The 1,093,714-nt window shown below is 41.2% G+C and overlaps 5 protein-coding genes, 7 long non-coding RNA genes and 1 pseudogene across 26 annotated transcripts; 8 read left to right on the plus strand and 5 right to left on the minus strand.

The window, feature by feature from the left end:
* The first annotated feature begins 743 nt into the window (after positions 1-743).
* On the plus strand, positions 744-70,286 carry PGM1 (phosphoglucomutase 1). 6 transcript variants are annotated; one of them, XR_006584360.1, is made up of 14 exons: positions 28,698-29,172; positions 34,548-34,710; positions 35,057-35,203; positions 36,673-36,798; positions 39,900-40,090; positions 41,381-41,535; positions 44,316-44,431; positions 53,938-54,073; positions 57,600-57,783; positions 60,278-60,412; positions 63,093-63,200; positions 65,569-65,687; positions 68,367-68,447; positions 69,149-70,286. XR_006584360.1 is itself a non-coding variant. In XM_045035961.1 (12 exons), exons 2-12 carry the CDS (start codon positions 28,873-28,875, stop codon positions 63,180-63,182), a joined length of 1,743 nt encoding a protein of 580 aa, XP_044891896.1. In that variant the 5' UTR covers positions 28,423-28,554; positions 28,792-28,872; the 3' UTR covers positions 63,183-63,736. The 6 variants fall into 6 exon arrangements, 4 of the variants coding, with proteins under 4 accessions (XP_023114544.1, XP_044891896.1, XP_019692714.1 ...); XR_006584359.1 differs by having other exon boundaries at positions 68,367-70,286; XM_045035961.1 differs by lacking the exons at positions 65,569-65,687; positions 68,367-68,447; positions 69,149-70,286 and adding an exon at positions 28,423-28,554 and having other exon boundaries at positions 28,792-29,172; positions 63,093-63,736.
* Positions 1,233-2,266, plus strand: LOC109502369. Its single transcript, XR_002160934.3, has 2 exons — positions 1,233-1,634; positions 1,835-2,266. It is a non-coding gene; the product is annotated as an uncharacterized LOC109502369 (long non-coding RNA).
* Positions 11,237-24,108, plus strand: LOC123379645. The gene is made up of 3 exons (XR_006584361.1): positions 11,237-14,234; positions 23,141-23,333; positions 23,852-24,108. It is a non-coding gene; the product is annotated as an uncharacterized LOC123379645 (long non-coding RNA).
* A 1,818-nt stretch (positions 70,287-72,104) lies between the features above and the next one.
* On the minus strand, positions 72,105-78,271 carry LOC109502368. Its single transcript, XR_002160933.3, has 2 exons — positions 78,059-78,271; positions 72,105-72,994 (listed from the first exon to the last, which is right to left on the minus strand). It is a non-coding gene; the product is annotated as an uncharacterized LOC109502368 (long non-coding RNA).
* Positions 78,272-97,195: 18,924 nt separating this feature from the next.
* On the plus strand, positions 97,196-132,512 carry LOC111561751. Its single transcript, XR_006584362.1, has 7 exons — positions 97,196-101,511; positions 107,097-107,169; positions 110,221-110,305; positions 110,931-111,073; positions 123,607-123,838; positions 128,133-128,453; positions 132,063-132,512. It is a non-coding gene; the product is annotated as an uncharacterized LOC111561751 (long non-coding RNA).
* A 10,016-nt stretch (positions 132,513-142,528) lies between these two features.
* Positions 142,529-143,103, minus strand: LOC105260836 (annotated as a pseudogene).
* A 33,697-nt stretch (positions 143,104-176,800) lies between these two features.
* On the plus strand, positions 176,801-575,788 carry ROR1 (receptor tyrosine kinase like orphan receptor 1). 2 transcript variants are annotated; one of them, XM_023257832.2, is made up of 9 exons: positions 176,801-177,343; positions 404,729-404,800; positions 445,800-446,087; positions 446,783-446,813; positions 535,978-536,105; positions 538,032-538,349; positions 540,365-540,610; positions 555,373-555,584; positions 571,210-575,788. In XM_023257832.2, exons 1-9 carry the CDS (start codon positions 177,253-177,255, stop codon positions 572,635-572,637), a joined length of 2,814 nt encoding a protein of 937 aa, XP_023113600.1. In that variant the 5' UTR covers positions 176,801-177,252; the 3' UTR covers positions 572,638-575,788. The 2 variants fall into 2 exon arrangements, with proteins under 2 accessions (XP_023113600.1, XP_044891897.1); XM_045035962.1 differs by lacking the exons at positions 176,801-177,343; positions 404,729-404,800 and adding an exon at positions 444,269-444,290.
* Positions 206,085-206,417, minus strand: LOC123379646 (60S ribosomal protein L27-like). The gene has a single exon (XM_045035963.1). The coding sequence runs from the start codon at positions 206,415-206,417 to the stop codon at positions 206,085-206,087; it is 333 nt and encodes a 110-aa protein (XP_044891898.1).
* LOC123379647 lies at positions 440,722-444,284 on the minus strand. The gene is made up of 3 exons (XR_006584363.1): positions 444,115-444,284; positions 442,084-442,145; positions 440,722-441,012 (listed from the first exon to the last, which is right to left on the minus strand). It is a non-coding gene; the product is annotated as an uncharacterized LOC123379647 (long non-coding RNA).
* Positions 575,789-587,676: 11,888 nt separating the features above from the next.
* UBE2U (ubiquitin conjugating enzyme E2 U) lies at positions 587,677-648,116 on the plus strand. Of its 5 annotated transcripts, none has more exons than XR_006584364.1 (10): positions 587,683-588,294; positions 590,008-590,089; positions 591,105-591,197; positions 595,379-595,476; positions 600,724-600,844; positions 604,419-604,467; positions 613,535-613,628; positions 621,093-621,174; positions 632,133-632,227; positions 645,401-645,447. XR_006584364.1 is itself a non-coding variant. In XM_003990157.5 (10 exons), exons 1-10 carry the CDS (start codon positions 588,229-588,231, stop codon positions 645,586-645,588), a joined length of 963 nt encoding a protein of 320 aa, XP_003990206.2. In that variant the 5' UTR covers positions 587,689-588,228; the 3' UTR covers positions 645,589-648,116. The 5 variants fall into 5 exon arrangements, 4 of the variants coding, with proteins under 4 accessions (XP_019692716.1, XP_019692719.1, XP_003990206.2 ...); XM_003990157.5 differs by having other exon boundaries at positions 587,689-588,294; positions 613,535-613,623; positions 645,401-648,116; XM_019837157.3 differs by lacking the exons at positions 632,133-632,227; positions 645,401-645,447 and having other exon boundaries at positions 587,677-588,294; positions 613,535-613,623; positions 621,093-621,178.
* Positions 648,117-660,438: 12,322 nt separating this feature from the next.
* On the plus strand, positions 660,439-807,695 carry LOC123379648. Of its 3 annotated transcripts, XR_006584366.1 has the most exons (5): positions 660,439-660,674; positions 676,497-677,151; positions 744,800-744,889; positions 805,389-805,603; positions 806,259-807,695. It is a non-coding gene; the product is annotated as an uncharacterized LOC123379648 (long non-coding RNA). The 3 variants fall into 3 exon arrangements; XR_006584365.1 differs by lacking the exon at positions 806,259-807,695 and having other exon boundaries at positions 805,389-806,247; XR_006584367.1 differs by lacking the exons at positions 676,497-677,151; positions 806,259-807,695 and having other exon boundaries at positions 805,389-806,247.
* A 24,407-nt stretch (positions 807,696-832,102) lies between these two features.
* CACHD1 (cache domain containing 1) lies at positions 832,103-1,044,758 on the plus strand. 3 transcript variants are annotated; one of them, XM_023258777.2, is made up of 27 exons: positions 832,103-832,362; positions 920,780-920,842; positions 947,459-947,607; positions 968,524-968,630; positions 986,716-986,842; positions 989,711-989,855; positions 990,747-990,963; positions 997,708-997,857; positions 1,001,993-1,002,226; positions 1,006,481-1,006,630; positions 1,007,511-1,007,634; positions 1,008,451-1,008,568; positions 1,013,230-1,013,398; positions 1,016,560-1,016,702; positions 1,017,393-1,017,574; positions 1,018,045-1,018,155; positions 1,023,586-1,023,708; positions 1,025,090-1,025,189; positions 1,025,282-1,025,398; positions 1,028,228-1,028,388; positions 1,028,738-1,028,824; positions 1,029,666-1,029,782; positions 1,031,208-1,031,359; positions 1,032,677-1,032,838; positions 1,034,127-1,034,204; positions 1,034,858-1,034,959; positions 1,043,010-1,044,758. In XM_023258777.2, exons 1-27 carry the CDS (start codon positions 832,117-832,119, stop codon positions 1,043,246-1,043,248), a joined length of 3,873 nt encoding a protein of 1,290 aa, XP_023114545.1. In that variant the 5' UTR covers positions 832,103-832,116; the 3' UTR covers positions 1,043,249-1,044,758. The 3 variants fall into 3 exon arrangements, with proteins under 3 accessions (XP_023114545.1, XP_044891899.1, XP_019692721.1); XM_045035964.1 differs by lacking the exons at positions 832,103-832,362; positions 920,780-920,842 and adding an exon at positions 932,338-932,357; XM_019837162.3 differs by lacking the exons at positions 832,103-832,362; positions 920,780-920,842; positions 947,459-947,607 and adding an exon at positions 964,429-964,563.
* A 44,039-nt stretch (positions 1,044,759-1,088,797) lies between these two features.
* Positions 1,088,798-1,092,187, minus strand: LOC109502370. The gene is made up of 2 exons (XR_002160935.2): positions 1,092,139-1,092,187; positions 1,088,798-1,089,975 (listed from the first exon to the last, which is right to left on the minus strand). It is a non-coding gene; the product is annotated as an uncharacterized LOC109502370 (long non-coding RNA).
* Positions 1,092,188-1,093,714: the final 1,527 nt, after the last annotated feature.

Here is a 1,093,714-nt window from a genome sequence, read left to right on the forward strand (position 1 = left end):
ACCCAATTTTTATTACACAAATAACTGACTTATTTTGATGATGAATTATGTTACACTCAGCCTTACCTTATATTTGTACCTATATTAAGGCCTCCTTGTACATTTCCTAGTTATGAAATCTGGTGACTTAGGCGAACCAGGTTAAGAGCCCTGGTTTTGCAGCAACACCCACCTGAGTTGGCCTCCTGCATATAGTTATCTCCATGGCCGTGACAAGCCATTTAATTTTTTAAATCTCGTTTTGTAAGCATAAAATAGGGAAAAATAAAACTTGTACTTTAGCAAGGATTAGAAACATTCTATTCAATAAACTTTAGTTCTTAGTAAAGGCACCCTAACCAATGGGAAGTAAAGGGTTTGGTCCATCAGTAAATACATGGAAAGTAGTAGGTGGAATACGACTTTTGGAACTGACTCCTTTTTCTGACACAAACTAATATTTGGACAGAGAATATAAAAAAAATAAGGAGTCATGAAATCTACCTAAGGCTGCCACTTCTATCTCTCAGAACAGGTTTCCAGAAAGCTATTTACATAAGATACTCTGGCCAAACCACAGGAAATTATTATACTCTGCAATTTCCCCACCCTATCTCCAACGCTTGCCCTCTGACCAAGTCCCTACCCCACGTTCTGCCCTTCCCTGTAGGGAAGGAGTTGCGGATTTCATTTTATAGTGGATTGGCTGACGGGATGGGGTGGGAAGGGGAAATCAGAGAGGCTCCACCCATTTCATTGGAGGCCTGGAGGTGGGCGCTCTCCTTTTCCTCTACCCGCCCCCCGGTACCTGCAAAGTGGGGCTGGCCACGGAGGGAGGGCCCTGTCCCCTGTCCCTTTAAGGAGGAGGGCCGAGCGCAGGCGAGAGAGCTGGCGTTGCCCCTAGCCCGTCCGCGCCCTCACCCCAGAGCAGCTGCAGCCACAGCTCCGGCCTCCCCGCGGTTAGCAGAGTCCGCTCCGGCCCCAAGAAGCGAGTCGCCACCATGGTGAAGATTGTGACGGTGAAGACCCAGGCGTACCCGGACCAGAAGCCGGGCACGAGCGGGCTGCGAAAGCGGGTGAAGGTGTTTCAGAGCAGCGCCAACTACGCGGAGAATTTCATCCAGAGTATCATCTCCACGGTGGAGCCGGCGCAGCGGCAGGAGGCCACCCTCGTGGTGGGCGGGGACGGCAGGTTCTACATGAAGGAGGCCATCCAGCTCATCGTGCGCATCGCCGCCGCCAACGGGGTAAGGGACGCGCCGGCTCCTCCGCGGCGTGCGCCAGGAGCGGGGCCGTGCGCGACGTGCCGCTAGAGTCGCCCGCCCCTGCCGCGCTCAGGCCCGGCCACTTCCGCGTGCCGCCCTAGTCTCCACCCAACTCCTTTGCTCTGGCTTTTCCTGGCCCGGAGGCCCCGCGGAGGTCGCAGGGTGCTGAAGGGTGGCCTCGGGGCTCCGCGGAGCTGCTTTGTCGACTCTCCGGGGACGGGCGAGCAGGGCTTGACCTTGGGAGGCCCGACCCTCCGCCTCTTGCCCCGCCCTTCTCTCGCCTCCTCCCTTCCCCACCCCTCCGGCTGAGGCCTCTGACATTTACATTAACCTTTCCTGCGGCTAAAGATACAGTTACAACTCTGAGTGCAGTCGCCTTCACCCGGAAAGGTTAGACGGCCTCTGCCTTGCTCAGAACCCCCTCCCATCCCTCCCAGTTGCTTGCTATTCTGGTCTGAGACTGGCGCTTCCCACTGGCTGGGAGCCCGACGCCGTGGGGCATGGTTGGCGGGAGCGCCCGCCCAGCTGGTGCGTGAGACCCGCAGGGCTGAGAAGAGGTTGCCAAGTCTTGCTCTCTCTCCACATCCTAGTTTGCGTTGGGACTGAGCTCCCGCCCTTCCACGGCCTGGTTGCTGGGACGCAGGCTTTTGAAAACGCTAGTCTTTGCCAGATGGTGCTTCTAGATCTGTTCTTCGAGGAGTTGGAGCTGAATTTTCATGAGAACAGAAACTGCATACCCAAGGGTGCTCTTATGCAAGCCTTCGTGCCTGGCCAGGAAATTAATGCAACCCCTTGGCTCGCCCCTCGCCGCACCCTCCCCACCAGCTAAGGAACGTTAACTGACTTCAGGGGCAGGTCCACTCGGATAGGTGAAACTCTGAAAGATTTTTCAGTAAACTTTATGAATGAAAAGGTGGATTTATAAAACAGGCAACTTGGAGCTGATTATTCATTCACTTTTATAAAACATCTTCTAACGAGTTTCTCTTTCTGTATTTAAAATAAGATTTGACTTATACCTAGCTTTTCTGGAACTCATTTCTTTTAGTGATATTTTTATTCATTTTAGTAATACTTTATCTTTAACATGTAAGTGTCATTTTGCCACGCACCACGAAAAGCACTAAATGTGCAGTATCTCATTTATGCTGCAGCCTTATGAGGTCGATGCTATTATGGGCATCTTCAAGTTACCAGTGAGAAAACTGAAGCCTGGGCAGGTTAAAGAGGAACTATAAAAGCAGCACCCAGAATCTAATATAGACCTACCAATTACAACTTCTGTGAAGGAAGGGACCCTTAAATCTATAAGGAACTATTTTTCCCTAGTCTGTAAAATCTACACTGGGCCCCAATCTACATCTCCCTCCCTGAGTCAGGCATTTATAAGCATCAAGGAGAGAAGGTCCTCCGAATAGAATATGCTCTTGAGTTTTCAGACAACCACAAATTCCCTTAAGAGCAAAAACAGATGTTACCCAGTAGATCCCTTCATTTCCTTATCACCTGTGTTGAATATGTATTTCATTCATTCATTCAAAAAGACTGAACCTATGCCATATACAGAAAATGTGTGGAATAAAAAGACAATTCAGACACAAGACTCGTACTTAAGGAGCTTACGTCATAGTGGGAATTTTTGAGGAAAGTTGTCCATTTGGGAGTAGTGTAGGATGGGAAAGAAAAATTTAGGCTGAGACCAAAAAAAAAAAAAAAAAAAATATATATATATATATATATATATGCTTTTAAAACCTCATCCCCTTTTAGCTACTGCTTTCTTGCTTTTCCCCTTTTTGGCCAATTGCCACCACTGATTTTTCACCCATTCACTTACCACCTCCCTGCAGTCTGGCTCCTTCTTCCTTCACCACTTGCCAAGGTTACTAATGACTTTCTGGTTGCTAAATCCATTGAATACTTTTTTTAAGGCCTTATTTGGCCTTCTTATTGCCTTTGGCATTGCTGGTTTTGCACTTTTTTAAAAAAATAATTTTTTATTAAGTTTATTTATTTTGAGAGAGAGAATATGCATAAGTTGGGGAGGTACAGAGAGAAGGGGGGAGAGAGAGAATCCCAAGCAGGCTCCGCACTGTCAGCACAGAGCCTGACGTGGGGCTTGAACTCACAAACCGCGAGATCATGACCTGACCTGAAATCAGGAGCCGGATTCTCAACTGACTGCACCACCTAGGCATCCCTGGTTTTGCACTTTTAAAGTCCTCATTCCCTTGCCTTGATCACTCTCCTGATTCTACTCATACTTTTTGAGAGTTCCTTCATGACCTGCTTGTGCTGTGTACACCCTAGCTCTTTCCTAAGTTTTTGTCCTCAGCTGCTGCTCTCTGATTTTATTCTCTCTGTCTCTGTCTCTGTCTCTGTCTCTGTCTCTGTCTCCTCACCAGGGATGTAAATATATTCCTCTTGTCTTCTGGTGTGATTCAATTCAGATAACATCTTCAGAAAACTTTCCCCAACAACCTCTGTCTGCCACTTTCATCCCCCCCCCCCCATTAAGTGCTCCTTTCTTATAGATACTTCTAGAATAGATTAATGAAATCCCAGTGAAATTATCTTCACATGTGACACTCCCCTCTAGAGAGTAAACTTCTTTAAGATGGAGTCTGCTTTTATCTCTATCTGCAAATAGTGCAGATTTCAGTGAGTCTTGGTTTCAATTGCCCTGAATTGTGAACAGTATGGAATATACTTCAAGTTAAGTGTATTCCAGCCCTTAAAGCCAGTGTATAGTTGGTGAGCAATAAATTTATTCTCTTCAAACGTTTATTATGTGCTTACTTTGTATCAGACATTGTGCTGAGTACTTGGGATAGAAAATATTCCTGTCCTCAGCAAAAACAGTATAAAAGGGGAGGTAGACAAGAATAAACAGAGCACAGTGCATTAGGTGTTACGATGGAGGTGTGTGCCAGGTACTGAAGGGGGAACAGCATGGAGGGCTGTACGGGTGTGCCGTCCTTTCTGAAAGTTCCTGTTAGGCCACTTCACTTGGATGAAAGACCTACCTTAATTACCTGCTTTTGCAAACGGCAAACCCAAAGCAATCTGAAGAGGACTTTTGCTCTTATGAAGAAAGGTGGAAACTGAAAGTAGAGGTCAGCATATGGTGTGCAGGGGGTCATGAGAGAGGTAGCAGGGACCCATCCCCAGCAGCAAGAGTGGCTCCACCAAGCGCTTTCCCCTACACTCAACGTCTGCCGCTATAGCTTTGAACTGTGTGAGCTTCTCTGCTTTATCTTGATTTATTCTGTGTATCCATTAGCAAGATGTGCCCTAAGGTATCAGAAAACACTAAGAGGTTTATTTCTGGAGTCTGAGAACACTGAAAGTGGTAGCTGAATTGAGGCTTAAAGTTGGAATTCCTAAGGTGGGTTTGTCAGGGGAAGAATACTAGACAGAAAAGAATAAAAATATAGGAGTTGGACACTGCTGGGCAAGTTAATTAACTTCTGATCCCCTTCCCCCCACTTTTCTGTAAAGGTTGGAAGCAATGAGACATACCCATAGAGGTTCTTGTGAGGATTAAATGAAATGAGTTTAAAAGTACCTGTAGTGTTGGGCACCTGGGTGGCTCAGTCGGTTGAGCATCTGATTTTTGGTTCAGGTCATGATCTCGTGGTTCGTGAGTTCCGGCCCTACATCAGCTCACTGCTGTCAGCACACAGCCCGCTTCTGATTCCCTGTCCCCCTCTCTCTCTGCCACTCCCCTACTCACATTCGCTCTCTCAAAAATAAATAAAACATTTTTAAAAAATTAAAGAAAAAAAGTACCTGTAATCTCTTGTCACCTGGAAGCTGATTGACACTTTGGGGAAACCTTACGATGGGCCTGGGACAGGACTTTGTGTTATCAGTGTTCTGTTGATCTGGGGACATTAAGCTAATCAGGCCCAACCTGATGCAGATATTAACATCTCTTCCCCACCTTTCATAAATACTATCATTGTCCCCCACCTTCCTCTACCCTCAGTGGCCCCAACCAATATAGAGGGACTCCATGTTAGAAGCCAGTTGCATGCAAGTGGCAAAGACCTAACTAAGATTAGCACGGTTCGAAAGGAATTTATGGGCCTCTGTAACTGAGACGTCTTAAGAGATACCAGAGCAGACAACTCAGTTCAAACCACTCCTGGTCTCTAAAAATTGCTCTTGGGCCCAATGGTCTGCATGTGACCAGTATTAAGAATTGGGGAGAGTTCAAACTCCCAAGTAAATGAATGTTTGGATATTTTGTAAATTTTTTTAAATGTTTTATTTTTGAGAGAGAGAGAGAGACAATGCAAGCAGGGAAGGGGCAGAGAGAGAGGGAGACACAGAATCCAAAGCAGCCTCCAGGCTCTGAGCTGTCAGCACAGAGCCCGACATGGGGCTTGAACTCACCTACCATGAGATCAGGATCTGAGCCGAAGTCAGATGCTTAACCGACTGAGCCACCCAGGCACCCCAGAATGTTTGGATATTTTGAATGATAGTTCATCATTATCTCCAGCAAAATAAATAAATAAATAAATGCCTGCGTGGGAACTTGTGAGTAAACTGGTTTTCTTTCATCAACCCACAGGGGTTCTTGTGTGTTGAATTCCTTTGTTTAGTCTCCAGACTCCTTACTAGAATATATCTTTTTAAAAAATAGATAAAACAAAACATACAGGATTACAAAGGAATTATTATATTGAAATTCAATTATCAAAATATTAATCAAATTTGTGATGCAGCAAGATCTGTATGCTTCCTTACTGACACATTAAATAACAAGATTTAGTGGGAAGTCTAATACTGTCTTACTTTAGAGTGGTGATAAGTGATATTTTGATACATCTGCAATGTCAGTAATTTTAGATAAGTATAATATGATATGAAAATATCTGTGATTTCTATTGATGATAAAGTCCCTGGTAGTATTTGTAATGGTAATAATAATAATAATTGTTTGTTGCCCATATTCATAATTCAAGGAGATGCTAAATTTCATTTAGAGGTTAATGAAAATAAAGCTTTTGTTTGTTTTGCCATTCAAATTCAAGGACACCATTGAATTCTACCCAGGGATTTCTTCTAAGGATCCTGAGTTAAGAACCCCTGCACTAAATGAATGATCCTTTTTATTTTTAATGTTTATTTTTGAGAGAGACAAAGCATGAGAGGGGGAGGGGCAGAGAGAGAGAGGGAGAGACAGAATCCAAAGCAGGCTCCAGGTTCTGAGCTGTCAGCACAGAGACTGATGCGGGGCTCAAACTCACGAATCGTGAGATCATGACCTGAGCCGAAGTCAGATGCTTGACTGAGCCACCCAGGCGCCCCACAAATGATCTCTTTTCAGGGTCAGGTACTGCTTGCACCAAAATGGGCATCAAATACATGACATAGAGATTAAGGGTCTCAGGTTCTCAGATCAAACCAGTGGGGCTTTGAGAACTTTGTCTTAACTGGAGGAACTCCACTGTCTCCCATTTGGGATGAATCACCCTTTCCCGAACTTTCATGAGGCCAGCTGTAAGCACGGGTAAAGGGACATGTTTCTAGATATAGTTCTGAGAAGGAAATGAAAGAATACTGGGGAGGAAGGGGGATGTTTTGGGACTCTGAGGTAACTGGTGTTAGGTAGAGGCACCTTGCTACCTTTCCTTAAAATCTGATGTCCTAGGGCAAGGAAGACTTGGCAGAGAACCATCTTTGGGTCAATGTTTAATATGCTATGACTCCCATTAAAAAAAAAAAAGTCCTTTAATTATGATGGCTTATGAATGATTGTTCTCCCCCTGTTCACACTTTGTTTATTTGAATTGGTATTAAATACCAAGATAAATGAGGTACTGTCCTTTTCCATCCAGGAGTGGGGGAAATAAGACACAAGAAATACATATATGTGCAAAGAACAGAATTAGAAAAAGTGCTGAGTGCAGGTAAGGGAGAGAACATTCTGGACTGGGGAAAGAAATGGTGGAACTTGAATTGTGTCTTGAAGAGTGGATAGTGTGCGAACAGAAGAGGGGGGTGCATAGCCGAAAGAGCTAGCTAAGTAGAGGAATGGACAAGACTGTTTTATAGAGCCAGGCGCTTAGCCCTTACACAGCCTTTGTTATGAAAAATATTTTAAGCAATTTGTTCAGGAGCCTCTCTTTCTTGGCTTCACTGATCTAAGTCAGACTCTTTTCCCCTCTCACTCTGTTACACTGCACACTCCCACTGCTACTCAGAGTTGCACATTTGAGAAGGAGAGCCATCATAATTCAGCACACGCACTACACAGCATTGTGCCCTGTGGCTTTCTGCTTGGCTCATATTGGAAGTCTCTATTAGAGTTCCCTATCAAGGCCTGGTGTCCCATCATCGCTCAGTTTTGGAGGCTCTGGAAGATGACATTTAACGGTGCCTTCCAAAGTGAATTTGATATACACCAGTGGCCTGTATTTTAACTCAAATAATGTGTACAATTACATAGGTTCAACTTGTAACAGAAACTCAAACAGCAGTGGATGAAACAAAATGGAAGTTTCTCTCTCGTGGAATAGTCTAGGTCTAAGCACACCAGGACTAGTATGGTAGAGCCATGGGACCCAACTTCCTTCAATCATATGGCTCTGCCATCTTGAAGGTGTTGCCTTTGCCCACCTGGTTACAGGTGGCCCCCACACCCTTATCCACATTTCAGCCAGTGGGCACAGGAAAAAGTTGGAGCAAAGTGTTTTGTTTTATTTTTTTCCTTCCCGTTAAACAATCTGGAAATTGCACACCTTACTCCTGCTCACAATCCATTGATTAGATTTTCCAGACAGGCCACACTTACCTGCAAGAAGGGCAAAAAGGTGCAGACTTTATACTGGGAGGCATGTGGCCAGCTAAAAAGGAGTGGTTCTGTTTTCTTAAGAAAGGAAGTTGCAAGTAGAAATCTCTGCCATGGGCCACTTCTTTGGGCATGCAGACCAGCCATGCCCACTGTTCTTCCTACCCATGAAGCACATCACTCTTCCTTGGGGGCATCATCTCTAATTCCTTCCAATAAATATATAGAGTGATGTAGTTATAGAAGTAGAGCAATCGCCAGCCATAGTATTCACACTTTGCTGCTGGCTGGGAGTGCAGACTCCTTGGTCTGACAATAGAGTAGGTCCACAGGGAGCCCTGATTCTGCACTCCAGGAGGGATTTTCTTCCTTCCTTCCTTCCTTCCTTCCTTCCTTCCTTCCTTCCTTCCTTCCTTCCCTCCCTCCCTCCCTCCCTCCCTCCCTCCCTCCCTCCTTCCTTCCTTCCTTCCTTCCTTCCTTCCTTCCTTCCTTCCTTCCTTCCTTTTTGTTCTTTCTTTCTTTCTTTCTTTCTTTCTTTCTTTCTTTCTTTCTGTTTATTTATTTATTTTGAGAGAGAGAGAGAATGAACGAGCGGGGAGGGATAGAGAGAGAGAGAGAGGGAGAATCCCAAGCAGGCTCTGAACTGTCAGCGTGAAGCCCAATGAGGGGCTTGAACTCATGAACTGTGAGATCATGGCCTGAGCTGAAGTCAAGGGTTGGACGCCTAACCACTGAGTCACCCAGGTGCCCACAGGAGGGACTCTCTTATTCTTTGTCTTCCATGCTCATTTAGCCCTAGACACTAGGCTGTAGGTTCTGAGAGTTTGGGATCTGCACAGCTTTTGCATCCTGCTTTCTGCTGATAAAAGTTGGGGGGTGTAGGAAGGCAGGAGTTGCTTTTGCAGACCAAGTTAGTGTGGTTTGTTTCACTATATAATTACTTCAAAAGTTTATTAGGCTTCTTCTGGCCTCTTCTGATCAGTTTCATGTACTGATAACCACAGTGAAAATTCTCACGTAGATAGAGTTTTAAGCCTGAAAACTTTGGCTTTTATTTTCTGGCCTCTGTGCTCTGTTCCTCCTCTGATGTCTCCATCATGATAGCCGCCTTGAGACAGGAAAAGCTAGGCTAAATAAGGAGGCGGTATCTTTAATTCGATCTTTGCTGGTGGGCCAGTTTTCATTGTCCAGCAGGGAATCCTGGGAAAGAGTTGAGTCCACAGCCCTTTCCTCTACACCTACTGCTTCATGTATAAGCTGCCTTAGCTGGGGAACATAGGTAGTGGTCATTTCAACTCTGTAAGGCTACAAATACTGGACTTGGACAACACAGTTTGCAGACCATAGTTAAAGAAAACATCCTTAGCAGAGCTATAACCTCCATTTTTGCCTGTGGACTAGCTAGTCTTTGCCTGAGCTCCTCTCTGTTGTGGCAAGAAGCAGCCAACAAATGCTCCTGTTCTGAATTCTCTCACCTGTTTGCCTGGGTTTGGTTGACCAGTGGTCTGCCTTCCAAGGTAGCAGTGATAATAGTTTTGCCATGGCATAAAAGGTATGCTGATGCTGCATATTTTAGATTCTGTTTTGGTACAGAATATCAGATTTTATCACTAGTTAACATATAGATTTGTCTGTGAAAACAAGTTACTTAAACAAAATAAAAGATGGGGCGCCTGGGTGGCGCAGTCGGTTAAGCGTCCGACTTCAGCCAGGTCACGATCTCACGGTCCGTGAGTTCGAGCCCCGCGTCGGGCTCTGGGCTGATGGCTCAGAGCCTGGAGCCTGTTTCTGATTCTGTGTCTCCCTCTCTCTCTGCCCCTCGCCCGTTCATGCTCTGTATCTCTCTGTCCCAAAAATAAATAAACGTTGAAAAAAAAAATAAAAAAATAAAAAAAACAAAATAAAAGATCATAGTAATAGAATCCTTTCTGTAATAGACTGGGTGTGGACAGTCCTGGGCTGTTGTGGGTGGCTCTGTTGTGTAAAGGGTCCTCTATTTCTTTTCTTTTGTTCCTCAGCCTCCCCTAGTGAATTGCCCTTATCTGCATGATCCAAGATGGCTTCCTACCACCATATGGTCATTCTGGGCAGGAGGAAGGGGAGGAAGTGGGAGGAAGGCACACTTTTTCTTTTTTTTCTTTTTCTTCTTTTTCTTTTTAATTTTTAATGTTTATTTATTTTTGAGAGAGAGAGCATGAGCCGGGGAGGGTCAGAGAGAGAGGGAGACACAGAATCCAAAGCAGGCTCCAGGCTCTGAACTGTCAGCACAGAGCCCAATGCAGGGTTTGAACCCACGAACTGTGAGGTCATGACCTGAGCTGAAGTCGGATGATTAACCGACTGAGCCACCCAGGTGCCCCAGGAAGGCACACTTTTCAAAGAGACTGCACATCTTCAATTTTATTCATGTCTTCTGCACCAAAACTTGGTCTAAGCCCTCTTACAGCAAGGGGGGCTGGGAAATACCCATGTTATTCTGGGTACTGTGTGTGAGGCTAACCATTGGGGGTGTCAAGCAAAATGAAAGGGATAATTGATATTGGGGGACACTCAATAGTCCTCACTGTCCTAAACATTCTTTCCAAATCTGGTGAAAACCATGCAGTCATTTTCAAGTGATAGAGATATAGAAGAAGACAGAAACTTAATTTTATATAGAGAACTAGATTTTTGGAAGAGAAGCTATCATTTATTCCAACCGCCATATTAGAAAGGAATCAAGGCACAAACATTCCTATTGTGAAAGACTTTTTAAATAAACTACCTTATTGAAATATGATTCATATATCACACAATTCACCCATTTAAAGTGTACAATTCAATATCTTTTTTTTTGAGAGAGAGAAAGCATGAGCAAGGGAGGGGCAGAGAGAGAGAGAGAGAGAACGTGAGCAAGGAAGGGGCAGAGAGAGAGAGGGAGAGAGAATCCCAAGCACACTGCCAGTGCAGAGCCCAATGCAAGGCTCCATATCACAACCATGAGATCATGACCTGAGCCGAAATCAAGATTTGGATGCTCAAGTGACTGAGCTACCTAGGCACCCAAAGTGTGCAATTCAATGTCTTTTTTAAATTTTTATTTATTTATTTATTTTTAGCATTTATTCATTTTTGAGAGACAGAGTGCGAGGGGGGGGGGAGTAGTAGAGAGAGACGGAGACACAGAATCCGAAGTAGGCTCCAGGCTCTGAGCTGTTAGTTAGCACAGAGCCCGGTGCAGTGCTTGAACTCACTGACTGTCAGATCATGACCTGAGCTGAAGTTGGATGCTTAACCGACTGAGCCACCCAGGTGCCCCAATGTCTTTTAATGTGTTTACAGAGTTATGCAACTATCACCATAATCTAATTTTAGACTATTTCCATGACCCTAAATGAAGCCCCTTGTGTTGGTAATCAGTCCCTCTTATTTCCCCATGTTTTTGGCCCTGACCAACCACTAGAAGTTTGGGTGGGTGGATTTTACACAGTCTAGTTTGGGTTGCTAGGCAGAATAAGTTACATTTAGCAAGTGAAGCTCCAGGAACACAAGAGGCAAAGTCAAAGGATTTGTGTCAAGAATGGTGGAATTAGTGTCTCATGCTTCTGTGTGTGCTGTCCTGAGCACTGGAGACACAGAGCTGAAGAAGTCCCCTTTCTCAAAGAGCCTTTGATTGAATGGGGGAGGACTGATACAAAAAAAAATATATATAATCCTCCATGGATTTTTCTCAGCAGACACCCTGTCCAAAGCAGACCAGGCTGTCAGTAAAAAGGAGGAGAAATTTCTCCAGGAGAATAGCTTCTTCATTTTCATGAGTGTAAGCAATCAGATTTCTTTTTTTGCAAACATATTTGAACTTATATATCCAAATTAGTATTGTACCCTGCCAAATCACCACTCTGGGAACCGTACACTTATTCCAGTGATGCGTCTAGTGCTCAAAGCATTTTGAAACTCCTCTATGGGAATTATTTTTCAGCCAGTCGGTTTATGGGTCACCTAGGAAAACCAGTCACATTATTTTATAGTCATGCCTCATTTTTCACCTAAAGCGATGTAACAAGATTTGATCACCCACTTTATTCATTAGACATGGCTCCAACCAATTTTTGTCTCTTTTCAAAGTTCAAATCTACTCTCAGAGGATTAAATTTGTTATGACTGAAGACTTTCAAAGGAAGTGCCACAGACTGTTAAGACAGTTGCTGAGAGAGTTCCAGAAATGTTAGTGCAATGTGAGCACTGTTTGAATAAATATGTTGCTTCCCAAGATGATTGTTTTGAAGGAGATAACATTAATTTAAATGAAAATACTCTGGCATAACTGTTAAAAATGAGTTCCCATATTTTGTGCTGTTCAAGCACGCTGCCCTGTGGAGAGGGTCTTAGAAGATAGTTCATGCTGAGGAAGATTCTGGCATTCTGCTTTCCTTCAGCAGCTGCCTGTGGTGGCCTAGGGATATGGTTCTCTTCCATTCTGGTAGGCATCTAAACATACTTTGGTCAGGCATTTAGAAATTGTGCACAATGAGAAGGTTTGTTAAAACACAAGTAGACCGAATGGCCCTGACCTAGGATGAGAGTCCTGTCAGCTCTAAGCCACAGAAACTAGAGACCTAGATGTTAAGATTGTGCCCGCCTGACTCCAAGAGGTCATCTCATGGTTGCAAAGAGGCCAGAAAATGGAGCTGAGATGGCTTGACTGGGTGGGGATGGGGAAGGATCTTTTGCTTTAGTAATGAAACTATTATGTTACACTGCCTCATGGGGATGTTGAGAAATGCATTCTGTGAGCAGAATGAAATGAAGTATGTTTAAAAATGAAGTAAAAGGGAAATGAGTGTAGGAGACCCAAATGGAAATGGGAGTGAGGTTGGCACCTGTTACAAAAGCCAAACCTCCTCTCTGAGCTGGGCCACGTGGTTGGCCATGGTCAAATCTGTGAGAAAAACATGGTCACACAGCTCGCCATAGCCAGTTCCCCCATGTGTAGATTTGGTGTAAAAAGAGTAATAATAATATCTGCCTGGAAACATTTATGTGAGGATGAAGCATAATTTGTGAAGCGCTTACATAGTGCCTGGCATTGTCTTTGCTAAACAGAAGACTTGGGTGATTCTAGTGATTGTTATGATCATCCCAAACGCTGAGCCCATTTGGGTGCAGAGGGGAGGTCTTCTGTGTCTGCCACCATACCCACCACATAGATGTCTTATTCGCTCTCTATCCATACACTATCCCTTGAGTTTGATCTGTGAGGCAGAGGTTCACAGTGGCTGTGACTCTCCATCACAGGCTCCACAGGCTCATTGATTTGGGGCCTTTACCTTTTTGGAGTCCTGAGCCAGCAGTGGGTAGTTGAAGATGGTGATCGTAGGGTGGACCTGTGGAATAGTTATCTGGCCCAGGCTAATGTCATGCTGCTGATGAGATGCTGCAAGAAATGTATGCTGGCATTGCTGTGTGCTGCCTATATATGCCGGACTGTATGGATTTGTTCAACAAACATTGTTGAGCCCTCTCTAGATGTAGGCACTGTGTGAGATGGTTGGGGGTACAAAGGTGAATAAGACAGAGTCTTTATTCTCAGGATACTCATGCAAGTAGAGCAACATCCGTAGGTAGTTAACAAAAATATGGTGCAAATGCCAGTATGTTGGTTTCCTATGGCAGCTGACAGTTGACTATAAACTGGGGGGCTGAAAGCAACAGAAATTTATTTTTTTCCTAATTCTGGAGACCAAAAGTGTGAACTCAAGGTGTTGGCTGGTCTTTGCTTCCTCTGAAGGCCCCAGGGGAGAATCCTTCCTTGCCTCTTGCAGCTCTTGGTGGTTCCACGTGTTCTATGCTCATGGCTGCATGAGCCTTCACGTGGCCTTCTCTGTGTCTGTCTTCTCTTCTGTCTCTTTTAAGGGTACTTGTTACTGGATTTAGGGCCAACTCAGATAATCTCTGATGATTTCAAATCTTGATGATTTCATATCGAGATCTTTAATTAATATGCAAAGACCCTTTTATCAAACAAGTTTGCATTCACAGGCTCTGGGTGGACATATCTTTGCAGGGAGAGGGTGGAAGTAGTTACCATTCAACCTGCGTCAGCTGGAGGAGAGAAGTTCGGGGAATCATGAGAGCACAGAGGAGAGCAACCAGCCCCACCTGGAGGAGGACGGGGAGAACCAGGCTGTCTTCTCCCCAATGAGGTGATTTTTGGGGCAAGTATGGAAACATGAGGGAGGCCTTATCTGAGAGTAAAGTAAGGGCAGAGGCAGAGAGCAGTCACTGGTTTAGTGGATGTGGCTAATTTGTTGTCCTAGTTTAAAAAGTATACTACTGGGGCGCCTGGGTGGCTCAGTCAGTTAAGCGTCCGACTTCAGCTCAGGTCACGATCTCGCGGTCCATGAGTTCGAGCCCCACGTCGGGCTCTGGGCTGATGGCTCAGAGTCTGGAGCCTGCTTCGGATTCTGTGTCTCCCTCTCTCTCTGTCCCTCCCCCGTTCATGCTCTGTCTCTCTCTGTCTCAAAAATAAATAAACATTAAAAAAATAAAAATAAAAATAAAATGAAAAGTATACTACTGGTAATAGTTGTTGAGAAGATTCCAGAGCTCCATAATCCAAGGTGCTTTGTAGACTTCTGACCTAATGCCAGATGGGAGACAGGCCATGTGGTGGCTCCCAGAATCTTACCAAACAACTTTAGTGCATAGTAGTGGGTTGGAATTGAAAATTTGGGTTCAGATCTCAGTTGTACAACTTACTGTACAATATCATGTAGTCTGCCTAACTACTGTAAAGCTCAGTTTTCTCATTTGTGAAATGGGATTCATTCTAATATCTGTCCTATCAGAGAGTTTTATAAGAATTAAATTAAGTAACAGGCACACAAAGGTTTTGGGAATGGTTAAGATGTGAGCCAAATGTGTGTTATTATGGTTGTTTTGAAATTCCACTGTTATTTCAGGAAAATCACCCCCCTGGACTAATGTAAGCCTCCTGCCAAAACAAATCTCAACATGCAATGTTATCTAGCATCTCTCAAAGTCCAAAACCTAGATGTGCTAAAGGATAACCAGAGAGTAAAGATCTCATGCCATTCTGAAGATCTTAGTGGGATATCAAAATGACCCCTTGTATATTAGAATTTTGTGGCAGTATAGCTTTTCATGTCAGATAGATTGAATTTGATTCTTGGATGTTATTTATTAGCAGTTTAATCTTGGGCAAACTTCTTGAACTTTTTTTTTTTTTTTTGCTCACGTATAAAATTAAAATAATGTCATAGAGGTGTGTTTAGGAAATAATAAGATATACGTAGGAAGTCACGTAGCATAAAGCCTCACACCATACTCATGATAAGCATATTGCTAGTGGGGATTCTGATCAGAAATACAGATACTTTAAACTTTTCTTTGTTAATGGTCCCCAGCCAGCTCCCACCTTTCAGTTTTACTTCTTAGCTTTGTCGATGACCTATCAAGATGCTCCACACCTGCTGGCCAATAAATTTCAGAACTGAAATGTCTTTTCTTACAGAGAATGTTTCATGCCCAGGGCATGGGGTGGGGGATCTGTTCTACATAACTTTAGGCTTTTAGAAATATGTTATCAGCTTGATACTTAGTTATCTCATATCAAAAGAACACAGAAGCCAGCCCAAATAACACAAATAGCCCAAATAACCCAAGTAACCCCAAATAAGTAAAACTGTCCCTGAGTAGCTTAAGTGCTAGGCTCAGTGTTCGGTGTTTGCACCAGATCTGCTGCCCATGAGGGTTTTAGCGTCGCAGTTCTAGTAAGTGGTTGGGTCTGCTTGCTCAAGCAGCCTCTTTTGAATATTTGAGGGGTTGCGTTCTGTCCCTCAGACATTTGCTGAACATTTTGTCGTTGCTCAGTATCCTGCTGTGCATTTGGGACATGCACAGGTGCATTGAGACAGTCTCTGGCATCCCGCAGAGCTCATTGTCCAGTGGGCATTACCATATAGTGTGACAAGTGCCTCCTCAGGGTGTCATTGGGAGCCCTTGGGAGAGGGGCGCGGAGAGGTGGTCAGAGGAAGCCTCCAAGGGGAGATGTATTCGAGCCAAGTCTTGAAGCATGATGAAAAGGAAGCCAGGAAAAAGTGAAGGCATTCTGCATGGAGGGAGTATGGGCAAAACAAGGAGGCCATTGTGAGAAGTAAGCCCACAGGCTTAGACTTTAAAATAGAAGTCTTTGTGACTCCTGTACTGCAGAAAGGGAGGAGGGTGGTAAGGTGGCCAGTGGTGAATTAAGGACCACATGGATCCTTAACCCCTGATGCTTTCTTTTACACGCTGGCCAACCTAAGATACAGTCTAAGAATTATCTTGTGAGTCTGGTAGGAAGGGAGAATCATGGAGACTTAGGTTAGCAAACCTAAAAAGCTATTTGTTTATTTATTTATTTTAATTTTTTTAAACGTTTATTCATTTTTAGATAGAGACAGAGTATGAGTGGGGGAGGGGCAGAGAGAGAGGGCGACACACAATCCGAAGCAGGCTCCAGGCTATGAACTGAGAGCACAGAGCCCAACGTGGGGCTTGAACTCACGGACTGTGAGATCATGACCTGAACTGAAGTTGGACGCTTAACCGACTGAGCCACCCAGGCGCCCCTAAAAAGGTGTTTATGAGGAGGACTGGGCCACAGTATTTGTCCAGTAACACGTCAGAGCTCTGTTTGCTGACTGTCTTTAACCACCAGAATATAAGGCATACAGCAGTCTGTATGTGACCCAATGTTTTCATCAGGGCAAGTCTTTTAACTTGGGTTGGTTGATCTAAATCCCTATCATAGAATGTATGATGCACAGTTCACTCAGTTAAATCACACATTTACAGACAACAAAAATTTACCAAAGAAATTAGACCTGCACTGTAGCTACACTGTTTGCTATAGATTTCACCCTGATATTAGTGAAGGGGTGGGGTGGGCCATGACCCTCTTTTTCTCTTGTTAGCTTTAGTCTCTGTCTCTCTCTTACCACTTTCCTAGCCTACACTGAAGTTTGCTTCCAGGAATGAGCACCTCTCTGTCTTTCTGCCTGTAGTTATATGGGGCTCCTCTTGGAAGAAGCCCAAACATTGGGCCTCAACCACCCAGGCTAACCAGCTCTACTTCCTTCCCTATTGCAGTTTCTAGCTCTGTTCCTAATTGTTATTGCACAAGTCTGTGTGCTGTAGAAATTACCTAAGATGCCAGTACGTAGGCAGAGTGTGCTCTGTTGTGGATGCCTTGTGGTTTGGGAAGTTGTCTGATGCTGGGAGTAATTTTATAGTTGAGGTTGGTCTTAGGACAGGAGACCATGTACTGGGTGACTGACTGCCCAGAAAAGCTCACCTCTGTCCTCAGAAACTCTAGTCAGAGAGGTCACAGGATGCTCTTCCTTCGACAGTTCAGCCAGCAAATATTTAAGCTGCTCTCTGCTCCACTTTATTCCAGGTACCAAAGTTACAAAATGTGCTGTCCTTTTCCTCATCACTGAGCAGGGGAGCAGGCTTATTTGTATATTCCAAGCCATGGTACATACCGTGTTATTTAGTGGTAAGAACCAAACACTTTGGGGCAGTGTGGGGAGAGGTCTCTCCCAGGGCCTCTGGCTCAGACCAGCCGCTCTGATGCAGAGGGATCAGCTGTCCCTGGACCTGGGCTTGCCTTTTTTTGTTTGTTTTTAATTATATTTATTTGTATTTAAAAACATTTATATTAGTTTCCTTGGGCTGCTGTAACAAAATACCACAAATGGTGTGACTTCAAACAGCAGAAATTTGTTTTCTCACAGTTCTGAAGGCTTACAAGTCCGAAATCAAGGCATCACAAGGCCATGCTCCTCCCAAGAATCCTCTCCTGCCTCTTCCACCTTCTGGTGGTGGCTGCAGTCACTGGTACAACCCAGCTCGTCTCTGCCTCTGTCTTCACGTAGCTTTCTTCCCCCTGTGTCTCTGTCCCCAAATCTCCCTCTTACAGACATACCAGTCACTGGATTTAGGGCCTACTGTAATCCAGTATGACCTCGTTTTAATGTGATCACATCTTCAAAGACCGTTTTTTTTTTTTCAAATAAGGTCACATTCACAGGCATCTGGGGTTAGGATTTCAACGTAGCTTTTTTTTTTGGTGGAGTTTTCAACCTACAACCTGCAACCTGTGCTCTGCCTACCAAGTGCAAGTGGGTTGTGCAGTCCACTAAAGCTCATATACTTTGCAGTTGGGCAGTATCCCTTTGACAGTCACCTGGGATCTATTTCCTTTTCATTTTCTGCAAGTTCAAATGTGTTTGGTTACCCAAAGGAAACAAACAGCTAAAGCATCAGCTTTGGCATTAAAGCTGGCATTGAAATCTGCCTTCCCAATTTATTAGTTGCAAGATGTGGAGTAAGTCATTTCACTTCTCCAAGCCTCAGTTTCCTCATCTGTAAAAGGAAAACAGTGAGATTCCCTGCATCGCAAGGTTGTTATTGAGCCTGCATGAGAACCTACATGTAGTGCTCTGCACTGTGCTATAAGCTCTTTGTACGTTCTCATTTAATCTTTTCAACAATTTTTTTTTTTTTAGTTTATTTATTTTGAGAGAGAGAGAGAGAGAGAGCACTCATGAGCAGGGGAGGGGCAGAGAGAGAGAGAGAGAGAGAGAGAGTAAAGACAGAGAATTCCAAGCAAGCTCCGCACTGTCAGCACAGAGCCAGACTCGGGACTCGAACTCACGAACAGGGAGATCATGACCTGAGATGAAACCAAGAGTCAGATGCCTAACTGACTGAGCCATCCAGTCACCCCAATCTTTTCAATAACTCTTTTTAAAAATTTTTTTAATGTTTCATTATTATTTATTTTTGAGAGAGTGATAGGCAGAGTGCGAGTCGGGGAGGGGCAGAGAAAGAGGGAGACACAAAATCCGAAACAGAGTCCAGGCTCTGAGCTGGCATCACAGAGCCATCACGGGGTTCAAACCCATGAACTGCTAGATCATGACCTGAGCCAAAGTCCTATGCTCAACTGACTGAGCCACCCAGGTGCCCCCTTTTCAACAACTCTTGAGAGCCTGGTATTTATATCCCTGTTTCACAGTTGAGGAAATAGAGGATAAGTGATATGCCCAAGATCACTAACATACTAAACATTATCAAGAGTTGGGATTCAAACCCAGATTTCCACTATGCCATATTCCTCAAGGTAGACATTAAAAAAAACCTTTTATTTATTTTTGAGAGAGAGAGAGAGAGAGCAGGGGAGAGTCAGAGAGAGCAGGAGACAGGATTCAAAGCAGGCTCTGTGCTGACAGCAGGGAGCCCGATGCGGGGCTAGAACCCATGAATGATGAGATCATGATCTGAGCCAAAGTTGGACACTTAACTGACTGAGCCACCCAGGCGCCCTGGTAGACATTTTTAATAGAGTTATCTACAGCTGTAGTCTGAGGGTTCCCAAACTTTTTTATGTTGCAGTCTAACTTTTTATTTCTCTGAAGCCTGTTTGCACTTAAGCCATAAGGGCAGGAGAGAGTACCTTGCCGCCCACTTGAGATGCTGTTCATCCCAGGAATTCCTATAAATGTTCAGAGGGGAGAAAATACCCATAGTTCTTTAGATCGCTGTTTACAAAGCTATTATTTATTGAGTACTTACCATTTACATGGCCACATATTACAGTGAGAGGCAGCACAGCATGATGGTTGAGTGTGGGCTCTAGAGCCAGATTGTCTGGGTTTAAGACCCATCTCCACAATTTCCCAGTTGTTTGGCCTTGGGCAGATGATAAATCTGTGTCATCTGTGTCCATGTCCGTAAGATACGGGCTGAGAATGACAGCCTTGATCTTACAGTGTTGTTGTGAACATCTCATGAGTTAATGCTTGTAAAGCACTTGGAACACTGCCCAGCACACCGACCTACTGTGATTATTTCCTATATACAACAACCTTTAAAGCAGGTGTCATTGTCTCTATTTTACAAATAAGAAAACTGAGCCCAGAAAGACCATACATAGCCAGAATGTGGCAAAGGCAGGATTCACACCCAGGCCTGTCTGACTCCAAAGCCCTAGAGCAGGGGCTATAAATTCCCCTTCCATCACCTTTTCCCTGGCCCCTTATACATATTCACTACCCAGACCCCCCTATAGCATTAATTTTTTCCTGCCTGGTCTCCCTTGCTCTAGAGATCAGAGGCTGTATTAGAAGGATGTGATCAGCCCTTATCAATAGGTCTTTCTATTTTTGGTAGCTTAGATAGCATTTATTGAGTGGCTACTGTATTGCCAGGCAATACATGGTAAACCCTTTACATGCCTTTTCTCACATACTTTGAGAACCTTTAAAGGAAGTTTTACTATCCCCATTTTACAGAAACTTAGGCTCACAAAGATTCCACAGAAAAATTCATCCACTTTTTGTGGTCATCTCCATTTACTTCCTTTACAGCTGGACATCCTCGTTTCACCAGGCCATGTAATTGGAAAAAACCTTAATGAGACCGAGAACAACCTCACCATAACCTTCTTAAAAGTCCAGAAATTCCACCACGTTTTAGTTATTTCGTAGAGGGCCAACCACTGTCTGCCACAAAACTCCAGGGCACATGATTCCCATTATATTTGAGGAGAATGGGGTCCCCTAGACTTGTGCGATGCCGCTGGGCCAGCTAGTGCGCCCCCTTGTGAGGTCATGAGAAATCTTGCATGATTTTCCATTTTCCACCACAAGAGGGAAACACACAACCATGAATGAATTTGAAAATAAAGCAGTTCTTTAGATTGACTTTTTAAATTGATTAATTTTTAATTTTTTTTTTAAACCAAGGGGTTTTCATAAATAGTTTCTGGTAATATCCAGAATATGGAAAGATACTCTTTTAGCTCCAAATGAATACTCTTAAGGGAGTTAAATGAAAATTTTCTTGAGGGTGTTCCAAAAAGGAAATAAAAGATACATATAAAAATTTTATATGAGCCATATAAATGGCCTCTTTTATAGGTCAAAATGGTTGAATACTGGTAATTTCTAATAAAACAGGAGCCCCTCTTTACAGTGCAGTATATAGTGAGTAATATGTAGGAAGCCCTGTGCAACTTCAAAGGTTGTTTTTAGGTTTAATCATATGAATTAAGGATGGCATTTGTGGAGGTAGGGAATGCCTTTCTTATATTCTCTTTCTCCTTCAGGAGCTCATAAATCCCTCTTGAGCTCCCAGATTAGCACTTATTACTCCATTTTTTAATTTTAATTTTTTAATTTTTAATTTTTAAAAATATTTATTTATTTTGAGAGAGAGAGAGAGACAGAGAGAGAGAGAGAGGGCATGAGCGGGGGAGGGGCAGAGAGAGAAGGGGACAGAGGCTCTGAAATGGCCACACGGATAACAGTGAGTCCAATGTGGGGCTCAAGCTCATGAATGGTGAGATCATGACCTGAGCCGAAGTTGGATGCTCAACCGACCAAGCCACGCAGGTGCCCCATCTTACTCCCTTTTTTTTTTTTTTAATCTTTTTTCTTAATGTTTTATTTATTTTTGAGGCAGAGAGAGACAGAGCATGATCAGGGAAGGGGCAGAGAGAGAGGGAGACACAGAATCGGAAGCAGGCTCCAGGCTCTGAGCCATCAGCACAGAGCTCGATATGGGGCTCAAACTCACAGACTGTGAGATCGTGACCTGAGCCGAAGTGGGACGCTCAACTGACTGAGCCACCCAGGTGCCCCTTACTCCCTTTTTTAAAAAAAAACAATCTGTTGATTTATCTATCTCTCTCTTTAGACCAAAAGTTTCTTAATGACTGGAGTCTGTCCTCCCGTGGTGCACAATGTTTGATAGAGTGGAGCAAGTCAGTTTTATAGTAGATATTGGATATGTGGGTGAATAAACAGATGGATGACAGACAGATGCTAAAAGATGTGTACGCTCTGATGCAGTGGTTTTGTTCATTTTTGATGTCAAAATATGCTTCAGGAGTCTTTTTTGAACCTGAGATTCTGTACAGCTTTGAGCCACATGGCCCTTGGAATTCTCCAGACCTTGTACCTTCTTTATAGTTTAATGTAACTTCTCCATTTCTTTAAAGGACATTTCCTAACTCTGTTAAAACACTATACCCATTGATAGGTATGGAACACTGCTACATAGTTTCAGATGGGTTTGGGGCAGTAAAAAAAGCTAACCCTTATGTAGGGCTCACCACAGCCATGCTAAGTTCTTTACATTTATTAAGTCATTGTATCTTTATGCAAAAACCATGCAGTGTATACTAGTTTTTCTTTATTTTTTAAACTCTCTTTAAAGGATGAATTGTTTAATTTTTTTTAATGTTTATTTATTTTTGAGAGAGAAACAGAGCGTGAGAGAGAGAGGGGGGGGGGGCAGAGAGAGAGGGAGACACAGAATCTGAAGCAGGCTCCAAGCTCTGAGCTGTCAGCACAGAGCCCGATGCAGGGCTTGAACTCATAGACTGCAAGATCATGACCCAAACTGAAGTTGGATGCTTAATTGACTGAGCCACCCAAGTGCCCCAAGGATACATTGTTTAAATTGATGTATAATTCCCAGGTTTTGGGGCACACACACACACACACACACATATTGATGTATAGTTGACCTGTAATATCATATTGCTTGTAGGTGTACAAGGTAATGATTTGATATTTGTATATATTGCAAAACGATCACAGTAAGTCTAAGTAAGTACTATTTACAGTCCCTATTTTAAATATGAGAAGGTGGGGCACCAAGAACTTAGGTATTTTGCCCAACGTTCACCCTAATAGTAAATGATATTCTGTCTCCTTACTGTTGACTGAGGTTGTTCAAAGGGAGAAAGAGAGGGGGGCACCTGGGTGGCTCAGTCGGTTGAGTGTCCGACTTCGGCTCAGGTCATGATCTCACAGTTCATGGGTTTGAGCCCCGCCTCGGGCTCTGCGCTAACAGCTCAGAGCCTGGAGCCTGCTTCAGATTCTGTGGCTCCCTCTCTCTCTCTTCCCCTCCCCTGCTTGCACTGTGTCTCTCTCTTTCAAAAATACACTTGATCTTAGCCAAAAGGCCGAGAAGCGATTCTCTCTTTCAAAAATAAATAAACATGAAAATTTTTTTTTTTTTTAAATCAAAGGGAGAAAGAGAAGGACTTTGCTGTCTTCCTCTTCTTGCCTGGATGGGCCAGCCGGTGGAGCCTGCCTCAGAGCTGCCAGGTGGGAGCCAGGCACCACTGAGGCCCACTCAACAGAGTGAAGAGCGGCAAGTAGTAGCACGTGTTAGGAAGCGAGGCCGACTGCAGTGAGTTGCCAAGAGGATGGCTCCATAAGGTTAGAGAGGGGCCTCCTGAAAGCCGGGGGTGGAGTGGACAGTTGGGTCTCACAGGAGCCTGAGGCAGGAGGAAGCCCTGCAGCCACTCTCTGCCTACCCTCTCTGTTTATCTCAGCACATCTGCTTTGTTTCTTTCTCCTCCGCTGACTCGGTTGTCAGTGTGAGCTGGTGGGTTTTTGTGTGTGTGTGTGTGCATGTGATCTTAGTTATAAACTCATTTGCTCAAACTCCTATGAACATTTCAAATTTGTAAATCAAATGCATTTATTTACTTTTAACATTCTTTGTCACGGGGCACCTGGGTGGCTCAGTCGGTTAGGTGCCTGACTCTTGATTTCACCTCAAGTCATGGTCTCGTGAACCGTGAGATTGAGCGCCGTGCCGTGTCTGACAGCTCAGAACCTGCTTGGGATTCTCTCGCTCCCTCTCTCTCTGCCCGTCCCCCGCCTGTGCTTTCTCTCTCTCAAAATAAGTAAACTTTAAAAAATAAAATAAATTAAAATTCCTTATTTAACAGGCAAAGCTTGGAAGTATTCAAGTGCAAGTCTTGTACAGGAAGCCAGCTGAGGAACAGCAGGATCCTCAGAGCCACCACAGCTGAGGAAGGAATCCTTTTTTGCGACCTTGGCTAATCTTCCAGTCTCTCCTCTAAGCTATTTGATGTGCCACTGGCAGCCAGCCAACTTTCCAGAAACATATCAGTTTAGATTCCTTTTGCTTAAAAATTTCCATAGCTTCCGGCAGCTACAAAATAAACTTTAGTGTGGTTCATGAGACTTTGTAATCTTGCCCCAACTATTTCTGCAGTCTCACCCCATTCCTGCAACCTCTCAAGAGCCATAGGGCTGTGCGTGCACCTCTGGGACAGGGCCATGGCTCCCACACTGTGATGGCTTCTCCCTGACATGAACTTGTTAAGAACAAAGGCCCATGCACTTTTTTTCTCTCCTCCTCCACCTCCCAAATATGAAAAAAAAAAAGTTCATATCTTTACATCGTTTTCTAGTTCACAAAGACTTTCATAGACATTTGGTGGGGTCGTTATCACAAAAACCTTGCGAGGCAGGTATTATTATCCCATTTTAGAGACGGGGAGGTTGAGGATGGGAAGGGTGAAGGGGTTAACAGTCACTGATAATCTACTAGATGCCAGACACAGCACAAAGTGTTTTCACATATGTAACTTGATTCAGTTCTCAGGACAACCTTGAAAGCTGTCCCCATTTTACAGGCTCAGTTCATTTAAGGAACTTGCTCAAGATTGAATTTCTCATGCAGTTTAAAGTCAAAGATTTGAGCCCTGGTTGTATCTGGCTCCTAAACCTGTGGTCTTTGCATCGTCCTGCACTGCCTTGCCTGGGGCCGGCATTTACTACATGCTTTCTTACTGTTGGTGGGAGAAATGAATGAGTGTTTCCCATCACTTGGGTCACACACCCCAACCACTCAGGCAGGCACCTGCAGCTGTCACAAGTGCAGGGCTTCAGGCTGGGGGTGTGATGATCCCTGCTGCTTTTAGCCCAATTAGTAGCATTCTTTCTCGTGCTTACACCTAGAGACAGCCTCCACCACTGTGGACAGCCCATCCCCCACGTCCACTACTGTGGCATCAGCTAAAGAAGAGCTCTTGGTGTGAAGAGGTGAACCTGTTCAGGGGCTGGGTCCAGCCCTCGCAGGAAGCCTGGGACATAGTAGTTAGCTACCCAATAAGTACTTAACTGATGGAAAGAAAGAGAGATCGAAGAAAGGATTGGCAAGTCAGTCTACAGTCTCTGTTGTGTTCTGCTAGGAAGGTGCCTGCAGATGAGAATGGGGGCTGGAGTCTTTGTGAGCCTGGGAGCGAAGGGGTTCATAACTCTGCCGTCGTGAAATTGATTGGACCCAAGACCAGTACGAAAGTTCCTTGTCTGAAGGGAGTAATCCTTAAATCCCCCATATGGTTTAAATGTAATTTGTGTCATTGTGAAGGGAGTACTGGCGATGCAGGTGAATTCATTAGGCCAAATTGGGTTCGCTATGCTCGACAGTAACGTTTCCGAAGATGAAGTTCAACCTTTGCTGGAGAGCTAAAACAAATGAGTTTCTTAATAGCTGCCCCACTTAGTCTGAGCGTCGTAGGAAGCTTCATGTTCTTAATGCCCCTTCTTTTTTTACCACACTTCACAGTCCATCTAGCATTGCTGCCTCTGGTAATATTTTTATATGGGGTTGAGTTCTACAGTGTCCATAAAATTACGGCTCTGGCCCAGTTTTAGAATAGAAGCTTTTCTAGGGCAAGGGCTATGATGCTTTAGTTTTGCATATGACAAACACTGTGCCAGGCATACGTAGTTGCTGACAACATTATTCTCTGTTCTGGGATATAGAACTCTTTCCTCTGGGGGCTTAGCTTCAGTGTACACTTAAATTGCTGGGTATTCGTTGACATGTGCAAGAGCCGTGAGAGAGGGAATCTTCCCCGGTCCATGCCTCGCTGGAAGGCTGGCTCATACACAGGAAGGTAAAAAGGTCCATGTGCCCACATAGATATTTCCATGCAAGAGGGATATAGTGGGTTCACCTAGTGACCGGATTCCACAGGTTCAGCATATATGATCCCCTGGTGCTCAGTCACTTCTGTTTCCTCTGGTGTTAAATATATTTTTTTTAATATGAAGATGATCTACAGGGGAGGTAGATTTAAAAATCCCGAAATGACATCAACCCTAAGGTGGCGTATCTAGTATGTGGAAGGTTCAGACTGGAAGAACTCCAGCATTACTGGTTTGCAATATTTCTTTCTAAACTACCTTGTAAAAGTTTTTTACTTTTAAGAATCAGAATAGTTACATTTGGAATACTTTCTGTATCAGTTTTTAGATGGTTAGCAACCGGTGCTAGGTGCAAGAGCGGGTTTGATTCTGGAAAAGTGCAGCTTTTAGGACACTTTACAGTGTAAAAAAACATTTTTAGAAACACGTTGTGGTTCCTATGAGAAAACACCTCACTGGTAAGCTGAGGTGTTCTAGCATGTGACGTGGCCATAGTCTTCAAGAAAAAAAAACAAACAAACAAGTGATTCCTATCCTTTGAGGCAAGATCTGTTGGATCTCATGTTGTGAACAAACCCACTTTTATGCTTGTAATTTTTGCATTGAACATCTATTCTGAATTTGCATAATTATGCCTTGATTCTTCATAACTTCTCATTTTATGAAATTGATTTGCATTAACCAGAAACTGTAAATAAAATCAATGCGTGGGGAAAAAAAACCCAGAAGAGTGATACTTTCTTGGTTCCAGCTTCAGAAAGAGCTGCACTGAGAGAGTGGCAGACCACCAGCAGAGAACATGCTGGAATATATGGGCAGAGAAGCTTCAGCTGGGGATGTCGGAGCACCCTTGTGACCAAATGCCCCTAAGTCTACCCTGGGATTTCTTGTTAAGAAAACTACCAATTATGTGGTTGGTTGCCCTATTATTCCCAATGAAAAGATTATTGGGTTGCTATTTCATAAATCTTGATTTGTTATTAAATATGTCAAGACACATATACTGGTATAGTTTGCAAACGTACCTAAAACCAGAAAACTTAGCACCAAACTTTAAAAAAAAAAATGAATCAAGCATGCATTTATTTTAAGTTGAAATACAGTAGGTATGTAAACTACTGTTCATACAGCAAGCTTGCCTCATAAATTAATTTCTAGAGAATTTTATTTTTAAAAACTAAGACCCCAAAATAAACTGTAACAAGTGTCTGTTGGCTGACTGGTCTTCAACTAAATAGACATGGTCTTGTGAATTTTTTAATGTTATGTCTCGAGGTCTTCCCTGCACGTGGGCCAGCCCCATTTGTCACGTGAAGGAGACCAGGCTTCCTTGCCAGTGGGCTCCAGCTCCTGGGCCTGTTCATTCTGCTGGCCCTGCACAGAGCAGCCCCTGAACCACAGGGACGTTCTTGCCTTAGGACAGTCTGCTGCTCCCAGTCTTGTTGGCTTTTGGACCTGGCTTGACAAATTAGCAGAAAAATGCTCAGATTTTTTTTTAATGTTTATTTTTATTTATTTTTTTTTGAGAGGCAGAGAGACAGAGTGTGAGTGGGGGAGGGACAGAGAGAGAGGGAGACACAGAATCCGAAGCAGGCTCCAGGCTCTGAGCTGTCAGCACAGAGCCCGACGCGGGGCTCGAACTCATGAACTGTGAGATCATGACCTGAGCCGAAGTCAGATGCCCAACTAACTGAGCCACCCAGGCACCCCTCAGATTTTGTTTATCAAGGGGTTATTCATGTTTCACTTGAAAACCTGGACTGTAATGCATGTCAGACTCTCCAAACATGTGGCGTAACTGGTGCTGGTTGACTTTTCAAACATCCTTAGCAAGTTCACCAAAACCTTGACAGCGGAGCTCCTTAATTGTCAGCTTCTGCTGAACCAGGTAAAGAACGTGTATGCATTTAAGTAGATTATTAATAAAATCTTAAGGATCAGATGGGGGTTGGATAATAACTTTATTCAGGTAGAATATTTTCAAACATCTTAGGTTCTTCAAATGCAAAGAAAGGACTTAACCTGCTTCACTAAAAATGTGTTCTTAAAAGCCACGTCTGTTGTAAAACTGAGAAAATGAGGACACAAAATGTAATCTTATGTTCATATTATTTTTCCAGATAATAACCTGATCAAACCTCGTGCACTCAGAAAAGTATACATTTTTCCCCCTCCCTGTTTTGCCCACATTTTCAAGGATTTGGTGCATCTCCATCCCCACATTTCCATAAGGTCAAGGGAATGACCAAGCTATTGACCATTCAGGGCATATTTGTAGGTATCTTTTCTTCTTGATAGAAGAGCTGAATACTGTTTTGTTAAATCCTTGGTGGGCAATGAATAAATCTGTTTTTCTTCCAATTGGAATTGCATGCAAGACGTAAAAAATTGCTTGGGTATCAAAATGATGTGATGTAAGGAAACCAGAGGTAACCGAGATCCCTCACTTCCATTTTAAGATTGACCTTTAACTTGCTACATGGCATCGAACAACTGTAGCAGCAGATGGCCTTCTCAGTGGTGAGTGCCCAGAGAGACTCTGCTTCAAGGGCTGTAAGGAGCCACACCAGGGTGTCCTGTTCAACAACGAGCCTGCTTCTTGGGACTGGACTTGCTCCATCGCTGCCTGGGCTCTGAGAGTGGAGTCTGGCAGCCATCTGGTGTTTGTGACTGACGTCTGCCACAAGCAGTATCCTTTGGAGCTACCTAATGGGGAAATGAAGCAAAAATAATTGAAGGGTATTTGACGTGGTTATGTGGGCAGAAGTGTCCTCACCAAAACAGCTTGGAAGTTGTGCTTTGTGTGTGGGTGTGGGTGGGTGTGTGGCCCTTAACTTTTCTCAAGGGGTGACGACAGCAAGGAATTAACCCAGCTTCCTCATCCAGGCACGACCTCTATTTACTTACTCAGATGACACTGTTGCAGCTTCAGGTTCAGACAGACTATTTTGAGGACCCCTGACTGCTTTCTGGACACCCTCTTTGAGCCAAGTGGTGAAAATGAAAGATGAGTGATTTTGATGAATGGATTTCTGGAAAATACAGAAAAATGGAAGAAGGTCCTCTCCCTCTGTTGACTTTTGCTACTGCTCCCTACTATGACCAGAAACCAGGAACTAGTGGATTACGGAAGAAAACCTATTGTTTTGAGGCGAAGCCATGTTATCTGGAGAATTTCATCCAGAGTCTATTTTTTTCCATAGACCTTAAAGATCGCCAGGGATCCTCACTGGTAGTTGGTGGAGATGGGAGGTATTTTAATAAATCGGCGATAGAAACAATAGTGCAGATGGCGGCCGCTAATGGGGTTGGTATATGATAAGTATTGTTATGTTTCTGGCTCTCCACATATGTTTCTTTCTTCATTTTGCAGAAATATACAAGAGTACACAGATTTGTATGTTATATACACTTCAGTTCTACTAACATCCAGTTAGTGTTTCATTGTGACTTCAGAGAATGTGTTTCGTAATATTACTCCTGAAATTACATTAGTCACATTGGGATATGGGAATGTAAGTTCGGCTCTTTGTTGTACTCTGTGCCTCTTGCTTGAAAAAATACCTGTTGCCTTTTAGACATTTAAAGCACACCCCCAGCCTTAAGCTGTCTTATCTACATTCTAACTAGTCCCGAGGGGTACCCTATCCTATGTAAGAAAGCTCCAATGAGTAGTAGAGAGAGGAGGATTTTGTTTTCTTTCAATGGCTTCCTTGTTGAAGTTCAGTCACTTGTCAAACAGGAAAACAAAAGCCAGGGCATGCTGTTGTTTGTGGATCCTGGTAGTCATGCAGAAATGCCAGGAGGGGATTGGAAAATGTTAGGTATAAGCCTACCAAGAGGACCTGTTACAGGGGAACCTGCTTATAATGACCTTGGACACAAAGAAGCCCTGTGTGCAGTGAATTTGTGCAGCAGGGTAGAGTTAATAACTCCTGTAAGACTATAATATAAGGAGGCTCTGCTAACAGCTCTGCATTGTGAAAAACTGCCTTGCCTGAATTAACCAAATCAGAAGGAATCTTGTGCCAGAAAGCATTGATCTTGATAATCTAACAATTTGCACAGTCCCACTGATTTGCTGTAAGGTGGGCATCAGGACATTGCTGTTTTTGCTCTGCAGATTCCTCTGTGGGACCAAAAATATATTTTTAGTGTTTTAGGTTATACTTAGCAATAATTTGGGGCACACAGCCCCTCAGAACTCATAAATTTTAAAAATCTGTTGTATTTCCTTTCTGGGAGTGATTCTGGTTCTGAGAACATAAAAATTTAGCATGGCAACCAAATATGTTAGACATTCATCGTCAGTCTCTTTCAATAATACGCCGAGCAGGTATGATTGCAAAACCCAAATTAAAAACAAAAACACACCACCAAATGAAATTTAAAAATGATTGTAGTTATAATGCAAAGTTTCCTTCATACCCACTTTCAGAATCTGAATGCCTCTCATGTAAAAATTGCTGATAAAGCACTCAAATATGAAATTATTATGAAGCATACACATTTTTAAGATAAAATGTGACATGCTATAAATTTCACCTTTGAGGAGAGCTGTGGAGGGAACGGTATTAAGATGCTTTTAATCTTTAGAGAAAGAATGAAAGGAACATTATTTCTCCGCATATATCTAGATTGTTGAGTGGATCTGGTACACTGTCCCCTTTGCTGTGATATATTTGGCTTCATTTCATTTTTGTGTGGAGCTGAAGGATGTGGAAGAGGTGGTAGGAATGTGTAATTCAGGCAGACCCTATAGACTTGCTCAGATTTACGATCTGAAGGTTTGCTAAATAATGCATTTAAGTGATAATAATTGACTAAATATGGCAACTGCCTATTTGTTAGAGCTGTGGCAGCCCAAGCAATATTTTCAAATCTTCTCAAGGGCATTCTTTATTTAAAATAGTATTGCATTTAAAGCACTCATGCAACTGAACTGGATTACTTAAAACATGAGTGGACCAATAAAGCACTTTGATCTGATAAAACCTATCAAATCCTAGATAGTTCGATTTCTTCTTTTTCTAACATATCCTCATTTCTGACTATTTTAATGTCCCTTTGATTGTGGACAGAGCATTAGGGGGAAATGTCAAGGAAAGATAATGTATTGCCACAGATTTTGGTAGGAGTCAGTGTGCCTTCCTCACCTCTGTCGATACCCACTTCCCCCTTGGGCTGATTCTCGGAAGACTTTTCAGCCTTGTGAGCTAAAATGGAAATCATATCATTTTTTCTCTCTTTATTACACTTTCATTTTGTGCATTTATGGATTGTAAAATATAATTTGCCTTTGTTAGAAGTTTCCTTTTGTTTTTATTTACATAGAGCTGTCTGCATTTACAAGAGTTTTTTTTTTTTTTTCATGATGCTTCTGGGAGCTAAAAAGTATAGGAAATTTTAATGTATAAAATAAGACATTGGTGGGGCCCCATTTACAATACTGATATCTCATTTGGCTTCCAGAGCTTTAAACTTAGAGATATGTTTAGAAATAAGAATATGTGTATATGACTAGCAGGGCAAAGAAAATGGAACTTGTTTTTCTTTTTGTTTTTGTTTTGTGAAACATAGGAAAACACCAGGCCCTATTTTAATTGCAAGGAAAATTAAGTTTGCTCCTGTTATGTTTGACTATCAAATGCTGGGCAAACAGCGAGGTATCCAGCCTGGCAGTGTGAGTTCTGTTATTCAGGGAGAGAGTAGCAAGAAGGGGAAGGAAGGGCAGGAAGAGCTGTTTGATGGGGGACTTTCAGTACCGCGTAGACGGAGTGATCTCTAAGTTGGTAGACACTGGGAGCCAGGGAAGATTTTTTCTGTTTTTAAAATTTTTTATTTTTTGTGGTAAAGTATACATAACACAGAATTTAGTGTATCAACCATTTTTAAGTGCACACTTCAGTGGTATTAATTACACTCACAATATTCTGCAACCGTCACCATTATCCTTTTCCAGAACTTTTTTCTCATCCCATCTGAAACACTATACCCACTAAACAATAACTTCCCATTTCCCCTCCCTCAGCCCCTGGCAACCTCTGTTCTACTTTCTGCCTATGAGTTTGCCTCGTCTAAGTACCTCATGTAAATCGAATCATCCAATACTTGTCTATATGTGTCTGGCCTATTTTACTTAGTATATAGGGTTTTCAAGGTTCATCCATATTGTGGCATGTATCAGAATTTCTTTCCTTTTTCAGGCTGAATAATATTCCATTATATGTATATACCATATTTTGTATATGCATATACCATCATTTGTTGATGGGCCTTTGGCTATTGTGATTAATTCTGCAATGAACATGGGTGTGCAAGTTGTCTGTTTCAGTCCTTGCTTTCTTTTGTGTCAATAGCTAGAATTGGAATTTCTGGATTGTATTCTACAGGGAAGGTTTTTGAGTAGAGGCAGGACATAGTAAGAACTATGGTTTAAAACAGATGAACTAGGTGGTCCTGAGTTGGAAGGATGGATTCAGCCAGAGCAGAGTAAGGGAGGTACAGGTGGGAGAGAGAAAGGGGGGATTGAGTCAGGAGCTGTTGCAATGCTCTAGACATTGTTAAAGGAAGGTGGGTAATATCTCCTCAGTATCAGGTTGAGGATTAATATTCCTGAGGGTGATTCACAGGAGAGGGTCTTCTCTGGAAGGAGAGACTTTGACCAGCTGTACCTCTTCCTGGGCTCAAGAGAAAGAAGGTACTGCAGACCTCCTTTCTGTCTCTTGACTTTCCTACTCTTACCCCTGGTATTATCCCCTCAGTCTTGGACCATTACTGACTGCAGATCTTACCATACAGAATGGTAGAATAAGGGGTGACCTGGGTGGTACAGCTTAAGATTCATTTATCAGTCTCCCTTTCCACACAAAATACATATAAACCCCTAGTAAAAGTCAGTATGCTTGATGCGCAAGTACAATTTCCAGATAACTCCACCAGACACTCTGACTGATTAAATTGCCTTTCTTAATTAAGGCCCTCCTGTTAAAATTACACAACTACTCCACCATAAACTCTCACTTTATCAGAACCACACCTGGAAAGTGCTAGAAGGGTGAGTTGTTACTCTTCTCTCTGTATTGAGGCAGGTTTCAGTGCTTCTCCCAGCTATGGCCACTAATTTGCCATGTGACCGTGTCCTGTCGTCTATCCCAGTGCCTCCCATACCACCTTTCCATAAGCACTTGTTGTGATTGCTTTTGGATGGATGGAAGAATCGACAAATGGGCAGCATCATAACTCTGGACCTTCTTCATCTACACAACAGTACTAGGGAACATATATGGTAATTAATTGAAAATGCCATGGGTTTTTAGAAAGCACTCTGCGCCCAGTGATAATCATTAATATTGATTTCACATCATCTGCTGGTCCCTCTAGTCTATGGAGGAGACTAGTTATAGCACCTACCCTGGTCATTACCACTTCCTGAGGGAGGCAGGGCATAACAAATGTATTAGTGTAACAAAAACTGTTCTGAGATGGACAAATGAGAGCCAGGCTACTTCCTGGGAGGTGGTTGACAGTGGAGGGGTTGGTGATAAGGCAGTCAAGTTTTCAGTAACTTATAGTGTGGCAAAGGTAACAGTCCCAGACAAACTTTACCAGGGATTCCAGGTATCATCAGACACATCTTCCACCATAAGTCATTTCTTCAAGCATGTTTATTTAGGTGGGGCCAAAAGAAATAACAAATAGAAAATTCAAAAACATTCCTGTCCCTTCTCTCAGAAGGGAGAATGGAAGGAGGGCAGACTCCTCATTTTATAAATCTATTTATGTAGTGGCTGCATTTTCTCCAAGTATGTTCAAGGAACTGATAGAACTTCTTCCTTCTTTCCCAACGTGGGTCGTGTTGAAACAAATATAAATTACATTTTAGTGAAGGAAGATTTGGGAGCCATGCTGATAGCATCTGTGAGAGATAAGGGAAGGCAAGTTAAGAATGCAGTGAAGTGCCACCTGTAGCCCTTCCCTGTGGGTGGTTCTGGCCAGTTTACTCAGTAATAACCCCCAGCACCTTCTGCCTTAGGGCCAGCAGGCAATCCACATACACCCTCACATAGGTAGGTGTATCCTGCTTTGGGGAGACCACCATATCAAAATCAAGTCTTGACAGGAAAGATAAATTTGAGACAGATTTTGTAAAACTCTTCAATGTAAAGCTTGCCCTTTTTACTTATTTTTTTTTTTTTTTTTTTTTTTTTAGTTTACAAAAAAGGCTTCTCTTTGGGTAGGATTTCTTTAACTAGCTAAATTTATATCCTCCCCCAGTGTGGCTTGAAAGTATGATTGAACTGGATAAAAATGTGGGTTTTCTAACAATGTTTCAGGGAAAATTATGAACCTGGTCTGGAAAGACTGTGTTTCAAATGCTCTGTGTTTTCTTGCCAGAGCCTTATAGCTCCCCCAGACCATATACTATTTTAAAACTATAAAGTCCCCAAAAACTATCTGAAAGGATGGCCTTGTTCAGCAATGCTGATTCTACTTCAATAATAATGTTATTCAACACGGTATTCTACTTTGTAATAAAATAATAGTAATCCAAGCTGTGGATGTTCATTAAAGAACATCTTTTCTGGTTCACTTCTTTGTTCCTCTGCCTATTCTGTTGTTTCTGTGCAGTAGTTCTGGGTTTATTGGTGTTAAAGTGTGTGTCTGGATTTCTTCTCTTAGATTGGTCGCTTGGTTATTGGGCAGAATGGGATCCTCTCTACTCCTGCTGTATCCTGCATCATTAGAAAGATCAAAGCCATTGGTGGGATCATTCTGACAGCCAGCCACAACCCGGGAGGGCCCAATGGAGATTTTGGAATCAAATTTAATATTTCCAATGGAGGTGAGTTTGCTGTCATTTTGAAGGATAGTCCATTTATGTTCATTAGGATAAACCAATAACCAAGGCCTTGGAAGGCCAGTGTTCTGGTTCTGATCCTTAACAAGGGGGTTCTTTGTTTCATTTTGGTGAAAGTGGAATGCTTCTCATCCTGTCGTCCCTGAATATGAGAAGCCATGCACAAATCATCATTAACATGGTATTTTTCTTTTCGACAATTTTGATACTTTGCTGTCTAAATGATGAAATGGCAAATGTGTGAGTGAAGAGGAGTTGACGAGCTCTGTGTTCTTTGTATTTTCATGTCAGTCCCACAAAATGACCCCATGGTTCACTGTTTGATTTCCAGGTCCTGCTCCAGAAGCAATAACTGATAAAATCTTCCAAATCAGCAAGACAATTGAAGAATATGCAATTTGCCCTGACCTGAAAATAGACCTTGGAGTTCTGGGAAAGCAGCAGTTTGACCTGGAAAACAAGTTCAAACCATTCACAGGCATGTTGACTTTCCTCCCCTCTTGCCCCCCTATTTCCACCTTAAGCAGTTGGACTTTCCAAGTTTTAATAAAGTAGATCTTCAGTTTTGGAAAGACTGTGGTCACTAAGCTTTGCATACATTGTTTAGCAGGTCTGGAATTGGGTCTAGGAGCCTAGAGACCTGGGCTCTCTGGGCCCTGCCAGGAATCAGCCGTGTGACTTTGGGTGCAGCATTTCCAACTGTCTAGGCCTTGCCTTCCATACCTATTAAGTGAATAGCCTTGACTAGAAGACCTGTAAGATTACATTCATAGCTAACTTTTATTGAGCTTTTGTTACATGCCAAACTCTCAACAAGCATTATCCCACTTTATTCTTAGAGAGCCCTGTGAAGGCAGCACTATCTGTATTCACTTTTTCCCTATGAGGAAACAAAAGTTGAGAAGAGCTTACATCTCAGGCTCAAGGTCCTATAGTGAGTGAGTGGCAAACCAGATTCAGACTCAGGTGTGAAGGATTCCAAAGCCCGGGCTTTGATTCTTTATTTTTCCTGCCTTAATATTCAGTGAAATCAAAGTAAGCCATTCAGGGGGCTAAATTGAAACTCCCTGCATAGGCAGCAGGGGCAGAATGCCAAGGTATTAATAATTGTTGGAGTAAAGGTTTATAACATTGTTCATATCAACACAACAAAGGTGAGGTGGTTAGTAATGCGACTTACGTTTTGACTGTTCCAACGTGTACTCTCTCCTCTGGATTGCCATTTTATGGCAAACATTTCTTTGTTTGAACCTACCCATCGAGAGCTGGCAGTCGCGTCCTAACAAAGATAAAGCGGTGCCTTGGAACATCTTGAAGACATTCTTAGGGCTTGGAAAACACCAGTAGGAAATTTCTTAAACTCTTAATGTTTTGAAAATGTTCAGATGTGCCCTGACATCCAACGAGGGCAGCAAGACTAAGTTCTTATATTTGTCTTACTCCTTTAGCAGTGTGTGTGAAAAGTGGTTTGTTAAAAATTTTTTTTTCTGCTTTTTACCATTAATAAGTCTTATGGCAGTGGGCCTAGAAAAAGGAAAGAAAAGTGGGCCTTACATTTTCTGTTATTTATGACACCAAAATACACTTCTCATGGTGATGGGCAAAGAGTCAATGTGGCAGCATAGCTGAGCTTCTAGCCAGGCAAACCCCTGTCCGAATCTCTTGTGTGCCCCATCCCAGCTGTGTGGGCAAGTTACTCAGCCTTTCAGAGTTTAAGCTTTCTCATCTTCTTGTCTATAAAATAGAACTAATAACATTTACCTCTCAGCAAAATGGTTGGTACTGAGTAAGAGATCATGTGACAGCCCGGGCACATTGGAACACATTCCTCGATAATTGTCCTTTTAAAATAGCTATTGTGGGTTTACAGCAGTAGAATCATTTCAGAGGATACTATTTCTTCATGTGTTTGGCTCCCCCATCTTTTAATGTTGCTTGTTCTCACAGTGGAAATTGTGGACTCTGTGGAAGCTTATGCTACAATGCTGAGAAACATCTTTGACTTCAACGCACTGAAGGAACTGCTTTCTGGTCCAAACCGACTAAAGATTCGTATAGATGCCATGCATGGTGGTAAGGAGCCAGTTTTCTTCCCTTCCCTTCTCTCAAAGATATGGAGCTGCTTTTTACCTTGCATATCGTGATGCTTTAACAAGCCTTTTCTCAAGACTGTTTCACGGTTTTTATTGATTTTCTTTAATGTTTATTTATTCTTGAGAGAGAGAGAGAGAGAGAGAGAGAGAGAGCGAGCAAGGGAGGGGCAGAGAGAGGGAGACACAGAATCCAAAGCAGGCTTCAGGCTGTGAGCTGTCAGCACAGGGCTTGACGCAGGGCTCGAACTCATGAACTGTGAGATCATGACCTGAACTGAAGTTGGACATTTAACCAACTGAGCCGCCCCTGTTTCATGGTTTTTAAATAGTGATTTTGCAACCATTTCAGAGCATTATTCACATAGATGAAAATCTAACTGTACACAGCAAAAATAGGAGAGACATTCCTCATGGTAAGGTAGTGCGAAGGTCAGAGTTTCCACATTAAGTATCAGGCCTTGAATAACATGCAACTGTTTTTATGGACTCTTCCTTCCCCTCAGAAGATACCTTACATTCTTCCTGCACACCCCCCATCTATTCCAAGGGGGAGGTATCATTTGCTAGATGAAGTAAACATGCTTGTGAGTCCCATACCCCACTCAGCTGCCCCCACATGTACCTTTTCTTAGAAGAGCAGAGCCTACAAGAGCAAGCTGAGGATTAAATTCCAGAACAACAGTTGGGTATCTCTCCCTCTTCTTCCTCTCTGGGTGCATGGCCAGGTCAGCAGAGATAGCAGCCATCATTGTGAATTAGAACCATGAAACTGTCTCACATGTTGGAATATGGGAATTCCAAGCACTTAGGTTGTTTATTTGTTTTGCAATAAATTTAGAATTTTAGAATCTTTGAGTGGGAAGGATTTTCCCTAGTGGGGAAAACTTTCTGTCTGTGATTGAACCCTCTCAATGATGTTGTTCAGGGCCTCCTGTTACCCTGTAAAACCACAGAAAACCTTCTTCTGTGGCAGTCAGTTGAGCATCCAACTCTTGATTCCTGCTCAGATCACGAGATCAAGCCTGGCATTGGGCTCTGTGCTGGACATGGAGCCTGCCTAAGATTCTCTTTCCCTTTCCCCCCGCCCCTCCCCCACTCACTCTCCTTCCCCCTTTCTCTGTAAAACAAAAAAAAAAAACCTTCTTTCAGTGGGCTGAAATCTTCTATCCCTGGAACTTTACTGTTGAGTCCTAGCTTGCCTCTGGAGTCTCACAGAATGGGTCTACTTCCTTATTTAGACAAAAGCTATTCTGTCATTTCAAAGTATTCAACAAGTGTGTATTGAGTACCTACTACATGTGTGAATAGGGGGATGGTGGGCTGGGACTCAGCAGAAGACTTCCTTCAAAGAGCTTGCAATGCCTGGAGAGATGGGATGGGTCAAAAACTACCGCCAGGCCAACAAAATGAGGGTTAGATAAAATTTCAAGTATTCTCTTTGGGGTGTGGAAGAAGGCATAACTTGACTGGCCGTATCAAGAAAGGTTTCCTGGAAGAAGTTGGCAACCAACTGTTTCATGAAAGAAGGATCTAGGGTAGTCATTTCCAGCTGAGGCAATGGCTGTAGCAAAGACATGAAGGCTTAAAAGATGTTATGTTAGAAAAATGAGGAGAATGGCTTAAGAATAGGCTTTAGATGTTAACTAACTGAAGCTTGAATAAAAACTTGAAATAAAAAAATAAATAAATAAAAAGAAAGGGCTTGTGGTGGTAGATGGGGTAGGAAAAGCTGGTCATGAAGTATACTTCATTCTCCTGGACATTCAGGTATTCCTTTAACGCCTCAGTTTCTATATCCTTCACCTCCCTGGCTGCCTTGACCTTTTTCTGTGGTGTGTCCATAGTATCCTTAACATGTGGCCCCAATCACTGGAGAGGCATATTCTCCACTGTTCTGACCTCTGTGGCTTCTATGGGTGTCAGTACCTTCCTTGATGAAAACACATTCTTAGCATATTAGAGATGAAGGTTCTTGGTAGTTGTATAAAATGTCACCATAAAAGTATGTGACCTTTTTTTTCCTGTGGTTGGTAGTTCTGTTTTTCTTTCTTCTTCTTTTTTTTTAATGTTTTATTTATTTTTGAGACAGAGAGAGATACAGCATGAGTGGGGGAGAGGCAGAGAGAGAGAGAGACACACACACACACACACACACACACACACAGAATCTGAAACAGGCTCCAGGCTTTGAGGTGTCAGCACAGAGCCCGATGCAGGGCTTGAACTCGGGAACAATGAGATCATGACCTAGGCTGAAATCGGACGCTTAACCAACTGAGCCACCCAGGCACCCCTCTTTTTGTTGTTGTTGTTGTTGTTGTTGTTATTGTTTTGGTTTGTTGTTTTGGTTTGTTGTTTGTGTTTTTAACCAGTTTGTCCTATAGCTGGATACAGTTAAGAGATTAGGGCTCTGAATCCCAGCTCCCACTCCTACTAGATATGTAAGTTTGGGCAAATGGCTTCATCTCAGACCAGTTTTCTTATCTATAAAGTAGAGGTGATAATCATAATGCAAACATTTATAACCTACGTGCCAGGTACTGTTCTCAGGGCTTCATATTTATTAACTCATTGAATCCTCACACCAGCCCTGTTAGGTAGCTACTGTTATTATCCTCATTTTGCAGATAGGGTAGATGGAGACACACAGAGATTAAATAACTTTACCAAAGTTGTACAGTCAATGATTAACTGAGCTGGGAGTTGAATCCACGCATTCTGATTCTAGAGTCCAAGCTCGTAAGCACTAAGCTCTACCACATTGTGAGCTTTTTTTGTTTTTGAAAGAGTGAGAAAATGGTTGCAAAGGGTTATAGTAGGGCCTTCATAGAAGTTAACTCCCCTCCCTTGCCCCATTCTCCTTCATCAACTAGCCCCACCTTTTCCAACCGAATCTCTCATTATTTCTTTTTGCAAAACCTTCTATCCTAGTGAGTCTTACCTTTCCACTGGCCCCTGAATATAGTTTTCATGTTCTCATTGTCCATGCCATTCTCCTTAGAACACCTCCACCTCCTCCCCCAGTCTTCTAATACTTTAATAAGTTCTATTTTCTGATTCTTCATTTCACATTTTACGTAGTCGTGGGACCGTATGTGAAGAAGATCCTCTGCGAAGAACTCGGTGCCCCTGCGAACTCAGCAGTTAACTGTGTTCCTCTGGAAGACTTTGGAGGCCACCACCCTGACCCCAACCTCACTTACGCTGCTGACCTGGTGGAGACCATGAAGACAGGAGAGCACGACTTTGGGGCTGCTTTTGATGGAGATGGGGTGGGTACAAGTACATTGAAGTGAACTCTGGTATAGGCCAGTACCCTTTGTTCCTACAAAGGAGGAAGAAGCAGGCTGCTTCTGTCAGGTCTTGTGGGCTCGGTGAATGAGTGATAGTCGAGGAGTCCTTGTTGCACCATAGGGTCAGGGCTAAATTGTTAGAAGACCCTCTTGAACACAAATGAGTCCTTGAAATACAACCCATGTGCTTAATTTTAGACATTCAGATTTTCTAAGGGTGGCAGGGTGATCAGGGCTCAGTTACGATGGAATGGTGCTTCATGAGCTGGTCTGGTTCTAGAAACCCATCCTAGGTTTATTCAACCCCTGGAAGGCATTTTGGCCTTATAATATATCCATTTGTTCATTCTCATTGGTTGAATGATAAAACTATAATGAGACAGTAAACCTTTTATTCCTCCTCTACAATTAATACTTTTACTAAGCAGGCTGTTTTATTTATATTGGTGAATACATAGCAGACAAAGGATAGATGTAATTTAAGTGGTTTTGTATTCTTGGTGTCTCAGAGAGAGGCACTACATGTATTTCCTTAGCTGAAAAAATATTTTTACTGCTCTTGTCCTTTAAATTCAGCTAGAATCCATTACTTCCTAAAAATCAAATTTCTCCATATCAAAATTTTGAAAAATGAAAAGGATCCCTGAAGAGACTATTTTGCAATGCATCTTTCTGCAGCAGTGTGTGATGAGAGTTTTTTCCTCCATATGCTGAGTTACTTGAGTATTTCCTGCATACCAGGCATCAAGGAAGTAGTGAAGGTGGCAGCATGTTTTGCTGGGTCCTGTATCCAATGGCGGGACCGTGATTTAGGTGCCCTTTCCTGAAGAAGTCTGCTTTGTTCCTCAAAAGATGTCTGGTAGACCCACCAAACTATGTGAATAGCCAACATTTTCTCTCTTGTTTCGATCTCTTCTCTCCTCTGGGAGAGAGGTGATGGATTCCAGAGTTTGGAAGAGGTCTGGGAGGTTAAAGTCAGCTGGCCTCTGGAGGGAGAACAGAGTTTTTGTTCAGAAGGAGTTTGTGCATACACTTAATTGAAAACAGTTTTAGTTTTTTGGCATGGGGATGCCTTTGGTGCAGTGGCACTGTATAGATCCGTTAGAAACAAAGTCCAGTGTTTAGAACCCAGTAGGAATAAAGGTATCAGTTTTAAGTTTTATAAATTAGAGTTTTATTACCCTTTCCCATTCCCTCCCTCCCCATGTAAGATTGTTTTTCCAGCAGTTTGATTAAAAGCTCTTCCTTTGAATCCCCCTTCTCTCAAAGGATCGAAACATGATTCTGGGCAAGCACGGGTTCTTTGTCAACCCGTCAGACTCCGTGGCTGTCATTGCTGCCAACATCTTCAGCATTCCGTATTTCCAGCAAACTGGGGTCCGAGGCTTTGCCCGCAGCATGCCCACCAGTGGGGCCCTGGACCGGTAGGTCTCTCCAGTCCCTTGGCCCTCACCAGGCTCTTCTGTGTCTAGAACTGTCTTCCTCCCCTTGCAGCCTGGGCATCTGATGCATAGTATGTGCTAAATGTTTGTTTTATTAAATTTTTTTTAATTGAAGTATAATTAATATGCAATGTTTTGTTAGTTTCAGGTGGGCAACACATTGATAGAACAGTTTTGTATATTACTCAATGCTCACCACAATAAGTGTCATCCCCATCGGTCACCATGCAGTGTTATTATAGTAGTACTGACTATAGTCCCTATGCTGTACTTTTCATCTCTGTGACTTGTACCTCTAAATCCCCTTTACCTCTTTTACCATCCCCCCACGACCCTCCCCTATGGGAACCGCCAATTTGTTCTCTCTATTTAAGAGTCTCTTTGTTTTGTTTTTATATTCCAGATATAAGTGTTTGTTTTATGAAGGAATGGGTGGGCTTTTTCTGGATTAGATATCCCCCTCTCTGTGCTTCCTTACTACACTGCACTTCTTCCATTCCAGCACTTACCACCCTGTTCTGATAGCTTGTTTGCTTGACTGTCTGCCCTGCTAGACTGTAAACTTCTACAGAGAAAAGACTGTCTTATTCTCTGTCCTAAACTTTGCCTGTCCATAGTATGCCTGGCACATAGTAGACCACACACGCCCCCATACAGACACCTTTTTAGGAAATGAACCACTGAATGTTAATGAAGAAATGCACAGATGGCAGCCCTGTTGTACCAAAGACATCGTTCTAGAGAATCATCACTGTCCTTTAGCAGGTGTGCACACAGAGTGAGAGAGCAATCTGAAATAAGATCAGTGTATAAAGAAACATTCCCCATCCATTCCTGGCTGGATGCCCATCCATGCACAAACACAACAAATGTTCATTTATCCCAAATCCAAATAGATAGAAAGCTCAAATAGTTAAAGAAAATCAAAGAAAATTCAGTTTTTATGAGAAAGAAAGGACCCAGTGACAATAAACACTTGATATCTCTGATTTGCTTATTTGTTTATCTATTTATTACATGTCCCCTCATTTACAAAGGCTTTGAGGTGGCTTGTGAGATCACATCTAAAACAATTGAAAAATATAAGAAATAATAAATGAGGACTAGGAAGAATGTTAATTAGAACATGTTAGATGCCCAGCAAATGTTTGCAGAATGAATGGATAAGGAATGAGTGACTGAATAAAAGGTCAAGGTCAGAGAAGAAAGCAGAATGGATACATCTAGGTTCTTATAGTAATAACTAGTATTTATTGAACATTGCCTTGTGTGAGACACTAAGTATTTTATGTTTGAAGTCATTTAATTATCAGAACAACCTCACGAGGTCAATTTAGTCTATAGCCCTGCTTTACAGGTGGGAAAACAAAAGGACAGAGAAATTAAGTAACTTGCTCAAAGTCACCCAGCTAGTAAATGGCCAAGTGAGGATTTGAACCCAGAACCGTGGCTCCTAATTGGCCCAGCTGGACCATGTAGTAGTTTCCCACTGTGTGTGTGTGTGTGTGTGTGTGTGTGTGTGTGTGTGTGCGCGCACATATGTGTGTGTTACAGAATTAGTGCTGACTTCCCTTCAGCTAAGAAGAAGGTAATGACTAATATTCATAGAGTGATTTCTAGTCTACACAGAGCCACAGCAATCCTTACCCTAAAGAAGAGGGACCTGAAGGTCAGAGAGGTTAGCTGTCTTGTCGAGGACCCCACAGCTAAATCAGAGCTAGAATTAGAGGCTGGTGCTTCTGCCTCCACATCCTGCATCTGAAGTTGTGAGCTGATCTCGGCCAGGCTGTTGTAATTAGACTTAGCAGATCCTGAAATCATGTCTATGTCATCCAAGAGCAGCTTAATTCTAATTTTTGGAAAAAATCGATAATACACATAGAACCACAATGGAAATATCTCATTACCCAGGTAAAGGTTTATTGTACTTTCACTTTCAAAATTATGGATTTAATTTTCCTCAGATGTTAGAATCTAAACATGACATTACTTTGCTAGTAATAAGGCAAGCATTCTGGAAGGCAGAACTTATTAAAACAGTGAATGAAATGTAGATTAGTCTTACTTTTCAGAGGGAAAGGGATCTTTTAAAAAGAGATCACTTAAAGGTTTTAAATAGTCTACAGATATATAGGAGTAAAAGATGTGTTAGAGGCGAGAGAGGACCAAGGAACAGTGTGGGGAAGTCACTACAAATGGGAGACCTACTGCACCCTGTCCTTTCTGGGCCTCTGGTGAAATGAAAGGAGCATTGACGGGGCACCTGAATAGCAGGCCATTGGTCATCCTGGCTGTGTGACCTTGGGCTGGTCACATAACATCCTAGACCCTGTTTCCTTTTCTGTAAAATGGTGACCCTCTAAACTCAATATTCTATGATTCTGTGATTATAAGTGCATCAAAACGTCATTGTTTTGTTCTTTATGGAATGGGTATAGATGCAGTCTCTAACCAAAACATTAAATAGCCTAAAAAAGTAGCCTTGCACATTTCGCTACTGTTGCTTCTTCTAAAGTACTAAACTTAGTGACCTGAATTAATTCTTTCTCCTTCCTCTTTTACTCCCTCCTCTGATTCCACATATAATAGTCCATTGTGCACAAGTTTTCTCCTACGATTTTCCACCAATCTTAGAATTATGTGTACCTCTGAGCAATGCTAAATGGGACCCTTGATTACAATAACGGTTGCTATTTTCCATCCCTCACGTGGCTAAGCTAACAGTCCTGCTGTGATGTAACTTTGATTTCATGCCTTTGAAGGGTGGCTAATGCTACAAAGATCGCTTTGTATGAGACCCCAACTGGCTGGAAGTTTTTTGGGAATTTGATGGATGCGAGCAAACTGTCCCTTTGTGGGGAGGAGAGCTTTGGGACCGGTAAGTGCGTGGCCCTGTGCTACCATTTTCTTTCCTGTAAACATTACTTGCAGGGAAAGCACAGACTTGCTAAGGCAGGACTGAAATAGCAACGGTAGCTGATGTGTCCTAAATCAAGATGCAATTTATTTATAACAACCCTGGTGAAGTGTACACATTGGAAAAGCAGTGAGCATGCTTAGCTGAGGAGGGCTAATTTTACTTTCAGAGGATCACATCCACCGTGACAGGAAGTTTGGGGCCTCCCCGGCAGCATGGTCACTGAGTCTGTAGAGATTAAACAGAGTGATAAACATGTGTTTCTTCCCTCCGTGGTCAAGGAAACTTTTATAAATGTTTTCATTTCTGGGAAGAAATAATGGTGCAGCGAGTCAGTTTTTCGTCTTTCTGTAAGAGGAGGTGTCAGCATGGCATTAAATCTTTCTCTTTAATGGGCCCGAGTTTTCTATAGCAACAAGTTATGATTTATTAAGGTTAAATGAGAGGAGATCATTAGGGTGGAACTAAGTTGCTAGGTGATCAAGAAATTAAAAATATGTCCTTGTCCATGAAGATGTCTGCATAAATTGTAGTGTGTTGGAAAAGGGGAGCGTGGTATGCTGGGGGATGTTTCAAGACCCTTAGACCCCACTTTTTGTGCTCTCCCTCCTCCTCTTTGTCTGTCCAAATATTATCCTGAAGTCCCACTTACATGACCTTCCCTACTACCTCATCCAACCTACATCAATTTCTCACCTTTCTAAACACCATTCAGGCTTATGGCCCTTTTCCAAGTGTTGGTCTCCAGTCAGGTTACAAGGTACTTCACTGGCTGCATTTCTTCTCCTCTCCGTCTCTTTATGCAACATTGTGAAACAAAAGGACCAATCTTCTTGGTCCTTCAGTACCAAAACAAAGCAAAGATCAAAATCTGGCATTCTGTAAGCCTTCCAATTGAGTTGCAATTCATACTGGGTTAAAGAGAATAAATTGCTGATTTTATTTCTTTTCCTACAAGTCCTGGGGTAAGTAGATAGAATGAGCTGGTAAATTTGAGACACCTATTTACAAAGATCTAAGAAATTTAATATCCTTGAGGGAGTGGTAATGCTCCTTGGTAATGAATTGACTTGATAGAATTGGAGGGTATTAAGAAAGATGGATGAGTCTTGGGGTTGAACAGCCGTCCACAGAGAAGACTTGATGGTTTACTATGTTCTACATCTTTGGTCAGAGAAATCAAGGCCACTGGCCTAGTTTTTTCCTACTTCATAAATATGGACGATGCCACATTACTCCATGGGATACCAGATGAATGCCCATGAACCTGTGAGGTGGTCTATTCTATGAAATTCCCACCCAGTGTTATCAAGTGCAGGCTTGCTTTCAGCCATTCTTCTTTATGGTTAAAGGTGTCTTTGAAGGCAGGGACCACATCTTAACCTTTGGTTTCCTAACACCCTGTACCTATACCAGTGCTGAGCATTGTGAGAGTGAGAAAAGTTTAGAACAAGGGTTTCCAGGGTGTTGGGCTATGTGGAAGGTTACTAATTCCATGAGAGGGCTCTGAGTTCAACAGAGATTGGAAAACTTGGAATGCAGCTCTGTCTTGGATATTCATAATGATATTAACATTTGAAGATTCCAAAACATTTTACTATAAGGAATCCTGTTTGTACAGTTTTATCTAAACATAGTTAGCTGCATCTCTGTCTCCCTCTCTCTCTCTCTCTCTCTCTCTCTCTCTCTCTCTCTCTCTGTGGTATATCCAGTAACATCTTGCCCCACAGACCCATGTGGGAAGCACTGGGCAAGGTAGGTCTGAGCCCTGGACCCACGTAGGAGTCCCTGATATAGAGTGGCTGGGAACAAACCTGGAGACAGCATAGCACAAGTGGCTTTTCTCATGTGACAGGGCTGCACGTACTGGAAGGCAGCTTGCTGGTCCTTTCCTCTCCAAGTCACCCATCCTCAGTTCCCCTGGTCGTTCCTCACTTCACATTGTTTACATACCCAGCACCAGCTTCTAGATGCTTCCAAGTTCACGAGCGCCTCTCTTACATCATGTCCAGAACTGAGCCCAAATCCATGTGTGACCTAACTGACAAATAAAGATTAGAGTAGGATGATTATTTCTAGAGAACTGGGCCCTGGCCTTTTTTTTTGGAAACAACTTTCATTTATATTAGCTTTCAGGTCATTTCATAATACTATTTAGCTCATATAATGTAGATAATTAAACCTCTTTAAGTTTTTACTCAGGAGAATTTGTCAAGAAAATTCGTCTTTCATGTTACCTTTGAGGGATTGATTTCTTTGAACACATTAGACTGTAAATGATTTCTTGCTAAAGCTTGTTCGTTTATTTATTTATTAACCCATTCAAATGCTAAGGGCCAACTGTGATTTTATCTTCTCTTTGATATCTTTTTTTTTTGCAAAGAGAGAATGCATCATGAAGATAATCCACAAACTCTCTTTCTCTTTGAAATAAAGAAAATTGTAATGTTTCTGAGATAAACGTTTTAAAAACCAACCTGCATAGCTATGGGTCTCCACTGCTGTGAATGAGTGGCAGCTGAAGTTATTTAACTGAACTTCTGATCTCCTTGTTTATAAAGGAGTTAATTTCCACCTGCTAGTCCCTCTCTGGTGAATGCTTCCAGCAGTTTCTTTACAGAGTTTCTTAGGGCGGACATTAGTGATTATACAAGCTTTGCAGTGTTTAAATTCTGTAGCTTCATTGAGTACAGGGTCATTTATTTTTGTTTTTCCAGGCGAGAGCAGAGGCAATTTCTTAGGAAAGCCTCCCTAACCTTCCATTGTGGGTCACAACCCCTTCTTCTTGGCTCTCATGGCACTACACATTTCTCTCCTTTGTTGCACATATTGCAGCTGTAATCTTTAAAAATATTTACAATTACTTGATTAATATCTAGGCTCCACTAGACTGTAAGTTCCATGAAGACAGGAATTACATGTGTCTTATTGTCCATCATATCCCCAGAGCCTCCTATAAAGGCTAGCATGGAATAGGCACTCAGCAAACACTTGCTGAATAAATGAGTGACTGAGCACATAATTCACTTGGCATCCTCCATTTAGACAAACAGAATCCTGGAGGTGGACATGAAAAAACTTCAAAAGCCATCCGATGTGATTTCCTATCTGTTGGAATCATAACTGGCAGTCGGTTCTCTTCTGCTTAAACACCCACCTCAGTGGGGAATCTTCACCTTACCTCTTGAAGCAGTCTGTCACTCTTGTGGGAACTTAACACCATTCCCACTCCATAGTCCAGAGTCGGGGACCCAAGGTCTTTGTGAGAACAGATGAGCTCTTATAAAAGAAAAGAGGTTTGCTTGCAAAGAGGCACAAAGGAGTTCAGAAGAACTGGCTCACCAAATAAAACAAGCCACCAGCATTTCAGAGCACAAGCCATAATATTACTAATGTTACCGAGCATATATTAGCCTGTCCATGGTGGAGAAACAGCAGCTGTCTCACACGATTATCATAGCCACAGAGGCTAGAACACTTCCTCAGTCATCAGCATTACAAATGCCTGGTATAAAGGGACTCAGAAATGGGCACCAGCAGAAGACAGCATCAACCTATTGTTTTTGGTTGATCTCATGGTGCAAAGTTGTTTTTCCTCCTAACTGAGGATGATGATATGCACGTTTATACACAGTGGCAGAGGGCAGAGTGGTCAGTTCTGTCCCACCTTGAATTTGTTCGGAAACTGGGAAGGAAATAGACCGTGAAATCACCAAATAGAATAGAATGTCACTGCTTTTGAAACTCTTCTTCAGGAAAATGGGGGGCTTGGGAAACAGGGATAGGAAACCGGCTGAAGATGAACCTGGTATCATAAGGAAATATGCCAGTAAATTATGATCTGGCCAGGTCTAGAGATTAGAAGTATTTTTTTCCTCTTTCATCTTTAAAAGGTTCTAGCAATGATGCATCCTATGGGAGTGATAACTAGAAGTAGTACAACATTGTACTTTGCTTTGCAAATTTCTTTTAATTTTAATTTCTTATGAAGAGTTTTTCATGTTTGTGCTTCTTTTCATCAACTCATTCCTCAGATGTTTATTGATCTTTGTGAACCAGATACTGAGTTAGGCTAAAGGGTCACAATGCCGAGCATGACCTTGTACAGGGCTCTGAAAAGTCTGCATTTGGGGAAAGAAGTCAGACTCCGGCCACGTACTTACAAGTGTGCAGAGTGATCAGAGGTGAAGTACAGGGTGCCCTGGGAGCTTTTAGTCAGGGCACCAACCTGTGGTAAAGGAGATCTGATTTTCTGTCTGATTCTCAGTATATTCTAATTTGCATAGCTCTGGAGTACATTTTCCTGTAGGTGAAGTCCCCGTGGGAAGGTTAGAACATCCCGTCTCTGGAGATTTGCCAGATCAAGTACCCTACTAAAACTAGGCTGATGCCCTAATTATAAGTAACTCAGTTACACTATTACCTGCATGTCTATTTCCCTCACCTGTATGTCTGTGCTTATTTGTGAGGGCAGGTAACATGTCTTATGCATCTTGGTATTTTCCTTGGACTTGGAACATGATAGGCACTGATTCATATTCGTTGAGCATAAAATGGAGTTTGGGTTAAGACACAGTTCCTGCCTATCAGGCACTTACTATATTCCCCCAAAGGAAATAGTTCCAGGGACAGTCACAAGGCAGAAGAGGGTTACTTGCTAAATGGAAAGTCTGTGGGCTGCTGGAGGAGAGCCCCCACAGGCTCAAGCAATCTGGAAGTGGCTTCCTGAGCAGCTTAGCAGCCCTTTCAGAGTAAATTCATCTGTGCTATAAAAAAGACAAGATGGAGCAGGTCTGCTGAACCTCCCATCCAGTCAACGGGGGTCTGAGCATTCTTTGGGCAAACCCTTACTGAGAACTGGCTATGTACCAGGCACCAGCTAGGGATACAACTCATAGTCCAGGTAGGGTAAGAACAGACAAGGTATGATAGACTAGAGGTGAGCCTGAAGGGCAACAAGAAGGGCATCCTGGTTTTGGGGCAAGTTGAAAGTCATTGCAGGCGATGTTAGCCAAGCTGATAGGTATGTTTGGAGTGGAAATTTTCAGGCAGAGAAAATAGCGTGTTTAGAAGACCAAAGGGGAGATAAAGATGGGCAGAGAGAGATAAAGAGAGACATGAGACAGATGCATGTGTTTTCAGACAACTCCACGTAGCTCTTTATTTGCCGCTTCCCCGTCCTCAGACCCATCACCAGCCAGAAGCAGGAGGAGCCCAGCACTCCTGAGATGCCTATACTGGTAGATGGAACCTAATCCCTAAACTGTTAGCTTTTGGCTCCCTCGGCAAGGGTTGACATTTTTCTTGGCCGAAACCTGGAGTCCGCTCTGACTGAGCTGAATTTATACTTATCACAAGGTGCTGATTAGGCCGAAGTTAAGTGACAGGTGTTTGAAGATGCTGAAGGGGCAGAATTCCCATGCACTCAGTTGGTCTCTGAGCTGGACCAAATACAAAGAGACCCACCACTGCTTTTGTGTCAGCGAGGACTAGTGGTGCTTGCCGGTGGTGTTTCCCTTGTCTCACAATTGTGGGAGCTTGGCTTCATTTACTTTTTTAAAAATGAAACAAATGATACCAGTAACTCACATTCATAATCGGAAAATTAGATAAGGAAGAAGAGAAAACACTGTGATCCCATTGCCCAGAGAAAAAAGCGTATTGGGTTCTATTCCATTTTCTTCACCAGTATGTAGTTAAGAGACATTTTTGAAAACTTAATAAGGTAGTGGAAAGCATTCATTTTCCCCAAAAGTTTTTTATTTTCCCCTTATCCATGATGGTATTTTGCATTTATTTATATAGTATTCAATAGTTCATAGACCAGTGCTAATTTCTGTCACACTAAAGTCTTACAATTGTGTGAGAAAGGTGACATTATCCCCATTGTACAAAGAAACTGAGGCTCAGAAATGTTATGTGACTTGTTCAAATTCAAACAGCTAATAAGTAGCAGTGTTTCAGATTCTGGTTTTGTGACTCTTAAATATAAAGCATTTTCCATTGAAATATAACCTCCATGACTGCAAAAGCAACAGCTTTAGAAACACACACACCTGCATACCCACCCACACATCATTGTCTTTTTTTTTCACTAGGAGCTTGTCATCATTCATTAGAACCCTAAAGAAAATGAATGTGCCCAGATTTTCTGAGCATTAGAGTTACTTAGAGTTATGTATTTAAAAAAAATTTTTTTTTTAACATGTATTTATTTTTGAGAGACAGAGAGACAGATTGCCAGAGGGGGAGGGGCAGAGAGAGAGAGGGAGACATAGAATCTGAATCAGGCTCCAGGCTCTGAGCTGTCAGCACAGAGTTCGATGTGGGGCTCGAATCCATGAACTGTGAGATTATGACCTGAGCTGAAGTTGGATACTTAACCGACTGAGCCACCCAGGCACCCCATAGAGTTACCTAGAGTTTTGATTAGATAAATATGATTAATGAGAGTAGTCAGAATTTCCAGAAAGACCAGGGAGCGTGCAAATGGAATACAATAATTGTGTATGTTATCAAAGGCAGATATTTTGTTGATAATATTAGGTATGTCATTTAGTTATCTCCAAATAACTAAAGAGTTGGGTAAGATTTTTAGATTTTATTTTATTTACTTAGAACAGGAAAAGCACAAAGGAACCCTATGCTTTTAGGCTAGCCTAAATAAATAACTAAATAAATAAGGAAAAGAAAAGGAAGGAAGAAAAATACCCCCTGGAAGCATAGACAAATAATTGCAAAGCTGTATACTTTTGTCATGAATTCTAAATGTATAGGGGAAGCTGCCAAAATCTTGCTGCTCAGGGTAAGCAATTACCATAACATCATTTGCAAATGCTGTGAGGGCCAGAGAGCTAATTTCTGTTCCTTGAAATAGCAATACAGGCGAATAAAAGTCCATAGATAATAAAATTAGGTAAACGAAAAATTTGTTACATAAAGCGCTAAAAGTATTGCCTAGTATCTCTGGTTTTGTCAGCATCCAGCTTCTGAGAACTATTGTTTCTAAAAGTGGTTATCTTATTGAAGAGAAGATCTTTTGGGGGAAAAAAAAAAAGTTGTGTGTTTTTATGGTCCAAAAGGAGAAAGAGAAAGTATTGGAGTAGATTAATTAATTAACTCATTCATGCACTCCTTCACAGTTATTTACCTATTCCATGTGCTGTGCTAGTCACCAGACTTAGTTTTAAGGATAAATAAGAGATGTCTCTAGGATATACAGGAAAAGTGGGGTGAAAGGCTCATAAATAGATTAGCAAGGAGTATGTCCCACAGCAGAGGTTTTGAGCAGGTCGCTATAGGAGAAGAAAGAGAAAGTAGCTCTAACTGCCTAGGGAAGCTGGGAACTAGTCCCAGAGAGGAGAGGACATTTGAGTTGAGTCTAAAAGGATGAAAAGGGGAAGGATATTCATGCCTACTACATAGTTAGCATTGTGAGATACTCTGACTTTTTAAGAAGAATAAGCCTCAGTGGGAAATCAAGGACAGACAGGCACATAAAGAATTCAAGGCATGATAATATGCAAAGCACCATCAGAGAGAGATTGTATTGAGTCCTATTCAGAAGTCAGAAAGTAGCACTTAATATCTGTGAGTGGTGTTTTGTTTTGTTTTGGTTTGTTTCGTTTTAGAATAAGGAAGTTAAAGGCTAAAAAGGAGACTTGTGTCCCACATCGGGCTCTTGGAAAGGGTCTCCAGAACACATGCAGAGGAAACAACTTGTTGGTTTCAGAAAGATTTTAGCAAGTACCTCAGAAGGGGACAGATGTGCCACAGTTGATTTAACCAAATCTCTGTTGGTTAAAGAAAGATGTCCTAGATTGGAGTTGCTGGGTCCACAAGTAGGTCCATTTTTAAGGCTTTGATACTTTTTGCCAAATTGCTCTCCAGAAGATTGTACCTTTCCCTGTAGCAGCATGCTGGAATCCCATTTCCCTTAAACGTCCCCTGATACTAGGTATTCTCATTTTGAAATCTGTGGCATTTGCCAAGCAAGCAGCAGTTTCTCGTTGTGGTTTTAACTTTAATTTATTTTTTTAAAAAATTAATGCTAGCTTCTTATGTGATTGGGTACCTGTATTTATTCTTTGGTGAATTGTTTATTTATATCCTTGGTCTGTATTTCTATTGAGGTTTTACTTTTTTCTTGTTGATATATAATTTTTTTTCTATATTGAATGTATTAAACATCTATTTTATATTGCAAATGTGTTTTTTTTTTTAAGTTTGCCAATGGCCTTTTGCTTTTATCTATAGTGATTTTGCTGATAGAAATGGCAGCTTTAAAAACTGTATGTATGTATGTATGTATTTTCAGAGAGAGAGAGAGGGAGGGAGCATGCATGCGTGCACACATGAGCTGGGGAGGGGCAGAGAGAGAGGGAGAGAGAGAATCCCAAGGAGGCTCTGGGCTGTCAGTGCAAAACCCTGTGTGAGGCTTGATCTTACAAACTGTGAGATCAAGACCTGAGCCAAAATCAAGAGTTGGACACTTAACTGACTGAGCCACCCAGGTGCCCCTGAAATGGTAATTTTTTTTAGTAGACACATACATAGATTTTTTTTCCTTTATGAATTCTGAATTTACCTGTATTTGGTATCCCTAAGACTTTAAAATATATTATATATATTTTATATTATTTACATTATATATTTATATCTATATCTCTATGTATCTTTATATATATATATATGTATCTTCTAGGATTTAAAGGTTTTCAAGTTTTTTTGAGAGAGAGCATGAGTGGGGGAGAGGGGCAGAGGGAGGGAGAGAATCTTAAGCAGGCTCCATGCTTAAGTGTGGAACCTCATGCGGGCTTAATCCCATGACCCTGGGATCATGACCTGAGCTGAAACTAAGAGTTGGACGCTTAACTGACCTAGCCCCCCAAGCACCCCTAAAGCTTTTCCAATTCTGTATTTGAATATCTAATCCATTTGGAAATCTTTTTGGTATAGTGTTTTATAGGGAAAAAAACTGAATTTTTCCCCAACTGTTTAGTTACCGAAATATTATTTAAAAAGTAATCCATTCTTTTCCTACAGACTTGAAGTGATACCTTTATCATATATTCAAGTCGCATATGTGTATGGGTCTCTTTCTAAATACTCTCTTTTGTTCCATTAAGCTACCAGATTTTAATTATTGAATATCTATAATGGCCATGTTCTTCCATTATTTGTTTAAGATTTTTTTTTCTGCTCACATTCATACTTTATAAATGATATATCAAATTCTACCAACTATTCCGCTGACATATTTATTGGCATTTGCTGTAAATATCTAAATTACTTTGGGAAGCATCAACTTCTTTTCAATATTATGTTACTTTGTTCAGTACATATTCAAGTTCCTCAGTAAAGTTGTGTGACTGTTTTGGTTCGGTCTACATGTTTATTTTTGAGTTCGTTCCCAAATGTTTTAGAGAAATCACGTTTCTCACAGATGTTTGCTGTCCTCCCACCAGGTTCTGACCACATCCGTGAGAAAGATGGACTCTGGGCTGTCCTTGCTTGGCTCTCCATTCTAGCCACCCGCAAACAGAGTGTGGAGGACATTCTCAAAGATCACTGGCAAAAGTATGGCCGGAATTTCTTCACCAGGTAAGTCACAGCCTGGCTGGAGTACAGAGGTAGGGTGGGGAAGTGGGTGGAGAGAATTCTCATGTGTACAAATTTTTTCCTGTGTCAAGTGATAATAAAACCCTAGTTCATCCAGCCTCTGCAAATTGAAGGACTTTAAAATAATTCAGTCAGCATCCAAAGAAATTACATCTTTTATGTTAGCCATAAAGAATGAGACTTAGGGGCGCCTGGGTGGCTCAGTCGGTTGAGCGTCCGACTTCAGCTCAGGTCATGATCTCACGGTCTGTGGGTTCGAGCCCCGCGTCGGGCTCTGTGCTGACAGCTCGGCGCCTGGAGCCTGCTTCCGATCCTGTGTCTCCCTCTCTCTCTGTCCCTCCCCCACTCTCACTTTGTCTCACTCTGTCTCTCAGAAATAAATAAATGTAAAAAAAATTAAAAAAAAAAAAAAGAATGAGACTTAAAAAATTTAATTAACATATTTCAAAAGAATGTTTTCTAAGCCTTTTAAATGTACCTGCAGGTATGGGGTGCCTGGGTGGCTCAGACGGTTGAGCGTCTGACTCTTGATTTTGGCTCAGGTCATGATCCCAGTGTTATAGGATCGAGGCCTGTGTCAGACTGTGTGCTGAGTGTGGAGCCTGCTTAAGTTTCTCTTTCTCCCCCTCTGCCCCTCTCCCCCACTCATGCATGCTCTCTCTCTCTAAAGAGTTTTTAAAAATTTTTTTAAATTAAAAGAAATTTTAAATGTACCTGCAGGTAGACATGACAATTGCATTGAATTTGAATTCAGAAGAACGGATTAGAATTTTATTTCTGCCCCTTAGTGCACTGGGAAGTCACTTAGCCTCTCTCTAACAGAATACTGTACTCATTTCTTTCGTTTGTAGAAATGGAAATAACAGTCTGCCATTGAGTAGGTTAAATGAAATAGGAGTCAGAAAGTGTTTTATAAACTCTGGGGCACTCAAAGTATGGAAACTTTATTTTTCTGAAATTATGGAAACAATTATGCCTAGTCTAAATCAACTTTTCTGACTCATTAAAATAGGTCCCCAAAGGTTGCATACCTGTCAATACTTCTTTCATTGATTCAATAAATATTGACTGTGTACCTACTTTCCTCCAGGCACTGGGGATTCAGCAGTGAACAAAATACTTTGAATACTTAGTAATTCCTCTTTGCCATGCACACTTCTGTTTTTAAAAAGCATTAATTTTTTTTTTTTTTTGAGTAGTGCTTTTCACTAATTCCAATTTGCCTTCCCCTGGTAAGTGTAAAAATCTAACAAAATTTTTCCTAGAATTTCTCATATTTCCTACATAGGAAATATGAGAAAAAGGAGAGTAGATGAATTGTTTATGTAAGAAATGCAAAGATGTAGTTTCTTTGGACCTCAGTTGCCTTTTCTATAAAATAGGTGAGTTAAATTGGAGAATTTAAAAAATATGTCACGGATTGAATAGTCCACGATCTCTGGATAGTCAGTAAGAATTTAACCTTAAGCAATTCAGCGTCCTTAATCAGAATCCTTTATCAACTTTGGAGAAGTTCATTGCTGTCTTCCTAAAGTTATTTGTTTGAGGAAGGTATAAGCAATAGCTGTCACGTGGTACTGGAACAGTACCTGGAAACCAAGGCAAGAATCTCTACTTTCTAACAACCAGAAAAACGTGGTAATTCAGAATGGTAGTCATGAACTCTAGAGCCTAGAGTGTCATGTAGACAGGACCATCTCTGTTTTTGTTCTTCATGGTATCACCAAACACCTCACTTGTAGTGACACTGTCAATACGCTTTGAGTTTTTTTTTAATGTTTATTTATTTTTGAGAGAGACAGAGTATGAGCAGGGGAAGGGCAGAGAGAAAGGCAGACACAGAATCCAAAGCAGGCTCCAGGCTCTGAGCTGTCAGCACAGAGCCCGATGCAGGGCTCGAACCTATGAACTGCAAGATCATGGCCTGAGCCAAAGTTGGACACTTAATGGCCTGAGCCACCCGGGTGCCCCTGTTAATATGCTTTGAATAAATAAATGGATGAGTTAACAAGTGAATAGTAGCCAGAGTGGAATAAGATTAGGAGGGTTTGTTTGGAGAAGGAAGGGGTCACTCTTGAACCAGTTAAAAGTCTCCATCTAAAAACCATTTTAACATATTTTTATCAATGTCAAATAATTGCTATATAAGTATTTCAAATAAAGTCCCTAGAACCTACATTTATGGCTAATTAAGACTCCACTGTACCCTCATTTATTTAACAAAAGTGCCAGGCGCCTCAGCTGCATTGTTTCGTATCAGCCTCAAAGCAGTTCTTGATAAGGCAACTGAGATTCTCAGGGATGAAGCAACTTGCCCATAGCTGTACAGTTAGTAACCGATAGGGGCTAGATTCATCGCATGCTCTATGGCCAAAGCCCAGATTCTTTCCATTATACCCCTCTGTGCCTAGGATTTATAGAACACTTCCCTCAAACGCCCAAAGGTCACAGATGTAAAGCACAAACACCTGGCTGTAATTTCTTGCTGTTTATCATTTTAACTAGGGGAAAGAGCTGACTTCAAGATTAAGGAGACTCTTGTCCTTGATTCATAGAATCTGGAGCCAGAACAGGTTGGCCTTAATTCCCCAGTATTTCTCATGTCTCAGAGGTGTCATCTTACACATATCATATTTGTTTCACTATCACAAATAAATATAGACTCTGCTGTCTTGAGCCTCTAAAAAATAACTCTCTCAAGAGGGTGTGTGCTACTAGGTCAAGAAAATCCACCTGTAAGAGTCTTTAACCTCATAAGAAAGAAGTCCAGAACAATTCTTGGAGTAATAATAACAGTTATAGAATTTCTTTTGTGATTTTTTTTTTTTTTTTTTTTTTGCTTTGACCCTTTTGTGTCCACACCAGGCCTCCGCTGTGGGGATGAAGCCAAAGCACTTTGGACCAGAATCCACCTTCACTGAAAGGACAGAGGTGTTTCAGATGTAAAGAGTTAGGGTTTGACTCCTTCCATCTGGTCAGTGAAAACTTGGCCTTACTTTAGGAAGCTCCTGTGGAGACTGGAACTCTCCTTGGCCAAAATCTCAGCAGCCTCAGGCAGGTCCCAGACTGGGAGCTGGCCCAGCGTTTATCCCAAAGAAGCTCTAGGAGTTTGGAAGGGAAGTGCCTGAGTCATATGCTCCTTGATGCAGAGTTCTCTAGAGATAACATTGCATTTAATTCTACCTCCTCAGGATGTGGTGATTAAATGTTAGATAGAATCTCTCAAAAGCCTTTCTTTGAAGCTTCTGAGAGCTTATTCTGTACAAAAGCCAAGATGGGAGTCTTCTGCTTATTCAGAAGCTCCTAACCCTTTCCTGAAATCCTGCAAAGCCTTCCTTTCATCCCCGACCTGCTCCCTCCCCAGAGACGAACAAGGTCAGCCTTTTGCCAGCTTCTTCTGAAGTTAGGTGGTTTTGGGGGGACAGCCAAACAAATGATGAAGAAAGTGGTAATCTACTTAGTGTGATCTGAAGTCAGCCTGGGGCCCCGCCTTTGTGACTTCTTGCAGGTATGACTATGAGGAGGTGGAAGCTGAGGGTGCCAACAAAATGATGAAGGACTTGGAGGCCCTGATATCTGATCGCTCCTTCGTGGGGAAACAGTTCCCAGTGGGTGATAAAGTTTACACTGTGGAGAAAATTGACAACTTTGAATACAGTGATCCAGTGGATGGAAGCATTTCAAGGAATCAGGTAGGAGCAGATTTATGTGCATTGGGAGAGAGGCCTCAGAGCCTCATCTATGAAATCTCACGAGAAAAAGGAAAAAAGCCCCTCGATCATTTCTCCTTTGCTGCCTTGTTTTCCTGGGGTTGACAGTTCTCTGCTGGGTCACACACAACATGCAAACATACTCGTAGGGAAATGGGTTTTGCCCTGGTTCTATGCACTTCCCTATGAGAAGAATCCCCTCCTGGGATTCTTAGCCTCAGCTCCAGAGGGATTTTTACAGCCTCCAGAATCCCACGTAAGGCATTGTGTTGAAGGCGTGTGCAGAAAGAAGCTCTAGAATCTAAAGGTGAAAAGGGGAACAACTGCCTTAGGTATCAATCCCTTTTTCTCTCAAGAGATGATAGCACAATGCCAGCCGCAAGAGTGTCGTTATCATAGACGTTCCTATGGTATGTTCTAGTTTCTAAAAAAAGAAGAAAAAAAAATGACGAGGCATTCCAGACTTAGAAATGTTAACTATTACTACCCATAGCATGTGACATGCAGCCAATCCTAACACAGCAGCGCTCATCGAGATAATCACAGTTGAGAGCCTGGGCTGTGTCTGGACGGAGACAGAGCTGTTACGGTTTCCCTCAGTGGGTGCCAGGGACCCAAGGCTGCAGGCTAGGTCAGCCCTTCTCAAGGCTTCTCACAAACACTTAGGGCCTGGGGTCCTGTTTCCTCTGGTTCTACTATTGTCACAGGATGGACTTCCCACTAATAATTGAGAAGCAGAGATAATAAAGGAGGTGAACATTCTGTTACAGCTCCCCAGTTTGCTTTTCCCTGACAGACCCAGATTTTTGGCCTCGTCCTTGTCAAGGCATCTGACAGCTTTGAAGGAGATGCACTGCAGGATTGATTTAGTGCCTTTCTGGAGAGCAGATAGTGGATGGGTGGATGGAGCATGGTCACAGTGGCCCTCAGTGCCAGGAGTCTCCCATCCTCAAAATATGAGCACAGTGGGCTTTCTTCCCTATGCCTTTTCAGCCCCTGTGAGAACTCTGGGTCCAGTGTGGATGGTTGTAAGTGATGTCTGGGATAATTAGAAAGAGAGGTCCAGGGTAGAGTAGAGGGTGGGTGTGGAAAGGGAGAGGGTGGGGTCCGGGGGATGGCCAAGCAGAGCAGAAGATTTTGTAGAGAAGCCTTCAGAGAGAAAGCAGGCATTTAGAGAAAGTAAACCCCAAGTCTGCCGTGTACCCAGCACCTGCAAGGAGGGAGGAGGGGAACTGAAGGGTGTCAGCATGAGTGCGTGTGCTGCTCTCTGCACTCTGTGAGGAAGAACTCAGCAGCTTTGCATTCTATAACCAGAAAGTCTGGGCATTTAGATCAAATACCAGGTATGAGGGAGAATCTTGTGGAGTAGATACAGCATCTGCCATCAAGTGAAAAGAATTTAGAAGCTTCACCTTGAAGGTCTGGATGGGGTAGACCAATCCGATATGTTTCTAGAAAGCAAGATATGGTAAACGGGAGTTAGCTGTATCCCCCCTGAGACGACAGAGTCAGGAATGTACTGTGTGCATTTCATCTGCTGTCTTCACTGCTAAATGGCACATTTAAGCCCTCGATGGGGTTGGGTGACCAGTAGCAGGTGAGGAGCGGTGTCTTTCCCTCTGGCTGGTCTTTGGCTTTATGCAAAGTTCTTCTTTGTATGGGAGAATGACAGGCTCACAAAGACTAGAGAGTTCTCAGATAACTGTCTTGCCAAACCTTCCTACCTGTCGCCAGAGAGTATCTACCCTAGTCTTCAACCACAGGTCCCCTGAAGCAAGAAGATTGTTGAGGACGAGAGACGCTGCCAGGGCGGGGAAAGAGGGCAGCAGGGGGTCAGGGACATGGCTCTGGCATGGCGCCAACAGGGACCAGGCTTTGAGTCCTCAGTCATGGGTGGGGAGATTGATCACAGGATCCTGCCTGATAGGTTGGGAAGAGCCGGCTTCTGCCATCTGGGCCTCCTGTTCTCTCTTTGAGATTCTCCATCAGTATTTTGCAAAGAGTTCTTCCTCTCATCTGTCTGGAATCTCATCTGCTCTGGTTTCAGCCCATTCTGTCCATGTTTTCCTCCTGATCTGGGGATCAGATTTCTGCATCTAGTGGCTTATTTGTTTACTTATTTATCAGGCTTCAAACTGGAATGGTTAGTCCATAAATTACAGGGAAGTGGGGAGAGGTGGGGAGGGCAGACCTGTGTCATCCAGCATCCCTGCGCCCCAGGTCAGATCTCCCACTGACCCTGGGAATGCTTCTACCCCCCCACCCCTGATGAGCTCAGCCCCCTTTGGCTGGATGCAGTGACAGGCTGACCAAGGCAGACTCATGAGGCTTAACTGCTGCCATTTATCAAGAACCTAATCCTCCAATTGATCACGTATGGGTGAAATTAGATCTCCAAAATGAACCCCTTGTAATTTTCCAGCCTTCAGTTTCCCTTCCAGCATGTGGGGAAGACATCTCTGCTTTTCTTCTCCAGGGCTTGCGGCTCATTTTTGCAGATGGTTCTCGCATCATCTTTCGACTGAGCGGCACTGGGAGTGCAGGGGCCACCGTTCGACTATATATCGACAGCTATGAGAAGGACATTGCCAAGATCTACCAGGACCCCCAGGTAATGCCCAAGCCTTGTGCCCAGGCTACTTCTTTCCGTTGGAGGGAATGATAGAGGTTGCACTGAGTCTGTGTCATCACAACCCATTTCTCAAATGGCCAAACACATGTGCTCACTTTTCTCCATGTCTCCTTCAGTACATCCTAACAGCAGTCCTAGCTAACAATTACGTCAGTACTTTCTATTTGCCATGCTCTGTTCTAAACCCATTACCCAACTGGATTGATTCGTTTAAGTCTCAAATGAGGTAGACGCTATTATTACCCCTACTACAGATAAAGAAACAGGCAGAGAAAGGTTAAGTGGCAGTTAATAGGGTTACATGCCCAGTAAGCAGCAGATTCAGGACAACTAATCTTCAGATCAGCCCCTCCTCCAATGTTCTGATCTGTCACTGGTCATTTGCCACTTTGCTTGGTCTCATTGCCTGTTCTGGCAGAGCACACGCTAGGTGGTGGGGCAGACAGTTTCATGACCCAGAAATAAAGGTCTTTATGGAAGAACCTGCAGACTTGCAGCCTGGTGGTTTGGGCTCCCAGCCCTACCTGAAGAGTCTCCAGAAGTATGTCAGAATGAGGAGGGACTCTGGGGCCAGGGGTGGGGCAGAGAACTTGGAGGACAGCCACCCAAGGGGAGGAGCCGGGGGGGGGGGGCACTGGCACACAGGGGACTTTCACCTCATTTGTTCCTAATGCACTGGTCTTGACAAATGCTCCCCCAACCAGAGTTCCATAGCCAAAATTTTTAGGAAGTGCTGTGGTACATTAAGCCCTTCCTCACATAATACACAGTGTGCCTTAAGAGCTCTGAGAAAGCTTATGGTGAAGACACCTGTTTAAGTGGCATCTCACCATGCTTATTTTTCCACAAAGCCTTTTTTCCTCTGACCTAATTAAAATCCTAGGAAGCTCATTTGGAAAACCTTGGCATAGTGGTTTTGAGCATAAGTTTTGGAGTTAGAAAGATCTTGTTTTAAATTCAGTTCCTGCCGCCTGAGTAGCTGTGTGTCTGTGGGCAAGTCCTTTCAGTGCTCTGAGCTTTGGTTTCCTGGTAGAATCCTACCTGCCTCATAGGGTCATTATAGTGATTTAAGGAGGTGAGGGATGCAAAATTATAAATACTGTGCCTGGCACATAGGATGAGCTTTTGAGAAACCGTGGCTCTGATAGTTGTTGTTATTACAAAAGGAGGGAGGTGAGAGGATGCTTCACTTTTATATTTTTTACAGTGGCCAGACTCCAGTTTCAATCACTGCCAGATCTCTGTTGTGCTATAGGTATCCCTAAAACTTAACAGAGGCAGGGGCGCCTGGGTGGCGCAGTCGGTTAAGCGTCCGACTTCAGCCAGGTCACGATCTCGCGCTCCGTGAGTTCGAGCCCCGTGTCGGGCTCTGGGCTGATGGCTCAGAGCCTGGAGCCTGTTTCCGATTCTGTGTCTCCCTCTCTCTCTGCCCCTCCCCCGTTCATGCTCTGTCTCTCTCTGTCCCAAAAATAAATAAAAAACGTTGAAAAAAAATTTTTTTAAACTTAACAGAGGCAATGGTGTCTATTGTAGACCCACAGAATGACAGAGCAAAAGGAAAGGAAGAAGGAAATTGTTTTCTTTGTCTTAATACCTGGCACATGGTCGATACAAAGAATGAATGAAAGATCAGTTTCTTTGAACCATAGTCTTCAGGGGGTAGGAGGGAAGTGGGAGGGAGGTGGGAGGCTCTGAAGGGTATAAGGTGCTCACAATACCTAGGTGTACCACTGTTCCAGCCAGGAGATGCCTTCCTTAATCTGGAGCTGCTGGGCATCAGCCTCAACACTTTCTGGGACTGTGGGAGCCCCAGGGGGAATGGCAAGTAGTGTGGTCAGCATGTGAAGTTGCTTCTGTTGCCTTCACCCAGGAATAATGAGTTGGTGGAAATTAAGATTAGGGAAAGCAACAGTAGGCAGTAGGAAATGAACTACTGTTGGCTCTGCCCTTGAGTCATTTGATGAAATCGGTTCATCTTTTTGGATATCAGTTTCCTCATCTGTAAAATGGGCAGTTTAGCTAGATAAATATATTTTTTAATTTAAAAAATATTGAATAATATTTATATTTATAAATAATATTTATAAGATATTTATATTATTCTGTAACAGTAAAATTCTCTTCTCCTTCTGCCACCCCCCCCCCCACAAGTGAGAGGTAGATGGGAGGGTAGTGTTGTTGCATTTTGAAAAGATCTCTTTGGGTACAGTGTAGGAAACAAATTAGAGGATGCAGAAATGGAAGCAGAAGCACCATTGTTCCAGGTAAGAAAGAGAACATTGATTTAGAAAGATCTGTGGCCCTGGGAGAGGTGGAGAGAAATGGCAGCCATTGAAATATACTTAGAAGGTAAAAGTCACATAGGCTTCCTGATAGATTGGAGAAGGGGAATGTGGGAGAAGAAGGGGTCAAGAGTAACTCTTAGCTGTTCATTGGCTTTATTTGATGGACTGTGGTGTTAAGTCATTGAGATAGGGATGCTGGAAGCAGGTTTTAGGGGAAAGACACATCTTTGTGCTTAGACTTGCAGAGTCTTTGGGATGTGGGAGTAGGGAGTAGGCCGTCAGACTTGTGGGTCTTGGAGGTAATCTGAGGGCTGGAGCTATGGATCTGTGTCTAGAGAAAGTAATGGAAAAGGTTCTCCTTGTGTCTCCTTCAGGTCATGTTGGCTCCCCTTATTTCCATTGCTCTGAAGGTGTCCCAACTCCAAGAAAGGACGGGACGCACTGCACCCACTGTTATCACCTAAGAAGACAGGCCAGATGCGGTACGTCCCTCCACCCTGGACCCTCCAAGTCATCTGATTGAAGAGCATGGACAGAAGCAAAGCGTATTCACCCAGGCTTTTTAGGATTCGTTTTTTCCACTAACCAGTTGTTGATGAATGGCACATTAGTGCGACACTGCCATTTGTGGGAAAGAGGAAAAGAGGACCCAGGGGCTTATGCCAATGCCACCTCCTTTTTGTGCCCTTAGGCCCTGCTGCTGTGTGGGTATTTGTCTCCCTAGCACCAGCTTCTGTTGACTACGATGTGAGATGGAGGTTGAGTATCAGCTAGTGAGGCCATTTCTCATCCTTAGGATGTACCAACGACAGGACACTGCAGCTTTTGTTCTCTTCCGTGAATTCTTTCCCCATTAACTGTTTACATGTGATCCAGCAAAATGCAATTTCTGGTGCCTTCTCTCCAGTCAGTTCTTTCCTCAGAGTGAGACGTACTTGTCTACAGATTTCTGCCGTGGTTTGCAACATAGTCCCAGTCACACAAATATTTTGGGATATTAAAGCAAAATAAGCTACTCTTTCTTGATGTCTTTTTTTTTCTTAACAGCAAAATGCTCTTTCAATTTCAGAAAGAAAATAGATTTCTTTTTAAAAATTTTTTTAAAGTTTTTTTTTTTAATGTTTGTTTATTTTTGAGAGAGAGACAGAATGCCAATGGGGGAGGGGCAGAGACAGAGGGAGACACAGAATCCGAAGCAGGCTCCAGGCTCTGAGCTGTCAGCACAGAGCCCGAGGCAGGGGTCGAACTCACAAGCTGCGAGATCATGACCTGAGCCAAAGTTGGACGCTCAACTGACTGAGCCACCCAGGTGCCCCAATAGATTTCTTTAAAAAATTTTTTTTTTTTAACATTTATTTATTTTTGAGACAGAGAGAGACAGAGCATGAATGCGGGAGGGTCAGAGAGAGAGGGAGACACAGAATCTGAAACAGGCTCCAGGCTCTGAGCTGTCAGCACAGAGCCCGACGCGGGGCTTGAACTCACGGACGTGAGATCATGACCTGGGCCGAAGTCGGACGCTCAACCGACTGAGCCACCCAGGCGCCCCTAGATTTCTTTTTTAAAGGAAGGTGTTGTATTTTGTTTTGATGTCCTAGCTAGAAAACAAAATATTCTGTGTGCTAACTTTGAAATCCTTGAAATGCTCGAAAACTGGAATTTCAGATCTTAGCAGGGTCAACTGAGCCCTGGATCCATCGGAAGTGGGTAAAATAAACTTGACATGGTTAATTTGGATGAAGGAAAGCAAGATTTTCAGGAGATCTTAAATTTTCTTTTTGACGTTTTATTTATTTTTGAGACAGGGAGAGACAGAGCAGGAAGAGGGGAGCGTCAGAGAGAGGGAGACACAAAATCCGAAACAGGCTCCAGGCTCTGAGCTGTCAGCACAGAGCCTGACGCGAGGCTTGAACTCACGGACCGAGAGATCACGACCTGAGGTGAAGTCGGCCCCTCAACCGACTGAGCCACCCAGGCTCCCCTTCAGGAGATCTTAAATAGCAAAGCACTGCCGTGTGCTTTATGGTGTTGAGATGCCATAATGCTATTGAGGGGCTAGAAGTAGAGCTCTCAGAATACATCAGTAGGATTACTGGCATTTAGCTGGATATTTTAAGCCCACTGGCATCCTCCTCATCTTAAAACACATATATTTAATCCATAAGTAAAATGTGATAGTTAAAAGCATAGGCTTGGGGGGCGCCTGGGTGGCTCAGTCGGTTAAGCGTCCTACTTCACCCGGGTCACGATCTCGCGGTCCGTGAGTTCGAGCCCCGCGTCAGGCTCTGGGCTGATGGCTCAGAGCCTGGAGCCTCCTTCCGATTCTGTGTCTCCCTCTTTCCCTGCCCTTGCCCCGTTCATGCTCTGTCTCTCTCTGTCTCAAAAATAAATAAACGTTAAAAAAAAATAATAATAAAAAAAAAAAAAAGCATAGGCTTGGGAGCCAGCAGACCTGAGTTTGAATCCCACTGGAGACTTTGAGTCACTTTTGAATATCATTCTCCATATCTTTAAAATTAGGATGAAGGGGCGCCTGGCTGGCTCAGTTGGTAGAGTTGCGACTCTTGATCTCAGTGTGGTGAGTTCAAGCTGCACATTGGGCGTTGAAGCTACTTAAAAAAAATTATTAAAAAAAAATTGTTGAGATGAAAGTAGTTCCAACTTTATAGGGTCATTGAGAACATTCAGTGAGTGGACCTGGGAAAAGCAGTGGGCAGTTTATCTAGTTCATGGTAAATTGTCCAGCAAGTGGGAACTGGGATTACATTTATACTATTGTTTCTAGATTATTAAGTATCAGAAAAACAAAAGTTGTAACACTAATACTTGTGATGCATTTATGCTTTGCAGGGCATTTCCACAAAGTCACCTTACCATACAGACTATTCCAGAGAGGCAGCCCAGCTCTGCACCCCTCCCCGACCCAGAGTGGACTCCCCCCGTTCCAGGTGACAGGGTCTCCATCTGGGGTGAGATTTCCAGTGTTGCCATTTAGCAACAGGGTCTAGTCCAGCAGATGGAACTGAGCTTTCACCCAGATGTGAGGAAGAGGAGTATTTGTCGAACAAATGCCAGCCATTATTCTGAGTGTTTTGTGTATATTTTTTTACATGCTCCCAGTCACTCTATGAGGTAGATGCTCTGGATATCCCCATTTTACAGATGAAGTCTAGTTACTTGCCCACTGTCTCACTGCTGGATGGCAGTGACATGCCCCCAGTCTGTGAAGCTCAGCCCTGCCTGGTTTGCCAGTGTTTTGTATTGCCCCTTCTATTGACTCGCTGCTTCTAACAGGTGAAAGAAAGGTTTTTTGCACTTGCACAAATGCCCCTGTATTTTATTTATTAAAGGGTCATACCATGAGCATTCAGTGCCAGAAAGTTCGTTTTGCCATTGTTGTCTTCGCCCTCCCTTTGGCCCTGGGATCTTGATACTTGGGTATATTAGTCAGCCAGGAGATATGTATTGACCCACATTGAGTGTGAGATGCCATGGGAAGGGAGGAATGTGTGACACACAGTTGCTACGCTCCAGCTGCCTGTGACACTAGCAAAGGGAATGAAGTCAGCACAAATAGAAGACTGAACAGGATAAATGCCTTACGAGTTGTGTAGGCAATACCTGATGTTAGACTCCAGATTTTCTGAGCACCTGTTCAGTTTCAGATGCTGGGCTACAAGCTTTCCAGTAACCCTGCAAGCAAGATGTTATTATTCCGGTTCTAGAATTCAGATAACTGAAGCAGAACAGAAGCTCAAGTCATTTGCCCCTGGTTTCCAGCTACATGTGATGGAAGTGGAATTTTGACCGAGAATCTCATTTACTTTCCATGACCTTTTTTTCTGCCTCTCCATCTGTTGAATCAGCTGCAGACACTCCCAGGTCTGTGGCCCCTAGAATGGCTTTATAAATGTCCTCCTCATCCCTGATCATAATTCAGCTGTTTTCCCTGACCCCACGTGGCTACGGGTTTGGGAGTTAAAAGCTCAGGAGAGGAAGAAGGAGGTGACTGGAGCCATGGAGCAGTGGGGGTGAGCATGGGTGAGGGCCACCTTTCCTCCCTCTGTGGCTTCCAGAGAGACACCCCAACACATGTGCCCACCAGGAATGCTGGGGGATGGGACCCTGAGAGGCTGGCCAGCGGCCTGCTGCCAAGCTTCCCCGCCTGCCAGGATTGATGTGGTCTGTGAGTCAGGCCTGTTTTCTCTGGGGTGTGGTGAGGATTACAGTGAGAAAATTGGGTTGGAACTGTTTGGGGCTGAACTCTGAAATTTCACTTTCCCCCTCCCTCTTGACATTTCTGCTTTCACTTTGGAGAAGCAGATTCCAGGTCAGGGATGTTCCCCAGGTCCAGAAAATGGCCAGGCATACAGGGGATGGGCTTTGCCCCAGAGAATGAAAACAAAGGCTAAGCTCACTGTGTTTCGGGGGAGGCCAGGCCTTGGGGCCTTGGTCTTTCTGCTTCCTCTGCCTCGGAGTTCATCCATGCTGCATTCTTCTGCATTTCTTGTTCATCTACTAGACAAATATTGGCCTTACTGTGTAAGAATCCTTTAGAAAACATATTAACAAAGTGTAGGAGACATACCCCTCATGTTTTCATGTTCTGAACTCCCAGCAAGAGTAATGATGTGAGTAATGTCAACCGTTATGCTTAGAGTCACTGCATCTTCCCTGAATTACAGCAGAGATTCCCTCATGGCCTCTGGCCTTCATTCTTGCCCCTTCTGATCCATTCCCCTCGTCATCAGCTAAGTGCTCTCTCAAATGTAAAGTCCAAGTGCCTGTGTGTGTGACCAATAAGGCCAGGTGTCCTGCCTGTGGCCTACCCCACCAACTCCTTGTCCTCTGCTCTCGGCCTTATGGCTGGTACTTCAGCCGTATAGAACCAACCATGGTTCTCTGGAAGTCCTGTGCTCTGATGGCTCCATGTCTCTGTAGCTGCTCTTCGGTCTGCCTGCATCCCTTTTCCCCTCCATCCCACCCTCCACGATATCCCCCAACTCCTGCTTGTTCCTTAGATACTGTCTTCTCCAAGAACCTTTCCCTGAGCCTCCAAAGTCTGGTTTGAGCACTTTTTCAGGTATTCGTATAGAACCCTCCTCACAGCACTTACCATGCCCTATATTAATAGCCTGTTTACTTTCCATTTCTCCCACTGCCCTGCGAGCTCCTGGGGACTGGCTTTTCGTCAGTATTAACCCACGATCTTGCCCTATGCCCACCACATAGTAAAAGTCCAGTGAACAGATTCTGGAAAGAGTGAATGGAATCTAGTCGCGTGGCAGAATGCGACTTTTGCTGTGACCCCCCTGTGTCCACCCAGCCCATGGAGTACGAGTAGCTTCATTTTGCAGGTGACAGGTTAGTTGACCAACTTTCTCAGCTTGTGAATGTTCTTCTAACCAAGAAATCTTTCATAATAAAGCATTAGAGGTTGAAAGGGAGACAGCACCCAGGACAGAGGGTCAGGATGGCTACTGGCAGCAGATGGGAGATACACGTGTCATGGTCACTTTGAGTAAAACTTAATTTGAATGTTAAAAAGTATTTTATCTCTCCTTGCTACAAACGTTAATTGGGGGTATAGTTGGGGAAGAGTTCTACCAAATTAGCCTGAATATAGAAAGGAGTTATTTTTCTTCAAGGAGTAGAGTCAACAAAGGCAGCCCCAGGCCCTGAAGACCGCCTCTGAGCAGATTCACGGAAAGAAAGCCATGACAGGCAAGGTGGGTACACCAGCCCCGGGCCTCACACCATTGGCACACACAGCATGTACTTGGGGAAGAGTGAGAGGCTCTTCTATTCCTATTATGAGAGCAAGACACATTCTTACAGTTTGGCATGTCATTACACAAAAGGAGTGAGGTCACTGCCAGCAAGACTGTGTCTCATGTCTGTCTGCTTGTCCTGGGGACCTTTTGAGGGCTTTGGTTTGGTTTTTCACCACATGTAGACTCTACCTAGATCTATTAAGCTGGATTTGTGGGTGTGGGCTAATAACTATTTTCCAAAAAGCATGTCTTCTGTGATTCAGAGGGCTGCTGTCCAGCCGACAGAAAAGCCAGTTAAGAGTAGCGATCTGTTTGCTTTTCACGACAGTGTTATTTTGTAAAAGTTCTGTCTCCGTTCCTTTCTGACTTCATTTTTTGTACTGTGATTAAAAGGGCTATTATTATCCCAGATAAAGAGATGGAAACTCTGGGAGCTTACAGGGCCTTACAGAGCCTCACAAACACGACGAGGGAGAAGGCAGACCTGCCATGTCCATCCTTTGGGTGTTTGGGATTCTTTTTCCAGTTTACCATTGTTGTATAACAAAGCACCCCAAAATCTAGTGGCGGTAAACTTTTGCACGATCTTACTATGCTCATGGATTCTGTGGGTCAGGAAATTAGAGCACTGTGGAAAAAGCTTGTCTGATCTGCAGTGTCTGGACCCTCACTGAGAAGACTGGAACAGCTGGGGAATAACTCACATGCCCAGGGGATGGCATCATCTGGAGGCTCCCAGACACTGGGGACTATTGACTGCTTCTCCGGCTCATGACTTCTTTAACCGTGAGTTTCTCACAGCACGGTGCTAGCTTCTAAAAGGGAGCTTCCCAAGAGCAAGTGTACTGAGAAAGCCAGGCAGAAGCTATATTTTCCTTTCCCACCTGGCTGTGGAAGACATGTAGCATCACTTCTGCTATATCCTACTGGTTGTGACCAACTCGGGCCAGCCCAGATTCAAGGGCAGGGGAGTTACATCCTACCTATTCTTGCAGGGGGTGGGGGTGGCAAGGTCATTTACAGCAGAACATGTGCAACAGGAGCTCTTGTAGGCATCTTTGGAAAATACAATCTGTCACAATTTTCAGATTTTCTTCCAGTGAATATACCATTCTGAGTCATGTGAGTATGAAAATGAATTTAATTTAGAAATTATTATCACCAGGAGCATCCATCACTTACCTGAGTATAGACACGTGTTACCATCTCACATTCTGATACCCATGGAAGACATGACAAATTGATTGCAGCACCGTTCCTACTAAACTCAGGGCTCCAGATACCATCTCATGTTCCCATACCCATGACAGACATGACAAATTGATTGCAGCACCGTTCCTACTAAGCTCCAGATACCATCTCATGTTCCCATACCCATGACAGACATGACAAATTGATTGCAGCACTGATTCTACTAAGCTCAGGGCTCCAGAAAACTCAACACAATACACTAGACAAGAAATAGTCAGAAACCACAATTGCACTGTGTGTTAACTAAAATTTAAATTTAAAGGGGGAAAATTACCGAAAAATATTAATCACTGCAGTGGGGGTATGAATGAAAACTTATTTGCTACTTGGGAATCTTCTTACTTTCTTACCTTTACAATGTTTAACAAACACTTCACCTAGGGTGTGGAAGCCTACAGAACAGCCGGTCTGTAAATTGATGAAAAATATGTTCACAATATGGAGAAAATTAGTGATTACTGTTAAATGAGATGAATCCCAATTGATTTCAGAAACAGCCTAAACCATACTAATAAAATAATTTTAGTGGTATTTTTAAACTAAGAAGTGGACTAGAGGTTGATTTCACTATCTTAAGGTCATGGTCCCGGCTTTTTTCTACATTTTGACTCTTCCCATCTGCCACTTTGCTGCCTTGGCTGTAACAGTCCCCCATATGTGACTTCATGAATTCTAAAGTTTGTATAGCACTTTTCCAAGCACTTCAACTCACTCTCTCATTTAATCTTCACAGCTGTGCTGTGTAACAGATTTGCAGTGAACACGACATTTAGCAATCAGATTCTTTGTCCCAAATCATACAGATTACTACCACAAATAACGTATATTGATCACCTTTTAGGTACCAGATACCTTTAATCACTTTATATACACCTTGTCATTTAGTCCTTATCCCAACCTGAAAGATGGGAATTATTAGCTCCGTCTTACAAATGAGCAAATGGAGACTGTATGAGATTAAGTAATTTGCCTGAGTTTGAAATTAGCAAGTGGTAGAACTGAGATTTGAACCTGAGTTGATCAGACTATAAAGTCCAGGTAAAACCTAGAGCTAGAACCAAGGCCTTGGTTATTTCCATTGAAAAATAAATTTATTTTTTCAGATTATTATATTTTTTTAATGATGGTTTGGGCAAGGTAAACTGATAATAAAATTTTATTACACTTTGATAATAATGTTTTCTTCTGATGGATGGTAGTGGTAGAGACACATATATGCACAACTTATAGTTGGGAAGAGGTCAATGCCCAAGTTCAGGGGTCCTAAGTGTCCTCAGTAGATCACCCCTTGCGATGTGGTTGATTTATGGAAGAAAGACTCGGGAGCTTGCCACATCTCCGCATCTCCCTGAATCAGTCTGGTACTGGTTATTCTGTGGGGAAAGTGCTTGGCATCCTAAGAACAGCTCCTCTCAGAACCCCTGAATTCAGGTTTATGTTCCTGCCTGTATGCTCAAGGCAGATTTTCTTTTCTATCATTTAGCAATTTCCAGAGAAAAAAGGATTACCTTCAAAATGACTCTTTGGTGGGGGGGGGGGGGGGGGGGGGGGGGGGGGGGGGGGAGGGGGGAGGGAATGGATGGGAAGAGGACCTCTGACAACAGTGACCAGGGATTCCTGCTCCTGGGTCCAGTATGACTCTGAACCAGAGTGGCCCATGGTGAGCATTTGTGGGATAATGATTCTTACCACCCTCACTCCTGTCCTGCAGTGCAAGAATGTCCTGACTTCCATAGCAAGGGGACAATGTTCAGCCCAGCTAGCTCCTCCCCAGCCTCCCTTTCGAGGTTTATCTCCAATTACAATCCACTTCTTCATCCTCCCATCTTCATAGTTTCCCAAATATCTCATATTTTTCCACATTGGCCCGACTTTGCACACGCTTTTACATCTGTTGGAAAATTTTTCCTTATTGTACCCCAGTGTGGTCTGCTGTGCCCCATTCCTCTTCTAAGAGAAACCAGCTTCTGATGGGGGAGAGGGTACGACCACACTTTGTACCATGAGCCACCATCACATTTCCTGGCCACAGCTGATTAGACCAGGGGTGAGCACCTGACTCAAGGGCAGCCAATCCTCGAGTCAGCAACCTATCACATGACCTGTGGCTTGGTTCAAAAGGATGAGCTAGAGTAGTCAGGATTTCTATTGAGAATTTGAGGTAAGACAAGAACAAATTTGCTTGATCTGCCTAGCCAGGAGTAAGTCTCTTCTGAGTGACCACAATACTTCATACCTCCTTACAGTAATGTCTCAGGGAGAAAAATGGTGTCTTGCATTGTATTCCCAAAGTTTGGTTCAATGCCTGGTGCATGGAACAGACTCGGTAAATATGTAGTGAGTCCATAAACTCAAGCAAGAAAAATTCACATTTCTTTATTACCTCAGTGCAATTTAAATCTGGCTCTGACCCTTATTTCAGTAGGCTGCCAGGATTTTTTTTTTAATTGCACACTTTTCATGTAATTTTTATTCCCTTTTTCTACATGAAAAAGCAGAGGTGCAGAGAGTTTAGGTAATTTGCTTGAGGTCACAGTTGTAATAAGTGACAGATCTCAGCTAAAACATAGTAAGTCAAGTCCTTGCTTTTCATCACTACCTCTCAGATTTCATCTCCATCATTGTGATGTACCGATGAATGAATAAAATGCTCTGTGGACCTAAGACACCTTGCCACCATCAGTTGGTCCCTCTCTTTCTCATGTTTCTTCAGCACTTATTTCATTCATATTTAATCTATCCACACCTTTTGCAGAGAACTTCCTGCAGTGTAATAATTAGAGCTAACAATGGGTACTTGCCTTATGCTACCTTCTGTCCCAGGGAATATAAGAGAAAAATTGACTAAATATGGTTGAAAATTTCATATTTTGAAATACTAATTCAAGGTGCTGTTAGTTCAAGAAGGCATTATTTTTTAAAGCCCAGATGCTTTCCTCCTTTTGAAAAATTTAACTTCAGAGTAAAATTTTCCAGATCATCAGGTCAAGCCTTTGCTTGCTTTTCTTTGGAAGTTAGAGCTTAAGTTATGGAGTGGTATAGGTTTCAAAGCTCTGGATATTTCCCATTAGATCACGTTAAGTGCGATGTGACATACCTAAGCAATATGTTTATAAAAGTTTTTTTTTTCTTTAAATGGATCTTACTCTTGTCATTCTCTGCTTGGCAATTTGGAAGTTTTTTGTAATACAGCACATTAAAATCACACTGGTAAAGAGTCTTCTGGTCCCAAATGGTGATGTAAGAAGACCCTGGGGGGACAGGAAAAAAAAAAACATGGTTTAAAATGGCAACTAGAATATAAAGGTACCATCCTTAGAACCCCAAAGCCAAGGAGCTGCTAGAACTCTCTCTTGGTCAGAGGGGCTGGCAAGTGCCATGGTTTACATTGCCTTTGACCTTGATAGATGGGAGTAGGGACTGGGCACCATTGCCAGCCTGCTTCCTCAGGATACCTCTTTAGCATATAGCTCTAGCCATCTTGCCAAAGTGACACAGGTGCAAAGAACCCTGAACATGCCAGACCAACACCATTTCAGCTCCAGAGAGCTTTCTAGGGCGTCCCTGGAGTGGAGTGCTCCAGTACCTCCTGGTTCATGCTTGCTTCAACTCCAGCTGCCTCACCAGGGCACCCCCTGTGTAGAGTACCATGGGAACCCCTAGCCATTCCTGGCTCGGTTCCAGTGGTCCTGTTAGGTGCCCCCTGCATGGAACCCCCTGGGGTATCTCACTGCACTTACTTAAGCTTCAGCTCTCCTGCTAAGACACTCTTTCTACTGAAAGCCCTGAGACCACTTCACGCCCACCCCCACTAAAGCTCCAGCTATCCCACCAGGGCAGCCCCACATGGAGTGTCCTAGAACTCCCAGCCCACTCCAGCCACAGCTCCAGCCACCAGGCTTACACAGTCTACACTGGGGATGACCATACACAAGACCATTCATTCAAGGTTATGAGAAGTAGCAGTTCTGCCTAATTCATAGAAACAAACACAGAAAGTCAAGCAAAATGAGGAGACAGAGGAATATATTCCAAAGAACAAGACAAAACCTCAGAAAAGAAAAAGAACTAGATGAAACTGAGATAAGCAATATACCTGATGAAGAGTTTAAAGTAATGATCATAAAGATACTCATTGGGCTGGAGAGAAGAGTGGAAGAACCCAACGAGAACTTCAACAAAGATAAAATATAAAAAAACATCAATCAGAGTTAAAGAATACAATAACTGAAATGAGAAGTACACTAGAGGGAATCAGTAGTAGATTATGGATACAGAAGCATGGATCAGTGATGTGGAAGACAGGGTTGGTGGAAAGTACACAAGCTGAGCAGCAAACGAATAAAAGAATTTTTAAAAATGAGGATGGGTCAGGGATCTCTTGGACAATGTTGAGCAAACAGACATTCATATTATAGGGGTCCCAGAAGGAGAAGAGAAAGAGAAAGGGGCAGAAAACATATTTGAAGACATAATAGCTGAAAACTTCTCTAAGCTGGGGAAGGAAACAGACATCCAGATGAACCCATGGAGGCTCACACCATGACACCCAATAATTAAAGTGTCAAAGGTTAAAGATAAAGAGAGAATTTTAAAACCCAGAACGAGAGAAGTAAACAGTTATGTACAAAGGAACCCCCATGAGATTATCAGCTGATGTCTCAGCAGAAACTTTCCAGTCCAGAAGGGAGTAGCATGATATATTCAACCAAGAATACTCCACCTGGCCAGGCTATCTTTCAGATTTGAAGGAGAAGTTTCCAGACAAAAGTTAAAGGAGTTCATCATCACTAATCTGGCCTTACATGAAATGTAAAGGGACTTCTTTAAGTGGGAAATGAAAGGCCATAATTAGAAGTAAGAAAATTATCAATTAAAAGATGTAAAATACGACAATATATACATAAAATGTGGAGGAGGGTAATAAAGAAAGTTCTTTTAGAATGTGTTCACACTTAAGTGGCCATCACCTTAATATAGATGTAAGCTGTATGCTTAGGATGTTATATAAACCTCATGGTCACTATTAGCCCCAAGCTTATAACAGATACACAGTAAGTAAAGAGAATGAAAGCCAAACATAACACTAGAAAGTCATCAGTCATAAGGAAGAGAGCACGAGAAGAAGAAAGGAACAGAGAAGAACTACAAAAACAACCAGAAAACAATGAACACAATGGCAATAAGTACATACCTGTTAATAATTGCTTTAAATGTAAGTGGTCTAAATGCTCCTAAGAGACACAGGGTGGCAGAATGGATAAAAACCCAAGATCCATTTACATGCTGCCTGTAGGAGACTCACTTCAGATGTAAAGAAACATACAGACTAGAAGAGAAAGGATGGGGAGAGATCTCCCATTCCAGGGGAAATAATAAAATTGCACCGATAAAGTCAGCATGGTGAGTGAGTTATTTTCCTCAGTGTTCCATTAGATGATTATTATTATCCCCTTTTTACTGATGAGGAAACCGAGGCCCAGAGAGGTTGTATAACTTGTCCAAGGTCCAGTAGCTTCAAGCGGCAGGCAGTCAGATTCTAGAGTGTTGTTTTTAAAAATTGAGTTATAATTCACATTCCATGAAATTCACTCTTTCAGAGTGTATAATTCATTGGTTTCCAGTGTGTTCATAAGGTTGTGCAGAGGGTGCAACTGTTACCATTGTCCAATTGGAGAACACCTTCTTTCCCTCTAAAACAACCTGGTAACTACTAGCAGTCTCACTCCATTCCCTCCAGCCCCTAGCAACCACAAATCTACTTTCTGTTTCAATGGATTTGCCTGATCTAAGAATTTCATATAAATAGAATTGTATGATATGTGGCCTTTTGTGTTCTTAGAGCTCTTAACACAAAGCAAATGCCCCTAGACCACAAAATCCTCCAGTATGAAGGCTATTTTGTTCATTTATGTCGCTATGGTGCTCTGAATCCACTTTGCTTTTAAATGAATGATTGAATGCACAAATGAATTATGAAATAAATATATGTAAATGCTAAAAAAAACTCAGAGTCTGATGTTTGCCAAGTTCCCACTATGGGCCTGGCACAATGCTAAGTGCTTTGCAAAGATGACCTCACTTCACTCTTACAAACATCCTCATGAGGTAAGTACTGTAATATGCCCATTTTACATATGGGAAACATAAGGAGGTTAAATAACTTGCTTCAAGTCCTAGATACTGGATGGTGGAGCCAGACTTTGAACTCTTGTTGCTGGTATTTGAGTCTGCATTCCTAAATTGTATGCAAAAGAGAATCCTTTAGAGAGAGGGTCTAACCTCCTCTGTCTGCAGCAAGAAAATGAAGGTCTCGAATGCATTTGCGGCTACTTATGGAGCCTATGCTATGTGCCCAGTCACTGCACTACATTGGAAGCCACATACTACTCAAGAACAAAGGTAAAACAAACAATGGTAATTCCCTGCAACAGGCAGGGGGTCAGATGTATGTGTGCAGTGAGGGCTGAAGGAATGGAGTGCCCAAGGCATCTATATAAGGTGCATAGCCCAGGGCCTGAACCAACCTTTCTGCCCTCTGCTGTTAGCAAAGCACATCTCCATGTGTGAGCTCATGGAGCTCATTGTCACCACCCTCAACACTCTCAACATGCCTGGGATGGGTGCCTCGACATGGTTATTTTCCTGGCCTTTTGGAGCCCAGGTAGAGAATCCTGACCTGGCAATGGCTGTGAACGCTTGGCCTTTGTCTCTCAGGAAAACAGGCAGGCGGCCCTTTGTTCCCCACTGCAGGGCAGGGTGGAGCTGCCAACCAACTCCCTTAGTGTTTCTGGCCTGCTCTGTGGCTTTTCTCTTCTCACAAAGACTGGTGTGTTGGACCTGTTTTTCTAAGTCAGATAGTTATTTGGTTTCCACCTCAGAAGTCAATGCCAGCATTCCGTATAGCAGGCCTCACTGCCACAGGCTGTGGTGTAAGAAGAAAGTGGGTGCCCAGAGCACGGTCAGAGATTACACTCCTCAATTCAGGTGGGTAGAGTCAGGAGTGGCTTCTCACACCCACTGTCTAACATTTGCCAGACTCGGGCTTGGCCAGGAATAGGGCTCTGGTGCCAGGAGAAGCCCAGGCTCCACCAGGCCACACCACCTCCATGAGATGTCACAAACTGGGATGAAGACCAGCCTAGAGCATGCCCCTGATTGTCATGTCTTTCTCCCTTGTTCCCTCTGTAATGGTCCAGCGTGTAGGGCAGGGCAAAATGGGTCATCACACATGCGGGGTCACACCAGGATGTAGCCTCCTAACACCAGGCTAGGTCTAAGAGGCAGAGAAAAATTGCCCCCTGGGGACAGCCGGAGGCTTCCTAACTAATAGAACTATGTTCCATAGCTATGTTGAGAGGGAGGTAGCTGTTCCCAGCTCGAGAACTGATGTAAATATCAGGGCTATAGCTGGCTCCGTTCAGGCCATGGTAGGAAGAGGAATCTTGAGGTCAGAAACTAGGAAGGTCAGAAACAGGTTGGGAAGGAGTCAGGAATGCCCTAGTGGCCTGCAGCCAGTTGAAGATCATGGGGGAAAGGGACAGCTAAAAACCTCAGCATGGGATTGTGAGCATATGCTCAGTGGGATTTCCCTCTGGGTGCATCCTGGATTGAGGGTCCCCAGAGAAGCTCTGTGTTTGTTTCTCCCAGGTACCACAAGGGTGTGACAAGTCTGGAGCCTTTTCTAAAGTTGAAGACTCTAGGACCATGCAAATGGAATGAATTTCAACCCCAAACCCATGAGAAAACTCATATTTATAAAGTCTCAAAGGGGATGGCTTTTTCCATCCACAGACCAGGCCAAGACACAAATGCTACTATCTCTCTGTGGCAATGGGTGCATTTTTTATCCTGGTCCATTATTTTATCATGTCCAGCTTTATGTGTGGTATGGGTATAGGGGGAAGAAGGTTCTCAGATCTAATACCCATCCATGCAGGCCCAAGACTTTCTCCTTTCACCACATGACTGTTAAAATATAAGTCTCTTGGTTACCTAAGATTGGAAGAACTTTCCTGGGGAGCTGTTGCTTCAGCTACTCACTTAACCCTGTTTTTCAGCTTCCTCTTTGTCTTTGCCCCATGAGGATTCTCATACTTTCTGGCAAGTTCTGTTGTGCATTTAAAATGATCTCTGCTATTGTTTGTTGAGCTTTTCTAGATAACTTCTAGGTAGTTGGGAAGTGTTTCAGTTTGCTTAGAATCTGAAGTCCTTTCTGCTTCCACTCTTGTCCCTTCCATTTTAACCTTACAATAGCCAGTGTGGTCTTTCAAACAAACAAACAAACAAACAAACAAACAAACAAAAAACATTACCTTGTTTTTCACTTGTATACAGCCCTTCAGTGGTTTCTCATAGTTTTCTGCCAATTATGATATTGTTTTGTCAGTGTTTTGATATATCCCGCCATTTTTCCCATTTCTCTTCTGCAATCAAGCACCACTTTCCCATGGGAGAAACTCCTCCTATATTCCATATGGCCCTGGGGAGGTCAGGCATGGTGGCCTCCCTTTTCCTTTCTTCACCTCCCACCCCCATTCTAGCTACAGTGGAAGGAATACAGCCCATGTTAAGCCAATCATTGTGACACATCCCCATGAACATAGTGATTGGTCTAATAGGTAGCCATGTGACCTAAGCTGGGCGAATCAGAGTCTTGCCCTGATTTTATATTTTCCAAATGGAGATAGAGGAGTAACTTTCATTTTCTTTTGGACCATTGGGTTGTGAAGATGTAGGCCTGGTGAATATCAGTTACTATTTTCCTACAGGATTGACAGAATTTGTCAGTGCAGGAGAAAATTAGGCCTACTTAATAAGAAATGCAGAAACAAACAGAGACAATTAGTTGAAAAGAAAGTCTTTTTTTTTTAATTTATTTATTTTTTGAGAGAGAGAGAGACAGAGTGCAAGTAGGGGAGGGGCAGAGAGAAAGGGAGACACAGAATCCGAAGCAGGCTCCAGGCTCTGGGCTGTCAGCATACAGCCCAATGCAGGGCTCCAACTCATGGTCTATGAGATCATGACCTGACTTGAAGTTAAATGCTTAACTGACTGAGCCCCCCCCCGCCCCCCAGGTTCCCTGAAAATAAAGTCTTAATGATACTATTTGAGCTCCTGGATTCAGTCCTACCTGATGCTTTAACTCCAGACTTCCCAACTTAACGAACCAATAAATTGCCTTTTCACTTAAATTAGTTTGCGTTGGGTCTTTGTCATATGTTAACAAAGAGACTTGACCAACATGGGGCCAAACCTTTTACAAGGCATTCTAAGACCCTGTGTGATCTGGTCACTGCCTATTTCTCCTCACATACACTTTTTCTCTATCTTGATGGCCCATCAATATAGAACTCTCAGTTTTTCAAATGTTCCAGGCTCCTTCCTGTCTGAGGGCCTTCACACATGTTGTTTTCCTAGATCATTTTGCTTCTCATATTTCTATACATCCTTCAGGTGTCTGCATATAGATCATGTCCTTAGGGAAGGATTTCCTGACTGATTGACTAGACCAGAGTCCTTGTCTCCCCTTCAGCATTAAGTACTCCTGCTCACCCTGTGCTCTTCCTTCTAAACTCATCACAGTAATAATGAACACATTCCTTTTTACAACAAGATTGTTTCTTATTTACAGTTCATCTTCTTTGTTGGAATATAAGCTTCACAAAGTTATGGACCATTTGTCTTGATCATTTTTGTGTATTCAGTGCCTAGCACAGTGTTTGGCATAAAATAGGTGCTCAGTAAATATTTGTCAAGTGAGAGGAACCTGGGTGGTTCATAGGTTAAAGGTCTGACTCTTGATTTCAGCTCAGGTCAAGATCTCATGGTTCATGAGATCGAGCCCCATGTCGGGCCCTGTGCTGATTGATGGCACAGAGCCTGCTTGGGATTCTCTTTTGCTCTCTCTGCCCCTCCCCCACTCCTGCTCCATCTCTCTCTCAAAATAAAAAACATTAAAAAATATATTTGCCAAAGGAAAAAAATGAACAGTTCATTGTTTGACTTGAAAGCCTATGCTTTCAGTCTCTGTGGGCTTTGGTAACTAACGAAAAAAGGGGGGTCCTGATTCATAATGGGACTATAAAAGGCTCCTTGGGGGAAGATTGATTTAATCAGGTATTTTGAGCCAGATTTCTACCTGGCCAGGCCAGAGTGGGCCTTGCTCCCAGGAGATGGCAGTGTTGTACAGTCTGTGGCTCATCAAGCCTCTAAAGTCGCTTCTCCGAGGCATGGGAGCTACCTTGCTGGACATTGACCCTCCTGTCCTGGAAGCCAAAGTCCATGGCCCTTTGAAAGGGCTGTTGTTGACAGCAGCTCTGCAGCACAGCTTTGTTTCAGAGACTGGCAGTGCCCCGGTCCGAGATAAACAAGCTCCTGATGCACCGATGGATCCATCTGGGATGCCGCTCTGTTCAGGAGCTCCACCTTCCCCAGGGTGTCAGCCTTTGTGCCCTACAACCTCCTCGGAGAGGAGGCTCAGGACACTGCGTCTGTGCCTCCTGAGGCTGTGGGACAGCGACCTTACAGTTTCTCTCAAATCCAAAGGCTGCTACTGAGGGTGCAAAATAGCCCAGCGACCAGCATGGACCCACAGGTGGACAGTCCTCAGTTCAAATTCATATCGCTTACTGGGTAGCCCAGAATAAACACCTCAGCTTCTCTCAATAGAGGGTAGTGATGTCTACTTCTCAGGCTTGTGCAGAGTGGTGGAGCCAGCAGAATCCAGACCACCTGGCACCCTGCCTGGAGCATGGTAGGTGCTTAGGAAACATCAGTTCCCTTCCCCCTCCCACTCCCCACCCACTGCCATCATTGTGGGACCACATGCACCTGGGGGAAATGCGAGAACACCTCAACAGTTTTTCACTGGCAGATGTCTAAAAACAACAACCTTCTTCACTTCCCCCAAGCACTTTCCTATCCCCAGTGTGACTGTAAAGTCAGATTAAAAAGTGCCCATAGTCATTGGAACACACCCCAGTCAGATAATCCACATCACCAGTCCCGTCCACGTGAGCCTTGCTGCTGCTGCTCCCGCTGTGGGGAACCAGGTCTCCCAGGAATCCTGAGATCTCCCCGGGCCCAGAGGCCTTGGCTCCTTTTCAGTTCATTTCTTTCTTTTGTGGTGGAGCATCTGGGCCGTAGTGCTGGAAGTGTTTGGCCCTAGTGCTGGGGCCCTTATCTCTGTGCTGCGTGAGCCCCATTCCTGCCGTGTCAGAACCCATTAGAGGCCACTCTGCTGAGGCTTTTGAAGGAGTAATCGGTTTGTAGAGGGAAGGGGCTGTGCCAAGCCAGGCCAGATGGAGTAAGTAATGAAGGCCCCAGATTAATCTCACTTGTCTCTTTTTTCCAATATGAAGGCTCAACCCAAGAGCTTGGCAGTCTCAAGACAAATTATACTTGTCAGCTTCAAAGCACAAGTTCCCTTCCAAGTCAGAATGTTTGTGCTTTCTCTTTCCCTCTCGCCGTCTCCTTCCCCCTCTCTCTTGAAATAAAAAAAAAAAAAACTGGAGTAAAAAAATGGGGTGCATGTGAAATGTGGTGACATTTTTGCATCATTCTAATACTAAGAGCTTCCACTGGGCATTTGCTATGTACTAGGCAACATATGGAGTCCTCAACATGCATTTATTTCTCACCCTAACCTCACAAAACAGGAATATGCCAGAACCCCCATTTTACAGATTGGGAAACCAAGGTTCAGAGAGGATGACTGACTCAAAGTCGTACTGTTAGTAAATGTGGAGCAAGGATTAAAACGCAGGTCTGTATCACTCCAGCCACCGCACCGTACACATTCTCCAGTCTTCAGAGCGTTAACCTCTCTGACTTAAGTCTCTGCCTGAAGGAAGAGTCTGGCTCTGAAGCCACGAACACAGTCTCCTGTTCATTCCTGTTGTTAAAGATTCCCCCCTGGTGTCTTGAGCCAAAAGCAAGGGGTAAGGAATGTGTTCCCAGAAAAGCATTTCCAGGGGTATACTTTATAACATCCTAGTCTTTGAGATATATGGGGACGAAGATGCTGTGGTTAAATAAATTTGGGAATCACTGCGTATAATTGATCCCCACTGGCAGCACCAGGCATGTAGGCAGGCAAGGACTCCTGAAAATGGGGACCTTGATGAACTTTTCTTTACCCACTGTTTCCCCAAATTATTGGATCTAGTTATGTTTTTCAAGGCACACCTACAAACATCCGTGGAACTGAGTCCTCAGAAACCAATCTGCCCCAGAGCCCTGCTACTTAAGTGCTCAGACCAGCACAGCAGCATCAGCTGGGAGCTCATTAGAAACACAGACTCTTTGCCCCAGTCCCACTGGATCCCCAGGTGATCTTGGAAGCTCTGTGTTGGAGTATAGCCAAGCTGAGGTCAGTGGACCAGGAAGCTCACTAAGTAGACTGGCCTCATTCAGCCACCCAATTTTTTAGTGATGTCAACACAAGTGTTGTTCATTTGGAAAGCTGAACCAAAAAGATCAGTTTCTCCCTTGTCCAAATAGCTGTAGCCCCACAACTGAACATAAACATGACATGGAGGAAGAATCCCATATTTAATGAGGGCTCTGGCCCACCTCTAAGTTTCTGGTAATTCCTCATTAGGAAGAGTTATTTCTTTGAGGATCATTTTCTCCTTCGGTATACACGTGCTGCCTCAGAACCAAGTTCCTATTGTTTTGGTTAAAAATTTCTAGACGTTTGAGCTGAGCCAGATCTGGCAACGCCATCCTCTGCCACACGCACAGTCCATAGCCCCTGAGGGAGAGATATGTGCTCCAGTGACCCACCATCCGTTCATCTTCCATCTCTGTCAGGCCAGGGACACTCGCCACAGAGGGGCACTTGACTTAAGGGCACAGCCGACCTCTCCACTGTCCAGCAAACTGATGTGCCCTGGGGCAAAATGTGAACCACAAAGAGCAGTGAAAAAAGCCATGGCTGTCTAAGCTAGAAGATTCTAATACAGACAGGAATGGGAGAGACATGGATGGGCTAAGTGTAAGCCTGTGCTGTGAGGGAGCAGGAATTGTGAGCAGACAGGGATGATGGAGACAAGACACAGCAGAAGACCACAATGACAGTGAGCCATCAGAGCAACTGTGCAGAGCTGCGGTATGCTTTGGGCCGAGCACTGGGCAATGAGTCATACCGTGTATTATTTCCTGGGGCTGCTGTAACAAATCACCATGAACCTGTGGTTTAAAACCACGGAAATGTATTCTCTCAATAGTCGGGGAGGGCAGAAATCTGAAATCAAGGTGTCTGTGGGGCCGCACTCCCTCTAGAGGCTCCAGGGAAGAAACCTTCCTCGCCTTGCCGGTTTCTGAGGCCTGCCATCTCTCCTTGGCTTGTGGCCACATCACTCCAGTCTCTGTGGTCACAATGCCTTCTCCTCTGTGTCAAATACCCTTCTTGTGATTGCATTTAGGGCTCACTTGTATAATCCAGAATAATCTCTCCATCTCAAGATCTTTAATCTAGTTATATCTGCATAGCTGAGGCAGCCATTGCTGTTTCCATGCTTTGTTACAGCAACCCCACAAAACTAATGTATATAGAGTATGGGGGAGTGCCCAGGGCTCTCTGTCTTACACTCTCTCTCTTTTTTTTTTTTAAGTGTATTCATTTTTGAAAGACAGAGAGAAACAGAGCACCAGCAGGGGATGGGTGGAGAGAGAGGCAGACACAGAATCTGAAGCAGGCTCCAGGCTCTGAGCTTTCAGCACAGAGCCCGAAGTGGGGTTCGAAATCACACACTGGGAGACTATGACCTGAGCCTAAGTTGGACACTTAACAGACTGAGTCTGTCTTAGACTCTTCCTCTTCTCTAAGTGGTGTTGTCTACTTCCTTGACTTCAAACTGTCTGTAAACCAGTGAATTCCAAATTCACATCTCCTGCCCAAGCCTCTACCCGGAACTATAAGCGTCTATATCCCACTGTCCACTTGTCATTTACTTGAGTGTTTCTTAGGCATTTCATATTATGTGGTACAGACCGAAATCTTGATCCTTTATACTATGGTGACCCGATTATTTCTTCCCTGGTATGATGGTTAATTTTATGTGTCAATTTGACTAGGCCACTGGGTGCCCAGATATTTGGTCCTGACATTACGTCTGGGTGTGTCTATAAGGGTGTTTCTGGAGGAGACAAACATTTTAATCAGTCAACTGAATAAAGCAGATTGCCCTCTCCAGTGTGGGTGGGCATCATTCAGTCTGGAGTCTGGGTAAGGCACCTGGGTGGCTCAGTCAGTTGAGCATCTGATTTTGGCTTAGGTTGTAATCTCATGGTTTGTGGGTTTGAGCCTCACATCAGGTTTGCTGCTGTCAATGCAGAGCCCACCTCACACCCTCTGTCCCCCTCTCTCTCTGCCCATCCCCTGATGACTCTGTTTCTCTCTCTCTCTAAGCAAAAATAAATAAAACATTTAAAAATGTCTGGGTAAGAAAGAATTCCTTCTATTTTGACTTGTTGCAACCCTGAAAGCAAGGTGCTATCACCCACAGCTGTACTGGACTCATCTGTGAGAATGTGGCTAGAATTCTTATTCTTGCTGCTCCTGCCCAAACTGGCATGGTCAGATCCAGAAATATGGTTTCAGTGTGTGCCACTGGTGTTTCCATTAGGACGAGAGAGATACCATTTTTTTTTAATGTTTATTTATTTTTGAGAGAGAGAGAGAGAGAGAGAGACCATGAACGGAGGAGGGGCAGAGAGAGAAGGAGACACAGAATCTGAGGCAGGCTCCAGGCTCTGAGCTGTCAGCATAGAGCCCGACGCGGGGTTCGAACTCACAAGCTGTGAGATCGTGACCTGAGCCGAAGTTGGACGCTCAACCGACTGAGCCACCCAGGTACCCCCTTTTTTTTTAAATGTTTTTAATGTTTATTTATTTTTGAAGGAGAGAGAGTGTGTGAGCAGGAGAGGGGCAGAGAGAGAGGGAGACACAGAATCTGAGGCAGGCTCCAGGCTCTGAGCTGTCAGCACAGAGCCTGATACAGGGCTTGAACCTGAGATCATGACCTGAGCTGAAGTCTGATGCTAAAGCAACTGAGCCACCCAGGTGCCCCAAGAAAGATACCAATTTTATCAGGTTAGACTAAGTGATCTTCTTTGAATGGATCATCTAAGACATTGACCTGATACAAGAAACAATGTTAGCTCCCCATACACTAAGCAACAAAAAACAAAACAAAAAAAAATAGAAATAGTTTGTTATAGATATGTCCTTTGTAAAGTTTAGTGATATTTTCTTCAAAATATGTGGCTTATTTTCCCTCATTTATAGAAAAGTATTCATCCTGGAAAAAAAGAGAGAATTCTTTCTTTCTGTTTGACTATCTTCCAAAAGAGACATCAGTCTTCTCTTGCCTTTGGACTTGAACTCAGACTGGAACCACACCATCAGCTCTCCGGGGTCTCCAGCTTGCCAGCTGCAGATATTGGACTTCTCAGTCTCCATAATCGTGTGAGCCAATTCCTTATAGTAATTTGTGCTCTCTCTCTCTCTCTCTCTCTCTCTCTCTCTCTGGTTATTTCAGTCTATCTATCATCTCATCTCTGTCTGTGTCTATCTATATATACACGTATCTATATCTTCTCTGGAGAACCCAAACTAGTACACTTGGTTTTTCCCATCTCACTAAATAATCCCCAGGCCAAAAATCTAGGCATTATCCTTCAGTTTTTCCTATCTGATGGATCTAAGAGTGCTATCACCTTGGCCTCAGAAACATATCCTAAACTCTCCACTTTTCTCTTCTCTATGAGCACCTCCACAACCCATCCCCATCCCCATCCCCCATCCCCCATCCCCCATCCAGATTACAACAATGGCTTCCATATAACGGTGCTGCTGCTTCTGCCTCAGCTCGCTTCTTCACAAGGCAGCCAAAGTGAACTCTTAAAGACAAAGTCACCACACGTTACTCCCCTGTTTAAACCCTCCAAAGGCTTCACAACATATTAAGAATAAACTCCAAACATCTAGCCCTACCCACTAAACCTCACATGGTCTCTTCCTGACTGCCCCTTCAACTTCCCATTCTGACCTCTCTTTTTTTTTTCCTGATGAGATTTTATTTTTAAACTAATTTTTTAATTTATTTTTTATTTATTTATTATTATTTTTTTCAATATATGAAATTTATTGTCAAATTGGTTTCCATACAACACCCAGTGCTCATCCCAAAAGGTGCCCTCCTCAATACCCATCACCCACCCTCGCCTCCCTCCCACCCCCCATCAACCCTCAGTTTGTTCTCAGTTTTTAAGAGTCTCTTATGCTTTGGCTCTCTCCCATTTTAACCTATTTTTTCCCCCCTTCCCCTCCCCCATGGGTTTCTGTTAAGTTTCTCAGGATCCACATAAGAGTGAAAACATATGGTATCTGTCTTTCTCTGTATGGCTTATTTCACTTAGCCTAACACTCTCCAGTTCCATCCACGTTGCTACAAAAGGCCATATTTCATTCTTTCTCATTGCCACGTAGTACTCCATTGTGTATATAAACCACAATTTCTTTATCCATTCATCAGTTGCTGGACATTTAGGCTCTTTCCATAATTTGGCTATTGTTGAGAGTGCTGCTATAAACATTGGGGTACAAGTGCCCCTATGCATCAGTACTCCTGTATCCCTTGCCACCCTGACCTCTCTTGATTCCTCACACATCTAACTTCCTTTTGAACTAAGTCTTTGCACTAGCTGTTTCCTCTTTCCAGAATCCCCTCCCTCCCTGGCCCCCTTGCCAATATTCTCTTGAGACAAATGTTGCCTCCTCAGAGAAGCTTTCCCTGACCAATCATTCTGAAGTAGCTAGTCATATCCCATTACCATCTTGCAATTGTCAGCATGAAGAGTACTTGTTACTAGCAAATACTTTTACTGTGTTTTTGCTTATTCATTTCTTTCTTTATCCCCTTCCCTTCACCAGAGTATAAACTTCATGAAGAAGAGACAAATCTGTCTTGTTCACCACTCTATATCCATTTCCTAAAACAATACTGGGACCATGGTGGGCATGGGACAAACATTTATTAAATGACTGATTCATGGCTTTGAGATGTATGTTCGTGCCTCTTTGGAACATGTGGGTAGGTCAGCCTGGTTAAAACAGATATTCGGTTAGACAAACAATGGCTCCTGGAAATAGTTGGTATGTGTAGAAACACTTCCAGTGCCCCATGCCACATCTCCTTAGTTTGCTTCTGATTCAGCTGCTGCGATGGTGGGCAGTTCTGTGGTGGGCAAAGCTGAGTTTTTCTTAGGGCTTTTGTGAAGAACAGGAAGGGAAAGGGGAAGGAAGCAAAGGAAAGAAAAGGAAGGGAAAAGAAAGGGGAGAAGAGAGGAAAAAGAAAAAGGTACAGGCAGAACCCAAAAGAGCTAAGAAGGTCATGTTTCTGGGGCAAACTTCAACACAGGGAGTGGGAATTGATGGATAAGAGGCCTTTGATCTTCGGGGGGCGCCTGGCTGGCTCAGTGGGTAGAGCATGTGATTCTCAGTCTCAGGGTTGTAAATTCAAGCCCCATGTTGGGTGTAGGATATTAGTTAAAAATTTGAAAAATATATAAAATAAAATTAAAGGGGCACCTGGGTGGCTCAGTTGGTTGAGCGTCCAACTTCAGCTCAGGTCATGATCTCACACTCCATGAGTTCGAGCCCTGCGTTGGGCTCTGTGCTGACAGCTCAGAGCCTGGAGCCCGCTTCAGATTCTGTGTCTTCCCCTCTCTCTGCCCCTCCTCTGCTCATGCTCTGTCTCTATCTCAAAAAATAAATAAAAACATTAAAATAAAATTTAAAAAAGTCCTTCAATCTTCTAGTGGGACTATCCTGAGGTGTATTCTCTAAACTTCCTCAGGGAGTCCCCAGCAGAAGTTTCTGCCCATAGCAGAAAGTAGCTCACACCCTCCATTAGCGTTACCTCCTCCTCTGTCTTCCTCCCCACTTCTCTCACTGCCTCCTGCTCTCTTTCTCACCTCCCAAATAAACTTCCTGCATCAAACTCCTTGCCCTGGGCTCTCTTTCAGGGGTTCCCAAATTAAGTTAGTGCTTCACAGTTCTTGTGTGCATGAATGGTTCCATGCAACTAAAGAAGGGTTCCCCATCACAGTCTTGAAAAATATTATTAAAAGGTATTCTTAATTGCCTGCATCGCCTATAGGTTTATATATTTTTGCTATGCTTCTCCCTTTTGTGAAAAAAAAAATAGGTACTGATTTGTATGGAAAATATCCATTTATAAAAGGTTAACAGATTGGCATACTTAATTTTCCAAGGTGCAGTCTCTCTCATGGAACTCATTTGATTGTTAGACTCTAATTATTCCAGTCTGTGTGACCTTGACCAAAACACTTTACTTTTGTCTCCCCATATGTAAAATGAATGGGCTAGATAGCTACTTTCTGAGGTAATATTTCAGTTCTAAGGCTCTGTAGGTCTATATCCAAACTAGATAATATTTGCTGAGGGCAAACACAGTCCCACTTAGAGGCAGGGCACACCTCCTACAGCCAGAGGCAGAGGCGCCACAAGGCTAATGGAGCTTAAACTTCAGACTCCCTCACTTGCACTGGCTCCCCCCACCCCCCGCCCCAGGCCCTGGAAAGAACCCTTACCATGTGTTGATGGGATCATGTGCTTTTTTAAAATGTGTAATAGTTATATAGTTTCTTCTTGTTTTTCTTGAAGAAGATCTCCCCGATTTATAAGCTTCAAGCTGTACAACCCTAAATCTGTCCATGGCCACGTCCTGTACTTTGGGTAATTCTATTGTGGCTCCACACTGGGACCACCCTCTGGCTGCCATGGCCTGTTGGGCTGTGTAGAGTGATATGATTCTTTCCCACTCATAAGCCATGGATTTGTCATGAAAGTAAATAATGGGTGACTTCCCATTTCAAAATGGCTGTACCTTAGAAGTCTCTGAATGTGAAGTCCCTGCTCTGCTGAACTGTCTTTTGGATTTTAGAAGCTGAATGGCCTGCAGTTTTGTTTTCTGGCCTGTTGTGTGTTTGTTTAGAAGCCTTAATTAGCATACTGTAAACTACTTCTGCCTCCCTGAAAATGGTTTCAACAAATGATAGGCTTTGCTTATTAAGTAGGCCTCTGGCCACAAAAAGTTCCCAGGTTAATCAGATTCACAGTATGTATTTATTTTTAAAATTTATTTATCATTTATTAAATGCCAGGTGCTATGTTAAGAGCCTTATATGCATTGGTTCATTTATCCCTCAAAGAATGCTATAAGGTATCTTCCTCATTAAACAGAGGAAGAAACAAGGGCCAGAGAGATTAAGAAAATTTCTCAAAGTCATAAAGCTAGGAAATAGTGAAATATAAATTCAAATCAAAGTCTTTAATCTTAACTACCGCACCATCTTAACTCTAAAGGCAGTCGGAACCCTCCGGGGAATATGTCCACAGACTCTTTGCGGTGACACATTTGAGGGACGACATTGGTTTTCAAGTTGAGATATTGATAATGCCCACCCACCTACTCATCCACTCACCCCTCCATCTATCCATCCACTACTCACCCATCTGTCTGTCCATCTATCTAGCCATTCATTTGTCCAGCCAGCCAGCTAGCCATCTATCCATCCATCTTACAGTCCTCCATGTACCAGGCCCTCTTCTGGGTGCTAATGTCTCATGACACATTGCCTCTCTTATTGTTTCTCACTCGGAACGACTTCCCCTTCCTCTCTGCCCTTCCAAATCCTACCCAGCTCTCACATTCAGTTCAAGTCCCTCATCTTCCTTGAAGTCTTCTCTCACTACAAATCCAAATGAGCTCAGTGCAACTCTGGATTGGATGTAACATTAAAGAACACAAGACTTGGGATTCAACAGACATGGGCTTAAATCCCAGATCTGCCGCCTCCATAACTATGTGAAAAAATTGTTCCCTCTGAGTCTCTGGCTCCCTCATTTGTAAATTGGAAATAATAATAACAATGAGAATAGTGATAATGATATCTACCTCATAAGGTGGTTGGAAGATTAAATGAGAAACTGAATGTAAGTTACATAGCAGGTGGTACATGCTTAATACAAGTGATTTCCTCTCCTCTCCCATTGCCCCTTCCTCTCTAAAAAATTGGACAAAAAGTCTGTACTACACCTGACTCAGATTCAGGCTGTTAATGAATAGTTTAATGTGTATAAGTCAGTCATTTCCCTGGTAAGAAGCCTATTAATTCCTCAAATATATAGAGCACATCTTACACTCGTCCCCCCTGCATGGGGTTTCAATACAGTGCTAAGGGCATAGTGAACACTCCATAGTTGTCAGATCTAATTCAAGTCAATCTTTCTCCCACTTCTCTCAGTTGTCAAGAAGAAAGAAGCCAGAAATCTGCTCAGAAGTTTCTTGAGACCCCTGCCTCAGGCCAGGGCTCCCACATGCATGCTTGTTTTGAATCCCCGTGTTCATGTCCCGGGGTTCTTGCCGTCATTGTGGCCCTTACCAGATTGTTTTGACAGCGGTGAAGCTCCCACCCAGCATCTAAGGAAGAGATAGGGGCGGGGTGGAGAGAAAGGCAGATGCTGAAGCCATGTCCTACGTCTGATTGATGTGCAGGACTTACCTTGACCTCTGGCCCTGGAGATCCAGAGCTCCTGCTGATCAGACTCTCTTAATGCCAGAGCTAAGGACACCAAAGGAAGGCAGAGAACCACGAGGGCAGATGGAGTTGAATCAGGGAGTAGGCCAGGCAGTGGCCAGTCAGGATGCTGATCTTCACAAGGGACTAAATTAGCAAAATGTAAGTTGCTTCTGCTTCTACTAAGAGAGATGACATCACCAGGAATGAAAAATGCTCCTTGCTCTCCCCTGCCAATTACTGTTGAGTTTTTGTGAGACTCATAATCTAATGAGGTTCTGAAAACCATAGAATTGTTAGTGCTGTTTATTGGAAACTTATGACTTATTTTTTTATCTAAATTTAAAAATCCTTTATGGGGCACCTTGGTGGTTCAGTCTGTTATGAATCTGACTTCAGCTCAGGTCATGATCTCCCAGCTTGTGGGTTCAAGCCCCATGTTGGGGTCTGTGCTGACAGCTCAGAGCTTGGGGCCTGCTTCGGATTCTGTGTCTCCCTCTCTCTCTCTACCCCTTCCCCACGCACTCTCTGTCTCTCTGTCTCTCTGTCTCTCTCTCTCAAAAATAAACATTAAAACGTTTTTTAAAAAAATCCTTTAAAGTCCCTCTTTAAGAAGTCCACTTCAGAAAGTCAGCAAAGAAAACTGAAGAGAGAATCACAGATTCTGAAAGGGGGGACAGAATTTTGTCAAATTTCCCTGAACATTGATTCTGCTTCAGTCCTAGTAATTGAGCTATTTCTGTAAATAGTATTTATTCATAGGAAATCCATAATTTTTCATAATATTTATCCATAGGAAATTGCAACCCCCATTTAATAACTGGGAATAAAACCAGAGAATAATAATCTGAAAGGCATAGCAAGTGTTTGCTGCCTGAGCAGGCGAGGGTGTGAGTTTCATGCAGTTTGTCTTGATTGGCTTTTTCCCAGAGGCCATCTTCAACACCAGGAAAATGTAGACAGTTTACTGAGGAGGTGATCCCAGCACCAGTAGGGGAGTGAGGAGGCTGGACAGGAAAAGGAAGGAAGCAAATGAAGAATGCATTTTCAATCACCTCACCATTGTGGGAAGCTAGAGCCTGACTCCAATGAGGAACACTGGGAGCTAACGTAGAATACCTGGCTTAGATTCATCCTGCTCTAGGAGCCTAGTAGCTGAGTATTTATACGCCATCTTCCACAAATCATTGGTACAGGGCTTCCCCAGGGGTGTTGATTCCAGGACGTGTCTGTCCTGCCTTGAATATAGGCAGAGCAAATTCCCTTTGTTAAAAAAAAAAAAAATTAAAAAACCCTAAAGCATGGGTGTCTGTTGGATCAGCTCACTCTGAAATGGGAAGGCCTGAGGGAATAAAAGCAGGTACCAACAGCATCTGCTACCTTGCAGTATTGTCAGCCCCAGCACAGTGACCGGCCACAGCTGGCACTCAGTATTTTTCCACCAGCTGAATGAATCCACACTGCATCTGTTTTGGAAAGGCCACAGTGAAGGCTGACGATGTAACCCATGGGTGCAACGTGAAATCGCAGGGTACCCGGGTGTGGTAACTCTTCATGCTCCAGGCTTTTGGATACAACTTTGCCTGGGGGTCTTGGGACTCCATTGTGTTGGAAATAAAGAAAAGACTTGAAAATTCTTAAAGCATCTGAAGCTGGAGAGGCAAAAAGATACTCAGGGAGGTCTACAACACTTTGCACAGATCTCCAGGAAATCCCGCCCGACTGATGTTGTGTTTGCATCCTTGTCCCAGAATTACAAGTTGTCCCTGTCCAGTCCCCAAGCCATTTGATGTGGGAGGCAATGTTTTATCAAATTGGAATTGGATGTCAGGAGAGGCAAGGGGATTGAGAGAGAAGATGTCAAAGCTCTCAAGAAAGCTTCCAATCCACCATGGTGACGTACTGTGGCAGTTGAGCTCAATGGTTAGCTAACCGTGTCTGGATTCTAAATGTAGTTTTATCACCTCCTGGATGTTGGCCTTGGACATTTGTTAAACTCTCAGCCTTAGTTCTCATGCACACACGGAGCTAATTCCCACCTCGTGGTTATGTGAGAACGAAATGAGAGAATGTATGTAAGTGACTTTCCACTGTTGCATGAATATATGGCTGAATATATGTCTGGTGTCTTTCTCTCCTAGGGACCCTGGCTGTTGGGGTGTCCTCAGTATCCTGAGCTCAGTATCCTGAGCAACTGGCAGAATGACTGGCACAGAGCAGGTGCATGAGAAATAATGTTGAATTAAAATAATCATTTGCTTTCACCCTATGTCAATTAACTCATCACCTTATCCCTTTCTATCCAAGAATTATTGGAGTTTACTTCCAATGTACTGAGTGTGTGAAACATGAATTGAAAAAATTCTGCCAGAACTCAGGCTGGGGACATATTTCCTGGTCTTACCAGCACTGTGGTAAGCACTTTCTATGGATAATTTTATTTAATCCTAAGAGCAGGGTATTAGATTGAACCATGTAGAACTGTCATTTCTTTAGGTCAAAATGGTTAAATACCAAAATTTCTTATGTTTCTACTTTATACATGGGTTAGGTCTTACTGATTGTTATTCTCATTGTATAGATGAGAAATCTGAGGCTTGAGAGGGCAAGTCACTTAATCATGATCTCAGATCAGTGTTTCTCAAGTTGTATTGTGTGTATGAATCACTGGGGGCCTGGTTACAGGCAGCTTCTGATTCAGTAGGTTTGGAGGGAGGTGGATTCCACATTTCTACAAGTTTCCAGGTGGCTCCTGTTGGTCTGTGGACCACACAATTTTGAGTAGCAAGGGCTAGTTAATAGTTGACTTGAGTTTCCCTGCCCCTAAAAGACCCCTAGAACTGAGATGGGGATCGAGTTAGGAGACTACCAAACAAACATCTTCTACTACATTAATTTTTTATAAAGGGACTTTCCGGGGCGCCTGGGTGGCGCAGTCGGTTAAGCGTCCGACTTCAGCCAGGTCACGATCTCGCGGTCCGTGAGTTCGAGCCCCGCGTCAGGCTCTGGGCTGATGGCTCGGAGCCTGGAGCCTGTTTCCGATTCTGTGTCTTCCTCTCTCTCTGCCCCTCCCCCATTCATGCTCTGTCTCTCTCTGTCCCAAAAATAAATAAAAACGTTGAGAAAAAAAATTTTTTTTAAAAAAAGGGACTTTCCTTGCATCCAACTTTATTGAGTACTTACTATGCCTTGAGCATGTGCTACACACCCATTTGCTGCTCAGAGGACTTCCCTCCCTCCTTCCTTCCTTCCTTCCTTCCTTCCTTCCTTCCTTCCTTCCTTTTTCTTTTTCTATTTCTTTCTCCCTTTTGATTTCTCTTTTCCCTTTGATTACTATTGTATTAGTTAAAATTTTTTTCAGATGCTAGTAACAGAAACTGACTCTTGTTTCATTGAGTCAAAAGAGAAATTGATTGGAAGACTATATGGGCTCACAGATTTCTCAGAAAGTCTGGAGGACCATGCTTGGAAGAGAGGCTAGAAGCCAGACAGCTCCAGAAGGCCAAGAAGCCAGAACCCTAACCCCCGCTGTTTATCAAGAGCTGGGACTCTTTCACTGCCTCCTGATGCAGACATGGCGCTCCCCACAAGAGCTGCTACTACAAAAGGATTTTAATGACCATTCCTTTTGCACCATCCCTTCAGGAGTCCAAATCAAGGGCAAGAATGATAAATTGGCTGATATTGGGCTATATACTAGGACCATGGCTGCCAGGGGACCGGGGGAAGGCAGGGCACTGCCCCTCACAGGCTACTCCAGCAGGCAGTCCCCTAATAGACAGGGGGCTGATGCTGGACACCAGACCTGCAAATGTCCACCACAGCTATGCAGGGCTAGTGTCCTCTTCCTTCTGGAAAAGAGAAAATGCCTCGGCTGCCGTGCAATTACTGAAAGCCTGAAGGAAAAAAGTGGAAAGTACAGCCTGAGAGTCTAATGACCACAATTTGAGTAACACCAAGCTGTTGATTCTGCTCAACTACAGGAGAAAGGGAAACAGGAAAAACACAGTTTTACCCTAATTTTAGAAACTGCTGATGAAAATTCTGAAGCACTTGTTGATAACTAAATGATTCTGTAAACCAAATGTGGCTCTCTGTAGTTCACACAGAACTGAGAGGCTTAGAAAATGCTCAGGGCACCTGGGTGGCTCAGTTGGTTAAGTGTCAGACTCTTGATTTTAGCTCAGGTCATGATCTCATGGTTTGTGAGATAGAGTCCCAGGTCTGGCTCTGCACTGGCAGTGTGAAGCCTGCTTGGGATTCTCATTCCTGCCCCCCCTCCCTGCCCCTCTCCTGCTCTCTCTCTCTCAAAAATAAATAAACTTAAAAAAATAGTTTTAAAAATTCCCTTCCTTCTTCCCCTCTCTCCCTGCCAACTTCCCTCCCTTCTTTTCTGCACTGCCAGTGAGGAGCCTGCTTGGGATTCTCTCCCTTGCTCTCTCTGTCCCTCCCCTGGACTCTCTCTCTCAAAAATAAATACACTTAAACAAAGTCTTTAAAAAATGCCCTTCCTTTTTCCCTCTCTCCCACCTTCTTCCCTCCCTCATCCTTCCCTCCCTTCTTTTCGTGCTTTCATTTGGTTATGCATACACGTGTGTAACAAACTTTTATTGAATACTTTCTATGGCTCAGGTCCTGTGCTAGGTGCAGAGGAAACAAAGATGAACAAAATGGAATTCTTCAGAAGGAGCTCTGAGCAATGAGAATATAGGATATGATCACAATAAACTGAAAGTAGGAGTTATTGTACAGTTAGTGCTGGAGGGCTCTGAGAATGGGGGAAAACTTGAGGTGAAGCACGTTTGCCTCTGATTGGCAGATTTACTATCGAAAACAAAATGTTCTTAGCTGCAAAGGCATCCGGACTCCAGGCAAGAAGCTCCAAGCCCTAACCTTGCAGAGCAAGTCACCCTCCATTTGTCACCAGTAGGGGGCGACAACACGATGGATTAAGGCTTGTCCTGGAGAAGGAACCCTACAGGAAACCTCTAACCTCATGGAGAAGCTGGAAAAACAAAGTCTGGCAATAAAATATATATACATTTTTTTTCTCGTAGAAAGCTGTTTCAAAACTTTACAGTCTGTTCTCAGGGAGTAGGTCTTTATGTTAGTGAGGAAGGAAATTCACATAAAGAAATCAGGTCCAGTGTGAAAGCAGTGGGATTTAGGCTATAATTACGAGTCCAGGGGACCAAAAACCTAATAAAAACCTAATATATTCCTCAGTGTTAAGATATAATCTGTCCTTATGTACCAATTGATCAACGATATTTATTTTTTAAAAAATGTTTTTAAAGTTTATTTGTTTTTTGAGAGAGAGAGAGAGAGAGAGAGAGAGAGAGAGAGCATGAGTGGGGGAGGGGCAGAGAAGGGGGAGACACAGAATCTGAAGCAGGCTCCAGACTCTGAGCTGTCAGCACAGAGCCCAATGTGGGGCTCGAACTCTTGAACTATGAGATCATGACACTAAGTCAGACGCTTAACCGAGGGAGCCACCCAGGGGCCCCTGATCAGCAATATTTAGAGAGCAACTACTTGGTGGTGTTCTAGCAACTATGGTGTGGCATTCAAAGAAGGCAATCCACCTTCAAAGGAAATAGAAATTTTAAGATTTTTACAAACTGAGCACATCATAATAAGCTGAACGTTTTTGTTCTGGGATCTACTTTATAGGGTATGGAAAGTAAATGGGATATGCAACCACTGTTTCTGCAGTATAGCTTTGGGGTGCTGCCTTCCACAAACCTCTCCATACTCAAGAAGGTGCAAGATTTATTTCCATCACTCAGTTGTCTCATTAGTCGATCAATTGACCAATAGGGCATAAGCTCCCATGTGTTGGTGACAATTTGTTGGGGGTCCTGAGGGATAATCAGATCTCCAAGGCATATTCTCTATCCAGAAGTCACTTGCAATCCAGCTAGAGTAAAACACGGGAGCAGACATGCTATTTAATAACAATGGAAAGAGCCACATGGGTGCTTCGGGTGGATAGTTGGGACACGGAAGACTGGCTAGCACAGGGGATGCAGTGTGAGCTTTCAGGTCAGTGGGCACCTCGGCTCTGCTGAATTGGGGGCTGGCCCTGCATAAGTCCTAACCTCACTGGGAAGCCAACAGGGCTATAGAGACAGAATACGGGGTTTGATCCTGGAACCAGCTCCTCATCTCTGGCAACTTGGACAAGGTCACCTCTCTGAGCCTCAGTTTTCTAATCAGTTAAGTGGAAATTATAATAACAGTGCTGTTATCCATATAACAACGCAGGCAATCCATGAAAGGTATTTAGTCCAGCTTCTGGTACATAATTAGCTTTTATTATCTTGATTGTGCCTCAGTTTCCTTTTCTGTAAACTGCAGATAACAATAATCCATATTTCATAGGGTTCTTGTAAGGATAAAGTGTAATAAAGGGTGTAAATTGCCGAGCATGATTCTTGGCACATAATAAATATTCAAGAACTACTGCTAGTGGAAGAGAAGATTACTTCATGCCAAGATAGTCAGGGAAGTCTTCCTGGAGGAAAAGAGCCTTGAAGGATAGTCTTTGGAAAGAATAGAAAAGGAGGCATTCTAGGCAGGGCACAGACATCTAAGCAAGGCATGGAGTAGAAATATAAAAGGTATGCTTAACAGAGGGTAAGGTCCCCGAATGGAGAACCTCTCAAGTCAGAAACTTACAGGGGTGCCTGGGTGGCTCAGTCGGTTGAGCATCTGACTCTTGGTTTTGGCTCAGGTTATGATCTCATGGTTTGTGAGTTTGAGCCCGACATTGGGCTCTGTGATGACAGCATGAGATCTGCTTGGGATTCTCTCTCTCTCTCTCTCTCTCTCTGAGGATAAATAAATAAACTTTAAAAAAAGAAAGAAACTCAGAAAAATCATTAGACTGAGGGACAGCCAACCAAAACTGTGACTGGCTCATGAGACAAATAACTTCAATAAACCACTTCCCTCTCTGGGCCTCAGCTTCTGGGCTGGAAGGGTTGGACAGGAACAATTCTTCATTAGGGACTCTTCTAGTGCTAACATTCTCCATCTGAGTCCAAGTTTGTTCCACAGTGGATTAAAATAAATACATGAGCATACATGTTTACACAACCCCAGAGGACTTTGAAATTCACATGGAATGTCAGTGCTTACACCAGGAGGCAAAGTTGGGTTTCCTTAGAGTCGCTCATTCATTCTTTCATTCCTCCATCCATCTATTCATCCGTCAAATGTTTATTGAGCACCACTATGCGCAAAACATGGTTTTAGGTGCTAGGCTTTCTTTCTAAAACCAGGATCTGATTATGTCACAGCCCTGCTTAGATACTTTCAATGACTTCCCGTTGCCAAGTACAAACTCCAACTCACACATACCAAGTAACTGCCCACCTGCATGCTTTTGTTTATGCAGTTTCCCCTCTCTGGATTGCCCCTCCTAGTGATCCAAATGCTTGTGAAATGTCCCCTGATCTTCAAAGGTGCCAGCAAAGCTGCCTCGGTGCTGATCCTTTCCCCAGGCTGGCATCATGCTCTCTCCTCTTTGCTCACACAACACTTTGTACCACCTCTGTTATAGCACTTGTTACTTTTTACTTTAATTCATTGTTTGTGTGCCTTTCTCTTCTGCTGGATTTTTAATTCCAGGAGGCAGGAACAGTGTTTTGCTCCTTTGTAATTTGAGCACCTAGCATACTGTTTGGCACAGTGGATGTAATTAAGTCTTTGATGAGTTTGCTTATTGAGACTTTGGAGGTGGTTGAGAATGGTGATAGGAATACTAATGACAATGATAGTAACTCTCTTATATAATGTATTCCTCACATGCCAACTCCGAGCCAAGAGCTTTAGATCTGTGACCAATTTAGTTTTCATCTCTGCAACGCCCTGTGAGGTCAATGACAGAGGACACTGTTAGGGGCACTGCATCTCTGGAGTCAGAGAGGCCAAGGGTATGAGGGTCACCTCCATGAGTGCCTGGCACAGTCCTGCACTTTGGGCCCTGTGTGTGGGGGCTTCGCTAAGGAGGCAACTGGGGCTAAATGCCCTCTGTGTTTGCCAAACTAAGCTCTCTGGATCGGGGTTGCATCTGCCCAGAGGAAGGGGGGCTCCTTTTTCAAATGTGGAGAAAAGACACCTATGGGCAGGAACTGACCTCGTCTGGTTCCATCTCCAGTGGCCTTGCACAAGTTCCTTAATTCAGCTTTTTGCCTTGATTCCTCATTTGTAGAATGGGGTTACAGCACCCCAACCTCAGAGGGTGCTTGCTAGGATGAGGTAGGATAACACATGTGATATGCTGGCACCTGTCTGACATTTGTATTCAATAAATGCTAGTTATTATCACTATTATTAGTGGTAATAGCCCTATTTTCCAACCAACAGGATCTCGAGAGAAAATAGTTGGCAGAGGGAAGAACATAATGGCATTCCTCCATTTAGGGGCATCAGAAGGAACCAGGAGAGAGAAGAGTTGAAAATGTTGGACAAGAGTGAGTTAGAAGAGAGGCTGGTCAGGTGTCAAGTGCTTTCGAGAGATTAAGCGGGAAGAGGCAGAGAAAAATTCCCCGGAGTTGACAGTTAGAGGTCATTAGTGACCTTTGCATGAAAGTATCAGGATAACAGCAAGAGAGGAAGCCAGATTGCTGCAGGTTAAGGCATCAATGACCGATAAGGTAGAAATAGTAACTCTGGCCTATTCACCAGAAATCAGGTCGTGAAGGGTTGGAGACATGGGTCAGTTGTCTTAGTGAGATACAGGATGGATAAACAGTCCTCTCTTACAAACATTATCTAGGGAAAGAACCATCCCCTTCAAAGGGCCAAATGAATGGGGCTTTCAAAGAACATTGGCCCTAAGTCTATTTGGAGAATTTGGTAATCTGTCCAGACTTCTGGGATGACAAGGAGGATGACTTGCTTCAACTACCCAGCTTCTAGGTGGGACTCTCTTTTTTTTTAAGGAGAGAGGAGGGTTCAATGCATTGGGGGGGGGGGGTGCAGAGGACAGTCAACAAGATGTAGGTGCAAAGCAGATGAGGGAATGGAATCAAGCCCCTGGGTTGATGGGTCCATCCTCTAGGGTGGTGCAGATGGGGAAAGCAAGGGTAAAGACACATAGACAAGTCAAGGATGTAACAGAAGGAAGTTAAGGAACTCTCTGGATGGCCTGTCTTTCTTGGAACAAAAAGAGGCCAAGTCCTCTGAGAAAGTGATGAGTATAATGTGAAAGGCAGTGCATCAGTCAGGATAGATTAAAACTGTAACAAACCATCCCTCAGTTTTAGTGGCTTAGGAGAGGCCTCTGTTTTGTGCAGTGATCAGGAAATTAGTCTCCATACGTTTTATGGCTTTCCTCATTTTATGGCTCTGCAGGATCTCTGAGTCCCGTTCTGGACCTTCTGCATCTGCTGGCAAACACAAGACAAAAGACAGTGGAGGATTGTGGAGAAGGCTTCATAAGCCATTCTTGGAAGTGTTGCACATCGCTTTTGCCCACATTCCATTGACTTAACCTCAATCATATGGCCACTCTTAACTGCAAGGGAGGCTGGGAAATATCAAATGGTGTGCACAATACTGTATTGTCTGTACTCTCAGTGCCTAGCACCCTTTCTAGAATAGGCTGGATGCTCAGTAAGCACCACTGAATAAAGGCAGAGATGAACTTTATCTCATTTGCTTGCCATCACTTTTCTACCTGTGCCTTGCTTGAGGTTCAAAGATAATAGAGACCCAATTTCCTAAATATGAGCTAAAGGTTGGGCTTGTACTTGGAGTGGTTCCTCCTGTCATGCTGATGTGTTTCAGGGATCCATTCATACTCAGCCCCAGGATGTTTGCTACTGGGGGTTAGTCCTGAGGTATGTGGTTAATGAACCTAGTGGAGTGGTGCTGACTTATTCTCAGAGAGATAAAGATCAGACTCTTTCTTCCAAAGCCCAGTGTTATAGAAACTTGAGTTAATCAGCTAGAAAAATACATTAACTAACCCCTGAGCTGTAATTTCCAATCCAAATATGAGCTAACCAGTCCAAGATTTTGCTAACCAGATTTCAGCTGAGCAATCCAGCGCCTTTCTAAACTAGCCAGTCCCAAGATGTGTAGACAGGTCACTAAGATAACCAACCTCCAGTTAAGCTAACTAGTTCCAAATCAAAGTAGTTGTCCTGAAGTTACTATTGTCCTGAAGAGAATATTTAAAAGCCAGGACTGGGATTAATCTTCTCCATGACCTTTATAATGGCCCCTTTTATGGATAACATGAGCTCTAGAAAGGGAAGGAAAGCTGGTGATCTGAGTCATAACTTCCCTAAAGGGCAAATAAAGGGCTCCTTATCAAGCTGGCAAAGCTGCCTGCAAGTAGAGCATGACATGGAACCATGTCGGGCAGGGAATGCCAGGGATATTTTTATAAACGACTCCAGAGATATCAACAATGTGGGGCTGGCGCAGAGATTCCCATATTTGCAGATGATATTCCATTAACAAGGGTGCCCGCAAATGGGAGTGAGTGCCAACAAGCCCAAGAAGGAAGAAGGAAGCAGAGGCAGATGGTTATAAAACAAGTCAGTGTTTCAGACAGGGGGAGACACAAAAGTTAGGCCAACATCTCTGAGTCAGCCAGCTGGGCTGGCTGGGTAGCTGGGTGCTGGGTCGATGTGAAGGGGAATAGGTGCCCAGTGCCGGAAGCCTTGCCCAGACTAAAGGGACACCAAGGATGAGGGCTCTGATGGTAAAGAGATGGGCATCCCCTTTAAAGGGCCAGATCAACAGAGCCCTTAGGGAACATGGACCCTTCTCCCCTGTTGAACCCTAAATCTGTCCAGAGAATATGGCCATCTCTCCAGACCACTGGGATGGCAAAGAGGAGGATTTGCCTCAACTATCCATCTCCAGACAGGTCTTTGCTGAACTGCTCATGATAAAGTCATTCATTTCAAAGCAATTTTGTGGTGTCCTGCCTGGAAAGAGGCCAATCTTTGGAGTCAGTGAATTCTAATCCCCCAATTACCTTCTGATAACTATGTAGCCTTGGGCAATTCATCCAGCCTCTCTGGACCTCACTTTTCTCTTCCATAAACTACTAATGTAATTCTATTTTGCAGGTTAGTGAGGATTTAATGAGATTGTGCATGAAAACAGCCTAATCCACTGCCTAGAAGCGGTAGGTACTTAGTACAAATATTCCTTTCCCTTCCCTCCAAGCCCTACTCAGTGATCCTTGGACCAGGTCTAATCCTTCCCTCATCACAGTGGAGCCCTGGGCTGGCCTATTGCATCACTCCTACGGGGCCCACCCTGGCCAGCCCACCCCGGCCCATGCATGCCTGCTGATGACTCCCCTCTACCTGCTAGGGATTCCAACTGCTCCCAGGCTATGATCAAGACTCAGGCCCAATATACTTCTCTGATTCTTGGGAAGTACAGACAGGCAAGATACTGGCAGGCAAGGGATCAAAACTGGGAACCTCTGCCAGATTTCACACAAAGAACCAGAGCCTGCCTCATGAAAAAAGGCAGAAGTGGCTCAGTCCCTCGTGCCTATATCTAACAATGTCCAAATTAATGTCAAGTTCTGCAGATGAACTGCAGATTCTAAGACACAGCGTCCATATCTAAAGAAGGGCTAAAATTTATACCATGTAATTTACATGAGCTGAGGTAGTGTGACTAGGAACATGTCCATTAGTGACTAGGAAGTGCTTTACTTTCTGAGTCAGGCTGGGATGGTGTTGATTGTGGTCTAGGGAATCCTTTGCACATGCAAGATTCTGGACCACTGTTTATTACAAAGGCGGGGGGGGGGGATCTCAGACAACCTTTCCCAGTGCCCCCAGGGATGCTTATATATATTAAATTTGGGGAGCCCCAATCTTTCCCCTTGACCCCATCTGCTATCCCTCTCCACTCTCTCACTCTGCTCTAGCAACCTTTGTCTTCCTACTTGAACACTCCAAGCATTGCCACTGGATCCTTGTTCTCACTCTTCCTCCTGCCTGAGATTCTCTTCCCTCACTTCCTTCAGGACTTGCCTTATCAGAGAGCCTCTTACTGACCACCCTTTATAAAATGGCACCCCACCCCATCATCCTCTGTTTCCTTATCATGATGATTTTTCCTCTTAGAGCTTAGCATCAGACCTATTCCTTAGGTTATGTTTATCATCTGTCTGCCCCACACTGAGTGAAAGCTCCTTGAAGACAGAATTTCATTTTGTTTGCTGTTGTCTTCTCAGTTCCTAGAACTGCCAAGCTCGTCGTAGGCCATTGATAAATACTTGGTGGATACATATTAAACTTCACCTTCAATTCAGTCTTTGGAGAACACAGTCAATTAGGTAGAACATCGTTAGTCACATTATACAGTTGAAGAAACTGAAGTTCAGAGAGGTTAAGTGACATGCTCTGTGTCACCAAGTAGTTAGAGACAGAGCAGGACCAGAACCCAGATATCCCGAGTCTCAATCTGATGCATGTGCTGAGCTACTCGTGTCTCCTTAATTCTTCAGCATGTCGCATTGCCTTCAAGACCACCCTTACATGGAGCACTGACTCCACTTAAACTTGATTGATTTCACTCATGGACTTGTCAGAAACTGGAATTTAGAGGTAATAGGCACGGACTAGGGTTTTTTAGTAAAAACCACTTTTCAGTTCCCCTAGCCTTCTACTCTGAACTCTTGTTTATTCCAGGTCTAATGCAGAAAATATACACACTAAAAAACAAATTAAAAATAAACGATAAGTGAGTTAGAAACTGCCCAGGGCTGTCAGGAATTTATGCTCCACGCTATGTGGGTTTTGGGTAAATATTTGCTTTGCAAGTCAAGGAGCAATACGTATTTACCAAGGCAGTCTCCGGCTGAAGGGCACATATGCTTCTTCTGGGAGCTGGTACAATTTCTCCAGGGAAGTGTGCACACAGGCTCAAGCACCGTGGCATTCTGCAAAAAGGAAGCAACTTGGCGTTGGGAGACCTGGGTTCTTATTTGAGCTCTGCCCCTCTCTTGTTGGGTAAATTGGAAACTTTCATTTTTAGTAGCATCTTAGGACTTCAAGAGAGAATATCAGTAGTTTTTCAATCAGTGAGTAACTCAGGAGAGAGAGAGAGAGAGAGAGAGAGAGAGAGCGAGCGCTGTAGTGGTCTCTTTTTCAGTCTTTTCCACTAAGTCAACTTTTCCCCCCAACTAGAGCATCTCTTTTTCAAAGAGCTTGTAACCAATGTCAAAACCTTCTGAGAGCCTTTACTCTGTTCTTCAACAAGAGCTAGTACCTGTGCCCAGGACCTCTGGGCTTGTGGAGTAGGTGGTTGACTATGTGGGGTGATGTGATGGGGCTAAGTGCTGAAACACATTTATTCAGTAACTATTTATTGACCTTCTGCTACACTAGGGAACAAAGCTCAGACCCCAACCTCATGAAGTTTAAGGTCTGGTAATGGAGAAATGGTTAAGGAATCAGGCTCATTTCATGCTCCCAGGACACAGGTACAGGAAGCTATATCTATAGGAGAGCTAACTAACACAGACCTGTTAACCTTAAAAAAATAAAATTGCCAGTTATTTATCAGCAAAAAAGGGTTTATTTGGGAATAACTGAGAATTACAATATAATGTACAATATACAATGCAAGCTATGACACAACCATAGGCAAATCCACAGAACAAAGGAGAGGATGGCTCTTTTATAGAGGAAGAGGGGAAGGTTGGTTGTTATAAACAAAAAGTCCATTGGAGTAAACTGGGAGTTTGAAGCACAGTGGTTTTTCATTGGCTAAGCTGTGACAGGCTCTTATTGGCTGGGCTGTTGAAGGGGGGAGGAGGAAAAATTTTCTTCCTCCTACTGGGATACTAAAGTGGTAACCTCACCCAGATGGTTTCTTCCTGTTGGGTCTGCAAATGACAAGGAATGGGAGGCTGTGAGTGCTTACTCCTGCTGGCCTCCTGACTCCTTTCTAAATGAAGTTTCCTTTTTGCACACCTGCTTTGAGGGGGAAGCTTCTGGCAAACCTTCCAAACTGAGATGTGAAATTGGGAGAGTAGAAGTTATTCAGGCAAAGGTGAGGAGGGGGGCTGAGGGTATAAATGCGTATAAATGAAGAAGGTGAGGTGGGGGTATATCAATAGGGGGGCTGAGTGGCTAAGTGGAGAGTGTGAAGGGACAATGAGGTCTGAGAGGCAGGGCAGTGGGGCAGGTCTTGGCCAGAGCCTTGTGAGCCATCTGTGCCCAGGGTAGTAAGGAGTTTCTGGAGCTGGGGAGTGTCACATTCAGATATGCATTTTAGGGAGACCACTCTCACTGCAGTTGGGAACTCCCTCTGGAGGAAGGCAAGGCTAGAGGACCAGATATGGCCTAAAAGGAATAATAGTGCAGAAGAATCTTGACTCCAAGAGCAGGTCCAGGCTTTGGAACTTCCAGAACAAATTTTGGTACCTGTCCTTTCTCCGACCCCTGTTGTTCCTTGTTTCCATGTACCACAGCATTCTCAAATTTGATTTTAATAAATTCTGGGGCTTTTGTCACATTAAAGCAATGGGATCCAACCTTTTTGAGCATGACAACCCTTTGTTAACATAAGACTTCATCCCCATGTCACAGTCTTGTGATTTTAGTATAAGTTAATTGAGAAAATACCTGAAGAACAAAGCCTGTAGTAGATGCATGCACGCTTGAAAATTTTGCCCACGTATATGTGGGAGCCAGTATTTAGCTAGTCTATTGACATGACTGTTGCAACATATGGATCCCCAGAGCCATTTGAAAGAAGTCTGCATCCCCCCGAGGGATTGGGAACCACTGCTCTGGAACATGTGTGTTAAGAAGCCACATAGACATCTGTCCCCAGAGCGCAGTGCATGGCTGCCTTCTCTGTAAACCATGGGGTGCATAAACTCAGCTGGTTCTAATTGCACAGGGCATGCCATATTGTTGCCCGATGTAATGTCAATTTTTATTTATTTGTGTTTGTGAAAAGCAGGGCTGATTAGACCACTTAAAACTACACAGGCTGGTTAGAGTGGGGCTGGCGTTAGTGATTTCAGCTGCCCTCTCTAAAGTCATCAGCGCTCCCAGCCCTCGGCCTCCCTCTGAGAATGTAAACTTGGGGCCTTGTGCTATCATGATTTCTATTTCATCCTGACTCTTATAAACTACCATATAAAAAGCAGCCGCGGAAGGTTTTGGGTTTTTTTTTTTTTTTCAATTTCATTTTGAGGCTTGGAAAATCACAAAATAAAAATAGCCCTGAGAGTGGAAAGTTTGGGGGAGTTGTTTAGCTTTCTTTGAAATGCACTTTGTGAAGGAATAAGTCATAAGATCCCTCTTTGTGGAGTGCTTTACCGTTTACGTAATTTTTTCACATCCCTTTTCTCCTGTTTGATCCTCATGGAGACCTTGTGAGGATGAATTATTACTATCGTCATTTTGCAAATGAGACAGAAGCTCCAGGAGATTAAGAAACCCGGCCTGGGCTGGGATTATTGAGCAGATAATGACAGTATCAGTCTGGGTGGACCCTTGCCCCAACTCCTGGCTTCCCCCTGCACTCAGCAGACTCTCCAGAACTCACCTCACCAAGGCCTGGTTTGTGCCTTTCTCCTTCCTCAGAGCCAAGGTCACAAAGGGGAGGTGTCCAGGCGATGTCTGAACATGCAAGGTCACTCTGTGCTGGTCACCCAGGGTCTGTCTTCCTATCAAGGGGTCTGCTGCTCAGTGTAACATTTATTTAGAGACCACCTGAGACCCCCTACAAGCTGCCAGCTCGTGGAAGGAAGGCCCTTCTTGCCTTTGTCATCTCCATGTCCTTAGGGCGCAGAGCAGTTTCTAGTACATAATAGACACTCTGTAAATGTTTTCCAAATTGAAACACTGTTAATAAAAAAGTTGTGTTTTTTTAAAATCAGCCTTCTATTTCATTCAATTTATGTCCTGGTTTATGAATTGGTCATTGGAAGACTGAGTAAAGTCTTGAGGTTGTTACTTGGCCCATTATTTCCCAAACTATGTTTTGAGGAATGCTATGAGACACATCAACAGATATTCCAGAAAAATGAAAAGTTCTGTGGTCATAGAAGTTTGGGAAATAGTGGTTCAGTAAGTTCAACAGGTTTTTTAAATTGTATATTTCCTGAAAGCATAGATTCTTTTCTAGGTCTGGTTCCCTTCAAGATCTCCCCATCTGTGTGAGGTTCAGGCATACCTCTCCATTCTCACGATTGTTTAATGAGTAACTCTCAAACATGCACATCTGCACTCATACACAGAGTTATTTTCCCTAGTGGTCCAGAGTTTTCAAGGCCGCTTCTCTCACGGTGCCATAGTGTCTCAGCAAAGGGCCTCCCTCCCACTGCCAGGCCTCCTGATGGTTGGAAAACCCCATTTCCTCTAGTTCCTTACCTATAACCTAAAAAGTGCTAACATTTCTTTCATTTAAAGAAATCTTTCCCTGGAGTGCCTAGGTGGCTCAGTCGGTTAAGCATCTGACCTTGGCTCAGGTCATGATCTCATGGTTTGTGAGTGCAAGCCCCACATCAGGCTCTCTGCTGTCAGCACAGAGCCCACTTCAGGTCTTCTGTTCCCCTTTCTCTCTGCCCCTGCCCTGCTCGCACTCTCTCTCTTTCAGAAGTAAATAAATAAACTTGAAAAAAAAATAAAGAAATCTCTTCCTGACCATACCACACCCTCAAGCTGTCGCTCCATTGCTCTCCTTCTCTTTGACTTGAAACTTATGTGAACATTGCTCTCATCCAAGGTCACACCCCCTTTCTGAGGGGTCCTGAGAGACTGAAGATCCATCCAAGCTCCAGAGCTCCATCCAGGATTAGGTGAGAACTTTGCTGTGAGTGTTTCAATACCCTAACTTCTCCCTCAGTTTAATTCTGCTTTTTCATGCCCTTCATTGTGTTTATTCTGAGATTATTCCCCCAGTAAGTTTATTATATGTTAATATCCATATCAGAGTCTGCTTTCCAGGAAATCTGACCCACAGCAGACAGTTCCTGGAATGTCCAAGAATGCAAATGTTAACATGAAACTTTTGAGCTGATTGCTGGCAATAAGAATGCCATCACTCATGGTAGATAAAGCACATATGTTTTCCTGGCAAAAGGAGGCAGTGTGATTGTTAAAATTTTCCCCATGGTAAACTGAGAAGGTATACAAGTGTACTTCCATACAGTGATGGGTCAGGTGTTTGGGTAATAAGGAGAAAACATCCATGAAGAGAATGGAATTGGATGGGTGTGGTTGGAAGCAACTGACGTTTTTGAAGAAAGATAAGGGTGAGTAAAGATTTTGGTAGATTTGTAGACAAAACCAAGAAAATATTTAATTTCCAAAATAATGATAATGTCTAATGTCTGTTTGGGGCAAAGAGAATAGAACTATAATATGGACAAAAATAGTGTGTAAGTGTGGAGAAGTGGGTGATCAGATTTAAGGCATTCTAAGCACATGGTATTTTTTGAGAAAAAGGTAATGGAACTATTTAACTTTGGTGAAAAGAATAGGAATGGATAAAAGAAAAAAATGCAATTAATCCAAAGAAGGTAAGAAGAGTGGGCATAAGACAGTAAAAGTGGTATGAATAGAAAAGACAAATAGAAAAAAATAGACAAATAGAAATAAGAGAGTAGAAATAAATGCAAATCAATCAGTAATCCAAATAAATGTAAATGGATTAAACTCTATTGTTAAAACACAAAGACTCTCAGGCTATATAAAACCAAAATTTAGCACATGCTTTCCATAAAAGACTCAATTATAATGTATGAACACAGACAAGTTTTAAAGTCAGAGGCTAGAAAAAAATATAACAGGAAAAATATTAACCAAGGGAAAGCAGGGTTAGTGAAATTGATGCAAATTAAAATAGACTTTGAGGGGAAAACTTTAAAAAGATAATCACTTAGCATGATACTATGAAGTTCAATTTATCAGGAAGATAGTTGAAAACCCATTTATCTAAGAGCATAGCTTCAAAATATGTAAAGTCTTTGTTAGATCTACAAAGAGTTATTAACAAATCCTTCACTATTTTAATACAGCTTTCTTGGTTATAGATAGATCAAGCAGGAAACAACATTGGCAAAGATATTTGAGATTTGAATAGCACTATTAAAAAGCTTTAAGAAATTGCCTTCGTTTACTACTGTCTTACCTCCGTCTCCACCCCTACTCCTGTCCAGTTTCCTCCTTTATTCCAAATATGTCCCCGTCACTCTTGCTTCTCTTTTATTTGCTTATCCCAGGGAAGCTCTTGTTTGTGTTCTGTACCTCAGTTTTATTCTTTGCCTCTGATTTTAGGCTCTACTCATACCCTTAATGTGGCTTCCTTAGCTTCTTAAGCAAGTCTCTTCTCTTCCAGTATCTTAGTAGAAAGAAGCCCTTGGTAAGCAGGGCCAGACTTTCACCTCTCACCTTTCTCAAACTTTAAAGTGAGTGGGGGTGGCGGGGGTGGGGGTGGGGTGGGCAGGTTCTGACACCACATAAATGCCGGTGGTGAGTTAAGTTAGGTAAGTACTCATAAATGTATATAGAATAAAAAGAGTAAACATGAACTTATTTGAAGAATTGTCCCCCAGCATCCTTTATGTCCAGACAAAAGTACTTGGTCTTGTCATATCCTAATCCCTAAATGCAGAGAACTTGATCAACCTTCACTCTTCCAGCCCTGCATCTGTACACATTCCAGGTCTTTATATTTCTTCTCTATTTACTCCACATTTCCTACCACTTAGTGCCCTTCATGGGATTTGAGAGTCTGGGAATGGTTTCTCCAGTACGTCTTGTGACAGGAACAGCAGTGACAGATGGAAACCGTTCGTAATATCTACCACATATGCTGGGCTCTCTCAGATGACAGTTTCTTAGAAAATGAAAATTCATCTGGCAATAAATAACAAGGGCTACAAAGCTGTTCCTACTCTTCGATCCAGTAATTCTACTGCTGGGAATTTATTTCACGGAAATAAGGAGAAAAAAGTAATCTGTCTAAAGATGTTCATAGCAGTACAACTCATAAGAAAGGAAAATAGAAACAATCCAAATGCCACTGGAGAAATGGCAGGGCAAATTTTGACATTATCACAATGGAATACTCTAGAGCTATTAAAAATGACAAATATATACAACAGGCCAATTCTTAGAAATGTACTTGGGAGGTAACCTACAGTGAGAGGCAGCGGACCGGAAAACATTTAGTGAGTGTCTGTTGCATAAAAGACACTTCAAATGCTAAAAGGTGATAGGATTATCTGGGTCCAAGGATGAGGAAACTGAGGTTCAAGGGATTTAGTGCCCTGCCTCGAGAGGAACTAGAATTCAAGCTTGGATCTCTCTGATTCCAAAGTCCATGTCCTCCTGCAAATGCAGCTCCTGGCTGGTTTCATTTTCTAGAAAAGATAAAAAGAAAACAGAGAGTGATCCAAAGAGATTCAAGTTTATTTTTAATTGTCTTATTAATAAATATTTGTTTAAATTTAAATTAGACAAAGAAGAAATAAAGTGAGATCTGTCTGGTCTACGAAGCTGGACTAGGCAGTCCCCTATTAGGATCTGTGTCATGTAGAAGTCCACGCTAATTATCTCTCCATTGTGCATCCAAATCATTTGAGGGGCTTGTTTAGTTCACACATGCCCTCTCTTCACCCCACCCTCCCATCCTGCAGTAAAACCCTATGTCTACGCCATAATGAGTTATTGTTGCTGGTAGAAACACCAATATTTATTTTTTTTATTTGTTTGGAGTCCAAAACAAAGACTAAAAAATCACTGGTTATAGATTTTCCTCAAAAGGTCCCTGTGAAATCCCAAGAGCTTGTATTTCAGATGGGAAGAATAAGTGTTTTCTTATACTAAACGTGCCTCTTGTACAGGTGACGTTGGATGAAATGGAGGATGCATGGTGTTTGTGTGGATTTTAGAGTAAGCGTTCTGGTCTTGGCCCAACTGCAATTGTAGGTAAGAAGTATTTTAAAGACACACACACACACACACACACACACACACACACACACACACAGTCGCTGGGTTTGTCCTCAGAAACTCTTAGAATGGCATGTTTATCTTGCCCTTTACCCTCACAGAGTTTAATTTTGTAACCAAGGAAATGTCCTGGTTCTTGGGCTAACAGTTTCTCAGCAGAAGATGAACATTAAAAATGTTTTGTTCCTAAAGATCTTGTGCTCCTTGCCTGCTATCGACTGAATATTTGTGCCCCCTAAACTATATGTTAAAACCTAATTCCCAATGTGGTGATATTTGGAAGTTGGGCCTTTGGCAGAGCCCTCGTGAACTGGGAATAGTATCCTTAAAAGAGAGGTCCCAGAGAGCCCTCTCTTCCCCTCTAGCCATGTCAGGTTATAGCAAGAAGACAGCTGTTTGTGAATCCGGAAATGGGCCCAACAGACACCGAATCCACCAGAACCTCGATCTTGGACTTTCCAGTCTCCAGAACTCTGAGAAATAAGCTTTTGTTGTTATAAACCATCCACTATGCAGTTTTCTGTTACAGCAGCCAGAACGGGTGAAGACATTGGCTTATGCCTATGTTTTGACTCATTGTCCTCTCGTCGTGCACCCAAAGTTACAGTGACAACAGTCCTTCTGACATTTCCTGAGGCCACCTGCACCTGCACTCCAGCTGGCTGACTTCACTACCTCCTCCTTAATTGTTTCCGATTGGAGAAGCAATTGGATCACATACTTGAAGTGACCAGTGAATAAAGGGTAAGGAGCTGTTTTAAAGTGGCAGCCTCATGGTTCCTCAAGAGTCTATAAAACTAACCTAGGCAGAAATGATAGAGGTCTCCAGGCTCAAGGGCAACAGATACAGAAGACCCTTGTCATCAGAGCACCAGCTTCTGAATTGTCTTCCCATGGGTGCCCTTAGAAGGCACCTTCCGGGCCAGAAGCTGTTCCATTAATGACTTTGCAGAAGTAGCAAGGTGAGGTTGCTGGGAGAAGTCAGGGAATATGAGTTCCTGAAACTCTTGCAATTGGCTGATCTACTGCCCTTCTGTCTTCATGCTGACATGACCACATCCTTTTATCAAGTGGCAGGTAGCTGGGATTTTTTACTTCACTATTGCACATACATAGGAAGGAAACTATAACCATAGAGCTCCAGAGCAGGCAGAACAGATGTGAAAGTCAGGATCTTGGGCAGGGATCACAGGGCAGGAGATAGAAGCCTATGCTGTACAGACTTCTAAGAGCCACTAGCAGATACAATGACTTATTGGTAGTGCGACTTTGGGCCAGGTACTCAACCTCTCTGACCTTGAAGTTCCTTCTAGAGAATAAGGCTCATTCTTCCCATGTTGCAGAGTTGTTACAAAGATTAGAGAGCATGTGTCTAACATGCCTGGCTATCCATAGCCACTACATGAATGAGATTTATTTTCATTGTCATTGTGCAATGTTTTATTGGATTCTCTCCCTCTCCTTTTTGCTTCCTAAGGTGAACTGACCGTGAATCAATGGGAAAGCAGGCAGGACAAGTGTCACCAGCTGTGATGGCTAATTTTATGTGTCAGCTTGACTGGCCATGGGGTGCCCAGACATTTGGTCAAATATTTTTTGGATTTGCCCGTGAGGCTCTTTTTGGATAAGATTAACATTTGAATCAATAGACTGAGTAAAGCAGATTGCACTCTCTTATGTGGGTGGGCCTCATGCAATCGATTGAAGGTCTGAAGAGAACAGAAAAAGCTGAGTAAGAGGGAACTCCTGCTTGACTGCTGCCCTGGGACTTGAACTGAAACATTGGCTCTTCTTGGGTCTTGAGACTGCAGGTTTTCAGGCCAGAAGTTACACTGTTGCCTGTCTTGATTCTCAAGCCTGTGAACTTGGACTAGAACTACAACACTGGTTCTCCTGGGTTTCCGACTTTGTGATTATAGATTTTGGGACTTCTCAGCCTCCATAACTACGTGAGCCAATTCCTTAGAATCAATCAGTCAATCAATCAATCACCCTGTTTCTCTGGAGAATCCTGACTAGTACAGCAGCTTAGAGCTTTGATTTTAGGGGACAGGCCTCAGGGAAGACATGCGGAGCCAGGGGAGGCCTTCCACATTGGGAAAGGAGAGCCAGAATGCAGGAGACAACAGCAGGGATGATAAGGAAGGAAGGAAAACTTTGCCCCCTTTTCTTGTTTGCCCACTTTAACTGCCAGACATAGTCTGACCTGTTCTGGCTCCTGTGAGTATTCTAGGAACAGTGCCTGTTCAGCTAAGCCCAGAATGACCTTAATACGGAAACAGGCAGAAAGAATTGTCCCACCCTCTGTGTGCTCTGAGCATTTTGTACATAGTAGAACTATACCCATGCAATATTCCATCATATTTTAGTAACATGCCTGTCTCTCTTACTGGTCTGTGAGCTCTGTGAGGAGAAGGATAGGGTCAGATCCGTCCCTGTTTCCTCAGTGCCTTGCTTAGGATCTGGCATCGTGCCTGGCTCAGAGCAGACACTTCTCTGAGTGTCTGCACTTCTGTGCTTTGAAATCATAGATTAGTAGTTGGGTGATGGAAACACCTCATTCTTTCCCTCCTTCCCACACATGTGCCTCATCTATTTCTCAGATTTAAAGGAATTTGAACCAAATAGGCTCTTTTGGATCAGGTTGGGCTAGGCTGTTGTACTAACAGCCCACTCTAAAATCTCAGTGACTTAACACAAGTTTATTTCTGACTCATGAAAAGTCCCCTGTGGTTATGGGCGACTCTCCAGGGCAGCTGTTCTCCATACAGTGTCTCCACAATCCCACACTCCTTTGATTTGGTGTCCCCATCATCTCAACATAAGGCAGGGTGAGAGCTTGTGGAGAAAACACATTCTCTCAGCTGTGCTTCAGCCTGGAAGTGCTAGCTGTCACTTCCTCTCACTTCCTGTGGCTAGATCTACTCACATGGCCACACCTAACTGCAAAATTGTTGGGATGACTAGTCTTCTATAGGCCCAGGCAGGAAGAGAGAACTGGATATTGGTGTGTGCTAACCATGCCTACCACAAAGGCTCAAAGCTGAAATACAGGACAGCCAAATTCAAAGTGAGAAAACTAGCAAAATTTGTAGTTCTTGTTATGATACATATATTAAGTTATTTATTCATCCAACGATATTTATTGAACACCTACTAGATGTCAAATGTTGTTCTTGGTACTGGGGCATGGCAGTGAATAAAACAAGTCTCTGACATCATGAGCTTACGGTCTAATGGGGAGAGACATGCCGGAAATAGGTATATAAGCTCTCAGAGAGTTATACAGGTTATCAAGGAAAATAAAAGTGATAAAAGGCTATAGAGGGATAGAGGAAGTTGCTATTTTGAATATGGCAGTAGAGGAAGTCCTTGCTGATAAGAGATTTGGTGAAGTGAGGGAGACTTGCCAGTGCATGGGGGAGGGGAGGCAGTAGTGCAAGCAGAGGGAAGACACAGTGCAATGGTAAACTTATTAATTGGGTTCATTCATCAAACACTTATTGAGCTCTTACCACTCACTATGCCAGCTGGTGGTACACATATGAATGAAATCCAGACGGTGGCCTCCAGCAATCCACAGTCCAGGAGAGGAGACAGCTGAAGAGTCAGAAGGGACACAAAAGAGAGAATTGCAATTTCCATCTGGGTGGAGAAGGGTCAGGGAATATGTTATGCAAGAGGTGACTTGATGGTCTAAAGTGGAAATTAGGAAAATCAGCCAGTAAAATAATCGTGTCATATGCGTTATCTACTGCTATGTAACAGAATACCCCAAATTGTGGTCAAACCCACAACATTGTATTATTTCTCATGATTCCGTGGATTGGCTGGGTTCTACTGGAAAATTCTTCTGGTGCATGTCATACTGACGGGGTCACTCATGTGGTTGCATTTAGCTAGGAACCTGGTGTGGGCTATGTAACCAAGGTAGTTTCATTCCCGTGCCTGGTGCTACACTGAGGTGGCTGGAACATCTGGGGCTGACTGGGCTTCTCTTTCTCTCCATGGGATCTCCCATCTAGTCCAACTGAAATTTCTTTTACATGGTGGCTAGATCCCAAGAGGCTTTAAGACATCAAAGGGCTAGGACACTTGTGTGGCTCAGTCAGTTAAGTGTCTGACTCTTAACTTTGGATCAGGTAATGATCTCATGGTTTGTGAGATCAAGTCCCATGTCAGGCTCTGTGCTGACAGCAAGATGCCTGCTTGGGATTCTCTCTCTCCTTCTCTCCCTGTCTCCACCTTAAAATAAATAAATAAACTAAAAAAAACAAACAAACCTCAAAGGGCTAGAAGTCACGGTGTCACTTTCACTGCCTTTTAGTGGTCAAAACTGGTCAAAAAGCCAGCCCAGATTCAATGGGAAATAGACTCGACTTCCATGCCCCCAGGGATGGGAAGAATTGGTACAGATGATATTATCAGACAACTACCACAAACATTGACAATATAGAAAAGCAAGTATGTCTGTGTGCTCCCACACTGTCCTTTCTCCATAACATGAGTCAATGGCAACAACACGAATTGTCCCACCACACTTACCTGCTGAGTCTAGGATCTTTTAAGTCAGCTGCCCAGGTAGGCTGAACAGAGTCAGGACAAGAGATGAAATCCATTTGCCACCCAGCCATAAAGGAATATATCAGCTGCCCAAATTGTACCTATGATATAAATATGCTAACTCTGTAGGTATTATGTCTGCAAATGAACTAGGGAAGGGCAAGTGGCAGGATGTGGATGATGCTTTTTGTCCTATTTTTGTGATAAGTAGGCAGTTTTAAATACCAAGGGATATAAAAAATTTTTAAATGATTATTCTGCAGGACAAGGACAAAAAAGGAAAAGAAAACTTTATGAGAGGAGGTTGGGGTAGAGAGCAAGAATGGCTGGCCTAGAGAGAGGGGAATTCAGAGGGGCTCAGAAAAGGAGGCAGGTGACATAGGCATGTCAAGGGGTCCTGGAAAAAACAATTTTGGTCTAAGCTCTGGAGACTGTACTTGGTTTCCAGCCAGAATGAGCTTGGCATTCCCCAGCTTTGGGGCTTGGGGAAATCATCGAGCTGGGCTTAGAGGTATAACAGGTTGGAATGCAAAGGCAGCTTTATGTGTCCAACTCAGCTAGCCGAATTCTGCAGCAAACTCGGTACCTGCATTTGACCTGCTTCCAAGAGGTTTGAATCCCCAAATGTACCATAATGTGTTAAAGTCAGTTTTGTGCTCTAAACTGCTGAGAGTGTTATATTTCAGGCACCTCATCGTAAAAGAAGGTTATAGAACAACAGCTAACGCTGTGCTCATAAGGATAGAAGCAAAAGAGGAGAAATGTATGCTATTGCCTTTGGTGGTGATGGCAATTGAATTAACTAGACACCAAAGTGAGGGGCCAAGGAGTTTCCTGAGAGCTCATGTATTTATGGTATCTCCTAAGCCTTTAAATTATAGATATTTTAGCCCTGTCCCTTTAGCAAAACCAAATCCTAACGTGGAGGCACTGTGTGTAATTTAAGGCAGGAATGTCTTTCCCTTTGCCCCAGGCAGCGGTGCTGTGGTGGGAAACATGTTGGATCAGGAGTCAGGAGGGTACTACCCAAGGGGCGTCTGCAGTTTTGGCATCCTCTAAGACTTGGACTTGAAGCCAGACCCTGCCATTTCCTGGCTGGATGGCCGGCATGCCTCACTTGATGAATTTGTAAGGTGGTAGCATGATACCTCTTTTCAGGGTTATTGTGAAGATAAATATCTTCAAAGTATCCATGGTAAAGAAGCAATATCTGCAGGGCACATGTCACCTAGCATGGGCTCTCGTCAACTCATTCATGTTTATCAGCCCACAGGCCTTCAAATGAATGAATCTCTTTCTTAGTCAAATCATTTGAATTCTGCTGCAGCTTAGTTAGAGGGACCTAGTCCAGCTGCTGAGTGGTCCCAGATGTAGTGGTCCAGGACCCCCTCCCTAACAAATACAAAGAGATCCTTTCGTGTTGAGGCTTCAAGTTGACTCTCTATGAGGCCAGATCACCATAGGTTCTGGAATTCAGGGAAAAAATTTTCCCCAGATAAAACAGAAAATTGTATTTCCTGACATCTCAGCCACCATCTGGGTTTTCTTCCACATCAAGTATCATATTTTGGCTACTGTACCCTGTTAAAACATTTACCATAAGCTCTCCCCCAGGGTATTTCAAGGCCCTCCCCATAAAACTTTCTAAGCAGAAAAATCCTTTGGGAATACGAGGGCCGGTCATGGATTAGGACAGGATTGAAACCCTTCAGCTCATGACATAGGAAACCTTCCCTGTTGGGGCCTTCACAAGGGTATTTTATTGAGGGATTTCTTCTTTTGTTTTACTATAAGTGTAATGTTGTTGTAAGTCCCAAATATTTCCGTATTGCTATCTGCTGTTGTGTTTGTCAGGTCTGTCTGGTGGAGAGGAGGCTCAAGACTTAGTTAAGATTCTCTCCTGGAGATTTTAGAAATACTCCCTTTGTTTCTGGTTTCAAGGTATCTGCCACTAAGTTTCAGTCTTGCATCCATTTACTATCTTCTGGTGGCAAAGAGGTCCTGGGAAATTATCTGTTCATTAAGCACACATTGGATGTTCACCAGGAGCCAGGCACTGTCCGAGACATGGGATGCAGAGAACAGTGAGACAGCTCTTGTCCTTGGAGTCCTCACTGTCTAGTGAAGGTTGCACCTCTGATCAAGGGCCTTTCCTGTCCTTAGAAAGGCTGATTAGGGGTGCCTGCGTGGCTCAGTCGGTTAAGCATCCGACTTTGGCTCAGGGCATGATCTCGTGGTTCATGAGTTCAAGCCCCGCATCGGGCTCTGTGCTGACAGCTCAGAGCCTGGAGCCTGTTTCAGATTCTGTGTCTCCCTCTCTCTCTCTGACCACCCCCCCCCCCCCGTTCATACTCTGTGTCTCTCTGTCTCAAAAATAAATAAACGTTAAAAAAAAAATTAAAAAAAAAAAAAAAAGAAAGGCTGATTAGCCTGTATGTAACTGTGATTTGATACAGGTACAGATAGATTGATTTCTTTACTACCTGTAAGGTGGAATGAATAACCCAGAGCCTAGCATGCTGGCCTAAATATGGCCACCACATTTAGTTAAGGTCATGCTAGATGCTGTAATGAGTAACAGCTCCTCCCAAATGTATAATGGACCAACAGAATAGAAATTCATTTCTCGTTCACATCAAGCTCAGACATATCTGTTTACCAAGGTGCTCTTCTCCCAAGAGGGTTGCAGGATCCCAGTGTCCACAGGACCCTCTGCCGTCTACCAGCCGATGGGAGAAGTGGGAGTAGAAAGCACATCTACTTCTTAAATACTCAGACATAAAAGTGATATACATTGCTTTTGTCCACATTTTATTGGTGAGAACAAGTCACATGGCCATAGCATGATGCAAGGGGAAAGGGAGACCTGGCTTGGCAGTCACTTCCTGCAACATCTGTCCACTATGGATGGGGAACAGGTCACGTTGTTGGGTAACTAGCTGTCTTAGTCACTTCTGCTTTTCACTGGTAGGTAAAAAAAGAAAACTTTAATTAGCTTCTCATCAATTTGCCCCTCTCACTCCCTGTTTCTTGGATCTCCAGGATCTTATAATTCCCTTTCTAGTATGATGGGATTAAAAGAACCTGGCACCTGGCTGGCTTGCTTGGTAGAGCATATGACTCTTGATCTCAGGGACATGAGTTCAAGCCCCATGTTGGGCATAGAGCTTACATTAAAAAAAAATAGATCAATGAAATAAAAGAACTCCGAGTTGGAAGTCAGATTTGGGTTCTATAATTACTAACACTAACCCCCAGGATAATCTTGAGCAAGTCATTCTCCTTCCATGTGTCTCAGTTTCCTTATCTGTAAAATAAAGATAGTAATACCTCCTATACAGGGGTGTTTTGAAGATTAAATGTGATTCGCCTCCAAAGTGCCTAGCAGAGTGCCTGACAAATAAGAGAAACTCAATGTATATTTACTTATTAACTGAGTCAATGATGAAAGAAATTTTTATCAGCTGTTTCCTACTAACTTCCATTGGTTCCTGTGATAGCGTTTCTTGACATTATTTGGTTAAGTGGTGTAGGTGGGGAAGGTCGTGGGAAGGAACTGGAATTCTCCAGGTACCCAATAAAGTCACTGAGGGCAGGAGCTGTGTGTAAGCTCCTTTGTGTATGTCCTCCCCACCCCCTGTAGTGTGTCTGTATGGAGAGGATGCCTAGTAAGGCCATGCCGGATGAATGAATTTTGTTGAATTATGGATAAGTGGCTACACCATTTTCTCCAAGGGGCTGAACACTGAGGTGACCCCAGTTAGGGCCATAGACCAGAGTTGGGGTTGTCTGACTTCCAAGAATCAGAATATTTTTGTTCTTTTCGTTCCAGGGTGTGAGGCAACATTTCCAAGGTGGGGAAGTCAGTGTTGGTACTTTCCTGGCTGAAAGTGTGAGAGCACCCTTTCACTCACCAGGCAGATAGCTTTGGGCCTCTAGGCTGACTTTATTTAACAAATTGTCCACTTGGGTATTCAAAGCTATGAGTCTTTCTAGCAAATCATAAGCAACTGCGGTTGGGCTTGTGTTAGACTTGGTTTCAAGTCCCGAATGTGCCACTCACTTAACAGGGCTGAGTGGCAGAGTGGAAAGAGCATGGGCTTTGTAGTCCAACAGCTCTGGCTTCAAACCTGGCTTGCCAGGAAGGCTTTAGATGTCTTATTCAACCATCCCAAGCTTCAGTTTCCTCATCTGCAAAATGGGAACCATAGTCCTGCCACTCTCCCTTTCTGTCTCCCTCTGTCACAGGGTTGTTGAGGGACAGATTAGGGTAAAGGTTGAGAGGTTATGCTCTGGAGGCAGACTCCCTGGGCTCCTATAATTGTGGGCTAGTTATTTAAACTTTCTGTGCCTCAGCGTCCCCATTTGTAAAATGGTGACAATAATACTCTCTACTCTAAATGCTTACTGTGTGGGATAACTGGGTTAATTAATGTGAAATGCTTAGAAGAGAGCCTGGCACAAAATAAACAGTCAACTGCAATGAGTAATAATGGATGTTATTAATATTATTAGGGTCATCATCAAGAGAATTAAACGAATATAGAGTTATTTGCTAACTCCAAAGCCACAGATCTTAAGTTTCATTACTAAAGCATTCATTAGGCCTTCCCCTACCCCCACCCAGCTCTATTTCCTGGCCTCTCTGGAATCATGGGAAATTTCTCAGCATCGAGGGAACATTTGCTTGATTTTTAGGCTTCTGGTTACTGTGGCCAAGAGCAGACGGGCTTCTTCCAGGTCCGAGCTGTGTTCTGGTGCTTTTGGCCCATTGTGTTTGGAGTACATGTTTCCTTCGGTGCATCTCCTAATTGCACAAACCAGAGCACTTCCCACCGTGGGTTTACACTGTCCCTGGAGTGGCAGGGAACTGGCCGCAGACCAGCACCACAGACTACAGAGGAGAAACTAGGGTGTCAGGATTTCTCTTAGTGTGAGCCATGTTCGGATACTCCACCCTGGGAAAGAGGGCGGGCATGGAGTTAGTGGCAGGAAAGACCATACGCCCAGAGGGAGGCTAAGAGTGTGAGGCTTGAGGTCTGACCAGCCTGTGTTTGAGTCTCAGCTTTCCCTTTCCATAGCCATGTTACATTGGTTCATTGACTTCTGTTTGAGCCTCAGCATGTTCATCTATAAACGGGCATAATAATACCTATTCTATAGACTTGTGGCGAGCATAAGATGTGATGATTCAGTGTCTGCCACATAGCAAGCATTCAAAGAATATAAACTAAAGTCAGTTGGCAAGGGGTCAGCAAACCTGGGACCTGATAAAATGCTACCAATGTTCTGCAAGGCAATGGGCAAGTTGGTTGACTTCTCTGGGTGGTAATTTTCTTCACTTGTAAAGTAAGTGTGGTGGTTTTATACCATGTCAACTTAGCTAAGCTGGGATCCTGGTTCCCAGAATTCCCTTCCCTTTATTTAACAAATTGTCCACTTGGGTATTCAAAGCTATGAGTCTTTCTAGCAACTCATAAGCTGGTGGATTCCATTTCAAGTTGGCTCCAAGGCACATTTTGCTAGATTTGGAAGGTGGGAGTGAAGCAGGAACCCTTTTCTTTTTTTTTTTTTCAATATATGAAGTTTATTGTCAAATTGGTTTCCATACAACACCCAGTGCTCATCCCAAAAGGTGCCCTCCTCAATACCCATCACCCACCTTCCCGTCCCTCCCATCCCCCATCAACCCTCAGTTTGTTCTCAGTTTTTAAGAGTCTCTTATGCTTTGGCTCTCTCCCACTCTAACCTCTTTTTTTTTTTTTCCTTCCCCTCCCCCATGGGTTTCTGTTAAGTTTCTCAGGATCCACATAAGAGTGAATACATATGGTATCTGTCTTTCTCTGTATGGCTTATTTCACTTAGCATCACACTCTCCAGGTCCATCCACGTTGCTACAAAGGGCCATATTTCATTCTTTCTCATTGCCACGTAGTACTCCATTGTGTATATAAACCACAATTTCTTTATCCATTCATCAGTTGGTGGACATTTAGGCTCTTTCCATAATTTGGCTATTGTTGAGAGTGCTGCTGTAAACATTGGGGTACAAGTGCCCCTATGCATCAGTACTCCTGTATCCCATGGGTAAATTCCTAGCAGTGCTATTGCTGGGGCATAGGGTAGGTCTATTTTTAATTTTTTGAGGAACCTCCACACTGTTTTCCAGAGTGGCTGCACCAGTTTGCATTCCCACCAACATTGCAAGAGGGCAGGAACCCTTTTCAAGCTGTGGCAGGCACTGTGGCAGCACATGCACTTTGCTGCTGATCTCCTAACTCAGCTAGTTGACAGAGGTGGGCCCACAGGGCCTCTAGCTCCTCCTAGATCCTCCTAGATCCTCGATCCTAGCTTTGTCAAGTCCTGGCCAGAGTATGTGTAGTTGGGTGCAAAGGGCACAGCTTCTCCTACAGCTCATCCATGACACTGAGATTGGAGGTGGCAGAAGACAGACAAGGGTTCCAGTCAATCTACATGAGGTCCAGATTTTTCATGTGGGTTCCGGTTTGTTCTTGCTCGTATCACTTCACATCTAGCTTTCCTTCCCAACTTGCAGTCCACTGACCTGTGTCAACAGTAGGCACAACACCCAACACACTTCTCCGGCAGTTCATACACTTGCAGAAGGTCTTAATTCTCGAACAAATCCCTTATTTTCTGTCTCTGATTCCACATCTCTGCTTGAAATCTCACTGATACAGTAGGGATAGTAGCAGCAATTTCACAAGACTGCTTTTCACAAGGACCAAATGAGGTTGTGGATGAGAAATTGTTTTGAAAAGTATAATGCAGGTTATGTGTATGTGGTCCCTTTATTTTTTATTTAAAAAAAACATTTATTTTTATTTTTTTAATGTTTTATTTTTGAGACAGAGAGAGACAGAGCATGAACAGGGGAGGGTCAGAGAGAGAGGGAGACACAGAATCCGAAACAGGCTCCAGGCTCCGAGCTTGTCAGCACAGAGCCCAACGCGGGGCTTGAACTCACGGACCACGAGATCATGACCTGAGCCGAAGTCGGCAGCTTAACCGACTGAGCCACCCAGGTGCCCCTATTTTTTTTTTTAAATCATATATGGGAAATTTTTTTAGTAAAACTCAAAAGTATAATGCTTGCAAATATTTTTAAAAGCAGAACTCTTGGTCTCCCCATGACCTGCTCCACTGTCTTCTTTCCAGTGGCTCAGGCCAAAATCTGGGTTCATCCTTGACATCATTCTCTCCTACACATCATTTCTTCTATTCAGACTCCTGTCACTTCTCACCATCTCCACCACTAGCTCCCTACTCCAAGCCACCATGCCTCTTGTAGAGATTATGTTCTTCTCATGGCCTCCCTGTTTCCACAAGGACTAATCCAGTTAGACCCAAGCTGGATCACATCATGCTCTGCTCACAGCCCTCTGGGTGGCTTTCCCCTTCCATGATGCCACAAACCTTGTCTATTACTGCTTCTTTGAACTCATTCCCTCCCGCCATCTCCCTGGCTCACTCTCCTCTAGCCACAATGGCCACTTGCCACTCTCCAAATATACCAAATGTGTGCCATTACTTACAATGGGACAACATCTTTCAGAGAGGAGGAATCGGACATTGGAACGATTGCTGTCTTGCATTACTGTTGGCATAGACACATCTGGGATGTCACTTGCTACCCATACACAAGTATTTACCAGTAAACTATATGACCACAGACCAAAGCTGGATGTCATTCTGGAAAGTGCTTTTTACCAGAAATTAAATGCAACTGGAACTGACTGTTAGTATTATGGTTATCAATGATAATTTAGAGTTTAATCAGTACAGTCCACAATAACATCTCATGTCTTTTGGCTATCCAGGATTTTCAGAGTGCTTTTGTGTCCATTATCTTTTTTAAGCCTCACAACAACACTAGCAGCTAGGCATTTTCTCCCTTTTTACAGATAGGAAAACGGAGACTCCCAGGAATCTGTTGACTCACTTAGAATTCGAGAGCTAGTGTTTGACAAGGGTAAAGCTAAAAAGCAGGTTTCCTAGGTGCCTGAGTGGCTCATTTGGCTGAGTGTGTGACTTTTGATTTCATCTCGGGTCATGATCTCATGGTTTGTGAGTTTGAGCCCCAGGTCGGGCTCTGTGTTGACAGCACGAAGTCTGCTTTGGATTCTCTCTCTCTCTCTTTCTCTCTCTGTCCCTGCTCCACTTGTGCTCTCTCTCTCTCAAAAATAAATAAACATTAAAAAAATGAACAAGAAAAATAAAAAGCAGGTTTCCTGACGTCAGGCTCAGCATTCTTTCCTTTTACTACAGTTAGGAGCTACTTATAAGGCCAAACTCAGTTAAAAGCAGGGCTGGATAGAATGAAAAAAATTGTGCATTCTTCATTGCCACCATCCAAGATTGAAACTGTTCCCACCATGCCCAAACCCCAAAGTTGACACTTTTTTTTTTAGATGGCAAATATCCTGGGGCGCCTGGGTGGCTCAGTCAGTTGAGCATCTGACTTTGGCTCAGGTCATGATCTCACAGTCCATGGGTTCGAGCCCCACATGGGGCTCTCTGCTGACAGCTCAGAGCCTGGAACCTGCTTTGGATTCTGTGTCTGAGAGTTTCTCCACAGAGAAAATAACATTTTGTCTTGTGGAAATTAGGAAGAGTGAGAATGGAGAAGTGTGGGGAAGCATATGGTTCAGGTGAGTTGAATAAGTACATTATTATCCTTGTTTTATGAACAGGTAGTATGACTCAAGGTGCTCACACTTGAAGCTGACGAGGAGCAAAGCTGTCATATCATGTTTCTCATGTAAATAAGGACGTTGGATAAATATCACTGAACTCTTTTCTAATACACCATGTGCCGACTTGTGGAGCTTCTGCAGCAAAGCCAGGAAGCCCTGAACGTGCATCGTTTCGATACTTGCTGTTTATTACTAATAAGCATTGTCATTTACTGGACACCGATGTTAGGTATCATGCTTTACCCGTACTCTCTCATTTAACTACCTCTTCCCCCAACCCACTGGGAAGTTCTATGTACCTCTGTTTTATGTGTGAAGAAACTGAGCCTCAAGGTTATAGAGCTGCTATATGGGGGAGCTGGGATTTGAATGCAGGCCTACTCCACACTGAAATTCACATTCTTTGTAATGTGGCACATCAAAGCAGAGGAGAAAGGGCACAAAATCAGAGGTGATAGCCTTAATTGAATTTAAAAGATTGTAGGCAGAGTCCATTTGAGTCCAGAAAATTACTTACTGTGATTAGATACAATCTCCTCATAGGGTTGTTTTGTTACTAAAGAAACCTGTATAAAGGGCCCAGCATAATGCCTGGCACATAGTAGGTACCATGTAACTGGCATGGAGGTGATGTAGGACAGTTTTTAGGACTCATGCTCTGCCATGAGATTGCCTGGGTCCAAATCCCACGTTCTCTACTTACTAGCTGTGTGACCTTGGGCAGGTCACAGAACCTCTCTGAGCCTAAATTTCCTCATGTTTAAAATGGGAACAAATCATCATCAAGAGATTTTGACTGTATCTATAGTCACATGAATTTTTTTTTTCTGGCCTCATGTATGCTGCTTTTGTTCTTTTTTTTTTTTTTTTTTAATTTTTTTTTCAATGTTTATTTATTTTTGGGACAGAGAGAGACAGAGCATGAACGGGGGAGGGGCAGAGAGAGAGGGAGACACAGAATCGGAAACAGGCTCCAGGCTCCGAGCCATCAGCCCAGAGCCTGACGCGGGGCTCGAACTCACGGACCGCGAGATCGTGACCTGGCTGAAGTCGGACGCTTAACCGACTGCGCCACCCAGGCGCCCCGATGCTGCTTTTGTTCTAAGAACAAAGACCATGATGGAAGTTGGGGTGAGTGACCCTTGGGGAAGGAGATGAAGGCCCTATTTCCTCAGGGCCTTTCACATTGAGAAAGCCCCTCTGCATTAGGAGGAGGCCTCCAAGAAGTCTGCTGGACCCATTGTCTCCCCATGTGCTATCAGTTCAATTTCCCTCCCGAGCTTTGTGTGGGGATGTGTTGAACACGGGAAGAGGCAGTTTAGGGCCGTGAAGTTGGGGAGGAGAGAGGGTGACAAGAGGGGTGGGAGGACAGTGCTGGGTTCCTGCCAGGTGGGCTGGAGACACAGGCACCCTGTGCTGGCTGTTGGATCTCGGAAAGATTGGTGGTTTCTGCATTTATGTTCCAACGTTGGTGGCACAGGGGGCCAAGGACCTGGAGGGAGTATGGCTCCAGGCTGACTGTCATGGAGGGCAAGATGGGCAAACTGGGGACTACTATCTTGTTTGTTCCAAGGGCCCAAGGAGCACAACAGATTGTCTAGATTATCTAGTTTTGTGCTCTTTGGGACAAAGTGCCCAAGGCCTCCAGATTGCCCAGGCTCCAGGTCAGTGGAGGTGAGAAGGTGCAGGAGGTGTGGAGGGGAAGGCTTGCTCCTTTCTGGGAGGACATTTGTCCTCCAGTCAAGGTCTCATGTAATTGGGGCTGAAGGGCCTGGATATGAGTGATAGACCAGCTGAGGTCCCCTCTCCTTGCACAAATGAATAGGAAATAACCAGAGTTCAGATCTCCAGTCATTTCCCACATTGAGGATCTCCTAAGTGCTCCTGGGACATCACCTTGGGCTTCAAGGATAGAGTTTAATTTTGAGGGGTTTTATGTTGCCTTTTTTTTTCTAATGCTAGAAATATAAGCTGTTTGTACTGTTCAGTGAGAATGAGGGAAAAGGTTGTGTTTAGCACAATAGCTATAACAATGGAGAACTCAGTATCTGACACATAGCAGTTCTCCAGTAAATATTTGTTGAATGGATGAATGAAGCTCGTACAGAGGGAAAAAGACTTGCAGGGGGAAAAAAAAAACAACAAAAAACCCTGAAATGTTGTTATGGGCTGGTGATAGGATTAGTGGTGATTTTTATATTTTCCCTATCCTCTAGAGCTTTGTATTGTGGTAATAAGATTATTATAATAACAGGTAATTATGACTAAAAGGAAATTTGAGCCAAAATTAAGGGGTCATTTTCTTATGAAGCAGGAGCCTGCTTATAGACTCAGCAGTTCAGCGGTGGGAACCAAGGCCTGGTGAGGAGTGTTACCTTTTTATATCTATTTCACTTCTCCTTCTTTTCAAAAAGAACTAAATCTCTCCCTACCCCAAGTGAATGCCTACCAATCCCCTCTTGCCCCAAACTAATCAGTGCCCAATTCAAAATCCTGCCAAGATTCTAAAGAGGGAAGATTTTGTAATAGTTGATTAAGACATGAGGCTTTAGAATAGACAAATTATTTGAGTGCCTTAAAATATACTGTTAATTCTGAAAAGACCTCCTTATGACATACATTTTTTCAAAAAGCATCTTCTCCTGATTTTAACATTGGGTTGAGAACTTTATCAAGTTTACAGCAATCAGCCTTTTTACTGTGATGTGTCACCATCCTGAAGATTGACTGTTGTCCAACCAGGAATAGATAAGATTTGGGGAAATCCTCTCCCAGGCCTTCCTGTTCTTTTATGAGGAGTTGGTCCTAAAATATTTGCCCATTATCTTCTAACCCCATAACCTTCCAGGCTAAACTAAAGCCTGCTGAGGGAGCTGTAGCCACTTTAGGATCAGGCTGGAAGAGCCTGGCTCCTGTGCTATCTGGTGACAAGATTCAGAGACAAGACGGGATCACCCTCTTCATCTCCTAAGACCTGGTCACGGACTCCATGGGAAGTTATGGTTGCTATGGTGTCATAAGCACACCATGAGCAAAAATGTCATTTAAAAAAGAACCCCACCTTTCCTTTAAACCACTCAGAAGCCCATTTAGACACAGGGTCAGGCTGAGGTACTTGAATATTTGGGTAAAGAACAGGTTTGAGATTCCTGGGATGCATCCTTCAAACTATGGAGTTCCCAGTCCATCCTTACTGGGCAACTGGAAGGGGAGCTGGGTTTTATTCCTAGCTCTGCCAAGAACTTCCTGGGTGACACTCCCCAAGTTACTTTACTTCTTTAGGCCCCAGTTTCCTCATTTTGTTCCTGCAAAGTGGGAACACTAATCCTCACCTCATAGGGTCGTTGTAGAGATGAACCGAGCTAAGGTAAGTGAGGGGGCCTGAGCTGTAGGAGTGCTCAATCATTTTAACCCCCTCCCTCCTTTCACCACAAAGAATCAGGACAGTGCATTCAAGGTTGTCCACTGCTGCACTGACTTATGCTAAGTCCCTCCATATATACCACCTGAGTCAGAGCTTTTAATTAATGCCAGGTGAACTCTGGCTGGGCTCTTACAGTCCCAGAGCTCTGAGTCATGTTTCATGCAGGGTTTAGTGCAGGAGCATTCGGGGAAGGACTCGTGCTGCTCTGGGTGAGTGGGGCCACACCTTATGCTGGGGTGTTGGTGGTAGTGGTTGCATTTTGTTGTTGGTTTGTTTGTTTTAAAAAATTCACATCCTGTCCCACAGCTGGGGCATAAAATCAAGCTTTAGTTGTGGGCTTTTTGTTTACTTTATTCACTGGATGGGCTGGTCAGGAGTTTAACGGAGGTCAATGTCTTCATGTTGCTCGGATTCTGCGAAGAGACTCCAGCAGTTTCTGGCTACTAAATCTGCTGGTGTAAAAAAAGGAACTTAAAGAAAAAAAAAATAGGTCGACTCACACCGTCTGGCTGCTTTTAGGATAAATTCATTTTTGTTTTGCTTAAAAAGCAGTAACAACAAGCTTGTAAATGTTTATGTGTTTTCATTTTGCACAGGCAGCTTTGGTAATGGGAATATTTGGTAGAAAAAAATAATTAGAGAAATAATTGTGGCCACTTTCCCAGCTGCAAATCATTGATTCAGCTCCACTTAGGGAGGGAAGGAGGGTGGAAGAAGAAAAAGAAAAGGGAAAACAAAAAAGAAAAAGACAAAAAGAAAAAGTAAAAAAGCAATTAGCTTTATTGCCAGAGGACGGCTCCCTGTCAGTTCCCCTGAAGTCACCCTCACATCCTTTCTCTCAGGACAAACACCTTAGAGGTCTTGAAAGTATTTGATTTATAAAGGCTGAGAGCAGACAAAACAGAGCAGCTCAAAAATATCTTTCAAAATTTAGTAACATGATAAACACAATACAATTCATTAAAGAAAAATGAGAATATATCAAAAAGAAGAAAGGGAAAGAATTTCTGGTTGTCCAAACACAACTATTGTTGACATTTTCATGTAGTTTCTGGATGTCTTTTTGCTTTACGTATATTTCCTCATTTTTTTCTCATAGACGTAATGACGGAGTGTGTACCCTTCTGCACTCTGCATGTCCCACACAACAGATAATAGCATCGATGGAAGCCTTGCTATGTGCCTGCTATGTGCCGAGTACTGCCTGCCGCTGTTCGCTGTCCCTCAGCCCACCTGACATTCTCACCTGTCAATCATCAACCACCACTACATAAACGTGTTTAAGTCCCTGAGCATTTCTTTGGCATCACATTGTGGGAAAACAGCTGGATGAAGTTTCACCCAGTTTAAAGGCTATTTGAGGATGATCTTACTTCACATGAGCTACATGACATGGAATTTTCACCATGGGAAGCCTCAGGTGTGTGTGTTGACTGGGGGAGGGGAGTGGGGGGAGGAGGTGGGGGTGGCTCAGCGTTTTTATTTTTACCCAGAGGGAGCACTATGACACTTCCTTGTGAAGATTTTACTAAGTTGAGTCCAGACATTTACAGTTTTAAAAGCTTGCTCTAACTTTATGGGTGAGTTTAGTATATTTCAAAATAATCGTAATTTTTTCCCCAGAGGTTCATATAAGAAATTATATATATTATACCTGAGTATGCATTATACCTGACCTAATGCCCTCTGAAGGCATTGTTGTAATGTCAGGAAGATTTCTTTTTCCAATATTTTATTTAAATTCAAGTTAGTTACCATATAGGGTAGTGTTGGTTTCAGGAGTAGAGTTTAGTGACTTATCGCTTACATATAATATCCAGTGCTCATCACAACAAGTTAGGAAGAATTTTTTTTTTTAATTTTTTTTTCAACGTTTATTTTATTTTTGGGACAGAGAGAGACAGAGCATGAACGGGGGAGGGGCAGAGAGAGAGGGAGACACAGAATCGGAAACAGGCTCCAGGCTCTGAGCCATCAGCCCAGAACCTGATGCGGGGCTCTAACTCATGGACCGCGAGATCGTGACCTGGCTGAAATCGGACGCTTAACCGACTGCGCCACCCAGGCGCCCCAGGAAGAATTTTTTAAAAAAGAGAACATTAGAGGAGTCAGACATGTCAGAATGGGATCTTGTTTGAAAACCAAAGAGGAGACAGGCAATGAGAATTTTCATGGCAATTTACCAGGAGAGGCACACTTTTCCACGGGCACCTGGGGCACATGTCCAACCTGGGAGTGTTGAAACACCCAACTTGATGGGCATTTGTCTTTTAGAGCAATGAAACTTGAGGTACAAATATAGGCATCTATGACGCCAATTGGGAGAGACAGGCATTGGATTAAGATGCTATGGACATATAAATCCAACAATGATGTCAAATATGAGGCTTAACCAAAATTCCTGTGGACAGATATTCCAAGATAAACAATGAACTGCTTCTCACATGACAACTCTATGTAATAATAACTCGGGACAAGACGTGAAGAGGTATTCATATATATTCCAACTCCTAGGACAACAAATGTGTGTACAAAACATTGTTTTCCACCAAGTTGAAAATTATTAGAAGTCTGTTTGAATCATTATAACTCTAAACATTACTTTTCAAATAGCTTCTATTAAATTTAACAATTCTCCTGAACAATGTCATATAAAGCAGCTTGAAATGATAACAGGAACTACACTTAAAACACTCACTAAAACTCAGTAAAAAAATGCTAGTGGCTCACAATATGGATACCATTATTATCCCTATTTTATACTCTGGGTCAGGACTAGGGCAAAGCAAGTAAGTTTCCCAAAGTACAAAATTTAAGGAGGCACTCACTCTCAGGCTCCTTAAATTTTGTCAAACCTACAAGTGAGCGCCTCCTTAAATTTTGAGCCCTGTGTGCCTCACTTCCCTCATGCTAGTCCTGATGCTTTTGTAGATGAAGGAACTGAGGCTCTAAGAGTTAGGCTAATTGTCTAAAGTCCTCAGTGAATAAGTGGCAGAGTGAAAACTTGAGCCTGGTCTTAACTGGCTCCAAATGGCTTCAGTCCTTTACTAAATATTGACTAAATCTAAGAAGGGCACCCCAGAAACACAACTTCTACCCTCCAAGAATTAATAGACATGGGGGGAAACAGACATATGTGTAATAATTTGAAATGTGCATTAACAGTAGATGTTAACTGGCATCCTTTAGGGAATGAACATTCTTTGTTTGCAAAAACATCTTGGTAAACTTCTGAGGTGAAAGAGAGAGTCTGTGTTGGCCGAAAAATGAAGAACAAATAAAGTGGTTAAGTTGCTCCTGGGAGAATGAGAGATAGAAGAAGGAGAAGGAGAGGAAGGGGAGAGAGGAGGAAGAGGGGAGGAAGGAAAGGAAGAGGAAGAAGGGGTGGGGGAGAAGGAGAGAAGGGAAGGGAAAAGAAGGGTAGTAGAACAGAAATGGGAGGGATGAGAGGATCCAATGAGTTGGTGTGAGGTTGGGGATTATGTATAGGAAATGGCAGTAAAATTTCCCTGGTGGAGAGGAAACTTAAGGCAGTATTTTAAGAATGGAAATGCCACTGCCTGCATTTTACCCTGCTCTCCCCCACCCACCATTTAAGTAGTCTTTGGTATCACAAATGTTCACTATAAGGAAGGGTTTGTATTGGAAATTTGGGAAGGGCACAGGACCACTGCCAGTCCTCATTACACATTTGTGCAAATTGGAGAAAGGTGCCCCTTCTGGGTGGGTATAGAAGGTGAGTAGGGCACAGGCTGGTTTTTCAGACCTCCTTTCCCCCTTAGCTTTGTGCCCTTGAGCAGGGCAAAATTTATATAGCCTTACATGATGGCCCTGGTCACATTGGGATCAACATTGTGCAGACCAGAGGCAGCATGCATAGAAACAGGAATTGCAGTTGGGGGACAAGGAAAATACAGACCTTTGGGAATTCACAAAAACTATAGGAAAGGCTTCAGATTTCCACAGGGCAAAGAACTGGAATTCAACGAACCTTATCCAGCTCTATGGGACTAAGATCTGGATTGCCTGTATAGACACACAACTGCACCATAACATGGTATGTGTGCTGATGGAAATAGGTACAAAGTGCTGTGAAGCCCAATAGGTAGTCCTGCTTGGAAGAGCTGGGAGGCTTCCTAGAGGCGGTGACATTTAAGATGCTATTCAAAGGCTGAGCTTGTTGAGAAGATGGTATGTTCGGGGCCTGGGGAGAAATTCAATTTGGTTGCAGCAAAGCTTGTGTATGGGGGAAATGGCATGGCATGGGAATGGAGGAAAGCCACAGCTGAACTATTAAGGTTCATAAGTGCAAGGTTTTGATTATCCCATAGGAGCTGGGGAACCACTGGAAAATGGCTAAGTAATTAGCAAGTTTTTTTCTGGCATGGAGGAAGAGGCTGGAGCAGGGTGGGAATGTTTGCCATGTTCCGGGTGGCTCAGGATGAGACTAAAACTAAGGTAATAGCAATAGGGATGATGAAAAATGTACTACTTTGAATAAATATCAGTTAATTAGGATTGCCAGGACTTGGTGGGGGGACCTATCAGGCATGACTGAATCGAATTTTCTAATTTGGACGACTGGGTGCATTATTGCTTTCCAGTCCCCAAACCGGAGTGCACATTGCTCTGTGTTGAGGATCTCATCCCCCTCCATGCTCTTGCCCTGAGGACAACAGAGAAGTTGTTTCTTACTATCTGGGGCCCAGGGTCAAAGAAAGGGGGACATCAGGAGGGATAGACCCCAAGGGCAGGGAAGCCATGCACAGCTTGTTTTTTCCTGCATATTTGGGGGCAGAGTAGCTGCAGGTCAATCTAGAAAGGGCTTTCCAGATGGTGGCTGACAGAGTAGCAAGTAGGCAGGGAGCAAGAAGGAGTCTTGTGTACCTCCACCAAATTCTCAAGAGCAGAGCAAGTGAGCTGAGCTAGCATGTGTCATGCACATGGAAGGACACCATTCGTACTGAATCAGTAGTAGAAGCATGTATTGAGAGTAGAAGAATGACTGAGTTCCCCTCTCCCCTTTCAGGTGCCCTATCTTTGTGAGTCAGCCTGAACCATGGCTTTGTTACAAGGGGATCTCAGAAGCAGGAAAGTCCATCCGAGGTCTGAAGTTGAAAGATCCAATAAGGTGAGTGCTGTAGGTTTGACAGGTAGTATTTCTCCCATTTTTTAAATGATGATATTCAAGCCCAGGGAGACTAAGTAACTTGCTCACTGTCTTCCAGGCTGCAAGGCCTAAAGCCAATAATGACAAATAAATCTCTGGTGGTAGGTACTCTGTAGACATTGTTATCAGCATCTTTTTTTTTCTTTCTAGTTTGAGATATCATTAATATGTAACATTGTATTAATCCAAGGCATACAAAGTAATTATTTGAAATCTCTCTATATTGTGAAATGATGACCACAATAAGTTCGATCACCTCACATAGTTACAATTTATTTTTCCTTGTGACGAGAACTTTTAAGATATACTCTTTCAACAAGTTTCAAATATACAATGCAGTATTAATTATAGTCACCATGCTGTATGTTAGTTATATCCTCAGGATTTATTTATCTTATAACTGGAAGTTTATACCTTTTGACCACCTTCACCCATTTCATCAACCCCCCATCCCTGGCCTCTGGCAACCACCAATCTGTTCTCTGTATCTATGAGTTCAGTGTCTGAGATTCCACATATAAGTGAGATCATACTGTATTTATCTTTGACTTATTTCACTTAGCATAATACTCTCAAAACCACCCATCTTGTCACAAATGGCAGATTTCTTTATTTTGTTTTATTGTTGAATAATATTCATATGAGTGTGTGTGTGTATATATATATATATATATATATATATATCACATTTTATATATATATAAATATATAAATGTGATATATATATATATATCACATTTTCTTTAGCCATTCATCTGTCAGTGGACCCTTAAGTTGTTTCCATGTCTTAGCTATTATTTTCTTAAAATATATTTTTAAGGTTTATTTCTTTATTTTGAGAGAGTACACACAAGTGGGGTAGGAGCAGAAAGATAGAGAGAGAGAGAGAGAGAGAGAGAGAGAGAGAGAGAGAATCTCAAGCAGGCTCCACATTGTCAGTGCAAAGCCTGATGCGGGGCTTGAACTCATGAACCACGAGATAATGACCTGAGCTGAAGTTGGATGCTTAGCCAACTGAGCCCCCCAGGTGTCCTCATGTCTTGGCTGTTGTAAATAATGCTGCAAAGAACCCGAGCATACAGATATCTTTTGGAGATAGTGACTTTGTTTCCTTGTTTTCAGCATCTTATTTGAATCATGTCTTCCCTGTGACATTGGCACTTGTATCACCTCACATAGTTACAATTTATTTTTCCTTGTGACGAGAACTTTTAAGATATACTCTTTCAACAAGTTTCAAATATACAATGCAGTATTAATTATAGTCACCATGCTGTATGTTAGTTATATCCTCAGGATTTATTTATCTTATAACTGGAAGTTTATACCTTTTGACCACCTTCACCCATTTCATCAACCCCCCATCCCTGGCCTCTGGCAACCACCAATCTGTTCTCTGTATCTATGAGTTCAGTGTCTGAGATTCCACATATAAGTGAGATCATACTGTATTTATCTTTGACTTATTTCACTTAGCATAATACTCTCAAAACCACCCATCTTGTCACAAATGGCAGATTTCTTTATTTTGTTTTATTGTTGAATAATATTCATATGAGTGTGTGTGTGTATATATATATATATATATATATATATATCACATTTTATATATATATAAATATATAAATGTGATATATATATATATATCACATTTTCTTTAGCCATTCATCTGTCAGTGGACCCTTAAGTTGTTTCCATGTCTTAGCTATTATTTTCTTAAAATATATTTTTAAGGTTTATTTCTTTATTTTGAGAGAGTACACACAAGTGGGGTAGGAGCAGAAAGATAGAGAGAGAGAGAGAGAGAGAGAGAGAGAGAGAGAGAGAGAGAATCTCAAGCAGGCTCCACATTGTCAGTGCAAAGCCTGATGCGGGGCTTGAACTCATGAACCACGAGATAATGACCTGAGCTGAAGTTGGATGCTTAGCCAACTGAGCCCCCCAGGTGTCCTCATGTCTTGGCTGTTGTAAATAATGCTGCAAAGAACCCGAGCATACAGATATCTTTTGGAGATAGTGACTTTGTTTCCTTGTTTTCAGCATCTTATTTGAATCATGTCTTCCCTGTGACATTGGCACTTGTATCACCTCACATAGTTACAATTTATTTTTCCTTGTGACGAGAACTTTTAAGATATACTCTTTCAACAAGTTTCAAATATACAATGCAGTATTAATTATAGTCACCATGCTGTATGTTAGTTATATCCTCAGGATTTATTTATCTTATAACTGGAAGTTTATACCTTTTGACCACCTTCACCCATTTCATCAACCCCCCATCCCTGGCCTCTGGCAACCACCAATCTGTTCTCTGTATCTATGAGTTCAGTGTCTGAGATTCCACATATAAGTGAGATCATACTGTATTTATCTTTGACTTATTTCACTTAGCATAATACTCTCAAAACCACCCATCTTGTCACAAATGGCAGATTTCTTTATTTTGTTTTATTGTTGAATAATATTCATATGAGTGTGTGTGTGTATATATATATATATATATATATATATATATATATCACATTTTATATATATATAAATATATAAATGTGATATATATATATATATCACATTTTCTTTAGCCATTCATCTGTCAGTGGACCCTTAAGTTGTTTCCATGTCTTAGCTATTATTTTCTTAAAATATATTTTTAAGGTTTATTTCTTTATTTTGAGAGAGTACACACAAGTGGGGTAGGAGCAGAAAGAGAGAGAGAGAGAGAGAGAGAGAGAGAGAGAGAGAATCTCAAGCAGGCTCCACATTGTCAGTGCAAAGACTGATGCGGGGCTTGAACTCATGAACCACGAGATAATGACCTGAGCTGAAGTTGGATGCTTAGCCAACTGAGCCCCCCAGGTGTCCTCATGTCTTGGCTGTTGTAAATAATGCTGCAAAGAACCCGAGCATACAGATATCTTTTGGAGATAGTGACTTTGTTTCCTTGTTTTCAGCATCTTATTTGAATCATGTCTTCCCTGTGACATTGGCACTTGTATAATCCCCATTTTACAGATGGGGAAACCAAGATACAGAGAATGTAAGTAACCTGCTCAGGGTTACAAATCATATATGATAGAACTGGAATTCAAATCCAGGAAGTCTGGCATCAGAGCAGACAACCATGTTGCTCCTTTGACTTCAGCACCAGTGAAGTCTGGTCTTTTCAATACATTTACAGCCAGCTCTTGGCATAGCAATGTCAAACGTGATGCCAACAATTTAATATATAAGGGATTTCAAAGGCACACCTCTGGGGAACTCATGATTTCCGCATTGTAGGAAATAAATTACTGGCTCAGTGTCTTCAATTGAGATCACAAGCGCAGTCTTAGCAGTGGGGTGGCAGTGGTAGTAGCATTTACCTTTGTTGTTGTTGTTGTTAATTTCATGGAGGGTTTATTAGAATGAGATGAAATCAGCCACAGTCAGCAGTGACTTTCTCCCATTTTGGACAATCTATAGCATTGGTTAGAGCTTCCTTATGTTTAATATCATTGCTCATCTAAAAACGTGTACTATTTCCCAACGAGTGGTACAATGATCACTGAAGGCTTGATATAATTTTGGATGGCACACAGATAAACATTTTTTTTTTCTATTTTAATAGCTACATATTTATTTTAATGTAAATCAGGAAAAATAGATATCTATCCTACCCTTGAAACTCATGGGTATTACAGTTTAGAATAATGCTAAGATAAAAAGTGGGGCCAGTGTGCTGAGTTGGCTCAGTCAGAAGAGTATGCAACTCTTGATCTTGGGGCTGTGAGTTCAAGCCCCATATTGGGTGTAGAGATTACTAAAATAAATAAATAAATAAACTTAAAAAAAAAAAAACAAAACCTGAGACCAATTTGAAGAAAAATGTCAAAGAAATAATAGTGCAGGTGACACTCAGATATGAAAAATATGAATGGCAAATGTTTGGGAAATAATTATTTTAGGCTAAAAAAAGTTTTGATAGTCAGATAACAGTGAGTTCATATTCTAGATCTGCCCCTTATGAAGATTAAATAAGATAAGATTTCTAAAACACTTGGCTTAATAAATCTTTGGCTGTGTTATTTCTCTAATTTATCTTGTTTTAGTCCTGTCTCCTTAATTAGATTGTAAAAACTTTCAATGACAAAAAAAAATACACTTTGCAAAGTAAAAAAGCTGGTACTAGGTAAAGCATATAGCAAGGTCATTGAAAATGATATTTGTCCTCTACATATTTATAATCTAAAGTAGTCTCCAGGAAGCCATAAGAGACTCTTAAATGTAGAGAACAAACTGAAGGTTGCTGGAGGGGAGGTGGGTGAGGAGATGGGCAAAATGGGTGATGGGCATTAAGGAGGGCACTTGTTGGGATGAGCACTGAATGTTTTATGGAAGTGATGAATCACTAAATTCTACTCCTTAAACCATTATTTAAAAAAAACTTTTTTTAATGTTTATTCATTTCTGAGAGATAGAGACAGACAGAGCACAAGTAGGGAAGGGGCAGAGAGAGGGAGACACAGAATCCGAAGCAGGCTCCAGGCTCTGAGCTGTCAGCACAGAGCCCAACGCGGGGCTTGAACTCACGAACTGTGAGATCATGACCTGAGCCGAAGTAGGATGCTCAACCAACTGAGCCACCCAGGCCCCCGTCCTTAAACCATTATTATACTATAGGTTAACTAACTTGGATTTAAACAATAAAAAAAAAAACAGTATTATTCATCATATTAAATGAACTTCTGTTTCCTGGAATTTGATAGCATTTCCATACGCATATAGATAGGCTGGGATGGTTCACTGAGAAAGTGTAAGTATAATTCCTAATGCAACTTTCTTAGGAAATGAGAGATGAAGTCAGTGGGTAAGCAGTCTGAATTTTACTACTACTAAAAAAAGAAGGCATTCTTTTATTTGCCCAACTATAGAGTCATTGTGTCACTTCTTTCTCAGTCTAGTGCCAGCAAGACACATAAAAATTGGACAAAGAAATGACATTTAGTGAAAAACAGAGAGGGAGGCAATCCATAAGAAACTCAAATACAGAGAACCAACTTAGGGTTGCTGGAGGGGAGGCAGGTGGGGGGATGGGCTAAATGGGTGATGGGCATGAAGGAGGGCACTTGTTGGGATGAGCACTGGGTGTTACATGGAAGTGATGAATCACTAAATTCTACATCTGACACCATTATTATACTGTACATTAACTAACTTGGATTTAAAAAAAAAAAAGAAATGACATTTAGTGGACAAAGGGTTTTTGGCAGGGAAATGGGCATGGCCCAGAATATTGGCAAATGATGCTGCCTTTCATCTCCTTTTGGGACTGAGATTGAATCCTGTGGTAGACGGACTGCCAAAAAAAAAGAAATGCCTGCAGTTCTTCAAGTGCTTTGCAACGTGACTTTGTCAGCCATTAAGAGATGGAATCTTTTCCCCTACCTCTTGAATCTGGGCTGTCTTGTGACTTGATTTGGCTGCTAGAATGGGGCAGAAGAGACGGCATGTCAGTTCTAAGCCCAAGATCTCGCACACCTCTTCTTTCTCTCCTATTCTTCTGCCTTCACTATGAGAACAACACTGAACTAGCCTGCTGGGAGATGAGACAACATGGGGAGCAGAGCTGCATCATCCTAGCTGAGGCCATCCTAGATCAACCATTTCCAACAGATTTTCCAGCTGGTGGCAGACACCTGAGCAAACCCAGCTGACATCCTATGAGCCCATTTCAGATCAGTCTAGTTGTTCAGCCAGCCCTGAAAGGCATGAGAAATGACAAATGGTTGTGATTTTAAGCCACTAAATGCTGGGATGGTTTGTTATGCAGCATTATTATGGCACTAGATCAATGATGAAAGTACCAAGGGCAGATCTCATCAGTGACACAGGAAGTCTGTTCCCCTCCAACATGCACTCTTCCCCAGGTTCCTGCTAACTTTTGCATTTGCTCTCAATAGTGGCTTCAGTTCCATCCTCACCCAGACCCACAGAAGATAGGCTATGAGTTACCTACTTGGGAAAGGTGGCCAATTCTTGTGTTGCAAATGTCCACAGGAAACCACACTCGTGCTCCCCTAGCCCAGAAAAGTAAGTCACTGACATGGAAAAAATCCAGACCTTTCTCTCTTGTTTCCATGCTTATGTTTTAATCCATTTCCGCTCAATTCCCAACCATTCTGCTTTGGAGAGGGCTAGCAGAGAGTTCAGAATCAAGAAACCTGGAGTTGCACAGATCTGGATCAGACTCTGGCTCTGCTGCTTACTAGCTCTGTGACCTTGGAAATGTCCCTTAGCTCATTGACCCTCAGTTTCTTTGTACTAAAAATGGGGATTATGCTCTCTATCTCTAGGGTTATTGTGAGGAATAAGTGACGTATGTATTCAGGACATATTAAGTGCTCAATAAATAGTACTTTTGACTAATTGGTTGGTTACTCGACCGGTTCTCTCCAATTCCCAACTCTGGGGCTTCCTTTTAGAGCTCTGTTTCGGATTCACACTGCCCGCTCCACCCCCAGCAGTATTCTCAGGTTGCTCAGGACCTGAGCTCAATCTCCAGTCCCCGTGAGCACCCAGCCTCCTGTACTCTACATCAGTCTCCTGGTGCAGATTCACCTTGGATTGGCACAGAATGGCATCAAAGCCTTTTTGCAAATGGGTCAGTGGGCAAGCCTGCCTTCCCAAACCCCAAGCTCTACTGACCGCTTGCTATTATTTTCACATGATGCAATGTTCCCTCTCCCCTTTGGAGCAGTATTAAGTTTCCTTCCATTCCCATACACTTCAGAGACTGCTGTCCCTCTCACATTTCAGACGCTGACCCGCTCCTTTGCACTTTTCCCCTCTGCTTGTCTGGAGACCTGCATAATGAAATTCAGACAGTGGTGACTGCTGGGCTCTGTCTGCTTCCCCTCAGTATGGGCGACGAGGGCTGGGCCGCTCAGCCTTGCGGGGAGCGTGCTTCTCCCATGGCCTGGACATAAAACTGGGCAAGAGCAAGCCTGGTGACTTCATTTCTTTTTGTCAGATCAGAGGTCCCTCACTCTGAGGAGGAAGGCAAACACTTTTGATCTGACTGTGGGGGGAGGGGCGGGGTGGAGAATACATGTGATATATAAAATGAAACACGCTTTCCAAAAACAACAAGGCTGAGTCATAATAACTTACATTTGTGGCGCACTGTAGTTTGGAAAACTCTTTTCACACGCATTGTCTCATTCAATTCTCACAACAGCCCTGGGAGGCAGACGGGACAAGGATTAACATCCCTATTTAACCATGAGGTCACACGGCAAGTTGGGTGACAGAGTCCCAGCCCACACTCAGGTCTCTGGACCCCACACCCAGCCCTCCATCCTCTGTATTATGCTGTCTTCTCTCTTGTATTTCACACCATGACTTAGGCCCAACATTTGTAAAACTTTCCCATAGAAACATTCCTTATGGCAGAGGGGAATGAATATCCTAGAAATGCAAAATTACTACCAGATTCTGTGTTTTATCTTTAAAATTTTTTTTAATGTTTATTTATTTCTGAGAGAGAGAGAGAGAGAGAGAGAGCAGGGGAGGGGCAGAGAGAGAGAGGGAGACAGAGAATCTGAAGCAGGCTCCAGGCTCTGAGCTGTCAGCATAGAGCCCAATGTAGGGCTTGAACCCATGGACCATGAGATCATGACCTGAGCCAAAGCTGGATGCCTAACTGACTGAGTCACCCAGGTGCCCCTCTATGTTTTATCTAAAAAGATTCACTCAAACTATGAATTTTAATTTAATAATTATGTCATATTATATTAGATATAGTTTATGTTCTTTAAATTTGTTTTAATGTTTATTTATTATTGAGAGGCAGAGAGAGACAGAGCATGATCTGGGGAGGGGCACAGAGAGGGAGACACAGAATCTGAAGCAGGCTCCAGGCTCTGAGCTGTCAGCACAGAGCCTGACGTGTGGCTCGAACTCACAAACCACAAGATCATGACCTGAGCCAAAGTCAGATGCTTAACCAGCTGAGCCACCCAGGTGCCAGGTATAGTTTATATTCTTAATATAAAAGTAAGGTTTTATTGTAGCTTCTTTCAGATAAATACTTCAGGAATATAGCTTTGCTTAACCCCTGGTAACTGTGGAGGTTTGCGCCACTAGGTTCTAGGCACTTCCAACCAGTCGGCAAGATGAGTGCGCAACAGACACTCACATAACCACAGCAACCACCTGAAGAAATGCTTTATTTTAGCCCTTACCCCAGTAAGGATGTTATTTTTTAATTGGTATTGTTGGCTGGGTCTTCCTTTAAACCATCTGCCTGAAGCATTCCATCCTATGTTGACAATGGAAAGACACATGTTTGTAAGGTATGTTTAGCATCTGAGAGGCTGAAAGAATGAGCTTTTGGGCATTGCCAGATGCACTGAGTGCATGTGCAGAGCAGAAAACATGCTCTCTAGGCAGAAACACAAACTGGGGAGCAAGCCCAGCCACACAACTGGCTGTGGGACATTCAGTTGAAGGGGCTGAACACAAGATTTAGGTCCTTGGAGTGGTTGTAAGCTCTGTGTAGTACCTTACATAACCCTTTGGGCAACTCTTCCTAGGCAGAGTGTTGATTCCACCATCACCCAGGGAACACTCTCCTCTCCACTCCCTGCAAGAAGCCAAGGATCTCTAAATTGTCACTCTGACTCCAAAGGGCTCTGCTGACTCCAGCTAGTGTTGCCAACATTGGCTGATCATCCCAGACCCTTGCTAGTGGGCTGTTTGCTCCAGAGAGGCCTCCTGGTGCCAGCAATCTGCACAGGTGTTAAGGACAATTGCAGCGCGCTCATCAGAACAGATGACACATAGCCTCGAGTCAGATGTGGGGAGACTGCAGTGACAGCTGATTCCTTTAGTGTGGGTTTTAAGAAAATGGGAATATATTCCAAAGTGGTCTTGCGTTTGATTGGTTGCAACCATGGACTTGAGATTTACTGAAGGAAGGAAAGAGGGATGATCTCCATAGCTAGCACGTATGTAAGCTTCCTATGTGCCAAGCACTAATCTAAGCATCAAATGCATTAGCTCATTATCTTCTCACCACAGTCCTACAAGGTAAGTGCTATTATGGTCATCCCCTTTTCATGAGTAAAGACACTAAAGCACAGAGAGGGTAAGCAACTTGCCCAAAGTAAATGATTAGTATGTAGCAGAACTGGAATTTCAACCCAGGGACTCCACACTTTGAACCATGCTATACCGCATCTCACGACCTACACAGTGTACCCAAGAATAATAGTAACAGAACCTTCTTTAGTCATATTTATATCAAGCACTGTGCTGAGGGCTTGACATGCTCTATGTCCCATAATCCTTAAAACATTCCTGGAGAGAAAGTCCTGTCGTTACTTCTATTTTCTAAATGAGGAATCTGAGGCTCAGAGATGCTAACTTGCCAGATATTCCATAGCTAGTAAATGACTCGAAAGCCCATCCTCTTAATCATTCTATTTTACTGCCTTCCATGTAAACTGCATAAACTTTAAATAGCACAAAACAAATGAAACAGTTTTGCAGAGAATCTCCTTTGTAGTCTGGACACTAAATAGATACAAATTTATTTCCAAGAAAATGTCATAAGATTTGAGATCTGGGAGGTAGGCAATACGAGGAAAAGCAAAGGACCTTGAGCTTGTGGTCAGAAGATCTAGGTTCAAATTCCATCTTTGGTGCTCACATTCCAGCCTCAGTTTCCTCATTTGTAAGATGGAGGTGATGGCAAAACCTACCTGTGGGAGGTAAATGATAAGGCATATATGGTAGTTATTATTTAACATGTGCAAGGTGGGTTTTTTGTTTTTTGTTGTTGTTGATGTTTTTGTTTTTGCATTGTAGTTCACTCTTGGTGTTGTACATTCTAAGGATTTTGACAACTATATAATAGCATGTGTCTACCATTCTAGTATCATGAAGAAGTTTTAGTGTTCTAAAAATCCTCTGTGCTCCACCTATATATCCCTCCTTTGCCCTCCCAATCCCTAACAACCACTGATCTTTTTACTGTCTCCGTAGTTGTACCTTTTCCAGAATGTCCTATAGTAGGAGTCATATAATATTTAGCCTTTTCAGATTGGCTTCTTTCACTTAACAATATACGCTTAAGTTTCCTGTATGTCATTTCACTGCTTGATAGTTCATTTCTTTTCAGTGCTGAATAATATTCCATTGTCTGGATCATTATAGCTTATGTATTTATTTATATCTTTCCGAATCAATACAGCTTTTACTGCATCTTTAAAATATCACAAACAAGTCTGAAAAATCATCTGGCATCTTGCTGTTCCTGTAGCTGGACAACTTAGATCTTATTAATTAGCTTGCAGAACTGTTCCTTTTTCAGAAACATAGACACCATCTGACAATTTTCTGATATCCTTGTTTTCAACTGTTGTGGCTTGCTTACTCAAAGCAGCTGAGTTTGTTACAAGTTCGGTGTCATTTCCTTCAAGAACTAACTCATCTTTGTGGGCTTGAGATACCGAACAAGCAACACCTGGCCTCATCCGAACTCTGTGGATGTATTTTTTTTCACCCAAGAAATTGCAAATTTCAACAAGAGAACCATTCTCCTGAATAACAACATTGATGGGGAAGTGAGCACACACAGACTTCATCTGGTAATGGAATCCCAGTGTAACGCCCTTGATCATGTTCTGCACATGACTACAGATAGTGTGAACAGCAGCCAGCTCTCTCCTCTCCTATTTCCCCATCATTTGTCAATTCGGAGCCTCTTCTTTTTCTTTCCAAGGAGACTGAGCTCTACATTGATGTGATTGAATTCCCTTCACAGGGTTCCTCTAGGGCCCTTCACAATAACGGTTGGTCCCTTCAGAGTGATGTGGACATTTCCTGGAATGTCAACAGTCTGATTGCTGTTCATTCTTGCAGTAGATGTGACAAAGAGCTATAGTTTATTTATTAAGGTTTTTTTTAATTTTTAGCCCAATTCCTCTAATTTTATAGATGAGAAAAGTGAATCCTAATGAAGTTAAGAAAACCGGCTCAAGTCCTACAGCTAGTTGGTGACACAGTCATGACTCAAAAGTGACTCTTCAACCTCTAATCCAGCACTTCTGCTACTTTAGTGGGCTGGTTTTCTGACATTTTCTAGAGTTTGTGTTTTAGGATCTCCTTTCATTATTTGCATCCATTTGCTAAACTACTGTTTCTCTCATAGTTGCGGAATTAGAGGTCAAAAAGAGTTTGGATAAAGCAAATGCGCATTCTCTACAAACGTCTAGTGGTTTAAGAGCTTCCACTTCCATCCTTATGTAGAAGTTTTAAAAGAGCAGCTGAAAAGTAGCAAAATTGGCAGAGGGATTTTAATATTCTCTGTCTTCTGTTAATCTTTGGAGGACAGGCCACCAAATGATGATGTGAACTGGAAGACAGGGAAGACGTAGTAAGGAGTTTAAGGGTAGTCTTGTCTGTTGTAAGGGCAGATGTGGTGTGGTGAAAAGAGGGAATAACTAAAAAAGAAATCCAGTAGGGATCAATAGAAAGTCCTACACTTAGATTCAAAAAATCAACTGTACCAGATGCAGGGTATAGTAGAATATTTCACAAAAAGAGGGCCTTGGGATTTTAGTTGTGTAGTATAAGCTTAACAGGAAACAGTATTGCTATGGGGATGCCTAAAAAGCCTATTGTATTCTTAGAGTGCATTAATAGGGTTGCTTTCTAGTCCTGACTTTATCACAGACTGACTCGGGTCTTTTAAACGTTGCAGAGTGAGGGTTACTGTAGTCCCTTTATATTCTGCATTTAAGTAGAGATGTACAAGAAAGCCCATTTGTGGATGTCATACCTAAACCATCTATTGACAAGATGAATCATAACCAGAGGCTGCTGACTGGGCTGTGGGTAGTGGAAAATAACCCACTTTTGTGGGGGCCTTCCAAGTATCAGGCATGGGGCTAGGGCATTATTTACATGGTCTCAGTACATCTTCAACACCAACCTTGAAATATAGGTGTTACTAACCTCATCTACATATTTTTAGAGGAAGAAGCTTGTCCAAGATTACTCCCCTTGAAGGTGACGGGGCTGACTCCTAATACCATGTTCTTCCCACTACCATCAAAGTGAAAGATCTTAAAAACCATATCATAAGAGGACAGCTGAAGAAACCAGGCACACACAGCTATCCAAATATATCTGAAATATATCAAGTGGAACGGGGAGCTAAATTTATTCCTCTTTGGTCCCAGAGAAAATTAGAACCAGAAGATAAGTGTTACAGGGAAGCACATAGGAAGTTAATGTCAGGAAGAAATTTCTATCAGAGGATGGTTCAGTAAATGATCCAGCTGCCTTAACTTTTCACCAGTACCTCCTCACTGGTGGAGCATTTAAGGAGAAGCAGACTGGCCAATTGTGAGGGGTGTTATTCATTTACTCAACCAATATTTAATAAGTAGCTGTGATGTGCTATCACTGTTTTAGACCTTAAAGATTCAACAATGAACAAAACAGACCAAAAAATATATACAGTTTGCCTTAATGGGGTTTACATTGCAACAGAATATAGTGGTAATTGCACCATTCTCTGGTATATTCGACTAGCGGACCCCCAAGATACCAGTCATAGATGGCCATCTGTGCCTGCCAGTGTCTACTGGTACCAGCTTGTACCACTGCTGGGTATGCTGTCTCAACCTCTATTTCCCAAATCCTGTGAATCTTTTCCAAGGGCAGTCTTTGGTCACTGGAGCCTATTCTACCTGTATGCTAGAAGTGATGGAGGAATTGACACTGTCCCAGCAGCTGTCACCAAATGAAGGATAGGCTAAATACCCTGATCTTGTTGTCTTTCAGTTGGAATAACTCTGAGACCCAGGATCTATCCTGTTTCTCTCAGTTTCTTAGCAGGAGGACACTCCAGTTGTCCACGGTGGAGCCTTGCTTGATTGGTTCCTTCTTGTCCCTATCTCACTTCCCACTGCCCAACTAGAGGTCTTAGGAGCTACTTCCTAAATAAACCATGTGCACTTGAATTCTTGCCTCAAAACCTGCTTCTGGGGGATCCCAAAGTAAGGTAATCCTTATGATTAGTGAGCACTGGCTGAATGTCAAGAGATTTGAGTTTTCATCATGGCTCTTGTCTCTGTGCACAAATTGTCTCTAGCTCTTCATATTATCACTTGTAAAATAAGGATGTCAGACGAGATGAAATATACGTGTGCCATCTATTTTCATATACATAGGCGTGCCTAGTGCTTAATTTTGTAGCCTCCTTTACATGTTTTTGAGAGGGCCTTCATATTCCTGTCCCAATGATCCTCAAAATACCTCTATGAATTATACTGGATAGAGGCCATTTTGCCTATATAAGAGATTAGACAATTGCATGACCATAATGATGTGGTTTCCTTTTTTCTCTTCTAAACGTTTTAATTAATGTCCCAGAGTTTGAGTTCTTCTCATCCTGTTTTCCTAATCTCCATATCCAATCCTGATGTAAAGTACAAGTTTTCTGCTTCTTGATTATTGAATTAGGAGGTTATAGACAGCAAATGGCTAGAATCATGGCTAAAATGAGAAAGGATCCAGAGCCTTTAGAATATAAAATTCCATCTTCAACAGCCCATACGGGTTAGGTGCTGTGTGGGGCAAGACTATGGGGGTAGACACAGACTTGGGGCTACATGTAAGTGGGCTTGTGAATCACATACCCACTCTTTGTTAAGAGACAGCATGGATACATTTTTATATTTTTCTACAATTTATAAAAGCACTTTTACATCTTTGATCTCACTTGATTCTCACTAATTCTATGAAATACAATTTTTATTATTCTCCTTTTGATGGGAAAACAGAGGCTGAGAGAGATTGAGTAGATGTGATAAATGTGAAGTATCCCTTACAATGTGAAGGCAGATACCAATGGAAGTTTATCACACCCAGGCCTGTTCAGTCGAAAGCTGTTGTTATGAGTTTTCTTGTAGCTGTGTAGATCCAATCAGAGGGGGCTTTCTAGAATACACTGGAAGAACTCAGTCATAAAGAAGGAAACAGTAAAGATTCCTTGAGGCTGGGATCAGAGAGATGACCCTCTGTCCCTCTGCAGAGAAAGAAATCAGACAGTAATACTCCAATGAACTGTAGAGATCATCCTGGTCCAAATTCCTCTGTGGTCCAGAGCAGGGAGGTAGTTTCTTTAAGGCTACACAACTTGATGTTTGAGCCATCATCCTGGTTTGCCCTGAAATTCCTACTTTCCAGGAAACCTCTGAGTCTGGAGCAAACTAGGATGGTTGGCCACTCTACAACTGATACATGTATTTGACACTCCCCTCTCTGTCTGGTTTCAAAAGACGCCTTATTGAGCACGCTGGCACCGAATATAATCATAAGTGAGTCACTTTGCCCCTCCAATTTCACTATTCCCATCTGTAAAATGGAAGCACAGATATCAAATGCAAAGAGTTGTGTGGATTAAATAACAAATGCATGTAAAGTGCTCACTAAATGGTAGATACAATCGTATGAGTATTACTTACCAACACTAAAGCCAGGTTAGCCTGGCCTTCTACCTCCCCCTCTTTCCGTTCCTCCTGTTGCTTCCAGCAGGATTCACAAATCACCATTAGGCTTTTTTTGTTTGTTTTTTTCTTTTTTTTTTCTGCACATGAAATAAAGTCTTCACATTATAACTGGAAATTTTGGCAAATTTATATGCCCAGGAAGCATACCTCTTTATAGTGACCCAAAAGCTTTTGCTTTCTATACTTACAAGTTACATCTTCTGAGAGTAGTGTTGGTATATAGTTCAACTATGCCCAAACGATATCTTTTTTAGACTGTGAGAACAGCTACTATCAAATACACAATAAAATGGAAGGCTTTAGATCTCTCTGGCACCAAGGGTTTAACTAATGTTGTGGCAAGGGAGAATGACTATATTTCTTAAATCGTATCCGATTATGTAAAGTAAGATTATTTTAGATGGAGCCACAATTTCATCACCTTTCCCTGTTCTGTCCCTCCCCACGCAACCATGCTACATTACATTATATAGACAGAATAACAAAATCCAGTGTTTCATGCTGGATTTAGAAGGCTGTCTTGTGCCCCTGTTGTAGGATTCTGAGTAGGCGTTTGAACTCTGAAACCCTGCAGACTGAGCCCCTCAAACAGGCTCTTTCTGTGTCTCAGTGGGAAACTCTTTGCTTCTCTTCTTCAGTTTCTTCAGCTGTAAAACAGGAATCCAAATAATTCCTTCTAGCTCAAGGATTCTCTGAGCTAGTCTGTAAAATGACACAGAGATGAAAAACCCTGTAGTGACAATGCATGCCTAACACTGTTATGAGTCTAGAGCTCAGAGTTCAATGAGATTGAAAACAAAAAAAAAAAATCCAGCATCTAAGAGGAAAACCCCAAAGTGCTCTCTGCTCAAACTGGGGTATTTTCTGCATAATTTTGGGAGATCACAAACTTCCTGGGGGTGACCTTGTAAATGTTTTTCTACTCTTTCCCTCTAAAGGAGGCCTTCTCCATCATAGTTTTATAGGATTCCCACCCGCTTTTTTTTTTTTTAACTGTAGTAAAGAAAAAATTGAGCACAGCTTCCTTGCTGATTGTGGAGAACAAATCTGTATCTCTTTGGAAGCTCGTTGATCAAAAGATCCGTGTCATCTGTGGGTAGTACATTTCTCCGAGGGGAAAAGAGAGAGTAATCAAGAATGCTTCTCTTCTGAGGGGAAAACAGATGCGCCGTGTGTGTATTGGGACTGTGTTTAGAAAACAAAGTCAGGAGACTGGAAAAATTATAATGGTGCTCTCCCAGCAAATGTGTGGGGATAAATGGTGGCTCAGAAAGAGACCTCACATTCCAGAGCTTTGGTGTCTATGGCAAAAAGCAGATAAAATGTGTCAATAAAATCTGGCGTTTATTAGAGAGATAAGGAAGCCTGGAATAAATGGTATGCTCTGAGTAAGACAGGAAAACAGGAACGTTTCTGTACATCGTTACCAACCTTTGTCTTGGGTCTGGCGGTAACCAGGGTTATTATTTAGAATTTTTAAGATATTCACTTAAAATGACTGCTAGTTTGTGGAGTTCTCTCTTCTTGGCTTGCTAGTGTTTGTCAGTCACACCAGGCGATGGATCTTTAACTCTGTTATTACAAAATAATAATAGAAAGTGGATGGCGTGTAGTGCATTTTCTCTAGGGAGTGAAATCAAAAAAATAACTAACCACAAGCATTTCACTGTTTGAAAAAGCAAAACAAAACAAACCATAGCCATACAGAGAGTCAGCTGATTCTCCTCCCATGGGTGGCCCTTCCATAGCTGTGTATAACTGTCTAAGGCAGTTATCCTCACAGTGACCTGTGTTTCATCGTGGCAAAATCCAGGATAGTCAGAATACTTAAAAGTTGGTTATTCTTTGTATTTTGTAGCTATGGTGACAGACAAATGAGAAAATGTATTTATTTCTAGACCTTGGGTTTCCAAAACGCTTTTAGATTGGCTAGTACTATACAGTTCACTACGGGCTTCCTGGTCCACTGTTTAGGTTGAAAGAAGAAAAGTATTTTGTATTTACAGAAGATCAACAGCAGACGTACACCAAGGTCTCAAGCATACGTTTTAACTTACTTTTGTGTGCTGTAAGGAACTATTTCAGAGCCAAAAAGTGATTTGTATTCACTAATTGTAGGCAGTTTGGTAATTTTTGTATATCAAAAAATAACGTTTGTATGCGTTATCTGTTGGTTTTGCTCTCTCTCTCATCCTGGATATGTTTTGTGTGTTTACTTCATGGGCTCATCTAAGGGTTAATGTGGAACTATCTCAGGGTCCTTGGCAGCACTGGTTTTTATACCCATCAGCTTCCTTAGACAATTTAAAGTGGTTATGAACCACTTAAAACTGTGGCTATGGGAGCACAGGTCTGTGGAAACAGGGCAGTTGTCTGGTAGATGTGATCAAGGTAGAATGTCAAGTTGGATCATTCAAGAGTCAGGACCCCCAAAATATATCCACTTTGGTGCCCAAGAAAATCAGGTTGAATATCTACATTGCCCAAATATGCTGGAACATAGCCACATCTCTGCTTCATTTGGTGTGCATGGAAACTGCTTACACGTGCAGCCTAGAGGGAGTCAGTTCTGTTGAATGGCTGTCTGAATGTCAACACAGCGCATCGTCATTTCTATATGACAAATCATAAACATGGTTGGCCCTCCGGAAATGATGGTTAACTGTGTGAGGCAGAATTGTGGAAAACATTGGTTGCACATATAAATAAATGTCCACATGTGCCAGGTTTATATTATAAGTAAGGCAGACTCAGTGTCAGGGTGTGAGGGATGGTGGGGACTGTGAGGACCTGAGGGGGACCCACCCATCTGAAGGGGCACCTGTTCCTCACATCCAGCTCTCCACTGCCCTTCTTCAGTAGAGGTTCAGTGTTGCAAGATCTGCTCATTTTTTCCAAAACAAGCAAGAAATTCAGATTTTTATGTGAAATCTCTCAAACTTTAAATGTTGACTTCAATTTTTTCAAACACTGTTCACTTAGAATCTAAATACTTCAGAAGGCTAAATATGGCCTTCAGGCTGCTGTTTCAAGACTTTTGAATTAAATGACTCTGAGAAGAGAAGAACCTCCCTACTCTACATTTAGAGATGGGTTTTTCCAGTAACCTTGGTGAGTGTCTTTTTTTTTTTCTTTAAAACACTGGACTGGGAATTAGGAGATGGGGTAAGCCAACTCTGTCTTTCCTGACTGCATGATCAAGGGAAAACACTTAGCTTTTCTCATCCGCAGTTTTATAACATATCAATGCATAATACATGTTCTACCCATCCATGTCACAGATAAAATTCACCCAATTATTAATTATTAAAAAGTTACATGAGCATATCCTATTTTACTTAATTCTCAAGAAGGCTTTATGAGGTAGATATTCTTAACATGGATGTAGAGATGAAGAAACAGATTCTGCAAATTTTAAGGAAACTGCTGAAGGTCATAGACCTAATTAGTGATGATGGAGTGGAGATTCAGATTCTTTTGATTTTAAGCCTGCTTTCCATTGTGAAAGCAATTCTTAAAATAGATAAGGAGCTATCATTCATTTAAACCCTCATTCTCATCAACATCGTTTTGGCCTGTTCTTGTCTAGCCCCTAGATACAGAATTTACAAGTAGAATCTTACGTAGGAAATCACTACATCTCTCTAGGTCTCAGTTTTTTTGACTCTCAAGTGGGAGAAGTAAGATTGAAGCAGAAATTCAAATTGGTATTTAAATGGCTATATTTCACTCAGAGATATCTTTGGTTAGACCTAAATAATGTTCTTCTGTTTCGTTTTGTTTTTTTAAAAAACTAAGTTATTGAGGCAGTATGGCTGAACCAAAAGAGAGGGCACATGTTATAAGTGTACAATTTGCTAAATTTTGACACGAGAACATACTCATGAAAACTATTACCACAATCAAGATAATGAGCATATCCATCACCCCCCAAAGTTTCCTTATGTCCCTTTGTAATCCATCCCTGACTTTCCACTCTTTGTTCCAGGTAACAACTCACCTGCTTTCTTTTTACTATACATTTTTTATATTCCCTAGAATTTTATATAAATGGAAACATACAGGTTGTACTCTTCTTCTTCTTCTTCTTCTTCTTCTTCTTCTTCTTCTTCTTCTTTTTGGTCTGGTTTCTCTCACTCAGCTTAACTATTTTGTTATCTGTCCATGTTGTAGTGTGTTCATTCCTTATGATAGCTGAGTACTTCCATTATATGGAAGTACCATAGTTTATTTGTTCACCTGTTGATGGACAGTTTGGGCTGTTCCAGATTGGGGCTATTATAAATATACCTGCCATAACTCTATTAGAAGTCTTTGTATGAACATATGATTTCTTTGGGTTAAAATCCTAGGAGTGGTATGGCTGGATTATAAGTAGGTGTATATTTAACTATTAGAGAAACTGCTAAATTGCTTTCCAAAGCTGTACCATTTTACATTCCTACCAGCGATGTCTGAGAGTTCCAGTTTCTCTTCATCATGGTCAACTTTTGGATAAGAAATCTTTATAATATCCATTCTAATCAGTAGGTATTTGTCCTTAATGTGGTTTTAATCTAAAGTCCCTTAATGACTAATGATGTTGAATATCTTTTCATGTGCTTAATTTCCATCTGCATATCTTCTTTGGTAATGTGTCTGAGTCTTTTGCTTGCTTTTATCACATTACTTTCTTATTTATTTATTTACTTACTTTTAATCCCAGTGTAGTTAACATACAGTGTTATATTAGTTTCTGGTGTACAATATACCGATCCAACAATTCTATACATTACTCAGTGCTCATCATGGTAAGTGTACTCTTAATCCCCTTCACTTATTTCATCCATCCCAACACCTCCACTTCCCCTCTGGTAACCACTAGTTTATTCTATCTAGTTAAGAGTTTGTTTTTGGTTTGTCTCTTTTTTCATAGTGTATTTGTTTTGTTTCTTAAATTCTACATATGTGTGAAATCATATGGTACTTGTCATTCTCTGACTTATATTACTTAGCATTATACTCTCTAGCTCCACCCATCTTGTTGCAAATGGTGATATTTCTTTTTTATGGCTGAATAATATTCCATTGTATATGTATACCACTTCTTTTTTTCCCCCCAAGTTAGTTAGCATACAGTGCAGTCTTGGCTTCCGGAGTAGAACCCAGTGATTCATCGCTTATATATGACACCCAATGCTCATCCTGAAAAGTTCCCTCCTTAATGCCCATCACCCTTTTAATCCACCCCCATCAGCCTCAGTTTGTTCTCTGTATTTAAGAGTCTCTTATGTTTTGCTCACCTCTCTGTTTTTATCTTATTTTTCCTTCTCTTCCTCTATGTTCATCTGTTAAGTATCTCAAATTCCACATAGGAGTGAAATCATATGATATTGGTCTTTCTGACCGACATTTCATGCAGCATAATACACTTCAGTTCCAACCATGTTATTGCAAATGGCAAGATTTCATTCTTTTTTTATTGCCTAGCAATATTCCATTGTATGTGTGTATGTGTGTATACACACCACATCTTCTTAATCCATTCATCAGTTGATGGACATTTGGGCTCTTTCGATAATTTAGCTATTGTTATAAGTGCTGCTATAAACATTGGGGTGCATGTGCCCCTTTGAATCAACATTTTTGTATCCATTGGATAAATTCCTGTAGTGCAATTGGTGGGTCATAAGGTAGTTCTATTTTTAATTTTTTGAGGAACTATACCGCTTCTTCTTTATCCATTAGTCTGTCAATGGGCATGTTTATGGACATAAATTATGCTTTCATAATTTAGCTATTGTAAATGATGCTGCAATAAATACAAGGGTGCATGTATCTTTTTGAATTAATGTTTTTGTAGTCTATGAGTAAATATTCAGTAGTGGAATTACTAGATCACTTGGTAATTCTATTTTTAAATTTTTGAGGAACCTCTGTACTGTGGCTCCTCCACAGTGGCTGCACCAGTCTGCATTCCCACCATCAGTACAAGAGGGTTCCTTTATTCCCACAGCTTCGCCAACACTTGCTGTTTCTTATGTTTTTTATTTTAGCCATTCTGACAGGTGTCAGATTTGCATTTCCCTGATAATGAGTGATATCAAGTATCTTTTCATGTGTCCTTTGGCCAGCTGTATGTCTTCTTTGAAGAAATGTCTGTTCATATCTTCCATCCATTTTTTAAATTGTATTATTTGTAATTTTGGTGTTGCGTTGTATAAGTTCTTTATGTATTTTGTATACTAACTCTTTATCAGATTTGTCATTTCCAAATATCTTCCCCATTCAGTAGGTTGTGTTTGAGTTTTGTTGGTTGTTTCCTTTGCTGTGCAGAAGCTTTTTATTTTTATGTAGTCCTAATAGTTTATTTTTACTTTTATTTCCTCGCCTCAGGAAACATACCTAGAAAAATGCTGCTATAACCAATGTCAGAGAAATTACTGCCAATGATCTCTTCTAGGATTTTTATGGTTTCAGGTCTCACATTTATGTCCTTAATCTATTTTGAGCTTATTTTTGTGTATGCTATAAGAAAGTGGTCCAGTTTCATGCTTTTGCATGTGGGCTGTCCAGCTTTCTCAATACCATTTGTTGAAGAGACTCTCTTTTTCCCATTGCATATTCTTGCCTTTTTTGTCATAGATTAATTGACCATATAATCATGGGTTTATTTCTGGGGTCTTTGTTCCACTGATCTATGTTCCACTATCTATTTTTGTGCAGGTACCATACTATTTTGATTACTACGGCTTTGTGTAGTTATCTTGAAATCTGGGATTATAATACTTCCAGTTTTGTTTTTCTCTTTCAAGATTGCTTTGGCTATTTGAGGTATTTTGTGGTTTCATACAAAGTTAGGATTATTTGTTCTAGTTCTGTGAAAAATGCTGTTGGTATTTTGATAGGGATTACATTAAATCTGTAGATTGCTTTGGGTAATATGGATATTTTAACAATATTTGTTCTTTCAATCCATGAGCATGGAATGTCTTTCCATTTGTTGGTATTGTCTTCAATTTCTTTCATCCATGTTTTGTAGTTTTCAGAGTACAGGTCTTTCACCTCCTTGGTTAAGTTTATTCCTAGGTATTTTGTTATTTTTGGTGCAATTGTAAGTGGGATCGTTTTCTTTTCTTTTTTTTAAGATATGTTTAAAAACTATTTTTATTTTTAAATTTTATTTATTTTTAAATTCAATTCACTCATTCATTCAGTAAACTCTGTGCCCAATGTTGGGCTTGAACTCATGACCCAAAGATCAAGCATCACATTCTCTACTGACTGAGCCAGCCAGGTGACCCAGGATTGTTTTCTTAGCTTCTTTTTCTGCTCCTTCATCATTAGTATATAGAAATGCAATGGAGTTCTGTACATTGATTTTGTATCCTTCAACTTTACTGAATTCATTTGTCAGTTCTAGAATTTCTTTGGTTGAGTTTTCTATATATAGTATCATGTCACCTGCAAATAATAAAAGTTTTACTTCTTCTATACCATTCTGGATGCCTTTTATTTCTTTCTGTCTTACTGCTGTGGCTATGAATTCCAGTACGAGGTTGAATAAAAGTGGTGAGAGAGGACATCGTTGTCTTGTTCCTGATTTTAGGGGAAAAGCTCTCAGTTATTCACCATTGAGTATGATGTTAATTGTGGATTTGTCACATATGGCCTTTATTATGTTGAGGTATGTTCCATCTAATCTTACTTTATTGAGGTTTTTGTCATGAATGGATGTGGTAGTTGGTCAAATGCTTTTTCTACATCTACTGAAATGATCATATGGTTTTTATCCTTTCTCTTGTTGATGTATCATGTTGATTGATTTGTGAATATTGAATCGCCTTTGCATTCCAGGGATAAATCCCACTTGATTACATATTTTTTTAAATGTATTGCTGGGTTTGATTTGCTAAATTTTTGTTGAGGATTTTTGCATCTTTCGTCATCAGAGATACTGGTCTGTAGTTCTCCTTCTAGTGTCTGTATCTGGTTTTGGTATCAGGGCAATGCTGGCCTCATAGAGTGAATTTGAAAGTTTTCCTGTCTCTTCTATTTTTTTGAATAGTTTGAGAAGAATGGATAATAACTCTTCTTTAAATGTTTGGTGGAATTCACCTGTGAAGCCATCTGGTCCTGGTCTTTTGTTTGTTGGGAGTTTTTTTTGATTACTGATTCAATTTCATTGCTGGTTATAAGTCTGTTCAAATTTTCTATTTCTTCCTGATTCAGTTTTGGGAGGTTATATATTTCTAGGCATTTATCCATTTTTTCCTAGATTATCCAATTTGTTGGCATGTAGGTTTTCATAATATTCTCTTAACAATCTTTTGTATTTCTGTGGTGTCAGTTGTGATTTCTCGTCTTTCATTTCTGCTTTTCTTTGAGTCCTTTCTCTCTCTCTCCCTCTCTCTCTCTCTCTCTCTTATAAGTCTGACTAAAGGTTTATCAGTTTTATTGATCTTTTTAAGGAACCAGTTACTGGTTCCATTGATATGTTTTATTGTTTTGTTTGTTTTTTTTAGTTTCTATTTTGTTTATTTCTGCTCTAATCTTTATCGTTTTCTCTCTTCTGCTTGTTTTGGGTTTTGTTGTTCTTCTTTTTCCAGCTCCTTTAGGTGTAAGGTTTGGTTGTTAGTTTGAGATTTTTCTTCTTCTTGAGGTAGGCCTGTATTGCTACAAACTTCCCTCTTAGAACAGCTTTTGCTGCATCCCAAAGATTTTGGACCATTGTGTCTTCATTTTCATTTGTCTCCATCTATTTTTTAATTTCTTCTTTGATTTTATAGTTAATCCATTCATTGTTTAGTAGCATGTTATTTATTCTCCATGTAGTTATGTTCTTTCCAGACTTTTTCTTGCTGTTGATTTGTAGTTTCATAGCATTGTGGTCAGAAAAAGATGCATGGTATGACTTCAAACTTTCTGAATTTGTTGAGACTTGTTTTGTGGCCTAACATGTGATCTATTCTAGAGAATGTTCCATGTGCACCAAGAATGTGTATTCTGCTGTTTTAGGATGTCATATTCTGAATATATTTGTTAGATACATATGTTCCAATGTGTCATTCAAAGCCACTGTTTCCTTGTTGATTTTCTGTTTGGATGATCTATCCATTGAGGAAGTGGGATGTTACAGTCCCTTACTATTATTGTATCATTATCAATTACTTCCTGTATGTTTGTTACTAGCTGTTTATATATTTGGGTGCTTTCATGTTGGGTGCATAAATATTTACAAAGGTTATATCTTCTTGTTGGATTTTCCCCTTTATGATTATAGTGTCCTTCTTTGTCTCTTGTTACAGTCTTTATTTTAAACTCTACTTTGTCCAATATAAATACTGCTACCTTAGGTTTTTTTTCACTTCCATTTTCATAATAAATGCTTTTCCATCCCTTCACTTTCAATCTGCATGTGTCTTTAGTTCTGAAATAAGTCTCTTATAGGCAGCATACAGATGAGTCTTGCTTCTTTATCCGTTCCATCACCCTTCTGACTGGGGCATTTAGCCCATTTACTTCAAAGTAATTATTGATAGGCATGTACTTATTGCCATTTTGTTATTTGTTTTATGGTTATTTTGTAGTTCTTTTCTGTTCCCTTCTTCCATTGCTCTCTTCTCTCATGATTTGCTGGCTTTCTTGAGTAATATACTTGGATTCTTTGCTTTTTATTTTTTGCATATCTATTAAAAGTTTTTGATTTGTGCTTATCATTAGGTTTGTATATAACATCTTATGCATATAGCTGTGTATTAAATTGATGGTCACTTAAGTTTGAACCCATTCTTTATTCCTTTCTTGCCCATGTTTTTGGTATATAGTGTCATACTGTACATCTCTTTATTTTGTAAATTCCTTGACTGATTTCTATAGATATACTTAATCTTACTGCTTTTGTGCTTCCTACTTTTCTTACTCCCGCTTATGGTCTTTCCTTTCCACTCAGAGTTGTCTTTAACATCTCTCATAGGGCTGGTTTAGTGGTCATGAATTTCTTTAACTTTTATTTGTCTGGGAAACTCTTTGTCTCTCCTTCTACTCTGAATCATATCCTTGCTGGATAAAGCATTCTTGGTTGCAGGTATTTTCCTTTCAGAACTTTGAATATATTATGCCACTCCCTTCTGGCCTGCAGTTTCTGTTGAAAAATCAGCTAGTAGCCTTATGGGGTTTCTCTTGTATGTAACTGTTTTCTTTTCTCTTGCTGCTTTTAAAAGTTTCTCTTCATCACTAGTTTTTGCCATTTTAATTACTATGTGTCTTGGTGTGGACCTCCTTGGGTTGATTTTGTTGGAATCTCTGTGCCTCCTGGATCTGGATTTCTGTTTCCCTCCCCTGATTTGGGAAATTTTCACCTATTATTCCTTCAAATAAAACTTCTGCCACCTTTTTTCTCTCTCTCTTCTCCTTCTGGGATCCCTGTAATGAGAATATTGTTATGCTTGATGGTGTCACTGAGTTCTCTTAGTCTGTTTTCATTTATTATTATTTTTGGTCTCTCTCCTGTTCAGCTTGATTGCTTTCTATTACTCAGTCCTCCAGATTGCTGGTCTGTTCTTCTGCTTCATCTAGTCTACTATTTATTCCATCTAGTGTATTTTTTAGAAATGTTTATTTATTTTGAGAGAGAGAGAGAGAGCGAGTGACCACTCGCACAAGTGGCAGGAGGGGCAGAGAGAGAGGAGAGAGAGAATTCCAAGTAGGCTTCATGCTGTCAGTGCAGAACCCCATGTGAGACTTGATACCACAAACCATGAGATCATGACCTGAGCCAAAATCAAGAGTCAGATGCCCAATCAACTGAGCCACCCAGGTGCCCCCCATCTAGTGTATTATTAATTGTAGGTACTGAGTTCTTCATCTTTGATTCATCTTTATTTTTTATGTTTTCTATCTCTTTGTTGAGAGTCTCACTGAGGTCCTCTGCTCTTTTCTCAAGTCCACTTAATATCTTTATTACCATTACTTTAAATTCTCTATCAGGCATATTATTTATCTCCATTTCATTTAGCTCTCTTGCTGTGGTTTTGTCCTGTTCTTTCATTTGGGACATATTCCTCTGTCTCCTCATGTGTGTAACTTTCTGTGTCTGTTTCCATGTGTTAGAAAATTCAGCTATGTCTCCTGGTCTTGAAAATAGTGGCTTTATGAAGAAAAGGTCCTATAGTGCTCTGCAGTGCAGTGTCCTCTGTTCACTAGAAACTGGTACTTCAGGGTTGTCACCTATGTGTGTTGCGTGAGCCCAACTGTTGTGGCTGAGCCACATTTGCCTGTATTCCAGGTATCTGCAATGGCTCTCTCTGCCTGTTATGGGCAGAGTTTGGTCCCTGTGTTGTTAATGGGCCAGTCAGAGGCCACCTTGGGCTTGAGCTGAGTCAGACTAGGCATTTGGTAAAGATGCAGTAGTACTGGGGCGCCTGGGTGGCTCAGTTGGTTACGTGGCTGACTTCGGCTCAGGTCATGATCTCATGGTCCGTGAGTTCGAGCCCTGTGTCGGGCTCTGTGTTGACAGCTCAGAGCCTGGAGCCTGTTTCAGATTCTGTGTCTCCCTCTTTCTCTGACCCTCCCCCGTTCATGCTCTGTCTCAAAAATAAATAAATGTTAAAAAAAAAAAAAGATGCAGTAGTACTGAACTTCAGGGCGCATTCCCTGTGTTGTTCCCTGAGACTCTCTCATTGGTGGATAGGGCCTGAAGTCAGACCTAATATCTACCCCAAGCTTTTTGTTAAGGCCCCAGTTTGTTAAGGCCCCATGTGTGGTTTTCTTCCTTTCTCCCCAGTTCAGCAGTCACTTTGGAGTGGTGGTGGCCCATTGGGGCTGCTTGCACACTTCCAGGTTTGTGGCATCACTTTGGATGGGCTTTGGTCAAGGGTGTATTCAAGGGGGCAGGTTAACAGGAGAATGTGGAGGTGGGGAGTGCAGTGTTAGCAGTGTTTGGGCAGGTGTGTGGTGTGAGGGGTACCAGAACCAGGTCAGGCAGGAGGAGGCATGTCTGCAGGAGAACTCAGGGCCTGGGTGCCCTATTAAGTTAGGTAGAAAGTGTTGGTACTGTGCTGGTTCCTGCAGGTGTCCATGTGTCTAGGCTGAGGGGCAAGGGAAGGAAATGGCACCTACCAGTTCTTTTGTTCTTAGAAAAGTCTCTCAAAGTTTTCTGCACCTCCAGCACATGATCTGAGATTAGTAAAAAAAAAAAAAAAAAAAAAAAAAAAAAAAAAAAAAAAAAATCTCCCTCCTGTATACACCAGGCATTTTTCAAGCTTTGCTTCTATGCTGTAATTTCATGGGGCTGTTTGTTGTGCTGTCTCTTTAAGGGCAGGGACTCAGTTTCTTCTCACTCTCCTGGCTCTCCCAGAGCTGAGCCTACTGATTTTTAAAGTTCCATGCTAAAGTTACTACTGAGTGTAAGAACTCATGAAATTATGCTCCTCTGGCTTTGAAAGCTTTATGTTATGGGGATTCATCTTCTCTGTGTGGGCTAGCCAGTGTGACAGTCTGTTTCTTCCCCCTCTCCATTACTGCTGTGTCCCTCCCTCCTAAGGACAGTCCCATTGGTCCTTTTAGTTCTGCCCTTCCTAGCCTTTTCAATATGGCCTCTTCTCTACATGTAGCTGTGGAGCATGAATCCATTCTGCCAGTCTTCAGGTTGCTTTCTGGGTTATTTATGCTGATGTGGGTGTTATTTAATTGTGTCTGTGGGATGAGGTGAGCTTTGGGTCCTCTTACTCCACTATCTTCCCCAGAAGTTCCTCTTTTTCCTTATTATTAAGTTTTGAATATCCTTTATAAATTCTGGGTATAAGTCCTTTATCAGATATATGATTTACAAATATTTTCTCTCAGTCCATGGCCTATCTTTTCATCTTTCAACAGTGTCCTTTGAAAAGGAGGAGTTCTTAATTTAGATAAAGTCAAATTTATAAATTTTTGTATGGATTGTGCTTTTGGTCAATAATTTAAAAATATTTGCCTATTCCAAGGTCACAAAGTTTTCTCCTATATTTTTACATTTTTTTCTATAGAATTTAAAAATTATTTGCCAATATTTAAAAGTTAGATGATTTTATGTAAGAAACTTGAGTGGCGCTTGGGTGGCTCAGTCAGTTAAGCATCCAACTTTGGCTCAGGTCATGATCTCAGGGTCCATGGGTTTGAGCCCTGTGCCAGTCTCTGTGCTGACAGCCTGGATCCTGCTTCGGATTCTGTGTCTTTCTCTCTCTCCCTCCCTGCCCCTCCCCTGCTCATGCTCTGTCTCTCTCTCTCTCAAAAATAAACAAACATTAAAAAAATTTTTTTTAAATAAACATGAAATTCTAGTTTGTCTAAGAAACAGAAAATCTGGGTATACTGGCCTGCATTCCCACATGATGGTGCTCCATAGGACCTAAATGATGCTCTGGTCTACCTAGGTCCCACTGCACTGGACTCATTCATTTCCATTCCCAGCCTTGCTACTCTTGGTGCATAGATCTCTTACCCCAGTGCTACATGCCCTCTATCACCCTTTGCAATGTTAAGCCTCGGCAATTCTATAAATATTCTATTTATTATTATGTATGAGCCTCCTTCAGGAGGTTAAGCGAATAAGCTACTCTGCAGCGGACCTGGAATCAACCTTGAGATTCTGGAAGGATCGCTGTAGTTAGTATCTTCACTTCTGCCACAGGAGTGTGGCTTAACAATCTGGGGAAATTTTTGAAATAGTTTAAACCTGAAAGTGATGATTTGAGCTCTGGGCATCTACCTACTCCCAAGTCTTTCTCATTTGTTTTCTGTTGTAAATTAAAAAAAACTTCAAGTGTAAGTATATACCATTAAAATGTACATTATTTTAATATGTGCAGTTTGTTATGTTTTCAAAATTATAACTACCACCTTAATTATGATATATAACTTTTCCATCACCAGAAAAATTTCCCTCCTGTCCCTCTCCAGTTTATCCATGGGAGAAATAGAGAGGTATCCTAGCTCCCCATCTAGAGTCAAGCACTTATAAAACACCTAACTGCAGCTGAATTTTGTGTGTTCTTGAAACTAAAAAAAAATGACCCATAGAGTAAGTACTCTTCTGTGTCTGACTTCTTATTCTGAGCATAATATTTTTGAGATTTATCCATGTTGTTGCATCCTTTGGCCACCTCTTCCTTTTTTTATTAATTATTATGCCATAAGATGGCATTATTATGCCATTATTAATCACTATGCCATGAGTTTGCCACATTTTATTTATATTTCTGTTGATGGACATTTGGTTGTTTCCAAAGTTTCACTGTTATGAATAAACCTGCAATGAATATTGGTATATAAACATTTGTACATATATTTTTATTTTCTTTTGGGTAAGTAGCTCTGAATGAAATGGTTCAATTTTAAGTAGGTATATATTTAGCTTTATAAAATGCTCTTAAAACTTTACCATAGTGGTTGTAACATTTTTTACTCCTATCAGCAATATATGAGAAACCCAGTGGGTTTCAGGCTCTTAATATTTGGTGTTTTAGTCTCTCTAATTTTGGCCATTGCTAGTGGATATGTGAATAGCTTATTGTGATTTTAATTTGCATTTTCCTGATGACTAATGATGTTGAGCATTTTTCTGTGAGTTATTGATCATTCACTGAAAGGTGTCTTTTGATGAGCAAACGCTTTTAATTTTGTTGAATTCTAATTTATCAATTTTCTCTTTTAGAATTTCTCATTTCCCTGTCCAAAGAAATCTTTGCTTAGCCCCTATTTACAAAGATATTAATGTATATTTTATCCTAAGAGCTTTATAATTTAGCTTTTACATTTAAGCCCTAATTCATCTCAAATTAGTTTTTTTATAGCATAAAGCACAGATAAGATTCACTTTTTTCCCCAGCACAATTTGTTAGACTTTTCTTTTTTCATTGAATTGCACTGCTGCCTTTGCAAAAAGAATTCAATTGTCAGTATATGTGTGAGCCTATTCTGGACTCTCTATTGTTTTGTTTTGTTTTGCTTTGGTTTTTGGACTCTATTCCTTTTTATTTATATATTTTTCTGCCTCTATGACATATTTACAGTATTTTTCCAACCTACAAGCATGATATAGCATTCCATCTATTTAGGTCTTCTTTAATTTCTCTCAATAATGTGTTGTAGTTTTTCAATGCAGAGGTCTTTTTATTTTTGTTAAATTTATTCATAGATTCTTTATGTCCTTTGGTGCTATTATAAATGGAATTTATTTAAAAATTTAATTTCCACTTGCTTGTTGCTAAAATACAGACATACAATGGCTTTTTATATATTGGTCCTGTATACTGAGACCTTGCTAATTCATTTGCCAAATTCAGTACTAGGGTTTTAAACATTGTATTGTTGATTCTTTTGGGTGTTCTATGTCTGCCTCATGTTGCCTCCAAATAAAGACAATTTTATTTTTTCCCCAATATTTATGCCTTTTATTGATCTTGTGTTATGACACTGGCAAGCACATTAATGTGATATTGAATAGAAATGGTGAGATTCTACATCCTTGCTTTGTCCCCCATATTAAGGGGAACATGTTTGATATTTCACCATTAATCATGATGTTAGCTATAGATTTTCCTTCTATCAGATTGAGGAGGTTCTCTTTTATTTACAGTTTTATAAGATATTTCTTTTAAAATCACAAATGCCTGTTGGAATTTTTCAAGTGCTTTTTCTTTAACTATTGAGCTCATTAAATAATTTTATCTTTAACTCTGTTAATTACATTGATTAGATTTGTGAATTACATTATTTTAGAAAGTCAAGGCGACCTTGCATTACTGGGATAAACCCAACCTAGTCACAATATATTATCCTTTTTATATTATTGAATTTAATTTGCTAATATTTTGTTAGAGTTTTATATCTAGTTCATGAGAGATATTGGTTTGAATATTTCCTTTCTTGAAATATCTTTTATCAGGCTTTGATATTAAGGCCATGTAGCTTATAAAATAAGTTAGAAAGTGTTCTCTGTTCTCTATTCCTCTATTTTGTAAAAGAGTTTGTGTAGTATTGGTATTATTTCTTCTTTAAATGTTGAATAGAATTTACCTATAAAGCTATCTAGGCGAGGGATTTTCTTTATGGAGAGGTTTTAAGTGAAGAATTCAATTTTCTTTCATAGGTACACAGCTATCTAAATCTATCAGTTGTGTTAAGTTGTGGTATTCAAAACATTCATTTATTTCATCTACCTTGTTTAATGGGTTAGCATGAAGTTCTCCTTTAATGTATCTAGGATCTGATCTTGATGTTGGTAATTTGTGGATTCATTTCTCTTATTTATTATTTTTTTAGATTTTATTTTCAAGTAATCTCTACACCCAATGTGGCTCTAATTTACAGCCCAAGATTAAGAGTTGCACACTCCATGGACTGAGCCAGCCAGGCGCCCCATCTTTTCTCTGATTTTTATTAATCAAAATCATTAGCAGTTTATCAATTGTATTAATACTTTCAAAGAACCAACTTTTTGCTTGGTTGATTTTCTCTATTATTTGTCTTCTATCTCATTGAATTTTAAAAATCCTTATTACTTTCTTTTGCTTACTTTAGGCTTTTTTTTTCTTCTTTCTTTTCTAGCTTAGAAGCTTAGATCATGATTTTAGATCTTTCTTCTTTTCTTTTCTTTCTTTTTTTTAAGGAGAAAACTCATTTAAGAAAATTATTTATTGGGAGAGAGAGAGAGCATGAGCAGGGAAGGGCAGAGAGAGAAGGAGAGAGATTCCCAAGCAGGCTCTCCACTATCAGCACAGAGCCTGACACGGGGCCTGACCCCATGAACCATGAGATCATGGCCTGAGCCAAAATCAAGAGATGGATATCCTACCAACTGAGCCACCCAGTTACCCCTCTTTCTTGTTTTCTAATATAAATATTTAAAGTTATGAATTTTCTCTTTATATATACAGCTTTATCTGAGTTCCCCAAATTTTAATATGTGCTTTCCTTATCATTTAGTTCAATATATTTTCTAATTTTCCTTGTGAACTGTTCTTTGATCCCAAGGTTATTAAAAATGTTAATTGCCAAAGTTCTATGGATTTTCTACATATATTTTATTATTAATTTCTAAATTATTTGACTTGTGGTCAGAGAATAGACTATGGCTTCAATATTTTGATTTATCAGACATATTTTATTGCTCAGTGTATGGTCTTTCTGGATGAATATTCTGTAAGTGCTTAAAAAGAATGTGTATTCTTAGTTGTTGGATCTAATGTTCCATAACATCTACTAAATCAAGCTGGTTGATAGTGTTCACATTTTTTATATTATGATTATCTATTTTCTTTTTCTATCAATTACTAAGAGAGAAGTATTCAAGTGTCCAACTATGATTGTTCATTTTCTGTTCTCCCTCTACTTTTGTCAGTTGTTGCTTCCCATATGCCTTAAAACTCTATCAGTAGGAACATACACATTTAGGAATATATACACATAAACATAAAAAAATTTGGGATTTTTGGGGCGCCTGGGTGGCGCAGTCGGTTAAGCGTCCGACTTCAGCCAGGTCACGATCTCGCGGTCCGTGAGTTCGAGCCCCGCGTCGGGCTCTGGGCTGATGGCTCAGAGCCTGGAGCCTGTTTCCTATTCTGTGTCTCCCTCTCTCTCTGCCCCTCCCCCGTTCATGCTCTGTCTCTCTCTGTCCCAAAAATAAATAAACGTTGAAAAAAAAAATTGGGATTTTTATGTGTTTTTGATGAATTGGTTCTTTTATCATTATGAAATACCCCTCTTTATCTCTAATGATATCTTTGTTTTGAGGACTATTTTGTCTGATAAAAGTAAAGCCATACTAATGTTTTAAAGTTACTGTTGTGTGGTATATCTTTTCTATGTTTTTGTTTTCAACCCGTGATTTTATATTTCACCTGTATGTATCTCTTGAATACAACAGATAGGAAATTTGTGCCTCCCCTCCTCATAACATTGGACTTTGCCCCTATAGAAGGAACATTTCCACTAGGCTCACGATATGAGTCCTATTAAATTTTAAGCTGCTGTCTAGTTACTTTGGATTCCTCCTGCCAAGAGACCAGTAGGTAAATATCGGAGTTATCATCCTGGCAGGAGTAATTGGCACTGGTCATCAGGAAGAGGATGCTGTTTTTTTGAAAGTGTATAATTTTTTTTATTGCTCATGGAATGGCCACACAGAATCCTAGAGTCTATACTGAGTCTCCTGCTGAAGGTTGCCATTAACTTCATAGAACATCTTTTCCTGCCATAGATATCCTCCAATAACACATGGTAGACTGGGTCATATGGGCCCAAGCAGCAGGACCAGTTGCACCCCACTTGGTTCTGCAGAAGACCTTTTTCTTTTGTATGGCTGCTGCACTGTTGTAGGGACCTTCTTCCTGAGGATCTGGCCTCTCATTTAGTCAGTTGAGTTCTGGTCAGAACTGGTCCTGGCCTAGAACCCTGGCTGAGGTACCATGAATTTTTACTGGGGGAGCTGCCCTGTGCCTCCTAATCATCTATCCTTGATTTCTTTTGGCTGGATGGTTTAACAATGCGTTTGGTTGGCTGCCCCTATATCTTGCTTCTAGGATGCTGTGTTCTATTAAACACCTCCATAACTCTGTGAGCCCGGCTTCCTTGACTTTATTTGGAGATATTATCATCCCTATTACTATCAACAATCCCAGTCTTATAACAGCGTCTTTTACTCTGATCTGCAGAGGAGGGCCACCACTGAGCATCTCAGTGATTCTGGTGTCCTACCATCACCCACCTTCTTGCCCATACCTACCCCTTGATTTCAATTCTTTCTTTCAGTATTTATCTTCATGATCTTAACTAACATACAGCTACAGCTTGATGTTTCAGTTTTAGTCATTATGTATTGACTGTTCACCATGAAATGTGAGGTCTCTCTCATAATCATCACCACCACCACCATCACCACACACTTCCCATCCTCCCACTCTTCCAACATAATTAATTATAATTTTGACTAGATTTAGTGTTTGCAGTATTATGTCTATGCAATTATAGCCACAGCTAAACCATGCAACATACTGTGTTTATTTTTCCTTTTCTGTACATACTTTTGTATTCCAAAGAGTAAATAATTGCTTATATTTTTGTTTATTTATTTTTATATATGTTTACCACCAATTCATCCCTAAATTTCCTCAAAAGCAAATGTTTCTCTCAGGCTAAATCTACCCAAGAGTCTCTCAGATGATGCTTTTTCTCTCAGGGTCTTAAGACCTCTTCCAGGCTTGGCTAAATCTTTCTAATCAGTTATTCAGTTTTCCTCCTGGAACATGCTTACATTGTCATGAAATTCCTTTCTTCCCTCTTTTTCCTAGATTCCATGTGGTTTTTTTTTTCTGTGTTTACTTCGTGAATAGCTGGCATATATCCTCTGGTAGTGTCCTTAGAGTGTGTGGCAGGCTGAGTAATGACTCCCCATAGATCTTTATGTCCTAATTCCCAGAACATAGCAAAAGAAACTTTACAGATGTAAGTTGTGGATTTTGTAATGAGGAGATTATTCTGGGTTATCCAAGTGTGTCCTACGTAACCACAAAGGTCCTCATAAGGGAGGAGATGTGAATATGGAAGCACAGAGAGATTTGAAAAATGCTACACTGCTGGCTTTGAAGATGGAGGAAGGGGCCATGAATCAAGGAATGCAAAGCATGGAGCTCTAGAAGCTTAATAAAACATATTCTCCCCTGGAGCCTCCAGAAAGAATCATCCCTGCCGACACTTTGACTTTAGACTAATAAAACTGATTTTGGACTTATGGCCTACCATACTAAGAGAATGAATGTGTATTGTTTTAAACCACCAAGTTTGTGGTAATTTGTTACAGAAGTCATGAGAAACTAACCCAGAATACATGGAAGATACTTTTGAGCCTTTGCATATTCCAGATGTTCTTCTCTCACTCTAGGTGATAGTTTAGCTGAGTATAGAATTCTAAGTAGAAAATAATTTTCCGTGAGAATTTTTAAAGCATTTTTCCAAGGCCATTCCTTTTCAGAAATGTTTCTCTCAGGTCTAAATCTACCTAAGAGTCTATAAGATGATGCTTTTTCTCTCAGAGTCTTAAGACCTCTTCCAGCCTTGGCTATAATTATTTTTAATTTCCAGGACTATTGTGGTCCACTGCCTCTTCCTCCCCCTCCCTACCCCCTAATCCTCTTCTTACATGCATATTTTATATGTGTGTAAATTTTCTTATATCTAAATAGTCTGTTGCTTCCAAGTTGCTCTTTCCCTATTTATTTTTATATTTTATGTTTAGAACCTTTCCTCATATGGTGTTCTTTGACTGTCAGCATGTATTGCTTTAAACATTTATTGAGGTAGAATTCGCATACACTAAACTAACTATATTTAAAGTGCGCAATTTTTTTAACTTGTTTTACTTTTTATTTTTTTAAATTTACATCCAAATTAGTTAGCATATAGTGCAACAGTGATTTCAGGAGTAGATTCCTTAGTGCCCATTACCCATTTAGCCCATCCCCCCTCCCACAACCCCTCCGGTAACCCTCAGTTTGTTCCCCATATTTATGAGTCTCTTCTGTTTTGTCCCCCCCTGTTTTTATATTATTTTTCTTTCCCTTCCCTTATATTCATCTGTTTTGTCTCTTAAAGTCCTCATATGAGTGAAGTCATATGATGTTTGTCTTTCTTTGACTGACTAATTTCACTTAGCATAATACCCTCCAGTTCCATCCACGTAGTTGCAAATGGCAAGATTTTATTCTTTTTGATTGCCGAGTAATACTCCATTTATATATATATACCACATCTTCTTTATCCATTCATCCATCGATGGACATTTGGGCTCTTTCCATACTTTGGCTATTGTTGATAGTGCTGCTATGAAATTGGGGGTGCATGTGCCCCTTCTAAACAGCACACCTGTATCCCGTGGATAAATGCCTAGTAGTGCAGTTGCTGGGTTGTAGGGTAGTTCTACTTTTAGCTTTTTGAGGAACCTCCATACTGTTTTCCAGAGTGGCTGCACCAGCTTGCATTCCCACCAACAATGCAAAAGAGATCCTCTTTCTCCGCATCCTCACCAACATCTATTGTTGCCTGAGTTGTTCATGTTAGCCATTCTAACAGGTGTAAGGTGGTACCTCATTGTGGTTTTGATTTGTATTTCCCAGATGATGAGTGAAGTTGAGGATTTTTTCATGTGTTGGTTGGCCATCTGGATGTCTTCTTTGGAGAAGTGTCTATTCATGTCTTTTGCCCATTTCTTCACTGGATGATTTGTTTTTTTGGGTGTTGAGTTTGATAAGTTCTTTATAGATTTTGGATCCTAACCCTTTCTCTGATATGTCATTTGCAAATATCTTCTCCCATTCTGTCGGTTGCCTTTTAGTTTTGCTGATTGTTTCCTTCACTGTGCAGAAGATTTCATTTTGATGAGGTCCCAGTACTTCATTTTTGCTTTTGTTTCCCTTGCCTCCAGAGATGTGTTGAGTAAGAAGTTGCTGCGGCCAAGATCAAAGAGATTTTTGCCTGCTTTTTCCTCGAGGATTTTGATGGCTTCCTGTCTTACATTGATGTCTTTCATGAGTTTATTTTTGTGTATGGTGTAAGAAAGTGGTCCAGATTTATTCTTCTGCATGTCGCTGTCCAGTTTTCCCAGTGCCACTTGCTGAAGAGACTGTCTTTATTCCATCAGATTTCTTTCCTGCTTTGTCAAAGATTAGTTGGCCATATGTTTGTGGGTCCATTTCTGGGTTCTCTATTCTGCTCCAATGATCTGATTGTCTGTTCTTGTGCCAGTACCATACTGTTTTGGTGATTACAGCTTTGTAATACAGCTTGAAGTCTGGGATCGTGATGCCTCCTGTTTGGTTTTCTTGCTTCAAGATTGCTTTGGCTATTCGGGGTCTTTTCTGGTTCCATACAAATTTTAGGATTATTTGTTCTAGCTCTGTGAAGAATTGTGATGTTATTTTGATAGGGATTACATTGAATATGTAGATTCTGGTGTTATTTTGATAGGGGTTGTATTGAATATGTAGATTGGTTTGGGTAGTATCGACATTTTAACAATATTTGTTCTTCCTATCCAGGAGCATGGAATCTTTTTCCATTTTTTTGTGTCTTCTTCAATTTCTCTTATAAGCTTTCTATAGTTTTCAGTATATAGATTTTTCACCTTTTTGGTTAGATTTATTGCTATGTATTTTATGGTTTTTTTGTGCAACCGTAAATGGGATCGATTCCTTGATTTCTCTTTCTGTCACTTCATTGTTGGTGTATAGGAATACAACTGATTGCTCTGTATTGATTTTATATCCTGCAACTTTGCTGAATTCATGAATCAGTTCTAGCAGTTTTTTGGTGGAATCTTTAGGGTTTTCCATATAGAGTATCATGTCATCTGTGAAGAGTGAAAGTCTGACTTCCTCCTGGCCAATTTGGTTGCCTTTTATTTCTTTGTGTTGTCTGATTGCAGAGGCTAAGAATTCCAATACTATGTTGAATAACAGTGGCAAGAGTGGACATCTCTGTCTTGTTCCTGACCTTAGGGGGAAAGCTCTCATTTTTTCCCCATTGAGGATGATATTAGCATTGGGTCATTCATATATGGCTTTTATGATCTCGAGGTATGCTCCTTCTATCCCTACTTTCTTGAGGGTTTTTATCAAGTAAGGATGCTGTATTTTGTCAAATGCTTTCTCTGTATCTATTGAGAGGATCATATGGTTCTTGTCCTTTCTTTTATTGATGTGATGAATCACGTTAATTGTTTTGCAGATATTGAACCAGACCTGCATCCCAGGTACAAATCCCACTTGGTCGTGGTGAATAATTTTTTAATGTATTGTTGGATCCAGTTGGCTAATATCTTGTTGAGGATTTTTGCATTCATGTTCATCGGGAAAATTGGTCTATAATTCTCCTTTTTAGTGGGGTCTCTGTCTGGTTTTGGAATCAAGGTAATGCTGGCTTCATAGAAAGAGTTTGGAAGTTTTCCTTCCATTTCTAAAGTGTGCAATTTGATGAACATGTCAGTTACCAATTTATTGCTCTGAGTTCTGAGTGCATCTGTCAATAAATACTCTATGATAAACAATGGAATTTCTTTAAGCATTTCTCCTTTAAAGTGAGGTTTTTCAGTAGTAGGCTCTGAAGGGACATTGCAGGAGTAAGGTTTCTCAGTTTTTCCAGAATGGGTCAAGTGGTGTGGATGTGAGAACATCGGCAGAGGAGGCCCCAGCACAGGCCCTGAACCTGATTTTTCTGTCACTTTCTTGCCTTGGCCTGATAATTTTTTTTGCAGCCTTCTCAACATGGAAACCAAAACCCCAGTATGCTTGTATGTAGTCACCTTTGTCACAGAGGGTCATGCACTGAGCAGCTCTTCCTTTGTAATTTCCCTAAGCCCACCCATGGCTCCAAGGGTTAGAGGGATATACACAGAGCTTCTGTTCCCTCTGCAAGCCCCACACTGCCCACACATACTGAAGGACTTCTGTCCACACCAGTGCACATCCCCGTGCCATTGTGGTTCTCCTTACCTGCTCTACAGAGAGGGGGCTATTGCTTGCTTTAGTCTGGGCAAGCCACTGAACTTCTCTGCTATCTAGGGGCTGAACCACACCTTCTCTAGTGAGGTCTGAACCCCTTTTAAGTTTGTCGTCCTTGGAAACAAATTTCCCTTCCCTCAGGCTTAGGGTAACATATAGAGTTTCCCTATATCTTAAGTTACTCTTTTATCATAGCTAATCATTCTTTTTCTTAAACTTCTCTTATTTAATTTACTGTGTGGTATCTAGCTCTTCATTGGACCCAGCCTGCTACAATGAGTTTTGACATATGTATATATCTGTGAAACCATCACCACATTCAAGGTAGTAAATATAATCATCACTCCCATGTCATGTCCTTATCCCTGTTTGTCATCTGTCCTTCTGTTTCTCTGTTCCCAGATAAACAGTGATCTACTTTTTGTCTCTATAGATTAGTTTGCATTTTCTAGAATTTTATATAAGTGGAGTCATGTAGTATATATTCTTTAAAAAATCAAGCTTCTTTTACTCAGCATAATTATTTTTATATCCATCCATGTTTTTATATGTATTAATAACATTCCTTTTTATTGATGAGTAGTGTTTCATTGTATAAGCACATCAGAGTTTATCCATTTGCCTGTTGCTGGACATTTGGGCTGTTCACAGTTTTGAGCCATTACAAATACAGTTGCTATAAATTTTCATGTGAAGTCTTTTTGGAGGGTGTGGGGACCTATTTGATCCAGGTACTTTATTTTATTGTTGAGAAAATTGAGATTCAGAGACATGAAATGACTTGCTTAAAGGCATATAACGATCCATGATAGAGCTTGGAATTCAATGCAGTTCTGCCCATCATCAGTAAATTGTTTTTACTCACTTGACTATATCATTCATATTGACATAACTTGGATTAATTAATTCAAAAACTATTTACTTGGCATCTATTAATTTAAACTTTCATTAGTTACATAGGCAATAGGAATAGTTAGGGTGATTCACTAGGATATTGGTTTAGGCTCAATTGGTAGAGAATGTGACTCGATCTCGGTGTCATGGGTTCAAGCCCTACGCTGGGTGTAGAGCTTACTTAAAAAAATAAAATAAATGCTTTTCTGTAGTATTTTATCAGGCCTATGCTATGTGAAAATAAGTTTGGTACTTTTTCAGGACTCCGAGATGATATCCAAACCAACATTTTAGGAAGGAGTTTAATTACCTCCACCTGAGGAGGCTCTGTTAATTTCCTGGAACAAAGACTGTTCTTGATGACCTCTTTCCTTGATACTTAAAATATACTCTATTCTAAACATTTTGATAGAAGACACATTTTAAGTTTAAAATATGATCATTGTATTCAGAGCACAGGATTATATAAGTCCCTGAATTGGAAGTCAAGTTTGGAAAATATAACCATCATAAATGTATGCTAACAGAGTACATTAAAGCATGTAAGATCAGTTGTCTGAGTCTAGTTCATGATGGGGCCGAGAACAGACATGTTTGCTGCTGTAGGCCTGCGCGGACTAGAGATGGGAAGACCTGGAATTAAACCTTCCCACTGGGACTGGGTCAGGTATCAGGTAATGGGCAGGTGTCCAATCCAGCAGACATAATCCCGAACCCAGAGGGTTTAGATGACAATTGTGCTATAACTGAGGTGTTAATTGAGACAGTTCTCTGAATAAGGTCTTCCAAAAGGAGAAGGGAAGAATTTGTCAGTGCCCATCTAATCTTGTCTGGGAGCCAGAGTAACCTGATTTTGGTGCAACTGTACCTGATATCCAGTGGAAATAGGTACAGAGAAGAAAAGTATATCTAATTACTTTTAAAAAAAAGCCTCTAAGACTATCCAGTGCCCTTTATTCATGTTCTTTGTTCATCAAAACCCCTTTTCTCTTGATTTGTTCCATATGAAAGTCTTTGTACAGACATATGTTTTGATTTGTCTTGGGTAAATACCTAGAAGTAGAATAGCTGGACCATATGGTAAATACAAGTTTAGCTTTCAACTACAAAACTGTTTTCCACGGTGATTATACCATTTTACATTTCCATCAACAATGTATGAAAGCTCTACTTGCTCCACATCCTTGCCAACACTTGATATGGTTCATCTTTTTAACTTTAGCTACTTTAGTAAGTATGTAGTAATATCTCACTATGGTTTTAGATTATATTTCCTTAATTATTAATGATGTTATAAATCTTTTCAGGCATGTCTTTGCCATCTGTATTTCTTCTTCAGTGGTGTTTGTTAAAATATTTTGCTCATTTAAAAACTTAGATTTTTGTCTTCTTATCATTGAGTAATAAGAGTTCTTTGTATATGCTAGATGCAAGTTTCTAGTTGGACATATATTTTGCAAATATTTTACCCCAATAAATTACTTTTTATTTTCGTAACCATGTCTTTTGAAAAGCAGAAGTTTTAATTTTGAAGAAGTCTAATTTAGCAATTTTTTTCTCTTGTAGTTCATAGCTTTTGTCTTTCTTTAATAAAACTGCCAAACCCGAGATCACCAAGATTTTCTCCTATGTTTTCTTTCAGAAGTTTTACAGGCTATACCATCTTGGTATTAGTTTTACTAACAATACCCTAATGTTCTTGAATTTCTTGTTCATACACTTCTGATGATGATACTAGGTTGAATAGATGTTACACACACACACACACACACACACACACACACACACACACACGTGGCAGCACAAGATACAGCATGGATAAGAAGGGCACACAGACCTCAACAGGGGAGCCAATTTGTCTTTTTATCATCTTTTTTTTTTACCCACATACAAATGGACCTGTGAAGCTAATGGAACAAAATACATGAAATCAAGATTGTACGAGAAATCCAGAAATTACCAAATTTCTGGTACAATCCAGATTATACTGGATATTACCAAATTTTATGCCTCTTTTGCACCCTGTAATGTAGAGGTTTGAAGAAAAAATGATAATCAACAATTTATTGAAGAGGTGCTGTGCCAAACAGTATATTGAGAACTTTATATTCAAGGTATAATGCAGATTATTTTATACTTAAAATGACTTTATATGTTGGGTCTATTATTCTCTCTTCTTTTTTTTCACATGAGAATATTATATCATAAAGAAGTAAAACAACTTGTTCAGGTCATCTAGCCAGGTCTGTTTAATGCTAGAGCCCACCACTAATAACAGCTAATAAATACTGGCTGCTTCCTATGTGGTAGATAGACATTGTGCTAAACGCTTTACAAGTATTAACCAATTAAAACACATTTTTGAAAGTACTAACTAAGTTAATCTTGGGAACAAAGCTAGATAGTAGGTATGACTATTTTGCCTCTTTACAGATGAGGAAGCTGACACACCAGACTTCAGTTTTCACAGCTACTAACTGCAAAGTCAGGATTTGAATCCCTGTAATCTGGCTCCTGAGGCTTAACTTGTAACCATCATGCTACTCAGTTTCTCCAAGAAGAATAATTGATGGCCGTATGTGTTGGGTAAATCAAGCAAATGCCCCAAATGAATCTCTCTCTCCAATAACTTTTTCAAATGTGTAGTTTCTTTTACATTCCCTTTGGCACCTGCCCTCATTGCTTTGTCACTCTTCTGCTCCGTCTCCACCTTCCTACCATGACTTACCATGGTGTTGCCTTCCAAGTGTCCATGGTGATAATAAACAGAGCCATGTGTGTGCTAGTGGGAGAGGCCAGGGGAGATGGCTTCCTTCCAGAGCAGCAAGGAAGGAAGCAGGAAATGCCTCAGGAAGTACCTTTGAACCTGAGCCAGGACCCTCTAAAGAGAGTGACTCCTCTTGGATTCATTAATTCATTTGTATCTACCACTGGCTTGGTTAAGGGGAGAGGGCAGGGCCATAGGAGACCCACAAGAAGAACCTTTGGATTGCCTGGGGCTTTTCAAACATCTCACCAGTTAGGGATTGTGTAGAGAGGGATGTGATTTAGGCTTGAGTCCTACTTTTTTTTGCCTTAATCCTTGTGATTTTGGGCAAGTTTCTTAACCTCATTTCACTTTAGCTTGTTTGTAAAAGATAGAGACAAGACTGACCTCATAGGAATTTTGAGGGTCTATGTAAGTTCTTGTATGTATATAATAATAATATAATGACACCTAACATTTATTAAGTGCCTGCTCTGTATGCGTTACTCATAAGAGCTCTTTTTATAAGATAACTCATTTACAATTCACAACAGTATGGGATAGGTACTGTTACTAGCATCACCATTTTGCAGATGAGAAAGCACATAGGGACTAAGATATTTGTCCATGGTCCCTCAGCTGAGATCAGAAAAGCCTGAGCATGAACTTGGGCAGAATCATCCTCAGCCTGTGCTCCTAAGCACTGGCATTTACTGAACTTGCATGAGTATTTCCTTTGTCCTTTAAGCAACAACAATAACAACAACAATAGCAATAACAGGAAGAACCTTTTCTAAGCCTGTCCTTTGGGAACTGTAGGGTTATAGCTAAGTGTCAAGGGATCTGGGATGTCCAAAGGAGTGCTTACCCAGGTCTGGACTGGTTGATGTAGGTTCCAGTTTTGGCTCTGGCCAGCTGTGTGACCTTGGGCAAGGATGTTTCAACTCCCTGAGTCCCATGTTTCTCTTCTATAAAATCTTGAGCGGGGGGAGAACACTAGTTAATTTCCAAGACCCGTTTGAGCTGTCACATTCCTCACGTCTATGATTCTGTGATTAAGTCCCTGGAAGGTTTAAGTACTGATAAAAGTGCCATTAAGTTCTGTATACTCAGCACTGGCAGCCATCTGTTACCTAAGATACCTGGGACAAGCAGTTATGGAATGGGGGTTGGGGGCAGGGTGCAAGGACACGAAAGGCTCCTTGTCTGCCAACCGTGTGTTGTACTGTAGACCATGGAAGACTGGTCACCAAAGTGCGGTGTCACCGAGTTTCCTCTGATTCTGGGCCATCGTATATTGAGACTGACCATCAAAGACAGTTTCCTAACAAGAGAACCTTGTGCAGTAAGTTCCTCAGGCAAGTGACGAGATAATTGAGACAGGATTGAATGGGTCTCAGGCAGAGGAACTTGGAGGACAGACCTATTTGGGCAATGAACTGGTTGACCCAAGGCCTCTCTGTCTATCATTCCTTGACCTCAGGTCAGAGTGATAGAAAGGGGGAAAGCTACCGTGGCAGCTGGGGACACGCTTGCCCTGAAGTCTTGGAGACTAATAAGTGACTGTTTGTCCCGCAAGGGTTAGTCATTCACCTGCCTGAAGGCAGAGGCCTGCAAGTCTAGGTAGAGTCTGTGACCTGCTGGACGTACTTTGGGCTACAAAATCCTTGCCCTTCATGAGGTGACTGCTCATTGTAAAATCCTAAAGCTGAGTTCTTAGAGGTGATTCCTGCAGCAATAATAAGGACCACTGCCACTGACCGAGGCCTTGTTATATGCCAGGTACTGGCCAAGAACTTTTAGTCCTGTCATGGTAAAGAGACTGAGTCTTGGCTTGGCCACCTGTTGTTTGTGTGACTGCTGGCAATTCACGTACTCTTTTTTTTTGCATTTCAATTTCTAAAACTGCAATATGGGGAAAATCTGTGTAAAAGTGCACAGGGATAGAAAAATTTGTAATGATTTTTTTTAAAGTGTCAGTGGAAGATTTATGAGCAAATGCACACAAAGCGCTAGGCAAACAGGAAGTATTCAATAAGTGATTATCAATAGACTGGGCTTTTTGCTTCCTCTAAGGCAAGACTGACTGGTATTCCTATTGCTCTAGCATCCTCAGAGCCTAAAGCAGGGCCTGGAGCACAGCAGGTACTCACCACTTTATATGAACAAGGGGCCTCCTTATGCATCACAAAATTCCTAACACTTAAGCAGGAGACACAAAATATACTGTTAGTAGGAGGTTTAATGACCCCTTTGGCCTATGGTAGAGCAGCTTAAGCCAAAGATACGGAAAACTTAAATAACATAAATGTAAAGAAGATCACATTGAGACGGTCACCCATCTCCTCATTTTGAAGATAGAAAAAGACCTTCTTTCAAGAGGTCTTGGGACATTGACAAAAACTGACCACAGAGAAATCCTCAATAAATCTCCAAAAAGGTGGAAGTACAGATGACATGGATTTCAATACAACAAAACCAGAAATTAAAGGCAAAATGGGAAAACATTTGACTTGGGTCAAAGAGGGAATCAAAAGGGAAACTGTGATACCATAAATGTTCTATTACCCAGGAGCACACAGCTAACTGGCAGAGCCCAGAGTGCTAGGATCTGGATCTCCTGAAGAAGCCATTCAGCCACGGACTGCTTTGCGAGTCGGGGCAAGTCTCCCTGAACCTCGGCTTCCCCCTCTGTCAAACGGCCTCGAGGGCCCCTCGGTCCCGCTGCGAGTTTGAGGCTCAGTAGGGGGAGGGGAGGTGGGTGCTCGGGAGGCGCGGGAGCCACAACGTTCTGGGAAGTCAGGGAGAGTGCGGGTGTTGAGAGGCGGCAGCAGAGGGCGCTGGGTCGCCGGCCTGGGCCCGCGTCTGCCATTGGTCCGGCTGGGGCGCTGGGCTGGAGAGTTGGTGGAAAGTGACAAGTTGAGGGAAGCTGAGAGCCAGAGAGCGAGCGCGCAGAGCGGGAGGAGCCGCAGCAGCCGCCACCAAGGGAGCCCCGGGACGGCAGCCCCCGGTCGCAGGGCGCGCTCTTCTCCGAGTCTGAGCTGGGGGCACTCGCCTTTCCGCTAGCGCGACACCCACAGCTCGGGACTGACCGGCCGGCGGAGGCGAGGCTGCAGCCGGAGGGCTGAGGAGGGACCGCGCGTACGGGGTCCAGAAGCGGCCGGGCGGAGCGAGGGAGCAGGTTAGAGGGACAAAGAACTTTGCAGACGCCCCCGGCATCCTGCGGGGAGAGCGGCCGGGACGAGGTGGCCGGGACCCCGGGCAGAGCCCGTGGATGTTCTGCGCGCGGCCTGGGAGCCGCCGCCGCCGCCGCCGCCGCCGCGAGAGGAGGAATGCACCGGCCGCGCCGCCGCGGGGCGCGCCCGCCGCTCCTGGCGCTGCTGGCCGCGCTGCTGCTGGCTGTGCGCGGGGCCGCTGCCCAAGGTAAGAGGCGCATCCGCCGGGTCCCGGGCCCGCCCGGCCCTCGGCGACCCCTCCAGTCCGCTGCCTGGCGCTGGGCAGCCGGGGAGCGCTGCGCCCGTCGGGGGGTGGGGCGGCCGGAGACCCGTCGGGAGGGGGGGGTGTCTAGCAAACGCGACTCCGGGCGCCGGGGAGGCGGGCGAGGATTTGCCCGGGAGCCCCGCTGGGGTCCGGGGGTGCGCCCGGGGGCTTCCTCCTCGGCGCCCAGCAGCAGTTGCCAGCGCTGACAGGAAGCGTGGAGGGGTTGGGGGGCGTGGGGCGATGGGGGCACTTCCGTGCCGCTGGTCCCCCAGCTTCTGGCTGGACCCCTAAAGCGCCCTAACCCGTGTTCGGGCAAGTGTGTGGAGTCCCCAAGTAGCAGCCGTCCCGGAAGGCGCGGTCCAGGAGAGAGTTTGTATTTTCAGTGGTGCCCAGAGAGCCCAGGCTGTCCGCAGACCGACCCAGACAAAAGCCCTTGCCTCCTGAGGCTCGGGCGGCCTCACTTATCCACGGGCCCCGGCTCTCCTGCCTCTGGAGGCTCCCAACGTGTGCGCTGCCGCCGTCGCCGCCACTTTGTGCAAAATGTGCTGTCAGAGGCGGCCTGCTGCTCCAGAGTGCTCCGAGCGTGCACGTGTGTGTGTGTGTGTGTGTGTGTGTGTGTGTGTGTGTGTGTTACACACAAGGGGGGAAAAGCCATCTAATGCATACTTGATTTTGGTAATCTCCAAAGACAATTGGAACAGTTAGAGAAAGACTCCACCGAAAGCCCGAGCGTCTTAGTTCGCTGCGGGAAGCTTGGATCCTCGCTGCGTCTGAGCCGGTACACAATGAGAGGGAAGAGCCCGGCTGTGCCTGTGGAGACAACCGATTCATTCTTTGGAGGTTGGAGGGGGAAAGTTGATTAAAGTCTCCGGGGTCTTGGGCCTCACTTTTAACATGCATCCCTTGAGGGGGTGCCGGAGTCCCTGAATTCTGCCCTCCCCCACTCCCAGGCCAAACCGGTGCAGATAAATAGGTTTCTGCTCTTTTATCATGCATCTTTCATTTTTAAGTTAGCGCTGTGCTTCGGAAAAGAAAAGGCTTTTAGGCTATTTAGCAGTTGAAGGGGAAAGATCTATTGACTACATAGACTACACATGGCCACGGAATTAGTTTTTACTAAAATCTAGCTCGTAATTTTCGTGGTGGGACACACACTCTGAAAGCAAGTTGTGTGTGAATTTTGATTTCTTAGAGATGAGTTCGGGGAAGTTAGAACTGCGTTTTCTGAGAAATATTCCGAAATTGATCCCGTACTGTGGTTGTGGTAATCTGGAGTCTCCTTGGGGGTAAATACAGCTCCTAATTGTAATTAAGATGTCCATCAGCAGGGAGTGCACCTTCCTGATGAAAAATCCTAATGAAATGTAAACAGCTTGGTCTCTGGGATGTTTGCTTCCTTTGGGGATGCCAAACATCTGGCCCCGTGCCACAACACCTGGATGAAAAAATAAAAACTGGGTCATGCTGCCTAAACAACAGAAACATCCTTCCCACGTCAAGTTGCCCAGCAAATTTAGGTGGAGATAATCAGGGTGATTCTAGCTAAGGTAGGGCTTCTGGCGTGGGTCCTTGATTAATTTGGTTATATCATCTCTCGACTTCTTTAACTTCGACATAACCTTTCAACAGTGGTTGCTCCAATATCATGGGGGGGGGGGGGAGGAGCGTACCTTTCTTTGGTCACCTGCCTTTAAATGAATGTCCATGCAATGATTTTGTTGAGTGTAAGACAGTCTTGTTATCAGCAGTCAGCCAAACTCTGTCTTGTTTAACTGTCTACAGGCTTAAAAAAAGAAAGAAAAAAGAGTATTGCCTTTTCCAAACTCTTCAATAGTGACCTCAAATCTGTTATTATTGTCTTATTTGTCATCTTATAAATCCCTTTCCATGTTTGTGAATGCTTGATCTTTTCTCTGAGGACAAATCTTCCAGTGGAACTCAAATTTACTTTCTTGTCTGATCCAGGATTCTTAAGGTAACTGAACCAGTGGCTCAAGAGATCAGCTTAAGGGGAGATAGGTTTCAGTTACTTATTAAAAAGACGCTCGGTATTTCTCCCATCATTTTTCCATTTTGTTAGCCAGGAGGGCAAAACTTTGTATTTACTTTTGCTGGTCTATTCATTGTTGATCTCCTGGTCTACCTCCTACCTACCTACAGCTCAACCTCTCTGGGAAGCTGAAGCCATTAATACTGTACCCAGAACTCAGGGCCTTAGGAACCCACCTGGGCCTTTCTTAGTATCCTGTGGATTCTGTGGTTTACTTCTTAGAGTCAGAGGGAGGTGGCCTGCTACTGTGTTTGCTGTCATTTCATAAACCTTCCAATGCCATTTTAATAGGTGTCTGTCCTGTCTACTTTTAGAATAGGAGTCTCTTGAGGGCAATAAGACTGTCAGCTTTCCTGGTGAAAACACTGAAAGCCAAGTCAGCCAGCCCAAATTTTATTGGAGATGCCTGAAAATCCCCCCTAGGGGAGGCACACAGAGGCCGGGTAGACAAAGGGTGTGGTGAAGCTGCCTCTGGCAGTGTGTTGGAAATATTTAATCCTCAGTATTGATTCAGCATACCTGGTAGGCTGTTTTGCTACTCTGATATTGGCACTATCTTTCTGATATTTACTTAGGAGTCTTCTTAAGAACTCAGCTTTGGTCTATATTTTCCTTTATCTATCTCCTGCATGATGAACATAGCCCTCAAATTAGACTTTAAAGTTTTTAAATGGCGTGTCACCTGCATCCATTAGTATCCATTTTGGCTGTGGTTTGATGGTGACCGGATACCCCATTTCAAATATTTTTTGAAAATTTTACGCAGCATCCTATGGGGAATGCAATGCTTTGTAGCCTGTATGTATGTTGATGTAAATGTATATCTCTATATAAATGACATATGTGTACACATCTATATAGTAAGTGGCCCATAGATTCTTTTGTTGAATGAGTACAGAATAACTTTTTTGGTTGCGTGTAAAATTGTGGTGGAATATTTGCTTTTCTTAATAAAAAATGCAACACACTTTCAAGGACTTCTTCTTTTCTTGCCCCATTTTTTGGTATGAATGGAGCATAATAGGACTTAACTGTAGGGCCTAATGGTTATGAGCACAGGCATTGAAATTTAACAGACGTGGGTTTGAATCTTTTCTCTGCCATGGACTGGGATAGTCAATTAGTTTTTCAGAACCTTACCAGAGTGTTAAGAGATTTAAATGCAACCTGTGTCAGGTAGTGGAGAGGAGCACCCAACTGAGAGGGTCTTAACTTGGGGTATGTGAAACTGAGGATATGCAGACCTCCCAGAAATAGTATTCAAATTTTTATGTGCATTTTTGTGGCTGTATGTTTCTGGCTATAATCTGATATTCTGGAGAAAAAAACAAAACAAAACAAACCCGAACAAACTGCAATCCCCAAAAGATAGGAACTTTTGATTTGGAGTATTTGATGGCTGGGACAGTAAGTCCACCTCCGGGTAGGTTGCAAGGAGTTGAGGGTTGGTGGTGGTGGGTCCTGGGTCTTAGCTTAGGTCTTCACAATTTATGGAGCCTCTACCTCTCCTCCCTTTCCAGTTTCCCTCCCACCAGGCCGGCTGTTACTGGGCTTGGGAGAAGCTGAAGAATGGTGCTAAGTCCTTTGACCTCAACTAAGTATATATTTCCCTGAATCCAAGCATGCTGAGATGCTTCTGTTTATATAATTTATTTAACAAACACTTGGATAATCCTTACAATGGCCACTCACCATTCTGAGCATTTTGCAAATATTAGCTCACTGAATCCTCACCACAAATCTATGAGGGAGATGGCATAATTAGCTCATTTTAATGTAGACACAGAAAGGGTAAGTTACTTTCTTAAGGTCACATGGCTAGGAAATGGCATTGCTGGGTTTACAATCCCTGGTTTCATGCTCTTAAGTGCTGTCCTAGACAGTCTTTCCTGGTTTAAGTCTTTTTTTTTTAATTTTTTAAATGTTTATTTATTTTTGAGAGAGAGAGAGAGAGAGAGAGAGAGAGAGCGAGAGCGAACGAGCATGAGCAGGGGAGGGGCAGAGAGAGAGGGAGACCCAGAATCTGAAGCAGACTCCAGGTTCAGAGCTGTCAGCACAGGGCTCGAACTCATGAACCTTGAGATCATGACCTGAGCTGAAGTCAGACACTTAACCGACTGAGCCATCCAGGCATCCCTTCTGGTGTAAGTCTTAAAATTTACACTACATATGGGCCAAAGGTGCCATTTTCCCATGTTTTCTAAGAGCAATGGGATGTTTTCTTAGCTATATCTAGGGGTAATAAGAAATGATTGGAGACAGCCAATTTCAATTTTTCTTTCTGTCCTGGAGGTCCTTGAGCCAGTCTTGCTGCAACTCAGACCGGAAGGGCCTTTGGAGGTCTGCACCTCTCATCAGGAGGAATTACATTGTTGTAACGAATTGCAACTTTGATGCGGCTTGATGTGTGTGTCTGGAAGTTCCTTCCAAACAGCCATGAGATATGTCTTGATAAAGTGCCTTTGTATTTGCATCTGGGTGTACGACTGGCTTTGTAGGCTGAGCAGAGGTGATTTATTAAAGTACTCTTTAGTGGGAGAGCTGGCTTGCCAGCTTCAAGGTCCTCATGTAGACCAGACCCTGGCAAATCCAGCCCCAGTTGGGAAACACTCAGGTCTCTGAGGCCTCTTTCTCAAACAGAAGGGCCTCAACCTGGCCTTACCAATTCCCCTGGGGTGTGACAGGAGAGACTGTTCTGTAGACACACGAAGAGAAAGCAATAGTCTTCTGTGACTCTGAGAAAGTTCTCTGGAGTTGAGGGGGAGGGGATGGCAGGGGGTGGGGTAGGGTGGGGTGGGGAAAACTCTTCGAAATCCTTAACTAAATGCAGCTGCTTGTTACACGGAGCCTGACTTGCATGCCAGGAATATCTAAAAAGCTAACGAATACAAAATAAAAATAAACAGCAGTAAAAAGGCTCTCTCTTTGTTGCAGTAAGCTCGGTTGGGGTTTTCAGTTTGTTTAGGAATGGGATAATTGTGGCATCCACTTTATTTTGGTAAGGCAGTGAAACGTGGATTGATGTTATGTCACTGGGATGCTCCCACCACCTGAACTTTTTCCTTCACACCCGCCCCCCTCAGAGTGCCCAGGCATGGACATCCACCAGCCGCAGTTTCCAACTGTTGCCCCTGAGTGAATTACACTGGAAGAGGGCAGATAATTTAATGGGATAATCTTGGCAGGGCCAGCAAATTTCACACCCCATCTCTCACTAATAGAAAGGCAGTAGAAGGCTACAACATCCTCAGATGAAAAGGTTGTATAAAAAGACTCTGCTCAACAGTAACTGTCTGTCTATAAATAAGGTTCTGTAGAGTTTTGATCCAAAAGCTGTTATTAAATACTGATAAGCCAAGCCTCATAATGTTTGGCCTCCCTACATTTCCTTTTTTTTTTTTCCTTCTCTCCATAGAACCATAGATTTTTTTTTTAAGAGGGGGAAGAGACCTCAAAAGACCAACCAGTTCAAGCTGGTTATTTTCTCCAGTATTTCTAGATAGAAAGGACCTTCGTTTACAGCCATTTAAAAGAGGTAATGTGGAATGACAGAAATGGAATGAGATTTGGACTCTGATAGAGTAGGGTCTGAACTGGGGCTTTGCTGATTCCTGGCTGTGTGACCTTAGACAAAGTTCTTTGCACTTTTGAGCCTCAGTTTCCTTGTCTGCAAAATGGAGAGTTTTTGGATTTTTGTGGAGGTTTTGTGGGAATGTAAGGGAATAACAAACATAAAATACCTAACACAGTGCCGTGGGCTTAGTTAGTAAACACACAGTGTGTTAGCTGCTATCATTGTCAGAGGCTTGCTGGGGAAATCAGAAAATTTGGCTCCCAAACAATGGTCATTATGCTGTAAGATATGAACCAAGACTCAGAGAGCAGCTGTTTTTACCATACTTTAAGATGCTTGAGTGTTTCATTTTAGAGGGAGCTTATAGACACTCTAGAACTGAGCAGTACCCAGGTCAGTGCTGGGGACCCAGATGGGAGATTCCACAGTGCAGTTTTGCAAGCCTTAAAACAAAGGCTTTTTTCAGAACAGCGAGCTCTTTGGGGAAGAGCAACCCCTCCCTGGTGCTTGGTGTAATTCCAGAATCCTGCAATGGGGACTGTTACATTTCAGGGACCTCCACTTGTAATCTGACCGTTTTTAGCTCCAATATCCAAATAATCTTGCTGAGCACAACTTAAAAGAGAAGGATAATGGCCGGAGGAAAGAATCCTGAGGTGCTCTGTTAGCCATTTAAAATTTCTGAGTACAAAAAAAAAAAAAGTTCACATTACCCAAAAAGAGAATAATGAAGTGTGGGAAGGGGGAGGGGAGATAAAAAGAACTTCTAAAGACCAAGGCAGGCGTTGTGTTTTTTATTTTTATTTTTTAACAGTAAAGTTTGTCATTCAATGCATTTCAACTAACATTTATTATATATTTATTTTGTGCAAATATGGTGTTGGTGTCCAGGAACAAAACATTACCCTTGCCCTCAAGGGTAAAGGAGGAGGGAAATTCTTACTTTTTGAAGAACCTACTATGTGCCAGGCATAGTTCTTTATAGATATTAGGTTTCTATGTCCCAGCAGCCCTTTGTGGCTGGACTTCTGACCCCATCTTACAGATAAGGAAATTAGTATATGTGCTACCGAAGCAAGCACTGCAGATTAGGAAATTAAATCTTAGGTGGTATCTTGGTGAATCTCACACAAACTATTAAGTTGGGACATGGCACTTGAGCCTAGACATTTGATGTAGGTCTTTTGACTCTCAAGTGTATGCTGTTTTCACTATCCTTGAAGTGTAATTGTGGAGACAGGATAAAGAAATATATACCTCCATATGCCAACTAGCTCTCCCCCAAGTGAATTACAGGAAAGGGGTGTGGAAAAAGTGCTATGGGAACACAGGGTTAGAAGACATCAGTTCTCACTCAGGAAATTGTGGGGAGAACTTTAGCATCCTTCACAGGCTTATTATGAGAATACAAGGGGATAATGTATGGAAAATGCTTAGCACCTTGCCGCACACATAGTGCTCAGTGATAGTTCTGTAGTTATGTGGCCAGAGAGAGGTTCTGCCATGACTTATCTGCCTCAGAAGCCTGTGCTCTTAATTTTTCCACTGCAGTCCTTTTCGACAGGCATGTGGTTGGAAGAGTAAGTGGCTGTGTAGTCCCTAAATGGAAAGGACGACACTAAGACCATTTCTCTGGTATCTTCCTCACCTGCCCTAATCCAGATTTTTGGACTCTCCTCTGCTTTGGGTAGAGAAGGGGGTTTGTACAGGTTTGAATTTGGAAACAATCACAATGCCTAATCATAAACTGTGACACTCCTGGAACTCTGGGTGGGATCCCCATTCATTCACTGATCATACATTTTCTATGCACTTACTGTGAGTCAAATATTTTGCTAGTCACCAGGGATATAAAGGTGAATAAGGCTAGGTCCTTGCCTTGGAGGATTTTTGAAATGGCAGATTTCTGGAAGGGATTGCCAGCTGATCAGAAAATCTGTTTCCATCTCTTCTTGGTGACTTGGTTAGACTACACTTCCCAGTTTCCTTGCAGTTAAGTGAGGCCATGTGACTAAATATTAGTCAATGGAATGAGATTGGAAGCAATGAATGTCAGTTACAAGTGATACCTAATAGCTTGGCCCATAAAAAACTTCCCCAGGGCAGGATTGCTATGATCCTGAATGTGGTAACCCTAGAAGTCATGTGTTGAAAATACGGCAAGGTAGAAACATCCTGAAGCCCTCCCTTTATCACTGCACCATGGAAGGCACCTGTTGGTCCAAACTCGTTTAGGTTTTATGTGAGCAAGAAAGAAACTTCTATCGTAGTAAGGGCTGAGATTTCAGTTTATCGGTTACAACTGCTAGTGTTACCTTAACTAACATTGTTTATATAACTGACAGTGTATATATAGGTCCCTATCTATCTCTCCACCCAACAGTGCAGCAGTCAGGACCAGCATTTTTAGAGAGTATATAATAGGAAATTTCAGAGTGCATTATGTTAACAAAATGAGTATTGTTTTAGGAAACTTTAGCTTCAGTTCTGCTTATGCTGATCTGGGTTATTATTGGGCCCCATGCTCAAAAGTTTGGAAGCTACTGGTCTAGTAGAGGCAGACAAGTCAACAGCCCTGTACAGTGGAGTGCGGTGGGTATGACAGTAGTGGTCAAGTCCCTGTGCTATGGAAGCTCAGTTAAGGAAGTGCCTAGAAAGCAGAGATGGCAAAAAGCGTTCATTTTTCCAGTCAGTATTGGCTGCCTGTGGTGCAGTGTTGAGAAGGATTCTAAGGTTTCTCCAGGATCTCTGGGAGGGAATACTGGGATCTGACAGTAGCATTTGCCATGGGCTTGGGGAAGAGGAGGAGTAGAGGTGCAGACCTAGCTGGCATCTGACCACTTCACATGGAGTCTGAGCTCCTTCCAGTGAATTAAACCCCTTCCCAAATTATTTATGGCACACATACGGTGTCTCTAGCACCATGCTAAGCACTGTGGGGAATTTAGAAGCACTCTGACTAGCCCTTGGAGAGTTTACCTTTTAGGGGCATCAAAATAGGCACTTGTGAAATAATTATACACCCAGTGAGTACAGAGTTGGCAATTATAGATGCAGAATGCCGAGGAGGAAGAGGTCTTTCAGGAGGAAGTGGGATATGAAGTGAGCCTTGAAGGATGGGGAGGATTATGATGGGGACAGGAGGAGAGGAGCCAAACTTTCTGTAGCTGCCCTACTCTCCATGGACTTGCCCAGGCTGTCTTGAGTTCTTCAACTGGGCCTCCACCCTGGAACAGGGCTAGGTTTCATGGGATGGGAGAGTAATGGAGAAAAAAGAGGGCTTTGAGTGGTGCCTGGTATGTTTTTTTGCATACTAAGGAGGGCTCATGGTGGGGGGGGGTGGGGGAAAGAAGGGTTTTACTGGGAGCAAGAGAACTTATCTTTCTCTCCAAAAGTGTACCCCAAAGAGTACTCTTAAAATGCAGTCCATTTCAGGACTGCTTGTCAAAGGTAACTTACGTCTGCTGCAACGATTTTGTTTTGTGGTGCAAGCTACTAAATGCCAGTGCACATTTTGCTTGGTTGATGAAAATCATAATAGTATAGTAATGATTAACACATCAAGCCTCCTGTCTGCCAAGAACCATTTTAAGTTCCTTAGGTATTTTAACTCCCATAGTCTTCAGGGAACCCTATGAGGTAGGCGTGAGTTATTATCCCCATTTTCCAGATAAGAAAACTGAGGTACAGAGAAGGTTAGTGACTCACTCTAGATCACACAACAAGTTAAGTGAGAGAAGCAGAATTTGAACCTAGTTGTTTTGAGTCCAGGGCTTTGTCTTTGACCATTATGCCAGACTGCAGCTCAGTATTTTTTTTCAAATCTGTCTGATGATTCAAATTCTCTGTAAGATTCCAGTCAAATAGCTGAGTCAAAATAATTATAAATACTCCATTGGTATAGAGTTTTGCAGCTTACAAAATTATTTCATGTGTAATATTACCATTAATTTTCCAAATAATCCAATAAAACAGGATTTCTTTCTTTCTCTCTTCCTTTTATTTTTTTTAAATTTTTTTTTCAACGTTTATTTATTTTTGGGACAGAGAGAGACAGAGCATGAACGGGGGAGGGGCAGAGAGAGAGACACAGAATCGGAAACAGGCTCCAGGCTCTGAGCCATCAGCCCAGAGCCTGACGCGGGCCTCGAACTCACGGACCGTGAGATCGTGACCTGGCTGAAGTTGGACGCTTAACCGACTGCACCACCCAGGCGCCCCTCTCTCTTCCTTTTAAAATTAGGCATGTGAGAGGGCGCCTGGGTGGCTCAGTCGGTTAAGCGACCGACTCTTGATTTCGGCTCAGGTCATGATCTCACTGTTTATGAGTTGGAGCCCCACACAGGGCTCTGTGCTGACAGCTCAGCCTAGAGCCTGCTTCAGATTCTGTGTCTCCCTCTCTCTCAGCCCCTCCCCTGCACACACTCTGTCTCCCTCTCTCTCAAAAATAAATAAACATTAAAAAAATAAAATAAAATAAAATTAGGCATGTGAGGTTGGTGGCTCACCTAAAGTCATCGTAGCTAGGGAAACCTGCCTGAAACCCAGCCTCTTTGACTCCAGGCTCATAGTGCTTTCTGCTCTAAAAGACTACCTGTGTTTGGAATTTGTGATTCTAAGATGCTGATATATGTCTGTTTTCACTGTACTTTCACCAGCAAATGAATTTGCCTGATTCTCCTCAAATCAGCAATTTTTTTCCCCCAGAAATAGTTGTAAGACACTTGTAGATGGGACCTGGAGCTGTGACTCCTGTAACCTAAGGAAATCCACTTTCTAACAGACGGAGAGAATTTACCTAAAAACAAGGAGTTTCCCAAGTGGTTGTTGCTTTTTCTGCAGGTGGAAGAGCCGTTGATGTGAAAGGGCTTTGGCATCAGGAGGTCTTGGTGTCAAAGTCAGGTCACTGCTTTTCTGTCAGCAAATTACTTTACCTCTCGGAGACTCCCTTTCCTCACCTGTAAAATGGGAGGCATAATGGTGCTTACCTTGACAGGGTTGGGAGAGGTACTGTGGGCAGTGCTTGTACAGCACCTGGGTCGTGTTCCATGTGTGCAGCCTACTCCTGTGAATTAAATGGATGCCTGCAAGAGGGTACTTCCTCCTCTGAGCTTTTCCCAGAATGTGATGGGGCAAAATTGCCGAACTTCAGCACCTTGTTGGCCCTTATTTTATGATATAATCATCTCTGGTGCAGACCTTCCAACACTAGGAACTTTTGGGTTATAATTATATTAATATTTGTCAAGGATATGACTTTCTTATGGTCTGTGAAGATTGAACACCCTAAGGTAAAAACAGATCCTGCTGCCTGAAATCCTAGATTTCCTTGAAGGACTCCTGTCTGTTCTTCGTGGGAAATTGACCCCATTTCCTGGTGGGTTTAAGCATACATCAAAGCAATTTATTCTACTTTTTCTCCACAAGAGAGATGATGTCCTCATCTCTTGGATTTCATTCTGACTTGGGTATTTAATAGTTGTTCCATAATTTTCATACTCCCTGCAAAGTATTGGTTGTTTTTTTTCTCCCCACCCGAACTTTTGGTGTGATGAAAGTTAGCCCATCCGCTGGAGTACTTAACTTAGTGCTTAACTTAGTGGTGGCTGTTTACCTCCTCCCTCCAGAGAATTGTGTGTTGTATAGGAACTTCCAGCCCCCAAATGTTGCCTGTTGGAGACTAGCTATGTAGACTGCTGACAACAAGAAGCAGCACTTTTTGATGCTGTTCTTAATCTACTGCTGGGTTACCCTTTTCCTCTCTATGTGGCTCACGGCCCTCTGCCCACTCATAAAGGGCATTCCTCTTGCCCACTTTGCAAGGGAGGAACTGAGCTGAGCATGCCCTTTGTCCTACCCAATTTGTCAGTGAGTCACTGCATTGTACTGTGCAAGCTCCTGCAAGAAGTAGCTGGTAAAGGGGCAGCGAGAGTCCAGCATTTAGCACTCATTTCTTTCCTTCCCCAAGATGTAGTATTAGGTGTGGGGAGGAAGGCATTCCTCCCTTACCCTGGCTTTCACCTTTTTTTTTTTCTGAGAGAGAGAGCGTTGGGGGGGGGGGGTGGACAGAGAGAGAGAGAGAGGCAGAGGACCCAAAGTGGGCTCCAAACTGTCAGCACAGAGCCCCATGTGGGACTCGAACTCACAAACCACGAGATTATGACCTGAGCCAAAGTTGGACGCTCGACAAATGAGCCACCCAGGTGCCCCCAGCTTGATTTTTTTTTTTGAAGGAGTAATTGCCAGATTTCATGGTTGTGTTGGGGTTAAAACTATATACATAGATGAGATGGTCAAAATAAATAACCCTCCCACATCTTTGCCTCAGGACTCAGGTTTTGCAAGTTTCTCGACCAACCCACAGTGTTGGTGAAAGTGGCTTCTCCCAGACTGAGAATCAAATCAACATGACAGTTGGTCTGTCTGCTCAGTGTTGATGTAGAGTAGGGAAGGAAAGAAGGGATCTGAGACGCCAGGCTCCTTCACCTGCCAAGTGATGTGTCCTGTGTAAACTACAAAGAAGTCACTGGCAATTCCATCTGGTTAAATATTTATTTAGCCCCTGAAGTGGACGCAGAGAAATATATGGCAGTATCCTCTCCTGTAGGAGTTTATTGTTTTTGTTAGGGAGGCAAGATTGATACCCCAAAGGGTATGAGACTAACATTGAGTCAAAGCTCACTGTCCTGACCTTTGTTTAGGGCTCTTTTTCTGTCTTGCAGCTTCTAGAATCCCTATACTCTAGCACCTGCCCCACCTCCCTGGCACAGCAGGGTCACACTGGTCCCTTTCTCCATCTCTCCTTGCTGAAATCTTCTTCTTCAACCCCCAGTGCCCCCACATTCAAGAATTCACTTTCTGCTCTTCCTTCCCCTGTGCCGCCACATTCAGCCTGTATTTTCAGATAGACTACCTAAGTCATGCTCACTTAATTCTGATTTAGCCCAAGATTTTAATCTTTGTAGTAACAGTCACCATCATTTATGTTTTAAATTTATTTACTTTTTAAATATTTATTTATTTATTTTGAGAGGAGAGAGAGCGGGGGAGGGGCAGAGAGAAAGAGAGAGAGAATCCCAGGCAGGCTCTGCACTGTCAGGGCTGTCTGCACTGTCTGCACTGTCAGGGCTGGAACTCACAAACCGTGAGATCATGACCTGAGCCAAAATTGAGAGTCGACGCTTAACCAACTGAACCACCTGGGCGCCCCAGTCACCATCGCTTACTGAACATCTACTACGGGGCATACATCTGGTGAGACATTTTGTATTTTGTAGCAGAATCCTATTATTTTGTCTCTCCAGAATTGTTGCCCCCCTCCCCTCACTTCCTCCTTTTGCTCCTTTATCCATTGGGAAAAGAAACCACTTTTGCCTGTATTCCAATCTTGTGATGGGGAGAGTGCCAATCATAACCCCTGACCCCTAGCCTCACCATGATGGGCCAATCATAGTCCATCCCTGGGATTTAGGGGTGCTCCTCTGGGGCAGAGAAGATAGGAGACGCTCTCAGCCGTGTCTCTGTCTTGGAAAAAAGCTGGCCTGAGGGGGACAGTGACTTTGATATCCAGGGCAGGCATTGCTGAGAGGTCTGGCAGGGGTCTAGTCTGTTCTCACATCTCTGAGATTTTCTGCTCAGAGCCCATAGACTCTGCTTTGGGTCTTCCTGACCATGCACACAACTTACCTAATTGTCACAACAAAATGAAATGGGGTCATTATTATTTTTAACCTAAAGGAAGCAGTTTTTTAAATTTATTTTTATTTTTATTTTTATTTTTTTGTCAATATATGATATTTATTGTCAAATTGGTTTCCATACAACACCCAGTGCTCATCCCAAAAGGTGCCCTCCTCAATACCCATCACCCACCCTCCCCTCCCTCCCACCCCCCATCAACCCTCAGTTTGTTCTCAGTTTTTAACAGTCTTAAAGGAAGCAGTTTTAATGCTTTTCCTCATGAGAAAATATATGTCCATGAAAAACACAATGATAAATGGAGTATGTAAACAAAATCACCCACAATCCTACCATTCAGAGATAATCTCTGATCGTCTTTTCTGTACATGTGTATTTATAAAAGGAAGTCACACTTTTACTCCCAAGAGAAAACTGAGGCTCGGAGATGCTAAATAACTTCTCCAATGTCACATAACCAGCCGCTTTCCATTCCACTCAGTTCTTTGTGAGCAGGGACCAGATCTTATGTCAGTTAACTACTGCCAGGTCCAGCACATTTCACTCAGTAGGAAATCACCAAATATGTGTTGAGTGAATGCTCAATTCAGTGCAATTGAGTGCCACAAGGAAGGTGCGTTTTTTGTAGATCAAAGAGAGATGTGTGTGTTGTCCAGAACTACTGGGAGGGTTTTCTGAACAAGGTGGACATGGTGAGCCAATAGTTATCTGTTTCTCTCCTATATGCAGTGTCCTGAGTGGTCAAAGCCAGAGAGCAGGGACACCTGAGTGCCTCCTGCTGTCAGAGCTGGATGCTGCCTGAGACTTAATGATGACATTGGAGTTTTTCTGAAAACACAAAAGGGATCAAAATGAAAAGGTGTCCCTGTGACATGGCTAAGAGGGTGGGAGAAAGACATACACGATATCCAGAAGGAAATTCACAGCTGTTGGGGCAATAGGAAATCGAGTCCTAAAGAGATCAGGGAGGGAGGGACCACCAAAAATATTATCAAGGATACTCTGGCAGGACTTTCAGACAGGCCTTGTCCGTCTGTCTCCCGCCTCTCTTGGGTCTCATCTGGTGCTTTGTACATGGTGGCTTTTCTGTGGACTGTCCCCTCCCACAGAAGCATCCCTCCTCATCCTATTAGCTACCAGTCCTGCTCTGGCTTCACTGTCCTTTCCCTGACTGGCCAGACTCGGTTGGGTTCCCACTTAACCTGCTTTGATAGCACCCTATATTTTAAAATATTCTTCATTATAGTTTGTAATTAAACATTTATTTGTGCAACCATTACCTTTTCTATCACTGGATTGGATGCTCCTTAGACAAGAGTCTGAGTTTGGATCAGAGCCAGTACAGTGCCTGGTGGCCCATTGAATCGACTCTACGTACTTTTACTAAGCTTTGTTCTTACTTCCTAGAGGCTGGGATACTTCCAGCTTGCTTTGTATTACTATCTGGCAATTTAAAAATGCATCTTTGAACAACTGAAAATCTCAAGGCTATCTCTTCCAAAAGATGAGGAATTCAACCCTGTAAAAAGTCAATCTGGACTCAATTAAACCTGCTGTGGGCTCTGTTTGCAGGGGAGCAGTGGGCAGCTTGAGAGCTGGGCTGTTTTCCCAAGATGAAAAATCTGTGATAACTCTGAGTTCTGCTGCTATAAATTAGGGTCACTCTGCCCTTAATTGGCAACAAATTAAAATTCTCCCTTAGAGTCCTCCTCTTTCTCTTTTTTCATGTATAGTATGTTTGAGAGGTGGGGAAAATATTGGCCCCCTGCCACAGGGGAGAGGGCACCGTGGCTGAGCCTGCAGGCAGGTTTGGGCTGTGAGGGCCGCTGAGGATAGGGGGTGGTGAGTGATTCTTCCCTGCCCTGACAACCCTCTCCTCCCTCCTTTGGTCCTTCTAGAAGCTCTTCCCTCCCCTTTCTTTCTTCAGGAATCTTGAAAGGTCTCATTACTAGGGAAATATCCCCTGGGGAGCTCTTACTCTCTCTTCTTTTGCTTAATAAGCAGAGGGAAAAATTCTATAAGTTTTGAACTTGCAAGCAATCTGCATGCAAATATGGTCAGAAAGACCTTCGTGTCTTTGCATTTCCTAGAGCACCTCTTTTTAAATCCCTAGAACCATCTGCTTCAGGCTGGGCTACCTTTCCTTCATGCAGGAGAGAGAAAAGGGAGCTTAACAAAGCTTCAGTTAGGTTTCTTGGCCGCGGAGGCAGTTGTGGGGGAGAAGAAAGGCCTGGGCTGTGCCCATTCTTGTCATCCTGGTGTTATTGAGGAGGCTGGTTGGTCAGCATGTGCACTGAGGCCTCCTGGGTGCCAGGCCCTGGGCTGGGGCTGCAGGCACTTCTGGTGGGAGCTCTAAGACTGGCCTTGTGGGGAGCAGGACTGCTGAGCAGTGAGGACATGAGTCAGCTTCTGAAAGCATGGAGGAGGGGCTGGCAAATTAGGGCTGGGGGTGGGACTGACCAAGAGAGAATCAGGAAAGGTGTCTTAGAGGAGGCTTCATTGAAAACAGGAATCTGTGAGGCCCTAAAACAATAACCCATACATAATGCATTTTTTATACCATCGATAATAATGGATGGGTTTATTTTGGCAAATGAGTTCATAGAAATCTGCTGTCTGTAATGTTTGGTGCTCATCTAAGTGAGAAAGCATTTCCTAGGCCTCTCTCTTTATACCAGCCCTTCTCAGGGAACCTCAGCTGTTCCAGAGGGCCACGGCAGCTCAGAGGGAGGCTAAGACCCTTCTGTCTGAGTGCTGGAGGTTGGGGTAGGGTTCAAAACCCAAGCCAGCCCTCTGCCTCTCCAGGAAATTGTTCTGCTCTGAGTTCTGGGGTCTCAGTTTCTTCATCTCTGTGGTGGGGATTATAACTCCTTCCCTGAAGATTATGGAAGATTAAAGGAGATGAAGGATGTAAAAACACCTATGTAGACTTTAAAGTCTTATCTGAGATCGAAGGGTCAGATAGCAAGCAAGAGTTTGTCTCCATTTCTTGGTGACTGGACCCACGAAGCTTCCTTTATTCACTCAGCAAATACGTATGTGGCTGGCTGGCATTGTTCTAGATGCTGGGGGTGAAGCAGTAAACAAAACTAAGGCCCTGCTCATGGAGAAATGTATGCTCTATCGGGTGATAGTAAGTGCTGAGAAAGAGGAAGCAAGGTGCAAGACCTTGTGATGTGGCGAGCGATGGGGTGGGGTGAGCGCCATTGTATGATACGGGGTGGCAGGGACAACCCCAGGATAAGGTGACTCTTGAGCGGAGATGTGCACGAACTACAGGAACGAGCACTGTGGCTGCGGGGGTGGTGTGGAGGAGTCCTCCAGGAGGGGCCAGCGAGGACAAAAGTCTTGCGGTGGGAGTGTGTGCTCAGCTAACAATATCGCAGCAATGAGGTGATGAGGTGTTCCCACTGGTAATGTTTGCAGAGTGCTTACTCCTATGACAGGCAGTAGTCATGCCTCACCTCATGATAGTCCCCCCCTCCCCGCCCCCCGCCCCCGCCAGGGAGGCTGTGTTGTTATCATACCTATTTCCTGGATAATGAAATTAAGACACCACCAGCAACAAGCTAAGCATTCAGCCTACTGGGGAAGAGGCAGTCATTGTCATTGACACAAAGGTGGATTGGAGGCGGCCCTGCACAGAGGAAAGAATGCATGGTTTGGAGAGAAAAGAAATCTGGGTTTGGGCCACGCGTCTGCTGTGTAATGTTGGGCAACGTGTGTAACTTCCCTGGGCCTCTGCTTCCTAATTTGTAAGATGAGCTGATAAAATCTCAGAGGACTGTTATGTATGTGAAGTGATAAATTAGGTGAAAGGATGTTGCCAACTGCATAGCATCGTGAAAACTGTTACTTTACTATTACTCTCCTCCTCCTCCTCTACTGCTACTACTATACTACTCTACTACTGCTACTACTACTCTACTACTACTGTCACACTACTACTACTACGACAACTACTACACTACCACTACTAATACTCTACTACTACTATTACACTACTATTACTCCTCCTCCCCTACTATTATACTACTACTACTACTACTACTACTACTACTACTACACTACCACTACTATTACACTACTACTGCTCTACTACTACTACTACTACTACTTCTCTACTATTATACTACTACTGCTCTACTACTGTCATACTACTACTACTACTACTACTACACTACCACTACTACTACTCTGCTACTACTATTACACTACTATTACTCCTCCTCCTCTACTATTATACTACTACTACAGCTCTACTACTACTACTCTACTACTACTACTATTACACTACTGTTACTACTACTCCTCTACTATACTACTACTACTACTACACTACCACTACTATTACACTACTACTGCTCTACTACTACTACTACTATTGCACTATTACTCCTCCTCCTCCTCTACTATTATACTACTACTACTGCTCTACTACTACTCCTCTACTACTGTCACACTACTACTATTACTACTGCTGCTGCTACTACTACTGCTACTCCACCAGTTCTCTTTCCTAGCCTCCTAAAAAGAGATTGAATGAGAGGAAATGGAAGTTTGTAGCTTATATAATTTCCTTTGTTCTTCCCCCGAAATTTTATTTCATGTTAGCGGCTCTGAGGGCAAATGACCTACAGCATCCAGTTTAACTGGAAAGTATTTTTCTGCAAGATTAAAGAACTATGAGGTACAGTTGGTGGTGAGGCTGCTCATGTTTCTGAAGAAGAAACTTGAGGTCCTGGAACTCCCAGTCCATTCTCTTCCCTGATACCAGGCTCCTTATAATCCCCAAACCTAGAATTTGATGGTAGCTTTCCATAATTTTGCACTGTGTAGATCATAGTTGCTCACTAACTTTTAAGTAAGTGCCCTAAATAGTTGTACCCTTTCAAATTATTCTATTAAATTTTTCTCTGTATTTGGCCCAGTGTCCCATGGGATGAATGGCTAAATCATGGGGATTTGGAGAGATGGGTGTAATTATTTGGACTATAGAATGGGAAAACTGAGGCAACAGGACCTATCCCCAACTGGAGAATTGATGGTGAGCCTTGGTACCCATTGTCATTTCTGCTGAGGAACACTTTGCTTCCACCACCATGGTGGTGGGTCAGTAAAGTCATTCGAATGTTCGTCAACTGACTGAGCACCTACTCTGCGCCAGGCACAGTGCTAGGTGCTGTGAATGCAGCGGTGTTTTCTTTTGGGAGCGCTCTTAGGAGTTGCTCGGGACGTATCATTTAATTTGAATGCTTGCTGCTACCCTTTCTAGCACCTCCAGAAAAGGCAGAGATAGTAGCTGCTTTGTTGTCCCTTGTTCACGACCGGCGGACATGCACCCATCTAGCTGGCACATCATCTGGTGCCTGTGATCGACCTGAGTCATGCAGTCTGCGTTTTGTTTCCCCAGCGCTGCTGGCTTCCTGTGATAAGCTCCATCTTGGCTGTGATGCTGCCCTCCCCCGGGGTTGGGATAACAGCCTCCTGGGGACCGTGGCTAATCTCAGGAGAAGCGGAGCCTCCAGGGAAAGAAGCCTGTCTCTTCTTGTGTGCACCTAGGATTAGGCAGAGCTGCTGCTAATGCACTTAATTAGGTAAGGGCCAGGGGTGACTACTGGGAACAGGAAGCTTGGGGGGTGAACCTCCTGTCCGCCCCCAGTGAAGACCTTCCTCACTGTTACCTTTTCTTGTGGCTCAAGGCCCCCCCCCCCCAACTGAGAAAGCGAAATTAGACGAAAATCAAAATACTGGCTCTAGGAGTCAGCTATTCAACTACGTGTGACCTTCAACAAACCTCAAAAGTCTGGTTTCTCTATCTGTAAAACTTGGGGTACAAATCATGCCTACCTCACTAACTTTTGGTAAGGATGAACTATCGTAATACTCCTGAACACTGGCACATACTTAGTACACCCAGTAAGCATCAATAACTGTGAGCTAAGATGACCATTTTACAGGTGGGCAGCCTGAGGCCCGCACTGGTGTTGATCAGAATTAACCACCTAGAATCCCTCAGTGCTGGAGTCTGGAGTAGCGTGATGGAGTCTCCATCACTAGGCCACCAATAAACCAACTTCCTTCTCTCAGGTGGTAACCCTCTGTGCCCTGCTGCCTGGCCTGGAGACAGAGAAGAGGAGGATAGTTCAGCAACAGAGGCCAGAGGCTGGAGAGTCTCTTCCAGCTAGACCACTAACTGGACCACCACATCCCTTGAAGTTTGAATTGAATTTCCTCATCTGTAAAATGAGGTGGCTTGACTGCCCCTCTGGACCTAAATTTTTAAAAAACTTTTTTTTAATGTTTATTTATTTTTGACAGAGAGAGAAAGAGAGAGAGAGAGAGAGACAGCATGAGTGGGGGAGGGGCAGAGAGAGAGGGAGACACAAAATCAGAAGCAGACTCCAGGCTCTGAGCTGTCAGCACAGAGCCCGAACGTGGCTGGAACTCACAGGCCGCGAGATCATGACCTGAGGCCGAAGTCAGAAGCTCAACTGACTGAGCCACCCAGGCGCCCTAAATTTTTTAAAGACGCCTACTGGAGGAAGCAGAGAGCCAGAAGGAAGAAGTGCGGGGAACATATCAATAGTACATGATAATAAAAACAGCTAGCATTTTGTAAATTCTGAATATGTGTCAAGGACTGTATTGGGTACCAGGATATACTGGGACCAGAACATTATCCCTATTTTCTGGGAGCTCCCAGACTCATGGAACTGGGGAGAAGGCAGTGGAGATAGGGAGAGACAAATAACCAAAAGAATTAGAATTTGTGGTGACATTTGCCATAAAAGAACTGTGAATGGTGAGTTGTGGCTCCCAGACATGGCTGTCCTTCGGTGTTGTGCAGCTGCCTGTGCATGCAGAACCATCGACACATGTGGTGTGGTTCCGAAAGATGTACTGTGAAAGGGAGCCTGAGCCCTGTGTGCTGGGGAAGGGGAGTCTGTGGTCGAAAGGGCAGGACCAGGAAGATTGGAGCTGGGTGGGGGTTTGCAGCCAGGCAGCCAGGCCAGACCTCTAGGGGGCTGATGGATTACATTCCTCCAGTTAGAAACCATCAGAAGCCCCACTGAGCAGGGCTCTTGTGGCTTCAGAGCTTTGCTGATGTTTCCTCCTGCAAGGGGAAAAAATCAGTTTCTGATTTAAGTGTTACCTTTCTGTCCTCTTGCTTTCCTAAGTGTGACAAGATCCAAACCCAAATTATTTGCACTAAACTTGTTAATTTTAGCAAGGTGGTAGAATAGAATAAGAATTGGAAACAGCTGAAACCCTGCCAGCTTTCTTCTCTGTGAGGTTGTGTTTGCTGACCTTCTAAAGAAAGATCTGTTGAAAACCTGGCTGTAGGTGGTGGATATGACACTTGCAGACATAGCATGGACCTACTGTGTACTTGCGTCTAAGCTAAGTAATGTCATGAAACAAGCTTTCTTGAGCTCTTAAGATTGTTAAAATACAGTTCAAAGCCACAGAAACCTGTGGGAGCGATTTCTGCAAGGTGGGAGGCTGAGGGAGGCTTTGAAGCTGTCCTGTCTGAACACTTAGACCGCTGAGTGGAACTCTTAAGCACTTCACGTGCCTTAAACGGTCTAGTGCAAAGTGTGTTTGGGAACATAAAATCTCCTGCAGATACCAGAATAAAAACCCTTATCTCCTCCCTAAATATTGATTCAAAATAATAGCTTGTTTTGAACTTTCTCTCAATAAATTGATTTTTAACTGAGAAAAATACCTCTAGGGAAAACTTTAGACAGTATAGAGTTAACAGTTTTGGAGACATGGGGTAGCTGAAACAGAAGGGTGTCCTTAAAGACATGAAAAAAGGAGGAAAAAAGGTGAAGGTATTCCTTTAACCAGAAGACTCCTCTTCCTTCTGATTGCATACTCCATCGACACATTTTATTTTGAGTATGTTTTGTTTGCAAGACCCTGTGCTGGAAACTGAGGAAGAGACTATGATTTCGCCCCTGTCCTCTGGGGGATGTGTGTGTGTGTGTGTGTGTGTGTGTGTGTGTGTGTGTGCACGTGTGTGTATTGTCTTGGATGGGAAAGGAAAATGAGATGTTTTTTGGAAACTTTTTTTCTTTTCAAGAGAAAGGATGACATCAGGGCATAGTAGAAAGAGCTCTGAACTAAAAATCAACAAACTTGAATTCATCTCCTAGTCCTGCCTCTAACTAGCTGTGTGACACCAGGCAAGACATTTGCCTTCTCTGATCTTCAAATTCTTTGATACAAAGCAATGGGGCTGGATCCTGCTCTGTGGACCAGCAGCATAGACACCACCTGAGAGCTTGTAAACAATGCAGAGTCTAAGGCTGTTCTCCAGACCTACTGGGTTAGAATCTGCATTTTAACAAGATCCTCAGGTGATTTGTATGCAAATTAAAGTTGAATAAGCATTGCTTTAAAGAAGGATTTCTGTTCTAATATTCTAATTTTTGTGCTTTTTTTCCCTAATATATTGTAAAATCCAGTTATGAAGAATTTATCTAAGGTTGGGCTGGGCATTCTTACCCTTCTAATGTTGGTACTCTGTGAGAGAAAAGATTTAAAGGCAGAGTCATGCACAAATAGTTATGAACTCAGTTCCAAATGAGATCTATATACATATTTCTCCGTTTTGCCTTGCGTTTTAGGTCTTGGCATTATGGTAAGGACAGCTGTGAGAGAGAAGAGGAGGAGGTGGGAAGTCTAGGTGATTGAAGGTGGAGATGGCAATGGACTGGGACCTTCTGAGCTGGCAGGTGGCACAGAGCAGTGGGTCCCCAGCTCAGGTCCTCAGAATCAACACAAGGGTTGTGAGGATTGAATAGTTTTAGTGCTTATAAAATCATGCTTATTATTTTTCTTTTCTTTTTAAAAAAATGTTTATTTTTGAGAGAGAGTGCAAGCAGGGGAGGGGCAGAGAGAGGGGGTCAGAGGATTTGAAGCGGGCTCTGCTCTGACAGCAGCTAGCCCAATGTGGGGCTCAAGCTTGTGAATCACAAGATCATGACCTGAACCAAAGTCAGGTGCTCAACCACTGAGCCACTCAGGGGCCCCTGTATTTTTCAAATATATATGAATGTTGCTTTGATGGACTGAATGAAAATTCAGAGTGACTTTTTGATATCCTATATTTTCCTGGTTAATTGATGTTAAATGTTAAACCTTTTCGATGGGGGAAGGTCTATATCATTTTTGTTATAAACGGCATCTTCTTACTTGAAACCATTGGGAACCATTGGGATAGAGGATAATAATTAATAATGATACTGATGACAATAACTAACAAATGCTGAGAACTTTCTACTATTTACCAGGCACCGTGCCTCATGGGGAAGGACCTTAGGTATCTACTAGTCAATTTATAGTTATGGAAACTGAGGCTCCTAGAAGGGAAGTGACTTGCTCTGAGTCATACCTTGAGGGAGTGGTTGGTGGATCCAGGACTAGAACACAGGTGCCCTGGCTGTCGGCCGGTTCTCTATCTGCTGTGCCAGACTTCGTGGTTTGTCCATCCTGTGCCTCAGGGGAGCATATGTGGGATCATTGTTAGTTTTCCTGGATTCCTCCTGTGGGAATCATAGACTGCCAGAGTTGCTTCTGGGCCAATCATTGCATTTACACGGGAGCACACCTGGACTAGCAAGGGAAAGGGACTTATCTAAGGTCAAACAATTAGTTGGGTTTGTTTGCTTGTTTTGGTCTTCCTCCACCTGAAATTCGGCTCTTTATAGTATATATTTTCATAAGAGGAGTGGCTGAATGAAGCAAGCCCTTTTGTGAAAACAAATGAACATGGTTTCTGATAATCTCAGGATTTGTAAAGATTTATATGTCTTTTAAAAGGATTGAGCATAGTCACTAATAGTTATAAGCAATCAAATTATTATAATTATTTTTTTATTATCATTTTTTTTACCAAGCTTTGCATATTAAATTTAGGAACAGTTTTGTGTTTTTATTTTTTAAATTTTTATTTCATTTCATTTCATTTTTTTTTAGAGAGAGAGCACGTGCAAGCGGGAGAGAGGGGGAGAGTAAGAGGGAATATATAGTTTTTCATTTATTTATTTTGAGAGAGGGAGAGAGAAAGAGAGAGCAAGAGAGCATGGGGGAGGGTCAGAGAGAGACGGAGAGAGAGAATCCCAAGCAGGCTCCACACTGTCAGCACAGAGCTAGATGCAGGTCTTCAGCTCACAAACCTTGAGATCATGACCTGAGTTGAAGTCAAAAGTCAGATACTTAACCGGCTGAGCCACCCAGGCTTCCTGAGAGAGAGAATCTTAAGCAGGCTCCATACTCAGTACAGAGCCTGATGTGGGGCCTGGGATCATGACGTGAGCTGAAATCAAGAGTCAGATCCTCAACTGACTGAGGCAGCCAGGTGCCCCAGTTTTGTGTTTTTTTTAAAAAAACTTTTTTAGTGTTCATTTTTAAGAGAGAAGAGAGACAGAGTGAAAGCAGGGGAGAGGGAGACACAGAATCCGAAGCAGGCTTTAGGCTCTGATCTGTCAGCACAGAGCATGACATGGGGCTCAGACTCACGGAGCTCGAGATCATGACCTGAGCTGAAGTTGGATGCTTAACTGACTGAGCCACCCAGGTGCCACGTCCGGTTTTGTGTTTTTAAAAATTGGAATGATTGTAGCCTTGACTCTCCTCCAAACCCCTGACTCTGGTCATGTTCTCAATCTTAAAGATAGCCTCTAAGAGGGCAGACCACCAAGTTCCTTGTCACAAAATACAGAACCACACAATCATTGGAAACCATGTAATGGAAAGGGAGAAAGTTCACATTGACTGTTGGGACAGCTTCATCTCTGTTACGAGCCCACAACTTACTGTCGTTGAACTGAGAAGCTGTCTCCTGGGCCATAGATCTTCCTATCCTCAGAAAATAAGAAGAGGAGAATTATTCTCCAGGAAGCAGTCAGCCACCTTTCTGTGCCACATATAGCTGTTACCAATCCAGGGAAGTAGGACCTGGGTTAGAATCAGGGCCAGCTTCATGGGTGTGCAACCTTTGCAGCTGAACAGAGCAGGGCCCCTGCTTCAGCCTCAGCTGTGGGCTTAATACTCTGCTATTGCTGTCCTGAAAATTTTAATATTATTTTGAACAAAGGGACCTGCATTTTTATTTTGTGCTGGGCCCTGTGAATTACGTAGCTGGTCTTTGTTAGAATAATTCAGAATCAGGACCAAGATCCCCTGAGGAACAAGTCAGTGGGGACTGTAGCCTTTTGGGCCAAGAAGAAGGAGGAGAAGGAGAAGGAAGAGAAGGAGGAAAGGAGGAGGAGGAGAAAGAGGAAGGGGAGGAGGAGGCAGCCACCACAGGCCTGACCCCTTGTGGTGATTTCCAGTATTGTGTATGGACTAAAACCAGCAGCCTGCCGTCAGCTTTCACAGGAAGGAGAGAAGGGAGGATCTCTCACTGTCCTATTTCTTTGCCTGATGATAGACAATCACTCCCTCCATTCTAATTTCCATCCCTAACCCCACTCATACGTAGTACCCAACACATAGTAGGTCCTTAACATGGTGTGGTTGTTGACTTTATTGCTGCCCTGTGGTGAACCATCACTAGATAACTTTGAAAAAGTAGATGAACCCCTTTGTGGTTGAGCTGCATTATAACCTTGTCTGTTTTTTGTGCCATCACCCTACCTCTCATCTGGATGATCCAGACACCTTCTACTAATTTCCTTGCTGGTAATCTGTTCCTCATATTAATCCAACTAGCTGGATTAACTCTCCCAGATCCATCACTTAATCCATCATGTGATCTACACACACTTACTTAATATTTCTGAATCTCAGTTGCTTCGTCTCTAGAAAGGGGATGATCATGTCTACCTTGGAGGGTTGTTAGGAAAATGAGAGGTAATACTTGTAAAGCCCTGAAAATAATAGTGACTGGCTCATAATAAGTGGTCAGTAAAGAGTAGTTTTTCTTGTTATTAAATTATAAGATTATATGAATGATATACAAGCAGCTTTCATTGCGTCATTTCCCCTCCTCAAAAAAATCTTCAGTGGCTCCCCATTGCCCCTGGTCATGGAGGATCAAAGCTCCTAGCCACAGTCTACATTGCTTAACTTTTCCCAGTAGTGTTTAAAAAACTAGTAGAATGCTAGTTGCATTTGCTGTTTTTGCTCTTTCTGTATCTTATTTCCCAAGGGCACTGGGATCTCCTTGGCAGTGGAACTCTGTGTCACCCCTTGACTGCCCAGGTGAGCACCTGGCATACAGTGTGTGTGTGGTTGTTGACTGCTAACCACAATGTACTTCAGGAATATAGTGCAACTTTGCTGGTTTCCCATCTGTTTATACCTCTTAGCCCCTTTAGACTGGAAACGGATTATGATTTTGCATTTGAATCAGCAGGAGTTAAAAACAGCCATCCTTCCTTTCCTGTCCCTCCCCCCCCCCCCCCCCCCCATACAGCGACTGTCACTTTCTATTGCGATTGTTTGTTTACATGTTTGCCTCCCCTCTGGACTGTGAGCTCTGGGTGGGGAGGAATGGTATTTAATTCTCCTTCCTAGCTTAAGTGCCCAGCCAGTGAGCCTGGCACAAATAAGAGGTATTCATTAAATATTTGTCAAATCAATGAATATTAGAAAGCTCAAATTTTTATGGCAGACATGGGAGACAGTCGGAACTGACTTTTTACTTGAAAAACATTGTTTATTAGATCTGTATAGATCATTTAGAAAATATGCAGTTGAATATCTTTTATAGTCAAAGAAGAAAGTCAGTATAAAATACCTAATTAAAAGCAGAAGCTAGCATTTCCCCTTGGAATGAAGGCAGGATCATGAGTATTTTCCTTTTCTCAGCCCAGGAGATGGGCAGGCAGCCAGACTCAAAGACAGGGATGCTGTGCAGACAGACAAGGTTTGACATTAGAAGGAATGGGTCTGGGGGCTACTCTGGGTCCACATTTGCTTCAATGTTTCTCCACATTGAGGTTGAAAATGCAAAGAGCGTTAACTTCTTTAAGATATTCCGAACCATTGGCCACTCCTTTATGATGTTATGCTCTGTTACCTATGAAATTATCATTTGTTTGTGAACTTACTATACTGGCATATTTTCAGGAGTAGACTCTAGATTTAAGGTTAAAAGCTCCAAGAGGGTATGGGTCTTTCTCTTGTTCTTCTCAATGCTGCCGAGCCTGTCTATCCATGGAATGCCTGGACCTCTGACCCACATACACTTGTCCTGGGTATAAGAAGCAGGTGAGGACCAAGAGCTGGGGAAGCACAGAGAGTTATGATGTTCTGAATGATGTCTACCACCTGGAGGAAAACTGGGCCCTCTGAGAAGGACAACGAGTGGGTATACTCTAGGTCAGGACCTTGCTGCTCAGAGTGTGGTCTAAGCCTTCCAGACTTATTGAATCAGACTCTGCATTTTACCAAGATTCACAGATGATTCATTTGCACACTAATGTTTGAGATGCTCTGCTCTGATGAGAAAGTCTTTGTCATCCTTGAGGCTTGATAGTCCAAATTTTTGTCATTCTAGGATGTAGCATGACTCTTGTTCCAGAACTGCCTTGAATCCCAGAACTGCCACCAGGAGTTATTACCTGGCCCTTTTTAGTCTTAAGAGTTTTTCATCTATAAAATGTATATGTTGAGTGTTTTGCTGGTTTTGTGTGTATGCATTAAATGAAATAATGTAATGCTCTTAACATATAGTAGAAATTTAATAAATACGTTTTAGTTGTTGCTGATATTATTTTTATTTTATCTGAGCCCCAGTGCAGACAGTTCAACTATATATTATGATGGGAGAATTGCTGTGCTGTCATTACTAAAATGTTGTAATTTTGCATTTGTCTTTTGTATGAATTAATAACTGGCCTTAAAGAATCATTAGCTTCTGAAGTGCCCCCCCCCTTTTTTTAACCTGTTTTTGTATTTTCTATTCTTAACATGGATACATGTGTTATGTGGTTCTATTTATGGCCATCATTTTTTTATTAAAATTTTTTTTTAATGTTTAGCTTTGAGAGAGAGACAGAGCACGAAATGGGGGAGGGGCAGACAGAAGCCAAGACACAGAATCTGAAACGGGCTCCACGCTCTGAGCTGTCAGCACAGAGCCCAATGTGGGGCTCGAACTCACGAACTGCAAGATCGTGAACTGAGCTGAAGTCAGATGCTTAACTGACTGAGCCACCTAGGTGCCCCCATCATCTATTTTTATTTATTTATTAAAAAAATTTTTTTAATGTTTATTTATTTTTGAGACAATGCGAGAGACAGAGTGCAAGCAGCAGAGGGGCAGACAGAGGGAGACACAGAATCCAAAGCAGGCTCCAGGCTCTGAGTTATCAGCACAGAACCCGACGCGGGCTCGAACTCACGAACTGTGAGATCATGACCTGAGCCGAAGTCTGACGCTTAACTGACTGAGCCACTCAGAGGATCCTCCCCATCATCTATTTTTAAAATATTGAATCACTTACTTTTTTTGTTTTAGTTTATTTATTTTGAGAGAGAGAGAGAGAACAGGAGCAGAGGAGGTGCAGAGAGAGAGAGAGAGAGAGAGAGAGAGAGAGAGAGAGAGATTGAGAACCTTAAGCAGACCCCACACTCAGCATGGAGCCTGACTTGGGGCTCAATCCCACAACCCTGGGATCATGACCTGGACCAAAATCAAGAGTCAGGTGCTCAACTGACTGAGCCACCCAGGTGCCCAACCACTTTTCATACTCGTTTCATGAATTTATATCTTGTACAGTTAAAGTCATAATTACAAAAAAGCCAAAAACCAAAAAACCCAACCCAAATAAACCTGTGTAGTGAGCTTTGGGACCACACTCTACTGATTCTTGTTGGAATAAAGTTCGAGAGTGGGTGAGGATAAGGTGGGGGCAGAAGTGCGAGGCTTGTCCGGGAGTGCCATAGACAGTGGCAGAGGCTTCACAGAAGGGATCCTGGGAAGTGTTGACTAATCTGGTGAGTCAGTTGTGTGCAGGTTGTGTACAGACTTCTACATTTCTGTTTTTGGGCATGCTATTTAGAGCTATTGAGGCACTTTCAAATGTATTCTCCCACTTAAGTTTCACAACACTTTTGGGAAATAGGCAAGACAAGAAAAGGGAGGTTTATACAAGTTGAAATGTGTGAACATGAGTAAATATTTTTTTTTTTTGAGGATGGGTTGGGAATAAAGTTCTGATTTTTCAGAGTTGTATGCCAGATGTTTGTTCTTCTCTACTGCCTCTTTTCATGCAGTTTGTTTGTTTGTTTGTTTTGTATTTTTAATGACTGAAACAAAACATTTAAAACCGCAACTGCAAGAACCATTTGTTCCTGCCGGTCTTGTACCTCTCCTCGAACTTGACCTTGGCCTTTCGTCATGCCTTGTGTTTACAAGCAGGGTCTCTGAAGACATCCTTGTTGATGACAGCTTTGTCCAAGGTGATATCCATACAATACCTTGTGGGTACGAGATGATTGTAGTTATAAACTTTCATAAAAGACTTGATCTTTGACCTTTTGGCGATTTTCTTCTTGCTTATGGCAGCTGTCACTTTGAGGGGAGAGCGGTCAGTTCCAGCCACCAGAGCAAGGTTGTAGGGACGATCTGAGGTGACATCATCAATGTTCTTCATGATGACCGTCTTGTGTCCAGAGTAGCGTCTGACCAGGACCAGCACCACCTTCCCGGGTTTCATGAATTTGCCCATCTCGACACCAGTCTCTTTTCATGCAGTTTTGAAAGCAGTGATGGGACTCTGGCTTTAGATAATTACCATTTTCTTACAACATTATGTTGATGCTACAGAGTATATCAGTGATAGTAACATACCACATATCTCAGTGTTAGATAATAATTACCTCTAGCAACCTAGATGAAAGCAAATAGTGGGCAAACAAAACTCCTCTGGACTAGTGCTGCCCAATAAAATTACAAGGTGAGCCAAATAGGTAATTTTAAAGTTTCTTGTAGCTACATTAAAAAGATAAAAGGGAACAAATGAAATTGATTTTATAATATATTTTCTTTAATACAAGATATCCAAAATATCATTTCAACATGTAATCAGTATAAAAATTACTAATGAGATATTTTACATTCTTCCATTTTTTAAAATGTTTATTTATTTTGAGAGAAAGAGAGAGAGAGAGAGAGAGAGAGGATAAGCAAGCAGGGAAGGGGTAGAGAGGGAGAGAGAGAATCCCAGGCAGGCTCCATGCTGTTAGCACAGAGCCCAATGAAGGGTTTGAACCCACGGACTGTAAGAGTATGACCTGAGCTGAAACCAAGATTCGGACCCTTAGCCACCTGAGCCAATCAGGTGCCCCTCACATTCTTCTTTTTAAACTAAGTCTTCAAAATCAGGTGTATGTTTTACATTTATAGCACAGCTCAGTTTGGACTTGCCACATTTCAGGTGTTCAATAGGCACATACATGAGCAGCACACCTGGAAACTTTGAGGAAAATAATTGTAACAAATGCAGGAATGGGAGCACTTTGACATCAAAACCCTCATATCGTGGGGACAATTTAATTTAGAGACAGATAGTTTTGTAGATTTCAATTGCTCACAATATGGCCCCAAGTAATTAAAAATGAGATTAAATGATTTATATCATACTGTGATTAACAGTGCAGAGTTCTATGTGAAATATATATTTTTAGAAAAGTCCATCAAATTTTTTTTCAATTTAAATTTTAGTCAGTTAATATACAGTGCAGGATTTCAGGTTTCATCACTTACATACACACCCAGTGCTCATCATAACAAGTGCCCTCCTTAGTACCCATTCCCCACCCATCTCCCTCCATCAACCCTCAGTTTGTTCTCTATCCTTAAGAGTCTCGTCTGATTTGTTTCCCTCTCTTCTCTTCTCCTGCTCCTTCCCAGATGTTAATCAAAATGTTTTGTTGCTTAAAATCTACAGATGAGTGAAACCATATGGTACATCAAATTAGTTTTTGAAAAAAAAAGAAAAAAAAAAGGTTTGACATATGACCCAGCAGTTGTACTCCTGTACCTTTGTTCCAGAGATATCAAAACTTATGTCCACACAAAATTGGAAATAATCCAAATGTCCTTTAATGGTTAGACAAGCTGTGGTACGTCCATACCAGGAATATTGCTTAGCAGTAGAAGAAATGAATGATTGCTACTTCTGTCAACTTGGAGGGATCTCATGGGAATTATGTAGCCTGAACAACAACTGATCTCAAAAAATACATTTATATAACATTTAAAAAATAAAAGTATAGGGACGGAGAAAGATTAATGGTTGCCAGGTGTTAGGGACTGGGTGGGGGGAACCTTTGGGTAGGGGAGGGCTGTGACTATAAAACAGTAGCACGGGGGACCCTGTGGTGATGGAACAGTTTTGTATCGTGATTATGACGGTGGTTATGTAAATCTACATGTGGTAAAACTGCACAGACCATACATGCACCACACAAATGTGTGCATGTAAGATAGGTAAAATCTGAGTAAGGCCTCTGGATGTACCAAAGTCAATTTCCTGATTTTTCTGTTGTATTGTAGTTATGTAAGATGTCACACTGGGGAAATATTGGGGAAAGAGTACGTGAGACCTCTCTGTACTATTTTTGCAACTTCCTCTGAATCTATGATTATTTCAAATTAAAAAAAAAAAGTTTGGTGTTTGAACAGTTGTTCTATTATTTGGAAAGCCTCTTGCCTAGAATTCCTAGTGAGGAACCCTGGCGAAGCTGAATAAATAAAGACGAAGTACATAGACCTTTGTTCAGGACTGTCCTTTCTGTGCACTTGGTGCTGGATTCATGTCAATGCAGGGGGGCATGGTCGTGGCCAGGCTGCACACTCTCCCCATGTAAGGAGGCACCCCCCATGCTGATCACTCCCAAGGGCGCTCTTGTTCTGGGCTGTGTCAAGGTCACTGCGGTGGACAGTGCTACCACTGAGTACTCATCCTAAGGCACCCTGACCAGTCTCTAAACCTGAATGTCCCCTGAGGTGCCATTCTGCTGTTTGACCCCACCTTGAGAATGCTGGAGACAGCGTTTTGGCAGCCTGAACTCTCTCTTCACATTTTCATATTAATGTGTCACTGGCTTTCAGCACTTGCCTCTCAGTAATGCGTTTAGTCCCTGGTGAGCATTCCATAGCCAGATGAACTTTAATCCCTGAATGTTCTGAAAGGGAGGGTTCTTTTTCCTCTTTTGAAGATTCTGCTCCCCTATAAGAAAAGTGCATGATTTAATTAATGGATGAAAGAGAAAGGCCCAAACTGAGCCAGAAAGGAGTCAGCAGCATTGCCACCCACCTGCAGACACACAAGAAGATAAAAGTAGCATCTGATGGGGAGGGGAAGGACCCAAGAGGGAGGAGGACAGGCTCTGTCACAGTGGTAGCCCAGAGTTGGGAAGCCCGTGCTTAGGACCAGCTCGGTCATTGACTAAGTGTGACCTTGAAGCTCAGTTTTTGTGGGATTTTTTTTTCCATCCTTTTAAGACAGAGATGAGAATATAGATCCTTCCTATCTCCTGATAAGTGTAGATGACAGAATGAGGAAGGGGGCAGGTCCACTGCAAAGTCTAAGATGCTCTCCAGTGCAGTTATTGACAATTGCAAGTAATGCATTATCTAGAATGAAACTACCAAGCCAAATTAAGAGAGAAAGATGGGGAAATGCAGAACCCTGTTCTTGTTCTTTAAAGAAAAAGCAAAAAGGTGCTCCTTGGTAAGTAGTCTGAGTTGTCTTATAATGATAATAATAAAATTATAGTAGTGATTGTCTGTTTGTTCATCCATAGGGGCATTTCTCAGAGTGTAAGACTCTCCACTAAAACACATGCTCCTTGGCTATATAAGTAAGGCAAATTGTGTTGCCCTTTGGAGATTTATAATGAATGTATTAATGGTTCTGCAAAGCCCTGCAACCAAGAAAATTGCTTGACTTTGTTTAGTCCAGTAATTCCTCATTTTATTATCCACGGATCTCTCTGCTTCCTGCCCGCTGACTTTCTCTTCACTTTTACATACCTGGGTTAAATTCCCTGCAACTAGTATATGGCTCAGCAAAGCTTTGAACTGAGTTCTTAGGGTTTTGTTATCAGCTTTATGTGTTTTTCATATGGTATAAATTTTGTAAATAACTTAATTTTTCTTTTTTGGTTGGCTTAAAGGAAGCTCAGAGAAAATTTATAACTCAGGGTTAGGATATTGTGACCTTTCTATCCTTGTACTATGTTTTCTCCTGTTTTCTTTCCTTGTCTTGTTGATAGACTCATTGACTCTGACTTAAAAATACTTGTTATTATGTCGTTCAGTGTAGCATAAGCCACATGGAATTCTCTCTGGGTTGAGGTGGGGTATGGATATTGATAAAGAAACAACAAACTAATACTACCAAACATAATCTAAAAATAACAATAACAAGTCTTTAAAGAGGCACTGTTATTTGTCAGGCACTGTACTGGGTCCTTTTCGTAAATGATTCCTTTTTCATTTGGTCAAGGTGCTTTTCCCTTTTATCCTAGGAAGTTTCAGATCTCAGGATTCCAATTTAGATTCTCAGAATTTTACAACTGGGAGTGACTTTTGAGAGCATCTGACCTTAAGAAATAACCTTGAGGGAGGTGAAAGTCTAAACCATCCAGGACAGATGGTCTTCTGAGATTCACCATGGCAACTGTAGCTAATCTCTCCCCTTCTGCCACTTCTGGGAAAATTGCTTTAGGGAAATACCGTTTTAACTGGGACCATGAAATCATTAATGATGGGCAAGCTGGGAGCTTGGGGAGTTATGTTTGGAATATAAGGATTCAATGCCTGTCTCTCTTGGGGGTGGGAGGAGCAGCAGCTGTGTGCTGGGATCATCTAGGACAATTTCTGCCTGATGAGAGAGGAGGGCAATATCTTCCTCCACCCAGCTGGGCTTACTTAGCAGGGCTCTCTCACATGCTGAGCTGGTGCCTGCATTGGCCTCTAGTTACCCTGCCTTTACCTATCCCAACCTTTCATCTAAGATCTGTCCTGAGTCACCTGATATCGTTCTTCCCCATCCAGAGCCATTGGCGACTGTTCCCGGTTTCAGAGAGCTTTCCCTCACTTGGCACTGGGCTTTGCAATTCCTCACTGCATCATCTTTCCATGTGTATGTGCCCTCTTGTCTCCTGAATAGACTGGGCACTCCTGAGGGCAGAAATGCTGCCATATCCACAGTTGCTTCCCAAGTCCCAGTTCAGTAGTGGGCACATATTGGTTCTAGGGGGACCAATCCCTACTGATTGGCATCAACAAACATTTGCTTGACATCAATAGGGTACAGGGCTCTGGGCTGGTCTCTGGTGATACAAAGATGCTTGCACACTTTTCAGTTTGTGCTAATAACTCTTACCTCCTTGCGAGGAAGGTCTAGGACTTATTCATTTCTATCCCTAATACCCAGCATAGTGCCCTACATCTAGAAGCCTGGCTACTTTTTCTTCCCGGTGTTTGTTGTTCTCCTCCCCCTCCTCTTCATCCTCCTCATCCCCCTCCTCTTCTTCCTCCTCCTCTTTTTCCTTCTCTTTCTTTTATAGTAAAAGAAATGTGCTTTCACTGGGCACATTTCCCAGCCTTTCTTGTAGCTGAATATGGTCATATGATCAGGTTCTGGCTAAAGGGATGTGAACAGCAGAAATGTATTTATTTTCCAAGTTCTGCTCTTGGAAGGAAAGGAGCGGGCTATCTCTCCCTTTTTTCTCCTTCTTGGGCTGGAGTGCATGTGGGCCAACTTCAACTATATGAATAAAGGTAACACTTTCAGAATGGCAGAGCAATGAGATGGAAAGGTCGTGGGTCCTCATCACCACTGACCTGTCATGTTAGGCCTGGACTGAATCTTTGTGCTTTTTATCTGGAAGAGAATGTAGATGTGAGAGACAAATAAATTTGTATCTTGTTTAAGTTTGTTTTGTAACTTGGGGTTTCTTGTTACAGCAGCCTAGTTTGTATTCTAGTTAATTCACTAATGAATAGTTTGTATTCTGATTAATCCAGTAATTCGCTATTTAGTAAATGTCCATTGAATGAATGAATGAATATCTGCTTTGCCCTATTGTCTTATAGTTTTAGCAGCAGACAGTGCACACATTTATATTGGGGAAAAAAAGTCTCTCAAGTAACTTTCATCTACATTTCACTGGCCGGAACTATGTCAGATGTGTCTCTCTAGCTACATATGAGGCTGTGAATTTGAGTTTCATTTTCTAATTTCTGTAGTTGAAGAGGGCAGAAAAGGGGGCAGGAGAGGGGAGGAATGAGTGAATCAATCTATATACTACCTTTCAGTCACAAGATTAGCTTTGACTTATATTCTTTAGAGTTACAGGGCTTTACATTTTTTAAATTAAAAAAAGACTGTAAGCCACCTAATTTGAAGAAGAGATACAGTTTTTATCCCAGATGAACCAGATTTTAGAAAGATAAGAGGTCTTCGAAAGAATATAGGTAATTATCAGTAGGGACCCTGGGGCTAGATGTAGTCATCTTGTCATACAACTTGATTCATAGCCACCTGGAACTGACTACAAAGGGATATTGATGCTGAGGCCACCTGCTACATTCAGTGTCTTAAATACTTCTTTGGGGCCATAGCCAGTCCCAGGTAAGGTATAGCCATCCCAGAGTCTTCAGGTGAGCTGGAGAGGTAGTATCGGGGCAGTCAGAAACATTCAACAGACACTTAATAAGCACTTCTGTGTACCAGCCAAGCTGGGTACTGGGGATCTAGAAATAAGCTCTGCCATCAAGAAGGAGAAGGAGAGGCAAGCTCATGAGTACTCTACAGTGGATGAATGCCATATAGAGTGTTTATAGTAAGTATCGGGAGCAAAGGGGAAAACAAGACAGAAAGTTTTCCAGAAAGAATAGCGGGAGGTGCCTGGAGCTGAAATCGCTTTATTTCAGTGCAAAAGAGACCCCAACACTCTCAAATATACCTGGTTTGCTTCCAAATTGTGTTTGAATTAGCATCTTGTGTGTTGTATATGCATTGTGGGGGAATGGGAGTTTCAAAGAAGTCTGGAATCGAGGCACTGTCCTCCTCCACGTCTAGGGCAGGCACTTCGGAAAACCTGAGTCCACATCCAGTATGACACCTGAGCAGGGGAGCTGAGGAAGGGCCAAGTTTTATCAAATGAGGTTTTCTCCTTTCAATTAAAGAAAGTTGTTCATGAGTATACTTCACTTTAGGTGGCGGATATAGAAGCCTGAAAATATCTGTGTAAGAAAATCTTGATAAACTAATCATCTGCTATACTTTTCCAAAGCCAAGAATATATTGGACATTTAAGTTTTTGGATTTTGGATTTTCTTAAAGCAAGGCATATGAGAAGTTCAAAGAAGGTGCTGTGGGATACTGACAAAGGAGGTACACAGAGTTCAATTCTGGTTAACTCATCTAACCAGAGGAAATTTCATAAAACAAACAAAAAACTCATCAGTGGTTTAACCCACCAACTGTTGGATTCCGACGTTACGAACAGGTTAGACGCAGGCAACTTGCCCAGGTTCAATGGAGTTTAAAGGCCAGGTGTTTGTGTAGGGGGAGAAGGAACATACAAAATGTATTCAGGAAAAATGTATTCAGTTAAGAAAAGAGAAATCCATTTTGAGAATTTAGTGCATATGTTCATTTTATAGGTGTGTTGGGAAATTGTCAGTAGGTCCATGGATTTGGACACAAAGCCTTTTGGTTCATTTAGGGGAAGAATGTTGCTTCTTGGGAAGTGGCCAGAGGAGTCAAGAGATATTTTGGGAGTATTCTAAAGCCTTCTGTTTCCTCTTTGTTGATGCCTTCCCAGTTTTCTGGCCCTGAAACTTTTATATGCATTAAGAAATCACATAGAAGTCGGAGGCACTCTTTCTTTACTTAACCATGTGTCCAGATCCAGTGCTGAGTTTTGGAGAGAAAAAGACACAGTTCCAACCTTTAAAGAACTCAGAGGTGGGTGGGGACACACACACACATAATCAAAATAATATAATGTAGTATGGTAAGTGGTATAAAGTGTTGCACTTTTAGGGAAGAAGGACCGATTAATTGTCTGTAGGATATCAGAGAAGGCTTCACAGAGAAGATGGAATTTAAGCTGGATATTGAAGGGTCTTGAAGGTGATTTCCAGGGAAAAGAGAAGAAAAAGGCATACCAGATGGAGGGATCTGCATGTGCAAGGGCACAGAGGTGTGAAACAGACGCTGCCCCTCGCAACATGGCTGGTAGTTCATCTGGCTAGAGCAAGGATTTGGGAGGCCTGTGAAGGGTATTTTGGGAAATAATGCTGGAATACAGGTGACTTGATATTTTAGCCCAGGGGATCTAATTGTAATCCTTTGGGAAGTAGATAGTCTCTCTGTAGGAAAATGATTAAGTGATAGTTAGAAAAATATGTTTGCCAAAAAGCTAGAGCTTCTGAGTGTAGACCTTAGGGACTCCTATGGATTGTCTGGTCTCTTCTTGGTTCCGGTGGGGTGCTAGAAACCTAACTTGGGTCTGAAAATGGACCCTAAAGGATACAGGAAGTGCCGAGAGGCTACAGAACCAACCAACTATATAAAATTGTGGGACTGAGGTTAATATATAATTTGCGTTAACTTGGGTGAATATAGAGTAGGGAGAGTGGCAGAAAGGTAAGTTCATGCTCGTCTGATCATTGTGTACTCTGAGCACCTTTTCCTTTAAGGAGGCGTGGGCATGGAAAGAAATGAGCATCCCTTCATGTAGAGCAGTGCCTAAGAAGTCCAGATTAGGTGTGGTCGGGAGGTCAGTTGCTTGTGGCTGGATCCTCTGAGCGGATGGAAGTCAATGATCAGACAATTAATTAAACTGTCAGACAATTAATTGTGAGAAACTGGTGCAGGTGTTTAGGTTACTCTTTAAATCAAGGTTCACATCTCCTCAGTCAGTTGACACAAAATTCCATTTGGCCAGAGAGCCTTGTGGCCTGTCTTTTCTGCCAAAATCCTGCAGTCTTCTGTGGGCAAGCTGCTTTTGGTAGACTTTCCTGGGGAACCTCTCCCTCCGTCTTTCTTTCTTCCTTCTGGAAAGGGACAGCAAAGAATAGCAGGAAGGACCCTGGTCTTTGAGGCCAGAGGCTTGGTTCTAACTCTAGTTCTGCTAGGTACCTGGTGACTAGGGGCACAAAATGGCATTTCTTTTCTCTGGGCCCTAGTCTCTTCATTTGTGAGGTGAAAATATTGGAGATTCAAGGTTTTTTAATTTTTATTTTTATGACTTTGTAAGCTTGCCTGGTTTCATGGCCTGTTTTGGCTTCTCCCTCTACGAGTGGAGTGATATATGATCTAGAAGGGTCTGCGTGGCTCAGGCAGTTGGTATGAGAAGAGTTGTCTTACCTTTGGTTCTGCCTCCTCAGGTCCAAGTTGGAATTAGTTCCAATGGATAAAGAAAGCTTTTGGGAAAGAAAACTAGACTCTTAGATTAGGAGCTGGAAAACCAAGGTCTCCAGGCAAAATCTGGCCTGTGGCTTGTTTTTATGAATAAAGTTGTATTGGAACACACCCACACACATTTATTTACACATTGTGTATGGGGTGGGGGGTGGGGGTGGGCTTCTGTTCTACCATTTCAGCATTGAGTAGCTGCAATAGAAACTGTAGGACCTGCAAAGGTTAAAATTTTTATTATCTGGCCCTTTATAGGTACATTTGCTGATCCCTATTCTAGGTCATAAGCTCTAGGAGGGCTGGGGACATGGCAAGTGTTCAGAAAACTGCGATTGAATGAATGGATGGACAAAAAACCTTAATTTATTGGATAAGTACATGTGTTGACAACAAACCTTTTGTGACACACTTTAGGTCCCAATTTCCCTTTAAGTAGAACAAGAACAGTAGTACTTACGAAATAAGCGGTACTTACCAGGATTATTTCCCGTAATACAACTTCGAGTGTTTAAATGCTATTAAAAATATAACTACCATCTATTAAGCTTTATATGTGTCGAGCACTCTATTAAGGACTTTATTTTTATTAGCTCATTTAATCCTCATGACCACTGTGAGAGTAGAACTATTGACCCCAATTTATAAATGAAGGAACTGAGCCCAGAGAGGCTGAGTCACTTGCCAAGGTCACACAGTTGGTAGAGGATTGAGCTGGGAATCCAACCCCAATATGTCTGGTTCCAAAGCCTTTCTACCACGCCCTGCTGCCTCTGCGTGCTGTTAAGGGCTTTCTATCTTCTTTTTATTTTATTTTATTTTTTTCTTTTTCTTTTTTTTTTTTTCAACGTTTATTTATTTTTGGGACAGAGAGAGACAGAGCATGAACGGGGGAGGGGCAGAGAGAGAGGGAGACACAGAATCGGAAGCAGGCTCCAGGCTCTGAGCCATCAGCCCAGAGCCTGACGCGGGGCTTGAACTCACGGACTGCGAGATCGTGACCTGGCTGAAGTCGGACGCTTAACCGACTGCGCCACCCAGGCGCCCCTCTATCTTCTTTTTAAATAGAAGAAGCAAGTATTGATCTTGGGGGTGGGGGTTCTCAAGATGTGGGATAGTTAAATGAAAAAGGTTGATTTTCAAAATTTTTAACTATTTATTAAAAAAAATTTTTAATGTTTATTTATTACTGAAAGACAGAGGGAGACAGAGCATGAGCGTGGGAGGGGCAGAGAGAGGAGGAGACAAAGAATCCGAAGCAGGCTCCAGGCTCAGAGCTGTCAGCACAGAGCCCAACGTGGGGCTCTAACTCACAAACCGTGAGATCATGACCTGAGCCGAAGTTGGACTCTTAACCAACTGAGCCACCCAGGTGCCCCTCAGATTTTTAACCGTTTAAATAATTGAAAGAACCACATGGTTACTCATCATTAAAAGTACACTTTAGAAAACACTTTTTAAAAAATGTTTATTTACTTCTTAGAGAGAGAGGGGGAGAGGGAGGGGCAGAGAGAGAGAGGGAGGCAGAATCTGAAGCAGACTCCAGGCTCTGCACTATCAGCACAGGGCCTGATGTGGGAATTGAACTCATGAACTGTGAGATCATGACCTGAGCTGAAGTCAGACGCTTAACTGACTGAGCCACCCAGGCGCCCCTAGAATATGCTCTTTAAAATTCAGCTTAGTTACGTTTTATGGGAAAAGTTAAATCAGAGACTATGTTTTTCTCTTGGAAAGACACATCTTGGTAAATTACAGGGAGTTGGAAAATTTTCATTTGTTTAGCAATGTTGTATGTAATGGTAATACGCATTTAAATGCTGCCTTGTTCCAGAAATCTTCTCCAGTTGAAAGGACCTCGCTCAGAGCCATGTGTCCAGCATATAGCAGACATTGTATAAATGTTGGTTGAATGAGTGAATGGATGATGGCTGGATGAATGAATGAATGCCTTCTAGTACTTCATATATACTGCCTTCCAGTATAATTGTGTGTGTGTGTGTGTGTGTGTGTGTGTGTGTGCCCTTACGTATTACAGAGTAAGCACCTGCCACATCTTCGTACCACTTATGAAGTCTACCTACCATAGTGCTTGGCACTAAGTAGATGCTTGATAAACCTTTGTGGCATTAAAGTGAGGGATGGTCTGTGGCCCTCAAAGCTTTTGTGGACTGAGTGAATGAAATGTTTGAAACTAGTATGAAGATCAGATGGATTTCTTTCTGTAACAGGGGAATGTTTTATTTTTTTATTTTATGAAGTTTATTTATCTATTTTGAGAGAGAGAGAGAGAGAGAGAGAGAGAGAGAGCGGTTGGGTGAGCACAAGCAGGGGAGGGGCAGAGAGAGAGGGAGAGAGAGGATCCTAAGTGGGCTTTGTGCATGGAGCCTGATGTGGGTCTCGAACCCATGAACCATGAGATGATAACCTGAGCCAAAATCAAGAGTCATATGCTGAACCAACTGAGCCATCCAGGTGCCCCCAGGGGAATGATTTAAACCCACTGTTATATTGATGGCGAAAATCCATTGAAAGCAAAAAATATATTTATCGCTTTAGATAGAAAGAATATTTGTTTCTTTTATTCTGGAAGATACATTCATGAAAGATCATTGAGCTTGCTTTTTCCTTTCCCCTACTAAGTTGCCAGTTTGTGGCTTTGTTTGATGCCTATATTTAACTTTTTAAGTGAAACATTCATAGTGGATGTGGCCCTGATTTAGGAGTTTTCCCTCATCAGCCTTTTCTGTTGCCAGTTAGTTGTTTATCTCTTTTGTGCTTTGCATATAACCTGTTGATTTGCATGCTGTTTTGGATTGCTGAAGTAGGAACACCTGAATAGTTTCTGTGAGCATTTTAGCTTTTGGGGGTCAGGCAGCTGCTAAGGGGCAGTTTGAGTAGGACCAGGGTCAGAAATGCTCACCTGCTTTTGTGTCCATGGAAGAAGGTGGCCTGGAGCTGTGGGCAGACACAGGTACGTTCCATGTCCTTTGGCAAACAGGATGAGCAAGCGAAGTCACTGACCAAAATCTCAGCCTGGGGTGACTGATCCCTTACAAACTGGTTTCCCAGCTTTTTCACATACTCTTTTTCTTGATTTTTTGTTTGCATTTGTATATAATTTTGGGTAACTCCCTTATTTATTTTTTATTTTTTAAAAAATTTTTGAGAGACCAAACATGAGTGGGGGAGGGGCAGAGAGAGAGGGAGACACAGAATCCGAAGTAGGTTCCAGGCTCTAAGTGGTCAGCACAGAGCCTGAAGCCAGGCTTGAACCTATGAACCATGAGATCATGACCTGAACAGAAGTCGGATGCTCAACTGACTGAGACACCGAGGCACCCCCGGGCAACTCCTTTAGAACACTAATACAGCTATTCAGGCCACTTACAGGGTCAGGGCAGTGGCTGTGGCCTTTTCTTGGCCTCTTAATATTTGTATACTTTATTGGAGGGTCTCTATTCCCCTCAGCTAGGGGTTTGGATCTACTCTGCCTAATTCCCCTCTCCCCCAGCTTCTTCTCACTTAATTCGTTTCCATCCATGGCTTTGATATATTTGGAAAAAAAGTACCTGTGCACTGGGATATTATTACTGGGCTCTGTTTGTTGATTTTTGCAAGTGCACTATAATTCATGGTTGGTCTTTTGGCCAGCCTGAGACCACCTGACCCTCAGCAGCCCTGGTCCCTCCAGATCACCCTTCAGGAGAATAACAGCTTTACTCATTTCCATCGTTGACACTGGCTGAGAGTCTTCCAGCAGTGAGGACTTTTTAGAAATGGAGAAAAGCAGAGCCAGGGGAATACCAGTAATTACACTAATCTGAGAGTATTAAATCTTCAAATATTATACATTTTTGGGTAAGCAATTCTGTCGTTTTTGAAGTTTGGTTGTCTTTTTGTTTCTTGGGTGGTGGCCTGTAATTTTGTATGAAGAAAAAAATACCTAATCCTTCTCTGTTGACGTGCTGTGGAAATAAGGCTGGCTTTTTGTTGTTGTTTTCTTGAGTGTTCATGAAAGGAAACCAGGAGGATGTGTGGGTCTAATAATATACTACTTTGTGTATGAAGATAAAACTAATAATAATAATACCTTGTTCAATGGTGAAATGCTTTTAACTTTCAAAGCATATTTCCTTTTATGAACTTATTTTATCAGCCAGAAAGGTGATTTCAGTTACTTTCCCCTGCAGTGATGCGAGATCTGTGGGAGCTTGTCTGCCTGTGCAGGTGAGTTTGAGAGACTCCATCCCAGGGGATCTTAACCAGGGGTGATTTCCAGAATCACCTGGAAAGCCTACGTGACTTACACACACTCGGATCCTGTTGTTGACCTACAGACACAGACGGTCGAGAGGGAGGGGGAACTTGCCCATTTGGAAGAAGCTTCCTGGGCGATTCTGTTGTCTCCTACTGACTAAGCCACCGCGTAAGTCCACTCCCTGGACGGGACCCCTCCAGGGGTTGTGGTCATCTGGCGTGGCTGGGATGCCATACCCTCTGTGACTGGAACCCACGTAGAGTGATTACTGATCTGAGGTTGCGTAGAGCCCCTAGTAGCATTCACTCTTGCAAGTTGGCCACAAGGAGAGATTTATTAATTATTTTAACAACCGAACATTTGCATTTGTGCGCAGTGACTGTCCCTCCCTGTGGGGCACTTACACACATTGTCTCATGAAATCATTTAGATCAGTTCCATCATCAGAGAAGTGTGTTGCCAGCCCCTTGAAAGAAAATGAGCCTTCAGTTGGATTTAGGCGATGTGATCCGAGAAGAATGATTTAGTGGATTTTTACATGGATTTCTTTCACCTCAGTTTCTTGGTCTGTGGTATGGGGCTAGTGATACATGCCTCACAGGACTGGGGTGCTGCCTCTGTTCCATTCAACCTGTCAGCCTCCCTGAGTATCCATGTCTTCATTTGCAAGATGAGGATAAAACTACCTACCTTACAGGCTTGTGAGGATTGCATGTGGCACAGCAAGAAAAACACATTGCATTCTGTTCGCTACATCGCAGATGCTCAATCCATAGCAGGTATCTTCCTTGCTGCTTTGTATTATGGGTCTTTGTGGATGGCAGATATGTGTTTCGTACAGCTGGCGTCCTGGAAGGGGCTGCCCGATGCCATGTACTCCTGCTGGTTGTGGAGCAAACGAGGGTTATAATGACAGTAGGAGGAGCTCCTTTGTATTGAGTGCCAGGCACCGTGTTGGGCACTGGAGATACAGTGGGGAGGACAAGATGGACACAGTTCCTGACCTCGTGGAGCTTAACAAGGAGAAAGCCCTAAAGGGAACATTTTCAAAGCATTACTCTTCTCTGTGTGTAAGGGGAAAGCTTTCATGTAATAGGATGGCTTCTAAATGTGTATTTCATAATGTAGTGGGTAGAGTGTGGAACGTGTCTTCTGGGAGGAAACTGGAGTTTTGCATTTCCTGACTTGCTTGTGCTTTTGAATTTGTGGCTGTAACGCTGCCCTGCCTGAGGTTTCAGCAGTTAATGTTTCCCAGGGCTGCGTGATGTAAACGCCCCATAGCCTGTATATACCAGAATTCTGGGTATGTCCGGGACAGAGGGGAAAAAGGACCATTTTCAAAGTCTCTCTTGAAGACTTTGTTAAGTTTTACTTGAATTTCTCCCCATCGTCTTCCTCAAACGTCCCTCATGCTTGATGCACAGAAACCATGCCAATGTTTTGGAAGATTCAGGTTTGACCACCGTGAATTGGTTCATATTTCCAGCAGGCCAGTTATTTAATTTCCTGTTGGAAGTCTACAAATGTTGGCACTGTTTGCTCTCTGGCAAATGACCAAAACCCAGTACAGTATCATTAGCAAGCTCTGGTATAGAGATTAAAGCACGATTGTCTTTAGTAAGAGGCCATCTCTGTTTAGGAGGAGGCTTGGGGGGCTGCAAGGGTACGGGGAAGCACAATCGAGCTTTCTAATCAAAACCAAAGTACAGTAACAGGGATTCACTCAAGAGAAGGGTTAGAAGGAGGGCAGGACTCTGTTTTCTGTTTTCTTGTCTCGATTTCATTTGTTTGGGTTATTTCTCTCTAGACTTTGGGAGAGTCTGGAGGCTGAGGCTGGTCTGGGTTGTGGAATGTCCTCGTTGAGGTCTTCTGCATCTTCCTGACTCCCTCTCTCCCTTGGCAGTGCTGCTCCCGGGAGTCACCTGCCTCCAGAGGGTAGGTAAGAGAAACAGAGTGTCTCCAGATATCCCACTATAATAATGGAAATGTGACAGAATGGGCATTTACTGTGGTATGGGTGAGGCACTTACATATGCTCCTTCCTGTCTTCATAATACCCTTGTGAGGAATGAATTATTATTCCCATATTGAGGATGAGATTATCACGGGACACAGAGATTTAGTTATCTGCTGCCAATGAGTGTCTGAGCTGGGGTTGGAAGCCAGTTCTGTCTCTTTGAAAAGTTCTTGCTCTTTCCATATGCTGTGTCCATACCCTAGTAGGGTTCTGGGGAGAAAAGGGGTTTTTGAAGGAAATGGTGAGAAGTTTGAAAATTTGCCTAAAATGAAGCTTGGAGGATTATTTCTAGATACATCTTACCATGTTAGCCTTGTCTTTCATTAGGAAGGATCCTTCAATGCTGGCTTCTTGATAGAATGAGCACAGAGATGTATTTTTTCCTTCTAAACATTGTATTGTGAAAAATGTCAAACATATTAACAAGTGGATGATAGTGAATATGTAAGTTCTAACCAATTGTTATTCTCTTCCAGGTGCCAGGCACACTGCTAACTGCTTTATTAACTTGATCTCATTTACCCTTTCAACATTCTCAATTTATAGATGAGCAAACAGCCTGACAGAGCTTCAACTAACTGAACTTCTCTAGATAGCAAGTTGTATTGTGGATTTGAAACTGGTGCATGGAGACTGGGGTGTGATTCCTCTGCATTTCAAATTATTCTTCCCTGTATTTCTGTTCTTCCTCAATGTCATATTATTTAGAAAATCAAGTTCCAGATGGGAGGTCCTAGAAGGTTACTCATGAAGCACAATTCCCAAGGCCCCAGAAATTGAAGGCTCTTAGTCATTTCCAAAGATTCTCTGGGACAAGACCTACTTCTCCTGAGTATCCTTGTCAGACTTTTGTCAGGGACAGGGCAGGAATTCTCTCTCCAGAGTGTCACAGAAAGTTTTTGTAGGCTTTGGAATTTTTTTTCTTTAGTTTTTTAATGTTTATTTATTTTTGAGAAAGAAAGAGACAGAATGTGTGTAGGAGAGGGACAGAGAGAGAAGAAGACACAGAATCAGAAGCAGGCCCCAGGCTCTGAGCTGTCAGCACAAAGCCCGACGAGGGGCTTGAACCCACAAGACGTGAGATCATGACCTGAGCTGGAGTCGGACACTCAACCAACTGAGCCACCCAGGTGCCGCCTTTGGAATTTCTTATGACTGACTTATATCTTTCTTTCACACACACACACACACACACACACACACACACACACACACACACACAAATCCAAATCCTTGCCTTTGGGCAAGGTGTTAATTTTTTAGTGATGGGATACCTCCTCAGACCCACAGGACATCTTTTCTTCCTGGGGAAGAAGATGGCATTTGTTGGCACTGACTCATATAGGAGCAGTATAGGTATGCACATGACTTTTGTAAGGGACCATGCTTAAAAAATAATTGGTGAATTTTAGCATATTTATGCCTGGACCTGCTTTGTTGCTGATTGGATATAACCTTGAACAAGGCGCATAGGTTTTTCTTAAGCTCTAGGTCTCCCTGCAACAATAATTATTGTCAGAGGGGTAGAGAAAAGATACAGATAGAGCTCCTTCCATCAGAAAATTTAATCTTCATAAGGATCCAAGGCATATACCCATGAAGAAGAGGCTGATGAAGTCTGGGGGTGTGGCACAGGTAGGGATTGCCATAGAGGCAGCAATGAGAAGAAAGAACTGTCAGTTGGAATAGTCGAAGGGAGGAATAAAAAGCACCTGGGCTTACATTTCGGTGCAAATTCCAGTGTTGGCACTCAAGAGCTGCATAATTTGGACTCTTTGGTCCTCGGGTTTTCATTGTAAATTGGGGTTAGTAATACTGCATCATTGTACCATTGTGAGGATTAAGCTCACATAACATACATGAAGCTCCTGACATAGTTTATAGTGGTTGACAGTAAGAGATAGCCCTGTAAGTGGGAAAGGGGGAAGCTGATGGAAGTCTTGAAATCTGAGTAGGATTTCGAAATGTGAAATGACTCACTTCTCAAAGTATCTTACAAATATCACCATGGAATATTATATAGGCATCAAGAAGCATGGTTGCAACGCCAAACTCTTCTTGCTCTTAATAAGGCAAAGGGTTTTTTTTTTATTTTTATTTTTTTATTAAGCCAAAAGTTCCAGTTTGTTTGATAAAAAGTCACTGGTAAGATGTGAAAATGTCTGGTGTCATTTTGGTTGAGACTCGAGTGGGTGAGGTGGCATTGCTCATCTGGGTGGCACATTTGATGCTATTTTAACATTTTAGTGATCACTACAAGGCACCTTATGGGGTCGATGGTTCTCCCTGCCCTCTGCAGCCCCTGAAAACTGCTTATTTTCTTTCTTTCTTTTTTAAAAATTTTTTTGCTTATTTTTGAGAGAGAGCATGAGAGAGTGAGCGGGGTAGGGGCAGAGAGAGAGGGGGACAGAGGATCCAAAGTGGGCTCTGAGCTGACAGCAGTGAGCCTGATGCGGGGCTCGAACTCATCAACCGTGAGGTCATGACCTGAGTGGAAGTTGGACACTCAACCGACTGAGCCACCCAGGTGCCCCCAGACTGCTGTATTTTCTACACACCTGTTTGGTAATTTAATGAAATCTATCCCCTTGTGCTGTCCAGGCACAAAGAACCAGTGTTCAGTAAGATGGACTCGGAAATTGAGGCTGTCATGGCACTGTTGAAGATTTTTTTGGTTTTGTCTTTTGTTTTTGGTTTTTGTTTGTAGTTTTTAGTGGGGAGGTCGGGGGGAGGAAAATTGTCCCCAGAAAAACTGAAATCCTAGTCTAACACCTTGGGAGAGAGATTCTTGCCTCTTCTTGATTCTCTCCTCCTTTGCAGTCGTTTTTTGTTTGTTTTTTTGTTTTGTTTTTTGCTCGTGTGCAGATTAAGGTTTGATGTGAATTTTTGGTTTAGCTGGAATTAGTTCTTTTATGGCCTTGAGGAGTGTGTGGGTAAACTTAAAACACACCAAGGCTTGACAGTAAAATGTAAAGGTCAGATGAGGTTCTGGATGTATTACCTGCTTGGAATGGTTCTGTAGTGATAGGGTTAGGACTTTCTATACATTTTCTTGTATAATCTTTATAACAACCCTTTGTTATAAGACAGATTTTTTTTCAGTGTATATTATGTCAGCACTTATATCTCAGTAGGCATTGCTTTGATTGCTATCGTACAGTTGGGGACACAGAGAGGGAATGAGAGGGAGAGTTCAATACCTGTGAGGTGATGCAGCTAGCTAGGAAAGTAGCTGGAACTGGAACCCAGTATCTGTGACACCAAGCCCTTGCTCTGAATTGCAGTGAAATATGCTCTCTCCATTACAGGTGTCTCTCCTAGAGCAAACTGGGTTTTCTGGTGCACTAGAAGGAGGCCCTGGTAGCAGAGGAAGGGGGAAAGAGGACTTCTTTGTGTTCACCTTTCATCCAGACAGGCCTTTTTATGCTCAAGATTGTGGCCAGGAGAGAAGCACTGGAGCTACCATGTATGAAGTCCTTGTATCGTGCCTTGATCAGAATACAGTGTGTTGCATAATGCTCACATTGAACCAGGATATCATTACGGATGAACTTCAAAAAAGCAAGTACCTTGTCCCCAAGTTCACCCGGGGAGAATTGCGGCTGTTAAGATTTGAATGCAGGTGTTGAGTACACCATCTTGCCTGTTCAATTTCTAATGCCCTCTACCTGACAATCATATGACGATGTTCGTGGCTTTAATTTCAAAGGCCGTTTAAATTGTCTCATAGTTGATATATTTGGTATCCATTGGAAACTGCCAAAACTTTTCACTGCTGCATTTGGAAAAAGATAATAATGAGTTGCCGTGTCAGTGATTCAGGACTTCTGGGAAGCTAAAAGCACCCGTGTGTACTTATTTTGAGTCAATACGTTACGAACGAGTCTGGCCCAAAAGGAGAAATATCTGTCTTCTGAAATGGAGTGTGGGTCTCTTAGCGGCTCACCCCAGCAGGGAGGCAGTCACTGCATAAGCTGAATACCAGGTCCGTGGGGTTCCCTAGCCTGGAAAAGGAGCAGCATGTGCATTATGAGGAAAACAGAAAGACCCATTTCTCTGTGGAATGATACTGAACAGGCAGCTCCAGCCACGGGGATATTCTGGCCAAAGGAAAATGTAGCTTAAGAAAAGCCCCAGCTGGTTCAAGTAACTTAAGCCTCACTACTCATGAAATATTATCTGACAGCTTCCCCCTCCCCGAGTGGCTGGGGACTGAGTCAGAGCTGCTCCAGGAACCTGTGTTCTCATTTTGGCATTATAGATTTACCCCACTTTGCACACTAGACAGTTTTCTGAAAGGCTGTATTTAGATCAAACATTTTTTTGTGCGTGTGAATATAAAGGCATTCAATAAATTGCTGGGAAGGTTGCTCCAATGAATTCTTTTGTTCAGAAATTAACCAACACTGATTTCTAAATGAGGACATTCACATGTGTTCAGCACTGGACTTGCTGATGTGATAGAGGCAGAAGTAGGAGGAACACCAGAGTGGAAGCTCTTTGAGAGCAGGGATTTGTCTGTTTTGTTTATTAACACACCGTAGTATTTAGAACAGTGTCTGACACAGAGTGGATGCTAGATAGATATTTGTTGAATGAGTGAGCATGTGTCCCTGCCTGTAAGAGATTGCAATCCAGTTTGTTTGCATTAGAATTAATTAATTATTAATTTTAGCTCATAATCTAGTTTGTTTGCATTTGATTAATTAATCTTAACTAATTAGTGATTTTATTCCTTTATTCTACTTATGTGAGTGTCCTGGAGTCCTCAGTTTTATGAGTTCTTTAATTCCTTAATTTATTTTAATTTTACTTAAAACTTAAACTGGTAATGTGTTTGTTTAGAACATGAGAAAAAAGCAGATAAGTAAGAAAAAAATAGTTAAAAGGTAATTATTTTCATTTAAGCTTATATCTTTCAAAACTTTTTCTATGTAAATAGCAAATATACATTTTTTTTTAAAAAATAGGCTCATCTTCAGGCAAAGTTGATTTTATGACTTGCTTTTTCCCTCCACTTTATCAGTGTTATTGTGAATAACCTCTTTTTTTTTTAAGTTTATTTATTTTGAGAGAGAGAGAGAGAGAGAGAGAGAGAGAGAGAGAGAGAGTGTGTGTGTGTGTGTGTGTGTGTGTGTGTGTGTGCATGAGTGGGGGAGGGGCAGAGAGATAGGGGGAGAGAGAAAACCCCAAGCAGGCTCTGCACTGTCAGCACAGAGCCCAACACAAGGCTCGAACCCACAGCCCTTGAGATCATGACCTGATCCGAAGTCGAGTGGGGCACTTAACCAACTGAGCTACCTAGACACCCTGTGAATAACTTCTTATATTGAAATACATAATTCTCAAATAATAATTTTTAAAATATTGCACAATTTGGTATTATCTGTGATTATATCATAATTTTCTTAATCCTTATTGTTGGACACTAGGTTTTTTCCCTTCTGTCTTTCTCCCTCCCTCCCTTCCCCGCCTTCTCTCTTTAGTATAAACAAAGCTGTGATTGTTTGTAAACTTTCCCACATATCCATGATTATTTTCTTGGCAATAATTCTTAGAAGTGGAATTACAGGTCAAAGGTCAAAGGCTTTTGATACATATAATCACACTGCCTGCTCTGAAGACTGGGAAAATGCATACCCCTTTGTGTGTTCTACTGACAGAGAGTGGCTTTTTCCTTTATCTATACTGACAATGTGTATTATCATTTTTAAAATATTGACTATCTTCTGGGTTGAAAAAGTGAGTATTATTATTGTTTACATACTTTTGATTTGTTGGTGATGCTAAATATCGTTTCATGTGTTTTTGGTCATTTGTATTTCTTCTTTTGCTACTTCCTGTCTGTCGTCTTACTCAGAGATTCACAAAGGACAAATCTTTTCTTGGTCCCTTCCAATCTACAATGGGACTTGCTATGGCTTCACCCACAGTTAGCCCTCACTAACTGCTGATTGCTTTCATTTACCCATCCATCCATCTACCATTTGTTGATTTGCTCAACAGATATTGAGGACCTACTAGGTGCCAGACAGAGAAATACAGGCTTGTAATCTCAAATAGCGCTTTGAAAAATTTCAATATTGCTGTTATCAGCTACAAATCTTACATTTTTAGAAAAGACATATTAATATGATTTAATATGAAGAGTGGCTAATCCAAAAGTTTTTTCCTTAATGAATTTTCTTTAGGATGATAAAACTAAGTCTATCTTTTCTGAGTACCCTGCAGAGGTCAACAAACTTTTCTGTAAAGGGCTAGATAGTAAATATTTAAGGCTTTGCAGGCCATTGCTGGTGCAATGCAACCATAGACAGATGAGACTGGCTATGTTTCAATAAATGTTTATTTGTAGACATTGAAATTTACATTTCGTATAACTTTCACATGTCACAAAATACTATTTTTCTTTTGCATCTTTTTTCAATCATTTACAAGTATAAAAACCTTTCTTAGCTTGTAGGTTGTACAGAAACAGCCAGTGAGCGAGATTTGGGCCTGAGGTTTGTAGTTGGCCGACCTCTGGGGTAGAATCTCAGAAGCATGCTTTAAGGCACAGAGAAGCCAACTAGTCTTGCAAATTTGATATAAACAACCCCAGAATAGATAATTCACAAAGGGATGATAGATTTGAGTTTAGCTGAGGCTTGGATATACCCTGACTCTTAATGATTTGCAACACATAGTTCTTAGTGTTTTAGCAATATTTTTAATTGCTGAAATGTATTTTATTATATAACTACTCATAAAAAATTTCATAGTTAAGTGTAAAGAAAAAAGTGCCCTCATATCCTTTGGCAAGGATAGGAGACATCTTTTTGATGTATTTCTTTTCAGTCTTCACACATTTGTAGTGCTCACATGTGGGAGGTCATTCTATATAAACAATTTTGAATCCTGCTTTGCTTCTCTGAATACTCTATGGTAATATTTTTCGATGCTTTAAATACTCTAATGTAAATAAAACCACAATAAGATACCACTATACACAGAATGTCTATAATTAAAAAAACAAACAAACCCAAACTAACTTATCTAAGAGAAATGAAAACATGCATCTACACAAAGATATGTGTGCAGATGTTCAAAGCAGTATTATTTATAATAGCCCCAAAGTGGAAACAACTCAAATGTTCATCAACTGGTGAATGCATGAACAAAATACGGTGTATTTATATAATAGAATACTATTCCACAATAAAAAGGAGCAAAATACTGATACGAGTTACAGCATGGATAAGCCTCAAAAACATTATGCTCGGTGTAAGAAGCCAGACACAAAAGAACGTATACTATATGATTATAGTTATACGGCATTTCTAGAAACGGCAAAAAAAACAAGACAGAAAGCAGGTTAGAGTTTGTCTGGGGCTGGGGTAGGAGCGGAACAACAGACCCTTTTGGGGGCGATGGAAATGCTCTGAAAGTGGACTATGGTGAGGAGTGCACAATGGGACACATTTACTAACTATTGGACTGTACGCTTACAGTGGGTGAATTTCATGGTCTGTAAATTATACCTCAATGAAATTGTTAAAAATATTCATTGAAAACTGAATTTTTAATACTATCATATTCCATTGTCTGAATGTTTCATTTCTTTATGCTGTGAGACTTGGGAGAAATATCCAGTGTTTATTCCCTTTTTAGCCAACATCTATATTCAGTAGGTGACATTAGAGCCACTGGACTTAAACAAAAATGATTTAGTGGAATGAATCCTAATCCAGTGGGCAAGGAAACTTGTGTGGCTTCAGCTGGGTGGACCTCAATTTCTTCATCTGTAAAATCTAGAAAAGAAGTGGACACAAAGAAATACTGGAGCCCAGGGAAGAGAGGATCAGAAGAGAAAACTTGGTAATGGTGGTAATTAAAAGACTGACTTCCCCAGAATTATGAGGCCAGTGACTGATTACTTACCCCACCATCTTGTCCATATCTGCCCAGCCCTCTCCTGCTCTCCTGTATGGCAGGAAGTCAGTAGGAACCGTGTGCAGGGTGATTGTTACAAAGGAGAAGATCAGAAGTTGAAGGAGACTCAGGAGAGACTGCAATGATGAAATGGTGACAAGAAGTTGGGTGGGATCTGCTTGGTAAACTGGAACCCTTCTGCTTTGGCCTTTGCTATGGGGACGAGCGCCATTTGGGTGATTTAATCACCAGGAAGCTATCTAGGTTTTGTGCTCCCAAGTAAGAATGTAGAGCTCATTATAGGAAGACTGAGGTTGGAAATACTTTTAGAGTCAAGAGTTTAGAAATGTTGCCATGAAAATAATAGGTCATCATGTTTGCCTTCCCAGGAGAGTTTAAACTGAGTGAGACTGAACTGGTCTCCGAATCCTTGTGTTCTCGGTTTCCAGCCGAGTTCCAGGTTTTCCTAGAGTACAGCCAGCAGCATCTGTACCCAGAAAACACAAAAGAAAAGCTGTGGAAACTTAACTTGTAAATGTTTTTTTCATTAGCTCCAGGCTCCCAGCCACCAATAAACTGTATGCTTTTAAAAATCCTTTATTATTTTGAGAGCTTAAAAAAAAAAGTGCTTTTTACCCTTATTCATATGCTTGGGATTTTCTTAAAATGTTACTTATCAAACCTTTATCTGTTTAGTCCCTCCAAAAGGTAACGGCATTCTAAGTTTTTGCTTAAAAGAAAAAAAGAAACCATTTAATAAACTCGCTGTAACTTGAGCCTGTTGGTGGTCTTGGAAGAAACCCAAATCCAGGTTTGGTTGATACTGTGTAATGTGAATGCAATTAGTAGTGGTTTTTCCAAAGTAGAAAGACATGTAGGAAAATAATGCACAGCAAATTTAGGTCAGAGCTGGGAAGCTTATAAAACCTTATTTTTGTTTTCATTACCTTAAGTAATAGGGAAGCTTTTGTCTTTATTATGTAATTTCCCTAGCAATAATGCGTTTTAAAACATTTCTGTGTTAATTTCATATGTTTGATCAGAAAGCCGGAGTTTTCAAACCCCTGTGATGTGGCTGCTGGCATTGTTTACATACAGAAGACTTCTTGTTCATCTCTAGGAAGCCAACACTAAAATTACTGATGGGGGCAACTCTTACCACCTGTTTCTTCATTCAGTACAAGGTCTGACACAGCAGTTTCCAAGCGATTGACATCCTTTGGCTATAGGCTGAGGAATGAATTGATCTGTATATTAATATTGTTATAGTTCAGAGGATGTGATTTGATTCTAGTATATTTAAACCTACGTGACCAGACTGTGAAGTCTGTAAGGACAGGGGGTATATCTTTCTCATTCGGAGGAGAAACTATTAGCTATCAGCTATTAGCTATTAGAATTCTCACCCTCCAACGTGGAGATGCAATTTACTCCTCCCAGCTGTACCATCCTCTGTGCTTCTCCTTGAATTCACCAGGCCTACTCCTGCTTCTGTTCTTTGACACTTTTTTATTGCCTCTTCCTGGAGGCCAGATACCAGCCTGGACCACCCCCTCACCTCTTCTAGGTCTTTGTTCAAAGATACCATCTCAGTGAGGTACTACCTATCTCCTTTCCTTGCTTTGTTTTTTTTGTAGTATCATCACCACCGGATGAACTGATATACTGATGTGCTGCAAATCCTATTTATTGATTTGGTTTATCATTTGTTCTATCACCAGAATATGAGCTCCACAAGGGCAAGGATTTCTGTCTGATTTGGTCATTGCTGCGTACCTACTGCCTACAACATAATCACTGCTACAACTTGGTTGAATGAATGAATGAGTGAATGAATAGAGATTCTACCATTTACCAGTTATGTGGCATTGGCTAGTACGTTTGCTCTCTTGGATCCTTTGCTTGATTCCCCATTTGTTTCATGAAGTGGCATGTGTGGGTCCCATGAGGTGTTACACATTGCACGTAGTTCTTTCCTGCTATGTTCTGCCAATGCATTCATTCATGTTTTCATTTAACAAGCCAGACACTGTTCCTGCCTTCACAGAGTTTAATCTTGGAGGACTGGGCAGGAATTGGACAAATATATGAGTAATTCTGGTAAAGTGGGCTAGCAACAATAATAGGGAAGGTGCAATGAGTTATCGGGACACCCGTGATGGACTCCTGATCCATATGTGGAGACAAGAATGTAGAAGGCTTCCAGGAGGAAGGGGCCTCACAGCTGAGATCCGGAGAACAGGCACTGGACAGGTGGAGTCGGGGTGATGTGATAGGGGGTGTGAAGAGGGTTCCAGGAAAGAATAATGTGTACAGAGTCTGGAAGTGAGTAACCATGGGATATGGAAGAACTGAAAAAGAGAGCCTACCAGGCCATGCCAGGGAGCTTGGATTCGATGCTAAGGGCAGTGTGGAGCCATGGAAGAATTCCAGGGACAGGAGTGACTTGGTCAGACTTTCCTTTACAACAGTTATTTTATTCAGTAAGACAGTTTTTTCTCCTGTGATGAGGAACTTGAACACAAGCTCCCCAGAAGGGAGATTGTGAAAACAGTTAAAGGGGCTTCCAGAAAGTGAATCTTTAGGCTCCATAAAATCTGCTACAATATTGTTGAATCTGACTGGTGAGTTTCACAGCAATAAATTTAGAGTTCACTTCCACCCCCCCAAATGCTTAAGAAACCTCATTATTTTTGGGTGTATAGTTCATAGCTTGCATTTAGGGACATGGTGTTGCTATAGACATAGATATTCCCACCAAACTCAATAACGCTGTGGGGCAGACAAATACAGCAGGGATGGAAGAAACCAGGAGAGTTCGAATCTGTTTTTAGACCCATAAGGAGTAACAGCGTCTCCCACCCAGCTCTAGTTGCCAAGGGGTAAAAAAAGTGGCCATGATGGGGTGTTAGGTGGTAGAGGAGACCCCCAGCAGACCTTGGTCCTATCCTTGCTCTGCAGCTTACTTATTACGGATGACGTGGTTTTGGCAACTACTTAACCTCTCTGATCCTCAGTTTCCTTTTCTGGAAAATGGAAACTACCTATCTTTTGGGGTTGTTAGGATTCAGTGAGATAAAGTATAGTTTGTTCTGCTACCGCACTTGTTTTAAAAACATGAATTTGTTCCATCCTGGGTGATATATTGGGGAACAATTTGGAGATAACAAAAATATGATCAATGTTATCTATAAGAAAAACTAGGTGAGCTCAGAAAACTGCACCCAGCTGAAGGGAGCTTTGTAGGAATATGCAGAACACACATCTTAAACATCTACCTGCTACCAGAGTTCACTATACATGTTACAAGCCCCACCCATCCACATCTGGTGTTAGAATTTTCAGTCTCCTTTCCGATAACGCTCCTTCCACCACTTCTCAATAACTCTTGAGTTGTGGCCCTTCCAACACCCACTTCTACAAGCAAACTTAAGTCTTTTTCAGGGTAGAGTGCCGCATTTATTACTTATGTATGTCTTAACCAACAAGCTTATATAAAACTGTGCTACCATTTTTATTAGATTCCTACCTTTTATTTTGTGTCACTAGTGAAATTTTTGAGTGGTGTGCCACTATCCCAATTTCCCCTAAGCTCTGTAGTTTTTATTACATGATTTTGCATACCATACTGATATTTTGGAACTTGCATTTTCTGGTATAGAAAAGCTGACTGTATTTAAATTTTTAAAAATGTTTATTCATTTTTTGAGAGAGAGAGAGAGAACACAAGTAGGGGAGGGGCAGAGAGAGAGGCACAGAATCTGAGGCCAACGTGGGGCTCGGACTCATGAACTGTGAGATCATGACCTGAGTGGAAGTCTGATGCTTAACCCACTGAGCCACTCAGGTGCCCCAAGCTGACTGTGTTTAAAAAACCAAACACAGCTCCTGACAGACAAGTGACACTTACTAAAACGTAGCTGTTTTATTATTAATCCATTAAAGTTTTTTTAAAACTTTTATTTATTTTTGAGAGACAGAGCATGAATGAGGGAGGAGCAAAGAGAGAGGGAGACACAGAGTCCGAAGCAGGCTCCAGGCTCCGAGCTGTCAGCACAGAGCCCGACACGGGGCTCGAACCCACAAACTGTGAGATTATGACCCAAGCCGAAGTTGGATGCTTAACCGACTGAGCCACCCAGGTGCCCCTATTATTAACCCATTAAAATATGATGCTGGATTGGGGCAGGTATAACTAACATCTAATTACTCTGATTGTGAACATAAGGGAAATAGAACACCTGAGTGGAAGGGTCTTGGGTGCTTATCTTTTCCGAGTGTGTGCTGGCCACACTACTTTTGGGGTGTTATTGGTGACAAACCAGATGTGTCTAGAGAAGAGCAATCCAGGAAGAGAGAAGGTATAAGAAAGGTCTTTAAACATATTCCCCCATGCCTTGGGGAAGAAGGATTGCTCTGTTTTTGGGGGTTTCACACAAAGCAGAAGCTTTCAGGGCCCAGAGGTCTGCTTGGTACAGGGCTGCTGGGGCTGCTGGGGCTGCTGTAGGGTGGGCGAGGACAGAGAGAAGTCAGACTTGGGTTTGGAGGTTTTACCTTTAAAGTTCCTTTTTTAAAAACAAAAAAGGATAAAGTACAAAGACACATAACTGCAGGTTTACCAGAGTAAATTTGACACAGAAACAACCTAAAGTTTTCCAGCAATACTTGGGCTTTTGCTTCCTTTTTTTAATGGTGTAAAAGAATAGTTCACATGTGTACATATTTACATACTGATTTTTCTTTAGTTATGCCCTTGAACACTGGAAATCTAAAGACTGCTTGACAAATATTTATGGCTTGGGGCATGCTTAGTGAAATCACATAATCACATCACTGCTTTCCATCCAGAGTTCTTTTTTCCTTCCCCTCCTCCTCCCCCTCCCCTTCCCCTTCCCCTCTCCCTCCTTCTCCTTCTTTTCCCCAACTCGGGGAGAACGCTCAACTAGTTGCTGATCTGGCTTTAATTTCTCTCTAATATCCTGTATAGCTTTTGTCCTCTCTAATTGGGCCAGGCTGTTAAGCTCTTGTAATAGGAAGATGTCACCTAATCTTGGACCCTCTCAGTGAAGCTAAGATGGAGAGAAGCATCAGGATGCACGGGGAATTTTAGCTGAGGGTTAGCAGAGTCTGCCTCAGGTATTTGCAGTGGGATACTCTGAGCCTGCAGACTATAGGGCTTGGTGCAGTATCTCTAGAAGAATTACTTTTAGGCCCCTGAATGAATAAACATTAATTATACTGGATAGTCTGTCTATATACTGATGTAGAAGATTCTAGGTTTCTATCTGATCTTGCTATTAAGAATAGAAGATGTTTCCAACATATTTGCTTTCATTCAGAGTTTTCTTTTTAATCATAGATGGGGCAATACTGTTCACATGCTAAATGTTACCAAAACTATTAAAAATGTAAAATGGTATATTTTTTAAAATAAATTTTTTATGTTTGTTTAGTTTTGAGAGAGAGAGGGAGAGACTGAGTGTGAGTGGGGGAGGGGCAGAGAGAGAGGGAGACACAGAATCCAAAGCAGGCTCCAGGCTCTGAACTGTCAGCACAGAGCCCGACACGGGGCTCAAACTCATGAACTGTGAGATCATGACTTGAGCCTAAGTCAGACTCTTAACCGACTGAGCCCCCCAGGTGCCCCTAAAATGGTATATTTTTAATGGAAACTATGTTGTTCTCGTGCTTTAAAAATGAATGTTATCTTCTTTGTTTGTTTCTGCGAAGAGCACATAGGATTTAGGCTTGCTCTTAACTCGATTTTTCCAAAACTAATAAATTTCTTCCTTTGGGATCTGTTCTCCTCCCTTTCAAGCTCTTTGGAATACTTGGATGGTTTTTCCATGTGGGAGTTCTTGAGCTAGGTGTATTGACAATAAGAACCTGTGGGAAGCCTCTGATGTCTGAGTCTGAGGCATTCTGATTGGCTGGCCTGGATTCACAGATGATGCCCAGGAGGAATCAGGCTGGCATTGCCATTTTCCCCAGCCATGAGCCTGGATGGACAAACCTGGTTGGCAAATGACTTTAACCAACATTTCCAGCCCAGCTGGATGTGGTTGCAGAGGCAAGCACATGAGTCAATCATTGGTTGGGCAAGTGGCCCCCAAGTCAGCCTCTCTTCTTAGGCCTGATTGACCAAGTTGTTCCCACCCCCATCCTCCCCCAAAGACATGTGACTTCAAATAAATAAGGTTGCCCATATATTTTGGTGCTTTCCCCTCTCCCTTAACCTTGCATAATGGAAAGAGCGTGAGTTCTAGAAGCTTGGGTTTAATCCCAGCTCTGTTATTTTTTGGCTTTGTGATTTTGGGCACTTGACTTAATCTCCCTGAGCCTTTGCTTGCTCATTTAAAAAGTGATGTCATTCATCTCTCACTACCAGGGCTGTTGAGAAAAAGTGTCTACTAGAGTGCCAGGCCCACAGAGGGCTTCTGGAACTGGAATCCACACCAACTTTTACCAATTACTTTTTTGTCTTCAGTAAGCCAGTTGCTTCAATCCCAGTTGACGTATCTCCAGAGCAGGAAGATGAGTTGATTCTGCTTTCTTCTTTGTGCCAGGCTCTGTCCTGGGCCCAGAGACTTCAGAGATGAGTAAGAAGAAGACTGTGACTATGAAGGCACTCCCAGTTTTACTCAGATCTGTTCATTCAACAAACATACTTTGATACCTACTGTGTGCAAAAACCCTGTGCCCTTGGGGAGGACACTACGATGATTCAGCCACTAATTCATTCCACATTTATAGGTCATCTGTTGTGTGCCAGATATTGTTGTGAGCACTATGGATAGAAAAAGAATGCAAGGTCGCTCTTCCCTTTAGGAAGGTCACAGTGCAGTAAAATACACTAAGGGTGGGGGAAAGCAGATGGAAAGATAGTATATTCTGGTTGTTAAAAGACACTTATTTGCTGAGTAACATAGACTGAATATAGCAATGTAGGTTGCATTTTTCCAAATATGCAAATGTTGAAACTTAGAGCTTCACTGAGGTAGGGCTCTCATTTTACAGCTGAGGAAACAGAGCCCAGGAGCAGTTAATACATCCCACATTATAGGTACAAGTAAAGCTGAGACCAGCCCCTCTGCAACACCTTCACCTATATCGTGACTAATGTTGAAAACTCCCTCTCTTTCTTCTCCATCCTGTTGTCATCAGACCTGCTACTCTCTTTCCATGAAGTGTCACATTCCATCCCCCCAACAGCATTCTCGGACCACTATGGGTTTAAGGAACTTGCTCATGGTCACACAGCTTGACATACAAAGTCAGGATTTGTAGTCAGGTCTGTCTGATTCCTGACGCCAAGCCCTCAGCCTCTGTACCATACCCTATTCATGATTTATCCTCACTGTAGTGTCTAAAGGTGTTTGCAAGCTTTTGAGACAGTTTGTTGAAAAAACACATGTCACAGATTGTTTTTAGGGCCTGCTTATCTGAACCAGTGGGAAAGCTAAATTTTTGAACAATGAATAGAGTCTATAGGTATTGGATGCCAAGTGAGTCAGGATATAAATAGGAAAAAAAGTTAGGATAAAAAAATTTTCTAAACCCAGTTTCTTAAGATTGGAGGGGTAATTTTAAGCAAATGAGTCTAAAAAGGCCTCTGCTACTGCTCCATGATGTTGTATAGCAGAATTTCTGCCCTTGGCACAGATCAAGCCTGAAGCCAATTTCTTAAAAATCATTGATACCTTAACTGAGGAGCTTAAAACGCTGAAGGTGGTTGCTCCACAGTTAAAAGCACCCTCTGGTTCCTTTGTGACTGCTAATGCAATTGTCTTTCTATCTTTTAAGATGGCCCTCCTCCTTTTCCTCCTCCTGGTCTCCTAGTTAATTCAGGTTTGTTTGTTTGTTTATTTTTGAGAGAGAGAGAGTGAGCATGTGGGGGGGGGGGGCAGAGAGAGAGAGAGAGAGAGAGAGAGAGAGAGAGAGAGAGAGAGTCCCAAGCAGGCTCCGTGCTGCCAGGGCAGAGCCCAAAGCCCAACGTGGGGCTCAAACTCACGAACCATGAGATTTTTATCTGAGCTGACACCAAGAGTTGGATGCTTAACCAACTGAGCCCCCTAGGCGCCCCGATTTGTGCTTATAAGAAAAAAAACCATATGGGTCTGGTAAGTTGATAATGTTGAAGGCTGACAATCACATAGAAGGTACCTCTTAGACTGATGAAATGTGTGAGTGTGTTTGAATTTTCTCTTAACTAGCATTAAGACACTGTGGCTCTCTCCTGGGTGAGTGGCAGGGGAGACTAGACTTCACTTGGCCAAAGCAGCAGGCAACTAATAGAACGTTTCTGCTCCCCTCAAAGAAAGGTAGTCATGTGTCTGTACTTCCAACTGAACTCCAATTTCCATTCTGCTTTGAAATCTTGCTTGCTCTGTCAGGGAGAGCCATATGACAAATGTTCAGTATGTCAGATTTGTTTTCCTTTTAAACTACATATGAATTTGACCTCCACAGTAGGGCTGCATTAATTTCCCAAAGCTCTTCCAGTAATTGTATTCTTTTTTTTTTAAATGTGCATACTATTATTCTTTTTTGAGTTGTGTTATGACTGGTGTTTTGAAAGTGGTTGGAGGATTACTGGTTGCATATGGGATGATGTGTACGTGATGTACATTTCCAGATGTAAACAGCCGCTGATGTTCATTATATAGTTTGTATAGCTATTTTACTCATTTTACCAGACTCTACTCAGTCCTTTACAGCCAACAGAGTATGTTTTCTTCCTTCAACTAAGTTAAGTTTGGATAAACTTTTCTGACAAGCAGCATTAATTTTGTCATACTGATATTTATATTGATCATTACTTGCTTGTGACTGCGAGAATAAAGCATGTATCTAAATGTGTGTGTGCTAAGTTACTCTTCCTGTTGTGTTTGTATGGTGACCAGTTCATACATTAATGGGCTACCCATACCATCCATTCACAGTTTCACACATCAAATCTATATGTCTAGGGTACTTGTGAATAAGTTTCCCTTATTTTAAGAAAACAGTTGATTCATTTAGGGAAGAGAGAGGCAGGTGAGGTAGATAGGGAAGCCATACCATGAGTATATTTCTAAGAGGAGCTATTCTAGAATGTTTTTGGTGAAAGAATATCTTCTCTGTATCATCTATTTATCCATCTTTGTATCTACCGATTGATCTATTGATCTCTATCCATTTATCCATTAATCTATCTGTAAAACAAATATTCCAAACACTGAAGACACATGAGGAGTATAGATCTTGACAGAGATTACTACTTCCAACAGAAGTCTCTGAAAGCATCAAGTGGAGACAGATTATTAAGTGGTGTTGATGAGTATTCTTTTGATCTTTTCCATCTCTCCATCACCCCATCTTCTTCTTTTTATTATTATTATTTTTAATTTACATCCAAGTTAGTTAGCATATAGTGCAACAATGATTTCAGGGGTAGATTCCATAGTGCCCCTTACCCTTTTAGCCCATCCCCCCTCCCACAACCCCTCCAGGAACCCTCTGTTTGTTCTCCATATTTAAGAGTGTCTTCTGTTTTGTCCCTCTCCCTGTTTTTATATTATTTTTGTTTCCCTTCCCTTGTGTTCATCTGTTCTGACCATCACCCCCTCTTCTTAAACTGTTTTTTTAAATGTTTATTTATTTTTTGAGAGACAGAGAAGGACAGAAGGTGAGCAGGAGAGGGACAGAGAGAGAGGGAGATACAGAATTCAAAGCAGGCTCCAGGCTCCAAGCTGTCAGCACAGAGCCTGACACAGGGCTTGAACCCATAAACTGAGGTCATGACCTGGGCCAAAGTTGGATGCTTAGCTGACTGAGCCACCCAGGCACCCTGTCTTCTTAAATAGTTTTTAAATAAGTTTACTCTAATTAAAGACGTACAAATAATGTACATCTATTAAATAAAATAGAGAAACATTGGGAAAGTGAGAAACTATCCAGTCTCCCTTAAGCTTATATAACAAACACAAATAGTCACTTTTAGCATTTTGGTATATTTCCTTCCAGCCTCTCTTGCCCTATGCATACTTTTTAAAAATTCCATCAGTGTGATCATCTTGTATATTATTTTGTGTCAAGCTTTTTTCACTTCACATGAAAATATTGTTTTTTTCCAAGTCTTTATAAATATTGTCTTTTATATCTGTGTGATATCACACTGAGGGGGCACAACCCAAATTGTTTAGTTAGCTGTCTCTCTATGGTTGGATTACGTAGGGTATTTCACCTGCACTATTTTTGAAAATGAAACAACAACAAAGCAACAGCAAAAAAACTTGGTTGAAGTCCAGGATGGACCAGAAAAATGGCTATATATTTTAATAGTCTATTACATTTTTCACGTGGAAATGTGAGGACAAAACCCCTCTACGTCTATGAGTCCATATTAAACTCTAATTAAGGAAGTGTTTATGAACAGCCGACAGATCAGTTAGAAATGAGGGCTGGTAAATGGAGTCATTTTGTTTTATGAGGGAACCTCAGAGATTTAAGCCCCAGATCCCTCAATTTTGAGTCAGTTTTGATTTCATGGGTTAGTCCATGATACACTGTGATTTTGCCTTACAGAGTGTTCAGATTGAGACAATAAGTCTTCCTTACTCAATTTGCAAAATCTGTGAAATAGGACCCCAGTCAATCTAGAAAAGTCTGCTTGCCTGTTTAGATATTTATGAATAATCTTTCAGTACGGAGTAGAAAAGTATTTATAGTTGTAGACTGAAGGTAAATTCTTCCAATGCTCCTTGTTTTTTCCTTTAAAAATTTAGGTAATAAAAAATGCATTCTTCTTCTCCCTGAGGAAGCAACTTGGCATTGGACTCTGGATAAGTCCTGAGTCTGGATAAGACAGCTGGGGCTGACCTCCTCTTCCACCACTTACCGCAGGGTGACCTTGGGCAAGCTATTGGATTAGACTGGGTGTCAATTTTCTCATCTGGAAAATGGGAATAAAACTACTCATTCATAGGTTTGTTGGCATGGTTTACATAAGTTACAACCAGGAGGAAATCAATAGTGCTTATTACAGTATTATTTTTTTGACCAGGCTCCTGGAGCTCTGCATTTTGAGGGCTTTAGACCAACTTTAGTGGCATTCCTAACATTCCTCAGTGAGTGGCTTTTCTCTGAGCACTCCTTCCCCAACTGGCTTATGATAATGATACCACTTTTTGATAACTGGCTACCACTTTTTGAGGGAGTTCTTTATGCCAGGTGCTTTCCATGTATTATGAAATATAATTCACGTCACCATTTAAGAAGTATATATTTTTTATTATCCACTTTTCACAGGTGAAGAAACTAAAGCCAATAAAGATTCGGTAACATGCTCAGGGTCATAAAATTGCTAAATATGGATCTAGGAACTAAATTCTTGTCTGGCTTATTTGCCACTGTTCTGCTTTTGTTAATTCTTTTAAGGAGGAGCCTTTTATACTTTTAGATTTCTTACAGAATTTTAGTGCAGTTGCCTGAACAATGGAAGGCTTTAGCAAATGGTTTTGTTGGTTTTTTATTCTTTTAAGTTTTTAAGAATAAATTGAGCCCCACCCCACGTGGGGCTGAAACTCATGATCCCGAGATCAAAAGTCTCATGCTCCTCTGACTGAGCCAGCCAGGCACCCCTGTTCTTTGTTTTTTAAAAATGAATGAATGAAGAAGTGATCCTGTGGATAAGAGAACTTGGAACTTTTCTCCAACAGAAAACCAGAAGTACTGTTTTTTAATGACCATGAAATTATGAGTCTTAGAATTGTGTTCTGCTTCTGGACAGAACATTGCACATGATAAAATGATAGATTTTTAATTTTTTGCATATGAAACTATTTCATATGAAACCAATTTTAGGGACTCGGTATTTGAGATCCTGATTTGAGAAAATCTAGATGAGCATTATATAGGTAATTGTTGAAGCAACTTCAGTTTAAACAAAGGCTATAACTAATTGTAGGTCTGGTTTTGGCCATCTGTTTAATAGACATGTATTTAGCATATGCATTGTGTCAAGTCTTCTGCTGGGCACTAAAGGCTTAAGGATGAGTATGATGGTTCCTTTGAATGCTCTGCCTTTGGCTCTCTGAGGTCCAGCAATCTTTTTATTTGTTGGAGAGAGGATCTTATGCATTTTCCTGGTTTCAGCTACCCTCTCATGCTAATGACCACTATATCTTTAACACAACCCCTTCCCTTTTAGCTCAGTTACTCAGCTCTTTGCTGGATATGTCCACATGGATGTTTCCAAAGTTAATTTCCATGCCTCCAAACTTAATTTATCAACTAATTCCCAGCACCTCCTGTGCCCCAACTTTGTATCTGTTATATATTTTATGTCAGTTGGTGGCATGACTGTCCTCTCCTTCATCCAAACTAAAACACCAGAAGTAATCTTTGGGTTTTTTTTCCTCCCTTACTAAGTTAGCCAGTCATCAATCCTGCTGGTTTTCCCAGCTAAAATAAATCCTAAGAACCATGAAGGATTTGAGATTTTATCCCACTTGCAAATAAATTAGTTAGCCTGCCACAGTTTCATGGATGCTGGCAGAAGACATGAGATTCCTGGGCTAGAGACAAAGGAATTTATTAGTGATAGCAGTAGCCGGAGTGTTAGCATTCTCTTGCACCAGTTCCCATACAGTATCATGAAGAGGGCCAGATGACACCTACACATGCAGTACGTTGTGTTACAGGAGAGGAACCTGAGCTTAGGGAACCCAAACCTTTTATGTTGGACAATAAGCACGCTTTCCCTTTGCTCCAGAGGAGGACCAGATCTTCCAAAGCTGTTTTCCATATAAACATCTTTGAAAAGATAATCTGGAACCAAGGGCAACCAGTGCATTGATTACAGTATGTACAGAAACTCAAGAGACCCGTGGAGAATTGTCTTGTATCTGTTTCCTCTGTACCTTCCTTGTACCATCAGATCAGGCCAACCAATTCTCCCAGGAGTATTGCAAAAACTTCTTAACTGGTCTCCCTAGGTCTTCACATCAGTCCCCCATGCCATGCTGGGATAGCCTCCTGAGACAAATTTGATTGTGCCACTTTCCTGCTTTAAACCATTTACGTCCTCCTCATTGTCTGTGGGAAAAGTCCAAGCTCCTTACTATGACACAAATGGGGTTCTCAGAGCAGACTCTTCTAGTCTCAGGGAAAGGCTGCATATCGCAGTGGTTGCCTCCATTACTGCCCATTACTTACCTATGTGGCCTCAGTTTCCCCATCTGTAACATTAGGATGCTGAACTTTCCTCCCGGGTTATCATGAGGCTTGAGTCAACCTCACACATAGTAAATCCTCAGTAAATGTTGCCTGTTATGGTTGTATCTTTATACTCTTTCTCGCTCGTTAAGATCTGGCCACATGGTTTTCTGTTCATTCAGTGCTGCTTTTCACCACAGGTAGTGCTTTTGCCCCTGCTGTCCCCCAATCCCTATTGCCTGAGTTCAGGCTGGTTAGACGCATCCTCTCTCCTAGCTCTTAAATTTGCTATGTGTGTCTCAGCTATTGAGCTGGAGGTATCTGTTAACGAGTCAGTTACTGCCTCTAGACTATGAGCTTTGTGAGGATGGGCTGTCTTATGTGTCTTTGTGTAGCCGGCCATAGCACATGTTGAAAAAATGTTGAATGAATAAATGAAAGAATAAAAGGAGTTCACAGTCTACTGAGGTGTTTGGAGGCTGGGGATGAGGGATGGAAGGCAGTTAAGTAGCTTAATAACAGTGAAGGGAATCTGAGTAAGTGTTGGGTTGAGGTGAAAATTAGGTTCTACAGGAGTCTAGTGCAGGGAGTTTGCTCGTTGAGTAAGTTCATATGGTTAGGAAGCCTGTTTAAAGTTATCCATTGAATGAGAGAAAGCAGTCCCTTCTGTGTGATTCTAATTATTCCCTTTCCTAAAAGAAGCTATTGCAAGTGGAAGGTCATGCAATCTGCCTTCTTGTAAGATTTTCAATTCCTCAGAAGACAATGAATTCTCTGTTACCTGGTGGAATGGGTAGAATGGAACTTCTTTTTAATTAAATCGTCTCTGCAACAGAAAGTGACTTTATCTCTCTTTCTGAAGTTCCCCAGCTCTCCAAGACTTGGCTCAAATCACCTTCCTTGAATTTACTATCCCCCTGGTGCACCCTGAATTGTTAGTTATAATTTTATGTGAACATATCTAGTTCCCTAGTAAGATCAAGACTCTGGGAATTTATATTTGTTTCCTGAAATATGTAACATTCTGCTTTTGAATTACAAAGTCACTGCATATATATTTATTGACTGACTGGGATACTCCAGATATGCGATAACAACTTTTGAATAATTAGAACACAGCCCTAGTCTCAGAATGCCAGTGATCTCTAGGACTTCATGTTCCCTGCAATAGTAGCTTCTCAATGCATGGTATTAAATGTCTAATCTGCAACTTTCAATTTTTTTTTTAATAAAAGCTGAAGCAAGTGTGTGTGTGTGTGTGTGTGTGTGTGTGTATGTGTGTGTGTGTGTGTGTGTATGTGTGTATTTGGAAAATATTGATAAAGAAAAGCCCCTAAAATAACCTGATACCCAAACCTAGTGATAAATACTTTTAGTATTTATACTATGTCTCTAGTCTGTCTTCCTTTGCTTTATGTTATTACTTCTCTGTTTCTCTCTCTTAACATAAGTGGGGTCATATTTTACCACTCATCTGGCAATCTGCTTTTCCCCCCTTAACATCAGTAGATATTTATTAAAAGTGGTGGTGCTGAAGAATTTCTTGTAGCCTGCTGTTTCAGCCCTTGACCCACCATTTTGCCTGCTTGTCACTACCTGTCCTTTCTTGATTTCTGTTAGTCTCTCTGGATTGACTCATCACTGTGTTCTGATCTTTGATACCTGCATATATCTTGATAATAAGCTCCAATTTTTTAGAGCATCCTCTGTGTCCCAAATACTTGTATGTATTTTAAACACCTTAAAAATCTGTTTTCTGATAGACTGAATATTTGTTAATCTTCATTTTATAGACCCCCCCCCCCCATTTGGTCAAGGGGTTTAATAACTGTAAAAGGTCACGAAGGTAGAAGTGGATCTTACAGTCTTTATGCCCAACACCCTCTCTGGTATGTGAAATCGCCACCCTGTCTTCACACTACTTAGCTTCAAACTTTTTCTGGAATATTGGTTTTTTAGGGGCTGTGTCTGATCAGCTTTTGTCTCTGTTATATCCCTCCAATGGCATCACAAGCTACACTCTTTGGTCAGCATAGTAAATTTCTTATGCTGTGTGTGTGTGTGTGTGTGTGTGTGTGTGTGTGTGTGTGTATGTGTGTGTGTATGTTTGAGAAAAGTTGTGACCCTTGCTTTCGTTCCTTGTGGTGGACTGCCCCTCACATCTGTTTTCAACCCCCAACCCTTATACCAGAGTTATATCCTATTAACTCAATGCACCTTTTCTTTGTAATTCATGTCAATTTTCCTTCTAGCCACCTGCACAGTCTCTGCCTCTCTCTCTGGCTTGCTCTCAAGGCTGTGAGTAACTTCTTTGTGTGTTTGCTGTTTTTGATAACCTCAGCCCAAGATTTAATGTCAAGGTGGGAGCCCTATTAAAGATGCTATTAATCATCCCGCCTGTGTTTGAAGATTTCCGTGTTGGCAAGCGGGCAGATAGAAGTAGCTGTATGTTTCCCAACCAGATGTACTGGTAGCTGGGATGGGGCATTCAGCTGAAGCACATTCCTATCATTATTTGGCAAAGAATGGGCCACTGAGATTAATATAATAATCCTTGTTTGTGATCCAGATTCGTCAGCTGAATCATAGAGCCTCAGTGTTGGAAAGGACCTTAAAACCATCTACTCCAACTGCATGATTTTATACTTGAGGAAACTGAGGTACCAGGTAAAGGACTGAAAATTATAGAACACCAAGGCTGCGAGGAACTTTTGGCATGACCTCACCCAACTCTGTTATTTTTTTTTTAATTTTTTAATGTTTATTTATTTTTGACACACACACACACACACACACACACACACACACACACACAGAGACAGAGCATGAGTGGGGGAGGGGCAGAGAGAGAGAGAGAGAGACACAGAATCCAAAGCAGGCTCCAGGCTCCGAGCTGACAACACAGAGCCCGACGCGGGGCTCGAACTCATGGACTGCGAGATCATGACCTTAGCCGAAGTTGGACACTCAAACGACTGAGCCACCCAGGTGCCCCAACTCTGTTATTTTTTAAAGTTTTTTTTGAAGTTTATTTAAAGTTTTTGCAACTTTATTTTTGAGAGGGAGAGAGGGAGAGAGAGTGCACCCAGGGAAGGGTCAGAGAGAGAGAGAGAGAGAGAGAGAGAGAGAGGGAGAATCCTAAGCAGGCTCCACACTGCCACTGTGGAGCCTGATGCAGGAACATCAAAGCATCAGAGCATGAACCATGAGATCATGACTTGAGCCAAAGTTGGATGCTTAACCAACTGAGCCACCCAAGTGCCCCGCCCTGCTCTCTTATTTTTTGGGGAAGGATAATGAGACTTAGTGTCACATGGCTTGTTACTGCAGAGCAAGGACTCCACTGGATTCCTGACCTCATGCCTAGGAGGGGTGACCTATCTCAGTCTCCAGGGTGGATTTGTTGGATTTGGCTGGTAGGCAAGCATCCTTTCTCCCACTCCTTGTGTTGTGGGTCATGTTTAGTTCTGGCTGGGGAGAAGGAAGTTTCTTTCTTTCTTTCTTTCTTTCTTTCTTTCTTTCTTTCTTTCTTTCTTTCTTTCTTTCTTTCTTGTGTTGTGGGTCATGTTTAGTTCTGGCTGGGGAGAAGGAAGTTTCTTCCTTCCTTCCTTCCTTCCTTCCTTCCTTCCTTCCTTCCTTCCTTCCTTCCTTCCTTTCTTTCTTTCTTTCTTTCTTTCTTTCTTTCTTTCTTTCTTTCTTTCTTTCTTTCTTTCTTTCTTTCTTTCTTTCTTTCTTTCAGAGAGTGAGCACACCCAAGTGGGGAAGGGGCAGAGGGAGAGAGAGAGAGAGAGAGAGAGAGAGAGAATCTTAAGCAAGAGCCCAATGTGGGGCTCGATCTCACCACCCTGGGATCATGACCTGAACCAAAATCAAGAGTTGGATGCTCAACTGACTAAGCCACCCAGGCGCCCCAGGAAGTTTCTTTCTTTTGATGAGGGTATAGACAGACTGAGTTCCCTGATGACCCTTCAGTTTGATTCCCAAGGGTCTCTGTTTGAATTCTCAGTCTGGTGTTCTTTCTTCTGCCCTCTCAGTCCTGCAGAGGTCATCTTCTTCCCTGGTAGATAGGACTGCCTTCTCTAGTGTGGCGGGAGTGAGGGAACCAGTGAGGGGAACCCGGGAGAGAGGAAGCAACGGAGTGAGGCAAGAAGTGCTGGCAGGTGAGAGGTGCTGATGGCTTGCTTTGGGATATGGGTTTTTAGAGGATTTCAACTTTGCAGTGAAGACAGGATTTGAAGAATCCCCTCTGTGGTAGGAAAGGAGGAAAGGAGTGTTTTCCACATATTTTACAAAGTGTTTCATCGGAGAACTCCTACTTATCCTTCGTGACCTAGCTCAGATAGACCGGTTCACTTTTGCTGTTTTGAGGGGTTATAGCCTATGGATTGGATTAGGGGAAAGATGAGGTTTGTAAAGAGGTCTTTCTGGTCCTTCCAGTACTAAAGCCCCTTGGACATGTGCCAGGGAGATTCATCTCCCAGAGATTCCTGTGCTCTAGGTGGTGGTGGAGGCTTCCTGCCAGAAGGATCTGAGGCAGAGGACGTGAAAGCTGCCACGCCAGCGTCTCTGTGCGTCTGGCAGTGCAACAAAGAACTTCTGTCTGTCCTACAAGGCTGGCTGGGTCGGTAAGACCCACTTCAGCTGAAAGCCACCATAATGTAGCAAGCTGATAATTAAAATTCTAATTTATGAATTAAAGAAAACATGGCGCTGTGTTACTGAAATATTAAAGTACAGCTGTCGTGACTCTACTATCGTTTCCTCCTACAGATCTGTGGCTTTCCCACACACCTCCTTTGTTTTAGGCCTTGATTCAGACATAATCTTTATAGGAAATAAGTCCCATGTGTCTACTCATTGGTTGGATGATGCATCCAATGATCTTTTGTGATGGGGAAATAAAAGGTAGTGTCTTCAAATTATGTGAGGTGGTGAGTGGCATCTCACCAATAGTAGAGGTAAATAGAACTCCTGGAAAAGCTTTCGAGAGCTCCCATTTTGTTTACCTAGTGATTAAAAACATGAAGGCCAAATAGAAAAGAAAACTTTGCTGAGGTAGACCATCAACCTGAACTTATGGATTGATTTATTTCCTTGCATGCTCTGAGAAAACGGCCACTTGTCGCTTTCTGTTATTAATAAAGAGGTCACTTTATCATTAAGCCTTTGAATCTGCATTTAATGGCCAAAGCAGATGGTTATAATTTCTGGCTTAGTGTGGCCACCTTATTAATAACAAAGAACTGATGGAAAGGAAAAGGCTTCTTCATTTTTAACTCCAGAAGCATAACACAAATGTTTTCCAGCCTTTCTTTGTGTGGAGAGCAGACCCAGTGACTGCAGTAAGATCCTGTTACACATTTGAAAAAAAACTTTTGAGAGTGAAGGTAACTCCATTTGAATCCTTCTTTTGTTAAACTTTAAAGGGACACTATAACTATATGCTCCCCCCTTCATGGGGAAGATATTTTGAAGGAAGCTCCTGGATTATATTTAAAAGTAAATTAATATTTTAATAACATAAAGAAAACAGTAGAAAACATCCACCTCATTTCTGATAGTAGAGGTCTGTGGTACTTTCTAAAATTATTCTGTTTGCTTACACTATTTTAAACTGGTTTTTGAATTTAATTACTAGGCTTGGGTGAGTGTATCATGTATCTTATTTTGGTTCTTTTTAAATTCACTTGGATTTTTGTGAAAAAAACAATGGCAAAAATGCATGGTAGCAGATTTCTGCTTGATTTCACTGAGTCTGTATACTCCCCTATAATGAGGGGGCATTTGAAATCATGATGATCACACAGGCAATTTTTTGTTACATTCTAGCATTTTTAGGAAAGTTTGGGAACAACTTATATTCATGAAGACGGAATGATTTAGAATCCTAACGCACCTGGTAAACAAGGCACAGAAATTCTGGGAATTCTTCACATAAGGCTCAGAAGAGCACTTTAATTGACTGACTTACCCTACGACTTATTTGTATTTCAGGCTATTTGCCATATCCTGGGGTCTGTTATGGCAATGAACTCCTGATCCTTTAGATGAGTAGAATGTGGTGAGTGTGCTATGCCTGCCTCTGAAATAAGGAAAGAGTGCTGAATTTTAGGGATACAAAGATCTTCAAAGATTACTTTGTCTACTTGTTTTCAATATTTTTTCTACTAATGATGCCTTTTAGAAGAGCTCTCCATAACCCGTATTTAGAAATAGTTTGAATTTCAAATTATTAACAATAATGATTTGTTTTTTTCCCCATTTTTATTAATCAAAGACATATATAACAACCCATTGAGTTCATTTGGTTATTTGTTCATTCAACAATTAGTGTGTATTGCTTTTGACTAGGCATTGTGCTGGGGCATAGGGAATCAAAGATAGTGACGGCCATCAGACTTATTACTATGCCAGAAATAGTGGGTGGATGATTGTTATTCATACCTTCTCAGACTTCTGGATATCTAGACCAATCCATGGCTAAGCCATCATGCTTTGTTTTCTTTTTAAAAATTTTGAAATATTGTAGGCATACAGAAAAACAAAACCAGGGTTCCTGGGCGGCCCTGATCTTACAGTTTGTGAGATTGAACCCCATGTTGGGCTCTGTACTGACAGCATGGAGTCTGCTTGGGATTCTCTCTCTCCCTCTCTCCCTCTGTTCTTCCCCGCCCCAATAAATAAATAAACATTAAAAAAAAGAAAAGCAAAAGCAAAAAAAAAAACAGACAAATTCCTTTTCAGATACAAACACTTTGCCTGATTTGCCTCAGATATTTTTTTTTTAATTTTTTTAACGTTTGTTTATTATTGAGTGACAGAGAGATACAGAGCGTGAGCAGGGGAGGGGTAGAGAGAGGGGAAGACATAGAATCTAAAGTAGGCTCCAGGCTCTGAGCTGTCATCACAGAGACCGACGCTGGGCTCGAACTCAAAGACCATGAGATTATGACCGAAACCGAAGTCGGTCGCCTAACCAACTGAGCCACCCAGGCGCCCCTTAGATATTTTTTAAGAAAGAAAATTTTATAGATACAATGGAAGCTCTCCATGTACCCTTCTTAAATCCTGTTTCTTTTCTTCTCTAGAGGTCATCTCTCAGCTAAATTTAGTGTCTTTTCATTTCCATGCGTGCTTCTATACTTTTGCTGCTAAGTATGTATAAATCCACAAATGATACATGGCATTGTCCTACTGATTTTTAAACTTTATATTCATGGTAACTTACTGTACCTGATCTTTCACAGCTTCCTCTTGTTGTTCAGCTTTAAGCATTTGATATTTAACCTTGTTAATTTAGGAACTTCATGTTAATTTAGAAAGTTATTTTTTTTTTCAACGTTTATTTATTTTTGGGACAGAGAGAGACAGAGCATGAACGGGGGAGGGGCAGAGAGAGAGGGAGACACAGAATCGGAAACAGGCTCCAGGCTCTGAGCCATCAGCCCAGAGCCTGACGCAGGGCTCGAACTCACGGACCGCGAGATCGTGACCTGGCTGAAGTCGGACGCTTAACCGACTGCGCCACCCAGGCGCCCCTAGAAAGTTATTTTAACTGACATACAGTAACTGTTCTATTATATGACCATTTAACAATTAATATATTCATTCTCCTGTTGTTGTTTTTTTTTTTTGTTTTTTTTTGGTATTATAAACAATGCTGCTGTGAAACATTTTGACCTTTCGTGACCCTGTGGAAACATTTCTCCAGGCCATATACCTAGGAGTACAGTGGAGTATGAGTGTTTCTGTCCTTCCTCAATATCACTGAATTGTGTTCCAAATGCCCCATGCCAGTGAGAACTCCTATCTACTGTAGCATTCCCTTATGCTCCTCAGCTTTTCCAACTCTTTGTATTAGAAGTACTTTTAGTTTTTGCTTATTCGATGGGTATACACTATGATAATTGGGATGCACAAAGATATGCCAAAAGTTGAGTAAAGGTGTTGAGAAAAGGCTGGGGATTTTTCTTCTTTTCCTCCTGTTCTAGCTCTATTGTAAGGCAGGTTTGAGTTTCTGGTTGGGTAGGGTCATCGTCCTCAAAGGCTACTTTGGCCTTAATTAGCTTGCAATGCTTGTATAGAACACGTTCTTATGGACCTTCCAAAGGAAAATAAAAGTGCAAAATCAAACTCCTAGAATCCATGTTTGGAGGTGGGTAGTGATGGTCACTATGGCCTGACCTACAGTGGATTCCTTGTAAGAGACCGACCTGGGTCTCTGCTCTAGCAGAGACTGCTGTCAGCTTGTCTTCGGGCTTTCGTGTTCTCATCCATAAAATGAGAGGTGGAATTACTCATTCTTTCTTCAAATGCTAATTTTTTTTTTTTTGGTCTCAAAATGTTTCTAAATAGTGATGCCCCTTGGTGCTTTAAAATGGTTTTTGAGTCACTGGTACTCAGTTTGTCTTGAGAACAGAGGAACTTATTCAGAAGCCATGACTAAGTGAACAGCAGATAAAAATGCTAAGAAGTCACCTTCAAAATTGCAATCGAAATTAAAATTATGTAGAGAAAGATCATTGTCACTTACATTAAGACAACTTGGGAGACAGAACAGCAATATATAAATTGCTCTCACTGCCTGATTTTTCTGTTTTATGAATTTTCTTTTATGGTCATATAGTAATATTCTTGGAATAAAATAATAAACATATGCAAACAATTATAAGCTCATTTGTTGGAAAAAAGAATCTGATTTACACAAAACATGTGTTGGGCAAAGGGGGAACACCTGTATATGAAAAATGATTTGTAATAATTTCTTAGATAATTCCTATAATCCTTTCCTGGGTTAAAGTTGGTGGATGATAAGTGTCTTTCTTTATGTACTGCCGTTAGAAATATCCAGGAAAGATGGAAAACAACTCGACCAGCATCTTACATAGAAGCAGTGGCAAAGCTGAGTATACAGCAATTCAACCTACCGTCTCTAGGTTTTAAGACCAAGAAAGAGGTGGAAAGCACAACCGGGAAGATTTTAACCATTAGGTCATGCAGATTATCCTATTCCAAAGGCATCTGACAAACCCATACTATTTGTCAGAGGCAACAATAAGACTGGGAATAATCGTAATGTTTATTACACTGGGTATCAAATATCTTCATTTTCTTTCAATGTGGGGGCAACGATGGAAGGTAGAAATAACTGCTGTGATTGATAGTGGAGGGTTCAGATAGGTTAAAAAACTTGCCCCACCTGAGGGGCCAGTCAGTGGTGCAGTCTGTTGCGCTGTGCTGGGACAGGCATGTGCTCACCCTTGCCCTGGGAAGCTCTCCTATATAGAGCGGAAAGCAGTCCCTCTGCACCTTTTCCACACGTTTATTTATTCTCATTCTGCCCTCCTGAGCACTCAGCATCAGAAGCCTGCACCCTCTTTCACATGACAGCCCTTCACATCACTGAAGAGGGTTCTCATGCCCATTTTCCAACCACCCCCTCCTCCCACCCCCTGCCTCAGTCTGTCATTTCTGCAAAACGTGGAGAGGTGTTTTTATTCACAGATGCCTTGGGAAATTTCATGGTTTTTAGACTCATGCTGAGTTTGTCCAGATGTGCCAATATTTGTCTTCCATGATATAAATTAATTGTCTAGAAGAGGAAGAAACCTTTGTAGGCACTTACTCACTAATGCAAACCAGTTCCTTTGGGTATTGATGGAAGGGAAAAAATTCAAAAATGAACCAGATCATTTTCACTAGGAGAGGGTAGAATTCACATCCTACTTTTAGGACAAATCTGTAGCATGACAGTTCAGCATTACCACATAGTTTCACCATGGGAAACTCAGGCTGACACTTGTAATAGAGCCCAGCTTTTATGTGAGAACATTGCAGAGATGGAAAAAGCGTGATACTCTTATGTTTTATTACCAAGCTCGACGACCCAGTGTTTACAGCATAAGTGACAACGAAATTTGTGCCTCCCAGACTTAGAAAAGTATTATTATTATTATAAGCTAAATAATTGTGACAAATGTTGAGTAAGGTTAAGTTTATGGAAAAACACAAACTTTTAGGGTGAGGAATTCTAAGGATAAATGTAACTTAATTGTCAGTGCCTGGCATACAGGCACCTGAGTTTTCTTTGAGATCCAGAATGAAAAAAGCTATCCAGTGTGCAAGAACCTCAATATAATAATACCATGACCCCTCTACCCCCACCGTCACAATCATCAACTTAAGCAACAACTGTTTCTGATGTTTCTCAAACGCCTCTGATGTGGCTGGCAATGTGCTTTGCATCACGTTATTTCAGCAAACTCTCAAAATTCAGAAAGTAGGTACTATTATTAGCCTCATTTTACAGATGAGAAAAACGACAGGTTAATTATCCTGCCCAAAGTCATGGATTTTGTGTGTAGCAGAGCAAGAATCTTTGTTCACACTTTGCTCCTATACCTTGTTTCTTTCTTGGCAAAATAGGCTATAAATTGAACATTAAACAGTGCACTGGGGACACATTAAGGAGTCTTTCACTGTAAATGGAACTTAAATGAAAATTTTCCCAGTATGAGATTTTCTTAGTGAGACACTCATTCTTAGAAAACTATTAACCTAAAGCTTATTATAAAGCATCTGTTTCCACATCCAAATATACCTTTTCTTATATTAGTATAATTCTCTATTAAAATCCCAGCATGAATTGGTTCACCCTAAGAGATAAAAGCAACATGATTTAGTATAAAGATTGCCAGCTTCTCAGAAGTAGGATGACATGAATTTTAGCGAGTGTTGTCCCTAACCTTCTGTGTGGTTTTGGTCTTGCCTCTAATGCGATCTGGGTCTCAGTGTTCCCATCTGTAAAATGTGGGTGTTGGATTTGGATCATGAAACTTCCTTCTAGATTTTCATAATGCATAGTGTTTAATGATTGCTAGCTTCAGGAAACAAAGTGTCTTTGTTTTTCTTCTTCTTCTTCTTCTTCTTCTTCTTCTTCTTCTTCTTCTTCTTCTTTTTAATTTTAGAGAGAGTGTGCAAGCAGGAGAGAGGAGCAGAGGGGGAGAAAGGGGGCGTGGAGAGGGAGAGAATCTTAAGCAGTCTTCACACTGAGCTCGGAGCCTGACATAGGGCTCCATCCCACTACCCTGGGATCGTGACCTGAGCCCAAATCAAAAGTCTGATGCTCAACCAACTGAGCTGCTGATGGACCCCCAGTGTCTTTGTTTTTTAATGAAAATAACAGATACCCAATCTCATGACAATCTTCTGCTTTAAATTTTTTATTCACAGAAGCTAAGAATATAGGACATATTACTGTCTGCTGCCCATCTCTTTTAAGTCACTTCTCTAACAAACCTGTCAGGGCTTCTCTAAATCTTAGCACCATTTAGGTGTGGCTGATTGCCTAGAAGGAGGAGGTTCCTGACTTCCTCCTCACATTGATTAGTGAATTGCAATCCACTGAAAAAGTGCTTGGCTTCTTCCTTCTTTACTTGGTGGACTTTTCACTTACTTTCCAGCAGCACTTTCTGGCAGCCAAATCTGGATGCAGGACAGGATGGAGATTTTAGAAATGGGCGATAACTGTCTGTCTCGTGAATTTCTTCTCTCTTTGCTTCCGTTCTCTCAAAGAGTGAAGTGCCCCCTTTTCACAGCACTTGAACACACATCCATTAGGAGTTTATCTTGAAGGCTAGTTAGTAACCATTTTTCTTTCACTTCTCTGGATTATAAACTCATCAGGGTACTGACAGAACATGCCTGGGTTTAGCTAGTATCTGGCATGTGGATGCTGCTTAATGGTGAATGAATGAATAAGAAAGGAAAAAAGTTGCATTTCTATATGTATACTAATGACAATGCTTTAAATTATATGAAAATACTCACTTATGAAACAGACAATTCAGATGTTTCCCTTTGACCATTCTTAACCTGATCTCCCTGCCTGAAATTATCTTTTCCTCTCCTCTAAACAGTTATGTGTGCTATTTGGCAATTAATTATGTAGTGCCTCGTGACATTTTTTTTCCTGTTTTATATTTTCTGGTTTTCAATTATTTTATGACTTTATTTTTTATTGTAATTTGTTTCCACATAAAGGCTATAAATAGATGACAGATAAATATTACATTTTATTAAATATTAAAATTTATTGATATTGATGTTTATTATTAATAATAATTAAATATTACAATTTTTCTGTTTATATTTTAAATTGTATTTTCTGTGTTTCATTTTGGATAGTTTCGATTTTTGTGTTTTCAGGTTCACTAATCTTTATTTTCTGCAACACTTAATCTGATGTTAATCTAATCCAGAATATTTTTCATTTTACACATTGTAGATTTCACCTAGGAATTTAATTTGGGTCTTTTTTATATCTTCAGTGTCTCTACTTATTTTTGAACATGTGGGATGTGGTTACGAAAACTGTTTTAATGTCCTTGTCTGCTGATTCGCACATCTGTTGTCAGTTCTGTCACTTTTGATTGATTTATTTTTCTCTCCTCAGGAGTCTTGTGTTCTTGCTTTTTGCCTGCCCAGTAATTGTTGATTGGATATAAGATATGAATTTTACCTTGTTGGATGCTAGATATTTTTGTATTTCTGTAAATTTTATTTGTTCTGGGATGTATTGAAGCAGCTTAGAAGCAATCCGATTCTTTTGAGTCTTTTAAGATTTGTGAGACAAGCGGGGCGCCTGGGTGGCGCAGTCGGTTAAGCGCCCGACTTCAGCCAGGTCACGATCTCGCGGTCCGTGAGTTCGAGCCCAGCGTCAGGCTCTGGGCTGATGGCTCGGAGCCTGGAGCCTGTTTCCGATTCTGTGTCTCCCTCTCTCTCTGCCCCTCCCCCGTTCATGCTCTGTCTCTCTCTGTCCCAAAAATAAATAAACGTTGAAAAAAAAAAAAAAAAGATTTGTGAGACAAGACTGGCACAATATTCAGCCGAGGACTAATCATTCCTCATGACAGAGACAAGACCCTTCTATGTACTCTACCCAATGTTTGGGGAATCGTAGAATTTTCCAGTTGGAACGATCCTTTTGGCTGTTTTTTCACCCAGCCTTGGGTAGTGGCCTTACATGCATGCCCTGAGCAGTATTCCACTGAAGATTGAGGAGAACTTCCTTTGGGTCTCTGTGTAGGTCTTCCTTCTCTGGTTCTCTTCTCTTTTCTTTTTACCAGTTAACACTTTTATTTATTGAGAAGATATAAAAATCCAGGTCTCTTAAATCTACATAATCTCTTGGAATATTTGGCTCTGTCCATGGGACAGATTCTAGTTGTCTTGGTCTCCCGTGACTGTTAACTCGTTTACTCAAGTCAGGATGTCCACTTGCCTTCTCCCTGCCCCCACACGCCTCCCCCCCGGAGACCCTCTCAGGTAGTAAGTGGGGGCTTGTAGGAGTCACTTTGTTTGTTCCTTTTCTCTGAGAGGTCCCTGCCCTTTGCTGCCTGTTGTTGAGGTCTTGACAACTTTCCCTGTTATTCCACTGTGCCCAGAAGTGGAAATGATCCATTTTGTTCTTTCTACCTGGACTTATCCTCTATTCACAATTTCCAAACATCACCATCCCTGACTCCATGAGACTGGGTGAGGAGCCCTTTCTCTATGTCTCCATCACACGTGTGCTCACCTCCTTGCATTGTTATTATGGTTGTTTATTCTTTCTCCATTACATGTTATTTCCTTGAGGAAAGGAAATGTCTTTTATCTCTGGTTTCCCACACCTAAAGTAGTAGTTCTAGGCATTTAACAATTGCTCAATAAGCATTTGTGGAATGAATGAACAAATGGAATCCAATTTTCAAAGTATCAGTTTATGAACAACTTTCATGAGCTTTTTTTTTTTTAACAGAAAATAGACTGTAGTTTTAAATGTACAGTTTAAGTATCTTAACTTTTTGGATAATCAGTTGCTTTTGATGGCTTAGACCTGGTTTTTATCTGTTTGTTTGTTTTTTTGTAGCCTCTCATTAGAAGGTGTTAATAAAAACCACCTAATTAATTCTTAAATAAAATGGGAAAGTAAAGAACCTAAGAATAGAATAACCATATTATAGACAAGCTAAATGAAGACTTACTTTTAGGTAACCCCCATTCTGGTCGATTCTCAAGTGTGGTCTATCCCAAGTCTGAAATTTGTTGAGGTGGTATTCTTATCTCAAGTGGCTTTTCCATGTTGGATGTACTTGGATATTTGTTATCTGAGTAAACTTCAGCTGGTCTGCAAATAGCTATGAGTCTATGCATTCTTATCAACTGGAGACAATTGGCAGTGGATATGTGCCACCAGGGCTATGGTCAAGTGCAAGTTCATACTATATTTGGGTCTTTTAGAGTTGGTAGAATGAACCATATTTGGTAAGCATCTTAAAACTATCTTGTTCTGTTTCCTCAGCAGCTCTTGGTTACAGGAGGTGCCTCTGGAGTCCTCCCTCATTGCCATCCCCATTGCCCAGTTGGCTTGATGGAAGTAGATTGAGGCTGTGTTCTAGAACAGTTTTCTGTCCAGTAGGGATAGTGAGATTTAACTTGGCCGTTTGCTGTGAGGATTAAATGAAATAATAAATGTAAGTTGCCTCTCATAGTTCCAGACACATAGGCCCTCCTTCCCTTCCCCACCCCCCCCACCCCCCCAATCTAAAAGGTAGTTCTCTGCCTCTAACATTGAACTGTATTGACTGGCTGCCAATATATAGACACATAGAGTTATTCTATCTGTATCTCTTATCAGCTTTTCCTTGAAGGTTTTATGTGAGGTCCCTTTACTTTTAGGCCACGTGTTTCTTTTCCTGAAATGGTGTTTTCTTCTGCTTTTCTTTGTTTTACTGCTTTGCTTGGTGATCAGGTTGTTTAAAGCTACCTTTGTCCTTCCTCCTTCTAATCCACAGCCAAGGCAGGGGGTGGCTTTAATTTACAGAAACACTCTGCATTAGCTAGTGTAGATTTCTCATTCTACCTCTTACTTATTGATTAAACCCTCTCCCTGACGCACAAATGAAGACTGGGTGTATTTTGCATATTTTCCTAGAATGGCCCAGTGATTCTGTGGCTAAACCAAGATTAGACCTTGCAAGTTCTAAAAATCTGAACTTTTGCTTTAAAGAGTAAACCGTGTTGCCTCCAAAACTACTAGTTGAGTTTAACTTTCAAGTGTACTTTGTATTTAAATCTGATGATAGTGTTGTTTTTCCTTTTGTCTTGTTTAGATGAAGGTATTGAACCTTTTTCTTTGCTGGTGTGGTACAGCTGCCCTGACTGTGACCTAGGCAGCAAGTTTCTTGATGTTGTCAAGAATGCTCATTAAGATATTTATTCTCTTTTGCCCTACTGTTTATGATACTTGTCATTATGTCTATTAGATGGTAAGCTCTGTTATCGCTCACTATAATCAGCGCAGCGCTGTCTATATAAAGAAATTATGAATGTGCGAGTGTTGTAAGTGAATGAGTCAACTATATTTACATAGTTACTACTTTAAAAGTCTCTAGGTTACTGGTCTAAATGTATGTAGTCTTGGGATTTGGGATGGGATAACTGAATAAGAAATTAAACTGTTTTTTAGAATGGCCATAAATTGTATAAAGCCTTTTAGTGACTTTATACAAATTAGAAAGGGTGCCCCCTTTTTTAAATGTTTATTTATTTATTTTGAGAGAGAGAGATGAAGAGATCATCCATGAGTGGAGGAAGGTCAGAGAGAGAGAGAGAGAGAGAGAGAGAGAGGGAATCCCAAGCATACTCCACACTATCATTGCAGAGCCCAATGTGGGGCTCCATCTCATGAACCATAAGATCATGACCTGAGCTGAAATCAAGAGTCGGATCCTTGACAGACTGAGTCAGCCAGGTGCCCTTCTAGATGGAATTTTGTCCTCACTTGCTCTCAGGGTTCGGTGCCCTTCTGCAGGGCACTACCAGCAAGGATGTGCAAGGATCCTCTGACCTTTGTTTTCTGACTGGCTATGGGTTTTGGTGTCACATGGTCTCAAGGAGAGCAGTTGTCCTTATCCTAGTCGATGTTTCCTTGAAGAGCAGGCCCAATGAGGATGAGGATCCTTCCAGTCTATTGTTGGGAACTTCTGTCTGCCTCCCCAAGTTCAAATTCATTCTTCTCTGTGATATTTGTCTGTTGAAGACTGGAAAGAATGCTGTATGCCTTGCTGCTGCTTGCAGCTTTATGAGCTTCTCTCATTTCCATGGAGTCAAGGCGAGTCACCCATCTCGGTGTTTGGGGTCCTACTCATAGTGGCCCTTGCTCTAGATATCTAATCACATTTCTTTCATTCCTCCACAGACGCCCCCTGACCTGGCCTTGCTCTTCTCCTCAGGCCATTGGTGACAGTGGGCTCATTACCCATACCTTTTGGCTGTTACCCATATGGCTCTCTGTGTCTGGATGCTCTCCACTACCTCTACACATTGTGTAGAATCCCTTCAGTTCTTTAAAGCCCACTTTAGGGACACCTGGGTGGCTCAGTTGAGCATCCAACTTCAGCTCAGGTCATGCTCTCACGGTTCATCATGAGTTCAAGCCCCCTATTGGGCTCTCCGCTGTCAGTACAGAGCCTGCTTGGATCCTCTATCCCCCTCTCTCTCTGCCCCCCACCCTGCTTGTGCTCTCTGTCTCTCTCAAAAATAAATAAACATTAAAAAAAATAAAGCCCACTTTAAAGTAGCTACTCTTTAATGAAGTAGTGCTACTCCACCCCCCCACCCTGATCCCTTGAATCATTCTACAAAGCCTATTGAATTTTTTAAGTTAAAATTTAAATATATAATCAAATGTTAGCACATGTTGATTTCTTAGAATGGTGCCTAGCACATATTTCTTGCTTAGTCCTTAGAGTACTTAGTTATTATTATTCCTTTATTTGAATCACTTCAGTCATTCATTCATTCACCGAGCAAATGTCCCCTCTGCAGGTACTGCTCCAGGTCTGGGGATTCAGAAACAGATAGAACTTAGAAATTGCGTACAAACAGCAGGGGTAATCACCTGCCAGTTCACTGGACAGAGATGCGGTGGAGGAGGTGGCATAGTCTATTCAAGGCTCTCCCAGTTGCTACACTCTAGGCTTCTAATGTGCCCTCCTTCAATGTCCTGGTCAGTATAAGACAGTGGAAAGAGAAAAGGCTTCCCATTGGGTGGATGTGGATTTGAATCCCAGCTGCTTCATATGCTAGCTTTGACCTTCAGTTCCCACCTCTTAAAATGGGGATAATAGAGTCGTTGCCACATGTCATTATGAACTAGGTCCTGGGCTGGGTGCTGTATACTTGTGATTTTGTGGACTCCTCAAAATAGCCCTGTAAGGTGCATCCTGTTAATATCTTTATTTTACAGATGAGGAACCTGGGGGCACAGAAGGGTGAAAAAATGGCCTAAATGGTAGAGCTTTAAGCTGAACCCAGGCCTGTCAGAGAGCAGAAGCCACATTCCTCCTCATCAGGTAGTATCATGCTATGTCATGTGTCTAAATATGTTAAGATCCCTGGCACACGAGGTCAGAGTAAACAGCTATTATTAATTACTGTTACTATTACTATTATTATTCTAAGATTTATACCTTTCTTCACCATACTGCTTAGCACAGACTAATATACATTGTAGCTCTTCAATAAAACTTTATTGGGTTTAATTGGTTCTGGATTTTGTGTGTGGGAAGGTAGGTAACTCTGCGTCTCTAAAGGGAAATGCTTAATAAAATAATATCTTAAAATGGGGGAAGTAACAACAATATAAAAAAGCAGCCACAGAAGCAAACCAGTTAATGAGATTCCGTATGGGAAAGTTGGAAGGAAATTAAAAAGAATTGCAAAAACAGTGTGGCAGTTGACAACACTTGAAAATATTCTGGCCAGCAGATAGTATTCTTGAGCAAAAGCAATAGAGATGATGAATTACTCAGTGATGTGGCCATCCCTTATAATAATGACAAACAGATAGGAAGGTGTGCAATCTTTAAAGTTTAAAAAAATAATTTGTCCTTCTGCCAGCTCTTCCCTTACCTGACACAAAGTTGGTCACGGCCAAAGGATTCTGTTTTGCCTGATGAAGTTTTGAGTGAATTTTGTTAGGTTGTCTTGAAAATGGCTATACCAGAAAATAAAAGCTCTTCTCTCTTTGGAAAGGAACTTGACTCTGGGGAAGAGGACAGCTTTCCCAGGGGGAATCTGGGACTGCTGAGACCAGGAGCTTCCGTCTTTCCCCCATGACCCCCAGTGTTTCACCAGCAGAACAAGGACGTTATTAAAGCTTGAATGAAACAAAGCTGCACAGTTGAGAAGTGGCTGCCAGAACTTTTCTCTTTATGGTTCTCTTGAGTTTGTGGGAGAAACAATTAAATGCTGCATATGCAAATGGAGGGTAACAGTTTTCATTTTACTAATAGTCAAATGGTCTTCTTTTGCATTTTGTATCTTTCTCTCACCTTTGGCTATTGTTCTGTCTCAGCCTATGTGAGTTTTGAATCTTCAGGAGGGCCAGAAAACCAGTTTTGGATGCTATATAGCCAAGGACATTCTGTAGCAGCGCCCAGTTACACTGTGAGACAGTTCTAGAGAAATTACTACTGCCACTGTGTCCAGCACATTGAACTGACTGCTCAAGAGGAAGATATCAGAAACTCCCTACAGTCCCCTTCACCATTAAGCTTGCTGGAAGATTGTGTTCCAGAGAGTAGTTTCTGCTTCATTTGACCCCTTTTTAAACCCACGTGTTTTGCAGAGGGGCTTATGATTGCCTTGCTATAGGAAACCTGGGAAATGTAGTGTTTTTGGATTCTACTTTGAGATGATGGCCCTTATCGATAAAGTGGGAAACTACCAGGATGTTGAGAAGATGTTCAGAAGGTTTCTGGGAAATCTGGAAAGACAAATGTCTCCTCCAATTAGCCAGGAGGTTGGTGTTGGATTTTCTGCAACAATATAGGGCTTTGGGGGTGGAGAAGCCCTTCCTGACAAGTCTAGGGTTGATTTTATGTATTTGCTGAAGTTTACTAAAATAAAAATTTTAAATGGTGTATTCTAGGGGTACCTACGTGGCTCAGTCAGTTGAGTGTCCGACTTTTGATTTCAGTTCAGGTCGTGATCTCACAGTCGTGAGATCAACCCCCCCCCCCCCCATGGGACTCCACACTGAGCATGGAAACTGCTTGGGATTTTCTCTCTCCCTCTCTCTCTGCTCCTCCCCTTCTCTCTCTCTCTCTCTCTCTCTCTCTCTCTCTCTCTCTCTGTCTGTCTCAAAATAAGTAAATAAACATTAAAAAATTAAAATGGCATATTCTATAATGAAAGTGAATATTATTGATATTTTAATTCAGCTGAAGCAATACATAACAGTATCACATAGTTTCCACTTAATCACTTTTTGCATTTCAGGATCTTTCTTCCTGTGAAGTTTCAATGAAATGCTGAGAAATACATTTTACTTTATTATAGGCAGGATACATTTCAAGAGGCTTTCTTCCCCCTCTGTATCTGATCCATCTGCCAAACGTCTTGACTTTCTGTCTTCCATAAGCTATCTGATCTTCCTGTGGCCATGGAAGAGGCATATCTTTGAAAGCAGAATTTTGAATAAAGAAAGCTGGCGGTTAGGGAGTGATGGCCAGGCTCCACAGTGTCTTATTTATTCCAGTTTGAAGCTGAGTACTGCTTCTTCTTGGGCCCTTCACCTGCATGGACATCTCTTTTTCTTTCTTAGTGTGAATTCTGCCCTTTGGTGTAGGTGACACGTGTCATTTAACACTGACATAAACATGTGGCCCCTCTTTGCTTCTGTGTCATCATCTATAAAATGGGGCTATATTTCTTGACCTGCTTCAAGGTTAACATGAGGATTAAGTGATGATGTACAAAGAAGCCTTTTAAGAATTATCAAGTGTGATATAAACGTAAAGCAACAGAAAATTAACTATAAGGTCACTATTGTGACCTTATAAAGTTTTACTCCTTTTAGCTCTGTTGAGGGTAGCATTTTGTCTCATCATTTTCTTTTGGAAAAGTTAAATGTTGTTCAATGTCACAGAGCAAGTTCAGGTAGAAGTAGGTCAGGAGCTCAGGTCTCCTGACTCACAGACCAGCAGAATGCTCAGGCTTGCTGTCTGCTTTAGTTTATCATTTGCGTCATGTTTTCAGTGAGTGAGATATAACAATCTCCTTTTGGAGGTTAAAATAATACCTCGGAAGAAGCAAAGAACACTACATCACTGTAGTTCATTTTAACCCTCATTTATTGTTGCCGTCTGTGTGTCCATGTGCCGGGCTGGTACGAAGGTAGGAAGACGTAGATGACTAGGTTTTTCCAGTCCAGTGGAAGGAGGCAGACGAGCAGACAGACATCTAAGAATCTGAGTTCTTGTCTCTGCTGCTTACTCACAGGGTCTATCTGGGTAAGTCATGCACATCTCTGGGCTTAGGTTTCCCAACTGCCCACTGAGGCCACTGGGCTAGATGTGCAGGATGGTCACCATCACTGAGGTTTCTTCTGATCTGTCACAATCTGTGGGTCTGTGAGACTCCAAAGCTGTGTGCTGGCCAGGCCTTCACAAACTAATGGCATGTTTTTCTTAATCATTACTTGTGATAAATTTCACAGGCTAACTACATTCTCTAACATGAAACACTACCATTGTATTGAAACATAGTTGGTGATGCTTTTTCATTAACCAGTCAACTTTGCAATGATAGCAAAAATGGGCATCTGATGATGATTTAATAGGGGGCATAAAAATCAATGCCAGCATTAACTACTAGTCTCGGCAGTTCTGTAGTTCTATAGTGCTTTTCTGATATGAACCTTTCTCTTTTTAAAAAATTTTTATTTGTTTATTTTGAGAGAGAGAGTGAGAAAGAGAGAGAGAGAGAAGAACGCACGTGGGAGCGGCAGAGAGAGAGAGAATCCCAAGCAGGTTCCACACTATCAACACAGAGCCTGATGCAGGGCTTGAACTCATGAGTCATGAGATGATGACCTTAGCTGAAACCAAGTGTCAGATGCTTAACCGACTGAGCCACCCAGGCACCCCTGATGTGAACCTTTGTAATATCAGGCCATTTTCTTTAAAAGAGGCCATAGAATAATAATAGCTAACATTTATTTAGTGTTTGCTTATGTGGTAGGAAGGTATTGTTCTAAGTGTTTTCCATATAAAGAATCATTTAATTTTTACAACATTTTGAAGTACCCCTGCCTCTGTCCTGGGGTAAGGAAACGGAGGTACAGAGCAGTAAGTAAACCTTGTTGAAGATTACACAGCTGTTAAGAGACAGAGGCAGGATTGGAAGCCTCTGCAGCTGCATTTCTCATGGCTGGACTATCACCTAATGAAAGCTGCTCTCTCTCAGCTCATGTCTGAGAAACTGGACAGACTCGCTTGTTATGAGGCCACAAAATAAGAAAGCAGCTGAATCATCTTCCTTGCAGCTCTAAACTTGGCCCGATCCTCAAGCGTGAGGGTTCTTACTATGTGCAAGTGTTCTCAGTCTGGATTTTATGTCTCAGGTGACTCATGAGCCCTTGGAAATCATGTGCAAATTGAATTTATGTGTCCACGTGTGTTGGTGTGCGTGGGGGTAGGCTGCTTGATGGTTTCGTGCCTGTTATCAGAGCGGGCCCTCTCTTCTGCCACTGGTGTAATTCTAGCTGTGCAGGTCCTCATCAGCCCTAAATCTGTGTTAGTATTCTGGGCTGGAAGTGTGGGCATAACCACCCCTTGAACAATGGAGTGGCTGTGGAAACCTAGAAGAACCAGACTTTCCACACGTCCTCTTCTGCTCCGAGATTTGTCACTTTGCTACAGTAGGACAATGCCTTTTTCTCTCCTTAAAGCCTTCCAGCATTTTCATTTTTTCCCCTCAAAATTTTGGAACCCCAAGGGTTTGAGGGTTTTTTGTTTTGTTTTACCTCTTCTTTATAGGTTTGTTCAGAAATCAGATGTTCATAAGCTTTTTATTTCTTAGCCAGCCCATGAGTTCACTTTCCCATTTAACTTTTATGATTTTTGTTGTTGTTGTAGCTGGTAAGTCCTTTCAAAACCATGTAAGAATGTTTTACTGCATACTAACATAACAATGAAATGGTACAAATAGAAAATCCAACAGGACATACACCCCCCCCCCCCCCCACACTGATAGACAATTTAGCTTCTGTTCACAGAAATTGAGTGTATCTGCTAGGGAACAACTTTCAGGGATGTTATGATTTTGATAGCTGTGTTATCTTATATTACCTGTTCTTTCCTAGTCTCTGTTTATAGTTGATTACTCTAGACCTTTTTTGGGGGGCGGTGAAAATGGATAACAGATATGATGCAGGTCCAGATAGTAGAGAGGTGACAAAATTCTACTACAAAGTAGATTTGTTTTGCTTCTGGTTCAGATGAGTAATATAACTGGCCCGTTTCACTGTAACCTGGAAAACTTTACCATCTATTTTACTTTATTCACTACAGCAAACTTTTAATGTTATTTTAGTGTGATCTCCTTTAAGGATGTGAAGGCATTGCCTCTGCAGACAGGCTTGGGTTCTGATCCCAAGCTCTGTTGTTTACAAGCTGTGTGACTTTGGGCAAGTTTACTTAATCTCTTGGAATCCTCTTTTCCTCATCTATAAAAGGGGAAAATAATAATTACATGTTGCCCAAAGGGTTGTGAGGAGTGATATCAGGCGTGTTAATACATTTACCATAGGCTTCTCTCACAGTAAGCACTTGCTAAGTGATTGTTGCTGATTGATTGTTTTTATTGCTATTGTTGTCAGTATAATAACATATTATAATATATATATAATATAATATTATCATCAGCACCATTAAGTTAATATGTGTAATATGCCTAGTACAGTGCCTGGGACATGCATAGGCACCAAACAAATATTTTATTGGATTTGACTGTGCATAGTTAGCTTTTGTGACTGATTCAGACTAGTGGTAACTTTTTATTTATTAGATTAACAAGGATGAAATTGCTGAATGGAACAAATGATGGCTCTACCTCCAAGTCAACAAACTTCATAGCGAGGTGATCTTGAAAGCAAACAATGAAATGTGGCAAGTCTGGTGGGAAAAAAAAAATGAACAACCTTGAAGCTGTTTTAAGGAGCAGCAGTTGCCTAGTCACACTGATTGCTGAAATTTTGCCTCTCTCCCTTGAATGAGGAGACGAGAGGAGAGGAGAGAGGGGCAGAAAGGTTACTGGTCGCGTTCATTAATTTTCTTCCAAGAACTGCCACATGTCACCAGATTGCCCCCCGGCACTGGCGCTGTTTGGCTGTTTTCTCTTTGCCCATGAGAAGCCAAAATGTTAAATTGGTGGAGCTTACTAGATCTGACAGAGAAATTCTTCACGTCTGGCCTGAATGTCTAAGTAAATTTGGTGTACTTCTTGTGGTCTGGGGCAAATGCTGGAAGCTATTAGAATTCTGAACAAAACCCTCCATTCAAAGACTGCTCGTTTCCTGCTGGGGTAATCCAAGTATCAAACACGAAGAAATATGGGCAAGGAGAATGTGGCTGTTCAATGCAGAACCCACCAAGGTGTCTACGACATCTCCCCAAATGACTTAGAATGTTACTTCCACTTGATCATCTTGAATAAGTGGTTTCTTTTGAAAATAAGAGCTCTACTTTTCCTGCATCAAGTGTGGATGAGAACTGCTTGGATTTCCTCCCGTCAGTTAAAGTTAGGACAGGGAAGTTCCAGAGGCCTCCATTTTTGTTCTTATTTTTTGTTTTCCAATCATTTTCTTTTGAGTTTTCTCAAATCAGAAAGTATCTTTTCATTAGCTAGGGTTGTGGAGGCCACTCTTTGAGGCTAGGCCTGTCCAATGGCTGGAAGCTATTTTATTAAGGAACCTTTGTGGAGAAGCTATGGTGTATCTCATGAAATATCTGAGTTTGTCATAAACCGTTTCCTTTCTGTACCGAAATTTATTTTCTGTGAAATTCCAGGTGTTCTTTTATTATATAGACTTGAAAGGAATGGATTTGATCGTTCAGGTTTTTTTTCCCAAGAAGAATATTTTCTTGTGATGGGGTAATTGAGGATGAAGAAATCAGATAACATAGGTGAGGTCATTGGGTATGCATAGTGAAAACCATTATTTTAATTAATGCTAGTTGCACCAGGTTGTACAGCCAGTTATGCAGTTGACTGGTGCGATATAGCTGGCATGCTGTTCTGCTACTGCACTTACACCATGTGGGAACTTCGAGACTGCCTCACTCCTGCTAGACGGTGAACTTATGGAAAACAGAGACAAAGCCTTATTCATCACAGTATTCCTAGTTCACAGCACCACATTAGGCACACAATTAATGCTTTTTAAAAATGAAGGGATGGACAAGACATTTTTATCAAACCTGAACGTGAGATCAGGTGGTTTCACAAAACAAAACATTAGCATTGGTTTACTGGACTTCTTCTTACGTGTTTAGCCTCTTCTTGAGCTCCTGTCCATGCTTTGATCTTTCTGTGGGATGGTTTATATAGGGGGTCTGGTGTTCTTTCATCATTAGGAATTCAGTTGCGTTACTTAATAGTCCCAATCATGTTCCTTTCTCCGTAGAATCTGTATGAGATGTGAAATATGTAACCGGTAACACAGCATGGGAAAAATTAACCTATTCTGATGACTTTGAAGGAGTTCTAACTGCACGTGATCACAAGCAGCTTACTTGTCAGTAGACAGCAGTCCTGCGTTATATCAGCGGTAACGTGGTGGTTCACGTTCAGAGAACTTTTTGTTTTTTCCTCCAAGTTATGCTGACCTCTCAGGCGAAAATATTCCCCATCTAATAAAAGCCGAGGCAAATTTATGGGCCTGCTCCTGACCACTTGTCCTTTATGCTTTAAAAGAAAAAATAAATCTGGATTAAGACTCATAGGTTACTACTGGACCATGTAAATGGTGGGCAGAGGCCAAATATTCCCCCATCCTTGGTCTGCCCATCTTTTTCCCTCTTTGGGCTGTTTGGGGGATATTAGAGCTGGTGGAGTGAAGGTTCCTGCAGAGAATGGTAATGTAGTTAGTTCTCTTTAGAAATATAAGCTGTCACTCTTGTTGCCTAGAGAGCCTCATGCTTTGGCACCATACAGGAGGCCCCCGGTGGGTCTCAGGTGAGGCTGCTAATAAAAAAGTAGCTGTGGCACGTCAGGGTGAATCAACTGGGACCGAGTGAAAAGGAGGACATTCTGTAATTAAAAGCCCAGAGAAATATTAGAGCTCTCTTTTGTTGCCAACATTTTGACAATTGTCCTTTCTACCTGTTCCCGTGGGTTTTCTGTCATTTTATCATGCATCCAACAAGTGTTTATTAAATACCTACTCTGTGTTCTGTTCACCATATACTTCAGGGTTTACTTAAGACAGCTCATAAATGAATGTGTGATGACTCAGACGTGGGTCTGGCCCTCAAGGATCTTGTCACCTGGTAAGAGAAAGATGAATATGAGGCAGAGAGTGGCTGGTCCATGGGACATGGCAGGATGCAGAGCAAAAGGACTTGGGATCTGATAGACTTGGGTTCAAATTCAGGGTCTACTGCTTATTACCTCCTTTGGCTCTTGTCAGGCTATCCAATCTTGTTCAAAGTTGGTTTCTAAATCTTGAAACTGTGAAAAATGTATTTCATTCCTGGAAGAGTTGCTTTTAGTATTTGAAAAAGCTGAGAAAAAGGCCTGGCATAGAGTAGGCAATTGATAAATGGCAGCTCTTATTATTACAACTGGCTGGGTTCAGATAAACTCCTGTGTGAGCTTGAGGGCAGTGAAGGAACAGTATCAGTGAAGGGACCACGAGTTTGATGATTGGACATGTATCTGAGCTGAACTTGGGAAGGTGAGTAGGATTTGGGAATGTGCTGAGGGCAATAGAGAAGAAAGTTTATTCAAGATGTATTATATAATTTTATACCTTTTTTGTTTGTTTTTAGCAAACAGACACCAATTTTGCACCATTTTTATTTGCAGTATGTGAATCAAATCATGTTACTTAAACTTTAGCATGAATACCAATGCCAAGAGTTGTGTATTTCATCTGTTTCCCTTTGTTGCCTCTCAACCCTTTATAGACAGCACATACTGAATGAATGCAGAGGCTCATGACCTGGCTGTGTTGAAATTTCTGCATTTAGTGGGGATGTCCCTCTGAATCCACTGTGATCAGAGATGTTTTCTAAAAGGTCCCCAGATCCTAAGTTCTGGTTGCTTCTTAGTGAGAGCCTGGAGACATGAGAGCAAGATCCTGGCTTGTGGCCCATACATGGCAAGCCCTCAACTATGCTAATGATAGTTGTGATTAATATTGATTATTTGGAACTTCTAACAACTTAGAATTTTAATTTGTCAAAGCGCCCTCACTCCTTGGTGAGTCTGAAAATGCTGGTGTTCTGTGCTGGCCGGCAGCTCATTTGGCCTGAGGTAACTTAGGCGCTTGTGCCCAGCTTTGTGTGTGTGTGTGTGTGTGTGTGTGTGTGTGTGTGTGTGCACATGTGCATGCATGCCTGACCTCTGTACCAGTCTGCCAAGTACTTGAGATAAGGTGCATCTTACATCTCTTGCCAGCCCTGCTCAGAAGGGGCTTTGTGCTGCTGGACAAGCATAAATAGGAGGTCCTCAGTGTAAATCAGACTCATGGTGTGCTCTCCTCTTTGCACTTTCTGAGCTGAATCTTGCTTTTCCTCACTTTATCCCCCCCAGAACAGAACTTAGCTTTGTGGTGTTGGGTTGTTAGGAACACAACCTGCATTCACCATAGTCGTAATTTTGTTGGTCTTTCTCTGAGTAGGAAAGTGCCACTTGAGGAAGACCTCCTTCTGTCATTCTAGAATATTTGTTAAGCTCCAGGAACAGGTAGTGTGTTGTCCATAAGTTTTGGACCTGGACACTTCGCACATATGATCAAAGGAATCTTACAACTGGACCTAGTTCCTTTTGAGAGAGAGAGGTAAGTGAGTAACCCCAAATAGGCATCCTAACTTGGAATTTTCTAAATGGTTAATGCTTGGCTGACATGTTATAAAGCTAATTTGTTTATACTTGTGTCATGTAATTATACACTCTGTATATAATATCCTTTTGAAATTATTATTTATTGCACAAATATTATAACAGAAACTGAACTCAAAACACAAGGAAAAATGTGTGTGGGCTTACCATTTGTACAAATCAAACCTTTTTTGTGTTTTTAGGTTTATTAATGGTCCCTGTCCACGTGTCCATGACAGTACAGTTGACACCGTGCTGTAGGTATCATTTAGTTTTCTGCTCTTTCCAGCTCCCCCCTCCACATGCATCGTATGGTATTCACATACGCTTTTTTTTTTTTAATTTTTTTTTCAATGTTTATTTATTTTTGGGACAGAGAGAGACAGAGCATGAACGGGGGAGGGGCAGAGAGAGAGGGAGACACAGAATCCGAAACAGGCTCCAGGCTCTGAGCCATCAGCCCAGAGCCTGACGCGGGGCTCGAACTCACGGACCGCGAGATCGTGACCTGGCTGAAGTCGGACGCTTAACCGACTGCGCCACCCAGGCGCCCCTCACATACGCTTTCAAAACTAATTATATCTGCATGTAAACCTTTAGCTGTTTTAATAGAACCTGTGTTTTAAACTTTGAACATCTAGAGGAAACTCCCAGCCCACCCCATCCCAATGATTTCCTTTCTCTTCGCAGTGGGAGGGGGAATTCAGGATGGTGGCAGGATGGAACTGCCCAGAGTTCATTATCCAAGGCTGTCCTCGGTGCTTTCATCAGAAACCTAGAGAAACTGTCTGTCAGAGTGAAACGTCTTTGCTTTTCACTTTCAAAGGAGAGAATTCAGAAGGAATATTTGAGAGTATTTAGAAAGAAATATTTGAGGATGTTTGGGGACATCCTGGAGACAGATCCCTACATTATTACTGTGGATGGAGGAAGTTAGGTGCAGGCAAATGGTGACTGAAAGAGCCAGCACCTGGGTTTGAATACTTCTGATGCTCTAGGCATTCTCTCTCTCAGCCTCTCTCTCTCTCTTTCTTTCTTTCTTTCTCTCTCTCTCTCTCTCTCCCTTCCTCCTACCCTCCCTCCCTCTGTCCCTTATCTGTAAAAATGCAAACCTCCATAGACTGAGGATGTGGTATCAGAGAATAAGATCATAATTTGAATCTTTTCAAAAGTTCCCAGTGTGGGCATAATGCTTATGATGTTTTCCAAAGGGGGTGAGAATGACCTAGGAATGCATCTAGGAGTGAGAGGCAAGGCAACCAGTGGAGTGGAGAAGAGCAGTGGCTTTGAAGTCAGACAGCATGGTTCAAATTTTTGCTCTGGTTCTAGTTTGGTGGCCTTGGGCAAATTACTTAACATTTCTGAATATTTCCATGAGGAAGGTAATTATAGTGCTACCTCACAGGGTTGTGGTGAGATTAAATTGGATAGTGTAAATAATGCACTTAGCACGATGCCTGGCATAAATAGTAAGCATTCAATAAACGTGAAGTGTTATTACTATTTTTGTTATTTCCTGTTTACTGCTTTCCAAATAGGTAGCCCTGGACTGAGGTAGTCATGGGATCTGTAAACCATGTTTGGTATTGTTGCAAAGTCTAAGAGAAATAGGCAGGTTTAGTCATTGTAATAACCACATGGTAGAGTCTTAGAAACATGGTGCCCTCGGAGGAAGAATAACAGAAGGGGTCCTTGTTGCTGAAAGAGTTGGGTCTTCCATTTCAGGAAATTAGCAAGTTCTTTAATGAAAGCTTGTGGGTTTCTAGTAGTAATGGGAGTAAATAGAGGATGATATGTGCAAATGACTTGATTGATTGGTACAAGTGATCATTCTCTTCAGAACAGAAGCAGTTGATACACTGTGGAGTCCCCAGTGCTCAGTCCTGTTAACTGGCTTGTTGAGCAAGCTTTCACTGCCAACTGCCTCTTTGGAAACTGGAAGCAGTGGGAAAATTACTAGGCAAATGGAAACCGGTTTCTCTACCCAACTTGGTAGAGCATTTGCTCTAGGCAACCAGACAGGCTCCAGGAGACATTTGTCTTTATAGTGCCTTTTTTTTTTAGTTGTAATTTAAACTGACATCACTTGATTTTGACATTGCAACAAGGTCTCTGTAGACTTAACATTATGTTCATTTTCCCATGCACATCCTCACTGGGGATTGATGGATTTATACCAACATGGAAACTGGTTGGAATGGAAACCATCCAGAAAATGATTAGGGAGCTTGAAACTTTCTGAAACTGGGCACAGCGTGTATTAAGTCATTATTGTTTTAATGAAACTTGTCTTAGCTGGGGTCTCTTAACCGCTTGTTTTCTAGTTTTAATATTGAGTCACTAATTTACACTAATGAGACGCTGTCAAGATTAAACACCTATCTTATACTGTGTTTGCCAAAGTGTGAGATCTAACCTGAGATGTGGCTTTGCAAAATCCTCTGTATTAAACTTGTTGGAGAAATAGAAACAAAAAAACTGCCTGGTTTCAACAGAAACTGTCAACATCGTATCTGGGAAGAAATTCATGGTGAATATGTCTTATATTATACCAGGGTGGTCTATAGTAGGTCCTATCAGTAAACAGCTAAATACCACTCTTCCCTGGTAAATTTGCATACTCCTGTGTCTTGTGTGAAATGATGTACATACCAGCTTTTGATGATCTTGTCTGTGGATTATCCACTATGAGAATTGTCTCTTAAAAATGAGAAGAAGCAAGGTGTAGTAGAAAGAATATAAATGTTGGAGCCACACACATCTAGGCCTGTGTCCCAGATTCCTTCTTTCCCATTTGCTTGTTTAGGTAAATTCCTTAACTTCCTTTTGCCTCAATTTTTCTCATCTGCAGCATGGGGATGTTGATATTTATGGGGGCAATGCTGTTGAAAGGTTTAGTAGACATAAGACAAGTAGGTAATGTAGCACCTCACATGTAGTTGGTGCTTGCTTAAAGGTCCATTTAAAGGTACGCATATCATTCAATTGAATTCCAGTTTGTCCAAGGCCACCCAGCCTTTCTTGGCCTTCTCTCCCATTATCAGTTAATGTGTGTTCTTGAAGGCAGTCCAATTTTATCATTGGTTCAGAGGGAGGAAAATAATTAGGAAGGCAGGCCTACTGCAAGAGAACCTATCCGTTTTGTTGCAGGATCAGATACAAATGGGTTTTGGATTGTCCATTATTTATCTTTCACTTCTTCCCTTCATTAGTGGTGCTAATGGAGACATAATTACCTTCTTTGTCAGTCTTAATCTCTTGGTCTCCTCAAATCCCACAATAGTAAAAATATGTTGTGTTTTTTTAAAATATGTTTTTAATGTTTATTTATTTTTGTGTGTGTGTGAGAGAGAGAGAGAGAGAGAGAGAGCGAGCGAGCAGGGGAGGGGCAGAGAGAGGGGGACAGAGGATCAAAAGTGGGCTTGGTGCTGACAGCAGAAAGCCCGATGCAAGGCTGGAACTCCTAAACTGTGATATCATGACCTGAGCAGAAATTGAGTCAGACGCTTAACCAGCTGAGCCACCCAGGTGCCCCGTGTTGTGTTTTAATATTCTCTTTTGACTTCCAAAACCCAAAGAAAGCTGGGGAGAGAGTAGGAGAAGATGATCTGAGAGGTCGTTTATAAACAAGATGATCAGGATTTATTGATGATTTTAATCTTTATGAAGATTCCTACAGAGAAGTATTCTCTCTCAGTCTCTCTCAGTGGGGATAGGAGATATGGCAAGCGATGAGAGAGGCACACTCTGAACTGCTTTCAACAAATCGTGTGATGATTTCTGTTTGCACTTAGTTCTCAGGTCATCAGTACTATGTGGAGACTTTTGCCCTCCACTGATATGTGTGCTCCTGGATTCAGGGGTGGGTTTGGATACATGCCTCTGTTTGAGTGATTCCAGCTACTGCTGAATGACGTTTCTGTTTCAATAGTATTGTAAACCAAAGAGTAAGACCTTTTTGGTTGAGAGATCTTGTTTCTCTTCTTAGTCCATCCCCCATGCTCACTCTTCCAAACCATTCTTTAAAAAGCAAAACAAAGCAAACAAAAACTTGCACTGAGAAAACATCTGGAAGTGAGCAGGCTAGGTCAAAGCCTTTTCCTGATACTACAGTAGAATACCATGACTGTCCTTTTGATTGGCTAATTTCTGTTGTTTTAGACTGATTTGTGCAAATCTCTGTCTCATTAATGGAGATAAAAAAAAGAAAAAGCATCCCTAAAAATGATCAGAATTGGTTCAGGAAAGATATTCTTTACCTATGGAAAATTCATTATCCTATCTAGAAGAATGCCTTGAGATAGCATAAGATTTATAGCATTTTGTTTTTTTTTTACCAAGTAATACATGGTTTAAAAAAGAAAAGGAAATTAGAAAAACTTTAAGAAATCACACTAACACTGAAAGTACGTACACATCTTCATTTTAACAAAGAATGCAATAGTTCATGGGAAGTATTGTCTGACTTAAATTTAAAACCATTGCAGTGGTTTTGATTGTTTTTTTTCTCTTGGAAGTGCTCATATTCTGGAATGTGTTTATAGATCTTGACCTCAGATGCTTCCCCTGACTCAGAAATTGGAAAACATTTTGCTAGAGGGGCCAACAGCGAGTGCCTTCCCCTGCTGCAAACTGGGCCCAGCGTTGACGTGTTAGGAGCTGGTTCTGTGGTCCGGGGAGACCCAGGATACTGATGCCACAGTTTCTTGCTCAGTGTAAAAACTTAAAAAAACAGACAAGACACACCTAGGAACAAGATGATTGTTAATATTTGAGGAGAAGGAAGTGGAGGAGAGAAATCGCATTTTTCCTTCTTAATTATATTCTTGTTTTAGAACACAAGTAGTCCCTTGGCTTATTTTCAAAGTGTGGTATGTCTTACCCCTGTTCAAACTTGTCAAATTCCCAATGTAAAAGCCCATGGAAGATGTTTTTCTTACTTTGGGGGCTGCTGCTACTTTTGGCCTCTTATGGATGATTAAAGGTTGTATTTTGTGAGGACTTTTATGGCATTTTTGATAGTGGTAGTGCAGGGCAGGCTAAATGGATCATAGCAGAGTATCAGAGGTCACATGTCCAGTGTTCCACTCAGTGCAGGAACCATCCCTGCTACCTGTTCTTCCCGCCTCTGGTGGATTTCACTGATGAGTGAGCAGAGCTTCCGCTTTTAAAATGCGGGACTTCTTAAGCTAAAGAACTTTTCTTCCATGTGACGCTTATTGGCTACTCAGTAAAAATTGATGAGCAAGTGGATGACAAACCAGTCAGGTCCAAGGGATCTTCTTATGGTGGTTTGAGCCCTCTTGGCATTTTAGTCAGATGGTGTATATGTGCTCTCGAAATTTCCTTTCCAGGCCAAACTGTCGCAATTACTCTATACTCTTAGGACACTGTTTCCTTATTTTCTCCCCTTCTTGCTCTCTGCTGGACAAGTTCCAATTTGTTAATGTTTTTGTTAAAATGTTGTAAAGATACCTGAATGAAATGCCCCCAAATATAATCAGATGAGCACAAAGTATAGTGAAACATTTCTCTTATGGTTCTGGATTCTGTTATCCTTTTAATGGAACCAGAATGTATCATCCCCCTTGGGGCTGCCATGCTTAGACAGATGGATAGTGGAGTGGCAGAGAGAACAGCCCGGAACCAGATGCCTGGGTTTGAATCCAGACTCCATCAGTTGTGAAATCTGTTACCCTGGGCAAGTTGCTTAACCTCTCTGTGCCTCAGTTGCCTCATCTATAAAGTTGGGAATAATCGTAGTACTTACTTTATAAGTCTATTATAAAGAACAAATGAGTTAATTTATGCCCAGTGCTCACAACAGTGCCCAGAACAAACTATGCTCTCTGTGTTGGCTTTTTTTGAACTCAGGGTAGAAAGCCTCCATGTCTTATTATCTCAGGAGGCTTTAGAATTAGGCTGTGCTCAAATCCTAGCGCTGCCACTCTCTGTGTGTTTTGGGGCAAGTTACTTCACCTTTCCAAGCTTATGTTTTCTCATTGGCAAACAGGGCATAAAAGAATAAAAATAGCATCTTCCCTATAGGACAGTTGGGAAAATTAAATGAGGTAATATGCATGGTGGTTGGCATTTGTGAAGTGGCCTAGAAAGTCTTGCTAATATTATCATTTGAACTTTTGGGCTCTAATTAAGATCCTTGATGGCCATGACCATGGTTTACATATTTGCTTTTTTTTTTTTTTTTTAACTCTACCTGGTATACCATGTGTATAAGGGCTGCTAAATTAAGAGTAAATATTTAAGTTGAGTTTTCCCTTTGGGTCTTACCTTGGGGAGTTGGAAAAATGAAACTATCCTAAGCTACTTAAAACTGTATGCTCACAAGTTTATGGTGCTATTTGGCCTGATTGTTTTGAAGAACATATTCTGTTTGCCACCATGCACTGGTTAATTTACTTGGGCTTCAGGATAAATAGACTTGCTTGATCACTTCTCTCCTCATTATTTGCTGTCTAGAATTTTTAGGGAATATTTAGACTGGGTAGCTGCACTGGTCACCAGCTGGAGGCCTCTCTCGCCTTTCAAATGGCTTGTGAGGTGGGTAAGTAATCCGGTGAGTGACAAAGGTTATAGCCAATTTTCTAGGGACTCTGGGATTCATTTTTCTTATGTCCTTGAAGCCTTAAGCAAGTGAGTTTTAAGGTTGTTGAGAAAGTGGGGAACCATTAAAAAATGGTTTATAGTTATTAATGTTTTCAAATCTTGGTTGGATTTTAAAGGTGGGTTAAACTACTAAAGTGAATATAAATTAAAACCAGTTAAACAGAGGAGTCCCTCGTCCATTCTGTCTTTGGTGTGCCTAGAATTCCATAAATTTTATGGGTTTCAAAATACTTGCCTTGTTTTGAATGTTTCTAATAAGATGGAGTGAAGTGGCTTACACCTCATGAGATATGGAACTGTTACCCAGGAATGCTGTTTGGCACACATATAAAGAAAGCACTGGTCTCTTGATTCATAAAAAATGTGTGGCTCATTTCCCTGGGACATGTGCGTTATTTTCACAGAGGAATTTCATTTTTTACTCCCTCCCACCCTGTGCATCACTTACACACGTTTGCAATTCATCAGCTATGATTTCCAAAATTTCTGCTCCCTCCTCTCTCTGGCCACCTCCATCCAACTAACCAAAGAGAAAGAGATTATGTGGGAAGGAGGGAAATTTACTTAAATGCCTTATTTTCCTGCATGTAAGGGGCATGGTGAATTTGAGAAGTGGTCTGAGTATTAGCCCAGATGACTCAATGCAATTATGAAATGAATTGGAAACTGTTTTCATGAGAGAGAGAGAGAGGGGGAGAGAGAGAGCGAGCAAGCGAGAGAACATGTGTTTATGCCATCTCTCCTTCTCTCCTCCTCCTCCTTTTTGCACTCTCAAGGCTATATTTTAGGTTTGCTGTGCAGAAATGAGGTTGTGCTGCATAGCCTCACCCTCTAAACCAAAATATGCCATGTGGAAGGCTGCACAGCTCATCCAGTGAGAATCTCATGTATTGCACTCCTGTCAATGAGCTTGCCAGAAAAAAGTAAATAGCTAGCTTTGGCTAAGAAAGCAATGACTTTTCTGCAATGGAAATAGCATTTTTTTTCCTTCTGAAAAAATTTTCTTACAAAATGAGAGCGTGCGGGGATTAGTGCTGACTTCTCTAGTTCAGATGTCCAGCTTTCAATCTCCTTTGGGTGCTTGATGTAGTGGAAAGAGCAGCAGCCTCTAGTGCTGTTCTTATTCAGCCACCCAACCCAAAGAGTTAGTAGGTTGGCTCAAAGTTGAAAGAAAAGTTCCTTTGGGAGGAGAGTTAAATTCCTCTGGGTGGAAGGCCATAGTGGTTAAAAACCTGGCTTCTGGAACCAGATCTAACACGGATTCAAATCTGGCTCTGCCACTCAGTGTGTGAGTAGGGCAAATTACTTAATCTGAAACTCAGTTTTTTCACCTGTAGGATGGGGATAATAATCAGGCACACTGCCTGATACACTGTCATGATTTTTTTTTAAACTTTTAATGTTTATTCATTTTTGAGAGAGAGAGCGAGAGCATAGCAGGGAGGGGCAGAGAGAGAGGAGGACTCAGAATCCAAAGTAGACTCCAGGCTCTGAGCTGTCAGCACAGAGCCCGATGTAGGGCTTGAACCCATGAACTGCAAGATCATGGCCTGAGCTGAAGTCAGACAATTACCCAACTGAGCCACCCAGGCGCCCCTGTCATGATTTAGGGATAGTTTAAGGCAGGGGTGTAGAACCTGGCATGTGGAAAGAGTTGTAAAGTTTGTAAAGTTACAAACTTCATTTGTAAAGTTACACCAACAGGACTGGTCTTGGTGGGAGTAGGGTGAGGAGCAGTTTGTGGAAAGGTGGGATGGGAGTGTGCAGAAGACGGAGCTTCCTGATATAGCATGGCTAGGGACGGACCAATAGCACTTACTGCGGGCCAGAGGAGATGTCTGTATTTTTCTTTACTACTTCTAAAGAAAATTCATGGAGATGTCTGTATTTTTCTTTACTACTTCTAAAGAAAATTCATGGGGTATTGATTTTTAGGGAAGATTTAGACTTCCAATGTAACGAGGAAAGTTTATGAGCTGCTATATCCAGCAGAAACCATTTATTAGACCTTTCATGGGGCCAGGAAACATTAAATGATGAGACTGGGACACTTTGATATGTGCTGTCACAGTTTGTAAACTATCTGATGACTTTAGTATGAACCTGGCACCCATGACAAAGACTTTTCTTGTTGAGACACCGCATGGCCGTATGCAGGTGTGTCTTTCCTGGTGCTTTTGGGTGAGTGTAAAACCTTTCTTACCCTTGAACCTCGGTTCTCACCACAGAAACTTTCCTCCTGAGATTGCAGAGTGCTGCCTGAGCCCTTGCCTCCAAGGATCTCTCTGGCATCTTGTTAGGTTTCATGCCATCCTTTTCTCCTTTACATCTGCACCCTGACCCCAATTTGGAACACATCCAGGAAGAGGGTGGACCAATGGTATGGCTTGGGGACTCCAGAACACCTTCACTGCCCTTCTCTGCCAACTTGGAAAATGTAACAGGGTTCACCTGTGGGGAACCAGGGAGAGGAATGGATCTTTGCAGGATTTTATCTTTATAGGATTCCTGTGGCATACTTAGGAATGCTTGACTTCCATACATACCTTAGCATTCTCAAGCTTCTTATGTTCTTGCATTTCCCTTTGGCTTTGAAAACATGATTAGCATTCCTTGGCAAGGAGGAACTGGTTGGAAATGAACCTAGTTGTTATTTACTTAACAGTTTCGAGCCATGAAGCTTGTAGCAGCCTCATGACAGTCTCTGTACATTTTCTCTGCTCCTTTCTAATCTGTCTGCCACACTGTTGTTGGAATGACTTTCCTCAAAAACAGAAATCTGATCATGAGCCTTCTTGTTGAGAACTCTTTAAGGGCTGCCACTTGTTCATAAGCTAAGGACTGAAACCCATACTGAAGCTTGGCTTGCTGGACACCGTGGGTGTGGCTTCTGCCTGCTTTGCTGTCAGAAGTAGCCTGTTTCACCCTTCTCCTTGCCAGAACATCTCATCTTCAGGTGGGGGTTCCTCCACCCCTCCACCCCACCGTGAGTATTCTCAGTCACCCCTTTCTCTCTCTAAGAGTTACTAGTAGCATTGGTTACTCTTGCATAGTCTCCTATTTGTCAGTATCTCCCATAAGACTATAAACTCCTTGTGGTTAGAGACCATAGCCTGTTTCATCACCACCTGGCACATCTCATGTCCTCAACATGCATTTGTTGAATAACTTCATTCATTAATTCATTCATTCCTTCTTTAAAGGGATTGATAACCTAAAATATTAAAACTTAGAGTGAATGGACAATTTTACTTAAAAGGCAATAAATCATCAGCGGGAGACATAGAAGTCACAGGAATTTGGAATGAGTCTTGAGGCTGGGCAAGAATATAATCTTTGAGCAACGCATGCTTGCTTGCGTTATTTATTTATTTATCACATAATATTTGTTTATTTAATTTCCTCATGGTAGTAGGGAAGGAAACCCAAACAGATTACTGAGTTCTCACTGTCTGGTGAAAGGAAGCTCTTCTGAAGTGATAACTATTTCCTGGTAGCAGATGTGCCTTGAAAATTAGAAAATGAATCCATAAAGAAAACAAAAGAAAAAGAAAGAATCCCAACTCTTTCCCCCATGATGGATGATGTCTTATGTTGTAGTTTTGCCAAAGGGCCAGTGTTTGTGAGAGGAGGAAAGGCCAGATGAGATGGAAAGTTAAGTCTGTGTATAATTTAGGGAGAACTGCAGACAACCGGGGAGACTATCTGTAGCCTGAGATGAGAGCCAAGGCCTCAAGGGACATGGGCACCACCTCCCTGTGGGGCAGAGTTTCTTGTGTGTATTCTGTGGCACCTCAAGGTGTTCTGTGGGGAATAAGGGTTCTCTAGTCAGAGGCATTTATAGAACTCTACTTATTATATCCTGGCCTTGTGTTGAAAGTATATAGTGCACACACATAAATATAGACCTTGCAAAGTCTCTCAAAAATTGATTTTAAAAATGATCAAAGGGGGTGCTGGGTAGCTCAGTGTTAAGTGTCTGACTCTTGATTGCGGTTCAAGTCATGATCTCAAGGTTGGGAGATAGGGCTCCACATTGGGCTCCAGGCTGGGCATGAAGCCTACTTGAAATTCTCTCTCCCTCTTCCCTTGCCCTTTCCCCACTCGTTCACATGTGTGCGCTCTCTCTCTTTCTTCAAAGAGATCTTTCTTCAAAGATCTTCCCTTGATGAAGATGGTATGGATCACACTCATTTCATCGAGGGATCTCGTCCTGAGAAAGACAGGTTTGCTGGTGTGAATTCAGGGTCTACCATGTCTCAGCTAGGTGACACAGGAGATTACCTAACAGTCTGTGAAATGTGGGTAATAATAGTAATGAATATAAGCTTCGTTAAAAGTTAAATGTGATGACGCTTGTGTAATACTGAGAATGGTACCTGGTTGAAAGTAAGAGCTTATTGACCAACTATTATTAATATTGCTGATTAAATTATGCCAAGGAATTAATTAGCACAAAAAGATTGGAGCCCTTTACTCAGAATATGTAGAAACTTCCAATAGCCAAGTTATTCTTCTCACGGGGTCTTTTCTAGCTTGAGGCAAGTGATAATATTATGAGAAGCAGGGGTAATAGTTTCCCAGCTGGACAAACCCTAGGCTCCACGATAAGCAGAGAGGACCACACTGTGTGGTCCTATAGTACTGCTGTGGAAGTCACGCCATATGCGTGTATGTCCAAATTGTTAATCATAATTAGCTCTGGTGGCTGAATCTAAGTGTTCCTTGGTAATCTTTTAAATTGTTTCTTTAAATGATACTTTCCCTGTGAAGGAATTCAAGCCTAATAAGTTTACTTATGACTTAGTTTGAGCTTTGTTTGAGGTGTTGGCTCTCTTGTTAATTATGCAAGTGTCTTTTTGGTTTCTAGGAAGTTGACTCAAGAGATAGGAGTCTGGTTTTGTAGTTTCTCTATTGACAGAGTTGCATACCACCTATTTTTCCTTCCTTCCTTCCTTCCTTCCTTCCTTCCTTCCTTCCTTCCTTCCTTCCTTCCTTCCATGCATGCATCCATCCAATAAACTGTTTTTGACCATCTAGCTCTAGCCAAGTGCTGTTAACCACTTCTAATTAACAAAGTCCCAGATGTGGTTTGAATGCAGTACTAGAAATTCTAAGGAGGACTCTGAAAGTTATTTATGAAAAGCAAGGGAACTTTGCTCTATCTTAACTTTCTTACCCTCCTCATTTACAAATTCTGTGCACATTGTGACTCTGCCAGAGTAATATTGGAGATTAGATTAAGATCTGGAAAATCCATTCCACTATGGCCATACCACCCTGAACGTGCCTGATCTCGTCTGATCTCAGAAGCTAACCAGGGTTGGCCTGGTTAGTACTTGGATGGAATATCCATTCCATAGTTAGAGATACACTAAGAAGGGCTGATTATAAATAATACATAGTAGTGATGTTGGCCCAGTGTGATGATGGCCCTAATTTGACCTTCACATAAATACAGCTGCCCCTAGACTCATCCCAGGGGCTATCTTTAAGAACACTGACATGTGATAATAAATGAGTCTCTTTAGGAATTTTTCTTTTTTGGTTCAAATGGCTGGTTCTGAAGAATTCCATGGGGAAGCAATCTTCATAATACAAATTTCTTGTAGATAAAACTTTGGCAGACCCATTTTCAACCCTGGCATTCAGACCTCCTAAAATTACTATCAGCTAATGGATATTTAGGATACATAAAGCTGGAAAGGCAGTCAAATTGGTTGCAGGCCTCCATATATGTGTATCAAGTGAGGGCTATGGATTCTGAGACCAACCAGGCCAGCCTTCTCAGAATCTGGTGGAGAATGTTTTTAAGCACTGGTCAAGTATTATTCTCTATTGCTAATCACAGTTAGTGCAAATGGCCAGCTCTTGCTACTACCAGAATTATTTTGTTCATGGGGATCTTATATGTACATGGGGAAATTCATTTTCTAAATGCTAGATTTCAGCTAAACAAAGGCATTCTATTCAACAGACAATTGTTGAGTTAATTTTATGCCAGATATTTTGCTGGGCCTAGCAATAGAAAGGTGAATGAGGTATGGTCTCTGCCCTTAAGGAAATTAAAAAATAGTATAGGGTTTCAATTTGTGTCAGATCCAATCAATTAATTGCAGTGGCTGCCTGGTGGGTTGTGTTGGGAAGAATTCTGAGGCTTCATCAAGACTTAGTGATTGATTAGTACAATTTCATGAGGGTACAGAGGGGATCATGGCAGGTGTACACCCATTGGCTGACTCTTGTCTTCTGGGAGAGAGATAGGCAGTTGCAGCTCAGTATGTTGGCCATGGTAGCAGAGGATTGTAGAGGATGCTCTGGGAACACCAACTTCTGCCTATGGAGCAGAGAATGGCTACACAAGAAGTTGGAGCTGAGACTTGGAAAATTAATAGAAATTTAGCAGGTGAAAGCATGGAAAGATCACTCTAGGCAAAGGAGGTAAAGTAAAAACATGGAGGCAAGGGACAATAGGATGTATTTGGTGAAAGGCAAATTTTGCTGTGTAACAGGGAGAGTGAGCAGCTTTGCAAAGGCCAGATCACAATGAGTGGTTTGGATGTTAAAGCCCAGGAGGACAAGGAGACAGCACCATAGAATACTGTTTGCCTCATAAATATTAATCTGGAAAGAAGGCTCTCGCATCCTTTTAGAACCTTGGCTTCTAGCCTGTTCTGTTCAACTTTTATATCAATGACTTGATTAGACAAAGATGACATACATGTTGATCACATTAGTAAAAGACACAATGTTTGGAAGTTTTGTGAATCTGTGGATGACTTAATCTGAAGCCAGATGTCTCAAACAGCTTGAGTGACTCCAACCAGAGGATATTTAATAGGGAAAAATGTAAAATTCTGTACTTTGGTTCAAACAACCAATTGTAGAAGAGCAGGATGGAAGAATGGTTGGCTTAGCAATAATATATGTGAAAAGGGTCAGATCTGCATTGCAGACTTCTCTAGTCCACACGGTATGATATGGCCACACTGAGAAAATAGTAATAATGGTGGGCATAGAGTATTTGGAAAGAGGCATAATAATCCTGTCCTTGTCTATCATGTTCAAGCCACAGAAGGAATGTTGATTTTGGTAGAGAATTTAAAGATAAAAATCAGCTGGCATGTGTCTGGAGGAAAATAACCAGGAAAATAACCAGTATTTTGGTTGATGATCTTGAGATTGCTAAACGCAAAAAGAAAAAAACACAGGAACTGTCCTCAAAACCTTTGAAGATTCTTCGTCACATAGGAATTAGGTTTATGTTATATGGAATGATGAAAAAATGCAGGGACATTTCTGGAAAGCAAATTTTAGCCCAGTTTCTGGATAAAACCTCCAATGATATGATCTCCTAAGTAGAAAGGGCAAATAGTAAGTTCCCTCTGCCAGAGATGATAAGGCAGAGAGTGGGTTGGCACCTGCTGGAGATTGTAGAAGGGAATTGTATATTAGATGGGGGTTTGGGCCCATAGGTCCTTCCAACTCTGAGACTTTTGTTCTGGAAAAAATAGAATATCCCAACACCATCCTGTCTTTGCTGAAGCCAAGAAATAAACATCTATAAATTAGAGCCCAACCTTTAAGTTGAATCTCTTGGAGTAAATGACTTCTTGTTAGGGAAGTTTTCTTGATCTGCTGTGATGACAGCAAGGCTTTTGTCCCCTCATCTGTCCCTTCCCTATTCTATTCTTAGAATCCTTATCCTAGCATTTTGTTTGTTTTTTGTTTGTAAGAAAACTCCCTTTCCCTTGCTTTTGGGCTACTCACATCAAAGACATCCCATATGAACTGCCCTGAAAAGAAGGCAACTTTCTATAAAAATTCCTACAACCAGGACAACAAGACACAAAAAGCCGTACTTCCCAGCTCTGAGCTTTTGTTAAAACCTGTGTTATGACTGGGTGAAATGAGCTGGCCTCAGAGAAAAGGCCAGACAACACGAGGAAGTCCTTTTGCTGATGGGCGTCCTGTGCCATTTGCAACTCTACGTAACCCGTGTTGTCTCTGGCCGCCAGCACCCCGTCAGATGTTCTGCCAGCTTCGGTTCTGAGTCTGATTTCTCATGCCAGGTTCATCTTGCTGTTGCTGAATAAACGAGGTTCCCACCGTCACGATACTCCTTCCCCCTCCGCCAGGAGAAATCTTCATCCAATGAGATGGGCAGCCATCATGGGATTTACTCACAATCCATCATGGGTGAGATGGTGGTGTGGCTGTGCTATCCCTGCCACAGTTCTCAGACCAGGGGCGGGGGGAGGAAGCAGAAAATGCACACGCTTGTGTACCAGCTCCTGGGATCCAGCTCCTGCTCCTGGTTTCTTCCCAAACCTGCCTGTTAATCATCTGTTTACGTTGCCAAGAATGCTTGACTGGGTAATGATAGCAGGGGGGAAAGCAGTGAAAAGAACATCACAGGTTTTGCTCAAGTGGAGTAATCCCTTCCTGAGTTGCAGGCATTTCAGCGGCTTTGGTGCAGACAGAGCGGCTGGTCTCATTCTTTTCACACCAATGGCCAGCGGCCCCCAGAAGGCAGCTGACTCTGTACTGCTTGGCTGTCCCCTCTCTGGTGGTTCCCACGTGGAACTTGGTGCCATCAGTATTGGTGCAGTCTTCCGCCTCACCCTTTCCCAGTTAGCGTTCTTGCCTGCTGTTCCTGGTAACTACTTGTAAAGTCGGACTGGTGGAGTTGCACCTCTAGAAGTGAGATGAGGGACTGACAAAGATGGGCTTGTTGATCTGCCCTGATGCCACAATCCTGGGATGCCATAACTGAAAGGGAACTCAGAGTTCTTTAAGCCTAGTCCTGTCACTCTAGCTGTGAGGAAACTGAGGATCAGAGAGGTGAAGGAAGTTGCTCAAGATCACACAGCTAGTTGATGATGGGATCTGAGACCATGACCTCTTGACTCACAGTCCAGGGATCTTTTCTTTTTTTAACATTATTTATTTCTTTTTTACCATTTCAATTATTTACATATTTTTCCTGGTTTTATTGAGATATAATTGACATACATCACTGCATAAGCTTAAGGTATAATTTATATATATTGTGAAATGATTACCACAAGAAGTTAGTCAACATATCTTAGCTTATAAAAAAAAAAGCAAAAAGAGGAAAAAATTTTTGCTCCTTGTGATGAGAACTTTTAGGATTTACTCAACAATTTTTGTATATATTGTACAGCAATAGTCATCACGTTGCACACTACATCCCTAGTGCTATTTATTTTATAACTGGAAATTTGTACCTTCTGACCACCTTTCTCCACTTTCTCCTCCCCTTACCTTCTGCCTCTGGTAACCACAAATCTCAACTCTTTTCCTACGAATTTTTTTTTTTTTAAGATTCTACCTATAAATGAAATCATACAGTATTTGTCTTGTTCTGTCTTATTTTGCTCAGCATAATGCCCTCAACTCATATTGTCACAAATGGCAAGAATCCCTTCTCTTTTTTATGGCCAAATAATATTCCATTAATTAAATAAATAATATTCCAATAATTTACACACACATATCCATCCATCCATCCATACCACACACATTTTCTTTATTAATTCATTCATCATTGGACACTTAAGTTTCTTCCATGTCTTGGCTATTATAAATAATGCTGCAGATATCTGTTGAAATTGGTGTTTTCATTTCGTTTGGATATATTCCTAAAAGTGGATCATATGGAAGTTCTACTTTTAATTTTTTTGAGGAATCTTCGTACTGTTTTTCACAGTGGCTGTACCAGTTTACACTCCTAGCAATTAGTGCACAAGGATTCCCTTTTCTCCATATCCTTGCATGTATTTATTATCTCTTGTGTTTTTGATGATGGCCATTTTAACAGGTGTGAGGTGATATTTCATTGTGGTTTTGATTTGCATTCCCCCAGTGACTAGTGATGTTGTGCATCTCTTCATGTACCTATTGGCTATTCACTTATCTTCTTTTAAAAAATGTCTATTCAGGTCTTTTGCCCATTTTTAAAATTGGATTATTTGGTGGGTTTGTTTTTTCTTTTTCTTTTTCTTTCTTTTTTTTTTTTTTTTTGCTATTGAATTGTAGGAGTTCTTTATGTATTTTGGATATTAACCATTTATCAGATATATGGTTTGCAAATATTTTTTTCCCACTCTGTAGGTTGTCTTTTCACTTTGTTGATAGTTTCTTTTGTTGAGCAGAATCTCTTTAGTTTGAGGTATTCCCACTTTTTAATTTTTTATATTGTTGCTTGTACTTTAGGTGTCCTATCCAAGAAGTCATTGCCAAGAGTGATGTCAAAGAGCTTTATTCTTGCATTTTCTTTTAGGAGTTTCATGATTTCAGGGCTTACATTTAAGTCTTCAACCCATTTTGAGTTACTTTTTGTGAGTGACGTCAGATAGGGTTCTAATTTTATTCTTCTACATGTGAATATCTGAATTTCCCAGCATTCTTTATTGAAGAAACTGTTTTTTCTCCATTGAGTATTCTTGGCTCTCTTGTCAAATATTGGTTGACTGTATATGCTTGGGTTTATTTCTAATCCAGGGATCTTTATTCTCTCTGATGTTAAAGCATTGCTCCCTTTGAAATGGACATAGTCATTCATTTATTTATTTATTCAGATTCAGCAAATATTTATTGAACTGTGACAGAGATGAATAAAGTCTGTTTCCACAAGCAATTTGTAGTCCAGGAGAGAAGACAGGCATTTACAAAGATGGTTTATACTCAGTGTGGAAAGTGTTGACAAATATGGGAACATAGAGGGGGAAGTGCCTGACTGATTTTTGGAGGGAGGGAAGGAAAAGGCATGAAGGTAATCTGGAGAGATAATATAGCATAATAGTGACCATGAGGTGGGCTCTTAAGCCAGACTATTTGCGCTAGAAACCAAGCTCTACCACTTACCTACGGAGGAACCTTGGGCAAGTTGCTTAATCTCTTTGTGCCTCAGTTTTCCATTCTGGAAAGTGGGAAAATTATTAATACTTAACTGCTAGGGTCATTGCAAGAGTTTAATGAGCTAATATTTATAAAGTATTTAAAAAGTGTCTTAGAGTGGGGTTAAATCTGTATGATGATGGTGGTGGTGATGAAGATGATGAATGGCAAAAAGCTGTATTCAATTAGTGTGCTGAGGAGTGGGACAGACCCCTTGTTTTAGTGATGACCAAAGGTACAGAAATGGTAGCATAGTTGCCACTGGGAGACATTGTTTCTTGTTGGGGCTCCTTAGAGGGGAAGCAGGCACATGGGTTGGAAGTGCCAGATACCATGTGGCGGCAGCAGATAAGAAGATATTTGAAGGAGAAGAAATTTTGAAGGCTCGGACTTTTCCTTTCATGGCTTTGTCTAAATTGGGCCACGAGGCGGGGAGGTGAGCATCATTCAGTTGATAAACAACAGTGTCTGGGGCTTTGGGGGACCAGTAATGGTTCTGGACATGACTCTTGCTTTGAAAGAGCTTCTTTCCAGAGGCGAAGACAAATGTGCCCACACGTGCTGCCCTGCGGGCAGTGGTGCCCTGGAGAGGTGCTGCCCATAGCAGTGGGGGAAAGAGGAAGGAAAGCAGCATTTTAGGGTGCATCATCTAACAGAGGGATATCATCTAAGGGAGGTCCCAGTTCCCTCTCCTTGTCTCTTTCTTTAGCATCTCCAGCCTGTTTGTTTGCTACTTGAAAGCATTTCCCTCCCAGGAACAGATGCACGGAGATGCCCATGGATATGGAGTCAATGCAAGAGCAGACTTGATCCCTCTGGGTGTGAACCCTCCTGTGGGTTAGAAAGCATATCTCTTTATGGGATAGATACACTTTCTTTTGGAAAATGAGTTGGTTGAGGTGAATGGTTTCTGAGGTTCCTGCTAGCTCCAGCATTCTAGTTCTTGGGACATGGCATTATGGATTTTACACACATTGTTTTCACCTGTTGGTAAGAATCTGGGAAGGTCTAAGACACATGGTAATTTGTAATTCTGCTGAGGCAAGCATTTGACAAGAATGAGTCATGTAGCTGGTGACTAAACTGAACATCCACATGTGGCACACTAGAACCCAGAGGGTACAGAGGTACATTCTCCTGCATATTGTTCGTGGCCAGCTGCTGTACCATTTTCTCTTAGATTTAGGGAAGGGAAAGGTTTTCCTTCTAGAGTTCTCCAAAGGACTTCTCCCAAAAGACTTTTTTTTTTAATTTTAAAAAGTAGAAGGACCACCCACCCCCTCCACCCCCCTGCCCACCAAACTCAACCACTCACCTCCACACTAGCACAGATCCAGCTGAAATGTGGAATTCTGAGCTACCCCTAAGCCCTGCTGCATTACCACCAAGCAGGTGGGATGGGAGCCGGAGTTGAAGTTTGAGCAACTTTGAATTATTACAGTTACCTGGGTATATGATGTTTTTCTACTCTGTTTAAAGAAGGATGGAAAGATCATGACCCTTCGACACTCCCTCCTCCTCCCAAATGAATTTCCTGTTTGTTTGAAAGGCTAGATTGGCAGTCCAGGAGACTGAGGCCTCTGTCTCTACCTGAGCAGTCGGGCAATGGCCCAGGTGGGTGGTTCAGAGCATGTCCCTAGAGAGTGGGCACAAGACCACCTCTGAGGGAGAGAGGGGAGGTTGTCTGAGGGCCCATTGAGGAGCTCACTTTCCTTCGCCTCATTGTTTCCTGTTTGATTTAGCAATTTTGGGGGAGTTGGGGGTGGCATGCTATGCCTGTCCACTCTGAGTTGCTATCTTTACTTTCATGAAGAATATATGGAAGGAAGAAGAGAGTGGGCTTGAGGTCATGACAGGGGACCAAAGCTTTGAATATATAAGGTAATTATTGTTTTTGTTTTTATCTTTATTTTTCATCATTTTTATTGAGGTATAATTAATGTAGACAGGTTTTAAGTGTTCAGTTCCATCTGTTTTAACAATTGTGACCACTTGTGAAACCACTACCTAAAGCTCGTTACAGAATGTTTTCATCATTCCAGAAAGTTCCCTTGTGCCCCTTTTCCCAGCCAACCCTACCTCCCATCCTCACTCCCTCCACCCAACCCAGGAAATTACTTTCTGATGTCTATCACCATAGACTATAAACAGCACCATTTTTAAAAATATATATTCCCTGAAATCTCTGTAAATCCAAGAAAGGCTACATTTTATTCAAGACTATACCTTCAAAAAACAGAAGGCTAGAGTTCTTTTCTCCTTACCTTGAGCAAATCCTTTGGCATACTGGGCCTTGATGAGTATAATGTTAATGATTCCCGCCACATAGCAGAAAATGGAAAGAAAAATAGCACACAATTATTGACCACTCACTATGTGCCAATTACTCTTCTAACTTTACTTCATTATTTCTTTAATCCTCAAAACAACAAGAGAAGTACTGTTTTTTCCTATTTTACACATGGCAAAACTGAAGCTCGAAGAGGTGAAGTAATTTCCTTAAGGTGATAGAGCGGTCAGTCATGATTCAAAGTCAGGAGCTTCTGTCCAGGGCTTTAAACCTAGAGTGGATTTATGCATGAAGGATTCTCATTAACTGATGTAAGAGCCAAACAGAGGGCATTATTATTTTAAAGGTAGTGTCTGTTGTTCAGAGAATATAATCTTCCTTTTTTTTCCCCTATTACCTTTTAAATGTTCTACAGCTCCTCAGAATGCTTGACACCAATGTGTATCTGCAAATTAGAACTGTCAGTGCAAAGATTAAGCCTTGAGCTAACAATAGGAAATATAAAAAAAAATTGTCATTAGGATTGATGACCCTTTTGCTAGTTTCTTTTCCATGGAAAAGCATCATGATGAATCTCTCATAAAATTATACTTGTTATTTTATCATACAGCATTGTTAATAATAAAACAATAATTGGTCAACAATATAATTATTAATAATATAGTTTCAATTTTCATAGCTCCATTTGAGTGCCTAATATGTGCCAAACATGTACTCAGCATCTGACATATTATTGCTGATCCTCAATGTAACTCTTCCCAACAGGCATTGTATTAGTTATCTAGTGTTGCATAACAAATAACCCCCAAGTTTAGCAGTTGAAGCAATAGAATTTTATTATCTCACGCAGATTCTGAGGATCGGGAATCTGTGAGCGGTTTAGCTTAGTAGTTCATGAGATCACCATCAAGCTGTTGGCTGAGTCTGCAGCCCCTGAAGGCTTGACTGGCCTGGCAGTTCTGCTTCCAGGTCCACGCAATAACACATGGGCATCTGCATATGGTGGCTCACAACATGGCTTCCCCCAGTGTGAGCAATGAGAGAAAACACCCAGGATGGAAGTCCCAGTCTTTTATAACCTCTTTCAGAAGTGATCACTTCTGTTGTATGACATAGATCATAGAGATAGACTCTAGTAAAATGGTAAAAGGTGGGAGGGGACTATACAAGGGTATGAAAATCATGAGATGGGAATCATTGGGGCCATCTTGGAGGCTGGCTACCTCCAAGGCGTTATTAACTCCATTTTACTGACGAGAAATGGATGCTAAGAGAGATTCAATGAATTCCCAAGTTAGGTATCTAGGAAGTGAGTAAGCTGGAATTTGAATACTGATCTGGTTGATTGTATTGCCTGTCTGCTTTCCAGGAGGCCCAGTGCAGGAAAGTCCAAAAACAAACAAAAAAAGAACAAAGCACATGTAGACCTGGCCTTGAGTGCCCTAGCATGTTCCCGAGGGTGCCTCAGATTGCTGTTTGCTCATAGATACCTGCCTTTATAGTCACATTGTCCCTGAAGGGCTTGGCATCAACCAAAGATTTGAAAATTCAATTTTATTTAAAATGTATGATGGGAGTTCAATATTTAAAAGACTTCTGCTTATATCTTTCTGTAGCACTCTCTTGGTTTATAATTGATTTTTAAATAGATGTTCAGATATTGGAGTATACCTGTCATATTTCTCATTGTGTATGAATGAAGCTGCCTTGAGAGAGCGATTTTGCTTTTGTCTTCCAGGGTAAGTGTGATATTAAATCCCATTTTAAATTATTTTGAGATCCATGGAGGACACTAATAAGCCATATGCAAGTCTGGTCATGTTTAAGATTTTAGTGAGTTGGTGTGTCGATGGTGTTTTCCCAGACCATCCCAAGCCACCTTGGCTTACCACATCCAGAAAAGGACATTTTTATAGTTGCTTCTACTGCAAGAGGACTTGACCACTGAGATAAATCTCCCTGTCATGACCTACTTAAGGAAATTTCATTTTAGGGAAAGAACTCAGGGAGATTACGTGGTCCCTAGCTGGCCCATTAAAAAGGTAAACATTTATCTACTTTTTAATGTCCATACCAAGCAAATAATAAAAGTTACACATACTTCTCAGCTCTTTTTTTTTTTTTGAGATCTTGGAATATTTTACAGAAATAGAAAAATGTCACCTTCCTTGTCCTGTTTACCAATTCCTCCATTTTATTATTTATTTGCTAATTTGTCCTACTTATGTTAAGGGAACTCTTTGTTTATTCCACTCATTTATTCACTTAACATTTATTTTATACATACTCTGTGCTAGAAGTAATAGGTATAAAATTCCATAGTAGATACTGGGAATAAAAAGATGAAAAAAGATGAATTTCCTACCCTCAGAAAGCCCCCAGTCCAAAGGGAGATTCTAACACAGAGGACAATGGCTATAACCCAAGGCAATTTTTGATTTATTATAAATCATAGGGGAAAGAGTACTTTATTCCAGATAGGAGGTGCTGAAAGATTTCCCAGAGGAAATGAGGAGTGGTTTGCTAAAAGAAGCAAGGGAGGGAAATTGGAGGGTCAGGATGGGGGTACAGCAATTCCAGGCAGAGGGAATCATTCACAAAGACACAAATTGAGAGATAGCATGGCCAACTTGGGAACAAGCTGTCTGGCTTCTAATTGATGTCTCTCTCTCTATGTTGCACAGTTTGAGCAACCAGAATGCTGTCTTTCTTTAGGACTATTCCAAATACAAATGCTTTATCACTTGCTCCAAAAGAGCAGTGTATAGTAAAAAGCTCAAAAGATGGCAGCTTTTACTATTATTCTCATCACCATGACTAATAGTTGAAAACTCTTGTTTTCTGCTTAGGGTTCATTGTGACTCTTGGAGAAAGACACCTCTAGGACACATTATATGGGCCCACCATGAGTCAGATGTGGGAACATGTTATGTCACACTGCTTCCTGTTAATCAAGCCCACCAAATGCTTCTCTTAATCCACCATTGGATTCTCTCAGTGTTCTTCAGATTTGCAGCAGTTATAAGCTCCAGTTTAGTAAGAACTTCTCCTGTGCTCATTTTATAACATGAAGATTTTTATCATTTTTCAAAATAAAGGCTCTGTTAAAACAGCAAAATAAAAATCGTGTGTGTGTGTGTGTGTGTGTGTGCGTGTGTGTGGTGAGTTAGAAACATCCCAGAAACTGTCAGAGAGTGATATATGTGAAAATACTTTGGAAAGATTATTACTAGTCCAGTAACTGGAGAGTGGTAGTTGAGTCCTTTGTTGGAAGTATTTAGAGCTGATGAAGTGGGTTACCTGCAGAGATACTTCATAGGAAGACTTGTAGATGTGAGTGTTTGCTTAGGAAATTCAGCGTGTGTGAGTCAAAGGAAGGTGTGTCACCTTCAGTTTGTCTTGAGTCACCTTGCACCTTAGTGATTTTTGTTCTTTTTATTATTTTTAAAATGATAAAATTCACTTCTCATGGGGCAAGAATTGTGCTAGGTGCTAAAAATGCAAAGATGATTAAAACATGGTCCATTTTCTTGAGACTCTTAAAGTAAAATGGGGGAAAAGTCACAAAAGGTCATCATAATGTAGGGCAGGATAGATGCATACAGGGGCACCTGTGCCCCTCACTGTATCTGCGAGGGCAGGGGATGCTCTGGAGGGGATGACGGCAAGTTGAGCCTGGAAAGATGAGTAAGAATCCATTGACCCAGAGGCCTAATGGATCTTTAAACAAATGAAGTCAAGATGGTGTGATTTATGAAGAAATTATTTGTACCAAAAGCTGTAACATTTTACATTCCTGTAAGCACTCTGAGTTAAGCACGTACTTGGTGAGCTATACCAGTGTTTGTTATCTATTTTGTAGACAGGAAAGCCTGAGAAGGCAGAGATAGGTGAATGTTTTCTCCCCAAGGTCACCAACTAGCAAGCAACAAATGCTGGACTGAAACCCAGCATTCTTCTTACTGTAAAAGCCATGCTTCTGCAAGTCTATACTGGACTAGAACCAGCAGTCGTGGGCTTGGCCTGGCTCATGAGTCCCATGAACTTGGACATGTTGCCAGACTTCTCTAAACGTTTGTTTTCTCATCGGCACAATGGAGAGAGTAGGACTTGAAGCCCTCCCAGCTACGCAGCCTGTGATTCCTAGAAACAGAACCAGGAAGGGTGATGGGGGTGGCTGGGGGCATGGCAGGAGAGACCAGCAGCTGCAGTCACAAAGAGTAGCTTTGTGGCAAGTTTGGTTTCCCAAAGGTACAATCCCTCCCTACCTTCACCCCTCCACCCCAGGTGCTATGAAACTGGATGTGTTTGGGTTCATCAGGAACCTTTGCCAAGGACCAACTGGCAGAAGAAAGCAAAAAGCAGCACAGTGTATTTTAAGATGGATTCATTTTTATGGCGTCAGCCACAGAGTGTATGGGTTCCCTGCCCCAACAGTGGTGGACACAGTGTGCAGTGGGAAGAGTGTTTCTTTGAGGGGCGATTGACTGTGCGTTTAGGCAGTAAACATCTTCTGGGCACAGTGTCACTGGGAGGGTTTTGTGTTGAGAGGGCAGTGAGGCGTGAAACCTCAGACTTCTGCGGTACTTCCTGCTACCAAAGTGATGTCAGAGGCTTGCTGTCAGAGTTCCCAGCTCTGGTCCTTATTTCTCAAGTTCTGCTTCCCTGATATGGGGAGAGGAGCAAGAGGGATGGTGAAATCTAACTCCTGGAAGTGCACACATAAGGGTGGGGCTGAGAGAGGGGAAAACAAGATGTGTTAAATTTATCCTTGAAGATAATTACTCACTTGTCTGTGATTGCTTATATAACAGATGAGGAGAAGAGAGGCCGATTTTTGACAATTTTATTTCAAATGTATCTCTATGATGTCTAGACAAGGGTTTTTGGGTTTTGTGGGTTTCATTGTTTCATTGTTTTTCACTGACAGAATATAGACTTTTTCCCCCTGGTCTTCTTTGCTAGATTTATAGGCTTCAGTGTTTCTGGGATATAAGGGAAATAGCAACCTTTTCATTCAATTAATGACATCAAAAGTATTGGTAATCTTTGGGTGGTGGTATCCCAACTAGGTCAACTGATATGTTCTAAAAGTTTATAATATAAGAGAAAGCAATTTGATGGTGACAGTAAATGTCATTGTGTTGCTCTCTGCAGTCACCCCTCCCCTTCCTTCCTTCCTTCCTTCCTTCCTTCCTTCCTTCCTTCCTTCCTTCCTTCCTTCCTATACATATAAGCCTTCCACCCCCTTCACACATCATACACATTTTACATTAGTGCAACTGATTTTTGTGAACTTGATGTTTATTCCTATAATACGCAGGATTGGGTTTCTATAGCACAGGGGAGATTTCTGGGCTAGGTGGGTTAAAAAAAAAAAAGTAAGGAGGAGCAAAGAGGATCTGATTCTTCATTGTTTATACACAGAAACCACTGCCCTCTGCATAATCCTTCCTTCAGGGCAATGGATTATGAGTTGGCAAAGTGGAAACGATGGAAATGGTAGTTACAGATAGCCTACAAATTGTAGAATAAAAGCTGGATTTCATTTGAGTTGGCCATTAGGTTGGAATCTGCTTGGCCAGAAGGTCAAAACCCTTTTTCTGGCAAGAGCCATTATATCTTAAATGTATTTTCTTTACTTTGCCAAGTTGACTAAGGTCCTTCAAATCTTTGACAGGAGTGTGGGAAATCCTGCAGTACTTATTTTTCCTTTGTCCGGAAAATTCTTGGACATGAATTACAGGAGCTTTTAGGTCCTGTAATTATTTAAGCCAGCTTTGCAAACCTTTTATAAAAGGACACATAACACTGGAAAGACTCATGGCATGATTGTATTTTATGTAAATATATGATCTGACCAGGGTTGGGGGGAAGTCATAAAGCATTTTAGATAAAATGTTGTAATCCCTGAAGGTAGAGATGGCAACCAGTAGCATGGTAGTTGGCTGATGAAGATCCTTGGACAGAGTTAACAAGAGTGTTGCATTCTTGTAATATGTTCACGTTCTTCTTTGAACACAGGCCTATTACTCAGATTTAGAAATACAAATAAGAGCTATCCACACTTTTCTTTATTGTCTTTGGTTCAGTAGTGGGATATCATCTTGTAAAGTTAGCTGCATTTCTGCACTAGAAACTTTGGGTAAAGGCTAACACCCATCACCCGCTCAGGAGAATAAGCCCTGTATCTAGGTCTCCTTAAAAAGATGGTTAAGGGGGCGCCTGGGTGGCTCAGTCGGTTGAGCGTCCGACTTTGGCTCAGGTCACGATCTCACGGTTTGTGAGTTCAAGCCCCACGTCGGGCTCTGGGCTGATGGCTCGGAGCCTGGATCCTGCTTCTGATCCTGTGTCTCCCTCTCTCTCTGCCCCTCCCCCATTCATGCTCTGTCTCTCTCTGTCTCAAAAATAAATAAACATTAAAAAAAAAAAGATGGTTAGGACTGAGAAAGAGGCCCAGTTGTGTTTACCAAGTTGGAGTTTGAAGTTGAGGCAGGATGGAGTCAGCCTGAGATCCTGGCACATGGAGTCTCCCAGATAGAAAGGGTGATGACCAAGAATTGATAGGCAGACCACTCATCTTGATTAGGCAGCCAGTATACCATTAGCCTCTTCTGGAAGTCACTGACTCACAGACTTTTGGGCTGATAGAGAACTTTGAGGTGCTCTGTCAGTGTCTTCTCTCTCTTATTTTGCCATAAGGGGTCCAAGGCTCAGAGAGTTGAAATCACTTGTCCTGAGCACTTCATCAGCTATTAAATAAACTTGTTCTTTTGAATATTGTTGGAAAAATTTTAGAACTTTTTTCATCTTGTTTCTAGATATACTATGTTTTCCTTTGTATTTAATCTTTTAAAATTTCTTTGATACTGGGTGTGTTTTACACTTAGACATGCCTAATACCCAGATATGTCTTAGAGATGGCACCATAGATTAGACCTATAACTCTTCAGGGTTCTGGATGGTCTCTGTTCAGTGCAGGTGGTCACTGGGTCACTAGATGGATTGAGAGGTCATGATATCCAGCTCCTACATGATGCATGCTTCCATCTACAGCATCCTAGATAGATTGAATTCTTGAATTCTTTACTCACAATGTGCTCTCTCTTTAACCAAAGCTGTCAATCCCATTATTAAACAGGCTTCATATTATGTCACATTCAGTCAATAACATCTACCATATTATTAAAAGAAATATACAAATAAACAACACATGTGAAATTGCTTTGATAGCGGGTGGAATTTTTACATGAGTTCTTTGGCACATGGATCACCAGGGCTTTGCTTGGATTGTGGTGGCATTTCTGGAAATATGAGCAAAAATCTTCCAGTGTTGTATAATTTTATGTTCAGTAACTTGAACTTCATGCTATCTGAGCCCCCATTGCATACTAGCTTCCTTCTTCACTCTGAAAATTTTCTTTAACACTTGGTAGGCACTAAAGAATGCTTCCTCCCCCTTCCCCTTCATTTTAAACTGACTTGTTGAACTTCTGTGTTCTTTCCTCATCTGAACAGGGTGGTGGATCCTGTTTCCTAATAATGTCATCAGGAAAAGATGGTGATGTTGGTGAATTACCAGAACTGACTGGCACTTTATGTGTCCTCTCAGTCCTTTATGTGGCCTCTCAGTCCTTTATGAGAGGGCCTGAGTGCAACCTCTCCCACAAGTAGAGGTGAGCCAGTCTCTGGAAATGTTGAGTGGTATGTGAACACATTTAACCCTCTGCTCCAGGGAGGCTGCCCTCTGCAAAGCCCCTGAAGTATGCCTTGCACTTTCCCACCTTACCTTGGAGCCTTATTCCAGATGCAGAATAAAAGGACAAGAGTTCGAGTTCTGACTCTCTATTAATTATTAGCTGTTGAGCTTGGGCAAATCCCTTAATCTCTTTGAGGTTAATAATAACTACCCCAGAGAGCTATTAAACGTGTCAAATGAAGTAATATGTGTGGGAATGCTTTGTAAGCTATACAGGGTCATGAATAGGTGAGCTGTTATTATTAATGGTATTTTCTGTAAAATTTTCCTGGCTACTTCAGCTCTCTGGATTTTGCCTTTCTATTAACTCACTATTGGTACTGCCCTTGGGCCCTTTCATGCGCCCATCTGTGATGCTGGTTAACTCATCCCCTGGGTAGAGCTGCTCTTTCTGAAAAGTCTGTTGTTTTAATATTTTAAATTGATTTTGTACTAGTTAAAAAATATTTTAAAAATAAAAAATATCAAATATCTTTTGATAAAATAAAAGGATATGCATAACATATAAAAATCTTAAAGCATAAGACCATGTCTTATTCAACATTTATTGAGCACTTAAGAAATGCTTGACATTGTGCAGGTCCTGGTGATATCCACACAAATGAGACAGTCCCTGCCATGAGACAACTCCTTATCTGGGGCTTGGGGGCAGAGGGCAGGGCAAAGGGGGAGAGAGGCTTTTCTGCTTGGTGAAACTCAGGCAACATTCTGAAAGTGTTCTTACTTTAGCTTAAGTCACTCACTGTTTTTATTTTTATTTTTTTTAAGTTTATTTATTTTGAGAGGGGGGAAAGATGGGGGGTAGGACCAGAGAGAGAGGGAGAGAGAGAGAATCCTAAGCAGGCTCCATGCTGTCAGCATGAAGCCCAATGCAGGGCTTGAACTCACAAACTGTGGGATCATGACCTGAGCCAAAGTTGGATGCCAAACCGACTGAGCCACCCAGGCGCCCTAAGTCACTCACTATTTTTAATCAGTTTTTTGGTTTACTTGTTCCTCAGTACCCGCACTCTTTTTCTAAAATGTGAGCTCAATGAATCTTGGAATTCTACGTTCAATACTTTTTGAGCACCTGCTATGGTGCTAGGTACTCGATTGAATTTTAGCTCCAGGAGGGCATAGATCTTTGTTTCTTTTGCTCTAAGGATATTGATCTATCCCTAGAACAGTATCTAGTATATAATATATGATATATAACATAATATTAATAAATATTTCTCATATGAATTATCATATTAGTTAATACTAGCTGTCATAACCAATAATCCTTGAAAACTCAGGGGCTTAATACAATGACACTTTATTACTTGCTCATGTAAAAACCAATTTTCAGTGGATTAGGTGACTCTGCTCCACACAGTCATTTAGGGACCCAGATTGATGGGGTCCTTAACCTATGGCTTCTGTAGTTACCTTAACGACAATCACCAGACAGGAGAGAGGGAGAATGTGGAGGGTTACAAAAGGATATTTTTGGCCAGAGCTTACTTCCTTACCTGACCACCCTTAGACAACTGGAGTGGGATTGGGAAAGACATGTAAAGCCTTGCTGGCTACTTCCCAGTAGGAAGTTTACATTTTGAAATACTTGCATGAATCTTTGGACCACTGACTATCACTGCCTTGTAGACCAAATGTCATTTATTTTCTGTTCACATGTGGGTCTCCCACAATCTGTGAGCTCCTTGGGGGCAAAGGCTATATCTTATTCAGTTATTCACAGTTTTTGGAATATTCTAACAGTTCAGTAAATGTTTTCTGAATTAAAACAAAAAAATAGTTTTTCTGTTGGATACCTGGCACCATAATAGATGCCTAATTTTTTTTTCTTTGTGGAAAGAATTTTTAAAAAAGGAAAGAATAGAAGAATAAGAAACCATTTGCTATAATAAAAGTATGCCAAATATGGGAACTGGTAAGTAATATGGTAGGTATTCAACAATGTTTCAAAAAAGAAAAAGAGAAAAAAGAGAAAGACAAAAGAAGAGAAGACAGAGAGAAGGAAGAGAAGGAAAGAAAGAAAGAAAGGAGGAAAGAAAGAAAGAAAGAAAGAAAGAAAGAAAGAAAGAAAGAAAGAAAGAAAGAAAACTGAATGAGAGAGTAAGGAGAGGGAGATGGTGCTAGAGTGAGTGGGAAAAGGAGGGAGATAGAAAAAGTGAGAGGGAGAGAAGGGAAGGGAAGCAGGGAAGAGAGAAAAAGAACACAGGAAGTTCCTCAGAAGTAAATTTTGTGGGCTCGTCCTCATAAAGGGAAGGATTTCCCTTGCCAGGATGTCAGGGAAGTCTTCCCAGAGCAGTCTTGCACTTTGGCTCCAGCCCTTCCTGGTCCCTCTGTCTAACTTCTATGACTTTATGATCTGCCCACCCTAATACAGGACAAAAATATCTCCCTGTTCTCTAATAGAGAAATGAAGTTAATAAATCTCCCAGAAAGTTTGTGCTTCTCTATGGAAACGGTACATAAAGTACCCCAGCCACCCACGGAGAAGCATCAGGAGGGGCCAACGCTCAGTCACATGCGACCAGCTCCTTCCAGCACACTTTTCCCTAGGTCAGGCTGCTGTGTGCAGGTCTGGGGTGTGGACCCGGGGGCCTCTGAGGGCCTGAGAATCCTGTGTTTACTTTGCTTCTCTAATCAGCCTCTCTTGCTTCTGGCTCATTGAGTTTCTCCACAAGATCCACATTCAGAAGTTTTTCACTGATTTGATTGATGGCAGCTGCACACACAGGCCTGGGTATGTGGCACTCAGATGCCTAGCAGAGTCCCCGGCCACAAACCCAGCACTGTTAGTGGCAGCCTCCCCATCCACACACGCTGGAATCTTTGCCTTTTGTTTCCTTCTGTGCTTTTAACATGTTTCCCCCTCTGTGCCTCCTGCATTTGCACATTTATAGAGTGCGGTACATTTTACCCGGGGCCTTCACACGAGTTTTGCGGCAGCTCTTCAAAGGTGATATGAATATGCCTGGTTTATAGATGAGGGAACTGAGGCCCCGAGAGGCTCAGTGTCTCGTTCATGGTGCCTGGCATCAGTCCAGATTGTTGGGGAGCCTTCAACCCATGCCCCCTTTCAACAGTGCTGCAGCCCTGCTGTCAAAGATGTAGGCATGAGCTCTGAAGAGCACTCACAGATATGGGTCAAGTCGGCACCAGGAAACTGAGGTGCACTTGGGTGACTGGGTCTAACAGTGAATTTATCACAAAGAGGAGGAAAGGAAGTGTTTTTCGTTTTCTATATAGATATATTCTTCTGCTTGCTTAGCTTTTACAAAAATTCTTCTAATTTCTTTTCTTTTTTTCCCTAAAGTGTATTTATCTATTTTGAGAGAGAGGGAGAGAGTGTGAGTGGGGGAAGGGCAGAGAGAGGGAGAGAGAGAATCCCAGGCTTTGCACTGTCAGTGTAGATCTGGACATGGGGCTTGATCTCATGAACTGTGAGATCATGACCTGAGCCGAAATCAAGAGTTGGAGGTTTAACTGATGAAGCCACCCAGGTGCCCCAAAATTCTCCTAATTTCTATGTGTAGGAGTGAAGAAAGCAGTGTTGATATTGCTATGAAATTGCTAAGGCCATAAACTGTTACTCTTGGTTTTAAATATCAAACCAGGTGAAGGGGTGGAGAACTTCCCAGTGTTAGGGAAGGGAAATCACTTAGACAGCAGAATGGACAGCATATGGCAGTTTTTTGTTGTTTGTTTTTCCTTTAAAGAGAGTGTTATTTCTTTTCTCTCTGTTCCAGTAACCGTCTGTCACCACATAATCCAGGGCTGGGAGAAGTATCCAGGGATTTAGGATTTAATGAGATTGGCATTGCTGAAATTAACTTTGTAAAACAAGTCTGTTTACTCTTTATACTAATTTCCATGCATACCGCTGACTCTGATTTGGTTTGAAGAAAGATATTCTTAGAGGGAGTTCTTACCATTATGGAAATGAAAAGTAGCTGTGTGATTTAATTTTCTTTGGCTGTGCATCTGATACCATGTATCAGGGGGCAAGGCTGTGGATGGTGAGAGCCACAGGGTAGAGCAGGCAGTGCTGTCCCCCAACCCATGAATTAGGAAACTGAGGCCTATGTTATTAATACTAATAAAATTGTTTTTTATAGTTCAAGTTGTATAGAAAACTATAGAGAAAATGATAAAAACCAGTCGATAATCCCAAATCTAAAAGGGAACTGCTGTGAGTATTTTTATCTTGCACTAGTTTATTTTCTATTCATACACATTATACAGGAGTCCCCTCTTATCCATGGGGGATATGTCCCAAGACCCCTAGTGGATGCCTGAAACCAAGAACCCTACTGAACCCTATACATACTGTGTTTTTCCTGTACATACATACATATATGTGTACATACTTATGATAAAGCTTAATTTCTAAATCAGGCACAGTAAGAGATTATTAACACCACTAACATGATAATGAAATAGAACACTGGTAACAATATACTGTAATAAAAGTTACGTGAATGTGGTCTCTAAGTATCTTGTACCGTACTCACCCTTCTTGTGACTATGTAAGAGGATAAAACTCCTGCCTGATGAGATGAAGTGAGGTGAATGATGTAGGTGTTGTGACGTAGCATTCTGTTGCTTTTGATCTTTTGGTGCTGCGTCAGGAGGATCATCTGCTCCTGGGTGGCGGTTGACCATGGGTAACTGGGGCCACAGAAAGCGAAGCCACGGAGAGGAGGGCGGGGACTACTCTATATTAATTTGACATCTTTCTGTGTATGTCCATCTTGAAATGTAGTTTTAAGGATTTTAAGTATATCATGAATTCCTCCACTTGACAAATAACGATAGCAGCTAAACCTTGACACGGGTGTCCCATGGGCCAGCACTCTTCTATACAACTGCTCAACAGGAACTCATTTCATCTTCCCAGCAACCCAATGTGGTAGGAGTAGTGGTGTTCCCCCCATTTTACAGACGAGGACACGGGGGCCCAGAGGAGTTACATGAACTGGAAGAGGAAGAGTCAGACTAGGTGGCCATGGGGTATGGCTCCTGTGTCCCCCCACACCCACAGACTTGGCCCAGCTTCTGGGCTGCAATGAGCTAGCTACCCTGAGTGCAGAATGAGTGTTGGTGTTTAGAAGACTGACTTGATGAATGAGCAAAGGCTCCTCCTGGTTTGGGGAATGGTGGTGATTCATGCCTGATGCGTGAATTGCTCACCTGCCCTTCTATGCCTTGATTCCAGCAAGGCTTCTGAACCACCAGCTGATTGCCTACAGATTTGCAGAAGTTATAACACAGCAGCTTTGCAATTGACCTTGGATCTTGTTGGCTGGCTCCCATTGATCCACAATCTACTCCTTTCTAAAGTCAGTATCCTGTGTTGGTAACTATATAGAGCATGTAATACTGGTGTGCTTATGGGCATGCAGCACTCCTTGAATGTGGGATTGCTAGCTAGCCGAATGGACCCAGTAAAAATTAATCTCACCTTTCAGATTCTAATAGTCTTTAAAATATTTTAGTGAGATTTTGTCTTGGATGAGTGAACAGCATCTGATTCCAAAATGAAAATTTTAATTCCAAAAATCTCCAAAATACACTTTCTTGATTTTAGAGTCAAATCTCTATTAATTTTGTCTTTTGAAGGACATAAGATTAACCTTTTTCGTTATGTAGTTTGCTTCAGAATAATTCCATTTCTAAGTATCACACACACTTCCTTCCATCCATTTATTAATGAGGACAATTTTCTTGAGATAAAGATTGTGCTATATAGCAGACATACAAGACTTAACGCCCTGCCCTCAAGAAGCTGGCAATCTAGTGAGGAAGACAGATGAATAACAAAGAATTGCAATATTGTTCTAAATGCTGAGGTAAAGTACAGAGAAGGAAGAGGCGTGTGAAGGTGGCAATATGTAAGATCTCTTTATGGTGTGGTGTTCCAGACCATCATATATTCAGGTTATACTTTCAAGGATTAACCTTCAAGGCTTTTCTAAATATATTCAGTCTGAGTGTAGATGTAAGAAGAGAGCTTATCCTCAGCTTGAAAACATTCTTTGTCTATTACCCAGTAAAAAAGAAAAGAAGGAAACCTTGTTATATGCCAAGTTTTAAATGTCATGCAAAGAGTTTCATATGAATTAATAGAATCTACAGTAGGCAGGGAAACTTTCCAGTCCCAGTTTAATCAGACATGAGTATGCAGTTATAGACTTTTTTTTTCTTTTGGATACATAGGAAGGCCATGTCTATGCAGTGCTAGATGCATGACAGGAGTTTAGGGATGGCTTGTAAGTGGCACGTGTGGTTGAAAGTACCCTGAACTGGGAGTTAAAAGGCATGGATTCTAAATCTTGCCGTCACCAGCCTCAGCAATGTCAGACTCTGTATTCAGCTCTGTGTAACAGACCTGAAAGATACTGGCTTTTAAAAAGTTATGGAGAAATATATTATTTAATTTTCTCATGTAATGGAAAGAGGCAAGACACACAGTAGAAAATAAACATTTCCATTTTGCAATGTCTTTGGGACCCAGATACTGTATTTCTGTCCCCTCAATCATCCACAGTGCACACTTGTCATCTTGTGGCTGTAGGGTGGCTGATTCACCCTCAGCTTTCTGTCCACATTCTTGATGGGGAGATGGGGGCAGGTGAAAGTGTAGGTGCTAGCTGGGTCAAACCCCTTGAAAGAGCTTGCTCAGAAACACCCCTTATCTCTGTACTTCTAAGGTCATCTCACTGACCAAACTGTGTCCCGTGACCACCCTCAGCTGCAAGGGAGGCTGGAAAATGATGTTCACTGTAGCCCATTGCTGCCCTCAATAAAATAGGGGTTCTATTGTGAAAAGAGAAAAGGGAGACTGGATATTGGGTAGAAATCTAACAATCTCTGTCATATCAACTATGAAATAAATAAGCTAAATCAGTGGTTAGCTAACTTTTTTTTTTTTTTTTTTAATGCACCACCCTCTCCCTTTCTTCATTAAATCTGCACAGGTCCATTACCAGATAGGGATCAGTGTGTCTTCTTTGACTGAAGTTAGAGTTGGAATGCCACGATTATTTTTCCTTTCCTATCTCCCCCTGGGTTCATTCGTTTAGGCTGTATTCCATGTTAAGGGTTTTTTTGTTTGTTTGTTTGTTTTGTTTTTTCCACCCAGCCATCTTGATTGATTTTACTTATTCATTTACTTACATGTTTGTGTGTAACATTAATATGGTTTTAAAAGTCAGGGGGCACCTGGGTGGCTTAGTCGGTTAAGCCTCTGACTCTTGATTTCAGGTAATGACCTCACGGTTCATGGACTGAGCCCCACACTAGGCTCTGTGCTGATGGCATGGAACCTGCTTGGGAGTCTCTCACTTTATCCCTCCCCTGCTCACATACTCTCTCTCTCATGAAACAAACAAATAAACATTTTTTAAAAATATTGAAAAATGGGGGCGCCTGGGTGGCGCAGTCGGTTAAGCGTCCGACTTCAGCCAGGTCACGATCTCGCGGTCCGTGAGTTCGAGCCCCGCGTCGGGCTCTGGGCTGATGGCTCAGAGCCTGGAGCCTGTTTCCAATTCTGTGCCTCCCCCTCTCTCTGCCCCTCCCCCGTTCATGCTCTGTCTCTCTCTGTCCCAAAAATAAATAAACATTAAAAAAAATTTTAAAAAAAAATATTGAAAAATGAAATAAATAAAAAATTAAAAAGCCAGAACTATATAGAAAGAGATACTCAAAGAAATGTCCCTCCTCACCATTTTTCTACCCCATTCCCATCCTCCCAACATATCCACTTCATGCCTACTCACCCCACCCCCACAGGTACATTATCTTGATTTTCTGTGCTGCATTTGGTACCAATGTACAGATACATGTGTATTTTGTCATTTTCCCTACTTACAAAAGGTCATACACTACATTTCCCTTTTATACTTGAAGGTCTGTGTGGATAGTATTAAGCAGTGAAATAGTGGTGAGGCTGGGCAATGACACATGTACAGTAAGAGAGGCAAATCCATACAAAGCAGGGAGACACCACATCTGCTTAGAAAAGGTCTCATGGAGGAGGCTGTATTTGAGTAGTGTCTTCAGAATGGGTGATATGACAGAGATGGGAGGGTTTTCTCTAGATATTGAGAGAGGGGAGGAGGGGAATATCTGGTAGACTAGTTGGATGGCAGAGAAGGGGACCGAGGTCAGGGGCATCCAATCAGGGGAGCTCCCAGTGGAGGGCATGAGCGTCTGGCTGAAGAATGTGAATCTTTGGGGAGGAGTGTGATGGGATGGTGATGATGCAGGAAGTAAAGCCTGAGTGTTGTGTACTTTTCTTGGTTTATGAGGTTCAGAGAGAACTTAGAGATCAGCTAGCAATTTGTTTTAAACTCACACTGTGCCTACATGTTGTAGGGGAGGAAACTTAGGCCTAAACAAGTAAGGGGACTTAGCAAAGTTTTGCAGCCAGGTAGCGGTTAGAGTTGGAAATAGTCATGCTCTTGACTCACAGTCCCCCTGCTCTTCTCCTTGGGATCTAAGATTTTTGAAAGAACACGAGGCAGCCTTGTGCTTTTTAGACTTGGCAGTTGCTTCACTGGTCAGCTTGTGTGTGGACCTATATAGTTCACTTAATCCCAAATCCTAAGTTTCAACCAGACTAACAACAACTTTAAATGAGCCTGTTATAGGCTGCATTCTTGTCCCCTCTCAAAATTCATATATTGAAGTTCTGACCCCAAGTACCTCCTAATATGACCATATTTGAAAATAGGGCCTGTAAAGAGGAAATTAAAATGAGATCATTAGGGAGAGTCTCAATCCAATATGACTGGCATCTTTATAAGAACAGGAGATTAAGACACAGATATGCACAGAGAAAGGACCAACTGAAGATACAGAGAGAAGATGGCCATCTGCAAACCCAGGAGAGAGGCCTTGGAGGGGACCAACCTTGATCTGGATACCTTGATCTAGGCCTTTTTGTCCAGAAACATGAGAAAATAAACCTCTGTTGTTTAAACCCCCCAGCCTGTGGCAGCTGGAGCAAACTATGACACAGCTGTAACTGGCTCTTCAGGGCTGCTGGTGGGATGGTGGGATCTCTTCCCATCCTGATGTCGTAGCCCCCAATTATAGTAGCTCCTCAGCCTCCCTTTGTTGGACCCTATCTTATGTCACCCATTAGCCACCTGGCCCAGAGACAAAAGAATGGTGGAAGGGAGTCTGTTGTAGTGCAGACAAGAGCAGAGGGCAGGCCAGGAGCCTGATGCGGCCATTCACAGTCAACAGATCCTTAACCTTATGGGTTTCAATGGTGCAGTTGATCTAGGTGTCTTTAAAACCATTTCCAACTGCTAGATTCTACAAGTAATATGGAAAGAAGCTCTTTGTTGGTTTTAAATGCATATCCAGGGATTTAAAGTTACTTTAAAAATTATTTTTTCAATTGAAAACTTTTTTTCATATGCACTGCTTCACTATAGACTTTACTGCAACAAGATATTAAGACTTTTAAATTAAGTGGTGAGATTCTGATTTATTTTAATATTCTTTTTTATAGCTTTCTAGATTTTCAAAGTGTTCCTTAATAAATGTACATGATTTTTATGGCCAAGGTTGGGGAAATATGGATCATAAAGGTGAAATGAATTCCAATCCTGTGTTAGAGCCAGACAACAGTAAATTAATCTTCTTAATTTCAAGGAATTCCAAAGGGAGAAAGCTCATTTTTAAAAGAATGGATAATGAGAATAGTTGTAGGACATGGAATGTATGCTCTTGAGTATTTCCTCTATATGTGGAAAAAACTAATAATCTTTCTAATGCTAATGGTAATGAAACAATGTGGATAATTTTATATTAATTGACATATAGTATATAAAAGTGGATGTAGATCTGAGAGTAATAAAATATGAAAATACTAGCCAAGTTGAGAATAGAAAAGATGTCTGTGATTTGTCATTTGGGTTATGGCAAATGTTTTTGCCATAATAGACTAGAGGCTAATAGACTCACACCATCATGGAAAAACTTCTGTTGGCATCCTGGCTTGGTCTTGAGTGTACTTGGGAGGAAGAGAGTGAAGATGACAGTTTAATTTAAAATTAGAAAAAAGGGGAAAAAAGCATTATTGAATTAAAATATATTTTTAGCAGCCCCCACCCCCACCAAAAAAATAGAATTAGAAAAAAGGCGCTGGATTCAGAAATAATAGATACAGACAAATGGTCTCACAAGAAAAATGAGAACATTTCACCATAACTTCAAGTATAATTCCTCAAACTACTGTTATTTAAGTTGCTAATAATTAAAATAATGCCATTGAAAATATTGGGACTGTCTAGGTAAGAGAATATTATAATTGTTATCAATTAGCCAAATGTAATCAAACCTTCCCATTTAGAATGCCCTTTGATAATCTGGATTCTTATTGTCTTTTCCCGTAGATCTTTTCTAAACACAGGTAAGATACAACACCCTTGTCATATGGAGAACAGATCTTGACAAATGGGATTGCTTCCAGGCCTTTTTCTAGATCACTAACCAAAACAAACTGGTGATGAAAATCCCTCCACCTCTATGCACATTTCAGAGTAAATTGCCTGTTCCTACACGTGCTCAGCCTCATAGATACAGGTACTGATAACCTGAGACCTACTCTTTGGTATTGATTGCAGGAGTGAGCACTCCTCCTGTGTCCTCTTTTATAGAGAGCCAGGATCATTTTGGAAACAGATGGTTTCACCTCAGGAGCACATGTGCTATCAAGAGTGTGTGTGTGTGTGTGTGTGTGTGTGTGTGTGTGTGTGTGTGTGTGTGTGTGTGTGTGTTTGTAAAAGACATTTTATGTGTGCCTTGAGTGACCTTTCCAAGAATCTCACACAGCTTATGGACATTCAGGCCTGTTCCCCGGATTTCCCTTAAATGCAAATCCAGCTGTGTTGGTTCCCTTAACCCCTCCTGTGCCTGCTCAAGGTTAAGCGTGGCAGTCAGCTCTTTACTAAGTGTCCAGAGGGTAATTACCCAGATGCACCTGGGTGGGGTTTAACCCCTTGCACCCCCACCTTCTCTGCCAGAGTCATGGGGGAGATTCAGATGTTCAAGAGAGGAACAGTTAGTGAAATTACTTCTCTCTCCTGAGGTAACTTGATCTTGTCAAACAATGGTTTTTACAGAACATATGTGCTTTAGTTTTACTCTAAGTTTCTGAAAGAACATTCTCCATCTTGCTCACCACTGTGGCCCACGCACAAAAAAAAACCCTCCTTTGATTATACATGAAACTTTATCATTATTATTATTTTGTCAAGAGAAAAGCCACTAATTTCCCAAATCAAGATAAAGAGAATACTGCAATGTCACTTTATCCAGAGCCAAAGGCAGGAGGGAAAAGTTGTGAAAATTCAATTCAGGGAAGACCAGAAGGAAACTAAAGCGACTTGTCCAGAAATGAGTATTCAGCTCTTGTTCCTTGGCTGGGTTTCGGGTGACGAGAAAGTAAGTGTTATTTAAAAAAAACCAAACCAGTGAACTGCTCAGATTATGAGCAACTCTCCACGATACTCACCTCTAGATACGCCATGTCTGATTTATGCTGGAAATGAGGTCAGGTCTTATTCTAGGTGGAAGTGCTTATTACCTTGCCCAGGCCATGGGGGCCTAGCGGTATGTCAGCCAGGGACTTGGGGATGCCCTGGAGGTGGAGCCTGACACGTGAAGAACATGAGCTTTGGTGCCCTGTTGTGCAACCTCAGGCGAGTTGCAGAAGCTTTCTGAGTCTCAGTTTCCCTCTCTGAAAAGGGGCTATTGGTGTTACAAAAATGAAATGAGAGGCACCTGGCTGGCTCAGTCGGTAGAGCATGTGGCTCTTGATCTTGAAGTTGTGAGTTCGAGCCCCATTTTGGGGTTAGAGTTTACTTAAAAAAAATGAAATGAAACCAACTGTGCCAGGTGTGTAGTGTGTGCCAGGCACATTGCAAACACTCAAGTAATAGATAGCTGTTATTTTATGCTTACAAATCCAGTGCCTCCATAACCAGATTTGTGATGTTGGATAGTTCATGCTCTGTAGGTGGCTGACCTTTGGTCTTCTTATCTACAAAATGTGAAGTTTTAAGCTGTAGCCTCTTCTAGTTCTAAAATTCAGTGAGTCATTGGAGCCCCTCTTAAACTCTTAAGAATATTTCCTATGCCCAGCAGTGGACAGAGTTGCCAGACTTCAGGTTAAGTTCTTGCCAAGGGATGATGAGAACTTGTCTTGGGTCTTGGGCAGTTCTCTTTGCCCTAGTAGAAATGCAGGAGAAAGTCTTCTTATGGATATAATAATCCTTCCATATCCCAAATCCGTATTCTCCTGCATCTCAAACTTCTGATCTCCCTTACTACTTTAAGATAATATCTAATGTGTAGGTAGTACATTGTTGCTTCCGGACTATCTTAGTATATATTATGATCCTGACTCTTCAGAACAATTCCATAGGGGAGGTTCGTTATCACCCCCAATTTACAGATGAAGAAACTGAGGACTGGATTTGCTGAGATCACATAGTCAAGAGTTGGCAGATAGGCAGTTCATACTCCTGTCTTTTACTGCAAAAACTTATCTTTCTGCCACTGAATAAGGCTCCCTTGTAAAGTAGTGGAGTCTTTTGTTTATAAATGAGGAGGAGAGGCAAAGAAAAGGATGAAGTCACAGTTGGAAATAGGATATAGAAATGCTGATTCTTCATGAGTCACAAGCTCAGGCCTGTGATTCCCAACATCTTTTCATGTGAGGACTTTTCTTTCTTTCTTTTTTTTTTTTTTTTTTTTTTTTTTTTGCAAACAGAAGACTATTATTTCATTATATGTGTAAAATATGGATGAACAAAAACAAAGATAATAAAAAGTACTCATATTCTGATGATAACCACTTTTTTACATTTTGATGTGATAACTTTCTAGAGGTTTTTTTTTCCATATTTATATATTGATGTGTATACGAATGTGCATCTTTAGAGGACGCTTGGGTGACTCAGTTGGTTAAGCATCCAGCTTCAGCTCAGGTCAGGATCTCACGGTCTGTGAACGTGAGCCTCGCTTTGGGCTCTGTGCTGACAGTATGGAGCCTGTGTGAGATTCTCTCACCCTCTCTTTCTCTCCCTCTCTCTGCCCCTTACTCATTCATGTCCTCTCTCTCTCTCTCTTAAATGAATGAATGAATGATAAAAGAATTTTTTAAAAAAGAACCATCTTTAGTAACAAAAAATGATATAGGTTGCCCACAGACAGGTGTAGGGGACCCAGATTATGCATCTCTCCAGAATGGCTCACCACCTGCCCCTTGGTCCCTAAGCTTTTTGCTCCATGAAGAGCTGGCTGTCATTCCTACCATCTCATTTCCTGGGGCAGCTCAGCTTCTGTAGTTCCTGCTGCAGTGGAGCCCAGCAGTGTCAGCACCCATGCCTGACTTGTCTTGTAACATGGAAGCCCTGGCTTGTTGCACTGTTCCAGGACTCAAATGAAGCAGGGTGCTGGGGGCTGAGCCCCAGCTTCTCCAGGAGCTTTCTTTGGAGGCTGGCTGATGCACCCAGACACGCAGGGGATAGAAGGTCCATGGGTGAACCTCAGCCAAGGGGACACAGACGGGGGGAGGCTTTTCTGAGCCATGGTGAATTCTCTACACCCTTGTCCTGGTGAACAAGTAGCCAGCGGTTTCTTGTGAGGTTGTGACAGCTTGGTAATTAACATGTCACCTTGTTTCTGCTTTATCTCCTTTCCTACCTTACCTTCTTCTCCAGCTTTCTACTGGGAATTGCACTCTCCCCCCATAAAGCTTTTGCACAGATACTTTCCCCCAGGTTCTTTTGTTTTAACCTAGAAAACTGAGCGAAGTTGATGGCCACGACATTTATATTATCTCTCTGTTCACCAAGTATGTATGAAAAAAATACCCCGAAGGCAATCACTTTCAGCAAATGTGGATTTTATTAATGACAAGAGCATCTGTATGCACTTGAAGAAAAGTAGTGTATCGAAGTTGTCTTCAGATACCATTTGGTGATAGGTGGATTAAAGGACCCCTTGAAGCCACTCCATGCCCCTCCCTACCCTCGCATCCCCAGGAAGGTCTGAAATCCTTGGTTGGATTGTTTAGGTGAGATATAGGTCATCACAGCTATTTTACCCTTGACTTGACCTTCCTGCTGCCGTGGAATATTCTTAGACATAAATGTAGTGCATCCAGCTTCATCTGCCTGCTGCCTTTCAAGTGTGCGAAGTACTGAGGTCTGTGCACATTTTCCCAGAGCGAGGCGCTCTACACATCTGGGTCAACTTTATTCCAGTTTTCTTTCCTTTCTTTCTTTTTTTTTTCTTTTTTAGTCAGTCAGTGTGAGTAACTGCTACATGAAACCGTGAAGAAAATGGAATAAATATGTTGGAAATGCTAGAAAGTGATCTGCAGTTGTTTATTCTCCTCAGTCTCACTTCCTGGGCTTATTTTTAAGCATTCAAAGAGTTTCAGCAATCTTGGAGAGTGTTTGGCATGCTGCAAAAAAAAAAAAATATGGTCTGTTTTCTAATATGAAAGAACTTCCACGCTGTGTTTCCTGGTTTGAAAGTGTATGGGAGAGAGAGGGGAAAACCAGTCTCAGGGGACAGGGCCTCTCATGTGCTGATTCAAGTTCTCTTAATAAGACACTTAGTCTATGACCTCATCATTCAGTGCACTTCATCTATTAAGCAGTATTCACGGGGCTCCTTTTTGTTTTGCTAGGGCAAGGATTCTATCTTGTATATCTTTGTGTTCTCCAACAGTGCTGACATATCTAATAGGTACTGCCTAAACTCTTTGAATGAGGAGGTGGATGGTGAATTTTTCAATGTAAATAATGGTGAGTTGCATAAGATGTCCGTATTTCGAAAAGCAGATGCTAGAAACACAATTTAAGTATAAACAGTTAGGGAGTAAGGCAGTATATTTGTACAATGTACTGTTTTCAGACAGAGGTCATTGGTGGTATTCACAGTAAGGGCCCATTGGCTGGTTTAGGCAGAAACAGAGAAGAGAGATTAGTCAAGATAGAAATGGTGAAGGAAGACTTGTGTCCCAGGTTCTCACGGGGGGTGGTGGGGGATAAGGCAGTGGCTATGGACTCAGAATTCTGAGTTCTAGTCTTGTCTCTTGAAATCTGGTCCAGCCTTTGAGGTCAGTCTCCTTCATGAAGCTTTTCCTGATCTCTGAACTAGATAATTAACCTCCTAAGACCTGATAGCTCTGTGTTGGGACCTTTCTCCTGGCTCTGCTGCTGGATGGCCATTTGTGTTCTTGTCTGTTACCTTCCACTAGAATATGAATAAGGTCTGGACTCTTCCTGACTCATGCATTTGGCCCCTAGAGTGCCTAGCATGGTGCCTTATACATAGTCCACTGCACAGATGCTTGTATAAGCATACTTACCAACCCAGAGTTTCAGAATAGTAAGATCATTCCTCCCATGCAGGGCTTTCGTAGTGTAGCGGCTTGAATCGTGGCCCCTAAAATGATATATCTATATCCTGGAATCTGTGAATGTGACCTTATTTAAAAAAAGGATCTTACAAATGTGAGTTGAGGATTTGTGCCTTTGGACCTTTCCCTAAGGTAGTTATCCTTCACCAAACATAATCATAGGTTTAATGATCCTTGTTTTGAATAGCTCACAATGAAATAATTAATTATACTTAGTATCAGTAGAAATTATGACTGATGATGCTGAATGATACCTTGATACCACAAGAGACAATGGTGTTGGTTTCTATTAGCTTACTAGCTATGGTGGGTAGAAGGGTGGCTTCCCATGTCCTAATCCCCAGAAACTGTGAATGTGATATTATTTGGAAAAAGTGTCTTTGTAGATATAATTAAAGGTTTTAAGATGAGATCATTCTGAATCACCTGGGTGGGCCCCAAAACCAAGGACAATGTCCTTAGAAGACACATAAGAGGAGAAGACAGAGGTCCATGGGAAGACAGAGGCAAAAATTGTGGTGTTGCAACCACAAGTCAAAGACTGTAGCCACCCAATGCTGGAAGAGGCAAGGAAGGATTCTCCTCTGGAGTTTTGGAAGGATGTATGGCCCCATTAACAGTCTGATTTCATATTCAGGCACCCAGATCTTTGAGAGAATAAATTCCTCTTGTTTTAAGCCACCAAGCGCATGATTATTGGTTATGGCAGCTCTAGGAAATGAATACATGCAGGCTGCATTGAAATTTCTATTCTATCCTTAACTAGCTATACATTTCTTAAGGCAGGGACAATGTCTGTCTGGACATCTGATGCCTACATCTGATGCCTTCATATTCTGGCCAGTAGGTTTTAAGTGGAAGTGTTGTGAGGTAGCTTCTGGGAGCCTTCCTTAAAAGACAGATAGTAGATGCCCTTTGCCCCTTCTTTATCGTTCTTCCTTCCATCTGCCTGGAATGCAGGTGCTGCCATTTTGGACCATGAGAACAAGAGTCCCACCTAGGGATGGGGAGCAGTGATTTGGGCAGGGCCTACATCCCTATGTGCAGCAGAACCATTGTACCAGGGCTGGGCTGCATGCTTCTGGATTTTTGTGTTGGAGGGAAATAAATCTCTTGTGCAAGCCATTGTTATTGATTGATTGATTGATTGTGTGTGTGTGTGTGTGTGTGTGTGTGTGCGCGCGCGTGTGATATTTATCATCACCTGTAGCTTTGGGCTGCAGGGGCATCATTTGCTCTGAGGAGACAGAAATCAAATGAGAGGTACTCTGAGCTTCTCCTTCACTGTGCTGTTTCAAAATCTGTGGCCTCCATTTTTAAAGTTTATTTATTTATTTTTGAGAGAGAGGGTGGGGGAGGGAGGGAGAGTGCAAATGAGTGAGCAGGGGAGGGCAGAGAGAGGGAGAGAATCCCAAGCAGGGTCTGTGCTTTCAGCACTGATCCTGACTTGGGGCTTGATCTCACGAACCATGAAATCAGGACCTGAGCAGAAATCAAGAATCGAATGCTTAACTGACCAAGCCACCCAGGTGTTCCTGTGGCCTTCAGTTTTAACTGAGGAAGCCTGTGGCATAAACTCTTGAGTTAAACAGACCCTAGTTTGAACCTTAACTTTACATTTCCCTCCTGTGGAAGGGCATAAGCTCTCTGAGCCTCAGTTTTCTCATCTGTAAAATGGAGATAATAATAGCTTCCTATTGAGATTGTTATTCTGGGCATTAGAATGATATCGTGTATATTAGTAGATTCCATTGTAATATTATATTTGTATTTTGTTTGGACTGGTGAAATTACCAAGACTGCTGTTCCAGGAAAGGAGGAAACAAAAAAAAAACCTGAATGAATAAAAAGTTTAAGCTGTAAAACATTAAAAGGAACACTTTGACTTATACAAGGGATATACTTGAGGGGCTGGGGAAGGAAGTCCTGTTCAAGCTGTGGGTATCAGGTTTTAGCCATGGATGAGACTGGAGTTTTCTACTCCTTCAGCAAACAATTCTTGGACTCCTCCCATAAGCCATACGTGTAGGGCACACAGAGATAAATTAAGATGTAGTCTTGACCTCTGCCCTCAGGAGCTCTTTGTCTAATGGGGAAGACAAAGATTATTATAAGGCAAGGAGAAAACTGCTGTAAATGCAGCATTCACAGAGTGCCGTGGGAGCACAGGGGTCTGTCTAAAGGAGTTGAAGAAAGTGAGATGTGTTCTCATTCAGGTTGGGTCTTGAAGGATGAGCAGGAGTTCACCAGAAAGGTCCATACGGTTTAGGAAGGGACGATCACATAGACAAAGACACCGAGACATAAGGGAGCAGTAACGTGATGATGGTTGCAGCTGATTAATTCCATTTCAGGAGGTGGGAGAGGAAGATTAGGGGATGTGGGCCTGCAAATGTATCCGTGGCGTTGCTGCCTACAGAGCTGGAGTACCTCTTTTTCATCTCAGGGAGGCCAAGGACCTTTGAAAGGAAGGTAATTATGTGAGCAGTTCTCATCTGATGCTTTTGCTTCTCATCTTGTTCTTTTCACTTGGAATGCTGCCACTTAGGGCAGAGGAGGAGAACTCTTCTGGCAGTCATGGGAGACCCAGATATCCTTTATCTTGGTTGAGATTAACAAAACAAATTCACTTAGGGTGTGAGGAGAAGCCCTCCAGATGAAAAATGGGCGAACCCCAAAGAGGTTGCTAGTAGTGATGCCAATCTTTCCTAACTTTACTTGGCTGGGCCATTTGTTTTTATTTTTATTTTTTTCCTTCTTTTAAAAACCTGTTGTGTTTCTAAAACACAGTTTTTCTAGTTAAAAAAAGAGAGACTCCACTTTTTGGAATGCAGTGCGGTTTTACTTCTGGTAAGAAGTGAAGAAGATAGAGCTTCTGGATTTTTCTATGCATGATAGAGGGCATAGTGTGTAAATGTAGGTTACAAAACTGTATCTCCAATATGATCTCAAATTAAGAAAAACTATATATGCATATGTAATATAAATCGCCCTTTGGGTTATAGGATTATTTCTGTATTTTCCAGATTTCTTTTTTTTTTTTTTTTTTTTTTTTTTTTTTTTTAGGGAGCAAATGAATCTTAAGTGTTTTTAACAAAAATTCTCAGTGTCATCCTGTACCCAATCTGAGAAACAAAAAAATTTCTTGGGAGGAGGAAGGATAGAATTAGGGGTAGACTGTATGTTTTGGAAAGCATTTGTCTCCCCTCCAGTTGATTAACTTTTACTGAGCTGTTGCTAAACATTTTGATGGTTGTTTCATTATTCATCCACATGGATTTATTGAGCAACTACTCAGCAACCAGCCACACCTTTCTGGGCAGGTTTATTTTAGACTGAAAACCAATTCCTGGCTGGCCCCACTGCCTCCCCCTGAGGTTTTCTTAGCTGGGCTCAGAGCGGCCACAACACCCTGTGATTCTGTCATCGCCTCTCTTGCTGCGAGGGGCCACTCCGGAGCCCTTCATAAACAAGCTGTCCAGGCTGTTTGTATAAGAGCAGGGAAAAGACAATAATAAACTCAGGAGGATGGCATGGCCAAGGTGGTTCACGCTGAGGCTTTTTAATGGCTTTTCACACACGAGGAGCACTTTATTGTCTGCACTTCAAAATGCTATTCTCACACGACCACCCTCACCCTGTAAATGCCAGGCTCTCCTGGGAGGCTTCTGTAACTGAGCAGCCTCAAGTTCAAGGGCAGGCTCTGGTTGTTTCTTCTGAGAACAAACGTAAGTATCAGAGGCCCCTCTGCCTGCATAAGGGGCTGTAGGTTAGATGTGCATGGCAATGGCTACATTTTAGAAACTATGTTAGGTGTTTTAAGAATAGGTAGTATTTTGAAAAAAGCTTTACGAAAAAAAAAATAATGATTGGCCATCGGTAGCTTTCACTCTGTGTTTTTCAACACCAGCTGAATAACCAGGACCCTGAAGTGAACCAGAGTATTCAGGAAGGTGAAGCATAGAGGGAAGTGGTTTATTAGAAACAGGCTTTTTGGTTGTGACAAATTGTATGTGAAGTTTCAGGTACAGACCCACAAGGCTATGATGGCTTCAAGCATGTTCAAGTGTGGCCGGAAGGAGAAACCTGGCTGGTTTATTGTGTGGTTTTGCTTCCTGGGGGAGAGGATAGGCAGGAAGAGAGAGAAAGGAACATGCTCCAGGTTACTCTTGAGGTCAGGCTGTGGCCATCCCCAGCTCACACCAGAGAGAGACAGAGAGAGACAGAGACTGAGAGACAGAGGGAGAGTGTACACGCTGTAGCTGTTAGGCAAAACTGAGAACTTGTAAGTTGAGGTAGAAAGTCCAAATTCCTTCAATGGCTCTCAAGGCGTTTTACAGACTGATCCTTTCTAGATTGTCCTAGTAACCCGTCCCAGTGCTAAATGTTGTTCCTCTTCTGTCCCCGGCAAACTCTACATGAGCGATAAGCTCAGAAGTGATCAGTGAAGTCTCAGCCACTTTAGAAAAGTGGTTTAAATCTGCCCCCCTTCTTTTCCTTCATCCCTTCTCCATCCTTCCCCGGAGCAGAGTCAATCACTCTTTCCTGTTGCTTCCATGTGTCTTGGCTCATGAGCACTGTTAGAATTGACAGTCACAGCATGGAGGAGCAGATGGGGTCTGGGGGAGCCTCTCGAGGAAACTGGCACAGGATCACATGAGATAACACATGTGAAGGTTGTTCATTGTGAAGCACTGTAATAGTGTGGTCATCGCAACCCTTTATTAAATACGTGCTTGGCATTTTCTCATTAAGACCTGACAACAACCACTTGAAGGTAGGTATTAGGATCATCTTCCTTTTCAAGACGAGGGAACTGAGTCTCAGAGTGATTAAGAAGCAGCCTTCCCAAGGCCACATAAAGTGGCAAAGTTAGAATTTAAACCCAGGTCTGACTCCGCAGTCGTGACCCACAGCACCCTCAGACAGGAAAGGGATATCCCCTCAAAGCCGTCAAAGCTGGGGTGGAGGGGCGCCTGGGTGGCGCAGTTGGTTAAGCGTCCGACTTCAGCCAGGTCACGATCTCGCGGTCCGTGAGTTCGAGCCCCACGTCAGGCTCTGGGCTGATGGCTCGGAGCCTGGAGCCTGTTTCCGATGCTGTGTCTCCCTCTCTCTCTGCCCCTCCCCTGTTCATGCTCTGTTTCTCTCTGTCCCAAAAATAAATAAATAAAAAAAAAAAAGTTGAAAAAAAAAAAGCTGGGGTGGAGAAGTAAGACAGGGACTACTAGCTAATGTATAGTATGGAATGGCATAAGGGTTAGAGAAAGGTGCATGTAAAAGTTGTCTGGGCATCTGAGTTAATTTTGGGGGAGAAAAACAGGCTTTGTGGAGAGTGCTTACCTCACCTATACCTTGAGGAATGGGGAGGGTATTTATAGCCGAGTTAGAGAACAGACAATGGGCGAAAGTACATGAATAAAGGCTGGGGGTGGATTGGAATGTAAGATATGTGTGGGGGGAGGCATGAGAATGCAGATCTTTTGGTCACTTCTTGTTATTATCAAGGACTTAGAACTCCTAACATTTACCACCCACTTCTCACCCCCTTTCGTCAAGATACACGATGGTATCCTACAGCGAGCATGTAGGAATAGCTGTTCTTACAGTGGCTCTCACCTGAGGTGGTGCTGCTTCCTCGGGCTTGGAAACATTTTGGATTGTCATAGTGATTGGCAGGGGTGGGGTGTGTTGGTTGTGTGTGAAGATGTGCTTGGCGCTTGATGCCCCCAAGCAAAATACGCTAAATATCTTGCAATATACAGGTCAGTCCTGCCGCAGGAAGAGCTCTCCCATTCTAAAGTGTCTTCTGCTAAGAAATAGTGTGGGATCACCCTCTAAGAGTACATATGTAGCCTTACCCCTGGGCCACTGCAGTGTCCCTCTGGGAAGCCCGGTTCTGTTCCTGATATCCCTCCCCTGTCAGACATATGGCAATGATCTAGGTGTTTTATCCCCAATCCACACTTAACCTCCAGAAATTTCTATTCTACTTCCAAAGCTTATAACTGAAAATAAAAATGCCTTCCCTATTTTCCTTCCCCAGCAGTGTCCTCTACAGCTGAGGCCATAGGTTTTCATAACCTTCCTCTTGGTATGAATAATAACTGGAAAATGATCCATCTGATCTGGCTGCCATTGTGGTAGGGAAGGGGATAAAAAGAGCATTCAGGGGACCAGGCACTTCTCAACAAGGGCTCGTCAAGGTAGAAAACCAAGTGGCACATACCTGTGGAGAAAGTATAAAAGGAGCAGGGGTGGGGGAGTGGTAAGGATTGAGGAAAAGCTTAATAACATGGTAATAAGAGATAACAGGCTACAAAACCCCAGTGAAGCCGGGAATAAAAGAGCCCAGTGCCTCACAAATACAGGATTGAATGAGTTTCATGTTTAATGTAAATACACCTGCCATTTGTTCTCTAAAGCATTGGTTCCAGGGTTTAAGATAAAATAGCATTTTGAACACTGTGCCAGTGTAATTTGCCTTTGCCCACGCGCTGACTGTACACTTTGTTCTCAAACAGTCCCTAGTGACAAAATATTGCTCTGGCCAGCTTGGAGGTCACACCTCCTGCCATTTCCCTTAGCCAGCTCTGCTTCTACCTGGCCTTCGTCTAATACTCTGGGGCTATTGACAGTGTGGAGAGACAGGAGGCCGTTGGCCAGGAGTAATATGTGGTCATGGCCAAAGTAGATCATTTTACTTTCCTGCTTCAGTGTTTCCCCCTGCATTCGGTAGAAAGACTGGAACTGTCCATCTCTTCTGCAAAGCTCCTGCCTGCCTTTGGCCTCAAGTCCTCTCTTTGGTCCGTTAGCCCCAGCTACCAGACCTGCTTGCTTTCCATTCCTGGGCTGTTAACTGTGCATCATTTCTTTCCCTGGGCCCACTCCAGGCCAGAAGAGATTGGGTCCTCTCCTTCATTTGGTCACAGTGCCCTATACTTTTCCTTCATGGCTCTTTTCCCAGTTTATAATTATATATTTGTGTGATTACTTGATTTAATGTCTCCCTCTGCCACTGGACTGTGGTTTCCACGATGGTAAATCTGCTTTGTGCCCCATAGTAATTCTGGCACTCAGCGCCAGCCTGACATGTGGTAGGTATTCAATCAGTCTTCATTTAATGAGTGAGTTATTGAATATATTACAGATAGATTAGAAAATACAGATAAGCAAGAAGGAAGAAATAATATAAAAAGCAGTTGCAATCCTACAATCAAAGAAAAAATACTTTCAGGGTTTTCTTTTTTATACTTTTCCTGATTTTTTTCATTCTATGAAATAGTATTATTGTTTTTCACTTCATATTATAAACAAGTTTAAATAACCAGTACATTTATTTAGGTTATCATCATTTTATTTAACCCCTTATTGTCAGGCCCAAATTTGATTATGTGATCTATGTTTCATGGGAAACTGATGGAAAATGATGAAGAATTGTGTCATGTTTATTTACCCAGTCAACATTTTACCTTATCCGAAAGGAGTATAAAATATGAAATTGGGACTGGCTGTCCAGAAACACAGAGACATGTGGCAGATGGAACTCTAGACCACATGGAGAGAGCCCTGGCCACGGGAAATGGCTGTGGTTGCTGGAGGGGAAAGTGGTAGGGCTGTTAAGGAGTTGCCACCTGCTCCTGGTGGGAGTAACGTTGTTATAGGGAAAGCCACAGTGCATTATGGCAGGATCTTTGCTGGCTCGGTGTTGTGGGCAGGCAAAATGGCTGCCTTGGCATCATATGGGAGCTTCTAGGGCTGATAGGGTGGTGACTGAGGGTGGGAAGAGAATCCCTTAGTACTGTTTTCCTAGGCTAGTGCTGGGCTGAGAAGATGAGAAAGCTGGCCCAGAGCCAGGAATCACCACCATCATCCCATCTCTCTGATTCTTACTTAGTGCCCCCTTGTGGCTGCCCTTGTTGTTAACTCTGACTTGGGTGCCTTTGTACCTGTGGTAAACCAAGCTAGACTCTCAGGTTGCATTTGGGTGACTGGAACAGGACGAGGTCTTCGGAATTTTTGTTAGAGATTCACCAGTTCATACTTCCTGCCGAAGGGATGCTCCACAAGTCAAGATGGTGGAAGGCTGACTGTATTTCAAAATCCACCACCACACACAGAACGCTTAGTATGAATAGATACATTAGACAACGTAAGTCTCACAACAATATGATGAGGTCGTTTCCACTATGATCCACAATTTGCAGATGAAGTACCTGACGGTTGGAGAGTGTCACAACCAGAATTTGAACACAGGTCTATTTGACTCCAGACCCCGGGCTTTTTTAACCATTATTTTTGAAGAATCTCAGCAGGTTCTTAAGAACGAGTCATGCTACTTTCTAGAGCGTTTGTGACCCAACACTATGCATTGAAACAAGGCAAGCTCTGTGCTCCCTTTTGGGGAAAGTTAATATTTCACATGCTCTTGAGAATTTAGGAGCTTGGTAAAAACTTACTATTAAACAGGGATTTTCTTTAATTCCTTTTGTTTAAAGATTTTCATGTGAAACACTCTATGTACTGTGCCTCCCTCTGAGACGTCAGTGGTGCCAGAGACCGTTAGGGAGTTTGTGTAAATAGAGAGCAGGCCAAATGCTGCCCACACAAGTGGTGAGGCTGGAGGCTGAGTGTGTGGAACAATTTCACAGTTGGCCCAGGGCTCCATGGAGTGTCCTGAGGCCTCATCCCGGGCTGCAGATCCGTGGACAGGCAATGCCAGCAGAGGCCAAGTCGGCTTTGTTCTGTACGTGCCTTCGACTCCATCTAGCCAGGAGATGAAGACTGGCACGAACTATCTTTGACCATTCATGTTAAAGGATAAATTTGCCAAGGAAATGAAACCAGTCAGTCTCGAAAGATCAATCTTAACTAATGTTAATGTACATCTTGATGATTTTTTTTTCAACTGACACTTCTTACAAAAGACAGAAATATCTAGAGTAAATAACAGGACAAAAATGCTTTGAAACATCTTTGAGATGATGGTTCAGTGCACAGGGTTAAAGGGTAGAACTGGTTCTCTTCAAGCATTTCTTAAACTGCCTCATTTTTATTTTACTTTGTTTTGGGAAGGACTGCATTCTATTGACACATGGAGAAAAAAATTACTTTTTGTTTTTCTAAAACTAATAGGAGCTTAGGCATTATGATTAAGAACCAAAAAGAGCCAACTCCGATGAATGCCTCCTTTCTTAAGCTGCAAAATTTAATAGCTGCCACAGAGAGTTTTTTCTTTTAATCAGCAAAAAATTTATTTTGTCCTTGACATTTTATGCCAAAAATCAGCCTAGAGAGTGTGTTTTATAGCCTGAGCTGAATTGCCCTACAGGTAGTTTTCCTGTGAGTAGTGTTCATTGAATTGGCTTTTTTGCATTAGATAGCAAACCAATATCAATTTTCTAGATAACCTTTTCAGTGTTTCTGAAAGATAAAAGAAACTTAAGCAGAGACAGCAGAGCATTATGGGTAAGTGCCTAGGTTCTTACCGGAACAAGAGATGGGTACCATTGGCATCACTACTGCCTAAGTCCGTGACCTTGATAAATTACCCTCCCAGAGCCTGTTTCTTCTTTCAATTGGGGACCATAATAGTGCCGACATCATCACATTGTTGTGATGATTAATGCACTTAAAGCATTTAGCACAGCGCTTAGCACCTATTGAGTGTTCACTGTTGGTGATGCACACTATTATTACAATCTAAAACTTCGCCTCAGAGAAGGCCTTCTTATGATTTGATGATAGAAGGAATGAGCAGAAAATAAGATGGTTCGACTGTCTAGAAAAACTACCCAATATAAGTTTAGCACAAAATAAATGTAGGTTAAAAGTAATGCCTAATGAAATCTCTTGCCTTTCTATTATCTGTAAAAAGAGTGGAGGCAATCCATAAACCCTGAGCACCTGTTCAGTGCAAGGAACAGTATTTGGCATTTGGAAGAGCTGAAAGAAATGTGAGGTACAATCCCTGTGCTAGTGGAAGTTTTTCGGTGAAACTTGAGGCGTTAAAAAGAAAAACTGATTAACATAACAACACCTAGCTGCCAAGTGTGGGGATGGGGGGGTGGGGGAGGAAAGACCCCAGGCCTAAGCATTGGTGATGGGAAGTGAAGTGGGTTTGAGCTAATGTTTAAAGGATAGGAAGTAGGAGAGAAGTGGGAAAGTCTCTTATAGGCTTGGGCTAATGGCAAGAGCAAAGTCAGCATAGCAGGAAAGAGCAAGGCATGAAGAAGGAGACGCTCTTCCACTCATCCAGTGAAGGCTCATTAACATTTAAAGCTACCTTTGAACCAAGAGTGTCTGTCTGACTAGATTGAATAGGCCTGTCCATCCGGCCGTTCTCCACCACTATGATTCATTACCTCAGAGTCTCTTATCTTTATATCAAAAGTAAGACGAGAGGCAGATACAGATAGGAGGAAGTACTTTGCTTTTCACTGCTATGCCAAACATAGTTTGCATACCAACACTGATAATCCGTCAGCCCACCTCTCCAAGACACTTAATCATTTTCCTGGAACCCACTGGAATAATTTTTCTATGCATTACCAAGTATGCTTCAGAGTGTCTGTTTTTAAAGACAAGTTTGTATTCCTTCAACCAACTGGCATTCCCACAAAGATCCGAGGTGGTCTGTATTACGTATTCCTTCTCAAAGCCAAAGTGGCCAGTTTCGAAGGCAGCTACCTTCATGTCCTGTTAATAATGATGTTTGATACTTGTTGAGCACCTACTCTGTGCCAGGCACTGTTCTGAGACCTTCACGTGTAGTAATTCATTTAATTCTCCAGAAGAGAAGAGCGTGAGGAGAAAGGGAAAGATGAATTAACTGGTTACAAAATTAATCACCAATTTGTTCTACAAATATTTATTTTGTGCCTATTATGTGCCAGGCACCATAATTAAATGCTGGCAAAATTAATGAATAGGTACTTCAAGATTGAAGCAATTCAGAAATCTCATCCTAACAGCCACTATGGGTATTTTATCAACGTCCCACATTCTGTGTTGATGGTTTCTTAAATGCATATTGAGTTCTTGAGAGCAACGCTCATTTAAAATTTAATGTGCATACAAATCATCTGGGAATCATGTTAAAATGCAGATTCTGATTTAGAAGCTCTGTGGCAAAAACTGAGAGTCTGTATTTCTCATGCTCCCAGGGGCAGGCGATGCTGCCCACTACTTCGTTAAGTAGAAAGATTTTAGAGAGCTGAGTAAATGGCAGAGGAGACACAAGAAAAATAAAAGCAGGGACCTATTGTCACTTTGCCACCAGAAGCAGCAGCAGGTCTGGATTTGGCCAGCACTTGGCTCAGCAGAGCACTTGGCATGATTGTTACTGTCACTACCATGTGCACCAACAGAAATGTAAGAGATTGGACCCTCAAGGCACAGTGGCTCGGTTATAACTCCTAGCACACATTAAAGTTAAAGGAGCAAAGCAAGCTACTCTTTAGGGACACGGTTGATAGGGTGTGGCAGAGAAGGTGGTGGGCGAGAAGCCAGGAAACCTGCGTTCTCATCAGAGCTCATTTACAGACTCGCTTTGTGACCCCAGTTAAGTCACTTAGCTTTTCTGTGGCTTGGTTTCCAGGTCAGTAAAGCAGAATCATAATGGCTGCCCTGCCCCTGTTGGGCTGTGGACATTAGTTGATGAGGTAGGGTGTGCAAAAAGTCAATGCTCATGGAAAAACCAAAGGAGTGCCTCAAATATGCATTTTTATAATTAAAAATTATAGGGTTTTTAGCAATAGACAGGAAAGAGAAGGTGTCTCATGAGCTCCTGCTTTGGTTTAGATCTCTCTGGGGGATTTGTATGAGTCTCAGCCTATTCTGATTCATGAGACGTATAGACCCTCTATGGAAGTTAACTTTGTGCTATTCAGGAACTGGTCGTCTCAGCCTATACGTGACCAATGGAAACCTTCAGACTCTTACTGTTTGTCCTTCCTTACACTGAGTTGGGGAGGGGGGGTGAAGCAGAGGGAAGGTAACATTTAGGAGTTATTTTACTTAATCTTCACAGCACTCCTAGGAAGAAGGTATTATTGTGGTTTCACAGATCAGACACCCAAAGCTCAGACAAGCTCATCTACCTGGGGTTTGATTTTGTTTCTCTCAGTAAAAGAGAAGCCTTTTCAGCTTTGTAGCTCTAAAGATGTGATTACTTCACTTTCATGAGGCTGTAAAGCTAGGAAGCTCTGGTATCTGGTTAACAGTCTGTCTTGTGCATGCTCTTCTAGAGGTAGATACCATGAGTTTAGGGTGAAGCCAAGAATTTTGTGCTAAACCCCCATCTCTTTGCTATAGAGTTAGAGAACTATTGCAGAATGCTCTGAACTTAAAATCTAAAGACTTTTATTAGGAATTCTGCAGCTCACCTCTCCTAGGAATACAGGAGGGCTGCAAATGAAGATAGTGGCTCGTTCTTTTTAGTATTTGAGGAGGAGGATGATAACTAACGGTGCACTTTTTTTTCAGTAATTCTCACGTGCCCTGCAGTACTAAGCGTTTTCCACAGGTCATTCACGTAACGTTCATACGGTCCTCTGAGCTTGGTGATTTTGTTACCCATGTTTTAGAGAAGAAAAAGCTGGAGACTCAGAGCATTAAGAAAGTCTTGCAAAACCCAGCAGCTCCCAAGTGGGTCAGCTTGGGCTGTAGTCCTGGTCTTTCCACCTGCCATCCACCCAATGGGTTAACCATTGTGATGGACCATCCAGGTTTAGAAATTGGCAATGGCTCTCAGTGGGAAAGAGCTGCTTGAAACTACTACCACTTCCACGACTACTACTAGAACAACTGCCAGCTTGCTCTTCTGCTGGTAGGGGCCCCTTGGTTGGCCCTGTCGCATCCTATCATATCACAGGGCATGTGAGATCCCAGGGCTGAAATAACCCTGGGCGAATGATGTAAAACAGATTGCGCGTGACACCTGTCCTTGGATTTCGCGGCATGGTACTTCAGTCCCGCTGAGCTCACAGAATGCTTAATTTACCATCAGAGTGCTTGGATCCCTGCAAGAGTCTCCTGCAGAGAGTAAAAGTTTGCAACTTCCACTGGAACAGGATCCCAGACTCTGGGGAATCTTGGAAGGCACACATCTCTGGAAGCCCAAGTCCTAGTCTAGTTTGGGCTAGTTACTTAATCTCTCTCAGCATCAGTTTATTCATCTGTTAAGTGGGAGATAAAGATAGTACCTCCCTCTCAGAGTTGTGAGGATTCATTGAGCCCATGGTGCCAGATTCACGGTAGGTACACCGTCAGAAAGAATCATTGTAGCTTACTTTCTTCGGGGTTATATCAAGCCTGATTTTTCTTTCTCTTCACTTACAATCCAGCAAGACATTCTGTCATTTTATCTCTAAATGATGCCTTACATCTATTTTTTTTTTTTGTACCTAGCTATCACCTTAGTCTAAACCAGCCTTATCTCTAGCCTACATTACTAGCCTCCTGCCTGGTTTCCCACTTGTACTCCTGTTTGATAGCATATCCGGAGTGATTTTATTAAAATATAGACAGGATTGATTATCCATTCCTTTCCTTAAACCGCCCCCCTCCAATGGTGTCCCATTGCATTTAGAATCAATCCGTACCCCTTCCCCTACAAATCATTGCGTGATGTGAACCCTGCCCACTGCCCCACATTCACCACATACCCCTCTCCTTCTGTGTTCCAGTCATGGTGACCTTTCTGTTCCATGGATATGCCAAACTCAGTGGCCTGAGGGCCTTTGCACTTGCTATTGTCCCCTCTGCTGTTTCCAAGATCTTTGTATGGCTGGAAATCTTTAAGAGAAAGTCACCATGTCCCTTCTACAATTATTCTCTAACATGCTGCTTTGTTTTAATTTTCTTCATATACTCACCACGACCTGAAACTTTCTTGTCCATTGTTTAATCATTTGTAGTTTATCTCTCCTGACAAGCAGGTAGATTCCATGACTCTGCTCATGATTCTATTTCTAGTTCTTAGAAAAGTGCCTGATATGTATAAGCTACTCAGCAAACATCTACTGACTGAACGAAAATGTTATGTTTATGATACATTAAACATAAACATAAGCTGAAAAATAAGAGGAAGTCCTTCAGTATTTTTACTCAACCCAAGGCTTGGGATCTGGTGGTTACAGATAGGTCTAGTGGGAATAGGTGAGCAGAGGAATCAGCCCATCTTCAGAGCAGAAGAAGTGTGGTACGGTAGGAGGTCATCTCCTTCAGTCCCCTGCCTCCAACCACTCTCATTTATACATTGAGTTATTCAGTAAGAACTTGCTGTGTGCTGCACTGGGTGCTGAGTTCAGCAGCTGACCATGAGAGATCTAGGCTCAACCTCGACTGAGCTTGTAGTTTGTCCAAGACAACTGGTATGGAGCACCAATATTTTCAGATGAAGCAAGTATTTGACAAGGAACACTGTGCAGAAGCCGAAGGAGCATTTTGTAGGAGGGCCTGTTCTGGAGGATCAGGGAGGCCTCTGCAAGGGAGTGAGCTTTGAACCAAACCTGAAGGATGTCTAACTCTGCCCTCGTTTTCTCATAAGTTTTTTATAATCAGTCCTTGTGGAGGGTGCAAAGTTGTGCAGGTTGGCCCAGCAAAGAGGGTGTGCTTTTTGGGGGGAGTCTTCTGCCCAGAAGACACCTTTTTCTCTCTTCTGTTTATAAAATAACCCATATGAACCAGCATTGGCTGTGGAGGAGTGATGACATCTTCATTGCATATGAGGACACTGAGACTCAGGGAAGTAGGGCAATGTGTCCAATTCATGCTACTTGTAGTGGTGGATTAGGCCCAAAGTCTTCATGAGTCCGAGCCCCATGCTCCTTTAGACAACTTTAGGTATACCTGCTCCTTTGTGATCATGAAGTATTTAAGTTCAGAACATTTCATCTTGTTGATTTTGTTTCCTCAACTGCTTGGCCCGTTCTGGATTTTTAGGAGTTAAAAGTTGGCTGATGCTCCTTTTAGTCCTAACAAAATGTCTCAATATCCATAGTCCTTTGAGGTCTCCTGGGAAGTAAGCAACCAAACTGCAAGTAGGTCCTTTCTTTTGCCAGCCAGCCTAGTGATTTGGCACACTGGACCTGAGTGGTTTTGAACCTTGAGGCTGCCTCTGAGTACCTGTGTCTGCACCCCTGCACAAGTCACCAAACTCTCTGTAAAATGGCCAATACAATCTTATAGAGCCGGTCAGGGAAATGCTCATGAAATTGATCTTGAAGTACTTGGCAATTACACGTTTCATGAGAATCCCTGGTAGGAATAATTAACTTATTTTGGAGGATGGATTTACTTAGGAGAGCTCCATCTGCAATGAGGGTGGGCCCCTCTTTCCTGTTGCTCCTGGCACGTGTTCTTCTCTGAGTAACATTTGTAGCAGTCTGGGTGGTTTGTCTGCTTAGAGCCATGCAGAACAGTCGGTGGGAAAAGCCAACAGGCCATTGGCACTTAGAGACTGGGGTTGGCACCAGTCACAGTGAGAGTCATTGCTTTTATTAGCAACTTAGTCATTTTACGGCAGGCAAGGCAGAAGTGCCTACCATGCAGACTCACCATGCTAATGCGGCTTGTAGGCTAAGAGGAGCAGATACACCCAGCATCCCATGGAAGTCCCAATTGCAGACATAGCACACCTTTCACTAATGTGGTGGCAAGACCTGATTTATATTCTTGCTTCTAGAAAGACTTACTATCAGTCTCTCCTGGGTCACATGTTGTGGTATTTGAATTCTAGTTCTGCCACTAGCTATGTGACTTTGTGATCACATGACAAATCCCTGTGTTCTCATTTGTAACAAGGATGTTAATGGCATCCACCTCATAGAATTGCTTTTGGGAATAGGCAAAGCACAGGTAAGGTACTTAGAACAGTGTCTGGCACATAGCAAGTGCTCAATGGCCAACTGGCTCTCGTTGACGTGAAACTGTAGCGGAATCTCCATATTGCATCTCTCATTCCCTCCTCAAGAGGGATTCTCCTGGAGAATCTGAGCTGTATGGCCCACTGCTCTAACAGTGAGAGGAAACAGTGTGCCCTCAGATAGGCCCCTGTTAGAGACCAAAACTCATAAAAGTCAGAGGGAAAAGGGCTTGGAAATGTAACACAGCTGGAGACTCCCAGATGGAAAGGATACATTTTTAAGGACCCATTACAGTTTATACCGCCAAACACCCAAATAGGCAGATTGACACTTCCTGCCTTTGGGGATGTAGAGTGTTGACACTTTCCAGTCCCCCTACTCCCATCTCAAGAATCACTTCCTCTAGGAATCCTTCCCAGAATACTCCTTGCAATTAGAAGTTTTCTATTCTTTTGGGGTGGTAGGGTGGGGTGGGGTTGCTTCCGTAAAACTGACTTTAACTTCATTGAGATTGCTATTGTCTGCTTGTCTGACTTGCATATCAGACTAAGAGTCTCGAGGGAAGAGACCCTGGCAAGCAGTCTAGGAGATATTGTATGGTTCTTACTATCTCCAGATCTCCCTAGTACTTGGGCATGCAATGTGTTTGTTGAATGAAAAAGTAAATGTATATGGTAAAAAATAAAATGATAGCTAACCCCTACTAAGTGCTTTCTGAAAAGCAGTTCTTGATCCTCCTCTGCTGTAACAGCAGCTAACATTTGTTGAGGGCTTCCCTTACATCTGCAGGCTTTTCCTTCAGTAGCTCATTTGACTGTCCTAACTGCCTTATGGAGGAGTCTATAGTGTTGCCATTTTCCAGGTGGGGAGACAGGAGGCACATCGAAGTTTGAGAACTCATGCTGGAATTTTCACCCAGCAATCTGATCCAGAACCTGACCTTTTAACAGCTACATAAACTGCCTCTCACTGTGAGACTTCAGAGAGAATTTTAGAATTTTGAAAGGCTCCTCCTCCTCTCTCTCACTTTGAAGCCAGGGATTCTGGCTTTGGGACTCTGCTACACACTGACCTAAGTTCATTTATCCATTCAGGGAGGGTCAGGTTCTTTCCGGTTGGTTTGGGAACTATGTTTCCTCTCCAGCAACCTGTGTGACAATGAAAGCAAGTCATAAGCTACATTTTTCACAAGTATAAGCATTTGTTAGCCAGCAAGCATAAAAGCCATCATAAATCTTTTTCCTTTAGGATCTGTGAAATTCATTCTCTCTCTGTTCTGGAGGCCCACGGATCATACTTTGCATAAAAAGTTTAGGCTGAGACAAGCATAATATTCTGGTGTCAGAGTTGACCAGTCTTCTGGCTGCATCAGGTGATCGATTCCTAGTGTTGGGGACACAGAATCTTACAGACTTCTGGACCTAGGTGTTACTCCCACCCTCTTCATACTAGAGTAGAGACACGCATACAGTGCTACAAACCAATCAAATTTCTTGAGTGTTGCTCATTTTAGCAATGGAAAATGTTTTCTAATGCCCCTTACTATTTAGACAACAATACTTGAAGTGCTTACAGTGGCATCCTTTATATTCTAACCAACCACTCCTCAGTATGAATTCCTAACTAGGGTACTTGAGATGTTAATAACCACTAGATCTTTGTTTAGGCTATGTAAATGTTAACCACCCATCCCTCAGAGGTAGATTAAATTTAACTTAGAAATGTATGTATATCTCACTGTCATTACTGCAGGGCTTTAGAGTAAATCATAGATAATATGACAACTCTGCTCAGGGATTGTGTAAATAGTGGGAAGGGGCAGGATTTGAACCTGTGTCCAGCTGACTCTGTGGCTCTTGCTGTTGGGGAGGGGCTGTGCACGGGCGTTTCCTAGCTGTGCTGGGGAAACCTGGCCATCTGCTGGGTATCCATTCCATGGATTTTTTCCTGAAGTTTGAAGACTGGCCCTGGGTTTTGGAAAGGCAGGTATGGGGTCAGAAAGAGCTGGGGGTGTGGGCAGTGGTACTTCTGCATCTTCTTTGCCCGCCTGCCCTGAAGCTCTTTGTCTCAGCCTCTCCACTGTAATTGCCAGCAGTCCCAGACGATGCCTTTTCCCTGTCCATTGGCACAATGAGCTGTCAAGGCCAGGATCATGCTAGACATAATTGACTTGTGTTGAAAATTACAAGAACTGATCCTCCCTTTAATATTTCCTAAATTAAATATAGTGGAATGATGAGATCTGACTGAAAGGGTCATCGTAGTGGTGACTCCTGCTGCCTCTCACAGCTGTGGGACCTTGACCTTTCTGGGTCTTTCAGAGTGAGTGAGCCTCATTTCCTTATATGTAAAGCAAGGGCTAATGACATTGGCCTCATATGGTTGTGAGGGTCGATGAGATTCTCCATGTAAACTCCATGTCTATTGCCTGGCAGTAGGTAGGAGTTTAAGCAATGTTTCTTTACATTCCCAGAAATGAGCCTTGATAGCCTACTACTACTGTCCGTCTCAAACCCTCATTCAAATGTCTGGCATGCAATAGGTGCTCAGTAAGTATTTGTTCAATGAATGGATATGGTTGCTCCCTCTTTCAGAGATCACTGAAGAGTCAAGAGGCCATTAAAAGATCCTGCCTTTTCATGGGCAAAGATGCTAACAGTTATTGAACAACTGTGCCACCAAGTGCTTTACATTTATCCATTCAGGGAGGTAATTATTTAATTACAGCAACGTTGAAAAACTTGATTATACCTATTTTTAAATGAAGAATTTAGGGCTAGGGCTCTGAGAGTTTCCGTGAGAAAGCCAAGGTCACTGACCTAAGTGGTGCGGTTGGACTCTGTATCCAAAGTGGATCTCAAATCCTGTATTCGCAGCCAGCATGCAGAAGAGAACATTGGTCCTACACATCTCACGTGAGACATGCCATCTGCTGAATTCAGCATCTAAGACCCAGAGCATGTTCTACATCTTAATATCCGGAAATGGGATATGTATGGCTCCTGTTGATCAGCTGCCATGAAGAAGAAATGGAGGGAAGCACGGTGAGGGATGATTGGAGCCTCAGTGCTTGAAAGTTGGGCTTTGTCTCAGCTTCAACCTCCATTCAGCTGTTTTGCAGGAGCAGGATTCCGTGTGGGCTCAGGACATCTGTGGGCAGCAATGTCAGGGAGAGCACGAGGCAGTGATGGCAAACATAAGAGGTTTAACAATAAGGACAAGTTCAACGGCCTATGGGTGACCTACAGTGCTATGGAACCAAGCAGTTCCTGTGGAGTAAGGGGCTCTGGGCCCTGCCTCTGTGTGAACTCGGCCCTGCCACTCACTGTAGGACCTTGGACAAGGCTCAGTTTGCTCATCTGTATAATGGATCAAGATGTGGATGATACTGACCTCATGGCCTCATTGTGTGGAGTCAAAATGGCATCAGGCCTGTACAATCTCGACACAGTATCTGGCTCTAGTAAGCATCTAGTAAACAAATGTTAGGTGTTATCATTGACCAAAAGACCACATTCTACCCTAAACTTTACTTATTTCCTGAATGGATCTTGTGGTGTGATTTTGACAGATAAAGTTGTTTACTGAATTCTTACCCCCTGACTTAGATTCAGAAGACTGGCTAGGCAGAATCAAATTTAACACATATTTAAAGGAAACATTTGGGTTGGCTCTGGCAGGGTCACCTTTTTAAAAAAAGTTTATTTAAAAATTTTTGCTTTTGCTGTGTCAGGGTCTTGAGTGACAGACAGCGTGTCTAATGTCCGGGGCTGAGAAAATCTAGCTAGAGTCAGGCCCACGGGGTCAAATTGGCCTTTCAGACAGAGCCTGCCATAGATTTTCTGAGGATTTAGACGATGTAAGGGGAGTTAACCCATCCCACATTGTAAATTATTTTTTCAAAGGAAAAACAAGGGAGCCAAGAAACAATTTGTCATGATTCTCTTACATTTGACTCGGCAAGAATTTAGCAATCTGCCATCCGTCTCCAGCTCTGTGTGATTTGGGGGAATTTTTTATAAGCCAAATGTTTAAGAATAACCTGTTTATTTTATTTTATTTTATTTTATTTTATTTTATTTTATTTTATTTTTTGTATAAATGTAAAATATGATTCAGTAGTCCACCCCAGCACCACCAAAGGAACAAAAACTATTGTCCATGTTCCTTGACAGCAAGAATTAACTTTTAGCCTTTGGTTAAGGAAACAGAGGCGGGGGTGCTTCGTGTTTATAACTAGCTGTACCAGTCCAGGGGGTCATTTAGTAGCATCAGATGGGCTGAGATGTAGGTCTGTACTGTCTGAAGTTCAGGCCCTGTTGACTACTAGTAAAACCCTATTTGTCTTCAAAGTTCAGCACAAATAGTTGAGTACCTGTACTCTCACATTCTAGGGATAAAAATACAGCGATGAATAGATGACGTGGTTGCTGATGGGGCCTTAGAACTTAATACTGATGATGATGCTGGGAGGGAGGAGGAAAGGGAAGAGGGAGAGGAGGAGGGGGAACCGGGGGAGGAGGGCAGTGGGGAAGGGAAGCAGAAACAGCTGCCATTCATGCAGCATCTGTGCCACTTTCTGCATCTGTTTTCATGTAATCATTTCATACAGCAAATGCCTGTTTGAAGCAGGTATTTTTAGCCTTCCTAAATAGATATGCTAGGGAAACTTGCCTGATATTAAGCAACTTGCCCACATCTCCCAAGGGAACAAGACCAGCTTGGGTTTAGACCTGGATCTGCCTTTTCAGACAGTGGTGGAACCCAGGATGCCACACTGTGCTGTGATTAAAGCAGATGTGTAAGGAAATCACTAGAACATAGTGTGGTATGTGTTAAAGCAGAGGTGTCCAAGGTGCCTCGGGAACATGGGTAAGAGAGGCTCACCATGTTGGGCATGGTCTCCTAGACAAGATTCCACCTGAGCTGGGTCTGGGAGGTGAGTGAGCAGGAGTTTCTACTGGTGAGGAAGTGTGTGTGTGTGTGTGTGTGTGTGTGTGTGTGTGTGTGTGTGTGAGAAGGCTTTGCCAATAGAAGGCACAGGTAATGGGAAGTCGTGGCACACTGGGGACACAGGGAGGTGGTCAGGTTTATTGTAGTGGATGGCACAGATCAGGCCTAGGTGTAATGAACTAGAGAAAATCAAGTTTCTCTAATTGAAACTCCAGAAGTGGTTAAGATACTCTAATCATTCTGTGCGTCAGTTGCCAGGAAGGCCTCTTCTCATTGTTATATATAATGTCCACATACTTGATTACTGGGGAAAGGAAGCCAAGACCATATTTAATCACAAACTGTACAGTGTCGGCAAAGATCCTGGTCCCCTGTCTTGTCGCTGCCCTGAGGAGCAGTAATTTATAGCTTGCAGCAGCAGCTGGCTCGGGAGGGAGCCTTTGAAGCAGTCAGATTTGCTGGTTAACTTTGGTTAACCCAGAGGTCAAAAGCAGTTTCTGTCTAGCACATTAGATAACTTTTGAAACGTTTGACAGGTTGCAGGTAGCATTACAGGAACATCCACACTTGTGATAAAAGGAGTTATTTATGAGGTAGATGATGTTTCAAATGTAAAAGAAAAAAATGTCCTGTAAATTATGAAGGCTTTGGTAACAAACCCCAGTTGGATGTTGCTGGCGTTTCTGAGAGGGTGAAAGGGAGATTAGCCAGGAATAAAATGGGAAAGTCCATTTAAGTCCTAACTGGAATTCCAGTGGCATTACCTGCTGATTGAAAGTGACAGTCCAAAGAAATGTAAGTGACCATCGTGGAGAAAGGATTAGTGCCTTCAGCCTTCCTATTGGAGGTCTTTTGTGTCATGAATTGCTATGGAAAACTCTACTGGTGTTTTCCAGCTGATCTAGTATTGTCTAGAAATAAGTGAAAAAAATCAATTGGTTCCAAAGACATTATCACAAAGCATTTATAATCTATTAGTTTCCTGCCTTGGTTTATCAAAGCTAAGAAAGAAAGACGGTGCTCTAAAGGTAAAAAGTAGACACTTTGAATTCAACTGCTTTTTGAATTCATTTTTTTTTTTTTCTACAGAGCAATCATTGTTGTATCTAACAATAAAGTACATGCTTTGGGGGAATAATTGTTTTTTTAAACACCCTTACCTCAAATGCTAGAAGGTTAACGTTCCCTGGAATACATGACTAAGTCAAGAACTGTTTTTTTGGTACACATATATAACTGCTGGAAAAGCAGAAATTGATTAGGAAGCAAGAAATTGTACTTGGCACTATTTAGATTCTTTTTTTTTTCTTGCCTCCCTTGTCAGCTAGTGTGCATTCAAACCACATGCAAGCGGGTATAGTGACCTGAGAATCGGAATAACACATCCTGTCAATGTCACTGCCAGCTGGAGATCTGGGGCAAGTACTTCAACCCCTCCGAGCCTCAGGGATTGATAAACCCCTACTTTAGCTTCTCACTAGTTGTTACCAGGATCACATGAAGTACTGTACATAAGAATTCTCTGAATATCTGTAAGGTACCCAACACATGTACAGTGATGAAAGTGAACTCTCTGAAGGCAGGGACTGTATCTGACTTAGGCTGCTCTCTATCATCATTACCAAGCACAGAGTCATTTGTTCAATAAACAAAGTAATCAGCCCTTAGACAACTTTGTATCATCAGTGGCCCAATTTTTATCACACACTCAGGCTATTTCTTGTGTGAACCTTTTGGTTGATCGTTTTTAGAGCCACAAGCCAATGATGATGTGGTTTCCCAATGCCGGATAATTGGCCCACGAAATGGGCCAATTGCTGCTTCCTTCGGTTGACTATATGTTCCTTGAGGGTGGGGGTCATGTCTCATTCATCTTTCTATCTCTTAGCAACTGACAGTATGATGTTTTGCATTTGCCATTGAACAAAGAAATATATACTAGATGGAATTTTCCAAGGCCCTGGGCCATCTCTTTGCTGTCGTCTCGGACGTAATTCCACTTCCTGTTCTGGAGTGGGGTTTGAAGCTAGTGCAGAACTTTGGCAGAGCTTTGGCTTGTGGGCTTGTCCTTCTTCCACTCTAGGGCTATGCTACTTGCTGCCAGCACTCTTCTAAGTAGACCCTTCCACATTCCACAGTGTGTTTATTACATAATCTCTGATGGTTCACTTGAGAATCCATTATTCTAACTTCTGCAGATGTTATCCAAGATTAATATATATGTATATATATATATAAATAACATATAAATATAAAAATATAAAACATAAATAAATAATATATATATGTATATATGTATGTATATATGGCTGAATCCTTTATTCACATGTGGTGACCACTTCTCATCTTCTAATGCAAGCTGCCTCAGATAGCCATTTTGGACATGGCTGGCTCAGAGAAGTGAATAATCTTAATCCTGAGCAGGGAAAGGGAGAAGCCACATTGGCAGAACAGTTGCAAGTTAGAATGTCCAGGTGCTCCTGGAAAGTGAGGGTTACCTGAGCCTAGAGGCAAGAAATATGACAGACGAGGAAGTGAGTATTCTGTTGGCATGTTTTTAATGTTCATATGAGATTACAAAGGAGGCACCTGCTTAGTCTGTTGAGTTGTGACTAGTTGCTTCTTCTGGTGTTTTGGCAGTTCCTGTTACCTTAGAGCCCATTTAGACAGGCTTAGCGTTGATCAGACGTTCAGAAGGCTCACAGGTGGTCTACTGTAATGCTCTTCTGCCTAAGTACTAACCACCAGCAGCTGCTCATCTCTTCTCCAAAATCTTAACTCCCTCTTATCCTCCCAGTCTCAGCTGGGATTTTGCCTCCTCAGAGAAGTCTTCCATGATACACTGCAGGGCATACATCTGGCTTGTTGTTCCCAGAACCCCCTGCACCTGAACTTAGTGACTTTCCCTTGCACCGACCACTGTTTATGGGTGTTGCCTTTTTACCCAAAGTTCTTTGAGGCCTGGAGCATGTTGACATGCTCCCTCCCCACTGTATGCCCAGTGCCTAGTGAGATGCCTAGCACTGAGTGGCTCCATAAGTGCTGATTGGATTGTTGTTCCATGAAATCTCAATTTAGTCCATGATTTTAATCTTGCTAGTCTTTTGCTAAGCTAGGTTTTACATTTTTGCTTGTTGTTTATTTTTATTTTATTTTTAAATTTCAGAATTGTATTAGGCAACAAATTTCAGCTTTAATTTCATTTCCTAGAATACCCTGAGTCATTGTCTGAATAAAAAAGGGTCAGGTTAATTTTCAAGATGCCTGATCATTTTTTAAAGAATCGAGAATCGATTTCCTTTCCATTTTATTTTCATGGTATATGGCGTCATTTCCCTAACCTTGCTGCACATTAGAATTGTCTGAGGATGTTTTAAAAATCCCAGTGCCCGGCTCAGCTTCAAACCAGTTAAATGAGATATCTAGGAGCAGAAACAGCAATTTTTAAACATCTTGGGTGATCATAATGTGCAGTAAAGGTAGGAAATACTGGTGTATGGATTTTTGTCGTTGTTATTTATGGAAGTGATATATCAGGTATATAACAACTAAGGAGTGAAAACTTTATTTATTTATTTACTTGCTTACTTATTTTCCTGAAATGCAGAGAAATGAAGTTTCAAGAGACAACTTGGGGGAACACATTCTGCATTCTATTTTAATTAAAGAGAAGATAACCAGAAATAAAGTCATTTTTCAGAATATCAGAAAAGTTATTATTCAGAAAAACAATATAGGTTAAAAGTAAAAGATACAAATGAGAGAAAAATCTGTACCGAATGGGGTTCTCTGGTGTATTTCAGGACCTTTGCTTTAGAGTCAGGTGGTCTTGTGTTTGAATTCTGTAGCTCACCAGCTCTGTGATCTTAAACGGGGATCATTATACTTCTCTGAGCTGCAAATGCGAAAGTAGGGATGAAAAAACCCAATGTAGATGAGTGTTGTAAAGATTAGAAATAATGTCCTTGAGGGGCACCTGTCTGGGTGGCTCAGTCAGTTGAACATCTGACTTTTAATTTTGACTCTGGTCATGACTTCTGGTTCATGAGTTTGAGCCCCGTGTCAGTCTCAAGTGTGGAGCCTGCTTGAGATTCTCTCTCCCTCCCTCTGTCTCTGCCTGTCTCTGCCTTTCCCTCCACTCGTTCTCTTTCTCTCACTCAAATAAATAAACTTAAAAAACAAAGAAATAATGTCCTTGGAGGATCTAGTATTAAATGTTGCCTCCATTTCTCCTACCCTTCCCTGTATATTTTGAGTTAGTGAATTCAGCTCTTTTCTCCTAAGCCTTTCACCAACAGTAGGTCCACTGCAAGGTCCTCTGAGGTTAAGAGAGATTCACTTTCCCAGTGCTTTCTGAATTACCAAGGACGGTTCAGTGAGTGCCTGCACTCATTTTATTGTGAAGGGTGGACGCATGAGTGGGAAGGAAAGAAGTTAGGAGCTGCACGTGGGTGTTCTACAAGCAGGAGTGTGTTAGAGGCTCTGATACACCCATCTTTAGGAAGAGTCAGATAACAATTTTCTGTCTCTACATTGATTCATGAGCTGCATAGGGAAGGCAGATTTTCATTCAATGACTGTCTGCAGGCTAAGAATAGAAGTGTCGGTTATACCATTCCCCACTCTAAAGAACCAGAGGCCCTTCAGAAAAAAAAAAAAAAAAAAGGTTGATTCCATTGCTGGGGCAGGAAACTTACAAATTAAGCCTGGAACGTTTTGTTGTGCCAGAAAGTAAGCAATCATGATTGATGTCAAGAAGATACAAGAACCAGCTTGAAGGAGCTCCTGCTAGCCAACAATGTGAGTGATGAAATAAATAAGGATAGTGATGGATAACAACCCACTGAATAAAATAGGAATCCATGAGTCCATTCTGTAATAGATAGATGGGTAGATAGATATGTGGGGAAAGGGAAGAGTTCTTCCTTACAGTGTAATGCCAACTGATAAATGCAGAGGAAATGGTGGAATTGGAAGGTCACCATTTCACAACCCTAGAATTGTTTGGGCAAAAATCATCAGTGGATGTTAAATCTGGGGTGGGAGAATTGATAAAGAAGAGGATATCTGTATGGTTTTAAAATGTATCCCCACATATTGCTTATTGGTTATTAGTGGGTAAAAGGTTATTTATTAGTGGGTAAAAGGTAGCTTTATTGCAGAGAAAATGGACACAATCTTGGCCAGATGATCAGGCTAATATAACCAATGAGAAACAGACAGACATCATGAGGCATCCAGATGTCCAGATCCAGGAATGTGATACACTGAGAAGGGCACAGCATCACTTATGTGGTATTCTGGCCAGGAGTGCATAACCTGAATCTAATCATGAGAAAATAGCAGACAAACCCAAGCAAGAAACATCCTGTCAAATAACTGGCTTGTTTTCTTCACAGGCCAGTGTCATGAAAGACAGAGGCTAAAGAATTATCCAAATTAAGTGTGCCTAAAGGGATGTAACTATTAAATGCAGTAAGTGATCCTGGGCTGGATTTTGTACTGGAGGGAAAAAAAAAAAAAAGCTCTGACGGACATTATTGAGACAATTGACAAATCGGAGTATGGCCTCTGGATTAGATAAAAATATATATCAATGTTAAATTTCCTGATTTTGATCATTTACTTTGGAATATTCTTATTCTTTTTTTAAATTGACAAATAATTGATGTATAACATTGTGTATGTTTAAGGTATATAAGGTGTTGATTCGATACATTTTTATATTGCCATATGATTACCACTGTAGCGTTAGCTAACACCTCTATCACCTCATGTAATTATGGTTTCTTTTATGTGGTGAGCACATTTAAGATCTTGTTTCTTAGCGACTTTGAAGCATCTAATACAGTATTGTTGACTATAATCACTATGCTGTGCTTTAGATCTTCAGAACTTACTCATTTTCTGGTTGCAGGAATATTCTTATTCTTAAAAAAATATATATTGAAAGCATGAAGGAGTGAAGGGACATGATCTATACCAATACTCTTCAATAGTTCAGAAAAAAAATAATACAGAATGATATAGCAGCTACGGAGAAATGCTGAAAATGGACAAATCTGGTGAAAAAGGGTATAGAGGAGTCATCCAGATTATTCTTTAAAACTGTTCTGTAAATTTGAAATAATTTCAAATAGGAAGTTTTTAAAAAGTACTGTGATCAAGTAAATAAGTGGAATCCAGCAATCTGGCACAGCTTCGCTATGTTAGTTTGTACAAGTCCTTCAGCTTCTCGGTTTCCTTGCCTTTTAAATGGGGATAACATAATACCTGTCCTTTTTGCTTCATAGGGTTGTGCGTGTGACAGTCTTCCTAACTGCAAAGAGCTGTAGACATACTTAGTGACATTTTAATCTAAACACTTCCTCACTTCCTGGGCTTTGTATTGATTTCCCAGTCACTTGTGTTTATAAAATACTCTCTCCCTCATTAAACTATGACATAAGGATGATACTACTGCTACTACCATTAACAGCAACAACAACACTTGCATAGTACTCTACAGTTTGTATAGTGCTTTCTGTGCACCTGGCATCATTCTAATTGGTTTACATGTATTACCTCAATTACTCCTTACCAAAACCCCAATAGGCAGGTACTGTTTTCTCCGTTTTGCAGAGAAGGTAACTGAGGCAAGAAGAGGCAGAGGTAGGATTCAAACCTGGACACTCTACTCTCAGTTTATGTTCTCAGCTGGACCCTTCTCTGGCTTCTGAGATCTGCATCTCCTGTGCCCCGCCCCCTTCCTGGCACAGCCTGGCACACCCCTGATAAATGTCTGTAGACTAAATAGTGGGGAACTGGGTGTTTTAGAAAGTGCAAGGGTTCTGGAAATAGATGGACCTGACTTAGGATCTTCCCTCTGTCTTTACTAGCTACACTCAGCTTCTCTGAGCCTCATTTCCCATGTTTGATAAGGACAATAAATGGTCAGAGTTCTTTTCCTTTTCTTCTTCCTCTTCCTTCTCCTTTGTCCTTTTCAGACATTTCACTGTGGACAGTGTTAATATTGCTTTTCACCAGATGTTCTTTCTCGATTGCTTCTATCGTGATTTTAATACCATTTTACAGCAATTGTGATACCTTATTGCAGTTATTTGCTTTCTGTCTCTACCTAGATTAATTTTCTTGAGGGCAAGAGCCATGCCGTTTTTATCTTCATATCATTATTGCCCAGCATGATGCATGGCCCTAGGAACAGGGCCCATATCCCACTTTGGTGAGATTTAGGAAAAGGCCCTTACTCTGGCCAGGTGCAGCTGTGCAGGCACAAAGCTCGGTCAGCCAACACTGTCTCTGTTTGAAGAAGAGAGGGCCACAGTGCTTTGCTAGGAGGCACAGGTTGGTGGCAAATGAAGCTGTATCTTACCTCCCGCTCTTCCCCATAGCCGGACACGGTATATAGTCCACAAAGTAAGTGATTGGTTGAAACAGCCATGCCTATCAGCTACTCAGGAAGTGTCCGTGGAATGAATGAGTGAATGGATAGGTGAACAGGTGACCCATCTCTTTTGGATTTCTTCCTATGCTCAGCTGTGACTCAGCCAGAAAATCAATCCCATTTTTGCTTTATCCATAACCCCAGAGACCTACCATTATCTTCTTGGTCAGATTTCTCACACTTAATGATGCTGTGACAGGATTTATCCCTTCCTGAAATTCTGAGTCCCACTGTGAGGATGGTTGCTCCTCTGTAGCAGACCTTGAGCAGAGGCCAGTCGAGGCCCACACATGGGCCAGGGCTCCAGCATCGGATCCACATTGCCCCTCCCAGGTCAGAGCACATGGTCTCTGCATGGATGTGGCTCCGGGCAGGCCCCTGGGCTCCGCTGCCTTGGTCTTTAAGAAGTGCACGAAGGAACTGGTCTCCCCCCAATTCCCCCCAGTGTGGTCTCCAAGTCCTTCCTGAGAAGCCACTCTGCCTAGCCGCAGGAAAGGAAACGAGTTCATCTGGGTAATTGCCGACACTAGGAGAGCAGATGTTAGGTGAGCACACTGCTTGTTAGCTAGAGTCAGAACATCGTGGTTCATTGGCTCCAGGCTGGCCAGGGACGCTTGCACAGAGAACCTTGATTTTGTCTTGATTATAGGTAGAGTCTGTAGTTTTTACTTTTCACTTCTATTGATGATTATTGTTTTTTAGTTAAAATAATTTTTCTAAGACTGCAAAGTGCTGAAGCATTTGTTACAGAGAGGCTGTAATAATACAGGTAAGCAAAAAGAATACCTGTGCCCCCACTGAATCATGACCACTGTAAATAGCTGAGTTTAGTCTTCCACCTCTTCCACTCTCTCTCTCCCCCCATCTCATAAACACACACGCTCCATACCCTTACCTCCACTTATTCATTGCACTTTGGAACAGCTTGGAAACTTTGAGATTATATTGATTGGTGAAAGCGATTAAGTAGTCTACAAATGTATTATTAATATGTTAGGAATGAAGGTGAGATTATACCTTAAATTCCATAGATAAATATGCTTCCAGTCTATCATTCCTGAAATAAACTTGCTGGAATGTCTTTCTTTTATGCCAGACATATACTAACACAAAGAACCTACTTCCCAGGAGACTGGCTAAACCATGCACACTGTGTTCCATCTTTATGATGAAATACAGATTTCCCATTAAAAAGAAAATCTCTTCCTTTCAGAAGGTTGAAAAAGATGATACTCACAGAAAAGGGAGGGAGAAGAAAAGAATCCCAGCTGGTTAAATTTAGGGCGCTGAAAGAGATCCAATTGGCAGATAATTCCTGGCTGCCGGCCCACAACGTTTTCATTTGATTGTGCATTGGATACATTTTCATTCATTTTAAGCCCTTCCCTTTCAGTATTTTGTTCCTTGGAGACAGGAAAACTAGTATCAATAGCTCTCTTGGCCTCTATCAAATGGCTTGATTTACTTAAGTGGCCTATTTCGCTATTCCAGTAAGGAGGGACTTGTATTTGTTGACGCACTTCTGAGAATGATTGTGCAAAGAAATTCTGAGATTCGAACCGTCTTTGTCCCCTCATTGGTGGCCTTGTTTTAAACTGAAAAACACTGGATTAAGTGGTGAGTGTGGGACGCTGGGAAGCGGACTCTCTGGACCCAGAGGTGGGAGACCTGGCTTCTCACCCCACTCTGACACACGGACACATGGATTTAGCCGTGGCTCCACCCCTTACTGCCTTGGATCTTATTCCTCTTCTGAAAAGTAGGGATAATCGTCTCTTCTCTACTTTTCCCTCCAGGGTGTTCTGAGGGTAGAATGACCTAATCCAGAGGCTCTCAGCCTCAGCTGCACATTGGAATTATCTGGGGAGGCTGTAGAAAATACCCTTTGCTAGGCTCCACCCAGACTGATTAGGTCAGAATCCATGGGTGTGGGGCCTGGACATTGGTAATTTTTTTATATCCCAGGAGATTCTGTTTTGGCATCAGGTTTGAAAAGCACTGGAAATCAAGGAGATAGTACATTGAAAGGCCTGAGAATGCAAGTCATGAGAAAAGGTGAAAAACACCCGCATTAAGATGATGCTCTGCACCTTTCAGATGGTGTCATGTGGAAACCTATCAAGGGCCTATAAGGCAGTGGGTTTCAACCTTTTTTGACTGTAACCTAAACAAACAAACAAAAATCCCTCACATCCCAGTATACACACTCAGTTACACGTAAATACACTCAGACCCATGTAAATACAGCTTTCACATCAATGCTTTCCCTTTCTGTGTGCAGTTCACTCTAACATGTTTTTTCTTTTCTATTCCATGGCAGTTTGGACTACTCTATTTCCTTTTCTCTTTCTATGCTAGCGGAGAGCCACGGAGCTGGTTTAATGATCTGCTAATGAGTACTGACTTGTAGTTTGAAAAACTCTGATGAAGAATGGCATATTTCTGGGGAGCAGGCTTACCCCCTCTTTGATGTTTATTCCTTCGAGTCTGAGACTGCTGGTGCACAGGTCCACCTCCCCTCTCTCCCTTCCACCTACACCTTTACCTCAAACATACCCATCAGGGCTGTCCTGCTTCGAAAAGTATTTGGTCCTTGGGGTGCCTGGATGGCTCAGTCCACGGGGCATCTGACTCTTGATTTTGGCTCAGGTCATGATCCCATGGTCGTGGGATTGAGCCCAGTGTCAGGCTCTGCTCTGGGCATGGAGCCTGCTTGGGATTCTCCCTCTCTCTCTCTCTCTCTTTCTCTCTCTCAAATAATTTTAAAAAATTCTATTTAAATGTATTTGGTCCTTAATTGGGTGATTTGGAGCTCTGCTTTCTCTTCCATAGTATAATCCCTGAAGTGGTAGGTCTTACACCTTAGACGTTATACTTTATACCTCACACAGCATTTGTGAAACAAACTCAACCTACATCGTCAATTGAAATATATACAGTTTACTAAAGAGTTTCCTTCACATAAACACAAGAGATTACAGTGAATAGATAGCTCTAACTGCAGCATGGTGGTGCTGATGCTAACTCCACGCTCTTTATTTTAGAGGACTGGGAAGGCCCCTTGGTCAAATGTGGCAGACAAAACCGTGTTCCTCTTATTCTGCCCAGATCCTCTTCTTCCCATGTTTTCTGCTCCTTCTCTGTATTGTGCTTTTTTATGTAGGTTTGCTTCAGCTGCAGAGAATGCTCAGCTTCTCTCTTTTCATTCATTAACAGTTTGGCCAGCACAGCCCTGTCATCCTCTGTCACATCTTTAGCCCTGGCTTCTGTTGGTTGGTACGTGGCTGTGGGCAGGCACTCAAAGCTCATAGTTCTCTCCCAGGATATACTCTCCAGTATGTAACCTAATCGGATGCCCACTGGTTCCTTCTCTCTGCTTTATTTCTATGGAGGCCATACTATTTCTGAGTTTTTTTTTTAAATTTTTTTTTCAACGTTTTTTATTTATTTTTGGGACAGAGAGAGACAGAGCATGAACGGGGGAGGGGCAGAGAGAGAGGGAGACACAGAATCGGAAGCAGGCTCCAGGCTCCGAGCCATCAGCCCGGAGCCTGATGCGGGGCTCGAACTCACGGACTGTGAGATCGTGACCTGGCTGAAGTCGGACACTTAACCGACTGCGCCACCCAGGCGCCCCTGAGTTTTTATACTATTGCTAAATGTTTATTTACTTTGGGGGGGGGTTGGGTAGAGAGAGAGGGAGACAGAGGATCTGAAACAGGTTCTGTGCTGACAGCAGAGAGCCCAAGTGCAGGGCTCAAACTCACGAAACGTGAGATCATGACCTGAGTTGAAGTCAGACATTCAACCAATGGAGCCATTCAGGTACCCTTATAGTATTTCTAAAGTTTTCTGCCAGTTCTTTCCCTTAATGTCTATTTGCCTTTTTTTTTTTTTCTTTTTGGTCTGCTTAATTTGTGCTATATTACTTCTAACTTCTAGTGGCACAAAAACAAACATATTCAAATTTCAATAATAATTGAACATATTGGCTTTTGTTATCCTCAATTTCTTTTTGTCATCCTCCTCTAAAGCAATGCTTGAAGACAGATTTTATAATTCTCATTGTATGGAAATTGTATATAACAGACTCAGAGCAGTGAGGTGACTGATTCGAACCCTGGTCTTTAGGGTCCAAGTCATGGCTCCTGTGTTCCACATCAGGGGCTCTGGATGTCTGTGACAGGCAGTCCTTGCTTCCTCAAGGCATTTAAAAACATTTAAAAAAAATATTTATTTATTTTTAAGAGAGCGCGCGCGCGCGCGCACGCAAGTGGGGGAGGGGCAGAGAGAGAGAGGGAGACACAGAATCTGAAGCAGGCTCCAGGCTCAACGTGGGGCTTCAACTCACAAACTGTGAGATCATGACCTGAGCCGAAGTCAGATGCTTAACTGACTGAGCCACCCAGGCTCCCCTCCTCAAGGCATTTTTGACCCAAGACAGAAAGGCTGATAGAAACGGTGTCCTAGTGCCATGCATGAGCCCAGTCAGGGGGGAAGTGGTGGGTACTCCCATATGTCCGAGTTCCAGAGGATGCAGCTAGGCTTTAGCAGACCTGTTACCCTTCTGAAACCTTACTTTTGGGGGTCAGGCTTGCCTAAGGCTACCATGATTGACCATCATACCGAATCTTTCCTGGCAGTGGGGACTGGATTAGGCTGGGAAAGGAATCTTGTGAAAAAATACATCCGCCTCACCCACCCCGTGCTCTGCAGGGGACGCAGGCAGTCCTCTCTCAGACGGCTGTCTCGGCTGTCTCGGTTCCACGGTGATAGGCGTCCTGAGTAAATACTCTGATAGACTAAACACACGTTGCCCGCGTTGGCTCGGGGAGCAGCAGCCCCGGGAGCGCTCCCAGTACAGTCCCCTGTGTGGCAGCCCGACTTGTTAATCATCCCACTGGCAGGCTGGCCAGGATGGAGATATTTAGCTTGGGACTTGTGCCTTACCCTGTATGCTAATGTGAGCATTCTTAGAACTGTAATTTCCGTTCTGACCTCCATGGACAGTCCTTATAGAGAATGCAGACATAAAACAATCCCTGAAATGTCAGGAAGAAATTGCATCTAATGGGGGGTACCTCTGCCAAGGAAAACATACTTCAGTTTTAAAGCATTCCCATCCAAACAGGGAAATTTGAAAACTGCTCGTGGATCTGCACTGGGGCCTGAGCACTTTTCTGTGCCCTTTAATAAGCTGTAATGCATGTACCAGCTAGCTCCACTGCATGCTCCCCATGGTCTGAGGCGGCTGCCTGCGAAGGAGATGGGGCGGGAGGCAGGACATGACAGCTGAGACCTGTGTGAACTGGTATCATCCAGAAAACCTTCCCAGGGGTCAAAACAAGATTTACAATGGGAACAGATACTAAATACCATAATGTCCTACCTGCATCTGTTACAATGGAGAATATGATCTCCAGTTGGGTCTTGAACCCTTGGCCTTCCTGATACCTGATACTAATGGCTAAGAAGCATGTCCTATACTCTTTAGAGTTTTGTATCAGGAGACACACTATCTGTCTTCCAAAACTGTGCTTGTGAACAGACACCACTTAGAATAATAATAACATCTTGGTAATACTTGCTGTCATTATGAATGTTTATAATATACCAGGAATAAATACTTTACCTAAATTATTTCATCTAGCCCTCTAAATAACACCGCAACTTAAGTATTGTTTTGTATCCATTTTATAGAGAAAACTGAAGCACAGAATGGTTGCGTAGCATGCCCAAGATCACACAGGTAATAAATGGCTGGCCTGGAGTTTGAAGGTCATGCTCTAGAGCCATGCAGGACGATCCCACTGGGATAACAAGAAAGAAAAAACAAGAACTGAAAGTATTAGAACTTATATTTATACTTATCCCTTACCGCATCCTTTGCACATTTATATTTGATGACTATATTTTATAAAATACACTATAATAGTACAGAACCACATAAATATAAGTTCTGAATAAAGAGATCTGCATATAATGAAGGATTGTGGTCAAATATTTTTTACTTATGGGCTGAACATATTTGAAGACTATTGCATGTTGGCACTAAGTGCACTTGAAAGAAGAGTTTCTTTTCCTGAAAAGTAGCTGATATTGGTAATATCATGGGAAATTTGTTATTTCCAGGGAGTGTAAGCTCCTTGAAGGCAGACATTTTTATCTGATTTGCTTACCACCATATTATTCCCAGGACTAGACCTAATGTGTGGTAGGCACTTGATATAAAAGGTGATGATGAAGTTTGGAAACATAAGTGAACATTCATAATGAATAAGTTATTGCCATCGCATTATAACGCACGATAGCCTCAACGACATTGCACGGTGTGTTTAATGAATTATCCTTCACTAAAAATGCAGAACTCAACACTCTGTGCAAAACTTCAGGGAATATGGTGTGATTTCATCAAGCCCTGCCCAAGCACCAAACTGTTCCAGATAATGAAGGCAAGGGTGAGGACTTTCAACAGAGAAAGGGATTATGAAAAGTCAGGAGCATGGAGAAGGGAGAGAGGAGAGCCAAAATAAAGGAATCAGATCCAAATTCGGTTCCATGAAGTGATTTCACTGATCACCTATCACTCTCGACCTGCTCACTGATGAGCTTACCTTCCTGTTGCCCACTGTGGCCTCCGAGAAAAGAGGGTTTTGCCCAAAGTGAGGTAATAGGGGAAGGTCCCAGTGAGGAGGTAAGATTTGAGCCTGGCTTTGGATAGGTGGAGAGGAGAAGAGCCACATTTGCATAGTGTCCAGTGTACAAATCTGAACATGTTTTATTCTGTGGGGTGCCTAGTTTTATGATCATCTTATAAATGAAGAAATGGGGGCTTCGAGTGGTGAAGCTGCTTACCCAAGCTCATACAGCCAGTTTTCTGGTTATGGTGCTATTCTCTTTCTGCCACACGCTACTGTGGCTATACAGCATTCTTAGGATGTGCCTGGAATCTTAGTTAATACTAGATTTCTTCTAGATACTAACAGCTTAGTGATTCTCTCCTGAATTCAGTGTCCTGTCTGGTCCTTGCAAAACTGGAAAGGTTGTATATCATTTCCAGAAGTGTTTAAATTTCTGAAAAGGAATAATCTGGGAACTTGAAGACTTTAGTAATCTTTTTTTTAAGTTCATTTATTTATTTTGAGAGAGACAGAGACAGAGACAGAGACAGAGAGGGAATCCTAAGCACGTTCTGCACTGCCAGTGCCTGATGTGAGACTCGATCTCACAAACTGTGAGATCATGACCTGAGCCTAAATCAAGAGTAAGATGCTTAACCAACTGAACCAATCTTCTCCTTCTTGAATGCCCTAGTCCAGCCAGTGCTGTGACTTGTATAGATCAAGGAAAATTGGGCATGTGTGTGTGTGAATATGTGCTTGAGGGATGGGAGTGGATGCTTTTATTTTTCATTACACAACATTCGTAAACCTACTCATTTTTTCCGAGTTCGTCCAGTTGCTTCGACCTTTGTTTTGCAAATGTCTTAAAGATTCCTTTATTATCTGAGTCTCTTGGATTCCTCATAGCAGTTTCCAAATTTGGCTGCACATCACAGTCACCTCAGGTGCTTGTTAAATATACAGAATGCCCTGCCAGCCTCTGGAGATTCTGATTAAATTAATCTAGGGCAAGTGCCCCAAATGTATGGTGGTTGTAGGCATCACAAGTGGATTTGAAGGCGGCCATGTTTGAGAACAATGGGCCAACCTACACTTAAAAAAAGGAAATAATGATGGATGTCTCGTAGAGGTTAAACTATTCTAAAACCAGACTAAAGGAAACAGAAAAATGGCACCCAAATGTCATCAAAGCTATGAACTTAGCTGGGGGAGATCACCACTCATCTTGGGGAAAGATGATGAAAATACAACCAAAAATTTTCATCAAACAAACAATAAACCTCAGTAAATTGACTAGAAAATCCCAGCATCCACAAATATAGTATGTGAAGTAAAGCCTTTGATCCTTCCTGAGTAAAAAGTTCTTTCTGGAGATTCTGATGAGCTTTTTGAGTAAGAAATAAAAGGAACTTGGTGAAAGCCAGAAGTAACTTGTTGTCTTTGTTCATTAGCAGTGTAATGGTCATGGCCCACCTTCTCAGATGTCACAAGAAGCCCTGGAAAAGAGGAGAGTTAACTACGGGATTTCTTTGCCCTGATCTTATTTATCATTTGGGTTTTCAGAAAAGGGGAGAGATGCCTGTTGGGCTCATTTTATTATGCAGCAACTCTTTTCAGGGCATGGCTATGTGGCAAACATTGTTCAAGGCTCCATGCACTTTTGAACTAGACAGTCTCTCATGTGTTGTGTTAAAGATGGACAGTAAACAAGTAGATGAAATATTAATATAGGTCAGTGAATGATAAGGGACATGAAGAAAACAGGGTGATGGAAGAGGACTGAGGAGAATTAAAAAATTTTTTTTTAATGTTTATTTATTTTTGAGAGACAGAGACAGAGTGCAAGTGAAGGAGGGGCAGAGAGAGAGGGAGACACAGAATCCGAAGCAGGCTCCAGGCTCTGAGCTGTCAGCACAGAGCCTGACACGGGGCTCGAACCCATGAACTGTGAGATCATGACCTGAACCAAAGTCGGATGCTTAACCAACTGAGCCACCCAGGTGCCCCTCTTTTTTTTTTTTTAATGTTTTTATTTAAACATACACACACACAGATTGAGAGAGAGAGAGAGAGAGAGAGAGAGAGAGAGAGCGAGCATAAGCAGGGGAGGGGCAGAGAGAGATGGAGAGAGAGAGACATAGAATCTGAAGCAGGCCTCAGGCTCTAAGGTGTCAGCACAGAGCCCAGTGTGGGACTTGAACTCATGAACCATGAGATCATGACCTGAGCCAAAATGAAGAGTTGGATACTTAACTGACTGAGTGACCCAGATGCCCCACATTTGTAATTTTTCTTAAAGACACACCCACCCAACTCACCTACCCACCCACCCTGGTTATATAAGCATCAGAACCCACAAAACCTAGACCCACTCCTGGGAATGTGAAGTACAAAGGTGCTGAAGAAGGGGTAAACCTGGAAGAACCTAAAGGAAAAAAGAAAATGGGTGTGGAGAAATCTATGCTCAAGGTGGAGTGTGGTGCTAGATTCGTTCATTCATCCATCGGTTCACTCATTCATTCATCCATCCAACATTAATTCATTGAGTAACAGGCACCAACAACCCAAAAGCAAATTGAATCCCTGTCCTAATGGAGCTTCCATTCTAGTGAAAATAAAGAAATATATATATATATATATATATATATATATATATATATATATATATATATATATATATATAATATGCCAGGTGGCAATGGTGAAAAGTAGCAGGCCAGGAGGGATACAGAGTGTGTGGCAGGGAGGGAGGCAGCAGGGTTTACTGTTTTTTTAAGGGGTGGGCAAGGAAGGCCTCTCTCATAGTTCCCATCTAGAATGAGATCTAAAGGAGGAAAGAGAATGGGCCATATGGGGGAAGAATATTCCAGGCAGTGGAACAAATACAAAGGCTCCAAAGCAGGCACATGCCAGGTCTTTATGAGGAAGGTCCTAGACATAGAAGAAAGTAGGGCTAAGTTATGGAGGCCCTAGGTAAGGAATTTGGATTTCATTCAAAGAGCAGTGGGTAGCCTTTGGAGGACTAGTGCTCTAGAAGTCTAAGGAAAGAGAGAACACTGGGAATCTGAAGCTTTAGACCTGACTTCAAGTTGGGCCTAGAAGGATCCAGGAGGATAGGCTGATAAAGAGAAGCATAAAGAGAAGGCCAAGTAGGAGCCCTAGTAGGGGCCCAGGTGAGGAGCGGTGAAAGGAGACCTATTTTTGGGCCAGATGACAGGTGAGCCCTGGCTGGAGCTGGAGTTCTGTGTAGGGGACTATTGAGGATGAGGTTGCATAGGCAAGATTTGCCTGAATCATGGAGAGCCTTGAAGCCAGGCCAGGGAATTTGATATTTATAATGTGGATTCCTGGATGCCACAAGTAGAAAAGTGGTGAGTCCAAAATTTCTGTCTAGGAACATTTTGGGGATAACTTTCTGGTTGGTGATAGGGGTGATGGAGAGGGGCAGAGGATTTGTCTTAGAGCCAGCAAGCAAAAGTTCTTACCTAGATTGTATGTTTACTTGAGGGTGGCTTTTGGGGAGAGGTGGTGGTAAAGATTTGAGGTCTTGCCCTAAAGCTACATTGCAGAGCAACCACACTGTTTTTACTTGGATGACATCCCTATTTGGGGTTACTAAGGGGTAGGGGGCCATGAAAATTATGGGGGCTTAACCCTTGGCTCCATCTTGGGAAAATGAAAATTACATAATGAGAGCTGTGATTTAGGAAGGTTGACAAGAGTGAGCGTGGGGAGGCATTCATTCATTCATTCTCCAGTGTGCCAAGTGGCAGAATAGAACTTGGATACTCCTGAGTTAAAACCCTATTTCTACCACTTACCAGCCATGTGACCTTGGACAGCTTTTATTTAATTTCCTAGAACCTTAGATTTTTTTAAATCTGTGAACTAACAATAATGATATCTACCTTAGTGGCTGTTGTGATTAGAGATAATGTGCATACACTGTCCAACCTGGGGCTTGACACTATTAGGTGCTAAACAAATGGTGGCTCCTACAGGGTTGCAGTAGACAGGGGACACTAGAAGCAGAATTTTCTGCTTAGATTCTGCATAGATTTGCTACAATGAGGGCCTTCAGTAAGGTGAGGGTAGGGCCTGTAAGCAGAGGATGGTTTGAGATGGTTTTGAGAGGCTTTGAAGACCACCTTAAATAGAACTGGGAACCTAAAGGAGAGGCTGTATTCAAAGATAACATGAAGGTTTTCAGCACAAAAAATGCAGTACTATTTGTGCACCCCTCCTCCCCCTCAAAAAGGGAGAGAGAGAGAAAGAGAGAGAGAGGTAACTGGGAGGAAAGTAGACTGGGGAAGAAGTCACAGTGCAGGTTGAATCTGAGATAGAGACAAGAGGAGATATGTCTCCAGGTTTGGGGAGATAGAATGAACCTCAGGAGTGAGACCTGAGCTAAGCAAATGAGTTTACCATAATCATCACTGTGTAGTGTACTAGTCAGGATATAAATTTGGTTGCTAAAACACTCACTGGAAATAACAGTGGATTCTACAAGAGACAAGTAAGCATGAGCCATTCAGAGCTTCTCAGTCTCTTGTTGTTTCACCTTTACTAATTTGTAGACCTCATTTAGATGGGCCAAGATGGCTCACAAGCATGCCTACACTCCTCCAAAAGGAAGGGGTAACAGGGATGAAGGGAGGGCATATCCACTTCCCACATTCCATTGGCCAGACTTGGTCACATCTAGCTGCAAGGGAGGCTAAAAAATCGAGTCTTTCTTCTATGGGAAACCAGATACCTAGCTTACAGTTCTACTATTTTGGTAGATGTGCTCTGGGCAGGTAGCAGTCTCTGACACAGGTACTAATAAATAAAGACCCATGAACCGTGAGATCATGACCTGAGCCTAAAAGAAGAGTTGGTCATTCAATTGACTGTGCCACCCAGGTACCCCATATTGGGCTTTTTAATAAGAATCTCTGTTATGGCAATGGAGGGACTTAAGAGGCTAACAGCAGACATGCAGGATAGACCAACGGGCAAAGCAGGCCGGTGTAGTTTGAGGGATGCAACAGTGGACAGCTTTGGTCAGGTCCCACAGAATCCAAGGGAATTGGATTGGTGATTAATAGCTCCCTGGGGAACGTTCTTAGTGGTTGGAGATGGGGACTGAATGGCAGAGGTAAAGCTTGGACAAGTGGAGAGATTTGGCAGTCAGAAGGACCTCGGAAGGAGTTGGAACCCCTGGGGCCAGCCAGGTTAAGTGAAATTAAGTTCACATGTCTGAAGGGGTTTACAGATATTAATTTTACTTTTTTTTTTTAATTGGGAAGAAGCTTTTAAAGAAAAAGAAATCCTCTTAACTGAAAGGAACTAATCCTTTTAGGGAGTTTGCTAACGCAGACATAAATTTTTTTCCTTTGGCAGTTTTTTTTTTCTCCCATCTCTTTCAGATAATCTTATCTCAATTTTAAATCAGAAATCTTATTTATAGCTTTTCTAAAGAGAATTATTTCAATGGGGGCAGATTCTTTGCCCTTCGGGTTTATTTTCTTTTTAAAAACAGATAAGTTATCCCTCCTTTTTCTTGGGAGAGACAGTTAAAGTATTAATTTAAAAATAATGATTGTGAGCCGAAAGGGGGTGTAAATCAAAGTAGGAAATATAAATTCAGCTGGCTTCCTGTTTTTTTGTGTTGCTATTTCTTCTTCTGGAGGGAAACTAAAAGTGTCAGAATTCCATCTTTCCCTCAGGACCAGAAAGGAACTTAGCAAGCTTACATCCTTAACAAACCTGGGGTAAATGGGGAATGGTGTGTTCTTCTCATGTTCCTTCCTCCACTCTCGATTTCCCCTTCCCTCTGCCATATCTGATTTAGATGAATGGCTTGGCATTCAAGGCTCTGAGATAAGCCGGACATACGTGCTTTCAATAGCTATAGTGATTGCAGTTACCACTGCCTCAGTGCCTGCTATGTGTACTACATTGTGTTGTGGGCTCACACACTTCCTTACTGCCGCATCATTTCTGGCTGTCATCCCAAATTTAACGATAAAGAAACTGTGGCTCAGGGGCCTCTCTGCTAGAGAGGTAACCGAGTCTGGGTTTGAAAGCCATCTGGGTCCTCGGCCTGTGTTCTTTACCCGTAATTATCTCTACCAAGAGTTGGTCATTGAGTACTTGTTTGGGAAGGGAAGGCAGAAGGGCAGCTCTGGCATGCCAGTGCCCTGGAGATTTGCTCTGGTGACCTGGCCCCATGGGCACCATGGCTCCTGTTGGTGGCGGTGGTGCTGGTGAAGCCAGCCATGCTAGGGCTTGTGTGACCTGGAGCTTGGATGAGATGATGTCTGAAGCCTCTTCAAGCTTTAGCACGCACTGGACCTCAGGAAAAGGCACTGTCACCAGTGTTCCTAAGGCATGGAGAAGCCATCTAGACTGAGGCCTGGACTGAGTACCTCTCACTGGAAAAATTCCTTCTGCATCACTGTGGCAGGATGGCTGGTCCTGCTCAGCTTGATCGCTGCCAGCATCAGGAAGGTCGTTCCTAAAGAGGACGGAGAGTTACTGATCAACACAGCATAGCCCTCAGGAAGCTGAAGACGAAAGTAGATGTAACCAGAGGCCTCCAAGTCACATATTTCCAGATTTTACACAGAGTTCCAGAATCTAACTAATAGTATTGTTGAGGAATACATGACTTAATAAGGGTGAAGTGCTTAACATGGTACTTCAGACATTAGTAAGTATTCAATAAGCATTAGCTCTTTATTGTCAGATGGGCCCAAGGCAGTAGCCCAAATTCTACCCACATCCCTTCTCTTCCACTAACTCAGTGTATCTGAGTGGTCCCTTATCACCGTCATGTATTGACTTTGAATTGCTCCTAAACATCCTGATACGTTGCAGAAAGAGCTTGTGGAATCTACTCCATTGAGGAATATATACATGATAAATTATATATATGATAAATTATATATACATGTTTATATATATATTTTTTATTTATTTATCTTGAGAGAGAGAGAGAGACAGTGAGAGTGTGCATGCTTGCACACATGAGTGGGGGAAGGGCAGACAACAAGAGGGAGAGAGAGAATCTCAAGCAGGCTCTGAGCTGTCAGCACAGAGCCCGACATGGGGCTCGATTCCACAGACAGTGAGATCATGGCCTGAGCCAAGATGAAAAGTTGGATGCTTAACCAACTGAGCCCCCCAGGTGCACTGAGGAATATATTTTTAAAACTAATTTTCAAACATTTTAAAGGTAATAGCAAGCTGTGGTGAAAGAATTCTAATCTGACTGAAGAGTATAAGGTAAGAAGTCACTCTTCCTCCCACTCCTGTCTTGATTCCCAATCCCATTTACCATTTTCTTTGATACCGTTCCAGAACTTTAAAAAAATGCATATGGGATGCCTGGGTGGCTTAGTCATTTAAGTATCCAACTTTTGCTCAGATCATGATCTCACAGTTCATGAGTTCACGCACCACATCGCGCTATCTGCTGTCGGCACAGAGCCCGCTTCGGATCCACTATCTCCCCCTCTCTCTGCCCCTTCCCCACTCATTCTCTCTCTCTCAAAAATCAATAAATAAACCTTTAAAAATGCATATGCAAATATAATGGAGTTGAAAACACTACCTTTGAGATGTGCTAAGATAAGGTAATGTCTTTTTTTTCTTTTTTTTCAAATTTTTATTTAAATTCTAGTCAACATACAGTGCAATATTGATTTCAGGAGTAGAGTTTGGTGATTCATCACTTACATATAACACCCAGTGCTCATCACAAGTGCCCTCCTTAATACCCATCACCCATCTAGCTGATCCCCACACCCACTTCCCTCCATTAATCCTGTTTGTTCTCTATAATTAAGAGTCTCTTATGGTTTGCCTCCCTCTCTTTTTTTTCCCTTTCCCCTATGTTCGTCTCTTTTGTTTCTTAAATTCCACATATGAGTGAAATCATATGGTATCTGTCTTTCTCTGATTCACTTAACATAATACTCTCTAGCTCCATCCACATCCTTGCAAATGGTACAATTCCATTCTTTTTGATGGCAGAGTAATATTCCATTGTATATGTATGTATACATTTCACATCTTCTTTATCCATTCATCAGTTGATGGACATTTGGGTTGTCTCCATAGGTGGATATTGTTGATAATGCTGCTATAGACATCAGGGTGCATGAACCCTTTCAAATCAGTATTTTTGTATCCTTTGGATAAATACCTAGTAGTGTGATTGCTGGTCATAGGGTAGTTGTATTTTTACCTTTTTGAGGAACCACCATACTGTTTTCCAGAGTGGCTGCACCAGTTTGCATTCCCACCAACAGTGTAAGAGGGTTCCTGTTTCTCTACATCCTCGCCAATATCTGTTGTTTCCTGTGTTGTTCATTTTAGCCATTTTGACAGGTGTAAGGTGGTATCTCATCCTGCTTTTGGTTTGTATTTCCCTGATGAAAGGTAATGTCTTTTTTAAAATAATTATAAATTAGCTGGTCTTCCTCAGTGCTGCCTTCCTTCTAGTTACAGTGGGGCAGTGGAGGTGGAAAATGAGTTCGGTTTCAAGCCTGTGCCTCTGGCCTCTTGGGGTCCTCTGCTTTGGGTTTGGCTAGGCCAGTCTTGGTTGGTGTCTGGATGAATAAGTGTGAATAGGTGTATGGATGATGAACTTGTAGGCAGTGGTCCCAGTGGAAAACTCACCCCGATTGTATATTATGACACATGTGGCAAACTGTCTCCTATCACCAACTGGCTCCTGCTACATCTTCCTGAGAGTCAAGGACAGCCTTGAAGTGCCCTCCTGCAGCTTGAAAATGCCAGTGTTACTGTGCTGTTGCAATTCTGTGTCAGTACAGGGCCTCTGTGTATGGAGATCCCCCTGCCTTCCAAGAATTCCTGGTGGGAAGTGCAGTACATACTCCGAATGGCTTTTGCTCTCCCCTTAACAAGAATAACTCTGTCCCCCTTTGCCTTTCTGTAATTTCAGCCCACTGTGGGGGATGAGGTTCCATGATGCCAAGAAGCATCCTGTTTCTTCTTCTCATACTTTCCCCAAAGGCAGGAGAGTGGGACTCCCCTTAAATCTGGCTCTCCTCCTGCTCTGCTCCTCCCATCTCCTGAGGTCGTACTAATGGAATGGCTGCTTGGAAGGACAGGAAGGCACATTGGTTGCATGTCTTTAAAGCATTACATCCACTGCATCACTCAGTATGTCTGTCTGCTCGTTGATCTAGCCATTCATTCATTGACGCAACTTTTCTGTATAAAGTGTTTTGCAACTTGCTTTTGCACTGATCAATATCCTTTGATGATCTTTCCATGGCAGCAGTTATCAGAGCACCTCATCCCTTCGAATAGCTGTTTAGAGTTTGCTATGTTTATTTATTTACTTATTTGCTTGTTGATTGACATAGATTATTCATGGTTAGGCAAGTATGTCTGAAAACCACTTCATGCTCTCTGCTCATATTTTCTTTCTTTTTCCTTTGCAAATTCCTTTATTTGTCACCTTGTGTACAAGCAACAGTATGTCAGTTAAGAGTTTCTTTTTCCTGCTGAGTCCTCCAGCTGCTTCCCATTCTTCCTTTACACATATAATCCTTTGCTTGACAATTTTGACAACAGAAATACAGGATTGTGGTTTCAGGGGAAGGAGCAGCAGCATTGGTATATGAGTGTTCAAATCCCCAGGTGCATATTTTTTCTTTAAGTGCATATTATGAGTCCTGAATAAGAGAAGCACATTTTCAGACAGGATTGGAATTTCTTCTTCTTTGCCCAAAGGAAAGAAAGGAAAGTAGAAGTATATGGCTGAACAGTTAGGATAAACCTGAATATAGTAGCTTTCACGATTTGAAGTTTTATTCTCTTACACAAAAGAAGTCTAGAGGTAGGTGACAAGTCTAAGACTTAAATCGTGGCTCCATGAAGTCATGTCTACTCCTATCTTTCCACTCATCTACATATATGCTACATCCATAGCATGTAGTTTCCACCCTCAGGATCACAAGATGGCCGCTGGGGCTTTGTCTATCACAGTGCATTCCAGGCAGGGAAAAGTAGAAGGGTAAAAGACAAATGAGGCATGTGTCCATGGTCTATCTTTTTAGAAGTATGCACGACATCCCACATAACACTTATCTTTATATCTCATTGGCCAGAACTTGGTCACATGGCCACACCTAACTGCACTGAGGTTCTGTTAGTAAGGAATAAGGGAAGAGTTGATACTGGGTAGGCAGCTCCAGTCTCTGTCTTGTGTGGTTTGATCCATTGTTTGAATTTCTCATTTCACCAGGTGCTGACATATATGGAATAGTAGTTGCTGCTCAGAGTAGAGATGTGACATAGCTTAAGTTTATATCTCTTTGACCTATCCCATCATCTAGGTTTCTGCCTCCTTCCTTCTAAGGAAGGTCATAAACTGTTGCTTCCTGAATGGTCAGGGAACTCCATGTAGCACTTGGCCATAATGTAGAAGTATATGATGTGTTCAAAGTTTCTTCTTCCCAACCCCCTCATCAGAACTTCTAAGTTCTGTGTGTCTTCTTTGCTGGGCACAATTGGGCAGGGGCTTTGCTAACTGTGTCAGTATTGAACTAAGGAGCTAGGAATTAATAGTTTACCATTCCAACTCCCACTTCCATTGCTCTCCTCATTCTTCCAAATTCTTACCCTGCAACTGTGCTGAATTTCCTTCCTTGTTCATTGTATCCTTTAGTAAGTTTGAACACTAGCCCAAGGTGGCCTTTCTGTCTGAAGTGTCCTCTTCATTTCTTCACCTGTTCTCCAACCCCATTCCCGCATACTTTGCTCACTTTAAATGACCCCATTCAAACATCATTCTTGCAAGAAGCCTTTTCTAATTCCTTAATATTAATATCCTCCCCTCTGACCTCACCATTCCTTGAGTACACTGCTGGTACTGTTTATCACACTGTGTCATCACTGTTAATGTATGTGTCTGTCTTCCCTGAGAGCACCAGACAGTGAGCACCTTGAGGGCAGGACAGTGGGTTTACCACTAAGTCTCTTATGTGTAGAAGAATCCTCATTACTGGTTGTGGAATGAATGAATGAATGAATGAATGAATGACAGTGTTCAGTACTCTGATCCAGAGGAATAATACGTAAGAATTTCCCTGATGGAAATTCTTTTTGGTGATGGAAGACCTTCACACAGCAAAGACATATCATGATGAAGATGTCTTGCTACCTAATCAAAGCATGCTGCGTGGCTGGAATTGCTGCTATACTAAACCTTTGAATAGCAGCTCTGTGGTCAAGATTGTCAAGGGAGAAGGTCTGAGTTTGTGCAGCTGAAGGGATTCGTGAGGCCCCATGAAGAAAATGCTGGGCTTTCTGTAATGGTTTATTTTTGAATAGGAACAGGTCTGTGGCAGTAATCCCATTTGAATTCTGGAGCTCTGTTTAGCAGAAAGATGAGCCAGAGACCTCAAGTTACATTTGTTGTTAAAGTTTGACCAGACACTTGGTGTAAGTGTGTGTCATGCATGACTTTGCTTAAGTAATTAACATTCCTGTCAAGGCTCTTTAAAAGGGTCCTGTGTTGTAGAGCCCCTCAAAAGACTGGTTGAAACCTTTGAACTCTCAGCCTTTCCGTTTATTGCCAATTACTGATATGCTTAAGTTTCGTTTTTCTTTAAAAAAAATGCAAAAGGGGTTAGCTCTTGTAGCAGAAATGTTTATTCTTAGGAGAATCAAGCTTGGAAAGTGGGGCAATTTCAAAATGAAGACGTAACTGTAGACATGATATTAGAGGATATGTTGGCGGGAAAAGTCTAAAGATTGTTTTTTAGTTGGGAAAAGAAGAATTAATGTGAATCTGATAGCAGCTTTCAAATCTCTTAGAAACTGTGAGAAGGCTAAGCAATTTGATGCACCAGAGGACTGAACTGGCATTTAATTACCTCCTTCTTTTCTGTCTTTCCTTTCCTTCTTCTTCCTTTCTTACCTTTTCCTTCTTCCCTTTCCCTTTCTTTCCTCCTCCCTCCTTTCTTCCCTTCTTTTCTTTATTCTGTCTCCCTTTTCAACTCCTTTTTAGATGCCTTTAAGATTGTAAGGCCTGTCAGGGCAGGAGATGGATCTAGCTGGTTGATAGAGGTCCTCTTGAATGAATGGAGGAAGGGATGGATGTTTGCAGTGTGCCACGCACTGGGAATACCAAGATGAAAGACATAACATAAAAGGGGAAAGTGATAGTTCACTTCAGTGTGGAGACATAGTAGATGGAGATGCATACGTGGGGGCTGCTAAGGGAGCAGGAGAGGGCAGCATCCACTCCTAGCTACAGGAGGAAGGAGACAGGGGCAGAGGGCCTCCCTAGAGTTGGTGATGATTTAACTGTGCCTTAAATAGCGATCAGGTGTCCATCAGATAAGTGAGTGGAAAGAGTGCCTTGGGTGAGACCACGCATGACCAAAGGCCTGGTCTGAGAGCATCATCACATAGGCTGTGATCCCATGCTGTCTTTGTGCTACCTGTGGGGAAGTCCAGGGCAACGGTGGTGGCAGGTGATGCTAGGAGAGGTCAGTGGAGCCACATAATACGTGGCAAGTGAAAGAATGCAGGTCTTGTCTAAACATAATGGGGCATCTGATGGATTTTAAGCAAGAAGCTTTAAGAGTGACTTTGAATGGAAAAAGAAAATTTAGAAGCTGTTCACTAGACTAGATAGGATAGTTCAGTAAAACCAGGTAAAGACTAAAACTTGGAAATGGTAGAGGATGAAGACAGGAGACAGATTTGAAAAGTATTAGGACTTATTGCCTGATCACCTTGGTTGTCTAGGTAAAGTATGGTGTCTTGTATAGTAGTGAGTTTCTCAATAATAGATGCCATGTGTTACCTTTATACCCTTAATGCCTAGATCAGTATCTGGTACCTAGTAAAGTTTAATTTTAATGATGTTTACTTAATGAGTGCTTTAATCAATTACTTATGTAATTATAGTAACCTACATACTGTATGTCTCCTGACAATATGTATTTCTCTTTTAGAAGAACTGTGATTTGTAGCTGTATACATTGCCTCCCAACTAAGAAAATCTACATTTTCCAGTCACCTTTACAGCCAGGCGTGGTCATGTGACTAAGTCCTAGCTAATGATGTCCAAATACAAGTGCTATTTGGAACTCCAAGAAAGTCTTTTGGAAGAAGAGGAATCTCACCCTTGACTTCTCCCCTTCCACTCCCTCTTTCTTCCTTGCTGTTGTCTAGAATGCAGATTCAGTGTGTAGAGTGCCAGCGTCCATCTTTCTGAGGATGGTGGGGCAGGAGGATAGATAGAATCTGGGTCCCTTCTGTACAAACTAGCATGGCAGTCTGAATTCATTTTATTCATTCCACCCATTCTTCATTAAATATTTATGAAAGTCCTATCGTATTTCTAGTGCTGTACAAGGAACAGGGGAATCAAAAATAAATAAATCACATTCCTTGTCCCGTAAGGAGCCTACAGTTGATCTTCCAGGGTTCAGAAGGAAGAATTCCTTCCCTTCCTACTTCTAAGGTGATGTGGGGCACTTTTGATTGCTCACCCATGTGGTGTTCTAACACATGGTGGTCTGAGTTTTGTTGTGAATCTTGGTTTCTGAATGTGTGCTGGCACATCTCAACTACTTGGTTTGAGTTTGAACACTTGGCTGTATGGGCTAAAGGCATGACCGGAAGCTTTGGTAACTTAAAAAAAAAAAAACAACTGATGTTGAGTTTCTCAACTGGGCATGAAGAGATTCACAGTTGAAAACCTGGGTAAGGAGTTCATTAAGGGTTCACTTAGGTGTTGACTTTGTGTTCAAATTTCCCCATGGCCTTATGCCCCGTCAGGTACAAGGAAATAGAAGGTTATCTAGCATTAATTGCTATTGTTTTGTGAGTACTTTTAAATACTTTATGCACTTTACACACCATCAGTTTTTTTATTCTAACAACTCCGTGAGGAAGTATCATTATCTGTATTTTACGGATAAAGAAATTGATGTCTGGAGAAGAAATCCCAGGTCTTCATGACTCCAAAGCTTCCCACTGAACTCTCCTGCCTCCTTAAGTGACTTTAGATATATATACTTATAATCTGTGTCTGGTGAGGTGAGACAGGAAGTGAGACAGGAAAGGTTAGGCCACTTGGTTTCTCTGTACTTGTTCATGGTAAGAATGGCTAGTTGTGGCTGGTTATTATCACAAACAGTGTTGTCACTGGAAACTTCAATAACAGTGTTCTCATGTTTAACATTTCCCTAGACATTACATGTATTTAGAAAAACACCCAGCTTGTTAAACCTCTCTGAGCAAATCGATCATAATTTGTAGTATTTTCTTTTTTTAAATATTTATTTATTTTTGAGAGAGTGTAGGGGAGGGGCAGAGAGAGAGGGGGACAGAGGATCTGAAGCAGGTTCTGTGCTGACAGATCTGATGCGGGGCTCAAACCCATGAACTGCAAGATCATGACCTAAGCCTAAGTTGGTCGCTAAACCAACTGAACCACCCAGGTACCCCTGTAGAATTTTCTTTAAAAGAAGGAAAACTGAACCCTGAGTTTCTCAAAGTCCATAAGGGCAATGTGAGGACTATTCTCCCAGGGACTTGCATAGTTGCACATCACAGGCTTTGAGAGTCAGAAGTGTTTAGACAGAGTATTTTATTTTTTTAATTTTTATTTATTTAATTTTTAATATGAAATTTATTGTCAAATTGGTTTCCAGACAACACCCAGTGCTCATCCCAACAGGAAAAGATGCTCAACATCGCTCCTCCTCAGGGAAATACAAATCAAAACCACACTGAGATACCACCTCACACCAGTCAGAGTGGCTAAAATGAACAAATCAGGAGACTATAGATGCTGGAGAGGATGTGGAGAAACGGGAACCTTCTTGCACTGTTGGTGGGAATGCAAACTGGTACGGCCGCTCTGGAAAATAGTATGGAGGTTCTTCAAAAAGTTAAAAATAGATCTATCCTATGACCCAGCAATAACACTGCTAGGAATTTACCCAAGGGCTACAGGAGTGCTGATGCATAGGGGCACTTGTACCCCAATGTTTATAGCAGCACTTTCAACAATAGCCAAATTATGGAAAGAGCCTAAATGTCCATCAACTGATGAATGGATAAAGAAGTTGTGGTTTATATACACAATGGAATACTACTTGGCAATGAGAAAGAATGAAATCTGGCCATTTGTAGCAACGTGGATGGAACTGCAGAGTGTTATGCTGAGTGAAATAAGTCATACAGAGAAAGACAGATACCATATGTTTTCACTCTTAATGTAGATCCTGAGAAACTTAACAGAAGACCATGGGGGAGGGGAAGGAAAAAAAAAGGTTAGAGCGGGAGGGAGCCAAAACGTAAGAGAGAGTATTTTATACTGTTGTGCTGTGATTGCCTCATTCAGGATAATCCCAGTGTCTTAGTCTGTTTGGGCTGCTGTGAAAAAGCACCGTAAACCGAGTGGCCTATAAACAACAGCATTTTATTCCTCACAGTTTTGGAAGCTGGAAGTCCAAGATCAAGGTGCTGAGAGGTTCAGTGTCTGGGGAGGGCCTGCTTCCTGGTTCATAGATGACTATCTTTTTGCTGTCATTTCACATGGCAGAAGGGGCTAGGGAGCCCTTTGGGTTCTTCTTTATATGGGCACTAACCCCAATTATTAGGACTCTTACCCTCATGACCTAATCCTTCCCAAAGGCCCTACCTGCTAATGTCATCACACTGGGCATTACATTTTAACATACGGCTTTTGGGGGAACACTCATATTCATTGAACCCAGAGTTCTACTTCTTGTGTCTAGGGACTCAGTTTTTATTAGATCATTTGCATGCTAAAGATGATAGTTCCTTTTTGGAGACTTACATTTTTCAAATTAGTTAACAAAATAACAAATTAAGCTTGAGGCACTCCTAAAGTAAATATGGAAGGCAGTGGTTATAAAAACGAATATCACAGGGCTTTGGAGTCTGACAGACCTGGATTCTAATTCCATTTTCCCTACTAGCAAACTGTGTGGCCTTGGGCAAGTCACTAAACCTCTCAACCTCAGTTTATTCCTCTTTAAAGTGGGGATATGACTATTACTGCTGGTAGCCCTCATAGGATTGTTATGGCTACTAAGTCCTACATTGTAGGTAGAGATTGAGTGCAGTGCTTTGCACAGGGTTAACATTGAATGCCTGTCACCCACAATTAGTGATCATTATGATCTTCATGCTCTATCATGTAATAGTCTTGGATGTGGTAAAAACCACTTAGCTCTTTTGGACACTGCCGAACAAGTAGACAGGCATAAAATGCAGAGCAACTGGAGACGCCGCTTTGTTGGTTCAGTTACCCAGAACTGTCAAAGCCACAGCCGGAATCTCCTTCATTGAGTGTCAGCTGTGCATGTCAAGATATGCCTCCTGGGTCTGTTGCCTGTAGCACCCTCATGGACCACAGGACACACCCGAGCTCAGCCTGTTGACAGAGTCACTACTGTGGCTTTTCATGAGAACACTCTGTTCTACCCTCAAGTCTTTGAGTTTTGCAGAGGGATAAACAGATGCCTAGTTTTATAAAATGTCTTGCTGGGTAATTTGGTAGGGAGGTATGATCTACCAAAAGCCTGATAAAACTTACCCAGTCTGAGATGAGTTGTTAAATCAGATGAAACTAAGGAAAGGCTGAAAGAGTCTGTGATGGTATCATGCCCTCATCCTATACCTTCTACTCACATCTGGCCTGTAAGTGACCGTCTGACCCGTCTCAACGAAGCAGTCCTAATTTCGTGCCTCTTTCCACCCCAACCCCCCCTATTTTGTAATTAGTGACTTTTTTCTATTTGTTTGACTCCCTCTGAAAACCTCCCAACTGAGAAAGCAAATAGTATTGTTTCATGTCAAATTTTAGTTTCCATTTCAACTGAGGGAACTGGCATCGCGTATAGTGAAGCTAATCTCCTTAACTGGAGAATGACCAAGCATTGATTGAACCAGTGAGTCTGCAAGGTTCTCAACTTCAGATCAATTTCCTGTGCCAGATGATACCACCTTTCCAGCAAGCCTTTGTGTCTTGTTTTCCAATGACCTTTATTTTTCCCACTTACATGGCTGCCTTCTACCTTGATTAGGTGCAGCCTAATCAGACGGTATTCTCTAAACTCCTTGAGTTTTAGTTATTTGGCCCCATCACATTTGGGATTTTCTCAAATTAGTTCCTCAAGGGACTTGCTTTGATTTAGTAGAAGCGTAGAATGGTACTTAACACAAAGCAACCACTCAATAAATGTTAGCAATTATGGTTGTTTTCATAAGTTTATTATTTTATGAGACCTGGTGGGTATAATTATATATGCCCTGTATCCAGTTTGGGGAAAAAGTATAAGAAGTTCCCATTCATTCGTTCTAATTTTTTTAAATATTTATTTTTTTTTGAGAGAGAGAGAGAAAGAGCGCAAACAGGGAAGAGGCAGAGAGAGAGGGAGACACAGAATCCGATGCAGGCTCCAGTCTCTGAGCTGTCAGCACAGGGCCCAATGCGGGGCTCGAACTCAGGAGCTGTGAGATCATGACCTGTGCTGAAGTCGGACACCCAACCTATTGAACAGGCACCACCCATTCATTCCTTCTAAAGAAATAACATCACTGGGGCGTCTGGGTTGCTCAGTCGGTTAAGTGTCCAACTTCAGCTCAGGTCATGATCTCACACACAGTTCTTGAGTTTGAGCCCCGGGTCGGACTCTGTACTGACAGCTCAGAGCCTGGAGCCTGCTGCAGATTCTATGTCTCCCTCTCTCTCTGATCCTTCCCCACTTGCACTCTGTCTGTCTCTCTTCTTCAAAAATAAATAAACATTAAAAAAGTTCTTTTTAAAAAGAAATAACATCATTAGAACCCAAGTTGAGGAAAAACAATTCCTTTATATATGGAAGATGACAGAGTAAAGATACTGTCGAGGAAAGTAAATACAGCTTTCTTTAACAGTTCCTCCTATTGTTTTTGCTTCCCATCCCCTGCCACTGACATCTATCCTATTGTAGTCATGTCTGTATGTCCAGAACTTAATAGAGTACCTGGCACGTGCAGGATATTTAGTAAGCATTGAACTGACCTGAAGTGACCTGCCATCATCCTAATTCTGCCATTTACTATTTGCATGACTTGATCACTAAAGTGGGAGATGAAAATCAGTCTTTGTCTCAGGGCCTTGGCTTCCTCATTCATGCAATGGGAGGGAGGTTTGCATTAGAGGATGTCCAGAGTCTGTCCTGGCTCTGGCACCTCTTGATCCCTTGTGGCATTTGGGTTCCCATGACCGGTGGTGGGCTATAACATGTTATGAATAAATAAACATTCACGTGAAGGTGAGGTATAGTTTAACACAAGTTTTTTACACAATTTTTCTGTTTTTTTTGTTGGGGTGTTTTTTTTTTTTTTTTTTTTTAATCCTGAAAAGTGACTTAGGCAGAAATCTGTTTAGGAAGTTCCTCTTATAACTGATGCATAAATTCCTCATTGCATATTGTACCTTTAGACCTTTAGAAATTGGTAGGAGTATATGTAAATACGTATGACTGTGTGTAATATATCTGTGTATACTCTTGCATCTGTTTATAATTTACAGGTAGATGGTAAGAATTTTCTTCTGTCTGATCAAAGAAGGTTAAATAATAATTAACTTGTATTTGACCTAGTAATTCACTTTTAGGAATCTGTTTTAGAGAAATGGCCTAGAATGTAGATAATTTATGGGCAGAGTTTTTAATGACAATCTTACAGTACTGAAAAACTAGATACAAAATAAATGCTCAGCAGAAGGGGAATGATTATATAAATTTGACACACGTATTTATATATTTTGTTTGGTGTATAGAAAAGGAAAGGAAATAACCTCAAATGATAACAGTGATGATTTCTGAATGGTGGGATTATGAAATATGTTTTATCCTTTTATTAACACTTCTCCTAAGTTTTTTTTAGCAAGCAGTATGTATAATTTTTCTTATGAGAAATCTGAAACATAGAAACTCTACCTAAATACAGAACTTTGTGCAAATATCTAAGTATTTAGATATTTATGTATTTGGCTTTTTATATATTTAGATAAATCTTACCTAAATATAGAGGAACCTTACCTAAAACATGGATATTCCTGTAATGAACAGTAGAAACAGCACCGCTGATTTCTTTGCTGCATGGGAAATTCCATACCAGAAGAGAGTGAGATGAACTGATTGATCCCACCCCCAACTTTATTGTAAACACCCACCGGTTTCATACTTAGCAACACAACCTTCTCTGAAAGGCCCTAACTGTGGCATCCTATGGACTGCCTGGCTGGGATCCTTGTCCATCGTACTGTGGTTGCAGGTGGAAAGAGAAGGTCACCCTGTACGTGCTTCTGCTGATGACCACAGCAGCAAAGCCAGTGTATATCTGAGTCTGCAGGAATTCACTCAACCCAGAGCTCAGTGTTTACAGAAGGCGGTGCAGACCCAGGAAATAATAAAATGATTGAATAATTTCCCATTGAGTGTTTTGTGATGAGAGTATTAAACAGGTCCTTTCTTGGAATCCTGGAATTATAGAGTGATTAGAAAACCTTCCATACCACTTTACTCCAAATCCTGGATTCTTCTCTCAGTTCACAGGGGGAAGAGAGTCTGTTTGGAGTCATCCAGACTACTGTGGCTGTGCCACTTTCTGGTTGTGTGACCTTAGACAATTTACTCATTCACTCAAGAAATAGTCACAGAGCTTTGCACCAGGCTCAGTGCCAGGTGCTGGGAATAAAATAATTAACAAGTGAAGGACCTGCCCTCACAAAGTTTAATGCCCTCATGGGGAGGGGGAGATACAGACATGTTATTTCACTTATTTGGCAACACCCCTGTTTTTACCCTTCCACTAAATTCCGCTCTTTCTCGTGGTTTGGTCCCAGGTTTTGCCTCTATTTCATAGTCTTACTTGGGAGTTTCATTCCCTTCCCATCACTCTAGGGATTATTTATTGAGTGATGACATCCCATCTGTATGTCCAATCTGGGGGCTCTTCTGAAATACAGACTCCTGGAGCCAATTGTTAGTTGCCCTTGGGAGTCTAAAGACCATCTCAAACTCAGCTTATACAAAACTGAGTTTTGTGTCACCTCCCCACCTCCCCGCCCCAACTGACTTCTCTCCTGTGTTTCCTGTCTCCATGAATAGCCCCCTGTTGTCCATCCAGTGTACGAACTAGAAATCAATCTCTGGTCTTCCATTTTCTTTTCTGCCATCCACATCTAATGACCCATGTAGCAGATTCCCTCTCCTGTGGAGATATTGTTCATTTCAGTCCCCTTCTCTTTAGCCTACTAACTTCTGCTTCTTTTCTTCAGGCTCATTTCTTTACAGTCCAAACAATTAGTCTCTCTTGAAGTAACTCTGTTTACATCATTCCTATGCATAGCACCCCTTACTGGCTCCCCAGTGCCCTCAGAGTAATATCTAGTCTCTTTGGCATGGTCCTGCTGAGTTTTGCAGTCTCATTGCCTACCCCCCAACCCTCTTTTCCTTAAATCTTGAAGCTTCAGCCTCTGCTTACCTCACATCTGGACCACTCTGTTTCATTCTGTAGATCTTGGGTCAGATGTTATTTACTCCATGAAATCCTGCTCAAATTTCCAAGTCTAGGTTGGGTACCTCTACTTTTTGTTCCCATAATCTCCCATCCATCACTTCTTTTATTACTCTTAGGGCACTGCTTGGTCCATCTCTCTTACCAGGAGACCATGAGCTCTGTGGGGGCAGGGACATTACATTTTGTGTTTCTAGAATCCAGTCCAATGATAGGTGATTAATTACTTATTAGTAGGTGATAAAAATAAATACTGATTAAAATAAATAATTCTTTATTTCTTCCGACCGTATCAATCTGAGCATAAAGACAAGGTCAAAATAATAACAAAACAATTGTATTATCCTCTTTGTCCTTCCTTGGCCCAGACCCTTGATGTGCCTCTTTCTTCCCTTAGAAGATCCTCCAGCCTCTCTGGCAAGCCGACCTCAGGTGGTACACTCTACCGATCTCAGAGACCGTGCCTGGATGTGACTGAGCCCTAAGATCAGCCACACTTAAAACTGAAATAAAACCAACCATACATGGAACTGCTGTGTAAGATTTTGATCAGAAACAGGGGAATACTGAAATAAGAATAATAGATGGCGTTTGCTGAGAGATTCTTATATGCCAAACACCATTTTAACTGCTTTATATAGTTTTTTTTGATCCTGCCAACAATTCTAGGAAGTAAGTAGGATTATTCCCGTTGTGCAGATGAAAAAACTGAGGTCCAGTAACCCACCTTAGGGTACAGAGCAGAAAGTGGTAGAACCAAGTCTGGCAGTCTGATTCCAGGGCCCACAGTATTAACCAGAACACTTACTGTGTCCCTAGATGAGTTTTAAAGCTCTGACCTATATTTCTCTGGTTCTCATGAGCAAAAGCTGGGCCTGTGGGCAGTAAGGCATTCACTGTTATGTGTCTTCCTCTTCCTCAAACACTACACCTGGTCGCTCTAGGACCCAGCTAATCAAGATGGAGTCGGTCCTTCTCTCAAAGCCCTCTGTGGTCCCATCCTTACTTGGTGCATAGAGGTGCATATTCTTCATGAGAGGCAGAGTAGCATTGTAGTTAAAAAGTGGGCTTTGAATTGAGACTACCTGGGCTCAGACCAACCACAGCTCTGTCACTTATTAGACATATGACTTGGGCAAATTATTTACCCTCCCTATGCCTCACTTTCCTTATCCATACAATGAAGATACTAATATTATAGAGCCCATAGGCTGTTGTAAGGATTATGGGAATTAATGTATGTTACACGTGTAGAATGAGGCTTGGCACCTAAGAAGCACTAAGTGTGTGCCTTAGTGTTTTCGTAATTTAAAATAATCTTATTAACATTTACTTAAACTTGTATTAGGATGCTTTGATTATTAAGCATCAGGGTAACTCTACTACCGTTTGAGATGTAGAAATCTACTAGTTCTTTCATTTCATTATGGGCTTTAAATGTGTATGTGTGTGTGTATATATATATATATATATATATATATATATATATATATATATATATATATTTTACCCAGAAAGATAAAAATAAATCACCTGCGAAACCCCACATGAAAGGTTTTCATAAATCTTGTGAAAGTTGGGCCAACTCAGATTGATTTAAAGCCCTTTAAATTGTGAGCATTCTAATGGGGGTCCTTCTAGAGGGAGGATCTGACATGGTCTGGCTAGCAGTGTGCGTGTGGGGGTGTCACTGGAACCATGGTCTTTTATCTACCTGATGGATGTGAGTTAGAGGAGTTAGCTTAGGCTTAAGGAGAACCTAAAGATGATAAAGCCTTTGTCTTGCTCACAGCAATAGTTGCAGGGCAGTATACCATATGACATCAGGTTCTGGGTCCTTAGCCTGGCATTCACGGGCCATACTCCCTGTCTTGATCAAACCCACCTCGCTATTGTACACCCTTCCACTCTTACCCTATCTTCTACCTAGAAATTTCTCACTCATATTCCAGTAAAACCTGAGCCTGTGTGCATCTTAAGGCCCAGATTAAAACCCATTTTATTTTTGAATCTTTTTTTGAGCCTCCTGAACTGCTGTATACTCTTCCTTCTTTGCACTATGCCTACCTCTCTTATGCATATTTTCACTTTCTAATTTTGGTGTGCTTCCAGGCAATTTCCCACCAGCCTGGGTTCTCAAATACATTTCTTTTGTTTAACGTTAAAACAACCTTGTGAGGTATTATAACCCTTACTTTGCTGATGAGGAAGCCAAGGCTCAGAAAAGTTAAGTGATTTACCTAAAGACACACAAAGCTAAGTCAGACTCCAACTCTGGTATTCTTTTTTCTACCCCAGACTCCTTCTCTGAAGTCACACGCCTGTCTTGCTTAATTTTATATCCCCCTGAAATGTGTAGCAGAGCTTCAGGCTCAGTAAATTTCTTTATTCATTCAACTCATGTTTATTGAACCCATGAGGTGTTACTTAAGTCTTGGGCCCTGGCATTAAAAATTTAGATGCTTAGGGGCACCTGGGTGGCTTAGTCGGTTAAACGTCCGACTTTGGCTCAGGTCATGATCTCACAGTTCGTGAGTTCGAGCCCCGTGTCAGGTTCTGTGCTGACAGCTCAGAGCCTGGAACCTGCTTCAGATTCTGTGTCTCCCTCTCTCTCTGCCCATGCCCCGCTCACACTGTGTCTCTCTCTTTCTCAAAAGTAAATAAACATTAAAAGATTTTTTAAACAAAAATTTAGATGTTTGTGGGAATAAAGAAGAAATGCCATTAATGTGGTTAATGGTATTTGCATTTTACATACTAAAATGGATTTCATAGGGTTCACAAACTCAGATGCCAACAGGACAGGCAGGTGGTTGAGTTAATTAGAATGGATATAATTCATTGTAAAGTGATGTGGACTCATGTTAACTGGACATCAGTACTCTAATGGAAGTGACCACTACTGAACTCCAGCCAATTGTTGCCACACTGGAAGGTGGGCCTTGCGTTAGGAGATTTTTCAGTTGTTTCAGAAAAACTGAAAGTCTGGACTTACTTGTAAAATATCCTTATATTGAACATTAGCAGATCATTTAATTTTTTAAAAGGACTAAAGAGCTAAACAACACATGGCTGATAGTTACTGCTTAGCACCTTGAAATGCTACATATTGAGCTGACCATGTAGCTCCCAGCACCTGCGCTCCCGAGACAGGAGCCAGTGCTGAAGAAGGACTGGGTCTCTCCTCTTCCTCCTTGTCCTCAGTAGCCTGGTTGCAGGTCTTGCTCACCTACAGGCCTGCCTGGCTTTGCAGCAGTCACACCGTCTCCTTGCCCCTTGCCCTCTTGGCCTGTCAAGGGGTGATGACTGCCCTGTCTCTTCCGAAGAGATCACTGGATCTTGCTCTCTAATTTAGCTCCTTGTCTTCATTGTGATGAATGAGGCTGAGCAGATGACAAGCAGGGATCACTGGGCAGAAGATCAAAAGCTCCCCCTGGGCTGCCTGGAGCATATTTATGACTTTGCCTCTTTGGGAAGTTCCACCCATGAGAATGTGGTGCCTGTGGAGAGTTAACTTCTCCCCCCTCCCCCATACTTCTACTCAGTCCCAGTGGGAAAAGAGAGATTTGTACCCAGGCTACCGAAGGAGGACCTCTGAAAACAGAATCAAGTACAACCTGTTTGGAATTTTCTGTGGCTGATGCACTTTGTAAAATAGGGTCCAAACCAAGGGACCCGTGGAGTCACTTCAGCTTTGTGATTTGATAACTAAAAAGTAATATCAATACTTGTTAAAGTATTAATGGAGGTAGTTATGCTAAGGACTCCTGCTTCAGTAAATCGTATAGTCCCCAATATTGTGGCACAGGTTTCTTAAAACATGATTTGGGGAGCATTAGCAACAGGCATGCTGGAGGTTTGTTAAAAGTGTTAATTCCTGGACTTCATCCCAGATCTAGGAATGAGGTCTGGGAATTTGCATTTAACAAGTATCTCGAGATTCTCATGTATGCAAAGATTAAGAAGCTTTGACTAATGATAGCAATGATAATGATGAAAACAGAGCCTTAAGTATTTTAAGTGGTGTATATTTATTCCTTACAACATGCCCATGAGGTACCTGTTTCTCAAAGTGTGAAATAGATATCACTGTTCGCAATTGAAATTTTGGATGACGCGTGAAAATCTTTTCTTAATTTTTAAAGTTTTATGTTTACCTTATATATAAAACACATGTATTTAATTAACCTGCTAAACTCATAATTTTATGGATATTAAATTTTAAGTGAAGGCTAAATTTATTTGAGTATAGAGAGTGAATCAATTTAAAGGGAAATGTTAAGTAAATAATAGTTCCAATAATAAAAACTGTGAAGGTAGAATGTGAATAATTGAAATGTATAAAGCACTAAGATGAATAAAAAAGCTCTGTAGTGAGCCAGAGGACTTGGATTTAAATCTAGAATTAAATCCTTACTAGCTGTGTGCCCTTGAACAAATCTCTTTCCTTCTCTGAAACTTAGCTTTATTCTCAGCAAAATGAAAATATTAAAACCAATGTTCCATAAGTAAAGAACACATAACAGGTGGTCAAGAAATTTACTATTACTTGAGTTGTCCTAAAATATTAATTGAATATGAGTCTTTAATGTAGACATTACTGGAATCTTCTTAAGAATGTATTAGAAATAGAAACTCTTATTTTCTCATGTCTTTTTTTTTAGCTATGAATTTACCACACTTCCTGAACAGTTTAAGAGGAGAGAGCCCTGAACTAGGAATCTGAAGACGGGTTTTACTTCCAGCTTTGTCTCAGGCTCTCTCTGTCACCTCTAACATCACATTTTGCCTCATTGTATCTCAGTTTTATAATCTGTAGAGTGGGTTTGCACTGGAAGGCTTCCAAGGCTTTTCCTAGGCCCAACATTCTATTTGCATCAGAGCTATTTCTTTATTGCCCGAAATAAATGGAGAACAGTTAGCATAGATTCGACATCATTGTAGCCCAGTAGGTGATTTGCCAGACTGCTTGACTTCCTGGTTTCATTGTCTTGTGTTTCTTTGGAGGTGCTAAAGAATAGTAAAACCAAATGGCTGGCAGAAGGAAGACACTGGAATAAGGAATCTGGATTCCCCACAAGCTAGAAATAGCTCCCAAATGAATAAAAGTTGATTATGTGTTTGCAGCCCTGCACTTTGACAAAGCTGCATATCCTGTTAATGGAATCATGGAGCACTGGACTAGAGAGTGATTCATAAATTAAATTGTGTCTCTGTGTTTCTTCTGCCTTAGAAATAGCAATTCTTAAAGTGGAAGACCTTTAGTCTTTAAAAAGTGAATTAATAACTATGATGGCATAATTAGCTGCCTGAGTGAGTTCTCTGAAATGAACTTTTTTTGGGTCAACTTTTTTTTTTTTTTTGTCTACCAGTTAAGCAGTTATGCAGAGTTCTTTCTATTTCATGCCCGGAAGTATCAAACAGAAAAATCATGGGATGCTGAAATTGCTGAACACACACGAAGCGGTGCCACAGTGTCCTCACCCTGTGCCAAAGCAAATTTCTGAGCATTATGTAATTTCTCCCTGGCGTTGAGATCCCACGATCCTGTCTGAGGTTGATGCTATATAATCTGCTGGGGCAGTATTCCATCAGGCATTTCCTTGGTGGGTAGATATCTTGTCAGTGTTGGGGACCTGTGAATGGGAAGCCCAGAGTTTCCATCATTTCAGCCCACATCCAGCGTCTTGCTGTGTTCCCAAGTTCATGCTGAGGATTGCTAAAACAGATAGCACTTACTTGGCTGAGGTATAAATGGTGACTTGCAAGGGTACATTCATTCATTTGGAAAGTATTTTGCTCATCCACTGGGCTAATAGTGCTGTGGAATTTTTAAAAAATGTATTTTATATGGTTTCAAAAACAAGTATATGGTAGAGCTTTTGCCCTCAAGGGATTAACAGTCCATTGGAGAGCCAAGGCATGCCTTCACAAGTTAAATAGCAATGAATACAAGAATGAGGTACCCCCGCTATGCTCTAGCGGTGGGTGCAAGGCAATGTCACGGGGTGCGAGTGCTGCTTGGGTGCCCTTGTCTTATTCTCTCATGTTCCCAGTAAAGAAACCAAAGCACAGAGAATTTAAAAAGGTGGGTCTGAGGAAACAGCCAGGAAAGGATGGAATTAGGGCTTGAATGCAGACATCCTAATGCCCTTTGGCTCTGTTTTTTGTTGTTTTGAGACTGTTTAAGCATGAGATTAATGATTTTGGAAAAGCTATAGATGTTCAGAGGGGAAAAAGTGGCCCACTCTAACATCTCAATTCCAGCATTACTTCAGGAAACTCTCTCTCAGAGAGACACAATTAAAAACAATTTCTAACTTTTTTAACCCCAGTACAATTAACGTACAGTGTTATATTAGTTTCAATGTACAATATAGTGATTCAACAATTCTATACATCACCTAGTGCTCATCATGATCAGTGCATTCTTAATCCCTTTCACCTGTTTCACTCCTTTCCTCATCTCCTCACCCACCTCCCCTCTGGGAACCATCAGTTTGTTCTCTCCAGGAGATAAAACTTGACTTGATAAATACAATGTACACAACTATCTAGTCCAGTGTCAACATGATGCCATTAACTAGATATACATTATTGTCAAACTCTGGTACTGTAAAACCATCATCAACTTTTCGTCATGAGGGAGAAAGTTCTAGCATGAGGAGAATCTACATCCCTGGTTTCTCGGTGTTTTCTTTTTCCTTCTTCCTTTTGTCAGCCATTTGGTTTTATTGTTCATCAGTACCTTCAGAGGGGTGCAAGAAAATGAAGCCAGTACATTGACTGCCATTCCGCAACTCTGGAAAATTGCCTGTCTTCACTGAATTTCCTCATGAGTAAAGTGAAGATGGTAATTAGTACTGACCTTGTAGAATTGTTCTAAGAATGAAATGAATTTGCATGGCTTAGAACAGTGCAAAGCACATGGCAAACGCTATGCCATTTTTTACTGTCTTCATCATCTCCACCATTATCACTGTGTGGTTCTGTCTTGCTTGTCCCTGCCTCTGATACACACTCTTCTCAGGCTGTACCGCTGTGGTGCACACACTGTCCCCAGATTTTCATCTCCTTTATAGAAGACAAATATTTATATCTCCTTTTCCATATCTTAGATCTTAATAAGAGTGCTTAAGTTCGGCCTTCTGAGAAACTACCAATTTTGTTGTTGATGACTGACCTGAACAGATTTTCATATCTTTTAGCATTGGGAGTGCCTTAGGGACCATAACAATAGCCCTCTCATTTAAAGGTGAGAATACTGAGCCTTAGAGAGGTTGTTTACCCATCTGTGATGGATGTACATCAGAGATTATGGTTAGAACTTGGGAATCTTGACTTTAATCCCAAACTGTTAATTCCATTAATGTCTATATTGAGGGAGAGGAAGAAGAAATGGAAGACATGCTGCATAGAGATAGTCAATGCTGGCTTCATAGAAGTACCACTGTGATGATATGTCAAGAGGGCAAAGCTATGTGTTTTTATTGTGATAAGGGAGACCGGTACTTTGAAAGAGGAGAAAAGGGGCTGTGTTGTGATATTTATGAAGTCTGGGGATTTGTATTAATACAAAGATGGACCTTTGGGGTGCCTGGGTGACTTAGTCAGTGAAGCCTTTGATTTTGAGCCCTGCGTCTGGCTCTGTGCTGACAGCTCGGAGCCTGGAACCTGCTTCGGATTCTGTCTCTGTCTCTCTATGCCCCTCCCCCACTCATGCTCTGTCTCTGTCTCTCAGAAATAAACATTAAAAAAAAACTGAAAAAAAAGATGGATCTTTGAATGCAAGAACTTAATTGAGGTGCATAACAATCAAGCTCTAATCGTTCAGAATTAGTGAACACAACCATGTATGAGAATGACAGAGAGGAAATAGTCATGTCATGCTCTCTAAGAAAAAGTTGATCAGATGTTTTTTCAATGGATTTTTCAGGAATTTATCTGCAACCTTTATCTTCCTGGCTGAGACTTTTCTGGCATCGTGAAGTCATGTTGATGAAGAGAATGAAATAGTAAAGCCATAGGAATGTGGACAGTAAGCTGTGTGGTGTAGATAATTCTGGTCTCAACAATTATTACACATTTCTTAGGCACCAACTATGTGTCAAATTATTTACACACTTGTTTTGTTGAAAGTTCAGTATAGGCAGGGATCACATTTATTCTGTAGATTGTTCTGTCTCTAGTTCCTAAATATCAGCACATGGTAAACAATCTAAAAAATTGTAAAATGTTTTAATTTTGTTATAACATTATACATAATAACACTATGCACTATGGGTATATAAACCAAAGAAATTCTAATAAGTTCCTTAAGGGAACATATATGAGAATGTTTATCATAGCATTGTTGGTGGTAGCTGGGAATTGGCAATAATCTGGATGCCCATCTGTGTGAGGGTTCTCCAGAGAAACGGAACCAATAGAATATGTGTATACCTCTCTCTTCCTCTGTACATGTATGTGTGTGTGTGTGTGTATGGATGGATAGATGATGGATGGATGTAAGGATGATGGATGGATGGATGGATGGATGGATAGATAAACAGGTAGGTAGATAGAGATAGATTTGTTTTAAGGAATTGGCTCATGTGATTATGGAGGCTGGCCGGTCCAAAATCTGCAGAGTGGGTTGGCAGGTTAGAGACCAGGGAAGAGCCGATGCTACAGTTCAATTTAGAAGGCTCTCTGCTGGCAGAATTCCCTCTCTCTTGGAGAAAATCAGCCTTTTGTTCCATTAAGGCCTTCAGCTGGTTGGGTGAGGCCCACCCACATTATGAAAGGCAATCTTTACTCAAAGTCCACCAATGTTAATTTCATTTAAAAACACAGAAACATCTGGGCACCGTGGGCCACCCAAGTCAACACATAAAATTAACTATCGCACCATTCCTGTAGGATTAGATAGGTAAAATTTAATGGATACAGACCCCAGGATACTGTATCAGTAAGTGTCCCAATAGGAAAGAGATGGCCAGTTCAAGAGAGTTCAAATGAAAAGCATTTAGCAAAGATACTGTTTATGATGGTAGACAAAGTTAAGGGAACAACAGGGACAGTAAGTCACCCAGGGACTATCAAGTAGGGTAAACCCTCATCACCCCTATGTCCAAAAGATAAGGGGAGAGGATGATGTAATTGGAGCCTAGTGAGACCAGAGCCATAGAGGGGAGGTAAGCCAGCAGAAGCTGGCTGTGACCTCAAAGGAGCAGACCTACTGCCCAATTCTCAGTAAGGCAGGGAGAGAGGCGGGGAGCATGTTGAGAGCTTGCAGTGTGGCAGCCAATCGACCTGACCTCTCTTTCTTCCTACCCTCGGTCTTCTCTTGGTGCCTCCCATTGGTCAAACACAACCAGAAAGAGGCCAGTAGGCCTAGGCTCTGGCTAATGTGTCTGTAAGGATCAGCCGTGGGGGCACAGAGCTAGGCAAGGAGTGACCCAATGGCCGAGAAAGGGCCAAGGACAAAAGGCCAGTATAAACAGTAGGTAGCAGTTAGAAGTCATGGCATAGATACGCTTAGAATGACATGGATGAATCTGAAAGTGTAACATGAGGCAAAAAAGATGAGAAACAGAAAGAGGTCTAAAACACAATTCCACTTACAAAAATTAAAATACATATACATTAAAACAACAATGCACATTTGTCAGAGTATTTAGGAACAAAAGCATATATACATCAAACACTGCAGAATGGCTGCATATGGTAGAGGAGAGGAATGTGGATTTAAAGGGATTAACCAGAAACGTAAATAAGAAAGGGACCAGTGTTGATAGTGTGCTATGAATGAAGAGAAGGATTAACTCAGCCCCCTGCATCATGGTCCAACTTTTTCACAAAAACTAAAAATGCCATTGTGATAAGGACGAGCGAGGCAGCTAAGACCTTGAGGAGTTTGAGGAGCCAGCCTGAGGTTATGAATGTAGTAGGAGATGCCTTGAGGAAGTGAGAGGCCAGAGACATCCTTGGTGCAGACCCTTCAGTCACGTTGCCATGGCCCTATCTCTGTGGAACGTTGGCTCCACACAATGCAATGATGTAAGACCTGTGTGCACCCACATCACTGCTGTTCATTTTTGTGTTCCTGCCTGGCGACCAGTGAGGACCTTTTTGAGTTTGAGGACTTACTTTAGAAAAGTACCAGTGTCAACATTACACCTATCATTAGCCAAAGCTTCTGTAAATGGTGTCATTTTGGGGGAGGTAATTGTCAGGTTGGGCCTGAGCAGACACACAACTCAGCTGTTATCTGCAAGGTCGTTTTCAATCTTTTGCCCTTTTCCATCTGTCAACAGGCGTCTCACTTGGTTTATGTTAAGCTTAGAAAATGAGGTTTGGTTTTATCCAGGGGGTGGATAGCCTGAGCTGCTTGGCTCTGGAAAGGAAGGCTGTGGGGATGGTCTTAGCCACTCTGGGGCTCTGTGTAAGGGGGCCGAGGAGCACTTGCCCTCAAAGGATGCTTGTCTCTGGGGCCAGATTGTTGTCTGCCCACAAATGTAATCCTTTTCCCTGAAGAGGTCCCTGGGCTAGGTTTCCAGGACTGGGCAATTACGGGAATGGCCCCACAAACACTGTAGTGATCACATTAGCAGATTGTGAGAGGAAGGCAGACGATACTTTTTTGATTCTGGGAAAAATAAGAAGAAAAAATACACGCTTGTGTGAATCACTCATGCTGCCACATCAGAGAAACCTGAATCAGTTTAGGGCAATTAATACCGACAACAGTAGCGAGAGTGACTCTAAAACCCACTACCATCATTTGTTCATCTGTTCTATAGGAGGCACGGTGCTCAAGGTTGGCATCTGTGTTCTCAGTCTGTGCTGGGACCGGGTGACTTGGGGCTGGAAGCCCAGAGAAGCCTGAAGCTTCCGGGGTGGAGCTAAGTGGAACCTTCCCGAAGTTGGGATTGATGCTTATCTTAAAGGCAGGGATTTATGTTGCGGTTGTTCTCTCCTCTTCTTGCCTGGAGGGAGCTCCTGTGCTACCTTCTGAAAGGACCTCAGATGAGAAGGGAGTTCACGCAAACACACAGTCAGACACGGATCCGCCAGACTGGGCTGACTGGCCGATGGAGGATTCCCTTGGCAACTGGTGCCTGAATGTGAATATGCCCCACTTCTGGCCGTTTGTTTTCAGTACTTTGCTCTTGCTGCCTCGCCTTTTTTTCTCTCTTTTAACGATGTTTTGTTCTAGTAGCAAAAGATACTAAAAATAAAAAATAAAATAGTCATAATCAACGACAGGCACTGTTCTCATCACTTTAGGATCTCATTCGATCCTCTGTGTAACCTTGTATGTTATTATCCCCGATTGACAGATGAAGAAACTGAAGCCTAAGCAGTTTAAGAAACTAGTTCAAGATCGTACAGCTAGACTATTGAGAAGCAGGGAACAGAACCCTGTGCTGTTTTCCTTCAAAGCCCAGGATACTTTCTGCTGGGCCACGTTGCCTATAAAGTGGGGATGGTAATAATAGTTGCCCTGCTTGCTTTGCAAGCCTGTGGTGAGAATCAAATGAGGCAGTAATTAGGAAAGCACTTTGAAAATTGCAAAGCACTATATAAATATATGGTATTATTCTAATGTATCACTAGCCTACAAAAACACTGCTTCAACATTTCATTTAGGAGAAGACCCACCAGACCATTATTCAATAAGATAACACCACATGTGATCCTTTTATCATTCAAAGAATGTTTATGAAGTCTACAAAACCAGAACCATTAGGAAGGTTTTGTTTTCTGGGTAGGCTCAGTAAACTTGGAGCCAGCTCAAGAAGTCTTTAAATAGCCAGGAAGTTAAACTGAAGAGACTGCATTAAGCCTCAGAGAATTGAATATCCTTTCACGGACTCTGGGAGTTTAAAATATATGCTTTTGATAAATTAGAATGTTCCTAAGAGTTGCTTTCAAGGAGTTGAATGGGAATCCCTTTGGGATTAAAGGGCGCTGTAATAGCAATACAAAATAATAATGGTCATTATGACCGGTGGGGCAGAGGGAAGTGCAGTAACTATCTAACCAGACTTCCTGGTTAACTAGATACATAACAAATTATTTAATCTGTGCCTTAGTGTTCTCCCTGGTAAAAATGGGAATAATAATACTACCTATCTGGTAAGGCAGTTGTGATAATGAAATAAGTAATTGAAACAGTGACTGGTACGTGATAACTCTCAGAAGTTACCTCATGCTGTTATTGTGACTTATTAAGCACATAAAACATGAACTACACAAGATGAAAATATTAAAGATACTGGATTTAACTGTAATGATTAAGAGCTTCCAATGTGCCAGGTATTATACTTCACACTTTATAAATATTATCTCTTTACTCATTGTAACCACTGCCGCGCCGCGAAGAGATTTTATCACCTCACATTTTACAGATGTGGAAACTGAGGTCCAGAGTATAATAGTGTGAATTGCTCTCTAAGACTTATTTATTCTTTACTACTTCCCCAAACTACCAAAGCCTGGCAGCTGGTGGAAAGTCCTCTGGTCTTGGATCTGACTGACACTGAGGATGGGAGAGAAGTGCTGTCCAGTGTCCTAAGCGCTGACAACACTGTTGACACATGGACATCCAGGGCAAGGAAGGCCTGTCTAGAAACAATGGCCCAAAAAGTTGAGGTTGGCCTTTCCACACCTTTTCAGAGTTCTAGGCTAACCCATGATTATGCTTTCCACTTTGGGCTATTCTTGAAGCTGCTTTGAACCAGGCTTTAAGTTTTAAAAATATTCAGTAAGACAGGAGTGTTGCAATAACTCAGGATGTCCAGCTGGGTTGATGCAGGATGATATCGCATCAGACCACAGCTTTAAAACTTCCTGTAGTTCCTCATTGTCTAAAAGGAAAATGTCCTGGTTCTTTTTTTTTTTTTAATGTTTATTTATTTTTGAGAGAGAAAGAGAATATGAGCGGGGGAGGGGCAGAGAGAGGGGTTGACACAGAATCCGAAGCAGGCTCCAGGTCCCGAGCTGTCAGTACAGAGCCTGACGTGGGGCTTGAACTCACAAACCATGAGATCATGACCTGAGCCAAAGTTGGATGCTTAACCAACTGAGCCACCCAGGCGCCCCTGTCCTGATTCTTTATTATTGTGGTAGAGTGGAGTAAGTATGACCTTCAAGGTCCAAGAGTGAATCTTGGCTCTGTCATCACATAGATGCATGAATTTTGAGCTGAGATTAATTTTCATGTGATGAGCCACAGTTTGCTCATCTACTATATAATGCTTCCTTGCCAGGTTATTGTAAAAATCAAATAAGATACAAAGGGTTGCAAAGTACCCTGTCCCACGTGGCTCACTAAACTATGGTTTAGTGATTACATTCTCTTAGCAAGGCCCTCAGTCTATTTGTTAATAAACTCTCTCTCTATGTGCCCTATAGTTTATGAAGACCAAGTTGAGATGTGCCATTCCCCAATTTACTACAGAAATGAGATCATTTATATGGAATTGCCTAGCTTAATGCCTGGAAAAAAATAGGCTATAAGTAAGGTAGAATGAATGAGGGTGGCCAAAAGGTAGGAGATAGGATATTGAGATATTGTTGTTTCCCAAGGGGTCTGCATACTGCCCTGGGAACCTCAAACTCAGGGAAGCCAAAGGGGGCAGGGTGGAAGGAAGGAATCTGATTAATGAGAAATCGTTTTGGGGGCCTGTATATTGTTGCCCCTTCCCCCCTAAGTATTTACCTCCCTCAGCCATCCCCAAACTAGACCACAACCAATCACATTTAAAGTTTGTCATTTGTCGGGGCACCTGGGTGGCTCAGTTGGTTAAGTGTCAGATTCTCTATCTCAACTCAGGTCATGATCTTATGGTTCGCGAGATCAAGCCCCACATCTAGCTTTATGCTGACAGCAAGGAGCCTGCTTGGGTTTCTCTCCCTCTGTCTCTGCTCCTCCCCAGCTGGTACTATCACATTCATTCTCTCTCTCTCTCTCTCTCTCTCTCTCTCTCTCTCTCTCTCTCTCTCAATAAATAAACTTATTTGTCATCCTTGAAAGAGTACCATACAGAAGAGGATGAAATTAAGTGCATAGAGATTACTTTGTAATTCAGATAATTATCTCTGGCTAATTCCACATTGGGTACAGTCTTGTAAATGTCATTAGGGTCTCAGATCTAGCTGCTCCTGCTGACTTCATGGTGACTTTCTTTTTATCAAACATATGTTCCCAAAAGAGTTCCTCTGAAGAGAGCCATTTAAGGTCTCAGGCAGCCTTCCAAAGTTGGTTTGGGGATGCATGGGAATGCAGCCTCTCCTGCTATTGCATTTAGGATCCTGACTTAATGTGTATTTTAATACTGATGTTTCTTTTGGTCCTTTTCCATGTATTGGATAGCTGGAAATAGACAGATACACAAGATGAAGTCTCCTTCGTTTCTGTAGGAACACATTTTATATCTAGCATTGTCAGCTCATTAACTGTTCCACCTAAGTGAATTTTCCAACTGATCGAAGCATTGCCCATTAAATGCCAAATGGTTTGCTATTTAATGGAAATCTTCCTTAATGGATTGCCCACACACCTCTGTCTTCTAAAAAAAAAGAATTACCTTTTCACAATAATGCATGGTCATCATTATGAATTATTGGATGGCACCGCAATAGAGTACATAGCCAGGGTCTGTTGAAAGTTGGACTAATTGCCCCAAGCTGTTGAACTTTTTGAGTACTCGAGTCTCCTTTCTTTCTCCTTAGAGTACGTTCTAGTTTATCTGCCTACATCTCCTTTCCTACTCTCAATTTGTCTAGTCAACTCTGGACTGGGAAAACTGATAACTACGCTTATGAAAAGTGCATATAAATAGCCTAGGTGAAGATCTTTTGAGCGTTTCTAAGGAGTAGACCTTAGTGCATAAATCTAGGTTGGTTCACCAAAACAAAGAGTCTTTACTTGGACAATATTTTTGTCAGATATTTATTTACCTAGTCTGCCAAATTTGAGTCACAGGAACCCAGTCCAAGTGTTGACTGGGACCTCCAAGTTATTGCTACCTAAGGTGGTTCCTTTAAGTGGGATTTATATGACCTTCAAAAGATTCATTCAATCATTTCTTGTTTATTGCCAGACACTGAGCTAAGCTTTGACTGTCTAGACAGGCACAGTCCCTACTCCTGGGATTCTGAGAGTCTGGGTGAAAACAAAATATAGAAATAGATGAACTTGAAAACTGAATAAAGGGGTATATGACTGGGTTCCATACAGCTCAGAGAAGGGGATGGTGTCTGCTTAGGAAGGATGAAAGACAAGAGGAGAAAATTTGCTCCCTCTCTACCTCCCTCCTTTATTTCATTTATGTCTTTCTCTCATTCTAACATTCCATAAATGCTTATTCAGCACCAGCTATATTCCTTGCACTGAGATTGCAGTAGTGGATAAGACAAACATGATCCCTTTTCTAATTTGATTATCAGAGAATGAATGGGGAGGAGGGGCAGAGGGAAGAAATGGGCAGCCCAGTAAAGAGAGTCAAAGATTGAAATGGCAGAGTGTGTTTGGGCTGGAGAGCTGTAATTTAGCATGGAGTAATGGGAGACAAGATTATAAATGACTTTGCAAGCCCTGCTGAGGGCTTTGAACTTCTCTCGTGTGCAATAGATGCCCAGCGAAGGTTCTAACCACGGGGTTCATAAAAGTGTTGGCCGCATGGCGGTGAACGATGACATGGAAGATGGGTGGAAGCACGGAACCAAACCCATGCCATCTGAAAAATTATGCATAATTTTCAACTTTACCTTTAGGTTTAAATTCTGGGTTTTCAGCCTCAGTTACCCAGAATTCATCAACAGCTTTTTTGTTGCTTCTGCCTTTGCTCCACCCCGCCCCCCCACCTTGACCGCTGTTATGCAGATCTAAGCAATCAGAACCGTAGGGGGAATGAGAGGCTGCCTGACTCTGAGAATGGGCTAATACATGAGTCAGCCAGGGTTTTGCTGTGGAATGATTCCAGTGGAATTTATTAATGACTGAATTACATCCCATGTTGTCCTGGTTCTTAACCCACATCATGAAGATTAAATGAGATAATGAGTGTGAAATTCTTTTGCCTGACCCATAAACACTAAATAAACAGCAGTTGTTTTTAGCCATGCTTATTCCACTTTGTCATGCTGCCTGCCAATTTAACACGCTTTGCTTTTTTTGTTGTTCTTGTTTTAAGGTATGTGGGCTCTCAGCTTATCCCCACTGTTCTGTTAGCTCCTCAATTTGGGGACTGGGCATGTTAATTAATCTTTGTATCATGACTTTTCATTTAGATTATTTAATGTGTCATATCCTGATCAGTAATGCAGAGACACACATGCTTGCAGAGAGCAACAAAAATTCAGTTTAAATTTATCATTGCATTTCGACCAGAGGAAAATTTGAGGTTAGTGTTCCTGGAGGTTTTAATGAGAACAACATTCTCTTTGCATTATCAATGTTCCTCAGTCCTCACTTGGCTAGAGCAACTACCTCTGGCTTCAGTTAGCTATTTACATTCCCCTATTTTTATATAAATTGTGCTATATTAGCATATATTTCACACTGTGACCTAGTGTTTCCCAGGCCTTTTAAGCCAGGCTATTTGTACATTAGTCAACGTCAACGGAAGTAAAATTGCAAATTGAGTACAGACTATAGCCCTGCTACATTGCCCACTCTGTCATGCTGAAATGGATCCCTTGTTCTAAGAAGATTTGCTGTGAAATACAGTCTATTTACATTAAGAAGACCTCTGTATATTTAAGGCATAATTGTTTCAGGGCCTTCATTAATTCTTGAACTGCAAGACCTGGGTTTTCTTTTCTTGTATCTTTTCTCTAACAATGGTAGTCAGAGGTTTCCAAAAAAAAATAATAATAACAAATTGGTCCTCATTAAAATGGAGCTGGGAATGGTTTTCTGGTAATATGCTTTACAAACAATGAGAGAATCTGATTGTAAATCAACTCCAGGACCCAGCCGTCTCAGGGTCTAGGGAAGCTCCAAGATAAAAGGTAGTCTGTATTTTTCTGGAAAAATAAAACAATTTTTTACTTCTGTAATTGATGAAGTGCTTATCTTGCCCTAGAATTTTAGAGTTGGAAGGGGTCTCAGAGTTTATTTAAACCAGCCCCTTCCTGGAATAATAATCCCTTCCTCAGTATCTCTGACATATGGACATCTAGTCTCTGCTTGAACACTTCTAGCCATGGACAGCTCACTCCTTTAAAAAAAACACATTGTGGCTAAGTAATGCGTAATATATAAATAACCACTTTATTTTTTATTGTTTTAAATGTTTATTGATTTTTGAGAGAGAGAGAGAGCGCACAAGCAGGGGAGGGACAAAGAGAGAGGGAGACACAGAATCTGAAGCAGGCTCCAGGCTCTGAGCTGTCAGAGCAGAGCTGATGAGGGGCTCTGACCCGTGAACTGTGGAATCATGACGTGAGCTGAAGTTAGATGCTTAAGTGACTGAGCCACCCCGGAGACCCTATAAGTAACCATTTTAACCATCTTTATGTGTACAGTTCAGTGGCATTAAGTTCAGTCATACTGTTTTGTAGTCATCACCACTGTCCATCTCTAGAACTTTTTCATCTTTCCAGATTGAAACTCTGTATCCATTAGACAATGATGCCCCATTCCCTCCTCCCCCACAACTTCTGGCAACTACAATCCAACCTCTGTCTCCATGAATTTGACTAATCTAGGTACCTCATATAATTGGAATCATATCATATTTGTCCTTTTGTGGCTGGTTTATTTTACTTCACGTAAAGTCTTCAATGTTCATCCTTGTAGCAGGTATCAGAATTTCCCTTCTTTTTAAGGTTTAGTAATATTTTGTTGTACGTATATATGACATTCTGTTTATCAGTTTAGCCGAAAATGGGCACTTGGATTGCTTCCACCTTTTGGCTATTGTGAATAATGCTGCTATGAACATGTGTATACAAATATATCTTTAAGTCCCTGCTCTCAGTTCCTTTGGGTGTAGACCCAGAAATAGAATTTCTGGATCATATGGTAATTCTGCATTTAAGTTTTTGAGGAACTGCCGTCCCATCTTCCACAACGGTGGCACCATTTTACAATTCTGCCAGCAGTGCACGAGGGTTCCAGCTTCTCTACATTCTCACCAACACTTGCTATCTTTTGTGTTTTTTAACTCGTTTTTACACACTGTAATATAATTGTAAGAGCATGGACTTTAGCTTTGAAACCTGGCACAGCCTCATACTGATTTCTCTAAGCCTCAGTTTATTTTTTTGTAAAATGTAAATAAAGAGCTGCTGCTGCTGATTATGATAACCTTATAAAATTAATGAGGATAAAATGAGATAATTCCTGTAAAAAATACTTAGCTCAGTGTCTGAAAATAGCAGGCTGTAAGTGAATATTTGTTTTTATTTTTTTGGGTAGTCATTGATCAGTCCATTCTATCTGGGGACTCCTCTGATTGTTAGATTGCCTTCTTTATTTTCAGTTAAAACCTGTTTTGATGTAACTTCTGTAACTTGTGTAACGGTTGCCTGCAATTCATTGGTCCTGATTCCATTCTTCACAGCCTCACAGAATAAATCATATCTTTCTTCCACATATCACCTCTCTGATATTTGAAAACAGCCATCAATTATTCACTAGTCTTCCCTTGCTTTGGCCAAACATTCCGAGTTCCTTCATTGTTTCTTTTTCTTTTTTTTTTTTTTAATTTTTAATGTTTATTTATTTTTTGAGAGACAGAGAGAGAGCACAAGCAAGGAAGGGGCAAAGAGAGAGGGGGAGACACAGAATCCGAAGCAGGCTCCAGGCTCTGAACTGTCAGCACACAGCCCAACAGGGTGCTTGAACTCACCAATCGCAAGATCATGACCTGAGCTGAAGTCAGACGCTTAACTGACTGAGCCACTCAGGCACCCCTCCTTCATTGTTTCTTAAGTGATGTGGTTTCTAGGTCTCTCATCATGTTTCTCGACTGATGCTGGACCGCAGTTTGTCTCCTAGAATAGAGTGACTGGAAATTTCATCATCTCTCCCATTTTTTTGGCTTTGTTCCCTAACAGCGATATCCATATGGAAGAATGGATGTGTGGATATTGGTGAATCAACAAAATAAGCTGCCCCTCATTTCTTCCAGTGTTTCTTCCTTATTGCTCAGAATGCCTCATGTCTATAGCACTTGCTTTTTTTTTCAGTTTGCAATCAGCCTTCCATCATTTCAAATTGTCTCCATTTGTTTTATCTTTCCTAACTGTCAGCTCCTTAACAGGAAACAGGTAGTCCCTACTCCCATATACCTTCTCCATGGTCCCACCAGCAAACAGAGGGCACAAGGGCTGTGTGTTTTGAAATAAAAGTGTGGTGTACTCTTAAATATGGAGTCATGTATTCTGACATAGTCACAGGGTCCTTTGAGAGCACTGGCTGGAATATAGGTCTTTTCCATTGTTGAAGTGAACACCTGAAGACTTGCCCAGGAAGAGAAGGCTGGGGTGGGAGGGTATTTTGGCTGAAACTCCAAGGAGCACTTTGAACTTGGGTCATCAGACGTAAAAGTCTAGGGAGGGCTTGCTTCACCCCACCCCACCCCACCCTGTCCTGTAATTCCTTGACTCTCCAATGCCAAGCTAAATTGCCAGTTTCCAAATTTGCCCTTAGGAGGATGAACAGAGTGAAGTAGTGGTGTGTTTTTGAAAGGACCTGAGCAGTTGAGAGTATCCCGCATATTTCTGATTTACATGCCTAACTCATCTCAATGTCTTTTTTTTTATGAGCTCTTTAGCATCCTACAAGACTTCTCTGTTTCATCATGAACGGTTTTACCCTGAAAAACAAAATCCCAAACGTCTTTTCCAGAGAAGGGAAGTTGTATTTTTGTCAAGGATAAAACACTCGAATGGTACTCTTTTTCCAGCAACTCAACCGAATGTTTGAAAACCTAGTTCCTCATGTATCATGTCATGTGTTTACATTAAAAAAAAAAAAGGTAAAAGCCAGATTTTCTTCCTGTCTTTAAAAACAACAACAAAGAAAGTGACAGGGAAGGGGGAATAACTCACTTTTTTGGCATTTTAATAGAGTACCCAGAATCCTCCTAACATAAGATACTATTATAGTTGAAAGGCACGTTAGAACTATGTGTAAGCTAAAAACCCCATCTTTATAGGAAAAGATTGGTAGATTCACTCACAATTGACATACGTGAGCTTTATGGCATGGGTTTTGGGACTTCTATTTTACCCACTCAGAACACTGAAAAATATTGATCTGTAGTTCACAACCATTTTTCAGACATTTGGGGTTGCCAAATTGCTGACATACAGCTAAATAAGGTTTTATTTTGCAAAGTCAATGCAATGTGGGCCCTTCTTAGTTTGCCTGTTTGCCATATATGCCTTTGGAATGATGCCATGCATGCCTGGTGATGACACCCAGCACAAGCATTCTGCAGCTGGTGGTGTAGAAAACCAGCCAATCACCATTGAATGAATGGCAGAGAGAGGCAGCCTGTGGTCACCATTGTCTCCCATGTGTCATTTAGGCTCTGGTTGGTTTATCTGTGATTTCACTTTTGTTACATTGTGATTGAGTTGCTATACCCATTGAGATCTGCCATCTGGGGAAGTTTGAAGACATCAGGAATTAATGCTTTTGAGTTTCTTTAAGGTAAAGAAAGGAAGACTGAGGGATGTCTACACAAAAAAAGAATACCCTAATAGGGGATTATCAATAGCTGTTAACCTCGAAGCGTGTTAGGGAAGCCAGACTACCATCACCAACATCATTGCCAAAAAATCTGATGACCCTTCTCTCCTCTGTTTCACCTTTCTTGCCACATTTCACATTTCAGTATGGAGAACATGATATGATAATGTGAACAGAGAATGTGATAATCTGTCCAGTGTGACCAAAATTCCCTGACCATATATTTTAACATTGCGATTTTGGGGGAGAATTTCTTTTGATGTATTTTTTTGTTTCGTTTTGTGAACTTAAAAAAAAACACCCACAACCCTTGTAGATGTTGGAATTTAAAGTATAAGTACTAAGTGATACCTATAATGCCCAGAGAATGGAGAGAAAAAAAAAATCCCTGCATTGGTTAGTTATGTCATGTGGATTTCTGCTCAGAGTATTTTGTGTTTAAAGCTATGGCATATATACACACATCCTAGTAAACTAGTGATGGTTTGAATAGAGGCCACTCTAGAGTAGGGGACAGAACCATGGGCTCACGTCTTAATTGGCCCCATTATTAGCCATGACTTTTGGCATATCACTAATTCTTAGTTTTGTCACAATGGAAATGGGGATAATAACCTTTCAATAAATGTTTGTGAAAACATGCATAAATGTATTTTGCACACTATCATTGATACAGGAAATATGACTAACACGGTTGTCCTGTCACTGTTGCGTTTGCTGAAGTCCTCCTCTCACGTTGCCTCTTCCTCCCGCTCATTGCTGTCACTGCTCCCTTTTATTACTGTGTGAACCACTACGGCAGGTCCTGCACCTCTTGACGTGGTGTCTTCTTCTGCCTGCCAGTCAATGACATTCAGCAAATATCAGGTCCCTAATGAGTGTTGGCCCTGGAGGATATGAAGATGAGTACTCAAAAGAAGCAAAAATGAACGTGCAGCAATATATAATGAACTGTTTGTAGTTCCCCAAATTTGCTCAGCTCTCTGGGACAAAAGAGCCTTTTGTCTGCCTAGCTAATGTCTACTTGTCCTTGAAGACTCAGCTCAAGAGAAAACATCCCTTGACAACCTTTGATGATTACTTCTATTACTCTCCCATCCACTCTGATGAGGTGCTCTTCCTCTGGAGTACCATAACATGCTGGGCACACCTTGAGAGAAACATTCATCGTACAAAGTTGTAATCATTGAGTCTTCTTTTTTTTTTTTTTTTTTTTTAGCTCTCTCATTTTGCACGTGCTATAAAAATTTTAAAGCACAAAAGGATACACAGTAAAAAGTTAGTCTCCTTATTTCTGACCTGCAGCCCCCGGTTTCCTCCTCAGATGTTGACATTTCCCTACTTTTGTATATCCCTTTTATAGCTGTTCATAGGGCATTTGCATTTAAAACTTCACCAATTGCCAAGTTGTACGAACTTATACTCCTACCAGTATAAGGGTTCCTGTTTCCCCATGTCCCTCTCAATATGGTGAGTTATCAATCTCTTTTAAAATTTCTAATCTGATCGGGAGGAAATGACATCTCACTGAAGTTTTAATTTACACTTCTTATTTTGTCAGTGAATTTAGCATTTTTCCATATATGCATCTGGAATGATGCCATGCATGCCTGGTGCATTTCAAAACCACATATATTCCCTTATCTGTAAATTGTCTATTCATTTCCACTTATCTATTGCTTTCTTGGGGTTCTTCTTCTTCTCTCTCTTTTTTTTTTGCTTATTTGTAGAAATTTTGCTTACTATATTATAGCAGCTAGCCCTTTGCCTTTTGAGCTGCAATAATTTTTTCTTTCCACTTTCTCGTTTGTTATTTGATATTATTTTTGCTTTTTTCCTTGTAGAACATTTTTAATGCCATCAAATTTATCATCTTTCTTTTTATGGATTTTAAATCTGGTGTTAAATATTGAAAAGCCCTTTTCACTCCCAAGATTGCCACATAAATTTTTCCCATGTGCTGAGGATAAACTTGCTTAATGGGGACCTTGAGGGAGCAGGTCAGGATAAATGAGGGCAGCAGAACAGGCTTGTGAGGAAGGCCTTCTAGTAGATGATGTCACAGCATGGGCCCTCGACCGACCGTGAACTCAAGGGAGAGGCAGCATGACAGAACCCATCAGATTGCTTCTCTTTCCCAAACGGTTCCACCAGACACAACAAATTGCCCCAAATACCTTGATCATCCCTGACTGGAAACGGATGACTGCATTCCTGGTGGGGAAGGTATACACCTTCTCCAAGCAAAGCAGCTATTAAGAACATCCTCTTATCAGCCGGAGATCAAGTAGCCCATCTTGGGAGGTGACACACATGAGCGAACAGGCCGCCCCATCCATCATGTGCACAGTAGCATTGGTTGTTCTTGTTCACTGCGGTTGACTAGAAAGGGCTCCTGAGATGCTGCTGTTTGACAGCTCTTGGAGGAGGAAAAGCCTCCCTTTTCACATAAGAGGGGCTCTTCAGCAAATCCAAAGCATGGTCCCGCATTGCTGTGAAAAGTTCCCGTGCCTGCAACCACAAATGCCAACGCAGCTTGAAGGCTGCTGGAGGAACTGCATTTCAACCCCCGGGAACCAACTCCAGCTGTTTTCATCAGGTCTGAAAACCATAGCAGTCTTGGTTGCTTGATGGTGGAAGCGAACAGTCACAAAATTAACTATGTGCAAAGTTATTTTTCTTTCCAGTGAGAGACATGAATAAAACAGTATGTTGCACGTGAGAATGACCAGATCTCCAACTCTGAATAGCAGTTGCTATAAGTTGAGCTCTGGATTTGTGGATGTGGGAATATCATTCCTTCCAGACCATTGTGTGAAAGAGATCCTGTACTTCTGCATCTCTTAGGTCTGAGCAGGTGAGCCGCCGACACACAGCCTTGTCCGACGAGGGTGGCTGGCTTCCACACTCAGTTCTTCACCATGCTTCACTGTGAAAGGAGGCTCCTCTCCCATTTGTCTCTTACTTCTGAAGGCACGGGAATATTTGAAATTTAGTCAGCTTGTTCAGTGGAAATAATGTGGGGTTTAGAATCAGGAAGAGGATTCAAATCCCAGCTTTTTCACTCCGTGGCTTTAGGCTGGTTCCTAACTTCACTGGGCCTTCATGTTCTTATCTTTAATTGGGTATCTATTACCCACACATGATCCTACATAAGCATCCCAAAACTTTGTGACCACACACAACGAGCATTTGTTTATCTCATGAGTCAGTGTGTTGGCTGGTAGTTCTTTCATGTGGACAGGGCCAAGGTCTTGGCACATTCTGTTAGCCAAAGGCCAGCCCACATTCAGGTTAGGGAAGTAGACTCCATCTCTTCGTGGGAAGAGCTACAAAAAGGTGTGGAGACACAGAGGAATGAACCTTGGCCATTTTGCATCCTACCACACTACCTTATACCAATAAATGTAATAATATATGGAGAGTGCAGCTATTATATCACCTATGCATTCAGAAAACATTTGTTGAGTGCCTACTATGTGTGCAACGCAATTATGTGTAGAGATAAGTAAGATTTTGTTCCTAGCTACAGGAAACATGCAATTTTTTTTAATTTTTATTTTTAAATATTTGTTTATTTTTATTTTTATAGTTTTATTTATTTATTTTGAGAGAGACAGCACTGGTGGAGGAGGGGCAGAGAGAGAGAGGGAGACAGAGAATCCCAAGCAGGCTCTGTGCTGTTAGCCCGGAGCCTGGCGTGGGGCTCGAACTCACAAACCATGAAATCATGACCTAAACCCAAATCCAGAGTCAGACACTTAACCAGCTGAGCCACCCAGATGCCCCAGGCAACATGCACTTTTTGTAAAGAAGCATGCTGAAGCAATTGTGGGTTACCTTACAAACTGTGAAGTGTCTTAAGGGGGGAGCAAACAGAACACTATGGGACCTCAGAAGAGGGAGAGATTGAACTAAGAGGCTCTGGGAAGGGATTCTGGTCCCAACTTAGGCTCTGCATCATGTTTCCCTCTATTTAATTTTAATTATTGATCCCCTTAGGCTATCAACAATGACATGGTACAGGAAACCGAGTCCAGACGGGTGAAAGCATTTTAAACTGGAGTAATTTGAGGCAAATAGAGTATTTGAAAATTGCCAGCCATCTAGATCCTACACGCCCAGGCTAATATGGCTGGAGCAAAACCGTCTTACTATCTTGTAGGATAATAGTAATCCTCCTAAATTTACCTCTCTGATTAAAATAATTTCCACCAACCCAAGAGTCCCTCAATCCCATTAACTTAAACACTTGGTTTCCAGGGCCATCCAGAAGGTACAAATTATACTTTCAATACATTTTTTTCTGAAAATAGTTCTTGTTAAAAATTTTACTCCTCACTCCTTGGAACTTTGAAATGATTGAATTAACAGTGTGCTGGAAGGTATTAGGGAAAACAAAAACAAAAACCTTAAAACTGGGGAAGAGTCTTCACCGGCAGTATAATAGAGAGCCTGCGTGGAGCCAGGTTTGGGGGAGGGGAGACCGTGGTTACCTTCTCCTGGCGGTTGATGACATGCCAGGGGACCTTAGGCGAGTTCTCTGGCCGAGTCTGGGTTTCTTCAACTCCAACCAGGGTATGATTATCTTGAGCCTTGATCCTTCGCATGTGGAGTCATGAGCTCATGTCTGTTCTGTGTACAGACTTTCTTGAAAGGAAGAGAGCTACCTAAATACAAGGTACTTGTATTACTGTAAGGTGCTTGGAATCTTCATAGCCTTTTCAACTGCATCCAAAGTGGGCTTCTCTTAGTAAATGCTTTAAGTGGCTGAGAATCAAAGCTGAAAAGCGTTTTGTTTTTTTCTCCTTTTATGTTTAGAATAGGGTGACTGCATACATTTAGAGCGTGCCCGTCGTGGCATCTACAAACAGAATGCCCAGCCATTGAGATCCTATGTAACACAGATACTGGCTGGGACAATACTGCCTCATTCTTTGTAGGATGATAATTTTTCTCCTAAAAGTCTAATTGGCTGAATCATTGGTCAACCAGTTAGGAGAACCTTCAAGTTAAATAGAAATACTTGGATTTGAAAGTCATTCAAGAGGTACCAATTTTGTTCTTGGTTAATATTCACTGAGCTGTCTCAATATTGAGGTTGCTGACCACTTTGGAATTTTACAACAAATATGAGATACGTTTGTCTGCCCTTCATTCTTAAATTACATTAAATTTATCTGTTCAGTTAAACCTTTTCGTGTTTTTCACTTTTTTGCAGGCATATCATTATTTGAGTTTCCTTAAACCGGTGATTTATAGAAGACTAGTGCTGGGGTAGTTATCTAAGACCCACCTTGGGAGCTTTAGTAATTTAGGGATAGGGTCCCAGAATCTGGATTTGTTTAATGTGCTCCCCAGCTGGGTTTGGGAATCAGTACATTAAATAGCCTTCAAGCTGTACCTATGGCAAGTAAAACAAAACAAAACAAACAAACAAACAAAAAACAACAAAAAAACTAATAGTGATAGCTGCTACTTTGCTGAAGGTTTACCTTTTGCTGGACACCAAACTCATCTCCAAATATTTTCCTAGTTAATCCTCATCACAATGCAATGCCATTACTATTGTATCCATTTTTTGAATGAGGACCTGATGTTTAGAGGTGTGAAGTAATTTGCCCAAGGCCATAAGCTAGTATGTGACAGAGCCTGGATTTGAACATGTCTGACCCTCAATCAACATGATGCCTTTAATTCCTCTGCTATGCTGTTTCCCATCTAGCCTGTTCAGAATTGTGTAGAAACCAGGTAGTGCACAAAGGAAGCATAAGACATAATCCTTGCCCTCAAGAAGTTTGCTATCTAATCAGAATGAAAGAATGAGCACTTACTCACTGATGGCCAAAGGATACATGGACCATAGAATTAAGTGCAAATTATAAAGTAGAAAATTAGAGTAATTCCAGATTTTTTTTTTGTCTCTTCAACAGAAAACCGAATGTCACTGAATTAGTAGATAGATTTTGTTTTCCTGTTGCACTGCATGGTTGTTTTGCTATGACTTAAACAGAGAAGTATCCTATTTGAGGTTCAAACATAAGAAAGATTTTATTAATGTCAGCATTACACTATTTCAAGGAGATGAAGTTTGTGCATCAAACCTTCTGTTGTATGTATTCTATTTCCTCATTGGTCTGGCTGGAGCAGAAGTCATTTAACCTGTGCAAAGTACCATGTTAAATAGACTGTTAGTTCTCTTTTCAGAGCCAAGTATAAATTAGAAAGCTATAAGGAACTGAAAATTTGGAACCTCGTAGACAGGTTAGACTAACCCTCCATTCCTGGCAGATATTTACATTGCTAAGAAGATAAAAGCATGAAGGACCCAGTCCCTGTTAAGAATCAATTTAAGAAGTATACAGGGCTAAAGCCAAACCACTGATCTTGGGACAGCCATTCCCTGCTTCTTTTAGTAGCCAAGTTCTGCAGGGAAGGGAAGTTATGGGACTCTGGCAGGTGGGGCATACCTGTTTTATTCAGAGGAGGAAATTAGATTATCCAGGATCCTTGTATGCATCTAAACATCTGGCTCTCCATAAACCATGTAAGGTTTATCACCAAAGGTTTTGGTCAGAACAGGATCCCTCAAGACTGCTAGTTCCATTTACCCCCATCCCCATTTCCACCACACATGCACAGTATTTATCATACTATATTTTAACAGTTAGTTTACTCCTTTAAAAAATTTTTTTTAATGTTTATTTATTTTGAGAGAGAGAGAGAGACACAGAGCGAGAGCCGGGGAGGGGCTGAGAGAGAGAGGGAGAAACACCAAATCTTAAGCAGGCTCCAAACTCTGAGCTGTCAGCACAGAGCCTGACCAGGGGCTCGAACTCATGAACCATGAGATCATGACCTGAGCTGAAGTCAGAGGCTCAACTGACCGAGCCACCCAGGTGCCCCGCTTAGTTTACTTCTATGTGTTCCTACCACACAGTTCTGTGAAGTAAGAAACGGTCTTAATTTTGTTCATTATATCTTTAGCACCCAGCCAGCACTTAGCTGGTCTGAAACAGAGTAAGTGCTCAAGAAATGTTTATTGAATGAATAAATGGGGGAATCATTGAACAAACAAATTTAATAACATTAAACTCCAGGTGAAAGTAAGGAGTTTCTAAAGACATCCTTTGTGGCCATCTCTTTTTCCAAACTGTATGCTAATACGCTGTTTAGGGGGTCACCTGGCACAACTTAACTTTGCTCCTATTGTGTGTGGAACTTAACCTAGACTTCATTTGTTTTGCAAGAGTCGAGAGTCATGGAATTGCAGCTAGGAAAGCCTCTTTCTTGGGTTTCTTGTTTCTTCTGAACGACAGAAGACCATGAACTGACCAAAGACAATTACAGGGTAATAGACTTTTCTTACAAAATTGATAATAGAATACGAAAGTGTGCGTGGGCCATACAAAGGGGGAAGATTAAATGCCAAACACCAAAGACAAGTACAGGTGACACAGCAGGAGGAAGAAAAAATTGCCAGGAGGCACTTTTGAGGGGAAAAGCCTATAAGGAAGAGCAGTGAAGTGGAAACCAGAACAAATAAGTGAAGTTTGTTGATGTCTTTGGGAATCTGAGTTGTCTATGCAGCACCTGAAAGAAAATGAAATGAAACCTACATAGATTGATAAGACCATTTTCTGAGTTAAAGATTTTTCAGCATGCTTCCTCCTTTTCTTTATTATGTCTTTGCCAACTTGTTCTGAAGCTAGAAATAAACCAATTCTTTTGTTCCACTAAGCATCCATTGAGCAGCACCATGGGTGAGTGAAGAAGTGCTAACTTTGGATCCAGTCATTTGAACTTCTTAGGGAAAATCAAGGTTTGAGCCATTTTGAAATTTCTCCTAGGACTTGCATTGACCCTAAGAAGATCCTGCCTCCCCAGTAATTAGCTGGGATGTTGCTTTTTTATCTGTAAGAAAAAAACAAAACTAGAAGCCCCTGGATTTTGAAATTACTACTTATTTACTTGTTGGAAAAAGTTGATACTATGCAATTAAGTATGACCATTATTGAGTTACATGCACTTCCACGAATGTGCCATAGAATTTCCAACACCCAGACCTTCTGTCAGAGTGGAACAGACTTTGCCACCAGCCATCCTTGGGTTCCCCCTCCCTAAACTGGGGGATGTACTCCTTCTCGATGCTGACTTGGAACCCTCTTTTACCTCTGTGGTATTTAAAAAAATTTTTTTTAAGTTTCATTTTAGTTTTTGAGAGACAGAGACAGAGTGAGAGCAGGGGAGGGGCAGAGAGAGAGGGAGATACAGAATCCAAAGCAGGCTCCAGGCTCTGAGGTGTCAGCAAAGAGCCTGATGTGGGGCTCGAATGGGGCTCGAACCCACAAACCACAAGATCATGACCTAAGCTGAAGTCGGACACTTAACGGACTGAGCCACCCAGGCGCCCCATTGTACTTCTAATCACATATTTATTTTTAGAGTCAAGGCTCATTTAATATTTTCAACATATTTTCCAGTTTATTTGCCTATTATTGCTTCTTGCATATAACTCTTTCTTTCTAGATTCACCTTCCTTCTTACTGAAATAAAGAATTTAACACAAACGGTTGTGAATGGATACACAACAGTTTTATTTTTAGTAGCCAGAAAATGAAAACAACCAAATGTCCTAGGTCAGTGGTTAAACAAAGTGTGGTACATCCATACCATGGAATACTACTCAGCAATGAGAAAGAACAAACCATTGATACATGCAACAAATTGAGTGAATCTCAAGGGCATTGTAGGAGTCTGTTTATATATTGTTCATGAAACAACAAAATTATAGAGATGGGGAACAGATTGGCAAGTGCCAAGTGTTAGGAATGTTTGGGGGATGGGTGTGACTATAAAGGGGCAGCATGAGGGAGATCTTGGTGGTAATGATAGTTCTTTGTCTTGAGTAAAGAGGTGGTTATATGGATCTACATGTAATAAAATGACATAGAACTTACATACACATGGTAACAATGTCAAATTCCTCATTGTGATGCTGTACCATGATTCTACAAGCTGTAATCCTGGAGAGAAACTGGGTGAAGGGTACATTGGACTTCTCTGGTCTTTACATACCGTTTGATTTCTTTTGGAGATGTGGCCTCCTCCCCCTTCTAATTCCTAGACTGCAAGGGTATAGCAGTTTCTCTAGGCCATTAGAGGAAGTGTTTTCAGCCCTTCCCACAGATGGGGATGTTCTCCCAGGCTCTAGTAAAGGCTTTAAGCAAGAACCCAGATCTCTCTCTGGCCACATCTTTCATTTTCTTTTCTTTTCTTTTTTTTATAATTTAACTTTATTTTTTTATTTTTTAAGAGTTACATCCAAATTAGTTAGTATATAGTGAAGCAATGATTTCAGGAGTAAATTCCTTAATGCCCCTTACCCATTTAGCCCATCCCCCCCACAACCCCTCCAGCAACCCTCAGTTTGTTCTCCATATTTATGAGTCTCTTCTGTTTTGTCCCCCTCCCTGTTTTTATATTATTTTTGTTTCCTTTCCCTTATGTTCATCTGTTTTGTCTCTTAAAGTCCTCATATGAGTAAAGTCATATGATTTTTGTCTTTCTCTTACTGACTAATTTCACTTAGCATAATACCCTCCAGTTCCATCCACATAGTTGCAAATGGCAAGATTTCATTCTTTTTGATTGCCAAGTAATACTCCATTGTGTGTGTGTATATATATATATATATATATATATATATATATATATATATACCACATTTTCTTTATCCACACATCTTTCATTTTCAAATGAACCTTGAAACTGAGACCCCAGCTCAGATGGTCTGTATTTATAAGGCACCTCCCACATTAGCTTCCACTTACCATTCTCTTCCTTTTTGGCACCTAAGAATTTCTTTCCTTTCAACCTCAGCTATGCATTATATTTTTGTGTGTGATATTTTATTCAGTAGTCTTGATGTTTTTAGCCTGGTTGGGGCAGGGTGGGGAGAATGGCTTATGGGGATAGAAGGCCATTTCTGCCAGTTTCTATTGTTACCCTAGCATACTGTTTATAATTGTGTTTCTGTACTTTCCTTCCTGAGACTGAGTTCTTGAAAATGCCGGGGACCAGGACAGGCTTTTTCATCCCAGTTCTTATACACAGAAAGTGCTAATATACATGTGTATTGAATGAATGAATGACTCTCTAGAGTTCAATGGAAGAGAGCCCAAATATAACAGTTTTTTTAAGGTTATTTATTCATTTATTTTAAGAGACAGACAGACAGACAGGTAGACATGGGGCTCAGTCCCACAAACTGTGAGATCATGACCTAAGCTGAAATCAAGAGTCAGTTCCTCAACTGACTGAGCCACCCAGGTGCCCCAAATATAAAAGTTTTTAAGTAAGATAGTTTTCAAGATTTTTTTTTAAGTAGGCTCCATGCCCAACGTGAGGCTTGAACTCACAGCCCCGAGATCAAGAGGCAGATGCTCTATTCACTGAGTCAGCCAGGTGCCCCTCACGTTTACTTTTATTGGCTTTGAAGAACATGTATGTCATTGTGGCGCTTTGTATAGCATAATCCCTTTAAATATAAGAAGTGCATGTGATCCGTAATATTAATTTAACAGATTTAAAGAAGGAAATAGTCTGTACAAATAAAAAAGAGGCATATAAGGGTGAGTCAAGGAGTATTTCCTCCCCTCCCCTTGTGGTCCTTACTATCCTTTTGGGTTTTAGAATTAGGAAACCAGGCATTGATAGAGAGGAGGTGTGTGGTCTCAGGTACAGGGTCTCAAACTGTATCCTGCAGCGCTTAGAGTTCACAGGGGTTTCCTGTGGCTGAAGGGGGCTTAAGCCAGAGAGAAAGTGGATACACCTTTTAGGATCCTCCCCACCCTCCCCTGATTTTGGCACATTTGGAGACCCTCTGGTTCTGCTGTCAGACGCCCTGCTCAGATTGATCAGAATTCCTACCTCTATCCTAACAAGCTGTGTAGGCAAGAAAGTGTCTTAATAATCTCAGGTTCTTCAATCTTGGAATGAAGATAGTATCTAACTATGGATTTTTGACAAGATCTCTGAGCCCCTTACACATTAAGAAAACCTGGACACCTTTTTTATCTTTCTCATTTTTTTTATTTTGCTTTTTACAATTCCCTCTATATAAAAATATGAACAATACTGCAAAGTTCAGTATACTTTAAAGTTTTCTTCAACAAGTTTATGGCTTTGCCACCTCTATAGTAATTGTGCTATTTACAAAGTCATTACAGGTTTTATTTAAAAAATATGTTTTCATAGTGCAGTGTAGGTGGTGTGGTTGGGTTCCTGAGCAGGGGGTTTAAGGTGGCAAAATTGTGCCCTCTTCTCTCTCTGTGACTGTACTGTTAATTTCATTTAAAGATTACATCAGAAATCCAAATTTGAGGCCACTGAGGATTATAAGGTCCTTGTAGACACTGAGCATAGTAATTCTCCAGTCCTGACTATCCCACCTGGGGTGAGAAAAGCTCTCACTTCCCTCTCTCAGTAAGTTCAGTCCCCAGAGTTGAAGGACCCCTCATTCAGGATCTTAGATGTGGGGTGATTGTGATCCCAGAGCTGCAGCAACGCCCTGGCTGACTAACCCCCTTGTGCTGTTAGAGAGTATAAACTGCCTGTTACTTTTCCAAATAGGTACTTTTGGTGATACCTGGCTATGGGCTTCTCCTCCACTGAGGCACTGGAGTCAGGAAGCAACCATGGCTAAGAGCCTTCAGCAGACAACTCAAAGCCATCAGCTTGCCCACCTCCTTCCCACCCTCCCCTGACCCCCAGTGATCATAAGCAGAGAAGAAGGGTGTGCCTGTTTAGTGGGACTGACCCTGGCTGTTTGAAAATGCCCTGTGTGTCTCTCTGAACTTAGCTTCTAAGGGTACGTATCACAGCTTAGAGGCACAGACAGTAGAAAATGGATCACAGAGAGAAGGCAGCATGCGTTTATTTCTAAGCCATTTCTAAGGCCTGGCTTTACTTAGAACTTCTGTGATTTTCGCCAAATCACCTGACTACTGTGGGCCTCACTTTCTTCATCTGTAAAATGAGAAGACCATACCATATTAGAGGCTTAATGTTTGTTTGTTTGGTTTTTGGTTTAGAGCATCGAAGACTTTTCCACAATATCTGATACGTTAAAGAGAGAAACAGAAAATTGTTCCTGACGAAGGAGGGCCTAGAGTCCTGTCCTCTTGTCCTCTCTCCCCCTACATCCTGTAATGTCCCACAAAATCTTGTGGGTGCAAAAAACAGAATTATAGCTAAGGCACACCCAGATACAACATTCTGGGACTCAGGGTCTCTGGTCAAGGAGGGCCATGGGATAGACATTTGTTCCCTCACACTTGGCCTTTGTGACCATTGGGCTGGCCTCTAGTCTCTGGAGTATGCTGGTTTATGTCTGTGTAACGTCACGTATCCCTGGATCAGGATACAGGATGTGGCATGGCTGGGTGCTTCTTATAAGAGCTTCCACATCCTGTGAACGTTGGGTCTCCACCTGCCAACTGCTGAGATGAACCAGTAATCCTTTCAGAGAGCACAGGCTTTTATCAATGAGGAGGATTCAAGGCTTATTTTTTTTTTCCTTTCCTCCAAATAACACTCCCACTGTTCAGGCTTAAATACCAAAACCTTATGGTTTGCAGAATCCGTGCCAAGAAGTCAATCATCAGTGAAACTGCAAAGATAATAGCTCCTATTGATTAAATCGGGAGAAGAATGGTTTGCCCTCCTGCAGGGGTCAGGGAAGATAAGGGCTGGAGTTTTCTAAAACATGCTTGATTTGCCTAAATTGGATAAAAGTACATAAAAACACTTATGTTCTTAAGAGAACTGGTGACCAATTCGGGAAAACCTCACAAAAATGAAAAGATTGGCTTAGATTAGTAAGGCATGAGAAATACAGAGTCTTTTCTAAAAGCATGGAGAATGTGTTATTTCAAACCTCGACAGTGAAGTAGCAGCTAACAGGAGTATGTCCATGTAGAGGATGGCTATTATCTGCCTTACTAGACAGAGAGGAAGTCACAAAAGATCTTCAGTGCTCACTCTATGCTGGACACTGTGCAGGACCCTTTTGGACCACAATCTAATGTAATCCTTACCACAGTCCTGTGAGGTGGCTTTCATTGTCCCCATTTTACAGATGAGAAAATAGAGGTCAAAAGATGTTAAATAACTTGCTTATGATCACAAAATTAGTAATTTAGCTATTCAACTATCTACTAATTGGTACATATTAATTTGCTCTTACCACAATACTCTTACACAAAGAGATGTTGCCAGTCTGGTATGAAATGTCCTTGGAAATATCTCCTCCTTTTTCCATGATGAGGAGGTAGGAAAGAAGCTGAATCCATTAGTGGAGATCCTACATGGTCAAGGCTGATGGTTGTGTCTCTCTCTAAAGCTACTACTAACCTTTGACTCCATGGAGTCAAAGCTGAGACGTACTGAATTTTTCTCACATATAAGTCAATCTTCCTTTTGGGGGAGGGGAAGCTTCTTAAACATCATTTTGTGTGTGTGTGAGGGAGAATTGCTAACATTAAACTTTTCACATAAAATAATCACCCTTTCTTTTAAAATATATGGCCTTGGAAGATAATATTTTTTAGGAAGGTTATTCATATTTTAAAATATTTTATCTGTTTTTATTATCACTCTATCGAGAAGCTGAACATGTGGTTATCTGAAGGAATAGATCTTGAGGCCGAGTACAGAATTCCTCAGAATCATCACAATCACTAAATGAGCTTGCGAATTGAAATTATCTTTGCCATAGTCTAAGAACCGAGTAGTAATTAGTGTCCAGGGACACATAGGGAATAATTTTACTGTTAGCAGTGCCAAGAAACTATTCATTTGTCATCGGTCCCAAATTATACTCAATCAGCAATTCAAAGTCAGGTTAGAAAAACCAAGGGACATAGAGCTAACTTTCTATAAAAATTAATACTGTAAAATGAAACCTATATTTCTGGCAGTTTAACTGTGAGCAGCAGTAAGATGAAGCTATGAAAATATTGAATGTAAATGCCGTCAAGATCTGCCTTAATCCCACCACTTCCCCACCTTTTGCTTCTTTGCCTGAAATGCTGCCTTGGCTGCCATGCTTCTCTTCCCAAGCTCCCTGAAGTCTGGGTATTGGAGTGCTTGATGAGCCCTTTTGGAAGGTGAACCACAGTAGTCCATAATACTGCAAACAAGGGGCCATTATTCAAAGAGCCAAAGTAGGTGGCAACAGGAACAGGGTTAAGCGGAGCTGTGGTTGGAGTCCTTCATGGAGGGCCCTCAGATACAGACAATTAGCTTTTCCTCATGAAGTCACCTGCATGAAATACCCATTCCTAGGACAAGTGGTTAATACCAGCAGCCCTGCCTTCTACTGTGGTTGTGTGTTAAGCATTTTTCCCACCTGGGATGCTGTTTTCTTTTTCTTTTCATATTTTGCAATCTTATATGATTTGAGGTTCCTGCCATACTGTGCACCTGACTTCAGGTCCCCTTTAAAGAATCTGTGCCATTTTTAGCTCAGGACATAGGAGGGGACTGGGGCCACTTGCACTAAGAAGGGTATGCGTGGTTTGTCTACTTTCTTTCCCACCTGCTGCTGGGACAGGGCAAGTCAAGGAGGTCTGCACAAACCAAACAACCCTTTTGTCTCTGCTGTAGGTGGCAGGTTGATCAGAGACCCAGTAGACAAACTAGAAGTGGGTCTTTGCAAGGTCTCAGTGGATAAACATCCTGTTCTTGACAAAGCTCACTGACTATGGTGTGTGATTTCTATGGCCAAGTGGCAGCCAAGCCCTATCAGTAAATAAGGAAACAGTAGAAAGTGTGCTTATCTAGGTAAAAGGTGAAGCCAGAGAGAGGTAAGATGAAAAACAAATCAGGTTTCACAGACCTGAGTACCAGCTAGCATGAGCTACTAGGAGATATGTAGGCGATAGAAACAGACCTGGATTTGAATCCCAGTTCTTCCACTTACTAAAAAGTTCACCTTGCATTTCAGATCCATTTTTAGTGTCTACCTAGAGCACTGTACTGGAAAGACTCTAAGGCAGATCTCAGGTTTAACAGGCAAAAAGAGCCATAATTGATTAATGATGTCTGTACCAGATTGAAGGAAGGAAAATGGATTCATGTGGGTGTCATTATCTAATGTTGTAGGCACTGAGTTCTCCAAGATTCTGCTCCGTACTAAAGTTCTGTATGTACTAAAGTACATGTGTGTGTGTGTGTGTGTGTGTGTGTGTGTGTGTGTGTGTGTGTGTGTGTGTGTATGGTCTAAGGGGAGGTTAATGCAACCCTATTAAAATGTGCATGACATCATCATGGCTTAAAATTTCAAAAACAACAATAAAAACATCATTTGTATATTACAGTCTATTACTGCTGTAGAGTTTTTAAATCTTCATAGTGTCTTATGCCCTTTCTGTTGTTGATTTGCATGTTTGCTTTAATTTATGGTGGTTTTGAAAATTGTCTTTTGAGTTTAGTTACCTCACGTGACTCTCATATTCAAAAACTTGGCTTTCATTTGTCTTGACTCTAAGTTTCAATGTAGAGAAATAGATTTCGCCATTAATAGAAACGCTATCAATTCACAAACACAGCAAGTGAAATCAGCAGAAAGAGCAAACTTAGTTCTCATTTTTCATGGAAAGACTATTGAATATATTGTCTAAGAGTGATCTTCTAACAAGAAAAGGAAGAGTTGATGTTTGATAACGTTCAGTCATTTCTGCAGGTTTAGTTTGTTTTGTTAATGAAATCTTTGTATTTTAATTTTCAAGCCCATGTTTTAAAGCAAAAAAAAACAACAACACCTCTTTGAATCTGGCCTACAGATTGCTCATCTGGATAGACTCTGTAATGCAGGCGCCTCTGCCTGGCAAGCAGAGCGGCTGTTCAGTTTAATAAGCTATGGGATTGCAGTGGTCTCTCTCAGAAGGCAGTGCCTTTGGAAATCTCCTGTAATGCTTCTAACAGCCCATAAGTTACTTATATATTTAATATCACCCTTGTCTTTCTCCCCTCCCTTCTTTTTCTTTCCAGAAACAGAGTTGTCAGTCACTGCTGAGTTAGTGCCTACCTCATCATGGAACATTTCAAGTGAACTCGACAAAGGTACACAATGGGGATGCACTGGGGAGGAGGAGGGGGGAGGCGTGAAACTCCATTTTTAATCCTGGCATGGCCTTCTTTGAAATCAGCTGCTTTTTAGATCATTAGAAGGAGGTGGGGGCCAAAATAAACCCCTTGCTTACTTTGTGATTATTTAATATTTGATTACTTGGAATTCTATGATTTCTGGAGAGGGTTTTTTTTTTTTCCTCTTTCCTTTCCCTTCTTCCTCTAAAATGTTCCATATGGTAAAAATGCTTCAAGATGTGAAATAGGGTTGTTTCTGACCTTCCTGACATTGCATCTAGTGGATCTTATTTAGGGGATTTGATTCTGCCTGAGCTAGGATTGATCAGAGCTGTTTGCTGGGTGACCTTTTACAGTGAGTATTTGATGTGCTTGCAGGGTTCAGGGCAGAGTATTTGGAATGTTTGTAATTGCCTGTGCGTACAGATGGCAGCTTCCTGTGTGCACGTGGGGAACAGGTTCCTGCTATGAAGTTGTCATAGTATTAATTAAGCTCCACCATATGCTAAGCTCTGGTTACTCGATAGAGACCCTGTGTTCTGGAATGGTAAATCAGGACACCTTCAAAGCCCCTGCAATGTGGCTCATCTTACCTTTCTAGCCTTATTTCTCTTTAGCCCCCTTTATATCCTTTTATGCATCTCCAGCAAAATTTATATTTCTTCTTATATACTCTGTGCTTTTCTGCCTCTCTCCTTTGGCGTAAGCTATTCTTTCCATCTGAATCACCCCTTTTTTTCTTTGTCAGTGCCCATTTTCTCCCTTCTGCACGCCACAAATTACTTATCCTTCAAGACTGAAAACAACACATTCCATATTAGCCACAGTCTTATCTAATCCCTCAGCAGGAAGTGGCCTTTCCTTCTTTGGAACTCCCATAGACCTTTTCTCTGTTTTTAACATTTGCTGTGTTATATCATGGTAATTTATACACCTGTCTGTCTCATTCTTATGCCTGAAAGCTCCTTGTAAGTAGGATTTCTATCTTATTCTCGTTCTTGTTCTTTTTTCTTTGTCTCCATTGCAAAATCTAACACAGACTCTTGTTCATAGGAATCCTCAATAAATGTGTGGAATAATGAGTGACAACTTAGGCCATATATGTGGATGAACACCTCTGTATATATATGTGCAAAACATGCAGCAAACTTATTCTGCTTTACTTCAGGCATGATTCTAGGTTCTGGGATTATAGTGATAAAAGCTCAAAAATCATTGTCCTTTATGTCAGATGCCTTTTATAATCAGCTCTCTTTTGTCTGCTCATGTGTTCACTGCGAGTTGTATTTCCTCTCTGAGGAGAGAGAACCTTATAAAATAGTAATAGGCAAGGTTATTCTGAGCTGAGATCAAGAATCAGATGCTTAACCAACTGAGTCAACCAGGTAACCCATATTCTGATGGTTATACTTTATTAGGCATTTTAAGGTGGCAGGATAAGGTGAAATATCTTTTCACTTTAAGTAGGAGGACATTTAGAATAATTTTCTATTGTTAAATTTACTGTAGACATTCTTTTTCTACTTTAGGATTGGAGCAGGGACTGTATATTATTCCCTTCCATGTCCTGCACTAGGCACGATGCCTAGGAGGCAATAGATTGTCAACAAATATTTTTACATTTTTTTTAATGTAAAAGAAGACGTAAAACACACTACATCTTAACTCAGTACTCACTATGTGACAAGTACTGTGCAAGGTGCTTTCAAGAATGTGAACTTGGGGTGCCTGGCTGGCTCAGTCGGTAGAGCATCCAACTCTTTTGATATCAGGGTCATGAGTTGAAACCCCACATTGGGTGTGGAGCCTACTTAAAAACAATGTGAACTTAATCGGCAAGCTCTTTATGGCACCAACAGTAAAAATGATATCATTGTACACTACATGTTGTTGATCAGGTTCTAATTATGGCTATAAAAGAACATCAGTATCTGCTAAAAAGGCAGCAGAGCCACCAGTCAAGAATCTAGCTTGCCAGACTTTGAATTTCTACCAGACCAGGACTGTAATTAGCAGTGGTTGCCCTTCAAGAAAGTAGTGTCAATAGTAGTGAACCTACTTGCTACAAAGCTGGACTAAGGCAAACTTTTTGTGTATTCAACATGAGCCTTCCAGAGGGCATGGATGGCTTTCCAGAGCTTCTTGGTATCATATTTCTCTAGAAGATAATTAGTATATGGTCTTTCATTCCCATTTAGAGTGAGAGAGAACTGATTAATTCTTTTATTCATCAGCCAAATCTTTTTTGCTTCCTACTCTGGTCTGGGCACTGTCTGAAAAATTAGTAGTGAAAGATGAATGAGACAAAGGTCTCTGTCCTCTGTGAACACAGAGTCAAGTGGAAAGGACTGGTATCTAAATGTATAATCAAAGCCTTCTGGTCAATTTGATAGATTGAGCTGTCAAGGCACATTCCCCCCTGATTACAGAGAGATGCTGATGAAAATATACAATGTAAAAAAAAGATCATCGCCAGGCTGGCACACAAAAAAGATAAATCTCCAGGTGCCAGAAGAGCAAACTCAATGGTAGAGCAATGATCAGCAAGAAGGAATTAAAAGATTTTATAAAAATATTTTATAAAAATTGTTTTATAAAAACAATGAGTATGGTTCTTAGGGGCTAGAGTTTCAATACCCTTTGGGGATCAGAACTGAGGCCATAGGAAACCACCTCACTGCTTAAGCTGTTAGTGAGGACCAAGCATGCAAGAAGGAGAATTCTGCTGAGGATATGTGTGGTAGTCCACAAACCACCCTGGGACATTGGGATCACTCTCAGGAAATACAAGCCCCAACCTGTGCTGTATGGGGGTTGGGGGTTGAAGTTCTTCTCATGTAGTATACAAGCCACAAACCAAGAAGATAATGTCAAAACTTGGTCTGGAATTGATTAAACTCTGAGACCCTGACAGGGGACAACCTAAAACCAGCTCACAAACTGTCTCACCATCACAGTACGTGTTCCGTTCCCACCAAAAACAAAAGTTCTAAAATCAAAACCACTAAATAAGACTGGCAAACTCCTACTGATGTTAAGTTTACTTTTAAAAATTATAGTACATGCAGGAAAAGAATAAAAGAAAGCCACCATTAGCAAGAGCCAGTAGACAAAACACATGGAAAAGCTCATACTTGGAAACTAAAGACAATAGACCAATTTGAGAGAGAATGTATGTTTAAAATATTTCATGGGAGGGGTGCCTGGGTGGCTCAGTTGGTTAAGCGTCCTACTCTTGATTTTGGCTCAGGTCATGATCTCAGTTGTGAGATCGAACCCCACTCCAGGCTCAGCACAAAGTGTGGAGCCTGCTTCAAATTCTCTCTTTCTCTCTCTCTCTCTCTCTGCCCCTCCCCTGCTTGTTCTCTCTCTCTCTCTCTCAAAATAAATAAACGTTAAAAAAAAGTTTCATGGGAGGGGAGCTTGAGTGGTGCTCAGTCGGTTAAAGTTGTGACTTTTGATTTCAGCTCAAGATCTCACAGTTCTTGAGTTTGAGCCCTGCATCAGGCTCTGCACTGACAGCTCAGAACCTGCTCGGGATTCTCTTCCCCTCTCTCTCTCCCTTTCTCTGTGCCCCTTCTCCACTCATGATCGATCTCTCTCTCTCTCTCTCTCTCTCTCTCTCTCTCTCTCAAAATAAATAAACATTTAAAAAATGTTTCATCGGGGGGGCACCTGGGTGGCTTAGTGGGTTGAGCGTCTGACTTCAGCTCAGGTCATGATCCCACAGTTTGTGAGTTGGAGCCCCACATCAGGTTCTGTGCTGACCACTTGCTCAGAGCCTGGAGCCTGCTTCAGATTCTGTGTCTCCATCTCTCTCTGCCCCTCCCCTGCTCATGCTTTGTCTCACTCTGTTTCTCAAAAATAAATAAATGTAAAAAAAATTTTTTTAAAGTTTCATGGGAAACTTTATACATATGTACATACATAAAATGTTTTGTGGAGATGAGGAAATAGAAGCCATAGGTCAAGTACAAGATAGTATGATTTTTTAAAGTAGATTTTAAAAGAACTATATAGAAATTCTGGAATTGAAAAATAGAGTTATAGAAATTACAAGTTCATCAAGTGGGTTAAACAGTGGATGCATTCAGCTGAAGAGGGAAATAGTGAACTGGAAGACAGATTTGAGATAATATGGCAGTCAAGAGAACAAACTCTGGGACGGAGGTAACTAAGTTTGAATCCTGTATCTGCTACCTACATTCTATGTGACTCTGAGCAAGCCACTCAACCGATCTGTGCTTTGGTCTTCTCATTTGTAAGATGAGATAATAAAGGGTAATGACTTCATATGGTTGTTGTGAAAGTTGACCTGGCTAGCAAATCTGATAAACTAATTGGAGAGTAAGAAGTAACAGCTGGTTTTGGTTAATATGATTATTACTTTGGGCTTTATAGTAAAAAAAAAAATCATAGGTACTTTGGCAGGCTTGTAGGGAAAGCATATTTTAGAGATTTTAGATCTTGTTCAACCAGCCCACACCTGTTCTGGCCTTCCATATGTGAATGTTCACCCACACCAGCACCACACTTCTTAGCTTGATGATCAAGATTCTCCATGGGCTTACCTCTGCTGATTCCTCTCACCTATCCCTACCCCCATATTTTAAATACTTATCTTTTTTTTTTAAGTTTTTTATTATTTATTTTGGGAGAGAGCCAAGTGGAGGGGCAGAGAGAGGAGAGAATCACAAGTGGGTTCTGCGCTGTCAGCACGGAGCTCAATGCAGGGCTCAAACCCTGAACTGCGAGATCATGACCTGAGCCAAAATCAAGAGTTGAAGAGTCGGACACTCAACCAACTGAGCTACCCAGGGCCCTACTTTATACTCCACTTATTTCAACAACCTGCTTCTAATTCCCTAAATATCTGGCTCTACTTCAGTCTCTGCACCTTTGTTCATGCAGTTTCTTCTGACTGGATTGCCTCTAACCTCATTCTCCTCCTGGCTAACTGCTTCCTTACTTAAGCAGTGCCTTAAGTATTCCCTCACCCCCTTTTTCCCACAGGGCTTCTAATGGGCATAGTGCTGAATAAGATAGGCTGTATCCCTACTTTGCTGGACCTTGTATTCTAGAGAGAGAGAGGATGAATGAATGCTTTCGTCAGTCTCATCGACCATGCCATCAACAGTGCCCCTGAATGCTTCATATGTGGGCTACCATATCACCCCATGTCTATCTTGATCACAGTCCTTACCATGCTGTATTGAAATTATCTATTTTGTGCCTGCCTTTTTTAAAGTCAGGGGCTCTCTTATCTATTGGCATGTTCTTATTGCCCAACGCAATGTATGGTATGCAGTAGGAAACATGATGCTAAATTGTTTGGGTTCATATCTCAGCTATGTCAATTCATAGCTGCTGCAGGTGAATACCTACTGTGTGTGAGGCACTTGCTAATAAGCATGTTGCATACATCATTTGAATTCATACCACCTTGTATGGTAGAAGAGAAAGGCAACTGAGGCTTATCAGGCTTAAAGGAGTTGGCTGAAGGGCACCCGTGGTGAGTGGGAGTGCAGGATTTCCACCAAAGCCTCTAGGCCAAGTCCAGGGATCCATGTTCAACATGGCAGCTGGTTACACTGTCTCCTATGCATTCATATCCCCTCCTCCTGTGGGGTAAGTTTCATCACATGCAGAAGCAGTAAAATAAACCCCATCATTTGATATTCTTTAATGTCTTTCTCTTCACCCAGCTGCTCTGTTCCACCTATCAACTCCACCCTGGTTCCCCGGCCTCACTCAGGTCCTGTTTTTCTGTTAAATGAGTCCAGTCAGTGGCATTAAACAGTTACCTGTTTATCCTTTCCAACAGGAAATGAAATTTAAAAGAGACAAGGCCACCCGGGAAGAGCCGTTGAAAGCTACTATTGATGGGGCAGGGGGGTAATTTCTGAAACAAATGCCTTAGAACCAAGTACCTTCTAAAATAAATGGATCTACAGGGGCCCAACCTCAGCTTCCCTAGGGGGGGTTTGGGATGGGGTGTGATGAGGGCCTCTTTCCCCTTCTTCCATTTTCAGTCACATGAGGTCTCAGAGGTTCTCTGTAGAAAGCCAAATGTTTCTTTTGGAGAAAGGACTGGAAATTGCACCCGTAGGTAGCAGAAAGGGAGGGAGCCTCCTACTTAAAAAAATACTGAGGCCTGCTTCCAACTGTAAATAGTTCTCTGTGCTGACAGACTAGATTTGGGGGTATTTTTGTCCTGGTTTGCTTTTTTAAATGGAGACCTGGCTTTCTCTACTACCTGAGAGCTTTACACATAGTAGGGAAGTATACAGTGTGGTTCTTATGAGCATGAGATCTGGAGTTACTAGGATTCTGAGCTTCGTTTTGCTCACCTCTGGAGTGGGGGCATTCGTATCCATCACCTAAGACTTTTCCTGGCCAACAGACACATCTATGGGCCACACTTGTGTGTTGTGCCAAGGGCATCTGTTTGCATGGTCATAGTAGACAGATGGATACATGCTGGCCTCAGTCCCTTAGCCCACCTCTTCCCTGAGAGCTTGACTGTAAAGAAATGTGACCAGGTTCTCTGGTTCAGGAGTGATTGCTTCCTCTTGTCCCCTTTTTCTGTTACTGGATTTATCCATGGCACTTAGAGAGTCTATTTAAATGATAGTGACTGTCCTGTAGTTTGGACCTTAGTTCACAGCTAGCTCAAATGAGGTAGCTGCATGCTTTTCTTATGCTCCTGATTGTATGGATTTGGAGCAGTGGCAGCGGGTGAAGAACAATGTAAGGATGAACTGGATCAGGAGTGTTAGTACTTGGCAGGCTCAAGAACAGTCCCCCTAGGACTGGGGTCTCTGAGAGCTTATGTCCCATCTTCAGAACTGGTAGTTGGTTGGAAAAATTCCTCGTGGAATCCCTAGGGTGGCCCTGCAATGTTTAAGAGGCCTCAATTCAGCAGGTGTCAGCCTTGTTGGGCAGGAAGACCGTCCTCTGCCCATTGAGGTCTTTCTAGCTGGACTTAGAATCAAATTAACATGAGACAGATTAACAGGAGAAAATCAAATTTAATAGGTGTAATCCACACAGACATGAGATTCTAAAGACAATGAGGCAACATGAAGCTTATAGAAGCTAAGGAGAGGGGTAGGGCCTAAGGATACAAAAAGGAGGAAGGCCATTGTGCAGGAAGGTGAAAGGAGATGTTTAGAAAAACAAGATTGCCCTATTATGCAGATAAGTTTCTTAGGTAAAGGGGAGTCTCTGTTAATAGCTCTCTTCCTGTTGCAGGCTGTCTTCTCCAGTGTAAATTTAAGCAGCTGAGGATCAGGAAGAGAGCTTTTCCCACATCTGCTGGGTTTTGATTACCTTTAACTCAAAATAATGTCCATGCCACAGTGGCCCATCTTGGGACAGCCTATTCTTGGCTCCTACAGCCTCAAGCAACATCTTCCTAATACTGATAGTAGCATTTTCTTTAAAGAACAGATATCATCTTGCCAAAATCAGTAACAGAAACACTTGGAGCCTCTGGATCCTCATATGGAAAATGGGAGAGGAGGCATCAACCCCAAAGGTTCTAAGAGTTTAAGAAGTATGAAGCCCCATCGCCCTCTCCAGTACAGATGGGCACTTGTTTCTGGTAGTTTTTGTGCTTTCCACTCCTCCTCCTTATGCCCAAGGGGAGGGAAGTATAATATGGGAAAGAACACGTGACAAGGAACCTAGAATCTGGTCCCAGTTCAAGTCTGCCAACAGGTCAGTGATCTGTCAAGTAAGCTCTGGACCTCAGTGTTCTCATCTGTAAAAAGGGAGGTATCCACCCTCGTTCTGGCTGCCTTACCCATTATGAGGCCCCAGTGTTGCATGGTCTTGAACAGTAGTCAGTAGACACCTGTGGCTATTTGAATAGTTGAAATGTGACCAATCCAAAATGAGATAGATGTAGTATAAGTGGAAAACACTCAGTGGATTTCAAAGACTTGGCATGATAAAAGACCTTAAGATATCTTATTAATAATTTTCATACTGACTACACGTTAAAATGATAAATATTCGTGTATTGAACTAAGTGAAATATATTGTAAAATTAATTTTACCTAATCCTTTTTATTGTGACTACTAGACAATTTAAAATTACACATGATCTTCCTTGGGTAGCTTGTGTTATATTTCCATTCAAAGGTGCTGCTCTAACGAAAAAACAGCTGAAATCTTAGGTAAATATCCGAGCCCATGTTTCCTCCATGAAGAGATGTTCTATTGTCCAGTCCAGCTTTAAAATTCTTGGAACTACTTTTCATGAAAAGAAATTTTTCTAAAAGTGATTCTGGATGTGTATATACTACTTTAAAATATCTAAGTGTAAGGGATTATTGTTACCAATTATAATCTGATCATTAACTTAAAAAAAAAAAGGCAATATTTTGAATAAGGTCCCTTTTGTGGAGAAAAATTTTCAAATTAGAAGTCCGAAACACAGGACTGGGTACTCAGTCGGTTGAGCGTCTGACTTCAGCTCAGATCATGATCTCACAGTTCGTGGGTTCAAGCCCCAAGTTGGGCTCTGTGCTGACAGCTCAGAGCCTGGAGCCTGCTTCAGATCCTGTGTCTCCCACTCTCTCTGTCCCTCCCCCACTCATGCTCTGTCTCTCTCTCTCTCTCTCTCAAAAATAAATTAACATTAAAAAAAATTAAAAAAAGAAGTCCGAAGCACAAAGGGATTATACTTCTATAATTACATAAAGGACAGGGGCAGAATCCCAGAGCAGTTCAGGAAATTGCAGCTTTGGGGCAGTAGTTGGGCAGATTCAAACAGGGCCCTGAGGATCGATCCATCATTGCCTCTCTCTCTTTCAAACTCCACCTTGCACTGCTCTCCCATGCCCACTATGCACCAGATGCACTCGCTTCCTTTAGGCTTCTCCAGCAAGCCAAGCTCTTTTCTTGACCAGGAGCATTTGACATGCTGTTCCTTCTACCCAGAATCCTCTTCCTTTTTTCAGATCTTGGGCACAATTGTCATCCACTCAGATAAGCTCTTCCTGACCATACAAAGCTAGTCTCAACCATGAGTTTCCTTTTCTGTAATAGCGGTTAATTAAAAAAAAAAAAAATCTGTTCTAGGCCTGGAAGCAGTGAGAAGAATATCTTCTTGATAGGAAAGTAGGGGGCTGCTTGCCAGCTCTGCTGGGTCTGCTTTGTCCCTTGCTAACTAACTATCCCTTGTTAGTTAGGTCCCTTCACCTAGAACCCAGGATGGGAACATGTGACGTGAAATCAGTTCCCCTCCAAACAAGCTGTGCTCTCCAGGACTCTTGTTAATCTGTTTTACTTTATAAGTCTATTTTTTTCAGTGAAGGAACCTCCAAAACGAGGCCTATGGAATTCTGTCATAAAATACAGGGAAAATGCCCCTTTATGGTCAATTTTGCTTCTGCAAATCCTGCTCAAAGGGGAGGGGCTGCCGGTGGGCACCACCACAGGAGCAGAAGAGTAGCCTTACCACTCAGGGGTCTTTCCAGCTCCAGCTCTTGGTGCCAGAGCTTAGGATGTCCCACAAAAGACCAGCTTGGCTGTGAGAGGAGAACAGAGCTCCCCGCTCCCAGCAACTATGGCCCAGTTGAGGAAGAGGAACAATCAAACAAGCTTGGAAATGTTTATGCTCCTGTTTTTACCATTTAGAATTGGGATAGAGATGAATCTACCTCCTATCATGGGTCTCAGATTCCTTACTCCCTTGGTACCACTTGCGGTAGTTGCTGGCTAAGACCAGGCACACTCTTGGACGCATAATAATCAGGAGGCAACAGAGAAAGAGTTTCTTGATTTGCTCAGGCCATCCTTTTCCTTGCCAGCATGTCTTTTAGTTTGGATTCAAACCTGCCTGCTAAGGGAACCTACTCTTCACCCACTTCAGAGATGGTATTGGAGTTTGGTCTCAGGGTTCTTCTAGAACTTTGTGGACAACTGAGGTCCTGTTCGAAGAGATCATAGGCCTTTCTAATCCCGGGCCTATGGCTTTGGTCAAGCTTTGCTCAAAAACTCATAGGGACTTTTAGACTTAGAGGCCTTTTGGCTAAGGGCAGGAGAAGGATGATCATAGAAAGTGCTTTGCCATCTGGCTCCTGCCTCAGCTCCCACAGATCCTGACCCTCTGCTCCTGCTTGCTGTGTTGTAGAACCAAACCAGTAATTGTTTCCCACCTTATTTCAGGACTCTGTGAAAATTTTGGTGCTTGCTATGATGAGAGTACCCTTCTCAAGCTTTTGTCATCCCTGTAAACCCCGTTCAGACCTCACCTCTTCAAAGAAGCCTTTCCTGACATCATAGGTGACCATGCCTTACTCCGTGGGGGACGTGGGGAAGCCCCCCACACTGCTGGGTGATGCTTATTTTCATGTTTTTCCTCTCCTTCCCTTCTTCCTCATGCAAGAAATACTCACTAAGCATCTTCTTCATTTTAACAGGAGGATCTTCTTTGGAATGTCCTCATGGATCTTCCATTCTTAGCAGGAGGGCCAGCTAGGAGGAGCATTGTGGAGAGTGGGGGCAGCAGAACAGCTTGCCAGGAATCTTGAGACAGCAATTATGTCTTATTTATGTGTCCCTGTAGCTCCGACTCTAGTACAGGTGTTTGAATACATAGAGAAATAAACAAGTGAGTAGTGGAAAACAGAACACCAAAGTTGAAAGGTACTTTAGAGTCATTGTTTGCAAACTTCGGTGGGCATCAGAATCACCTGGGAAGACCCAGGTTCACTGAAGCAGAGGAAACCCTAATCCTCTGTATCTTCACCAACTTCCTGGGTGATTCTGATGCCCACCAAAGCCTGAGAACTGCTGAGAGAGCAGTAGCTCTTAACCTCAGCTGTAATTGTAATTATCTGGGGAGTTTTAAGAGTTATTAATGTCAGGGTCTGTCCCTCATCCCAATTCTGATTTCGTTGTTCTATACAGTCTGTACTTGAAAGGTTTCCCAGGTGATTCTAGCTTGCAACGAAGTTTGAGGACCAGTGTTTTCAAGTTCTTCCAGGCTAATCTGCACCGTAGTTGGCTTCTTCCATAACGTTCTCTAACAAGTGATTTATCCATGTGCAGAAGCTTGGAACTTTCTCCACTTCTGTCCTTAATTTTCTGAGGTGGTATAGAGAAGAACTGGGTTTGGAGGAAGAAGTCCTTGGTGTATAATTTAAACTCTGTGGCTAACTCAGGTTCTTGAAAATTGAGCTTTGGTTAAATGGGGTGTAAATGGAGAGAATACCCGTCTTCCACTATTTTGAATACCGAATGTAATGACATGTCAAAGGGCTGAGCTCAAGTCCCTGCCCTGTTAAATAAATAGAGAGATAAATAGATAGATACTAATACTGAAAACATTTTTAAATGTCTGAATGGGTTGGCATAACTCCATCACTTCTTCTCTATGGCCTTCAGGAGTAATACCTCCCTGCCCCCATCTATTGAGGGCTTTTCATCTGCCATAAGTCATGTTAAGAGACTTATATGCATTGTCACACTTAATCCTCATAATAATTCTAAGAGATAGTGTGTCCATTTTGCAGATGGGGGAGAAAAAAAAGCCTTTGAGAAGTGTCATGGGCTGAATGGTGCCCCCCACCCCCACAAGATATGTCCGTGTCCTAATTACCAGAACCTATGAGTTTTACCTTATCTGGAAAAAGGGTGTTTGTAGATGTAAATTAAGGATTTTGAGAAGAAATTATCTTGCATTATCTGGGTTGGCCCTAGATACCTGCAAGTGTTTTCATAAGATAAAGGCAGAAGGAGATTTCATACAGACCCACAGAGCAGAGGGTGATGTGAAGACTGGAGAGAGGCAGCCACAAGCCCAGGAATGCTGGGCGGGGGGGGGGCCCGGAAACTGGAAGAGGCAAGGAATGGATTCCTTCCCAGAGCCCCTAGGGGGATCATGGTCCTGTCTGATTTTGGACTTCTAGCCTCAGAACTGAGAGTGAATACATTAATGCTTTTTTAAGCCACGAAGTTTGTAGTAATTTGTTACAGCAACATCAGGAAACTGATAAAAAGCAATTTCAGCAATTTGCCCAAAGTCGCAAAGCCAGGAAGCCAGAATTCAAACCCATGTCCTTGACCAGTATACTATATGGCCTCTAACTAAATTGAAATTTGTAATAAAATTCCTTAGATTCATTTATTCAGCAAATGGTTATTGGTTATTGGTTATTGGTTATTGGTTCAAAGCCTGTACTGGGGGCTGAAGATGTACTAGTGAACAAGACAGAAACAGTCTGTAATTTAGTGGAAGAGAGACTTTAACAGTGAATTTCACATATACTAAAAATAATTTCATTTTAGCAGTGAGAGATGCTTTACAGGAGAAGTATGAAAACACACCTACATAAAAACAGCCTGTTACGCTGGAACAAAGGATTTTCACATCCTCCCTGCCTAGGCCCTACTAATAGCCACCTGAGGTAGGAGTCAGTCCTTCGTCTTCTCTGGCTTGTCTCCTGGGAACTACCATGCCTCTATCTCCGTTTTAGCCCTCCTGAGCTTGCAGGAGAAGTCAGTCCCCAAACAGGGCAAGTCCCTCGTTGGGATAAGGACCCACAACAGGAGGAAGGCAGTGAGGCCTTCAGCAGGCAGTGAGCTCTGCAATCCATTACAGACATCATTATGAGGCAGTGGAGTGTGGGGAAACTGTTTTTAGACAAGGTTGGAAAATTTTGCATTCCTGTGCCAAGCAAGATTTCCTGTAGGGCTATGAGAAGCTCACTAATCATCTCTTTAGTTCCAAGCGATATTACTTCAGGGCAGTTCCTGTCAAGGCCCTATGCTTAAATATCTCTTTGCCTGGGTTTATTCCATCAAATGCTTCATTTGCTTTGAAAAAAGCTCCGAGACTTAGCTGGTCCAGCAGCTTAGGGAGTACAACTCACCACATGCCTTGGAGGGCTCCTCGCTCTGCCCCCAATTGTTGCAACTAAGACGAACTTATTTTCTGTTTTCTGCATATGATTCCATTTTATGTGGGCCCGAAGTCAGACCTGACCAACTTCAGCCCCTGGAATATGCTTATGCAGAATGCAGAATGACTTGCAAGAATTTTCCATCCATGGCCGTTGTCTTCTGAACTCAGCTGAGTTTTCCCAGAGATCCTACCCAGATCTCTAATGTCCAAATTTTCCCCAACATTTATATTCACTCATTCACTCCACAGATACTTATTGAGTGCCAGCTGTGTGCTGGGCACTTCTCTAAAGCTACAGTGGTAGAAACACAAAATTCCTCTTCTTTGAACTTCACATTATGGTAGAGTTAGCAAATCTCTGTGTGGGAAATACTATCACAGCTAACACTTCCTGAATGCCTGTTCTGTCCTTCGTGCCATACTAGACACTTGAATCACAACATCATCCCATTACAAAAAACTTTTAATGTTTATTTATTTTTGAGAGACAGAGACAGAGTGCAAGTGGGGGAGGGGCAGAGAGAGAGGGAGACACAGAATCTGAAGCAGGCTCCAGGTTCAACGTGGGGCTCCAACTCACAAACTGTGAGATCATGACCTGAGCCAAAGTCAGATGCTTAACTGACTGAGCCGCCAGGGCGCCTCAACATCATCGCATTTAATCTGCCATGAAAACCCTGGAGCTAGGTACTATTGTGTCCATTTTATGACTGGGAAATCAAGCTTACAGAGGTGACGTGACTCAGCTAATAAATGACAGAGCCAGGATTCAAATCCAGGTTTTTCTGACTACAATGTCCGTATTCTCAGTGACTACCAAGTTCTAAAATAATAATCTATGTTTATAGGGAGGAAAAATAGAATAAGGTTATAAGCTTTTTAGCTTATAAAATATCCTTTCTGGAAGAGGATATTCTTCATTAGCCTTAGGTGATTTTTTTTATTTGTGTTTTCGTTCTACTTTCCACACTTTCTTCAGTAAATATCCTATACTCCTGTAGTCAGATAAAATATAAGTGAAATACATAAGAAAATAAGAAAACTCATATATACCCCCAAATAATTGAAAACCAGTACTCAAACAGATTCATGGACATGCATGTTCACAGAAGTACTATGTATAAGAGCCAGGAGGTAGAAAGAGCCCAAAAGCCCATTAGTGGATGAATAGACAGACACGGTCTGAGATAGACATACAATGGAATATTACTCAGCCATAAAAAGGAATGGCATACTGATACATGATATAACATGGATGAACCTCAAAAATGTTACACTGAATGAAGGAGGCCAGATACAAAAAGTGTCATGTCCCATTCATGTAAAAAAAATTTCATAATAGTTAAATGTACAGAGACAAAAAGTAGAGGTTGTCAGGGACTGGGATAAGGGGTAACAGGGAGCAACTGCCTAATGGGTATAGTGTTTCCTTTGGGGGTGACAGACATGTTTTGGGACTAGATAGAAATGGTGGCTATGTAATATTGTGAGTGTCCTAAATGCCACTAAATTATTTATTCACTTTAAAATGGTTCATGTTATATGAATTTTGCCTCAATAAAGCAAAAAACAAAACAAAAACAAAAACACCAAATCAATAAAATAGACACGTTGATAAGCATGCTATTCTTATGTACTGCTAGTGCCGTGAGGGCCACACAGGTGAGTTTGACATGTCCATGCTGAAATTGTTTTCACTTAGTGCTACTGCCCCTAACCCAAGTCAGAGCCCTGCCATGGCCACTAACTGATAGAGTAACCTTGGGCCAGTCCCTCAACCTCTCAGAACTTCGGGGCTCTCACTTGTCACGCAGGAGTAATAATGTCCTCTGAGATCAATTTTACATCCTAAGATGATAATGTTGTGCTCTATAAGCTGTACAGTTGATCTGCATATGTTTTTCTAGTCTTTATTTTTACATCAAGAACCACCAGGTCATCAGAAATCACCCCCAGCTGCTTACCAGGCATGTGTGTTACAAGAACTATGACAATAGTAGAATCTTAGTAGTGTCTGTTTTTACAGACACTACTGTACTTTTTGTTGCTGTTGATACAGTTGTCTTTTATTTGTGCATGTTTTGTTCTTGTTTCTTTGCTTTATAATAAAGTTTGTTCAGATGAATAGGGATGTTTGGGCCGGGGAGCTGGCGGGGGGCGGATAGTACAACCTCATTGAAGACATGAGCTCAGAGAAAGCCTGTCTGCTGGCATTGGGCATCTCCCTGCTAACAGTTCCCTGTGGGAATCAGGCCGATCATGACAATCTTATCAAACCTTGGGCCTGGATCACAGGTAAATCCTGGGCAGACCTTGAGCTGCTGGCCTTGAAATGAGTGCCTCTTAGGTGTTGATGACAGAGGGGTCCTGGTCAAGTCAGGATTGCCTGCTGTAGCCTATTCCTCTTGTGCTGCACAAACCTGCTAGGCGTGTCCTGTCAGCTCTCTGCTGCACTCATCCTGCTGAGAGAGAGACTTAGGAAAGGCTTGGGGATATCTTGAAAGACCACTTAAGAATTCACCTAAACAACCTGGGTCCTTTTCCCCAGGGTCAATGGAAGCAGCCTTATTAAGTCTTATTTCAGGAAAACTAAGGTCTCCAGGAGGCTACTGTTAGGAAATTGGGTTCAGCAGCTCAGATCGTTTGAGGTGAGGTGGGCCTGGGCCTGGAGGGCCTTCTGTACTTTTTTTTTTTTATGGTTTATTTATTTATTTTGAGAGAGTGCACATGTGAGTGGGGGAGGGGCAGAGAGAGGGAGAGAGAGAATTCCAAGCAGTCTCCACACTGTCAGGGCAAAGCCTGATGCAGGGCTCGATCCCATAACCCTGGGACATGACCTGAGCCAAAATGAAGAGTCGGACACTCACCTGACTGAGCCACCCAGGCACCCCTCTTCTGAGCTTTTTATTGCTGTTTTCCTTAAATCATTTCCTTCTCTTAAAAAAGTCTAGATTTGAAAGTACTTATAGAAGCTCATTGTATTTGTTGTAGAAAACCTAGGAAATGAAATTATGCCAAAGTTATATAGCCACATGTTCTTTTAGTCTTTTCTTATGCACATGTTTTTATATATGTATTTACTAAAATGGAACCATATTGGAGCATTCTCTATTGTAAACAGCATTTTTTTTTTAACAACATCACAAACCTCTTTCTGTGTCATTAAATATTTTTAATGACATCATTTTTTTTAATTTTTTTTTCAACGTTTTTATTTTTATTTTTGGGACAGAGAGAGACAGAGCATGAACGGGGGAGGGGCAGAGAGAGAGGGAGACACAGAATCGGAAACAGGCTCCAGGCTCTGAGCCATCAGCCCAGAGCCTGACGCGGGGCTCGAACTCACGGACCGCGAGATCGTGACCTGGCTGAAGTCGGATGCTTAACCGACTGCGCCACCCAGGCGCCCCAATGACATCATTTTTATTGGCCTTATTAAACATGTTCCATTGTAGGGGCATTTCTTAATTTGTTTAACCTATCTCCAATGGTTGAAAAGTTAGAACTATTCCAGTTTTTTGTTGTTATAAATAATACTGTGATGCAAATTGCATTACAGGGCCTGGGATGGACAGTATCTGGCCTCATGATGTTATCATAAATCTTTCTGCATATTTACAGTCCCTAGCAGTGCAGGAGAAGGTACCATTCTGCTTCCCTCCACCAACCCTAGGTATTTTCATTTTCTTAATCATTGTCCATTTCATTAAAAAAATTTTTTTTTAATATTTATTTATTTACTTATTTATTTTGAGAGAGAGTGAGCATGAGTTGGGAAGGGGCAGAGAGAGAAAGAGAGAGAGACCCCCCAAGCAGTCTCTGCTGTCAGCACAGAGCCCAAAACAGGACTTGATCCCATGAACTGTGAGGTCATGACCTGAGCCAAAATCAGAGGTTGGGCGCTCCGCTGACTGAGCCACCCAGCTGCCCCTCAAAATCCTTCCAATTCTTGAATATGCAACTCAAATGCCACTTCCTATGAAGGTTCTTTTGGTTTCCAGTCATATTTAGTTGCCCTTTCTTCTCCATAATAATACAACTTTGTATTTTGATTTAGTCCCTATTTTACCCAGACTGCATTGAAAGCAAGGACCCTGCTTTAATATGCTCCCAACTGATCTAGCCCTAATTCTATTGGTACTCCCTAAAGGTACCAATAGAATTCATTGGTGATTTGAATGACTTGAGTGATTCATTAGTTCTAAGGAATGGTAGAGGCAATCGGGTGGGTTTAGGCTGCAGAAGAGAAGACTACAGGAAGCTCTGTGACTGTCTCCAAGTGTTGGATGTGTTGCCTTATAGAAGAGAGAAAAAATAGTTCCATGTTCCCTGGGAGCTTTGGATTGAGACTACCAATTAAGTTTCAAAGAAGCAGATTTCAGTCCAATAAAGGGAGGATCTTTTTAATTAAAAAGTTGGGGGGATAACATTCATTGATAACCAAGAGCTACACTGTTGCTCTACACATTTTATTTCTACTCCCACATAGTCTTATACAATAGTTCCTTCTGTTACAGATGAGAAAATCAAAGTTACAAAAGGCTAAAGACCTAGTGTAATTTCATGTAGTTAGTCCATTTCCTTTGCCCATTCCTTCATAAAGAAGCAATTTTCCTCTCCCTAAAGGTATTGAAGCAGGATGCATGACCATTTTTCAGAAATTCTAGATCAGGAATGCTCTAGGGATGTTGGTATAATTTACTATTTCAGTTTTCTTCCATCTCCCAAATCCCATGACTCAGAAATTCTCAGTCTCTGACATTGGTTTAATGGAAATAGACCTATAAAACCTATCTTCTGTCTTTTTTTTTTTTTTGGAAAAGATATATTATAAAACTCTTACTAAGATTATTACAAATTATCATTACAGTATTAAATGTTTTAAATGGTCCCATGAGTTTCTATTTACAAAGATGTTTGGAGAATACAGCTTTGGAAATACTTATATTAATAAAATTGACTTGATCCTAGTCAATAGGGGCTACATGTTTTCAAACAAGGACTACTCTGTCTGAGGGAAAAATAATATGCACAAGTTGTCACCTGACTCTAGAAGTCAGATGGATGAGGTACTTAGCTTTGCTATCCTGATTGCATTCCATACTGAAGGTGGGTCCCTGTAGACCGAGCCCTCCCAGGATCAGCTTCTGAGGCAGGCAGCCAATGTTCTGAAGCAGCTGCCATTTTTCTTGGGTGATTCATGTGTGAAAGTGTCTCCTCCATAAGAATCTGGGTCATCTTGTTCTTCTTCCCAGAGCCAGGCTCTTATCAGACCAGAAGCATCTCCTCATACAAATGCATCCAAGTTAGAAAGTTTATGAATGATAAGGATAGTTGTTCACTCCAAATACATAACTCTTTTGGTCTATGACATCTCATATTTGGCTATACTTTTTGTACTCAACAGAATTGGGCCTTAGAATCTTGGAGCTGGTGTACATTTTGGTGTAACTTTAGAGACCCTTTAAAAATGATCATTATCTCTATCTTCTTAATTCAGGTGGTTTATTTAGCTCAGTATTTCTCTCTCCCGTTGTGAAGTCATAGCCTTGAATTTGAGCAAAGCCTTTTGCTCCTGTGTGCATGTGTGTTTTAAATAACATTTTGGCATGTGCTATGGAACTCTTCTCTACTCTGTTCCCACTACCACCACCCCTAACCCCTGGTCAGAGTAGAGATAACAACACAGAATGAGCTTCCATGAACATCTAAAACCAGCTCAATTTTATTGTTGTTGTTGTCTTGAGTTTTTCTTTGCATCTGCTTTGTTTTCCCAGGAAAAATATCACAGGTATCCTCCTCTTCTTCCATTTTTACTATATAACGTACATTGCTCCTGGATGGAGGTGGAAACAGGGAGAGAATGATACTTTTGAGTATCTTACAAGGTAGAAATGCCATTGAAACATTTGAATATGAAGTTGATACTACCTTGAGATCATTTAATCCAATCAGCCTTCAGTTTAACAGACAGGACTCAGAGAAGAGAATGAGTCACTTAATATCAAACAATACTTTTGTGGTAGAGGTGAGACCAGACCCTGTTCCCCTGTTCTCATTGCATAGCCTTAAAATATCACAGCTTCTAAGAGGTCTTCCAAAATTACAGTGGAGATTGGACTGAATGATCAGCCCCATCAGGGCTTATTGAGGATGCTACCAGGGCAGATCACAATCCTATCACAAACCTCAGGGATCTGGAACTCACAAAACGAAATCCTCAATTAACTGCCTGTGTTTTCTATACTTACCTTTCAAAGGCAAAGATGGAAAAGGTAAGACAATAAATAGGGAATTTATTGAAAACACAATATCCTGTACGATTCCACTTATATGAGGTACCTTGAATAGTCAAATTGGTAGAGACAGGAAGGAGAATGGTAGTCATCAGGGAGTGGTGGGGGGCGGGGAGAAAGGATGGAGAGTTGTTGTTTAATGGGTACTGAGTCTTAGTTTGGGAATATAAAACAAAGCTTTTTGAATGGATAGTGGTGAGGATTGCACATAATGTGTGTGTGTACTTAATGCCACTGGACTGTGCGCTTAAAAATAATTAAAATGGTAAATTTTGTGTTGTGTATATTTTAACACACACACACACACACACACACACACACACACACACACACACACAGTGTTCTTGATGCATTTCTGAACCTCCATACCCTTGTGTGTATACATCCTCAGAAACAGACTATTATTATATCCCAAGGAACACTAATAACAAATGTATGCCGTATTTTATTTGCCTTGCACTTTTTTGTTTTCAAAGTAATGTCACACCCATGATTGCATTTGGTAGTCATCAATATTATCATGAGAAAGGCATGACAGGTATCCTTGTCCTTATTTTACAGATGAGTAAACTGAGGCCCAGAGTTACAGAGCTGATAGATAAAAGAGTTGGTACTGGAACCCAGGGCTTATGATTTGTGTTTTTAGAACTATGCAAGATCCAGTGTAAAAAGTTTTAATTTTTTTAAATGCTTATTTATTTTTGAGAGACAGAGAGAGAGCACGAATAGGAGAGGGACAGAGAGAGACAGGCACACATAGAATCTGAAGCTGGCTCCAGGCTCTGAGCTGCCAGCACAGAGCCTGATGCAGGGCTTGAACCCATGAACCATGAGATCATGACCTGAGCCAAAGTCGGACGCTTAACCGACTGAGCCACTCAGGCACCCCACTGTAAAACGTTTGAAATGGATATTAACATATTATACTTACTAACCCTGAAAAGTGGACTCAAATATTTTAGAAAGATTTTCAAAGACTTTGAACAGCGAAGTGGTTTGGAGGAGGTTTTTAAAATGAAAATAAAGTAACTTAGTCACCTCAATGTCTAAACATTGTGATTAACTGAGGTTTTACTATACAGTAATAATACTGACAAACACTTTATAGGTCCTTGCTATGTACCAAATGCTGTTCTAAATGCCTTAACTATATTCATTTAGCAAAGTGTATTATTTATAATTTATAATTAAATTTATCAAGACTAGCATGTGCTAAATACCCTCTGAAGTACTTGGTATACTTTATCTCATTTAATCCACATACCAATCTGAGGTAGCAGGTGTCACTGGAGCTTGGAGATGTTAAATAATTTGCCAGAGAGCACTTGGCAGCCAGTAACACAGCCAGGACTCAAACCCAGGTCCACTTACCTCCTTACCACCCAAACAGATGGGGTAGTGTGGGTCTTTTTAATCACTGCCATATCTAAATATTAATTATGTCATTCAGGCAGCTGGGGCGGTGTCCAAGTATGGATGCTGGCTGGCTCATAGTTTGCTTCTTGAGGGACTTCTAAGTTTCACTCAGAAATTCTGGCTGGAAATTTGATTCAGTTGCTGAAAGCGGAAGAAATACAGCTTTCATGTTCATGCGCAATTTGCTTTTTCATTTTCTTTTATTATCCTGAGACTTACTGTAAATCACACTTTCCCATCAGTCCTGGGGGTTCTGATTATGTTCATGGGGTCCAGCTAAGAGCAAGGGCAGTAAATTACTGCCACTTTGTTTGAAAATTTTTTTAGCCACAGTACATTAGCTGCTTTTGTTTGCTTTTCCACTGGTAGTGTGCACACTTTTAGTTCAGAATTGGTGTTTCTTGAATGTCTCATTTGTGAATAATGTAGCTTGCAAAATGGAATGATTGGGAAAAAAGTATGCAAGAGTGTCCTGTTGGCATATGTAAGATTTTAAAGCATTTATAGCTAAAACGAGTTATTGAATTATTTCTTTCTCTGTCTTACACACACTCACCCTGTCACTCTCTACATTTTCCTGTTCTCTTCACTCTCCTCTATTCCACTTCCCAAAGATCAACTGCATATGATAATTACCAATACAACAACTATTGTTAGGTAACTGCCTTCTTCCAGGCTTCTATAAGTATTTTGTTTATTTGAAAGATTGATAGATCATACGGTCGGGGGACGTGTTTTATTGTAAGTTTCTGTTCCAAATTTCCTGACATTTTTAGTAAAAAAAAAAAAAAAATGAAAAGAAAAGAACAAGAAGAAGAAAGAAAAAGGAAAAAAAATACCTTTTAAAAGGCAAAAATGGGGCTAATAAGAACCAGACCCTAAAGTGATTATCAAAATGTCAAAAATTACTACTTTTTCTTTATTCAATAGCATTAATCTTGAGGCACCTACCTTTCAGTAAAATCTCCCTAATGGCTTGACTTGATTCTCTTGCGAGGCCATCCACAAATAGAGTGCCTTCTAAAGTGGTACCCAAATCCTCAGTAGCTTTCAGTGGAGACTTTTGTTTATGTTTTTAAAATCCCATCTTTTGATAAACTAGCAAGAAAGGAGGCTCTCTGGTACAGCCTGGTAACTTAGAGTTTGAGGTTTCCCCGTGAGCCACATTGTCATAATGTTCACAGGAGCATTCTAAAGGTGCTAGAAAACAATGATAATTGTGCAAGACCTGGTTGAGTTGTGAAAATTAACTCTTCTTCCTAAAATTTTTCAGAGTTTCCAGAGTGGCTTTGGAAAGGATTTTAGTGTGCCTAAAAAGGGAACTTAAGTTAGAAAATTGTCATTCTTATCAAAAATCCATACAATGTCTTAGACTTTATAATAATCCCTGTTGAGCAAGGCTGCTTACTTTACAAGAACTCCCTGTTGTCTGATAACTGCTCCCAAGACCCATGGTGATGAGCCTTTAGCAACCATGTTTATGTTATGTAACTCTGCCCCCTCTAGAGAGTTGATTGGACCAGAGGAGGGGCATTTGACCCTGGTTGGGACAATCAGAGTCCTTTCCTCAAACGTGGAATTGGGACTCAGAGGCAGCCAATGTTTGAGTTGCTGGTGGTGCCATGAGATTAACTTGGGGTAGATAACATGAAATGATTATCTTTTGCTGTGTGTGCAGAAAAGCCAAGAAAAATGGTTTACAAAGAGAGGAGATTTAAACAGATTCATAAAGAGAACCAAAGATAGAAGGTGGAGGGGGAATCCTGACCTGGTTCCCAGAAGCTTTCCAGTCTTGGTTCCTGTTCCTCGTGGGGCCTGGCTGGACTCCTTGCCAGAGTTCCACAGAAATGCTTGCATTCTCTGGTAAATTCCTCATCCATGTCATCTGCTCCTTCTCACCCTTGTACTCCAGCTTGAGTTTGCTTCTGTTACATGCAGTCAATCAGAGTCTTAACAAAGAACAAAGACAGGTTGACTCTTTCTCCAGTATGTACTTGTTTGATTACATAGATGACCAAGTAAACAAATAGATGAATGTTCATACTTACTCTTTGGTACCCTAGATGAAAGGGCATTTTCCCACCTTTGCTAACCCATCATCAGAGCAAATTCATCTGGAAATCTCCCAGAATATATTCCCATCACATATACTCTGTGCCTTTCTTGTGGCACTCTTTTCTAATATCTATGATAATCTTATCTTACTTCCTTTGGAAGCCTTATTCCTATCTTTGTTCATATCTTATTTCCTTTGGAAGCCCTTTGAAGGCAGGGACTGTGTGTGAATCCATACCTTCACTTCCTCGGACAGAGTCTGCCACAAGGTACATCTTAAGTAAATGTCTGCTATTCTGGAGAATTTATTTCACTCCTTAGAGTCTCAAATGGGGACAGTGTATCAGTTATCTATTGCTAGGTAACAAACCACCCCAAACTTAATGGATTCCAAAAGCAATCATCTGTTCTTATCTCTCATGTTTCTGGGAATTGACTGGGCTCAGCCAGATGGTTCTTGTTCAGAGTCTACCATATGGTTGTAGTCAGATGGTGCCTGAGGCTAGGTTATCTTGAAGGCTTTCTCATTCACATGTCTGGTAGACATCTGGGCTATGAGAGTACTCAAACAGGGCTGCAACAGCTGGAGGTCTATGGGAATCTAGTGTGCTCGCTCTCTCTCTCTCTCTCTACCTCTCCCTGTGGACTCTCCATATGGAGGCCTTTCCACATGGTGGCCTCAGTGTAACTGTACTCATTACATGGTGGTTGAAGGCTCTCCCAGAGACTGCCCCAAGAGAAACTATTAGAAGCTACATAGCGTTGCCTAACCTGGCCTCAGAAGTCACCTCACATATGTCACTTCTACAACATTCTCTCCCTTAAAAGGATCACAGAGGACCTCCCAAGTGTAAGGAAAGAAGGCACAGACTCAACCTTTTGATAAGAGAAGTGCCCAAGAACTTTAAGACCTGTTTCTGCATCTCTGCTTTATACTTCTTCACATAAGGGGGATGTGAAAGGATGAATGCTTTATCTCTGGCCCCAAGGAGCTTACATTGGAGTTGGGAGCCATGGTTTTGGGAGCAACTGCAAGTTTCTGGCCCCACTGACAGATACATCATTTCTGACTACTTTGCCACTGGTAGCCATAATCACAGTGTTGTGGCCTAGGAGTTAGTGTGGGTGAGTAGGTAGGGTTAGGGTCTCATTCTGTCATAAAATTCTTGTGTGCTGGATTTTGTGGCAGGCCCTCTGGAGGAACAGACAGAAGACTCGTATTTGTGCCTTGCCAGGAAGGAGTGAGAGACATGTCTAGAAGTGGAACTTAAGGAAATAATATAAAAGGGAAAAAAGATTTACACATAAAGATATATGCTGAAGCATTATTTTTAAGAGTAAGTAAATAGGAGGGAGAACTAAATTTTCCCCAATTGGGGAAATCCTTGCATTGTGATCTCTGATGGAAATCCACGGTCAGAGATTTGTGGCTGCTTTTCCTTGGATTTCTGAGGTCATACCTACTTGGGGAGGAAGAAATAGAGATAGGTACAAAACCAGAACCCTTCCAGCCCCTTCTCTCCATCACACTCTTCACCAGCTCTATCCTCCCTGCCCTGCGGGATCAGCTCATATTTCCTGAAGCCCAGCTCTGGGCACATGTTGTGTGGCTTACTACTGTGTAAAAGCTGCCCATGGCCAGCCAGATGAGGTACAAAATGCTTCATTACTGTTTGAGGTCTTTTCTCATTCTTGGCCCAGCCTCTCTTTCTGGCCTTCTTGCCTACTACTTGTTCATCCACAACCTTTCCAGAAAGCAAATGGGGATGATTTCTTCTGTGTTGCTCTCATGCACTCTAGACACTCATGCCTTTGATTGAGCTTTCACTCAAGCCATTCCTTTCCCCACAGAATGCCATCTCCTCCACTTCCACCTCCTGAAAGCAGACGCCCCCCCCCCCAGCTTAGCTTAAGGCAGGGGAGGTACAGGGGGAGGGGCTGGGAGCCTCTCAAGAACACATTCTCGTCCAGATGATGTCTTTTAAACAAATTTTAATGGTATTATGTTAACATGATGGTTATTAAGATCATGATGAAAAGATGCCTCAGGGTTCCTCAAGGTGGCTGGATATGTGGTGCTGTATTCCATTGCCACAATGATTAGGGGATGCAGTTGACATTTATTGGGCAAAGGCCTAAGATATTAGTATATGTGCTGCCGAAGCGAGCACGAGGCCTAAGATATTAAACACCTTGCCATGTGCAGGGCAATCCTACAGGAAGAACCTTCCTGCCTCAAACATCATTCATGCCCCACTGGGGAACACAGTAAAGTGAGGAAGTTGTAGGGATGACACTGTGTCAGCAGATGCACATGGGTCATGTCAGGAGGGTCATCAAGTGTGGCACCTTGCGCCTTGCATGTTCCCACTCTCCTCAGCAACTGCATAGCTCTTGCTCTCTGCTCTCACTGCCCCTGTCTCTCCCAGGCTTGCTCTCTCTGGTCTTAGAACCTCTGCTCTCCACCAAGGCCCAACTCAAGAATGGCCCCTGTTACTGTCATACATTCCATGATTTCTGCAGCTGGGCATGCTCAGCCTTTCCTAAGTAGAAGACAGCATTTTTTTTTCCCCTGTGTCTTCCCTTTTTCTGATTATTTTTATTGGTTTCTTTCCCATCAATATTTTGTGAAGAGAGATGGGACAGGTACCTCCCCAGTGCCTACATAGGTATTTGATAAATATTTACTTATTTTTCTTCTGTTTCCCCTTCATTTTCTCCTCTCCCCCAAGTGCCTGTGGATCCCAGCAAGAGGACAGGAAGTCTGAAGTTTCTCTCCCCCTCCACTCTGCTCTGGGTCTTGCCTACTATGCCTAATGAAATACAGGGGACAGCCTGGCCCCTCTGCCACTGTGGCATGGCCTGCCCATTTTGGTCTCACCGCCCTCTCGATCTCCTTCAATGATCAACATCTTGACCATACACTTTACTTTCACTCTGACCCATACTTTCAAGTTAGATCCCTGGGATGTCTCCTCCTCTTCCCTTCAAGATCTTACACAGAACCTGAAGGACAGAGGCCATACCTCCTACCGATTGCTATGTGTCACCTTTGGCCCAGAAATCAGGTCAAGTTTCCCTTTTCTAGGGTCCTCTATCACCCTGAACATACTCAGATCACACTCTAGTATGATTGTTTCTTTACTTGTCTGATACTATAGCCAGGATGAGAGATCTTCGAACATTTCAACCCATTTGTTCTTTTATCAAACATTTTCTGCATCTACTCCCAGCAAACCTGTGCAAAGGTGAAGGTGCTGTACCAGTGAAAAGGGCATGCACAGATCCCCAGTGTTCCCTGCTTTGTCTGCTTTGTTAACTCTTGCCTCTTACTACTGAGAAAATAGTGCCCCTTCCAGTTTCCATCTCCAGATTGCTTAGTACTTTTCTGTTTTGTTGAAGAAGTAGAGCAGATAGTGCCTAATTTGGGGGGAATTGGTTCAAAATTTGAGAGCAAAACCACCCCATTCCTAACAGAGAACTTTCAGGTGACAGGGTCCTCTCCAGTATACTGCTAACAGGAGATCTGAGATGTGGACCAGTCAGCAGATTCTTTTAAATTTTGAAATACAAACCTTGCACAGTGAATGGAGAAGAGGGGAGAGAATGGTTTGTGTGCCCTTTCATGTCCCCTGACGTTTATATTCTGGGAAAACCTGAAACTGGAATGTTGGCCGCGACGGAATCTTGCTGGAATGCTGACCGGCACACAAAAGATTCGGGATCTGTTCAATCAAGATGTGACTAGAAAACTGAGATGGTCCCTATAGGAATAGAAATTCCTTGGCCAGAATGGCAAACTTTTATTTTGAAAGCCACCTGGGCATCCCTTAGAGCCATCAAATGCTTGAGAATTTATTATGACTGGACAAGCCGCTGCCTCGCAGAGTCAGGCCAGGGTAGTGAAAATACACAATGATTTTGTCTTTGAAGGCCCTGAATGTGGCTTGGTTCTTCCTCCAAGAGGGCTTCCTAGCAGGGCTGAAAGCAAACTGTTGCCTTTGCATGGTGCAGAAGCATCCACAGGCTTCCGTCGCGAGGATCACACATCATGCTGACGCTGAGGCATCTCCTATCCATGGTATTGAAATCGCAGAGATGACTTATGATGTGCTCTGTTTGGGTTGGCCCACAGCCCAAACTAGAAACATATCTCTCAGGCTTGGCCTTCTAGATGCTATCTCTGGTAATTTAAAAGTTCATTATGCAGGCCCACTCATCCTGTCCTGCTACATTTAGGGTCTGTCAGCATTTTACAAAGGCTTATAACCCACCCATAAAGGGGGAAGAATGCAGTTTTTAGATTGCAGGATGGCATGCAGGGCCTGAGCCTGAGAGTCAAAAACTTCCCTTTGTTTTTGTTGTTTTCAAGTTAGTGCTTTTCTAAGTTCTAGGGAGGCAAGGTAATAGCTGATGGTTTTGCTGGTATTATTTAGTTTGGTTTTGAAAAGGGGTGTGAAAAGCTGCTAGGCATGGCTTGAAATGTAGATGTACCTTACATCGGAAGAACTCTTAAACCCATGAATTTACTTATCATCCTAGCATTCAGCTGAGGATGGGGATTTAATTAAAATAATTACTACTTTATAGTTAGGATTGATGAAGACCAGGAGAGTCAGAAATGAGGCTGGGAATATTTCTCTAAGATGCAGAGACCAGTTCTCAAGCCAGAATCTTGTGTCCTTGTGAATTTCAGCTGGATGGGATCGATTATACCAAAGTCAAGTCACCATTCTGATGGTTAACTGTGTTTCTGTTCATCATTTTAAAGTATTCTTATTATTTCTAATGTTAAATGAAACATACATGTGACAAATATGAATAAAATGATAACCCTAAAAATATAAATAATAATAATAATAAATAAATAAATAATCACAATAACCCCCACATAATGAAAATGATTGAAAATTGCAGTACAATAAATTGGATACTTAAATAAGTCACAGAAGTCCAAAAAAGTTTAAAAGTCACTAGAGTAACCTTGTTGGCAGTTGCCAGTGATCCCTTTAGATACCCTGCTCCTGGAGAAAAAATAAGGGTAAGTAGAGATCATGGCATCTTTGGTGTTTAAATGAGATGTCATCTGGATGGATTCAGGTGAGTTGATAATGGAAGAGGTTCTTAATGACAGTAAGTTATCACATAGCAGATTGAAAGGAGACAAGTTGGAAATGGGGGCAGGAGAATGTGTCAGAACTGGATTTCATCCCGGCCATGCCAGACATGGCAACACTAAAACCTCTATTAGCTTTGGTATCTTCCTTAAAATCGGGTAACAAAAACCTATATACATCACAGGGTTCTGTAAAGGAAAAAATGTAATAATATATATACATATATATATATATATATATATATATATATATATATATATAAAGTGCCTGATAGAATCAGTGCTCAACACCTTTGTTCCTTTCTCCCTCCACCTTTATTAATTATAGTTGGGACAGAAAGCAGTCTAAATGCTGGAGGCCAGCCATTCTCATTCTGTGTAGATCTTAACTACTTAAGAGGGAAAAGTAGTTTCTCTGAGCTTTTAAGAGGCCATTTACATACAATTGGCCCACTTGTAAAAATGACCTATTCATTAAATCAAGCCTCTAGGTAGCAAAGTTTTCATAAACTCCTTTGAGTTGCTGTGTATTTACTGTGCTTTCTAAAGAAAGACCTATAAAGGCAGCTGCTTTTCCCCCATTAGTCCAGATTTATAGGAGTTTTTGCTCTAAGTGCACATTTGTAGAACCATTTCTGATGTATATGCATTTGCTCCCCAGAAAGGAGCTGTGTATTTGGCTGTTTGTTGTCTTTGGTACCTCAGACACCCTTTCAACCTCTCTTGTTACTCAGAGGTCATTCAGCCCAAGCTCAGCTTGCTGCCTTAGTACTTGAGCTCTCAAGGAAAGGTGAGTGGTAGGCCCAGACCCAGCCCAGACCAGCTCTTTTTTTCTTTTTGACTTCTAAGCATCTCATCCTCTGCTCTGTAGCAGCTTTGTTCAGCCAGAAAATATTTATCTTCGCTGAGGTATCTTCTGTGCAGTAACGTCTCTGTGTTGGTTTCTTCGGAATGACAGGGATTGTAGTGGAGAATCCTCCTGGAGATTGTTGAACAGTAAAAACTGGGCTTAGCAGGAAGCCAGGTGAAAATCAGTGGTCAGACAATGGGGGTTGGAATTACTGCAGCCAAGTGTTCTCCCGTTGACTGTTTGGAAGAATGTTTGGGAGGCATCTAAAAAAAAAAAATGCTTATATATGGACTCCACCCAGGATCAATTAAATTAGAACCTCTAAGGATGGGACCTAGGCATGGGTGTTGGTTTTGTTTGTTTGTTATTCCCCAGGCGACAGTGATGTTCTGGAGGGTTGAGAATCTCTGGCTGTAGCTAATTATAGCTCCTTGTAGTGAATACTTTGGAGGCGCCAGAAACTGATTATCTCATTTGACCCCACAAGAACATTAGTGAGGAAGTACAATTATTGGCCCCATTTTACAGTCAGAGAAACTGAGGGGAGGTGTTAAGTACCAGCAGGTGAGAGGTGGGACTCAGCTATGAAGCCAAGCATCCAACTCCAGAGCCATGTTCTTAATTACCATGCCACAGGCCATTATTATAAATAGTGCCTCCAGTGGGAACTAAGTTCCAGCAAGTGGGGTCATCCAGTGGTCTCGAGCTCTCTCCGTACCTTCAACTTACCGACCTCCTGCTCCCCGTGTGTTCGAGACTTCCCAGCAGCCCCACGTCAGATAACAAACTGCGGTTATTCAGAAGTCCCCTGCTATTTCCACTGATTTTTATTAAATGCAGCTTGTGGCTCCAACTCAAGAATGTGCAAGCCGATTTAGATTATGTTGTGCATTGAGTTTATTAAGATAAAAAATATTTCCCGAGATAGTGAGTCAGAAGTATTTATGGTGAAGTGTGCTGAAAGTGAATGCAGGTTGATAGCGTGAACAGAATGTTCTCTCAAAGTCAAATGCGATGACCTAACTGTGTTTGGCAGCCTTCCTTTATGTTTAGCTAAGCATTTTATTTCATGTTGGGGAGCCTCCTCCCTCTTCTGAGAAGGATCGGTCCTGTAGGAGACCAGGATTTTGGCATGTGCCTCTTTGATACCAAGACCTAGGCCCTAAGCCTAATTGTGACTGGCTCCCCGGCTGACTGGCTGGGTTGCCATGGCAAAAGACCATTAAACTCTTTATATCTCAGTTTCCCTCACCTGTCAAAATGAGACTATAACTCTTGGCCCCACCTCCCTCCCTGAGGAGGGTGGGAGGGCACTTTGAAAATTAAGTAATAAATGTTGGGAGGGATTTGTGGATGTGACGTCTTGTCAAATGGGTAAGTAATAAATGGGGTGTCTCCAAAGCTCATTTGCCCGAAATACACTTGAGCCTTCCATTTACTTAATCAACCAGCCTTTATTAAATGCCTACGAAGTTCACAATAACACATGGAGTGCTAAGGGGAATACAAAAAGGAAAAAAGGAGGAAATAGGGTCTCAATTCCCAGAAAGCTCATAAACTAACTTCTTTTTTCTCACAGTTCACTTTTTAGGTTGATTAAGCATCAGTGTGAACGATGCCTGTACTGTATTTTAAAAAGCTCATTCTCAATGGTGACTTCTAGTTACGTCATATGTAACTGGTAGTGATTTAGTTGTTCTCAGTGCCGGTGGGTATTGTCACGTGCTGGATGGACTCATAAAAAGGGCAAGAATATTCTGTAGTCCTGGTTAAGGGAAGTGGGGGACCATGAAAGACCACAGTTTGGGTTTATTGAGAATGGTGCATTGGCTAATATATGGTCTCTTGTGTCCAAAGGTCTGAGTCTGGGTCCTGGCTCTGTCACTTTCTAGCTGTGTGACTTCAGGCAAGTACTTAACCTCTCTGTGTCTCATTTCCTTATCTCTAAAATGAGGGTAATAATAGGGTCTAACTCATGGGATTGTTTTCAAGATTAAGAAGTTAATGTGTACAGTGTACTTAGAATGGTTGTCTGGCACCTTGTAAATGCTCCAAAAGTGTTAGCTATAATCATCACTTTCTACAGGTAATGGAGGACATGGTGGCACTAAAAGAATACTAGTATTTCATTTTCCTATGTTACTAAAATATCAAATCTTTTTTTTTATTTACAGTCCCAAAATTTGCTCAGGTCTTTGCCCAGATCTTTGTGGCCAGTGCCATAATCACTTAGAGTTGCCCCCAAATCCCAAGCTGCTTATTCAGAAAGGGGAAGCAGGCCATACAGAGAGAGGTCTCTGGCTTATGGTGCACAGGGTCTAAGCTAAACTAGTTTGTTCTGAGAGCTTCATACCAACCCAGGGCCCAGATGGGCGGTGAAGAACAGCTGTCAAGCGTGACAGAAGGAGCACTGCGCTTGGAGTCCAGCTCCTGGCTTTGCCATTTGTTGGCTGGGATAGGTCTGGGATAAGTCTTTAAGTCCTCTGAACTGCAGTTTACCCATCTTGATTACACAAAAGCAATGGTTAGGCAGGGGTTCCAGGGTGGCTCAGTTGGTTAAGCGTCAGACTTCGGCTCAGGTCATGATCTCATGGTTCGTGAGTTCAAGCCCTGCTTCGGGCTCTGTGCTGACAGTCCAGAGCCTGGAACCTGCTTCGGATTCTGTGTCTCCCTCTCTCTCTGCCCCTCCCCTCCTCAATCTGTCTGTCTCTCAAAAATAAACATTAAAATTTAAAAAAAAAAGAATGTCTTTGATGAAGGGGTGTCTGAGTGGCCGAGGTGCAGTGGCTGAGGTGCCTAGGTGACTCAGTTGGTTGAGCGTCTGACTTCAGCTCAGGTCATGATCTCATGGTTCATGAGTTAAAATTAAAAAAAAAAAAGAATGTCTTTGATGAAGGGGTGTCTGAGTGGCTGAGGTGCAGTGGCTCAGGTGCCTAGGTGACTCAGTTGGTTGAGCGTCTGACTTCAGCTCACGTCATTATCTCATGGTTCATGAGTTTGAGCTGCACATCAGGCTCTGTGCTGACAGCTCAGAGCCTGGACCCTGCTTCAGATCCTGTGTCTCCTTCTCTCTCTGCCCGTCCCCCCACTCATCCTCTCTCTCACTCTCTCTCAAAAATTAATAAACATCCGGGGTGCCTGGGTGGCTCAGTCGGTTGGGCGGCCAACTTCGGCTCAGGTCATGATCTCGCGGTCCGTGAGTTCGAGCCCCGCGTTGGGCTCTGTGCTGACAGCTCGGAGCCTGGAGCCTGTTTCGGATTCTGTGTCTCCCTCTCTCTGACCCTCCCCCGTTCATGCTCTGTCTCTCTCTGTCTCAAAAATAAATAAACATTAAAAAAATTTTTTAAAAATTAATACACATTAAAAAATTTTTAAAAAGAATGTCTTTGATGAAGCAGTACTAATGATCAAATTAATTAAATCTTGACCCACGAGTACCTATCTTTAATATTTCATATGGCAAAATGGGTACCCAGATGTGCTGACTGCTGAAATACTATGGTTGTCGCAAAGAAAAGCAGTTGAGTTGTGAACTGAACTGCCCACTTTTTTACTTAAAAAAAATGACAGGCTGAGAAGGATAAATACCATATGATTTCATTCATATGTGGGATCTGATAAAACAAATGAATAAACAAAAGAAACAGAAAGCAGAATCAGACTTATAAATACAGAGAATGGACTGATGGTTGCGGAGGGGTGGGGTGAAGGGGAGAGGGAGATACAGCCTTCCACTTATGAAATGAATAAGTCACAGGAATAAAAGGTACAGCATAGGGAATATAGTCAGTGGTATTGTAATAGTGTTGTATGGTAATAGATGGTAGCTGCACTTGTGAGCATAGTATAACATATAGAGAAGTTGAATCACTATGTTGTACACCTGAAACTAATAGAACATTGCTTGTCAACTATACCAAAAAAAACTAAAAGATTGACAGTCAAACTATGGTTAGTTATTTTTGAGTATTCTTGAAAATGAACAAAATAAGCCTGCCACTTCAAGTAAATAGGAGATGGTATTAGCCAATAATAAAATTTGAGCTTCTAAGCAAAAATTAAAATTTTGGAAAACTCCTAGCCACCACCATGAGCTTGACAACTTTCCAGTCTTTATTGATGAGATTGGTGGTGATATTAACAAAAATGATTTTTCTCTACTATGTAATTAAATGTGTTCACATTTGGAAAATCTACCTAATTCAGTTTACCCATCTTGGCAATTCATTGAACCAATATTTTCTAAATGGGCAGTTCATGTGTTACAAAATTGTATGTGGATAAAAGATCTTTAAAGTGCAAGATAAACCAATCCATTTTAACGTAACAGGTTATGAAAAGTTCACTGATCCCTATCAGATTTCACATCACAACTAACCTTTAAGAAACTACCACTTGTTAAATTTCAGTGTAGTGTCACAGAAGAATATTCTAAATTATCTGAAAAGGCTATTAAAATACCCCTCCCCTTACCAGCTGTGTAAAGCCACATTTTCTTCATATACTTTGACCAAAACAACCGATCTCAACAGATTGAATGCAAAAAGAGGATAATCCAGTTGTCTGCTCTTAAGCCAAATAGATTCACGATAGAAAACAATGCCATCCTTCTCACTATTTATGTGTGTATAAAAAATATAGTTATTTTTTACTGAAATATATTTTTCATGTTAATAAGTAATGAGCTTATTTTTTAATATTTCAATAAATTAGTAAACAAATGTTTTTAAATTTTCTCTTTGAGGTCCTCAATATTTTAGAGTATTTAACGGTCTTGAAACCAAAGGTTTGAGAACTTGTTTCCTAGAACAAAAAATTAGAACATCTAATTTTTTTAAAGACTATTCTTTTTAGAGCAGTTTTTAGGTTCACAGCAAAATTAAGAGTAAGATACAGAGATTTTGTATATACCCCCTGCTGCTACTCATGCATAGCCTTCCCCATTATCAACATCCTCCCACAACATCATACAATTGGTGAACACATCATAACCATCTAAAGCCTATAGTTTATATTACAGTTCACTCTTGGTGTTGTACATTCTATTGGTTGTAATGACATGTACCCCCCCCATTATAGAGCGCCCTAAGAATCCTCTATGTCCCGCTTATTCATTCATCCCCTGCCTGCCCCCCCACCAATCCCCTGGCAACCGCTGATCTTTTTCTATCTCTATGGTTTTACCTTTTCCAGAGTGTCATATAGCTGAAATTGTACAACATGTAGCTTTTTCAGATTGACTTTTTTCACTTAATAATATGCACTTAAGTGAAATAAGTCAGTCACAGAAAGATACCATATGTTTTCACTCATATGTGGATCTTGAGAAACTTAACAGAAGACCTTGGGGGAGGGGGAGGGGAAAAAGGTTACGGAGAGGGAGAGAGGCAAATCATAAGAGACTCTTAGATACAGAGAACAAACTGAAGGTTGATGGGGGGTAGGAGAGAGGGGCAAGTGGATGATGGGCATTAACGAGGACACTTGTTGGGATGAGCACTGGGTGTTGTATGGAAACCAATTTGATAATAAATTATATTAAAATAATAATAATATGCACTTAAGTTTCCTTCATGTCTTTTCATGGCTTGATAGTTCATTTTCTTTTAGTGCTGAATAATATTCCATTGTCTAGATGTACTACAGTTTATTCATTCACCCACTGAAGGTTTTCTTCAAGGTTTTGGCAGTTGTGAATAAATCTACAGACATCTGTATGAAGGGTTTTGTGTGAATATTAAGCCTTCATCACCTTGGGGTAAATGCCAAGGAGCAAGATTGATAGATCATATGGTAATAATATGTTTAGTTTTGTAAGAAACTGCCAAACTGTCCTCCAGAGTAGCTATAACATTTTGCATTCCCACCAGCAATGAATGAGAGTTCCTGTTACTTCACATCTTCACCAACATTTGGCATTGTCAGTGTTCTGTATTTTGGCCATTCTAATAGGTATATAGTGGTATCTTGTTTTAATTTGCATTTACCTGATGACATCTGATATGGAGTATTTTTTCACATGCTTATTTGCCATTTTTGTATCTTTGATGAGGTATCTGTTAAAGTCTTAGACTGTTTTTTAACCAGGTTTTTGCTTTCTCATTGAGTTTTAAGAATTCTTGGGGCTCCTGGATGGCTCAGTCAGTTAAGCGTCTGACTTCAGCTCAGGTCATGATCTCACAGTTCGTGAGTCCGAGCCGTGCGTCGGGCTCTGTATTGGCAGCTCAGAGCCTAGAGCCTGCTTTGGATTTGGTGTCTCCCTTTCTCTTGGCCTCTTCCCTCCTCCTGTTCTCTCTCTCTCTCTCAGAAATAAACATTAAAATTTTTTTTAAGTTCTTTGTATATTTTGGGCAACATTCCTTTATCAGATGTTTCTTTTGCAAATATTTCCTCCTATATTGTGGCTTTTCTTCTCATTCTCTTGACATTGTCTTCTGCAGAGCACAAGTTTTTTACCTTTAATGAAGTCCAGCTTATCAATTACTCCTTTCATGGATCATATCTTCTGGGTAGTATCTAAAAAGTCATTTTGGTATTCAAGATCATCTAGATTTTCTCCTAAGTTATCTGCCAGGAGTTTTATAATTTTGCATTTCACATTTGGGTTTGTGATCCATTTTGAGTTAATTTTTGTGAAAGGTGTAAGATCTGTGTCTAGATTCCTTTTTTTTTTTTTTTTTTTTTTTTTTTTGCCTGTGGATGTACAGTTGTCCTAGCACTGTTTGTTGAAAAGATTCTCTTTGTTCCTTTCTTTTTGCCTTTGCTTTTCGTCAAAGATCAGTTCACTGTATTTATGTGTGTCTATTTCTGGGCTCTCTGCTCTATTTCATTGATCTATTTGTCCATTCTTTCACACTATCTTGATTACTGTAGTTTTATATCAAGACTTGAACTTGGGTATGTCAGTCCTCCAACTTTGATCTTCTCCCTAAATACTGTTTTGGCTATTCTGGATCTTTTGCCTTTCCATATAAACTTTAGAACCAGTTTGTCCGTATCCATAAAATGTCTTGCTGGGATTTTGATCATAATTGCATTGAATCAATAATTTGATTTACTTGTACTTACTGTCCGTGGGGTCTTGAACAACTTTCTTACCCTCTCTGTGCCTTAGATTTCTGATGTGTGAGATGAGAATAACAACAATAGTTTGTAACAACACATGCCATAATAGTAAATACCCTTTAGGTCTTAAATAGTATCACTATCAGTATTGTACCATCATTGTTGATGTTTTTATCGTTATCATCATTACTACCAGTACCACCACTGGGAGACACAGTAACACAAAACTAGAGGGTAGAGTCAGCAGAATTGGAATATTTTTCTCTCTCAAGCCAGATTATACCCCACCTGCTACTGGCCAGTCTGCCAACATTTGCGGCCTGAGGAAGAAGGGAAAGAAGAATGACGTGGCTCAAGCACACATTGTCAGAGGTCAGAGCCTGCAGTGGCCACACCAAGCTTTGGGAGTAGAGAAGAGAGTGGATCCCCGAGTGTGGTCCATGAGGCTGCTACAGAAGGATCCAGCTGGTTCTGGAAAGAGAATGGATGGTAGCCAGGGGCTTGTTAACAACAAGACTGATAGTAATGATACAGACATGCGTTTTTATTTTATTTTATCTTATTCCAGTCACAGAATGCTTTCATGTTGTTTAGGCCAAATGTTGTTCTGATGCTTCTAGTCTTTGCCAAACTGAGGACCAGACCATTTGCTTGTTCTAAGTGAGCAGCTACAGATGGCAAACAAATTTGAACATTATTCTTTATCAGTGAAAAGTTAAAACCAAATTCCCTGCATTTGTGGCAAGTCTCCTTTGTTCCGTAAACACAAAGATTTGTTTACGCTTCCTTTGTTCTCTCTGGACATATACCGCTTGGGCCAGCTACTACACTAATTTCAAGATGCCCTGTAATCCTCCTTTGTATTTTTAGGTAGATTTTTTATAGAACTTCATGGACAAATTAACCACTCTTCCCTATTAGTTATTAGTTATGTGATCTCAGGCAGGTGACTTCACCCCTCAGGTGTCCTTTGCTGTAAATCTGCCAGACTTGGCCAGGCACCAATCAGTTGGATGAATGATCACCCCCCTACTTTTATGAATAAGATATTTGTAAGAAAAAGAAAAGAAAAATATAGCTAATAAAATACCAGAAATTCACATGCTGCTTGCGGCCAGACCCTTGTCAAAGCACTTGCTATGTATTAATTCATTTAATCCTTGAAATAGCCCTATTAGGAAGATACTAGTATACTAACTTCACAGATGACAAAACTGAGACACAGAGAGGTTAAGTAATTTGCCCAAGGTCACACAGCCGACAAGTGGCAGAACCAGGACATGAATTCAGGCATTCTGGCTCCAGAGTCTATGAAGGTTGATTTTGTGCCTTAGATCAGCCCTCACTAATTTGTTTTCAATAAATTTAAGTACACCTTCACAGGGTACTTGAAAGACTATCTTCCTTTATGGAACTCTCTGGTTCTTGCCTAATTTATGTTTTTAGAAGAGAAAACTTAAAACTCTGTGCGCCTGTGCTTCTGGTATCATGTAAAGTAATTGCAGTTTAGAGCCAAAGACATAGTTTAAAGTGGCAGCTCACCTTTTTATATGATATGTGGGCTTGGCCATAAAGCTTGCTGGGCTTTGGCTGCAACCACTTGTCTGGGAAAATGAAAGAGAAGTGACTTTGGTTTTTGACTAAAACTCAGCAGGTAATGTTAACCCTTGAGGCATGCACCCAGCAGCTATTACCCTGGCCTCTGGGGAGTGTGGCTTGGTGTTGGGTAGTTTCAATATTGAAAGAAGGTAGAAATCTGGGAGGGGAGAGCCAGGCTGTGGAGGTACCTAGGTGATGACACCTCTCGTCACTCTGGAGACCCCTCCAGCTAAAGGCTGGACCCACCCTATTAAAGGACAGAAAACAGGCCCTCAGGGAGAAGGGCTTGCCAGGGAATAGGCAGGGGAACCTGATACCAGGTCAGGTGAGTTACCTGGCCTCTAGAGGGAAACCAGAACAATGGCTGAAGCTTAGACCCATTAACTAGACAATCCTGGCAGGACTTAAGGGCACGTGGGTGTGTACGTGTGTGCCCAGCTTGCTCTATTTTAGGGCCGAAGTTTGAATTCTGTCCCCACCCCCCAGTGGGGCTCGAGCTGCCAAAGCTGTCTGGTGGAATGGAAGTCAGAGAGGTCTGGATTAGACCTCAGTTCAGCCATGTGACCTTGAGCAAGTCACTTAACCTCTCTGGTCCTAGGTCTCCTCATTGTAAAGCAATGATAACAATTCCTCCCGTGTGGGGCTATTGAGCGGGTGAATACTGAGGTAAATCCCCTGGCATACTATAGGATTCTAAATAGTCTATCTGTTCTCACTACCGTATTGGCCAGCTGGCTCAGTTGAACTTTAAGTGCTTGGCTGAGCCTAAGAATTGAAGGCCATTAGTGCTGGAGGCTCTGGGGACAATGTGCAGCTCTCTGTAAAACCATGGGGGCCAGTCAGTGCATCTCTGAGATGTGATTTCCTCATCATGATAATTAATGCTTCTTTCCTACTTTACCAGATTGTTAGAGGAGAACATGAGATTGAGTAACCTGAAAAGTATTATACAAAAATTGTTATTATAAGAAGAATCACAATAACAGTGATTAACATTTTGAGTGCTTACTTTTTTGCCCCGCACTAGTTTAAGTGCATCCCATGTGTTACGCAATTTAATTTTAATGCTCTAACAATTTTGCCTGATTTATTATTCCTATTTTTTCAGTTGCCTCTGAGGTACTCAGAGGTTAAGTAGCTTGCCTAAGTTCACTCAGATAACTGGGGGCAGACCCAGAATTCAAACCCAATCAATAGAATTTCAGGACCTGCCCAATGGAGGATTATTCACTATGTTTATATTGGCATTGCTATCTCTATGTTGCTTTTCTACAGAGGCTACAAAGTTAGCTATTCTCTAGGTAGGAGATGGGTCTGTGAAGCCATGATGACAGCACCATAAAGTCACCTGTTAATTAGTCTGTCTAGTCTGGTCGTAGCTCAAACACCTTAGAAACACATGTGCGTATATCAGCAAACACATTCACAGATTGAGTATATATGTATATAGATTATAGGAACAATATCAGAGATAAAGATCAGAATATAAAGAAGCAAGGCATTAGCAAACTAATTTATGGGCTTGTGATTCTGTTATGAAGGATAATTATTCAGTGGTTTAAGTGGGATGAAAAGTGTCATTACAGTAACACAGTGAGTGATAGTCATACTTAATCTGTTTTCTACCACTCACATATGATAAATGTCATTCACATGTGTGACGTACTTCTGTGGGGCTGCCTAGACTTGGACATTTCTCCCCAATCTTTTTGTGGAAAATTAAGGTAAACGAGTCATTTATTTTGGACATTTATGAAAGCATTTTTATAGCAATTTGGGTACTTAAATTAACACCTTAGATATCTCCAAAAAAGGTTATTTTTCAACAGAGTTCCATTAAATTCAACAAATGTACTATGCTCTGCCTGTGCTGTACCATACAGTAGCTACTAGTCACGTGTGGCTGTTCAAATTTAATTGAAAAATGCAGTTCCTCAGTAGCTTTAGTTACATATCATGTACTCAGTAGCTCACCTGTAGCTAGCAGCTACCATTTAGACAATGTAGATTATAGAACATTTCCATCACTACAAAGAGTTCTATTGGACAATGCTGCTAGACAGTAGGATACACTGAAGATACAGTGATGACCAAAACATTCTAGGGGCGCCTGGGTGGCTCAGTCGGTTGAGTGGCAGACTTCGGCTCAGGTCATGATCTCGCTGTTTGTGAGTTTGAGCCCCGCATCGGGCTCTGTGCTGACATCATAGAGCCTGGAGCCTGCTTTGAATTCTGTGTCTCCCTCTCTCTCTGCTCCTCCCCCACCCATGCTCTGTCTCTCTCTTTCTCCTCTAAAAATAAATTTAAAAACATTAAAAAAAAACATTCTAGATGCTTGCCCTTATGGGTTTATAGTCCTGCAGAGAGGACAGCTGCTTAATAAGCCATCCCAGGTTGGGGTTCAGGGAATTACAGGGGACAATGGGAGGGTATGGCAGGGGAGACCTACCCAAGAATGGCTGGTCTGGGAAAACGAAGCCAAAGAAAAGTCCTTATATATGAATAAGAGACCAATTAAAAATATATATATATTGAACTTAATTTTTAAGTAACAAATTATTTTCTCTGCAACTGGATTCTGCAAGTAATATCAATGTGAGGTTTAAAATGTAGTATTGAGGAATATGCTTAAATAAAATTTATTTCATTTTTAAAATGTTTCATGTAATAAATCTCTAAGAAGCCAAACACAAAGTGTACGTACAGTATGATTCTATTTGTATGAAATTGTAGAACAGACAAAATTATGATGATAGAAATCAGACCTGCAGTTGCCTAGAATGGAGGCAAGGGTGCAGGTAGAAGCAAGGATTGACTACAAAGGATCCTCGGGGTACTTTCTGGGATGTTCATGATGCTCTCTCTCTTGGTAAGGGTATTGGTTACATGGATATATGCATTTGTCAATACTTATGGAAATGTATACCTTTAGATTGGTACATTTCCTAAAATGTAAATTATGTCTCAATTAGAAGTTGAATCTATAGAATTGTATATTGTAACATGTTAATGGTTGATATGAGTAACATTATGGAAATATTCATTGCCTCATTACTTCGTCTGCCAGTGACCTGGCTGGCCTTTGTAACGCTTATATCACTGGCAAGAAGATTCAGCATCCTTCTTGATCTTGTGCCCTGTGGATGTAAATATGTGCTCCTACTTTTCCAGTTTTTCATGCTTTTTTATCAAAAGTAGATAAACTGAAAGAATCTTTGCCAGAATGTTAAGAATGATGTTATTTGGGAGCAGAGAGATTTGAGGTGAATTTTGCTGCTTTTTCTTCTTCACTGTACTGTTTGAGTCTGTAACAAGGCACATGTATATTTCTGTACTTTGAAACACAAAATCTCATTCTGTCTTGGCTTAGAAAGTACATTTACTTATCCACGAGTTACTATATAATCATTTGAAAACTTTGGGTTTTAAAGCGATGGTTAGTATCACATTTCCTTGTAAGCAGCAGACTCCGTGGATGATTGTTTAGCAGTCGTGGGGTCTCAGTAAATGTAAAATTTCATGCCTTGTCTGTCTCCACCATGCCTCTCCTGTTCAGTTTCTCTCTGGTGCTGGGGCACATTGGAGTGGATTGGGGCTGCCTGGAGATGCTCGTTAGCTGTCTGCCCCTCTCATCTGCCTCCTTCACCCTGTGCTCACAGATTCTTACCTGACCCTTGATGAACCGATGAATAACATCACCACGTCCCTGGGGCAGACAGCTGAACTGCACTGCAAAGTCTCTGGCAATCCACCTCCTACCATCCGCTGGTTCAAAAATGATGCACCTGTGGTCCAGGAGCCCCGGAGGATCTCATTTCGGGCAACCAACTATGGCTCTAGACTGCGGATTAGAAATCTTGACACCACAGATACAGGCTACTTCCAGTGCGTGGCAACAAATGGCAAGAAGGTGGTTTCTACCACGGGAGTCTTGTTCGTCAAGTTTGGTAAGCCACCTCCTGCTGGGGATGGCCTTTGGCCATCATTCTCCCTGAGGGTGAGGAGGGAGGGAATGGGAACACACTGAGAATGTCCTATGTGCCTGGCAACCCGAAAGCTGGTACAGATGCATCCATTTTACAAGTAAGTAGGCCAAGACCCAGTAGTTAAGTAGCATGCGCGTGGTTGCCCAGCTGGTAAATAATAGAGCAGGAGTGGAGTCCCGATCTGTCTGATCCCAGAGCCCTGCTCTAAACCACCATGCCAGTGGGAGAGAAGATGGGAAGTTCAACACATGTATGCCCTTTCTCTGTCAAGATGCCATCAAAGACTCCTGCTGTCCCTATCTGTGTGATCCTATAACCACTCAGCCTCCCCCTGCAGACTCCCCACACAGCGTGAGGATGCCTACTCTAGTGACTCATTTGTTAGCACTTGTCTTAGCATTTTCCAGGCCCTGAACTGTGTGGGGTATAGACAGGTTCTCACTGGTGTGTTTTTTTTTCTTCGAGGTGGTTGTGGGGAACTGAAGCAAAATAATAAATCCCAGAAAAATAAATATCACCTCAGGGTGGTTGAGAACTTCAATCTGGAATGGTTTGACTGTACCCACACTCACCCTCCAATAACCTAGACTGACTTTTTTTTTTTTTTTTTTTTTTTTTTTTTTTTTTTTTTTTTTGCTTTCCTTTCCTTTCTCCAGGCCCCCCTCCCACTGCAAGTCCGGGATCCTCGTAAGTACATTTATCTCCCTTCTTGTCACTTCGAAGTGTTTCTCCAAAGGTTTTTAGGGCAGAGGCAAAGTTGTCCTCTTCTTGGGCCAAAACACTGTTCCAGATTTCATTCCATTTTGCCCTACCCTCATTCCATTTTGCTTTTTCTCTGATATGAAGATTCACAAGAGACCAGCACCGGCAGTAACCTCAAGTGTGGTCATGTTGGTTGTGAACATGTTGATGAAAGCAAATATCTGCTTACATTTTCTATTTTAAAATTAATCTAACATTTAGTTGCCACAGTGGATTTGGTCAAATCAAACAAAAAACAACACCGTGCTGGCTTAGGTTTTTAGCCTGAAAGGCTCTCTTCTGTGTATCTGGTAGTGTTGCATTCCTGATGCGCTAGTTATCCAACAGGCCAACAGTTGGGTGATCACCTTATTTTTATTGCCTTAAAAGAACCCAGAGACAGAAATTCTGACTCACATAGGGGAAGAAAGCCCTGTGCCGGGTTTGAGAGTTACACACAAGTTCGATTCATTTTGAGTCCTTTGTTACTGGAATCTAAAGATCTCATTTCTTAAACTGATGCTATTCTTGATGCGCTCGATCTTTCCCCTGGCTATGGTGTTCTATTCTTTCACTATAGGAGCATCCACTTGGGGCATTTTTCTTTATATTTTTATTTAGGTGGAGAGAGCCATTTATTAAAAACCCTTGCTCTGCAAGAAAATATCTTCTTCCGAAGATACGCTTCCGAAGTAAAATTTGTTGGGGCTCTACCACGAGAGCATCAGAATGTCTGACCTAGACTACACCCACAGCAAATATAACAGCCACTTAATTTGCTCTAATCCCCTCTGTGCCACTTAATTACAGTGTGGGATATTTTAATATATTTGTGTGTGCCTGGAGGCCCAGTGGCCCACAATCCCATTAATAAAACAGGTAATGGGTAAAAATAAACATTGGCCCTCAGCCACACTGTTCTGTTATTTCATCAGCCAATTAAAGGCAACTGTAAAAGAGCCTTTAAAATCACCCAAGTGCTAATTGCATTCTACTCGTCTAGGTAGAAAATATTGATTGATCTTAAAACAGGTCTGCAGTTTTGGTTGCTCTGCTTTGCATTCTTGAACTTATCTTTTTTTTTTTTTTTTTAATCTCACTATTGGTTGATATGTGGAATCCTTTTGAAGTCTTATTTAAACTGAGATTAAAACTTTTGTTACTTGCTGTAAAAATGCTTCCCACCCTGGTGCCTTATTTGTTCCTATTAATCTGTGCTTCAAATGTGGCAGATAATCTGCATCCAAGTTTGATGAATGCAGTTCACTAATCTGCCTTTACTATGAAGCACTGAGCAATTGACGTCCTACCTGTTGTATTTGCATCAGAGAATTACTTTTTTATTATCAAAATTATTTTTAAACATGTATATGTCCTTACTTCTTGAAGTTTTCATTCTTCCTTTGTTACCATCTTTCTGATGAGCCCAGTCTGAGTCTCTCATGGTTTTCAATTTTATACAAAGATAGTGTACCGCTTTCATGAGCTGATATCTATGGAGAAGATATTGATGTCCTTAACGATGCTCAGCCACAGCTAAAAGTATCCTTTGATGTCAGGCCCCCCTGTTTCATGTTAGCTGTCTGATTATCCATCAGATTAGTAGCAGGAGCATGAAATGTACAGTTGCCATGTTAGCTTGGAGGGAGCTACAGTAAAATACAATCGAAGTTGGAAATCCCATGGGGCCTTTTGCAGGACAGTCTACATACTTGTTTTGGCATTGCCAGTTGGCATTTTGATGGACTTTTTTCTCTTTCTGTTAGAAACTGGTGACATATCCTACTTTTTTTCTCTTTTCACTGCTGCCACCACTGAACCCTATTTCTAAGAGTTCTTCTGTAACCGAGATAGAATGCTAGCTTCCTTCCCTATCCTTATAGCCCCCAACAAGCAGGCAGATCTCACTACAAGAGGTCAGGTAGAATGTAACAAAATGATAGCCATGGTGACTATCACAGCTTTGAGGGTTGCTCTGAAAGTCTTTTGTCAAACTGCACAATACTTTTTCCAAGGTAGGAGTGAAATGTAGCTGAAACATTGCTCTGTTTACTTGAAGGTGGTGCAGCAGAGTGACTGCAAAGTACAATACAAGTCCACGACATAGCGAAATGTTTGGGGTGAATGAATCCTGGTGAGAGCCAAGTGCCATTTGAGACCACAAAGCTACACAATCTCCAGTGGAGGACTTGGAGGGTCCTTGAGATAATGGTCTAGGAAGGCAAAGGTGGTGAGACACTTGTCACTCCTTCTAGAGACTACATCAGGTTTCCACATGAAGCTTATGGAATGGCATTTTACTATGTAGTAGGAGCAAGCCTGAGACGTTAGTTTGGCTTCTGTTCTTAGCTTCAGGCTTTATTTCTTCTGTCATTGCTGGGTCCTGGCCCACCCTTAACAATTATAGGGCCCAGGGCATGAGTACAAGTGGAGGCCCACATACCACACGTCTAAATATTTAGAAGTTATAAATCAAGCTAGCAAACTGTTAAATGAAATATGTTCTGTCCTCCCACATTGACAAATATACCTTCATAATGACAAAATCAAAAAATACTTATAAAGTTATGGTTTGTGTATGACTACAAGCCAAGAACTATCAAAAATGACTACTTTCATCATTATTATGCTTGTCTGGGTGTTTTGTTCATGGCCAGAGATATTATATATGATTCATAGATTGTTATATATTAGTTCCATTATTTTTTTATTGCCTTCATTTCAGCAAAATGACTGCTTTTGTCATTTTACACAGACTTTTACACGAGATTTTAGCATGCATTCTTTTGACAACAATGCCAAGTTAGACAAAAACTTTCTTCAGTTATTGTAATATTTAGTTTTTTAAAACTAATTTTAATTTGAAGAAATTGTACTCCCTGAGCCAGTAGCAGCTGTAATTATTAATTAAATTCCTAAAGCAATAGTTCAATTTGCTAAGAATTATAGCAAATGAACTAAGAACTTTATATAGCATATTCAAACATAGTAATGGGACCATATGATAAAGAATCACATGATATTGCACAATATATAATGAAACATTATAATAATATAATGTAATCATTAACCTATTATATATATTGTATAGGTTGTTATAGTATATATTATCATATATATTACAGATGGTGTCATATGATAAGTAATCACATGATACTACAAAATATTATATCATATTATTATACAATATGTAATTTCATCTGTAAGTCAGCATCATGCTTCATGTTATCCTATATATGCACAAATCTAAGAACAATATAAATTGTTTAATGTGTTAGTTTTCTACAGCTGCTGTAACAAAGAATACTGAATTGGCTTAAACAACAGAAATTTATTGTCTTACAGTTCTAGAGCTTAGAAGTTCTAAATTAAGATGTTGGCAAGGTTAATTTGTTCTGAAGGCTGTGAAGAAAGATTTCTGTCTTCTTCTGGTGACCTACCATAATTCTTTGGCTTGTCAATGCATCATCTCAATTTCTGCCATGATATTTACATGGCATTCTCCCTCTGTGCGCATGTCTCCAAATCCCCCCCCACCTCTTTTTAAAGATTTTATTTTTAAGTAATCTCTATACCCAATGTGGAGCTCGAACTCACAATCCTAAGGTCAAGAGTTACATGCCCTACTGACTGACCCAGCCAGGTGTCCCCAAGTTTCCCCTTTTTATAATGACACCATTTATGACCCACTCCAATGACCTCATTTTAACTTAATTACCCCTGTAAAGACCCTATTTCCAAATAAGGTCACATTTTAAGGTCCTGGGGATTAGGACTTCAACATATGAATTTTGAGGGAACACAGTTCAACTCGTAACACTTAATATTGTGAAATTATTCCCAGCCATGAGACTATAATCTTGCAAATATTATCCTAATTTGTAAGAACTTTCAGAATATAAAGAAAAATAAGAAAATGGATGCTTGGTAATATTGAGAATGATAGTTTCTTGTGCAAGAATCCACTGAGGAAGAATTTGACATGTTGATTAATCTTTTCTCTTCCTGAAGTATTTTTGCCACTGCAGTCCTTCCTGTGCTCCAAGCAGTGCCCATCTCCTCCACTGGTAGTGACTCAACACACAGACTTTCACAGTATACAATCACTGATCACTTAGAACACTGCCCTGTTCTAAGAACCTAGGGCAAGGGATGTAGAGAAATGATCCCTGGGGCAGAACAGTGTTAGTCACAGGGGTGGATGTTTAGGGTTTGGTTACATTATGGCAGCCCCGAATCCCAGATCCCAAGAGGCAGAGGACCCCATATGTATATTAAACTTATTTTTCAGTAGGTCCAGGGAAGGGGCCCTTCTTTAAAACAAAAACAAAAACAAAACAGTTTTACTGAAATATAGTTCACATACCATCAAATTGGCCATTTTAAAGTATAAAACTTAGTGTTTTTAGTATGTTCACAGAGTTTGTATAACCTTCACCACTATCTTATTTCAGAACATTCTCATTATCTCCTAAAGAAACTCCTCTCATCCCCTGATAATCTCCAATCTACTTTATGTCTCTATGAGTTTGCCTATTCTAGATATTTCATGTAAGTAGAGTCATACACTGTTTGTCCTTTTGTGTCTGGCTTCCCTCACTTAGCATGTTTTCAGGATTTACTCATGTTACAGCATACATCAGTACTTCATCCTTTCTATGCCAACTTGACACATAAATCTGACCATCACATTCCGCAACATTATCCTTGACCTCCTTTTTCAAGATTTTTTGGGGGAGCTATTCTGGGGCCTATTGCATTTTCATGTGAATTTTAGAGTTAGCCTGTCAATTTCTGCCTAAAAGCCAGCTAGAGTTTTGATAAGGATTGCAATGAATCTGTAGGTTAATTTGTGTAGTATTGCCATCTAAAAACATTAAATCTTCCAATCCATGAGTTCAGGCTCTTTCCATATGTTAAATTTCTTTCACTGATGTTTTGTACATATCAATATTCAAGACTTGCTCCTCTTCTGTTGAATTTATTTCTAAATATTTTATTATTTCTCATGCTATTAGAAATGGAATTTGTTTTTTTAATTTCGCTTTCAGATTCTTCGTTGCAACTCTATAGAGATAAAACTGATTTTTGTAAATTGATCTTGTATTTTGCACCCATACAGAGCTCATTTATTTGCCCTAATAGTTTTTTTGTGGATTCCTTATGATTTTCTATGTACAAGATCATATCATCTGCAAATAGATATTGTTTCAATTTTTCCTTTTCAATCTATATGATTTTCATTTTTATTTTTCCTGCCTAATTACTGTAGCTAGAAACTTCAGTATAATGTTAAATAGAAGTGGCAAGAATGGACATTCTGGTCTTTTTCTTTATTCTAAGAGGAAAGCTTTTATGATGCTAACTGTGGGTTTTTTGTAAATGTGTTTATCAGATTGAGGACATTTTCTTTTATTCTTTTTTTATATTAAACATAATTTATTGTCAGATTGGTATCCATACAACACCCAGTGCTCATCCCAACAGGTGCTCTCCTCAATGCCCATCACCCACTTTCCCCTCTCCCCGACCTCCATCAACCCTCAGTTTGTTCTCAGTATTTAAGAGTCTCTTATGGTTTGCCTTCCTCCCTCTCTGTAACTTTTTTCCCCCCTTTCCCTCCCCCATGGTCTTCTGTTAAGTTTCTCAAGATCTACATATGAGTGAAAACATATGGTATCTGTCTTTCTCTGCCTGACTTATTTCACTTAGCATAATACCCTCCAGTTCCATCCACGTTGCTACAAATGGCCAGATTTCATTCTTTCTCATTGCCAAGTAGTATTCCATTGTATATATAAACCACATTTCCTTTATTCTTTTATTCTTATTTTGTGGTGTTATTTAAAAAAAATTATTTTTAAAATGTTTATTTATTTTTAAAAGAGAGAGAGACATACAGACAGACAAAATGCGAGCAGGGGAGATACAGAGAGAAAGCCACAGAATCCGAAGCAGGCTCCAGGCTCCTAGCTGTCAGCACGGAGCCTGATGTGGGTCTTGAACCCACAACTATGAGATCATGACCTGAGCCAAAGTCAGACACTTAACTGACTGAGTCACCCAGGTGCCTCAAGTTGTGTGATTTTTTTTATTATGAGAGTGTGTTTGATTTTGCCAGATGCTTTTTCTATGTCTATTGAGATGATCATGTCTTTTTTTAAATTTTTTTTTTAACGCTTATTTATTTTTGAGACAGAGAGAGACAGAGCATGAACGGGGGAGGGGCAGAGAGAGAGGGAGACACAGAATCGGAAACAGGCTCCAGGCTCTGAGCCATCGGCCCAGAGCCCGACACAGGGCTCGAACTCACGGACCGCGAGATCGTGACCTGAGCCGAAGTCGGACGCTTAAACCGACTGAGCCACTCAGGCGCCCCGATCATGTCTTTTTTTAAAACTTTATTATATCAATGTGATCTGTTACATTGATTTTTTTGTTTTATTTTTTAATGTTTGTTTATTTTTGAGAGAGAGAGACAGCATGAGTGGAGGAGGGGCAGAGAGAGAGACACACACACACACAGAAAAAAATATATATACATACATATATATCTTTGTGTATATATATATATATATACATATATATCTTTGTGTATACACACACACACACACACACACACACATATATATATACCACTTTTTCCTTATCCATTTGTCTATCAGTGAGCACTTAGATTGCTTCTGTATCTTGACTATTGTAAATAATGCTACAGGGGGGCGCCTGGGTGGCTCGGTCAGTTAAGCGTCCGACTTCGGCTCAGGTCATGATATCACGGTTTGTGAGTTCGAGCCCCGCTTCGGGCTCTGTGCTGACCGCTCAGAGCCTGGAGCCTGTTTCCGATTCTGTGTCTCCCTCTCTCTCTGCCCCTCCCCTGTTCATGCTCTGTCTCTCTCTGTCTCAAAAATAAATAAACGTTAAAAAAAAAAATAAAAATAAATAATGCTACAGGAAACATAGTGATGCATATATCTTTTAGAATTAGTGTTTTTGTTTTCTTTGGGTAAATATCCAGTAGTGGAATTACTGGATCATATTGTACTTATATTTTTAAGTTTTTGAAGAACCTCTATACCATTTTCTACAGTGGCTACACCAACCTAATATTCTCATCAGCAGTGTACAAGGGTTCCTTTTTCTCCACATCCTCACCGACACTTGTTATTTCTTGTCTCTTTGATATTAGCCATTTTAACAGGTGTGAGGTGATATCTCCTTGTGGTTTTGATTTGCATTTCCCTGATGATAAGTGATGTTAAGCATCTTTCCATGTGTCCCTTGGTCATGTTTGCCTTCTTTAGACAAATGGCCTCCTTCCCATTTTTTAAAAATGTTTATTTATTTATTTTGAGATAGTGTGAGCGGGGGAGGAACAGAGAGAGAATCCCAAGCAGGCTCTGTGCTGTCATTGTGGAGCCCAATCCAGGCTCCATCTCATGACCATGAGATCATGACCTGAGCCAAAATCAAGAAATGGACACTTAGCTGACTAAGCCACCCAGGTCACCTCCCACCGTTTTTAAAAACTAGACTATTTGTGGGGATCTTTTTGTGTTGTCTAAGATCTTTATATATTTTGGATATTAACCCCTAATAGGATATGTCATTTGCATATATCTTCTCCCATTCCATAGGTTGTCTTTTATTTTGTTGACTTCGCTATGCAAAAGTTTTATTTCGATGTAGTCCCAATAGTTTATCTTTGCTTTTGTTTCTCTTGCCTGAGGAGGCATGTCTAGAAAAATGTTGCTATAGCCAATGTCAAAGAAATTCCTGCCTGTGTTCTCTTCTAGAATTTTTATGGTTTCAGGTCTCATATTTAGGTCTTTAATCTGGTTTGAGTTTATTTTTATGTATGGTGTAAGAGAGGGTCCAGTTTCATTCTTTTACATGTAGCTGTCCAATTTTTCCAGCACCATTCCAGCACCATTGAAGAGACTGTCTTTTCCCTATCATATATTCTTGCCTCCTTTGTCATAGATGAATTGATCATGTAAATGTAGGTTTAGTTTTAGGCTCTCTGTTCTGTTCTATTGATCTGTATGTCTATTTTTGTGCCAGTACCATACTGTTTGTAGTATATTTTGAAATCTAGAATTGTGGCACCTCCAGTTTTGTTTTTCTTTATCAAGATTACTTTGGCTTTTGGGGTCTTTTATGTGAAAACTGGACATTTAAAGTAAGACGGCAACTCAAATTAGATCACCTTTCCTCTGATGTTGGCGTGTGCTGTTGTTGCTATTGTTTGTTTAGTGACTTCCCTGGAATAATTCTATTTATCTTCCCTATCATCTGTGGCTACTGAAGTCTTTGCTCAATTGGCTTACTGTCAAAGGAGGACAGAGATTTTCTTAAACCAGTAATTCTCCCACCCTTTGCCGAGGGGCTCTGGGTGTGTTTGAGGCCATGCCTTCAGCACTCCAGTAGTTTTTAACACTGCCTTTGCTTCCATTTCCTGCCAGAGGTGAGACAGTAAGGCTTTCCTGGGCACGCACAAGCCCCTCACATGAACACATCCTTCTATCTCCCCAGAAATATGTCAGAGATTTTCAGAGCCCCCTAGGAACATCTTATTCCTTAAATCTCCCCTTTGAGCTTTTGAGGTTTTTGGCCAGGCTCTTGTTTTTCCCAACTTGTGTTGCTACCCCAGGCAACTATGAGTCTTTTTCAACAAATGTCCTGAAGCTAGGGCTTTTCCTACTGAGAGGTTCTAAATCTAGTCAAATAAAGACAAGCCCTGTAAATAGAACTTTTTCAGCATGCTGCTAGACTGCTCAAATAGTGCCAGTTCTCTGGAGATGGGCTTTTGAGGCCTTCCAACCCCCTCTGCCTCCTCCACTGACTGTTAGGCTGTTGGTTTTCACAGCTGCTGTGGTGGTGGGAGCTGCTGGTTTTCAAGGTTACCACAGAACTCAGGAGAGGGAGATGAGAAGAGAGCAAGTTAAAAATCCACAAAACTCTGTTCTTGCCAAATCTCAGCCTTTTCCCCCTTGTTGCAAGCCTTTGGCTAATTTTCAAAGTTCTTAAAATGTTGATTTTCACAACTTTTTGCCGGTGTTCTCATTGCTTTTAGAATCCATTCCATATTGCCTGCTTGTCTCTCATCCATGTCTAAGGACAGTACTGGGTGGGTGCTGTCTTGGGAGGCCTCTGAGGCCCAAGGACACTGCTCCACATGACAGCCTCCCTTCGTTGACCCTTTTCCTCAAAACAAGACAATGTCCTGGGATTCTTTACAAACATTACCTCCCTGTTCCAGAACAGCTCTCCAGGGAAGATGTTTTGATCCCCATATTATCAAAAATGTTCCACAAACACTAAATAGCTTTAATTGGACCTAGTTCGTATCTAATTTCTTCAATTTTAATATTACAGGCTCCTTAAATTGAGTGAGGCCTGGGGAACACCAATATCATATTTTTTTATATTTTTCATGGTTGCTTTAGGTCTTCTCCTGGTATATAACTTGAGCTTTTTGACAGGCAAACGGATCCAATCCAACAAACACTAAGCATTGATTCAGTTTAACAATTATTTATTAATTGCCTATAAAGTGCCAGGCTCTGAGCCATCCTCTGTAGAAACTACGAAGACTGCACTTTGCCCTCAAGCTACTTACCCAGTATGCTGGGGCCAAACAAATGAGCCTTCCCCAGCACCAGCAAGTGCAGTGGTACAGCTCCTCTGGAAAACAGTGCATCTATGAGACGGTGATCACAGTTTCCATCTCATAATATAGTCATTAGCAGTAATGAGCAATGAATATGGAGCACATGAAACCTAGTAGAATTCAGTTAGTGTTCCTCAAGTGAATGAGATATTTATTGACTGACTGATTCTACTGTTTCACATATGGGGCCTAGTATATAAAGTTCAATGAATTTAAGTTGTATTTCTTTCTTTCCTTTCATCCTTTGAGACATCCTGCAGAATCAGCCTATAAAAGGGGCATGGTATAGGGACTCCTGGGTGACTCAGTCAGTTAAGCGTCTGACTCTCGATTTCGGCTCAGGTCATGATCTCACAGATCCATGAGACTGATCCCAGTGTCAGGCTCTGTGCTAACCTTGTGGAGCCTGCTTGGGATTCTCTCCCCTCTCCCATTCCCCTGTTCCTGTGCTTGCTCTCTCTCTCTCTCTCTCATAATAAATAAATAAACATTTTTTAAAGAGGGAGGCATGATAAAAAAAAAAGGTATCTATCTCATAGCACTGTTACAAAGAATAAATGAAATAATAAGATAATGCATGTAAAGTAGTAGCTAGCACTGTGCCTGGCACATATTAGGAGCTTAATAATATGTATTGACTGACATCACCATCCTTATTGTTGCTGTTTTTTTAATTGAAGTATAATTGACCCATCATTGCTGTTTGAGCTAAGAAGCTATGCCTTCTTTCTAGGCAGAGCCCTTCTAGACAACATTCCCTGCTGTGAACCCCAACAAGAGACCTCAAAGCCTTTATTTCCTTTTTTCTTTTATTGACCTTTGGCTAAAGTCCCTTTTTGCAGAAAGACAAAGTGACCAGCTTTTGATGAATTCTTTCCTTCTCTTATCTGCTTCCAAGTCTCAGCCATAGTGAAGAAGTGTTACAGGGCACTGGCCCAGACCAGGAAGCGATAATGTAATTTTCAACTCAAGATAAACTCAAGGATAACTTTCAACGCAGCTACTCGGGCAGTCCAAGGACAGAGGTGCCTTGTGGAGGGGAAACCAGGAAGTCACTCAGCAGCTGTCCCAGGACACGGAGGGCCATCACTTCAGTGAAGTAACTGATCTCCGTCTCTTCCTCAAACTGCCTGAGACTCAGCGCTCTGCAGAGAAGGGGCAGATGGAGGGAATGTGGAGAGATTAGATAAGAAGGATTTCCCAATCCCAGTGGGGGATAGATCCAAAAGTACAGAAGGTTGAGAAGCCAAACTCTCATATCCCAATCCACCCTCATCACTCAACAATTTCCGCTGTATGAATGGGGTGTGGAAAGCTTCCAGTTAAAACGATACTTGTGAATATTGGCAAAGTGTATCTTTGTGTGCAAGGGCACATTTAAAGAGAGGAGAGGAAAGATAAGTCCTCGCTTTCTAGGAACACACATTCTGAAAGTGTGTCTACCAGGCCATGAGCCTTCTCAGTCTACGCGTTAGTCATGAATGCATCTCCACACCTCGCCCAGCACCTAGCACATAGCAGATGCTCTGCAAATTGTGTTAAATTGGACACTGAGAGTCTGTGTCCTGAAATCTTTTCTCTACATATGACAAGGTTTTATTCATTTACTCAACTCATTTTTTTAAATGTTTGTTTATTTATTTTGAGAGAGAGAGAGAGAGAGAGAATCCCAAACAGGGCTTGGGGCTTGACACAGGACTCGAACCCACAAACCCACAAACTGTGAGATCATGACCTGAGCCAAAACCAACTGAGATGGACGCTTAACAAACTGAGCCACCCAGGTGCCTCTGATTCAACATATTTTTATCAAGTGCCTTGTGTGTTCTAGGTCTCTGGATTTTAGAAGCTTTTTTTCAAATCATGTGAGTACCAGGGAGCAAAACCAATCTAAAAGTCCTCATTCTATATCATTTACCCATCCCCTTCCTGTGTTTATGAGTTTTAATATTAGTTCCTGCTGTAAGTTACAGAGCAAGTACTTTTCAAGAAATGGAGAAAAATCTCTGCCTCAACTCTGGCTGTGGGTGAACAGAAAGCCCCAGAGGAATCAGAGTGTGATTCATTTCTCTTAGAAAGCTCTGAGTGTACAAGTCAGTAGTGAACCTGTATTCACAAATCACACATGTAAACAAGTGGTCCCTATTTTCCCATCAGCCTCCAGGGCCTGCCAGTCAGAATCAAATTACAATGTGTATATAAATCACATGGGGATGTTGTTAAAATGCAGATTCTAAAGGTATAGGTCTGGGGTGAGGCCTGACATTCTGCATTTCTAACACTTTCCCGGTAGGTGCTGGTTCTGCTGGTCCACATATGTTGAGAAACCAGGGTCTAGAGAAAAAGTACCTATCTGGGTTCTAGTCCTTTCTGTGTCATTCACTAGCCAGTGACCCTGGACATACTGCTTACCTTTTGGGGGGCCTCAGTTTTTTTTCTTTGCAAACTGAAGAGCTTGAGTTCAATGTCATCTAAGAGTCCTTCTAACTCTAAACTTTATGACGGATTGTCACTCAATTTGCTCATTCCTTTATTATAGTTAAGACCTCTTAAAGTTCTGAATTTCATGCAATTTACCCTTGGGTTCTTTTTCTCTGCTCTGAAGTGTTAATAGTCCTCTTTAATCTATTGTTGTGCTTGCATGTTGCCCATTCTAAGCATGACATTATATAGTGGGATCAGTCCGTGAGAAAGATTTTACATCAGTCCGTGAGAAAGAATTCTCATGTGGAACCCCCCCCCTCCCCGCATCCCCATCCCTCTCACCAGCACAAAATTATGAACTGGTGTGGTATCTGCCCTCCTGGGTAAAGGGGAAGTAGCTGTCTGTGAGCTGAGTGCCTCTGTTTGAAGTTAAGCAATGGGATCACAGCAGGAGGCGTTGTGATGTGGTGATGGAGACAGCCTTCTGATGTCTTCACATGGGTGTTTTGAAAGCACTGATCTGATGACATTGATGCCTGACTGGCAGACTCCAAAGCCTGATGGGAAAATAAGGACATGTGTGCATATGTGACTTCTGAATACAGGTTCATTTGTACACTCATAGGACTTTCTAAAAGGAACGACCAGATTGTATAACAAACACAATAAATGACATGTTATGAATAATCTTGACTAGGCTAAAAGTTGATGATGCTACTCAAAAGATCGGCAACAGATAGAAGCCACAGCTCTGCCTAGACTCAAGGGACAAAGAGAAGAAGTGGTTTTACCAGAGGCCAAGAGTAGGGTCATCTGTGGAGGTTGGCATGATGGCAAGCCCATTTTGTGGGCACAGGAGCCACGAGAAGCTCTTCCTACTGATCACCCTAGGCAGAAAGCAGGTGAGGGGAAACAACTTCCTTTCTCTCTTTGTCTCCACTTCCAAAATACCAGCCAATGCCTTCCATGAGGGGAACTCTACATGACGCTACCTGACATGGGAAGCCTGAGAACTGAGCCTGCAGAAGTCACCTCTCTTGTGGATCCTGAGCAGAACAGAGAAAGGGCTAGGAATGAATCTTAGGGCAAATAGGTCCAGCACTAGTGTCAATACCCCAGATTGATTTCTATGCCACTGGACAGCTGGGGTGGAGGCCAGCTACACGGATACTGTGAGTTGAAAATAGCGTATTCAACGCTGCTGTTCTTGCTTAGTCTTCAGGTAGGACCATCCAGTGGACAATTGGGTTGTGGAACTGAGATCTAGGACAGAGGTCAGGACTAAAGGGGTGGACATGATGGCCATTTTGCCTAAGTGAATTTGAAGAGGGTGAAAGCCAAGAGAGGTTATAAAAAGGGACAAGAATGGGGTGCCTGGGTGGCTCAGTCGGTTAAGCGGCCGACTTCAGCTCAGGTCATGATCTCGCGGTCCGTGAGTTCGAGCCCTGCGTCGGGCTCTGTGCTGACAGCTCAGAGCCTGAAGCCTGTTTCAGATTCTGTGTCTCCCTCTCTCTGGCCCTCCCCCGTTCATGCTCTGTCTCTCTCTGTCTCAAAAATAAATAAATGTTAAAAAAAATTAAAAAAAAAAGGGACAAGAATAAGATCCCTTACATTCGTACGACTATTTATAATTTTCAGACCTTTTTTTTAATGTTTTTTGATCTTACAGCATCCAGTAGTTTTGACAAGGTAGCCTGGTGTTTTACTTTCCTGTCCAGAAATATGGAAAAATTGGTAAATGATTATCCCTGTGCTCTTTCTTATCATTACAAGTTTTTTTAATTGTGTAGAGGGGTGCTCTGAGTCTAGACCTCAATATTTATGAACTCCTGGGGGCTAAAAACAAAGACAGAAAACTTGTAGAAATTTGCTTCTTGGAACTCTAAAGACAGAATTTGTTAAGTGGTAGGAGTGCCTGGGTGGCTCAGTTAAGCATCCAACTCTTGATTTTGGCTCAGGTCATGGTTTATGAGATGGAGCCCCACGTTGGGTTCTGAGCTGACAGCGCAGAGCCTGCTTGGGTTCTCTCTCTCCGTCTCAAAATAAATAAGCAAATAAACATTTTTTTTTAAAAAAAGAATTTTTGGGGGGTGCCTGGGTGGCTCAGTTGGTTAAGCATCCGACTTCAGCTCAGGTCATGATCTCGTGGTTTGTGGGTTCGAGCCCCACGTCGGGCTCTGTGCTGACAGCTCAGAGCCTGGAGCCTGCTTCGGATTCTGTGTCTCTGTCTCTCTCTGCCCCTCCCCAATTTGTGCTCTGTCTCTCTCTGTCAAAAATAAATAAAACGTAAAAAAAAATTAAATTAAAAAAATAAAAATAAATAAAAAAGAATTTTTTTAAGTGCTAAACACTAAGTGCTATTCTGTGCCAGACATCTTTATAAAACCTTGCACAGGATGAACTCACTGAATCCTTTGAGGTGGGCACTATTAATTTCCCATTGTACAGATTGAGTAAGTCACTATCTTAGTTTGGGCTGCGGTGAGACTGGGTGGCTTATCAACAACAGAAATCTATTTTTCACTGTTCTGGAGGCTGGAAGTTTGTGATCTGGGTGCCAGCATTTTTAGGTTTTAGACCATCTTGCTGTATGCTTACATGGCCAAATAAAGGAGCTGTCTGGGTTTCTTTTATAAGGGCGTTAATCTCATTTCTGAGGGCTTTACCCTCATGGCCTAATTAACTCTCAAAAACCCCACCTCCTAATACTATCACTTTGGGGGTTAGTCTTCAACATAAACATTCAATCAATGTACTCACTTAAGGAGACTCATCTAGCAGAGGATGAAACCTTAATTTGGGCCCAGGCAGGTAGACTCCAGGAGTCAGGCTTTAGCCTCACCTGGGGAGGCAATCAATTGATGAACTCTTACATGAATTACACATGACCTACATTATGTGTCTTATTGCTAAAGGGACTCACATAACTCAAACAGTTTATCCTCATGGAGCAGTTCTATTACAGGCAAGGAACATAGCACAGCAATGGTAAGAGGGAGATCTGCAATGCAGGGGACCTGGAGATCTCAGGTGCAAGCTTTGTCCTCCTACAACTGGGTTGCACAGGACATCCTTTGTCTGCAGGTCAACCAGTCAGGTTGTAGTGGAGGTCTCACAGTGAGCTGGCCACATAGAGACAGTCTACAAAGTGACAAGCCTCAACCGTCAAAACCCCAAGACTCCACTGACCCTAGGTACAAATCAGAAATCCCACTATTATTACTAAATAATGCTAACAAGCTGATACATTCTGACCTAAGTCATGAACTCATGGAACATCATTTATCTTTTGTAAATACATTCCATAGTGATTGCCAATGGTTGGTGGCTCTTCAGATTAGTCTAGGGTCAACTTAAGTCAGCTGAGATAAACCCATGCTTTTCAACCCTCTTGCCCTTGCTTAGTGTGTAAGTCAGGAACCTACTCCTAGAACTTGGATAATGAAGTAACCCAAATACAAATGATTGCCATTGGGATGTGAAGTGTTCTATACATAATGGAAAAGCTATCATGGATCTGTCATTACAAACATCTGTTACTTCAGCAGATGGCCTAATATTTTTGTGACTGGTCATGAGATCATGATCTCACAGTTCATGGAATCAAGCCCTGTGCTGGGCTCTGTGCTGACAGCACAGAGTCTGCTTAGGATTCTCTCCCTCCCTCTGCCCCTCCCCTGCTCATATTCTCTCTCTCTCTCTCTCTCTCTCTCTCTCTCTCTCTCTCTCACTCTCTCAAAATAAATAAATAAACTTTAAAAACAAAGAGAATATGGTAAGTGCTGTAATATTCACCTGTGTCTCTAGAACAATGTTGCAAATTAGAAACAATGCAAATCATGTAAGTAATTTTAAAGTTACTAGCCACATGAAAAAAAAGTTACTATATGTTAACTAACTGGAATTTAAATAAAAACTTGAAACCATACAAAAAAAGTAAAAAAAAAGTGAAATTCATTTTAATCATATTTTTGACTCAACTACATTCAAAATACTGTAATTTCAACATGAAATCAGTATAAAAGATATTAATGAGCTATATTTTTTTAAAAGTCTTCAAAATCTAGTATGTATGTTATATTTATAGCAATCTTAATTTAGGTAATAAATTTTCATTAGAAATACTTGATCTGTACTTAGGTTTTATAAAATGAACAATTAAGACCATAGATTCACATTCCCAAATTGTTCCAAATATACTCAAAGTTTTCCAATAACCAAATCAAATACCAAAAAAAAAAAAATTTTTTTTCTTTAACATTCATTCACATCCATATTCCAAAACTGGTTCATTTTTTTTTTCAGAAGAATTGATTTGACTTTGCACGAGAATATCAGTTTTTAAACTGTGTTTACTCATGTTAGATAAATTTACTAAATCTTATATTAACTCAGTATTATATTGAATTCAAAGGTGTATTGCATGAATTGAAAAGAAATACTAAATTTACCAATACCAACAAAGCATTCTTCAAATTTTTCCTGTAGTCTTTGCAATTTACAAAACTCTTCTAGTTATGGTTAAAATCTCCTGCCTATCATTTCATGCTAAGTGTGTAAAAGCTTTGATTGTTGGTTTGTATTATGAAACGTCTCAGTTACAACATACATTCTCATACCTGTCTAGTTAGGTTACAATAAGCTTTTCCTTTCCTTGGAGCTGCAAGTTTAGTTGTTTATATCCAGTGTGGTATCAGTGGGAAAATGTAAATCATGTTGCCATTTTTTGTCTTTGATTATTGAGTAGTTGGCAAGCATCCCTTCAGTTTCAAAGAAAATCTTGAATTGGAGTTAACAGCAAAGTAAATCTTTGTAAGACTCTTCCACAATTTAATCAACAAGTACTGGAAAAGAACACACGATCATTAAATTCATTGCCTTTGATTCCTTTCAACATTTCTATAAACTGGCAATGATTCCATTTGCATGCATATATGAAACAATTTCAACAACTGTATCCATGATGCTTTTCATAGAGTCAGCTTCAGAAAACTGAGCACAGATATTTTCAGTATGTATCATACAGTAGAAAAAAGCAATAAAGAAACCATCAGTTTCATTTTAAGATTACCACTAAGTCTAGATTTTTGACGTAACAGCTGAAGTACCATCATGATAGAAACTAATTTTTTTATGTCTAACTGAAATTCTTTGACAGCTATGAAAGATTAAAACAAAACAAAACAAAAAGACCCACCCACTTTAGGAGTTCAATTTCATAGGCTGCAAATTGACATTTCTTTGTGAATTTAGAAGTCATTTAATGGGGCGCCTGGGTGGCGCAGTCGGTTAAGCGTCCGACTTCAGCCAGGTCACGATCTCCCGGTCCGGGAGTTCCAGCCCCGCGTCGGGCTCTGGGCTGATGATGGCTCAGAGCCTGGAGCCTGTTTCCGATTCTGTGTCTCCCTCTCTCTCTGCCCCTCCCCCGTTCATGCTCTGTCTCTCTCTGTCCCAAAAATAAATAAACGTTGAAAAAAAAAATTTAGAAGTCATTTAAGGTAAAAGGTACCTGAAATATTAATTGGCCAATTTCTCTTTTATCTCTTGACTCATCTAAATTAAAAGAAAGAAGTTTTCAAATTATGAATCAATTGATCTTTGATTTTATTAGAAAGGTTTTACATTCTCTAGGCTATCCATAACTAAAATAATAATTTTTTCCTCATCTTTCCATCTAAAAGTGGTTTTATACCTGGCCAAAGTTACAAGTTCAGATTCTGTTAAAATCGTGTAAGGGGTGCTTGGATTGGCTCAGTCAGTTAAGCATCTGACTTTGGCTTAGGTCATGATCTTGAGGTTTGTGAATTTGAGCCCCACATCAGGCTCTGTGATGACTCAGAGCCTGGAGCCTACTTCAGATTCTGTGTGTCCCTCTCTCTCTGCCCCTCCCTTGCTCTCTCTCTCTCTCTCTCTCTCTCTCAAATAAATAAACATTTTTAAAAAATTTTTAAATTGTGTAAAACAAATTTTGTTAGGACATTTCATTCTGATTTTAGATGACTAATTTCATTGATTCCTTTTGACTGTTGAAAGGGACCCTTTTAAAAATCAAAATAACTGTATATTATTTGCTGAAAATGCCACCTTAATGTTGTCTATTTTATTATCTTTAATTTTTTTTAATACAACAAACAACTTTATTTGGCTGTACTCAATTGACATTCATTGTGCACTTTGCAGCATATCTTATTCCAGCCTCTTTTTCCCATTACTGTTCTGGTCATAGTCCAGTCCAATCTCCACTCAGTTCTGCATCAGTAATATTACCTGAAGTAATGATGTGTTCATTTTAATCTTAAAGTTTTCCATACTTTTCTTAAACTAAGAAAATGAATTAACTATATTATAATGAAAACAATAGTATTTCAATTTAATCAGCGACTATGATTTACATAGGTTTTTACCATAATTTATGCTGTCTGCACAAAACATTCAAATTAGCACATTACAACGTTACAGGGTGTATAGAAAAAAAATCATTTGAACTGATTCAGTCTGCTTATACCTTCAGGATTTGTGATATATTAATATGTAATTTTGGAAACAGTACAGTCAATATATGCAGTATCGTAAAAGAATAAAATCTTATGTGATGCAGCAATTCAAGTAAAATGAAGTCATACAGCTTCAGTTTTCAATTCCATTTAAACTAATTAGAATTAAATAAAATTTAAAATGTCATTTTCTCAGTTACAGTAGCCGCATTTCAGCTGTTCAACCGTCACACCTGTTTAGTGGCTGCCGAACAGGACAGCACAGCCCCAGAATCTAGACAGATCATAAAGCAGCAACCATCTGTGTATCCTGTCCACTCTTTGTTCCCAGTGCATAGCAGAGCACAGTAGGAGCTGAAGAACAATTTGTTCCGTTAAAATGAAATCACGGGTTTAGCACAGTGACTGGCATTTAGTAGACATTTGTTGAAGTCCTGATGGAATGAAGGAGGTGCCATGTGGTCGTTCATTCATCAGTGACTCAGTCCTCAGGCAGCCATGGCCCCTTGGTGAGCCCACTCCCCCTCACGACCACTTTCTCTGGTGAAAGGCAATGCATGCATGGCACTGTGGTGTCATTCTAAACAGTCCTGAAGGCTCTATCCCCCTAGGGTTTTTCAGGCTATGTCACTGAATTCAGGGCAAAAAAAAAACCCCAAGAAGTCCGGATTACTAACCCTAGAAAAGCACTCCGATGGTGTGAGCACAAGGAGATTTGATGTCTGGGGGCAAAAGGAGAAGGATTCTCTTAAAATGGATGGGGTTCTGGCTTTGGGATTGGGAGGAAGTGTGAGCGCATCTTCTAGCAAAGAGCTCCACACGGATCCCCGCCATGGCCTCCCTCCCTTCTGTTAAGAGAGACTCTCCTTGACAAGAACACTACAGAACTCAGACTTCAGAATATTATTTGTTTGAATCATTTTTCTGCTTGGGGCTAAAAATAGAAATTCAAAAAGCAGGAGTGGTTAGTTGGACAGGATTTCAAAGCTGCATTCAGCAGGCTACATTTCCTCTTGGATTAAAAATATGTATGTGTGTGTGATTGTTTGGGGGAGTCATCCTGATGAAAAAGGAAGGGTAAATTGCAAAGAGATACACCACCAAGTTGCAAAGTGAAATGCTATTCTTTTAGATTAGGGTTAATTTTGAAACAGTCCACCATGCCAGTAGGCACACCCTACAGAGGGTCAGGACAAGGGGAGGAGGCAGCATGGCCCCCATGTCTGCCACTGGCACAGCAGAGGGGCCAGGGGTCCACCGCTTTGAGAGGTTGCCTGCCTCAGCCTCCAAATGGCTGTGGGTACCTGCCTCGCCTGGGAAATCTTCCTTGCTTTGTTTTTGTTGCTGCTAGTACTGTGGTAAAAGTAGACATAAAATTTACCACTCAAACTATTTTAAAGTACACGGTTCAGTGGCACTTAGTACATTCACAGTGTTGTGCAACCATCACCACAATGCAGTTGGAGAACATTTTCATCATTCCAAAAGGAAACCCTGTGCCCAGTAAGCAGTCACTCCTCATTTCTCCCTGCTGCCCCCCTGCCCTTGGCAACCACTAATCTGCTTTCTGTCTCTATCGATTTACCACTTCTGGACATTTTATATCAATGGAACCATGCAGTATGTGGCCTTTTGTGTCTGGCTTTTTTCATTTCGCACAATGTTTTCAAGGTGTGGTAGTATGCATCTTTCTTGTGTTTTGATGAACTTGAGTTACTTTCTGGCATAGTAACAAGAGGTCTGGCATAGGAGCCTTGCAGACCTGGGTGGGAATCCTGGCCCTGCCTTTGAGCTTCAGTTTCTTGAGCTACACAATGAGAATGTCCTGAGATGGATATCTCAGGAGTCCTTGAGAAGGTTCATTTGCTAACATTGAACTATTATTTATTTTCTAATTCAATAAAGATGAGTTGAGCAATCACTGTGTACCAAGCCAAGGCTTCAGGGCTACACTGGTGAACACCACTGGGCAAGTTCGTGGTCCTCATTGGTTCTAGTGGGAGAAATACACAATAAACACACAAACAGATAAATAAGAAGAAGACTGGGTGTGGTGTAATTGGGTATAAAGAAGGGACTGCTTTCACAGCTTGGTGAGTAAAAGTTTTCCACCCAAGGAGCTGATATTTGAGCCAATATCTAGGGAACGGACTGAGCCAGCCTTGTTAAGAGCTAAGGGAAGACTGTTACAGGCAAAAGAACAGCAAGAGCAAAAACCCTGGGGTAGGAAAGGCTTTGGCACAATTGTGGAATGGAAAGGAGGCCAATGTGGATGAAAATGGGTGATGATGGGTGGGAGGTGTGACATGAGTTTGGAAAGGTAAGCAGGAGCCAAACCGTGCAGTGCTGTGCAGACTGCATTCCAAGAGTGATAGAAGCCATGGAGGGTTTTAGCTAAAAGAGTGACATGTTGTAACTTATAATCAGAAGAGCACTCTGGCAGCTGCGTGGAGAATGAAGCAGGTATAGAGGCTGGAGGACTAGTGGAAGGAGGCTCTTGTACTAGTTCATACATAGAAAAAGGTGGCTAGGGTGGGCTAGGAGAGTTATAAAGAAGTGAGAAGTTTTGGGATGGCCTGGAGAGGAGGCAAGTGTGAAGATTATGTTAAATAAATAAAAGTAAACGGGATAAATGAAATCAAATGAGAAAATGCATGCAAAATGCCTAACAGAGCTTAAGACAGAGCTAATATTTAACTCACATCCCATTCCCCACCCCACCTACACACCCCCATGCACACACTCACAAACCTTTGAGGCTCTTTGAGGAAGCATATTTTGGGTTCCCTCTTCATTGGAACTTCTCCAGCATCAGGGATGAGTGGGAACTACAGAAAGAGGGACATGGGTATGTCTCTGATTTTCGTGGGATAAAGAGAGAATAAATCTACCACTCTCTAGTCACCTGGAATGGTTGGCCTCTTAGAGCAGCCTTGGCCTTCAGCAGGTGATGGAGAAGTGGAGTTCTGTGGGATGAAGCCATTGGCCATGTTCTAAGAGAAGAGGGAATAGCCAATAAGGAAGGTGTTCTCTCCCCTTTTAGCTGCCAGAGGCTACCTGAAGGGAATTTTCTTCCTCTGCTCTTTTGACACATTTGTGCTTCCCCATTTCACACTCTGTTGTGGTCTGTGGTTTGACATTCTGAGCAGAACCACTCATCTTTGTGTCCTCTACCCCTGGCACAAAGTGGGCACTTAATTAATATCCAAATATTCAATGAGTAGGTAATGGAGCACACTATTGCTGCCTGGTTTAGAGCTGAGAGCTTCTGGGGTTGCAGAAGAATCAGTGAGGTTTTCTCTTCTGTAAAAATGTGGGCAATAATAGCATCCACTCAGAGGATTGTGAAGATTAAGTGTGATAATGTGTGTAATTCACTTAGCACAGTGCCTGACACATAACGAGCCTCAATGGAAGTTTGCTATCATTCCTCTTATGAGGGGTCTGCTTTCTGTGGCTTCTTCTTTCAGAGTTGTTGTACATAAGTGGCCTGCAGAGACTCCTTTTGGAGCCCTGGATTAAGAGGGGTATGTGGGCCAATGTCCAAGAAAGAAGGGTGCTGGTGCAGGAAACTGAATAAGCTCTCCCAGTTCTCACTGTCACTGGGGACTTGAAAGTGGAATTAATAAAGTGCCTTAAGTTTACCGCCAGTTCCTTTACAGCCTGATTTCCTGCATATTGGGTCCTAGATGAGACATAAGGGATTGCAAATGCAAATGGAAAGTGGGATATCGTTAGCTGGGGCCAATATAAATATGTTTGTGGGGGAGGACAGAACAAAGGCCTAAAGGCTTGATGTTGACAGAAACCATGTTATTGTTTAATATATGACTTCATCCTAGTAAAAACGATAGTTCCCCCGGGCCTGCCAGGGAATGGGAGAGATGTGTTATCTGTACCTACACATGCCAGCAACCTGGGGAGGGGGCAGCCTGCATGTGACCCTGACCCAGCCCCCACCCCAGTACCCTCCTGGTGTGTCTGAGGGAGGAGGGGCTTAGCAAATGGTGTCCACCTTGGAGTCAGAAATCTGGATCCCAGCTCTTCCTGGCATCAGCTGCAGCAGAGGCCTTAGCTGGGAGCCTCAGCTCTCCCTAATGCACCCTCAGAAAACAACTAACCCCCCCTAGAGTAGTTGTGATGAATAAACAAGATAAATAGGATACACAAGGTTTTAAAGAAATGCTCAATTAAAGAGACCCTTTGGGATTTGCACTAACCTTGCCTGCTTGTGCTCGACCTCTCCCACCAACTCCACAAGGATTGCAATTCATGGCTCCACCTCCCCCCTCCCACAGCCCTCCCACCCCACCCACACCACCACTTTGGTTCCCGTACCTTCTCTATGTAAATCTGTTTTATTTCATTAGGCCCTTTGCAAGGTGTTGCTTGGCTAAGAGAGTGGAAAAGCCAGGGAAACCTTTAAGAATATATTGTCTGCTTGGGCTTCTTATTCTTGCCCAACCCATCAGAAGCTCCCAGCTACTCCTCTGCCTGCCCCTTCCATTCCACATGCCCCTTTATTTTACCCATTACCTCCATCAGAGATGGAAGCATGAGTCTTTGATGGTACAGAGGGAGCCTCCACAAGCACCCAGTGGAAATTCCTAGTCAGTGGGTTGCAGCATTTCTTCAATTTTAAGAGCACTGGGACCCAAGAACTGGACCTGAGGGAGGCTTCCCAGTCTGCCACCTTCCATTTCCTTCCCCGGAAAGTTTCCACTGGAAATTCCCCAGCTTTGGTCTGAGTGCTTGGCTCTGTAATCTTGGAGACATTCAGCATACACCCCACAATTAAGACTTTGCAATTCCACGCAGTGTTTCTTAAGAGAAAGTTAGATGCAATTAGATCATTTGAAGATGGATTAGCCTGCCGTCTGCACAATATTAAGAAAAATCACGTTGGCAATTGACAGGGCCTCTTTGAAGAGCTCTGAAGGAAAGCCACTAATGAGCTCTACACTGGGTTGCCCCTCTGTTCCCGAAGGGTTAACACAATTTGTGGGAAAGGAAAAAAATCCCCTGTGGTATTAAAATGCTGTGTCAGATTTGTAAGCTCTCCTTTGTAGCTCTGCCCCCAGGCCTGGCTCACTTCAGTTGAGATCAGGTTAATAAGAGCTCTGTTGCCGCCTGGCAGTTACAGTTTGATGCCTGACCAGTGAAGTAGAGTTATTGGTAGGAGTAGTAAATAAATGCTGAGGAATCTGATTCAACAAGTTAAGGGACATCTGTCGTTCTTGCCTGTCCAGTGTCCATTCATCCTTCTTTTGATAAGAGCAGCTTGATTTGGGGAAAACTACCTCATGTCCACACTCAGTGTGGGTGGGGCTAGCCCAATCACCACTTTAGGGTGACCATGTGACCAACCCAGCTCCACTGGTGTATTTGAGAATCCAGCCATGACCCAAGCCACTGGACTTGTCAATTACATGAGCCTATAAACTCCTATTCCACCTACCCCCAACCCCTGCTTTTTTTGTTGTTTTTCGTTTCTGCCAGGTAGAGTTAGGTGTTCTGTCATTTGCAACTAGGAATCCTTATTAATTCAAATGTTGGAGGAACTTGTGCTATACTAGGCACTCTGAAGAGGTTAGAAAAGAAACCTATATAAAATTGTCTTGCTCTGAGGAAGCAACAATGCCAGAGTATCAAGTCTTAGAGACATGAACTATTTAAAAGATTAAATGACATGGTGTGCATTAAGTGACATAGAGAATATGTTCTGTGGGAAGTCAAGAGGAGAAATTGATGTGGGTGGGTGGGCTTCCTGGTAGAAGCTGGGCTTAAACCGGGTCCTACAGGGTAGAGAGGATTAGGTGAAACTGAGGGAATGCAGCACTATCCCTCTTCGGGAGGCACTCGGGGAGCCCAGGGAAAAGGAAGATCCTGTGTGGATAAGAAGAGGAAAGTGGATTTTGACATCTATATGATCAGGGCAGATACCAAAGGACTTGGAATCCCAAAGGGAAAAGTTTGAACTTACCTGGAGAGTTCACTAGTGTGAGCTTACGTACAGGCAAGGGAAATCCACACCAGATTGTGCCGCCATATATGTTTTCCCTGTGTTGGAGAGAGACTGGTACAGGGACGGGGAAAGGCCGCTGAACTTGGCTGTACCAGTTTTTAACTGAGTGACCATGGATGAACTATATAATCTCTCTGAATCTCCATCTGCAAAATTTGAATCTGCAAAATGGAGGTAAGCGCTAGAGATTCAGGGGGTTTGTGAGGAGCACTCAGGCAGCACCTGGCACAAGTCACTAATAGTAGATAATGTCTATGGAGTGCTTACTAGTGTTCCCCAGGCACTGTGCTAAGCACCTGACATGCCTTATCTCACCTAATCGTCCAAATAGCCAGGGCCCCCAAAATCTGCTGAATCTGATTTGGGTAACATCTTCATTCCTGTGCTTCATGAAACAGTAAGCCTTATCAGACAGAGCTCAAATTCACTGTCCAATGAGATCTGAATATATTATCTGAGCATTTTTAAAGTTTACAAATTCTAATTCCTTAATACACACCTTAAAATGTGTTAAATTTAATATAATCCCGCTACAGAACATTTGGAGAATAGATTAAAAGAACAGAATGCAAACATAACTCTGCTACCTACAGCATAACCGTGATTTCCTAATACAGAGGTTAACATCCGCTTCGAGTCCTGCCAGTTAGCCACAGTGTGATCTTAGTTAGGTAAGTTACTTTAACTTCTCTCAACCTCAGTTGTCTCATCCATCCTCGTGGGGTAGAAGCCTCCTCACAGAGTTTTTTGTTGTTGTTGTTTTTGGTTGTTTTGTTTTGTTTGAGATAAATGAGATTAAATGAGATAATCCATGCTTTATAGAGTACCTGGCACATCATACACACTCAAATATTATCAATGGCCATCCATCATCTTCCCTATAATTCCCTATTTTCCATATGATTGCAGTAACTATATAAATACGATTGCATCCATCTTCTGTTTCCACTTAATAATGTACTTTAGATATTTTCCATGTAGCAACATAATCTATCTCTCCTTACTAATGTCTATGTTCTCCTGACTGAAATCACTATCATTTATCAACGTGTTCCCCCCTTTTCTAAACATTTATAAATAATGCTGCAATTCACACCTTTATACATATGGTTCTTTGTACGAGTTTGAGTCTCCAGATACTGTCTCCTTGAGCTCAGGTTGTGATTCTGCCCACAGCTTTTCAGAAAGTGACACCCAAGTTAGTGAAGACCTTTGACAAATTGTGGATCATGCTGGTTTGATAGACTGCTATCAGAAGATAGGATTGCTGTGATTTTTCCAACCAGTGAATTCCTTCCGGTGTGATACTCTGTGACTCACCTTTCAGGTGGTTTTATTGTGGGTCTGTCAGCTCAGTCTCCCTGCCCTTCTTGCTGACAGAGCAAGAGGAATCCTTTTAGCTGGAAGTTATTCCCTCTTCTTTCTGAATCCTGTTTCTTGGAGTAGGATGGACTCCACAGAACAATTTAGGGCTGTCTTTCTGTTGCAAATCAAAGCCTCAAGCCCTTGTTTGGGTCCCAGAGTACTTTGAAATTGGACCTGCCCTGCATACACCTGGAGTCACCAGTAAGCCCAGCCCCCAAATCTCCCACACAAAACTAAGGGCAAAGGTGAGCTTTTCATTTCTTCCCCTGGTCCTAAAGTTCCTTTGAAATCTTTATGATCTGTACCTTCAGGGATCATGCAAACAGCTTGAGGAAATCCTTAAATTGTGTTTTCTCCAGATAAGCATTCAGGTCAAAGGAAAGACCTTTGCATGCCTTCCCGATGAACAGAATCTTGCCTAAGTTTAGAAAAAGCCACGAAGGACAAAAATGGCATTCAGCATTTATTCAGTACACTGAGAAATAGTTTTCAAAGGATAAACAGCAAAGCCTAGTACCGTAGAGCAGTGACCCATTCTGGAAGTCTCAGATCCCATGGATACTTGGAGTGAGTAATAGAAGTCCATGAACTATTTATGAAATTTCAAAAGCCCTAGTGGTAACTGTATGTTACTATTATTTTTTAAAAACAGCACAGGACAACTAGAGCCACAAACTTATTTGTCTTGAATTAGCTTAAGTGAACATTTGCATTCTCATGCTAATTGAAGGCTCTGACTGACAGTATTTTGACAAAGTCATATGTAAAGTTTGGTTAACTATTTTTATATTTATTGTTTTAATAACAACAAGGGAGAAAATTACTCTTTTTCCTAATTAGCTGTTACTTAATTGAGGTCATTTGAAAAGCTGTGTGGCCTTGGACGAGCTGGTTAACCACTAATATGGTCATTGATAAGGTGTGTGGTCCTGAACTAGTTGCATCAACTACCTGAGCCCCATTCAGTTTCCTTGTTTATTAAAAAGAAATGATATACTCTTCATATAGGTTTGTTATAAGGAATAAAAGACAACATGCAAAGCACACAGTACAGAGGCAAAGTACCTGGCACCCAGTTAAGGTCCAGTGTATAAATATTTTCCCATAAAGCATGGGTCTCTGAGGGCAGGGCGATGTAAAATTTAAAAAGGACTCTCTGGTGGTGAAAATGTTGGAGCACCAGCTCCTTGGCTCTGACTAGTATTGGTTACTAACACTATCATCAGAAGGAAACATTCACTAAACTCATCTCCATTTTGTAGCTACCAGGCAACATTCTTTTGAGCTCTTCCACACCTGGCATAACATACCTTTTCCTCCCGTACCTCCATAGCTGACATTACTCCAGTTCCTGAAGGTGGAGGTGGAACCGAGCACTGTGTCTGAGGAGGGAAAAACTGACAGACAAGTCCTCTGATCCTTGCCCAAGGGCCTGCGTTGTGAGTGGTGGACTCAATGCTGCTTTTGTTCCACCTTCAGTGGCTGGCCCACAGTTGAACTCAGAGGGGCTGGCTGTTCAGGGCAACTTTGGCCCCCTAAGGACAGGCAGCACCAACCAGAGCCAAGAGTTCACTCAGCTCCCAAGATCTGGCATGGGAGTTCTCCCCACTGGGGAACCTGTCTCAGGGAACATTGAGTCCCCCTTTGGCATTCTAATTCATTCCAAATTTCATGGAGGTATGTTGGAGGCTTGAAATGTGATATCACTGTTGAAAAGGGCAGAACCATCAGCATAGAACCAGTATACCCTTGGTAATTATAAGACATCATAATTGCCTTGTACTCATGCAAGTGAATTGTCCTTCACTCATTCATCAGGTGTTAATTGAGTTCCTACTAAGCATTATGCTTCATGTTAGGGATATGTAGATGAAAAAATGGCATCCCTGTCCTTAGAATCTGGTAGATTGGTGGAAAAATTATCACCTGCTTAGACACATACAGCATAATCTGCACTGACAGCGCAAAGTCTGCTTTGAATATTCTTTGTCTCCCTCCCTCTCTCTCTTTCTCTCTCACTCTCTCTCTGCCCCTCCCCTACTCATGCTTTCTTTCTCTCTCTCAAAAATAAATAAACATTTAAAAGAATTAATAGACACCTAGAGAAAAGGAAATAGAGCCTGAATAAGGGGCTAATAATTGTAACAGTTATAATTTATCAAGCATTTATTCTCTGCCATTCACTGAGCTAAGCACTTGGCATAGATCACCTCATTTAATTCTTAAAATACAACTATAAACATGGTATTCTGATGGTCTGATTATCTTCCTGCCTCTCTAGGGAAGGCCAGGCAAAGGACATGGCATCTGAGGGTCTTAAAAAAAGAATAGGGGTTTGCCAACTGCACAAGGTGAATAGATCATTTCAGGAAGAGAAAACAAAATGGTCTGTTGGGAGGCCTGCAGATTACCTGGTATGTGTTGTGCAAAGGGAGTAGAGAGAGGGTATGCCAAGTGAGGGTACTGATTGCATTGGAGTGAGAAATAAATGAGATAAGCCTTCACATATGGATGACTCTTAGCAGAGCTAAGATGTGGAGGAAGGAGACTCAGTACTGTAGTGCTGTGGGTAGAAAGAGGGATGACCATGAAGGTTGGCTGCCTTTTTGAAATGGAAAGCTGGCACATACAGGTAGGCTTGAGAAGGGGCATTGAGAGGAAAAACTAAAAACAGAGAACAGAAAGAATAATTGATGGAGACAGGTCTTCACCCTCCCCAGACTGGAAGAAAGATAAAAAGAGATCTAAAGACATACGTTCATAAGAATAGATGTTGCAAGGATAGGGGACCCACATAGGAAGAGTCAGAAAGAAAAGATGAGATCTTGAGAGTTGTACCCGCCTGATGCCCATTCTGTCTGTGAGATTAAAGACAAGTCTTCTGGGGGCACCTGGGTGGCTCAGTCAGTTAAACGTCTGACTTCAGCTCAGGTCATGATCTCATGGTTTGTGGGTTCAAGCCCTGCATCGGACTCTATGCTGACAGCCCGGAGCCTAGAGCCTGCTTCGGATTCCGTGTCCCCCTCTCTCTTTGTCCCTCCCCTGCTTGTTCTCAAAAATAAATAAATGTTAAAAAAAAATTAAAAGACAAAAAGAAAGACAAGTCTTCTGAGGAGACTGAGAGGTGAAGGAATATTTTAGGGCCTTGACAAAAGGGGTGAAGGTCTGGAATCACTGTTGAGGGCAATTGTGAGGTGCTGATCATGTCCCTTTGGATCCTGAGGAGAGAGTGTTCAAAAGAGGGACAAGAGAGTAAAAGTGAGGGCGTGTGAGAAACAGGGCATGTGGGAATGGTTGATAGGAGTGGAGAAGATATGATGAAGAGAAGACTTGCCAGGTGACTTCAGGCTCTACCATTGGAATTCTTATTGGACTTATTCTGTCCAATAAGTCGTCGTTACTGGGAGGCAGATTCTAGCCCCCAACATAAAAACATACAAGTGGTGCTACCCAACAAATGGATAATCTGCCTTGTGAAGGGTTTCAATCATCTGTCAAGGATGTCATGCAGGCAGTTTAGTAAGCTGAATCAGATGGCTTCTTAGATCTTTTAACACTGAGATTTTATGGTTGCATAATGCGGCAAGTATCAAAGTGGGGGGAAGCTGGTTTCAGCATTCTTGCTGGTTGTCTTGCTTTCTGAGCATGAGAATCTTGATTATAATGTTCAGTAGGGTTTGTGCAGTTAGAGAACTATAGAAACAATCTTTGAATTTTTGTTAATTGCAGGAGGAGTTTTGTGAAGATTGGTAGACGCCATGCTTTAGTTTGGGGACTTTATATATAATATTATCTAGTTAGCATGCATAATGTGTCTTAAAGCCTATGTTCACTATAGAAAAGGCTTCTTTCTCTTTTTATGCCCATTCCATTTCATTACAGATCTGAAGAAGGCCTTTAGCTGGGGTGACTAGGGAAGACCTTTGGTTCTTATCTACTTTGGAGTCCTCCTCTCACAAGACATTTAGTTCATCTTCCATGTCAAATCACCTTCCTTTCATTTGCTGCCTGCGTTGGGAATAGCTGCTTTCTTCTTTGGAATCTATTCGTCTGTCTCAGTGTTCTCCACCAGGAGTGATTCTGGCCTTCAGGGGGCATTTGACAGTGTCCAGAGACATTTTTGATTGTCATGACTAGAAGGGGGCTGTTAGCATCTGGTGGGTAGAGGGCAGGGCTGCTGCTTACCCACTACAATGCTCAGGACAGCCCCCACAACAAAGAATTATCCAGCTCAAAATGTCAATGGTGCAGGGGTTGAGAAATCCTGGTCTACAAGTCTTTCTCCTAAATCAGCTGCTATCAATATGTTCTGTAAAAACCTTGATGTCTACTTCAGTTTTCCAACTTGAGAGTTGTAGCAAGGCTGAGTGCCTGCCAGTAATAACTACATGCCTCACCCATCCTTTCCTTCATGCCATAGCAATAAGAAGGACATTTTTGACTCTTTTTGGAAGGAAAAGTCACTTCTTGGTTGGGGTCCAAACAGAACCAGATCTCTCCCAAGATACAGGCAGGGATGTCATGACTTTCAGAGTCACAGCATCAGATATCTCCCCACTGCAGCAGCTCTAGGCCAAGGGTACAGATGGAGGACAAGTTGCAAATACAACTATGTGGTGCCATTTGTTTGATTTTGAGTAAGAGCTCATGGCATCTTTGAAAGACTGGGTATTAGAGATCAACCATGAAGGCCCCCTGCAGTCTTTTCAAGCCAGTGCAAAATCAAGACAGTGGTACTAATGCTAATGTGACTTCAGCACAAATGCACACTGAGAAAATAGTACCTGACTAGGTTATACCTAATCTTCTGATGCTCTGAGAGATCCCACGCAACTCATGCTATATATCCTTGCATCTCTGAATCCCAAAATCAGGCTGAGGTTTCCAGGAAATTAGATTAGAAATTACCCCTTCGTAGTTTCCAGATCTTCTACCCCCTGAAGAATCCTATGACAGCATCCCTTCATGACCCACTATGGGTAGCCTGCCACAATAAAAATAACCCAGAGCTGAGATTTTTCTTTTCATCCCTTATATTTTACAGACTTAGTAGCCTCAGGAAAATCATTCAAATTCCTAGAACCTAGGTTTTCTCATCTCTAAAATGAGGACATCTACCTTCCCATTTCTGGAAATCCATTCTGAGAAAATACTCCTAAAAAAATTCAGACAAAATTTTATGTACCAAGTTATTTATTGCTTCATTATTTAACATTAGATATCATTATAAAACATTAATTATGACATATCCACAGAATAACATGTGTCCCATGAAAAAATAATTTTCATAGAGTTTTATTGACTAAGAAAATGTTCTCTAATATCAAGAATAAGAAACAAGATACAACACACGCACATGCACGCACACACATGCACACAAATACACACACCTATATCCATATAATAGTATCTCAACTATATAAAATACGTGTAGGAAAAAGTCTGGGAGGAAACCAAAGTATTAACAAAAGTTTGTACTTAGTTTTGTGTTAGTACATACATAATATTTTATTTGTTTTTTTAAGATGTCTATTTATTTTGAGAGAAGAGAACATGTGTGCACACATGAGCTGGGGAGTGACACAGAGAGAGAGAGACAGAGAGGCAGGGAGGGAGAATCCCAAAATCGACATGAGGCTCAATCTCACAAACCATGAGTTCACTACCCAAGCCAAAATCAGAAGTTGGACACTTAACCAGCTGAGCCACCCAGGTGCCCCCATGTGTAACATTTTAAATAAAATAATTTAACACTAGAATATACAATACATTTTTCCCCTTTAAACAAGCATACAACACTAAAGTTTGAGAAACATTGATTTAGAGCTCTGAACAGAATGGGGCTGGAGATGAGAATTGTGGAGTCATAGGTATTTCAGTAGAGGTCACTTAATGGATAAGATCATCTAGGATGAGCCTGTAGCATGAGAAGAAACAAGAGTCAAGGACTAAATCCTGAGAAACCACTACATGTACAGAATGAGCAAGGAAACTGAGCCAGATAAGAGACTAAGCTTATGACAGCAACCAGTATGAGATAATAATTTCGATGGATTAAAACCATGGCATTGAGGGATTAATAAAACTGAAAATTCAGAATTTAATAATCATACATTGGATGTAAGAGATAAGGGTATTAGAAAAGCCAAAGATTACTTGAGGATATCAAGCTTGGAAGATGGAAGAACCCTGATTATCAAAGGCAAAGATGGGATAATTTGAAAGGAAAGCATAGATGGTAGGCACGGAGGAGTCTTGTATGGATTGTGTTTGTGATTTCCCTTTAAGAGAGCTTCTAGCTGCAGCACCTTGGGAATCTGCCACAGCACACAAGCTGACATCACACTTCCCAGGCAGCTCGAAATCAACCAGTGATTAAGCTCAGAAGAAGTAATAGAGCCAAGCTTTTCTGTCCTATGTTACCTGAGGCTCCCCTCTCGGCTAGCCCAAACACTCAAAGCAGCACTGGGGTCTGATGCTTCTCCTTCCCAAACCTCCTTCCCGCCCCTTCTCTTACCTAAGATGCCAGGCTGGCATCACAGTCTGAAATCTCTCCCTACCTGCTTCAGCCTTTCCCCCTTTTCATCCAGCAGCATTACCCAACAATAAATCTCTTGTACTTTTAATTCCTATCATAACATTTGCTCCCTGAGGACTAGAACTGATATAGGTGGTGGTGGTGGCATATCCACATGGAATTATGTGGGAGGGAAAATTATATGGGTCTTGAAGATAATCAGGATTGAGGGATAACTGAATAACAAGGGCCTCCCCAACAGCATAATCCAAAGGAAGAATGGAGGACCAAGGTTTGAGCCTTCTGTGACACTCATAATTGAGAGAGGTACAGATGAAAGAGAACTCAGTATAGGAGGGGAGATATTATTGAAAAATAGAAGCAAAACCAGGAAAGTACAAAATCAAAGAAACCATGAAGGGAACCAGGAAGGAGGGAAATTGGGAAAATGAGAAGTAAGAGTGTGTGTGTGTGTGTGTGTGTGTGTGTGTGTGTGTGTGTGTGTCTTTAGGAACAACTGACCACTTCTGGAAGAGGTCTTTGAAGATGCTAAAGAGAAAAAACAACCACTGTGGGGATTAAAATCCTGGAGACAGTGGGAAGAAAAAGCTAATAAACCCAGGTAGAGGGGTTAGGTTTCTATAGGAAGGGAGGAATTTCTTCTCTGGAACTTGGAGGGAAGAAAGAGAACATGGCTGGAATGACAGAGATGGATGAGAATAATGGGTGGGGATGAAGAATTGCATACTTGATATGCCTTACATTTATGACAATGACAAGGACAAGCTCTGAGATGAAAGGAACGAGTTGGGAAAAATGTTTAAAGAGAAGGGAGAAGGTCAGGAATCACTGGTGTTTACACGATGTTGTCCCTTAAGAAATGTAATGGGGTGAAGGAAATTCTTTCCTTAAAGGCATGAAGTTGGTTCTCTATAAAAGCACTGGTCTAAAGGACTGTGACTCTAATTGGCAACAAAGGACAGATGAATACTGACATTTCTCTTACAGTCGGAGTTTTCCCAGCTGAGACATAACCTGAGTGTTCAGAGATATGGACTGGCATACAGTCTACTATTATAATCATCAATACTCAGAAATAGAGCTAGTACATAGCTAGTTCCCCATTTTCTTTGTTAGGGTGGCACTGTACTTTATCATAACAATGGATGATACAGATGATAAGAATGACTGAGCGTCACCATGCTCTATGGTAGAACTGGTATCATCAGAGAAAAAAAGTTGGTGCTCTTGAGCAAAAGCTCTGCATTACCAAAATTTGGATTTGCACAGTGTTTAGGCTTTATAGCTCTATCTTGTCCCCGCACCTGCAGTTCTTATAGCCATAAAGGAAAACTTTATTATTGACATTCCTACAGGAAAAAAAAAAATTCCTGTTACTAAGTATGAAAGCACCTAGCTCCCAAGTATTTTTCCTGTTAGAATAATTATTTCAATAATGGAGAACTATTATTTCAATAACTGAGAATAATTGTTCAATAATAATGTCTGCAAACTGGTGGTATCTTAGGAACATGACTGTACATTTAGACCAGAGTACAGTGTAGTAGACTGAAATCACTGAAAGGCAGAATCCATGGCAACTATCATTGGTATTGGCCACACGTGGCTCTAGGAATCAGTTCACAGAAGGGCCCTTCCACAGGTCTTCTGAAGAGAAAACCATCAGGAAGCAAAGAAATGAGCCGGGCATGTCAGTTTCTCCAGTGTGGACAGTTGATATGTGTGTAAGTGTGACTTATGCTTGCTAATCACCCCCAAAGTTCTGCAACTGGAGAAAGTGCTTTATTCTTCTGACTTTGAAGCACAACTTGGAGACACCTTGATAAGGTCTAGTGATAGGCCAGCTCTTGCCTCATACTGGGCTATGCAGGTGCTGCCTGTTGGCTTCCAAGCCTGTTTTATTCCAAGGCTGGCAAAGTTTGCAGGAGTGTCATGTGAAGAGATTTATGATACTTTCTGATTCCACCCAGCTCCAAATCACTATATGAATAATCTTTCTCATAGCATACTAGCAATTCTATGAGCAGTCTTAGCCAAAATCAACGGAATGAGCAAGCTCGAGGAAATAATTTTTTTCCTTTTTAAGAAATCATTTTGCTGACGTTTTACAAACCTCATAAAAATTAAGGGTTCGTTTGAATTTGGGAGAAAGACTCATTTTACCAAAACTCATTTGCCAAAAATATTTAAATGAGCACATGCTCGATGTAAAAGTGCCAAAAAAATAGTATCAATTATACATTCTCAACCTTCCAGACTCTCCAGAGCCCTTAAAATGCAGCGTTTTTCTACAGGTGTTAATGGGATCCTGCAAAGAGGAAGGCGATTTCAGGTAGGGTTGTGACAGAGTGGCTTGTGGGGTGGGTGCTGTGGGACCCTCAGAGGACTCCTGACCACAAACCCATTCAGAGCCAACAATGGCACTCGTTGTTATAAGCAAGTGTCAGTCACGAAAGCGCTGCCCTTACAGAGTGGAGCCCGGGTTTCCATATTCCCAACATGGCCAGAGGTTTCATTCCTCGAGAATGTGTTTATTCAGCCTAGTAAAAACATTAAAAAGGGGAATAAATCTCTGCCGACCCCAAAATGCTTTTCGCCACAGCTGTAAACCATAAAACATTTAGAAAGGTAAGCAGGACTAAAGATAATATGGTTCCCCCAAGCAGCATGGACCTGAAGGTGGCCCTTGCAAAGATGGCTGCGGCACACAGAGCTTCCCTGCAAAATCATTAAGAGAGGGACAGGTTCTAGAAGGTGTTAAATTATTAGTAATAGCTTGTTTTTTTTTTTTTTTTTTTTAAGGCGGGGGGGTGGGGTAGGCAGTAATAAAAACCATGTGCTCAGCAGCCTGCTTGGCCATATAAAATAGAGAGGCCTGTGACTTTAAGTGTTGTAAAAGGGGTTAATTGTCGATTTCTGAATGTGGCAAGTTTATTGATCTTGTTAACAGCAATGGAGCATGTGCCGTTGGTTACCATGGCGGGAAAGAAAAACAGCTTTCTATCCTGTTATTCCATGGACACCCTTACTGGTCTTGGAGCCCAGGTTAAGGAACATATGGGCAAATGCAGCATTAAAATGGCTTCTTTCCACTTGTCCAAATTTGTAGCCATCCTTGAGGTTCTAGTTCCTTATTACAGCTACATTTTACTACATTATACTTACCTTTCACACAAAATATATTATTTATTTGTATGACAACCCCACACAGTGGGTAGGAATTATATAGCCATTTTACAGATAAGACAACTGAAGTTCTGAGAAGTGAAGAAAGTTATCTGGTGTTACAGAGCTATTAAGCAAGGATCCAAACCTAGGTCTTCTATTCCAAGTCTAGTGCTTTTCCACTAGTTATTCACACAGTTTGTTCATCTATTAATTCCATAGGAATTTATTGACCACCCACTGAGAGCCAGGCACGGGTCTATGTGCTGGAGATAGAGCAATGGATCAAAGTGACAACATCTCTGCCATTGCAGGGTCTGTGTCTTAGAGGGCATTACCCTAGCTTTTACCTACTCTCTTTTCTAAACTATTTTCACATGCATGGACTGCATCTGCAATTTGGTATTTTATTTTCCTCTTGGGTATTGTCCTGTTGTTATTTCACGCATATGTTTTCCCTTTGGCTCCCCGGACTAGACAATGAGCCACATGAAGGCAGGGCTACTTTCTAATGCTTCTCTTTTTTACACTCCATCCAGCACAACCTATTAGGTAAAATGCACCAGGCTTTTTCTCTGCTGCAGAAACTCCTTATTATTCTAATCTTAACATCATTTAGGGCTTTATTTAGAGCTTGACTCTTGCAACTTTAATTATTAAGCTCTATGCTAAATGTTATACTTACATTGTCTCAATAATGCTGAAACAACCCAAACAGAAGTCCCATTTTACGGTTGAGGAAGATGTGGCTTATGGCAGTTAAGAAACTTGCTCAGGTTCTCACAGTCAACAAGAAACAGAGCTGGGATTCAGACATGGTCTGACTCAAAAATCCCATTTCTTTCCACCAGGTACTTGAGACTGAGAAGTGAGGGAATCTTTGCTCCAGTGAAACACATAGAGAATATCAAAAATCCCTGTTATATTATATGCAGGATAAATAGGGTGAATTTAACAACTTGGGTCTCTTTAAGTCTACTAGACATTCTACCAATGATTCATCCAATCATTTAGAACTTCATTGCAAACATCATTGTGTATCTTGGCTCCCTGCCCCACCCTCCATTTTGTGATCCTTTTAGGTTTTTTTTTTTAATGCTTTTTTTTTTTTTTTTTTTTTTTTTTTTTGGGAGAGAGAGAGAGACAGAGCACGAGTCAGGGAGGGGCAGAGTGAGAGGGAGACACAGAATCTGAATCAGGTTCCAGGCTCTGAGCTGTCAGCACAGAGCCCAACACGGGCTCGAACTCATGAACTGTGAGATCATGACCTGAGCCAAAGTCGGATGCTTAACCAACTGAGCCAACCAGGTTCCCCTTGTGATCCTTTTATAATGGCATCTGTCTTAGTTCAGGTGCTATAACATAGTTTACAGAGTGGGTGACTTAGACCCACAGAAATTTATTTCTTATAGTCTGGAGGCTCAAAGTCCAAGATCAGGGTCAGGCTCTTGGTGAGGGCCCTCTTCCTGGCTATGCCTTCACGTGGCCTTTTTGGTATGTGCGTACAAAGAGGGATATCTCTTGTCTCCTCCTCTTTGTATAAGGGCTCTAATCGGGTCATGAGGACCCTACCTCATGACCTAATCTAACCTTAATTGCCTACCCAAAACACCACCTTTTAATACCATCCCACTGGGGATTAGGGTTGCAACATAGGAATTTGGGGTGGATCCAAACATGCAGTACATAACAGTGTGGTGGTTTGGGTTTTTTTCAATAAAGCAAGTTACAAAGGAATCCCTATGTTCTTAGAAAAATGATAAATTGGAGATTGGCTGAAGTCAGGAGGCAGATGGTAGGTTCACACCTGCTTGTGATAACTGGCTTATTAAAAACATTAGTATTAGTGCAACGGATTGGTCTAACCACCATACACAGTACATTAGCAGTTGGCATCCATTCTGAGAAAAGATGGTGGGCCAGGGCCAGAGAATGGGTCAACTGTTGAAAACAGAACCCAGCTGGAGCCACAGGGGTCCTGAAAACTAGGTAGAGACTGAGCCCTTCTTTCCAGTTTTGATGGCATAGTTTCCACTTTAAGTAATGTAGTCTAATCTTCATTTACATTCTTCAATCTACACAGAAATGTATTTATTATTGTCCTGTGATAAGTTGTAATGGTGATGTAAAGCAGCACTCAGTTTCAGAGTCTGGATATAAAGACACAAAAATGTAGTGAGGAGAGTCCTGCAGCGTGACAGAGTTTATTAGAATGAAAAAAGGGAAGGGAAGAGCAGGAAAGAAAAGGGAGGGAGAGGGAGAAAAAGAGAGAGGGGGGGAGAAAAGAAGGAAGGAAAGAAAGAGAAAGGAAGGAAGGATGGAGGGAAGGAAGGAAGGAAGGAAGGAAGGAAGGAAGGAAGGAAGGAAGGAAGGAAGGGAGGGAGGGAGGGAGGGAGGGAGGGAGGAAGGGAGCCTAATCCTTTTGGAACCTTTATCAATCAATGTGTCAACAAGCAACTGATAGTTTCTGATTGTGAAGAATTGGATAACAAATGAGTTATGTTTGTAATGAGATTTTGTTTGGTTTCTGCAAGTGGATAATGACTCAACTGGTGAGTCAAGTTAAAGAGTGGCAGGCTACTAGTAGACTGGGTCTCCTGTGAACGCTTGTGATTATTGAAGGGAAGGCTACTGCTTTCATTGGGACTTGCTTGGAAGAGGGATACCTTGCCAATCTGCATTTTTGTCAGTTGTGGTTTTGAGATAACATGATTTAAAATTTGTATGCCAAACTTAAATCCACAATTTTTTTTCATATAAGCACAAGTCAATTCTGTCTTCTTAATCAAAAGAACGTGCCAGCAATTATTGCTTCCCAATATTATTGAGCATGAGGCAATGTAAGGAATAATCCAGAAAGGAGTGATATATTAATATTATACTTTCTCATAAAAGGATCACGGGCACATATTGTTTTGTATGTCCAGAGCACCTTTTCTTCCTTTGGAGGAGATATTTCTCTTTTTGCCAACTATAATGATTCTTATGGGAGTGCCAGGTAGAGTCCGTCACACTCAGACCACAGAGACCAGTCTAAGGATGAGTAGTGACACAAGTCAAGCCAGCTCTAAGCCTTCCACAAAAATTTTCTAATACAGAGTTGACAAAAGAGCTCTCTTGTGTTTCTAGATATGTAATTGCAGTATAAATCCAGAACTGCCTATGGCCATAAAACCAAAAAGCTGAGATGAGAGAAAGATAAGATGATCTGATTCTTTGGATCCAGTCTTCCCTAAGCTAACTCCACCCCCGCTTTTCCCAGGCATTGGCTAGTGAGCCAATAAACATTCCTTTATTGCCTAAGCTAGGTCAAGTTGGGATTCTGTCATTCGCAACCAAGCGTCCTGAGTGATACAAATGATCAGAAGACCAGGCCCCCAAAAATGTGATCCTTAGTTATCTGATAATTAGGAAAAGCATTCAAGCAAGGTTTACATTAAAGAAGATAAGGAGAGGGGCACCTAGGTGGCTCAGTCAGTTGAGCTTCCGACTTCAGCTTAGGTCATGATCTCGCTGCTTGTGGGTTTAAGCCCTGCGTCGGGCTCTGTGCTGACAGCTCAGAGCCTGGAGCCTGCTTCAGATTCTGTGTCTCCCTGTTTCTCTCCCCCTCCCCCCCTCTCAAAAATAAACATTAAAAATTTTTAATTTAAAGAAAATAAGGAGAATGTGTATGCAGAAAATAGTATATTTCAAGACATTAAGGGCTAGTTTGAAATCTGAAAAGAAATACAGACTACAGAATACAAATCTTGTGGGAAAACCAATCTCTACAATGTTTTCTGCAGAAGTGAAAGAACAGGGCTTAAAAGTGATAAATCTACTTTGTTCTGAGCACAGGTTTTCAAGAACATGTTTCACTATGTTTTGGAATATATTTTCATTGTGACTAAAGATTATCATTGGTATTTTCAGGAAGATTACTCCAAAAGTGATTAAAATGATGTTACTAAAGATTATGGTACATTTAATCTTTGGTACACTTATTTTATTTCCCCAGTTAGTAGTTAGCATCTTAGCTAGCCTTGATAATACTAGCCAAATAAATAAACCAGTAGGTTAGGAAGTGTCAGTATGGACAGGCTCTATTGAGTGTCATTAACTAAAGAATAAACAGGCTGGAATGTACACATCAAACCCATTTTTCATCTTCTTTGAAAGTGTCAACAATATCTGGGGGACATTTCTATGTCTCTATCTATACTTTCCATAAATGAGGAAAGAATATGTGAAAATCTGGCCACAACTTATAATTTTTGAAGGCAGGAAAATATTTGATATTCCCAGTGGAACAAGGGAAACATAACAAGTCTTCTACACATTAAAAAAATGCCTGTTGTGTTCTCAGTGTCCAGATCAATTGCATTTATTCTAAGTTGAGGGACGTCTCATAACTCATTCAAGGAACACCCACAGTGGGTCATGACAGGCCTTGGGGAAAAACGTAATCATGTTCATAAGTGTCTATTAAAAAGCAGAGGATCTCAGAAGTCACATTTGGATGAACTTTAGTTGATTCATTGAAACATCAATTATGTCAGATATCCCATGAACCCTAAGCTGCCTTAGTAAAAACTCTCTGATGCTCTGTTTAGTTAGTACATAAGTACCTCTGATTGTTGTTGAATGTACATAGAGCAACAATTAACAATGAACAAATAAACAAGTCGGGATATGATATCAGCAGAGTGCAAGGAAATGACCCAAAAGCTCAATGTTCTAGAATTAAGTGTTTTCCAAGAGGAAATCAGTTTCTACCCCATGTGGCCATTGTTACAGACTGGAATCTGGATTTTGTTTGCACTTGATTACACAGAGGAAGAAGAAAAAATATGTTGTTCTGGTGAGAAGCAAATGCTGAGTAGTTTTCCTCAGTGAAAAAATCAGTGTGAAGTCTTCCTCCCAGGCCTAAAAAAAGAGTGAGGAAGTAGGGGAAGGGATGCTATTTAGCATCAATATCATTAAAATTCCCTCTTTTCTCTGGTGGACGTCCTTCTTCTGGTTTTACAGCTTAGAGAGCTCAGCTCTATCCAAGGGCTCTAACATTACTTTTCACACTTATATGACCTATTGTAACAATGGCTGTTTGTATTAATTGAAGTAATCTTCAAAGTAGTCCTAATAGTTTCATCCATTTGTCACCATCCCCGTTTGAGACTCAGAAAAATTAAATACGTTGCCATAGATCCTGTAGATGGTTAGAGGCAGCTAGGATTTGAATACCAGTCTGTCTGGGTCTAAAGCCAACATCTTAACCATTAAATCCATTGCAGCATGCATTTCACTGCCACATATGCAAATCTGCTACTTCTGACCCATGAATGCTTTTTTTTTTTTTTTAAGCTATTGAGGATAAGCTTCCTCCGTACCCCAGGCAGTTATGCTATAGCCTAGTGGTGTAAGTATGTGAAAGGTCTGTATACTCTAGTGTAACACAGATTGGGCTCAGCCACAGAACAAAACCAGTGACATTTTTCTTTTACATTTATGTTAACACACCTAATCAGCTGACCAGAGACCATAATACTAAGATTGTAGACTACAGAGTAGGATTATACTATACTACAGTTATAACTATAAACTCTTTTTTATTTATTAAAACCCATCATATTAGTAATCACATTTTATTGGTTGAGGTCACTGCTGTGGAGAAGAAGGAAATGGCACACTTTGGTCCTCTTATATCCTGGATCCCAAAGATCATTCTCTCAGCCTACTGGTTGTCAGTCTGTGTTTTTGTATTCCAGGACACATTTTCTACTCTGGGCCAGTAGGATCATGGAAATATTCTCAGGTACCTCCTTTCCACACAAAATGCCTACGTGGTTTTCTTCCTTCTGACCCCCAACCACTGACCACCATAATATTCTCTCCTCTCCTCCTCTCCTCCTCTCCCTTTCCCTGCCCTTGTCTCCCTCTCTCTCTCTTTTCCTCATTCTATTCCCAGAATAATATTTAGCATCAAGGAGACCCTTTTTCCTGGAGTCATTCACGCCCATATCCTAGCAGCAAGTGGTATCTCTGAACAGAATCTACTAGTTGGAGGGAAGAGTCAGTGGATAGATGCAGCCTTGAGCCATTTAGTTCCTTCAAGACTCATCAAAGTCGTTGAATTTTATAAACAAATAATCATTTTGATCTGTTTTTCTCCCCATTCACATTACTGATTCATACAGTTTTGAGTGCATTTCTATGGAGGATGGGGTATTTGGCCATGCTTTTAATGTTGAAATTTAACTCTCGCTTGCCTCCCTTTCATCCTTCCTCATTCCATCCCTCCCTCTCTTCCTCAATTGCAGATATCCTTTAGACAAGCAAAGAAAAACAAACAAACAAACAAACTTCATTGAGACTTTAAACAGTTCGTATCCGATTGGGTGACTCACCACAGGTGAACTGAAGGTGGTGTCAAATGTCTTCTCAGAAGGACTCCATGTTGCCTAATGACAAGAGCATGGGGCTGGACATCAGGAGCCCTGGCTTTAGCCCAAGGCTTCCCTTTCATATTTCAGAACTCTGAGCAAATCACTTGGCCTCTTTGTACCTAGTTTTGTCATCTGTAAATAGGGAAATATGGATTAGTGAGTGACTTTCAAAGTGTTGATAGGAGCCCTCAAATACTCATGGAGGTGCCTCAGGGTCTGTCCCAAAAGAGACGTTGTGGTAGAGAAGAAGAGGTCGTATAGAACAGGCAAAGCTAATCTCCCCATCCCTACTTCAACCCGGGTAAGTGTTCTTGTTCAACGATTTTTAACTCTATCACACTTTTGAGCTCCTGATAGAAAATCTGTTCCAAAAGAGGTGCAAAACTACTGGACTAGGTTATCTTCAAGGTGCTTTTGGCATATCTGATTTTAATATATAAATTATCTGTCTATGACCTTCATTTACAGAAAGAATGGAGACTTTCCTTTTCTCATGTGCTTGTTGCTCTAAGAATAAATTTCTTATCAAAAGAATAATCTCCTCTTCGTCCTGATTCCTACCTGGCTCAATATAGGACAAAATGCACAAGCTAGATCCGTTATCCCCTTGTGGGTATCTTCCATTTAAACACGTCTATCAATAATGGGCTTAAGAAAGGCATAATATGTTTTCACAGTTGCCACACAGGGCCAACTGTTTTGGTAAGGATGACCACGTAGGACAGCTTTGTGCTCTTGAGCAGTCCTCTGTTAGATGAGAAGTCATAAGCCATAATCAAAGCAAAGGCCAGGTTGTTCATCCACTGTGAAAGAAACATTTCTATAGTTCTGCTAACATTTCCTATATTATATTAATAATATGTTTTGAGAAGATGTTGTTTGGCTTGTTTTCTGGACAAGTTGGATGAGTGTCTCTCTCTGTTTTGGCCACAGACCTTCATAGGGTTTGTTTTTCCTTCTGTCCCAAACATATGACTTAATGGGTTGCTGAAAATGTCCAGGCTGCTTCTGGCTCTGGAGGTAGCTTGGCTCCAACAATGGAGGGCATTTAGCAGACTCTCATGTTTTAGAGCAGGAAAGACTTGAGAGGGCATGTCATCTGGTGTTTTTCAAGATGTTTTTTAATTTTTTAAACAGCATACTTTTTCCCCCTAAAACAAATCTGATGCAAAACCTCAGTATAAAATAGACCAAAGAAGAAGGGGAAGTAGGAGAATTTTACCAAACTGCACTTCCCTTGCTGTTCGCCCTCACACACTGTCAGCAACATCTAAACACCTTTAAGTCCTAGAAGTGATTATAACTACACTGCATAGTCCTGTCATGAACCCCTCTTTTTTTTTAGTCAGGAAAGTGAGACCCCATGAGTTTTAGTGACTTGCCGAAGACCCCAGAGCTAGCGATGTGTCAGTACCAGATTGCAAGGTTTCTGTTTCTAGTAATATCCCCCCTCCTACCTACGCTCCATACCCATCCCTGCCTCTAATTTACTGTGCCACCTCACCTTTTAGCCCTGGGAAAGAGCAGAAGCAAAAATTATATACCAGGCAGTGTGATTGATACTTTATATCTGTCTTTAATTCTCAGAGCAACTTCACGAGGAGAGCAATATTAATATCACTTTATAGATGGAGAACATAGACAAAGAAAGGTTCAGTAACTTGTCCAATGAAACTCACCCAGAACTGGCTGATCTTGATTGAAAGTTAGTTTTATATGTGGTGCCTGGGTCTCAGTCGGTTAAGCCCATGATTTCGGTTCAGGTCATGATCTCACAGTTTGTGAGTTTGAGCCCTGCATCGGGCTCTGTGCTGACAGCTCAGAGCCTGGAGCCTGCTTTGGATTCTGTGTCTCCCTCTTGCTCTGCCCCTCCCCCACTCATGCTCTGTCTCTCTCTCTCTCAAAAATAAATAAACATTAAAAAATTTAAAAAAAGAAAGGAAGCTAGTTTTACCTGATTTCAAAACCTGTTCTACTCTACCACAGGATAAAGAGTGCAAACTAATGTTGCTCATGAATAAAGCCCTGTCTTAATATGACAAGCTCAGGTATAAAGTCTGACTCGTATTTCATGAGATACTTTGTAGCTCTTGTTAAATAATTACTATAGAGTAACCGTCTCCAAAGTTTCTGTGTCTATTGTGAACATTTTGGAGGATGTGTTCCCAAACCTCAACCAATAACACCCCTTCTTTAGGAACCATTGGCTGTCACTTCTGCACTTCATGCCACCCAGAAACTGGGGCTTCCAGAGCCATGGTTTTAATGTCTGATTCATCAGGTCTTGAGTGGGCCAAGGTAGGAACGAGGACCAAGAAAGAAACGACATGTAAAATCAAGAGGCTTACTCACCATATGCGTTGAACAGTGAAAAGAGAACCAGATAGAAATGGAAGGCCATCCTGTGATGGCATCCATCTTGGTTCTATTTCTCCCCTTCAGTTCAGTGAGACACCCTTGTAACTAGATAATGCAGTCTGCCTTTCCCTTCTTAAGCTTTAGTTTCTGTTACTTGCAAACAAAACAGTCCTACTGAATATATCATCAAATCTAGGGATCTGAGTATTCTTCAGGTGAGTTCAGACTACCTACCTATTGCAGTCATGCTGATTGTTTGTACAAACCGTACAATGCTACCATTATTAGAGGCCTCAGCAATCAGCTATTTCATCCTCTATGTTTACACAGAAACAAGTAACTCTGTAAAGGCCCTTTTTCACACAGAGAAGGTACAATATCCAGAGAAAGTCGATCTCCTTTGGCCGTATTGAGTCTGTCTCTTAGACTTCTCCTCGCTGGACAGAAAATATAAAATATGTTTGTTCAAAATAAATAAGGTAGGAATATAAAGCTCTATTAAGTAGAAAGAAATGCTTGATATTTCACAAACAGATTAATTTGAGAAGCAAAATCTAAGTTATGAATAACATAAAGTAATGAATAACTGCTACAGGCAACAACATGGATGAATCCCACAAACATATTGGAAGAAAGAAGCCAAGTGAAAAAGAGTACAAATTAATATAATTCAGTAAGTTGCTATAAAATTTGAAAAGATTAAAAACTAATATAAGATGATAGAAGTCAGAATAATGGTTACCTTTGGGAGGAATAAGCAAGAGGACCATCAGAGAAGTTTCTAGGTGCTATAATGTTCTAGATCTCTATTTATGGTAGTTACATGGGTGTATTTACTTTGTGAAAATTCACTGAGCTCTGTATTTATAATTTGTACTCCTTTCTGTATGTATATTATACTTCGATTTTAAAAGCTTCTCTCAAAAATGTCTGAATTACTAGAAATTAGGCAGAAAACCTAATTCCTTTAGGTCTTGGTCTCACATTACATAAAGTAAGTATTTAAAATCAACATTCTTAAAACTAGAGGGGATCTAAGAAAGTATTTAGTTCAGTTGTCAAGTGTTTTACAGAAAGAGAGACAAGGTCAAAGAAGTGAAGTGATATTGCTGTAAATTTTACAGCTTATAATTGGTAGAGCCAAGATTAGTACTTAGATCTCTTAGCTATGTTAGCAAAGATATTCCAAATAAACCTCTAAAAGAATAATATGTTAAAATCAATTCACTCTGAAGTATACTTTTGTATTAGGGACCAAAGATTTATAAAATAAATAAATAAAGTGACCAATACTATCCATGTTGGCATAGAAACAATATGATAGTGTTTGTAAAGATAAAATCCTTCTGTGATCCACTCCATGAAACAGCCATCTGGTTTGGTTTCTGAGAATTTTGGAAAAATTATATATCACCAGCAATCTCATTCCCAGGCTAATATTTGAAAGAAAGCCTTGATGAGGATGAGGATGATGATGATGATGGTGATGGTGATGATGATGTCAGGGATGATGACAGTATCAATGATGACAAGGTCAACAATGATGACGATAATACAGTCTTATACTTGCGTGAGTCATTAGTTTTCTGATTAGTGAAATTAGTTTCCTAATTGTTGCTATAACAAATTACTACAAACTCGATGGCTTTAACCAGCACAAATTTATTATCTTAACAGTTTGAGAGGTCAGAAGTCCAAAATGGGTCTCACTGGGCCAAAATCAAGGTTCGTTCCTTCTAGCAACTCTAAGGGAGAATCCATTTCTTTGCCATTTCCAGCTTTTAGAGGCTGTCTACCTTCCTTGGCTCAAGCTTTTAGAGGCTGTCTACCTTCCTTGGCTCATGGCCTCTTGCATCTTCAAAGCCAGCAATGGCCAATAGAATCTTTCTTAACACTGCATCACACTAACACTGACTTTTCTCCCTCCTTCCATATTTTAAAAATACTTGTGATTACACTGGGCCCAATGAATCTAGGATAATCTCTTTATTTTAAAGTCAATTGATTATTGACTTTAATTCCATCTACAACCTTAATTCCCCCTTTGCCATGTATCCTAACATGCTCTGGGGATTGAGGCATGACCATCTTTGGGGACCATTATTCTGTCTACCACAGGTAGATTGTATTTATGCATTTTTTCAAAATAATGTTCCATATATATATATATATTTTTTTTTTTTCCATGTCTGAAAGCAGTGCTTTACCTAGAACAAAGTCATTCTGTTCTGGATATGATTATTCTTATTTTGCCAAGGGAAAAGAAAATAAACAGAGAAGTGAAATAAATTGTCTACATTTCTGCAGCTGGTTGAGGCAAAGTACAGTGCTAGAAGCCAGATTTCCAAACCTACTCTTGGCTTCTTCAAGCTCCATAACCTCTTGAGGCTGAGCTGTGGTGAACAGTTTGAAGCATGTGAGATGTGGAGGACTGGAGTTGCTACATTACTAATGCTACTTGATGGACAAATTTTTGCAAAGAGCAGCATTCTTAGTCCATACATAGTTACTACACATCTATAACATCTGCCTCATTCCCTCCTCTACTGAACCCTCAGCCTGGGTCTCATGCTTGTCACAAAGCACTATTTCTCCAGTTCTAGGAGAACTTTAGCCCTTTCAAATTTGTTCCAGGTAGTGGGGACCGGGGGCGTAGGGCAGTGATGAAATTACATGAAAGCCACTATTGACAGGATGTAAAGACATGCACTGTGGGTGAGAACCACGTGGTCAGGGAGGAAGACCCTCATCATAAGCATTTGGAATTTTTTAAATTTTTTAATTTTTTTTAACGTTTCTTTATTTTTGAGAGAGAGAGACAGACAGACATAGCCTGAGCAGGGGTGGAGCAGAGAGAGAAGGAGACACAGAATCCAAAGCAGGCTCCAGGCTCAGAGCTGTCAGCACAGAACCCAACATGGGGCTTGAACTCACAGACTGTGAGATCATGACCTAAGTTGAAGTTGGACCTTTAACTGACTGAGCCACCCAGGAACCCCACATTTGGGCTTTTAGATGTGATGTGCCTTGTCCAGAGCCAGGTCCCCCCTGCCAGTTCATTGCCTTCAGTCATGGCGTCCTCCCAAATTCTCAGATGGTGGAAGAAGGGGATCAGTTGGTACAAGGCAAGCAGCACAAGTTTTGTGCTCTCTCAGAGAGAAACAGCAAAGGGGCGTTCCTGATTTCTCTTAGTCTGAGATCTGCTCATGGAGGTTTCTCAGTCTCCCTGGCAGAGACCTAGATGCCCCACTTGTAGTGTTCCTCCACAGGCCAGAATTGTCAGCTGAGTTGAGCCTCAGAGCAAACTGTAGCTCCTGGCTAAACACACACAACAGCACAGCCCAGAACTGGGAACACTTAGCTTGGTGCAGACCTGGCTTTCTCTGTCACTCTTTATGCAACACTCTCCTGTTCAGGTTTCTTCACAGTGCTCACCACCACCAACCCCCCCCTCCCCCACATGCTTATGAGGATAACAGATCTAAGACTTCAGGATTATTCAGCACCATAGTCCTGCATAGTCTGGCTAAAGGGGATTGCTGTTCATGAATGCGCTACATGCCTTGTTCTTTCATCCCAGCTGTGTGAGGGGCACAATAAGCTTTGAAATATTGTTACAGAGCTAAAGCAGACCCTTTCCTCCATCAGGGTTTTGTCAGCCTGAAATAATTTTCTCTTAGTAATAAATAAATCATTTCCCCCACAACCCTGAGAAATAAATATTAGGGCTATGGGTGAAATAAACTGCAGAAGAGAATTAATGTTATAAATAAAAATAATGGAATCTTACATATTTCACCATTTGTCAAGCTCTTTCACATATATTATCCACTTAATCAAGAAATGTTTACTGGTGGGCTCCAATGCTATCGATACCTCTGGAAATGAGGCTTACACACGTCTGGAATTATGTGGTGAGGTTGCTGAGGAGGGAACCTGTAATATCGCGGATCAGAGTGTATCTCAACCTCCAAACTCTGGTCCATTCACAGTGCGTGTACCAGCAACACTTTGAGGCAGGCAGGGTATTCTACCGCCATATCAAAGCTGAGAAAACTGAAGGCCCACCAGAGTAGGGCAGAGTCTTGCCAAAGCCCCACAAACTGACATGCTAGATCTGCCTTACATCCCAGTGATCCTTGGTTTGTTGTCAGGCACAGTGCTTGGCCCATAAGAAGCCCCCTCTACAAACATGAATAGCTTCTAAGTGCTCAGTCGATGCCACTTGCTGTTATAATTGTTAATGGAGCGTGAGGAGGATGGCAAAACTCATGTGAGCATCTGAACTAATCAGAGGCCGCCGAAGGAACATTCTGCTCTGGAACATTTGCATTGTAACTGGAAATTGTACACAGCAAAAACAAAGTGTTTATATTTTCTAGTTGGTTGTAAAAAGAGAAATATTGATGACAACAGATTAGTTGTCTGACCTACTATTTTGAAGTTTGCATGCTGACAGATTCTTTTTCCCTGAAATAAATTCAGTGAATAGTTACTTGTAGCATTTCAAAAGTCATGTGCTCATTTTACTAAAATATGTCTGTGGGGGTTTTGTTGCAAACAAATTTAAAAATTGGAAAAAACCTTTTTTTTTTAAGTTTTAAAAAGGTTACCACAGTAGATACTTAAGAATTGTATGTTGAGTAAGTTGGATTAAATTGAATCTTTTGATTTGGTGATTTTTTAAAATGTCTAGCATTAATATTCCCAAATATTCATATTGATACCTTGATTTGCAGGTGTTGATCTCTAATGATTTCATATCGGCTCACTTAATTTCAATAAACAAATGCTCCCAGCATTCATTCTGCGTTTAAGTAAAGTCATACAAATAAGCTGGAAACATATCAAAACCCTTGCTAGTACATGCCCTTAACTGGTCAAACCTGTACATATCTGAGTCATAACAAATCTGTGTTAAGGATACAGTGAACGCTAGTGATCCACCCACCATGAGAAAACCTCTAACTCTAACTCTATGGAGTCCAGAGTTAGTCCTGATTCAAAATCCAGACATTCAGGAGCCTGTAATTCACCCTAGGTAGGTGCCTTCTTTGTGCCTGGACTGGGGAATAGATTGTTCCAGAAGATTGCCACATCTCAAGAGACAAGTCTTTTCAGGAGCACTTGATGATCTGGCCAAGTTATTTGGGAAAACTAGTCCCTGTATTTATTTTTACAAGCCAGATGCCTACACATTGTGAATTCTTTTGCAAAAACAAAAAGGACTTGGAAAAAAAAGAAAGGTTCAGGATCACAGATGAAACCTTGAGAATATCTTAGTTTTATGGATAAAAAGTGTCCTTGATTTTTACCTTCTATGATGGTTCTGAAGAAGAGTTTACCACTCTGAATGCAAAAAGTAAACAGAGAAAGAGTTTTAACGTATGCCCAGAGTCTGCAGTAAAGACCTTAAAGCTGAGATTTCAAGGGACTCTGTAGCTGAGGGTATGGAGAGGGTGATAGTGCTATGAGGTAGAGAACAGAGACTCTCTGCTCACCATGATTCTGTCTCATTCCTAGGGATTCTTCAGGAGCCCTTAGGCCATTTTGATAAACACTAAGTAATAAGCAGAAGTAACATGTGGAATGGATTAAGAGAGGAGGGATTAACTAATATGGTCAATAACCCATCACATGCTAGTGGCATGGGGAAAAGGTAGAGGTGGTTATGGTATAAGTTACTGACCATGATTGGTCATGAGACTAATGTGATCCACAAATCTTTACTGAACACTTACTACGAGCCAGCTACTGTTTTAGGACCTAAGGATCTACAGTGAAAGAAATAGGCAAAAATTCTTCTCTGTCTTTTCTGGAGCTTGCAGCTGTTTTGTTTGTTTGTTTGTTTGTTTTTTAATTTTTTTTTCAACGTTTATTTATTTTTGGGACAGAGAGAGACAGAGCATGAACGGGGGAGGGGCAGAGAGAGAGGGAGACACAGAATCGGAAACAGGCTCCAGACTCTGAGCCATAAGCCCAGAGCCCGACGCGGGGCTCGAACTCACGGACCGCGAGATCGTGACCTGGCTGAAGTCGGACGCTTAACCGACTGCGCCACCCAGGCGCCCCTCTTTGTTTGTTTTTAATGTTCATTTCTTTTGAGAGAGAGAGAGTGCATGTGCACGCGAGCAGGGGGAGGGACCCAGAGAGAGAGGGAGAGATAGAATCCCAAGCAGGCTCTACACTCAGCACAGAGCCTGATGTGGGGCTTGATCTCAGAACCATGAGCTGCAATCAGGAGTCAGACACTTAACTGACTGAGCCACCCAGATGCCCTGAAGCTTACATTCTTGAGGGAAAACCCAATGATGCCAGGGAGGGAACGATTGCTTAAGCAGAAATAGAAAGTAAAGTAAGAGGTAATGAAATGATGTGGGGGAGGACTGCTACCTTATCCAGGTTGGTTAGGAAAGGCCTTTCTAATAAGGTGACATTTGGGCAAAGGCTTGAATGAAGTGAGGGAGTCTATCCGAGGGAAGTGTAGTTCAGACAAAGGAGTCAGTCGGTGTGAAAGGTTCTTGATAGAAGCATGCTTGGCATAATCAACAAATAGCAAAGAATCTTAGAAATTGACTGAGTATGGCTTTAAGATCACCTGTGATCTCTTTATCAACTTGTTGGAATCCTTCGTGTGCTTGATAGTTATGGCCCACCCATTAAAGGCTGGTGCCCATTAATAACCGTAGCACCTCCATGTTTGGGCAATGAGGAAAAGAAGGCCCTGTTCTCAAGAAGCACTGAGTAGAATTGGGGAGAGGTTTGGGGAGAATGGGAGACTGAGGCATAAACAGCTCACCTACTACAAGTAGCTGAATCCTGACCTCCACATTTCTCCTGTTTGTTTTAACAGCTCTATTAGCAGCACCACAAGAAGGAGTATGAAAAGTGTGGAATCAGATCTGTTTGTTCAGTTTTTACATTCCAGATGATTAAGTGAAATGTTAAATGGAACCAAATCTATATTCCTGTCAGTGTGAGGCAGAGAAGGAAAATAAACTCCAGCTTCCTGGTGTAGACAGGGAAGAGCGAGACAAGCAAACCCTGCTCCTTCACACCCCCTCTCCCCTCTTGTCACAAAGAGCAGTCCCTCTGAGGCCCTCAGAACTTACAAGGGACATGACCAGAGATGGAGGTCAAGGGAACTCCAGGAGCCCTAAATGCTCAAGGGCCCATTGTTGGGTCCCATAGCTGTGCATTTATTCAGTTGTCTTTTATTACACATCCACTGTGAGCCAGCATTGTGTTGTATCATAAAATGCTATGATGGGGGCATGCACAAAGGCCTGTGGTGTCCAGAGAGGAGCTTCCAAATGTCAGATTAGAACGGCTTCCTGAAGAAGGCAACATGTATCTCAAAGCCACACAAGCAGGATTTAATTGACTTTTTTTTTTTTTAAGGACAGTTTACTCATTGTTCATTTGCTAAAATCACTCAGAGCCAAGGTCTAGAACAGGATTTTTCAACCTTGACACTGCTGACATTTGGAGCCGGATAATTCTTTGTTGTAGAAGGCTGTCTTGTGCATTGTAGGATGTTTAACAACATCTCTGGCCTCTCTTCACTAGATGCCAGTAGCTCCATAGCCCTCAGCTGCAACAAAACCCAAAAATGTCTCCAGATATTGCCAGACGTCCCCCATGGTACAAAGTTGCTTCCTATTGAGAATCACTGGTCCAGAAGAGGAAGTCCCAGGCCAGGCCTGATGCTACTTACATTCTCCAAGTAAACAAGAATGAAGCTCTTCTGATGAACAGCTGGTCTCATTTTTCCACTAAAGCTTGAACAATGGATAACAGGTTAAAAAAGGCATATAAGTTAGCCATATAAGAGAATTTCCTGCTTCAAAATTTAGTTAAGAATGTAGAAAACCTTAGTGCAGCAATTATAAAATATCCTCCACTTTGGATATGTGAGTGAAACCAAGCCTCATTAATGTGCTTAAATTTTTAAGATTTTATTTTATTATTTCATAAAATTTTTTAAGTATATTTTGAGAGAGAGAGAGAGCAGTGGAGAGGCAGAGAAAAGGAGAGGGAATCCCAAGCAGGCTCTGTACCATCAGCATGGAGCCCAACGTGGGACTCAAACCCACAAATCATGAGATAATGACCCAAGCTGAAACCAGGAGTCAGGCATCTAACCCACTGAGTCACCCAGATGCCCCAAAGATTCTATTTTTAACTAATCTTTACACCCAACATGGGGCTTGAACTCACAACCCCAAGTTCAAGAGTCTCATACTCTACCAACTGAGCCAGCCAGTGCTTTCTCACCCCCACTTATTAAAAGCGAAAATTAGTGTTTTTGTTTTCTTTGGTAAATACTCAGTAGTGGTATAAGTGGATCATGTGGTATTTCTATTTTTAAGTTTTTGAAGGACTTCCTTACTGTTTTCTACAGTGGCTGCACCAACTTACATTCCAACCGGCAGTGTATGAGGATTTCTTTTTCTCCACATCCTCACCAAAACTTGTTTTTCTTGTCTTCTTGATTTTACCCATTTTAACAAGTGTGAGGTGATACCTCAATGTGGCTTTGATTTGCATTTCATGATTTGCATGATTAATGATGTTGAACATCTTTTCATGTGTCTGTTGGCCATCTGTATGTTTTCTTTGGAGAAATGTCTGTTCATGTCTTCTGCCCATTTTTTTTTCAATATATGAAATTTATTGTCAAATTGGTTTCCATACAACACCTAGAAAACATGAATAGACACTTCTCTAAAGAAGACATCCGGATGGCCAACAGGCACATGAAAAGATGCTCAACGTCACTCCTCATCAGGGAAATACAAATCTGCCCATTTTTAAGTTGGATTATTGGGGGGGGGGGGGTTGGTGTTGAGTTGTGTAAGTTCTTTATATATTTAGATATTAATCCCTTACCAGATATGTCATTTGTAAATATATTCTCCCATTTCAGTACGTTGCCTTGTCACTTTGTTGATGATGTGTAAAAGTTTTTTATTTTGGTGTACTTTCCCTAGTTTATTTTTGCTTCGGTTTCCCTTGCCTTAGCAGACATATCTCAAAAGATGCTTCTATAGCCAATGTCAGAGAAATTTTGCTTATGTTTTGTCCTAGGAGTTTTATGGTTCAGGTCTCACATTTAGGTCTTTAATCTATTTTTATTTTATTTTTGTGTATGGTGTAAGAAAGTAGTCCAGTTTCATTCAAACACTAAATCAAAAAGATACACGCACTCCTATGTTTATGGAAGCATTATTTATAGTCACCAAGATAGGGAAATAGCCCATGTCCACCAATAGATAAAAAGATAAAGAGGATGTGGTATGTTTGTACAATGGAATATTACTCAGCCATAAAAAAGAATAAAATGCCATTTGCAATGACATGAATAGACCTAGTGGGTATAATGCTAGGTGGAATGAGTCAGACAAAGAAAGACAAATACCATATGTCTTCAATCATATGTGGAATTTGATAAACAAAGCAAATGGACAAAGGAAAAGAGACAAACAGACTCTTACATATAGAAAACAAACTGATGGTTGCCAGGGAGGAAGTGGGTGGTGGGATGGGTGAGATCGATAAAGAAGATTAAGAGGTATAGACTTTCAGTTACAAAATAAATAATTTGTGGAGATGTGAAGTACAGCATAGGAAACATCGTCAATAAGATGGTAATAATGTTGTTTGGTGACAGATGGTGACAACACTTATCATAGTGATCATTGAGTAATGTACAGAATTGTTGAATCATTATCTTGTATACTTTACAGTAATATACCATGTATGTTAATTATACTTCAATTTTAAAAGAAGTAATCTCTTTTTTTTTTTAGTAATCTCTTTTTTTAAAGGGAAAGTTAATCTGCATTAGACGACAAAGTCAGAAATAGCTGTTCTTTTTTTAATGGAATTGCCATTTCAATAACTTTAAGTATAGTTATTGATTTAAATTTGCTTAAAAATATTTGGCAGTCAGTGTATTTTTTGAGGCTTTGATAAATGCTTAAGAATTATTTTTACTTACTGTACTAATTAAATGTAAATGACTTTCACATGAGTGCTCATAAATAGTATGTTTTCCTAAGTGAATCTTTGTCTTCTGGATTATTATGTACACTGCTCATTTTTCCTGTAGTACTGAAAATATGGGCTCAATTCTGCCAATTTTTGAATTAACACAGATTCCAAATTAGTTAGGTCTTACTTCACCAAAAAATGAAGTTTCATTTAAAACAAGAAAAAGAATTTACATTTACTGAGCACCCATTACATGACCAGCACTGGATTAGGACAGTGGTTCTCAACCAGGGGTGGAATTTGCCCCACAGAGGACATCTAACAATGTCTAGAGACATTTTTGGTTCTGACAACTGCAGGGCTACTGTGGGCATCTAGCAGGTAGAGGCCAGGGATGCTGGTTAACATCCTGCAATGCACAGTCCAGCCCCCGCTAACAAAAATTAGCCAGCACAAAACATCTGTGCTGAGGCCCAGAGACTCTGAACTAGGCTATTTATCTATGTTACCTCATAGAATCCTTATGCCATTCCTTACTAAATCCTCAATCTTATTAATCTCATATTGCAGACAAAGAAACTGAGGCTCAGAGGGATGATGTAACTTGCTCAAGGCCCTACAACTAGTACATGCAAGGGCCCGTGTTCCTTTCCACATCTTGGACCTTGTCGTTGGTCATCTTGACCACAGCCAGCTGTCTTCCTGTGGGCAGTTTTCTATTTATTATTGTAATTATTTTTACCTAAAGCCATGTGTGGTAGGACTTTGCAAGGACTCTGCTGATGGATAAAATAGGAAAATCATCAATTTTGTGTGCTCAGTCTTCTGCTAAGCCATACAGCATTAATTTCTACATGTCTTAGCCTCTCATAGAAGATAAATGCTTGGCACACAGGTACAGTCATTTGTTACACCTTGTTTTCTTCTATTTTCTAAATGTGCCATTTTTTTTTTCCTGCCTCACATCTTTGTGTATGTGCGAAAGGTCTGGAACGCTTCATGCTCTGTCAGCCCATCTCCCCCCGCCCCCCACCATGAAGGAGTTGACAAGTCATTGCTGCCTAATGAACTTCAGTTTCCTTGTCAGAAATGTAGACAATGACACTTTTTCTCACATGGTTGTTGAAAAGCTCTTATGAGAAGAATAGTAGAGTTGCCATTTATTACATGCATGTTATGTTGAGTACTTCATGTGTGTTATCTCATCTAACTTTTAGAATAAGCTTTACATGTAGGCGTTGTCCCCATATTACACATGAGGAGAGTGAGGCACAGAGAAGTTACATCATTTGCTTGAGCACATGGGGTCAGTAAGTACAGAGCCAGCATGTGAACCTAGGATGTCTGTTTGTAAGGCACAGGCTCTCTTAACCACAAAGCTCCCTGTCAAGTGCTACACAAATGTGAGAATTATTACAAGAAACAATAGCTAGTTTAGATGATTAGAAAGCCTTTGTGTGACCCAGAGAGTTTTCACTGGGCAGTCATAACCAATTGTTTTTCAGTTTTATCGAGATCATCTTTGTAAGGTGCCTATTATATTTCACTTTTGTGTTCTCTCTACTTTAAATAGGAACTGAGGGTTCTTTTTTTTTTTAAGTCTGCTTTTGTTAATAAATTTTCAGAACACACTTTAAAGTGCCAGCAAATTAAGTCCTTTTTATGATTTGTACAGATTTTTTTTCATTGATTTGTTTTTAAATTCCTATTTTAAGCCCTCCACTTAAAGCTGATTATAATAACCCATATTTATAAATATAATTGCATTGGGCCTCACCTCTGAGGTATTTTCAAATTTGGTCTCACTCACTGTATCACTAAGTAAAATAATTATTCATCAGGTAGAGGTAGGGTAGAGAGAGAGCATATTTCTGTAGCCACCTCTGTGTTCTGAGAGAGCCGGCCATAAATATTCAACAGCAGTGCTCGAAGTTTGGCCCTGTGCTAAATCATAATCATTTTAATGGCAGGGAAATGGCATGTTTAATTATATTATAGAGTTATGTAAATTTTTGTTCTGATTTCGGCATCATACTTTTGCCATCTGCTGTTTTTGTTTTTGTTTTTACTTACTTATTAGCTGTTAGTGCTAAGTCACAAAACATGTGGTCAAGCAACATCTCAAATAGTCAGAACTTTCAAATAGCTGGATGTGTTCAGCACACTACTTCTAGGATAGAGGCAAGTGATATGAGTGGAGACTGGCAATGGGAATGACTATGGGGCTCCTGAGCCCTGAACAAGTTATGTTGAGTGAGCCTTCACTCTACCCTATACACACACACACTCCAATACGTTTTATATATTTTTTTATTTTATTTTTAATTTTATTTTTCTAAGTAGACTTTACGCCCAGTGTGGAGCTCAACATGGGGCTTGAACTTACAACTCTGAGATCAAGACCTGAGCTGAGATCGAGTCAGATGCTTAACTGAGTGGCCACCCAGGCACCCCACCAATATAACATTTTAAAAGAAAGAAGTGAATGGATATTGATCACTAATGACAGTGATTAATAATGATAGAGAAGTGGAGCACCTGGATGGCTTAGTCAGTTAAGTGTCTGTATCTTGATTTCAGCTCAGGTCATGATCTCACATTTGGTGGGTTTGAGCTCTGTGTCGGGCTCCACCCTGCCAGCACAGAGCCTACTTGGGATTCTCTGACCCCTCTCTCGTGGCCCCTGCCCTGCTCGTACTCTTTCTCTGTCTCCCCTCTTTCTCTTAAAATAAATAAATAAAATTTAAAAGAAATAATAAAAGAGAAAAATCAAGAAGAGATCCAAGGGACATCCTGTATTCTGGGGTTTATGTGGACAAGGTGACAGGAGAAATTGTTTAGCAATTAGTTTTAATAAGCTTCTGTTATATGGGATCACAAGCACCCCTTGGTGGGGAACTGACCCCACCCTAGTCCTACCAAATCCAAATGTCTAGAAGAACTGGGGGAAGTGAATTTTTAAAAGGGCCTCAGGGATCTGGGATTCATCCTAGACCTGATAAATCAGAATCTTTAGGGTTGAGGCCAGGATATAGAAATATGGAAGAAACTCCACAGGTAATTACAATATAACCCCCTGCTTTAGAGGTATCTCAGGATCACTGTCATCCCTTAGTCTGTTTGGGAAGATGGTACTCTCCTCTAGCCTTAGCCCCATGTTTCTCAAAGTCTGGTGGGCACTCCACATGTAGTTTATTAAAAACATACATTCCTGGATCCCACCCTGGACTTCTGAATCAGATCTCTGGGAGTGATTCCTGACAATCTGCATTGCTAGCCTACCCTCTTAGGTGTATCTTAGGAACACCCCAGTTTGAGCAGCACTGTGCCAAGGATTATTCTGAGCTTTATCAGAGTGGAGGCAGCCATTCTGCCTCCTACACTTTGGTGAGGTGGGATGGACAGGGCATATGTGGTCTTTTCTGGGCTTTTAACCTGCAGGGGTCTTACTTTAGCCCTGCAGGCATATATAACTGTGACCCTATATATTACTCATGTACATACTTGAAACCAGTTTCCATCTGCTACCATTAAATATTTCTGAATGACATTTACTATATGGGCTGTAATTAGCAAATCATTAGTGCTTTGGATCTGGGCAGGCCCAAAGACTGAAAGGGATTTGTTAGATTCTAAGCACTGAAAGTAATCACTTGTAGGTCTGAGGCATACTGTATTTAGGAACTCATCTCCCTCATGTTATTGAACCAAAAGATTGGATCATAATCACTACAGACCTCCATTCTATAGGTTGCCCTTTGATAAAGATAATCAAGCCACTTGCTGTGAGCTCTAGGTCATGTGATTCTATAAACTACAAAATGATTGTGTTGTGTAAAATCTTCCTGTGTTTCTCTTTTGCCCTCAGGATAAGTACAGACAGACACTTTTCCTTGATGCAGAAAGACATTCCTAGTCTGCCCTGTCCTGCTTTGACCCTGCGGCCTCTTTTGCCCTCCTCTCCATCCCCCACCTGTCTACAGTCCAGAATCCTGAACAACTCTCAGTTGTTCCTTGCTCACCAGACTTTACCCAGGCTGTTCTTTCCATCTGGAACATTCTCGTTGCTGCTGTTCCCCTCCAGTGCTCACTTTAGAAATCACTTCCTCTGGGAAGCATTCATATCACCTGCCAGTTCAAGGTCACATGCCCTCCTCTGCACTCCCCAGGCTCCCTTCTTTGTGCCCTCTGCATGGGATTGCCTGACTGTTCCCTGAGGCCAAGTACTCTTCATCTGTATAACAGGCACATACACATGCTTAGTTAAGTCTTTATGGAATGAATGAATGAGCAACTGCAGTTAGAATCAATGTGTAAATATTTCTAATATCCAAAGCAAGAAAGGTGGCCAATTCTAAAATCCAACTATTCTCTGCTTATCCATATTGTCTATTTTAACCAGATTTTATTATGTAGATATACGGTAATGTGGGAAGAAAGAATACTAGGGATAAATACTACTTCCTCCATTTGACATTGAGGAACCTGAAGGCCAGAGATGGCAAATAACTTTTCCCAAGGTCGCATAGCCTATCAGATATGGAGCTGATATTAGAATCCAGGTCTCTCTGACTTTGAACCCCAAGGATAGACAGCTAGTGAGTATCACAGCTGGGATTAGAACTCAGGTCTTCTAACTCTTATGTCCATGTTTCTTCCCTTTGCTTCCTACCCGAAAACCAGGATGAGGGTTCTTTTTGTTTTCAATCTCAAGGTTAGTGCTAACGTAATTCAAGCGTCTCTTAACAGAAAATCATGTAGTGTTCATTGGCTACATATTCTTTCACTCTCCTTATGAGGGTTCAGCTTTGGTCTCCTTCATTTTACCAAATAGGAAATGAAGGCAAGGATGTTTGAACACTCTCATAAGCTTCTCAGAAGGCCCATGTATCTTGGAAGCAGAATACAGGATAGTTCTGGAGGGGCCAAGAGTAGATAAGGATTAAGGGGATATGTTCAGAGCAGTGGAATATAGACTTTTAACTTAAAACAATTAAAAAAATACTTTTGGACCATATTTTTGTGAGTCCAGGTAATTTCAGGGAAAAGGAAAGCAAAGCAAAGCAAAGTAAAGCAAAGGAAAGGAGGGGGGGGGAGGGAAGAAGGAAGGGAAAAAGGGAGGAAGAAAGGGAGGGAAGAAGGAAGGATTATGCCACTCAGAAACTTGTTCCAAATCCTCTTTCTTCTATCAGAAAGACTCTGCTGTCTGTCCCTGGCATTCCCTGGAGATTTCCTAAGCAAGAGCATTCTTGTCTTTTTCCTCAACTCCTCCTATAAGAGAATGTTTTACTTTTAGGAGCCAGATTTAAGAAAGCAAATCGGTGTAAAACTACATTTGGTTGTAATTTTTGTCAGTGCTGCCCTCTGACAGGATTTGAGGATGCTTCCATTTCTGCCGGGATAATAGCTTTGTTATCTGCTGAGATCTGCAGGAGCTCAACACAGGAAATCTGCGTCTCAGCCCCCTGCTCCAAATTTAGCTCATGCATTACCCTAAAATTGATTTTACACAAGGAAAATTACTTCAGTGCTAATCCAGTTGACTTGTAAGTAAATTTAGCTTTCCCAGGTTCCTACTCCCACCATCTACATTGACTTCAAAGGCACTTTAATAGTTTTGCTACACTTCCTAAAAACACTCAGGAGCACAGGTCCCCGGCAAGCTGGCCACAGGCTCCTAGGCCATTGTGAAGGCTTAGGGAGTTGTCCCTCACATTGGTGACGCTCCCTGCCGTGGTACATGTCTACAGTCCCACAATTCCATACAACTGGGCAGGCCAGGGAGTTGGTTCTGAGAAGATAGATTTGAGCTAGTTATTTCACATTTCTGTGCCTCCATCTATAAAATAATGGTGACAAATGAGGTGCCACACTGAGGGGAAGAAGTTGATTAAATTCTTTGAACACATTCGCAGAAAACCTGTGAATTAAAAACCTATGATTAAAAGTAACAAAATACCCCTATGTTATTTTTTTCCTTGTTACCATGTGTTAGATCTGGGTTACGTTCCATAACTTACAGACGAGTCTATTGTGATGGTTTTTAAGACTTATTTACAGTGGTTTACCCAAAGCTCATCAATAAGAAGTCCTTATGTTTCCAAAACCTTGTCAGCTTTGCAGCAACAGCCCTAGAAAATCGTATGGTTCACAAGACATACCCTCCCAAGGATGCCAGCCCAGAGCCTTGGGTTCCATTATGAAACAAGGGATGTCCCGCATGAGTGGGAGCCTGGCAGAGGATGAAGGGGTTGATCTGATCTTTGGCCCTTCAATTCAGAGGCCAAGAGCTTTGGAAAAACGGGCCTTTCTAGGTGGATTGCCCTGTATGTAATAGCTAACAGTTACTGAGAGCTTATCATGTGTCAAGAATTGTCCTAAGGGCTATTGTAAGTAAAGACTATTGTGTTTATTAAGTGTTCTTAATAATCCATAGGGAACAAATGAAAGTATTTTCCTCAGCTGAAGCGCAGAAAGAAAGGTTAAGTTGTCCAACTCAGCTAATGAGTGACAGAACTGGGATTCAAATCCAGATGTGCTATCATGATTACTAGTGGCCAAGAATCAGATAATTATGGCTCTGTGCTTATGCAGGGAGCACTGAAAACCTCCTTAGAAGTCTGATGGTTTCTTCTCAGTGGCCAACGTACTACATCTTTGTAGGATGGGATGGTGCCTAGCTGCACTTCATTATTAGTTTTTCACCCTTTCTATAACTCTCTGAGACTTTTTCACTTGCTGTGCCAATCCCATTTTCTTTCAATCCCATATTTATGGGCACCCCACAATTTTGGTCCTTGCTGTTCCCACTATTCCACCATTTTCATCTCACCTGTATACCTGGGTGAGCACATCAGTTCCTATAGCTTCAACTGTCAGCTCTATAAGGATGGCTATAACCTGCCAACCAACCCTGACTCTTCATGAACTTGAGACCTGCATTTCCAATGTCCCATTGGACATTGCCTCATTGACAGCCTACCAGCATTTCCCATTCAACCTGTCCACATTGGCCCAGTAATTTACATAGTATCCAGCATATTATCATGTGATAAATGTTTAATAGATGAATGAATGCAAAATTTATTGAGACAGTGACAAGATTCATAGATTTTATCTTCTAGATTGCCCTTAACTATGCTGGCTTCTTCCATGTTTCTGAATCCCCATCACTTACCCTGTTCATGGGTTCCATAACATCTTATGTTTCTTTTTGTTCTGATGCGTATTTTTTCCCCTACATTTTGTTATAGTTATTCATGTAAGTATCTTTTCTCTTAAAAAATTTACATACTTTAAGAGCAGAGATTGGGTTTTATTCATCAATATCTACCAGATAGTCTAACACTGTGCTTTTCACAAAGAGACACTGTTAATGTCTATTGAAAGAATGTATTCATTAATAAAAGGGGACCTAGCATTCTGCAGGTTATGAAGGGCTTTTCGGGGCACCGAGGTGGCTCACTCGGTTAAGTGTCTGACTCTTGATTTCGGCTCAGGTCATGATCACACGTTTGTGTGATTGAGCCCCGTATCGGGCTTCACGCTGAGCATGGAGCCTGCTTAAGATTCTCTCTCCCTTTCTATTTCCCCCTCTCCCCCACCAATACTCTATCTCTAAACAAACAAACAAACAAACAAACATTTATAAAAAAGAAACCTTTTCTTTTCTTTATTCCACAGTGTGCTAAGCAGGTAGGTGGTTGAGTCATTAGCCACATTTTACAGATGAAGAAGCTAAAAGTTAACGTGGTAGTTAATGGTCCAGGATCTCACTGCTCAGAAGTCAGCAAGCCAGTATTATGATTCTAAATTGGAAGACAGATTGACCCCATGATGACTTCCTCCCCTGTGCTGTCAAGAAAAACAAGGGACAAAGAGGAAGAGAAATTTGGGGAGAAAACTTGCACAGAAACTATTACAGATGTGTCCGATTTAACACATCAGATGTCACAACTTCTCCCTCAAGTTCCATAAGCCTGTCAAGAACCCCTATTAGAAACTCCTAAGATTAGCTCACTTTGGAGGAAACCCAGATACAAGTTAATCTGGGAAGTTCCAGGCTTTAGTCTCATATAGTAAAAGCACAAAGTTAAAAGTTTCCAAGGATTTTTCTTTAGGAATCATACAGATCTGGGTTTGAGGTACAGCTGAAACATTTAACTGTCCCCTTCCCGCCTCCAAGTATAAAATGAAGAAACTAACACTGACTCATGGGGACATGTGCAGATTACAAGGGGGAAAGTTTAAAGTGCTTGGCACAACTCCTGGCATGGGGAGCCTGACCCATTCTCTTCTTCCCCCTACCCTGAATTGTGCCTCTGTGTCTTTGACTTGCTATGTGTGGGGCCATGATCAGTGAACGTGGGCCCAAGAAGACACTCACCTGCGGGAAGGAGCGAGAAGCAAAGTCCCAGCTAATGACTCAATCGAGATGGTGCTGGCAGACATCAGCTTCTTCTTGCACATTTGCACCCATCTTAGCAACTTGAGGCCACCTGCAGCTTGCAACATGACTGACCTATGGCTGGGTCGTTCAAGCCTGACCTGCAGAATTCCTCAGCCGAATTCGCCACTTGCCAGACAGTGCACCCATTTGATAGCATCATATGAAATGTTGAGAAGGGAAAGAGGAGTAGTTTCTGGAGGAGTGACTGCTGGGGAGGGGTTCCATGGTTGAGAGTCCAGAGGGGCCACGGCAGGTGTGAATGACAAAGCTGGCTTCCTCAGAAGGCTACTACTGAAAGAGCCCCCGGCCCACAGCCCTGCCGCACCTTTAAAGAAAGAGAGATGCTTAATCTTTTCTGCTATACAGCCGGGGCCCAGGTATTGGAAGTGCTGACAGATCCACTGAGAAGTGGTTTAAGACGGCATTAACAAAACTGGCACATGGCCTTTTCTGATTGACACAATTCAAACAGGCGTCACCTGCCTGTCAGCACCAATGAGAAGCGGTGAGTGATGAGGGGCTCATAGAGCCGACTGAGTCAGTTCCTGGCAGGGGCCATGAGCCATCCCATCCCACCTCCTCTTTTCACAGGTGAGAAAGCCAGGGCTCAGGACATCACCAGATGGGCGATAAATTTCCCATTAACTGGAATATTCAATTAACCAGAATCCTTTGACTATTATATTGTTATAGTGCAATTTGCATAAAAGTAGGGTAAATGAGACAAAAATAAGATGGTTGGGATTTTTTTTAAGAAAAGGAACTTTAATATGTACAGTTTCATATCTGGTATCTTGTTCCACTACTTGCTAACTAGATGACCTGAGACAAGTTTCTTAAATTCTTGTATATATGTTTCATTTTACTCATCTGTATAAAGGGATGATTAGAACTTACCTCTTAGGGGTGTAATGGTAGCTAAATGTGATAGAGTATGTTTATCACTTAAAAAGTATATATACTTGATAAATATTAGCTATTTTTATTAATATTGCTTTTATTATCTGCCTTTGTGCTCTCACTCTCTCTGTTTCTGCCTGATACACACCAAATTGGAGCAGCTTTGGGGCACCTGGGTGACTCAGTTGGTGAAGTGTTTGACTTCAGCTCAGGTCATGATCTCACGATTTATGGGTTCAATCCCCATGTTGGGCTCTGTGCTGACAGTTCGGAGCCTACTTCAGATTCTTTGTCTGCTTCTCTCTCTGCCCCTCTCCCTCCGCCTCCCCCCCCTCAAAAATAAACAAACATTAAAACAATTTTTTTAATTGAGCATCTTTGTAAACAGAGGTTGGAATCATGGGTTTAGGCATCATGCGGACCTGAGAGTGAACTTGAGCAGATCATTTCGCTAAGCCTCAGTTTCCTGCCAATAAATATGAGTGGTAATATCTGCCATTTGTGATGGTTGCATGATGCAAATAAGATCATATTTCTTTTTTTTTTTCAACGTTTATTTATTTTTTGGGACAGAGAGAGACAGAGCATGAACGGGGGAGGGGCAGAGAGAGAGGGAGACACAGAATCGGAAACAGGCTCCAGGCTCTGAGCCGTCAGCCCAGAGCCCGACGCGGGGCTCGAACTCACGGACCGCGAGATCGTGACCTGGCTGAAGTCAGAGGCTCAACCGACTGCGCCACCCAGGCGCCCCATAAGATCATATTTCTAAAGTACTCAGCATACACATGCCAATAAACGGTCAATGTTACTGTGTTTATAATAAGGACTCTCAAACACTAGAAAGTACAAAATCATCAAAGAAAGCAGCTCTTCATTTATTCAGATTTATTTCTTGCGTGCTTACTCTATGCCAGACAACAGAGTTTGGCACTGGGGACACAGATTTGCAATGTGCAGAAACAAATAGGGAATTTTCGTGAACTCTCAGTCACTAAGGAAACAGGGCCATCCCCTTCTCCTGCACTTTCAAGTTAATCCACAATGTTCCAGCCAGGGAATGGCTGTGTTTCCTATCTCCTCAGATCAAAAAGTACTTCTATGAACAGTGATGTAAAACATTAAACTGGCTGTATCAGACTTGAAAAGACGGTGTAGTGATTTTGTGTCACAGTTGTTTTCAATGTTATGCCTGGTGAATCTGCACATGGTAGATATAAAGGAGGTTTCAAAAGGGGCGACTTTACTACTTGGGCTTTTAAATTTCCAGGCTGCATTTTTGGGAAAGCCACATAAAAGAATGCCTTCTCTTTTTTAATGAGCATTACCTTGGAAAATATAGCTCTTTTACAAAAGCAGTATTGTCATCCCGAGCACTGTCCACAATTTTACTGATGCTGCGATGGTGATTTTGACTAACATGTGAACTACTCTTAGATAACATTCACAGATAACTATATGCTTGGCAGGGCTTATGTTGAGCAACCAAGTAACACATGAGTGGGGTGTGTGTGTGTGTGTGTGTGTGTGCCATTTTAAATGTGTAGTCTACTCTTCCCCTGGGCACCAATCTGAATACTTGGCTGGGACCCAAAAACTGGCCTCTGGTCTCTATTTTGCCATGACTTTGAGACAAAGCTTAAGTTCTGCTTCCTCCAGGAAGTTTTCCCTGACCACCCAGCCTCCTCTGTTTTCCTGTACTGAATCTATTGCACTTAGATTCCATGCAATATGATTTAACACACTGCCTCTCTAGCTGTTTTGACATTTTCTATCTTCCCTGTCTAGAAAGACTACATGCTCCCCGAGGGTAGAGGACAAGTCTAATCTATCTTTTAAACCCTCTGAGATAAAGGAGAATGCTAGAAAACAAATATGCTCCTCAACCAACACTTGATTAACTAAAAAGACCAGTTGATGACCAATGATGTTAAATTTTACACTGCTAACTTGTTTTTTTTTTTTTTTTTGGTCAGGGAATACATGGGGAAATGGGAGAATGGAGGCCCAGTTCAGAGGAAACTAAAAGAAGAAGAGGGGTGCCTGGGTGGCTCAGTCAGTAAAGAGTCCGAGTCTTGATTTCAGCTCAGGTCATGATCTTGTGATCATAAGATTAAGTGCCACATCTTAAGATTCCTTCTCTCCCTCTCTCTTTCTGCCTCTCTCTCTCTCTCAAAATAAATAAATACACATTTAAAAGAAGAAGGACATTAGACTTGACATCAACAGACCTGGTATTGAGTCCCCCATCTTGCCAATCGATAGCCAACAATCAAATGGAAACTACTCAGTCTCTTCAACTTCCTTTTCCTCATCTTTAAAATATCTGCCTCTTAGGGTGGTTTCAGGGATCAAATGAGATAATGTATGGAAAATGCTTTGTAAGCGGGAACCCACTGTACAACGCTATTTTTCTAATTCAACTCCAATTTGGTTTGGGTTTTTAAAACAAGGGTAATTTTCTTTCCTCAAACCAATGAGAGAGGGAAGAAGTTATTAAAAAATCACATTTTCCAAAATCACTTAGGCTTGTAGACGAAGTCAGAGCTCCCCCCGCATGTTTGCCCTTCTCTCACACCAAGCCACCCATTGCAGCCACTGATTAGTGTGGTATATGCTTCAGGTAGGGTTTTATGGCTAACTAAAGCATCTTCACGTGCACCGCCATACAAAAACCCAGTGATACAGGCAGTGCAGAGGCAAGTCTCTCATTGATAAGCAAAGAGATCCAGAGGCTTAAATGTGTCCCATCATCACTCCGGCAGGTGTCCACAACACCACGTTGGCCCTGCAGTACACAGGCCCTTCCCAAAGGCATTCTCAATCCCAAACACTGTGCACAGTCTGCTTCCTTGTGAGGGAGATCAGTTCCCTAGCATTTTGTCTCCATAAAAATCATGAAAATATTCAAGGCAAAAAAGTTCATCCTTAGAAGTTTAGTATTTCATAATAAATGTAAACGTGGTGTACCTGACTTTTCTAGATTTTTAGCAGCATAGCAAACTGTTAGAGGGAGCCGATTTTAACCCTCACTCTGATACTCTCCAGATCAGGGGAAAATTGAGAAGCCTCTTTGAGGCTTGGTGAATTAGGGTTAACTATAGCAAGCTGCCAGCGTTGCAGTTAAGAGTGAAGTGGAATAATGCATATAAAGCCCTTACTCCCCTATGTGATTCATAGATGAAAGCTGTTGGTATGTCAACTGTTCCCAGCTACGTGAAGTAAGTAAGATTTATGTCTGAGTAACACATGAAGGTGCAGCATTTGGACCTGTAAATGTTGTCATGATTTGACAGTGTTAATGAAACACTTCATCCTGCATCAGCCAGCATCACCTTGACAGGCCTTCTTTGGCTGGTGTAACCCGAGGGCCATTGTGAAAAGGACGTTTCACTGAGGATCTACTATGTTGGCCTGTTTTCCCTTCTTCTTAAGGAACCATTTCAATTAATTTTTTTTCATTCATAGTCCTGACCCCTTAGCCTCCAGGTAGAATGCTGTACGTGCATGACAGGAATTTTGACATTTATTGTGTGTACTTGATGGGAATGTGGTTCCCCTTTTACTGCCTTTCCCACCCCAGTCCCCACTGGCAGAATTTTTCCGTGAGGCAGTGGAAGCAAAGGTGATTCATACCCCTGTAGTCAAATTTTTTTTTTATCCTTATTCCTGATCCTGAATAGCTTCTTAAGAGGGATGGCTGGGGGCCTGTGGGGTCTCTAGTCTGAAAGTTGGACTGTATCCATGGCACGTGTGTTAAAGGTGGAACCATGGTGTGAGGTGTGGGTCATAGTTTCCTGGCTTTGGAGAAACGGATGCCTAAAATGGCTAAGTAATTACTCAAGGCCATACAGGTAGGGAGGGGCAGGGCTAGAACGTGAACCCCGCTTCACGTGACTCTGAAGCCCTTGCTCTTGCACACTGTGGCAATGCCACTTTCTTTAACAAGGGCCTTCTAGAAACAAAAACATTAAATTTAAAGGCAAAAGCTTCGTGGGGGTAAGTTCACATATTGTGGTGGCCCAGTTGGGGAAGGGTGTTGTATGCTTTTGAGAGGCAAAGCCTTTTGGTGATTCTCAGCTGCTCTCCAAAGAGGTGCTCTGCTCTCCACAGAGTCCCTGTGCACTCTGGCCACGAGTAGGGGCCTCCCTCTCCTGGGTCTTTGAAGGAGTCTAATGGATGATCATGATTATTCTTGATGAACCCTAATACCCAGAGAATAGGACTCCCCCATTCATGGAAAGGACTGTGGAAAGACTAGAACTGGGGGGAAGGGGGTCTAGGGAGTCACTAACACCAATGCAAGCAGCAGCTTCGGAAGAACATGGAATTGCTAAAGGGAGGTTAAAGCAGCACCATCCAGTAGAAACATGATGTGAGCCACAATGCAAACATATGTCATTTTAAAATTTCTGAGGCTCATTTAAAAAAAGTAAAAACAGGTGAAACTAATCTTAACCATATATTTTATTTAACCCAATAGATCCAAAACATTAGCATTTTAACATGTAATCAATATAAAAATATTAAGATATTGTACGTGCATGCTTTGGGTACTAAAGCTTTGAAATCCAAAGTCTGTTTTACACTTACCATGCTTCTTAGTTTGGGCTAGCCACATTCAGGTGCTCAAAAACAGGCACATGTGGCTAGCAACTACTGCATTGGGCCATGCAGGTCTAACAGCAACAATGACATTATAGCCCCTTCCTTCCTTCCTTCCTTCCTTCCTTCCTTCCTTCCTTCCTTCCTTCCTTCCTTCCTTCCTCCCTCCCTCCCTCCCTCCCTCCCTCCCTCCCTTCCTCCCTTCCTCCCTTCCTCCCCTCTCTTCCTCTCTCTCCCCCATCCACATCTCTCCTCTCTCTTTTTCCTTCCCACCCTGCCCTTTCTTTCTTCCTTTTTTCCTTCATCTCTCACTTTCTTTCTACAAGGAACTCAGAGGTGGTACACTTCACTTATGCTCACATCTCTTTGGCCAGGACGTAGCCACATGGCCACATGTAGCTGTGGTCTCTGGCCAGTCAATATGGGCAGTTCTGCTATTAAAGTTGGAAGAATATAGCCACCGCCACACCTCCCCAAAATGTAAGCTCCATGGAGGCAGGGGTTTGGGGATGAGTACCCACAGTGGCATACCAAGGGCAGGGCAGTGGGATCATTCCCCCTGGTAAGAAGGAATATCTCAAATGACATTGTTTGACTTGCAAGCACATAATGGTAATAAAAACAGACTAACTTAATAGTTGTTTTTATTATTATTTTGAAATTCTCCACAGATCTTGTACCCCGTGTTGGCTACATTGGAGCAGACTGCTCCCCTGCCCAACCCTAGGTATATCATTGAGCCCCAACACTTAGAATAGTGACTGTCACATAATAAACACTTAATACTACAGAGTAAATGGATAGAACTATCACTGTATCCCTTCCTGCCGTTTTCTTCTCTCCAATTAGTAGCCCTTAGAACATTTCTCCATGATTAGTCCATACTTGCTCTTTAAACTGTGAGCTTCTTGGTCACCAACACCTGTACCAGCTGTTACAACTGGTATATATCAGACACTCAATTGATACCAGTTGAATCAAGAAACCAATAAACTTCATGGAAGGTGCCTCGCTTGCCCCCCACCACCTGCATTTGGACTCCAGATAGGGCTTTTCCTATTTAATTCTCTTCTTCTTGTCCGAATAGCAGAGGCTAAGGCTGGAAAGATAGCCTCCAATCTGTAAGCTGCCTTATACAGCAAGTTAAGGAACTTGCACTGTGTCACAACAGCAATAGGGGACAGTCAATGCAGTTTAACCAGGTGGAACTGTAGTTGGAGGCGTGATTTAGTGATGTGAGAATGGAGGAGAAGGAACTTATGGGCATTTTCTCCTCAGACCTGACTTAAGCTTTTCTATGCACTGACATTTCCTAGTTTTCTTCAGCCATTTCTGAGGACACTATCCATTTGTCATCTGAATCCAAGTGTTGCCCCACTGTTCGCCATTTTGATAAGTATTATTTTTCACTCAGTCACTTAGGTGTCTAGCCATTTTTAATGGTCAAGTATTAGATACCTTGAGAATGTGCACTCCTTAAGACAGGGGCTCTGCTTTATCCCCAAGGGTGGGAATAGTGCCTGGCACTAGTAGACTATCAGTAAATATGTTTTCCGACTGACCGCCATATGCCAGGAAACTGGAGATAGGAGATGAAGAGGGAACTTGAAGAGCACACCTGTCTAGTAAAGGACACAGATTGTCCTTCAAGAATTTGAAGAATGTTCTCCTCTTCCCTCAAGTCTTCGCCATAGTCACCTCTCTAGCTCCTTCAACCATTCCTCTTGTGACATGATTTTAGTTCTTTTCATCAACCTAGTCTCTTTGCTCTCCATGAATGATGGTGTATGTATAGCTGTGCTGCCTAGAGTGGAACCCAATGCTCCAGCTGAAGTTTGACCAGTATAGAGAAAGACAGGATGGCTTCTCCCTCATTTCAGAGTGCATTCCTACTTGTGAATGCCCTTAGCCTCAATCAACCTTTTTGGAAGCTACCTACCCTCTCTGACCGGTAGAATATACCATCAACAAATATGCCATCCCCCATATACCATACAAAGCTTTACCTTCCTCAACATCTCTCCTCCCATTATCCCTCTGCAGATTTACTTTAAGTCTGCCAATTCGGAAAGGAAACATTCAAATAAAACACATTATAACGTGCTTATTAGCCTCCTGCTATTCTTTACAAATATTCTAAGCCCAGAGCTTGTTGACTGTAATCAAGGACCATCAAGTTATCTGATATTCCTCATTACAGGGCATTTCACCTTGTTGTACTATTGTGAATTTTCTTGATTTTATTTATTTTGGTATTCAGTGGATTTTGTTTTGCCGTGTTAGACTTAGGAGATTATGATTATCCTTGTCATTTATAAAACAACACTGTGCTTGGCATGACATGTAGCCGACTTAGAAAACCCAAATTTGTCACAACTATGTGATTTTGGACAAATTGGCCAATCTCTGAAAATCTATTTTTTCATCTAGTATGAATAATAATACCAACAGTAGAATGAACAGAAAGTATACACAAAATGTGCAAGGGGTTTACATGATAACTAATACAAATGTTTTACAAACATGCGAGCATATGAAAACGATGTTTAACTTCACTAAATATAAAAATGAGATATGGTGGGGCACCTGGGTGGCTCAGTCAGTTGAGTGTCCAACTTCTGCTCAGATCATGATCTCACAGTTCATGAGTTCAAGCCCTCCATTGGGCTCTCTACTGTTAGTGAGCCCACTCCAGATCCTCTGTCCCCTTGCCCCTTCCCCTTCCCTGCTCACGCTCTCTGTCTCTCTCAAAAATAAAAATAAACATTTAAAAAATGAGATATTGTCTTAAAACATGATAATACCTAGTAGTTAGCAGGTACTTGTTAGCAGGGAATGCAGGAAAATAGACACTGTCCTATACTGATGGTAGAAATATAAATTATAACAATTTTCTTAGAAGACTACTTAAAAATATATGTAAAATGCCTTGGAGATGTGCATACTTTTGGCCTAGAAAATAATTCCACTCATTGCTTCTAACCTAGGGAAATAATAATGGATGTATATAAAGATTCATACACAGGGATATTCATCTCAACATTTTTATAAATAGTGAAAAGTTGGACACAACCTAAATGTTTAATCGCAGCCATTAAAAATCATTTAGGATTTCTTAGGAGAATATTGAACAATGGAGAACATATATATGACATCAAAAAGAAGAAATTATGTCTAGTATAATTCTAATTTGTAAATATATGTATATATTTGTATGTTTATATATATGCATAAAAATATGTGCTATAGGTTAACAGCAATTATGTGGGGGTTCCGGATATAAGATGATTTTAATTGTCTTCTTTGCACTTCTGTTTTTCAAAATTTCTACAATAATCATTGTTTTTAAAGGATAGATCAAGAATACCCTTACATATCTTACAAGAGTATGATAAATATCTAAATTTAAATTGTAATAACTATGTGGAAACATACAAATCTACTTCATTATTGTTAGATGTGATAGTAATCTCATATTTTGCTTTTCTTTAATACTTCCTTCTTGCTCCCTCTCCTTCCCTTTCCTCACCCTTCCCACTCTCCACCAAGCCCTTTACTTTTCTTCACTTTCCACTCTCACCCTTCTCTCTAGGCTCTGCCTTAGTCCTGCTCCTGTCCCTGGGGGCATTGCTCAGCCACTAGGAGTAAGAAGAGTCAGTTTGTTGACCCTGATCTGAAGCTCGGTTGATCCAAACTGAGCAAGAAGTGAACAAGTTTCTTGCATTTCCTTCCAGACCTCTAGTAGCCCTGACACGCATCCTGGACTAATCAGGACTGTGTGAAATGCACGTCCATCAGTTCAGAGCTGAGCTCTTGTCATACAGGACTGAATTATCAACTTCTCGAGAACTGCTGGGCATGGGAGCATGTTCTTTTCTTCAACATCCCAAATGTTGGATGCTTCTGCCTTCCAACACTGCTCTAAAATAGCTTTGTCAAACAAAGCATGAACACTAGGAGTTTCCTGACATTTTCATAACTACGAGCATATGATTTGCAGTTTATATTGAATAACGATGTAAGAAATCTGCCAAGAAAGCTCCAAATACTATTTCCAGCACTGGTTCATAACCAGTTACAGCTGCCTCACCACAGAATGTGAGCACAATAGACTACCAGGTTCCGTGGCTCTTGTGCTTGCAAAGTTTGTATTGAGTTACTGGGAGTCCTTCTAATGGGGGAAGTCACTCTCCTGGAAAGCATTTAAGATGAATAAAGCTAAGGGTTTAATGTTCTAATGAAAAAATTTGTCAATATTTAAATCAAACGTGTGAACACTAAGTGTTCTTACATATGTTTGCTGCAGAGGTTTCCAGGCGGTCTTTGGCTTTCCAGACCCAAATAAAGGAGATAGATGCACTGCTAAACTTTTGAACAATGACAAAGAAAAACATGGAGTAATTGCTTCACTCAAAGCCTTCCAGGAGATTAATTGCCTAAGAGATGTATTTTATGCAGTGTCCAAAAACGGCAGAATCTACAGAAGTGACTTGCTTTCACTAGGAGAAAACATATGTCACCTCTCACCAAAGATGTTTATGTCTTTTCACAAACCTGTCTTTTTTCAGCCTCAAGACATTCCAACTGGAAATGACTACAAAGCCAGGAGTTGATAGGTTAGGGGTGTTTAGTAATGCTTAAAATAATACCCTTGTGGAGTCCAGTACAATTCTGTACTGCGAGCCCCGTGGAACAGCAACCTGGACCCCAGGGCTTCAAGACCTTTTTGTTTCTGGTTAGAGGAACTGGGGGGAGCGGGTGGGAGGTGGTGAGCCTTTCTTTGACATGCCAACTCTGAAATTAACAGATCTGGGGCTGTGGAGTTCTTGGGGAGTTAGCTAAGTGTTCTAAAGCAATAGGGATGCAACCTGCCTTGGTCCATCTTTGGGATTGTATTCAAACATGGGCTTGCCAAAGGCCGATGGTGTTTGAGTCTGGAGGAAGTCTATGTAGCTATAGCTGAGAAGTATAGAGTGCAGTTTCATAGACACTTACTGGATGCCTTCTACAAATGGTGTTGCATGTACTGGGCTCTGCTGGGAGTGAGATTGAGGATGTGTTGAGACTACAAAGAAAAATAGGAATGGCTGCTGTGCTTCAGGAACATTCTGCCTGGTAGAGGAACAAGCATATCAATATTAATAACAGTAGAATAAAGTAAGTATAGGATGCTAGAGAAAGCATATCTGCTCATGGGCTAACCGGTGGAGGAGGGGTGGTTTGGGGAAAGAATATTAAAGATGGTAAGACTGACCTGGAACATGAGCCAGGTGAAGAAAGGTGAGAATGGGTTTCTTGGAAGGAAATAGCCAAGGCACAAATGTCTGTAACCGTGTAGTATATTCAGAAACTATGAGCTGTTCTTTACCACTGGGCCTAGAGTTCCAAAGAAGGCAGTGACAGGAGACGGAGCTGAAGAGGCTGATGGGGCCAGCCTGTCAGGGCCTCATGATCCCTGTTAACATGCTAGGACTGCCACCAGTGAGTGGACTTTATGCAGTGGAGAGTCACTGCAGTTGTTAGCAAGAGATGATCTGATTTACCTATTAGGTTGCTCATTCTGTGACAGCATGAAAGTTCAATCTACAGGGTCAAGAATGGAGGTAGCAACACTAGATAGGAGACTTCAACCATCTTAGTGGGACACTATGAAAGCTTAAACTAGAGTAACCATAAAAGGTTAGAATTGGAAAGAGTATATCATATGGTTCAACTTGTATATTACACAAATGGAGTAACTGAGGACAAAAGAGGGTAAGTGACCTATCCAAGGTTATATGGAAATAAAGTTTGTTGGCAGACAAATCAGAACCAAGGACCCTGGCTTTCTGATTTCCAGCCCAGTGACTTTTCCACTCAGCAATGCCAAGATCAGTCCCAGCATCCTGCCTGTTAGGTAATGCCCTAGAGAAACTTGAAACGTTACTTGGCCCACATTTTTCCTGTCAATATCTAGGAGGTGGGAACAGTCCTTGCTGGATAGAGAGGGCTTGTATGAAGCCAGACTGCCAGGATGGACCTTTTTTGTTCATCTCCTTTCTGTCTGGCTTTAAATATCTCCACATTCTCCAACTACTGCTTAAAAAATTCTCTCCTTTCTGCTGACTCTAAGCAGCGTGTGACACTGCTTCCTCAAGCTTGTTTTCTCAATATGTTAATCTAACTACTGTATTGTTATTAAGCATTGGGACAGTTTGGAGGACATGTGGTCCAATAAAATCAAGATCTATTTCCATCTAAATTCCTTCCTTGTCTCTGTACATATAGCCATTTTATACAGCAGCATTGTGCAGATGTGTTTTGTCTTTTCCACTAAATTGTATGTGTGTATATTCCCATATATATTTTTATCAGCTTTATAGTATTCCTCATAGTGGAAACAACAGGAAATTTGGAGTGACTCCTAAGGCTTTGGGCAAGAGGTTATTTTTTTAAATCTACCTCAAAGCTGAGAATATCATTGAACTCAAAGAAGAATCTTAATAACTTGTGAAAGCAGGTGGGAGAAATAAAGAAAGGGGAAAAAAAACATTGTTACTTGAAAACTGGACTAGCTAAGAAGTTTGTTTGTGGCTTTCTCATCCTATATTCATTGAAGTGACCAATATCTATTGTGTACCTGAGGATGGCAATGTGGTTTATGGAGAGTGTCAGCTGCAGAGATGACACAGATTTCCATTTTACATGACCCTTTGGCAACCTCATAGAGGGTGGACGGGAAGAGTAGAAGACTGGAGGCTGACATCCCAGTCAGGGGACTGTGGTGGTGAGTCAGCTGAGGGGTGGTGGGCACCTGAGCCAGGAGGGCGGAGGGGGCTAAAATTCAAGAAGCGCTTTGGAAGCCAATTTAGTTTTCAAGTTAGAATGTTGCTACTCTTAAAGGCTGCCCCTTTTCATCTACTTGTCTTCTTTGTTCCTTCCATTCAGCAGAACTAAATTCATGGAGAGGCTGAGTGGCCTGACAGGGAAAGTAGAAAAACTGGCTGTAAATTTCATGTTGTTAGATGAACTCAGGTTCCCTCTTTGCAGCCACCACCCAGAAGTTAAAATTAAAAGTGAGGGATATTTAATTCACTCATTAAATTTTTTTTAAAAAAAAATTTGTCAACAACTTGATACTTTTCTAGGCACAATAGGGACATAGCAGTGACCAAGCAAAGTTCCTATCCTCACAAAGTTTGTATATAAACAATAAACAAAAATGTTTAGTATAGCATATATCTGATGATACTAAGTGCAATGGGTAATAATCATTTAGGTAAGGACAAGAGGGAATGTGATAGGCATGAGGTCAGAGAAATGGTGGGGGTAGCAGAAGACTATGTAGGGATGTTGTAATGACTCCAGTTTTACTTAGCATGAGACGGGAAGCCATTGGAGGAGTTTAAGAAGAGGAAGGAGATGAATTGGTTTATGTCCTGCAAGGATTCCCTCCATCTGCCATGTGGAGAATAGGCCAAGAATATGAATAGAAAGACTAGTTGTGAGGCTGTTAGAAAAGATTATATGGAGGTAATGGTGGCCTGAACCAGAGAGTAACAGTAGAGATGAGTTTGGGATAAAATTTGAAGGAAGTGAAAACATGAGCTGATGGTCTGGATAAGGATTATGAAGGAAAGTGTAGAGTCAAGGAGAACTCAAAAGTTTTTGCTGTGACCAGTTGGGAAGAAGGAATTATTATTTACTGGGATGTAGAAAGAATGCAAGAATGGTCTTTGAGGAAAATAAAGAGTCTAATTTTAGACATGCAGAGTTTGAATCCTTTTTAGATACCCAAGTGGAGATATGGAGGCTGAAGTTCAGAGAGTATTCTTAGCTAGAGATATGAATTTGGGATTCATCAGCACAGAAATGGTCATTTAAAGGTAGGAGATGGGAAGATCAGGTAGGGAGTGACAGTAGAAGGAAGAGGTCTGAGAACTGAGCCTAGGGCTCTCAGTTGAAGTTGAATGGAATCTTGAGCTAGTGAAGGTGACTAAGAAGGCACAGGCAGAGAAGAGGAAAACCAAGAGAGAAACTTGTCCTGGAAGTCAAGTGAAGGAAAGTGTTTCAAGGAGTGATGAGCCGTGTGAAATGCTGCTGCTAGGTCAATAAAGACTGGAAGTTTACTATTGGATTTTAGTAACATGGAGGTTGTTGACCTTGACAAGACCTCTTTCAGTGGAATGGCAAGGCAAAGGGTAGATCCAAGAGCAAATGGAAGAACTGGGGGAAACAGGTGCAGGTATCTCCGTTGAGAGAAATATTATTATAAAAGGGAGCAGAAAAATGTGGAGGCAGCTGAGCAGAACACAGTCTAAAAAGAATTTGCTTTAAAAATGGGAGATATTATAGCACATTGGTGTATTCATGGGAATGGTCCAATAGAGATGGGGAGAAATGGTGACAAACAGAGAAAAGGAACAATTGCCAGAACCATGCCCATGAGTAGGTGAGAAGGGGTGAGATCCACCCATGCAAGCCAATGGTTGGGACTTAGAATGGAGCTCAGAGGGCCCATCCACTGTAACAGGATGGGAGGCAGTTTAGGGGTCAGGCGAAGTGCAGGCAAGAGTGTCAGTTTAATCAAACTTCTCTTCCCTAAGGCCTCTTTGACTTCATAAGCCATGCTTACTTCTGCCCCCAGCATGTCCACAGAATTCAGACACATGCATAATCTTACACATGATTAATCTTTGGTACAATGAGAAGGAAATGAAAGATACAAATTATTTAAAAGGAATCGGATAAAGAACTTCCAGCTAGAAATCTAAGTCAATGTAAGCATGACATGGGTGGGAAGTTTTGTCTGCTTTCTTCTCCCCAGTGTTTAGAACAGTGCCTGGTATATAGTAAGCAAATCAGTACATATTTCTAGAATAAGTAAAATAGAAAGGGACCTTATTATACTTTATAAGCAACTATCTATAAGCAGATACTTTGTATACGTTACCTTATTTAATATGCCAGCTTAATAGATATGGAAACAGAAGCTCAGAGAGATTTCATACCTAGCCCAAGGCCACACACAGCTAGAAAGAAGCTGTTAGGATTGAACCCAGTATTTTGTGGGTCCCCAAAGCCCTGCCCTTTCTACTACACTGCACTCTAACTACTTGGTGAACTTGGTCAACTCACACAGCCACTTACTCTTGGTTGTTTCAACTTTAGAAAGGGTCGGCCAGAGGCCTACAAAGTCCCATTCCAACTGAATGATTCCATGAGTTGGTAAGCCCAGGGGACAGCTACAGGCATGGCACCTGACCGAGTTCATAGTTTTCTATCACACCAACTCTTCCAGCAGTCTTGTATCATTTTCTGCCACCTCTGATGCAGGCTCAGCTCTTTCCATCGAAACAGCTGGATGTTCTGTACTCTGTGTCTTGGGTTTATTGCAGGTCCTTGTAGGAGGTTACGGCTCCTATCCTTTCAAGCTGAGTCTACAATCTTAGACAATAATCTGCAACCTTAGATCTCCAGTCCCTTCATTGCCACACTGTCACTAATCACATCACTTGGTGGTGTCCCTTTGTTTTCAAGATAAAATCCAAGATTTGAGTGCACAGAGAAGGTAATGGAATGATGAACCTCTTTACTTGCCCAGACTCCACAGTTTAAGACCTGACGCTTGGACTCATCCTGCCTCTCATGTCCTATTATTCCCATTTAGCTGTACTCTGCCTCTGACTACACTTACCTCGGCTAGCCTACCACAGTTGGCCCTTGAACAATGCAGGTTTGTACTGTGGGCCACATCTAGGCATGTTATTTTCAATAAATATAGTACACTACTATAAATGTATTTTCTCTTCATTATTATTTTCTTAATAATGTTTTCTCCAGCTTACTTTATTATAAAAATATAATATATAACACCTATAACATATAAAATATGTGTTAATTCACTGTTTATGTTATCAGTGAGGTTTCTGGTCAACAGTAGGCTATTAGTAGGTAAGTTTTGGGAGAATCAAAAGTTATACACAGATTTTCAACTCCCCAACCCCTGTGTTGTTCAAGGGCCAATTGTATTTAATCCATGATTTGTTGAATTATTCGTCTTTTAAGCTATCACCTCCAGAAGGTGGAGTCTTAATTGAATGCCCCTTCTTTGGTTCTTAACTCAGCACTTCAACAAACTTGTTGGTTGAAAAGGAGGAGGAATGGAAAGAGAACAGGAGGAAGGAAGGAAAGGGGAACAGAGACTGTATTTATCACACTTAAATTTCTCTTCTACTAGATTGTAGAATCCTAGTGAACAGGGATTATACTGTTGGTATCTGGAATGCCAAAAATATGAGTGCCCCTCCCCCCCCCCAAATTCCACCCCTATTCCACATTCCTCCTTGAATAACCCATTGGATTTAACAATTCTTTTCCAGAGACCTATATATAGTCTAATGGATACCGCTTGTCTAATAACTATATTCCCATTTGGTGCATCACAAATCAATCCTTATTTTAACATGAATTTCTGCCTCTACTACAATATTTTTAATGTGTAAGATTCTAGACCTGACATGGGCACCTCTGATTGCCTTATTTTGGGTTGGGGGCAGCATTAAACCCACCATTGCTTTTTATGGAGGCTGGTAGTCTTCCATAACTGCCATCCACAGAAGGGATAGGAAACAAAGCTGAGCGGAAACAGAACAGCAAGAACTGGGGATTGGGTTTCACCCCACTTCTGAGTAGCAATATGAAATTAAACCCTTCTAAGCAGTCCCTAAATTCCCTTTACCACTCTTTCCACAGAACTCTTCTTTTTTCAATCCATGGCCAAAGGCATAAAAGGAAAGTGAAAAACAAATCAAAGCAATCTTAATAACATTTGTGGTAGAAAATCTGACCAGATTGGTATGTGTGAATTTCATATTATTCTAAACTCCTTTTATTCTCAATGGGCAAATTTAGGGGTTATTTGAGGGCCTGATATTTGGAGAACTGCCAAAGAACATCCAAAGAGTTTCTAATGAGAACGTGGGGGGTGTGGATGGGGGCTGAACTGGGGGCTTCAAGTCCCACCGATGCATCACAGCTCCAGCCTAAGGTTAGGGGCAAAGTAGACCCTTCACAGGAGGAAAAGTAAAAACACCCCAGTCTAACCTACCACAAAAGCCTCAGTAAATAGGAGAGGGCAAAAATCACTCATTCTTTTTATTAGTGATCTTTATATCCTTACAAATAGGTAACAGGGCAGTCCTATCATTTCAAATGTGTGTTTAAATAGGAATACAATATATTACATGCATAATTTTCTCTCACATTACATTTGTGAGATATAAGCCTGGGTAATTCTGCTCCTTTTCCAAAGTGAAATGCAACCCTTGCATTTTCAAACATCGCTATGAAGCAAAGCCAATACCTTCCCATTTCTAAGTTGGACACAAGGAACTATTATGTGCTGCTCTGGAAACTATGACAGAACATTATTCATCTGTTTGTTTTAATGGTTCATGGCCAAGAAAAAAAGAACTTTTAAAATTTAATTTTTTAAAGCCGAAAAGTGGTGTGAGAAAGAGTGAGGGACTCTTGGTGAGGAAATTAGTATTAACAATTGTTGGTGTCCAGGTGTGGGTAACAGCACAGGATACCCAACACAGTCACCTCAGAATTTCTTGTGCTCACAGAGGTGTTCCAGGGAGAGAAGAAGGGATGTTAAGAGTTAGGTGAGTTCTCAGCCTTCTAGATTGAGGTCCTCTCTGTGAGTCATGGCCCCTCTGGGTTGATGGGTCTGGATTGGCTGGTTTACTTTCAAAGCTGACCTTAAAGGTCAACTCTGTTAATGCATTACCCTCTTTGATGACCACTTACAGGTTGGTCTTTAGAGAACATAGTATCTAAATTAAGTTTGGAATCACATATTTAACCTGTAATCTCAGTCACAGCCAGCCCGAGGTAAAGTCTACTCTTGGCTCTCCAGACAGCTCCCTTTCCAAGACTCTCACTTTCTCTCCTTCATTTCCACCAACTCGTTCCATGTCTCTACCTGTGTTTGTCCTGATGCCCCTCCTCTGAGGATGGGTAGATATAACTAATAAAAATTAAATTATTTTCCTACCTCCTGGTTTGCAGTTAACCCAGGACACTTCATGGCCCAGGCTTCTTAGGAAACAGAAGGAAATACTTTTGAAGAGGTATAACTTTTAGACCACATCAGATTCTAATTCATTCTTAAAGTTTCCGTGTCTCTGATCATTTATCCATATTAGAATCATTTTGTATTCTTTACTTGGATTCTTTTTTTTTTTTTTAATTTTTTCAACGTTTATTTATTTTTGGGACAGAGAGAGACAGAGCATGAACGAGGGAGGGGCAGAGAGAGAGGGAGACACAGAATCGGAAACAGGCTCCAGGCTCTGAGCCATCAGCCCAGAGCCTGACGCGGGGCTCGAACTCACGGACCGCGAGATCGTGACCTGACTGAAGTCGGACGCTTAACCGACTGCGCCACCCAGGCGCCCCTTGGATTCTTAATCGTATATGTATTCCTTCCCCTTTTAAATAAATGACAGTGGACTTTCACCTTTAAGAGATGTGACTGTACCCCCCAAGGGAGTACCCTACTTCTGAGATGGGAAGCTTTGTACCCAGTTATTAGAGCTGGGCCTGGGGGGCATGATGTGTGGATCTGCCATGGCTATGCTTTAACTAAGTAGCTAATATGTGCCCTGATTTACAAATTTTATAAGGGATACTTTCCAGCTACCTATGGCCTTGATGGTCTTTGGGGCAGGCACTGCTAGATTATTTTTGCTTCTCCAGAATAGGTAATTTCATAGAGACAGAAAGCAGATTGATGGTTACCAGGAGCTGGGGAGAGGGACACATAGGGAGTAACTACTAAATGAGTATGGAGATTTATTTTTGCAATGATGAAAATGTTTTGATACTAGATAGATGGAGGGGAAAAAAAGAAATTAGTACCCAAATGAGAGAAGATGATGCACACTTTGCTAAACTGCTCACTGGAGCACACCTGGGGATACTATAATACACCCAGGACTACTTGGAGCTGTGTGATAGCTTTCCTTCAAACGAAAATTCAGAGCTTTGAGGACCGGCAGCTTGATGTGATTTCTTCTTCATGGCTCAAAATGGAGCTCTTAAGAGGGACTGAGTGGGGTATATTCAAAAGTGTTGGATTATTTCATTCACTGCAGTCTGTGTACATGAGGCTGCAGGCTTGTGGGCATTCCAGTTGAAGAGCCATGAGAATCAGAACAAAGAAACCTGCTGATGCTGTGTAAACTGCCAGTGCTTACAGCAGATTAGTCTGCTTGGAAGCGACCCGCAAAGCCGGTCTGCAAAACTTCTCCCCAGAACTGAAGCTTGAAGTTCCAACCATTGGCCCGCTCCCAAGGTGCCTCAACCTTGTCCCTTGGATATATAGAAACAATTTTTTTAATTGAGGTGAAATTCACATATCCTTAAAATTAACCTTTTTTTAAATGTTTATTCATTTATTCTTGAGTGAGAGAGAGACAGAGCATGAGTGGGGGAGGGGCAGAGAGAGAGAGAGGGAGACACAGAATCTGAAGCAGACTCCAGGCTCTGAGCTGTCAGCACAGAGCCCAACACAGGGCTTGAAGCCATGAACCTCGGTACCATGACATGAGCTGAAGTCAGACACTCAACTGACTGAGCCACCCAGGCCCCCCTAAAATTAACCATTTTAAAACGAGCCATTGGCACCTTCATTAGCACCTTCACAATGTTGTGTAACTGCTATTGCTTATCTAGTATCATAATATTTTCATCATATCAGGGTGCCTGGGTGGCTCAGTCAATTGAGCCTCGGACTCTTGAATTTGGCTCAGGTCATGATCTCAGGGTCATGGGATTTAGCTCTGTATTGGGTTCTGAGGTGAGTGTGGAGCCTGCTTGAGATTTTCTCTCTCTCCCTCTGTCCCTCTCCCCCACTCATTCCCCCCCCCCAAATTAAAAAAATATATGTATTTTCCTCATAGCAAAATAAAACTCCGTACCTATTAAGTAGTTACTCCCTATTGCTCCCTCCCCACGTAGGAACCACCATTCTGCTTTCTGTCTCTATGAATTTATGTATTCTGGACATTTCATATAAATGGGATCGTAAAATATGTGGCCTTTCATGTCTGGCTTATCTCACTTAGCGTAATGCTTTTAGGATTCTTCCACGTTGTAGCATGTCTCAGTTCTTCATTCCTTTTTTTATAGCTGATTGATAATCTGTTGCATGTATCTACTCACATTTTGTCTATCCCTGCACCTGGGGATGAGCATTTGGAGTTGTTTCCACTTTTTGACTATTATGAATAGTGCTGCTGTGAACATTTGTATATTGGTATTTGTTTGAATACCTGCTTACTATTTTTTTATTTGAGTAAGATCTTTTTTAAGTTTATTTGTTTATTTTGAGAGAGAGAGAGTGAGAGTGGGGAAGGGGCAGAGAGAGAAGAAGACAGAAAATCCCAAGCAGGCTCTGCATTGTCAGTGCAGAGTCTGATACAGGGCTCCAACTCACGAACCATGAGATCATGACCTGAGCCGAAATCAAGAGTTGGATGCTTAACCCACTGAGTCACCCAGGCGCCCTGAGTAAGATTTTATAGTTAGCAAGATACCTTTACATCCATTCTCTTCCCACTAAGGAGAGACATGCATTTTAACTGGTCTTATTACTCCAAAAGGGAACTGTTTAGGGCCTAACTCATCAAAAAGTCTATTAGGCCTGCCCATGCTGCTGTGTAAAATCTGATAAAGAAGAAAGTGGCTCCCAGTTTGGAGGGTGCCTCAGGCATGTCACTGGGCCAGCCTGGGACAGCCCCACATCTATTACATCTGTTTCAGTGGTTGATGGTCAGGCAACAGGCCTTTTTTTCTACTTCTGAAGATCTGGAGGAGGACAGTTCTTAGCAGCAGCCTCTGCCTCATTCAGCAAGTGTTTCCTGAGGTGTGTGCTATGCCAGGGGCCTCGAGGAGGGAAGCTGAATCAGACATGGTCTTTGCCTTAGAGTCGTGGACACTAAACAGACAGACATAATGTGGAGTCAGAGGTGTGTGGGAGGGGTGTGATAAAGACACTGGCTGGGGAGGTGGGGGGATGGTCAGTGAGTCATTTTCATGGGGGTACTTAGCATCTGGATCTTGAAGACAAGAAGGCATTCACAAGATGAAAAGAGGGTAGAAGGCATTCCAGGCCTCAGGAAGAAAATAAGCCAAGCCAGAGGAATAGCAAATTGCCTTCCCTGTTTTGAGACTAGCAAAGTCATTCATGTGACAAATATCATCAGGTTCATAGGTTGACTAGCAGGAGTGAGACTGAAAAACTAGGGAGCAACTAGATTATGAAGGGCCTTGTGTGCTGCAGTCAGGAAACTGAAGTGAGTGGGAAACTAGAATTTTAGGCAGGAAATGACCTGATTGGGTCTATGTTTGAAAAGATCACTGAGTGACAAAGTGAATAATGAACCAGAGGACAGAGATGCCCTGTATTGATGAGTCCCACACCCTCCATCCCCAGCCTGTCTTCTCCGTCATGCTGGCATGAAGCTAGGCCCAGATCTAAGTGGAAAGTCAGGGAAGATTGCCTTCGTCTTCCACACACGGACCTCTCATCGGTTGCCCCAGCCTTCCTTGCTAGGCTGCAGGAAGTGCCCACAACAGCTAGCAAATATCAGTCTACACTAAGGGCTTCCTGACCAAATAGGTCACCTCTCCTGGAAGCGTTGGAATTTAGAAGTAGGCCAAGCCTCATGCAAGTAAGTGAATTTTTAGTGATGGGAATTCAGCTACCCAGGGATAGACCCAGAAGGCGTGATATAAGGTTAGTATAAAGATTAAACAACGGGGCGCCTGGGTGGCTCAGTCAGTTGGGTGTCCGACCTCGGCTCTGGTCATGATCTCGCGTCGTGAGTCTGAGCCCCACGTTAGGCTCTGTGCTGACAGGTCAGAACCTGGAGCCTGCTTTGGATTTTGTGTCTCCCTCTCTCTCTGCCCCTCCCCCACTCGTGCTCTGTCTCTGTCTCTCAAAAATGAATAAACATTAAAAAAATTTTTTTAAAAAGATTCAATGAGCTCATCTGATGGCCTTCCTAAACTCCTCACCCCACCACATCTCCAGTTCTGTCTACACACAGTATGGTTCCCACCCCTCTCCCATCCTGTAAGACTTCTTTTTTTTTACTTTTTATTTTGGAATATTTTTTATTTAAGAAAATTTGCTAAAATAGTACAGAGAGTTTCCATATGTCCTTCATCTCATTCCCCCTAATGTTGACGTCTTGCATAAACATAGTGCGATCATCAAAAGTAAGAAATTACTGTTGGTATGATACAAACTAATCTACAGACTTCATTTGAATTTTGTCAGGTTTTGCAGTCATATTTCAGGGTTTCTTTTTAAATCATAGGTGTAGGACAAACACTGAGTTTGTCCTCTTGTGTCCCTTAAATTGAGGCAGCCTTCTGAGAGCCTGGACACTGCCCTCCCTAGAAGCTCTGAGAAGAGTAGTCATGGGCCTCTCATAGTCCAAGATTGGCACAACTCCATTTGGGCATCAGTTTGGGGTATTCTGCATCTTTTCAGTCCCCCTACCCCATCTACCACCAATCCTTTCTCCCCCTTTCCTTCTCTCTGTTCCCCAAACTACAGATAGTCTCCAAATGTCCCATATCATACAACGTGCTTTTTCTACTTTTAGAGTTCTCTGCTTTAGTCACTGACCTGAGAAATTGGGCCAGGAATTTCTAAAGCTGTAAAGCGCCCTTGGGTTGTCAGTTGCAGTAGTAGCATTTCCCTTTCCTGGGTTTCCAGTGGGTCCTGGATGGATACCCCTACTGCTGCCATGTTGGTCGTGGTCACTTTTAGCCCTATATGACCATCCCTCATAGGCCCCTTGGGGAGACCCTGGAGGTGGAAGGCAAACTGGGTCTGCTCTTCCCTATCACATGACAGTGAACTTAGAAGGCTACAGGGGTTGGCAATGTGATTACTAAATTACCTTTATGAGAAACTTGAGTCCCCATCACAAAGCTCCCCTGCATCTTGACATCATGGTGAGGTAGGTGGCACTTGTGCAAAATTCCATTTTCCCTGTCACAAATGCACTCTTCTTCTGTGCAGAAAGAACGCAGTCTCAGGCACGCTCATTGCAAGTGCCCTTGCGCGTTTGCTGCCTTGTGCTCCGTGTTTTTAATTTGCTAAGCATGGAGGACATTAATGATGAAAGAAGTGTGAGCTGGAGAAAAGCAGAGAGCTGATGAAAAGCAGAGAGCTTTTCATGAATGTTGGAGGAGCATTGGTTCCCCTCTTTGGAAAGCAGGAAAGGTGACTGTGACTCTATGTTTAAAAGAAAGCCTTTTTGCCACCTAAGCGGACACCAAAACATCTTCACAGCAGAAAGCCCTTGTAAGCAGTGCAAAAACTTTTATAATCAAACTGTTCAGAGAAAAGTTGTATACTATGGTTGCAAGCACTAGTTTGGGGCAAATCTAGCTCTTCTGCTTGCTGTGTAAATTTACACCAGGTCTTCGCTCTTTCTGACCCTCAGTTTTCTCATCTGTGAAGTGGGGATGATCACACCTTCACCTTTTTTATAAGATCGTTGTCAGGATTAAGTGACTTAATATCAATTCTATATGCCAATGAAACTTCACAGTTTCTGGCACAGAATAAAGGCTGATTTTAAAGTCTCTTATTTATAATTAGGCTGATGTAAGTAAAAGTAGTATTGAAAAGCAGAACATCATTATAGATCGAACAACACGGTGTCATGGCTTGAGCTTGCTCTTTAAGTTTAAATCCTTTCTGCACCAATCACCAATAACTGGCTTTGTGAATTTGAGCCAGTGACTCCTGTGAACTTGAATCTCTCCCTCTGTAAGATAAGGATAATGATACCACAGAAGGAGCTACTTGGAAGAAAGCACTTAGCATAGTACCCAGCACAGAGTGGCAGACACTTAATAGAGGTTTGTTTTTCTAGTTCTGTGGTTCTCAACCACATTCAAATCACCTGAGAGCTTTTTTAAAAGCATGCGTACTATGCTGCATCCCCAGAGAGTATGATTTAATAGGTCTGAGGTGGGGCTTAGGCGTTGGTATTTTTGAAAGCTTTCTGAGGAGATTCTTCCCAGCAGCCAGGGCTGAGAACTACTCCCTAGCAGATGACATTACATACTGGGTTTTTGTTTGTTTGTTTGTTTGTTTGTTTGTTTTGTTTTGCTTTTCATATCTGTTTCTAAGAAACCGGTCAGAATATCAGGAATTCTGGGTGCAGTCAAAAATTCACTACACCTGCAGCTCTAAGCCCTTGATAAGAAATATGCAGCCAAGGAATTGCATTCCATTTTATTATTTAAAAAAAAAAGTATTCAAAGGGTCTTTTTAGAGTCTTGAACTGGAAAGGTGGTAAGAAGTTTAGCCTAAGCCTCACACATAAAATATGGGAACTCCCAGTAGGTTGGGGATTTATATCTGGGGGTAATTCCAGGGTTTTGTCCTCCCAAGAGATATAAATTGAGGCCTTGAGAGTTTAACGTGGGGGAGGAAGAAGTGTTCTCATAATGACACCTTAAAAGTCCAGGGCTCTGCTAATGCCTAAGGATAGAAAAGCATCATCATCATAGCAGGGGGTGGTGTGGAAGTGCATTCTGGTCTCAGTACTTTGGTTTCCAACATCCAAGGCTAGGTCATCGAGAAACTTCTTTCTCCCCATAGGTTTATGGTATTAGTTACCCAATAAAAGCGGGGTTAATTTTACAACCCAAGTAAAATTTAAGCCAAAAAGGCTTCAACATTACTCTAGGATTTATGAAAGTAAACATGTGGAGTGCTTGCAGGATTTTGCAACATTAAAATTTCAATGTCTTCAAGTCAGGTATATGATGTATCCGTTTGTATGTGTACTTGAAGGTTAAGTTTTTAAGAGCTTTGCAATACAAACTGTTTTGGGAACTAAAATGAAGATACTTTCTCCATCTCCACTTTCAAAATGACTGTTAGAGTGAACAAGGAGTAGAGAGCCACTGGAAACTGGGCTTTTAATGACCAGCTTTATCAGATTTTTTTCACCTGGTTTCCTGTTAGAGCAGGCTTTCTAGACTCCCACACTGAACCCCCAAGCAGTGAAGTCTAGCGCCACAAGGCTGACTACAGTAGATTTTACAACGTAGGAGCTTAGTAAATAATTGTCCTTTAAATAACTGTCTTCTTTGGTAATCATAAATACTTCAATAATAAGCATGTGTGACCTCTGAATAGCACTTTTTAAAAGCCTTTACATTTGATAGGATCCTCATGACTTTCACTCCTAGGGTTGAGAGGTCAATTATTATCTTCTTATAGATAAGAAAACCGTAGCTCAGAGGACTCGGAGAGATTCTAAGGACATGCAATGTTAAGCCCCGGAAGACAATTTCATTCTCCTGACTTTAGTCTACAGTACTTTAACTTAGAAGAAACCAAAGAGGAAAAATATTTTCATTCAGACAGCGTATTGGTTCCAGCCAGGTTAACAGAAGAGGAGCATCCAGGGTGGAAGTCAGCCCAGAAGCCTAGCAGGTGGCCTTTTGTTTGGCTGTGGTCTGCTTTTGAGAAGCAGCTGACTATTCTGTACTCCGTTGTCTTGTGTTTATCGTAGGCCCTTGTAGGATATTATGGCCTCTATCCTTTCAGGCTGAATCTGCCATCGTGGGTCCTACTTTCTAGCCTTAGATCTCTAGCCATTTGCCACACTGTCACTAACCACATTATCTGGGACTGTCACTAGCCACATTACCCTTTGTCTCTAGAATAAAATCTACTCCCCCTACTTTTTATTATTATAATTTTGAGGTAACAACGTTTTTTAAGATTGGGGCCTGGTTGGCTCAGTCGGGTAAGCGGCCGACTCTTGGTTTAGGCTCAGGTCATGATCTCACAGTTTGTGGGTTCGAGCCCCACACTGGGCTCTGCGCGGTGCATGCAGAGCCTGCTTGGGATTCTCTCACTCCCCCTCTCTGCCCTTCCCCCACTGTCTCTCTCTTTTGCTCAGAATAAATAAATAAACTTGAAAAAAATTTTTAAAAATTTAAGATTGTTTTAAAAGTTTTCAGGGAATCATGAAAGCAAGATTTCCATTGCCATTTTCTTTAGATTTCCTGGGATTTAGTGACTCTTGAAATTGTGCAATCCACAGTTTGCCTGGACCTCTCTCTGCAGGGTAGAGATAATGGGTCTTAAGCAGTGAGGAGCCACATAACTGGACTGCCCTCTGGTTTCTTTCCAGCTGCACCCAGCTTCTCACCCCACGGAGCCTCCTAATTGACACATCAGTTGGAGTGGGTCTTGTGGATAATGCACCCACGCCTTTGTAGCAAATGACGCAGAAATAATCTGTGCTTAAAAAACAAAAAACTGTAGAACATGTGCCCAGATTTCCAACTCATTTCCTCTTTACTTTTATAACTACATCATCTTCCAGCCCACCACCAGCTGCGAAAATAAAAGTGCTTTCTCCCATATTTAAGGATGATTTTTGTGCTTAGAATGATTTTCTGGGGGTGAAGGAAACTTGACCAACGTGACCAGCAGATGTTTGAAGTGATGGATGGAACTGAGGCCGAGCCTGACGACTCGGCCCAGTCTTTGGGATAATGTGCCCAGCTTCTCCCCCTAGCGACCGTTTAGCGCATTGCACAGTCAGAGCCGACTGAATGTGGATATATTGCACCAGCTAATGTCTGTGCTCTGGTTTTAGAGATGAGTATGAAGAAGACGGATTCTGTCAGCCATACAGAGGGATTGCATGTGCAAGATTTATTGGCAACCGCACTGTCTATATGGAGTCTTTGCACATGCAAGGGGAAATAGAAAATCAGATCACAGGTAAGTAACGCCAATGACATTGTATTGATACCTTGTATAACTATTTTTCTCACTGAAAGTTTTCTTGAGCTCTTCTTTTAACAAAGGATAAATGGTTAGGGGTTGGAGGTTAGAAGCACAGGCGTTAGGAGCAGGACCACAAAGAAGCCTGAGATACGATCTCTGTGCTCTGGAATGTGCATTACAATACTTTATTGAAGGTTATTGCTCTTAGAGGGAAAAGATGCTCTGAAAAGTCTTTCATTTATTCAGACACTCCATAAATATTATTAGTGTTTCTGGTATATCAGGTACTGGGCTGGGCTCTGGGGACACGATAGTGTGGTGAATAAGCCAGGTTACATCTCTGCCCTCAAGGAGCTTACTATTTGGAAACAACATTGTGTAGACTAAAAGTCCCGTAAGTGCTAAAACAATTTAGAGTCCAGAATTCTGGATGCCATTCCTGTGACTGTGGGGAAATCTCGTATTCTCCATGAAAGTCTCTTCATCTGTGAAGTGAGTGATAAGACAAGATGATCATATGTCTCTTCCTGCTCTAGCCTTCTATATTTTACCCCTCATTTTTCTGAATTGAAAGTATCTTTTGAATCTAATAGTGAAGCACTTCCTAGAATGCAGGAGTGAAGTAATATAGGCCATCTTGTACAATTTTGCACCCCTGGTTCTGGTGGTTATAGTGGCCTTGAACTACTGCATTAGTGTGGTGATGCCTCAGTGCCACGTACCCCTTCAAGCCATTAAAATTGCCCTTATGAGAATCTGATAAGCTGTCAGTGTTAGCAAATAAAAATACAGAACACCCAGTTATATTTTAATTTCAGATAAACAGTGGATAATTTTTTAGTATGCGTGTGTTCCAAATATTTATCTGAAATTGAAATGTAACTAAGTGCCTTGTAGTTTATTTATCTGGCAACCTTAGGATTTATGAGGCAAGAACAAACCTGAGGCAGGCACACAGAACAGCAAAAAGTCTAGAAACTATGTCCTATGAGGAATTTGAAGGCACTAAGAGGGGCCCAAGGGAGCTATTCAACCAGGAGAAGCAACCATAGAAAGTTGTAGTTGCCTTGCTAAAGACCTCAGGCTCTCAGGAAGAAGGACTCTGTGAAATTCCAGAAAGCAGAAGCAGGACTGATGGGAGGGGCTGTTGAAGGCACATTTTAACTTAACATAAGAACATTTTAACACACTCTTCACTAAGTATTCACAAAAAATAAATGGGAGTTCCAACGTTAATGTTTCATCACCCATCTATGATGAGGTAGAAGCTCTTGTCAATGGAGGTTTGCAAAGGGACGCTAGTACTGTTTTTATACATGGATGCCAAACTGGATAAGAGGTTAGGCTAAGTGACCACTAATACACACACTGCAACCACTGAGTTGTGCTTTTTTGAGAACCTCCAAGAGAAATGCCTCATTTTCAGAAGATGGAATAGAAAGTATTCAAGCCACAAGAAATTAGACAAGTTCCCCAAAGTCATCCAATTCAGAGGCAAGACACAGATCTAAATCCTGTGATCAGCCTCAGCCGCCGCATAAAGCAAGTTCTGCCCTGCAGCTGTCAAATGTTTTAGAAGCTGCACAAAACTAATAAAACGTACCGGATGAAACACAAAGTTCTTTGCTTTGTAGTAAAAATGAAAAATATATTGTGCTTTAACCTAATTAATTCTTTTTATTAGGAAATGGTACATATGTAACTTAATCCTGTTTTTTTAACTTTGTAGTCAAAATGATTTTTTTTCAAGCCAGTGAAAGTAAGCTGCCTGGACATCTGAACTGAATCTCTTCTTGGCCTTGTCTATTTGAGCACAGCGGATTCCTTCCAGTGTGTGTTTATATCTGATATCTGTTGACTAGATAACCGAAGGAGATAAACCCTGGCCCCTGGGAGTTAATAACTGTGTTTGTTTTCCAGCTGCCTTCACCATGATTGGCACCTCCAGCCACTTATCTGATAAGTGCTCTCAGTTTGCCATTCCTTCCCTGTGCCACTATGCCTTCCCGTACTGCGACGAAACCTCATCCATCCCTAAGCCCCGGGACTTGTGTCGCGATGAATGTGAAATCCTGGAGAACGTCCTGTGTCAAACAGAGTACATTTTTGCAAGATCAAATCCCATGATCCTGATGAGGCTGAAACTACCAAACTGTGAAGATCTCCCCCAGCCGGAGAGCCCCGAAGCCGCAAACTGCATCCGGATTGGAATTCCCATGGCGGATCCCATAAATAAAAGTAAGTGACTCTTGACCTTCTGTGCTGCCTGGGGGCCAGCAACCCCATGGCACAGTGAAAACTGGACCTTTATCTGTAATGATTCATATTGGTAGTCAGATTACCTTCCGATGGGCTAAATACTGTGTGGGGGCTGAGCATTCAGTAGATTACATGCAGTAACTATCTTTAAGAAGCTTCATGAAGAGAATACATTTTTATTTTTATTTTTTAATATTTATTTTTGAGAGAGAGAGAGAGAGAGCATGCAAGCAGGGGCAGAACAGAGAGAGACAGACAGGGGATCCGAGGCAGGTTCTGCACTGACAGCAGCGAGCCCCATGTGGAGGTCGAACTCACGAACCAGGAGATCACAACCTGAGCCAAAGTCAGAAACTCAACCCACTGAGCCACCCAGGCACCCCGATAATAAATGTTTAAATATAGTTGTTGGTGGGGCGCCTGGGTGGCGCAGTCGGTTAAGCGTCCGACTTCAGCCAGGTCACGATCTCGCGGTCCGTGAGTTCGAGCCCCGCGTCGGGCTCTGGGCTGATGGCTCGGAGCCCGGAGCCTGTTTCCGATTCTGTGTCTCCCTCTCTCTCTGCCCCTCCCCCGTTCATGCTCTGTCTCTCTCTGTCCCAAAAATAAATAAAAACGTTGAAAAAAAATTAAAAAAAAATAAATATAATTGTTGGTTCCTCAATGACTTAAATAGAATTACCGTATGACCCCGCAATGCCACTCGTGGGTAGACACTCAGAGAATTTCAAATAGGTGCTCAAACAAAAACTTGTGTGTGTTAAGTGTTCATAGAGGCTCTATACACAATGGCTAAAAGGTAGAAACAACCTAAATGTCCAGCAGTGGATGAGTGGCTAAACAAATTGTGGTGTACCTATAGAATGAAATATTATTCATCCATAAAGAGGAATAAAATCCTGTTACATGCTACAGCATGGCTGAAACTTAAGAAAAGTATTACGTAAGTGAAAAAGGCCAGACGCCATTGTGTGATTCCTTTTATATGAAATATCCAGGAAAGACAAATCCATAGAGATAGAAAGCAGATTAGTGGTTGCCAGGGACCAGGGGAAGGGGGTGTGGGGAGGGACTGCTAAATGAGTATAGGGTTTCCTTTGAGATGATATACAAGTCTTCTGGAATGAGATAGTGGTGAAGGTTGCACAATGTTTTGAATCTTCTAAAGACACTAACGGTAAATTTCACGATATGTGTATTGTACCCCAATTTTAAAAATATATACATGGGGCTTGCCTCTCTCCACTCTCTTCTCACCTCTGTTCCTCTGTAATTTTCCACTTACCTAGAGTTAAGTTTTACCGGTAATTTTTTAGTTTCCTTTTGGTATTTAATATTATTCTATTAGTTAAATGAGTTAATGCATCTAAAATGCTTAGAACTACGCTGAGCACGTAATAATAGTGATATCTTCACTACTACTATTTTTACTATTATTTTATCATTACCCCTCCATATTTTAATTTCAACTTAATGGATTTTTACAGTGCTTTCAAGTAAGTGCCATGGTGGTCACCTGGGGAGAGGATTGCATCAGCACACGGTGGCCCCAACTCCTGTGAGAAACTCATAATTCACTGCTCCTAATGAACATTTGCTGGGAACTAGGCTCTTTATCACACGATTCATGTCTAAAGACATCAAGCAGAAATGGAAAGAGCAGTTCAGCTTGAACCTTTCCTGAGCCATTCACTAGGAAATTACTCCTGTGCCCCCAGTTCTGATTTTTTTTTTCTGTGTTCAGTATTAAAAATGCATGTGGAGGACTGGTTTTATTCCTGAAGCATAAGCTTTAAATCCTCCCAGGAATGTAACTGTGAGGCAGGACCTATGTCCCAGCCCAGCAAGCAGGGAGACTGCCCACATGGCCCCTGACCAGCAGGGAAGCCTTAGCCATGAGCTTAATTGCACGTCTTCCCTCCAGAAACTGCTGGCTGGAAGTTCCAGCATCTCCTGTTTCTTGCTCTCAGTTTGGGCCTTTCTCTTCTGTTTTTCAGACCACAAGTGCTATAACAGCACAGGTGTGGATTACCGGGGGACCGTCAGCGTGACCAAATCAGGGCGCCAGTGCCAGCCGTGGAATTCTCAGTACCCCCACACGCACACCTTCACCGCTCTCCGTTTCCCAGAACTGAACGGAGGCCATTCCTACTGCCGCAATCCGGGGAATCAGAAGGAGGCCCCCTGGTGCTTCACCTTGGATGAAAACTTTAAGTCTGACCTGTGTGACATCCCAGCATGTGGTAAATGCCTTTAACGTATTCAGTCACCTTTAAAAATCCCCTCTCCATCCCCCACCCCCCGCCCTTAGGAGAGTCTATGAGGGGCAAAGGAGATGGATAGTGTTTGTTTGGTCTCAAACTGGGTTTCTAAGACAGGTAAACCTTGCTGTTTCTGCATAAAACACCTTTTAGGGTACCAATGCACACTCTCGGGGAGGAAACTGCCTTATTCCTACAACCATTGTGGTTCGTGGGGAAAATGGGGCAGGCGTGAAACCACTTGTCACAGTCATTTATGTAGTAAAAGATATTACCTGCAATGGTCCATGTCCAAGTGCACCCATTACTCAGTCATCCAGGGCAGAGTATAGATAAACTGTGTCTTCTGTGTCATCCTTTTATGCTGCAGAAGTGTGGAAAGAAAATGAAATACCTGAATCAGTTTTTTGTTTTCTGTTTTTTGGGTTTTTTTTTTTTTTTTTTTTTTTTTTTTTTTTGTCTAGAAAAAATGTTTGGAGGGTAGGAGAAAGACCATGAAAGCAAGGGTGAAATCTGGAATTTGGGACTGTTTTGGAACTGACTCATCTTCCTGGTCCTTCTTCTCATAGATAATGTCAACTGGGTTTCCCCAGCATAGAGGGAGGGTACGATGTCACTGCAGGAAAAGCCATAACAATAACAGGGACCTAATAATGATATCCACCTGGGAGGATGAATGAGTTGTTAACTGAAAAATTCTAGGAAATCTGGAAGATAGTAAATGCTTAACGAATATTATCTATTATAATTATTGTCTGGGCAGTATATAAAGAGGAATCTACTCTAATTAGTATCAGTCTACATAAGGAATGTTTGCTCTGAGTTTAGCAAATATTATTTGAGAGCCCACTGTGGAGTAGGGGGTTTGAAAGAGAAATAAAATGTGATTCACATTACAATCACAATGCAGTGTGTATGATACAATAGAAGTTAGCACAAATGTTATGGAACAAAGAAGAGGAAGCTAAAACATACTAAAGAGGTCCATAGGAAGAAGTAATAAAAATGTTAAAAAGAAACCTTAGTGATGAGAATTTGGGAAACTTATTCTATAATTTCATTCTTATGTGTTACCTGTTACCATAGTGTCTTCTCTTGCAAAATGGTTTTATGGGTGCTTAAACATGCCAAGTTTGAGAAGGAGGTGACCAGACCCCTTTTGTGGTCTGGACTTTAAAATGCCTTCATATGCAGCATAAAGAACAAATTATGATGTAAAACTCTTCCAGAGCCACCATTGGAAACTTCAAAGCAAATTATCCTGTATTTTTTAAATGGTTTGCTCTTAGTAACTCATGACTTTTCCCACATGCTATATTCAACATTAATAGGAGAGGAATAAAAATAAAATGTAGATTTATAATCATTTACTTAGTTTCCACCTCTTCTCTTAAACTAGTTAAGGTACAAAGATCTGTAAGAGAGTCAAGGATAAAAGCAACACTCACTGAGCACCTTCCATGTGCCAGGCATGGTACTTGGGGTTGTCATGGGCTTTATTTATACTCACCCTTACACTGTGACAAGTATTTTTTTTTCAAGTTTATCTATTTATTTTGAGAGAGACACAGTGCAAGCAGGGGAGGGGCAGAGAGAGAGGGAGAGAGAGAAAATCTTGGCAGGCTCTGTGCTGCCAGCTGCAGAGCCCGACACAGAGCTAAAACTCACAAACCATGAGGTCATGACCTGAGTTGAAACCAAGAGTCAGTCGCTTAACTGAGCCACCCAGACATCCCTGTGACAGGGGTTTTATTAACCCTATGTTGCTGGTAAATGGCAGGTCTGTCTGACTCTAAGCTCACCTTCTTGCTACTCTACCATGATAATTCAGAATACTGAGATGTGTCCTCAGGGAAACCAAATGAATTGTTTTAAGGAAGAAACACATTGTTCACTCCACTCTGGGTAAATGCTCTTGTCCTTTAGATGACTTCTGACTCTTGATTTCCAACAAACGCCCCACAGAAAAAGGGAGATAATTTGTTCATAAACTGGAAAATTTGTTGATTAGCTGATTCGAGCTCTATTACAATTAGTTTAGTATAGTCAAGACTCTAAGTTCTATCTAAAAAGTACTGTTTTCATGTCAGTGACCTTCCTGAAGCAATCAGACCAAATACACACTCTGAGGGATAAAAGAAATCCTTGAACAGTCTTTCAGACTGGACAGAGAGAAAAAGATCACCTACATCTACAGAACACTTACCAGGTGCCTGCACAGTGCCCCATGCTTTACATATTTGTATGCATTTAAAATTCATAACCACCCTGTGGGGTAGGTGTTATTAATGTAGTCCACTGAGGTTCAGAAGGACTAAAGGACTTGTCTAAATCACACAAATGGTGAGATTAGACCTTGGACTCTCATCTACCTACGTATAGCTCTGACCAAACTCAAAACTCATGCTCTTTTCCCAAACACTCTGCTATCTCCCATTTAAAGATTTTTCAGAAATAAATAAAAGAATAACAATAGGCCTCACCTCTGAATTCCAGTATGTAGATTTTCATAATATGATAGGACATCGAAAAGTGTTCCCTTGCCAATAAGGAAATCCATTGTGGTATTATTCTGTATTATTACAGTATTAATCAGTACAGTGATGTTAGAAACCCTCAGGGTATTTCTCTCTGAATATCAATCAGCAGAGGACACAGTTAACATTCTGATGACTGGTTAGGTCTAGTCATGTGAGATAGATTTAGAATGTTAAGCCTAGAGAAGACGAGGCAGTTTTCACCACTTACAATAATAATTTTTATTAAAAAGAACGTTTTCATTTCATTTTGAAAGAAAACAGTTCCTTTTGAATTCTTCAAGCCAAGCCACAAAGACATCCATTAAAGACACTGGGAACACTTGACATGTGATCTGGAAGCAGCTGCTGAGAGGCCAGTGGCTCCCCCGTGTGGGAACTAAAAAGGAAAACAGGCTGGCATCAGCTGTTGTGCCCAGGCAAGGCTTCTCAGAATTGCCTCTGGATAGACCACCTCTAGCAACCTAATCATAATAGCATCCCACTTTGATAACACTTCTTTAGGGCAGTTGATTTTTTTTCTCTTTTCATTCTTACACAATTATGAAAGATAAAGTAGGAATTTCCTGCCCTCTTTCACCAAGGCCCAGGGAAGTGGTAAGACTTACCCAAGACCACAAATCAACTAATAGAAACTAGGTCTGCTATGTCTAGGATACTTACTGCTCTTTGTTCTATACCAGTGCTTCCCAATCGGCAGAAGTTTTGCCTTCTGGGGAACATTTGGCAATGTCTCAAGATATTTTGGTCATCACTCCTGGGTGGGGTTGTGAGATGCTACTGGTGTCTACTGGGTGGAGGCCAGAGAGGCTGCTAAACACCCTTCAATGCACAGAATGACCCACACAAAGAATTATCCAACCCAAAATGTCAATAGTGCCAGGATTGAGGAACCCTGAGACTGGATAGGAATTATACAATTTAGACTATAGAATATAGTATATTGTATATATTATTAAAAAATTATACAATTTAAACTATAAAATAATAATAACATTAGGGGCGCCTGGGTGGCTCAGTTGGTTAAGCATCCGACTTCAGCTCAGGTCATGATCTCACAGTCTGTGAGTTCGAGCCCCACGTCGGGCTCTGTGCTGACAGCTCAGAGCTGACAGCTCAGAGCCTGGAGCCTGCTTTGGATTCTGTGTCTCACTCTCTCTCTGCCTCTCCCTTGCTCATGGTCTGTCTCTCTCTGTTTCAAAAATAAATTTAAAAAAACATTAAGAAAATAATAATAATAATAATAACATTAAACAGGAGTGCCTGGGTGGCTCAGTTGGTTAAAAGTCCGACTTCATCTCAGGTCATGATCTCACGGTTCGTGAGTTCAAGCCCCACATCAAACTCACTGCTTTCAGCACAGATCCCTCTTCAGATCCTCTGTCCCCTCTCTCTCTGCCACTTCCCTGCTAGTTTTCTCTCTCAAAACAAATAAATAAACTTAAAAAAATAACATTAAACAGCAGTTGCCATCTATTGAGTGTTTATAATGAGCCAAAGACCGTGCTAAGAGTTTTTTAACTCTTAGCATTATCTCATGTATAATAGTTCTGTAATCCAGTAAGTTGCATTTTATTCTACCCTAGAAGAGAAAACAGAGACGTAGAGAGGTGAAATAACTTCCAAGGCCACATGGTTAATAAGAAATGAACTCAGGACTCAAACCTATGGCTGGTCTTGTGTACTCTATGATTTATGTATGTGTGTATCTGTATATACAGAGAGAGAGAGAGAGAGAGAGAGAGAGAGAGAGAGACTGAGGATAACTTTTCATCTTACAATGAGTTAAAATCGTGTGGGGCAGATTTGAAATGAGTCCTTTCCCTTCTCCCTCTGAAAATGGGATGGAATCTCATGGGAACGTTCCTGCATTCTTTAGTTAAGTAAAAGTTGAGGAGATTTCAAAATCTCCATGTGGTTTCTCATTTTCCTACTGATAACTTTTGTTTTCGTTTCAACCAAGTAAGGCTAAAAGGAGTTGAGGCCTAATTAAATGCAGAATGTGAGCATTTGTTGTACTTTCTAGAATAAAGACATTTGAGAACGGTCTGCCACAGACCGTTTTATCTGCAAACTTTCGCTTTAAGACAGAACATAAAATTAAACACAACCAAATATGTTTGCTCTGAATTCTGGGAATTGGCTAGGACTCCGCATGTGCCCAAGCCAGTGCTTGGAGGAAGTGACAGGACAAAAGATAGTTTGGGCGAGACCTGACCTCCCATCCTCCCTGTCTTTTCCTCCCTATCCCAGGCATCTAACAACAACTCGAACAGTTAATTATTTATTTAGTCACTCACTGAAACCAGTTTGTGTTGGGTTTCTACTATGCTTCAGACTTTGTGAACAGGGTAGATCAAAGCATGCCTTCATGTAGCCTACAATCTAGTGAAAGAATCTGATGGAAAAAGTATGAATCACGTTAAACACTGTCTTATAGCTCTGAACATTTATGTACGCTGTTACATGCTTGGCATTTTAGTGATGACTGTGGTCTGTCGAACACTGTGCCAGGTTCCTTAACACCAGCATCTGGCCTGGGACTTAGCTGATGTTTAATAAAATGTGTTGAGTTAATGAATCCTCATAATAACCACAGGATAAAGGTATCCTCTCCGTTTTACTGATGGAGAAGCTGAGGCAATGTTGTTTTTACTACAGCCAAGATTCAAACCAGGTCCACAGGATTCTAGGTCCAGTCTTCTGTTCACCATGGCACAGTTACCTTAAAGTACAAATTCTAGGTTATTCAGAGGAATAAACGATGCTTTATCATTTTCCTCCTTCTTTTGATCACTATGAACCATCTAGGTCTTTGGGATGCTGTCCATTGATTTTCTTATTTGCAGCTCCACACATGCAGGAGTAGGGCCGCAGCCAGGAAGTCATCTACTCTGAGAGACCCTAGGTGCTCCACTCAGCCTCAGCCCTGATGAGGACTAGCTCCCCCAGCAGCTCCACGCAGGGCTCGCAATGTTTGCCCATTTCCCGTTAAATCCACCTCTCCTCCCTTCCCGGCAGCCCCACGTCCCCAGTCCTCAGAGTTGGCCATTTTCCCTGAGATCCTGCCTGCAAACCTTCATTCACTACGCCTTTACCTCTAGTCACTGTGGCCACCTTCCAAGCCAAATACTGTGGGTTGGGTGGAAACTACGTCGAAAAAGAAACATTTGCCTATGTTCTTTCCAACTGGCACCTAGGCACACCTCCCAGGTTCACAGTTTCACTGTAGCCCTTATCATTGCTTTTCTATGCAGCCCTGGGGGCAGATCCATGGAAAGGGCCTGTTTCTCTGGGAGCAGCTTTTGCATGATCTGACCATTTGACTTTGGCTGTATTCTACCACAAGACTTACGTTCTTTCTCTCCCCCAGCTAACTGAGATCTTCTATTGGTTCCTCCCTCAAATTGTATGGCGAAGCTGAATCTTGATTGTAGTGGTGTTTTCCTCTTCAAACCCCAGTCCTTTATTCTACTGTAGATTAAGTCTAGAGGCCACGTTTCTTCCGCCAGCCAGGCTAGCACGTCTGAGAGACCTCTACCAAATAACTAGAACTTCCAAACAGCGGTATTGTTTTAGTCCTCAACCAGTTTCACCATAGAGTGCCCAATGATAAAAAAAAAAAAATTAGTGGGCCATTTGGCTCCATTTGCAGTTTTCATACCTGGCCTATTACTTTTGTATTTCCTTTTAAGTCCTTGGCTTGCAACAGTTTGCCAAAAGGCACATTGCCCAGTTCTGTGCCTGAATAGCCCTGACTTGTCCCATAACCTTACAAACACCCGCCCTGGGTTCTGCTTTGTCACAAACCATTTTCTACAATGTGGTGGTTTACAGTTCGGGGCAAGGCAGATGTTTTCCAGATTGCGAACACTGCAGTTTTTAACTCACTCTGTCAGCAGCCTTCTCCCATATTTCATAGAAGACCTGTTGTAAGGCAATTTGTCTTTCAGCCATTTCTTCAAACCAAAATTGAACATTACAGTGAATTGGATGGTGGGGAGGGGGAACGGAGGGAGGAATAGAGCACTGCTTTGTATGGTTTGAAGTTTTCCGGAAGAGTTATTTTTATGCTACAGAGATTTTCAAGATGTACTTTATTCTCCAGTCTCTATACATTTTCGACAAAGTAAAGAACAATAGTTACCCAAAACTTATAACTAAGTCATGTTCCATAAACATTTTTAACCATAAATTAATTTTTCTCAAAGGTATTTTTATTGTTCTCAAAATATATTGAGTCATGTACCCAGTGTGTCAGCTGCTCCAGCAATAAGCTCTGGGAAGCTTTTAACTCTTTTGGCCCACCACCATGCCAATGGGAAGGGCTCCTGGTCACTTTAACCCTTTGGTGACAGAATTCTGATACAACACCACAGTGATCTCTGCTATTGGCTTTGTATCAGCCAAGATTCTGGCAGAAAGCAAAAGGGACAAGCAGACACACTATGGAGAACTTCATAAAGAGACCGTTTATGAAGGTGTTGGCAGAATTAGGAGAAACCAATAAGGTGAAGGACCCATGGCTAGCAGAAGTGGGAGGCATTATCCAAGGCTTGAGGAGTCAAATGAATGATTGGTTACCTTACCTTGTGAAACACAGCTGAGGCTGGAGAGAGGGCTGTTCAAAGGCTCTGGCCTTTAATAGAGGGAGGAAGTCAATCCTCTGCAACTCAGCAAGGGGAAAGCCTTGGAACAAACATGTGAACCATACTCTTCTTGCCCTGGGCAGTTCTTCTTGTCCTGCCAATGTCTCCCATTGGCTGAACCTGACTGGAAGCCAGAGGACAAGGGTGCCCACTGATACTGTCCATAGAAGTCAGCCTCAGCATAGAGCTGAGGAGAAAAGACCAATACTGGATCTGAGGACACTCAGGGAAAAATATTCATCACTACCTTTAAATCAGTTACTTCGCAAGAAAGCCAAAAGTACAGTAGGAGTCTAAATAAGGTATGTCAAATCAGATTATAAAACTAGAGAACTTTGGGAGGAACCATAGAAACTATCCAGGCTCTATTTGACCATTGCCAGAGACCTTCAGAGACAGGGACATCTCACCACCCCAAAGAGGTTGTGGGATGGCTCCCACTGCTCAAAGTCTGCATTTGTAAGTCTGAAATCAAAACTTCTATGTGAAATCCCCTCATTTTTAAAAACTGTTGACCACTAACTCAAATTAGAAAAAACAAAAACAAAACTAATAAGGAACAAACCTATGTACTAGATCCAGTTTGTAACCTCTGGTGCATTTATCATCCAAATTCCAAAGTACCTATTACATCCTTTATTTAATTTTTAATTTGGTCTAAAGAGCATGTAGCTCTTCCAACCTTTCCTTACCCATCTTCCTCTTCCTCTGAATGTTTCTTGCTTTTTTAAAGCCCTTCTTAAAATTTTTTTTTAACGTTTATTTATTTTTGGGACAGAGAGAGACAGAGCATGAATGGGGGAAGGGCAGAGAGAGGGGGAGACACAGAATCAGAAACAGGTTCCAGGCTCTGAGCCATCAGCCCAGATGCGGGGCTCGAACTCACAGACCGCGAGATCGTGACCTGGCTGAAGTCGGACGCTTAACCGACTGCGCCACCCAGGCGCCCCAAAGCCCTTCTTAAAAACATGGCTCTTAGAATAGACCTTTTTGGTATTTTTAAATCAGTGAAGGTAGAAAAGGACCATGATATTTTTTATCATTACTCAGTATTGCCAATGAATGTTTTTTTGTTTGTTTGTTTATTTGGTTTGGTTTTTGTTTTTGTTTTTGTTTTTTTGCTAAAAGTGCCATATATAAAAATTTTTGGAGCAATTTCATTGTGCTATTTCTGGGTCCAACTGAGACTTCAAGTCTTCATTAAAATTTATTAGTCTTCCTTTTTCCTCTTTTCTTTTCTTTTCTTTTTTTTTTTTTTGGTTTTGTTACATAAAAAATTATTTAGTAGATTTGCTTAATCACGGGATTCTTTAAGCAAGAACTCTAACGTAACTGCAAGCTATAATATTTATTTGTAAAATTTCAATTGTTGTTTTTGGGTCATTATTTTAGCCTGTACATTTTATTTCTATACATCTTATTTCTATAATCAGGTATCTTTCCTAGATTTTGGTCATTTTCAAGTTTCATAAACGTATCATCATCAAGCAGTTAATGATAATGTCAAACAGGCAGGTTGGCACAAGCTTAGCTCTCTACAATTTGAGGTTGATTTAATGATTAACCCTTTTAGGGTACAGGCACATGGTAAATTTCAAATTTATCTAATGACATTATAATCTAGCCCTCCATCTTAGGTCCATAAGGATATCTTGGGTCTCGATCAAATGACTTGCTGAAGTTTAAATGTGCTTGGTCTCTCACTCTAAAATAATCCTCTCAGAAATGAAAGAGATTTAATTTTATAAAAATGATTGAATTTTGGCACTTAAAGAGTAGCCCAATTAAAAAGTGGGCAAAGGATTTAAACAGACATTTCTCCAAAGAAGATATACAAATGGCCAACAATATATGAAAAGATGCTCAGTATCATGTGTCATTAAAGAAATGCAAATCAAAACCACAATGAGACATCACCTCACACCCATTATTAGGACCCATTATTTTATAAGAAAAAGAAAAGGAAGAAGAGGAAGAGGAGGAGGAGAAGAAGAAAATAGCACATGTTAGCAAAGACGTGGAGAAATTAGAGCCATTGTTCACTATTGATGGGAAAGCAAAATGGCGCAGCCATTATAGAAAACAGTATGGATGTTTCTCAAAAAACTAAAAATAGAATTACCATATGATCCAGCAATCCTACTTCTGGATATACATCCAAAGGAACGGAACATAGGATCTCAAAGAAATATTTGTACACCCATGTTCATCACAGCATTATTCACAATAGCTTCCACAAAAGAAGTGGAAGCAAGCCCATCGATGGATGAATCCATAAAGAAAATGTGGTATTTACATACAGTGGAATATTTTTCAGCCTAAAAAAGGAAGGAAGTTTGACACATGTAAAAACATGGATGAACCTTGAGGACATTTTACTGAGTGAAATAAGCCAGTCATAAAAAGACAAACACTTTATGATTCCACTTATATGAGGTATCTAAAATAATCAAATTCATAGAAACAGAAAGTAGACTGGTTGCTGTCAGGGGCTAGAGGGAGGGATAAGTGCAGTTATTGTTCAATGAGTATAGAGTTTCAGTTTTGCAAGATGAAAAAGTCTTGGAGATCTTTTGTACAACAATGTGCATACACTTAGCACTACTGACCTTACACATGAGTAAGATGGTAGATGTTATTAATTTTTTGCCATAATTAAGCTTTTTTCAATTAAAGACAAAAGATTAGCCCAACTCTGTCCTTTTATAGAGGAGAAAACTGAGATCATAAGAATTTATAGACACTCCTGGTGAACTCATGTGGATTCTAGTTACTAAGATTTTTCTCAAGTGCTCACCAATGAGTTACTGTCCCTATCTTGTTGTGGTTAAAACATTTGCTGAAGAGAAAAAAAAATGTTAACCACTATATATGGCCAATCATAGTCTTTTTAAGAATTAATTTGAAAATATATAAGGCAATAGGTGATCTACTTAGTATTTTCATCATTAAATCAAGAGACCACCTAATGGTGGACCCAGCCTGCCAACTAAGGGCCTAGTTACCCCCTTTGCTCCTATGACTTCCAGGCATGTGCTTAAATATCACTGGTGTGGGCTCCTATCTGCTACAGACCCACTTATTTTGTAGCTTTCAACTAATAAATGGTAGCAATTCCTGTTTTTTTCTATGATTTTTATTTCTTTTCAGACAAGATTATAATTTAAGTTGTTTATTTTATTTTACTTTATTTGGAATCGTAAGGTTCTGTAAGACTTCGTCCCACCTTTGCCGTATTTAAGATCTAAGAAATTTTTTGTTTTAACTCAAAGTAATATCCCAGGTGATGTTTCACTTTATAAAAGTACCTCTTGAATAAGAAGTCATGTTTACCTTGTTTTAAGCCTCAGGATAAGAAAGGAGTATTTTCTCCATTATATTTAATTACTAATCAAAGTATTGAATATCTTTGTAAAAATAAAAATAGGAATGTCAGATGTGAACTCTGATACCAAATTGTTGATTTTTAAAAGGAAATTAATCATGTGATCCAGACTAAATAGTTGGTTTCAAAAATCTCAAGTATTTAACTTGATGTAACTAATATGTGCATTTAACTTTTAAACAGTTATTTCAAAGTATTAAAAATCTTCACCGTTCTAATTTTCAGCCAGTTTCCTTTGTAATGCACTGAAGGTGTCCATTACCCTGTAAAGTGAATAGTAAGAATAGTGTCCATTGTTCTAATGTGATCTGTTTAATAGTGTGATTCCCCACCAGATATTAGCCCTCATTAAAGGGAACCTTGGAATCTTAAGGAGAATAATGAAAAACAAGTCCATATGGTATTTTAATTTGTATTAGTAATAGAATTTTGAAAGCATAAAAGCATCGAAGGGAGACAGCCTTGCATTCCAACCCAGACCCTACCACTTTCTAGCTTTGTCAAATTATTTGTTCTTTCTTAGCCTTCTTTTACCTACATGTAAAATCGAGAACATCAAGTACCTGATTAAAGTAATGAATACAAATGATAGGCTGTTCAAAGAAGGTGAGCAAATGTTCATTTTCTAATTTTCCATGAGTAGGGTTAGTTGTTCTGTGGAAAGCTTTTATATAAAGTTTTTTGAACCAGACTGACTCCCTTCTGGCCTAATGCAGAGAGAGGTGTGTGTGGGACAGTGAGTGTGCTGTATCACAGGTTTACAACAGGTCTAAATTTGTTTTCTGTCACTTCCAACATGGCCACATATTGTTCTGCTTGATTATTTCACTTGGCAAAAAGACACTGTGGGCTCGTTTGCATATCCTCAGTGTAATCAGAAGGAGCCAAGTTTGACTGTGTTTAAAGATCCGGCTTCTTGAAGTTTGTTCTCCTGCAGACCCACAGGGGGATTTGTCCCAGACCTCCCATTTACAATCAAGGCGTTCCGTGAATAATCTGATACAGAATGAGTACAGAATAGAACTCCTTTGTTTGCTAGACAGGTGAGATCCCTACTTTCTCTTGTTGCTAAAAATCTGGGCCAGAAAAATGACTAGCATTACATGAGTACTAAATTAACCTCATTCCTTTTGTAATCATTACCCTTATAATGATTTCACTGAAAATCCAAGAATAACAAGAGGGACCCCCCCCACACACACACACACCGGGGTACTGAGAAATTTGGAAGTGTTTTTATAATGTTAATAGTCATAGCATCCAACAACTGTGTGGCAGTTTTCAGTTTTCTGCAGTTTTGTCATGAACATCATCTCTCACATGAAGCAAATAAGATTGGTAGAGCAAATTATCATTCCCTTGAATAAATGAGGAGGTGAAGGTCAGAAAGTTTCTTTCCTGCTTAAGGTTATTTTGAATTTCCAGCCCAAAGTTTTTATCTCTGAATCCTTTTCTATTCTAAGGGTAAGGGATAAACATCGACTGATTTAGTTTTAACAGGTACTACAGTAATACTTTCCGTGTTACTTCATTTACTGTTCACAACAATTCTGTGAAATAGGTATTACTGGTCTCATTTTATAGATGAGTTTACACAGAGAGGCTAAGTGCCTAATGAAAGTTACATAGATGATGACAAAGTCGGTCTTCAGAGGTTTCTGAATCTAAGACATACACTTCATTTATTCTGCCACACTGTCTCTAAAGTGTCTATAGATAGACAGATCTTAGATAGATAATCTATTCTAGATCTATTATATTCCTGTTATAGAAGATCCATCTGCTATGCCCTGTGGTAAACACTTTTCCATGTGATTTCTTTTTTTATGTTTATTTATTTTTGAGAGAGAGACAGAGAGAGAGAGAGAGCAAGCAGGGGAGGGGAAGAGAGAGGGCGGCAGAGGATCTGAAGCAGGCTCTGCACCGACAGCAGAGAGCCCAAAGCAGGGCTCGAATTCACAAACTGTGAGATCATGACCTGAGCAGAAGTCAGATGCTCAACTGACTGATCCACCCAGATGCCCCTCCATGTGATTTCCTTCTCTCTGTCCATCCACTCGCAGACATGCAGACACAATTGTTACGAAAGCGACTGAGACTGAGTTCCAAAGACAAGAATGACTACAATGGTCTCCAGAGATGCCTGGCTTATACGTTTACCTGCTACTGTATATAAAGTGGGGAGTGCAAAGGCAGCACATCTAGCAAAGCTTCTGTGTCATTCCCCACCTTTCAGACCTCCTGCCTCCTTCCTACCTCTGTGAAACCAGAGAAATCCTACCATAAGAAAATGGGTGCCAAACAATAGCCATTGTCAAATTACTGGCAGTGCAGTGGACTTTCTAGAGTAGGAGGTTATTACAGCAAGACCAACAGGGGAGGAGTCCTGGCTTTTGAGTTACTAGCCGCATGTCCTGGGGCAAGTCACTTAACCACTCTGTCCCTCCACTTCCTCACCTATAAAAATAGCCATAAGGATGGCACCTGCCTCATGGGATTGGTTGTGAGGATAAAATTAATGAGTTAATGAAAAGTACTTACAACGGTACCTGGCCCATAGCTAACATGATTTTGTGCTAGAGGACACTCAGTAAATATTAAAGCTGTTATGTTTATTATTCTCGATAAGCATATTTTACTCCTCCCCAAATCCCTCTGAGGGTTAACCCACAGCACAGTCCCAACACCCAGGTTTTGGTGCCCCTCCCTAACTTCATGTATTGAGTCTGTTTATGTAGGGAGAAGGCAATGTGATTTAGTTACTGCTATATCTCACTGAATAATAGGTTCCCAAGGCAGGTGCATGCAAGCAAGAATGATGTATAGTCTATTCTCTTTTATATGTACTAGGGAAGGCCACTGTTTAAAGAGACTTTCTGGGTTTCTCGACCACTCTAGTCATACTTCCCTTGCAGCCTTTCTAACAACATATTGTAATTACCTTTTCTCTGTTTTCCTTACCCAACCATGAGCTCCTTAAAGGCAAAGGACATATCGTATTTAATTTTATATCCCCAGTACCTAGAATAGTCCTTGGCAGTAGTAGCTTTTGTTTATTGACTTACTGAACAAGTGGGAAGATGAGTGAATGGATACATGGTTAATTCTATGTTAAGTAAATAATCATCTCTGAATTTTGTGTCAATCTGAATTTTCATACCTTGGATTTTTCTTAAAGCAAGATGGCCAATGAGGTTATTGGTGATCAGGGCATGCATTATGTAACCCCTCTAATTACTGCCCATAATTCTTGTGTTTGTTTTGTCAGTCAAATAATTTATTAACATATGCCCAAAGAATTTAAAGGTCAGACTCAAGTCCATTTTTAAGAAGTATGCTTCATGTCTTCTATACATATTATATACTTTTCCTAGCAATGGCAGAGTAGATATATAAGATTTCAAAAATATACTTCACAGTGTTAGTACTCATAATTATTGGGTTCATATGAAATCATTTAAGAGGAATTCTTGGATTTCAAAAAAGCATCAGGTTATGCAGCGATGCTGTGCTTGAGGAAATTGTAGACACTTTTCAAAATAGATACTTCACTTTTGCAGATGAGTAGCAGTGAGGCCCAGACAGGACAATGATTTGCTCAAGGCCACACAGCTCATCAGAGACTGAGTCAGGTTCCCATGTTCTCAGGCCAGTGGCTTTGTGGAAACTGGGACCAGGATTCTTAAGTGATGTTGATTCTGGAAGGTGCAGGAGTGGCCCTGTAAATCCAAACCAGCCAGGACAAGGGCATGATTTCTGGAACATCACATTGTGGTGGTTCTGGGCTAACAGCCAATTGTAGAAGAGCCCTGTGACCCACATCAATGCCCTTAGGGGTATCTAGTCCTTTCACATGATGTTTAACTCTTAACGTGTTAGAGAAATGCAGGTCTGCTGCTAAAGAGAGGCAAGATCAGAGGGAGACCCACACACATGCAAAGGCCTCATAATGTCCCTCTGCAATTTTTAAACACTTGAACTTTAAACTTTTAAACTTCAATAAATTATGTTGAAGGTTTGATAGAAACAAATTGTAATAAGCAACGGTTCCTTTTTTCTCCAGTGAATTTGTGTGTCTAGAAGAATAGGAGGTCATTTTAAACTACGCAATGTAGTATTATACATGTTATTTGAGCCAGAATGACTTTTGCTCTTTTCTATTTCTGTACCCAGATTCGAAGGGCTCCAAGGAGAAGAATAAAATGGAGATCTTGTACATACTGGTGCCAAGTGTTGCTATTCCTCTGGCCATTGCTTTTCTCTTCTTTTTTATCTGCGTCTGCCGCAATAACCAGAAGTCATCGTCACCGCCAGTCCAGAGGCAACCGAAACATGTCAGAGGTCAAAACGTGGAGATGTCAATGCTGAGCGCATATAAACCCAAGGTAAAATCAGCAGTACAGAGCTGCATATATTCTATAGGCTTCAGGTTAAAGCAAAACTTATCACCCTCCCCAGCTTAGAAATCAAATGATCTACAATCAGAGTTGACAAGCTATAGAGTTCATTTTCAGCATAACTATCTATCTCTAACTGTATCCAAGGCAGCCTGAGCATTCTTTCGTCAGTGTGTGCACGTCAGTGTTGGGCCAGCCATGTGGCTGCCTTACCATCAAGTCTGGGCTAGAAAGAATCCTTAGGACATCATCTCTCCTAAGGATTCAGAATGTGAGCTATTTTTCAAAATTTTCTTTTTTTTTTTTTTTTCAACGTTTATTTATTTTTGGGACAGAGAGAGACAGAGCATGAACGGGGGAGGGGCAGAGAGAGAGGGAGACACAGAATCGGAAACAGGCTCCAGGCTCCGAGCCATCAGCCCAGAGCCTGACGCGGGGCTCGAACTCACGGACCGCGAGATCGTGACCTGGCTGAAGTCGGACGCTTAACCGACTGCGCCACCCAGGCGCCCCTATTTTTCAAAATTTCCAAGAAGGAAATACCATACTCTTCCAATGAACCTGAAAGAGATGAACAGAGAAAAAAAAAAAGCAAACAAACATGGTTTACTAACTTCACTATCAAAAAATCCTTGTATTGCACAGTAGTGTACGTAGACTATACACTTAAAAACGGTTAAGTTTTATGTGATGTGCCTTTTGCCACAACAACAAAACCTAAATCCTAACCCAGGAGTTAAGTTCGGTTAAATGCCTGACCTAAATCTGTTCCTCTTTGGTTTAAGTATATTTAAAGAGAAGTGTTGTCCTTCCTATAATCTTTGAATACTGTTTTATGATAGCCTACCTTAGCCTTCTTGTCTCTGTGATAAATCAATCCACTTCCTTTGTTTTTCCTCCTCATCTTTCAGCATGTGGGCTGCTCCAGGTCCTGGCAAGGAAGCCAGGGTCACCAGCCCTTACCTTAAATGGAGTGCACACACCACATCTTAAAGCTGAAACACAACAGAGGCTTTCTCTCCAGAAAGCCAGAACCTCAATCCCAGCCCTCTCACCAAAAATATTTCATTTAAATAACTTAGAAAACTTCCAAAAAGCCCGTCTTTTCTTCTTATCCCAACTCCATAGGACATTCATTCACTCATTCTACAAATATTTGTCTTCTCTGTGGGTTAGTGGCCATATTATTCATTTGGCTTTCATAAAGAGAAGATGCATCACTTTAATAAAATTTTAGGGAAAAAATGTCTTCATGCTCAAATTAACTAATTCTTTTAACTTGTAAGTAGATGTAGCTGCATATTGGGACTGACACATAGCCCTCATCTGATTGTAGTCTGCTGTGCAGTGGATTTTTTTAAGTTAAGAAGTCTTAAAATGTTTTTTTTTTTTCTATTGTAGTCCTATTTGTAGTCCTATAGAAACCTTGTTTCCTAAAATTTTTGGATTTCTTAAATTTTAAAAATTCATTTTTAAGTATTCTGTCCCAAGCAAAACCACAGTTCTCTTAAGTGGGAATTTTTACCATTAAAAAAAAAAATGAAGAAAACATGAAGACCACAGGGTTTACTAAGTGGCTTGGGGGACAGGTAAAGGTGGAGGTTCACCTGTTTGTGACATCCTAGCTGCCAGCTAGTCAGCTTACATACATTACAGCATGTGATATGATGTCATATTTAATCCTTACATGGTACTAGAAGAAAATAGAGGGGTAAGATTGATTGCATATTCGTGAAGTAATGCCTAGTTGACATTTTACATTTCCCATACTTCAAAGTTCCAGTGCAGTAGTCTTTATTCTGTGAGAGTCTTAGCCCATCATTTCTTTTTTTTTTTTTCTTTTTTAGTGTTTATTTATTTTTGAGAGAGCGCAAGTTGGGGAGGGGCAGAAAGAGAAGGGGACAGAGGATCTGAAGCAGGCTCTGCGCTGGCAGCAGAGAACCCCATGTGGGGCTTGAACTCTAGAACTGCAAGATCATGACCTGAGCTGAAGTCAGACACTCAACCGACTGAGCCACCCAGGCACCCCTCCCTGTCATTTCTGTTATTAAATGTTGAGAAACCTTAGAAATGCCAGAACTCTGGATGAGAGAGAGACCCGGATGGGGTTGGTCACTGTGCAAACGCCACCATCCTGGAAGGGCAGGCTCCTCATTGCTATGGCAGGAACCACGGGAAGAGTCATTTCCACTTGGGAAAATTGTCAGTTTTGCAGGCCAGCCTCAATCTGCAACTCAGTTCCATTTTTAGCGAGATTTGTTTTGCAAAGCATGACATCCAATAGGCATGATGGTTTGGATTTATGCAGTCTTTCAGATAAAGGTCTCAAAGAGTTTTCTGGCGTAAGTGGAGAAAGCTAATGTGGGTCGACTGATACAAAGTGATACAAATCAAGAACTATACCAGGAACTTTCATAGTCATCATCTTATTTAATCCTCACAATGATTCTGTAAAATAGGAGTTATTATTCATACTGTACAACCAGAGTAAGTGAGACTCATACAGATTAAGTAACTTGTCCAAAATCAAAGAGCTAGAAATTGGAAGAGATGAAATGTGAACATAGGATTTTTCATGACTAAATAAAGTCCTTGCTCTTGCCTGACCCCATAATAACTTTTTCACGGAACAAATCATGCTGGGAAGGGAGAGTGGGAGGGGGTCAGGCAAACAACTAAATATGATTCCATTTGGTCAGTTTGGGCTGAACACTAACCACAGGCATCACCCTGGCTTGTGATAAATCCTTAAGAGGCTTGTGTAACAGCCTCACGTCTGAATGATATAGCTCCAATCCTGCCAAAGGCATGTGAAATTTGGCCAGAGCAGTAATAGTCCTCTACCCTTTGTGGTTGTAGAGACAAATGTGAAATATACTGAGCCCGATTTTCCCAAAGACTTGGTGAAGTAAACATTGTTTTCATCATTTCTGAAGTGTCCCTTGCAAAATCTGCCAGTGCCAAGATTTCTCCAACCCAGGGCTTAAAATTCAGCCTTAAACGTCCCTCAAGTAATTCTGAACCACACTGGATGTAGGAATGACTCAAGAATATTTGACTGGGTTGAGGAGGGGGAAAGGAGACAACAAAAACAAATGCTAGCTCTCTTTGTCTTACTCTCTTAAGAGATTTGGCTCCAATCAAATTTGAATTATTCTGTTGTTTGTTTTGGTTCTTACTGAGTGCCTTTCCTGGAAAAAGCACAAAGGACTTTGTAGACCTTAAAGAAAATTCCTAACTGTAAACAGTCAATCTCTAAAAGTGCTTTGAAAGGTCACTGACACGTAAATAATACATGTACCTATAAAATCTAGAAGGAAAGAACACACATAATAAAAGAAAAGAAAAAAGGAAGGAAGGAAGGAAGGAAGGAAGGAAGGAAGGAAGGAAGGAAGGAAGAAAAAGAAAGAAAGAAGTCCTGAAAACAAACACCCTACCAGAGTAAAATCAAAAGGATATTTGGAGGCTGAGATGTAAAAGAATGAAGCATAGAAACTGGTCTGCCCAAGCCTTATTCTTATTTCTCCTCCGTCAATTCAAAAGTCCAAGACTCCAGGGTTTTTATTGATCCAAATGAATATGGCCTTCGGGGTTTAAATGATTTCCATCTTTCTCCACTTGCTGAGCTGCTAAACCCCTCCCCCCCCACACACACACACTTTTGGATTAAGAAGAAGCTCCTCAGGGAGATTAGAAACCCATACCCTCCAGAGGGGACAACAGCAGTCAAGGACAAACTGGTTGACAGACCTGGCTTGAGTCTCTAGAGAGGCAGGTGAGGCAATTGGAAGTTAGAGCTCAAGGAGGTTTGAGTTTCTTTCTGACCTGTGGGGAAAGCAAGCCAGTGGACCAGAGAGGCACCTCCACTCTGAGTTGTGCGCAGTCAGAAGATGGGGACGCCCCTATGGCTCCACCTGCAGTTGCCCCATGGCCCTGAGAAGTCACTTGGCCTGAGTGTCACTTTTCTCAGCAGTTCTGAGAATGAAATAGACCCTGTTCATATAAGTTACTGTCAGTTTGTTTTCTTTTTATTTTGGTAAGCAGATTTCAAGCCGTGCAGTTGGATAAGATAACCTGTCTTTTCCATCTTTAAAATTCCCTGATGAGTATTCTAGTGATGCATGAACTCAGTAGGATTTTTCTACATTGAATTACAAATTTTACAATGCAAGTGGGTGTTTTTTTAAAGTACTGTGGAAAATGAACCTTCTCCAAGAAGCCTGGGAAACCCTAACTTCCCTTCTCCTGGATTCTTTTCCTTTGCCTCTCCCTCCAACTCCCCAACTGTCACGTGTCTGAAAAACAGGGCATTGTCAGTAAGGGGGAAAAGTTGTGGAGCAGTCTCCTTGGGGAGTGAGGAAGGTGGCCCAGCCTCCCACTCAAGCACAGTGGCAGGGATGGGGGGCGGGGTTCTGTCTGTGAGACATGTGACTCACCTACGTGGGACTCTGGTGCATAGATGGGTCGAGAGATAGAGGAGTTTGAGAATAGAGGATAAGGAACAGTGGGTCGGGCTTGGGGGCGGGGGGGCACAGCCAAGGCCTGAATAGGCCTTGGGTCAGACTCCTGCAGCTCCTGGCTGGCTGGTATCAGGAACACTTGGGGAAAGCAAGATTTGCCTAGCTTTCTGAAGTTGGTGGCTCTATTTTCTCCGTTTACCCTCATCTCTTGCCAGCTTCTCTGTTTCTTCACTTCCAGGAAGTTCCTCTCTCCTTTTCCTTTCCAGCCAAAGTAGTTGCTGAAGGTACTGACACTTGATTATATTCTCTGGGCCTGTCCCTTTTGCCAACAACATACTTCCATCTAGAAAGCCCTACTATGGCCTGGCTACCCCTTTTGAGCCCCTGACCTTACCCAGTGTCACCACACTTGGTGCTAAAATGTCCTCGAAAACTTTTTCACTCAGTCCTTAAAGCTTTTGTCTCCCTGGACATCTGATCTCATCATTCTATTGACAGGGCCCTCTACGGAGTCACCAGTGATGTAATTCAACCCAATGGCCTTTTCCAAGTCTTTATCCTCTTTAATTTCCCTGAAGCATTGGCCATTCTGAACCACCATCTTGAAATACTTTTTCTCTTGGCTTTCCTCCTATCCCCTCTGTTTCCTTCACTGGTTCCTCCAGTTCCTCTTTACTTCTCTCCCTCTTCCCCCTTCTCTCTCTCTCTCTCTCTCTCTCTCTCTCTCTCTCTCTCTATTTCATCCTCTGGCATTGCTTTAGTTCCCACTTGATATACATTCCCTAATCTAGAAGGACACATCTCAAGCTATAGAATCCTTGCTCCCAGCACCTAAGGATCCATAATCTCCAGGCCTAACATACCTTTACAGCCACATTTTTTTTTAGTCTATTTCCAGGAGGTAGTTTGTTATACTCCAAAGGGCAAGGACCGAGAGGAGAGAGATGATTACAAATCTGTGTTCCATTGATTACTGGCCATGAGATCTTAAGCAAATTTTCCGAACCTTTGTTTTCTCACTTGTAAAACAAGGATACAAATAGGGGTGCCTGGGTGGCTCAGTTGGTTAAGCGTCTGGTTAAAGATCTGACTCTTGATTTTGGCTCAGGTCATGGTCTCACAATTCATGAGTTCGAGCTCCATGTCTGGCTCTGTGCTGACAGTGCAGAGTCTACTTGGAATTCTGTTTCTCCCTCTCTCTCTGCCCTTCTCCCCCTACACCTCTCTCTAAAAATGAATAAATAAACTTTAAAACAAAGCAAAACAAAATTTAAAAAACACAAGGATACAAAGAGTACTTAGAGATTTTTCTTTTTCTTATTTGGAGGTTCTAGCCAGGGAGCACAGCTTCTTATATACCCTTGACCAAAGAACAGTCCTTCTCTATCAGGGAAGGTCATCTTCTTTGGCCAAGCAGGCAGCTTCAGGAGGGATATTCATGGAGTGGTGAGGGAGGAAGGGGACACCTGCTAGGTAGCCTGATCAGCCAAATCAACCCTGGCAATCAGTGGGGTGACAGATGTTACAGGCAGATCACTCTCACATCCGATATTTTTGACAATTTGAGATAGTGTGTCTGGCACTTCACAGGAACCTGATTGCTAGAAGTTACTATTATTTTGGTACAGTGATGATACAAACAGCCACAAATATTTCAGTCAACTACCAAATGCTGTGCACAGGATAATGTGGGTTGGGAGGAAGCTATAGGACCCCGCAGCCCACAGCATTAGCTGGGTGAAGAGACAGGCAGGGGAAGCACAGCAAAGATACTAGAGGTAGCTCTTTGGACAGTTCTGGTATTCCATTCTGATTGAGTTAGCATAAATCCCCTGCCCCACACACCCTGTTGACACCCTGGATAAAATCCGTCAGGGTGGAGAGGGTTTGATGGTTAGGGCTGGGAGGCTTCCAGTACAGAGCTTCAGCTTCAAGCTACATCTGTAGAAACTTTACTTGTGGGGAGGATGAGTATTAGAAGTGGATATATTATAAGTGGTATTGCCGATAAGCTAAAGTACATCACAGACATTATCTCAATGGAATCTCCATTATGACCTTATGAAGTAGGTGCTGATTTAAGCCTGATTGGGAGTAAGAAAAGTGAGTCTTCATGCCCCTATTAAGTGGCAGAGCCAAAATTTGAACCCGGGTCTGCCCAGGTCCAGAGCCCACGTTCTTCCCCATTTCACTCGACTGCCGTAACTTTCAGGTGGACCAAAACACACGAGCTCAAGTTATGAGCACTTGGTGGCTCAAGCTGACATTGAAATTACTGGCCTCTGTTCTGCCTGTTTCCAGGCAGGATAGAAGCTCTCCCACTGACATGGTCAAGTAGCCACCACAGAATCAACCCTGGTCACCACCAGACATTCAAAGTAACCATCAGAAAGTTACGTCGTACAGAAAAGAACTGCTTCTGAAGTTAAATCACTTCCAGAGAAGTGCAGCTGAACTCTGGGCCAATGTGGCAAACTGTTGCTTGAAACTCCCTCCAGAATTTGGTGGCACTTAGCTGGAAGGCACTTAGTTCGACTGTAGTCTTTGAGAATGTCCATAACCTCCCAAAATGAATGCCTGTGGCCTTTAAGTTTTTAAAACATAATCACTTCCATTTAGGAGTAGAGTCCATTCCTTTACAGTTCGAACACTGCTTACCTCAGAACCAGGGAAATGCGCAAGAATGGAAAATAGGCTTTGGAGTCAAGCAAGCTCTGTCAACAGTTAAGTCCAGATACAAAGAAATCTCTATTTTATATGTTCTCCAGGGCTCTTGTGCCCAGCTCAGGCAAAGGCTGCTGTGGAAAGGGTTTCTTCACTTGTCCCAGTCAACTAATGAGGACAACAGAGAATCAACAGGAGTAAGATCTAGATCAGAGACCGAGAGCAACTATACCTTGACATTCCAGTCTTCTACCAGTGCGCTTTATGCTTTTAAAAAAATTTTTTTTCAACGTTTTTTATTTATTTTTGGGACAGAGAGAGACAGAGCATGAACGGGGGAGGGGCAGAGAGAGAGGGAGACACAGAATCGGAAACAGGCTCCAGGCTCTGAGCCATCAGCCCAGAGCCCGACGCGGGGCTCGAACTCACGGACCGCGAGATCGTGACCTGGCTGAAGTCGGACGCTTAACCGACTGCGCCACCCAGGCGCCCCTATGCTTTTAAAATGGTGAAGCCCTTTAAGGATCAAAATGAAAATTGCCAGTTATTGCTGGAAGAATGCTCCAGGTTTGGAGCAGACGTAGTTGAATTTGCATCTTGGCATCACCACTTAATAGGTGTGCTTCTTAAGCAACCTCTTGATTTCTTGATCCATAAAATGGGAACATCACAGTATGAATCTCATGGGATAGTGATGACGATGAAACAAGCTGATGCACGAAGCACCTAGAGAAGTCATCGGGAAGACAGACTCTGCTGTCCAACATACAACCTACCAGCTGTGCAATCACTCTCTTTCTCATATTTTCCACCTGCAAAATGGGGGTAATAGGCAGAGTGACCAATTTCATGGGGTTGCTGTAAGGGTCAAAGGGGTTAATATGTACAAAGTACTTAACAGCCTAACATATAAGCGCTCCAAAATCAGCTCATAGGCCTTATTATGGTCTCAGTGTCTGTCACAGGACACGTATTCAATCTATGGTAGCTATTGTTAAACTCAAGATTACAGACATGTACGACAAGAGCTGTCTTTACTCTTCATGCTTCTTGCATGGGTCCTCATATACTATTCTATATGTATACTCTTTGGTATATAGCATATACAGTATCAGTTGACTGACTGATACAACCAGCTATGAAAAAAGATCCCCCACCACAGGCTGCACATGAAAATAGAATAAACTGGTGACATAGCCCAAGCGATAGAGTGATTTAATTTCAAAGCCTTGAATCTCATTAAGATAGTAGCAGAATACAAATACAGTAAACACCAGTCAGTGGTCCTTATCTTTTCTTTAGCTGGCATTTCCAAAGCATCTTCTGAAGCAAAGTATTAGTTTCTCTGGCTCCTATAGGTCAAAATTGCTCAACCAGGTTCTTCAGACACATTGTGGTCATTCATCATGCAAGGAGTAGAGATCCAGACTGCTAGTGATTGTCTGACCCAGAAAGCCATATTCTGCTGGTTCTTGAAGTGAAGCCTTCAGTTCAGGAGCATCCTCATCACCTGAACGTGTCAGAAATGCAGGACCTCAGACCTACAGAATCAGAAACTCTGGAAGTGGGGCCCAGCAATCTGTGTTCTAACAAGCCTTCCAGGGGCTTCCAATGCCTGCTCTGAATTAGACTATGCTGATATAGTCTATATCAGAGATGATATTAGAGAGCAAGCAAGTCCCCAAGGAATATAGATCTCATGGAGAACTTTGCTTAAAAAAAAAAAAGGACCTGCTAATGTCCTATTACCCCAAATCCCCCTCTAATTTTAATGAGGCTGAGGAAAAATGCCACTGTATTCAATCCATTGTAGCTCATCTCCTCAAGATACTTGGGTCTGGCTAGAATCAGCAAATGAGATTTGTAAAAGGGGGTGGGAAAGGAACCACTACAAGGATGGCAGGGACTACAGAGGATGGTTTGAGTCAATTGTATGAATACAACTTCAGTTCTTTTTTAGTATCTGCCGTTGGAGCCACCTTCCTGTCCTGGAGAACCACTCTGGGTTCTGTTTCCCTCCCCCTCATGTCACTCAGCTTTTTATCTGTGTCCAACTTCAAGTTGGGCTCAAAAGTAGAGCATTCATACCCTGTTCAGGTTAGAAGCCCAAAGTCACAAATCTGTGGATCCCTGCCGCACGCAAATGTCGAAATCCTCCCCCTCTTCCTACAGCCATCACTTACGTAGAGTGGGCAGGAAACGGCAGGTTAGTCATAAGCTTTGTCACCCAGAGGAATCATTTGAAATGTATTATCACCTAAGGTGTAACTTCTCAAAGGTGGAAAGAGATAAAGTCATTGAGTCTGTCCTCCTTATCCATCTACCACCTATATAATTACAATGTAAAAAAAAAACAAAACAACCCTACTCCTGGTCCATTGCTTTCATATCCAAAGGTAATAGATCTAAAAGCATCACATGTCCCCACTTAGTATTTGTCACTCAGGTGAAGGAAGCCACCAACATCAGCCTGGCCTCCATCGGCTGGTTAGACAGGACCACAAGAGTCACATCTGACTCACATCTAAATGACTGTCATCTAAAATGTTCTCCCTTCTTTTTCCTCCTGCTCATTCAAACCCTAAGAGAGTTGCTGTTCAAAAATTTCTAAGGAAAGAAGCAGATTCGGATTTTAGAATAATGTATCAACTTCTACATCAACTTTGATTTTTCCTCCTCCTCTCCCCCCCCCAAATTATAGAATTTTTAAAACCTCAGTGAGGCAGATGTGTGTTTACTTTGAGAAGCAAAAATGTTAACATTTAAACTGAAAGCCTGTTTCAGTTTTAAGGTACTTAATTGCCTTACAGCATATAATAAACTGAGCCCATCTTGTCATTCAACTAATGGAAGGAGTGATAAAGAGATAGGAGCCCAGGACCCTATTCATTTCAGTTTTCCTTTGTACTTAGTTTACTTTGGCACTGTGCCTTATGTGTATTTTACACTTCTTTACATTTTGTACATCCCTGTATGACAAATACTTGTCAAACAAAAACTAAACAGATTTATAACCCCTTAACTTGAAATGAGCCAAAATTGAGCTGCCAAAACTTTATGACTTCATTTTCTTTCATAGTTTTCCACGACATTGGGTTCAAACAGACAAACCCCACTTGAGGTCAAGCAGAGGTCATTTCACTTTCATTACTAAAATATAATTTACAATATGCCAGACCTAAACAAGTTTAGCCTAAAGGGTTTGTATAATGTAAACCATCTGTTCCTCAACAATACAGCTAATTTCCTGCCGTCACTGTAGGGTCTACTGACTGCTTCTTTAAGAGTTTTTATGATTTTTTAACTAGTTCAGGATTTATGTAAAATTTGAAAATGAGTCTATAGTTAAGACACATTTGTACCAAGTAACCTGAGCATTTTAAAAATGCAAATCACTGTGTAAATTGTTCCCCTGAAACTAAGCTCTGAGCAGTTTTTCTGGTAACTTCTAGGCCGGCTGCCGCACAGGTGTTCCCAAGAAAGGTTTTGTGAAATCTGCCATTTTAGTTGCTTTCTGTGCTTCTTTCCAAAGGGAATCCCCAAATTTGGTTATGACAAGCCCTGGTGTTCCTTCCTTCTATAGGCTAGACAGGAGCTGGGACTCTGTGCCATATGGCCCACCGGGTATGGGTGGGATCTGAGAAGACACACTTGGGGTCAAAATGTGCTCTCATGTGTCTGAACAGGGGAAAAGAACAATTAGAAGTCCATAGAGCCACCACACACTGAAGGCTGACCTCACAGCCCTGTGAGGTGTCAGGCCCCAGGCTAAGCCTCCAGAGGCCTTCTGTGTCAAACTGGGATTGCCCGCCAACAGGCTTCTCTGATTTCAGAAAGAAATGGTGTGGCCCAAAACAGAAGGGCTTGCAGTGCAAGTGTGGTTCTTTTGGCTCTTCTGAAAATTCTTGATGCTTTTCAAGCCTCTTTCTCCATGTGCAAAATGCTAAGAGTAAGAGTTCTTTTTTCCAAAGGCAAATAGCAGAGAACTAATTTGCTTACCTCAGTGCAGGGGAACGCAGCCCGTCTTAGCTGTGAAGCCCCAGGGGCTATGTGTCAGGCCGATGCCAAGGTCCTGTCCACCCGTCTTCTCCAGACCCCAGAATCCTGGCCAGCTTGTTTCCTTGTCCCATCTGCTACCATCTACTCTTCCACATGGGTGCTCCCTCCACCCATATGCATCTCCCAGAATCCTAGAGGAGCAGGCCACATGTCACTCAAATTGTACCCACCTTCGGGCTCCAAAACAAATTCTCTGTTTTGAGATTGAAGATTTTTAAGATTTTAAGGTGTTTTTTTTTTTACTAATAACTACACGCAAACAGGAAAAGATTAATAGGAGGAAATGTAATGCGTTTTTTATTTATTTTAGTGTTTATTAATTTTGAGAGAGAGAGAGAGAGAGAGAGAGAGAGAGAGAGCGAGCGCATGTGAGCAGGGGAGAGGGGCAGAGAGAGAGGGAGAAAGAATCCCAAGCAGGCTCCACACTCAGTCTAGAGCACAACGCAAGGCTTGATCTCACAACCTGAGATCATGACCTGAGCTGAAATCAAGAGTTGGATGTTCACCTGATTGAGCCATCCGGGTGCCCCAAATGCATTATGAAAAGAACAACAGGGACGCCTGGGTGGCTCAGTTGGTTAAGCGTCTGACTTTGGCTTAGTTCATGATCTCACAGTTCGTGGTTTGAGCCCTGCACTGGGCTCTGTGCTGACAGCTCAGAGCCTGGAGCCTGCTTCGGATTCTATGTCTCCCTCTCTCTCTCTGCTCCTCCTGCACTGGTGCTATGTCTCTCTGTCTCTCAAGAGTGAATAAATGTAAATAAATAAATAAATAAATAAATAAATAAATACCACAACATAAAGGGAATTATAGAACACTGGCTAGAAGTACTTAAGGCTATAAATGGATATAAGTCATTTGCATTTACCTCACTTACTGGATTTCTTCCACAATAAGTATAATAAGATTGATTTAAGATTACTTACTAGGTGGAAATTACTTTCATACATTGTTGCATTTAATCCCTACTGTAACTATGTAAATTGCATATCATTTCATGGATATGGAAATAGAGGTTCAGAAAAGTTCAGAAACTCGCTCAACGTCAACCACCTAAGATATAGGACCTACCCCCACAGGATTATTGTCATAAATGAGTTAATATTTGTTAAGTGCTTAGGACAGTATCTAACATTTAGTAAATGTTATACAATTATTAACTAATATTAATAGAAAGCAACATGTCCAAGATGCAAATTCAGATTGGTATGATTCCAAAGGCCACACAGTTTGAATATACTGCACTTCCTATGGATTAGTTCCAGCAGGGGCAGGAAAAGGTAGTAGTCCTAATACCAAATACTCCTTGAGTTTAGTTATGAATTCCTATTTTCCCTCAAAATTTTTTATTGCTCAGTCCCATACCCTTCTCTCTTACCAAAGCCTAGAGATCCTGTTTAGGTCCAAAAGTAACACCTACTATGCCATTCAGGGGACCTTTGCATAAATTGGACTCAATTAGAGCATTAGGAAAAATTGTGATAGAAATCCCAACATCATGCAGGAGAAATTCACCTTGGGTTGGTCTTCCCACGAAAGCAAAATCATCTCAGGGGAGTCTGGGTGGCTCAGTCCATTGAGCATCTGACTCTTGATTTTGGCTGGGTCCCAGAGTTGTGGGATAGAGCCCCGCATCAGGCTCCACACCGAGCATGGAGCCTGCTTAAGATTCTCCCTCTCTCTCACTCTCTCTCTCTCTCTCTCTGTCTACCCTTCTCCTCCACTTGCACTCTCTCTGTCTAATATAAATGTATGTAAGCCAATTTGACAATAAATTATATTAAAAATAATAAAAGAAAATAAAATAAATGAAATGAAAATTTTTTTAAAAAAGCAAATCAGTTTCTCAATAAATATGCAAATAAACATGAATATATTCATTCTTTTTCACCCCTTTCACAAAAGCAGCATGCAGCATTAACTATTCTTTTGCTTTTTATTTATTTTTAATTTTTTTAATGTTTATTTTTGAGGGGGGGTTGGTGAGGAGCAGAGAGAGAGGGAGACACAGAATCCAAAGCAGGCTCCAGGCTCTGAGCTGTCAGCACAGAGCCTAACATGGGCTCAATCCCATGAACCATGAGATCATGACCTGAGCTGAAGTCTGACACTTAACCGACTGAGCCACCCAGGTGCCCCGCTTTTTATTTTTGACTTAGCAATAAGATTTGGAGATCTTTCCATATCAGCACATAGAAAATGTGCTCGTTCTTAAATTATGTAATATTCTATTATTGGCTTTGCCATAATTAATATAACCAGTCTCCTCTAGGTAGACATTGAGGCTGTTTCTAATTCTTTGTTCCTGCAATACTATAATGAATAGGACTGGATCAATAAGTAAGTTTTAATTTACTGCATGTTTAAATCAATGTGGTACCATTACTTTAAGCAGAAGTAACTTTCCTGTAAGACATTTCCAAATACAAACCCCTTGAGATCTGCTTTAATGAATAAATGAGACATATTTATAATAGGAAATATTATTTGCATGGGCAAATTAATGTTTCAAAATTCTCAATTTTATTTCATCCTCTTAAGTGAGTATTTTCCTACATGTTTATTTACACTTATATAATTAGGTTAATGGGCATTTTGCCCTGGAAAATCAGCCTTGAACAGAGCTAATCATCATGAATTTTAAATTAATACAATTTGGATTAGAGAAATATTTTTACTTCGTTTTCTAAACTGTTGTTTTAAACTCTGCACAGAGAGCTCTGAATTCCATATGTATTTGCCACATTGCCACCTTTAATTGGAATACTCAGGGCAATCATCTTTTTCTAAAATATTTGAAGTGCAGAGATTATTTTTAAAATCAGTTTATGTATTGGGGTGCCTGGGTGGCTCAGTTGGTTAAGCGTCCAACTTCGGCTCAGGTCATGATCTCGCGGTTTGTGAGTTTGAGCCCCGTGTCAGGCTCTGTGCTGACAGCTCAGAGAGCCTGTTTCAGATTCTGTGTCTCCCTCTCTCTCTCTGACCCTCCCCCATGCTTGCTGTGTCTCTCTCTGCCTCAAAAATAAATAAACGTTAAAAAAATTTTTTTAATCAGTTTATGTACAAATGCATTCCTTTTATGATCTTTTTCTTAATAAATTCATCTCAAAGTCAGGCTAGATTTGAGGTGAATTTCAAATATTACAGCCACGATCAAATGTCACAATTTAGTATTTTCGTTGTGAGCTAGATCCTTTTTCCTGTCTGTCTTAAGGTCAATTAGTAAACAACCCACTTGTGAAGCTGTAAGGTTATCAATTGGTATGAAGGGCAAATGCCTCCCTTCAAGGAAATGAAATGTGATTGAGAGGAAAAAATATTCATAAAAAGAACAGCAACAGCAAGGTAATAACTAAAAGTTAAATAGCCCTTATCGTGTGCCAGGCATCATGTTGAGTACTTTAAAAATGTTAATCTATTAGAAATTCATAGGAACCCTATGAGATAAGTGCAATTATTATCAATTATTATCATCCCATTTTACAGATGAAGGAATTGAGGTAGAGGATGATTAAATACTGTACCTAGCGTCACACAGCTGGTAAGTGGGAAAGGCAGGATTCAAACTCTAATTGTCTGACTTGGAGGCCATGCATGTAACCAGCCCCCACACTGCCTCTTGCATGTGGTGGCCTTCAGACACTAAAGCAAAAGGAAGCCAGAGGATGCAAAGATCATAGTGGTCACGAAGAGTTTCAGAAGGAAAACTCTGATGAGCAGAGAGGAGTGGATTCCAAAGCTCCCTACCTCTACTGGGAGCGCTCAGGAGGACAGCCTTTCATTGTGGTTTCTATGGCTTTTCCCACAATAAATATCCTAAGAATAAGAAAGCATTGCAGGAACAGAGGTATTAGGCAAGAATGGCCATGGTGTTTAAGGGTGGTCACTGAGCAGACCTATTTAAATAATGTGATGCTATCATATAGAGAAGTAGCAAGGGTAGGTGGGTTAGGACCAGATCACACACACTCTATGTCCCAGGCTAAGAATTAAGGCTGTATTCTCTCCAGCGGCGCCTCTCACACTGTAATGTTCAGTGAAATCACCTGGGATCTTCTTGTTAAATGCACATTCTGATCCAGCCGGTCTGAGGTGGGCCCAAGAGCCCTCATTTGTAATAAGCTTGAGAGATGCTGATATTACTGGTCCCAGAACCACACTTTGAGTAGCAAGACGGTAGGCTCCAGCAGGAAATTGCCATTGGAGCAGGGGATGTAGATGGGGGGGTGGGGATCGGAGTGGAATGATAGACAGTTACCTGTGGCACCTCCTCTAAGTTGTGGCCAGCAATTTTAAAGACTTATAGACCTACGGTGTTTTATTTGGTCTGATTTCTAGAACTTTTCTCTATATGCCCCACCCCTCCTCTCAGATGCCACGATGTCTTGCCTTAAGTGTTTTCAACTACACTTTCCTTTCTTTCTACACAGAGCAAGGCTAAAGAGCTGCCACTCTCTGCTGTACGTTTTATGGAAGAATTAGGGGAATGTGCCTTTGGAAAGATCTATAAGGGCCATCTCTATCTCCCAGGCATGGACCATGCTCAATTGGTTGCTATAAAGACCTTGAAAGACTATAACAACCCCCAGCAATGGACAGAATTTCAACAGGAAGCCTCCCTGATGGCCGAACTACACCACCCCAATATCGTCTGCCTTCTGGGTGCTGTCACTCAGGAACAGCCTGTGTGTATGCTTTTTGAGTATATGAATCAGGGGGATCTCCATGAGTTCCTTATCATGCGCTCCCCACATTCTGATGTTGGCTGTAGCAGTGACGAAGACGGGACCGTAAAATCCAGCCTGGATCATGGAGATTTTCTGCACATAGCAATTCAGATTGCAGCCGGCATGGAGTACCTGTCTAGTCACTTCTTTGTCCATAAGGACCTTGCAGCTCGCAATATTTTAATCGGAGAGCAACTTCATGTAAAGATTTCAGACCTTGGGCTTTCCAGAGAAATCTACTCTGCCGATTACTACAGGGTGCAGAGTAAGTCTTTGCTGCCCATTCGCTGGATGCCCCCTGAAGCCATCATGTATGGCAAATTCTCTTCTGATTCAGATATCTGGTCCTTTGGGGTTGTCTTGTGGGAGATCTTCAGTTTTGGACTGCAACCGTATTATGGATTTAGTAACCAGGAAGTGATCGAAATGGTAAGGAAACGACAGCTGTTACCATGCTCCGAAGATTGCCCGCCCAGAATGTACAGCCTCATGACAGAGTGCTGGAATGAGATTCCTTCCAGGAGACCAAGATTTAAAGATATCCATGTCCGGCTTCGGTCCTGGGAGGGACTTTCAAGTCACACCAGCTCCACTACTCCTTCAGGGGGAAATGCTACCACGCAGACAACGTCCCTTAGCGCCAGCCCAGTGAGTAATCTCAGTAACCCCAGATATCCCAATTATATGTTCCCGAGCCAGGGTATTACACCACAGGGCCAGATTGCTGGTTTCATTGGCCCACCAATACCTCAGAACCAGCGATTTATCCCCATCAATGGATACCCAATACCTCCTGGCTATGCGGCATTTCCAGCTACCCACTACCAACCGACAGGCCCTCCCAGAGTGATTCAGCATTGCCCGCCTCCCAAGAGTCGGTCCCCGAGCAGTGCCAGTGGGTCGACTAGCACTGGTCATGTGACCAGCTTGCCCTCTTCAGGATCTAATCAGGAAGCAAACATTCCCTTACTACCACACATGTCGATTCCAAATCATCCCAGTGGAATGGGTATCACCGTTTTTGGCAACAAGTCTCAAAAACCCTACAAAATAGACTCAAAGCAACCGTCTTTGCTAGGAGACTCCAATATTCACGGACACACCGAATCTATGATTTCTGCAGAACTGTAAAATGCATGACTTTTGTAAATGTGGTATACAGGAAAAACTAGAAAGCCGTAGAAAAGATTTAAATTCAAATGTTTTTATTAAAGTAAGGTTCTCACTTAGCAGACATTGCAATAAGTATCTTCTGTGAAGTTTAACTGTGTCTTACCAAGCAGGGCAGACAACCAGCCAGAAAAAGAAAACATTGTGGGATTAACACTCCATCAGGGGTACACGACATGGCATTGGGATTGGTACATCTGGTTTCACGTACTAAAAACTGCAAACCAGTGAAGAAGAAAAGAATCTCGTGATTAAATATCAAACCAAAAAGGAAAGTCAAATGGTGCTTTGTGTATTTGCCTCCGTTCGCCATGACTGGTCTCTCCCCAAAATGTATATACCGTAGCATTTGTCTACCTGCTGTCTTATCTTCAGGACAAATGTTCAGGAATTGTGTTGATTCAATTTAGACTCTATGCATTCTTGTATGAAAATGATGTTCAGGATCAATGAGGAAACTGTAGGCAAAATTTGAATTCCCAGATGGAAACGAGCCATAAGACAAGTGTAAGATCCCCTGAGGCCATCTACACAGTGGGGCTTCTTTGGGAAGGTACAGAATGTGCCTCTTTGTGAATCTCCTCTGCTGATCACGAAGGCCTTTTCCACATTATCGTTTTCCACAGTGTGTTTACACAAGCCCTTGAAATAATATAGGGCATCAGACCATAAGAAGGCTAGACGTGGATGCTGGAATTGATTGTTGGTTGATAGTTCACTCCATTGCATTAGAAATGAGGAACCAAAGGAAGCACAGTCAGGAAAATGGTCCCTCGGCCTAGATCAGCACCCCTGGGAGAGGAGCAAGGTTTCCCATGGGGCAGCCTCACGGGAGCTTCCCTGGAACAATAGGATTGAAGAATAGAGGTATGGCTGCAGACCAGCACGTTAGTGCTTACAACCTCCTGAATATGAATCTTCCTAGGCGTAGGGGGCCCACCATCAATGGACTCTGGGGAAGTAGGAAACTCTATGACACCGATACCTAGTTAAAGTTTCTCTCACCTTTATTTTTTTTCTGATCTGGAAATGTTCATAGATTTTATTCCAGCACCAGGAGTTACGACCATTTATTCATAGTATTAGTTGGAATCCAAAGACTATGAATTCTATTTTGTAAAACATTACAGTATTTTTTTAAAACACAGGTACTGAATTCTCATTTCAAAGATAACCATGAATTGAAATTTTGAAGCTGATGAATAGAAGAAACATAATCATTTTTGCCTTAGGAGGGAGGCATCAAATGTGCATTTCATGCCACTTACCTACTAGCCATCTTTTGCCAAGTTTAGAATTCTTATGGGTTTCAAGTTCTATATAGAAAGGAATGTTATGTTAGATTTTTCTCTTGTTAAAAAATAACTCCTTTATTCTAAGAACAATGTCTCAAGGTCTCATTTTTTTAATCATTACTATTTTACAACTAAAGAGACTTACAAAGAGACTTTACAGGATATAAAATAATTCCTGGAAATGATATCTGATGAGGAGAATGTAAAGCACATTGATGTTTCAATTTTGTAAAAAGAAAAAAAAATGCAATTAGGATGAGAAATCAAGGAAATCTGTTTACCAAATGTGTTGCAATTTTCCCAAACACTGAATCTTCAAACAATGAACATGGACTTATCGGTACTGTGAACTCAAAGAATTGGCTATATCCAGTTTTGTTGAAAGATAAATTAAGAAATATTTTTGTGGCATAAGTAAGCTGGTTCAAGAGCTACATTTCTTAACTTTAGGTAGAGGAGAATATTTGGATCCTTTTGTTGCTATGCAACTGTTTAATGATGAAGATTCAAACCACAATTTTGTATATCATACGACAATCAATTGTTTTCCAAGGATATTTATTATTTTAAGTAAACATGATTTCAGTGAATCTGAGTTTTTCTAGGAGTCCCTTAAAGGGAAATTAGCATTCCGTGAGCCAGTAAAATACGTACTCTGGAAAAACATTACTATGGTAAAAAGTAAATTCAAGTTAGTTTTTTATAAAGAACTATAACATTTATTTTAAACATTTTATAATTACTGAAGTCATTAAGGTGAGCAAATCAAATTTCAAAACCACTTGTAATAATGTATTTTGTGATAGCACTGTGATACTACATAACACAGTCCCTTTTGTATTAAAATGGTATTTTTTTCACAAACTGAAAAATGTCCTTCGCTTTGTTGACAATGTTTTGTAAGATGACTTTATTTTCAGATCTTTTTCTTTTTTTTCCTTATTTTTTCCTTTTTTTTTTTTTTTTGCACAAAACTATGTTTATGGTTTGTATCACAGAAGTGAAAATATATCTCTGCATTTTTATATCCGGTCTGTTTCTTTGTTTCCTTTGTTTGTTTCTTTTTAACTCGATATAGATTTCCTTCAAATATATCATGGTGATATTCAGATATCTTGCCCTCCCATATCTTTTCTTATTTTCACTGCATGCATTTAATCACTGTATTACTTAATGTTTGATCTGTTATTATGGGCATTTCAAGTAGACAAGCATGGATGTAATGACAAAAAGGCTATTTTATATTGAGGATATGTGCATTTGTATTTCACACACCAGCGATGATATTAAACACTGATTACTTTATGCTGCTGTTTATTAAAAATGTTTACCATATAATATTATTTCCTGAATATTGCTATCCTGGAGGTATTTGGGGATTTTAATATTATTTCTCTAATTATTGACATTTCATAGAAAAAGGAATCATAATTCTTATTTACTATAATTCGTATTTCATTGAAATGATTTTTTTTTTTAAGTAGGCTTTTAAAATAGATTTGGGCAATCTTTTGCCACTGACCACAGGTGGAAGGGAAAAGATCCCAATGATTTCATGACCATATACTATCCAACTATATATGGCAAGCTTTTAGTTTTTAAAATCAAAATAATATATTGAATAATTACTTTACAACCAAATGGAATGTAAAAATTGGTTTTCAAAGTTGCATCCTTTTCTGCCTTGTTTCCGTGTGAACTTAGACATCAAAAATCATGTCTTCAAACTCTGAAGAAGAAAGAGCTGTGTACATCTTATCATGTTCAACTTAGATTCCAATCATACTGATAAAATAAAAAGAAATGTGGCCATTTAATTGTCACAGCTTATCTTTATGACCTTCTTTGCCCAAAAGAAAGAGTTCCCCATCTGGCAATTAATACACACTGTCAAAGAAAATGAGTATCATTATGAAAGTTCAAAGAACTTGTCCATTCTGCTCTTTAATACAGAAGGGAATACAATAAAACCTTCAGGGCCTTATCCATCTGTTTTAGGTACAGTTCTTGTCACCACCTCAGCGATCAAACTCAATAAAGCAGTCACCTCTCATGGCAGTGAGATGGATGTCAGGTTGGGTTTCTCCCTCTCATGTGAATTCTTCAGTCTGCCCTTCACTCCTATTTCCTTCTGTCTCTCCAGGCTCTTCCCCTCCCACCATCCCCAATCCCTTCAGCTCTGTGATTTGGGCCTTACCCTAATCACCAACATCTGCAAATTTGCAACACCACCTCAGATAATGCCTACTACAAACCACTAACTACTGATTAAAGGGAGCTCTATTATCTACCTATCCCAGTGGTTCAAAGATGATTACCTATCCCAGTGGTTCACAGAGTGTGGTCCTCAGACTAGCAGACCCTGGAACTTGTCAGAAATGCAAATTCTCAGGCCCCTCTTTGAAGCCCTGAATCCAAAATTCTGGGGATGGGACCCAGCAGTTTGTGTTTTAACAAGCTCTCCTATGATCTAAACATTGAGGTGGCGAGTGGCGGGGTGGTGGGGGGGTGTGTGGTCATTACATCCTTAGAAATGTATGTGTAAGCATTTAATAACACATTTGCCACTTTGGTTCCCCTTAAAGAAAATCAAGTTTTAGTGAAAAATTAAGCAGTAAAATCCTTTTGCTTTAACCATTTGGCAATTGGTTATATGCTTTGTAGCTGTTGTCTTGGATAGAGAACTAATAGCCCCAGCCTTTGACAAGACTACCTTGTCTAGCTCCCTCGAGACCCCTATTCCTGGGTAGTAATCAAAAGCTTTTTCCTTCATGTGGACAAGCTCAAAAGACTTGGTCTCTTAGTGTACTTTCTCTGACTCCTTGCAGCGATGATTAACACAACTAAAAGCGCTCTCCTCTGTGTTGCAACTTCACACAGTCCAGGTCAGGGATAGGCTGCTCTTTCTTGGGAGGAAGAAAGATCTGGCTCCTAGAAAGCATCGGGCAGAAGCAGCTGCAGAGGCTCCCCTCTCCCCTGAACTTCCTGTGACAACTTGACCCACTTGGCTGGATGCAGTCACCTGTGGCGCATTCCACTGTGTTCTTTTACCAGTTGCAGCCCATCGGACCTCGCTGGCTGGCTGTGTTTCTGTGCTCCCCACAGCCTGTAGAGACTGAAAGCTCTGAAGGAGGACAATAAGGAGCCACGGGAGGTGCTAGGGGTGAAGCTCATACTCTTAATTTATATAGCATTTTTTTAGGGCAATAGTTTAAAGGCTAGGGAGAAAATGCTAGTTTAGAAGAGAAGGAACAAGGGATCACATGCCTAAGAGGAACTTGTTTGCAGCCAAAATACGACTGCACCTGAAGTTTGTTACCATAAATGCCAAGAGTACTAAGGAGTCTGTTAACTCGGAGGAAGGAGAGACTTACAAACCATCAGAGTTCTCAAGGTCATTGTAATCCCCTAGGAAATTAGGCGGGGAAGATTTTAAAAAATGGAGACATACAGGGAGAAAGTCTGCTGACATATTTATGACTAGCTGAATCATATGCGCCTATGAAATGCATATTCACAAACGAGTACTATAACATTTGCTGACAAGGCCTGACACGGTGCATAGTCTCACCAAAGTGACCAGGTTAGTAAATATTATCTGGGAATGGTAAAGTTGGGAGAAAGGCCCCTCTTTAAGATTAGATAGGACATCCCTTACACTTTGAAAAAGGCCAGTATCCTGACATGCTGAATAAAGATAATTCAGGGAATGTTCCACTTGAAGGAGAGTGGTTCTCAATATCAGTCTTTGTTGGACATCCCATGCAAAATCCACATCCCATGCAAAACAACAGAACTTGCTGCCCACGATCATAAATTAGTGCTAAAGCTCTCCCTGACCTTAGAGGCATGTGAATTTTGCAGCAGAAATAGGGAGAGGTCAGGCTTCATCCTACACCAAGTGGTCCTTGACCAATGCAATCCTTGGACAGAGAAACGGTCATTTCATCTGTCATCTGGGCCTATTCTAATACAATTCCCTGAAAGGTTTCTTTTGAGTCTACACCCATTAAGATCACTTACTTGAAGGAGACTGAAACACCCCAATTGCATGATCTAGATGTTAACTAAGAATCAACCTAGGAAGACTAAAACTAATAATCAGGCAAAATGACAGTACTTATTTGTACTTCCCAAATTCACTCTGGAAACAGAGTGTATTCATTGTATTGGTCAGCTTGGCTGCAGTCATACCTCCAAAATCTCAGGGACTTGCATTATGTTTACTTCTCATTTCCATCAGTCAGCAGAGGTAGGTCTGGGGCTGCGGCCCTGCTCCCAGGTCTTGGAAGGACCAGCTGTTCTTATGGCCTGGGGAAAAGAAAAAAAAAAAAAGAGCAAGGGGCAGAACTGAAACATGGGCACTTGAAAACGTTCTGCTTGGACGTGCTGTATGCCACGTCCTTTTCTCATATTCTCCGGGTCAACACAAACTCTGCAGATGAACCCAACTGTAGGACATGGATGTATCTCACCCTGCTGAGAGGCAGTGCAGCCATACCCTCACAGTCACAGGTAGGGATATAGAATCTCCTTGCAGGGAAGGGGGCAAGTAGTTGGGAACAAGAACACAATCTCCACTCAGCTGAAGCCCTGGGTGGATGAAAGAGCAAACCCACAGCACCAGCACCCTTCTCTCCTCTTGCATTCATGCCAGGTGTCACTAATGCTTTTCCAGCAGACTCAGAGTTAGCCTTAAAATTTTCAACATACTGCCCTGGATAACCTACTAATCAATCAGAAATGGCAACAGAGATGAAACTTACTAGCCATCTCTGCATTAGAGCAATAGTTGTCAAAGCAGCTTATCAAAATTAGGGAGATTCTGAAAATTATAACCTCAGAACCATCCAAGAATGTACCAGAAAAGCTACCTTAAAATCTCTTATAGGGGCACCTGGGTGGCTTAGTTGGTTAAGTGTCTGACTTTGGCTCAGGTCATGATCCCATAGTTTGTGGGTTTGAGCCCCACATCAGGCTCTGTGCTGACAGCTCAGAGCCTGGAGCCTGCTTCAGATTCTGTGTCTCCCTCCCTCTCTCTGCCCCTCCCCCACTCATTCTCTCTCTCTCTTTCTCTCTCTCTCTCTCTCAAAAAAAAATAATAAACAATGAAAAAATCTCCTGTAAATTCCTCAGATACAGCATAAAACACTATCCTTAGCCCTCCTTCATGGGACCCGAATAAAGAGACTGGGAGAATACAGCACATACTTTTTAAGTGTTCCTGCAAATGATCTGGATAACCTTGAGTAAGGGAATGTCAATTTCCTTATCAGTAAAATATTGTAAATGTAGCATAGAGGTTAGGAGTAAAGGTTCTGATGTCATACTGCCTGAGCTTAAATCTCTCTTTCACCCCTTGGTAACCATGCAAATTGAGACAAGTTTCTGAACTGATATTTATTCATCTGTGAAAGTATCTGCTTCCTAGGATTGAAGCTAATTAACCTAAATGAGCTAATTTATGTAAGCTGCAGAGAAGTGCACCTGACACAAAGTTATCAAAAAATAAAGTCTAGATAATTTTATAATTTTTCTAGGGTATCTGTCTTTCAGACTTGCTACAAGCATTTAATGAGAATGTATTTAAATACTTTAAGAATTGTCTGGCACATAGTAGATGCCCAGAAAGTGGTAACGTTGCTATTATTCAATGTGTTTTAAACAACTTTTATAAAGAGATACATTATTTTCTAATGTGGTAAGATATTTAGAGCTCAAAGTATTCCACCTAATTATTCATGCACATGCTATAATGTAGAACACCCAGGATTAGTGCCAATGAGGTGGGGGTGGGCTTAGCCCTTCAATAATTTCCATCATTTCCCCTCAAACCGGCCCTAATAAACATACACTAAGTAAAAACAGCTTCGAGACACATCCCTAGACCATCCCTATACCATATGTCATCCCTCATACCCCCAAGCTGATTGCCACCTCAAAGCTTCTCCCGTGTTGAAATTCTGGAATCATCCCTGGGGCCAACTAAGAGCACCATGAAGAGGTATATTAAACCAATATATGTGAAGGAAGCCCAGAATAATTACATCTTTTAAGCAGTTCCCTACCCCTACACACACACACACACACACACACACACACACACACACACAGTCTCAGTTGTATTACATAATATTATATGTGGTATCTCTCAACAATTGGTGTTCTCATGTGGAGAATGAAATAAAGGGAGACCTGATCCTCCTAAAACATTTGAGCATATGTAAAGTGCTGCATTCCTTCATTATAGACCCAAATCCCCTCCTAATGGAATTCTGGGCATTATGTTTTAGAACTTGGATTATGGGATTTGGGCACCAGCCTGCCAGGGAAAACAAGTTGGGTTCCTTTAAACACCAAGTTCCAAAACAAGTAAACAGCTGTTATCAAGTTGTGGATGTAATTCCCACCCTGAAAATGTCCTCGATGCCCTGGGTAGGGTGACCTAGCTGTGCCAGTTTGCCAGGAATTATCCCTGTTTTAGCACTGAATGTCCTTTTTCCCAAGAGAACCCCTATGCCCAGGCAAAACCTGGCCTTTTGGTCATCCTTTCTGAAGCAAAGAATATAAAATCAAAGCCAGCATTATTGGTTCTGAGCTCCTCTCTGTTAGGTAGACACAAATTCAGATATGAATAGTGATCAAGGGGACCCTGCATCTTGGGTACCTTATGGGGAGAGAGACTAAATTATTCTATAATTAACGCAGTTCTGAAATTTGAAAGGGCCTGCAACTTCCAACTTTACAAAGGGGAATGAAGCGTTTCTTTGAGCTTAGACGTTTATAAGCTAAAATAAAATTTTTAAATGAGAAATTTTAGGAATTTCATAGTCGCTGAACTATGCTGCCCACCTCTTTCTTCCTGTTTGATCTTTGAAGATTAGCATTCAGCATTTTTCATGACATTTATATTGGGGAAGGAATATAAGATTATTAAAAGCAGAGAAACTCAATATTGGGAACGCACATCAAAAGGTCTTCAAGACAAAGAAGGGATCATATGATTTGAAACCAGAGTTACTAGAAGCATGTGCGCTGCAGTTCATTTTCTAGTTAACAGCGTAACATACGTCAAAATATGATTTAAACCACTTCTCACAGCTGAGCTGACATTTGGCAATCCTCAGCCTTTTTTTGTTCTTGAGGATGGGGGTTCAAATCCAAACGAGGTTAACACTTTGTACTGGGACATATTCCTGGTGGATGAGGAAAGCAGTTTTTTAGTTTCCGTAAAATGAAAACATCTGTTGGCCAAGTCCTGAGGGAAAGATTTGTTTTTAAAAAGAGGGGGAGGGGACACTTGGCTGTTAAAGCCGAAGGTGGCCTCAGTAACTTTGCAAATGTTAAATAATTACATTGCTCATTGCTCATTGCTTTGCTCACCTAGGATGTGAAAGTTTGTATATGAGCCTTGGTTCGGTTTTCATTTTTCAGATACCACACCCATTTTATCCCCTAGCCCTCTAAAGCCATATGTTAATGTCTATCAACTGGTTTCAAGTTCTTTTTACACTAAATCAGGGTAAACCCAACTCAGTAAGTGACTGACCTTTTGTCACATAACTTGTCTTGGTCAGTAACTGTACGCTCTGGATAAGTTGTATTAGTTAGCCATTACTGTGTAACAAAATACCACAGGCTTAATATTTGAAAACAATGCCCATTTATTAGCCCACAGTCCTGTTGGTCCTATCTGGGCATGGCATGATGGCATCCCCTGTTCAGGGTCTCACAAAGTGTTAGCCAAGTTGAATTCTGATCTGGAGTTCAGGTTCTCTTCCAAGGTCATGTGTTTGTGGCAGGATTCAGTAGCTTCTGGTTGTAGTACTGAAGCCCTGATTCTCTTACTGGATGTTAGCCAGAGGCCACTGTCAGCTTCTAGAGGCTGCCCACATTCCTTGCCACATAGCTCCCTTAATTTTCAAAAGTAGCAAAAGGGAATATCCCTCACAATGACTTCTTCTCACGCTTTCAGTTACTGATTTCAGGAAGAGTCCAGTCTCTTTTAAGGGCTCACCTGATTAGGTCAGGCTCACCCATTCTTAAAATCAACTGCGCCATTTAACGTAATTGCAAGAGTAAAATACATCATATTCATAGTCCTAAGGAGTATGCAGTGGGTGGAGATCTTGAAGGTCATCTTAGAATTCTGCCAACCATAAGAAATGTAATGCAACTTTTCTCCTTCCAATCCTCTAGGCCTACTTTCAAGGGGAAAGACTGAAAGAGAAAGCCAAAAAAAAAAAAAAAGTGTATAGTAGGACTTAATAAAACCTATTGTCCACTTAAATTTTCAAAAGTAATAAGTTAATGTAAAAATAATTATTTTGTACTTCGTACTTTTTTTTTTTTTTGAGCTGCATACAGAGTGCTACATATTTGTAAGTTCCAGGAATTAAGGCTCAGTCAGTTAAGGGACCAACTCTTGGTTTTGGCTCAGGTCATGATCTCACAGTTCTTGGGATAGAGCCCTGTGTCTGGCTCCACGCTCACAGCATAGAGCCTGCTTGGGGTTCTCTTTCTCCCTCTCTCTCTACCCCCCTCTTTCTTTCTCTCTTTCTCAAAATAAATAAATAAACATTTTAAAAAGTTACAGAAGTCAGAATGAGTTCTTAATGAATTTATAATCTAAAAGAAAAGACAGAGTACACATTTAGCTAACAGATTTATATTGGGCCTTTATTACATATCAGACATTATTTTATTATATAGCAATGGTCCAGCTTTCTTGGGTTTACATTTTAGTGGAGGAAAACTCAGAAAGCAAACAAGTAGAAATTCAGCTGGAAAATTGCTTAACCGACTGAGCCACCCAGGTGCCCCAAAAGTAGCAATAATTTTTGAAATAAGCCCAGAGAGCTCACTTGGTAGAACATGAAACATTTGTGAGGCAGGGTAGCCTAGTGGTCAAAAGCATGGACTCCAGAGCTAGATACCCTGGGGTTGCGTCCTGGCTGCTGCATTCCAGCTGTGTGACTGTGTATCTCCCTCATCTGTAAAAATTGGAATCAAAATAGTACCTACCTTACAGAGTCGTTTCTGAGGATGAAATGAATTACCATGAAACACGTAGAACCCTGTGCCCAGCCCACGGTCAGCATAGGTGTTGACTATCACTCTACCCCAGCCAGTGACTGAGCGCTCAGCAGGCATTAACTGCTTTCAACCCTCACAATGATTCTGAGAAGTAGCTGTTATTACTGGCTGGATACTACAGGTGAGGAAATGCAGGTACAGGGAGGGAGGCTAAGTAACTTTTTCAAGGCTATGTATGCCACTACTAAAACATAGGTATCTTGGAATACAACCCAAGTCTGTCTCGAGAGCACACATTATTTACCTAGACTTACTAATAAACTTAGACAGTGGAGGGGCGCCTGGGTGGCTCATTCAGTTGGGTGTCTAACTCCTGATTTCTGCTCAAGTCATGATCTCACGGTTCATGACTCTCTGGCCATCTCCCGCTTGAGTGCGCACGCTCTCTCTCGCTCTCTCTCTCTCTCTCTCTCTCTCTGTCTCTCTGTCTCTCTCTCTCAAAATAAATCAATAGACCTAAACAAAAAGACAGTGGAAGGACTACAGATGGGATTTATTTTCCTGATTGTGTTGGTTTATCTAAAATACAAACACCCACAACAATACATCTGATGAACAAGGCAGAAAAGAACATGGCTTAGGAGAAGTGGCAAGGACATAACATCAGTGCTATCATGTATGGGGAAATTTTATTAAAACATATGCTATAATAAATGGAAGGTGAGTCTATACAAAGAAAAATATTTTCAGATGGACCTCTACTTAGAAGTTTGCAATTTTAAGAGACTCAGATATTTGTACAGCTGATGTTACTAGTTTCCAGCTCCTGCTGCTATTAATGCGAGACCAAACCTAGCCAGTCGCTACCCACATGCTCAATGCTTGCACACGTATGCACACACATCACACTCCTACCCTTTACCAAAGCCCCAGTTCTGCTTATCAGCTCAGAAGCCTCTGTAACCAGAGCTTGTCTCCCATCCACACAGGAGCTAAGGGAATTATAACAACACAGGATGATGGACAGCCAGCAAGTGCAACTGTGATCCCTTTTACTTAGTACCTCCAAATCCAATAGGGCCAAGCCTCCAGAGGCCGACTGGCAGGAAGCTCTGTATTTCTTAGCATTTTCATTCCCAAAACAGTTCCAGGAGTTCTAACCTGTTTGTCCTTTGAGGCCCACTGGTTGGGGACCCTTCTAAGTACCTATGCCTTCCTCTTGGTGCCCTGGGGATTGCGTTTACAATCTATGTCCTGCCTGCAGCTCTCTAGCCCCTCTGCTCCATGGGCTCCTGCTGTCACTGATTCTTCTGCTCCACTGTCTACTTTGTCTCTATACTCCCAACTTGAACCTGCTATGTTCCCATGGGGCTAGACAAACTCCCCTAAATCACCCACCACCCACCCCCCCCCCATCTTTGCAAACCCCTTCTTCTGCTTACATCTGGTCCTGTTATGAAAGGGTCACTCTCCTGCCCACCCACCCCCCAATTTTTTATCTGCTAAGTTCAACTCAATCAGCAGAAAGTGTTGCCCCCCTGAGCCAGGTGCTTGGTGCTGGGAATTCAGTGATGAATAAACAGGTCTCCATGCCCTTAGGAATTTACATTCTGTGAGGAAGAAAAAGCCAGGAATAGATCATTTCAAAATAATGTGGTAACAATCCACAAAGATGTGCCCAGGTTAAATGAGAACATAACCCATCATGGTGGTTTAGGAAGAGTCTGAGAAGGAATTGATGTCTTTCAGCAATCTGTAAGAGCTGGTTAGCCAGATAAAGAAGAGGAAGAAAGTCCAGGTAGAGAGCCTAGGCAAGGTGATACAGGGAAAAGACAAGCAGTTCAGTGCTGCTGTTTCAAATATGAAGCAGAATGCGCATCAACAAAGGAAAGGTCAATAGGAAAAATATCATGGAAGTTTTGCAGTGCCATGTTAGGAAGCTTGGATTTAATTCTATAGTGCATGGTCTCTTAAGCTTTTTACATCACAGGTGATTATTAAAATTAATGAATTCCCTGACCCTGTTCTACAAAAAAAAAAAAAAAAAAAAAAGCCTATGTGCACACACATACAGATATACAGGCAAATACAAGGTGGCCCACAATTACAGCCCCCAGATCTATACCCTTAGAAGTCAATCCACATTTAAAACCCCGAAAATGGAGGTAGGCAGGGTAAGCTGGGGTGGTGAAGGGAATCTTTTGCAGTATTTTAAACAGAGAATTACATGATCACGTGTTAGTTTTACATACATTACTGTGAGGTATCATGACACGCAAGTCTGGAGGCGGAGAGTATAGTATAAAGATGCTCTGTGTTCTAGCAAGAATAACAAGGCTGTGAACTTGGGTACTGGTAATAAGGCTCGAGAAGAAGCTAGAAAAGCAGGGGGTCTGGTTGAGTACTTGAAGGTGAGTCATGAGGAAGAGAAGTCAGAGGGGAACTTCAGATTTCCAGCTTGAGAAACTGGATGAACAAAATGGAATAGGAGGCTAGTGAAGAGGAGGAAAGGTATTTGGTTCATTTTTGGACATTTTGAATCTGAAATGTCTTTGAAACAGCTGGCTGAGAACCAGGCAATTGAGTACACGATGCTGAAGTCCCAAGGAGAAATCAAGGCTAGTAATATCAACTTTAGGGGTCATATGAGAATCTACCAACTTGATTTTCATTGCATTGAAGTTACCCATATAAATACCAATTTCTAAAAATTCAGAACAAAGAATGTTTTAATTTTACCTTTTCCTTTTACCTTAACATAATTTTCCCTAGAACAAAATTGTAAAGAAAAGACAAAGGATTATGCAATTACTATCACAGTGTTCCCCTACAGGGTCAAAGGAGCCACAGAACCACCATATCATCAAGAAATCTAGCTAAACCCTCAAATTGGGTATACTCTCTTCTCACTAAAATGTCCTGTCTTCACTTTCACTCTACATTCACAGTTCTATAAGGTTCAAGTTAAAATCTATTGGATATAAAAGGTAGCCAAAAAAGTTCGATCTTAGATCCTGCTTGATATTTTAATAGGAAAAATTCTTTTATAGTCAGTTTTATGTAACAGAATAAAATCATTTTATTGTGCTACAATGTTAGTAAAATTAATACATTGCTGGGAATCTGTAAGCTATCATACCTGAACATGAAATTGACCATGGGAGCCTTCTAAACTGTCTTCCCCACAATCCATTCTCCACAAAGCAGCCAGAGAAATTTTGTAAATGGAAATCAGAGCATGACTCTCTTTGGCTTAAACCATTGAATGGATCCCCATGGCTATTCAAATAAAACCCAAACCTCCCATCATGTAGGAAGGGCCCCACCCTAATTATATCTCCCTCTACTCTCTCTAGCCCTCCCTGGTTCCTTTTTTAAGCCTAGCTTTTCCCTGACTATAGCTACTGTGTTTTCATCTTCCTGGAAGTATCTGCCCTCAGTTGCATAAAGCTGGATCCTTTTCATCTTATCTTTCAGGTATCATCTCAAAAACCACTTCTGGGGCGCCTGGGTGGCGCAGTCGGTTAAGCGTCCGACTTCAGCCAGGTCATGATCTCGCGGTCTGGGAGTTCGAGCCCCGCATCGGGCTCTGGGCTGATGGCTCAGAGCCTGGAGCCTGTTTCCGATTCTGTGTCTCCCTCTCTCTCTGCCCCTCCCCCGTTCATGCTCTGTCTCTCTCTGTCCCAAAAATAAATAAATGTTGAAAAAAAAAATTTAAAAAAACCACTTCTGACAGAGGCCTTCCTTGACCACCATATCTAACCCTTAACTACCTACTGCACTCTCTGTCACATTACTCTTTTACTGTCTAGCCAGCACTTACTGCGATCTGAAATTATGATTTTTGTTTTGTATACTTGTTTTGTTTTTGTGTACTTTATTGTATCCTGGAGCCATAAAGCATAAAGGAGACATAAAGGCAGTCACTTCATTTGAATTGTTTTCATGGCACATTAGAAGTCCTTAATGTTTGTGGAATGCATGAACTAATTTAACTGATAGCCAGTTTCTGTAAAATTAGCTAAATAACTAGCTAACCAGAAGGTACTCTGAACAATGATGTCAACTTCTGTAGTCGGCACTGTCAAGCGAGCACATTTCAGTCGCTCACAGTCTGCTGTAGAAGACGACAGGCAGTTGTGATCCAGTGTGATAAATGCTAATGAGGAGGTAAACACAGGGTCCTCTAGGATCACAAAAGAAAGATTCCATGAGGGCGAAGTTAAATCTGAACGACGAGTGAAGGAAAAGTGGTGGGGGAAAAGGGCGGAAGGAATGTGGTAAATGTCTAGAGAAGGCAAAGTAGTGCAAAACCCTGTGGCACAAGATGGGAACCTGATACATTTGAAATACTTCCCTGTTCCCGGAGCATCCTCCCAAGGTAACTGTCGGGTTTGAAGACATAGTAATATTTGTAACGTATTATGAATGATAGCTTGCCATATACCTTATGATTAATAAGCTCAGACTTGTATGTAGTGATTACTTATTACCAGACAGTTTCTGGTATTCAAAGAAGAGTGAAAGCATTTCAGAGAAGGACTGCGAGTGAAGGCTTCTGAAAGATCCTGGGACTTTACCCCACCCTCTACACTAATTGGGTACAGTCCACTTTGGTGGACTGAGTTGGCGTGGGGGGCGGGGGTTGTTGTCTTGACAACAGATCTCATTGGCCTGTCAAAGTGAAACTGTTGGACGATTGGCTGCGAAGCTTTCCAGAGGCCTGCCCCGGTCGCTGATTGGATAAGGGGCAGCCAAACTCCCCCACTCCTTTCCCGCAGGGTTCTGTTGCTTGGCAACCGATTTGCGACCTCCTGCGAAGCGGGCACCCAGTTACACCTGTGAAACGTAAACTACCCGACTAACGAGGGCCCCACGCTGCCCTGCGCTTACACTTCTCCCGCTCGCCGCCCGCACGGACGACACGGGTTGTGCCAGGTGCTCATCCAAGTTTGCCTTGAGACCAGGCTGTAGGCTGGCACGGCGGTCACACACCGCAGTTGAGCACGTGCCCGGTTTCCTTCTTGAAGTCAGAGGAGAAAAAAAAGTCACTGTTCTATGTCCAATTTAGAGCCGCTTCTGTTGGGAGGACACAGCGTTCTGGGGCTCTAGAAAACAAGATTTATGTCGGAGTGGGACAGTGACCGGTAATCTCAGACATCTGTCTCAGAGTGCACCCTAGGAGTGTGGGGACAAGTGCCAGGCCCTTTGCTGCCTTATCATGCACCGCAGGGCTTACTTCTTGCTGGAAAGAGACTTCCAAGAGTTGAAGGAGAACAATTTTAAGGTAAGTACCGGGAACCTGGAGGGATGGGTTTCGTTGGGGTACACATTTTTAAAAATCATTTTGATCCGTGTTTATTCTAGAAGGCATAATTTAGTTAAACCTAATTTGCCACTACAGCATTGTTATTTAATGAGTTGATTGCACTGTAACACTATAACAATTATTATTACTTCATAATAACAGTTCACAATATTGAGCATATTATGCTAAGTAATTTATGCATATTTAAGCCCTGAATAGCAAGTAGTAATTAGTAGGTGCAGGGCTGTGGCTCATTAATTACAATATCATAAAATAAGTAGTGTTGGGGTGTCTGGGTGGCTCAGTTGGTAAAGTGTCTGAGTCTTGATTTTGGCTCAGGTCATGATCTCACTGTTCCGTGGGTTCCAGCGCCATATCTAGCTCTGCTCTGGCGGTGTGGAGCCTGCTTGAGATTCTCTCTCTCTTTCTCTCTCTGCCCCACCCCTTCTAAGATAAATAAGTAAACTTTTCTTTTTAAGTAGTGTTTTGTTTTACCTACATTAAGTAGAAACCTAAGTCTTAGAAAGGTTCAGTAAATATTTGGCCCCAGGATTCTATCATAGGGTTTTCTGATTCCAAACCCCCTTGCTCTTAAGTCTTAAGTTCTACTAATCACTGTCTAGTGCACTTTTCACCAACTGCTATCATAATGCACGAGTGCCTTTCCTTTATAATTTTAACACAGAGGAAGGCTTTGCCCTGAGTGCCACCACAGTGAGGTCCATAGGTGCCACAGGCTGATGTATCACTTATGGTATGGAGAATTAAAAATGGAAGGGGGAGAGGGGGTACTTAAGAGAAAGAATGGCAAGAAAGCCACCTTAGAGGGAATGCACAGAGGGCTACCAACAGTTGCTCCAGGTGTAGTTCAGTGGTTTTTTTTCTTTCGACCCCTGCTATAGAAGTGTTGTCTTTGCTTGCAGATGTTAGAACAATTATTGAGTCCAACAGCAAACATCCCGGATGCACAAACCTAACATTTGATGTTGTTTCTGCTCTACCTGAACTTTGTAGTTCTCTGGTAAAAGAGAATTTGATGAAGGGAGAAGTGATATGTAAATATAGATAATGGAGAAAATGGAAATATTATAATGTTTATCCAGACTAGCATTTAACATACTTAATAACGATGTGGTTGCTCAGAAATGTTTGTCAACTATATTTAAGTATTCCTCAGCATAAGTGATAAAGTTTTCCATGAAATACATTCTTGTCCATCCATTGGGACAGTACCTCAAGTATATGAAAATTTTATTTTTATATACAAGCATAATTTTGGAATTGTGTTTTTCTTAATGAAAATTTTTTACTTCATTCCTTCAATAGAGCATCCATATAGTTTTTTAAAGCCCTGAAGAAATTCCTGCTTTCCAACTCTTTCCTTCTTTTCTATTTGAAATCTTAAATTAGCTATTGATTTATATAAGCCACACATCTCAGTCTTGACTTTGTAGTCCCGCTTGCAATTTCCATGCTTATGATTTATTTTAAATTTACTATTGTGTGTATTTCTTGGAATCTACCTTAACTTCTGTGTAATAAGACAATATCTAGCATCTCCCCAAATCAACAAATAAATAAATTTATCAGGAAAAGAAAACGTGGAGTTTTTGGAATTCATTGTAATTTGACATCTGATCTTCAAAGCTGTGATATTTAATCTTCCACTTTGCTTTGTTTTTTAAATTAAAGGGTATTACTGCCTTTCCTGTAAGTGAAGATCTGATGGAATGGGGAGCTAGTATTCAAGGTCTACAGAATACAGTTTGGCAAGGTTTGTGTTTTCAAAACTAATTTGCTTTTTAAAAGTCTTTATGCCATTATCAGCCTATTTTCTTTCATGTATATAATAAGGTGATAATATATAAATTCTCTAAAATTTTAAAAGTATTCACATGTTATTTTTTCATTATGTGCCTTAATTTCTTGCCATTTGTCACCATAGATGGAAATTTTAGATTTGAATTTTTCTTTATGCCAAATGTTAATGTTCTTACACTTTTAAGAAGCAGACACAGTAAAGTATATCAATTGGGAATATCATGTAAGCCTTCCATGAAATCAGAGAATAGCTCTCAAAATTCCTACTTGCACAGAAATCCCACAATTATCTCTCACTTCTTTCCTCTGTGATTTTCCCCCCAAATTTTCACAAATCAAATTTTTAAGAAGACTGGGCCACTATAAACGTTAATGACCATGCACTTTTTCTTTGTGGTTTAACAAGATAGATTTGTCGAGTGAAGCAGGGGAGAGAAACATAAGTGGATAATTGTAAAAAAAATATATATAATACATGATAGTAATGGATTTTGAATGGAATGCTGAGGAGGCAGTGATTAGTTAATTTCACCTCGGAAAGTCAGGAGTGGCTTCTCAGGGAAGTGACACTTGAGTTGAATCCTTAAGAGCGGGTAAAAGTTTGTCAGGTTTAGAAAGAGAGGAAGGAAATTCAGTCTGAGTGAACAGCATGGCAAAAGCTTATCAACAAGAAATGGTTCTGGAACAGTGAGTTCAGTAAATATGAGCAATACAGTGCAGGAGGCAGGTGTTAAGGGATGGAGTCAGTGGGCAAAAAGGGTTGATGGGAAGCAGGCTGAAAACACAGTGGGATTAGATTGTGCAGAGTGTGTTATACTGTGTAGGGGAGTCTACATACCCTGTGATCCAATTTACTTATAAATAAAAATCCAGGGACCTTGAGGAGGCTAACGTGTCGAGAAACTTCGGGTTTCAGGTATTCAGTGCCACATGACACTTCTGTAAAAATGTTTGTGTCTTTATCATAGGATTATTCTTCCAACTGACAATAAATTTTACATCGGAGTACAATTTGGTGCCTCCAGTTGTGAAATTCTTAACAATTCCTTTTCATCCAAATGGTAAGGACCAAATGAGATTTCTTCATTGGGGCTCTGTCCCTATTGTCCTTGTTCCTCATAAGTGTTTAAGAATGTTTCTTTTTAACAACTTTGTTATGGTTATATTAGTAAGCATGCTTATTGGGTAAAATATGCAAAGGCACGATAAAATTATCAACTTGAATCCTAACTCAGAGAGCTATTGCTCTCAACACTTAAATTTATTTTCTTTTTACTATGTATGTATTTTTTCTACATAGTTGAAATATTACATATGAAGTTTTTAAAATGACATGTTTATTTCTGCATTATTAAACGTTCTTCAAAGGTCATTTTTGATGACCAAATGATAAACTTAACTATTCTCGTATTGTTCAATATTCTCATTGGGTCTAATTTTTTTATCATAAAAAATGATGCACTGACAAATTAACATTTCAGAAAGAAATTAGTTAGAATGCTGTTCAAGTTATATACAAAGTGCATTCCTGATATATCAAAAATCTAAAAGTTTTACATACTAAAAAGAAGAAAATCTAATAGAAATTTTTATCAGCTTGATGAGGAAGGCCTTTTCAAATATGATAAAACCTAGAATCCATGAAAAAAGCATGGTACATTAAACTATATAAACTTTTTAAAACTTCTCTATGTCCAACAATATTATAAACAGAGACAAAACACATGACTTTTGCAAACCAAGGGAAAATATTTGCAATGAGAACAGAATATCTACAACATATAAAGAGCACTTAAGAATCAATAAGAAAAATTAAAGCAATAGAAAAATGGGCAAAAGTTATAAACAAACACTTTATAGAAGAAACATCACAAAAATAAACACAAAAAGATGTTCAACCACACTAGTAAGAAAGTAAATGCATATTAAAACAAAAATTATGATTCATTGCTTATGTTTACAAAATGTTAAAAATCTACACAATTTTAGTAGGGGTAGGCAAACATGGGCTCTCTGACATAATGATGACCTTAGTGTGACCTATGTGGGAAGCAGTTTGACAGTTTCTAATCAGCAATAAAGGGCAAACAGCCCTAAATCCATGTAATACCATATTTATAAATGATTCCATAGAAATAGTAGCACAAGTGTGGAAGAGTATGTTTAATATTTAAAGATGTTTGTTCCCAATAACAATGCTGGAAACAGTAAAAAGGGAGATAAACACCAGTGTCCATTGATATTGGAATTTTTAAATAAAATATCTTACAGCTATATACATAACAAGGAAGATATATAAAAGCAAGACTTTTTGGTCATTGCTATATTCCAAGAATATTCACTACTTGGCATATATCTGGTGTTCAAATATTTTTAAATAAATATGTCCAGTGACACCTGGATGGGTCAGTCGGTTAAGCATCCAACTCTTGATTTTGGCTCAAGTTATGATCTTGCACTTGTGAGATCGAACCTCACATCAGGCTCTGTGCTGACGGTGCGGAGCCTGCTTGGAATTCTGTCTCTCTCTGCCCCTCCCCTGCTCTCACCTGCAAGAGCTCTCTAAACAAACAAACATCTAAATAAATAAATAAATAAATAAATAAATAAGTCCGGAAATATGTTGATGATTCACTGTTAAATGGAAAAAAAAAAAACACACTTCAAAGAATAACATGTAAGATATAATTCCATTTAATGAAAAAACAAAAACCATACACACACTCACATGCACACATGTGTGTGTATATTTGTATAGACCAACTAGTAATAATTCTAAAGAGTGGCATTAGTAGGCAAGGGCGTTTTCATATTTTACTTTATATACTTTCATATAATTCTTTCCAAGTACATTATTACTTTGTAATTTTAAAAAATCCCTATTTTTAAGGGATAAAATTAAATTTATGGTACAAAATTCATTGTGTATGTTTTCTATTATTTGCTTAAAATAAACACAAATGAAGTTACTGGTTAAATATGGGGGGGCAGGTGGTCTTCTTAACTCATAGTTACAAACCTTCCATTTCCACAAAGTACAAAGAGCTTCTGTCTCAAGGAGAGAAAGTATAGAACATCTGTGATTGCTGGTCTTTCCCTCCGTCACTACTTGAGTGACTTATCTGTTGGGGAAATAGGAAAAATTGAACACGTGTGCCTCAGCACTTTTTCAACACTTTATTTCCAACCAGCCTTCCCAGAGAATGGGTGCCGTCTCACTTTCTCCAGGCAAGAAACGGGAGGCCTTCAGTTTGGGTGTTAAGTCCAAATCAGGGGGGCTTTTTGTGGAGCTTGATTAAAGCCATTGATCATGCATTCTCCATATCAATCTAACCTACAGTAAAGTTGATGTTTCACAGTTAGGCCTTTTTCATTATGTATGAACTCAGGAGGAGCAGAGTATTACTTATTAGCCCCCAAACTCCAAAAGATGGCTGTATATAGTTCTAAGTGTTTAGATACATAAAGCCAAGTTGCCTTTCTGGATGCTATTTACACTTCCACCAGTAACTGTATACAAAGTTCTCATTTTATCACTCTCCAATTCTGGGCATGGAAACTTCAGAGACTTTTTTTTTTTTTTTGCCAATTTTATAAAAATCTCACTTTTTTATTTTAATAAGCACTTCTTTGAATATTTGTGAGTTAAACATTTTTTCATGTCTGTTGATGGTATTTCTTATTTTGCAAATTGTCAGACTTGGCAATGTTTATTACATTGTCTTAGATGTGGCAAATATTTCCCTCTGTCACTAATTTTTAAATTTTGCTTATGCTGGCTGTTTTATATCTGGGATTTAAAATTTTTTATGTAATCATATCTATTAGTCTTGTCCTTTGAGATTTTTGTAATTATCTTTAAACTTTGATGACCCTTTCCCCAAACACAATCAAATCATCATTTTAATATTCTTTTAGTTGTTCTGTAGTCTTATTTGTCATATTTAACTCTATTCTTTCTTTAAAATACCGATTTAGTTAACTGAGGTGCCCGAGTGGCTCAGTTGGTTAAGCATCTGACTTTGGCTCAGGTCATAATCTCATGGTTCGCAAGTTTGAGCCCCACGTGGGGCCTGTGCTGACAGCTAGGAGCCTGGAGCCTGCTTTGGATTGTGTCTCCCTCTCTCTCTGCTTCTCTCCCCCCCCCCCCCCCGCCTCTCTCAAAAACAAACATTACAAAAAATTTTTTAACAAAATAAAATACTGATTTAGTTAATTAACAGTGTCAAGGGATATGCTAAGCTCTATGTATCTTTCCAATCTGTATATAACAGAACAAAGCTGGCAGAGAGGTTTTGCTGTCCTCATCATGCAGTATCATTTCTGGATGTAAGGCATTTACTCTGTGACCAGTGGGAAGGGGGGGAACCACAGAGGGCAAAACAGCTTCCTTCATGAAATATGATGTAGAAGTTGCACACTTTCCTTCTGCTGATATCCCACGATTACATCTTAGTTACATGGTCACATCTCGCTGGAGGAAAGGCTGGGGAAAATGCGGGCAACCATGTATTTATCTAAAATCACAGAGAGGGATGGAGATGGGGGCAGGCATAGAGCTTCTTATCACAGAAGAAATGGAAGAAAGGAAGAGTAGATACCAGAGGACAATGAGTAGTCTGCACACTTGTTGATTATCTTTTCTTTTGCTGCTGACTCATAATTGCACTTTTAACATACAACAATTGTAACCCATAGTAGGATTTGTTTCTAAAGGCTCTTATCACATTGTTTAATCTCACATCCCACTGGAGGGTTATAATTATTATAGTTTTACAACACAATGTCAAATCCAACAGCTCTCTTCACCTTTTCACAATTTTCTTTTCACTTCTTAGCTTTTTATGGCAAGGTTTTTCTATTAGGGTACAAATGTTTCTCTTATTATTTACAAGAGTTTTTAATACGCTAATAAAACGTATTGTACTTTATCTTCTAATTCTTTTCAGTGAAGATAGTTTCTTTCATTGTATCCCCCTTTCACACATTAGGAAAGTGAGACCTAGAGAGGTAAAGTTAAATTGCTCAAGGTCACAGAGCTGACAAAGCAGGGGAGTCAATGTTCAGATCTATGTGTATGCTTTTAACAGCTACACTATATCAACTGCCAGTCACATTCACTGAAAATACTTTTCTGCTTTCTCATTTGCTTTCTGATTTTGCCTGTGATATTTTGATGTTCATAAACTGTAAATAATAATTTTATTATATGTGTCAATATTAATGTATTATTTCAATACAGTAGACCAAAATACTGGTCGGGCCTGTATAGATTTTTTGGACGACCCTGCTAAGTGGAATACAAGCTATACATTGAGCAGCATTCTATTTACCCTCCAGGTAAGAACAGAGTAATACAGTGTTCTCTTTAAATTTGTTTACAAGTTTATTTATTTATTTTGAGAAGTGGGGAGGGTCAGAGAGAGAGAGAATCCCAAGCAGGCTTCACACTGTCAGCTCAGAGCCCAATGTGGGGCTCGATCTCATGACCGTGACCACTCTCAAAATCAAGAGTCAAATGCTTAACCGACCGAGCCTCCCAGGCACCCCTAATGCTCTCTTTAATACTTTGAACTCTCCCAGCTATTCAAAATATAAGGAATAAGATGTACAATGCATATTTAAATGTTTGAAGGATTTGAGTAAGCTTATGTAAATCAATAACGTTTTTACACCAAGGTTATAAAGTGGGACTTACAAAGATTATTATTTTAAAGTGAAATTGATAGTTCGGTCCCTTTACAATGAGAGAATGCATATTTTATTTAAAAAAAGAACTGGATGGTTTCAATTCTAGAAATACAGTCTTAAGTTTTCTTTTGGCTTCTAACTTCACTTCATAATGTTGGATGTGATCCTTCTTCATTCATGAATCTTGCCTTGCTCAGAGAGGTGAATCAAATGGCTAGAACTTAAAATGTTCAGCTTTATCAGCTTGGCTTCTGACAGTGCTAGCAACTTGCTCTTTTATAGCTTTCATATCAAACCCAGGGAACAATTAAACCAGGGATTCCCCGCCCCCCCCCCCCAGACTGATGCCTGTTTCTGGAATGCCCCCTTGCCTCTGGGATGCATCGTCCTAAGAAGCATGCCTCAGTGTTGTGTTATTTCTGTCCCTCAATGAGCCTCCTTTCTCCTCTGGTGCTAAAATAAATTATTTCAGTGGCATTTGCTTTGACCACCTATAATCCAGATCAGCGATGTCTTTTCCATGGACCTACTTATATCATTAATAATATCTGAAGATAAACTATTAAATGTTGATTATCTGGAATACTTAGAGAATAAAGTATTCTGGCTTAATTGAATTCTCTCCATCACACAGAATTATAAGAGAAATTCTGTTTCTTATTTTTGAAAAAAAAAAGTTCTGTGTAGTCATCTTAGTATATACTGAGAAAAATAATCTTTTTGAAGATTAAATGCTCAAGCTTATTCATTCATTCATTCATTCTACAAATATGTACTGAGCATCTACCTGTGTTAGGCCATGTTTGGGAAGAGATATTTGAGCAAACACTGGAAAGAAGTAAGGGAGTGTGATACGCAGGTCTCTGGGATTGATCTTCTGGATTCCTTCAGAGTGAGTCACATTCCAATCTCTTCTACCCAAATTAGGATCTGCCTGAAGAATAGTAAAACCAAATGTTCCCAAAATGTAATGAGTGAGGGCAATCCAGAATGAAATGATAGAGAATTTGAATTGCAGACTAATTTAATAAAAGGAAGATTTAGGGCTCTGAGTTCAGGGTGCTTCGTCCTGCCACTTCACACCTTTGTACCACTGGACAAATTTCTTCACTTCTAAATACCTGAAATTCTCCATCAGTAAAATGGGGCTGTTAGTAACTCCCTTGTATAACTTGTGAGGATTAAATAAATTAACACATGAACTTAGAATCGTGAGTGGTCCAAGAAAAGAACTCAATAAAAGCTAGTTAATATTATGATTGTTCTTACCTTTAACAAAGTGACAGCAAAGTACAGCCAAATATATCATGGAAAACCAGTAGATGACACAGTTGTTTGTCTTTTTATTTTTCAGATAGATTTATAAAACAAACATGCTCACGTTACAGATCTGTAAGATAGTAGAAAGGAAAAGAAAATCACTGATAGTCATAAAGAAAACCCCTAATCCTGCTGTTATTAACATATACCTGTAATGTTTTCTCCTCTGTTTTTTTTTTGTTTGTTTGTTTGAAATCTTTCAGTTCCACATTCACTACAGTGTCAAGCTCAGTTCTGTTGCCTGACAAACAACCCCCTTGTCCTCACACCTGGGCTTCATTCTCTCCCTGACGTACCATGCAGCCCCCTCGTATTATATCTTCATGCTTTTCTTCACTCACAGTGCGTGGTTCAGTTCAGGTTAAAAAGCATTTATAGAGCTCTCAATTCTAAAGTTACAAACTCAAGCAAGTCTTGGACCTTGAGAAGTGCCCAGTCTGGTTTCTGCCTGACAACCCAGTCTCTCCTTCCCTCTTGCTCGGTCTGTCTGGCAAGCTGCTGCTCCCATCAGCAGAGTCAGGGCAAATGAGTCCTCCTTTGGGATACCTTTCCTGACTTTCTTTCATAGGTAGAACTGATGGGTTTGGTGTTTGAGGAATTTCTTGTGTCCCCCACCCAGTAAGTAGTACTCTAAACAGATTTCTATCAGGGCACTGTAATACTGTAAAGCACATACTGTTTTCTTATCTGTCTTCTCCTGTTGGACTAGAAGCTCCTCGAGGTCAGGGAACAGGTCCAATTCATCTCTGATTCCCCAGTACCTACCCAGGACAATGCTGACGGTAGGTACTAAGTAACACAAATGGAAGAACGAACCTGAATTGTTGCGTTGTTTCAATTATGGTTTATATCTATAAATTACTGGACCTGTTTATTTTTCACTTAATATTTTATCTCAAGCAATTTTCATATTGCTGCAGTTAATATTTTAATAGCTATTTAATGGCCCTTTTGAGGTCAGCACTGCCCAGTAGAACTTTCTGCACTGACAGAAATGTCCAGTATCTGCACTGTCTTAATACGGTGGGCACTAGTCACATGGCTACTGAGAACTTAAAACGTGGCTGGTGTAACTGAGGAGGACTCAGTTTTTCACTTATTTTATTTAATTTAAATTTCAATAGCCACATATGGCTAGTGCCTACTGTAATGGACAGTACATGGATAGGCCATCATTTCTGAATACTTCCCTTTAAATAACAGATGAGACCTATGTATAATTATCACATTGTTTTTCAAGGGAGTAGCATTTGAAATGTGTTTAAAATATTTTAAAGTCTAACTATACTAATCATTTCCTCCTAAAATTTTTATAATCTCATAAAATATTTTAAGAACACTTGTACTTCAATATATAGTGCAGAGGTAGATACCAACACCTATCCATAAAAGGAATTCCAAATTCATGGGCTTTAACTAATTGAAAATTATAAATTGTACCTACTGTTACAGTTGTTTACCAATGCTTCAGGTTTGTTTTGTACTTATCCTCTGGAAATATGCTTTATGTTCTTTCATACGATCACATGGCTAATTTAAAAGTTGGACCTTTATTTTTTTTTTACTATTTTAACAAGGTGTCTCATTGATACATTTGAGTATATTCCAGTTCTTAAAAATCATTAAGTACATGTAGTAGCTTGTGTACACATTATACGGAAAGGTCTTGGGCACAGTGTCAACGTGAAGACTATTGAATAAACTTTACCAGATGTGCCTCTGAGTAAGATTGCCTCTCCAGCCAAAGACCAAAAGCTTGCTCTTGAAGATAAGTTTGATCTGCTTCCTGCCCACTTTGAGAGGTATAGTGCAACCCACACTGAATCCTTATTCAAGCAAGTTACAATATTCTTGGAAACATAGCTCAAATGTGTTTTCCAAACAGAAAAACTCAAATAACAGCAGTAAGTTCTTAATGCTTTTGAGATATCAGATGTCAGATTATTGCTTTCATTGGTCATGACTGCCATCATTTCCATGACACATAAGCCACAATTATCCACTTGGATCTACATGTAGGTATTCTGGTAGTTATTATTTTGGCTGTATTTTATTATCTAATTTGAATGTTGTAATAGTCACAATACTGAATCATTGAATAAATACTTGCAATTTGGGAAAATAATTAAAAATTTGAGGTGATGGATAGACAAGATTATGGTTTAGCGGAACTATCAAGTTTTGATTACTACTGGTCACCCTATTTTGTCCAGATGCACATATACTATAGCAGGCAGAATTTTCAATATATCCTAAGACTCCCATCCTCTGGTTATTCAGTATAATATACATACTGCTGTAAAAGGACTTTGCAGATGGAATTATGGTTACGAACCATCTGACCTTAAAATACGAAGGTAATCCTGAATTATACAGGGGGACCCAAAGTAATTATATGGCCTGTTGCCAACAGAAGAGGAAGACAGAATAGTCACTCAGAGAAATACAGTGTAAGAAGGAGAATGGTTGTGGCAGGAGGGGACATCAGAGCAATTCCAAGAATAAGAAGTGTTTTTTTATACCTTAATTTCTCTGAGATGTAGGGGTCCAAATGTAACCTGCAAGAGACCTCTTGTAGCTAAGGATGGCCCCCAGCTTACAGCCAGCAAAGAAACAGGGACTTCAGTCCTACAAATTCAAGGGTCTGAATTCAGCTAACAAACAACCTGAATGAGCTTGGAAACAGATTCTTTCAGAACCTCTCATAAGGGCCCAGCCAGCCGACACTTTGATTTTAGTCTTGTTAAATCTGGAAAAGAGAAACCAGCCTAATCACCCCAGACTTCCCACCTACAGAAGTATGAGATAATAAGTTTGTATTGTTTAAGCTGCTAAAGTTGTGCTAATTTGTTACAGCAGCAGTAGAAAACTACAGATAAAAAATTAATCATTCAGGGATCTGGAGGAATATTGAGGTATACACAGCCTTAATACATATGTTTGCTTATCCATATCTAAGTATGGTCTTATGTTAAAATGTAAACCTTTGGGGTGCCTGGGTGGCTCAGTCAGTTAAGCATTCAACTCTGGATTTTGGCTCAGGTCGTGATCTTGCAGTACATGAGCTGGAGCCCCACATCAGGCTCTGCACTGGCAGCGTAGAGCCTGCTTGGGATTCTCTCTCACCCTCTCTCTCTGCCCCTGCCCTGTGCTCAGTAGTTCTCTCTCTCTCTCTCTCTCTCTCTCTCTCTCTCTCTCTCTCAAAATAAATAAATAAACATTTAAAAAATAAAATATAAACTTTTATTTTTTAATGGGAATGTCTCAGTGTTTCCTAATGTTGAGTTTAATTTATACATAAATTGAACTTAAATTCATGTGGTAGAAAGGAATAGGTCATAGGAAGGAACTTATAACTTCTTTGTTTGGCTCATGAATGTACAGTATAAAACTAAGGTAGATCAAGAGTTTCTTGAGAGTAGGGACCATGTGTCATTTGTCTTCATATCTGTCTCCAGATGGAGGCATAGTAGACATTTAATAAATGCTGTTATTCTTGTATGTGTTTGCTTGTCTTTTTGCTCTAACAAAAAAGTTTACTTTAAAAACTCTAATTTTTCTGTTTTTTTCCTGTAGGTTATGCTTTCGAATCCAGTGCTAGAAAATCCAGTGAATTTGGAAGCAGCCCAAATGCTGATTAAAGATGAATCTCTGTACAAACAAATAGTTCTAAGATTTTTCAACCAACCATCACAATGTAAGAAGTGCCTACTGTTTTTTGCCAATTATTAATTATACATTTATGCAAATGAATGACCTAGCAAATAACTGTTACATGAGGGAATGTTTTTTGTATCCATTTTCAGTAATGAAATCATACTAAGATCTCTCCTACTGTACTGCTTTGTCAAGCTACTCAGTCATCAAAAAGCCAGTCAAAAGTTGTTCTTTAAAGGTTATCAGCAATCACAAGCTTAGTATTTTTAAATGTTATGGTCATAAGGATGGATGGTACTGACTGAAAATTATTTACCCATCACAAAGACATGACATCTGATTTTAACTCTTTGATCTATAATGGATATTTCCCAGATTTCATCTGCAATACCCCAGATCTTACTGATCTGGAACTCCTTTCCTCTTGATTAGCAAGCAATATGTTTAGCTTTTTGTTCTGAAGAGTTCTTCCTCAACGTATTCCTTCTAAGAGTCCATGTGGAAATGACACCTGAAGCTCTTGAATCTTTCTGCTCTATTGACCAGTGATGTGTGACCTCTTCATGACTTACCCCCATCGTCTTCACTGTTTCTGTGTTAGCAGAGTAATGCTGTTGGCTTCTTATGACCAGGGAGGTTTGCCACAAATGAGGGTTAGGCCCCTAGGGACAGTTCTTTCCTCTATGTCCTGCCCCTCCCCCTTCTAGCGGCACACGGCAGCCATGTGTCATAGCTGGTATTACCTCCCCAACAGCAAGCCTTGCTGTTCAGACTCACTCTCTCAAACTGAGCTCTCTGTACTTTTTTGTTCAGATGTCCCCTGCTTCTTTTTCCCTTCCCTTTGTAGGGCTTGCCAGTCCATTAGCTAGGTCTGTACAATTGTGACCAAGTTCAAGTGCTCCTCCATAGGACTTCTGGGTCTGGTGCAAATCAAGCAGTGATGACAGGCATCTTTTTCAGTATCTTCAAACACGTCATGATAGTCATGGAGTCCCTCAACCAATCCCTGACAGTTTTGAAACTGGTTTGTACACAGAGGAGTCTGATCGCTTCACTCTGGCCACATTTCTGGCCCACTGGAATACTATAGCCTCCACAACTGTATCCTCTACACTCAGTTACTATTTGTGGAATGAATGAATAAACAATTTATATCACTTAACCATTCATTGAGCCCTACAGTACCATCATTATAGACAAAGATTCTATAACAAAGCTATGTCCACAGTCTAGTAAATGGAAATTTAAAAACTGGTTTTAAAGGATTTTCTATAGCAAATGATTCTGTGCAATAGATTTTGGGTTTGCCCTGCAAAAAGGAAGGATGAGAAAAAAAAAAAAACTTTAGAGTCCTTCCTTTTGTCCTCCTGTCTAGTAGATGCCATCCTTCACTCCTTTTGGTTCTCCAGCTGTGCCATAAAGTCAGACAGAAAAGCTGCCCCAGTTGCTAAATCTCCCTGCACAGGAGCAACAGAGCAAATAGAACTTTGTCAGGTTTTCACCATATTCTTTAGTTATGTTGGTGAAATATGTGGAAATCCAAGACAGTAAATAGTTATCAGCTTGCTTGCCACCTCAGCCAGACTATGAGTGGTGGCCTAGGGTTCCATAAAGAGACTGACTTCCTGCAGCTTCCAAGGGCAAGAGTGTCCATGATACAGCAGAGACAGCTGCTAAGGGGGTGGGAGGCAGGGGAGAAGTAGCAGAAAACTTGTTCTAAATTAGAGGGTATCAAACTATGTGGATTTCTGTGAAAAACTTCATCCAGTGAGAATAAATTACTTGTAACACTTGAGAAAAAAAATTTTTAATGTTTATTTATTTTTGAGAGACAGGGAGAGACAGAGCCTGATGCAGGGCTCATACTCATGAGCCATGAGACCATGACCTGAGCCGAAGTCAGACACTCAACGGACTGAGCCACCCAGGTGCCACTACTTGTAACAACTTGAAAAAAATGTCTCACTAGAATGCTTCAAGAGTCATCTTCCATATAGTTTAAAAGATTAATAAAGAGAGCTAGAAAATGCTTAAAAGGAATTACCATAGTTTTAGATAACCCAAAACTAGAACAGATAGTTAATTGTATAAAAGAGAAACTCAAGAGGCAGCAAATTGTATCCTCTCTGGAGGCATTGATTATAGGCTAGAACTACACCCTCAGTACCCAGTGTACTGTCTGTTGGTAGGTATTGAATAAAATCTTGTAGAATGAATGAATGAAAAACTGCATGTAAACTTAGATCCTGATTTTACTTCATAGTTTACAAAATGCTTTCACACACATTTATTCATCTGATGCTCAGCCTCTTCCTCAGTGAGGAAGCTGAGGGTCATTGGTGAAGTGGTTGGCCCTAGGCCACAGAGAGCAAGCTGCAGAGGTCAGACCTTCAACCGAGGTGTTCCCCTTCCCTTGTGCCTCCAAATTTAATAGGATGAGCATAAAGTCATTCATTTGGGATCAGAGCATTAAAACTTCCCAGGAAAGAATAAGAGAGAGCTGACTTGGCAGCAGAACTCCCTGAAAAACTTCTTGGGGAATTTATTTGATCACAAACTTAAGGTATAGAAAGTGCCTTTCCACCAGGTACCTGTTGTATGAAAATCCTACCCTACTCTGGTGTGCAGGGCCCTCATCTGGAGTTACCAGCATGCTCAATCTGGAGCATCACATTCCCTGAGCTGAGGAAACTGTGTATGTTTAGCTAATGGAAGAAATGATAAAAGGCAGCTGTAAAAGCTGTTTTCAAATATTTGAAGGGCTTTCATAGAGAAAAGGGCAATTTCCTCTCTGTTGTTCCAAAAAACTGAAGTAGCTGCAATCAGTTCTGCCTTCCACAGGCCTACTAGGTTGTAGCCACTATGGTCCAGAATCTGCAGGCTTGGCCCTGCCTCGTGCTGGTACATACCTGAAATACATGGGGACTTCTCCCTCATAATCAGTGGTCTGGAATTAATTTCATTAGCCTAAGCCTAAGCCTAAGCCTGGTATTTGGTATGCAGACATGCAAATGCCTCTCATTCCCCAAACTTTCCATAACGTGATGTTTGTCTAGCCTGAACAGCTAGGTCTCAGGTCTCTGCCTTGGCGTATTGACAAGAACACGCTAAGCTGTGAGCTCAAACCCAGATGATGGAGGTCCCAATCACCTTGCCAAATCCTGCCATCTTCTTTGGGACTGGACCCTGTCTCTCTTACTGGTAACGAGGGTGTTCATGTACACCAGACTGCCTGGGACAGTCCTGCTATAATTATTTCTCACACCCCCCCTTAACTCTGTGCTCTGGTTTGCGCAACAAATTACATAGTCAGAGGCATCTGGCATCTCCAATTCCTAAATTGTTTCCCAGGTTCTGAAGTGTAAATTCACATGCTTTTTATTGGTGTCCCCTCATCATGTCATTTGATTTCAATTTTTTGGCTAAGACAGTTACCACTTAACATCTTTCACCTTGATGATTTTCTGCCTGTTTTTCTGTTGCTCTCCTTGAGGTTTTATACTTTAGTTTTATTCTTTTATTACTATTTTATTGAGGGTTTGGAAAGAGTGTACATAAAACCATTTATTCCTTCTTCTAAGTCAACCAGATTCCTTTCATATTTTTCTTTACAGTGAGAGATGACAGGCCTGAGTCACTTAAAGATCCAGATAAATTTATCAGGTAAGTTTTTCTTTAAAAAAAAAAATGTTTATTTATTTTGAGAGAGAGAGCACACACGCACGTGTAAGTGGGGGAGGGGCAGAGAGAGAGGGAGAGAGAGAATCCCAAGCAGGCTGTCGGTGCAGAGCCTGATATGGGGCTCAAACTCATGACTCTGAGATCGTGACTTGAGCCTAAATCAAGAGTTGGACGCTTAACCAACTGAACCACATATGTGCCCCAGGTAAGTTTTTCTTTATATATTCTATGTCAATTCCTTCCTTTTTTCCTTCCTTCCTTCTTTCATTCTTTCCTCTCTCTTTCTCTTTAATCTCTACACCCGACATGGTGCTCGAACTCATGACCTCAATTTATTTACTAAAAGGACTATTGATTTAAACGGTTTATATTTTTTTATCGTAATTGAATTTTTACTTTATTTACTTACTTACTTACAGTTTATTTATTTTTGAAAGAGAGAGAAAGAGAGCACAAGCAGGGGAGGGGTAGACAGAGAGGGAGAGAGAATCCCAAGCAGGCTCTGTGCTGTCAGACACAGGACTCCATCTCACAAACCATGAGATCATATCCTGAGCTGAAATCGAGAGTCAGACACTTAACCGGCTGAGTCATCCAGGTGCTCCAAATTTTCACTTTTTAACCTAGAAAAGGAAGTAGATCTCTTTTCCTCTTACAATGCTTTTTTTCTTAATGTTGTTTTTGGGAAGAATGTGGAAAAGTGATTGAATTCTTTGTAGACTATTAAATTAAAATTTAATGTAATTATATGAACTTGCCTCTTCCTTTAATTTTCATTTTTTTATTGTGGATAAAGAAAAAACATGTTATCAATATAATGAGCACAAACCATTTACACATCATAAAAAGCCAAGCAATTAGGGAAATATAAGGTCCCAGAAGAAAATGGTGGGAGTTAGGGATGAATCCATTGTACCTTTTAGGAGATAACATGAAAATGTGGCAACAGTTTAGCCATGAACACCTGAACAAGGTACAGGACAATGTTCTCATTTATAGTTCTGCAGTATTTAGTTTCTTGAGCATTTCCATCAGCCTTAATTTTGTAGTCAGTCAGATATAGAAGACAGTTAACTAGTGTTGAAATGACTTGCTTCAGCTTATGCTTTCTTGACCGGCCCTATATAAAAGATGAGCAAGTTAGGTAACTCAGGTGGCTTCGGTTGGTGAAAGTTTCAGGAAGGCAAGTACAATCTAATAAATAGTGCACCCTGTTGGCATTCAGTAAAGGACATCACTGCCCCTTAAACTTATCAAATGGAAAGAAGCAACTTACCTTCTTGGCACAAAATGGACCTGTGGTAAATAGTTGTTGAATGTGCCAACACTGTTTTATCTCCTCTAAAACATGAATGTCCCTGGAATTTTACAAAGCTCTTTCTATTTGTGGTATAATCATTTGCAGTGCATAAAAGTACGGTGCCAGCATTTACTAATAAGGCAGCGAAATGGAGGCCAGAAGAACTTCTGTGGTCTCAGCGTTGGCTGGTCCTCTGAATGAAACCCAGAATAAATGAAGCCAGAATCGGGTCTTATCTGTGGTGTTCCCATAGTGCTAGCCTGCAATCTCTAGAGAAATCTCTAGGACTCAATTGAAGCAATATAATCTATATTTCAATGATACTCTACACTCCTAGTATATAGGAGGCTGCAATTTATTATATATCTGTGGCTCCAAATGTTTACCCCTGGTACATTTGTTATGGGACAAAGCTCAGTTATGCCTAACTTTTAATTTTTAAAATGTTTTAAATGTTTTAAATGTTTGTTTGTTTGTTTGTTTTTGAGAGAGAGAGCATGAGCATGGGAGGGACAGAGAGAGAGGGAGACACAGAATCTGAAGCAGGCTCAAGGCTCTGAGCTATCAGTGCAGAGCTCGATGCGGGGCTCAAACTTGTGAACCACGAGATCATGACCTGAGCCGATGTCGGATGCTCAACTGACTGAGCCACCCAGGTGCCCCTTGTTTTTAGTTTTTATGTAGACTTGTACAATGAGGTCTCACAGAAGTTATTCCAAAAGAGATGCTGCTCTTAGCATTGTCTGTCTAGCACCATATGCTAGGACTTTACTCTACTTTATGAGCTAAAAGTATTAACCTGACTACAGAAATGAATTCCAGAGGCCTAGCCAGACAGTTAAGACACTGTTTCCAAAAGATAAAGCAAAACATAGGTAAAGTCTAGTCAGTTGAGTAGAATATAGTCAGGGGAATCCAGTTGATGTTCCGTAATTAAAAATGGTTTAGGCTTGTGCTTATCACCTGGGAAGTTTGCACATGGGCTGTAGGATGCCACTTAACAAGATATAGGGCGGCTTCTGGGAGAACAGCTACTTACTCATTTATTTAAAATATATTCACTGAGCATTTGCTCTGTAATAGACACTGTGCTCCCATACTGGGGACACACATCTGAATAATATATAATCTTTGGTCTCACATGATTTATAGTCTAGGATTGGAAGTTCTCCTCTGAAGAGAAGATAGTGCGGGGAGTGTGCCTGACTGTCCATCCTATAGGACCATATAGGGAGCAACTTCTACCAAAAGATGTAGTTGGAAGGCCACAGGACTAATACCAGGATTGCGGCTGGGGGGAATGCTGAAGTCAGAGGGAATCATATTTAAAATGAGTCATATTGAGTAGCAAATTCTTCTCCTGTAGCTTTTTTTTAAAGCCCTCCTTTAGAGGCTTATATTTTTTTCACCAAGTCACCTCTCACTGGTGCTACCTCTGTTAAATGCAATCTAACATTCCATTGGGCCATACCTATTGTTTTATTACATTAATGCTTACAATATAGTAAGTCCTATTACAGAGATGAGATCTAGATGTTGGAGGAGCATAGAGGAAGAAATATCTTCCTAAAGCTTGGACTGCCAGAGTGGGAGGAGGGGCATATAAAGACCAGCTTCCAGGAGAAGGTGATGCCTGAGGTGATTTCTAAAGGGAGAATAGGAATTCACCTACAGACAAGAGGAGAACATTCAGGCAGAGGGAATAATGCATTCAGAAGCATGGAAGTGTGAGAGAGCATATTTCTCCACCACCTGACCCAAGGGAAAGTAATTTGACATCCAGAATAAAAAGTAAAAATGAATCCAGATGCCAGGGGCAACCAAAGTGTATCAGGACCTGAGGTACAAAACTAGAAGTTGTGAGGGAGAAGGGGATTGGTTGCTAGATATCAAGAAAATAGAAGTGTCTTTTTGGACATGATTCTGCAGACTTTTACTTACTAACATTAAAAGGATGAGAAGGATGGGTAATGAACTATCACATGTGTTAGTATCTGAGCTAAACCTTCTGGAGAACTTGCTGCAGTTTGTACATCAGCACTTGCACCTTCACCTTGCTTCTTTATGTTACAGAGACAGCTTCGTTCCTTAAACCCCTGAACCAGCCTCTGCCAACTTCAGACTTGTCTTTGGCAGCTTCTTCACCTCTCTCAGCCCTCGCGGAATGAAGAGAGTTAGTGCCGTGCTCTGGACTGGTCTTTGTCTTAAGGGAATGTTGTGGTTGGTGAGATCTTCTATCCAGACCATGCAGATTTTCTCCATATCCACATTAAGACTGTTTTGCTTTCTATCATTCCTGTGTTCGGTGGAGTAACACTTTTAATTTCCTTCAAGAGCTTCTCCTTTGCCTTCACAACTTGGCTGTTTGGTTCAAGAAGCCTAGTTTTCAGCCTATCTCAGCTTTCGATACGCCTTCTCTCTAAGCTTAGTCATGTCTAGCTTCTGCTTCTCTTCCTTACACTTGAACGCTGAGACCATCGTAGGGTTGTTAGTTGGACTAATTCCAATATTGTTCTGTCACAGAATAGGGAGACTGGAGGAGAGGGAGAGAGACAGGGGAACGACCAGTGGGTGGAGCAGCCAGAACACTCACATCTACCGGTTAGGTTTGCCATACTGCACACGTGTGGTTCATGGCACCCCAAAATAATTACCATGGTAACATCAAAGATCACTGGCCACAGATCATCATAACTAATATAATAATGGAAAAGTTTGAAATATTGTGAGAATTACCAAAATGTGACAAAGAGACAGGAAGTGAAAAAAAGCTGTTGGAAAACTGGCACAGATTTGCTTGACACAATGTTAACACAAACCTTCCATTTGCAAAAACTGCAGTATCTGAAAAGTACAATATAACGAGGTATGCCTGTATTTCAAAATTTAAAAAAATGTTTTTGAAGAAAAGTATTCAAATTTTTTTTGCTGAATAGTGAAAATGGGTATAGCTCCAAACTTCCAAAGTCTGATTCTAAAATCTGAGATTATTACACGAAAGAAAAATTATAGGCCATAACCTCTCATAAACACAGAAGCATAAAGCCTAATCAAAATATTAGCAAATTGAATCCACTGATACATAAAAAGGGGTAATACATCATGACTAAGAGGGTTTCATTTCAGGAAAGCCAGGTTGGGTTAAAATTTTTAAATCAGCATAACTCACGAAGTTAACCAAATAAAGGGAAAAAAACATAAAATGATCTCAACGAATCAGGAAAAAGTATTTGCTAAAATTTATCACCCATTCATGATAAAAATTCTCACCAAAGTAGGAATAGAGAAGAAATTCCTTATTCCAATAAAGAAAATCTATAAAAATCCAATGGCAAACCTCATACTCAGATGTGAAATGTTGAATGCTTTCCTCCTGAGTTTAATGAGACAAGTATGTCCATTATCACCACTTCTGTTCAGCACTGTGCTAGAAATCCCAGCCAGTGCAATGAAGCCAGGAAAAAAAGTTATAAGGTTTGGAAAGGAGGAAGCAAACCATCTTTATTCACAGATAATGGGATTATATAATAGTAAAATCCAAATGAATATACAAAGCTCGAAAATTAATAAGGGAATTTAGTTAGGCCCCTGGATAGAAGATGAACATTTAAACAAGCAACTATATTTTTATATAGTAGCAATCAATACATAGAAATGGAAGTGTTAGAAATACCATTACAATAGCATCAAAACATAACAAAAGATGAATAAGACATCTATGCCAATACCCACAAAATGTATCTGGGAGAAATTTTAAATTTTAAATTTTAAAAGACCTAAAGAAATAGATATACAAAGTTTGTGACTTGGGAGAGACTGAATATTATTGCAGTGTCAGTTCTTTCCAAATTAGTCTATAGATTCAATTCAATCTCAGTCAAAATCTCTGCAGTTTTTTTCCCCTGGAAATTAACAGGATAGTTTTAAAGTATATCTAAAAATGCGAAGGATTTAGGATAACAAGACAATCTTGAAGAAGAACAAAGAGGATTGACACTGCCAGTTATCAGGATTCACTTGAAAGTGAGAATAAATTTCAGTCTGACTGGATCTTTCTAGGTCGTGTTCCTGTCCCTAAACAGTTCCCATTGTTAGAAAGCCTTAAACCCATCAGGCCTGACTTAGAGTCAGGGTGGAGGTCAGTCCTGTCAGGCTGAATGGCATGTACGTGAGGGGGAGGAATGGAATAGTTACTGTTGAAGAGGCGACCACAATGTCCACTGTGACAACCTTCATATACATACTATTTTTATTGGACTGGAACCTTGGTAAGTAAGAGTTGGATAGGCACAGGAGACAAATGAGTCTTTAGATAGGACTGCTTGCACACATACAGAAATGTAATATGTGGCAAACTCAGGATCAGCAGGAAGTTCCATATGACGGAGCCTCTGTACGTGCAGATGATGGTGGAAGAAACGGTTGGAAATAGCCAGATGCTAACACACCTCAAGTTCTATTTGAAAGTGTTTAGACTTTATCCTGTAGAATTAAGTCACCAAACATGGTCTGCAAGCAGATGCATGATAATCTGGAATAGGGAGAGACAGAAAAACAATTAGAAAGCTGTTTAGAGTTTGCAGAAGAGAAATGATGAGGTACTTATTCAGAGCAATGGAGAGAAGCAGCTGTAGCTGACACTGAGGGTTAAGGGATGCTAAACTCCCTGCCTGGCTGTTCCCATGGAAGACTTCACTGAATGCTCACCACAACCACTGGAGAAAGTTCTAAGTTAATTTTATACATGAAGAAACAGGAGTGAAATTATTGTCTGCCTGGAGTCACACAGCTAACAAGTAGCAGTACCTGAGTGTTTTAACACACGTCAGATGATTCCAGAGCCTGTACTCTTAATCATGATGCTACATAACTAAATATCCAGAGATTTGTAGGGGTTTAGTCAGTAGGCTTGGGTTATGGGTGGGTTATTGCTTCCATGAAGTAACACTACCTTGACTCTCTTCTTCCCTTTATGATCCTTTTTGTTTCCTTCACTGGCTCCTCTTAACTCTGAATTGGCTTCTGATCTTTCTTTTCTAAACACTTACTTACTCTTTCTATGTTTGTTTTCCCTAATGGCATCATCTATCAACCTTTATGTTGATTTGACCCTAATCTCTTATTTCCAGTCTCAATTTCTCAGTCACACTCCTAAGGGTCATCACCTAAAACCCATGTTTAAGTTTAAACTCATATTTTACTTCAGACTCTGTAGATGCTTTCTGTTAATAGCAAAACTAAATGGTCTTCCGGGCTTCAGAAGAATATTTGACCCCCAGATTCCTTCACCTTTCACACACCCTATCAGAAAACCAGTCCAGTCATTTCATTTATTGTGTCAGAGGTTTGTCTCCTCCCTTTCACAGTCTCTGCTCCCACCCTCTATTGGCTCTGCGTTTCTTGCCTGAATTTCTGCATCTGTTTCCTAGCTTGTCTGCCTGCATTTGGTCTCTTATATGCTCCACCCTGCATACTAAAGCCAGAAAAAACTTACACACTCGTTCCATAATTTATTTGCCTTATTCAAGAACTTCTGATTGCTGTCTGTCACCCAATAAATCAGAATACTGAATCAACTCTAACCCATTCTCTGCCTAAATCTGAAGACCCTGCATTGCCCACTTTGAACTATTTTGTCGAATTCCAATTGCTCTGAAATTGGAACTCTCCACTACGGTCGGTTCTCTTGTCATTATTGTCTCTTCCCTCAACGTGGTCTGTACACATGTGCACGTGCACACACCGTGCTCCTTCCCATCCAAGCTATTGCTAATACTCGTCTCCTGGCCTAAAATGCTTCCATCTCTTCCAGGTTCATATCCCAGGTGACTCCTTCCCTAAAGCCTCCGAGACAAAGTCACACCTCCCTCTTCCGACCTTTTTAGCTTGCTGCCACTGCCAAAGAACTATCTGTCATTGTCATCTCCAAATGTCTCTGTTAAATGATGTAACACTTTATGTGTTAAACATAGAACTATTCTATTTGCCAATTTGGGTATATATCTTATTTTCCCAATAGGCTAATAGGCTCTAATGTTCAGTTTAAAATTATATCTCCTGCTTTTTCATATTCATAATGCCAATGATAATACTCAGTAAATTCCTGTCCATGTTTCAAATTATAAACACGTGTAGTTTGTATAATTCCCTGTAAACTTAGTCGCTTATCTGAGTTACCATAAAAATAGTTACTGTTCTCTTATTTTAAGGGGCTGTTTCTTTTACAGACTTGGAAATGCAAATTTTCTCAAATGTTTAAGACATTCTGCTTTGTGTATTCAAACTATACTGAAGTTACACCTTTTTTGAGGAATATTTTAAATTATTCTGGGGAAGAAAAGAAAGCCCCTGAAGGCTAACAGTTTGAAATTGAACAGGACACCACTGGGAAGGGAGAGGGTCATGGGTCATCGTCAAACAGACAAAAAAAACAATGGAGACGATTGTGTCTAAAGATGGTGTATTTTTTTTTCACGAGACAGTGTGTTGACAGTTTCCTTCCTCTTGGGTCATTGTTGTCTGCTAAATGATCTGTGACAGCAAATTGATCACCAGCTTCTTCATGCAGGAGATATAATGCAGCCTTTCATTTTGTTACCTCTCTTGCCAAATGCTGAAACATTTCGTTGGCAAAATTAATGTTAGTTTAATATGTCATTTACTGGTGTAAAGCTCCGCACGCAGCTCTGGGAGCCATAATAGCGGTGATTAATTTATCTTCACCCAGTTTCAGATTTCTACTTACGTGTGATTGCAAAAGCAATAACGCATTTGAAAAATGTTACTCTTAAAATGATGTGTCTGTAATTATCACTTAAATAAATGAACGCATTAAACAATTTAGCTATTGTACCATCCATTTCAAAATTGAGTCCGATATTTACTTCAAGGTAGCTACAATTCACCTAGGAAAATTAATGCTGGTGTACTTGTTCTAACTGAAAAGTCACTTCTTCCGAAGAGCTAAGAACTTCAAAGAAAACAGACATAAGGTCTTTTATATCTGATGCAGCATCTATGTAAGCCAGTTAATTGGTGATTTCACACATCTGAAAATATCCCAAAGTCATGTTTTGTTTGTAGAGTGTTGAGGATCTCTGCAGTCAAAGTGTTGGTATAAAAAAAGGTTGGGAATGTAGTTATTTAAGTGACTGCTTCACGGTTCCTGTTCAGTATTTTCTAACAATCTTTGCTCTACCATTAGGATAAAGTAATGTTAGCACAGGGAAGGAAAAGTGCAGGCAAGATTACTAGAAAAGAGTTGGGTTTTCCCCCCTCTATGAAAATGGCCAGATTTTGTGTGAAAATTAAACTGATCTCAATTCTGGTGTTTTATTTTTCCTCATTATAAAAGGGAAATAAAGGTGATTTTACTAAAATTTGGCATAGATATTTAAGAAAACCGTTTATTGAAGAAAGAAAAAACATGCAAATCTGATGCTTTTCTTAAAATTCTTTTTTTGATGTTAGTCATGAAAGGCAGATATCTTAAACCTATATTTTTATCTTTATAATATGCACATGGATGCACATTTTACATTTATCTTTGAAATATGTTTGGCAAGATTTTCTTTTTGTGATTTTTATGTGTTAGTGCAGAAATTAATGTTAGATCACTTATTAGAAACTGCAAATGAGTTTACTGTCTTATGGCAAGATATTGTTATCTGAAACTGTCCAATCTGATAAAATAATTTTAAAAAGCAAACTTGCAAATACTCATTGCCTGATTTTTATGTATATTTTCAGATCAACTAAGGCAGTCTCATTTAATGATTACTACAAGACATGGTCTGGAATAGCCACATCCAAAGCCACAGAGTATTATAGAAGTCCATGTAAGGTGATCTAGCCTTATCTTATGTCCTTTTGGTATATATTAATCTCTTAATTATTCTCAACTTGTCTTGCTTTCAAAGACTAATTGACATATATTTGTAATCTGAAGGTGATAAACTTCTCTGTTGCCTCTATATATGAATCATTCAACATCTATTAATTTGGTTCCTCTTTTGTACAGAGCCCTGGACTGCAGTCTTCTTAAAAGCCAGAAGGAAAGATAGACATTTGGAGGAATAAAAGATGAAGTCCTCAGTCTCATGAGGCTTATTTTAGTCCCTTCACCCCAAAAAGAAGCCTTCATAGCAAGAGGAGCCTTTTTGATTCTAAACACAATTATCCTCAAAGCCAGAGAGAGTATTAAGTAGAAAGACAACAAGAAAACATATGAGCCTAGGGCTTTCAGTGATCAACCTAGGGACGAATCACCTGTTGCCATCATACATTAGGAGCCAAAAAGGCAAAAGGGGAGAGCCAGACAGCTTACTGGTCTTATTTAATTGAATCTTTTGTGTGTTGTTTAATTATTTGGATCCAAGTAGGTTATCCAGTCTGTCCTGCTGAAATGATGCATTCTGAAGTTACCCATGACATCCTAACTCCCAGGCTCAGTGATAACCTTCTTTTTTAATTTTAAGTGGGCTCCTCGCCCGGTGTGGTGCTCAAACTCACAACCTGAGATCAAGAGTCGCAACAACTGAGCCAGCCAGGCACCCCAACCTTTTAGTCTTTATCTTTACTTGTACTCTCATTTGCTATGCCCTCCTTGAGTTAGATGACACCATCATCCATGGTTTGTCTCCTCCCCTCCTCAGTGCTCCCCTGCCTCTTTCTTTAGCAAAAACTTTTTTTTTTATTAGAGAGAGAGAGAGAGAGAGAGAGAGAGAGAGAGAGAGAGAGACAAAGCACGTGCTAGTGGGGGAGGGGCAGAGAGGGAACAAAAGAGAAAGAGAATCCCAAGCAGGCTTTACACTCAGCTTGGAGCCCGACATGGGGCCCAATGCGGGTATGATCTCACGACCATGGGATCATGACCCAATGGGAAGTTAAGAGTCAGACACTCAACTGACTGAGCCACCCAGGCACCTCTAGCAAAATCTTCTTCATTCAGTTCTCTCTGCCCACTCTCTTTGAGAGACCTCAGCTATCACCATGGTTTTCATTAGCCTACCTGCCAATAATTCTCAAAGCCTCATTTCTAGCCAACGCCTCTTGTGAATTCTGCATGCATATTTATAACTGTGCATTGGACATCCCACCTACATGTGTTACAGGCATCTCCTACTTAAGATATCCCAAAGCGAATTCATTATCTTGCCCCAAAACTTAGCCTCCCTCCTTTATTAGCTCTCTGGGTTAGGGGTAGATCACCATTATTGCATTTACTTGCCTAAACCAGAATCAAAGACATTTCCTAGAACTCTCTGTCTCCCAGATTAAGCCTTGTTTACTTTATCTCCTACAACATTAAGAAAGTTCCTCCTTCAGGGCACCTGGGTGGCTCAGTCGGTTGAATGACCGACTGTTGATTTCCGCTTGGGTCATGATCCCAGGATTGTGGGATCAAACCCCATGTAGGGCTCCTGCTTAAGATATTCTCTCTCTCTCCCTCTACCCCTTCCCCCGCTCTAAAGAAAAAAAAAATTTTCCCTTTCCACTCCATCCTGATGACCACTGCCTTAATTGTGGTCTCATCGACTTGCATCTCACCATTGTGATAGGCTCATATTTGGTTTCAATAGAACAAAATATCACCAAAAAAAAAAAAAAAAGTGTGTAGTTTTAAGACACAAATTAGAGAACAAAACAATACTAAGCTTAACAAATATTAAAAAGATAAATTAGATCAATAACTTCTAAGAAATTACATGTTCTTTCAGGATGTTAGTTATTATTTTGTGATCACATATTACCTTCCTCACTTATCATAGATTTGTGGTTAAGAAAAATGATTAAAGGTGCTTTAAGAAACACAATCTTTAGCAACTCTATCACTATAAAGAATTTTATTACTTTTGATACCAGAGTACATGAATATTTACATCATTTCAAAGATATGTGTTTGGGTCCTGCTTAGTCAACTCGGCAAACACATCTTGAGTACCTCCTATGTGGAGGCACCGAGGAACTCAGATAGGTTCCAGGAGGCAGGAACCCTTAACAAACAAGGGGTAGAGAGGCAATTGGCACATTCTAGGGAACAACTCAACATCCAACTCCTTCAAACATAAGACAAACGAACTGGTTTAGAATGGTGCTTTATGGAAGAGGCACCTGGGTGGCCCAGTTTGCTGAGCAACTGACTCTTGGTTTCAGCTCAGGTAATGATCCCAGGTTCTTCACTGAGTGTGGAACCTGCTTAAGATTCTCTTTCTCTCTGCCCCTTTCCCCCACTCACATGCTCTCTTTTTCTCAAAAAAAAAAAAAAAAAAAAAAAAAGGAGGAGAAGAAGAAGAAGAAGAATGGTGCTTTTTGGAATAACATGTAAATATACAGAAACATTTGGAAACTCCAAACTGCTAAGAAAAAAAAAAAAAAATAGGGGCACCTGGGTGGCTCAGTCGGTTGAGTATCTGACTCTGGATCTTGGCTCAGGTCATGATCTCACATGATTGTGGGTTTGAGCCCCACCTTGGGTTCTTCACTGGGCATGAAGCCTACTACTACTACTACTAATAATAATAGTGGCACATGCCAGAACTTAAAGAAACTTGGAAATAATTGTGTTGCAATAAACAACAACTAAAAATGAAAGAAATTAATTAAGCACCACTGACTACAGTTTCTTCTTTAAAAGACTTGCCACCAAAATGTTTAACTTGGTTCTCCTTTCTACATCTATCACTAACTTAGTATGTAATTCAACCCTTTTTGTGAGCTTTAGTGGCTACCTCTAGCTCAGAAGAATTTCAGAGACTTTGATTCTAACCTTTGGAAAAAGATTTCACAATCACCCTACCTATTCTTCTTCTAGGGATTTGTTATAAGAATGTTTCAGGAGGTTTCCTTCAGTAATAATAAGCATTTTATTTTTACAAATTAAACTTAGGGGTGCCTGGGTGGCTCAGTCGGTCAAGCATCCAACTCTTGATTTTGGCTCAGGTCATGATCTCATGATTGGTAAGATCGAGCCCGGTGTATCAAGCTCTGTACTTACAGTGCAGAGCCTGCTTGGGATAGTCTCTCTCCCTCTCTGTTTTCCCCTCCCCCTGCTTGCATGCTTACACACTCTCTCTCAAAATAAATAAACGTTTTTTTTTAATTTAATTTAAATTTAAACCTTACATATGCTGCTGGCCATTTTGTCTTTGGATAATTCAGCTAGATGAGATCCAGTACTCTTTTTTAACGGCCTAATTTTGTGTGTAATAAAGATTAAGCTTTCATATAGAATGCTTCTTCAAGCACTGAGAAATCAAAGGGAAACTTCTAATAACTTCAGCTTCTACAGTTACATCCTTATCAATGGAAAGATTATGAAATTCTTGTGCATATTTTTGAAAGCTTTTTTATGAATATTGATGAGTGGTTGTATTTTGATTTGGGGTATTAACTCTTTTCCATATCTTTGTGCAACAAATCTACCCATAGTTACGTGTGCCAAAATAATGGTAAGTGTACACATGCACAATACAGTTTACAAAGTATACTCTCCATTATTTTTTGATCATCCCAATCTTATTCTTTTATTCATTTGTCAACCAATATATGTCATGTATCGTAGTATGTCAACACTATGAACCAGGCATTATTACTGTTATCACTCTGTTTTACAGATGAAAAAAACAAGACCAAGAGCAGCTAAGAAATTTACTTAAGGTCACACAGGTAAGAGGGAATATTATACATTGATAAAGAGTGCAAATTCTGGAACCAAATTGCTGATATTTAATCCTGGTTCTTCCATTTAGTAGCTGTGTGACCTTGGGTAAGTTTCTTATCCTCTCTGTCAGTTCCCTCATCTGTAAAATGAGAATAATTATAGCACGTACCTCATAGCACTGAAGTACTTACAACAGTGCCTAGCACATAGTGAGTGCTCAGTAAGTGTGCTTATTATTAGTACAAGTAGGTTCTGACTCTTGACTTGAACCAATTCCTCTGACACTACATTTATTGCTCTTTTTCACATACTAAAACTGCCTCCATAATATTATATAAAAATGCTATGTCTCTATAGCCTGAGATGTAAATTCAAACTCTGCAGTATATGCAGTACATTTTTCAATAATTATGATTATTAGTTTATAATCATAGGCAATCATATGGGGAAATGCACTGATGATCCTCTGTTCTCTATCCATCAGTATAGAATGGCAAATAAAAGTTTGGCAGAGAACAAACGAATACATATGGTTGTGGGTAACAGCACCTTTAATGACAGAATATGATTCCCATAAGGAAATGTTTATGTTAAAGGAAAAAAATCCCTTCAGACCAGTGTACTCTGTAATACTGAGTGGAGGCTTCCTGGTGTTTGTTTGCTGTCATCAGACAGACCAGACACCCTGAAGCATCATGGGGATGTTTGCTTTCACCCTAGAAGACTTCCATTCTTTGAGTCTTTGAGCCAGCAATCAGGGCAAGTGTCTCCAGAATGCATTTAGATGCAAGAGGCAGCATTATCTAATTCTAATGCAGTGCTTCTCAGTCTTGACTACTCATTAGAACCACCAGAGGAACTTGTAAAAATTCCCATGTAAAAGGCACACCCCCAGACTAATTACATCAGGATCTCCGGGAGCAGGACCTGGCAGTAGTAGTTTTTAAAGCTCCCCAGGTGATTACAATGTGCAACCAAGGTTAGAAAGGCTGCAGTGGGAAGAGTATGATGTTGGAAGTTGCCCTGTACTAGTTCTGCCACTTACAGTGAAGTGAATTTAGGTTAGTCACTTAACTCTTTGTACCTCATTTTTAAATTTCTATTCATTGAAAGAAACATTCCAATCTATTTTAAGTTGTTCTATGGTAGTATGAGATAATACATGTGAAAACAAAGCATGCTAAGGCAAATTGATGCTACTACATTTCTTTGGATGTGACAGTCCCGCAGTGGAAAAAAATGTAGATCAACCTATACAGATGTTGCATAAGAAATGTGTCATGGCAAAAACAAAGTAAAGGTGACGCCCAGTTATCCTAGAAGGAAGGGAAGAAAGAAGTTTATCATGGAGTCAATAGATGATTTTCTACCAGAGACTACAGAACTGCCACAAAGACAAGATATGGTCATGATGGGGAACTTTAGCTTCAAGAACTGGCGAAATTTCACTGGTCCTTTTCTCCTGCTCGCTCTCACATCCCCCCGCCCCTTAATTATTTCCCTCCTATCAATATCACTCATTTAGCATCTTCTATGTCTAGATACATACATATTATGATAAGCTTTTTGAGAAGTTTATGATCAGATGGTACAAGAACAGGTGAATGAGAAAATTATGGGGATAAAATAGGAAGCGTTAAAATAAAAGTCTGTACAAATACTGTGGCAATTTTCAGCTCTCAGTAGAGAAAGCAACGAAGAAAATGAGTCAGTGATATAAAATTAATGGAAATATTCCAGGAAGGATGACCATGCCATTTGGGGTTTCATAATATATAAGGAAGAGACTGATGTACATATTCAAATAGAAAATGTAGGAAGGGCAATTTCAAAAAAAATAAGGCAACATGAATTATCCTTGAATAGAAACCTCAAATTTAAATTTCATCTAAGTGGTAATGAATAGTCCCGATGAGAAGACATTACTCAAATTTTCTGTTTGTTCATCTGTAAAGTGTATATTGCAATGGTAACCACTACGTACCTTCTTTACAGATGCCCAATGTGCAGTAAGTACTATTAACTCTGTTAATAGTAGTTATTATAATCATCTAAAGGAAATAATGAGACCTCACTAAGAACCTTAAGGAGCTCATATTTGCTTCCTTAATATAAAGGAAGGGAGAAGTATAAATCCAAATAGCAGAAGTAGGAGTATGAAGTATAAAGCCAATAAGAGCATGTATGTTTGCAGGGCGCCGGGGTGGCTCAGTCGGTTAAGCGTCCGACTTCGGCTCAGGTCACGATCTCGCGGTCCGTGAGTTCGAGCCCCGTGTCGGGCTCTGTGCTGACTGCTCAGAGCCTGGAGCCTGTTTCAGATTCTGTGTCTCCCTCTCTCTCTGACCCTTCCCCGTTCATGCTCTGTCTCTCTCTGTCTCAAAAATAAACGTTAAAAAAAATAAAAAAAAAAAAGAGCACGTATGTACGTGTACTTGTGTGTGTTTGAAGGAGGAAAAGAAATCAAAGGATAGACAGGAACACTGCTGGCTAAAATAATATTAAAAGAAGAAAATGAGAACTATTCAATTTAAATGTTTCTATCAATGGCATAATTCACCAAACTAGCAACAGTTAAGACTGTTAAGATAAGACTGGAGGAGAGCATCTAGTTGGTTAAATAGTTCAAGACTATAAACCCAGGACAATGACAAGAAACAGGGAGATGATAGGTAGGTAGGTAGGTAGATAGATAGATAGATAGATAGATAGATAGATATGTTTGTGTGTATGATCTGACTTTCAGTAAATTTTTTGTTAATTTTATTGAAGGCATAGGCTTATAATTAACCACAAACATATGAGGCAATTGTGTACTTTGATTTTCAGAAAATATTAATGCAGATCTGAGCTGAAGTGATAGAAGCATAGCACACAGATCAAGAGAGGTAGTAACCCACTTAAATCTTTGCTATTCAAAAGAAATCAAGATCCGGAGCCAGTTCTGGACGTAAACTTTAATAGGAACGTTAGCAAAGTTCAGCCCCAGGATGGTGAGGATGATTAGGTCCCTAGAAAACCATATCTTAAGATAAAGTTGAGGGAACTGAGACTCTGATAGGTATCTTAAAATTTTAGAAGGACTCTCTCACATGGGGAAGGGATGAACCTGGTCAGTATTACTGCAGAGATCTGAACTAGGACCAGTAAAGACTCAGCACTCAGGTTAAGGAAAGACATTGTGACCTTACTGTCTGACAATGGAAAAGGCAGTTTCCCAACAACAGAGAGGAGAGTTTTCTGTCGTTGGCAAGGGATTCATTCAGAGGCTGGAATGGATGATCATCCATTGTAGATTCTTGCTTTGTGAAAGATCAAGACCTATAATGTCACTTTTATATTTTTACTTCTGGTGCTGAGTTTGAATTTTGTTAAACTGTGGTGTCTGTAGTTTCTATATGAGTTATTTTAACACCTTCTTCATTACTATAAAAGATACATAAACAAATGTGATTATAATGGAAATTTTGAAGAAAAATCTACTTATTTCAAATATCCAATAATACAAAGTTCAAGTAAAAGGAAGAAATTTTGAAAGTGAGCATTGTAATTTGGCTTGAACTGTATAGTGTACATCATTGCCACATATCAACTTAATGAAAGTGAATTATTTTAAACTTTGAACCTTTTTCAAAACTCTAATTTCAGTGCCTGAAGATCCACATTTTATTGGAGAGTATCATAAATGGAAGAAACTTGAATTAAAACATCCTAGAGAATGGAATCTAAAGTAAGTAATTTGATTATCTTCTTAACTCAAAACATCTATCATTCTACTTTCTACTGTCTAGCTGAACCATCAAAAGAAGTCTTTGGAAGTAACAACGGATGCCCTTTTCTAAACATAAGAATGAGAATAAGAAGCATCTTTTCCCCTTTCCTATGAACCTAGGTGGGAAATATCTTTGCTGCTGTTAACCTTTAAAATTTATTTGACCAGCAAAAATGGGTTTATTCGGGAATAGCAGAGAATTGCAATTTAGGACTTGAAATCCAGGTCAAAACCACAGGGCTAGTCCAACAAACAAAGGAAGAGGAACATCATTTTATAGAGAAGGAATAAGTTGAGAGGAGTTGTTTTGAAAGCACATGTTCAGGATGATGACAGTTTCTCATTGGCTAAGTTGCTGGTGCAGTCAGTTTCTTATAGGAGAGGCAATGTACATCTTTCCCTATTGGTATCTGTAATTGATGATTCTTTCCTGCTGATGATTCTTCTGTTGGGGTCTATAATGGACAGTTCTTCCTGTAATTGAAATTGGGTAGTAGGGCTCCACCTTCTGGCCCCCCAACTTTACTTTAATGAGGGTTCCCTTTATTAATGTTCACCTATTGGCGGCCAAAAATAAAGTTGGACATGTGCCACAGTGAAGGACTCTCACAACACCCTCCGCATTACTTCTCTTACTCCAATTCCCATTATCCTCATTATCATATGACTTAGAAATCAGAAAAAAAAAAACAAAAAAACAAAAAGTACATCCTGTTCCTGTGTCACCAGTTAGCTTTTCATCCTTCTCATAGTTCCAAATCTTTTCATCATCCATGGACTTTTCATTCAAGAACCAAATATATTTCATCTAATGGGGAAGCATCTAGTAAAATATAAAATTATTATAGTATCTTCAGAAATCGTTGACTATTAGACCACATTAGAGAAGAGATCTTAATCTCATCTTTGGTCTCTTGACTCCTAAAGGCAGTTTTGCCTTTTCATCATGCTGGAAAGAGATTGCATCTGAGCTCTGTGGTTTGACTAGGCTATCGTAGTTATTTATTCTGGTGTGCTTATTTCAAAGGACTTGGTGAATGTGCTACACAACACTAAGGGACTTAAACACTAGGGGAGTTTTGTTTTGTTTTGTATTTTTTGCATTTACCTCATTTACTTCAGTTTTGGCTTGTTATCAATGTGATTGTTTATTTCTAGAAGGATATACAGGATTAATAAAAATAATATACTGTGTTTTGAATTTCTGTAGAAATTGAAGTTCTTAGGTGCGCCTAGGTGGTTCAGTCAGTTAAGAGTCCAACTTCGGCTCAGGTCATGATCTTGTGGTTCATGATTTCGAGCCTTGCTTCAGGCTCTGTGCTGACAGCTCAGAGACTGGAGCCTGCTTTGAACTCTGTGTCTCCCTCTCTCTCTGTCCTTATTTCTCAATCTCTCTCTCTCTCTGTGTGTCTCTCTGTCTCTCTCTGTCTCTCTCTCAAAAATAAACATTTAAAAAATTTTTAAAAAGAAATTGAGGTTCTTAAAACATATATATTTTCCTTTTTAACATCATAGTTCAGATTGGGTTTTTCACCTGGATATTCTTTTTTCCAGTTGACTTCTGTGACAGCTTCCCTTCAAGCCAGAGTGGAGAAAAGCTGTTGCATTTGATACTTTTCTACCTTCAGAATAAATTATAGGCCATAGAAAAAGTTTTTTTACAGCAGAAATTGAAGCATACAAGCATGGTTTTTTCATGAAGGCATGTTTCAAGTTTCATTTAGAGTTAAAGAAAGCTACTTAGAACATAAGGTTAATTTTGTTTTGACATGACTTCCTTTTTTATTTCCTGTAACAGAACTGCTTTGTCTTATTTGTTTGATCATTGATTCATTATGTAATGCCAGCGTCCCACAGAACCCAAAATTTAGAAAAAGTAGGGCTATGTCATTTTCAACTTATCCATCCACTTCTACATATGGCTGAAATAATTGTGAGCTGTTTGAGTGCTAGAACATTTTTCCAAATACATTATTTTGAAGTTATAGTTGAAATTATCATGTGTGTGGTTGACCCTGTCAGAATAAAACTCTCACACCTTATGCCATCTGGTGGCTGATGAGAATATATTTAGATCAAATGGTAATTGCTTCTTTTAAATTTTGGAGTTGATTAGTTTAAAACAACAAAGTTTTTAAAAGATATTACATTTAGCTGAATAATTTTATTGTGGCATAAATATGCCACAAGAGGTTACAAAAACCTAAAGTATGTTGCACCAACTTCTTTTCAAATAATTATTAGAAGTCTCATGTTTGATCAAAATACAATATAATAAAGTGGTCAATTCATAGAGTCTCAAGTAGAAAATGGTTGAGCATCTTTGCAAGCAAGTAATTGGTCTATACATGCATATAATATAATGTCATTATGCATTTCTCTGCTTTAATATTGAAAATGCTTTCCTTGGCTTGAAATTTCCTATTTTAAAAAAACCCAGAAAATGCAAATTAACAACCTTTCATCTGCATAGTATTAAGGAGAAAGACCTATCTTTCCTGCTTCATATCCCTCCTCCTACTGTCCTCCCAACTCCTCATCAATCAAGACTTGATTCTTAAGCCACACCAAGTTCTTTTTTCTCACTATTATTTCGGGACATAAGACCTCTTCACCACTTTGTGCCTTCTGCCTGGGATATGTTTCCCAGCAGGGTCTTTGCTGGTGGTCTAGAGTTAGGCTCTGGTCTGAGTGAAAAGGTGGAATGTGGAATCCTTAAGCACAGGGACCAGGGAGCCAGACTGTCTGCACTTCAGTCTTGGCTCTGCCAATTACCATCTCTTTGACCAACTCAGGGCAAGTTATCTGACTTCTTTGTGCCTCAGTTTCCTTATCTGTTAAATGGCAGTAATAACTATACCTACCCCTCAAGGAGATTGTGAGGATTAATACATTAATACATGCAAGTCTCTTCAAACAGTATCTGGTATGCAGTAAGTACTCGAAAGATTCACTGTGATTCAGGCTTTGTCCACTGTGGCCCTAGTTCCAGTTTCAAATGGAACATCTTTCTTTGGAGGTTGCATGGGGGAAAGCATGGGCTTTAGGGTCACACGGATCTTAGAGAAATTCTTACCCACTCTCAGCTTGTTTCCTTAGCTGTTAAATAGAGATAGCATTAGTTACCTTGCAAAGTAGTTTTGCATTTGATCTCTTGAGTGAGATTGTTTATAAATATAATCATATAATGTTGACACTCAATAAATATTAGTTCCTGAGGAGAGGGGGAGAAAAAAACCCACGCCCCTCCCCAACTTTTCACACAATGAAAATAGTCTCTGTCATAAGCAGGTAAAAATGGTAACATTTTCCCAGGTTAGGAAACAGGCAGCGCCATCTATCGTGACCACATTTATTTTAGTTCCATTATACACATGGTTCTTTACTCTTTTCCACTCTATAATCATCTCTCCTGCCTGACAAAGTCCATCACAAGGATGGCGTGAAGATCCAGCCCAACATCTATTTGTGAAAGGGTCCCTGACTCAGGCTTCCACATCCTCCCACTCTCTCCTTCCATAGCACTCTTCGGGCTGTTTCAGCAACTGCGGTGTAGACATTCATCTGTTTATGGAGAATGACCAGGGCAAGGCCATTATTGTAGCTTTGTTTTCCCTGATCTTAGTATGGGACCTGGCATCTTGCAGGCACTCAGTCGTGTTTGTTGAATGATGCATACTTACCCTTTTTCCCTACTTAATATTTGAATTAAATGTGAAGGCAGTTAATTTTTAGAAAAATTAAATGTAGATGCTGACTTCTTTTAAGGCTAATTCTGATAGATAATGGTTCTGTTTGGGGAATTCTGAGGGCATGATGGCAGAAAAGTGATTGAAAATTGGAAATATAAATGAACTGTTATGAATATTTTTTGCAAATTCTTAAGTTTTACACATGTTTTTAGTATTACTAGGAACCCATTGTCGTTATAAGCAGCTCATGAATATTCATGAATTGATCATTTGGTTTGGTCATCCCATCATTTCTAAGGCCTTTTTCTCTCCCCCATTGCCTTGCCTGTCTCTTGACTATTCAAGCAAATGCTTTATTTCTACGAAGACATGGTAAAGAATATGAATCTAGAGGCTAATCAGTAGTTTGTGTTTATTTTCTTTGGAGAAATAGTGAAAGATACAAAATCAGAAAGCAGTGCAAGCTGTTCTTTTGAATATTCTTCCTTACAAAACTGTTTATGTCATACTTTATGGCTGGTGATCACTTATGTGGTAGTGGAAATATCTGTGCCAATAATCTAAGCTTTGTCAGACGGCAAGTTATCTAAACAAAAGTTATCCTTTCTGGAGTCTTGCATTCTTTGTAGCTTTCAAAAAGAATATTGCTCCTGTCTACACATGGGGGGTACAGAGGTAATGGAAACTAAATGGCAAAGCATCTACTGTGTGCCAGGCATTCTTTCTTCTCCTAATGTAATACTGGCCATGCTGTACAGTTGACAGCTGTACCGCTAAGTGTAACTCCACAGTGGTGCCCATCAGCCTCCTTCAAAGCCATAGCAAATCGGGGGTGCCTGGGTGGCTCAGTGGGTTAAGCGTCCGACTTCAGCTCAGGTCATGATCTCACGGTCCGTGGGTTCGAGCCCCGCGTCCGGCTCTGTGCTGACGGCTCAGAGCCTGGAGCCTTTTTCAGATTCTGTGTCTCCCTCTCTCTCTGACCCTCCCCCGTTCATGCTCTGTCTCTCTCTGTCTCAAAAATAAATAAACATTAAAAAAAAAGCCATAGCAAATCAACTTGCACTCCAGGGGAAGTCACTTCCTTGTTATATGGACACAGCTTCAAGACAAAATTCCTAGCCTCCCTTTTCACCTGGATTGTCACCCCTAACTTTCTCTACAGAAATTCTGGGAAAGTAGAGGTAGATATTATCTGCAGTTTACTAATCATTGAGAGAAACATGCCCATTAACCAACTGGCCCAAAGTTACTGATAAACATGTATTGTATTTGAAAACTAAATTATTTCTACTTGCCCATTGATATAGGCTTATTAAAAGCTTAAAATTTTCAGGTAATGTGGAAATATTGTCTACCCAATTGCAAGCACAAATCAAGTCTACATTTTGTGGAAAAAGTTTTTTGGGGTCAATCTCAAATTCTCTTATTAAACAATATGTGCTCCTTTCTCCTTTGTAAAACTTTCTTATATTTATAAAATGTACTATGGATCTAGTTGTACTGTATTTTATTTTATTTTTTATTATTTATTTGTTTATTTTGAGAGAGAGTGTGTGAGCAAGGGAGGGTCAGAGGGAAAGAGAGAGAGAAAAAGAGAGAGAATCTCAAGCAGGCTCCATACCCAACGCAGAGCCTGATGCAGGGCTCGATGTCACTATTTATTGTGAGATCATCATCTGAGCTGAAATCAAGAGTCATATGCCCAACTGACTGAGCCACCCAGACATTACTGTACTGTATTTGAAATTAATGAGTTAATATATATTATTTCTAAGTTCCTGTATCTGAGTCTGTGAGTGTTCTAACTCACAAAAATATGGGATTTTTCTTTAACATACCATGATTCCCTTTTCTCTAGTTATATAGAAAATATTTATGCAGAATACATTAATTTAATGTATGTTTGTACTATCCTTTCAGGCTTATTGAAGTTAAACATTGTTTTTATAGATTTACATAATTCTATATTTAATGCATTTTTAAGGCAGAATGCTGGCTTTGACTCCTCAAAGATTGAACCTTGAGTGCCATCTTGTGGTTAAAGAGAGAATTAGCATTAGAATGGACATTGGAAATGTTCCCTTTAAAATAAAGACTTGGAAAAAAATATAGACAAAGGGAAAAAAAAAAACTTTAAAACATTTCTGCCAAGCAACTACTTAGTCTCTGTTTGGATGGTTTTAGAGACAGGGAGCTCAGTACTTCAAGGAGCATTAAAATAGCTTGAATCTCCCTTATTTCTAGCTTAAATCTAACACCTTATGACATTCAACTATTACAGATTTCTTTCATTCATTTAACAGATTTTTATTGAATACTTACTATATGTTTTTACATTTGCCTGCAAAACCATTCAGAAATGAGAAATTATCTCCATTTTAAAAGAGGGGTTAGAGAAAAAGTTTTGTTTGTTTGTTTGTTTGTTTGTTTGTTTTTTAAAGTTCCCTAAGGTTATACACTCTGTAAGTGACAGAGCTGAAATTCCAATCTAGGCCTGCCAGATGCTACAACCTGGGCTTTTATCTATGAGACCGAGCGGCAGCTCAGACCCTGAGAACCCAGGGATGGCTTTGGGTTTGGGTGGAAGGCCCAGTCAAGAGATGATGTTGTGGCAGAAATCAAAGTGTCTCCACTTGTCCTTGGAAGCAACACAAATAAGGCCCTTCTTTTTTGTGGAATTATCCTTTGAGTCTCAAAAAATAGCTCTTGTGCCTTTTTCCTACTTCCCCTTAAGTATTCTCTTTTTCAGAGTAAACATACCCAGTCCTTTCAACTGTTTTTTTTAATGAATTTCACATATTTTTATTATTCATTTTTTCTGAGTTTAATTCATTTAATTAACTTCTCTCTCAGAATGTACCCCAAAACTTTACCATGATTTCTAGTGGTAGCACAGAATCTAGTGGGGCTTTCTATGTTATAAATACTATGACTTAAAGCTGCTTCCCCCTTCATCTCTCCAAAAAAGGGGGTTTTGATATGAGTCAGAAACACATATTAGGCTTTAAAACAAAGAGAGAGAGAGAGAATTGTTCCTTTGGCTCTGCTCCCACGTAGAACAGAGAAGGGTCTCTCTGTGTCCCTCTCCCTCTTTGCCCTCCCCATCAGCATCCTTCCCACCCATCCCCCAACTGTGGCCACAGAAATAAGGTATGTAGATTAGCTTAGGTCTTGGTCTGAGCAGGGGTGAAATTGAGGAGTGCTGTGGTTTCCCAGAGGTATATTAGATTGTGTTCTGTCTGGAAGGAGGAAAAGGAAGGAAGCCAAAAAGTTCCCTTAGAACATGTTACAAAAAATCAGATCCCCAGATGGAAAGATTTATCACTCTTGTCATGTACATAAAGCTACTTTCCAAGAACATGTAGCTGTATTAGTTCCCCCATAAAAGCTGTTCTAGACCCATCAGAAATCTTAAACACAAGCCTTGAATATACAAATTGATTTGTAAGTTACTGAGCTGCATGCTGAAACAACCATATTTAAAGGAATATATAAAATTCATTGCCCAACAAAGTAAATTTTACAACATCCAGAATCCCATACAAAATGACCAGTCAGGAAAATAAGCAGGAAAATATAACCCATAACCAAAATAAAAATCTATCAGTATAAAAGATCCATAAACTATAGAGATGATCGAATTAGTAGGTATGGATTTTAAAGCAGCTGTTATACATCAAGGATCTAAAAACTACCATGATTATAATGAGGAGAAATGGAAGATATACAAAAGGCCAATGGAATATCTACAGATAAAGTAAATTAAAAATGTAAGTATATACTGTTGGGAAAGAACAACAAATTAGATATTGTAGAAGAAATTACCCATGGAGCAACGTAAACTCTTGAAAATAAACATAGAGAAAAAAAGACTGGGAAAAAAAAAAGCCACCTCATTGAGCTGTGTGGCAATATCAAGTGGTATAAGTTACACGTAATTGGTGTCCCAGACAAGAACTGACAGAAAAAAATATGTGAAGAAATAATTATGCCTGAAATTGTCCAAATCTGATGAAAGCTGTAAGCTTAGTGACCAAGAAACTCAATGAATCCCAAGAAACAGAAATATAAAGAAACCATACCAAGGTACAGTACATCATAATCAAATTGCTGAAGTGATAAAGAGAAAAATCTTCAAAGCAAAGGATAAACACACACACACACACACACACACACACACACACACTGCATGCAGAGGAACCAAAGATAAGAACAACCAATAACTTTATGGCAGAAACTTTACCACTAAAAGATAATTGATGACAATTTTAGAGTTCTTGAAAGAAATTATTGACGTAGAATTTTATACACCTTGAAAATATCTCTCTAAAATGAAGGTAAAATACATTTTTAGACCAACAAATCCAACTACATAGATGACGTGAAAGACAGGCTCTCTTAAAAAGAAATGGATAACCTGAATAATTTTGTGTCTAATACAGAAATTGAACTGATAGTTAAAAGCCTTCATACAAAGACAACTCCAAGCCCAATGGCTTCACTGACGAATTTTCCAGACGTTAAAAGAAAACCTAGTATCAATGTATAAAAAATACAAAATTTTCCTTTTTTAGAAAATATAAAAGAGAACACTTCCCAATACGTGTTATAAAGTCAGCATTACCTCTTGACACAATCCTTATCAAGATACCAGTAGCATTTTTCACAGAACCAGAACAGATAATCCTAAAATTTGTATGGGACCACAAACGACACCAAATAGCCAAAGCAATCTTGAAAAAGAACAAAACTGGAGGTATCTCAATCCCAGATTTCAAGATACACTACTACAAAGCTGTAGTAATCAAAACAGTATGGTATCTGCCCAAAAATTGACATATAGATCAATGGAACAGAATAAAGAGCACAGAAATAAACCCATGATTATATAGCCAATTAATTTACAGCAAAAGAGGCAAGAATATACAATGGGAAAAAGTCTCTCCAACAAATGGTGTTGAGAAAGCTGGACAGCTATGTGCCAAAGAATGAAACTGGACCATTTTCTCACACCATACACAAAAATGAGCTCAAAATGGATTAAAGATCTAAATGTGAGACCTGAAACCATAAAAATCCTAGAAGAGAGCACAGACAGTAATTTCTCTGACACTGGTCATAGCAGCATTTTTCTAGGTATGTCTTCTGAGGAAAGGGAAATTAAAAAAAAAACTATTGGGACTACATCAAAATTAAAAACTTCTGCACAGCAAAGGAAACAATCAACAAAACTAAAAGATAAACTACTGAATAGGAGAAGATATTTGCAAATGATAAATCCGATAAAGGGTTAGTATTCAAAATATACAAAAAATTTATACAGCTCAACACCAAAAAAAATATCAATTCAAAAATGGACAGAAAACATGAACAGACATTTCTGCAAAGAAGACATCCAAATGACCAACAGACACATGAAAAGATACCCAACATCACTCATCATCAGGGAAATGCAAATCAAAACCACAATGAGAAATCACCTCACACCTGTCAGAATGGCTAAAATAAAAAACACAAGAAACAGCAAGTGTTGGCAATGATAGGGAGAAAAAGGAACCCTCATGCACTGTTGGTGGGAATGCAAAGTAGTGCAGCCACTGTGGAAGACAGTATAGAAGTTCTTCAAAAAATTAAAAATAGGGGCGCCTGGGTGACTCAGTCAGTTGAGCGTCCAACTTTGGCTCAGGTCACCATCTCCGGTTCTGGCTGCAAGTCTTGCGTCAGGCTCTGTGCTGACAGCTCAGAGCCTGAGGCTGCTTCAGATTCTGTGTCTCCCTCTCTCTCTGCTCCTCCTCTGCTTGTGCTCTGTCTCTTTCTCTCTCAAAAATTAAACATTAAAAAAATTAAAAATAGAAATACCATATGATCCAGTAATTCCACTACTGGGTATTTTACCCAAAGAATAGGAAAATAGTAATTCAAAAAGATATATACATCCTGTGTTTATAGTAGCTTTATTTACAATAGCCAAACTATGAAAACAGCCCAACTGTCTGTCAATTGATGAATGGACAAAGAAGATGTGGTGTGTATGTATGTATATATGTTTATGTGTGTGCGTGTGTGTATGTGTATATATATATATGTATATGTATGTATATATATATGTATATGTATATATATATATATATGTATATGTATAGTAGAATATTACTCAGCCATAAAAAAGAGTGAAGCCTTGCCATTTCAAATAACATGGATGGATCCAGAGAGTACAGTGGTAAGCAAAAAATGTCAGTCAGAGAAAGACAAATACCACATGATTCTATATGTGGAATTTAAGAAACAAAACAAATCAAATTTTAAAAGGAGACAAACCAAAAAACAAAAACAAAAAAAAAACCCAGACTCCTAACTATAGCGAATAACCTGGTGGTTCCCAGAGGGGACGTGGATCAGGGGATGGGTGAAATAGGTGAAGGGGATTAAGAGTACACTTATGATAAGCACTGAATAATGTATAGTATCATTGAATCACTATATTGTATGCCTGACACTAGTATAACACTATATATTAATTATATTGGAATTTTTGAAAACTTAAGTAAAAAAAAACAAACAAAATAGCGTTTACATTACCTCAATAACAAAACCAAAGACACTACCAGGAAGAAAAGAAAAACCCATTACACATAAATACACCTCATGTACATAGATGCAAAAATTTTAGCTAATCAAATCCCATATATATAATTATAATAAATATAGCATAAATGTAATAATAAATAATTATGATAATTATACATGACCACGTGGGGTTTATGTCAGAAATGTAACCTTGGATTAATGTTTGAAAAATTTGAACAACATAAAATAGAATAAGAAAGAATCAGATGATCATCTCAATAGGGGAAGAATATTTCAACATCGATTCCTGATTACAAAAATAAAAAAAAAATCAGCCTCCAGAACTATAGGAAAATAAATTAGTTATGGAGGCCCTGGGAAACAAATGCACCTTGCCTTACCAGTTGATGCTTTTATTACTTTTACAGTATTAATAGTACACCATATTTGTCTGCTTTTCTGCTGTTAGGAAATATACTAGAATAATTTCCGTTCACTAATATAGTAGTGAATGCTCAGAAGGGCACCAGAATCAAACCTCATTGCTCTGCTGGTCTGTCAGATTTGATATGTTTGGCCCTATCTTTCTCAATAGTAACGTACACTACCTGGAATTCATTTGGAAACTTAGATAACTTCTTCTTTTTGTTATTCCAGGTACGCTGCTGCTATGGCTCGGCTTGCCAGAGAAAGCAGAAGGCCTCACAAAGCCAATTATCCAACGGGAAGTGTTCATCTCTGCCCAACTCCAAGTAAATCAATTTCAGCCCATTTGTTTTGCTTTGTTTTTAGAACTAAAATATTAGTCATTACCCCAATACATTTAAATTTTTGTTCAATTCAGATAAGTTTAAATCTGTGAGGACTAATCTCGTGTTCTCCTTTTAAGGTTATTTAACTCTAAGAAAATAAATTCAGTAAATTACTTACATAAGAATCGGAGCTTTGAAAAAAGCCTGAATTACTTACACTTTTAAGTTTGCCACCCTTTAATAGGTTAATACACTCTTTGAAAATCTAAGGCTAAGTTTCAAAATGTGTAAAAGGACTCGAAACAAGAATAAATAAACACTAAATAAATTGATCTCTGAAGATCATGGTAGATTCAGAGATACATGCAATATGGCTGAAGGGAAAGGAACAATGTTAGTTGAGTTTGGTGATCTTTTTAAAATTAATGCTTTTTAAAGAAACATTTGGGGTAAGTTGAGGATCGGTCTTGAGCAGGAAGAGAGCTGGTAATTTATAATAGAAATCCACTAGTATGGAGGGGAAAGCAAGATATTCCGGGTCAGAGAACTTGGGTTTAGATACCAGGTCTGTGCAATTATGAGAAAGTCACTTAAACTCTGCATTTCAGTTTCTTCATCCTCAGCCAGTACTGAGTCCATAGAAGGTGTTCAGTAAATACTTGCTTCTAATATTCTGCCCTAACATGTAGCATTCTTGTGACTAAATGACTCCAGGTATGCCAACATTCTTTGTGAACAGGAAAGTACTAAAAGTATTAGTTATCGCATTTCCCTGATACCTGTCCTTCAAACATAATGACACAGACATTCCAGGGACAGGCAGCACCCTTCAGCTAGTGGTTTTTCAAGAGCCCCGCTTTCCTATCTCGTGACTTTCTTTTCCCTGGGTTGGATTCTACTTCTCCTCCGTCTTGTATCTGTGCACCACTCAGATTTCCTCGTCTAACTCACCAGCCTCAGCCTTCTCTATCCCACTCTGCCTTCTTCCACATTTCAGGGTACCTGCGAGCATTGGTAAGAAACATTGCCTTTTCTATTTTTACTCTGCTTCCCTCATGAACTCCCTGCTCTCTGCAATCTCTATCCTCCCCACATCCCCACATCTGCACCAGTGGAAGAGATCTTTTGGTTCAGTTGATGATTACAGCAGTTCCTGTCCGTGCTTTGTCAGACTTCTTTCCACAGCTCACATCTGCTTATGTTTTTTTGATTCTAAAATATTTTGTTCCCCACTTCATTCAGGATAAAACTTATACTCTTTGGCATGGCAAAGTCCTTACTTAATGTTCTAATATCTGTCTGCCTTTCCAGTGGCATCTCTTCCCACTCTCCCACTCTTACCCTAAACCCCACACTGACCTAGTGGCTCATGACTATTTTCTACCTCATTTCAAAAAAATTGAGAAGTGTGCTGTGTTTTCTCATATTGCCACTCCAAATACCTTTTCTTCCTTTCTAGTACCTACCCATGCTTTGAGATTCAGCTCAGGTATTACCTTCTCTACGAAACTTTCCCTGTGGGCTATCGCAGCACTTCTGCCATGCCATATCATTCCCCATAACTTTTCTTTCTTTCTTTCTTTCTTTCTTTCTTTCTTTCTTTCTTTCTTTCTTTCTTTCTTTCTAAATACAAGTTAAAATTGGATTTTAATTAAAGACAATCTAACTTATTACACTAACATATAACATAATAATGGTTCCCGAGTAGAATTTAGTGATTCATCACTTACATATAAAACACTGAGTGCTCATCCCAAGTGTCTTCCTTAATGCCTATCACCCATTTAGCCCATTCCCCCCCCCCAATACCCCTTCAGCAATCCTCGGTTTGTTCTCTGTGTTTAAGAGTCTCTTACAGTTGCCTCCCTCTATGTTTTTGTCTTATTTTTCCTTCCCTTCCCCTATGTTCATCAGTTTTGTTTCTTAAATTCTACATATGAGTAAAATCATATATTTGTCTTTCTCCTACTGATTTCACTTAGCACAGTACATTCTAGTTCCATCCACTTTGTTGCAAATGGCAAGATTTCATTCTTTTTGATCACCAAATAGTATTCCATTGTATACACATACCACTTCTTTATCCATTCATCAGTCAATGGACATTTGGGCTCTTTCCATACTATGGCTATTTTTGAAAGCACTGCTGTAAACATTAGGTGCATATGCCCCCTTAAAAATCAGCATTTTTGTATCCTTTAGATAAATACCTAGTAGTACAATTGCTAGGTCATAGGGTAGCTCTGTTTTTAGTTTTTCGAGGAACCTCCATACTTTTTTCCAGAGTAGCTGCACCAGTTAGCATTTCCACCAGCAGTGCAAAAGCATTCCCCTTTCTCCACATCCTCACCAACATCTGTTGTTGCCTAGTTGTTAATTTTAACAATTCTGACAGGTGTGAGGTGTTATCTCATTGTGATTATGATTTGTATTTCCCTGATGATGAGTGATATTTTGCATCTTTTCATGTGTCTGTTAGCCATCTAGATGTCTTCTTTAGAAAAGTATCTGTTCATGTCCTTTGCTCATTTCTTCACCAGATTATTTGTTTTCAGGGTGTTGAGTTTGATAAGTTCTCTATACATTTTGGATACTAACCCTTTATCAGATATGTCATTTGCAAATATCTTCTTCCATTCCGTTGGTTGCCTCCTTAGTTTTGCTGATTGTTTTCTTCACTGTGCAGAAGCTTTTTATCTTGATGAGGTCCCAATAGTTCATTTTTGTTTTTGTTTCCCTTGCCAACAGAGACATGTCTAGTAAGAAGTTTGACCTCTGTGGCTGAGGTCAAAGAGGTTGTTGCCTGTTTTATCCTCTAGGATTTTAATGGTTTTCTGTCTTAGATTTAGGTCTTTCATCCATTTTGAGTTTATTTTTGTCTATGGTATAAGAAAGTGGTCCAATTTCATTCTTCTGTATGTCGCAGTCTAGTTTTCTCAGCACCATTTGCTGAAAACATTCTTTTTTCATTAGATATTCTTTTCTGCTTTGTCAAAGATTTGTTGGCCATGTATTTGTGGGTCCATTTCTGGGTTCTCTATTCTGTTCCATTGATCTGAGTGTCTGTTTTTGTGCCAGTACCATACAGTCTTGATGATTATAGCTTTGTAATATACCTTGAAGTCAGAATCGTGATGCCTCCAGTTTTGATTTTCTTTTTCAACATTATTTTGGCCATTCGGGGTATTTTCTGGGTCTATAAAAATTTTTGGATTCTTTGTACTAGCTCTGTGAAAAATGCTGGTGCTATTTTGGTAGGGATTGCATTGAATGTGTAGATTGCTTTGGGTAGTATAGACATTTTAACAATATATGTTCTTCAAATCCATGACCATGGAAGGTTTTTCCATTTCTCTGTCTTCTTCAATTTCTTTCATAAGCTTTCTATAGTTTTAAGCACACACATCTTTTACCTCTTAGGTTAGCTTTATTACTAGGTATTTTATGGTTTTCAGTGCAATTGTAAATGGGATTGTTTCCTTGATTTCTCTTTCTGCTGCTTTATTATTGGTGTATAGAAATGCAGCCGATTTCTGTACATTGATTTTATATCCTGCGACTTTGCTGAATTCATGTATCAGTTCTAGCAGTTTTTCGGTGGAGTCTTTCGGATTTTCCACCTAGAGTGTCATGTTGTCCGGTAAGAGTGACTTTCTCCGTGTTGATTTGGATGCCTTTTATTTATTTTTTGTTGTCTGATTGCTGAGGCTAGGACTTCCAACAGTATGTTTGTCAAACAACAGCATTAAGAGTGGACATCCCTGGGGCGCCTGGGTGGCGCAGTCGGTTAAGCGTCCGGCTTCAGCCAGGTCACGATCTCGCGGTCCGTGAGTTCGAGCCCCACGTCAGGCTCTGGGCTGATGGCTCAGAGCCTGGAGCCTGTTTCCGATTCTGTGTCTCCCTCTCTCTCTCTGCCCCTCCCCCGTTTATGCTCTGTCTCTCTCTGTCCTAAAAATAAATAAACGTTGAAAAAAAAAATTAAAAAAAAAAAAAAAAAGAGTGGACATCCCTGTCTTGTTCCTTGCCTTAGGGGGAAAGCTCTCAGTTTTTCCCCATTGAGGATGATATTCCCTGTGAGTCTTTCATAATGGCCTTTACGATGTTGAGGTATGTTTCTTCTATCCCTACTTTCTTAAGTGTTTTTATCAAGAAAAGATGCTGTATTTTGTCAAATTCTTTTTCTGCATCTATTGAGAAGATCATGTGGTTCTTATCCTTTCTTTTATTAATGTGATGTGTCATGTTGATTGATTTGTGGAATTTGAACCAGCCCTGCATCCCCAAAATAAATCCCTCTTGATTGTGGTGGATGTATTGTTTTGATCAATGTATTGATCGTGGTGAATGTATTTTTAATGTATTGTTGGATTCGATTTGGTACTATCTTGTTGAGAATTTTTGCATCCATATTCCTCAGGGAAATTGGTCTATAATTCTCTTTTTTAAAAAAAATATTTTAATGTTAATTTATTTTTGAGAGAGATAGAGAAAGAGTGTGAGTGGGGAAAGGGCAGAGAGAGAGGGAGACAGAAACTGAAGCAGGCTCCGGGCTCTGAGCTGTCAGCACAGAGCCCAACACAGGACTTGAACTCACAAACTGTGAGATCATGACCTGAGCTGAGTTGGACACTTAACCAACTGAGCCACCCAGGCTTCCCTGTAATTCTCCTTTTTAGTGGAGTCTTTGTCTGGTTTTGGAATCAGTGTAATAATGTTGGCCTCGTAGAATGAATTTGGAAGTTTTCCTTCCATTTATATTTTTTGGAACAGCTTCAAAAGAATAAGTATTAACTCTTCTTTAAATGTTTGGTAAAATTTCCCTGGGAACCCATCCAGCCCTGGACTCTTGTTTGTTGGGAGATTTTTTATTACTGATTCAATTTTTACTGGTGATGATTTGTTCAAATTTTCTACTTCTTCCTGTTTCAGTTTTGGTAGTTTATATGTTTCTAGGAATTTATCCATTTCCTCTAGATTGCCAAATTTGCTGGCAAATAATTGCTCATAGTATTCCCTTATTGTCGTTTGTATTTCTGGAGTGTTGGTTGTGATCTCTCCTCTTTCATTCATGGTTTTATTTATTTGAGTCCTTTACTTTGAGTCCTTTCCTTTTTCTTTTTGATCAGTCTGGCTAGGGGATTATCAATTTTGTTAATTCTTTTAAAGAACCAGAGCTTAGTTTCATTGATGTGTTCTACTGTTTCATTTTTTTAATTTCAATATCATTGATTTCTGCTCTAATCTTTATTGTTGCCCTTCTTTGGCTGATTTGGGGCTTTATTTGCTGTTCTTTTCCTGGCTCCTTTAGGTGTAGGGTTAGGTTTTGTATTTGAGATATTTCTTCCTTCTTTAAGAAGGCCTGTATTGCTATATACTTCCTTCTTATGACTACCTTTGCTGCATCCCAAAAGTTTTGGATTGTCGTGTTTTTATTTTCATTGGCTTCCGTGTATTTTTTAATTTCCTCTTTAATTTCTTGATTAACCCATTAATAGGTTGTTCTTTAATCTCCAAGTATTTATTGTCTTTCCAAATTTTTTCCTGTGGTTGATTTTGAGTTTCATAACATTGTGGTCTGAAAACATGCATGGTATGATATCGATCTTTTTGAACTTGTTGAAGGCTGATTTATGTCCCAGTATGTGATCTATTCTGGAGAATGTTCTATGTATATTTGAGAAGAATGTGTATTCTCCTGCTTTAGGATGAAATGTTCTGAATATATCTGCTAAGTCCATCCGGTCCAGTGTGTCATTCAAAAACATTATTTCCTTACTGATTTTCTGCTTAGGTGATCTGTCCATTGCTGTAAGTAGGGTGTTAAAGTCCCCTACTATTATGGTATTATAATCAATGAATTTCTTTATGTTTGTGATTAATTGATTATATATTTGGGTGTTTCAAGTTGGGGGCATAAATATTTACAATTATTAGATCTTGGTGAATAGATCCCTTAATTATGATATAATGCCCTTCTTCATCTCTTGTTACAGTCTTTGTTTTAAAATCTAGTTTGTCTAATATAAGCATGGCTATTCTGTCTTTCTTGATGTCCATTAGTATGATAGATGGTTCTCCATCTCCTTACTTTCAATCTGCAGGTGTCTTTAGGTCTAAAATGGGTCTCTTGTAGACAGCATATAGATAGGTCTTTTTTTTTTTTTCCCATTCCAATGCCCTGTGTCTTTTGATTGGAGCATTTAGTCCATTTACATTCAGAGTGATTAATGAAAGATATGAATTTAGTGCCATTGTGCTACCTGTAAAGTTGGTGTTTCTGGTGATGTTCTCTGGTCCTTTCTAGTCTTTGTTGCTTTTGATCTTTTTAGTTTTGTTTTGTCTTTTTTCTCCATTTAGTGGTCACAAACTCCTTTAGTTTTTGTTTGTCTGGGAAACTCTTATCTCTCCTTCTATTCTGAATGACAGCCTAGATGGATAAAGAATTCTTGGCTGCCTATTTTTCCAATTCAGCACATTGAATATATCCTGCCACTCCTTTCTGGCCTGCCAAGTTTCTGTGGACAAATCTGCTGCAAACCTGATTTGTCATCCCATGTAGGTTAAGGACTATTTTTCCTTTCCTGCTTTCATGATTCTTTCCTTGTCTGTGTGTTTTGAGAATTTGACTGTGATATGCCTCGGTGATGGTCAGTTTTTGTTGAATCTAATGGGAGTTCTCTGTGCTTCTTGGATTTTGATGTCTATGTCCTTTTCCAGATTAGGACACTTTACAGCTATTATTTGCTCACATAAACCTTCTGCCCCTTTTTCTCTCTCTTCATCTTGTGGGACAGCTATGATATGAATGCTATTCCTCTTTAATAAGTTGCTGAGTTCTCTAAGTCCTGTATTGTGATCTTTTGCCTTTGTTTCCCTCTTTTTTTTCTGCTTCATTATTTTCCATAATTTTATCTTTTATTTCATTGATTTACTGCTCTGCTTTGTCCATCCTTGCTGTCACAGCATCCATTCAAGATTGCATCTCAGTTATAGCATATTTAATTTCAGCATAACTAGATTTTAGTTCTTTACTCTCAACAGAAAGGGATTCTCTGGTGTCTTCTATGCTTTTTTCAACTTCAGCTAGTATTCTTATAATTATGGCTTTAAATTCTAGTTAGACATCTTATTTTTATCTACGTTGATTAAATCCCTGGATGTCATTTCTTCCTGTTCTTTATTTTGTGGTGAATTCCTCTGTCTTGTCATTTTGGAGGAAGAGAAAAAATTAATAAAATAAAAATTAAAATAAAAATTAAAAACACAACAATAAATACTGAATAAAGGAAGATAGATCCTAGGTGTGTTTCAGTCTGCTTGTTGAGAGAAGCTTGATAGAAAAGAGAAAAAAGAAAAAGGAAGAAAAAAAGTTTAAAATTTTTAAAAATTAAAAAAATTAAATAATAAAATAGAATAAAATAAAATAAAATCGAGTAATTTTTTAATTTCCTCTTTCTGTATCTGAGAAAGAGAAAGAAAAAAAGAAAACAACATAAGCAAAATCAGAAGAAAAGAAAATGAACAAACAAGCAAACAGAATGAAACCCAAATGAAGTTACATCCTATTTCCCCTAGAACTAAAACTTTGCAATGCACTATAGTCTACAGACTAAACAGGTGGAAGAGACTGCCTTCTGGAATATGTCTCTCGAAGGCGCAGGTGGGCAGGACTTGGTGTAACAGCTCTGTTCTCTTGGTGGTGGTGCTTAGCTCACTGGGGTCAATCTATGTATGTGTACTACAGGTGAAAATGGCTTCACCCAGCTCTCTAGTCTCTGGCTCAGGAATTTTGTGCCCTCACAGACCTATGATCAAGCATCCCTCCTTTGTCTCAGGCTTCTGTCCACTCCCCACCCTTACCCTGCCTGTGTCCAAGTTGTCTGCCTGCCAAGTGGTACCTCCCTCTAGAGTTTTATCTCAGATGGGGCTGTGTTTCAAAACCCCACACTTCAGAGACCCCCATGGCTTGGACCCATGCTGATTCTCTAGGGGAGGGTCTCGCCAAGTAATGCCCTGGAGCTGGCTTGTCCTAGAAAATGTTTGCACAATCACACAGTGGCAGAGGCTTAGAGTTTATGGTAAATTATAACACACAGCTGGCGCCAGGTTTTGCTGCATTCTGGTGTCTTTATTCTAGTATCAGTAAACATGGCAGTTCTCCAGGTCCACAAGGACTTTGGGCTCTGGGGAAGCCATATGGCCTCTACCAAATGCACTCCAAGTAGAAGAACCACTTCTCCCTTTGTAGCCCTTGGACCCCTCCGACCACCCTGTCTGCTCCTGGGAATTTGTCCTGCTTCCTCATTGGAGCACCACCAAGCACTGAGCTTTAAAACTTCAGACTTTGCACTCCACTGTTTATAGAATCCTTGTGGTATTGAAACCCTTTCCTTTCCCCCCATCAATGGTTTTGGGGAACAGATTTCTCGTCCAGTCCCCTGCATTTTCACTCTTTCTTTCTCTCTTTCTCTAGCTACTTGTGGGGGGAGTGCTTTTCTTGCATGATCCAAATGCACTGCACTCTCCCCCTTTCTCTTTTTTTCTTTGTCCTCTCTTCATGACTCTCCCTACTCTTTGCAGTTTCGCAGCCTTTAACTTCCCCAATTCACCTCTCCATACCATGTACCTGCCACATTATCTGGCTTAAATTATGCATATTGTTGTGTTCATCCTCAGATCAATTTCCTGGGTGTTCCAAATGATTTGATGCTGATGAGCTGCATTTCAGGGATGAGACAAACTTAGGGTCTACTCCGCCATCTTAACTCTCCCTTCCTATTACTTTTTTATTGCTAGGCAACAAATCACCACACACTTAATGGCTTAAAATAGCACATATCTATCGTTTCACAGTTTCTGTGTGTCCAGAGTCCAGGCATGGTATAGCTGGATCCTCTGCTTGGAATCTCATAGCTGTGATCAAGGTGTGAGCTGGACTGCAGAGTCATCTGGAGGCTTGCATGGGGAAGGGCTACTTGCAAGCAAACTAAGATTGTTAATAGAATGCACTTCCTTCTATCCTTATGACTAAGGCCCAGCTTCTTTCTGGCTGTGTGCTGAAGACCACTTCTAACTCCTAGAGGCTGCCTGCAGTTTATTGCCATGTGGTCTTTTCCGACCTAGCCTACTACCTCACCTCACTAGCCAGCAAGGAGAGTCTTTAGACCAAGTCTGATAGCAAAATGGAGTCTTACGTAATGTAACATAATCAGAGGAGTGAGATTCCATCACTTTGTCATATTTTTTTGGTTAGAAATAATACGTCCCACCCATACTTAAAATTTATGAGTTGACATAAAAATGTGAACACTGGAATGAGGGGATCATGATAAGACACCTTACAGTTTGTCCTCCATACATGCTATGTCATATAAGTCTCTTTACTGCCAATATCCTTAGAAAATGACCCCCTTTGGAAAGGGGCTGCTTACCCGTCAATCTGCCACAGCACAGCACCTCATCTAGTAGCCATTCAGTGCTCATAAATGAATGAGTGAATGAATACTGCAATGAAGTAGAGTGGTTATGCTTGTAGCAGCTCTGATCCTGGAAGAAAGTAAATAAACCCATGATGAGTGAGAATAGTAAGAAAGGTAAGCTGGAAGAAAAAACACTTTAAGGAATATCTAGAAACTAATTAGATCTCCAGTGCTGGACCTGTCCTCTTTGGAAATGAGGTAGACTGTCTTTTGTGTCTAATCTTACTGCTAAGAAGAGACACTGTATATAAAAGGTTATGGTAAATTAGATTATTGTTCAGAAATACTCTCTATCTTATTCTACCTCCATGGGCAAAGTGTACTCCCTTGACCCTTGACTTTAAATTTTGCCATGTGACTTGTTTTGATCACTGGAATATTGGTGGGTGTGGTATGGCCAGTGTTTGGAAAGTGTTTGTGCTGTTTGGCTCGCTCTTTTTCACTTCTGCCACCATCACAAGAACATGTCTGACTAGCCTTCTGATTACAGAGAAAGATGAAAACCATAGATCCAAGCTTCCCCAGCCAACCTTCCCAGCTGTCCCCAGCCCAGATAAGCCAGTCTCCAGCTGACCTGCAGATGTGTGGTCTAAACAAATGCTTGCTGTTATAGGTCACTGAGATTTTATGGTTGTTTACTATGTAGCAACAGTGAACTTATACAGCATATGAAAGGGAAGCATGACTTGGTTGAAATAAATAATGAACTCTATGATCCTCTTTTGTAGAGGGGGTTAGCATATCATAGTTGGCTAATGAAAAAAATTCATCAGAGATTTAGGAGGTGGGAGGAAAGAAGAGGCCATTTTTCCTGAGAAATCGTCGGTTCCCTCAGACAGCAATTTCATGCAACTTTTTACAAACTCTCACGTTACAAATATGATGGCTTCACAAATACCTCTGTGAACTCACAATTTTTGTTCCACTTTGGGTGGCTAGATTCATGAAGTCCCTTGTACTTCCCCATGAACTCCTGGTTTTCCCACATCAGGCTAAGGTAGATAGTGACTGTTTTTCCAGTTCTCCAGCTGTTGCCTTCCAGACCTTCCTTCCCACTATGTCTCCCCACACCTGTGTAATCCCTATTTTCTACATGAAACTCCTCATTCTTGTATTATCTATATTGCCTCTGTTTTCCTAATTGAAGCCTAACACCGAAGTAAATGGAAATAAACTGTTTGGCAATAATCAGAGCTTTCCAATCAGAACAAATTTTAATATCTTTACCAACTAAATTATTTTCAGATGTAAAAAATTTATATAAGAAGCAGAGTTTCCAGGATCCATCCCCAGAAATGCATACAAACTATATGGCAATTAGCATTTGTGCTTTAAAAAAAATTTTTTTTTTAATCTTTACTTATTTTTGAGAGAGATACAGAGACAGCGTGAGCAGGGGAGGGGCAGAGAGACAGGAAGACACAGAATCTGAAGCAGCCCCAGACTCTGAGCTGTCAAGTCAGAATCCGACATGGGGCTCGAACTCATGGACCGCGAACTCACAGACCACAAGACATGACCTGAGCCAAAGTTGGATGCTTAACCAACTGAGCCACCCAGGCACGCCTAGTGTTTGTGCCTTCTTAAGTTATTTTGTTAACATAGTAACAGAGTTTCTACCTTTGTTATTAATTCCAACCAGTAAGTCCAAGTTTTCTTGAAGGGATTTATAATACTTAAGATTTTTTGGAGGCAGGAAGTTGAAAATAATATTTTTTTTCTGTCTCATAAGGAAACATTTTTTATATTTGTTTTACATTATGCTCTGCTATTCTAGCCAGGATTTCTTTTTATGCTTCCTAGTAGGCTTTGCTTTTGTTTGTTTGTTTGTTTGTTTGGCTGGTTTGTTTTTGTTTTGGTTTTTGGTGGAGGGTTGGTTGTTAGCTTTTGTTTTTAACATGGCAGGAACTAGGAGGCAAATGGTCAAAGTGATTGGCTCTCAACATTCATTCCTGGCCAACAACTGGTGTCAGTCAATCATGGTAATCCCATTTCCCTTACCAGGGACTAGCTTAGGAGCAGTGTGTGACACAATTCTGCCTGAGAAGATGTATACTAAGGGTTTCAAGAGATGGTTTTCCTACTCTTGAAACTGAGACTCTGGAGAGAAAGACCTCCTTTTATCTCCAAATGTTGCCATGTATGATGTGAGTACTAGAATGGCTATAGCTCTCTTGCTGTGACTCTGAAGATGAAACCAACACCAAACATGGGAAAGCAGAGCAGTGGAAAGAACTGGTCCTTAATGATATTGTTGAGTCCCTGGATCATTGAACCCTGCCTGACGTCTGACTTTCTTCTTCTGTGAGATAAGACATTTGCCTATCATTTAAACTGGTTTGAACGGGGCTCTGAATTTTTCGTACCCAAAAACATGCAAATTCAGAATAGCCCAAATATAGGTTAGGAAGAACTAGAGTTAGTCCATCAATAATGTGTTCTTCGAAAATAAAGTAGAAAGTTTTCTCAAGGGAAAGACAGAATTTACATTTAAGTTAATGAAAGCTAGAGATTAATATTAAAACACAAAACTAAAAACTCAATCATTGGAGACCTCAGGATTCTCCCAGAGTAATGGCAGTCGTCTAAATTCATAGCTCCCTACAAATCTTTCTATAAAGCAAAAGACCAAGAGAACAATTTGCTTATAACCTTTGTCCATAGCATAACTAGAATACAATGAATATTACGAGGTTTATTTGATATGTTATTAGGGAAATGAACAGGAGACCAACAGAATTTGTCCTAGATCCCTTACTAGGCAATGAATTTGGTGGCGGCTATGCAGATGGGAGGGAAAGGCAATGAGGTTGCATGCTGAGTGGAAATACTGAGAAATATTGATACTATGTCTATATTCTTCCTTTAAAGTGTACTCAGTTTATTTCCCTGTTTACAAGACCTTTACAAAAAAGATGAATCTTCTTTGCTTGATGACATAGGAGGCTATCCTGGTCTGGCCTCAGCCTAACTTGCCAGCTCCACTGAACTCTCCATGGACTGTAACACAGGAATTTGGGATCTGACAGACCTGGGATCAATTCTCATTAGCTGGGTGTCCTTGAACAAGCTTACTATAGGTCACTCAGTCTCAATTTCCTCATCTGTGAAATAAGGATAGTAATACCTACCTGTCACGAGGGTTGTATCTAAGTTAAATAATATTAGACATATAGACTTCTTAGCACAGCAGCTGGCACGGTATGAATGCTTATGTGTCGATTCTGATTACTTCCAAAGCTGTCAAGTCCTCCTATACTTCTGTGCCTTAGTATGTGCTGTGTCCTCAGTCTAGAGTACTCATACCTTCCTTCTCTGCCCTTCTTTGTTCAGCAAATTGCCTCTCCTCTGTCAAAATCCAAAACTGTTTTCACTTAGCCACAGATTTCACTTCAGCCACATTTAGCTGCTGACGCAGTCATGGACACTGTTTCCCCTACATGTCTACTGGCACTTAGCAGGACTCAGTAAATACATGTTAAATGAATGAACTAACAGAGCATTAAAAGACTGACAAGAATGGAAAGAATGATTTATGACAAATTAATTGAAAAATGTGAAATTTAGAGAGTTTTAAAAGGTTGCTAACATTCACTCACATGATCTTAGGTGCTATGCTACAAATGCAGAAACGCATTTCTTTTTATTGTGTTCCCTGCCATGTCTCTTAATTTTTTTATATTTCCTCTTATAGTTCAAAATTTTCCTGATACACAACCTGAAATTGATATCATCATGAAGACCGATAGAACAAAGGAGAGGTGGAAGAGTGTAATTTTACCAGATGATGTTAACACGAATGAGTCATGGGAAGAAGAAGTGGAAGACCTGGTCACCTGGACCAACACTCTTGATATAAATGTTTTAGATGATTCAGCCTGAAGCTCCAGGATTTAAAAAATGAACAGCCTCAACCACAGATCAACTTCATGAAGCAACTTTGGAACATGGATTCCATTTTTTTTCAAGTTGGACTCATGCTCTCACTTCAAGTACAAATTAGAAATATAACTACAAATCAGTGAATATGTTGCTTTGAATTTTTTGAGCTCTACTTCATTGTTTGAACCTAAGTTAACCAAATTAGGGATGTTCATTGTGGCATTTCAATCAATGGTATTATGCCCTCAATTGTTAGGCTTCTGGATGCAAGTTTTTGCAGGCAAGGTATGAATCAGGAAAAGGCTGGGTTAGGAGGAGAGCACTCAGGAGCTTCAGAAGCGGGATATTAACCAAATAGAGGGATCTTTACAGTTGTCCACATCTGCCTGGTTTAGTGTCTTGTTTCCTCCATATTCAAAGTATGAGATGTCATCTATCCACCAATGTTCCTCTTATGTTTTCTCCCAGAAAACATGCTTTGTTTACTCTTTGACCTTAATCAATCATCCCCTCATATTCTCATATCTTTTTTTTTCTCCTTATCTTTTTGCTGCATTGCCTCAACCTGCAAATGTGCTCAGATCTCTCCTGTTTTTTTGTTTACCTTTGACCCTGTGTTTCTACTTCCCTCGACACTATTTTATTCAGGGATACCTGACTGGCTCAATTGGTGGAGCATGTAACTCTTGACCCTGGGGCTGTCAGTTTGAGCCTCACACTGGGTGTAGAGATTAAAAATACAATCTTTAAAAAGAAAACAAAAGCAAACATTGTATTATTCATATTTTCTCAGGTTTATTGATTATAGTCTATCACTTGCCATCTTTATTGCTTTGGTTCACTTCACATTGGCATCCCACTGCACAATAAAATCTGCTTCTGCTACATTACTTGATGAAAATTCACTAGGATCACCAAAGACTTCCATATTTCTAAAATTCAATAGTTACTGTATCTTACTGGACCTCTAGGCTATATTCTATATTATTGATCACTTCTGTCTCTCTCTTTTTTTTTAATGTTTATTGCCTCACCTTTGAAGAGGCTTGTTTTGAGGCCCATCCACCTACACACACATCTCTTCCCATAAACACCATAACTCAGTATACATATAAATGTATATATCTATATCTACATATAGATATAGATAGGTAGATAGATAGATAGATAGATGCCTGACCTTGGGTCTAGTTGTTAATAGGTCTCTCCTTCATTTCTAAAGAAACTGATTTTACTTCCTGTGAAAAAATTAAAATGCTGTTATATATACTCTAGTGCCTGGGCACATCCCTGGCTAGCTAGATGTTTTCAAGTCTGCCTCTGATGGTTCAGACTATAAGACCCCAAGTGATTGTAGTGCCTACCACTTTTATTATCCTCCCCAACAGGAACCACAAAATTCTAGCAGCTATCCCAGATTCTCCCCTCCTTTTGTCAATGCCAAAGTACACCCAAGAGCCAATTTAATGATTCCCACCCAACTTGATAACAATTGGAGTTATTTTTACACCCAATGAAAAGTGCCATTGTAGATGGACCATCCTGTACCTCAGTGAAATTATAGAATGTAGTTGAAAGATGCATTCTGCTGATGGTCACAATGATGGAGGCTGGGCCTCTGACTCTTCTCTGGTGGTTTTCTAGGAGGACAAACATGTAGATTGTCAACGGGTATATGGTAATCACCAAGAAATTAAACTCAAAAGAACCATGGTAGTCAACCAAAAATATTTCCTTGATATCAGCTGTCATATATTGTATTTTATACTTTCTATTTAATCTCTTTCTTTCAGGACAAAGAAGTTAAACTTGCTTGTTGCTTTCTTTTCCTGCTACCAGAAAACGTGGGGGTAAAAGTGGGTGATAGGGAAAGGAAGGGTAGGGAACACATCTTTGGAACAGAGACATTAGTTAGTAGAACAGGATAGTTTTTTTTTAAGTTTATTTATTTATTTTGAGAGAGAAAGTGCAAGTATGCGTGAGCAGGGGAAGTGGCACAGAGAGAGAGAATCCCACGCAGGCCCCACGCCATCAGTGCAGAGCCCAACACAGGGCTCGATCCCATGAACTGTGAGATCATGATCTGTGCCAAAACCAAGGGTCAGATCCTCAACTGACTGAGCCACCCAGGCACCCCCAGGATAGTATATTTAATTACCTTCACTATATCTCTGGCCATTCTTTCTGACTCTTCAGTAGGAATCTCCCTTCCATCTCTGGCCCTTGGTAAAAGGTTCCTTTGGGTTCCAGCCCAATGCTCTCCTCTATGCATTTTTCTTGGAAAATGTTGCCACTGTCAAGAGTTTTACCTCCCACGCACATTGTCATTCTCTGAACTTTTTTCTTCCTGCTTAAAAGACATCTTCACTTCAACGTCCCCCATGCGTTGGAACCTCAACATGCCCAATTTAAACTCATTTCTCCCCCTCCACCAGACCTCCTTCTGCCTCTTGTGTTTCTTTTTCAGTTAATGGAACAATCAAAAGATAAAAACTTGGGGATCATTACAGACTTCTTTCACTATGGCAGATTGATCACCAGGACTTGGAATATTATCTTTCAGATGTCTCAGATCCACTTTCTCATCCCTGTTCTTACCATCACTTTATATTATGAATCCCTTTTAAAAAATTTTTTTTAAGTTTATTTATTTTTGAGAGAGAGACAGAGCATGAGCAGGGGAGGGGCAGAGAGAGAGGGAGATACAGAATCCAAAGCAGGCTCCAGGCTCCGAGTTGTCAGCACAGAGCCCAAGGCGGGGCTCAAACTCACCAACCGTGAGATCATCACCCGAGCCGAAGTTGGACACTCAACCGAGCCACCCAGGTGCCCCGAACTCAAAATACTTCTAATTTTCTTCTAGATTCTTCTTTGACCGTATGTTATTTACTTTGTTTTTAAATTGTTATTTACTTTAAAAGAAGCTACCTTTCTACCATTGATTTCTACTGTAATTCATGTGGAAAGAGAATATGCTGTGTATGATTTGAATTTTTTTAAACTTATCGATACTTGTTTAACGGTTCATAGTATAATCTCTCTAAGCACATATTTCATATACATTTGAAAAACATGTATATTCTGCCACTGTTGAATGGATTGTTCTATAAATGTCCATTAGTTGTTTGATTGCTTTGTTCAAGTTTTCTCTACCTTCACTGATTTTCTGTCTGCTTGTTCTATCAGTAATTGAGACAGATGTGTTGACGTCTCTGAAACTGTGGGTTAGCCTATTTCTCCCATCAGTTCTACCATTTTTTGTTTCATGTTTTTTGAATCTATGTTGTTAGGTTTGAAAACATATAAGATTATTTTGTCTTCTTGATGAATGGGTCCATTTATCATGAAATAACCTTCTTTGCTTTGAAATCTACTTTGTCTGATTCATATAGCCAGTCCAGTTTTTCTTTTAATTAATATTAACATGGTATGTCTTTTTCTATTCTTTTTTTTAATCTGTTACAGTTTTACCTATCTCTAGAGTTTTCCAAAAAAATTAAATAAGATGTATTATTTAGAACATAGAACATAGTGAATATTTAGTGTCTGTTAGTTACTGTGACTATTGACTATTTCTCTTTATTCAAGGCAGTGAGAACATTTCCTGACATATCAGACTGTGCTCATTGCCCAGCTATAGTTATATTGATATCTTCTATTTTGGGATGTAAATAGAAAAAATATACTGAAAGTACATGAAAGGCAAAATAGAAGTATTTTCTTTAAAAAAAAAAAAAAACATGACTGGGGCACCTGGGTGGCTCAGTCGGTTAAGCGTCCGACTTCAGCTCAGGTCATGATCTCGCAGTTTGTGAGTTCAGGCTCCACGTCAAGCTCTGTGCTGACAGCTTGCTCAGAGCCTGGAGCCTGCTTCAGATTCTGTCTCCCTTTCTCTCTGCCCCTCACCCGCTCACACTCTGTCTCTCTGTCAAAAATAAATAAGCATTAAAAAAAATTTTTTTAACAATGCTTGAACCTATTATGTGCATACTAGCCATGTGACCTTGGTCAAGTTCCTGCATCTTGGTTTCTTAATCAGTCAAGGATGAATAATGGCACCAAGTTTTCTATAGTTGTTGAGAAGACCTAATACATCAGTACATTAATATTTGTAAAGTGCTCAGGACGGTACCTAATCCATAATAAGTGCCATGTATGTGTTTGATAAAATAAAAAACACATCTTACTTTACATTACTTTACTTTCTAATGGTGTATGAAAGAAATTCATATTCAGAAAGCCTAATAAATCTGCAGTTTTATGAAATACCCCAGGTAGTTTTGATGGAAACTATCAGTGGGTGACACTTTGGGATACAACATAATTCTAAGATTTATTTCAAATATGGTTAACATGGCACAAGAGGTGCCATTAGGTAATGAGGAGAGTGTCCCTTTATAATGAAGCCGCATGACTGAGTGCATAGCCTAATTTGGAGAGAGAAATCAAGTCTAAATTTGAGGTCCTATGTGAACATGAATCCCAACCTCATTGTGATAAGCCCAGATGCATACAGAGAAGAGAGGGTAAAAGGAGCAGGAAATTCTATTTTTTGAAAATTTCCTATAATGTTTGGGCTTTATGTCCTTAGAACCTTAGAGTTAGGTTTTTAAATTTGCTTTATTGTTTAGACTCCTCTTCCCCTCCAGATGGCGCCAGTTGGCTGCTATTTTCTGTGCAGTAGTCAAGGTGCCTAGAAATGTCAGGCACTGTCTTGTTAGGCTTTTAAAGATTTGCATGGCACATGAACATTTTATAAGAACAGGAATATTTTGCTGTCTCTTCCCAAGAAGATGGTTACTCAGTGCTCAGCAAGGCTTACTAAGAGGAGAATAACCCAGAGCTTACAAATTATGCACATTTGATAAAATCATAGAACCAACCTCCTGGAGAAATCAGTCAGTCCTCACCACTGCTTTCAGGCAGGACCACACAGACACCACCCTCTTGTAGATGAGAATGAGTACAAAGAGAGAACAGAAAAACTCAGGTTTTTGTTTAATGACTTCCAGACATCAGTGCATCCACTGAGAGCTGCTTTGCCTCCTACCTGAGGGAGGGAGGAAGTTCTCTAGAGGCTGGCAGAAAGCCAGAAGGCTGCAGGGCCTGTCCTCCCTCTAGACAGCCCTTTGCCTTCTGGCTTCTCACCTACAGGCCATGGTTGTCCCTAAAGAGTAAGTGCCAAGCATTATTGGATGAGGTGGGGGAACCATAGGAGACCCTATCCTGCGTATCTCTGTTTGTCAACAAAGGGTATAAGGAAGCCCAGAATTTGATTATCTTTTTGTTTTGTTTTGTTTTTGGAGTCCCAGAATTCAATTTAAGCCACTATCTCCAGAGGCTGAGATCTAAGTCTTTTCCAAATATTCAATCCCAGGAAGAATAGTCAATATTCACCTTCCAAGAGGGAGTTCTTTTTGGCTAATCTGATTCCCAGATGCAAAAGCATAAACCCACTTGACTTGAGGTTTTCATCATAAAAGATGGCGAACAGCTGGCTTTCATTTTCTCAACAGTATCCCTTAATAGATCTGAAAGCTAATTTTAAGTATTCCATACTCTCCTACTATTTGTACTAACCAAGCCCAGCCTTTTTTGCTTTATGTCATGATTTGAATGTCCAAACCCTCTTTCTGACTCTTCACCTCACTTTTAAGTTCTAGAGACCAGACTAGAATTCAAATGAAAAGTGATCACTCTAATGACCAAGGATAATTATATTTGCAAGTTGAATTCTGTTTCAACAATACAGTTGTGATATCCAATCTGATCTCCTGAGGCTTTTTATGTGTCTCAACAACTCGCTCATGTTAACGATGCTCTACTGATAGAGACAAGTGTTTTCTCTAGAGAAAAAGTCATAGATACCAGATGTGTCCACAAGCTGCTATCCATTTGAAGTCAAACTACATAATTAAGATACTGTTCTGGTTAAGTGTATATATAATAACTAATTTATCATAAGTCTTAAACCTCAGTCTATGTCACCAATAAAGGCTATTAATAAGCTATTACTTTGACGTTCAAAAATGTTCAGATTATAACTGAGTTCTCATATTGTGTGACCACTAGAAGTACACTTTTTTCCACATTCAGCTATGAATAACAGAAAACCTATGGAGGATTAAAGAAATAGAGATTTATTTTTCTTCACAGAACAAGGAGCCCTGACTGGGAAGTTACTGGCATCGGTCCAGGTAGTTATGCAATGATGCTATCAAAGACCAAGCTTTTTGTGTATTTCCACTCTGACATTTTTATTAGAGTATTGACTTTTGCCCTCAGACCTTTTGCTTCATGATTACAATATAGCTGCTAAAGCTCCAGACTTCACCCTGTGTTTCACCTCTGTGTGGAAGAAGGAGAGAAAAGGAAAAAGGAGTGATACTGGCTGCTAGTCCTCTGTTCCAGAGCAAATGGTTACCTCAGAGAGATTCAATATCTTCAGTTCTAGAAACCAAAACTTCTAGCAAATGTAAAGTCAGTTCTGCTAATAATAGAATTTATCCTTACATTCATTGTTTTCATTCATTGCTGATTCAGTTGGTAGTTTTCAGTATCTTTTGCCACATTTTAAAATGCATTTAATAATTGATAGGGGAGAGAATAGATATATATAATTATATAAATACATACATATATATATATATATATATCAATTTGTACTTTATATTTTTATACTTGCAAAAATGTCCAGCTCACTTTGAAGCAGTGAGGGCTCCTGGGTGGCCCAGTCAGTTGGGCATCCGACTTTGGCTCAGGTCATGATCTCACCATTCTGGAGTTCAGGCTCTGCATCTGGCTCTTTGCTGACAGCTCAAAGCCTGGAGCCTGTTTCAGATTTTCTGTCTCCTTTGCTCTCTCTCTGCCCTCCCCCACTCATGCTGTGTCTCTTTTTCTCAAAAATAAATAAACATTAAAAAAATTAAAAAAAAGAAATCTGATTTGTGCAAAGAGAGAACCAGAAAATCTCAAGAATTCTTTTTTACCTTTAATTATGTTAATTTTGTCAAAAAAGTTAAAAGAGAACCTTTTCTCTTTTTTTTAAGAATTTTTTTTACATTCATTTATTTTTGAGAGACAGAGACAGCATGAGCAGGGGAGGGGCAGAGAGAGAGAGAGAGGGAGACACAGAATCAGAAGCAGGCTCCAGGCTCCGAGCTGTCAGCACAGAGCCCGATGCGGGGCTTGAACCCACGATCCGTGAGATCATGACCTGAGCTGAAGTCAGACGCTCAAACGACTGAGCCACCCAGATGCCCCAAAAGAGAATCTTTTCAAAGAATATGTAAAGAATGTTCAGACTCTCAAGATAGCTACATGGAAACGAATGTTTATTTACCTTACAAAGAAGCAAAACCCTGGAACATGCTATCTTGTTTTGGTCAGAGCATCTAAAAGATACCCTATCTCACTTTGCCAGAAATAGTAAACACACGATTCCTACTAAGGTGAAAGATTTGGAAATGGGGAAAAAAAGTCTGAATTTTACCAAACAGCTTGGGAAATTCAGATCCAAATAGATACAATCTTCCAAATTCACTTTGTCTTCTAATTTAAAAAGAATTATGTGAACCTTAAGAAAAATATGAATCTCTGCACTTTAAAACATCAGCTGATGATTTTACCAAAATCTGTTAGTTCAGTTTGTTCTAAAGTCAAGTCATACAATGTTTCTACGGACTAGGGTTATCTATTTTTGCATACAAATGGTATCCCTATTGTGTGTATCCTAACATCTACAAGATTGTGGTAGTTAATTTGTTGCTCACAAAAGGAAGGGATCAAATAATGTATCAGTTAGCTTTTGCTGTGTAACAAACTACCTAAAAACTCTGGGTCTCAAACCAACAGCTATTTATTTAGTTCACAATTCTTCATATCAGCAATTGGTGTAGGGCTTAGTTTCTCAGTTCTGGTAGCAGTGGGTATAGCCACCTGTATCTGTAGCCAGTATCCAGCTTAGTTGAGATGTATCTGATCTAGAGAGCCCCAACTATGACAGCTTGTTTTTGTTCATTTTGGTCTTTGATCTTTTAGCTTATTTACATGGCAGCTGGACAGGGTTCCAGTGAGTGTGCGAAAGTGTTCAAGGTCTCTTGAGGCTTGGGTTTGGAATTGGCATACCATTACTTCTGCTGAATCCTATCAGCCAAAACAGGTCAAAAGTTCAGCCCAGATTTGAGGGGAGAGAAAATTGATTCCATCTCTTAATGGGAAGGGCTGAAAAGCCATATAACAGAGGGTAGGAATACAGGGTGGGGTGAAATATTATGGTCATTTTCGCAATATATCACAGAAAGGTAGATGAATAAATACAAACCTCTCTAGTATTACTGCAAAAAAGAAGTCTCCATTTGTTTATTCATATGCCAGGCATTGTGACTGATAATAGGGATAGTGTAGGAGCTACTCTAAATTTTTTTTTTTTTAACGTTTATTTATTTTTGGGACAGAGAGACAGAGCATGAACGGGGGACGGGCAGAGAGAGAGGGAGACACAGAATCGGAAACAGGCTCCAGGCTCTGAGCCATCAGCCCAGAGCCCGACACGGGGCTCGAACTCACGGACCGCGGGATCGTGACCTGGCTGAAGTCGGACGCTTAACCGACTGCGCCACCCAGGCGCCCCATGGAGCTACTCTAATAATTATACTCTGCTACGTAAAGTAGGCCTGTGCTAGATAAGTGGAAGCAACTTGCCCCAAGTTTTTATGCCAGAAGCATGTTCTTTGTTTATTTGGTAAGAGGTAAGCACTTCCATGTTAATACAAGGAGATTAATTTTTGAAAAATCAATCAGAATAACCAGGTCACGAGAGTTACCTTACCCTTATGTTCCATAAAGACTTGGATTTTGTCTAGTTTCTTCATTGTTTTATCGCCTGTGCCTTGAACAGTGTCTGACATACAATAGACATTGAATAAATATGGAAATGTTGATTTAAAACCCCTTGGTAATTTAGCTATGTGGTCAGAAGGCCAAGAAGAAGGCAGGTAACAATGGAGCTTTTGTCATGGGGACATGGTGCACATAGCTCCATTCTTTTTGTTACCTATTTAACCATTTCTATTGTTATTTAATAAGAAGTGTAGCAGAGTGGATGTTGCCCAGCTGGTACAGTGAACACCATTCCCAGCTGTGGTTGGAAGGGGAGGGGGGGCGGGCGGGAGGGGGGAACTGAGCTGAGAGTAGAGTGTTGGCTTCATCCGTTTTTTGGAATTTGAATCCATGTGTTTGCAAATGAAAGAGAATATGGCAGCCATAGTAGAGAGCAATCAGAAGAGCAGACTAAAGGCTATCCTTCAGAGACTAAAAGTGTAGATCTTTCTTTTCCCACTGCTGACCAATGGCAGTGACTTTGGAGTGGGAGGAAGAGAAACTTGCATATAGTTGACTGGGAACCAGGAGAGAAGAGTGGGAGCATTGACTCATTCTTTTGTTTATTCGTTCATTCACATATTTGTGTATTTTGGTGGTTAGTTTTATGTGTCAACTTGACTAGGTCACAGGGTGCCCAGATATTTGGTCAGACATTCTGGGTGTTTCTGTGAGAGTACTTTTGTTTTTGTTTTTTGTTTTTTGTTTTTTTACATTTTTAAAATTTATTTTTGAGAGACAGAGAACAAGTTGGGGAGGGGCAGAGAGAGAATGAGACACAGAGTCTGAAGCAGGCTCCAGGCTCTGAGCTGTCAGGACAGAGCCTGATGCAGGCCTCGAACTCACAAACTATGAGATCATGACCTGAGCTGAAGTCGGACACTTACCAACTGAGCCACCCAGGTGCCCCTCTGTGAGAGTACTTTTGGATCAGACTAATAGGTTTTTATATTTTTTAGTTTTTTGAGATTAATCTTTAAATTGGTAGACCAAATAAAGCAAATTTCCCCCCATGTGGGTGGGCCATATCCTATTAGTTGAAGGCCTAAATAAATTTAAAACACTGATTCTCCCCTCAGAAAGACTATTATTCCTGCTTTTGGACTTTAATTGAAATATCAGTTCCTGGGTTTTGAGCCTGCTGGCCTTCAAACTGGAACTACACCATCAGCTCTCCTGGGGCTCCAGCTTGCTGACTCATCCTGCAGATCTTAGACGAGCCATCCCCCTTAATCACATGAACCATTTCTGTGTAATAAGCTTCTTTCTGTGTATACACATTCTATTGGTTCTGTTTCTTTATAGAACCCTAATTCGTGTACATATTCATTTGGCAAATATTTATTGAGTTAATTTCTGGAGATAGTGATAAATCCTGCCCTCATGAGCTTATATTTTATTTTATTTTTTAACGTTAACTTATTACTGAGAGAGAGAGAGCAGGGGAGGAGCAGAAAGAGGGAGACAGAAGATCTGAAGCAGGCTCCGTGCTGTCAGCACAGAGCCCAATGCAGGGCTCAAACTCATGAACCATGAGATCATGACCCAAGTCAAAATCAAGAGTTGGTGCTTAACAGACTGAGATACCCAGGTGCCTCATGAGCTTATATATATATTTTTTAAACGTTTATTTATTTTTGAGACAGGGAGAGACAGAGCATGAACAAGAGAGGGTCAGAGAGAGGGAGACACAGAATATGAAGCAGGCTCCAGGCTCTGAGCTGTCAGCACAGAGCCCGACACGGGGCTAGAACTCACGGACCGCAACAACATGACCTGAGCCGAAGTCAGCTGCCCAACCGACTGAGCCACCCAGGCGCCCCTCATGAGCTTATATTTTAAAAGATAGTGTAAATGAATAAATGGGAATGGCATGATGGGTGAAGTTCAAGCTGGACTGGATGTTGCAGGGCCCCAAGCCTTGGGGTCTCAGGAAAGGTTTCCTGGAGGAAGTAGCATTTAATCTGAGCCCTGCAGAATAAGTAGAGTTAGCCAGGCAATCAGATTTATGCAAGAGTGAGTGGACGGAGGGAAAAGTATGTCCAGTGACCTGCACGGGACAGGTGACAGGACACAACTCCTGAGAAAATCTTGAAATAGTTCACTATAACTGTATAGAGTTGATGGTCAAGAGTTGAGAAAAAAGGAGGCAAGAGGCAGGGACTCAAGTGAGAAGAGATACTGAGCTGACAAGGGCAGAGCAGAAAGAAGGCAAAGAAGTGGACTTGACAGTTATATAGGAGGTGGGATTGACAAGACTGGGTCATGAATAGGATTTGGGGAGAAGCATGGGGACTCTGGTGGCCCTGGGGATGGTGGGGCCACTTATTGAGACAAGGGATTAAGAATGTGGACGGGATAAAATGGAATGTTGCCAGTAACCCCCACAGGCTCTCTGCCTTTTTTTTTTTTTTTTTCCTTCCAGGGTCAAACTTAATACCCATTTTATTCTGATTTCGAATGGTTACAGCTGGGTTCTGGAGTGAGCAGGCCTCAGTTCAAACCTGAGTTGCACCACCTGCAGGCTATGAGATGTGACCTCAGGCAAATCACATAACCTCTCCGAGCCTCAGCTCCCTGATCAGCAAGTGGAGAAAACAATAGCGCATATTTACAGGGTTGTTGTTGGGGTTAAACAGTAACATGTATATAAAGGGCTTTGCACAGTGTTGAGTTCAGTAAAGGCTAACTATAATTATGGTGTCCAAAAATGATAGAAAGAGAAAGCAAGAGAATTAGACCCAAAGTCTGTTTAAAAAAAACAAAAAAAAACAACTCGGGAGGAGTCAGAACTAGGCAGAGAGCTCAGGGAAGTGGGGAAAATGCAGCATGTGAGGAATTGTAGTGGTCTCGGGCTCCAAGACTTCTGTCTTAATCTCTGCTGGGACACTTCATCCCCAGGAGACGCTGACCATGAGATGTACCTGCTCCCCACCCCAGAAAAACAGTCTGAGCTGCTTCTCCCTGTTTCTTAGGACTTCTTGGTAACCATCTTCCATCTGTTTCCCAAATTCCTAGCACATAAGATGCTAATGTTCTGAAACGTATATATTCAAAAACATATTCCTTCAACAAGAAAAAGCAAAACTCCCTTCCTTAAAGGGTCCCGTAAAGGTAGCACTGCACTTGGGTGCCCGGCTCTGAAGCCCAACCTCCTGCACTCACGTCTCACCCCCACCAAACCTCTCTGCCCTGGTTTCCTAATCTGTGAGGTGAAGATAAGAGTAGTAACCAGCGCCGAGGGCGTTTGTGAGGATTAAATGAATTAATATTTTAAAAGTGAATGGACTGATTGCCGATCCAAGTAAACCTTCAGTAAGTGTTAGCCATTGTTGTAGGGTTAGAGGAGAAGCTGGGCAGCCAGGCCAGGGCGACCTCGGGCCCGTGGGCCCTGGACTGAAGCAGTGTCCAGACACGGTGGGTAACTAGAGAGGGCCAGTCGTCCTGGGCCCCCCGTGCTGGGGTGGGGGGAAGACAACAATAGCAAAATTTATCCGTTATTGGGCATTGTTTCACGTAAGTTCACAATTCATGGCGTGGACGTTTTTCTCATTGTACGGATGGTGTAACTGAGGCTCAGAAGTTAAGGAACTCTGTTGAGATTAGAACCCAAGATCCCATAAAGGTCTTAACATTTCATTCTGCTGGGAAAAAGCTACAAGTAGATCAGATTTAAGTTGAAATGTAGTTTGGGAGCCCACGAATGTCCAGAATCTACAAATGGTGGCGCCTGGAAAACTTGAGCATGAAAGCCAGAAGACCAAAATTCTGGCGTCCTAGGTGGCATCACAGGGAGGGTTTTTTGTATGCAAGGCAGCCCCGTCTCCAGGCCCCTGCAGTGCCCCAGCCTGGCCTGAGTCAGGCCTGGAAGATCACATCTGCAGGTCTCCTTCCCTTCTCGCCCAGCTGATTTGGCAGGCTGCCAGCCTAACAGCCAGGGCATTTGCAGAGGCCTGATTTTAATAAATTTCTATTTCCTGTAGAAAACCGGTTTTCTCAGTGGCTTTGTAACCCAACCATTCTTGGTCACATCAGGACTAAACCTGGCAGCCTGCTTGGCAGCCTGTGTGCAAATTGTATACAATGGCAGATTGTGTGGCCTTTATTGCAACCCAAAGCAACTTAAGGAAAAGGGAGGGGAAAGACAAGAAAGAAAAGAAATAAATCCAAACCTCATATATAATTACATAACACAGTGGATTCCCAATTCTCCTTAATGAAAATACAGAATTAATGAGTCAGTCTCTCTCCCTCTCCTGCTCTCTCTCTCTCTCTCTCTCTCTCTCTCACACACACACACACACACACACACACAACTATAGAATAGACAAATGCATTCTTTGTTGAAGTCTCTTTTTCCTGTTTTCCTCTTCTTTACCAACACATCTCACATTCGAGAAGTGGAGGAGTGAAAATCAAGGCCTGAGGGAAAGTAGCATGTTTAAAGGATCTTAGAGACAGGAAGAGAAACAAGAGAGAGGGGACAATTGAGAGGATGGAAACACTAAACAAGTAGCAAATATCAGCCTGTTAAAATTATCATATTGAGGAAGAATATGAGATTAGAAATTACATGAATCGAGTAATCAGAGTATCCTGATTCATTCCTGTGTTCTCAAAGTGTTACGTGATGAGTTCCCAGCTTCATCAAACAGCTTCTGCCCTTGTCTACACTTGTCTTATGTCACAAATACATGGATCTCAGAGAGCCTTAATAGAGTCCCTCAGCCCTCAGTGCTAGACCAACGAGCCCTTCTTCTTTCCCATCTATTGAAAGCTGACTCAACCCATGTTCTACTGTCATGGTCTTCTTCTGAGTTAACTAGACAAACTGGTAAGTGTTTACAGATATTAACACGCATTGTTCCAATGGTAAGAAAATGTGTAGTTGTCATATTAGTAATTCTAAGCACCTGGGCAGGTCTGTTGGGGAGATGTTTTCTGGGTGAGCGGTCCTCATGGGTCCAATCAGTCATGTTGCAGGGAGACCCATGATTCATTTGTAGTAGAATTGGTCTCGTGGACATATATCATTGCCAAGGGCAAGGGAAGAGGTCCATTGGCAGTCAGGGCATGCCTCAAATGTGATGCAGGGCTTATGTCAATGGCCTGAATAAATCAGAATGTACTGATTGAAGTGATGTGGGGTCCCAGTGAAGATAGACTTTGGAGTAACTTAACATGGATTCCAGTAAGAAGATAGCTAAGTGAGCAAATGAAAAGACACAGTAAATTAAACCAAAAGTAGGTTTGGATACGTGGTAGAGTCAAAAACTAGTTAGGTGGGAGATGGAATATGGCTCAGGAGTGGAATAGAACTTTTAACTCAACTGAATAATTTCTCATTGAAGACCATTATGTCCTTGGCATTGTGTTGGATTCAAAACTATAGGAAGAGATGCTTACCACCAATACTTTAGTCTTGTCTCTGGTTGGGGTGGGTGTTGCAGATCACAGTGCATATACATGAAGCAATAGAAATGGTTTGTTTATTTTTAAGAGTGAGAGAGAGAGAGAGATTGCACACCCATGCACACTCAGGCTGTGTAAGGACAGAGAGAAAGAGGGAGAATCTTAAGCAGGCTTTGCCCTCAGCGCAGAGCCCGACATGGAGCTCTATATCACGACCCTGAGATTGTGACCCTGAGGGGAAATCAAGAGTCAGACGCTTAACCTACTAAGCCACCCAGGCACCCCAGAAATGGGTTCTTAACTGAGGCAGGGATAGGAAAAGGAAACATAAGAATCACCTAAGAAACTTTTCCAAACGTATCCTAGATTTCATGAGTCAGAATCCCTGAAACAGGGGGAGGTGGAAATGGCGTTGCTTGCTTTGAAAAGCTTCCCAGGAGAGCCAGGTGTATACCCTGGTTACCAGCCATTGAATTAGACCAGTATTTCCCAGCCTTCCCTGGCATTAACAATCACCTGAGGAGCTTGTTAAATGGTATGTTTCCTGGCCACGCCCACCATCAGAGTTGCTGATTTAGCAGGGCCAGCGTAGGGCAGAGAAATATATTTTTCACACTTGCTCCAAGTGATTCGTATAAATAGGTCTGGGGAGTAGTTTGGAGAATAGTAAGTTAGAGAATATTTATTCAAGAAATATTCATTGAGCAACTTCTATCATGCTGCATGCTGACAAAACGCGGGGATTAGATCCTTCTGGCCTGCCGAAGCCCGCTGAGAACACAAAGGCACGCACGGTAGGTGCAGTCAAGGGCTGAGTGAGATTTGCTGACAAGAAATGGTGGAGGTTTTAACGGGTCCTGCGGTAACGAAAGAGTTGTTGAAAAGGGTGGGACCGAGCAGGGAAGGATTTGACTCTGTGGAAGAGAAGGAAGGGGAGGTCGTATGGGCAGGAGGCAGGGATTAAGCGTGGCGTGTTCTGAAGCGCCAGCGTGAGCTGGCGTGAAGTCCGAATGGACGCCTCTCTGTGCAGCGGTAGCGCTGCACAGTGGTAAAAGCAGGAGCTGTAGGGCCATACGCCCTGTGTTGGACTTCCCGCTCCGCCATGGGCTGCTGTGTAACCGGGATGCAGTTTTGAAGCTCCATGCGCCTCAGTTCTGTTATCGCCGACATGAAAATCCTGATAGGCTTTCTAGGTGCTGTGAGATCTGAGTAAGTTATACTACCTGGCATTTCACACAAGTATTCAATCAATATTTGTGCTGTCATGCTATTTTACAGTGCTTTTTACTTAGAGTGCTTTCACAAGCACTAATTCATTTGATCCCCACAACAATTTTGAGAGGTATGTGTTATTATTAAGAAAACTGAAGCGAATAGAGGTCAAGGAATCCAAACGAGCTAATTAGCCTTAACTCGAACCCAAGTCTCTTCACAACACATAATCTATTCTTTCTCTTATGGCAAAATGAGGGAATCAGATTACAGAGGAGTCCTTGAGGACCAGTTTAAGAAAGGCTTAATTCTGAGCATATACGGAAGCGTTTAAGCAGAGGATGGACATGTTGGAAATAGTGTAATGGAAACTAGAATGTTCTCGTGGAGATGGAAAATGGACACCAGTGAGGGCTGGAAGAGAGAGAGCACTAACTACTGTATTTTGTGGGTAAACAGAACCTTAGCTGAGTAAGGTTGGTGTGTGAAGGAGGAACAGAGGTACCAAAACTGAAAAGAAAAGGAAATGCGCCCTAACAAGCAGTGACAATTGGCATAGAAAATACTTGCAAGGGGACAGTCCAACATTCAAATTTGTAGCCACTGTTTTCACTTCTAATTGCTAGGATCAAAAGCTGGGAGCATTGCATTCTGTTTCTCTTGTTCATTCCGTGTGCTTGAGCATGCTTTCTACGACTTTGCACAGAACATTGTATTTGCCAAGAGCTGCAGTCGTTATTATTTACTGTTTCTCACATCAAGGGCCCAAGGTCTCAGCACTTCACTCTAGAAAGTGGTATCGGAATGCCCTACGGACCTGACTATGAGGAAAGCTTTTCAGCATCCTAAACATAAATATCTTCCAAGTAAAAGCATTGATTGGGAAGCCTGGATGGATAAAATTAACTGCTGCAATCTTAAAGACGTCTGGTTCACATCCTGGGTAAAAAGAGGGAAAAGCTTTATGGAGGCCATTAATGTCAATATTAAATGACATGAAACAACGTTATGCTAACCTCTTCCCCAAATCCCATCTATTCCATTATCTACTGCTCCTTAGTGTGGTTCTTTGTCCAAGAAGGTCCCCTATCATACAGCCAGGTGGGAGTCATAGGCTGCCTGCTTCTTTGTCAAGTAATGGATTTGATTTCTGAAAAGATTAAACTGATTGCTGAAGGTCACATAGCTAGTAAATGGCAGAGCCAATGTGCAAACAAGTCTTCATATCTGTCTTCATTGCTCCTTTAGGCTTTCTGAGAAATGTGGCATTTAAAAGTAATTTTTAAAAAAATGTTTAATGTTTATTTCTGAGAGAGACAGAGCATGAGTGGGGGAGGGGCAGAGAGAGGGAGACAGAATCTGAGGCAGGCACCAGACTCTGGGCTATCAGCACAGAGCCCGACTCAGGGTTTGAACTCATGAACCCTGAAATTGTGACCTGAGCCGAGGTCAGATGCTTAACCGACTGAGCCATCCAGGTGCCTCTAAAAAAATTGTTTTTTTTTTTTTTTATATAAAATAGCACAGTAGTATGTAAATAAGCAAAGTCACATTCCTACTCCCCTCAGAGATAATCACCGCTCCAGTCTGATAACATCCTGCTGCGTACCTGCTAGTGCATATAAGCATGTGTACATGTAAATCTGTATCATGTCTTCTTTGAGAAAGTAAGCAGGCTCATTCAATTCATACAATTCTGTAACCTACTTTTTTCCCCCCGCTGAAAATACCTCCCAGGCAGCTTTAACATATGAGTCTTCTTTGTTTGCGTTCAAAGCTGTCTTCCAAGGTACCAAAACCTATTTAATTAGTTCCCTATTGATGGCCATTAAGGTTGTTTTGATTTATTTTATTAAAAAATATTTTGGGGGGAGCATGAGCGAGGGAAGGGCAGAGGGAGAGGGAGAGACAATCTTAAGTAGGTTCCACACCCAGCACAGAGCCCCATGTGGGCTCGATCTCTCAACTGTGAGATCATGACCTGGGCTGAAATCAAGAGTTTGATGCTCAACTGACTGAGCCACCCAGGTGCCCCTAAAAAAATACTTAAGCTATTTTTGGCCATGTATCTTTGTGAAGTAATACTGTTATAGGGAAATTCCTAGCAATTGAGTTGCTGGAGCAAAAGGAATATGTATTTTTTATTTTCATTGGTATTTCCAAGTACCAAATAGGCATTTGGAAATGATTGTCTCAATTTATTCCTCCCACTCTGCAAACAGAATATGATGCTATTGCTCCATATCCTCACCACCACTAAATATTATTAGTCTTTTCGGTTTTCCCAGGGTGGTTCTTTCATCCATTCATTCCTCCAATCAAGACATATGTACTGAGTGCCTACTCTGTGCTAGATGCCATTCTAGTTCCTGGAGGTATCTCAGTGTAAGACATGAGGTCTCTGTCCACACAAAAATTAACTCTGTTTTAGAGGTAAAAGAGGTAGCACATGTAATAACAAACGTATACGATGTATAGAACAGGTCAGGTGGTAATAAGTGTAGAGAAAAACACGGCTGGGTAAGGGTGATGGAGCATGCAGGAGAGAGAGTTAGAATTTAGTAGAGTGTGCACTGAGAAGGCTTCTCTTCTGTCTAAGCAGAAACCCGAATGAAATGCTTGGTAACAAGCCAAGCACTTGTCTAAGGAAAGAGCCTCCCTGGCTCAGAGCAGAGCAAATGCTACCAAAGGGGTAGGAACCTACTTGGTATGTTTGAGAACAGAGCAGGCCCATATGGCTGGCGCAGAGCAGAAGATGAGGAGTGGCCGGAGATAATGGGGGACTAGTCATGTAAAAGCCCCATAAACTCTTTGGTTTTAACTCTGAAAGAAATGAAAACCTTTGGAGCATTTTGAGCCTATGTGGGGATGTTTTATAGAATCCCCCTGCCCCAGCTGCTGGGTGGTGAATAGACTATTGAGGCAAAAGGGGAAGCCGGGAGATGAGTCTGGGAGACCAGCACAGAACTCTAAGGGAAGCATGGGGTTGCATAGAGCAAGATGGGTAACAGGGAAGGAGAGGCCAACTGACAGGTAACTTTGAATATAGAGTTTCCAGGATTTGCTGATGGTTTGGATGTAGGGTGTGGGAAAACTAGGGAAGTCAAGTCATGCCCACAAGTTTTTCAGCCTGCACAACTAAAAACATAGAACTGCCATTCACTGAACTAGGGGTGATTGTGAGAGGAGCAGGTCTGGGTTTGGGGGAGAATTCGTGAGATTAGTTTTGGTCATGGTGTGTTTGTGAAGAGACAAGACAGTCTGCCAGATGACCACAGAGGTTCTCTCTGGGTTGCCAGGAGATGAGCTGACCAGGGGGGTCAGGGTTCCCAGTGCTAGTGCAACACCCCTTTTCTCAATGAGGCAAGAAACAATAAAAGGAAAAGAAAGTGTTAACTGACCATCTAGAAGAGTGGGAAAGTAACTGGAGTGAGAGATGGGGTAGGAGGATTGCTTTCTTACCTTATTTTCATTAGTAGTGAAGTTTAGCTTTGTGTGTGTGTGATGAGTACACATTAGCACTGGCCTACACAACCCTCTGGGTTCCATCTACCTCTAATGATCTACTTCTAAGAATAAAGCATCTTTGAGTCAAATTTTTATAATATTTCTGCTTTCATTTAATGAAAGTATAAGTCAATTATTTCAACATTTTAAACTATATTGTCAACTCTTTACTAAGAAAATTTTACTGCATTTTGCCTTTATTTATTTATTTAGTATAATTTATTGTCAAATTGGCTTCCATACAACACCCAGTGCTCATCCCAACAGGTGCCTTCCTCAATGCCCATCACCCACTTTTCCCTCTCCCCCACCCCCCATCAACCCTCAGTTTGCTCTCTGTATTTAAGAGTCTCTTATGGTTTGCCTCCCTCCCTCTCTGTTAGTAACTATTTTTTCCCCTTCCCTCCCACCATGGTCTTCTGTTAAGTTTCTCAAGATCCACATGTGAGTGAAAATATATGGTATCTGTCTTTCTCTGACTTATTTCACTTAGCATAATATCCTCCAGTTCCATCCACATTGCTGCAAATGGCAAGATTTCCTTCTTCCTCATTGCCAAGTAGTGTTCCATTGTATATATAAACCACATCTTCTTTATCCATTCATCAGTTGATGGACATTTAGGCTCTTTCCATAATTTGGCTATTGTTGAAAGCACTGCTCTAAACATCGGGGTACATGTGCCCCTATGCATCAGCACTCCTGTATCCCTTGGGTAGATTCCTAGCAGTGCTATTGCTGGGTCATAGGGTAGATCTATTTTTAGTTTTCTGAGGAACCTCCACGCTGTTTTCCAGAGCAGCTGCACCACTCTGAGAGCTGTGAATGTTTGCCTTCCCACCAACAGTCCAAGAGGATTCCCGTTTCTCTACATCCTCTCCAGCATCTATAGTCTCCTGATTTGTTCATTTTAGCCACTCTGACCAATGTGAGGTGGTATCTCAGTGTGGCTTTGATTTGTATTTCCCTGATGATGAGTGACGTTGAGCATTGTTTAATGTGTCTGTTAGCCATCTGGATGCCTTCTTTGGAAAAGTGTCTATTCATGTCTTCTGCCCATTTCTTCACCAGATTATTTGTTTTTTGGGTGTTGAGTTTGATGACTTCTTTATAGATTTTGGATACTAGCCCTTTTTCCAATATATCATTTTCAAATATGTTTTCCCATTCCGTCAGTTGTCTTTTAGTTTTGTTGATTGTTTCCTGTGGAGTGCAGAAGCTTTTTATTTTGATGAGGTCACAATAGTTCATTTTTGCTTTTAATTCCCTTGCTTTAAGAGATGTGTCGAGGTGGCTGCGTCTGAGGTCAAAGAGCTTGTTGCCTGCTTTCTCCTCTAGGGTTTTGATGGTTTCCTGTCTCACATTCAGGTCTTTCATCCATTTTGAGTTTATTTTTGTGTGTGGTGTATGCATTTTGCCCTTAGCACAGCCTCTGGTCAAGGCTAAGAAGCACTGTGGACAGGGCAGCGGTGACAAGGGAACAGGTTCTCTAATGGCATCCTATAGAAGTGAGAGAAGGCACCTACAGTAGCCAGCCACTGTAGCCCTTGGTGGTTTGTATTGAGCCTCACTGCAGGGACAATTATGTATTAAACAAAGTGAGTCATTCACAGTTCTCATTTATTGAGCACTTTCTGTGTATCAGGCACCAGAAAAGATTATTACCTAGTTCCTGCACTTACTCGGCTCACACTTCAATAGAGGAAAAAGATTCATGAACATAACAACAATAAAATGAGGAACATGCAACTAAGGATATTATAGGAACACAGAGAATAAAAACCTAACTGATGTTGATAGAGTTTGGAAAACTTCCAATGGGAAGCAGAATAGCCAAGACTTAAAGGTTATAGGAGGTTGTCAGGTTAAATGGGGAGAAACTCTATTCTAGGTAGAGGAGACCACTTGGACAGAGGTGAAAAAACCACATGAGTGCATGGGAAATTAACTACAGGTGCCACTGTGTTGCTGGAGTTCAAAGCCAAGAATGGTAAGCAATGAGGCTAAAGACCCAAACAGCAGCCACCAGTGATGAAGGGCCTCTTATACCAGGTCCAGGAGCTTAGACTTCAACTGGCTTGGGAAGCCAGTGAAGGATTTGGATATGACATGGATAGGTCAGCATTTCTTGACAGTTATTGGCCTTAACATTATTTAAAGGGAACACGCTGGAGTGCCTGGGTGGCTCAGTCAGTTAAGCATCTGACTCTTGATTTCAGCTCAGGTCATGACCTCACAGTTGTGAGATCAAGCCTGTTGTTGGGCTTCACACTGGACATAGAGCCTGCTTGGAACTTGCTTAAGGTTCTCTCTCTCCCTCTGCCCCTCCCACGCTGGCTTGCTATCTCTCTCTTTCTTTCTCTCTCTCTCTCTCTCTCTCTCAAAAAAAAAAAGAGAACCCACTAGTGCCCCACGTCTTCATATTATATATGAAAAGCAGAATAATACTGCCAATCAAGCAAAGAACTTAGAGCCTGACTCCTTTTCCTGTTTGCCATATGAATTTGGGCTAGTCAACTACTCTGAAGCATAATTCCCTCATCTGTAAAACTGAGATAATAATCTTCATACATTTTATGGAATTTTTGTGGGATCCAAATGAATAATAATGTACATGAAAGCCTTTTGTAAGCCACAAAAGTACAATTCAAATGAAAGTTATATTTCCTTAATACATAATACTCTATAATAGTAACTTTCATATAATCCCCTATATCCATGCTATGTGTATATACCTTGGTCTTTGTTAAACCGTCAGAGTCTAGAAGCATTTATTCATCTTTATGTACTTATAATATGTCTCATTTTGTTTGTATTAAGCACCTGTATAGGTGCTTAAATGATGTTGATTGAATTGATGTTGGTGGTCACTTATCTTCCTTGTTGATAAATGTAAGTGCATTATGAAAAACACCTAGTGTATCAAAGGATGAATCTAAGAAGTGGCATATGCAACAGTTCTCGGATATTTTCAGGGGAAACAAGTCCTATGCATTTGTTTGGCTTTCTGTTTGGAAATAGTCTTCTCCCTCCCTATTTTCAAAAAACACATGAAGCATCTTGCACAACTGAGCAAAATGTTAAAGGACAATGAACATCGAAACAAAATTAATCCCATTAAAATGAACAAAGTGGGGAGCCTGGGTGGCTCAGTCAGTTGAGTGAACGGCTCTTGATTTCGGCTTAGGTCATGATTCCAGGGCTGTGGAATCGAACTTCACCTCGGGTTTCTGCACTGAGCATGGAGCCTGCTTAATATTCCTTCTTCTCCTCCCTCTTTCTCCCCCTCCCTCTCTCTCCCCCCAGTCACACATGCTCGCGCTCTCTCTCTCTCTCTCTCTCTCTCCAAAATTAAAAAAGCAAAATGAGCAAAGGAATTCAAAGAGCAGACAAATATTATCCAGCACCTGAAATGGGTTAGTTACGGCACTTAAGACAATTAGTGCTGAAAGCTTCAACGGGACTCTTTATTTCTTCCTTAGCAGACCGTAGTTCTCAGGGGAAGAACATTGTTTCATTTTACATGCCAGCATCCCATAGTTTTGTTCTAAGCACTCATCATTCAATCTCTGTCTTCCACGACTGTGTGGAAAGTGTTTTGGGGCACTTCCCATCACTTGCCCTGGAAGTGTCACCTCCTTTGGTATTGACTGGACTCTTTCTTGAGGCAATTATGCCTTAAAATCATGGTACACTAATCGCTACAGCAGAATTCCTTCAGAAAAGCATATTACAGCCTCATTAAAACCACATTAGTTTATCATGATTTACAGTGAGGTCTAGGAAATGAATTATTGAGTAACTTCTTATTAACACAAAAGAAGTCTGTCACACTAAATTACATACTGTAGTTTAAGGCATCAATTACCAGTTTCAGAAGCAGAATAGACAAAGATGCTCTTCAATCCAAATGCCCCCACTGCCCAAGAATGGTCATTGGCTTCCTGCAGAAAGATGTGCTTCCTAGTTAGGCTCTTCACAAACTATTTATACATGAATGGGACTTAACTAATAAAGTTGGTATAAGAGATAATGTGTGTAGGGCTTGGTACATTTTATGGGAGGGAAACAATGAGGTTCCAGTCTGCTTAATATTTCCAAGTATCAAGTTCCTATTGACATGACTGAAAAACCCATGGAAAGGAAAAGATCAACAGCTACTGTGTACCTACTTGCTGTCCGCACAGTACATACATCTAATTCATTCTTCACAACTACTTGCTTAGCTACCCATTTTGAGAGATGAAGGAACTGAGGCTCAGAAGGATTAAAGAATTTGCCCAAGCTATTGAGGGAAAGTTGAGATTAAATATGATCTGTCTGACTCCAAAGAACATCCTTCTTCCACTTCACCATTCAGCTTTTATACAGCAATACCTCATGTATCCATCGTGTTTGGGAGCAGAGGTACACAAGATAACTAATGTTTTCACTTCAGGTGTAGAGAATTTAAAATGGAAATGTTTCTAAAATATGTTGTTTTGCTACCTTAAAAAAAAAAAAACCAGGATATTCTGAACACAGCTTCACCCTTTTTGGAAATACAAGACCATTATATAATAATTCACTTATTATGCTATAGATGTAGGTTGGAATTTACATAATCCCTTCCCAGTGGCTGTAATGCGGCCCTCATGGTGAGCCATATTGTCATATGCAGACAGGATCAACATCTAGGGAAGGTCAAGTGATAAGACCGAAAGCTCCTGAACTCTTGAAGACCTCACAGTGCAGAGCCATCAGAACTGCTCATATATATATACATACATATATATACATATATATATATACACACATACATATATATACATATATATACATATATATACACATACATATATATACATATATATATGTGTATATATATATATATATATATATATATATATATACAAAAGAGAAATTTTGATAGCAGAGGTTGGCAAGTTTTTCTCTGTAAAGAATCAGATGATAAATATTTTAGACTTTGCAAGCCATATGATCCATCATGTTATAACTACTAACTCTGCTGTTGTAGCTCAAAAGCAGCCATAGACAATTCATAAGTGCATGGGTATGTCTATGTTCCAATAAAACTTTATTTGCAAAAAATAGGCAACAGGCCAGATTTGACCCCAAGTCCATATTTTGAGGACTCCTGATCTATATAATTAAAAGCATGTTATTTTAAGTCTGTCAGAACAGCTGGATCTATATTCTAAGTTATTTAAGTGCTAACCTGAAACCTGTTAAACCGATTTTCTTACCATCTGGTTGCTATCTTCCCATTTTTCTTTTTTCAAATGAAAGAAGAGAGAAAATATTTCAGTTGCATGACCTCCTGAGTAGAGTAATATGACCATCTTTCTGTAAAATTATTCACTGCATGAAAGATCAAAGTAGCTGTCTCTTCACTCAAAAGAACCATCATCTTCACAGTCTTTATTAATTTCTTGTTTTATTTTTGTAGAACTCAAGCATTATGTTTTTTCAGTAAAAGAATCCCCTTTATAACCTTGTCAGCTTCAACCCATTTTCTTTTATTTATTTTATAAATATTTTCGTATTTATTAAGTGTCTCAGGCACACCCATCTCAGAGCTCTTTTTCTTTACTTACTGCTCTGTAAAGTGGGAAGTTTAATTTACATCGGTAAAAATTTACAACTTAGGGAATTTTTTAAAGATTATAATAAAGTCATAGAGGCATTTTTGGAGCTATAGCACTGATAGATTTCCCATTGTGCTTTCCATTTATAAGCCTAGTTCTTCAAGCATCTTTGGTTACATCAAAGTTCATTGTAGTAACCTTAGAATCTATGATTTTTATATGTATAACAGACTTTATTATAAAACAGAACTAACATATGACCTTATGAGAAAAGGTATCAGTTCTGTATGTGAGGTCACTTATAATTAACTGCAGCTATGTTGGAGTAACTTGTAGCAGAACAACAAAGTAGAAAAGCTAGATAAAATACAACAACAATAACAAAATAAGCAACAAAAATCTGCAGGAAGCCACAGAGATATGGAGGCAACCAAGATGTGAGAAATCGAGATTTTAGAACGAAATGTTACTGATTTAAGCCTGACAAATGGATAATGACTTTCTCCTCTGGAGCATTTGTCAAATATTACAGGGTGAAATGAGAGACTGAGAAGATGGGTGAAAGACAGCTGATAATAGAAAAGACAACAGAGCTGTCAGCAACCTCATGAGACAGGGGAGGCAAAAGTTGGGTTTGGATGTGTTATAGAAGCCATGAATTGAGGGACTAAACTCCAAAGAGAAAAGAGGTACAAAGAAATGAGACCAATGCTCTACTCCAGTTTTACTTCAAGGAATTTGTTGTTTCATAGGCCTGATGAAATGAGAGACTAAAAAAATGAGAAGAACATGGCTAGAAATCCAACAACAAATTTGGAAAGTTTTGTGATGCTGGGGAGATAAAATTAGAATTTAGGGTACGCAAGGGAAGGCGCCCTGGTAAGTACTCCAGTGTCTTGGGTGAGATTCTACCGTAGAGCTTGGGGCAAATCAGAGGGAGAGCAAATCATGCAAATTCTGCAACTGAGTCTTACAAAGCCTGCCCCCAACTTTAAGTGAGCTCAATCCCTGATTAGATTAAGACATTTTGCCTCCATCCTAGCTGCCTGCCAGAGGATAAGGTAAATTTTCTCTAGAGAAATATAACATCATCAGAGTGTCACAGTTTTTCTTACACATTTTATAGCATTCAAAATTAACAAGCACGCCAAGAAATAGAACAAAGAGGAAAAGCAGAGGATAAAAACAGACTCATAGGCAATATAAACATAAGCATTATCAGGCACAGAGTTTTAAATTGGTAATTATTATGGTCCAAGAAATTGATAACAATAGGAGAATTTCATTTTTATTTATTTTATTGTTTTAAGTGGGTTCTATGGCCAATGTGGGGCTTGAACTCACAACCCTGAGATCAAGAGTCAGATGCTTTATGAACTGAGCCACCCAGACATCACGAGAATTTTGTTTTTTAAATGTGTCCCATTAAAAAAATCAAATGCATGTAGATGTAAACTGAAAAAAAGATGATTTCATCATATTAATAGCAGGAGACAGAGACTTTTAGTCAAGAAGACTTACCACAGAAAAGGAAGATATTTCACAAGGATAAAGTCAGTCTTCCAGGATGATAAAACAATTCTAAACTTGCGTAGATTATTAGAGCTTCAAAATTTAAGAAGCAAAAATTGGCAGATCAACAAGAAATAGGCCAACCCATAATCACAGGATGGGTGGTTAAGTATGTTGGGGAAATGGTATTGCTTTAAGATACCACTCTCAGGAACTAATTAAACAGCATTCAAAAAAAAAAATCAATAAAGACATAGAAGATCTGAACAACACAGTAAACCAACTTCAGCTAATTGATATATATGAAACACTGCAACAAGGACAATATATATTTTTTCAAATGCATATAAAACATTACCCAAATTAGCCATGCAGGGCCATGAAATAAATTTCAATGGTGTCCAAAGAATGTGATTTATTCATTGTAATGTCTTTTGACTACAGTAGAATTAAGCTATAAAACATTTGAATTATCCAAATGTTGGGAAATTAGGCAATACATTTCTAAGTAAGCTGTGAGTGAAAGAATATACTCAATTAAATCAGGATATATTTTGAACTGAGTGATAATGAAAATGTGGCCTATCAACATTTGTTAGATGCAGCCATAGAAGATACATTATTAGAGCCTTAAATGCATGTATTAGAAATAAAGGCTGAAAAGAAATCCATGATCTTAAGTGTTGATTTCAAGAATATGAAAATATCACAAAATAAACCCAAAGAAAACAGAAGACAATAATGTCATAAGAGAATGAACAAATGAAATAGAGAAATAAATGCAAAATAGAGAAAACCAGGAAAACCAAATGTTGCTCTTAGAAAACCTTTAGTGATATAATAAAGAAAAGAAAAAGAAAAATCACCAAAATCTGAAATAAAAAGGGGATCATTACAGGTCCAACAGACATTAAAAAGGTAATAAGATATTATGAGTAACTTGATACCGACAAATATGAAACTTTAAGTGGCCAGTCTTTGAAAAACCTAACTTAGTAAACTGACACAAGAGGAAATAAAAAGTCTGAATTGTCCTATTCCTAACAACAAAAAAATTAATTTTCTAACAGAAAAAAACTATTGTGTTTCAATATAATAGGAAAACAACTTTTTAAAGGAATTCATTTTCTAATTAGAAATCTTCCCATAAGAAAGTCTCTAAGCCCAGATGATTTAACTGGTGAATTCTCCAATCTTTTAAGAAAGGAATTATATCAATCTTGTACAAACTCTCCCATTTATTTACTTAAAAAAAAGAAGAAGAAGATGGTAGCATTGTCTTGAGATTAAAAACTGATAAGAAGAAGGGTGCCTGGGTGGCTCAGCCAGTTAAGCATCCGACTTTGGATTTCAGCTGAGGTCACAATCTCCTATTTAATGGGAGAGCCCCATGTCAGGCTCTGACATGTGCAGTGCCTTCTTGGAATTCTGTCTCCCTCTCTCAGCCTCTCTCTCTCTCTCTCTCTCTTAAACTTAAATAAACTTAGAAAAAAAACCTATCCTTAAAAAAAAACTGACAAAAAACATTACATTGTAAGAAAGGAAAATTCAGACCAATCGCTCTGAAAAGTTTAATATAAAATATCCAGCAAATACATTAAAAGGATAATACATTATTACCAAATTAGATTTATTCCAGGATGGCAAGGGTGGTTTAATATTGCTTAATTAATCTCATACAACTTAAAAAAACAACAAGAAACAACCCCCCTCCCCAAAACTACCTCCTGCAATCTGTAAACTTTACCCTGAGATTAGCATGAGACAATGATGTCTGCAATTCCTACTTCTAGTCAACATTATCATGTCAGAAGCAAAAGGTTAGAAGAAAAAGTAAGTAGCAAAATCTCTAAAATCATAAGTGACATAATCATTTCATACATTTTCTCCTTTTTTTTTTTTAACAATTAATGCAGTTATATATACCTCAGTAAGTCAAAACATTGACACTTGGATTTGTATTTCAGCCTTCTATGAGTTTGATTAGTATAAATAAATTCCCGAGACAGAACATGTAACCCTGATACTTGGCAGCCAGACAGCCAGGGTCTTCTGGTGTCAAAAATTGGAAATGTAAGTAAACTGTTCCTTCAACTATATAAAAATTTGGATGTCTGTAAGCAAGGGCTAAAAGAAAACTATAATAATGATAATGGTATTAATAGCTACCATTAATTGAGAACATACTCTGTGCCAAGCATCACACGAAGACCTTTAAACATATTTTCTAACTGTTCCTTCAACTATATAAAAATTTGGATGTCTGTAAGCAAGGGCTAAAAGAAAACTATAATAATGATAATGGTATTAATAGCTACCATTAATTGAGAACATACTCTGTGCCAAGCATCACACGAAGACCTTTAAACATATTTCCAAACAACACTAAGCTGGAATTGTCACCTTATAGGTAAGGAAAATGAGGCTTGGAAAGGTGGTGGAATTGGCCCATGATCATAGATAGAGCTAGCAAGTGGCAGAGCTGGGATTCAAACCCGTGCCTGTCCAAAAGTTACTGGTGATCTCAACCAATAACTACTTCTGACAGGAAAATAACAGGTTAGAATGAAGGAGCTGTAAGAATTTATTTGCTCTTTAGAAAGACTTTAAAAATTTCTTAAATTGCTTAATCTCATACATACAAATACAAAATACAAATACAAATACAAAATACAAAACGTATTTTCAAGTTTGAAATTCAAAAGGAAAGAAATATATTCTAATGTGCTCCTGGTAAAATTGTAAATTCAGGAATTGTAATAGACTACTTACCACATCCCTGGTATTTTGTTAATTGTCAGTGTCAGAAGCCGGATGGGGCCTCTAAGGCTCTGGAGCCCAGTGAGGTGGCCACTGAACTTAGGGGTGAAGAAAGAGGCCCAGAGCAGGGGACCATGTCTGGGATGCCTGCTTCTTCCAGGAGACTTCTGCACAAATGAGAGACAGACATGGGGAAGGAAAAATTAGGTAGCACTAAAATCAAATTGTAGCCTTCAGGAGTGTGACTCAGTCTTGCTTCTCTACAGGGCATCCCCATTCCTCAGGGAATAACATGGTGCCAAAGTGGCCACAGCCCAGTAGCATCTGCCCGGAGAAGGAGGCTTCCAGAGGGTCAGAGCAAAAAGAAAAAGCCTTGAGGTCTGTCCATCCCTGCAGCTGGGGTCTCTGGCCTTAGGACATTTTTTTCTTTCATTCTTCCAGAGATTAATTATCTTATATTATGAAAATTTTCAAAACATACAGCAAAGTGAAATAATCTTACAGTGAACACCCACACACCTACCACCTGGATTCTATCATTTACATTTCACTACACTTGCTTGTTACCTATCTGTTCATCCTTCTATTCATCCCTGATTGAGCCTTGAATCTGGAAGTTCAGGCTGGAGCAGAAGAGGGGCATCCTCAGAAATGAACCAGCCTTCCATGGGGCCATCTTGTGATGGAATCTTCCAGATTACTTGCTTATCCCCTCCTCAGGTCCCTAGCTCTGGCTATTCTCTTTCTTTCTTCTCTCACCATTGACACCAGTTCTCAGTGTCTTCATTCATAAGATGTTGGCTCCATAAAAACTTAAGTAGGGAAAGGGATTTCAAAGGCCAGTGAGGTCCAACTCCTATGGAGTAAATAAACCTCTCCCTTGGGCATTTACATCCTCAGAAGGATAAGTTCTGTGTAATAATAGCAGCTTTCATTTGCATGGTGGCTTGGAGTTACAAAAAGGCTTTCTTGTAGGGGCATCTGGGTGGCTCCATAGGTTAAGTGCCAAGTGCCCCACTCTTGGTTTCAGCTCAGATCATGATCTCGCAGTTTCATGAGTTCAAGCCCTGCGTCGGGCTCTGTGCTGACAGTGTGGAGCCTGCTTGGGATTCTCTGTCTTCCGCTCTCTCTGCCCCACCCCCCAACTCACTGTCTCTCAAAAAAAAAAAAAAAAAACACTTTAAAAAAATTTTTTAAAAAAGGCTTTCTTGTACAACCTGGTCACAGAGAAGAATGATGAATTCTGTGAAGCACATTGGGGTAAACCAAGACAACAGGTCCATGAGTTTGGAACCCCCAAACCTCCTTGCTTCTCCTGACTTGAGGGAGCTGGTGCCATGACCTGTTCCAGGCATGGTTGGAAAGTTCCCTTGCCCCAGGAATTAACAACATGAGCCACTTCCTAATCAAGGAAGTTGCCCAACATCCCTCCATCACAATTTTCAGTCCTGAGAAATTAGTTTATTGATATTATCTACTTCAAAGAATTATTGTGAAAAATAGAATCAGATAATTCACTGAGCCATTTGCTGTCTACCTTATGTCCCTCATTTCATTTATTCCCCTCACTAAACTGCTTGTGGTAGGTACTGTTACTTTTCCCATTGTAAGGATGAGAAAACCAAGGGCCAAAAATATTAAAAATAACTTTATTAAGGTGACACAGTAAAGTTAGAGTCAGTGCCAGGACTTGGTCTGGTTGCAGTGCTCACCCTTTCAACCTCTATGCCTGTGGTTCTCAATCAGGGGTGATTTTAATCTCCCTCTCCAGGAATATCTGGCAATATCTAGAGATATTTCTGGTTGTTACAACTGATGGGGATGCTACCAGCTTCTAGTGGGTAGAGACCAGGGATGTTTCTAAATATTCTACAATGCACATGACAGACAGTCCTTTAAGGCAAAGTATTATCCAGCCCAAATGTCAATAGTGCCCAAGTTGAAAAACCACGTCCTGTATTTAATGCCTCTAGCTAGAGGAAAAACAAAAATCTAAAGATGAAGCTTATATTCATAAGCATTGATTGCTTGTTTTAGGATAAACCCCAGAGGAGGGGGGCAGGCTCCCATCAAGATGAACATTCCAGTGGAGAAGCCAGTGGCAGGCCCACCCATCACCTGACATCATCCCTGTGAATCAGGCACCATCCTGTTGCCTGAGAAGCCACAAGTCTCATTTGGCAAGAGTATGGATCCACAGCCGCATTCAACTTTTCTATAGTGTCTCTTGTGCCAAAGATCCAAAGCTTCCTTGACGAATTGTTTGAAGTGTGGCATCCTCTCAGCCCCAATCTTGCTCTGAAGCTCTGGGTACTGGATAATTAGAGACAAACCAAGAATTTCTTAAAGAAGGAATGAGACAAGCCAGCCAACGAGCCAAGAGAAATTTCTGTTGTCACTTTCTTTCAGTGTGATTTCCCCAGCAGCTGCTCTTTCCACAGCCTCAGCAGGAAGGTTGTGGCTGAGCAGAGAGCACAGCGGCCTCTGGGCCTGGGGCAGCAGCCATGGTGTCCAGCTCTGAGTCTGCGGAGGCTTTTGTTCAATTATTGATGTCTGGGGAAGGAAGCCTGGGCTGACTATGCTGAGATGGCTGCCGAGACCCAAATGAAGCGGGGAAAGCTCCAGGAAGGGAGAAGAGGGGGCCTAGTGAGGTCAGTCCATGTTTATTGACGTGAAAACATGTCCAGGAGAGGTGAGTACATGAAAACACTGTTTACAGAATGGCTCAAAGGTTGAGATCATTATATTCTGGCGTGTGTATGTAAGAGATTTGATAGATGTTCACCAAAAAAAGTGAGTGGTGATTACTTCTGAGTGATAGGATTTTGAATTATTCCTATTTTCTTTAGGCTTTCTGGATTTCTTTACTAATAAGTAATTATTGTTTTTCAAACCTGAAACACCAGTTCTGTTTGTGGCAGGATGGGGACAGAAAGGAGGCGTAGACAGGGGTGTATGGAATAGCAGAAGCCAGTCAGTAGCTTTCAGACACAGACTGAGTTTTAATTGTTGTTCAGGGGCTCGGTGCCTGGAGCCTTCACCAGAGAGAGGCTGGTTAACATGCCTAAGGAGCTGGCTAGCCCATCCGGGCAGGTGAGGGAAAGAAACATTGTTTACCAAGAGAGAAAGGTCCTAGTTCCTGCCTCCACCTTCACAGTGCAGGGGCTTAGGAAGCCAGCTGTCTTGTCTCATCTCCTGCTAAAGCGAATGTTCCCTGAGGCGGCTGATACAACTGTGTGTTCTAAACCAGGAATGCCTCCTCACAGAAACAAAGTCCTGACGGAAACACATCTAGGCCCAAAACAGAGTCACAGAATCACAAATTGCAGGGCAGAAGGGACCCTGAAAGTCATCGTCCGGCCTAACTCCTGCCCTTCCTGAAGCTTGAATTCACTGTCATGTGGTGGGTTATTCTGGGCTTGTGCTACCCAAGTGCCAGCCCCACTTAGGGTTCAAATTGCTTTGATTTCAGGCAGTGCTAATGTTGGGAATCTCTTCATTCTTCTGAGCTCAAATTGGTCACCCTTGAATTTCCACACTTCGGTACACGTGGGACAATTCTACTCCCCCTTCCTTTTTTGCTGTGTTTAAGTTGTTGGGAGGGTTTCCATCACCTTCAAATAAATTTAAACTCTTCTTTCCTGGGTGTATAAAATCCCTCAGACCTTGGGTTATAAGTACCACAGGTCAATGGGCTCTAACAGAAGCAGGACACAGTAGAAGCGGGGTAACCTTGTGAGGAGGAGCAGGAGTAGAGGGAGCTCCTGGGACTGAGAACAGAGGGCAGCTCAAGGACCCACCATTCATCTTGTCTGCTCTCACTTGCATCTAGAATTCCTTTTCCTCAGTCTCTCAAGGCCACATGGTAGGCAGGACTTGGCCCCCACACCTCTTGAGTTTGCTTCTTCCAATTACAACAGTCAAGTGCAGACCAATATGAAATCTCTCAGTCCTATTTCCAAACTCTTGAAAGATTATTATTGACCCAAGTTGGATCAAGTTCAACCAACAGAGGTCAGAGGAGAGGGGTAAAATGAGTCTATACATAGTTCCTGAGAGTGTCTAGTTGGAAGAAGCATTTGAAAAGGATATGTGACCTGTACAGACACCCCCAAAGTACCTACTTTGTCACACAAGATTTGTTATGATCTAGGCCCTGAGACCTCTGTTACATCATCCCTTAGCTCCTTTCCTCTTTTGACCTCTCCTCCATCTCTCACTCCTTCCTCTACCACTTCCCTTTCTTCTTAGAAAGTTAGTAAAATATAGCGGTTAGGTCACAAGCTCTACAGCCAGACTGGCTGGTTGTAAGCCCAGTCTTGTCATTGGTGGCTGCATGTCCTTGGGCAAGTTTTTACCTTCTCTGTATCTCCTATTTATCTTTTATAAATGAGTACAATAAAAATGACTCTCTCATAGGATTGCTATGATAATTAAGTGAATTAATAGAAGTAAAGCACTTAGAACAGTGCCTGAAATATAACAGTCACTTGATCAGTGTTACGTATGATATACAATGATGATTCCCGATACCCATCCCATAATTCCAGGAATACTAGCTGTATTTAGTCAGGGTTCTCCAGAGAAACAGAACCAATAGTACACATATAGATATAGACAGATATCTTTTGAATGTGTTATTTATAAAGAGATCTATTGTCAGGAGTTGACACACACAATTATGAAGGTTGAGAAGTCCCAAAATCTACAGTTGGTGTGCTTGAGACCTAGGAGAGCCAGTAGTGAAGTTCTAGTCCCAATATGAAGGCCCAAGAACCAGGAAAGCCAAGAGTATACATTCTAGTTGAGGCAGAAGAAGACCAATGTCCCTACTCAAGCAATCAGACAGAATCCCTCTTACCCAACTTTATTTTTCTATGTAGGTCTTCAGTAGATTGGATGAAGTCCACTCACATGATGGAAGTCAACCAACTTTACTCAGTATACCAATTATACCAATTCAGATGTTAATCTCATCAGATATACGGTCACAGACATACCCGGAATGATGTTTGACAGACTATCTGAGCATTCTGTGACCTAGTCAAGTTGACACCTAAAAATATCCATCACACTGGACAACAAGCAGTCCCCTGAGATGAATGAAATAATCCCACAAAAAAATGCATACTTTAGGTTATACATTTTGAGAATGGCCACATATTTTAGAATTCTTATCAATTCTATTTATCCACTGGTTGAATCTGGGTTTGGCCACATGACTTGCTTTGGTCACTTGCCAATTAACAAGTGAAATGCAAACAGATAACGGAAAAAGGCTTGCTCTCCATCACTGTTTTTAGAACCCAGCCTTCATGTGAAGAAGCCTGGGCTAGCATGCTAGCTGCTAGAGAAGAGTGACCCAGGTGTCCTGTTGTTCCAGCTCAACATCAGATAATGTGCCTGGGTCATCAGTGATCTTCCAGCCCTAGTCCAGCCAGCCCAGATTAGAAAAACCCACTCAGCCAAACCACAGAATCTTAGGAAATAAAAAGGGGAAAAAAAAGGCATTTTTAAGCCAGTAAGTTTTCTGGGTGGTTTGCTATGCAACAATAATTAACTGATGCATAAAATGGTACCAGAAGTAGGGTTTCTGTACCCCAAACTTAGAAGAACAAAGTTAGGCATTGGCCATAGGACTGGCCTTAGTGGAGACTAGGATGGCAGGCTAGAAGAATGATGACCCATGTTATCAGTACCAAAACAATTGATAAGGCATTGTCTACAGCAACCAAAAGGATGGAAATAACTAGTAAACTTCTGGGCCTGGCTAAAGAGATTTCCAAACAGACGTTGGAAAAGTACATTGGGTACTTACAGCTGCTGCAGAGAGATGAGCTGAAGAAAGAACTATTGTATTTGCAAGCAGAATTTAAAAGAAATTTAGAGGCCCTGGGACTTGTTAGATTGCAAAATAGAAAGGTTTCACATTTTGGTCTCTCCAGAGAGCCAAAGAGACTTAAAGTAAGAAATAGTTCAGGGGCCCCTGGATGGCTCAGTTGGTTAAGCGTCCAACTCTTGGTTTTGACTCAGGTCATGGTCTCATGGTTTGTGAGTTCGAGCTCCATGTCAGGCTCTCTGCTGACAGTGTGGAGACTGCTTGGGATTCTCTCCCTCCCTCTCTCTGCTCCTCCGCCACATGCATGTATGCGCTCTCTCAAAAAAATAAATATTAAAAAAAAAAAAAAGAAATAGCTCAGAGCAAAGGACAAATCAAAGATATGGCTGTATGACCCTTTGTTAAGACTTTTGAAATGTTTAAGGTGGTACTAGTGTGAAATAATAGAAAACATACATATATTGGCATCTACCCCTCAGTCTTGGCACTGAGCTCCTACACCTCTTGTTATTTCCTAAGTGATAAGAGTACTAGGAGCTTCTTTTGTTCTAATATTTGCCCTTTGACCCCAGTTCCTGACATGGAGTTTCTAAGTCCCTTGGAATTTCCTGGGTGATAGCAGGGTCTTTTGTTCTAATGAGGTGACTTTTGCTGGGCTCCTGGATGTAGGCTGGTCACCAGAAAGACCACACCAGGATTAGAAGCTTGGAATTCTCAACCCAACCTCTCATCCTCCCAAGAGGGGAGAGGGGCTGGAAATGAAGTTAATGTTCAATCATGGCTACATAATGAAGTCTCCATAAAAATCCCCAAAGTAGGGAGATCAGAGAGCTTCCAGGTTTGTGAGCACATAATGGGAAGTCCAAGTACCCCAATTCCACGGAGACAAAAGCTCCTCTGTTCAGGACCCTCCCAGACCTTGCCCTATGTGTCTCTTCCCCTGGCAGTTCATCTGTGTCCTTACATTCTTTAATAAACTGATAACCCTAAGTAGGTGCTTCCCTGAGTTCTGTAAGCTGTTGTTGCAATACTTGAATCTGAGGGGAGGAGGTCATGAGAACCTGCGATTTGTGGCCAGGTCAGACAGAAGTCGTGGGTAACCTAGGGACCTACTAGTGATTGGCATGTAAAGTATGTGTGTTGGAGGGTGGGGGTTAGTCTTGTGGGACTGAGCCCTTAACCTGTGGGATCTGATGCTGTCTTCAGGTAGACAATGTCAGAACTGACTTAAATTGTAGGACACCCAGCTGCTGTCACAGAATTGCTTGATGTGGGAAACCCCCACCCATCTGGTGTCAGAAGTGCTGGAGTGTAGTCAATCATGTGAGAGGAAGGGAGCAATGCAGGAGGAATATTGAGGTTGTCTTTAAACCTAGTAAACCCGCCCAGCTAGACAAAAGAACTTTTATAGATCTGCAGGTTGTCATCCCACAAAAACCTAATCTGTAAGTCGGGAAAGAGAGACCTGTCTGGAAAAGAAGGATGGGGTGTAGCTTTTGTGTAATGCAGTGGACCAGTACAAAGACTTTAAGGGAGTTGGATGAGCATGAGCTAAACCAGACTGAGACAATTTAAAATGAAAAGAAGTCTCTTTGTTCTTGAGTATCTAGAAGTAGGAAACAGGCTGAGAAAGCTGCCCAGCCAAAAATGTGGCTATTTCTTAAAGAAAAGCAAAGAAAAAATGCCTCAGAGGCCTCCCTTATAAACACAGGGCCAGCATCTGAAAGTGAGTCCCCCTTTAAATTGTGCACTCCAGGTTCCTTGCCCTAGTCCTGGCCCTCGGTCCTAGTACCACCTCTGCCACTAATCACAGTGCGTCCCTAGGCATGTGACTGAATACCTGGGACTCTCCTTTGTTCTTGGTAAAATGAGGAACTTGGGCTAGAGAACCTTAAAGTTCTTTGAGAAATTTTTTAAATAATGAGGTCCTCTTTGCCATAGTCTGACTCAAGAGCTCTGATGGTGGAAAATTAGATATATACAAAGGAGAATAAAGCATGTGGCCCAAAAGGCAGAAGAAAATGGCTCAAGAGTCTCTTCTAAGCAAGAGTGGAGAGAGGCCCTTATAGTTACTGATGTTGGCTGTGAGTAGAAAACAAAAAATTGTTCTGATAGCAGAGTTGAGATAGTGTCAGTCAAAATGTCCCCAAATCTCAGGGTGCCTGGCTGGCTCAGTCGGTTAAGCATCCAACTCTTGATTTCGGCTCAGGTCACAATCTCACAGTTCCTGGATTCAAGCCCAGTGTTGGGCTTTGTGCTGATAGCAGGGAGCCTGCTTCAAATCCTCTGTCTTGAATTCTCTCTGCCCCTCTCCTGCTTGCACTCTTTCATTCTCTCTCAAAAATAAATGTTTTAAAAAAAAAGTCCCAATCTTGCTGTACAGGTAAATGAAGTCACAGACCAAGCATCAGAATATTTTGATGTGAATCTCCCTTTGAAGCAAGGCCTGGTTCAGACAAAAGACTGAGAGAGAAAGTAAAGGAGGCTAGGATGTAGTGCCCTCCACTTGTGCCTGCCTCGTGTTGGCCAGAACTCAGTCATATGGTCTCACAGAAGTGCAAGGAGAGCTAGGAAAGGGGATCTAGCTGAATGCCTAGGAGGAAGGGGTTGTTATAAAAAGATAATTGGAGAAAGGTGAATGACAACAGAGTTCAATGTATTCCAAAGTTATTATCATTCTTATTATGTGTTTAGTATTGGAGATGTATTACTTGGAACCCAAATGTATACAGCATATAAAAGCAGAGTGCCCTTTTTGAAGTGCAGGCTTTGGAACAAGGTAAAATTGTGTTCATCTCTAGCTTTAGCCACTTGGTGTCCAACCAAGGCTTAGGAGACCCCAAGCCCAGTGATTAAAAGCATGCAATGGCACCTGGGTGGTTCCATCAGTTAAGTGTTCAACTCTTGGTTTTGGCTTAGGTCATGATCTCATGCTTAATGCATTTGAGACCTGCAGTGGGTTCTGCTCTGATAGCCCAGAGCCTGCTTGGGATTCTCTTTCTCTCCCTCTCTCTCTCTCTTTGCCCCCTCCCCCACTCACGTTTTCTCTCTATCTCTCTCCCTCTCTCTCTAAACAAACAAACAAACAAATAAGGAGCGTGCACTTTGCAGCCAACCAGATGTAGGTTATATGCCAGTTCTGCCTTTTATTAGCTATGGGATATTACTTTACTTTTCTGAGCCTCAGTAATACTATCTATAAAAAGGTAAGATTATATTACTTATCTCACAGGGTTTGGGGAGAATTACATGAGTAGTGTTATGTATATTATTTGCTTCCTGCCTGACACATTGTAGGGTGATCAGTCAATGATAATATGTTTATCATTGCTCTTAGAAGGAGGTACCTCTACAAGAGGTGTATTCTCAAGGGAATGTCCCCCAGGGATGAAAACGGAAAGCCTAGATTGGGCTTTCCACAAACAATAACACTAGCAAGTCAACCAAGAGCATGGCCCAAGTCAGTAAGAGAAAGAAAAGACATTCCTGACATTTCAACTACAGAGGACGGTTCATGCAGGTGCCTGAGGCAGCCAGTGACTAGAGGCGACCTGGAAAGCTCAACCACATCTCCAGACCCCCTCCCAGGTGGCCTCAAGAGCTGAGCCTGGTGCTTCTCATTAAAGACACAGCCAGGAGGCACTTTACAAGCCTTCCTCTTTTCATTGTGAACTTCCTAGTTCCTCTCTACTCTCCCTGCTTCCAAATAAAATGCTTTTTTGACAGATAAGATGAGACCCTATGTGTTGTGGCTTTTTAAAAGTGCAGTATCTTACTTGCCATATCACAATTCAAAGCTAAAATTGGGAAGGAGATGGAAATAATTACCAAGAAGCACAAGGATGTGGGAGTTTTTGAAAACACAATGATATTAATATTCTTGGACTGGTTAATATTAGGACCAGAAGGATCCTTAGCAACCATCCTGTTAGGTGCTGGTATTTCAGCCAGAATAATTAAATTTGAATCCTGATTCCACCATGTAACAGCAGTGTGACCTTGGGATAGCCTCATTTTCCTCAATTATAAAATGGAGGGAATAATACTACTGTTGTTGTGAGGGTCAGATGAGATCACGTGTGGGAAAACTATGTTGTAAGTTGTAAAGATCCATGTGGACATTAGCTATTGTTTTTATTCTGTGTCCTCTCAGTTCCACAAATATTGTGAATCTTTGAGAAACTTCTGTTGGTTAAGGGGATGCAAAGAAGGATGAGGAACTCACAGATTGGTGTGGGAGACAGGTAACTCATTTGACCCAATGTCAGGAAAGGATGAAGACCAGAATAGATTTCCTATCCTGCCCTTACCTAAGGAGAGGAGCTGGCCTCCACTGTAGGATCCTTACTGCTAAGAAGACCAAAGAACATCCCCTGACCACAGCTGGTCAGATTTCCTTCCCAAGATTTTGGAATTAGCCATAAATTGAGTTACTGGGCTATAGGGGCTGTGCCTGTGAAGTCCTGTAAACTCGGGAGCCAAGGCAGACATTTTGGTGGAGGCTGCACACTTTGAGGCTTTGTGCACTAAAGAGTAAGCAGAGAACTTGTTTGCAAAGAGAAATAAGAGAAGGGAGTAGTTGTGTAGCAAGAAAAAGACAAACAAGCAGATGAGACAGAAAGAGAGAGAACCCCTTTGGTCTTTATCGTCATGAGGTCTGAATGCCTTCTTACTCTTGGTCAAAGTGAGGCATTCCTAGAGTCTTACATCCCTCCCCTACTTTCTCATCTCCCCTCTCAATGGATTTTGATTGGGTTTCTGTTAAAATCAACAAGCCAGGGTGCCTGGGTGGCTCAGTCGGTTGAGCGTCTGACTTTGGCTCAGGTCATGATCTGGCAGTAGGTGAGTTCAAGCTCTGTGTCAGACTCTGTGCTGACAGCTCAGAGCCTGAAGCCTGCTTCAGCTTCTGTGTCTCCTTCTCTCTCTACCCCTCCCCTGCTCGCACTCTGTCTCTCTCCCTCAAAAATAAATAAACGTTTTTAAAAAACTTACAAAAAAATCAACCATCCAAACTAAAACTAGATAACTGTACAAAATGTCCTGGACACATGAGAACAGACCACCGCATTCTTGTAGGACAAATTGGTGTTGAGAGGAGCCTTATGGAGCCTCACTGCCTTGTTTCATACAACTAGAGACTAAGATGCAGATTAAGGTGAAGTGATGTCCCTAAGCTTACCCAGCTGCTAAGTGCAGAGCCAGGACTTCAACCTAAGACTGAAGTAATTCCAGAGAAAAACCTGAGTGTCAACCATGAGGATAAAGGCAGATAAGAATCTTCCCTTCTCCTATCATCTCGTCAAGTCTCAGTTAAGCCTAATTGAAGCCTCCCCGAATCTCTGCTAGTCCAGTACATCCTTTCTTTTCTTCTGACTTGGCCACTTAGCACCTGCTTCCTTTCATTGGTCTTTCATGTTTCATTTATCTCCCTGACCTTCCTGTTAGGAAATAACCAAGTCTTGAGCTTTTTTTACTCAGCTGGAAGGCAGAGCTCTAGAGTGGAAAGGGCAAAGGGCATTTTAGTCTTATCCAGGGTCAAATCTTGACTCTGCCTTTTACCAATTGTATGACCTTGGGACTAATGCTACTTAATGATGGTGATAATTATTTACTGAGTACTCACTATGTGCCCAATAGTGTGCTGTGTGCTTTATATGTTACCTATAGAGTATTCACAGAAATTCCTGGAATAGGGTGGTTATTCTGTGTTTACAGAAGAAACTGAGGTTGGCAGAAATGATGAAGATAACTCCAGTACATGGTCAACAAGAGGCAGGGCTGTAGTTAACAGTAGCAGTGCCACAATTTCTATTCAGGATGAGGGGTTGTAGCCAGTTTGTGAAAGGGTGCTTATAAACTTGATTCACATAAATCTTTGCAGAACAAGCACATTACTCTAAGTTAGAATGTGTTACATATTAATAGAAATAGCAAAAAACAAATTCTACAAGTGCTTTCATTGATCTTTATAGATAAAGAAAAAAATCAGGTGCCCATAATCAAAAGCTAAGGGCACCCAAAGTGGTAGCTTTAGGGGTGCTGATGACCAAGGAATGTCCCTCTTAGGAGCGTGGCCATGAGTTCCTGCTCTCCTAGAGGCAGCACAGTGCTTCTCCAACCCTGCCTGAGCTGTGCATGATGTAGCTGCTGTCCCCAAAGAAAAGGATAGGAACAGAGAAATCTATGAAGGTCTGAGCATGCCTCCTGCAGAATTAGTAAAGGGAAAAATCATAAAATCAGTTAAAGAGTTCATCTGTGATTAATTTCTAGGTAAAAAAAGAAAATCTCAAGATAATTAGACTAAGTTAATGGGTACAGCGAAGCCCACAGTCTCTGCTCTTCATCTGTTTGTTATAAATGGAGCCACACAGCCCTCAGGGGCTGGAGCTAGGGCAAAAGAAAAACACAGTGTGTACATTTTCTGTTTTAATATTTGGCAGGAAAAAAGTATCTAAATCCATGGTCATCATTTATAGGCTTTATAGACTCTTAACACTTGTTTGTATTTCCTATCCTCTGTTTAAACAGAACTATTGGGAAAAGATTGTTAACAAGATGGTGTGTGTGGCAACTCTGAGCCCAGCATCCCCCTCACTCCTCACCCCCCAGAGGGTCCTTCCTCTCTGGTCCTTGAGCCTGGTCTCTTGCATCCAAGGCTTTCCTATGGCCTTCTGGATCCCCTCCTGAATTCAAGTCCCCCACTCTTCTTTCTCTTCCTCATCCTGTGTCCCTTTTTAACTGGGTTTGTCATATAAGATCACATGTGTTGAGGTATTTTGTGAAGAGTTGTGCATCATATTAGATATAAATAGTTCCCACTTCGTAAGCATCTACTGAGTTCCCAGCCTAGTGTTGAGTATTTCATGTGTCTAACTGCATTTAACTTTCACAACAAGACTATGAGGGAGAGTCTATTATCCCCACCCTACAGATGAGCAACTAAGAAGTTAGGAGGTTAAATGATTTCCTAAAGGTCACAGACCAGATATTCACATGGGTTTTATTTATTTTATTTTATTTTTTTGAGAGAGAGAGAGAGAACATGCATGTGTATGTATATGAGTTGGGGAGGGGCAGAGGGAGAGGCAGAGAGAGAATCTTAAGCACATGCTTAAGACACAGGACTCAATCTTATGACCCTGGGATCATGTCGTGAACCAAAATCAAAAGTCAGATGCTTAACCAACTGAGCCATCCAGGCGCCCCCACAGAGGTTTTTAGAATTTTGAAACCCATAACCATAATGACTCTGCTGTTACTGTCATTATGAATAATAATTACTGCTACTAGTTAATGCCTTCAGAGTTAAGACTAATAATTCTTTTTTAGACTTCACCTATCTCTCTCTTGAGTCATTAGCCCTCCAAAGAACACTGCATAATAATAAACAAATGCCATTGCCCCTGAAGATCTGCCATGATCATCTGAAACAATGACACCTATGCCAGATAATGTGTTTTGATATCCAGTATGCCCCTCACCCTTCTAAGCCCCACTTTGTACTACAGAAGTTGAAAACACAGAATTCACATTTCCTAGAGCCCCCTGTCAGCAGGGGTTTGGCTAGACTCTTCCAATGAGAGATTTGGAAGACAGATGAGAAGGACAGACATTGTTTTCTGGAGTAGCTGTGAATTTCCCAGGGACCACTTGTGTTACGGGCAGCTGAGATCCTGGTAGTAGCTTCACTGGAATTCCTACACACAGAGAGTCCTTGACAGTGAGTAGCTGCCTTCCCCACCCTTGCCTTCAGCCCTTCCAGTGGTTGTGTAGGCCTCCATCTCCCAATATCAAATCTAGTTTCAACCTGAAGTACCTAGAGTGGCTTCTGTTTTCGTGCCAGAACCCTGGCTGATACACCTTCCAAGATCATGAAACCTTAATGTTTATTTTTGAGAGAGCACAGGCAGGGGAGGGGCAGAAAGAGAGAGGGAGACATAGAATCTGAAGCAGGCTTCAGGTTCTGAGCTGTCAGCACAGAGCCTGATGCGGGGCTTGAACCCACGAACCATCAGATCATGACCTGAGCTGAAGTCGGACACTTAACTGACTGAACCACCCAGGTGCCCCAATAATGAATCTTTAATAGTAAAATTAAAGCTATAGATAAACTAATATATATTGATTATGCACTAAGTTCAAGACACTGTTTTTGATGTTGGAATAATAATGTAAGTCAGAAATAATCCTTTCCCTTGAAGAATGTATGCTATTATATTGTGTGAATATTCATTGAAAAAGAAATACAAATAATAAGGAGAAGACAGAAATTTAGGAACAATAGGATAGATAGAACAATAAAATGAGTTTGAATTCGAGGGCAAGATGTCTCTGGGTTCTGCAATCCACTTACTGTTCAACCAAGGACTGTCACTGAAGAGCCTCTTAACACATTTTCCCAACTTGAGTTTCACCCTGTGGAAGCAACATGGGTTTGGATTTGGGTGGACCAAGATTGCTATCGACCTAGGGTAATACTTTCCATCTGTAAAATGGGCTTTTTAAGTACCGAAGCTAGCACATAAAGGCAAGATTCAAAATTGTCTTGGCTCAGTTCCTGCCTGAGGCACAGAACATTTAATGAATGTGGCCCAGAGTGGAATGTTTTATCTTTTCTTCATGTTCCCCTGAAACATAAAAGGATGTGCGTGGTAGCTGGGCCTCCATGATAGCCCCCAGTGATTTTCCACTTTTCACGCCCTTGCTTAGGCCCTTCCCACACTAAATAGGGTCAACCTGTGTAACTAATGAGATACTGTTGAAATGACTGTGTGTGGGACACATTGCAATGTCCACTCTTTCCCTCTTGGATCACTCACCCTGGGGGAAGCCAGTTACCATGTCATGAGGACACTCAGTGGAGAGGTCATGTAGTGAGGAACTGAGACCTCCTGCCACAACTCTATGAATGTGCCTGCCATCATGTAAGTGGCTCTTCGGGGCCTAGTCATGCCTTTAGATGACCACAGTTCAGTTAATACCTTGACTGACACCTCATGATGGACTCAGTCAGAACCACTCTACTAAGCCATTCCCAAATTCCTGACCCACTGAAATTGTGTGAGATAAATGATTATGGTCGTTTTAGGCCACTAAATTTGGAGTTAGTTCATTGGGTTACACAGCAATAGATAACTAATACAGAGCCCCAAAATTCAAGATTCAAACATTCAAAATTCACTGAAATGCAGTAAATCTCTTGCCCTCTCCTCTCTTCCAACATTCAAACCTCCTGGACTCTCTTACCTTTCTCCTTTAATAGAAACTTCTCAACAGCTTTCCCTGTCCCATCAGGTTAAACCCATATCCCCTTTCTTTTCACCACAGCACCCCCCCCCCCATGACATGTTCTTGACATATCATGTCTTTGCACAGAGGACAGGCCTTCAGGGATTATACTTCTTCTGTTCTCATTGTTTTTCTCCTGAAAATGTCTCTGCCATTTTTATCTTTTCTATCTTCAGAGATAAGGAGAAAAGGAAGGAGAAGAGAAATGCTAAGTGGAAAAAGAGAAAGGATGGCTGTAAATAAGTTTATTCCATTATAGAACATATGGAGTTAATGCTAGAATTAAATAAGGTGGTGCATGTGCAATGCCCCGTTCAGGCGATGGCAAACAGTCTGAGCTCCCTCCTTTCTCTTCCATGCCCACTTCACCTCTCTTCCAGCCACACAGCCCTTCGCATCTATTTACATTCACATTTTCTGTTCCCTCTGACAGGAATACTATGTCTCTTCTTGACTATTTGATGACCTCTTATTCAACCTACGAAATCAACTCAAGTTTTAACAGTTCTGGAAAGGTTTCTGTGTCCTCCCCAGGTCAACAACACTGTCCATGTTCTTCCTCTGGGTTCGTACCTCTGTATTATTAACCCATTGTTATCATTATTGTTCTTGTTTATCACTTCCTGACCTCCTTGAAGGGCCTCAAGGTCAGGAAACATGTCTTCATGGTTTTAGCCTTTGCCCTGGCACAGAATTTGCTATAGAACATAAAATAAAAGAAAGTGAGAAGGAGAAAGGAAAGAAGGGAAGGAGGTACTGAACACTGGTTGGTTGCTTCTCAGCATCTATTTGCCACTTTTCTGACTTCCTGTGAGGGAACCACCGTTCCCAGTGCTCAGTCTTGGTATTGGGGTATGAATGACCCCCACTCCAAACAGTGGGCCTAATTGGCCCAAAAATATCATGGAATTCCAATTTCCTGCTACACATTGGTTCAGAGATGGTGTATAACCGAGTCAGAGACATTTCCTGACTTCAGAGGAAGACAAGCCTCCTTCCTCTATAAAAGATACCAAAGATACTCTTGTCTTCCTGACTGACAGAAGGAAATGTGCAGCCCTGGAATCTTGTGGCACCCATTTTTACTTCAATGGGAAAATCTGTCTGAGAATGAAGCAAACATTTAGGAGAGAGAGGCCAGAAATGGGGAGAGGAAAACAAAAAACAACGACAAAAAATGCACATCCTGACTGCATTGTCTGAGCCCTGGATCAAGCCACAGCTGAGAGCGTGAACCCCTGGTTTTCAGATAAGAAAATCTTGTTATCAAAGTCAATTTCAATTCTGCTACTAGCAACATAAAGAGTAATAACTACTAGAAGAAAAAAGGAAAGGAAGAAGTTAAATTTTCTCATCTAAAATGTCTAAGATAATTACAATTTGGTATTCAAGGGAATGTGTTCCATTTATCTAGAAAATTTATCTGGAACTTTCTTTACTCCCCTGGTGATGTCAGGTGAGAAAGACGTTGCTGTACCTATCCGCCTGACTAGATGACAAGCTCATTAAAGGCAGAAACTATCTCTTCATTTGTTTAGTCATTCATTTGACAAATATTGAGCATCTTCCAAAAGTCAGGCACTGTGCTAACACAAGGAGAAGATAAGGTCCTTGTCAGGTGGAGGAGACAGACACATCTGTTCATCCTCTGTGGTACCTAGCATGGAACTCTGCACGTCAAGGGTGGGCAATAAAAATCGATGAATTATTTCATGACTTCTTGTGTACAGCTGCACAGCAGCTGAGAGCTGGTTACCAAGGATAAGAAGAGAATAGGAAATTGGAGCCTGGAAGGAATGCTAATTTGGTCCAGGCTGAAGGAACTGTAAAGGGGGTTAGAAAAGAGAATGCCTTTTGGGAGACCAGCTCAATCAGAAAAGACTTGAGTTCAGGGACCAGCTGATGGACAAGCTGACCAGTTACAGGCTGGCTGGCAAACTGGGAGGAGGCTGGGAGAAAGCATGTGGGTTGCCTGGGCCCAGAGTGGAGTACACACTGTGAGCCAGCCCAGGAAGGAGAGAGGTGGGAGTATCAATCCCTCACCATCCTGATCGGCCAAGTCCAGTGGGGTGTGTCTGCACTCCCTCCCCCCAGCTCTCGTCAAAGTGCCCTCCTGGCCCCTGACTGCCAGCCAGCTCTCTGCAGAGCCCTTCCTAAAAGCCTCCTGTGCCTGCCCCTGCCTACAGAATAAAGTCCTCAACCTAGCGTAAAAGTGCTTGCCCACACCAGTCAGCAACCAATTTCTAGGCTCCTGTCTTACCTTTAATCCATGTAGAACTTGGACACTTACATTATTATACTTTATTTACATTTTTCTCTTGCCCCTGTCTTCTGGGCACAGACTGTAGTGTATTTATCCCTGAGGCCCCAGGACCCAGCTCAGTCCCTGGCTTCTAAGCTCCTGCTGCAGAGTAATGAACGAGGCATTGTGGTCAAATGACCAAGCAGTCAAGCAAGGCCTGTGTGAGGTGCCTGGTTTCTGCACTTACTCACTGTGCAATTTGGGGTAAGTTATCTGATTCCTCTGCACTCGAAACTCCTCATCCCAACACAGCAATTGTAGTGGCAGGTACTTCCGGTCGTTAAGAGGGTGACATGAAATAACACATGAAAACCAGAGAGACCAGTACCTGGCACAAAGGGCTTAATTTAAAGCTAAGTATTCTCACTTGGGAAATTCAAGGCTAAACCCTGACAACTTCTGAAATCACAGCCCAAAGTGAAGAGTCGGATTCTAAGAAATCAATCATAGCAGCTAATGATACACATTTGTATGTAGAGCACTTTGTGGTTAACAAGGCACGCTTTATCCTTTTTTTTTACCATCTCGAGCCGAACACCAGCAAGTGGGGAGTAGGCTTAATAAATGCCCACACAAGAGGATGCAGGAAGCCGCTGGCCTTTTCTCGGTGTAGGTGCACACCAGGTATTAGTCTCCTAGGGCTGCTGTAACAAATTACTGCCGGTGAGGTGACTTAAAACAACAGAAATTTTTCTCTCACAATTCTGAGGACCAGAAGTCATAAATCAAGCTGTCGACAGGGACACCACCTCTCAGGAGGCTCTGGAAAAGAATCCTCCCCACCTCTTCCACCCTCTGGTGGTGGCTGGCCACCTCCTCTGCGTGTCCACTTGACATTGGATTTCGGGTCCACTCGGGTAATCCAGGATGATTTCATCTCAAAATCCTTAAATTAAGTACAGCTACAAATGCGCTTTTGCCAAATAAGATCCCACATGGACATATATGTTGGGGGGGGCCACGCTCCACCCACTACACCATGCACGACTTCAGAGTAGACCGCACCTGCTTTGTGAAGAGCCACTGGGGCCTCTTGGATATGCCCAAGGTGAGCATTTCCTTGCTGTAGGGAAACATGGAGCAAGGCCATCCCTCCCTGACAGATTTTGCCTGCTGGGTTGAGGGGAAGAAGACTACTATGAACCCAAACCTGTATCCCTGCAAGTGAAAGTTAGAGAACTCTAAGGCCAGCAGGCAGGACAATGCAGCAAGGCTTCTCACCAGGAGGGCAGGGGGTATCTGGGTTCAACATGAAGGCTCTATTTTCCTTGGCCCCTGCGTGGTCTGGACTTGAAGCTGCAAGACTGTGGACCCAGCCTTCCAGCAAGGGGTTCTGATATGAGAAGCTTTGTGAGTGTGAACTAAGAGCATGCAGCTATGGAGCCAAGCCAAGGGGCGCTGCTGGAGTATTGGCAAGGGCATCACTGGCGTGCACAAGCATCAGAGTGATGGTGCAGGACCAGGCACCATCTGGTGAGAGTGAGAAGCAAGAGCAATGAACACCTAGTCAGAGTGTCTTGTTCATTCTCTGTGTTGAGCATCTGGAAGCAGGCTGGCCTGAGGAAATTCTGAGCTCGCTGGGCAACTTGACTGAGGGTTGGGTGGAAGCATGCATTAGGAAGGGCCCTTGAGGGAGATAACAGAGTCCTGCAAATGAGGGCATGTGAGAATTCAAGTTGGAAAAAACTTACCCTCTAAGCTAATAGTCGTAACAGCTGGCATTTAATTGAGCATTTCATGTTAGGCACTGTCCTGAACATATCACGTGGATTAATTCTTCATGCCTTCAGTCATAATCTTGTGAGGTAATAATATCATCCCCATTTTATTTTTTTATTTATTTTTTATTTTTTTTAACGTTTATTTATTTTTGAGACAGAGAGACAGACCATGAACGGGGGAGGGTCAGAGAGAGAGGGAGACACAGAATCGGAAACAGGCTCCAGGCTCTGAGCAGTCAGCACAGAGCCCGACACAGGGCTTGAACTCACGGACCGCGAGATGGTGACCTGAGCTGAAGTCGGATGCTTAACCAACTGAGCCACCCAGGCGCCCCTATCATCCCCATTTTAAAGATGAGGAAAGTGAGACAAGAAAGACTAAGTTGTGCCCCAGGTCACACGGCTGGTAGGTAATCATTTGAGCTATATTTGAACCCAGGCAGTGCGACTCCAGAGTCCAGACTTGTCTCTCCCAAGCACTGACTGCTAGTCATGCTGGTTATGTTGGAGAGAATGAAAGAATCTCATCTAATCTTGAGACCTTTCCTGTAAAGTAGGCAAGGCAGGGATTCTGGTTCATTTTTCTGATTAGAAAACTGATCTCCAGAGAAAGTGAGTGGCTTGGTTAATTTCAACCAGCTAGACTATAGCAGAGCCATTGTTTGCACTTAGATCGTCTGGACCCAGCCCAGTGCCATTTCCACTTCTCCATGCTTACTTCAGCTGGAGGGCTTTTGCATCCTAAATGACCACATGAGCAAATATTCTTGGGACATGGGGCATGCCCGGTAAAAACAAGAGTAGGCTGGGTCTGAAACATTGCTGTATTTAGTGCTGCAAGCCTTGCATATTCTTAGGGATATGAGAAGTTACTGATTCAGTTTAACCAAGATTTCCTGAGCTCCTGCTCTATGCCAGGTATGTGGAGGAATGGGGAGCTTCATCGTTGGAGATGCCCTGGTCACTAGACCTCCTTCCCACCACAGAATCAGCACCCTCTCAAAATCTTGCTAATGTTGAGTCCCAGCTATGGCCTTATCATCAATGGAGAATTACACCTGCATGAACAAGAAAGCCCAGGGACACTGAGCTGCAGCCCTGACCTAATAAGCAGTGTAATCTTTCTGGGCCTCAATGTCTTTCCCTGTAAAATGACAAAATTAGGCTGAAAATTCCTTAGATGTCACCATACACTAACTTTTTAGGAGCCTATGATCTCCTAAATTAGCATCCATGCCTTCCTCTGTGATGGAAATTGATCTGTTCTGATAATCACACCTGTGTGGCTATGATGTATTATCTCATTTGTCCTCACAGTCACCCTGTGAGATAGATATGACTCTCCCCATTTTTCAGGGAAAGAACTAGCACCTGGAAGGATAAGTTCTGGCTCTGGAACCCAACAGCTAGCAAGATTTGAACTCAGGTCTGATTGATGCCACAGCCCTTACCTGGGCTCAGAACAATCCCATTCTGTCTGCCTACCCCTGGAGACCCACAGCGGCCTTATTGGGCTCAGACCACCTTCTCCCTGAGCTAGGAAAACAAGACAGCTCTGTGGTCACTTGTCAGGACTGTGGCATATCAGGTTGCTGAGAGAGAACTTACTATGTTAAAGTGAGAGCTTCCAGTCCTGACTTTGCTGGGCTAGAGGCCCACACCAGACCCAGCCTAATGGCTTTCTGGCTGCCAGATCCTTGGCAGCTGCCAGTTCCAGGGGGTGACCAACCACCAGGTTTTTGAGGTTTGCTCAGCTTACAAGTCTGGCCACATTCAAACCCTAGCTAGGCCTTGGGCCAGCCTCAGGAAATGCCTCTGGCAGTTGCAGCTGCTTCCAAATAAAAACAACTCCATGATGACCAGCAAAGGCCTATTCTGTATAGCTAGGATCCAGCCATAAAGGGGGATCTAGACCCTTTAGATACCCAGCAGCCCAAGGTGCAGCTCATCAGTGAGAATGCTGACAGCCAGGCTCACACTGGTCTAAGGAAAACTCAGACCCAGCCGGAATCATGCATGTTCACAGAACTACAGCCACATACTGCCCCAGGATCCCCTTCTTCACCATTTACTGTGAGTTCCGGCCAGTTTACTTGTCCCTCATCACCATCCCTATAACCTGCTGAGTGTGTCCACCTGAGGGAGGAAGCCACATAGAGAAGTAGTTAGCTCCCCATGGCACCACCACTGACTGCTTGCAAGGTACCATTCACTCTATTTATTCATGCCTGTCCTGCCACCTATTAGTTGTATGGTCTTCAGGAACTCATTTGACCTCTCTTTGCCTCTGTTTCTTATCTATAAAATGAGGATAATAGTTGTACCTCACAGGGTTGTTATAGGATTAAATGAACGAATGTATATTAAGTGCTTAATACAATGCCTGACACATAAGTTTATAGCCTATGGTGTTAGTGATGAGTAACCCACGGAGAACAAGTCAATCATTCAATAACCAAACACAAACATTCCTATATGAAAATGTGCCAAGCCTACTGGGTGCCAGACTCCGTACTGGGTGGTGGGAGTGAAGCCTGACTGTCACTTCTGTAGCATTTGCCAGTTTCCATGGTGTAAATACTCCCACCATGGCACATTCCAAGCTACGATGTCATGTCACTGAATGCAGAGTTGGGAAGAGACACGCACAACAGTTCTCATGAGCCAGTCAGTGCAAGCTCATGCTAGCACACCACCGCTTCTGGTGAACATCCCCACTGGCCTCCCAGGAGCTGGATCTAGAAGACGAGAAATCAGGAACTGAGGCTTCACCTTCCAGTTCTGGTGAGCTGCCTATCCCTCTTGCTTCTACTTTTCTCTACATCCTTTCTCTCGAGATTTCTTCTGCTTCCTTATGCCGCATTTGGCCCAACCTGAGGGCTTCAGATCTTAAGGCCCCGAGGGTTTTACAGCTTACTGACTCAGCTTCCCAGTACACAATTCCAGAAATCTGATTACCCATCTTTTCTTCCTGTGTCAGGCTAATGAAGCACTCTCTAGTCTCATACCCTGCTTTATACTCTTCATGACACTTGACGTCTATTTCTTATCTGTCTTATCTGTCTTCCCTGCTCATGAAGGCAGGGACACTATATGCCTGGTGCCTAGAACAGTGCCTGTCACATGATAAGCATTTGTTGAATTGATGCATCAATGACTGAATGAATTCACAGACCATTGATGAGGAAACATGTTGCCTAGCCTCAGGTTGGCTCACCAGCCATGGTCCACTCAGCTATGGTGAGAAAAGGCCATGTGGCTCATAGGGCAAGCTGCCTCAGATATATCTGGTGCAGTCATCGCTTACATTACATTAACACTCTCAATGGAAATAACATATACCCTTAGAATCTTGCACCCCAGGAATTTGGATTTATCTGTAGGATAACACATAAATATCCATATAGGGCATCTCACCTATAAAGTGTAGCCATTTCCTGGTTTGAGAAATTCTAGCTTGAATGTGACCAATCTAGCATACTATTGTGGATTTATACTTTCCATAGAAGACATCTGTTATTTTATCTATCTGGCACCCTCCTTTTCATTCTAGGAACAGAATCCCTTTTTGGTGTGTGGGAAATCTTCCTATTTCAACTCTATCCATTTATTTTGAGTACACATCACCATGCTCTCACAAATCCCCTTCCAAGTCATAGTCAATTGGACCAAAGGTAAACAAATCTTTCAAGCTGAGTTCCCTATTTTTATTCTTGACACCAATGAGAGAGGGTGGCTCAGTCTTTCTCTGGTTGTGGAAAAAAGCCACAAGCTGTGAAATTTAAAAATTGTTTGCATCCAGGATCTCCAGAAGCTGATCCATAGGGAAAGGTACTGATTCGGTATGCAGAAAACTAGAGAGAGAATACAGAGGGCAAGAATCCTGACACCATTTGGTTGAGATCCAGTGAATCTCTGTTCTTCCTGTCCCTTGTTCAGTTCATCCACCAATCATTTGTGTAGACCTTTCCCAGCCCCATCATGATTCCTTTTTCAGTTTAAAGGAGTTCTAATCTTGATTTTCTGCCACTTTTGCTGGTTTTCTGCAGACTCAAGTTTTCATCATACCCTCCCTTCCCATGTATATGGTTGAACACTCCTGAAGGCAACCAGAAAGGTCCCTCTTAGCCAGCCAGCCTTGAATGGGAAACCCAGGAATTACAGCACTAGAAACAGCCTCATGGCCAGTATTTGAGATGGGGATTTTAGGGAGGGGTATTCTGGGGGACAGAATATAAAAGGAAAGAGAAAGTAAACTACTTACAGAATACTTATTCTGTGCCATACATGTTAATTTATTATGTAATCCTCATAATAACCACAAGAGGAACCCCATTGTATAAAAGATGAAACTGAGGTGTGGATAGATTATTTGCTTAAGGTCAATTCATAGTTGAAGTGGAGCTGGGATTTCAACTCAGTCCACTCCTCTTTGCTCTACCCACCCCTGGAGTTGACCCAACAGTGGCAAATCAAGAGTCTCTCAAGTCAGAAAATCCTCTCCATGTCCCCTTCAAGGCCATTATTTTCCCTGCTGGCTGATGCTGCCCAACAAAGGAAGAGGCAGTGCCTTGACTCTGTTTGCCCTTGCCCTTCTGTTCCATGTGTTTCCCTGTCTCCCCACTCTCTTTTAATCTCTATCTTTTTATTGGTAAAACAATAAACACCAAGACAAGGTATTCTATATGTACAATGGTTGTTGTTCCTTCATACTTTAAGCCTGGAAAATAGGATACCTGTTTAACATCATGGCTACTCTGGAATTCTCATTGAATACTTTTTAACCAGAGCATTCTAAGAATATACTGTTTCCTCTTACTAGGTAATTTTTTCCAGTTTTATTGCAAAATAATTGACATACATCCTATATAAATTTAAGGCATATAGCACGATGGTTTGATTTACACAAACTGTGATATAATTACCACAATAGGATCAGCTAACAGCCATCTTCTCATAGAGATACAATAAGAAGAAAAAAAGTTTTTGTCTCCCTGTGATGAGAACTCTTGGGATTTACTCTCTTAACAAGTTTCCTATACAGGTGTCCCCCACTTTCCAAAAGTTCTCATTGAGCCACTTCATTTAGGAAAGACCTACGTTAGTACCTGTTTTCACTAACCGAAAGAAATCTGAAGAAGATTTTCACTTATATGAAAAAATGCCATTACCGTACTAACGTAGGTCTTTCCTAAAGGGGAAGTGGCACAACACAAGCTTTCATAAAGCAGAGGATATTTTCACTTTAAGCCATTTTGGCTTATGAAAGTTTTCACAGGAATACTCTGCTTTCAAATAGCAAGGGAAATCTGTATATCATACAGCAGTGGTAACTATAGGCATCACTTTGTACATCACATCCCTAGTGCTTATTTATCTTAAAACTGGAAGTTCATACCTTTTGACCACTTTCTTCCAATTCCCCCTCCTATCCCCCCACCTCTGGTAACCATAAATCTGATCTCTTTTTTTTTTATGAGTTTGTTTGTTTAGATTCCACATATAAGAGAGATCATACAGTATTTGTCAGTGTGGCTGCCTCCTTGATGGTTCAGCTCAAATGTGGGCCGAGGCAAGAGTTACCCCATAAATCTCACTAGCAAAGGCTGCCACATTTAACCACATGTTTCCTTAGGACTGGTAAGAACAAGACAGGAATCAAAACAGAGGATAGCATATAGCTTTATAACCTGGCTTACAACATGTGGCCTTCTCATCACAGTTGGGCACCTCTGTGGCCACCTCTGCCTGGCTTTCAGTCTGCTCCTTGGAGCAGAAACCATCTCTTCCTTACTACTTCTAAACTCTTCAACATCCAGATCCTGGAGAATAAGAACCAGAGAATCAACTATTCCCATTTCTTACCTTCCTGAGTGTCTAAAACTCTACCTCTTAAGTTCTGATTTCCTGTCTCATGCTCTGTCTCTACCAAAAATTGTACAGGATATGCCTCCTGATATACCCATGGAGGCTGGTCTTATCCTAGGTCCTCAACAGAGAAGCCATATCCAAATAAAATGTAGAGACATCAGCATTATACAAAAGGTGTACTCTACGTCCACATTATTGAGTTTGGAATGGGATGGGGTCAAATTTTTCCTTTTATACCCCTCTGACATCAAGGGGAATGGGATCTATGTTTCTTAGGCATCTACAATGGGTCAGGCATTGAGCTCTCTGCTCTCACATAGTTTAAACAGTTTAAGGGAATCTTCAGAGCAATCAAACATAGCAGATACTATTATTGGTGCCCTCTTTACAATGTAGAAAATCAAGGCTTAGGTTAAGAAACTTGCCCCAAGTTTCTTGCTAGAGAGTGACAAAATAGAGTGTGAAGCCCATATGACTGTACCTCCAGAACCAAGACTCTAAATGTTAATACAGCTCAAAAGCCACTGTCATGGGATTCCCAGTTCTGTCTTGGTTGATCAAGCGAACACTGATTGAGTGCCCAGAGGCCATTCCGCCCCTTTCCTAGTGTGAACGTGTAATCCCCCTTGCAAGTGACTGGTTTGGGGATGGGTCAGGCCTAAGCCATTTTGAGCCAATGAGACAGGAGGAGAAATTTACTGGGAGTTTTTGGGAAAAAACATTTTTTCGGTCTGAAGAGAAAAAAAAAATCACAGGAAGTCAGCTTCTCTGTACTGGCTGAGAACGAGAAAGCATACCCTTGATTGCTAATGACAACTATTCCACAGGATGGAGGAAGGTAGTTTTGGAATGAAGCTAACACTGTGGACCTCAGAGCATGCACTGGGTCCTTGCCAAGGCCACTGAACCTCTTGTCTACTCAACCTGAGAGCCTCCCTGCCTCAGGGCCTTTCCTTTGTCAGCTAATGTTGCGTAAACCATTTTGAGTTGAATTTTCCGCAGCCCAGAGATAAAAGCATCTTCATTGATATAGTTACTGGGATACCCACATTGTTGTGCATTGTTATTTGATGCCCAGACCATATCTATGCCAAGTTTTAGTCCCATCTCTTCCACCTAATTGCTGGGAAAATTTGCTTGGGCAATTTGCTTAGTTTTATTTCTGTTTTCTTACCTGTAGAACAAACATAGTGATACTGCTGCCCTTGAAGGATTGTTGTGAGAACTGAGATATGGCACATGAGGCACTTAATCTAGGGCTTAACACATAGTAAATATTAGAAATTGTAGTACTTCATTAAGGCTGGTCCCATCTGTTTCCATCTTTCCTCCATCTCCCAGTATGCTTTGCAGCATAAACCAAGTGGTTAACAGCAAGAATGACCATACAGTTTGTCATCCAAATCAGCATGTTCCCATCTGTAGTAAATGCTAAACTAGAATACAGGGACAATCTGTCCTGGGGAAACATGGATCCATGGTCACTTTAGTAATATCAACAATGCATCCTGGACAGCAATATTTTCCAGGAAGGGTCATCAACCTAAGACAGAATTAATGAGTTCAGTAGTAACTTCTCAGAGAATCCAGAAGTATAAAATTATGGCCAATGATGAACGAGAGTTCTTTACAAGGAGACCATTTCTAGAAGAGCTGGGCTGTGACACAGGGCTAATGTCTAACATATTTCCATTCTGCATTTATAACAATGGAAACTTTTTACAAGTTCTTTGCAAATGGCACTCAGCTTTTCTCTAACCCCATATCTGTACTGCATTTCAAAGAGATGATGGGAAGACAACATTTGAGGAACCATCTTAATGTAATTATATGAGACAAATTATTACCCGAAGTTGAAAAGATGACTCTCTTTATTCTGTGCCAGAGCAAATTTCAGGAAATGAGTTCAAGCTGAATCTTCCCCACTACCACCTCAGCAGTGGGGTGACAGAATCTCAGGACCCAAGGACACATGCCTCGTGGTCAGCTGTACCAGGCTACCACTGGCCCTAAGAAATCCTTTAGACTATGTGATGACTATAAGAAATTCTTCAGACCTCAGTGAGGCCCTTAATTTTTTTTTAAGTTTATTTTTTTTTTAGTAATCTTAACACACAACGTGGTGCTCAAACTTACAACCCCAAGATCAAGAGTTGCATTCTCTTCCAAATGAGCCATCCAGGTGCCCCAAGACCGTTCATTTTGAAGATGCTGGCAGCTATCTTCATACTGAGAGGGAAGTCAGCTTGAGGATAAATCTATCTCACAGAGAAGATCGGAGTTGAGGAATGAAACCAAATTCCTGAACAAACCTAGTCTGCATACCACGAGTATTTCAATTTCATGTGCCTCGAAGTATGATTTAATGTTAACTTGGTTTGAATTAGACTTCCTCTAACTTGCAACTCAAGGCCCGTTAGGTTGAGTATTATTTTGCAGGCATGCATGTAGGTGGAAAGCCTGTTCTGCTCCCAATTCTGGCCATTAAGGAAAGTCACAGTAGATGTCCTTGTGGCACCTCCTTTGCAGCAACATAATTGTTATAGAGCTTTAGTGAACTTAGTATCCTGAATCATATGACATTGCCAATATTTGGTTATTTTACCTCCAAGATGGTGATTTCATGTGGTTCAATCAATTAGTAAAAAGCAGGTGCTTTTTAACAGCCAGAGCTAAGGGGCCCCTGGGTGTCTCAGCCGATTAAGCATCCGTCTCTTCATTTAGACTCAGGTCAGGGGCGCCTGGGTGGCTTAGTCGGTTGAGCAGCCGACTTCGGCTCAGGTCATGATCTTGCACTCCGTGAGTTCGAGCCCCGCGTCGGGCTCTGTGCTGACAGCTCAGAGCCTGGAGCCTGTTTCAGATTCTGTGTCTCCCTCTCTCTCTGACCCTCCCCCATTCATGCTCTGTCTCTCTCTGTCTCGAAAATAAATAAACGTTAAAAAAAAAATTTAGACTCAGGTCATGATCTCACAGTTTGTGTGTTCAAACTCCGTGTCCAGCTCCACACTGACTGTGCAGAGCCTGGTTAGGATTCTCTCTCTCTCTGCCCCTCCCCCTGCTCACATCTCTCTGTCTCAAAATGAACAAACATTTAAAAAATAAAAAAAATAAAAGCTACAGCTAAGCTTTTCTCTACCTCCAAAATGCACTTCCTACCATTCTACTTTTCTCCCTGCCCATTACCATCATTCTAGCTTAAATCAATACACTTTTGCCTGGAGGGCTGCTATATCCTCCCCTGTTCTCACTCCTTTCTCCCTCCAGTCTACTCTCCATACTGCAGCCAGAGTGACCTCTTCTAAATGGAAATCTGATCAGGTCCTGCCTTGTTTGATATCCTTTAATGGATTCCCATTCCTCGTAGAAAAATGTTTCAGTATCCATAAAAAGCTCCCAAGGCTTTCGGCAATCTGAGTTCCTACCTCATCCTGACATTCTCTTAGCTATCTTTCTCTTCCTCAGTCATAGCATGCTTTCTTACCTCCACATCTCTGCTCATTCTGTTTCATTAGCTCAGAAGTTTCTCTCCCATTACCTGTTGAACTAAGTTCTCTGTGGTCAACTTGGCAGAGCCACATCTAGCTAAGATTAGGAACTACATTTCGTAGAACTCCCTTTCTCACTGGCAATGAAAGGAATTCATGTAAGATTTAGAAAGTAAAAATGAAGTAGAGTCCTTTATTCATCCAAAATCATGGCAGTCAGGGCCGCCTGGGTGGCTCAGTCGGTTAAGCGTCCGACTTCGGCTCAGGTCAAGATCTCGCGGTATGTGAGTTCGAGCCCTGCGTCGGGCTCTGTGCTGACTGCTCGGAGCCTGGAGCCTGTTTCAGATTCTGTGTCTCCCTCTCTCTCTGACCCTCTCCCGTTCATGCTCTGTCTCTCTCTGTCTCAAAAATAAATAAATGTTAAAAACAAAACAAAACAAAATCATGGCAGTCAAACATGGCAGGAATCTGGTGATGTTCAGACAGAGATCTTGGTCATGTGAAGTGGCCAGACAGGCTTTTCAGACCTCACAACAGCTCCCATCTCATGGTTTAACTTTGACAGCCAGATAGACACAAATCAGACTTCCCTGCAAACTACAGCTTTTCCACTCGCACCTGTGCTTCAAGCTGAAGTACTTAGCACCTGCTTCTCCAACCCTCTGACTCTTCTTCCAGATCTTCATTCCTCCAACTTTTCCCACATTCATGGGAGGTCTACATTAAAGCCTTCATCCCTGTAATGTTTAAAGGGGTTCTCTTTTCCTGACCAAAGTCAAGCTGTTACACCTGCCAACCTTCTCTACCTCCTACTTGTATCAATTTAAGTGTCATTTCTTCAGGGAGGGCTCTCATAAATCTTAAACTAGATTCATTCCCCCTTTTATATGTCCCCAGAGCTCCTGATACATCCCCCTTCATAATGCTCTGTATTAGTCAGCTCTAAAACACACACACACACACACACACCCCAGAACGGATGGCTTAAACAGCAGCCATTTATTTCTCACAATTCTGGAGGTGGGAAGTCCAACCAAAATTAAAGTGTAGCTCATCCAGTTCCTGGAGAAAGCCCTCTTCCTGGCTTCCAGACAGCCACCTTCTCATAGTGCCCTCACGTGGGCAGGGAGAGTAGGAGAGAGAGACAGAAGACTTTCATCCACCTTCTTCTTCATATAAGAACACTAATCCCATAATGGGGGCCCCACTCTCATGACCTCACCTAAACCTAATTACCTCCCCAAAGCTTCACATCTCCAAATACCATCACATTGTTGTTATTATTAGGGAACTGGGGGACATAAACACTCAGTCCATAGCACCCTCCTCACACTCAAATTACTATTGACTATCTATTGATCTTCCCTGTTATACTCTAAGGAATTGAGAATTGGAAATAATTTAAGCATGTGGAAAATTTCTCACTATTGAATCTCTAATCCCAGAAACATAGAAGCTGCTCAATAAATATTTGTAGAATAACTCGGTGAGTCAATGAAAGAGAGATTATATTCTATCAGAAACTTCCATTACAAATGGTCTTAGGCCTGTGCAGAAATTTTATGTATTGCTACTTATTTGGCTACAAAAGTTGAAAGTTATGTAAGCATCCAATAAGTACCCTTTATGTTTTTCAATTTGGGTGAAGAGAAAAGGATCAGTAGGAAATAGCAATTTTTAATGTTTCTAAACAGGGTGTTTCTATGAGGCAGGCAAAATCAATTGTGAACTTTATTGTTGGAAAACCTCCTTCCTCCTCGTTCTTGCCACCAGACATTCAAAGTACTTGCTCTTGGGGAAGAAGGATGAGGAATAGTTTTGGCACATGAAAAACATTTCTCACCAACCCACAGACCACTCTATACTCTGCTTGTACTCTTCAGAATAGAGAAATGAAAGCCTCAGCTTTCTTACCTACACATGATTATCAGAAACCACTTAGCGACTGAAACAGTTCCACCCACCAGGGCTCTATCACAGTGAAGCAATAGCAGGATAGCAGCAAGGTGAAGGTAGCAGAGACAGCAGGGGAATATTCTGCTTTAGTGGTCAACAGTAATCCATTTGAGGACTATTTCAAGCCTCTGGGTAATTTACAGGACACTGTGATTTTTTTTTTTTCAATTCACCTGCCCTCTTTCATCTTTTATGTATATATTGAATTCCTACATGAATAGACATGTGCTAGATTCTGGGGAAACAAAATTCGTTAGGTCTGTTCCCAGCCCCCAGGGAACTCCAAGTCTACTGGAGAAGATGGATAGGTAAACCAGCAGTTATACCAAGGTCTACAACCATAAGTCAAAGCAGTATGTCAAAAACCTGAACATCCCAAACAAAGAGCCAACAAAACAGTGACTAAGGAACAAAGAAGAGTATTTCTCTCTTATGCAATAATCCCAAGAGGGCAGATATTTTTCTACCTCTGTCATTCAGAGACCCAGGTTCTTTCCATTCTTTTATTCTACTGGTCCCTGTAACATTATTCTCATCTATGGTTGAAACTGGGTGGTAACATGTCTGTGCTCCCACTAGCAGGAAGGAAAAAGATTATGAAGGAGCATAAGTGAGACATTCTAAGGCCCAGAAATAGAAATGGGCATATCATTGACACAACATTAATGTGAACTTAGTCACATGAACACAGCTAACTGCCCTGTGGGCTGGGTGATGCAGTTTCTGGCTGTCTGCATACCACTTTTCCAGGCACCACTCTATTGTTAGAGAAGGAGAAAAGATGTCGTGGGCAACTAACCTTCTCCACCAGATAAGTGAGGATGTAACTGGGTCACAGATGAAAGTCACTTTCCTCAGCATGAGGGTACCAGGGAAGTCATCACAGAATAAATGTCTCTCAAGCTGTGTCTTGAAGGATGAGTAGGACTCAATCATTCAGATGAGGTGGCAGACTGCTCCAGCCTGCAGGAGCAGCATAAGCAAAGACAGATGATTATTCCAGTGGGGTCTATGATTCAAGGGGATGGATTGAACTGCAGTCATATCTCAGGGCTTTGTAGGTCTTCTGAGATAACATGATGTCCAGTCCAGTCCAGTATATAATAAAAGTTTCAAGTCATCCATTGTGAACCTCTCCCCTGCCCTAGACCTGGAGGCCTGCAAAGGGAGAGAGACACATGGCTGGTGCTTCCCTCTTTCCTTGTTCTACTTCCTTTCCCTTCACCTGGTAGTTGCTTGGGACCCCTCAAGGATCCGAAAGGAGGACCAAAAGTAAGGGATAAGAATGGTATTACTTTGGGGCACCTGAGTGGCTCAGTTAAACATCTGACTCTTGGTTTCAGGTCAGGTCATGATCTCACGATTTGTGGGATCAAGCCCCACATTACATCAGGCTCTGCACTGCAATATGGAGCCTACTCAGGATATTCTCTCTCTCTCTCTCTCTCTCTCTCTCTCTCTCTCTCTCTCTCTCTCTCAAAATGAATAATCTTAAATATATATACATATAAAAGAATGGTCTTACTTTACTGATACAGTTGTGCTCTTGCTTTGAGATCTCCTTATGTGGCAGAGGCACAATTGCTGGCCTTTTCTCCTGTGGGGCAATTTAATGGGTCCCTTGGAGGTTCCTTGCCAGATACCTCCTTTCTAAAGTTCTCCTAGTCCAGGCATTTCCTCCTCCCCCTGGCCATAGGGTGGTCTACTTCTCTGTAGAGTTACACCTACTCCAGACAGTCATCTTAGGATGGGTCCCTCTTAGATGACCCCACTGTGGCCCTTCTATGAGGCCTGTATTTAGTCCAAAATAAATACACCCCTTCACTTGCCATAGGTGGAAAGTACAGCAACTGGGAAAGTCTTTTCTGTATTTTTCTCTGGCACAAGCCTTTGGATTTCTCCCTTGAGAGTCCCTGGGTCCTCCAAATTCCAGAGAACACATGTAAATCTCTCTGAATGATTCTCTTAAAATTCTGTCTTCACATGGCTCAAGATAAAGGGAAAATGCCATGGGAGTAGATAGGAAGGATGAAAATTAGCATACCTACAACTCTTCAAAAACAGTTCTCCCTACTGATCTGGTTATGAGCTAGTGCTAGGAGACCCTCTTAGCAAGTCAGGTGTAACTGTTCTAGCACATCTTTAGGCTGTGTGGCTGTTCTTAGCCTTCTTGTCCTCAAACAAAATTCCTAAGAAAGCAGGAACAGTCTCATCTAACATCCCGTTAATATATACAATGAAGAGTTGCTGGGTTTTTTGTTGTTGTTAAATTTTTTCAATATTTCATTTATGGTGTATTTTCTAACTCACTGGTTCATCAAAAATGGTTGATCATTGTTTGAAAGGGAGGCCACTGCTGGGGCACCTGGGTGGCTCAGTCGGTTGAGCATCCGACTTCGGCTCAGGTCATGATCTCTCAGTTCGTGAGTTTGAGCCCCGCATTGGGCTCTGTGCTGACAGCTTAGAGCCTGGAGCCTGCTTCAGATTCTGTGTCTCTCCCTGCCCCTCCCCTGCTCATGCTCTGTCTCTCAGAAATAAATAAACATTTAAAAAAAAGAAAGAGAGGGCTGCAAAACAGATACTTGAAAAATGACAGTGAGAATGAAGATGGCTCACATTTTACCCACCATGGTTGAGGACACTTGCTATTCCCTAGTCAGCATCCAGTTACTCTCTTCTACTACCAGCACCTGGGTGAACCAACTCCCTTCCTGGGCCTCCTCTTACTCCACCTCCAGTCCCATGAATGGTCATTCACCTAACAAATATTTACTGAGCACCTACACTATTCTGGGCACTGTCCTAGGTGCTGAGGATACATTACTGTGCAAAACAGATAAAGTCCAGACACTCAAGGAGCTTTCATTTCAGTTGAAGGAAAGAAAGACACTAAACAAAATAAGTAAGTAAAATCTGTGGCATATTAGTATGTAGTAAGTGTTCCAGTAAAGAACTTCCCAGGTGTTATTCCAATGGGGGAAAGATTTGTAAGGTAAGACACAGTAGTCCTGGGAGCTGGCATTCTAGTGGAGACCGATATGTAAACACAATTATAATACAATGCTGCTTAAGTGAGTCAGATAGCAGGGTGTGTGCAGGATGCTAAGTGACTAACTCTCCTCAAGGCATCAGAGAAGATTTAACTGGCTTTCTGTTTGGAGAACACAGCATTGTATTATAGGAAAGTCATGATAACTATCTTCAAATGTTAGCTCTGGCAAGGCTTTCCCTAGAGCCCCAGGCAGTTACCACCAGCCCCTCCCAGTGCTTGCTTCAGCTTGTGCATTCAATTCTTTCTCCTGTTCAGCACTGAGGCCAGAAGAAGTGCTAGGTGGAGAACTTCTCCCAAAGTGCTAGCATTCTGATGCCAAAAACTCCTCACTGCACTTCAGAGTCCTTCTGTCTTCCCACTCCCTGCATCCCCTTCCTCCAGAAGAAAAGAGAAAAATTTGTCATTAGACATTACAATATGTTATTGATTGACAGAAGACATTGTGCCACAAATACATACACTGAGGTGTTCTCTCTGATAGGTGTTTGCGTGGTACAGGGACTTAGTGTTTCCGTGGGTCCTGCATCCAAATGCACTTCTCTGAGAAGAATATACCTATTTTCTTTTAGAGACCCTCCTTTCCTCAACCCCAGGCCATGTGGATCAGGGATTTAACTCCTCCTACCAAATTCAGATGTGGGTATATTACCTAAAACAACCAATGCCTATGACCACAGTGACAAGCCAAGGGATTGACACAAGACCCAAGCTGGCCAGTGAGAGCTAATGAACATTGGCCATAGGGCTTTTGCTAATACGGTATTATGCAAAAGCTGTTGGGGGTAAAGTAAGAAGTGACCATGTGGCTAGAGTTCATTTGAGAATGAAGCCAGTATGAAGGAAAACAAATCTGAGAGCTGTAACAACACTATGGTATAATGGCATTGCTTGAGCTCCTAGATCCAGCTGCACCTGAAGCTGTTATTGTTGAACTTATCACTACATGAGCCAATAAATTTCCCTTTTGCGATTGAAAGGCTCCTCAAAATCATACATGGACATTTTTTTCAACTTTCAAATGGAAGTCTATTCTCTTTGCCAAAAGAAATTTAAATTTGTGGAGGACTATTGAGGCTGTTTTTTAGATGGATTTCACACAGTGATTTCACACTGACTGAGAGAAGAAATCTATCATGAAGAGATAGCACTTAAGCAAGAAACCAGGCTGGGTGGGAACTGGGCATATAAAACACATAGCCCAGTAAGGAGCTTTGGGATGCAAATAAGGGTCAGTAGAGAAGGTAGAGAAAGCAAAGAAAGAATATCTAGAATTAAGGGCAGATTCTCTTCATAGGATAATCACTTCTCCCTTTATACTCTAGTGTTTACCAGAAAAATGGGACACATAGTAGCAGTGCAATGATTATCATCACTGTGTTTGTTATTATTTATGGATAGTGGCAAGGGAGAGGCAGCTCAAGATTATACAGGAGTACATTAATCAGAACTTGTTTGAGTTCAAGTGAACAAAACCCAACTCGGATAGTTTAAGCACAGAGGGAGAATTCCTTAAAGGTTCACAATGGGAGCTTAGCTGGATCTCAAGGCAACTGGAACCATGGACTAGGACCCAGTAGCATTCTCTCCTTGAGTCATGTTCACTTCTTCTGGTGTGTCAACTTTATTTTCTCTCATAGCAACCTGGATTTATTCAAATGGAGCAGGGGAGGGTGAAGACAGCACCCCTCACAAGCAGAAAGGAAATGACACGTGCTCTGCCTTTTTATTTGCAACTTCCAAAATTCCAAGGCAGATATGGGATTGGCAAACCTTGAGACAGGTGTGGAAAGCTGAGAAGGGGCCGGGCTTGCCAACCTGTAGCCAGCCCTGTCAGTGCCCCATCCAGATCTCTCACACCTTTCAATTCCAACTGCCAGCATCTGCATCCCTGTGCCCCAGAGCCTCATTTCCCAGAACCATGAAAGTCTGCTCTGCTAGTAAGTGGCAGAGCAGAAGCAGTAGAGAATTCTCAGTCCCTAGGAATGGGCAAACACTATCTAGAATTGGTGTATAAATATTCCATTTCCCTCACTTCTTGGGGAGCATAATTCTGAGCCATGTGGTTTGCACTGTTTCCAAGAGCTTCAGCACAGAGCGGTGATCCAGTCACCCTCTGGAGTGGCTGGCTTCATAAGGCACACTTTGTTGTCTGCTTTCCTTTCCTTTGTGAGTCTCCTACCAAGGTTGTCTGTATCTCCCATAAACCACTGGCTCAGGCTGTGTCTGGGGAAACTCAACCCCAAGACCTAAGCCAAGGAAGAACCAAACTTGGGTATCAAAAGCCCAAATACAAAGGTAGGAGAACAAGGATGGCAGGTTGGGAAATTAAGGAGAAGCTGGTCCTGGGCAAGATGCCTGAGACAGGGGCTATTCCTGTGACCCCTCTACAACTCTCTGCAGCAAGGTCTTGGACAGGGAGGGGACAGAAACATAGACAATGCTAGACACAGGACAGGCAATGTGGTGCATTTTCCTCCCCTGAATTCTGGAACTAGGACCTTACACCAGTCCTGTGTGTATAGAGTATGTATATAATGTGGTTTGTGGGGTATGCATATACATGTGGCTGTGGTTGTATTTAGTGGTGGGGGGGAGGGGCAGTGTGCAAGTTGTCTTTTTTACCTCACTTCCAGGCTGTGTCCCATCTGGTGAGCCCCATTTGCATGCACAGCAGCGACTTTCCATGTGAATCAGTCATTTCCTCCGGAAGAGAGAAAATGAGGCCCTGGAGATGGGTAGGAACTTTGAAGGCTGTGGTGCTCCATCTACCTGTCAGAAAAACCTTTAATAAATAAAAAAGGGAAAGGAGGAGGTGTGGGTGACAGCGACAGGGAGAGAAATATGAAATGTGAAGGCTTTTGTCCCTGGCTCTAAACCAAAGCATTTTGGGTCCTGAGATGAAAGACAGTGAAATAGTCTGTAGCCAGGCCTCCTCTCTGCTCTGCAGCAGCCCCAGGCCAATGGGTGTGCAGCCCTCACCTTCCTGCTCACAGGGAGAAGCAGGTGACCTAGTTCCCTCATCTGGAGCTGGTGATGAACAGAGTTCCCCACAGGGAGGGCACCTGCAGAGAACATAGGACACCCCCTGGCCATGCTGATGGTGTGTGTGTCTGTGTGTGTGTGCGCGTGTGCGTGCAAATGTCAGGGAATAGGTTTGAGGTAGAGCTGCTTTTAGCTGCTTCTCCAAAGTAGGCCACTATGCACAATTTCAAGAGCCCACCATGGCGGGGGGGGGGGGGGGGGGGCAGGGGGAAGGCTTCCTGTCTTTGGAAATTTCCAGAAAGCATTCAGGGGAAGTAGTTGATTGTCCTACATCTCTCCTCAGAAATAAAACAAAATTCCAAATTGAATGGATAATGTGGTCTATATATCAGGCTACTTTCAGTCCTTCCTTTCTTTTTCTTTTTTTTTTAACAGATTTTTTTATATATTTAAAAACAAAATCAACCAACCCCCAAATAACCTCCCAAACACACAAAAAAAATCAGATTAAATAAAATGTACAATGAATATACCCAGCAAACATTGTATGTGCAATTAAATACCATCTGTTTCTGCTGCATGAACCTCAAATACACAAAATACAAATGTTGGGGGAGGCCAGAAATTTAACTCTTTAGAGTTTGGGGAGATAAGTTGGAGAAGGTGAGAGAAAGGGGAGTCAATTTCATTTTTTCTTAATTCTGTCCATACAAATATATTCATAAAGACCAGAAATGAAAAGGGAGCTTGGGATGATAAGGAGATCAAATAGGGGAGTGTAGGACCCTCCCAATTGTATCTGGGCAAAATGCTGAAAGAAATGAATTTCATGGTGGGAGAAGAGATTTAAAAAAAATGAGTGAAGAGGATGGGAGGGAAGGGGAACCAAGGAGACACAACGAAGGGCAAAAGAGTGGATCCATGACAGGGGAGCAAAAAGGAGTTCAGTGCCAATGTGAGTGTCTGTCTTGTTTCAAGGTGACTTTTCTGGAATCACAATTATATGATGTAGTGAAAAGCCCAACTCTTTAAATCCAGCATTTTCTGCAACTGTCTTATGACTTTGAACTTTCTCCAGGCTGAGCATCAATTTTTCCATCTGTCACATGAAGAGGTTGGCTAAGAAAGTGATTTCCAATTTTTAGTTTTAACCTAAAATTCATATTCCCAACAAAATTCTGCATAGAACTTCAGTAAATAAGACAAAGCACTAGTTAGACAGGTTGATGGACTCAGGCCCCACTTCTTAGTGCTTCTTTTAGGCCAAAACAGTTTCAGGGCTGTCTCTATAGAACCCTAAAATTCTGGGGAATCAGTTTGAAAATGACCTGACTCTAAGGCTTTTCCAACTATGGGGTTCTAGACCTCATATAAGCTGTGGGCTGCTGAGCTGTATTTGACAAACCAAAGATAGTTACATTTCTTTGTGTTAGGGTTACAGTTTTCATCCAAAAGTTGCATGCAGAAGGCTGGTTCTCCTAAGCCAGAGTGCAGCTGCCTTTGTGCCCATAGCTTATTAGCACCTCAAGGAGGGCTTGGCCTGCATGGGGTGGCCCAGGAACCAGATCAGTCCAGAATCCCTATGTCAGATAAGCCTCAAGAGGACAGGATTCATTCCTTCCAGTGATCCCCCACTGAGCCTGTTTTCAGCCATAGACCACCCCAGAAGCAGTAAGGGCCATGCAGAGCTCTTAGCCCTCCAATTCTTGGAAACCCAAGAATACTGGTCTTCAAGAAAAGGGAAAGTAAAGAGAAGTAAGTGATCTTCCCTTAGCTTACAGCTCCTTTCATGAATCTCTGTGTGACCTCGAGAATGATATGGAAACTCTTCCCTGGATCACCCAAGGCCCTTGGTCACCCCGAGGCCCTGCCTCTTTTGGTTTCATCTCCTCTCACAGTACCCCCTTGCATCCTACATCCAGCCACATCTACCCACTGACTGATTTTGTCTACCAGCCTTTCTGATTCCATGTACCCTTGCCACAGAGCGATCTCTCTTTCAAAGCCAACTGGCTTCTGTGGCACCACACCTCTTCTTCAGAGTGACTCACACTTCCCTTCCCTTACCCAATGCCCCTTGCCCCCACATTCACACACAAGCCTGACCTTGGATCAGAGCCTCTTGTCTGTCATCCCCAGCACTCTATTGGGTCTATGGAGCTTAGTGCTCCCAATGCATCAAGCACATAACAAAAATAGTTACCATGTGCCATGTGCAAGACCTTATCCTCAGGATTTTGCAAGAATAAACTCATTTAGTCCTTGTAACAATTCTATATGAGTCAAATATTATTATCATTACCATTTTACAGATGAAAAAATTCAAGGCACTGAATAACTTGTGCAAAGTCACACAACCAGAAGCAGAACCAGGATTTTTCTCAGGCAATCTGATGGAGGTCATCCTCTTAACCTTTTTAACCCATACCTGACACACAATGGTAAATAGATTTCAATTGAATAGATTGATTTGGACAGATTGTCTAACTATGTGTTTTTTGGTCTGTGCCCTATGAAAAGAACCCCAAGATTCTCACTGGAGCCTTGGCAGTGGCTGAGGCCCTGGGAGTGACCAGACCAGCTCCTTTCTTCTTACCTCCTCAACCAGGACAGCTGGTTGAGATCAAGGGTGTATACATTGTTCTGCTGTATACATTGGGTTTTGTGTTGAAGTCTGTTGAAAAAGGACTTCTATTGCTAAAGGAAGGAAAAATAAGAAAGCAAAGAAAAAGAAAGTTAAACACTCAGTTCAAGTAATCATAGTTAATATTTATTAAGTATTAAGATGTACCAAGTATTTTATATGCTTTAATTTTTAACCCACTCAACAACTCTATGAGATGGGGATTATTACCATTCATACTTCTGTCTCATAGATGAGGAAATAGAGTCACAGAAAGTAAAATGACTTGTCTCTGATCGTATGGCTGATAAGAGCAAAGCCAGGATTTGACATAGAACCTCTGAGTCCAAATTCTTAACCACTGTGGTAGATTGAATAATGCCCCCAAAGATCAAAAAGCCCAAATTCCTGAAATGCTATATTCTTTTACCGTGTTACCTTATATGAAAAATGAGACTTTGCAGATGTGAAGAACTTGAGATGGGAAGATTATTCTGGGTTACCTAGGTGGGCTCTAAATGTAGTCAAGTATCTTTATAAGAGAGAGGGCAAAGGGAGATCTGACTACACAAAAGGAGAAGGTAATGCAGTCATGGAGGCAGAGATTGGAGTGATGTGGCTAGAAGCCAAGGGATGCCAGCAACCATTAGAAGCTTGAAGAGGTGAGAAAAAGGTTCCCCCATAGAGCCTCCAGAGGGAGTGTGGCCCTCCTGGCATCTTCATCTCAGCCCAGTGAAACTGATTTTGGACCTCTGACCTCCAGAGAAAACAATTGTGTTGTTGGAAGTCACCAAGTTTGTGGCAATTTGTCATAGCAGCCATAGCAAAATAATACATCTACCAAATGATGGTACATTCAGAAGGGTGGGGGAGACTGTGAAAGGTCAGAGCTGGTGAACAGAGAAGATCTGGGGGTGCAGGTCAGGTGGCTTTGCCTCACGACTCCAATCCCATCTCAGGAAGTCTCTCACTCACTTCTGCTGACCTGCTGACTCTGTTAACAACGTAAGTGTGCCTCCCTCTGTGCCTTTTCTAGGCAAGGACTCTGTAGTTTGAACAAAGTGGGGCAGTATTTGGCAGTTCCTGCTTTAGATTTTTTCTGAATTTTTTTCTTTTTTTTTTTTTTTTAACATTTTATACAGAGCTGGGGAAGAAGGTGACTGGAAGGATATTTCCTTAAGTCATAAATATCCCTTGTCATCTTGAATTCCACACCTCTTCTTTTCTCCCAAATTCAGAAGAAAAGCCAGGTTATTGCTTTGCCTCACATTATGCTGAAGGCTTCTCTGCTATTCAGCTCTGGCTTGAAGCTCTCTCCCCTTTCTACTACACAAGCGGGAACATTTGAACATCTGCACTTTGATCTTACTTAGCTGGCTGTGGGACTTTGAAGCTGAGCATCCTGCTTTACTCCAGTTCAGTTTTCTTGTTGGTAAAATGTGGGTTAGGACAGCTGGCCTGCCTATCTCTTAAGATTAGTTTGATACTGACAGTGAGATACCACTTGCACAAGAATATGTTAAACTGTAAAGCTACCCAGCACTCCAATTGTTTCATAGATAGGGCATCTATTTCCCCAAAAGGTATAAAACCTCATTGCTGCTAATGAGCGGAATAAGAACTACCATCTATTGACAGCCTACTGCATGCCAGATACTTTTCATTCATCTGTCGTTCACTCATTAATTCATTCAAAAAATATTTATTGAGCACCTAAGATCTAAGCATCTGTGAGCATACAGTGGACTAAAGAACAAAATTAGAAGCAGTCCCTGCTCTCCTGAGATTGCATTTTTGTAAAGAAGGCAAAGAGTAACTATGAGAAGCCAGCATCTGTATAATGACAAGTGATGATAATTCCATTAAAAGAAAGAGTAGGGTGTGGTGGGAAGGCTATTGGGAATGGGTGTGGCCTATATTAGCTGGAAGAGTCAGGGCCCCTTTGCACTTTTTCATACTTTTTTTATCCCAATTACATGGAAGAATGTCAGAGAGCTTTAAGCATACAATGATCCACTTAGGAGGCATTTAGGTTAGGCAGAGACAGCATCCTCTGTGATGCGTGTTATTGTCCCCATTGCCATGAGAAACAGGTTCAGAGAAGTGAAATGGTTCACACAAACTTTTCCAGTAGAGTATCAGTACTAGAACTCATAGCCAGATCTGTCTCATGTTTGAGCCCAGAGTCTTTTTTTTTTTTTTTTTTAGAAATTTGTCAGGTTGGTTTCCATACAACACCCAGTGCTCATCCCAAAAGGTGCCCTCCTCAATGCCCATCATCCACTTTCCCCTCTCCCCCACCCCCCATCAACCCTCAGTTTGTTCTCAGTTTTTAAGAGTCTCTTATGCTTTGGCTCTCTCCCACTCTAACCTCTTTTTTTTTTTCCTTCCCCTCCCCCATGGGTTCCTGTTAAGTTTCTCAGGATCCACATAAGAGTGAACATATATGGTATCTGTTTTTCTCTGTATGGCTTATTTCACTTAGCATCATACTCTCCAGTTCCATCCACGTTGCTACAAAGGGCTATATTTCATTCTTTCTCACTGCCACGTAGTACTCCATTGTGTATATAAACCACAATTTCTTTATCCATTCGTCAGTTGATGGACATTTAGAGTCCAGAGTCTTAACCTGTAGCATAGCTCTAAACTCTTATAAATTCCTTTGTAACCACGCTCTCTATCCCCGAGGCCACTCATTTCCAGTACCTAATACAGTACATTTTTCTGGAAAGATCTGTTGAGTTTGTGTTTTGTTTTGTCTTTTTAATTCAGTTTCCAAAAGAAAATCCTAAAGTGAACCCCTCCCAGTTCTCTGGGGTCCAGACCCCTCTCCTCTTAACTTCCTGCATGCTGGAGGACAGGGGAAGGAGGGGATCCTGGGGGCTTCTGCCCCTCCACCCTACTCAACTGATAACAAAGCTTTGAAATGAAAATTAAGTCATAAAATCTCATAGAATCTGTTTAACTTCCATTCCTTTTCATATGCCTCTCCATGGATATTCAAGAGCCAGGCCTCAGTAGATTGTAAATCTGCTTGGTGGCTGCAATCAGAGCAATTTCACAAGCAGAAGAGAAAGTCTTCACTCCAGGGAGCCTGAGCTTCCCCCTTGCAAGCTGCCTCGGAGATGCAAGTGAAGGAATTCTCAGTCATTACAGTGACGCTTTACCAAGCCTGGTAGGCCTCTAGCTGGAATCAGAGGAGGTGGGATCCAACGTGTCTCCCAGTGCACCAGTGCCAGCTCAGCTAGACATGGGAAACTAGCTGGGAAGAAGTAGCCTTGAGCACAGTGCTGGTCTCCCACAGTGCCTCACGGAAGAGAGGATAAATATGTATTGAATGAGGAATTACTCTCTATGTAAAATAGGAAATAATAGTATATACCTAGTAATGTTGTTAAGGTGATTAAATGAAATAACAGTACATGGAAATTCCTACCAGCGAAAGAACATACAAACAAAAGAAGTTGGTTTGCTTCCTCCCAACCTCCCTCAATCCCTTCCCTTCCTTCTCTCCCTTGGCTGCCCTTAAGAGTGACATCTCCTTCAGCCTCTTTCTGCCTCCTGCTTTAGAACCTCTTCCTCCTGCTCCTATTTTTAGCAGGAGACATCTTTACCTAGCTGGCAGAATAGCTAAGAGGAAAACTTTTCAAAGCAAGCCCGTGGAGCCAGGGATCTGTCTCTTAACAGTCTTCCAGCCAAGTGTGGGAAGATCTGAGAGGTCAGGACAAGACTTTCCCCAATGTTTCCCACAGCCTGTAAAGCTGAACTGTTCCATTGGCCTTTCTTTCTAAACTTATTTCAGGGAAAGCAAGGACACAATGAGGTTTCTAATTTAGTTTGCCAGTGGAAGACACAGATCTGATCTTTACCCATCACCCTCACCTCCAAACACAAAGAATTGTAAACTAAGCTGCATTAATCTTACCTTATATTCTACTTGTATTCATCAACACCAGCTCTCTATTATAGTATTTATGACTGGAAGTGCATTTCAATTGTTGGTATCTATTATAGATAGATGTCTCCCGCCCTAACTCAGAACTTTTCCAGGGTAAAGATTTGTCTTATTCATCTCTGTCTTAACATCTGGTATATAGTGGGCCTCAAAAAGAAAAAAAAAAAAGACTTGAATAAATAAGTTTATTTAGTGCTTACTCTATACACGCCCTGCCATAATAGAGATGAGTGAAGGAAGTGTCCAAAATTCAAGAAACTTACAACCAAGATACGTATACATACTCAAATAACTGTCATTTTGTAACAGTAGATGCTATGTTACCAGATCCAGTATTCAGTATTAATCAGTCCATCCATCATTTCTTATGCCTTAAAATATAGTCAGTGTGGTGAAAACACCATTTTCTATCAGCAGAAACAGAAAAGATGTCATGTGAGTTAATCATTTTGCAGTTTTCATTATGCAAATAAGACCAAATGAAACTGACATCTTTTTGCCAGGCAGGCTGGCAATAGGTATTTATTAGCCTTTCATTGGTATTATTTATAATATGGGTAACAGTAACAGTGTTGCCTAGGAATAGAGTGATAGACGTAAGTCAGATTTAAAGCTACCTATGAGCAGTATCATTCCCAAGGTCTCTTTTGAATCTATACTTAATGACTTCTCTCTCCCCTCCTCCTACCCCATCACCATCACTGTGAAAATAAATCAGATCTTCCAAGTCCTGTCAGATGCCTGCTGAGGAACTGTCTGCCTGTTTCTTACTGCTCTCTTCCTTTGAGGTTTCAATGTAATCTTTAGTTGCTGTCAGCTCTAAGAGGAAAAAAAAAATCAACACTATATTGTATTGAAATCCAGAAGGACGTTTTTCAGTTGCCTCCTTGGAGATTGGACCTACAGGTTGGAAATGGACTGTGATGCAGTTACACACTCCGGTTTTCAGCTGGGGACTCATAATTCATATTTTGATCCATAATATGTGGCAGGGGAGCTTTGCTACAAGGGGGCATATTAAGTACAAGACATGAAAAGGTAATAACAGTGGATTCGTTCCTCTGCAAAACTAATCAGGCATCCTTGAAAAGTTTGGTATCTTAATAGCAGGCAGGCAGGCAGGAAGGAAGGGAGGGAGGAAGGGAGGAAGCCAGGAAGGTATCCAAAAATGAAAAACCTGTGCAATCTCACTCCTCTCTTCTAGGAGTAAAGGCTAGCTTCCAGGATAGATCCCACCTGACAATCATAGACACCTGCTGTATCAAATAAAAGCTTGCACTTAAAGAACCATCTAGCAACCTAGCCAAGATCAATTGTCCATCTCATTCTCTATCACCAGGAGCACCAGATATTAACACATTTGCCTAACAGTTGCTGGTATGTATCATATCAAGAACATTCTAGTCTCAAGCAGTGACTTTTCTGGGAACAAGCAGTTCATGTAAGAACTTCTACCTCTAATGCTTACAGTATTCCTCCTCCTGACTTCCCTGGTTTGCATCATGGTTACTGTTCTCTTCCATTCCAACCCTGAGATTGCCCTTGGTCCAACCCAGGCAGATATTTTAGGAAAAAAATATGTAGGAATAAACTTAATCACAAAGGAAAAAGACTTGTACACTAAAAACTATAAAACATTACTAAAAGATATTAAAGAAGACAGCAATAAATGGAAAGACATCCATGTTCATGGACTGAAAGACTTAATATTCCTAAGATGTCCATTCTACCCAAAGCAATCTATAGATCTAATGCAGTCTCTGTCAAAATCCTAGTAACATTTTTTTTCAAAAATAGAAAAATCCAGCCTAAAATTCATATGGAATTTCAAGGGACTCCAAAACAATCTTGGGGGGGAAAAAGAAAGAACATTGAAGGTCTCACACTTTCTGATTTCAAACTCTTACTACAAAGCTACAATGATCAAAACTGATACTGGCAGGGTGCCTGGGTGACTTAATCATTTAGGCATCAGACTCTTGATTTCAGCTCAGGTCATGATCTCACAGTTCATGAGTTCGAGCCCCACTGGCAGTGCAGAGCCTGCTTAGAATTTTTGCTCTCCCTCTCTCTCTTTGCCTCCCCCCTGCTTGTGCATGTGCTTGCTCGCTCTCTCTCTCTCTCAAAATAAATAAACTTAAAAGACAACTGTGATATTGGCATAAAGTCAGACATATAAACCAATGGAATAGAATAGAGAGCCCAGGAAAACATCCTTGAACAATGATCAAATGATTTTCAACAAGGGTACCATTCAATGAGAAGGGCAGTCTTTCCCAAATGGTGCTGGGAAAACTGGATATCCACTTGCAAAAGAATGAAGTTGGACCCATACCTTATGCCATATACAAAAATTAGCTCAAGATGGATTTAAGATCTAAATATAAAAGCTAAAACTGTGGGGTGCCTGGGTGGCTCAGTTGGTTAAGCATCCAACTTCAGCTCAGGTTACAATCATGCAGTTTTGTGAGTTCAAACTCTCTGCTGTCAGCACAGAGCCCATATCTGATCCTCTGTCTCCCAGTCTTTCTCTGTCCCTCCTCTGCTCTCTCTTGCTCTCTCTCTCTCTCCTAAATATAAATCAACATTTTAGAAAAAGCTAAAACTTTTCATGGCATTGGATTTGCTTATGATTTCTTGCCTATGACACCAAAACAAAGGCAACAAAAGAAAAAAATTGATAAATTAGACTTCATCAAAATAAAAAACTATTGTGCATCAAAGAACACTACCAACACAGTGAAAAGAAAACTCACAAGAATGGGAGAAAATATTTGCAAATCATGTATCTGATGAGGGATTAATAACAAGAATATAAAAAGAACACCTACAATTTGACAATAGAAAAGCAAATAGCCTGATTAAAAAATGGGCAAAGGACTTGAATAGACATTTCTCCAAAGAAGACACACAAATAGCTAAAAAGCATATAAAAAAATGTTCAACATCACTAATAATTGGGGAAATGCAAATCAAAACCACAATGACATAGCACTTCATACCCATTAGAATGGCTGTTAACAACAACAGAAAATAAAAAGTGTTAGCATATGGAAACTGGAATACTTGTGTATTGCCGGTGGAAATGAAAAATGGTGCAGCCACCATGGAGAAACAGTATGACAGCTTCTTAAAAATTAAACATATAATTAATATACGACCCAGCAATTCCACTTCTGGGTATATACCAAAAGAATTGAGAGCAGGGACTCAGATTTTTTTACACCAATGTTCATAACAGCATTATTCACAATAACCAAATTAGGTGGAAGCGATAGATAGATAGATAGATAGATAGATAGATAGATAAACAAAATATTATACACACATACACACTGAATTTATTTAGTCCCAAAAAGGAAAAAAATTCTGACACATGCTACAATATGGATGAACCGTGAAGACATTATGCTAAGTGAAATAAACTAGTCACAAAATGGCAAATACTATATGATTCCATTTGTATGAAGTAACCAGGGTAGTCAAATTCATGGAGACAGAAAGTAGAATGGTGATTGACTGGGGGCAGGGGAAGATGGGGATGGGACATTATTGCTTAATGGGTACAGAGGTTCAGTTGAGGAGGATGAAAATATTTGGAGATGGATGGTGGTGATGGTTACACAACATTGTGAATGTACTTAATGCTACTGAATAGAACACTTAAAGGTGGTCTGAAAGGCAAATTTTATGTATATTTTATCATAATTTATGAAAAAGACGACTTTATAATCTGGAAGGAAAAATCTGCTCAAGCTCTGGCTATTCATGGACAAGAACAGATTCTGAGAATAATGCGAAATTTGAATTTTATCTTGGGACACAATTTACCCAGATATATCTGTCCCTGAGAATTATGTGAATCTTGCCCTTTAAAAAATACAACTGCACTTAATGAGTTTTATTTTGACTAGGTAGGATAGTGGATGACCAGATTGAGAACAGGTAGAGTCTGCCTGTCTTTCTTCCTTCCTTTCTTTCTTTCATTCTTTCATTCTTCTTTCTTTCTTCTTTCTTCCTTCCTTCTTTCCTTCCTTCTTTCCTTCCTTCCTTCCTTCCCCTCCCTCCTTCCTTTCTTTCTTTCTCTCTCTTAATACAGGGTTTACTAGAAAACACATAGAGAAATTCTGGAGAAAATCACTCCTTATAGGAGCAAAACTCTTCTTACTAAAATACTAGAAATACTAAAGCCAATAATAGCTGATGATTGTTAGAGAAGAATCTTACAAATAATAAAGAGTCCAAGTCTGCCTTTTTTTTGTAAATAAAAAATTGTTCATATAAAGAATAAGAAGAATAAAGCAGGAAATCCTGCCTTAAGGTATGGGAAGGGCAACGCACATTCACTAGCTTTGCCCACACACAAAGCAATTCATGGGCACACACTTTTCTCGTGGGAACAGGTAGCAGCCCACCTCCTGAGGGGCCTGGATTTTTGGCATTCATTAGCTGGTAATATCTCCAAGGATGAGCTTTCTGGCCCCAGCCTTGCCAGCTTAGACACGTGATGTGTCCCCACTCTGACACCAGGCCAAGCTCTCAGGAGCTGACTCACATTAATGCCATTCATAGGTTGGATGTATGGAAAAGAGAAGGCCAATTCATGAATTCACAGAGATTTATAAATGTCACAGGACCAGAAATAGTCATTTTAACCAGTACATTTTTCTCCCTGTTAAATCTGTGTAGGAAGCCAAATATTAATCAGAGAAGATTGCTTGGCGAACATGAAATCAGAAGTCAGATATTCAGTGTTCACTCACATCAGGCTACAGCAGTGTTTCTCAAGCCCCAAAGAGTTTGATTTACTTGCGCTGGTTTCACCCTGGCTGCGGGTGTAGCTTCAAAACTGCCCGGTTGATTTTAACGTACAATCTAAACTGTAAACCACTGGAGTAGTATATGCCAATGTACCCCAAAAGCTAAGGAATGGCTGCCAGATGTCTTCGGGTGAAGGTCTCCTCTCTGAATTGTGCTTGATACAGCCAACATCTGCCTCAGAGACTCTTGTTTTGTGGGTGACCATCGCCCACTTTTTCCTTCCAAGTGCTCATTTTATAGAACAAAGAGTTGAAGCGACTTGCCTAAGGCTATATAGAGGTAGAATCAGAGCAAAAATTAGTTTTTCTGAACTTCATTGTAGGACTTTCCCACTTCACCCTGGCTTTCTGAGGGCTCTCCAGGGACTGTATAGTATAGGGCCGCCTTGAAACAGCTTCTGGAGTACAGAGTTGACTTGTTCTTACAAGTCATGTCAGGCCCCCATAGTTTGCATGTCATCTGCTTTTAGTTTCTTGAAGTAGGAGTTTGGGTGGGGACAGACTTAATGAGGTCAAGTTGAGACATATTTGTAGTAATTGGAGTCTACACAGACTGGGTACCACTCCTCTGTGCTGCCTACCAGAGTGTGTGTTTAATTACCTCTTTCATACCAATACTTTTAATTGTCTAATTATATGTCCATCTCAGCCATAATCTTATTTATCTCAGCACCCCTAATTTCTGGCACGTGCCAGGCTTATAAATTAATAAGTTATGTTAAATCATCGTGCAGTGGATGTGAGATTCTAGAACTCAAAGAAAGGTCTGGACCAAAGATGTCAGTAGAGGCAGCCAGTGAATTACGCGATGGATGAGATGCTATTGGGGAAAGCTCCCATCTTCTAGCCTCATAAACCTGAATCTGCTCCAGTCTTGTCTTACACACCTAGAGAATACTCCTGCTTAATGGATCATTTTTTAGTGAAGGGAAATGGAGAAAATATCTTGTCCACATGAAGGCAATGTAATGTGCACTTGTTGTTTGGGCATGATACAGTTCTAAATCTATATGATGGGACAGTCCCAGAAAAAATCGAATTGAATATGTGAACATTCTATTAATAAAAGGTACAATAAACTTGTCACAAGAAATCTAAGTAACTTCAAATCAGTAACAGTTTTTTTAAAAATGACAAAAAAAAATGTCCCTTATTACTCTGTATCAAGGTAATAGAGTCAGAAAAGATTCAGTCCAACAATCCACACCTTCTGTTAGAGAGTAAGGATCAGTGGTGTTTCACTTTATAGCCCAGAAGCACTACAAATTTTTGAAGTATCTTCAAACCATCAAAGCAAGATTAAATTTTATTCTGAATAGTTGTTATGGGGCTTATCTACACATATTCCAGATTTTTGAAAGTTAGTAATTCATGGATGGCATGAATATTAACTCTCAGTTGAACTGAATGTGTACCTTTTCCCTACCATTTTTGATAGATGAATGTTTATTTTATTTCTATTTAGGTGTTAATCTTCTGAACCATTCTTCTCAGATACACATCATTGAAACCAAAAAATTTCCATGATCCATGTTACTATTAGTTTTATTCTTTTGACAATATACAGACATATGTTTTATCACTTTCTTTAATTTTAGTTTATCCATTGTCCTCATTTCAAATGAGATTCTCTAAATTGTTTTTTTAATTTAATATTTCATTCAATAATATTTTAAGGCCATTCGTTAAGTCAGAATTTTGTCCATAATGGCCTGGTGAGCTAAAAAGAAGATAAGCATTATTTTCCCCATTTTAGGACAAGGAAAACAGGGCTATGCTTTAGCAAAAGAATCCAACTTTTCCAGTTTCTGTAACTAATTAAAATGTTTTGGTTCAAACAGCAGCAGTAGACCAGATTACTAGGTCTTCATTACTCAAAGGGCAACATCAGTTTGAAGGATCAATCTTTTTCTGTTTTTTTTTTTTCCTCCATTCCCATTGGCAGAAAGGCAAAAATGTAAATCAGTGAGATTAAATTGAAACAGATCTCAATAGTAGCCATACAAGATTATAGAATCAAAGAAATCTAGAATTGGGAATAACTGGTGGAGCATTTAGCTTAGGGATAGCATATGCCATGAATGATGTAGCTTCCCCTTACTCTCCATCCATGGCAGACATCACTAATCAATTATTAAGCCTAAATGTGGCCCAACGAATGTTTTCTGCACAAGGCCCCTGGCAGCCATTACCAAGTAATTTGAGTTGCCAGTGAGGTCCTACCTAATCATTCTACATTATGAGGACATGGAGGCCCATAAAGGTGCTGGCCCAAGGTCACTCAGTGGCTGATAGACTAGCCCTATTCCGTATCATGTAAAAATCCATTTTCTTATGAGATATCCACAGAACCCAGCAAGGCCACACAAGAATCTGTATAGGATGAATCATTTCTATCTGAGAAGACAGACAAGTTCCTATGGCATCAAGGTACCCAACGGGACATTACTGTTCCTCCTATCCCAGGAAGAGGGTTGGAGATTAAAAGGAGGAAAACTAAATTTTTCCCCAGCCTTATAACTGTGGGATTATACAACTGCAGGATTCTTGAAACTGTCCCACCAGGTAGCAGGGAAAGAAGGAAGGTGTCCTGTTTCAAGCAATGGTCCACAAGAAGGGGCGCCCAACTCCATTCCTTGTCCAGGTTCCCTCAGCTAAGGTTTGGAATTTCTGCAGAAACACTTCACTTTCTAGAAAACATTTTCACTGTCTAGACTAGAGTTGGTAGTAATGAAATGATTTGTTGGGATGACACTTTGATCGGACTTGGGGAATTGGATAAGAAGTCACCAAGATGAGGGGGTTGGCTGGCTGTTAAGTTGTTTCTGAAAAAGAGATCCCAGGCTGCTGCACCAGCTCTGGAGATCCTGAAGTAGGTCTGATTGTGAAGGGAAGGTGCCAAGTGAGTTTGGCAGCAAATGAGCTGCAGCTGATTGAGTTTCTCCTGCCTCTCCCTTTGAACTCTGGGTGGGGGTTGTGGTCTCTGTAATTGAGAGCAAAAGTTGGTGTGCAACAAAGCATTCTCAGAGAGCCATGGGGACTTGAAATCAAGGTCTTGGGTGCTTTTAAAGGACTAGAAGGAAAGGCAGCAATGGGGCAAAGACCAATTTTGAATGTAATTCCTTTTTTATCCAGGCTTACTTGCCCCTAAAAAGTGCCACTAGACCTTTGTGGAAAGAAAGGGACTTAAAGGCAGCAGTCGGAGGCACTGAGAGAGAAGTAGAAGCAACTGGGGGAGAAAAATGGGAAAGACTCTGGATGGCAAGACCAAATTTTCCTTCCCAAAAGAGGGTGGGGTAGAAAAACGTACAGATCTAGCTGGGTCTAAGTATGGTTTGCTTTTTGAGTTAAGCATTTACCTTCCCTCGGAATTCAATGATTGGCAAATGTAATAACTGTGCGATTGAATGAAAGGAAGGGAGGTTCCTTAAGCCCATTTGGCAAAGAGCGGCTGTTTATAGGCCTGCGGGCTTTCCAAGCCAGTTGATACACAGCCTTTTTGGTCTGCCGACAGACTCCTATCTGAACCTCAGAAAAGGAACAATGCTTCCATAGACTTTGTCAGCCCTCTCCTGGGAGGCTCTTTTGGGGGTGTCTCTTTCACCCAGGTCGAAGGACCAGAAAACTAATTTCATATTCAACTGGGAGAAAAGCATCTGTGATTTTTGTTGTTGTGCTGGACACATAGCACTTTACATGGACTTTCTCATGTATGCCCTCCCCCGCCCCCATAGTCTCCCCATTCCCACTGAGAAGAGTGAGGCTTGGACAAGTCAGGTCTCCAGTCCAAGATTCCAGAGATAGCAAGAGTCAGAGCCAAGACAAGAAGACAGGTTGACCTGACCTCACATCAAACCCCTGAGCAAGAATGCTCACCCAGTAGGTCACAACCACTGAGCAGAACTGTTAGAAAGATCAATTCAGTTGGGAAAACCAGCACTTTGTAATAACATGAAATAAAATAGAAAATATAAAGGATGTCTTACATAAAGAGTAAGTATTGATTTGTGATACATTTATTTTAATTATACATATATATGTATACATGTATATGTGTTCTTGATATGATTTGTATATGGTGTTCTTGATACAAAATTAGTTTCTCATGGTGGATCATGGTCAAAAGAGTTTAAAGGCTACTGTACCAGGGAAGCTGGGTGGTTCAGTTGGTTGAGCATCCAGCTCTTGGTTTCTGCTCAGGTCATCATCTCATGGTTTGTGAGTTCGAGCCCCACATCAGGCTCTGTGCTGACAACGCAGAGTCTGCTTGGGATTTTCTGTCTCTCTGTCTCTCTCTCTGTGCTCCTCCCAACTTGCACCCTGTCTCTCTCTCAAAATAAAAAGTAAACTAAAAAAAAAAAAAAAAAAAAAGCCACTATACTAAACCACTCAGCAATTCTGCTTCCCTGTGTAGGTGGGAGAAAGCAGACTCTCTAATTGGACTTTAAAAAATTTGTGGAGAGAGAACAAAGGATGGACTCCTCAGAAAGCACTAAAAGTAGAGAACTCTGTTAGTCATTCCCTTTAGAGCTGGAGTCAACAAACTTTTTCTTGAAGGGCCAAAGAGTGAAAACTTGAGGCTAACTAGCCAGGTGGGCTCTATCATCACTACTTAATTCTACAAAAGCCGCCATAGACAATATGTAAATGAATAAGTGTGTCTGTATTGCAATAAAACTTTATTTACAAAAACAGAGAGCTGAACTGTGAGCCATAGTTTCCTGACCGACCCCTGGCTTTAGAGCCTTAGAAAAAGGAAGTACCTGAATTGGCATAGTCTAAGCCTGTAGCAATTGAATGGCCCCAAATTATGAGGCCCCAATTTCAAATGATCATTCCCAAATTAAGTGTTCAGATTTCTGTTTCTGAAGACATAATCATCATTCCTATGTTTTTAGGTGTATTAGTTATGCATTGCTGCATGAAAAATTTACCCCATAACTTTGTAGTTTTTTAATTTTTTTTAATGTTTATTTATTTTTGAGAGAGAGAGAGAGAGAGACAGGGCGTGAGCAGGGGAGGGACAGAAAGAGAGGGAGATACAGAATCTGAAGCAGGCTCCAGGCTCTGAGCTGTCAGCACAGAGCCCAACATGGGACTTGAACTCACAAACTGTGAGATCATGACCTGAGCCAAAGTCAGACGCTTAACCTACTGAGCCATCCAAGTGCCCAGTGTAGCTTAAGATGGCATCATTATTTATAGTTTCTGCAGATCAGCACTCCCTTAGCCAGGTACCAGGAATTGTGGGGAGCCATTTTAGAGACTGCCTACCAAATATAGACTAGGTGTTTTATTCATTTAACAAACATTTATGGAGCACCCACTGTAGATCAGGCACCACTGTAGGCAGTAAACAGAGCAGACAAAAATCCCTGCCCTCATTCTCGAGAAAGAAGATAGACAATAAACAAAGAATCAATATAGACTATCAGATGGTATTAGAGACTAAATACTTGTGTTCCCCCAAAATCATATGTTGAAGTTCTAATCACCAGTGTGGCTAAATTTGGAGATGGGGCCACTAAGGAAGTAATAAGGTTACATGACATCTTAAGTGTATGGCCCTGATCTGATAGGATTAGTGTCCTTAGAAGAAGAGACACCGGAGCACTTGCACTCTGTCCACCCCACCTGGCATTCATGTGCAAGCACTGAGGAAAGGCCCTGTGAGGACATAGTGACAACTGTCTACTAGCCAGGAAGAGAGATTCCTCAGAAACAGAATTTGTTGGCAACTTGATCACAAACTAATAGCCTCCAGAACTGTGAGAAAATAAGTTTCTGTTGTTTAAGCCGCCCCATCTGTGGTATTTTGTTATGCCAGGCTGAGAAGACTAACACAGATGGTGGTAAGTGCCATGGAGAGAAATAAAACAGCATCATGCTGAGAAAGAGTTTGGCATTTTAATATGGGTGGTCAGGGTAGGCCTCAGGAGGTGACATCTCAAGCTCATAGGAGACAAAGGAGTGAGCCAGGCAAATATGGAAAAGAGTTTCAGGCAAAGGGGACAGTTAGTCAGACCTTGAGACTGGGGAGCATGCTTTCCAAGGGACACATTTCATCGTGTTTGGTACAAAAATGTATGTGGAGGGTGGGGAGAAGAACATGAAGGCTTACCGTTGGTCACTGCAACAAGGTTTGCTTTCTCATATCCTGAATCCAAGGGGGGAGTCCCTGCAGGGTTTTGAACTGAGCAATGCCTTGACCTAACTGATGTTTGGATGTGTTCCTCTGGCTTCTGTGTGAAGAGAGATTAGTAGGACAGGCAAGACTGGATGTAGGGAGTCCAGTTAAGAGCTAATAGGTTTAGAGGGGGTTACAGGTAGAGGTAAGGAGATGGCCACTTCTTGCTTTCATTTTCAGAAGCAAAATATTTGTGTTTCAGTTTCTTCATCAGCAGACTTTAATCACAAGAGCTCTAGACTAAGAAGCCAGGAAACCAGGTCCTAGTCTGGATTTCACCAAGTTAGTGGGGAGGTAAGAGGCAAAGCAGTTAAACAGACTTAGTTCTCTCTACATCTAAAATGACAGTTTCATGGCCTGTCAGTAGAAGGTGGATTTAGGACAAATGAACAGTTAGATTACTGTTCATTTTAAGCTTGATCATTTCTTGTAAGAGAGGGAAAAAAAAAAAAAAAAAAAGGAAACTGCTGAGCTTGGCCTTCAGCAAAATTAAAAAGCAATTACAGGCAAATTGATAGCATTAAGAAACCCCTGTGTTGAATCTTTAGGCAGCCTAGAGCCTAAAAAGACTGAGAGATATGAACCACTGAATTTTCCCAATGCAAATGAACAGAACAGAATTGAACCCCAAATAAGACAAGATCCTATTGCTTAGGGAGTGAGTGGTTTTACAGACAGTCCAATCTCTCTAATCTCGCTCCATGCACTCACATGTCAAGTCGGATGTGCCGTGACAAGGCGTTGTCCCTCAAATAAAAGGATTAAAAGAGTATAATTCACCATCCATGCCACCCCCTGGAAATCCACTGGCAGAGGTTGGTAGGAGCCCCATCAGGCATCCAATAATATTCTTGTGAAACAGGTTGAGACTCAATGATGATTCTAGAGCCCTAGCAGGCACTCTGTCCAAGAGAAAAACACATTTATACCACCAAATATAATTTTTAGTAGCAAAACTACAATTTTTAACTGTTGATGGGCAGCACGGGGGGTGGCACTTACCGTTTCTGGACTGCCCATTGCCTACCAGGTACCCGCATATGTTACCTCACTTATCCCTCACAATGACCTTGAAAGACAGGCCATCCTGGTTTTTCAGAGGAGGAAGTGAGCCTGACTGGCCTAAGGACACACAGCTAGGAAGTACGGAGCTGGGATTTCTCCCGGCAGTGCTCCCCTGCTAACTTTTGTTAGAGGCGTTGGCTCTGATCATTACATCTTAATGTTCACTGAGCCTTGAATTGAACATCAGTCATGTATTTTCCATGTTCTAGCAGTTTTCATCCTGAAAGCTAATCTCATCAATATATTGGGGAATTTAAGAGCACCAAATAATTTCAGAAACTGTACCAGCCCGTAGAACTACAGGATAGGTTATAAGGCTGGAGGCAGTAGTGAGAGGGTTGTAGTGGCCTCTGCAATCCAACTAGTTTATATTTAAACCGTGACTCCACAACTTAGTATCCAGGTGACTTTGGGCAAGTTAACTCTCTGTCCTCCGTGTTTTCATGTACAAAGCAGAAACAAGAATTGCTCATTAAGTTCTGCGTGTTTTAAATATGAAAATTCACATAAATCACTTAGAACCATGCTTAGCACACGGTAAATGCTCAGTGAATGTTATGTAGTATTGTAGCTTACCTAGAGAGAAACTTCTTTGAGATTGCCGATGCTATTTTCTTGTCCCAGGCTACAAGTTTTTGTGCATTTGTTTCTTTTTAGTAACATGTCTCAGAGACTGACTGATAGAACTCTCTTCCCCCAAAGTTATAGCTAGTCTTGGATCCTCATGGTCCAGTAACCACTGAACTGGGAGTATACCGGCTTATCAACTCAAATCCTGGCACAGAAAAGTAGGTTTGTATCTGTCCCATGATTTTCCCAGAACTCTGGCATTAAAGCCACCGTGGCTGAAATCGCATGTACTCTTTAAGTATGCTCCATGATGTTGATGTTCTAAGTGGCCTTCCTGAAATGTGCTCTTTCAAAGACTTTTCCAGTCACAGAACTAAGTAAAATGGTCAAGGTGGGGAGTGTTGCCAACTGAGGGAATGCATGAATTGCCAAAATGTAGTGGTTGCTGCATAGCTTCTGATCAGTCTTTGCCCTGCAAGACCCAATGTTTCAAGAAAAGCAGGATATCCAGATTTTGGATTTCTTACTGTCTTTTTTTTTTTTTTTTTGGTGGTGGTAAAAATCTCATGCTTTTCAAATGTTGACAACTAATTTGACGGGGGAGCCACAGGCAACTAATGAAATATCAGTAACTGATTAAATGTTGGCAGCTAATCAGATGGGGTCCATAGGCCAACAATGCTTTATCTGTGGTCTAGCCTAGCTCCCTGGTTTGAGCATTTTAGATTATTAGTAAAAGAATAAAAGTTAAAGGAATGGAAATAGCCTCAGGGGGGAAAAATCTTTTAGGAATGTTTTGTGATCTGGGGCCAAGAGCCTATTATCCAGGCATATAGGTTTAGACGGGCCCCAAAAAACTGCCTACAGGAAAAGGTTTTCTTGCAAATCAATTCACTAGTGTGAAACCACTTGAAACCACATGGTAGGGGATAACTTGAAGCTCCTAAGAGAGCTGGCCCCCCATATTTCCCAGCTTAACTGTGAAAGCAGAAAGGATTTTGGAGGAGCTGACCTAGGCGGCCTCTGGAGCATTGCCACCATTTAAAATTAGGACCTCAGGGGCACCTGGGTAGCTCAGTCAGTTGAGCAACTGACTTCAGCTCATGATCTCATAGTTCGTGAGTTTGAGCCCCACATCGGGCTCGCCACTGTCAGCCTGTCAGCACAGAGCCCACATCAGAGCCTCTGCCCCCCCATGCCCCTCCCCTGTTCATACTCTCAAAAAAAAAAAACAACCCATAAAATTAGAACCTCAGAAGTATTTCATAGCCCATGTGGAACTTTGTTGACTTGCATTTGTAAAAAAGGAGCAAATATTGCTCTTTGTATCTATATTAGAATAGGCTAGGTTACCTGCAGTAACAAATGAGTGGGTGGGTAACTCTGAAGTATGTTCTAAGCTGTCACCCAGAGTTCTCCAAAGGTAGTGAGCACCAGCTGCCCACAGCAGTCACTGGCTTCTGAACGTACCCCGTGTTAGAGTCCTTCCTTTTTCTGTCTCACTTTCCCATGCCTCTATCAGCACTTCCTCAGATTACTTCTCACACAAACCACTTGCACGCAAATCTTTATGGGAAACCCAAAGGAAGACAGCCAGCTTCCACTTCCCTCCACCTCAGCATCTTATGTCTGCCATATTATGCATGGAAATCTAGAAGTGTGGCTATACTGCAATGAGACAGTTTGTGTAAGAATATTTGGGGGAATATAACTCAGCTTATGGGACCATTCTATTTATATTGTAACTGACTCACACAGGTCAATCCATCCTTAAGGTTGTTACATTAATGACCCCCAATGAATCGAGCCTCAAGTATCCATGCCCTTGTATAAACTCAGCTTGACCATGAGAATGGCTTTGACAATGAGACATCAGCAAGCAGAAGATTGAGAAAACATTGGGACTTGCTCCCTTGGAATCCCACCTCCACCATAGGAAGAAACCTAATCTCATCTCCTTGAAGAAGATCATATGGAGCGTAGCACCTAGCAGTCCTAGCTGACTTACCAAAAAGGGAGGATGGACCTTGGTTTAAACTTCGCTGTCATTCCTAGACCACCTAGAAAGACGCTGGATAGATGTTCAATAAATACTTGCAGACAGACTGGTTGATTGGATTTAGAAGAAAATCTCCTTTAAATCCTTGGGTAATCAAGAACTACTCCTTAAAGGGGAGATGAAGAAAAAAGACAAGTTGTTGAGGATAGACGTGTGTCAGGTCATGTGGCCCTCAACACTCGTCAGTATCAAGTGAACTTTGCATTCTCTATTCTAAAGCAGCAGATTGCTAAAAGCCATGTCTGATGTTACTTGGTTAGTTAATCAGATAACTTATTTCATAATTACTACATCTAAGTTTAACCATTAACAGATGAATGAGTATTCTGACAGGAGAAATCTCACAATGGGGGAGAATGAGAGCATTTGATGAAGAGAATGCTCATGATAAATGAGTAATAATAAATTGATAGATATCTAATTGATAGATGTCATAGTAATAAATTGAACCTCATTCATTGAACAAATACTCCAGCGCCTACTACGCATCAGCCACTTTTGTCCCAGAAAGGGCAGCAATCATCTAGGTCGCCCACACCACACCACCACTGCCCAGGTAACAGATGAGAAAACCAAGGCTGAGAGAAATGTGGCCTATCTAGAGCATGACACCCAGGACTAGAACTCCATTCTCTTCCTTCCTGGGTTTGTATGTCATCTCAAAATCCCTAAACAGCACACCAGTTTTGTTTTTAGCTGTGTGATCTTGATTCAGTCATTCACCCTCTTAAATCTCATCTGTACGGTGTTGAGAATGCGCCAGATGAAGTCTAATGCCCTTGCCAGGGTCAATCTCTATATAACCCTATTTATCTCCTGAAGTAAAGTTACTATAAATGTTCTTAGAAGTTTGAGCTTTTAGACAGGAACCATAGATGCCAGCCCTAGAGGAATAGCCTTTATATGTGTGTAGTCCCAATTTAACCCACAGTAATAGAAAGGGATTTTCCCATAGGCTGGGTTAGATGGTCCGGAGGTGGAGAAAGAGGCTTTTAGCATGAAGTCCTCTTGTTGAGAAAATCTCTTGTGATGATATGCATTGAAAAACAGCCTATTCTGAATATAGGAAGAGGAGGGAAGGAAACTGTTTATTATTATTATTATTATTATTATTATTATTACTATTATTACCACCATTATGGTAAATAATATGTAACATAAAATTTACCATCTTAACCATTTTTAAGAACTACACTTTACTAGGGCAACTGGGTGGCTCAGTCAGTTAAGCATCTGACTTAGGCTCAGGTCATGATCTCGTGATTCATGAGTTTGAGCCACACATCGGGCTCTGTGCTGACAACTCAGAGCCTGGAGCCTGCTTCAGATTCTGTGTCCCCCTCTCTCTGCCCCACCCTTGCTTGTGCTCTGTCTCTCTCTGTCTTTCAAAAATGAATAAGCATTAAAAAAATTTTTTTAAAGAACTACACTTTACTGAACTACAGTTCAGTAGTGTTAAGTATATTCACTTATATTAAGTATATTCACTGTGTGAATTAAGTATAACACAGTAGTGTTAAGTATATTCACTGTGAAACAGATCTCCAGAATTTTGCAAATATGGAACTATAGTCATTAAACAACAGCTCCCCTTTTCTCCCTTCCACCCCTTACTCATAACTACCATTCTACTTCCCGTTTCTATGAATGAGATACCTCATATAATACTGTAGAATCATATAATATTTGTCTTTTGTGACTGGTTTCTTTCAATTAGCATTATATATTAAAGGTTTCTCCATGTTGTAGCAAATGCCAGGATTTCCTTTTTTTAAGGATGAACAATATTTTATTATATGTATATACCATATTTTCTTTATCCATTGATAGACATTTAAGTTGCTTCTGCTTCTTGGCTGTTATGAATAGTGCTGCTCTTAACATGTGTGTGCAAATAGTCTTCAAGACTCTCCTTTCAATTACTTAGGGAATATACTAAAAGTGGGATTGCTGAGGGGTGCCTGGTCAGCTAAGCGTTTGACTCTTGGTTTGGGCTCAGAACATGATCTCACATTCATGGGTTTGAGCCCCACATTGGGGTCTGCACTGACAGCATGGAACCTGCCTGGGATTCTCTGTCTCCTTCTGTCTCTGCCCTTCCCTTGCTCTCATGTGGTCTCTCTCAAAATAAATAAATAAATATTTACCAAAAAAAAAAAAAAAGTGGGATTGTTGGAGCATATGGTAGTTTAATTTTTTAACTTTTTGAGGACCTGCTATACTGTTTTCCATTTTATAGTTCTACCAATAGTGCACAAGGGTTGCAGTTTCTCACCAACAGTTATTATTTTCTATTCTTCTTTTTCCTTTTTTTACATAGTAGCTGTCCTGATGACTGTGAGGTGATATCTGAATGTGGTTTTGATTTACACTTCTCTGCTTATTAGTGATGTTGAGTATCTTTTCATATGCTTATTGGCCATTTGTGTATCGTCACTGGAGAAATGTCTATTCAATTTCTTTGTGCGTTTGTACATCAGGGTTATTTGATTTTTTTTGTTGTTGAGTTATAGGAGCTCTTTATATATTGTGGATATTAACCCTTTATCAGATATATGATTTGTAAATATTTCATTCTGTAGATTGCCTTTTTACTCTGTTGATTGTTTCCTTTGATACACAAAAGTTTTTAAGTTTGATGTAGTCTCATTCATCTATTTTTGTCTTTGTTGCCTGTGCTTTTGGTATAATGTTCAAGAAATCATTGCCAAGTCCAATGTCAGTAAGCTTTCTCCCTGTATTTTCTTTTAGAAGTTTTATAGTTTGGAATCTTTAATCCATCTTGAGTAAATTTTTGTATGTAGTGTGGAATAGGGTCCAATTTCTTTCTTTGTTTTTTGTTTGTTTGTTTGTTTGTTTTTTAACGTGTAGATATCCAGTTACCCCAGCACCATTTGTTGAAGAGACTGTTCTGCCCCCATTAAGTAGTCTTGGTATCCTGGTCAAAGATCATTTGACCACATATGTAAAGATTTATTTGGGGGCTTTCTATTCTATTCCATTGGTCTGTATGTCTCTTTATGCCAGTGCCACATTTTTTTATTACAGTAACTTTATAATATATTTTAAAAACAGGAAGTGTGAGTCTTCCAGCTTTGTCCTTTCTCTTCTTTTTTTAAAAAATGTTTATGTGTTTTTGAGAGAGAGGGAGAGAGAGAGAGAGAGTGTGTGTGTGTGTGAGCAGGGGAGGGACAGAGAGAGAGTCACCAAATCTGAAGCAGGCTCCAGGCTCTGAGCTGTCAGCACAGAGCCTGATGTAGGGCTCAAACTCACAAACTGTTAGATCATGACCTGAGATGAAGTCAGACACTTAACCAGCTGAGCCACCCAGGTGCCCCAGCTTTGTCCTTTTTCAAAATTGTTTTGGTTAATCAAGGTCCCTTGAGATTCCATATGAAAGTCACTGTTTTTTAAATCAGGGCAAAATCTATGGTACTCCCTATATAAGCACTATGAGTTGCAGTCCTATAACCACATTCACTCCTCAGGTAACATGCTCTTTCTTCCCTTCCCCATCACAGCACACATCACACTCTCTTGGACTTGTCTGCTTGCTTGACTATAAGTTCCTTTCTTTGTCTTGGGCTTTAGCGCAGTGCATGGTTCATAGCAGGGATGTAATAGGAACTTTGAATAAGTGCAAGTTAAAATGAATGAACGAGAGACTTCAACACCCAAAACTCACTGGCATGGATGTTGATCTTTAATTCAAATCGCAGAGAAGGACATCTTGGCTTATACCAACCAGAAGCAGGACTTGTACAACACAGAAGAACCATTGGACCAGTAGCCTCTCCCACTACAGTGTGGAGCTGGGAGACATACAAAAGGAATAGCAGAAAATCTTCAAGGACACAGAACATTTCCCATCCAGAACCCTGTTAGGTGGAGACCTCCTTCCATCCCCAGAGGCTTATATTCTGCTGATCCTGCTGGACTCTTTTAAAATTGATACTTCTTCTAGTCCTCTCACCTGCCTCCCAGAACAATGGAATCACAGACTGTGCCTGTCTTAGATTGAGTTCCCTAAGGGCAGAGTCTAAGGCAGAAATTCTTGTGCACATAATTTAGTCAGGGACTTGTCTAGATGAAACTAGTAATGGAGTAAGGGAAATGGGAAAGTTCTGGGAAGAAGCTGAGCAAAGATGTGGGTTCAGCCAATGTCTTGCCTCAGCCTGATTCCACAGGAAGCTCTGAAGTATGAATGGCACCAAGAGCCGCCCTACCTTGAGGCAAGGGGATCAGCCTTCGGTACCTTGTGGTAGTCATTGGCTATGGAAAGCACAAGTGAACATGGATAATCTTGCAGGTATTCCCAGATGGGAATGAGTGATTCTCAGGAACATGGAGGAAAAGCCAAAAAAGGAGGTTGGAGAAAAGCACCAGTAGCATCAACTACACTTCCTTTCTTGCTGATTTTACTCCCTCTACTCCAGAAGAGTGTTTTTCTTTTATTCTGTCAGGCAGTTCTAAGTTCTCTTCCAAACAAAGGGCCAAGAAACTCAAGGGAACATTCATCAATTTTCCTACTGCTGCTCCTTAATGCCCGTCCTGCCCCCCCAATATGGCTTCTGTGTTTTAAGGGACTATTGGCCTGAAATTTCTCTAACCCTGGAAATTCCCCCAAGTGGAGGTGCTAACTTGGGACCCAGGAAATCCTTGATCTTTTCATCTGATCAGCTGTCCCTGTCCATTCATCTTAACGGAACATTCTGAGTTTCGAGGTCAATATTCTAAGGGGAACAATAGTCTTTCTCTTAGCCTTGGATGACTCTATCCCCTTCATTGCCTGACCTCTGGGCAAACCTTTATATACAGTAGCCCAGCTGTGTTGTTTGTATGGTTGCAAAAGTGGGAGATGTGTACCCACAATCTCTGCAGAGTGATGGGCTGTTTGCCTGCCTCCATACCTCCATGTCTCTCTAGCTAATATATAAAGATATATGTGGTAAGATAACCTAAAACCCTGCCCCTCCCTCAATGGTTGAAAGAGAAACCTGGTGCTATGAGAGAAGCTTTTTGAACTTAGTGCTCTTCATACTAAAGTGATTTGAAGAAACTTTGTAATGAGATCCAGAGCATGGTGGATGTGCATATATCCACTCCATACTTAAGCCCAGAGACTGGGTTCTGTTACAAAATTTGGAGCTCCCAGAAAAGTCTAAAGTAACCATCTTATGGAAGATAGCACAGTTTTGTCACAACCAACATATAAAAATAGAGGCAGAGACCAAGAGAAGGGTCAACAAGGTGATGCATCCTAATAAATTCATGTCCTTCCAGAGACAAAGGGAAAGAGATTCAACTAATCACAGAACTTTGGTAATAACATTCAAGGCACAGTTAAGAGGTACATCCCAAATATGACCGATAGGAAGAAGGGCAAAATAATGGGACTTTCACCAGGCTGGAACTGGTTTTCTCCCAAAATACCTAGAACCAACACAATGGGCAACCACAAATATTCCTTTACTTTCTGAAGATGACATCACAACATGAGAAATTAATGTGGCTAATATTAAAGATGTTGACCATATTTCTTGTGAAGTAATAACCCTGGCCATTATCATGCTAAAATGATACGCTTCTCCCTCCCTTTCCCTATCCTGGGTTCTGTGACAGATCTTCCTCATGTTCACTGACAGTGAATAGCACCATGATAAAATTTCTTATTTCTAGTCCCTAGATTTCTTCTCTGACCATGAAGGCAATTAAAGGGGCAGGTAGGAGAAAGCTAAGTTCTTTCCAATACATGTGTGTAGAGGGAGAAGAAAAATCTCATAGTAGCCTGGTGGGTTGAGTGGGACGGGGTGGGGCACAAAGCTAGCCTACTTCTCTCCCAAGACTTTGTGTAATTCCACTTATTACAGGCCCTTATAATCTCTCTAAAGGTCCAAACTCCTTACCTACATTTCTCAGTTTGGCTCGGCGCTGGCTATTTACCTGTCATCTTTCAGCCCATACCTGCTTTTCTCTATTCTGCTCTATAATTCTGAACCCCAGGGTCTGCATACTACTTGTCCCAGGATTCCTTGATGTCTGGCTTCCTGTTAATTCTGCCAGTAGGGGTCACTGGCAGGACATAGAAAGTAAGAAGTTAGAAAAGCCATTCTTCCTCCCTCTGTGCTTCTAGCACCTTCTCTTGGAAGTGGCTGCATCCCTCTGGCAATCCCCACCTTCTCTGTTAGGAACCATATCAACCATGAGACCTCTCCGCCATGGTTCCAGCAAAGCCACGTAGCCCTTCTCTGTACATCAAGGCTCTGGTAACATCATCTTCATCCCTCTGTCCCCAGCTCTAGCATTACTTACAGCTGCTGCTTCATATAGTTACTTAAACTGTGAGTTACTAACCACCCCCTTTGTGCTGGTGCTTTCACTCTCTCTTTCTCTCACTCTGTCTTCCGCCAGTGTTTTCTCAACTTGGACTCTTATTAATACAGACCCCAACATATCTTTCTAGTCTTATCTCCTGCTTACCACTAAAACCACATAGTACCTCCCACCTTGACTCGTATAACTCCATAACTCGTATGCTCCAGTCATACTCCATTTGCTCCTTTTTCTCTAAGGGCATACGGCTATCTCTTGAAAAAGACCATCAGATACAACTTTGATCAAGCAAAACTAAGTTTATTAGAGTTCCTATAGGAAAAGAGAACACTACCTTGCTGGAATTTTAGTAACATCTCAGAGGGCAAGTTAGGGAAGAAGCAATTTAGGCCTTGAGGGCTTGAACAAGGTGATCTTAAGAAAGAGCTTGTAAGACAAGGAACTTGTTAGGATTGGACAGATTTTCTAACCCAAAAACTTTGGATACTAAGCCATAGTGAGATGGGAGCCTTAAAGTGACTTTGTTAAGTTGATTCAGTATCATCTTCCAGAAATGAGTAGTTTCTAGAACTAAGTTATTTTGCTTGATCTTTGTATTGTTTAGCAGAGGGGCAGGGCAGTGTACATGGTTCATATTTTGTTTCCCAGAGGGAAATTACATTAATTTCAGTTCTTACCTGACCACTTTTCTACCTCTTTGTTTATTTACAGCATTTCTTGCCCTTAGAACATATTTTATCTTTCACTGCATGTTTATTCATTCATTCAATGCCCATTAGTTGAGCATTTATTATATGGCAGATACTATCCTAGGCACTGGGGGACACAGCATTGAAAAAAAAAGATGAGGTCCCTAATGGAGCTTATACCTTATTAGAAGAGAGAGATAATAAATAATATAATTTTAGGCAGTAATACGTTCTATGAAGAAAAATAATTTAAACAAAGAGAATGTGGCTATGACTAGGAGTAGGGGACTTTTTTAGATAATGTGTTAAAACTCTATCCATTCTTTAACACCAATTAAATAAATTACCTCTTCAATAAGTCATTGTCAACCATTACATATATTGAGATGATATTATGATATTGACTCTTTTTTTTCATCTTAGTAATTCCTTTTTATTATACCAAACTTCCACTATTAAAACTCTACCTTTTGACTAAGTTTATTGTCCCAGTAAGAACAAAGAGTCAAAATCTTGGCTTTGAGTTCCAAAATATCAATGGTAAAACCTGGAGGATTCATATAAAGTAGTTTATGCCATAAATCAAGAGATGGGAAGATTGTATGATTGTATGATCTGTGCTGTGAACATAGCATCACAGACAGAATATAAAAATACTTTCTGAGCTAGGGATGTGGGGATGGACTGAGAGACAGGAAAACATGGGAGGAAGTAAACTTAAAGGTGAGCGAGAGCTCTGGTCCCTCACCCTTTTTGGGATCAGTCCTGCAGGTGACCATGTCATCTACCACAAGTAAGTGTAAAGAGATCTCAGAGCAGAGAGCCTGTCCCTCACCTCCTCCCTAAGGAGGCTTCAAGCTTCTCAGAGAAGGATCTAGGAAAGCAGCAAAAGCTGAGAAATGGACTTGGGAATTCTCAGAGATTCCTGGATACTCCTGAGTGGTACAGGCTTGTAGCCAAATGTTTCCATGCTCCAAAGGCAGAGAGGGCTACAGGAGGAAAGAGGCCTCATGGACACCAGATGCAAACCCAATCAATAAATAATATGTGGTTTATGCAAGTTATAGGAACATGGCAAGGCCTCATATATCAACAACAGATGCAGTAGAGAGGACAACATTTAAAGACTAGACAAGAAACCTAGACTTCAGGGGAGTCATAGGACCCAGAGATGTCATAAGACCCCAGGTGCCCCTCCCCCAATCCAGTGTATAATAGTTTGCTAAGACTACCGAAACAAAATATCACAAACTGGATGGCTTAAACACCAAAAATGTATTGTTTCACAGTTACAGAAGCTAGAGATGTTGACAGCCATTGGTTCCTTTTGAGACTTGTGAAGGAGAATTTGTCTTTCCCCTAGCTTCTGGTGATTTGTTGGCAATCTTTGGCATTCCTTGGCTTGGAATAATGTCACCCTGGATTTTTGCCTTCATCTTCAAATGGTGTTCTCTCTGTGTGTATGTCTGTCTCCAAATTTTCCTTTTTCATAAGGACACCAGTCTTTTTGGTTGAGGGACCACCCTAATGACTTCATTTTAACTTGATTATCTCTATATAGAACCTAACTCCAAATAACATCATATATTGAGGTAGTGAATAGTAGGACTTCAACATATGAAGTTTGGGGGGTAGGGACACAATTCAAGCCATAACACTATGTATATAAAACCCTTGGGAGAATGGAAGTAGAAGAAATTCAAATTTGACTGAAGAGGACCAAGACACTGAGTTGTCCTGTTTGTCAAACAGGCTGTAACATGGTCCCCATAGTCCTTACATCCTGGCAATGCCTTTGCAATGTCTGCCTCTTGAGTGTGGGCAGGATCTGTCACTTGCTTCTAACCAATAGAATATGGCAAAGGTAATGGGATATCACTCCTGTGGTTATGTTATTTATAGAAGACTCCATCTCACTGGTAGACTCACTCTTTGTCTCTTGCTGGCTTTGAAGAAGTAAGGTACCATGTTGTAAAAAAGCTTATGGAGAGGGTTACAAGCAAGAAACTTCTATAAACTGAAAATGACAGCTGGCAAGAAGCTGGGGTTCTTAGTCTTACAAGCACAAGGAAATGAATTCTGACAACAACTGGAGTAAGCTAGAAAGTAGATTCATCACCAACTGAGGCTCCAAATGAAAACCAAGCCCTGGCCAACACCCTGAATGCAGCCTGGCTAAAGGCTCAGCTAAACTGCACCCAGATTCCTGACCCACAGAGACTGGGCAATAATTTAAAGGTGTGGTGTTTCGATAAACTTAAAATTTAAAAAAAAGGGGGGGCACCTGGGTGGCTCAGTCAGTTAAGCATCCAACTCTTGATCTCAGCTCAAGTTGTAATGTCACAGTTTGTGGATTCAAGCCCCACGTTGGGCTCTGCACTGACAGTGTGGAGCCTGCTTGGGATTCTCTCTCCCTCTCTCTCTGCCCCTACCCCACTTGTGCTCTCTCGCTCTCTCTCAAAATAAATAAATAAACTTAAAAATTTTTTAAAGCTGCTAAATTTGTCATGATATTTTACATTGCAGTGGAAAACACCTCAAGTTATTAAGAGTTTTATCATTAGGTGAAGAAATTTGTCGGTCAGGTGGTGGGTGAGGAAATACTTATTTTCAGTCATAGAATAATAAAGAGAATTACATTTTGTACCTGTCAATACTTAATGAAAATCATACTTATTCTATCCTACATCAAATTAATCTCTTTCTTTTGTTTCTACTGCTTTACCCCACCCTCCAGTTTTAATATAGTCTCTGGCATTTGATAGTTCATCGTTCCCAGGTTTATTTCCTCAAGGAAAATACCCAAGTTCTGTGACCTGGTAGTTGGTAATTTTGTTCTTATGGGAATTTTAATCATGAGTGCTTTGAAGACAGTGTGAGACCAAAATGGCTTATTGGTGAGTCAGCCTAGCAAACTGGTGCCTCCCCAGTTTTTCTATAGGACTTGCTTAGGGGCTGTAGTCTATTTGGGGAGCTTGCCTGGCCAACATTACATTAACTTTAATCAAGAAAAATACCAACACTTTCTAAAGATGCATTTGTTTAGTCTTCATATGAGAATCAGAGAATATCACTTGTCCATACTAAAGAATCCCATCATTATTATTGTTATTAATTGGGTGTCTTAGAAGGGGGCTTTCAGAAAGGAGGAGAGAGAATTTATTCGTTGCCACTGTTACAGCTAGCAGACCACCCAGAATCAGAGCTCAGTGTGGCTTTGTTGTTCTCTTTTCATTATCAAGGATGTAGTAACTCTAGTGATATAACAAAAATGCTCTTTGTGAGAAAAAAGCAGACTGATAGTGCTGATGATGGCAATAAAGCGAAACTAACGTCTAAGAAAGTGAAGGTATTTGGATTTTGAGGATTAGCAACCGTTTTAGGATATGTTCCCTGTGAAGGTCAAGAATCTACTCTAAAATGTGCAGATTGTAAAAAATTTGGAAAGGAAAACACTAAAAGGGAGAGGCATACCATAAGCCTATTATCCCCAAATAACAAAATTAACATTTTGGAATATGTATTTCCAGACCTTCTTCTATGTGTTTTAAATATAATTGAGATGATAGTATCCTACCTTTTATCTCTAATATATCAAAAAAAGCAAGTTCCCATACCAATCAATCACTTTGAACAAATGTGTTTTAGCAAGTGCTTTCTATTCCTTTACATGAAAGTAACATAATTTGTAACATAACTAACTTAATAATCTCCTGATTGGTCACTATTTTCCCACTTTCATTACTATTATAAATAATACTATAATGAACATTTTATAAATAAATTTTAACTAAAATGTCACATTCTTAGGGATATATGTGTGTATATATATATATACATATATACACATATATATACATATATATATACATCTGTGTAGATGTTTGTATACGTGTGTATACATGTATGTGTGTGTGTGTGTGTATAAAACTAGAAGTGAAACTACTGAATCAAAAGATTATGAAATTTTAAACTGTTAATTCGTATTACAAAATGCTTTCCAGAAAGATTGGTCTCGTTTGTTCTAGCTGTATAGGACAACACCCATCTCACCGTAGTGCTACTAGCATTATTATCATTTTTAATAATTTGATCATAACGGTGATATGAGAGAAAGATCTACTTCATTTTGATCCCAATCTGCTTTGCAAAGTGTTAAGAACTATTTGTTGAATAAAGTTGCCCTTTACCACCGATTTCCTTCATCTCCTTCTCTGTTAAATAACTATATATGCTAGAGTCTTTTTCTGGACTCTCTTTCTGCTCCATTCATCTAATTTTTGAGCATGTACTACAAATACTGATTTGTATGTTTTGGTATCTGGTGGAGCAAGTCTATGTCATTAGTTTTTTTGGTATACTTGTAAGCTAATTTTACCTTTTTAGAACAATTTTGGTCTCCACCTCTGCTATAGCACCAACTATATTTTACCTTAAATTATAGCTACATAACATCTCCCTGAAGAAACAGAAAGTCGTTGGAGTTGGAAATTTTTAAATCTTCTTTTTTTTTTTTAACGTTCCCCTTTCTGTACCACACTTACTTATTCACAGAATATAGTGAAGGGGTCTCAACTGCGAGCAAGTGGTTTCTGTTGGAACCAACTCTGGAACTGGTCATATTCTCCTCCTCCTTTCTGAATATCCAGAACCTGGAAGCAGCTACTCTGTCTCCCCTGTTTCTCTTTTTCCTCAATCACCGTCCTGTCACATCCAGCAATTCCTTAAGCAGACAACATAAAGAATTGGCAATTACTATCGAGGGTAATTGGTTCGGCACATCGCCCTGTACACATCCTTCCTACCCACTGGCACTATTGCAAGATGAACTAATAGATCATTATCATTATACAGGATGAATGAAGATATAGCTAGATATTAATGAATTTTATTCGGTAATTGCCCACATAACAGACAAAATTATCATTTAAAAGAACTATAGTTACTAATTAGGCTTATTACTCCTTCAAGGGTGAAGGTTCCAGTGAGGAGAGGTTATTACATATTGCCCTAAACTAAAACTAACTCCAACTATCATGTATGACTTTTGGTGTCTCTAAAAATAGTATAGAAGTTAACTAGGGATATTTTAAAACCAAATAAGTGGCTTTCTATTTATTTAAGAAATTCATTTGGTCAAAACAGTAACTCCTAAATCAAGCTGTGCTTTGGAAACTCGTGAAGATTGAAAATGCAGCTTCCTTTATACCATAGAAAGCTGGACACTGTAAGGCCAGGGCTGGAACCAGGAATTTAGGGTTTTCTCTTTATTTTTTATTTTTTAATTCCTTAAGTGATTTTAATACATTAGCCTTTTGGTACCACTAGCCTAAAATACATTGTTAGCAGGGCTGAGACCGTTGTAATACATACACTCATTTTCACCAAGACAAATGCTACACAATTCTATGCAAGACCGTTATGTGTTGCAAGGGACCCAAAGGAGTTGATTCACAAGTATCTTGACACTCTCGTGGAAGTGATGAGAAAAATATACAAGGAGCTCTATTTAGGGATATTTTGCTTTCCAATCTTCACAGATTGAACTTTTAACTCTTGGATCAGAAAGGCATGCCCAGGACTGGTGTTCATGTGAGCAGAGGAGGACAGTATGAACTGAAAGACACCAAGTAAGTACGTTCCCTTCTTATTCCCTCCCATCAGCCAGCACTTTGGCAAATGAGCTTTCCTACTGCCAATATAACTGCCTAAAATCCTATACTTAAAAATTAATTCCTTTGAGTCACTCCCTAATCATTTCATTCATTCTACATGGTAACTGAGCATCCATAATTACGAGATAGGATGGTAATCTCTGGCAACTGGGAGATGAGAGAGACTCGGTCTCTGTCCTTAGGGAGTTCAAGTCCGTGTGGAATGCAGTCCTATTCTTCTATAATACAGTATGATATGTACTTAGAGAAGAGGCTTTGGAGCCCAGAAGAGGTTAAATCAAGAAACAAAAATCTATCAGCCTGCTGTTAAAGTCTTCAAAATGCTGGTCATGTTGTAAGGAAGTCAGCGGGATTGTCACTGCACACAAAACAATGCAATTTGCTTGATGCTGTTGTCACTGAAGTTAGAGGGTCCAAGGGTAAGTGGGCCGGAATCCCAACTGTTGGCTCTTTTTTGCTCCCTTTCTCCACAACTGCCTGGCTAGCACCACCAGGCCAAAGTCCTCTGACTAGGCAAGTGGCCAGGGGCTGCTGGGGTGGCCAGTGGTGTTTTTATGAAGGCACTCAGCTGCATGGACTTGAAGAATGGGGTAGGAGCAAGTGCAGCTGCAGCAGGAAGAGGTCTGTGAGGAGACTGATGGGACAAGGGACAAGGGGTTGATGAACCCAGTGCCAAATTATAGCAGGTCACCAGGGTGCTGGCGTGACCAGAAAGGTGGAATCACCAAGTCTTCACAGACCCCACTGAACAGTACAAAGCATGCCATCTGGTGACAGCCTGTCCCGAATTATTCTGGATCCTTGTCTATTTGCCGTTTTCTAGGTTTCTGGCCTCCAAAAGGTATGCGAAAACTAAACTCTAATTGAATCCACTGACTCCGGTACATCCATCATGCTGCTGTAATACAATACTAGCATAGCCGTCCCACACCATACTGGTTTTCTTGGGCATCCTTATCTGCATAAACATTCCGAACTGCCTTTTTATCTGACCCAGATGGTCTATAATAATTTCCTATGATTAGTCCTATGTTCCTTTTATCTTTTATTTCCATCCAAATATATCTTGTCCCACTGCCAACTTATTTATTATGTGACATTCTTTCTCCCTTCAGACACACTATCCTCCTTGACCCATGTTGGCATAATTCCCCTAGCCTGTTGTGTCTATCTCTTATATAAACTTTCCATCTCCAAATGATTCGGAATCTGTTTCTGGTTTTAGCCTCCCCTTGGTAATCCTTGTTACATAATGTGTCTATTATATCTCTTGGTATTTGTTTTCTTTCCGTTCACTTCTTACCATGCATATGAAAGTCATTTGTAAGGAGAGCTGTTTAGAATTTGCTTTTATTTTTCCTTTGGTTTCTTTTCGGGTTCTGCCTCCACCCTTTGAGTTCTTTTAATCTCTGACCCACCTCCCTTTCTCAAGCCCCCTTGATTTGCCCATAACATGCTAGTTTATACCTTTCTCCCAGATGCATGCAATTTTTACCACTGTGGCTTTTGTAGTGCTGTGGTTTTGCAGAAAGAGTTGGCTGTCTTTCCTGTAACTTTCTAGTCTCCACCATTCATTTGTCTAGTGGGAACTCTGCTCAAAATCGGTTTTGTCCATATCATTAGCATGTGCCTAGAGCCTGAAGGAAATCTGATAGAGACTTTTCAAAAAATGTAATAAACTCATTTTATGTTTTCATGAGACTTTAGCTGTCTGTAATAAGTCCAGAACAACCAGTTGAAAATGAAAACATTTTAACTCACTGCCTGTTTGGTCTATAGGGAGTTGAAGAATTTTCATTATTTTTTTCACTAAATTCTTAATGACATTTCCCCACTTTCTCACCTAAATGTCCTTTATGTCGTTGCTTTATGTGTGCAGGCATATGTAATTTACATCGCCTGCACACGCCCTTCGCATTTGTGGATAAGCTGTCAGATAGGACGTTACAAATATGTCTGTACTTCCTATACCAACAGTGATAAGGGGTCATGGGAAAAGGAGGGAGATAAAGCAGTGAGCATGAGTGGAAGTCTAGTGGCAACTCATACAATGTGAATTTCCTCATGGAGGCATTATGTCTTTAGTCATCTTTGTTAAACTGGGCCTCAGTTTACTCATCTGAAAATAGGGATAATATTAACAATACCTACACTAATGGGACTCCCGTGAGGATCACTGAAATACTGTCTAGGAAGAAATATTTTATTAATGGTGATCAAAATAACAACAAGATGTGACTATGGAAAATCATCTGGGTATCATTCAGTAGATTTTTGTGCCAGAGAACTAGTAAGTAATTCAATAACCTTAAAAAGAAAGTAATTTTTCCTATGGGAGTAATTTAGTGCCTCGGAGAATCCAGATGAGCATAATTAACACATCGTTGTTTAAAGTACCTGAGGGCAAAGTTAGCCGTGTTGAGATCCCATCCTGACAATAATGTGGTTTCAAGTTCAAAGGGTACAGAAACCAGGAGAGGGATCTCTGATTTGAACATTCCACTGTTTAGACCCAGGGCACAAACTTAAGTCAACACAATTTCCAAAATATTGTTATGAAAATCCTTGAGCCAATTGCATTTCACCTCACTCAGAAACATGGAATTTAGAGGAAAAGAGATCTTGAACTCTCTATTGTTTGGAGTAGGAGCTGAGACTCTGGAGTCATGTCACTTTCATGAAAATAACAGCAAACGTAGTTACTGGCTATGTGATCTTAGGTTATTTAACCTTCCTGAGCCTCAGATTTTTCAGATGTAAAATAAGGAAAGTAATTAGTATCTATCAATTAGAGTAGCTATGAGGAATTTTTTTTCATGAATGAAAAACCCTTATCACTGAGCTTGGCACAGAGTAAGCACCCAGTAAAAGCTTGTTTTTATTATTATTTTGGAAAGCTGAGGTCCAAAGAGAATTTCATTTACCCAGAGTCTCACAAATATACTCCGCAAAGAATGAGGTTTTTTGTCTCTGACATTGAGTTAATGTCAGCTCTTTGGGCTTTTTTTTATTTTTTTTATTTTTATTTTTTTAATTTTTTTTTTCAACGTTTATTTATTTTTGGGACAGAGAGAGACAGAGCATGAATGGGGGAGGGGCAGAGAGAGAGGGAGACACAGAATCGGAAACAGGGTCCAGGCTCTGAGCCATCAGCCCAGAGCCTGACGCGGGGCTCGAACTCACGGACCGCGAGATCGTGACCTGGCTGAAGTCGGACGCTCAACAGACTGCGCCACCCAGGCGCCCCTCTTTGGGCTTTTTCCACCACACCAATAAGCCCTCCATATTTTTAATTTGTCCTTTTTTTTTTTTTTTTTTTTTTTTTTTTTTTTTTTTTACAGTAAGCTCTACACCCAATGTGGGGCTTGAACTACAAACCTGAGATCAAGAGTTGCATGCTCTACAGTCTGAGCCAGCCAGGTGTCCCTGTATTTTTAATTTATACTCACCTCTTTCGATTACCATTTTGTCACATCCAGTAATCTTTTATCATTATGTAAATTATTCATAGGAAAAAGAATCCTTATTACTTTAGGCAGAGCTATTAATTTTGGATAAAAGACAAGTTATATAGTTATATAGATAGTTGACTATCGTGTTTTCTTACCTGTTGGTCACCATTGTTCTCTCACCTTTCAGATAGTAAGCTCATTGAAGTAGTGTCCATGTCTTATTTATATGTATAAACCCCTAAGCCTTTCCAACTTCTATGTTACTTGTGTCTGCAAAATATGCTGAAAAGAAAGAAACTCAGTAGTATATTACAAATTGTTACTAAAATTTTTATTGTATGTATTTCTCACTATAGCCTATTTTACTAGAGGACACCAAGGCTCAAAAGAGGTCAATAAGTTGCCCAAGATCACAGTACTCATAACTGCCTAGTAGGAAACACGAGCCCAGGGTGACTGATACCAGATCTTCATTATCATAAGAAAAGGTGGGGGTGGACATTCACAGACTAGCTGTATCTATTCAGACACAAGTTAATCTGAATTAAAATCTATCACTATTACAAAACACACAGTTTTTGAGAAAAGAACAAATTTCACATGGCTCAATTATCTGAAGCATAGGCAAGTCCATTTGTTGACACCAAATTGACTATTTCTTCACCAATACCGTGCATGTTATGCATTTCTTTTTTTTTTTAACTAGGGGATTCTGACTGACATCGCACCACATGAGATCAGTTAAGTTTCAGTCCAGAGTTTGACTGGCTATAGGGTAGTGTGTGTTTAATCCAACCCATACCACCATTTAATTGTTGAAGAATCAAAGTTATCTTTTATGTGACAGTCTTTGTCTCTTCAAACACTGTATCTGTTTTGATCCGTCTTGACTTCATGTTGGGGTTAGGTTTAGAACCTGTCAAAAACACTTTTAACAAGCTTGTTATAAAACACTACTCCAGGAGAATCAGCTGAGTAAATTAATGTCTCAACAGAAGAAAATATCCTATGATTATTATATCTGAAAACAAAGACCCACAGAGCTATGGGAAAAAAAGAAACAGGACAGTGAAATCATAGTGAATCCATCACGAGTTTATTCACACCTGAAATGATTAATAATATGTATATTTTGTGAAACAACATTAACTTTTTCACCAGCCATATTTTATGACTTCATACAGTTAGATAAAACATTTATCAAAATCTTGAGATGTATTCAAACACTGAGGCTAGGGGGTTAAATGTCAGATAAATAATAAGATCAATAGAAAAACAACTTGCCAACAAAAAGTTCTTATCGCTTAATATTGAACATCAAGAAAGTCAATGGAGAGTCTTTGTTATATGCAATTTAAAAAAAAGTCAATTTTAATTTTAGTTTAGAGCTTCTTCAATCTGACTAGTCAGCAGTTGAGGTGTTTTTGTTTTTGTTTTTTAGCAAATTGGATATAAAACATTCTATATTCTTCATTTTTCTATCAGCACAGAAAAGCCAATTTATACCACAGTACCTTTATAAACAAGTATTTTTATATATGTGATTCGCTACAGAGTTTTCCTTCAATTAAGGCCAATTTTATTCTTGAAGAGAGACATTATATTCCTGATTTAATACTTTCATTCTCAAAACAGGGATTTATATTATTTTATTTTCACTATCTTAATATGACCTTGGGACAGTAATGGATTAAGCAAGTCCATCAGGATTTTATCTTTCAGGGATTGTGCTGTCTTTTGGGCATTGAAAAGAGACACATGTCTGGCAGGGTAAAGGGGGCCCTAGTGCAGAATAATTAATGTAATCTCAGAAAAAAAGGAGATTTTAGACCTCACAGAAAGGCTATAATCAGTCTACACGAAAGTCTAGTACTTCTGCTCTCTTCAGTTCTTAGTGGTTATTTCTTTCAAGCTATCCAACCATTCATCCATCCATTATTCCATCTGTTCCTCCTCTTACCTATACGCATATAGATTTGTTTGTTTGTTTGTTTGTTTGTTTGTTTGTTTGTTTTAAGTAAGCCCTGTGCCCAAGGTGGGGCTTGAATTCCTGACCCTGAGATCAAGAGTCGCATGCTCTACTGACTGAGCCAGCCAGGCACCCCCATATAGATACATTTTAAATAATGGTGTTTATCAAATATTAGCATTTCTTATCTCTGGATGATGAGGTTTGGGGTGATTTATAGCTCCTTTCATTCCTCTGTATTGCTTGAATTTTCAAGAGGTAAACATCATCACTGTAGTGGATTAAAATTGGCCACAAATTCTGTATAGATATTTTCATCAAGAAATGGAGTCTATCTCCCACCCCTTGAATCTTATCTGGACTTGTGGCTGGCACTGACCAATAGGACTCAATAGAAGAATACACTGAGATTACCAGGCTTACCCTCTTGGAAGCCTGAGACACCTAGGCTGTAAGAGTGCCAGCTGAAAGACCACATGAGGAGATAGTCCCAGCAACCCCAGCTTTTCCAACCGTCCTAGATGAGACCCTAGACATGTGAGTTAGACCAACTTACCCCAGCTGAATTGCCAGGTGACTACAACTGCATGAGTGAGCACAGGCAGAATCGTAGAATATCCTAGTCAATCACAGACTTATGAGACATAATAAATTTGGAGGAGGGGTGGTTAAGGTACTAAGTTTTGGAGTTATTTCTTACATACCAATTATAGCTGATTTATTCTCTTTTTACAAAGGAATAACTCCAGTACTCTTAAAAGTCTAAATAAGATGCTAAAGTCTCCATCCTATAGAAGAGGGGAAATTCTCCTCAGCCTGAATTTTTCCAACGGGTTCATAATTTCCATGTCAATATGTGCTATAGCCTTTTTTCCCACTATTAACCACTCCTGACATTCTCCATTATTGCCTTAGTCTTTCTCTCACCAGCCCATTTCATCCCACAAGTCTTCAGTTGCCCCAAAGCACTACAAACACAAACCTTGTATATGTCTGAGACTTTTCCTAAAGGCAAAAGACAAAATGGTACCGAGGTTGTACTGTTTATCTATTAGTGTGCAATAAATTACTCCCAAATGTAGCAACTTAAAACAAGCAATAAACATATATTATTTTACATAGTTTCTGTGGATCAAGCCTTTAGGAAATGGCTTCATTGGGATCCCATTGGCTTGGGATCTTTCATGAAGTTGCAGCCCTGAAATCAGGACCAAAATCATCTGAAGGCTTGACTGGAGCTGGAGGATCTGCTTCCAGATGGTTCACTCACATGGCTGCTGGTAGGAGCTCTCTTTAGTGCTGCTTGAGAGGCCTCATAACATGAGAACTCACTTCCCCCAGAGTGAGCAAGTGATCCAGGAGAGCCAGAAAGAAGTTGCAATGTCTCGTATGGCCTAGATTTAGAGGCCTGTTATTCCTGGGATATTCTTTTGGTTACAGAGTAAGCCCTGTTCAATGTAGGACTACACAAGGGCATAAATACCAGGAATTGGGGATCACTGAAGATTGTCATCACAAATATCTTAGGATGAAAATGATTCATATCATTAGGAATCAGTATCTGAGATCTTCATCTCATTAGTGCACCACAAAAAATACCAACAAAATTCCCCAACCATGGAGAATCGTACGGTTGTTGGCCATACCAGAGAGCCCACTAGAAAGATCTGAGCCCTGCACCCTAATGCACAGCTAAATATATCCAAAAAACAAGGTGTCTTTTCTGAATTTCACACAAATTTATTTGAAAGCTTGAAATGTACCTTTGGCACTAAAGAAAAGAACAGAAGTAGAACTTAAATATTTATAATGTTTTAAACAAAATTATGCAGGGGCGCCTGGGTGGCTCGGTCGGTTAAGCGTCCGACTTCGGCTCAGGTCATGATCTCATGGTCCATGAGTTCAAGCCCCGCGTCGGGCTCTGAGCTGACAGCTCAGAGCCTAGAGCCTGTTTCAGATTCTGTGTCTCCCTCTCTCTCTGCCCCTCCCCTGTTCATGCTCTGTCTCTCTGTCTCAAAAATAAATAAATGTTAAAAAAAAATAAATAAACAAAATTATGCCAATTCTGTAATCCCAAATAGAGAAAAGACTTTTGAGAAGTCACTGGAGAACTGTTAATATGGAGTTCATTTCTAATATTTGCCCCAAATCTGCAACTTACTGAACTTGCTGTGCAAAATTCGATCTCTTCCAAACTTAGAAACTCATCACAATATTTAAATTACCCACCCCTATTAGCTCTCAGTTTCTTTCATACTGGAATTTTCCTATGCTTTGAGACTGTTGTTTTTAGACTCCCCAGTATGGTTCTATGGTTCTGTGATACCATGTTCTAGGAATCAATAGGAGATAAGCTCACAGAAAAATTTCCTACATTGTTTTGCTACTTTATATTCAAGCAGAAAAAAACTTGAAATGTAAACTCAGGGCTACCAATTTCCAGGCTATTGCATCGATACTCTTCATTTTTGTCCTACCAAACGCAAGGTATTTGCAATACACCATGATCTAATCCAACCACATCAGTTTCTCAGACTTTTGTAGGACTGCCCAATATATATTATGTTCTTGTTGCACCTAAAAGAGCTATTGCTGAGTCATTTAATTGGTTTATAAAGAAGAAGTGTGTGGAGTTGCAGTCACTCTCTTGAAGACACTTTCTCAGAATGTCAGATGGTTTTAGTCTTTTGAGTCTGTGCTGGATGTTAAAATAAACGTATGCTTCTATTTCTTCTTTTTTTTTTAAGTTTATTTATTTATTTTGAGAGAGACAGAGAGAATGAGTGGGGGAGGGGAATAGAGAGAGGGAGGGAGAGAGAGAGAATCCCAGGCAGGCTCCACACTATCAATGCAGAGCCTGATGCAGGGCTCAAACTCATGAACCATGAGATCATAACCTGAGCCGAAGTCAGATGCTCAACCGACTGAGCCACCCAGGTGCCCCATAAGCTTCTGTTTCTTATAACCAATACCTCCTCACACTATGGACCTAGAGCTATCCTTATCTGTAAGAACAATAAATATTAATGTCATGGGTCACAGACCTCCTTTGTTTTTTAATATCACTGTGTAATTTATTATTCTGACTCAAATAAATGATTGCTTTCTCAGTCAAATTCAGTGTATTTTCTTCTTGTTTTACCCTTCCTTCTTCTGCCTCCTTACCCCTGCCTTACCTTTTGTCTGGTTGCTCTGAGGTGATGACTGTGGCCCATAGTCATCGTCTATCTCCTGCTGGTGCGTGATGGGGTGCATCTCTTCCCCCAGCAGCTTTTGGTCCTTGGATATAAAAATATCCACCTGCATCTGTAAAGATTACCTTTGTCTCCCCACAGCCTATGGCTAGCAGGTCCCTATACTCCTTATCCCGATTTCAAGGCTCCTTTGAGTCTATTGGCCTCTCTTAGACAAATCCACAGCACTTTGCTAGGCACAGAGCTGGCTTCCTGCTTCACACTGTACACTTGACATTTTCTCAAACTTCCCTTAACCTCATCCCAATGTTGCTTTACTCCCACTGCTGTCCTGGTGCTTAGCTCCAGGCTGAAGACAGGTTTATCTATGAGGTGTGGTTCTTCCAAACACATTCTAAGAGGTGAAGATGAGATTCCCTGTGTTTTGAGCTATTCCCCATTTTCTCTGGGGTTTCCACTGGCCCAGCACAGAATAGGAGCACATGATCCCTTCCTTCTCTGAGATGATTTCTGATATCTACCTTCTGTTTATTCTCTGCTCCTTCTATATGTCTATGTTATCTTAAAAAATATTATTATATTTTAAAATCTTTATGCATTGTTCCCAACTTCTGTATTTATGATATTAAATTTATATACCAGCTCTTACCCGTTTACCTCTGGAGTTTCAAAACCATGCTTTGAGCATGTGGAAAATCTTTTCTCTTTCAAGATCCCAGGTCTTACAACTCAAAAGCCCTTTGATTTTCAAGACTGTTATCTCTGTTTAGGTTTCAGAATGTTTTGGTTTTTCTAGGGCTGCCATAACAAAAGACCATGAACTGGGTGGCTTAAATAACAATTTATTTTCTGACATTTCTGGTGGCCGGAAGTCCATGATCAAGGTGTCCGTAAGGTTGGCTTCTCGTAAGGCCTCTCTCTGTGACTTCCAGATGCCCACCTTCTTGCTGTGTCCTCACATGTCACTCCTCAGTCTGTGTGCTATCAAAGGAAACAGTCATGTTGGTTTGAGCCCACTCATATGACCTCATTTTACCTTAATTCTCTTTGAAGGTGCTATCTCCAAATAAAGTCACACTCTAAGTGTTAAGAGTTAGACTGGGTGTTAAGACTTCAACATATGGATTTGGAGAGGAGGGTCATAATTCAGCCCACAGTACAAAATAATCTTTTTTTAAATGTGTTCATGTGTATTTATTTTTGAGAGAGAGAGAGAGAGAGACAGAGCATGAGAGGGGGAGGGGCAGAGAGAGAGGGAGACACAGAATCTGAAACAGCTCCAAGCTGCAGCCCAGAGCCTGACATGGGTCTCGAACCCACAAATCATGAGATCATGACCTGAGCCACAGTCAGTTGCTCAACCGACTGAGCCACCCAGGTGCCCCCAAAATAATCTGTTTAGAAACTCAGTTGACTTCTAAGTTCCCTTTGGGTTCTTTTGTAACCTCTTTTCTCTGGGGAAAATGAATACAGATTGTGGCAATTGACTCTGTGGATGGAGGGTTGCAGAAATCTACACAATTATCATGGTTTACAGAGCCCCTCCCAATCTTTCACAATCATTTCCAATCTCTTCTCTCAATTATCCCCATATTTCACTTTCTCTGCTCTAGCCAGCAAAATTTCTTTACGTTTACTTATTTTTGAGAGACAGAGAGAGTGTGTGTGAGGAGGGGAGGGGCAGAGAGAGAGGGAGACACAGAATCTGAAGCAGGCTCCAGGCTCTGAGCTGTCAGCATGGAGCCCAATGCGGGGCTCGAACTTGTGAACTACAAGATCGTGACCTGAGTCAAAGTCGGACACTCAACTGACTGAGCCACCCAGGGGCCCCATACAAAACTTCTTTTAAATTCTCAAAATCCACACTGTGTCTCTCACCTCTGGGTCTCCAAAATGTTCCCACTTATGAAATGCTGTCACTCTGCTTCTCTTTCCCTTGTTAACTTCTGCAAATCATTCATGTCTCACAGTCAGTTTTTCCCGGTACCTAAAACCAGGTTAAGCCTCCCCATTTGTTAGACTTCCTATAGCATATAACTGTACCTAGCATTTTCTAGAAATCAGTCATTACACTCTTCATTATTTATGCAATAGCTGTATTTTCTGCTAAGCTGTAAGTTACATAGTGATGAGGACAGTATTTGTGTTGGTCACACACATCCAGAGCGTTTGCCACAATGTCTGACATAAGATAGAAGCCTGATAAATATTTGTTGGATGAATGAAAAACCAACCATGAGGCATTGTTGGCTTGGTACACAAGAACAGTATCTTGTGGAATTACACCCACCTTTTTTAAAAAACAAAGGCTTTATTCATTGGTAAGGATAGTTAGGTATATGCAACAGAAATGTAGGCTAATTTAAGCAAAAAAAAAAAAAAAAGCGTATTGAAGTGTTTGCAGTGTCTTCTGGAGAGTCAGAGCACCAGGTTTGTAGGCTGCAGTGCCAGGTACAATGATCGAAATCACGACGCGGAACTGCTGTCACCTCTGGGCACCCGGTGCCACAGCTCGCAATGGCAGCACCACTGGACACCGGGCAGTAGAGCTGCCCCTAGAACCACTGTCCCCGCTGTCTCTAGAAAGCTGCAGCTCTTCACCACCATCGTTGCTGCTGCCACCAGAGCCTCCACTGCCCAGTCGCCACCCCTGCACCCTGTCCTCACTGCCGCTGCTGCTACCCACGTGGAACCTCAGTAGACCTTGCTTCTTCACCTTGCTAGCTTTCAATTCAGTAATGTGTTTGGCAGAACCTGGGTCATCTGGCCAGTGCTACAATGGAGGCTGGAGGAGAAAATGTCTGCCATTTTAGTGTCTATGAGGAATAAGATCTATACCCTATAATGTGAGAAATTCCCAAACATAGGAAGGAGGTTCAGACACGAGGAGACCAGCGAGATGACAAATGTTCACTGCATCTTATTGCAGAAGGAAGAAGTTCCATGACCCCAAAAAGTACTGTGTCTTAATAGTGTGTGTGGATGTATACGTGGATGTGTGTGTGTTTTGGGCATCTTTACAATCTTTGACATTAAACTTGCAGAGCACAACTAAAAAAAAAAAGTCCGCTGAGATGCTAACATCAGGGTTCAGCTCTGCATAGTCACCGCTGATCTGTTCTGCCTTCAAGTGACACTCAGTGGTCATGTCCATCCCAGTGGCCCATTCCCCAAATGCTTCCAGGTCCACCTCCCTTTCCACAGCCACCCTTTTCTTCACTACCTTTTATGCAACCTTTTATGTACTTGAATTTTTTCAAGAGAGCAAGGGCTACATCAGGTGATCATGGGGATGTAGTACTCACCGTGGGGTTGTACACATAATAAGCTGCCTTTCAACAAACAGGTGTTTGTACGGAAACACGAGAAAGAAGCCCGCCTATCCCATGCCACCTCCCTGCAGTACTGGGTGCTTTTCATTGCTTACAGCTTCTTTTGCTCAATGGCTCAGGTAGCTATTTCAGGCATTCACTTGATTCTTTCACCACCATGGATCCCAATTTACCTCACAACACGTTCTCATGCAGTTTCAATATTAGGAAACCTCTTTGTCTCATGTCTTTGAACTATACGACCACACCTATCTATGTGTTCTTACATCACAACCAGCAGCGAGCCTTCTCTGTGCATCTGTTCCCTCTCTCCCTTAGAATTCCATAGTTTTTCAGTTCTTGTAACTCCTGCTCCTTTCCACAAAAGTCCTGCCTCCTTTGGTATCCTGACTCTGAGTTATCTGCTCCACTGTCAGGTGCCACTGATGAAATAGGAAGATGAACGTGGGGACCTGAGGAAATTGGGAAGAAATGAGAAACAGTTTCTCATAAGGATATGGACTTTATTTGAAACACATATATTTTATACATACATATACATATATATACATTGTATGTGTGTGTGTATATATATATATATATATATATATATATATATATATATATATATTAACTTAAAGACTTTATATTGAGGTCTTTTATTCTTGGTGACTTATCTCACCCTTTTTTCCCCCTTTTTTATTTGCCTCCTGTGAGTTTTCAGCTTATATTTTCCATATTTTTTCAGTAGTTAGCCCAAATATTTTAACATGGATACTTTAAAAAGTTAAATATTAAAAATCTTTCTTTCCATTTCTTTCCAAATACATGATAGTAGTGCTTCAGACCTAAGCAATCTTCTCTCAAAGGATATACCATTGTTATCCAGTATTTGCTTTTATATATATATATATATATATATTTTTTTTTTTTTTGGCAAACTAGATATTACTTTATGTAGTCAGTATTTGTTTAGATTTACCTACAGATTTACAGAAATCTTTGCTGGTCATTTCTTTCTGCATCTGAGACTTTCCATTTGGTGTTACTTCCACCCAAAGCTCATCCTTGACAACTATCCTTCATAAGAATCTATTGATAAACTCTGTTATCTTGTTTTCTTTTAGTCTGGATATGTTAATCTTTCCCTCCCCTTCTTGAAAGATTACTTCACCACACGTTCCATTGTAGGTGGACAATTATTTTCACTCAGTGCTTTTAGAATATCATTCATTGTCTTCTGGTTTTCACTATTGTCGTTGGAAAGTCACTCATTTGGGCTTTGTGCAATGTCTTTGTAGAAAGTCTTGACTCTAGTTGCTTTTCAGGTCTTCTCTTTATCTTTGATATTTTGTAGTTTCACTATGAGCTATATCTAGATGATAATTTCTTTCTCCTTATCTTTGCCTGAAACTTTTTGGACTTCCCAAATCTGAGCATTACGTGTGTGTGTGTGTGTGTGTGTGTGTGTGTGTGTGTGTGTGTGTGTGTTAATTTCTGGAAACTTTTGGCTATTTTCTCCTGAACTATTCCTTCTTCTGCAGTCTCTTTATTATTTCCTACTGAGATTCCAAGTAAAAATATGTTAGAACGTGCCTGTTTTCAGTGTCTCTTAATCTGTCTTTTCCCTTAATTTTATGCTAAAAGAGTGTATCCTTTATAACCTTTGGTAGCATTAAAAAAAATCTACCTCTAGATAAATATAATTAGAAGTACAAGCTCCAGAAAGGGAGTTGGGGGGCACCTACCTGGGTGGCTCAGTCAGTTAAGCCTCCGATTCTTGATCTCGGCTTGGGGCATGATCTCATGGCTGTGGGATTAAGCCCCGCGTCAGGCTCCATGCTAACAGCAAGGAGCTTGCTTGGGATTCTCTTTGTCCCTCTCTCTCTGCCCCTTTCCTGCTTACCCACATGTGCACATGCTCTCTAAACAAACAAACATTTAAAAAATAAAAACTAAAAAAGAAAGGGAGTTGGAAGTAACTAAACATTGTTCTGTCACAGTGCAAAAGCTGAATCTTCAGGGGCACCTCAGTGGCTCAGTCGGTTAAGTGGCCAACTCTTGATTTTGGCTCAGGTCATGGTCTCACATTTCATGAGTTCAAGCCCCGCATCAGGCCCTGTGCTCACAGCACAGACCCTGCTTCAGATCCTCTGTCTACCTCTTTCTGCCTCTCTCTCTCTCTCTTTCAGAAGTAAATAAATGTTAAAAAAAAAATTTTTTTTTTAACTGAATCTTCAGTTAGACCTAAGCAATCTCATTAGCTGTTTTGCTCCAAGGGCTCCCTTAGCCCATCTCTGGAAAAGGTACACTCATCCCCAGTTAATAAGGCCTTAAAAACTACTGGTTCCATATCCAACTCTGTCACATCAATCACAACACCACACTAGTTGTATGCAACACAAAGTTGACCAGACACCAAAATTATGATCTCCATTTTTTTTAAAGTAAGTTCTGCATCCATTGTAGGGCTTGAAATCATGACACCAATATCAAGAGTTTCAAGGGTCATGTTTTCTACCGGCTGGGCCAGCCAGGGACCCCTGGTCTCTCTATTTTTATATGTTGAGTTTGATGGATTTGTAGTAAGAAATGCTGTCCACCTTTGCATGAGCAGCTACCACGTTGCCTCATTACTTCTAATGACTAGACTTGCAGAATAATGTGCTCATCCTTAAAGTACCCAGTGCCTTCTTCCTGGTTTATCATGACTGCTCATGCCATTCCATTTTTCAAAACAGAAGTGAATGTAATTAAATGATTGTCCCGGCCATCTCTCGCCAGACCAAGTGATAACAACTCACAGCACACACATACCATTTCAAATCCTTTTTGGAAATAGATATTTAAAATAAATAAATAACAAGGGCTTTCTCTGAATAGTATTGTATCCACACCTAGTGTTAATTTATTTATACTATGAAAGTAAGTGTTTCCTGTGATCTCCATGTAGTTGGATCAAGGTGGGTTTTTGTCTTTACACTGAGCGCAAAGGATGAATATAACAAATGTTCTAGAAAAGCATTTCTCAAAGTATGTTGCTCAGAACAAGGATACCTCAGAAAATTAAGTGCCATATAAAAGTGTTCCACAGTCAAGCAAGTTTGAGAAATGTTGCATTAAACGTGGTTAACAAAGTTAAGTAGGCTTCTTTACTGCAAGACTTTTCAGATATACTAATTGCACATTGCAATCATAAAGAAGATTATGTGTAGCATTTTCAAATGTATTTGACCACAGAGTAGGTTGAGCCTTTGACAAGAGGCATTCCATGTTTGTATTTGAGCTTCTTATAAGATGTATTCCACGAAAAACACTTGAAAACCTTGTTGGAGGGTAGCCATTGCCTTATTGCTCGACTTTCTTCCTCCTGAGGAAGCAAAAAACAGCAATCCCATGAGAAACCTCTCTGTTGGAGCCATCTGGTGTTGATTTTTCATCTGTCAACTGAAATAACTCTGTCGTAGCCATCTGAAAGAGATGTTCATTGTCACAAAGTATTTTGTCTGACCACTCTGAGCAAGCACAGACGTCCCTGTTTCCCCATTTGGTTTCCCAAGACAACTCCAACCCAGCCCTGTTCCTGGAATCTTCTCCTCATGTCTTCACTCACCCAATTTGGCTTTCACCCTTCATGACTTGCTATCTCCACTGGGCTCTGTGCCTTGGCCTTTTGGTTGGTGTTGATATTTCCAAGAACCTATTCTCTTTCTGGCTATAAGACCTGGCTCCTGCACTGTGTTTTAGAATTCCACTTCCTGCACCAAATAGTATGTTCCCATTCCTGTCCACCTAATCTTAGCCACTGGTGACCGCTTGCTTCTCTCTCCTTACACATCCTTTCCAACTTCCCTGTCGATGCTTATTCTAGCCATGTCCTTGACCTTCACCTGTGGCATGGACCACAGCCATGATGTAACTCTGACTACTGATGCTTTCCAGGACCACAAAATATTGGAAGGACTTTTCTTGCCACATAAAATATAAACCCAGCTACCAGAGTGCACCTTGAACGCTAAGGCTCAATGTTAGTGCTTGGATCCTTTTTGAGTTCCCCATGGTTTGCAAGTTATACTGCATTAGTCAGTGGGTAACTTAGAGTCATTTTGCACCAATAAGTAATGGCATTATGAAACTTGTTTCTTCTCTGTTTTTAATACCTTTTATTCCGTTTTACAACACTCCTTAAATCTTCCTTATTCACATGTTATTAGAAGTCATGACAGTTCTTTGCTTGTAAACTAGAGATTATGATTGGCCTGTCATTTTGTTTGATCTTCTTTTGTTTTTAGTTATTTTTTCTGTTTAAGTGCCCAAAGCCCTACAGGCAAAAATGCCTTCAAATTAAAATGTATTGTTAATATTCCAGACCACACATGCTTGGTTCTTCATGTGGCTTTGAGTTTTGCTGCTGAGATGATTGTGCATGATATTCTCATGGTGAGAAAATGTGACCCATTCAGCCCATTTTTGCAGAATTCCTTTGTTCCCTCAGGCAAACTTGGCATGATTTTGTTTAAGGTTCAGTTGGGATAATCCATATTCTTTCCCCAAGGTCACTTTTCAAATTCCTTGTCAGGCAGTTTAATGAAAGGTAAGTACCTGGCTTCAGAGCAGCTAAATAGCGTGAGTTTCTTGAGATGTGTGTGTGTGTGTGTGTGTGTGTGTGTGTGTGTGTGTGTGTATGTGTGTGGGAGAGAGAGACAGAGAGACAGAGAGAGAGACAGAGAGAAAGCCAGTGCAGTAGGGAGATAACAATGACATCATGAAACAAAAACATATAAATACCATATAAAATTGACAGTTATCAATTGAGAGACAGACACTACCACAAACAGGCTTCAAAAAGATACCTCAGTGCTTATATTCATTAACCAAGATGAGTACACTTACAAAGGATTTAGAGGACACTGTAAATCATATTTTTAAGGAATATGACTTCCCATGCTGAAGTAAACCAGGTTTCAGAGCCACCCTCATAGACAGCTGTTGTTTGCCCAAGCCTATCTGTGTCTGTTCTGTAGAATCACTTCATCCTCCACAACAACACCGACCAAGCCTGGACTATGCTTGTTCCAGGCTGCTCTGTTATGGCTTGGCTTGCCTACACTCTCTCTCTGGACATATCTACACATTCTCACTTCTGAGTCAAGAGTACTTGGCAGTTTTTCCCTTCAGGGATTGGTTCTTCTTCCTATCCTCCTAGCCAAAGCTTACTCCTCTCTCATGTCAAATTCCTACCAATTCAATTCTAAACTCCAAAAGGGTACAGGCCATGTCTCTTTTATTTCCAATCATTTACCCAGTACCTGGCACATAATAAATTCTCAAAAAGTATTTGTTGAGTGAACAGCAAATGAATGAGTGTGTTTTAAACATGGCCTACAGAGGGGCGCTTGGATGGCTCAGTTGGTTAAGTGTCTGACTTCAGCTCAGGTCATGATCCCACGGGCTGTGAGTACAAGCCCCACATGGGGCTCTGTGCTGACAGCTCAGAGCCTGGGGGCTGCTTCGGATTCTGTGTCTCCCTCTCTCTCTGCTCCTCCCCCACTCATGCTCTGTCTCTCTCGGTCTCTCAAAAATGAATAAACGTTAAAAAAATTTTTAAACATGGCTTACAGAATCAGAAAATCCTTGGGGTGCTAAACAAAAGATGAGGTTTAGCCCTGCTCAAAGTATCCAGTCCTGCAGGAGGCTGTTCTAATTATTTAGCTCTTCATTACCTTCATATGCATTAAGCTCCAACTCTGTACCAGTGCTCCAGTAAGTTTTACAGGGGATGCAAAGTTAAATCATCTTTGAACCCTATTCTCCAAAAACCTATAGTTTAGTAGAGGAAGTTTGATACATCAATAACAGGAACACAAGATTGAAAGTGACAAAGGTCAAGAGAGAAAAACTGATAGATGAGAAGAGGAAAGAGATTAATTATGTAAGAGGATGTTAAAGTGAGACTTGCTGTCTCACTTTGAGAACAATCCAATAGGAGCCCAGTTCCCAACTGTATCTCCACTGCCCTAGAGCAAGATTCTAAGAGATCCACCTAGAGAGCAGAGAAGAGACGATATCCCAAAGGCCAGGTAGGAGGGGATTTCTTTGGACAGAATAGTCAGTGTGCTATGAATTGCCCGCCCACTGACTCTGTAGATAGAAGAAAAGGAGTTGCTTTCCTTCAGCTCAAGCCAGGTGAGGGAGTTCTCAGGGCACCCCGGAAGTTTGAGGGACATGAAGACCTGCACATCAACCCAATCCAGTCATCTAAAGGTGAGCGACTAGCCCACAGCAGAGTACAGAAGGAGGAATGTATTGGCAACAAGCTGCAGTTCCAGAAACAGCAGGGCAAACATTTGTGTTTCCCAGGAAGGAAAGATGTACATCCCATGAGAAGGAGCTTATCTGAAATCTTCTCAAAATGGATCATGCTCAAGGAGACTACCCAGCAAGGAGAAAGGACCCAACTGAGAGGGTCTGTGTAGGGTGTGTTTGGAAGCCCAGGCCTGGGAGCAGCTCATAGAGCAGCTGCTGGAGGACAAGCATCGTGTAAATGGGAGGGGGGGGGGGGAGACTGCCATCTGAGGTCTCAGTGGGATGCTCTCCAGAAAACCCACAAAAGCACTTCATGAGAGCCAGCATCCGGGGGAGCAAAGTACACTGCAGCTGCTCCGGCCATATAAAACAGTGCCATTTCCCCTAATCCCCTGTGCCTTGGCCTGAATCTAAGGGCTTAGACAAGCCAGCAGCCAGTGAGCAGAAGGGGTAGCTGGGAACTGATGAAAAAGCCGAGCAGGAACATCGCCGCCTCCTCTGTGGGCTTCCCCGCCTAGGTCAGGCCCCCACTGGGAGAAAAGAGAAGCTTTATATTGGACAGGAGTTTGAAGTTATGATGGTTACCCTGGACCAGGCTTAAGTTATGTGATTATTAGGCTAGAGTGGACTTTTTAATGCCAAAACAAAGGGACTATTTATTATCTAAGCGTGACTGGAAAAGCCATGGGACCTGCACAGTATTTTATCCAGGAAGGGTCTAAACTAAGGAATAGGAGGAGAGAAAGAAAATTGTTGCTCTCTGAGTATATCTATCTAGTGATGGTTCATTCAATAAAACCAGTTATAATTCTAGCTGAGGGCATCTGTGAAGGGAAGGAAAGAAAAGGGATGAGAAAGATTATTTTTTAATTTTATGTTAAAATGTAATACACATACAGAAAGTACATTTATCCCAAGTATACAGCTTGACAAATTTTCACAAACTGAACACATGCATGCAACCAGCATTCAGATCAAACTATAACCACCACCCCCTCCCCCTGAAAACTCCTTTGGGCTCCCACTCAGTCACTACTTCTCCCTCAGGAAACTACTATCCTGACTTCCGATAGCGTAGATGAATTTTGGCTTTTTGTATTTTATATAAATAGAATCCTAGACTATGTATTCTTTTGTGTCTTTTTTTGCTCAACATTTTCTTTATTAGATTCATTCATGTTGTCATAGATCTTTCCTTTTGTTTGTTTGTTTTTTTTATATTTTTTTAACGTTTGTTCACTTTTTGAGAGACAGAGCATGAGCAGGGCAGGAGCAGAGAGAGAGGGAGACTCAGAATCTGAAGCAGGCTCCAGGCTCTGAGCTGTCAGCACAGAGCTGGATGCAGGGCTTGAACTCACAATCCATGAGATCATGACCTGAGCTGAAGTCGGACACTTAACCGACTGAGCCACCCAGGCACCCCTTCCCTCTCTCTTTTTTTTTTAATTTGAGAGAGCGAGAGAGCTCATGCAAGTGGGAAAGAAGGGAAGAGGGAGAATTTTCAAGCATTCCTTAGAAATCCTGAACCCTTTGTATTTCCACATAAAATTAAAATCATCTTCATAATTTTATATGTCAATTATACCTCAATAAATCTGAAATTAAAACAAATAAGTAAAATCAGTTCATAATTTCTGCAAAAAAACAAACAAACCTGGAATTTTGATTGGATGAGTTTTGAGTTTATATATTACTTTTGGGGAAATTTATATCTTTAAAATATTTAATTTTCTAATTCATAACCATGATATATATCTCTTTATTTAGTTCTTTATTTTCAGTAATGTTTTCTAGCTTTCAGTATAGAGCTCTGGCAAAATTTTTGCTATAATATATTCTTATGTAGTTTGTGTTTTTTTGCTTTATAAATGATATTTTTTTAACTTTCATTTTCTCTTTCGTTAGTAGATAAAAATATAGTTTATTGTATATTTCCTTGTGAAGAATAATTTTTTGAAGAACTTTTATGTGCTAGGTACTCAATATGATATTTTCACTTATATTATCTCTTTTAACATTTACCACAATCTTGCAGGTATATTTCATCATCATTTGTTAGAGAACACTGAGTAAGTAAGATATGTTCCTAATGTCACACAAAAAGTATTTGAGTTGGTTTTGAAGAATAGATTGGTTTTCATGTTTCAAGACGAGTAATGGAAAAGGCCATCTAGGCATAGAAACTGTCATTAACAAGGCAAAAAAGGCAGGGAAGGGCAGGGAAGGGAAGAAGAAATATTCCTTCTGATTAGCATCTACATGTTATGATACATTGAAAAATAAAGTCAAAAAGGTAAATCAAGGGGCACCTGAGTGGCTCAGTGGGTTAAGCTTCCAACTTCGGTTCAGATCATGATCTCACAGTTCGTGGGTTCAAGCCCCATGTTGGCCTCTGTGCTGACAGCTCAGAGCCTGGAGCCTGCTTTGGATTCTGCATCTCCCTCTCTCTTTGCCTCCCCCCCCCCTCCCCCTGCTTGTGCTCTGTCTCTCTCTCAAAAATAAACATTACAAAAATTAAAAAAAAAAAAAAAAAAAAAGGTAAATCGAGGACCAGACTGTAGAATTTCCTAAGTAAATATGAGAATTTTTTTCCCTTGCTCTTTAGCCTCCAGCTATGTGGGATTCGGCAAATCTGGAACAGAAAATTGGTATTGAGACTCATCAAGTCTACACTTTTGTCTCTGTAGCCGTGTGAAAGCCCCAAAACCTCAGCTGTTTCTCTGACTCCAGCGGCCACTTCACTCTGGGCAAAGTCTGGCTTGTCACCCTCTTGCTTGCCAAAAATCTGGCCAAAACTCCTAAAGAGAAAGCATCTGCAGACCCTCCCCTCAGATCCCATGGTTTTCTGTCTTTGGAATCTTAATCCTTCTAATCTTCATTGCTCCTACAGTTCTCCAAAGTTTGACATTGATGGCTTTTGTATTTTAGCTGGCTTTTCTCATCGTCCTTGACAGGAGATTCGACCCACCCCGTATTTCTCCATTCTAACCAGGAGTGCAAGTCAAACTTTGCTTTTTATGTTTCTACTGAGAGGGTTTTTTTCGATAATTACTCTTATAGAGATATAATTTATATACAATAAATACAAAAATCTTAAGTATAGAGTGAGATTTGTTTTGTTGCTATTTTGCTTCCAACTTCATTCATCTCTTTTTATTCTCTCGGTAATCTCTTCCAGAGTTAACTACTTCCGTTTGTAGGGGATGAAATGTGTAAGGAATCCACTCCAAATGTTGGCACAGCTACCAGCATGGTCTTTCCCTTTACTTGAACTCAGAATTAAGATTTTTTTGGTTCTCGTTTTTTAGGTTCCAGTCCCAGAAGTAGCTTTCACTGTAGAAGTTATCTGCTGGCAGCCTTATGCTTTCTCGCAGTAGTCTACAACCAGGCACTAGCTTCTCCAGGACACTACACAGGATGGACTTAAATATGTATTAAGCTAAGAGGCATTCTCTCAAATGAGTTTTAATGCATTTTATTTTTAGACAACCTACATGACATTGTTTTTTTTTTTCTTAAAAGCAATGCCTCTGCTCCAAATAAGTCAAAGTCAAAAATAACTGAAGGGTTCAAGATGGCATCAGTCCCCTTTGCCTAAGTTGCGAGGTGTTGTGAGGATGAAGGGTAGCGGCCGGTTATGACAACAAAGTCACAGCCAAATTTGTTAACTGTTTTCCATTTCTAAACCATCCTTAAAGAATCTTAAATAGGGTCACACCATCCTCATGGTAGTCCAGCCTAGCAGCCATGCCATCTGGAGTCACGTTTTGCCCAATGAAGAACCAGTATTTTTTTTTTTGAAATTAGCAAAGATGTGCTTAATGTGTTCCATAGCCCCTGTCGTAAAAGGTTTTACTCTTTCCCGCCTCTGTTCTTCAAGTTTGCCTTTGATTGATTTCATGTAGTCTTTGAGGTACTTCTTCTTTTTTTTTTTAATGTTTATTTATTTTTGAGACAGAGCATGAACAGGGGAGGGTCAGAGAGAGAGGGAGACACAGAATCCGAAGCAGGTTCCAGGTTCTGAGCTGTTAGCACAGAGCCCGACACGGGGCTTGAACTCACGGACCGCGAGATCATGACCTGAGCTGAAGTCAGACGTTTAACCGACTGAGCCACCCAGGCGCCCCTGAGGTACTTCTTATAGGCTTCTTTTGTGAAGCTGGTTTCCTGCAAGTAGTGGTTCATGACGACATGAACACCAGTGACAACTGTGTTTTCAGTAGAGTTTTTAGCGCCATCATTTCCCCCAATGAGCAAGTCATCAATGTTACCCTCTGTCCTACTCACCCTTTTCCCTCCACCGGTAGGCACAGCCCATGGCCCATCTTCCGGATCTTATAGATATTGTAGAACATCTCATCATGGCTGATGAGGTCTGGTTATGTGATCATGACCGTGGCTGAAGAGAGATGATGGAGGCACTAGCTCAGCAGGAGCTGGGAGCTCTGAGGGAGCGTGGTTCTCCCAGAGCAGCCCTTGGGGAGAAGAGGGAGCAGGCAGAAAAGAGAGTGACAAAAGTTTTGATGAATGTTTACATCCACATAACCAGCACCTTAATCATGATATAGACTATTTCCATCACATCTGAACATTCTTCCTGAACCTTTCTCTGTAAACCTACAGAAGGAACCATTGTTCTGATTTCTATCATAATAGCTTAATTTTGCTTATCTTGACTTTCAGATAAATGGAATTAGCCAATATGTTCAATATTGTGTCTGGCATCTTTTACTAAGCATGTTTTTGAGATTCATCTGTATTGTTGCATTTATGAGCAGTTCATTTATGTTTCTGAGTAGCGTTAAATATTATGAATATGCCATATTCTCTATCTAATATCCCATTCATGGACCTTCTATATATGTCAATTTGTGATTACTATAATGAAAGTTGCTATGAACATTCATGTACAAGTTTTCTGTGGACATATAGTCTCATTTCTTTTAGATATATACCCTAAGAGCAGAATTACTGAGTCATATAGTGAGTGTATGTTTAACTTAATAAGAAATATATGGATTATCTAGAAGTTCCAGTTGTTTTATCACTATACACATTTCTGAGGTGCCAGGGTGGCTCAATCAGTTAAGCGTCTAACTCTTGATTTTGGCTCAGGTCATGATCTCACAGTTCCCGAGTTCAGGCCCCATGTGTGGCTCTGTGCTGACAGTGTGGAGCCTGTTTGGGATTCTCTCTCTCTCCCTCTCTGCCCCTCCCCCAATTGTCCGTGTGTGTGCTTGCTTGCTCGCTCGCTCTCTCTCTCTTTCTCAAAATACATAAATAAACTTAAAAAAAAATAACTATATACATTTCCTAGGGTGGCCACAATAAAGTATCACAAACTGGGTCGCTTAAAACAACTGAATCTATTGTCTCCCAGTTCTAGAGGCTAGACATCCAAAATCAAGATATTAGGAAGGCTGTGCTCCCCCATAAAGGCTTCAGGAGAGGATCTTTTTTTCTCTTCCAGCTACTGGTAGCCCCAGATGTTCCTTGGCTTCTATCACTCCAATCTCTGCCTCCATCTTTACATGACTTTCTCTTTGTATCTGTCTTTAATAGCCATCTTCTTATAAGGACAGCAGTCATACTGGATTAGGGGTCCATGTTGTGATTCACCACATACCTAGTTACATCTGCAATGATCCTGTTTCCAAATAAGGTCACATTCTGAGGTACTAGGGGTTAGGACTTCAACATCTTTTTTGGTGGGACACAGTCCAACCCTTAACAGTATCCTTCCTAACATCTAGTGCTATCAGTCTTGTAATCTTTTACATTTTAGTGATTATGAGGTAGTATTTAACTGTGGCTGTAATTTGCATTTATCTGATGACTAATGATGTTGAGAATCTTTTTATTTATTTATTGATCATCTCTCTTTATATATATATCCTCTTCTATGAACTGACTCTGTAGGTTTTTAACCTATTTAAATTTGTGTGTGTGTGTGTTTTCAGTAGTGATTTGCTGGTAATGTATTGGGAATGCTTTCTTTCTTTCTATAGCTTACATTTTCACTTTTTAAGTTTTCCTTAATGTCATAGCTAAGAAATTTTGGCTATGCAAATTGTGTATAGATATTCTCCTATGTTTTCTTCTGTGAGCTTTATAGTTTTAACATTTACATTTAAATCTACAATACATTTAAATAGTGAGAACATATGGGCTTGTCCGATCTCAGAAGGAAAGGATTCATTCTTTCATTAAGGATGAATGTTAGACATAGGTTTTTCAGAGGTATTCTTATTAGATTGAGGAAGTTCCCTTCTAGTCCCACTTTGCTGAAACTCTTCTCAAGAAAAGATGGTGAATTTTTTTCAAATGCTTTTTCTGCAACTATCAAAATGATTATATTATTTTTCTCTTTTATTTATATATTTCTCTTTTATTATTAATGTGGTGAATCACATTAATTGATTATTTTTTAATTAAAAAAATTTATTTATTTTTGAGAGAGAGACAGACAGAGGGCGAGCAGGGGAGGGGCAGAGAAAGAGGGAGACACAGAATATGAAGCAGGCTCCAGGCTCCAAGCTGTCAGCACAGAGTCTGATGCAGGGCTTGAACTCACAAACCATTAAGTCATGACCTGAGCCAAAGTCGAATGCTGAACTGACTGAGCTACCCAGTGCCCATAATTGATTATTTTTCAATGTTTATGTATTTACTTTTAAAGAGAGAGAGTGTGAGAAGGGGAGGGACAGAGAGAGAAGGATGAGAGAATCCCAAGCAGGCTCCACACTGAGCTCAATCTCACAAACTGACTAAGCCACCCAGGTGCCCCACATTAATTAATTTTTAAGTGTTAAAACAACCTTGCATTCCTGGAAGCACCCTTGTGTTCATAATGTATCACTCTTTTTATATATTGCAAGAATGAATTTGTTAATATTGTGCTAAGAATTTTTGCATCTATTTTGCACGAAGGATATTGATCTTTAGTTTTCTGTTTTGGTACTATCTTTGTCAATGTTTGCTATCAGGATTTACTGACCTCATAAAATGGGTTGGAAAAAAGTTCCCCTTCCCTCTATTTTCAGAAATAATTTGTCTAAAACTGGCATTTTATTTATTCCTTAGATGTGTGATTGAGTTCACTATTACAGCCATCTGAGCCCAAGTTTTCTCTATAGGAAATTTTTAAATTACATATTCAATTTCTAAATAGATGTAGGACACTGCATGTTTTTTTATTTCTTCTTTTGTAAGTTGTAAGTTTTCGTAATTGGTGATTCTTAAGAAATGTGTCCATTTCCTGACAGATGGTGAATTTACTAACATGAAGTTATGTATAGCATTCTTTTATTATACCATTTTAATGTCTGTAGAATCTGAAGTTATGCCCTTTTTTTAAAAATCATTCTCAGGTCACCTGGGTGGCTTAGTCGGTTAAGTGGCTTCTGACTTTGGCTCAGGTCACAATCTCACAGTTCGTGAGTTCAAGCCCTGCATCTGGCTCTGTACTGACAGCCCAGAACCTGGATCCCGCTTCCAGTTCTGTGTCTCCCACTCTCTCTGCCCCTCCCCTGCTCATGCTCGCTTGCTCTCTCTCTCTCTGTCAAAAATAAATAAACATTAAAAAAATTTTAACTCATTCTTGATATTGGTAATGGAGCTAATTGGTAGCTTTCTTATTTTGTAATGAAAAATAAAATTATTATGTATTTTTCTTTTCTGAAACTTTTTATCTTTGGTTTTAGTAGTTAGACTATCGTTCGCTTAGATTTGTTATTTGTGGGGCACCTGGGTGGCTCGGTTGGTTGACTGTCTGACTTTGGCTCAGATCATGATCTCACAGTTCGTGGATTCGAGCTCCATGTTGGGCTCTGTGCTCAACATGTTGGGCTCTGACAGCTCAGAGTTTGGAGTCTGCTTCGGATTCTGTGTCTCCTTCTCTCTCTGCCCCTCCCCTGCTCGTGCTCTGTCTCTGTCTCTCAAAAATAAATAAATGCAAAAAAAATTTTTTTTAATAAATAAATAAATAAAAGATTTGGTATTTGTATTTACCCATTTGGGAATTCTCTAACTACTTGGAGTTGTGGGTGTATGTATTTACATTAAATTAAGGAAGTTTTTTATCACATTTCCCAAAAAGAAAAATTCTTTTTTTTTTTTTTTTGTTCTAAAAAAAAAATTTCTACCCTATACTCTCTCCCCCTCCTTTCTTTCTGGACCTTTAATTAATTACACATATGTCAGCCTACTGTCCCACACGTTACTGCAGTTTGACTACTTTTTTCAACATTTTTTTTCTCTTTTCTTCAGCTTGGGTAATTTCTATTTACTTCTCTTCAAATTGTCTCTTTTGGGGGCACCTGGGTGGCTCAGTTGGTTGAGCATCTGTCCGACTTCAGCTCAGGTCATGATCTCACAGTTTGTGGGTTCAATCCCTGTGTTGGCCTCTGTGCTAACAGCTCAGAGCCTGGAGCCTGCTTCCGATTCTGTCTCCCTCTCTCTCTGCCCCTCCCCTGCTTGCTCTCTCTCTCTCTCTTTCTCAATAAATAAACATTAAGAAAATTTTTAAAAAAACAATAAAAAACACAAATTGTTCTTTTTTTTTCTATAGTGTCTAATCTTTCAAAATCTATCTAGTGAATTTTACTTTTTTTTATGTTTTACTCATTATGAGAGAGAGAGAGAGCAGGAGAGGGACAGAGAGAGACAGAGAGAGAGGATCTTAAGCAGGCTGTGCACTATCAGTGCCGAATCTGATGTGGGGCTCAGTCTCAAGAAATCATGACCTGACCCAAAACCAAGAGTTGGACGCTTACCTGACTGAGCCACCCAGGTGCCCTTTCTTTTTTGATATTGTATTTTTCAGCTCTAGCATGTCAAGTTGATTATTTTACGTTCCCATTTCTCTTTTGGGATTCCCTCTTTATCCACCTTGTTCATCTTTCAGTTACGGTCCTTTAACATATTTAGAAGAGCTGTTTTAAAATCCCTGTCTTGGGGCGCCTGGGTGGCTCAGTCAGTTAAGCGTCTGACTTCAGCTCAGGTCACGATCTCACGGTCCGTGAGTTCGAGCCCTGCATCGGGCTCTGTGCTGACGGCTCAGAGCCTGGAGCCTGTTTCAAATTCTGTGTCTCCCTCTCTCTCTGACCCTCCCCCGTTCATGCTGTCTCTCCCTGTCTCAAAAATAAGTAAATGTTAAAAAAAATTTTTTTTTAATAAAATAAAATCCCTGTCTTAATGCTAACATAAGGGTCATCTGTGGGGTTACTTTTCTTGACTATGTTTTTCCTTTGACTAATAGTTTACATTTTCCTATTTCTCCAAATGTCTAGTAATATTTTATCCTGGACATTGTGGATGATACATTATTGAGATAATGTATTCTTATATCTTTCCTCCAAAGAAAGTTGATTTTGTACTAACAGTTAGCTATTGGCAGATCACATCAATTCTATTTTTTAAAGTTTTATTGAGAAATAATTGATACACTATATAATTTTAAGATGTATACCATGACAATTTGACTTACATTAATTGTGAAATGATTATCACAATAGGTTCAGGTAACCTCCATCATCTCCTATAGATACAATATTCAAAAAAGAAAGAAAAAAAGAAATATTTTCTCCTTGTGAGGAGAACTTTTGGGATTTCCTATCTTGAAAACTTTCCTATATATCATCTAGCACTGTTAATTGGAGTCATTATGTTGTATATTACATTTCTAGTATTCATTTCCATTTTAACTAGAAATGTATACATTTTGACCATCCAATTTTCCTCCACTTTTTTTCTCCTCCCACCCTCTTCTTCTGATAACCACGTGTCTGTATTCTATTAATCTTAAATAGAAGCTTGTTTTAGGTTTTGTTATAGTGGATTTATTTCCATTTTGCATTTAATTCTAGACTGGATCCCTTAGTCCTAAACTTACTCATAAGGTATGGCTTTCATGAGGTTTTAGAGAAAAGTCCAAGATGTTTATCAAACCTTTTTTTTTTTTTTTAATTTGAGAGAGAGAGACTGGAGGAGGGGCAGAGGAAGAGGGAGAGACAGAATCCTAAGCAAGCTCCATGTCAAACACAGAGCCCAACGTGGCACTCAGTCTCATGACCATGAGATCATGACCTGAGGAGAAATCAAGAGTCAGACACCTGACCAACTGAGCCACCCAGGTGCCCTTCAAACCCTTCTCTTTTATTTATTTTTTTATTTTTTTAAGTTTAATTATTTATTTTGAGCAGGGGTAGGGGCAGAGAGAGAGAATCCCAAGCAGGCTCCACATTGTCAGTGCGAAGCCCAGTGCAGGTCGTGACATAAGCCAAAATCAAGAGCCAGATGCTCAACCGACTCCACCACCCAGGTGCCTCTCAAACCTTCTTAATTGGCAGAATTTGAATTTCACTCTTTCTCCCCAGCGCCTCACAGCCGTGGAAATCTTTGCCTCCTGGCTGCTGCTTTTTGCTAGGCTTCTTGGATTCTCACTCTGTACTTTTATAGTTTTGGAATCACTAAAAGATTTGAAGGGAATTTGAATGAAGAATTTGAGGGGTAGCACATGCCTATGAATAGAAAAGGTATGTTCCTCATCACTCAGGGCTGAGTTGATCTGTAATGAACAACTGAAAAATTCAGTAGCTTTAAAAGGAATGAGAGTTGTAGCTTGCCTCCAACTAACACTCCAGCTTATAACAGTTATGGGCTGTAGACTCTGGGCTTTTCTTCAGTATTTATTTGAAAAAAAAAATACAGCTATCACACCAATCCCTTGATTTTAATCAATTATTTGTTGTTTAATTAACATAAAATTTGTCAATTTGAAGAAAAATATGAAAAAAAAATAATAGTACAAATGATGTCTGTAAACGGACAGAATTCCTGAGGGTGGTGTCCAAGTTACTGATATATGATAAATAGTAGCATAAATTATTCTCCTAAGTCCAAAGCACATTTAGGTTAGAAATTTAGAGAAGAGTTTGTTTGAGATGGTTACTTGAACAATAACAAACAATTAAGGTAATATGATCCTTTTTATTAAAAACTGACTCTAGTGGTGTAACTTAAGGGGGGCATAGTTTTAGAAAAATATTGAGTACATTCATAGATTTTGAGGAATAATAGTAAGAGTTAATATTTAAACTATCGTAACTTGCCGCTTTAACTAACACTGCCGTTAATTCTTCCATGTCTTGAGGTAGGTTGTAATATTAGACCAGATAATGACCTCTCCACTTTGAATTTCTTAGTGTCTAGTTTAAAATTTGTAGAATAAGCCATTATTGTAAGGTATTTTGAGATTTGCCAATGATGAGTAAAAATAATCATGATTCTCCAGCAAGTTTATATAATTTTGAACTTGGCCGTGAGTATTTTACTCCTTTCAGCTCCTTTTTCTGCTGGTTCGTAAATGGCATCCCCATACTACGTTGATGAAACATGGCATAGATCCAATGCCACTATTGTTTAAATGCAAGTGCATGACAACCTGAATCTAAAATGAATGCCTGAGTCAGTGTTAATGAATCGGTACATTCATAATTGGAAAATAAGCCTCTTTCTCTCTCCCCCTGACTTGCTGATACCTCTCATTAGCTGCTGGTTCTGAGAATGCCTGTGATAAGCATCTGAAGGCGGAGTTGGATGGAGAAATATTCTAATCCTATTGATAGCAGAAGAAAAGGGAAAGGAATTGGGATTTTTCCCCCTATTTATAGTATTTTAATTAAGCTAAGACTTTGTTGTGTTGTTTACAACCAGGAGAAATACTACAGGCAGCTGCATTTTACACAATGAGTGACTATAAATAGAAGAATTAATATAGAAAAGATTAAAAAGCTATGTGGATAATGGGTGTCTGTTACCTCTTGGCACACTATTATGCTTTTATTAAAGAAAGCCAGTCTGTATACCCACTTTTTTGAAATTGAATTGTCTAAGATGAAAAGAATGGATCCAGAATTCTGAACCCAAGGATACATAAGAAAACCTCTCTTTTAATTCTCACTTAAAACTCTTTAAGCACAATTCATAATTATATATTAGTTGCGTGACTTTTTATTTGAAATCTTTCTTTTCCTAGGTAGCTATCTCTTTTTCACTGCTATCAGCCTCTGGCATAGAACCTATGATGGCAAAAATCCTCAACAAATATTTGTCGAAGAATCAAAAGAACAATTTTTTAAAGAGATTGAGTATATAAAAGTACTCCAAGTACTTGTCTGGTATAGCAAATAGTAGGTAAGAAACTAATATAAACTCAGTATTTTTTTTTTAAAAAGAGGGAGAAATGAGAAAAGAGGATGAAGCAATTAATAAGCTACTTTTACATATACATTTTCTAATGAAAATATTTATATAAAAACATTAAATGAATTTTACAGGGAATTTGTAAACAAATTCTACAAAATTTTACAAGAAATTAGTGTAATACTACTTTTCCTGAATGTTCCCTTACTACAATCTACGTGCCAAGAACTGTGTCAGGCTTTGCATAGGGTGCGTATATCTAGAAAACCTGGTGCCTAAGCTCAAAGGAGCTGATGTTCTAGAAGAAAAAGCTGAAAAAGTTCTCAAACACCATTGCATTGTGAATTCAGAAGGCAGAGTGGTGCTTTGTGTAAGAACTGGGTTAGAAAATGTCAGCTCCAGCCTTCTAAACCAGACTCTTCTATCACTCTGCCTGTGTCACTTTAAAATCCCATCATATGAGTGATACTTAAATCACAACACCCTCCGACCTCGATTTGCCTTCAGATAATCAAATCACAGGCATGCTTGGGTGGCTCAGTCGATTAAGTGTCCAATTTTGGCTCAGGTCATGATCTCACAGTTCGTGAGTTCAAGCTCTCTGCTGCAATTCTCTCTCTCTCTCTCTCTCTCTCTCTCTCTCTCTCTCTCTCTCTCTCTCTCTCCCTTCCTCCCTCCCTCCCTCCCTCCCTCCCTCCCTCCCTCCCTCCCTCCCTCCCTCTTAGAATTCAAGTAATTCAAATAATAGTTTAAAAAGTCAGGTAATGCTGCAAGAATTTTAAAAACAGATGTCCGTCCTGCCAGACTCTACTCCTACTATCCCTCCGCATAAGCAAGGATTTCCAACTCCTTTTAGCCATTTCTTCTGGCATTTACCTCTGTATTTGTAAATTACATGTTAAGTGCTATTTCTTGATTTTTTTTTCCACTTTAAATATTGCCTGCCAACTTCCTGCCATGGAAGACTCTCAGATCTCTAATCCCCACGGAAAACACATTTCCTTTTTCTTCATCTTTTCAAAATAGTTACATCACCATTTGTGGCTAAATTATTACTCAATGTTTTCATTATTAAGACTATAAAATACTATTTTCAGCTAAGCCATAAAGATTCTCTTAATAAAGGTATTCAGACTTGTCTTAATTATCCCTAAATTTTCTGACAGAACTAAGTCTTCTCTCCATATTTTCAAACACAGGAGATAATCTCTTGGGTCATTTTTCTCATAGCAGGACATCTGTCTTGTATCTCTCTGTCCTCCTGCTCTTATCTACCCTGGATGCTCTCTTGGCATTGTCCTAATACTTCCTTTGACAATTTTTCTGCCAAATGTCAATATCAATAGGTTTTTTCCTGTCAGGTTGCTTACTTGTCTAGAGCAGGAGAATAGAGAACAGTTATTATTTATTACACATCTGATGTGTGTCAGGCGCTGAGGTTTGTGTCTCAAATAATTATTGTACTTGATGTTCCCATAAACTCCACTAGCAGATGAAGACGTGGAAGCTCAGAGAGGTAAAGTTATTTGTCCATGGTCACACAGCTGGCAAATGTAAATAATAGATTTCAAATCCATGTCGGTCTGACTCCAATGCACATGCTCTATTGTTTCAGTACTGATTAGTCCTGGAAGACTGGAGTGGAATCACAGGATAGTTAGTCTTTTCTTTCTTTTTTTTTTTTAAATTTTTTTTTCAACGTTTTTTATTTATTTTTGGGACAGAGAGGGACAGAGCATGAACGGGGGAGGGGCAGAGAGAGAGGGAGACACAGAATCGGAAACAGGCTCCAGGCTCTGAGCCATCAGCCCAGAGCCTGATGGGGGGCTCGAACTCACGGACCGCGAGATCGAGACCTGGCTGAAGTCGGACACTTAACCGACGGCGCCACCCAGGTGCCCCAGTCTTTTCTGTCATGTCAAGAAATTAGATCATATTTTGTAAGGAAAAGGGAAGACCTGAAAGACCTGACAGGGAAGACCCTTTTCTTTAGTCTTCCTTTTTTATCTTCTACCCTCCCCTCAGATTCCAAGTTCCATTGCACTTGCTGCAACCTCCTATCACCATGGCAAGGACTTTATATTCTTGACTCTGTCCTGGAGGATGATGACAGATCTTGACATTTTTCAGTGGGAATACCCACAAGACAACAAACCTCTCTCTTGTTAATACTGATTACCTTTTCTACTGTTACTTTTAGGCATGTTTTGCTAAAAATCTCTCTCCAAAAGACGTTTTCTCCCCTCCAAGGATGAAAATGTATTAGTATGAAGGTAATCAAGAATTCCTTTTGGCTACATATAAAACACAAACATTGACAAACAAATAGGCATTTGTTAAGAGCCTATATTATTTATTAATCAAGAAAATTAATTTATATCAAGACATTTCAATGACATGTCAAGGAGGCAGTTTGAGATTCAAGATTGGACTCCCTTAATGAGACCAGAGCTGCAGAGAAAGTCTGGTGAATATCTTTACTGAATTTATAGTTGAAGAAGAAAAATGAGTAGGAGGGGCGCCTGGGTGGCTCAGTCAATTAAGGATCTGACTTTGGGTCAGGTCGTGACCTCACAGGTCATAGGTTCGAGCCCCACATCGGGATCCGTGCTGACGGCTCAGAGCCTGGAGCCTGCTTCAGATTCTGTGTCTCCCTCTCTCTGCCCCTCCCTTGTTCACACTCTGTCTCTTTCTCAAAAATACATAAACATTTCAAAAAAGAAAAAAGAAAAGAAAAATTAGTAGGAGAGAAGGGGAGAGAAGATGTTCCTGGTTGTGTAGATTTTTCTATAAAAATATCTCTCATAGATAAAAATAAATGTCTTATCTCTGCATTTTTGAGATGTAAAAGGTGAATTTTCAATTAAATGTATAATTCACTTAGTTTTCAAAAATAATTAATACTCATATATGGTTAAAAACATTGATTTAAAGCAAACAGGAAAAATCTTCATGTACAGAAATATACATTTGACATAACAATAAATAGAAAAAGGAAACAATCAAATGCATTCACTGATCGAATGTTATGAAATGTATAAAAGCCTTTTATGAGGATCAGAAAAAATGCAGAGATGTTAACGATTGGGTTTTTAAAAAATTAATGCATTTTTAGCTACAAGTTAATATAAGCATTTGTAGAAAAAATACTTGCAACTTGAAATAATCTTTAAGGCAGTTACTAACAAAAATTGGTTTATAATTTTTCTTTGGCTCATAATAAAAAATGTCACTTCTGTTGTGCTCTCAACGCATGGAAATGTGTCCTATTTGTTTTCAAATGGAAATTGCCATAGAAAGTTGCATATTTTCTGAATTTATAGCATAAACATATTTAAAATGTGATGAATTAAGAAAAAAATGTTATCTATATCTAAGTCTTTGCCACAGACCACCACTTCCAGAACCAATTTACTGAGGCCCTGTGGTAGCCCAGATCTCATAATAAAACCCCCTATAATCGATTAATGGATTTTTAACACTAAAATCAAGTGAAAAAAAAGGAATTCCAGTGGCCATTCCAGAACTTTGTGAAGCTCTAAGCCGTGTTATAGGAAATTCCGGGAATTCTGAAAATGTGTCCAAGACTGGAAAGCAAAAGCAGATTTTTCATTTCTTTCAAGTATCCTTACTTATCTAGTAGCTATAAACTGCTCAACAGGACAGGCCCAGTAATCTCTCAATGTACTTTATTCAGAAAGCCTTCAATAAATGTTCCTTTGTTGACACATAGAAAATTATTAGTATACGTGTAGATGATTTCACAGATTGTAAGGGACATCGGAATCCATTTAATATTAAACTCGTTTTCATCTCTTATAAATTATTGATTAGCCTCAATCTGGATATAGATTGGTTCATATTGGCAATCATTGTGTACATCTTTTTCTTTTCTTTTTTCAATGAATGTTATATGCGTATCTACATGTCATTTTTTATGTATAACTATTGTCAAACATTGTCTTGGAAAACAGGAAACTTTTATACAATTTATGAAAGGCAAAACTGTTACCAGCCCAGAAGCTAAATTCCAATGAGAATACTTCCAAATGTGTTTATTTACCATATACCTATTTTTCAATATTTATTTATGTATGTATGTATGTGTGTATGTTTATTTTTCAGAGAGACACAGAGAGACAGAGTGCAAGCAGGGAGGGTCAGAGAGAGAAGGAGACACAGAATCTGAAGCAGGCTCCAGGCTCCGAGCTGTCAGCACAGAGCCCATTCCGGGGCTGAACTCACAAACCGCGAGATCACGACCTGAGCCGAAGTTGGACGCTCAACCGACTGAGCCCCACAGGCGCTCCTCTTATTTTTCACTATTTAGCTCATTTTCAATTTTTCATTCATTTAGGAGTATGCTGAGTACATTTTTATATAAATTACACCCCCTTTGGATTATGTCCTTATGAGAAATTCCTTAAAAGTGAGATTACAAATTGAAATTCAACCAACATTAATTGACCACCTACAAAGGCCAACTTGTGGTGCTTTTTCATACATTATGTTAAAAACTAAAATTATTGGGGCGCCTGGGTGGCTCAGTCAGTTAAGCGTCTGACTTCAGCTCAGGTTATGCTCTCAGGGTTTATGAGTTTGAGCCCTGCATCGGGCTCTGTGCTGACAGCTGAGAGCTTGGAGCCTGCTTCAGATTCTGTGTCTCCCTCTCTCTCTGCCCCTACCCTGCTCATTCTCTCTCTCTCTCTCTCTCTCTCTCTCTCTCTCTCTCTCTCTCAAAAATAAACAAACATTAAAAAAATTTTTTTAACTAAAATTATTTATATATTGGTATATTTCTTTCTCATGACTTTTCTTATCAATATAGATTTATTGTCCATATAATTGGAGTCTTGCTCTTTAAAAATATAACGTAGATATCTGAAACATTTCTCCTATTAGTAGAATCAGTGTGAGGAAGACTAACCTGAACTTCTTCACATATTTCAGAACTGAGAATAGCCAACTTAGTTTGTATAGCACAGTAGTACAGAACCTGAAATTTTGATTTGTGGATCAGCTGGTTTATAGATTGCCTTGCAGCAGGGATATTTAAAGGATGACAACACGATTAAGAAAATAAAATAAATAAAAGAAGGAAATACATTCAAATGATTTTCACTTTTTATATTCAGCATTCTTTCCCCCTTTGTATTTATATAGTTATCTTACGTATCTATTATAGAAAAATGAGAAAATGCGAATATAAAAAAGGAAAAGAAAGTCACCCTTAATCATACTACCTAGAAACCATTAATACATGGATACATAACTTCCAGGGAGGTAAAACTTGAAGTACAGGAAAATCATGGATTCTCTGTACTTTATTTTGTTAGTTTCTGTATCTTTTTTTTTTTTTTTTTTTACTTTTTAGCAGCTTTGAGTAGAGCCCCTGCTGGCACTGGTTCAGGAAACTATACAGATTTATCTGTCAGAGGATGTATAAAACATTCAATCTTATCATCAACCTAAGAATAACTCAACTTCCCCCACTTACCACCCATCCGTATCCCCCCAAAAAAGGAAGGAATTCTGACCATCCAAGTCAATGCTTTGTCTTTTCTATCATCTCCCAATTCCATCTTTTAATGAATTGTTTTCTCTTCAAGTCTGTTTTATGTTGATCAGGATGGGTCTGGGAAGAGAAACAAATGAAGAGAAGGTAAATGATAGCTGCCTCAGGGGAATTCTGGACCCCAGAATCTCACAAAGTCCACAATGGTGTTCACAAATATTTGGAGACTTCAAAATGTCTTAATGAAAACAGCAATCTCAAATTAACAGTTGCTATAAGGTTGGCAAAATTACCTCTTGTTATCAGCAAATTTACATATAAAGAAAAATCATAATCTTGATCTTTCTGGAAACAGTTCCTGAATAGAAGTGAACCATCCAAAGCTACTGATATATCTTCCAAATTCTAAGATAGCAAGCAAATTAATAGCTAAAAATGTCTAATTCATATATTTTTAAAGCAGGTACAGGTCTGCCTTCTAACTAGCACCAACAGTCCCCGACTAATGATGACTTATTATTTTTTTACTTTATGATGCTGTAAAACCAATATACACTCGATAGAAACTATACTTTAAATTTTGAATTTTGATCTTTTCCTGGGCTAGTGATATGTGGCCTGATACTCTCTTGTGATGTTGGGTAATGGCACTGAGCCACAGCTCTCAATCAGCCACTTGACCAGGAGAATAAACAACTGATACACTTACAACCATTCTGTACCCAAATAACCATTCCATTTTTCACTTTCAGTACAGTATTCAATAAATTACATGAGATATTGAATACCTGATTATAAAATAGGCTTTGTGCTAGGGGCACCTGGGTGCCCCTCCTTGCTCACATCCTCCCTTTCTCAAAATAAATAAACATTTTTTAATTAAAAAAAGAATAAAATAGGCTTTGTGTTAGATGATTTTGCCCAGCTGTAGGCTGATGTAAGTTTCTGAGGATGTTTAAAGTATGCTGGGCTAAACTATAATGTTCAGTAGGTTAGTTGTATTAAATATATTTTCAACTTATAATGGGATTATGGAGACTTAACCACATCACAAATTAAAGAAGATCTGTAATAATATTTATTACATTAGAACCATTGAAAAATAAATAACATCAATGAAAATATATCCATTTGTAATACAAATAAGTTTTTTTAATTAATATGTAAATTTATCAAAAGTCTTTCTTTGCATCCCTGACATATTGTTCATGGAATTTGTTTGGTACTTAACTCACAATTAAAACATTATTTTTATAAAAAATGTAAACTTCATTAAAATTATTAACTTTAAAGACCCAAATTGTGGGAACACATGATACTTTTGTCTGTTCCCTCCTCCTCCCAATACATTATTTTTAGTTCTTTTATTGGTTGTCATTATAACTTTAAAAAATATTTAAAATCCTACTTCTCTTTCTGTCAACAATTATCAGTATCCTGACTAAGTTCTGTAAATGAGAAATGAGAAAACCCTTTTCTTTATGTTTCTCCCCTGCCTCCCACTTTCCACCTTCTGTCAGTTACATTTTTACACTATAACATTAACAGTTATTTTGTTTTGCAGCTACAACAGATCCATATCTTGTCTGAGCGATGACTCTAAATGTTAAAAACCCATATGTATAATTTTTATATTTAAACCTATGTAAATATTTTTTCTCACATTGGTTGAAGTGGTATGCTAGGATTATGTCTTTCTTTACATGGTCCCCATCTGACCCCCTGGCCACTTAGAAGAAAACATTCGTTATTAAAAATATTCAGTGAACTCTATTTTCTTACACCAGTATTTTATTTTATATTTCAACATTATTTTATTGCACACCTTTTGTTTTACCTGGAGTTTGCAATTACCATTATTTTCTCATTCATTAAAAAAAAAGACCTTACAGATTCTGAAGTTGTCCTGCCCTCTCAATCATATCTTCTAAAGCAGGGAGCCCCCCTTTTCCCCCAAAGAATTTCCCCCCAAAAGATATATCCTCTTTCAATGTGACCTAGCTTTTTCTACAGTTGCTGGCAACGGCCATCTTAGAACTTCCCTTCACCACACTGTAGGATGGGCCCTATGGGAGATCTGCCAGATCTGCCAGTTGCCTATCATCTTCATCATTTCCCTTTGGAAGAGAAGCCCAAGTTTTAACTGGACATTTTGTCACCTGATATAAAATTTCCTCATAGTTTCGTGTGACTATGCAGCAATTCTGGCCAATGAAATGGAACCAGAAGTGTAGTTTGGTACTCCTCACAAAGCTTTTTAAGGAAACTGACTCAACAGGCTTTTTCTCTCTGCATTTTCTTCTTCCTCCAGCCTGTAGCTATGGCAGCTGGCATTCCACTATCCATCTTGTATCATTATGTGATCTTGAATAAGGAAACAAAATGCTAAGATGATAGAACAGAAAGATAAGTGCCTAGGTCTTAAATGATAATGTGTAGACATCATATTAGTACTACATTGCCTGTCTTTGAACGTCTTTTATGTGGGAAAGCAGTAAGTCTCTATCCCGTTTAAATCACCATTACTTTTTTTGTCTGTTACATACAGAAACCTAATTCTATCCGATATGGATTCACAGTTTCCAATATTCCACGTCTTCTTCCTTGCTTTTCTGAGTATAGTCTCAATACTTTCTTAATACTTAATATTTGCATAGTAGCATTACTTGTTTTATACCCATTTTCTGAATGCTGCTCTGTTTAGAGAATTACCTATTTTAAGAATCTTGTTAGGAGAAAAGAGACCACCTTACTTTATAAGATGAAAATGCCAGTCGATTTCAGCTAAGTCAAAATCCCGTACCTGGAAGGGGAATAGAAAATGTGAAAAAGGCTCAATCTCACTGTTAGAAACCTTCCTCTAAAAGGGACACACATCACTTTTCTCATACATCCGTTGACAGAGACCAGTCATATGGTCTTGCATGGATAAAAGGGTGGCTGAGAAATGCAGTTCCTAACTAAAAAGCTTCTATGGAGAACGAGCATTAATTCTGATGGTCTGTTAACCATATCTGCCATAACTCATAACATTAAATATTTTTATATACTGTTAAGCATTTGTCTTTTCATCTTTTCTTTTTTTGTGTGTATGTATATATGTCTGTTGTTTTCGTCCCATCTTTTAATTGGGAATTCATGCATGTTTTCATCAACATCCATGAACTCTGTATATCTGTGGACACTGATCCTTTTTTTTAGGTTCATTTATTTATTGAGAGAGAGAGAGAGCATGTTGGGGATGGGCAGAGTGGGGAGGAAAGAGAGAATCCCAAGCAGGCTATGGATTGTCAGCACAGAGCCCAATGTGGGGGGCTTGATCTCACGAACTGTGAGATCATGACCTAAGCTGGAGTCAAGAGGCAGACACTCAACGGACTGAGCCACCCAGGTACCCCTATGGACACTGATCTTTTAGCTGTCATATTTTTGGAAACCATGTTCCCCAGTTTGTTACTGGTTTTCAAATTATATTTATGATTGCTTTTGATTTACATAAGCATCATATCAAATCTTTCAATTTATGGGTTTTTTTTAATTCTCTATTGTTTTTTAGTTGAGTATGTTCAACTTTTTCTCAGAGACTAAAAGGCTATACATTAAAATATTCCTGTGTTTGTTTAAAATAGTTAAATGTAGGGGGTGCTTGGGTGGCTCAGTCAATTGAATGTCTGGCTCTTGATTTCAACTCAGGTCATGATCCCAGGGTCATGGGATTGAAAGCCATGTCAGGCTCTGCACTGAGCATGAATCCTGCTCAAGATTCTCTCTTTCTCTCTCTCTTTCCTCCTACCGCTCTCCCCTACTCACACTCTCTCTTTCTCTCTAAAATAAATAATAATAGTAGGGGCGCCTGGGTGGCGCAGTCGGTTAAGCGTCCGACTTCAGCCAGGTCACGATCTCGCGGTCCGTGAGTTCGAGCCCCGCGTCGGGCTCTGGGCTGATGGCTCAGAGCCTGGAGCCTGTTTCCGATTCTGTGTCTCCCTCTCTCTCTGCCCTTCCCCCGTTCATGCTCTGTCTCTCTCTATCCCAAAAATAAATTAAAAAAACGTGGAAAAAAATAAAATAAATAATAATAATAAAATAGTTAAATGTAATATAACTAATTTATTTTGATAAACGGCATGAGGTAAGAATGTACTTTTTTCTTTTTCAGAGTAGCCAATTTCTGTAACACTCTTTACTTCCTTACTTTTCTTTTTGTATTAAGTTTTTATACATTCCAATTTCAGCTTCTGGGTTTTTTATCTATTTAACTGACTTTCTATCTTTTTTTTTAATTTAAGTATAGTTGATACACAATGTTATCAATGTACACAATGTTATTCAAATGTACAACATAGTGATTTAACAATTCACTACATTATGCTATGTTTATCACAATTTTAACTATTATTTGTCACTATTGAACATTCTTACAGCACGATTAACTATTTTCCCTATGCTGTATCTTTTATCCCTATAACATTCATTCCATAACTGGAGGCCTGTATCTCCCACTCCCCTTCACCCATTTTGCCAATCCCTTACCTCCTTCCCCTCTGGTAACCACCAATTTGTTATATGTATCTATGAGTCTGCTTCTGCTTTTTTTTAAATATTTAAAAAAAATTTTTAAGTGTATTTATTTTTGAAGGAGAGAGAGAGAGAGAGAGAGACAGAGCATGAGTGGGGGGAGGGGCAGAGAGAGAGGGAGACACAGACTCTGAAGCAGGTTTCAGGCTCTGAGTTGTTGGCACGGAGCCTGATGCCAGCTCAAACTCATGAGCCGTGAGATCATGACCTGAGCCGAAATTGGACGCTTAACTGACTGAGCCACCCAGGTACCCCTTTCTGCTTTTTGTTTGTTTGTTTATTCATTTGTTTTCTTTTTATATTCCACATGTAAGTGAAATCATATGGTATTTGTCTTTCTTTGTCTAACTTATTTCACTTAATATAATAAACTCTAGGTTCATCCATGTTGTGGCAAATGACAAGATCTCATCCTTTGTTATGGTCATGTAATATCCCATTGTGTGTGTGTGTGTGTGTGTGTGTGTGTGTGTGTGTGTTTACATACACCATATCTTTATCTCTTCATCTATCACTAGACACTTGGTTTGCTCCCATACCTTGGCTATCATAAATAATGCTGCAATAAACATAGGGATGCATCTGCCTTCTCAATTTACTGTTTTTGTTTTCTTGTGATAAAACCTGGTAGTGGAATTACTGGATCATATGGTATTTGTATTTTTAAGTCTTTGAGGAACCTCCATGCTATTTTCACAGTGGCTGCACTAATTTGCATTCCTAGCAACAAAGCACCAGGGCTTCTTTTTCTCCACATCCTCATCAACATTTATTATTTCTTGTCGTTCTGATTCTAGCCATTCTGACAGGTGTGAAGTGACATCTCATTATGGTTTTGATTTGCATTTCCCTGATGATTAGTGATATTGAGTGTTTTTTCATGTGTCTATTGGCCACCATTAATGTCTCCTTTGGAAAAAACGTCTATTCAGATCCTCTGCCCAACTTTTAATCAGATTATTTAGGGGTTTTTTGTTTGAATTATGAACATTCTTTTTTTCCCCCATTTTATTTATTTATTTGAGAGAGAGAGAGGAAGAATCCCAAGCAGGTTCCATGCTCAGTGTGGAAGCCAATGCAGGGCTTGATCCCATGACCCTGGGAACATGACCTGAGCTGAAACCAAGAGTCAGACACTCAAATAGTGATAGTTTAACTTCTTTACCAATCCAGATGCCTTTTATATTTTTTTCTTATCTGATTGCTGTGGTTAGGACTTCCTGTGCTATGTTGGATAGAAGTGATAAGAGGACATCCTTGTCTTGTTCCTTATCTTAGAGGAAAAGCTCTGTTTTTTACCATTGAGTATGAGATTAGCTGTAGATATGTTTCCTCTCAGCCCACTTTGTTGAGAGTTTTTACCATGCACAGATGTTTGATTTTGTCAAATGTTTTTTCTGCATCTATGAGATGAACATATGATTTTTATCCTTTCTCTTGTTGATGTGATGTATCACATTGGTTGATTTGCAAATATTGAACTACCCTTGCATCCCAGGAATAAATCCTACTCAATCATGGTAAATAACTTTTAATGTATTGTTGGTTTGGGTTTGCTAATATTTTGTTGAGGGTTTTTGCATCTATGTTCATCAGAGTAGTTTTTTTGTAGTTTTCTCTTTTGTGGTGTCTTTTTCTGGTTCTGGTATCAGAGTAATGCTGGCCTAGAATATACTTGGAAGCTTAGCTTCCTCTTCTATTTTTTGGAATACTTTGAGGTAAACAGGTATTAACTCTTCCTTAAACCTTTGGTAGAATTTACCTGTGAAGCCATCTGATCCTGGACTTTTGTCTGTTGAGAGTTTTTTGATTACTGGTTCAACTTTGTTACTATTTATTGATTTTTTTCATATTTTTATTTCTTTCTGATTCAGTTTTGGAAGATTGTATGTTTCCAGGAATTTATCCCATTTCTTCTGTGTTGCCCAATTTGTTGGTATATAATTTTTCATAGTACTCTCTTATAATCCTTTGTATTCCTGTGATGTCAGTTGTTACTTACGCTTTTTCATTTCTGGTTTTATTTATTTGTGTCCTCTCTCTTTTTTCTTGATCACTGTAGCTAAAGGTTTTTCAATTTTCTTTATCGTTTTGAAGAACCAGCTCTTGCTTTCATTGATCTTTTCTATTTTTTTGTCTCTACTTCACTTATTTCTGCTCTGACTTTTATTATTTCCTTCCTTATTTTAACCTTGAGGCTTTGTTTGTTCTTCTCCTAGTTCCTTTAGGTATAAGGCTACATTATTTGAGATTTTTCTCTTTCTTGAGGCTACAAATTTCCCTCTTAGAACTACTTTTGCTGTGTCCCAAAGATTTTGGGCCACTGTATTTTCATTTGTATTTGTCTTCATGTATTTCTTTAATTGTCTCCATGTATTTTTTTTATTTCCTCTTTGATTTCTTCATGGACCCATTGTCTATTTAGTAGAATGTTGTTTAGCTTCTGTGAATTTGTGTTTTTTCCATTTTTTTTTTCCTTTTGATTGCTTTCTAGTTTCCTACTGTTGTGGTTGAAAAGGATGCCTGATAGGATTTTAATCTTCTTAAATTTATTAAGAAGAATTTATTTTGTGGTCTAACATGTAATCTATTCTGGAAAATATCCCATGTGACTTGAAAAGAATGTGTATTCTGCTCTTTCAGGATGGAATATTCTACATATACATGTTAAGTCCATCTGGTCTAATATGTTGTTCAAAGATACTGGTTCCTTATTGATTTGCTGCCTGGATGATTCATCCAGTGATATAATTGGGGTGTTAAAGTCCTCTACTATTATTGTATTACTGTTAATTTCTCCCTTTATGTCTGTTAATATTAGCTTTATTTATTTAGGTGCTGCAATGTTGGATGCATAGATATTTACAATTGTTATATCCTTTGTTGGATTGACACCTTTATCATTATGTAATACCCTTCTTTCTCTCTTGTTACAGTCTTTACTTTAAAGTCTATTTTGTCTAGCCGTAGCAATCTCTTACTCGACACATCCCCAAAGGCAAGGGAACTAAAAGCAAAAGTGAATTCCTGGGACCTTATGAAGATAAAAAGCTTCTGCACAGCAAAGGAAACAACCAACAAAACTAAAAGACAACCAACGGAATGGGAAAAGATATTCACAAATGACATATCGGACAAAGGGCTAGTATCCAAAATCTATAAAGAGCTCACCAAACTCCACACCCAAAAAACAAACAACCCAGTGAAGAAATGGGCAGAAAACATGAATAGACACTTCTCTAAAGAAGACATCTGGATGGCCAACAGGCACATGAAAAGATGTTCAGTGTCGCTCCTTATCAGGGAAATACAAATCAAAACCACACTCAGGTATCACCTCACGCCAGTCAGAGTGGCCAAAATGAACAAATCAGGAGACTATAGATGCTGGAGAGGATGTGGAGAAACGGGAACCCTCTTGCACTGTTGGTGGGAATGCAAATTGGTGCAGCCGCTCTGGAAAGCAGTGTGGAGGTTCCTCAGAAAATTAAAAATAGACCTACCCTATGACCCAGCAATAGCACTGCTAGGAATTTATCCAAGGGATACAGGAGTACTGATGCATAGGGCCACTTGTACCCCAATGTTCATAGCAGCACTCTCAACAATAGCCAAATTATGGAAAGAGCCTAAATGTCCATCAACTGATGAATGGATAAAGAAATTGTGGTTTATATACACAATGGAATATTACGTGGCAATGAGAAAAAATGAAATATGGCCTTTTGTAGCAACGTGGATGGAACTGGAGAGTGTGATGCTAAGTGAAATAAGCCATACAAAGACAGATACCATATGGTTTCACTCTTATGTGGATCCTGAGAAACTTAACAGGAACCCATGGGGGAGGGGAAGGAAAAAAAAAAAAAACAGGTTAGAGTGGGAGAGAGCCAAAGCCTAAGAGACTCTTAAAAACTGAGAACAAACTAAGGGTTGATGGGGGGTGGGAGGGAGGAGAGGGTGGGTGATGGGTATTGAGGAGGGCACCTTTTGGGATGAGCACTGGGTGTTGTATGGAAACCAATTTGTCAATAAATTTCATATAAAAAATTAAAAAATAAACATAAATAAAAAAAAAAGAACCATTCAACACAATAATTCAAGGACATAGGGGAAAATAATCTAAGTCTGGAAATTATCTCATGGACTATGCAAACACACAGACTAGAAGAAGTATAAATTGTATCCCATGATGATGATAAAAAAGCAGAAATATTTTCTCATTTATATCCAATATAAAAAATGTACCCTTTCCTTTTCCCAATTAGATTTCACTGATATTTTTGATAATACATTTTCCCTTGTTATTAAGGACATGAGAATCACAGCCATTTATAGTTTTGAAGACATATGTAGTCCCTGAACATAATTAAAACTATATCATTTAACAATGAAAAAATAAATAAATAAATAAAGTCTATTTTGTCTGACGTAAGTATTGATCCCCTGGCTTTTTTTTTTTTTAACTTCCATTTGCATGGAATATCTTTTGTCATCCTTTCACTTCTAGTCTGTATGTGTCTTCAGATGTGAGGTGAGACTTTTTTTTTTTCAACGTTTATTTTATCTTTGGGACAGAGAGAGACAGAGCATGAACGGGGGAGGGGCAGAGAGAGAGGGAGACACAGAATCGGAAACAGGCTCCAGGCTCTGAGCCATCAGCCCAGAGCCTGACGCGGGGCTCGAACTCACGGACCGTGAGATTGTGACCTAGCTGAAGTCGGATGCTTAACCGACTGCGCCACCCAGGCTCCCCGAGGTGAGACTTGTAGACAGCGTACAGATGGGTCTAGGTGTTTTTTATACATTCTACCAAACTGTGTCTTTTAACTGGAACATTTAGAACATTTTCATTTGAAGAAATTGTTGACAAGTGTGTACTTATTGCCATTTTGTTAATTGTTTTCTTGTTTTTGCAATTCTTCTCTTCTTCTCTTTTTCTCTTGTGATTGATAACTTCTGTAGTGTTATGCTTGGCTTTCTTTCTCTTTATGTTTTGTGTATTTATTATAGGTTTTGGGTTTGTGGTTACCATGAGGTTCATATATAACCTTCTAAGTATATAGCAGTCTATATTAAGTTGATGGTCACTTAAATTTGAACACATTTTTTTACCCCACCTCTGCCATAGTTCATCTATATGTCATCATATTTCACATCTTTTTATTCATAATTGTCTTAATTCAAATTATGCCCTTTCTTTTCCACCTAAAGAAGTACATTTAAAAGGTTGAGGGGGTGCCTGGGTGGCTCAGTTGTTAAGCGTCCGACTTTGGCTTAGGTCATGATCTCACGGTTCATGAGTTTGAGCCTTGCATCAGTCTCTGTGCTGATAGCTCAGAGCCTGGAGCCTGCTTCAGATTCTGTGTCTCTCCCCCCTCTCTGTTCCTCCCCCACTCACACTCTGTCTCTCTCTGTGTGTCAAAAATAAATAAACATTTAAAAAACAATAATAAAAAATTAAAAGATTTAGATTAGACTATGCATATTTTCAGGCCACAACACTGTGAAACTCGAAATTAACACAAGAGAAAAATTGAAAAACAAGAAATACTTGGAGATTAAAGAACATCCTACTAAAGAATTAATGGGTTAACCAAGAAGTTAAAGAGTAAATTAAAAGTACATGGATAAAATACCTAGGAATAAGTCTAACCAAAGAGGTGAAAAATCTATACACTGAAAACTATAGAAAGCTTGTGAAAGAAATTGAAGACACCAAAAAAAAAGGAAGAATATTCCATGCCCCTGGATAGGAAGAACAAACATTGTTAAAATGTTGATACTACCCAAAGCAATCTACATATTCAGGGCTATCCCTATCAAAATAACACGAGCAATTTTCACAGAATTAGAAAAAACAATCCTAAAATTTGTATGGAACCACAAAAGACCCCCAAATAGCCAAAGCAATCTTGAAAAAGAAAAACAAAGCAGGAGGCATCACAATCCCAGACTTCAAGCTATATTACAAAGCTGTAATCATCAAGACAATATGGTACTGGCACAAAAACAGACACTCAGGTCAATGGAACAGAATAGAGAACCCAGAAATGGACCCACAAACATATGGCCAACTAATCTTTGACAAAGCATGAAAGAATATCCAATTGAATAAAGACAGTCTCTTCAGCAAATGGTGCTGGGAAAATTGGACAGCGACATGCAGAACAATGAACCTGGACCCTTTCTTACACCATACACAAAAATAAACTTGAAATGAATGAAAGACCTACACGTAAGACAGGAAGCCATCAAAATCCTCGAGGAGAAAGCAGACAAAAACCTAGTTGACCTTGGCCGCAGCAACTTCTTAATCAACATGTCCCTGGAGGCAAAGCAAACAAAATAAAAAATGAACTATTGGGACCTCATCAAAATAAAAGTCTTCTGCACAGCAAAGGAAACAATCAGCAAAACTAAAAGGCATCCAATAGAATGGGAGAAGATATTTGCAGGTGACATATCAGATAAAGGGTTAGTATCCAAAATCTGTAAAGAACTTATCAAACTCAACACCCAAAAAACAAATAATCCAGTGAAGAAATGGGCAAAAGACATGAATAGACACTTCTCCAAAGAAGACATCCAGATGACCAACTAACGCATGAAAAAATGCTCAACATCATTCATCATCAGGGAAAAACAAATCAAAACCACAAAGAGATGGTTACTTACTACAGTCAGAATGGCTAAAATTAACAACCCAGTCAATGGCAGATGTTGGTGAGGATATAGAGAAAGAGTATCTCTTTTGCACTGCTAGGGTAATGCAAACTGGTGTAGCCACTATGGAGAACAGTATGGAGGTTCCTCAAAAAACTAAAAATAGAACAACCCTGTGACCCAGGAATTGCACTACTAGGTATTTATCCAAGGATACAGGTGTGCTGTTTCAAAGGGACACATGCACCCCAATGTTTATAGCAGAACTATCGACAATAGCCAAAGTATGGAAAGACCCCAAATGTCCATCAATGGATGAATGGATAAAGAAGATGTGGTATATATATACAATGGAGTATTCCTTGACAATCAAAAAGAATGAAATCTTGCATTTGCAACTACGTGGATGGAACTGGAGGGTATTATGCTAAGTGAAATTAGTCAGAGAAAGACAAATATCATATGACTTCACTCATATGAGGAATTTAAGATACAAAGCAGATGAACATAAGGGAAGGGAAGCAAAAAGAATATAAAAACATGGAGGGGGACAAAACATAAGAGACTCTTAAATATAGAGAACAGAGGGTTGCTGGAGGGGTTGTGGGAGCGGGGATGGGCTAAATGGGTAAGGGCATTAAAGAATCTGCTCCTGAAATCATTGTTGCACTATATGCTAACAGCTTGGATGTAAATTAAAAAGAAAAGAAAAGAAAAGAGAAAAAGAAGCCAATGAAAATGATAACACCACAGCCCAAAACCTCTGGGATGCAGCAAAGGTGGTCATAAGAGGGAAGCATATAGCAATCCGGGCCTTCCTAAAAAAAGGAAGAAAGGTCTCAGATACACAACTTAACCTTACACCTTAAAGAGCTGGAAAAAAGAAGTACGTTTAGATATCCCTAAAGATCACACTAAGACAACTCATAGAGGGGTCTTCAAAGACCTTGGAAGAAGCATTAACTATGGAATATCAGCTGAGTCAAGCTTGTGTGGGAGGCCATGACTTTCATAAAGGTGTTAGGGCAGTTTTAATAGATAAAGACCACAGTCCAAAGTGGAAACCAACAGATCTAAAAGAAGTTACTGGTGAAGATTTGAATGATCACTTTAAATCTCTAGGAAATAACGATTTGAAGGTGACTAGATTTTTTTTCAACGTTATTTATTTTTGAGAGACAGAGTGTGAGTGGGGGAAGGGCAGAGAGAGAGGGAGACACAGAATCCAAAGCAGGCTCCAGGCTCTGAGCTGTCGGCACAGAGCCCAATGAGGGGCTCAAACTCGCGAACTGCGAGATCATGACCTGAGCCGAAGTCGGACACTTAACCAAGTTGAAATATCTTTTTTTTAATGTTTTTATTATTTTTGAGAGAGAGACAGACCATGAGTGGGGGAGGGGCAGAGAGAGAGAGAGAGAGAGAGAGAGAGAGAAAGAGAGAGAAACAGAATCCAGAGCAGGCTCCAGGCTGAGCTGTCAGCACAGAGCCAGACGTAGGGCTCAAACTCACAAACTGTGAGATCATGACCTAAGCCAAAGTCAGACACTTAACTGACTGAGCCACATTGATTAAATAAACCTATGTATTGATTTAAAAGCATAGAAGTACTTTTAGCATTTCTTATAAGGTCAGTTTAGTGGTGATGAACTTTTTGACTTTTGTTTGTCTGGGAAACTCTTTTTCTCTCCTTCAGTTCTGAATGATTACCTAGCCAGATAGAATATTCTTTCCTGTAAGGTTTTTTTTTGTTGTTGCTGCTGTTGCTTACTTTCAGCTCTGGATATCTCATGTCACTCCCTTCTGGCCTGCAAAGTTTCTGCTGAAAAATCAGTTGATAAATTTATGGGTGTTTCCCTTGGACATAACATTTTGCTTCTCTCTTGCAGCAAGAGAGAGGTAAGAAGAAAAGATAAAGAAAAGATAACTTTTATCTTTATCTTTTATCTTTATTTTTAACTTTTGACATTTTAATTATTATGTGTTGCGGTGTGGATTTCCTCGGTTTTCATCTTGTTTGGAACTCTGCTTCCTAAACCTGGATGTCTGTTTACCTCCCCAGGTTAGGGACGTTTTTACCTACTATTTCTTCAAATAAATTCTCTGTACTCTTCTCCTTTGGGGACCTCTATAACAAATATTTGTTTGCTTGATGTTGTCCAAGAATCTTTAACCTGTCCTCATTTTTTAAAAACTCTATTTTCTGGTTGATGTTCAGCTTGGGTGCTTTCTGTTACCCTGTCTTCTATGTCGCTGCTCCTTTCTTCTGCATCCACTAACCTGCTGTTGATTCTCTTTAGTATATATTTTTTATTTCAGTTATTGTATTCTTCAACTCTGGTTCTTTTTAAGATACTTTCTGTCTCTTTGTTGAAGTTTTCATTGAGTCCTTCTATCCTTCTCTCCAGTCCATGGAGCATATTTTTGATCATTACTTTAAACTCTTTATCAAGGATAGTGCTTATCTCAGTTTCATTTAGTTCCTTTTTGGGGGTTTTGTCTTGTTCTTTCATTTGGAGCATATTCTTCTGTCTTAACTTTCTACTTGTTTTTGAATTATACTATCCTACTTTAATTATTTCATTATAAATATTAGTGGGTAATTTTCTACTAAATAGTTATCTTTTTCAATATCTGCCTAGTTATTTATATGTCTTCCATTTTACAGACAATTTCTAGAATTATTTGGGTAAGTCATTAAAAAGTAAAATTAGGGGTGCCTGGGTGGCTCAGCCAGTTAAGCATTTGACTTTGGCTCAGGTCAGGATCTCACGGTTCGTGGGTTTGAGCCCCACATCAGGCTCTGTGCTGACAGCTCAGAGCCTGGAGCTGCTTCGTATTCCATGTCTCTCTCTCTCTCTCTCTCTCTCTTTCTGCCTCTCCCCTCCCCTGCTCATACTCTGTCTCTCTCAGAAATAAATAAACATTAAAACATTTTTATAAAAAAACAAAATTAAGATTTTGGCTAGAATTTTATAAAATTCAGGGCTCCTGTGTGTCTCAGTCGGTTAAATCTCTGACTTTAGCTCAGGTCATGATCTCACAGCTCATGAATTCGAGCCCCACATTAGGCTCTGTGCTGACAGCTCAGAGCCTGGAGCCTGCTTCGGATTCTGTGTCTCCTTCTCTCTGCCCCTCTCCCACTCTCACTCTCTCTCTCTCTCTCTCTCTCAAAAATAAATGAACATTAAAAAAATTAAATAAAAATAATTTTATAAAATCCACACAATCATTTGGGGAAAAAAAGGTGACAGCTTTAACACAGAGATTTCTTACCTGCATGGATAGACTAACTAAATAAGTAAGATTTTCCCAAACCTGAAATGTTTGACAGGATCTCCCCTCCACATTCTGTATTAAGCACTTACTTCAAAACTTTATTTCTAAACAGTTCCCAGAATGAAACTGTCTAGCAGGCTGAGGTTCACTGATACACAGCTCAGGAGGTAAGAAATATGTGCTAGGTCATCCCCATGAGCCAGCTCTCATTGTCTGTATTGACTCATGAAATTAAACATTCAAGACAATTATTTCCCCTAACATTTTCTCTTTGGCTGGCTTCTGTTTACATGTTGGAGTAAGATTTTTATTGTGCATATTTAGTTTATTTATTTATTTATTTTTAAAAATTTTATGTTTAAGCAATCTCCACACCCAACATGAGGCTTGAACCCACCACCCTGAGATCAAGAGTTGCACGCTCTACCAACTGAGCCAGCCAGGTGCCCTGCATGTTTAGTTTGTTTTTTTAATATAGTTTAAAAGAAGAGAAATCTTAAAACCATTAATTCATAAACAAATACCAAACATAAGTAACACACTAAAACAATATCAAAAACAAAATGAAGAGGGGCGCCTGGGTGGCTCAGTCGGTTAAGCGGCCGACTTCAGCTCAGGTCATGATTTCGCGGTCCGTGAGTTCGAGCCCCGCGTCAGGCTCTGTGCTGACAGCTCAGAGCCTGGAGACTGTTTCAGATTCTGTGTCTCCCTCTCTCTCTGACCCTCCCCCGTTCATGCTCTGTCTCTCTCTGTCTCAAAAATAAATAAACGTTAAAAAAATTTAAAAAAAAATGAAGACAAATTAATGTGGTTTCAAAACCCAGGATCTAAGTAAAAAAATAAAAGGAGTGAATGATTGTAGAGAAGCGAAAAATATGTAATCAACTTTCAGCCCAGTGACAAAGGCTAATTTTTTTCTTTTAATGTGTCACTACCCTTTGCAACTCTCCAAGAGACTCATATTGCTTTGGTTTTTTACTTTGTTATGGAGGAAGATCTCTAACATCTTCGACTTGGCTTTTCTTCTCATGAGTGTTATTTCATAGGTCAGGGACCCAAGGTGGGATTCAATGGCCAAGGATATTCATTTGAGATCAGGGACTAGGGAAATTACCTTATAAATGTATTCAAGTTCCACCGGACCATCTATGAGATGAACTTAGATTAGAATTCAGCTTCAGACCATCTGACCCCATAATACCTATGGGGGTGTTTGTAGGTCGCCACAAAGCAGTGTGTATTTAAAGCCCAGATACAGGGGCGCCTGGGTGGCGCAGTTGGTTAAGCGTCCGACTTCAGCCAGGTCACGATCTCGCGGTCCGTGAGTTTGAGCCCCGCGTCAGGCTCTGGGCTGATGGCTCGGAGCCTGGAGCCTGTTTCTGATCCTGTGTCTCCCTCTCTCTCTGCCCCTCTCCCGTTCATGCTCTGTCTCTCTCTGTCCCCAAAATAAATGTTGAAAAAAAAAATTTTTTTAAGCCCAGATACAATAGTTCTCTACCCACCCCCCACCCCCCAACCCCCCCCCCCCCCCACACACACACCCAGATTTGGATATTTCTCTCTCCTGAATGCATAGTCACATAGGCCATATCACTTTGAGGAAAGGAGAGTGATAGTAGGCACAGTAGGGTCCTTGACTGTTTATTCTTACCTTACTCTGTCTCCTCTTCATTCAAGTGTTCTGAGGGTGTGGATAATTACTTAGGTCTGGGAATGGATGAAAAGATGTGACTCTGTAGTGCAGGGGCTCACATTAAGCCTCTTTTTACCAAAGCTGATGTGTTTTGGGTTATGTAGATCAAGACTTTAGTGGGCCTTCTGTTAAATTCATTTCTGTGAGTCTATGATAAATGAACCTTATCTGAGATCTTCCATTAGCAATTTCTCTACCAGGGACTATTAATAAGCCCACCTTATTCCCATTTTAATGACCATGCTTACTTTGTCACATGAACCTGGTGAATCAGGTTTCCAATTTCTCTGATAGTCAAAACCCTTTCAGTTGCAAATGAAAGAAACACAACTTGAAAAAGCATAAGCAGAAAAGTGAATTGATGCATTTCGTGTACTAATGAAACTGAGAAAAGCTGAAGATAACTAGAAGCTGTCTTGACATTTATAGGGACCTATCAAGCAATTCTCCTTGTCCACAATTGTTAACGTCATTCTCGTCTATGGCAGACACATGATGGGGAACATGGCTACAAATGGCTCTAGATTCACATCCTAACATCTTTTTGTTGTTGTTGTTGAAGTCTGTTTATTTATTCTGAGAGAGAAAGAGAGCACACGAGCAAGGGAGGGACAGAGAGAGAGGGAGAGAGAGGAGGATCCCCAGCAGGCTCCACACTGACAGTGCATAGCTGATGTGGGGCTCTAAGTCACAAACCTTTGAAATCATGACCTGAGCTGAGATCAAGAGTGGGCCACTTAATCTACTGAGCCATCCAGGCACTCCCTAACATCTTAAGGATATAACAGTATTTCCTACCCCAGCACAAGCTGGAAAAATCCCAGGAAAAAATCTGAATGATCCAGCTTTATTTACTGAAACTAGGAAGAATTGAGAACTAAGCTGCCTGGGTTTAGACCCCAGAACATTCATTCATTTATTAGTTGTGCCACATAGAGGAAGATACTTAATCTCTCTATACCTCTCTCATAGGGTTACTGTGAAGATTAAATGAGCTAATTTACGTAAAACACCTAGAAAATTACCCAAGGCATGTTATTACTCAAGCATGAGTCATGTGTCCACCCTATTGGTCCAGGGGAAGGTCTATGACCAGAGTGGACAGATAGAACAGATGTGGCTGTGGAGGCAGTCTCCACACATAGAACTCATCTTCTTATTCCCTTCCTACATCCATGTCTGAATAAATGTGTGCACACCTGCATAACTGAATCAGAGCAGAGCTTCAGCTTCCACCTGGGAGAAGGGAGGGCAGAAAAGATGAAGCCATGACCCCTCAAAAACAAGAGGGGAGAGAAAAGTTCCTGTGCTTTATATAATCTTGGAAGCAAGAAGTGGTGCAAGGAAATAGCTAGGTCTGCCACTAAGGGCCAGGCTCTGTCACAGTGTGCCCAAAACCCTGAACAAGAGACTGAAAGCTTAGCATAGAGATGCAGCAAGTTAGAGAAGAATCTGATGTATCCGGCTAAGGCAGACCCTCCTGTTACATAAAGGAAATAGAAAAGAAAATGAGGGAATGTGGCTGGATGTAAGTATGGGCTGGATGCTGCTCGGTGCCTGTCCTAGAATCTAACCAATAAGATTAGCAACTCCTCTGCCACTGGAGAGAATTTAGTAAGGGGAGGTAAACTGAAGGCTGAAGACATCTTGTTGTGCAAATGCTGAAATGGACATACGTTCAAACCCACCTTGTCTCTGATCACGTCCATCAATCCTTCTTCTATATTTGAGGTTGATGTATATATAGCTTACTTTCCTTCTAATAATTTTAAAATTTTTAAATTATTTTTTAATTTTATTTTTTGTTTCAGAGTAATTTTGGGTTCACAGCAAAATTGAGCAGAAAGTACACAGATTTCACATCTACCCCCTGCCTCCATAGCCATAGCCTCTTCCTTCATCAATTTCCCCCATAAGAGTGGCACATTTGTTATAACTGATGAACCTCCAGTGACACATCATTACCACCCAAAGCATAGTTTACATTAAGATTCACTCTTGGGGTGCTGGGTGGCTCAGTCAGTTAAGTGTCTGACATTGGCTCAGGTCATGATCTCACGCTCATGGGTTTGAGTCCCTTATCAGGCTCTGTGCTGACAGTGTGCAGCCTGCTTTGGATCCTCTGTCTCACTATCTGTCCCTCCCCAGCTTGTGGTCTCTCTCTCTCTCTCAAAAATAAATAAACATTTTTTAAAAAATGAAGATTCACTCTTGGTGTTGCCCAATAATAACACGTATTCATCATAATGGTATCTTATAGAATAGTTTTGCTGCCCTAAAAAGCCTCCTCCTATCCATAAACATGGAATGTGTCTTCATTTATTTAGTTCTTGATATCCTTCCTTGATATCTTTCATCAGAGTTTTGTAGTCTTCTTCATATATGTCTCATATGCACTGTATTAGAGTTATACCTAAGTGTTTCATTTTGGGAGTGCTAATGTAAATGATATTTTGTTTTTAACTTCAAATTAAATTCAAGTTGCATCCTGCAGCCTTGCTACAATTGCTTATTAGTTCCAGGGAGGTTTTTTGTTGATTCTTTGGAATTTTCTAAATAGACAATTACGTTGTCTGTGAACAAAAACAGTTTCATTTCTTCCTTCTCAATCAGTGGATTTTTATTTCCTTTCTTGTCTTATTGCATTAGCTGGGATTTCCGGAACAACGTTGAAAAGGAATTGTGAGAAAGGACATTCTTGCCTTGTTTCTAACCTTAATAGGAAAGCTTCAAATTTCTCACCATAAGTATAATGTCAGCTGTTGTTAGCTGTAGGTTTTTTATAGATATTCTTTATCAAGTTGAGTAAATTCCCCTCTATTTCTAGTTTACCAAGAGTTTTTATCATGAATGGGTATTGATTTTGTCAGATGCTTTTACTGCATCTATTGGTATGATCATGTGGTTTTTCTTTTATTAGCCTGCTGATATGATCAGTTACATTAATTGATTTTTTGAATGTTGAACCAGTCTTGCACACCTGGAATAAATTTCACTGGTCATGGGGTTTAATCCTTTTTATAAATTGTTGGATTTAGAATTCACCTATGAACCCATCTGGATCTCTAATTTAAAATTTTTTTTTAAGTTTATTTACTTATTTTGAGAGAGAAGAGAGTGAGTTAATTTTCAGTACTATACTCCGGTTGATTATTCTAACAAAATGTGTCTAAGTATTCTCTCCCTGGTATTATATTGTTTCAAGTTTTATATATATATGTGTGTGTGTGTGTGTGTGTGTGTGTGTGTGTGTATGTATAATTTATTTAATTTTTTTCATTCTTTGTTTATACCTTTCCCTCTTCCTAAAATAATTTGAAGTAATTTTACAAGACATGAACACATAGAACCATGAAAATAATGCTGAGGTATGCTAAATTCTTTTAGTTTAAATTTGTTTCTGGACTCTGTCCAGTCCATTGAAAATTTTGTGCTTTTAAAATAAATCCATGTATTTTTATTCATTGTCATATTGTCACAGAAGACGATCAAGCATAGCGGGAGAAAACATGGGCTCTGGAGTGAAAATGCTTGAGTGGGAGCTGCAGTGTCCTCTTACCAGTCCTTTAGTTGAGAACTCTCCAACCGTCAAACCTCTCAACTGTGATAGGAAGCATCTCAAGGTTTTTGTGGAAAGAGGCCACCTATAACTAAATCCAAAAAGTAAATAAAAATCTCTAAAGTACGGGTAACACTAATCCTTTTCTGATCAATCTAATAGTGTTAGTATGAAGAATACATGACAAAACATACATGGAAGTACTTTGTGAATAGTAAAGAACCAAAAATGACTTTATCATCCTTCTGAAAAGTTTTTTAGTGATGATTTTTAAAAAGTTTTTTTTAGTTTGTTTTTAGCAATCTCTACACCCAAAAAGGGGCTCAAACTCACCTGGAAATCAAAAGTCAGTGGCTCTTCCTACTGGGCCAGCCAGATATCCCAATAAGGTGGGTTTTAATCTAATAGATTTTGTTATCATTTAAATAAATATGTATTTCTGACTTTTCGTTTTTCCAATGGAATTTTCATGCTCAACTTATCTTGTTACATAAAGTATCTCAGGGGAAATTTAAGTGATATTCCATTAAATATATATTACCTTAGAAAGAATTCTTTCCAAAATTCTTTCCAGTTTTCCCAAGGTCCTGACTAAGGACCATAACTTATATGTCTTTTTATTGTTCCTTTCTTTATTTCTCCCAGAGTGTTTTCATAATTTCTTTTAAATAAATCTGAGCCAAAGTAATATTTAATGATTATTTTAAGGATACTAATTTTTCATTTTATTTTCTAGATAGGCCACTAACATATAGTGATGTGATTGACTTGTGAGTGAACATGAGCTTTGACAGAGTCCTGTAGGAAGCAAAGACTTAGATAAGAATAAAATGTGGAAATTCGGGGAAGCACAGGCCCAGAGAATAAAGACAAAAAGAAGAAGTGAAGTAAGGAAAGAGGTAATGCAATACAACACAGCACTGCACAATGGGCTGCAAAGAGTGTTGCTTAGTACTGAGGATCTTTCCAGACAGGCAAGGAGGAACCCTACCTCTAGATGGTTCACAGGGGCAGAAAAGGAGAAAGTTACTTAGAACAGATCTCTTTGGTCTCCCATTCGCTGTTGGCCAAGGTTTATCCCACAGAAATGTAACTGTCTTGTACTTCTGAGCTGTGTCATCCAGCCCTGTGGGTGGGAGCCTATTTGGAAGCTACAATGGACACTACCAAGCAGCATAACATCCAAGTCTAGACATGGTGACTGACTAAAGGCAGTAATGCACTGTGTGGAGTATGTGACAGAGACAGGTGAGGGCTACAATTTGATTGTAGTAAACTTAGAGAGTTTAGCAAAGGTGGCACAGGCAGGAAGCAGGGGGCATCATCATCAAAAGGAGGCCATCCAGGACATCTGAAAAAGTGCACTAGGTGTGATCTGATATAGATGTGTAGTTTATACTCTAAATGTAGGATGATATTATTTGTGAATTATTTGTAATTTACTATCTTTTTTTAAAATTCTTTGGATAAAAAATATGTCACCTGTATATGTGTTTGTTTCTTTTTTTCCTGTATTTTCATTTTTTTCTTCTCAAATAATTATTATCAGTGTCTCATCATTTGTTGAGTAGGACTAGAAATAGAATTTGTTCTTACCTTCATGCCTGTAGGCCTGTCAGGCCTACAATAACTATAAATGTTGATCTCAGTTTTAAATATGTCTCATTTAAAGGGTATAACAAGAAGCTCAATGACACAAACCTTCTAGATCAGTTTCCTTTTTCTCAGCAAACAACTGAACTACAGTTCTTAGTTCTCTTGCATCTGGATTGAGCCATGTGACTCACTCCATCCAATAGAATGTGACCAGGGCTAGTGTGATCTCCTTTTGTTCTCTCCCTTGGCTTGCCAGCTGGCTCACTACAAAAGATCCAGCAGAGGAATCTGAGGCCCTATGGAAGGTGGACCACTGGATGGAAGTGGTCCCTTGAATGACTAAGTGGAACAGAGCTCTGCCCATTCCTCTTCCCACCACACCACACACATACTATGCTAAATGTGATGTGAACAAGAAGTAAACCTATGTAGGGGTGCCTGGGTGGCTCAGTCAGTTGAGCAACCAACTCTTGATTTCGGCTCAGCTCATGATCCCAGGGTCATGGGGTTGAACCTCGCAACAGGCTCTCTGCACTGAGCATGGAACCTGCTTGGAATTCTCTCTCTCTCTCCCTCTGCCCCTCCACCCCACCCCTCTTAAATTAAAAAAAAAAAAAGTAAAAATCTTTGCCAAGGTGATGCATTTGGGAGATGTCATATTGATTGCACAACCTCTTTAATAAACTTTCCAAACCCAGTTTTTAAAGTTTTCATCGTGAATAAAGGGTAAAGTTTACTGGCTGACTTCTCAACATACATTGAGGTTCTTAGATGATTCTAATGGTATTTTCAGTTAACATTCCTTTGGCTCATGTTTTCTTTTGGCATTTTAAACTTTATTTCATTATATGGTTCTATTACATAATGACTAAGATAAATTATTTTCTTTTCCTAACATTTTTGCTGGGAGTTTTTGTAGTTTTGGGTATTTTTGTTTGTTTGTTTGTTTGTTTGTTTGTTTTTAATCTATGTTCCTGACTAGTATGGCATATTGGAGAAAGAATGGGCTTGGAGCCAGAGAGATCTTACACTGAATCCCTTTTCAGCCAGTGACCCTATTGAATTTGCCATTTAATTGATCTGAGTCTGTTTTCTCTTCTTAGGTAATAATTCCTACCTTAGAAGACTTCTGTGAATATTAAACAAATATTATATATAAAATGCCCTGTATATAGCAGAACCTTAATAATGGTAGTTATCATCATTATTGCTCTTATTTTAATTTGACCATAATTCATTCTCTCTCTCTCTCTCTCTCTCTCTCTCTCTCTCTCTCTGTCTCTCTGTCTCTTTCTCTTTCTCTTTCTCTCTCCCCACTCCTCCCACATGTGCCCTTTTTTGAATTGGGTATATGTGTACCTAGAGGAGTTAGACACTATGTTTAATGCCAGTATTTCTTCAAATCAATAAATTACTATTCTTTTCCTTCCCATGTGAATGCAACTGTTTAGATCAGGTGTTGAAAATCTGAAATCTATTTCTTGCTCATTGTAGCCTATTTACTTGGTAAACAGCCTGAAGTTGTGTGTGACTTTATAAACTTCCTGAAACTGAATGTGAAGCATTTTATGGAAGGAGATTTCCTTGGGGAAGGATATATAGTTTTAATCAGATTCTGATTGGATCCCAACCCAAAAAGTATTAAGAATTTCTGTCTTATATCCAATAACCAGTCACTTACCTGCCCTACTGCTCCTCCAACTCTGATCATCATCATAACATAAACCATTTGCCCCAGAAACAGAATCAGATTTTTTGGTAGCATTTGTATGCAGATTACCTCTTCCACCTTGACACCCTGTCTTTCCTTGACATCTTGAGACTCTCTCTTTCCTTTGCCTTTGTCCTCAATGTACTTCTTTGGCCATTCTTCTATCTCTCTATCTGGTCTTGTTTTCTCTGGATAGCCTCTGAAAGTGGATAACATTAGAATCTTTGTAATCCAGCTACCTCTTCCCTTGGCCATCTCTCCCTATGGCAAACTCATCTGCTTTTATAGCTCCTGCCCTACCTCATGGTAGATAACTTCCAAACCTGCCCTGCAGAAATAGTCTTTCCCCCCTTTCTAACTCTCCTTTGACAGTTGCCTATTAAGCACTTTCATGTGGCTATTCTGCTGACGCTTTAACTGAACAAGTCCCAAACCAGACCATTCATTAATCCCAATCCAATTCTTTCTCTTGATTTTATTTTCTTCTTTTTTTTGAGAGATTGAGAGAGAGAGAGAGAGAGAGAGCGCACACATGCATGAGCAGGGGAAGGGGAGAGAGAGATTCTTATGCAGGCCCTACACCCAGTGCAGAGCACAACCTAGGGCTCCAAGTCACAACCATGAGATCATGACTTGAGCCAAAATCAAGAATTGGACACTTAACCCACTGAGCCATCCAGGTGCACCTTCTTCTGATTTTCTGAACTCTGTTAACAGCATCACTTTTTTTCCTGACACTTAGGATTGTAACTTTGGAAGCACCTCTTCCTCTTCACCCTCATTCCTCCATTATATCAGTCAATTGCTAAATCCTGTAAGTTTTAATACCACAATGTCTCTTGAATTCATTCCTTCTTTTCCAAGAGAAGACGCCTTTATTTTCAGCTTTACCATTTGAATAGCAGCCCCTCTAGTTCTGACAACTATTTTCTTCTCACTCTGACCATTACATGAGTTCCTGTGTTGGCATCACCCTAACTTTTCCTTCACCAATCTACCCATTTCCAGAGAAACCTGACAGTGTGACTATTTTGTTTACTTTCCTACTCAAAACCTATCAGTGGTAGTTTACTGTCTTTCTGAACTCCATGAAAACTCATCACCTTGTCAGTCACATTAGACTCTATCATACAGCTACTACATACGTTTTCAGTTTGGGCTTCATACCATGACAAGCGTGGATTCAATTACTGGTTTTGACATGCAACCTTAGGAAAATTGTTTAATCTCAACACTCCTTTTTTTTTTCAATCTACAAAAATGGGAATAATAACAATATTCATCTGAAGCAGACTGTAGATAACAAAAAATCCTTTACACTTCCTTATTGTCCTACCCCTTGAACTTGGTCTGGCTTTGTGACTTGTTTTGGTCAGTAGAATATGTATAACAGACCTTGTGCAGTTGATGAGCTTTGTTTTCCACAGGCCTTGAGAATTCCACTCTTCATGCTTGCAAGCCTAGGATTACCAGGTGAATGAACTCAAGTAAGCTTTCTGGAGTGGCCATGGGAAAGAGAACCACAGCTCCCCAGCTTGCCCTCCAACTGACTGCCAAGCCCTAGACGTATAATTGAGGCCATCTTAGACATCAAGCTCCATCTAATCCACGAGCTAACTACAAACTGCATGAGTGAGCCCAGGTGAGACTAGCCAGAGAACTCCCCCAGGGGAGCCCAGCCCAAACTACTAACCCACAGAGTTGTGAGCTAATTGAAGCCGTATTGTTTTGGGGGTGGTATGTTAAGCAGTAAAAGTTTAACTAATATATCATCTCACAGTGTGTAAAATGGTGTCTGACACAATAAAAGACAGTTATTACTGTATTATTAGCCCATTCCACATATTCTATGAGTCAGTCTAACTTGACTATTTACTATTACCCAAATTCATCCTGTTCTTCCTTGGCTCTGCACCTTGCTTATGAATGTTAAACATTGGGTGATGTACTTCCCTCTCTCTAATTCATCTAATTTTACTTACGATTCAAGCTTCATCTCAAGAGCCTCCTTCTTCATGAAAACTTTCTTAAATGTATAACTAGATAAGAGGTAGTGGAAAGAGTGGGACTTAGAAGCCAAACAAGCCTGGATTTGAATTCTGACTCTACACTACTACTTAATCAAATATGCAATCCTGGTTAATTTTTTTAAAGTTTTCTGAACCCTAGCTTCTGCCTCTATAAAATGAGTATATTGTAAATGACAATATGAAGCGTCCAGCATTGTTAGTCTAACCTGTTATCTCCATTCAGCAAACGCTAACTCCTTTCTCCCCTTCTTCCTCCAACCCCTACAGCTCTGTCTGCCGTACTTCACAGTATGTAGCACGTTCTGCATTTGGTTATAAGTCTGAGTACTTGTTTTATACTCTATTTACAGAAAAAGGGTTCTATTTATCTTGGAGTCCCATATGGTACCTTATATGGTGATTGGCACATGGTAAACACTCAATAAATGTTTATTGCATTGAAAAATTTTACTTGCCAAATTATACAAGCAATGGTAGAGGATGAAGAGCTCATTTTCGCTGGGTGGTCAGGGGAGGATCTGTAGAAAACTTGGATTCAAACAAGTTTTTAAAAATAGGAAGGATTTGGAGAGACGGAGAAGAGAGAGAGGGAATCCCAGGAAGACACGAATAAAAACAGACTGGAACATGCATGACTATTGAGGAGGCGGTCAGAATCAAATGGTCTGGCTGCAGCAGAAGACTGATGGCAAGATAGAAATGTTTCTCCTGCTATTATAAAAGTGATGTAAAGAGCTGGAGGGTCTACCCATGGAACTGATCCTGAGGTAGATGGAAAGTTAGGATGGGGTGCCATTGACAAGGCACTGCTGACAGTGGAAGTGGGCCTGTGATATTCAAAGGTGAATGTCATCTATCTGCTCTGTCTTTCGAGGTTTGTTTTCTTCCCCATTATTTTTCTTTTTAACTTTCGCAAATTGGCAATGAGATGCATCTGGTGGAAATGAGTCTTTAAGTCAGTCTGTCCACGTTTTAAGAGTAAAAATAGATTCCCCCCACACTGCATAGCCGTTAAACTCATACCCCACCCAGATAAGGCCTGGCTTGAAGCCAGAACTGGCAACACACATTGAGGCCATCGAATATATAAATTCCTTTCAGGGGTCTGGTTTAGGTAAAGCCAGGAGTGAAGCAGGGAAGGAAGAAGGGATTAGTGAAGAGATCAGCATGAGGCAGGTTGTACAAGTAGGAGCTTCAGACTGAAGGAATACTATTGGGTAGAGGAGGTGGGCCCAGGAGACTGGAGAAGGCAGGAGAACAGGAAAGAGAGATCGGCATGGAGAAGCAGAAGCATGTACCATATGACCGCAGGCACATTTATACAAGTAAGGTAGCAAGAATCCCCAACCCGCAGAAAGGTCATCTTCCAAAACATGGTCAAAAATGCTAAAACAGTATCTGGTACATCATGTCTGGGCCAGAAAACTTAGTTCTACTCCCTTCTAACATTTGCCATTTTCTCTAAAACTGCCTTTCTTCAGAAAGTTAGAGTTTGCCAGCTCAATCCAGTTCTCCACTGGACCTGATTTGAGCATTCTGGTCATTTTAGGACTAGGATAAATGAGAAAATACTTGATTACACTAATGATGAACGCAAACATGTTTTTCAGCACACTTTTTATCATTTCTGTTATTATAAGTCAGTTTTGCCATCGGAAAGATTTTTTCCCCCTGAATTTCTGAAAAGCTTGGTGTGTATCATAGTTCCCCCAGTAGCAGATTGTGTTGAAAACACACCTTTGGGGGCACCTGGGTGGCTCAGTCGGTTGAGCCTCCGACTTCGGCTCAGGTCATGATCTCACAGCTCGTGAGTTCGAGCCCCGCGTCGGGCTCTGTGCTGACAGCTCAGAGCCTGGAGCCTGTTTCAGATTCTGTGTCTTCCTCTCTCTCTGCTCCTAACCCACTTGCATTCTGTCTCTGTCAAACATAAATAAACATTAAAAATTTAAAAAAAAAGAAAACACACCTTTGATACTGCATCTGCAGTCCCAAGGTACGCCTAGGAAATACAGACGTCTATTTATTTTTATTTACTTATTTATTTTGAAAGACAGAGAGAGAGAGAGAGAGAGAGAGAGAGACAGGGCACAAGAGGGGAGGGGCAGAGAGAGAGGAAGACACAGAATCCGAAGCAGGCTCCAGGCTCTGAGCTGTCAGCACAGAGGCCGATGAGTGGCTCGAACTCATGGACCGTGAGATCATGACCTGAGACAAGGTCGGACCCTGAACCGACTGAGCCACCCAGGCGCTCCGGTAATCTATTTTTAATACAACATTTGTTGACAACTGCACATGCCCATCAGAACTAAATGAATCTGGGGCGTGGCTGGGTGGCTCAGTTGGCTAAGCGTCGACTCTTGATTCGGGCTCAGGCCATGATCGTGAGATTTGTGGTTTGAGCCCCGTGACAGATTCTGCACTGAATTGATAGTGCAGAGCCTGCTTGGGATTCTCTCTCTCCTTCTCTCTCTGCCCCTCCCCTGCTTGTATGCACATGCTCTTTCTCTCTGTCTCTCGCAAAATACATAAGTAAACTTTAAAAAAGAGAGAGAGAGAGAAATGAATTTGGGAGGAAATGTGTGAAGGCAGGGGGCTAAGAGTATGAGGGAAACAATGTAGGCAGAGAGGAAGGCATCTGCTTCCTTCTTGGCTGAATGTGACTGAAATATGTCTTTAGTAGATACCACAATAATGGTAATTTCTTAGAAAACATTGTGTTCTGGACAAGAAGAGAAATATAACCAAAACACTGGCCAAAAAAGTACCCTAAAACCTGGCAAATAAAAATTAATGAAAACAAATGCTGGATTCCACAAACCAGAAAGTGGAATCACTGAAATAGCTGGAGGAGAGAAGCTCTTGGCAGAACACGCAGTAGGCCTGCCTCCTACAGTATGTAGTTAGCCGCATCTCTAGGGACAAAGCAATGTATCTCCACACTTTTATGCTGCTTTCTGCACCTCAGCCAGAACTGTGACTATTTTGTGCTGTGGACAACTGGCCCGCCCTGCCTAAATCAAGTTGCCCTGCCCGGCTCTGCCTCTCCACATCTTTCTTGGCATTCAAGACTGAACTGCAGTGTTACAACTCTGATTGTGCCAGCCAGAATGATATCTGCCATTTAGAAATCTCATCGGCACAGGATTTAGTGGGGATCATTGGAAGTCACCTTAGGGTCTGTCCACCACAGACGAACCTCACGGATATAATGATTAGCAATCAAAACCTAACACAAAGACTATAGACAGTACCATTCCATTTAGGTGAAGTTCAAAAGCTGACAAAACCTAATTCCTGGTGATAGATGTCAGAATTGCTGCTGCTGGGAAGGACAGAAACTGGGAAAGAACATGAGGGAGACTCCTGGGGAGCTGGAAATGTTCTAGATCCTGACTTGGATGGTGGCCACATGAGAGTTAGTGTTAGTGAAAATTCAGTCAGTTATATACTTCAGATTTGGGCACTTTATGTAGATGTTTCTAAAAGAAGATATGCTATATATACAATGCAATATTACTCAGCAATGAAAAAGAATGAAATCTTGCCATTTGCAACAACGTGGCCGGAACTAGAATGCATTGTGCTAAGCTAAATAAGTTAGAGAAAGGCAGGTACATGATTTCACTCATATGTAGAATTTGAGAAACTCAACCAATGAACATAGGGGAAGGGAAGGAAAAATAAGATAAAAACAAAGAGGGAGGTAAACCATAACAGACTGTTAAATACAGAGAATAAGCTGAGGGTTGCTGCAGGGGAGGTAGGTGGGGGGATGGGTTAAATGGGAGATGGCCATTAAGGAGAGCATTTGTCGTCATGAGCACTGGTGTTATATGTTAGTGATGAATCACTGGGTTCTACTCCTAAAGCCAAGACTACACTGTGTGTTAACTAACTTGAATTTAAATTTAAAGAAATTAAAAATAGAACTAACATACATTATCCAGCAATTCCACTTCTAATTCCTTTCTTCCCAAAGGGGAAAAAAACACTGTATTGAAGAGATATCTATACCCCCATGTTGATAGAAGCATTACTTACAAAATCCAAGCCATGGAAACCACCTAAGTATCCATCAGTGGATGAAATGGATAAAGAAGTTGTGTTATATATATACAATAGAATATTATCCAGCCATTGAAAAGGAGAAAATTCTGCCATTTATGACAACCCAGATGGACCTTGAAGACATTATGCTAAATAAAACAAAGAAAGACAAATACTGTATGATATCACTTTTATGGGGGATCTAAACAAACAAACAAACATGCAAACTCACAGAAAAAGAGATCAGAGCAGTGGTTACCTGAGGTGAACTGGAGGAAGGTGGTCAAAAGTTACAAAATTCCAATAGTACAATAAATAAGCACTAGGGATATAATGTCAACACTGCTGTGTGGTAAATATGAAAGTTACAAGAGTAAATCCTAAGGGCTCTCAGCACAAGGAAAAAATGTTTTTCTTTTTCTGTAACCAAGGTGAGATGATGGATATTAACTAAACTTATTGTGGTGGTCATTTCACAATGTATATAAGTCAAGTCATTGTGCTATATACCTTAAACTTATATGATGCTGTGTGTCAGTTATATCCAATAAAACTGAGGGGAAAAGATTTGGGCACGGCATGTATGTTACATCAAACTCTTCAGAAAATTTAAAGAAATGTTTTATTGACAGTTTAGCAGCGTCCTTCAGAATGTGGCTTTGGAGGCAGAGAAACTTTGTTTTGAACAATTTTATCACTTACTAGCAAAGAGTTCTTGTACCCATTGCTTTGTATCTCTAAGTCTCAGTTTCCTTATATGTAAAAGGAGATAAGAGTAATGCTTAAGGGGTAATTGTAAGGATTAAATGAGTTAGTTGAACCAAATTGGTAGTATATTGTTGGGCAAAGGGTGAATTATTCTAGAAATGATTTTTTTTAAAAATTTTTGAGTTTATTTATTTATTTTTGAGAGACAGAGAGAGTGAGCAGGGGAGGGGCAGAAAGAGAGAGAGAGAGAGAGAGAGAGAGAGAGAGAGAATCCCAAGCAGACTCTGCATTGTCAGCACGTGGGGCTCGAACTCACAAACCGTGAGATCATGACCTGAGCCAAAACCAAAAGTTGAATGCTTAACCAACTGAGCCACCCAGGCGCCCCTAGAAATATTTTTTATTAGCAGTGCTATTGCTACGACTCTATGAATCAGTTATCAGTGAACTATTATTAATCAACAGTAGTATTAGTATGGTTGATAATTATTAATGAATTATTAATTATATTAATGAATTGTTTCCAATAGAGTTTGAGAAAGAGAAGAATATCTTAGAGTATACACAGATGGCAAATACATAAAATAAATTTACTTCACACAGTGTAGATGGTAAGCATTACCATTTGATCATAGCATTCTTTTCTGTTGAGTTTACTGACTTCAAAATCCTTCCCAAACACACCCCAGGAAGCTAATATCAACCAACTGGAAATGGTAATGGAGATGAACGTCTCAGCCAATCCTGATTATAATCACCTAAAGGGCAGGAACAAGGTAATACGCAAGTGAGTACTTGATAAACGTTCTCTGATGATGCTCTGATGATGTGCACTCTATGGGCCACGACAACAGCCCTTGTTCTTGTTAAAGGAAAACATATAAGGGAACCAGGATTTACTGGTTATTAAAAGGCATTAGGTTTTCATTAAAAGTAAGCTGTCAGGTAGAGAGTAACACCAGAATTACTGACAACCAGAGCCTTGGACATAGGGCAAAGAGCTGGTGTGGTTGTGGAAAATTGAAGCTACTTGTCATGACAGAGGAACAAATAAGAGGCAGAACCTGAGAGCCAATTGGCAATACAAGGTCTAGAGTAGGTTGAAGCAGGGACAAGATCATAGGTCATTTTAAGGTCAGAGTCAGAATCTGTGATTAAGCCAAAATCAAGGCACATAAAAGAAGTAGTCAAGATAGTCATTAAGCCAAAAACTAGGGAGACAGAAGGAAACTGAAATATACACATTTGCAGGGCTGGCTAAGGTGAACATAAGAAGTTTGTGATGCCTTTTGAATATCCAAACAGAAATGCCAAGTAGACTTGGATATTCAAGACTGAAGAGGCTAGAAGTGGAGAAACGAATATAAGACTTGTCAGCACAGTATCGAAAGACATAGCACTGAGTAAGCTCCTCTAGAAAGTGAAAATATAGAGAAGCCAAGGACTGAAATGTGGAGCCTTTCAACTTTTCTTTTCAAAAAGTAAGGGAAAGTGATAGGAAAAACCACTATGTCAGGAAGATACAGATGATCCAAAGCAATAGATGACCCAAAACAAAGTGAAGAAAATGCTTTCAGACAGTGTTTTGAGTAGTGTCAAGAGGTCAGTAAGATAGGGACTGAACACTCACCACCAGACTTTGTAAGATGGAGGTCACTGACCACCTTGACAAGAGCATTATCAGTGGGGCAGTAGCTACTTGATTAGAATGGGTTATAGCGAGATTTGGAGTTGTTAAAATTGGAAGAGACGAAATGTTAGAAGAGTTCCGTGAACTGTAAAGTGGCTTACATACGATAATTTTGTCACAACTGACCATTATGGTAAAAGGTACTTAACCTGAATACTTCAGGCTTGTTGGTGTGGATAAGTAAATGGTCAGTGGATGAAGATGGTCTTTTGATGACAGGCAGATCATGACAGAGTCATACCTTAAGGATACATTAAGGTTGCAAAAACAAATTGTTTTTTTCCCCTTCTGGCCCAGGTCTGTGTACCTTATTAGGAAGTGGCTGGTAGTTTTGACAAGTGCAGTGAACATAAGTAAAGCAGATCTTTGAAACGGATAAGAAAATGCAGAATTTGCACATTTGTAGGCTCGAGTACAGACATAAGCAATAATTCATTATCTTCAGACATTAAAATGTGGTTAATTAAGAAGTTATAGGAGGGCACCTGAGTGGCTCAGTCAGTTGAGCATCCATCTTGACTCAGGTCATGATCTCACTGTTCATGAGTTCAAGCCCTGTATCAGGCTCTCTGCTGCCAGTGCTGTTACTGCTTCAGATCTTCTGTCCCCCTCTCTCGTTGCACCTCCCCCACTTGTGCGCTCTCTCTCTCTCTCCCTCTCTCTCTCTCTCTCTCTCAAAAATAAATAAACATAAAAATAAAAGAAGCTACACTGGGGCACCTGGGTGGCTCAGTTGGTCAAGCACGTGACATCAGCTCAGGTCATGATCTCACAGTCCGTGAGTTCAAGCCCCGCATTGGGCTCTGTGCTGACAGCTCAGAGCCTGGAGCCTGCTTCGGATTCTGTGTCTCCCTCTCTCTTTACACCTCCCCCGCTCACACTCTGTCTCTTTGTCTCTCTCTGTCTCTCAAAAAATAAACATTAAAAAAAATTTTTTTTTTAATTTTTTATCGTTTATTTATTTTTGAGACAGAGAGAGACAGAGCACGAACGGGGGAGGGGCAGAGAGAGGGAGACGCAGAATCTGAAACAGGCTCTAGGCTCTGAGCTGTCAGCACAGAACCCCACGCGGGGCTCGAACTCACGGACCGTGAAATCATGACCGGAGCCGAAGTCGGTCACTTAACCGACTGAGCCACCCAGGCGCCCCTAAAAAATGTTTTTAAGAAGCTACAGAAACTTCCATTTGCTATGGATAGTAAATTTGATAATACATCTAACAATTACTTAGGCAAAGTGAATTATGGATTCCTAATTATCCACTCGAGTTAATTACTAGCATATTATTGCATGCATATTGTGTATAAGGTCCTCTGAGCCAATCCTCACTAGTAAATGTAGCCAATTCAAATATTTCATAACACAAAACACAGAATATGCAAGAAACCTATAACTTTTTGATTGTTTCTGATGATTTTAAAATTTCTCAGTTAGGGCACCTAGGTGATTCAGTCTGTTGAGCATCCAGCTTCTGCTTAGGTCATGATCTCACAGTTCATGAGTTTGAGCCCCTCATCGGGGTCTCTGCTGTCAGCTCACAGCCTGCTTTGGATTGTCTGTCCCTGTCCCCTGCTTGTACGCGCTCGCTCTCTCTCTCTCTCTCTCTCTCTCAAAAATAAATAAACATTAAAAAAATTAAAAGTAAAATAAAATGAAATTCCTCAGTAGACTTTATCCCATTGGGTAAAAGGAAAAATATGCTTAAATGTATCAATCAACAACATACCTTTCAGTTCAGTGTGTTTCTTCGGTTTTAACCTGCTCTTCAGGGTAACTGCTCACCTGTCAGAGGTGTTCCCCATTCCCCCTTTGCTCAAGCTTAGTCTAGTTGGAGGACTTGCCTGTTCTGGTGATGGGGGCTCTTGTACCTATCCTGTCCTCTGGGTCTTTGTCATCCTCTGATACAGTGTGATTGCTCTGCTGTCATCCCCATCACCTGGCTGGCACCTACTGCTATGGTTTTCAGCTAAAGAAACATCTATGGGGCGCCTGGGTGGCGCAGTCGGTTAAGCGTCCGACTTCAGCCAGGTCACGATCTCGCGGCCCGTGAGTTCGAGCCCCGCATCAGGCTCTGGGCTGATGGCTCGGAGCCTGGAGCCTGTTTCCAATTCTGTGTCTCCCTCTCTCTCTGCCCCTCCCCCGTTCATGCTCTGTCTCTCTCTGTCCCAAAAATAAATAAAAAACATTGAAAAAAAAATTTAAAGAAACATCTATGCGGGGCTCCTGGATGGCTTAGTCAGTTGAGCGACCGACTTCGGCTCAGGTCATGATCTCGCCATCCGTGAGCTCGAGCCCCGCGTCAGGCTCTGTGCTGACAGCTCAGAGCCTGGAGCCTGCTTCCGATCCTGTGTCTCCCTCTCTCTCTGCTCCTCCCCCACTCACGCTGTGTCTCTCTCTGTCTCAGAAATAAATAAACATTTAAAAAATTAAAAAAAAAAAAAAAGAAACATCTATGGTATCCCCAGCTGCTATTTTCCTCATATGGTCATGTCTCTGGTGCTGGTGCCATCTTGCTGCCAGCTCTATCAGGTGGCCCATTTTCACTTCTTGGGACCTTCCTCCCCAACTTCTAGGCATTAAGAATTCTACACAGGCAGAACCATGGGCCTTCTGATTCCTAGTGACAGGTGCATCCTGCAACCTCTTTTAGGGAGCTGGTAGACATGGCTCATGCCCCTACTGTCTTCTACAGCCTTCTCTGTATGTACAGCAAATCTAGGAATTCTCTCCTTTGCGACATGGGCTCCTTATGAAACTAGGGAGATGTGTCTTCTTCCACCTTGCAATGTTATCTCTCGCATGCGGCTTGCTGGTATTCAGATCAATGCAGGGCTACTTGGGTCAAAGCTATCTGTTTATTCTCTAGTTACTTCTCCACCCTCCCGCACTGGGGTTTTAGGACAGAGATGGCAGCCACAGGTATCTCATTTCCCATCCTTACTGTTATCTACTCTCCTCTTGGTGTCAAAAGGACTATTTTTCTCTTCCTCCTCTCTAAAAGGGCCTTCACATACATCATTTTCTCCTCCTCCCCAACGTGATTATATGTACCGTTTTCTGAGACCAAAATGGCAAAGGAAAACTGAAAAACCAAGAGGGGAAACCCATTGGGAGATATTTCTTTAAATAGCAATATAATTATTCCTAAAGATCTGAGTTTATGAGAGGTTGCTTGTCTTCAGGGAACTTACAAGCTCATTGGAAAGGTAAGACAATATGTAAAAAATAACGTAATGCCAAATCTACCCCAGCATTGCAGAGGCCATAGTCTCTCCAGAGGTCTGCTTGGCTGATGGGAGGGCAGCGTGGGAAGCCCCCTCCCTAAACATTGTCATAATGGAGGGCCAGGTAAGTGTTAGGTGGGAATTCAGTAGGTTAGCAAAAGGTTCTTAGAGAATTCTGGGCAGCACTGTATTAATTCCTTTTTTTTCTTTTTTCTCCCTGAGGCATACTGCCCTGAGCAAAGAAGAGTTTTGGACAGACTGTCATTTTGCAAACTGATAAATGTGAACTAACTCTAGCCCAGTCAAAAATATCCCTTATTACTCACATCTTACTTTCACTTGAAACATAACAAGTATAGGACACGTTCTTTAATAGTATTCCAGAAAGGAACTTGAGCCTACAAGATCCATTTAAGCTTTTCCCTATGAAGGAACGTCCTTGTACAAAGCTCTGTGTCTGTGGCTTATATTTCAATCATTTTTCCTTGGGTATTTGTTAGCATGGTGAATACAGTTACAGATATAATCCAGGCAATAAGGTTTCCTTATTTTAGTAATACATTAATTCATCTGTTTGTCTCTACTCTTTTATACAGTGTTAGGTTAATACAGTGGCAGAAAGGAAAAGAAAAAAAACAAAACAGATATATAGGTCTATATTTACATATATAGTACAATAAATGAATATATATATTATATACATGTCTCTGTATATTTATATGCAAACACATAGCATATTTAATGTCTATATAAAATATAGGTATATAGTGTGTGTACAAAGGACATATATAAATATAAATATAAATTACACACACATACACAAACATATATATACATACATACATTTGGGTAAATATAAAATACCAAGGTTCATATTGAAGTATAAGCTACATACACAAATTTGACGCATATGAAGTGTTCATGCCCTTGAACCTCTGCCTGCGTTGGTTCCTTCAGCTTGAAATGCTTCTTCAATCCCCTTCACCTCTCAAACTCCTACTTATTCTTTAAGAACCAGCTCGAGATCCACATGTCCACTATGCTGCTATTGTGCTGGATTTCACTAAAAACTTTCTTATATGTCTGCTTTCATTATGTTACATACCTGTCTCTCCTCCAGGACAATGAGTTCTTTAAGTCAGGAACTGAGTCCCATTCAGAGTCTCATTCATGTTTGCTCTGCCCCAGACCCTAGCCCTTAGGCACATACTGAGCACTCAATAAACATTTTATGAATGAGTAAATGCAACTCCTGAATAATAATTAAGACTTTGATGTGAAGGGACAGAGAGCCCTCCCCTAACCCAGGTTGGGAAACAACTTTGAGGAAGGCTGGAACCTTTTTCTAAGACAGAAGTTAAAGGACATTGGCCTGCTTTGGGGAGGTGCTTGGAGAATGGAGACCACCTACTTGGGTAACATGGAGTGATGTCATACAAATAGGTTTGTGTCTAGACCTTTGAAAACTAACATGATAAAATGTGATTACTTCTTGCAAGTCAGAAAAATCCAAAAGAATATCAAGTTCATCAATGTAGGACATGTAGGTAGTGGCTTTGGACTTCGACACCCCTCCATTTACCATGTGACTGACTTTAGCAGGTCATATAATGTTTCTGGGCCTTAGTTTCATCATTTGTTAAAAATTTTTTTTTTGTTTTTTAATGTTTATTTATTTTTGAGAGAGACAGAGACAGAATGCGAGTGGCTTAGGGGCAGAGAGAGAGGAAGACACAGAATCCAAAGCAGGCTCCAGGCTCCGAGCTGTCAGCACAGAGCCCGATGCAGGGCTCGAACCCACGAGCTGTGAGATCATGACCTGAGCTGAAGTCGGACACTCAACCGACTGAGCCACCCAGGCGCCCCCTTAGTTTCATCATTTGTAAGGAGACAGCAGGGGGTGGGGGCCGGAACAGCACCTATCTTACAGGGTGAGGAAATTTTACCTGAAGTATTTTGTGTGATATATTAGTGTGCGAGTCAAGGGCTGGCCAGGAAAACTGCAACTATTTCAAGTACTTAGAATAGAGGAAATTTAGTGCAGAGACTTAGTTAAATGGGGAATGAAAGAGCTGAAAGCCAAAGAGGGAAGGTGAGGAAATCCAGAGATCAACCACAGCAGGGAGCTGCCACAGAGATAAAGGGAGAAGATAGTGTTACCAGAGACCAAGAGCTGAGGTCACCCAACAGAAGATGAAACCATGTCCAACAGGAACCAGAAATACGGAGGAGACACAGCTGTTGCTGGAGAAGACACATCTAAGGCAGAGAGCCCGAGCAGAAATACCGGCCTGTTTTCTCTCTGCCCTCCTGTCTCTCACCCGCACACCCCACTGTCTGAACCCAGCCCCTTTGTAATAAAAAGCAAAGCAGGGAAACACAGAGGAGTCTGAAAGCAAACACTCAATTCATTACCACAATCAGTTAGGATCCGTTTTGGCCATGAGGGACAAAAGATTCAAAATAATGATGGCTTAAATAGGATAGAAGCTTGCGTCTCTCTCATGTAAAAGCCCAGGTAGGTAATTTAGGGCTGTTATGACATTTTATAACATCAGAGACCCAGTATTCTGCATCTTTCATCTTGATACTCCTTTGTGTGTGGCCTTGATCTCATGGTCCAAAGTGGAGGTATCTGTGTTTCAGGCATCAAGGTGGTAGAATGGACAAACAAAAAGAGAAAGAGGAACCCATACACATTGTCTGGTAGAGCAATGTATTTTGAACTGTGGGTCATGACTCACTAGTGGGTCATAGAATCAGTACAATGGATAAGTTTAAAGACGAAATAGAATAAATGGTATCATCATGTTTACTACGCAGTAAAAGTATTTCTCGCATAAAACTTTGTTTCAGAAATATATATGTGAGTGTATATGTTTATATACATATAACCTAGCAAAACATAACATAATAAAATATAAAGTGTATTTCTTATGTAGGATACTGCCAAAAAAGTTCAAAGCATTTTTATAAAGTTCCTGCTCCACTTTGGTTTCATCTCATTGGCCAGAACTTAGTCACATGGCTGTAGAGAATCACAAGAAGCACTGGAAAAATTTTCTCTTTCTTTCTTTCTTTCTTTCTTTCTTTCTTTCTTTCTTTCTTTCTTTCTTTCTTTCTTTCTTTCTTTCTAAGTAGGCTTCACGCCTAGCATGGAGCCCAACATGGGGCTTGAACTCATGACCCTGAGATCAAGACCAGAGCTGAGATCAAGAGTCAGATGCTTAACCAACTAAGCCACCCAGGCACCCCAAAAATATATGCTTTCTTATTAGCTAGTACAAAAAGGTACTGGCTAAAATTAAGGATTTTATTATTATAAAAGAAAGGGAGCTTGAAAAGAGACAGCTAGGAATCTACCACATACAGAATCATTATTGTTACTGTCTGCTATTACTGTTACTATTGACTTATTGTTTTTTTAAAATTTTTTAATGTTTATTTTTGAGAGAGAGAGAGAGAGATAAAGCACGAGCAGGGGTGGGGATGGAGGGCAGAGAGAGAGGGAGACACAGAATCTGAAGTAGGCTCCAGGCTCTGAGCTGTCAACACAGAGCCCGATGCTGGGCTCGAACTCACGGACTGCAAGATCATGACGTGAGCCAAAGTCAGACGCTTAACCGACTGAGCCACCCGGGTGCCCCATATTGACTTATTATTGACTGAAAGAGCCGTCTTGCTCAGAGGGTGATTATTGGAAGTTTAGTGATGACGTGTTTTAGTGCCTGGACCCTCACAGTTTGTGTGTGAGTCCTGCTTTGTCATTAGGTTTCTCATCTATAAAATGAGGATGATAATGTGTATCTCTCATTAAGTTTTTGGAAAGACTGAATAAGGACGAGCATCAACAGCTTGGCAGAGTGTGTGGTACCTGTAGAGAGCTCAGGGCTGTTGGGTGTAGATATCAGCACTGGAGCCCGTAAGCAGAGTATGTGGGAGGGCATTGGTGTGGTGGTGAGCTGTTTCCAGCCAACATCCATTCTGCTATTGAAGCAGGTGCTAAATTCATGGTAAATCACCTCTAGTTCATAGCAGTGGATGGGACCTGGCCCAGGAATGGGATATTAGCCAGCAATGAGAAACAGCAGAAACAGTAGAGAACAGCAACAAAACAGAAACAGTAGAGAACAGCAGAACTATCTGGAACTTGACTTTGGGCTCTTCCCTGACCAGCAGCAGACTGTCACCCACAAAAAGAGGTAGGTTTTAGTACTTAGAATCCTCCAAGAAGGGCTTCGGGACCTGGTAAGGGAAGACCTTCGTCAAGATCTTATGTTTCCAAAGCCACTGTTATGTAACAAGCTTGTTCTCCATACTCAGAGCCACATTCTGGCAAACAGCTATCGTTTGGATGTCTCAGAAGAAAATTGGAGTGAACTAAAAACAATTCTCTGGATTCAAGTGGAATTGGAGTAATAGGCACAGGTCCTGGCACATAATGGGCCTAGATTATTGTTGGATGAATGAATGAGTGAATGACCAAAATAGAGAAGATGTGAGCTAAGTAATTTTTTGACTATCACATAAACTTTTTTTTTTCCTGTTGCTGATGTGGCATAGAAAAGACAAGATTATATAAATAACAAATCACATTTAGGTTGAACGTATTTTCAAAAGGAAAATAATTGTCACACTCTTTCACTAAATATACAGAACTTTTTCTTTCACCTTCTGCACACAATGATTACTCTTCTAACACTAATTAAACACCCACCATGTGCTAAATGGTAGAGAGAACACGTGAGCAATAGTGTTTCTGCTCTCATGGTGATGGGCAGAGAAACTTGGCAGACAACCCAATAGGAAGGATGAAGGTAAATTTGATGTGTAATATTAATTTTATTGACACAGTAGTTTCAGAGAAAGTTGTGAAACCTATTTATTTAGAAATATGGAAAAAGATAAACCTTCATGTATTGTCAGAAGGATAAAGTAGATAACTTGCCAAGGTTTCTTCTTCATCTCCAAGAAACGTCATGTGCCTACACCAGAGGTCCCTATAGATAGGACATGTGTCCTACGTGGCCAGTTAATGCATTTATGTTACCTGCCTGGTCACTATAAGCATGTGATATTTCTGCAAACACTTCATATTCTCCAGATCAGTAAGAAGGCAAAGTAGAAAGTGGTTAATCCAAGTATTGATTAATTCAATAAATGTTTAGTAAGTCCCCACTATATGCCATTTGCTGCTCAGAAATAAGAAATCAAAAGGCTAAAGACAAGTTGCTTTTACCCTCAAGTAAGTGACCACCCTCTGAGAAAGACCTTCAAGAGCTAACAGTTGTGATGCAAAGGTGATCTCTACAACCGGCTGGGTGGGGAACAAGGGAAAGAGACATCTCCCTCCACCTAGGGTAGAGGGCAGAATGATCAAGAAAGGTTTCCTATGGGGAGGGGATTCCAACTGAATTTCTAAAATAAGAATCCCTTAGCCAGTTGGACTGGTGAAGAAAGATATTCCAAGCAGATGAAATCAAACGAGCAAAGGCCAAGAAGAGGAGAACAGTGAGGAACTATAGTCAGAGATACAAGTGGCTTGTTTTGGCGGGTGTATAGGTGTGCGTTGGGAGTGGGGGAGCAGGAAGCTATGTCTAGATCCTGATCATGCAAGTCCTTGTGTGCTAAGAATTTCCACGTCATCCTGAATGAAGTTCATGTGGGATCATTGATAAACACATATTGGGGGAAGGAAATGATTTAACTAGATTAAAAGAAGGCTTCAAGGATGACTTTCTCATTACAACCTTGACACCCACAGGTGTACATGTGTGATCCTCTCCCTTAAGGTCAGGCAGGAAGCAGGTCTGCCTGGTCAGTGCTGTGAGCTGAGGGCAAGGATACCCAACTTTAAGATGCCCTAGTGCCAGAGAGTGAATGATCCAAATGTGACTGAGGTGGCATACAGAAGTAGTGGGTCCAACACAACTTATCAAACCCTGAGACACTGAAGGTGAGACTCTGGGATCAAGAGTGGACTCACATGGACCAGAAGACACTGGAGTGACCAGTGGCAGGTGAAAGAGAGGTCTTCAAGCTTTTCTTAGAGGTTTCCATTACAAGTTTTGAGTACAGTGCTAGCAAGGGCCCTTTTGGGCATTTGAGGGGGGATAACGTACAAATAGGCACGTTCCTTTCCTTCCCCTATTCCTGACTCCTGGGGCTAGAGGGTGAAGTTACAATGCTTAGTACACACATCCACTGCAGTAGGAATCCTAAAATTCTGGAGAATTTGTGAGAACATCAGTACAAAAGGAGCACCGATCTGAAAGTGTCTGCCTTTTGTAAAATTCCTCACTTGCAGTTACTTGTTCTTGCAGTTGCTAGTTCAGTATCTGTGTTTGCCACCAAGCTGTAAAAACTCATAAGGGTATGAAGCATACCCGTCACATCCCTGCTCTCTGAAAGATACTGAAGTGCCTGGTGTGAGTGAACGATGAAGATTTTAAAAATCAGAATCTGGTTTGCCCCATTTACCACTAGGTTGCTTATAGAGTCGTTCAAGTGCAAGTCAGCTGGATGACGTTGATAAAATATGAAATCTCTGCCATTCACACTTCTGATCATTCAAGATGTTTTATGGTTAAGTTCCCGTGTTTTGGCTTTCATGAAGACATGTGTTCATGGCTGTACTTTTCTGAGCATTAGTTTCCTCCACTGTGAAACGGATTTGATAATAATACTCATCTGTTATTACAAAGCAGGTGAGCACTGTAATGAGGACTGATGGCCTGGATTTAATTAATGATGACATCAGGTAATACTTGTGAAACCTTTGGCAAGAAACTCAATCTTGGTAAACCTCAGTTTCCTAATCTGTAATACAGGGATGATTATACCTACTAAATAGGGTATAAGAATGAAATAAAATAAACCATTGAAAAGGCAACAGTGCCTGGAACCTAGTGAGAGCTCAAATGTTAGTTCTTATTATTTTGTCTTATAGCTTTCGGGATTAAAATGAGATAATTCCATTTAAAACACAGCACCATGCTTAGAACCTTGTAAGCACACAAAGAGTTTCAGCTATTAATATCATCTCCATATATAGTCATTGCTTTACTAAGCAAACTATTGTTTGTGCAATTCATTTCTTCTACTGTAGCCTTGATCTGGAGTTTAGATTTCTCATTGTTATTTCATTTTGTATATTTCCAAGTCTGGGCTCCCTAGCCAGAGTATAAACTCAGCAGCAGCACAGTCCCTTGCATATAGAAGATGCTTGCCTTATAGTTATTTTGATTTGGTTTATACATAATTCTATTACTCTTAAATAGGTTTTAGAAAAATGTTAGGCTTTTGGTAAGATGGAAAGAACTATATTATTATGTCCAGTCAAAGCGTCACCATGCCCATGGAGTCATCCAAATTCAGCACACAGAAATGACTGGCTAAGAATCAACTCTTACTCGTTGTCTAAGACTCCCTAAGTTTATATTATTACTATTATGCTTATAAAAAGCCATGAGGGATCTTGTTAAAGCTCTAGATATTCTTTTTTTTTCAATTATTTATTTATTTTGAGAGAAAGAGAGCATGAGTGATGGAGGGGCAGAGAGAGAGGGAGAGGGAATCCTAAGCAGGATCTGCACTGACAGTGCAGAGGCTGATGTGGGGCTCAATCTCATGAACCTCAAGATCTTGGCCTGAGCTGAAACCAAGAGTCGGACGCTTAACTGACTGAGCCACCTAGGTGCTCCAAAGCTCTGGATATTCTTTATTTTTTGTCTTTTTAAAATTTTTTTAAATTAAAAAATGTTTATTTATTTTGAGAGACAGAGAGCGCACAGGCAGTAGAGGGGCAGAGAGAGGGATTGAGAATCCCAAGCAGGCTCCATGCCTGAGGGGCTTAATCTCACAAACCGTGAGCTCATGACCTGAGCCAAAACCAAGAGTTGGATGCCTAACCAACCAAGTCACCCAGGTACCCCTTCTCGTTTTTTAAACTAAAAACCTTGATCACACTTTTCCTTAAGAAATTTCAACATCCTTATTAGAAATATTAGGTACTTTTCAGTTGCTACTTAGTTCAGTGAATCTGAGTAAAGTGTCCCTGCTTTAAATCCATCCTCCACACGACTCCAGTGTAATCTTCCTAAAATGTGATTCCTCTACTTAAAAATTTTTTGTGATTCCTCATTCTTCACGGGAGAAAGTCCAAATCCTTGGCCAAGGATCAAGGCCTGTGTCTTTGCCAACAGCATTGTCTGCTGCCCCTTCCCACTAGCTGCTATGCTATAGAAATCCCTAACTTCTAGGGGTGCCTAGGTTGCTCAGTCATTTAAGCCTCTGAGTCTTATCTAAGCTCAGGTCTTGATATCAGGATCCTGAGTTTAAGCTCAGCATTGGGCTCCTCATTGGGCATGAAGCCTACTTAAAAAAAAAGAAAAGAAAAGAAAAGAAACCCCCAACTTCTATGTTCCCTTTTTTCTTATATTTTGTTTTGGTGTTGTACATTTTTATTTTATTTATTTTTTAATGTTTATTTTTTAGAGAGAGAGACAGAGTGTGAGTGGGGGAGGGGCAAAGAGAAGGCAACAGAATCTGAAGCAGGCTCCAGGCTCTGAGTTCTTAGCACAGAGCCCGATGTGGGGCTCGAACTCACAAACTGTCAGGTGATGACCTGAGCCAAGGTCGGATGCTCAACCGACTGAGCCACCCAGGCACCCCTGGTCTTTGTACATTTTTTTAAAAATTCTTTTTAACATTTGTTTATTTTTGAGAGACACAGAAAGAGCACAAGCAGGGAGGGGCAGAGAGAGAGGGAGACACAGAATCCAAAGCAGGCTCCAGGCTCTGAGCTGTCAACACAGAGCCTGATGTAGGGCTCAAACCCATGAACTGTGAGATCATGACCTGAGCCGAAGTTGTACACTTAATCAACTGGCCACCCAGGCGCCCTGGTCTTGGTATATTTTTAAATGGTTATCTCTCTTCCAAGCATGCTTTCTTTTGTCCTGAGTAACCTGTACCTATCCTTGGTGATACTCCTTAGGCAACATCTCCTGTAGGGAGCCTTCTCTGAATTCCTTCCAGGTTAGATTAAGTGCCTTTTCCATTGTACCTGATATATAACCTCCTTCTCTAGAGTATTCCATATTCCATTCATTAATTCAGTAGCTATTTCTTGAGTACTTATTATGTGCCAGTTATTATTTCAGATACCGAGGATATGTTGACAAAAAAAAAAAAAAGATCATCACCTTCATGGAGCTGACAGTAGACACAGAAAGTAAGCAAACATACATGATGTTAGAGGGCGTAAATGCAATAGAGAGGTAAGGTATAGGGAGTTCCTGGAAGGAGGGATATAGGGGTTACAGTCCTAAATGGAAGGGTGAGGGTAGGCCTCCCTTCATATTTAAATCTAGACTAGATAAAGGTTATTTGAGGAGACAATTCTTCATGGGTTTCTTGCCTTTTGCATGCTTTGTGAGCAAGATACTAAGTGCCCTATTATTCTGTTATATTTCCAATGATGTTTGTTTAGTGAACAGCTTTGTCAGGTAGAGATCATGTCTCTCTTTGAAGCAAAGGGAAAATTTTCCTTCTGTCCAATACATTAAGAGATATCTCCCTCTGGGGCAAAGGGCAGCTCTGTTTGCATTTCCTTATAAATAAGATTTGGGTTATCTAAGCTTGGGATCCCTCCTCTTCAATGCCACCTGAAGTGTGCAGGTGCCACCTGGCCCTCTCTATGTCTCCAGGGAGCTGAGGCTTGGAGAACTGGCACAAATGCTGACCCTCCAGCTACTGGCTATTGCTGAGTAATAAAGTCTTTTGTCTTCTGCCAGCATCCTTGCGAGTACGGTTGGCCGACATGTTGGCCTGCAAATAGGTTAAAGTCTCAGCCTCTTCACAGTTCTTGACAGTGAAATGCAGATATGTGGAAGAAAAGCATGTAAGACACAGGGAACAGCAAGTGGAAAGGTCCTGAGTCACCTGCTGGATGTGATATTATCTGTCTTAAAATTCTCTGACTTCCCCAGTAACTTGGGGAAAGGACAGCCAATCTTACTCATCTTTGTATCCCTAGTAAAACTACTAGTACCTAGCAAATAAACGTTTGCTGAAATTAATAGGAAAAAATAGCTGTCCTTTGGAAATAAGAATGTTTCCTTGGCAGGGATCTTTGAATGCCAGGTATTATTTCCTTTCTTATTTTATTTTATTTTCTCATTCAGAGAAAGGCACATGATAGAGAGGCAAAAGAATTGAATTTGGTGTCAAGCTGGGTTTCTATCCCAGCTCTGCTGCTTACTAGCCTATAACCTTGGGCAACTTAAACTTTCTGAGTCTCAGTTTCCCTGTGTATGAAATCATAATAATAATCTTGTCTTCTCTGTTTTGATGCTGAAGTTGAAAAAACATAAACATTCTAAGAGTTCAAGAAATACGTTGTGCCATATATAGTCCCCCACCTAGGGTAGGGTTTCAGAAACTTAAATCTATTACTGTGATTCTACCTTTGCCAGCTAACTCCTCCTTTGAAGAGGAATGGGTAATCTGACAATTTTTAAAATTAGTGGAAGAATATGAAAAAAACAGGGAGGCTCTGTATTCCAGGATTCTGCCTAGACCATTAGCCATTCCCGTTCATTTAACAGTAAAGTACACTTGCCGAGATCTGAAGTCCTGTAGAAGTTAATGAGCAAGTGCTAGAATCTGCACTTGGAGTTACCTATCCTATTCTCCTGAGCCCCCTGAGTTCACAGGTTCCATGCTGTTTGCAGCCAATTATTGTTTTGAGTGGGAGGAGTGCCAGCAGCATTAGGTTGAGAATTTATTGCTATGTTGGGTTTTGTTTCCACTTTAGAGCATGCAAAGGGGAATTGTGGTGGCTTAGAAACTCCATGCCACAGTTTTGGAAATGTGACCAAGAGTTCCTCAAAGCAGTTTGACATGGAGTTTTTCTGTGGTGAGAATCTTGGCCAATGAGTACCATGAGCTGGTCTATCACTGAAGTGGCTTTGTACCTCCCCAAGTGTGGAAGAGCAGCAAGTTTGATGAGGAGTCTTGGTCTGTTCTTGTTCAGCAAAGAACAAAATGGTTTGTGCCCCTCTTTGAAGAGAGTTAATGATTCATGGATTTTCTTTAAAATCTTTCCCCAATTCTTTGTTTCAACATCATTTGGGTTTCTACTCTGGGTCTGGACTCATGCTAGACTCTGTGGCGTGAATGAAGCCAACACAGTCCTGACAGACGATTCTGCTTTAAGTGGTTGTAGACCACACTTTGAGAAACATTAAGATGAAGAATACAGACTTACAAATGAGCGATTGGAAGGTCACATGTTAAGTGCTGGAACTTCCGGGAAGGAAACAGGTAATGAACAGGTATCCAACTTGGTGACAAGCAAAGAGTACAGGGGGGCTCTGGGGAGAAGGTAAAGCCGTCAGGCAAGTTTCATGATGGTCTACGGTCTTCTAGGGACAGCTGTGGCCCACTGGCCACTCTTTTCATCACATTTTTAGTTCAAATAGCTACACAGTCAGTAGTGTCTTCACTATATAGATGATTGAACTTGATCTTCAGAGTTACATCAAGACAAAGGGGAGGTGGAGTGCCTGGGTGACTCAGCTCGTTAAGCATCCGATTTTTTTTAAGTGTATCCTTTAAGTTTATTTGTTTTGAGAGAGCAAGAGAGCACATGCACACGAGTGGGGGAGGAACAGAGAGAGGGAGAAAGCGACAGTGCAGACCCTGCTTGGGATTCCCTCCCTCTGTCTGCGCCTCCCCTGCTTGGACAAGTGGGCATGCTCGCTCTCTCTCAGCCTCTCTCTCAAAAGTAAATAAATAAAATTTTAAAAAGAAGACAAAGGGGAGGAAAAAGGAGTCTCTTATTAATAGAACATGTGGACTGGAATTGGAACCAGAAAGTTCTAGCTCTTGGTGATGTCTCTCACAAGGCATGTGTTCTATGTACTCCACTCTCTTTTCTCTCTGGTTGGCTTTATTAACTCATTTGTGATGTTTGCTCCTTCCTAGCTTCAGTATGCAAAATCATACCCACTATTTATTGGGTGATAGTACTAAGGTAGTACTAGTAGGTAGTACTAGGTGCTAGGTAAGTGTCTTTTCACGAAAACTTGGGGTATTATTGTTTGTATCATACAAATGAAGAAACTGAGGCTTAAAGAAGTTAAGCTTTACAGATATGACACAGCTAAACTAGCAAGTATTATCGTTGGGATCTGAACCCAGGTTTTCTGATTCCAAGACTCATGCTGTTAGCTATCATGCTATATGGTTGTGCACTTACACACACACACACATACACACACACACACAGATGGTTCTGTATGTATATATGGCTATATATTTCCTGCAATATGTATTATGGAACTCAAGGCTTCTATGACTCCTATGTCCTTTTAGTTTTAACTGCTTTTTCTAACTGCTTTTTCCTCTTAGTATTTCCTAAAATTTTTGAGAGTAAAACTTTGTTTGACCCAGCTAATCTTTTTGTCATGCCTTGCCATGTGATACATTGGCTATCTTCATGTCACCTACCTACCCTGGTCCAATCAGTCGCCCTCCCCTACTCCCCCCTCCCCCACCAAGACAGTCAACTAATGCTGTGCAGGGGTCAATGGTGGGGCAATTTCACTTATATGGGCTGGGGACATTAAGGATTAGTAGTTTATCAGGAAAAAACCTTTCACTGGTTTATCACGTACAAGTGTACATGTGTGAAATTCTCTCTGACACCAGACTAGTACCTCAGAGCTTGCTATTCGGTGTTTGAAGACCCAGGTTTGCATACTGGTACCACTATTCAAAAGTTGTAGTACCCTAGGCAAATGACTTTATTTCTCTGAGACTTTTCCCCATTGGCAACGTAGAATATATCACGTGACACTTTCTGAGTATTAAGAATCTCTTGGCGGGGGGAGAGGGGTCCTGGGTGGCTCAGTCAAATTTCTGATTCTTGATTTCAGATCAGGTCATGATCTTAAGGTTTGTGAGTTTGAGCCCTGCATTGGGCTCCTCACTGACAATGCATAGCCTGTTTGGGATTCTCTCTCTCTCCCTCTCTCTGCATCTCCCCTGCTGTCTCAAAATAAATAAACTTAAAAAAAAATCCCTTGGGTGTAGACACTGGGCTAAATGCTAGAGCTCCAGGATGAATAACTTACCATCCTGGGGAGCTCTGTTTGCAGTCTAACAGCAAACAGTTCCTAAGACTCATTTGGTGGGGGGGGGGGGGGTCTGTAAAATGCTTCCTGCAGGACACAGCCCCCTCCACTAATTCTGCTTCAGTATCGGTAGACCTGGGGTGGAGCACAGGATTCACAGTTTAAGAGTGCCCCAAGGCTACAGGTGGCCATGGACCTAATGAGAAACATTAGGATGGAGAAAACAAGACTTTCAAATGGATAATGCTGCTTATTAAATGTGGGAGGACATTTCAGGAGAGAGCTTTGGAGCAGGACAGAAGGAGCAATAAATTCTGTTGGGGGGTGAGAGAAGGCTTCACAGAGGTGACATCTCAGTTGAATAAGGGCTTGCCAGGTGGAAAGAAGGGGAAGGCTTTCAAGACTGCTAGCAAAGGTGTTTTCTAGCAGAGGTGAGGCATATGTTGGGGGGAAGGGAGCAGAGTGGCTTCAATAAGCATAGAAAGACATACCAGAGCACAAAGAGCCATGCTTATTGCGTTAACTTTATTTCTCTGTGATGAAGCAACAGAAATGATTAGGTTACAGTGACAAGTTCAGATTTGACTTTTAGAAAGATGACTTTGGTTTCAGCCTGGAGAACAGAATGATGGGATGTAAGAAGGACTGCACGGAGACTGGGGAGGAGACTGTGGTCATAATGCAGTAATACAGATGGAAAGAGGGATGGGGGGGCAGCAGACATGTGCAGGGAGCTACAGCGGAGGCAGGGAGTAAGAGGCCTAACTCACAGAGCAGGTGACATCCACCCAAGTATGCAATCAGGTGCAGATTTAGATGGAGAATGACAGAAATCAGTAATGAGTTTTAGTTAGGTATAGTTGTTAGAAAAGTTAGTGAACAGTTGGGAAAATGGAAATCCAGCTCAAAAAAGAGATTAAGCTTTGTTTAGAAGTTTGCAAAATTCTGATGTCTTGGAGATAATTGAAGGCATGAGCATACATGAGACTCCTCAAGAAGAACCTTAGAGTAAAAAAGGGGGGGGGGGACATACGATTAGAATTTCAAGAAACAGGACCCAGGAAATACCAATATACAAGGGATGGGCAAGGAAAGAAAAGCCATTTTGAAGGAGTTTCAGAAGGATGGCTTAAAGATGTGTGACAACTTTGATGACAGTAATCTTGAAGAATCCAGTACAAAACATTAATAATGCTAGCTGCCATTATTTTTGTTTTTTTCTCTTCTGTTTACCAAGTGGGCTAAAATGTTTTGTTTCACTGTCATGTGAAATAATATATAATTAAAAAGAAGTTGTAGGATCATCTCTCTGCCAAATGTCAGTCCAACTCTGGGGATGGAAGACAACAGGTAGATTTTTTTTTTATCCCATCGTTAATTAAAGCCTCATTTTTACAGCACCTACTTTGGGCTTGGTACTGAGCTACGTGTGGATGATGGGGAGGTGGATTGGCCTCTGCCCTCAACAAACTTCCCTTCATTGTAGCCTGTGCGAGTTACATACAACAAACATCACAGGTATGATGAAGCAGCAAGAGTCTGATGTGCCTGTCTCAAGGGGACATAGAGTGCAGAATGTCACAAAATGAAAACATATAGTATAGGAGACAATACTGATTGGGAAATTCAGAACAGAGAAATAATCACAAGGAGGAATTGGGCCAAGGAAAGCTTATAAGAGGTGGGTGTTTAACACAGTGTAGTCAAAGAAGTACAACAGAAGGTTTTACTATAAAATCCAGAGAGCACTAAGTCCAGGTCACAGTCCTACTACCACCCCTGCTAGGTACCCCTAGGCAAGGCCCTTCACCTTCTGGGGCATGGCTCTGTTCTCTAGGAACCTAGAGTAGCAACCTCACAACACTTGGAAGGACGAAGGGCGGCCTTACCATACCCCTCCCCCACCCCGGCCATCCACTTGTTCCAGGTGCTTCCAGCAGGTGATTTCTCAGAGACCCTAAGCCAGGAATAAAGAGGAAGGTTAACCTTGCCTCCCCATGCTTGGCAGATGTGTGGAGAGAACTCCCGTTCAGTAGTTTTGTGGGTTTTGTTTTGCTTTTGATGGGATCAGATGGTTCATTTCCAAACAGAGACAGAACTATGTCACATTTAAGAGCAAAGGCCTTAAATTCCGGATCTGCCTCTTGTCCCCTGGGTGACCTTCGACAATTTATTCTACCTAGGCCTCAGTCTGTTACCTAAAAATTTAGGATGTGGTGGGATTAAAGGACAATAATGTACACAAGTCCCAGAGCACAGTGCTGGGCACACAGTAGCTGGTTAATGAAAGAAACCTGTTGATCCTACGAGTGCTATTGTTATTAATAACACCGAAGAGAAACAGTGGACGCACAAACGGCGGTCCCCTCCTCCCCCAAACTCTGCCAGGCAGAAAGCCTGCCTCCCAGAACTTAAAGGGACATTGGATGGGTGGAACCTAGAAAGGGTGGGATCCCGGGGTCCGTCGCGTTGGCGGAGGCGGGGAGAGCTGGGGTGGGTCGCTGTCGCCGGCCACAAGAAGGGCCTAGTGACCCCAATCCCGGCAGGGCTAGAACCCGAAAAGAGAGCCTGCTCTCCAGCCCCCAGCGCCTGGGGGGGGCCGACTCCGAGGCGGGAGCGAGGGGAAAAGAGGAGGGGCGACTGGGGGAATTTCCCCGCCTCTCTCCCTCCTTCCATAAATCACCGCAGCCGCGGCGGCGGCCGCGCCGGGAAGTGCACGGAGCCGGAGTGCAGCGTGGTGGCACCAGACACCTCCCTTTCCCCCCGCCGCTTTCTTTCTTTCTCTCACTCAGTCCCCCCTCCGGTTTTTTTTTTTTTTTTTTTTTAAACCTTCCTCTCTCCCTCCTCGCTCGGGTGGCTGCTGCAGCCGAGCGCCGCTCCTCCTCTGCTGGTGCCGCCGCCCGCCCGCCCTCGCCGCCTCCGCCTCGCCGCGACTTGGGAGAAGCGAAAGCTCCGCGGCTCCGACTGTCAGCCCCGCGGCCCGCGCACCCGGTGCGAGCGCCGCCACCCTCCGAGACGCCCGCCGCGCCGCGGGGGCCGCGCCGGCGCCGGGGTCCCTGGGAGCGAACGGGCGGCCGCTTCCTCTCCCGCCCGCCGCCGGAGCCCGGCGATGGTGGCCGCCCGCCCTCCCGCGCTGTAGCCGGGCGCCCCCTAAGTTTGGGAGTCGCCGCCACCGCCGCGGCGCGCAGAGGCGCCTGACGAAGGGCAAGAAAGTTTTGCGGGGTGCGCCGAGCGGGCCCTGGGCGCACCTCCCGTTGCTCGCTCCCCGCTTCTCGGCGCCTTGAGCCCGTCGGCGGGGAGTGGGGGGAGGCAGCATGGCCCGGGAGCCGGAGGAGGAGGAGACGGCGGGGGCGGCCGCCCTGGCCCGCCGCTGCCGGGGCTCGTCCGGCCCGGCCGGGGCCGGGGCGCGGCGGCCGCCCCTCTGGCTGCTCTGCCTGGGCGCGTGCTGGCTGCTGGGCGCCGTGGCCGACGCCGACTTCTCCATCCTGGACGAAGCGCAAGTGCTGGCGAGCCAGATGCGGAGGCTGGCGGCCGAGGAACTGGGGGTCGTCACCATGCAGGTAAGTGGCCCCTTTTGCGCCCCCCCGAACTTGCCAGGCATCCTGCCCCTCTCCTATGCGCAGAGCCCGGTCCCGTTCCCCAGTACAGGTCCCACTGGCTAGGCAGACCTCTCTGGCATATACGGAGCCCCCTTTTCCGCGAGACAGCTCTGCCCTCTGCACAGACCCCCTCCCTCTCCGACTACACACCAACTCTTCCATCCACACAGGTACTCTCCCTTTCTCTTCCGCAGAGGCTCCTGCCCCTTGCGCGGAACCCTCTTTACCCCCCCCCCCTTTACACCCCCCCCCGGCAGCTCCTTTATCTTAGCAAGGAATCTGCGGTTCCCTCGAATCTCCTTTTCTAATTTGCACGTAGTTTCCCCCGCAGTCTTGTTTTCACCCCGCCACCCCTGCAAACTCCCCTTTGCTCTTTGTGTACCCATCCCGGGGCAGACGGCCCCGCCTGGCTCGGACGATTTTCCTCCCCTACCCCACCCCCTTGACCACCTCCCTGTGTCCCCCAGACCGAGGCGCACGGATGGGCGCCGGAAAGGAAGGCACCGCCACAGCGTGCCCAGCTGCTCCTGGGCCACCTGGGTCCCGGCGGAGAGGGGCGGGAGGAGTGGACTCTGCGCTCCCTTTCCCCGCCAGGGTGCATTGGGGGAGGGGCTGGCCTTGTAGATTCCCGACTCTGGTCCGGCGTGGGGGACTTTTTTATTGCTTTCCGCTGTTGCTGTTGTCCTTTAGCGCACCGTCCACTGTATTTTTGTTTTGTGTATGCCTTTTTAGGGGAGAAAAACGGGGAAACCGTGAATAAGGTTCCCATTTCTCTAGATTGTTTACCGTGTTGGTCCTCAGTGGAGGAAGGGGCTTATGAAAGGATTGCCGGCGGCGTATAAGGAATCCCGAAGGTGTTCCTGATAACAGTAGTAAAAATTGCTAAACAGCAACCACCTGGAGATTCTACCCTGCCATTTTATCTTCTTGGTCAGAAAGGCCCAGTCAATTAGGAGAGGTTGAGGTGACATTAAGAGTGTGAAACCTTTGCTATAACATTCTTCCGTAAAATAACCTCATTCCCTTATGCATTCTAGCAATAACGGTGATAAATGCGGTTTTCGAAAGAGCGAAGTTTCCAGGAATGTGATCTTGGAATAGGTTTCTGATTTCTATTCTACTGTGACCACCCTTCCACCTCCCACCGTGGGGAGGTGTTTTGAGTCACTTTGGGATTCAGGTTACCGACGTCCCCCCCCCCCCCCCGAAAATCTTCTGCCCTACCACGCCTCCTTCCAACCCCAAGTCTTCACCCTGGATGATAGTTTTCCTACAGCCACTCCCGCAGACCTTTAACACTGTAGTGGAAAGACGCTGGGGTTTTGTTGTTTTGGTTTGGTTTTTTAAATGAGATTGAGGAGTGGGTGGTTTGCTTGAAAGGTAATTCTGTATTTATTTGCAGACACCCGGCCGTGAAATGCAATAGAGTCGGATAGTTCCTCATTTGCTTAACAATAGACAAGCTTTTAAGATACATCATTTAGTTGTCCTTTTCTGTGCAGATCTTTCAGGTTCAGATTCCGTTATACTTTTTCCGCATGCGTTTTCTTATTTCTGATGGTTGTTGACAGAGTTCTTAGAAGTGAAGTGACTTTTAGAGGAAATGGAACTAAAATGTTAGGAAGGAACTAGGATTCCCCCCCCCCCCCCCAATGGTGAATGTTTCAGTTCAGAGCACAAACAATTGTGTTTTTGCATAGAGACATTTAAGATGTTGCAGTTTTGGGCTGTGTTGGTAAGATTAGTAGGCATTTATCACCTTCCAAGGGCTGGGCTAGAGATCTTAAGTTTCTTCCCCACCCCCTTCCCCATATAAGCTAAGGACTTGGCTTTTTCTAAGATGCTGACAGCAGTTTTACTGTTTCTCACCCGATCCTTGACAAAAGGTGAAATCGGATCCCAACACATTGTCATTCAGGTAGGGATCCAAAGCAAATGTAGTTTTTAAAAGGCTTCCCTGTTGAAAAGGAGACACTTTGGAAAAAAAGCTCTGATCTGTGGGGGGTTTGTGCCCAAATGGCCCTGTATCTCCTCCCAACTGGCCTCTTTCTAGCACCTTTGCAATCTCATTGTGGAAACTGGCCTCCTGGGGCAGGGTTTTGTCTGGCAAAATGTGAAGTGGCTTCTCTCCTTTTTTGAAAGGAGAAGCACATACTGTATTTAAATTCCTCTCCTTGAGCTGTGCATTGATCTGCCACTTGCCTCCATCTGGGAAAATTGGGGAAAGAGTCTCTTCTTAATTTTGTTACACTGCCAGCTTTTTTTTTGGGGGGGGGGGATACTTGTAAAATAAAATCTAAGGCAGGCTAGATTTTTGGCCCTTAGTACAAAGCTTTTGAGCCTCATATTTTCCTCTGCAAACCTCTGGGATTTGTTCAGTGGGTCTGAAATGATGGGGGTTTAGTTAAAGTGCAGATTATATAGTCCTCCCTTATGGAATATTGGATTTTATAGCTGTAGAGTTATCCTGCCATTCAGACGTAGGTAGCCTTGTGGGTGTTAGGGTGAGCAAGGTCAGACTTCCATATGCAGATGTGAGGGGGTTGGGGGAAAGGTTCTGTCTCTTTGAGAGAAAAAAAAGATTCCCCCTCTGTTAAGGATGGACTCTTCATTTGACCTTGGCATTTTGAGCTCTGTGCAGAGCACTGCTTTCAGGAGAGCACCTTATTGATGAGAAAGTTTCTGTACGTCAGTTTATACGTAAAAAGCCCATTTTCAGACTTCTAAATCCTTTCTGCTGCAGAAATTCTCCAAAGACAATTTGCCTGTTGCAGCATTTCAAATGGCAGCACATGCGGCACACAGAAGGTTGCAAGGGCTAATTTCACAAAAACAAAAACCAGGCCTTCCTGCAGCACTGTCGTTTCCCATGCACAGGTTTTGTTTTCTGTGCTTGGAAATCAAGACGGTTTGAAAAGCTCTCCTAAAGATTTTCTTGCAAAGGTTTTCTCATGGAGGCTGCCTCCTCGTAGCTTTTTTTTTTTTTTCCTTTTTTGTCCTTTGTTTTTAGTAACAAAATAAAAAAAAATCTTTAAATGATTTGCGCCAATGAATTTTGCCAGTGCCCAGGGAAAGCTGCCACTGAATATTGCCCCCCCCTTCCCATCCCCTCCCCCACCTGGCAGCTGACCTCCTACTTCAAAAACCTAATCATGGTCTCCTCAGGGGTCTGGTAGAGTGAAACCTTCAACAGCATTGAGAGGTGGGGAGCAGAGAGTAGCTGTGGCCAGAAGACTTGTTTCTGCGTATTTAATTCGTGCAAGAAATTTATGTTTTGGTTTATTTATTTAATATCAAGCAGCCTTGTGGAGTGGAAAGAACTTTGACATTGAGTGTTTGGAGACCTGGGTTCCAGCCCTGCCACTTATAGGTTGAGTGATCGTTATTTGCAAGTTGGAGGGTGCTGGTTCTTCCTGGAGGTTGGCTCTGTGGACTTGATGGAAATAGTATATGTGAAGGCACTTGTTAATGTGAAGCTATGGCTGGGGAAATGTTGGTGGATATGGTGGTTCTTAAATGGAAAAATAGTAATTGAAAAGCTTACTGTGCACAGAACCCTTTGCTAGGTGTTGAGGGGATTTACAAGGAGGTATTCCAGCATAGCCCCTCAAGTTTATAATCTGGAAGAGGAGGGGAGATTGCACAGGTAAAATGGCTTAAATAACCACGTCTGCCTGTTAGAAGGCATATCTGGGTCTGGCAGCCATTTCGCCAAGCACTTATAAGGCCCATTTAACATTATATGACAATACAGGCTCTTTAACAGCAAGGGCCTGGCACGTGGCCAGTGTGCCCGCCTTGAAGTTAGCTCTAACACAGCTCTGCTGGGCTGGGCATAGTCACTGTGAACTTGGCAGACACACCAGCAGGTTGGTCAGACAGCTGCTGTTCCGGGGCCTGGAAGGGGGCTGGGGAGGGTCCTTCCAGTAGAGGCAGAAGAAGTACCAGAAGCCCAAGCGAGAGCTTCAGCTCCAGTTCAGGCAAGAGCAGCAGCCAGGAAAGATTTGACTTGAGGAACTGAAGGGCTCAACTGGGATGAGGTGCTGGCTGAAAATCTAGAGCAAAGTTGTAAATGAGTGGCTGCTGCTGAAAGTGAGAGGGGAGGCCTCTTTTGTATGCACCAGAACAGCCTTGGAAGTTCATTGTTCATTTTGCATACATTCAGCAAGGGTTGGGCAGGGGGGTGCTTCTATGTGGCCAAGGGCTTTGGTTAGATTTGGCCTGAATACAAGGTGAATAAAGCCTGGTCTGTGGCCTTAAGCTCTGAACTTTTGATGGAAACAGGTACAAAAAGAGGTATAACCCAGGGGGCTGGCAAGCAGCAGTAGAATCCAGTGGGTGGTGTGGTGGTGGAACCCGGAGCAGGGCATTATGGGAGGATAAGGAGGGCTGCCCAAGCCCATGTGGGGAGATCTGTCCTGGAAGTTGGTTACTCCTTCCAACGTTTTTTCAGTGAACTGTGAACACGGGTCAGTCCTGGAAGCAGCAGCAGCCTCAAACCCAAAGTCTGACCAAATCAGTAGTTCATTGAACATTTCTAATCCCCTTTGGTGGCACTGGACGAAATAGTATATCTTCAAGCCCTTGGTAGGGATGTGGCTGTGACTCTTGTACTTCTTCACATGGCCTCAAGTCTTTTCTCCATGGCCACCACTGTGGGGCTTTTGTGGTTATGCACACCAACATCTTGGTAGCTCTATCGTAAGTGCATGCTGATTTGCAGTTAGGTTTAGGTAAGGTTTGTATTTTCTCCTAAATCAGATCTAGCATACTAGGAATGGCATGTTTTAGGATAATTTGTGTACTGAAGCAATACCGAATGTGTTAGGGGTGATTCCCCCTCCCCCATATTTGCAAAAAATGTGATTTTATTCTGTACCCTGTATACAATGTAAGTCCTAGTGGGAAAAATTGCTGCCTTGCTCTCTTCTGAAATAAAGTATTTGGAGCAGAAGAAAATTGCCCATTGATGGGTAACTCTGAGTTGAACTTGGTAAGAGTGAGCCAAAGAAAAGCATGTTGAATGACTTCTGGTGGACTCTCCCTGTTGCGCTTCATACTCCCTCCACTTCCTCTCCACTAATACCTGTCTTAGTTGGCGTTGGCGCCTGTGCTTCTGTTTTTTCTGCCAGTCCTTCTGGAGTCTGGACGTGTCTGGGGGAGGGGAAGGAGATGGTTTCACACTTTGTAACTTGGTGCTATTTCTGGTTGCTGCTTGAGGAGTTCCTTCCTTGAGCTTAAGTGGATGAGCAGACAGGAACCTGGAAGAACTCTGGAAGTTGGGTATTATGTGCAGTGGGATTTACTTTGGAACTCCTTGGACCGGGTGTAAGAATACTGAAATTCAAAATAGGAAGGGACAACAGAGGCAACAATTTTGACACAGCTAAGTTATTAGCTGTTAACTTCCAGCATATTGTTAAAATTGCTCTGAATGTTAGGGTCTTTCGGGCTTGACTGTGTTAATGAAGGGGAATAGATTTTAAAAGATAAGTGCCTAGTACAAGGTCCAATGTAGCAGTAGTCAGTAAGCAGAAGTATGGGACGATCTTTTTAGTGCCAGGGCACGGAACCTAGAAGGCAGTGAACAGCTCCTGAATCCTGAATGAAATAAAAATCAAATCTTTAGAACCTGCAGATTTCAGTGTGGTCAGTCCTTTGTTCCAGGGTTTACTGAAGTGAGGTGCACAGACCTAGGGATATGGTGCAAAACCATCCTTTGGGGTTTATGGAGAAAATATTAACCCCGTCGTTAATAGTCAATGTTTACTTTTCTTTTTAACGTTTATTTATCTTGAGAGAGAGCAAGCAGGGATGGGCAGAGAACGGCAGACACAGAATCCCAAGCAGGCTCTGCACGGTCAGTGAGGAGCCCCACACAGAGCTTGAACTCCTGAACCGTGAGATCATGACCCAAGCCGAAGTTGAACGCTTAACCAAATGAGCCACCCAGATGTCCCATCAATATTGACTTTAAAATTTTTCATTACAAAGATTTGGAGGGGGAAAAAATAGTGTAACAATACTCATGTACCCTTCACTGGCTTACACCAGCTTAAACAGCAGCTCCTGGTCAGGCCACTTTTATCTCTGCCTGTGCCAAAATAACTGGAGAACATTTTGAAGCAAAGTCCAAATATCCCCTAATTTCATCCATAATATTTTAAATTGCATCCTTAATTTCTATATTTTAAAATGTTTTGTAATATACGTAATGGTATACTAGTATGTTGAGCTTATAATCTACAAATAAAGACAACTATTTGGAGGGTGTAAACTTATTTTATGGTGACACGCCTGAGTTTTTGACCCAAACCATTGCTGTGTCCCCCTAGCTCTTTATAAATAGCCTGTATCTTTCCCTGGCAACCTCTATAGTCTTCTGGAAGTCCTGTGCAAGCTTCTTTTGGGGTGAGGGGACTCCTCTGGGACCTTCCCCCCCCCCTTTCTTACACAAGCTGTTTGGCCCCCGTTTTTCCTGTCTGGCTTTCTGCACAAGGCTGTGAGGATCCTTGCTTTCTTTGTGGCCTCTGTATATTGTCTATGCATATGTCTTTGACTGATGGATTATGGACCACATCTTCCTACTTCTGTTCTCTCCCCCTTCCAGAGGAGGCCAGAGTGAGAAAGGGACAGGCAAGATAAGCTGTAAGTGGGCGAGAGGGGAAAGTTGAAGAGGAAAAGGTGGACTATATACATATTTGTCTTCTGAAGAGCCTGTCCGTAAATATTCACTGGTGTCTCGGTGAAGAATTGGAGACTGGGAGAGTGTAGGAGAGGCAAAGAACACCCAGTGCTTTCTGTCTGAGAGCTCCTGTATTTTCAGGGAGATGAAACCAGTTTGTTTCCCTTCCCTTCCCTTCCCTTCCCTTCCCTTCCCTTCCCTTCCCTTCCCTTCCCTTCCCTTCCCTTCCCTTCCCTTCCCTTCCCTTCCCTTCCCTTCCCTTCCCTTCCCTTCCCTTCCCTTCCCTTCCCTTCCCTTCCCTTCCCTTCCCTTCCCTTCCCTTCCCTTCCCTTCCCTTCCCTTCCCTTCCCTTCCCTTCCCTTCCCTTCCCTTCCCTTCCCTTCCCTTCCCTTCCTTCCCTTCCCTTCCCTTCCCTTCCCTTCCCTTCCCTTCCCTTCCCTTCCCTTCCCTTCCCTTCCCTTCCCTTCCCTTCCCTTCCCTTCCCTTCCCTTCCCTTCCCTTCCCTTCCCTTCCCTTCCCTTCCCTTCCCTTCCCTTCCCTTCCCTTCCCTTCCCTTCCCTTCCCTTCCCTTCCCTTCCCTTCCCTTCCCTTCCCTTCCCTTCCCTTCCCTTCCCTTCCCTTCCCTTCCCTTCCCTCCCTTCCCTTCCCTTCCCTTCCCTTCCCTTCCCTTCCCTTCCCTTCCCTTCCCTTCCCTTCCCTTCCCTTCCCCTTCCCTTCCCTTCCCTTCCCTTCCCTTCCCTTCCCTTCCCTTCCCTTCCCTTCCCTTCCCTCCCCTTCCCTTCCCTTCCCTCCCCTCTCTTCCCTTCCCTCCCCTCTCTTCCCTTCCCTCCCCTCTCTTCCCTTCCCTTCCCTCCCCTCTCTTCCCTTCCCTTCCCTCCCCTCTCTTCCCTTCCCTTCCCTCCCCTCTCTTCCCTTCCCTTCCCTCCCCTCTCTTCCCTTCCCTTCCCTCCCCTCTCTTCCCTTCCCTTCCCTCCCCTCTCTTCCCTTCCCTTCCCTCCCCTCTCTTCCCTTCCCTTCCCTCCCCTCTCTTCCCTTCCCTTCCCTCCCCTCTCTTCCCTTCCCTTCCCTCCCCTCTCTTCCCTTCCCTTCCCTTCCCTTCCCTTCCCTTCCCTTCCCTTCCCTTCCCTTCCCTTCCCTTCCCTTCCCTTCCCTTCCCTTCCCTTCCCTTCCCTTCCCTTCCCTTCCCTTCCCTTCCCTTCCCTTCCCTTCCCTCTCTTCCCTTCCCTTCCCTCTCTTCCCTTCCCTTCCCTCTCTTCCCTTCCCTTCCCTCTCTTCCCTTCCCTTCCCTCTCTTCCCTTCCCTTCCCTCTCTTCCCTTCCCTTCCCTTCCCTTCCCTTCCCTTCCCTCCCCTCTCTTCCCTTCCCTCCCCTCTCTTCCCTTCCCTTCCCTCCCCTCTCTTCCCTTCCCTTCCCTCCCCTCTCTTCCCTTCCCTTCCCTTCCCTCCCCTCTCTTCCCTTCCCTTCCCTTCCCTTCCCTTCCCTTCCCTTCCCTTCCCTTCCCTTCCCTTCCCTTCCCTTCCCTTCCCTTCCCTTCCCTTCCCTTCCCTTCCCTTCCCTCTCTTCCCTTCCCTCTCTTCCCTTCCCTTCCCTCTCTTCTCTTTTTTCTCTCTTCTTTTCTCTTCTCTTCTCCCTTCTTTTTTAATTTACATCCAAATTAGTTAGCATATAGTGCAACAATGATTTCAGGAGTAGATTCCTTAATGCCCCTTACCCATTTAGCCCATCCCCTCTCCCACAACCCCTCCAGTAACCCTCAGTTTGTTCTCCATATTTATGAGTCTCTTCTGTTTTGTCCCCCTCCCTGTTTTTATATTATTTTTGCTTCCCTTCCCTTATGTTCATCTGAGACTAAACTGGTTTCTATGGGTCAAGACAGGATAGAAAGAAACGTTGGAGTATGGGATCTAGATCACACCTGGGTAGAGAATGGAGAATGGTGTTGGCCCTTGTCAACTGAAGAGTAGTACTGTCCTCCAGTTGTTGCCCGAGTGGCAGTAGTAGTGTGGGTCCAGTGTTGCCACATGACTGCTTTTCAGGAGAGGGTGGATATCTGGTTTTCAGATGAAACTCAAGATTCTTAAAAGTGTGGGCAACTAATTCAGATGTAAGCAAAACAAACACAAAAACTGTGTGGGCCAAACCAACCATGTCTGTGGGCTGGATTAGGCCAGAGGCCACCGATTTGCAGTCCTGGATTAAAATTACTCAGTGGGCTCCAGGAGGTAAAAATCAGTGCTTTATATAAAGGTTATAGGGAAACCGCTTTCCGTATAAAAGGAAGGAAAACTTTCTGATAGAAAAGTTCTAAATTGGATTGCTTTGGGAGGTGAACTCTGTTATAATTAAGTAGTTATTGAATGTTTGGTGTCAGGTACTGGGTTACGTCTGAGGTCTCCATCAGTTAATTTCTGATCCAGTGAGTGAGAAAGGGGTTTCCAGATGCTTGGGGAAAGGATGTCAGGGATGTTAATGTATTTGGGGGTGGAGAGGGATTCTGGAAGGCTTCCCAGAAAAGGTGGAATGAATGAGTTGGTTAGTCAAAGAGTGGAGTTTTCAGAAGGCTCTTTTGTGATGGCACCTTTGAGGAACGGAAAGCTGGCACTGAGGTTTGGAGTTAGGAAAGCCAGAGGGAAGGAAGGGTGCGGGAAGAGGTCAGAGAAGTAGAGGCCAGGTTGTGGGATCCTCGGATCCTTCATGTCAGTCAAGACTTTTTATATGGCAGATAACACCCAGTTACATCGGCTGAACAAGAAAGGTGCTACGGCCTTAAGCAGTTGAACAGCCTGGGCAGTCTTTGGGCAGTGCTAGATTAAGGCTCAAACCATGTGGCCAGTAGAGTTTCTCTGTCTGCACGCTTATGTTTTTTTGTTTTGTTTTGTTTTAATTTAAATTAGTTTTGTTTAATTTAATTAATTAATTTTATTTAATTTATTTATTTAATTTAAATTAGTTTAATTTAAATTAGTTAGCATATAGTGCAACAATGATTTCAGGAGTAGATTCCTTAGTGCCCTTTACCCGTTTAGCCCATCCCCCCTCCCACAACCCCTCCAGTAACCCTCAGTTTGTTCTCCATATTTATGAGTCTGTTTTGTCCCCCTTCCTGTTTTTATATTATTTTTGTTTCCCTTCCCTTATGTTCATCTGTTTTGTCTCTTAAAGTCCTCATATGAGTGAAGTCATGATATTTGTCTTTCTCTGATTGGCTAATTTCACTTAGCATAATACCCTCCAGTTCCATCCACGTAGTTGCAAATGGCAACGTTTCATTCTTTTTGATTGCCAAGTAATACTCCACTGTGTATATATATACCATGCATGCTTACTTTCTTAAATAGGTTCTCCCCTTTGTTTCAACATGGTGGGCAGTTGGGAACTTGCTGCTTGTGCCTGAGTCTCCTATATTTGGAGATGTGCTCTAGGGGAAAAGAACTAGGAACCTGGAGAAAGCTTGCCATCTAGAAAACTCAGCTGAAGTGACTTAGGATTTAGACACCAGCTGCCGAGGCCTGCTCCATAGCTAGGTTCTGCCTCCCTGAGTCCGGTTCAGGGACGGCCTGCTTTGTGGTCTCCCTACTTCTGGCTGGAAGGCAGGCTGTCTGGCTTTCCACTGTGGTCTTGTGGTCTGCCCTCAGGGGTTGTACAAATCCAGGCTCAGAAGGCCTGCCCTTGGCATACCTTTTCTCCCTGACCTTTCAACTCCTCAGATCACTGGGTGCCAAGAGGACTGGGAAGGACCAGAGAGAGCATCACATCTGCATCCCTTCTTTTACAGATGAGAAACTGAGGCCCAGTGGGAGAAGTGGCTCTCTGGAGATCAGACCCAGGAGTAAGTGGTAGACTTAAAACTCAAGTGCTGGGGGTGCCTGGGTGGCTCAGTTGGTTAAGTGTCCAACTTCAGCTCAGGTCATGATCCCATGGTTTGTGGGTTTGAGCCCCGCATTGGGCTCTGTGTTGACAGCTCAGAGCCTGGAGCCTGCTTCGGATTCTGTGTCTCCTTCTCTCTCTGCCCCTCCCCTGCTTGTGCGCGCGCGCGCGCTCTCTCTCTCAAAAATAAATAAATAAAAACCAAACAAAAAACTCAAGTGCTGGTCTTAGGACTCTTGTTTTTTGACACTTTGCACAATACTGTCCTGTGGGGGCTCCATTTTTCCAAGAGATTTTGCCTTAAAATATAAAAGAAATTTAAAGATATTTATATTCTTTGGGGAAAAGAAGGTTTGGCTTAGTTTTTTTTTTTTCCTTTATGGATGAGAAGGTAAAGTTGATAGTCTGCTTTGACAGCTGACTGGGTTTTTGTTTTTTTTTGTTTGTTGTTAAGCTGTTATTAAAATACCTAGAAGTCAGTGAGCCACAGATGAAACCTAAAGATTCTGAGACTTACTATAATATTGTTAGTTTTTTTAAGAGCAAATTTAAATGGTCAGTTATTTATAATTGTGAACTGTACCACCACCAATCTTTTTATTAGAAAAATAAAGCATAAAAAGAAAACCAAACTTTAAGGGAGGAACCCTTGGTTTTTTGGGTTTTGTTTATGTAAAGGCTACAGAAGGAAATTCCACCTGTAATTTTCAGGCAGAATTCTATTTTGGACCTCCAGAACTTGTATCTCCCTAGTCATTAGGAGTATGAAGTTCCCCCTGCCCCACGTCCCCCACTTTGTTCTGAGTTCAAAAGGAGTTTTCCTCTCCAGATTTACAGTCAAATGATTTCTGAGTTAATTTACAGTTAGAAAAATTCCAATCCCTAAATACCAGAGTGGATCCACTGTAAAGCAACGTAGGGTCCATATTTCCCTGGAAATAGTGTGTTTTATTGTAATTGTAGAGGAGAAGCCAGTGGGTAAATTGTTATCTGTTGTGTGTGATAACATCTTCATTCTCTTCCAACCATAACAGTTATTTTAAAGACTCTGTGCAAGCCCCAGACTATAGCACTTCTCCCCCGCCCCCCATCCCCCCTTGGATATTTTTTAAGTTTTATTTTTGCGTGGAGTACTAAAAAAGAAAATACTTTGAGGCCCTGGTGGAAGGGCAGTGAAAATCGGCAAGCCAGTGAGAATGAATCTGAATTTTTAATTAGGCTTTGAGTTGTGTCTTCAAAGTGTAGAGACATCATTAGTGATGTAAGTCTTGTTGCGTTAGCAGAGACTGACATTTTACTTCAAACGTGGCGAGTGCAGCTGTCCTGTGCAGATAAAAGTTGCCAAGTGCGGAATAGCAAGGTGGATTGGTAGATAATTAGCTGTCCCACATTACTGCAGTGTGGAAGAAGCCTGCCAGTCATGGGCAGGAAGAAGGAATTATTAGTGGGAGAAAATCCAAGTGTGTCATAAAGCAATTTGGAATCACTTCAGCTGTGGCAGAGCTGATAAGGCGTATGTTAAGGAAACAAGACAAACTGAGTCTAGTATGTGGCCAACTTTTTTTCTTTTCTTTCTCTTCAATTCAAAAGAGGAATGGCTGGAAATGAATGATCCATAAATACAGTGAAGTACAGATTCTTCAGCCTGTCCTGACTCCATGTATGAAATAGTTAACCAACTTAAAAATAGTCTCCGTATTTTCACGTATCTTGAAAATAAAGTGAGGATTCTATACAGGAAAAAAAAAAATCACAGCGATGCCGTAAAGCCTTGACGAGAACTGTGCTGTGTCTAACCCTGAAAAGATAATTTGAAGAAGAAATTTGAAGTCCATCACCTCTCTACTAAAAAGGTTGTAATATTTGTAAGTGATTTGAGGATATATTGCCTTACTGGTAGAATATGTGAGTGTATTTAAATATTCATAAAAGTTTTTCTGTGATCATCACATTCTTCCCTAGGAAATAAGAGCTAGAGAAAGTTTTGTTGGCTTTCTTGTCTGTCTTCAATTATTTGCTAACTTGAGTGAAACTGTATGGGATGTTTTTGTCCATTTGGATTGCTCCCTGCACTCCTGCCAGGATACCGAACTCCTTTTGTCCTAATTTCACCCACTTTTATTGGATTGGCTTTCTCCAAAGCCAAGGCCTCTCTTGGCAGCCCAGAAGTAGGAGGTGCTGAGGTGGGGGTATGTGCTGTGTTCTGCTTGGATAGTGTCCCCCCTGAATGAGTTCTACCCCTGGCCACTGTGGGAGACAGACCATTTTTTGCTTTTTGCTTCTTATCCTCTTTTATCACTAGGGGAGTGTCACTGGATTGTTGCTGCCCTGGGTGGTTTTGAAGAAAGCCTGGAGAATTGAAGTTTTTGGCAATCTTGGCTCTTGGATCCAGAGTTGATTTCATTGACCGCCTCCCTCCCTCCCCCCCCCCCCCCCGGTGAAATGGGGATATTTGCCCCTCTGTAGTCTTGGGGCAGGAGGTAGGGGACATGTGACAGGCGACCAGACTTTGTGCTGATTGTGAACCAGTCAGTCATATTTGTTATGGGTTAAGATCCCTGGAGATCGTGTAAATTTATGACCATCAAGGAAGCCTGGACATTTTTTTTTTTGCATACATGTATATTGAGATAAAAAATGTGGGCAAGAATTGCAAACAGTAAAGCTTTGTACAGGTGTGAGTTATTAGAGCATGAACTCCCATAAAAAAACACCCAGATCTATTTATCTGTATAGTCCTTGTATGAGTTAGCACTGTCTCTGGCACATGGTGAGGACTCAAAAAATGTCTGGACTACAGAAATTCAGTAGCCAGCTTTAAACACACTTCATAACATTCTCATGTTTAGCTACTATGTTTCATGTGTCAATTTCATTACTTAAGGCTTACAGTGAAATGTCTTGAGCCTTTACTTACTAAAGACTCAAAATGTTTGAGATTAGTGAAAGTGTCTAGAGAATATCAAGCACCTTAGGACTCTAAGTATGGATTGGTTCTGATGTGTAATTTCTTTATGTGAGAGAAAGTGGAGAATATATTGAATATAGGAATACATAGAAAAATATATGTACTTGTGGATTATGTACTTAGAGCTACTTTATCCTAGAGGCTAGAGTTTATTAATTTGCTTAACAACTTTTTATTGAGCATGTATTATATGCCAGGTACTATGCTTGGATTTCAGTTTGTGATCTAAAAAAGACACACAAGCCCTACTCTCATGGAGTATACCACCTACTAGGGGAAATAGACGTTAAGGAAATGATCATGTAAGTAAATACAAACTATAAAATTTTGAATAGCATTAGAACAAAACAGGGGCTATTCCAAAAATTACCAGGGAGGTCTTCTGAAAATCTTTTGGGGGGAAAAAGTTAGAATATTCCTCCTCTGCTTTAGACTCTCTAAAGGTTCCTGTCTGACTCAGCCTAAAACCCCAATTATAGTGGCCTTCACAGCCAGATGTGACTTAGTCCCTGGTATCTTTGTGGTCTTCCCTCACCCCACCGAGCTCCCACCCTCCCCCCACACACATAACAAGGTTCCTCCAGCCCTCCAAGCACACACCTGCCCCAGAGCCTTTAAGCTTGCTGTTTCTGTTCCCTCTGCCTGGGAATAGCAGGAAGCTCTCCCTGGTCACCTTTAACAGTACCCTGCCTTGCGTCTCACTCAGTCTCCTAACTTTGTTTACTTTATCGTAACCTAACCTCCCACACGTAGCTTTTTGTATCGTTCACTTCTGTTTTCATGTGGAACGGTGCTTGGTACTTAGAATCACTCAATAAATACTTACTGGACAAGGGTGAGTGGGAATGACAACTGGGCTGGGTGGTATGGGAAAGAATCTGAGGAGGGCAAGTAGAAAGGAGGGAGAGCCAATCGGAGGCTTGCAAAAGGAGCCAATCAGGGGAGGAGTTGGGAGCTGCAGAAGGGAGAATGAGAATCAAGGGAGGGGTTGATGCAGTTGTGGGAAGGTAGGGGGGTAGAGGAGACTTGCATCCCAGCGGAGGGAGGAGCCTACATCTAGGTCTTGAGAGGCAGGACTTTGGCTTACTTGAAGAAAGAAATCAAGCCAGGGGCCTACTTAGCATGCTTGCAGAAGGGTGATACAAGTGAAGAATTTGGGTTCTTATTCCTCATTAACCTAACTGTAGTTGTTTCCCACTGACTCTTTGGTCATGGCTTTCCTGATAAGGACCCATTGGAAGGGTGGGGTTGCAGGGTAAAAGACCCTGGATATGGAGAGGTCTGCAAATGGGAAAATCTGTGGTTGGCCATCTGTTTTTTCCAACTGAGGGAGAGGAGAGAGAAGGGAGACGGCAGCTTCATCCAGATACATCATGGAGAAAAATTTAAATGTCAATTCGTTGTCCTTTATAATTTAAAAAAATACGCATGCTTCCTATATTTTTGGCCAAAACAGACAACTTTAGAGTCCACTCTGAATACAGTAATGAAATACCATATTAATGATGCATGTGTACTTTAACCCCCCATTGCATTACCGTTTAGTTACATATGGAAAATGTAATCGTTTTCTCCCTGCAAACAGTAATGATCATTTCTTTCAGAAAGTGTATTTAGGGGCACCTGGGTGGCTCAGTTGAAGTGTCAGCTTCAGCTCAGGTCGTTATCTCATGGTTCAGGAGTTCAAGCTCTGTGTCAGGCTCTGTGCTGACAGCTCAGAGCCTGGAAACGGCTTCGGATTCTCTGTACCCCTCTCTGTCTACCCCTGCCCTGCTTGTGCTCTCTTTCTTTCTCTCTCTTGCCCAGAAATAAACATTAAAACAAATAAAAAGTGTATTTACTCAGAGGAAAAAGTGAGCTGGAAAGGGACAGAGAGAGAAAGAGAGAGAGAGAGAGAAAGAATCCCAGGCAGGCTCCACACTGCTGGTGCAGAGCCCATTGTGGGGCTTTGAACTCACAAACTGCGAGATCATGACCTGAACTGAAATCTAGAGTCGGACACTTAACCAACTGAGCCACCCAGGCACCCTAGTAATAATCGTTTTTTAATGTGTGGCTTTGACATTTTACAACCAGATCTTTCAGATACATCAAATATTTTCTCATGTTGTTTTTAAAAATGTGGTAAAGCATACATAACATTAAATTTCCTATTTGGACCATTTTTAATTGTTTGGTTCTGGGCATTAAGTACTTTTATTGTTGTGTGACTATTACTGTCATCAGTCTCCAGAACTTTTTCCATCTACCCTGGCTGAAACTCTGTAACCCATGTAACAACTCCTTTCCTCTCTCCCCTGGCCCCTCACAACCACTATTAATTTCTTTCTCTATGAATTTGACTGCTCTAGATACCTCATGTAAGTGGTGGAATCATACAATATTTGTCCTTTTGTGAGTGGCTTTATTTACTATAATGTCTTCCAGGTTCACCCATGTTATAGCATGAATCACAATTCGCATCCTTTTTAAGGTTGAATGGTTATCCATTGTATGTATATGCTGCATTTTGTCCATTAATTCACCAGTGGACCCTTGGGTTATTTCTACCTTTTGGCTGCTGTAAATCATGCTTCTGTAAACATGGGTGTACAAATGAGTCCCTGCTTTCAGTTCTTTTGCGTATATACCTAGAAGTGGAATGGCTGGATCATAGGATACTTCTGTTTAATATTTTAAGTTTTATTTATTTATTTTGATAGAGCATGAGCATGTGTGTGCACGACTAGGGGAAGAGCAGAGAGAGTGAGAATCCCAAGCAGGCTTCCTGCTGTCAGCATGGAAACCGACGCAGGGCTCGATCTCATGAATGGTGAGACCATGACCAGAACTGAAATCAAGAGTCTGATGCCTAACCAAGTGACCCCCCCAGGCGCCCCCTCTGTTTGTTTATGGTCCTATTAGTTTCCATAGTAGCTGACGTTTTTATATTCTTACCAGCAATGCACAAGAATTCTAATTTCTCTATATCCTTGCCAAGACTTAGTTTTTGTAAAATAGTCATCCTAATGGGTGTGAAAATATAATCTTTTTGGTGTAGAGTTCTATGAATTTTGATAAACAGCCCTGCAACTATCACCACAGTCCAAACACAGAACACTTTCATCACCCCCTACAACTCTCTGATGCCTCTCCTTTGCAGTCAGTCCTCTTCACCCCACCTGGAACCCCTGCAAACCACTGGCGTGTTCTCCATCTCTGTAGATTTGTCTTCTCTGGTATGTCCTATAAATGCACTATGATATGCATTTTGAGTCTTAGTTTTTAAATTCAGCATAATTTGAAATTCATCCATGTTGTGTACATGAATAACTCCTTCCTTTTTATTGTTGAGTAGAATTCCATTGTGTGTACCAACACACCACAGTTTATCTGTTTACCAACTGACAAGATTTGGATTTCTTAAGGTCATAAATCCATAAACATTCCTGCTATAGACATATTTGTGTACAAGTTCATGTTTGAACATGAGTATTCACATTCTGAGGTGAGTAATCCTCACAATTCTGAGGATTACTGTGTCCTGTATTAAACTTTGTAAGAAACTGCCAGTCTGTTTTCCAGAGGGTCTGTATCATTTCGTCGTCTCCTTAGCAATTCGTGAACATCCTGGTTACTCCAAATCTTCACCAGAACCTGATTGGCTCAGTCATTTTAATGTTAGCCGTGGTTAAAATGTGTGAAGTAATGAATCATGTGGTTTTAATGAACATTTCCCTAATGAATAATGGTGCTGAGCATTTTTCAATATGCCTATTTGCCATTAGTGTGTGTGTGTATATATGTGTGTGTGTATACATATGTGCGTGTATACATGTATGTGCGTGTACCTGTGTGTATACATGTATGTGTGTATACGTGTGTGTGTGTAATATATATTTGAAATACCAAAAATTTGACTATTTTTAAATGGGATTATTTCCTTATTGTTGATTTTAAAAACAATTTACTGGTTTTATCAATTTGGTAGATTTGTAAGTGATTACTGCTGTCTAGTTTTAGAACATTTCTATTACTCACAAAAGTTCCTATGTACCTGTTTCTTATTGACTTTTGAGGTTGTGTTTTATTCAGGCATACTTCTTATTTTCCTCATGAGTGCCAAATTCTGTAAATCTTCTCTTTTTATTTTTATTTAAAAAAAATTTTTTTTTTCCAACGTTTATTTATTTTTGGGACAGAGAGAGACAGAGCATGAACAGGGGAGGGGCAGAGAGAGAGGGAGACACAGAATCGGAAACAGGCTCCAGGCTCTGAGCCATCAGCCCAGAGCCTGATGCGGGGCTCGAACCCACGGACCGCGAGATCGTGACCTGGCTGAAGTCGGACGCTTAACCGACTGCGCCACCCAGGCGCCCCAAATCTTCTCTTTTTAAAAAAAATTTTTTAATGTTTTTATTATTGAGAGAGCATGAGCAGGGGAGGGGCAGAGAGAGAGGGAGACCCAGCATCTGAAGCAGGCTCCAGGCTCTGAGCTGTCAGCAGAGCCTGATGCGGGGCTTGAACTCCCAATTGCGAGATCATGACCTGAGCCGAAGTCAGACATTTAACTGACTTGAGCCACCCAGGTGCCCCAGTCTTCTCTCTCTCTTTTTTTTTTTTTAAAGTGACATTGTTCTCACAAGGTATTTGCTTTTATTAAAGAATGATGACCAGGGTTAGAAAGAATAAACCATAATCCAGGATAGATAAAAATCTTTAAAAGAGAATTGTGGATTTTGCAGTCCTTGTTCTCAGCTAGAAACAAAGCCTTACTGAAAAGTTTTGATTAATGTGGCCTATGTAGATTCTTAGATTTAGTCAATTGGTTAGTAACTGTTGATTGCACTCCTGTAGTGTTCCAGCACTGCTTAAGTTATGGGGTACAGTGATGAACAGAACAGAGTCCCTGTCTTTTGAGAGCCTTATGTTCTAGAAGAGGAAGATAGGTATTTAAATACGCAATAGTCAAATAAAGGTGACCTTGGACTCTGATTAGTTCTGTGAAGATAAGGTTGGTTAATGTGGGGTTCAAAGGCAGCCTCTTGGAGGAGCTGGTATTTGAGCTGCGGCATGGATGTATTGGGGGCTGCCTGGCAGAAGCTGGGGGAAAGAGAAGGCTCAGGGATAGAGGGGAGAACGAACTTGAGAGGCTAACAGAAGGCTTAGAAGGAAGATAGTGTTGGAAGATGACCGAGGGTAGGATCATTGTGGAGACCAGAGAGCTTTCATTTTATTCTGGCTGAAATGGGAAGCCAGAAATGTGTGGAGGATTTTAGGCATGACAGTGACATGGCTGACTTTTGCTTTAGAAATCTCCCTCTGGCTGCTGGGTCTCTGGTTATGTGTATGTGGTGCACGTGGGAGAAGTGAGCATATTTATTCTTCCTGGAAACACATCGTACCGTTTGCTTTTGTGATTTCACTTAAATATGATGAAATTGTAGTAGTTAATGATGTATGTATCCACAAAGGCCCACTGGGTCAACACTATGATTTAAAAGGAAGTAGGACAGCTGCAAGAGAATATAAAAGCAGATCAGACTTATCATGTAGAAAATATGAGATAACATAGTAATCTCGTTCATATTTACAGATACTCTCTGCCAAATGATTAATCATTAAAGGCCATGAGGCCTTAGCTTACCAGCTGGGTGGTTTTAAAAAACAATTTTTTAAAGATTTTATTTTAATAAAAATTTTTAATCTTTATTTTTGAGAGAGTGAGAGAGACCAACACAGAGTGCAAGTGGGGGAGGGGCACAGGAGAGGGAGACAGAATCCGAAGCAGGCTCCAGGCTCTGAGCTGTCAGCAAACAGCCTGACACGGGGCTCAAACTACCAGACCATGAGATCATGACCTGAGCCGAAGTTGGAAGCTTAACCAACTGAGCCACCCAGGTGCCCCAACATTTTATTTTTAAGTACTCTCTCCACCCAACATAGGGCTCGAACTCAAAACCCCAAGATCAGGAGTCTCCTGTTCTACTGATTGAGCCAGCCAGGGGCCCCAAGTATGTAACTTTTTTCTCCACAGCCTCCATTTTCTCCCTTCATTAGGAGAAAAATACCTGCCTTAAGTCTGGATTGTTGTAAAGGTGGCAATGTACATACGTAATAGACTCAACATCTCTGATTCTGTTAGGATGTTTTCAATTGCAAGTAATGACCCATCCTAACTGAAACCGCCTTTAAAGATAAAGCAAGCTTGTCAGCTTAAATAGCTGGGGGAAAAAAACAGGTGCCTGGGTGGCTCAGTCAGTTGACCATCAGACCCTTGATTTCAGCTCCCACCACGATCTCATGGTTCATGAGTTTGAGCCCCGTGTCAGGTTCTGCGCTGAAAGTGTGGAACCTGCTGTGGATTCTATAGAGTGAACTTCAGGCACCGTTTGATCAGAACCCTGGCTGCATCTTGCCTACCCCCTTTCTTTCCAGGCTCTGTCATCCTCCTCGTGTTAGCTTATCCTCAGGGTGGTTTCACCTGTGTAGGAAAATGAGTACCTGGATTCCAGGTTCTCAGGCGCACGTCCTTCTCTTCAGAAGAAGACCCCTCCCTGCCGGAGACCAGCTCCAGCAACCAGGGGTTCCTGAAGGAAGAAAGGCATTGGTGAAAATAAAACACAACTAAAATAAAAAAACTGAAAAATAAAAAAGTAAAACTAAAATAAAAATGGACACAGACAACAGCAGTGTGTTGAATTGGCCGATTTATTGTCGCAAACGTGACATTATATATGCTAGTGAATTCCTTGTAGCATACGTCATCTGTGTTTTTCTAACATTACCTAATTTTGAAAATGTTCCTATGTGTAAACAACCTTTAAGAAATAACATGGTGATTTTCCCGTTTCCCGCATACACTTTGATTATTGATTAATTTCTTACATTATTCCATTATGCATCTGCGTTTATCTATAATCTACAGAGCATTTGCTTTGCTGTTCTCGTGAAAGGCCCTCCATTTCTCAACACCTCAAGTGGAACAGTTACAGGGACATGACCTCCTAACCACATGAGGCCAGAAGAACAATGTGTTTGCCTCGGTCTGAGGTGCCAGAAAGGGGCTGAAAAAGCCTTAGAAACCCATGCCTCATACATTCTCAGAGACAATGTACCTAGGAACCAATGAACCGACTAGGTTCAGTCATCATCTGGAATGCCTCCGGGGGGCCAGGTGGGCCTAGGGGTTGAAGTCACCCGTGTCCATAAATACACTCCTTAGTTGCCGGAGTGAGGCTTTCAAATCCATACGTCTCTCCTTTACAGGCCCTCTTTGCTGGCAAATGCACGAGGCTATCCTTCCTGTAAGTAGAGGAGTCTCCATAGGGGATGGCAAGGGCTAAACGTAAGGCCACACAATTTCTCTCGGAACCTTATTTTCTTCCCTAATGGTTCTTTTCCCAAGGGGCCTGCTGAGGGCATTTCCCCAACAGACCAGACCCCAGGTAGTTTTAAGGCCAAATTACCTAAAAGCGGGAGTCCAAGAGGCTTCACTGTCGGCGGGCCGCCTTGCAGTCACCAATCCATCCACAGCCCGGGCCTTGCCATCAGGCTGGGATAGCTCGGCTTCCAGCACCTCCCTCCTAGGCTGTGTTGTAGAGTGCCTTGGACTTCCCCTGATGGGACTTTCCTGTGGTTAATAGAATGCAAGAGAATGGGATTCCATTAGTTTGTGCTAATCAGGACCTACTCCTGGAGCTGGTTTTGGTTGATTCCACCTGAATCTCATGACTCCTGCTCAATCTAGTGATTTGGGTAGCGGAGAGATCACACAAATGTCTACTGTATTCACTGTGATCATACCAATGGCAGTAGAATGTGGGAGTGATTTTGATCGTTTTGGCTCACTAGCCAAATGCTGAGAGTCCTAATGCTGGACTCTCCTCTCTCTAAAGTTCTTCACTGAGCATCTGTTTGCAACATAGGATGTATTTGATTCATGCCAGCGTTATAGCCTGGGACTGCTTAATTGATTTGGTTAGCAAAAGAATCCAAATCCATTAGTTTAGAAGGCAATACTTTATGCACTAGAATACTTTATATATTAGAATATAATTTTAGTTTTGTGTGAGGTGATGATGGTTGGGAATTATCCATGCTGGTGGAGTTTACATTTTGTAAACCTAGTATTATAGATACATATTAACCCATCTTTTATGAACAGAACCCTGTTTCTAAGTACCTGGGGGCAGATAATTTATAACCTGTGTTTTGCACATCTCAGGTTTTTGACCAGTCTCTCTTTGCCCATCCCTAACTTCTTGTCTGTTGCATGATGATATAAGTCAAAAAGAAAATTGCTACTTTAGCATGTGGTTATTAAACAGCTTGCATTTAGTTTATTCATTTATTTGAAAATATTATCTATTTCAATAAACAAATACAGATTTTATTGGATTTCAATACAGGATTAAAAAAAATTTTTCAAATTTTTTTTTTCAACGTTTATTTTTTTTTATTTTTAGGACAGAGAGAGACAGAGCATGAACGGGGGAGGGGCAGAGAGAGAGGGAGACACAGAATTGGAAACAGGCTCCAGGCTCTGAGCCATCAGCCCAGAGCCCGACGCGGGGCTCAAACTCACGGACCGCGAGATCGTGACCTGGCTGAAGTCGGACGCTTAACCGACTGCGCCACCCAGGCGCCCCCAGTATTAAAAAAAATTTAAGTTTATTCATTTTGAGAGAGAGAGCGAGAACGAGCAGGGGAGGGGCGGAGAGAGAGAATCCCAAGCAGGCTCAGCAATGACAGTGCTCACACTCATAAAACACGGGGGATCATGACCTGCGCCGAAACCGAGAGTCTGATGCTTAACTGACTGAGCCACCCAGGTATCCCTCAATACAAGATTTTTGAGAGATGTATGGTTATAAGGACAACTGCCATCTATTTTGGACAGAGTTACCAAATTCATGGTTTAGGGAATCTCCTTACACCACCATTAAATATCGAGGAGGTAAAGTATCATCAATATCCTTTTTTAATTTACCTTCCAAGAATTTGTCTTCTGTCTGATCTAATTCAAGAGTTACAGGAGTAATACAGTGAAATTCTTGTTGAATTTCCTTTGAGCAGTTCCTAAACTATGGAAGTAAAGGTATGTGATACCATTTCTCCCTCTGACATTGAATGAAGAGAGCAGAAGCCTGCTAATGTAACTGCCAGTGTCCCTCCGTTCTTTGAACGTGCTTTGAATCCCAAGCAGTGTGGTGTTACACCTTCATTTGAAGTATCTCCCATTGATTAGAAATTGATTTCTAAACACAAGTTCTCTTAGTTATGAGCCTAAGATCAAGATGGTATAGACAGACATTGGACTAATTCTTCATAGTTTTGTCACCCACATTAGAATTCTCTAAATGCCTTTTTCCTCAAAACATTCATTTCACTATATAGCACCTTTAAAACTTTGAGGGAGGGTTCTTAGGTGTCTAAGCAATATAACCAGGAAAATCAGGGAGATGATTTCATGTCTATATAATTTCTACTACTTGCCAGGCGTCCTCGTAGATGCTGAAAATAGTCAACAAAATGCAATCCTGCTTTCCTGGAGCACACATTCTCCCGGGTAGATTAAAAAGCAGCCTGGGAACAGCAGGGGGATGAGCGTTAGTTCAGGGAAATTAATGCCAATGCAATGGTCAAGACTCTTCCTTGATGGATGTGGATGGGTCACATGGCCTGTAGGGGATTGTCTAACGGATTAACTCTTTACAGGCTAGTGTCTTACAAGTCACAGTTCTTTCTTACAACATTTTTAGAAGATTCACAAGTGGCCATAAACAATTACTGTGCTTTACTCTTCCTCTGTATTTCCTGTAAACCCTTAACTTGGATTTTTATTTCTTTTTTATCACTGAGCTGCCTGAGACTTAACTCCATTCTCCAGTCTCCTAGGACTGTCCTGTCAGGAAAGGGATGCCTATTTTCTTGCATGCTTTGTGGATGTGCTTCAAAGAAAAAGCCATTTTTAAGCAGTGCAGAGACAGTCCCTGAAGGTGGCAAGAGATGTGAGTGGTTCCAGCCATCCTCAGTTTACAAACACTCTGGTTTCCAAAGCTCATTTCGAAGTCTGTTGTTTGGAACAACATTTACCCAGAAGGATTATAAAAGCAGACCCGGTTCCCAGGCCAACTCACCAAAGCCTGTTTAGAGGAACTAGGGTTTTAATCCAAGCTTCCTCCCTATCCTTCTGAGCCTCCAGTTCCTTACTGTGAAAGTTGGAGATGCACTTATGGTGGTTGTAGTGTTCTGAGAGAAGGTCTGGGAAGAATGTCTGGTGTAATGTTTAATGCCAGAGGTCTTACAAAGTGTTAGTCTGTTCTTTATGAAGGGACTTTTTGCTGGGTCCTCAGAATTTAATGCTCCACCCCTCACTTTGTAGGTTTTGAGCAGCAGAGAGGGTCCTGGGTTTATGTGGGGGTAGGAACTGAATAGGATGAACCTCTTCTGTTATTAAGGGCAGGGAGAAAGGAAATGTGTCATTATTGAGCACTTACTATGTACTGCATACTGTGCCAAGCACATGTTAAGTATTGGCTGTTATCATTTAACTCAGACATAGCCCAGTAGATCAAGCTTATTGCCAAAATGTCTGTTCCTAAGAACTTTGGCCAGAGGAGTTGGTCTTCTAGGTACACATGGCTCTAGCTCAGCCCCTGCGCGCTGCTTCTTTTCTTTCTTTCTTTCTTTCTTTCTTTCTTTCTTTCTTTCTTTCTTTCTTTCTTTCTTTCTTTCTTTCTTTCTTTCTTTCTTTCTTTCTTTTCTTTTCTTTTCTTTTCTTTTCTTTTCTTTTCTTTTCTTTTCTTTTCTCTCTTTCTCTCTTTCTCTCTCTCTCTCTCTCTCTCTTTCTCTCTCTCTTTCTCTCTCTCTTTCTCTCTCTCTTTCTCTCTCTCTTTCTCTCTCTCTTTCTCTCTCTCTTTCTCTCTCTCTTTCTCTCTCTCTTTCTCTCTCTCTTTCTCTCTCTCTTTCTCTCTCTCTTTCTCTCTCTCTTTCTCTCTCTCTTTCTCTCTCTCTCTCTCTCTCTCTCTCTCTCTCTCTCTTTCTCTCTCTCTCTCTTTCTCTCTCTTTCTCTCTCTTTCTTTTTTCTTCCTTTCTTTTTTTCTTTGTATTTCTTCTTTCTTTCTCTTTCTTTCTTTCTTTTTCTTTCTTTTCTTTTCTTTTTCTTTCTTTCATCCAGTTTAGCCCCTGTCTATATATCAGGAATAACTATTTAGGCACATTTTTGTCTGTGGCTAAGCGGTTTCTGCAAAAGGCAAGATACTTTTCAAATTCCCAAAGGGCACAACGGCCCTCTCTCTGGTACCGCAGGTCTGACTGGGCCTGGTTTCCTCTTGAAATGTCTCCCTGTGATGTTATAACTTAAAAGATGGAGGACCGTTTGATCCAAGCCCAGGATTTGTTGGCTACAGGGTTTTTGTTAATAGAAAACACTCCTGCACCTCTAGGGGGGAAAAATTAAAGCACATACTTCTTCCTCTTTGACCTTCGAACCCTTGCCATTTACATCAAACACTTGCTGGGAGAGCAGGCTAAATTAATAATCTGTGATAGCTCCCTCTCTAACAAGCTCACTTTAAACTTGGCATTTTCTCCTCAAGCTGATGAGTTTCCATCTCCTCAGAAGATGTGTGTGCCCTTCAGACATCTGAGGGAAGGGAATGCACTTGGTGGGAGGAACAGTGCTTTCCTTACATCGTGTGCCTCATTCAGTGAGTCTCAGAGTTTGCTTTCCGAGAACAATTACAAAGTAACTGTACTAAGGCTGAGTGACTTGACTCCCGAGCCTCAATTTCTTTATCTGTAAAGTGGGAATACTAGCTACCTCAAAGGACTATGGTGAAGACCACGTGAAGCATGTATATAAAAGTGCTTTGTATTCTGCTTTTCCATCATGACCCCTTATTCATAGGGGAGGTCAGCAAAACAGCAGTGGGAAAGGAGGTGCAGAGCAACGTTTTCTGTTTCAAATGTAGGACGGAAAGCTTGTGCCCGTTAATTTTCAGTGAACCTTCAACCCTCTGGGGTCCTCATGTAGAAGCGTAAATATGGAATCCAGAAGAAACTTTACTTAAATAAGATAGGTTTTCTTACTTTTTAAGTCATTGTCTAGATACCAGTAGGAGATGACTATATAATACTAATACTGCCTTGTTACTCTGCCCTAGGGCTTGGGTAGGGCTTCCAAATAAATGTCCAAAATGTAAATGTTCAGTTCATGGAGGAGAAGGTCCTGTATATAGTAACCAAAGGCAGTGGGAAATGAGGTCCCCAAGGACTGTACCCTCTTTTGTTTGTGTTATTATTAATGAACATTAATAGTGAGACATTAGCTTTGTTGTGTTGAAATCACCTGTTCAATTTCCTTAAAAGATCTTTCCTTAGTTTTCTTTTAAAAAAATTTTTTTAATGTTTATTTTTGAGAGAGAGTGAGCATGAGAGAGGGAGGGGCAGAGAGAGAAGGGGAGACAGAATCTGAAGCAGGCTCCAGGCTCTGAGCTGTCAGCGCAGAGCCTGACTTGGGGCTGGGACCCATGATCTGTGAGATCATGACCTGAGCCGAAGTCGGACACTTAATGGACTGAGCCACTCAGGTGCCCCCTTAGTTTTCTTTTCGTGACTGAAAATGGTTTGAAACTCTGGAACTCTCAAATGATTTCTCCATGATTTAAAAAGACTGGGACTCTTTTTTTTAGAAATCTGGAATTAAAAAAAAAAAAAGTTTTTCATCTGGGTAACATTATTCATTTGGGAGAGGGAGAAGGGTTGAAGATATTCTATAGCTACAGTATAAATAGCCTATATGTGGGGGGTATTCTATCCTTAGTGAAAGGCCACTAAAATTCTTTGTTGCTTGAGGAAGAAAGCATTTTTATAACTTTAGAAAGATGTAGGGAAAGGTAGCCCTCTATCCTGATGGCATTGAGTTGGGTCCTCCCATTGTTTTGTTGGAACGGGCTTTTGACCAGCATCTCTGGCCTGTGTCCCCTTTTCCAGCCTTTCTCCATGTATCCATCTAATGCCTTTGGACAACAGCAAGTGGATCATGGCTCCAGATCCCACCAAGCTCATCTTGCAGAAATAAGTGTTTCCTGCTCACTACATCCCTTTTTGGAGGTACCTTCCTCTGTTCTGACATCCTCCATCATAAGCCACACGGGAGCAACAAGCTACCTTTTATGGAGTACACAGCCCTGCGGTACCTTATCTTTAGAGTTAACATAAGTATAGAAGACTTCACTGCCACTGGGACTTCCTAGGCATATGGTGCAGTTATCTGTCTTCTGGAACAAATGCAACCCTAGGACCAGTTTTCTGTTACCTAGATGAATCCTGGTGTGAGGAGAACACTGGGCTTATCTTTGAAGGCTCAACTCTGGTATTGCCTAGAATTGCCTAGAAAGTCGTCTTTTTTTTTTTTTTTAAACACCTAAATTTGGGTTGAGTATTGCTCCTTTGTGACCCCTTAGGACTCTGTATTTGCCCTTGTGTGCTACTTCTAGGTAGAAATTAAGTCTGCCTTCCCTGAGTCCTCAATACCTTGCATAGTGCTCAGGACAAGCATAGACCCTCAGTAAGTTCTGAATGAATGAATGATTTGGAATCAAATATTTGAGGCTCCACCTTAATCTCTCCTCCCTTATAACATGGCAAGGGAAGGGCTGGGAATAATACTTCACAGAACCGTTATTCTATCATGTGAGCTGTCTCCAAAATCCCTTTGTGAATTATAAAATAATTTACATCTTAGAAGAGTTCAAAAATACCCTTCGAGTGAAAGATTTCTTGTTTCATCTTTTATATATCCAGGTAAATAATAGAAGATGCCATTTATTCCTGTGGGTGGACTTGTTCTTTGTGTGACTGTTCCATTCTCCTCCAGGAAAAAGTAATCATGAAGAAATAATGAAATGAAAGCTTAATCATTCGTTAAGGCAGTGATGGCCTAAGAGTGGTTTAATGACTTAAATATATAGTTGGGCACCTCACATATGATGCATTTTCTCAGAATCTTAAACCATAAGTTTTATTGGAAAATTCTTTCTCCTTTGTACTTCCTATTTCCAAAGAGTTGAGGAGCAGTTTGAAAAGTGCATATTCCCAAGCAGGGAATTCTTAGGCTTGTTGTCTTGTGGCTTGTGTATGGGAAGGCATACTTCCAATGTGTTATGGCCTGTAGCTAGGCAATAGAATATGTAAGTGAGGGAAGGGGATTGTGAGGATGTGAACTAGCTCCACCCAGGGGCTGCAGCAGCCCTATTGGATAGCTTTGTTCTTCTCCCACCCCCACCCCCAATTATTAAGGAGAGGGAGGCCCCCTTGTCACTAATTTTAAGTCTTCCCTCCCCATGCCACCCTCACCTATTCTCCTCCCTGCAGTACGTTTAAACACATTCTGTGAGGCCAACCCATTTCAGTGAGCTCGTGGTTCTCCTCCTCTCCTTCCACAAGTATATGCATGTAAGGGGGTGTATTTAATAGACACGACTGCCTCTGTGAAAGAAGGCTTTGTGGCAGAGCGCCTGTGTGTGTTTCTCCATCTCTCAGCAGTTCCTGAGGCTCTTCCCAAGTCTCCCTGACACCAAAGGGCCGAGCTGGGAAGGACCTGCTCCAGAATAAAAGGAAGGGAGAGCTGGAGCAGGGTAGGAGGAGGTTGAGCTTTGGAATGTGGAGACCCTTGGTCTTGGCACTCCAGAGCTGAGCATCTTAACATTTTCTCCTCTTCTTACCCCCAGCTGGGGATTTTGCATTTTCAATGAGGGCCCCACTACTCTAAGCTCTAGTGAAAGTAGATCACTTTAAGCCGGCAACAATGGTGGCTTCTTATCCTCTTAGTTAACGCTTTTAGATAACTTTTCTTTTAGATCAGGTGGGGGTTTCTAAAGCGGTGCTGTGGCTATGGCTTTGCCTGGTAAGACACAGGACACCTTCTCATCTTGTCTAACGATCTCTTTTTCTCCTTAACTTTTTCCCCTTATGTCTCTTAACTTGAAGGGATTTTTAATTTTTATTTATATTTATATGTAATTTATTGTCAGATTGGTTTCCATACAACAACCAGTGCTCATCCCAACAGGTGCCCGCCTCAATGCCCATCACCCATTTTCCCCTCTCCCCACCCCCATCAACCCTCAGTTCTCAGTATTTATGGTTTGCCTCCTTCCCTCTCTGTAACTTTTTTCCCCCCTTCCGCTCCCCCTTGGTCTTCTGTTAAGTTTCTCAGGATCCACATAAGAGTGAAAACATATGGTATCTGTCTTTTTCTGCCTGACTTATTTCACTTAGCATAACACTCTCTGGTTCCATCCACGTTGCTATAAATGGCCAGATTTCATTCTTTCTCATTGCCAAGTAGTAGTCCATTGTATATACAAACCACATCTTCTTTATCCATTCGTCAGTTGATGGACATTTAGGCTCTTTCCATAATTTGGCTATTGTTGAAAGTGCCGCTATAAACATTGGGGTACAAGTGCCCCTGTGCATCAGCACTCCTGTATCCCTTGGGTAGATTCCTAGCAGTGTTGTTGCTGGGTCATAGGGTAGATCTATTTTTAACTTTTTGAAGAACCTCCACACTATTTTCCAGAGCGGCTACACCAGTTTGCATTCCCACCAACAGTGCAAGAGGGTTCCCGTTTCTCCACATCCTCTCCAGCATCCATAATCTCCTGATTTGTTCATTTTAGCCACTCTGACTGGCGTGAGGTGGTATCTCAGTGTGGTTTTGATTTGTATTTCCCTGATGAGGAGTGACATTGAGCATCTTTTCGTGTGCCTGTTGGCCATCTGGATGTCGTCTTTATAAAAGTCTCTATTCATGTCTTCTACCCATTTCTTCACTGGATTATTTGTTTTTCGGGCGTGGAGTTTGCTGAGTTCATTATAGATTTTGGATACTAGCCCTTTATCTGATATGTCATTTGCAAATATATTTTCCCATTCCATCGGTTGCCTTTTACTTTTGTTGATTGTTTCCTTTGCAGTGCAGAAGCTTTTTATCTTGATGAGGTCCCAGTAGTTCATTTCTGCTTTTAATTCCCTTGCCTTTGGGGATGTGTCAAGTAAGAAATTGCTGCAGCTGAGGTCAAAGAGGTTTTTTCCTGCTTTCTCCTCTACGGTTGTGATGGTTTCGTGTCTCACATTCAGATCCTTCAACCATTTTGAGTTTATTTTTGTGAATGGTGTAAGAAAGTGGTCTAGTTTCATTCTTCTGCATGTTGCTGTCCAGTTCTTCCAGCACCATTTGTTAAAGAGACTGTCTTTTTTCCATTGGATATTCTTTCCTGCTTTGTCAAAGATTAGTTGGCCATACTTTTGTGGGTCCAATTCTGGAGTCTCTATTCTATTCCATTGGTCTATGTGTCTGTTTTTGTGCCAATACCATGCTGTTTGATGACTACAGCTTTGAAGTAGATGCTAAAGTCTGGGATTGTGATGCCTCCCGCTTTGGTTTTCTTCTTCAATATTACTTTCTTTGGCTACTCAGGGTCTTTTGTGGTTCCGTACAAATTTGAGGATTGCTTGTTCTAGCTTCGAGAAGAATGCTGGTGCAATTTTGATTGGGATTGCATTGAATGTGTAGATTGCTTTGGGTAGCATTGATATTTTAACAATATTTATTCTTCCAACCCATGAGCATGGAATGTTTTTCCATTTCTTTGTATCTTCTTCAATTTCTGAAGGGATTTTTTACATTCACATCTGTGGTCAAGTCAAGCTATACTAACAACCTATCATAAGCAGTTGTCACAGAGAGGATTTACTTATAAAGGGCAGCAATTCTTGAGTTCCCAAACAACAACCTCCCAAAGACTTGTTAAAGGATTTATACTTTTTATTTGAATTTATTGTGTAAGCTCCAAACTAGAATTTAACCAGGTGGAAGCTGCTTTTATTCATTACCTGTTATGTACCAGTGAAACTCCCAGGATTATGCCTGACAAGGTTCCTTAAATTGCTAGGAAAGGGGGGCAGAAAAAGTCTCAAAAAAAAAAAAAAAACCCAAAAAACAAAAAAAGACCAGAGTGCCTGGGTGGCTCAGTTGGTTGAGTGTCTGACTTTGGCTCAGCTCAGGTCATGATCAGTTCATGGGTTCAAACCCTGCATCGGGCTCGCTGCTGTCAGCACAGAGCCGGCTTTGGATCCTCTGTCCCCCCACTCTTTCTCTCTCTCTGCCCCTCCTCAGCTTGTGTTCTCTCTTTCAAAAATAAATAAAACATTAAAAAAACCACTTAAAAATGGTAAATAGGGCTTAAAATAGCATACTTTTGGAGGGGCGCTTTTATGTCCAGACATATGCCAAGGGGGTAGAGTTGTATTTCTAATGTAGACAGTTACTAGAGAGTCAACAACTTAAGAGTTCAAAGTCAAAAGTGAAAGAGGTTGAATTCAAATCCATGTCAGCTTCTGCCTGAGACTTAGGTTAATTACATTAATTGATTCAGCATTTAATGAGCTCCTTAATACTTGCTGTCTGCATAAATTGTGTGCTTTGTGTAGGGGGCTCTAGAGTGTATGAGAGAGCGGGATTAGGGAGAAGCTGGCATTACTGTACCTCAACCAACAGGAAATAGTTAACAGATCCAGCAGTGGAAGACATATTTGTTTATTACTCTGTCCCTAGTAGGCTTGTATGGGAATCCTTCCTACCCTGTCTAGAGAGAATGGAATGTGTATAGAAGTAATGAAGACCAGGGGTGTCTGGGTGCCTCAGTCGGTTAAGCATCCAACTCTTGATTTCAGCTCAGGTCATGATCTCCTGGTTCGTGAGTTCAAGCCCCACCACATCAGGCTCTCTGCTGTCAGCATAGAGCCTGCTTCAGATCCTCTGTCCCCCTCTCTCTGCCCCTCCCCCTGCTCGTTCTTTCTCTCAAAATAAGTAAACTTAAAGTATTAAAAAAAAAATGAGGAGTGGAAATGGATGTGAACGTAAAGTCCTCATCACGGGTGAGGAGAGGGGTGCAGGAGAGGGGAGGAAAAGAAACCTGAGAACCGAATGTATGCAATACAATGAATATCCTATATTCTAGAATTCCTTCCTAATTTGTTAGGGGAAGCTCCCTTATAAAATCTTAAATGTACTTTTTGGTCTTTTGTTAAAATAGACAAAGTGGCTGCTGTCATTGTTCACGCATTCTCTTCATACGCTTAAAAGACTTCGCCATTGTCTTCTAAGTGACTTCCCCTTCTAAAGAGTGTGTTCCCAATGTACGTGATCTGTCTGCCTGGATTGAAGTCGGTGGAAGGACTTTATCCTTCATCTTTTGATTGGGAGAGCAATGGAAAACTACACGTGGGCAGAAAGAGAGGCAATACAATTTCTTTTTAATTTGACTCAGACCTAAGAGAATTAGCACCTCCGCCCCCCACCTTTTTTTTTTTTTTTTACTTATTTTGAACCTGAGTTGCTATAATGAATTTTCAACGGGCCCCTCGCACTGAAGTCCTCAAATTCATCATCTCAACCTACTTTTTTTTTCTTCTTTTTTCTACAAGCTTAGGGTTGCATCTCCTCTTTCTCCACTTTTCCCTAGATTTGTCTTTCACAAGGAAATAGAACAAAAGTTGGGATGTCTAAACAAATTGAAAAAGAAATTAAAAAAAAAACATGTATGTACTTCTCTCCCTCTTTGTTGGCTGAGACCTTGGTAGCTATATTTTAGTTGCACTATGATACATTTGAATAGCTTTGAGTGTACTGCCAAAGGCATGAGGGCACTTAATACCTTTGCATTTTGTAATGATTTGTTTGCCAACCTGGCTGATGTCCCAGGCAGTGCATCCTAGAGCTTGAGTGGTTGGGAAAGTGACTTGATGTTTGGTGCTTGTTTGAACTAATTTAAACCCATCCTTTGAAATATGTGGAGTATTTCACTCCTGCTAATAGGCTCAAGATTCTAGAAGTGATGTGAGAATTTGCATGGTTGGTTGCTTCACCCTATTTTTATTGAGAATATTTTTATTGCTTTTTAGCTAATTATTATTATTTTGAAGTTTAGCCCGCATGGAATATCTAAGAGGTGGTGTGCTAGGGAGTCAGGAGAAATGTAGTAGTCTTTGAGGTAGGAAACCATATTCTACATTTGGTAGGGCTTTGAGCTAATTGCTTAAGCTCTCTACACTATAGTTTCCTCCTGTAATCTACTTACTAGATACCCTTCCAGGTCTAATTTCCTAGAATTATGTGCTAACCTGAATTTTCCCAGTCTTTTGTAGCCAGAAACATCACATTTAGGTGCTTCTCATAATGGAAAATTACAGCTTGCAAAATTCACTGATTTGGGTAAAAATGGAGTGGACCATCATACAGAATCCTTGTTCTGCCTAACAAGAATCTGAATGGTGGAGATGGTACACTGGGAACTGAGAACGAGAATCTGTTAGAAAAGTGTAGTGAGTCTATCTCTTCCAGCTGAACCAAACTGTGAAGGCTTTATTTATGGATCAATGAAGTCACATGACATGGACTACCTTCCTACAGGATAGTTGTGCGTGGAAGTCCAATTTCTTTAAAACCTAGCTTTTCCTTAGAAGTTGCCTCAAAAAAAAAAAAGGAAAAAAAAAAAAAGCTTTGCCTAAGTGGTTTCCTGTCCTTAAGGTTTCCATGGAGAGCGAATTTTCAAGATTAAAGGACTCTAGCTGTCATTTTTAATCTGAGGGGTCTTAAGATTTATGTTTCAAAGCAGGGTGGAAATTTAGCCTTTCCTAGTCGTTGGGGGGTGGGTGGGGGCGGGGCAGGTTTACTTTCTCCCAAAATGCTGAGAGTCAAGGAGCAATCAGCCCATTGGCTACTGATTAGTTATTAACTCTGCAGTAAAGAGAGAGTGGGAAGGAAAAATGATCTGGTTTTATAGCGCCTCTGCTCTCAATACAAAGGCAGAGCTTTTTTTTCTTTTCTGTTAGCCTGCAGTGCTGCAAGGGCTTGGGCTGGCAGTGGTCCTTTGATCATACATTTATTCAGCCAACATGTTTTAGCCCCTACTATGTGCTCCATAGTACCTTGAGGCCCTGGGATAGACTGAGAAAAGGACCTAGGCCCTGTATCTGGTTACCAAGTCAGTGGGCTAGACTCCTTCCCAGCTGTGAAATTTCATTTCCACAATTCTGGTCAGCAGCTTGGCAAGGAGGTTAGGGAAGGGTGGGAAAGGAGACCCTTAGCTAGGAAGAATAAAGAGGTTTCAAAGTCTGTTGTAAAATTAATGTGACGGTTATGAGAACTGAAGTTATTTAGAGTCAGGTGGTTCAGGAAGAAAAATACCTGGGAAAGATCCTGGAATCGACAGACATTAAATGCTGGCTTACTCTCCTGCTAGTCTGAAGAGTCCTCTGCCCCTGGTCAATGGGTGAGCCCCTTGGGAGAAAATAATAAAAATAACAACAGAGGATGCACAGGGGCAGCAAAAAGGGGCATGGGGAAATTACAGGGGCCAAGAGTGAGCATGGAAGGAATCCAAAACCCTTTGACAGGTCTTCAGGCATTCTTTTCTCCAGAAAACCTTATCTGATTCTTCTAATGCTGGAGGAATATGGCTCTGAAGGAGACAGTAGTACACCCTCAAGGAGATAATGGGCAATTAAACCAGTGGCTAGGTGCAGCACAGAGAGGGCTACCAGAAAGAATGCATGGGGACTCACAACAGCACCTAGACATTGATGAGTTGCAACCTTTTTTGGGTCTTATTGAGCTGTAATTGACATATGATGCTATGGAAGTTTAATGACTGCAAATTCAGTTAACATCTATCCTCTCATAGAGTTACAAAACAAAAATTTTTTTCCGTTGTGATGAGAACTCTTGGGATTTACTCTCATAACAACTTTCAAATATACTATACAGCAGTATTCATCATGTTGTCCGTTACATAGCTAGGACTTAATTATCTTATAACCAGAAGTTTGTACCTTTTTAACTACCTTCCTCCAATTCTCCCTCCCCACCCCCTTCCCCCCCACTAGTGCAACTTTGAACTCCTGTGTGTACAGGACCAAATACAGGGCCTGGCCCGGCATGGTGGTTCAGTATATTGGGAACTTTTCATTTCTCCTCTTTATTTTCTTTCCATTTGAAACTGAAATGTCCTTTGTTGTGCAAAACGTTCAATTTAAATCTGTATTTTATTTTTTTACTAATACTTTTTTTTAAATCATTCTTGAGATTCCAAAAGTTACCAAATCTTTATTTTTGTGTGGGAAGGTGACTTTTGAGGATAATTTCCTCCTTTTAGAGTAGGGGAACCTTCTTAGGGTTCTCCTTTAAAGAAGAGGTGCCTGGGTGACTCAGTTGAGCATCTTACTCTTGATTTTAGCTCAGGTCATGATCCCAGGGTTGTGAGGTTGAGCCTCGCATCAGGCTCTGCACTGAGCTTGGAGCCTGCTTCAGATTCTCTCTCCCCGCCTCAACCCATCTCCCCCACTCTTGCACGTGCCCTTTCTCTTTAAAAAAATAAAAATAAAAATAATGAATGGGGAATCTAAACCTTGGAGAGCTGTGACTTCTTGCCCACGTTTGCTCAGGTAATTGGTGATAGGATCTAGATTAAAAGCCTTGTGTTGCCTTTCCATCCAGTGGCCTTTCTACCACCTTACACTGCCTCTTAGTATTTGAAATGTGAAACAAGATGCATTCCCAAGACTCGACTTCTTGGTTCTCAAGTCTTGCCTGCAGACTTACTCCTTGCCTTGCCTGCAGACTTACTCCTTGCTTTCAAACACTTTTTTGACTCTCTGATCCCATGTATCCCTGACTGAACTGAGAGCTACAGCTGGGTTATCTACTCTGTCACATATTCCTGAGTTAAGGTGTCAACAACTGTGCTAGGCTGATTAAAGAAAGGGCAGTAAGGGTTTATGTTAATGTACATTGATCATTTATGTTTCTTTGTACTTATAGAATGGAGGCATACCTTATAAAATAAGAATTATTTCTGTTTCTTGTCTTAACCCAGCCTTCATAGGCTTCTTAAATAGACTTGACTTCCCAATTAGTTTGGGGCACCCACTGCCAGAGGCAGTCCTGTCCTGTTCAGGACTGGACCACATCCTGACCCGGTGACCCAGCAACCCCAGGTACCTTCATATTTCTGGAAGTCATAACAAACCTCTAGAGAGTGTGTTTGAGCAGCTGCCTTTTGTACAATTGTTAGTCAATTTTTCCAGACTGGGTGTTATGATGTCAAAAGCTTTGAGTAGACCCTTATGGGCTGATTTTTATCCTATTTTCTTGATCATTGCCTTCAAGGCACCCAAGCCTCCAATAAACTGCATTTTAGCAACCTGAATGATACTTTTCCTTAGTTGGTTGCCATCATATTCAAATAATTGGTGTGAACAAAAAATGCCAAAAAATAATCAGAAGAGAAGCCATAGAAGACTATGCCATGCACACTACAGCACACATAATTCTAGAGAGTCCAGTAGAACGCTGGCTGAGAATTTTGTAGTATGGTTGCACTGGAAGATTGTAGATCTCAGGGTTTCTTATTCTGGGCCCCACAGAATTTAGGGAATTCATGAACTTGAAGCAAAGAAATTATAACACCTCTAAGGGAAATCTAGCATTTTTTCATCACGATATTGACAATAAATCCTGAGTATTAGCAGTACCTGGGACTTTGTTGCCAAAACAAATCAAAGTTACCCCATAACTTATTGTAGGTGTCACCAATAACTTGAAATAATATGATCTGTACTCCTTTGAAATAAGTGTTTTGAACACTGCTGGATCTTATTGATTAATGTATTAATAAACAAGTACCTGTTCTCCTGTAACTTTAAAAAATGTTTATTGTTGGTCTTTAAAATCCTCTACCTTTTATTTTATGCGTTTAAAGCACTTGATTCTCAGCCGAGAGTCCCACACTTCACTGCATTGATCTTAGGCTCTATGACGCAAAAAAGCTAAAAATCTCTGGATAGGCTGTGGTAATGAACACATCCCTTCATCTCTGTGTAAAGGTACTTCTTGTTAATGTCTTCTAGACGTTGATGTGGCTCTCCTTTCTTGAGATGTTAGCATCTCAACTTGTGACTTCCAGGTTGCCCTCAACAAAGCAAGACAGGCAGGGAGAACTCCCCTTCTTGTAGGCTTTAGCTGACTTTGTTTCACACATTTCAGTTTTATTTAGGAGGCAGTAATTCTCGGGATAGGAAAGGATTCAGTGATGATTGTTCCTCAAGGAGGGGATGCCAAGGCAAAGACGGTCATGGTCAGGAATCCAGAGTAGTCCTCTTAGCTGGTTTCCTCTTGGGTGGTACTTTTGTGACCATTCACACTGGAGTTCCTTGTAAGAAAGGCAGCAGTTAAAACATGGAAGCTGCCAGCATGCTAGAAACTCAGGATGCTCCCTTTCTTCACATTGGCATACTTGTAATATCAGAGCAGTTTGGAAATGATCCAACAATGCCTTTAGGGGTGAAATCCCGCATGAGTATCTGGCTTGACTGCTTCCTTGACATCCATGAGTTTTTGTTCCTTCACTGGTATGACTCATGCCATCTTGAAGTCATGGGTGTCTGTCTGCTGTCACAGGTCACTTCTGATCACAACCCAGGGAACATACTTGGTGAGAAGACCCCACCTAACTTCAAGGGAGCTGGGGTATGTGGGCAAGCACTTCGGATGTACAGCGAGGGGCATATGTGTCTGTTTTACAGTGGTGTGCTTTTCATTGGCTACAAGCGTTAAGTATTGTATCTTCAACACTGAAGATGCCTAATAAATACCTACTTCTAAAGAGTGTCCTTGATTGGGCATACAAACAAACCAAACAAAACCCATAATTGAAATATTGTAAAATCCAATATGATTCTATACACTAATTATGAGAATTAACCTATCCCTATGTAGATAGAGTTTATTAGAATTTTTCTGTAATTGAGTTGCTACTTACAAATCAAGATTCTCTATTTCCTCCCCCTCCCTTTTAATCAGGTAGAAAGTGCAACAAGCTCACTACCGTTTCATTTTCTAGGACAAAGAAATTAAAAGAAAAATGGTGAGTTATGACCAGAATATAAAAATGATTTTTCCTGATGTACCGATTATATTTCTTGCCTTTCTTAGAGTTCACAACCCCTTCTCCCAGCTCCATCTTTATTTTATGTGTTGTTTCTCTTGGGATAAAACCAACTTCACTCATCATGACCAGAGGCCTTCAAGTCTGGTTGGTAGCTATATTCTTGAATTTATTTTCGTTTAGGTTCAGTACCTCTTTGAACTGACTTATGCCTTTTTGTGTTGATGCCTTCAGCAGTTAATTCCATATTTTAAATAGTTTTTCGGTAAGAAAATACTATCTGAGTGGCTTCTAGAAATTACTTCTACTTCTGGCAACAATTGCCTCTGGTAAGATTATGTGCTCAAGACACCAGAAGTAGAAGTAATCATCAAATGATGATAAGTATCATATAAATAAACACTTTGAACGATTGCCTACCTTTCTCCTAAATTAAAAAGTTTCTCCCTATAAGGTACAGAAGGAAGGATATTCTACCTTCTTCAAAGGCTGACATAAAAGAAATAGAAGCGATTTCCATTTAGAAATCGTCAGCTCCATCTTACTTGTTTTCAAGATTTTTCTAAGTAATCTCTGCATGCAACATGGGGCTCAAACTTAGAACCCCGAGATGAAGAATCACATGCTCTACCAACTAAGCCATCTAGGCACCCCAGCTCCATCTTAGTGTTAATAAAACGGAGCCGGTTTCTTAGAGGCATAAGTATAGGTTTTTGAGAGACAAACGGGGCAGCATGTATGAAACAACTTAGGGGAGAAGTCATGCACAAGTTTGGCCTAGCTGCCTCTTTGCTGGCACTGACTGAATAAATAGTGATTTAATGACAGATTAAAGGTCTAGAACTCAGGTGTCCTTGGTAAACAGTGCTTTTTCCCCGTCACGTTCTTTTTCTATAGAAATTGTCCAAATAGCATGTTGAATGTAAGTAAAGGCTTAGCTTACGTGAATAATAAAGTTAATTTGTCTTTGGATGTTTTCCCAGTTGCTTTTCTGTTTTAAATCTATGAGAAAGCAGCACAGATACTTCCTCGTTTTGAATAGAGAAAACCTATAACAACCTAAACAGGATAGAAAGCATCGCAAGGAGGTGCCTTTCTCACAATGGAGCTGTGAACTTAGCCTGTAATGTATACTTCATAGCTGTCTTACTTGGGCAAATCCTCCTGAGCCCTAAAATTGATTTGTTGTATTGCTTCCACGTTTTTTTGCCAACAGTTATTTAGACAGAGCTGAAACATATTAAACACGGGTTGAGTTCCCCATTGTCCTCTCTGGCACTCTTGTTTCCATCCACAGTGTGCCCTGGTGTACATTAGATCACTAAGGGGCTCATTATTACTGAATTCCAGCCAGGACTTCATTTCCTAAACACATGTGCTTGCCTGGTATTGCTTGTAGGCCTTAAGCTCTACTTTTCCCTGGTTGTGTGTGTGTGTGTGTGTGTGTGTGTGTGTGTGTTTTGTTTGCAGAGAACAGGTACAGTAAGAAATCTTGGTTATATTACAGTTTTTATTTCTATTACACATTCCCTTATGTTGAAGAGATTTGGGGGGAAAGAGGAGAATACCTGCTCTGTACAGTTAATGTCAAAATTAGAGTGAAGTACACCAAACGAGGAGAAGTGAAAATGTGTCAGAAGTGGAAGGGAAAAAGAACAAAGTTAACTACAATTAGAACCACTTAACTTACAGTTAGTCTTCCCAAACCCAAGTGACAGCCTTCAACCTGACCACTGACTTAGGGAAACTGAACTGGAAAAGGCTTTGGTTCATTATATCAGTCCAAGTACTTTTCTTGTCTCATTTTGGGTTCACTGATCTCCCCGTATTCCTTCGTGTTGGGAAAACTTGGTCAAAAAGGATAATTACTTTTTTTATTTAGTTGCATGCTCTTCAAAAGGCAACAGCAAGTATTCATTAATTTCCATCTGATAGAGCTGAACTTTTTTTGTGGCTAAACAATTGAAACAGGAAATGACCCGAGATACAGTTTCCATGACACCCTGTCACTTGGATCCAGTTTTCCAGAAGATGAAAGCCCAAAGCCGGCTTTTGATAGTGAGTAACTAATTGGACTGGCTGATAGTGGGAGTTTTTTAATGTGAAAAATAAAGGAGAAAAAACTGGAACAGCTGTGTTTTGGTACAGTTGTCTAATCCCCAGATAAAACACTCCAAGGACATTGAAATTAAATAGTGCCTTTAGTTAAGGGGGAAAATCTAAAATCTGTCAAAGCACTGGTTTACTTTAGAGAAAATACAGCATATATTTATGTGGAAAAGCAAAAAAAAAACCAAAAAACAAAACCAAAACAGTTTTTACAGAGCCAAGATACTAAGTGATGCCTTTTAGGAATCCTCTTTGTTCGTTCAAGGAACGATTTTATAGTTAAGACATGTCTTCATGCACTCTTGCATATGAAGAAAGAGACTGCCCGCTAGATTACTTTTTCAGTCCGCATTTTCTAAATCTGCTTTTGTGTAGTGAAGTGGGTAAAGCTGATGAGTTTTGTTGGGGGGATCAAAAATACACTTCTGTTAAACAGATTGAGACCTTCAGTTGGAAATGTTGTTATTGACCAGTCCCCACAACATCCTTCAGTTATATTTGCAGCTGAAGCGCTTCTCTGGAGAATGTGAATAAGCCAGGGGTTTGTTAGTCTCATAGGTAGAATTTCTTGTATACTATCGTAAAGATCCTTGGCTGGGACACTTGGGCTCTAATTGCTGGCCTTGCCAGTCATCCCCCAGTGACCTGAGTTTTTCTCTGGGACTCTCTCTTTTCCTTACAGCTCTGTCAGTCTGTGTATTTTTGAAATGTAGGTCAAGTTGCGACAACTAAACCTAGAGGTAACAGTGATGAGCGTAATAGAAATGTATGTTAAAAGGTTAAAATTAAAAGATAGAGAGGGGTGCCTGGGTGGCTCAGTCGGTTAAGGGTCCGACTTCAGCTCAGGTCATGATCTCACAGTTCGTGGATTCGAGCCCCTTGCTGGGCTCTGTGCTTGACAGGTCAGTGCCTGGAGCCTGCTTCAGATTCTTTGTCTCCCTCTCCCTCTCCCTCTCCCTCTCTCTCTCTCTCTCTGCACCTCCCTGCTCCTGTGCAGGTGCATGCGCTGTCTCAAAAATATGTTAAAAAAATTTTTTTTAAAAAGGATGGAGAAAACATGTATTTTACTTAGATACTGTGCATCTTATCACAGGAAACTAATGTATATGTTAGAACTGTTTTCCTTACTTTTGAATATTGAGGAATGCAGTCGTTGAGTCAACGAATTTTCTAGTAATTCTCAACCTCTCTTGTCTGGGTGTACCAGATTCCCATCTCTGCCAGTTGTATAGCTGTTGGATTTCCCTGTTGGGCCTAATTCTTTCATTTTGTGCATAGGTACCTCACCCTTGGTTTCATTTTGCTTTCCCTAAGTAGAAGGGTAAAAACAGATGTTAACACTGAAATCCTATGTTTAGGAGGCAGGCTGGATGTGGTAAGTGGAAAGAGTGACTGATCTGGGCATAACCAAGGGCAAGTTCCCTATTGTAATTTTTCTCTTTTGCAAATGGTACCCACCTTTGAGTGGACTGCAAGTTCTGTGGGGCCTGGGATGCCTTTATAATCCCAGCCACCTAACACAGTGCCTGTCTCATGAAAGACACCGTCATTAAGTATTTGAATGGAAGGATTGTAAAGGCAAAGTAAGATGTGCATCAGGAGCACAAGGCAGTTGTTCAGTAAATGGTAGGAGCTCTTATTTATAGGGTCATTTCCATAATTTGGTATTTCATGAGTCTTTTTGGTCTCAAAAAGTAACTTAGTGCTTTGTATTGAGACAGTAACCATCAAGTTATTTTCAGGGGGTCGGGGGGAAGGGTTTTTGGTTCACCCAGAAGAAGGTTTCTTTTCTGATTGTAGGTCCGATTTCTTCTAGACCTGCACTGATGCAAAACTAGAGCTTTTTATTACAATGCCACTCGGTTTTAAGCTCTGGGTGTCCATGCAAGAATTGCCATTGTCTTCTCAGGGTCATCATCCCTCTGCAGAGGGAAAGGATAAGATACAGGAAGAGATTCAAAAGCCACTGGGAACATAGGGAGGTATCTGCTCAGCTGGGGGAGCCACAGGCAGACATCACATGCTGCCCCGTGTCCATGAGATGTGAGACTAAACCTTGACCAAGCACGGTTCTGACACCGTTTCCTAAATCCACTCAAAAGGGCTTCTGTCCGTCCCCTCTTTGGAAGAGCAGGAGGCTGCCTCTTTCTCTTGTGGGCTGGTGGTAAAGTCCAGTTAGGCAACACTACTACAGCTTTTATTTCTCAACGACGAACAGTTCGCAGAGTCTGGAGGGGAGGGTATAGGAGATTCTTCCTCTTGCCTCCTTTGTGGCTGCTCTAGAAACTCAGCTGCCCTGGGCCGCGGGGAGCTCTGGGGAAGACTGTGCCTTATCTCAGAAGTCTCACCAGGTGCCCAAGGTTGGGTCTGCGAGATGGGAATTCCCTGCTCCAGGGGAGCAAGCACCCAGCCTTGCTCCTTAACCGCGCTCCTGCCCGCGCCCCTCCCCCTCCTGCCTGCGCCCCTCCCCCAAGCCGCAGCTCACCCACTCCTGGCCATGCTACCTCTTCCCTGCCTTCTCCTGACCGCACCCTTTCCCCGGGTACTGGTGGTCTCCTTCTGGGGGCCCCCCGCCCCCCCTCCCCCCCGTCGGTTCTCCCCTCCCGCTCCCCCGTCTGCCACGTGGATTCTGCCTTGTCGCGTTCTGGCTCTTTGTCCCCTCCCTTGGGCGTTGTGCCCCTCCTTGGTCGGATACCCCCTGTGCTCTGGGCCATCCTGCTCCTCCCTTCCACGCTCTGATCTTTGTCTTCCACTCTGAGGCCTCGCCTGCTCCTCCAGAGGGGCCTGCCGAGCCTTACCTGGCCAACCCGGGACTGCTCCTCTGGAGGGCCGTGGCCTGGGGCGCACCTCCAGCCCCTTTCACTCCTGCCTGCTTTGGGATGCATTATTATTTTTTTTTAATCAAAGTTACTGGAAAAAAAATTTTTTTTTTTGAATCGTCGTTCTTTTAAGTGGGGAGGGGTTTTTCCACCCCAAATGCGACAGTGGATTGAGGCAGCAGCAACTAATTGCAGCGCCTCACTGGTGTGTCATTATTTCATTCGCCTGCATTAAGTGCTGGGTGGCGGTGATTCCCTGGTGGGCAAACAAAGCCGTAGGAGGAACCAGTGATCCCGCTTCACCTGTCCGAACTAAAGTGCAGCCTGCCACTCTTTCAGCGTAGAATAAGCACTTGGGGCTGTGCTGGGTGCCTTCTCCTGGGTTCTAGGAATTCAAAACAAAACAAAGGCAGCCAGAGCTCTTTGTGGATGCAGATAGGTCATGTAATTATCATTTATTGAGTGCTTCCTGAGTGCTAAATCTTCTTATCTGCCTTATCTCCTATAATCCTGAAAACTTTGCTACTGGGTAGATGCTATGATTGATCCTCTAATTACAGTTAATGAATGCAAGAGCCAGCATTTAAACCCAGGTACTCAAAACCACCACACCAAATGAAACTAATAAAGTGGTACAGTGTTCCCAGTGCTTATGATGGGCAGTGTTCCAAAAGGTTTATGTGTATTAATTTTCTTACTCTTCTCATCCACCAGTGAGATAGTACTGTTACTCAAACGGAGGAGGATGTGGTGGGGTGAGGATGGTACTACTTTCTTCAGGCCCACCTGCAGAGCCGGAAGTCAAAGGCAGGCAGGGTGTGAATGGGTGTAGTGGGAAGAAATGTTTCTGTTTTCTTTTTACTTGGTGGAGAGTGATGTGTCAAGAAGAGGAGGTGACCATTATGCTGAAGGTCTGGTGTAACTTTATCACGGTTGTGTTCCTGCCCAGTACACACTGTGCTTATTTATCGACGAAGCTCAGAGGGCACCCGGAAAACATTTCAGAGCTGGTCAGGAGTTTCGTTTGAGTTTTCTTGAATTGTCTGCTCTTTGTGGAAATAGCTTCTCCTATCACAGCATGTTTTGTTGGAGCAGCTAGGAGAGTTCTAGTTCCAAAGTGGTTGAAAACCGTTGATAGGAACTGAATTTGCTTTTCAGTTCTTTGTATGACCATGGTTAGGCAGGGATTTCAACTTACTCCTCTGTAAAATGGGGTTCACAGTAACTCTACTATCTCTTCTTGTGAGCTGTGAGTATTTTGAGGTCCTAGGCAGTAAAGTGTTGGAAGCTCCTTACTTATAAGTTGGTATGTATTTCATGAATCCTGTTTTGAAGGTTGTTACCAATGCGCAAGGATCAGACAGGGACAGACTTCTCGTGTCTGAGCCTTCTCTAAATGTCCCTGGCCAGAAACTATTCCTTTGCAGCCTACTCTGTATGCCTCTGTATATCACTTACCAGCTTCTTGCACTACAGTCTGCTTTCTCTGCTTCTGCCGTCCCCCAGGTGAGGTGCTCCTCAGGCTGGGCACTGCCTGGCTCATCTTTGCTTGTGAGTTTGAGACTGCACATGGCACATGCCGATTGAATTAAGCTAACGGGCTGCCTGGGTAATGTTGAGATGAAAGGTGGTGTTTTCAGTGTTTGTTGCTGTTCTTTTTCCACTGTGGAGAGTAAAGGAACACATTGCATAGACTTGGAGAGCACAGGCCTGGGGTGGGGGGGGGTGCGGTGGTGGAGGGAGAGGTGGGGCAGGAGTATGGGGGAACTGGGCAGGAATCTGCTGACAGCCACGAGATAGGGAATGTGGAAACTCAGGTTGAATTAGGAAGATGAGCCAGAAATAAGACAAGAGTGAGCTTTCAGGAGCTGGGAGTGAGAATGGAACTTGAACTCTATGGGAAATAGCACAGAAAAAATAACTTGTTTGATATGTCAAAAAAAAAAGTGCTATTTACAGGAAAGAGCACACCATGCTTCAAGAGTCAGAAGACTTGAGTTCTTGCTAGTATATGACTGGCCAAGTCACTTAAAGTAGGGGCCTCTGTTTACAATGGGCAGAGTGATCTATCATCTTGCCTTCTTAACATGTTTGATAGGAATTACAGAAGGATGCTTGTAAAAGCTTTCTTGTCTCCTGTGTGAAGCACAGCACACATACTGGTGTGGAGGTGGGTGAGCAAGAGACTTTTTAGAATTGTGACCTTACATTAGCAAATTAATCTCGCCAAACCTCAGTTTCCTCATGTGGAAAGGGGCGTGATGATGCCTGCCTTCCAGGTAATGGATCTGCCAGGCAAGGAACATACTCGCATTGGGACTGTCCTAGAGAACCTGTTTCAGTGATTGACATCCAACAGCTGTTACTCTTATGCAGATGTGGTCCCACTAGGTTGCCTCTCTCACTAATCAAAATACTGTGCTGGGTAAGATAGATGTGACTCATATAGAGAACCATAATCGGTGTTCTGACACTCGGGTCTGACACTGGTTTACCTCTGCAGATTTCTTTTTTTGTTTTCATTAGAATTTTATTCATTTATTTTGAGAGAGACAGAGCACAGCAGTGGGGGAGGGGCGGGGGGGCGGAGGGAGAGAGAGGACCCCAAGCAGGCTCTGCACTGCCAGCTCTAGTCCAACGTGGGGCTCAAAACCACGGACCTTGAGACCATGACCTGAGCCAAAGTCAAGAGCCTGATACTTACCTGACTGAGCCACCCAGGTGCCCCTTCTCTTTTTGTTCTTAAACTCTTAAACCCAAGACCACTTCTTCAACCTGGTTGTCTCCCTGGTTCTCCTTTTTTCTGTGAACAAAGCCCTGGACTCCCAACCACTTGCCTTTCTTTTGGTGTCTCCTGTGATCCCCTCCCTCGGTCTCTCTTACAAGGTTCTTCTCCCTCCATGATTGGCAGCTCCTCCCCCATCTTTGCTCAGAAGACAAGTTCTAAGGAAAAGATCTTTTTTTTTCTTGCTAATTTTAAGAGAAAGCAATAGGGCATTGCAGAGATTACTTTGAAACTTTGAGAGGACTCAAAATTTAATGAAGTTCATACATCATTCTCTGTTACCTCATTCCTAACTCTATGTACGGATGGTAAATACTCTTTGCTTTTATTCCTGAGGGTTGGGGCTCATCACCTCTTTGAACTGTCATTAGCAAAGGCCTTATAACTTCCTCTGCCATGGCGCCTTTCATGCCTGTGGTACCTGCCCTTTGTGGCAAATGCAGTTTTCATTTTTTAGGTATCTCCCAGACTGGGTAACATAAATTCACTGGGCCTCAGCTGTGTCCAGGAGAGACAGTAATTGCAAAGCAAATCCCAGGTCATAATAAGGAATTGTTGAAAGAACAGCATCTCTAATTATTTCTTTGGCATCAGCCACTTGCTATTAAAAAGGTGGATTTGAATCAACTAAAGATGAACAGGTTTAGTTCATTTATCTTTCTTGGCTTAAAAAAGAGGAAGGAAAAGGGTCTTAGGGTAAAACATGGAGTTATTCAGTTATTTTATAAGGCTTTATTTTTCTTTGACCATGAAATTGGCCCTAGGGGACTTCTTAAAGTAGAGGAGTTTGGTTAAATCTACAAGGATAGAAGAAAAACACTACAACATTATATATAAATCTGAAGTTAAGGCTATCGGGTGAATTTTATGAAGTCATCTTCTTTTCAGAGCTCAGCATATACATATACCTGTTTTAATGTAAATGACATTTACATCCTTTCTCAGTTTATTAATAATAGGAAAGATGAAGTCAGAGACTGTGATTCTCAAAAACTCCTGGATGTATTTAGTCTTATATAACTATTGTTGAAGATTTTTAAGTTCAGGATCATAAAGAGAGGTTTCAGAGAAATATAGTCTTTAAAAAGTTGCTGACTTGTCAAATCATAAGTCTTAGATCGGAAAGCAACACTGTCAACTAGACTCCCCCCAAAAAAAAAAAGTTGAAAAACTGACAACTCGGATAGTACATGTTCCACATACATAAAGTACTGTTTATTACAGAATAGTGAAGAGGGATTAGCACATTCCTTAAAAAACCAAAAAAAACTATATTTAGGATGATTTAGGATATTGTTTAAATCTACTTGCTAAACAAATTTTTGCTGGGAGTCAGAAACTGGGAGTCTTGGTTGGATTCTTAGTGCTGGCACTTGGCCAACTGCATGAACCTGAACAAGTCAATACCTTATCACAAAGGAGTAGGGGGTACGGTACAGTTGCTCCCACAGGCTTGCAACGAAGTTTCAGTGGATCTTGGGACGTTTATTGCTGTTTTGGTTGCTCTGTGTCATAGGCACCCTTTTTGAAGAAGGGCAGATGATCTGTCTCCTTGCTCTATAGCAGCTAGAGTGATGGGTGTGTTACTTACACTAGGTGATCAGACTCCTGCCGGAGATCTTAAACATTTAGGTAGCAATAGACAAGGGACAGTTCATGATGTTGAAATTCTAGAAAAGAGATTCCAGTGACAGGGACAGCCAGTTGTCCACTGTGGTCTTCTAGCGAGGCTATTTTAGTGACTTGATCTCTTGGGGAGCTATCTATCCTTGCTAAGATTCTGTCTCTCGTGTTTCTCATGTCTTTCTAACAAATTCCTTTTCCAATTATGTTCATTTCTATCTTGATATACTGTTTTTCTGGTGGTAGTCCTCATTCAACTCTACGTATGTTTTAAACTATAAAAACCAGCAGTTGGCAGACACATTGGCCCACTGGGTCTAAGATACAGATGAATTCAGATAATGCTAAGTGTCCTTGTGAGTCTTCTTGCAGGATTGTTGTATGATCTAGATGAGATACTGCTGTGGGACCTTGGAAGCTCAGTCCATTCATAACTTGTTATTTGTAGAGGTTCTGATGAGGGGAAAATCTACGAGATTAGTATGGTTGTGGGTACAGTTGGGATTTAGAATGTCAAAGAAGGGCACAGGGTTTGGTAATGGTTCTTGTCCTTGCAGTGGAGAATCCATATTGAGCCAAAGGATGCAGGACATTTTTCTTTTGCTTATGTGGTAGATAAAATGTACAGATATTTTGGGTCTGTACTTATTTTTAGTGTAACTTAGATCTCTATAGCACACAAAAGCAGAATAGAGTATGACAGTATGGTAGGTATGGCTGAGAGGATGTTGCAAATGAAGACTATTATTTACTGAGCTTCTATAGAGCAGGCACTATATTTCAATCTTTCTTTCTATTTGATATTCCTTCTGTTATTTTATAGATGAGGAAATCCTCCTTGAGAGGAAGTCATAGTAACTTGCCCTTGCTAGATTAGCTATTATATGGGAGACTGAGCTTTCACATCTAGAACTCTTAGACTTCAAAGCCCAGGCTCTTTACGTGCTATTCGTGGTAGGACTAGAGGAGAAAAAGGAAGGAAGTGGAAGAGAGAAAGAACAGAGAAAGGAATAGAGGTACCCTAGGAAAATAAACAACTGTCAGGTTCCAGAGATAGATTATTGAGAAATCCAAGGACAAGGAATCTCCATCGGTTTGGTCGCCCAGCCTCTTCCTGCAACAGCGATGGGAACCCTCTTCTTTCACTGGTGGCCTGTTTCATCTATGGACAGCTCTGGGCATTAGGAAATTATTTTCTACAAACCCCAGGACTTCCTTGGCTTCACATTTTTGTGTCCACTAGCCAGCTTTAAAATGGTTATGAACCACAGCTCTAGAAATTGCTTTGGTTTGAATCCCTCCTCTGTTTACTACCTGTGGCCTTGGACAAGTCACCCTTTCTAAGCCCTGGCTCCCCATCTATAAATGGTGACGACCTCATAGTTTGAAGAGGACCAAATGGAATATAGCAGTTTGGCAGTCACTGGTACATAGTGAGACTTTTTGTAGGGTTTTATAGAGTTACTGGTGATTATTTTTTTCTGTAACTCTTTGAGGTAGAAGTTACTACCCCCATTTTCCAGATCTTGGACCTGAAGGAGTCTGCCTGAGAAGGCAATGGAAGCCCTGAGGTTCAAAGGCAAATGATTCAATTTGTGGTCCTTCCATCTTTGCTTGTCCTGCCACTCTCCTGCTCTGAATGGAGGGAGGCTGCTGTAGGCCAAACTGCAGTAGCTGAGACAAAATTCACGAGCGTGCAGATGCAACCATCTTGGGCTGAATTTAACACTTGGACGCTTCAGATTGCTGTACTTTTCTTCCTCCTAAAGAAGAATTTCCTTTTGAAACTTGTTTCAGTTGTTTGTACTCTACCCGTCAGCCCATGGATTAGGTGTTGCTTCATGTATTTGTTGGGAACAGCTTATATAAAAAGTCTCTTTGGAGAGTGGAACTTTGTTTTCCAGCTTATGTATGTGTAAACTTGACGGGAGATTTGGTTAAGTTGTGTTCTTCCACTAAGCGTCTCCTGGACTCCATCATAATCAGGCCATCTTTTTATGAATGTGAAGATCTACTTTGTTCATTGAATGTTCTTCTCTAGCCTGTGAACATTTTGTAACCAGTCTATGCCAAACAGGCACCCATTTGCATCATGAAGACATTTCTGTGTTTCTGTTATCAGTTGCTATTCTCAGATTCTGAGTTCCTGGCACTAGTTTTCCATTCTTTTTTGTTGTTTTAATTTTTTTTTAATGTTTTAATTTATTTTTGAGAGAGAGACAGAGCACAGGCAGGAGAGGGGCAGAGAAAGAGAGGGAGACACAGAATCCAAAGCAGGCTCCAGGTTCTGAGCTGTTGGCACAGAGCCCTACATAGGGCTCGAACTCATGAGCTATGAGGTCATGAGCCGAAGTCTTATGCTTCACCAACTGAACCACCCAGGTGCCCCACTAGTTTTCCATTCTTGATTCTACTGCAGGCTGGTTTACCTTGAGTAAGCCACTTGACTTCTAGTCTGAGATTCTCTACCTGCAATTTTGTTGGAGTATTTCTTATCAGGGATGTTCTAAGGTAGGTTTTCTTTTGTTTTTAATGTTTATTTTTGAGAGACAGAGTGCGAGCGGGGGAGGGGCAGAGAGAGGGAGACAGAATCCGAAATAGGCTCCAGGCTCTGAGCTGTCAGCACAGAGCCCGATGCGGGCCTTGAATCCATGAACTGTGAGATCATGCTCTGAGCTGAAGTCGGACACTCAACTGACTGAGCCACCCAGGTGCCCCTGAGGCGGGTGTTCTTAACCTTGAAACTAAGGACATTTATTGGGGGAGGGGAGTCTGTCCTGGCAGTTTGGAATATTTAACATCTCTGGCTTCTGCCCAGTAGATGCCAGCATCACCTCCTCCACCCTCTCTACTCTCCACAGCAGTGTGATAACCAAAGATGGCCTGTGGGGAGTGTGGAACATAATTGCCCCATTGAGAACTGTTGTCCTAAGGTTAGAATGCTTGTATATGCAAAAGCCTGTCTGTAAGCTGAATAGCTGTAAGATCACTACCAGACATTTCATTGAATATCTACTTCAAGCATAGCACTGTGCTAAGTGCAGTGGAGAGAAGGGGCAATAACCACAAGTAAGTTACTCTTCCTGCTTCCGAGCAGCTGCAGTTGCGGGGGAGGGAGGGAGATGACACAGGGAGAATTCGATAAATCTGCAAGGTTCAAAGGCAGGGTGGCATTTGAGGCCCCCCTTAAAGGAAACCGTAGAGGTGCAAAGAAATTCAAGAAGAAACCAGTACTTCATTTCTAGTCTTTTGGATAGGTTGCCATTCGGAAAAACAAATTTGTGAAGTAGGTCTTAAGTGCATGTGGCAAACTGGAGATTGCATCACCCGCCTAAAGGAGACCATTGGAAGCCAATTGTTGACAGTGGGAATGTTACCTGGTGTTGCTAGACCTTCAGTTCTTTGAAAGATGTAGAAAATCTAGATTTTTGTAAAATGTGAAATTTCCCATGTTTTAAACCTTGGCTCAATTTAAAACAGGAGTAACCTTGGTGTGCCTTGGTGGCTCAGTCGGTTGAGCATCCAACTCTTGATTTCGGCTCAGGTCGTGATCCCAAGGTCATGATGTCGAGCCGCATGTCAGGCTCCATGCTAAGCATGGAGCTTGCTTTAGATTCTCTCTCTCTCCCTCTCCCTCTCCCTCTCCCTCTCCCTCTCCCTCTCCCTCTCCCTCTCCCTCTCCCTCTCCCTCTCCCTCTCCCTCTCCCTCTCCCTCTCCCTCTCCCTCTCCCTCTCCCTCTCCCTCTCCCTCTCCCTCTCCCTCTCCCTCTCCCTCTCCCTCTCCCTCTCCCTCTCCCTCTCCCTCTCCCTCTCCCTCTCCCTCTCCCTCTCCCTCTCCCTCTCCCTCCCTCTCCCTCTCACCCCCTCCCCCCATTCCCCTCTCCCCCACCTGCTTGCTTTCGTTCTCTCTTTCTCTCAAATTTAAAAACAGTGTGTATTCTTATTTAAACAACAACAGCAGTAACCTTGTGCTGGTCAAGTTAGGTTGCCAATTGGCAGCCTCTTCCAGGTAATCTTTTTAGGGAGGCCCTTGTCCTATCCTTTCTCTTAGAAACTATTAGAGGAAAAGCTAAACCGGTATGTTCCTTCTCACTGTATACTATTCACTTCCTCCCATGTTTTACTTTCTCCATTTAAACTTTAGCTATCAAGATAAAGTGTAGATCTAAAGTTTTGACCTAGCTTAAATAAAAATAACATTTTTGGAAAACGTGAACATCTTTCACTTAAGAATTCTCCAGGGTCCTCCGCTAAAAGTGAAACCTGAAATGGTTGCCAGTAAATGCCTTTTGTAGCCTTGGAAATTCAAAGTGATTTATCACTTGGTGGTAATAACTGGAGGCCTCTATATACAAGAAAGAAGTTAAAGGTAAAGGGGCCAAAAATAACAAGTATAACCATATGGCTTTTTTCAAGAGATGTCCATATGGCTATCTAGCTAAAAATGACTCTTGCCAGCTTGACTGTGAATTTTCTTTTTTTGTAGTTTTACATAAAAGCCTTTTAGCTTTAACATTGTAAGGAAGGAATTCTAGGTTTTAAAAAACTGAACTCTGGGGTGGGGCAGGAATGTGTTCATAGGCAGCAGACCTCATCGTTGACCATAGGATTATTGGTATTTACCTCACCAGCAAAGCCATGTGATGACCCCGATTTATATTCTTTTAAGTTTCTGGTGATGGTTAACCTTTTTATGGTGTGTCCAAGTTCCATGTCTGACAGTCTAGTTCAGTGTGCCATCTTGTCAAGGATGAAGCATAAAACACTTTTTTGATTTTTCTCAAGGCATCGTACATATAAGTTTGTACAATTTTGACTTGTAAAGGAAATGGTTTAAGTTGGTCTGACTGGTTTTTATAGAATCTTTACTCTGAGTAGTGATAATTAACTAATCTATTCTATAATTATGCTGAGAAAGAGGGTGAAGTGCACTAGTGCATAGGCTCCAGAGGTCCTGTGTTCCCCTTTGGCCATAATGGAGAAATTTCCCGTGTTCAGGCTCTGCAGATCTCTTCATTGACGTGTTGGTATCCATGTGATTTTTGCCACAGTATTGGATGATTTGGGAAGAACACACACCTACACACATGACCCAGAGGGATAAAAATTAGGGATCTAGTTGTATATCTGAATGGTAGGAATTCTTAAATTTTTTTGTTTTTCCTAGTGAATCCTGAACTCATTCATACAGATTACTTACCAATTATAGTTTCTGTCTACCTAGGTCGAACAGTTTACTTTTGAAAAACAATTTCTTTGGTATGTATTTTGGAAAATACTATGCTATGGAAGTTAGACTTTCAGGTAATAATGAAAACAGATAGGAAGTAATACAGATCTCCCCGATTTGTGCAAGAGGCTGAATTTAAATTACCCTACCAGTCTCCTCAAACCAGATGCATTTCCAGTCTGATTGGTTTGACATTCGTCCAGGACCTTTGGAATATAAGCTTATGCAATTAAAAACTAAAATGTTTCTATCCTTGCAAATTCAAAGTATCTCGAAGCATTTTTTTCCCTTCTTAAATCATTTTGACGATTAGTATTTGTGGTGATATGGCTTCCTCATATGAAAAATGCTATTATGCAACAGCTGTAGTTGCATTGCCTGAATGCACGCCAATTCTGTTCAGATTGAGCCGCAGGGACTTCTTGTTAGCTCCCTCGCTGCCTGGGAGAGAGGGTAATGTAAAATTAATGTATGAAGAAAGGCCTGTTATCTGACACTATTTGGGGATGCAGGTGGTCTGAAATGGTGTACAGAAATTAAACTAACCTGGCAATCTGTGTTTATCGAAAAATGGCTGGGATTCATGGTTCCAACTCTGTTGGTTTTAATTTAAAAAATTAAGGAGGGTATTGAATCCCCTACCCCACGCCTTCCATTACTTTGCTTTACTTCATGAACTTAAAGCATGTATAAAGCTTGAGATTTTGAGATCTTTAAGGTTTTGGATTTGAGGGTGTGCTTCATAGGATTGGAGAGGAAGTGGCAGAGATAGTTAATGAGATTCTCACAGACAGGCCACAGATATCTGAGAAAATGATTGTTTTTCAAGTAGTCTTTTTCTTGATCAGTGGCTTGTACATGACATCGATGTTGAACATTTTCAGATTAATTCTAAACTAACATGGATCCTTCCTTCAGCAAGGTAGTCCCAATTACTGTAATATGCCTATCCTTTCAGTTCTTTTTTTTTTTTTTCCTGGTAATTCTGCAGTCAATTATCAGTATGTCTCCATTTTTATTTTAGCCAAAGGAGTTCATTTCAGCATTGTCTCGTTGTCCAGTGTCTAACTCTGCTGTATCCTTTCTCATGCAGTTCTCATGCTGACTTGCTTCACCTCCACACTGGGAGCCTCACTGTGTAATAGACCATCTTACTGAGTTTGTAACCACAATATCCAGCATGGCAACCTGGCACACTGTGGGTGCTTTGTAAGTTTGCTCATTCATCAACAAACCAACGTTCTGTCAGTGCAGTTGTCAACACTGAAAACAAAAAAAGGACCAAATAATAAGCCATATATATTTTTTATGCTTTCATGAATATATCTCATTTAATCCTTAAAACAATGTTGCACAATCGATCTTATCTCTGTTTTATAGATTATTCCCCCCACATGAATCTCAGAGCTGATTAGGAAAATGAGTCTGGATTTGAACCCAGGTTTTTATCTTCTGGTTAATTGTTCTTACCACAATGCCGCAGGAGGACCTTCTGCAATATAGAGATAATTTTTTCTTGTTGTTTTTGTTTTTGTTATTTATTTTTTAAAATAATATAGAAATAGTTCTTTTTGTTTTTGTTTTTATTTTTTTTAATGGTATAGAAATATTTCTAGGGAAACTTTTTTTCTAGAGACCTGTCTCTCTGAATTTGCCAGGGCAATTGTTTTTCATATTTCAAACCCTTCTCCCTAACAAATGCTGGTGGAGTTCCACCAAAAACAAAAACACAAAAATGTGTCTAGCATTGCTGGAATGGAAAACGCAGCATTGGAGTTAACTGGAGTAAACCCAAAGATACGGCTTTTCATTCTGGGTTCTCTGTTTATTAGCATTGTGACCTTGGATAACTCATCTAAGCCTCAGTTTTGTCGTGTGTAAATTGGGGATACTATTCTGACCATAGGCTGATGCAGATTACATGAGATAATGCAGGTAAAGCACCTGCTATATGTCTGAGATATAATAAGTGCTCAGTAAATGGTACCTGCTGTTGTTGCTATTAGCACATAGGTACATTTCACCCACTCAGGAAATATTTTCTGAGTGCATGATATATGCTAGGCACTCTTAGGTCCTACTAATCCAACAAAAATGGCTTTCTGTATGGAATTTGCATCCTAGTTGCATTCCAGCAGAGGAGAGAGACAGTAGACATAATGAATATCAGGAAATAATTGCATGTTGGAGAGTGGCCAGTGTTATTAAAGAGGAGTAAAGGGAGAGGGATAAGGAAGATCAAGAGAGTATGTGCAGGGGACCTGGGTGGCCCTTGAGATGGCCATTAAATAGAGTATTCACCCTGGGCCTTATTGAGAAAATGATACTTGAGAGAAGACTTGAAGGAGGTAAGGATCTCTGGGAAGAGCCTGGGTATGAACAGCAAAGAGGCCAGGGTTAGCAAGAGGACTAGGAGGGATCAGTGGCCATTGTGAGAGGAACGAAGAGCCACGGGGACCAGGTCTTGAGCATAGGAGTGACTCGATCATCACCACCATGCTGCTTCTCATCAGGAGAACGGAGTTGGACAGTATAGCTCCTTGCTCCTCTCCCTCTCCTATCAGCTTACTTTAAATGGGGAAGAAAGTGTATTCAACCACCCCAGGGTAGCTGCCCTGCCTACTCTGTCATTGATTGAACCTGGTAGTCCTGTGGCTGTAATGGCTGTATTCCTTGGGAAACAAAGGAAATGATTAGATCTTAAGAGGGAAGGAAAGTAGAATCCTGTGGTAGCACAGCTTGTGATCCTCTTTGAACGTGACTTGATGTCTTCCAGGCTCCCCATACTGAACCAGGAAACCTTTAGTAGAGGATCCTCGTAGGTGTTGGTTGGTGTAGTGGTTTTTAAATGTTTGTATCTCCTTACAGTGAGGAGGATCCATTATGGGGGAAGAGGAAGAGCTTAAGTGTGGTAATTTGTCAACGTATGACCTTTCTGCCAAGGTAGCAGCAGCAGATACAGCCTCATCACACATAGGGATGGAAAATGTTTCTGTGCTATATCTCCAATAAGAAAGAAGGACCTGTAAACCTGGCTTTCAGCATCCAGGGTAGTCTTTCCACTGTTGCATTTGTGTCCAGGTCCTCTCAACCATGTTAATTTGAAATACTTTGTTTTTAAATTCATGTTCAGGAGCATGGTGATATGAGGGAATGATGAATGGGACGGAAGCAGGTCATGATGCAAAAATTTAACACAGGATCAGAGGAGATTGAAGTCAGGGGACCTAGGCTTCGTGTCTGCCTTTGTCAAAGTAGCTGTGACCTCTGAGCCCAGGTTTTCTCCTCTCTGAAATGGGTTAAGTCACACCCGCCTTTTCTGCCTTATAGGATAGGAACAAAATAAGGTATACGGGTAGCCCCATGTACTAGTATTGTGACCCAAATAGGGGCAACCACTTTTCTAGTGAAGCTAATGTTTGTGAACAGACTGTGTGATGGTTTTTGTGTATCTTTTATAGAGAACACCAGCATGCCAAGCAAGGGTTTTAATTTCTCCACTGCCTCATTCTCTGGGAGGTAAAGCTTTTGTCTTCCTTTCCGCTTATCTACAACCTATTGTGTTTGAAAACCCCATAGATAAGGGCCTTGCCAGGACCATCAGCCTATGCCTTCAGACTCACATCCTAACAAGACTTGTCCTCTACCTAATGGTCCTACTAATATCTTTTTACCCCTCACAAGACCCAGTTTTTTTTCCCCTCATTCTGTTAATTATTTGAGGTAATCTTGGAGATAGGCATCACTTAATTGAGTTAAAGCTTTACAATTGAAGGGCTACTCATTAGCAGGAACAATTTTTTTTTTTTTTTTTTTTTGGATCTCATTAACCCCTTGTGACCCATTTGATAATAGACTTAATGGAAGAATTTGCTCAAAAGTCTCAAAGAGCCACTAAGAGCTTCTTGGGCCTGATAAACTTTTTGCCTTCGGCAGTGGAAATGTGGGAAAGTTCCTGATGCTAAGTAATCTGGGGCCAGCAGGTTGAGGCAATGGAGCTTTTTGTTTGAGGCACAGCCAGGAATTGCTACAAGAGATAGTCACATCAGATACTCTAAAGAGGGGTGATTTCAGAAAGGGAAACATAGGCCTGTTCCAGGCCTCCGTTTCCTTATCTCTAAAATGAAAGGATCGACTAACTCAATAATAGGGTGTGCATCATTATTTCTAAAATTTTAAAAATACCTACCAAACTATTTAAGTCTGAATTAACTTGTTTTTTCCTCCTAGCAAAATAGTTATCAGTGACATCGCATTAACTATCAGATGCTCTGAGTAACTCGAGTTAACCAGAGCTATAAGTTGGTGTTTTTTCAGGGCAGACTCCAAAACTTGATATTTTGGTTAGTCTTACGACCAGCATAATTCTGACTTTCTGTACTGCAAACAGTTCTCAGTCATTGCCACCTGTTGCAAATTGACCTAACCCAGTTTGGTTATGCACAACTCCTAGGGGGGTTTGGGGGTTTGATCGCAGCCAAATTATTTGAGGTCAGTAATGTTTAACTACTATCCCACAACTATGCCACCGGGTTATAACTAAAGCAAGTCTGAGACACGATGTTGCTGCATGTGCAGACATTGATTATCAGCCAGCAGGTACAAAGTAGTTCACACAAGATTGCCCTGCATATTTGAGGAAGTCCCAGCTCTCTTCTGTTGCTCTGATCACTGCCTTGCATGAAAACTGCACTCCTAGACATGACAGCATTCCAGAGGAGCGTTCTGGTATCCTTAATAATCGGCATCAAGCAACTGGCAGTCTTCCAACCATGGCTGGTCTTGGGGCCATTTAGGGAACAAACTTCGGAAGGTTACATTCTTGTTCATGCAAGAGTAAGGGTGCCTCTAAATATTTTGGTCAGTTTTTATAACTTAAGTCTATCTTTAATTTCACCAGTGAAGTCCCATTTCTAACATTTATAATGGCTGTTTATAAGCCATCCCTTCCCTTTTGTCTCTGTCTCTCTGTGTCTGTCTGTCTGTCTGTCTGTCTCTCTCACACACACACCTCTGACATTATTCACTTTGCTAATTGGCCGGGGATCTGGTGTTGATTTAAAATGGATAACTGAAACATTTGCAGTGCCTCTTTTTGGAGTACGTCTACGTGATTAGAAATCAAACTGCCTATCCTTGGAGAGACCCTTCCCGAATGTAATGCCAACTGAGTTGTAGTTTAACGTAATTAAATCACACACAATATCACATTACCTATACTGAATTATTGCTAACATAATTAGTCATTACTTAACACTGCCTTTGTGGAGCCCCATGGTGGGAACAACTGTTATTAGTGGCACTGTATAGGAGTTAAGACTTGGAAATGATTTGTCAGGATTTCTGTGTTCGAAAAGTGTTTAACATCTGCATATTCATATCTTGTCACTGGGTAGAAAATGATATTAACCATTTACTGTGTGCTTACTATGTGTCAACTAATTTCTGTAGATTGTCTCTACTTACCATCCAACCTGTGTAGTAGAGACTGGGCTCCATTTCATAAGATAGAGTAGGGGCACTGGAGTAGGGGCACCTGGGTGGCTGAGTTGGTTGAGCGTCCGACTTCAGCTCAGGTCAGGATCTCGTGGTTCATGAGTTCAAGCCCCATGTCGGGCTCTGTGTTTACAGCTCAGAGCCTGGAGCCTGCTTCAGATTCTGTGTCTCCCTGTCTCTCTGCCCCTCCCCTGCTCATGCTTTGTCTCTCTCTCTCAAAAATAAAGATGAAAAAAAAATTTTTTTTAAAAGGAGATGGAATAGAGCCCTTATAGAAATCTAGGTCAGTCTCTATGGGTGGGGCTGTCCTATAGCCCCTGCATTGGTTTCTTAATGCTGCATAACAAATTACCACAAATTTTGTGGCTTAAAACAATACCATTTTATTAAATTTAATTTTTTTTAATGTTTATTTATTTTTGAGACAGAGGGAGCAAGCCGGACGTGGGCACAGAGAGAGGAAGGCACAGAATCTGAAGCAGGCTCCAGGCTCTGAGCTGTCAGCACAGAGCCTGATATGGGGCTTGAACTCACAAGCTGTGAGACCATGACCTGAACTGAAGTCGGACGCTTAACCGACTGAGCCACCCAGGCACCCCATAATACCATCAGTTTATCGCGTAGTAGTTTGTTGAGGCGGAACTCTGAGCTTGGCATGGCTGGGTTCTCACTGGACTAAAATTAAGGTAATAGCTGAGACTGTGATTATCATGTGGGTTTGGGAGTTACCTCCCACATCACTGGTTACAAGTAAAATTAATTTGTTGTGGTTGTAGGTCCAAGATCCGCATTTTCCTTCTAACCGCTGGCTGGGGACCTTTTAGTTCCTAGAGGTTGCTCAGTACCTTGCTACATGGTTTCCGTGTGCAAGTCACAACATGGGTGTTGTTGCCTTCTACACCAACTGGAGTGTCTCTGGTTCCCCTTGTGGCACTAGCCAGAGAAAAGCTGTGCTCTGAAAGGGTCTGTGTAATTAGGTTAGGCCCACTGGCTAATCTCCCTTTTTGAAAGTCATTGTACCATATGATATAACCTAATGATGGCAATAAAATTTCAGTCTCAGAAAGTATGCAGGGCATGTACAAACAAGGGCCAGAAATTTGGGGACCATCTTAGATGTTTTTGCCTCTCAAACCCTGCTCAGAAATTTGATCTGGAAGGAAGGAAGGAAGGAAGGAAGGAAGGAAGGAAGGAAGGAAGGAAGGAAGGAAGGAGGGAAAGGGCTGATGCTATTCCCAGGGTTACAGTTACATGAGAGCTCTAATTATGAGGAATGGAAGGAACCAACCTGAGGTTGTGGGTACCTAGATATGGGGACCCAAAGGTAGTTCTTTGTGCTTTATCATTTTTGTTTAGAGCTGATTCTAAAAATTACCATACAGTAACAGCTCTTAGAATATGGTCTAGACAAGAACCAAATGAGACTTAACTGGGGAAGTGGGCTTAATTTCCTAGTTAGATGAGATGGATTTTGTTCCATAACATTAATACTATGAAGAGGGTATCTGCCTAAGAACAGTGAATGGTAGCTTTGTATTTCTAGTGCTCTTCCTGTACCCGTAACACAGTTTTTCACAGTAAATACCATTGAATTGAGGACTGTTGGAGAATGCATGACTACTTATTCCTTATTCAATGTGTTCTACCTTAGAAACCTTAACTACTTTTTTTTTAACAACCTCTTTTTAAAAAAAAAAAAAGTGTATTTTTGAGCAAGAAAGAGAACATGTGGGAGCAGGGAAAGGGCAGAGAGAGAAGGGGAGAGAGGATCCCAAGCAGGCTCCACACTGTCAGAGCCCGATGTGAGGCTCGAACTCAGGGTCATGAGATCATGACCTAAGCAGAGATCAAGAGGTGGATGCCCAAGTGACTGAGCCACCCAGATGTCCCTTTAGCAATCTTTTAAAATGATAATATTTTTCTGTTACATAGTACCAGACAGATGTTTTCACAGAACCCATATTTTTTTCTGATTTTATTTTTGAGGTACAAGATACAGTCAGATGCATGAATCTGAAACCTATAGCCTAAAGAAATTTTATATATGTTTATCCTTGTGTAAGCCACCCTAGGTAGAATAAAGGACATTTCCAACACCTCTGAGGGCTCCTTTGTGCTCCTTCCCAGTGAATCCCTCTTCCCAGAGGTACCACTGTTCACAGAAAGACAAGGAGATTGAGAGGAAGGAGATCTTGTAACTTCTAATCTGTGCAGACAAGAGAACCCAGATTGCTGATTTCTGATTGTGTGTTCTTGCTTCCAGAAGATCTGTGCCCTTGGGCCAGACCTTCCTAGTAGACCATTTCTTAAAGACTAGGTACAAGAATGCCTTCTTGTGCCAGTCTCTGAAGCACCCATTGGTGATTTTCTCTCCCAAGTCCTTTTTGTTCCTAAATCAAGCAAATCTAACACATTGAGTCCATATCGAGTACCATCATATATGTAACTTAAAAAAAAAGTGTTTAAATTCCGGTTAACATACAAATACATGTAACTGTTTTCCCCCAGATATATATAATTTGTAAACAGATTTTGATGCCAGTGGGGAAAGCATGGTCTCTTCCCCCTGCAGAACATTTTCGTCATATCTGATGGTCAGGATTTAAAGAATAAAGTGTTTTGTGCTCCAGACGCTTTACTTCAGATGTAGTGAATGAGGAGTTTTGATGTTGCCCTTTGGCTGTCTCCTTAGAAATTGTGAAAAGCACTGACCTCTCCAGAGCATCTGTACTTCCCTTGTCCTTCTTTTTTTTAAGGAAGTGATGTGTGCCTGACCACAGCCAAGAAAGACCACTTAAAACAACAGAATTAAGTATTTAAAAAGCCAGTAGTGTGGCATCTTATTATTAAAGTATCCTTAGGTTTTATTTTTTAAAACTGCTTTATTGAGATATATAATTCACATACCATATAATTCACCCATTTAAAGTGTGCAATTCAGTCGCTTTTAGTACATGCACTAATATTGGCAACCATCATCCTAGTTAATGTTGGAACTTTTTTGTCCCCACACAAAGAAACTCTGTACCGTTTAACTATCACCTTGCTGTTCTCCATCCTGCCTCCTCTGGCCCCCTCCTCCAGCCCTAAGCAACCAGTACTCTACTTCCTCTATAGATTTCCCTCTTCTGAACATTTCATGTGAATAGAATCATATGTGAGCTTTTGTGGCTGGACTTTTTCACTTAACCTAATAGTTTCAAGATTGATTCATGCTATGTCATGTATCAGTACTTGATTCCTTTTTGTGATTGAATAATACGCCATTGCAGGGATATACCACCTCATTTTGTTTGTGCATTCTTCAGTGGATGAGCAGTTGGGTTGTTTCTGCCTTCGGGCTTCCATGAGTAATCTTGGCTGTAAAGATCTGTGTACAAGTTTTTTTTTTTTTTTTGTGGACATATGTTTTCATTTTTCTTTGTTATATACGTGTGAGGGGAATTGCTAGGCTTATGGTAACTCTGTAAGCATTTGAGAAACTATCAGACTGTTTTCCACAGTAGCTTTACCATTTGACATGCTGCCCAGCAGTATATGAAGGTTCTGATTTCTCCATATTCTCATCAACACTTCTGGTTACCTGACTTCTGTCTAGCTATCCTAGTCGTTGGTAAGTGGTATCTCACAGTGGTTTTGATTTTCATGTCCTCCTTGAGTAACCATGTTGAACATCTTTTCATGTGCTCTTAGGATTTGTATATCTTCCTTGGAGAAATGTCTATTAAGATCCTTTGCCTATTTTAAAATTATTTCTCTTATTGAGTTGTAAGAATCCTTTATATATTTTAGATACAAGTCCCTTATTATGTATGATCTGCAAATATTTTCTCTCATTCTGTAGGCTGTCTTTTCACTTTGATGGTGTCCTTTGAAGCATAAAAGTTTTTAATTTTGATGAAGTCCAGTATATTGCTTGTTTTCTTGCTCAGGTTTTTAGTTTCATATCTAAGAATCTTTTGTTAAATACAGGTTCATGAAAATCTACGGATGGGTGCAGCTTCTTAAAAGTTATGAAAGGTGATGTCATTGTGGGGGTGAATGGTACATGGGAGCTCTTGATACTATATTTGAAGCTTCTAAGTCTGAAATTTTTTCAAAAGAAAACATTTTTTTTTAAATGAGGCATAGTTAACATTCAAGAGACTTAAGCTTATTGGATAGTTTCCTCTTAATTGTGAAAATACTAGTGAGGAAAATGGCTTCCTGTGTTTTATTCTGGGGTGGCCTCCTTTTTAAGTGAACGAACATTGCCTCTTGGCTGCAAGAGCAAGAGAGGAACCTTAGCAAACTTTGGAATGATTTGAGTCCAAGGCACTAGACCATGCTATGCACTAAGTGCCGGCACAGTGTTAAAAGCATAAGTTACTCTGATGTCCTGCCCCTCAGTATTCCTTCCCTTCTTCCCAGCAGAGCATCTGTGAAGTCCTACCATTGAATTTGAACCTGACTGGATACTTCATGATATTTATGAATCATTATTACTGTGAAAATAGTATCGTGGGTTTTCAAAAACTTATTAAAGTTTGAGAGAGAGCACAAGTGGAGGGGCAGAGAGGAACAGAGAGAATCCCAAACAGGCCCCACGCTGTCAGCACAGAGCCCGATGTGGGGCTCCATCTCACAAACCCTGAGATCATGACTGAGGCCAAAAATCAGGAGTGGGGCTTAGCCAACTGAGCCACCCAGGTGCCCCTCGTGAGTTGTTTTTTTTTTTGTTGTTGTTGTTGTTGTTGTTGTTTTAAGCAAAAAGCATCTTTATCTTTTAGAGTTTTATATAAACTATTTGTGGATGACATTATAGGGTATCTTTAATTGGCTTCAGAAATAACTCAGGCTGGCAAAAGTGGGCAGAGGATGAACAAGACTGGGAGTTGGTAATGGTTGAAACTAGGTAATGCATATGTGGAGATTTGTTATAATGTTTTGTCTTTTATAGGTTTCTCCGTAATAAAAACAGCTTTGGATGAGTTTATTTTTAATACATTTTTTTTTTATTTTTTTTTTAACTTTTATTTATTTTTGAGACAGAGAGAGACAGAGCATGAACGGGGGAGGGTCAGAGAGAGAGGGAGACACAGAATCGGAAACAGGCCCCGGGCTCTGAGCCATCAGCCCAGAGCCCGACGCGGGGCTCGAACTCACGGGCCGCGAGATCGTGACCTGAGCCGAAGTCGGATGCCCAACCGACTGAGCCACCCAGGCGCCCCTTAATACAACATTTTAATACAGCATTTCCACTTGGATCTGTGTTTGTGTTACATAGATGTGGGTCTTCTATGTTTGGATGCCCTGCCCGCACTGGTATGGAAGAGCACTTAGACACAATTACTGGAATACACTTCTCTGAGGCAAACCTTGGTTTACAGAGGCTTTCTGGACCCATCTGAGGTCTGGTACAGCCCTGGCAGAATTCATCTGTTTTTTTTACAATGCCCTTTTTGCCCTGTAGGTGATAGATGCTAATCTGTAATTCCCTTAGTTTCATAGTTATGTAAGTTTATTTTTCTGAAGCTTTTTAAACTTCTGATTCTATAAATCTTTGCACTTGTTAAAATAGAGGTTTGTATATACAATGCACGCTTATACACATGCACGCACAGGTTTGATAACTAGAAAAAAGTCTGAAATAGTCCATAGAGAATTTTGGTCACTTGGGGGTCGAACTGTATCCTTATCCAATTATCGATCCTGCTGTTTGTACAAGAGACTTTACGTGCTTTACTCTCGCTTTTGTTCTCTGTTTCTAATGGCTAGAAACCTTTACAAACAGAGTATATGAGTCTTTATTTAACCAAAAACAAGATTCTTGCATAGAATTGTTACAGCTCTGTGATTCAGATAACTAACGCTTTCAGAACAATGTTGAATAATGTGTACAAAAAGGGGACACCATCTGGAAATTATTCTATGCTTTATTCTTGGTTTTCCTAGCATAATGAAATATGAGCATTCCAACTTCTCGTAATTGTTAAACTTTGTGATGTAAATGGTGCCAGGCTTTGAAAAGGCTTATAAAGGTTTTGCTGACTTTTTTGCTTTTGTTTTTACATGCTTGCAATGAAACTCTGTGCCCTTGTAGCAGAAAGGAGAAGCAGCTTTGAGCAGCTCTGTTTTCCTATTTTTGAATAATGATAAGTATAAGAACAAATATTGACCACTGCGTTAATAATTGGTATACAGGAAGATTCTCATCTTTTTCCAGAAATAGCCCATTGTAGCTTTTTGTCATATTTGGTACCTTGTCTGCTTTTATGCTTCATGGTTCAAGATCTCATATAGCATCAAATGTTGGGTTTTTAACCCTTGACTGTGTGATAATTCCCCGAGTTATTTGCCTGTTTCCTAGTTCATGGGAGGGGAAGAGGAATAATATACTATTTAGAATCTCACTGTGTAAAAAGTTCTTTTAAGTACACTATATTTGCTTGCCTACCTAATTTTGAGAGTAGTGACAGCTAGTAGTTAATTACCAAAATCCAAAGAGGAGTTCTAAAAATAAGGCTGGTTCCAGAGATGACTTTCTATATTGTAAGAACAATTGAATTGGGGCTATTTGGGCATTGGGGTGGGGGTGGGGGATTCTCCTTGAAATAGAGTACAAAATATTTTTAAAGTACAAAAATATTGTATGTTCAATGCAGGAAAATTCTGGAAACAGACACTTGTGGTAGTGGTGATCATAGCTTTATTTATTGTGCTTACTATATCCCTGGCTACTTACCGCTTTCCATATCTTATTTTTGTCGTTCTTCTTTAATACAGCAATCCCATGAGCTAGAGAATATTATTCCTATTTTTTAACTGAGGAAATTGAGCAAGAATGGCCAAGTAACTAGACCAAGTTTGCATTGCTAGCACGTGGAAAGTCATAATTAGAATTTTATGTGAATGAAGAGCCTTAACTAATGTGTTTATACCCAGTGCATCCATAATACCATCACAAGTGGACTGTCTCAGCGTCTCTCCACTGATTTCTCTTGCAGAAACAAATATCGTATTATCAAATGATAGCATTAGTTGGTATTCTGCTTTATAACTCTTAAAAGTCCTGTAAATCTAGACAAATTTTGGTATTCAGTCTTCTGTCAAGAATGGCATTGAGAAATTAGTATTCACGGCCAGAGACAGAGTAAAAATGTGATCCTCCAAGGAATTTAAGTGAAAGAGATTGTGAAGAATCTCTCAGTGATTAATACACAATCAAAGAATGTCATCTAGATGTTTATCTAAGAATTGAAAACTAGTAACCTGGTGGGGCATTCTTTACGTCCTCTTTAAGGTGAGTGTGTCAAATTAGATGCTCTGAAAAATCTTGCCCAGTTTTGACGCGCTGGTTCTCGACGCAGCTCCATTAATTCCTTATCCTGGCGGTTTTTCTGTATTACCGATGACCAAATACAGTAGTCTGAAGTGTTTAAATCTTTAGAATTATTGCTGTTCTTTAGTTTCAGATGTAGGTCAGACATTAAGGGGGCTGGCTGGCATTTCAGTATTTTCCTAAATAGAAAGGTCATTCCTACTTAATTGATCTCACATGTGCAGTGTGCTTTAACTTGTGAGATCACTCTGGACACTCTGGGTTTTCACTGGGTAATGGCAACACTGCTTGCTTCAGCCTGCCTGTGCGGTTATGTGGAGAGATCCCCTATGCAGGAGGGAAGTGGAGGAAGGAGAGCTTCTCTAAGAAGCCCACTGACCAAGGTTAATTCTCTCGCTCTCCCAGATGACTGTAGGTGAGGACAAGGACACTGCCTCCTCCGTGTTCATGTAGTTACGAAAATCTTAAGGGAATGTAAGCAACCAGTTTGTTTTTGTTTTTTGTTCTGGGTGTGTGCTTGCTTTTAAAATTAGTATTGCTTTTAAATGGACAGATGATCTAGGAACTGGAAAGAATTGAATCAGTGTGAAGTACTATAACTAGGGCCAAATAAAAACCTGCCCAGCACTGCTTTATTGGGTTAATGAACTGTGTATCTCCCTGGGATTTAGAATCCGAAGTTCCGGCTCATCTCACTTTGGACAAGCCACAGCCCCTTAGAACCCACAAGTGTTGGTTAGTGAAAATGGGTGTAATTGGAATAGTGTCCGTCTCTCATGGTGTGAGCTGTTCTTTGTGTTTAAGACTCTGCGTGGCATAGGGTCTTGAGCCAGACTTGAACGCATGCAGGATTCTAAGTTATGAGTGGTCTGTCCTCTTAGCTGTCCCTTTCTTTTTCATTCATCTTTCAGTGGTGAAAAACTATAAGAAATGATTCATGGCTACCCTTGTGCATGGGAGGGACCATGAGGTCCTCCAGTGACTTTTCTTTTCTTTTTTTTTTTTTTTTGGTTTTTAAGCTGTTTGAGGAGAGACAAACAAAAGTAGTTAATAACATTAACAAGGTTATTCCCAGAAGAAAGTTCCAGCCTGCTATGACTTGTTTTGGAATTTGAATAGTTCTGAGAGGGCTGACTGCTCTGTAACAGGGATTCTTTTACCCTTCTGAAGTTGAAAGAGACTGGGGGTGGGAGGAGAGCATTAGGGAAAGGAGCAATTAAGTTAAAGTTTCAAAATTGATGAAGTGAAGCAATCTGCCATTCCTGTTAATGCAAGAAGGTCAGCAGATTTAATTTTTCCATGTAAGTCAGAAACCTGTTCTTTCCCCTGTAGATGGCAGGAGCCTTGGTGCAGAGACCATTTCTTCCAGAACCCTTCTTTATCTGACAACCTCTGGTTTGAGTTTACATCTCAGAGTGGTAAAATCTAGGCCTTAGTGTTATGACTACAATTCTTTCATAAAACCTCTAGGAAAAGGACAGCCATGTGAGTCATTTAGCTAGAAGGCTGTGAGTGGATTAATTAGTGAACTTTTTTTTTTTAAGTTTATTTAAGAGAAAGGGAGCACAAGTGGGGAAGGGGCGAGAGAGAGAGAGAGAGAGAGAGAGAGAGAGAGAGAGAGAGAGAGAGAGGAAGAGAGAATACCAAGCATGCTTGTGCAGAGCCCGACGTGGGGCTTGATCTCATGATGGTGAGATCATGACCTAAGCTGAAATCAAGAGTTCGATGATTGGCTGATGGAGCCACCCAGGTGCCCCTACTGGAACGTTTCTATGTACTTAGTACATCTTTGGTGTGTAGCAAGCAATTTGGAATCTGTAGATCCTGCCTGATTTTTCTTGTTGGTTAGAGGGGAAGAACAATATAAGAAGTTAGAGATGGCCTTTTTTTTTTTAAAGGACATCTTTGGCAAAATTAGTTAGAAACACAGTGTGATTCTTTTATTAAATGGCAAAAAATGCATTAGTGAGATGTGGGGTGGGGGTGGTGGGAAACAGATGCAGATCTCCTTCCATGCAAGGCATGGAGTAGTTTCCCTTTCTATACTTCTAACTCTGTAGAAACTGTTGTAAATCAAGGTTATCCAAAAGTTGCAGTCTTTGAGTGCAACCCATGTGCCAGCTAGACAGTACTCTTGTTGGCATTTCTAAAGTGCGCTATTGGCTTTTTAACACTGAAACTTGTGAAGCCAAGAGATTCCTCCTGATTTGAGCCATCACAGCAAGTGCACAGCCCTTCATTCTGACTTTAGATGAGAGAGTAGGCCTTTCCTCCAGAGGTCTTGTGATCACAGGTTTTGCGTAGTCGCTGTAGGAACACACTTTCACACAGTGCTGTTCTGAAATCATTTTGTGTCATGGCATTTGCCGAGTTTTTAAGGTCTGGAAGAACTGAATTTTGACCTGAAGTGGTCCAGTCTCCTGAATTCTCTGGGGCTTGGAGATTTTTAGTTCTTCCCTTTTTTTTTTAAATTTAATTTTTACGTTTTTTTTAGGTTTATTTATGTAGGGAGAGGGCATGAGCGGGAAAGGGGGAGAGAGAGAATGAATGAATCCCAAGCAGGCACCCCGATGACAGTGTGGAGCCTACTTCAGGGCTTGAACTCAGGAACCATGAGATCATGACCTGAGCTGAAACCAAGAGTTGACCCTTAAACGACTGAGCCACCCTGTCCTTCGGTGTTGTTGTTTTTTTTTTTTAAATACATTTTCTGTTCCCCTAGTCATCATGGCTTAAAACCAATTTCCTTTCTCTATTCAAAAATCAGATTTTATTATCACTTTTACAGTATTGGAATTGAGTATACACACCTAAAAAAGACTGCATGCTTTTTTGTTAGGGGAGGTGTCAGTGACTACTGATTACCACATGGTCTGTGACTCTACAATACTAACTCCTTACAAAAATCAAAATGGGTTTTCTAAGTTCCCTTAATTAGGGTCCAACAGTGAGCCACGTCCCTCAGTTGTCATTTTGTACTACTAATTGGCCTGGTGCTGTGGAATCTCACTGTCTATGCTTCTGCTAGTGCTGACTTATCACATCCATTCTGTATGTTAATGTGTGTTGCACGATGCAGAATGAATTCTGGAAAGGAGAGGGGGATGAGTTTCTGAAAGATTATCTCCATTTATAATGTGAGCCACACTACTTTAGAATTCTACCATACTTACAGTAAGCCTGATACTAAATCTCTTACATGGTCTAATTATGTAGGTAGATTTTATCATCTCAATTGTCTAATGTGAGTTAAGTTTGAAGACCTTTTTTTTTTTTTTTATTCCTTTCCTGTTTCTGAAGGGAGGTCCAGCTAATTTACTGCAAATGAAATAAGAAGTATTTTGGAGGAATAGGTTGACATTTAGCATTCTGGTTTGAAATTCCTCTGACTGTTAAATATTTAATGTGCTGCAAAGCATCCTTAAAAATTAAATATGAATGAGTTTTAGAAAACCTTGCAGTGGTATAAAAAATTGAGATTTCCCCCCATTTCAAGTGTCTCTGCCTAGGGAATCTTAATTATGTTTAATGAAGATGACATTATATGTTTGATCAGCATGGGGACATCCCACATAATGAAGTTAATATAAATGGGATCCTTCTGAATAATAGCATAGCAGAGATTTACTTTGGATAAATTACTAGTTTTGTCTCTGGAGGCTGATCACTCTATTCCCTTGTAATTTTTTGTTTAAAGCTAAGAGTAACGTAAACTGACCAGAGAAAATGCCTTTGTTGGAAAAAAATTTTCCTAGGTTTATTGCTTTGGTAACACTAGTGCTTTACTTTTGTAGAGTCATGAGATTTAGAGTACTTTAAACAATTTTTGTGGGATTTCTAAAGAAGTGTTATCATTACTGGTATTCAAAAATAATTTTGTTGCCCTTGGTATTTCTAATCTAATCTGTATTTTTGCTTAAAAAAAATTCTAAAAGAAGTGATAGATGCCCCTAATTTAATGGCATGGAAAGGAAATGGTTCTACAGTGCTGACATCTGACATTTAAAAACGGAAATTTTACTTATATTTTCTCACCATATTCCTCCCATTCATTGGGTTATATCCTATTCTGGTTGCATGCTGTCCCAGGTATCAGTTTTGAATTGGGCAAATGGGATTTGAATTCATGAGTCTATAGTGTTGGTGCTTGTTTTCGTAAGAGTATAAGTTTCATGTATTTCCAAAAAATGTTTTTAATTCCGTGAATTTTTTTAAGAAACCCCTTTTGTAACAGAAATGGCTTATTAATGCCTGTACCCCATCTGCTTGAGAAGAATGGGGGTACTTTCAGAACTTTGCTTTTATCTTTTTCTGCCTTTGTAGTAACTGTAGGGAACATTGCCCCTCTCTTACCTATTTTTTTTTTCGTTTTGACTAGGTAAAACTAATGCCGTGAAAATGGAATCTATTATTGCTAGAATTGTAATTACCCAGCTTTCAAACTTCTTAGGCATTTTTGATACATCTATCAATACCCTCACAACCAATTAACAACTGAGAGATCAGAAATGCCCCTGTAACCGTCCCTTTCTTTCAGCTGTAGACCTTCCATCTTCCCCGCCCCCCCCCCACCTTTTTTGGGTTTATTACAATAGCAACAACAAAAGTCGTTTATTGAGTAGTTACATACATTGGCTACTGTAGTACTGAGATAAAGGAATATCTTATTAATACTAACAATAGTCCTATAAGGTAGAAGTTGTGGGCAGAGGGGAGTCTTGGAGTTAAGTAATGTGCTCTGGGCTACTCAGCTACTAATTGGCAGAGCTGGGATTTGAATCCACAACAGCCTTTGACCCTAATCTTCATGTTCAACAGTATCTTATGTGTTACTTGGCTAATAATGGGTCTTCTGTCACTGCCAAATTATCCTACTTCAGGTCTGTATCAGATCAGTTTATTTCTCTGCTCTAGAACATTGCTTCAAAGAGTCCCTCATGCTTGTAACTCTTCCCAGCCTTGCTTCTATATCCTCCATGATTTTACCCCAATCATCTTTTTCATCTTGTTGTCTATGATTGATAAAGATGGGCTAGAGTAAAAACAGAAAGAGAAAAAGATGCCTTTGAGACTAACATTGATATGATTCTATAATTAGGGTCATTTGGTGTCCCCTGAAGTAGCACAGTGCCTGGCAGGAAAAGATTCAGGTATCCTTTGTAGTCAGGATCTGATAGCACAGAATCTTACTTTTGAACTTAAAATTGCACTCAGCATTTTACCCTGTAGTTTAATTGGAAGAACTGGGGGTGCTTCTGTGCGGGTTTCTGGCAGCTGAACAATTTAGCATTTCCTGGAGCCATTCGATTTTTTCCCCATCTCACCTCCACAATGAATCTCAACCTTCCTTCCTAGAGGTTGAAGACTAGCAATGTGTGTGTGTGTGTGGTTTTTTTTTTTAATTTTTAAAAAATCTCATTTTTGAGAGAGCGTGAAGGGGGGGGGGAGGGGCAGAGAGAGAGGGAGACACAGAATCTGAAACAGGTTCCAGGCTCTTGAGCTGTCATCACAGAGCCCGACATGGAGCTTGAACTCACGAACGCAAGATCATGACCTGAGCCAAAGTGGGATGCTTAACCGACTGAGCCACTCAGGCACCCCAAAGGCTAGCAACTTTGAAATGATATGGGAAAACTTAGCTTTAAGAAAGGACATTTGAACATTCAAAGTCATTGACAAGATCTTAAAAGTCCATATGTATACATGTAGGGGGAAGAGTTAATTAGGGAAAGACCAGGTTTAAAGAGTGAAAATATTGAGACATACCTTTTAGTTTTATTTAGCTGGTTAAGTCAAAGAGTAGTACTAAGTTTTTCCCCAATACTGCTAATGGGTCATCTCTTTCTCTTTCCTTGAACAGTTAATTGGCAAGAATGAGCTCAGATGTGTGTCAATATTACATCCTTTTTTTTTTTAAAGGAGGAAGAATGAAATAAAACATTTTTTCCTTGAGCCTTATTCTCTAGGAGGAATTTCATTAAAAAAAATGGTCTGAGGAAATCTTATTGGCAGTTAATTGTATATCACATTGAACTATTTCTGTAATGTAGAGCAAGTCTGTTCATCACATGGAATGTTTCTCCACTGGCTTCATTCCTTAAACTTGGTATTAATGCATTGTGGACAAAGTGAAAAGCACCCTTATTTAATGCCACCCCAAAACCCTTTAAAAGGAAATCCTCCCAAGCTCCAAAAGTCAGACAGCTGTGGGGACTCTAGTTCACTGCAGTCTGATGCAATTCTGCTGACATTAAGCAAAATGTTCACCTGCCTGCATTTTCATAGTGTTTGTGGATTCTTCCAATTCTTAATTAGGGTTAAAGAGATTGGGAAGGGAGGAATCCAGGCAGACATTTAATTTGTCATGAACAGAGTCCCAGGACTTGAGATGCCTAGTGAATATCTCTGCCTTCTACTGTCCATTTGCTTTCATTAGTGACTAGAGTAAATGTGAGTGTATATACAGGTTACAAAAAGTCACGTAGGTATGTGTGCACATGCAGGCATGAGAGAGGGACACACTAGAACAGTTACAAAGAAGGCTGCCCGAAACTTATTTGGGGAAGGTAAACAAGGCCAACATGCACATTAAACTCTGGCAGAACTCCTATCTCTAGAAATGTGTTTAGAATGCATTTCCGCTTATTAATTTGCTTATTACCCACTTATGTCTCTTTGTTGCTCAAACGTAGAAAAAATGTTTACTACACCAGTACAGGCTTAGTATGTTTGTACATGGACTGATTTGGTTGATGATACTATTTCTGTGGCTGGAAAATCTTTCATGTCATGGTTCTGGTTAATACCAGACTCTTCTGCCAACCTAAATACTGACCACTTCTGCAGAGTGTATTAGAAGGTAGCTTTTATACCGTGTAGTCAACAAGGATGTGCCTATTACGTACTGAGAATTCAAAGATAAGGATCGGTCTTTGTCTTCTAGAAACTCACAAGGTAGCGGACGTAGGAGGTAGATATGTAAACAAATTGCAGTGCATTCTGTTACAGTAGTGTGATATCCGCACTGCAGAAAAATCAGAAAAGACTTTCCAAAGAGCCTTAATGGTGCACTTAGCAGGAAAACTAGAGGCAAAGTATGTTCTAGGCAGGGGAAGAAGCCTTTTTTTTTTTTTTAATTTATTGATTTTTGAGACAGGGAGAGACAGAGCATGAACAGGGGAGGGTCGGAGAGAGGGAGACACAGAATCCGAAACAGGCTCCAGGCTCTGAGCTGTCAGCACAGAGCCTGACGCGGGGCTCGAACTCATGGACCGAGAGATCATGACCTGAGCCGAAGTCGGCCGCTTAACCGACTGAGCCACCCAGGCGCCCCGGAAAAAGCCTTTTTGAAGGATTCTAAGAATTCCCAGTAGGGTGTTTCTTGCATGGCATATATACCATGAGTTAGTGCCTCTTTCATGTGTTCGTTAATTGGGTGGTGCTAGGTACTGGGGGCACCGTTGGAACAAAACAGTCTTGCTCATGTGTCATACATACCAAAATGGAGGGACAGACAGCAAGGCCTAAATAAAGTCTAGGACATGTCAGATATGAGAAGGGACACTGGGTTGCTATTTTGTATAAAATGGCATTTGAGCAAGGAGGGAGCAAGTCCATGCCGAGGCACAGGGAACAGGAAATGCAAAGGACCTGTGGCTGAAAAGTGCTCAGCCAGTCTGAGTAGCAGCCTGGAGGCCAGTGCATCTGGAGCAGATTGAGGCAGGAAGAGGGCAGGAGAGCAGTCAAGGGCATGCATGACATAGGGTATGGAGGTGGGCTTTTACTCTGAGTTGATGGGTAATCAGCTGGAGAGTTTGGACCTGCAAGTGGTAAGAGCCTTGGACTTGAAGTCAAATGTGTCTGAGTTCAGATCTTGCCCTGCCACTCACTAGCTCTGATTCCTCCTCTATAAAGGAGGCTTATTATTTTTACTTTGAAAGGCTGTGTCAGAAGGAGGAGGGTTAAGACAGTAGCTTCAGAAGGTAACAGGAAGAGGATTTGTTTCTATTATCAGTGTCTTGTAGAGAGAGGCAGGGTGTCAATAAGAGGTGAATATGGCGGGGGGGAGGGGGGGAGGCAATTACTTGAGTCTGCGAAGTCGGAGTTCTGAGGCTTTGCAGCCATTGAAAAATAATGCAAATACTTAGTTAGCCAGGCTCCACAAACTAACTCTTGGACCCTTGATACAGCACCATCTACCCTGCCTCTAGGTTTGAAGCTGTGTATTAATAAATGAAGAATTGGCAAATAGTTACCTGCACTGTTCTATTTTAAATAGTTTTATTTAGCAAATTAACTCTTGGCTCAAGAATGCAGTCTAACCATGCCATTTGTAAGCCAGTCACCATATTTGTTTTTTAAAGCATTACTTTAGAGAATACTATCCATGCATGGTATGATCTATTCATGAAATATAGTAGAGAGTTATAGGATACGTTTTTCCCCTCTTTCGTTTCGTCTCTGTGACTTTGTACAAAGTCTCATTAGTAGAGAAAATCAAAAGTGCAGGTGAGGGGCTATTGGCAAATGTGAATCCCGGATCAAAAGCAAGCAAACCTACCAACCTTCCTGCTATCTCCCCTGCTCTGCATATGAGGCTTTAATAACTCCTGCTGGGACCAAGGCTCCAGGTAACTTTGTCTCACATTGGCTCAGATGTCCCTTCTTCCTGCTGGCCACTACCCACAACTTCTGCTTATTCTTCCCTTTTTCTCCCTGGCATTGGGAGCTTTTAGGATAGGACAGTCTTAATACTAAGGCTTCTAGAGCCTGCCTCAGAGTCAATCCAGAGTCTGTGTTCACTAAACAGAAAACGAAGTTGGGCCACGAGGGGAGGGTGAGCATTTCCAGAACATTTAGCTGAAGGAGGCTAAAGCTAGGACAAAGGAAGCTTATTCACTGCCGCAGAAGTTTGGGGGACTAAGAGACCTCGGTCCCAGATTTGAACCCTAGCCTCTAGGGAAGTCCAGAGTTGTAGGAAGATCAGCTCCATTGTGCTGTGGGTTGGATGTGTGACTTTGGAGGAAACTGCTTGGTCCTGGCAAACCTTAGTTCCTCTTTTATAAAACAAGGATACTCACATACCTGTCAGAGTGGGGGTAAGGCAGAGGTGGTACAAATCAAAGTGCTTTCCTGCTTTTCTTCCTCCTGTCCCCTCGGGAAGCCCCATCCAAAGCTGCTTCATCTCTAATCCTGAACGTGGTGACTGCAGGTGGAGAGCAGCTGTATAGTCTGAAGATTTGGAATATGCCCTCCCGGTGCCCATTTAAGAGGCCAGCAGTAGTGGGTATTTCTCTCTCCATCTCCCTCCCTGTTTTTCCTTCTTTTACAGACATTTCTTTTAGCTAGATCATACTTTAAAGTACACTCCACAGAAATTTGGGTTTATACAGAAATTCAGTATAGAGAGACCATGCTGACATTTCAGAGAGAGAGAGAGTAGAGGTATTGTGTTCTGAAAGCTTCCCTGGTGTAGAACTTCCCAGTGATTAGTAGGCCGTCTCCATGAGAACTACCTCAAGGATCCTCACACTTGCCTCCCTTGGGTCTGTGGACTCCTTATCTATGGAGGTGGGGCCGAGGAACCTGCATTTCATAACAAGCAAACCAGGATTTGTGTTGTGCCTCTCAAGTTGGATAACCGCTACTCCAGTGATGGGAATTCAATCTATGTAATATGGAGCACCTGCTATGTGCTGTCGCATCCCTCACATAGATAGTAAGTCTTCGTAGCTCTGACGATGAGGCAGATACTAGTGAGATAAGTTTGCGTTCCGTAATGTCACCCATTTAAAGTGTACAATTACGTGGTTTTTAGAATATTTCCAGAGTTGTGCATCCATCAGCATAATCGAATTTTGGAACATTTTCACCCTCCCATAAAAGAAATCTTATTAACTATTAGCAGTCTCTGCCCAAGGTAGATATTCTAACACCCTTTTTTAGGTAGGGGGAAATTGAGGCTCTGGACACTTCAAGCAACCTGCCTCCAACCCCACAGTAAGTAGTGGAGCAGAGTCTGACCTCCTTGCTTCCAGATCCCATACTCTTTCCACTATACCATGCTCCCTTCCAGGAACTGAATCCAAATTAAATATTTACTTGGGGAGAATAATGTGATGTTCTGGTTTTGTCCTTGTTCAGTAGTTTTCGGTAACATATTTTTCCTTCCTGTTCCAACTGGCATTTTGGGGTAAATAAGTCGGGTTTAGTGTTTTAGTTACATATGCAGTACAGCCAGATTTTTAAAATTACATGAGAAATCAGCATATTAAAAATGTAATAGCGGCAGACTGCAAGCTAGGAGAAGCCAGTGTCCAAACAGTGTCCTGTCCCTCTTTGGCGACCTATCACATGACTTCCTTGAGACTTAGTTTCCTCTTCTGTCAAATGAGTGAGTTGTATTCATTTTTTTTTTTATTTACTCAGTAAGCATTTATTGGACATCGATTGGTGATTATGCTGGATATTTAGGGAAAATGATAACAATTTTCCTACCAGCTTATGCTTAATTGGGCAAAACCACTATGCCAGACACTGTCCCATTTAATTCTAACAGCACACCTAGGAGGTGCTGATTATCAATCTGTCCTGTCCCTGCAGGATTGGAGGTAGGTCGCTTAAATTTCCATGAGGAAAAGGCCCAGAAAGTTTAAATAACTTGTGCTGGTCACGCAGCTGAGAGAGTTGAGGTCTGGATGATTCCACAGCCCAGACCTTCACCCCCACATTCCTCTCCAGGTGAGCATGGGCCTCCTGTGAGGTCTCTACCAGTGCCTATAAACAATTACCTGCAATATAATACGAAAGTTCAGTGATAGCACTGAAAGGGATTTAATCGTTTTTGCCTCTGGGGTAGGCCTGGGAAGGTGTCTCAGGTGAGCCCTTGGATTCTGTTGAAGGTAGAGCCAATTCGTACATTTCTTCCTCTCCTGCAGCCCCTCGGGTGTGTACCCCATTAGATGGTACCATCAGTAATCAAGGGGAAAAGTCATTTTCCCAAGGACCCTTCTTGCATGTGGATTCGTAAAGCAATCTGAGGAAACCTGTAGGTTGAGCCTGGGAGCCAACCTTGTAAAGGCACTGCAAGCTAATGTGAAAGACATTTCCTGGAAATAGGGACTTCTAAATTTGTCTTAATATAAGGCTTCAAAAAAACTGATGTAGGAGAGTTTCTGACGTTGGGATAGGGATGTGGGTAATCTCAAATGACTTTTTTTTTTTTTAAGTTTATTTTGAGAGCAAGAACGAGTAGGAGAGGGGCAGAGAGAGAGAAGGAGAGAATCCCACCCAGCCACCGCGCTGTCAGCATGGAGCCTGATGGGGGCTTGAACTCGTGAACCGTGAGATCATGACTCGAGCCAAAATCAAGAATCGGACACTTAACCAACTGAGCGACCCGGGCGCCCCTCAAATGACTCATTATTCCTGGGAATCATTGTTCCTTTTGGAGGATTTTAAAAAGTTACCATTTATTGAGCTGTTATTGTATGCATGGAATAAGTGCTATATCTGCATTGAACCTCACAAAACCCCCTGTGAGGTAGCTATGACTATTACCTCCTTCTTACAGCTTAGAAAATGGGGACAAATGTAAACTCTGAGACCACCCATTTGGTAACAGGATTTTTGGTGTTTTTTTTTTTTTTAATTCCCCTCTCACTATTTTTGTAGTCCTAAAATTTGAAGAACATTTCTAACCAGCATTTATTTATTCATTAAAATTACATTGTGAATCTGAGCCCAGAGAGCCATCATTCATCAAAATGTTAGTTAATAATTATTGAGAATCCTGGCATGTGGTGCGGGAGCCTTCACAGGCTAGGGTTGTTACCATGGTATTCGATATGCGTGACAGGCACCCTTGCTGGGAGAGCCTGAAAAACGATACAGGCAGTTGGACCTGGGAGACATTTATGTAATCATATTAGCATCACATTTATTCTCAAAAGGCTAACTGCTTTGATTCATGTCTTAAACATCCACATTTAAACTCACCATTCTCAAGATTGGTTTTGTCTATTGAAATTTTCATCTTAAAAAAAAAATCCTTTGACTACTTGGCTACTCCTCCTGTAGCAAGTTTGAGAGATAGGTTTGTTTATATATATATATAAATATATATATATATGTAAATATATATATGTAAATATATATATAATATATATAGCAATTTATATATAAAAATGTATATAAATATATATATATATATATATATATATATAGCAATTCAGATCTCAGCAAATGTAATTTTCTTGAAACATCCATCCATATGGCAGAAATACCTAGCATTAGTTGCTTCTCAAATTGGTATTTCAGTAAAATTCTAGCACAATAGTAGAATAGAAATTTTAGGATCAGTGAGTTTTCTATAATCCAACTCAGTTTTCCATTTTCTAGGTGAGGGACACTAGACCTAGGGAGGCTAAATGACTCACCCACCCCCGCACCCCTGCCATAGAACTAGTTTGTACAGAGCTGCAGTTTGATGTTATTAATTACTCGGGTTTTGTGATATTTCAATTTACAGTTCCCGTGCTTAATGATTGTACTGAAAAAGTATCACTTTTAAATAAGACTGTGCCAGAATTGCATTTATGAAAATTCTCTTTATTTGGATAGGATAGCAGTGAACATCTTATGCGAGAGACAGCCCAAATGGCCTCCATGGTGGCGTAGTTTGAAATGTCAAAAACTCGTCTTCATCTCAGGATGTAACACTGCAACTGTGCTTTAAACCCCAGCAGTTGTTTTGCACTAAGTTATTTTTAAATTATTTTTTTAAACAAGTATTTTTCAGTCTCCTTCCTTAATATTGCTCTGTTGTAAGTGCTATTGGGATTGCACAATTGAATAAAACTGTCCCTCGGAGGATTTTTATAACTTTACAGAGGAGATAAGACACATGGGAAACTTCAGGTCACGGTCCCTCAAGTGTCATGCTAGATGATCCAGTTCATTTGGCTCTTAGGATTGTCACAGGCCCTTGGGATAATAACTGGTTTCTAAATGGCCTAGATTTTTTGCCTTTGTGAGAAGTTAGGAAAGTGGGTGCATGGCTCTGAGCACGTGGAATATAAACATTCTTAAATCACCTATTTCATCATTGTCACTTCCCAGCTAAAAATCCTTTTAGCAGCTCTTTATTTCTTGGCCAACATACATTTATTCATTTACTCACTCAAAAACTATTTACTAAGTGCCTACCGTATGCATAAAATCCAACTTCTCTTTCTGGCTTGAAAAACCTCCATAGTCTAGCCCTATCATTCCTGTTCCATTTAGTTCAGTTTTATTTCCCAAAGCTCCCCTTGTGAAACTGTCTTTGTATCATAATTACTGATTTCAGAGTCCCTCTTTAGAATACGAGCTTTTCTGGGAAAGAAGCAATGTCTTTATCTTTGGACACTGCGTTTCCAAGTATATGGGGCCAGTGGATAGTAAGCTCTTCAGAAAGATTATCTTGAAGCCAAGGGACCTAGAATGTAGGGTCTACGTGGGCAGGGATTTTGTCTGTTATACTCATTCTTGCATCCCCAGCTTGTAGAACACTTGCCTGGCCCCACGTACTTCGTACTATGTGCCAGGCCTTCTCTGTGAATGCTCTGAAATGCTCTCACCCAAGCTCTCAGCCTCAAGCCCCGTTTCTTTGGAGTCTGTCTCCCGTAAACCCCCCACTCCAGCACCTTGGGCCTATGGCAAACACGAAATTCACACCAAGTCTGTGTTGCATTGTTGACCACTCTTTATTTTTAATTTCTCCTTCTGATTAGAGAGTGAGCTCCTCGAGAGTATGGGGCCACGTCTTACATGGTGTCTGACACCTTCAGAAAGGACATGACTGATTGTGTTATTAATTAAACATCTTTGCTTAGGTCTGGAAGGTTAAGCATTTCAGTGTTTCCAGTTCCCTTTGTCCTTGAGGGCTGGATTCCTAAAGACCTGCGCATTTGAATGGGTTTGTGCACACGCAGAACGCTTGAATATTGAAGCTATACCCTTAAAGTGCCACCAGCTCCCAAGAATAAATGCACGGCCACTACATAACCCCTCTTTTTTCTTTCAAGGTGAAACAAAAAAGTAAAAGGCTTAATGGAGATCTAGGAGGTGGAGAGTGGAGGAATTAGGAGTTCGAAGAGTGGAAGCAGGGGAGTGGAAATTTGGCACCATCTACAAAGCGTTTGGGCAACTCAACTTTCTGCTTCTGAGAGGTTGCCATGCATTGTCATGAATATTACTTATAATCAAGTTACATTGGCTAAAGGCTGAGTCTTTCCAACATGTGGAACTCATTTGCTTGCCTTTTTCTCTCTTAGTCTCTTTGAAAGCCAAAACAACAACAAATAACAACAAAACTCCAGTAACCCTTCAGAAGTTTTATTGTATTTAGGGGGAAGTGTTTCCGGCTTCTTTTGCCTGTCTTTGTTCTCTGGGTTCATATTTACTTAGCCACTCTTTTGGTTTTGAATGCTCCAACAGGAAATCAAGTGATCAAGACCAGGAATTTTGCTTGCTAACATTATTGCTTTAGATTTTCCCTGCGAAATCAGACTACAGGCTGTTCCTTTTCCCCTGTAATTTCTTTTGAGGGATAGAGTTGACCAAAACAGGCAGCTCTTTGTAAAGGTGACACTTGTCACTGACTTGTGACTTTCCCACATGCTTTTTACTATTCAGAGCTCATGTTGGCTTGAAGGGTGTTAAGTTAAATGGCATCAGACTAGGAAATTCATAATTTGAGTTCTTTTGCAACCCTGAACCTGAAGTATGCAAACGGCTGTGTGTGTATGTATTTAGAGCCCAAAGAAGACAAAGAAGGAAAAACAGAGATGGGGGGAGGGAGACTTTGTTAATAGATTGTTGAAAGAAGAGGAACATATTTTATCTTGGAAGGATACCTTCCTCCTTGTTTAAATTTTTAAACATTCATTCATTCATTCATTCATTCATTCATTCATTCTAGCTGGTTGAGTAAGCAACCAAAATCATCTGAATGATTTAAGGCCTAGATTAATGGATAAGCAAATGCTTATTCGTGCTCACTAGGTAAAATGCCCTGTGCTAAGAAATCATGGCATGGACCAATTATCAAAAATTTACAACAAAGTTAGAACCTAGAAATCCAAAAGAGTAGAAGAGAATAAAGTAAAATGTAAATAGTAGTTTTTACTGAGTAGTCAGACAATGGATTTTTTTCCCTTCTTCTTCCTTTGCAAATTTTCAAATTTTCGACAGTGAACGTATTCTTTAAATTGTTGCGTAGAGTCTTTGCTGCAGAAGGTCAGAGAAGGGAGAGATTACCATCAGTGGGAAGCTGTTAAGAATGAGCTAGGACTTCAGTTTGATACAGGTAATTTTGCTCCCCCTGTACCTCCAACTGTCATGGAATTACTATCATTCAGAAAATATTCTTAACAGATTAACAATAGAGTAATGATAGAATATCAAGATAGCATGTGAAATAAATTCATAATGTTTTTAGTGCTTTTTTTTTTTTTTTTTTTTTTTTTTTGAGTGAGAGTGGATGAGGGGCAGAGAGAGAAGTGGCGGTAGGTGGGGTCAGGGATCCCAAGTAGGCCTCATGCTCAGCATAGAGCCAGATGCAGGGCTCAATCCTATGACCCTGAGATCACCACCTAAGCCAAAATCGAGGGCCAGATGCTCAACTGACTGAGCCACCCAGGCGCCCCTAGTGCAGTCTACTGAAATGCCTTTTCACGTTCATGAGGTTAAGTGAGTTAATTTATGTGAAAAGTACCTAGTGCCAGACAGACAGTAAGCGGTAGCTGTTATCATTTTTTATGTATACAACCTTAAAATAAGGAAACCTGTTGGGCTGGGAAATGTGTACCCAGTGTACCATTTGCACAGGGTTGTCTGTTGTGTGCTGATTAGTTTTAAATTCCCAGTCCCGCCTCTTCCTCTGCCATGCTTTTCATTTCCTACGCACTGCCCTTTGTCATGAAATGGGAATAGCCCTGTTTCTTCCAAGTCACCGTGGTGTTCAGGATCTGATTTTTATGGTGAGGATCAAGCATAAGCCCTTGTATTTATTTTTTTCAGTGAAAGCTCTCAGGGTAGTGATCTAGTTTTCTGTGGAGTTTAGTTAGTTGTAACTGAATGTATGCCCCTTTTCAGGAGTGTGGTTACTCTGAAGAATGTTCGTCCTTATCCATTATAAAGGAAACATGCTCCATTTTGAGATGGGAGTGGGGTGGGGACGAAAGAAGATCTATTCTAGATTCAATATTCACAGGGAAGCCCTATTCCTATTTTGGGCACTTTCTAGATTTTGAATAACTTTTCTCTATTAAGATGGTATTTACGTAGGGGCACCTGGGTGGCTCAGTTGGTTGAGGGTCCGACTTAGGTGCTGGTCACGGTCTCATGGTTCATGAGTTTGAGCCCCACATCGGGATCGCTGCTCTCAGTACAGAGCCTGCTTTAGATTCTCTATCCCCTTCCCTCTCTGCCATTCCCCCCTGCTTGCGTTCTCTCTTTCACAAATAACCATTAAAAAAAAAATGGTATTTACTTAGAAGACAATACATAAACTTTAGGGTAAGGCAAATTTAACATCTAGACTTGGCCACTTTCTTAGTAATGTTCAATTGTGGACAAGTTAGAGTGTCAGAAGCTCAGTTTCCTCCTCTGTGAAATGAGTACATAGTAACTTATATGAAGGGTTGTTGTAAGTATTAAATGAAATATGTTGTAAAGCACCTGAATCCATTCTGGGCCCTTGATAATATGACAACATAATTATATGTAATATACCCCCACCCCCAACACATGTAATTAGAACAATACTTGTATATTTGAAAAAAAAAATTAATGTTTATTTTTGAGAGAGAGAGAGAGAGAGAGAGACAGACAGACACACACAAAGTGCAAGTGGGGGAGGGGTAGAGAAAGAGGGAGACACAGAATCTAAAGTAGGCTCCAGGCTCCCAGCTGGCCACACAGAGCCCAATGCGGGGTTTGAACTCACAACCCATGAGATCATGACCTGAGCCGAAGTCAGATGCTCAACCTACTAAGCCAGCCAAGTGCCTCTAGGTTATTTTTTATTGTGCTTTTTAGCGGAAACCTTTTCAGTACTCTTGGAAAACTATTTTCTTGAGCCACTTATATCCAGAATGAACAAGTTTAGAGATTTGAGAAAATGACCAAGATTTGTAGCACCCGATTCATGATTTCAAAATGAAGAATGATGAGCTTCCACAGATAAGGTCATTTTTCTGGACCTTCCATATGTTTAACAATGTGAGGCTAAACAATCTGGTAAAAATCAGACAATGTCTAATCTGGGCAGGAGGGATCCCTTAAAAGCCTCCTGAAAGATTATGCATGAGGTGTGCATAGGGGAAAATAAAGTCGTTGTATGTTTTTTGTTTTTTGGGGTTTTTTTTCCTGCAACACTTAAATTTGGTTGCTGTTAACTCCCTGCCCAGAGATTGTTGGAGTTTGTTGTAACGACAGCACTTTGTCTTTTAATGACTAATGTTGGTCAGCTTCTTGACATAATGGTGGTAATCTATATTTTCCTCCCCTTTGGCCACAATTCCTAGAATCCTAGGAAGAGATCCAGAGCTGAATGAAGTTATTAGTTAACTGTCAGCCAAATTGGCTTGCAACAGAGACCTGTAAACATCAAGAGAATAAGCCTGTGAATAAAAACTCAGTTCTGCATTTTCTTAGCAAAGATCAGGGAGGGGAGACAACAGAATTTCATTAGGCTTGTAGAGGTATTCATTTCTTCACTGTGCTGTTGTGCTATACCATTCATTTAAATATCTAGTTAAGATTTGGCAGAGCTGTTGGAGGCGTGAAGGTGGAACCAACTGTCTGGACTGACCATCTTATTAAACACTCATGTAATTGTTCCTGTTCCAGCAAAGCAGGTTCTCTTGCCATCTGTTAAGCAGGCTCAATTAAATACATTTGGGACCGAAAGAGATGGCAGATAGGAGTAGGTGGAGTGGGGACAGAGAATGACTGAGGTGCAACCCTTAAGAGGTAGGGGGGGACATAAACGCACACGTGTGCCCATCCCGGGATATTTTTCCTTCTCTTACAGTAGAGGTAGGGGGAGTTGTATTCAATTGTTACATGACTCTTTCATTTCTAACTTCATGAGTTGAACTTCCTCTCTGGGGGAGGAGGAGGAAGGCAGTGCTTTAGGAAATAAAAGAACAGAATATGCAAAGAGGAGATTTGATTAAATTGTGTTGTAAGTTTAGAATATGCAGGCTGGATGAAACTCCCATAAAGACACCTTTTTTTTTTTTCTTGCTAAAAATTCAAGTTAGTACAGTGCCACTGGATGGGAAGCTCAAGAACTGAGTAATGTTACATACTTAGAATATGATGGAGCAATTAATATGTAGCCTCAGGGAAGGCTCATCGGAGACCTTATCTGTGAATTACTAGGTGATTCTACTTGGTACAGTCCCAATTTCATCTAGATTACTGATTGGGTATAGATTTTTGAGTATTTATAGTATTCTATCCAGTTAATAGATTCTTTTCCCTTTTCTATGCATAAATAATTTTGAAAACGTAGGAAAACATTTGACTAGGGTTATTTTAAAGAGACTGCCTAGAAATGTATGTTTAAATTTATTTTAGCATAACATACATACAGAAAAGTACACAGAGGTGCCTGATGAATTCTCATAAAAGTGAATACATCCTTATAACAGGCACCCAGATCAAGAAATGGAATATTGCAGCATCCGAGAAGCCATCTTCGTGCCCTGTTCTGTTCATTCTCCCACAAAGGATAACCACTATCCTGACTTCTGACAAGATAGATGAGCTTTGCTGGGTTTTGAATTTGCCGTAAATAGAATTGTACACTTCGCATTGTAGTGTTTGGCTGCGTTCACTTAATATTATGTTTGTGAGTATCACCATGTCGATGCATGTTTGCAGTTGTGTGTTCGTTGCTATCGCTGAACATTTCATAGTGTGAACACACCACAGTTTGTTCTGGTGCTGATAGGCATTTGGATATTTTCCAGGTTGGAGCTCTCATGAGTAGTACTGCAATGAGCATTCTTCTGCTTCTCTTTTGATAAATATATGAACACATTTCTCCTCAGTGTATGCCAAAGATGGGAAATGCTGGGTCATGGGATATGCATCTAATTAAGTCTAGAAGATACTGCTAGCTTGCCAAAGTGTGTATTAATGAGGGAAAGGTCATTTTTGTCCAGAGTATTCTGTTCTCATGAGCATAAAAATGAGGTATCTTGTTTTCGTTTGATTGTGGAAGTAAATTGGTAAAAGAGGATTCAGTGAAATATTTTTACTTAAAATAACTTTTTAAAACTCCTCACCCGTTTTTAATGGTCTTTTCACCTTACAGTAAAACCCGTTTTTACTTACAATATCTGAGAATGAGAAAGCGTAATGGGCAGAGGCAGGCAGCATCTTTGCCTTTCCTTCCAGAGATTTGTACACTGGGGAGAGTTTCTTCAGACTCCCTCCAGGTTGTGCTCAAATTAAGAGTTCAGATTTCTGGAATTGTTCTCCAGGGAATTGGGAGATACCTTGGAAACAGAGGACAGAATGTCCACCCCGCCCAGCCGTACCCTAACCCTGTTACAGTGAGCAAATCATCCAAGAGCACCAGGCAATCTGACCTGTTAGGGTTGCTCACCATTTTCATGGTTTAAGACAACTTCATTTTCATTTTTCAAGTGCCTGTAACAATCAAGAAACTCAACTTTGTATTCTCTTCCTTCCACAACTTCATGTAACCAAACAAACCTTTGGCTGGGACTCTTAGTTACTCCACTCACTGGTTTGTGTGTGTGTGTGTGTGTGTGTGTGTGTGTGTGTGTGTGTATGTATGTATGTATATAGACAGACATCAGATAATTAGATACATGTATTGTTATTCCAGCACATTATATCCTGCTTAAAATGGTAAGAAAAAATCCCCAATACTCATTTTTTCTACATGCAAGTATAGGATTCCTAGATTATTCTGAAGAAAAGGTGATGGGAACAAATTTCATAGCTTCACTAAAATCAATGCTTGTTTTTAACGCAAGCCCTGGGTTCAGACCTCAGCACTAGATTTTTTTTTCTTTTTTAACCTGTGATAACATTTTCTAATGTTTGAGCTGTAGCTTTCAGTCTGTAAAATTTGGATTCACATCCTTGCCCTGTCTGCCACATAGGGTTACTGTGGAGATCAAATGTGATCCTTTATGTGAAATGGTAAACTGTAAAAGAACTAAGCCTAAGCCTTTGAGAGCTTGGCTTAGCAGGCCCTGCATTTTAAGCTAGAACTTGACCTACAGAGTAGTGAAAACTTACTCTGTACCTTGAGATCTTGTGCACACACACAAGTCCAAACTTTTAACCTTGCACCAGACATGGCTGGCTGACCTGTTGAGTCGTAAGTTCCTTGTCCAGGTCCTTTTGGCCTCTACCACCCCTCCCCTGCTTGGGAGAAAAGAGGGGCAAAAATTGTTGGCTTTGGTGATAGCCCCAAACTATTACCCTTGCAGGTGATTTCACTTTCTGCATGTTAGAGGGTTGTATAAAGTAGGTAGTCTACAGAATTAGTGCTGTTCATATCTAAAACATCTTTCTTGCTTTTTAAATTTTCTTTTATCTATCCAGCAGTTAAGTGCAGAGAATATAAAAATGCTTCTATGGCATAAAAAGATCTGTATGAAAGCATTGGCGATCATTATCGATAATTGTTAAAATGCTAAATGAATGAAGCAGGGACGGAAACACAGCCTTGTGAACACTTCCCAACATATATGCCTTTTTACAAGTGAGGAATTTTTATTTTAACCAAAAAAAAAAGAAAAGAAAAAGAGAAGGATATGATCTTATTCTTCATTAGGTTTGGCCGTTGGTGGGCGGATGTGATGTGCTTCCCAGGGCTGTCTCGTGTGTTCTTCCATCAGTCACCTTTTGGACGGGGGGCACCTTCCCGGACAGGCCACATAAGGTCTCAACTGGAAGATCACAGCCAGAAATAAGACAACTGGCGACACTCATCGAGATCTGGAGACACAACATGAATTGTGTTCATTTTTAGTCAATGTTCTCATGGTGCTGGGTAGGTTTTGAAAATCAAATTGCATAAAAATACGGAAGATGGTCTGGGAAAGTAGATGGCAGTGACACAGAATCAGTTTCTAAAAATGTTATAATCTATCAAACTAATAATTTCTGTTGCAATCAGAAAACAGAACTTCAGGTTGTAGGAATGAGGTTAACAAGTTTCTAATCCCTTTCCCAACACGGGATCTTAGGGTTCAGAATACTAATGCCCCTTCATGATAAAACACCGCCAGTGAGGTCTCTAACAGAACCCAGTAATCAGATGCATTAAGATATCTGCATCAAAATTAATGAATGAACATTCACGCTAAGAGGCTTAATAAAGACTATAAGTACCCATTGGTTGGGGTTAGTATTTACTCCCAAGTAAAATCCGGTCATGTCATATTTTGCTAACAAAGGTGTTATGTGAAACTTCTGATTTGTAGAGCCTTTTGAGTTATGGAATTGCATGTAAGGTACATATATTTGGGTACCAGCTCCTGACAGAAGTGTTTTTTAATATATGTCAGGCAACCATGTGGCAAATTCTCAAGAGATCATAGAGTTAGGAGCACCAGATCTCGAGTCACTCTGCCTGGGTTCAAATTCCAGCCTTGCCAAGGGACTCTGGGTAAGCTATTTAACCTCCCAGCGTGTTAGTTTTTCATCTTTAAAGCTGCAGGAATTTTCTTATAAAGATTAAATAGGATGCACATATAAGGTACAATATGTGCATTGCATTAGACACGCAACAAACCTGCTTCTTTTCTCTGTGTAATGGAGATAATAATAGTGCTCATCACAAAGGTGTTTTATGAGATTCAAATAAGTAAATAGATATAACATGCTTAGAATAGTGTCTGCCTATAGTAAGCATTCATTACCTAGTAGAACTTTCCTATCAATAGAGACGTTTTTAGGGAAGAAAGAGAAAAGAGACATCTGTTGAATGAATGAGTAGTGCCTGGTAAAATTATGATAATTCATAATTAGACATTTGCAGACTGTAATTCCATCCCATTCGGTCACAATCCTTCCCCTCTCCCCCCCTTCCCCAGCACCTTATCTTTCCTCTTTTGCACAGCAATTGGTAAACTTGGCACTTGTCTTCCTCACCACAACCATGCAGGTGTGTTAGGCTGTCTGGGAAGCTGTCCCAGATGCTGACAAACCCTTGGCCGTAGGATAGAAAGGAAAAAGAGAAATTTTGGCTACTATCTCCAGGTCTGACTCCTTACTCATCTGGAGAGTTCAATGGTATCTTTAAAGTTTTAGGATAAATGAGGAGCCTGCTGCTTTTTTTTTTTTTTTTTTTTTTTTTTGCGCCTCTAACAGATACATATCTTGGATTCTAATTTCTTCAGTTTGTTATATATTAATCTCTAGTGATTGCTCAGTAATGGGTAGGGTCTGGTAAAGTCCTAAGTCTGCAGAGAGGTTTTAAACACAGGCCATGTATGGAGGGGGTGGGTACTAGCTAGTCAGAGAGCAGTGGAAGAGCGTGTGTGCTTGTATGTCATAGTTTGGACTAGTGTCCTGGCACGGCTGTCCCATTTCCTGGCATGTAAGAACTGGATCTTAAGGCTGCACATATTTGGCAAGCCCTATTATGTTACCCTCCCAAGGGGGTGCTTGGGTAACGAAGGTGATAGATAATATTGGGTAGGTACTGGTGGGACCCAGGGACATGAGAAGATATGGAAAGAATCCCTTTTAAAGAGCTTTATTGCGTTAGAGTTTAGTGTCTGTAAACAATTACAGCATTCAGGGAGTGCAGAATTCAAATGAGAAACACAACTTTGTCAGATTATACCACTTGGATAAAATGGCATGGGCTCCGGAAATCTATAATTAAATGTATTTTTGAAAATGAAAAGTATAGTGTAACATCTGGTTTATTTCACTACGGAAGTGCCTGGGTATTGCTCATGTAAGTGTGATTGACTTTGACTGATATTTGGATTTCTTTGTGTAAAATAACTATTTTAATTAAATTTTTTTCTGCTTGATTCTGTTTTGTAAACAAATTATTCATGTGCACACACACTGTCATTAGAAAATGGCTGTCTTTAATGTGGAATTTAAGAAACAAAACAGATGAACATAGGGGAAAGGAAGGAAAAAGATGATAGGGAGGCAAACAATTACAGACTCTTAAATAACAAGAACAAATCGAGAGTTGATGGAGGGAGATGGGGGCAGGGGGAATGGACATTAAGGAGGGCACTTGCTGGGATGACCACCGGGTGTTATATGTAAGTGTTGTATCACTAAGTTCTACTCCTGAAACCATTATTACGCTATATGTTAACTAACTTGGATATAAATAAAATTAAAAAGAAAAAGAAAATGGCTGTCCTTAGAAGAACTAATGTTTGTTTATTTTCTTTCTGTTGCAGCGGATATTCAACTCCTTTGTTTACACTGAGAAAATCTCAAATGGAGAAAGTGAAGTACAGCAGGTAAGAGATTATTAGGACTGGACATTCTCTTTGTCTTGCTTCTGGTTACGGCTTCAGTATTCTCTGCAGGCCATTTCCTTGTGAGGTTCCAGCTGTTTTCCATGTGATTTCATATACGTCTTAAAGCATAACAGTGCCAAACTTACACTCGCAGTTCTTACAGGTAGTTGAAAAAATGGTTCTATGGATGGTGTTTTGCTGTTTGGGTTATACTTTGGAAATATTATTTAATTCATTTTCATTGTTTCGGAGCACCTGAGTGACTCAGTTGGTTAAGCATCTGACCTCGGCTCAGGTCCTATCTCACGGTTTGTGGGTTCGAGCCCTGCATCGGGCTCTGTGCTGACAGCTCAGAGCCCCGGAGCCTGCTTCAGTTTCTGTGTCTCTCTCTGTCTCTGCCCTTCCCCCATGTTCGCTTGCTCTCTCCTCTCTCTCTTTCAAAAATAAACATTAAAAAAAAAAAATCATGGGGCACCTGTGTGGCTCCGATGGTTGGGCGTCCGACTTTGGCTCAGGTCATTATCTTGTGGTTTGTGAGTTGGAGCCCCGTGTCGGGTTCTGTGCTGACAGCTCAGGGCCTGGTGCCTGCTCCGAATTCTCTCTCTCCCTCTCTCCCTCTCTCCCTCTCTCCCTCTCTCCCTCTCTCCCTCCCTCCCTCCCTCCCTCCCCCCCCCCCCCCCCGCCATCCTCTGCTCACGCTGTGTTTCTCTCTCAAAAATAAACATTAAAAAATTTTTTAAAAATATATTTTCATTATTTTGAAAATTCCTGAACTACTCATATTTAGAAATAGTAGAAATTGTTTCATCTGATAGAAGAAGTGCCCGGGTGCTGGAATCACACCGATAACCCAGGTCAAATTCTGGTTTTCTTACTGATTCCGTGACCCCCCCAGTAAGCAATTTAGCCTTTTTGATCTATAGTTTCTTGGTCTTACATAAGGGGAATACAGTTTCTGCTTTATGAGCTAGTGAGAATTAAGTGAAGTAATGTCAGGTTAGTGGAGAATAAATGAAATCTCTTCTGTGGAAGATTCTGGCATAGATGCAGCTCAGTGGATATTGGTCTCTTTTGTTCTTTTATTTTTCTTTCCTCCTCTTGTATTTCTTCCTTTGCTTCTTTCCTTCCATCTCCTTTCAATGCTGTGTGGGGTCAAAAAGTTCTGAGGCCAGATTCTATTTACTTTATTTATAGCTGCCTTCAAATGGACTGCTTCGTAAATTAAAACATAGTGTTGGTGAACTTGGTCATAAATAATTGATCTGTGCTTGAAAAGAAGGGTGGTAAAGAGGATTCTGGGTTTTAATTTCAACTAATCCACCAACTTCATTACACTATGCGACGGTCAACTGGTAATTTGAAGCGAGGTTGGAAACTTAAGTAAAAAACACGACCAAGCTAAAAACCAAAGTGTAGCAGAGTGCTTCCATAGACTAAAAAGACAACTATAGTAAAACACATAATAATTCAAACTCTCTGAGATGCTGCCTTTATTTTCTTCATGGAAAACAGCTTGACTTGATCACTTTAGAAGCACCAGGCAAGAGGAAAAAGCCTTGTGTCATTAGAGTAAACTTATTTATGGGATAGTTATTTATTTATAATAAATTACTGTGGTTTAATCTTGAAGTTCAGCATTTCCTGTGTTTAGACATTAAAATGTTTTATTGGTTACTGCAGGTTAAATTTAGAGGTTATAAGCACTTCTGTATGTATCTTTTTCTTAGCATTAGATATTTTTAAAAACTAATGACCCTGCGTTATAGTGAATATAATGTGGTTTGCTCTATCAAGTCTTATCTTTATCATTCCGGTCTTGTTTTTATTCCAGCAAACCGAAAAGTGCTTCTTAGGGTCATGACATTGAAAAGGGTTTTTAGGGGGGAAAGATTTCTACACAAAGCATGTCTGAGGGAACTTTTTGGGAGACCAAAGGCCACTTGATAACATTTTAAAGAAACTGAACCAGGGATCTCAGCTTTGGTGCTTTCCTTGAAGTAACAGATACATGTCCTTCTGTCAGCTCTTTTCAAACACGAGACTTGTTTTGTTTTCCTGGACTGATGTCATTGCTTTATTTATCTAACTGTAGAACAAATTTGGAAGCCTTTAATAACTTTTTAGAATTATAGCAATTGATTGAACACTTATGGAACACTGACGCTTACCACATTGATTTTTTTTCCCTAAATAACCTTGAAGGAAAGCTATCCTTATTACAGATGAGCAGAGTGAAGCTCTAGGAGATAAGTTATTTGTAGTCATTAGACTATTAAGTCAGCTAGTTTTCAAAATAAGTTTGACACAAAGTTATATATTTTTTTAATTTTTTATTAAAATTTTTTATTTTAATTTTAAGGGTTTTATTTTTGTTTTAAGGGTTTTTTATTTTTATTTTAAGGGTTTATTTTTAAGATCTGTATTTTCAGGGGCACCTTGGTGGCTCAGTTAGTTAAGCATCTGACTCTTGATTCGGCTCAGGTCATGATCTTGCCATTTGTGGGTTGAAGTCCCGCATCGAGCTCCATGCTGACAGTGTGGAGCCTGCTTGGGATTCTTTCTCTCTCACTCTCTCTGCCCTTCACCTGCTCGCTTGCTTGCTCTCTCTCAAAAAAACTAAATAAAACTTTAATAAATTTAAAATTTGTAGTTCCAGTTCAAAATAGGAGTCTCTGCTAAAATTTTCTTTGTTTCTGAATAATTCAAATGAAGAATTAACACCTCGTCCTTTGTCTCCTCTGATTCTCAGAAAGTTCTTTTTTATGTTGACCCACAATGTACTTTTAACTTTTCTCCAGTCTCTCCAGTCTGCCCTCTGGAAGAACCCTGAACATATAGATCTTATGCCTCTTTTGCATCCAGTATTTGGAGAGAATTATCATGTCATTATTATTGTTAGAAGAATCATAACTTCTTATAAGATTTGTTTGATAAGCCAAAAACAGGCTAGTTAATTCAAAGTAGATTATTAACTTCTGCACTCCATTTTAGCTCAGTCTTTAGCGAACCACTTCTTAGTGCATGTTTTGGTATATTTTGTAGGCTCTTGAATCCTGACTTGAGTTTGCTATCCATCATTCCTCCATTGGGGTAATGAAAACTAAAGCCTCATGGGTTCTTACCCTCCTACCTTACTAATCAATTCTTATTGAGTTTTGGATCTGACTTGTGCATACTATATAAGTTGGCAGTAAATCTCGTGTGTTGTTAATATCTTCCTGGTTAGGAGAGCAAAGTAATTAAAACTAATAAAAACATTTTGTGATTCTTGACTCTTACCACAAAACTCTCTCTCTACGGTACAGAATTTGCTTTGAGTTTTCTAATTATTTCTTTTAAATTAACCTTCAGAGTGTGGCTCTAAATGCCTAACAATGTGTTTTAAATCTTTAATTAGTTCAGTATCTGTAGTATCAGTGCCAAAAATCTGTGGCAACAGCCTCAGGAAAATAAAAATCCCATGCACACATTCTTAAAGGGAGCATTTGCCATAGACTCCATTTTTTAAAACTTTGAGAAATGAAGTTGTATGAGCCCATAAAGGCATTATATGAAATTGAACCTGAATCAAGAAAAAGAAATTTTTGATCAAGTGCCCCAAAGAGAGCAAAAACGATCCATGAAACACAAAGCAGTGAAGAAGAAACAAAAGAGAAAGAGCCTCTTGGAGCATTCCTTCGGATCACTAAAGAAATCACAGGCACCTTGGACATGTTTCAAGAGTTTGGTCTAACTTTCTCCAATGCTCTAGTAATTATTTATGTTAATCATTCAATGAAATAGCAAACATATTTTCATAATGCCATATGTCATAAAGTATTGATGTCACTGGCTGATTTTAGAAGACCTCAGAATTCTTAGGGGACAGGCAAGATCACGGTAAGTGCAGCACTTCTGTGTGAGACGAACCTGACCTCGGGCCAAGAGCTTGCCTCTAGCAGTACTCTTTATTTACAGGGTATCCGTTTAACTCTTTAGGATCTTCTTCTTCAGCATAGAAACCTGCTGTTTTCCTGTCTTAAACACAAACAAAAAACCCTTGACCCCACTTCCCTCTCCATGTACTGCCCCATTTTTTCTTTCCCTCTGAAGCACAAAGCATCACCAGAGGTGTCTATATACTCCATAAATCCAGTTTTCCCATTCTCTCTGAAACCTTCTCCAGCCCAACCAGTCCCACAAAACCTCTCTCTTTAAGGTCACCGGTGATGCCCACTTTGCTAAATCCAGGGTCCTCATTGTATTTGATGAACATTAGTACTAAGAGGTCATCCTTTGCATTGTGTTGATAACTTACACATTTGCCTACAGGATCCCACTCTTACCTCCTTGATGTTGTTTGGCATATTTCTGCCTTAGGGCTTTGCTGTGCAGACATACTTCCTCAAGGGCCTTGGCCTGCTTCAAGTATTTCTTCCTCAGACGTCACTTGCTGAAAGAGAGGACCACCATATTTAAAAATGCAGCCCACCCTGCCTGCCAAACTCCTGATTTTCCTTTACCTGGATTCTACTCGCCCTGTCCCAGCAGCCCCTTATTACTTATCACTGTGGTTTTAGGGTATTGGCTTTATAAAACTAGTTTGGAAACATTCCCTCCTCCTTTACTTTTGAAAAGAATATAGCATTGGTAGTATTCCTTCCTTTGATGTTTGGTACAACACACCCAGAATACCATCTGGGCTTGGAGCACTCTTTGTGGGCAGGGTTTTGATCATCAGTTTCTTTAATAGCTATAGGTCTTTGGGTTTTGCAGCCGGGATTTAGTGAGGAGATTTGATTTTTTTTCCCTTTTCAGATTTTCTGTTCCCTTTTGTGTCAATTTTAGCAACTGGATTTTTTCAAGAAATTTATCTTTTTCATCTAGGTTGTCAAATTTGTTGGCATAAAAGTATAATATTGTGTTGTCCTTTTAATATCTGTAGGCTAAAAGAACATAAAGAAAAATCAGTAAAACAAAATGCTCGTTCTTTGAAAAAAAAAAAACAAACTCCATTAAGTGGGATAAATTAGACCAACAGAGAATGAGAGAGAGGACAAATGGCAAAGCAAATTGGTGATGACCAAGTTTTTTAAACTTGAACTTGGCCTCATTAATCTTCTTCATTTTCTGTTTCACAGATTTGAGCTCTTTATTATTTCCTTCCTTGTGTTGTGAGTTAATTTTGGTCTTTCTCTTCTTAAATTGGAATTTCAGGTCATTGGTTTTTATACCTTTCTTTTTTTCAAATAGAACCATTTTACACTATAGACTTTCCTCTGAGCACTGCTTTTGTTACATCCCACAAAGTTTGATATCATGGTTTCATTATCGTTCAGTTTTTAAATATTTTCTAATGTCTTCTTGGACCCATGGATTACTTTACAGTGTGTTGTTCAAGTTCCAAAACATTTAAGGTTTTCTTACCTATCTTAACTGTTACTAATTTCTAATTTGATTTCAATGTGGCCAGAGAACATATTCTGTATGTTCCTTAATTTATTGAAGGTTGGGTTTTATGGCTCAGCATATGATTTGTTTTGGTAAATATACCGCATAAACTGGAAAAGAATGTGTGTTCTGCAGTTGCTGTTACATTCTTTATAAACAGGTTGATATTTCAGATCATTTACTTTGGGGCTGATTTTTATTTTCTCTAATTCTGTCATTGCCAAGAGGATTGTTAATATCTGTTTTGGTGGAGTTGTATATTTTCTCCTTTAATTCTGCCCGTTTTTGCCTTCTATAGTTTGAGGTTTCATTATTGGGCACATGCATTTAAAATTGTTTGGTCTTCCTGATGAGTTGTTGTTTTGACATTATGAAATGTTGTTCTTTATCTCTGGTTACAATGCTTCTTCTTGTTGTCTCTTTAACCTGATATTAATATGGCCACTCCAGCCTTTCTTGGCTTACGATTTGCACTGTGTCTTTTCACAACCATCTACTTTCAGTGCCTCTGTTGCTAACAGTGTGTTTCTTAAACAGAATATAGTTGAGGCTTCTTAAAAAATGTTTGTTTATTTTGAGGTGGAGGGGTGGGGGAGAGAGAGAGAAAGAAAGAGAAAGAAAGGGAGAGAATGAATGAATGAATGAATGAATGAATGAATGAATGAATGAATATCCAAGCAGGCTCCATGCTATCTGCATAGAACCCCATGGAGGGCTCAATTTCACAAACCATGAGATCACGACCTGAGCTGAAACCAGGAGTCAGAGGCTTAACCAACTGAGCCACCCAGGCTCCCAGAAAATTTCTTTTTTTTAATCTGACAACTTTTAATTGGGAGTGTTTAGTCAATTAACATTTAATTTGATTGTTGAATTTGGTCAACTGTTTGGTTTTTCATTTTCCACTCTTTTAAATTTTTTTTCAATTTCATATTAATCTATTTTAGGTTTTTTAAGCTATATTTATATTTCTTTAGGTATTTTTAAGTTTATACTCCATAAATTACCGTATACATACTTACTACAGTCTATTTGGAGTTAATATTCTGTCACTTCGTGTAACATCTAGAACTCTCACAACTTTATAGGTCCATTTCCCCACTGCTATCCTTCATGCTAGAGTTACATCTATTGCAAACTTCACAAGAGAATGTTGTATCTTTTGCTTTAAACTGTCCAATGTGTTTAATAATTAAGAGAAAAATAAATCTTGTATACTTACCATTTCCAGTAAGTTTTCATTTCTTTCTAAAGATCATCAACTGATACTAAGTCTGAGAACTTTTTTTTAGTATTGCCTCGTAATGAAGATTTTCTGGTGACATTCTTTGTTTCTTATTATTCTTGTTCTCAGAAAGTGTATCTATTTGCCTGTTTCTTAAAAGCCGTTTTTGCTTGAGACTGGATTCTAGACAGACAGGGTTTTTTGGTAGTGTTGTTTTTTTTCTTTTAGTGTACTAATGATGTTCCACTGTGTACTGGGCTGCACTTCTGATGAGAAGTCAGTTAAAGTTGTTTTTGTATGTAATATTGCCCCACTCACATCCCCTAGCTGCTTTGACGATTTTTCCCTCTGTCTTTGGTTTTCAGCAATTTTACTATGGCTGTCTGGACATAGTAGTCTTTATATTTATTTATGAGCTTTCTGAACTTATAAATGTATGGTTTTCACCACTTTTGGAGACTTTTTGATCATTGTCTGTTCACATATTTTTTCTACCTCATTCTCTTTTCTCCTGCTGGGACTCTGATTACATGTATGCTAGATCTTTTGATATTTTACTACACGAGTTCCTCAGATAATGCCTCCTCCTCGTCCTTTTTAAATTTTTTTCTCCTCTGATTTTTAGATAACTTTTATTAATCTATCTTTACGTTTACTCCAATTATCCCCAATTTGCTATTGACCACCACAGATTTTTTGTTAATGGTTTATTTTTGAGAGAGTGTGAGTAGGGGAGAGACGGGGGTTGGGGGCACAGAGGATCCCAAGCGGGCCCTGCACTGACAGCACAGAGCCCGATGTGGGGCTCAAACTCATGAACAGTGAGATCATGACCTGAGCCAAAGTCAAATGCTCTGCTTACTCAGCCGCCCAGGCGCCCCCACAGATAGATTTTTAAAACTTCAGATATAGATTTTTAAACTCTACATTTTCCTTTTTTTTTTTTTTAAAGGTTTGTTTATTTTTGAGGGAAAGGGGCAAAGAGAGAGGAAGAGAGAACTGGAAGCAGCCTCCAGGTTCTGAGCCCTCAGAGCAGAGCCCAAGACAGGACTTGACTCCCACAAACTGTGAGATCATGACCTGCACTGAAGTCAGATGCTTAACTGACTGAGCCACTCAGGCACCCCTCCATTTGTTTCTTTTTTAAGAAAGTCTGTTTTTTTCTGAGATTTTCTTTTCACTCATTGCAAGCATATTCTCCTTTCTGTCTTTGAGCATATTTAAAAAAGCTGCTTTAGAATCCTGTCTGCTGGTTCTAACATCTGCAAATACTTGAACTTGATTTTTGTTGACACTTTTCTCTTGAATATTGGTCACACTTTTTGTTTTGTTTTCCTTCTGATGTCAAAAAATTTGGATTGTATCCTGGAAACTGGAAAGCTTTGGATTCTGATATATTCCTGTTAGGACAGTTGATTTCTTTGTATTGGTTTTAGCAGGCAAGTGGGTTGATTGGACTCACACTACTAGTCTGTTATTTGTGTTTCAAAACATTTTAGCATTTAACATACATTCTGGTAGAAGTCTATAGTTCTTAGTTATTTTTATGAATTGTTATTTGATACTGAAAATTTTACCTGAAAGATTTAAAAAATTTTTTTCAGTTTTTATTCATTTATTTTGAGAGAGAAAGGGAGTGTACAAGTGGGTAAGGGTCAGAAGGGGAGACAGAATCACAAGCAGGCTCCACACCATCAGCAGAGCCTGATGTGGGGCCCGAACTCATGAACTGTGAGATCATGACCCTAGCTCAGACCAAGAGTCAGACGCTCCACTGACTACCACCCAGGCACCCCTTACCTGAAAGACTTAAAATGTGATGTTTTATTTCACCAGATACAATTTATTGGAGTAAACGAGAAACACATTTGTTCTATAAGAAATTGATACTTAACAGGTGCTATTGCTCCAAATTATTCTTTTATCTAAGTGTAAACTCAGGGCACCAGTCATGAAGAATTTGGACTAGGTGAAAGCAATTGATTAGCAAGATCTAGATCTTTCACAAAATTATATCCTTTATTCATTAGAGAAGAAAAATACTCTGTAGCAGGACAAACACACAATGGCTCTTCGAAGTCATTATGAATAGAAGTAGTCAATCTTAGACAGATGGCACTCCAGGTGCTAAAATGTAAATAGTCAGTTCTAACTAGTGTACTGTTTTCAAATTTTAGAGTAGAAAGGGACCTCAGAGACCGTGGGTACAAGGCCAGAAAGGTTAGGAAACTTTCTTCCACTTTTTTTTGGATGGGGCTGCTTGGGATGGAAAGCTAAAGAGTCTTGCCTTTTGATATGGAAAACTTGAGTTCCAAGCAGGTTCTGTTATTTACGATCTGTTTGATTTTTGGCATGATACTTAACCTTTCCTGTGTCTACATCAGCTTTATTTATAAAATGGGGGTAGCAGTCTGTCCTGCACAATTGTTGAAAAAGTTACACATCTGGCACAGACTAGCCATTTCAGTATTTTGTGTTCTCTTTTCAGAATACTAAAAGGAAGTAGAGTGTGAATATAAGAGTACTCTAATGGAAGATTGTTATTCTTGGTGTGTTACTTAATCCTCTTAGGTAAGGTCTGTAAGAAAAGATCTATAAATTTTAGAAAGTCAATTTCTAGGAGAGAATGACCACAGAAAGACCCTGGAAGGGACTAGTGGGAGCCTTAAATAGAAGCCATGCTAGTTGAGAAATGAGAGACTGGACAATGGGTTTCTATCAGCTTTGCATTTGTATTACTTCTATATTTCTCTTGCCAAAAACTCTCCACTGTAGGAGAATCTGATTATGTTGTTGAACTGTGCGCTGAACCACACAGGGAGAAAGGGGACAATGGTAGACAAGAAGAGGAGGTAAGGAAGAGCTGAGCACTTGGGAATCTTGTCTTTGAATTCTGACTTCCCGGGCCTGGTGCTGGGTAGGCGTTTCATGAATATTTGTTGAAGGAAGTGTCCAGAGATCCTCTTGCACCTCATTATTCATATTCCCAGAATCTGGATTTGTTTTGGGGTTGCCCTGCCAAGTATAACCTAGTGTGGTAGTAGCCTGCAGGCTCTCATTTTGTTTGTCATTACCTAGTGAAGTATGTTCAAGGCTCAGACTTGTCTAGAGTAGAGGAATCCTGGAGGTGGTGTAGATGGATTCCACCCTTTCTTTGCCCCTCACCTTTCCCCCATCTGTCCCCGGGAGATTTATTTAGGCTGAGCCCTGGTTTAGTTCACCCACTTACCCAAATCTACACTTGGCTCTGTGTTTACTGTAAGTGTTCACTAAATTTTTGTTGAATGAGTGAACAGAAGGCACTAAATTTGTAGGAAGGTAAAATAAAGGCGGAGAGCTAGTGAAGCCACACAGATGGGGAATTTATAATGAATCAGCCAAAGCCCAGAGCAAACAGATGATACTCTCTCAAACTAGAGTTGTAGCAAATTGAGCTGGTTGTTTAGGTTTCCTTGATTGGAAACTAATCTAGGTCTGTTTCAGCTCTTACTGTTCTTAGGCCGACTTTCCAAAAGACAAATTCATTTTTATCTTAGAAACCCTCTTCCTGGGCTACTTATGCCTTGTTAATAAGATGGGATGGCGGTCTGTCATTTTGGAAAAATGGTATAAGAGAGGATGTGATAGTTGTAATGTTTATGTGTGTATTTTTTAGTATATCCGTGTATATTTTCTCATTTTATCGTCTTAATGACATCGTAAACAGTACAGGTATCATTATCCCATTTCCCATATGAGACAACTGTGTCAGAGAGGTTTGTTAAAGTGGCAATGACAGAATTTTTCTAGTTTAGTGTTTTCTTTATATTGGTTATGATAATTGACATCACTTACTGAATATTTATTATTAAGCACTACCCTTAAATTTTGTATAGCCACATGGTTTTTCCCCCTTACGTCCTTCAGTCTTGGCTCAGTGTTCCTTCTCAGTGAGGCCCTCCTTGGCCATTCACTTATAAATTTATATCTTTATTTAAAAAAAATTGTAATGTGTGATTATTTTTTGAGAGAGACAGAGCATGAGTGGGGGAGGGGCTGGGGGGGTGGGTACAGAATCTGAAGCAGGCTCCAAGCTCTAAGCTGTCAGCACAGAGCTCAACGTGGGGTTTAAACTCACAAACCGTGAGATCATGGCCTGAACTGAGGTTGGACGCTTAACCAACTGAGCCACCCAGGAGCCCCATTTATAAATTTTTTAATTACACCCCTCTTCTTACCTCTGTTTTATCTCCTTATAATTTATCACCTAGGACTTCTATATATGTTTATTTTTCCTTATTGTATATATTTCCTAATAGAATATAAACCCTATGAGGGCAGAGCTGGTTCATTCCTTGATGTGCCCTCAGTACCAGGAAAAAGTATCTACATGTAGTATATGGTAGGTACTCGGTAATAATTGCTGCAGGGAAATAATAATCCTCAAAACAAGCTCTATAGGGTTTACTGACAAGGAAAATTATGCACAGGTAAATACCTTGCCCAACATCACTTAAGAGGTTAGAGAACTTGATTTTGAATTCACGTAAATTTAGATCCAGTGCTCCACCACGTATTTTCCAAATTTTGTTTTCCTAAGATATGGGAAAAGTACTACAGAGGCTGTTGTAGAATGTAAGGGATGAAGTTCTTTTTTCTCTCCATTTCTTTCTCTAGCAATTCACCCTCCTTGTTTGATATATTGGAGTTTAGTATACAGTTGTATTTTTAAAAATGGTCTATCCTTTTAAAAAAGGAAAGCTCTACAAACGATTCAACTACTTCATTCTGCTTTCCAAAAATAATCGTTGAGTCTGAATTTGTTTTAAAAGAAATGCAAAAATACTGTGATTAGGAGATACTCCCTCAACTTTGGAAAAGGTAAGAAAATATTAAATAAATGTTCGTATAGCAGAGAGAAAATTTTGTGGTATTTGTACCTCCTCTAAAAATAAACTGAGTGCAGGGACCTTGTTAGAATAATTGTGTAGTGCTTTATAGATACTGCAAATGAATGGATAAACTAGAGTATGATCTCTTGAAGGGGAGATTCTGAGCATACCTCTGGTAAGTGGTAGGCAGTTAATGAATTCAGCAAACATTTGTTGAGGACTTACTATATCCTTGGCATTGTAGGAAGAGAAACAAAGAGCTTATCTCAAGGACACAGTTAAATCACAGGAGACATGTGTTCATATATTTGGTGTATCTTGATAATCTCTTGCAGGTGATGGCCCCAAGGACAGAAATGCCCCCTTTGGGAAATATCTTTCTGATTGTATTTATAAGAGACTGAGCGGTGGTCTGAATAGATTATGGATCGCATCTAATGTGGCAGTACTTTCCGTTCAAATTATGTATTTTTTCTAGAATTCTAATAAATAAGGGTGGGTGCAAGAACTGGTATGTACCTAGATTTTGTTGCCTTCGGGAAAAGGTTATTTGACACGACAATTTGTGTTCCTTGAACAAATACTGCTTAATGTGCGTTATCTCATTAAATTTTTACTAAAACTTGGTGATACAAATACAATTCCTCTTCCTGTTGTAGAGTTGAGGAAACTGAGACTTAGCTATTAAGTAATTTCCCCAAATCGATCTTGAATTAGGTGATATGACCAGGATTTTAATCAACGTGTTCTGATGTTGCTTTTCATACTAATTCCACTGCTGGTTTTCTGTAGGTCTTCAGTATTTTAAAAGGAATACTTTCCCGAAAGTATTACATATCAAGCAAAGTAAGAAAGGAGTACGTCTAGGGGCGCCTGGGTGGCTCAGTCGGTTGAGCGACCGACTTCGGCTCAGGTCATGATCTCACAGTTTGTGAGTTCGAGCCCCGCGTCAGGCTCTGTGCTGACAGCTCAGAGTCTGGAGCCTGCTTCCGATTCTGTGTCTCCCTCTCTCTCTGCCCCTCCCCCACTCATGCTCTGTCTCTCTCTGTCTCAGAAATAAATAAACATAAAAAAAACTTTTCAAAAAAAAAAGAAAGGAGTATGTCTAAACATTGTAAGGACTATGATGAATACTTAGCTGCTGAACGAGGGAAAGATGGAGTTTAAATGCTCAGTTGATGCGAGTAAAACCATGAACAGGGTGCCTTCTGGACGGTTAGTGACAGTTCCTTTAAGTCTAATAAATTATAAGGATGTAACTTGAGCCTCGTGAGGAAGAGCATTATATTACTAATGGATCATCCTGCAGGAACATAAACAAGATGTAAAAATAAATGAAGTCTTTGACTCTTCATGTTCACAATTCATCATTATTCTGTTATGAACATAACCCTAAGACCGTTGGTTATAATTTGTGTCATGATGGAATTTCTGTTCGGCTTTTGGCTTTTTTTGTTTTGTTTTGTTGGTGGTGTTTTTTGTAAATGAGTACCCCCTAAATAAGACCTTTTAGCTAATGGAGTAAGTGGAAAAACTGCAGCTGTCAGGTTAGCACTCGGGATTAAAGTCTAACAGAGTGAGCTTCTCTTCTGTTACGCACAAGTAGGACTTGGTTACCTCTATGGCTTTCCCAGTGTAGAGCTTGGTTGGTAAAGCTTTTGTCAGTATAGCTTCCCTGGAGAATGTAGCAAGCCCTTCACTACCTCTCAGAACTCCTGGCTTTTCCCCCGGTGTGAAGTTCTGACAATAATCAGGGATACTTGGGGAACTGCTCAGCTTATTAGGGTAAAACAAGATGGCCCCGGAGAGAGAAAGCAGCTTGATGGCTGCATAACTCAGTACTTAATAAACAAAATTTTGGAATTTGAACTATTTATCTTGTTTACATTTTAAGGAAAATATGCAGCATATGTTCCGTATGCTTGTACATACTTGGAAGTTAAAATATGGCTGTATGCATGCATGAAAGATTTAATTCCTGCACCAAATATAGACCAGCTGGCTTCAGGCATACATACTGTACCTTAGCCAATGTATGTGCCTGGTGTTGAGATAAGCTGAGATAATCCCGCTTGCACACATACACACCTCACGGGTACACACACATCTTATATAGTGTGCTTTCTTTGAACACCTAAAAATGCTATATCGTTTATACATGTGAATTATATTCTGTGCACATATTTATAGTTCATGTTTACATTTGTACATACACTTGTATCTCAGTGATAGAAAACAGAAATCTCTCTCCGCCCCCCCCCCACCATACACTAATATTTAAGGCTTAAAAATTCTAATTCTAGGTTTTTTGTTGCAGTTCTGGCAAAACCCAGAATAATCCATTTCCCAGTTCCTTTAATTCCCACACATTGTGTTCCCCCTGTTGAAGAGAGAGCAAATGAAGGGGTGGATACCCTCTCTCCTGCAGCAAAGGCAGGGAGGAGGTGTTGCAGGCAGGCATCACTGGAGAGAGTACTTTGTCGCCAGGAGCACGAGGGTGAAGCCTTTGGGGCAGGGCAGGAAAAGACATCGAAGCTCCCACCATGTCTGCACCTCTCCCTGCCCCAGGTTTTCACATAACCCTGCAATCCGTATGTGTGCAAATGCCTTCTTTCAGTAAAGCAGAACCTTGAAAAGTATAAGCCTGGGCTTTTTACTCAGACTTCCTTTAATTAGAAGGGAATAGACTGAGTGAAAGTCTTCATTCTAGAAGCCAGGAAGACTTCACCATGAGAAATGAACATTGCACTAAAAATGGAAACAATTAAGCCCCTTATACACACATTTCCAGTATCTGTAGGTTGGAGAGTACTCAGAAATGCTGGGGAGAAAAGTAGCAGCCAAGATTTCTCCGAATCCACCCAAAACTGCTGCTCCTACTAGAAAAATAACCTCAAATCATCTCCACCGGCAGAATGCACACACAGAAACTCAACCCAGAGTATATTCGAAAACCTGGTGAGACTCGTAAGAGCAGGGACCACCTCATCCCTAATCTGTTCCTTGGTGCAATAGGAAATACTTATGGTAATGATGTGAAGGAATTAACTGCTGCTCATATCAAGAGCTTCTGAATTAGCTAAGCATTTTGAAAATCTGGACTGATAAAATAACACATTGATGAAAATGGAATCTTACCAAGAGCTACAATTTTGTTTTAATATTAGAAGACCAGTCAGGTCAGGATCGTACTAAAATAGCTGTTCATGGGCATTCTTACTGGTTGTTGCTTAAGCAGTCTTTTGTCCTTTTATATGCTGCAAAGTACATGCTGGTTCTTCTGCAAAGTCATGGAGAAGGGTCACTGTCACATCGTCTGACACCGCGGTCAGGCACATGGGGGAAGGTGTTAGCAGTGAATCCTACGCAAATAAACAGCCAGTGGAGAGCAAGTCATGGCCTAAGTCTTCTGTTTGCAATCCTCCCTGTCATCAGATAGGGGATGAGAAGACCTTCCCAAATCCAACTGTGAGTTGGAGAATGATATCAGATGCAGGTTGGCAAGGGAACAGACAGAATAGTTCAGAGAAGGATCTAATAAAATTGTTGTGGTTGAGGCAAATATCCTCATTCCTCTGGTTTGGAACCCACATGGGAAACATTACTTTTTGTTGTTTCTAGTAAGTCCTAATAGCATTTCCCGCTAGCATCCAGGATTTACACCTCATTTAAGTGGTCTGTGTGAGTGTCGTGGTTGTTTCCTAATTACAACAGCAACAGCAAAAAACCTGTGCCTCTGTATCAATAATTACAGCTATATGCCTGCATTGTAAAGGCCGCTAGATCTCAGAAGCTATTTTGCCACTACTCCCGTATCTGGAAACTGAAGCTGAAAGTACCTTTTCTCTATTGAGATAAGTATGTTACAAACTGGCTTCACTGTTGGAAGGTAGGACCCGGGGAGTGTGCTCTCCTTCCTAAAGTTATCACACCGCAGTCAAAACTCCGATGATTTTGAATATTCAAGGCTAGTCTTCAACAGCTGAAGAAATCGAATGTTTATAAGATACTTTTTCCTGTACTGCTTTTCCCCCCTCGATTTTGAACGGAATCTGTGTTGTGGGAGTTGGTTACTCCAAATACGGAGTATGCTGTGCATTCGCTCGGTCTTGCACTGACTTACCTTGTAATGGGGGACTAGGAGAGACCTCCTACTTTATTAAGCTCTACTGTCATTAGAAGAAATAGGTATTAAGTCCTAAAATGGCATGTTACATAGTCCACTGGAAAGAGAAGTCAAGTTAATATTAATAAAGGAGGAAATAGAAACATCTCCTCCTCCCCCACCGCCATTATGTCTCAAGATTGTCTTCCCAAGGTTTGGATTTACTAAGTTCTTGGCAGGTCAAGGGTAAGAATGTGTTTGGTGGTAGATTTTTGTTCCCCTGCCAGTGTCCTCTTTCCACTTTGTTGCTGAGCTAATTGACACTTGCTGGCAAGTGTTTGATCGATCTGCTCTCAACGGGCTGTGAAGAAACCCTAAAACACTGTGGTCAGTTGGCCTGTTACTGGAGTTAGCTCACGTTTTGACTTTCATTTATATGGGAAAGACTTCCTGAGTCCCTGCAGCGTGCCAGGCTCTGGCCCAGGTTGCAGAGTTGGTTGGAGAGGAGGTGCTGTTTGTATTGGGTGTGGGGAGAATTGCACGGTCGCAGAGCCCTCCCAGATGATCCCCAGTGGCTCTAGTAGTGGTGGCCTCCTATTAGCTGAAATGCTTCTAAGCTACACCTGCTGTTGATAAGTTACACACAGATATTTGTACTCTATACAGGCTTTACAAAGTAAGAGTAAAGGGACTGGTTTTCTTTTCTTTTCACGATTGAGCGTGTCCTTCATAGGCCACCAGAGAATTCCTGAGTTCACAAACCCAAGATCTTTCTCCCCCTTTCTTCCCTAATTAACTTCCTGTGCAAACTTATCTCAAAAGTTATGAATTAAATATTAGAGGTTAGTCTCTGCTGTGGCTCCTGCTTCTCCCTCCTGCTCCCCATTTCTCAGCCTCTCAATTTTTTCTAAGGTCAAGAGTAGGCTGAACTTCTTGTTCCTTTGTAAAGGAATGGGCTGTAAACTTTGAAGGCCTGAGGACGTGCTTATTTTGGTTTTAAGGAACCTCAGCTCAGAGGCTCCTGTTACAGAATGAAGTGAGAAGTGGGTTGAAGCCTACCCTTCCCATTGTTTCTTTTTTTATGATATGGTTGTTAAGGGCAGAGTGGGGTGAAAAACAGGGCAAGAGCCCATTGAGCCCTTGAGTTGATAACCTTGGCTTTCAGGAGTGTTGGGTGTGTGTTTCCATGACTCTCCTGAAATACCTAACACAAACTGCTGCCCAAAGCAAACCCCATTATAACCTTTAAAGCAAACCTGCATTTTGCTTAGACAGAAGCTGCCACTCTCAACTGTTTCCCAGAGCTCAGCCTCTGGTTCTCTGGCATGTCAGCACTTGCCTTCTGTTTTTTCCATTGCACTCCTCCCCAGCTCAGCCACAGGGGCCCCACCTCTCACAGGATCAGGGTATGTGACCCTGGAGCCCAGACAGCCTTGCAATAAATCTTCCTAGTCCACCTGCAGCTCATCTGTCAGCGGCTGCCCTGCTTCTCCGCTGGATGTGCTATTCCCACACATCCGTCAGACAACCCTGAAGCCCCTTTGGGCCATTGGAGAGTCAGACTGGCCCTATTCCACCTATAGGTCTTTATCTATCTTGTCTTGTATCGTTGTCTGCCATGCCCAGGCTTTGCTCTACTGAGTGATTACAGGAAGCCCAAACCTAGTGGTCAATGGGCAGCCACATCACAACCATGGCTATTGGCCGTCAGAATCCCTTCTATGAACTGGTGTTCTTGTTCTCATTAAGACTTACTCCAGAGCAGCTGATATTACCCAGGATCGGGAAGTAGACAGGCCCAGAGTTTCTAATTGCCTTGAACCAGATATGAACAGTATTCCTAGTTTATCTGCCCTTTCCTAGAACTGGAAGCAGATTTTTCCAATATGGCAAATAGTGGTGTATTATATGAGGGCAAATGATTACAGTAGTGAGTGAACTCTTTTAAGTCTCTTCTAGATGCTAGGTACTACGTTAGATAAAAATGCAGTGTAGTGTTCATGAACATGGATTTGAGTATTAGCTGAGTGACCTTGGACAAATTATCAGCACCATCTACTAAAAATAGCATCTAGCAATTACTAAGAGCTGTTACAAGAATTAAAAGACTTCACATAATGTTGCACTTTCAAAATGCCTAACACATGGTCAGCAATCGATAAATGCTAGTTGTGATGCTCCTGGTTTGTTGGCGAAAGCGGGATCCTTACCTAGGAAAAAATGAACAATGTGAAGCAGGATATGAGGGGTCCAGCTCAGTTAATTCAAGGCGATTTTGGAAAAGAAGGGTCTGAGGAGGATTCAAAGACACAAAAATCGGGCTGGGACTGAAAGAATGAATTGAATTGAATTGAATTTGATCTGGGAAAGTTGAGTTTTCTGCAATTTGGGGAGTTTGTAGCACAGAGAGAACAGAGCTAGAGATTAGAAGAAATGGTCTCTGGTTTCTCCACTCACTCAGTGTGAGCCCGGGCACACCACTGAGACTAGATTTCCTGACTGTAGAAACAGGACAGGGAATACTTGCTCTGCCCAGCTCCTAGGGTTGTGGGAAGGCACATGTAAGACGAGTCACGTAAAAAAGGCAGAAGACCAGAATAAAAGTCCTCATTAGATCCTTAAGTTTAGAAAGAAGATCCTAGAAGGATCCCGAGTTACTTCAGACTGTAATTATGTAACCTGCAGGACACAGTGCTTTTAACGAGGCACTGACAACCCTAGCAAGGTCATAGCCCAGTGTTAACACATCCAGCCTGACTCTTTGTTCAAGATTCTCCAAAGTACCTGAGTCAGTACATCAAGTCCCCCAAACAATAACAACTACAATAATGGTTAAGTAACAATAGCAACAGTCAGTATTTGGCTCTTACGGTCGTTGCTCTGCTGACTCTTCACAGACCTGAGCCCTTTTAGTTCTCAAACAATATCATGAAGCACCTGTTATTATTCCCAGTTCAGAGGTAATTAAGTTGAAGCTTAGAGAAATAAGGTGCCTGTTCCCTTTAGCTAGTTAGCGACAGAGCCGGATTTAACTCCAATTTATTTGACTCCAAAGCTTAAGCCCTTTGTGCCATTTTGCTGTTAATCTAAAGGGGGGGAAATGTTCCCTCCTTCCCCTGCTGACCCTGTGCCAGGTTTCCTGTGGAGGATCAAGCATGCGGATGAGTTAAGTGAATAAAATGGTTAATGTTCAGGTAGCCCTTCTCCCTTCAATTAGAGCTCGATTATTGGAAAATTTAGACCCCACATTATTTCTGTATCACTATCACGTGCATTTGCTGCTGTCGAGACGGAGCTATAACAATAAAAATCCTTTGTGCTTATCATGGGCTTTCTATGTTCACTGTTTCATTGGAACATCACAGTAAACCCTTGAAAAGGGTGAATAGTGTTCCCATTTTACTCATGAGGAAACTGAGTCTAGGGGGAAGTCAACTCGCCCAAATTCCCAGCAGAAAATTGAGAGAGCTCTTACAACTGTCACTAATAATTACTGGTAGTAATGGCTAATTACTCATAGCTAGCAAGGGCAGAGCGTTTTTTTATATCCTGCATACGGTGTGCAACATGCAGCAATGAGGATGCTTTCCACTTGAACTTTGGAATGTGGCAGTGTGATGTTCAGAGATGTTAAATATTTGTGCTTGCATATACATAAAATTATTTCTATGTCACATACGCTTAAAGAACCAAATCCTGAAACTGCTGGGAAAAATAATAATTCTTGAGTAATAAGGCTGGAATTGAAAGAAAAGGGGATCAGCTATTAAATTCTTATCACGGCACAAAGGTTTTTGAATGTCAAATGTTAAACTCTTCTACATTCAATAGGAATTTTGCTATGAATCTTCAGTCCCCTAGGGTACCTTTCCTGTCTCTGCCTGTCAGCTTCATTGTTATGCATTTTAAATAAAGCTTTCCCGAACATTCAAAACTCCTTCTGAGTTTTAGGGAAAAGACATAAATAAAGTGTGTACTGTGCCTTTGCATTTTTGTTTTCTTTTACCTTTTTTCGAACTGTGTGCCTACCCCACCCCCAATCTTTAGAAGTTTAAAGCTAAGGTAAAAAAAAAAAAGACCTTTAAAAACGGGGGGCTCTGGGGAAGTATGCAAATGACAGAAATGTCTATGGGAAAATTAAGGGAAGTGAAATTCAGCAAGAAAGAAATTCATTGATGTTGTGATGAAACGTTGTCACTGGAGATGATGACAAATTAGAATCCGTTCCCATGGGGACCGGCGTGCTACCTACTGATCATTTGACCCATGGCTGAATGTTGGCTAGCCAAAGAATTGACCCAAAAGATGACAAGATGGTTTTAGTCCCGTTGCCTCATCAGCATTCAGGAACCCCTTAGGGATGAAGGGGGAGAGGATAAAGAAGGATAAAAGATGAAAGCTGGGCTGTGGAAAGAAAAATGTTTTTAATTACACTGAGGAGGATTGTGGGTCCACCTGTAGCTTTTTGTTAAGAAGTCCTTTGTTTTCTTCTGTCTGCAGGGATCATGGCAGGCTACAGACCCAGAATCTGTCTGGCCTCTTGGAAGGGTCTGTGTTGGTAGCTGGTCCTCTTTAGTTTAACAGAGACATTCAGGATTTAATCTCTCTGTGGGCTATCTTTACTCAAATGGATATTGTTGTGCTCACCGAGCAACCTGGATTTGGTTAGTATGCTGAAAGAGCTTGCTTTTAGAGTGAGAAAGAGAAAACTGCCCCACAGTGGAGCATGAGTTGAAGTTTCCACAGTGAGCCACTATCCCCTTTCCTTGTCAGAAGGGCACAGGGAGGTCATCTCAGGCAGTGGGGTTAAGGGAGGCCGGAGCACGACATGGGAGTCAAGGGGCCCTTAAGTTCCATATGCCTCAGTTTCTTCCGTTGTAAAATGGGAATTAACAACTGCATGGTACTGCCTCATGATGGCAGATAAATTGAATGAAAATCCAGCGTGGAAGATTAGATTGAATTATGAAACTTGCTTCTGAAAGGAAAAGAGCAGGGCATCCACTCTGTTCTCTTTCCGGGTTATGAACAAAGTTAAACACCGTGAAGTAATTGGAACAATTTTTTTTTTTTTTTAAGTAATTGGAAACAATTTAAGACCATTTGATGTATCTGACCTCATAGTGACAGGTAATAACAGGTTTTGTTTTCGGAGAATACATTATTTCAAACTTGGCCCTCTTTTTTTTTTTTTTTTCTAATTCATTTATTTTTGAGAGACATCGCGTGAGCAGGGGAGGAACAGAGAGAGAGGAGACACAGAATCCGAAGCAGGCTCCAGGCTCTGAGCTGTCAGCACAGAGCCCGACGCAGGGCTCAAACTCAGGAACCATCAGATCATGACCTGAGCCGAAGTCGGACGCTTAACCGACTGAGCCACCCAGGTGCCCTGGCCCTCTTTTTTTTTTTTTATACTGGTGGTAGAATTCAATTCTAAACCTCCACAAAGTCTTGACTTCCGTAGGAATTATGTAGAATTCTAGGTAAGTATTTTCAGAAGTCTAATTTTTATTATAAAGTAATGAGACTGTGCATGGCTTTTAGTAATCTGTCAAGATTTTATAGCATTTGTTAAAATGGATTTGAAAAGAAGTGGGAAGAGGGGGCTGTTAGTCTGTGGGTATTCCAGAGAGAAACCGTGTTGCACACAGGTTGCACCTTTGGCCCTGAAGTTAGAATAGGACTGTGTTTGGATCCCAGCTCTACTGCTTACTAGCTTTGTAAACTTGAGCAAGTTACTGAACATTCAGCTTCTGCTTCTGGAAAAAATGCAGATGTGTGTATCTCCCATGGTTCTTTGAAAGACTAAACGGAGACATGCTTGTGAAATGCTGAGAACAGTGCCCCCACATAGTTAGCACTCAACAAACGTTGGCAATTATGATTTTTTTTTAACAAGGCAAGATGGGGTTTCACCACGTGAAAGGCAGGAACTTCTGACCAAAGTGGAGGGGGGGGCTTGCATTTGAGACCTTTTGTTAAGGGTCATGTGTGTCTGGGCTCTGTGTGCAAGTTGCTGCATCCACTGAGGAAAAATGCAGCTTGAGGGGCGTTTGGGTGGCTCAGTTTGGCTGAGTGTCTGTCCGACTTCGGGTCAGGTCATGATCTTACAGCTCGTGAGTTTGAGCCCTGCATCGGGCTCCGTGCTGGTGGCACAGAGCCTGCTCGCGCTTCTCTCTGCCTGCCTCTCTCTCTCCCTCTCTCCCTTCCTCCCCCTCCCCCCATAAATACATATATTTAAAATGCAGCCCATGCTAACGAGGAGGCCGAAGGCAGACATTCCCAACTTGCCCCTGCCCTGCTCCTGCTTGCAGTGCCTCCCTCTGTCCCTTTCCTTCTTCCCTTCCCTTCCCTCACCACACACCCCACTGCAGGGAACTAACTGTTTAGTTCCACAGACAGCCCAGCAGTGGGGGACTCTGCACCCTGGCTCTGCGCCTTGGCTGGTTATGTTAATGAGAGTTTCATTCCTCACATCGGTGTGATTTGTCATATTTTTAAATGTCAAGTCACTACTGAAGCTTCTTTTCAGTTTGGTTTGTGTGGAGCAGATAGTGAATACACACAGGTTTTATAGACAGGATGGTTCTGAGTTTAGGTGACTGGCTTTCACAAAACCACCTCATTGATAGAAAATAATGATCCCTAAATTGTAGGATCCTTATGCATAATATGTGGTAACTGCCACTATGCAGTAGCTCTTAGACTTTTGTGAACAACCCCAAGATCTCTTTGCAACAGATACTACAGTCTTGATCGTTCTGATGGTATAGATGGAACAGTTGGATCTGAATGGCTTTGTATAGCTCAGCCTCAATATGTTTATCTTGGAGCGGAATTCAGCCTATCTTGGGTGTTCAAGTTACGTGTTGCTACATAAAAAAATACCCCAAACTTAGTGGCATGAACAATCTCTTTATGCTTGTGTATTCTGTGGGTCAGGAGCTCGGGCCAGGCAGGCAAGGGTGGCTTATCTCTGCTCCATGATGTGTGGAGCTTCATCAGAGGAGACTGGGGGCTGGAATATTCTGGAGGCTTCTTGACTCCTCTCTGGAACCTGGGCTGAGGTGACCTGAAGGCTTGAGCAACTGGAGCTGCCAACCAAGCACTTAACTGTGGCCTCTTCATGTGTCTTGGTACAGCAGGGTAGCTGGAGAGCATTCCAAGGGAGACCTGCGGAAGCTGCATGGCCCTTATGACCTCGCCTCAGAAGTTGCATGGTGTCAGTTTCTCTATACTTGACTGGTAGAAGCCATCATAACTCTACCCAGATTCAAGGAGTGGGTGGAGAGAGAGCAGGGACCCCCACCTCTTAGTAGAATGTTAAAAAAAAAATTGCTTGGGGCGCCTGGGTGGCGCAGTCGGTTAAGCGTCCAACTTCAGCCAAGTCACGATCTCGCGGTCCGTGAGTTCAAGCCCCGCGTCAGGCTCTGGGCTGATGGCTCAGAGCCTGGAGCCTGCTTCCGATTCTGTGTCTCCCTCTCTCTCTGCCCCTCCCCCGTTCATGCTCTGTCTCTCTCTGTCCCAAAAATAAATAAACGTTGAAAAAAAAAATTAAAAAAAAAATAAAAAAAAAATAAAAAAAAATTGCTGCAAATTTTTGTAAAACTGCTAAGATTATGGTTCTATCTTGGGATGTGTTAGAGCTTCTGACTTCTTACAGGGAAGCAAGCTGCATAGTCTCTATTGCAACGACTTTGCCACTGTAGAATGAAAGCAGCCATAAACAGGTAAACAAATGACTATTTCAGTAAAACTTTGCAAACATCGAAATTTGAATTTCCTGTAGTTATTATTAACTATAACAAAATACCTTTTTAAAAAAAAGACATTTAAAAATAAAAATCATTTTTAGCTCATATAAAAGTAGACAGTGAGACAAATTAAAATATCCTGATTGGGGAGCCTGGGTCGTTCAGTTAGTTAAGCATCCAACTTCGGCTCAGGTCATGATCTCACGGTTCATGAATTTGAGCCCCGTGTCGGGCTCTGTGCTGCTAGCTCAAGGCCTGGAACCTACTTCGGATTCTACATCTCTCTCTCTCTCTCTCTCTCTGCCCCTCTCCTGCTCACTCTCTTTCTCTACCCCAGCCTCTCAAAAATAAGTAAATGTTAAAAAAAATTTTTTTAAATAAAATATCAGGTTTAATTAGATCTTTGTTCAAAGATAGAATTTTCCCAATATGTAGAAGAAATACCAGGTATTTCTCAGATGTTTTTGTGTGTGTGTGTGTGTGTGTGTGTGTGTGTGTGTGTGTTTGAAAGAAAGACAAAAATGATCACAAATTGCATTTTAGAAGTGAGTTTGTGAAGATCTTATTTAAAATTTCCTCTTTATTTTTTATTTTTGAGAGAATGTGAGCTGGGGAAGGGTGAAGAGAGAGGGAGACAGGGGATCCAAAGCAGGCTCCGAGCTAACAGAGCAGTGAGCCTGATGTGGGGCTTGAATTCATGAACTGTGAGATCATGACCTGAGCTGAAGTCAGATGCTCAACCAACTAAGCCACCCAGGTGCCCCTAGAATTTACATTTTTTCAAGCACACTTTATCTTTATCTTGTTACAGAACATTTGTTGCCAAGCACAAGGAAGGGCTATATTCTTGGTATTGTAGGTGGAAAATGAATGATATTTATTTCAGAACCTAAAGAGAAAAGATAAAACGTGCTCTTCTTTTTTTAAATTTTTTTTTCAACGTTTATTTATTTTTGAGACCGAGAGAGACAGAGCATGAACGGGGGAGGGGCAGAGAGAGAAGGAGACAGAATTGGAAGCAGGCTCCAGGCTCTGAGCCATCAGCCCAGAGCCCGATGCGGGGCTTGATCTCACTGGACCGCGAGATTGTGACCTGAGCTGAAGTCGGACGCTTAACCGACTGCGCCACCCAGGTGCCCCTAAAACGTGCTCTTCTTGATGGAGTTCCCAGAAATATATATTGTTGCTATTGTTGTTTTTAAATAAGTAGTCCAAGTTTTTAAAGAGGGTATTGGTCGTTAGACCAAAAGATAAGGTTGGTGACTGGTTGTTTTTTTTTTTCTTTAATTTTTATTAATTCATTAAATATTTATTGTCTGCCTGCAATGCCAGGCAGGCGCTAAAGATAATGAGATGAACAAAAAACACAAGTAGTACCCGCTCTTACAGAGCATACAGTCTAGTGTGGGAACCAGACATTAAACAGATGACAGCATTAAAGTGTAGAGTATGTTATGAGGGGGGAATGCAGGGCACTGTGAGAATATACTTGAGGTTTTCAAGCTGGATCTGTTACCCTATCTCTCACCCTCAACTATCCATTGACTGTAAGAGTCTAGGTAAAAGGATTATTCCATTAGAGCACACTGTGGTTTCAAAACCAGCACAGGGGCGCTGGGTGCCTCGGTTGAGCGTCGGACTCTTGATTTCAGCTAGGGTCATGATCTCATGGTTCGTGAGTTTGAGCCCCTGGTCCAGTCCACACTGACAGCACAGGCCTGCTTGGGATTCTCTCTCTCTCCCTTTCTCTTTGCCCCTCCTCTGCTTGTGCACACACTCTCACTCTCTCGAATAAATAAACATGAAAAAAATAGCACATTTGCTAATAAGCACATTGTTACTTAGCATCCTGGCCTCCACCTACCACATGTCGGTAGCACTTTGTACCACATTTTAGTAACCAAAATCATCTCTAAGCTTTGTCGAATCCCCTCGGAGGCAGAATCACCAGTGGTCTAAATTAAGATGGGAAGTTAAACTGCATCTATACATTTTGTTTCAAAGACCTCAGCAAAAAAAACATAATTTTTTAAAATAAATGCTAGCTCAGGGATTAGAATTGCAGGTGGATTTGTCAATTTAGGGGGGCCTACAATACCTCCTCTGAAAATGGTGAGACAAAATGGGACAGCCCTTTATCGAATTAAATGTTACACTCATACTCTTGTTACGTGTAGAAATGTTTGTACCTTATAGTTTGTACCATACATAGCAAGGCTGAGAAGGTTATTTGACACTCTGAAAACTCCCAAATATCGATGGGACAAGATCGAATTGAGGAATTGGCTTGAAAATAACAAATGAAGATATCCTGATTTGGCTTCATGTTCTCAGCCTGTAAGCTATTGGATTCTGTGAGTTGATGACCCAAAGGAGATGATTAGTTCTCCTCTAGTGTGCTGATAATGAATAGCTCTACAAAACCAATTAGCTATAATTCTATCAGTCATTTCATTTGGGTAACATTTTGTTGAAGGGGAAGAAAAACAACACTGTTTTCCTTGGAGATCTATAATTAAGCTGTGATATTTGATGGGAACAATGGAAGAAAAAGCAGTATGCTTATCAATTTGCTTTTGTTTTTCCCACATGAAAGTAAATGATGATGAAGTGTTCTGTTCACAGCAGTTAAGAAAGACATTTGTCCATCTTAACGGTGTAACAGACCAAACAGGAGTATATTTCTAACTATATATTTTGTTTCATAGGGATGTCTACATTGTACAACTCCAGGGATTTGCCATTCACATGGAAGACTGTGAATGGTGCCCCCTGGAGTTTTGTAGCAGAAGATACTGAATGTCCTTTCCCTTTTTCACGTATTTTCCCCTTTGAAAATCTGTGTGAATCCAGAACCATGAATAGTGGATTGTTTTCTTACAGTCACTGTTGTTGCTTTGTAAGACCTAATGCCCACTGTCATGCTGACAATAATATCAATAGACTTTGTTTTCCTTTGTCTAATTAGACATTTTATGGATCAGTATTTTTCTGTTGAATTCAAGCACATGAGAAGTTCATAATGTGTCATTAGCTATCACAAGATGGCAGGTATTGTTTTGTTGTCTGAGTATCCTTCTGTGACTTCTGGGCATTTTGCAATTTGTGGTTAGTTTTACCTGAAGTTTAATACATGCAGCTTGTGACACAAATTAACGAGCTTATTAGAAAAAACACAGTTGGTTATTGCGTTAGGCTTTCGATTTATTTTGCTTACCCTTTGTCCCCCAGCTAGCCAAAAAAATCCGAGAGAAGTTCAATCGTTACTTGGATGTGGTCAACCGGAACAAGCAAGTTGTAGAAGCTTCTTATACGGCTCACCTAACCTCTCCTCTAACTGCAATTCAAGACTGCTGTACGATCCCACCTTCCATGATGGAGTAAGACTTTAAAAATATTTTTTTCTTGTTTAAACCAGGAATTGAATTGCTTTCCATTCATATTCAAAATGCCTGTGCTTGTTTATTGCAAAGTGAATAGTATTTCTATCTTAAATAAGCCTTTTGTCTTTAAATAGACGAGTAATTTTTAAAGAAGTGGGGCTCAACATAGTGTATCCAAGAAATTCCCAGACCTTCCCTGCTCACCTTTTTGTCATGTTGGAATTCAGTTTCAGAAGTATCAAATATTACTTGAGTACAAAGTTGATGAAGTCTAGAAAATTACATTTTGTCATGTGTCAACTAATGGGTCATGAATAAGCTAGTCTCATTGCTTCTAGTAATTCGCCTAATTTAAGAAAGTACTTTTTGTCTTTAAGAGTAACAAAAATTCCCACTTTTTTCTTTGGTAGTTTTAAAAATAACGTCTACACTAACGGGAAATGTGGCTTCAGATAATAATGAAACAGAATTAGTATCCGTATGGTTAGGGATATTTTTATTTATTGGCCTAGTGATATTTATATTTGGAGGGGTGTGTAGAATCATGTGATGCTGGAAATTGTTTGTAGTGGAAAGAACACTTAACTAAAGGTAAGAGAACTTAATTTTTACTTGGTCTCTAGCCGTGTGACCTTAATTAATTAATTATGTGCCTTTTCTGTCAGTGGATAATAATCTTTATTTTCTAGGGCTATTTCGAATGGCTAAAAGCTGTTAACATACTTTAAAGATTATGAGTATAAATGTTACCATAATTGGTATGTATTATTCCCCTCTTTGTACAGTGAGTGCTCTTGGAGCCGTGCAAGGGATAGATACAGCAGTTTTTGGTGGTTAAATGTTTTGCTTCCATCAGCAGTTTTTTACTTACAGTTTCTTGGTGGGGTATGGAGGTAGCAGGACATCCTTAAGTCATTTTATTCTCCTTCTTTGTGATACTAAGATGAGTCTTTCTCTCTGCAGCCTAAAGAGGCTCCTAGTCATTTACTCAACTAAATGGAAAAATGTATACAGTGTAGAATGGGACTGTCTGGTTATGAATCTTACCTAATACTCAGATGGTCTTGGGTATTTGATGTCTCAGCCACCCTGTCTTCCTCTCTAGAAAGGGAACAATAATGAATACTTCATACAGTGTTTTGAGTATTCAGTGTGATCAATTGTGAAAAATTCTCTGTAGTTCTGAACAAATATTAGCCCTATTACTTATATGCTTCCATATCACATGAACATTTCTTTTTTTATTAGGTATAATCAAAGAAGATGTCCTTTTTTGTAGTTGGGACATCAGTAACTTAGTGTTTTTGACAATTTCTCTCTTACCTAAAAGAAAAGGAGGGCTCACTTGGGTTTTGAACCAAAGAAAACATCATTTTCAGAACAGGGAGAAAAGCTGGTATAGTAAGGGAGAAATCCTTGAAGCTAGAATTACGCTTAAAACTGTGGTTGTCAACCGGGGGTGATTTCCATCCTCCTTTTTTCTCCCCCTTTCCCCTTGAATGTTTGACAATGTCTGGAAACATTTTCAGTTGTCACCCTTGGAAGGTGGGGAACAGTTACTAGCATGTAGTGTGTAGAGGTCAGGGATGCGTCTATACGGCCTATAATGCACAGGACAGAGCCTCCAGAACAAAGAATTATCTGGCTATAGGAGGTTTTCATAAATTCCTAAGTGGAACTATTGCTCTGGTTGAAACGAGCTGGAATCGATTGCCCTCTACCTGGAAATCTATCCCCTATGTCTTCCCATTACTGGCCCACCTTGTGAATTTCTATTAATGTTTCAAGAAGTAACTCCACAGTTTGCCTCTTTCCATAGCTTTCAAATACCTCCTTCCCCCCCCCCCCCTTTTTATTTCTCTTTGCCCCTGGAGGGATTCACTTCTCCCTCATCTCTGTTCCCATAGTAAGTTTGAAATGCCTCTATTACAGTATAGAACTTGATGTTATGGCAGGTTGGTGGTGGTGACTCTGCCTCCCCTGCTGTTCTGGGCAGGGATTACACTTCATCCCTTTTTACCCCGGCACCTGGCAATTGTATTTAATTACTACTTGTCAACATCTGAATTGAGTAAAGGGCTGTCCACTCTCCACGTGTTAAAACTCTGGGGGTGAGGGGGCGAATACTGAACATAATTAATAGCACAAAATGTGACACAGAGAGATCCTGTGGTTCCTCAAAGCAGAGAAATGTACCAGGTGGATGGCATCACAAAAAATTTATGTACTTTAGAAGTATGCATGTTATTTGATATCATTTGAGGGAATATCACAAGAAAATAAGACATTTTTTAAAAATTATTTTAATGTTTATTTTTGAGAGAGAGAGAGACAGAGCATGAGCAGGGGAGGGTAAGAGAGAGAGGGAGACACAGAATCTGAAGCAGGCTCCAGGCTCTGAGCTGTCAGCACAGAGCCTGATGCAAGACTCAAACCCACAGACCATAATAAGATCATGACCTCAGCCGAAGTCGGATGCTTAACCAACTGACCCACCCAGGTGCCCCAATAAGACATGTTCATAAAGAGAAGCTTGTAAAGAAAGTCATTGTACTGCCAGTTAGAGAATATTGTCAATATCCTAAATTTCTAATAGGGGATTGATTAGTCAAGAGAATTGTATCCCATCCATGAAAGTGAGATGGTGGGCGCCTGGGTGGCTCAGTTGGTTAGGCAACTGACTTTGGCTCAGGTCATGATCTCACAGATGGTGAGTCCGAGCCCCATGTCAGGCTCTGTGCTGACAGCTCAGAGCCTGGAGCCTACTTCAGATTCTGTGTCTCCCCCCTCTCTCTACCCCTCCCCTGCTCTCGCTCTGTGTCTGTCTCTCAATAATAAATAAATGTTAAAAAAAAAAAGAAGTGAGTTGGTGAGACACAGCCACACTGTACAAGAAGAGTATTTGGTGACTTGTGAAAATGGCCATACATACATACACACATTAAAAGTTTGGGAGGGGGGGCACCTCGGTGGCTGAGTTGGTTAAGTGTCTGGCTCTTGATTTAGGCTCAGGTCATGATCTTACAGTTTGTGGGATCAAGCCCTGTGTCGGGCTCTGTGCTGTCAGTGCAGAGCCTGCTTGGGATTCTCTCCCTCGGTCTCTGCCCCTCCCCCTGCTCACTCATTTTAATTAATTAATTAATTAATTAAAATACACCTAAAAAATAAATAAATGTTTGGGAGGACTCACATCAAAATGTATAGGAATAAAGATAGCAATTTCCATTTTGAATACGCAGAGATAAGGATTGAAGTCTGAGATGCAGACTAGGCAGATATTTGCCAAAATTCAGCGGTCTGCCTTTTGGTGAATATAACAACACATAAAGTGTAGTCTCTGCCCTCCTGGAATTTCTCATCTAGTTCAGTTTACCGTCAGGGACTTCAGTTGTAGTCGTGGCGGGGTACGTGCTGAGTAAGCAGGTTAGGTAGAATGAGAGGCTTTTCCCTCCTTCCGAGGTTGGATTTGTGCGTTGAATGTTGCATGGGCACTCTGAAGAGCCATGATGCAATCTTACCTCCTCACTAGGGGTAGTTGACAGGACCAACCTCTGTATGGGGTGAATCTTGCAAAACCAGGGCAGTTCTGACAACAAAGCTGGGTAATCAGAAGATTTACAGATGAGTAAAGAGGCATATTAAAGAGATATCTGATCAAAACTCTTCACAGCCGGGAGTGGCAGAGGATGACTACCCCTGGTAGAATCTTCCTGGCTCTGAATAGAGCTCACTTACCAGGGATCTGTGTTTAGGAGTTTTTGAAGTAACTCTGAGCTGATGCTTTTCTAGCAATTGGGTGAACACAAACACTTACTAAAATTATGAGACTCAAGGTGCCTGGGTGGCTCAGTCACTTAAGCAGCCAACTTCACCTCAGGCCATGATCTCATGATTCGTGAGCTTGAGCCACATGTCAGGCTCTGTGCTGACAGCTCAGAGTCTAGAGCCCGCTTCAGATTCTGACTTCCTCTCTCTCTGCCTTTCCCCTGCTAGCACTGTGTCTCTGTCTCTCAAAAATAAATAAAAAATAAAGTTATGAAACTTAACTTTTTAATGAAGATTCAAGAATGGGAAAGAGTTACTAGTAAGTTGTTGGGGTGAGCCATGATAGGAATCCTTTGCTGCCTTTGTTTCGGTCCCTCATAAAACACTTCGCTGCACCACTTTGTTTTGGTATCTTATTGAGCACATTTTCAGTGTGTATTTTAATCCCTCCAAAAATGTCTCCATTTTGAATCTCAGGGAGTTCGTGTTGGAGTAAAGTGCGGACAGGAAGAACTCCCAGTCTTTAGAAGCCATTTGAGGACATGACTAAACAATTTTTTTTTTAATGGTAGGCAGATTTGGTTTTGAATCCTACCTCTTTCACTCATAAGTTGACTTTGGGGAGTCACTTAATCCTGAGCCTCAATTTCCTCATCAGTGAGCTGACAGTAAGGATAGTCCCTACCTCACAGGGTCACTTAGGGAAATGTTTTTAGGTTGTAATTTCCTTCTTTTAGAAGTATGGGTATTATTCTCTGTGTCAGGACATACTCTTTTTTCCCTTATGGCAATAACAAAAGAGTCTTTTTTAAGATAATATACTTAAAAACTGAATTAACCTAAATGAAAATATTAAGTGAATGTGACCAAAATCTTGAAGCTGATAGATATGATAATGACTGAAGTTCCTGAAAAATGGATTCAAGGTCATTTCCAAAGTCCTTCCAAATTGTGAGATTTTACAGTTCTATAAAGTAGACTTTTTATGCCCCTGATGTATATCTGGCCACGTGCAAATGTATTAATACTGCTATTATAAGTTTAAGTAATTGACTTGCAATAAAGGACCTCCAGTCTGAGATCTGGATTTTGTCCGTTGTTTTTTGTTCTTTTTAATTTTTTAAAATGTTTGTTTATTTTTGAGAGAGAGGCAGAGCGCAAGTGGGGGAGGGGCAGAGAGGGGGGAATCACAGAATCTAAAGCAGGCTCCAGGCTCTGAGCAGTCAGCATAGAGCCTGACGTGGGGCTCAAACTCCTAAACTGTGAGATCATGACCTGAGCAGAAGTCGGAGGCTTACCTAACTGAGCCATCAGGCACCCCTGGATCTTGTCCATTCTTAAACATCTGGGCTCTGTAAACATTTTTTGACACCTAGCACTGGCCAGTGGTGCTCAAGGTATTTGCTACTAACATTTTAAAGGCCTGTGCCTATTGACTTTGCTTCTTCTCTAAAAGCATCAAAAATAAGGTAGTATTAGGACAATATTTTTTATAACTGATTTTAACGAATGGCTAATATTCACTTTTTGTTTCAAGCCTAGAATTTCAGTTTTGCTGACTTATAATCCATTTATTTTTCTCATAAAGGCTTGATAATGCATATTTTAACAAAATGCCCAGTTGTGAAGAGAGAAGGTCTTTAAAGTGTCCTATCATAGATTCTGAAGGTTTATACTATGTTGACAACAGAGAGAATCTACAAAGCAGCAGAAAATTGATTTTTCAGATAATTTTGATACTTTGCTTCTCAGGCTACTGAACTCCTCCTACTCAGGAGTTCTACAAGTTAATTATTTTATACAAGGCCTTGCATAGAGATTAGGTACTTTGTCAAGTGTTTGCTGAAGGAATGATCTGAAGAATTAACCTCCTCTAAAATGGAGAAAAGTTAATTTATGTCTTAATGTAAGACAAACTCATTTTCAGTGGTATCACTTAAAATAATTTTGAGAATGAGTTCAGTTACTCATGTAATTTAGTTAACAGCTCCCCTTGTGTTGTGTTGGGTTGCTGATGAGGGCACAGGAGAGACTGGGCTCTCCCCCAAGGAGTGCACAGACACACAAACACATAATTATCCTCAGGGACAATATCTGTCTACAGATGTGTTTACCTTAGCCCCACAAGATGTTTTAAAGGTTTTTAAATTTATAATTTTTTAAATCTGTTGCCAACACTTAAATTTGGGGAGATTACACATTTAAAAACTCCAAATTGCTGTCTTCTCTAATATCAGAAGATCTGGCAATAGTGGGTCCACATTCCCACTGGGCAGCAATCGGTTTGCATGAAGAATGGCTCCCCTTTGAGGACAAGGCCCACAATCTCCCTGACATACTGTTCCCGCTGGTCCCTGTAGGTTACACCCAACCCAGTCCCCTGACTTTGATCACCTGCTTGGCCCACACTAATACGTGAGTTTGTAACTCCTGCTCTAAAACGAACATATAATATTCATTAATTTGACTTAAGAAAATATCCTGTCCATACTCATTCTGTCAAATTTAAAGAATATAGCTCCTTTATGCATAACATTTAGAATATCTGTCCCTGAAATCTGGCTTGCCACAGAGATGGGGTTCTCTTGAGCACATCTGAACCTGTTGTTTACTCAGCAGGGACCGACCAACCCTTGGCTTTTATTATACAAACCAATCAATAATTTTATCTTCCATGTCTTTTAATCCATTTCTCTCCTCCCTCTCCCAGTTTCGTTTCGTTTCGTTTCTTTTCTTTTCGTTTCTTTTCTTTTCTTTTCTTTTCTTTTATCTTATTTTTAAAAGAAGGGAACAATGGTGAGGGTAAACTAGGAAGTAAATGCTACGAAGATGAACTTAGATTTTTATTTCTGTGTCTCCAAGTGGGGTTCAGTGCTTTTGACCTCACTGAATTAATGCTTGTGAATTGGTTAATTGTGGTGGGACTTGTTAAGGCCTCTAGGCCAGGTTTGAGATGAGCAAAGCAATACTAGAATGAGCTAGAATAAGCAAGCAATTGTTTCTAAGCCTCTTGGAAGCCAGCCACCTACAGCTAGACTTCAGCTCTATAGAGAATTCTCTCCTACCTATCAGGGCAGACTTAAAACTTCACTGATTCCAAAAAGTGAAGAAACTCTGGGAAATATTGTCAAATTAGATTTCTGGTATTTTTCAAGGAGCTCTTTGAGTTGGAGCATCCACTGGGATTGATGTAGTCACTGGGGAAGACAGGGTATGACTCCTCTCATTTTCTGAGAACCCAAATTTAATGCATCTCTGGCTGCCACCCACTAGAACAGTAGGATTTCAAGAGTCAGGCCTTACCACAAATCTGTTGGGGATATTGTGCTATAGGTAAAGCAACCAGCATAGGTTCTGATGCAAGAAGTACAAGCTCATGATTGCATTTCTCATGAATAGCCATTGCTGTAAGCCTGTTAGAGTTCTCCAGAGAAACAGAACTGATAGGAGAAGATATGTGAAAGAGAGGCAGAGGGGGCGAGATTTATTTTAAGGAATTGGCTGGCATGATTTTGCAGATACAAGTCTAAAATCTGCAGGGTAGCCCAGCAGTCTGGAGACCCAGGAACAGTTGCAGTTCCAGTCTGCTGGCAGAATTCCTTCTTGCTTGGGAGGTCAGTCTTTATTAGGACCTTCACCTAATTGGACCCACAGCCCACTGACTTAAATGTTGATCTCATCCCAAAACTCCCTTCACAGAAAAATCCAGAATAATGTTTGACCAAATATCTGAGGACCCTGGCCCAGCCAAATTGACACATAAAATTAACTATCACACACTTTTAGAGAAAGGATAGAAAATTGAATGGCAAAGCCTACTACTGAAGTTAAATTTTTTGTTAACACTCACATTTAGATTGGAGGATGCCAGATTATTACTCTCTTCAAACGTTATATTGTGTCCTACTAGACTGCTTCTTTTAAAAAGTTAATAATGCTCATGTTAATAGCTGCCTGGAAAGGAGTGCAGGCAGCTGAGTAAGTCTTTTTTCATGTAAATTGGTTGTATATCTTGTGGTATGATTAGATGTGCAAATTCCTATGTTCCTATGTTAAGTTCAAATATTGTTGACACTATAGGAACCAGAAATAAGCTACTTAGAGAGTTGTTTTTAATTTTGATGGTTAACATGCTGACCCATAATGTTCAGACTCCTAAGCTAGGATCCTTTGGATTCTTTAGGGACTTACTAGTTTCAGGTCAAGGTTTGTGTTTGCCTTTTTTTTAAAAATTTTTTTTTTTAAACGTTTATTTATTTTTGAGACAGAGAGAGACAGAACATGGACAGCGGAGGGTCAGAGAGAGGGAGACACAGAATCCAAAACAGGCTCCAGGCTCTGAGCTGTCAGCACAGAGCCCAACGCGGGGCTCAAACCCATGGACCGTGAGATCATGACCTGAGCCGAAGTTGGCTGCTTAACCAACTGAGCCACCCAGGCGCCCCTGCCTTTTTTTTTTAAGCTGAACTCAGACATGAGCCTTTTTAATTTTTAAAAGGAGGCAAGCCTCTTTTTAAATTGTTAATTTTTAAAATAATCTGCCTTGAAACACCTTAAACAGTGAAGACAGTTTTCCTTTAAGTTGTGAGGCAGTTATATCACTGTAGTACAGTACTAAGACTGGATGGACTTTTGCTCTTCTTCGCTGTATCATCTTACAAAGTTCACGTAACTTTTTTAGTTTACAGTTTTCCTCAGCTGTAAAAGGAGCAGTTCAGACTATACTCCAGAGGCCTAGCTCTCAAGATTGATTAATTTCCCTCAGCCTTCTTAGAAGGTTTGTTTTTAACTGGAGCCATTTGACATTATAGGCAACTTTTCCTACTGCCCAAATTTGTAAATTCTAGATTTCATGAGAGAATTTGTTTTCATCTTTTTGAGAACTACTTAGGGGAAATAAGGTGGTATTATGTAGCCAGGCTTATAGAGGTTAAATTATTCATTCATTAAATCATTTAAAAAAAAAAAACATTTATGGAATGATTTATGGAAGAAGCATTTCAGCCTAGTATTGAAGTAAGAAGGGGATTTGAACATATAGGAATATGGAAGAAGAGCTTTCCAGGAAAGAAAGGACCATCTGAAAATGGCCAAGAGCACTGAAGAGTACATAGTGTCTGGAAAGTGATGAAAGGGCCATCTGAGAAGTTGGTTACTATCAGATAATAGAGATTCTCAAAGGCTAGACTGAAGAATTAAACTTTATTCAGGAGACCATAGGCACTGTAAATGAAGTCAAGGACAATTCTTCTTGTGTTTATCTTTACTGTCTGACACAGGGTAGATGCTCAGTAAATAACAGTTGAATGAGAGAATTAAGTATTTTTGAGAAAGGGAACGAAATGAAGATCCCCTTTAAGGGGATTTTACCTGTCGACCATGTAGCAAGTAGAAGACCTAGTTTGATTGCATTTATATAGGCAAGGAACAAGTGGGGGCATGAATATGGCTATGGGCACCCACTCTCTTGGGTGTTGAAAGAGGGAGGAACTAAAGGCGATCAACTGAAGTTGATTCTAGTAACTGTGAGAGTGGTTGATTCCAGATTCTAAGTTTTATTTGTACATCGTATGCTCTCTCATCTTTCTTTTTAGTTACATTTGAGTTCAGGGACCCAGTCAGATTCAACACCTTGCTTGAACAAGTCTCCATTAAATATCTGCTGAAGGAGTTAGTGCATGGCCGCAAGCCTGATTTCGTCTTTAGGTTTTGAGTACTGGTAGTAACGATGATAACAGAATTATTGAGCTACTTTACCTCTAGACAGGAAATTCAAATACCTTTATGGCCATTTATAATAGTTGTTTTCATCTGAGTGTTACTTGATTGTTAGAAGCTCTGTTAGAAAACTTAAGTTGATGTTGGCCAGATTTAATCATTAATATAGTAATAATAGATATGAATAATTACTATATAAAAATAACTGGTTATATGTAAGGTAAATTTAAAAACGTGAATTTTCCAAATACCCATATATATCATTTTCACCTCATCTGGATCCTGTTCGAGGCAGCTAATGTGCAAGACATTGTACTAGAAACTGTCCGAAAGACAAAGATGAATAAAAACAGTCCATACTTTCAGGAACTCACAGGCCATTAGAGTAAGCTAAGCAGACTGTGTCAAGTGCCATGAAAAATCTAAAGTCTCCTTTAGAAGAAAAAGAGATTATGAACAGAGGCCTGTGAGCACTCAGTCTCAGTAGAGAGGTGGTAGTTGAGGCCCTGAAGAGTGGAACTCCTACAGATCTAGGAAAGAATGCTGCAGATGAAAAAGAGCGCGAGCATCATAAAGAACCGAGCATGCAGAAGTGGAGGACAGAGCTGGAGTAATGGATAAGAGCTGTGCTGGGCTGGGCTCAAAATCCTTGGCCGACTGGACAAATTTTTTCTCTGTAAACAGTAGATTTTAAAGAAAAGAAAGGCTATTGTCAGTCTGAGACTTGGGCAGGTTAATTAGTTGGCAAAGGAGGGATAAGTTGGGGTGGAGAGGCAAGTTGCTGGTCAAGTTGGGCCATCCTAATCCAGGAGAAAAGTAATGACACTTCAAGATGTCAGCTAGATTTCATTGGAGATTTAGGTGCAGAGAAAGATTTGAAAAGACGGTTTTAAATTTTAAATCGAGCATCTCAGCAGATAGAAATCTATTAATTAGAAAGTGAAAATAAGAGCAAAAGATTTTTTTTTTTAATAGGTAGGCTCTATGCCTAATGTGGGGCTTGAACTCCAGACCCTGAGATCAAGTGTAGCATGCTTTACTGACTGAGCCAGCCAGGTGCCCCAGCAAAAGATTTTCAAGAGGAAGATGAATTCAGTTGGAACATGCTGATTTTGATTTTTGAGTTGCACACAGATCATTCTGGGGAGGTGTTTGGTGAGGAGTTGAGATTCTCCTGTAGCATCATTTTATTTTCATCCCACAAATATCCCCCTCCACCCACAGCTATGTTATATGCCATGGCAGTTCAGGAGAGAGGGCCAGGTTGAAATGTGTAGTTGTATGTGATTTTTTTTTAATGTTTATTTTTGAAGGAAAGAGAGAGCGTGAGTGGGGGAAGGGGAGAGAGCCGGCCCGAGGAGGGGTAGACCAGAATCCGAAGCGGGCTCCAGGCTCTGAGCTGTCGGCACAGAGCCTGACACTGGACTGAAACTCATGAGCTGAAGCTGATGCTTCATGACCTGAGCTGAAGTCAGATGCTTAAGCGACTGAGCCACCCAAGTGCCCCAAATTGTATAGTTTTAATGTTGTGCTGATACATAGTTAAGTTTTGTTTAAAATAAGATTTCTAGGCATAGTAGCTGACCACATGTGTGCAACTCCTATTTTTCCCCACTTGTTTTAAGGTAGTACACATGAAAAAAAATGATGTAAAGTATCCCTGTACACATTTTCTTATAATAAGAATTATTATGTTCTTAAGAAAAATAAAACATTGTGACTTAGCCAGGTGCTTTTCCATTTATGACTCTTGCTGTTTTGTTCTTTCCATGTCACAAGGTCAAACAACATGACAAGCATGGTCCTTAACAAACTGAGTTTAATTTTTATTGCAGATCTTGTTCTTTCCCCCAAGAAGGTGTGTTTTGTGTTTTTGCCCTTAAAGTGCTATATGACCCATCTTAGCCTTTCAAGTTGTTCTCCCTTATCTCAAACTTTCATCTCCAGTCCTTTTAAAAATGATTACTACCTGCAGGCAGGTGAAATGTTACAGATACTGTCTTTATGAATATTAGCATCAGAAGGACTTCACTTGAGCTCAGAATTCAACAAAGATTTTACAGAATGTTTTACATTTCAGAAGGCCAACTAAGTGACATTATTTAACTTATGTAAGAGTTACATATGCTTATACTTCAGTAAAATACTTTCTTGGGTTTTACTCTTATAAGTGTTGTTCTACTGGGGAGCCTGGGCGGCTCAGTAGGTGGGGCTTCCGACTTCACAGGTCATGATCTTATAGTTCATGGGTTTGAACCCCGTGTCAGTCGGGCTCTATGCTGACAGCTCAGAGCCTGGAGCCTGATTCAGATTCTGTGTCTCTCTCTCTGTCTCTCTCCGCCCCTCCCCCACTTGCATTCTGTCTCTTTCTCTCTCAAAAATAAACATTAAAAAATGAATGTTATTTTACTTAGATTATTCAAATGATCTTAACAGCTATCTGCTCCTCCCCACCCCCATTGTGCCCATGAAGAAGCAGGCTCAGAGGTTGTATCCAGGCTCAGGGAGCAGGATTTAGAATCTGGGTTGCCTGATTTCAAATCATTTTTTTTAAATGTTTATTTTTGAGAGAGAGAGAGAGAGAGAGAGACAGACCGACCAAGGATCCAAAGTGGGCTCTGCACTGACAGCAGAGTCTCCAATGCAGGGCTCAAACTCAGGAACCGTGAAATCATGACCTGAACCAAAGTCAGATGCTTAACTGACTGAGCCACCCAGGCGCCCCTGACATCATTTTTTTAAATGACAATATTTTGACCTGTGGTAAAATTGGAATGGCTTAGCTGCCAATTGAAATGCTAAACTATGTTTTCCTTCTTAGAATTTCACTAGAGGCTGTTGTATGACCCTCTGAAGTTTCTAAATTGGCTGAATGTAAATCTCCCATAGTCTGGTTAGTTTGTTTCTCAGTGTTAAAACCGTGTTCCTGCGGTAATTTATGTCCTTTCTGTCCATGTGTGTGGTGGTGGTGACAGGGGGATAGGTACCTGTACATTTAGGACTGTTGATGAACATCCTCCCAGCAGAAAGCACACCTGCATCTGGGTCTGCTGAAAGTCCTGCTTTCTGGAGTTTTCCTTGTGTGACCTTTACTAAAAGAAGGGAGACCTGCCACTCTGCTTAGAATACTGACCTTCACCCATGGCCTTTTGCGGATTTTAGGGAGAGAGTTGATCCTGTGATTTTCTTTTCTTCCTTCTCTCCTTCCTTTTTAGAAAATCTCGTCGCTAAAAGAAACTAGCTAGTGGACTCTACCAGCTTTAAGAAATCAACCCTGGGGCGCCTGGGTGGCGCAGTCGGTTAAGCGTCCAACTTCAGCCAGGTTACGATCTCTCGGTCCGTGAGTTCGAGCCTCGCGTCGGGCTCTGGGCTCATGGCTCAGAGCCTGGAGCCTGTTTCCGATTCTGTGTCTCCCTCTCTCTCTGCCCCTCCCCCGTTCATGCTCTGTCTCTCTCTGTCCCAAAAATAAATAAAAAACGTTGAAAAAAAAAATTAAAAAAAAAAAAGAAATCAACCCTATGATAACAAAGGACTAGAAATTTTCCTTGGGCTTTTTATATGTTTATTGTGCAAAAATATCACCGTGTCTTCAAAGAACGCCAAGATTTAAAAACCATTCTAAAATCTGTTTGGGGGGACCCTACTTTCCTAATAAGGTGATGCACACACAAAGCTTTATTAACTTACTGATATCATGTCAGTAATTCTTTTTGAGGATACAGTCCTAAGTATTCCACATCTTACATTTCCTGTTTCTTTTACAGGGAGATTTGGACAGGCCTCTTCCCTCTTCAGGGCCCATGTGCCTGAGAGATTAGGCCAGTTCATCTACAAGGTCATCTGCTAACTTGGAGATTCTTAGTGCTTCTCTTTGATGTCTGTGTCCTACCACTCACAGTTGTCTGCTATTTACGAAGGAAGAAAGCACACAAATTTCCAATCTCTAGTCCCAGGAAGTCTCCACCTCTTAGGTTTCCTGCATTTATTCATCCAGCAGACATTTATTAACTAATATCTTGCTCTTCACAGCCAACTCTGGGCCACAGGCTCTGGGGATAAACACAGGAAAGGGTCTCTCTTTGTGTCTTCTTAGCAAGGGAGGGAAGTGTATAAATAAATGTACAGCAACGTGAGCCCTTCTTGGAGGTCAAGTTGGCAGGATGGACATGGGCTGCAGAATAGCACGATGGGAACCTTTGGGTCCCACCAGGCCTGTGTCCACCTGCTTGTGTTTTGGGTTTTTTTTTGGGGGGGGGGTTGTTTTTTTTTTTCCTCCAGGTTCCCTTCTTTCTTCTTCATGCACCCCTGCAACAACCTGGTGATGAGGAAGATAAGGATAAATGTTTAATATGGTCATGGATCCACTTCCAATTCCCCTAGATGTCACCTGTGCAATTTTTCAAGCTTGCGTGAGAAAGTGGATTAAATGAATAATACTGCCATTTTGAATCTAGCCAGGAGACATACAATCACAGCAGGGCCTTCTCTCAGCGATCTGTTGTGGTGGGAAAATGGTGAAAAAGAAATGGGCCTGGTTTGTATGATACTTAGACTTTCATAGAGAAAGAGAGACTTTGTTGCTCTGCAAGCCTTACCTTGCAAGGGTGTTTGACACTGGCCATGTTTCTGCTGTGGCTGAGTTGCTGAAACCTGAAGGTTTAATCCTTAATACTGATAAGAACAAAAAGAATGTGACTTATCTCCCCAATCTCTGCAGAGATGGAAGGAAAAACCATTTCTCGGACCATGATTACATGTTATTTGACAGCTTTTCAGTTTGCCCATTAATTTAGGTGTTTGAATAAGTAAACTCGGTTGGGGGCGTTCAAGTATCATTTACTTTATAAATGTGATAGTTCCTTTTTGAAGTGATCCTACTCTTACCCCTTTCTTCTACCATTCATAGAGTTTAAATATTTGCCAGTGCAGATGTTTGATTTTTATCTTAGCTCTCTCTTTGTTTAACTTTATTCTCATGGGTGGTTAAGTGGAAGATAAGGGGGTTCTTGTTTAATTCTTTTCAACTGGTGTTGCTCAAATATTTGGAGAGCAGACACTTCCCAGAAAGAATGAGCAGGAACCTGTTTGGATGGAGGGGAAATGATGTCTCCCTATCATGGCAGACCAGACACTGTTAGGTTGTTACTAGGACCAAGGGGTCTGGAAGACATGGTCACTTCCCAGGGTCCAGACGGTCTTTGAGAGACTCTGACAGCTGCTTACCGGTCAAGGGATTTTGCCTCCCATGCTTACCAGAAAGATGTGTGCTATTCCTAAAGTGGAGCTTGGTGGTTGAACAGCCCTAGCAGCAAGGGCCAGCCTTGTGTTGTCAATTCATTGGTGGCCTCACTGCGTCTGTTCCACCAGCTTCTGATCCAATAGCAGATTCTACTTCAGGAAGAAATAGTGGGATTTTTTTGTTTTTAATCTTTTGCACCTGTCTCGGCATTTTAGCAGTGATTAAAAACAAGCAAACAAGTAAAAAACATTCCCTAGCCCATTAGCTGTCATCATAGTTGCTTTGTTAATGGACTCAACTGGCAGTTTGAGCCTGGCTCTTCTGAGAGATCCTCGGGGATTTGCTTTTTCAATTACTGCCTTAAAAATGTGTCCGTGAGCAATACCGCATTTCACCACCACCCTGGGAATCCACACTGTGGGTGTGGTTTTTGTGTGCAAAGTGATAAATTGGGCAGGCTTCCTTGGAAATGTTGAGGAAAACCCAGGGTTCTGAGTGATTTGCCTGGCAAATCACCTTCCATAGGAAATTTAAACAAAGACCAAAAAAGAGACTCAGGAAGTAAATCCCAACTGGTATATGTGTCTCTCTCCTTTATATCTTTTTCTTTCTAAACTGGGACTCCACTGAAAAGTTGATTTACACTGTGAATCGTGGCTGAATGAAATCCAATTGGAACTCACTTGAACACTGTTTTGATGTAAGATTCAAAGCTTCTGCAAATTTATTTTATCTTCTACATTTGCTGATCTCCTGCTTGTAAATCCTGTTGAAGGAGAATAAAAATGACTGCAGCCTGATGGGAATTAAATGTCTGAAGTTCAAAGCAGTTTGCACATCAGAGCAAACGTCAATCAAATGAACATCTTGCAAGCCAGGCAGGGAGTGAATTTCTCCATGGGGAAGAGATCAAAGTGGGAGTCACAGTTCTGTTTTCTCCCTCGGGATGCAGTTTCGATCAGTTGTTCATGAAAGTAAATCCAGAAGGAAGTTTTTTTTTTTTTTTTTCCTTTTCAAACTTACAGGCATAGGAAAGATAGAATTATTTGAAACTAAATTTCAGGCGCTGGTTTTATCTTATGAAAATAAGTATAGAAAGCAGTCATAATCCAATATCTCCTTTTTTTCAAGTGAGGGTCTATAGGAGATTTAGATAGGATCATTCTCTTATTATAAATTCGTTTTTTAAAGTACAGATATAAAGTTGAATTGCCCTGCTCATTTTATAGGAAAATCAATGATTTTACCAGTACTTGACCTTTTCCATAAAGCTGGAATACTATAAATGTGACTGGCAGCTAATATACTTCTCAATGAAAAATCTTGTAGGTAACCCTTAAGCATAACTGACATGTTTCTATAAAGTATTGTAAGCAGTAACTTTATGTTTCTCATAGTCCCCAAATCAGGGTGAGTAGTATGTTTCTTTTTATAAATAGTATTTAGAAGAGGCACAGGTGCATAAAATGCATTCCCATCGTAGTCAAGGCAACTGTTTCTCTGGGATCTGGAGGTGGCTAATATAACGGCCAAGCATGTTTTACTCCTGTGTTTAGAGTCCAGGAGGAATCTGGAGTCCAGAAGAGAAGATACTAGTGAGTGTGGGTGAGTGGAGGGTGAAGAGATAATCACAGGGTTTTTGCTCTTGTAACGATTTCTCCTAGCTGGCTCAGCAGCTTGGGACACACTGTTCTCCTGTATCTCTAAGCCCCCTGTTGACACCTGCTTCCTTACCTGACTGGCAGGTCAGCAGTCTAGGCAGAGACAGAAGCAGAGTGAGGTTTATTTCTGGGCACTTCAGTGTTAACCCAGCTGGGGAGTGTATGCTCTATGGCTGAGGTTCAGCATATGTGAAGGAACTCAAGACAACTGAGACGATTGAGAGACTGTTACCACTTAAAGAATAGCATCCAGGAGGAAAGAGAGTGGTTGACAGGTCTCTGAATTCTTTAAATATCAGAATGTGGGGGCTTACTAGGAGAAAATTAACTTAAAACCACCAGCATTCACTTCATTCAGGTTACCCAGGGAGCAAGAATTAAATCACGTTCCAAAATGAGGTAACAATCTGTTCATCCCTTCCTGCTAAACTTTCAGAACCCTCTTGTCCTTGAGCGAACAAGACACAAGTCAGATTGCCCTCTGGCTGGGGTTCTCCTGCAAGGTGGTTATTTAATGCTAAGACATCAGGATTGTTCTGTGGATTCCTTCAGAGAAAAGAACTTCTTCAGGTATTTTACATTTTATTTTTGGATCAGGTCTGGATCAGGTTTGGTCTCTGGAAGCCTGTGTGTTTGCACACATCAGTTGGGGCTTTCCTGAGCTGTGTTTCAGTGTTACGTCTTGTCCACATTTACAGTAAAACTACAGTTGTGGCATTGTGCATCCTGTGTTAACTGCCCTGAGAATTTTCAGAATTTGGTGCAGTTTTTTTTCTTGGTATTGTCTTCATTCTATGACCTTTGTTGTACATAAGCCATTTGTTCAAGGTTCTCAGAATGCCAGGGTCTTTCTTTCAGAGGAGTTTAGTACCAGGAAAAGGAGAAAACCGGTTTGAGCTGGCACCAGGTCTGCTGTATCTCTTCTCTGTGCAAGGAATGTACATGCTGGCTCTCCTATCCACTGACTCTCTTGAAACCCCTTGGATTTGGGAGGGGAACTTGAGGCTTTTCTAGAATGAAATAATAAAAAACAACTCCCTAATGGCCAATTTCATAGCTATGCCAGTAGTGAGCATTCACTTTATCAACAATTAGTAAAGAACACCTGCCTTTAATATTTTCTTCCTTTTCCTCTAAATCCTTATCTTTGTGAGTAGAGAACTCTTTCTCTGTAGCTATGCATTGTGAAGCCTTATGTTTAGCCTCTGTCATTTTCTATTAAGTAAAAAGCAAAGATTTCCCCTATGCCCTACAATCTTTCAGAGTAACCTTTTCCTCTGAGAGAATTGAATTCTACTTCAGCTATTTTAGATAATGTCAAGGATGATTTATTTGTTGATTTATTGAGATGTGTTGTAACGTATTCATTATGAAGGAGAGCTCAAGTGTATGTTTACATCTTGGTTCTGTTTGCTTCCCAGCTGCGACCTTGGGCTTCTTGATTTAACATTTTTGTGCCTCAGTTTCCAGGCATCAAATGGAGATGATAATAGTACTTTTCCTAGGCTTTGTGAGGATCACATTGAGTTTATCCGTGTGAAGTACTTGGAATATGCCTGACATACGATGAACACTTAGTAGCTGCTGTTACCATTACTAACCCATCCATTCGTAGTTCTTATTACTTATTAAATGCTTACCATGTGACAGGCTTTTAAGAGCCATTTTCTGATTTAATTCTTAACACAACCTTATGAAATAGGTGCTATTGTTATCACCATTTTACAGATGAGAAAAACAGAGGCTTAGAAAACGTAAGTTATGTGCAAGATGGAATTTAAATGCAAAGTCCAGTGCAGGTCTGGTTACTGCTCAGGTCCATGCTGCTGACCATGACATAACCTTGCTTTGCCACAGTGGCAGTGCCTTGTTCATCATAGATGTTCCATTAATATGACTGGGTAAAATACCCAGAGCTTTCCAGTGACTAGCTCTCTGCCCTTCCTCATTTGTCACCAATAAGAATCTATGGAATACCACACATTACCAACAGAGTGTTAGACTTGAGAGAGAAATACAGATCCTCAAGTAACTTTAGAGTCCCATTGGGGGAACTAAGACTTCTCAGATATGTGAAAAGGTTTTAGAAAGAATTGGGAGTTCAAGTGCCATGTGGTAGGATTTACACAAGAAGCCTTCCATACCAAAACCTTTGGCATCTCACCTCTAACTTGACCTGTCTTTATTTGATATATGGAAAAGGCAAAAAAATAAAAATTAAAAATAAGATAATTTGCTCGTTATAATGAGCTTGTGCCCTCTCTTTTTCTCTGAAATAGAATATTTTTTTTAAGTTATGGCACATGCTTTGAGATAAGATGGAGGTACTTGGCATAGAATGAGAAACCATCCACAGTTAGGACAGGACTTTCTGGGAAAATAATAAGTGAATAAAGACTTGAAAGAAGACTGGGTAAATAATCAAGAGAAACTTCGATAATTGCACTTGTCCAAAATGGTAGCCACTACTCAGTGATGATTTACATTTAAGTTAAAATTATACAATAGAAAATTTCATATGCTAACGAATTAAAAAACTCTTTAAAAATTTAGTGTTTAAGTTACATTAGGCACATTTCAAATGCTCAGCAACCACATGTAGCTACCATAGGGACACTGCAAAAGTAATACATTGTCATCACTACAGAGAATTCTCCTGGACTGCCCTGATCTGGGCCAGGGGTGAAACAAGTCTGGCACCCTGCCTGTTTTTGAAAATTAAGGTATTTTGGAACACAGCCATACTCCTTCTTTGTGAATGCTCTTTGGCTGCTTTCACACTACAGTGACAGAGTTTTAGCAGTTGTGACGGAGACTGTACAGCCAGCCCATGAACCCAAAACGTCATCGTGTCTTTTATTAAAAAGTTTGTGAGGGAATAGATTTTATGTGGCTATCTAGAGCTAGGCAAGCAGGTGAGTTCCTTGTATAGTGCCACTCCTGCGGCACAGATGTTGAAATGCTACGAGAGAGGGCTAGTGAGATTATGTTGCTTTGCCCGCATGCACACAGGCAGCTGCCGATGTATTAATTTCTTCTTTCCTCTCCATCTGTGGCTTTTGAGGCAGCAATCTCTTGTCTAGACAAATTGGAGCAGGTCCAAGGAAGAGCAACCACGTTGGTGAAGCAACTGTGTCCTTGGAGCCACAGTTGACAATGTTGATATAAGATATAACTCTGTACTGGGTTGGAGGCTGAACTAAAGGTCTCTTAAAATCCAGTTACTTTCTCCTTTGAGATGATATGTATCCAAACGAAACTGTTTAACTTTTGTTTTAGAACCCAACACACCACGTGAAGACCTAGTCCCCTTGCTTATACAATCAGTTTAACGTAATAATTCTTATATATTGTGAAATGGGATCGATAGGTCCTCAAAGTTCACATGAATAATTGAGTGGATCTTGATTTTTAGGAGTGTTTTTTCCGGGTCATATAGTTTCTCTACCTGTGTTCATGGAATTTCATTAATGGCATTTATAAATTGATGTACGTACACATTGTAACATTAATTTTAAAAACTCTAATTTCAGATTAAGTTAGTTTGGAGGGGGGACTCTTAGAAATTTCGTGAGTCTTATCAGTATATGAAATCCTAAATGAGTTATTTAGAAATTCAAAGTTTTTTTGCTTTTGTTACTTCTGGATTAAGTTCACTTAAAAATACTCATGGGGCGAATAAAAACTTGTAGGGAGTGTATGTGAATGAGATGGTACATTTTCCTCTTATTTTCTTGCAGATTGCTGTTTACTGTAGCAAATGAGCCATTGATTACACTAGTGTTTGTTGATCAGCAACTAGCCAGAGTACTTACATTGTTCTAGCCCTAACCCTAACATTGAACTACGACTGGAAATCAAAAAGGCTTTGACTTTATTTATATTATAGTCCAGGAGGTACAAGCTATGTGTTCTATACCAGGAGAGGAACTTTGTTCTCTCTCTCTCTTTCTCTTTCTCTCTCTCTCTCTCTCTCTCTCTCTCTCTCTCTTTTTTTTAATTTTCTTCCCTGGATAAGAAAACCAAGGTTCAGGAAAATTGAACAGAGCAGGGATTCAGGTCTAGATGTTGCTTAAGCCCCAAACGTTCTTTCTCCTTCATTACTCACTATTTTTGTTCTTGATCACTGGTTTTCAGATAAGATAATTTAAAGAAGTCTGCATTTTTAAAATTATTGTCTGATTTTGTCAAATCTGTTTTCTGTATGATTTTATCAATAGTGCCTCACTCAAATTCATTAGGAAGAGAATTGGGTCAAAGGATTGTTATTTTTTAATCTCCTTAGAATTGAACTTGACTTCTAAAGCCTCCTAGAAGCAGATGTTGTTTTTTCCCATATTGTTCTGAAATGATATTTTTTAATATTTAAAATCTAAATCACAATTTACTGTTTATGAGCTGGATATATACAATAAACAATACAATAAACAATATACTGTTTATTACTGTTCATATGCAGTATGAATTATCTTGTTGGTTTTTCTGAATTTAATAACCACTAAGTAAATATTGCTAATTCTATTGTTTCAGATTTGATGGGAACTTTAACACCAATGTATCTAGAACAATTAGTTGTGATCGACTTTCTACTACTGTTAATAGCCGGGCCTTCAATCCAGGACGAGATTTAAATTCAGGTCAGTAATCTCTTGGCTTATAAAGGTGAACTGTATTTCGCCACATTCACACTGAATAAATGTATTGCTTTAGATGTTATCCCTTAAGATTTGAACAGAAAATATCATATACTTAAAATTGGATATTTCTTTCTGGAAGTTGACACTTGGAAGAGGGAAAGGAAAAAGAAAATCCAGCTGAACTGTATTGAGTGTTTACTGTATAGTATATATATGGCATATACCTTGCTAGACTCTTGAATCCATTGTCTCATTTATTAGGACTTTTACACTCGTTATTTTAAAGGTTATTTTAGAGACCCATCTTTGCATTAGAATGTGCTGAATTTATATTCCCTATTTACAATTTTTAATTTGTTTTGGTGTTTTGGAAAGGATGATGAGGAAGCATTTCTAAGAAATGGTGCCAGGATGTTATATATTGAAGTTGCACTTTGTTCAAATGCAGTGGTAATAACTATTAGGGTACCTGTGCGTATATAGTTATATATAGTTCCAAAGGCACATAGTGTCTCTGCTATCTTGTCCTGGCATTCCAGTCTATAGTTCTCACCCTGTTTGTCTTGTTATGTACATTTGTTGATGGGCTTCAGAACCTAAAGGCTTCCCTTTTAAGAGTTAGAAATAAAATTTAGACATCACCTACCAGCTTCAATCCTCAGATTTTGCCAAAGAAAAATCTGAGGCTCAGGAGATCCTAAGGCTTCCCTTATTATTGGATAGATGAAGGATCTAATCCTTAAACATGAAGAACTGTATTTCCCAAATTCCAGGTCTCTTGCAGATATGTAAAACTCTAGAGAAGATAGAGGAACAGAATATTTACTTTTAGGACCCCATCCAGTCATGGTCCGTGGGGAGAGTTGTGGTCTTTGGGAGTTGTTGTATACACAAACCAAGTAATCTAAGTAAGCCTGGAAAGGAAGAACTATAAGCCTTCTGTTGCTTAAGGATATTAAAACTCCAGCTTCTGGCTAAACTAAATGATCAACCTAAATATGCCAAGCACATATTGTCTAGAGCAATATATAATGGATTTGGTTTTTGTTGTTGTTGTTTGTTTTTGTTTTTTGTTTTGTTTTTGGGTTTTTTGTTTTGTTTTTTGGTTTTTTTTGGTTTTGGGGTTTTTTTGGTCAGAGGCCTTTTAGAGCAAGTGGGGTTAATTCTTTAAAAAGTTTACTGAAAATATTTTCCATAAAAAAAAAAAAAGAGTAGGGAAGAGCATAGAGTGGACAGAGAAAATGAATTATGGAAGATTCCATAGCTGGCACAGGGCACAGACCTGGAACTTGAATTTTCTAGTTTCCAGATTCACTCCTTCCTTACCTCTTTACCTCCCATATGCTCAGTAACACAAGACATGTTGCTGGGTCTGAAGACTTGAGTTTGAATTAGCACTTTTTGAATAGGATCGGATATAAATGTGTCCCAGAAATACACATCTTGTTAAAAATTTTTACAATATATGTTAACTTGTGGGCTGTTTGAATTAATAAGGAAAAAATATAGTCCATTACTTCTTTATATACATAAGATACAGAAGGGCTCACACATAAATGTTAATACTTACCTCTTAGTGCTGGAATAGTGGGATATGTTTACTTCCTTATTAATTCTCTTAATTTTAAATTAAGTATGCGTTGCTTTGTAGAACAAGGGAAAAAATAAAGCAATAAGGAATTACACACTATTTTCCGGTGTTATTTTCAGTCTTTTCTGGTAGACAGTACCTTTCATAATACATATCTGATAGTAGATCCTCAGTATGGTGCTAAGGTTCTAAACAAAACTCCATTACCCTCCTGGCTAGGTGACTGGGACTTGAGAAAGTGCAGGCTGGGGCCAAGCTGAGGGTGGTGCATGCTCACTTGGGAGCCAGAACAACACTCTTCTGCCAGGATCTCTCACCTCAGTGGGCCAGACCTTGGAGGATCTGGAAGCTGCTGCAGCCAGGGCTCCATCCTCATTGCCTTATTTTATATGTTTTCATTGTTTCTAATAATGAGTGTATTGTTAAGATCTATCTCCATCATTAATAGTCCTAGTGTGTACCTATTGAGCACCTTCTATGGGTAAACACTTTTCCTTTGTATTAGGTCAGCTATAAACGAAGCAAAAAGCTTATATTCTGGGAGCTGGGGGACATAAATCTTAAAAGGACAAGGAAATATACATGTCTGATGATGAATGTTATGGAGGAAAAGCAATGTAAGGATGAGACACAGTGGTACTTTGGGCTGGGGAGGGGAGGGGGGGAGGAGGGAGGAGTCTTCTTATTTTATAAAAGTGCTCATCAGTGAGATCTGAATAAGTGGGCTTGAAAAACCGTAAGAATAACTGGAGGAAACACATCCCAGGCAAAGGGTGTGAGTTAGGAGAATGTTTAGTGTGCTCAGTAACAGCAAGAAGGCCACTATAAGTGTGATTCAGTGGGTCAGGATTGACAGTAGAAGATGAGACCAAAGAGGCAATTGGGGGCCAGATCACCAAGGACCTTACTTTACTGGCTCTTATAAGGACTTCAGGTTTTGCTGCGAATAAGATAGGAGGTCCTGGTGGAGAGAGGTGAGGGCAAGGAACAAAGGATTTATGCAGAGTCATGATTTGGCTTAGGTTAAAAGGTTTATCACTGCTGTGGCAAGAATACATAATAGCAAGGCAAAAGTGGGAGCAGGGAGACCATTTAAGAGGTTATCCCAAAATCCAGGTGGCAGGTGGCCATAGCATTAATAGTGCAGTAACAGTGAAGGTGGTGAGAAGTGGTTGGATTCTGAATGTGTTTTGCAGATAGAACCATTAGGATTTGCTGATTAATTAGATGGGGTGGGGAGTGTGTGAGAGAGTAAGAGAAGAGCTGGCAAGGACTTCGAAGGTATTTGGCCTTATCAGTGAGAATGACAGTTGCCATTTTTTATGATAGAGAATACTGGTGACAGTCAAGGAATCAACATTTCAGTTTGAAAAAAGTGGGGTTTGAAATGTGCATTAGATATCCACATGGAGAGGTGCCTGAGTGGCTCAGTCAGTTAAGCGTCCAACTTCGGCTCAGGTCATGATCTCACAGTTCCTGGGTTTGAGCCTTGCATCGGGCTCTGTGCTGACAGCTCAGAACTTGGAGCCTGCTTCAGATTCTTTGTCTCCCTCTCTCTTCTGCACCTCTCCTGCTCACTTCAGATTCTCTCTCTCTCTTTCTCTCTCTCTCAAAAATGAATATTTTTAAAATTTTTTTGTTTTATTTTTTTGAAAATTTTTAGTGTTTATTTTTTGAGAGAGAGAGTGCAAGCAGAGGAGGAGCAGAGAGAGGGAGACACAGAATCTGAAGCAGGTTCCAGGCTCTGAGCTGTAAGCACAGAGCCTGATGCAGGGCATGAACCCACAAATGGCAAAATCATGACCTGAGCCAAAGTCGGCCACTTAACTGACTGAGCCACCCAGGCATCCCTAAAAAAATTTTTTTAATTAAAAAATAGAATATCCACATAGAAATGTTGTCTAAGCAGTTGGATATACAAGTCTGGAGTCTGGGGAATGGGTCAGACTAGAGACTGAAATTTGAGATTCATTGTGTATAGGTAATACTTAAATCATGAGACCCAAAAAGGTCATCTAGCAAGAAGCCGTGGATAAAATGGAAAAGAAGTCCAGGACTGAGTCTTGGGATACTTTACTGCTTAAAGGTCACTGAAATGAAGAGGAAGCGGTAAAGGAATTTGAAAAGGAAGTCAATCTGGTAGAAGACCAAGAGAGCCATCTCCTTGAAGCCAAGTGAACAAAGTATTTCAAGAAGCAAGGAGAGGTCAACTGGGTTAAGTAGGCCCAGTAAGATGAAGGCTAAGAAACCTGACCTTGGATTTAGTGGGGGTGGGGGGGGAGTCATCAAGGAACTTGAATGAGGGCTGTTTGGTAGATCAGTAGACTAGAATGATAGGATGATCCTGGTTAGTTCGAGCTCTTAAAAATGGAGAGGAGCTGGAAACAGTAAGTACATGAACTGCCAGGGTTTGCTGAAAGGAAGGAAAGCTGGAGTACCATGTGGAGTCAAGAGAGTGTTAAATTGAAAGGAGTTATAGCATGGTTGTGTGCCAAAGAGGAGGATCCAGTAGAGGAAAGCTAAAGACCCAGAAGCAAGAGGAGTGACAATTGCTGGAGGCTTTTCCTTGATTAGGCAAGAGATAGTGGGATTCCAAGGAGAGGGTCCAAAAGCACAGTGTTCATTCTTAATAAGAGGAGGGAAGGAAGAGCAAGTGTGCAGATGCTCATAATGATCAAGGTAGTGGACATTCCATTCTTCGTGATGTTGTTTTCTCAAGAGACTTAGGAAGCAAGATCATTGGCCAAGAGCAAGGCCAGAGGAAGCAGTATTGAAGACCTCTTCGTTATGTTGAGATTATCTTCTGTAACTGAGGTTTTAGAGTAGAACTCCTCTGAACACATAATTGGGAATCCTGACAGAGTTCTGTTTCATTACAGTAGTTATTAGTGAGGGGAGAGGGAGTTTAAAAAATCAGGAAGGGGAGGAAGAAGATGGTGAGGACAGAGGTGTATGGTTAAAGATCAGATCTTGAATTCTGATATTTCTAAAAGCATGACTCAAGTGTAACATACTACCCTAAGGAGAGTTGTTCTCGGCACCGTTGACATAGCTAGATTTACAAGCAGTTTTTGGCAATATTCAGGTATTTGAGAACTGACTTGCTTGTATTTGAAGTTTTGTGACATTCCACCAAGCAGTGGCTGCATCCCAAAGTCCACATTCTTGAGCAGTCATTTGTAATTTAAGAGGAGTGGTAGATGGTGGAGGGTGACCTCAGAGGCCCCCCCCCCTTTCCTCCTCTACAGCTCATGCCCCTTTTCAGAGCAGAATTAATGGACTTCATAGGCTATCGCATGTCTGATATTTACATCTGTAAGATGTCCAGCCTCGGGCCCTTTCAGACTGTATATAATCCGTCAATGGGTCCCTAATTGATAACATAGTTTCAGATTGCCTTTCAGACTAGCTGGAAACAGACTCGCAAAAATTGTAAACCATTCTTAGCTTTATTTAGCCAAAACTAGGTCATGTGTCCATCCATCCGACACACATGTATATTCATTTTCTTAAACCTACCCCTGCCAGATCTCTGCTTTCTAAACTGACTCCTTGTCCCTGATTCCATTCAGGCAACCAGCATTTGACAGTTCATGCGTTACATTATGGTGCTGGTAATGTTTTGCTCAGATTCCTTCTTGCTTTTATCCCTAGTTTCTCTCCGTCCCTCCCTCCCTCCCTGTCTCTCTCTTTTTTTAAATTCCTGCTGAGCTATTTTCTTGTGCGAAGCCTGATCCCTAAAGAGAGTTTATTTGAAGAGTCCAAGGAAAGTTGCCTCTTGCTCCCTTGAGTTATGCAATTGAGGTGTGAGCAGAGGGGGAGTTAGTCTTTCTTGCCAAAAGAAAAAGTGCCTGGACTTTTTTTATATTGTGTTTGATTTAAAGACCTCATTTGAAGTTGCAAACTTCGATCTTGGTAGCGTCGCAGTCTCCATCGAGAAACGGGATTCACGGGGCGTAAGGGCATCTGTAAGTCAGGTTACAGCGGTACATGCTGCCGGAGGCACAGGTGGGCACCAGGGCCTGTGTTGCCACTTTCAGGGGCTTCACTGCATCCTTCTGTGAATGCCAAAGATTGTGTGTTGTAGGCTTCTCTCTCTCTTCTTTAAAATGCCATGGGAATTACCTGTTCAGTATGCTAATGCCAATGCAATGAAAAGCTTGTGTTCTATCTAAAAACCTAAAATAGGGGCGCCTGGGTGGCGCAGTCGGTTAAGCATCCGACTTCAGCCAGGTCACGATCTCGCGGTCCATGAGTTCGAGCCCCGCGTCGGGCTCTGGGCTGATGGCTCGGAGCCTGGAGCCTGTTTCCGATTCTGTGTCTCCTTCTCTCTCTGCCCCTCCCCCGTTCATGCTCTGTCTCTCTCCGTCCCAAAAATAAATAAACATTGAAAAAAAAAACCTAAAATAAGAGAATAAAAATCAAACTAGGAATTTCTCGTTTCTTTTTATGCCTAACTGTCCGAGCTTCATGATTGCATTAGCATCACAAGAGATGTGATAATTATTCATATAACATCTAAAAACTGTTCAGTCACTTAGAAATCTAGAGGTGCCTGGGTGGCTCAGTCAGTTGAGCGTCTGGTTTCAGCTCAGGTCCTGATTTCATGGTTCGTGGGGTCAAGCCCCGCATTGGGCTCACTGCTGTCAGTGCACAGCCCACTTTGGATCATCTGTCTCCCTCTTTCTCTGCCCCTACCCCACTCTCTCTCTATCTCTCTCTCAAAAGTAAGTAAACGTTAAAAAAAATACTATTAAAAAACTATTCAATCACTTAGAAATTTAGATTGTTGAGGCTATGCGATTCAGTTTACATGTGTGTGTACACGTATATACAAAATTAAGTATAAAGAGGCCTCTTTTCTTCACCGATTCCCCTTCAAGTTCCAGCCCTATAATGGGTGCTACTGCAAAGACTAGTCTTTCTTACAGTTTGTCACAACAACCCTTTTATACTGATTGCAGAAGATTTTATTAGTCGCATATATTCTCATATGCATCTTCTCTCATAATACATATCATAATGGATACAGCCTGGTTTTGTTTTTGTTTTAGTTAACAAATATATCCTGAACATTTCTTTGTATATATGTGAATAAATATACTTCTAGATCATGGTGGTAATGATTGTATAACATCCTTGAAGTAGGGACACCTGGGTGGCTTAGTCGGTTAAGTGTCCAACCCTTGATTTTGGCTCAAGTCATGATCTCATGGTTTGTGAGATAAAGCTTCGCATTAGGATCTGCGTTGACAGTGCAGGGCCTGCTTGGGATTTTCTCTCTTTCTCTCTCTCTCTCTCTCTCTCTCTCTCTGCCCCTCTTTATCTCTCTCTCAAAATAAAATAAATAAACTTAAAATCCCTGAATTAACCAGTCTGCCCCAGTTTAACATTTAGAATGTCCCAATTTTTTTAACTGTATCATTGTTCCCCTGGAGGGATTTCAGGTGACCCCTCTTCAGTTTTCCTTGACCCCTGTGTAGTAGTTGACAGGTAAACTTCTTTTTTGAAGTTCTGTCATCCTTTGGTTTCTATAAAATTACTCTGTACCATTTACCTGTTTACTTCTGAGTCCTTTTCATTTTTCTTCTTAAGCTCCTTTTTCCTCAGGTAGATGTCCCCACATGTCCTCTCTTACTCACCTTCCTCACTTCTAAATGTTATCTCCCCAAATGATCTCAATTTAGCCAGCACCTTGGCTCCTACCACATGCTATGAAATATTCCAAATCTCTCATTCCAGCTGTGGCCTGAGTTTTTTTGTTTTTTTACTGAGTAACCAAATTTAAGACACACATGTCTCTGTGATTATTCTGTAGCTACCTCAAAAATTAAATTTATTTAAGTTTATTTATTTATTTTTGAGAGACAGAGTGAAAGGGGGAGTGGCAGAGAGAGGGAGAGGGAGAGACAGAACCTCAAGCAGGCTCTGCACTGTCAGCCTGGAGCCGGACGTGGGGCTCGAACTCATAAACCATGAGATTGTGACCTGAGCCGAAACAGAGTCAGATGTTTAAGCGACTGAGCCATCCAGGCACCCTGCTACCTCAAAAATTAAACAGACAGCTCACTTTTCTCTAAACTTCTCCCCAGTCTGGGCTCACTATCACAATTAGTTCCACCTCCATCCTGGTCACACTGGGAATTCTTCCTCACCTTTTTCCACCTAGTACTTCCCCAGGTTTTAACAGATTTCTCTTGAGTTGGTGATCAAATGAGAGTGTGAGTGAGTGGATATTGTTAAGCATTTACTATGTACAAGACCCCTCACTAGGCATTTACTATGTGTGCTTCTTCCTGGGTATTATGCTGACTTGTGATGTAGTTCTCATTGTCCCCTTTGCACTGAAGGGGCAACCTGGCTCAGAATCCGTAGTTCAAAGATAAGTCTTGAATCCCTTTGTCTTCTCCACTGCTAATGACAATAAACTTAGATCTTCATAGACCTTTCTGTTAATATAGAAATTAATATAGAATATAGAATTAAAAACAGAATTAATATAAAAAACCTCCCATTAGGTTTCTCTGCTTTTATTCTCTTTTTCAATATATTCTGTACACTATAGATATTTTGCAAACATCTGCGCTGTAACTCCATTTCTCAAAAACCTCTGATGACTCACCTGTAAGATAAAGTAGAGGCCTTTCATCTCCATTTTCTCCTCCTCCTCCTCCCTCTACCCTCAGGGAATCACTTTCATTTCTTCAAATCCCCAGTCTCTCTCACTCTTCCATACTTTAGCTTATGTTATTGTTTTTATCCTAAAATACAGTGCCTGCCTTCTCTGACTTGTAAAATGTTGCTCATTCCTCGGGGCCCAACTTCTGTCATTTTTCCTGACTCTTATAGGTAGAATTCCTTGTCGGTTGTACAGGTTGGGTTCACTAGGGGCACGCTTCATGGAGACTGGCAGCCTGCGGGAAAAGGAAAGAAGTGGGATTGAGCGGTGGGAGAAGTTGGGCTGAGATACAGTCTCAGGGGAGTCCTCAGCCACCTCAGGGGGAGCTTGCAGGCTGGGGAAGGGGGGTGTCATTCAGAGTCATGTTGGCCCAGCTACAACTCTTCTTTATTATTTTACTCTACGGTACATTCTTAGAAATTGAATTTTTTATCTTGAATATCTACCTGATCCTCTGCTCCTTTTCATTTAGTTTTTATTCGTTGAGTTCCCGATCTAGTGACCTGCCCATAGCAGGTACACAGTAAATGCTTTTTGATGAATGAATGGAAGGAGGGAGGGAGGGAGGGAGGGAGGGAAGGAAGGAAGGAAGGAAGGAAGGAAGGAAGGAAGGAAGGAAGGAAGGAAGAGAGGGAGAGACTAGGATTTTCTTTGTGCTTTTGTTTTTATAATGGAAGAGCCAAGCCTTTTGAAGGACCTTAGTGAAGAAAAGAATGTGGTTGTAATTTGCTTGCAAGGTAGCGCTGGTTTCTTTAGCTTCACAGCAAATCAGACATAAATATCCCAGGTATATAGAATGACACAGACTATGCGCCTGAATAATATCATCCTACATTTGCATGATACTAACTATGGTGAGTCCAAACACACAATGTACACAAGAAAATCAATCTGCTCTGCTTCTTAGTACCTCATAAACCATCTCATGTTTTCATCTTATTCTTACCGTGGATACCAAAGACAAGTATCCAGTCCATTTTATAGATGAGAAACAGGCCCAATTGATCTACCTAAAGTCAAACAAATTGTTGGTATTGAGATGACTAAACATTATGTGTCCTGACTCCTAATCCAATGGGCTTCCTACCACAGACAGCTTAAGATGAGGTTTTTCCATCCCTGTAATCTGCCTACTGACATTTCATACTCTTTATGTCTAAAATCAAACCCATGTCTTAGACTCTTCCAAGCCAGCCTCTTCCCTCTCCATGTTCCATGTGTCAGTTAACAGCAGCTTCATTTTACATGTCACCGAAGTGTGAGATCCAGAACCAACCATGACTCATTCCTTGTACTTCCTCCTAAAGAGCTTCTCTCAGGTAGCATCTATATATGCTAGTTTCTGTGGCAGACACCAAGATAATCAAGACAGAATTTTTACTCTCAAAGCTTAAAAACAGTTATATATATGTATTTACTGAGGGGAGTGAAGGGAAGGAGAAGATCAACAGACAATACAGTTACCATACAGCTAAGTGCTATAATGATAAAGGTACCCTGGAGCACTTGAGCCCAGATTCTAAGATTGAGCTGAGTCTCAAAAGACAACGGGAATTATCCTGGTGATATGCATGTGGTAAGTACATTTCCCATTTAGAAATCTATAAAAAGTGCAGCCAGCACAATCAGTATCATTGTATAAGAGGGAGTAAGTAACAGGAAATGAAGGTAACACTAAGCTAGTTTTTAACCACTTGTATATTACTCTGAGGAGTTGGGTTTTGGTTGGGTTTGGTTTTGATTTGTTTTTTAGCTTGGAGTCAACAAGCTGACAGACTTTTAAGCAGCATAAGCCAGAGAGCTTTGTGGAGAGTGGACGGAAGTGTAGTTAGCCTGGAAGAAAAAGAAAACCGGACTAGACTATTACATGTTATCCAAAAGTGGGAGGGGGCAGTCGAGAGATGGCCATGGCATAAGCAAAATGGCTAGATGAGGGATAAATGAGACGGCAAGAAGCAGAGAATCTTTGTAGATCACTCACTCTTCCAAGTTGTTTGGCTGCGAACAAGGGGAAAGATCCGTGATAACTTAGGGAAGAGATAGCATGAAGGAAGTGTTCTATTGTTTCTGCTATTGCTAATCATTTAAGTTAGGGAAACTTCATTGTTTTTTAAGTTAAGGAAACTTGAAAATGTTTATATGCTGAGGACAGTCCGTCTAGGAAGAAAGTAGAACTAAGGAAACAGATGGGACAATGGAGTTAAATGTCTTGGTCCAGTTGTTCCAGTCATCAGAGTCACCTGGAGTGCTTTGTCAAAAAACCCAGCCCAGACCTGGCCACTCAAAATGGTGGCTTGGTAAAGCTTGGGAATCTGTAGGTTGCAAAAGCTGATTGTGACAATCAGCTAGGCTTTGAGAACTCTGTTCAAAGTTTCTCCTACCCTTTCCATGAATGTTTGGAGATCACCTGGTCCTTTGGGTCCTCTGGGTGTGGTCTATTAAAAGGAAGGGGATAGAGTAGTAAGTCCTACACTGATCCTAGATTGCCCCAGAAGTTTATTCTGGATTCTCTGAGCCCATGACCAGGCTGTCTTAACCGAATCAAGGACAGAGTGGAATGGTTAGTTTTGCATTATGTAGATAACCTAGAATGGATACAAGGAACTGTGAGTTTAGAGCAGAACCAGAGATTTGAGGATGTTCTGTCCTTCATATTAGACTGAAGTAAATACAGTGGGATTAGCTGGGTCAGGTGTCATTAAGTTTGGCAGTAGCCTTTTACTAGCATGGTCATTGTGGTGGCAGAATCACTGGGCTACATGGCCTGGAGCCCATTCAGGGGTCAGAGCTTAGGGTCACTCTTCCATTCCTGAGGCAGAATATGCTTAGCTTAAAATGGGAATAATAATATCTCTTTGGTAAAGCTCCACAGGAAGCCTTCAACTCTTGTTTGGCTCTTGCTTAGCTGTCAGACACTTGAAAGATTAACCTCTATATGCCTTGGTTACCTGAATGTTAAATTAAACCTACCTCAAAAGGTTGTAATGAGAATTAACTGGGATAATCTGTATAAAAGACTTAGCCAAGTGCCTGGTACATGACCAAATACTCAATATGCCTACCACTCCTGAACATATAAACAGTGTCTGAGGGTCCATGAAATATGGCTCCTCCAGAATATGTGGTAAAATGATGCTCTAGAAGGGAGCTAGGAGTAGGAACTGGAAGGTGTGATACAGGGTATAATGCCACAAATTTGGTTTGGAGTCCTAAAAATGTTTGTTTTATTCCCCTCCAAAATGATTGCTGTTGCACAGAATATTAGTGAAATGTGCTCTGTATTTCTGGTCTTTTGGGGAAGTGTGTGTGTGTGCCTGCCTGCCTGCCTGCCTGCCTGCCATTCTGTGTATTTAGGACAGCTCTTGTATCTTATATTTGGCAAGCTGTGGGAGGTAGATAGCTTTGTGTGTTTAGCTGAGTAGTGTTGGGCTGGGCATCAGAAAGGCCAGAGTTCCTTGAGGTGGGAGGCAACAAGCTTTCTACTACAGAGCAATTTCTTTGTGTTTCTACCTTTGGTGGAAAACATCAGGAAAAACCAAAGTCACAGCCCAACTACAAGCAGTTTGTAATCCATCTATTTCTCATCAGCCTGGTGGTTTAAGCATTAAAAAGGGCAGTCAAGGAGTTTGGGGACATGGTTTCATTTTGACTAGAGAAGCTGATGGAAGAATTGGTCAGATGTAGATGGTGAAATTGGAAGGGAAATATTTGGGGGCCATGGGATCTGGAGCCCATATGTTAGAATTCTCCACAGACAGCATACTACACTGAATGCAGACAAATCTTGAGACTCAATAAATGGGAAATAAAGAACGCCTATAAAGGGGAATGGCACATTTTTCTTAAAGTAAACTCTACCTCTAACGTGAGGCTCAAACTCACGACCCTGACGTCGAGAATCGCATGCTGTGCGACTGAGCCTGCCAGACGCCCCGGAAAGGAACATTTTTTTTTTTTAAACGTTTATTTATTTTTGAGACAGAGAGAGACAGAGCATGAACGGGAGAGGGTCAGAGAGAGAGAGGGAGACACAGAATCAGAAACAGGCTCCAGGCTCTGAGCTGTCAGCACAGAGCCCGACGCGGGGCTTGAACTCACGAACCGCGAGATCATGACCTGAGCCGAAGTCGGATGCTTAACCGACTGAGCCACCCAGGCGCCCCAAGGAAAGGAACATTTTTTAGCTGCTTTTCCGACAACGATTTGTGTGTTGTGATTCAAGAAAATAAGCCATTGGGGATTTTGAATTTGTCTTTGCTAGAATTAACATAGGAACTGTGAGAGAAAAATAGTAAATTTGTTGAAAGCTACACAGAAAGTGACCTGGGGAACAGAGCTTGCCTTTAAAGAACAAGGAGTTGTCACGGGAACCCCCTCATTTGTTAAAGGCCAATATGAATTTTCTCTCTCATTCTGTCTAAATGTTTCTTGGTCCTATTTGGACATTTTCCTTACTCTTGGGTCAATAATAATCATCTCTTAGTACTGACTACCAAGTTATTCTAAGTTACTAGGAAGTAAGAATACTAATTTTTTCCTTTTTTTTTTTTTTGCATAAACTTGATCAAAGTCCGTTAGAAATTTGCTCTTTCTAGTTGTAAATCTTTGCGCTTCCTTCCTTCCTATTGACCCTCATTTGTTATCCTTCTTACTTCTCTTTGGTTTCTAAAGGATCTATGGAAATACCTCGTCTAAATCCATCACGTAGAGACTAGAGATGAGGACATTGTGAGAGTTCAGTGGGGGCAGAGGTGAAGAGCCTTGGCCAAGGCCATCATTCACTGGTTCATCTAGCAGTTAGCGACTCAGTGCTTCCTAAAACGAGGCAGGCACCAGGCTCTGTGATGAACTTGGCTCCAGACTCTGCTCCTGCCCTCACAGAGCTTATGGCAAGTCTGCCTGAGAGACCTGAAACATAGCCACAAAATCAGTACACTGACCATTACTAACTTTTGCTATAAGGAAAATACAGGGAGCTATGAGAGAGGATAATAATTGCGGTGGGGGGTGGAGGCGAGGGGTGGTCAGGGAAGGTCTCTCAGATGGTAAAAGAGTTCTTCCGGGCTAAGGATCACCTTGTGTGGAGAGTTTGGCACATTTGCCGAACTGAGAGATGTAGCTCTTGACGTACAGTGTAGTGAGTTGAAGAGGGTAAAAGTGAGGTTAGAGCGGGGCGCCTGGAGTGGGGTCAGTTGAGTGTCTGACTCTTGATTTCGGCTAAGGTCATGATCCCAGGGTCATGGGGCTGAGGCCACGCTGACCCTGGAGCCTGCTTAAGATTCATTTTCTCTCTCTCTCCTCTCTCTCTCTCTCTTTATATATATATGTACTCTCCATATATATACGTATACATGTATATATATACGTATCTATATACATATACGTATATACATACGTATATGCACATCTATATACGTATACGTATATAGATACGTATATATATGTATCTATATACATATACGTGTATATATAAAGTGAGTATGGAGAGTAGGAAGGGGCCAGATGGTGCAGGGCCTTATCAGTTTTGGATGCAATGTGAGTTGTAGCACAGTTGGAAACCTTGGGAGGGTTTTCAGCAAAGCAATGTTGGGATTTGATTTGCATTTTAGAAAGATGCCTTTGGATGCTGTACAGTGAGTAGATTTAAGGTCAGAGAGCTTGCCATTCTTAGAGATGGGACCAAAATCCATGGCTTCCTATTCCCAGTCCATTCTGATTTATCAGCATCTTTCTTCTAGCTCCTAAGTGCCAACCCAAATTAAATAGTGCAAAATAGCGTTGGGCCTGTGTCCAACGGGCTTTCTTATGTTTATTCAAATTGACAGTGAAAGACCCCTCCAATCTGTTGAACACCTACAGAATAATTAAGAGGTCTCAGTGATATAGTTTCTCAGCGGCATAAAAACTCTGTTCTCTAAAATATGCTTTTAATGGCTTAGTGTCACTCAGAGTCCTGAGTGTTATAATTAGCTTGACTCTGCCCTCTGAGCTACAGTATGTGTCTGTGCCCTTTTCCAGCTAAGCCAGCCTGTGGGGTCAGTGGTGAACTCCGTGACATTGGACTGCTCAGCTGGCGTGGGCCAGTTTTAGCAGCTCAGCCACTTGTTTTTTTCTCACAAGATTAAATGCTCACATTAGCTTAAGTCTTCTTGCCATTGTCCTATCCTTTCTGTCACGTGCCTTCTTAATTGCAATTTATTCACATTGTATATTTACACACTAATGCAGCTGGTTATTTTGATTGAGAAACACCAACATTTGTATATTCTGCCTCTCAAGAGACTTCTCAATCTGCTGATTGCCAATGCATTCAGCATCTATTCACTGACCTCATAGAGGCACTGTCGTGCTCTGCAAAGAGCATGTGGCTTTGGAGGCAGACACACCTAGATCAAATCATGACTCTGCCCTTGAGCAAGTTCATTCAGCATCTGTAAAACGGATATAATAACAAATTCCTAAAGTAATTATGAAAATCGGCACACTGTGTGTAAAACTGGTCTGTACGATGCTCAGTAAACTTTCACTGTCTTATTATCAAATCAGCCTTATTGAGACATAATTGACAGGCCATAAACTTCACAAGTGGAACATACAATTGATATATTTTGACATGTATCATCTCCCAAAATCATCAGACAAGCAGGCTTTTTCTCTCTCTAATTACCTATTTCTGTGCCTGTCATGCTGGCAGTGGTGTTGGGAGAACAGAGCGTCAACCGTTATCGTTATCCTTGCTCTATATTGATTGAGTCACGATATCGATCTTTAATTGGATTTGGCATTAGAAGAGAGTTGGTTAAAACAAACGTGTCACAGATGGCTGAGAAAGAGTACTTCTGAGCAGAGGCTCCCAGCCTGTATGCTGCACACTTCAACCCTGCAGCTCTCACGGAGGGAGCGCCTTGATGTGAAGAGAACTGGGCATCTCTGCTCAAGGCACAGAGGTGACTCTGATACAGAACTTGTCCTCAAGGATCTCCGACTCTGGGGATGGAGGAGCGAAAAGTTACCTGGAAAAGTAATTACTCTAACCAGAAGGTGGGAGAGGTAAGATGCTGGAGGATTTCAGAGACCGTAGTAGCTTCCAATTGGGCAGAAGCTCCAGGGAAGAAGGAACCATTTACTGCCACCTTCACATGTGTCTGTCTGAGTTAGGTGTGCAGAGCAGTTGAGACGAATACAGGTCCTACCCGTTGATAGCCTAAAACCTGACACTGTGCATCATGGGCCAGCAGGTTGGACGTATGCCCAGCCTTTTCCTGGACAGTGTCCAGCATTTCTGAGGAAAGAGCAAGCATGCAGCACCCCGGCCCAAGTTATCCAGTGGCCCCAACACCTTACTAACTTCTAGGAATGGGGGAAGCTGCCTCTGGGTTGCCTGTGTGGAAAATAGGCCTCTATTCACCTCCACATCTTGGTCAGAGAGGGGCCCAGTTGGGGTTCACACCACAATGATAGATTGCTGCTGGGCCCTGGGGTCCTCATTACCATCATATCCATCATCTTCTGCTAGTACCGAATAATGGATGAAATCTAATCAGATGCCAAAGGAGTTCTCAGCAGGAGGGTTTGAGGAACCTTGCCTGATACTTACGCTCTAGTGGCGGAATGATTATAAGGAACCAAAATGATCTTTTGTGGGGAGACTAAATGTATCATGCACTGTATGAATTCTGATTTATTTTTAAAACATTCTCGCTCTCCTTGGCTCCCCTTTTAATAGTCTCACTGTAGCCTGTTTATTGTTACAGATGTTACTTTTAAATGAGGTCATTGAGCTTTACTTCCAAAGGCAGTGTTTGCCTTTTTATTGCCGGCTCGGCAGGGCTGCCTCAAGACCGGTGCTAACATGAGATCAAGGCGAAGGCTTCAGACCCCCAGAGAAAGAGCCACCTCCATGTTGACATGCACTCACCTCAGCCATAGGTCTCCAGGGAGAGCGTGGTCGCCTGAGTCCAGGTGTTGACCTTGACCTCTGCCTGGCAGAGTAGGACGGGCACCGGCATTGTGGTCACGCGTGCTTGACTGCCGTCTTGTCTTCGGGGAGCCCTCAGGGAGGCCAGGAAACTCCGAGAGGGCTTCTTGGTCTGTAACTTGAGGATAATAATTTGTTACTCCTAGAATTTTTGTGAGGATAAAATACGCTGCACTTTCTCAGTGTATGTTTGGTGGGGTAATCGCTGAAAGCGTGAGGCACTGACCATGCTTTAGGCCCTCCGTGGAGTGCATATCACACACAGTGCAGTCAGGGGACCAGCACTATAACTGAAGTCCCACTGACCAAATCCAGCTCGCCGCTGATTGTTTGTAAATAAACTCTAATTGGCACACCCTCACACTTACGGCCCTCCGTGTCCTGGCTGCTGTGGCACTACAGCTGCTGAGTCAGATGCATTGCAACACAGACTGCTTGGTCTGCAAAGCCAGAGTTCTTGACTCTGCGACTCTTTGCAAGAGTTTGCCGACCTCTGAACCAGACTCCAGGGTGGCCGCGTGGCAGTCAGAGCTTCTATACATTCTTGTCAAATGCGCGTCGCACTTTCTCTTTGCCTTTGCCCAGACTCCTCCTCCCCTTGCTTTGCGCCCCATGACCTGCTATGTAAGTCTTCTGGTGGATCAGTTACTGCAACAGGGCTTGGTTTTTGCTCAACTGTGTGTATCCTGCAGCACGTAAAGCAGTAACATACACATAGTGAGTGTATAATTTGTAACTGATTTAGTGGGGAAGAGAGTCAGAAGGGCATCAGAGAAGGGAGAGGATAAGCAAGGCTTCATGGAGGTTTGGGGACAGGACTGCATGCGGTAAGGTAGCTGTCATTCCTGCTGCACGTCAGTGGCATCGGCGGGATACAGTGTACATAGGAAGGGAGGCGATACCATGTGGTAAGAGCATAGGAACCAGGACACCCAGGCTTGAATCCCGACATGATCCTTTACTGATGAGACTTTAGACAAATCACTTAAGCTCTCTAAGCGCATTTTCTTTTTTTTTTTCTTTTTAGTTTTTTAATTTATTTTGAGACAGGGATAGACAGTGTGCAAGTGGGGAATGGGCAGAGAGGGAGAATCCCAAGCAGACTCTGCAACACCAGTGCAGAGCCCGATGCGGGGCTCAAACACATGAACCTCGAGATCATGACCTGAGCCAAAGTTGGATGCTTAACCAACTGAGCCACCCAGGCGCCCATCTAGGCATATGTTCTAAAGTCCAAAGTAGGGAATAATAATACTGCCTTCATCATACAGCTGTTTTAGGGGTTAAATGAGATAACATGAAGGAAAGCCTGGATCCCAGTACTGGCACATTAGAATCACTCTGTAAGCTATTACTGAATGATGGTGGTTCTGACCTTTCAAGTACCATCTGTGCTATTTTCCTCATTGTGGAGTGAACGGGGTCAAGGTCATGGGTCTAGTCCCTCTGGAGACTAGCCCTTTAATGTCACTCTTTTCCACAATTAGAGAATGTACCCCAAGCCAGCAAGTGTATGCTGGTCCAACAGGGACCAACCTACTGAGGGGAGAGGCTAGTGCAAATGAATCGTTCATGCTGGGAAAATATTCCAGGACATAGAGTGTCACCATGCAGTGTTAAGAATAATAGCTTCGCTTGACTGAAGCATTCATTACATTTCTCTATTCATGGGTGTTTTTTAAGGAGCAGAAAGAAAATGTTTAGTGGAAAATTTACAGCCTTAGATCTAGTGGGATTTCTTCATACTACAAGCAGTTTATGCAAAACAGATGCCTAAGGAGCGGTGCCTGCCTGCACCTGTGGATTTGGTGGTTATATTTCATTTTCCCCACTCCAGTTCTTGCAGACAACCTGAAATCCAACCCTGGAATTAAGTGGCAATATTTCAGTTCGGAAGAAGGAATTTTCACTGTTTTCCCAGCACACAAGTTCCGGTGTAAGGGCAGCTATGAGCATCGCAGTAGGTATGTTGACTTGCTTGCTAAATGCTAAGGTTTTAATTACTACTTAAGAGTCATCTGTGTGAAATAGAGACTCCTCATTTACATACATGGTTCTGCCTCGAAGCTGTGATTTCAGGAACTTGTTCTGAAATGATTTCACCACTGAGCATATGCGGCTATGGAAACGCTAGGAAGGGCAAATGATAAAGCCCAGAGTTTGTCTATAAACTGTCTAACAAGCCAAAGAAAACAAAATATTCACTAAAGAAATTAAATTGTTGGAGGCGCCCAGGTTGTTTTGAGCTTCAGGCATCTTTGGTGAGACAGAAATGATAATCCTTTCTCTAACGTGCCACCCTACATGACTTCATAGCCTGTCTCAGAGTGGACTTTGTGATTCCCAGCTTTCCTTTCTGTGACAATGCGCTTAGCCGTCTTTTTGAAATTTACAGCAATCTGAGCTGCTAGAAGTTTTAAGGTTGTCCAGAACACATTGGATAGAAGATGGTTAACATCCCTGCTCTTCTCATGGAAATGAGTGGAGTGTGTACCGTTTAGCCAGAAGGGTGGTAATGGTGAGCTCATTTGTATGACAAGACTCATCAATTTACAGAACCCCTTAGGCAAAGGCACTTCCCTTTTGAATCCCTACAGCTTCCCTTCACAGTGTCAGATGTTTGATGCCAGAAAATCTGGAGCTAGTGCAAGATGTTCGTTTTTCATGCCATTTTTTGGAGTCTGAATTAGCCATCCCTTTAGCCTCTCTTTATCTTTACTTTAAATTGTGTCTAAAATTTTCCCCAGGGAAAATACCTCTTCTGTGCTTTTCCTAGAAAAATCTTTGTGTTGTTGGTATGGTTTCTACTGTTCCCTCTCTAGACATCCTGGTTGAAGACTTCAGTGTCTTAGAGACTAGACCAGAAGCCATGACCTTGGGTCTAGTCTGGCTCATCTGAGAAGAGGCCAGAGACCCCATGAGCCATCTAATTTGCATTTACTTCTAAGAAGATAGTTTGACTGGCATGCTGCTGTTAATGAATCACCCATGAGGGAAAGTCCAGAAGGACAAGCAGGGCCTTGTCACAAATCATCAGCACTCACCTCCACTTGGAAGGTTTCATGCATATCCACCCTGAATCTGCATTAAACCAACCCTCAAGGCTGTCTTCCCTTGGCCAAGTAGTAATCCAGGTTCCTCCCCTCATAGATTGCTGTTCCCAGCTCTTTACTTGACTTAACTGTTGCAAGTTGTCTACATCCTTTGAAATGTAGAATGGGTTTTCAGAGCTCACAAGAAAGGAACCTGTGGATACAAATCATGCTGTGGGGACTGATTCCCTGATTTTACATTTAATGTTACTATTTATACATCCCTCTAAAACAGTTTTTTAACAACTTATTGTGACAGTGTGAACACATTCTGCTTTTCATTTCATATGGGTTGAGTTGGAAAGGAGATATGCTAGGTTTGTTTTTGTTTTTGTTTTTGTTTTTTTGTTTCTTGTTTTTTTTAATTCACTCACCTTGCCTGGAAGACGTGCAGAGTTCAGTATTTGACATGGTTGTCCGTGTTGGGATAGTCAGATTTGCTTCCTTTCTGGTTTCTCTTTCATTTCTGGAGCCATCTCTCCTGGATTCTTTTATTCCGTTTCCCTACTGGCTTAATGTTACTGACTAGTGAAAGTACGGTGGTACTTCAGGGTTAATGTAGGACGTTTGGCTTGAGAACAAAAGTGTAAACTTGGCCAGATTTTGAAAGATTCTTTTTTTTTTTTTTTTTTTTTTGAACTTTGCCTATATTTCTTAATTTGTGCCCAGGCTTTTGTGACTCAACTGGCATCTGACATTTCATGGAAAAATCTAGGTTTTAGGGGTGTCACTAAACAATTCTCTTGAGGCTGACTTGCTTTCTTAAGCTCCCCCTAATTTGTTCCAGCTTTAAAACTGTGAATAGAGACCTCATTAAACCTCTCTCACAAGCCTTCCTGTACTGCACATTAGCTGAAGCCTGCTTTTGATGGGAGGCATTTCTCCTTTGGACCTTCCCCACCCTCCCTCCACCCCCTTTTCTTAATGTTGGCAAACAAAAACCTGGCAAGGAGAGCTGCTATCACAGGCTTGGACAAATTTGATGGCATGGTTTTAAATGCTCAGATAAGGGGCCTTTTGGTGGCTGACCTGTGTGAATTGCTTTAGTACAGAAAGGAAAGGGCTCTCTTAAGCGGTTAGCTTTGTCTGGTAGAGACAAACCAAACCTGCTATTGAAGGCTGCCCAGTGTGCTCCCGGATCCCAGTCTGCCTCACTTTTAGCACAGCCCCACTCTGTACGTCTGCAGAGGAGGACGTGGCACGGGCCAGTGGACCGTCCTCTCCCTCTTGGGCAGTCTCTGCAGCCTGAAGGGCCACCAGTTCCATTTTCTGTAGCTATTAGGTAACCTTGAGCAGTATCACCACACACAGCTGAGAGCATTGCCTTTCAAGTATGTTGAAAAGGCCAGCCCCCCAAAGTATTTGCTGCCCCCCCTTTTTTTCAAGTTTATTTTTTATGTAATCTCTATACCCAATTGTGGGCTTTGAACCCACAACCCCAAGATCAAGAGTCACATGCTCCACCAACTGAATTTGCTTCTTAAGATCTCCTCCCAGTTGCTTTAATCTTTGGAAGACCTAAGTTACCAGTCCCTGTTCTATGTTTACTATTGTCTCAAGGTAGTGTTTCAGTGCACCAATACCATTTCTCCTTGCCAGCTGATCTCTCCATCCTTGTGCCATCCCTGGAAAAACACATGGACATCAAATGCCTGCACATCTGTAGTGTTCACAGCTGTGTAGGTTGAGGTCTTTTTACCTAAACCAGGACTGACCCCAGAGAGCTTCTCCCCCTTCTAGACCTATCTACGTCTCCACGGTCCGGCCACAGTCAAAGCACATAGTAGTGATCCTGGACCATGGGGCTTCTGTCACGGACACCCAGCTTCAGATCGCCAAGGATGCTGCCCGGGTCATCCTCAGCGCCATCGATGAACATGATAAGGTGACCATTACCCCAGTGACCCCTGTGGCAACTGAATCTTCCTTCAATGCCTTTCAAAAAGTACTTTATGTTTTATGATCTATATTTTTAAATCCATATTTAAAATGACTTTGGGAAAAGAGAGTTGGTTTGGTTTTTATTCTTGTTTGAGCAAGCAGCTACCAACTCTGGTTTCCAAATCTCTTTTACAATTGCCCCCACCAAGCCAAGTCTTGTGCTTCTTCCTTCATGGCTTCTGGTAAGATTTCCAATAAGCTGTGACTTTCACACTGGAAGTTGTGTGCTGAGGGGGGGGGGAAGGACAAGGGCTTGATGCTGGTGGATGGCTGAACTTTATCTCAACATTTATGAGAAGTGTGGGATAAGGGAAGGCTTCTAGAGGTGTCCTAATCTCTAGGATACCTCAGAGACAGGTGTGTTTATAGCTAATGATAATCTGTTGCGTGTGGACGTTTTGTGCTTCATCATTTTGACTTTTTCAGCTCCTAAGGTTTTACTGACTAATCTAGTTGCTTAAAACACTCTGTGGCTTTACCCTCACCCCCACCTCCAATTGGAAAACCAAGATGGTTAGTACTTGCTAAGATTTTTCCCTGCATGCAACAGTTATTCTTAATGTTATAGAAGAACACCATACTGCTGACTTCATCTTGAAACAAACAAATCAACAAAAAAACAAACTCTAGAGTCCCTCCCCGTTACCAATCCTTAACTAATCCTTTTCAAATTGGATAGATTTATGCCTCCAAACATTTATTTTTTAAACTCTCAGAAACTGTTCTGTAGGCCTTCTCAGTTCTTGGGCTTTTCCAGAATTAAGAAAAAAAATCAAAGAAACAAACAAAAACTTTCAAATGATAAGATAACAAGATTTCTTTTTCTGTCCTCCAGATCTCTGTGCTGACTGTGGCCGACACGGTCAGGACGTGCTCACTCGACCAGTGCTATAAGACGTTCCTGTCTCCAGCCACCAGTGAGACAAAAAGGAAAATGTCCACCTTCGTCAGCAGCGTCAAGTCTTTGGACAGTCCTACCCAGCATGCAGTGGGATTTCAAAAGGCATTTCAGCTGATTCGAAGCACAAACAATAACACAAAGTTCCAAGCAAGTAAGTGTGCTCTCTCAGAGGACTTAGAAACTAACAGATCAAGGATGTCGATAGGAATACATTGTAAATTGATCACACAGATGTGTCGAGACGGATTTTTAAAAAACCGACCTGGGATAAAATTTTCATGTGTTGTCCTATTCGTCATCTAGGACTAAGATCTTAATTCAGTTTTCTCATCTTTTCCAATCAAAGGTACTCAGCCTGCACGATTTCTTCCTTCACAGAGTCTCTTCTTCCTGCCCCTTTATTAAGAACACAGCCCCATTTATTTCCCAGGGGAATATCCACGTCCTTTTTAATGCTAATTGTCAGCCTTGCCTCTCGTGGACTTAAGAGTGGATGTCTGCTTGTGCGCATGTGCACGTAAACAGGCTGCAGGATTCTTGCCTTGATCCTTCCTTCTTGTAACCAGCTGTCATTTAGATGAGCACGGCCCTTCAAATGTACAAAGGCACTCTAATTTAATTTTCATGTATTAAAGAAAATCTGGAATTAAGATGCATGCTAAACTGAAGGAAAAGATATTTGAAATAAGACACATGCTTTGAAACTACTGAAAGGAATCTTATGTCATTTTCCCTTTTATATTCTAATATCTATTTGTTGGATTTTTTTTTAATGAATATATCCTATTGAGATAATATATTTTCAAGTTGTTCCGTATGTCTGCATTAAAACTAAGATAGTATTGAGAAATGCAAAGCATAGTAACTGGCACCTGGTGGTCCCTTAAAAGGTGGAGGCTACTGGAATTATTACAACTAATGATGGTGGATGCCATATTTGGTTTATGTTTGTATATAACAAATTACCACAAATTTAATAACAGCTTAAAACAATGTACGTTTATTATCACACAGATCATTCCGTGGGTCAGGAGTTCAGACATGGCTTACCTGCGTTCTAGTTGAAAGGATTTATTTAGGGTTGCACAAGACTCAGTCTAGACATCACCTAGGTCTGTGGTCTCCTCTGAAGTTTGGAGTCTTCTTCCAAGCTCAGCTGTCGGCAGAATTCATTTCCTTGCAACTGTAAAACTCCCATGTACTTGTTTCTTCAAAGCCAGCTGGAGAGTGTCTCTTTGAGCCCCTGACTTCAGGGACGGCTTGGACCCTCTTTTAAAGGGCTCATTTGTTCTAATCAGACCCATCCCCTTTTGAATTAATCCGTTTTCTCTCCCTTGTGATTAACTTATTAGAAACCCCAATTACATCTGCAAAATCTCTCCATCTTTGGATGGATGTACTATATGTAGTACAATCACAGAAGTGAGGGTGTGGGCCATTGGGATCATCTTAGAATTTTGCCTACCAGTCCTGTCAAGCATCAACTAGCCACAGACCAATATTACAGGACGGCTGAGAGTAAAGTTCCCCACAATTCAGTAAGGCCAGTGGAACAAGGTTGACTCCCAAGTATTCAAGACAGATTGGCTAGTTGGTCAATGCCATTTATCAGCTGCTGTTTACCTATCCACACTCCTCACCAGACTTTTCTACTTGATTTCTCAGTCGTTAAGCCATGTTCAGAGTTTAATTTTTTATTATTTTATTATTATTTTTTATTATTACGGTATTCAAATAATGGAGAGAAATGTTTGGCTGTGGCCTGGCAGTGATTGTGAGTCAAGGGAGCCCAAAGTAAGTTAATGAGGATCATTTTGGGGAGCATGGTAAACTAGAGGGCACATGGCCCACGGAGAAGGCAGCTGTTTTTCTGTGCAGCCTGTGATTGCCACGTAGGAGGGCCTGCCCAGGGTTGCCAGATCTCCTATTTTAAGAGAAGCCAGAAATCTGGATTTTTATGTGAACCCCCTTGGTTTTCAAATGTTGACATTTGTTTCAGCTTTAAAACTGAGACCTCATTAAACCTCTTCTTACAAACTTCCCTGCACTACACATTAACAGAAGGCTGCTTTAATGGGAGGCATTTCTCCTCTGGGTTTTTTGGTTTTTCTTAATGTTGGCAAACAAAAACATGGCAAGAAGAGTGACCATCACAGCCTTGGAGGAATTTTGATGGCACTGTTACTTAAATACTCACTGGAGTCCTTTTTAAGCCAAGTAAGATGTTCCTAAATTTTTGTTCATGGGCATTTACTTGACAGCTTCTACTGGCAGTTGAGAGGAAAAAGAACTCAGAGCGAATTGCATAAGGAAACACATCAGAAATTAGCATTGTCCAGCTCATTAGGGAGAGATTTGAGGTGTTTTCAAGCAATTTAGCATAGTGGTTAAGTATGTGGGTTTTGGACTTTAACCAATGTGAGTTCAAATTCCTACTCTGAAATTTTTATAAACTTGCGAACTCGTGTAAATTATTTGATCTCTCCAGGCCTAATTTCCTCTTCTGCAAACTCAGGGTGATAATAAGATCGAGGATTCCATCATAAATATTAAATGAACATTACCCGTGGTTATTATGATATTCAGTTTCCCATAGGACTTCTAGCTCTGGCTAAACTAGAGCAGACACCTCAAGCATCTAAGTTGACCTCAAGCCTAGATGGCTGAGGACTACACTTTATAGACTTGGCTACAGCATAGGGAGGGATGTACTCATCTTAGGAGCTCGCACTCTATCTCATTACTTCTCTTCTGCTTCCTAGATAATTATTTAGCTTCTGCTGAATGCCTAATACTGTTTTAAAGCCCCAGGGTGGGGGGGGGGGGGGAGTTCTAATGAGTAAGACCTACCCTGTAAGATTGTTGTAAGGATTAGTCTGTGCATGATAATAAAGTATCTGCCCCAGGTGAGTAGCTATATGAACACAGGCTATCTGCCATAAATCGTGGTGGCTTTGTACCAATTTGTTCTGCACTAATCAGAACATCCAAAACTTTTACCCATTGCTGGCTCTTTTTCAGTCCCATGGCAAATCTGTAACTGATACCATCGACATATTTGGGTTGCCTGTTGAGGGTGGGATTGGTTCGTAGGTCATTTTGTAGCAGAAGGAATACAATGGTGAGGTAGGAGTGGGGAATCCAATGGCTTGGGCGAAGTCCAAATTTGAGTTGCTCTTTCCTCTTTGATATTGACCTCAACACATGCTTGTATCAAGGCTTGGACAGGGACTTGTCAAATGGAAGCTATTGTGTTTTCTTCCGGGCACATGCTATGTCTTTGCTCCGCCCCAAGCCCTTATAATTACTCATCCATGACATTACTAATTATAAGGTTTAATTCCTCTGAGTGCCTAGGGAAGGAATATCCAAATAAGTAAAAACATAATATATCAAATTTGGCAGATCCGATATCTAAAAAGGATAGGACTAGGAGAGAGGCTGGGCAGAGACAATGAGGATGTTTATAGGGTGGATGTCTTACTGTTGGAATGGGAAGGAAAAATACTTGACTACTAAAGGAGGGGCTGCAGGCTGCTGGCCTTCTGGCTTTCCAAATGTGGGCCTGTGCCTTAACACCAGCTCTCAGTGACAGCATATTTTATCTAGAGTCATAAAGCTAACTAAGTAAGGAAACTCAGAGAGTTCTCTTTTAGGTCCGTCTTACGTGTGTCCAGGCATTTATCACATATGGTACCTTTGCCGTGGGGTGATGGTTTGTTTGCCTCATACTTCAGATCAGCCTCATGGTATATCTATACTCCCCCAACTAGGGAATCAAGTAGCATTTTTTTTCCAGTCTGAAGTTTAAGTGAGAAGTTTGGGGACTAACAATATTTCATAGGACAGTATTTACATCATTGGAAAAATATTGACATCAAGTTTAAGATGGATATTTCTAAGCTTAGAGATTTTTTTTTGTGTGTGTGTCAGCCTTCACTTCTTAATTTCTGATGAATAAATAGTACAGTTAAATTTGCAGTTAGTGGGGTGCCTGGGCGGGTTCAAGCCCCACATCGGGCTCTGTGCTGACAGCTCAGAGCCTGTAGCCTGCTTTAGATTCTGTGTCTCCCTCTCTCTCTCTGCCCCTCCCCTCTCATGCTCTGTCTCGCTCTGTCTCTCAAAAATAAATAAACATTAATTTTTTCTTAACTTGCAGTTAGCATTAGAGAATTATTCAACAATCATAATACACTTATTTGTGTATTAAGTTTTGGTAGTAAATAAGAGACAACAACTTAGATTACATTTACTTCTTTGAGTCAATTTTATTAAACTCCGTTCAGTTCAATGTACAACATTGATACAACATTAATTATTCAATTCTGTATAATAAAGAATGCGGGGCGCTTGGGTGGCTCTGTCAGTTAAGCATCTGACTTCATCTCAGGTCATGATCTCACGGTCTGTGAGTTTAAGCCCCGCATTGGCCTCTGTGCTGACATCTCAGAGCCTGAAGCCTGCTTCTGATTCTGTGTCTCCCTCTCTCTCTGCCCCTCCCCTGCTTGTTCTTTCCCTCCCTCCCTCCCTCCCTCCCTCCCTCCTTCCCTCTCTCTCTCTCTCTCTCTCTCTCTCTCTCTCTCTCTCTCTCTCAAAAATAAAGATTTTTAAATCTTTAAAAGATTTAAATATTTTAAAAAAAGAATGCTTCCAAGTTTAAAATGGAAATCTATAAACTAAGGAAACCTAATCTTTGTATCCTCATCATTGTTAGGATAATTTTTTAAAAGGGTAACTAACTGTATTCATTACCTATTGCTGGGTAACAAATTCCCCCAACACTCAGTCACTTAAAAAACATTAAACATTTACTATCTCAGTGTTTGTAGGTCAGGAATCTAGATACATCATAGTTGGGTGCCTCTGGCTTAAGATGTCTCATGAGGTTAGTCACATTGTTGGCCAGAGTTGATATCATCTCAGAGTTCAACTTGGGAAGGGCCAGCTTCCAAGTTCATTCACGTGGTTGCTAGAGGGACTCAATTCTGAGGGCCTTGGTGCCTGGCTTCTAACGAGGCTTCTATGAGCCATATGCTATGGCCCATAGCATAGTGTCTGACTCAGAGTGAGAGAGCCTGCACAGTGGAAGCCTCTGTGCAGGCTTCCAAATCGATTTCTTAATACCTCCCCACCCCCATTACCTCTCCTGCATTCTATTCCCGAGAAGCAAGTCTTGAAATGCAGCCCACACTCAGAGGGAGACAGTTACACGAGGGTATGGCTATCAGGAAATAGGATCACTGGCAGACCAACTTGGAGGTTGCCTACCACAGTACCTATAAAGTAACCTCAGTTAAATGACAAGAATAAGGACCTGAAGAAATAAGCATATGACATACTCTATAAATATTTATTTCTCAATAGAAAGGTAAACTCCCACATAGGATATCTCAATAAAAATGTATAGTGAGCCGGGGCACCTGGGTGGCTCAGTTGGTTAAGCGTCCGACTTCGGCTCAGGTTATGATCTCGCGGTCCGTGAGTTCGAGCCCCGCGTCGGGCTCTGGGCTGACCGCTCAGAGCCTGGAGCCTGTTTCAGATTCTGTGTCTCCCTCTCTCTCTGACCCTCCCCCATTCGTGCTCTGTCTCTCTCTGTCTCAAAAATAAATAAACGTTTAAAAAAAAAATGTATAGTGAGCCAAAGAATCTCAGATTGGAAAAACTGTGCAGAAGTCCAGCTCACTTAATTCCCTCCCTCCATTCAGTATTCAGCCTCTGTTTACTTATCTCCAGTGATAGGAAATTCACTACTTTTATTTTGTAGTAAATCCACTTGAAGGAAATTCTTCACACTGAGTTAAAATGACCTCCTCAATCACTCTACCCACAAGCCCTAGTTGGGAAGTAATTTAATCTTGAGTGATAGGTGCTGCTTCAGACTAATAGGAGGGTTTTGTTTGGGGGAGGGGGGTGTTAAGGTTTCTTTCTCTTTTACTCTGTTTGTCATCAGCCTTTGGTTCGCTTGTGTCTTGAATTAGCCAGTTAGTCTTCACAACAATCCTGCAAGGAAAGTACTGTCATTATCCCCATTTTGTAGACAGGTTAAGAGAGCGAGTGTAGAGAGGTTAGAAAATCTGCCTAAAATTACCCAGGCACAACTTATAAGTTACAGAGCTAGGATTTCAACACAGGTGAAATGTTTTTACTGACTCTCATCTTGATGTTTTTACTACTCTTCTATGCTAAGTTTTAAAAAACAAAAATGTTTTGGGGCGCTTGTGTGGCTCAGTCAGTTAAGTGTCCAACTCTTGGTTTCAGCTCAGATCACGTGGGTTCAAGCCCCAGATTGTGCTCTACGCTGACAGTGTGGAGCCTGCTTGGGATTCCCTCTCTCCCCCACCTCGTCTCTCTGCCCCTCCCCAAGTTGCGCTTTCTCTGTCTCAAAAAAATAAAATAAACTTTAAAAAATAAAATAAAAATAAAAACAAAAATGTTTTCTGGAGCTACTTAGTGTAGGGGCAAATAACCTTACATTTTAAGAGCCTGTGGAAGAACTACCATCCATTTTAAGGCCTCGTCACCCCTAAACTGTTTGTTCCTGGTAAAGCCCCTGAGTCACTGAGGAAAGGATATATCGGGTCCTGAATCCTCTGTTTCAGAAGGCAAGAGAGATCTCCATCTGGGATGGCTAAATTACCACACCATGAATGCCTGAAGGAAATCACCTTTTATCTGGTAAATTTATTAGGAACTTCTCTTCAGCTAACACTGGGTAAATGAGGCCTCCTGGCCCACAAAGGGCAGGATGGAAGGGAAGCAGAGGCAGGGAAGGAGGCTGAATACCCAGCCAGGCAGGTCCTTGAGGTGGGAAAGTCCAAAGGAAATGAAAAAGAAACAGAACTGCTGCCTTTAGCTAGAATCCAACGTAACATTCAATTTGTATGTTTTTGTTTAGATACAGACATGGTCATAATTTACCTGTCAGCTGGCATCACATCAAAGGACTCTTCGGAAGAAGATAAAAAGGCAACTCTCCGCGTCATCAATGAAGAAAATAGCTTTCTAAACAACTCTGTAATGATTCTCACCTATGCCCTCATGAATGGTAGGTAGTATTCCGAGATTTTTCTTTCAGATGAAAGTTCTCTCTAAGTGCATGCTGCTTTCAAAAAAAAAAAAAAAAAAAGTAAAAAGAGCCCTAACAGCATGCACTTTGATGAAGGGTATGAGGAGAGACAGCTAAGCAGCTTCCTGCACAAGCCTTTCTCTCCCTAACGTTGGTATTCAGGGCATGTGTTAGGATGTCCCTCTCTCTCTCTCCAGCGCTCTCTCCAACCAGCTGCTCCTTTCTGAACCTTGTCCAGTTATGTGGGCTTGCAAATGATTCTGTATAGCTCCATTTTTTTCAGTTCTCCTTCATATTCTTGGATTTTGATACTGCGTGGAGGTTATTAACTGAGCTCATTGATTTAAGCTTCAGGAAGCCAAAATACTGACCTAGATTCATCTCTATAACCAAGTCAGTGAGTATCACGTTTCCCTGCAGAATCCCCACCTACAGCCTCTTCTGCTACTTTCTCCACCTCAGCTTCCTTAACTATATAATGGAGATAAGAATTAGCCACGTGACAGGGTTGTTGGGAAGATTAGCTCTAATGTACAGTAAACACTGGAGAGTGTCACTTTCCAGGTACTCATGAAGGTTGATTTTGTTGCTATTAGATCAGTATGTGAAAGGGTTTCATAAATCGGCCAATCTGAGGAGATAATATTTTTCCTTCTCTCCAACGCGTCCTCCAGTCTGAGTTCAGCCCAGTTTTCTAACTTTTCTGCTCTGTCCTGTCTCTTCACCTGTTAATGCATATTGCCCTTCCCCCAGAGTATCTTCTCCAGACCCCTTACCCTCAGTGTTCATGGCGACCATATTCGCAAAGCCATGTCTTGATCCATATGGTCTTTCGTCCCTCCCATCCATTTCCAGATTTCCATGCAGAACCACGTGGCTTTAGGGACAGTGGTTCTCATTTTAACATGCTAAGGATTACTTGGAGGTTACTGTTTAAATGCAGATTCCCAGGCAGTGCCCTCAGATTTTTATTCAGACCCTCCTAGGCAGAATGCAGGAATCTGTGTGGGTGAGCATGATTCCTTCCCAGATATTTTGTGGACTCTACATGGAAGAACTCAGGGTGTGAGGTCTAAAGGTTCTGAGTTCCGGTCTCCATTTATTAGCTGGTGGCGTATGGCAAGTTACTTAATCTTTTTAGGCTTCAGTTATATCTGTAAAATGAAAATAATAAGATCTGCCTAGAGGTGCTGTGATAATAAATAAACAGGATACAATGTGTTAAAAGTTCCCAACACGGGTACCTGATAAATAACAGGTCCTCAAAGCCAGTTGTAGGAGTGAATTAAAGTTTGCGTAATTTTTTTTCTGGCTTGTTATAGCTCAAAGGCCAAGGAGCCTCTGTCTCACTCTGGCTCAGGGTCAGCTCTCTGTTCAGTATTTCAGTATTCCTTGTCGCCAGAGTGTTGTGCTTGCTTCTGTTAAACGTGTTGTCCATTACGCTGAATGATGTGCTCACCCGTCTCCTTCCACTTTCCAGAAGAATGAGCTGCTCAGCCATGAGCCGTGTCTTAGTTTGCTATGTATCCTGAGCATCAGGCACAGGGCTGGGCACAGCCGAGGTGGGCAAGGATGGCCTGTTTTTGCCTGGGACACATATCTTTCAGTGTTATCTCTGGGTGCCATTTACTCTTTTTTCCTATGGTTTAGCTTCTTTGACTCGTGCAAGGAAGGAAGAGACAGAAGAAGGGAAGAGAATAAAGGTGGTTGAGCCTACAAAGTATAACATAGTGCACTGAGGTTTTGGAGATGTATTGTACAGAGTGCCTGTCCTCAAGAAGCTTGTGACTTCTTGAGAAAGACTACAGACAAGGCAGATGAATTAAATGCAATGGTAAGAAAACTTACAAGGAAGTGATCACTTATTTTCCATTAGATTCGAAGGTCTGCCCAGGCAGATACTAAGTAAAGAAGCTTCCTCGCTATCACCCTTGTCTTCAATGGTGCTAAATCTTCCCACTAGAGTATTTTGTGCACCTGCTATACCCCTGATAATCCCACTCTTTAAAAACCTCTGGTTACTTCCCTCTAATCAACCTCAACTCTTCTTTTTTCTCCCTGTAATCTAACTGGACACAACATCATCACTGCCAGGTTTCCGTCTCTCCAAATGCCATCTCTGAGCTTTGTTCATTAAGATTGACACATGCCCTTCCTCTACCAGTCAGGCTTCAGATAGGGAAGCAGAGCCACTATGAGAATTTTGGTAAAATGAATTTATCATCAGAATTAAAGTATATGCGATTAAGGGGAAACCTGGAAAAGTAAAGATCCAGAAAGAGAAACGGACAACTCAGCGTTTAGTAACCAGCCCTGGCGTGGGTGAATAGGTTGGAGCTTGTAGGAATGTCTGAAAGCTAGGAACATCGAAGATCACTTGGGAGGTCTGCATAGAAGCCTATGAGAGGTTGTTGGCCCTCCGTGGCTGCTCTACCCCTGTGAGTTCTCAGTGAAGCATCTGGACTGAACCTAGGGTTGCCCTTGTTGAGCAAGCCAGCCTGCAGCTGAGAAAGGGAACTGAATGCAGATCAGGGAAGGTTACAACAAACTGCAACATTCTGGTCCCTCTGTGTCTGTTCCACTTCTCCAATCAGCAACACTTCACTTTTGGGCCACCTTTAACCTAGAAACATACAGGAAAAGGATTCTGGGAAATATAGTCTCCAGGATGGCCATTGTTGGTGATAGAACCATCCACCATACCTACCAGTCTGTCACTCTACTGCTACCTTTGCTTCTCATTTCATGATGTAGTACATATAATACCCAAGCTTGGATCACCTTCCAGCCCACACTGTTCTTTTTTGCCTAGTAGATGCTCCTGTTTGTTACTTTGCTTTTATGTTTGAGTCAAACAGTACATGACAAAGAAAGGAAATGTATTTTTTGCCTTTGTCTCCTTTTATCATTCATTTCTGTGAGCTTCTCAAGGATGTAAGGCCAGGGATTAATCATGCCTTTCATGCCTTTCGTATTATTTTTTCTCTTTGGAGCGTACCTCTCATCTCCCCTATCTCAACTTGATGTCAAGGAAAGATAACAATAATTTGCTTCTGCCTTTTTAGTATTGTTGCTCGAGTAGAACAAACTCCAAGTTATTTAAATACAATGTGTTAAGAAAAATTATATCCGTTAGATCCTTGTGTGATTTTAGAAATGGACTTCAAGGCTAGAAGTATACATACTCTTTAGTTAGAAGTGATAAAGTCACAGAAGACAGATGAACCATGAACTTTTCAGCTGTTGTTGTTGTTGTTTAAAATGAAATAGCTGAACATGAGGCAAAGCCTTTTTAAGACTCATTGGTTGAATCTCAGTAGTGACTGAAATCATTTGAATTTGTTTACAATGGCATCCATATGGGATCAGTTACTAATCCTTTTGACTATGTTCCAACAACAATAGCAAACCAAAATTTTTTTAAAAGGCTTATTAAATTTATTTTTATGCTATAGATTACAGATGTTAAAGAACAGTACATCCCAGTATGTCTAAATCTTTTACAAAATCTTTAAAACCCTCTCGATGTACAAAATGTACATTCAATAAATCAAATCCAGTACTGTCCTAACAGTATCAAGCATGAAAACATTGGTAATTAAAATGAGCTTAAAGACACCGGGTTTGGAGGCATCACTAAATGCAGTCCATAATGCTTCCATTGAGTTGCATGAGACTTTGGCAAGTGTTTAATAGGCAAAGAGGTAAGAAATGAAATGGTATATCACTATCCTTTAAAACTCTTAAGCTTTATCTACTATTTAAATGCCAACTTGTTAATCATTACTTTTGTTTTCAAATATTTCAAATGCATAAAGCTTAAACTTTTAGGGGAAAACATCAAGCCAAATGGGCTCCTTTATTTACTCATGTGCTTCTCATAGCTGCCTTTTGAAGAATCCCTTTGCCCTCTTGGCTGTTTGAGGAAAGACACTGCCTCATGCTTTGTTCCTCAGCAAGAGTTGGTAACAGTGTCCTGGGTCTGTTGTCTCTGCAAGACCTCTTAGACATGGCAAGATTTCATCCATGCCCTTCTTAAATCTAAATGGCAAGGTTATTGTATGGCTATACACCATTTTGGTTTACACTGCCTACCTTTGGCTTTCCGTTTCAGATGGGGTGACTGGTTTGAAAGAGCTAGCTTTTCTGAGAGATCTGGCTGAGCAGAACTCCGGGAAGTATGGTGTGCTGGACCGGACAGCGTTGCCTGTGATTAAAGGGAGCATGATGGTGCTGAACCAGCTGAGTAACCTAGAGACCACAGTTGGCAGATTCTATACCAACCTTCCCAACCGGATGATTGATGAAGCTGTCTTTAGCCTTCCCTTCTCTGATGAGATGGGAGATGGTGAGTCTGGGGACAACTTCCTACTGAAGGAAGGGGAAAAGAAACAGACATGGGTCCACCAAAACAACCACTTTGAAATGTCACCCAACACCCATCTGTGAGCATTAGAAGGTCTGGACAGGCAAGGGAGTGGTCCTCCCTTTCTCTGGTCAGAGGGTGGTGTAGGTCTCTTCCATCAGTCTGGTAGCACTGTATTTTAAACAGAAATCCCAGCCCTACTTTTTCCACATTGCCCTAGCCTCAGTCAGCATAATGGATCTATTGGGGAGGATTACTGAGGATTCCCCAGTATGTTGAGTTGGAACAAAAGAGTAACTTTGCATAGCAGGTGGTAAATCTCAGATGTGTTTAGGACTTAGCCTGAGAGGTAAAGCAACATGGCATAGTCAAACAAAGACAGGTTTGGCATTAGAGGATTTTAGGCCCACTCCACCCCTTAAGTTGTTGTCCTTGACAATTTATTTAATCTCATTAGTTCCCATTTGGTCACCTGTTAAAAATGTAATAATGTCTTCCACATAATAAATCTTTCAGGTTGTTAGGAGTAGAAGATTTATTGGTGCCTGGCGTACCTCTCAGTAATAATTACTGCTCTTGTCACTTTATTATTTTACTTTTGTTATTATTACCATTATCATTGTCATCATCCTGATGTCCCAAGTTACCCACAGTGTGATATTAGGTAAAGTGTTTAACCTTCACATGATTAACTTTCTTGGTCTACGAAATGGGAAAAATATTTCTGTCAAGGCTGTTGTGAGGATTACATGCACTAATATATGTGAAGCACTTAGAATAACGCCTAGCCGACAGTATATGCTCATTAAAAGTACAACCTTTTTCATTCCTTCTGCATATTGTTTATCCTTTCCCCCACCTGTCCCCCTTTCTTCTCTGACAGAGAGGATGGAAGAAAAATCTAATGACTAGCCAGACACCATGACCACATGAGATCTTATTTTTACGTTCCAATAACTCTCACAAATACATCTAGAGAAAACCCACGTATAAAAAGTAACAGGCCAATAGAGTATGTTTTCTAGAAATTAGGTAAACATGTTTTTTCTATAAGGAAGAAATGTAGTAGCCTCTGCTATACGTCAGGTTTTTTTGTGTGTTTTTTTTTTATCCTTCCTCTTTCTGGCAGGGCCCACAGATATGTAGACTATAGAAACTCCCACCTTTAGATAAAGTTATTTCCTTTTATAGGGAAATGTCAAGTTTTAAATGCAAATGACTTTTGATGCATCTAACCCACAGTATTGAGTGCCGGCCAAGCCTTGTGTCAGGCAGTGATGGGTAAGGCACACATCCCACCCTCAGCAAGCATGTAAGTCTGATAAGAGAAAGACAGATCGATGAGTCATCTTAATCCTGTGTCAGAGGAACAAAGACAGATGTGGAAACCGAGTCCTGTACAAGCACGGAGGTTTATGCAGTCAAATCCTTTGACCATTAGTGATATCAGGCAGAGTAAGACCCTTCCTAAAATTCACCTGTACAACCCAGAGAGCTATGCAAAGGCTGTAAATCAAATTGTGGGCAGTTCTTTGGTTCTGTGCTGGCTGATGCTTTCCCAAATTTAGTCCTCAGGGCCTGTTTTCTGAATCCTCTACCGTGGGTTTCAGTGACTGGGTTACTGGTCTGTTTCATTCCCCTCCTAGAGCGTGCCTTTCGTGTTTATATTTTCAGTCCCTAGAATTATTGGGTGACATCTCTGCTAACTCCACAACATGGGGATGCTGAGCCTAGGAAATCCCATGTTTACTTGGCTCTAATTCAAAACCTCCACAGATTAAAATATCGGTTACTGGACATATTTCTTTTAACAAGTAAATCTATGTACTTTAGGTTAAAGTAGAGAGGGCATTTGGGGATTTCATTAAGTATAGCGAGAGCTTAGCATACTTTATTTGCCACAATGGGATGAAGAGTCTTCTGTCCGAGATGATAATTGAAAAGTAAGATGGTGTTTCTTTTTTCAGGCTTGCTCTCAACATAGCCAGAGGAGGATAGAATTCTGAAGTAAGCGTATGGTCTCAGAATATTTGTTGCACTTTGCTGCTCTATGAAGATGCCTTTAATCTTAGACACAAGCCCAGGGGAGCCTGGCGTGCAGGTTATGACCTGTGTCTCCATGCTAGCCCTCATGCACTGCTCCCATCATTTATAACCCCTTTGTCCAGGGATCCCTAAGCAAAAAATCTCCTTAAGATACATTGCTAAAACCTTCTGTTGACTGCTTTGGAAATTATAATAGTGCATAACTTTTCTTTTTTCCTGTTTTATTGATTTATAATTGACATATAACATTGCATTCATTTTAGGTGTACAACAAAATGATTTGGTGTGTGTATATATTGTGAAATGACCACTGTAATAAGCTTAGTTAACATTCATCACCCCACATAGTTAAGACTTTTTTTTCTTGTAGTGAGAACTTCAAAGATCTATTCTCTTAGCAACTTTCAAATCTACAATACAGCATTGTTAACTAGAGTCACCATGCTATATATTACATCCCCAGAACTTATTTATCTTACGTCTGGGCACAACTTCTCACATTTTTCAGTGTTGTGTGCCCTTCCTCCTACCACGTGATGCATTTAATTGGCCTTTGCAACCACAAGTAAGTCACTAATACTTTGAGGGACCTCACACAGGTTTCTATATGTAGGAGTCTATTCTTTGTAGAAGACTTGAAGTATCCAATTCCCTTTCCTGGGTGTTTATAGAAGAATAGTTTTTTGATGTGCTGCTAAGGCATGAACTTGCCATTAAGTGCAGGAAAATACAAGAGTAAGATGGAGAGAAACTATGCGTCTTTTTGTTTTGAGTTTTACTTGGAACCATAGGATTGTAGAACTGCTAGGGGTGCTAGAGATCATTTTGTCTCCAACACATGAACAGAGGTGGCGCCACTTAACCCAGCTCAGTAGGAGAGCTGGGAGGAGCTCTCGTGGTTGTTCCAATGCTCAGGGCCACGCGCTGACACCCAACACGTGTACGTTGTCTTTGCCTTTGCTTTTCCCTTTCCTGATTATCCTGTTGCTTTTATATGGCCTGGAGCTGCGAATGGCTTTTATAATTAAAGAGCATGAGTGGGGGAGGAGCAGAGAGAGAGAGAGAGAGAGAGAGAGAGACATGGAATCTGAAGTAGGCTCCAGGCTCCAAGGCTTATGTGGGGCTCGAACTCACAAACCGCGAGATCATGACCTGAGCCAGAGTCAGACACTCAGCTTACTGAGCCACCCAAGCACCCCTAAAGCTTTTTTTAAGTTTGTTATTTTGAGTGAGAGAGTGGGGGAAGGGCAGAGAGAAAGAGAATCCCAATGCTGTTTTGGAGCCCGACATGGGGCTCAAACTCACAAACTGTTAGATCATCACCTGAGCTGAAATCAAGAGTCAGATACTTAATTGAGCCACCCAGGTGCCCTCAAAACTTTTTTAAAAAAATAAATACAGAATATGCAACAGAGACCTTATGGCCCGCACAGCCTAAAATACTGACTGTCTAGCCCTTTACATAACAGTAGAGGAGCTCCTTAGCCGAACGACTAGAAATACATTACTTTGGAAACCCACTGTCTTCTTTAGCGGCTCAGAGTTCTCAGTGGTCAGATCTTACTAGATTCTGTATCTTTCTAAGGTTTTTCACCTCATTTTCTTGTCTTTTGATAGGTTATATTAATGAAATAAAGTACCTTATAAGCATTCCTTTGTAACCTCTTTTCGTCTAACAATCCCTAAAAATCAGTAAAGCAGTTACCACTGTGTCACTTAAGCAGATGTGGAAAGCGGGACCCAGAGAATTTATGTCTGATGTCATATGGAAAATGCAGAAGGGGCACAGCTAGGCTAGAACCCACATTTTTCAGTTCCTTGGCTAGTGGTCTTTCACATTCAGTTGAATCTTCCCCACTTGAGGAAATAGAATGATGTAGTAAGTGCTGCTGATAATTTGCACTGATCTGGAATGGCTGGTCAGGTGAGGAAATAATGAGAAATGTACAAATTGCCTCTGAAATTAACTTGGGGTGTCTGAACCCCACAGAAGACTCTTTCCCCTGAAGTCTTGCTCACTTATGCCATCTGTGGAGGCAGTGGTTGGGTACTGGATCACACAGGTCACTTCAAGATGAGAAGATGCTAGAGGGCAGATATTAGCCTTTGGGATTCACTAGCACACAACTCCAGTCTTTGTTTGGTACATTCTCTGCTATCCCTTGGATTTGTTTTGTTTTTAAACCATAGGTTTGATAATGACTGTGAGTAAACCCTGTTATTTTGGAAACCTACTTCTGGGAATTGTAGGTGTGGACGTGAACCTGGCTTACATCCTCGAAGACGTGACGTATTACCAAGATTCTTTGGCTTCCTATACTTTTCTCATAGATGACAAAGGTAATCTGCTAAAAATTAATCAGAGGGAAGAATGATTTGTTTTTTGTAACCTGAAGAAAATAATCTGTAGATATTCTGATACTAACAAAGTAGGAAAATCATAGTATTTACAGAAAACTAGTGTGACTAGAACTGCTCATTTGTAGTGGAAAAAATTCTTTCTGGAACACCATAAACATGGCAGAATGAACCTGAAAATGACCCACATTTGTTTCTATATTGCACTGAGGGGTAGGTAACAGTTATTTAAAACATCAGGAAATTAGACTCCAGGACTGAGTAACACATAGAATGTGATCCTTCGGATTTTTTCTATATCCTTATCTTTAAATTCACTGGTGTTAAGGTTTAGGTGATAGAACATCTTTATTTTTTTTTATTTATTTTTTTAACGTTTATTTATTTGTGAGACAGAGACAGAGCATGAACGGGGGAGGGGCAGAGAGAGAAGGAGACACAGAATCGGAAGCAGGCTCCAGGCTCCGAGCCATCAGCCCAGAGCCCGACGCGGGGCTCGAACTCACGGACCGCGAGATCGTGACCTGGGCCAAAGTCGGACGCTCAACCCACTGAGCCACCCAGGCGCCCTGATAGAACATCTTTATAAAAACAAAAACCCAGTGACTAGTACCTCCAAGATATTCTCGATTAGACTCTTGTTCCATAACTTAAGGCATCTTTCTACACTTCAAGTTTTACGCAAGAACACGTAAAACAAGTTCCGTTTCTATTGGACTGGCCAGTTACACACTGAGATGTTGAGTATTGGCAGTCATCCCGGGGTATCCCACGTTTCAGATGTGTGATAGGCACTTATATTAGAATCAGCACTTCTTCCAGCATGTTTCCCATAGCTCATGTCTTTGTTTTTTTATTTCAGGGTATACACTTATGCACCCATCTCTCACCAGGCCATATTTACTCTCAGAACCCCCACTTCATACTGACATCATTCATTACGAAAATATCCCCAAATTTGAGCTGGTTCGGCAGAATATCCTAAGGTAAGGAAAAGGTGAAAGTTATAGTAGTTGTTTTTTTGTTTTTTGTTTTTTTCCCTGAAAAAAATAGGACCTTTTGAGGTCCAATACGAGTGTGTGTTATAGGATATAAAACAAGTATAAAAATTAATGTTATTAAAAGTATCCTCCATGAATTTTTCATAAGAATAGTAGGTAAAACTTTGTAGAACAACAGATAGTCTCTTAAAACTATTAGGGAAAATGTCTTGTAAATCAGATTCTTTGTTCACATTGCCATTAATTTATAAAATCAGATATGTTATCTCATTTAAAAAAAAACCTCCCAATTGTACTAAAATGAAAAAAAAAAAAACGGTAAAATAGAAGGTTAAGTTGAGGACCAGCTTTAGAGCATGCCAAAAAATAGCTTGGCAAAGCAGCATCCATTCCATTGACAGCACAATCATATACAACATTTTCTTTTGAAATAAAGAACAGATTGGATTTTTTCCAACCGTGATACATTATTTTGGCAGATGGTAACCTATAGAGAAACGGGTCTTTGTGCTCATTGGCTGTAAATTAATGACTGAGTGATTCGAGACAAGTTTGTCTCTGGAAAGAATTAGAATGGGAGGGGGGGATGGCAGGGGTAGAGCATAAGGAATATTTTTAGTGCTGAGCTGACATCATGCTTTTACAAAATTGAAAATTTCACATTATCTCTTTCCAAAGTGATGAGCTTCATTGCTTTTCAAAATCAGGAGGTGGTCATTGACTCACAGCTTCTTCTCTGCCTTTAATTAAGAGCTTAATTTTATCTTTTGCCTGAAGTATTTCATTCTGTTGCCAACACAGCCTCCCTCTGGGCAGCCAGATAATCACCGTCCCTGTGAACTCATCCCTGTCCTGGCACATAAACAAGCTGCGAGCCACCGGAAAGGAGGCCTACAATGTCAGCTACGCCTGGAAGATGGTGAGTTAACAGGACGTCTTGGCAGGGGAACTGGGGGTTACATTGCTACTGATGCAGCAACTCCAGGGAACTTAGATCCCATAATGTTACTCACCAATTTTAAAGGGGTTGGAAAAAGAGGAGATTCCACAGGTGTCCTCTTTTTTGTTTGTAAAAGCCATCATTTTTCATGTTGAATGAGTCAAACCGTACAAAAGGATATAAAGTAAAAAGTAAACTTTGCCCTTCCCTCTCTCCTGCCCTTGACCTACCATTCCCCCAGAAGTCACCACTTTGATCAGCTTCCAGAAAATGTTCACATACAGGCATCTATATCTGGGCATGTGCATGCACGTTTAGTGGCTGTGTAGTGTACTGTTGAATTGATGAACCAAATTTCTTTAAATAAGTCCATCAATATACATTTAGATTATATCCAGTGAGGTTGTTTTGTGGGGTGTGTGTGTGTGTGTGTGTTTAATCATTTTAAACTCAGGTTGTGGAAGTTAGGAGTTGAAAAAGAGATATGAGGGGCATATAGGCGACTCAGTCGGTTAAACATCTGACTCTTGATTTCAGCTTAGGTCATGATGTCATGGGTTTGTGGGTTCGAGCCCCATATGGGGCTTGCACTGGCATTGTGGATCCTGCTTGGGATTCTCTCTCTCTGCCCATCCTGTGCATGCTCTCTCTCCTCAAAATAAGTAAATAAACTTAGAAAAGAAAAGATATGAAAGCATAAATGCCCTCTACTGACATTTTCCAAGGCAAAGAAACTTTCGGATTAGAATCTGGATTATTCATGTTCACCACCAGCAGATGGACAGTGAAGTGATCGCCTGTGGCCCCCACTTCAGCTTCCTTTGACTAGCTTCATTCAGATAGCAGGCCCTCAGTCAGGGGTTCAAGCACACAGTGCCCACAGTACTCTTGTCACTGCCCTTTACTCCCTCTTCCCAGCAGAGAATCAATGCTGTTTTGGGGTTCTTGTCATTGCAGTTGGCCAAAAGTAGAGTGGACTTTCATTTTTTTAACCACCTTTAATTCCCTTACATGGCCATATCTGGTGTTTAACCCATTGACTCTAAATGGATCTACATATTCATCTCTTTAAGAATGACTTACTGAATATCTAACTGTGAGCTAAGAAGGAAATAGAGGAATGCTCCTCTCTCTGCCCTCATAGAGCATCCAGCCCAGTGGTGGATGCAGACAGACAGCTTGACCCAGTGTCTCTGTCTGGTATAGGAATGACAGGAATTGGAAGTAGCCAACATGCCTTTAGACAGGACTGTCCTCTGACCTTCTTGTTCCGTTCTTAAAGGATCGTTGTGGCAACATTGATTTCTATGACGGAAGTAAAAGCAAACAAAATAATAAATGAAATATTTTGAGAAACTCGCAGTTTGCAAGCCTGATTCTACTGGTTTTTTTGTTTTTTTGTTTTTTGTTTTTTTGTTTTAGTGTTTATTTTTGAGAGAGAGAGAGAGACAGAGCGTGAGCAGGGATGGGGGCAGAGAGAGAGGGAGACAGAATATGAAGCAGGCTCCCAGCTCTGAGCTGTCAGCACAGAGCCCGATGTGGGGCTCGAACCCTTGAACTGTGAGATCATGACCTGAGCCGAAGTCGGATGCTTAACTGACTAAGCCACCCAGGCCCCTCTTCTGGTATTTTACTGTTTGATAATACAGAGTTCAGGATAGTCAAAGTATTTTGAAATTCTCTTAGCTCATTTTCAGGATTTTTTTTGAGAATGATTGCGTCACATGCCCTTATTGTTACATCATTTGTAAATGAGAATGAATGGCTTAATTTTCACATCAGAAAGGGTAAGTTATGGGGCACCTGGATAGCTCAGTCAGTTAAGCATCCAACTTTGGCTCAGGTCATGAACTCACAGTTCATGAGTGCCAGTCCCATGCTGGGCTCTGTGCTGACAGCTCAGAGCCTGGAGCTTGCTTCAGATTCTGTGTGTGTGTGTCTCTCTCTGTCCCTCCCCTGCTCGTGCTGTGTCTGTCTCTCTCAAAAATAAATAAACATCAAAAAAAATTTTTTTTAAAAGAAAGAGTAAGCCATACACCAGAATACTCCACTGAAAAATACTTTTATATTTGAAATCGGAGATTATGTACCACTAATATATCCTAATTGAAAGCAGCTCCATTTCATCCTGAGATAATCTCTACCTTATTTTGTTGGCATTAAGAGAAAGGAGGATGGGCACCCGACCATCTCAGTCGGTGGAATGTGTGACTCTTGCTCTTGGGATTATGAGTTCAAGACCCATGTGTGGGTATTACTTACAAACAAAATCTTTAAGAAAATGAATTTTTTTTTAGAAAGAGAGAAAGGAGGAGATACAGGCATTTTTAAGACCCTTTTTGCACAGTAAATAAACCCAATGTTAACATTTTGGGAAGAAGTATCATCTTAAGATAGTTTTACTTCAGTGATATCAAGAAATTCTGGCCATTCTGTGTAGCCAAATGGATACAATCGTGTAATCACTTCAGGTAGAAGTGTTAGCTTTCTCAGAATTCTGAAACTGTCAAGAACATCGCTATGATGTGAAAAAGTAAAGAGATAATAAATAATGAGATTGAAGTTAAAGAGGCTTGCCAGGTTACCCGGCCAAAAAGAGCATATAATTTTAAGTTATCTTTGGGGGGGGGGGGGGACATATACTCCCCCCCGTCTTCAGGAATAAAATGGATTCTTCTACTAAATGTAATTCAAATAGATTCAGCTTATATTGAGAATAATTATTTGAACTGCTTAGCATCCATAGATACAGCAGATACTTATGGATTATATTTCACTGACTTAATTTAAATAGAATGTGAGAGATTATGTTAGCATTAAGAGATTACTACCCTGTCACTGTGCAGCTCAAGTCCATCTTTGAGCATTTGAGGAGACTGCATGCTGAGACAGAAGAAAGTACTGACTTCAGAAGATATTACAGTGTTCCTGTGTGACACAGGAATGGCTCACTTTAAAACGTGAGTCCCGTGGGCAATCAGTGAAAAAAAACACTCCCCGGTGCTGGAGAGCCCTTCTAGATACATTATGGTTCCTTAATGCAAAGACTATTTCAGCTAAGAACACAATAAGAAGACCTGTACTGGAATCAGTTTTCCTTTCCAACTAAGAACTATTGAAGTGTTTCTTTTAGATGCTTAGGGTAACTTTTTAAATTTTTTTTAAACATTTTTATTTATTTTTGAAAGAGAGAGTGAGTGGGAGAGGGGCAGAGAGAGAGAGGGGGAGACACAGAATCTGAAGCAAGCTCCAGGCTCTGAGCTGTCAGCACAGAGCCCGACATGGGGCTCAAACTCATGAGCCGTGAGATCATGACCTGAGCCAAAGTTGGGCACTCAACAAACTGAGCCACCCAGGTGTAGATGCTTAGGGTAACTTCCAATTGTTCTCTTATAGAACAGACCCGATCCTACAATTCTGGTCCTTCTGGCAAAGTGTTCTGTCTTTTGGTTCCTTGGAACATGTAACACAGCACACAAAGGTGACTGCGTGCGTTGGGAAGAGGGGAAATAGTAAATGCCACTTGAGAACACTGTTATTTTCTAATTTGTGGGTGGAGGAAGAGAATTAAATTTGCTAATCTAACTGAATATCCTTGACAGCAGTTCCAGGAAGATGCAAATTTCTCCCATGTTTAAAGAGATTCTGCAGCCATCTTCATAAACCCTAAATTATACTTTAACCTGCCTACTTAAATTTCTCCTTGATCATGAAATTAATCCTTTGGGCTGCATTACTTCTCACTGTCCTGTGGTTTTAACTTAGTTCTGGTTATCACCCTTTCCATTTGTTGACAAACCATCTTTCAGATAGATTCGGCCTGTCTCCTTCTTTAACGGACTTACAGAAGTTTGGCTGTCTTGTATTTTTAACTTTAAGAAACTAGAATTAAGTAGCTTGCCTCGGTTTTGATTCGTTGGTAGACGGTTTTTCCCAAGAACTTTACTTATGTGTCCATTTCTAAGAGCCAAATGGGTTTGGAAGTATTCCTATTTGTACATAGGAGCTTGATAAATTAGGCTGAGCTACGGTACATTTGCCTATTCTGGTCTGAAATGATAAGTCAGGCAGGCTTTGTGAGGCAGCCATGGGATTTGTACTTTTCACGAGTCTGAGATCCTGTGCATCTCCAACCAGGAAAGGAGAAAGCATTAGTCGGGAATACAATGAATAAACCAGATTCTCTACGGGCTGCGTACATAAATTCAGAATTGGCTTTTGAAGTAGTCAATTCTTGGAACACTCATTGCAAAACCAACTATATATCTTGAAATACATTTCAAATCCAAACAGAAGTAAGTGCTGTATTTTCGTGCCATGCTCCAACTTGTATTTGTCAGCTTAAATAAGCAAAAAGGCCATAGGGTTGCTGTTCCAAAGGGACTATTCTGTAATCCCTTCATTAGCTCCATGATTTTCTGTTACATACGTTCTTTTCCCTCCATCAGAAAGGAAAATAGAACATGTAGTCATTTGCCAGAGATATGTTCTCTCACCCCATCCTCGCAGCTTTCATTCACTCATCAAATATTTTTCTGTGTGGGATAGAGACCAAGATAGCAGAAAATAATGTAGGTGAAGTCACTACCCCTAGGAACCTGTGTTTTCTGGATTAGAAATTTCTTTACTGATTTTTCCAGGTACAAGACACTTCCTTTATTCTCTGTATTGTGGTGATACAACCGGAAATACCCGTCAAACAACTGAAAAACCTCAACACCGTCCCCAGCAGCAAGCTGCTCTACCACCGGCTGGACCTCCTGGGCCAGCCTAGCGCCTGCCTTCACTTCAAACAGCTGGCGACTCTAGGTGAGCCCTTTGCACTTTGCAGTTTCCTTGGTGGGCTTACTCATAGCAGCTCACGGTAAATACCTGCTTGAATTTAGAGGGGAAAAAAAACTAAAACAACAAAAACGAAAAAACACCTGGATGTTGAATGGCAGCAGTGCTAGTTTGGGGATACAAATGTGAAAACCGTATGAGGCCTTGCCTTGGGTCCCGTTCTCCGGCAGATGAGGATTTGTGTGTTGGTGATTTATTAAGGATGGGCTCTAAGAAGAAACTAGGGAAGAAGTGAGGGAAACAGGATAGCGAAAGAGGAGAAAGCAAGCAAGAGTTGGATTTTCGGTGAAGTCCCAGCCTCAGCCTAATCCCGTAGCGGGGCTCTGGAGTGTAAATTACACTGCAGAGTTTGCCCAGACTGAGGAGAGGGAGCTGGACTTTCATATTCCTTTGTATCTTTCAGCTTTCTGCTAATGCTAGGCAGAGAGGTTTTCGTAGCCCAAAGGCAGTCTGTCAGATAGTCACCAGTCTGGCCCATTAGAGGCCAGCCCAAAGATATGGAGACAAGGAGATACAGGGCTACAGGGTAAGACATGGAGAAATAGTAAATGGGATTCGAGGGTAGCACGCCCATATATCTACATAGCATACCTGTATCTATCGCGGGCCCCTGTCTCCAAAAGAGCGTAGGAAATAGGCAGATAATTCAAAGGAAGCGATTAGCCCCTATAGATGAGGACATGTGGATTTATCAGAATTCAAAATTTTCCCAAGCTCCCTCAGAAAGTAGCAAGGCTGAAATGTGACTCCCACTCCTTCTGTGCCATGGTGCCACCTTTTATTGCATGCCACCATGTGCCAGGCATATACTGGACATTCGTGCAGGACTCCTAGTACTGCGAAACAAGCACTCTCTTCTTCACTGTTGGAAATTGTTTGGATTCAGAAAGGTGACTAAGGCTCCTTAGACAACTGGCAAATCCCTATCGATGATAGGGATTTTGAGGCAAAGTGTTAAATATATGTCAGAACCCCCATCAAGAGGGCTGAAGGAGGGACATTGTCTTTCTCGGTACACAAAGAGGACTTTTTTAAGTTTTCTCTCTCAATCCGCATTTCTCCCTCAAAGTGCGTCAGCCTTTGCGCAAATGCCCAGTCTCTGTCACTACAAGAAAGGCCCACTTTCAGTGTCTCTCCTTTGGCCCTACTCTTTTGTCCCTGAAGCATTTTGGTGTTTTTTATATTATTGTATAATTCTTATTTTGTTGTTTTTCTTTTTTAAAAAAATTTCTGGTCTCTCCAACCGGCTCCTAAATTCTTTGAGTTCAAGGACAGTCCTCCCTCTCTGGCGCATCTGTGCCCAGAAGACCTCATGAGCATATGCACATGAATCCACAGCACACTGCTGGCAGACTTACCTTTTTAAGCTTTTGTTTTCTTCTCCTCGATAGGAATATAACACTGATCTCCCAGGCTATGCTATGGTGGTATCATGAGAATTAGCATTACTGGAAGCGGTATCTTTTGATATTAGCAGACTACATAATTCTGACCTGTCCTACTGAGGATAACCGAAAATGGATAGCAACTTGAGGGGAAAAAAAAAATCTTCCTGAAAAGTATCAAAGAACTAACATGGTAGCTAGGAATTGGATCCAAGTCTAGGAGAAAAGAAGAACCCAGAGAAGGAGGCCACTGTTAAAGCCACATTTGCAATGCACCTATTTACCAATCCAGGAGAAACAACTGTGAAATTAAGCTGTGCTTTAGGGGGGGTGCCTGGGTGTCTTAGTTAAGCATCTGACTTCGGTGCAGGTCATGATCTCACAGTTTGTGAGTTCAAACCCTGCATCAGGCTCTGTGCTGACAGCTCAGAGCCTGGAGCCTTCTTCAGATTCTGTGTCTCCCTCTCTCTCTCTCTGCCCCTCCTCTGTTACCCTCCATCTTTAGGGTAAGTGTGAATTGAAACTAAAGAAGCCCTTGACTTGATTCCTACCATCTGAGTGGTCTACGGAAACTGACACATTAACTAGTCACGGACTAGTTGAATGTTGAATATCAAAGCCCCATAGTGCAGCTCTTAGACTGGTACCCTGTCATCTTATTGAGAACTGTCTCCATCTACCCACCCTGCCTCATCTTGGGGTGTGGCACCTGGCAGAATCAAACAACAGTCCTCTCTGTAGGAAGGACTCCCTCATCCTGTTAGGATTCAACTCTTTCCAGAAATTTATTTTTAAATGCCATGTCTTGCACAGTCAGTGGTAGCCAGGCCACAAGGAAACAAGATACCATGAGTGAGAACTAACAAAAAGAACGGAAAATGACCTACAGATTTGAGATTGGACACATGACTGGTGCTTTCCTAAAGAGTCTAAAAATGTAAAATTGAAGTAAGAAATTTCACAGAAACATCGGTTTTTGTTTCATAATGTAATTCACTGTGAGGATTTGGGGCTTAAATAGATCAAACTGGGTTTTCCTCTTAGGACCAACAATTAAATCATACCTACAGTAACCAGTCTATAAACTTTTGTTTATGCCAAGTTTGGCTATCCCTGTCTGTGCGAAGAATTTTTTTATTTGATTTTTTGCATTGACTCCACAATTCCATTTTTCCTTCCTTTGAAATATTGGTACCAATATGGACAGTCGTAGTTAACACTCACAAGGCATTTGTGACGTGCTCTGGCACCATTCTACAAGCTTTACATTTATCAACTCATTTGCTTTACATAAATTCACTGATGTATTGGTGCTATAATTGCCTACTTTGCAGATGACAAAAGCATCACATACATTACAACTTACCCACCATCACGTGGCCAGGAAATGGTCGAGCTGAGACTCAACCTAGTCTGGCTCCATGTGCTATGCTGTTCCTTAATCCTAGTAAGTGTGAGATACTATGTGTAGACTTAAAAGATTTTGAGCATTTGCATTTTAGGCACTTGTATCTATTTGTACGTGTATCTCTTATGGTTCACTCATGACTATAAACTCCCTGAGGGGAGAGAATGAGGGCTTTTTCCTTCTAAGCTCCTAGTGTTGAGTTCTTTGCTCTCCTTGTGGAAGACTTGAGGCCACCATAGCTAACAGATTGGCAGAGCCTTAGTGATGCTTTTGTTTGGGCCTGAGATGAAGTCTCCGCGTTCTCAGGCCTGTGGCTTTGTTTGCTTCTCTTTCAGAAAGTCCAACTGTCATGCTGTCTGCTGGCAGCTTTTCCTCCCCATACGAACACCTCAGCCAGCCAGAGACAAAGCGAATGGTGGAACACTACACAGCCTATCTCAGTGACAACACCCGCCTCATTGCTAACCCAGGGCTCAAAGTGAGTGCTGGCCTGGGGCCCCACTTCTGCCGTACCCCCTCCACAGGCCTGGGAGGGGGCACTGTCAGTGAACCTTTGAAGTGGGTAGCCCAGCTCTGGATCTGTGCCTCTCAGCTGGAGAGCCAGAAAGACAGCGTGTGGCCCCCGGGAGGCTGGTCGGCGATGACCCTACCGAGGGATTAAGAAGCCCTGTGGGCCAGATGAAGAATCTCTTTCAGGCCTTAGATGCACTAGGAGTTTTCTAGGTAGGGGGGTGTGACTTAGAGATCAGTGGAACTTTCCCAGCCCCATTTTTCCCAGGGGAAAGAAGTAAAGTGCCCCTATGGTCTGTTGAGATAAACATGACGAAGTTTAAAGAGGAGAGATTTAGCTGGGATGTGCGTGTGCGTGCATGTGTGTGTGTGTGTGTGTGTGTGTATGTGTTTGATGCTTCACTATAGGATCTTTCTTCTTAAATGCAGAAAGCCTCACTAGGATGAACAATTGAGTAAATCACACATCCACTGACTATGTTTCAGGGAGCTTTTGTTTTCACCAAGTTTGGCTGTATCCATCTGCTGTGGAAAGATTTTTAAGAAGTAATTGGGCTTGGCTTCTCTGCAAGAGAGCTTTAGGAAGCCCTGCCAGCAGCCCACTCTCTTTTCATGTGAGTCTTAAAGGATCCCTGCCATGTCTTCCTTTGTTTCCCAGTTCTCTGTCAGGAATGAAGTAATGGCCACCAGCCACGTCACAGATGAATGGATGACACAAATGGAAATGAGTAGCCTGAACACGTACATTGTCCGCCGTTACATAGCAACACCCAATGGCGTCCTCAGAATTTATCCTGGTTCCCTCATGGACAAAGCATTTGATCCCACTAGGAGACAATGGTGAGTTTTAGGAGCTTCCATTATCAAAGGTTCCCCCCAAATCCTGGAGAGACATGATAAGTACATACAATAAAGCAACTTCAGGCAGTCACATTAAAGATACTTTTATGGCAGTGAAAACATGTTTTTGAATCTTTTTTTTTTAATGCAGTATTAACAGATTTGTGGGTTTCCTCTGTCTACAGTGTTTTCATCTCTTATTGAAATTTTGAGACTGAGATGTTTTATACTTGGCCATTTCTATTCCTTTGGGTATTTTGTTTCAGTCTTACCTTGTATGTAATATGCCCATAGTGGGGATATTTAATGTCACTGCACATGATCATGGCATCAAATTATAGCTCATATATGACCTATGAAAAAATGAACATATATAAATTCAGAAACTTTTTTTATAAGTTCACTTTTCTTTGAAATTTAGAGAGTTTTTTCATACCCTAAAAATAACACGACTTTGTCTTGTCTGTTAGGTATCTCCATGCGGTGGCTAATCCAGGCTTGATTTCTCTGACTGGCCCTTATTTGGATGTTGGAGGAGCTGGTTATGTAGTAACCATCAGTCACACGATACATTCATCCAGGTAATATTTTAATTAATATTTTAGTCATTTTTTTAAACACCTCAAGAATATTTTGAAAATTTGGAAGTAGAGTAGACAACCAAGGATTAGTGGCAAAAGCATGATCTTTGATGTGAGCAGTCTGGGGTTTGAATATCTTCTCTAGCTGTGTCCTCATGGATTTCCTGAGCTTCCTCCTGTTATCTGTAAAATGGGGATAATACCTACCTCACAAGATCATCATGTGATTGAGTCAATGAAAAGCTCTTAGTCCTATTATGAAGAAGATCCTTTAGAAGAAGGAAAAGATAGAATCCGTAGGGCAGTTTGTAGAAATACCAATCTTAACCAATTGAAGAAATCCCAACAAGAGCCTGACCGTTATTACCAGAGAGCACTTTCCCAAGCAAAGGAGCATGTGTAGTGAAGGAAAAAAAAAGTATCAAGACCCCAATTTTATTACCTCTTTTATTTTGGTCTAACTTCTTAGAATTATATAGGAGTTTGTTATTTTTGTTATTGTTACTTTGTCCTTATACTGTCTCTTGAAAAATGAAAAAGCATTTTTGAAAACTGACTTTCTAACAATGCTATTAAATGTCAGCATGACTGTAAATACATTCCGGGTGCTTTGTATTTCAGACTTTTGAGGTTTCAGTATTTAAGCGACAAATGTCAGTGAAACATTGGGTAGAAAGGCAGGTCACATACGTTGTTTTAATCCCTTCATTATACAAATAGATGTTTTTCCCTAGCAACCAAGAAAGCCCATATTTTGACTGGTACCTATAATGATGCCTTAAAATTTATGGGAGACAGATTTTTCTTGCTTAACTTTATGCTTTTCGCTGGTGCTCATTATGTATCAAATGATTGACATTCAGGAGAATTCTTCTAACGCAAGTTCATTGGGAGCAAGAATTGGGAAGCAGTACTGTGTTGGAATTTCAATATCATGACCTGTGTCTCCATGGAAAGCAGGGTCCTGCCGCCAGCCAAACAGTGATTGTTTTGCAGGGCATGGTATCTTTTTGGCTCTGTCACATATGAACAAGTAAACACCTATTTAGAACAGAACTTTTCAATGTTTTCCTTAACAGACCATCTGTCAGGCATACCTTACTATTGTCCGGATAACGAGACTTGACATCTCCCATATATTCTAATCAGTTGGGAAAAAGTAAACAAGTGGCTTGAGGAGACAGCAATCACCTTGGTCTTTGATGACAATGACAGTGGGCCAGCACTGGGCTTCAGATGTTGGGGGTAGGGGTGGCAGGAAGAGAATGACTGCCTGTGTGTGTCTTTCTTGGTATCTGTTCCATCGGACTCCGCCACCTGCTGCTCGTTATGCCATTATCTCTTCTATGCAGTGTTCTCGTGTGTGTCCGGGGGGGGAGGGGGTGGCCACAGAGAGGTGCAGATTTTAGTGCTCTTTTACATTTGTGTACATGTTTTTGTTGAAATTTGAATGGGTTAAAGAAGCTTCATTTAGCTAATGTATACATATTTATGATGTCAGCCCAATTGAAGCATGATGGAAATATGATGGGATTTCAAGTTAGAAAAACCTTCAATTCCCTTAATTGGCTACTTTTCACAATGTGCTTAACCTATCCAAGGTTAGTTCTTCGACTTTAACAAGAGTGAAAAGTGGCCATTGAAATCCTGGGTCCTGCCCACCAGTCATTCACTGAGAGTGTATTCCAGGAATGAGTATCTGCTCTTGCTTTGATCAATATGCAGTCCCGTGGACTTGATCATTTGAACATCTTCCTTAGCTGAGCATGCTTTTATGACTTAAAGCTGTGTATTTTTCACTCCGCCTAGTTGAGAACACAGGGCAGCTACCACTTCTGGTTCTCAACTAAAGCAACTGTAGCTTTAATGGATGTACTTTGTTCAGGCGATTACCAGTGATTTTGGTCTCATGGGCCAACCTGAGACCAACCTCCTCTTAAGATGTGATTCCACTCTGGTAACGTGTATTTGCCATTTACTACTTCTATGACTATAAACGAGTTCCTTTTTGCCTTGGTTCCCTCATCTCTGAAAGAAGGATGGGGTAGCCTGGGTGTCGCAGTTGGTTAAGCATCAGACTCTTGATTTCGGCTCAGGCCATGATCTGGTGGTTGTAAATCAAGTCCCGTTTTGGAACCTGCTTGAGATTCTCTCCCTGTCTCTCTGCCCGTCCCCTGTTCATGCACACGCATAGTCTCTTGCTCACTCTCGATAAATATATTTTTAAAAAGGTTATTAAGGTTGGGGTGCCTGGGTGACTCAGTTGGTTATGTGTCTGACTCTTGGTTTCTGCTCAGGTCACGGTCTTACGATCGTGAGTTCAAGCCCCGCCTCAGGCTCTGCACTGACAGTGTGGAGCCTGCTTGGGATTCTCTGCCCTCCCTCTCTCTGCCCCCTTTCCCACTCACACTGTATCTCTCTCTTTCAAAATAAATAAACTTAAAAAAAAAGATTTAAAAATAACAAAAATAAAAAGGATATTAAGGCCTATCTCAGATGATTAGGGATTACGTGAAATAATATATGTAAAGCCCTTAGAATGGTGCCTGGCACATGGTAAGGCCTCAATAAATGTTAAATACTTGTAATATTACTACGTTCCATGAGTTCTCAAAGCCTCATTTATGAAACGGGTGATGATGCCAGGGTTGAACTGATATAATGAGAAATTACAGTTATGATGACTGTGAACTGTTTAGCACTGCACTTGACCATGGGCAGTCCCAAATAAATGACAGTTACTTTTAATGTCCTATTCCAGCTTTAAACTTCTGGCATTTTAATAGGTCAGAAAAGAGAATTTAAGCTAGTATTCAACTAGCCAGGAAGCAATCTCCTTCAGCCTTGGTTTTCAGAACTGGTTTGGCTGATAATTTGGGGAGGGGTTTTTCTAACTCAGCGTTCACTCATCGGTTACTCACAGTAACTGCACTGGGGATTCTTCCATGAGCATTATTAGCGGCCTGAGAATCTACGCGTGCATTCTTTGGAGAATGGTAATGCTAGCAGAGATGATGAAGTATAGTCAGGGATTAAAGGACTGGTCAGGTGAGTCTTTGGCAGTGAAAATCTCCTGGAAGTGCTGCAAACAGCATGGTCCTTTGAACCTTGAAATGTAGGCTTGGTTTGATTTTTCTATGGCATTCTTTATGTGTTGCTATGGTAACTGTACAGTTTTGAAATGCAGGTAAAAATATGAATACCAGACTTACATGGGCAACATGCTTGCTTGTCCTTCAGCATGTTGATCATATCGGAGCCGATGGTAATCATATAGGGGAAGTTTAGGAACAAAATCAACTTGTCCCGAAAAACCTGAGTTGTATTTTTCACTGAGTCAGCTATAGTATTGTAGAACGAACCAGAATCGCATACTGGTCTCTGTGTCATAAGTCAAAGGTGGTCAATCTTTTTAAGTCTTTTAGCCATTCTAAGCTTAATTTTTCATTTATAGAATGAGAGCTGTAATTCCTTTCCGATGTTGTCACAGGAAATGGAGTACGTCATGTGAAATTGCTTGGAAACTCTTGAATGTACTGCATCTCTAAGGAGGCAGTATTAACACACGGGTTAGGAGCGTGTGCTCTGAAGTTGAGGACACTGAGCTTCCATTCTTGCTTCCACTAGTTATTCGCTATGTGACTTTGGCCAAATACTTTGTTTCCAAGCTTCAGTTCTCTGGAAATGATAATGCCTCATAAAGTTTTTGTGAGAAATAATTGAAATGATGTATTGAAACGCCCACCAGAGTGCCTATCAGCTCTGACCACTCAGTAAATATTATCATAATGGTGCCTATGGTTTGGATCCCTCACTGTCTCCTGGAAAAGTAAGAGAGGCTTAAACTTCTTTTGACTGATACTTCAAAACATGATTTGCTACAAAACATAAATCCTGTGTAAGGCAACTGAGTCTTGGATTCTCCCGTGGTAGAATTTAAGTTACTTCGGTAACAATACTCCAGGCTCTTACTGAGGCAATAGCCTCTCAAATAATTGCACAGCATGGCCCTCCTCCATCTCATGCCAAACACAGTTTTGACAGCAAAGCTCTGACAAATTTCACTGTCCCTTTTGCTAGTGGTTTTTTCAGGGGAGAGTTGGAGGTTATATAAGTTAGTATCAATGTTGACAGTAACCAGAAGGGGGACAGTTGCCTACATAGCAAAGCTGATTTCACTCCCAGGTTTTGATTTTCCAAAAGGTGATTTTACTTGGGGAATTTTCTTCTGAGCTTTCCATTTAAAATTTCTAAGATTTTTGTCAATAACACCATTTTTCTTTTATAAACACATCAGTGTTTGGGTGGATGGGGTGGATGATGGTAATGATGGGAACCTGTAATGTCCCAAGTTGGGTAAACCCAATTCCCAGCCACAAAGGTCCCGGAGCTCATTGGCCAAGTAACCCAAACCCCTCCAACTGCCCATGATCACAGATTAGAAAGAACCTAGGCTTCAAGTGAGAAGTCCATGCTTCTTCTATAGCTAGCATTTGTCTGGAAGAATAGTAAGTTCACTCTCTGTCCAGGCCTGAGCTTTAAGCCCTGATGGGTTTTCTTTTGAGTAACTTCTTTTTATTGGGTATTTTGGATAGGTTGGGCAGCTTGCTAAGCATTGTAAACACTGTCTCATTTAAGCCTTTGCAAAGTAGGTAAGACTATCCCCATTTTCACATAAGAAAACTGGGTCTTGGAAAGGTTAAGTAGCCTCCCAGGAACCACAGAGATGGGAACCAAGAGGGCCAGGATTTGACTCCAGATCTACTTGATTCCAGAGCTAAAGAGTTAGCAAGCACCATACAGTACCCAACTCTATCCTCTTGGGTGCTCCTCTTTCTGAGAGTAGCATTTTAGACTGGAGAAGGAGCGGGCCTGTGAACCAAGTGAGTTTTGTTCTAGAATCCGAGCTATGTTTGGAATAGAGCCAAACTTAGTGTTCTAGAAAGAAAATGAGGCGTAGTTTTGTCTGACCTTACACTAGTCAGTTAACTTTCATGAGATCTCACTTTCCTTATCTATGAAATGAGGGAAATAATTAAAGGGATCACTCAGGTTCCTTGTTGGGAGGAACTATGGTAGTCATGCTTCCAACCTCCCACCTGATGCCTCTTCCTGCCAGCCCCATATTCTTGCCAAAGAATAGTCCAGTCACTATCTGAACATCTAAAGCCAGGGCTAGCCATATTCCACAGCTGCCTGGGTTTGGGGCTCATCTTATTAGAATGTTATACCTTTATCCTTAAGTTTTCTCCTATCAAATTTCCATTACGCTAAATCAGCCATTTAGTTGATCATTTTTATAGGGATGAAAAATGTGGCAGGACAGTGGGCATATGTTTCTAATATCATACAACGTCCTCGTGATGGAACATAGCTTTCCTTTAAATAAGATATGTGCCTCTTGTTCTCACTGATCTTCTTCACGTGAAGTACCCAGCTGTCTTCCGGGCACACCGTGGCTGTGATGGGGATTGACTTCACACTTAGATACTTCTACAAGGTTCTGATGGACTTACTGCCAGTCTGTAACCAAGATGGTGGCAACAAAATAAGGTAAGCCCTTCGGGAACACCATTTCCTGTTTAGCCGCAAAATACAAAGACAGTGCTGTCAGACATCTCTAGTTGAATGGCCAACCACATTGTCATGGTCAAGACCAGAAATGGAGTCCGTCGCCTGGGTGTTCTATTAAGAAGGTTTTTGTTCTTTTTGTTTTCTAAGATGCATGCCATTTAGGATTTAGACAAACAGATTCATCTCATAACAAGGAGAAAGACTGTGGCACAGAATTCCCTGAAAGCTCTTGTTTCTCTCAGAGTCCGTAATTAAAGGTTTCCCATATCTTGGGTGCTAGAAAGACCAGAGGGTACTTTTGATGTTAACTTAGTTATTAAGCCAAAGTCTTTGTGGGGATTTCAGACACTTAGACTTTTCCCTTTTACATTTCCCCGGAAAGAGGCTCGTGGAACTAAAGAAAGCCTTCACCTCCTAATTTCAAAAGAACATGTCTCATCAAAGCAAGGGTATTCCCTTGATTTAATGCAGGCCACTTTTAAAAATAGCTTTCTTATTTCACTCTCATGGTCCATACTTCACATCACTGCTAAATTTCACATTGGCCCTTAATGAGGAATGAGGAATGTTGTAATAGCAAACTGTTACAACAAATGCAGAGTAAAATAGAGCAGCACATAGCCTTGATTAGAGCAATTCCAGCTTTGCTTATTTAGTGTTTCCATCAAATATATTTTTTGTATGTCCCTGCAGGTTGTATTTTATGTATATTTAACATGAAGAGAAGAAATCGTATGGTTTGCTTAAACGTTGTGCCTCTAAATAGCCAAGGCCACTTCCTTCAGAGTCTCCCTCCTCTGAAGAAAGAATAAACTTGCCCCTTACATATCCTTGCAAAAGATTTTTGAGTCCATCTTTGGCTAAGTGGACACATTCCATCTGAACTATGTAGGTGGCCTCAGAGTCAGGTGTAACTTTCTTACCATAAACTGTATACCAGATAACCTACCACCTCAAGAATAATGTATCTGTTGGGGCACCTGGGTGTCTCAGTTGGTTAAGTACCCAACTTCGGCTCAGGTCATGATCTCACGGTTCGTGGGTTCGAGCCCCACATCAGGCTCTGCGCTGCTGATGGTGACGAGCCTCTTGAGATTCTCCCTGTCTTTCTCTGCCCCTGTCCCGCTTGCTCGCTCTCAAATTAATAAATAAAAAAGAAGAAGAAGAACGGATCTATCTACCTGTTTGCCAGCCTGCCTTCAGTGAATTTTCTCAGGGACCATTTACTGAGATTCAGTGAATTTGTCTCAGGGACTATTCACTGAGATAAATGCAATTTGTTTCAAGGCTAGCAAGATAAATGCTGACAGTATAGAAAAACCACTCATATTACTGAAGGATGTCCCGTGTTTTGACACAGGTGCTTCATAATGGAGGACCGGGGTTATCTGGTGGCACATCCAACCCTCATTGACCCCAAAGGACATGCACCTGTGGAACAACAGCATATTACCCACAAGGTACTTGTTGCAAAGCCAATAGCACAGTGTGCCCATAGCCTATGCCTCATTAATTATGTGGCCTATGTTTTCTGTCCACTTGGCCTTGTTAGGAGCCCTTGGTAGCAAACGATATCCTGAACCACCCCAACTTTGTAAAGAAAAACCTGTGCAACAGCTTCAGTGACCGAACAGTACAAAGGTTTTATAAATTCAACACTAGCCTTGTGGTAAGTGGATCCTTACGTTCTCACATCTCATCCTACTGTGGAATATGAAATGAAATAATAGTTAATATCTGAACGGTATTCCTGGCTCTTTCATTGCCTGAGAATTATAGAATGAGAGGACAGGACTTTAGTCCAGCTCACCAGCCTGACCATTGTGGGCTATAAAGCCCAGAGTGGAGCAGTGAATGTTTTAAGGTCTCACACTTGGTATTTTGTTTTGGTTTTGTTTGTTTAAAGACTCACCCAGTTGAAACCCTTTGAAATGTCTGCTGAAGTCCTTTCCCACAGTCTTATATAAATACGCATGGTGCCCTGTGTTCCCCTCTTCCTGTCTTCTAGAGATCATGCAGCCTCCTTAAATTCCTAAGGCCAAATTAGGTCATTTCTTGGTCATCCACCCAGTTACATGGGAGCTTTCATGTAGATCATTCAAAAATAATTTCTTTTTTTGTAGCTTAGAATACTCTTAAGTATTTGATTTAACTGCAAACTTACCTAGGTAATATTAAAGATCTTAAGAAAAAACAAAGATCTTAATATTCTTATTAAATTGTAAATAATCTTAGCTGGGAAACCTCAAATGGGTAATGACAGAACCAATGTTGAAAAAGTTATTCACAAGAAGTAAGCTTTTTACTTAGAATAGTTATGTATATCATTAAATGTATAGTTAAAAATTTTCAAGACGTATTGGTTGATTGAAAATCCTACTCGGGGGGGCGCCTGGGTGGCGCAGTCGGTTAAGCGTCCGACTTCAGCCAGGTCACGATCTCGCGGTCCGTGAGTTCGAGCCCCGCGTCAGGCTCTGGGCTGATGGCTCAGAGCCTGGAGCCTGTTTCCGATTCTGTGTCTCCCTCTCTCTCTGTCCCTCCCCCGTTCATGCTCTGTCTCTCTCTGTCCCAAAAATAAATAAACGTTGAAAAAAAATTTAAAAAAAAAAAAAAGAAAATCCTACTCGGGGCACCTGGGGGTGCTCAGTGGTTAAACATCTGTCTGACTCTTGATTTTGGCTCAGATCACAATCTCATGGTTCACGAGTTCGAGCCCTGCATCAGCCTCCTCACTGACAACATGGAGCCTGCTTGGGATTCTCTCTCTCTGCCCCTCCTACACTCACATGTGTTCTCGTTCTCTCTCTCTCTCTCTCTCTCTCTCTCTCTCTCTCTCTCTCTCTCTCTCTCTCTGCCTCTCACTCTGAAATATGTTTTAAAAAAAGAAAATCCTACCCTCAAAAAAAATTGGGTAATAGAAGAGTTTAAAATTGAATACATTAATAGGACAGTATATTCAAAGCAAAAGAAGTCATTATATTACTCTCTTTAGACTTCACACCCTTCTGAGGAATACTCTCTTTAAAGCAGATAATGACACACTTGAGTATAATCCAAAGGAAGCTTCTGGGTAAGGTTGTTCTATGAAAATCTGATGTACTCTGTGTCTTCTACCACTTGCACAATGATTTCCTGAGTCTTCGGCAGACAAAGCCAGCATACTCTGGGAGAAATTTTTCAGAAACGCAAATTTTGGGGCGCCTGGGTGGCGCAGTCGGTTAAGCGTCCGACTTCAACCAGGTCACGATCTCGCGGTCCGTGAGTTCGAGCCCCGCGTCGGGCTCTGGGCTGATGGCTCAGAACCTGGAGCCTGTTTCCGATTCTGTGTCTCCCTCTCTCTCTGCCCCTCCCCCATTCATGCTCTGTCTCTCTCTGTCTCAAAAATAAATAAATAAACGTTAAAAAAAATTTTTTTTAAAAAGAAACGCAAATTTTAGTGGAATATGAATTAGGATAATTTCTTAACAGCTCAAGTTATTCCAAAATGGAACCTGGAGCATTTCTGGGTATTAGAGCTATAATGGGATGATAAGCCTATATTATTGCTTATAGAGCAGAGTCGGGCATCTTCCAGGCTCTGGAAAATCCATCCAGACCCCTAAGAATCCATTCAGTGTCACAAGTCTCAGAGGTAGGTTATCCTCACCATGCACATGGAGGGGGGCGACTGGCACAGTAACAAGCAAGGGATTTCATAGTTGGCCTACTACATTGGACACACATGCAAAAAAGAATGAGCATGCTTTACAATGCTGCTTTTGAATCTTTGGTTTTATATGTGGTAGACAAATCTGGCATTTCAAGAAGCTGGCTATCACATTTTCTTGGTAAAGAATGAAGAAAAGGATGCTTGCTTTAGTTATTTAAATATTCTGTTTAGGGGTGCCAGGGTGGCTCAGTAGGTTAAGTGCCCAACTCTTGATTTCGGCTCAAGTCATGATCCCATGGTTCGTGAGATGGAGCCCTGCGTCAAGCTCTGTGCTGATGCGGGGGAGCCTACTCGGGATTCTCTCTCACCCTCTCTCTCTGCCCCTCCACTGCTCGGGCTCTCACTCTTACTCTCTCTCTCTCTCTCAAAATAAATAAACTAAAAAAAAAAAAAAAAAAGAAAATTATTTTTCCAGTTGTCAACAGTAACTATATATTTTGTAGCCAGATAAAGTTTTAATAAGGGAAGGGAAGCAAAAATAATATAAAAACAGGGAGGGGGACAAAACACAAGAGACTCTTAAATACAGAGAACAAATAGAGGGTTGCTGGAGGGGTTGTGGGAGGGGGGATGGGCTAAATGGGTAAGGGCCATTAAGGAATCTATTCCTGAAATCATTGTTGCACCATATGCTAACTTAGATGTAAATTAAACAATAAATAAATTTTTTTAAAAATTAGGTTTTATTGTACACTGTTTCCAGCAGGTGGTTGAAGGGTTGTTTTCACCATGATAGGGCTGACTCTTTGCATTGTTGTCTGTCACTTCTGACCCCTGCATCGTCTCCAGGGAGATTTGACGAACCTTGTGCACGGCAGTCACTGTTCTAAGTACAGACTGGCGAGGATCCCAGGAACCAACGCGTTTGTTGGCATTGTCAACGAAACCTGCGACTCTCTTGCCTTCTGTGCTTGTAGCATGGTCGATCGTCTCTGTCTCAACTGTCACCGGTAAAAATGCCATGGGTCCTATTCTCTGTTTACTACACTGTTAAATATCCTCACTGGTGCTAGTCATTTTGAAGTGGTATCTGCAAAGTAGAAAGCACAGGGGCGTGTCATGGAGAAAAGGAAAGGCCGGGTAGCAGAGGCATCCACAGCTGTGTGGTTCGCAGCATCCTTGTCCAAAAGTAATGGATGGAAGCCAATCATAGTGTAAACCTTTGGTCATAACTTCCTTTTAACTCTCCCTTTTAACTAGCTCAGAATTTTTTTTTTTTAATTTTACTTCTTCTGGTCCATGTACAGCATATAGTTTGTTATTGACCCTCTGCATAGTAATTTTCTTACTGCCTTTCAGAATGGAACAAAATGAATGTGAATGTCCCTGTGAGTGCCCTCTAGAGGTCAATGAGTGCACTGGCAACCTCACCAATGCAGAGAACCGGTAAAATATACATATTACATAAATGTATGTGGCATACACAGATACATGCACCCTGGGAGCCTCATTTATAGATTTGTTTTGGGTTGTGGTATAAGAAGTGATTCATTCTGATGATGTAACTGTTCACTGAGCCAGATTTCAAGCCTTCCAATGAAGTCCTCTTTCAGGTTTAAATTTAAACGCTGTGAAAATGTTCAAAGTATATGTGCTCTGTACATATAAAGTAGGGGACTGTTAACAAGCATTCGCGAAGTGTCTGCCATGTGTCAGATACTTTATGCACATTGAGTCACTTGGTTTTCAAATTAACCTTGTGATAAATCTATAGATACCTTTTATACACACATGTGCTTACACATAATATGGCATTATTTATATCAGCGACAAGTTTTAAGACGACAGCTAAATAAACTGGGGTAAGTCCCTTCTCTAGAACTTAAATGAAAGAATCCTGTGTATACTGATATACTAGTAAATGTTCATTTAGTCATAGAGAAAATGTCAAAAGGGACCTTCATTAAACTGTTAATAGTGGTTACCTCTGAAAAGTAAGATTTAGAGTGGTGAGTCAGGGGAGGTAACATTCACTTCTCTTGTATACATTCCCGTTTTGTTGAATATTTATGATTTTCTTTTTATACATATATTGTTTCTATTGTACATAAAGACAAACAAATTGAAGCCCAGAGTGGTTAAGTGACTGACCCAAGGTTACATATAGTTACATATAGGTGGCAAGAATTCAAACCCAGGTCTGTCTGAGGCAGTCGGGGACCAGAGGCATGATGAGTTTAGAACATGAGTGGTATTGGTCCTAACCTCCAGACTTGTTCCTACATAGAAACCCAAGCTGCGAGGTCCACCAGGAACCGGTAACATACACAGCTATTGACCCTGGCCTACAAGATGCCCTTCACCAGTGTGTCAACAGCAGGTGCAGTCAGAGGATGGAAAGTGGGTAAGCATTGCCCATTGCTTGCCTTGGTATCAACATGATACTGCAGGAGTAGAGTCTAGTAAGGAACGGCGACCTGGAGCCTCATTGAGCTTTGCCAGCTGTTATTTATTACTCTCATTCTTGATGTTTTCTAAATATGTACCAATTTTTCAGACCCAAAATTGATTTCTGTATGCCTTTTATCCACTGGTTGTAATATTGTCCAGTTTTCACTCTTTATAGCTGCTTGGCATTGGTACCATATATTAGTCACCTCCTCTGTGGATGGGAAAGTTACTCTTTAGATAAAAGGAATGAGAGGGGACATGGCACACAGAAGCCAAGGGCAAGGGGCAGGGGCTTTTGGGTTCCTGAAACAGAACCCAGCTCTGTGGGTTATAGCTGATCAGTTCTGCTTTTTTAGAAAGCAGATAGGTTTCATGGTAGCTCTGAGAACCAAAAAACCAACAACTACATGTCCCCTGCTGCATCTCCCTCCTCTCTAGGATGTTTGGGCTTAGCCATCATGGGAGCAGTGGCTGTGGTGGGCTGTAGGGGTGGGAGTGTGTATTACAGCTGCCGATTGCCATTTGGTTGTACGGTCAGCGGGTAGAACAGGCAGCCAGTTCTGCTCTTAGTGCATATTTTAGCAAAGGAATGAGAGGGCATCAGATAGATTAATTTGGGATATTAGGCACTAACTCAAAACTAAATTTTTATTTTAACGTTTATTCATTTTTGAGAGACGGAGACAGAGTATGAGCAGGGAAGGGGCAGAGAGAGAGAAGGAGACAGAGAATCTGAAGCAGGCTCCAGGCTCTGAGCTGTCAGCACAGAGCCCAACGCAGGGCTCAAACTCACGAACTGCAAAATCGTGACCTGAGCCGAAGTTGGACGCTCAACCAACTGAGCCACCCAGGTGCCCCCAAAACTAAATTTGAGGAACACTGCACACGTCCTCTTAGAGAGTCTTAATGCACTTAACATATTAAAAGTTCTGAGAAATTGGCAGGAAGGAAAGCTGTTTAACTTGCCTCATGTTTCCCAAATTGATTTGACCAGGTTTCCTTCCTTCCCCCCCCCTTTTTTTTTTAAATGACCCTACACATGGGGGATGTCAGGCCAAAATCTAATGAACCTTGGGGCCACTTGGTCTTTTGAGATGATTTTCAATAATCCTCTTCTAATCTGTGATGTGTGGATTTTATGGTGTGATCCGCAGAACTGTTTTATTTCTCTCATTTCCATGTTGTTGAGAGACATAAAACAGCTATGCCTTGGCAGATGTTTGCTATTCTTCTTTGTATAAGGAAAGGAAACTAGAGCTCAAGGACTTACGGCACCAGTAAGTAATGGAGCTCCTGAGAGCTGTCTGATGCCCAAGTCCATATGCTGTCCCCTGCCCAGCACAGCTTCCCGGAGCACTCAGCATCATCTCTCTGGCAGGGACTGCTTCGGTGTGCTGGATTGTGAATGGTGCATGGTAGACAGCGATGGAAAGACTCACCTGGACAAATCCTACTGTGCACCCCAGAAAGAATGCTTCGGGGGGATCGTGGGAGCCAAAAGTCCTTATGTGGATGACCTGGGAGCAATAGGTATGTTTGTTCGGAACCCAGAATATTTGGATTCTTGAATACGAATTTTTTTTGCCTCTACGCGAGGACAAAATCTTAAAATGATCCTCTACCCTAGTTTCCCATTTCCTTCCTTTGCCAGTAGTTTTTTAGTTACAAATCCAAGGCAGATAATTACCTTCAAAGCTGGCTTAGATATTCTATGCAGAGTAAGCAGCCATGTATCCTGCCAAAGTTTACAAGCCTGGAATTCATTCCCATAAAGCTAGTTCTGAGAAATGTCAGGCCTGGTTTCTGCGTGGCTGAACCATGGAGTTTGTTTGAATTTGAGTCCCAGCTGTCGGGAGAACAGGGCCAGCGATGGGTGGAGTGACCACTGCACATTGGTCTCTCCTGCTGCAACGTTGCCTCATGATATTTGCAAGGCAGAAGTTCTGTGGCTACAAGTCAGTACTTCAGGTCCTGGAGTCAGCAGAGGCCAGAGCTATCTAATGGGTAGCTTAGGGTCGGGGACCAGGGACACTGGAGGGAGGAACGTGTCTGGAATCAGGCCCCAAGACCTCAAATATACTTACTACCTGCACACCTCCTCTGAGATTTTCTCAGTGTCTTTCTGGAGCTAGTACAAGGTCCCAAAGCATCCCTGGGAGGTGAGATATTTAAACCCTTACTTAATTATTTTTTTAAACACCTCCCCACATTAGCCCATCCATAGAAGAAAAACTCCTCCTATGTGAGGAAGGATCCTGAGCTCACATATTATTACTGAACCAGCTTAGGATGTAGTTGAAGTGACCTTGTTCTAAAACATCACTTTATATACCCACCTGCAGTTTCCTACGTGACTGTGCTATGTTTTAAAGGGAACCTATAAGCTTTGGAAGTGTGATCCTGTTTAAGAGTCCTGCAACTGACTCGTTGTCATAAAGGACACCAGGTACAATAAATTTGTGCCAAGAGGCCCACGCTGCCCTCACCTCTGTGCTACATGACTTCTCTTCCAAGAGTAGCCCACACCCCGGGGAGCTAGGCTCTTAGCACTGGGCAGCACATATTTAAGTGATTCTCATCTACTCACTTGTTTTAGTAGTCCTTGCCAAATGTGCTCCTGCTCTGCCGAGCAGCCGACATTTAATTTGAGAACCAGGGATTAAAAGAAGCCACTCCTCCCACGTTCTGGTGGATCTTCTTTGAGGTTTTCAAAACTTAAAGCACCTGCTCTTCTCTTCAACCCACCCCACCCCACTCTAGTCCCTCCATCTTACTACTCCCATCCCCACTTCCTACCACACTTGGGAGATCTTGACAAAGGACATCTATTTGTTTGCTTTAATAAAGGTGACGAGGTAGTCACGTTGAACATGATTAAAAGTGCCCCCGTGGGCCCCGTGGCCGGAGGCATCATGGGATGCATCATGGTCCTCGTCCTTGCAGTGTATGCCTACCGCCATCAGATTCATCGCCGGAGTCACCAGCACATGTCTCCTCTTGCTGCCCAAGGTGAGCCCCAAATGAATCCAAAGCTCCTCTGGGAGGCAGCAGCCTCCCTTGCGTCCTTCCAGAGCTGAAAAGACAGTGGCCAGTCGTGTAAGCCCCTAAGTAATTCTAAGAACAGCACTACCTTTTCCACTTTCATGGAGTGTGATTCGGAAGTCCCCAAAGCCTACTTGCCACCTTTAGCCCGTGGCTCATTCTTTAGTATCTCAACCCTGTGAGCTTCATTTTGATTCCCCAGAAAATCCCCCAATGCTCTCTCGTCTTACACACATTAGCCTCCTACAGCATGCCTCTTGAATAAGCCAGGCAGGGGAACTGGGATGCTTGACTCAGATGTGCTGTCTTTGCTGTTTCAGACAGGTGAGGCAAAGATAGCCTGGGTCCCTGTTGGCAAGACCATGAGTCTGTTCTATTGCAGCTGTTATCCCGTGGTGTGAAGGAACATGTGCAAAGCAATAATCACAGCTCTTGAAGAGGAGAACCCATTGGAGCCAGATACAAAATGATTAATCTGCAATCATGGCTTCCATACCAAGAGTTAAATGGGATATCTGTGCCCGTTTGCAAGGACGAAACCATTTAATGGGCTTCCCCATGTTTTGTAAAAGGCCCCAGGGATTTATTAACCTGACCTTTATGGAGATAAGATTCACTCATTGTTCTGGACTTGGTCAGGGCCACTTTGCTCATCCTTGCAGCAGTAAGGACAGATTGATGCTGGAATAGTTCACTGTGGCCGCAATCCTGATGGGGCAGTGGGGTGGGTGTGGGGGGCATCTTGGGATAATGCTGCCTGATTTAATAACAGGACTAATCACAAAGCTCCTTCCCTGTGGTAAAATTTGGATACCCAGATTTCCCCTTGGTAAGTATGTGACAGTCATCCAGTGTTACCTTATACCTGGCCTTTTAATAGGGTTTTGTAACACCATTTTCTGGGCACACTCAGCCATGGCTTTAGACCCCTTCCTTCTGTTTGAGGTACATTGGTAGAGGATTAAAGATCCATTAGCCTCTATCAACTTATTTGCTCTCCTTTCTTCAGAAGTTAATTTCAGGTGCCTCTCTTGATTATTCATTTCTGGTCCTCCCTGTTTTGATTCCTGCTACCTCCTCCTTTAAAAAAAAAATGGATGGGACATGGGACATCAGTTTATTCTTTTCCAAGTTTGGACTCGTTCTTGATGGAATGCTGTCACCCAGCCGTCAAAATGAGGCCTCCACAGGGTATTAAAGTGGGTGATTTTGTTTGATTAAATAGTCATGTTTCTTTCTCTTTAATGATGGGTAGAAATGTCAGTGCGTATGTCCAACCTGGAGAATGACAGAGATGAAAGGGACGATGACAGCCATGAGGACAGAGGCATCAGTGAGTATTCAAGCTGCCTCGTTGCGGAACGTGTCAGCAGGAGGCTAAACCAGAATAAATGTTCTGTCTTCTACCCTTTTGGCGTATATTAAGATTTAAGAATCTTAATGTGGCGAGGGTTTTTCCTCCCCCATTTTCATTAGGAATAAATAAGTGTAGGTGTTTGCTTTGTTTCAGAAAATCTTAAAAGGAGTCTTGATGTTCCTTTTCTCGTTAAGTGCTTTGTCCTAACACCTCACCCTACCTTTTCTTTCTCCTCCTCATTGCTTTCCAGCATAGTATTTCAGAAAGCGAATCATCAGGTGATATACATTGTTTTAATCCCTCCAGGGATTAAATGTATATAATTCAGTTGCAGGGGGGAAGAGCATTTCTTTATCAAAAAAGAATTCAATTAGCATGAGATACATACCTTGGCCTACAACTGTGTAGAACATGTCTTCTTAATGCATGTTGGAGACCTGTGATGAGGAACTTCTCACTGCCCTTAATCCTCAAAATTAAAAAAAAATTATAATAATAATAATAATTTACTTCTTCTATTTCTCCAAAGAATAGCTCCCCCCAGTGTGTGAATGAACCTGCCCAGAGCAAATGTACTCTATACAGTAAGGATACTGGCACAAGAGTGATTAACTGTCTTCTCCCCACAGTCAGCAATACTCGGTTTATAGCTGCAGTCATCGAACGACATGCACACAGTCCAGAGAGGAGGCGTCGCTACTGGGGTCGATCAGGAACAGAAAGCGATCATGGTAAGGTCTAGCTCCTTCTGAAGAGTCTGGTGGGCTCCCTGTGGGCCAGTGCTCACATCCCCTCTTCTCCCTCCTGTTCTGTGCTCAAATTCATTACTTTGGCATAGTTCTCCAAAGGACATATTACAACATGGCACATTTCTAGGAGCCCAAGGGTAGTTTTGATTTTTGTCTCGGCACTTGCAGGAATAAGTGAGATGACCCTTGGGCACACAGATTGCATCTAAGTGTTCTCCATGCATAAAGGTTCATATTGTCTGAATGGAACCCGCTTACCATTCCACATGATCCTTGGTAATTGGCATCCACATCAGTTCTGCTACCCACTGTTGTTAGCTGGCCAACACCAGCATCCTCAAGAGCTCTCTCAGCCACGTATACACTTTGGACATGACAAGAGTTCATGCTTCCTTGTGGCATTCCCCATCCTGACCTCCAGCCTTGCCTGGAAGGTTCAGAGAAGCCTTCACCAAAGAGACAACGTTTGCACTGGGCTTAAAGGCTGATGAAAGAAAAGTTGGGGCAAAGGAGATTTAGAGGCAAGCGGACTGGTGTATATAGTCATGGAGGTTATAGAAGATGCCTCTAAGATGCTCAGAAAGGGTCGGCACTAAGGCTGAGCGGGCTGTGAATTATCAAGTCCACATGCTGTACCAAAGACTTGGCCACCACCTAGCTTCTTACCTTGCCAACATCCGGATGGCTTGTCGTCACAGAGAATAGCAGACATGTCCTGCCCTGTAGCTATCACTGCCAGTGTTCCGCAACAACATGACAGGAGTGTAGGGCCTTGTAAGAACTTTTTGTAATTGTAAGATCTTTTTGTTTCTCGTGTGCTTGTTTAATTTGCTAGAAAACTTTATGTTCTTCCCAGAATCAGATCTTTTTTTAATGCATAAATAATGCATTTATACCTTTTTGACTCTTTCTCCACATCTACCCTAGGAAAAAAAAAAAAAAAAGGAAGTCTACAAACAGTGAGCTCCCAGCCCTGTGCTAAAACATGCAGGAGTGGATATTCGTCAAGGCAACCAGTGTTGCCTTTTACATGACAGCCAGGTATTCAAACTCCCTTTGGAAAACAGAAGCCAAAACTCTGATTTGTAAATTGGAGGTTCCTAATTTGAGCTTTGAATGACATTGTTCCCACCAACTAAGTAGAAACTTCAGGTTTCTATGCAGAGTCAAAGCACAACTTAAATTTTTCAGTTTCTTTGACTTTCTGGGGTTTTTTCCCCTAAAAACCTTTGAACCTGCATAAATTCATTCTGCCAGGCAGTTCTGTGCCTCTTCTCCTTTGAATAATAAAACAGGTTTGAGGCTACTAAAGTTCAACAGAAATAATTTCTTATTCAGCAGAAATACTGAATCCTTTCTCTCTCTTTCCTTCTCCCCGGATAGAAATTGCTTCAATACGAAATTGGAATTCTGAGTGACGTTTCCAATGTTCCATTAGCTCTCCCATTGTCTTAGTAAAATGGTGTATGAAGCAACAGCTTAGATGAAAGCAGTAATGCAGTGTCAGTATCTGAAAGCTAAGGAATCTAGCTAAGGGCTTGCTTTCTTTCATTTTTCACAATAATTGGATCCCTGTTATCCCTGAGGAATGAAAAATAGTTCCTCGTGCAGATAGAATGCAACACCAAAAGAAATGGAAGACATTGACATTCCACATAATTCCAAATGTACCACAAAAATCAATAGCATTTAACTGCATGTTGTCATATCCCTGAACCTGAATGGTGGGTCACTAAAAGTGGTGGCATCAGGTTAATGTCCCTGTGATGCCAAGAATAGGCCATGGGTAGGTTCGCGTGAAAACAAGGAAATCTAATCTCGTTGTTTTGTCAGTACCCTTCTTTCTCAGCTCTGTTTGCTAGGCACAGTGGGGGGACCTTGTGAAGGGGCGGCCTCATTTCTGTGAGGCCGAGTGATTATGGAAGAGCTTATATTATAGGGCCAAGCACAGCTCACTTGGAACCCACCTCTCCCCCTCCTACCCCTCCTAAGGTAATGAGATCTTAGTGAAGCTACTTTGGACCTTAGTTTCCTAATAATTAAAATGAGATTAGAAATGTCTCCCTGGTGAAGTTGTGAGCACCAAATGAAATAGCATATGGCAGGTGGGAGGTCAGGGTGACTTGCCCACCTCCATACCCGCTCTGCCCTCAAGGAATGTACAATCTAGCAGAAAACTGTAAACGAATGCATGTACTCATAAGACTGATAAAAGACTGAATAGGACAGCTTCCTTAAAGGACCAGAACAAAGAAGATAGGGAGCTAGTTAGTTCACTTTTATCTGCATGAGAATCATGGAAGTCCCCTGGGGGAAAGGTGGCCTTGGTGCTGTTGGCGTTGGCCCTTGACGGGGTAAAATTGTAGCACCGTGGTTCTTTGCAACCCGGTGAGCATTTTTACCTTGGGTCTGATCCACAAAAGGAAACTCAAAGGAATAAAACACATAAATATATAAGTACTGAACAGACTAGATTTTCAGGATGTGATTCAGAATTGTGATATACCTAGAATTAAAACTGAATGTCACCAGGCCAAACTTGTAGACTTCAAGCTGTATTTTTATTTAGAAATACAGTTGACCTTTGAACATCATGGGCATTAGGGACACCAACCCCCACTCTTGCGCAATCAAAAATCCACACACATCTAGGGGTGACTGGTTGGCTCAGTTGGTTAAGCGGCCGACTTCGGCCCAGGTTATGATCTCACGGTTCGTGGGTTTGAGCCCTGCACGGGGATCTGTGCTGACAGCTCAGAGCCTAGAGCCTGCTTCAGATTCTGTGTCTCCCTCTCTCACTGCCCCTCTCCCACTCTCTCTCACTCTCAAAAATAAAACATTAAAAAAAGATATTTTAAATCCACATATAACTTCTCACCCCCGCCAAAAGAAAAACTTTACTACTAATAATCTGTTGACTGGAAGCCTTACCAAGAACATGAACAGTGGATTAGTCTACATTTTGTATGTTACATGTATTATATAATGTTTTCTTAAAGGAAGCTAGAGAAAAGAAAATGTTAAAATCATAAGAGAAGATACATTTATAGCCCTGTCCTGTATTTATGGAAAACTAGTCTGCGAGTAGACCCATGTAGTTCAAAGTTGCTCAGGGGTCAGTGGTATTTCATGAGGCCAAGAGAGTTTTGTATTTCAAAGGAATCTTATTTTAATTTTTGTACCTTAAAAATACTAAAATAAGAATAGTTTTTGAAAGGTAGAATTATTTTCATCAATATTCTAAGACCACTTAGAATGACTGTTTTTCAGCCCTTGACGATTTACTGTTACACTCGCAAGTAGCAATTAAAAACAATTACTACCTATTTATGCTTTAATTCTATATGTCTGCCCATTTTTTTCTTCTGAAAATCTCATGTTCTATCCATTCATCAACTGGCTTATCTTTAGGTTAAAAACCACCAATGTGTATTTGTCCCTTTTGAATCTGAGTGTTAGTTACCAGCTCATTAGAAACTGGATATAAATGTATTTAAGCAACATTTTTTTTTTTTGTAAAAGGGAGACCTCCTCCTAGTGAAGCAAATTCCAAAAAGCTTAAAAGGTGAATGGTGAACCTTGAAAACCTGGTCAAAAACTGTAGAGTGCAACTTAGGGCCATTGTTTTTTGGAGGCGCGTGGATATTCTCCCACAGTTACTCTCTGTGACCACAAGGTGGAGAGTGAGTCCCCAGAGTGACCTAACCTCCCCACCCATCCAGAGAGGTTTCTTCAGGAACCATCAGCTAAATATGTAAGCACAATACCAAAAAGCCTGATCTTGACTCCTGTTCTCAATGGTCGCCTGGTCTCCTTCCTGAGCCTACTTTTTGCTTGAGGTCGCCTTTTCAGAGACTATACTACATACACCTTTGGATGGTAAGAAACTTTTCCTTTGAAAGTACTGGCTGATATCCTTTGTGTTTTCAATAGTGCTTCCTCTGCCTTGAGTCATACTGAGTCTGTCTTATTCATCACTGTTCCCAGCACTCAACAGAATTGTCTGGTGCTAAGTAAACACTCAGTTTGTTAAGTACGAGCATGTGTTTGGCTTTCTCCCGCTTCTCCACAGCTTGCTATCCCTCCCTCCAGATTTTCATTAATTATTGAGATAAGAGGAAGCTTGAGTAAGTTACAGAGGGGCTGAGCAGTACTGCCACACTGAGAAAATTAAACAGAATGTCCCAGAGCAAGGGGTTCACTTTGGAAGACCCTGTGCTTGGGTTCTCATCAGAAAGCAAGAGCAGGAGAAATGGGGTGCCCCTGAGGTGCTGTGGGAACAGCTCCATCATTAAAACCACCCTTGAGCCTATGACCAGCCAGGTCCAGAGCACCCCTGGCATGTTAAGTCGGAACCCCTGGGCAGGGCCCAGTGAATCCTGGAACGTCTTCATTGTTAGATGAGAATGTCACACCAGATAAAACCACAGATACCCAAAAATCTCTTAATACCGTTGCTTTGGGAGCATAGTAATGTGATTTTGAAAAATGAAGTGCCTGCTCTGTGTGAAGCATTGCGTTGAATATTAGGAGTACAAAAATAAATGGAAATTCACTAATGGCCACGACGGCCCTAAGTTTTATTGCATAGTAAAAATCTAAGCTAGAGATGTGCACAGAATGCCATTTAAACTCACAGAAGGGGCAACAGACCCCACGTGGGCTGGCAGGATGGGGTGCTGGGGGTTTGGGTTGCTTCCCAGAGAAGACCTTTAAAAACTGAAGCATGAAGGACAATAGCCGGATGATGGAAGGTGGGAGGGTGAGCCCGGCAGAAGGCCTGTCATGAATTTTACACCAGGAATGTGAAAATGAGTTAACAGTTTCTGTGGGTGCTTGTAAATGAGTGGAGATGGGAAACCCTTCAGGAGGTACTTGGAGGCAAGATAAAGACAGCCTAGCACTAAAGGTTGGCCAACAATCATCAACATAGATGCTGAGATTTTGCTAAAAGTGTGTCTTCTACTTGAGTCCCCTACGTGTGAAGCACATGGCAGCTTAAGCACACACAGCACTCTGTAACTGGGGCTTCAGCGTCTACCATCCAGTCTCACGTTCCAGACCGAGCCCTGCTGAAGCTGAGAATCCCATTCTGGCTCCTGATTTTTGAGGAAAGGCATCACTGTTTCCCCAGCCCTGAACCTAGAAACTTCAACCTTATCCAAGGATGTCAACCTGGATCTTCCCCCCAGGGAAGTCAGTTGGGCCACCAAAGGGAACCTACTCTGAGCGCGAACAGTGTCTTGAAGCCGGCCGCTTGCCCTACGTAACACAGCCGCTGGCCCACTTGAGGTCTTCATCATCTCCTTGGGCCAGCACCACAGCCTCCTGTCCTCTGAGCCTCAGTCCCACCTTCTTTCCAGCCGCCTCACTGCCACAAGTGATCATCTTCAAGCACATGTTATGTCCTTGCACCCTCCCCTACCTCTGGGCTGTTGCTAAATCCCAGCTCCTAGCTCAGCCAGACTTCCTGATCTGGTCTGAGCCCGCATGTTCAGTCTCCTCTCCTTCTGCTTTCTCCCCCATACCGAGCTTGTTATCATCCCCAAAGCCCCTAGAGGCTCTCGGGCTGTTGTGTCTTGGCATTTGCTCATCTCCCAGCCTGCAGTACCTTTCCACCCCGCTCTTTACCTAATGAACCCCTTCTCTCCCATGAGGGCCACTTTAAGTGTCCTCGTAAGGTGTCCTAAGCCAAGTTAATCAGCTTTGGTATCCCTCTCCATGTGCCTCTGTTTGAATACCTTTGTTTCCCCTTCTTGACTGTGGGCTTCTTGGGAGCTGGAGCTTCCCCATTACCCCTTTTTTGATTGAGCCCCCCACCTGGCACCAAGGAGACTCTCAGTGATGATAGACGCCTATGTCCATGAACTTCACCCTCTTCTGCCCCCTTCATCCCTGACACTTGGGATCTCCGAGTCTTTTCATCCTGACTCAAAGTCATCACCCCCAAACCCCCCTAACTTTTAACTGCTTGCCAACTTCTATTGTTTCCACCTCTGAGATACTTTTAAATCTGCCTAATCCCATACCCCTAGTTTTAATTCTTAGTCTGTCATCTGGGCTGTTGCAATAACCTCCCAACTGTCCCCTCTATTTCCTTTTTATTCATCTTCGAAACTGCCACAAGAACTCTCTCTGAAACACAGAAACTGTCATGCTGTTTTTTTTTTCAGTCTGTTCAAAATGTATTGTTCCTCCATTTTCTCTGCTTTGGCCTTTATAATCTGACTGTAACTCACCTTTCCACCTCTCTCCTGCCACATTCTCCAACTGCCTACCTGCACCTGTCCTAGCCACATGGTACAGCAGTGGCCTTGGCTTTCCACACCTCTAGGCTGTGCTCCTGTTCCCTTGCTCCTATCCACTTACCAAACTCCTACATATCCTTTTAAGCCCAACTGAAATAGGAGTTTTTCTGTGGAGCTTTCTCATTCTTCCAGCCGGAATTAGTTATTCCATGTTCTCGATACCAGTTATACCTCAACTATAGCACTTATCATCATCTGCATTAGAATAAACCCAGCTTCACAAATATGTCTCCTGTTCGGTTGTGAAATCCTTAAGGAAAAGAGACATCTCTTATTCATGCCTCCCTCTCTGGCTGCATAATGGTCTTCAATGAATGAATAATTGAACGGATCTATGCTTGTATTCATTTTATTTCTCAAACTCTAGCTTTTAAGCTCCTTGTGCAGGGAGCAGATTTTCACCTTGGTGTCTCCTGCAATGCCTAACACGGTATCTTGTACATAGTAGGTGCGCAATAAATATTTCTGGAGTTAGACTGACTTAAATAATTCTGTCATTTGCAAAATGGTTCATTGAGGACAGAGAATTGCCTTTCTCATTTTTGCACCCAGCATACATTTTCCGCCATATCCCATTCTTGCTTGGCTGTATGCAAGCACATCAATTTTGCACCACAAATGTGACTAGCACTACCCATGGGTGAGCTCTGATTGATGCTAACCGTAGATGCAGTGGAAATATTAATGAGCTGTCACTTCTCAAAAATTTTAAAGGGGATTTTTGCAATATTTAAAAACATGCCAGAGCTCTTGGAATGGAATCCTTTGATCAGCAAGGGTATTTTCTTTTGAAACGTGTATTACTTAGAATACCAAAAGAAATTAATCTTTAAATACAGTGAGCCAGCTTACACAGAGAATAGTTGATTCCTTTGCTAGTTGCTATGGGTATATGTGGAGTTCGTATCCCATCAGGTACTGGAACTTTGGGCAAGTTCATTAACCTCTGATCATCATTTCCCTCACTTGTATAATTTGTGTGTAGGAATTCCAGGACACCGGTGTGTGCCATAGAACAGATATACGCACAATGGAGACACTTGTTTTTGTCCTTGCTGTGAGATCACATGCAGGCCTGTTGAAGCCCAGCTTTCTCCACCAGCCCCCAACTTGATTTGAATCCTATTAGGACTTTGTTTTCCTTTTCTCTTCTCTTTTTTTTTCTTTTTTTTTTTTTTTTGAAGCTGCCTTTTTTATTTTTCTTTCTCCCTACTTTTTCTTTTTCTCTCTCCCTTCTTTCTTTCTCTCTCTTTTTTCTTTCATTCATTCATTCATTCATTCATTCATTCATTCATTCATTCAAATAAAGTTAATCTTATCTCAGGGAAAAGTGTAGGAGGATAGTCCCAAATGTCAATGGCAGTTATCTGTGGATCAGGTGGGAACAGCGATGATTTTAGTTTTTGTTGTGTTGATTTGGGGATTTGGGTAAAATCTTCCTATATATATATATATATATTTTTTTTTTTTTTTCTTATCTGTACTTTCTCAGGTGTCTAAAATTTTTTATTGTGTAATTGTTGGGGGGGGTGTGGTGGCGCAGAGGAGAAACAGCTAACAGAAGATCTCTTCAAAAATAAGCCACTTTGACGTCTGCTGGCAGCCTGCAGACGTTTGCACGCATGTAACACAAAGATAGGAACATCTCCCCGTGCCCTAGAAATCTTCAGTCACCTCTCCCTGTGTCTGGAAGCTCTCAGCTGCTTGTTCTGTTCATTTTCTAGGTTACAGCACCATGAGCCCACAGGAAGATAGTGAAAACCCCCCGTGCAACAATGACCCCTTGTCAGCTGGGGTGGATGTGGGGAACCACGACGAGGACTTGGATCTGGACGCCCCGCCCCAGACGGCCGCCCTGCTAAGTCACAAATTCCACCACTACCGCTCCCACCACCCCACGCCGCACCACAGCCACCACTTGCAGGCGGCCGTGACAGTACACACCGTCGATGCGGAGTGCTAACACTCTCCTGACCTCCACGAGAAGATGGGAGCTGGGAGGTACAGAATGTTCTGGAGGGAAGAAGAGCCAGCATCAGATAATCCACAGCAAGAGACCCCTTGTGTTCGTGCGTTGTCCAGAGCGGTTTAACTCACTTGCTGCCTGTCAAATGTGTTTCGGAATGAGGAACAACAACAAAATCACGTTTGTGAAAGTGCGAAGCTGGTTCTGAAATGGAGGGGAAGTAAGCCTGATTAACGAACCTGCCATAATACCAATGGGATGGAGCAGAAGGCAAACCTCCAAACACAGAGGCGAGACCCATAAACGAAACATTGGGAACCTTCGCTAAGCTGAGCCAGAGGAATGTCCCAAGGAGCCAGAAACATTCGGCTCTCCTTAACTGGAAGAGAGACAAGTGTGCCCAGCCGGAGACTGGGAACGTGGCACATCCAGACAGAAATGTGTGCTTTCGGAAGATCTCGCTTTGTTTCTGGCGGTACCTAGATACCACAGTTGCTGTATGGAACTCCTGTTAAGCTCTAAATGATGCATCTCAAAATTTCTAAGTAAAGGATTATTTTTCTACTATTTATTGAACTTTCAAACATTCTCAAACTTTGGGGGAAAGAAAAGGAAACACATGAGAAATTGTCAGCAATTATCCCTAGCTGTTTTGTGTGTGAAGTGGTTGACTAAGGAGTTCTATTATTTAACTGATATCCTCCCACTGCCCCACTCTACAAAATGGGAAAATGAAGAAATCCTTCTCTCTGACTTGTTTACATACATTTTCTTTAGAACGTCATCTTACGGAAACCTGTCTTTTTTTGTAACGCAGTATTCTTTGTTTGACAGAGGCAGGGAAGACAGAGGAATCCAAAATGCTTTTCAAGAAATGTTATGTCTCTTTTTCACTCATTTCCACTCCCTGTACGATGCTTTTCTCAGATGTCTTACAAAACCTAGTATTACAACCCCAGCCTTTCGGCTAAGGGAGGGATGGATTTCTTCTTGTGTTAGAGACTATAAATTTTTAAGTGTCCCATTTTGATTCTGAAAATATTGAGTACATAAAGGAAGATGTTTTTAAACTTCAAAATTGATTCTTAAAGATTTCTTTTGATATCCTAGTTCAAAGCTGCTGCCAGTTATCCAAGAAGCTATCCACTGAACTGCTTTGTGACGTATACAGAGATTAATCCGATCTGGCTAATATAACGTGGGGCATTGTATTTTTAAAGTAGTGTTCTAATTACAGTGATGTATTTTAGATTCACATCTTGTGATTCAAATATGTTATAAAGACATTCTTGCACCGTGTGTGTGGTAAATCTCCGTTTATATGTAGTTGGAAAAAATTCACTGAATAACGTTTTAACGATAGGGTATCACGATATAATGTAAAAAAAAAAAAAAAACAATTGGTTCTTCAGCAGTACAGAAAGTAAACTGTATGCGTGCTATCAGGAAACCCCTTCGTACTGTGTATAAATTTGCAGTCTAGTGAAATAAACTGTATGAACGGACAGTCTTAGTGTTTATAGTGATGCGTTCACGTGCTGCTGCTTGTGCCTCGTGGAGATTGCGTTCACTTTGTAACCCAGCAGATCAGTTACCAAACTGAGTGGGCCTCCTCTCAGTGCTACTGTCGACATCAGGGGGTTCTTGACATCTTGAAGATGCAAAAAAAATTGAAGAATATAAGGGGATAACATTAAGAACAAATGTTAAGGGGCACCTGGGTGGCTCAAGTCACTTAAGCATCCAACTTTGGTTCAGGTCATGATCTCACAGCTCATGGGTTCAAGCCCCTCATTGGGCTCTGTGCTTACAGCTCACAGCCTGGAGCCTGCTTCTGATTCTGTGTCTCCCTCTCTCTCTGCCCCTCCCCTGCTCATGCTCTGCATCTTCCTCAAAAATTTAAAAAATTGAAAAAAAAACAAATATTAAAAAATGTGCAGAACATAGGTCCCTCTTCCTGAGCATCTACATTCATGCCATTAATAATAAGTAATTCTCTAACTGCTGGAGAGAATGGGGACTTTCCTGTCTTCCCAGAAAATTAAGCCTCTCCATTTTGTTTGCCGAAGTTGAGAACCTTTGTGTGGTGGCACTAGCTTTGTGGGATTCCTACTAGATGGGAGAAAACCTGGGTATTTTCAGGGAAAGAATTACAAAACAAAGAGCTTAATAACATGTTAGAGCCTACTCGAAGGTAAGAACAGAAATGCACCTTGTGTCTTTTGTGCTAAGTATCTCCCCTGTCCTGAACTTGGGGGGACGGGGACAGGTGGAGAGGGGGGCAGGGATTGAGTCCTTCCAGCTGAATAAGAGCACAGAACTATTTTACACCCCCTGTAGAACGTGGCACACAGGTTTGTGAGGTTTTGCCCTTCTAAGCTCCCTTTTGTTCCCTAGACATTGCATGTAGTGTTGTTTGAACATTTGTTGTTTGTGTTCTTGTTTCAAAGGAAAATTCAGTGCTTAGGAACTTTTTTATCCTGGTGACCGATGTTGGTTCTTCTTGCCCCTCGGGTACCGTTGCTTGTTAAACATGAGTCTTCCCTGAAATCCTAGAGGGGGAGGTCCTAGCAATGCCTTCCCATTCACTAAGACCTCTTAATGCTTATAACCAATACTTACATCAGTGTTGACAAGTTTCAACAGCTAAGGGTGTCCCAGGTCACTTGATACCTCTAGGAAAGGGAGTTTGCTATTTGGGGCCCAAACAACACTGGTTCAGACCCAAGTAGCTCTGAGTACATTCATCTGCGTTTCTAATATATTTATTTTAGATATTTTGATTTTTTTTTTTAGTGTTTATTCATTTTTGAGAGAGAAGGAGACAGAGCGTGAGCCCAGGAGGGGTAGAGAGAGAAGGAGACACAGAATCCGAAGCAGGCTCCAGGCTCCGAGCTGTCAGCACAGAGCCTGATTCAGGGCCTGAACTCACAAACTGTGATATCGTGACCTGAGATAAAGGCAGACGCTTAACCAGGGACTGAGCCACCCAGGCACCCCATAGATACTTCAGAAAGCGTTGTTGTTGTTTGTTTGTTTTTCCTCTGCTTCTTGATTTAATTTGAATGCTCAACTAAGCCTTATTAATATTTTTATGTGAAAAATGTTTTCAAATTGACTCAGGTTTATTTTGCACGTCAGCGTGACTGGTACATGGAGAGAAATTGTGGAAGATCACTTGAGCTCATTTCCCTGTGGGGATGGACTGCTGTAATGATTACACTTTCAGGAAAAAACAAACAAAAAACCTATTTCTGGTAGAATAATCAAATCAAAATGCGTCAGCGCATTCTCATCTGTGTTGTCTTTGGTCTATTTCTGAACACAGAAGTAGTGATTTTCCTGGCTGAAATACAATGCTGTATTCAAATTTTTTTCTGATTTTTCAGTAAGGAACACTATGTTGAAAGATCTGTTTCTATGGCTGTTATAAGATAGATAGTCTAATAGCTAAGGTGTATATAACAGTATATATAGATAGATACACATCTGACATTTTTTAGGCTTCCCTCTAACCTCCTTCATTGCCCTATACTGCTAATTAGGGCCTCTCCATCCCTTATTACAGTGTTTCCTCGTCTTTTTAAAATTCATTACTACCCTCCTAAGGAGAAAATTTTGATTTATATTCACCCTAACAAGTTAGATATTAGCAGATCAGATTTTGTTAGATGGGTTGGAGCTTTGGAGGGCTACACAAAAATCAGTTTCTTCTATATCTTTTTATTCATGCTTTGGATGTGTATGTGTGGTTTATTGAGGTTTAAGTGCCATATACCTTGTAAGATATTTAAAACTTACATCATGGTGATTTGATACATGTATTCATTGTGAAAAGATATCCCCCATTAACACTTCACTGACTTATCTTTGGTAAGAACATTTAAGTTCTCTTAGATTTCAGTTGTACAATATAGTACTGTCAACCTTGGATCCTCAGACCTGTTCATCTTAGAGTGAAAGTTCATCCCCTTTTACCAACGTCTCCCTTTCTCCCTCCCTGGTAGCCCCTGGCAGCCACTTTTCTGTTTCTAGGAGTGTGAGTTTTTAAAAAAAAAATTTAATGTTTATTTTTGAGAGAGAAAGACAGTGAGTGTGAGCGGGGGAGGGGCAGAGAGAGAGGGAGACACAGAATCCAAAGGAGGCTCCAGGCTCAGCCATTAGCACAGAACCCGACCTGGGCCTCAAACCCACGAACCTCGAGATCATGACCTGAACTGAAGTCGGATGCTTAGCCGACTGAGCCACCCTGGTGCCCCTATATGAGCTTTTATAGCCTTAACTAGATCCTACCTTCCTGAGGCAAGGACTGTTTCTTATTGTCTTTGTAGTGTTCATGGTACCATACCCTGTACTTTGCAGGGAGGGCCTTCGATGTTTGTTGAAAAGATTGAACGTCTAGAGTGTCAGCTGCAGTCATAATTACAGCTGACCCTTGAAAATCACAGGGGTAAAGGGCCCAGACTCCCCACAGTCTTTTGACTCCCCCCAAAACTTCTAATAGCCTGTTGTTGGCCAAGAAGTCTTACCAATAATGTAAGCCGTTGATGAACACATTTTTTGTATGTATTACTGTTATTACAATAAAGTAGGCTAGAGAAAAAATATTCAAAACCTTAAGAGAAAACACATTTATAGTACTGTACTTTATTTTTAAAAAATCTGTATAAGTGGACCGACCCATGCAGTTCAAACTGGTGTTCAAGGGTCAACTGTGATTAGTTACAATGGATAATATTACACGACTTAAAGTAGTAGATGAAGCAAATTTATTTCTCCAAAATACTTCCTTAATCAATTAGTACTTTCTTTAAATTGAGGTATAATTGGCATAACATTATATTTCACGTATATAAGGTAATGACTCAGTATTTGTATATATTGCAAAATGATCACATCAGTAAGTCCCATGAATATTCATCACCATCGCAGTTGCAAGTTTTTTTCTCATGATGAGAACTTAAATGATCTGCTCTCCTAGTTACATTCAAATGTACAGTACAGTATTGTTAACGACAGTCGTTACACTGTACATTATTCTCGTGACTGGAAATTTGTACCTTTTGACCACCTTCATTTTGCCCACCCCACCACCTTCCTCAGACAATCACCGATCTGTTCTCTATAACCGTGAACTCTGTTTCGATTTTTTTTTTGTGCAACAGCTTTTTAGTACATTGTACTAAGAATTAGCACGATGTTACATGTTTAACAGCTTTTTAATGTTAGCTCTGATATAAAAATCCTCAATTTTCTGAAACAGTTTCTGTATACGTATATATATATATGTATATATATATACGTATATATATATATATATATATGCCTTTAAAATACTACCTCTTTTAATTCATGTGACATATACATACATCTACATGGAAAAAAATTACTATTGTGTAACTTAAATATATAGTTATCCAGATCAATGATGGCTCCCTCAAAAATAAATGCATAGTTACCCAATATCCAATGTAGTTTTAAATGGCATTTATTTTGAAGAAGGAGCCACGTAAATATGGAAGTTTTCCAAATCCTACTTCTTGTAAGACTTCTCATGTTTCCTTCGCACTATTCCCATTCTATTTTGGGGTGCTACTTGATTAAAGTGTTTTATGTAACAATATACCCACCAGGATTACTGCCTTAGTTCCTACTTCAGCCTAGTGCTTTTGGGGAAAAAAAAAATTATGTAACAAGAAGCTTGGCTCTCGTACAAAAGTATGTCCCTGACTTTCAGGGCTCCTTGGCAATCCTTTGTCCAGACCCAGTTTGTTCTCTAGTACATTCTCCTCAAAACTGTTCCAGAAAGTCTTCTCCCCCCATGCCACAGGCTCTCTGCAGCTGCCTGCATTCTGCCCTGGCATTTTGGGTAGAAATCCCACGACTTTTACACCTTTCATGTCAAAATGGCTCTCAGACGTCACCCTCTCTGTTCTCAGAGGAAGGAATGTTCCAGCTCCTTCCCAGAGCCAGCGGGAAATCAAGCTGCACCACATCTGCATATCCTCAGCTCCACTGCCCTAGTGAGTGCTCCTTTGCTCTGAGCCTGAAGCATACTCCATTACCCCCTCACCTACAAATGCAAACCTTCCCCTGGCTCTCCCCTCCAATGACTCTTAGACATTCCCCCTGTCTTTCTGGGCCACTTGACAAAGCTGCAGTGTTCACTCAAGCCCTCAGCGGCCTCTCCTGCTGTGCCCCTGCTGCAACCCCGCCCCACACCATGCACTCATTCGTTGCTGTGACTTCATCCAGAAGCTACAAAGGCACCCGCCTCCCCACAGGCTGCACCGACCCTCCACGCTCCCACTCTTTTCCCTGAGATCTTGATCCCCTGTCCAGTTGCGTGGGGGCTTCGCAGGCCATTGCAGCACCAGTTACCCACCATCCCTTCCCTGTGCTTTCTCCCCTGGGCTACTGCGGCAGCTGCCGGGCTGTTGTCCCATCTCCCTTCTGCCCCACCCAATGCATCCTCTAGGCAGAAGACCACCTACTCCTCGCTTTGAGGGAAATGTCACCTACTGTAAAATGAGTCATTTTGTAGTAGACAGTTCGGTGACGTTTTGTGCGTTCAGAATGTTATGCAACCATCCATCACCTCCCTTTAGTTCTGAAGTATTTTGGCCAGCCGAGGAGAAACCTTATTCCCCATTTCCCCTTTCCCTTAGCAACCACCAATCTACTTTCTATGGATTTCTGTGAATTTACCTAATATGGCCATTTCATATGAATACAATAGATGACCTTGTGTGTGTGGCTTCTTTCACTTGGCACAATGCTTTTGAGGTTCTTCTGTATTGTAGCAAGAATGAGTAATTGATCCCTTTGTGTGGCTGAGTACTGTTCCATTATATGGATATCCTGCATTGTGTTTATCATTCATCATTTGATGGACATTTAGGTAGTTTCCATCTTCTCACAATTGCATATAGTGCTGTTTTGAGTGTTTGTGTACAAGTGCTTGTTGGAATACTAATTTTTAATTCTTCTGGATATATCCCTGGGAGTTGTATTGCTCGGTCACATGGTGTTTCTGTTAAACGTGTTGAAGAACCACCAGACTGTTTTCTGGAGTGGCTGCACCATTTTACATTCCTACCAGCCGCGCGCAAGAGTTCCAATTTCTCTATTTCCTTCCAACACTTATTTTCCTTCAAAAAAGAAGTATAATCATCCCCATGGGTATGAAGTAATATCTCATGGTAGCAGAGCAGTTTTTTTTTTTAATGTAAAATTAAAACCTGCTCCTTGCTTAACACACTTTAATGTTTTGCCATTGCCCCACCCTCATTCTGCCCTTAGGATAAAGTCAACCTAACTCCGTTTTACCCCCCTCTCTTCATTGCTGCCGTCTTCTCTTCATTTCTCGAATATGCTTTGCATTCTCTGCTCGCTGCCTGGAACGCTTCTCCTCCAAGCCTGCCCCTCCCAGCCCCATCCCTCCCCTGGGTAACTACTGCCCCCCCCTGCATCAGATCTCAACTTCAACTCCACTTCCTCGGAGACCACCCACTGGCATTAGCTTCCACTGTTGCGGGGTTATTTACACCCCAAACTGGCTGTAGCTGCTTCTGGCTGGTAACAGAGAAGGTAGCATGATCCTTAATGGGAAAATCCATCTTTATACTGGTCCTTATACTCACAGAGGGAAAAATAGACTGAGACTCCGAATCCCCTGCCAGTTTTTCTGTGCTATGAAAGGATAAGACTTTTCATCCTGTGAAACTGATCTGCATAAGAAACAGGGGTAGATGACGCTTCTGAAGGGGCTTGGAAAGCAGGCAGCTGGGGACTTGTGTGGGGAGTCTCCAGGCAAACGGAAGAGTCCAGACGTAAAGGCCTGGACCCACAGAGAAAGGTGACCAGTGAGAACGTGCCAGGCATCAGGTGGCAAGGAGGCTAGAGGAGTGTCAGATATCCACTTGTCTGGCTGCTACATGTGCAGCCATGCCTCCCCCAGCTTCACTGAAGATTCACAAACACATGCCCTGGGTGAGTGATTTCAGAGGCAATCAAGGGGAGTAAACCAAGGGCGATGGGCCAGGGCAGAGCAGAGAGATGAGGACTGTAATGTTGCCAGGGTAAGAGGCCAGGGACGCAGATGCCTGGGCCGGAGGCCACAAAAGCTCCAAGGAATTCACAGGAGTCTTGGGAAGGTCACTGGATTTACTACAGGGCATGGGATGAAAGCTCCAAGCCACTTTTATTTCAATTCCCCAGCACAGTTTGACCTCAGCGGCACGGGGGTCTATCACATTGCCCCACGTGAGACGTGTCCTTCTTTGCTGTCATCACGCCTAGTTATCTATGTCTGCCTTCCCACCACACGGAGCCCGGTGCTGTCGGGGGGCATCCGTCTGTCTGTGCTCTGCGTCCTGGTGCCTCTCTCAAGCAGGCACGGAAAGGTATTTGCTGAGTGAATAAACTTTGTACTGACCAGAATCTGAGGTGGATTAAGAAAGGAACAAAATATAGTACAATGGGGTAATTTCGTATTTTTTATTTCTCTCCCCTGAACTGGAAATAGAGTGAAAAAATAGTTGAAATTTTAAGATGGCTAAAATTATAGGAATAAGTTTACTTGCTAAACGATTGGAAGAGATTGGAATTGCCTTATCAAAATGTCCAATAAGCACATCAAAATCAACCTGCCAACTATAAAAATACCAGAAGGAAATAAAACCTTGTGCTTATGACCTTGGAGTAAGGAAGCCTTTCTCTTGATTTTTCATGTTTTTAAGCTTATTTATTTATTTTGAGAGAGCACAAGCAGGGGAGGGACAGAGAGAGGGAGAGAGAGAATCCCAAGCGGGCTCCCTGTTGACAACACAGAGCTCAATTCCACACACCGCAAGACCATGACCCAAGCTGAAATCCAGAGTCGGACGCTTAACTGACTGAACCACCCAGGCACCCCATAGGGAAGACTTTCTTAAATAGGACCTGCTGAAAAAAGCAAAAGCCATAACTCAAAGGTTGATGTAATTTAAAATCTCTATGCTACAAAAATAGCCAAAAAAACTTAACTGCAAAAATAGAACAAAGGTGGGGCTCCTGGCTGGCTCAGTCGATGTGGCATGTGACTTTTGATCTCAAGGTTGTAAGTTCAAGCCCCATGTTGGGTATAGAGATTACTTAAAATCTTAAAAAAAGAAAATAGAACAAAAGGTTCTGACAATAATATGTATTAAAATTCATGTATTAATAATAATAATGAATAACCTATGAAATAAGAAATTAACCCAGTACAAACTTAAGCCAGACCCTCTCCAGTGAAAAGAAGGTACAAGTAGCCAGTAATCATATGAAGAAATGTTCAACGTTTCTAGAATTAATAAAATACAAATTAAAATGAGGTAAGTTTTTTTCATCCATAGATTGCAAAGCTTTCAAAGTTGTATAACACTCTAAGCATTGGTGGGAGCATGTAAATTGGTATAGATACTTTGGTAAATCTATTGAAATTTAAATGTACATTCTGACTTCACTTCTCCACATATATCCTACAGAAACGTGTGCACAAAGAAACATGACAAATATGTTTACTGAAGCATTTGTTAGAATGGAAAGAATTGGAAAGCATCTCAGGAATGAATAAATAAAGTGTGGAATAAGGGTATTATGAAATACTATGCAGCTCTTTTTTTAAATTTTTTAATGTTTATTTTTGAGAGCGAGAGAGAGACAGAATGCAAGCAGGGAAGGGGCAGAGAGAGAGGGAGACACAGTATTCGAAGCAGGCTCCAGGCTCTGAGCCCTCAGCACAGAGCCCCATGTGGGGCTCAAACCCACAGACCACAAGATCATGACCTGAGACGAAGTTGAATACTTAACTGCCTGAGCCACCCAGGCACCCCGGAAGCTCTTTTAAAAATAAGGTAGATCTCCGTGCATGAACATGGTTGTATCTACAAGACATATTGAGTAAAAAAAGGCAAGTTGCAGATAAATATATATAATGTTACACCTGTTTAAAAACCACAACATGGCACAAAAACAGACACATAGACCAATGGAATAGAATAGAAACCCCAGAACTAGACCCACAAACGTATGGCCAACTCATCTTTGACAAAGCAGGAAAGAACATCCAATGGAAAAAAGACAGTCTCTTTAACAAATGGTGCTGGGAGAACTGGACAGCAACATGCAGAAGGTTGAAACTAGACCACTTTCTCACACCATTCACAAAAATAAACTCAAAATGGATAAAGGACCTGAATGTGAGACAGAAAACCATCAAAACCTTAGAGGAGAAAGCAGGAAAAGACCTCTCTGACCTCAGCCGTAGCAATCTCTTACTCGACGCATCCCCAAAGGCAAGGGAATTAAAAGCAAAAGTGAATTACTGGGACCTTATGAAGATAAAAAGCTTCTGCACAGCAAAGGAAACAACCAACAAAACTAAAAGGCAACCAACAGAATGGGAAAAGATATTTGCAAATGACATATCGGACAAAGGGCTAGTATCCAAAATCTATAAAGAGCTCACCAAACTCCACACCCGAAAAACAACCCAGTGAAGAAATGGGCAGAAAACATGAATAGACACTTCTCTAAAGAAGACATCCAGATGGCCAACAGGCACATGAAAAGTTGTTCAACGTCGCTCCTTATCAGGGAAATACAAATCAAAACCACACTCAGATATCACCTCACGCCAGTCAGAGTGGCCAAAATGAACAAATCAGGAGACTATAGATACTGGAGAGGATGTGGAGAAACGGGAACCCTCTTGCACTGTTGGTGGGAATGCAAATTGGTGCAGCCGCTCTGGAAAGCAGTGTGGAGGTTCCTCAGAAAATTAAAAATAGACCTACCCTATGACCCAGCAATAGCACTGCTAGGAATTTATCCAAGGGATACAGGAGTACTGATGCATAGGGCCACTTGTACCCCAATGTTTATAGCAGCACTCTCAACAATAGCCAAATTATGGAAAGAGCCTAAATGTCCATCAACTGATGAATGGATAAAGAAATTGTGGTTTATATACACAATGGAATACTACGTGGCAATGAGAAAAAATGAAATATGGCCTTTTGTAGCAACATGGATGGAACTGGAGAGTGTGATGCTAGGTGAAATAAGCCATACAGAGAAAGACAGATACCATATGGTTTCACTCTTATGTGGATCCTGAGAAACTTAACAGGAACCCATGGGGGAGGGGAAGGAAAAAAAAAAAAAAGAGGTTAGAGTGGGAGAGAGCCAAAGCCTAAGAGACTCTTAAAAACTGAGAACAAGCTGAGGGTTGATGGGGGGTGGGAGGGAGGGGAGGGTGGGTGATGGGTATTGAGGAGGGCACCTGTTGGGATGAGCACTGGATGTTGTATGGAAACCAATTTGACAATAAATTTCATATATTAAAAAAAAAAACAACAGATTCCAACAAATTATCTCCAGCTGGAGGTAGAAAGGGGTGGCACAGTGGCCAAAAAATATTAGCCCTTTTTTTTTAATTTTTTTACTTTTTGAGAGAAAGAAAGAGTGTGAGCAGGGGAGGGGCAGAGAGAGAGGGAGACACAGAATGCAAAGCAGGCCCCAGGCTCTGAGCTGTCAGCACAGAGCTGGAAGCAGGGCTCAAACCCTCCAGCCGGAGATCATGACCTGAGCCGAAGTCAGATGCTTAACTGACTGAGCCACCCAGGCGCCCCAAAAATATTAGACTTCTTATGTATAATGTTCCCAAATTTTGCAAGACAAATATAATTGCATACTGTTTGTATTTTACAATAATTTGAAATTAAATGCTTAACGGGAAGACACTACTGGGCAATAAGAAGAAAGGAGCTAGTGATATACTAACCAAGAGAAGCCAGACACTAAAGAGTGCGCTCTGAGTAAATCCAGGGAGATGAAGCTCTCTGTGGATGAAATCCATGAAGATGAAGAACAGGCAAAATTATTCTACAGTGGAAAAAAAATCAATGCTGTGGTTCTTCTGAGGGTGGTGGAGACAAACTGGTGAGGGGTAGTGGGATGAGGGAAAGATGGGGCTCATGTGGGTGAATCCACTGTTAAAACTGGACAGTTGCGATCAGTGCATTTCAGTGTGTTGACCTCAAGGTAATGAAGTTAATAAAATTGTCATGATACAATGTCTGAAATTTTCATCTTGCTCCACGTTACACTAATGCATTCTTCCTGAAACACTCATCCTCTTTCCCATCTCTGCCATCCTCCTGTTGATTATGTCATCCAAGCTCGGCTCAGACTTCACAAGAGGATGGCCAGGTGACTCTGACCCCCCATAGGAGCCTGGTTTGAAGAGGAGAAGAATGTGTTCCATTTGTGACATGTGGGGGTGGGCAGGTGTTTTATTTGTGAAGAATGTGTGTTGTGAGTGCAGCGTGGCCACTCCATGGAGGGGACAGAGGAGAAGAATCTCGAGCCATCTACTGTGCTACCTGATCAGCATGTGTTTCGTGTTTGGGAATCAGTTTACAAGAGATGGGAAGCAGAACAGATGAGTAGGAAAAGGATACCAGTTCAGCCTTTTAATTATGGAAACGTTGGAAAGGGGAAAGAAACAAAGCAAATGGGCACGTGCTCCTGAGAGAGAAAAGTGTGGCGTTAGAGTGGCTGTTCTCTGCTGGCCCCTAAAGGGCCTTCTCCTCAGATCTTACGAGCAGGGGGACACAAATGTGGAATTGCAGCAAAGAGGGGACTCTATGCTGAAGGGTTGGGAAGGAGGGGGCCAGACCCTCCTCCCAGGCTGCTGACTGGGATTCCTGACAAGGAAGGCATACTTCCAACAAAATGAATGAATGAAAGATTTAAAAAGTAAAATCCTTGGGAGTTGTTATGAGGATTAAATGAATGGTTGCATCAGGAACAATTCCTGGCATTTCAGAGCAGTCATAAATGTTATCTAGAGAGAACAGCAGCAGCTGCAGCAGTAATAATATGAAGCAAACTGAAATTCAGACCATTTTGGTTTTTTTGCAAGTATGTCTTAGTTAATTTTAGTTTTAAGAACTTCAACCTATCTCAGTTGGAAGAAAAAAGCCAAGAGAGAAAATAGAACATTTTTACAAGTTGGTCCAGATTGACAGAGGGTGTGGTAGTTTCCTCCTTTGGGTTAGAAATGGAGGGTGTGGACAGCCTGGAAACTCAACCAGTCCCTGACGTGAGGGAGACTGGGGCACATGGTGAAGCAGCACAGAGGGAAGAGGCTGAGGGAAGCATGGAGACCAAAGCACCTTTGCACCAGAACCATCTAAATTTTAAGCCAAAGCTGAATTACAGGTTCTTCTCCCCACTCCTCAATGCTTCATGAATCTCATACACTAATGGATGGACTGGCTGATCCTCAACATTGGAGGACTGGGCCCAATTGATATACACGCTTTTGGCTATTTTTATGTAAAGATATTTTTATTATGATAAAATACATATAAAATCTGCCATTTTAACCACAGTAAGCGTAAAATTCAGTGACATTAAGTACATCTACAGTGTTGTACAACCATCATCACTATGATCTATTTCCAAAACTTTTCATTACACCAGTATGTGGGTACTTTTTACCTCCCCTGAATTGTGAAATGATAATTCTATAATTCAATATTAGGGCTAGAAGGACCTTGGCCATTATCTCCAATCGTCTCATTTGTATAGATGGGGAAATCAACACTGATAAGCGTGTTATTCAAGGCTGCGAAGCCAGAAGATGGCAGGGCTTGAACTCAAACCCAATTTCTTGATTCTTAGGAGCTCAGTCCCCAGGGAGTTGTTACTACCATCCACCCTATTTATTCTATTTCTACTATTTCTAGCTACCCTGATTAGTCTATTGCAGAGGTCATAATATCAAATCCTACCAGAACCTATGGGCTCAAGATAAACATTCAATAGGTGTTTCTTGGGTACGGAGATTAATAAATCTGACAACCTGAAGAAGTTAATAAATCTTCCCATCTAAATTAAGGCAGCCAGCTTTAACATTATTTCTATAGAGATTGTCAGTTTTTAGATTTAGAGTTAAATTTTTATGTAAAATGTCTTAACATTATATGGGGAAAAATATGTTTGGAAGCCATAGTCATTATTCAGACCTCTTTACTTCCAGAAATCCAGGTGTGCTGTGTAAGAATCACCAAGAAATATGAGCCCCCAGGATCATGTAATAGACACTGGATACATTTTTATTGGATTCATGAATAAATATGTGAATAAATGAATTCACTCCACCACATTTTCTCCACGGGCTAGAACACTGGAGATATTCAAGAAAAGCCTATAGAAAAAATTCTTGCGTTTTGTGGGAAGTTAGGAAACTGACCAATCAAATCACGTTTTTACTTATTCATTGCCCTACCGATTTACAAACTCATTGGCTGTGTATTGTGTACCAGGCTCTGTGCTAGATATTGGATGTACAGAGAATAGGAATACACAGCCTTTGACCTCCAGGAGCTCACAAGCTCATGTCAACAACTAAAATACAGTGTTGTAACTGTTATGGAAGGATGGTGCTGAGTGCAAGTGAAACCCAAGGACACAGGCAGAGAGTGTTGACAGGCTCAGGGGAAAGGTACAGGTGCTAGAAAAAACTAGTTTACCAGTAACAGATTACAAACAAAGGATGAAAAAGAAGGAAGTGGTTGGGTAGATGGTGATTATTACTCTACAATTCTACCCTCCTCTTGTCTATATTAGCAATACTACTCGGGATTGGTGATGAGCCTCGTTGCTCAATTAACCTTTTACTACACTTGCCTAAAACTACAGATATCTTTAAAACCTTATGTTGTGTCCCCTTTTTAATGACTAAAAGTAATAACTATAGAAGTACATCAAGGTTTATTTACAAGGATATTTACTACTGTATTCTCTCATTTTTTTTAAGTAGTAAAAAAATTCAAAGTGAAAAAATCATAGAGAATCAAAGACATTATGCAATAGAATACCTTGCAGTCATTTAAAATCATTTTAACAATATATAATTTCTTTTTTAAGATTTTATTTTTAAGTAGACTACACCCAGCGTGGGGCTTGAACTCACAACCCCGACATCAAGAGTGCATGGTCCACTGACTGAGCCAGCCAGGTGCCCCAAGAATATATAATTTCGTGGATAAATATACAAAATGTAATAGTATTATGTTTTGAAAAAAATACAAAATTGTGTGTTTAATACCAGATTTAAAAATAGAGAGATTAGTTTGCATAGACAAAAGAGTTAAAGTAAATATACCAAAATATTATTTGTGGATTTTTTTAATGTCACAATGACAGATATTTACATTTTTTCTCTGTATTTATTTCCCAAACTTTTAACAATGACTACTACTTTCTTGGCTACAAAATAATAATAATTAGGTTGTAATGTTATTTTGGATACATATTGAGTTGTGTTTTTTTAATTTAATTTAATTTATTTTTTTAAATTTATATCCAAGTTAGTTAGCATATAGTGCAACAATGATTTCAGAAGTAGATTCCTTAATGCCTCTTACCCATTTACCCCATCCCCCCTCCCACAACCCCTCCAGTAGCCCTCTGTTTGTGCTCCATATTTAAGAGTCTCTTATGTTTCATCCCCCTCCCTGTTTTTATATTATTTTTGCTTCCCTTCCCTTGTGTTCATCTGTTCTGTATCTTAAAGTCCTCATATGAGTGAAGTCATGTGATGTTTGTCTTTCTGTGACTAATTTCACTTAGAGTAATACCCTCCAGTTCCATCCACGTAGTTGCAAATGGCATGATTTCATTCCTTTTGGTTGCTGAGTAATACTCCATTGTATATACATACCACATCTTCTTTATCCATTCATCCATTGATGGACATTTGGGCTCTTTCCATACTTTGGCTATTGTTGATAGTGCTGCTATAAACATTGAGGTGCAGTGTCCCTTCGAAACAGCATACCTAAATCCCTTGGATAAATACCTAGTAGTGCAATTGCTGGGTTGTAGGGTAGTTCTATTTTTAATATTTTGAGGAACCTCCATACTGTTTTTCAGAGTGACTGTACCAGCTTGCATTCCCACCAGCAATGCAAAAGAGATCCTCTTTCTCTGCATCCTCGCCAACATCTTTTGTTGCCTGAGTTGTTAATGTCAGCCATTTTGACAGGTATAAGGTGGTATCTCATTGTGGTTTTGAGTAATTCCCTGATGATGAGTGATGTTGAGCATTTTTTCATGTGTCAGTTGGCCATCTGGATGTCTTCTTTGGAGAAGTGTCTATTCATGTCTTTTGCCCATTTCTTCACTGGATTATTTGTTTTTTGGGTGTTGAGTTTGATAAGTTCTTTATAGACTTTGGATACTAACCCTTTATCTGATATGTCATTTGCAAATATCTCCTCCCATTCTGTTGGTTGCCTTTTAGTTTTGTTGATTGTTTCTTTTGCTGTGCAGAAGCTTTTTATTTTGATGAGGTCCCAATAGTTCATTTTTGCTTTTGTTTCCCTTGCGTCTGGAGATGTGTTGAGTAAGAAGTTGATGTGGCCGAGGTCAAAGAGGTTGTTGCCTGCTTTCTTCTCAAGGATTTTGATGGCTTCCTGTCTTACATTTAGGTCTTTCATCCATTTTGTTTATTTTTGTGTCTGGTGTAACAAAGTGGTCCAGGTTGATTCTTCTGCATGTTGCTGTCCAGTTTTCCCAGCACCATTTGCTGAAGAGACTGTCTTTATTCCATTGGATAATCTTTCCTGCTTTTTCAGAGATTAGTTGGCCATATGTTTGTGGGTCCATTTCTGGGTTCTTTATTCTGTTCCATTGATCTGAGTGTCTGTTTCTATGACACATATTGAGTTATTTGTACGGCCATACTTGTCTGGGAAATGTCCCCAAACTCCTGTTCTAAATCCACAAAGTTATATATACAGGTGACTCTATATTGCAGGATTTTTTACCTCAATACCCAGGATTCCTTGTCTCCCTGCTTTGAAGACTGAAGAGGTGGACACAAAATGAACAGCAGGCAAAAGTTTATTAGAGTATAAAATTATAAAGTAAGAACAGTATGAAATCTCTCTTTGCAGAGAGGGGACATTATAAAGTGAATGCCGATGACAATAAGCAAGGGTCCTTGTTTTATAAGGTTCTGGTCAGTCCTTCCCTTCCCTTCCCCCTCGTTCCTTCTCAGGCTCTACCCTTACTGGCTGGATAATCTAGGTGCTAGGTTGTCCATTCCTGACTGGCTAGATTCCATTGTATGAGGGGTGGTCTATGGCCATACTCTTCCTTGTGGGTCTTACATTTTATGGTCTACTACTTATTTTTAGTCAAGTATTTTGTCAAATTCCTGAGGGAAACCTGAGGGGGAGTAGGTGGTGTCTGTTAGGACACCTCCTCTTTGGAGGAATCTTATGCCCCTAGAGAGTTTGCTGTGGTCAGACACTCAAAGCATTGTTCCAAAATATGTGTTTTTCCCTACACAGGGACCTCAGGTCCTAACTTTCCCCCTCCGACTATTTTGTCCTATTTTTCCCTATCATACAAGAGTGTACAAAATAATCCTGTCCTCTTGGCTACATTCAATTGGTCCATGGATGGGCATCTGGCCCAGGCTAGTCCAATCAGAATACATTCTCTAAAAATTTAGAGATTAAAAAGATTCCCAAATCAAGTCCTTTTGAATGGAAAAAGTATCAACTTGAGAGCTGGGGAAGTGACCATTTTTCAACTTTTTGTACTCAGGAGTAGAGAAAAATAGTCTCAGAGAAAAAGAGAACCTTGGCAAGGTGCAGAAAGGAAGAGACGGAAGAGGTGTTGTCTGATTCCCGTGACAGAGCTGGTCCCACTTCCCATCCTTTCTGAGGTCCTCAGTACCTTAAATTCCATGAGACATCCATGAGATATCCATATGCTTTATAAGAATGTTTTCCTTTTTTGCTTAATCTTTTGTTTCTTGAAACTTAGAGGTCTGGGGCGCCTGGGTGGCGCAGTCGGTTAAGCGTCCGACTTCAGCCAGGTCACGATCTCGCGGCCGGTGAGTTCGAGCCCCGCGTCGGGCTCTGGGCTGATGGCTCGGAGCCTGGAGCCTGTTTCCGATTCTGTGTCTCCCTCTCTCTCTGACCCTCCCCCGTTCATGCTCTGTCTCTCTCTGTCCCAAAAATAAATAAAAACGCTGAAAAAAAATTAAAAAAAAAAAAAAAAGAAAGAAACTTAGAGGTCTGTCTAAACAAATATCTTTGAGAGCATAAGAGAAGCCAAGCTTCTAAGAGAGCTTCATGATGCTTCTCTTCTGTGAGGTCAGGGACTGCACTTCTCAGCTCAGGTTTCCATCACTGAGCCCACTGGGCATGCGTGCTTCCTGACTGGCGGCCTAGAAGAATGAATGATGTGCTCTGCCTTTCATTACTCCCGCTCACCCCACATTCCTATTTAATAATTGGCAAAATGTATTGGGGGTCATGAAAAGGACATTTCTGAGTCCCCCTCCCCTCCTTTCTATGGGAAAAATACTAAATATATGTGGTATAGGAAATGTCATCTTTTATTAAATTCCACAATAATTCTATTGGCATTCAAAGTCACTTGTAAGTACAGGCTAGGCATAGGTGAAAACCTCTCCTTCCTTGCTCAGGGGCAAAAAGCTTCATTTGGAAAATACAGAAAGTTTCTCATCGAAGGAAAAGAAGGCAAACTGATGTATGATGTCATCAAATGGCACTTTTCACAATTTATTATTCCTTGGACAGACATTTAAGACCAGTCACAGTGTGCAACTTCCTGCCAGGCCATTCTCTATTTTAAACATTATGGTGAGTTAGAGGGAGAAAGTACAGAATCATTTGAATTGAGTCTTTTCTCCCAAGTTAATAGGACAAAATATGTATGGTATATAAATAGTGTGACTTGTAAAGTTTGGGGTTTTTTGAAATCATGAAACCAGGTCAAATTTCTGAAGTTTCTACCAACTCCAAAATCTTACTTTGGAAATAGGAGCATATGTTTCAAAGCTGAGAAAGCACTTGCATTAATAGCACCTACTGAATGTTGTTACCAGTGTGAAGTCTTTAAGAAGTTGTCTGACCTACTAAATTTAAACAGGAGGTTTAAAAGGTTCTGGAAATTGTGTAACGCACTCCCCTCACATTGCAACGTCAGACGGTTAATTGACGTATTCAACTGACAATTTAAAACTCTTCTCCCACATCTGTGGCTTCTAGAGGCTGGTACCCCAGAAGGGAAGAGTTGGTAGGGTCAACAGCAAGAAAAAAGAAGCTGAATCCCAGCCATCCAAATATTTCAAATGCCTCTGCTTTGACTCTTAGGGAAATAGACTTGTAATTTTCACTCAAACAGAGCCTTATATAATTTGAGGGCTAATACTTTGTGTTAAATTCCTCTCTAGAAGCATGAAGATGTTCAAGGAGCCTCCACCACATGCCAGGCACTGTGCTGAGCACTGGGGATGTGGTGAGGAATGAAAAGAACAACTTCTGCTCTTATAAGGCCAACCTGACAAATGACCTTCAAGTTAGAATCTGAAGGGTGAGTAATAGTCATGTGAACAAGGAAAGGGAAGGTGTTCAGGCAAGGAAGGAGCATATTAGAAGGCTTGAATGAAACTGAAGTTATAGTTTTAAAAATGTACCTGTGTTGGGGCTCCTGGCTGACTCAGTTGGTAGAGCATGTGGCTCTTAGTCTCAGGGTTGTGAGTTCAAGCCCCATGTTGGGTGTAGAGATTCCTTAGAAGTAAAATGTTAAAAAAAAAAAAATGTACCTGTATTAATCATAGTTTTCATTATCTTTTTTTAGAGTAGATTTTTTAAAACTTATTTTGAGTGAGAGACAGTGCAAGTGGGGGAGGGGCAGAGTGAGAGAAAGACAGAGAATCCCAAGCAGGCTCAGTGCTGACAGCGCAGAGCCTGATGGGGGGCTCAAACCAGTGAAACCGTGAGATCATGACCTGAGCCAAAACCAAGAGTCAGTTGCTTAACCGCTTAATTGACTGAGCCACCCAGGTGCCCCATCATAGTTTTTATTTTCTGTATTTTATGATGTTTTGGTTTCTTGAGGCCTTGCAGACACAGGAAGGGACTGCCACTCCCAGGATTAGCTAATTCCTAGAGATTGCAAACATGACTTTTCATTTGTAAACCACCAATCCTGAGTCCTTCCTTATCTCCACCCACCTGCTTTTATGAGGCTCCTGCAGTCCAGGCATCCTGGCCTAACCCCCCAAGGTCATGGAACAATTGAGGATCACCCCTGTAGCCTAGTGCCTGTGAAATTATTCAAACTAGCCAATCCTAAATCTGGTTACCCTGCCTTTCCTTGCCTTTTCCACAGAAACGAAAATAAAGATTCATGCCCATTTCTTCCCCACATTCCTTTGGCCTCCTGACCCAACTTGGTGTTTCCCCAAGTCGCCTTGTGTAACCTGGCAAGCCCCCTCTCTTGGGAACTGCAACAAACTTTCTCCCCTCCTTCCCCCCGTTTTACCGAGATACAATTGACAAATAACACTGTTATTAGTTTTAGGTATACAACTAAATGATGACTCGATATATGTACATATTGCAAAATGATTACTACAATATGTTAACATCCATCAAATTACCTTTGAAATGGCAGTCATCTCTTGATCTGTTGGCCTCACCAAACCTGAATAAAAACAAAATCCTCGGTACATTTTAAAGCAGTACTTAACTCACATGTCATGGAATAATCAAAATTGAAAAATTTGGGCAGGATAAATACTGCCCAGAGAAATATTAATATACACACTACTAAAATATTTTGGCTGCATTAGGAAAAAAGAACAGTCTAAAATATTTTGAAACACTGAAAAACGTTTCTTGTAAAAATGTCATACATGATAGAGTGGCACACATTTGTTGAGCATACCATGTGTCAGGCAGTGTGCTGTTACTTGAATACAATTGTAAACAAAACATCTCAGTTCTATAGCTGTAGAGCTTATATTCTAGTGGGAAAGAGAAAAAAAATTTTTTTTAAAAAACCGCAAAGTATAGGGGCACCTGGGTGGCTCAGTCAGTTAAGTGTCTGACTTCGGCTCAGGTCATGATCTCGCGGTTTGTGAGTTCGAGCCCCGCATCGGGCTCTGTGCTGACAGCTCAGAGCCTGGAGCCTGCTTCGGATTCTGTGTCGCCTTCTCTCTCTGCCCCTCCCCAACTTGTGTTCTGTCTCTCTCTATCAAAAATAAATAAATGTAATTAAAAAAAAATTTAAACATGAAGTATGTAGATATAAAAACATAGTACGCAGGGGAAAAAATGTTGCAAGAATGGGCTGGTCCAGTGGGACTCATTGAGAAGGTGAGGTTTGATCTAAGACTTGAAGGTGAAGGAAGGTTATGTGGGTATCTAAGGGAAGAACCTTCTAGGTAGAGGTATAGCCAGTGAAAGGCTCTAAGATGAGATCTTGTGCAGCTGTTCAAGAAAGAGCAAGACTAGAATAGTGCAGCTGGAACAGAAGAATGAAGGAGAAAGATGGATAAGTTTAGGGAGTGACAAGGACAGAAAGGTAAGAAGTTGGAGGTGGGGGAAGGGCAGACTGTGTCAGGTCTTGCACCCCATTTTAAGGACTTTGGCTTTTATTGTGAGTGAAATGGAGAGCCATTGGAGGAGTTTGAGCAGAGGAATGACATGACCTTAGTTAGATTTTTAAAGGATAACTCTGGATCCATGCTGAGGACACATAAGAGAGTACAAGAGTAGAAGAAGGGAGCCATTGGGACAACTATTTAATAATCCAGGCAAAAGATGATGGCCACTCAGACTAAAATGATGGCAGTGAAGATGGCAAGAGGTGATCAGAGTTTGGATATATCTGAATGGTTGAGTCAACAGAATTTCTTGGCAAACTGGACGTGAAGTGTGAAAGAGAAGAGTGTCAACATGTTGGCTGAACAACTAGAAGGATGGAGTTGTCATCAACCAAGATGAAAAAGACTGTGATGAGGAGACAGTTGGGTGTACCGTGTGGTCAGGAGAGAGAAGCTCCTGTTGGTAATATAAATTGGAGTACTGTCAGCACATAGATAATTAAAGTCATGAGAGCAGTTCAGAGTAACAGGAGATAAAGAAGAGATGATCAAGGACTCAGTGCTGGGGAGAAGAATCCTCATTTGTGATGAAAACTAAGTGATTGAAACAAGGAAATCATGGTTATCCAGGTGAAGAGATAGTATGAACCCATCTAAAAATGTTGAGAGCCCACAGAATATAAAAGAATTGTTTACTGGCATGGAAACAAAGCAGTATATAAAATTATATGTAAATATGACTCCATTGTTGTAATAGGTGTGAAGATATGCATTTCTGGATAGCTATGTGGATGAATTTATGAGGAAGAGAAAGGGAAAAGATGTACAAAATTGAGTGGTAAAACTACAGGTTACTCTCCCTACTTCCTAATTTATTGTCATGAATATACATTCTACTTATAATCAGGGAAAAAGTTTTTAAAAATCATGTTTTCTTATCTTCAGAAGTAATAAAAGTGTCACTTTTCTATAGCAACCATATTTTTAAACAATTTTTTATTTATTTTTAAAATTTTTTTTCTTTTTTTAATGTTTATTTTTGAGACAGAGAGAAAGACAGAGCGTGAGTGGGGGAGGGGCAGAGAGAGAGGGAGACACAGAATCCGAAACAGGCTCCAGGCTCTGAGCTGTCAGCACAGAGCCCGACACGGGGCTCGAACCCACGAACCGTGAGATCATGGCCTGAGCCAAAGTCCGACGCTTAACTGACTGAGCCACCTAGGCACCCCTTAAACAATTTTTTAAATAAACTAGGATACCTCTGGGTTAATTTAGTGTGTTTACAGATCATTTGTCGATAATTCACTATAGTGGATCTTTTAATGAAATCAAGCATGTGTCTTTCTTTGAACGTGAACTTTTGGTGGCAAATCTTGCCCTAGCAAAACCGTGAAATAATTAATTATGCAGCGCTTCTACTCATCTGCCACCTAAAACTTACTTCATCAGGAGTCATTCTTCATTACCATGCTGACTACTCCAGTCTTCTTGATCTTCTGGCCAAAAATAAGTCTTTGCTCTCTTTTTCTCACATTCCATTTCCTTTTCTTCAGGAAGTTCTGTTGGCTCTGCTTTCAGAGCACATCCAGATGTGATCACGTCTCATCACTTCCCCTCTCTTGAGTCAAAGTCACCATCATTTCTGGTCTGGATTACTTGAACAAACTGCTCACTGCTCTCCTTGTTTCCCTGTTGATTTCCTGTGTTGCATCCAGGGTGTGTAAAACAGCTCAGATGAGGGCACTCTTCAGCCTCAAACCCTGTGGTAACTCCCATCACACTGAGTGAAATGCAAAGTCCTGACGTGTCTTTCTGACCCTACACAATCTATTTCCCCACACACATGCTACCACCCTACCCCCAGGTAAGCCTTTGATATCATTCATGGCCAATTACTCCCTGTCTCACTCACTCTCCTTCAGCCATACTGGCCTTGCTGTGGCTTGAACACGCCAGGCATGCTCTATGCTCTCTACCTTGGGGTCTTGACACTGGCCGGTCCCTCTGCTGAACACCTTTCCTTCTGATACCCGGCAATGTCAACTCTGCTTATGCACTTCATGTCTGCTCACATGTCACCTTCTCAATGCACCTGGCCCCTCCTTCCAAACTCCTAATTCCCTGTATCCTGCTCTATTTTTTCTTACCAAACATCTGTCATCTTCGAACATACTATGTAATTTCTTTATTTGCTATGTTTATTATTTCTTTTCTACCTGCACCTCTTGGAATATAAACTCGGTGAGGGCAGAGATTTTTATTTTTGTTCGCTGACATATTCCAGGTACGTAGAATGGTGCTAGCTTGTAGTAAATATCTATTGTTGAATTACCTCATTACGATAGGGTGCATTTTATACACACCCCCTAGCAACCTGTCAACGACATGCTGACCCCTGTTCTTCTGGTACACGGAAAAAGATAATAACCGTCAAGTAAGTTAGGGTAACGATAACAGCGAAGGTTTACTGAGTGCTTACTCTGGGCCAGATACTGTTCTTTTAAAAAAATTTTTTTTTAAGTTTATTTATTATGAGAGAGAGAGAGAGAGAGAGAGAGAGAGAGAGAGCGCAAGTAGGGGAGAGGCAGAGAGGGAGAGAGAGAATCCAAAGCAGTGCCAGCACAGAGCCCAACACAGGGCTCAAACCCACGAAACCGTGAGATCGTGACCTGAGCCAAAACCAAGAGTTGGCACTTAACCAACTGAGCCACCCAGGCACCCCTGGGTCAGACACTGCTCGAAGGGCATCACAGCAATAGATCATTGGATTCTCACTTCAACCCATGAGGGTGGATGTATCATTGTCCTCATTATAGAGGCGGAAGCTGAGGAACAGAGGGTTAAGGATGCTGTTTAGTGTGACACAGCTTCTGAGAGGAAGAGTTAGCACTTGAACCCAAAGAATCTAGAACCAGAATGTGTGGTCTTCACAGCTGTTCTCTACATCTCTCAGGAATGCATGCATTGAGGGAAGAGAGCCTGTCCATGATTTTCGATGCTAGGTGTAGCATGAACAATATTTGCTGAAGGTGGAAATGGCCTCCTTTTGAAATCAGCCCCCAAATATTAAGAGATCAATCAGAATTTATTTCCATTTGTAAAATTTTACAAGATCAAGTTAGTAAAGATTTATTTCCATATTTTAACATTTCCTTGCTTTATCTTAGTGATGGAGGGGAGAAACTATTTTTTTCAGTATCCATCTATTATTCACATATTTTCTTTAATATATTGTTTTCCCAAGTCAAATTTTTGCTTCACTTTGTTTTTTTAATTTTTTAATGTTTATTTATGTTTGGGAGAGAGAGAGAGAGAGAGAGAGAGAGAGAGCAAGTGGGAGAGGTTCAGAGAGAGAGGGAGACACAGAATCTGAAGCAGGCTCCAGACTCTGAGCTGTCAGCACAGAGCCCGAGACGGGGCTCAAACTCACGAGCTGTGAGATCGTGACCTGAGCGGAAGTCGGACACTTAACCAACTGAGCCACCCAGGTGCCCCATTCTTGCTTCAGTTTAATAATTTTTGCATTAATTGGAACATGGATTTTTTATGTTTGTTTGTTTGTTTTTTATTTAGAGCATGCACATACAAGTTGGGGAGGAGCAGAAAGAGAGGGAGAGAGAAAATCCCAAGCAGGTTCCATGCTCAGCATGGAGCCCAACATGGGGCTCAATGTCACAACCTTGAGATCATGAGCTGAATTGAAATCAAGAGTCAGTGGCTTAACCAACTGAGCCACCCAGGCACCCCTGGGAACATGGCTTTTAAAGGAAAATGGATATTTTTGTTAATAAGAATACCCAATTGAATATATATCCTGTGATACCTAATTGAATATATATGCCTTGGAAGTATTTTTTGACTCTGAGGAGAAAGGGGTACAGTGTGCCCAGCAAAACTTATTTCCACAAAATGGAAATTGGTCTTTCCAGTGCTGTTCAGATATTTTCATTGCTACACAAGTGGGAGAATTTATATAGTTCTTTCCTTCTGCGTTCATCTTCCAAGATGATTAAAAATTTAGATAAGTTTGCCAGTAGCCTTGTTTGGCAGCTGTTGTGCCTATTAAATAGAGTGCATCTTTAGAGCGTTCCATTCACTGCTAAGTGGAAAGAATTTTAAAGAAAACTAATCTAACCTCCTGGGGAGTGAGGAGGTTACACATATTCAAGTGAAAGCTAAGATGCTGTGGAGTCATTGTGAATAGATATTATTGTAGTAAGCAAGAACTTCAAGTCTAATTATAACTTTGTGATTCAAATTTCTTCTGTGGAGAATCCGAGTGAGACAGCAGTTGATGTGCCGATCTTTGCGCCTCTCCAAATTCTGAACTCACCACAGGCCGGCTGAAAGTGAAAAACTCCCTTACTTCAATACTTAATCCATGAGGAATATCTAGATGTCACAGAGCTAGGTTATTGCTTGATGCTTTTGAGGCTATGTAAATACGATCCTACAACCTCTTTGTAATCTATTTTCATATCTATCAAGGCAGTTAGAAGCACTGTTCTTTCTCCAGAGAGGCACAGTACCTGTATGTAGGAATTGCCTAAATAGTGCTTCTATCTATATTAGAGTTCCTCAGATATATAAGTAGTATGCAATTACTACTAAGACAATTATAAAATATATTAGGGGCACCTGGGTGGCTCAGTCGGTTGAGTGTCTGACTTTGGCTCAGGTCGTGATCTCACGATTTGTGGGTTCGAGCCCTGTGTCAGGCTCTGTGCTGACAACTCAGAGCCTGGAGCCTGCTTCAGATTCTGTGTCTCCCTCTCTCTCTGCCCCTTCCCCGCTCATAATCTGTCTCTCTCTTTCTCTAAAAAATAAATGAACATTGGGGCGCCTGGGTGGCTCAGCCGGTTAAGTGACCAACTCTTGATTTCGGCTCAGGTCATGATCTCACAGTTTGTGAGTTCTAGCCCCACATCGGGCTCTGTGCAGATGGTGCAGAGACTGCTTGGCAATCTCTCTCTTTCCCTGTCTCTCTCTCTCTCTCTGCCCCTTCAGAGTTCTCTATCTCTCGCTCTTTCAAAATAAATAAATAAACTTTTATAAATAAATAAATAAACATTAAAAAAACTTTTTAATATTAGATATAGCTGGTGTTTTTATTTACCACTGGTATTTAAGGTAAATACTATACAAAGTATTTATTCCTAAAACAAGGACTGGAATGGCTAGATAAACCCAAAGAGCTTTTTTTTTTAAATGTAGGGTTCCAGGGCCCACTCTCAAATATTCTGCTTCCACAGGCCAGGGTGGGACCTAGGAATCTGGATTTCTAAAAGTACGCCCAACTGCTTCTGATGTTTAACCATGTATAAAAGCCAGTGCACAAAGACATTCGTATAGTCCTATTATAGACTCCCAGTCCTTAGCCACTGCTAAAATTGTAAGCAACTTGAGAAGAAGGATTGTCTTACCTATCATTATATCCCCTTCAGTGCCCCAGCACATGAGATTTGTTGAGTTTATTTGAGTTGAATTGCTTTGACGTGGGAACTCATGCCTGGAAGTGAACACATAGTCACTGGAAAGCTTTACCTCCTGTACAAATTAATTGGCCTTTGGCACAAAACGTTCTGTGAGGCACGTGAGTCAGATCTTCCCCAGCCTCATCACTGCTTTGAGCCTGTCCTTGAGAAGCAGACAGACCTGGGTATAAGCATTGGCTCTGCTCTTTATATATATCTATAGATATAATTATATATTATGTATATATATAATTATATATTATGTATATATTTACATAATTATATATTATATAGAAATTATATTATATATATTATATAATGCATATTATATATATATAAATATATATACAAAATCTAGCATCCTGTGTCTTCTTCATGTGTTAAATAGGTATGATACCAACCATCTAGGATATTTGTGAGGATTAAATCAGAAAAATGTGTCTTAGGTGCTTGCTACATGGGAAGTGCTAAATAAATGTAAATTGCTTATCCTGCATCTTTATTTTCTTCTGTGTGGGGCTAAAAATCATGGTCCTGTGATGTGAATAGCAAGAGACCACCTACTGAACCATGGATTGTTTGCCAAAGCACAAGTCCAGCCTGACTGTGGAGCACTTGGGACCTACTACCATTACTATTACAGCTATGCTCTGTTGGCCCTTGACTTCAGTAATAGCTACAAGCAACATTTCAAATTAGTTTCCTAGGGCTGCCGTAACAAATTACTGAAAACTTACTCTCTTGAAACAACAGAAATGTATTCTCTCACAGTTCTGGAGCCTGGATATCTGAAATGAAGGTGTTTGCAGGGCCGCTCATCCTCTGAAAGCTCTCAGGGGGATATCTTCTATGCCTTTTGGTGAGCTTCCTTGAGCTTCTGGTGGCTCCTGGTGCTTCTTGGCTTGTGGTAGCAAAACTCCAATCTCTGCCTTCACATAGCCTTCCGCTGTGTGTCTCTGTCCAGTCATTGGATTTAGGGCCCATCCTAAACTCAGGATGATTTCATTCCAAGGTTCTTAACTAACTGCATTTGCAGAGACTATATTTCCAAAGAAGGTCATATTCTGAGGTTCTGATACCGATTTTGTACAGATTGCTAAACATCCCCCAAATCTCTTCTTTCTTTCTTCCTTAACATAAAATCCAAGTTTTAGACACAGGACTGTCCAGAATAAAGGCTTCATTTCCTAGTCTCACAGCTGAGTCTGCTCTTGTGACTGAGTTCTGGCCAATAAGATATAATCGGAAGTACAGGGTGAAGTTAAAGGGCAGGAACATGTTCTTCTCCCCTGTGTCTCCTTCTTGCTTCCTGGAAAGTAGACATGGTGACTTGATCAGAGCAGCCATTTTGGATTGCAACATGGAGGACTCATGTGGAGGACAATAAGAGCCCAGAGCCCTGACAGTTTCATGAAGCTGCTCTACTTTGGACTATTTCTTTTTGAATTTCTGTGTAAAAGAGGAACAAATTTCTGTCTTGCATAAGTCCATGTTATTTGGGATTTCTCTGCTACAGATAGCTGGACCTAATCCTGGCAAGTACACCATCTGTCTTCTCACATATGATGGATTTGAGGTTTAAAACCTTAGAATAAGAAATCAGAATTGTATTAAGCATTTTAATAAAAGTTTTGGTGGTCCCAAGTAATCAGCCTTTCCTCTCAGGGTCTTGTTGTCATTATAAATATATTAGTTAATAATTTAGTGAAACATTATGGGATGGTTATTAGTTTCGTATACTAATAAGAATATTCTTATTGCATCAGCTCAAGCAAGTCACACAGTCAAACCCAACTCCAAGAGGGTGGGGTAGAACAGTCATGCCCAGAAAGCAGAAAACTAGAAATGTATTTGGTAAACAGCACTAATGACTTCCTTGATTGCTCAATCACTGGAAGGACTGGGGGAGGGGGATCTAAGGTGAGCTTCCACGAATGACTCTCAGAAAAACACTGCAGAACCTATCAGTCGAGAGTGCTGTTGCCTCTGACAAGATTGGGAAGCTGTATCCATGACAGCTGACTCTAGGACCACACTCCCTCAGCCAGACTCTTTTTGAAACACCCTCTTTCTTGTGCTTTCAAGGCACATCCTTAACCTCCAAATACTCTCAGAGTTAAGGACCAGATATTAGAACCTCAGGTACCTTTGCCATAGAAAAATTAAAGGCTTCAGAAAGAATTGGCAGACATATGCTTTCCATCTCACAATGGTCACCTCCATCTCCTGATGTTTACATAGAAGTTTCTACACGGTGAAAGTGAGGTTATATGTGGAAAATGAGCTGCGAGGAAGTCTGGTTCATGTAGTTTTGAGCTTCCTAGACTCGATTGCCCATCAAGATACTTTACAAAGGGATTGGAATGGAATCAAGTGAGATGGTCTACATTATCCGTGGCTCGCACAATATTCACTTATTCTGTCATCTATTCTTCCACTCATCTATTCATTTGTTCTTTCATCTGACACTGATTGAACTCCTGTTTCCAGGCAAGGTACTAGATGGTTGTGGTACAGGCATATCAGGGGCTGAGATGAAAGTAATGACCTGGTTTTTAATTATGATCTATGAACACTTCCACATAAAACTTAGTAATCCACATAACTAAATTTGGAAACGTTTGAAACGGAGCTGTGGAAACACTTCTTTTTTACACATACCATAGGAAGTTGGTTGTTGTTTTTTTTTTTTTTAACTCATCCCAAAATGAATAATTTAAAATGTGTAGAAATCAAAAGATTTACACATCCAGAAGGGAGAGATGGTTGTTGCTGTAGCAAAGTACTTGAGTGGGAGCTGGAAGACATAAAAGCACTTAGCAGATTAGTTCTTTACAAATGCTAACCCTTAAGGGGGTTTCCTATTATAAACAATGATATAAATAAAAATTTACTTTAATGAGTTGTGTAAACAGCACCAGAGGAGCAAGTTAAGACTCTTGTTCAACCCCAAGAGAATAAAAGTATGTATTTGAGGATGCAGAGAAGTTTAAAACATTTTAGAGCCCTGTGAACATACCTATTCTGTTGAATGAAAAGCTACAGCTGCCCGAGTACCATTATTTTTCACCCGGAAAAAACATTCCCGTTCTTCTTGTCTTTTCCCTGCCACCACCACCAAGACATAGAACAGCATCCCACTGCCTCTCAGCATCTCTACAATGAATTATAATATCTGTGATGTGGATTTATTTTCCTTTGAAGATGAAAAATTACTGATCGAAAACCATTTCACCATCCATTTCATTTCTCACTCTCTCTTTTTAAAGATTGTGCTGGTTTGTTTGTTTGTTTGTTTTTGAGAGGGAGAATGCACGCCCAAGCCAGGGAGGGGCAGAGGTAGAGAGAGGGAGAAAATCTCAAGCAGACTCCACACTCAGCATGGAACCTGACATGGGGATCGATCCCATGATCCTGGGATCATGACCTGAGCTGAAATGAGGAGTCCAGCGCTTAACACTGAGCCACCCAGGGACCCCTAATGTCTCGTTCTCCATTCTCAACTAGTTCCTTTTTTATTAGCATTTAAACATGACCAAGTCTTTCATTTTAGAAAATGAACCTTCCTCCTACGCCCGTGTTCCCCCACCAAACACCACCTTACCCCTCTCTTCCCTCCACAGCCACACTTTTAAAAAAAATTTTTTTTAACGTTTATTTATTTTTGAGACAGAGAGAGACAGAGCATGAATGGGGGAGGGACAGAGAGAGGGGGACACAGAATCAGAAGTAGACTCCAGGCTCTGAGCCATCAGCCCAGAGCCTGACGCGGGGCTCCAACTCATGGACCGCGAGATCGTGACCTGAGCTGAAGTCGGTCGCTTAACCGACTGAGCCACCCAGGCACCCCACAGCCACACTTTTTGATGTGTGCTTGCTGTGAGGATTGTTCCCACCTCCTCACTTCCCTTTGCCTCCTCAGCCACTGTTAAGTGACTTCTTCCCCACCCTTCACAAACCATCCTTGGTGAGGTCATCACACTTCCTCTCGTATCCAATGGACATTTTTATGTCCTTATTTTTCTTGGTTTCTCAACAGATTCAAAACCGTTGAGCACTTTTTCCTTTTTGAACAACCTTTGGCTACCAGAACCATACATTCTCTTGGTTTTCTCCTATCTCTTTGGTGGTTTGTCCCTCATCCACTTACAGATGGAATAATATACTAAATGGGACTGTCCTTAATGTCTCAAATTTCAGCCGAAACCCAAAGCTGAAAACAAATGACATGCACCCCCTATTCAAAACACAAGTATTATAACCTGCTAAGAGTGGACAGACCTTGTCCTGTGCCCCTTAACTCATCTAGGGATTCACTAGAGGAAGAGGATGTCTTCGAAGTTGCTGGCCAACTGGAGAATGCGGCAACAGTTTTTCTCCTCCCATGAAGGAGGTGAGGGACATGCAGGGAGGCAGTAAGTGAACACTCCGAGAAATGCAGGGTGAAATATTCCCAGAAACGAACACTGGCCTCATGTTCTCCACTGGATGCTCAATGGATGTTCCACTTCCAGGCTCAATAGCAGAGCCAAGCACAGTTTTCTTTTCTTCTTTTCTTTTCTTTTCTTTTCCTTTTCTTTTCCTTTTCTTCTTTCTTTCTTTCTTTCTTTCTTTCTTTCTTTCTTTCTTTCTTGAGAGCCTGACATAGGTTTCAAAGAGTTTAAGATCCTACATGATAAAACAGGAGCTGGCTAACAGAAAGGCTTCGTCAGCAGAGGGAGTGGGAAAGATGGGGAGAGACAGTGGGAGCAGCCTACGCTACCAGGGTTTGGAATATTTCCGCCAGGCCAACTGGACCATGTGAAGATGTGGTAGTCATTAGTACTGGTTAAAAATATTCCTGTTCTTTTCTCCATCTGGGCATGTGGATTGTATATCCTCATTCTCCTTCAAGTGAGACTTGGGTATATACCTTGCTTTGGCCCAAGAAATATGGACAGAAGAGAGATGTCCCTTCTAGGTGGGAGCTTGAAGAGTCAGCCCAGAATTTGCCATGTTTTTTCCCTCTTGTTGTGGTGATCATGCTTCATAGAAGCATGAATCAAGAGGGAGTCTTTATCACTCTGGGCTCCTGAATGGCTCTGACAAGCAGAGCCCCCTACTAACTCACAATGGACATGTCACGTGGGTAGGAGCACATTTCTACTGAGATTTAGAAGCTGCTGTAGCATAACCTACCTATCTTGACTAATATGGGAGGGCAGCATGATCTTGCAAGGATCCAACTCAAGAAGTGGGGGGTTGAAAACCCCCCAGCAGAAAAAAAGATGAACATGGAGAGGAATTGTGAGAGGTTAGTTGGATAATGCATTTTCTGAGTCAAGGAACAGTACTCTGTAGAGGCCCCCAGATGTTTGCGGGGAGATGAGGGATAATGGCCTTTAGAGAGTTCACAAAGTTCCCTGCAGCAGGAAGAGCATTTTAACACCTGTCACGGGAGAGGGCACTTGACAGCCAACTACAAAAGAGATATTTTTGCCACTTTTTGTTCTTATTCCACCTTATTACATTAACCTAGAAGGAACCAAAAGCCAGAGAAGGAATAGGGCAAATATGGCACAAAAAGAGCAAAAGAACAGACAAAACTCTTTCTCAACTCCATGACTAGGAACCTGTGTGAAGCTAGAATTGGAGGAAAGAGGCAAGCTTGAACTGGTGGAAGCTTTTAGATGGAAGTTATCATTTAGATTGGTCTGAGCATTTTAGTATATGAAAGTAGGACTATTTGAATACTAAGAATTTAACAAAAACTCATGGAAGATGCTCAAGATATTGTCCAGAGTAGAACAGGTTTTTTTAATGTTTATTTTGAGAGAGAGAAAGAGCATGAGTGGGAGAAGGGGTGGGGGGGGGGGAGAGAGAGAGAGAGAGAGAGAGAGAGAGAGAGAACCCCAAGCAGGCTCCATGCTGCCAATGCAGAACCCAACATGGGGCTCAAACACAAGAACCTTGAGATCATGACCTGAGCCAAAATTAAGAGTTGGATGCCTAACTCACTGAGCCCCCCAGGTGCCCCTGAATAGAATGGCTTAAAAGTAATGATGGGGGAAAATGAAGCTATTATCTGAGTGCATTTTACCCAGTCCAACTAATTCAATAAACACTCAGATTCCTTAAAAAAATTTTTTTTAATGTTTACTCATTTTTGAGAGAGAGAGAGAGAGAGAGAGCAAGAGGGGGAGAGGCAGAGAGAATCCAAAGCAGGCTCCAGGCTCTGAGCTGTCAGCACAGAGCCCAATGCAAGGCTTGAACTCACAAACCGTGAGACCATGACCTGAGCCAAAGTCAGATGCTCAACCCACTGAGCCACCCAGGCTCCCTGAACACACTTGGATTCCTTTTTTTTTTTTTTTAATTTTTTTTAACGTTTATTTATTTTTGAGACAGAGAGAGAGAGAGCATGAACGGGGGAGGGGCAGACAGAGAGGGAGACACAGAATTGGAAGCAGGCTCCAGGCTCTGAGCCATCAGCCCAGAGCCCGAAGTGGGGCTCGAACCCACGGACTGCGAGATCGTGACCTGAGCTGAAGTCGGACACTTAACCAACTGAGCCACCCAGGCGCCCCTCGGATTCCTTTTTTAAAAAAATCTTAAATGATCTTAATTGTGGGTAATTCTCAGGGTTTTATTCTAAGTCCTGTTCTCATACTCTACTTTCATATATTTACATGGCTGAAAAATTCTATGGCTATGCTTTTCCCCCAAACCTGTTTTTCAGATAGAAGCTACTCTCCTGAGTTATAAAACTGAGATACATGATTGCTCACTAGACACTGACACTCAGATAGCTTATAAGAACCTATACTACCTGACCTCATCACCATCTGCCTTATGCCCTCCTAACCCATTCCTCCTCAGGTTTCCATTACTCATTTCATTGCCACGGTGGAAAGCTTGACTTTTCCCCCTGCACAGCTCCTAATATCCAATCCGTCACCAAGTCCTGTCCTCTCTGTCTTCTCAATATGTCTTAAATCTGTTCATTTCTTTCCACGTCCTCTGCAACTGCATCGGTCTGAAGCATCTTCACCTCTCATCTGAAGAGCCACAGTGGCCTCCATCTGGCCTCTCTGCTTCTAGTCTCATTGAATTCCAATGTATTCTTTTTATCATGCTAAAATGATCCTTACAAAAGAAGGCATTCATTCAACAATTATGTATTGCATGTCTACCATGTGCCAGGACCTGTGCCAGGCTCTGGGGATAGCAGCAGAGCCCAATATAGTCAGAGTCTTTCCTTTGTGGAGACTTTATGTTTCATGGGAGGAAGGTAAATATTAAACAAGCAAAGTGACCTATAACAGTGGTCAACAAAGGATTTTAAAAGCTGTAATTACGCAGTTAAGTATACTAGGAACTTGTCTATATATTACGTGTGTGTTACACTAAGAGAATGATAACAGTTTAGTGGGTCTAGGAGAATATGTTTGGACCAGACAAGATTAATAGACTATCAATTGTCCACACTTTGGCAACCACACAAGGGAGACAAACTAAGAGTGGGAATTTGACAATGTGGAACGAGAAGTCTGCTGAAGCTCGATGGTGTTGGGACCATTTCCATTTGCCTCTGTTACAGTCCTCATATTTCTCCCTTCTCCTTACCTCAGATTAATGATATCATAGTGAGAAGAGCCACGTTCAAATGAATTAGAATATAATTAGAGTGGAGTTATCTCCAGAAGTTTCTGGGGATTGAAGACCTATTTTGTCTCCCGCAGATTTGATCATAACTAGTATAAACAGACTAGGTGTTTTTTAAATCTACTGATTTGCCTAGTAGCATCACTTCCTAGAAGGAACCTTGGATTAGGTCACACAAAACCTTACATTCCTGATGGCTTTGTGAATTAGCTTCACTTGTAAATTGTATCTTGTTGCCTGATTGCTCTGCCTGCTGGTGGCAACCCAAGAAGTGTCAAACTTCCCCAAGGGAAGTAAGGAAGATACGAGGTTGTGTTAGCCACTGTACAGCAACCAACAGCCAACATTCTCCAAATATCGGTGACTCAATACTTAACAGATTTTTTGTCACTCACACCAATGCTGTTGTAGGCTGAGAAAGAGGTGTTCCGTTCCACATAGTCATTCACAGACCCGGGTAGTGGGATTCCACCACCTAGAATGTTGGCCAGCTTGCCATGGGAAGAGAAAGCTATTGGAGGATTTTCAGCTGCCTCAGCCAGGAAGTGACAAACATTACTTCTGCTCACATTACATCAGCTTATATTAGCTAGATGGCCTATATTATTTTTTTTAAATTTTTTTTCATGTTTATTTATTTTTGAGAGAGAGAAACAGAGTGTGAGCAGGGGAGGGGCAGAGAGAGAGGGAGACACAGAATCTGAAGCAGGCTCCAGGCTCTGAGCTGTCAGCACAGAGCCCGACGCGGGGCTCGAACCCATGAGCAGTGACATCATGACCTGAGCCGAAGTTGGACACTTAACCAGCTGAGCCACCCAGCCACCCCACAGATGGCCTATATTATTTAAAGGAGATCCAGGAAGTGAAGCTTTTCCTTTCTTTTTTTTTTAAGTGAAGCTTTCCATATGCTGAGGAAGGAAAGGAGAAGTGGATATTGGTAATGTCTACTACATAAATCAAAGTCGTTTTGTTCAGAAAGCCTTTCTTCAACAACACTTGCCACTTCTAGGTAAGCTGTTGGTTTGATATGCTTCCATTGTGCCTATACAACCTTTTTTCATTTCAACTAGTATACATGATTTTACCTCTTGTTTAATTGTTGTTATTGGATCTTTCCTTGCTGCCTAAAGCATACTTGCCTCTCTACTTCCTCTGGCGAACTCCTACTTATCCTATCAGTCTTAGCTCAGATTACATTAGTAATGAGGAAAAATAGAACGTGAGCCCCTGGTGTCCATAGTTTCTCTCCTTATAAAATTCTTCAGTAAAGAAATAGGGCTCCTTGGAAAGTATGTGGTAATAGATCTTAGGGGAGGGGAGAGCAAGAAGAGTCTGAGACATCTTTAGTCAGAAACTAAAGTGTTTTTTAAGTTTATTTATTTTTAGTGATCTCTACACCCAGTGTGGGGTTCAAACTCATGACCCCAAGATTGAGTCATGTGCTCTTCTGACTGAGCTAGCCAGATGCCCCCAAAAACTAAAGATGTTTTTGCAAATGCCTAAATAAATGTTAGAAACAGTCCTGGCAAGGGAGAGTAGTCACTGGACAAAGGTGACAAATTTGATATTAAAAATGATCACAATAATTGGAAGATGAGTCTGTCAAAGGAGACCTGAGTCTGTGGTAATTTACAAAAGGCATAAGGGATTTAAAATATTGCCAAAAGGATGATTTGAGATTCAGAAGTATTTATTTATTGAATGAATGAATGAGTTGTACTTTGATTAAAATAGAAAGCGGTCATTTACTGGGCACCTGGGTGGCTCAGTCGCTTAAGCATCCGACTCTTGATTTTGACTCAACTCGTGATCTCACGGTTCGTGTGTTCAAGCCCCATGTCAGGCTCTGTGCTGACAGCATGGAGCCTGCTTAGAGTTATCTCTCTCTCTGCCCCTCCCTTGCTCTTACTCTCTTTCGTTCCATCTCTCCCTCTTTCTCAAAATAAATAAAAAATAAATTAAAAAAAAAACCCACTAAAGGGGCGCCTGGGTGGCGCAGTCGGTTAAGCGTCCGACTTCAGCCAGGTCACGGTCTCGCAGTCCGCGAGTTCGAGCCCTGCGTCGGGCTCTGGGCTGATGGCTCGGAGCCTGGAACCTGCTTCCGATTCTGTGTCTCCCTCTCTCTCTGCCCCTCCCCCGTTCATGCTGTGTCTCTCTCTGTCTCAAAAATAAATAAACGTTAAAAAAATTAAAAAAAAAACCCCACTATTTAAAAAAAAAACAGTGGTCATTTACATGAAAGTGTTTACTACAAGAAATAAACAATTACAACTTGGGGCATATATTACTCATTCTTTAAAAAGAAATCATGTGTGTTTTTTAAACTATATAAGGCATATAATTAAAAAATGGATTTAAGCTATAACAGATTTTTAATATTCAAAGAAGCAATTCCTGACTGCTCATTGTTAAACTAGAGTTAACTGGTTATTAACGCTTTCTTGGGTGCTTGTCATTCATATCTTGGTTATTTATGAACAATTCTGCCCGACTACAAAAGAGCCCCTTTGTAAAACTTCTTTAGGCATATGACTCTGTAAGGTGGTCAGTGTGAAGCTGGCATAGATACACCTGTTTTATGTTAGACACAATTCAGCAGACACTTGATGAGCTTTCTGAATGGACATTCTGTAAGTGAAATATTTATCATTGCATTAAATGTGCACCAAACATACAGGTTCCTGTGATTATGGGTACCTGGGAAGCATTCAACAGTATGTATGGAATTAGCACTAACCTACTTTACTAAGGTTTTCTTTAGCATGCCTTATCTTGGGATCTTTTTCTTTGTAAAGAATAAGTTCACCAGCTGCAAAGTGCATTAGGAAAAAGATCTGTGCTCATGTGAAAACTATTCTAGAATAGTACAACTTCAAAGGTTGGGTTTCTGTTACTGGATGAAGAAAAGCAAAATGCTGCCCATAAATGGACAACTGAGTGCAAAAGCAGAAGGGGTAATGGAATATTGCAACTGAAAAAGAAATGGAAGCCCTGGCAAGAGAATTGGAATACAGCAAAATGGAGGGATGTAAAATTAGCTGAAAACAGAGGCAGTTGTAGGAAGGCTCCTTTTGAGTGGGCCGCTCAAATGCTAATGATTCTACAAGAAATTTAGCCTTTAACTAGAGAATCCTTGGAATTTAGATCCAGCAATATATTTGCCAAGGAACCAGGGGAATTAGCTTGAAAACCCATACCTCAGTTGGCTCAGAGGAGAGGTAGGAATGTAGAATCTGTGAAGGGAAGTTTAATATGTTTTTTTTAACTGTCTGCTAAGTGAGATCAGATAATTTATGCGTTGATGATGTGAAGCACCTGTTAATTTGGCTTCAAAAGCAGTAATTGTCCAAGGACTGCAATACATTACTAATTAGTGATAAGACTGTTGTCAGGACTGTGCTAATTAGATATGGTCTTAAAAATGTGCTCAAATGCCAGATTCTAGTAAAGATTGACAAACATAACACGGAAATGTGCCAGGGGCTGAAGACTAAAGGGATGAGACTGACGGAATTATGCAAAATGGCAGAAGACTAAATGAGAACAATGAGCATATGTCAAAGCTTGTGGGGAATTCTAAATATCAAAATTCAGAAAACAATTTGTCTCATCTTGGGTCCTCTCAGAAGCAAGATACCAAGATAGAATGAGGCAAGAAATTCATTTAGGGAAATATCTATGAAGGATAAAGGGGAAAGGAGGCAGGAGTGGGTGAGATGGGCTCTCAGGCCGCAGTAGAGCTCTGACCTCTGTGAAAAGAGAGAGGAAAGGAAGGGGAATCTTGTAGAAAGAACTGTATGGCAGCAAGGTCAGTGGTAAGTGCCCTAGGAACGATCCCCCATCCCCCATCCCCACTCCAGACCACTTATGCACTGGGGAGAAATGGCCCAGGTCTGAGAGTACCACTGTGCTCAGTCATTACCTGGAAGCAGTTTGGGGGCAGCCTGGCCTCAGTGATGAATGATGTGTTGGGTCACAAAAGGCAGCAGTTGGAGATGGTCAGCCAACTATACTTCTCACAGCAAGTTCTTTGGAAGAGAAATCTGAGTAGCATACCTGTATGGCTGCTACCGTGCACTCTTAATGCCACACAGATATACATCTCCACATACATCTGGGGAGCAGCTCTTCCACAGTTCCTGGGAGCCTCTGTTGCTGAGAGGAAACCTCAAAGAGGGGGATTAATGGGAAAAGAAACTACATCTCCAGATGCTACAGTCTCAGAACTATAAATGATGGGTATGCATTGTTTCCCTCCTGCTCTGTCCCTTTTAAATTCCCCTCACCCTTACCTATCACCTCTCTTGTACCTCTTGGCTTACCTGGGTGGTGCGACCCAAACCTTCATTCCTGACAGACCAGATTCCTTGGTACTCATCCTTTTTCAGGCTAACATTGCTACATGGGTCCATTCATGGTTAAATTGGTCGAGGGAGTACTAAGAGATACCCCAATGGATCACGTGTGGAAATGCAACCTTGCCTCCTCCTGCTGTTCTGGATCTGTTACCCTAACAATGATGGTGACTTCTCTTCCTGCTGCTGGTTATGGATACAAGGAGTCCAAAATGCTCAAGCAGCAGCCCTAGTTTGAGTTAAATGGAAGCTTTGCTGACCCCTAGCAAGAGTATGTTCCTTTTGGGGATGAGAACCTCACCCACTCTGAGCTCAGAGTTGTAGGGATGAGAAGGAAAATGTCTTCCATTGGATCATTAGCAGTGATGGTAAGTGAGCCATAACTGCTTCTATCCTTGGGTTTTTGTGCCCAGGTATTCTTTCATTTGGAGACTGGGTGCTATATAGAGGTCTTTGAGTTAATGTATATACTGTATCCTGAATGATGTCATCCTGTGCTTGCAGAGTATTGCTTCCAAGATGGCATTTCAGCTGGATAGTAAGCTGTTCCAACATTCTGTTAGATGGCTACCTTAGGATAGTGAGGGATCACTGGATTCCATGGTCAAGGACCCAATCTTGGACCTCCTTCACTGTAACATGGCATTTCTAGTCAGATGCTATGCAATGTTTCATGTCCATGAATCAACCATTGTATAAACTCCTGGATAGTGATGCTAACTGAGGCTCTCTAGGCAAAAAAGAAAAATTCAGACTTAGAGTAGGTATCTGTCACTGTGAGAATGAACTGCTGGTCCTTCCAGGACAGAAGAGCCCAATGACACCAAGTGGTTATTAGTCCACATGAGGAAAAGTACCTATCAGGTCTCAGTGTTGGTCTCTATTGCTGGTAAGCTGGATATTCTGAGGCATCAGTAGTTAGATTGGTCTCTGTAAGTAGTTATTCATGCAGTGGGGCCCATATATAGATGCCATTTTTGACACCATGGCCATGTCATTTATGTGCCTCTTGTGGCAATTCTGGGATGACCAATGATGAAAACTAGCTAACATTGAGTCATTGAGTAATTTTGACTAATTGTTTTTTCAATGCCTTTTCCAACGTAGATGCTTTTTTGTGGGCATTAACATGTTATACAAAAATCTTCACACTTCATGTCCATATGTTTATCCACATGCAGACTTTCTCATCTCTCATCTTCCAGTGGTATGATTGAGCTACAGCTTACACCTCCTGCAAGGCTCTTTTCAGCTCCAGTTTGTATTCAGAGCTGGTAGGTTTCCATGTCACCAGGTTAATAGGCTGGACTATAGTTCCCCTATTAGGTGTAGATTTGGTTGCCTCCAGAACCCAAAGAAATTCACCAGGTATTATGCTTTTTTGTTTTTGGCAGGAAATACAAGACGCATCGATTTGTCTTTTACTCCTAAAAACTTTCTTGAAGTGGTAGGTCCCTGAAGCTACATAGGTTTCATCTCCTACCTTCTGGAGCTCATGTGCCAAGGCCTCCAGTATACAGACCAACTCTTGCTTATCCTGCCTGATCAGCATTATATCATTAACATTTTGGATTGATGTGATGATTCAGACTCTTTCAACTATATTATGACAGAGTGTGGAGAGTTAACACAGCTCTGGGGTGAAACTGTAAATGAATCTTGTTATCCATTCCATGTCAGTGTGAACTGTTTTTGATCCTCTTTTCATTTTCTGTTCTTTTTTTTTCTGATCCTCTTTTCTGATTGGAATAGAATAGAATAGAATAGAATAGAATAGAATAGAATAGAATCATCAAATCAATGTCTACATACTACAGAGCTGAAGCCTTACTGATCTGCTTTACCACCAACATCCTGTTTGGCATAGCAACTGCAATGGTGGCTACTACTTGGTTGAGCTTGCAGAAATCTTTAATCATTGTGCAGGGTCCATTGTGGTTTCTATAGGTGTCAGACTGGTGAAGTGAATGGAAATAAGATAAAGACCACCACCCATGCATCCTTTAAATCTTCAATGGTGGTTGTATCAGTGTGGGTTCTTCAAAGTAACAGAACCAATAGGATGTGTGTGTGTGTGTTTTAATAAATAAATTTATTTTTAAAAAATAAAAGCATTTTTTTAAAGATATTCATTTGGCTCATATGATTGTGGAGGCTTGACAAGTCCAAAAAATCTGATGAGGGAGACCAGATGGCTCAAGTTGTAACTCAAGTCCAAAGGCAGTCTGCTGGTGAACCAAGAAGAGCAGATGTCACAGCTGAAGTCTGAAGACATAATTACCCCTTGTTCAGGGGAGATAAGGTTTTTGTTCTATCTGGGCTCTCAGCTGATTGGGTGAGGCTCACAACAATATGCTTCCCTTAAGTCCACCAGTTTAAATGGAAATTTCATCCAAAAATACCCCCACAGAATTATCAAAAATAACGTGTAACTGAATATCCAGGCACCCTGGCCTGGCCAAGTTGACACATAAAGTTAACTATCACAACAGAACTAATCTCTGCCATCATTTTTGGGATCCTTATTATTTTTCATTTACTACCATGGCTTGGGAAAGTGGTGGCTTCAGAGGCTTCCTCTTGGCCTTCCCCAATATGATGGTTCTTATCCTACTAACCAGGAGTAGGAGTCAAACTGACATGAATGTTAATCCTAATTCTTCACCAAGGGGGAATGAAATGACCACTAGTTAGGTTCATGAGCCCAGTGGACTCAGGCTACATTTATTAACTGGGTCCCAAAGCCCTTGATGGTCATAATGACACTTGAGGTTTTCAGTTATCAATGTCGGCTCTGGAAGTATGTCAGAAGTGCTCAATAGGCACCATTATCCTCCTTTGTCCAGTGCATAGTCACCTGACTTAATGGCTGAAGATCCCTTTGGGGCAGCACTGGGGAAATCATCACAGTTAATACCTATCCTGGTGTTGTAGGCAGGGGTCCTTCACCGTGGGACACAACCATCTCTCAGTCACTGAATTCTCCATCTGAAAATCATTTCAAAATTGGTGCAGCCACTATGAAAGCGGTATGGAGGATCTTCAAAAAATTAAAAATAGAGTTACCATACAATCCAGCAATTGCACTCTGGGAATATATCCATAGGAAATGAAAACACTAACTTGAAAAGATATCTGCACCCCCATGTTCATAGCAGCATTAAATACGATAACCAAGACATGGCAGTGACCTAAATGTCATTCAATAGGTAAGTGGATGAAGAAGTTGTGGTATTATACACACATATACAACGGACTATTATTCAGCCATAAAAAATGAGGAAGCCCTACCATTTGTGACATCAATGGACCTGGAAGACATCATGCAAAGTGAAATGATACCGTATGATCTCACTTATATGTGGAATGTAAAAAGAAAAACAAACAAACAAACTCATAGAAAAAGAGATCACACTTGTGGGTATCAGAGGTGGAGGGGAGGGGAGGGGCAATTGCAGGAAGTTGATCAAAAGATACAAACTTCCAGTTACAAGATAATGAGCACTGGGGATGTGTCATACAGCATGATGATCAAAGCTAAAATTGCTGTAGGATTTATAGGAAAGGATTTATAGGAAAGTTACTCAGAGAATAAATCCTAAGAGTTCTCATCACAAGGAAAAAAATGGTTCCCTTTTTCTCTTTATTTTTTTTTTCTTCTTTATTGTACCCATATGAGAAGATGGATGTCAGCTGAACCTGTTGTGGTAGACATTTCATCATGTATGTAAATCAAACCACCATGCTGTATGCCTTAAACTTACAGGGTGATGTATGTCAATTCTTTCTCAAAGTGGGAAAATGTAGAGTTAAAAAAAGGGGGACACCTCGTGGTCACCTCAAGAGATTAAAAAAATTATATCCATCATTATATCCAAAATTATATCCATTGATAAATAACAGTAATTATTTAAAATTTTGTCTCAGGTCCAAGAGCTGAGAATGAATTTTTATTGGGGCTACTACCCTTATCTTCCTGCTTCTCTGTTCTTGCCTGTTTCTGATTATAGATGTTAAATGGCACTCTCACTGGTTGTCCTTTTACTTTGCCCCTAGGGACACCAGATTCTATTAACCATTTCCACAGCTTTCTATGGGACTTGCTCCTTTGACAGTAGCTATTCCAATCTTGTTGGTAGTTATAGTGATGGTGCCCCCCTCACCGACCCCGGCTTCTGATAGTTAAGTTTTATTATGGGGCTTCTATTATTTTGTAGTGCTAGCATCCTGGATGGTATGAAGGAGCCCAAATCTGTGACAGCTTTATCTCTGGGCCACAAGGAGTGCCACCACAAGACTTCTTACTGGTGCTGGTGCCCCTGTCACCAGTATACAGCTGTGGGGTGTGTGTTCTCCAGACCCTGCTATGGAACATAATCTGGTGGACCCTCTGGTCTCACAGTATGCAGCTGTTATAACGGACTCCTTTCTGTAGCCCATTTATTCCTTCCTCTTCCATCTGCCATGGCAACACAGGCAGTTCAACTTCAGCCTGAGTTATCAGATTTCCTAGGTTTCTAAGAGCCACCCTATAGTGAGTTTGCCCCATCCTATGAGGTAGGGGGTAGTCCTTGCGATGGTGCTAAATCCCACTTTCCAAGAAAGTGCTCAAACTGGCTCTCTCTCTCTCTGTCTCTCACATTGCCTTTTCCTGTTTCATGCTTTCTCGGTTTCTCATCATCCCTCTGCAGGGTATCAATAGAACTTCAGAATAACCAGCCAACACCGCCATACTTGTAGACATTATTCTCCCCATATCTTTCAAATGCCTGAATCATCACACTAGCAAAGCTGTCCCCTTCTACCAGGATGCATTCCCAAGTCACCAGCAGAGCAATGTTCAGCAATCATGGGGCTTCCTTGTGCCAGGAACTCTCTTCCCCACACTGCACTCACAATGAGGTCCTACTGGCTGGCCAAGCATGAGTGAACAATCCCTAAAACCTAATTTTACCACCTGCTTTCTTGGACCGTTTTTTACCAACTGTGTCACTTGGGTCCTCTGGGTAGTATACACCAAACCAAAATTAGGTGTGCAAAAGATGTATTGAGAAAACACCTGTGAAGGATAAAGGGGAGGGGAGCGAGAGTAGGTGGGGAGGGCCTTCAAACCACAGAGCAGGTCTGATACCTGTGAAAGGAGACAAGCTCAGGTAGGAAAAGCCCCGGGGCCACAGTGTACTTTGGAGAAATTCTGGCCAGGCAACTGAGGAGTCCCCAAAAAAGATTACCCACTAGAGCAATCTTCTGTCAGGCAGAAATGGCCCAGCTCTAGTACTGCACTGTGTTAAGTTATTGGCTGCAAGTTTCCTGCAGGGAGAATGCCCTCAGTATGAATGTTGCAGACCTGGAGGTACAACAACTGACTGGAGGTTGTTGGCCAATTCCACTTCTTTTTTGTTTTGTTTTGTTTTGTTTAAGTTTATTTATTTTGAGGGAGAGAGAGTGGGGGAGGAGCAGAGAGAGAGAGAGAGAGAGAGAGAGAATCCCAAGCAGGCTTTGCACTGTCAATGCAGAGCCTGACTTGGGGCTTGAACTCACGAACTGTGAGATCATGAGCTGAGCCAAAATGAAGAGTTGGACATCCAACCGACTGAGCCACCCAGGCGCTCCCCACTTGATACACTTCTTGAAGGAAGAGCTGAGTGGAACAGCTCCACAATCAAGTCTAACTGATGTGAGCAGGAGGGAAAGAAGCCACCACCAGGAGGCCAGGTGGAAAATGGAATGGTAGCCAGCCAAGGAGCTTTGTGGATGAGCATGGCCACGTGCAAATTTTTATTTACATGTATATGCATTGGATGGACTGGTTTACTGTTACAACAGGGCATAAATGGGCCTGTGAATAAACGGCTGGCAGTAAGAAATGAAAATTGACAAGGAAGGAGGCAAAAAAAATTGATAACACTTGGACACAAGAATTAAGAAGGCATAACTTCATGGAGCCGTTTAATGTAGGTGAAAATCATCCTATAATCCTCACTATACCCAGAGAGCAATCACTCTATTTATTATTGGAAGCATCACAGGAAGGATAGTCAAGTTGGGCATCATCTGTCCTATGAAGTAAATATGTACTCCTTTGTATAGGCACTTTCAAAAAATATTCAACAAAATGATTTTTTGAATGTCACTTGCTTAAATGGTAACTCCATTCTACACAAAAAGTTTATGACTTAAAAAGATTGATTTCCCTGCTAGATCGCTGGGTTATACTTTATTATCTTTCAAATATCCATGCCACCTGTTTTATGGATTTTTAAATATCCATATTATAGCTACCATTTTTAAAAATCACATTTTTGATAGAATGCACATTAGAGAGTGATAGAAAGGCTTCTGTAATTCAGGATGTGAAAAGAATTCAAATTTCAATGGCAAAATGTAAAATTCTTTTTGTATTATTTAACATAATTCAAGGTTCAAGGGAAATGTTTGTAGTTTACGTATTTACAACTTTCAAAATATCTTTCATAACCTTGGAAATAAAAATAAATAAAGTTAATGCTTATAAATATTTTAAAGACATGGTTAGATTATAACAAAAGCAGAATCTATAAATGATACTTCATGGTGGCTGAAATGAAACTCAGAAAAATCATTTGTATTAATTTTATTTAATCATAGGTACTCACAAGCACTGTCCTTTACAGCATAAAGTTAGATGTGAGGCTATTACTTGCCATTACATTTTAAGCAACAAAAGTATTTATCTCACTGTTACCATGGGCACCAGGGTATCTGATTCAGCATCAACTGATTCATGTTACTCATCATTCTTACCACTATTCTATATTTATATGGAATTAATAATATTTTATAATACTACACCTATTATTACTACATTAGTACTTTCACATTCCCCTTCGTGGTTAACTACAATAAGAAAAACAGGGAATCTGGGGGCACCAGGGTGGCTTGGTCAGTTAAGCATTCAACTTCAGCTCAGGTCATAATCTCACGGTTGGTGGGTTTGAGCCCTGCTTCAATCCTCTGTCTCCCTCTCCTTCTGCACTCTCCCAAAAGTAAACAAACATTAAAAAAAATTAAAACAATATAAAGAAAAGCAGGGAATTTGATGACAGACCTGGGTTTGAGTTCTAAATCTGCCTCACGTTAGTTGAATGACTACTCTTCATTATGTTAGTTGCCTAACGTGTAACATGGGGATAATAGTACCCACTTCAGGTGGTGATTGTGAGAATTCAGTATATGTAAATCACCTCTGTGGACCACAGTTTTTAATTTCCTGCTAAATCTCCTTAGTATTAGAGGCTGATCTTCTTTCTGCTTCACGGAGAACATTAGAATCTCACCAGTTCTTTTTCATAGATTTGTTTCTTGTCCCTTTACCACTTTCTTGAAGTTGCTCCCATTCAAAGACACCAGGAGCTTCCCAGCTGCCAAATCCAATTACCTCCATTTCAGTCCCCATTCTGTTTGCCCTCTCTGCTGCATTAGCAAGTCGACCACTCTCCTTCTGGAAACATTTCGCTTTCTTGCCGTCTCTGAAGCCACTCTTTCTAGTTCACTTCCAGTCTTTTTTTCTTTCTTTCTTTCTGATTTTGGGGTTCTTCTATAGCTGGCATATCATGGAATGCAAGGTCAATAGCAGAAAGCAGTGGTGACTTGGTTCAGCTTGTGAGTCGAGAAGGAAGCCAAGAAAAAAAACCAGGGCCAATACTGTGGAGACGCAGAAGCCAAGGAGGGGATGTGCCAGAAGCTGTAACCGACCTAGAGCCAAGAATCAGGAGCTAGAGATCGCCACTAAGGTAACTGCAGATAAGAAAACCGGAGAAATACCTAATGTGATACAACCGTGTTTGCCGGACACCCTTTTCATTTTTACCTGGCACTATTTTAACAGGCAGGGCACATAAATAGTCTAAGCAGCATCTTAACAGGACTGCCTAGTACCTTCCACTTCCTTTCCTTTCGGGCTTTTCGATGTTGTCCCTCAAGTACTATTTCTTGGACTTCTCTTTCGATACACACTCAGCCTGGAGGATGTCATCCAGTCTCATTTTAACTACCTGGCTCTCTTACAAGTTTTAGACCTTCTAATGGGTATATTTATCTAGATGTCCCACAGTATTTGAGGCTTAGATGCCTATATTGAGCTTGGTATCTTCTTAAATTGTTCCCTCCTTCATTTGCGGCATCGCCCCCATCCAATCTCTCCTATTAGAAACCACGATGTCTTCCTTAAGTTCTTTCTCTTTGCTGACATCTAGTAAGTTAGCACGACTTCTAAAAATAATGAGAATTTACTACGACTACTCTATTACTACTCCTCCTGCTGCTATTGCTCCTGCCTTTTTATCTTGCCCTGGAGCTAAGCACTCTGCTAAGCCCTTTATATACATTACCTCATCTAATCCTCATAATAGCCTTTAATAATAGCCTGTGTGTGCTGTTATTATCTCTGTTTTAGAGATGAAAAGTCTGACGTTCGGTGTATTTGAATTATTCTCTCGTTTTAAATAGCTTGCTCCAGTTACACAGAATTGAATTCCAGGTATTTTAACTCCAGATCCTGCTTTCTCCATCACTATATTCTGCTTGTACTTTGCTCTCTTGTGTTTCTCTCAAAAAGTCTCACAAATCTAGCCCCTCCTTCAGCTACAGTTACACAAGTTCCCATACCTGAGCTCCAAAAGCAGATGGATTTGCATTGGAATCCTGGGGCCCCTACCTGCTGTGTGACTTTGGACAAGTTACCTTCTGTGACTTCCTCATTGGTAAATAGGTATGTACTAGCTACATTGCAGGTTGATTCTAGGGTTTAAAATTAAATAATACAAAGAAAAAATAAAGAATACAGCATAGGTAACCTATGTAAAGCTCTGTACATTTAATACATATAAGTTACATGATGCTTAATTCATCTGTTACTGTTACTATTCTACTCTGGTATAAACCCATAACTGTCTTTACTTTGTTTCAAAAGATTTCTAACTGGTCTCCCTAGCATAAGACCTGCTAAATTCATTCTCTCAGTTGCTATCAGAATTATTTTTCTTAAAGCTGTATCTGATCACGTCATTCCCCTAAGGAGCTTCTACGAGTTTTTTGCTTTTCTCTACGAGTTTGCCTTTTGTGCCATACTGAAGCATTGAAATCAAATTCTTAAAATGGAATGACACCTGCTATCATTCTCATTTATTTTCTGCTACTCTCCCAAAAGTAACACAGCCTTCATTAACACCAAACTTATTGTTTCATGTTTATGCCAGTCCCTTTGATGCTTTTGGGTCTCTCTCTGTTCCCTGTTTCAGTACTTACCTTTTGTCATCTGGAAAACTCTTTCTTGTCCTTCAAGGCCCAGTTCCTCATGATACCTTCCCCTAAGTCAAAATCAAACACCCCTCTGTGCTAATAAGAGTACTTTAGTCATAGTATTTATCATGCCAAATTTGCAGTTACTGAATTGCAATTACTTTCCCTAGAGAAAAGACCATTTCCAGATAAAAATCCATCAAATTTGGTGTGTTTGTACAGTATCTGGTACATTGTAGGCAATCACTATATGTCACTGAATGAATAAATGACAAAAATTTCTTATTAAGTTTACAAGGTCTTTTCTCATGCTTTTTTTCATCACATTAGCATAATATATAAGCATAAGATTGGATACAAGAGGCTATATTATTATCAATAGTGACTTATTAAACTTCACCAACATTTTCCCCAATTGCAGCGCTTTAAAAATATACAAAAATAGGGGCGCCTGGGTGGCTCAGTCAGTTGAACTTTCAGCTCTTGATTTTGACTCAGGTTATGATCCTAGGGTCTGGGATTGAGCCTTGCATTCAGCTCCCTGCTGAGTGTGGAGCCTGCTTAAGATTCTCTCTCTGTCTTCCTCTGCCCCTCTCCCCTGCTCGTGCGCGCGCGCTCTCTCTCTCAAAATAAAACAAATTTTTAAAAACATATACATACAGGGTCGCCTGGGTGGCTCAGTCGGTTGAGCATCCGACTTCGGCTCAGGTCACGATCTTGCGGTCCGTGAGCTCGAGCCCCGCGTCAGGCTCTGGGCTGATGGCTCAGAGCCTGGAGCCTGCTTCTGATTCTGTGTCTCCATCTCTCTCTGCCCCTCCCCCGTTCATGCTCTGTCTCTCTCTGTCTCAAAAATAAATAAAATGTTAAAAAAATTAAAAAAAAACATATACACACAAAAATAACCTCCAAAAGGTTTAAAAATAAAGGCAAAACTGAGCACTGCTCATGTTTTAAGAACAAAGTAATTATACAGATCATGATAATTACCTGTGGCTATTGGTAAATACATTGCAGCTTGATAATTATACTCCATTTCAGGTTCAGATTAGAATGTTCCTCTAATTTGCCACAGAAGCTACTATTTAAAGAGGCTAAAACCTGGAATGAGAGGAACTCTTTGAATTGTAGTAGCATTTCCAAGTCTTTGCAGTTTCCATCCACTTCTCTCATGTGGCAATAATAATTCAGTTAAATAATTTAAAATCAGTAAGTTCTGTTATTTCCCTGAATTCCTTGGAAACAGTTGAGCCAAAGTAATGAGGAAAATCATTGATCTGAAAACTAGAGCAGTGTTCATCAAAATGTGAGTAATGACTCATTAGTGGCACATGAAATCAATTTAGTGTGCCACCCCAGCAATTAAAAAAATGAACAAAACAGAAAATGCTATAGCGTGCTGCATCAGGTTATTTATGTTATTACGTATGTTATTACGTAAAATCTTTGTTACAGTTATACGTGTGTGTGTGTGTGTGTGTGTGTGTGTGTGTGTGTACTGGGTTGTGATGTAAAATGTAATTCCCACTATGGTATTTATTTCCCACTGGACTGGGAAGTAGTTTGAAAGTTACCACCCTATAGGACACAGCAATATTGTTCAAGGAACGGGATCATAGCCAAGTACCCACTTAATAAAATTGGTTTAAACTTGATAACATTGTAATCATGCCCCACTTCGGGCCCAAATTCTAATTACATAATCATAATTCCAAAAGCATAATCAATACCTGATTCATTCACCAGACTTGGCTTCAAATAACATTTAATTATGTTTACTACCACGGAAACTATGCCAAAAAATTTGCCATAGATTCTGAAGGCAATACCAAAGAAGCAGTTTGAAAAATATTTTCAGCAAAAGCAACATCACTAAAATTAGACTCGGAGCACTATTTTCCAGGGCTACTTCCGAAGTTTCTGTTTGCATGTGTATCGCATTTAATTATAATTATTGTATAATTTCCTTCTAATGAGACTGAGTCCCTATCACACAGAAAACTTATTTTACTATTTCTGTATCCTAGTACCTGTGTGTAGGTGTGTATTCTAGAACATAAGAGATATTTAATAAATGTTAGGAAGACAGTACTCATTTGGATAAATACATGTTCTGAAACTTAAATGAGTGACTCAAGGTCAGAGCACATGCTAAGGCTATTCATGATTATTGCCCACTTTAAATACTTCTCAGGGCACCTGGGTGGCTCAGTCGGTTAAGTGTCTGACTTCGACTCAG

Source organism: Felis catus, chromosome C1 (genome assembly GCF_018350175.1).
Source record: "Felis catus isolate Fca126 chromosome C1, F.catus_Fca126_mat1.0, whole genome shotgun sequence".
NCBI classification, from domain to species: domain Eukaryota; kingdom Metazoa; phylum Chordata; class Mammalia; order Carnivora; family Felidae; genus Felis; species Felis catus.

Bases quoted from the DNA above. Each gene is read 5' to 3' on its own strand.
- PGM1 (XM_045035961.1), top strand. From the start codon at position 28,873: ATGAGTGATTTTGATGAATGGATTTCTGGAAAATACAGAAAAATGGAA. The intron at 36,799-39,899 runs GTAAGGAGCCAG...CATTTTACGTAG, and splicing joins TATAGATGCCATGCATGGTG to TCGTGGGACCGTATGTGAAG. The intron at 44,432-53,937 runs GTAAGTGCGTGG...TCCTCCCACCAG, and splicing joins GGAGGAGAGCTTTGGGACCG to GTTCTGACCACATCCGTGAG.
- LOC123379646 (XM_045035963.1), bottom strand. From the start codon at position 206,417: ATGGGCAAATTCATGAAACCCGGGAAGGTGGTGCTGGTCCTGGTCAGA.
- ROR1 (XM_023257832.2), top strand. From the start codon at position 177,253: ATGCACCGGCCGCGCCGCCGCGGGGCGCGCCCGCCGCTCCTGGCGCTG. The intron at 446,088-446,782 runs GTAAGCCACCTC...TCCTTTCTCCAG, and splicing joins AGTCTTGTTCGTCAAGTTTG to GCCCCCCTCCCACTGCAAGT. The intron at 555,585-571,209 runs GTAAAATCAGCA...CTTTCTACACAG, and splicing joins TGAGCGCATATAAACCCAAG to AGCAAGGCTAAAGAGCTGCC.
- CACHD1 (XM_023258777.2), top strand. From the start codon at position 832,117: ATGGCCCGGGAGCCGGAGGAGGAGGAGACGGCGGGGGCGGCCGCCCTG. The intron at 832,363-920,779 runs GTAAGTGGCCCC...TTTCTGTTGCAG, and splicing joins TGGGGGTCGTCACCATGCAG to CGGATATTCAACTCCTTTGT. The intron at 1,031,360-1,032,676 runs GTATGTTTGTTC...GCTTTAATAAAG, and splicing joins GGATGACCTGGGAGCAATAG to GTGACGAGGTAGTCACGTTG.
- UBE2U (XM_003990157.5), top strand. From the start codon at position 588,229: ATGCACCGCAGGGCTTACTTCTTGCTGGAAAGAGACTTCCAAGAGTTG. The intron at 600,845-604,418 runs GTAAGAAGTGCC...TTTTCTTTACAG, and splicing joins TTTCAACCAACCATCACAAT to TGAGAGATGACAGGCCTGAG. The intron at 613,624-621,092 runs GTAAGGTGATCT...CTCTAATTTCAG, and splicing joins AGAGTATTATAGAAGTCCAT to TGCCTGAAGATCCACATTTT.